This window comes from Diabrotica virgifera, chromosome 9 (genome assembly GCF_917563875.1).
Source record: "Diabrotica virgifera virgifera chromosome 9, PGI_DIABVI_V3a".
NCBI lineage: Eukaryota > Metazoa > Arthropoda > Insecta > Coleoptera > Chrysomelidae > Diabrotica > Diabrotica virgifera.
In genome coordinates this window covers 16606200-17712477 of record NC_065451.1, presented here as the reverse complement: position 1 = coordinate 17712477, position 1106278 = coordinate 16606200, and the positions used below count along the sequence as shown (strand labels likewise).

The 1106278-nt window shown below is 33.2% G+C and overlaps 4 protein-coding genes across 6 annotated transcripts; 2 read left to right on the top strand and 2 right to left on the bottom strand.

Moving 5' to 3' along the window:
- Window positions 1-5704: 5704 nt before the first annotated feature.
- LOC114328502 (23 kDa integral membrane protein) lies at window positions 5705-79476 on the top strand. Of its 2 annotated transcripts, none has more exons than XM_028277370.2 (6): window positions 5705-6016; window positions 50112-50309; window positions 61067-61243; window positions 67391-67564; window positions 72871-72943; window positions 79368-79476. In XM_028277370.2, the coding sequence occupies exons 1-5, from the start codon at window positions 5942-5944 to the stop codon at window positions 72940-72942; spliced, it is 696 nt and encodes a 231-aa protein (XP_028133171.1). In that variant the 5' UTR covers window positions 5705-5941; the 3' UTR covers window position 72943; window positions 79368-79476. The 2 variants fall into 2 exon arrangements, with proteins under 2 accessions (XP_028133171.1, XP_050517698.1); XM_050661741.1 differs by lacking the exon at window positions 5705-6016 and adding an exon at window positions 42436-42588.
- A 58453-nt stretch (window positions 79477-137929) lies between these two features.
- LOC114332818 (CD63 antigen) lies at window positions 137930-308682 on the top strand. 2 transcript variants are annotated; one of them, XM_028282595.2, is made up of 5 exons: window positions 137930-138234; window positions 208646-208834; window positions 270779-270958; window positions 299025-299255; window positions 308420-308682. In XM_028282595.2, exons 1-5 carry the CDS (start codon window positions 138175-138177, stop codon window positions 308492-308494), a joined length of 735 nt encoding a protein of 244 aa, XP_028138396.1. In that variant the 5' UTR covers window positions 137930-138174; the 3' UTR covers window positions 308495-308682. The 2 variants fall into 2 exon arrangements, with proteins under 2 accessions (XP_028138396.1, XP_028138397.1); XM_028282596.2 differs by lacking the exons at window positions 299025-299255; window positions 308420-308682 and adding exons at window positions 283937-284143; window positions 288380-289658.
- A 21606-nt stretch (window positions 308683-330288) lies between these two features.
- Window positions 330289-772669, bottom strand: LOC114332819 (epithelial discoidin domain-containing receptor 1-like). Its single transcript, XM_050662058.1, has 13 exons — window positions 772534-772669; window positions 728937-729042; window positions 583468-583699; window positions 401364-401581; window positions 350944-351178; window positions 349578-349941; window positions 348439-348591; window positions 347360-347617; window positions 345439-345599; window positions 345137-345259; window positions 343668-343777; window positions 342903-343343; window positions 330289-336445 (listed from the first exon to the last, which is right to left on the bottom strand). Exons 1-13 carry the CDS (start codon window positions 772607-772609, stop codon window positions 336157-336159), a joined length of 2766 nt encoding a protein of 921 aa, XP_050518015.1. The 5' UTR covers window positions 772610-772669; the 3' UTR covers window positions 330289-336156.
- A 71436-nt stretch (window positions 772670-844105) lies between these two features.
- LOC114340770 (uncharacterized) lies at window positions 844106-846651 on the bottom strand. Its single transcript, XM_028291540.2, has 5 exons — window positions 846302-846651; window positions 846075-846243; window positions 845956-846018; window positions 845395-845533; window positions 844106-844518 (listed from the first exon to the last, which is right to left on the bottom strand). The coding sequence occupies exons 2-5, from the start codon at window positions 846204-846206 to the stop codon at window positions 844466-844468; spliced, it is 387 nt and encodes a 128-aa protein (XP_028147341.1). The 5' UTR covers window positions 846207-846243; window positions 846302-846651; the 3' UTR covers window positions 844106-844465.
- Between the last annotated feature and the right edge of the window lie 259627 nt (window positions 846652-1106278).

The following is a 1106278-nucleotide window of genomic DNA, read 5'->3' as shown; positions in this document are numbered from 1 at the left end:
ACTACCAACAATGCAATGCCTGGTAATGCATGTACCTATAAACGAGTTTAAACAAGTGAAAATTGTTTACATATTAGGTTTGTTCTAGTATGTAATTTTGTATGGTTTTACACGAGATGCTTTCAGTACATCTCATATTTAAAATCAAACGTAGCGCGACCACGTAGAGAACAAGTCAAGAACTTGCAAAACTACAGGCAGTTTCTAGGTAGCATGCATAGCGGACACGCGTCGAAACGCTGAAACACTATGTGTTTAGAGCTTTGTTTAACAATAAAATAATTTATTTGCAGCAATGAAAATAATCAAAACCGGTGTAATTTAACTTGAACTTTCCAATTCTGCAAGCAGAATTGCTATTTTATTTTTTATTCAAAAGTTATTCGGGTTCAAAAATTCAAAATTTTCGAATTTTGGAAAGTTCAACGGCGTTTATCTCAAAAACTATGCATCCTACGAAAAAACTTGTAAACACATTTTTTGCTTAAAATTACCCAAAAAATACAAAATATTGTTTTGTTTTGGGAAAAATCGCTGTTATTTGATTCCTCAACTTCTTTGTCTATAACAATCTTATCGACATCCGGATCGACTGTTACCCAAAAAATTCGTGTTCTACGGGTCAAAATACATAAAAAAAACTTGGGTAAGTCCATCTGAATTAACGAGGCCGTTGTACCCCCCCTGGCGACAGGACTACTGTGACAAGTTGACAGAGGGTCTCCCTATTTTAATCATCTATTGATTTGAAAAACTTCATTCTATCATTACTTTATTGACTGTATTAGTTAGCGTCATTTTAGCTAATCATATCAGTTCCTCTGGTATTCTAGTGATCTCATTGTTTCGTATAGTCCGTTTCATGAGATAGAGTCGTATGCTTGTTTAAAATCAATAAAGAGTAAAATATGTAAATCTAGATTTGGTATATAACCTGAAACCACCTGGTGTTTTCCTATTATCTCTTGTTTCGTAGGTTTTTATTCTATTCTTTATTATGTTTGTCAATACCTTATATACTACATATGTACTTCTAATAGTATTTTATCTTTACCAGTTTTATCACCTTTCTTGTGAACTAGGCAGATAAATGCTGTGTTCCATTGCTCTGGTATCCAAGTCAATATGGATGGCCCTGTATATTTGAAAATATTTTTTTCTACGAGCGTGCAAAAATGTCTACTTTCGCGCACGCATTTTAGTTTATAAAGTTTCACTTTTCCTCACGCGTGTTACTTTTCCGCACGCGGTTTTTACTTTTCCGCACGCGTGTTAATTTAGATATATTAATATGGCCTTAAAGTAATTATAATACATGCAATCAACTAATATTTAGATATTATTTACTAATTTATTTCAAATATATCTTATTGTGTTCCTGTTTTAATGAAATTAACGCGACAATTCGATGAAATAAAATTATTTTGACATAATATTCGAAAGTCAAATCGGTAGACAATAACAGTCGTTTTGAATCATCGTCATGGAAACCAAGATCGTCGTCATGCTAACTAATTATATTGAAAGTTTGGTTTCAACAACCTTGTCAAAGAATTAATTGGTGTATGTATTTTCATATTAATTAAATTAATTGAGTAAGATTTGGTCATTTTTAAAGACTCGTAGAAAAAATATTGTTCCTAACTCTTGCAGAAAGTCTCTTTTCCGCACTCGACTGCTTGCCGAACTCCCGCTTCGCGTAGTTCGGCAAACTGCAATCGCGTGCGGAAAAGAATGACTTTCTGCACTTGTTACGAAAATAACTATTCTCTTACGATAAATGAGTATAGTAATTTTTAATTCTTGGTTAAAAGGATAATGAGATTATTTTTATTAACGACGGATGAATGGGATTAGGATTACGGTTGCTCAGATAATAATTACTTTAAGGCGTAGGATAGACCTAATAGTTTCCTTCATTATTTTATCGATCTCTACAAATTCCACTCATGATTTCTACCAGAAGTTGTTCTAAACGCACCTATAAAATATGGTATTGTTTTTGATGTGTTCTTTTTTCTAACATAGATACAAATATACTCCAAAAAATCGTGCTACAAAACGTTAACCGATTTTATTGAATATAAGAATAACACAAAGGTTCAGTGTACAGCAACTATCAAATTTGCATTTCTGGTCATATGTTAATTATCCAAGGGTCAAGCAATACTATTAACATGTTAACAAAAATTTAAATAAATGTATAAGTACAATGAGTTATGTACTGAAACACTACAATAAATCCTAACATTAGCGAAATTACACACACTTAACTCTAGGCAGGCCGCACATCAAGGAAACATGAAACGTAAATTACTTTTCATGAAAATAAAACACTGCTAAACAAATATACGTCCGGCCATTTATGAAATTCTCCGAAAATAAAAATGTGTCATGAGCATGAATCACACTCGTTTCATTGGTAGGCGGACTTTGAGATTTGTTTAGAAGTGTTTTATTTTCATGAAACATGTTTCACGTTTCATGTTTTATGTTTTTCGTTTCATGTCTCTTTGGTGTGCGGCTTGCCTAAAAAGGAATATTTTTGGCAGAAATATATAAACCTACTATATGAATCGATCTACAAGGTTCTACGACGTTTTCCAATACCCAGTCATCATTTATCTCTATCTCTCCATGTGTCCTCATCTAAATCTCTAATTTTCCTCTCTACGCATTCCTACAGCTTCTTCTTGGATTTCCACGTTTGCTCTTCTGTTTCTTAATATTTGTACGTTCTTTAGATTTCTACTTGTTATCTCGAAAGCTGTCTCACCAGGGCTTTTACATTCTCTTCTTGCTTCTTGCTAATTTTTGGCATTGGCTAGGTACTGATTTTTGGTATTCACATCTGCTAAATTGTTTGACAACTTTTTCATATTTTAATATTCACGACTTGATTTTTGTGGTTTTCTCTGAAGTTTTGGTTTAGTTTCGCTTTATTGACGATGTCCAGCACAAGTAACTTATGTTGTTGATTTACTGCCTCAGTAACCACTACCTTGCAATCTTTATAGTCACGTCAAGTTTTCCCAAAAACGAAAAAATGTCAGAAAATCTTAGGCCGCTAACGAAAATGTATGTAGCTTGCTGGTAATCTTTTTGGAAAGAACATGTTTTGTCCCATGTATTTATTATGTTTCACTATTTCTTGTGTATTTTGGATGATTAAAAATATTCAATCAAAAATAGTAGGTATATTACCTACCTAAGGTTTTCTTTAAAAATTCTACTTTTTTATCTTTACATATTCAACCTTGAAGGGGTTGTAATTAAATCTGGTGGTTCAGCTCGATGACCGATTCAGTTTCACAAAACATATAGAGAGAGTTGTCAAGACTGAGAGCTGAGGAAAAGACCGTCGTTTTAAAAAAGATAATGCCAAATATAAAGGGGCTAACTAATAGTAATACAGAAGAAACATGTATTTAGAAATAGATACTCTACATGCGGTCTCTACTATACAGGGTGTTTGGTAAAGAATGGGCCATAGCTTAACCTTAGATTACTGAGATTAAAATAGGTCTATTTAAGCCAACTTACCTTAGTACGAAAGTTGATAATAACCGAAATACAGGGTGTCAAAGTTAAACTTTTATTTTATTAATTATTCTTGAATATTTCCTAACAGACATGGTATAGTTACACGAAATTTGGTAAGCAGGTTTTTTTTGAACGCCACATACGCCTTTCAGCGCTCATTTAATAGGTTTAATTTTTTTTATTACCCACTCTACATACTTTTTAAATTAAAACTTTTATTCTTTTAATATTTTTACTTACAAAAGGTATACTACATTCATCTCGCTAAACTCAACCGTTTTCGAGGTAAACGCAGTTTAAAACTGCGAGGCAACATAATTTTTTGCATAATATCATTGTAGTTAAATCCGAAAAATAAATTAAAACCATAAAAATTTACAAAAATGTATCGTAACAAAGAAAGTTTTTTCTAAAAAAAAAGTGTTATTTCAAAGGACAGAGTATGTGTTTTTATTTTGCAATAAACAAATTTATTTATTTATATCGAAATACGCTAAAAATTAAAATTTATCAATAATTATCAAAGGTCATTGGAATGCCCAATCTGAGCAATCTATTCGCTCTCCAGCGCGTAGCACCAAAAATTAATGTTTATTTAAAAAAATTCCTGACGCCGTTGTAGTTAACCGATTTTAATTTTGCAAATTGTAAATGAAAGGTACCGTATTCTTCTATATTTGTAAAAAAAATTAACTTGATATCTGCTTTATCTTCAGTCCTGCAAAATTTTGAAAAAATTAATTTTTTTGCGAAAGTTGGATTTTAAAATTTTTTTTGCAAAATATATTGAAACGATCTTAATGAAATTAACAGTACTCTTTTATTATATCATATTGTTTTTCTGGGTGAAATATGTTTTTGAATACTTGAATTTTGAATTTTTTATCTGAAAATACTGTTTGTTATGATTTTTTCGCAATTATTGCTATTTTGCAACGAGGGTGACAATTTCTAAAATTTTTAACCAATCCCATATTATAAAGTTATAATCAAAAACCGAAGAAAAAAATCGAATTTTTCCTTCATTTTTTGACATTTTGATTATTTAAACAATGTTCCGGACCTTTTTGAGTGAGAGGATAACTCAAATATTATTTTATGAGTTATTATCAAGCAATTTCTGCAAAAAAATATGAGTCACCTCTCAACGTCCAAATGTACTAATATTTTTACAGATGCGCCCTGGTCTATATCTTATTTGTGGTCATTCGGCTTATGTGGTCATTCCATTCTATTCTTCTGTTTCTTACCCGGTTATTAATGTTATACACCTTGCATCTCCGTCGTATATCTGTACTCCTAGCTCTGTTCCATAAAGTCTTACCATCGATTTTTCGAAGGGTTTTCATCTCCGCTGTTTCGAGCAATCTTTTTGTCCTCTCTGCGTCGGGTCGTGTTTCTGCCGCGTATGTCATTATTGGTCTGATGACTGTTTTGTAAATTCTGCCTTTCATTTCTTTTCCGATATTTTTATTTCTCCATATTGTGTCATTCAGGCAACCTGCGGCTCTGTTTGCTCTATTCACTTGATCTTCCGCTTCTGTTTCGAGCCTTCCGTATCTAGATAGTGTGATGCCTAGGTATTTAAACTCCATCACTTACTCTATTATCTGACCTTCTAGCTCCAATTTACACCTTATTGGATCTGCTGTTATAACCATGCATTTTGTCGTTGGTGAGGAAATTAACATATTAAATTTTCTGGCGATTATGTTGAATTGGTGCAGCATACGTTGTAAATCATCTTCACTTTGAGAGATTAGTATTGCATCGTCCGCATAGCAGATTATTTTAAGTTGTTTTTCTTCCATTTGGTACCCTTTTTTAGTTCTTCCTTTTTTTATTATTTCGTACATGATCAGGTTGAACAATAAAGGACTCAAGGAATCCCCCTGTCTTATCCCATTGCCGGCTTCAATTGGGTCAGTTAATTCATCGTCCTCTTTTACTTTTATTGTGTTGTTCTGGTAGATGTTTTCGATCGTTTTCTAGTATTTTATACTTGACTATTTCGAGTATTTTATACTTGACAGTTTTAATTATCGCCTCTCGGCCTATTATAACATAAAAATTTGTTAAGTACATTTAACCTTATTACCTAACTATTTACTTGTTTTAAAGCGATAGTCTCATAAAATAAAGATAAGTAGCTATAAACTATAAAAAACACGAGTATAATAATTTTTAATGACACTGCCACATCCATACCAAATTTCTAGTTAATATTTTAATTCGTTATAACCAAACCCTCTACACTTTATCAAAAAAGGTATTATAGGGTCGTATATAAATATAGGTGTATTCTTATCACTTTATCTGTATTATTGTTGAATCCATCGGTGCTTCGTTTATTCGTTAGACTGTGAAAAAGTAGATAACAGAAACTAGCGACGTCGATATGTGCGGAACAGCGATGGGTTGTGCCGAAGGGATTGTGAAATTGTTTGTGTTTGGGGCGAATATCATTTTTGCTGTAAGTACCACACTTTTTACTACTTTACACACTTTTTGCTATTCTGTACACAGTTGTTAGCTATTATTCTGAACAGTATATTATTACGACAATGGTGTCAAAAATTATAATTTGGTTTCATTAAGTACGTACACAAAGCGTGACGCGGCAATATCCACAAAATCGTCGTGTTCACATTCACGCTTGCTGTGTTGGAGATATTTGTATACTAGACCAGGGAGTATCTGTAAAAATATTAGTACATTTGGACGTTGAGAGGTGACTCAAATTTTTTTGCAGAAATTGCTTGAAAATAACTCATATAATAATATTTGAGTTATCCTCCCTCTCATAAAGGTCCGGAACATTGTTTAAATAATCAAAATGTCAAAAAATGAAGGAAAAATTCGATTTTTTTCTTCGTTTTTTGATTATAACTTTAAAAGTATTCATTTCCGAGAAAAGTTGTACTAACATAAAAGTTGCGTAGTTAAATTTCCTACAATATAGAATTGGTTAAGAATTTTAAAAAATAGTCACCCTTGTTGCAAAATAGCAATAATTGCGAACCATACAAACCATACAAAAACAATTATTCGCATTTTACGTTTTTCAACCATTTATGCTACACTTAGGACCTTCATATAACGCCCAGAAAAACTTTATGATACAGTAAAACAATACTGTAAATTTTATTAAGATTGGTTCAATAGATTTTGCAAAATAAATTTTGCAATCCAGCTTTCGCAAAAATAATGTTACAGGACTGAAAATAAAGCAAATAGCAAGTTGACATTTTTTCCATATAGAAGTGTACTGTAACTTTCATTTGCAATTTGCAAAATTAAAATCAATTAACTACCAGTTTTTTGAAATAAACATTAATTATTGGTGCCACGCGCAGGACAGCGAATAGTTTGCTCTGATTGGGCATTCCAATGACCTTTGATAACGATTGATACATTTTAATTTTTATTACATTTCGATATAAATAAATAAATTTGTTTATTGCAAAATAAAAACACATACTCTATCCTTTGCAATAACACTTTTTTTAGCAAAAACTTTCTTTGTTCATATATTTTAACTTAGAGAATAGAAGGTTATTATTTTTAAACATATGCAATTGTTTAAACAATATTTCACAAACCATAATAAAATTAGTTAGATTTTGTGGAATTAAAATATTAAAATACAACAAAATATAGAGTAAGAAAATAATATATTAGATAAAGATTGGAAGAAATTTTGGTGGAAATCAACTTGTGTGAATCAAACAGCGCTGTCCTGCGCGTAGCACCAAAAATTAATGTTTATTTAAATAATTTCCTGACGCCGTGGTAGTTAATCGATTCAAATTTTGCAAATTGCAAATAAAAGGTACAGTACACTTCTATAAGTAAAAAAAATTCAACTTGCTATCTGCTTTATTTTCGGTCCTGCAACATTTTAAAAAAATTAATTTTTTTTGCGAAAGCTGGATTGCAAAATTTATTTTGCAAAATCTGTTAAACCGATCTTAATGAAATTTACAGTGTTGTTTTACTATATCATATAGTTTTTCTTGGTAAAGCATGAAAATCCTAAGTTTAGCATAAATGGTTGAAAAACGTAAAATGCGAATACTTGTTTTTGTATGGTTTCTTCGCAATTATTGCTATCTTGCAACAAGGGTGACTATTTTTTAAATTGTTAACCAATTCTATATTGTAGTAAATTTAATTACGCAACTTTTATGTCAGTACAACTTTTCTCAGAAATGAACAGTTTTAAAGTTATAATCAAAAAACCAATAAAAAAATCGAATTTATCCTTCATATTTTGACATTTTAATTATTTATATGATCCAGAAAACCTAAAAAAAAATTTGTTCCATGCAAAAAGAATAATTTTAGTAAAAAAACAAAAAACACGTTTAAAAAATTTTTGACCAACTTTTGGTCCTGGCAACATGCAAATTTGTTAAGAGGGGTCGTTTTTGAGTAAGATTGTGCAAAAAATTCGAATTAGAATATTTTTCCTAGCGGATGCGCAGTGGCTTTCTGGACTAAACGCCATTCATATTATATAAACAATTCGAAAAAAATGTTCCTTATAAAAATTACTTATTTTTTTATTGAGGAATCTGAAAAATGAGAGTTTCCATTTAAGATTTCAAACTTGCCCCCTACCCACTCTAGAGGCTATGGCTGGGTGTCGTATTTGATGTCATTCGATAGATTTTTGAAAACTATTGAACATGTGTGTTTCAGTGTTTTGATCCGAAGTTTAATTCGCGAAATATTTGACCGTGCTTCTTCTTTTATCACATCAAGGGCGGATCTAGAGAGGGGGCCACGGCCCCTAGGCCGAGAATTTAAAAAAATTGCTGATTTGTCGTTGCCAGCCAAATAAAAACACTTTAATAACTATAAGTTTTGAATGTCTTTATGGCACTAAAAATTGTGTGAAAAGTGCCTTAAAACTCACCATTTTAAACAAATTTTTTAAAAAATTTGCCAGACTCCCCGATATTCCCCAAAAAATTCATATCCCCCACCGAAAATCGGTCCTGGATCGGCCCTTGTATCACACCCTATAAAATAATGTACATTTAAAAACATTTTTGTCTTATACCTTTGATGTTCTTCTATAATTGTATGTCTTTTATTTTTATCGAAATTTTAATGTTCATTTGAGTTTAAATCACGTTTTAAAATGTAACTCCTGTGATTATTTTTTAATTGTATCTCCGAATGGAGACAAGAATATTTAACAGTATAAAACATCTTAAAAATAAAGCTTAAATTGGTTGATAATAATCAAAAAAATTTAAATCATATTTATCATTGTTAATTAAATTAACAACTGTAAGATAAGAGTACGTAAGTCTCCAAATTATAACGAAACTGTGAAGGACGCTGATTTTTATTGGCATATAAACATGAATAAATAATTTTATATGCATTGCTTTGATTATAGTTTCTGTATGCTTCAACAATAAACACGTTTAACTTATCAATAAGTAAAACAGTTGATAGTGGTGTATATGATATAGATTAATCAAATGATTCAATACGCCACTATTTCAACACGTCATACCAAATTTTGCGGTTCTTTTGAGGAAATAGAGAAATACTTCATTTCTTTGATCTAAACAATTATATATTAATGTTTTCATACTAAAGATCACCTCTCTCTTGTCCAGTCCATTTTTGAAACCAAACTGAGTCTAGCCAATCACCTCATAATGTGGTGCTTCACAACTTTTTTTACACTTTCTTTATTAAATTACTTGTTCGTGATTGTTTGTGCATACATATTATGTCCGTTCGCTAAACTCAGACACAACTGGCTAGTGTTTTTAGTAAGTAATTTATCCAATTTGGTAAAATTGGCAAAAAAATTATTAGTAAATAGTTAATAATTACTAAATAGTTAGTAATTTTGCAAATTTTGGCAAAATTGGCCAAAAACAAAAAAAAATACCCACTAAAATCACTAGCCCGTTGTATCTGAGTTTAGCGAATCGACTATATCTGGTAAATCTTTTGGGAAATGTACCGATAGAAAGGGTTGATAAATACAAATACAGGGTGTTTCATTGGAAAAGTAACATACGTTAACTGTAGAAAGATAACACTTAGGCGATCTCAAAAATACCATACTTAATGGATCTTACTCCATTAATAACAAGGATACTGGGTGTTTTATCTATTTTGCCATTTTCTTTATTGGTCCATAACTTTTTAACCACACTATATATTTATTTTATATTTGGCACGCAAATATCATTTAAGGTGTACAATAAATTAATTTATTTACAATTGTAAAAAATCCAGATCCGGATTAAAAAATATTGGAAAAATATTCCGACCCCAAAACAACACCCTGTACACTAATTTTTTTTTAAATGGATTTTTCAGTTGAAAAGGATGAAAAACTAAATTCAGTGGTATAATTTGAATTTTCGGCAAAATGATTTTTCTGGTGAAATTTTGAATTTGAATTCGGAAATTAAGTGAATTGCGAGAGCTCTAAGTAGAAAAAAATTGAAATACAGCTTACACCTTGTCAACCTCACTGTATATTGATTTTATATTTAACACGCAAATATTCTTTTAGGTGTCCAATAAATTAATTTATTTACAATTATAAAAAAATTCAGGTCCGGTTTCAAAAATATTGTGTAAATATTCAGACCCAAAAAAACGCCTTGTATATTAATTTTCTTTAAAATGGATTTCGCATTTAAAAAGAGGATGAAAATCAAAATTAGTGGTATACTTTGAATTTTCGACAAAATGATTTTTCTGGTAACATTTTTAATTTGAATTCTGAAATTATCTCAATTGCGAGAGCTCTTATAGAAAAAATTAAAATGCGACTTAATTTTAATTAACACCATTATTTAATCTAAATTGGTAAAATGTTAATATTTTAGTGTTTTTTTATTATGTGTGAAAAATAGTTTTTGGCGAATATTCATTTTTAAATAATGAATAAATAATAAAGGGTAAATAAAGAATACATCACTTTAATCAACAAAATAGCTAAAAATTATAACAAAACAGCGAAAATTTGCAGCATAATCACTGTTCAAAACTAAAGTACTTATTCAAAATTACCACCATTAAAAATTATTTTTTTTATACGTAGGTATGGTAAATTTTTGTAGTTAGGTACGTAGCGTCATGTGTACTGTGTATTGTGTGTATTGAGTTAGTGTTTTGTTACATTGCAAAGTCGACGTCATTGTCTTTGCAAAGAGACGCTAATTGTATCCGAACGTCTGCGGTCCCTCCGGTGAGTACCGATCCCACAAGGACAGAAACTATTTTCATTTATTAATTTATAATAAACGAAAAATTTCTGAACCTGGTGAGATTCGAACTCACGACCATTCGGACCTTTCGATCAGTGGTAGGCGCTCTTACCACTGAGCCACAGAGGGAGTCATCAAAAATTATTATTATGTGTGCAAATGTTAATATTTTACCAATTTAGATTAAATAATGGTATTAATTAAAATTAAGTCATATTTTAATTTATTTTACTTTGAGCTTCGCAATTCACATAATTTCAGAATTCAAATTCAAATTTTTACCAGAAAAATCATTTTGCCGAAAATTCAAAGTACCTATACCACTAATTTTATTTTTCATCCTCTTTTCAAATGCAAAATCCATTTTAAAAAAATTTAATATACAAGGTGTTTTTTTGGGTTGGAATATTTATACAATATTTTTAAATCCGGACCTGGATTTCTTATAATTGTAATTAGATTAATTGACTGGACACCTAAAAGAATATTTGCGTGTTAAATATAAAATCAATATACAGTGTGGTTGACAAGTCGTAAGCTGTATTTCAATTGTTTTCTACTTAGAGCTCTCGCAATTCACTTAATTTCAGAATTCAAATTCCAAATTTCACCAGAAAAATCATTTTGCCGAAAATTCAAAGTATACCACTGAATTTAGTTTTTATCCTCTTTTCAATTGAAAAATCTATTTTAAAAAAATTTAATGTACAGGGTGTTTTTTTGGGGTCGGAATATTTTTCCAATATTTTTTAAGCCGGACCTGGATTTTTTACAATTGCAAATAAATTAATTTATTGTGCGCCTTAAATTATATTTGCGTGCCAAATATAAAATAAATATACAGTGTGGTCAAAAAGTTATGAACCAATTAAGAAAATGGCAAAATAGTTAAAACACCCAGTATCTTTGATATTATGGAGTAAGACCCATTAAGTATGGTATTTTTGAGACCGCCTAAGTATCCTCTTTCTACAGTTAACGTATGTTACTTTACCAATGAAACACCCTGTATGTACCTCAAAATCTGGATTTCAGAGAAAAATGATCAAACAACAGAAGTAAGGACCAGGATAGAAATAGCAAGAAATGCGTTTGTAAACCATGCGACCATGCTTTCAGAACTACACACAGAATCTTTTAAAATAGGACTGAAAATGAATTTATCGCCAACCGTCACTAAGCTCATTCAGTAAAGTAACACTTTATTGTACTGAAAGAAGAAGTTTACTTTACCTGCCGCGATTAATCGAGATTGAATGTAAGTGGTCGATGGCAGTAATCGATTATTTATTTGAGTTAACTTACAATTTATATACTTTAACTTACTAAAATATTGTACAAAATTTACGACATTGTTAGTTAAATGTATGTCAAAAAGTGAAATTCCGTAGTATTTTGTAATTATATTCATATATAAAATAAAACAAAATTTTGCCTATTTAGTAATTATTCAATATTGATAATTATCGATTAAAAATCGAAAGCGTCCATCATGCAAAAGCCATCTGTCATTACTGTCATGCAATTTTTATTACGTCTAAAATTTAAAAACGTTCTTAAATTGTAAATTGCAAGTAGGGCTTACAATACCGAGCCAAAATCTCAATACCGGTATTTGGTACTTCAAATTTCAAATACCGGGATTCCGGTATTAAAACCGGTATTATGAATAAAAAATATACACGTTATATTTATATCTACTATCCTCAGTTGTTACATCGACTTGCTATTAAATAATATATTTATGGAACCTATTAAATTTTGTTTTGAAATGAGTAGATGTTGTGTATAACATTACATAGAGAGTAGGAATAGATAGATACAAAAAATGTGCAAAAAGAAAAACTAGATATTTGATTCTAGGATAAATTTTGCATATAATAGGTACTTTTACTTATGAAATTTGCTATTTGTAAATTAATTTAACTTTAAAATATATTAATATAAAGATTAACTTACTGTGACAAATATTTTGTATGGATTACTCTGTATTTAAACCGCTATATATTTTCAATTATTGTTACCACCACTATCACCACAATACACAAAAAAATAAAAAATAGATCTGAAAATGTAAAAACAATTCTGATTAATAAATCTTACGGCTTATTTATAAAATAAAGTAGTCTAATTTTAAATATTTAAGAATTTTTCTGTACTCATTTTATGTACATATTTGTATAGACGAGATTTAATAATTTGGTTGTAGAAGCTGATATAACCCTTCGCCTTAAATTAACGACATTCACTTGTATGTGTATAGTATTTTTACTACAAAAGCGATATTACGTAGGTCAAAATTTTTGACGTAAGAGAACTGTCAAAACATTAGAATGTGACTTTTCATTATTGCCATGTTTATAATAAACAAGGCAATAATGAAAAGTCACATTCTAATGTTTTGACAGTTCTCTTACGTCAAAAATTTTGACCTACGTAATATCGCTTTTGTAGTAAAAATACTATAATAAATGTCTTTAATAAATATTTTTTACAATGATATTGGTTGTTTATCTTCAAAAATAATAATAGCAAAAAATATCTTAGAAGAAAGTTTATTTTGCATCAATTCACTTTTTATAAATTAAGCTAATATCGAAATACCGGTATTTTTATTATAAATACCGGTATCGAATCCCGGATAAAAATCGTCCGGGATCCCGGTATTCGGGATCCCGGAATTCCGGTATTGTAAGCCCTAATTGCAAGTAAGTGTTAAAACCAATATCAAATTGTTAGCGATAAAATTTTGTATGCACCACGTCAGTAAAGACTCTTTATCGAACGAGGCTGATATTATGAGCAGATCGAGCGTCAGCGAGCGAGGCGAATAACAGACGAGTTAGACAAAAAGAAAGTTAGCATGTACAGCATTCGGAAAACTGAACTATATACTCAGAAATCAGCAAATTCAACTAGATCTTAGATCTAAAGTTTTTGATGCATGCATTATTCCGATATTAACATATGGGGCACAAACATGGACAATCACAAAAAAGAATATGAACATACTCAGAGTCACTCAACACGCGATGGAAAGAGCAATGCTTGACATATCACTTAAGGACAGGAAAACAAACACTCACATGGATAAGACAGAAAACCAAAGTCAACGATGTGGTACAAAAATCATTAAAATTGAAATGGGAATACGCTGGACATGTAGCTAGGAGCGATCTAAACAAATGGCACAGAACAATTCTAACCTGGAGACCATACCAACCCAAAGACCCAGAGGCAGACCTCCTATGAGATGGACAGATGATCTGAAACGAACTACCGGGAAAAATTGGCTACAAGTAGCGTACAACAAAAAAACAATGGAAAGGAAGACTTGAAGAGGCTTATGTTCAGATGTGGACGTGAATGGCCAGGCGAAGAAGAAAAAGAAAAAGCGTTTGTAAAAATGAAAACAATTTTCTGCAACAAAGACCTTCGATTAGAACTGAGAGTAAAAGCTTTGAGATGCTACGTGTTCTCGTTACTGCAATATGGACTTTGAGCTGGGCATTGAAGCAAGAACACATAAATAAACTTACAGTCATTTGAAATGTGGTGTTACAGAAGGATGCTTAGAGTAGCATGGACACAGGAAAAAACGAACACGGAAGTATTGCGAGAAATCGACAAAGAATGCGAAATATTAAACACAATAAAAATAAGAAAGTTACAGAATCTGGGACACGTAATGAGGGGACAGTGATACGAAATACTAAGACTGATAATACAGGGAAAGACAAGAGGCGGAAGGAGTATAGGAAGGAGAGTGTCATGGTTGAAGAATTTAAGGGAATGGTTTAGATGCAGTTCTATAGAACTCTTTCGAGCAGCGGTAGGTAGAGTAAAGATAGTGATGATGATATCCCACCTCCGATTAGGAGACGCACTTAAAGAAGAAGAAGGAGCTTTTTTACTTTTAAATAGTTAGGTTGCATGTGTAGCCTACGCTTTCAAAATACTTGTGCCATTCAAATGATTTTGAACGTTTCTTAAGGCTGGTGATGGATCTATGTGGGATACCAAAATAGCAGTATCATCTGCATACCTTGCTACACTAGTTGTTCTTGGTGTTGGAACGTCTGCTGTATACAAGAGATATAGTATTAGTACTGATCCAAGGACTGTACCTTGCAGTACGCCTGATATGGGATATATTTCAGTGTACTTAGTTCCTTGTTTCACTAGGAAGTGTGTGTTTTCCAGTTAGGATTTTAAGAACTGGATATAAGGATATGGTAGAAGCTTCTTTAGCTTCATTTGCAATTCTGTATGCCAAATCTTATCAAATCCCTGAGATATATCAATGAAAGCAGCTGAGCAATATCTTTTGGCGTTTAAATCTTTGTTTGTTTTGTTAACCAGTAGTTGGACTTGTTCACATAGTTCCTTTCGTGCTTGTCACGGAAAACAAATTGATGTTCTGGAATTATTGTATCTTTGCCTGTTATCGTGTGTTTTCAGATAAATCTTCTCAAAGAGTTTGATGAGTAGGTATAAGGACTGAGGACGTATAGGTAAGATCTAAAGTAAGCTTATTATATTAATCATCCGACTATTTTTATTACATCATTCATTTTATTACTGCTTATCAGTTCCCGTGAATATTATCCTATTAATAACCACATTAAGTGTCAAGAAAAACAACAGTGTAATTCCATAGAACACTGAATATCTTGTTATCTATTCCTTATCATTAAGTGGCATGCGTCATCATATTTTTTCGAAAATATTTATAACTGGGCTATACAGTTTTTATATTTTAATTATTATTATGAGATTTAATGCTCTGAATTACGACTAACTTTAGTGACAGGCAAAATAAATATATCTATCGGTAGATACCTACTCGTAATTAATTAAAACCATTGGCGGATCTACGGGGGTGAAATAGGGGAAATTTCCCCCCAACAAGATCCAAAACAGTTCGACAGTTAAAGAAAAAACAGTGCGAAATTTTAGATCCGAAGAACTAATAGACTTCTACTGGAACCAATTTCTGGTTAACAACCTGAATTCTAGTCCAGGGCGCATCTGTTTTGAGATGGACGTTGAGAGGTGACTCAAATTTTTTTGCAGAAATTGCTTGAAAATAAATCAAATAATAATATTTGAGTTATCCTCCCTCTCAAAAAGGTCCGGAACATTGTTTAAATAATCAAAATGTCAAAAATTGAAGCAAAAATTCGATTTTTTTCTTCGTTTTTTGGTTATAACTTTAAAAGTATTCATTTTCGAGAAAAGTTGTACTAACATAAAAGTTGCGTAATTAAATTTTCTACAATATAGAATTGGTTAAAAATTTAAAAAATAGTCACCCTAGTTGCAAAATAGCAATAATTGCGAAAAAACCATACAAAAACAAGTATTCGCATTTTACGTTTTTCAACCATTTTCAACCAGAAAAACTTTACGATACAGTAAAACAATACTGTAAATTTCATTCAGATCGGTTCAATAGATTTTGCAAAATAAATTTTGCAATCCAGCTTTCGCAAAAAAAATTCATTTCTTCAAAATGTTACAGGACTGAAAATAAAGCAGATAGCAAGTTGAAAATTTTTTTGCTTATAGAAGTGTACTGTACCTTTCATTTGCAATTTTCAAAATTAAAATCGATTAATTACCACGGCGTCAGAAAATTTTTGAAATAAACAATAATTTTTGGTGCAACGCGCAGGACAGCGGTGTTCGATTCACACAAGTTGATTTCCACCAAAATGTCTTCCAATCTTTATCTAATATATTATTTTCTTACTCTATGTTTTGTTGTATTTTAATATTTTAATTCCACAAAAATCAAACTAATTTTATTATTGTTTGTGAAGTATTGTTTAAACAATTGCATATGTTTAAAAATAATAAACTTTTATTATTTAAGTTAAAATATATGAACAAAGAAAGTTTTTGCTAATAAAAGTGTTATTTCAAAAGATAGAGTATGTGTTTTTATTTTGCAATAAACAAATTTATTTATTTATATCGAAATGTAATAAAAATTAAAATGTATCAATCATTATCAAAGGTCATTGGAATGCCCAATCAGAGCAAACTATCCTCTGTCCTGCGCGTAGCACCAATAATTAATGTTTATTTAAAAAAATTTCTGACGCCGAGGTGTTAATCGATTTTAATTCTGCAAAATTGCAAATGAAAGGTAAAGTACATTTCTATAAGCAAAAAAATTTTCAACTTGCTATCTGCTTTATTTTCAGTCCTGTAACATTTTGAAAAAATGAATTTTTTTTACGAAAGCTGGATTGCAAAATTTATTTTGCAAAATTTATTGAACCGATCTTAATGAAATCTACAGGGTTGTTTTACTGTATGATAAAGTTTTTCAGGGTGAAATATGAAGGTTCTACGTGTAGCATAAATGGTTGAAAGACGTAAAATGCAAATACTTGTTTTTGTATGTTTTTTTCAAAAATATTGCTATTTTGCAACAAGGGTGACTATCTTTTAAATTTATAACTAATTGTATATTGTAGGAAATTTAATTGCGCAACTTTCATCTCAGTAAAACTTTTCTCGGAAATGAATACTTTTAAAGTTATAATCAAAAAACCAAGAAAAAAATCGAATTTTTCCTTAATTTTTTGACATTTTGATTATTTAAACAATGTTCCGGACTTTTTTGAGAGGGAGGATAATTCAAATATTATTATTTGATTTATTTTCAAGCAATTTCTGCAAAAAAATTTGAGTCACCTCTCAACGTCCAAATGTACTAATATTTTTACAGATGCGCCCTGGTCTATTCGTGCTTTCTAAACTTTCAAAGCAAACGAACGATGAATTAGAAGATGACGAGGGGGAATCTAAAATTGCATTGCATTGCCTGTGTATTTATCTAGGTAAAAATTCCAATGAATCTGGGTAATATCCTGGGTAATATCCAGGGTAATATCCAGGAATATTTGCAACATCCATCTATTTTAATCATAATATATAGTATCATTTAATATCTTGCAACTTTTACAGGGTTTTTACCCATAACTTTTTGGTGCCTCACGCATGCATGCTATTGGCTTAACACTGATGATGGATTACTTGTTAATCCGAAAAGGTTTTGTTTTGTGATGTAACCCTTATTGGGGTCTTTTAAATATACCTTTTACAAAGGATCCTGTATTTTTTGTGATTTATGGTATACAGCCAGCTACAGGAATTTTATTTTCCTCGTGAATTTTTACATTTTATGTAGTTTGGGTTTATATTTTTTATGTCTTTTGGTTGGTGTTTCATTGAAAGTTCCCCCCCCCCCTCCCCAAGGCAATTTCTCCCAAGGATCATGTCTAGATACGCCACTGATTAAAAGAGATGGATGAAATAATAATTAAGTGATGATGATTGTAAAAGTATAAGGATCCCTGTACAGATAACTTTTAATAAGTATGTGTATTAATATGTGTTAAGTAAAAGCTTTGGTTATCGTATTGTTTTTAAGAATATCTTAATAACAATATATTTATGTAATACTTATCTATTCTTTTCAATGTAATTGTGGTATGATTCATTTCATGATTCTACTGAATATTAGTAAAGCAAAGATTGTAATAGTGAGAAATTAAGGTTTGTAAAATAATAACAATGGGATAATAAATCAATAACATGAAATACTAGTAACTTCATAGTTATACGCTCTGAGCTTCGCTGGTGTCGCTCCTAGCGGTTACTAATTCAACTTTTACCGGTAATTTTTAAATTTATTATTTAATTGTTATCGCTTAATATTTACAACGCAAAAAAGTAATTAAATTGTAATCGATTTTTTTAAGATTTTTCTAATCATTTTGACGTTCTATTGATAAAATATCAATTTCTTACTTCGGATACTTTGACAATAATCGTGTAGATGGCGCTAAGATTATAATAGATTATTTATAATTAGATATTACGGAACATTAAAAAAACTTAAATTCAGTATTTAAAACGTAAGTATATTTAAGGTAAAAATATATACCACAGCTTTGACCAACTAATATTGTTTATAATTAATGTTTTTAATTTTAATTTTAAATTAATCACTTTGACATTTATGTCAAATTTCCGGTAAACGTTTACAAACTTGTCACTACTGGCGTTCGCGAATTTGTAAATATCCCCTCTACGTACGAGCTCACAGCGTATAGCTCCTGCACAGAGAAGAGAGTCTCTCAGAGATGATCTGGATGTTCGATAGTTGATGAATAAGGGCTGATGGATAGTTGTATCATTTGTAATTAACTGTACGCAGTATACTCCTTTCCAACCTTAGCAGTGATGGAAATACGGCGCTATTGAGAAAGCATATATGTTTTGCTAGGGTCTCTTCGATGACAATCAGATTTGATGTTCTTCTCGTCTACACTATATTCTTCAATTGGTCTGTCCAATATACGATTTGTCGCAGTACTCAGAAGGGGTATTGTATACTGCTTGATTTTCCAATGCAATTTTTGTTTTTGCGGAAGTAGTATGATAGAATTGATCCAAAAGATGGCATAACCCAGACATCCAAAGTGAAAGTTATCCTCCTACACCAAATTGTTCTATATGGTCCACATAATGTTCAAAAAAAAGTCACACCATTTTGAGCGTCGGGTTTGGGGGGGAGAGGGGGGAGAAATCGGTAAATTCGTAGTTTTTTACGTTTTTCGTCAATATTTCTAAAACTGTGCGGTTTAGCATGAATAACCCTCTATACAAAAATGTTTTACATTAAATTTGAAATAAAAAAGGTCCTACGCATAATCCTTCTAAAATGAACGGTTCCAAAGTTACGGAGGTAGTATATTATAATTGGTCCAAAAAAGGCCTAACTCAGACATCCAAAATAAAAGTTTTCCTCCTACACAAAATTGTTCTATATGGTCCACATATGGTTCAGTAAAAAGTTACACCATTTTGAGCATCCAGTTTGTGGGGGAGATGGGGGAGAAGTCGGTAAATTAGTAGTTTTTTAGTTTTTCGTCAATATTTCTAAAACTATACTTTAGCGTAAACAATGTTCTATACAAAAATGTTCTACATAAAATTTAAAACAACAAAAAGGTCCTGCACATTGTCATAATTGTTATAAAATCAACGTAACGTCCAGTAAACGTTTACAAACTTGTCACTACTGGCGTTCGCGAATTTGTAAATATCCCCTCTACGTACGAGCTCACAGCGTATATCAAACAATATACAGTGATGAGCGCGCTAATAACCGGCAAAATAGCTCAAAAGATGGAAAACACAATACATTGCGAAACAAAAAGAGATGAAACTAGTGGATGTGGAAATTATCGTTATAAACGTATTTAATTAACATTACATTACATAGTTTCCCACCTTTAGACGTTTGTGACAAGAGTATTTTATAAAATTCTATTGTCACAGTGACAGTTGTCATACTCTTCTGATACGTCTAAAGGTGGAAAATTATGTAATGTAATGTTAATTAATACGTTTATAAGGATAATTTCCACCTCCACTAGTTTCATCCCTTTTTGTTTCGCAATGTATTATGTTTTCCATCATTTGAGCTATTTTGCCGGTTATTAGCACGCTCATCACTGTATAACGAGCGATCCACAATTATTTTCATCAAAGCTATCCGAGCAAAAAATTACGTATATTCTTGTTCTCATGATCTTTTTCAGTGCGTCACAGTTTTTCGATTTCTCTCTAATGCATTAAGTTAGATGAGACGGACAAAGCGGTAGCTCCGTGATTAAACACAAAAATAATGCAGCATTACACGTTTGATTCGTTGATATTTAGAACGTAGATCAAATACACGTACATATTACGAACATTTGACGAAAACTTTGTCCATTTTGGCCATTTTTTAGAAGTGTCAAAGAGTCAAGTGACGGTTATTATTCAGGTCAGTATTTTGTGTACCTGTCATTTTGAAATTTCTAATTCGACTTCTCTTGTGTTTCACAACGTTTTTGTGCATTATTTTGTGTTTTGGTTTAGAATTTAGTTCGTTAAAAGTTAGTCATTGGCGTGAAGAGACTAGAGACATTCGAGATGTACCGAAGAGTGCTAAATATCTCATGAGTAGATAGAATAGCCAACGTGGAAGTAATGAGACTTACGCATAAGGAACGAGAAGAACTAACAAATAAGAAGAAAACTGAGATATATGGGACATGTGATGAGAGACGTATATCTAATACTCCATGTCATTATGCAAGAAAAAGATCCATAGTAAGAAGACGTAACTCATGGCTGAAGAACCTTAGGAACTGGTTTGAATGTAATAACAATGAATTATTTAGAGCTGCGGTTTCAGAAATAAAGATCTCTCTGATGATTGCCAACTTTTGAAGCGGAGACAGCACCTAGAGAAGAAAATAAAAACAAAAAAAAAATAAAAAATAAAAAATAAAAAATAAAAAATGAATAACCATTTTCAATTTCGTTGCAAAACGAAAATACAGCTGAACCATATTCCAGTCCAATCAGAGAGTGCTGCAAGCACCTCTACCGGTTTCGAAACTTATTAGTCTCTCATCAGGAGGCACATATGCTGCTCTCCCCGATCCAACCAAAACAAACCCCAGCGTGCAGTCCCGAATTGCAACGAACGAAATGGCATAGATGCCCTAGCGGCAACTGCTAGCAAAAGACTAAGTTTTCACTCTAATGGCATACAGCATATCCCACCAGAATGAAAACAATGAACCAGAGAAGGTTCCCATTGTTTTCATTCTGGTGGGATATGCTGTATGCCATTAGAGTGAAAACTTAGTCTTTTAAAATAAAAACAATTTATGGATAGTTTTGTGTCATTTTTTAATGTTTCCATATTTATAAATTTAATTAACAATATTGTTTATTTTTTAATTTTATTCCCCTTTATAAAAAATACCTACGACACGTTAACATATTGTGTAAAAATCAAATCTACTAAATTACTAATTAGTTTAATTCCACAAGCTTTTTACCTATGGCTAAGTACGATTCTAGCATCTGTCAGATTCGTCAATAATTACATGAAATAAGTCTCGACACGCCCAATACAGTATATGACGCCATAATTAATGACGCACTGAAAAATGATCATGAGAACAAGAATATCTTGTTTTAATCAATCATTGTAACATATAAAATAATCAGCCAAAACCTTTGTCACATAACTTTAATCAAAAATCAAAAAGTTAACAAAATTAAAGTATCAATAATAGATAAAATCAAATGAGATGCTGTGTACGTCCACCACCAGCATCTCTATATAACGTAAGTCTTCCTCTCATTGAGACTATAAAATTGTTTAGGGCCCATGGAGTATTATTTATCTTGACTGAGAGTCAAAATCACTATTGTCGAAAAAGTCCATAAAAAATTTTGTAGATGAAGTTCATTGGCTTCTCCTGTTTGTTGTTTGGTTTGTTTTTGGATAGGATAGATCTGAGTGTGTTGGTTGTTTTAATCTGCCCGTAACATAGGGGGGAGGGAGCAGGCCCGGACTGGCCCGCCGGCCCACCGGCCATCGGGCCGATGCGCCTTTTGCCTTGGTTACTATCTATCCATTAAAAAAATTAAACGCTGAAAAAAATTTTTTTTTGAACTGTTACACAAATATGATGCAGCTACCATTCCCCTAAAAAATGTTTCTACTTGCTTGTGATTTCGCCGTTTGGCACCAGAAACCTACATAATGAAGCCAGTGGGTACAACAAACTACCAGATATCAGATAATCAAATAACGTAGGCTATTCGGGCGCCTTTCGTGGATATCAATATCCGCTCCGAGAACGCGCAGCGCCCTCGAAGACCATTTTTACGATTCGGGCGCCTTTTGTAGGTATTAATGTCCGCTGTTTCTGTTATAATAAATTGCTTAGATGCGACAAACGGCGCCCTCGAAGACCTTTTGTTGGTATCAATATCTGCTCCGAGGACGCGCGCGCCCTCGAAGACAATTTTTACGATTCGGGCGCCTTTCGTAGGTATCAACATCCACTGTTTCTATTATAATAAATTGCTTGTATGCAACGCACGGCGCCCTTGAAGACTATTTCTACGATTTGAGCGCCTTTCGTGGGTATCAATTTCCGCTCTTTCTATTATAATAAAAAGCTTAGATGCAACGCGCGGCGCCCTCGGAGACCTTTTGTTGGTATCAATATCTGCTCCGAGGACGCGCGGCGCCCTCGAAGACCATTTTTAAGATTCGGGCGCCTTTTGTATCCACGGTTTCTGTTATAATAAATAGCTTAGATGAGTCGCGCGGCTATTTTACGATTCAGGAGCCTTTCGTAGGTATCAATGTCATATGTTTATATTATATTACAATAGTGTTACATCCCACAATTGGCCTAATGAGTGCAGTTTTCTGCGCGCCATAACTAAATCATACATACAGGATTTTTGAACCCTAGAATCATACATCATAATGAAGCCAGTGGGTACAACAAAATTCAACTCGTATCAGGTAATCAAAGGCCAACACACATAGCTCGAAAATGGCACCCAGGTTTTCTGACCTCTTTTGGTTCAGTTGTGCGGCGAGCCTTAGCTTCTCCGGTATGATTCCGTCTATGCCAGGTACCTTTCGGATCTTTTTCCATCCAACGGCCTCGCCGAGTTCCAACTCAGTAAAGGGTACCGCCTCTATGAAACAAGTAACACTTAAACGTCTGTTCTCCACTTGAGGAAAGCGCTCCCGTATTAAACAGTCTCTTCTTCTCGGGCAGGGGATAGTGTGTCTTTTTCCCTTCTGTTAGATACACACCATCTTGAAACACTGTCCCCAGATACCTCTTTTGAGATCCTGAAGCAGGTTACTCCACTTTTCTCTCTTCAATCATGTAATCTCATTTTTGTACTGGTTCCGCATTCGCTTTAATTCATTGATTCTCTTTTTCCTGCTTGAAATTTTAATAACCTCTTCCACTCCATTCTTACTCTCATACAATTCGTTCTCTGATATTCAAGCCCCTCATTCTACCAGTACGGTTACCCATTTGACCTAACACAAGCCAACTCCGGTGCCCCACTCAGATCCTCGATCAACTCACTCACATCCTCGCATCTCAGACCAATCAAGCTAAAAGCACCCACAAAGACTTACTTGTTTAAAAATCTCTTTAGATCGATATCTTCATCTTTCCGTTTCTTCCTTTTGCTCGCTAGTTCAAAACTCACATATTTATGTAAGCTGAGTGATTCTTCTTTTAAAACAGTCCAGCTTACGACCCTGTTTAGAAGTAACGTTGAAACCAGCGAGATGTCCGGAAAGTATTTACTATTACCTATGAACGTAGGTGCATGGATCCATTATCATAGGTATTTCCCTCTCCCATCTTGAACTCTTTGGTTCCATGGACGATCGTTCACATTCAGGTTACCGGCGCATCCCCTTGTCCATCCTTTATTTCAAAAGTTCTAGAATTATATTTCTCTATACTTATGCACTCTTTTAAGTCAGACATTGTCATTGTATTTGGTCGGAGTTGGTCATTCTAGTTATTCTAGTGTAACAAACTCATGTATTAATTGGTATAGTACTGTTCTCTTAGCATTGTCGTACGCGGCTTTGAAGTCAACAAATAGACGATGGGTTTTACCATCGGTAACCGGAGACCGGTACACTCTCCGTCCCAGCCTCTTGGATAATCGAGTCAATATACTCTTCATATACTCAAAGCGGGACATTTGGTGAAACATAGCAATTGCACACCATCAGGTATCAAACTTGTACTTCAACATACCGATTCTTAACAAAGTGTCTGGTGATGCCAACTCCTCGGTTCATCACGTATATGGTCACGTTAGATCTCTTATCTTTAATTATTCTTTGTTGAGAGACTAAATGTGATAACATTCCCTTCGTGTGAGTACCTCTGCAACGTCGTGAGCGGCCCTCGCCCTTCCCATATTTATTTAAAGGAACTTCGAATTAGATGGTTCTTATCTCTCTAACATACCTATAGGCTGTCTGAGTTCTGGTCCTAGGTGCTTTCATCCACCCTTTCCTCATCTCTTGTGGCCAGGTGTCTCTTAAGCCCCCGCTTTTCGATGATGAGTTTTTTATACTGCGGGCACTGTAAGCTGTCGGCTCTGTGACCGGATTCTTTACAAGTGAGGCAAAAAGTCGCCTTTCTACTACACTATCGTGCCTGGTGCCCCCTTTGCCACATCTGTAGTAGGAGTCCGTCATGTTTTCTCCCTTGCAGTCGGTTTTACTATGCCCGAACTGCAGGTATCTAAAGCAGCGCTGGGCATGCAGTCTCTCTCGAATCTTGCACGAGTTCCAGTCAATTGGTATATGTTTTCTTTCCAGGGACTTCTTGGCTGTGATGCGTGTCAGTCCGACCATGACGTTTGTGCTCCCTTCTCTATTTTCCCTTCCTCCGTGCGGGCCACGATATTCTTCTTCAGGCGCTTGGCCTGTTCTTTCCCTGCCACTTTGAGGGTGAAGTCCTCGTCCGTAGTATTCTTAGCGCTTGTGATGCTAATCGCCTCCTTCTTTGTGTCTAGGCTACCCTTGATTTGCTTGAGCAACTCGGCATGGGATTTTCTACCTTCCTTCATGATCACCTTCTGCGTCTACATCCTACTTTCCCCGCATTCATACTCCACCTGCGCGAGGTGAAAGTCCATACCCATAATGTAACTTCCAGGAGCTTCCTCAAGTTCCTACCTTTGTAGCCCCCACTACTCTTAGGGACGCCTCTCTGGTCCCCAGTATCTCCATGTCTTTCCTCAATTTAGAAATAATTGCCAGTAGTCTCTTGTCCCCGTCGATTTCCGTCACCCCTTTCTCTACAGGGACCATGAAAATATTCTGACGGTTTTCCCGGTTCTCTTCCTTCTGACCCGTCCTTGTCATCGTGCTCATAGTACTAAGTTGGAAGTACTCCACCTTTCCTGGTCTGTATGTACCTCCTGCACATACTCCCAGTTCCTGTTTTTCCTTGTCAGGTCGTGGAACCTTTCCCCCTCACTGAATCCATGACCACTACTAAGTCGCATGTAGGTTTATCCTATCTTCCCGGTTTGGCGACCCTATAGTGAGCTTCTTCCCATCTTCATGATGTCCTTTATTTTTTAAAGCCTCTTTATCCTGAGTTCAGAACCGTTGCGATCATTTCTATCTGTTCTTCACTAAGTTTTTCGGGAAAAAACTCTTCGAAGCCGACCTGTGTGGACACTCCTGCCGTTTCCTTAGTCGTTCCTTCCTCACCGGTTTGCTCTACTATTCTATTTCGTTTCTCAATGCTGCCGAGGGCGACTTGTCTGAGATTGCTCTGCATGTCTTTGGTGACTATCTTTAAGTTTTTTACCTCATTCTTGATCTCGACCTTCGTGTTTGTATGGTCGGACATTAGTTTCACTAAATTATTTGAAACTCTGGTAAGTTTATCCATTGTTCTTACCATGACTGTTATGTCGGAGCTCTCCTCCTTCTCTCTAGGTCTTTTCTCCCCAAGTGAGGAGCTCCTTTGCAAGGTTGTCTCCCCTGGGAGATCCGTCTTGGTCAGGTCCCTACCACTGACCGGAGATCTTCGAACAGATCCCATTCTTCCGAAGATCATAGTCTCTTTCTTCCTCTTTCCCTCTTCGCTTAGAATTTTTCCTTTGTTCCCTTTACTAGAATGAACACCTTATCATCTCATTCATACCTTGTTAAAGCTGCACCACCACCGGTGACACACTCCATTCTGACTTCGTTTTGTTTTATTTTTTCCTAAGTGATTAAATACTTATCCATATAGTTCCCGCGATTAGGAGGGAATTATACTGTACGGCGAGGCACTGAGCCCTTGCCCACGCTAAGGCTTGAATTACAAAGGACTTTCGCCAGTTCTCCGAGGGCTCCGTTTGCGAGCGACTGACATTAGGCCATTCACTGCTCATTTACGGATCACCTAAAACAGTGTGATTGCGGCTTTTTTATCGAGGTTTACTCTGCTATTTTAGAGCGCTCTAAGAATTCGAAATAATTTTAAAAGTACCTTCTGTTGAACACCAATGATCATGATTGTTGATCAATGTTTTTGAACCAGTAGATTCTTCTGCTTCATAGACATTAAAGTATGAACCAGTCTTCATAGACATTAAATCAAATTATATAACAAATATAAGACATTAGTACATATTGTCATTTGTATTATGTAAAATTGTTATTGTTAAGTTGTACAGCCCTAGGCCTCCAAGGCCTGTAGAGCAGGTTAAATAAATAAATAAATAGATTCTTCTGTAGAAGCAGTTGAAAAATGGTAAATTACTTTATTGTTTTAAATTAATATTAAACTTAAAAAAATTCACAAGTAATATTAATTTACTTTACTTTAATTTAAAAAAAGTTGTATAATAGCAAGCTGAAAATTTGGTAATAAGTTAACAGTGTCTAATCGGACAAACTTTGATGCACTTGTGTTTGGAAACACTGGAACAGGGGAAGTTTTAATTGTAAAACAGGTTAAAAATTTGGAACGTCAGACTACGAAAACGTCCCATGTATTTTGTCGGACAGAACTTCCAATTAATTTGTTTCCCTTTCGTTCAACTCTTATGCAAAAATCAGACTGCTATTTATCACCAACATAATTTCTGTCATTCAACATGTTCTACGTGTCTGACTTATTAAAATGCTCAGTTGGTACCAGTCTGATTTTTCCATGAGAGTTTAATGAGTGAGTAAAAAATAAATTGGAAGTTCTGTCCGACAAAATACATGTGACAGTTTTCGTAGTCTGACGTTTCAAATTTTTAACCTGTTACCACAATTAAAACTTCACATATTCCAGTGTTCCCATACATCCAAGTTTATCCGACAAGACATCGTTAACCTATTAACAAATTTTCAGCTTGCTATTATACAACTTTTTTTGGTACGCGGGATCCAGGCCTAATGCACTAGGATTTCAAAAAAGTTTGATGCAAAAGCTTAGAAGGGGGTCTGGCGCCTTTGTCTAGAGATTGGGTTGGCGCCTTTTTTAGGAGCCAGTCCGGCCCTGGGAGGGAGGGAGTAACAAGGAACCATCGCACCTTCCGCCAAGATTCAGTTTTTCATTGTTCAAGGTCTCAGGTAGAAGAATCCGAACATAGTTGCCGGTCCTCAGGTTTTGCATACTCAAATACTTCCAGGGCCTGCACTATTTACATATCTTGTATTTGTCATCCTTGATCCTTGAGTCCTTTCTTGTGGGTGTTACTAGATTGATTGTGGTGTGTTGTTTTCATTATTCTATCCTTTGGAATTCTTCTTCTTCTTCCTTCTTGTATGTAGGCTTTAAAGCCTGTTTCTTTTTCAATATTATCCTCCTAAATTGTTTAGGTTATCGCACCACCTTTTTCTTGGTCTGCCAATACTTCTTCGTCCATTTGGTGACTTATCTCGTGCTATTCGTACTATCCTATCCTCGGCCATTCTACTAATGTGTTCGTTCCACTCCTGTTTCCGTTTTGTCGCCCATCCATTTATGTCTTCTATATTGCATGATCTTCTTATGTTTTCGCTCCTCTCCCTATCCAACAGACTTTTCCCTGATATTCGTCGGAGTATTTTCATCTCTGTTGTTTCTAGTAGTCGTCTCGTTTTAGATGTGTCAGACCTTGTCTCCTCCGTATATGTTAATATAAGTCTAATTGCTGCTTTATAGATTCTTGCTTTTGTGTCTTGTCATAAGTGTTTGTTCTTCCAGATTGTGTCATTAAGAGATCCCGCCGCTTTACTTGCTTTTAAGCTTTGTTGTCGTACTTCCTCTTCAACATCTCCGTAACTGGTTATATCTATTCCCAGATATCTAAACCTTGCTTCCTGCTTTATTATTTTCCCATCAATTTCGATTTTACATCGTAGTGGGTATTTAGATGTTGTCATACATTTGGTTTTTTCTGCTGATATTATCATATTATATTTCTTGGCTGTTGTTTTAAAGATGTGTGTTAATCTTTGGAGATCGTCTTCTGTCTCGGCGATTAATGCGGCGTCGTCTGCATAACACAATACTTTGATTTCTTTATTCCCCATTCTGTAACCATGACCTTTACGTACTGCTTCTATTATTTCGTCCATTATTATATTAAAGAGCAGTGGGCTTAATGAGTCACCTTGTCTGACTCCACTTTGTACTGGTATAAACTGCGTTAGTTTTCCATTTATCTTTGCCTGTATTCGATTATGAAAGTAGATGTTTTCGATGGTTTGTATAATATTGATTGGTATGTTTCTTCTATACAGTAAATGTAAGACGTCTTCGACTTGGATGCGATCGAAAGCCTTTGTCAGGTCTATAAAACATAGATATGCTAGTTTATTGTACTCAATGGCCTTTTTTGTGACTTATCTTAGTACAAATACGGCGTCTACGCAGGATCTTCCGGATCTGAATCCTTGTTGTTCATCTGATACAGTTGTTAGTTTATTGATTTTGTTGGTTAGGACTTTTGTGGTTAGCTTAAGTGCGGTGTTTAGTAGATTTATACCTCTATAATTGTTGGGGTCTTCTTTGTCTCCTTTTTTGAACATTGGTATCATTATGCTGTTTCTCCATGCGTCTTGTATCTTGTAGTGCAATATTAGTTTTTGTATAAGTTTTGTCATCTCTAGGGTTATACTTTCTCCTCCGTATTTTAGAAGCTCGTTGGTTATTACGTCTGGTCCTGGTGACTTCCTATTTTTGAGTGAATTTATGGCTACCCCTACTTCCTGAAAACTGATTTCAATTTCGTGACTTAATTCAGGTAGGTTATTATTTTGATTATGATTTTCCTTTCCTTTAAACAGTTCCGTCAAGTATCTTTCCCATTCGTTTGCTGGTATGTTATTGTATTCCTTCAATTCTGCCATTTCTTTCCGTTGGTTTCTTATGAATCTCCATATTTGTTTTTGTGTTCCGTAGAAGTCACTTTCCATCCTGTTTGTAAACTGTTCCCAGTGTTCATTTTTTGTTCTTCTTACCAATTGCTTTGTTTCATTTCGTATTCTTCTATAGGTGTTTTTGGATTCTGGAGTGTTTGATGTTTTATACTTCATGTAGGCGTCTCTCTTCTCTTTACATTTCTCTTTTATTTCTTTTCTGAACCATGCTGTATTGTTGTTGTTTCTTTTGTTCAGTATGACTTTGCGTTTTCCTAGAGCTTCTGTTGCTGCCTCTTCAATATTGTTTTTAATTTTCTCCCAGCTCGCGTTTATATCTTCGATGTCGTCTATCTGCTTCAGCTGTATCTTCTGTGCTAGCCTCCTTTGGTACATTTCTTTGGTAGAATCGTTCCACAGTGATTCTAGGTTGAATTTTTCCTCGGTGATTTCCTGTAGAAAATGTTTTGGTGTTAGTTTCATTCTTATTTTTGCTAGGACTAATTTGTGTTCACTCCCTGCGTCTGCCGAGTTTAAAGTTCGAATATCTAGAATCTGCTCTGGGTAGATTTTTCTATTAGTGACTATAAAGTCAATCATAGATTTGTGCCCCCTGGAGTTTTCAAACGTATATTTATACTGAAGCTTATGGTCGAAAAATGTATTATTGATTCGCAGTTCGTTAAAAGCACAGAGATTAGCCCTGAGTTCTCCATTTGAGTTGACATGGTTTTCATTGAATCTTTGTTTTACTCCTGGAACTATTTCATTTCCGATTCGTGCATTAAAATCCCCCATAAGAATTAAGTGTTCTTCATGAGGTATGTCGTCCAGGATGGTTTGCAACTGTTCATAGAATGCCTCCCGTTCCTTCTTAGGTTTGCAGTCCTCGGGGCTATAGGTAGATATAACATTTAATTTGGAATTCCTTGTTTATAAATGACAATGGTTATTTCACGAAGGAAAAACCTGCTAACAAAAGTTTATCAAGAAATGACATATTATTTCTCTTAAATGAATGTTTATTTTTAAAGTACATACATATATAATTTCTTTTCTATTATTATTTCGAATACAGTCATTGGTGGCATGAATCACTTGTACTCTGACTAATATCGCCTAATTATTGAAAATCTAGAAATACCTAAACCTAGCCCAATACGCTATTTTCTCATAGTTTCAAATATTCGCTTCGCAATATTAGGGATAGGTTTTATCTTTGTTTATTTTTGGTTGTCGCATTTACTTATTGATCGTATTAACTGATATGCACGTTGTACTTAGAATGTGTTTGACGTGAGTTTATCGAAGTAATGTTAGTATATGGTTTGTACAGTAGATAAGAGATATCTCGAGATAGATATTACCTGGTATATCTAAAATGATTCAAATTCAAAACATTACGTGAAATTTAGGGATTGCGGTCTGTGGCTTAGATTGAAACTACCAACTACCTACATTTATTTCTATTAGATATTTCGTTGAAAATTTATTTTTTCATCTTCATCAGGAACAAATTACAAAATTAACCAACAATTAGAGACTAACAGAACATTACAATAATATAACTTACGAATTGCCGTATTTTATATGAAAAAATTTTGATTATAAATACACATGTCGGTTTTACAAGCGTCTCAGACGACGACTGGCCTCTGATTCTAATTCAAATTTCGACTCAAAACAGGTCGCAATCAATATGGCGACGTTGAAATGCGACTTTGCGATCCTTGTGGATTTCAGTTGAACTAACTAAAGGACGTCATTAAATTTCGATAGGTCGCAATTAATTTCGACTCCTCAAAAGTAGTTGAAATTATAATTTCGAGTCGAAATTATTGTGACACGGACATGAATGAATGGCCGAAAGCGAGGTTAGGTTTAGTTTAGGAGATGTGTTTTGTTTGTTTCTTGCAAGGAAAACTAAAGCAAAAGGTATTAATATGGCTGGGTTTTATGGAAATTTGCTGGTTTTGGTGGAATTAAAGAGAATAGTATTAAATTAGAAATATAATAATTGAGAATGTCTACAACGTGAATTATAAACTCAATGCTCAATGAAAGATGTAAGGTAATAATCTGGGAAAATTAGTATAAAACAAGGAGAATTATGTACCAGCTATTTTATTGCTGGACATGCTGGAATCAAATCTTAAGATTTCATATATTAGTAATATACATAGCTATGCAAAGTCCGCAAAAACTGTGCTATTTGGTTTATAAATAAATTAGCGCTCCGAAATCTTTTTTTCAATTATTGCTCTGTAACTCAAAAGATTTTAACGTTAAACCAAAAACACTCTCATAAAAATTCACTGTAATTTATTTCTGCATATGGATATTTTTTTCCGATTTCTTTCGGAGGAACTTTTCCTCGGAAAATTCGGGTTTTTCAAACAAAATCTTTAAATTTCAAAATAACTTGGTGACATAAATCTGTTTTGTTATGAGTATCTAGAATATATGAAAATTTCTATGTACAAAGAGGACCGGAATAAAAAAGGTAATGGTTCAAAGATTGACATCCTGTTTAACTCTGTCGCAAGTGCCGGTCAAATTTAACCGGTTATACCTGGAACCACTCCTCGCAATTCAATTTTTTTTCTTCGAAAAGGGCACAGTACCCGTGCCCTTTTCAACAGCATTGGAAATTAATTACTTAATTTAATTGACAGCGACTTAATTTAATTTAATCTAATATTTTCTGAGGGGTTCTATTTGTTTATAAGCCAAAAAATTGTTTCTTTATAACATTCCTGAGACCGCTCAAATAGTCCAATTTCAATTCTGTAAAGTACGTTGAATAGTTATCGTGCTTTTTTATACGAAAATCATAGATATACTGGTGTATCATAATCTTTCTGGTTATTATTGCGACCGAAATTTTTTCATTAACATTTTAATTATTGCTAAACTATTGGTAAGATTGTCGCCAGCCTCCTGATATATAATCTACTATAAAAAATCTTTCATGCCACCAATTTATTTTCAATCAACAATAATTACTTCCCTAAAATTTTAATTGAAAATTGCAAATTTTTTTGGGAAAACTCGGATTTTCCGAGGAAAACTTTTGTTGAAGGGAATCGAAAAAAAAATTACTTTGTGTAGAACTAAACTACGGTGAATTTTTATTTGAGTGTTTTTGGTTTAAAGGAAAAATTTTTACAGAGAGTTACAGAGCACTAATTGAAAAAAAAAAAGAAGATTTAGGAGTGCTAATTTGTTTATAAATAAAATAACACACTTTCTGCGGACTTGTCATACTTCCTATTACTAATGTATGCAACTATCAACAAACGTTGCGGTGGTTGCATAGCCAATAAATCCAATAAACAGGAGGATCAGCCCAAATTCTGAGCAGTGTCAAAATGATAACGTTAATATCCCCAGTTGGATTGTGGAACTAATATCGAAATGAATAAGAATCTCTATTAGACTAAGAGCCGCTATAGGTGAAAATTCTTAATCATTTTAGGCACGACGGGACCCTATAACTTAAATAGTAGAACCTAAAAGAAAACGTTTGAACACTGTGCCGTCACTTTTCAGTGGCACATGCGTCTACAGTGGCGCATCAAACTTTCCACTTATGGACGGGATACATAAATTAAAAAATACCCTCCCTAATTACCAGAATTTAATTTTTTTCGATTTTTTAAGTTTTTTAACCCACCACCCCCTTCTCCCTGTCCCCACCATCAAAAACTTTATTTTTCGATTTTATTTTTTTTTTTTTGGGGATGCAATCAATTTTAAAATTTCAAAAAATGTACACGCATAGTTAAGGGTTTTATAAAACACGTCTATTTTTTATAGATCTGTAGGTTGAGTGTACATAACCTCAAAAAAAATTTTAAATTTTTTTTTTGAAAAAAAGTATATAACTTTTTTTTGGGGATAGCTGCAGATCTAATTTTTTCTTAGTCTTGTGTATTTTATGAAACACTATATTTCTAATTTTTTTCAGATTTTTCTGTAACGTTGGTCACCTTCAAAAATTAAAAAAACTGTTTTTTAAGGGGGTTTTGGGGGGGTTTGAACGTGTTTTTCTGATTTTTAAATATTCTAAAGAACTCAGTTACTTTAAGTTACATATAACCTATAAAAACAAAATTGATTTGATATATTACGAAGTCTATAAAATAGGAAAAATTCCCCAAAACCCCCCAAAAAACAGTTTTTCGGATTTTTAAAGGTGGGGAGAGTTACGGAAAATCTGAAAAAAATTTAAAATATAGTGTTTGATAAAACACACAAGATTAAGACAAAATTAGACCGGCAACTATTCCTAAAAAAAGTTATACGCTTTTTTAAAAAAAATTTCTTTTAATTTTTTGAGGTTATGTACACTCTACCTATGAGTCTATAAAAAATAGGCATGTTTTATAAAAGCCTCAACTATGCGTGTGAATTTTTTGAAATTTTAAAATTGATTGCATCCCACCAAAAATAAATAAAAACGAAAAATGAAGTTTTTGATGGTGGGGGCAGGGGGAAGGGGGGTGGTGGGTTAAAATCACGATGAATCCTATGTGTTAATCACATAGAACTTAAAAAAATAAAAAAAATTAATTCTGTTAGTAAGTTCTGTTAACTTTTAATTTATTTATCCCGTCCATAAGTGGAAAGTTTGATGCGCCATTGTCGACGCATGTGCCACTGAAAAGTGACGGCACAGTGTTCAAACGTTTTCTTTTAGGTTCTACTATTTAAGTTATAGGGTCCCATGGTGCCTAAAATGATTAAGAAATTTCACCTATAGCGGCTTTTAGTCTATATAAATTGCGACTGTCATGGCGGAGTCGAAATATTAAATTGCGACCTCAAATTGAATTAGAATCAGGCCCCTGATTGCGGTATTTTTTTTTCACATGTGTTAAGGGCTAAGAGTTCCGCTATCGAACCAGGTGTTAAATGTTTTGTTTTTTTTTTAGAAATTTCAAATATTTAAATAAATGTAGCTTAACCTGCTAGTGTCTGTTTCATAATTCATTGAATTTTTATTTTTGTTTATGAGGTACATTTCGAGTAATAATTTTTTTTATAATTGTTGTCTGCATCTTAGATCTTGATATCTGATAAATTAAATGTGTGGCCTGCTGGGTCGAAATAGTGTGCTACTGCACAAGAATTTTTTTGTGTTTTGCAATCACTTTTGTGTTGGGTTATTACGTGAGTTCTTTTATTTAGGACAGATGAGTGTTTGAGATATTGGCACTATTTCAAGAAGGGATGTCTTATAATAATTTTGTTGTTTGGATAGTATTTTGACGTTTGTAAAGTCGACTTGTTGTTTGGTTGAGGTAGAGAATTGTGCAAGGGCACAAGAGTGTTTGGAAATCCTAATCTGGCTTTTGTGAGAAGTTTGACGACCTTGAAGAGTGGCTGGTAACAGGTCTGGTCAATGTAGCAGGAGTTGTACTCTTTAGAGAGTATTTATATATCCCAATATCTATTAATAAATATCCTATTTTCCAAAAACCATTAGCATTATATTTCAGAGGCCTTAATGGATGGACGCCTACTTCGCGGTCTACAAGGATGGTTCTCAGTGATTAATGCGTTTAATGCCAAGTTACCATTCCCTTGTCATTTCGTGCACTACGGTACTCGAGTTGCTACCTATAATCTCATTTGCGTATTCAGTTCATTTTTGAATTTCAAGAACTAAATATGAAGGGCGATGAATTAACTGACCCAATTGAAGCCGGCAATGGGATAAGACAGGGGGACTCCTTAGTCCTTTATTGTTCAACCTGATCATGGACGAAATAATAAAAAAGTAAGAACTAAAAAAGGATACCAAATGGGAGAAAAACAACTTAAAATAATCTGCTAGGCGGACGAAGCAATAATAGTCTCTCAAAGTGAAGATGATTTACAACATATGCTGCACCAATTCAACATAATCTCCAGAAAATTTAACATGGTAATTTCCTCACAAAAGACAAAATGCATGGTTATAATAGCAGATCCAATAAGATGTAAATTGGAGCTGGAAGGTCAGATAATAGAACAAGTGATGGAGTTTAAATACCTAGGCATCACACTATCAAGCTACGGAAGGCTCGAAACAGAAGTGGAAGATCAAGTGAATAGAGCAAACAGAGCCGCAGGTTGCCTGAATGACACAACATGGAGAAATAAAAATATCGGAAAAAAAATGAAAGGCAGAATTTACAAAAGAGTCAAGAGTATCTCAAATAAATCATAAAGATTTTCTGGGCTATTAAAACATACCCGCTCCCCTAGTATTATTGTTTGAAGACAAGCCAAACACAAATTTTGTGTAAGCAACTTGCTATTCTTGTGATGTAAATTCGAAGTAAAATATGTAAAATTAGTTAAATAAAAATATATTCCATTCTATACTTCTGGGCTAATATAAAGTGCCTCTGAGAAATAGAAGCAGGTCACATAATCATAAAGATTTTCTGGGCAGCTTAAAAGTACCCTCTGATTTATTGTTATATCCTTAATTATTTAGTCTGTATTACTTTGGACTACCTCAAGGCACCCTTATTGAGACAAACAATATAATTTTTCTTTGCAAAATATGACGTTTTTGCATGTCATTTATGTTAACCCATTTTCTACGAAATAAACATTAATAGGAAAACCAGTGCAGTCCGGCAACATAGTGCCTGTTTTTTATTCAAACAGGAAGATGGAGAAAAAACAGGTACTATGGCAACAAAAAAATATATTGATAACAACAAAATAAAAGTCTCCATGTTTGAAGTTGATTAAAATTGTCACTTTGTAAATAATTAATAAATATAGCTATTTATTCACGCTAAATTTAATTTAACTACCATAAGAAAATCAAAAAAAATATCATATAAATACCTGAGTCCTTTTCATCCATTTTCTCTCCCAACTTTAGCAATTTCTGTTGCAACTCTTCATATTTCCGCCGCTTTCGGGATAAACAATCACTCTTTGATGACCTTTTTTGGCATTTTAAACGCTTTTTAACAATTTTTATAAACTTATTTCGAACACGCGTGTGATCAGCCGCGCACAGAAAAAAACAGTGATGTGCCCACGTCACGTGTCAAGAAGCCTAATATCTTCTTTTTTCTTATTCTTCTTCTTTAAACTGTGATCAGCGGCCAGAAAATGCCACTACAATTAGTACAAATGTTCGAAATGTAATTGAAGGACAACTATGATTTTTTCATAAAAAGACACTATACGAATCTAATGTACTTTACAGAATTGAAATTGGACTATTTAAGCGGCCTCAGGGATATTTTAAAATTATAAACAATTTTTTGGCTTATAAACAAATAGAATATCTCGGGAAATATTAAACTAAATTAAATTGTGAAAATGGTGTTCGAAAAACAGCAGCAGGACGCTTCTTTTAAAAGAAAAACGTTTAATTACGGCGAGTGGTTCCTGAGATACAATCTGTGAAAGTTGACCGGAATTTACGGCAAAGATATAAACAATAGGATCATAATTTTTAAACCATCACCTTTTTATTTTTGTCCTCTTTCTCCACACCAATTTTCATATCTTTAAAATACTCATAACATATATTATTATAATATAAACTATCGATAATACGTGTGAAAATTGCCAAAAATAGCAAAATTCCAATCAAAAATTAGGTTGGACAAAGTGTAACCCTCAAAGTTCAAAATCGGTACACGTTAAAAAAATACATTTTCTTGGCTTCCCATGGAGCAATTTTCTTCATTCTTTTTTTGTTCCCTAATAACTCGAGTAGAGCCATCGAACTAACGCATTATTAAATGCCAAACTTGCTTTTGTTTTGTTATAATAGATTAATTTATTTATAAGAACAGAAAACTACATATTTTTTCCAGTTGTAGGCTTTTTTTTAGATAAACTTACTACCAGTGTACCTTTTAAAGTTAAAAACATAAATATTCTCATTTTAAAGCTGTATAATTATTTAAACAATTTTTATTTAAACAAATTTAAATTTTGTGTTATAATAAATAAATTAATTTATTATAACAAAACAAAAGCAAGTCTGATATTTAATAATGCATTGGTTCGATGGCTCTACTCGAGTTACTTGGAAACAAAAAAAGAATGAAGGAAATTGCTCAATGGGAAGCCGAAAAAATGCATTTTTTTAACGTATACCGATTTTGAACTTTGAGGGTTACATTTTCTCCAACCTAATTTTTGATTGGAATTTTGCTATTTTTGGCAATTTTCACACGTAATATCGATAGTTTTTATTATAATAATATATTTTATGAGTATTTTAATGATATGAAAATTAATGTGGAGAAAGAGGACAAAAACAAAAAGGTGATGGTTTGAAAATTATGATCCTGTTGTTTATATCTTTGCCGTAAATTCCGGTCAACTTTGACCGGTTGTATCTCAGGGACTACTCATCATAATTAAACATTTTTTATTTTAAAAGAAGGATCCTACCGCTGTTTTTCGAATACCGTTTTTTGAATTTAATTTAGTTTAATATTTCCCAAAATATTCTATTTGTTTATAAGCCAAAAAATTCTTTCTGAGTTTAAAATATTCCTGAGGCCACTTAAATAGTCCAATTTCAATTCTGTAAAGTACACTAGATAGGTATAGTGTCTTTTTATGAAAAAATCATAGTTATTCTTATGCATGATAATTATTGTCGTTATTATAGCGACCGTAAATTTTTAATTATCAATTCAACTGTTGCTAAACTCTTTATGTAATTTCTAATCGGCTTCTGGAATTATAATCTATACGAAAAGGGCTTTTACATTACCAAGTTATTTATTTATTGATTAACAATTACTTATCTAAAAGTTTAGTTGAAAATTAAAGATTTTGTAGGAAAAACCCGCTTTTTCCGGGGAAAGTTTTCATCGAAGTAAATCGAAAAAAACACGTCTCTATGCAGAGTTTAATTGTGGTGAATTTTTATTTTAGTGTTTTTGGTGTAAAGTTAAAATCTTTGGAGTTATAGAGCAAAAATTGAAAAAAACACGATTTTCGGGCGCCATTTTGTTTATAAAAAAAGTAGCACACTATCTGCGGACTTTGCATACCTCTATTATTAATATATACAATCATAAGATTCGATTCCAGCAATAAAATTGCTGGTAAATAACTTTTCCCAAAAATGGCCTATTCTCCGATAATCAGCCCAGACTAATATGGATCAGAGGCATGGACGTTAACTAAAACAGATAAATCCGCTCTATAGATTTTTGGAAGAAAGGTGCTACGCAAGATATTCGGAGCGGTCTGTGAGAACAGAATATGGAGGCGTAGATATAACTTTGAACTGCCGAATATCTACCAGCATACGTTTGGTGGAAAAGATATTACCACTATAATTAAGCGAAACCGCCTGCAGTGAGCAGGGCATGTAGCCCGCGTCCCCGAATCGAACATGATAAAAATATTCTAACAGCGCAACCCGTGGGAATGAGAAGACGGGGTAGACCAAAGCTGAGGTGGATGGACGGGGTAACACAAGATGCAAAGAAAATCGGAGTCGGTAACTGGAAAATGCAAGCAAGGGACAGAACAGAATGGCGTAGAAAGCGTGAGAAGGTCTTTAAGAGCTGTAGCACCAAGATGATGATGATGATGATGATGATGACTTCACTTGACCGTGGCAGTCGTTCGAGTAAATAAATTTAAGACGCATAATTGAAACATACCAATGATTAGAAACGAGATCAAAATAGAAATGATCAAAATAGAAAACGAGATATCAAAAGCAATAGAAATACGTAGAGGAGTAAGACAGGGATGCATTTTGTCACCACTGCTATTTAATGTATATAGTGAAAGCATCTGTCAGGAAGCCCTTTTGCAAGCAAATGAAGGAATCGTAATCAATGGAGAGGTTGTAAATAATATTCGATACGCAGACGACACTGTACTAGTTGCAAGAAGAATTACAACGATTACAGTTCACCAAGAATAGCTGAAAGTCTGAAATTCTAACTGCCTGCGCGAACAATGAAGTGAGAACGCACTCGGAAGGAAAAAGATAGCATGTACGCGCGGGTGAACTTTAAAATATAGGTACAATCGGAGACACAAATATAGAAACGTAAAGTTTGAATAGTTTCTAATAGGTCCCGTACACAATTATTATTACTGTCATTACTTTTCTTCAATATATGTAGTATTTTTTTACAAAGTGATATGTAATAAAATAGATCCAACAAAAACCGCTTGTGTTGCTATAAATTATGGCATTATAAACCAAAAATTATATTTTTATATTGACTATTTATACTTTATATTACCATTATTTTGACCAAAAGGTTTCGGAGAAAAAGGGCGTAAGCAGTAGGGTAATAAAGTAGTAATAAAATCGTCTATTGCAATACTAAATAGAAATTAGATGTTCGGTCCCGGTGAAGCATAAATATGGTGTCTTTGTACCAGTACCTTTTGTTAAAAGAGATATTTATAACCTTTCTCGTATCCATTTCCATAGCATTTGTCGTCATCGTTTTATTCAGTCCACACAAACTTTTCACTAATTTAAAATCAAAACTGACATTTTTTTCAGCGACATATTGCTTCATAGAAGCCCATACTAACTCTATAGGATTCAAATCCGGATAATATCTTGGGTAACCGTAAAACTGAATGTCCTTTATCCTCGAGTATTTTGTCAATTTCATAGGCTTTAAACAGAGGTTTGTGTAATTTTATAATGTCGTATAATTAAAATTTCAACATGTCATCTGTAAAGGAAATATTTCGCGTTGTCAGCCACTGCTGCATTTCTGCTTTCCTGGAAGACATAGTTGGACATTTCTCAGTTTGTACGTTGTGATACTTTGCATTATCAATCACTAAAACGCTGTTCGGGGGCAAATTTGGTATCAGTTTTTCCTGAAGCCACTTTTTGTAAATGTCGTAGTTCATTGCATCATGATAATCTCCTGTTTTTATAGTAGGTTTGTAGCGCAGATAAGCGTTTTTAACAAAACCACTTTCACCTCCAGCATGCACTATCATAAGCATCTGTCCTTTAGATACTGGTTTTTGTATGCCCTTGTTTGAACTATCAGACCAGCTCTTTTGGTAGGTATGAGATGAATGGACGTATGTTTCATCCATGTATATAATTGGGCGATTTGCGTTCCTGTAACGTTTCATACTACGTAAGAAATTCAGTCTAAGATGTTGAATACTGGGCTTTTCCATTAATAATTTTCTATTAGTTCTGGTTTTTGGCCAACGAAATCCCATCTTTCTAATTACTGTTCGTAGGCTTTCTATGGAACCTGAGTAGTTGTACTCCTCTGCAAATGTTCTGTGTATGCGTTTCACAGTTGGGACTTGTTTTTGTGTTATACAAAAATCCATTATATAACGTCGAAGACGCCCTATATCAAAATCGTCCAAGCACGTTTTTGAAGCGCTTTTTTTTCTCTTTTTGTTTGGAGTTACAAATGAGGAATATTCGCCATCTTCAATTAATTGCATTTCTCGAGCAATTTTTTGAACGCTGCTTAAACTAACACCTGTTGCCAATACCATACGTTCCTGCACTTTTTTCAAATCTCTACACGGTTCATTGTTTTGCGCTTCATTTATCATAAAATGAATCACGTTTGCTATCACTTCCCGTGTCTGATTATTTAAAACTTTTCCCTTCAGATTCGATTTAAACAAAATTTGCAAATTTTAAATTGATTCTCCTTTGCGGTTCGTACTTACAAAAAATGTTTCGCAGACTGTACCGACTTGTTCACGTTAGATACGTTAGATATTAAAATTCAAATAACGTAATAAAATGAATATTCAAACGTTAGATATTAAGTGAACGCTCAGTGCGAGATCCGTCGGATGACGAATGCGCATCATGGGCGTGGTTATTTTCAGACTTTCAGCTATTCTTGGTGAACTGTACTTACAAACATAAATATTGCTTGCAACAATTATGGCATAAACATTAATATCAAAAAAACCAAGTATATGGTCTTCGGTAAAATCATGACACAACCAGCACATATTAGTATAAACGGCATTCAAATTGAAAAAGTATTAAGTTATAAATACTTGGGAACTTTAATAAACGAAACTGGAGACCAAAACAATGAAATAAAAAGACGTATCGAAATTGCCAGGGCCACCTTCATAAAGATGAGAAAATTCTTCTGCAACAGAGATATAAGCATCCCTCTACGATTAAGAATGCTAAGTGGCTACGTATTTAACACGCTATTATACGGTGTAGAGGCCTGGACTCTCAAACAGAACAACATAAAAAATATTGAAAGTTTCGAGATGTGGTGCTACCGTCGAATGCTGAAGATAAGTTGGGTTGAAAGAATCACAAATCTTGAAGTAATACGAAGGATAGGAAGAGACCCAGAAATTTTATTAACGATAAAACGAAGAAAACTCGAGTATTTGGGTCACCTGATGAGAGGTCATAAATACGCATTACTTCAAAATATAATGCAAGGAAAAATAGAAGGAAAACGGAATCCAGGCCGTAGAAGAATGTCGTGGATGCGGAATTTGAGAGAGTGGTTTGGCTGCACCACTAATGAACTTTTTAGGTCAGCTGTAAACAAAGTCAGGGTAGCCTTGATGATTTCCAATCTCCGATAGGAGTGGCACAAGAAGAAGAAGAATGATTAGAAATATTATACAGGCTCGTACGAAAGTTATTACAAATGAAATTAAAAAAAATTATATTTCTGGATCGTTACAGACTACATGTATCCGCATTTAACTCTGTAATATTCTCCGCTTATAATAATAATACACCTATATTTCAAGAAGGAACATAATATGATTCGATCTCGATAATAATGTTAAGTACTTAATCGAAATTGCATGCTTAATTAGATTCTATGACGGGTTATCTTCTGAGATAAGCTTCAATAAAGATAATTCCCTCTAATAGTAAATAAGTTGTAATACCGTTCAGTGTTCTGTGTCAAATATTTAATTTAAGGTGTCATCATGGCTTTTTCAGAGAGCTGTATTAAGTTTTTTGTATCTGGGGCAAATTTTACCTTTGCAGTGAGTATTAGAGACCACGGTATAATTTTATATTATATTTTTTATGTGGTTATCCAGAGTATCTCTTAATATTTATCGCTTTCCTTGAGAATTTATTTTGTCTAAAAGTCTAAAGTAAATTTGGTTTTCATAATTTGAATTTTTATTATATTTAATTTATTTTACGTCAAAATTATATAACAATATTTAGAACAAAGGTATTTGTGCGCCATCTCGTGACACTTTGATAAAGTTGTTATCAACATTCATAATAACAATATACAGAGTGAGTTTTATGTACAGAATGCCTCAATTATCAGTAATAATTGCACAAGAGCTCTAAAATTATTGAATTTTTCCCGAGTGACACTTTGACAGTTTTAATTTCACGAGCCGAAGGCGAGTGAAATTATGTCAAAGTGTCACGAGGGCAAAAATTCTATATTAATTTTAGAGATCGAGTGCAATTTGTTGCGACTATTTTATGAATAAAACTGTTCAAAACCAAAATTTTATTGTAATTTATTTATGTAAGTACAAATTAGTACAATTAGACAAACAGTTGTTATAAATATTAATTTGACGGTTGAAAGTCATCACTTTTATAATTTTTAAAACATTAATTGTCATTAATGTCACTGAATGTATTTTTTCGTAGCAACGAAGGGCATCTGACGTAATATACTTAACGACGGGAGATTATAAAAAATTATCGATTTAATTCAGATTTCTGTAGCTTTCTATTGGTCAGAATCTCCTATGAATGAAATAATCGAGGAAACGACTTGTACGTTTTCGATAGCTTTTGGTGTTTAATCACAATAGGTAACTTGTGATTTTTTTTATTTTTGTTTCAAGCGCCATCTGTTCATTTCAAACTCTAAATACTAAGCGTTTAGAGAACATTCAGAGTAATCGCTCAGTGGCTACAACGTTATTGCTTTATTGGTCCCCTTGGAAAATCAGAAGTACCGCAAGGTAGCGTGTTAGGACCAATGCTGTACCAGCTTTTTACTGCAGATCTACCAACTTCAAGAACTACAATAACAGCAACCTTCGCAGATGACACTGCAATACTCGCCTCACATCATGATCCAGTAACTGCCTCAAGAAACTTACAAGCCAGCCTTAATAATATCCAAGCATGGTTAAAAAAATGGAAAATTCGAGTTAATGAGACCAAATCAACCCATGTTACCTTTACACTCAGAAGAGGTGTATGTCCAGCAGTGTTATTAAATAATCAAATGATTACTCAGAGAAATGAAGTCAAATATTTAGGTTTACATCTTGACAGAAGATTAACATGGAGAACACATATATTTACACAACGAAAACAATTGGGTCTCAAACTAAGACAACTTTACTGGCTTATTGGCAGAAAATCACAATTAAATCTCACAAATAAGCTCTTAATATATAAAGCCGTACTGAAGCCAATATGGACGTATGGAATTCAATTATGGGGTTCTGCTAGTAATTCAAACCTAGAAATCCTACAAAGATTCCAGAACAAAGTTCTTCGAATTATAGTCAGTGCTCCGTGGTATGTTTCGAACAACATAATAGAAAAAGACCTACAAGTTCAATCCGTAAAAACTGAAGTCACAAAGTACAGTGAAAAATACAAAAACAAAACTAGTGCTCACTCTAATCACTTAGTGCGCGAACTGTTTAATGACAACGATGAAGTGCGTCGACTAAAGCGTTTTAAGCCTACAGACTTATTAAACAGATTTAAATAAAATTAATTAACATTTACCACTACATTATTAACTTTGTTTTTTAATTATATGTTAAAGGAAGCCTCTCACTGGAGAGAATTCCTACATGTCATTTGTTCTTCTGATAATTGTCATAAAATTTACTTATTGTTACGAGTGATAACAGATTGTAAATTAAATGGAGCTTAAAAAAAAAAAATTGGTCCCCTTCAAAACCTAAACACTAAGCATTTAGTGAATATTCAGAGTAATCGCTTAGTGGCTACAACTACATCGCTTGATTGTTTTTCTAATTAGGTATACATTAATACCCATTAGTACAACTTATACATATCTAAACATAGTTTCAAAAGTTGTGCTGCACCAAAAATTATGCTTATTTTCAGAGTTTTTCTTCTTCTTCTTTTTTCTTGTATGTAGGCTTTAAAGCCTGTTTCTTCTTCAATATTAGCCTCCTAATACTTCGTCTGCCAGTACTTCTTCGTCCATTTGGTGACGTATCTCGTGCTATTCGTACTATCCTATCCTCTGCCATTCTACTAATGTGTTCGTTCCACTCCTGTTTCCGTTTTGTCACCCATCCATTTATGTCTGCTACATTGCATGATCTTCTTATGTTTTCGCTTGTCTCCCTATCCAACAGGCTTTTCCCTGATATTCGTCGTAGTATTTTCATCTCTGATGTTTCTAGTAGTCGTCTCGTTTTAGATGTGTCAGGTCTTGTCTCCGCCGTGTATGTCAATATAGATCTAATTGCTGCTTTATAGATTCTTGCTTTTGTATCTTGTCTTAGGTGTTTGTTCTTCCAGATTGTGTCATTAAGAGATCCCGCCGCTTTACTTGCTTTTAAGCTTTGTTGTCGTACTTCCTCTTCAACATCTCCGTTAACTGGTTACATATATTTCCAGATATCTAAACCTTGCTTCCTGCTTTATTATTTTCCCACCAATTTCGATTTTACATCGTAGTGGGTATTTAGATGTCGTAATACATTTGGTTTTTTCTGCTGATAATATCATATTGTATTTCTTGGCTGTTGTATTGAAGATGTGTGTTAATCTTTGGAGATCGTCTTCTGTCTCGGCGACTATTGCGGTGTCGCGCGTCGTCTGCATAACAATATTTGGATTTCTTTATTCCCCATTCTGTAACCATGACCTTTACGTATTGCTTTTATTATTTCGTCCATTATTATATTAAAGAGCAGTGGGCTTAATGAGTCACCTTGTCTGACTCCGCTTTGTACTGGTATAAACTGCGTTAGTTTTCCATTTATCTTTGCCTGTATTCGATTATGAAAATAGATTTTTTCGATGGTTTGTATAATATTGATTGGTATGTTTCTTCTATAGAGTTGATTTTTTCATAAACAGATTAACGTATTCTGCTAATTTTTTTTATTTTGTTAGATTTTTTGTTTGTTATTTACACAATTGAGCAAAGGTTTTCTCAAACTTATTTTTTGTAGATACTTATACCGGGTGGAAGAAAAGAAATGTTTTTCTTATGTTAAGTTTGAGACACCCTGTAAATAAAACAAGGTACAAGTGTGGTTATGCGTCGAAATCGTATTGTAGTCTTATGTTCTGTGAACATTTTGTTTTTTGGATGTCCTTGATATCTTTAGAAACAAAAAAAACAGACACCGACAATTGAAATCAATTATAGATTACGTCATCATGAAGCAGAAATCATCAATTTTAACGAAAGATGTACGAGTCTATAGAGGTGCAAAATGTGGAACTGACCACTTTTTACTCAGAGCAGATTTATACTTTCTATATCTCTTGAAGAACAAAATTGAAGAAACCCAGGAAGAGATTATAGAAGAACACCCGCCTCAGTACAACTACAACATCGACGCACTGAAAGAAAATTCAATCTGCTTTCTTTTTAAATTAAGGCTGAGCCAAAAGATAACCAATACACAGTTTAATAAAAGAACAGCAGATGAAAAATATGATCGGCTAAAAAATTGCTTACATAAAGCTGCATTCGAAGCGTTAGGGGAAAAATCCTCAAATAATACTCATCACCCTTGGTTTACAGATTCTTTAAAAGAAAAGACGAGGGAAAAAAGAAGCATATCAAAAATGGCTCAGTACCAATTGCTCAGAAGACCGAAAAACCTATGCAAGAATAGGAATGGAAACAAAAAAAGAAGTGATTAAAACCAAAGAAAATATGTGGCTGAAGAAATGTGAAGAAATAGACAATCTTATGGGAGGAACAAAAAGCAGAGAAGCTTGGAGAACAATATCAAATCTAGAAACTCACATGGTATTTGTAGACTTAAAAAAAGCATACGATACCGTTCCCAGAGAAAAAATGTTTGAGGTATTACAACAAACCACTTTAAATAGAAAATACATCCAATCAATAAAAGATCTCTATGCTAATGCAACAACAGCAATTAAAATTGGAACGACACTTTCAAATACCTTTGAAACTTCGAAAGACCTTTTGCAGGGATGCTGTCTGTCGCCCACTTTATTTAAAATTTACCTTACACATGTGTTAAAATATTGAACTAGGAAATGCCAAACAATGGGGATACCAGTAGGAGATTCTTATTTGTATACGTTGCTATTTGCTGACGACCAAGTTGTGATTGCTGCTGATAAAGATGACGCCAGTTACATGATTAGAAAATTGAAAGAGGAGTACCGAAAATGGGGTTTGGAAATGAACATGGAGAAAACTGAATACCTTGTAGTCGGAGGTGATACTGAAGACTTAGAATTAGAAGGGGAATACATAAAAGGATGTGATGAATTTAAATATCTAGGTTCTATTTTTGACAAAAACTCCACATGCGATCAAGATATAGAATATCGAATAAGTCAAGAAAGAAAAGCTATAAAACAGCTGAATGGCATTTGATGGAGTACAAGACTGCAAAATCAGGCAAAGAAAAAAATCTACCAAACTATCGTGGAAGGAATTGTCCTGTACAACTCGGAAGTGTGGGAAGTAAAAGACCTACAAAATAAAAGACTTCAAGCTTTAGAAATGGACGCGCTTAGAAGAAGCTGCAGAATATCTAAACTGCAGCATATCCCAAACGAAGAAGTAAAAGAAAGAATGGAAGTAGAAAAGGATATTATAGACAGAATAGAACAAAAAAATTAATATGGTACGGGCATGTCCAGAGAATAAGACCAACAAGATGGCCCAAGAAAATGATCCAGTATGCACCACCCGAGAGAATAAAAAGAGGCAGACCGAAGGAAATATGGATACAAGATGTAGAGAAAGCAATGAACAGTATAGACAACTCAACGAGGAAGATATTCGTGACCGAAAAGCATGGCGAATAGGATGCGGGAAATGGCGGATGCTGTAGAACACCCGATATATACATGTATACCTATATATAGAAAGCAGACAGTTCCATTCTTTAACATGACGTCTTTTAAATGAAGCAAAAGGTATGCTCAGCGCAGTATAAGATGAGATTGTTTAATAGAGGCTCTGTGATGTTTTGAGGTGGAATTTCCTTGTGAGTAAGTACGGATTTGGTGCATGCGTGGAGGCTCATTAAATAGCGAGAGGTACATTGCACATATTTTCTTTCTGTGAACACTTTGTTCCTTTCGCAGTATATATAATAAACCATTTCATTTTAGTGCATGATAAGTAAATTTATGAGTTGATTTAGTTTTTTTAGATAACTCATTTATGAGTTCATTTTTGGCAGCACCTCTTAGTTATGCACTCTTTCACTCCATGTCATCTTGATAATAATTTTGATAATAAGTTTAGCTACAGTTTGATCCTTATGTCATAGGCGTAACCAGGATGATCCTAAGGGGGGGGTTACAATTACCTGAAAGGGGGGGGTTACAACTACTGGAAGGTCTCTGAGGGCTATGGTGTTAAGCGTATAGAGCTCAAAGTACATCCCAATGGGGGGGGGTTACAACCCCCAAAACCCCCCCTGGTTACGCCTATGCCTTATGTCAAACTCTCTCTTTCTCTTCCGCTCTATATTCTTCTTCTTCATGTACCATGTCCTTTCAGAATGTTGGTTACCATCATAGCTATCTTAATTTTATTCACTGCCACCCTAAATAGCATGCTTGTATCAACACCACGGACTGGGACGTTTCGCCGTCGCCGTTTCGCCGTCGCCATTTCGCCGTCGCCGTTTCGCCGTCGAGCCACTTCGCCGTCGGCCGTTTCGCCGTCGAGCCAGTTCGCCGTCGGCAGTTTCGCCGTCGCCATCCCGGCATTGGTTAAGTTTACAAGAACGTGATAACATACTAACTTTTTTATACTAAATGTCGCAAGAACGTGATAACGTACTAACTTTTTTTATACTAAATGTCAGTGTAAATAAAATGCTGATGTTGCTAGTAAAACCAAGTTATATTTTCGTATTCAACTATACATTGTTTTCGTCTGAAAAATAAAATATTTACAGTATTAAAAATATTTAAAAAGATGCATTTCATAATTATGGGCAAGTCCTCTAAGATATTCTAAAATATCTCCATCGGCATTGAAGTTTCGGACTAATCTTAAAATTCGCTCATCCGCGTCCCTATATTTTTTTATTTTTCAACGGTGACAGATTCCCAGCAACGAATTGTTCATAGTGAACATCCCTACCCTTTTGCACATTACGGAGGCTGTCGATAAATTTCCATATTGTAGGGTGGTTGACTCCTAATTATGTTTATTATTTAAATAAGGAAATTAAGGACAATAAATAGTAGTATAATTAAAATACATTATTAAATAGATAAATATGACCATTATCAGATTCCCGGAAATAAATAATATTGAGAAAAGGAATTTCAATTGTTTTTACTGTATCAAAAATAAAAAACTTCATTATGCAAAAGTGATAGTATACAAATAGTGTACAAATAGTGTATAATCGTTCGAAAACCATTCAAAACTTATATACAAGTAATGATCATCCCGAAATTAGAAGTACGAATGCTAACAACGAAATGGCGACGGCGAAACGGCGACGGCGAAATGTCCTAGACCCTCAACACCATACCATCTCGCAAGTTCTTCAACCATGAGGTTCTTCTTCGTCCTGAACTGCGTTTGCCTGCTCTTTTTCCTTGCATGATATTTTGTAGCAACCTATATTTGGGACCTCTCATTACATGTCAGAAATACTCCAGCTTTCTCTGCTTGACGCTTTTTATGATCTCAATAGTCTTCCTGAGACGTTCTAGTATTGTGGAATCTTGAATTTTCTCCACCCAGGAAACTTTTAAAATTCTTCTATAGCACCACATTTCGAAAGCCTCAAGGCGATTTATATCGATTTTATACACAGTCCAGGACTGGACACCGTAAAGTAAGACCGAGAACACCTAGCAGCGAAGTAGGCGGATCCTCAATGCCAATTTTAGGTCTCTGTTACATAACACCTTGGACATTCTTCTAAAAGCGACTCTAGCCTGCTCTATCCTAGATCTAATTTCGCCGTGACTTTCTGCGTTACAGTTTATTGCTGTCCAAGGTAAACGATTTTATCAACTTGCCCAAGTTTGGTATTATTTACATATATAGACGGTTTTATATGCTGTTGTTTACTTATTACGAGTATTTTGTTTTTCCGTATGTTCAGATCCAGACCTGCCTCCCTACAACTCTCAACGACACTATCAAGTAGTGTTTGCAGATCCTCTTGACTAGAAGCTGGGAGTACTGTATCGTCCGCATATCGCAAATTATTGATGACTTCACCGTATACCAAGTATTCCTTCTTTTTTTCAGAATATATGTCTATATGTTTTATATGCTCTATATGTTTTAGTAAATATAACAATAACGAATTACTTTTTGTTTCAGCTCGGTGGTCTTGCTCTAATAGTCGTAGGAGTACTATACAAACTAAACATAAATGATTTTACTGAAGCCATACCAGACGAATACAGCTCAATAGGCGTAGCTCCCATACTGACCATTGTAGTAGGCTCAATAATATTTGTCATCGCATTCTTTGGATGCTGTGGAGCCATCAGAGAAAGCCCATGTTTGCTCACAACGGTAAGTATATTTTAATCGATATAATAAAATATTTTAGTAGGTATCACACATTAAAAATCAAATAAGTATTCTGTGGTAGATTGTATGGTATAGACTTCAAAGAAATCTACACCATACAATCAGGATAGAGATGTATATATAGAGAAATCTGCACCATACAATTTCCCTAGAACATTTGGTTCTAGGGAAATTGTAGATTGTAGGACAGAGAAAGCAAGATCTGCATTTCAAAAAATGGCTAAGCTATTTAAATGTCATAATTTATCAATTCCATAAGAATCTGTTTGTGATAACTACAGAGGCATTACCCTGCTAAACGTAACCTACAAAATATTGGCCTACATTCTGTACGATCGACTGTCGGGATATTGTAAAAACGTAATAGACAAATACCAGTAGTGGCGGCTCGTTAGAGGAGGCAACGGAGGCTTAGCCTCCCCATAATTTTTTACACATTTTATGTCATCTCTGGGACATAATATTTCTATAATTATTGATGAAATGTCACTGTTTTGTTTATTTTGAATCACGAGAAACAACAAGCGCTCGTACTAATACAAAGTGTAAATTATTACACACTTGTAACTAAACGCATCTGGAACGCATCTATACCTATGCCCACACGCTGTGAGCAGCTCCTCATGTCCCTACCAAGGGAGGCAGAAACCAGACTCCACTCCGTTGTGTTATAAGTTACGACAAACGTCTCGAAACCAGCAATATAGTTTCCTATGCGTACAATAATACTCGATAGAGAAACGTAATATTATATCGCTTCACGTCATACTACCCAGAAATATAAGGTAAGGGAGGCTAAACCAGAATTAGGCTCCCTTGTGCTTTTACTTATATTCTATAAGGAAGTTAATAGTCAGGGTGTGACTATTAACTATTTCCTGGTATTAACTATTTCTTGGTGTGATTTTGTCATTTTTTTTAATTCGTGTTTGGTGAATTTTTGTATTTCATATATTTTTATTTGTGTTGTTTTTGGCTTGGTGAGGTTAGTTTTACAATTTATGTTTGTTTATATAAAATGGATACTGGATATATACTGTTTGTTTATATAAAATGGATAAGTTAAACGAAATCAAAATACCTGAAGATATAGTTGACTGGCTGCTCAGGAATAATTTTATTACTTTAATAAAGCTTATATTGTCAAAACCTTAGGAAGACCACAGCCAAATTTAACTATTATTAAATCCTCAGGTAATCGTCAAAATCGTGCATTTAATATTAATTGGTTAGGGACTGGTTAACCGGGTCTATTAAGAGGAAAAGTTTTTTGCTATCCTTGTATCTTATCTTCAACAAAAACCGAACATACAACGTGGTCTAAAATAGGATATTCAGATCTAAAAAATTTACCTCGTTCAACTGAATGACATTCCAAATCTAAAGATCACATATTTTCGTCGTGTAAATTAAAACTTTTTGCTAAACAAAATATAGTAACTACTTTAGATACAGCTCAAAGAGAGGCCATAATTACTTACAATAATCAGGTTTTGGAGAATAGGATGAATTTAAATAGGCTTATCGATATAACAATATATTTGGCTTCACAAGAATTAGCTTTTCGCGGACACGATGAAAGTGATGATTCCATTAATCGCGGCAATTACAAGGAACTTCTATCGTTGTGGGATAAATATGACTCAAAATTCGAAAAATTTCGTTAATTTTAGATTTAATCCTGTTTTTATAAAGTTCTTTTAGTATCAATAATTCTAACAATATTATTATTAATTACAAAAGCTATTCTACATCTCAGTTATCAATGCAAGCATGCGGTAAGAGGGAGGGTCCCCGTAAGGTGAAATGTAAATAAAAAGAATGTGTGTGTACTTTGTACGCACGTAATAAATTATACTTCTATTATATGATTTAAACGAAACTAATATACTTTTTATTTATATTTTGTTTAAATATTAAACTAATTTATACTTACTACTTCTCAAACATTTTTATTAGAACAGTACCAAAAATTAAAATAATAAAAGAATACAAACACATTAAACAAGCCACAAATGATGTCTGAACATTAATTGTCGAAATTTTTTTTAACTAAATACGTATTTTCTGAAAATACAATTATATAATAAATATACTTACAATCATAAAATGTATTAAAAAAAACAAAAAAGAAAGTTTCTATTGGGACTCGAACCAGCGCTGATAAGAGCGGTTGGTATTGGAATTCATTCGCCTTCTCCGCTTAGCCACGGACACTATGTGTCATTATTTACGAAGATCGACTAACTAAACGGATTAAACTTGTGATATTTTGAAAATTGATCAAATTATTTTAATTTTGAATTGAAATGATTTAGAATTGAAAAAATACAACAAAACATAGAGTAAAAAAACAATATATTAGGTGAATATGATAGAAATTTTGATGATAATCAAATTATATAAATAAAAGTATTACATACTATGTATTTTGGCAGATCAAATAGGTAGGTTTATACGCATGATACATTAACAATTATTACGTACCTGTTGCTTTTAAAAACTATTTAAAAGTCACTACAATATTATAAACTTTTTTGTTTCTGTCCTCACAACAATAAAACTAATATATTATACATTTGTTTACCTTTACCTTTACCTCCAAACCACAGCTGCGATATCGGATAATTTTTGACATGTCATTTGAACATTCAATCAGAACAAAGTTATAATGCGCATGCGCCGGGCTGATAGGTTTTAACATATAAAAAAATCACCCTCTATCGCCGGTAAAGAAGTATAACTTCAAAAATGGTCAAAAACAAATAGAGCCTTAAATTACCTTTTTTGGTGCATTTTTTTGCTAGTGCAAATTTGTCTAGATTTTTTATAGTTAGAGCCTCCCCTATTGTAAAACCCACGAGCCGCCACTAAATACCAGTGTGTGTTTCGCAAGGAAGAATCTACTATCCATCAAATATTCCTTCTAAGACAAGCTTTGGAAAAAACATATGAGTATAGAATTGATACTATTTTTTTGTGGATTTTAGCTGTACCTATGACAGTGTATGTAGACAGAAACGCATTATACAAAGCCATGGTAGAATTTAATATCCCAATACACTTAGTGAGTTTGGTGAAAGCAACCCTCTCAACAGTCGAGTGTAGGATTGGAGCAGGGCCGCCGCTAAAGTGTTGGTCGCCCGTGTGCAACTTAATATTTGCCGCCCCCCTTCCAACAGTTTAGTCGTTTCAACATAGGTACTAGTATTTAAAGAAATGTGCAGGACACCGTAACGAGTATATGAATAATAATTGTACTGATCTCGACGTTGCTTTTAGACCTGGATCCAAAAAAAGTTATTATTATGTCAATAATAATATACAGAAATGCAATCTTGCACTAATACCTACATGTGTAAGTTTTGTTTACAAGACTACTTACAACATTCGGCATGCTTAATGGTTTACTAATATATATGTATTTAAATATATAGGCCTGGATCCCGCGTACCAAAAAAAAGTTGATTAATATCAAGCTGAAAATTTGTTAATAGCTTAACGGTGTCTAGTCGGACAAACTCTGATGTATGGGAACACTGGAACAGGGGAAGTTTTAATTGTGGAACAGGTTAAAAATTTGGAACGTCAGACTACGAAAACGTTGCATGTATTTTGTCGGACATAACTTCCAATTGATTTGTTACCATTTCATTAAACTCTCATGCAAAAATCAGACTGGTGTTTATCACCAACTGGGCATTTTAATGAGTGGAACACGACGAACCTGTCAAATGACAGGAATCATGTTGGTTAATAATAGCAGTCTGATTTTTACATGAGAGTTTAATGAAAGGGTAAGAAATCAATTGGATGTTCTGTCCGACAAAATACATGGAACGTTTTCGTAATCTGACGTTCCAAATTTTTAAACTGTTCCACAATTAAAACTTCCCCTGTTCCAGTGTTCCCGTACATCAGAGTCTGCCCGACTAGACACCGTTAAGCTATTAACAAATTTACAGCTTGCTATTAATCAACTTTTTTTGGTACGTGGGATCCAGGCCTATTTGAAATACAGTAGTGTGCAAAAGAAACGGGCACCCTACTATATATTACAAACAAAATCGTTTATCAAAAGCGTGTCTAAAATCATCAAATTCTCAACTTAGACTGAACTATCCGTCTATAACCATACATAAGCATATAGGAACAATATTACGTCAGAGCAACCATCGAGTAATAAAAAAGATTTTTTTAAACCATCGAGTAATAAAATATACTTTTTTATTACTCAATGAGAGCAACTTAACAAGCACTTATCTAAATTCTCGGAAAGTATCCTATTGTCTTATCGTACTCTCTTAACAAATCATAAATGCTCAGAATTTGAAAAAATCGCATATGGACCACGTAGATAAAAATACCTTTTGAGTCCGAAATCCGCCAGCCACTTTGAATTAAAAAGCATTTTTGTTTAGATTATATGGAATATTAGAGTTTATAGAAATATCTGAATCATTAATATTTAATTTTTTGAATTTATTTTCGTTTTAAAAAAAGTGTTATCATCAGTGGCCTGCTTTTGGCCGCCCCTATAATCGGCCGCCCGTGTGGGATGCACACTTTGCACACATGGTAGCGGCGGCCCTGGATTGGAGTACAGACTGGAATATCAATAATATTCCAGACACAAACAGGACTTCGGCAGGGAGATAGGTTAATATGAAGATGACATTGATATCATAGCAAGAAGAAAGGACGACGCACGTGGTTCAATCGTTCACGGCATTGCAAGCAGCAGCAAAAAGACCCGTGTTGAGCTGCCCCCCCCCCCCCCACTTGCAAAAATTAAAAAACAAATAGCCCTGATTTATGAGCTATTTATGAGCTCTCATATTCCGCAAACTAAAAATTTTGAGCTCGTTCCACTGAGCAGGAATTTAATACCCTAGTGGGGGGGGCTGAGTCAGCCCCCCCCCCCCCCACTACTTAAAAATAGGAATATTGAATCGGTTTTTGCGGCAGAATTACGAGCTATTTATGAGCTCTTGAAATTATATAGTTTCGATTTTTGAGCTCATCCCCTTCACCCCCAAACAACCCTTTAATTGATTTAACTTAAGAGAAAGATGCTGAGAAAACTTAAAATATATCGTATTGCGAATATAATTCCTATAGCTTATATACTCTAAGAATAAACTATTAAATCAAGAGCATTTCGATTATTGAGCTACAACCCCTTCGCCAGAAAACCACCCTATCTTCCCGGCTTAAGAGAAAGTTGTATTTAAAATGCGTTAAACTAATTATTTGGCGACTACATATCATTTAATAATCTATAAGCTTCCAAATTACGCGCATTTAGATCAGTAAATTGCAATTTATTTTGTATAGTGCAGTCACTGAAGCTAAAAATCAACGATTACCTTCAATTTCGGTGAACCTTCATCGATTTTCACGAAAATTGGTCAGTGGTTAGAGGATACGTCAAGAAACAAAGGTGACATGGTACCACCTTGCGCCTTTACCCTGAGGGTGGATACCGCCCCTTCTCGGGGGTGAAAATTATTTTATAAAAAATAAATGCACAAATCAATAAAAGAACAAATTAAAAGAAAAATTTATTATATAAAGTTAATAAAATAAGTCAATACTTTTTAAGCTATTAAAGATCAAAGATTTTAATTATTTGTGAAAAAAATGCATGTTTTGAAAAGGTTTTTTGTAAATCACTGAAAAACTTTAAGTTTTTACAAAAAAGTTAATAGTAGTTTAATTCGTATAGCTTATATTCTAAGAATAAACTCTTAAATCACGCGTCTTTCGATTATAGAGCTACAACCCCTTCGCAAGAAAACGACCCCATATTCCCGGCTTAAGAGACAGTTGTTCTTAAAATAATTTAAATTAATTATTTGGCGATTACATATCGTTTAATAATTTATGAGCTTGCAAAATATACGCATCTCAATTATTGAATTGCCATTTTCTTTCTATAGTGCAGTCACTGAAGGTAAAAATCAACTAGTACCTTCGATTTCGGTAAATCTCCATTCATTTTCACGAAAATTGGTGAGCGGATTTTGATACTATCAACTTTTTCTGCATCTTATTTTTCATAGGTATTTCTAAGTACTTTGACAAGTATTTAGTACCTAAGTGTTATAAAATGCATCTCTTTCCCGTTATTTAAGCTTGAACCCTTAGATTTTAAAAATCGCGGAAAAAATATACATTTAATTACCAATAACTTACTTTAAATTAACATTAAAGGGTTTTTCAAGTAAGCAATTTATTATATTTTTTATTAGCTTCAATTTTAGTGATGAAAACGTTTTTGTAAAAACTTACAGTTTTTGAGTCATTTATGAAAAATCGCTCTAATTTGATCTTTAATAACTCAAAAAGTATTGATTTATTTTAATCACATTATATAACAAATTTTGCTTACAATTTGTCCCTCTCTCGATTTGTGGGGTTATTTTTAATAAAGTAATTTTCACTCCCGAGAAGGGGTGACATATACCCTAGGCTAAAACCCCAAGTTGTTATTGTCAATTCGTGAAAATAAATGGAGATTTACCGAAATCGAAGGTATTAGTTGATTTTTACCTTCAGTGACTGCACTATAGAAAGAAAATGGCAATTCAATAATTGAGATGCGTATATTTTGCAAGCTCATAAATTATTAAACGATATGTAGTCGCCAAATAATTAATTTAAATTATTTTAAGAACAACTCTCTCTTAAGCCGGGAATATGGGGTCGTTTTCTTGCGAAGGGGTTGTAGCTCTAATAATCGAAAGACGCGTGATTTAAGAGTTTATTCTTAGAATATAAGCTATACGAATTAAACTACTACTAACTTTTTTGTAAAAACCTAAAGTTTTTCAGTGATTTACAAAAAACCTTTTCAAAACATGCATTTTTTTCACAAATAATTAAAATCTTTGATCTTTAATAACTTAAAAAGTATTGATTTATTTTATTAACTTTATATAATAAATTTTGCTTTTAATTTGTTCTTTTATTGATTTGTGCATTTATTTTTTATAAAATAATTTTCACCCCCGAGAAGGGGCGGTATCCACCCTCAGGGTAAAGGCGCAAGGTGGTACCACGTCACCTTTGTTTCTTGACGTATCCTCTAACTACTGACCAATTTTCGTGAAAATCGATGAAGGTTCACCGAAATTGAAGGTAATCGTTGATTTTTACCTTCAGTGACTGCACTATACAAAATAAATTGCAATCTACTGATCTAAATGCGCGTAATTTGGAAGCTTATAAATTATTAAATGATATGTAGTCGCCAAATAATTAGTTTAATGCATTTTAAGTACAACTTTCTCTTAAGCCGGGAAGATAGGGTGGTTTTCTTGCGAAGGGGTTGTAGCTCAATAATCGAAATGCTCTTGATTTAATAGTTTATTCTTAGAGTATATAAGCTATATGAATTATATCCGCAATACGATATATTTTAAGTTTTCTCAGCATCTTTCTCTTAAGTTAAATCAATTAAAGGGTTGTTTGGGGGTGAAGGGGATGAGCTCAAAAATCGAAACTATATAATTTCAAGAGCTCATAAATAGCTCGTAATTCTGCCGCAAAAACCGATTCAATATTCCTATTTTTAAGTAGTGGGGGGGGGCTGACTCAGCCCCCCCCCCCCACTAGGGTATTAAATTCCTGCTCAGTGGAACGAGCTCAAAATTTTTAGTTTGCGGAATATGAGAGCTCATAAATAGCTCATAAATCAGGGATATTTGTTTTTTAATTTTTGCAAGTGGGGGGGGGCCAGCTCAACACGGGTAGCAAAAAGAATGGGTCTACAGGTTCACACTATAAAACTAAGTAGTCACAAATAATAATAAAGTAGCCAAACCTCAATATGGGTTGGAACATACTTTCGAAGGAGTAAGTGATTTCGTATATCTAGGCTCACAAATCAACCAAAGTAATACAATAACTGCAGAAATTAACAGACGTATATATCTAGCAAATAGTATGGATTAAAGATATTTTAAACATCAAACATAGTAAAAAAAGAACAAATATATTAATATATAGAACTCAAATCAAGCCGGTCCTCACTTACCCGTCAGAAAGGTGGACGATAACAAAAAGTGATGGAGAAGAGTTATCCTAAGGCATATCTATAAAGGCGTACAGGAAAACGAATTATGGAGTAAACGTTATTTTTTTTTGAATGAATTTGATGGCCTTGGCCGAGCCAATTAGCCAGACATTTTGTTGTTTTAAAAACAAACAAATTTGATTTTTCAATCAGAGGAATTTTTTCTGTATTTCTAACTCTAAATACATAACAAACTAACATTATTATTTACAATTATTATCTAAAAAATACTCTGTTTTGGTTGTTCATTTTTTTTTGTAAATTTTTTTTTATTTTTTGTTGTATTTTTTTATATTGTTAATTTGTTTTTTTTATTATTTTTTTTTTGTTATTTTTTATAAATTGTTTTTTTTTACTACGCTAAGACGTAAACCCGATTCAACCTCGCGGAGGTTTACATATTCTTAGTTTTTGAAATGATACTTCTTTAGGCGCGATAGAGAGTGAATTTTTATTATTCTGCGCGCATGCGCACAGAGACAGTATGTCATTCGTTGTTAAATCTTTTAAGTTATGTATGTATGAGTCCAAAAAAGGCGTGGAAAAAGTATATTAGTGTTTTTAGTAAATATATTTATTATAATTTTTGTGTCTTTAGATTTGTCTTCCTTGGGAGTAAGATAATACGTATTATTAAAACATTTTTATATTTAATACTTCACTTCGTATATTTTTTACCATCATTTGTCATAATGTCCGAGAAACCGTAAAAACATTGCCTTCGTAGGCTCATTGGTCCAGCATGCGGACAATTGCTGCTTCTTTAATTTTTGGATTTTTAGAAAGTGTTATTAAAATTAGTTTAATAAAATAAAAATAAACTGTTTTAAAATATTTTATTTCGTTGAAATCATATAGAAGTATAACTTCTTAAGTGCGTACAAAGTACACACATTCTTTTTTTTTCTTTTTTTTTTTGCTTTTTTTATTTTTTTTTTGCTTTTTTTTATTTTTTCTGTTTTTTTTTTCTTTTTTTTTTCTTTTCTTTTTCTCTTTTTTTTGTTATTTTCTTTTTTCAATTATAATATACAATAATTACTTAAATCTACAGGGTTTAAAACAAAATAACAACAAAACAAACATGTTTGTTTTGTTTTAACAAACATGCCTGCTTTGTTTTAACAAAACTTCTTAAATACAGGGTAAATTTTATTGCTACAATCTATATTTACAGTTTTTGATATGTTCGTAAATTGTTTTTAATATATTAATATCTTCAGAAAATATCAAATTGTTCAGGTAGACGGGAAGTGGAATTTTTAACATATTCAGATTATCATAAAATTTGTTTATATTTACTGATTGATGTGAGCGCTATAATTTTGAGCTTTACCTCCTTTATAGTGAGCCTAGTATTGGTAGATCTATCAAAATATACAGGCTGCGGTGGCTAGGCCACTTAGAGAGATTGAATGAGGTGGAGTCCAGATTACCAGATTACGAGTTTATTCTACCTTAAGAGTACGAAATTAGAAAACTAAGGCGAAGGATAGGAAGGAATGGAAGCTGATTCTGTAACAGGCCAAGACCCAGCATAAGTTGTAGAGCCAATGATGATGCTGATGATCAGAGACGTCAGGGACCCCGCAAGTCTGAGCGGCGCCCGCGTGCTGGATATATTTTGGCGCCTTTTAAATCTACCTATATCCAATTATGAAATAAATCTATATTTTTCACTCGCAACAAAACAACAGAAATTGCAAGATCTCAAATTTTATTTTTTTTTTTAACTAATTTATTGATTACCGTTGAAAGTATCGCACGAAACTGTCGTTGACCCGAACGACGCGATAGCGGAGTTCGGGTAAGCGGTCGAGTGCGGGGAAGACACTTTCCGCATGAGTTAGAAACAATATTTTTTCTAGGGCCGTACGTTTGGAAAAAGCCACAAAAAATAGAGTTATATCAATTTTTATTTAGAAGTGAAAATACACAAATTAATTCTTTGACGAGGTTGTCAAAACCAAACTTTCAATATAATGGGTTACCACGACGACTATATTGGTTTCCATGACGACGATTCAAACCATTGTAATTTTCTACTGATCTGACTTTTAAATATTATGTCAAAACAATTTTATTTCATCGAATTATCGCGCTAATTTCATTAAAACATGAACACAATAAGATAAATTTGAAATAAATTAGTAAATAATAACTAAATATTAGTTTATTGCATGTATTATAATATATTATAACGCCATACTACAAGGTATTTTACTTTCCCGCACGCCGTGAAACGAAATGCTTGCGTGAAAGTGGCTCTCTTAGCACGGCCGTAGAAAATAGATATTCCGATATTATATTGTTTTAAAAAAATACTATAATAGTACTAGTAAATTATTAACACCAAAGATAAAATAAATTTTAAATATTTTTTCGCTAATAACACAATATTTTTTTTATTTTTGAAATTTCTCCAGATGTTCGTTAAAAATGTAAAATTAAAATTGTATAAAAAATGAATATCTCATTAAAATAAATCTTTCTTATTTGCCAAACCTTGAGACGTTTTAATAATGTGAATCAGCAATATCCTCCTTTACTGCAGCTTAAAACCAGGAACAATGGCACATTCTTTTAAACGAATTTGGTTCCACTTATATCATTTTAGTAATAAATTTTTTCAATGATATATTAACAAATACCTTCTTTTTAGTACGGTGTAATATTGTTGGTAATATTTTTGCTTCAAATCGCCGTTGGAGTATTTGCTTTTATAGAAATAAAGGATAAAGATAATTTCAAAACCCAAGTGAACAAGCAACTGGATAGATTGTTTAATAGAGCTAAGGACCAGAATAAATACGAATTAACAGATTTAATTCAAAAAGAAGTAAGTAATAATTTTGAATTTTCATATTTGTTTTCTGTCTTCGTCTTTGAATGAATCTGGTTGAACTCTGGTGAGACTCTTTCCGTGGTATCGAGTCCAATGTGACTTGGTACGCTAGACTAGGGGTCACCAATTGCCGGACCGCGGTCCGCATCCGGACCGTAGGCTATTTTTGTGCGGACCACGATTAAATTCAGAATATTGTGTTTTGAAATTTTGAACATTTTGGCCATAAAATTGTGTATATAAACTGCGCGTCATAGAAAACGGGCACCCTAAAAAATGGGTAATTTTTCAGGTCGCGTATCTCCTAAACCTGTTGTCCGATTTAAGTGATTTTTTGAATATTTTATAGCCTTATTCTTTGTCAATATCCCTGTAATAATATTTTTGCTAAACAGGTAAATTTTCATTGTATACCGGGTGTACGAATCAAACTGTGTTTTTTTCTCAAAGTTCGCAACACCCTGTGGAATAACCTAGCATTTATAAAATACTTCAATTAAAACCCAACTATAGCCTCAGGTTTTCTTAACATTTTGTTTTTGATTCATTCGCTTACGTTCGATAATACAAAAGTTAGGTACTTCAACAATTAGCCATGTTCTTTTTCAGTACAGGGTGTTTCTAAACAAGTGCGAGAAACTTTAAGGGTCAGTTCTGCATTAAAAAATAATGACAGTTTGCTTTATAATCGTATGTCCGCAAATGCTTCGTTTCCGAGATACGGGATATTGAACATTTTTTTTTACAAACTGACGATTTACTTTATTGCCCTAAAACCGATTGAGATATGCAAATGAAATTTGTTAGGTTTTAACAGATAGTTATTGCAAATTTTTTGACAAACAATTAAAAATTTTATATTCACCATTGGCGTGCGTACAGATAATATGATCGGTCATATTAACAGTATGCACGTCAATAGTGAATATGAAATTCTTAGTAGCAAGTCAGAAAATTCGCAATAACTATCTTTTAAAACCTACCAAATTTCTTTTGCATATCGCAACCGGTTTTAGGGCAATAAAATAAATCGTCAGTTTGTAAAAAAAATTCAACATCCCGTATCTCATAAAGGAAGCATTTGCGGACATAAATTTATAAAGCAAACGGTCATTATTCTATCATGCAGAATTGGCCCCTTAAAGTTTGTCGCACGTATTTACAAACAACCTATACTGATGAAGAACATGACTAGTTGTTAAAGTACAATACTTTTGTATTATCCAACATAAGCGAATGAATAAAAAAATAGAATGTTAAGAAAACCTGAGGCTATAGTTGGGTTTTAATTTCAGTATTTTATAAATGCTAGGTTATTTCACAGGGTGTTGCGAACTTTGAGAAAAAAACACAGTTTGATTCGTACACCCGGTATACAGTGAAAATTTACCTGTTTAGCAAAAATATTATTAGAGGGATATTGATAAAGAATAAGGCTATAACATATTCAAAAAATCACTTAAATCGGACAATAGGTTTAGGAGATACGCGACCTCAAAAATTACCCATTTTTTAGGGTGCCAGTTTTCTATGACGCGCAGTGTATTATATTTGTCTTAACTTATGTGTGCAAAGCAGATTTTTCAATAATGAACTATATAAAAAATTGGTACACATCTCAGCTAACAGATGAATATCTCAACTCCCTAATGAGTCAGTTGCACTAAACTCCTTCTAAACTTCAGACAAGTTGTACATTTTTTTACACAGGAAACATTTTTTTTAAACAAATTCAAAATTACCTTTTTCTCCAAAAAATGTATTTTTAATTTTTTTTGGTAATTGTAAATTAAAACAGCCTCTTGTTATTTCTCTCAAATATTGATAGTTTTCTAGTTATAAGCAATTTAAAATCTGAAAATGCGAAAATACGCATACGCATTTTCGAGGTTTCAAAATTCATGTGTAAATTACACTGGGGAACAACTTGAAACTTAATTTCTGTTGAGTTAGATTTTTTAGCTGTTTTCTATAGAATTAGGCATGCTGATTTCAAAACAGTTTTTAGTTTCCTTCTATCACGTCACGTTCTTTTTCTATGGGGGTGGGGCGCCTAGTGGTAGTAATGACGCTCTGATAACTGCAATTTGTCTAGACTTGCCTGTTAAATTCAGTTATGTCTGTTATACTGTGGTGAAACGTTGTGTGTCGGTTAGCAATATTTAGTATTTTGTTACTGAAGTGTATAGAACTGCTTAGTGTGTTTGAACTGAAACGTTTCCTCATGGTTACCTCTACTCCTATACGTCGTAAGTGCGAAAACAACCCCGATTCGTTTTGTTATATATGTGGCAGTTTTACCATTCCCAGCCAAAGAACAAACATTAGTACATTTGTCAGACAAGCATATTTTGCCTATTTTAAAGTGAAACTTGGTGATCAAGATAAAGTATGAGCACCTCATAAAGTGCATTTCCGGGTTTACGGATGTGGACCAAGGGAGAACGTGCTAAACTTCTATTTGGTTTAACTATGATTTGGCGTGAGCCCAAAGAACATTCAAGTGATTGTTACTTTTGTATAGTGAAATCAGGATATAACAAGAAAAATAAATGTAAAATAGAGTATCCTAGTTTACTGTCAGCTATACGCCCAGTGCCGTATTCAGCCGAAAACCCAGTTTTCAATGAATTTCCCTCTTTGGAAGAAGAGGAATACGGATATAGTGCAGATGAAAGAGACTTCAACGATGAAGATTTCGAAATTGAAGATGACTCCGTACGTAAGGGATTCGAACAACAAGAGCTAAATTATTTGGTACGAGATTTGGGACTATCCAAAAAAGCTTCAGAGCTCTTAGCATCACGACTCAATGAGAAAAACTTGCCTGAAAAGGGAGCCAAGGTATCCTATTTTCGAACACGAGAAAGGGCGTTTCTGCAATATTTTCAAAGTGAAGGTGGATTTGTGTTTTGCCATAATGTAAGTGGTTTAATGTAAGAATTGGGAATTTCAAACTATAACGCATCTGACTCGAGACTGTTTATAGATAGCTCAAAGCGGAGCTTGAAATGTGATCTCCTCCATAATGCAAATTTATTTGGTTCTGTTGCATCATGGAAGCACGGTACCAAGGTAGATGGGATGTACATATGATGGCTGACTATTTTTGGAGCATCAAGCGCGAATGTACACAAACTGAACACACCAGAAAAAGCCATAAACGCAAATTTTTTTTCTTAATTTATAAGTAATGTTCATTATTAAATAATTTTATTTGTAAGAACTCGATTTAACTTAAATTAAATGATTTGTAAACTGTATTGTAAACTGATTTTTATTTTATGTTGCTTTATATGCATGATTTTTATGATTTTTGAGGATATCCTGTAGTTTAAAAAGTTGACGTGATAGAGAAAATCTGAAGTCATTCTCAGATTCAGACGCCAAAAATAAGTCAAAAACAAGTGTCAGATCTAACTCAACAAAAAATGTGTTCCCCAGTGTTATTAGTGTTCAGGTTGACAAGTGCTTAAATTGAAGTTTATTATGTGTTTATGTGAAGCTTGTTATGTGTGTAAGCACTTTATGTGTATACGTGCGACAAAGACGCACACACATATTATACGTACTTATACGAAAATTTATTAAAATTATATAATATATTATTATGTAACATAGTTTTTTTAGTTTAAAATAATTTATTTATTTATTGAGTTAATTATTGCTAATGTGCTAGTTAAATACGCCAATCATATAGTGCGATACGCACCATATAAGCCGCCGCGGCGGCTTAAGTAACGATCTAAATTGAAATAAGCCAATTACTCATCAGAATCTTGAAATTGAATGCTTTAGCTTCAGTTTAGGTCATTGACGACCTCAAAAATAATAATTTACACACTTTAAGCTTACACAATTTAAGCTTCGAAAATGTTTATTTTTACATTTTTCAGATTTTAAATCGCTTAAAGCTCGAAATCTATCAACTTTTGAAAAAAATTACAAAAGATCTTTGACTCAATAGATGTCACCAAAAATATATTTTAAACAGATTTTCGTGGGCAAAAAAGGTGATGTTTTGAATTTGTTAAAAAAAATGATAAACAATTATTTCTGTCCAAAAAGTTCGCCCGGCATTCTTCTGATTTGTTTAAAGGGGATATTTTTTAACAAGAATCCACAAATATACCGAATCAGAACAACCAGATACAGGTAGCATTCAATCCAGACCCCACAAGTGTCAAAGGTTTGCGAAACGGACCCGCAGGGAACATAATTGGTGACCCCTGCGCTGGACTATCTACCAAAAATTTTCGTACGCATATGGACGTCGAGAGTAGAATAGCTTTCTGCATGGTCGTATAAAGACGTTCACTAAAGCCTCGGTTTCCTCGAAACCGGCACCGACAAACTGCGAGCGTAACACTGCGATGAATGACGTCATAAAAAACTGTACCACGCAAAATAATAGCGGTGGTTTCCAAGGATGCGTTGGAAGCCACCGCTTGCTGAGTTTGCACATTCCATTGCCGCAGTGAAGAACCTTGAATTTTTCACCGTAATCTGACGTAATTTGTCGGTGCCGCTTTCGAGGAAACCCAGGCTTAAGACCCAGCTGTTTTACGTTTTATATGAGGTTCTGCGGAATGACTCCATTAGTAGATAGAATAATAAATATTATCGTCTGGGTACTTTTCATTGTCCATTATCTCCTTATTTAAATCTCAAGATCTCTGTGCTGGGCTACCTTCTGGTTATACTAACCACGCAGGTTATTGTTGTTAGATTCGTCACATCAATCATTATTAGTCTTGTTTGTTTAGTTGTTTTATTAAATAGTATGAGATTTGGTCATTTTGTGTTACTAGTTGGTCTGTAGACCTCCTACACGATGGACAAACGACGTCAAAAGGATTGCTGGGAATTGGTTACAGGAAACCCAAGATCGACAAAACTGGAAGAAATTAGGGAAGGCCTATGTTCAACTTTGGATGCAGAAGGCTGGGTGATGAGTTGGTCTGTGAGCACAGTGCGGTCCCAGTCTAGCTTGTAGTTATCGTTTTCAAGAATGCTGTCAGGGACGTATTGATGATAAGGGAGATGGTTGGTTTGCAGAAGTCCAAGTTTGCTGGTTAGTTCTTGGTGAACGATCATTCCTACTGAGTTATAGCGTTGTTTATAATCAGTTCCGACAAACACCTGGCAGCCCCCGGTAAGATGTTGAATGGTTTCTTGGTCTTGATATCATAGAGGCATTTGTCGTTTTAGACCTGAGGGTGATTTATAATAGAGTTTAGGTAATTTTTGATGGCAAGTAGGAAACCCTTCGTCTCGGGTAACATCTTTCCTGATGTCAACAAATAGTTATATGCTGTGTTATCGACATATTAGTAGCTGATTTCATTTAGATGACGATGACATGCAGAGGTTTACTCTTCCAGATACGCATTTTTCCCTGCTTAGACGTTTTTCCCTAACTCTGACAAAAAGAACAATAAATAAAATAAGAGTTACACAACGCGCTATGGAAAGATCAATGTTAGGTATTACCATCAGAGATAAAGTACCAAACCTAGAAATAAGAAGAAGAACAGGAGTCACGGAGGCAGTTGAAAGAATAGCCATGGCTAAATGGGCTTGGGCAGGACATGTTGCCAGACTGACGGATGACAGATGGACCAAAAAGATTCTGGAATGGCGACCAAGGCAGGAGGCATATCGAAGCAGAGGACGACCACCGACTAGATGGACGGATGATATCAAGCGCATCACCACAAATTGGATGCAAGAAGCTCAAGATAGAAATAGGTGGAAATTTTTACGGGAGGCCTACGTTCAGCAGTGGACAAATATAGGCTAGTTGATGATGATGATGAGACGTGTGATTTATTCGCATTTGCACGGTATACAGCCCAAATTGTGCGATGTAAAGTAGATGTCTCAGCCTGCGTCTGAAAAAAGGTTCTTAATTAGCATTTACATAAGTGCCCTTCCATTTATACTGCGATAATGTTGTTTTTTCTACTGCATTGCGTAGATGATGTTTTTGTGCCTTTGTGACAAGTGTGTTTACTTTCCTCCGAAGACTTTCTAAGTCCCTTTTTGACCATTTTATAATACCAAATGAATTTATTATTATTGTTGATATTATTTTTTCTATTATATTTTTATTTATAAATTTCTTTATTATTCTTTCAGTTTGAATGCTGTGGTCCTGACGGTCCATCATTTTGGGGAGCTAGTATACCAAAATCATGTTTGGATTCAAATAACAAACAATATACGGATGGATGCAAAACAGAGTTTTACGATTTTCTTAATAAAGCCATGAACGTTATTGGAATAACTCTTCTGGCACTGTCAGCCCTCGAGGTAAACTAATTTGTGGTCGCATTATAATGTAATCTATTGTAGATGTTAGATCTCTTGTGAATCAATACCTAGTCTACTTATGTGTGCTAGACCATTTGGACTTTGCTGTTATTTAGGCTGACTCTCGATGTGTCAGTACAATTGAATGGCGCCCAACGTGGGGCCCAATTACTCTGGGCTAATTAGCAAAATACAAGGAAAAGTTATTTACCAGCAATTTTATTGCTGGAAGCAAATCCTATTATTGTATGTATTAATAATATAGATATGCAAAGTCCGCAGATAGTGTGCTACTTTTTTTATAAACAAAATGGCGCCCGAAAGTCGTGTTTTTTTTCAATTTTTGCTCTATAACTCCAAAGATTTTAACTTTAGACCAAGAACACCCAAATAAAAATTTACCGCAATTAAATTCTGCATAGAGATGTGTTTTTTCCGATTTACTTCGACGAAAACTTTCCCCGGAAAAAGCGGGCTTTTCCAACAAAATCTTTAATTTTCAACTAAACTTTTAGATAAGTATTTGTTAATCAATAATTAAATAGCTTGGTAAAGTAAAAGCTCTTTCCGTATATATTATAATTCCAGAAGTTTATGGAAATTGAATAAACAGTTTAGCAACAATTTAAATGTTAATTAAAAATTTACGGTCGCCTTAATTACGACAAAAATTATGATGCATAAGAATAACTATGAGTTTTTCATAAAAATACACTGTACCTATCTAATGTACTTTACAAAATTGAAATTGGACTATTAAAGCGGCCTCAGGAATATTTTAAAGTTATAAACAATTTTTTGGCTTAAAAACAAATAGAATATCTCGGGAAATATTAAACTAAATTAAATTGTGAAAACGTATTCGAAAGACAGCGGCAGGACGCTTCTTTTAAAAGAAAAAACGTTTAATTATGGCGAGTGGTTCCTGAGATACAACCGGTCAAAGTTGACCGAAATTTACGGCAAAGATATAAACAATAGGATCATAATTTTTAAACCATCACCTTTTTGTTTTTGTCCTCTTTCTCCACACCAATTTTCATATCTTTAAAATCCTCATAACATATATTATTATAATAAAGACTCTCGATAATACGTGTGAAAATTGCCAAAAATAGCAAAATTCCAATCAAATATTAGGTTGGAGAAAATGTAACCCTCCAAGTTCAAAATCGGTATACGTTAAAAAAATGCATTTTCTCGGCTTCCCATGGATCAATTTCCTTCATTCTTTTTTTGTTCCCAAGTAACTCGAGTAGAGCTATCGAACTAACGCATTATTAATGGTCAAACTTGCTTTTGTTTTGTTATAATAAATTAATTAATTTATTATAACACAATATTTTAATTTTTTAAATAAAAATTGTTTAAATAATTATACAGCTTTCAAATGAGAATATTTATATTTTTAGCTTTAAAAGGTACACTTGTAGTAAGTTTATCTAAAAAAAAAGCCTATAACTGGAAAAAATATGTAATTTTCTGTTCTTATAAAAAAATTAATCTATTATAACAAAACAAAAGCAAGTTTGACCATTAATAATGCGTTAGTTCGATGGCTCTACTCGAGTTACTTGGAAACAAAAAAAGAATGAAGGAAATTTCTCCATGGGAAGCCGAGAAAATGCATTTTTTTAACGTATACCGATTTTGAACTTTGTGGGTTACATTTTCTCCAACCTAATTTTTGATTGGAATTTTGCTATTTTTGGCAATTTTCACACGTATTATCGATAATTTTTATTATAATAATATATGTTATGAGGATTTTAAAGATATGAAAATTGGTGTGGAGAAAGAAGATAAGAATAAAAAGGTGATGGTTTGAAAATTATTATCTTATTATTTATATCTTTGCCGTAAATTCCGGTCAACTTTGACCAGTTGTATCTCAGGAAACACTCGTCATAATTAAACTGTTTTTCTTTTAAAAGGAGCGTCCTGCCGCTGTCTTTCGAATACCGTTTTCACAATGTAATTTAATTTAATATTTCCCGAGATATTGTATTTGTTTATAAACCAAAAAATTGTTTATAATTTTAAAATATTTCTGAGGCCGTTTAAACAGTCCAATTTCAATTTTGTAAAGTACATTAGATAGGTATAGTATCTTTTTATGAAAAAATCATAGTTATTCTTATGCATCATAATTATTGTCGTTATTATAGCGACCGTAAATTTTTAATTAACATTTTATTTGTTGCTAAACTGTTCATTCAATTTCCATAGACTTCTGGAATTATAATATATACGGAAAGGGCTTTTACGTTACCAAGTTATTTAATTATTTATTAACAACTACTTATCTAAAAGTTTAGTTGAAAATTAAAGATTTTGTTGGAAAAACCCGCTTTTTCCGGGGAAAGTTTTCATCGAAGTAAATAGGAAAAGACACGTCTCTATGCAGAATTTAATTTCGGTGAATTTTTATTTGGGTGTTTTTGGTCTAAAGTTAAAATCTTTGGAGTTATAGAGCAAAAATTGAAAAAACAGGATTTTCGGGCGCCATTTTGTTTATAAAAAAAGTAGCACACTATCTGCGGACTTTGCATATCTATATTATTAATACATACAATAATAAGATTCGATTCCAGCAATAAAATTGCTGGTAAATAACTTTTCCTTGTATTTTGCTAATTAGCCCAGAGTATAAATGGCGGAAAGCCCTAAACGAGAAATATGAAAATGTGGAGATATCAGTTAACTGTGGAAATAAATTGGTTCACTAGGATGAGCCAATTAATAGATGTAAAGTAGATTTTGACGAGTTACTGAAAGGAGGAACCAAGATGATGTATTAGAAGTAATACAAAATTTGAGAAACACTAAAAATCCAGGAGAATTCAAATGACGGCGGAAAACATAAATTGCGAAGGAAATTTGGTGAAAACCAAACTATATGAAATTGTGTACATTTAATATATAGGGTGTCCCAAAAGTAGTGGAACGGTAGAATATTTCGCGAACTAAACATCGGATCGAAAAACTGAAAAATACGTGTTAAATCATTTTCAAAAATCTATCCAATGACACCAAATACCAATCCCCACTACACCCCCTGGAGGTGGGTAAACTTTAAAATTTCAAATGGAAACCCTCAGTTTTTCTTGCAAATTTGGATTCGTTACTTTGTAACGAGACATTTCAACTACATATCCAAGACATTTTTTCGAACTGTGGATAGCTGGCGCTATAATTGGGAAAAACGATTTATCCTGATACCATAGGTAAATTATAGAAAAGGTCTAATATCTCACGAAATACAATTCCAAATGAGAAACCAAAAAACAGATTTTTAATCTTTTTCGAAAACCAATCGAATAACACCAAACATGACCCTTGAGGTGGGGTGGGTGTAACTTTAAAATCTTAAATAGCTGCCTCGCCGGCAGCCTCTACAAACGTTCCGGTATCCTAGCGACAATACGCGTCGCTATGACGACGCGTCGTTGATAGAGATGAGCTCGGTTTTGTAATACGATTCAAGTATAGGATATATTATTGTAAAAACTATATTCATGCTATGTAAGTACAAATTCCAGAAACTAACTTTGATAGTGTCAAATTTTTCCCCTATAAAACGTACAGCTGAAACCTGATTCATAGTCATAGCAACCAATGAATCTGGATACGATGAAGAGTTTCGCAGACGACATTGCAATAGTGACTAGGGGAAAATTTCCCAGAACTGTTACGGATCAGATGCGGTATGTTCCTCATTACATACAGAATCAGTGTCTGAAAGAGAACTCTCTGTGGACCCTCCCAAAACCAAATGTCCCCCACTTTTTATTGCAGATTCAGATTCGTCATAAAAAATTAAGCAACATTTATTCGAAACATTTTTTAAAATTTCTGATAGATGGCGCTAATAATTCGTATTTTTCCAATTAAAGCGCCATCTATTAACAATTCTAAAAATGTTTCGAATAAATGTTGCTTAGTTTTTCATGACGGATCCGAATGTGTAATAAAAAGTGGGGGTTGCTATTCAAGATTTTAAAGTTATCCCCCACCCCACCTCCAGGGGGTGGGTTGGAGGGTCATGTTTGGTGTTATTCGATTGGTTTTCGAAAAAGATTAAAAATCTGTTATTTAGTTTCTCATTTGGAAGTGTATTTCGTGAGATATTAGACCGTTTCTATAATTTACCCATGGTATCAGGATAAATTGTTTTTCCCAATTATAGCGCCATCTATACACAGTTAAAAAAAATGTCTTGAATAAAAGTTGCTTACTTTTACATAGCGAATTAAAATCTGAAAAAAAAACTGGGGGTTTCCATTTGAGATTTTAAAGTTACCCCCTACCCCACTACCAGGGGGTGTAGTGGGGGTTGGTGTTTGGTGTCATTGGATAGATTTTTGAAAATGATTGAACACGTACTTTTCAGTTTTTAGATCCGATGTTTAGTTCGCGAAATATTCGACCGTTCCACTACTTTTGGGACACCTTGTATAAAGGAATTTGGGTAACGAAATAAACAAGAATGGGAAACAGCAATATTACTAGATACCAAATACATAAAAAAGGAGACAAGACCGATTAAAACAACTATAAGGGAATTACCTTATACGATATAGTCTATAAGTATAAAGTGCTGGTTATGTCATTAAAAAAAATTACACATTTTCATTCACACAATTACATCAACCCTCTAGTGGGGGCGGACAAAACCTCCAAAATTTTAATGTTAAGGGAGCTGAGTGATACCTCATTTTAAAGGTCGTTAAACCAACTTTTTAAAAATACCACATACATTATATTTATTTTTAGTACTTTTTAAAAAATCAAGTGAAACCCTGAAGGTATTAAGTATCGAGTTAACAACTCTAAAAAGTTTTTGAAGTATTGAGTACAAGATGTTTCTAAAAGTACTGAAATCAAATATAATGTACGTGATATTTTGAAAAGGTAGTTGAACGACCTTTAAAATGAGGTATTACTCAACCCCCTTTCCATTAAAGATTTTGACGGTTGTGTACGTCCCCTATGGAGAGTTGATATAATTTAGTTGAAAACTGGTCTACAAGATGTCCCCCTCGCAAATAAATTACGTGTTTTTACATGTTTTTAGATTTTTGATAGGGACCCAATTAATGGGGGTGGCATCTTTTCAAATTGACACACTGTGTAGATGAAATATTATTGAGCGTACTGGAAAAGTGCGAAAAATTCATCTAAAGTTTTATATTACTTTTGGCGCTCCTCAAGCTGGAGATGAAAACTATTTTTTTCCAATGATAACAACAGTAGTTTTAATTTTATTGTATGTAATTAAGTGTTCATTCTTGTTAATATTTCAGGTTATTGGTTGTGTATTTTCACTCTGCTTGTCCAGCAGTATAAAGAACAGGGAAAGAAGATTCAGGTACTGAGGTATGTATTTGTTTTATAAAAGAAAACATATCCGAAATAATATTATTGCAAACTGTAATACCTTACTTAAATATCCTATTTAAAACCCGTAAGTCATCGTCCATCTGGTCCTTAAATCGTTTTCTGGGCATAGACATAATAAAAATAGACCAGGTAAGGTACCAGTTTAATACAGAAAAATGATGGATGTTCTAACAAAAGCCCAAATGGATGATAAAGACCGGCGTATAATACAAAATTTATACTGGAACCAATCAGCCACCATAAGAACGAATCTTGGAGGTGAACCAACGGAAGCGATCCAGATTGTACGAGGCGTTAGACAAGGCTGTATACTTTCACCTATATTATTTAACCTGTATTTAGACGAAATACTTAGTGAAGCCTTGAAAAATTGCGAACATGGAATACTTCTAAATGGAGAACACCTAAACAACATCCGCTATGAGGACGACACTGTTACTTTTGCAGACAGTTTAAACAGTTTACAGCAACTAATAAACAAAGTAAATTAAGTAAGTGAAAGATTTGGCTTTAAGTAAATATATCAAAAACTAAATTTATGATCATCGGCAAAAACAAAATTAGAGACGCCCAACTACTTATCAAAAATACACCAGTGGACCGAGTAAAACAGTATAACTATCTTGGAACAATAGTTAACGAACAATGGGATCACTTACAGAAAATTAAATATAGAAAAGAGAAGGCTAGGAGTGCATTCAATAACATGGCCAAACTCTTTAAAAGCCATAACCTTAATCTAGATAAAAATAAGGCTCCTACGATGTTATATCTTCTCAATATTGTATTACGGAGTTGAATCCTGGACACTGACTGAAGCAATGGAGAAAAAACTTGAAGCCTTCGAGATGTAGCTATACAGGCGAATCCTAAGGATATCATGGACGGACAAGATAACCAACAAGACCGTATTACGAAGAGTGGGCAAAGAAAGAGAGGTGATGTATACCATTAAAAGGAGAAAGTTAGAATATCTCGGACACATAATGAGAAACGGCACTAAATACTAAAGGTAATCCTTGAACGTAAAGTATTCGGAAAGCGAGGAATTGGGAGAAGATTGGCTGAATATTATGGTTAAAGAACCTGAGGAAATGGTTCTCCACAACAACAACTAATATATTTAAAGCATCAGTTAATAAAATAATTATAGCCAGAATGATCGCCAATACTCGCAATGAATAGGCACTAAAAGAAGAAGAAGGTAAGGTATGGACCGCTCTCTGCATCGAGGTGTAATGCCAATATCAAGGACATCATTGGTCAGTATTCACTTTAAGTGGTCTAGCAATCCTTGTCTGTCACATGCGCGGGATCGCTTGATAAAAAGAGATAGACCACCGATCGACTGCCCGCGCGTTACGCTATTTTGCTCAGAATGCCTTGTCTATTTTTATTACGTCTATAGTTCTGGGCCTGCTTCTGCTCCTCACTCCAGTCACTCCATCCGGTCTTTGGTTATAAATGGGTTTCGAAGGCTCCATCTCGTTTATTCTCTCTAGCCACCGCAGTAGCCTAGTCACTGCCTAGCTACCGCAGCCTGTTTATTTTGTTGGACCTACTGATACTGGTTTCGGTATACAGGCGGTAAAGCTCAAAATTATAGCGCCTACGCCATAATCCGTTTTCCTACGCGCCTTTATAAGGTCTGAGGAATTTTTGTTCATAACAGCTTAAACTTTAGACTAAGTTTTCAATATAATAGCACACTATGGCGACACGCTTCATTTATTATTATTTTTTAATTGCTAATTTTAAATATTAACTTTCTTTTCTAAACGAAAATAATATGGGTCATTTAAAATTCACAATTCTTTCTATACGATACCAGATGGTAATGGCCTGTTCAGTCTCAGTTTAAAAATTATCCATTAAATAGTTACCTTATCAGACCTTATGTCAATGAATCACTTTTTTGAACGCATTCGAGGACGCTTCTTGACAGAAACATTTTTCAGATAAGTCAGTGATTTTTTTTTCTCCTCGTATAAACATTGTGTTGTTTTTTTTTTCTGTTATTTTCAATTGTCATTATATGTGTTATGGCGACACGCTTCATTTATTATTTTTTTAATTGTTAATTTTAAATATTAACTTTCTTTTCTAAACGAAAATAATATGGGTCATTTAAAATTCACAATTCTTTCTATACGAAAGCAGATGGTAATGGCCTGTTCAGTCTTAGTTTAAAAATTCCCCATTAAATAGTTACCTTATCAGACCTTATGTCAATGAATCACTTTTTTTAATGCATTCGAGGACGCTTCTTGATAGAAATGTTTTCAGCTTTTAAAACATCAGATAAAAGGCCAGCCTCTTTATGTCGATAAATTAGTCTTCAACATAAAACCACAGACATGTGATTTTTCAGTATAGTCACTAAAAAAGGGTGAAAAAGTATTCGTCCAAAGTAAGTCCGGAAATTGATAAACTGACTAATTTTAAGTAACTTTTGTTTTATAGAGTTTTTTCACTAAGTCAATACTTTTCGAGTTATTTGCCAGTGAATATGTTCATTTTTTCAACAAAATAACCACACTTTTAGACGGTTTTTTGCAAATATCTCAAATAGTACGTATTTTGTCGAAAAATCATTCGTAGTAAAAATATAGCCTGTAAAAAATTTAAACAAATGGTGTATATATCACGTTTCTATACCTAGTAGAAGCAGAGTTATTGCAAATGGAATACTTTAACGACGTGAAATAACCAAAAATGAAGCACATTTCGGGGAAAACTCATTACAACTTATTTAATGTGTTTAAAAACAACTTTATTTTTGTTTTATAAAAAAATTTCTAGCATCAACATTAAACAAGTTACGCTCAAAATAAAGTTAGTCCCTTTGTTTTGGTAAAAAAATCGGGAAAATCACCCCCTAATTAGTATCTCAAATGAACTTAATCGTTACGACTTCACAAGTTTCTTGACCCGTGTATGTATTGTTTATACAATCTGTAAGTTTCATCAGTTCAAAGTCCTTATTTTGGAAAGGGCTGTAGTTAAAACGGGTTGAACGAGTCACTCATCACGAATGTATGCAAATTTAGAAACACCAAATCTCAATCAATTTTTGTCTAACAGAAAAACAAAAAAAATACATGATATTCATAAAAGCAATGCCGACTTTTTTTGTTTTTCAAGATTTTTGGTATCTCTAACAATGTTTTAAGTTATTTTGAAAAAAAGCATATTTTTCAAAATTAAAAAGTTTTAAAAATTTTACTTTAAAACCAAATTTTTTCGAAAATAAGCACTTTGAATCAATGAAACTTACAGATCATATAAACACCACATAAGTAAAATAATTTGTGGAGCGGTAACGATTAATTTAATTTAAGTTGCTAATTAGGGGATGGTCTTCCCGATTTTTTTGTCAAAAGAAAAGCGACCAACTTTATTTTGAGCGTAACTTGCTTAAATTTAATGCTAGAAACTTTTTATAAAAACAGAAATACTTTTTTTAAACACTTTAAAAAAGTTATAATGGGTTTTCCCCAAAAGTGCTTAGTGTTTTGGATATTTCACTTCGAAGTATTCTATTTGAAATTTGGTGAATATGAATCTATTTTTCATTGGCTATAACTCTGGTTTTAAGAGGGTCAGAGGCCTAACGCGTAGACCATTTTTTTTACTTTTTTACAGGCTATATTTTTGCTAAGAACATTTTTTTTGCAAAATACTTACTTTTTGAGTTATTAGCCGTCTAGAAAAACCGTCTAAAAATGTAGATATTTTGTTGAAAAATGAACATATTCACTCGCAAATAACTCGAAAAGTGTTGACGTGGCGAAAAAGCTCTATAGAACAAAAGTTACTTAAAATTAGTCAGTTTATCCATTTCCGGACTTATTTTAGACTTATATTTTTTCACCCTCAAGAGGGGATGAAAGTCACCCCCAGGGCAAAAGCACACATCGGCACAATATCACTTTTTTTCTTTGACAGGTAAGCTATGCGTATGCCAAATTTCATGTCAATCCAAGCGGTTCTTTAAAATTTAGAGCAAAAACTGTGAATGTTGTTCTGAAGCTATTTCCTTGTGGCATTTTTATGATTAATTATTTATATGGGAAATAAGCCACAATTAAAATGAAAAAAATAATTTTATTAACGTTTCGACGCCCAAATCGGGTGCCGTTGTCAAAATACAAAATATTACTAAAATAAACTAAAGTGTTGTTGCTAAGCAAAGTCTTCTACTTTAAATTTTAAAGTCTTCTACTTTAAAATGTATAATATATGTCTGAATTGCCAATATAAATGAGTGAGATTAAATAAATTATTAGAAGAATTTTTTTTGCTTAGCAACAACACTTTAGTTTATTTTAGTAATATTTTGTATTTTGACAACGGCACCCGATTTGGGCGTCGAAACGTTAATAAAATTATTTTTTTCATTTTAATTGTGGCTTATTTCCCATATAAATAATTAATCAAAAAAACTGTGAAAGAATGGACTAATAACGGACAAAAAATCAGATCAAATGTAAACAAAATTTGAATGCAAAAAAATATGAAAATCAAATTCTAGAAGGAAAAACAACAAGGACAGGATCTCGGCACTGCTTTGTGCTAACACCGATGGATCGCATGGATTGACTACTATAATTAATTGTTGGTAAATCTCGTAAACCTAGCGTTGTCGAAATATAATCATCAAATGGCATCATCTGCATGTTTCATATAACTGCACGATATTTTCAAAAATTATTTTTTAAAGGATTTGTACCTGCAGTGAGAAAATTTCAAGAAAAGAAACGGGTAATACTGACTAAAGACGTGAAATGTTTATTGATTTTAGACAAAGCTCCTACTAATCCCCCTGAAAGTATTCTAAATTCAGAAGATGGCAACTTTAATTGTATGTTTTGCCAAAAAATACATTGCTTATTCAACCCACGAATCAGTGAAGAATTTTGTCAACCAAATGAGTATATGGCAAAAAGTTTTTAGATGAAGTAGAAAAGTAAAAAGTAGCGAACAAAATTTTATTCTTTTTTTAACTTATAGATTTGTACACTGTATCTAAATACAGTACCTAAGTACATAATTTAAAAAAATTTGATTGATTTTAAACCTATTTTTATACAACGGACTTTCGGCTTTAACGGACATCTGGTCCCCCCAATTAGTCCTTTATATCGAGGTTTTACTGTACTTTTCATTTGGATATTTAATTGAAAAACGTGTTAATTAAGAGATTTTCATTCGTCTTTCTCAAGTGAGTTAGTTTGATGCAATAATTCTTCTTGAAAACTGTTTTGAGGTTATGTTTTAATTTGTTTTGGTATTTATTTTCTGTTAATGAACTAATTATGTGTTATCGAGTTTAATTAAATTAATTTGTTAATAAATTATGACACAGTTAGTTTAGTATATATAAAAAGTGAAAATTCTATATCGGTATGTTGCATTGAGGGTACTGTAATTCTATACATTTTAGAGTCTTCCATTTGGTTTTACTTTTAGCCTATGGGCTAAATTTAAAACGGTTAAATGAAAAATTGCAATACCAACAATGCTCATACGAATATAATTATTGTGTATCTTTAAAACCATAAAATGAAAAATAATCTGAAAAACGACATAAAAACTACGTTTTAGAAATCACGTATTTAAAACGTGATAACAATGACGTCAATTATGGTGGGACAGATTCACGTGACTTTCGACGTCGAAAAAACGTGATAAACTGACTTGGTTTGGTGATAATTATGACGTCTTTTCAACGTTTTGTAAACGGTATTTGGTTGCCTGGGATATGGTTATCTCTGAACAAACTAAATAAACCGCGCCTCCTAGTATCGAATCACGACAAAATAACTCCATATGGATGCCGTAGGGACATCTGCCTAACACAATTCGAAGTTTTATTTCCGGAGAAATAAAACTTTAAGGCTCTGTTTGTTTCAGTTTGTTCAGGGATAACCATATATAGGTACACTCTCTGATTATTTCTAATGAGAATGAAACTAGTAAGGGTGTTCATGGAGCCCTCTTAACAAACTAAAACATACATCTCTTGATGTCGTTTCACGGTGAACTCTTTTGTAAAATACTATACATATAAATATGTAGGATTACAAATTAATGGGTTTAAAATTTGTGATTCAACTCCCAATATCAAATAAAATATACAGTCGGAAAAATGAAAGAATACCCATGAACGAACATATAAAACACGCTGTATTTTCCTGTCACCGTATTACAAAGGAAATTGTCCAGTGCAAGTACATGTAACAATATTATTACATGTACTTTCGCTGGCCAATTTTTTGTGTGACACGGTGACAGGAAAATACAGCGTGTTTTATATGTTCGTTCATGGGTATTCTTTTATTTTTCCGACTGTAGATTCGTGAAAATACCATTTCTAATAAAATTAATTTTTTTGCAGGTTTCTCAAAGAAATATTCAGCCTTAAGGAAAATAAAAGTCTTAATTATTTAAGTGAACTAATTAGTATGTTAACATGTTTCTCTAATAAACATCTTCGTTTTTCTAGACAGCATTGTTTGTTTGACAGAATTATTTATTTTTTTAATCGAAGGGGGAATAAAGTCATGACACCATTATCAATAGCATTTAATATTATAAAAATCTACGAGGAAAATAAATTCCCGTAGCTGGCTGTATACCATGAATCACAAAAAATGGTTAAAGATTGTAAAAGGTATATACATATTACCCCAGGCTGTGGGTGAAAAATAGGTCGATTTCAGGATATAATTCAGGAATTTTTGAAACCTATCAGGTGTTGTAAAGGACGATGCCAGGAATAACTTCTACTAAAATGTAACCAAAAATATTGTGCGCTTTTTTTTAATTGCGATTTTCATTTGTTAAATTTGCAATTTTTATTGATTTTTAATTTTGCAGCTTAGGATATTGATTTTAGAGAAAAACTTTTTAATAGAAAGTTGTAGTAAATTAAAAAACCTACAATTTGAGGTACGATAAGTTTAATTTGGTTAATTGGTTATTGCAAAACAGCCTGCGAAAAGTCCAAAATGACCGTTTTTTACAATTGCATTATTTATTGTACAAATATTTTTTTTTATTTTTTAAAGCTTTAAAATAAAGATCTTTCAATTCCAAACATAAAAAAAATTGTAAAGCCAGATTAACGAATTTGTTGCTTAGATATTATAAATTGTTTATCCCAAGAGGTCAAATGTCGAAGGCTATAACTTTTTGAAAAAAAATCGTAGAGAGTTGGTGAAACATCTAATCTCCTTCTAAAGAGTTATATTTTCATATTCTGATGTAAATAAATGCGTAAAACATTTTTAAACCTATAATTTTTGGGTTTGAAAATAAGGGGGCAAATTTCGTTATAAACATTTAGAGCTGAAGCGGCCCTGTACATCCTATGAGTTTTTAACTTACAGATTATTGTTGCTAAAGATGAAACAAAGATTTATAAAAAAATTAAAAATTTCTACGAGTAACTGAAGCCGAGATAATTTTTGAGTTTGGAAATAAGGGGGCATATTTCGTTATAAACATTTAGAGCTGAAGCGGCCCTGTACATCCTATGAGTTTCTAACTTACAGATTATTGTTGCTGAAGACAAATCGAAGATTTATAAAAAAATAAAAATTTTCTACAACCAACTGAAGCCGAGATAATTGTTTTTTTTTTTCTTAAGTCGTAGTGCCTTTATTTATAACAATTAAGAAATTATTTTACAGTCATTGACTAAAGAAAGACTTATATTATCTTAAAATAAAAATTATTATAAAATATAATTACATTTAATTATTAAAAATTATTTTTAAAATCGGTGCATTTGCGAGCGGCCGAATTTTGCAAATCGCCCGGCTCGCTTCAAATCCGCGCGGCCGGAAAATTTTTACGTAGCTTGTATTAAATTTGGAGAGAAAACAATTTAATAATATTACCATTATAATATACAGTCTATTTACCACTGTATTTGTTTTTATTGATAAATTTTTATATGTGAAATTTCATTTCTGAAGAAATAATATTACAAAAATGATACATATATATGAACTATATATAACTATATTTTAATTTTTTCATTGTTATATAAATATAATAATAATATTGTTACTTCTTACTATAATATACAATATAAAACTTTTTCTTCTTGTAGTGACTATTCTTTTTGGATTTCACATATAAAAGTTTATCAAGAAAAACAAATACAGTGGTAAATAGACTGTATATCATAATGGTAATATTATTAAATTGTTTTCTGTCAAAATTTAATACAAGTTACGTAAAAATTTTCCGAGCGCGCGGATTTGAAGAGAGCCGGGCGATTTGCAAAATTCGGCCGCTTGCAAAAGCACCGATTTAAAAAATAATTTTTAATAATTAAATGTAATTCTATTTTATAATAATTTTTATTTTAAGATAACATAGGTCTTTCTTTAGTCAATGACTGTAAAATAAATTTTTAATTATTATAAATAAAGGCACTATGATTTAAAAAAAAAACAATTATCTCGGCTTCAGTTGGTTGTAGAAAATTTTAATTCTTTTATAAATCTTCGTTTCGTCTTTAGCAACAATAATATGTAAGTTAGAAACTCATAGGATATACAGGGCCGCCTCAGCTCTAAATGTTTATAACGAAATTTGCCCCCTTATTTTCAAACCCAAAAATTATCTCGGCTTCAGTTGGTCGTAGAAATTTTTTATTTTTTTATAAATCTTCGTTTCATCTTCAGCAACAATAATATGTAAGTTAAAAACTCATAGAATGTACAGAGCCGCTTCAGCTCTAAATGTTTATAGCGAAATTTGCCCCCTTATTTTCAAATCCAAAAATTAGAGGTTTACAATTGTTTTACGCATTTATTTACATCAGAATATGAAAATATAACTCTTTCAAAGGAGATTGTATGTTTCACTAACTTTCTACGATTTTTTTTCAAAAAGTTATAGCCTTCGACATTTGACCTCCTGGGATAAACAATTTATAATATCTAAGCAACAAATTCGTTAATCTGGCTTTAAAATTTTTTTTATGTTTGGAATCGAAAGATCTTCATTTAAAGCTTTAAAAAATAAAAAAAAAATATTTGTACAATAAATAATGCAATTGTAAAGAACGGCCGTTTTGGACCTTTCGCAGGCTGTTTTGCAATAACCAATTAACCAAATTAAACTTACCGTACCTCAATTTGTAGGTTTTTAAATTTACTACAACTTTCTATTAAAAAGATTTTCTCTAAAATCAATATCCTAAGCTACAAAATTAAAAATTAATAAAAATTGCAAATTTAACAAATGAAAATCGCAATTAAAAAAAAAGCGCACAATATTTTTGGTTACATTTTAGTAGAAGTTATTCCTGGCATCGTCCTTTACAACACCTGATAGGTTTCAAAATTCCTGAATTATATCACGTTTTTTCACCCACAGCCTGGGGTATATACATATACCTAGGTATTTATAAAATCCCTAAAAATGGCTACATCAAAAGAAAATACGTATAGGGGGGAACTTCTAATAAAACACCAACCAAAATACATAAAAAAGATAAACGCAAACTACATAAAAGACATAAATAATAACTTATATGCATTAAGTTCCCTTAATTTTCAGCGTGTTTGTGTGGAATTTGTCTGTCTCTGGTTTAAGTTCCATGTAAGCTAATACCTATATTTTTATGTTTCAACAAGTTTTTTTAATTTTGGACCTTGTTAGGAGGGAATTTCCCCATTTTTCTCCCTGTAGATCAGCCACTGAGTATAACAAGCTACATCGCATGCCTGAGCCACCGCGATATTAGGGTAAAAACCCTTTAAATGTTAAAAGTTTTTAACAAATGTACAGTATGTTGTTATAGTGATAGGATGTTTAACATTTTCCTGGATTTAGCTTCAGACAACATATAACTTTCGTCATGTGTGTTGCAATGTCCAGAGGCTATCCTAATAAAGCCACAGCCACAATATAACATAAAGCCGGACAAAAACAGAAGAATCCATATGTTGGAAAAGGCTAATCAAATGGGGAAAACATGAAATTAAAATCGAATTCATTACAGGCATTTTTATTATTAGGTAAACAGGGTGTCCCGAAATGATTGGTCATAAATTATACCACAGATTCTGGGGTCAAAAATAGGTTGATTGAACCTCACTTACCTATATACAATAGTGCACACAAAAAAGTTACAGCGCTTTGAAGTTACAAAATGAAAATTCATTCTTTTTCATATGTAGAAGACTCTTATGCCTGGTTGCACCAACAGATCTTAAGCTCCAGCTTAACTAAGCTCTACTTATAGATAGGGCCTCCTTGAGTATCATTTACGTTGCACCATAATTTTAGAATCTTGCCTTATAATTATTATCAATTATATCTATTATTATATCACAGTATTCTTATTGTAATGTATTAAAATTATATTATATTAATTCTTATGATATTCTCGACTTAAGCTTAAGATCTGTTGGTGCAACCGGGCATTAGAGATTTTTCATTGAAAATGGATATGTGGCATTCTTATGGCAGCAGCATCTTAAATAAAAATTAAAGTGAAATCTGTGTACCCTATAAAAATTTTATGAGGGTTTTGTTCCCTTAAACCCCCCCCCCCCCAAACTTTTGTGTACGTTCCAATTTAATTATTAGTGTGGCACCTTAGTTAAACACACTGTTTTTAAAACATTTTTGCTTCTTAGGACTTTTTCGATAAGCCAGTGTTTACGAGATATTTTGAATATTTATCGAATCCACCACATTTGTATATGGTTAAGTACGATTATACAGACCTCTGAAAATGTATTTATAATTTACATTTTTAGGTACCTATACCTATTTTGAAAAAGAAGCCACATCTCGATAAAAGGTGACTTATCAAAAAAAGACTAACAGGCAAGAAAGTTTAAAAAAAACACTGTGTTTAACTAATGGTACCACAATAATTAATAGTTTAATTGGAACTTACATAAACATTCGGGGGGTTTAAAGGAACAAAACTTCCATAAAATTTTTATGTAAATTTATTAAAAAAGAAGCCACTTATCGAAAAAATACTAGGAGGCAAAAAAGTTTTAAAAACGTTGTGTTTAACTAATGGTACCACAATAATGAAATAATTGGAACGTACACAAAAGTTTGGGGAGTTTAAGGGATCAAATCCCCCATAAAATTTTTATGAGGTGGACAAATCTCACTATAATTTTGTTTTAAGATGATCCTGCCATAAGAATGATCCCTACATGTCCATTTTCAATAAAAAATCTTTAATAGTTTTCGATATATTGAAAAAAATCCATTTTCATTTTGTAACTTCAAAGAGCTGTAACTTTTTTTATGAGCACATTTGTACTAAGGTGAGTTAGGTTCAATCGAACTATTTTTGACTCCAAGAATGTGTGGTATAATTTATGACCAATCTTTTCGGGACACCCTGTATATTAGTTTCTAATGCGTACTTCCATGAACACTGGGCAGAAACCATGGCAGAAACAATTAGTATTTTTGTTCAGGAAGTTTTATTTGAGCATTCTATAAATCTTGTAAAAATTAACAATGGAAGATATAGGCACCCTTAACTTTTGTTGTCGCCGTCTAGCAGCGAGTATTCACAGTATTGACGATTACAGATTTCTGTAAAACTGACACCGGTTAAAGTTTCTAAACGTTAGAAGAGTGCAGTAAGTATGAGATTTTTGTTCTTCTTAGAAGGTTTTTATCTTAGAAATAAGGTTTTTATGCTTATACTCTACCAAAATTAATAATTAAATACAAAAAAAATATAAATACAACTATTTTTTGTGGATATTTATTACCATTTTTGTGGGTAATTACTACAATTTATTGGGCTTGTCCCGTGGAAATAAAAAAACAAAAAACAAAACAAAACAATTTGATGAGCATTTAATTATTAAAAAATAATGACAATGTCATCAAACAATATAAAGGGCATTAAGAGGCAACATCAGCCAGTGGCGGCCGGTCAGGGTCGGCAGGGTCGGCAGTGCCGACTCACACATTTATATAGATAGATTTTTTTAATATTTGTATATGTGAAGTAAAAAAAAATCTGTCAGATAATACAGACTAAATTTTATTCATGGTTTTTAAAAGGATTTGATCAATCCGAGCGTTAAGTGATCCCTGCGCATAACAGACTTCTCAAAAAATGAATGATCCGAGCCATTCATCTGACTTTTCGGCTAGCCGTACCCAACGCATTCGTAGCTGACGATTTAAGGCAAGCGTCCACAGACCCGCATCGTACGCATCGGACGCATCGTACGCAACGGATTTTAGTTTGCCTTGTACAGAAACTTATGTAACCGCGTCCACTGATCCGCATCGTACGGATCGCATTATCGATTGTCAAACTAAAATCCGGACTTTAAAAACGGATTTTAGTTTGACAATCGATAATGCGATCCGTACGATGCGGATCAGTGGACGCGGTTATATAAGTTTCTGTACAAGGCAAACTAAAATCCGTTGCGTACGATGCGTCCGATGCGTACGATGCGGGTCTGTGGACGCTTGCCTTAAATCGTCAGCTACGAATGCACGTAAGACTCAACGAAATAACACGTCGATGAGCAAGCGAGCATACATTCTCTCCGTAGGCAGGTACGGCATATTTAAATCTGCCGGTCGGTAGTGCATCGCCAGATCGCATCGGCAGAAATTGTCAAAAATAATCACGCCGTTTTACGTCGTTTAATTGATATCGTATTTTTTTTAAGTTGTCAGGAATTATCATTTAGTGGACATGATGGATCGAAGCATTTGTTAAAAATCAAAGAAATTATAGAGAAAATAATAAAATTGTTTTAGAAATATTTACTTTCTGATTCGAAGTGTATTCGTCGTTATTGAATCTGAGATTTAGAAAACCATTTGCTTTTCGCTGAAAGTACATGAAACTTTTGATTATCATGTCATTCACAATTATCAATTATTGTTGTTCCATACGCGTTACGTCGTTACGTGGTAATATTTATGAGAGGTTTTTAGGTTTTAGAAACGTGAGTAAAAGCAATAAGGCAGAATATATTTTTGATGTTTTAAAGAATTTTTAAAAAATTTTTGATATCAAAAATAAATTTATAGGGCAAACTGGGGCAATCTTATGACGGCGTTGCTGTGATGTGTGGTGAATTGCATGGTCTCATAACTAAAACTAAAACTACATATTGCATCACAAGCTTTATTTACTCACTATTATGCGCATATAATGAATTTAGTTTTGCATGATACGTGTAAAAAAATAAATAATATCGTCTTTTCTTGCCAGTTTAGCTCACCTAAACGGATTACTGCTTTAGAACAAATTTGTTTCGAAAAAAAAAGCGAACAGTTTGTCAGACGCGATGAAATTTTAAATCTCGGTTAGTTTTATCTAAGTAGATTATCTCTGGTAGTTTTAGTATCTGTAGCAGATTTTCGTGAACAGCTTTTGGAAGTTTTTGATTTTATTATCGAAGGCGACGATTTTGAAATTGGCGATACCTCGATCCGTGAAGCAATCTATTTGAGAACTTTCTTTTAAATTTAAATTCTTTTAAATATTTTTAAGACAGAGTTTGCCCAAGATATTCATTATTGTTCAAAATCAGTCAACTGACATTATTTATTCTGAAAATAGAATACGAAAGCTGGTGCAAAATCTCAGAGATTTTCGTAATGATAGTAGTTTCCAATATATACGCAGTGACATTTTGGACTCGCTTGATATTTCCGAACCATTCCAAAAAAGACAACAACGTGATACATATCTCGAAAAACGAATAGGTATATCTTGAAATTTTGGATACCTACTAATATATGCAAATAGATACTCGTTTTTCGAATTTTGAAGATTTGCAAATTTTTGTCCTCTTTAAACCAAATTTAAAAGTTACCTTCGCCAAAGAATTTCCAAGATATTTATTATAACAAGTTAGGTACTTAAAAATTATGCCGATCCAAATATTTTCAGACAGTGGGATAAGTTACAAAATATGTATGTATAATTCTATGTAGTAAGTACTGCAATTCGTTATAACAAACTGTTCATCAATTATCTTATCACCACTACCACCAATTTCTGCCTCAAATAAACGGGATTTATCTTGTCTCAAAAGAATCAACACGTATAGTCGAAACACCATGAAACAAGAGAGAATGTCAAGTACATCAAATAAAAAAAAACAAAAAACAACAAAATCTCCTATGATGATTTAAGCTTTTTAGTTTGATGGTATACCTATATGAGGAGACAAAAAAACCTTGCCGACCCTGTCTCCAAGGCCACGAGCCGCCACTGACATCAGCGCACGGAAAACGCGTTCCAAGATTGCAGCTTTAATTTGGAATATTTTATCGAGAAATTTGGCACACATACTTAATATATAGTAGGTAATAAATAATGGTGGTACAGAGCCCATTTGAGAACTTGTGGAAATGTTAAAATATATTAGTATGATGTCGGTCAGATATATGACTTAGTGGGCTGAGGCGCTCGATCGGCAACTCTAGTGGATTTACGATCGAGATTCGATCCCCAGGACGGACATTGAAAAATAAAAAGGCCACCGTCGTAGTATAAAATTCTATAGGTATAGAATCTACGGCTGGGTTTCGAATAAGCAAGGTGTCTGATATCGGCCTATGGAGGAGCGGTACGGCAAAAGATATGGGCTTGCGGCTTGGCGATACTCTTCCATAGATCCCTACCACAACGTCGTTGACGCCTAATAACGGTGTAAGTATATATGATGTGGAAATTACTCTATACTTAAATAAAATATTACAAAAACGAGCCTGTGCCTGTACCGTCATTAAGAAGAACAAAAAATACGCTTTCTTCAAATAAACTTTTTTATCCCGTGCCTAGATTTTGTGTCACATTGATTATTATCTATAACAAGAAATCAAATTTGACTAACTTGACAACATTTAGCGCCCCTATGAGTACATATAATAATTGAAGATCTAAGTGGAAGAAGGAGGTATGTTACAAAGCCTAGGTACCTTTTGAGATATGGGCAGTTAAAGATTTTGTTCGTCTACTTTTATCAGGAAGATATTGTTTGTGTTATTTGGTTTTATTTATATTGTTATAAGCATTCCTTTACTTATAATGTTGTAATGTACTGCTATGATCTGCTTCTTATTAATTTTATATTAATTATTATTTATTTGATTAATTATTTAATTTTCGCAAATCATACATAAAAAATGAATAAAAAATCTCAGGATGCCTTTTTTATAATATTAAAAAATGTCTAAATTATCTTACGTTATACTTATCTTCTCTCGTGGTTTCAGTATCTCTTAGTTGATCCTAATCGGGATAAAATAGGAAAAAGAAATAAAGCAAAAATATAAAATGAACATACAGAATTGTCTTTTATTTATCAAAATCAATACTCTAAAAATCGATCAAATCTAAAACCTGTGGACACAGATGTCCGAATGAAATTTTTACCACTTAAATTTATTCTAGTTAAAAAAAACAATTTATCGGTTTGTTCCCGATGACTTTGGTAAAACAAACTAAACAAAACAAATTTATGTATTCGCAAGATTAGCTATACTTCCTATTTACTTTTAGAAATATTGGAATTTTAATGTATATGCTTTTTACTCAAAATTTTAGTTTCCGAACATAAAAATATCTTTCACAAAAGTTGACTGACCCTTTGCTTCACTCACTCTGATGTCTTCTCGTGACCCAAAACAGCTCTCCCTCGTTGACTATGTTAAAGGCTACTCATCAAAGCCCTCTCCGTTCTCCAGCTTCAAAACTATCAGCATACCAGCACCAATTCTCCGAGCCAAAGCCTCTTTTGACCAGTACTCGATTCACACAAACTCCAAAAATTCTCTGCTCTCCTTCTCACAATAATACAGAACCAAAGAGGTATTTCGTCTCAATTTGATCTGTCTCTCGTTCCACTTTTCAGCACTATTCTCCACTATCAAACAACCACTGGTACTTGCTAACTACTCAACGATGCCAAAAACATAATGCCTTCTTTTTCAAATTCACTCAACATTCAAACCACTTTTCCCCTTCCAACTTGCCTAGAATCAGAAACATTTCTCTTTTCCATTCGACAAACAAACAGTCATTTTCAAAATTATTCCAACCATCCTAATTACTTTCGGGGAACCCTACAACATTTACTCGGGTTAAAACAAAGATATTAAAATTCCAAACTTTCTTTTAAACCATTTTTCTAGAAAATGATAATTACCTCTATCTGTAGATTCTATAGTTCCCGTAATAAACAATCTTTTAACATTTTAAAACTAAATACATCGTCCTTTTCACTTTAATTATTCACAAAAGTCTTTAATGGTTCATCGGAAAGCTCATTAAAAGAGAAATCTACTTACATCCAAACTAAATTCTAATAAATATTTACAGATCAATATACAAAATTTAATTTAATTTTTATTTTGCCTTTGATTGATAAAATTGAAAACACAATAGTACAGTTTATTTTTATTTGTAGTATTTTTCCTACAAATAAATAAAAACTGTACATGCCGCCTTCTTCCATTAATTTTAATTTGTGTAACTATCCTTTATCTGAATGGATGAAGGGGGTATGTGACATGAAATAATACTCTATAATCAGTTTTAAAGAAATTTATGTAATTGAACACAAAATAATCTTCTTCTTCATGTGCCGTGCTCGATTATTGAGCGTTGGCTATCAAATTGGCTATAGTAATTTTTTTATGGCAGCTCGGTAAAGGGATGCAGAGGATCTGACCATTCTCACAGGTGTCTAACCGTCTCATGACGGTCTTCTTCAACCTGGCCTTTCTTCTTCCGTCTACCTTGCCTTGTATTATTAAATGGAGTATATTATACAGAGTAAGTTTTATGTTTTATGTATGGAAAGCCTCAATTATCTCGGAAACGGCTTGCACGATTTTTTATAGATTTTGATGACAAAGGGCTTTCTAATGCGGCCGATATAATATGGCAATTACATTTTTGTCAAAAATTCCGTTTTTCTGGAAATCTAATGAATTTTCTTATTTCAAATGGAACACCCTCTATATTTTTGCGTTTTAAAGTCCCTATTTTTCGTGTTATATTCCCTATACCTAAATCCCATAATTTCGAAGTTATTTAGCTACATTTATTTAAAAAAAAATTTAAACAAATTTAAAAAATCAATTTTATCAACCCTGTTACATTATTTTAGGTTCTTTTGATCATTGGAAACAAAAAAGGTCTTTTGTAATTTTTCTCCAAAGTTAATAGTTTTCGAGTTATAAACAATTTAAATCTGAAAACGACGAAAAATGTTTCATACCTCCTTTCTTCCAGTCAAGAATCGTAGTTTAAATGTTACCAGGGCCGCGCCGTCCACGTGTGCAATGTGTGCGGCGTACACAGGCGCCAGCAATTAAGGGGCGCCACTAGAGTTGTTACCAAAATTTTACGCAGGTCCGAACAACACTTACTCATTTACGGACGTTGCCACCCTGTATATCTTAACTTCAAAGGTAGTAAGTTTACAAGGTACAAAAAGACCATCTTTTTTTGTTGATAAAATTCAAAGTAAAATTATATGCGTTTTGGCTAAAGAAATACAAAATTCAATTTTGCAGTTTTGCAAGCAGAATAAATCCTTTTCAATCATATTGGATTGCACTCCTGATATTGCACATAATATGTATATGGAACACATAAGAGTATTAATAAGTTTAGATTATTATAACTTTATTTTATTATTATAACTTTAGATTTGTCCACTTTACTGACTGCTCTAAAAAATTAGAAATACGAGGACATGTTTTAGCTTTTTGTCCAATTTTGGATTCAACAGGTTTGGGTTTGGGCTCTTTTATATTAGTTAGAGAAATTAAAAAAATTTTATTTAGACATCAGTAACTTGAGGGGTCAGAGCTATAATAATGACTTTTATGCGTGGCAAAAATAACGATTTTCAAAGTATTATTTTAGACGTGAATACACGAGCTTATGCCATGTGCTACTCACACGTTAAATTTAGTAGTTAATGATGCTGTGAAGATCAATCAAGAAACAATCGGTTTATTTAATTTAATTGAAAAATTATCTAAATTTTTTCAGGTTCTACCAAACGTTGGGATATCTAAAGTAACACTTCGCAGGTCTGACTTTAAGGGAGCTCGCAAACCAAAAGCGATATCCCTACATCGCATAACATACATTGCGGAAAGATACGCACTGAGTGTCACATCTGATGTGACACTCAGTATGTATCTTTCCGCAATGTATGTTATGCGATGTAGGGATATCGCTTTTGGTTTGCGAGCTCGCTAAAGTATTTATCTGATACACGCTGGTCCAGCAGATTTGATGCTTTAAAGCCATTGTATAAAAATTTGCCATTTATGATGCTTTATGTGATATAACACATTCGGATAAATTTGATCTTGATTCAAAATATCAAGCTAGATGTTTAGGAGATAAAATATCAACATCTATGGTAGGGGAGCCCAAGCGGGGATATTTGCAGTTACTCGAACGCCTCAGATTATCACATGAGGCGAAACCTTGTACCCTTGTACCTCTATCATATATTGGCTCTTCTTAATACAGGGGAGTTCGCTAAGGGGGATCGGAAAAAAATCTATCCCTAGAAAAGCTCAAAATCGTCAGATTAAGATAAGGTAAGGGTTAAGTAAAGTTAAGTTACGTTTAAGGAAATGGGCAACTCACAAAATTTCACAAAAAAAGCGAATATTTCGCGAAATGAATATCAGATCGAAAAACTAAAAAATACGTGCTCAATATTTTTCAAAAATCTATTTAATGATACCAAACACGACCCCCCACGGAGAGTAGGGAGTAAATTTAAAATTTTAAATACGAACCCCACGATATTTTGCGAAATGAACATCAGATCGAAAAACTGCAAAATACACGTATTCAATATTTTTGAAAAATCTATCGAATGGTACCAAACACGACTCTGCACGGAGGTGGGGTGGGGGGTTATTTTAAAATCTTATATAGGAAATCCCTTTTTTATTGCAGATATGTATTACTTACGACAAAATAAGTAACTTTTATTCGAGACATTTTTTCGAATTATGGATAGATGGCGCTATAATCGGAAAAAACGATTGTCGGAAATGAAAACTTTATGGGAAACTTAATTTAACTTTTTTTGGTTTTAGGAAATAATCTTCACAATCCAATAGGTCCCCATAACACTCGAGTAACTGCAAATTTAACATAACATTTCCTCCCCTACTATTGCATTCATAATATGCTCAGTCCACATATGGTATGAAATTCTGATGAAAGTTAAAGTTCGTTAGCAAAATTTTATAATCAAAAACAATGAATATGTAGTTGGCCTTAAATGCTTTACAAGTGGTAAAACAATTTTTGCTCGAATTTCGGACAGATAGCAAATTTAATGATGTTCGATTACAAATGAACGTAAAGACGAACCAATTTAGGATCTTAAAATGTTATACAAAGTTAATTTCTTTTATTGTTTTCTCGCCCAATCCATAATTTCAGTATAGATTTTCGATATTGGAAAATTATGTTGATTTTGCTCAAAAAAAATGAGTACGTTTTGAGCGCCATTATGTGATTTGCACACATGCGCTACCATACGCTGGCGCGGCATTGAATGTTACATACCTCCTTCATCCACTAGAATATCTCTTATTAAGCTTTTTAGAGGTACAGTATAAGTGTCATATGATAGTGAAGTTACATACCACCTTCATTCACTAAGAATCTCAAAATTTTAGAAAATGTTACATACCTCCTTCTTCCACTTAGGACTTTAATTATTGTTATCACAATATTGTGCTTCTGTTTTTGGTAGTATAGTATCACTTTCATATTGCTGACGCACAGTTGCCGCACTGTTGAAAGTTAGCAGAACTTTCGAAAAAATATATTGATAACGCGCTGATGTAGCCTCTTAATAAAGTTACAGGACGCTAGACATTGGATTATTATTGATAATCAATGGCAAGCGTGTCCTTGTGTATTAAAAAATGCGTAAAATTCGTTTACAGTAAAATTTTCAGAATATAGGTAGATAGGTAGTCTGGTAGAATAACGCAGGCAGCTTATTTTGCCCTCTCCCATATATTTCGGTCTAAAAGTGTCCACCGAAATACAAAGATGAGAATCTACAAAACTTTAATTCGACCAATAACATGCTATGGCAGTGAAGCCTGGGTCCTGAAAGAAACTTCCAAAAGCAAACTCGACACATTCTAAAGGAAAGCACCTACTGAGGAGAATACTAGGACGCGAGATTTCAGTTTCTCCAGGACTTGTGTTATGGATGAATTTGGACCAATCACGAGTCACAGATTTTCGATTGGACACTTGACAGTTCGATCAACTTTTGAAAATATATCCATTTACCAGTTTACTACCACAATAAAAACAAATTTGTTTTTAATACTGTGTGTTTACCTCTTTCATTCTGTTATTTTTATCCATTTCTATTTTGTTCTGTATATTCTGTCCTTTCATTCATCATTGTAGCCTGTAGGGAATTGGATTTATAGAAGTATAATTGGATTTACATTTATCAAAATGTAGTGAACTGGAAAAATGAATTCAAATTCAGAAGATGTAAGTGTAATGATATTATGTAGATAATTAATGATAATAATTTTAATTCTATGAAAATGTAAAATAAATACACCTTAAATATAAATACAAGTGTTTTAATTTATTACCAAAACAAAGTTTAAATAGTAATAGTAAAAATAAATAGTACACTTTTGTTTGATCCAAACCCCCAAAAATAGACAAGTTACAATCAAAGAAATAAAATGATTGGGATTTTTTAATTTCCTAATATGTAGGTATGTATTTTATCTTTCATTATCAGACTTTTTCTATACTTGGAGTCACACAAAATAATAAGATAAATACTTGTGGATTTTCTATATCTTTTTTTATAGAAAAACAACCAATATCATCTTGTTCTTATGGTATTCCCTACAGTGCATAGTACATCTACTTATACAATACTTTTGCTTCTATGCTTATATAAATAAAACTATAATGTAACCAAAAGTGCGTTTATACTTTTAAATACATACCTATACAATTTTCCTTTAAGTAGGTATATAATCATACAAATTACCCATTAAACTATTAAAATGTGCACACAGTTAAAAAATGGACAGGAAAAAACCTAAAATGAAATAAACACAATATAAGTACCTATCATTCTAAAATTCTTTACCAAAATCCAAATTATTTATTAAGCTGGATTTATAGTTTGACGGACTGTAGACATAGACACTCTGAAAAAAGATCAACATATAAGTTTGTGTACTCTTGTTTATAAAGCTTGCCACGCATGGGGAGCTATACTATAATATATTATATCAAATCGCTCACTATAACGATTCCTAACTAGGAACCTAAAGGTCTAAACTTTTTAAAATCCATTTCTAAAACTTGGTGGGGAGCTGATGTAGAAACAGCTTTACTATTTTACAAATCTTACATCAGATCTATTCTGGACTATGGATGTATACTTTATGGATCAGCAAGTAAACAAATTTTAAATAAAATTGATGTATTTCAACGTACTGTTCTACGTATCTGTATGGGAGCAATGAAGTCTACTCCAATAGCACCATTGCATGTTGAAGCTTTAGAACCTCCCTTGAATTTTAGAAGAGATTATCTGAGTGAAAAATTTGTTGTGAAAATTGCATGTATCAATAATTCATTATATTCTAGCATAAGCTCACTAAACACAGATGATCTAACAAACAGTTACTGGACTCATAAAAATACACCAACCCTGTGTACAGCCTTTAGAACCATGTGCAACAATAAGTATATCAACAATATCAACAACCTTGATACTAACGACTATTTCGCATTTTTTTATGAACCTGATATACGTATACCTACATATTATAATAGTTCATTATTAGATTCATGCATCTTGAATTCCTGTATAGACAAATGGCCCAAAGCAACTGTAATCTATACAGATGCATCCAAAACATCGGAAGGGACCGGATGTGCTTTCTACATTCCATCTAAGTCAACAGAAAAAATGTTTAAATTACCTTCTAATTGCTCAATTTTTAGTGCAGAAGCAATTGCAATTCTTGAATCCTTGATATATTTCGATAGTTTAAACAATAATTCAGTGTTAATAATATCCGATTCATTGTCAGTTTTATTATCTCTCAAAAATTCAAAATTACCCAATTATAATTCTAATCCTTTCATTTACCAAATTAAGAACATGCTTGTCAAGCTTAAAAATAAAAATAAAACTACTAATTTTATTTGGGTAAAAGCTCATGTTGGTATAAAATATAATGAGCATGTTGATTCTTTAGCTAAAGCTGCAATAACCTCTTCAGCTGAAATTGTACCAGAGGAGAGAATTTGTATTCCTGACACTTTTTGTATCTCTAAAAGAAATCAAATAGATCGTTGGAAAACTTATTGGCAAACTTTTTGTAACCACTCAACAACACAATATATTTATATACAACCACAAATTCCAAATTCGAGATGGTTTAAGAAATTTAGTAACATCCGTAAATATATAACAACCTTAATAAGATTGAGATTTGGTCATGCTTGTTATCCTACTCATCTTGCTAAAATCAAAATTTACAATTCAGACTTATGTGAAACATGTCAAGAACAAGGAGATCTTAATCATATCTTTTTTAACTGTTCCAAATATATTCAGCATACAGGAACTCTTTTAAGCAGCTTGCAAACGCTGCAAATATTTCCTCCGTACCAAATAAATAACCTATTGGCTACTAATGACAAAAGAGTATATGATTGTCTAATCAAATTTATACATAGTACAAATGTATGTCTGTAATCAATTTTAGCCAATTTCGTTAACCTTTTTTTTACCCAATTGTTTATTTTCCCTCCTTTTCCCTATTTATAGTAATGTCTTTTAGTAATTTTTAAGAGGTTTTTTTTTCTTTTGACTATTTTGATCTGTTTGCAATAGTAGGTATAGATAGACACTTTTTTATTTAGTATTGTAACGAAAGAAAACTCTTGATCGGCGCCCGTAATAGTAAACAACAAGAGAATGACGTAATCTAATCTTCGCGGCGAGAATCCCGAGAATTCTGGAAGGTAAATCACGTGGGCGTGCTGGCAGACAAACGGATCGACTGGTATAGAGATGGGAGATATCGAGATGGGCGCGGATATTTCTGGAATGTTCCATTATAACTTTATCGCATATATAAATACGGCATATTTGTAAATAGAGTTTAGTCTTAAGCTAAAGTTTGTAAAGTAAACTTGTATAAATAAATAATAAAGTCGTAAATAAATACCCGAACGCTCGTTTTTGTTACAGTTGGTGTCGGTGTTCGGTAAACATATAGTGCGATATAAATAAGTGAATTACAGAGAGACTTTAAAAGACTTTTGAACTTTATTCGTCGGGAATAACCGGAGTGCGTTAATTGTTCGGTATTCGGAAAGACTTTTAAAAGACATTTTGAAAAGTACGTGTGTGCCGACTAAAGATGTTGCTAGAAGAACTTTCGCTAAAACAGCTCCGTGAACAATTAGAAGAGTACGAGCAAGATGCCAGTGGATCCAAGAAAGTCCTGAAAGCACGACTCGAGGAGGTCCTCAAGAAGAATGGAGAGGACCCAAAGACGTTCCACTTCCAGACAGCAGAACAAGCGATCTTATCGAAATTTGAAAGTGTTTCTCAAGTAATTAAAGAAGTTAGTAGACAGAACAACGAGAAACTTGAAGAAGTTAGTAGAAAAAGCGACGAGAAATTCGAAAACGTTGCTAAAAGATTCGACGAGACTTCTCAAAAGATTGATGAAACTTTTAAAGAGGTCTGTAGGCAAAACAACGAAAAACTTGAAGAAGTTTGTAAACAGAACAATGAGAAATTTGAAGAAGTTTCTAGAACATTCGATAAGATACAGAAAAGTGTAGACGACAATAAAGAAATGTTAGAAGAGAAGATCAAACAACTAGAGACTATGGTAACCAATACGAAAGTCCTACCTTCAGTTAATGCAGTAGTTTTGGCCGTAGAAGAGAAGATCAAAGAATTAGAGAGCATGATAACCGATACAAAAGTGCAACCGTCAGTTCATGCAGTAGCTTTAGATCCTGTAGTGAAAGATGAACTACCGAGAGAAGAAATGTCGCATAATATGAGATTCAAATTACCACCATTTGATGGAAAGTCCTCTTGGTCCATATACCTTAAACAATTTGAAGCTATTGCGACCGCCAATCATTGGACCGAACAGGAAAAGGCTGTTTCCTTGACTGCTGCTTTACGAGGTGATGCTGCAGATATATTAAGGTCAATTCCCAAGGGTCAAGAAAATTGTTACCAGACCTTGTTCACTCGTCTAGAAAAACGCTATGGAGATGCCCATCTACAACAAGTATACAAAGCACAACTGCGAAGTAGAAGTCAACGAGCAAGTGAGAATCTGCAAGAATTTGAAGCAGATGTGGCTCGTGTGGTGCGGTTGGCTTATCCAGAGGTGCCAGACAGCGTTTTAGAAGAAATTGCAGTAGATACCTTCGTCAATGGGCTGAAAGATAATGAATTACAGAAAGCTTTACGACTAGCAAGACCGAAAGTTTTAGATGAAGCACTTGCTATTGCATTGGAACACGAAACGGCTAGTCAAACTTCACGAGGCCATAGAGTAAGAACCATTGAAGAAAGTAACGAACACAACGATGAACGTCTGGAGGAAATGATACGGAAAGTATTAAGTAATCAGATGCCAAAGAGACGCGAGCCTAGATGTTGGAATTGTGGAGACGTAGGCGACATTCGTCGTAATTGTAAGAAGATCGTACAGCCGTCGGAAAACTAGAGCGGGTCGACACCAAGGGGCAACTGCCGACCTCGAGAACTAGAGCCCCCATAGTAACTGTCAACCTTACGTCCTCCGGTGGAATCCACAACTTATACATCGAAGGTCGTATCAATAATAGATGTAGATCGTTTTTGGTGGATACAGGTGCAACGAGAACTATCGCACGCCCAGACGTAGTACGAGGCCACCATAAGTTATCACCTGCAACAGTAAAGCTTAGAACAGCGACTGGTGAGCTAATTAACACATATGGCGAGGCTAATATGTCAATATCCATTGGCCAGACCACAGTTGAACATCAAGTATTAATTGCCGAGATCTCCGACGAGTTTATATTGGGGATGGACGTACTAAGAAAAGTGGGGGCAATATTGGATGTTCAAAATGGAGTTCTCAGGATCAATGGTGAAGAGTTGCCCTTTCACGACGACAAAGAAGATGCCATCCGCTTACTAACTACATGTGACGTAACCATACCCGGTAATAGTGAGAAAGTTCTGATGACCATGCTTGATGGACACTGCCGAGAGGGAAGTTTAAGGATGGTCGAAGATGTGGATAATGTCGAGTTCCTAACGGCGAAAACTTTGGTAAAAGTTCGAGATGTCATTCCTGTAAGAGTTATGAATATAAGGGAAACTGCTATTAAGTTAAGTAGAGGAGCTTTGATCGGACAGTGTGTTCCCGTGGCTTCCATTTGCTCTATGAATACCAATGAGAAATCATCAAAGTCAAAGTATCCAAAAGACCTTGTCGAGATAATTATTGAAAGATGCCAAGATCTTGACCATGAACGAACGGAAAAAGTGAGGTCTATGCTGATAGAGTACCAAGATGTTTTTGCTATTGATAAGAAGGATAAGGGCAAAACAAGCATAGTAACGCATAAAATAAATACCGGAGACGCTCAGCCAATCAGACAACGGCCTAGACGGCTTCCATTTGCGAAAAGAGATGAAGCCGAAGAGATTATCAAGGATATGGACAAACAAGGGGTAATTGAACCATCGAACAGTCCATGGACATCACCAGTAGTTCTGGTAAAGAAGAAAGATGGTTCGACGCGTTTTTGTATCGACTACCGCCAGCTCAATGCGGTAACAAAAAAAGATAGTTATCCTTTGCCCCGAATAGACGATACATTGGATACTCTCTCTGGTTCTCGATGGTTTTCCACACTCGATTTAAAAAGTGGATATTGGCAAGTAGACATGGAGCCAGTCGATCGGGAGAAAACCGCATTTTCGATAGGATCAGGGCTTTGGCAGTTTACGGCTATGCCGTTTGGTTTATGTAATGCCCCTGCCACATTTGAAAGATTAATGGAGGCAGTTTTAAGAGGTCTAACATGGAAAACATGCCTGGTTTACTTGGATGATGTAATTGTGGTTGGAAAGTCATTTGATGAACACGCCAAGAATTTAATAGAAGTCTTTCAACGATTGAGGGCAGCGAACTTGAAGTTAAGTCCAAAGAAATGTCACATGTTTCGACGAGAAGTTAAGTACTTGGGACATATTGTATCGAGTAACGGTGTAACAGCTGATCCTGAAAAGATTGAAGCAATTAAAGATTGGCCAGTACCAAAAGATAAACATGAAATTAGAAGTTTCCTTGGCCTATGTACATATTACCGACGATTTGTCAAAGGATTTGCCAATATCTCCAAGCCCCTAACAAAGTTGACGGAGGAGGGCAAAGAATATATATGGAGTGAAGAGTGCCAAAAAGCTTTCGAACAACTACAAATAGCTCTGATCAGTGCACCGATATTAAGCTACCCGGTACAGGCAGGAAAATTTGTTTTGGATACCGATGCTAGCAACAGTGCCATAGGAGCTGTTCTCTCCCAAATCCAGGATGGACAGGAAAAAGTCATCGCTTATTGTAACAAAAACGAGGTTTTGTTGTGGCAGAATAGATATAGCTTTAAAGGATAATTACTTATTTATGGAAGTTTCCTCAAAATAGGCTAGCTGGAAATTGAAGAGACTAAACAGTAGGGCTCAGGGAAGGATCAGGCCGTATTTGCACGCCCTAGTAAGACGGTACCTAATGAAATACTGGAATGATAAAGAAAATAAATGAATATAAGGAGTAATGAAAAGAAAGGGAACTACTGACCAAGAAGATATTCAGAAGTAGTGTTGAGCGCCAGGGAAGAATTTTATAAATTCTTCTCCACGTGACCTATATTGCTGTACCTAACTGATACTATTAAAATGGTACTATTAAAATGGTAGGATAATAAAACATATAAGTATGTACAACCACATTTAATAAAAAAAACCTATATACCCTATATACAATTTTTACACTAGCTAATTATCCGACGTACTAGGCTAGTACACTGCTGTCGATAATGCAGGTTTTACAGTAGAAAAAAAATATGTAATGAATTTAGTATGAATAGGTATTTACCTTAACAACTTATTATTAATGAGGGTTACAATATTGGTTGACAATACCGTATCTAATCGGAGGTGACAACATCCGACAACTGGAATAAATATTATTAAATAGGATATGACCTAGATACTGTGCACATTATCTTACATATGGTTTATAAATCCCAGGCTATTTTAAATAAATTAAATAAGGGTGAAATATAATAAAAATTGTTGAAAAATATTGAATATTATGTTAATTATGGTTAAGAAAAAACAATGAGGGTATATTATTATTAGAGTGATTTGAAAGTTATTGATACGAAGAGAAAAAAAATAGTAAAATTGGAAGTTATTATTAAAACAAATTGACATGCAAATTTAGTTATATAAAAACCTGTCCCTACAAAAAGTAGGCGGATTGCTTCTTCCAACCTTCGGTGAAGATGATGAGGGGAGAGCCAAATAAGGTATCCTCTGGTTCCCAACCCTAGGGAGGTACTCCACACCAACAGGAAGGTACGGCAAGCAGGTAGCTGCCCAGTATCGGAAAACTCAACTTTTATTCCACAAAAACCAAACAAAACATCCACATTCCATCCAAAATATCCCCAAAATGATTATGTATTCCAAAAAAAACAAATTAAAGTATGATTGACTTAATTTTCCATCTTCTTATTTTCTTCCGTGGCTAAAAGCATAAGAATCTCCTATTAGCTGGTGTTCCTTAAGTACACAAAAAACAGGGCATATAAGAAAGGTATAAAAACCTTATAAAAATTTCTAGAAAAAATTACCGAAAAAAGAGGAGCTATTGACATTTATAAGTAAGTGTCATTAACCTTGAACAAAAATGGAAATGTAAAGAAATGGAAGGACATATGAACCAAGAAGATATGTATATATTGCAATAAGGGATTACTTTATAGACGTAGATACTAAAAGGAAATGAAAAGTGTCATTACTTCAGAAACTATTTTGAACTGGAAATTTAATTTGAAAGAATTTTTCTTGTAGAAACATGAATTTGATAGTGAGATTGACTCGTTAAGACCTGATGTTTTATATTCATAGAATAACAATTATAATATTACTATAAGTATTGTATTGAGAATGAGAACCATGTTTTTTTTTTACAAGAATACTTCATAGCCGACTTACCCACTGTTTTCCAAAAGGAAACTTGGAAATAAAACTCTTCCTCTCACCGCACAAATCCCAAAACAAAAAATAGCTCCTTCCAAAATAAACTAATCTTATAATAAATGAATATTTTAACTAAATATTGTATTCTTTAAACAGTGACCACGGAAAAATTTACTTGTTCATCCAACCAGATTGAAAATTGAAGTGACAATCCTCTCCGATGGGCGATATGACATGCCCCTCCGTCGGAAGCCGTACAGCCACAAGCTAAGACCAGAATTCCCCAAGCGTAGTACCAACCTTCTATTATATTTGGTCACAAATCTAGGTAACCCGTTCTAAGCACGAACGCATAACTGGTTGCATACTTATTAGGTGGCTTATAGGAATAAATATAATAATATCGTAACGATGGCACTCATCGTTACATTCCCCCATTACTCGGAAAAAAAAAATTGATCTTAGGAACAATTTTTTTCCATATATACCTATAAATACTCAATACAAGTATTCATAGAGAAAAATCACACGCTGTGGGATCCAACACAGGCGTGAACAAACCAAATAGCAAAAATATAGTGCGAACCTATGATTACTTCACTACTCTAATCTAACCTATCGTAGGACATCGTCCAAACTCGTAGGACCAGTCCTCTGATATATATCCTAAAGACCAAATTGTGTTCCAGTTGATTTAGTAGATTTATATAAAACCCCAAATTATAGTCAACAAGAACACCATAACCACAATATTCGAATACAAAACTTAATATAACCTATACGACGACTAACTTACTCACACTTACAGCTGACTCGATCGATTATACCTAACCGCAAATTATGAGTCATGTAAATGGGGTTGTCTTAATGACCAATATATCACATATGGTACCAACATACCTAGTTAAGGTTTATTATAACCCTTTGCTAAATTTCATAATTCAGATAAATTCTAATCAAAAAAATGTCGAATGGGACGAGTAGTACAAACTGTTCTATCGATGGACAACAGATTTAAATAGAGCATATCCAAAGTGAACAGTCCGTAGAAATCTCGTAGCCAATTCTCAACATGCAAAAAAAAAAATAGACCACAGTATAACCTAACCTAAATATAAGAGTCATTAACAAGAAACGGGAAAATTTTTTTTAGCAAGACTTTTATCCTAAATTGATCCGACAGTGGACAACAGATTTATAGGGAAGCATATCCAAGGTGGAACAATCAGGCAGATTTAATTGAGCAATGCTACACTTAGCGCTAAATGTACTAATGATGATTACATATTTGTTACCATGACCCTAACTCAACTGATCATCAGATTTGTATCAGATTCAATGGGAGATCTATCTAAGGGTAACTAATCGAATAGTTGACCTAACAGAAGTTAGCTTACTCTGGGATTCTCTAACTATAGCTATAGCTACAACAGATTGATAAGAATGGCCAGAAGAACCTAACCAATATTTCGAAGTCATCTCTCATGAAAGAATTCAAGAAGTCACATATTAATAACTCTTATAAATAAATCCAATTATGGAAATACTAGAGAACAGGTAAATCAATTTCTAAAGAAACTGCAGATTAAGAAAATGTTCCCTAGTTACTCACAGAGAACAGGATATTGATCCTGACCCTAAGGTACATATGAACAAAAAAAAATTTAGTTCCTCGGAAAGATGATGCTTGAACAAAATAATCCCTCGGTGAATACAAACGCTACAATATTTCAATATAGTAAAGAAGTTACCATCATTATCAGAATAATAAAATAGTAAAACTTAAGAAGGATAGATAAACATACAAGTTAAGACTAAGTTTCTTCAGAATGAATGTAAACTGAAAATCGAATAAGAATGCCTAGTGCATGATTAAAATGATGATTAAACATTCTATCATATAGATTCAGCATCTGAACTAATTGAGGTATGGCTTGGAACTAGACAACTGTGAGCAATGAAATCTGCTTCCTATCAGGTGCACAGTCGATAAGCAACAAGTCTCGAACCCACGTATTTGCATAGCCAAGCTGGCAAACCACTTTCCTAAGAAATGTTCACTACAATAAATAATGAAATGGTTTCCTAGTCTTTGTCATAAATTTAATCTCAATTAACTTTATCAAAATTTGGACACATGAAGTATGACTTTGGAATCACACTGTATACTAAAATTGCATTTACCCAAACAAATATCACAATGACTTCTTTAGACAAAAATAAGCTAATGTACCAAGGAATCATGCTAAGCACTGTTCCATTAACTTTCCAGTAGAAACTACAAAATCAAACACAAAACTAAACCTATTTGGTAGATACACTAATCTACAAGTGATGACAATATAAGCATAATCACATACAAGGTGTTAACAGTTCCATACCAGTTCAATATTAAGCCCAACTAAGCTAAATCTCAATAATAAACTAATGACATCTCAGATACATAGAATATGGAAATCTAGAAAGACTACTATAATAGATAAAACATAGAGTCCCTATCTGGTGACTAAAATCAAAATCCAATCGTTAACCTATTCATTGAACAATCGAGTATTTCTAAAGTTTAGAAAGAGGAATTAACTTGATCAATATTGTTAAGTTAATCTTCTTCTGATGACGAAGTTTCTAAGTCGTTGACAGTATTATCTGGTAATAAGTCCTTTATATGAAATCGACCAAGTTTCCTGTTGGACGAACTATCTTTTAATTCATATATTAAAGGAGAGATTACTTTACTGACAACACATGGGACATATTTCTGACAGAATTTGGCAGAAATAGCATCACCTTTACTTGACTTAACAAAATTACGTTTTAATACCCGATCACCAACAAAGAATCGCAAATCTCTTTTCCTCAAATTGTATTGACTCTGTGACTTAAGGTAAGAAGATTTTAACTTCTTTCTGATGTCTGCAAATATTGGAGGCAAAGTCTGAATATCATCTAAACGATGAAGCTTCTCAGAGATCTGAGGGAGATTTGTGGAATTGTCCGAAATTAAACCAAAATAATCACCAGACAAAGCAATATTCCTACCAAAATTTAAATAAGCTGGAGAACATTGAGTAACTTCATGGACCGAAGTTCTTATGGCTTGAGCTATCGAGTGAATATACTGGTCCCAAGCTCTGTGATCTGGATATGTGTATGATCTAAGGGCTGTTACAATACTGCGGTTCACTCGCTCACTATGATTAGCTTGCGGATGGTATGCAGCATTATAAAAGATCTTCTGAACTTTGTATTTAGTTAGAAGGTCTTTAAAAGCCTTAGACACAAATTGAGGACCATTGTCACAAGACACAATTTGGGGAACACCAAACAACAAAAAGACTTGTTCCTCCAAATATTTCACAATGGCAGGGACAGTGGCATTCCGAAGAGGAAAAACTAGTGGAAATTTTGTAAAGTAGTCCACAACCACCAAACAATAGGTATAGCCATTGTAGCTACGAGGATATGGTCCAATCAGATCCATGGATATCATCTGCCATGGGAAGTCAATGTTCCTAAAAGTACCCATTAATCCAGCTTGTGGCATAGTACTTGGCTTGCAAGTAGCACAAACTTTGCATCTAGAAATATATTTCTTGATATAGGTGCGCATGCCAGGCCAATAATATAATTCTGCTATCCTACTAAATGTTTTATAAGAACCAAAATGACCAGATGTCACATTATCATGAAATGTACGAAGAATTTCATCCCGGTTTGCTGTTGGGACAACAATCTTCCAATCAGACATATTAGACAAAGCTTCTACTGAACTAACAACATGCTTATAAAGGATATTATTTTCTACTTTAAAGTCAGGATACTGATCAGGTTCTTGGGTAACCTTTTCCAACATTTTCTGATACCATGCATCCGGAACTAAAGTGGATAAGTCAAGAAGATTGACATCAAACGTTCGAGACAAAGCATCAGCTACTACAACACCATTTGCTTTACGATGGACGATATTATAATCAAAGGCTGACAACTTACAAATCCATCGAGACAAACGTTGGGATGGGTTACGCATAGAATGCATCCAGAGTAAAGAACTATGATCAGTAATAAGGGTACACTTACGACCTTCTAAATAGTAGCGGAAAGCCTCCAAGCCATGAATAATAGCAAGGAGTTCACGCTCTGTAGTGGAATAATTTTTCTGAGCCTTATTAAGCTTCTTACTAGTATATGCTATGGGGTGTTCAGAACCATCTTTCATCTGAAAGAGTACGCCACCTGAAGCGGTGTTTGAACAATCCGTCATGAGGTAAAAGTGTTCACTGAAATCAGGTGAAGTCATGACCGGAGCACTGGTAAGAGCTTCCTTAATGCGATGAAAAGCATCATCGGCTTCAGGAGTCCAGGTGATAGTCTGGCCCTTTTTCCTATTCTTAAGGAGGTCAGTAAGGGGTGATAATAAAGTAGAATAAGAAGGCACAAATCGACGATAGTAACCACACATGCCCAAGATCCTACGTAATTGTGTAGTAGTTTTAGGAATGGGGAAGTCCTTAATAGCGGTTACTTTATCAGGGTCTGTTCTCAAACCTTGATGATCAACAACATATCCTAGAAATTTCAAATTAGGACGACAAAAATTACATTTCTCTAAATTAACAGTGAGATTAGCCTCTTTAAGGCGTGAAAATAACTTCTCTAATATCTCAATATGTGAAGAAAAATCAGGAGTAACAACTATAATGTCATCTAAGTAATAAAATACAAATGGTTCAAGTTGTGGACCAATAACCAAGTCCATTAGACGACACATTGTTTGTGGAGCTGAAACTAGACCGAAAGGCATTGTGACAAATTGAAATAACCCTTTACCACTGACAGCGAAAGCAGTATACTTCTTACTCTCTTCGCTTAACGGAATTTGTAAGAAGGCTTTGGATAAATCGATCGAAGAGATATATTTGGCATTCTGAAGTTTGCTAAGAATTATATCTATCCGAGGGATGGGATAAGCATCTCGATTAGTAGTGATACTATTAAGTTTGCGACCATCGAAGCATACTCGGAATGATCCATCCTTCTTCTTCGTCATCCATAACGGCGAACAATACGAAGAATTTGACTGTTCGATAATGTTTAGAGAGAGCATCGAATCAATTTCTTTACCCAAATCTGCTTGCCATGCCTGAGGTATGGGATATTGATATTGTCTAAACGGAGTTGAAGTGTTCACTTCGATAGTATGAGATATTAAATGTGTACGGCCTAATTGGTATTTGGAAGAGATAGAAGAAAATTTAGAGATAATATTCTCTAACTGGTTTTGTTCTAAGCTAGACAAACTAGAGAACTCACGAATGGCACTTACAGTTGCGACATTAAAGAAAGATATAAATAACGAAAAATCTGAACAGTTTAATGTACTATTAAATGCATTTAAGAAATCCATGCCAAGAATTATAGAATTTTTAATTGAAGGGATAACATAAAATGTAATCATTTTCCGAATATTGGCAACTACGATTTCTGTGTCAAATTTACCTGTAATTGACTGGATAGCACCATCTGCAGTAGAGACTTGTAAAGAAGAAATAGGCATAACATTAATATCCGTGTTTTCTAACAATTTCAGCGAATTCGAACCTATTAAAGAAATGTTAGAACCACTATCTAATAGAGCTAAACAAGATTGTCCTAAAATTTCAATTTCAAGATAAGGTCGGTTATCATTATGTTTCCTAACTAATAACGAATTTATATCAAAATCCAAAATATCTGATTTATTTTCAAAATTATCTGGTATTAACATAGACATATTATTATTATTTACAAACGTACAACCAGGTATAGAATTTGGAACTGTTTCCTCGTCTTGATTATGCTTATTACTAAAATTCCAGCTTAATACTGGAGGGGATAATCTACGATCAAGCGAACCGTACGAGTCAACTGAAGTGTTACTAACAATTACTTTTTCCCTGATTTCGGTTGGCGTGCTGGTCTCCGGTTGGAAGTGTTTCTTCCTTCCTGAGAGGGTGTGTTTGAGCTGCTGGCGGGTATTGGACCTGAAGCTTCGTCTACAGCTGCGGTCATATTCCCTGATGGGGTTGCTGTTTGAGGAACGCTCAGGGTACGAGCCTCTGCATGCTCGTTTCCCGAACACTTAAAACAGTTACGTTTAAGCGTATTTTCTCTACCACAACCGTGACAGAAAATCCGTGTTTGGGGTCTGGTACAATCCCGAAATGTGTGACCAACAACCTGACAATTCCAGCAAGACAAAGAATAAGTAGTCACAGACACATTCGGTGTATGGGGTCTAGATTGCCAAGAACGATTTCTTGAGGGTTGAGAATTAAAACCAACAGGACCAGAATTGAATTGCGAAGTGGTAGGGGAATTAAGAGACCAAGATAGAGTTTCCTCTAAGCGTTTACATTTTTCTGTGAGGTCTTCTATAGTGGCTATATCAACCAGTGCCAATTGGGCATGGTAAAAGGGTAACAAACATTTTAAAATTATCTTTATTTTTGCATGATCTGTTAAAGGAGTATCTAAACGACTACACATACCCAACATGGTGTTAATAAACATAGTCACTGATTCTCCCGGTTTCTGCTTGCGGTTCTTGATCTCGTCTAAGAGATCAGTTTGGAAAGAGTACGGCAGAAAGTCAGATTTTAGTTTCTGAGCCAAATCAGTCCAAGTGGTAAAGCTACCACGGTTGTTCATAAACCACGTAAAAGCATGGCCTGTAAATAATTCGGCAGAAGCCGAAAAAAGATCTTCCTCACTCACACCTCTCGAAACACGAAGACATTCTACCCTATCTAAAAATGAAATTACTTGGTCATAATGACCTTCACCAGAAAACGAAACTCCCCACTTATGTACCTGCACAGGCTTGGGATGTAACAAGGAATTAGAGGCTTGAACTGAAGAAACAGGAGTGGACGTGGCTAGAGGATTTACTCGAGAATCGAGTTCACCTTCTAGACTGAGAATCCTAATGGACATAGAGCGTTTGTAAAGTTGTTGCTCCTCATCTGAGCAACATAATAAGTGGACACGACCAGAGATATGAGCAAGACGTGAAATGTATCTAGAATACATGCTATCATGGACAGTCCCTCTAAAATTATTTATCTTTTGCGTAAGATCCTCTAGTGTCTCATTTATTCCTTGTTGTTGTTCCAGGAAAGGAATAGCTGCAGCTGAAATCTGACGGAAACTCCTATTTCCTTGCTCTTGTTTAAGAGCACCACGCAATAGACTGCGTTTTTTATCACATTTAGCGGATTCTTCAACCTCTATTTCTCTTATCCTCAACTCATAATCTACCTCCTTAACTAATAAATGCTCTGGCTGAAAGGTACACATGGTGGTAGGAAAAATTTAGTAACAATAAGCCCAATCCAACAACGACAAACCGAACCCAACCCAATAAACTAACGACCCAATTAACCGACAATCTACTAAACAAGCTGCTCAACTGACGAGCTGCTAAACTAACGACCGAATAAACCGACAAACCAAATATAACCGAGATATATATTTGGGGTAGATATTTAAATAATTTAAGTAACTGTTTAAACGAAAATGTATATAAAAAAAATGAAAACTTTATAAATTATATATAGGTATGGTAAGCAAAAATTTAACTAACTGTAGTATATTGTGGCTGCACCTAAATCAGAAGTAGTAATGTACCTAGATATCAAAAAAAAAATAAATCATTCAAAATTTTTCAAAATAAATATCCAGGTATCACCAAACCGACCAGACCGAAATGTCAACCAATATACCTGTTCAAATATTATCCTACTCACGATTTACAATTATTATTTTAAATAAATTAAAATAGTACCAATACAGCAATACAAGTGCACTAGTGTATTTTCCAAATAACGTACAAAAGGAATCAAAAAAAATATCTCTATATAATTACAAAATATACAACAATGAACCAGAAAGATACTTACTAGAAAAATTTACTATAAGCAACAAAATAAAGAAAGGTACTGTCTTACTGAAAATCGGGCCCCACGTTGGGCGCCAATTGTAACAAAAACGAGGTTTTGTTGTGGCAGAATAGATATAGCTTTAAAGGATAATTACTTATTTATGGAAGTTTCCTCAAAATAGGCTAGCTGGAAATTGAAGAGACTAAACAGTAGGGCTCAGGGAAGGATCAGGCCGTATTTGCACGCCCTAGTAAGACGGTACCTAATGAAATACTGGAATGATAAAGAAAATAAATGAATATAAGGAGTAATGAAAAGAAAGGGAACTACTGACCAAGAAGATATTCAGAAGTAGTGTTGAGCGCCAGGGAAGAATTTTATAAATTCTTCTCCACGTGACCTATATTGCTGTACCTAACTGATACTATTAAAATGGTACTATTAAAATGGTAGGATAATAAAACATATAAGTATGTACAACCACATTTAATAAAAAAAACCTATATACCCTATATACAATTTTTACACTAGCTAATTATCCGACGTACTAGGCTAGTACACTGCTGTCGATAATGCAGGTTTTACAGTAGAAAAAAAATATGTAATGAATTTAGTATGAATAGGTATTTACCTTAACAACTTATTATTAATGAGGGTTACAATATTGGTTGACAATACCGTATCTAATCGAAGGTGACAACATCCGACAACTGGAATAAATATTATTAAATAGGATATGACCTAGATACTGTGCACATTATCTTACATATGGTTTATAAATCCCAGGCTATTTTAAATAAATTAAATAAGGGTGAAATATAATAAAAATTGTTGAAAAATATTGAATATTATGTTAATTATGGTTAAGAAAAAACAATGAGGGTATATTATTATTAGAGTGATTTGAAAGTTATTGATACGAAGAGAAAAAAAATAGTAAAATTGGAAGTTATTATTAAAACAAATTGACATGCAAATTTAGTTATATAAAAACCTGTCCCTACAAAAAGTAGGCGGATTGCTTCTTCCAACCTTCGGTGAAGATGATGAGGGGAGAGCCAAATAAGGTATCCTCTGGTTCCCAACCCTAGGGAGGTACTCCACACCAACAGGAAGGTACGGCAAGCAGGTAGCTGCCCAGTATCGGAAAACTCAACTTTTATTCCACAAAAACCAAACAAAACATCCACATTCCATCCAAAATATCCCCAAAATGATTATGTATTCCAAAAAAAACAAATTAAAGTATGATTGACTTAATTTTCCATCTTCTTATTTTCTTCCGTGGCTAAAAGCATAAGAATCTCCTATTAGCTGGTGTTCCTTAAGTACACAAAAAACAGGGCATATAAGAAAGGTATAAAAACCTTATAAAAATTTCTAGAAAAAATTACCGAAAAAAGAGGAGCTATTGACATTTATAAGTAAGTGTCATTAACCTTGAACAAAAATGGAAATGTAAAGAAATGGAAGGACATATGAACCAAGAAGATATGTATATATTGCAATAAGGGATTACTTTATAGACGTAGATACTAAAAGGAAATGAAAAGTGTCATTACTTCAGAAACTATTTTGAACTGGAAATTTAATTTGAAAGAATTTTTCTTGTAGAAACATGAATTTGATAGTGAGATTGACTCGTTAAGACCTGATGTTTTATATTCATAGAATAACAATTATAATATTACTATAAGTATTGTATTGAGAATGAGAACCATGTTTTTTTTTACAAGAATACTTCATAGCCGACTTACCCACTGTTTTCCAAAAGGAAACTTGGAAATAAAACTCTTCCTCTCACCGCACAAATCCCAAAACAAAAAATAGCTCCTTCCAAAATAAACTAATCTTATAATAAATGAATATTTTAACTAAATATTGTATTCTTTAAACAGTGACCACGGAAAAATTTACTTGTTCATCCAACCAGATTGAAAATTGAAGTGACAATCCTCTCCGATGGGCGATATGACATGCCCCTCCGTCGGAAGCCGTACAGCCACAAGCTAAGACCAGAATTCCCCAAGCGTAGTACCAACCTTCTATTATATTTGGTCACAAATCTAGGTAACCCGTTCTAAGCACGAACGCATAACTGGTTGCATACTTATTAGGTGGCTTATAGGAATAAATATAATAATATCGTAACGATGGCACTCATCGTTACATTATTTCAGCAAAGTCCTGTCGAAACCAGAAAGAAACTATTGCGTTACCAGAAGAGAACTGCTGGGTGTAGTGAAGGCTTGCGAACATTTCCATAAATACTTGTATGGCAGAAAGTTCCTTCTTCGAACAGATCACGCTGCTCTAAAATGGCTCATACAATTCCGTAATCCAGAGGGCCAGATGGCAAGATGGTTAGAACGATTACAAGAATATGACTACGAGATAGAACATAGGGCCGGAAGAGTTCATTCAAATGCTGATGCCCTTTCGAGACGACCATGCAGTGCAAATTGTAATCACTGTGCCAAATTAGAGGAACGATTTTGCCCCGTGAGACGAACCACCGTAGTTAATGAACAATGGCAGCCCCAACAGTTACAACACGCCCAAGAAGATGATCCATGTATAAAAAGAGTATTGGATTGGATGCGTCGAGGTGAGAGACCTAGTTGGCAAAACATTAGTGCATGTAGTCCGGAAGTCAAGGCCTACTGGAGCCAATGGAATTGCCTGATACTAAAAGATGATCTTTTGTACAGAACCTTTGAGAACGATGATGGTACAGAATCTAAGCTTCAGTTGATTGTACCTAAAAGTAAAGTGTCAGAAGTATTGCATCAGTTGCATGACGGTACATCAGGTGGACACTTTGGTATTACGAAGACTCTGCAAAAGGTTCGAGAACGGTTCTATTGGGTGAACTGTAAAGATGATGTAAGAAGATGGTGCCAGAAATGTGAACTGTGTGCATCCGGTAATGGTCCAGTTGGTAAAAAGAGAGCACCCATGAGACAGTATAATGTTGGCAGTCCTATGGAAAGAGTAGCAATCGACATTGCAGGTCCATTTCCAGAAACTGATGCTGGAAATAAATACATCCTGGTAGCCATGGATTATTTTACGAAATGGACCGAGGCCTATGCATTACCAAATCAAGAAGCTGCTACCGTTGCAGAGGTACTTGTTAAAGAATTCTTCAGTCGATTTGGTGTTCCCTTGGAGATCCACTCCGACCAAGGGCGAAACTTTGAGTCGGCTCTTTTCCAAAACGTTTGTAAATTGATTGGTGTCAATAAGACCAGAACAACACCCCTGCATCCTCAATCAGATGGGATGGTCGAGAGGATGAACCGAACGATGGGTAAACACTTGTCCAAAGTTGTATCTGAAAATCAGCGAGATTGGGACCAACACATTCATTTATTCCTGATGGCCTACCGCTCGGCCGTAAATGAAACTACAGGTCAAACACCAACCTGCCTGATGTTGGGTCGTGAAGTTCGTTTGCCCTGCGACCTAGAGTTTGGCTGCAGACCTTCCGAGGAACATGTTGCAGGCGAAGAATACGTCGACCGCCTGAAGTTACGAATGAACAACATTCATGAATTTGCCCGACAACACATCCAGATAGCCAGTGACAGAATGAAAGATCAATATGATTCTCGATGCAAGAATGAAAGCTTCGAAGTAGGTGATCTTGTCTGGCTTTATAATCCACAACGTCGTCGCGGCTTGTGTCCTAAACTGCAAAGACAATGGGAAGGACCGTATGAAGTTAAGAAGAAAATAAATGACGTAATATACAGAATTAAGAAGTTGCCAAACGGTAAACCAAAAGTTATTCACATAAATCGTCTTGCACCATATGCTGGCTCAAATGAAACAGAAGAAGCCCGAGTCCTCCAACAGGAGATGAAAGACGCCGCACAGCCAAGTTTTAATCAATTTATGTCAAATTACGCAGCGAGAAAGAGTGCTAGATTCGGCGTGACCACAGAAGTTCAGCAAGATCTGTTTGGTGTTCCAGAAAACGTCTCTCTAGCCCACTGTGTTGCCCAAGACCTCGAGATGACTAAAGGAATCTCGTCCGTATTCAATAGAAAGTTCGGCCGCTTGGACGAGTTAAGAAATCAACAACCTAAAATTGGAAGAGTACTGCGATTGGAAGATGGTCCTCGATCCTTGCTGTATATGGTGACCAGGAAGTCTTATACGGACACGCCAAGCTACGAGAACATATGGCGTGCTCTAACTAATTTGAAGAAAATCGTGTGTAATTATGACATCAAAGATTTGGCTTTACCAAAAATAGGCCATGCAGTAGAAAATCTGGATTGGAAGATTGTGAGAAGCATGCTTGAAGTGGTCTTCAGAGAAACTGGCGTACAAATCACTGTGTGTTGCATGAACCCGAAGATGTCGTACCCTTCAAAGACAGTAGACTGTTATTTCTTCTTGAAGGGTGTATGCAGAGCTGGAGAGTCGTGTAGATTCCGCCATCCTGGGCCTTCATGTAGAGTTGCTGATCGGGACGCTCAGATCTTAAGAGGGGAGTAGTGTAACGAAAGAAAACTCTTGATCGGCGCCCGTAATAGTAAACAACAAGAGAATGACGTAATCTAATCTTCGCGGCGAGAATCCCGAGAATTCTGGAAGGTAAATCACGTGGGCGTGCTGGCAGACAAACGGATCGACTGGTATAGAGATGGGAGATATCGAGATGGGCGCGGATATTTCTGGAATGTTCCATTATAACTTTATCGCATATATAAATACGGCATATTTGTAAATAGAGTTTAGTCTTAAGCTAAAGTTTGTAAAGTAAACTTGTATAAATAAATAATAAAGTCGTAAATAAATACCCGAACGCTCGTTTTTGTTACAGTATTAAGTAAATTAGAATAATATGTTTTTCTTTTTAATAATTTGTATTAGGTTTAATAGTTTTTTTTGTATTAGTATTAATTATTATCAAGTTGTATCTGGCTAAATAGCTAAGTGCTAAAGTCACAAATAAAAAAAAAAAAAAAAAAAAAAACTAGGAACCTAATTAGTTAGGAAATAATGGTCCCATGCGTGCAGATTCACTCATCATTACTATAGTATCATATCACTCACTACAGCGATTCCTAACTAGGAACGAATGGTTAGTGCTTGCAGGCTCATTCGTTTACTATAGTGAGCGATATGATATATTATAGTATAGCTCCCCGTGCGTGACAAGCTTTATAATCAAGAGTATACAAATTTCTATGTTGATCTTTTTCCAGTGCGTCTTCCTCTACAGTCCGTCAAACTATAAATCCAGCTTAATAATTAATTTGGATTTGGGTAAAGAATTTAGAATGGTACTTATGTGTTTATTTCATTTTAGGCTTTTTCTGGCTATTTTTTAAATGTGTGTACATTTAATGGGTAATGTGTGTGATTATACAGGGTGTAACAAAAATACAGGTCATAAATTTAATCGCGTTTTCTGGGACCAAAAATAGTTCGATTGAACCTAACTTACCTTAGTACAAATGTGCACGGAAAAAAAGTTACAGCCCTTTGAAGTTACAAAATGAAAATCGATTTTTTCCAATATATCGAAATCTATTAGAGATTTTTTATTAAAAATGGACATGTGGTATTGTTATGACAGTATTATTTTAAGAAAAAATTATAATGAAATTTGAACACCCCATAAAAATTTTATGGGGGTTTGTTTCCTTTAAACCCCCCAAACTTTTGTGTACGTTTCAATTTAATTATTTAATTATTATTGTAGCGCCATTAGTTAAACACAAGTTTTTAAAAACTTTTTTGTCTCTTAGTACTTTTTACAGAAGTCAGTTTTTATCGAGATATTTGAATATTTGTCAAATCCACCACATATTTGTATATGGTAAAGTACAACTATGGAGACTTGGTAATAATATGAAAATTTATTTATGATTTACATTTTTAGGTATATTTTGAACCATATTAAAAAAGAAGCCACATCTCGATAAAAGATGCTTTATCAAAAAAATACAAAGAAGCAAAAAAGTTTTAAAAACACTGTGTTTAACTAATTGTACCGCAGTAATAGTTTAATTGGAACGTATACAAACATTTGGGGGGTTTAAAGGAACAAAACCCTCATATATATATAATCATATCCCTTCTACCATACAATGGTGTAGGGTTGCAACATTAATCTACCAAATTAACATATCTAGTTTTACATAGGTACTTACAAATATACAAATTACACTTTTACATCTAATTCTACATTTCTAAAATTAATTTCATTAATTCTATAAAAGTATCAGTTATCTATATACAAATTTTTTCCACTCTTTTCTGTCTTGTGCTATCGCTTTGGCATCTGTCCAGTTTGATCTTTTCTTTTGCAGAATGGCTCCTATTGCTTTATCCCATGTTTGTCTGGGTCTTCCTCTCTTCCTATTTTTTGATATTTTTGCTTCCCATACTCTTCGAACTGGGATAGTTTCTTTCATTCGTTGTAGATGTCCCCACCAACATAATTGTCTTTGCTCTATATACTCCAATGTGGATGGTATTTTTAACTCTCTTCTTATGTCTACATTCCGTAGTCGGTCTAATTTAGTGACGCCTTTTACTCTTCTCAGGAACTTCATTTCCATGGCTTGGATCTTGCTTTTTTGTCGGTTTGTTAAGACCCAAGATTCGCTGCCGAAGGTTAGTACTGGTCTATAGATTGATTTGAACACTTTTATTTTTGTTTCTCTTGAAATTTCTTTTCTACTGATAAATTTTTTATTCATTGTATGGTACAGCTTTATTGTTTTGTCTATTCTATTGTTTACTTCAGCATCTTGAGTGCCTGCCTGGTCAATTATTACACCTAGATAAGAGAAAGTTTTCACTTTTTCAATTTGTGTTCCTTCAATTTCTATTCTTAGCTCCTGTCTCTCTTCACCGATCTGTAGTACTTTGGTCTTGCTTTTGTTTATTACCATTTCATTTTCGATGAATACTCTGTTCCATATTTCAATGTTGTGTTGTAAATCTTTTTCACTTCTTGCAATTAACACCAAGTCGTCTGCAAACACTCCTTCTGATATTTCTACTCTACGAAGATATCTGTGTCCAACATTTAATTTTCTGCTTTCTATTGTGCATCTTTTAATTATTTGGTCCATAAATAATATAAACAGCGTTGGGCTAAGAGCTCCGCCTTGTCTTAGTCCTCCTGTTACTATGAAAGTGTTTGATCTATTGTTGTTACTAATCACCGAGTTCACATTCTGACTATATATTTTCTGGATGATTCGTATCATTTTATGTCCTACACCTTTCTCTCTTAGCACTTTCCACACTCTCTGTCTGGGTACTTTGTCGAAGGCCTTTTCTAGGTCTAAGAAGGCTAAGTATATGTTCTTTTTCTCTTGAAGCGCTTTTTCGCCTATTTGTTTTAGCGTGAATATATGATCTTGTATGCTCCTTCCGCTTCTGAAACCACTTTGTGACTCGTCTAGTGTATCTTCCGCGATTATTCTTATTCGTTTATCTATGATTTTCTCTAATATTTTCATGGATACACATAGCAATGTCAATCCTCTGTAGTTATTACATTCTCTTTTGTCACCTTTCTTATGTATGGGAACTATCAATGCGGTTTTCCAGTCCTCTGGTAATATTTCATCTTTCCATACTTTATTCATTATTTCTAGTAGTATTTCAGTACCTTGTTGTCCCATGTTTCTTATTATTTCCACCGTTACTTTGTCAATTCCCGGAGCTTTTCCATATTTTAGCTGTTTTATGGCTTCTTGTAGTTCTTCTAATGTTATTGGTTCTTCTACATTTTCTTCAGGTGTTTCTTCTGGTTCAGTAATGGTTTCTGTATTGTTGTCATGGTTCAATAGTTCTTCAAAGTATTCTTGCCATCTATTCATTATTTGAGTTGGTTCTGCTAATAAGTTTCCATTTTTACTCTTAATATTGTGTACTTTTTGTTTGTTCTCTGTTCTTAATGTTTTTAGTGTTCTATAGAAGAGCTTTTGATTACTTTTACTGTCTTGTTCCATTTTATCACCAATTTTTGTCCATGTTTCCTTTTTAGCTGCAGTTACTAGTAGCTTTACTTTTTTTCTTTCATTTTTATAAATGTTGTAGTATTCGTTTGTCTTGTTTTGCAGATATTGTTTCCATGCTTTTTTCTTAGCTTTTACTTGTGTTTTTATTTGTTCTGTCCACCAAGCTGTCTGTTTTTTCGTGGGATTTGTTTTACTTATTCCGCATACTTCTGTAGCTGAGTCTAGTAATAGGTGTTTAAACCAATTCCACGCTTGGTTTATATTCTCTTCGTTCGTTTCTATTTTATTATTGAGTTTTTCGTTTACTTTCTTCTCATAGTCTCTTGCTGTTTCTTTATTTCTGAGTTTATAAGTATTAATTGTCTCCACCGTTACCATTGTTTGATTATCTGGTCGATTAACTTTTATGTCTATCGTTTTCTCTCTTATCTTTGCAACAACCATATAGTGATCACTACCTATTTCTGGGCCTCTATGTACTTTAGTATTCATAACTTTTTTTCTGTCGTTGCTTTCAACTAGTACATAGTCAATTATGGATTTTTCGTTACGGCTCTTTACTTCTCTTGTGTACATATGGATATCTTTGTGCTTAAAAAATGTGTTAGTTATAATCAAGTTGTGGATAGTGCAAAATTCAAGCATTCTTCTCCCATTATTATTTCTAGTCTGCTCTCCATACTGTCCTATGCATCTTGTGTATAACTCATCTCTTGTTCCAACTCTACTATTGAAGTCGCCTATTATGTATATCTCTCCTTTAGCGCTTTCTGTTATCAGTGTCAACTCATGCCAAAATTCATCTTTGTTGTATGCTGTGTCGTCTTCGTTTGGGCCATAAACTACTATTACAGTTTTTATGCGATTATTCTCTGTATTATTAATTTCGATACTCAATATTCTTTCGGACCATGCTTTCCAATCACCTATTTGTTTCTCCATACTTTTATGTATTATACATCCTACTCCTGCAGCTGCTCTTTGATCTTCTCGGACTCCACTATATATCATTGTGTGTTCATTCTCTAATTTTATTTCACCTTTACCTTTTTTCTTAGTCTCAGTTATTGCTAGTATGTCTAATTCCGTTGTTTCAAATTCTTCTATTAGTTCTATTTCTTTCCCAGTTATACTTTTAATATTCCATGTTCCAATTTTCCAATATTCACCTTTATTTCTTCTTTGCTTTGATGTTTTGGTTATGTTTGTATTACTGCATGCATTTACCATTTTCTTGTCCTTGTTCATAGCCAGTTCCGTTCCTTTATTTTCGGTCCGGCAGTTAGTTAGTTTTTTGTGGCCTTATTGCTTATTAGATTTTTATTGAGCTCAAGTTTTTCTTGAGATCTATTCCAGGTCCATAGTTCATCATTTATTATGAGTTTATTATATCTAATAATGACTTTATTACCTTTGGCTCGTTCTTCTTTTCTTTTTTCTCTTATATTTTTTTGTATTTTCCTCTCGTTGTAAGTTAAATCATCATCAATGAATATGTTGAGTTCTTTTACTTGCTTATATTTTTTCTTATTTTGCAGTATTTTTATTTTGTCTTCGGTGGTATTCATTTCTACTTTGCAAATGTTATTTGAGAGTTTCGTAACCTTTTTAATTTCTGCCTGAACTCCTAAGTGCGATACTATATTAATGGATATTTGTTCTTTCATCTGGTTATGGTCATCTCCAATTATTTCTAATCCTTTAATAATGATATTGTTTTTTCTTTCTCTTTTTTCTGCAATTTCTATTTTCTCATGTAGTTTCTCTATCTCCTTTTTCATCTCAGCATTTTCAGTTTTAAGATTAATTATTTCTTCTCGATATATTTTCATGTCACACCTCATCTCTTTAAATTCTGATAGCATTTGTTTAAATTCCGATAACATTTCTTTCATCATTTCTTCCATTTTGTTGGACTAATAGTGTTCCGCCACTGTGTAGGTTCGATTGTATCTCTATTGATTATCAATACTGTTTTGTTCTTATCATTGACTTCCCCGCTCCCCGCTTCGCACTGTTCCCTCTGTTCAACACCGCGGAAGGTCACAGCACGAGTTTGTCAATAAAAATAACCTTTAAATAAGAACTTTTACATACCAATTTTTGTCCACAAAATTATGTCTGCTGCTTACTTCCTTCTTAACAATATTCACTTTTGTGTATTTATTATTACTCGATAGGTCTCAGTAGATTTGAGTTTGATATCAGAGCGATAAATACACGTCAACAACGCACCATTAGCGTACCTATTCTACAAAACCCTCATAAAATTTTTATGTAAACATATTAAAAAAGAAGCCGCAACTCGATAAAAACTGCCTTATCGAAAAAATACTAGAAGGCAAAAAAGTTTTAAAAATATTTAGTTTAACTAATGGCACCAGAATAATAATTTATTTGAAACGGACACAAAAGTTTGGGGGGGGGTTTAAGGGAACAAAACCCCCATAAAATTTTTATGGGGTGCACAAATTTCACTATCATTTTTCTTTAAGATGTTCTTGCCATAAGAATGCCACATGTCCATTTTCAACAAAAAATCTTTAATAGTTTTCGACATATTCGAAAAAATCGATTTTCATTTTGTAACTTCAAAGGGCTGTAACTTTTTTTGTGTGCATATTTGTACTAAGGTAAGTTAGGTTCATTCGAACTATTTTTGGTCCCAGAATATGTGGTTTAATTTATGACCTGTATTTTTGTTACACCCTGTATATTTAAAATAAAATTGTATATTATGTATTTAAAAGTATCAAGGCACTTTTGATTACGTTATAGTTTTATATATTTTAATTATATAAGCAAAAGTATTGTATAAGTTATAAGTAGATGTACTATGTACTGTAGTGAATACCATAAGAACAAGAGGACATTGGTTGTTTTTGTATAAAGAAATTATAGAACATTCAGAAGTATTTACCTTATTATTTTGTGTGACTCCAGCATACAAAAAGTCTTATACAGTCGGAAAAATGAAAGAATACCCATGAACGAACATATAAAACACGCTGTATTTTCCTGTCACCGTGTCACACAAAAAAATTGGCCAGTGTAAGTACATGTAATAATTATTGTTACATGTACTTGCACTGGACAATTTTCTTTGTGACACGGTGACAGGAAAATACAGCGTGTTTTATATGTTCGTTCATGGGTATTCTTTCATTTTTCCGACTGTAATGAAAGGTAAAATACATACATACTATTTTTTTTTTATAGAAAATAAAAAAATCCCAATCATTTTATTTCTTTGATTGTAACTTGTATAATTTTTATGTGTTTGGATCTATAATAACCAAAATACCTCATTTACTATTTAAAATTTGTTTTGGTAATAAATTAAAACACTTGTATTTATATTTAAGGTGTATTTTATTTTACATTTTCATAGTATTAAAATTATTATGATTATTTATCTACATATAATTACACTTACATCTTCTGAATTTGAATTCATTTTTAGAGTGCACTTTGATAAATATACAAGTATGTAAATCCAATTATACTTTTATAAATCATCCAATTAACCTACAAAGATCAACAAAAGTACAGAATACTACAGAACAAGATAAAAATAACAAAATGAATGAGGTAAACACACAATCACAATATTAAAAACAAATTTGTTTTTAGTTTTTTTTATTGTGGTAAATGTGATAAATATTGTGATATTGTGATAAATATTGTGGTAAATTTTCTATTTTCATTTTCGAAAGTTGACAACCGAACTGTCAAGTGTCAAAAAATCGAAAATCTGTGACTCGTGATTGGTCCAAATTCTCCCATAACACAAGTCCTGGAGAAACTGAAATCTCGCTACTAGGACCTGTGAGTGAAAACGGAATCTTCAGAAGTCGATACAACAACGAGCTTTATCAACTTTATAATGTTGGGGCCACAGTAACGTCTAATGCCGTTAATTAACGCGTTATTTGACTAACGCGTTAGGTGTAGCCACGACTTAGCGCGCTAACTTTTTAATGCCATTATTAATGCCGTTAAACGTTAGGCGATAGATCGGGTGTCGGTTTCTTTCGACAGTACAAAGGAGTTAGTCCGTTCAGAGTTGCCAGATTGGGGTATTTCTCCCCATTTTTGGGTAATTTGAAAGCGTTTGTGAGAATTTTTATAAGCAGAAATGGTTGGGGGATTTTTTGAGGGAAAAATTATGGAGAATTTTAACGGTCATGGTAAATTAAATTTACGAATATACAGAGAAAGAACTATAATATATTTTAATAATAAAAATGTATACCATTTTTATTCATTTTTATTCAGTTGCAATGCGAAGGCAATACAATCTTATTTTCAATTAGAATACGGAGTGCAGTCCAGTCCCTTGAATCGCGATTTTCGGCTCTTATTGGAGCCTTCATCGGAAAGAACGTAGGCACTGTTCTCCATATTTTAACTGATTCGCATCGAGAGGTTTTCCCACCCATTGCAACTGAAGTGATGATAGTAGGTGGCTAGCGCCATCTGGCATTGAAAGACGAAGTAATTTTCAATCCTAATAGTAAATTATTAATATTGAAGATATTAAAAATATTACTAAAAGATTTTTAAATTGAAAACTTATTGGTACACTTTCCTGGTGACACCTCCAAGACTTCTACAATTTGCAAGTCAAATGGATGCTGCAGTGAAGACGAGAGGGAAGGAATTCTACACTATGCAATTCACATCCCCCGTCTGCAGCTGGTAAAGTTCCAACGGAAAAATGCACCTAGTTACTCTACGGAGTAATACGACTATAAAAATAAAAATGTATACCATTTTTATTCAGTTGCAATGCGAAGGCAAAACAATCTTACTTTTCAATTAGAATACGGAGTGCAGTCCAGTCCCTTGAATCGCGATTTTCAGCTCTTATTGGAGCCTTCATCGGAAAGAACGTAGGCACTGTTCTCCATATTTTAACTGATTCGCATCGAGAGGTTTTCCCACCCATTGCAACTGAAGTGATGATAGTAGGTGGCTAGCGCCATCTGGCATTGAAAGACGAAGTAGTTTTCAATCCTAATAGTAAATTATTAATATTGAAAATATTAAAAATATTACTAAAAGATTTTTAAATTGAAAACTTATTGGTACACTTTCCTGGTGACACCTCCAAGACTTCTACAATTTGCAAGTCAAATGGATGCTGCAGTGAAGACGAGAGGGAAGGAATTCTACACTATGCAATTCACATCCCCCGTCTGCAGCTGGTAAAGTTCCAACGGAAAAAGCACCTAGTTACTCTACGGAGTAATACGACTATAAAAATAAAAATGTATACCATTTTTATTTCGTTGCAATGCGAAGGCAAAACAATCTTACTTTTCAATTAGAATACGGAGTGCAGTCCAGTCCCTTGAATCGCGATTTTCGGCTCTTATTGGAGCCTTCATCGGAAAGAACGTAGGCACTGTTCTCCATATTTTAACTGATTCGCATCGAGAGGTTTTCCCACCCATTGCAACTGAAGTGATGATAGTAGGTGGCTAGCGCCATCTGGCATTGAAGGACGAAGTAGTTTTCAATCCTAATAGTAAATTATTAATATTGAAAATATTAAAAATATTACTAAAATATTTTTAAATTGAAAACTTATTGGTACACTTTCCTGGTGACACCTCCAAGACTTCTACAATTTGCAAGTCAAATGGATGCTGCAGTGAAGACGAGAGGGAAGGAATTCTACACTATGCAATTCACATCCCCCGTCTGCAGCTGGTAAAGTTCCAACGGAAAAATGCACCTAGTTACTCTACGGAGTAATACGACTATAAAAATAAAAATGTATACCATTTTTATTCCGTTGCAATGCGAAGGCAAAACAATCTTACTTTTCAATTAGAATATTACGGAGTGCAGTCCAGTCCCTTGAATCGCGATTTTCGGCTCTTATTGGAGCCTTCATCGGAAAGAACGTAGGCACTGTTCTCCATATTTTAACTGATTCGCATCGAGAGGTTTTCCCACCCATTGCAACTGAAGTGATGATAGTAGGTGGCTAGCGCCATCTGGCATTGAAAGACGAAGTAGTTTTCAATCCTAATAGTAAATTATTAATATTGAAAATATTAAAAATATTACTAAAATATTCAGGCCCGTGCGCAGGGGGGGGTTTGGGGGTTCTAACCCCCCCCCCATCGAGAAATTTTCCACATAATTTTCCACTAGCAATAGTCCTTATTCTACGAAAGTCAAACCGACTTGATAATAAATATTTTTTGCTTGCCTCTTCCCCAACAAAATGAAGAATTTCAATGAAGAATCCTGCGCTCAACTGTTTGAACCATACTCTTCAATTTTGCGGGATGATTCCCGTGACATCTGGGTAGACGAAGTCAAACTTTGGCGTCAACGCATCGCCGGAAAGAACGTTAAAAATTCGCTTGAAGCACTCGATGTGTGCAATGGAGATGCGTTTCCAAATGTACATCAAATGCTTCGCATTTTGGCAGTTCTGCCTGTAACGACAGCAACGAATGAACGCTCCTTTTCAACATTGCGTCGCCTCAAGACTTACCTCAGGTCAACAATGTTTGAAGATCGGCTGAACGGATTAGCTTCGCTCAATATACATCGCGATGTCGAGGTCGATCCGCAAAGAGTTTTGGAGAAGTTTTTTTCTACACCTCGCAGAGTTAATTTATTATATAATAACTGAATATCAAGTCAAGACCAAGACACAATAAAATGTCTTCATTTATAAGAAAAGTTTCTTATTATTTTTTATTAACTTCATAACCTAACATGATACACATATGTCAAAGCCCCCCCCCCCATAAACGAATTCTGCGCACGGGCCTGAAAATATTTTTAAATTGAAAACTTATTGGTACACTTTCCTGGTGATACCTCCAAGACTTCTACAATTTGCAAGTAAAATGGATGCTGCAGTGAAGACGAGAGGGAAGGAATTCTACACTATGCAATTCCAAGTAGTTTTACGCTAATGACGTCGACTTTGCAAAGTAACAAGACACTTACTCAACATACACACTACACATGACACTAATACTCATGTTGTGACTGGCTGAATGACAAAAAGTCCATACCATAAAAAAATAAAAAATAAAAAAAAAACTTCATTTTTTTGTTAATTGTCATTTTTGACATTTTTGACCTGGGTCATTCCCCCCCCCCTTGGTCATCCGTGTAACAAAAAAAGTTTGGTCATCGGAAGGTTAAACTAGAAAAAATTGATTTGATATTTAGTGCGTTGCATTATAACATTTTTTACAAATAATCTCACACACAGAACATTTGGTGTGAAGATGCTCTCACAATTTTTCCCTCAGCATTTGTTACTCCTTTCCTTCCGTATTTCTTGTAACACTCCAAACAACGCCCTCCGATTTTCTTGCCATCTTGGACATTTGTTACTAGATGATGCACTTCTTTTCTATGGTTCCAGATGGCCAGCAATAGTGACGTTTTGTGTAGAACATTTTACAAACATTGAAGTTATAACTTGATCACGAAATTCCGTTATAGTGAGCTTCTTACGGATAGTGTTCTCGTTATACAGGAAATAAGCAGAGACCAAACTCGTCCCCCAAATAATTTCGAACATAAGTTTTCTGTACCATTTCGTGCACCGCCCTAATGAAGAGGAATACGTAGCCATTTGATCACTAATATCAATGGACGACTTACCATTGTTATAGTCAAAAATCCATATTGGTTTCTGAATAGTTCGTCCCGTTCGACGTTCATTAGGGAGCGTTTTCAATGCCGATGACTTTGTTGACAACATTCGAACATCCCTCTTATCACGCCATTTCAAAATAACAATCCCGTCATCTGTTTGGCTGAGAAATCTCCTCGTCTTAGTTTGGCACACATCACGTGTTGTGGCATGTATTTCCTATTTGCTCTAATCGTCGCCATCAAATGAGTGTTGTTCTTCCTCAGTCGATAAGCCAGAGGTATACTGGTATAATAACTGTCAGTACTTATATAATTTTCTACCATCGCCCAAGAGATCTTTGGCTAAAATCATAACTGTATTTTCTGACACTTCTGATTCAGTGTTTTTCGATTTGCCGCAATAAACCAGAAGGTTCCATGTATAACCTTTTTCAGTACAAAGTTTAAATATTTTTATGCCATACTTTGCGGCATTGTTTGGGATATACTGCCGGAACAACAAGTTGTCTTTACAAGCAACTAGAGACTCATCAACACAAATTTTCTTTCCTTACTGAGTTCCATACAAGATGGTGTGTTCCAGTATCTTCGTTATAATGTCAGGAGTCACAAATAATTCAAAGTAATCTATGGGGTCGGCATCTGGTAGAATTCCTGCATAAATTTCTTTCATGTCGGACCACGGTACTGTAACTTCAATAGCCGGAGGATCATCGTGAGTGGGCATATGCCAAGACATATTTTGTATCTTTTGTTTTACCCATTCAGTTTCTGAATATATCTGATTATCTTCACCTTGCTGTCGTTGAGAATTTTGGCCATCCAGATTAGGTTCTAGAGAAGAATGGTGTCGCTTTCTGGAAGTTGACGGCTAATTCCATTGATCACTGTCATCGGTGTTGCTATTGCATTGCTTGAATTTAAACCAGGCGCGGATCCAAGGGGGGGTCAATGGGATCAATTGCCCCCTCCTTGAGACTTCACCTGGTGTCGCCTTTTTTAAGAAAGAGATAATTACGATTGAAAATAAATAGTGAGTTTTGTGTCCTGTTGACCCCCATAAACGAATTCTGCGCACGGGCCTGAAAATATTTTTAAATTGAAAACTTATTGGTACACTTTCCTGGTGATACCTCCAAGACTTCTACAATTTGCAAGTAAAATGGATGCTGCAGTGAAGACGAGAGGGAAGGAATTCTACACTATGCAATTCACATCCCCCGCCTGCAGCTGGTAAAGTTCCAACGGAAAAATGCACCTAGTTACTCTACGGAGTAATACGACTATAAAAATAAAAATGTATACCATTTTTATTTAGTTGCAATGCGAAGGCAAAACAATCTTACTTTTCAATTAGAATACGGAGTGCAGTCCAGTCCCTTGAATCGCGATTTTCAGCTCTTATTGGAGCCTTCATCGGAAAGAACGTAGGCACTGTTCTCCATATTTTAACTGATTCGCATTGAGAAGTTTTTCCACCCATTGCAACTGAAGTGATGATAGTAGGTGGCTAGCGCCATCTGGCATTGAAAGACGAAGTAGTTTTCAATCCTAATAGTAAATTATTAATATTGAAAATATTAAAAATATTACTAAAAGATTTTTAAATTGAAAACTTATTGGTACACTTTCCTGGTGACACCTCCAAGACTTCTACAATTTGCAAGTCAAATGGATGCTGCAGTGAAGACGAGAGGGAAGGAATTCTACACTATGCAATTCACATCCCCCTTCTGCAGCTGGTAAAGTTCCAACGGAAAAATGCACCTAGTTACTCTACGGAGTAATACGACTATAAAAATAAAAATGTATACCATTTTTATTCCGTTGCAATGCGAAGGCAAAACAATCTTACTTTTCAATTAGAATATTACGGAGTGCAGTCCAGTCCCTTGAATCGCGATTTTCGGCTCTTATTGGAGCCTTCATCGGAAAGAACGTAGGCACTGTTCTCCATATTTTAACTGATTCGCATCGAGAGGTTTTCCCACCCATTGCAACTGAAGTGATGATAGTAGGTGGCTAGCGCCATCTGGCGTTGAAAGACGAAGTAGTTTTCAATCCTAATAGTAAATTATTAATATTGAAAATATTAAAAATATTACTAAAAGATTTTTAAATTGAAAACTTATTGGTACACTTTCCTGGTGACACCTCCAAGACTTCTATAATTTGCAAGTCAAATGGATGCTGCAGTGAAGACGAGAGGGAAGGAATTCTACACTATGCAATTCACATCCCCTGTCTGCAGCTGGTAAAGTTCCAACGGAAAAATGCACCTAGTTACTCTACGGAATAATACGACTATAAAAATAAAAATGTATACCATTTTTATTCCGTTGCAATGCGAAGGCAAAACAATCTTACTTTTCAATTAGAATACGGAGTGCAGTCCAGTCCCTTGAATCGCGATTTTCGGCTCTTATTGGAGCCTTCATCGGAAAGAACGTAGGCACTGTTCTCCATATTTTAACTGATTCGCATCGAGAGGTTTTCCCACCCATTGCAACTGAAGTGATGATAGTAGGTGGCTAGCGCCATCTGGCATTGAAAGACGAAGTAGTTTTCAATCCTAATAGTAAATTATTAATATTGAAAATATTAAAAATATTACTAAAATATTTTTAAATTGAAAACTTATTGGTACACTTTCCTGGTGATACCTCCAAGACTTCTACAATTTGCAAGTCAAATGGATGCTGCAGTGAAGACGAGAGGGAAGGAATTCTACACTATGCAATTCACATCCCCCGCCTGCAGCTGGTAAAGTTCCAACGGAAAAATGCACCTAGTTACTCTACGGAGTAATACGACTATAAAAATAAAAATGTATACCATTTTTATTTAGTTGCAATGCGAAGGCAAAACAATCTTACTTTTCAATTAGAATACGGAGTGCAGTCCAGTCCCTTGAATCGCGATTTTCAGCTCTTATTGGAGCCTTCATCGGAAAGAACGTAGGCACTGTTCTCCATATTTTAACTGATTCGCATTGAGAAGTTTTTCCACCCATTGCAACTGAAGTGATGATAGTAGGTGGCTAGCGCCATCTGGCATTGAAAGACGAAGTAGTTTTCAATCCTAATAGTAAATTATTAATATTGAAAATATTAAAAATATTACTAAAAGATTTTTAAATTGAAAACTTATTGGTACACTTTCCTGGTGACACCTCCAAGACTTCTACAATTTGCAAGTCAAATGGATGCTGCAGTGAAGACGAGAGGGAAGGAATTCTACACTATGCAATTCACATCCCCCTTCTGCAGCTGGTAAAGTTCCAACGGAAAAATGCACCTAGTTACTCTACGGAGTAATACGACTATAAAAATAAAAATGTATACCATTTTTATTCCGTTGCAATGCGAAGGCAAAACAATCTTACTTTTCAATTAGAATATTACGGAGTGCAGTCCAGTCCCTTGAATCGCGATTTTCGGCTCTTATTGGAGCCTTCATCGGAAAGAACGTAGGCACTGTTCTCCATATTTTAACTGATTCGCATCGAGAGGTTTTCCCACCCATTGCAACTGAAGTGATGATAGTAGGTGGCTAGCGCCATCTGGCGTTGAAAGACGAAGTAGTTTTCAATCCTAATAGTAAATTATTAATATTGAAAATATTAAAAATATTACTAAAAGATTTTTAAATTGAAAACTTATTGGTACACTTTCCTGGTGACACCTCCAAGACTTCTATAATTTGCAAGTCAAATGGATGCTGCAGTGAAGACGAGAGGGAAGGAATTCTACACTATGCAATTCACATCCCCTGTCTGCAGCTGGTAAAGTTCCAACGGAAAAATGCACCTAGTTACTCTACGGAATAATACGACTATAAAAATAAAAATGTATACCATTTTTATTCCGTTGCAATGCGAAGGCAAAACAATCTTACTTTTCAATTAGAATACGGAGTGCAGTCCAGTCCCTTGAATCGCGATTTTCGGCTCTTATTGGAGCCTTCATCGGAAAGAACGTAGGCACTGTTCTCCATATTTTAACTGATTCGCATCGAGAGGTTTTCCCACCCATTGCAACTGAAGTGATGATAGTAGGTGGCTAGCGCCATCTGGCATTGAAAGACGAAGTAGTTTTCAATCCTAATAGTAAATTATTAATATTGAAAATATTAAAAATATTACTAAAATATTTTTAAATTGAAAACTTATTGGTACACTTTCCTGGTGATACCTCCAAGACTTCTACAATTTGCAAGTCAAATGGATGCTGCAGTGAAGACGAGAGGGAAGGAATTCTACACTATGCAATTCACATCCCCCGCCTGCAGCTGGTAAAGTTCCAACGGAAAAATGCACCTAGTTACTCTACGGAGTAATACGACTATAAAAATAAAAATGTATACCATTTTTATTTAGTTGCAATGCGAAGGCAAAACAATCTTACTTTTCAATTAGAATACGGAGTGCAGTCCAGTCCCTTGAATCGCGATTTTCAGCTCTTATTGGAGCCTTCATCGGAAAGAACGTAGGCACTGTTCTCCATATTTTAACTGATTCGCATTGAGAAGTTTTTCCACCCATTGCAACTGAAGTGATGATAGTAGGTGGCTAGCGCCATCTGGCATTGAAAGACGAAGTAGTTTTCAATCCTAATAGTAAATTATTAATATTGAAAATATTAAAAATATTACTAAAATATTTTTAAATTGAAAACTTATTGGTACACTTTCCTGGTGATACCTCCAAGACTTCTACAATTTGCAAGTCAAATGGATGCTGCAGTGAAGACGAGAGGGAAGGAATTCTACACTATGCAATTCACATCCCCCGCCTGCAGCTGGTAAAGTTCCAACGGAAAAATGTACCTAGTTACTCTACGGAGTAATACGACTATAAAAATAAAAATGTATACCATTTTTATTCAGTTGCAATGCGAAGGCAAAACAATCTTACTTTTCAATTAGAATACGGAGTGCAGTCCAGTCCCTTGAATCGCGATTTTCGGCTCTTATTGGAGCCTTCATCGGAAAGAACTACTTCGTCGTTCGTATAATATATTCTACTCTCATATAATCGAAAACGATAAAACCTATGAATTCTTTCAACGCCGTCTGTTGATAAGTAGTATAACTTTGGTTTACTGTTCTCTACATTTGACTACTACTGCTACTAATTTATTAACTTTGTTCGCGGAAACAGTCCATGACTGATTTCTGTCTGATTCACATGCGCAGTTCCGTTTTTAAACGCTTGAAAACGGAACTGCGCATGCGTATCAGTCAGTAACCAGTTGTGTACATCTCCGCGAACAAAGCTATTAAAATGCGGCAAAAAATTTTAATTTGGGGGATTTGAACTTCAATTTGGGGGAATTTCAGTTTATAAATGGGGGATTTAGAAAATCGCATCTGGCAACTCCGAGTCCGTTACTTATCGCGTTGTTGTGGTTGTGGCTACACTTGCACTGTTCACAGTTCTAGCTTGCAGGGCAGTAGAGTATAATTTGGTTTGTGAAATAGGTTACATAGATACTATTCTACGAAAATGAAGTGGAGTAACGAGAAAATACTTGAATTTTTAACAGTTTTCGAAACAGAAACTCGCTAATGTTATCCCCGCCAAAAAACACATAAAAATCGTGGTGTTCATGGTGACGCTTGGCGTCGAATTGTGCCAACATTATCTTTTCCAGCGACGGTGGAAGATTTATGTTAGTGCAACTTTTCTCGAAATTGAATAATTTTAAAGTTATAATCAAAAAACCAAGAAAAAATCAAATTTTTCCTTCATTTTCTGACATTTTGATTATTTAAGCAATGTTCCGGACTTTTTTGAGTGGGAGGATAACTCAAATATTATTATTTTTAATACATCTGGGAAAATCTCTTACGTCAGACAATTATTATAAGAAACTCTAACATCGCAGTAAAACACTGCTTAGTAGTAGGTATAATTTAATTAAAAATCTTAAAAATCCAAATGGATTACATTATTACATAAATGTTTTCAGAACGAACGTTTTCTGACATATCAGTCCATCATCAGTGAACTCTTGTACTTGCAAAGTAGCCCCAACACAAAACCAAACAGTGGTTATATGTAGAATTCAATTTACATTTTTTATTTGTAAAGGCTCACAGCCGATGTTGGTAAATACCACGTAAATACCTTCCGGGAACATGAAAAAACGTCTGCCAGGATCATCTTGGCAGACGTCAGTTGACCAAGATGATTATTTAAGATTTTGGGTAGTAGGGTTTCTTCATGTTCCCGGAAGGTATTCACTAACATCGGCTAAGCCTTTACAATTTTACAACTTTTCTAAGAATGGAAATTGAATTCTACATATAACCACTGTTTGGTTTTGGGGCTATTTTGCAAGTACAAGAGTTCACTGATGATGGACTGATATGTCAGAAAACGTTCGTTCTGAAAACATTTATGTAATCCATTTGGATTTTTAAGATTTTTAATTAAATTATACCTACTACAAAGGAGTTTTTTATTTCGACGTTAGAGTTTTTTAACTACATACATCGTATACAGCCAAGTCCCGGGAACTTTCCCGTTTTAATTATTATGAGATATAACTAATTTGTCAATAATGACATCGATAGTTGCAACATATCGATATTTTATTGAAGAAATAAAAATCCGTACAGTGTGATTTTTTTAAGCTACGCAAAACATCGGTAGCAGGTGATAAAAATAAAGAGTGGCATGCAGAATGTATAGGTATCTTTCAGAAAATCTATGGCTAGATTTTCCTTTGTGGAACTAAAAGAACTTATAATATGTTTAGCTACTGAAATAAAGTTATTACTGAGATAGTTTGATGTAATCGCGCTTGGAACTACTTTTTCATTTGGAAATTTATTTTTGTGATAATGTATAACTTTCCAACTGCCACGAGATATATTTTCTGAATTGGAAACTAAATGTTCATAAGCTGGTTTTTCTTTAGTGATGTTGTTAATTTGTAGTATTTCTTGAACTTTTATATTCACTATAATGTTTTAGACCAGTCAATCTTAGTCAATATTATTTCAATATTATGTCATACTTTTTCAAGGATCAAGCACTTTTTCTCCATTGGACACACTGGGCACGTGCCCAGTATCTCTTCTGGTTAGGCCACAGCATCTTCTCCAGTATTTCATTTCGGTGACCAGAATGCCTTTTTGTTTTTTTTTGTTTATGATCCAAAATTCTGCGGCATATGTCTTGTACTTCATATCTACTATTGCTTGGTATACCATTTTGTTTTTGTACTTATTTAATGTTTTTAGAGATTGCACTATGAAATTGTGTTATACAAGGTATTGTTTGTCCCAATCAATTTTTTATCTTTTCTTCTGTTGTTGAGTTTGTCGACAATATAAAACTTAATCACTGCGGTGCAAAAAAAACGACCCATTTTTTGGGGTGCCCGTTTTTCTTGCCGGTGAGTGTATATATTTTGCTATAATTTATTCAGAAAAGCTAAAGCAAAACAACATTCTGCTGTTAAATTGTCCTGTTTAGTCCTCACAGCTGATTCCTGAAATAAACACTTCAAAAGACTTTATTTATAAACGGAGATTATTCTTCTTCTTCTACATGTGCCATCTCCTCTAAGAAGGTTGGCAACGAAAGGACACAGAAAAACTTTTTTATATTAGCAAAAACCATGAATTCTAAAAAGTGTTGATTGCTAACGTCGGATAATTCTGATATGACACAAAAAGCAAAAGTGGTCATGTCAACAAGAATCCACAAAAGAAGTTTTTTAGGAGAACATAATTGTCACAATAAATTTTTAATTACGGTCCTGCACGTTTGGTTAGAAAAATCCACCTTCATGAGATCAGATTGCAACACATTATGGAAGCCAGAGAGAGATGGGAACTACAAAACCTGTTTTTCAACCTTCAATTATTAAACCGAACAGCGCTCGAGTCGTTCTTCAGTTCAGTTTTCAGTTACGAGTCTCGCCGAGCAGAACATTTTTATTTGTGTTGTGGCTGATCGCAGTGTGCTGTTCTCACAAAAATAAACATAGTAACCGTATCTACAGGCGTTTCTCTTTGTGTCATATCTTACTAAAAGCAAACCCGAAAATTGAGAATTCCACAGAATATCTTAACCAATCCATACAAGAAGCTGCATGGAAATCAACGATAGTCATGGAAATAAACCGCCCTCCTCATGAAATACCCAATAAAATCAAACAAAAATATTGATAAACGAATATTAAGATGTAGATGGTCAGCAAATGATGGGATAGCCAAAGGCCAAGACCCGCCTGAATAGAGCTGCAGCAAAGTTAAAATCGTTATTCAATAACCATAAACACAATGCCACAATGGTATCCATTCTTATCTCAGACATCTTTCACCTGCAGAAGCTACCGAGTACTCTGAAAATCAACCATAAATAGAACGCTCCAACTCTCCAACACCCTCCAATCCGCACTGAAGATTTGGCACAATGGGCAAAAGCAATAAAGAGAAAGTCAGCGAAAAGAAATTATCGCTGAACATCTTAAAACCATTTCCTGCAGACACTCACGTTATAATAGAAATCCGTCCAACTGAAATCCAAAATCTAGAATCTCACTATTAATTTAAGACTACTAAAAAAATTATAATAAACGAAATCAATAATATGATTCATACTAGAGTAGACCCCAAAAATTCCCCAGGATATAACCTAATTACCGTAAAAATCCTAAGGAATTACCAAGAAAATATAAACCCTAATTTAGCTTATACAACACTATAACGCATGTATTAACACCCTCAGCGCCAGTGTGTATCCTTTTCGATACACACTGTCCTCAACGCTGTGTACCGAAAAAGATACACATGGCTCGTTGTGTTCGATCTGTTGTGTCTCCTAAAAGGACACACGTTCTTAAGTTTTTTTATGTAGAGAATAACGTTATGGCTTGTGCCAATTTCCTGGGATAACTGGGTTTGGCCTTAGACATGAAAAGATAGGTTGTATGTAACTAGAAAGTCATATGAAAAATTTTATTGTAGTACATAACTATTTGAAACCCATTTTCGTAATAATCAGTTAGGAATTAGGTTACCTAATATTTAGATATTATTATTGTTTTTATTTATATACTCGAGTGTGTCATAAAAATTATATTTATTCTGAAAGAAAGAACAAAAATATACGAATTCTTAAAATAAAAATAAAGATATCATGTATTAACCTTCGGATAAAAAGCGGGGGAAATTGTGACACCAGCGTATGTTTTTCTTTAATAAATTTAAAAGTATTTTCAATTTTTAACTCATTATTTTTTTATTTAACTTTAATATCATTCTAGATATCCTCATATTTTGAAATAAAAAAAATTCCCTATTATTTTCGAATAAAAAATATATTCTGAAGTTGATGTTTAGTAAAATACCGTCTATTATGTGTAATTCCAAGTAGTTTTACGCTAATGACGTCGACTTTGCAAAGTAACAAGACACTTACTCAACATACACACTACACATGACACTAATACTCATGTTGTGACTGGCTGAATGACAAAAAGTCCATACCATAAAAAAATAAAAAATAAAAAAAAAACTTCATTTTTTTGTTAATTGTCATTTTTGACATTTTTGACCTGGGTCATTCCCCCCCCCCCCCCTTGGTCATCCGTGTAACAAAAAAAGTTTGGTCATCGGAAGGTTAAACTAGAAAAAATTGATTTGATATTTAGTGCGTTGCATTATAACATTTTTTACAAATAATCTCACACACAGAACATTTGGTGTGAAGATGCTCTCACAATTTTTCCCTCAGCATTTGTTACTCCTTTCCTTCCGTATTTCTTGTAACACTCCAAACAACGCCCTCCGATTTTCTTGCCATCTTGGACATTTGTTACTAGATGATGCACTTCTTTTCTATGGTTCCAGATGGGCCAGCAATAGTGACGTTTTGTGTAGAACATTTTACAAACATTGAAGTTATAACTTGATCACGAAATTCCGTTATAGTGAGCTTCTTACGGATAGTGTTCTCGTTATACAGGAAATAAGCAGAGACCAAACTCGTCCCCCAAATAATTTCGAACATAAGTTTTCTGTACCATTTCGTGCACCGCCCTAATGAAGAGGAATACGTAGCCATTTGATCACTAATATCAATGGACGACTTACCATTGTTATAGTCAAAAATCCATATTGGTTTCTGAATAGTTCGTCCCGTTCGACGTTCATTAGGGAGCGTTTTCAATGCCGATGACTTTGTTGACAACATTCGAACATCCCTCTTATCACGCCATTTCAAAATAACAATCCCGTCATCTGTTTGGCTGAGAAATCTCCTCGTCTTAGTTTGGCACACATCACGTGTTGTGGCATGTATTTCCTATTTGCTCTAATCGTCGCCATCAAATGAGTGTTGTTCTTCCTCAGTCGATAAGCCAGAGGTATACTGGTATAATAACTGTCAGTACTTATATAATTTTCTACCATCGCCCAAGAGATCTTTGGCTAAAATCATAACTGTATTTTCTGACACTTCTGATTCAGTGTTTTTCGATTTGCCGCAATAAACCAGAAGGTTCCATGTATAACCTTTTTCAGTACAAAGTTTAAATATTTTTATGCCATACTTTGCGGCATTGTTTGGGATATACTGCCGGAACAACAAGTTGTCTTTACAAGCAACTAGAGACTCATCAACACAAATTTTCTTTCCTTACTGAGTTCCATACAAGATGGTGTGTTCCAGTATCTTCGTTATAATGTCAGGAGTCACAAATAATTCAAAGTAATCTATGGGGTCGGCATCTGGTAGAATTCCTGCATAAATTTCTTTCATGTCGGACCACGGTACTGTAACTTCAATAGCCGGAGGATCATCGTGAGTGGGCATATGCCAAGACATATTTTGTATCTTTTGTTTTACCCATTCAGTTTCTGAATATATCTGATTATCTTCACCTTGCTGTCGTTGAGAATTTTGGCCATCCAGATTAGGTTCTAGAGAAGAATGGTGTCGCTTTCTGGAAGTTGACGGCTAATTCCATTGATCACTGTCATCGGTGTTGCTATTGCATTGCTTGAATTTAAACCAGGCGCGGATCCAAGGGGGGGTCAATGGGATCAATTGCCCCCTCCTTGAGACTTCACCTGGTGTCGCCTTTTTTAAGAAAGAGATAATTACGATTGAAAATAAATAGTGAGTTTTGTGTCCTGTTGACAACTGAATAACGGAATGAAACATAAAATATAATTCTTTCTCCAAAGTACGTGTCTCGGTCTTACTGTATGGTGTCGAGTCTTGTACTGTGAATAAAATCGATCTACTTACCTAAGTAGAATCGCCTTGAGGCTTTCGAAATGTGGTTGTGGTTCTATAGAAGAATTTTAAAGTATCTTTGGTGAAGAAGATTCGAAACTCCACAATACTAGAACGTCTCAGAAAGACTACCGAGATTATAGCAGGCATCAAGAAGAGAAAAGTGGACTATTTTGGACATGCAATGAGAAGTTTCAAATATAGGTTGCTACAAAATATTATGCAAGTGAAAATAGAAGGCAAATGCAGTCCAGGATGAAAAAGCACTTCGTGGTTGATTTAGAGGGCAGTGAATATAATTAGGATAGCTATGATAGTAACCAACGGTCTGAAAGGACATAGTACATGAAGAAAAATAAAGTAACAGCCCATACCGAAAAAGAATCCTGCGTACGCGAGAGACGAGAAAATTTTTATTTCATTGACCCCTCCTTGCAAGGTTGCTGGATCCGCCGTTGATTTAAACCCGGTTCAAAGTCTGGATCATTGTCAAAGTCGTCACTTGAGAAATACATCTTAATCAAAGTCTACTAAATCAGTAAAGGCATAACTAAAGTACTTTATACGTACACAATAACACTATTTTGTTTTTTACTTTCCAGCACTATTGTTTTTATCGAATTGTTTATCTTTACAGGCGCACACTGGTGTTTGTAGAATGGTTAATTACTAAGAACATATAAATCCTAGATTATCTTATATCACTATAACGCATATATTAAGAATAGTATATTTTCCTCTTGTTTAAAAGTTAGGAAAACCTCCCGAGGAAATAAAGTCCTACATATCTATTAGCAGAGCAGTTACTAGAACATAAATAGCTATGAGGAAAGCCCACCTCTAATTTGAGAAGAAACCAAAAAGAAGTTTTGTACGAAAATAAAGTTTATGAGTCACAACAAATTTTGATTACGGTCCTGTACGTTTGGTTAGAAAAATCCACCTTCATGAGATCAGATTGCAACACATTATGGAAGCCAGAGAGAGACGGGAACTACAAAACCTGTTTTTCAACCTTCAATTGTTTAACCGAACAGCGCTCGAGTCGTTCTTCAGTTCAGTTTTCAGTTACGAGTCTCGCCGAGCAGAACATTTTTATTTGTGTTGTGGATGATCGCAGTGTGCTGTGCTCACAAAGATAAACATAGTAACCGTTTCCACAGGAATTTCTCTTTGTGTCATATCTCACTAAAAACAAACCTGAAAATTGACAATGCCACAGAATATCTTAACCAATCCATACGCGAAGCTGCATGGGAATCAACGATAGTCAAGGAAATAAACCGCCCCCCTCATGAAATACCCAATAAAATCAAACAAAAATATTGATAAACGAATATTAAGATGTAGATGGTCAGCAGATGACGGGATCGCCACAGGCCAAGACCCACCTGAATAGAGCTGCAGCACAGTTAAAAGCGTTATCCAATAACCATGAACACAATGCCACAATGATACACATTCTTATCTCAGACATCTTTCACCTGCAGAAACTACCGAGTATTTACTCTGAAAATCAAGCATAAATAGAAGGTTCCAACTCTACAACACCCTCCAATCCGCACTGAAGATTTGGCATAATTAGCAAAAGCAATAAAGAAAAAGTCAGCAAAAAAAATTATCATTTCCTGTTTGTTTTGTACGAGAATATAATTTATGAGTCACAACAAATTTTGATTACGGTCCTGTACGTTTAGTTAGAAAAATCCACCTTCATGAGATCAGATTGCAACACATTATGGAAGCCAGAGAGAGACGGGAACTACAAAACCTGTTTTTCAACCTTCAATTGTTTAACCGAACAGCGCTCGAGTCGTTCTTCAGTTCAGTTTTCAGTGACGAGTCTCACCGAGCAGAACATTTTTATTTGTGTTGTGGATGATCGCAGTGTGCTGTGCTCACAAAAATAAACATAGTAACCGTATCCACAGGCGTTTCTCTTTGTGTCATTCAGTTCGAGAGAGACAGAGCTATAATTGAGTGTTAAAATTCTTTAGCCGCGAGTTTTTATATTCACGAAAAAATGGGTTGTGCCACTGGGATTGTTAAATATTTGGTGTTTTTGGCCAATCTATTGTTTGCTGTAAGTATTAATGTTATTTTTTATATGATACGTAAATGACACAATTTGTTACAATCATTTCTAAATTTAAGCAACAAGTGTATTGGACATACCTGCATATTATACCTCTCTGTTTTGTTCTATGTCAACTTTTGTAGAAAGTTTTGATGTGGGTGATACTGTAATTCAAATTTGGACTTGGTGCCAAATTCTTAATATATATTTTATTGCTTTAAAACGAGCTCAACATTGTTTTTATATGAAACTAAAGACGTTTAGTAATTCAACTTAAATTTTTTTGCTTCTTATAAAGCAGTAAAAGATCTTTTTGGGCACTAAAATAAAATAATATTGGAAGGTGATATTATGTTTTATGTAATGTTTTGTTATACCTATTTAAATTAGGTCAAAAGGAAATTGTTTGTGTTTAGTGTGTGATATTTCAGTACAAACAAAACAAAAAGTACAAATTGAACATTTCCCTGCTTTAATTGTGATTGTGTACATACATACTGCAAATTTTTATCAACTTTTATGTCACTTTGGTCACATGTAATCAGTCAGAGCAGGACTAAGAAATATCAAATTGTAAAATTAATCTTCCCTGTAGTTTCACGTTAGTGTTTTCTATGCCTTTATTTACTTCTTCATATAATTCTTCCTTATTAAAGTGTAATAGTAAATAACTATTTCGCTTATAAACTGCATTCGATATCATTCCTTGAAGCTTTTTCATGTCTTGTTTTTTTTTCAAAAAAAAAAAAGAAAAATGCGTCACTCTAAAGACAGTATCAGAAACGTAAAGTAAATTTCAAGATTCCATGATACAAAGTAGACTCGCGATTATCCGAGGTAACTGGGACCGTGACTACCTCGGATACGGAAAAACTCGGTTAACACTGAGATTGGTTATATTGATAGAAAAACACGTAAATAATCATAATTGTGGATATTTTAATGACAAAATTAATACAGTACTGTCTATAAAAGATAAAAACATTTACCTTGTCAATATTACTGTTTGAAATAGTCTTTGATTTTGCATAAGCTTTATTCCTCTTTTTGATTTTGAGGCGGTGATGTTGCGCCAAGGTTAAAAATTGTAACTCACCTGTTATGACTTTTGCCTCGGTTAATCGAGGGGCTCGGATGACCGAGGCTCGGATAATCGCGAGTCTACTGTACTTCGCTTAAATCTCTGTCTGAGAGAGCAGGATTAAAAATAAACTTCAAGAAAACTAAACGTATGACAAATCTCGTAATGAGTGGAAACATAACTATTGACAATAATACCATACAACAAAGACTTACAAATATCTGGGACACGGGATCAAAATAAGCATTGATAATAATAATATCGTATGGCATTTTTGCCGGGGAGATCCTTTCGAACAGTTCCGGCGCCATTTACATATTTAACCCTGTTTTAAGTAACTATTAGTGCCGATGTACACTAGCCCAGGGGGACTGATGGCTTAACGTGCTCTCCGAGGCATGGTGAGACGGCTCGTGTCATTATTGGAAATGAAAATGGTTTGTCTTTGGCAGGGCTCGAACCCACGTGTACTGGCGTATAAGGCCAGCGATTATACCGTTGCTCCACGGCCGCTCACCATAAGCATTGATATAAATATATAAAAAATAATTCCATATTGATATGGTACTTATTTCTGTGGTATGATCCTGGCAGTTTATACAAGAGGAGAAGAACTAACTTAAGAAGAATGGCCTTAAACGAATGTATATGCTTTATTTAGAAGGTATTTCTTTGTATGTAGTTGTCGCAAATTCGCGCAAGTCGCGCATAGTTGTTCGATGTTATTTTTTGGGAGGTACCATTATATTCACCTTCCCAGTCCTCTGATAATGGATTGTAGGCACCTGGGTGTGGATATATCTAGCGACAGGCATCTGTGGCAAGAAACAAAACTACAGGCAACGAAAGCAGCGAGAATATCGGGTTTCCTTCTTCTTCTTCTTTAGGTGCTTTGTCTGTATTCAGACGTTGGCCGTCATCATGTTTACAATAACTGAAACCTCTCTATATTCGGCTGCTGCGCGAAATAATTCTTCTACTGTGCAGCCACACCGTTGTCTAATATTACGCAGCCATGAAAGTTTCTTTCGACCAATCCATCTCTTTCCCTCCACTTGTCCTTGTATTATAAGTCGAAGCAGATGGTATTTAGGTCCTCAAATTATATGGCCGACGTATTCTGTTTTTCTCCTCTTTATGATGCTTATGAGCAGACGTTCTGAATTCATCATTTGAAGAACATCTTCATTGGAAGTGTGCGAAACCCACGATATCTTTAGGATTCGTCGATAGCACTGTAAACTAAAAATTAAAAGCAACAATTTATTCGAACAAAGATTTATTTCAGACTACCAAATTATTCATTCTTTATCGAAAACGATAGTTCGTCACCGACAAGAATGATTTCACACATTTTTTTACTTAAACTAAACAAAACCGATAAATCGTCTCGTCCGTCGTGAGTTTTAATCTGTTACAGCACCACAATTCGAATACTCTACAATCTGGTTTCCTGAGGGATATAATCTGGGATGTAAATCCTAAGATCCTTAAGAGGTATCACACTCAGAGATAGGATACGAAACGAAGACGCATCGAGAGAGCTAGGCTTTAAAGACGTAGTTAGATGGACAAGAGACCACGTAGATCGGATGCACCCTGAACGTATCGGAATCGGAAATGAGCGAAGACACAGAAGCCCAACACCAAGCGACCCATAGGAAGACCCAAAAAACGATGGTACGAGAGTTGGAGCTCCGGATCGTAGCAGAGACTGTAACAGGACAAACAGGACATAGTCCTATTAAAAGAAGAAGAAGTCTTCTGATAGTTTAACATACTTCCAGACAGTTCTATTATCATCCTGCAAATGTGCTCCAAATTTCGTGTGTCATATTTTAGAAGATTAAGTATTACTGCGAAGTTTTCAACTTGTTGGAAACTTAGCATTTGATCACCTAACCTCTATTTCTGAACTTTATTTCTCCAAAATACTTCATCTACTTTTTGTCCAAAATTCTCTCTAAATTTGGTTTGCAGGTTCGGGCATTTTGCGCTACCGAATTTGTTTTTTCTTTTAATTCAGATGTTTTCTCTTTCTATTAGATACAGTTTATGCATACGCTATGCAATAGATGTAAACATTAGTTGACAGCGATGTCGTCATCAGCAACATAGATAATATGGCTATTTGGTTCAGTTTTTGAATATTTTTTGATAACAGTTACTTGTATAATCGTATAAATTATTCATTAATTTAATTACCAGGATTATTTTTTCACTATCTATGTATTCAGTGATTACAATAATTTATATACTAGACAATAAAAACTAATAATCGAGAAAAGAGAAAAAGTCAAAGTGATTTTAATAATATACTGTTACTATAGAACGAGTTGATAAATTTTGAACACTTTTAACGCATATCTTATTGAAATTTAGTTTAGGTATTTTTTTTTATTTTACTCTTATAAACTGTCTGTAATGACGTATATCCTTTTTATTTGTCTAGACGGTATAATTCTTTGTTTAAAAATAATATTCTGTCTGATTCAATGTGCATCATTATTGTGGTATTTTTGACAAACCAGTGGGCTAATACTTCCCATATACAGATTAGTATTATTCATTGCTCATGACTGTAGAATTTTCCAAGGGGAATTTCGTACAATAAAGGCTAATTAATATTCATAAATTTTGTACCTATTGACTCATAACCATGATGACTGTTAACGAATTCTGATAAACAACATTTTTAAATGATAATAAACCACAAATTAATGCTATGCTTTATTTATTAACGTCAGTGGGTATTGGAAATATGGGAAAATCAGCAAACAACTTAACTAGTTAACACCAGGGCCGGATTTAAGGGGTGGCAGGCTGGGCAGCTGCCCGGGGCCCACCCCACATTCCTCCAAACGTAAAAAAATCAGCACATTATTCGTATAAAATAATTTTTGTCAATCCATTAACTGTGATATTTCGTTAATAAATTTTGCAATTCAGCTTTAGCAAAAAAAATCATTTTTTCAAAATGTTGCAGGACTGAAAATAAAGCAGATAGCAAGTTGAATTTTTTTACATATAGAAGAATACTGTACCTTTCATTTGCAATTTGCAAAATTAAAATCGGTTAACTACCACGGCGTCAGGAATTAAAAAAAAAAACATTAATTTTTGGTGCCATGCGCAGGACAGCGGATACGTTTGCTCTGATTGGGCATTCCAATAATCTTTGATAATGATTGATAAATTTTAATTTTTAGTACATTTCGAAATAAATAAATAAATTTGTTTATTGCAAAATAAAAACACATACTCTGTGCTTTGAAATAACACTTTTTTTAGCAAAAACTTTCTTTGTTCATATGTTTTAACTTAGAGAATAAAAGTTTATTATTTTTAAACATACGTGCAAATAATAGTCAAATTAGTTTAATTTTTGTGGAATTAAAATATTAAAATACAACAAAATATAGAGTAAGATATATTAGATATATATTAGATAAATAATAATATATATAATAATATATATTAGATAAAGATTGGAAGAAATTTTGGTGGAAATCAACTTGTGTGAATCGAACACCGCTGTCCTGCGCGTAGCACCAAAAATTAATGTTTATTTAAAAAAATTCCTGACGCCGTGTTAGTTAACCGATTTTAATTTTACAAATGGCAAATGAAAGGTAGGTACAGTATGCTTCTATATGTAAAAAAAAATCAACTTGCGATCTGCTTTATTTTCAGTCCTACAACATTTTGAAAAAATGAATTTTTTTTGCTAAAGCTTGATTGCAAAATTTATTTTGCAATATCTATTAAACCGATCTTAATGAAATTTACTGTATTCTTTTACTATATTATATAGTTTTTCTGGGTAAAATATGAAGGTCCCACATGTAGCAGAAATGTTTGAAAAACGTAAAATGCGAATACTTGTTTTTTATGGTTTTTTTCGCAATTATTGCTATTTTGCAACAAGGGTGACAATTTTTAAAGTTTTAGCCAATGCCCAACTTTTATGTCAGTGCAACTTTCCTCGGAAGTGAATACTTTTAAAGTTATAATCAAAAGAAAAAATTCGAATTTTTCCTTCATTTTTTGACATTTTGATTATTTAAACAATGTTCCGGACCTTTTTAAATGGGAGGATAACTCAATTATTATTATGAGTTAATTCCAAGCAATTTCTGCAAAAAAATATGAGTCACCTCTCAACTTCCATCTCAAAACAGATGCGCCATGGACTAAGGACCCTTTACTCACTAAAATTGCACTAAGGTCTATAAAAATCGTGCAAGCCGTTTCCGAGATAATTGAGGCGTTCCATACTTAAAACTCGCACTGTATATAAAATTATGTGTATCTAATCGTACGACGATCATAATTATTGTATGCCGTAGAATTTTCATTAATGACAATGACTAGAAATAAACTAAGCCTATAAAATGTTAAACGTCTTTATTCGAATTCTAGAATCTACTGCTATACAACCTATGGCTTCTTTCATTTATGAATTGTGGCAAATTGCTGTATCGAAAAAACAATTATTCGATTAAATAATTGGTTGAAATATTCTATCCGTTTCATTTTTGTCGGTCCAATCGTTCAGAACGGAAAATTAAAAAACAGCTTCTCTATAAATAGTTCCTAGAAGGTTGTTGGCTCTCGTTGTTTGCCTAACACAATTTTTTCTTTTTTAAACTCGCTAAAATTTTATAGATTGAGCGTGTTTGGGAAGTATGAGATAGTGTTGGATAGTTTTTTCGTAAAAAGATAAATTTTATAGTCTTTTAAATTAAGCCCTTCCAGAATTGACAGGTTGGTTCTATATTTTGTCTAGGTTACGCGTAGAATTCCCTCTTCTGTAGTCCCACATTTTGAAGGCTTAAATTTTACTTCTATCGATTTTTTTGAGCCCAAGTTTCAGCTGCATATAATGGGAAAAATAACGGCATTGACCAATCTGAACTCCTTGTTATTGTTCGATTTTTCCACATTTTAACTAATTTAGCTGTTACGGTTCGAGCCACTGCTAGTCTATGCTTGATTTCTTTGGAGATATCGCTATTTTTGGTTATCAGGGAGCCTAAGTATACAAATCTGTCCATCTATCTATCTATCTATCTATCTATCTATCTATCTATCTATCTATCTATCTATCTATCTATTGTCCTTCATTTGTCCAAAGTAGGCCTCCCCCTTAGTTTTCTACTCTTCTCGGTTCAGTGCTAATCCTGTCCCATCTGGTCCTTGCGTATCTTTTTAGGCCATTCGACCATCTCATCTGTGGTCTACCCTTTTCTCTTTTATGGTCCCAAGGTCTTCAGTGGGTTATCGCTTCATTCCATCTTCCGTCTCTTTGTCTGCTGTTGTGTCCTGCAAATTTCCATTTGAGAGTAGCTGCATGTTTGTTTACGTTTTTCACTTTGGTTTTGTTTCTGATCCATGTATTTTTCTTTTTATCACTTAGCTTGATACCCAGCATCTGCCTTTCCATTTCCTTTTTGAGTCTTGGCCATCTTTTCCATATTTTTATTTGTGAAGGTCCATAGCTGTGCTCTATATGTAAGTACTGGTAGGACATATTGATCATATACTTTTGTGCGGAGGTATTGGGCATATTTCTGGTTTTTCAGGATACAACTCATTTTTCCGAATGTCTGATTGATTTGAACTGTTTGATTTTCGTTACTCAGTTTCATTAATTGCCCTAGGTATGTGTATGTACTCCTTGACTTTCTCTATTGTACTTGTTCCTATTTGCATGGTTTCGTTGTTTTCTTCTACATTTGTCATATATTTAGTTTTTGTGTAGTTCATTTTTAGACCTATATCGTTTGCTTTCTTGTCCAACTGTGTTATCATTTTGTTAAGATCTTTCCTATTGTCTTTATCACCGCTATGTCATCCGCATATCTCAGTTTATTCAGCAGTTGTCCATTGATGTTGATGCCTTTGTTGTTCCATTCAAGTTTTTTTAATAGATCTTCTAGTGCTTATGTAAATAATTTTGGGGATATTCGGTCCTCTTGCTTAGTTCCTCTATTTATTTTTATTGGTTTGGTGTTTTGGTGTAGATGTTTTATTGTGATTCTTGCCTTTTCGTAGATCTTTTTCAACATTTTTGTGTATCGATAGACGATACTTCCATTTATTAACAAGGATTGTATGGCCCAGTGCTCAGTACTGTTAAAGGCCTTTTCAAAATCCACAAAAGCAATATATATATAGCAGTATTCTGTAGTCATTAGCGCGTTCAATGAGTATTTCTATTGTTAGCAAGTGGTCTCTTATGTTGTATCCCTTTCTGAATCCAGCTTGATCTCTACATTGGTATCTGTCTAGCTTTCCTGTTAATCTGTTTGCTACAGTACGTAAATCATTCAGCTGGACATATAGGGAACATACATTGTATATATTTAGATACATAAATACATACATTGTATTATACATATTGAGATAATTGTGGCAACTGAGCTCTCTCGATGACAATAATGTTTGTTAGCATTAAGGGGCATTAACCTCAAAATTGACAACTCATTTCGACTGACACAAATAAACGTCAAAATATGACAATGCAGTAGCTAAATATTTTTGGCCTAACGGGATGGGAAAACTGTTTAGTTTTGAAATTAGTTTTTAAATAAAAATATTTTAAAAATTAAAGTAAAATTATTAACCCATTAATCATAAACTTTGTTTTTGATTTATTTATGGAGAGCCTTGCTTCAAAACTCGAGTCATTCTATTCCTTCTAACAGCTCTATTGTACCAAAAACTCGTACTCGAACAAAAGGTTCAACCACTCAACTAACACAGGTTAGCGCAGTTGCCACAATTCTCTCAAACACATTGTAAATTATATCACTTGAGAAAGGCACTCTGCCGAAACAGCTGTAGTCAGATAGTTGTAAATAATAAATTTTGTGGAAGTATAGAAAACAAAAGTTTTCAGTGTTTTATTGTGAGATAAAATGAACTTCCATCAAGTAACGGTCGAATCCATCAATAATTCTCTCAATGTATATTCCCTATGTCCAGCTGAACAATGTACATACTGTATAATTTTTGTAAGCAGTTTATACATGGTGTTCAGTAGTGTTATTGGTCTATAATAACTGTTCAGATCACAATCTAAACAAATCTATCTACTACTTCGAAATTCGCCACTGATTGGTTTATATTTGCCCTGTCTAGGATCATTGTTTTGGTTCTTCCGATGTTAAGTTTAAGTCCGAGGTCTTTGCTTATCTGGGTTAGTCGTTCGATTATTTCGGGCTTATTTCGACTTCATTCACAGCTAGTATAAGTTGGTTATCTGCGTTAATTATTATAAGTAATAGAGTCAGTAATTGGCAACAGAGAAAGGTGGCAGATAAAGACGTTCCAGAAGTAATCTTACCATAGCAATGAAAAAATTGGTAAATAAATGGACAACTTTGTGGAAGTCTGCGCGGAAATATTGTGATAAGTTGTGTACTTTTCAGATAAATACACTGATAACTCTACTAAAATAAAAAAGTTACATATCAAAAGGATGTGGTTCAGATTTACATGCAAATAAATACAAGGAAACCCAATGTTATTCAAAACGCAAGTTGTTATACATATAAACTTGCACAATATTTTTATTATAAAAACAGTGAGTCAGCTTGTGATTAACTTTTAATCAGAAATAAATTAAATCTTAATTTAGTAATAAAGTCATACCAATTGCAATGGAGCGTGTTTTTGATAAGTTGTATTTAACCTTTTCGAGAAATAATTGGCGATAACCTTTAATGGTTTTTAGTTTAACCTTTCATCATACCTAATTGTTTCTTTAATCGGTGGTGCTTACCAATGTGTAAATTTCTTTAGACGTACTTTCCAATGATTTTTACAGACGATATTGACAAGAGCGTTACTTACATTGAGGGCTTCACACAATATTCCCCGTTGAAGTCATCTTCTGTACGTGCAATCTCCGCGACACGGAGATTGACCCGTGTTGAGCTGCCCCCCCCCCACTTGCAAAAATTAAAAAACAAATATCCCTGATTTATGAGCTATTTATGAGCTTTCATATTCCGCAAACTAAAAATTTTGAGCTCGTTCCACTGAGCAGGAATTTAATACTTTAGTGGGGGGAGCTGAGTCAGCTGAGTCACTACTTAAAAATAGGAATATTGAATCGGTTTTTACGGTAGAATTACAAGCTATTTATGAGCTATTGAAATTATATAGTTTCGATTTTTTAGCTCATCCCCTTCACCCCCAAACAACCCTTTAATTGATTTAACTTAAGAGAAAAATGCTGAGAAAACTTAAAATATATCGTATTGCGGATATAATTCCTATAGCTTATATTAAACTATTAAATTACGTGCATTTCGATTATTGAGCTACAACCCATTCGCAAGAAAACCACCCTATCTTCCCGTCTTAAGAGAAAGTTGTACTTAAAATGCATTAAATTAATTATTTGGCGACTACATATCATTTGATAATTTATAAGCTCCCAAATTACGCGCATTTAGCTCAGTAAATTGCAATTTATTTTGTATAGTGCAGTCACTGAAAGTAAAAATCAACGATTACCTTCAATTTCGGTGAACCTTCATCGATTTTCACGAAAATTGGTCAGTGGTTAGAGGATACCTCAAAAAACAAAGGTGACATGGTACCACCTTCCGCCTTTACCCCGAGGGTGGATACCGCCCCTTCTCGGGGGTGAAAATTATTTTATAAAAAACAACTGCACAAATCTATAAAAGAACAAATTAAAAGCAAAATTTATTATATAAAGTTATTAAAATAAGTCAATACTTTTTAAGATATTAAAGATCAAAGATTTTAATTATTCGTGAAAAAAATGCATGTTTTGAAGCGGTTTTTCGTAAATCACTGAAAAACTGTAAGTTTTTACAAAAAAGTTAATGGTAGTTTAATTCGTATAGCTTATATTCTAAGAATAAACTCGCTACAACCCCTTCGCAAGCAAACCATCCCATATTCCCGGCTTAAGAGAGAGTTGTACTTAAAATAATTTAAATTAATTATTTGGCGATTACATATCGTTTAATAATTTATGAGCCGCAAAATATACGCATGTCAATTACTGAATTGCCATTTTCTTTCTATAGTGCAGTCACTGAAGGTAAAAATCAACTATGACCTTCGATTTCGGTAAATCTCCATTAATTTTCACGAATTGACAATAACAACTTGCGGTTTTAGCCCTTCTCAGGGGTGAAAATTACTTTATTAAAAATAACCCCACAAATCGAGAGAGGGACAAATTCTAAGCAAAATTTGTTATATAATGTTATTAAAATAAATAAATATTTTTGAGTTAATAAAGATCAAATATTTTAATTTTTGTGAAAGAAAATGCATGCTTTAAAGCGATTTTTCATAAATAACTCAAAAACTGTATAAATTTTGATGCTATCAACTTTTTCTGGAGCTCATTTGATAGGTATTTCTAAGTACTTTGACAAGTATTTAGTAAGTGCTATAAAATGCATCTCTTTCCCGTTATTTAAGCTTGAATCCTTAGATTTGAATAGTCGCAGAAAAAACTATACATTTAATTACCTACAACTTACTTTAAATTTACATTAAAGGGTTTTTCAAGTCAGCAATTTATTATATTTTTTATTAGCTTCAATTTTAGTGATGAAAATTTTTTTTTGCAAAAACTTACAGTTATTAAGTTATTTATGAAAAATCGCTTTAAAGCGTGCATTTTCTTTCACAAAAATTAAAATATTTGATCTTTAATAACTCAAAAAGTATTGATTTATTTTAATAACATTATATAAAAAATTTTGCTTAGAATTTGTCCCTCTCTTGATTTGTGGGGTTATTTTTAATAAAGTAATTTTCACCCCCGGGAAGGGGTGACATATACCCCTGGCTAAGTTGTTATTGTTATTTTGTTTCTTGAGGTATCCTCTATCCGCTCACCAATTTTCGTGAAAATGAATGGAGATTTACCGAAATCGAAGGTCATAGTTGATTTTTACCTTCAGTGACTGCACTATAGAAAGAAAATGGCAATTCAATAATTGAGATGCGTATATTTTGCGAGCTCATAAATTATTAAACGATATGTAGTCGCCAAATAATTAATTTAAATTATTTTAAGTACAACTCTCTCTTAAGCCGGGAATATGGGATGGTTTTCTTGCGAAGGGGTTGTAGCTCTATAATCGAAAGGCGCGTGATTTAAGAGTGTATTCTTAGAATATAAGCTATACGAATTAAACTACTATTAACTTTTTTGTAAAAACTTACAGTTTTTCAGTGATTTACGAAAAACCGCTTCAAAACATGCATTTTTTTTTCACGAATAATTAAAATCTTTAATCTATTATAACTTAAAAAGTATTGACTTATTTTAATAACTTTATATAATAAAGTTTGCTTTTAATTTGTTCTTTTATAGATTTGTGCAGTTATTTTTTATAAAATAATTTTCACCCCCGAGAAGGGGCGGTATCCACCCTCAGGGTAAAGGAGCAAGGTGGTACCATGTCACCTTTGTTTCTTGAGGTATCCTCTAACCACTGACCAATTCTCGTGAAAATCGATGAAAGTTCACCGAAATTGAAGGTAATCGTTGGTTTTTACCTTCAGTGACTGCACTATACAAAATAAATTGCAATTTATTGATCTAAATGCGCGTAATTTGGGAGCTTATAAATTATTAAATGATATGTAGTCGCCAAATAATTAATTTAATGCATTTTAAGTACAACTTTCTCTTGAGCCGGGAAGATAGGGTGGTTTTCTTGCGAAGGGGTTGTAGCTCAATAATCGAAATGCACGTGATTTAATAGTTTAATATAAGCTATAGGAATTATATCCTCAATACGATATATTTTAAGTTTCTCAGCATTTTTCTCTTAAGTTAAATCAATTAAAGGGTTGTTTGGGGGTGAAGGGGATAGAGACCGACCGATTAATCGGCTTCGGCCACCTTCGGCCAATATTTAAACCTTCGGCCAAAATTCGGCTTCGGCCAAAACGAAGCCGAAGGTTTTGCCGAAGGTGGAACAATAAAATGCTCCGAGTATACTATACTATATAAATAATCTCTAAACAATATGCTTCGGCGAGCCTTTGATACTTTGAAAAATATTTACACCCTATTTTATACCCTAATAAACCAAAACAAACTTTCAGGTAGTAGGTAGGATATAAATTTTAACAATAGGCCAAGAGGTTTCAAAGATCTTCATTTGAATATTTCTCACGTAGTAAAATTCTGAGAAACTATAATCATTTTATTGTATTTGTTAAAACTCAAGATTACTGGTGTTTTGACTGCAAAACATCGACCATCGACTATCCCTACTATAAATGCAAATATTTAGTCACCTTCGGCTTAGGCTTCGGCTTCGGCTTCGGCCGAAGGTATCCTTCAGGCCGAACTTCGGCATCGGCTTCGGCCAAAAAAGTCACAATCGGTCGGTCTCTAGAAGGGGATGAGCTCAAAAATCGAAACTATATAATTTCAAGAGCTCATAAATAGCTCGTAATTCTGCCGCAAAAACCGATTCAATATTACTATTTTTAAGTAGTGGGGGGGGCTGACTCAGCCCCCCCCACTAAAGTATTAAATTCCTGCTCAGTGGAACGAGCTCAAAATTTTTAGTTTGCGGAATATGAAAGCTCATAAATAGCTCATAAATCAGGGCTATTTGTTTTTTAATTTTTGCAAGTGGGGGGGGGCAGCTCAACACGGGTCGGAGATTGGCAATGATCATGGTTATTCTGATCTTAGATGCTGCTGCTCTGAATAATTCGGTTAATGTGCACCGTACCATTCCCTCAAGTTACGCAACCATGGGATTTTTCTCCTTCCTACACTTCTCTTGTCCTGAATTTCCCCTCGTATAATTAATTGAAGTATGTTGTATCTCTCATTACGCATAACATGCCCCAGATATTGCAGCTTTCGTGTCTTGATGGTTTCCAATATTTCCATTCTTTTGCGGACTCTTCTCATGACTTCGTTGTTTGTTACATGCTCGGTCCATGATATCTTCAGGATTCTTCTATACACCCACAGTTCAAATGCTACCAACTTTTTAGTAGTCGACGCGTTAAGTGTCCATGCTTCTATCGCGTAAAGCAGAGTCGAGAAAATATAACACCTTGTCAGCCTAACTCTCAAGTCTAATTTCAGTTCTCCTGCACAAAGTACTTTTCTCATTTTATTGAAGTTTTTTCTTGCTTTCTCTATTCGAACTTTGATTTCTTTGCAGTAATCGTTTGTGTGATTAACTATTGTGCCAAGATAGTTGCAGTTTTCAACTTGTTCTAAAGTTTTACCTTTAATTGTCAGGCTTTCATCATTATTTTGGGTTTGAGTTTTTGATATTCTCATAAATTTAGTTTTCTTGATGTTTATTGACATATTTATTGATAATCCATATTCTTCTCCATACTCAACTATCTTGATCATTAGGTTTTGGATGTCTTGGAGGTTGTCTGCTATTATGATAGTATCGTCCGCATATCTACATAATGTTAATTGGCGTTCCATTTACCTTTATTTATGTTGTTTTTCCTTCAAGAGCTCTTTTCATAATTTCTTCAGAATATGCATTGAATATTAGTGGTGACAATACATTGAATAGTAGTGGTGACAATACACACCCCTGTCGCACTCCTCTTTTAATTTCGAACTCTTCTGATGTGTGTTCGTTTACTGTTTATAATATAGATTTGCTATAATTCGAAGGTCATTGTATTAATTCTTTTGCTTTGAGGACATCCATTAGCTCTTTGTGGCGGACTTTATCGAAAGCCTTGTTGCAATGTATGAAACAGACGTATACATATCCTGGTTCACATCGAAGCATCTCTGGATTAGTACGTTAAATGCAAAGAGAGCTTTGTTTGTACTCTCCCCACTACTATGCTACATTTATATAGAAAAGATATGTCAGCGTGCACAACAGAAGGAAAAGGGCATAAAAAATATTGGTCTTTCTATTAATTATTTAAGAATAGACTGACGATACGGCTATAATAGAGAACAATATAGAGGAGCTGCAAGGCTTAGTGAATATTGTAGATGGAGTGAGCGTGAGTAACATGGCATCAACATAGCGAAAACCACATAATGTATATTATGGTAATAATCAGATACCCCATATGGAAGCTCAAATAGAATTGTTAGCAAAAACAAATGAACGCATAACGAGTATTAAAATCTGAATTATTACCTTTGTCAAAACAATGGTTGATACGGCTAATTAAATAAAAAACTTCACAACTCATTAGCATATTTTATCCGAATTGTATAATAATAATTAATGATCCTGCTTCATCTCGGATACTTATTATACAGGGTGTTTGGTAAAGAATGTGCCATAGCTTAACCTCAGGTTCCTGAGGTTAAAATAGGCCGATTTAAGCTAACTTACCTTAGTACAAAATTTATAATAACCGAGATACAGGGTGTCAAAGTTAAACTTTTTTTTATTTATTATTGAATATTTCCTGACAGGTATGAGATAACAACATGAAATTTGGTATGTGGGGGTTTTTTGGGTCGAGAAAACTAAATTCCCTACCAAAAATGATGTATTGTCCAGAGGGCGCCACATACGCCTTTCAGCACTCATTTATTACGTTCCATTTTTTTTATCCCTCATTCTGTGTAATTTTGACATTAAAATTTTTATTCTCCTATTAGTTTTACTTAAAAAATATACTTTTTTCATCTCCCTAAACTCAACCGCTTTCGAGATAAACGCATTTTAAATCTACGATACACCATCATTTTTAGCATAATATCATTGTAGTTCCACCCGAAAAATAACTTAAAACCATAATAATTATGCCAGTTCTCAAATTTATGTCATTGCATCGCAAATTCCATTTGAAGAAATTTGCGATACATTTTTGGATAATTTTATGGTTTTAAGTTATTGTTCGGGTGTACAATGATATGCTAAAAATGATGGTGTATCGCAGATTTAAAATGCGTTTGTCTCGAAAACGGTTGAGTTTAGGGAGATGAAAGAAGTATACCTTTTTTAAGTAAAACTAATAGGAGAATAAAAATTTTAATGTCAAAATTATACAGAGTGAGGGATAAAAAAAATTGAACGTAATAAATGAGTGCTGAAAGGCGTATGTGGCGCCCTCTGGGCAATACATAATTTTTGGTAGGGAATTTAGTTTTCTCGACCCAAAAAACCCCCATATACCAAATTTCATGTTGTTAGCTCATACCTGTCAGGAAATATTCAATAATAAATAAAAAAAAAGTTTAACATTTGACACCCTGTATCTCGGTTATTATCAACTTTTGTACTAAGGTAAGTTAGCTTAAATCGGCCTATTTTAACCTCAGGTAACTGAGGTTAAGCTATGGCCCATTCTTTACCAAACACCCTGTATAAAGCAATATTTTCCTCTTTTTGTTTTGCGAGTCGTTTTTGGAACCGATTCGTGCTGAAACTACTGCGTTGTACTGCTTTGGAAGTTAATCAAGCCACTCCTTCGGTACCATATCTGTGTCATCTCTGAACGTGGTATTTGTTTAAATCAGTAGTAAATTTCTATCTAAATAGAATGAACCGCTGGTAATATTCAAAACGTGGTACCACTTTTTTGTAGGTTAAATGAATTTTGTAGAAATCAGACATTTTTTTCCGAAAAAGTAAAAGGAAGAATTTAAATTTGTGCGAGTAAACTACTGAATTGATTTATCTTCTTCTTCGTGTGCCGTGCTCGATTATCGAGCGTTGGCTATCAAATTGGCTTTAGTAACTTTGTTGACGGCAGCACAGAAAAGGAATGAAGAGGATCTGTTAAACCATTCTCTCAGGTTTTTAAGCCATGACGTTTTTCATCGACCTGACCCACTTCTTCCGTCTATCTTGCCGTGTATTACTAAAAGAAGTAAGAAGTACATATATTATATCGTTGATTGAAATATTAATATTTCAATCAACGATTATATCTAAAATACAGTTGAGTCCACGAGTCTTTACCCGTGCGTCATCATTTAAATTAAAGCATACGAAATAAGTCGATGATAAGTCGGAAATTGAAATTTACTAAACGCAACAGCAAGTGACATAAAGCGCTGGTTTCCTCGAAAGCGGTGCCGACAACCTCCGATCGTAACACTGCGATGAATGACATCATAAAAAACTGTAGCATGCAAAATAATAGCGTTGGTTTCCAAGGATGCGTTGGAAGCCACCGCTTGCTGAGCTTGCACATTCCATTGCCCCAGTGAAGAACCTTGAATTTGTCACCGTAAACGGACGTAATTCATCGCAGTGCTACGATCGCTGTTTGTCGGTGCCGCTTTCGAGGAAACCCAGGCTTAGTGGATTACTGTTGCGTTTAGTAAATTTCAATTTCTGACTTATCATCGACTTATTTCTTATGCTTTAAATGATGACGCACGGGTAAAGATTCCCGGACTCAACTGTAAAAATGTATACAATTTTTATTCAGTTGCAATGCGAAGGCAAAACAATCTTATTTTTCACTTAGAATACGGAGCGCAGTCCAGCACTCTGAATCGACGATTTTCGACTCTTATTGGAGTCATCATCGGAGAGGCCTACGCCTCTCCGATGGTATACATTGTATACCAAAATGGTATACAAAAAATGGTATACATTTTTATTTTATATTAGTATTACTCCTATAGAGTAACTAGGTCCATTTTCCGTTGGAACTTTACCAAGCTGCAGACGGGGGTTGAGAATTGCAACTTTTTAGAATTCCCTCTTGTCTTCACTGCAGCATCCATCTGGCTTGCAAATTTTAGAAGCCATGGAGGTGCCACCAGGGAAATGGACCAATAAGTTTTCAATTTAAAAATCTTTTAGTAATATTTTTAATATTTTTCAATATTATTAATGTTGCTATTAGGATTGAAAACTTTACTTTTTATATTATATCTCTCTGAGGTGCCTGAGTGCCAAAATATGCAAGTTTGCGATTTTTAATTGTTCTGATGACTTCCGTAACTTTTCCCATCCGATGCAAAACTGTTACGAATTCTATTCACCCAACTTATTGATAGGATTTTCCGATACACCCAGAGTTCAAGTTTCTTGAGAAATTTTCCGTTAAAGTTCAATTGGCTTGATTGAGAATTGATTTATAAAAATTTGTATAATATGCAGATACTTTATGCAGGCCCGCCGCGAGGGGGTACAGCCGGTACGTTTTACCGGGGCCCGGCGATGTAAGGGGCCCGGCGTCGACCAGACCAAAGACGTAATTTTTATTGTTTTTTTGCTCCTGAAATATTACCCTAAATTTTTTGCTGCATATTACACCATCGGCCAAGAAACGTAGATGCGCCCAATGGCCCAATACTCCACTTGGAGTGATGGTCCAAGAGAGAGATAGAGAGATTGAGCTTTAATATGGTCACAGATTGTATAATAAGCAACTTAACCAGAAGATTTAATGCAGCAATTGAAATTCGCTATTTAACATTTTATGGACATTCTGAGATGAATATACATAACGACAATATAAAAAAAATATATGGCGCAAGTTTTATAAAGAAGAGGATAGAGCGATATACAAGGAGAATATTTGTGAATCTCAACTTTCTCCAATAGATTCACTTAATAAAATTAAACATCCCAAATTGGAGTCATTATTTCCTAACGTCGTTATAGCGTCAAGAATATTTTGCACATTACCGGTGGAAATCGCAAAAAGGGAAAATATTCTTTAGTTTTTTTTCTCGCATAAAAAATGCTATGAGATCTAAAATGAAACAGGATCAGTTAACTGACCTAGCAACTTTGTGCACTGAGAATGATTTGGTAAAATCATGTGATTTTTCGAAAATTATGGACATCTTTGCCAATCAAAAAACTCGAAAAAGCACCGGTATTATAAATCTTTTCACTATTATAAAAATATAATTAAAATTTAATAAAAGTTATATTTGAAATGTTTCTTATTATTTGTTATTGATAATTTTATTTCCATAAAAATTAAACAATTTTTTTCGCTTTTCACTTTTTGCCGTGGGCTCGTTCTTCGCTTCTTACCGGGGCCCGCTCATCCCTCTCGGCGGTCCTGACTTTATGCACATTATTAATAATACAATAATAATAAACAAGGGGAACAAAGAAAAGTTCCACCATAATCGATTTAGAAATACATGTTAACACAGCAAATATTATGTCCATACCTAATGGTCAAATATATGTCCATACCCATACCAAGTTAAATGTTTTTCTTTAATGTAGGTATGTATGTCTTGTTCTATTCTGACCATTCTTCTTTTTATCTTCTCAGTTTATACACCTACAAAAGACCCTCCTAGGCCTAGGTCTTTTTTAGGTGTATTATTCCTCTTTTAGTTTTCGGAGCATATAGAATGGACCTTCTTCATCTTGGGCCGTTACCACTTGGGCATCTGCAAAACTTAATGTGTACAAGAAGTCGTTTCGGATTGGTATTCCTATCCCTCATAGGCGCCCATACCCATGGGCAGGGGGGCCGTTGGCCCCCCTAGCTTTTTGGGTGCTTTAAACTATATACTGTTATCCATAGTGTACAAAATGTAATGTGCAAAATCTTCACGTCTTCCCCCCCCTGAAAATTTTTATATGGGCGCCCATGCTATACCTTCACATGTATTTAAAAGTATTGCTGAGGTAGCCGCTTCAAAGGCGTTGACAATCCACGAAGTCTGGTACAGTGTACAGTTCGTCTACAGTTAGTCGTTTGGGGTTAAAGTTAAACATATGTAGATATATTATACAATACAATTGAATATGGCTCAATAACAAAAACATGCGTATATTATAAACTTATCAATGTTAAGCTTAAACGGTCCTACTTAAGACAAGACTTCGTATTTCTGGTTTTTTATCTCCAAATATATCAGCGTATACTTATCTTTGCTAATCTTTTCCAAAAATAATCATTTTATCATATTGATTGATCGATAGCTGACTTCCTAACCAAAGTTAATTAAGTAACAAACTTTTAAGTCATGTAAAGAAATTCTAGTTCATGTTGTCCTGTAATAGGCTGCAACTTGAACATTTTTTATATTAAATCTGGATTTATGCAAGACAGATCAACAATAGTTGTAATTTTCATTATAAATAAGAACGGTTTTCCCGATGATACATATCGTCGGTCTAATGAGTAAATTGCGTAAGTCACAAATTGAAAATTTTACAGGAGAGACAAAAAACTTTTGAACAAAATTAAAAAAAGAGAAAATTGCCTAACTCCATGCAATACATAATAATTGACCAAAATTAGTTAAACAAAATATTTAAACAAACTTTCTACTTATATACTATATCCATATTAATAATAATAGTCAAAATATATTTATTTACTTACATTTTTTAACGTTTTCAATCAAAACAACTTCAGAAACACTGACATAGGCAATATTCGTCTGAATGAAAAAGAACGTTTGGACTTCAGAAAAATTCGTTTAGCAAAATTGGCGCGAAATAAAAAAATAATGGCGCTTGTGGGAATTGTCAGGCGGTATCTTTTACCGTCTACTACTAGATGACACCAAAAAACAATTTTCGGAAAAAATGGACTTAGGCAATTTGCTCATTAGACCGACGTTATGTGAAAATTGTGAGAGGCATGTACGAAGGAAAGGAAAGGAAATAGTGTTATGGCAGGTATGGGAGAGGCTGATAAGGAGACCCATGAGAAAGTAGGATTGCACCAAGCCTCGGTGCTTAGTCATTATTTAATCCTCGTTTGTGTTGGATGAGATGACAGGGAAACTACCGGGTAACTTTCCCTAGTGGTGGTAAGATAAAAGGAAGACAGAGTGTTAAAGAAGTGTTTTTTGAGAAACCAGACGGTAGATCAGTAGGCCGTCTCAGAAAAAGATGGAAGGATGATATTGAAGCCGATTTATCTAGGATTGGGTTACAACACTGGGAAATTGAAGCGCAAAAGCGTAGAAGATGAAGGGCTATAGAGGGTGAGGCCAAGACTTATCCCAAGTTGTAAATGTTGGAATCTGATATTCAACTATAAATTATTATTTTTGTTGTCGTTGCTTAAATAAATAATACGCAGTCTTCAAGGGCCTGCCGACCCAGAATCATAAAACTTAATTCGATACACAGAACTCTTGCCTAAAAATTGCATAAAAGTGCCAAGTTACATATGAATGTGAGAACAGTGTTAGTTCTGTTTTTGGTATTCAGTCTGTTAGAATATTTTGTAGAGGAAACACATCTCTTAATTTCTTTGTATACAGTGATCAGCGCGCTAATAACCGGCAAAATAACGCAAAAGATGGAAAACATAATATTAAGTTGTGAGATAAAAAGAAATGAAACTAGTGGAGGTGGGAGATTTAGCGATAGAAACTTATAAAATTACATTATACTTCTTGTTTCCCACTTTTAGACGTATCAAAGGAGTATGTCAACTAAAAATGTCACTGCGACAGTGGCAATTGCCAAACTCGTCCGATACGTCTAAAGGTGGGAAACAATAAGTATAATGTAATTTTATAAGTTTCTATCGCTAAATCTCCCATCTCCACTAGTTTCATTTCTTTTTATCTCACAACTTAACGTGTGTTCTATCTTTTGCGTTATTCTGTCGGTTATTAGCGCGCTCATCACTGTATATTATTGTAATAATTCGGTTCGGTTAAAATAAAAATAGTTTTTATCTTTTATTTGTACCTTTTATTATCTTATATTTCTAATAGTAAAGGCAGTCAAGAAGAGGAAGAAGGCATATGGCCTCCGTGTAATAATGGAGTTTCTGTTATGTCTCTTCATGCAGGCACCCAACAAGAATAGTGTACAGTGACATAGATTTTATTTGAAAATATCACAAAATGAAATACTTTAAAGTCTAAAATAATATGTTTCATTTAACTTATCTACATCTACATTTAACATAATACATCCAACCAAGTCGAGATCTGAGATCAGTGCCTTTTAAATATAAATACTCGCTTGAAACAAGTTCTACACATTCATCCATTCAATTCAACGAACCATACCCACTCTGTTTAGCATTTACACATTACGTAACACAGTTAAGTCAAGCAGTCGCCAAAGAGGAACTGTGCCAATGAACTGGCACCACTGTGCAAAACTCGTTCTTAATGGTCTTCCCGAGGTCGCGGCTGTGTTGTCAGATTTCAAAAGTATTTAGATCTTCGATTTATTGTTTAAGAGATTTTTGTTTTATTGCTCATCTTAATGATTGTGAGGTAACAATGCAATTAGCTGCTATTTTCAATCGTTACTCAGGTCATTTTCTATTTCCGACTGTTGTCTTGTTTTTAGATTGTCTCTTCTTCTTCAGATATCCGACGTTGGCGATCCCCATTGCGAAGGCTTCTCAATCATGCAGCATGGAATAATTATTGTCCTGCATTTGATATCTCCATGCGACTATTCACGAACGTTTTTTAACCAAGAACAGAAATTTGTTTTCTTCCTACACTCCTACAGCCCTCTATTTTGCATTTAAGGATCAATTATAGTATTCTATATCGATTTACCTCACTATATGTCCCAGATAAGACATTTTTCGATGGGTAACAGTCTTTAGCAGTTGACCCTCTTTAGTACTTCCTCACTAGTTTTTCTTGCTGTTCAAGGTATCTTCAGCATCCGCCTACGAATCCACATTTCCGCCTACAATTAATGCTTCAATTACGTTCATGCTCGTTACTGTTAGTGTCCACACTGCTGCACTATATAAACCAAACATAGCACTTAACTATTCTTTACCTTAGTTTTAAACTGAAATGATTATTGCAAAGAAACGTCTTCATTTACATAAAACTAGTTTTAGTCATTATGGTCCAGGGTAATAAGGTTTTTCCCATGACACTTCAACAGCCAGGGTACTGAAGCATTTTTTGGACAGGTAATACCTGTAAGAACAAATTTAATTATAACTATTTCCTGCGTAGGATCTGGCGGTCATTTTTATTTATAAACAATTTAGTGTCAAAAAACAGTTTTTTTCCTTTTTTTTTGCAAATTAATGGAAAACAGTAATACATGGTTTTCTTAGTACAAATATCTTCGAGAGAATGGAAAAGGCTTTAAAATGGCGTATGGCAAAGTTTAATACACTCATTTATTGTTAATATAATTGCGAAAAAAGGTTGACATTTCAAAAAAAAATTAATTTCGCAATAACTATTCTAAAAATAAGTATAGGGCTTCGAAATTTTTGTCAAATGAGGGTTCTTTGGTGCTTAATATGTGACAAAAATTTCAAAGCGATTCATTCAATTATTTAAATTTTATTCAAATTGTTTATCCCAGAGAGCTTTTTTTGCAATAACATAAGTCGGAAAAAAATAATGTTAGAACCATTCTATAGGTGTCAAATGGAAGAGCAGGAGCAAAACTTTCACATTGGTTTAAAAAAAGTGAATAAAAAATGTATTTATTAGTAATAAATAATTACGCAAAAGTGTGTTCAGTTTTTCATTATAAACTTTTTATTTTTTATATAATAAATTATATACAGTGCTAGTCAAAAGTCCGTACCCCCCCTCGTATCTTTTGATCGGTTATACCCAGTGCTGTTTTTGTAACAATATAAGGTTCCGGTACGCTTAGGTTCCGGTACGCAATGTTCCTGGGGGTCTGGGGATTGTTCATAAGAGGTGTCCACCCCCGGGAAAACTTGTTAAATTTATCCTCAATAATGGCGTTTTAACGCTATTTGGTAGCAAGGTTTTGGTAGCAAAAGTTCAGAAATTTGTTGATTTTTTTATTTTTTTGTCCCAAGAGGTACCGGTACGGCGTACCGGCGCGTACCGTCAGAAAAACAGCATTGGTTATACCTATAATAGTGAAATTTGGAGGGAGGAAATAAACGGAGGTAAGCTTCTTAACTAGTCATGACAGGTGGCGTAATAGTGACAGATGACGTTACAGAGCCACTGTGACCGATAATTTTAAATGGGACTTTATGGCAAGTGATACCTCATTTGAAAGGTATTCAAAATACCTATTCAGTTATACTAATTTTTTTGGGTTTAAGTTGATTTTGATTTTGGTGAAAAAATTAAATAAATATAATATTGTACTTTCGCATTTAATTAATAAAAATTCAAATGTCCGCCTATGGGTTTTTTTGTCAAAGAGATGACGTTTTTCAATTCTCTAGTAGTTTTTACGTCAACGTCAACCTTTTTGACAAGTAATCATAGGCGGAATTTTGATTTTTTTTTAATTAAATGCGAAACGACAATTTTATATTTATTTCATTTATTCATCAAAATTAGCTTAAACTCAAACAAAATTAGTATGACTGAATAGGTATTTTCAATACCTTTCAAACGAGGTATCACTTGCCATAAGGTCCCATTTAAAATTATCTGTCACAGTGGCGCTGTAAAGTCATCTGTCACTGTTACGTCACCTGTCATGACTAGTTAAGAAGCTTACGTCCGTTTATTTCCTCCCTCCAAATTTCACTATTATAGCTATAACCGTCCAAAAGATACAAGGGGGGGTACGGACTTTTGACTAGCACTGTATATATTTATTAAATTTTTTTTATCAATTATCATATTATAAATAACATTACTTAGTAGTTATGCACCTAAAAAACGGTAAAAATAGATTTTTTTGAAAAAACTTATTCAAAAAGTTTAAAGGATTCAAAAAAAGAAAAATTGAGGATACTTTTGCGTAATATTTATTACTAATAAGTGCATTTTTATTCACTTTTTTTAAACCAATTTGAAAGTTTAGTTTATGCTCTTTCATTTGACATCTGTAGAATGGTTCTAACATAATTTTTTTCTGACTTATGTAATTGCAAAAAACAGCTCTCTGGGATAAACAATTTGAATACAATTTAAACAATTGAATGAATCGCTTTAAAATTTTTGTCACATATTAAGCACCAAAGAACACTCATTTGACAAAAATTTCAAAGCTCTATACTTATTTTTACAACAGTTATTGCAAAATTATTTTTTTTTGAAATTTCGACCTTTTTTCGCAATTATGTTAACAATAAATGAGTGCATTAACTTTGTAATACGCCATTTTAAAGCTTTTTCCATTCTCTCGAAGATGTATGTACTAAGAAAACCATAGTCATACTGTTTTCCATTAATTTGCAAAAAAAGAAAAAATATCGTTTTTAGACACTAAATTGTTTATAAATAAAAATGGCCTCCAGATCCTACGCAGGAAATAGTTACAATTTGTTCTTATAGGTATTACCTGTCGAAAAAACTCATCAGTACCCTGGCTGTTAAAGTGTCACGAACAAGGTATATTTTTGTCTTATTACCCTGGCCTATTACTATTCTACGTTTTATTTTTCTTTTTCTGGATTTAGTTGGTTCGTTATGACAGTTCCCAAATATGTAATTTTGTGAACTTGTTCAACTTGGATTCCATTTAAATGAAGCTCTAGGTCTAGATCTTCTAGAATTTATTGCTCATTGCATGGTATAGGTTCATTGTTTTTGAATTCTATTATTAATTTCTGTTTCCTGTCTTCCTTTGTCTTCTAATTCTACTCCTAAGTATTGGAATGTTCGTGCTTGTTCTATATTTACTTCTTCTATTTTTATGTTTATCTTTTCTTCTTCTTCCTATTCCCTCGTGACCATAACTTTTGTTTTATTTTTATTAATTGTCATTCCATATTTTTTTAGTGTTTCATTACATATTTCTATATTTCTTTGTAGTTGTCTCTCATTTTCGGATAATATGACGACGTCATCGGCGAATGCTCCTTCTGAAATGTCTACTCTTCTTAAATTTCTATAACCCACATGCATTTTTTTTTCACTTTTACTTTACATTCTTTAATTATCTCATCCATGTAAATTATAAACAGTGTTGGACTTAATCCTCCTCCTTGTCTTAGTCCCTCGTTCCTAGTAAATGGTTTTGATGTTCTCGTTTGGCTGATAATATAATTCACATTGTTGTTGTAAATTTCTTAATTACCCTTATCATTTTGTTACTTATACCTCTCTTCTCTAATATTTCCCATAATTTTTGCCTTGGAACCGTGTCAAAAGCCTTTTCAAGATCTATGTAAGCCATATACATTTTTTTCTCCTGTTGCTGATATTTTTCTATTATTTGCTTGATTGTAAATATATGATCCTGGGTGCTTCTGCCTTTTCTGAAACCGCGTTGTGATTCCTTGAGTGTGCTGTCAATTTTTCCGATTATTCTTTTGTTCATTATTTTTTCGTATATTTTTATGGCTGTGCTTAACAGTGTTATTCCTCTGTAATTGTTGCAATCTGTTCTGTCGCTTTTTTTATAAATCGGCACTATCTGTGCCTTCTGCCAGTCCATCGGTATCTGTTCTTCTCTCCAAACTGCATTAAATATTTTTAATAATAGCTCTGTTGCATTTTGCCCCATTTTTTTTATCATTTCACTGGTTATTCTGTCATAGCCTGGTGCTTTTCCGTTTTTCATTTCTGCAATAGCTTCTTGCAGTTCATTGCATTCATTTTATATGCTGTACTTTATCTAGTGTAGTGCCTTTTCGAAGTCCACGGCATTTTTGTAATTTAGGATATTTAGCTCAAAGTACCTCCCTGTTTCCTGTATCATTTCTAAAACCAAATTGGGTATCTTCGAGATCTTCTTCTCATTTGCATCTAACTCTGTTATGAAGTATTACTAGAAACACTGAAGTATTAGTAATGATAGAGAGAGCTTGTAGCTCAATGATGATATTTAAGGGGAAAAATTTTACCTAATACTTCCGCTTCCAAAGTTGCAACTGGAAGAATTGACGCAAAATTACACGAAGAGTTTAAATATCGACTTCCGGGTGAAAACCCAGGTCTTACGAAGTCAAATTTCTTGTTTTCTTATATTTAATGAACCTCTTTTTGTAATTAAATATTCTAACAATACTTAAAATTTATATGTAACAAGGTTTTCTATTAAAAGACAAATAAAAACGTAACCACAGACACAATTGGGTTTTAAGACAATTATAACGTTCATTGAAAATCAATTAATTTTGTGTGGGTAAAGTCAAAGTGAATGGGTAATGAACCTATCCACAAATTTTCGTGAAAGTACCTACACGCAGCTTTCACTTCAAAGGTGAGTAATAGCCATAAGGGTATTAAAAGGTGATCAATCTGAAAACCACGTAGTGCTTTTTTGATTAATATTAATGGTTTCCGATATTATCCTAACGTAGAAAAAATATGAAATTATGAATCGAAATTGGTGAATCTTCTCTGTTAGACCAGGGCATCATTTAGCACAAAAAATACCGGAATAAATCGATATTTATTTTTAAATGCAGCAACTAGAACTGTTTACATTGGACTCAGGATGATGTCAGAAAAAAGTCTATTATAGAACAATGGGACATGCATAATTGCATTAACCCTTGTGTGCACACCCAACTTTACCAACGTTGTTAAATACCCGGGTACCCCGGTGCCCACCTTCCATTTTTTCAAGTTTTTCATTATTTATACAATAGACCTGGGCGCATCTGTAAAAATATTAGTACATTTGGACTTTGAGAGGTGACTAAAACTTTTTTGCAGAAATTGCTTGAAAATAAATCAAATAATAATATTTGAGTTATCCTCCCTCTCAAAAAGGTCCGGAACATTGTTTAAATAATCAAAATGTCAAAAAATGAAGGAAAAATTCGATTTTTTTTCTTCGCTTTTTGATTATAACTTTAAAAGTATTCATTTCCGAGAAAAGTTGTACTGACATAAAAGTTGCGTAATTAAATTTCCTACAATATAGGATTAGTTAAGAATTTTAAAAATTATCACCCTTGTTGCAAAATAGCATAATTGCGAAAAAACCATAGAAAAACAAGTATTCGCATTTTAGGTTTTTCAACCGTTTATGCTACATTTAGGACCTTCATATTTCACCCAGAAAAACTATATGATATAATAAAACAATAGTGTAAATTTCATTACAATCGGTTCAATAGATTTTGCAATCCAGCTTTCGCAAACAAAAATTATTTTTTCAAAATGTTACAGGACTGAAAATAAAGCAGATAGCAAGTTGAATTTTTTTTTTGCCTATAGAAGTTTACTGTGCCTTTCATTTGCAATTTGCAAAATTAAAATCGATTAATAGTCTAAGAGCTAGTGAACCCTCCGACTGACGGTCGTCCTGTAAGGCTAGAAATTTTTCTAGTGATAATTCATAGCACACCAAGGCTAAAAACCATGACCTGGCAGGCATCAGCGGTGCACGTGTATCTACAAAGTGAATCGAAAAGTGCAAATTTAGGGGGTAAAATAAACTTTCTTCTGTAAGGTTTAAATTTAAGTATGTGTTTGAGTAAGTCATTTAGAAGAAATGTGTACAATGACAGGCGATTCTGAAGAGCATAAGACCTTGCCAGGCGAGGAGAAAGATTAGGGGTTTTTCCTAAAATTATTCTTTTTGCATCGAACAATTTTTTTTAGGTTTTTTGAATCATTCCCAACAGAAAACGTCTTTAGTGATGTTTCTCTTAAGTTAATAGTTTTTGTTATATAAGCGATTGAAAATTTTGAAAATTGCGAAATCGGCCATTTTTGACCCTAAATCGGACATTAATCTAAAAATTTCAATATTGCCAAGGTACGTAGATATTCAGTAAACATTGATTGATGAAATCCCGAAGAGTTTTTTGCAATAAAATATCGAAAACCTCTTTGTTTTTTTAATTGTTAATCAAGCGGACGCGACACTAGTATAAAGTGGATAGCGGATAGTTTGCTCTGATTGGGAATTCCAATGACCTTTCATAATGATTGATACATTTTAATTTTTATTACATTTCGATATAAATAAATACATTTGTTTATTGCAAAATAAAAACACATACTCTATCCTTTGAAATAACACTTTTTTTAGCAAAAACTTTCTTTGTTCATATATTTTAACTTAGAGAATAAAAGTTTATTATTTTTAAACATAATATGTTTAAAAATAATAAACTGCAATTGTTTAAACAATATTTCACAAACTTCGTCTTCTTTCTCATAATCCTTAGTGCCCTTCAGGGCGTCGGATAATATTTCACAAACAAAAATAAAATTAGTTTGATTTTTGTGGAATTAAAATATTAAAATACAACAAAATATAGGGTAAGAAAATAATATATTAGATAAAGATTGCAAGATATTTTGGTGGAAATCAACTTGTGTAAATCGAACACCGCTGTCCTGCGCGTAGCACCAATAATTAATGTTTATTTAAAAAAATTCCTGACGCCGTAGTGTAGGAAACAGAGGTTGAACCTTGCAAAATGGACACAAGTCCGGTTTTATTTTTTTGCTGGTAGATCAAGGGGTGCTTATTATAAGACTAACTTTTTCTGAAAAAATTTCGCCCCGGAATCCCCTTTTTCACCCCTTTAAAGGGGGTAATTTGTGGTTTTTGCGGAACGTAGCCCTTCCTGTACCTTTTACAAAAAACATTTTTTACAGAAATATGAAGAGGACTATATTTTCTATGATTTATTTCCAACAGCATATGTCTATCATCCACCGTTTAGTGGGGGTGGCGCCCCAAAGTTGACAAGTTTTTAAAAAAGATGTTTTTAAAAAATATATATTTTTCCCTAACTGTAACGGAAATTAGGAAGAAATCCTGCGACAATTATTCACAAATAAGTGACTGATTTTTTGGTATAGGTTTCACTTAAGGGTAATTGGCCTATTTTTAATTACAGGATGTTACATTTTAAAAAACCCCTTTTTATACCATCTGAACCGTTTATGCTAGAGTAAAAAGACTTTCAGCAATCACCCACGTACTGGTGCTATTTACAAATTGGTATAATTTACCCCCATTTTTTCCTCGGAACCACCCCAAAAAAAAAGAAGAATTAATAAATAAAGTGATTTTCTTGAAATCCTTCACACACAATGCCCTTTATTAATATGCTTCATATATCATTTTGTGCACGTTATTATTACCCATGCATGGACACCAAAAGCAATTTCCTAGTGCAACCCCTGTAGCCAAAAATAAATAAATAAAATGGGGGTTGAAACTTTTTTTTTGTTTTTTGCTTTTTGATCCATACGGGCACATGCTTCATCAATAGTGCTTTTCAAAAATATATATGGTTATTACAACATTCCTGCGGAAACCACCCCTATCCTTGAAAATATACTGCAAAAACTACCCCTATCCCTTGGCGAGCATGTTTTTACGATTTCCTCATTACTTATGCATTCTTTCAAAACAAAACTTATACAAGATTAAAGACCACTATTTACTCTAAAAATTAGGTTCTACTCATTTTTTTCGTATAAGCAACCGTTACGGCACAGTGGCGCCGTAAACTTCGTGATATGCTTTGGCGGGCTCCAGTTCTTGTTTTTTATTTCGTCACTTGTTTGTTTTATTAATAAAGTACTTATGTAAAATAAAACAACACAGTGTAAGCTACAAATTATGATCTATACACATTTTACATTCTTTGCCCCCCAAAGCCACAGTGGTGGCACAAAATCAATTTTTGCATATTTTCGCCACCTACACGCATTTTATTTCATTAATGCTACCTTAATAGCACAATATTCACCCTTAAGTGGTCGCTAAGCAGTGGCGAATCCAGGGAGGGGTGATTGGGGCGATTACCCCCCTCAAACCAAAAGTGATATTATATTTAAAGATTATAAAAATATTCATTTATTTTTATAGAAATACTTATATTATTATTTTTATAATGATGGCGTACTTTTTATGTTTTAGCGACAGTGGCGGATCCAGCATCGTTAAGGGGGGTGCCAATTGGCTAAATTTCTATAAAAATTAATGAATATTTTTATAATCTTTAAATATAATATCACTTTTGGTGTGAGGGGGGGGGTGATCGCCCCCATCACCCCTCCCTGGATCCGCCACTGCTTAGCGACCACTTAAGGGTGAATATTGTGCTATTAAGGCAGCATTAATGAAATAAAATGCGTGTAGGTGGCGAAAATATGCAAAAATTGATTTTGGGCCACCACTGTGGTTTTGGGGGGCAAAGAATGTAAAATGTGTATAGGTCATAATTTGTAGCTTACACTGTGTTGTTTTATTTTACATAAGTACTTTATCAATAAAACAAACAAGTAACGAGATAAAAACCAAAAACTGGAGCCCGCCAAAGCATATCACGAGGTTTACGGCGCCACTGTGCCGTATCGGTTGCTTATACGAAAAAAATGAATAGGACCTAATTTTTAGAGTAAATGGTGGTCTTTAATCTTGTATAAGTTTTGTTTTAAAAGAATGCATAAGTAATGAGGAAATCGTAAAAACATGCTCGCCAAGGGATAGGGGTAGTTTTTGCAGTATATTTTCAAGGATAGGGGTGGTTTCCGCAGGAATGTTGCAATAACCATATATATTTTTGAAAAGCACTATTGATGAAGCATATGCCCGTATGGATCAAAAAGCAAAAAACAAAAAAAAAGTTTCAACCCCCATTTTATTTATTTATTTTTGGCTACAGGGGTTGCACTAGGAAATCACTTTTGGTGTCCATGCATGGGTAATAATAACGTACACACAATGATATATGAAGCATATTAATAAAGGGCATTGTGTGTGAAGAATTCCAAGAGAATCACTTTATTTATTAATTCTTCTTTTTTTTGGGGTGGTTCCGGGGAAAAAATGGGAGTGCATTATATAAATTTGTAAATAGCACCAGTACATGGGTAATCGCTGAAAGTTTTTTTACTCTAGCATAAACGGTTCAGATGGTATAAAAAGGGGTTTTTTAAAATGTAACACCCTGTAATTAAAAATAGGGCAACTACCCTTAAGTAAAACCTATACCAAAAAATCAGTCACTTATTTGTGAAAAATTGTAGCAGGACTTTTTCTTAATTTCCATTACAGTTAGGGAAAAATATATTTTTTTTAAAAACATCTTTTTTAAAAACTTGTCAACTTTGGGGCGCCACCCCGGCTAAACGGTGGATGATAGACATATGCTGTCGGGAAATAAATCATAGACAATATAGTCCTCTTCATATTTCTATAAAAAAAATTTTTTGTAAAAGGTACAGGAAGGGCTACGTTCCGCAAAAACCACAAATTACCCCATTTAAAGGGGTGAAAGAGGGGGTTCCGGGGCGAAATTTTTTCAGAAAAAGTTAGTCTTATAATAAGCACCCCTTGATCTACCAGAAAAAAAATAAAACCGGACTTGTGTCCATTTTGCAAGGTTCAACCTCTGTTTCCTACACTACCGTGTTAGTTAACCGATTTTAATTTTGCAAATTGCAAATGAAAGGTACAGTACACTTCTATAAGCAAAAAAAATCAACTTTCTATCTGCTTTATTTTCAGTCCTGTAAAATTTTGAAAACATGATTTTTTTTGCGAAAGCTGGATTTCAAAATTTATTTTGCAAAATATATTAAACCGATCTTAATAGAATTTACAGTGTTGTTTTACTATATCATAAAGTTTTTCTAAGTAAAATATGAAGGTCCTAAGTGTAGCATAAATGGTTGAAAAACGTAAAATGCGAATACTTGTTTTTATATGGTTTTTTGCGCAATTATTGCTATTTTGCAACAGGGGTGACTATTTTTTAAATTTTTAACCAGTTCTATATTGTAGAAAATTTAATTACGCAACTTTTTTGTCAGTACAACTTTTCTCAGAAATGAATAGTTTTAAAGTTATAATATGACATATTTTGACATTTTGATTATTTAAACAATGCTCCGGACAATTTTGAGTGGGAGGATAACTCAAATATTATTATTTGAGTTATTTTCAAGCAATTTCTGCAAAAGAATTTGAGTCACCTCTCAACGTCCATCTCAAAACAGATGCGCCTGGACTACAATTGAAATGGTTTCGTTTGAAATTGAAAATGCGTATCTCTCGCACGGCATCATTAAGCGTCGTTTAAACACAACGATAAGTCACAGCAACTAGTTGTGATGACAAGTTGAAACGCTGTTTAAGGATCGTTTAAACACAGCGATAAATCAAACAACTTATCAAGGTCAATCGAGTTGTTGCAACTTATCATTGTGTGTAAACGGTGCATCGCACAACTTATCAAAGTTGGAGTTGGGTTGAAGGTGGTATCGCATTGAATCGCAGCGTCTAAACAGCGTTTCAACTTGTCATCACAACTAGTTGCTGTGACTTGTCGTTGTGTTTAAACGACGCTTTAGACGCTGCGATTCAATGCGATACCACCTTCAACCCAACTCCAACTTTGATAAGTTGTGCGATGTACCGTTTACACACAATGATAAGTTGCAACAACTCGATTGACCTTGATAAGTTGTTTGATTTATCGCTGTGTTTAAACGACCCTTTACACAGGCAAAACAAGTAATAGACGGAGAGCTAGAGCCGAAAAATCATCGTCATAAGTAATATGGAGTTTGGCATGTGAAATGTGTTCATTGTACATTTGACTTTCTCAAAAACACATTAAAATTTTTGATTATGGCAGTATTCAAAAACCCACCGTCTTAATTTGAGGTAACTGGCTGCAATCTGCCTGAAAATTTCTGCCAGTTTCCTTTGAATGTGTGCTGCCACGATTAAAAATGTTAATGTGTTTTTGTGAAAGTCCCATGTGCTCTTCGGATATTTTTAACTGTTTTTAACATTTTTATAAGTAAAAAGACTAAGTTTTCACTCTAATGGCATATAAAACAACATAATGCTATTCTACATCCCACCAGAATGAAAACAATGGGAACCTTCTCTGGTTACACCTCCGAGGCTTCTACAATTTGCAAGCCATACGGATGCTGAGACTAAGGAAGATGAGGGAATTCTACAATTTACAATTCACGTCCCATCTGCTCAGCGCGGTAAAGTTCCAACGAGAATGGTTCCCTTCATACTCCACACAGAGTACCTAAATGTAAACAAAAAATGAATAACCATTTTCAATTTCGTTGCAAAACGATAAAACACAGCCGAACCATATTCTAGTCCAATCAGAGAGTGCTGCAAGCACCCCTACCGGTTTCGAAACTTATTAGTCTCTCATCAGGAGGCACATATGCTGCTCTCCCTGATCCAACCAAAACAGACCCCAGCGTGCACTCCCGGATTGCAACGAACGAAATGGCATAGATGCCCTAGCGGCAACTGCTAGCAAAAAGATTAAGTTTTCACTCTAATGGCATATAAAACAACATAATGCTATTCTACATCCCACCAGAATGAAAACAATGGGAACCTTCTCTGGTTACACCTCCGAGGCTTCTACAATTTGCAAGCCATACTGATGCTAAGACTAAGGAAGATGAGGGAATTCTACAATTTACAATTCACGACCCATCTGCTCAGCGAGGTAAAGTTTCAACGATAATTTTTATAAGTTTTTTAAATGTAAAATTCAACCTCCGACCAAGTAGGCAAAAAAGTTTTCAAAATTTTTTTCAACACAAAAAATGCGATCCATCTCTTTATACTGGTACTTAGCCTAAGGCCAGACAGGCGATAATTTACGGCGCCGTAAGAGCAGGAAACCTGACGAGGCATTGGTTGACTAATAGTCTGGGCAGATTATCGGAGAATAGGGGCCATTTTTGGGAAAAGTTATTTACCAGCAATTTTATTGCTGGAATCGAAGCTTATGATTATACATATATATTAAGAATATATGTATGCAAAGTCCGCAGATAGTGTGCTACTTTTTTTATAAACAAAATGGCGCCCGAAAATCGTGTTTTTTTCAATTATTGCTCTATAACTCCGAAGATTTTAACTTTACAACAAAAACACTCAAATAAAAATTCACCGCAATTAAATTCTGCATAGAGATATGTTTTTTCCGATCTGCTCCGACGAAAATGTTCCTCGGAAAATCCGGGTTTTCCCAACAAAATCTTTAATTTTCAAATAAAGTTTTAGATAAGTAATTATCTAGCAATAATTAAATAATTTGGTGACTTAAAAGCCTTCTTGGTTTGGATTATAGTTCCAGAAGTTGGTGAAAATTGAACGAATATTTTAGAAACAATTCAATTGTTATTTAATAATTTACGGTCGCAATAATAACCAAAATAATTATGATACACTGATCAAACTTTGAAATCTTATAAAGATGAGATGCCTATTTAACATTTTGTCGACAAAATATAAATTTGTTATTTTTTTGCATAATCTTTAAATGTTTAAAAAATAGTTTATAAACAAATTAACGTTTATCAGAAAGTTTTTATTATATTCTAATTTTAGAAAATAGTTAAAATGCGTATTTCAAATATCTTGAAAATGAATGTTTTAAAACTTTTTTACAGCCATTTGCAAAAAAGTTATGAAACAGCAAAGTAAACATACGATTACTGCGTTGTTTATATATTTTTTTAATTCTTTCAAAACGTAAAAGTGAGTTTAAAGTACAAGCTAATTACTTACAAAAAATATTGATTATTAGTTTAATGGTTATATTTTAATTAAAGATTATAAATATATTTTTTTTGTAATTTACACGCGCGAAAGTAGACTAATACAGTACCGTAGCTATGTATTATGTATTATACCCGTCCACATACACAACTCGCGCGAGTTTAAAGCGTGTCAGTCGCTTCGAGTGAACATCTCCGGCTCTGTATCAAGCCTACTTTCGCGCTAAAAATTACAAAAAAAAGTATTTTTAATCTTTGATTAAAATAGAACCATTGAACTAATATTTGATATTCTTTGTGAGTAATTAGATTGTACCACAGACTCACTTTTAAGCTTTGAAACAATTAAAACAAATTATAAACAACGGAGCAATCGTATATTTACTTTGCTGTTTCATAACTTTTTTGCAAATGGTTGGAAAATTTTTTTGAAGCATTCATTTTCAAGACCTGTGAAATACGCATTGTAAGTATTTTTTAAAATTAGAATATAATAAACAATTTCTGAGAAATGTTAATTTGTTTATAACTATATTTTTTAAACATTTAAAGATTATGCAAAAAAATAAAAAATGTATATTTTGTCGACAAAATATTAAATAGGCATCACATCTTTATAAACTTTCTAAGTTTGATCAATATCTCATGATTATTTTGGTTTTTATTGCGACTGTAAATTGTTAATTAACAATTGAATTGATGCTAAAATATTCGTTTAATTTTCACCGGCTTCTGCAGTTATAATCTATACCAAGAAAGCTTTTATTTCACCAAGTTATTTAATTATTAATAAATAATTACTTACTTTACTTTACTCCTCTTGATTCCATTTGGAACATAGGGCCTCTACAGTCCCCCTCCATTCATCTCTGTTTCTGGCCAGGGCTTTCACTTCTTTCCATGTTAACCCATTGTCTTCTAGCTCTCTGGTAATATTTCTTTTCCAGGATGTCATTGGTCTGCCTTGTTTTCTTTTTCCAGTTGGTTGGTAATCCAGGGCTTGTTTGGTTATATCATCGTCATTTTTCCTTAATGTGTGTCCAATAAACTTCCATTTGCGTCTGTTTATCGTTTTGGCTATCGGCTCTTGATTAGTTTTTCTCCAAAGTTCCTTGTTACTTATCCGATTTGGCCAATATATTTGCAATATTCGTCTAAGGCATCTATTTACAAATGTTTGAACCTTTTGTATAATCTTTTTCTCTATTTTCCAAGTTTCTGCTGCATATAGCAAAATGCTCTTTACATTTGTATTAAATATCCTGATTTTGGTTTTGGTTGTTAATTTATTGGACTCCCATGTTTTCTTCAGCATATAGAACGCATTTTGGGCTTTAGTTATCCTTCCATTAATTTCCTCTTCTATTCCACCGCTAGCGTCAATTATGCTTCCCAGATAGCAAAACTTCTGTACATTTTCTACTTCTTCTCCTTCAATAAATATACCCATTTCTCTTTCCGTATTTATTTTCATAAGTTTGGTTTTTCTTGTGTTAATCTCTAGTCCTATTTTTCTTGCTTCTTTTGCCACCTTTTCTGTTTTTTTCTGCATATGTTGTCTTTTTTCGGACACCAGACATATATCATCTGCAAAGTCTAGATCTTCAAGCTGACCGAAAGCATTCCATCTAATTCCTGTTTTATTTTTCGTTGCCTTCTTCATGACCCAGTCAATTAAGATCAAAAATATGGTTGGAGATAGAATACACCCCTGTCTGACTCCACTGTCTATGTTGATTGGTTCTGTGAGTTTCCCATTGTGCATGATTTGTGCGGTATAGTTTTCATAGAACATTTTGATAATTCTTATATATTTTAATGGAATTCCATATCTCTTTAGTATTTCCCACATTTTTTCTCTGTTAATCCGGTCAAAGGCTTGTCTAAAGTCAATGAAATTTATATAGATTTTGCTCTGCCATTCTATTGTTTGTTCTACAATGTTTCTTAATGTGTTAATATGATCTGTGCATGCTTTATTACTCCTGAAGCCCGCTTGGTTTGGTCTTAACAACTGGTCTATAGTTTCTTTCATTCTTTCTAGTATCATCCTTGTCATGACTTTACTCACTGTAGAAAGTAGTGTTATTGCTCTCCAATTGTTGCAATTCGTTTGATCTCCCTTTTTGGGTATCTTTACAATTATACCTTTTTTCCAATCATCAGGTATTCTCTCCTCCTGCCATATTCTGTTTATTAGTACATACAGGATTTCTTCCGATGTTTCTCTATCTGCTTTCAGTAGTTCTGTGGTAATGTTATCTATTCCAGCTGCTTTCCCTCTTTTCAGCTGTTGTATTGCTTTACTTACTTCTTTTTTTGTGAATTCCGATTCGGTGCAGCTTAGTTCTTCCTTTATTTCTTCATTTTCCATTTCGTGTTCTATTATTCTGTTGACATATACTTCTCTAAAATGTTCGATCCATCTCTCAACTATTTCCTTTTCATTCTTCAACATTTTCCCGTTCTTGTCTTTTATATGCTCAACATTCATTTTTCCGCGCGAGCTTAGTTTTTTCGTCGTTTTATATAGAGTTCCCATGTCGTTGTTTTTTGCTGCTGTTTCTGCTTCTATTAACAGTTCTTCGTTATATTGTCTTTTGTCGTTTCTCGCACTTTTTTTAACTTCTTTATCTTTCTCTCTATATTCTCTCTTCATTTGTTCCCTATCTCTTAGATCATTTTGTAGCATTTTACATTTAAGTAGTTTCCTTTCGTTTATTTTTTCCCACGTGCTTCTCGATAGCCATGGTTTATTACTTATTTTTTGTATTCCTATCGTTTCTTTTGCTGCTTGTGTATATACATACTTGCATTTATCCCTCAGCTCTTCTATCGTGGCATTTTCTGTGTTGTAAGTTTTATTATATAATTCTCTTAACTTGGTCTTATATTCTTCAGTACTTTCATTTCCGTCTTTGAGCCACTGAACGTTATATCTTTCTCGTGGAACGAGCAACAAGAGGGTAATAGAGATTGATGGCAAGAGATCTCTAAGGGCTTGTTTTACCCCTGTTTTTCTTGGTATTAAGGTGAAACTTCAAAGGCGGCATTAGGGTGAGATCAAGTAAAACAGGTAAACCTCGCAGTCGACGTTGGCAAACCGCCCACATATGGACAAGCCCTAAGTGCTCCTAATTTCGACGTTCGTATTATCCATAAGCAAGGATTGCAAAAAAGACAATTTTTTATTAAAGAAAGAAAAGACTATTTCTAAAAACTATAAAGTTCTTAAAAGTTGTTTTAACAATCCCAACTTGTTTATTTATGAAAAATGGTATACACGAGTTTAAATAGACAGATTAAACATGAAAAGTAGGTTATGCTAATAATAATACAATGCGAGTTCATTTAACGGGTTCTCTGTTAACGCATTTTTTATTTCAGATCATCTCTATTGTTCGTAAATTTTAGGAAAATACTGTTATTTTATACATCTAAGATCCTAAGTATACAGGAGAGATTGACGATTTAATTGCTTAACAAGCTTCTGCTAAAACCCTTACATAGAAAAACTTGTACATACTGAATATCTAAAAATACAGAGCTGAATATCTAAACATCAAAATAAAGTATTTCCAATTCTCAATTTGTAATAACCAAAGTACTAAAAAAACCACAAGTAAATACTTTCAGACCCATATTTTCCACAAGTTGTCTATCAACTAAAAAGATTATCAGTAGTAATTGCACAAGAGCTCTAAAATTATCGAATTTCTCCTGAGTGACACTTTGACAGTTTTAATTTCACGACCCGAAGGGGAGTGAAATTATGTCAAAAGTGTCACGAGGGCAAAAATTCGATAATAATTTTAGAGATCGAGTGCAATTTGTTGCGATTATTTCATGAATAAAACTGTTCAAAACCAAAATTTTATTGTAATTTATTTATGTAAGTACAAATTAGTACAATTAAACACACAGTTGTTGAATATTTTACGGTTGAAAGTCATCACTTTTATAATTTTTAAAACATTAATTGTCATTAATGTCACTGAATGTATTTTTTCGTAGCAACGAAGGGCATCTGACGTAATATACTTGACGACGGGAAATTATCAAAAATTATCGGGTATAATATCACAAGAGAGTGAGAATAAATTGAAATTAATGCGACAGTTTTTCGAAAATTTGTTGTCTGGCAATAGACACGAGAGCCCGCAGAACTCGAGTTGCTATTGCCCAATGACAACAAATTTGAGTAAAAATGAAGCATTATTTTCTTATTTATTCTTACTGTCGTGTGATATTCGTAAGATTATTTTTTAATACGTATATTATGGATATTTTCTTAAATGTGACAGTTGTCAAAACTAGGAAACTGGTTGCCATTAAACAGAAACAGTCTACTAAAAAAAAATTGTATCGGTAATTTTCTACAGTAGATAATTTTCAGTATAATTTTAATCTGATTGGACAGAATTAAACACGTGATCAAATATCTTACTATACGATTGGAAGTTAAAAACATCAAAAAATAATCAGTTTAATTTTTATTTCTGTAGTTTTCTATTGGTCAGAATCTCCTATGAATGAAATAATCAAAGAAATTATTGGTAACCAATCTAAGTCAATAATATAATCCACATCAAAATTAATCCCAAAAAAAGCGGTAATCAGGGGTGACCCATCGGGTAAAGCAAAATGAGAGACACAATCTCAAAGATCCAAAAAGAAAAGCATCCAAGAATGAAAAATGCGATATCAGATAACAAGGACAAAGAATATAAGGAGAGTATAAAAAGAAAACAAGAAAACCGACAAAAGCACGAAGACATATACAAAGAATGGGAAACGCGTAAAACTAGAATACAAAAGGAATCCTGGGTATACAGAAAATGATAAAAAGAGCTGGACACCAAAGGTTTGATGAAGAATGTCAATGCATAACAGAAATACACAATAATACCGACGATTAAAACAACAGAGGACATGACAAGCAGAAGAAGAATATTGGCTATTAAGAAGGGAAGAAAAGCGAATGCATCGAAGGAAGAACATAGAGAATACAGAAAAAGAACTCAGGGAGTTAGAAGAATGTTCTATATGTAAAAAGTTATTGTTCTATATGTAAAAAAAATTCAACTTGCTGACTGTATTTTCAGTCTTGTAAAATTTGGAAAAAAATATTTTTTTTTGCGTAAGCTGGATTGCAAAATTTATTTTGCAAAATCTGTTGACCCGATCTTAATGGAATTCACAGTATTTTTTTATTATATCATAAAGTTTTTCTGGAAAAAATATGAAGGTCCTAAGTGTATCATAAATGGTTGAAAATGTAAAATGCGAATATGTACTTGTTTTTTATGTTTTTTTTTTTCGAAATTATTGCTATTTTGCAACAGGGGTGACAATTTTTAAAAATTTTAACCAATCCTATATTGTAGGAAATTTAATTGCACAACTTTTATGTCGGTAAAACTTTTCTCAGAAATGAATACTTTTAAAGCTATAATCAAAAAATAAAGAAAAAAATAGAATTTTTCCTTCATTTTTTGACATTTTGATTATTTAAACAATGTTCCGGGCCTTTTTGAGGGGGAGGATAACTCAAATATTATTATTTGAGTAATTTTCAAGCAATTTCTGCAAAAAAATTTGAGTCACCTCTCAACGTCCAAATGTACTAATATTTTTACAGATGCGCCCTGGTCTACAATGGATCACATTACATAAAACAGGTAGATCCCTTGTTGATAGAATTTTACTCTAATATGATAGAATTAATAACTGTCTTAGTTTGGTTGCAGAACTTTACTCGATTTATTCACTATCACTATAGCATTATTTTCACACGTCAGGTACGACATGCACAACTATAACATCACGCAATGCAATGATTAAAAGAATGTTTTTCCTTAGTGCTACAATAAAAAAACTGAATTTTCTACACGAGTCTTCAATTGTGAAAGTGTTAAAGTACCAACACTGGCGCTGCTGGGAAATAGATTTGACCTTGTTTCATCTAATGGCGGCAACGAATGCATGATGTCACGTCTAAAAACATTTGCATTCGTCAGTTCACGGACACTTCTCTGTCTGATGCTGGGTTCAATTCAAAAGTACATAATATACCTGGTCACCTGGTTAATCTTATATCTCAATATATTTCCAAGTATCGTTACATTACATAACAATCCTTTTAAGATCCAATCTTCTTTAACTTTTATTTATATTTTAAATTTATTTAAGTATTTTTTATTTATATTTATATTTTAAAAGAAATCCTACAAAACCCTATATTACCTACAAAAGTGGACAAAATCAATCCCAAATAGACTACTTCATGATAAGGAAAGAAGGCATACGTGAATGCAAGGACTGCAAGGTAATAGTTAGTGAGCCAGTAAGCCAACAACATAAGCTGCTTGTTCTGGACATCGAAGTAAAAAGCGAAACTAAACAAAAATATCGGAGAGGACCACAAAAAATCAAAATAATTCACGAAAAGGATGTCAAAAAGAGATGGTGAAAGTATTTTGTTGACAGTTTAGTAAATGAAGAATTTGACAGACAACCTGTGGAGTTAACAGAGACAGTAACAGCAATGGTTACCAGAATAACAAACGAGGAAGTGGCTCAAGCGCTTCAAAAAATAAAGAAAGGGAAAACAGTCGGGCCAGATGACATTCCTGGGGAAGTATGGAGAGCATTGGGAGAGACAGGAATAAGTTGGCTAGCAGGTCTATTTAATAGAATTATGGAAGTTGGACAAATGCCAGACGATGGAGAAGCAATATATTAGTACCTGTCTACAAAAATATATATCAATGTACAAACTACAGGGCTATAAAACTACTTAGCCACACCATGAAAATATGGGAGAGAGTAATTGATAGACTGATTCGTCAAGAAACCGAAATATCCGATAATCAATTTGGCTTTATGCAGGGCAGATCAACAACAGATGCAATTTTCATTGTAAGGCAACTGATGGAAAATTACAGGAATAAAGAGACCAACGCTCATATGGTATTCATTGATCTTGAGAAAGCATATGATAGAGGTGCTCGAGAGATTCTGTGGTGGGCACTCAATAAGAAAGGATTTCCTTGCAAATATGTAAAGATTGTGAGAGATATGTATGAGGGGGTAAGGACTAGTGTTAACTAGTGTTAACTAACGACAGGTGTGGGAGAGACTGATAAATTTCAGGTGAAAGTATCATTGCACCAAGGCTCGGTGCTTAGTCCTTATTTATTCTCATTAGTTTTGGACCAGATAACAGCGAAACTACAGGGTAGCATTCCATGGTGCCTAATGTATGCTGATGATGTAGTGTTAATAGGAAATAGTGAAAGAGACTTAGAACAAAAACTGGAACAGTGGAGACAAGTTCTGGAGGAAAAAGGTTTAAAACTTAGTAGGACAAAAACAGAGTCTTTGGAATGTTCATTTAAAGATGGAGTTACTACAAATAAAATGGTATCTTTGGATGGTGAAATGATTGTGAAAAGCAATAGTTTTACGTACCTAGGATCGGTATTACAGAGCAATGGAGAAATAGATGGAGATGCATGCAGTAGAATTAGGTCTGGATGGATGAAGTGGAAAGAAGCGAGTGGTGTGTTGTGTGACAGAAAAATTCCAATGAAGCTCAAGGGAAAATTCTATAAAACAGCCATAAGACCGGCAATTGAATGTTGGGCAGTGAAAAAGAAACAGGAACAACGAATGCATGTGGCGGAAATGAGAATGCTTAGATGGATGATTGGAGTGACAAAGAAGGATAAAATTAGAAATGAGTATATTAGGGGAAATCTAGTTGTGGCACCAATTGATGCCAAAATGAGAGAGCATAGGTTAAGATGGCTTGGTCATGTTCAACGTCGAGACGTTAATCACCCAATACGCAGAATAGCTGACGTGGACGTGCAGATTCCTGGAAGGAGTAGGAGAGGAAGACCAAAGAAGACCTGGAGGAGGAAGATAGAATTGTGTGGAGAAATGCGATTAGGGAAGCCGACCCCGCATAGGGATAAGGCAAAGAGAATGATGATGATATTACACGTGGAGAGAGATACAACTTGCTTCAATTGATTATGCAGGGAAAGATTCAAGGAAAAAAAAGCATATGGAGACGCAAAATATCGTGGCTGCGTAACCTGGGGGAATGGTACAGATGTATATCAAATTGACTTAATCAGAGCAGTCGTCTGTCGCTGAGATGACACTTAAAGACGAAGATAAGTCTTTCGAATATGTGTGTGCACTATTGTCCATAAAGTTACTATCACGTTAAATCACGTAGATCCTCACTGTAGAGATGTAGTACATTCTTTCACGGTTTTTGCTGAAAATTTTATAGAACCGCTTCGATTGACATGAAATTTGGCATACGCATAGCTAACATGTCAAAGAAAAAAAGTGATATGGTGCCGATGTGTGGATTTGCCCTGGGGGTGACTTTCACCCAATCTCGGGGGGTGAAAAAAATATATGTCCAAGATAAGTCCAGAAATTGATAAACTGACTAATTTTAAGCAACTTTTGTTCCATAGAGTTTTTTCACCAAATCAATACTTTTCGAGTTATTTGCAAGTGAATATGTTCATTTTTCAACAAAATAACCATGTTTTTAGACGGTTTTTCGCAAATAACTTATAAGCATTTTGTCGAAAAAAGTATCCTTAGCAAACCTATAGCCCATAAAAAAGTGAAAAAAACGGTGTATTATTAGGTCTCTAAACCTAGCAAAAACAGAGTTATAGCTAATGAAAAATAGGTTCATATTCGAAAAATTCCAAATAGAATAATTCAATGTGAAATATCCAAATAATGAAGCATTCTTGGGGAAGACACGTTACAACTTTTTTAAAGTGTTTAAAAAAAAGTTTATTTCTGTTTTTATAAAAAAAAAATCTAGCATCAAATGTAAGCAAGTTACGCTCAAAATAAAGTTGGTCCCTTTTGTTTTGGCAAAAAAAAATCAGGAAGATCACCCCCTATTTAGCAACTTACAATCTCCAGGGGTGGAACGCTGCGTGGCCAATAAAGGGGTGGGGGTAGGTGTGAATATTAAAAATATAAGGGGTTTTTTGCGACGTGCTAGATTGAGATAGTGTACCAAAATTTGGGAATAGGCAGACCATGACTTAGCTAAGTAAAATCCCCAGAGCCGGAAACCAGAGTTAGGGGTGAGGGTAGTTTTAAGGGGTCAAAGTCGCAGTGTGTAGTATTTTTTGTGACCCGGCACAACATTTGTCCCCTACCCAGCGTTCCGCCCCTGGAGATTTTACTTAGTAATGTCATGATCTACTTATTCCCAAATTTTGGTGCACTATCTCGATCACGAACGGCAAAAAACCCCATATATTTTTGTACTCACCCCTGCCTACCACCCCTTTGTACCCCAAGCAGCGTTCTGCCCCTGGAGATTTTACTTAGTTACGTCATGACCTACTTACTCCCAAATTTTGGTGCACTATCTCCATCATGAGCGCAACAAAAAAAAAATAAAAACCGCGATTTTTACCAATTATAACTACCCTCGTCCGCCACTCTAGTTTCAGCCTCTGGGGATATTACTTTATGGGGATATGTCATGGTCTACTTATTCCCAAATTTTGGTGCACTATCTCAATCACGAACGTCGCAAAAAACCCCTTACATTTTTTTATATTCACCCACCCCTTTGTCGGCCACGCAGCGTTCCACACCTGGAGGTTTTACTTAGTTACGTCATGACCTACTTATTCCCAAATTTTGGTGCACTATCTCGATCATGAGCGTCACCAAAAAAATTAATAAAAAGGGGACTTTGACCCCCTTCTAACTACCTTCCTCCCCCACTCTGGTTTCCGGTTCTGGAGATTTTACTTATTTATGTCATGGTCTACTTATACCCAAATTTTGGTGCACTATCTCAATCATGAACGTCGCAAAAAACCCTTTATATTTTTTATATTCACCCCTATCCCCACCCCTTTGTCGGCCACGCAGCGTTCCGCCCCTAGAGATTTTACTTAGTTACGTCATGACCTACTTATTCCCAAATTTTGGTGCACTATCTTGATCATGAGCGTCACAAAAAAAAATAATAAAAACCTGACTTTGACCCCTTATAACTACCCTCGGCCCCCACTCTGGTTTCCGGCCGTTGGTGAAAGTCATGTACACAACTAGTTTAACATATCCCCGTATAGTTTTTCCATATTACTTATCACGCACAAAATACGCTCCCAGCTCATAGACTACATATTTTTGATAAAAATTTTCGACAAAATACTTACTTTTTGAGTTATTTGCGAAAAACCGTCTGAATAATTAGTTACAATAAATAGTTAGTAACAATTAATATGTTAATTTTGTAGAAAAATTAACATATTCTCTCGCAAATAACTCGAAAAGTATTAACTTGGTGAAAAAACTTTATAGAACAAAAGTTGCTTAGAATTAGTCATTTTATCCATTTTCGGGCTTATTTCGAACATACAGTTTTCACCCCCAAAAGGGGGTGGCAAAACCACACATCGGCACAATATCACTTTTTTTCTTTGACTTGTTAGCTATGTGTATGCCAAATTTCGTGTCAATCCAAGCGGTTCTTCAAAATTTAAAGGTTTTGCAATATTTTTCCTTTAAAGAACGTACTAATGTGGGGATGTGGCAAACCTGAGATCTAAGGCTACTTATCTAAGTGTTTGCTTTATTTTATACGTATTTATACAGAAAAACCTATTTAGTAATAAAGTATTTTAACTAAATTGATTTTTAATAACGTAATATCCCAAAAACCCAAAAATCCAGTTTGGCAACAATCTTGAACGAAAAATGTTTAGTAAACACTTCATTACAAACACATTAGACATGGAAATAAATAATAAAAAATCAATAACCTAATGTGTACATTCCTCATTACTAATAGGATAAATATTTGTCCCATAAATACCATAACATTAATGGTTATGTCTATAAACACCAAACAAAGTAGGCTAAATGTTATGGAGGTTTTATGTTTAATCTTAATTAGGTACTTGTTATTTTTTATGGGATTCTTATTTTATTTATTTATTTTATTTTTTTTTAACAAAACTCTCCTATTCTAACCACTTATAATATAAAGTGAAGTAGTTAGAATAGTCCAGTTAATACAATATATCTTATTGTATTAACTGGCCTATTCTAACTACTTCACTTTCCAGGTCCAGTGAAATGCCAACCATATTGACTATGAGAAGGCCTTTGATCGAGTACAACATCACAAATTAATTAAAATATTAAAGGATAAAGGAGTTGATAGTACGAATCATAGAAAAATTATGCTGGCGTCAAACATCCACAGCTTGCATAAATGGAAAATCAACAGAAATATGCAAAATACAAAGAGGTGTCAGACAGGGTTATTTACTGTCCCTACTGTTATTCAATTTATATTGAGATATAATATTTAAGGAAGCGCTGCATAATTTGGAATGGGGTGTGTAGGTTAATGTAATTCTGATAAATACAATCAGATATGCAGACGATACAGTTATTTTAAGTGATGATATGAATGGATTACAACACCTTTTAAATGCCATTGACACAGTGGGAAGAGAGTTTGGCCTAAACATAAACTGTTCAAAAACAAAATACATGGTATTTAGCCGTTTGGCCCATCAAGATTCACGGTTATATGTTGATGGTCATTTGATTCAAAGAGTACCCAGTTTTAAATATCTTGGTTGCCATATTACTGAACAACTAGATCCAGATAAAGAGATAAAATGTAGAATCGAGATAGCCCGCACGACATTTTTAAAAATGAGGTCATTCTTCTGTAATGTTAAAATTAAATGTTACATTTGGTCAGTCCCCTTGTATGGTGTCGAAGCATGGACATTAAAAATATCCACCATTCATCGTTTGGAGGTCTTTGAAATGTGGCTGCACAGACGTACACTGAAAATACCATGGACGGCTAAGCTGACAAATGTGGCAGTCCTTAAGAGAGCAAATGCTGCCCGCGAGCTTCTTGATAACATCAAATATAGAAAGATGGCCTATTTTGGACACGTAGTAAGGGGAGACCGGGTATAATATTCCTCAACTGGGGTAAAATCGAAGAACGCAGAGGAATTGGTAGAAAGCAGGCCTCTTGGTTGAAGAATATCCGGGAGTGGACAGGAATAAAGAAAGCAGAACAACTATTTAGAATAGCTTGAGACAGAGACAGTTTCGCCATGTTAATCGCCAACGTCAAGGGGACTTGATAGGGCACGTTAAGAAGAAGAAGAAGAAGAGCCCCTTTTCCTACTATGTGACTATCTTTTCATGTTTCACTATTCGTCATTCGTCAACTGAATGCATGGTATGTACTGCCTTGCTGGTTAGGGGAATGCAAAGAAATCACACGGTGCCAAGTCAGGACTTTATGCACGATAACCCACCAAATCGCAAATATTTTTTATGTAGTGTATACCCAATAGCAAAAAATGTTTTTTGCCCTCACAGACCTCACATACTCGGATGTTATATTATGAGCCGTGTTGGAGTTGGAATTGTCCTAATGCAAGGGGATACGATGATTCCAGTTGTTTTTGCAGGGTTCATCAATAATTTCCGTCGAACATTGCCTTCTTGTTTTCTTCTAAAATAAAAAAAAACTCGAGACTATTTGTTTGTCAACTCTGCGAGTACGGACTACTTTTGTTGGCTGTGGCTTCTCTTGAAACATCCCTATCGTCGATTTGTTTTTCATTTCATATCAGTTATTAAAATCGTAGAAAATCATCGCACAAATTTTCACAGAAAGATTTCCATTTTTAAAACGTTTTTATGTACTTGGCTTGGTCTTTGTAATTATGTCACTATATCCGCAAATTTTGTAATCCATTTTAAAAATAGTTCTACGCTACCTAGGCACCTGAAATTTTCAGAATAGCTCAGATTTAGGTAACAATGCAATATTTAACTGCTATTTTATGGATACATCGATATTTTTAATTTCAAACTATTTTAAAAATTTGACTAACGCAATGACATTTTAAAGTACGTTAATAGATCGATAGGTGGTGGCTCATTGGAAGAGCATTAGACTGCATATCGAGAGGTCCCGAGTTCGAACACAGCTGTACTTTTTTTTAAATTTTTTTTAATAAATAATAAAAGTTAATATTCTAAAAGTTCATATTGTATAAGTTAACAATTATAATATAATAAATATTATATATACCATTTTAAATATTTTATTAGATTTATATGAGTTTATAATTTTATATTGGGTCCTATAAATAATAATGAAAACGTTTTATTATAAAAAGTTCTTTTTTATAAAAGTGTAATTATTTACGATATTAATTGTTTTGAAAATCTGTTGCTGCTAAACCACGCTTTGGATTCTCAATCTGTCAATGTTCTTTAACATAAGAAATGTCAAAATTTACAAAATAAACATTAACGAAGTCGAGCAGCTTCCGTTGGAGGGATCCAAAGCTTTTGTTGTCTCGTATTATCATCATCATCAATCAGCCAATCGCGTCCACTGATGGATATAGGCCTCCTTCAGTTTCTTTCATTGTTTTCTACACTGGACCGCTTATAGCCAGTGTGCCGCTATTCTTTTTACGTCAGCGGTCCATCTAGTCGATGATTGTCGTCAACATCTTTTATAGTTTCTCGTACATACTATACAGGGTGAGGCAGATAACTGGCCTATTAGAAATATCTCGAGAACTAAAGGCAACAGAATCATGAAATTTGGAATGCAGGGGTTTTGAAGGATGATCTATTAAATGAAAATATTTTCATCTCTTTGCAACTTCCGGTTATACCGGAAGTTGCTTATAACTTCGTTTTTTAAATGGGACACCCTGTATATTTTTACATTTTTGGATTCTCTTCGATGTCTTCTTTCTTAAAATATGAGGTTTTGTAATATGAGCAATATTCACACCCTATAGAATTGTAGTAGTTTGGCAACTAAAACTCTACTTACGTTCAAATCATTTTTAATGTAGTCTACTAAGTATTGTTAAGAATCATTAGCATAGCTATATTTTCAATTTTAGTATACAGGGTTGGTCGAAACTCGGAATGAGTATTTTCTGAGTTTTCTTAAATGGAACACCCTGTATTTTAGTATTATAATGAAATGATATTTTATGGTACTTTTTTATTTCTTAAGCATTCCCTATACCTAACTGCTTTAATTTGTGCTTAATTGTTAATCGCACCAACAATCTTAACTACGTAGGTATGTTGATAGCTAAACCATTATTGGTAATTTTAAGAATCAGTCTGGATTAATATGTATTTATTTCTGAAAAATTATTTATAATTTAATATTTTCACGGCCAACCTAATAAAATTTTACGTATTTTTTTTTGAAATTAATGTTTAGCTTGAATCACCAATAACTCACAAATTAAAGCAGTTAGGTATAGGGAATACTTATAAAATAAAAAAGTACTATGAAATATCATTTCATTACAATACTAAAATACAGGGTGTTCTATTTAAGAAAACTCAGAAAATATTCATTCTGAGTTTCGACCAACCCTGTATACTAAAATTTCAAAATTAGCTATACTAATGATTCTTAACAATAATAGACTATATTAAAAATCACTTGAACGTAAGCAGAGTTTTTAGTGTCAAACTATTACAATTCTACAGGGTGTGAATGTTGCTACGAAATTAATAAAAAAACGTAAATATCTTTTAAAATACCCTGTATAATATTAAAAAATCTCATATTTTAAGAAAGAAGATATTGAGGAGAATCCGAAAATGTAAAAATATACAGGGTGTCCTATTAAAAAAAACGAAGTTATAAGCAACTTCCGGTATAACCGGAAGTTGCAAAGAGATGAAAATATTTTCATTTAATAGATCATTCTTCAAAACCTCTTTATTCTGTGGCCTTTAGTTCTCGAGATATTTCTAATAGGCCAGTTATCTGCCTCACCCTATATAGTAAAATATAATTAAATGGAAATAAAACTGGATTACATAAATATACATACAGTCGGAAAAATGAAAGAATACCCATGAACGAACATATAAAACACGCTGTATTTTCCTGTCACCGTGTCACAAAGAAAATTGTCCAGCGCAAGTACATGTAATAATAATTAAATTATTACATGTATGTACTTGCGCTGGCCAATTTTTTGTGTGTCACGGTGACAGAAAAATACAGCGTGTTTTATATGTTCGTTTATGGGTATTCTTTCATTTTTCCTACTGTATATGGCATTACATTGTCATTCAGTTTGGACTTGTTATAGACAAATTTAAAGGAATCTAAAGTAGTGTATATGACCAATCATTCTCTTTCCAATATTGAAGCTTTTAAGTAAATGGTTGATTAGCGGTTTGTCTGTTTAATTAAAGGTCATCATGGTTAGAATTGCCTTTTCTAAGTGTTAATTCGTGAGCTAATTCTGCTACGGCATTTTACATTAATAAAGATGGTGTCATGCTGTTGAAAATACAAACTTTAATTACTAAACAACACAATTTTATCTGCTTCCATATAAAATAATATTTTTGTAACTCAAACAATGTAGTAGCCATTTAGAAACAAGGTAATAATTTTTATTTGTATAGGTATGAGTCAGTAGATTGTAATAGATTTAGTCATTTATTTAAGATTTTTACACATTTTTTACTTATCACGACTTTTAAGTAGTATTAGTCCAGAGTAATAAGGATTTTCTCGGAACACTCAAAGATCCAGGTAACTGACTACTTGTTTAGTTATTGTAGACCTATAGGAAGAAAACCTACCTGTTTCCTGCCTAGAGTTCGCGTCCGTTTTTAATGATTAACAATTTAGTGCGAAAATCGCGATTTTTTCGATTTTTTGCACTCTATCCAAAAGCTAAAGTTGACATAAAATTACTTACAAAATTCAGCTTTTTAGAACATTGAAAAACCTTCAAAATGCCGATTTTTGAAAGTTAAGAAGTTGAATTTGTTGCTACGCAAACTGCAAAATAAGTGAAAATCGTTATTTGTTAATAACTTTTACCAAAACTACCTTAAAACGTTGGTGTTTCACCAAAAGTTGGGTATTGGCGTACTTAACAAACCTTCAAAGTTTGAGACCGATCCATTAATTAGTTTAAGAGTTATACTATTTGTTTATCCCAGAGACCTTTATTTTGCAATAAGATAAGACAGAAAATAATGAAGATAGGGCAATTCTGAGTATGCCAAATGAAAGTAGAAGAGTGATAGTATCAAAATGTATTAAAGAAAGGTAATAAATAATTAATATAGTCAGAAACTTTGTAAAACTGTAAATTTTGTAGTTTATAAACATTTAGAATAACTTTAAAAATGCTGTCCGTAGAAACAATCTTTTTATATTATATTCGAAATGATAGTATTTTAAAACGAATTTTCAAATAAAAAAATTTAGCCTGGTTTCATTTGGGACAAAGTTAGCCATATGTTAGCCAAAGTTAAGAATGGGATCTGTATTGTTTCTTAAAAAATTTGCACAAAGATTGTACCTTCACAGCACCCTCTACGATTTTTCAAAAATGTAGTTCAAACGATTACTAGGGGGAATCTACAAATCCACCGAGTTAAAATACCGAAAAAGCAATTTCAAACGAATATAATTTTCTGTATCTCCGGATCAACTCAATGGATTTTGATCTTTCTTGTTTTAATTTGTATGTCATTTCTACGTACATTACAAATATGCAATTTGTTTATAAATTTATTAATAAATAGTCTAATTTGTTTAAACAATTCTTGAAAAAATATATTTTTTATAAAAATCTATTTTTTAAATCATAGTATCATTAATGATCATAGAAAAAGTTAAACTACACTTTAATAAATAAATGATTTTTATTAGACAATTATTTATTGAAGATAATTTATTTATTAAAGCATACCTTAACTTTTTCTACGATTAATAACGATAGTATGATAAAAATCATGGATTTTTGTCAAAAAAATATTTTTTCAAAAATTGTTTAAACAAATTAGACTGTTTATTAATTAATAAATGTCTAGACAAATTACATAATAATATTTGTAATGTACAGAAAAATTACATAGAAATTAAAAAAAGAACGATCAAAATATATTCAGTAGATCCCGAGAAATAGAAAATGACAGTAGTTTTAAGTTGCCTTTTTTAGTTTTTGAACTCGTGAATTTGTCGGCTCCCAGCTCCCCCTTCAATTATCACGAATAACCACCAATTGAACTACATTTTTAAAAATTCGTTTAAGATACCAGCTTTTCTAACATGTAAAATGATTTTTTCTACGAACAATATTTTTAAAGTTATTCTAAATGTTTATAAACTAGAAAATTTCACAAATTTGGCATTAGGATTTTTGACTAAATTAGATAATTTTTTTATCTGTTTTTAGTACATTTTGATAGCATCAGTTTTCTACTTTCATTTGGTATACGCAGAATTGCCCTATCTTCATTATTTCCTGTCTTATGTTATTGCAAAATAAAGGTCTCTGGGATAAACAATTATAATACCTCTTAAACTAATTAATGGATCTGTCTCAAATTTTGGGTACGCCAGTACCCAACTTTGGGTGAAACACCAAAGTTCTAAGGTAGTTTTAGTGAAAGTTATTAACAAATAAGGATTTTCACTTATTTTGCAGTTTGCGTAGCAACAAATTAACTTTTTAACTTTCAAAAATCGGCGTTTTGAAGGTTTTTCTATGTTCTAAAAAACTGAATTTTGTAATTTTATGTCCACTATTTAGTAGCTTTTGCATGTAGTGCACAAAATCGAAAAAATCGCGATTTTTGCACTAAATTGTTAATAATTAAAAAACGGACGCGAACTCTAGACAGGAAACAGGTAGGTTTTTTTCCTATAGGTCTACAATAACTAAAAAAGTAGTCAGCTACCTGGATCTTTGACTGTCCCGAACGGGTCCCGGTGAATTCGTAACTATTTTAATCCCCCATCCTAATTGCAGGCCAATTGGTAACTCTGGCCCTCAGGTAATTTTTCGGTAACCAATCAACTACCGGTGAATTCGTAACTAAATAAAGGTATAATCTTTTAGACTTGAAATAAACATATGGAAAATCTCTTTGCTTTTAAATTATCAGATGGATTTAAATAATTTATCGTTGCTTAACATCTAAATATTGAATTTACAATTACTTGATAAAAACCAACTACTTGATGGAAATAATATTTATAACACGTGTTAATGAAACACTATAATATTGTTTCAATTATTTTATTAAGATATTTCAACTTTTGCTATTTTTTATAGGTACATATAATACAAATATAATGTTTTTAAGCAAACCAAGAAACAGTCGGTTTAGATTTAAGGTATTAGATTTAATCAATGGTTTCGAATTCACCTGAAGAACGTTTTGAGTTGGCAGGTCAGGTAAAAGAAAAGTTACGAATTGGCCGGTGTATATTTTGATTTGAAAATATTTGTCATTAATCCCGAACATGGTCTATTTCTAGCTTATTACCCTGGAGTATATGAGCATTCATACTTTTTATCCTGAGACCATATGAGTCAAATGATGCCTTTCTGACCCACATAATCTTGCACCTTGCTGTCGTCTACTTGGCCTAAATGCTTTTAATTAACTCTGCATGATAACTTGTAGAATGTGGTACTTATTGTTTCTCATTAATACATGCAATGGGGAAAGCAAGCTAACAATATTTAGAGTGTCACCACGCCCTGAAAAGGGCTCAAAGAATGAAGAGGAGGGCATCAATCAAACTATTCAGAGCAGCTGCATCTAAAGATCAGCGTGATCGGCAGTGAATGGGTTAAGGCATAATGCTCTATAATAGGCCAGGGTAATAAAACAAAAATATACCCTGTTCGTGACACTCCAGCAGCCAGGGTACTGAAGCATTTTTTCGTCAGGGTAATACCTATAGGAACAAATTATAACTATTTCCTGCGTAGGATCTGGCGGCCATTTTTATTTATAAACAATTAACTGTCAAAAAATGGCATTTTCCCCCTTTTTTTTTTCAAATCGACGGAAAACAGTGAAACTTATGATTTTTTTAGTACAAATATCTTCGAGATTATGGAAAAAACTTTAAAATGACGTATTACAAAGTTTGATATACTCATTTATTGTTAATATGATTGCGAAAGAAGGTCGGAATTGCAAAAAAAAAATATTTTCGCAGTAACTGTTGTAAAAATTAGTGCACAGCTTTGAAATTTTTGTCAAATGAGGGTTCTTTGGTGCTTAATATGTGATAAAAATTTCAAAGCGATTCATTCAATTGTTTAAATTTTATTCAAATTATAAAAATAAAAATGTATACCATTTTTATTCATTCAGTTGCGGTGCGAAACCAAAACTGTCTTAATTTTTACTCAGATCAGAGAGTGCAGCCACCACTCTTATCGACGATTTCACCTCTTGTTAGAGGTTCATCAGAGACTGCATAGGCTGCTTTTCTCTGGCCCAGGTAAAAATTTTCGACATATCCATCTCCCACCGCAACTGACGAGATGGTAGTAGGAGCCTAGCGGCATCTGCTAAATAAAAGACTAAGCTTTTCAACCTAATAAAAATATTTGTAAATTAAATATTTTTAAAAGATTTTTAATTGAAAAACTTTATTGGCCCATTTCCTGCCTGCAGGAAATATTATTACATAAATAGTATTACCACGCTGCAGACGGGGGTTGTGAATTGCATAGTGTAGAATTCCTTCCCTTTAGTCTTCACTGCAGCATCCATTTGGCTTGCATATTGTAGAAGCCTTGGAGGTTGTCACCAGGAAATGGGCCAATAAAGTTTTTCAGTTAAAAATCTTTTAAAAATATTTAATTTACAAATATTTTTATTAGGTTGAAAAACTTAGTCTTTTTTTTTTAAACTTAGTCTTTTATTCAAATTGTTTATCCCAGAGAGCATTTTTTTTGCAATAACATAAGTCAGAAAAAAATGACGTTAGAACCATTCTACAGGTGTCACATGAAAGAGCATGAGCTACATTTTTAACATGAATAAAAAATGCATTTATTAGTAATAAATAATTATGCAAAAGTATCGTCAATTTTTCTTTATAAACTTTTTGAATAACTTCCAAAAAAAAAATAACTTTTTTACCCTGTTTTAAGTGTACAACTACCAAGTAATGTTACTTATATCATAATTGATAAAAAATTGTAATAAATATATATAATTTGTTATATAACAAAATAAAAAGTTTATAAGAAAAGATTTACGATACTTTTGCATAATTATTTATTACTAATAAATGCACTTTTTATTCACTTTTTTTAAACCAAGTTGAAAATATAGCTCATGCTCTTTCATTCGTGGAATGGTTCTAACGTCATTTTTTTCCTGAATTATGTTATTGCAAAAAAAATGCTCTCTGGGATAAACAATTTGAATAACATTTAAACAATTTCTGGAATCGCTTTGAAATTTTTACATATTAAACACCAAAGAACCCTTATTTGACAAAAATTTCAAAGCTGTACACTAATTTTTACAACAGTTATTGCGAAAATATTTTTTTCCGCAAATCGCCAGGAAATTTTGACATTCCTGTCAAAATTTCTTGAAGAAAAAGTCAGGACTTCCTTACTGTAAGGAAATGTCATTTCCTTACTGTAAGGAAATGATATTTCCGTACAGTTGTTAGTGTTAAATTTATAAGCGTCAAGTTTGACAATTCAACCTCAATACGTTTCCATAGTAACCCAAGTAATTTTATTAGGAATTTCAAAGCACCATTTATTTGGGAATAAAATTATCGCGTTTTTTTTTTAAATCAATCAATATCTGTCGAATTTTAAACGATTTGCGGAAAAATAGTATGTTTACCTCGTAGGAAAAGCCACATTCCTGGACTCTGTGTTGCTAAGTCTCGGCTTGCGCCTCGACTTAGCAATCTTCACAGTCGTCCAGGAATGTTAAGCTTTTCCTACCCGGTAAACAATGTACTATTTTTGCAATTCCGACCTTTTTTCGCAATTATATTAACAATAAATGAGTAAATGAAACTTTGTAATACGTCATTTTTAAGCTATATCCATTTTAAAGCTCCATAATCTCGAAGATATTTGTACTAAAAAACCATAAGTTTCCCTGTTATCCATTGATTAAAAAAAAAGTGAAAAATGTCATTTTTTGACACTTAATTGTTTATAAATAAAAATGGTCGCCAGATCCTAAGCAGGAAATAGTTACAATTTGCTCTTATAGGTATTACCTGTCGAAAAAACGCTTCAGTACCCTGGCTGTTCAAGTGTCATGGATAAAACCTTTTACCTTGGACTATAATGTTTAAATAAGTGGTTATAGGACTAATGACGATGATATTCTTAAAACTGTGAGTGGCGTGAATTGCTACGGTGCAAAATAGAAAGACGTGGATTCAGAAATGGGCGATAGAACTGGATGAAGAAGAAAATCAACTGCTCAAACAATTCCTTCATACGTTCTCGTAGTACGTTTTAGTACATTTTTATCGCGTACTTGATGAAACGGTTTTCAATATTCATTATGAATAGTTACATCATGGAAATAATATCCTCACATCTAAAATCCCACATATTAATATATAGGGAAAACCCTGCATTGTCACGTCGCCGTATACCTGAATAACTCTATAAAATAAACGTTAAAGTGTTGACACCATAATATCTCTGACTCGCCAGTGCTGCCGCTGAAAAATTTAGGAATGTACTAGAATTCTTCCTAAAATGTACTAGATTGTACTCACTGTCGCCAACAACGAAAAAATGACACTTGACAGCCCAGGAAAGAAAAAAAAATGACAGATAACAACCCAAAAAAGAAGAAATGACAGATGACAGGTTATTTTGTTAGATGTCAAAATAAAAGACAAAGAAAACAACAAAAACTAGTTTTATTTTTTATTTATATAATATACAGTAAAACGTAAAACCTGTCAGTAACGGCCACTAAAAATGAAAGGACTGTTGGCCGGTATTGCCAGTTTTTGTAGTCTACACTACATAATAACTATAATTGGTTTGTGGAATTTTTTAACTGGCCGTTTTAGTACAGGTGGCCGGTTTACACAGGTTTTACTGTAGTTTATATTTACATTAAAACAACATAACTGAAACTTTAAATACTTATTCTCACTCTAAAAATATAGAAAACAAGAAGTGTAAGTTCTAATAAAAAAATATATACATTTTTAGATGAAAGTTAAGAAACAAATACTCTTCAGTCGAGTATTAAATCAAATACTTAAAATATTTTTTGTAGAATATTGACTACTTAACAAGGCTAGACTATTTTTTGTTTATAAACATAAACCACAATAAACATGGAGGAGCCAAGACGCAAACGGCACAACGGCAGGTGTAATAAAGTGTAAAAGCAGCCAGATAACTAAAAAGACAGTTCACACAACCAACATAATAACCAAAAAAGTCACTAGAAAAATCACCAAATACATATCCTTTATTGGTTAGTATCTGTATAAAGTGAAGAAAATAGATTGTGTAATAAATGTACTAGAAATGGGTGGATAATTTACAAAATGTACTTTCGTACTCACTCGCTAAAAATGTACTAGAAATAGTACAATTGTACTAGAACGGCAGCACTGTCAGACTCGCCCGTTCTTAATCACTTGTTACCTGTAAACAAAAAATACTCATTCCAAGTAGGCATTCTGAGAAGGCCAACTCTCTGCACGACTTGTTCATTGCCAGAGCCGGCTTGGCACTTGGCATGTGAAGCAATATACATGACGTGACGTAAGAAAAATGCATTGTTTGGTAGTATTCAAGGTTTTATTTTGTTTATGCATGAAATGCATATAAAGTAGGTATCTACCTTGCACGTTCTTCCGTCATTTTAATTGAGTCATTTCGTCATTTTAATGATTCAATTATTAGCACACAGATAGGTACATACATTCTTAGAAAAAATCAGAAATAAAAATAAAGTCAAAAACAATTTAGGGAACCAAAAATGTGTGTATGTGCGTGAAAATTTGTGAGACTATGAAAATAGTAGCAAAAAAAAAAGAATGTGTGTGTACTTTGTACGTACGTAAGAAGTTATACTTCTATTATATAATTTCAACGAAATAAGTAATATACTTAACAGGTTAGTTGTATTTTATTGAAATATTAAACCAACTTTCTTACCTGCCACTTTCAAAAAATTTTTATTAAAACAACCAAAAATTAAAAGAAAAATGTGAATCATCTGGGATTGGAACCCGGGACCTCTCGATCTCTGGTCCAATGCTCTACTAACCAAGCTATATATAGTATCTCGGATATAATTACACAACACGGTGACAAATTGATCATAATGCGAAGTATAAAAATGTTATACCTAGATATTTTATTATCTTACTACCGAGGAAGACAAATCCAAAGACACAAAAATTATATTAAATAATACATTTACTAAAAACACTAATATATTCTTTTAATGACTTATTTGCGCTGATATATACATACATATCTTGAACGATTAGCAACGAACTACATACTGTCTGTGCGCGCATGCGCCAGGCAATTATAAAATTTCACTCTCGATCATAAAGAAGTATAACTTCAAAAAAGAAAAATAAACATTTACAATACACCTAATTCAAAAGAGTATAGCACTATAATAATGCCGAAAATTGAAGATGGATAGATTATATAAAAAAAAATAATAAAGGGCTACGAAAACGAACACATGCCTCAGATAATGATAATGATAAAAGAAATCACTGATAGCGACAGCAACTCGAAATTAAAAACCCACACAAAAAAGAAAGAAAGGAAAAATGAAAAAGCAGAAAATTAACACAATTATTTTAGGGGTTTTACAGGGAAAAGATGACAAATGTTAAACTAAAACTAAACTAAATAGGTCTGTTTAAACTAGGAATGCCTGTTTAAACTAAAAATTTCTGTTGTATGAAAGTTAATATTCCTACAAGAAAGTTATTAGAACCACCATCTCAATGAGACACACATTCGAAGAAGACATATGGTAGCCACTTACGGGCTGTCATTATTTAAAATATTTTTAATGATATAATGAAATAAATCAGACACATATTTAACAAAGAGACAAAACAGAAAGTTCCTACTAGAAAAGTGTATGTTTCCATTATATTATATATTTCGTATACCTTCCTTAGCTTTTCCCTTTTCTGGGGTTGCTCTACCTTAAACTTCGTTGCTCATTTTTGTCCATCGGATCTTCTTCATTTAAACTTTTCTCTTTCAAAGTCCTGATATCGTCTCTTTGGTTTTCCTCTACCTCTCTCTCCCTCAACTTCTAACAGCTTCATCCTTTGTCTCACATAGTTCTCACGTAACCATTACATATATAGTTTCTATATATCGCTATTAAAATAGAAGTAGTGTAGTCTTATCTTTTTTTAAATCTGCTAGTCTTATATGCTTCTAATTGCACTTTCCTGTATAATTCTGTTTTCGTTTTAGTAATTCAAACTAATATAGATGTAGGAACTGATTATTCCAAAAGTTGGTAATTTATTTTCTAATCTTATTCCGGAGTTGCTTTGCGGTGTTTGATGTAGCTGATACGGCTTCTCTAATTTTATTTTTTTTCCTTCTTGAAGAGAATTTACGTTATTGCACTTTCCTATTCCTGGTTTCTTTCCGCAAATAAAGTTTTGAATCAACTTTTGTAATGTTGTTCTGAAGCTATTTCCTTGTGGCATTTTTGCAGTCAACTATTCTAAATGGGAAATAAGCCACAATTTAACTAAAAAAATGATTTTATTAACGTTTTGACGTTCAAATCGGATGTCGTTGTCAACGTTCAAATCGGATGTCGTTGTCAAAATATATTTTGACAACAACATGCGATTTGGACGTCGAAACGTTAATAAAATCATTTTTTTTTTAGTTAAATTGTGGCTTATTTCCCATTTAGAATAGTTGATAACTTTTGTAATTATTGGTTGATACATAGTCGGGTTTCTTCATATTTTTGAAGTCTATTTGGAAATTATACTTATGAAGCTTTTTCATACCGGCATATTATGTTTCGTGTACCTTAAAAAGGCATATGACAGGGTTAAATTAAAGGACATTATCCTCTTACACACACCCAAACTTACATGGAATCACCTGATATTCATTATTTCCTGTAAATTAAAAAAAAACGAACACACGAAGTCAAACAATGTTTATTTTAAAGCATTTTAATAGTAAATACATAACAATTAAATAAAACAATAAAGTATTTAACAAACAAATTGAAATTAGTTGTTTTAAACTCAATAGCATAAAAAATTTCAATGTAAAACGAATAATGTTTAAATTGTTTTTATTTATTTTTTTGTTTTTTTTTTGTAGTCACTGTTATCACCTCTAGTCATTATGCAAGCTTCAGTTTGCGTGCGCACGCTCCTAATCAAATTATCAACAGTTTGTTGTGGTAGGTTGCTTCATCCTTTAAGAGCAGCTTGTACTAGCCGTGCGGTGTTTTGTGGATTATCTCGGCGAGCTCTAATTTTCTTTTAAGCATATCCTACAAATACTCTATACTCTCTATAGGATTAAGCTCGGGTGAGCAAGCAGGCCACTCCAAACAAGGGATACCTTCTGCTTCAATGATGTCTCTGATCATTCTAATGATATGTGGAGGTCCATTATCATGCAAGATAATTAAATTTTCTCCTGTTGCACCTCTCCAGAGCCTAACTAAATGTTATCAACATACCTGTGAGCAGTTAAAGTTGATTGGATGAAAATTAAAGGAGTTTTCACGGATCACAATTCCTCTACAGAACATTACACTTCCTCTTGTATATTTGTGAACAGATCTGACAGTTTTCGTTCTTGTTTGTCTTCCTCGACTTTTAAGTACACGATTTCGTGGGTCTTTTGATTTTACACAAATCCTGACTTTTTCTGGAAATAGCACATTTTGTCAATTCCCAATGTTCCAGTTTTGGTGGTTCCCAAAAAAATAATAATAATAATATAAAAAAACAAAACAATGAAAAAAAATACATAAATCCTAATAAAACGAAGAGAAATAAAAAAATTAAAAAAAAAACAAAAAAAAAAACAAAAAAAATACATAAAAAAATACATAAAAAAATAATAATAAAAATATGCAAACAAAATCATTAGGCATTTACTAACATACCAATATTGTATTGTATACAAATTATTGTTACTCAATGTACCACGTATATAAATGTAAGTATAAGTAAGCAATGGTTGATAAAACTATACGAAAACATGACTGGCCTTTTGGCTACGCCAGTGCCATTAACTTAGTTAAAAAAAAAAAAGTTTTGGTGGTGAAGACACCAATTTAGGCGATCAATCTTGTGCTGCCTGGATAACTCGGGAACCCATAACTGTCTCCTGCTGTATACTTCTTGGCACAAACTCTTCTTCTTATCGTTTCAACTGAAACAGTTACACCTGTAGCTTCCAAAAGCTGCCTTTGGAGCTGCAGGTGAGAAATGGTTGGGTGTCTTCCAGCTGAATGGACGATTAAACGATCGTGGCGAGCCGATATTACTTTTTGGCGATTTTCCCTTGCTTTATTTTTGAGCTTTCCTAGTCCTGTTACGTTACCATAGGTTTTGAACAGAACGCCCTGTGTTACGCCTAGCTCTACAGCTATGTCCATCTGAGAACATTACTTGCTCCACAACACCAATAATCTTTTCCCGTTGAAAGTTCTATAATCCCATTTGACGCATATTTTCGTTTTTGGACGCAAAAGTTAGTTTATTTATTTTCGTTCAATTTGCAACACAAGCAAATAACCTATACCGTACCGAGCTGTACTATCTGATCGTCTTATCGATTTGTTTATTTTCAATAAAAACCTTCATTCTTTCCAACAATAACAAGTTTTTTTAAAAGAAATAAATATTACTTTGAAATACATGGTGATTCCATATAAGTGTGGGTGTGTGTATTGTACACAAGAGAGATACCTTTAGGAATTATCAATGCGATCGAAAATATCTAATCATAAAATTGTAACACAATAAAAAAGAAATTAGAACAAGAACTAACTGACCCAATTTAAGCTGTCAACGGGATAGAACAGGGGATTCACTGAGCCCTCTATTGTTCAAACTGGTCATGGATGAAATAATAAATAATGAAAATAGTAAGAATGGAAGAAGGATACCAAATGGGAAAAAGACAACTTAAAATAATCCGCAATGCAGACGACGCAATACTAATCTCAAAGTGAAGATGATTTACACGATAGGCTACACCAATTATAACCGGCAGAAAATTTAACATATTAATTTCCCTAAAAACTGCTAAATGAATAAAAAGCTCGAAACAGAGGTGGAAGATCAAGTGAATCAAGAGCAAACAGAGCAGCAGGAGCCCGAATGAGACATTATGGAGAAATAAAAATATCGGGGAAGAAATAAAGGTTTGTAGGGTAAGTTTAGCCACCTATCAAACATAAAAAACTCCTACAGTGAGGAATAGGATATTGTACAACAAGTGAGAAAAAAGACATATTTCTCACGAGCGCAGAAGTTTCTTGCTTTTTCTTGCGAATGCCGCAAATCAAGCGAGGGGGAAATATGTCATTTTCTCATGTGTTGTACACTGTACTTTTTCTATGGATGCGGTTTTGTCAAAAGTTCAGACTTCAAAATTAAATAATTTAAGTGCTTTTAGGTATATTAATATGCATAAATTGGAATAAAGTACATAAACATACATGTAGGTATTTAATATTCTTAAAATTTATATACTTTATTTATTTAAAATTGAGGGGATCAGATGCTAAGGGGTACAAGTGATAAAATGGTTCAATTGAGAAAAACGAAGTCAAAGTTAAATTTACATAGTAAATTCTACAGGAAATTAATCACTTATAAACTTATATTGAATTAATTTTATACCTTTTATTTATCTAATTGTAAAAGCTTTTTTTGTAAAGTTAGTATTTATTTTCATTCAAAATATTTGAAATTTGGAAAAAAAAACGTTCGCACTTGTACTCATCTGCTTCAAATTTTGCATTTGTTTCTCTTTGCCCCTTAAGTACCTTACAAATTTCTTAAATTCTTAAACTAAAATAAAAGAAAAATTACGTAAATATTAAACATTTTTATTTATGAAAACTTACTTGGTACATTTTGTGTTATTATTTCACTTAATTTGAATACTTTTTTAAGGGCTTAATTTGCAAAGATACTAAACAAATCACCAAAAATAATATCCAACACCTTACAGACAAAGGGATACACGTGAAGTTATTACTGTTTGCCGCAAACTGTTTTTAAATATAAGTAGTCAAACTAGAACCTGCGATAGGTCGCCACCAGTAGTTTGATTCACCTGTATCTCTTTCCCACTAAATTTTTAATACTATCTAGTATTATTTTGTGCACTTAACTCAGTTTACAATATTTTGTCACTTGTACCCCTTAGCATCTAATCCCCTCGCCCTCAATTGTAATTAACAGTTATATTTGAATAGTTTTGAAAGGCAATTCCTGGTAAGTTTTGCTGCAACACATTTTGTTTGACAAAAATAATTGTTTTTGTATTGTGCATGTTACCATGGAAACGGCTATCAAAATAAGTATGGAGAACCCGTGAGAAAAAATATTTCTCACTGCAATGGCCGACTTTTCTCACTGCGGGAGAAATTGTTCGTTTTGAATGTATGTAAGTAGGTAGTGAGAGAAGTTGCACATTAAATAGCATCCATAGAAAAACAATATTTTCTGGTTTTACTGGCTGCATATAGAAATATTTTTAGAACTACTCGTATCGAGACTTATTTATAACAAATATCAGCGGTAGAAAAAATGTCTGTTTAGATTAAAGATACGTACCTACCGGAAGCGCCACAATTATCCAATGATTATAATTAAGAACTTTTTTTATCTTGAGTAACATGCATTTTAATTGAGAGGTGTTGTTTAATGAAATTGTTGTTATATAATTTATTTCTATATAAATAATTACATCTCTCTGTATACTTGATTGCAGTAAGTGCTTAATGATAGTGTATTAATAATGAATCGTAACGAAACAAAAACCAATTTTTATAAATAATCCCTACCTATGAATAAAAATATCTTCAATTATTGCGAAATAAAATTATTCCTGCACTTCAACATCTTCAAACTAACTTAAAACTACATTTATTTGGTTTCAACAAGACGGCCGTCATTCACATAATGTACTATTTAGATTAAATTTTCCTGAACTTGTTATTAGTACACAAAGTACAATAAAATGGCCTCCTCGATCACCAGACTTAACTCCTCTAGATTTTTTATTTTTGGAGATGGTAAAGACAATTTATAAAGGCAATTTTAACATGCATATATTCAGGCGAGCCACCAATTTGGAGCAACTAAGACAAAAATTAGTCGAATTTAGCTAGAACATATCGGCAAATAAACTTAACTCCTTAAAAAGGCGTTGTATAATAGATTTGGTTAATGTTTAGCACAAGCTAGTGGTTTGTTTGAACATATAATTCGATAAGAAGCCCAACCCCGAGCTTTTAAATCTCAAAACTACAAATTGGTCAACCTATGGTATTAACGTTAATGGCAACAAATTAAACCAGCTCATATTCGCTGACGACATTATGATTATAGCGAACACATTTGAGGAACTGCAAATTATGATGGACGAACTCACAGACAGCTTCCAATACGCCGGCCTAAAATGAATATTAGAAAAACAAAAATAATAACAAACACAAACGACCCCAGACGTATAGCCATAAATGACAGTGAGATAGAACAAGTTCAGGAATATAATATCTGTTACCGTAAAACCCCGATTTCAGTTAAAACTTGAATTTACTAGGAAAAACTAGTTTTAACTATGGGCTTTAGACAACTCTAGTTTTAACTAGTGCAAACTAGAACTATCAAATATTTTCAGTTAATTCTAGTTGACACTAAACATAATTCAGTCAAAACTAGTTTTTACTAAACTTTCCAGTAATTTCCAGATTTAAATAAAAATCAGTAAATAATTTGCTACCGCGGTTATTTGCAAATAATTGTTCTAAAACGCAAAATACTGGATAAGATCATAAACGTAAAACATGCCAGTCCTTTTGACCACGTTATTGTGCTATTGTCTTGCATCCAGGCTGCTAACATTTTATCGACTTGGTTAGCTCACTCGACTGAACCTTGACTCTTGCTGTACCTTGGTTTTCCATGAACTAATTTTGCCTCAGGCCAGTATAACAATACCTCATTTATAACTGCAGTAACGAACTCACGGCCATTATTGGAATGTAAACTGCATGGTGCGCCAAAGTCAAGAATATGTCCGTTAATTGATAAGCAACTTCTGCCGTCCTCTTACTTTGTAATGGTATCAATAAAACAAATTTTGTTAAATTGTCTTGATACACCATATTAAACTTATAGCCGTGATCCTCTTGTGATTGCAGATCCATCAAATCTACCTAACAGCGACTATTCACGTCTGAATGCAATATAGGTTTCGACACAAGACTTCGCTTTACTCTTCTTCCGTTAGCTGGTTTTATACATAAAATTATTGAACATAATTTTCTGGCGGTTTCAGTCTTCAGTCTATCTCAACCTCCATGCAACCATAGCAACCATACCTCAACCCATAGCAACGTGGGCTGCTTTAATTATGTCAAAAATGTCTTCAGCAGGTACACAATAGGGTTCAGTTCTAGAAGCCTACTTTTTTATTTCGCCAACTTCAACAATTCTAAATCGTTTTGGAGTTTTCTTGGCAGACATTTATTCCGCATCTTGTACTTCGGCCATTAATTTCTTATACATGCTTTTGGTCGCAACATTGTTCCTTCTGTACAATCTTTTCCAAAAAACGTTATTTCACCGTTCTTATATCTCTACTATCAATCTGATCTTCGACATTATCACTGACGGTGAATAATACACAGTAGTGTATATAACCAATAAAAACGATGCGGAAAAATCAACAGTTGCACACACTAGTTTGTTACCAACCAGCGGCATTCGTCACTAACCCTATCCCGAACAAGTCAAATTGTATTATTTGTCTCTTCTCGCAACGATTTTAATTGATATTCTCTAGTAATTCCAGTAAAAACTAATTTGAACTAGTATAAACTATTCTAAATGAAATGTGTTCGGAATTTTTAGTTTTAACTGAATTTAGCAGTGAAGTCTAGTTTTGACTAGTTAAAACTAGTTTTTTCCTAGTAAATTCGGGTTTTAACTGAAATCGGGTTTTAACGGTAACATATCTACCTAGGCCAAATCCTGAAACTTGACAAAGAGAATCAAAGCGCGGAAATTACTAGATGAGCATGGGCAGGATTTGGGCAACTTAGTTGGATACTTAAACACCACTACGGCCAACATACCAACACCAAGAGAAATCAGGCAGGGAGACAGCCTCAGTCCATTTATATTCAATATGCTAATGGATGAGATAATAGAAAATGTGGAATCGCTACAACTAGGATACAGACTCGGCCACAGTATAATCAGTATAGTGTGCTATGAGGATGATGCAGCCCTGATTGCAGAGGACGAGGATGACCTAAAAAGACAACTTTATCGATTCTAAAGCATGTTGACGACTCATCATGAATATATCCACGCAGAAAACACATTACCATTGCGAAAGACCCAATTAGATGCAAGCTAGTGGTAGAGGGGGAAACCCATAGAACAGCTAAACCAGTTCAAATATCTAGGTGTAGCGTTATCAAATTATCATGACCCAGCCAGAGACCTAAGAGGACAAATTAACAAGGCCGCTGTCTTGTCCGGATGTTTGAGAGATGTGGTCTGGAATAACCCATATATGAGAATAAACAGCAAAGTTAGAATTTATAAAACTTGCATCAGACCTGTTATGGCCTATGGCATTGAATCAAGAGAAGACACCAAAAAAACCAAAAGCATGCTACGAACAGCCGAAATGAAGACACTAAGAACAATAGCAGGGAAGACAAGAAGAGATAGAATACGAAACAACATCATCAGGGAACAATGTGGCGTGCAAGATGTAGTCAGATGGGGCAGGCAAAGACGCAGAGAATGGTTCAGTCATGTAAAAAGAATGGAGGAGCACAGACTACCAAGAATTGGTCTAGAAGGAAAACCAGCTGGCAAGCGTCCACCGGGGAGAGCACCAAAAACATGGAGAGATAGCTGGCACTCGACCTCTCAAGAAATACTTCAACGTCAGAATTAACAGATCGACAGATCTACAACAAGTATAAGAAGAGAAGAAGAAGTTGGATACTTGAGAACCGCAAAATACCCCGATACTTGACGAGCAAAGTGTCCAACGAGTGCATCCTTCCTATCATGACATATGGATGTCAAAGCTGAACCCTAAGCAAGGCAAATATAAATAAATTGCCACAACAGAAAGAGCAATGTTAGGTATACGACTGTCAGATGAAAAGAGGAACGACTGGGCAAGGTCAAAAACAAAAGTCGAGGACATAACAACAAAAAGTGCCAAACTTAAATGGAGCTTCGCAAGTCCCACTTGTTGGACAAAAAGACCAATGTTGGAACGCAACAATACAACATTGGAGACCTAATAAAAGTAAACGACCAAGAGGAATTCCACAGATGAGATGGGTTGATGATATTAAAAGAGTAGCCGGAAGAAATTGGAAATATGTTGATCGGTGGTCTTATTTTTGAATTCATTCGAGCATATTTCGCATACGAAATTAGAAGAATTTCGCTTGAAATCCGGTGTCTTGTATTTTCGAATACTTCGTGTACGAATTTTTTCATATACGACGACTCGAATGGGTATTAACCATTCGAATCGAGATGCTCGTATACGAATTATTGTTGTCATTTCAAGGTCATTTCAAGGTCATTTCAGTTGTCATGATAGTTTTAGCCTCTAATAGTGTTGTGTTGTTGTATACAATATTTTTACATTGAAATTTATTTTCAATGGCTGGTTTAAATAATTATTTAATCGAAAGAAAAAACATGTTGTAAAATTATGTCTTGATAATATAACCTAACCTAACTTTATGTATGTATGCATTTTAGCATTGGATCTAAGCTCCAAACTTGGCATATGACACCGTTGCCATATCCTCAATTTTTTCATACTATCACATTACATAAAGGTGTATTTAAAAAATGGCTTTGAAGTAAAGTTTTGAAAAGTAAATAGTAAAATATCAGTGGAAATACTAGATACAAAAACACTTTCTGCGTACTTTGCAAATCGATCTTACTAATATACCTATGCAATCTTAAGATTCGATTACACTTAAAATAACTGCTAAATAACTTTTCCCAAAAATGGCCTTTTTGATAATTTGTTCAGACTATAAGTCGTTATCTTTATATTTTTTATATTAAACGTTTTTAGACAATCTTATTCTTGTACATTATACCCCAGTATATATAACAAATATAACATTATTTGTTTTTAATACTGCGATTATACCATTGATTGAAATTATAAAAGAAATAGACAAAAAAAAGTATGGCAACATTGTGACTCTTCAGATGACAAATAAGTTCAATGTTATTCGAATTTGCAGTGTTTCCGATGCAAATTCTTCTCGTATACGTGTAACATTTCGAAGGACGTTCAAAACTACATATTCACGTTCGTATACGAAATTTTTCATTCGAGTTAACTCGTATGCGAAAATATTCGATTGAATTCGAAAATACGACCCCAGGATAGACACCAATGGAAGGAGTTGGGAAAGGATATCGTCCAAATATGGACGATAGAAGGCTAAGAAGAAGAAGAAAAACGCACCATTTATGATTTGACAAAACGCCTATTATTTATGCAGAATATTTTAAAATCTAAAGCATACTTTAACCACGATTTTTCCTGATGTCTCTATACTCTATAGCAGGGGTGGGCAAACTTTATTTAGTAAGGGCCACAAAATATTCTTGGTCTATTACCGAGTGCCGCAATATTTGTTACCTTAACCATCCTTAACATATTCGAATATTTAACTTTTTACTAATTTTGTTTAATTTTGAAATCAACATTTCAAGCACCTTTTCTTGAATTTTGTTTGAAATTGTGGTAGAATTATTTTATTTTTAAATTAAATAAACATATTCAGTGCAATTCAAAGATTATTCAAAAAAAAATCAAGACCAAATACATACTGAAAAATAAGCTAACGGTGGAAAATTTTTACAGGAAGCTCTAAAAAAATGGATTTTGCAGTAGAACTCGTCAGTGGATCATATGAAACAAAAAATTCAAAAATTTTTTATTAGCTTATAAGTCTCTCGAGGTAACGCTGTTGAGGTTTTTAGTTTTAACGATTATTGAGTTTTGATATCACTCAAAATACAAGTCAAAATAACGAAATTTTTGTAAAATAGGGTGAAACTCAACATATTTATTATTGTTAACCAAAACATATCTCGACAGAGTTACCTCACGAAATGTTTAAAGAAAATCTATGAAAAATTTCAGGTGGATCTGTTAAGTAGGTAGTTTTTGAGTTACAATGTGCACCGCCTGAAAAAAGCAATTTTGAGAAAAAAACGTTTGGTTTGACAACTTTTATTTCAATTTGTTTTTTGTCTGTCAAATCGTAAAGTGATGAACGCCGAAATATGTTTTTGAATCGCAGAGTAATTTATAAAAGAGACGGGAACAGCTGTTAAACGTTTCTCACTACGCTCAAGCTACTTAAGTGTAAATCGAGTCGAAGGTAGGGATATTAAACATGCTTTACTTCCGGTAATTTTACTCCGGTCAAGCTGAAAATTTTAGAGATTATTCTTGAAGTTTATTTATTTATTTATGTACTTTCATTTAAAATAAATATAGTTATGTACAAACCGTACCCCTCCCCCCTAAACAGCATTCGCACTTAATTAAGCTTCGGTATTTCCCTCAAATATAATATATGTGTATCTATATTTCTTTTATCTATTTCTATTTCTATTTCTGTATCTATTTCTTTTTTCCCTAATATTGTTCTGAAACTATTTCCTTGTGACATTTTATGCAATTTACTATTTTATTTGGGAATAAGCCACAATTTAAGTTTGAAATTAAATTTATTTGACGTTTAGATTTCGACTTCGGTAATCCGGTTAATTCATTAATGTTTTGTATTTTGATAACGATTTCCGAAGTGGAAATGGAAACGTTAAATAAATTTAATTTAAAACTTAATTTGTGGTTTTTTCATAAATAAATAGTAAATTCTATTTTCACATTGCTATTGTAGTTACTTAAATATTTTAAGGGAAATTACATGCTTAAATAGATGCAAACACGCTTCATACGTAATATGCAACACGCGTCAGTTAAATCAAAATAAACAAAGTTATAAATTTTGAAAAATCTTAGATTCCCTTCATTGTTTTTGTTTTCTTTGAAAGAATTAAATAATATAAAAATATGCACGATGATTTAATCCTATTGAACGAATAATTAACAATATTAGTTATAATTGAAATGACGTTGCGTTGACTACTTGCAAAACATTTTTGCACAATACCTGCTCATGGATTAAGCAGTGAAAAATAATTACTGATGTTCTGAAAATTGTTCATGGACGTAATCTTTAAGTTTTCTCAAAATTACAATACATATTTGCTCCTCTTAAATATGGTGCTCCGTCAGTTGTTACACTTACTAGGTGGTTACAGCGCTAATTTAAAATTTTCCAAACAGTTCCAGACTACTTCAAACATATCGTTTCCATTTGTTGAAATTTCATGGATTTCATTCAGGCAGCCGACAAAACTCGGTTGTTGATTTGCGGAAAAATCACCCGCTGCGAAAGTGTTAATTATATTAGCTGTGCATTATATAATATATTTATTTATTATTATTAGCAATAATTAAAAAAAAACTTTAAATGAAAATAATTCACTTTTTTTTCGCGGGCCGCAAAAAAATGTATAAAGGGCCGCATGCGGCCCGAGGGCCGCACTTTGCCCACCCCTGCTCTATAGTATGATAAAAACATTATTGTATGTAGTTTGTTATGTCTCTACTACCCTGAGATCCTTTACAATTTTGGTTTAACAACTACTATTCCTTCGATAGTTTTTAATTTTTAACAAACAAAAGTGCAAATAAATATGTGCTCTCTGTTTAATTTTGCTTTCTTTGTTTCAGCTTGCTGGATTAGCTTTAATAATCATAGGAATTTTAATCAAATTGAATGTTAGCGAAGCTACCAACGTTCTACCAAAAGACTTCGGTCTAGCTCCAATCCTCTCGATCATCATCGGTTCCATCGTCTTCATCACAGCGTTTCTCGGATGCTGCGGAGCAGTCAAAGAAAGCACTTGCATGTTGACCACGGTAAGTGAATTTAATATTATATTTCAAGACAGTAAGCCCAGAAACAGACGAGAAATTCTGCAGCGCTACTCTGTGGCGCCACGAAGTGGCTTAAACAGGCGATTTTGTAGCGCCAACGATTTTGTAGTGCACGCCACTAGCAGCGAGGATCGGCTCGTGTGGAATGGCACGTTTAATTTACATAAGAATTTACGGCTAATCATCGGAAGTTACTTTGCTGCGCCACAAAGTAGCGCTGCAGTGTTTCGTCTGTTTCTGTATACAATGTATACCAGATTTTAAAATGCACGATCGCATAGTTTTCACTACAGATTAGATCCAAAAGTAAGTTAATAGACTCAATATCCACTATTTTGAGTAATTCAATGGGAATTCTATCAGGCCTGGGAGATTTTCCACTTTCAGCTTGTTTCAATGCATATTCTATTTCTTTTCTTAGAATGTCAGGCCTAGTATAGTCCAGAGTAATAAGGTTTTTTCCATGACACTTAAACAGCCAGGGTACTGAAGCGTTTTTTCGACAGGTAATACCTATAAGAGCAAATTGTAACTATTTCCTGCGTAGGATCTGGCGGACATTTTTATTTATAAACAATTAAGTGTCAAAAAATGGCATTTTTCACTTTTTTTTCAAATCAATGGAAAACAGGGAAACTTATGGTTTTTTTAGTACAAATATCTTCGACATTATGGAAAAAGCTTTAAAATGGCGTATTACAAAGTTTGATATACTCATTTATTGTTAATATAATTGCGAAAAAAGGTCGGAATTGCAAAAAAAATATTTTCGCAATAACTATTGTAAAAATTGGTGTACAGCTTTAAAATTTTTGTCAAATAAGGGTTCTTTGGTGCTTAATATGTGATAAAAATTCCATAGCGATTCATTCAATTGTTTAAATTTTATTCAAATTGTTTATCCCAGAGAGCATTTTTTTTGCAATAACTTAAGTCAGAAGAAAATGACGTTAGAACCATTCCACAGGTGTCAAATGAAAGAGCATGAGCTATATTTTCAACTTGGTTTAGAAAAGTGAATAAAAAATGCATTTATTAGTAATAAATAATAATGCCAAAGTGTCGTAAATCTTTCCTTATAAACTTTTTATTTTGTTATACAGGGTGTCCAGAAACTCTACCGACAAACGAAGACAGGAGATTCTTCAGATAATTTTAAGATCATTTAACCCAATTCACTTAGTCCGAAAATGCTTCCTAAGGGAGCTAGAGCTCTTTGAAGATGTAATGCTCTTGTAATTAGTTTTTCTTAAATACCTCCAAAACGCTTCTATTTAGAAAAACAAAAATTGGTACGCGTATTTATCTTCAAGATATAAATCTTATCCATCCATTGCAAATTTCTAGTACCGATCATAGGCGTCCGTTTTGGGTAGGCCAACGGTTATTTTATCGCATAACTTTTTTATCTTTAACTTTTATGCATTTCTGACACTGGATTATTAAATTGTGAAGTATCCTAGTACTAAAAGGTACTCCTGTTTTAAAGCGTTAGGACACACCGTTTTCTAGAAAAATGGATTTGAAAATTTTTCGCTTTTTGAATTAAAAAAAAAAATTTCAAAAAAAACTGTTTATAAAGACGAAAACTGGTACATTTATTTATATTCCAGAGGTGAATCGATTTCATTAATTGCGAATTTCTAGTACTGATCATAGGCGTCCGTTTTGGGTAGGTCAACAGTTATTTTATAGCATAACTTTTTGTCTTGAATTTTTGAGCATTTTTGACACTAGATTATTAAATTATGAGTTATTCGAGTACTAAAAGTTACTCTTACTTTATGTTGGTAAAATACTTCGTTTTTTGTTGAAAAGTTCTTTCAATTTTTTTTCAAATTCCAAAAACGAAAAACTTTCAAATCGATTTTTCTAGAAAACGGTGTGTCCTACCGACTTAGAGCAAGAGTACCTTTTAGTACTAGAATACCTCACAATTTAATAATCCGGTGTCAAAAATGCATAAAAGTTAAGGACAAAAAAGTTATGCAATAAAATACCCGTTGCTCTACCCAAAACGGACGCCTATGACCGGTATTAGAAATTTGCAATAGATGGAATCTATTCATCTCTGAAAAGTAAATATGCATACCAATTTTCGTTTTTCTAAATAGAAGCGTTCTGGAGGTATTTAAGAAAAACTAATTTCATGACGCCATCTTCAAAGAGCTTTAGCTCCCTTAAGAAGCATTTTCGGACTAGATAAATTGGGTTAAATTGTCTTAAAATTAGCTGAGGAATCTCCTGTCTTCGTTTGTCGGTAGAGTTTCTGGACACCCTGTATAAGAAATTATACATATTTATTACAATTTTTTATCAATTATGATATAGATAACAGTATTTGGTAGTTGTGCACTTAAAACAGGGTAAAAAAGTTAATTTTTTTGGAAAAAGTTATTCAAAAAGTTTATAAAGAAAAATTGGCGATACTTTTGCATAATTATTTATTACTAATAAATGCATTTTTAATTCACTTTTTTAAACCATGTTGAAAAAGTAGCTCATGCTCTTTCATTTGACACCTGTCGAATGGTTCTCAGGTCATTTACTCTGACTTTGCTATTGCAAAAAAATGCTCTCTGGGATAAACAATTTGAATAAAATTTAAACAATTGAATGAATCGCTTTGAAATTTTTATCACATATTAAGCACGAAAGGGCCCTCATTTCACAAATATTTCAAAGCTGTACACTAATTTTTACAACAGTTATTGAGAAAATATTTTTTTGCAATTCCGACCTTTTTTCGCAATTATATTAACAATAAATGAGAATATCAAACTTTGTAATACGTCATTTTAAAGCTTTTTCCATAATCTCGAAGATATTTGTACTAAAAAAATCATACGTTTCACTGTTTTCCGTTGATTTGAAAAAAAAGTGGAAAATGCCATTTTTTGACAGTTAATTGTTTATAAATAAAAATGGCCGCCAGATCCTACGCAGGAAATAGTTATAATTTAGTTCCTAAAGGTATTACCTGTCGAAAAAACGCTTCAGTACCCTGGCTGCTGAAGTGTCACGAACAGGGTATATTTTTGTCTTATTACCCTGGCCTAGTATTATCTCTAAATTTTTTTGGTGCTTCTGTTCTCTCTTTGTCTACAAAAAGCTGTGCTATATAAATATTCTGTCCATCTTTGAATTGTCTAGTTTAAATCTGTTATAAGTGCACCTCTTTCATCTGTTAATTGCCTAGTTTGAACTGTTTCTCTCATTCCTGATAGTTGCGTAATCCATTAATGCATGTTGAAAAAGTCATATTTGTTCACAAATTCTTCCAGTTCTTAGCCATGCTCACGTAAAAATCTCTCTGTACTTTTTTATTTTCTTCTGTATTAATCTTTTTTGTTTTGAATTATTTTCTTTTATTATCTAGTTCTAGATGATTTTTCATTCGAGCAAGATTTCAACCTTTTTTACACTTTTTAAGCAGAGTTCTTATCATTTGATGAAGTTCTGATAGACTAGTTTTATCAGAGTTCAGTTGGAATATCACCTGTCTATGGACCAAGAGCGCAACGTCGGAAAAAAAATCATTTTAAGACAGCTGATTCTTTCATATATTGTTCCCTATGCTTCCTCGAACACCGTACCAGCCATCTGGCTACTGATACAGGTTGGGTTCATTACTGCGCATCACACTTGTACAGGTAAACATATCGAATTTAAAATTATTGTAAGACTAAAAATTTTTTTGTCATTACTTTTTAAACAATATTGGAAATATGAACTGTAATTACCAGACATTTCTGTGGTTCTAAAAGTAATGACAAAAAAATTTTCGTCCTAAAATAATTTAAATTCAATATACAGGGTGATTGATGAGTGTGGTAAAGCTCAGCAGATCCGCTATAGTAATAGATAGCAATAAAAGTTAATAATAATAATTGTGGCCAACTTTCAGCTTCACATTACGAAATTAGTTAGATTGTTACAGGGTGTTCGATAACATAGTGGCAGACCAAACTTATGTTTTTTTTAATGGAACACAAAATATACAGGTTTGTTATGTTATATAGGGCTTTTACAAAGTTATAACCAATTTTGTATGAAAATTGTAACAAGTTCATCTCCCTGTATAAATAAAAAAAAGCACAACAGCGATGGTTTATTGGTGCCATATTTTTTTGTTGATTGTGAAAATTTTTAAGAATTGTTGATATTGCTAATTTTCCGTATATCGAATACAGGGTGAATCAAAACGCAAGTACATTCTTTTCTCAGAAATTTTAAATGGAACACCCTGTATTTTATATTATTATCGAAAAATATCATAACCGTACTTTAATTTTTGTATAATATTCCCAAATTTGTCAGTTTGAGAGATATTTACATTTTTCAGAGCAAGCTATTAATTAGGGTATTCTATTTAAAATTACTGTGAAAATAATGTACATACTTCCGTTTTGACTCACCCTGTATTCGATATAAAGAAAATTAGCAAAATCAACCATTTTTATAAATTTTAACAATCAACAAAAAAATATGGCACCAATAAACCATTGCTGTTGTGCTTATTTTTATTTATACAGAGTGCTGATCTTATTACGATTTTCATAGAACATTGGTTATAACTTTGTAAATACCCTGTATAACATAACAAACCTTTATATTTTTGTGATGGGGAAGTTAAGAAGATTTCGAATATAAAATAAAATATGGGGTGTTCCATTTAAAGAAAAAAAGTTTGGTCTGCCACTATGTTATCGAACACCCTGTAACATTCTAACTAATTTTGTAATGTGAAGCGCAAAGTTAGCTACAATTTTTGTTATTAACTTTTATTGCTATCTATTACTATAGCGGATCTACTAAGCTTTTTCACACTAATCAATCACCCTGATTTTGTGTTTACCTGTACAGGTGTGCTGCGCAGTACTGAACGCAACCTGTATCAGCAGCCAGATGGCCGGTACGTTGTTTGAGGATGCATAGGGAACAATATAAATATGAGAGAATCAGATGTCTTAAAATGATTTCTCGAAAACGTTGCTAGCTCTTAGACCACTAGCTCTCGTCTATTTTTTAATCCACTAAGAGTCATTTAACACCACCTTGATTATATAGTTGAAACACAGTAAACAATAGAAAAATATAATTTTCCAAGGTATCGTAAAAATACATACATACTGCGAACAGTACGAACGTGTTTTTTCTCTATCATCAACTTATTTTCGATTGAGGCATATACATTTAATAAACTCCTAAAAATAGATTAGCGTTCCACAAAATTGTATCTCGATGTGTTCTAGGTCATCGAAAATAACACTTTTATACCACGGTGTATAGGATTTTAATGAAAAATAGCGTTGCAGTTGGAATATAATGTATAGAGCAGCGGTTCTCAATCTTTTTGAGTCATGTACCACCAAATACTTTTTATTATTTTTGGTACCACCTAACTGAAATACCTATCTAGCTGAATGATCTGATTAACTATAATAGTGGTGCTGATTTTGGCTGTTTTGTGTTTTGTGTACCACCACAAATAATGAAATGTACCACCAGTGGTACATGTACCACAGATTGAGAACCGCTGGTATAGAGAATTGTATTGAATTATAGATTTCTATCTGCTATACAGACCAGTCGTATTACAATTTTAGATTTACAAACTATTACATTTACAAATCTTAAGTTTATACATTCTCCATGCTTGCTTCTCCTACTCTTTTGTTCAAAATTCTAGTTTAGTTCTAGTTTGAGTTTTCTTAATTATTCATTCACACTCTCCATTTATCTTTACTCTTCCTCTGCGTTTTTTAGTAAGTTTATTTATTTAGGACAATATTTGTTATTCTATTGATTTTTATCTTCTCTATATGTACCAATAATTTTATTCCCTATGCCCTGTGATTTTTTATATGTTTCAATTTTAGATTCATTGTAGATTATTTCTATCTCACTATTAGTTCTTCTTCTTCATCCTTCCAACGTATTTACACATTTCTTGTGTTCTTTTAGAGATATGTTGAGTTCACTCATTGTCTGATCATTATATGGTTCCGATTTCCTTTAACAATTGTATCTTTCAAATTCTCGCATTCTTTCAAATATGTACTGAACTGAATACCGACTCAATACTTTGTTTTGGCCACTACACGTGGAATATTACAGTCATCTTCCACTTCCACATCTCGAAATTTTTTGGCGTTCATGTGTGCGAAGAATACAAGTTTCTGCCCCGTATAGAAATACTGACTAAACAAAAGTGCATTTACTAACCTCACCTTGATTCAAACATTTGCTTCGTATTTGCCATCGTTAGTTATACTAGATCCGAGATCTGGTATTCCTGCAAGTGCAACTTTAATGCTTTCCAACTCAACTCTTCGCAGAAGATCTAGCAAATTTTAAACTGGAGATTATTCTACCAGCCACCGTTACTCCACCGATCCATTCTAAAGCCATCCTCATGACATGTTTCTCATACATATTGAATAAGTCAGGTGACGAAACGCATCCTTGTCTAACAGTCTAACCCCTCTCTCTGTATCTCTCTGCTTTGAATTTGTTGAATTGAATTGGCTCGAGAACTTCTTTAGCGCCGCCGGAGTCCACTTGCGATTTGTAGTCGCGCGATTGTTTTGTCGCGAAGATTGAACACATTGTTTCAAATACAAGTCAATCCATTTGCGGCTAAATAATCGTGGATTGACTTGTATTTGAAACAATGTATTCAATCTTCGCGACAAAACAATCGCGCGACTAGAAAATCGCAAGTGGAGTCCGGCGCTTACGAATCTAATTTCTCATAAACAATAATGTAGAAAAAAAAACATTCACTTAACATTCATATTTCAATTAACTAAACAATATAGCCCGGGAGGCCGGGAGGTAGTGTCAAATTTGACCGGAGCATTTTAGCATGGCTGTTTTCTTTTTATTTAGTTAGGTGTTCCAAAGCTTATTAACAAATGATGTGTCAGTTAGCCCAAAACCGAGGATTTTAGGCAAGAAAAGGTAAAATATAAATATATAAAAATTTATGGAAAAACGCTACACTTATTGTCAAATATTAATCTCCGTGGCTTACATCTATTAATGGCCTAGAATACTTGGCTCCTAGCTTTCACCCAGGTGACCCAGGTTCGATTCCTGGCGTTGAATTTTTTGTTTTTAAAATTGACATTTTGATTTGAAAAATAAATATTTTTATAATATATTATATAATATATAATACTAAAAAAGTCTGTATGTCTTTTATAGAATTATAAACTATGCATTTGATTGATTTGATCATATTATGATTGACCTTAATAAGCAAAATTGTTGTACATGTCCACTTTTTTATTCGCGGTGTGCAAGTACTTGGAAGGGAATTGAGAAACGATCGTGCGCGAATAGCGGAGAAATATTGCAACTTTCTTAAATAATTCATATTGTCAATTGAAATTGTCAAATTGACGTACATTTCATATCTACTGTCACTGAAGAAGAATAAGTATATATGGTGCTCCACAATATTGATATGATATGCAATTATTATATAAAGGTAAATTTAATTAATGGTATTTTGCTTGCAGTTCTGCATTTTAATAACTAATTTTATTTACTACATACAATTGTTTACGTTTTAATAACATAACCTGAATCTTATTTTTTCTTCTTATAATTTTTTTGGACTATGGCCTTGACAATTATCCAGTAACCAGGACTAATATAATTGGCCAATATAATTAAAAGTGCGAATAAAGTTGCAGAGCGTAGAAATAGGTGTCGCTTTACCGAACTTGCACGGTCCCAATATTGTGTCGTATTTATAAAAACGTTGTATTATCAAAAAATAATTATTTTTCAAATCAAAATGTCAATTTTAAAAACAAAAAAAAATCTAACGCCAGGAATCGAACCGAAGTCGCCTGGGTGAAAGCCAGTAGCTAGGTATTCTAGGACATTATACACGTAAGTCACGGAAATAAAATTTGACATATAAGTTGTAGCGTTTTTCCATCAAGTTTCATATTTTACCTTTCCTTGCCTAAAATCCCCGGTTTTGGGTCAGCTGACACATCATTTATTAATAAGCTTTGGATAAGAGTTTTTTGCAATAAAATATCGAAAACCCATTTGTTTTTTAATTGCTAATCAAGCGGGCGCGACACAAGTGAGGACGTTTCAGTTTGCATAAATTCATTATCTCGAGAATGGGCAAATTTCAAGAGAAATCCTTAGACAGGTCGATTTTTATTTTTGAATTAGAACTTTTTGGCATATATTTAATACTAGTGGCGTCATCCATCTGGGCGTGATGACGTAATCGATGATTTTTTTAAATAACAGTAGGGGTTGTGTGACAGCTCATTTGAAAGGTTATTTAATTCTCTATTCAGTAATATAAACATTAACATAATTATTTATACAGGGTGTACAAAAAATGTTTCTTCTATGTGTCAAATTTAATCAAGGTTAAATTAATAAAAAAAATTTTTTTGTACACCCTGTATAAATAATTATATTAATCTTTATATTACTGAATAGAGAATTAAATAACCTTTCAAATGAGCTATCACACAACCCCTACTCTCATTTAAAAAATCATCGATTACGTCATCACGGCCAGATGGATGACGTCACTAGTATTATATATATGCCAAAATTTATGCTTAATATATATGCCTAATTTAAAAATAAAAATCGACCTGTCTGAGGATTTCTCTTCAAATTTGTCCATTCTCGAGATAATGAATTTATGCTAACTCAAACGTCCTCACTTATACTACAGTGTCGTGCCCGCTTGATTAGCAATTAAAAAACAAAGGGGTTTCCGATATTGTATTGCAAAAAACTTTTTGGGATTTCATCAATCAATGTTTAAAGAATATCTACCTACCTCGGCAATATTGAAATTTTTAGTTAAATGTCCGATTTAGGGTTAAAAATGGCCGATTTCGCAATTTTCAAAATTTTTAATCGCTTATATAACAAAAACTATTACCCTAAGAGAAAAATCACTAAAGACCTTTTCTGTTTGGAATGATTCAAAAAACCTAAAAAAATTTTGTTCGATGCAAAAAAAATTATTTTAGGAAAAACCCCTAATCTTTCCCCTCGCCTGGCAAGGTCTTATGCTCTTCAGAATCGCCTGTCATTGTACACATTTCTTCTAAATGACTTACTCAAACACATACTTAAATTTAAACTTTACAGGAGAAAGTTTATTTTTCCCCTAAACTAGGCACTTTTCGATTCACCTAGTAGATACACGTGCAGGGCTGATGCCTGCCAGGTCATAGGTTTTAGTCTTGGTGTGCTATGAATTATCACTATACAAATTTCTAGCCTTACAGGAAGACCGTTAGTCGGAGGGTTCACTAGCTCTTAGGCTATAAATAAAAAGAAAACAGTCATGCTAAAATGCTCCGGTCAAATTTGACACTACCTCCCAGGCTAATAGTACCACAAATCCATTAACCCATTAATCGATACATCGTGTTTCATCCAAACGACACACATTTTCTCTTTCAGAGCATCTAATGGCGCACACAATATACCGAGCGATTTACATAATTGTGCGAATGATACGAGATTACTGTAATTGAAAAACCTCCTGGTCTTTGTTAATCCGAAGAAAGTGTTTTTAATTAGCTTCTGCGTTAAATTGACTTCCTTTCCTTTGTTGGAAGATGTGGCTGGGCTGACTCATTTCATTGCGAGGCAAATTTAAACAATCTGTTAAATCCGCAGTGACTAAGGCACAAATGAGTTCTTTAGTTCTAAATTGAATTACCTTTGTGTCTTTATGTTCACCAGCCAGTGAACCTTTGGAGAAACACGAATTAACTTTAATAAATGTCAATTTTAGGTTAATTTCTATTGAAGAGGTTGATAACTTAGTCTTAACGAACTCACGAACCTAGCATATTAATACACTGTTTAAAAAAGAAATTGCCAAAACAATATATATTTATATACGAGGGCCGGTCAATAAATCCGCAACTTTTTGAATTTTCCGCCTTTTCATTGAAATGGCAACTCTCACTTCACTCAGTTGTAAATTTAAAAGATATTACTCAAACTAATGCCAAGCCTGATAAGTATTATGGGAACTGTGCACCATCCATTTCCATGGTAATTCCGCCAACCAAGAAGTGGTTTACTGAATTGCGATGTGACCATACAAAGTCTTCATACAAAGACTCGAGGTCTCTCCATCCGAAACAATTGAAAAAATTCACGATATGGTTTTATGCGATCGGAGAATGAAGGTTAGAGAGATTGTGGAAGGCATAGGCATCTCACATGGCTCAATGGTTTCAATGTTTAATGGTGGGTATGAGAAAGCTTTCTGCAAGATGGCTACTGCGTTTGTAGTACAAACGCAAGCGTGTGACAATTTCGCAGGTATTTTCTGGTCCCATTTTCGCAGGAATTTCGCAATAAACTCGCCTTTTCGTAACCGTGGACTATACGTGGATCCACTACAATCTACAATACACCGGAGACCAAACAGCAGTCAAAACAGTGGGTCTCCAGGTGTGAATCTGCGCCAAAGAAGACTAAAAGTGCGTTTGTCAGCCAATAAAGTCTTGGCAACCCGTTTTTTGGAATGCATGCGATATAATCCACATGAACTACCTTCAAAAGGGGAAAACAGTCAATGGCGAATATTACCCCAACTTATTGGGTCGATTCAATGAGGAATTGAAAACAGAACGACCGCATTTGGCCAATAAAAAAGTTATTTTCCACCAAGACAATGCAAGGGTGCACACATATGCAGTTTCCATGCCAAAAATCTATTAATTAGGCTACAAATTGCTACCTCATCCGTCCTATTCTCCGGATTTAGCCCCGAGGGATTTTTTCGTGTTACCAAATTTGAACAAATGTCTCGGCGTAAAGAGATTTGACTTCAACGAGGAAATCACTACAGAAATCACTATTTTTCTCTAAAAGCAACAAGGCAGTAGGACCTGAATATATGAGCAGAATAATTATTAAAAATGGAATATCCAAAGTGGCATACCCTATTACAGAGTTGCAAGAAACGCAAACGAAGAAAAAGACCCAAAAATGTGAAAAAAAAGCATTAGAAGACCAAAGCTAATTCGCAGATCATTTCTGTCCATATCTACATAATAGACTTTGGATCTCTTCATGTTCAGACTCGTGTAAAAAAGCCTTCGAGTATTTTCGACCCATTTATTTGTACAATTGGTTACATTTCACCCTTTCTACTCATTACGATATCGGTATTTTGACTGTGCTTTTTGCTGTTTTAACAATATTCCAAAGCTCATGTCCAGTTCTGGGCCTGTGAATGTTTCGTTGGTCGTTCCATGGTAGTAGGTCCGCTTTTTCGTTCTCTTCAATATCAGCATGTCCAGGCACTCAGAGTAATCTTTGTTACTTTTCTGATCCGACTCAGATTCCAAAGAGAGTTCCAAACTAAATTGAGAGTCAGTTCGATTCAATTCAAGTGTCTTTACTGCCGCTTAACTATCCGATATATGTATATATTTTTATAGATTTGTTCCTGCATTTCCCCTTTATCAGTTCCTGCAGACACACCTCTGTAGCATAAATTTCTGCTTGGAAGATACTAGAGTAACTACCTAGGTCTTTACTAAGCTTTAGCCTTGGTTTCGCTCTTCCTGGAAAAAGGACGTGAAACGGCTTTTCGAACTTATATTTAGGTTGCATTACATTTGGTACCATTTTGGACTTGATGACTGGATGATTTTTTATTATCTCTGCTTCTCCATTCATAATGGAGGGAGGTCAAGCATGACCTTCATGGGGGCGGTTGAGGTACTCCTGTTATGCTTAAGCATGCTTGCCATTGAAGCGTTGTCACACCTTTTTAAAACACGCTTTCTTTACAATGTTTTAAAATTATTTTCGTAATTGATTCCACTCCTATTAATGTTTCGATCATAGACATCACGTGTGTAGAAAGAAATGTACTTTGTAAGATATCTATTTTTCCAAAAATCCAATTATTTAATCAGCAACTTAACGCTGGTGCTTATATTGGCGAGCATCCTATATACAGAACATGAACGTATTTCTATTAATAGACGGTTTATTTAAATTTTTATGATCACCAATAAAAATAATATGCGAACATATGAGTTTATTCAAATACGAGCTAATTAATGTGTGTCATGTCATGTTAAAATGTCTTTTATTAATATTATTCGCATTTTTTTTGGTGTTTTAAAGGTCATCACTACGCCGATTCTATCTGCAAATTGTAACTGTTAACATAGGCCATGTGGCTTTTATCTGGGAGTATGATCAAAAATCCAAAGTGGCAGTTGAAATTTAGAAAATGTAGTATTAAAAGCGATACAGTGCAAGATAAAAAACTTATGATCATCATTTTTTGTGCATTTTAGGCATGTTTATATTCAATAATAAAAGATTTAAAAAAATTTCATATGGGTCCACTCCAATTGTATCATCAATAAGCCCTGGTTTGTCCATTGTTGGACGTAGGCCTCCTCTAGGTATTTCCATCTATTTCTTCTTTGCGCCTGTTTGGTTGCAATTCTTTTGAGGTCGTCAAAAACCACACTATTCTTGTTCAAAAACCACAAAAAACCCAGAGTATTCTGTTTCCATCAATTTAGTGCCAAAAATCCTCGAAACTCCAGAAGATGACGTGCCTTAGGAGTGACCCTGGGCACCAGGTGCTTCGTGGGCGAGTTCCGATGGCGTATTCGTGTTCAGCGTCGCATCGCCTAAAACTCTACGAGTGATTTCTTTGCATCGATTTTTCACCAGGTGTTCCGGGTGTCGGTTCTTAACACCGCGTTTTATCTTTGTTGCTTTCTGCACAGAGATGGCCTCTAAATACACATTTGAGGCCACCAGAAGGGGGTTATATATGTAAGTTCAGTCTAGAACACGCTGGTTTTTCCCCTTCGAATTAAGTGTATACTAATATGTGTATTACACAAAGCAAGTGGACTGTATTATTGTAATTAAGATCAAGTAAAATGAAACAGAAAATAGCTCAAAGTAGATTTAATGTTGAAACAAAGAATAAATTATAAACTCACACAAATATATTGACAATCACGACAAATAGATACAAATTATGAAAAGCTAAGAAAAACCCTTTGACGAAATTACATAAATATTTCCCTTGACCTAAAACCAAATCAGCTGTTACAAATATCGTAAAGGAAGTACATACAACAATAATTAATAATATTCTAAACAGCTGGCTGAGACTCTCCGAAGCGAATATGATACCTCTAACGGCACATGTTTTTTTTTAAAGGAATAATTGGCCATAAAAATATTAGGGCATCAAGAACGTTAAAAATATATCAAAACAATATTAAACTTCGGTTAGGTCAATGAAACATAGTACAGTATAATGAAAGGAAATTATATTATGAGCGTTTACTACGAGAAAGGCACCCTATTAAAATCAATAAAGTCATAAACTCAATATATGGATATAATATATGTCAATAAAATGTAATGCTAAATAAAACACATGCAACAATTATTATTATAATATGATACAAAACAGAAAAATATAGAGATACGTTTAAAATGAATGTCTATACGATTAAAGACCCAATGTCTTTGCAAATTCGCGCACTTCGCGACGTTAAAAGTTATTTGGAGAAAAAGGGGTATCTGATGATACCGCAGCAACGTAAAATGTACTTTAAAACTTATTTTGGTACCTTAAAAACTCCTCTCAGGGACGTACAATGCAGCAGGATTGCTATAGTGTATAGCACGGACATCACCTCCAGCTCAGGAACGATGATGTCTGGATCCCGTCATGGGACGCAGGGTAGCGCTTGCTACCAAGGGAAGAACACCTTCTTCGCTCAACGAACTGTGCACAAGTGACCATTTTTCCCCACTGACTGGGATTAAACAAACACATTTTTAGGGGGGTCTCTTCTTCGATATTAGATTGGTACACAATTAAAGAAAATTAGTTTTAGGGTTTATTACCAATTTTTCATTATTTTCGTTCCGCGACGTAGTTAACCATAATTAGACCGATGTGATTTCGACACGTTCCCAATAGTAATAAACGGAGTTACATATATAGCATTACGCTATAATTACTATTTCTGCTAATTATATTATCTTATTTCTTTTATTATTTTTTCTCAAAAACCAAATAACGTTAGTCATTCGAAATGCACATTCAAATATAAAACATGGTTTTAACCTGTCACCATCTGTTTTCTCATCCACATAAGGTGTGTCAACAACTCACTATGCATTCGAGTGTTTTTTGTTGTAACTGTGAAAGCATACACCAGACCTAATAAATGATTTATTAGTCAGTCATCTGGTCAAAAGGGAAGAACGATAACAGTAATCGTTGTGGTATTTCTTTTTAGTAACAACTCGACAGGCAGCCGCTTTGGGTCGCACCAAACGCTCTCATTTTTAACAATCGACCTTTCTTCCGAGAGACCTAAACAAAACACATTTTCGTTCCCATAATAAAATTACCGTTTGTTTTATTATATTCATTTTTTAATTAAATTCCGCAACTCACCCATCGGAATATTGGTGACCCTCGCGAGTATTTTAAACCGCCGCGAAAATTTAAAAAAGAGTTAGTGTTAATAATATCACATTTTTGCCGGTTTTTTAAATACAGTGAACATCGAAAATGACGGACGCTAACACCAGTGCCAATACCAGTTCCTCAGTGGATCGGATTTCAGTTAAAATCCCACCTTTCTGGCCCAACGATCCTGAAATATGGTTCCTGCAAGTAGAAAACCAATTTACACTGGCAAATATAACAAGTGACGCAACCAAATTTAACTATATAGTTGCCAATTTAGACACAGCCTACATATTAGAAGTTAGGGACATCATTGTTTCACCACCAGCCACAGAGAGGTATGAAAAATTAAAATCAGAATTAATCAAGAGACTTAGTGCATCACAGCAACAAAAGATTAAAAGACTACTCGAGCATGAAGAACTGGGCGATCGAAGACCTTCGCAGTTCTTACGACATTTACAGTCTTTAGCAGGCACAACGGTACCAGAAAATATTGTAAGGTCTCTGTGGTTAGGTAGACTACCAGCGTCTACACAGGCTATTCTAGCTACTCAAGCTAAAGCTAGTTTGGACGCAGTTGCCGAGCTAGCTGACACAATATCTGAAGCGATAGCTCCTAGGGCCCAAATTTCAGAAGCTTCTAACGCTCTTGAAAGTACCATAGAGAAATTGAAAGCTGGATAGCTGGACATATAATTAAAAGTTCGTATATTTATAGTTCATAACAGTTCATCTATTAGACCCGACCCTTTTTTACGACGTCTAAGAGCAACCAACGTTTTCAAGAAAGTATTTTAACTATACCGGGAGAACCATAAGTTAAAAAGAAAATTGCGGAACTGCAACAATCTTTTTTACCTGATAAACTTTAACGTCGCCTTTCAAGTTACTAAGGAAATCAGGTAAAACGCGGCGTTAAGCGCTAGCATGTGTACGAGCCCTTACGCCTTCATGTGTACAAAGTCTTAGCTCCACTTTATTTTTGTTATTTTGGTTTAAAAACCACGCTCAGAAACGAGGAAAATATAGTTTCTAAACCATCCGTAATACACTCATATCTCTTATCTTTAAAGCTGTTTATATAAATTTTAATGGCTGTCATAAGTAAAAGACAGACAATTTGTTCTTTACTGTATGAATAAAATGTTTCCGGACAGTGCTACGTACTTAAGTACCGAATCGGGAATTTGTACGTACGTTTTATTATTATCAATGAACTCATTTGCATTTTCATATCGCTTTTTGATACGCCGTGTTTTACGTTCAATGCACTATGCTACTAGGTATGTACTTTGCCAGTAGATTAAAACTTTGAATCCAACTTATACAGGTACATACTGTTTTCGTTTTTAAAATGAATGTTTAAAGACACCAAAGAGGACCACTTAAATAAAGAAATAACAACTGTAATATTTTCATCACTAAAAAATATAAGAATGTCAGAAAATTATCAATGCTCACAAAATGAACAACTACTACATATTTATTAGTATTTATATAGTATATTTATTAGTAGGAAGATGCGACAAATAGAAATCGAATAGTGACCACAAGAAGTGCAAGAAGTAATCCATAATGACCAGAGGGTAGATGAAGAAATGCAAGAAGTGTTAAATAACTAGAAGAGGCCACTCTGTATGCAGAGTGCAAAACTAATTGCTTGTTTCTTAATTTCTTTCTCTGCAACACAATAATACAAGGTGTGTCAAATACGCCTCAAATCTTGTATATAGAGGTGTGAAAGAAAATAGTGTATGGAGTAGAAGATATAATTTGAATATAAATTTTTAGTACTACATATTTGGAAGAAACAATCAAATTATCTGTTCTATTAAAAACTAAAAACAAACTTCATGCAGAAACGGTATATTTTGTTACCACCCTAAAGAAATTAGAAGTCTAATGAACAAACTTTTCTTCTAGTCTTATTTTTAAAAACTTATTTTTAATTTCTTCTATAGTAGAGGTTTTCTGTAATCACAGAACAGTGAGATAACGTTATAATAGTTTATGTGTACTCTTTTTAAATGTCAACGATACAGCAACCTCACACCTACGTGTTGAAATCAAGGATTAGTGAAACTGTTCTAGATAAGAACTAGATTATCCTGCGTAATATGTTGGAATAAATATTATTTGCAATGAACCAGTTAAATTACCTTGTTCAGTGTTAAGTAAACTTGTACATGGATTTGATAATAAATTTCGTCTAAAAAATATGCACAACGTGAATAATATCGTATACAATTGGCTTAATATTTTATCTTAGTGAGACTTTAGGGTCTCACTACTTGTTGTACTGAACGTTTAATTTTATCATTAGGTTCTTTTGAATTTCTGAGTCGGAATTATCAAAGTAGGAGTTTCTTTGTCCACCTCCTCCAATGCTTTAGTCAGATTGTTGTTTAATTTTTTTGTTTCTAAATGAATAACCGATGAATTTGTCTTCTCTAAAAAAGCGTTACTAAATTTGCAGTTACTAAAGCGTCATGGGGACATATTGGATTGTGAAAATTAGGTCCTAAAACCAAAAAAAGTTATGTTAACTTTTCTATTTTAGTAGGGATTTTCCACTTTTGAATTAAATTTAATTTTCCATTTTCAAAAATAGTTTTTTCCGATTATAGCGCCATCTATCAATGTCTCGAATAAAAGTGAATTATTTTTACGTAAAGAATCCAAATCTGGAATAAAAAATGGGGGTTCCTATTTAAGATTTTAAAGTAACCCCCCACTCCACTTCCGTATTGTCGTGTTTGGTGTCATTCGATATACTTTTGAAAAATATTGGAACACGTATTTATCCGCTTTTCGATCTGATGTTTATTTCGCGAAGTATTCGCTACATATAAGGATAGCACAGACCCTGTAGACTGTAGACATGCCCATACTTCTTTTTCTGTTTAACATATTCTTAGTCCAAAACGACAAATACCGATGTAGATGTCACGCTGAAGAAACCATATAGACCAGGGCGCATCTGTAAAAATATTAGTACATTTGGACGTTGAGAGGTGACTCAAAATTTTTTTGCAGAAATTGCTTGAAAATAACTCAAATAATAATATTTGAGTTATCCTCCCTCTTAAAAAGGTCCAGAACATTGTTTAAATAATTAAAATGTCAAAAGATGAAGGAAAAATTCGATTTTTTTCTTCGTTTTTTGTTTATAGCTTTAAAAGTTTCATTTCCGAGGAAAGTTGTACTGACATAAAAGTTGTGTAATCAAATTTTCTACAATATAGAATTGGTTAAAAATTTAAAAAATAGTCACCCTTGTTGCAAAATAGCAATATTTGCGAAAAAACCATACAAAAACAAGTATTCGCATTTTACGTTTTTCAACCATTTATGCTACACTTAGGACCTTCATATTTCACCCAGAAAAACTTTATGACACAGTAAAACAATACTGTAAATTTCATTAAGATCGGTTCAATAGATTTTGCAAAATAAATTTTGCAATCCAGCTTTCGCAAAAAAAGTTCATTTTTTCAAAATGTTACAGGACTGAAAATAAAGCAAATAGCAAGTTGAAATTTTTTTTGCGTACAGAAGTGTACTGTCACTTTCATTTGCAATTTGCAAAATTAAAATCGATTAACTACCACGGCGTCAGGAATTTTTTTTAAATAAACATTAATTATTGGTGCTACGCGCACGACAGCGGATAGTTTACTCTGATTGGGCATTCCAATGACCTTTGATAATGATTGATACATTTTAATTTTTATTACATTTCGATATAAATAAATAAATTTGTTTATTGCAATATAAGAACACATACTCTATCTTTTGAAATAACACTTTTTTTAGCAAAAACTTTCTTTGTTCATATATTTTAAAGAGAATAAAAGTTTATTATTTTTAAACATATGCAATTGTTTAAAAGTTTAAACAATATTTCACAAACAATAATAAAATTAGTTTGATTTTTGTGGAATTAAAATATTAAAATACAACAAAATATAGAGTAAGAAAATAATATATTAGATAAAGATTGGAAGAAGTTTTGGTGGAAATCAACTTGTGTGAATCGAACACCGCTGACCTGCGCGTAGCACCAAAAATGAATGTTTATTTAAAAAATTTCCTAAAGCCGCGCGCCGTGGTAATTAATGGATTTTAATTTTGCAAATTGCAAATGAAAGGTACAGTACACTTCTATGAGCAAAAAAAATTCAACTTGCTATCTGCTTTATTTTCAGTCCTGCAACATTAAAAAAAAAATGAAATTTTTTTGCGAAAGCTGGATTGCAAAATTTATTTTGCAAAATCTATTAAACCGATCTTAATGAAATTTACAGTGTTGTTTTACTATATCATAAAGTTTTTCTGTGTAAAATATGAAAGTCCTAAGTGTAGCGTAAAAGGTTGAAAAACGTAAAATGCGAATACTTGTTTTTTTATGTTTTTTATGTTTTTTTTCGCAATTATTGCTATTTTGCAACAAGGGTGACTATTTTTTAAATTTTTAACTAATTCTGTATTGTAGGAAATTTAACTACGCAACTTTTATGTCAATACAACTTTTCTCAGAATTGAATAGTTTTAAAGTTATAATCAAAAAACCACTAAAAAAATCGAATTTTTTCTTCATATTTTGACATTTTGATTATTTAAACAATGTTCCCGATCATTTTGAGTGGTAGGATAACTCAAATATTATTTGAGTTATTTTCAAGCAATTTCTGCAAAAAAGATTGAGTCACCTCTCAACGTCCATCTCAAAACAGATGCGCCCTGGACTAATAAGACACTTGTTGCCTCTGTTTTGCTATTATGTGATAATAATAGGTTAATATGTAATTCAATTCCAATATATTACACAACAGCAAACATCGATTAATCATCGATTTTTCACAAATAAGATTTTACTGTAAATATTTTGCAAAATCCTGGTTAAAACAAAATATAAAATGATAAGGCTGTTTATCATCTGATACAAAATATAAAGATGTCTGGTGAAAAATCCCGATTTATGAACTACATAAATCTTACTATTTAATTATCATCCACAACGTCAACGCTAAAAAATTACTACTGATCTTCGTTGTTGAATTATTGTGTCATTTTATGCAAAATATAAATATTGTGTGAGTCATTACTAGACTTTTATAGACTCTAAAAATAAAAATGGAACCTGTATTGCTTTATAAATGGGAAACTGCAAGGTTTTGTGACGCCATTTAAATATAGCGTCGTAAAAAGCAAATTATATTAGTACATAGAAGGAAGTATTTAGATAGTAAAAATTCGTGCATAAATGAAACAGTTAAAACGTAACATAAATGAAACAGTTAAAACGTAAATAATTATTATAATATTTAGACATTTGAAACAATGTGTTATGTATTACAGAATGTAGTCCCGCATTCATCTATTTGTATGTACCCTCGGAGATCGCTGGGAAAATTTACACTCAAAATAACAAAATTCAGTTTGGCAATACTGTGTGAATGTTGATAGTAACATATCCCTTTTAAGATAAACAGAACTGTAATTTGATCCAGACAAATTAATATATTTTTTTGCCAACAAAAATGAGATTTTTCAACCAAATAATGTTTCAAAAATAATCCAAATTAATGTAATAATAATAAATGTTTCAAAAATAATTAACCAAATAATGTTTCATGTGCAAAATAATTTTTAATTGGGTTCTGTTAATGAGTTTGCTTTTTTTGTCATTAAAGTGGAAACAACTTTAATTTCACTCATTAAATCATTATCGTCCAGTTATCGTCTTAATTATTTTAACTGTACTAATATCCGTCGACTAATTCTGAATGATTAATGAGTTGTTAAAACATTTTATCTGTAGCGGCTTCTGTAATGTCTTAAAAATATCGAATTTCATTGATAAAATGCGCATATCCCACCGATATTCTCTTCGATCATACTTCTTCAAAACACTCATTCCATCTATTTACAATTCTTTCTTCATCTGCTTTTAATTTTTCATTTTTGCTATCTGTAACTTAATATATCCTTCTACATTACTTTTTTAACAGTGTACTTTAACAATCCATATTTTTTTCGCCATCTATTTACTTATTTATTGTTTCGTTGACATTGAACGTTCTGTAACGGGTCGATAAAAAATATAACTCACGCGGAATGCATTCTGATTTTTAATAAGAACATTTGTATTGTGTTACCTCATCGTGAGGTTGAGGTTGTTAAAAAAGTCCAACCATTTCAAGGGCAGGTGTTACAAACAATAAGATCATCAACGGTCGTATTCCGAGCCTTTAAAAACATGTCAAAACGTCGATTCAAGATTGTATCTGTAGTACAATACATAATATTTATGTACATAGACATAGTATACCGTATACCTGATGTTTATTTTTAACATATTACACAGACCATAAGTTGTGGTGTCATGTTTTGGAGTAGAAATTATTCTAAATTAAAATTAGGCATCATCCTGTCTCTTTACGAAAACTTTTTTCTAATTAGTAAATGTTTATCTACAACGTAACAGCGTTTATATTAATTTTGTAAAACAGATCTTGTTTCCTCGAGCAGTGCTCTTATTTTATTATCACTTCCCAGACTAACCTTCTCAATTTTTGCCGTATCTTTGCCACTGGTATTAGTTCAGTTCATGTTCATATTATTAATTATTCGTAATATCTTACTTATATCCTTGCTGATAACCATGGTTTCTGTTTTCTTTATATTTATTAAGTTCGATTTAATTGATGGATTCGACCGTTACTTGATGGAAGTTCATTTTATCTAACAATAAAACACTGAAAACGTTTGTTTTCTATACTTCCACAAAATTTATTACAACTATGTGACTACAGCTGTTTCGGCTGAGTGCCTTTCTCAAGTGATTTAGATTATTATGGGTTTGCCTTTTTAAAGTATTTAACTGAAGAGGTTGAGGAGTGGGGAGCTGTTTGTCTCGAGTTGGTCATTTAGAATTATATCTGTATTTTTCAATTTATTAATTTCCATAGATTCTAATAAAGATAGCTTAAGGCCTTTATTCTGAATATGCAGAATTTGAAACTGTTCGTTAACAGAATGATTATGATCTAGATCTAGAAGGTGAAGTGCGTATGTAGAAGTGTCTGTTTTTCTATTGTTGAAAGCCCTTTTGTGTTCTGCTATCCGTTTGTCAAAGGTTCTGCCAGTTTGACCGATGTAAGTTTTCGGACAGTCACCACAAGTTAGTTTGTAAACACCACTCTGTAGTTGTTTTCTCTTTCGGCTCTTATTGTTCTTAATATATTTGCTTAAGTTGTTGTTAGTTCTGAAAGCTGGTGTTATTCCTTTCTTTTTTATGTATCTGGCTATTTTTGTTGTTATCTTGCCAGTATATGTGATAGAGCAGAAGGTACAGGGTTTTTTCTGTGGTGGTGGATAGACTAATTCTGTGGTGGTGGATAGAGAAAGGCACTCTGCCGAAACAGCTGTAGTCACATAGTTGTAATAAATTTTGTGGAAGTATAGAAAACAAACGTTTTCAGTGTTTTATTGTTAGATAATTTCGATTTTGTTTCTGAAATTCTTATTATCCTGCAATAGTTTTTATTCACTATCTGCCAATATCACTATCTCATCCGCATAGGTATTGTAAATTATAATAATTACTATTTATGTTTATATTATCTGTTAGTTTTCCATGATCTTGTTGAAAATATCTTCAGGGTATATATTGGACAGTAAGGATGGATAGAAAGCAACCTTAGGATAATCCTTGAATTCGTACGCAATAGATAGGAGTTGGAACTATGAACGGGAGGACCACCTGCGAATGGCAGGACAGACAGAATAACCATAATGTCCATTATTTTTCTGACTTATGGTGTTGCAAAAAAAGATCTTCGGAATAAACAATTACAAGAACTTATAACTAACTAATTAGGGGATCGGTGTGACATTTTAGCAGTTCACGTAAATTTCACGTAAATGTGTCTTATGCATTCAATTTTTGGGAATCCTGAGAAAACTAATAAGTAGTTTTGAAAAATTTAAACGCCGAATGAGAGATTACATTGTAACATTTTTTTATATAACAGGATTAAGTAATAATTAATTTACCCGTTGGATTAAATTTAAACCCACTAGTACTCATTACGGGTACGCCTATGGCCGTTTTCGTAAATAACTACCCCTGGCTAATTTTATTACCACAACGGTAGAAACTTAGCGGTACTAGCACATTTCGTTGTCGGTAAGACAAACACAAATAAGTTATAGAAACCCTAATAAACTAGTATTGTTATCTGTTAGTATAAGAGGTTCCGTTAAGAAACCTCTCCAAAGTTTACTACCTACATTCCGTTAGGTATGACATTGTATACAAAGCGGCATAGTATTGCAATGTTTTTATGGTTACTTTCAGTTTTAGTTATATTTCAAAGGAATCAACTTTCCCTTTCGAAAACCCCCTTAGGTTCGTTGCCTTCTCTTGCGGTCTCTTTGAAGCGCGACCTTATTTCAAAGGATCTATTTTTTTTAACACTTTACAACTCAAATACCGTTACGTTCCTTAAAAACGCAAATAGGTCGGTTCCTTTTGAGAAATGCAATTTTTTTGAGTAGGAAGGTTATATCCTCACTTTTTTAGAAGGAAAGCATCGCAAATATTGCGAAGAGAAAAGGGGACTTAGCGGCTGAATGGCAAGAAGTACAGACGTGTGTCTCTAGAGTACCGTATATCTGATCTACCGTATATCTTATCTGAGTGATATTCACTCTATTACCGTATCTGTAATTGGATCTAACATCCGATTAGATTCAATTACCAAATAACTTCAGTGTTTGCTTACTAAGTAAAGTAAATAATATAGAGTCAGTGCAAATTAAGAGGCAGAGTATCTGTAAGTGTCTTAATAATCCTACCTAAAACTATTTCCAAAAATAGAGCAATCTAAGGGCTATCTACCTCAACATATCTTCATCTGTGGTTAAGGCTAACCTCCGATGAATCTCATCAGCGATTTCATCAATACAATTTTTTGTTCATTAATAAAACTTTTCATTATCGAAACCAAGTATTAATACAAACATTTACTACTTCATTAATAGCTGTGCGATTGGCTTTTTGTTTATACAACCAAGTGCGGGGTGGTTTTTGATTTTTGAACAGTAAACGTTTGTTAACTTTGTATGCTTTGCATTCAATTTTATTATATCTTTGTACGTTATATTTTCTATCGATCATTAAGGTTACCATATCCGTTATCTCGAGATAAGCCCTAAACCAGTAAAGAGAGATTTCTCATTATAGATGCTTGATTTGTTTTTTTAATTCATAACCAGGCTCTCTTTACTGTGTTTTTAATTGTGCATGTTTTTGTTATAATATGTTACTTGTATTTATTCCATCATAATTTTTGTTTATTTCTAACTGTACACCACAACACATTAATTGTTGGTGCAGTTTTGATGGGTGTATATACATTGTTTTCTCTTTATTTCTTGTGTTTTTTTGGACTCACCCTTCTGGTGAGCCATTTGTTAATATATTGTTTTTTATTTATTTCACCAGTTTTATTTATCTACTATTAATAAGTTCCCTGATAAAAGAAATTACCGCTAAATATTAACTAATTAACTGTCTATATCTTTTCTTGTATTTGGTCTCAGAACCTCATTATCTTTCCTTACCTACCTGTTTTCGTTTCTAAGGTTTCTTAATTTTCCCCTTTCAACCCCAAAAAGTTAAGTGGCGCCCTGTATCTCTTCTCTTATCTTAGGTAACTTTACCTATCTATCTTTTTATCTGTTTCTCTCTCTTCTCTTATCTACCTTCTCTTGTCTTATCTTTACCTATTTCTTCTATTGACTCCCTTCCACGTTTCAAAAGCTAGTTTCGAACCCACGACTCGCTCTCCGCCTACCATCTGGCTGCCGTCGCAGTGTCTCCATTGGTGACCTTTCTAGCACCATCCACAAAAAAGGTTTCCGAGGTTACAACATTATTAAAGGAGTGCCGAAAGTCCCTTAAATTAACCAAAAAGTTTCTTTTCATTTTCAATGAGATATTTGAAATTAAAATTCATGCAGGATAAAAAAATTTAAAACCTTTACTAATACTTTGCTGGTTCTTTTAATAGAAGAAGCACTGGTTCTAAATGAACACATTGATGAATTCACTATAAATAAACAGGAAAAAAAGAAAACCCTAGTAGGTTTCTCTACAATAAAGGTGTTCTTTAAGTTGACTGGAACGTTACCTGGAGCTTTAACTTTACAAAAGTTAGGAAAAACATTGTTATTTATACATTGAGAGATCAACCATAAATCCAGCTCGAGAGTACATCTTTTAGTGGCTAAACGCATGTATTGGGGAACCAAGTTGTCAATTTACAAAACAATAAATAAGGATTTTTGTGATTAATGGTACACAGCCAACTCGTATAGGAATTCAATTTCCTTGTGGATTTTTTAGATATATAAATAATATGTATGGAAATTGGAACTGATGTAGAATTATGTTAAAACCAATTTGAGTTATATAAATTTATTGCAGAGGCAAAGTTCAACCGCATTTATTTTATAAATTCCAATGACAAAAATCTATTAGCAATAACAACCCATTTTGCATTTAATCCTACGCAAACGTCCTGAACCATTTACTTTGCAATGTGTGGTTTCAGCGGGACGGGACAGCCTCACGTTAAATTGATATTTTTAAATTAAAGGGACCTTGGCCTTGCGTTCAATTCTGCGATATGTAATCGAAGTAATCATCTAACTAGAATTGTTTAATTCGTTACAAAAATGTCAGATATAACCAAGGACGATGTACAATATACTATCGTCTAAAATATTCAAGGACGAAGGAATCATTTAAACGTGACATAATATAATATATTGTGTGGTTATAATATCAAATTACTGGTTGCATTAAAAAAATATGAGAATATAACAAAATTACGTAAAATTTAAAAACAAAAAAATTATTTTGAAAAGTAGTCTTCAATAATAGTATATAACTAGACCCAAACCCAGACATCCAAAGTGAAAGTCATCCTTTAACACCAAATTGTTTTATATGGTCTACATATTGTTTAGTAAAAAGTCACAACATTTTGAGCGTCGTGTTTGGGGGGGGGGGGGAGGTGGGGGAGAAGTCGGCAAATTAGTAGTTTTTTACGTTTTTCGTCAATATTTCTAAACCTAAGTGGTTTAGCGTGAACAATATTCTATACAAAAATGTTCTACATTAAATTTGAAACGAAAATTTTACTATTGGAAAGGTATTCATGCGATGTTGTCGTGCAAATTTGTCGAAATATTGACGAAAATCGTAAAAAACTTCTAATTTACCGACTTCTCCCCCACCTACCCCCCAAACCCGACGCTTAAAATGGTGTGACTTTTTATTGAACAATATGTGGACCATATAGAACAATTTGGTGTTGAAGGATAACTTTCACTTTGGATGTCTGGGTTGTGCCGTTTTTTGGATCAACTGTATCTTACTATAAGAGGTTTAAGTATCAAAAAGCAAAATAATGGGCAAGCGTCCACAGGCCTGCATCGGACGCATCGTACGCAACGGATTTTAGTTTGCCTTGTATAAAAACTTATGTAACTGCGTCTGCGTCCACCGTTCAGTATCGTACGTATCGCATCATCGGCAATGCCGAAGCCCGAAACGATGCCTCCAGTGGCAACTTTTGCGATGCGTGCCGATGAGTCATCCGGAATGCCGATCAGTGGACGCACCCGCGTTTAATATTTTTAATATTACGCACAAAAAGTTATATATCATTTTTAAATAACTTTTTGTACGTAATCAAACAAGTAAACTCAGTTTTAAGTTTTATTTTATATTATATAGGTATATTCAGAAAAAATATCACAGGCCATGATAAGTAGGGCTTACAATACCGAGCCAAAATCTCAATACCGGTATTTGGTATTTAAAATTTCAAATACCGGGATCCCGGTATTAAAACCGGTATTATGAATAAAAAATATACGCGTTATATTTATACTATCCTCAGTTGTTATATATCGACTTTTTATTAAATAATATATGAAACCTATTAAATTTTGTTTTGAAATGAGTAGATGTTGTTTATAACATTCCTAGAGAGTAGGAATAGATAGATACAAGAAATGTGCAAATAGAAAAACTATATATGTATTTGGTTCTAGGATAAATTTTGCATATAATAGGAAAGTACTTTTATTCATGAAATTTGCTATTGTAAATTAATTTAACTTTAAAATATATTAATATAAAGATTAACTTACTGTGACAAATATTTTATATGGATTACTCTGTATTTAGACCGCTATATATTTTCAATTATTATTAATAATTCAGAAAATAAGTGAGCCTATTTTATACACCACAATACACAAAAAAATGAAAAATAGATCTGAACATGTAAAAACAATTCTGATTAATAAATCTTTCGGCTTATTTATAAAATAAAGTAGTCTTTTTTTAATATTTAAAAATTTTTGAACTCAATTTTAAGAACTCATTTTATATATTTGTATATGTTACAGTTCAAGTTGATTCTCAGTTAGAGTTGACTCCAACTAGTTGAAGTCAACTCCAACTGAAACGAGCAGTAAAAGTTGATTTTAAAAATTTAAATCAACTTTTACTAGTTGGAGTTGACTCTTCCTGGATCGATTCAGTAAATGTTGATTATACGAGAATCTCAAGTGCATTTTTGATGAGTGTGCGTTTCTTTGTTTTGACCGTTTCATCTACTTATTAGTATAGGCTATAACGTCGCCCCCGTTAGGTAAATTATTCTGATTCTATTTTTTGCACAAACTTACTCAAAGAACTACATCCGTATAACAATCCTTATAACAAATACACAGGGTGTCACGCGGTACCGCGGTCGAAAAATTGTTTAACCAATTTTTGTTAACCAAATTCACAAAAATAATTTTTATCTACTCTATCTCATATTATGTAAAAATGTAAAGGTTTTATTGTGTGAAAATTGTAAATATAGATAGCAGTACATGAAGAGTTTAAAGTGTGGCTGAAGTAACAATGTATTTTAAATGGGTTTTACTCTTTCGCACTGTTTTTTAGCACACTTTCATATAATTAAACATCCTTAACTTTCGCCTTCGGGAGGAAATCAGACACGCCCTTACAACGGCAACTGAAATGCTCACAAAACAGCGACCACGGAAGCAAAGATGGATGACAGAGGAAATATTGGATTTAATGGATGAAAGAAGAAAATGCAAACAGCACAAAGCAATGTACAAAGCATTAAATAGAACCATTCAACAAAAAATAAAAATTGCAAAAGAAAAATGGATAACAGAACAATGTGAATAAATCGAAAACTTATATAAAAAACATGATGACTTCCATCTGTATAAGAAACTCAAGGAATTCACAGGCACGACATACTCACAAGGGCCAAATAATCTAATCAACGCAGAAGGCAAACTGATTTCAAGCCCCGAAGAACAAATAAACATGTGGGAAAACTATATGAAGGAACCCTTCTATGACATCAGAGAACCTCCTACATTAAATACCGAAAACGACGAAGGTCTTCCAATACTAAAGTCCGAGCTGGAATATGCTCTACGTCAACTAAAAAACAAGGTGTTAGACAGGGTTGTGTGCTATCACCCATACTTTTAACGTCTACTCTGAGGTAATATTTGCGAACTCTTTATCGCACCCTTCAGAAGGAATCAGGATAAACGGTCAGAGAGTAAATAACATCCGCTATGCAGATGACACAGTATTAATGACTGATTCGGACCATAGTCTGCAGATACTGTTGGATAGGGTTACTGAGAGTTGTGAAAAAATGGGGATGAAGATCAATACTGCGAAAACCAAAGTTATAAGAATATCAAGCAACAAAAATTTACCTCTTCCAATAAATATGTGAAACACCAATAGCTTGAATACGTAAGCCAGTACAAATATCTTGGTTGCTGGTTCAACAATCAACTTGATTAAAAACAAGAAGTCAAGAGCGAGAATAGAGGTAGCCCGACAGGGGTTTATCAAAATGAAAAGCTTCTTTTGTAACAGTAGCATTAATATCAGCCTTAGATGTCATTTTCTGCATTGCTATGTGTGGTCAATACTTTTGTATGGAACGGAGGCCTGGACGCAACACAACACTGATGAACAAGTTGGACGCCTTTGAACTCTGGCTTTATAGAAGAGACTTGAAAATACCTTGGACAACCCACACCACCAACGAATATGTTCTGAGGAGAATAGGTACAGATAGGGAACTGCTAAAAATCATTTAAGTCAGAAAAATTAGCTACCTGGGACACATAATGAGAAACGAAAAGTACCGCCTCACGCAACTGATCATCCAGGGTAAGAGTGAAGGAAAACGGGGTCCCGGTAGGCGCCAGATTTCATGGTTTAGAAATATCAGAAACTGGACCGGCCTTGATTCAACATCTTTGTTTAGAGCCGCATTGGACAGAGACAGATTTGCCAGTGTCGTCGCTAACCTCCACTAAAGGAGAAAGCACCACAAGAAGAAGAACTTTCGACTAGTCATGGTGATGACATGTGAGCTATAAATTACAAAAAAAGTTTTGACAGTTTTATGGTTTGACAGAAGTTTGAATTTTTAAATGTCAAAATGGTGCAATGGTGCATCTCACTCGCACTCACATTGATAGCTGCGTCAATACGCTCCTAGCGCTCATTGTTAATAATTAAAAATAACCGCTTAGTAATAAAATAATAACAAAAATTTCTTCAGTATCTTGTAGGGGGGTCGTTAAAATTTTATTTGGTGACTTTCGGACTTTCATAATAATAATTTTTAACTGAGTTATTAAGCCTTGAAAATGGTAATTTTCGTATTTTGCAAATTTTAAATCGCGTATAACTCGAGAACAACAAAATTTTACAGAAAAATCACAAAAGACCTCTTTTGCTCCGAATGACCCAAATGATTAAAGAAAATTGTCCATAATAAATTTTTTTTGTGTTTGTTTAAAAAAATTGTTTAAACAATTTTTCGACCACAGTACCATCTGACACCCTGTGGATTCGTTATTTGGTCGAAGAGGACCTCTTTTTTAGTAAGTTTTTGCAAAAAAAATCGAACTGGAATAATTTACCTAACGGGGGCGACGATACAGCCTAGACTAATTTGAACATATTCAGTAACATTTAATTTCTAGAATCGGCTGTTTGTGTGAATCAGAATCAACTTTTACTAAATGGCATTGGGAAGAGTATACTTTTCCTAGTTGGAGTCTACTTTTACTAGTAAATGTTGAATATAAATCTTCATTTTATATTTATAATCAACTTTTACTGAAACCAGCCGTTAGAGTCGACTCCAACTAGTTGGAGTCAACTCCAACTGGATAATCAACTTGAACTGTAACATATCGATACATTTTTGGCAAAGTAACGTAAGTGACATTTTATGTTTTTCCATTAAACTAAAGCTATTATTGTTTAGAAGGTACTGCCAAAGTGTAATAAGCCTAGAATTAATTCAAACATAATATGTCTAGGCTTACAACACTCCGGCAGTACCTTCTAAACAATAAGAGCGTTTGTTTAATGGAAAAACATGATTCGCCAAAAATGTCACTTACGTTACTTTGCCAAAAATGTATCGATATACATGAGATTTAATAATTTGGTTATAGAAGCTGATATGTATCACCGTCCGCCTTAAATTAACCACATTCACGCTTTTAGAAAGCGATATACTTATACACATTACACATAGACTTGTATGTGTAATGAATGTGTTTAATAAATATTTTTTACAATGATATTTGATATTGGTAGTTTATCTTCAAAAATAATTTCTTGTAATAGCAAAAAATATCTTAGAAGAAAGTTTATTGTGCATCAATTCCATTTTTATAAATTAAGCTAATACCGAAATACCGGTATTTTATTATAAATACCGGTATAGAATACCGGAAAATATCGTCCGGGATCCCGGTATTCGGGATCCCGGAATCCCGGTATTGTAAGCCCTAATGATAAGTTGATTGTGGGGATTAAAATATCATAAATATTACCCATTTTTCATGTTTATTGATCTTTCTCAAGATATCTCGTGTATCTAACTATAAAAATTATTCTCGTTTAAAAAACAACAAATTTTTCTAATTATACATTGGAATATAAAGGAGGACACAAAGCTGTTGTTACACATTTATGTAAATGGAAAATAGTAGGCTGAAAACTTTAGTGCAAACATGTGAGGAGAACGAAGACTATCTTAAAACAATGAACTTTTTAAAAAATATTAGAGTTGTTAATGATGTTACTGAGAGAGGTGTACAATAGAGACCGACCGATTAATCAGCTTTGGCATCGGCTTCGGCCACCTTCGGCCAATATTTAAACCTTCGGCCAAAATTCGGCTTCGGCCAAAACGAAGCCGAAGGTGGAATAATAAAATGCTCCGAGTATACTATACTATAGTAGTGTTCGCGCAGTACAAATCGAGCATACCCAGAGTAAGTTCGGGATTAGTTTCCAATGCGCAGGCGTCAACGTCAACGATTTTTCGCTCCGCGAACAATTTTCGGATTCGCAATGTAATGACGGGTTGCATACATTAAGGTTAGAGAAGGAAGCCTTTTGTTGTCTCTTTCTTATTTCGAAATAAATGTCAAAAAAATGCAAATGCAACAAATTTGTATGTCAACAAAGAGAAAGAGAAAAGAGAATAAAGGCAACAGGCAAAGGATTAACTTTCTATTCAATAATTTAATGCCTTTCTTAGGCCGATGCCACATTATGCGTTTGGACCGGATGCGGTGAAAACGCATCCGTTTCCAACGCAACCGGACCGACCTGTCACATTATGCGTTTAGTCTGGTGCAGTTTGTAAGCGCGTACCGATGACTCAAAACGCATCCGTTTCCAACGCAACCGGACCGATCTGTCACACTATGCGTTTTCAACGGATGCGGCGGAAACGCATCCGGTCAAAACGCATAATCTGACTTCGGCCTTAGAAGGTAGAAAGATTAGAGTCTTTCTTTATTATTTCCACAATATAATGTGGTTATTTCCACTCTGAAATCCAGCTTACATTTTTGTAGAGAGTAAAAGATTGTTGATATTTAGATGTAAAAATTACCTTTAACTTCCTGGGGTTGAACATTATCCGAAGGAAGGAATAATTTAGTAAAACAATCATTTCCAAATTTCCAATTTTGATATCTATGTATTGAATTTAATGGGTTGTGGCATTGTGTTGTGGTTTATTACACCACAGAAATAATGAAATATAACAAGACACAAGAAATAGTTTCAGAATAAGTTTGATGTATTGTTTATGTTTCATTATATTCAATAAGAGACTAATTTAACTCATATTAAACTGAAAAATAAACCACAAGAATATGTAGGTACTTATAAGCTCATTTAGATAGAAGAAATTAAGTAAAAACAGAGTACAATTTATTGTAATACATACTACCGTAATAGATAATTATCGAATATCGAATGAAAATAATACTAGAAAAGGTACCTACTTATTTATAAACATACGAAATGGAAAACATTGACAAAAACAACTAAAAAAGCTTTAATATAAAAAATATTAAAATTTGTTTGAAGAATATTTAAATGATACAACACTTTACATAATTTCAAAACTTTAAAAACCAGAATTTACATCTACAAGCTGTTTAACAAAACAATATTTTAGGTTAAGAATTGGAAGAAGCTTAGACAAGGAAAAAAGAGGGAAGGAGTAAGAACAGAATGTCAAGAAATTCTTCCCAAATATTTTGTGCGCCTGTGCGAACTTAAAATCCGAAACAAAATCCTCGAACGTCGAGAGCGTATCCCGGGCACGTTCAGGATCTTTTTTCTGTACTGCGCGAACACCGAATTAAAAATCCGGAGGGTGTTCAGAGGGAAAGATTTGGACTCCGCGAACGCCCAATTTTGTAATGCGCAGGCGTTCTCCCTCTGGGTATACCCAGGACGTACTGCGCGATCAAAGCTTATATAAATAATCTCTAAACAATATGCTTCGGCGAGCCTTTGATACTTTGAATAATATTTACACCCCATTTTATACCCTAATAAACCAAAACGTTTTACAAACTTTCAGGTAGTAGGTAGGATATAAATTTTAACAATAGGCCAAGATGTCTCAAAGATCTTCATTTGAATATTTCTCACGTAGTAAAATTCTTAGAAACTATAATAATTTTATTCTTCTTCTTCTTCTTCTTTTTGTATAGACATGACTGTCTGTTTTTTCAATGTGCCTCTAGTAAGTTGTCGTTCCATCGTTTTCGTGGTCTTCCCATGTCCATGAACCTAGCAGAGCAAGGTTAGCAGAATGGAATCAGACCAAGTGCATAATTAGGTGCTAATTAGATGCTAATTAAGTACCCCAATCGCGAATTTAGTGCTCCTTTTTTTTTTAAATTATGACGTGTTCTGCCAGGTACATATGAACTCAGCAGAGCACAACCATAAAAAACATCAAATCGAAAAGTGACCAAGCTTATAATTAAGTACTAATTAGGTGCTAATTTAGTACCCCAATCGCGAATTTAGTGCTCCTTTATTTTTTAAGTTATGACATGTTCTGCCAGGTACATATGAAGTCATTAGAGTACTACCTTAAAAAATCAAAAAAATCCAAACATACCTATCTTAAATTTAGGTGCTAATTAGGTGCCCTAATAACGAATTTCATGCTCAGTTTTTTTCCAAATTTTGACGCGTACTGCATTCAAGTTCATGCGAGGTCAGTACAAAGTCAAGCCGTTGAAAACATCATCAATAGAGTTGCTGGCCTATCTCACATTTGAGTGCTAATTAGGTGCTTATGTAGTACCCCAATCGCGAATTTAGTGCTCCTTTATTTTTTAAGTTATGACATGTTCTGCCAGGTACATATGAAGTCATTAGAGTACTACCTTAAAAAATCAAAAAAATCCAAACATACCTATCTTAAATTTAGGTGCTAATTAGGTGCCCTAATAACGAATTTCATGCTCAGTTTTTTTCCAAATTTTGACGCGTACTGCATTCAAGTTCATGCGAGGTCAGTACAAAGTCAAGCCGTTGAAAACATCATCAATAGAGTTGCTGGCCTATCTCACATTTGAGTGCTAATTAGGTGCTTATGTAGTACCCCAATCGCGAATTTAGTGCTCCTTTATTTTTTAAGTTATGACATGTTCTGCCAGGTACATATGAACTCAGCAGAGCACAACCATAAAAAACATCAAATCGAAAAGTGACCAAGCTTATAATTTAGCACTAATTAGGTGCTAATTTAGTACCCCAATCGCGAATTTAGTGCTTCTTTTTTTTTTTAAATTATGACGCGTTCTGCCAGGTACATATGTACTCAGTAGAGTACAACTTTAATAAACGTCAAATCGAAAAATGACCAAGCTTATAATTAAGTACTAATTAGGTGCTAATTTAGTACCCCAATCGCGAATTAAATGCTCCATTTTTTCTTTCCTTTAAGCCATGTTCTGCCGGGTACATATGAAGTCATTAGAGTACTACCTCAAAAAATCAAAAAAGTCCAAACATACCTATCTTAAATTTAGGTGCTAATTTAGGGTACTAAATTAGCACCTAATTAGTACTTAATTATAAGCTTGGTCACTTTTCGATTTGATGTTTTTTATGGTTGTGCTCTGCTGAGTTCATATGTACCTGGCAGAACACGTCATAATTTAAAAAAAAAGGAGCACTAAATTCGCGATTGGGGTACTTAATTAACACCTAATTAGCACCTAATTATGCACTTGGTCTGATTCCATTCTGCTAACCTTGCTCTGCTAGGTTCATGGACATGGTCTTCCCACTGATCGTCTTCCTATTGGGGAGCCGTCTCTCGCTGTCCTCACTACCCTATTTTAGTCAGGACAGTAATAATAATTTTATTGTATTTGTTGAAACTCAAGATTACTGGTGTTTTGACTACCTACCTAAATATTAATGGCAAAACATCGACCATCGACTATCCCTACTATGAATGCAAATATTTAGTCACCTTCAGCTTCAGCTTCGGCCGAAGGTATCCTTCAGGCCGAACTTCGGCATAGGCTTCGGCCAAAAAAATCACATTCGGTCGGTCTCTAGTGTACAATAGATGTCACATTTCATTGTCCCTCTGTCCCTCACAAAAGATGAAAAAGCAATCAAAGTGTGTAAGGCCGATGCCACATTATGCGTTTTGACCGGATACGTTTCCGCTGCATCCGGTGAAAACGCATAGTGTGACAGATCGGTCCGGTTGCGTTGGAAACGGATGCGTTTTGAGTCATCGGTACGCGCTTACAAACTGCACCAGACTAAACGCATAGTGTGACAGGTCGGTCCGGTTGCGTTGGAAACGGATGCGTTTTCACCACATCCGGTCAAAACTCATAATGTGGCATCGGCCTTACAAGTACAGAGTTAAAAACCACAGAAAGTATTTTACCGATTTCAGAAAGGCAACTTTGATTAATCTTTAATCAAACTTTTATTGATGTAGTTACTATTTTCCACTTAAATCAAATTGTAACAGCTTTGTGTATTCCTTTATATTCAAATGTATAATTAGTTAGAAAAATGGGTGCTACTGTGCGGTCTACTGTCGCATTTCTACTATAGCTTACAGTCTACAGAGAGAATCGGTGTATGAGCTGTAACAATGCCGACAAAAAAATTTTTATAAAGTGAGTAAAAGTGTGTGATATTCTCTATGTTCCGATCTCTTCTTGAATATGTTGTGTATCCAAAAATTATGCTTTCTTGTTCTAGATTTTTTTCTTCTTCTTCGTCTTCTGCTAACAAACAAGCAATAATGACTTTTGATCTTCATCGTTTTCCTCCATTCTCACAAAAACTTTCCGGTACCTACGGGCTTGTTTATATGCAGGCGGTTTGCCAACGTCGACTGCGCGGTTTACCTGTTTCAATAGTTTGTTGTATTTTGCATACTTCTTTAGATTCTTTGTTAGTAGTAAGTGGTCGTTAGGTTATAACGCATAGTGCTATATCCCGATCTAACTTCAGATTGTTCTCTAGGCTAATAGAAGTCTTACTTAACCTCCAGTATTTTTGGTAATTTTTGTGAAAAGGTTATATATGTGTGATAGCAAACTGATACGACGGTAGTTTTTTAGATCTGTTTTATTAGATATTAAAATGAATTTCATATTAATTTTCCTATGAATTTTTAATACTACCGGGAAATGCATTTTGTTGTGATTCGTATACCCCAGTTTTACATTTAATCGTCCGGAAATACGCTTTTTATAAGACTGTTTGACCCAGTTATTGACAATTCAGATCAATACTTTAAACTATGTCTGCCAACGCTTTTAGAACAATAATTTATTATTATCTTTCATATGAATTGAATTCCCTTTATTTCATAGTTATTTGTAAACTAGTAGTATCGACTGTTTTATAATTCAAAAAATGAAAAATTTGTACGATCAAAGTCGTTGAAATTATACTAGGACTAGAAAACATGATAAAAATAAAAAACAAATGCATAATCTGTCATATCTTTTCCAACCACCTACTGACACAAAGATTATTTAAGCAGTTATTGAGCAGCATATTTGAGCAACAAGACAAAAAATTTCTATAAAATATCACTCGTTTTCTATGAAATTCTATGACTCTTTTTCTCCGTCTTTTTCCTTTTCACCCAAATTTTCTTGACTCACAGGCAACTACCAACAGGGAAAATATATCCACTTCAAACTTACAGGAATTTCGTTTTTCTTCATTATGTATTTGAAGATTCCAAAAGCTGCCCACGATAAGCAGTTACCTATAGTAATATCCGTATCTTGATTTTCTTTGCCTACTTTTATGATTTGTCCCAAATACACATACCGTCTGACGTTTTCTATAGGTTGACCTTGTCCGGTGGTGCCCAAAATCCCGACAGCCAAAATCCCGACAGCCAAAATCACGACGGCCAAAACACCGACACGCCAGAATCCCGACAGGCCAAAATCCCGACGTGCAACAATCCTGCATAAGTAAAAATTCCGACTACTACATTTTGAATATTTATTGTTTCAGAAGACTAAGTTTTCACTCTAATGGCATATAACATATCCCACCATATTTCGTTTTGCAACGAAATTGAAAATGGTTATTCATTTTTGATTTATTGTTTCCTTTTCAAATCTATCTATCTAATCAGCCCTAAACATCCATCCTTGGATATAGGCCTCCTCTTCCTTCTTCCATGCCTCTCTATCTTGGGCAATTTGCATCCATTTTGACCCAGTGTGCTTCTTCAGGGCATCTGACCATCGCATTTGTGGCCTTCCCCTTTTTCGTTTGTTTCTTCAAATGCAATACCAAAGCTTATTATAGAGGATTGAAATTGAAAAATCATTACATACTTACTAATAAGTACGGGTACTAATTATTATGTATTTTAAAAGAAAAAAATATTTAAACACTTCATTTTATAATATAAAAGCTATACTTACTGAAATGGAAGATTGTAAGTGACATGATAATGTCTATTATATGAAAGTAAACATGATTAATATTATTGGGCTATATTTTGGCAAAAAAATAATTTAATTCATATAACCATGTTAGAAATTTTATTTAGAAAATTAGTTCATGTTCAATGGTAAATACTTTTGTTTAGTAACAATAAATAAAAAAACAGACGGCCATAAACAAAAAACAAGAAATAAATGTAATTATATGTTAAAAAGAAACTTATCAAACCTGTCGGGATTTTGGCCGTCGGGATTGTGGCTATCGGGATTTTGGCTGTCGGGATTTTGGGTAGACCCGACCTTGTCTTTTTCGTCAGATGCAAATCCACTAATTGATGTCAACGATCACATTTTCCATTAACTCTCTGTTTCTTGCAATATGTGTCAGAGATTGTATGGCGTTAATCCCTGTCTCTTGCCTACAATTTTACCCTCGATTATAAATTGAAAGAACTGAGCTCATCAGAATCAAAACCTGCTAAATCCAAAATTTTTCGATTTCCCTGTTTTTACACAATTTCAAAGTTCAATTTTCTATTAATCTACGGGCATAAGGTTTCGGCTCAAAACCTTCTAAACCCTCTTCAAAATACCATGCAAATGTTAACGTAGAATCAAACCCTGCTATGTCCATAGTTTTTCCATGGTTTTATGAACAATAAAATACTTCTTTTTTCTGTAAAGTTTGTATGTTTTCCTATCAAAATGGTTCAATACCTACTTTTAGTGCATTAATTGCGCCTAAGAGCACTTGAAAATGAGCAATATTATGTGGGCTTAGAATCAAAATCTGTTAAATCCAAACTAAAAGTACAAATTTTTAGTGTTTTTTTAGTCTCCTGAAAATTTTCAAAAAATGGATCTAGCAGGTTTTGATTCTATAGGCCTCAACTGGTATTTTTCATTTCGCACGATGTGCCCAGATACAGTCAGATATATGAGTGTGACCCAGATATTAAATTTGCTCACTCTTTCAACGTACTTGGCAGAGGTGTAACCAGGGTGATCCTAAGGGGGGGTTACAACTACTTGATGGTCTCTGTGGGGTATGGAATAGTAATCGTGTTAAGCATATAGAGCTCAAAGTACATACAAATTGGGGGGTTATAAACCCCAAAACCCCCCTGGTTACGCCTATGGTACTTGGTATTCATCTCTAATCCCATTCGCTTACTGTATTCTCCTATTATAGTAACAAGTTCTTGAAGATCCACTATGTTGGCACAAATTAAGACCCCATCATTAGCATATCGTATGCAGGGCCGGCGATAACGGGCCTGCAACGGATGCACTGCAGGTGGGCGCTCCTGTTTGGGGGCGCCAAATTGAGCTTTTTTCTGCTGGTGCGATACAAAATATTAATTTAAAAGAGACTAAAGGGCGCCATGCTAGTTTTGCAGGCGAGCGCCTTATACCCTAGCGCCGGTACTGATCGTATGTTGTTGATTAATACTCCATTCACTTTGATTCCAATCTCTGCATCTTCCAAAGACTCCTTGCAATTCTTATTTCTTCCTTGTGTGTCTCATATGGTCAATGACAAAACAAAATTTGGTTTTTTCTTAAATCTTCGTCCCCGGGCCCTGATTCTAAATCAAATTTCGACACTAAACAAGTCGCTTTCAATATGGCGACGGTTGAAATGCGATTGTGCGAGCCTTGTGGATTTTAGTTGAACTAACGAAGTGACGTCATGAAATAGCGACTATCGAAATTAATAGCGACTTTAAAAAGGGTGTTGATATTATAATTTCGACTGTCGAAATTATTTGACACGGAGATGAATGAATGGCCAAAAGCGAGGTTAGGTTTAGTTTAGATGTGTTTTGTTTATTTCTTGCAAGGAAAACTAAAGCAAAAGGTATTATAATATAGCTGGGTTTAATTGAAATTTGCTTGTTTTGAGGAATTAGATAGAATAGTATTAAATTAGAAATAATAATAATTGAGAATGTCCACAACATGAATCATCAACTCAATGAAAGATGTAAGGTAATAATCTGGGAAAATTAGTAAAAAACAAGAAAAATTAATTACCAGCTATTTTATTGCTGGACATGCTGAAATCAAATCTTAAGATTTCCTATATTAGTAATATAGCTGTGCAAAGTCCACAGAAAGTGTGCTATTTTGTTTATAAACAAATTAGCGCTCCGAAATCTTTTTTTTATTATTGCTCTATAACTCCGAAAATTTTAACTTTAAACCAAAACACTCACATAAAAATTGACAGTAATTTAATTCTGTACATTGATAATTTATTCCAATTTCCTTCGACGGAAATTTTCCTCGGAAAATTCGGGTTTTCCAAACAAAATCTTTAATTTTCAACTAAAATTTGAGGGAAGTAATTATTTATCAATAATTAAATAATTTGGTGACAGTGACATAAATCTTTTTTGTTATAAGTGTCTTGAAGATATATGAAAATTTGTATGTACAAAGAGGACCGGAATTAAAAGGTATCTAAAGGATCGTTTAAACACAGCGATAAATCAAACAACTTATCAAGGTCAATCGAGTTGTTGCAACTTATCATTGTGTGTAAAGGGTCGTTTAAACACAGCGATAAATCAAACAACTTATCAAGGTCAATCGAGTTGTTGCAACTTATCATTGTGTGTAAACGGTGCATCGCACAACTTATCAAAGTTGGAGTTGGGTTGAAGGTGGTATCGCATTGAATCGCAGCGTCTAAACAGCGTTTCAACTTGTCATCACAACTAGTTGCTGTGACTTATCGTTGTGTTTAAACGACGCTTAAACGGTGCATCGCACAACTTATCAAAGTTGGAGTTGGGTTGAAGGTGGTATCGCATTGAATCGCAGCGTCTAAACAGCGTTTCAACTTGTCATCACAACTAGTTGCTGTGACTTATCGTTGTGTTTAAACGACGCTTTATGGTTCAAAGATTAAAATCCTGTTGTTTATAACTCTGTCGCAAATGCCGGTCAAATTTGACCATTTATACCTGGAATCACTCCTCGCAATTCAATTTGTTTTTCTTCGAAAAGGACACAGAAGCCGTACCCTTTTCAACAGCGTTAACTTAATTTAATTAAATCTAATATTTTCTGAGGGGTTCTATTTGTTTATAAGCCAAAAAATTGTTTCTTTATAACATTCCTGAGACCGCTCAAATGGTCCAATTTCAATCCTGTAAGGTACGTTGAATAGGTATAGTGCTTTTTTATACGAAAATCATAGTTATTCTGGTGTATCATAATCTTTCTGGTTATTATTTCGACCGAAATTTTTTAATTAACATTTTAATTATTGCTAAACTATTGGTTAGATTGTCGCCGGTCTCCTGGTATACAGAGAGGGGCTAAATTATGGAATAAATTCATTTTCTCTAAAATGGACGATTTTAGAGAAAAATCCCGAAACAGGTCGATTTTTATTTTTAAATTAAATTTCTTGGCATATATTTCAAACCAGTGACGTCATCCATCCGAGCGTGATGACGTAATCGATTATTTTTTTAAATAGGAATAGGGGTTCGCGTTGTAGCTCATTTACAAAGGCGTTCAATTCTCTATTCAGTATTATAAACATTAATATCATTATTTATACAGGGAGGCCAAAAAAATTTTTGAATTAAATTAATTGACGCATAGAAGAATGCATGCAGAAAATAGAAAAAAATGTTTATTTTGCAAATAAACATTGCTTTTAGCTTAAATTAAATGTTCAAACTGCCAATAGGTAGGAGGGAGGCTGTTTGTGATTAAATTTAAGCGAAAAGAAATGCTTATTTGTGAAATAAACCTTTTCTTCTATTTTCTGACAGCAGTACAATGTATTTTGAGTTAAATAAATTACATACATTCTTCTTTTTGCGCCAATTAATTTAATTCAAAAATTTTTTTTTGCCAACCCTGTATAAATACCTAATGATAATAATGTTTATATTACTGAATAGAGAATTGAACGCCCTTTCAAATGACCTACCACACGACCCCTATTCCCATTAACAAAATTATCGAATACGTCATCACGCTCAGATGGATGACGTCACTAGTAAGAAATATATGCCAAAAAATTCTAATTTAAAAATAAAAATCGACCTCTTTCGGGATTTTGCTCCAAAATCGTCCGTTTTAAAGAAATGAATTTATTCCATAATTTAGCCCCTCTGTATAATCTACTATAATAAATCTTTCATGTCATCAATTATTTAATTATTGATAAATAATTAGGTACTTCCCTAAAATTTTAATTGAAAATTGCAGATTTTTTGGGAAAACTCGGATTTTCTGAGTAAAATTTTTGTTGAAGGAAATCGGAAAAAAAAATTACTTTGTGCAGAACTAAATTACGGTGAATTTTTATTTGAGTGTTTTTGGCTCAAAGGAAAAATTTAAGGAGTTACAGACCACTAATTTTAAAATAAAGAAGATTTAGAAGTGCTAATTTGTTTATAAATAAAATAACACACTTTCTGCGGACTTGTCATACCCCATATTACTAATAAAGTAACGCATAAATTCGTTATTTCGTAAACTGGTTACTTTAAGGAAAATTCCCGAAACACATCGATTTTTATTTTTAAATTACGGTTTTTTGGCATATATATCATACTAGTGAAGTCATCCATCTGGGTGTGATGACGTAATCGATGATTTTTTTAAATGAGAATAGGGGTCATATGATAGCTCATTTAAAAGGGTATTCAATTCTCTATCCAAGAATATAAACATTAACATAATTATTTATACAGTGTGTTCAAAAAACATTTTTTAATTAAAATAAGTGAGACAAAAAGAAGAATATAATGTAATTATTTCATTCAAAATACATTTTACTACTGTCAGTAAACAGAAAAAATTTTTATTTCACAAATAAACATTGATTTTCGCTTAAACGAAATGTTCAAACTGCCAAGCGACAGGTGGGTGGCAGCTTTAACATTGAATTTAAGCAAAAAACAATATTTATTTCTCAAATAAACATTTTTTTCCTGTTTTCTGACAACAGTACAACGTATTTTGAATTAAATAAATTACGTACATTCTTCTTTTTGTTTCAATTATTTTAATTAAAAAAATGTTTTTTGAACACCTTGTATAAATAATTAGGTAAATGTTTATATTAGTGAATAGAGAATTGAATACCCTTTCAAATGAGCTATCACATGACCATTCTCATTTAAAAAAATCATCGATTACGTCATCGCGCCCAGATGGATGACGTCACTAGTATGATATATATGCCAAAAAATCTGAATCTAAAAATAAAAATCGACCCGTTTCAGGATTTTTCATTAATGTCGCTGGTTTACGAAATAATGAATTTATGCGTTACTTTATGGACGCACTGTATATGCAATCTTAAGATTCGATTTTAGCAATAAAATAACTGGTAAATAATTTTTCCCAAAAATGGCATTTTTTCGATAATTTTACCAGACTATCAACAAGTTCCAATAAACGGGAGCGCCAACCCAAATTCTGAGCAGTCTCAACATGGTAAGGTTAATATCCCCAGTTGTAACTAATATCGAAATGAATAAGAATCGCTATATTCTGCGGCTGTCATGGCGGTGTCGAAATGAAATTGCGACTGTCGAAATGAATTAGAATCAGGGCACAATCTATATATTGCTGGAACCAAAGAATACTCCATCCGACGGTTGGATGAAGTATTCTTTGCTGGAACGGTTATCCAAATATCTTATTTAGCACGGATAAAAAAAAGATCTGCAAGAATTTTTTTAAGAAATTAGCTTTTTGTTTTAAATCTACAACTAATTTGTTTATCAGATTCAAGGGTACGTTACGAAGATTATACCGGGTGGTGAATCGTAAAACGGGCCATAGGAAACTCAATGTAAAATTCTAAACTGTTGAATTCCTGCTTCCCTAATTATTTTACATCAAAAGTCATGAGAAAATATTTGTAGAACATTAAAAGCTGTATTTAAAACATACGTTAAAATTGTTCTACTATTTAAACGAATTCCAAAATTTTGAAAAATATAATACATTTGCCACAGTAGGTATGTATGTGTGTAAAAGTTAGGCGACACGTTACTATTTAACTGACTATGACTGACTCAGCACAGTGTTGACTGAATGAAACATCTTTATTATTAATACTTTCTCCTCAACTGAGGGTATCTTATCAACTTTATTGTTTTTTAAACAAAAAATGATAAAATAAAAATATTGACAATCCAAATATGGTTAATATAAAACTTCATTGTGACACATTATTGCACTGTGTGGCCTAATTTTGACGTAATAATCTGAAATTGTACTACATTTTTTCAAAATTTTGGAATATGTTTAATTCGTAGAACAATAGTTTCTCATGTCTTTTGATGTAAAATAATTAGGGACGCAGGAATTCAACAGTTTAGAATTTTACATTGAGTTTCCTATGGCCCATTTTCCAATTCACCACCCGGTATAGACCATCCATTTTATTTATTTTCTTTTTGCTTCTTGTTCTTATAAATTACAAATTGTTAATACCGAATGCATATTTGAGGGAACTTTGGTCTTTGATTTTCGATTTTTCAAGAGACTTAAACAAATTATTTACACTGTTCAATCGTTTATCAAATCAATGTTTACAATTTCAATTGAATAATCTCCTTAGTTTGCATTGATTTTTATGGGAAACTAATTAATCAGTCGAGTGAGTTCTGTGTTACTGTGTGTCACGTGTCACTCCACCATGTGGAGTGGCAATAATGATGAGTGACAGGGGATATCGCAAAACAATTTTTTTGCTAGTGTGTTTCAAGGTTCATGTAGTAAGTACATTTTTAAGAATTAGGTGACTGATGTTGCCAATAGATGGCCTACACTGACTCGCAAAAGTAACACTTTTAGTTTTGTTAAATTGTCCTATGTAATAATTAAATAATTTATCAAAATATAAGTTGCTTTTATCCATTCGTTTGCTATTGTAAACAGTTCAAAAGTTTGTTATTGTTTGTGGCCTAATCCTGGATCCCGCGTTCTAAAAAAGTTGATTAATAGCAAGCTGAAAATTTGTTAATAGCTTAACGGGGTCTAGTCGGATAGACTTTGATGTATGGGAACACTGGAACAGGGGAAGTTTTAATTGTGGAACAGGTTAAAAATTTGGAACTTCATACCTACTACGAAAACGTCCCATGTATTTTGTCGGACAGAACTTCCAATTGATTTGTTACCCTTTCATTAAACTCGTGTAAAAATCAGACAGGTATTGATCACCAACTGTGCAATTTAATAAGTCCGATACGTAGAACATGTCAAATGACAGGAATTATAACAGGTGATAAATAGCAGTCTGATTTTTGCATGAGAGTTTAGTGAAAGGGTAACAAATCAATTGGAAGTTTTGTCCGACAAAATACATGGGACGTTTTCGTAGTTTGACGTTCCAAATTTTTAGCCTGTTCCACAATTAAAACTTTTCCTGTTCCAGCGTTCCCATACATCAAAGTTTGTCCTACTAGACACCGTTAAGCTATTAACAAATTTTCAGCTTGCTAATAATCAACTTTTTTGGTACTCGGGATCCAAGCCTAAAATTAGCTGGTTAAATTGATTTTATTCCTTTTTGGTGCATGTTGGCTGCTTTTTTGGGAAAGAATACTGTTTTTATAACTACAAGGAATAATTTGTAATTAGACCAGATCAAGCAGCACAACCTGAGACTCTTCATAATGATGGGCATTCCGTTCGATATATTGAAGACATGCTTGGCATTCCGCGAAGGAAAATATCCGATGCTTTACAATGATTTCGAGAGACTGGTTCTTACTCAAAAAGACCTGCACAGGGAAGTTCAAGGTCTACAAACGCGGTGAAAGATCGGTTTCTTAAGACTTACAAGTGCTTCTAGAGCCAACAGTTACTGCCACAGCTTTGACTAGTAGACTGGTAGATGTTCATGGTACCATAGTTTCAAATGACACCATACGTTGAAGATTAAGTGAACAAATTTTATGAACTTTACCTGATCCAGGGCCGAAGACAACACTAGGAATTCTGTCGTGGTCATGTAGATTGGGATATGAAAGATTAGAGAAACATTATGTTTTCAGACGAATCTCGTTTTACGATACATTTACGTGACAGACACCAAATATTGTGGAGAAGGCTTGGAGAACAACACTATGTCCAATGCTGTTTCACTCCTATACGAGTAGTACAGGTTGGTGAAGAAATATAAGGGTAGGGGCGGCAGTTCTTTTGAGGCACATACAGATCTTGTTATGTAATGCAGGTGACCTTAATGCTGATAGGTACATTAGGGAATGTCTGGAAGAACATGTGATACCTTATATGCATTTTGTAGGTAAAATTTTTCTCCTAATACGGGATAATGCTCTGCCGCCCATAGCTAAGATAACAATGCAATACTTTACAGATGTTGGTATTCAGTTACTAGCCTAGCCTCCTAGAAGTCCAGACCTTAGTCCGGTAGAGCATTTGTGGGACAGCTTGGAAAGAGTAGTTGGAAGAGCCAAAATTATGGAGAATTTTAAACTGTGGTAGCGTTAGTAGAAGAGGCGCTAATAAACGAGTGGTACCAAATATGTACCGCAAAACGAGATTGCTGCTTAGATTCATTTAAATTCGTAGGTGAAAATAACTTATTTAGGTGATTATTTTTAATTGTTCAATCACCATCTAAATGTAAATTCATATTATTATATGAATACTTGTTTTCTACACTCTCATAGTTCTATTTAAAACATGGGAAATACCAATAATTGCTACCCAGATAATTACGTACATACATATTTAGATAAATTCTACCTAGAAATTATAAAAAATCAAAACTACGCAATAAATTAGCTTATTTCTACAATTGTATATCTGCAAAAAATATGTGTGAGTGTGATAAATTAACAACTGAAACATAGCTGATTATATTTTTACTTTGTTTATAGCTGAAAACAAACCCAAAAATAGAACCACCTACCACTCATTTTCCTGTTATCGTCGTCTATTTATCAAAAGTGGTTTTGGGTAACGTTTTTTGCAATAATCACTAACGTAGAAATATACTATTATACGAGGGCCATTCGTAAAGTAAGATTCCCTTGAATTTTAAAAATAGATAGCTTTATTTTTGTTCTTATAGTGGTGTACAGCAACACCCATTAATCTGCAACCGCTAAGGGCAAGAACGGAACAAGTTGGTCGAGGTGGAGGTGTAGGTCGCGGTGGATGCTACTAGTTAAGTCGCGGTCGATATATATAGCACATAGCAAGGAGGTCACTTGCGCTGTCAGTCGAGCTAGAACCACTATCAAGTGAACTAATTTAATGAAATTTGAATGACAAAAAGACTGTGCTTTTGCGATGTTGTGTCAGTCAAGTGATGATAGTGATGAAATGTCAGCTGTAGATAATCAGATCCTCCTTCATATTTCAAAAATTTACTGAATTTAATTACTAGAAATTCAAAAATAAACTGAATACAAAAAAGGGATTATACAGGGTGTCCAGAAACTCTACCGACAAACGAAGACAGGAGATTCCTCAGGTAAATTTAAGATAATTTAACCCAATTCACTTAGTCCGAAAATGCTTCTTAAGGGAGCTAGAGCTCTTTGAAGATGGCGTCTTGTAATTAGTTTTTCTTAAATACCTCCAGAACGCTTCTATTTAAAAAAAAAAAACAAAAATTGGTATGCGTATTTATCTTCAAGATATAAATCTAATCCATACGTTGCAAATTTCTAGTACCGATCATAGGCGTCCGTTTTGGGTAGGGCAACGGTTATTTTATCGCATAACTTTTTTATCTTTAACTTTTATGCATTTCTGACACTGGATTATTAAATTGTGAAGTATTCTAGTACTAAAAGGTACTCTTGTTTTAAATCGGTAGGACACACCGTTTTCTAGAAAAATCGATTTGAAAATTTTTCACTTTCTGAATTACAAAAAAAAAATTCAAAAAAAAACTGTTTAGAAAGACGAAAACTGGTACATTTATTTATATTCCAGAGATAAATCGATTTCATTAATTGCGAATTTCTAGTACTGATCATAGGCGTCCGTTTTGGGTAGGTCAACAGTTATTTTATAGCATAATGTTTTTGTCTTGAATTTTCGAGCATTTTTGACACTAGATTATTAAATTATGAGGTATTCGAGTACTAAAAGTTACTCTTACTTTATGTTGGTAAAATACTTCGTTTTTTGTTGAAAAGTTATTTCAATTTTTTTTCAAATTCCAAAAACGAAAAACTTTCAAATCGATTTTTCTAGAAAATGGTGAATCCTACCGACTTAAAGCAAGAGTACCTTTTAGTACTAGAATACCTCACAATTTAATAATCCGGTGTCAAAAATGCATAAAAGTTAAGGACAAAAAAGTTATAAGATAAAATACCCGTTGCTCTACCCAAAACGGACGCCTATGACCGGTACTAGAAATTTGCAATCGATGGAATCGATTCATCTCTGAAAAGTAAATATGCATACCAATTTTCGTTTTTCTAAATAGAAGCCTTCTGGAGGTATTTAAGAAAAACTAATTTCATGACGCCATCTTCAAAGAGCTCTAGCTCCCTTCAGAAGCATTTTCGAACTAGGTGAATTGGGTTAAATTGTCTTAAAATTATCTGAGGGATCTCCTGTCTTCGTTTGTCGGTAGAGTTTCTGGACACCCTGTATAAAAAGTATCAACTCAGATAACGCAGGTAATGGCAACTTGGCTTCGAACGGATCCTTCACAGGGGAGCATCCTTGTAGGCCGCGCAGTAGACATCCATGTAAAACAAACTCATTTTATTTTTAAAAGCATCGATGTAAACCTCCTGGATGGCATCGCGCTAAACCTCCACCGCGACTTATCTGCTCTGTTCTCTTCCATTCACTACAATGTTTGTTTTACATGGATATCGACTGCGACCTCCACCTCCACCGCGATCCACTTGCTCTGTTCTTACCCTTAGAGAAGACACGACAGACGTTCGTTGTTGCGGAGCAAGTGACCTTGAGGGTTTCAGTTAAATCTGTTCAGTTACACATTCCTACAGACCCTGAAGAGGACCGCAATTCTAAACAGGGACACTCAATGTATAAATCCTTTTGAAATAAAGCATCCTTACCCTATCCAAAATATACATTTGATTGGCAAAAGACCACTCGGACGTCCCAGAATGCGATGGAAAGATAACATCCAAGCAGATCACCGAAAAATGAACATTCCATTGAAGGAATTCCATAGGTTGATGGAAGACCTAACAAATTGGAAGAAAGTTGTACAGTCAGCCACGACCCACCCAGGGTTGTAGCGCTACGTTATGATGAGTTATACATAATTTTCAAAACTTTAATACTTTACGTTATTTTTCTACAAAGCAGCAGTTTCTGTCCAAACACTTTTGCAGAGGAGGCTCCAACTTTTCTGTCCCATTGTTATAGAATTCAACTGCCAATCCCTTGCGGAATTGAGTAACCTCTTGACTTCATCGTCGGTACTGAAGCATAAGCCACCTAAGCGTTTCCTTAGTTTTGGGAATAAGTTATAATCAGTTGATGCTAGGTCCGGACTGTAGAGGTGTATCCAGACAGTCATGAGACATGAGGTCGAGCGTTGTCATGGAGAAGCCTCACAATGCTGGACAATGGTCCTCGCCGGCGGTTCTGGATTGCACGTTTCTGTCTTCGTCTGTTTCGTCTTTTTACTGCCTTGCAATATCTCTCGGTGTTTACTGTTCCTCCATGAGGCAAAAAGTGGATTTAACAATAGGCCCTTCCTATCTCAAAAGACATTGCCTTGACTTTCTAAACAGATTGAGTTTGTTTACACTTCGACTTCGGCGAAATTGAGTTACGCCATTCACGTGATTGCTACTTGATTTCTTCCTTGTTGTCTTCACATTCTTGCAAAGACTGCTAGGCACAGTCGACACGTCACTGTTTGTGATTTCCTCCAAGCAGTCGTGGTACCCACTGCTCACACCTTCATCATCATTCTCTTTGCCTTATCCCTATGCGGGGTCGGCTTCCCTTATTGTATTTCTCCACACAATTCTATCTTGGGTCATATCAATGTTAATTCCCTTTAGCAACATGTCCTTCCTGCCTTATCGTCTCCCCCCAGGTCTTCTTTGGTCTTCCTCTCCTACTCCTTCCAGGAATCTGCACTTCAGCTATTCTTCGTATTGGGTGATTAACGTCTCGACGTTGAACATGACCAAACCATCTTAACCTATGCTCTCTCATTTTGGAATCAATTGGTGCCACACCTAGACTTCCCCTAATATACTCATTTCTAATTTTATCCTTCTTTGTCACTCCACTCATCCATCTAAGCATTCTCATTTCCGCCACATGCATTCGTTGTTCCTCTTTCTTTTTCACTGCCCAACATTCAGTTCCGTACATCATAGCCGGTCTTATGGCTGTTTTATAGAATTTTCCCTTCAGCTTCATTGGAATTTTTCTGTCACACAACACACCACTCGCTTCTTTCCACTTCATCCATCCAGCCCTAATTCTACTGAATGCATCTCCATCTATTTCTCCATTACTCTGTAATACCGATCCTAGGTACTTAAAAATTGCTTTTCACAATCATTTCACCATCCAAAGATACCATTTTATTTGTAGTAACTCCATCTTTAAATGAACATTACAAATACTCTGTTTTTGTCCTACTAAGTTTTAAACCTTTTTCCTCCAGAGCTTGTCTCCACTGTTCCAGTTTTTGTTCTAAGTCTCTTTCACTATTTCCTACTAACACTACATCATCAGCATCATGGAATGCTACCCTGTAGTTTCGCTGTTACTGGTCCAGAACTAATGAGAATAAATAAGGACTAAGCACCGAGCCTTGGTGTAATGATACTTTCGTCTGAAATTTATCAGTCTCTCCCACACCTGTCCTAACACTAGTCGTTACTCCCTCATACATATCTCTCACAATCTTTATATCTTCGCCAGGAACTCCTTTCTTATTGAGTGTCCACCACAGAATCTCTCGAGGAACTCTATCATATGCTTTCTCAAATCAGTGAATACCATATGAGCGTTGGTATCTTTATTCCTGTATTTTTCCATCAGTTGCCTTACAATGAAAATTGCATCTGTTGTTGATCTGCCCTGCATAAAGCCAAATTGATTATCGGATATTTCGGTTTCTTCACGTATCCGTCTATCAATTACTCTCTCCCATATTTTCTTGGTGTGGCTAAGTAGTTTTATAGCTCTATAGTTTGTACATTGTTGTATACCCTTGTTTTTGTAGACAGGTACTAATATACAGCTTCTCCATTCGTCTGGCATTTGTCAAATTTCCATAATTCTATTAAATAGACCCGCTAGCCAACTTATTCCTGTCTCTCCCAATGCTCTCCATACTTCCTCAGGAGAATCATCTGGTCCGACTGCTTTTCCTTTCTTTATATTTTGAAGCGCTTGAGCCACTTCCTCGTTTGTTATTCTGGTAACCATTGCTGTGACTGTCTCCGTTAACTCCACAGGCTGTCTGTCAAATTCTTCATTTAATAAACTGTTAAAATACTTTCTCCATCTCTTTTTGACATCCTTTTCGTGAATTAGTATTTTGTTATTTTCATCTGATTAAGATCTCTTGCTTTCTTTGCTCTCTGTTTGGCTATTTTATATATCTTTGCCTCGCTTTCCGATCCCTGGTATCAAGTTGATCGTATAGGTTTGAATACGCTTCTGCTTTAGATTTTGCTACTGCTACTTTCGCTTCCTTTTTGGCGACCATATAGTTTTGAAGATCTATGTCCGATCTGGTTTCTTGCCACTTTTTATATAATTTTCCCTTCTCTTTTATTTTTCCTTGTACTTCACTTGACCACCACCAAGTCTCCTTATCCTTATACTTCTTTCTTGATGTTTTCCCAAGTATTTCAATAGCCGTCTCTCTAATAATATTGGCCATTTTCCTCCAAATTGTGTTCCTTCCTTTCATGTTCCAACATATTTTTTCTACTATTCTTTCCCTGCTCACACCGCTCACACCTTTTTTCAGAAGCAGGCTCGCAGCTTCTTCTTCCACCGCTCACACCTTGTGATAGCGTAATTTTTCTATCAATATATTATGCATTGTGGTGTGGAAAGTCTCAGGAATACGCAAAGCAAGGTCGTTCAGGGTGAACCTCCAGTCTTCAAGCAATATTCTTTCAACTTTTTTTTTACACATTCGTTTAACTGACGATGAATATCTATAGAAGTTTTGCATTTACAAAACATATCACAGCACAGATAACAGAGATTGGGGGCTCTATCTTCGAATGCTGCTAGACCGGCACTGAGCAACTGAGCAATGCAGCGAGGAGAGACTCGTGGGGTGAGAGCCGTGAGAGGGAGAGTCGATGCGTAAGGCAGTGTGTTCAGATTTCTCCCAGCACGTCGCATCCTTTCTCAGCAACATATGAAGCCTTTTTTTACGAAGGATTAATTCGGATAGGCGTCATCCATGACAAAATTATTTCGTTGACATAGATAGAGTATCCTAGAAAAGTGGTGACGTTATGCTCTTCGGTTTCTTATCGAATCCTTTTTGTATATCAAATTACACTTTTTGTCATATTTCCGCCAAATGATTCACTATAATACCACTAAACCTCATATCAGCAATTTTTGATAACTGTTTGACACCTGTAAAAATGATTAACCCATTAACCGCCAAGCACAGAAATACTGCAATAATATGTAATATATTTAATTAACTACAGTAAAATAAATTTAAACAATCGTAAAAAAATTGTTTTACACTTTGATAATGGCAGGTGTCACAACAACAAAATGGTTCGTTTTCGAACCTTTGGCGGAATTGAGCTATAAAAATTGAAATACACAATTTTATTTTTTGTGAAAAGTCTCAAAACATTTAGAGTGTAAATGGGCCTGGACTACCAAAGCGGAGCGCGCATTGTTGCACGATCCGGGAGCGCCACATTTTCACAAAAACCTTGCGCTCCGCGCTCCCTGCAGCTGCTCCAATCGATACGGTATGCGCTCCTCTACATATAAACCAACACCAATTGGAACGCCGAGGCAGAGCGCGCACTGTTGCACGGTCCAGGAGCGCCAACCATTCACTATGTTTACAAACATAGTGAAAGGTTGCGCTCCGCGCTCCCTGCAACTGGTCCCATGGATACGGCATGCGATCCTCTACATATAAACCGCCACCTATTGGACCGCCGGGGCGGAGCGGGCACTGTTGTACGGTCCGGGATCGCCAACCATCCACTATGTTCACAAACCTCTTGCGTTCCGCGCTCCCTACAACTGCTCCCATCGAGACGGCATCCGCTCCTCTACATATAAACAACCACCTATTGGACCGTTGAGGCGGAGCGCACACTGTTGCACGGTCCGGGAGCGCCAACCATCGACTATTTTTACGAACCTCTTGCGCTCCGCGCTCCCTGCAACTGCTCCAATCGATAGGGTATGCACCCCCTTACATATAAACCGCCACAGATTGGAACGCCGAGGCAGAGTGCGCACAATTGCACAGTCCGGGAGCGGCAAACGTATCCACTATGTGGAGCAGTTGCAGGAGCTCAAAGCGCAAACATACACATTTTTTATACACACAATTTTACACATTTTACACATAAAAATATCCCAACAAATTACTGCCTGTACGTCACCTTAAAATTCCTGATCAGACAGGATTATAAGTCGACTTCCGCCAACGGTTCGTTATCGAACCATTATTTTCAAACGCGAGATTTGATGACTCAGAGAATTTTTTTTTATTATTTTTATAACAATTGATGTACAAACAGGTTAAAAAAATAATGTTTTAATTTATTTGACCACAAAAGTATCATACCAATAAAATTACTACGGAAAAAATAAAGTTGTGTCGAAGGATTGAAAATGTCCGACATTTAGAAAATATTTTTGTGATGAAAACATGAGTTTGGAAATTAAACAAAATTAAATTTAGTTACACTTATATCTTCTGGTTGCTTAAAAAATACAAAGATTTAAAAAAAATTAACGAATTGTCAAAAAAAAATTCTACAAAAAAAATGGTGCGTTTTCGAACCGTTGGCGCTAAATGGGTTAAAGTAAATATATATTTAGTACAACAGCCAAAACCGCATATTTTGATACTCTTATCCAAACTTTGTGGGCAAAGCTTATTGGCTTATCGCTCAGAGCCGTGCGGTACATCTTTTCAATATGATGCAAGTCTTCGAAATACCGCCCCTTAAATAATATTGAAACTTTACTTTTATTTTTATTAAGGGGGTAGACGCAAAATCTTTTTGGCGCCTAAGGGGGTCTAAGGGAATCCAATGCTATTTAAATGCATTCATTTTTTTCAAATCCTGAGAAAACTAATTAATATTTTTGAAAAATTTAAATGCAGAATGAAAGATTACATTATTACCGAGGGCTTAGTAGAAAATCCCTTAAAAAAACAAAAAGTTTTTTTAATGAAATATTTGAAACTAAAATCCACACTAAATTTTCTCTTTTTTGTAACTCTGTAACTTTCGGCCCTCGGTACTAATGTAATTTTTTATTCTGCGTTTAAATTTTTCAAAAATATTAATTAGTTAGTCAAAATACATGCAAATAGCATTAGACCAAGATTTTGCGCCTACCCACTTAAATGAAACTATACAAAATGAACGAAAACTTTTATTTTAAATACAAAAAGTACTTTAAGTTGAATAAAGTATGTATGTACCGTTCTGATTTTAATTTTGACAAACTCGTCAATAAGATTTGTAATTGGTGTAGTCGAGTGAGGATAGATAGGTGTAGCAGCTAGTGAGAACTCTATTGAAATAAGTGCTAAATTTTTTAGTATTGTTTGTCTTATGGAGCTTCGTAAATAGTTATTAATAATTTTTAATTTTGAAAAACTTCTTTCTTCACTAACTACCGAGACAGGGAGTGTTAATAAAATTCTTAGTGATACAAATGCATTCGGGTATAAAGAAATTAGATCATTTTAGCAGATTTAGTTCAAAACCTCTAAAGGTATCATTTGTGATATATCACGCGATTCTTCTAGATTCTAGAAGATTGTTTGTCTCTATATCAGATTCCTTTTCTTTTTCTATTGAAAGTATTGAATGAAGATTCATACAATATGTTTCCAGTGTTTTATCATCCATATCCCTAAATTTGAAAATATCATATAAAAATTTAAAATCTTTATTATGAGTTTCTAGAAGCGAAAATCGATTAATCAAAGAATTAACGGCAATGTCTAAAATGTACATAGATAAACAAAAGAGCTCGTGCACAGATTTTTCGTAATCAAATAAACGATTTTTTCTCTTGGCTCGAATTTCATTTTCACCTGGAAATTCGGAACTTATAGATATTAAGATTTTCTCCAATTTCATTAAAATTTTATTTAATTTGGTCATTAGCCATATTGTCTGTAACGTTTCATTTTTTCTATAGTTTCTGACAACATTTTTACACAATCTGACATTTTTTTTATTTTACTGATTATGCCGCCCCCCTTGTGATGCCGCCTGATGCGACTGCCTCGCCGCATCATAGCACGACACGGCCCTATTATCGCTAATAAATTACATAGTCTTTAAGGGGATGGGTACGTATTTTCGGCTGCAATGCTATTCAAATGGGCTTCATTTTTTTCGAATCCTGAGAAAACTAATAAGTATTTTTGAAAAATTTAAACGCAGAATGAAAGATTACGTTATTGCCGAGGGCCAAAAGTCCCTGAAAACTTCTATAATGTTTATTTTATTAAGTTACAGGAGTGAAAAACTAAGAGAAAATGTAGTGTGATTTTTAATTTTAAATATCTCATTCAAAAGAAACTTTTTATTTATTCTAAGGGACTTTCGGCCCTCGATAATAATTTAGTCTTTCATTCTGCTTTTAAATTTTTTAAAAACATTTATTAGTTTCTTCAGGATTCGAAAAAAATGTACACCATGTCCGTGGTGATATTTTCCAAATCGAACATTCGCTATCTTTGTCATACAACATACTGAGTCAAATAGAATATGATCACAAGACAGTGACAGTTTTAAATATTTTAAATATTTGACATGGCACCGCGAATATTTTGAGTTGTTGGTTAAATAATATTGATAATGTATTTGATAAATAATTGATTTAAGACGTGAACTTAATAAAAAGTTGTTTATTGTTTGTTATTTATGGAAGATCCAAGCAGAGGATACATCAGGATTGATTATATTCTGTGATCCAAGTATTTTGTTGTTAAAGATGTTCAAAATAATTGTAAGCGTTCCTTAGTAACAATATATTATTAAAAAATTACTTTTAACACTTTTCCTCTTTTCTCGATTGAGTATTAGTTTTTGTTGTAAATATTTAAATTATTACAATCATTGGATACATAGTTAGTAAAAAAATTATCACATTTATTAACTGAATTAATAATTTGCAATTATACAAATAACAGTTATCCAAGAACATTCAAAAGCCATCTCTTTAAAGTTAATGATGACATTGTCAAGTAGAATGACATTCTAGTAATGTTTACATATCCATACCAGTGTGAATTTTACTACACATAATTTGCCGTGTAATGACAGAAAAAGTAGGGATAGCCGTAAAATATTTGCGAATTATGTACCCATGACCTTAAATACGATAAATAAGTTAAAAATTTTGAATTAAAGAAATTTTCGTGCCTGCATTATAATAGTGTTATGTTTACTTTGTTTATTTATTAACTTTATTAGACTTGAACCACTTAATTTATTAGACTTTATTTTTTACTTATTTACACACATTTACACTATAATTTATAACATAATAGATAATGCACACAAAGTCAAATATCACAGAGTCCGTTTCTACACAATTTGTCTATTTATACTAGTACGCCTCTGTTCTAGTTAGACAGGGATGGATTATGTCTCCATTACTCTTTAGTGCATATAGTGAAGCCATTTTTGAAGAAGCATTACTATCTCAAAGTGAAGCAATAATAATTGACGGAAGATCTATTAACAACATAAGATATGCAGATGACACCGTGATTATGACAAGCTCTGCTGAACAACTCCAATTACTACTAAACAAAACAAACAGTTTCTGTGAAGAATCATCTTCTTCACGTGCCATCTCAGCGACGGAGGTTGGCAATCATCATGGCTATTCTAATCTTAGATGCTGCTGCTCTGAATAGTTCGGTTGATGTGCATCCGTACCATTCCCTCAAGTTACGCAACCACGAGATTCGTCTCCTTCCTACACTTCTTTTCCTGTATCTCTCATTACGCATAACATGCCCCAGGTACTGCAGCTTTCGTGTCTTGATGGTTTCCAATATTTCCAGTCTTTTGTTGACTCTTCTCATGAGTTCGTTGTTATATGCTCGGTCCATGATATCTTCAGGATTCTTCTATACACCCACAGTTCAAATGCTTCCAGCTTTTTAGTAGTCGACGTGTTAAGTGTCCATGCTTGTATCCCGTAAAGCAGGGTCGAGAAAATATAACACCTTGCCATGTGTGAAGAATATGGACTAAAAATGAATATAAAAAAGACCAAATACATGATAATAACTAAGAAAACAAACATACAAACAAGCATACATTTGGGAAATGTACCGATAGAAAGGGTTGATAAATACAAATATCTAGGAACCTGGATTTCAGAGAAAAACGATCAAACAACAGAAATAAGGACCAGGATAGAAATAGCAAGAAATTCGTTTGTAAAAATGAAAACAATTCTCTGCTCAACTGTTCAAACTGTCTGTAAAAATAACGGTGTTATCGGGATAGCGGATATTGTTTAGGCGTTCTCCATTTAGAAGTATTTCATGTTCGCAATTTTCCAAGGCTTCACTAAATATTTCCTCTGAATATAGATTAAATATTGTAGGTGAAAGTATACAACCTTGTCTAACGCCTCATAGAATCTGGATCGCTTCCGATGATTCACCTCCACGATGTCATAAAATGATCAAAATATTAATAAACATTATTTATTTTCCACCAATTCTCAACAGAATCCACCAATTTAATAAATTAAAATGGTAGATAGTATTTTAAAACTGAGATTTTTGGTGTTTGAAAGTTCTTACTGGTACATCTGCGACTTTTTCAATTAATAAGACAGCAGACGACGAATATAGAAAACGAAAGGGAAACGATCACATTTCGCTTTCATTCGTCTAGGAAAAACTGACAGCAGAGGAAAACTCAGTACTCAAATCCGAGTAAAGGAAATAAAAATAATAAGTGATGGTTTTGCTTGTTTTCGATTCAGAGGGTTGCACACCAGCTAAACAGGCACTGTTTCTACCCTTTCAGGCGTCATCAGTAGCTCTCGATAGTGTGCCCACCTCTGAACCGAAAAACAGCTCCACCATCATTTTAAAGGGAATCTGAAAAATAATTCAAATTTCCCATCAGACGCGATACAGCGACATCTACTAACAAATTGAAGAATCTCAGATGCAGAATCCACCAATTTAATAAATTAAAATGGTAGATAGTATTTTAAAACTGAGATTTTTCGTGTTTGAAAGTTCTTACTGGTACATCCTTAATCTGCGACTTTTTCAATTAATAAGACAGATTAAATAAGATTTATTATTATCCAGATTTAGCCATACGGCTCACACTCCCTCTAAGGGGAAAATTGACTCATCCCAGATACCTACGGTATCAAAAGGATTGAGCTCTGGTGGGACTCTTTCCGTGTTATCGAGCCCTAGGTGACTTGGTATGCAGGTGTATCTCCCAAAAATTTCCGTACACATCTGGCTGTTGCGAGTAGTACTGCTTTCTGCATGGTCTTATAAAGATGTTCATTCAGACCCAGATTTTTTATGCTTTCGAGGAGGGTCTTCGGAATGACTCCAGTAGTAGACATGATAATCGGTATCGTCTGGGTACTTTGCATTTTCCATTGCCTTCGTATTTGAATTTCTAGATCTCTGTACTTGGCGATCTTTTCAGTGAATTTACTACGTAGATTATTGTTGTTAGGTATCGCCACATCAATTAGTGTTGTTTGTCTTGTTAATATTATTATTATCCTATATTTAGCCATACGGCTCACACTCCCTCTAAGGGGAAAATTGACTCATCCCAGATACCTACGGTATCAAAAGGATTGAGCTCTGGTGGGACTCTTTCCGTGTTATCGAGCCATAGGTGACTTGGAATGCAGGTGTATCTCCCAGAAATTTTCGTACGCATCTGGCCGTCGCGAGTAGTACAGCTTTCTGCATGGTCTTATAAAGATGTTCATTCAGACCCAGCTTTTTTATGCTTTCGAGGAGGGTCTTCGGAATGACTCCAGTAGTAGACATAATAATCGGTACCGTCTGGGTACTTTCCATTCTCCATTGCCTTCGTATTTGAATTTCTAGATCTCTGTACTTGGCGATCTTTTCAGTAAATTTACTACGTAGATTATTGTTGTTAGGTATCGCCACATCAATTAGTGTTGTTTGCCTTGTTAATTTATTAACTAGTACGAGATCTGGTCTATTATGTGCCACTGTTTGGTCTGTGAGCACAGTGCGGTCCCAGTATAGCTTGTAGTTGCCATCCTCAAGCATACTCTCAGGGACGTATTGATAATACGGGAGATGGTCTGTTTGGAGAAGTCCCAGCTTGATAGCTATCTCTTGATGAAGGATTTTTCCCACTGCATCATGCCGTTCCTTGTATTCAGTTGCAGCAAATGCCTGGCAGCCCCCTGTAAGATGTTGGATGGTTTCTTGGGCTTGACATCCATATCGGCATCTGTCGTTTTGAACCTGAGGGTCTTTGATGATATATTTCAGGTAATTTCTTGTTGGTATAACCTGATCCTGAATGGCCAGTAATGAACCCTCCGTCTCAGAGAACATATTTCCTGATGTCAACCAGTAGTTCGACGCTATATTGTCGACATAATCTTGGCTGACCTCATTGGGATGTCGCCCGTGCAGAGGTTTACCCATCCAGGCGCGCACTTTTTCGTCCTTAGTAAGGTGGTTTATGCGTATTTCTGGTTCCCTCAGTTTGATCGGTGTTGTGTCATCTACTGCGCAGATAGCGCGATGTAGAGTAGATGTCTCAGCCTGCATCTGAAAATAAGTTCTTAAATTAGCAATTTGTTTATCTAATTGCTCACCTATATCCATAAGTCCTCTTCCTCCTAGATTCCGTGGTAATGTTGTTCTTTCTACTGCACTTTTCGGATGGTGTTTTTGTGCCTTTGTGAGGTGTGTTCGTACTTTTCGCTGAAGAGCTTCTATATCTGTTTTTGTCCACTTAACAATACCAAATGAGTAGCTAAGTGCGGAACATGCGTAGGTGTTTAGTGCCTTAAACAAATTTCTACTGTTAAGGTGTGAGCGAAGCAGCTGTTTTACCCTTCGTATAAACTCAGTAGTTATCTCTGTTTTCATTTGTTTATGGTCAATTTTCCTCGCTTGCTTTACTCCAAGATATTTATACATATCGTTTTCACCCATGGCCTCGATGTTCTGGCCATTTTGCATATCGAATCCTCCGGGCTGTACTTTTCCTCTGACTATATTTAAAATACGGCACTTATCTAGTCCGAAGTGCATACTAATATCATTAGAAAAAGTTTCTACAGTTTTTAGCATCTCGTCGAGTTGGTTTCGAGTGGAAGCCATTAATTTCAAATCATCCATGTACAATAAATGATTAAGCTTCGCCACCACAATGTTGTTATTTTTGATGCTAAAACCTGCATCTGTGGAGTTCAATAGCTGAGATAGTGGGTTCATAGCTAGACAGAACCACAGAGGACTCAACGAATCTCCTTGAAACAGGCCCCGGCTGATTACGATATTTTCAGTTTCGATGTTACTTTCACCAGGTATTTGAAGATGAATTCTAGTTTTCCACTCTGTCATTATATGTTGTAAAAAGGTCACTATATTATCATCGACTTTATATATTCTCAGTATATCTATAAGCCATTCATGCGGGACTGAATCAAAGGCCTTCTTGTAATCAATAAAAGCAGTAAATAGATTCCTCTTTTTGGAATATGCTTGATTAGAAATGACTGAGTCGATGATAAGTTGTTCTTTGCAACCCATGGAACCCTTAGCGCATCCTTTCTGTTGAGGCTCTATGATATTGTTCAGAGCACAGTGTTGGTAGATACGCCGGGCTACACAGGATGTGACCAATTTATACAAAGTTGGAAGACAAGTAATTGGGCGGTATTTTCCTGGATCTTGGGTGTTATTTTGATCCTTCGGTATTAAATAAGTGGTTCCCTGAGTTAGGAATGATGGTATATACTGCGGATTAGAAATAACATGATTAATTAGTATTGATAAGCATTCATGAGCACTCCAAAACTTCTTGAGCCAAAAGTTTTGAACTCCGTCTGGTCCAGGAGATTTCCAGTTATGAAGCTCTTTGATGATAGTTGAGACTTCTTCAGTGGTGAAGGGTTCGTAGAGAGTAGTAGTGTAGTGTTGGCAGTTCTGTGCCGTATCTTCTATCCATCCAGCATTGTTGTTAAGAGCAGCTGGTGTGGAAAGTTGATTTCCCCAAAACTCATGAATTTCTTCTTGGCTTGGGTAAGACTTATCGAGATTTTCTACGGTGGAATTGAGTTTTCGATAGAACGCCTTCTCAGCAGTCTCAAAAAGGGCATTGTCGGATTTTCGGTTGTTACTCACTTTGTACCTTCTTAGTCGTCCTGAATAAACTGAGAGTCTTTGTTTTAATGTATCCAGGCACTGTTGGGCTGTGTTGTTTTCTGGATCGTATCTTGAGTGTCTTGCAGTATTCCGTATTATTTCTTCAGCTCTCCTGATGACTCTTGTACTTCTTACACCTCGTATATATTCTGTGATTTGACCAATATCCCTACGCAGCAATTCAATCTTTCCGAGCAGTCTTTTTTCCCAGGGTGCAGTTCTGCTACCAGTCCTTCCATTATTAGTACCCCGTCGTGTTCTGATCTTAATGCCCATTACATTAGCAATTGCTGTTGCTGCACAGTAGATTAGCATGTGCAGATACTCTAATGTGTGGGCTTCTACGACATAATTGGGTAGGACTTCAGTGTTCACAATTTGTAACAGCACACCTAGTCTCTTACAAGAGTTTATTCGTGGTAGCGGTGGTCTGCTAAGTGGGTTTGTTCCATTAAACTCTTGTACAGCACGTGCCATTTCGCTTACTAGGTTATCATGTAGCTCGTTGTTTTCCTGCTCTGTATTGCCAGGTTGAGTTTCTTGTATGGCAAGCTCAGGAATCTGCTCATGAAATTCATTGGGGACTTGATCTTCAATTACAATATCGTTATGAATCTCCCGTTCGACTTCGCTTCTGATGATATTGCGTCTAGTCTCTGGGATAAGGTTGTTTCTTATAATTACCCGGTATTGGTCTGATACTCGTTGCTCCGATACTTGAATATCTGGGTACGTCCTGCAAAATTCGGCATACAGCTGTTGTCGGTAGCCGATTGTTTCTTGACCGAGGTTTGTCACCTTGTAGTAGAAGCGCAAAATGTTTTCATTAATGGACACAGTCCATTTCATGCGCTGCCTCGGTCGTCCCGCTTGAGTGAGCGCCGGCTGATGATCCAGCGCAGCACCTTCGGCGGGTGGAGCTCTTGTTGTTGTTTGGCTCGCTTGTGGTTGTGGTTGTGGTTTTGGTTGGGCTGTAGCTGATTGTATGACAGGGGCCCGCCTCCTCAACACCCTGCCACCGACGTCCCGCATGCTGTCACGTCCAGCGCCGGCTCCAGACGTGCCCTGGCGATCCCCAGGCAGCGATCCTAAACACAAATTATTATTCTCCATTCTCATGGGTGTGCATTTTATACCTACTGCCAGGTGTCAGTTTTTGTTCCACGGCAAGTATTCCTGCTACTCTCTGGGTATTGGCGCTACGAATACCCAGAAAGCATCCCCCATTCGCAGGGGGCCGCGCCTGATAGAAGAACTGACAAAAAACTCCCACAGGATTACTCCCACATTATTATTATTATTATTATTATTATTATTTATTTTGTTTCAGTATGCAATTATCCTGCTGACGATATTCATCCTGCAAGTTGCCATCGGAGTTTACGCTTTCTTACAAATCAAAGACAAGAACTCGTTTAACTCCGTCCTTACTAAGAGCATGCAAGACACATTCGACAAAATATATGTAAGCCAGGAAGCCAACGAGACTATGATGGTCACACAGAGATTCGTAAGTATTTAATCACTACATTTTCTGTCATGTTAAAAACGGAACGTTTTGGCATATATATGCAGATCAGTGTTGCCAAAACTCTCAGATACCTACGTCTTTTTTTAACATTTTTTTTTATTAAATTTCATACATAGACAAATATTTCTAGCATGGGTTGCCTATCAACGTCGTGTCATAGCTATCCTTAAGGTGCGGTCGAAGGGGTTGAAATCAATATTCCAAACACATTTTTTTTTAAAGTATGGTAGAATTATTTTTTTTTTAATTAAATAGGCATATTCAGTACAATTCATAGATTACTCAAGAAAAAATTCAAGGATAAATATTGAAAAATATGAGCCAACATTGGCAAATTTTTAAAAGACACCTCAAAATATAATGAATTTTGCGGTGGACATCAGAACTCATCATTGAATCATGGTAAACAAAAAATTCAAAAAGATTTTATTATTCTTTTTCTCATGATCATCTTTCAGTGCGTCACAGTTTTTCGATTTCTCTCTAACGCATTAAATTGTATGTGACAGAAAAAAAGGCACGTCTGTGAATACTTTGGTAATTATTCTAGTTTGGTGATTATTCTAGTTATCGATAGATGGTGCCATAATCAAAAAATAATTATTTATTAAATAAAATAATACTATTATCAATATAATCTATACAATTTATAAGACTATACAAATGAAAGAAAATACCATTTTATAAATGCAATAGACACAATTGATTTGGTTTTATTCCAAATTGAAAATAAAATTTGACAACTGTCAGATTTAACTAAAATGTCACGTTAGAATACATGTCATAAATGTGTATTATCACGGACTTACCTTTTTTTCTATAATTTGTGACGCACTGAAAAATGTTCATGAAAAGGAGAATAGCTTATAAGTTTCTCGAGGTAACGCTGTTTTTTTTAGTTTTATCTAATTTTAAATTTTTGATATCACTCAGAAATCTAAACAAGAATGTTTTTTGCAAAAAAGGGTGAAAATCAACATAGTATTTATTATTGTTAAACAAAAAATAAGCATAAAACAAAAATATCTTGACAGCGTTACCTCAAGGAATGTCTAAAGAAAATATATACAAAATTCCAGGTGAGTTGGTCAAGTAGTTTTTGAGTTACAATGTCTACAGTCTGAAAAAGCAGTTTTGAGAAAAACGCTGTTAAAGTATTGTGGAATTTTATTTTCAATTTTATTTTTGTCTGTCAAATTGTAAAGTGATGCACACCGAAATATCTTTTTAAATCGCGGAGTAATTTACAAAAGAAAATAAGAACAGCTGTTGACCGTTTCTCACTACGCTCAAGCGCGTTGGCACGAACTTGGCTGCAAAGCGAGTCGAAGGTAGGGAGGTAGTGTTAAATAGCCCTAGCTTCGATTCGATTTACAGCAGGTTCGCGCCAGCACGCTTGAACGTAGTGAACAACGGTCAACAGCTGTTTTTATTTTCTTTCGTAAATTACTCCGCGATTCAAAAACATATTACGGTGTGCATCATTTTACGATTTGAAAGACAAAAAAGAAATTGAAAATAAAAGTTGACACAACTTTAAACTCGTTTTCCTCAAAACTCCTTTTTTCAAAGGCCGTATAGTCCAGTCGGGTTAGCCGAATAACAGGCCTAACCTTGCATTAGGAGCTGCCCCAAATTTTATATTTCTAATCTTTAGGGAGGGTCAATATTAGTATAAATTTAAAATCTCGACTGAATTCCACCGTTACGTTAGCCGCCATCTTGATTTTAAACGAGAACCGTTTTTGCTCAATATCTCCGCCATTTTCAATTTTTTGACAAAAAGTGTAGCAACTGAAATTGTTGAAAATGCGGTTTTCTATAATTTCATTAATTATAATTTTTTTCGCGCGGTCGATATTTTCCGAGTTATGAGGGGAAAATAGTGAGAGTTGGAGCATAATTATTGACTTATTGAATTATCTCGTTTATTATTAGTTTTACAACAAATATGTACCTATACAAAAATGAAGAGAATTAAATTCTACACAATTTTGATCTGTTTCATTTTTTTGCTAAAATTAATATTTAAGGTAGTACGTATGCGGTAATGACGCGAGCGTAAGACCGGATTGATTTTATAGCAATTGTTTTTGTTCAATATTCCAATACGCAATATGCCATTTTCAACTAAAATTGTTCAAAATAAAATTTCCTACAATTTCTTTTTAACAATTTTTTTCATGCGGTTGATATTTGCCGAGTTACATGGGAAAATAGTAAAAAGTGGTGGGGGAAGCATAATTATTGAATTGAATTTTGTTTCCGAGCTGCCCCAAATTTTATAATTCTATCCTTTAGCAGAGATCAATAGTAGTGTAAATTTAACATCTCGACTGAATTCCGCGGTTGCGTTAGCCGCCATATTGATTTAAAATGAGAACTGTTGTTGCTTAATATCTCCGCCATTTTCAACTTTTCAACCTAAATGGTGGGAAAGAAAATTGTTGGAAATGCAATTTCCTACAATTTCTTTGGCACAATTTTTTTATACGATCAATATTCTCCGAGTTAAGGGGGAAAATAATGGAAGCGGAGGGGAAGCATAATTATTGAATTGTCTCATTTATTATTAACTTTACGACATAATTGTACATAAACAAAAATAAAGAGAATTATATTTTATACAATTTTTGAAACTTCCAATGAAACATCAACCAAACTAAGTATATAAAAGACATAAAAAGACATTATATGCATTAAGTTCACTTAATTTTATTAACTAGCGGGTTTGATTGGTTGAACTTGTCTGTCGATATTTTAAGTTTTATGTCAGCTAATATATCGTGATGTTTTAACAATTTTTTTTAAGCCACTGGTTCTCTTGAAAAATTGTAGTAAATCGTAATTGCAACCATTTCAGTTCTTACACTTTTTGTCGAAAAGTTGAAAATGGCGGAGATATTGAACAAAAACAATTGCTACAAAATCAATCAGGTCTTACGCTCGCACCTTTACCACATACGTACTACCTTAGATATTGATTTTATCAAAAAAATGTACGGCATCAAAATTGTACAAAATTTAATTCTCTTCCTTTTTGTATAGGTATATATTTGTTGCAAAACTAATAATAAACGAGATAATTCAATAATTTTTAATAATTATGCTACAACTGTCACTATTTTCCCCTCATAACTCGGAAAATATCGACCGCACGAAAAAAAATCATAATAAATGAAACTATAGAAAATCGCATTTTCAACAATTTCAGTTTCTACACTTTTTGTCAAAAAATTGAAAATGGCGGAGATATTGAGCAAAAACGGTTCTCGTTTAAAATCAAGATGGCGGCTAACGCAACGGCGGAATTCAGTCGAGATTTTAAATTTATACTAATATTGACCCTCCCTAAAGATTAGAAAAATAAAATTTAGGGCAGCTCCTAATGCAAGGTCAAATGCTATCCCGACTGGGCTATTAAATTTCATACATAGACAAATATTTCTAGCATGGATTGCCTATCAACATCGTGTCATAGCTATCCTTAAGGGGCGGTCGAAGGGGTTGAAATCAAAATTCCAAACACATTTTTTTTAAAGTATGGTAGAATTATTTTCTTTTTAAATTAAATAGGCATATTCAGTACAATTCATAGATTACTCAAGAAAAAATTCAAGGATAAATATTAAAAAATAAGCCAACGGTGGCAAATTTTTAAAAGACACCTCAAAATATAATGAATTTTGCGGTGGACATCAGAAATTATCATTGACTCATGGTAAACAAAAAATTCAAAAAGATTTTATTAGCTTATGAGTTTCTCGAGGTAACGCTGTTAAGCGTTATAAAATTCTTAATTTATGTCAAAAAATCCACAATAACTATCTCTTAAAATCTACCAAATTTCATTTGCATATCTCAACTGGTTTTAAAACAATAAATAAATCGTCAGTTGGTAAGAAAAAATTCAACATCCCGTATCTCAGAAACAAAACATTTGCGGACATACGTTTATAAAGCCAACTGTCATTATTTTTTCAAGCAGAATTACCCCTTAAACTTTGTCGTAATTATCTAGAAACACCCTGTATTGATGAAGAACATGTCTAGTTGTTAAAGTACCTAACTTTTTTATGATCCAACATAAACGAATGAATCAAAAAACAGAATGTTAAGAAAACCTGAGGCTATAGTTGGGTTTTAATTTCAGTATTTTATAAATGCTAGAATATTCCACAGGGTGATGCGAACTTTGAGAAAAAACACAGTTTGATTGGTACACCCGGTATACAATATAAATTTACCTGTTTAGCAACAATATTATTACAGTGGTATGGTTAAGGAATCAGGCTATAACATGTTCAAAAAATCACTTAAATCGGCTAACAAGTTTAGGAAATATGATACATCAAAAATGACCAAATTTTTAAGGGGGCCGATTTCTATGCACGTAAGTTTATAATAAACCTTATGTTGTTTTCACCCATTTAAAAAAACGTTGAATTGTCTGTCTTTAAACACAACTCCTTCGTCATTGGTCCAGGTCGAATGACAACTGAGGTGTCGAATGAAAGCCTGTAACCCAAGGATAGTATTAAAGTCGTTTAAAGTTGTCGAAATAGTACAAGCGTTATATTATTCGACGCTTATTTCAACAAAGAATATTTAAAAAAAAAGGGTGAAAATCAACATAGTATTTATTATTGTTAAACAAAAAATAAGCATAAAACAAAAATATCTTGACAGCGTTACGTCAAGGAATGTCCAAAGAAAATATATACAAAATTCCAGGTGAGTTGGTCAAGTAGTTTTTTAGTTACAATGTCTACAGCCTGAAAAAGCAGTTTTGAGAAAAACGCGTTTAAAGTATTGTCAAATTTTATTTTCAATTTCATTTTTGTCTGTCAAATGGTAAAGTGATGCACACCGAAATATGTTTTTAAATCGCGGAGTAATTTACAAAAGAAAATAAGAACAGCTGTTGACCGTTTCTCACTACGCTCAAGCGCGTTGGCACGAACTTGCTATAAAACGAGTCAAAGGTAGGGAGATAGTGTTAAATAGCCCTAGCTTCGATTCGATTTACAACAGGTTCGCGCCAGCACGCTTGAACGTAGTGAACAACGGTCAACAGCTGTTTTTATTTTCTTTCGTAAATTACTACGCGATTCAAAAAGCTATTACGCTGTGCATCATTTTACGATTTGAAAGACAAAAAAGAAATTGAAAATAAAAGTTGACAATACTTTAAACTCGTTTTCCTCAAAACTCCTTTTTTCAAAGGCCGTAGACATTGTAGCTCAAAAGACTTTCTTTAGACATTCCTTGAGGTAAGGCTGTCGAGATATTTGTTGTTGTATCCTTATTTTTTGTTTAACAATAATAAATATGTTAATTTTCACCCTTTTTGCAAAAAAAATGCGTTGTTTTGACTTCTGAGTGGTATCAAAAAGTCAAAATTAGATAAAACTAAAAAACTTGACAGCATTACCTCGAGAACCTCATAAGCTAATAAAATCTTTTTGAACTTTTTGTTTTCCGTGATTCAATGATGAGTTCTGATGTCCACCGCAAAATTCATTATATTTTGAGGTGTCTTTTAAAAATTTGCCACCGTTGGCTTATTTTTCAGTATTTTTCGTTGAATTTTTTCTTGAGTAATCTATGAGTTGTACTGAATATGCCTATTTAATTTAACAATAAAATAATTCTACCATACTTTAAAAAAAATGTGTTTGGAATATTGATTTCAACCCCTTCGCCCCTCCCTTAAGGATAGCTATGACACGATTTTGATGGGCAACCCCATGCTAGAAATATTTGTCTATGTATGAAATTTAATAAAAAAAATGGGTACATTTTGACCTCCTATTCGGATCTTAGACTACTATTAGACTGCCAATATTCAATTCATTCTCTATACGTCGTCCATAAGAAATACGTAGCCCTATCTGCGCAACGTTTCGTTTTTAACGTGAAACGGTCTATACATGTTTTACTTCTGACCTTTAAACTTTTTTGCTATTGTTCGATTGAACAGTTGTGTAGTTAACCTTAGTTACATGATGTTGCCTTTAGGTAACATATGACCAAGAGCTAGCAACGTCGGAAAAAAAATATTTTAAGACAACTGGTTCTTTAATATATTATTCCCTATGCTTCCTCGAACACCGTACCGGCCATCTGGCTGCTGATACAGGTTGCGTTCATTACTGCGCAGCACATTTGTACAGGTAAACATATCAAATTTAAAATTATTGTAAGACGAGAAATTATTTTGTCATTACTTTTTAAACATTATTAGAAATATGAACTATAATTGCCAGACATTTTTGTGGTTTAAAAAGTAATGACAAAAAAATGTTTCGTCCTAAAATAATTTAAATTCAACAGGATGATTGATGAGTGTGATAAAGCTCAGTAGATCCGCTATAGTAATAGATAGCAATAAAAGTTGGTAACAAAAATTGTAGCCAACGTTCAGCTTTACATTACGAAATTAGTTAGAATGTTACAGGGTGTTCGATAACATAGTGGCAAACCAAACTTATGTTTTTTTAAATGGAACACCCTATATTTTATTTTATATTCGAAATTCTCTTAACTTTCCCATCACAAAAATATAAAGATTTGTTATGTTATATAGGGCTTTTACAAAATTATAACCAATTTTTGATGAAAAACGTAACCAATTCAGCTCCCTGTATAAATAAAAATAAGCACAACAGCAACGGTTTATTAGTGCTACATTTTTTTGTTGATTGTCAAAATTTATAAAAATGGTTGATATTGCTAATTTTCCATATATCGAATACAGGGTGAGTCAAAACGCAAGTACATTCTTTTCTCAGAAATTTTAAATGGAACACCCTGTATTTTATATCACCACGGAGAAGTATCATTACCGTACTTTAATTTTTGTATAATATTCCCTATGCCTAAATTTGTTAGTTTTCGAGATATTTTCATTTTTCAGAGCAAGTTAAGGTGTTCTATTTAAAATTACTGAGAAAATATTGTACTTGCGTTTTGTCTCATCCTGTATTCGATTTAAAGAAAATTAGCAATATCAACCATTTTTATAAATTTTGACAATCAACAAAAAAATATGGCACCAATAATCCATTGCTGTTGTGCTTATTTTTATTTATACAGGGAGCTGAACTTATTACGATTTTCGTAGAACATTGGTTATAACTTTGTAAATAGCCTGTATAACATAACAAACCTTTATATTTTTGTGATGGAGATGTTAACAGGATTTCGAATATAAAATAAAATGTAGGGTGTTCCATAAAAAAAAAAAAAAAGAATGTGTGTGTACTTTGTACGCACGTAAGAAGTTATACTTCTACTACATATTATGTGATTTTTAAGACAATACCAAAAATTTAAAAAAATAAAAGAATAAAACGCACACAAACACATTGAAAAATTCCACAAAGAAAAAATTATTTCTGAACGATATTAATTGTTGGCAAAAATTTTAAATACGCATTTTCTGAAAAAAAAAATTATATAACAAATATACTTACAATCATAAAATGCATAAAAAAAAATAAAAAATAAAAACTTGCATCGGGAATCGAACCCGTGAACTTCGCGGCGCTTTGATTCGTAATCGAAGCCTAGACTCACTCGTCCAATTCTACATTATTTGTCATGTGGAAAAATAGGGTAACTGAACGTTTTACTGTTTGTTAAATTATGTAGTTTAAATTTTGTGGAAGAAAATATTAAAATATAACAAAACAGTAAGAAAACAATATATTAGATGAAGATTGGTAGAACTTTTGTTGGTAATCAAATTAAGTATGTAAATCAAAGCATTACATACCTACTAGATAAATAAATCTACGCCAAAAAATCATAATTTAAAAATAAAAATCGGACCTAATTTGGGATTTCTCTCTAAAATCCCCATTCTTGAGAAAATAAATGTATGTATTCCAACCTAATCCAAATGTATAATTACAATATGATTATAATAAAAACTACTTACCAAATTAGAATGAGTTTTCCTTGTCCAAAATAGTCCAAAAGTCCAAAAATATAGGTATATGAAAACTATTTAAAAAGGCAGTATAACTATTAACTAACTTTGTTTCTTTTCCCACAAATTTCAAAACGCAACAACCATAAATAATCAAACTACGTACAGCTGTGCCACAGCCGCCATATTGAATAATTTTTGACATGTCATTTGAACATCCAATCAGAACAAAGTTATAATGCGCATGCGCCGGGATCATAGATTTTAACATATAAAAATTCACCCTCATATCGCCGGTAAAGAAGTATAACTTCAAAAACATAAGTTTGGTCTTCCATTATCATATCGAACACCCTGTAACATTCTAACTAATTTTTTAATGTGAAGCTCAAAGTTGGCTACAAGTTTTGTTATTAACTTTTATTGCTCTCTATTACTATAGCGGATCTACTAAGCTTTATCACACTAATCAGTCACCCTGATTTTGTATTTACCTGTACAGGTGTGTTGCGCATTACTGAACGCAACCTGTATCAGGTATCAGTAACCAGATGGCCGGTACGGTGTTCGAGGAAGCATAGGGAACAATATATGAAAGAATCAGCTGTCTTAAAATAGTTTCTCGATAGACCTCATTTGAAATCGATAAAACACGTCCCAACGCAAATTTGATACTCAATCAACTCTTCCCAACTCTCTATACTCTTTACACTAAAATAATACTAATATACTAAAATAAAAATAAAAAATAAATTTTGTTTTATTTAAGTTGATATTGACGAATAAATTAAATAAATACTAGAATTATTGTAATTTCGCATTTAATTAATAAAGATTCAACGTCCGCCTATGGTTAATTGTCAAATAAGTTGACGTTGACTATGACGTAAAAACAACTAGAAAATTGAAAAACGTCAATTTTTTTGATAAGTAACCGGACGTTTAGGCGGACGTTTGAATCTTTATTAATTCAATGCGAAACTACAATAATTCTAGTATTTATTTAATTTATTCATCAAAATAAGCTTGGACTCAAATAAAATTAGTACGATTGAAAAGGTATTTTCAATACCTTTCAAACAACTTCATATCACTTGCCATAAATTTAAAATAATCGCTCAAAGTAGCCCTGTAACGTCATCTGTCACTATTACCTCACTTGGTATGACTATTTGAGCCAAGCTAGGACAAATAATCCCCGGACAAATAATCCCAGACAAAAATCCTCACAAATTATCCCTGGACAAAAAATCCCCAGACAAATAATCCCCGGACAAAAAATCCCCGGACAAATAATCCCCGGACAAAAAATCCCCACAAAAAATTCCCGACAAAAAATCCCCAAGAAATTTGAGCTGCCGAATAGTTCTCAAAGTTTTCCCGTGAATGCAATCGACTAAAAATGTTTTTCAGCCTCAGTGAATGAGAGTTATAGCAATCGCCATAAAACCGCACGAAAATAATGATTAGCAGTGAATATTAACATGAATTGTAATTTCGATTATCAAATTTTGAATTCCAATTCCATGTCGAAAACTTCAAATTTTACATGACAAAAGAGTGCGAGTTTTTTTTTTCAGAAATCGTGGAAGATATGCGGAATGAGCTAAAGCTGTGGGAATCATGTTGTAATATTCTTCGCTTAAATCTTTGGCTCACTCTCGTTTTGAATAACTGTGTTCAAAACATTGCCTCTTCGTGATGCTAACTGCTGGTCTTGAAAACGATAATCTTATTGAAATGCAAAAAACCTGTTCCTTTTTGTAAAGGACACCGCACACATGCTTGGAAAATATAATGTCACTCAAATACAATACAATTTACATGAATAGATTCCTCTCTATATTACGATCATTTCATATCTTTGAGCCAAGTCTGAATTTTTTATAATAACGGAGTAAATTGATTCTCATTAGTTTTGGACCGGATAACAGCGAAACTACAGGGTAACATTCCATGGTGCTTAATGTATGCTGATGATGTCGTGTTAGTAGGAAATAGTGAAAGATACTTAGAACAAAAACTGGAACACTGGAGACAAATTCTGGAGGAAAAAGGTTTAAAACTTAGTAGGACAAATACAGAGTATTTGCAATGTTCATTTAAAGATGGAATTACTACAAATAAAATGGTATCTTTGGATGGTGAACTGATTGTAAAAAGCAATCGTTTTAAGTACCTGGGATCGGTATTACAGAGTAATGGAAAAATAGATGAAGATGCATGCAGTAGAATTAGGGCTGGGTGGATGAAGTGGAAGGAAGCGAGTGGTGTGCTGTGTGACAGGAAAATTCCAATGAAGTTGAAGGGAAAATTCTATAAAACAGCCATAAGACCGGCTATGATGTACGGAGCTGAATGTTGTGTAGTGAAAAAGAAAGAGGAACAACGAATGCATGTGACGGAAATGAGAATGCTTAGATGGATGAGTGGAGTGACAAAAAAGGATAAAATTAAAAATGAGTATATTAGGAGACGTCTAGGTGTGGCACCAATTGATGCCAAAATGAGAGAGCATAGGTTAAGATGGTTTGGTCACGTTCAACGTCGAGACGTTAATCACCCAATACGAAGAATTGCTGAAGTGCAGATTCCTGGAAGGAGTAGGAGAGGAAGACCAAAGAAGACGTGGTGGGAGACGATTAGGCAGGACGTGTTGGTAAAGGGGATTAATATTGATATGGCCCAAGATAGAATTGTATGGAGAAATGCAATTAGGGAAGCCGACCCCGCATAGGGATAAAGCAAAGATAATGATGATGAGGAGTAAATTGGTATTAATAAAACTAGAATTAAATGGTATAATAGTGTAGGGAGTTAGAGACAGACATACCTACGTAAGTTACATAAGTTAAGACCTACATAAGTTAGAGAGAGAAAAGAAATTTTGTGAATAAGTCTTTTGTGAATGAGTTCATAAATCTAACTAAGTCTAATCTTATTTTTTTGTGAGGATATTTTGTCCAAAAAAAGAATATGTTTATAATTCTATTATATGATTTCAACGAAATAAATATACTTTCAACAGGTTATTTGTATTTTTTATTTAAAGATTAAACTAATTTGTACTTACTACTTTCCAAAAATTTTTATTAATACAATAAGAAAATAAAAAAAATTAGAAAAACACACTGGAATTCGAACCGGTGACCTCTCGATCTCCGGTCAAGCGCTCTACCACTGCGCTATACTCCCTTTGCTTTGACAGGTTACAAGATTTCTCATACATACTGACAAATTTAATAGATCAAGCAGTGGCGCACCCAGAATTTTCCTCTAGGGGGGGTTGGCTTGGGTTAAATAAATAATCCCTGACAAAAAATCCCCACGAATTATGGCTGGACAAATAATCCCGGGGCAAAAAATCCCCACAAAAAATCCCCGGACAAATAATCCCCGGACAAAAAATCCCCACAAAAAATTCCCGACAAAAAATCCCCAAGAAATTTGAGCTGCCGAATAGTTCTCAAAGTTTTCCCGTGAATGCAATCGACTAAAAATGTTTTTCAGCCTCAGTGAATGAGAGTTATAGCAATCGCCATAAAACCGCACGAAAATAATGATTAGCAGTGAATATTAAGCATGAATTGTAATTTCGATTATCAAATTTTGAATTCCAATTCCGTGTCGAAAACTTCAAATTTTACATGACAAAGGAGTGTGAGATTTTTTCAAAAATCGTGGAAGATATGCGGAATGAGCAAAAGCTGTGGGAATCATGTTGTAATATTCTTCGCTTAAATTTTTTGCTCACTCTGCTTTGAATAACTATGTTCAAAACATTGCCTCTTCGTGATGCTAACTGCTGGTCCTGAAAACGATAATCTTGATTGTAATGCAAAAAACCTGTTCCTTTTTGTAAAGGACACCGCACACATGCTTCGAAAATATGATGTCACTCAAATGCAATACAGTTTACAATAGTTTACATGAATAGATTATTCTCTATATTACGATCATTTTATATCCTTGAGCCAAGTTTGAATTTTTTATAATAACGGAGTAAATTGATATAAATAAAACTAGAATTAAATGATAGTGTAGGGAGTTAGAGACAGACATACCTACATAAGTTACATAAGTTAAGACCTACATAAGTTAGAGACAGAAAATAAAATTTTGTGAATAAGTCTTTTGTGAATGAGTTCATAAATCTTAAAGTCTTATCTTATTTTTTGTGGATTTTGAGGATATTTTGTCCAAAAAAATTTGTGTGGATTATTTGTCCGGGGATTATTTGTCTGAACCCCATTTGAGCAGCCTACGTCCGTTTATTTCTTCCCTCCAAATTTCACTATTATAGCTATAACCGTTCAGAAGATACGGTGGGGGGGGGGTAGGATATTTTTCACAATGTATACTTTTTTACGTAAATTTTAAAAGACTTTAAATTTATAAAATATATGATGATTGGTATGTTTCCGCATTACTACTAAATTATATTTAATATGATTATTATTACATTTATTGCATGCGATTTTAAAATTCGTATCATTAAGCAGTTATACATCAAATAAATTGGCAATAATCATTATGTTTCATGCTGTCATTGTTAATCGACAAATAACTCAAACTATTTTATATAATTTCATCCGGTAATCCTTCTACCGCACATAATTGACCGGGCCGTATTAAAGATCTGTCTTTCATTTCTTTTTCGACATTTTTATTTCTCCATATTGCTAGATTCACTTGATCTTTCACTTCTGTTTCGAGCTTTCAGAGCTTTTGTTGGAGTGGATCTCCACAAAGCACATAGAAACGTATTTCCTCTTGTCTCTTACACTGTAACAGAACATTCATAGGAAGTAGTGCTTCTCTGGTCCCAAGTGAAAAACCAAACTGCTTTGAAGTTTTATTTCAAGATTTTCTCCTCATTTGTATCTGATTCTGCTGAATCTTGAGGAAGTGAATGGATGATTAAGAGAGTGGATCATTAGGCTAATTAATCGATATTGTTGAACTGATGAACTAACATTAACTAACTGGTGACTCCCTACAAAACTATTTAAATTTTGTAGTTAAAATGTTGTGGTGTTCGTGGACCTGAAGACTATGACATTGCTGGAAGAAAACCACCTACCAGTTGTTGCCGCAACATAAATGTTCAGTGTCCAAGTCCCAACAACGAAGTCAACTCTGAGGGATGTGTGGCAAAACTACAAACGGAATTGGAGAAGGATTCGAAGATTATTGGTGGAGTAGCTATTGGTATCGCTGTTGTAGAGGTAAGTAGCTTTTTTATGATATGATAGCTTCTTGGTACTATAGGCTGTTGTAGGTACTGTAAGTTTTCAGAAATGCAGGTGATGTTTCCGTGTTGATTCTGATAGACTACTTCAGATCTGTCAAGAATAAAACATGATTGTGATGATTACATGGTTCAAATATAAACAGCATTATGCAATTATTTCGCTACAAGAAAACATATGACGAGTTCAGAAGACTTTTTGAAAGTTTGTTGATCAAGTACGCATTTACTCTACAATTTGACTAAATATCGACAGACATTGTTTAAAGAATCCTTAAAGAATTTTAAGAAATGTAGACAATTTGGATACTGTATCTTTTGCAAACATTTATAACTATGAAAGGAGTAGTCATATAGGTAATATACTTTAAATATGACTCCAAAAATTCCACTTTTGGAAATTTGGAAAGAAATTCGAACTTTAAATGTCGTTGAGGAAGTCTTTTTGTTTCAAAAAATATTTTATAGTTCTATACTTTATTCTAACTCGGAAACTGTGTATAATCAATTATAGACTGAATATTCAATTACTGTGCATATTATACAGAAAGAATATTTTATTAGATATACGAAGAAAATACGTTCGTTATTATTATTACTATGACTATTTTACTGTATACGAATTATTAAAATATAAGATGATACACTATCTACAATAACAACCTGGCATAATGTCTTCGTTATGTCATATTCACATTTCTGAGAACTGAGTGCCTATAATTTTGAAACTATATTATAAAAGAAAACTTACTATATTACTTATTATCACTTTCTTAAAATCAATACGACTGCACAGTAAAATATATAATCTAATGCAATTTAATCTACATACATTCAAAAGTTTTGCATCACGCAGTTTCTTGCATAAAAGGTTGGTGTATGTCAATTATATTATATCTAATTTCAGCCAAATACGAAACTTGCCCCTGAAAATATTAACAAAATCGATTACAAAACAGCTAAAAACTGTTTTTTTTTGTTTAAAATTTTTAGAGGTAATTGAGGGCTTTAGAAACTCAAGGGGTACAAGTGATAAAATGATTTAGTTGAAAAACGAAGTGAAAGATACTGTTAGATAGTAAATTATACATCAAATGAATCACTTGTTAACTTATTTTGGATTAATTTTATACATTTTAGATCTATTGTGAAAGCTATTTTAAAGTTGATATGTATTTTCATCAAAAATATCTGAAAATTTTGAAAAAAATGTTTGCACTTGTACCCTCTGCCTTAAACTTACTTTGAGAATTTCTTAAATTAAAAGAAACATTGTGTCAAACTTTTATTCTTAAAAAATACATATACAGTGTGTCGCGTTTAAGATGAAGACACCCCTATATTTCGACTACCAAAATAAATACAGATTTGGAATTTTGCACAGTCATACAGGTTGATGGTTCACATTTTTTAAGATAGTCAGCTGAAATTTGAATTTTAAACGCGGCCTACTGCGAATCCACAAACAGGGTGAATTTTCGATATTTTGCTTCGCGTTAGAGATTTCGGAAAAAATTAGTTGGAAAAGTTGTTCCAAATATTATTATAACCCCGCATACCAAATTTCATGACAAAATTAGCACTTTTAGTTTTTTCAGTATTTGTAGTCAGGATGTGTCTGATACAGAAAGATGAAGATATATTGAGGATCCTAGAGAAAAAAATAATTCGGAGGATTGCAGATAGCAGGCCCATTAAACTTAGGTAATAATAGGTAATAAGTAATATGTAATTAATTCAGGAAACTGATGAAGCACAAAGTAAGAGAACTTTTGAAAGGAGAAGACATCGTCAGATTTATCAATGCACAGATACTCGGATGGATGGGACATATAGAAAGACGAAATCCAGAAGCCGTTATCAAGAAAATTACCAAATGGAGACCTGTATCAGACAGACCACGAGGAAGACCCAAATGAGATGAGAATCACACAACCAATTGTAAAACCAAAATGTTAATGCGGATTGGTTCACCGCGACAAATGAATCGGAAGAGCCCAAAGAGGGCGGCAATGTGTAGATGTCATGATAAATTCACATTACAAACAATATCAACTCCCTCCTATTATAAAAACTAGAAATGTTAACTGCAAAAATCTTGACCCAAGTTTTTTATTTTACCTAAAATCACAGTTTTCTAAAGCAGTTTAAAAATAAGGTGCATTAAAATATAAGTAAAAATGTTGTTACTTACTTGGTACATTATTGGTATTATTTCACTCATTTTGAATATTTTTAATAACAACACCTTAAAGACAAAGGGATACAAGTGGACATATATCTGTTTGTCGCAAACTCTTTTTAAATATTGCGATATGTCGCTATATATTGCGATATGGTTGGTCTAATTCTACCTAAGAAGACAACAGCAAAAACCTGTGCTGATTATAGAACCATCAGTTTGTTAAACCACTTATTGAAAATTTTTCTGAAGGTAATACATGGTCGTATCTACAATAAATGCGAGGAATACCTGGATGACACACAGTTTGGTTTCCGTAACGGGTTTGGAACGAGAGAGGCACTGTTTGGAACGAACGTACTTGCTCAAAGATGTCGAGATATATCTGTAGACATATACTGTTGTTTTATTGACTTCCAAAAGGCATTTGATCGTGTTAAGCACTCTATATTGATCGAAGCTCTTAAACACATTGGCTTGGACGGCAGAGATGTTCGAATAATTGCAAATTTATATTGGAATCAAACAACATCAGTTTTAGTAGATGGTGTGAAATCACAGGCTCTTAATATTAAAAGAGGAGTACGGCAGGGATGCCTCTTGTCACCCCTGCTTTTCAACGTTTACTCCGAAAGAATTTTCAGAAAAGCACTTTCTGAAAAACAAGAAGGAATACTTGTGAACGGTGAAGTCATCAATAATTTGCGATATGCGGACGATACAGTACTCCTAGCTTCTAGCTAAGAAGATCTGCAAACACTACTTGATAGTGTCGTTGAGAGTTGTAGGGAGACAGGTCTGCATCTGAACATACGGAAAACCAAAATACTCGTAATAAGTAAACAACAGCATATAAAACCGTCTATATATGTAAATAGTACCAAACTTGAGCAAGTTGATAAAATCGTTTACCTTGGACAGCAATTAAATTGTAACGCAGAAAGTCACGGCGAAATTAGATCTAGGATAGAGCAGGCTAGAGCGGCTTTTAGAAGGATATCCAAGGTGTTATGTAACAGAGACATAAAATTGGCATTGAGGATCTGCCTACTTCGCTGCTACGTGTTCTCGGTTTCACTTTATGGTGTCGAGTCCTGGACTGTGAATAAAATCGATCTAAATCGCCTTCAGGCTTTCGAAATGTGGTGCTATAGAAGAATTTTAAAAGTTTCCTGGGTGGAGAAGATTCGAAACTCCACAATACTTACTAGAACGTCTCAGCAAGACTACTGAGATCATAAAAAGCATCACGCAGAGAAAGCTGGAGTATTTCGGACATGTAATGAGAGGTCCCAAATATAGGTTGCTACAAAATATCATGCAAGGCAAAAAAGCAGGCAAACGCAGTCCAGGACGAAGAAGAACCTCATGGTTGAAGAACTTGCGAGATTGGTATGGTGTTGATACAAGCATGCTATTTAGGGTGGCAGTGAATAAAATTAAGATAGCTATGATGTTAACCAACGTTCTGAAAGGACATGGTACATGAAGAAGAGAAGAAGATATGTGGCTATCAATAGAAGTAATTTACCTGTATCTCTTTGCCTCTAACTTTTTAGTAATATCTAGTATTACCTATATTGTGCACATAACTCATTTTATTATTATTTTGTCACTTGTACCCTTTAGCTTCTAATCCCCTCAGCCTCAATTATGTTTTAAGGATATAACTGTAAAATACTTATAATAGGTTATGCAAAACTTTTGAATCTGCGTATTTTGGTAATAACAAGTGGCGCCAATGAATTGATCTAGTGCGATTTTTTTTATTAAAATAATAATAGGTTTGTTCGTACAACGATCAGCAACTGCTGCCAACCATCAGACGCATGCGCGTTCGTAGTTTACGAACGCTAACTGTTAACTGCGCATCGCTAACTGTTAACTGCGCATCGCTAACTGTTAACTGCGCATGCGTCTGATCGTTGGCCACGGTTGCTGATGGTTGCACGAACACACACTAACAAAATAGTAATATGTACTATTTACTGTATTTCACTGGAACTTTGTTAATTTTGATTTTCTTTTTAGATTGTTGGTGCTATCTTCGCCTTGTGTCTAGCCAGTTCAATCAGGAACAGTTACAGAAGACACATATACGCCTAAAACGAAACAAAATCTTTATTTATTTGTTATAGTTTTCTCTCACTTTAAAAATTTTACTGTTGATTTAAAATTTTTACTCTTTTTGTACCTTAATAATAAGTTTATTATAAATGTTGTAAGTTTTCATGGACGGTATTTGACACAGAACAATGAATTAACGACTAACGACAAAAAAAGTGCTTTTATTTTTTTACGGACTGTAAATATGTTGTTTTGAGGGCAAATATCGGCTGTGAAGACTATACTCAGGAACTTTGGGGGCACCAGTAAACTGTTGAATGTATATTTATAGGTTAAGAAAAGACGTTGTTAGCATATCTAGCCAAAGATATACAAACACTCGAATAGTTTTCGTTAAAAAGAACAAAAAAAAAAATCATTTATGAATATTAATTATATGTGTTACGATACGATGGATGATTAAGAAGTGCCAGGAATGAGGCTCAGAGACTCAAAGATCTATTTAGTTTGATAAGCAAAAAAGTCAACAGGGGTCAAGTCTGGTGACCAAGGAGACCAAATTGACGTTTATGCAAAAATGATAAAGGAGCATGGCAAAATGAACTGATGCCATTGTACATCTTCCCTTTTTCGAAAAATCCAATATTTTCCTTCTTGGAACCTCACTAAGTGTGTTGGTAACGAAAATCTCGTGTCAAGTCGTGGAATTTGTCCTATAAGATAATTTAACGTTCAAGATAGGTTTTTCACTACCATTGAGACACTTGGAATTTTGTTTCCACTTGTCAGAAGAAAACAGTCGTAAAAACGAATGCAGTCAAGCACAGCTTTGATTGAGTGACACTATATATAATGCTGCCAACTGTTGCGACGTTGTCATGCATTGCAAAAAGTCCTGGAGCTTTCACAAACCTTTAATATTAGAAATTAGAAAATATTTTCTACTATTGAATTGGTTAATTATTGTCCAGTTAATTGACACATTTGATATCTTTTTCGCTTGTAGACCTTCTGTTGTTGAGAACTTCAGATTACCGACACGATTTCTGAAGTTTCAACATCTCGAATACCTCATGACAATTATTCTTTAGTTAATCTTTGTTTTTATTATATTGTATAAGTGCTCTCAGGTTCCGAGCTATAAATAATAAATATAGTTTGTTAAATGTGAAATGTTTATCCGCGTATTTTGTATATTTAACATTTGATAAATTGGATAAATAAAGTAAAGCTACCGATACTACTAATTTGTTAACTACTACTTCCACTACTCTTTCCATTTGGTGTGTATTCTAGGGCTTGCCTCGCTATTATGGTGGTACTCCACCCTCAGGAACGTCCCATGTTAGTTGGGGTAGTTACCCCCTATGATAGGGGTTGATGAAGTAGAGACTATTTGCTGAATACTTATTTATTTACCAACTTCAAATACCACAGTAACTAGTTGGTGCGTTTGAGGTCTAACTGTCTAATAATGTATCTGAATCACGAATGATAATTGATAAAAGAATGATCCGCGATGCTTTTCTGTATCTATAAATAAACTAGAAAAGTTCGGAAACAATTAGCGTCTCTTTGCAAAGACAATGACGTCGACTTTGCAAAGTAACAAGACACTTACTCAACACACACACTACACATTACTCCCCTGACTTAGTGATAAGTTATACAATTACGTGGCTAAAGGTTCTAGTTCTAAACCAAAGCCAGAATCAGAGAAAAAAAAACTAGAAAAGTGTTGATGTTTTTAATGCTGACACGGTCTGGCCGTGAATTATGAATAATATTGAATAGCTGACAAAGCGTTATTGAAAACTAGTGCACTTGTGTTGAGTAATCGGTGTTACCTAATTATTTAACAACAAACGTGATGCTTGTTTTGTAAGACATTTAAAAATTAAATGAATATGTCTTACTCTTATTTTGGATGCTGATAATCCTGTACACTATGTCTGTGTCAGGTCTGCTTAGTGTGTGCCCCATCCAACTCCATTTCCTTTTGCACATTGTCTTAGATATAGATTCCTGATTAGTTCTTGTCCATAACTCTTGGTTTGATTTGCGATTTGGCCAGTAAATGTTAAGAATCTTCCTTAGGCATTTATTTATGAACACCTGCATCTGTCCAATACATTTTCTTGACACTTTCCACGATAGTAGCACAGTCCTCACGTTGCTGTTGAATAATCTTATCTTGGTTTTGTCATCTGACATGAAGACCACATTTTACTTAGCATATTGAATGCGTTTTGAGCTATTCCGATTCTCCGTTTTACGTCCCCCCTGTCCCTCTTTTGTTGTTCAAAATACTGCCCAAGTAGTTAAATTTCTCTACCGTTTCTAATTCAGTGCCTCCCAGTGATATTCCCATTTCTCTTAATGTATTTATTTTCATAATCTTAGTTTAAAAGTAGGTATAGGTCTTATAAAATTTCATAAACCTGACTCACTCACTTGGTGATACAGTCGAACCCGTTTATTAGAATAGCCTTCGTGCCAAGCAAAAATATTCTTATAACCGGAATATTCTAATAACCGATCATTGGTGGCTAGCCGTAAGAAGTGTACCGAATATACGTAATAATAGTACATACTATGTTAATATGTATGTATATGTACACAATGTACAGTCCGTCTAATTTACTTACCGTTGCACGTCATTATTTACGTTAGAGATCTAAGTTGACATTGTTGCCCAATTACAAAAAATTCTTGAATTCATCTTAAATCAAATACATCACACAATTTTTGCGGAAGTGGATTATACAGCAAAACAAATTAATATTCAATATAAATAAATAAAAACTTTAGAAATTAAAACTAGAAATAATAGAAGAAAATTAGAAATAAAAACTTTAGAAACAAAACAAGAATTAAGTTATAATCTTACGTTAAAGTACATAATAAAAACAGTAAATATAATGAAACAAGTACTTATAGTAAAGAATATAAACAAATATGAAGTGTCATCACCGCAACTGTCAAATAAATGTTACCGATTTATACCAAAAGATCACCTTCGTTCGATTATAGTTACAGTGTATTCCGAACAAATGTGCTTCATAAAAACGCTTTATAATCCATTTATACAAATTAAATGAAACAAATGATTGTGTATTTCTTTAAGTTAACAATAATAGCAATCTTTAAATATTATTTCTACGCGTATATAGCATAGTGGTGTAACGCCAGTGTACTCGGCAAAGTGATTCTAAAAAAGAACACACCTACCGCCAAAATATTTCGTGTTGGTATCATGTGACGTCTCGGGCTATGACGCAGATGACGTGCAACGGTAAGTAAATTAGATGGAGTATATATGGTTTTAGGTCTTTGATGTCAATAATACAATAGCGCAACGTATTTATTTAAAAATCAAATTACATTATATTATGTGGATGCATACAGTAATTAATATGAAATGTATGCAATATTTATGTAAATATTTTCGCATTAAAATACATAATATACTTAATAAGAAAATTATTTATTTAGTCTCGAAAAATAATCGGTAATTTGTAGCTTGGTTTTTTGTTACATAAAATACTAGTCACTTTTGTTGATCTGAATAAATTATAAAAATTAGAAAAATTTACAATGATTTGGCCATCCCGAAAACGTTTTATAACTTTACAAGCGATTAGGATGGGCGAACTGTTTCTTAAAAACTTTATAACAGGCAACTGGGTGGCAATATGTATAAATTATTTTACGACTGAATTTGTCGGTAAACGACTGAATTGGTACTCATAACAACGCAATAAAATATTTGTTACCTATCTGACAAACCCAAATAATATAAATAAAACAGCACTACCTACAGGCCTTCGAAGCCCTTGACGAGAAACCATAATACAAGACATAATTTAAATAAGCGGTCTTGTTTTATTAATACGTATTCCAATAAACGGATAAATTTATTAAGGAGTAAATGGAAACGTTTCGGGACCTCGAATTTATATTCCATAAACCGGGATATTCCTATAACCGGTACTCTAATAAGCGGGTTCGACTGTATCAATCTACGTACAAAACAATAAAATCCGACATTACTGAAAACTTTTTATTGTCCACAATGCGCTCTCATAGCAAAACATGAGTCAAACTAGTTTTGCATTAGTAAAATAGTTGCAGTATTTATTGTTTTTCTGCTAACAGTTGTTTTTAATACTATTAGAAGTTTCATGAAGTTTTCAAACATTCCTACGAAGCTCTTTCAAATCTGTATTCAAAGAGCTTTGGAGGTATGGAGAAAGAAATGTTTGATAACAGGAATTGAAATCCAAGACTGTTTGTGGATGACCAGGTAAGTAGTAATGGCCAATGATGAAAAAGACTCATGACCAGGAAGCTAATCAAAGAGTAGGTATACCACATGGGAGATTGGTGGAGAGACGTTATAGTCCAGCATAATAAGATTTTTCTCGTGACACTGTTCCCTCCAGGCAAACAACAGTTGTTTTGAGTAATACGGACCTCTATAATAGGAATCTACAGGGTGATTGATTAGTAGAATAAAGCTCAATAGCTCCGCTATAGTAATAGATAGCAATAAAAGTTAAAAACAAACATTTTAGCCACCTTTGAGCTTCACATTACAAAATTAGTTAAAATGTTACAGAGTGTTCGATAACACAGTGGCAGACCTAACTTATGTTTTCTTAAATGGGACACCCTATATTTTATTTTATATTCGAAATCCTGTTAACTTCTCCATCACAAAAATATAAAGGTTTGTAATGTTATACAGGGTATTTACAAAGTTATAACCAATTTTGTATGAAAATCGTAACAAGTTCAACTCCCTGTATAAATAAAAATAAGCACAACAGCAATGGTTTATTAATCCCATATTTTTTATTTATTGTCAAAATTTTTAAAAATTATTGATATTGCTAATTTAATATCAAATACAGGGTGAGCCAAAACGCAAGTACATTATTTTCTCAGTAATGTTAAGTGGAACACCCTGTATTTTATATCATTATTGAAAAGTAACATTAACGTACTTTAATTTTTATATAACATTCCCTATGCCCAAATTTATTAGTTTTCTAGATATTTTCATTTTTTAGAGCAAATTATTTTAGGTGTTTACATTTATCTAAATTTTAAGTAAGCCATGACTGAATTGACAATTGAATATTACCGATTATCAATCCGGTAATCAATGTAACACTGTAGCAAATAAAGAAATAAAAATAATTTATTAGTAATACATTTTACAAACAAAAACACAACCACTACATGCAGCATTTTTGAAACAATTAAAAACTATTTTTTTATGTAAATGCAACAAATAAACAAAGACAATTAGTAATAAATTTTACAAAAAAACACACAAACACAAAATACAATATTTTGTGAAGACAATTAAACACTACTTTTGTATGTAAATGTAACAATATAACAAATAAAGAACGAAACATAATTTATCAGTAATACATTTTGCAAAAAAACATGTTTGAAAAAATTAGAAGCTACTTTTAATAAAATATTTTTAATATTTAATTACATAAGGTGTTCAAAATTATCTCCCAACACATTATGTACGCCTAAAAACGATCATTGAATGAGCTACTTACTCAGGGACGCGCCAAGTAACTTCGGCGCCGTCGTGCAAAATATTGATAAGCGCCTTTATCAAAATTACTAGGGTAGAAATATAATCAATCACTCCTTCATATTTCAACGTGGAAAACTGAAATTTTTTCTACATCTACCTCCATTTTTTTAAAAGGAAACAATAAGTACACAGTACACTTAAAAAAATAATATATTCTTCCTTTATGTATGTAGGCTTTAAAGCCTGTTTTTTCATCAATATTAGCCTATTCAATTTTTTTTAGATTATCGCACCATTTTTTCTTCGTCTGCCAATACTTCTTCGCCCATTTGGCGACTTATCTAGTGGTATTCGTACTATCCTATCCTCTGCCATTCTACTAATGTGTTCGTTCCACTCCTGTTTCCGTTTTGTCACCCATCCATTTATATCTTTTACATTGCATGCTCTTCATTAGTTTTGGCTTCTCTCCTATCCAACAGACTTTTCCCCTGATATTCGTTGATCTATTTTCATCTCTGTTGTTCCTGGTAGTCTATAGTAGTTATTAAAAATAAAATATAAAACACTATATTGCACAAAAAAACAGAACAGAATAAAAAGTATGTTAACCCTCTAGTGCCCGAATTTTTTTGGTACCACTACCAAATTTCACTCTAAACTGAAAGCTACAGCGTAAAAATTTGTCTGATCGCTCAAATTTTTAAAAGCTGCTATGGGTGCTTATCCGTTCTAGTCCAGAGGGTGGTTTGGGTATTGCAGCTATAAAATACTTAAATAGTAAGTCTGGAAACATTTATTACGGTCCGCCTTGAGGCGGACTGGGGCACTAGAGGGTTAAAGGCATACCTTACTTAAAATTATTAAAAAATTGAAGATAAAAAAATAAAACATATTTAGATTGCAATTTTTCTTTTAAAAAATACACTTATGACGAAAACCACCGGATATTTCTTATAAAAATTGAACTTTTCTTGCTTTACCTTTGACAAATTCATTAATCAGATTTTCAATATTCAGTCCTTTAAAAACTAAGTTTCTGTAGAAATAATAGCAAGATTTTCTAGCCGCTCCTGACCCATTCTAGATCTTAAGTAATTCTTAATTAGAGTTAGTTTAGAAAATGATCTCTCGGCTGAAGCTACAGAAATCAGTATAGTTAATAATATACATAACGCAAAAAAAGTTATTTTTTGCAATGTTTTTTTTTTCTTTAAAAAATATTAAGTTTTACATTGGATATTTATTTAACTTTGCGCCTTCAACGCGTTGGCGCCGTCGTGCGCCGCACGACATTGCCCATATGAACGGCGCGTCCCTGTACTTACTCTACGGAGCATTTGTAAATTAACACATCGAAATACACTTTGTATTTTATTTTTCATCTCATCTCTTGTTGTTGGAGGTATTTTATAAACTTCATTATTAACGTAACCCCAAAAAAATCAGTCCAGTTTATTAAATTCTGGTGATTTGGGTGGCCACGCTACTGGTCCATTGAAAAATGAAAATATCTCGAAAAATAATAAATTTAGACATAGGGAATGTTATCTAAATACGGTAACGGTACTTTTCAATAGTGATATAAAATACAGGGTGTTCCATTTAAAATTATTGAGAAAATAATGTACTTGCGTTTTGACTCACCCTGTATTTGAGATAAAGAAAATTAACAATATCGACAATTCTTGAAAATTTTGACAATACGTTAAAAAATATGGCATTAATAAACCATTGTTGTTTGGCTTATTTTTATTTATACAGGGAGTTGAACTTGTTACGATTTTCATATAAAATTGGTTATAACTTTGTAAATACCCTGTATAACGAAGCAAACCATTATATTTTTGTGATGGAGAAGTTAACAGGATTTCGAATTTAAAATAAAATATAGGGTGTTCCATTAAAAAAACATGTTTGGTCTGCCACTGTGTTATCGAACAACCTATAACATTCTAACTAATTTTGTAATGTGAAGCTCAAAGGGGGCTAAAATTTTTGTTATTAACTTTTATTGCTATCTATTACTATAGCGGAGCTATTGAGCTTTACCCTACTAATCAATCACCCTGTATATAAAATAAAATAAAAATGTATACTATTTTTATATTTTAAGTGAAAGATAAGACAGTTTTGCCTTCGCATTGCAACTGAATAAAAATGTGCGCTCAGTATACATTTTTATTTTATATTAGTTTTACTCCTTTGAGTAACATACGTCCATTTTCCGTTGGAATTTACCAGCTGAACAGACGGGGTCGTGAATTGCAAGTTTTAGAATTCCCTCTTGTCTTCTTCGCTTCAGCATCCATCTGGCATGCAATTTTTAGAAGCCATGGAGGTGTTACCAGTAAAATGGTCCAATAAATTTTCAATTAAATATCTTTTGAGAATATTTTTAATATTTTTCAATATTTTTAATATTTCTGTTAGGTTGAAAACTTTGACTTTCAGGAATCTATATGTTTCATGTAAAGAGAGATCCATTTTCCCGGGAATCGAAAGTTAGTAATTTGGATTTCCCGGGAATTCCCGGGAAAAAAACTATGTTTAAATATACAATTACATCATTCTAATCGAAAAAATTTTTTCAATTTTTTCTCAAATTTCGGATACTCATCATCATTTTATTACAATTATGATAACTATTTTATTATCACTTTTACGAAAAAAAGTTATTCTTCATAAAATGCTCTCCCTGGTTTAAAATCTAAGATACAACCATCAGATATCAAACTTTTTTAATTTTATACGAGGTATGTAAAAAACATGTATTTCTCTTAAGAGTTAAGTGCCTTTATTATTCACAATATTTTAATTAGAAGGATGTAATTGAACACTAAAACAAATTTTTTTAATTCTAAACAACTTTTCTTAATAACAATTTTCGATATTGTGAAATATAACGGTACTTTACTCTTGAGTGAAATTCATATTTTTGATATACCTCGTATAAATTTAATCAAATTTGATATTTGATGATTGCATCTTAGGGCCGGTTGTTCGAACGCTAATCAAAAATGATCATTATCAAATATTTAATTACTGTCACAACTGTCAATGTCAACGTTGATTGAGTTGTTGAAAACATAATTATTGATTACAATCTTGAAATTAGTTAATCAATTGTGTTAATAATTGTTATGTTAATTGATTAATTAATCTCATAATTATAATCAATTATCTCACAATAAAACACTGAAAAACGTTTGTTTTTCTATACTTCCACAAAATTTATTACAACTATGTTATTACTACAGCTGTTTCGGCTGTTTTCGGCTTCAAGTGTACTTGAGAAAGGCACTTTGCCGAAACAGCTGTAGTAATAACATAGTTGTAATAAATTTTGTGGAAGTATAGAAAAACAAACTGTAAACTGTAAAACATTACACTTTGCCGAAACAGCTGTAGTAATAACATAGTTGTAATAAATTTTGTGGAAGTATAGAAAAACAAACGTTTTTCAGTGTTTTATTGTGAGATAAAACGGTCGAATCCATCAATTATAATCAATTATGTTTTTAGCAACCCAACCAAAGTTGACATTGACAGTTGTCACAGTAATTAAATATTTGATAGTGATTATTGTTGATTAGCGTTCCAACAACCGGCCCTAAGATTATAATATAATACTGTATAATAGTGTATTATACGATGCAGAGTATTTTATAAAGAATAACTTTTTTTCGAAAAACTAATAATAAAAAAGTTATCAATAAGTTACAAGTTACGCAGACATACTGTATGAGCTAAAAAAAAACTTTTTTTTGCTGAACATTTATTATTGTTAAAGCTTTTTATTAAATGTATTTTAGGTAAGTTTTACAGAAAAAAGTTTTGGTCACTTTGTATAAACATTTTTATAGCTGATCATTTTCGGTTTTTGTATTACATTTTTGTTATCTTTCTTAATTTTCTCAAAAAGAAATAGTCTATTTAATTTCTAAAGTAAAATAATTTAGTGCGTTTTAAAGATTACGTCCTAAGCTTTAAAAAAGTACTTACAACACTGTAATAGATCAAAAATTTCAAAGATTTCAAAAATTGCATTTTTTGAGACGTCATATCATTTGAATTAAATTAAGATTTTTTTGGATGAAACATCATTTAGTAAGATCCTTGAAAGGTAAGTTGTGCAAAATTGAGGGTTTTATAAGAAAAATTGTATTAGTTACACATTTTTAAATCATTTTTGAACAAAATTCATGTAAGGCTCACTTTCCGCCCCCACCGTACTTATGCCCATACATTTTATTTCTTTTTATTATAACCATAAGATAGCTTAATTATTCTTCTTTTATGTTCAATTAGTAAAATTTCATTTGATCCATTAGTTAAAGAATTACATTAAAATAACTCAACCGTGCACTTCGCAGTACCATAGTTTACAGTGCGCCAATGTTTGTGAGAAGGGTGACTTTAGCGTTATAAATAAAAAATTATAGAAGATACAGATTTAATTTTAGAAAATTCTTTATATAAGTTTTTTTTGTAAAATTTTCTGAATTTTTCAATGGCGAAGTCACTTTTTTTCTAAAATTTATATTTTTGGAGTTATTTAAAAAAACATCTGATTTCGTAGTTCATTTGTTTAATAAAAAATGAAGCACCCACTTCTCGAGTAGAACTTTTTGATATGTTGTTTATTAAACATTTCTTAATGAATTTACAAAAAGTTCTATCTTGTTTGATTTTTTCCGAAGTGAAAATCTATATGCACTCCCCTAATATGGATAATCTGAGATGCATTGTTGGGATATTTTCCTGGCGTCGCCCGTTGGCACTTTAGTACCTGGGTTAACAGTTTACTTGATTCGTTGTCGACATTCATTTCACTCACTTCATCGTTCCCTGTTAGAGGTCAGTCTGACCATACTCCAGTGTAAATATTTAAATATTTACACCATCTTCTCGGTGAGTTTTGATTCAGATCAGTCTTATAGCGAAGCCTCTTTGGTAAGGGCGAAACACGGTGTCAGAGGATGGCAAGAGACTCGATTTGAATCAAGACGAAACCGATTATTTTCATTTTTTTTTTTCTAGTTCAAATGCTGTGGTGTTCGTGGAGCAGAAGACTACGGAGACACACCAGTTCCTCCAAGTTGTTGTAATGATATAAACTATCCATGCCCTGTAACCAACCTGCAGATAGGTGACCACTCGTACCTTTATAACAGCATTAATGATAGAGGGTGCGTCGAAGCTCTGAAAATACAGTGGGACATAATTGCGAGGATTCTCTTACTATCACTTGGTTGTGTCGCCATAGTAGAGGTAAATAACGTATAATAATGTACAGGGTGTCCAGAAACTCTACAGACAAACGAAGACAGGAGACTCTTCAGATAATTTTAAGATAATTTAACCCAATTCACTTAGTCCGAAAATGCTTCCTAAGAGAGCCAGAGCTTTTTGAATATGGCGTCTTGTAATTAGTTTTTCTTAAATACCGCCAGAACGCTTCTATTTAGAAAAACAAAAATTGGTACGTGTATTTATCTTCATGATATAAATCTAATCCACCCATTGCAAATTTCTAGTACCGATCATAGGCATCCGTTTTGGGTAGGGCAACGGTTATTTTATCGCATAACTTTTTTATCTTTAACTTTTATGCATTTCTGACACTGGATTATTAAATTGTGAAGTATTCTAGTACTAAAAGGTACTCTTGTTTTAAATCGGTAGGATACACCGTTTTCTAAAAAAATCGATTTGAAAATTTTTCGCTTTTTAAATAAAAAAAAAAATCAAAAAGAACTGTTTAGAAAGACGAAAACTGGTACATTTATTTATATTCCAGAGATAAATCGATTTCATTAATTGCGAATTTCTAGTACTGGTCATAGGCGACCCTTTTGGGTAGGTCAACAGTTATTTTATAGCATAACTTTTTTGTCTTGAATTTTTGAGCATTTTTGACACTAGATTATTAAATTATGAGGTATTCGAGTACTAAAAGTTAGTCTTACTTTATGTTGGTAAAATGCTTCGTTTTTTGTTGAAAAGTTCTTTCAATTTTTTTTCAAATTCCAAAAACCAAAAACTTTCAAATCGATTTTTCTAGAAAACGGTGTGTCCTACCGACCTAAAGCAAGAGTACCTTTTAGTACTAGAATACCTCACAATTTAATAATCCAGTGTCAAAAATGTACGAAAGTTAGGGACAACCCAAAACGGACGCCTATGACCGGTACTAGAAATTTACAATGGATGGAATCGATTCATATCTGAAAAGTAAATATGCATACCAATTTTCGTTTTTCTAAATAGAAGCGTTCTGGAGGTATTTAAGAAAAACTAATTTCATGGCGCCATCTTCAAAGAGCTCTAGCTCCCTTAGGAAGCATTTTCGGACTAGGTGAATTGGGTTAAATTGTCTTAAAATTATCTTAGGAATCTCCTGTCTTCGTTTGTCGGTAGAGTTTCTGGACACCCTGTATACATACAACCAAACTTATATGGAATCACCATGTATTTCAAAGTAATATTTACAAAGGTATATCTTTTGGAAAAACTTGTTATTGTTGCGAAGAATAAAGATTTTTATCTATATAAATAAAAATGAATGTTTGTATGTATGTATGTATGTATGTATGTATGTATGTACGTACCTTATAGACTCGCAAACTATGCATTTCGTCATATGATGACCTATGACCTTAATCAAAGTTGTACATGAACCCGGGATGGTTTCTGAGTTGGTACCATCAACCTAAGTAAAAAGGGGCTTGCCCCCCATAATTATTTTTTATTTTTTTGTTATTGCAAACTGTTTTATTACAAACTGTTCTTTTTTAATTTTATATGATGTAAAACCAAAAGATACATACAATCCTAAATTTTCACTTTTCTATCACCAACCGTTATTTTTTAATAGCCATCTAAATATTACCTCTTCTATATAAATAAAAATGAATGTTTGTATGTATGTATGTACTTTATAGACTCGCAAACTATGCATTTCATCATATGATGTCCTTAGCAAATTTGTCGTTATCGCGGGACGGGAGTCGGGATCGGGAAGAAATTAAATTAAAATTACGAATTAAAATTAAATAAAGTGTACGATATTGTAAGATTTGTGAAAAGTCAAAGACTGCCATAGCTGTGGTATGTCTAGAGACAAGAAGATATAAAAACACTAACGGAAATGTTACAATAGAAGCTGACACAGTGACAAAAAAAGGAAGGTCGTCCAGAACGAGAGGTTTGTTTGACTTGGAAGACGACCTGAAAACTATCAATGTAAGACAATGGAGCAGAAGGACATAAAGGAGGTCTAAATGGAAGGACATAGTCAGACAGGCAAAGTTTATTCATGGTTATGATGTCAAAGGAAGAAGAACCGCGTTCGCTAACTGACCAATTATTACTAGACCAGTTATCCCCGCAAGGCGTCTACCGGTGTCACTTCTTACTCAGTAAACAGCAATATATTTGTTGATGTATGTATCAAGCGTAGCAGTAACGTTTATAATCGCACGTTTTTTGGGAGTTTGCGGAAAACTTGCAATGTCCATGTTTCTGGCAAGGAAAATTAATCGTGCCTTGAAAAACCGCCATCGCTTAATATTTACACACCGCAAAAAATATTACTTATCAGAATGAATTAAATAGATTATTTCATTCATAGGAGATTCTGACCAATAGAAAGCTACAAAAAATGCAAATTAAGGTGATAATTTTTGATACTATCCCGTCGTCAAGTATATTACGTCAGATGCCCTTCGTTGCTACGAAAAAATACATTCAGTGACATTAATGACAATTAATGTTTTAAAAGTTATAAAAGTGATGACTTTCAACCGTAAAATATTTTATATCAACTGTGTGTTTAACAGTACTAACTTGTACTTACATAAATAATTTACAATAAAATTTTGGTTTTTAACAGTTTTATTCATGAGATAATCGCAGCAAATTGCACTCGATCTCTAAAATTAATATAGAATTTTTGCCCTCGTGACACTTTGACATAATTTCACTCGCCTTCGACTCGTGAAATTAAAACTGTCAAAGTGTCACTCGGAAAAAATTCAATAATTTTAGAGCTCTTGTGCAATTACTACTGATACTTTTATATTAGGTAATACATACATATATTTTTTAAGTATTTTTTGATTTTCTGTTAATTTTTATTTATTGAACTTTGACACATTATTGATTTATTTCTAAGGCGGTACGAAGTTCGCCGGGTCAGCTAGTTCAAAATAAACAAATCATACAACATACATACAGCTCAGTACGGTATATTAGGTTATTTTCTTGAGTTGCAAATTGAACGAAAATAAATAAACTAACTTGTGCGTACAAAAACAAAAATACGCCTCATGTGGGGTTATAAAACTTACAACGGGGAAAGATTATTGGTCTTGTGGAGCAAGTAATGTTCTCAGAGGGACATACCTGTAGAGCTAGGCGTAACACAGGCCGTTCTGTCCAAAAACCTATGCTAGGTAACAGGGACTAGGAAAGCTCAAAAATAAAACAAGGGAAAGTCGCCAAAAAGTAATACCGGCTCGCCACGATCCTTTAATTGTCCAATCAGCTGGAAGACACCCAACCATTTCTCACCTGCAGCTCCAAAGGCAGGTTTCGGAAGCTACAGATGTAACTGTTTTAGTTGAAACGTTAAGAAGAAGAGTTCGTACCAAGAAGTATACACCAGGAGACAGTTATGAGTTCCCGAGTTACCCAGACAGCACAATATTGATCGCCTAAATTGGTGTCTTCACCACCAAAACTGGAACATTGGGAATTGTTTGTTGAGAACATTCAGCAATGTTTCTGCTCCATACGTTAGAACTAGGAGTACACATTGATCAAAGACCTTCCTTCCTTCAAGAACATGTAAATATCTCATCTAAAGACTTCTCTCAATTTTCCCTAAGCCGCCCATGCTAGTCCCATTCTCCTGTTTAGCTCTGTTGTTTGATTATCGTTTCCTAGGTATACGTTTCAAATGTATTCAAACAGCTCTACTGGGACGAAAAAGGTCTAAACATTGATGGTGTACGTTTGAGTCATTTGAGGTTTGCGGACGGCATAGTATTATTCAGTACATATATCAAGGAACTGGAGCAAATGATGAAGGAATTAAACCAGCAGTCAAATAAAATAGGTCTCAAAATGAATCTTCAGAAAACAAAAATAATGAGTAATGTACAAGCTAATCTTGTTATTGACAACGTCAGTCTTGGAAATGTAGACCACTATTGGACATACCATTAAAATCGGCAAAGAAAACCAAATAGTCGAAATAAAAGACGCATACAATTGTCTTGGGTAGCATTCGGCAATTCCTTATAGTTAAGCTTTATCTTGAAGAATAAAGATATGCCAATGTGTCTAAAACGTAGAGTTTATGACAAATGTATCTTGCCTGTAACTACATATGGACTGGAGGTCATGGCCTTTACAAAGAAAACCTTAGAGCAGCTCAGTACAACCCAAAGAGCGATGGAGAGGGCCATGCTAGGGATTATTAGTTTGAGAGACAGAATTCGAAATATCGATATTCGTGAAAGAATAAAGATTACTGATGTTGCAGAACGTATAGCAAGTCTCAAGTGGCAATGGGTCGGACATGTTGCCCGAGATAACCCCGAAAAATGGACACAGAGACTAACAAACTGGAGACCAAAGAGAACAGGCGAGGAGTAGGCAGACCGCAGAAGAGGTGGGCAGATGATATCAAACAAGTCGCGGGCAAGCAGTGGATGAGAATTGCCAAGAGTAGAAATCGATGGAAGCAAATGGAAGAGGCCTATATCCAGCAGTGGACGAACACAGGCTAAAGAAGAAGAAGAAGGTATACGTTTCTTCTCTAGGTATACATAATGCTGCCTTCCTTCATTGTAAAGTTCTCTTATATAGGTCCCTACTTTGCATCTTTTGTTTAATATTATATTTATATCGGATTAGCCATAGTTGTTTGTAATGACAATTACACTTTCACCTAAAACTATTTGACGTTTCGATTTCCACTCCCGAAATCGTTTTCAAAAAAGGTTATTAAATAATTATGTGGAAAGAGAACCGCCAAGGTATTGAGGAGGTTGACAAGCTTGGCCATGGCATTGTAGGCAACAGCCATGCTTTGGCTAAAAAGATCTTAGAGTGAGGATGGATGTTTTATGTACTATGGTACATCAAATTCTGATTACTCTGTGCTTCTGCATTATTTCTATGTGATTTGAGCGGTTCTGTGTAAGGAATGTTAGGTTAGTTTTGCGTTGCACATGTATTGTGTGATGCATATCGTCTATGTCTTTCTAATACCTCGTAACTCCAAATCACGATTGTTCAGAAGACAAGAAAAATTATTGTTATTCATACTCTCAGCAATGGGAATACGAGCTATTAGAACCCCATTTAATAATATTAGTAAGGAAGTACAGCTTACAAGGTTTTTGAATATGCGAGTTTAGTTTAATTTATACAAATCTGCAAAAAGCCCATTTTTCAAGTTTTGTGGGTTACGACGTATTAGAACGACACAGACGATATGTATTGTTTGTTCATATAAGCATTTGTTCCAACTCGATACAAAACCGTTCTTGAATCGTTACGCGCATGCGCAATAACGAAAATTTATGCGCAGTAACACATATTTCGTTACTGCGCATACTCGTAACCGTTCAAGAACGGTTTTGTATCGAGTTGGAACAAACCTATAAACAAGGCAAAAACGGCGGGTTCGTTAGAAAAAATACTCCCATGAGATTTTTTTTGCATAATCACATTCATGAGACATTCTAGAATAAGGTTCAAGAAGTCGCCCACGTGAAAAGTGGTTCAAATTTTTTTAACAATTTTTTTTTAATCAAATTGCAAAAATCAATATTTTTGGTCCGTACAAATTTTTGTTAGGTTTTTTGGACCATTCTGGACAAAAAAAGTCTCTTGTAATTTTTCTCTAAAGTTGATCATTTTCGAGTTATAAACAATTTAAAATTAAAAAAAAAAAACGAAAAAGGCGATTTTCAAGGCTTAATAAATTGGTTAAAAGTTATTATTACGAAAGTCAGAAAGTGACTAAATCAAAGTTTAAAGCCCCCTACAAGATCCTGAAGAAATTTTTGTCATTATTTTATTACTAAGCTGTTATTTTTAAGTAATAATAATGAGCGTCTGCAAGTATTAGGTGGCCGTCTATGGTGAGATGCCATTCGGGCAGTCCAATGGGGCATCTTACTGGCACTCACATTTACAGCCGGGTCAATACGATCTTACGGCTTATTGTTAATAATTAAAAATAACAGCTTAGTAATAAATTAATGACACAAATTTCTTCAGGATCATGTGGGGGGGGGGGGGGCTTTTGATTTAGTCACTTTCTGACTTTCATAATAATAATTTTAAACGAATTATCAAGTCTTAAAAATAGCCATTTTCGCGTTTTTCAAATTTTAAATTGCTTATAACTCGAAAACCATCAACTCTAGAGAAAAATTACAAGAGACCTTTTTTGTCCAGAATGGTCTAAAAAACCTAAAAAAAAATTTGTCCAAAAAAATAATAACTTTTGAAATTTGAAAAAAAATTTGGGCCACTTTTCGCGTGGGCGACTTCTTGAACCTTATTCTGGGGTGTATTACAAATGTGATTATGCAAAAAAATCTCATGGGAATATTTTTTCCAACGAACCCGCCGTTTTCGTCTTGTCTATATGTATTGTGTATGAAAGATGACGTGCGTTTCACATTTTCTCATCGACTTTAACATTGATTATGCTGCTGCTAGTGCTACACAAATATCCTTGGTCAACATATTTGAATCGTATGGTCTAACAATGCACGTTGATTCTCCTACAAGGATTACAAAAACTTCATCCACCATAATTGATTATACTGTCTCAGATTTTTCACCCCTTGATGTCAACTCTACAATTATTAATGCTGGACTATCTGATCATGAAGCAGTTTATACGAAGTTTAATATCTTGAGCAAACCCTCCTCGAAAACCCGACGTTTAGGCAGGATTTTTTCCACCCGGAACTTTCGTAATTTCCAAAATTTATGCTTAACCTCTGAGTGGCGCTTTCCTGCTATGGACGTGGATAATAATTTCAGTACTTTTTTGGATAAGCTTGTCCGTATCTTCAATAAAGCATTTCCTTTAATTGCAATTAAGCCAAAACATCGCAAACCCTGGACTACTAAAGGTATCCGAATATCTTCCAAGAATATGCGTTCTCTTCTCTATATCAGGAAATTTACTACCAACGTTTCTATCACTGAATATATCACCAAGTACAGGGCAACCTATCTTAAACTTATAAAATCAGCTAAAAAAGACTACTACCATAACCGTTTGGGAAGCTCAAAAAGTGTTGCAAAAGAAACTTGGTCCATAATAAACGATCTTCGAAATAAAACCCACACTGCTAAAACAATTTCCCTTCCAGACCCTGAAAATCTAAATGAATACTTTGTTAATGTGAGTAAAAATATTACATCAACTATTTTGCCACAACAAGATCCCATTGCTTATCTCCCTAATTCAAGAAAGGTCTCGAATTCATTCTTTATAAAACCAGTCGATAAATCTGAACTGATCCAAACAATCAATAGTATCAAAAGCAAATCCTCCTGTAGTACTGATGGTCTATCGATAAAAATTTTTTCTAATCTCCCAGAAAATGTGTTAGAAGTCCTCATCTCACTAATTAATGATTCCTTTGAGAAAGGTAAATTTCCAGAGTGCCTGAAGACAGCCATCATTATTCCTCTTCATAAGGGTGGTGAAATATCTAATACCTGCAATTATAGACCTATTGCACTACTACCGGTACTCTCCAAAATTATTGAGAGACTCATAAAAGCCCGACTTATGTCCTTTCTAGTTGAAAACAACATTTTATCACAAAATCAGTTCGGCTTTTTAAATAATAAATGCACCACTGATGCCATCTTTTCTGTACTACATGAGGTTTATCAAGCACTGAACAATAATCTTCACACTGCCACCGTTTTTTGTGACTACGCCAAAGCTTTTGATTGTGTAAATCATAACATTTTGATAAGAAAACTAAATTTCTACGGAATTCGAGGTATTTCTTTAGATTGGTTCCAATCTTACTTGGATGATAGGAAACAACTGGTTAGAGCAAATGATACAGACTCTAGTCTCAAAAACATTGTATGTGGGGTACCTCAAGGTTCAGTATTGGGTCCTCTACTTTTCCTTATCTTTATTAATGACATCACTAGTTTAAAAATCGATGGAAAAATCTTTCTTTTTGCTGATGATACCAGTATCACTTGGAGCAACTCAAATATTGCAACTCTTCATGCTACTATAACTTCTGATCTACTTACAATAAAAACCTGGTCTGACTCTAATTTACTCTCGTTTAACGTAGATAAAACAGTAGCATTGTCTTATAAAGGAGTCCTTCAACCCTTACCTCTTAATAACAGCCAGATCAGTACCGTTGATTCTGTGAAATTTCTTGGTATTTTTTTAGACAGCAACCTTAAATGGTCTCACCATATCGATTTGTTAAGGAAGAAACTATCCTCAGCTTGCTATGCTATAAGATTTGTTTCGAATGAACTCAATTTAGCATCTTCCAAAATAACATATTTTTCTTTATTCGAATCACATCTTCGTTATGGTCTTCCTTTTTGGGGTTCTGGTACAGCTGCCCAATTCGATGTTATTTTCAAATTACAAAAAAGAGCAATTAGATATCTGTTTGGCCTCAGAAGAACAACACATTGCAGAAGTTACTTCAAAGATCACAGAATTTTAACCCTTCCATCTTTGTATATTTTAGAAACTGTTTGCTTAATTCGTAAACATCTACATGTCTTTCCACCAAGACCTAATCATGACTACTTCACGAGAAATTCTACGTTTGACGTCTATATGCCGACCCCGTCCTCTGAGTTAGTAAAGAAATCTATATTATATTCCGCAAAAAAACTTTACAATCATCTCCCTCTACAACTTAAATCTGCAGCATCTTTCCCCAAATTCCGTAAACTGACAAAAGCCTACCTATCTGAAAGACCATATTATTCAGTAGAAGATTTTCTTAATCAATAACTAAGAAATTACAGTACCCTTTGCACAAGTAGTATTTTTGTTATCATTTTTTTTTTGTCTATATTTGGGTGTCATATGCAGCAGCTTAACTTTTAAACTTATTAATTACTAGGTAGACTATGCATTTGCAATTTACTTAAATTTTGCAATTGACTACTTCTGTTTAACTTCATTATTATTGTTATTATTGTAAATATATTGACGATTTATGTAATTTTAGTAAATTGGATTGTTATTGTTTTGTTGTCTTGACTTTTTATAAGCTTTGTCGATAAAATTGTACAATTTTTCATGACAATAAAGCATATTTCTATTCTATTCTATTTTCTTCCCACCTCTACTTTTGTGTATTTAATTTTTTTAAATTTTTTGTTTTTAGATTGTTGGTGTCATCTGCTCCTTCATACTAGCACGTTCGGCCAAGAATGGTTACAGAAGACACATGTACGCCTAATGCGACACACAATATTCATGTATGTTATAGTTTCCTCTCACTTCAATTGTTAGCTGATTTTAAATTTTTACTTTTCTGTACTATTGTAGTAAGTTTATTGAAAGTGTTGCAAATGTTCATATATAAAATACTTTGTACTTAAGGTTTGATACATTAAATAAATAAAAGTGTTTCAATCACAAATTAAACCTCTTAATTTGTAATGCCGCATTAATCTAAACTTCCTAATTTTACTTATACATTTAGTAATAGATATTTTAAATCATTTGCGAATATTAGGAAATTTTTTGATCCTGCTATCACGTTTCTCTGGTGATCAACTGGATGAAAGACTTGTGTAATGCTCCTAAGTGTTTAATTTCAGTGCTTTCTGGCCTTCTTTGTTAATTTTATTTCTTTCATGGGCTATATATAGCCTTTGATGTTCTGCTGCATTTCCGAAATCGAGAACCTCATCACTGAGGCGATCACGCACGCAATTCCACTCAAACAAATAACCTATACATCACCGGCACTTCCACAATACATAATTGCCAAAATTCAACAAAAACGACGTCTTCTACGTCAATACAAGGCCAACAGAAACCCACTAATCAAAACAGAGTACAACCGGATCTGTGCCAGGATAAAGAGGGAGATATCTGTCCTAACGGCTCGCCGGTGGGAAGATGCTACCTCAAAACTGGACTACAGAGACGGAGGTAAATTCTGGCAAAAATTCAAAGTCCTAACAAAACAAAAACTATCTCAACCATCCCATCTGTTGGTCAACAATCACATAGTCAATTCCCCAGAAGGGAAAGCCGAAGCATTCAGAAATTCGCTTCAAAACAATTTTCAAACTCCAGATAACCCGAACTTTGATCGCATATTTAAATTCAACACAGAATACATTGTAAATGTTACTCTCAACCACTACATTCCAGTCTATGATCCTATCATGGACCCCCTCACAGACAGGGAAACGGAGAGCTTTTGCCAAATCGGCAAAAACAGCGCTCCCGGACCTGATGGCATCAACCGAAGGTGCCTCAAAAAACTTCCAGAGAGTATCATTCCTCTTCTAACTAAAATATTTAATGCATGTCTCAAAAACAGCCACTTTCCTACTCCTTGGAAGGTGGCCAACACCATCATGCTTTTGAAAAAAGGCAAACCCCCAACCGACGTGGAATCCTATAGACCAATTTCATTAATCAATACTCTGGGTAAAGTTCTTGAGCTAATCCTAAAAGAGAGGCTCAATGACTTTCTCGAAAACCACAATATCATACCAAAATTCCAATACGGATTCCAGTCAGGTAAATCTACTAAACATGCATTAATAGATTTCACTACCAAAGTCACTCAAACCATCAACGATGGTTCATTCGCCATAGCCACATTTCTGGATGTGCAGAAGGCTTTCGACCAGGTCTGGCACGACGGGCTTGTTCGGAAACTTCTGGACATCGGGCTACCATTGCAATTTACCAAAATTGTACATTCCTACCTCCACAACCGTACTGTCAGAGTTAAAATAGGCGATCAAAGGTCCACCCCCTTCACTCCACAAGCTGGAGTTCCCCAGGGTTTAGTCCTAGCACCGCTGTTGTACATCATCTACAACAGCGACATCACTAACCAAAATATCCCAGGCACTCGGCTGTTTCTCTATGCAGACGACACGACTCTGCTCTCAACAACCTCTCGATACAACCCAAGACTCCTCTTCAGAAGAGCCCAGGCTCTGTTGGACGGCGTCGGCGAATGGTGTTGTAAGTGGAGAGTCACGCTGAACGCGAACAAAACAACAACAATTGTGTTTCGCGCCCCTTCTGTGTCAAATAGAATCATACGCAATGAAGACGACCAATATCCACTGAGACTGTTGGGAGAAAGGCTTGTTGTTAGCCCGACTGCGAACTATTTGGGAGTACTGTTTACCAGGACTCTCAACTGGGACGCAGATCTAAAGGCAACTTTAGATAGGGTAAGGAACAGGGCCAGACTTCTCAACGCTCTCTCGGGAAAAATTGGCAAGACACACAAGAAGACTCTCATCCACACTTACAAGACCTTTATTCGACCCGTCATGGAGTACAAATCATGTATCTACTCTCTTTGCTCAAGACAAAAACAAGAGAGGTTGTTGAGAACAGAACGTAGAATCTTGCGTAGATGCAACTATGAGCACTGGCGATATCCCTCAAATGAAATCCATAACATCTCGAACACCCCCAAAATCACCGAGAGAATAAACTCTCTGAACAGGAACTTCACAATCAAAGTAATCAACGGCCCCCCTTCCGACACACAAGAATCTCTCAAATGTTCCTGTTCATCTTCCGGCCACGTACTCCACCGAAAGCCCAAACGCAAAAAGATTCATGTACCGTCCGCTCTAATGCAAACATGCATTGACGAACTCCCGGTGGAGTACGAAAATATCCTCGAGGCTACCCCGTTAGCCTACCGTACCCACCTCTAACATTTCCTCTTCCCTACCCCGAACAGGGAGAAGTTGGTTTTTTGCGGTTTCCCAACTTCATTGCACAATTATACCTGTTCGTCCCAAGAAAATAGCCGCAACTATTTTCTCCACTCGAACGCACACTGTCCACGCTGCACTCAAAGCCACCTCCTGACCGCCGACGAGGGACGCAGGTTCGCCTGTCGTTGTACAATGGTTTCTAGGGAGATTGGTCGAGAGCAAAGCACGGACAGTACACGTAAATGTCTATGGAACCAACAACAATCCATCAAACTTTCTTCTCTGTTGACTTCTTAGCCTTCTGGACACCACCGTCCGGCATAACCCAGGATCCAAGAACACCAGGACACGGCGCTCACCCCAGTGTGTTTTTCGGACTGTTTGCTTTTACTGCCAACACAATACATCCACCTCAAACCCTGAAGAGGACAAAATCCTAAACGGGGAAGCACATTGAACGCATTTCTTCTTAACATTATCTAGACAAGCAAATCAAACAATGTAGTAGTAGTGGCTGCTGCATTTTTTAAAACATTAAAAATGGTAAATTCTCTATAAATAATGTTAGTACCCCATTTTTTATGAACTGACGTCTCCCCGAAATTACTTTTCCCTTGATGAATCGTATAAACCCTAAAAAACGTAGAATTTCCACACAAAGTTTTAGACGAAAATTTTTTCATGGGTATTCTGCTGCATTTGATATTCTGCTGCATTTTTCAAAACATAAAAAATGGTAAATTCTCTATAAATAATGTTAGTGCCCCATTTTGTATGAACTGAGGTCTCCCCGAAATTGCTTTTCCCTTGATGAATCGTATAAACCCTAAAAAACGTAGAATTTCCACAAAAAGTTTTAGACGAAAATTTTTTCATGGGCTATTATAGCCTTTGATATTCTGCTGCATTTTTCAAAACATTAAAAATGGTAAATTCTCTATAAATAATGTTAGTACACCATTTTTATGAACTGACGTTTCCCCGAAATTGCTTTTCCCTTGAATCGTATAAACCCTAAAAACGTAGATTTTCCACAAAAAGTTTTAGACGAAAATTTTTTCATGGGCTTATAGCCTTTGATATTCTGCTGCATTTTTCAAAACATTAAAAATGGTAAATTCTCTATAAATAATGTTAGTACCCCATTTTTTATGAACTGACGTCTCCCAGAAATTGCTTTTCCCTTGATGAATCGTATAAACCCTAAAAAACGTAGAATTTTCACAAAAAGTTTTAGACGAAAATTTTTTCATGGGCTATAAAAAAACGTAGAATTTCCACAAACAGTTTTAGACGAAAATTTTTTCATGGGCTATAAAAAAACGTAGAATTTCCACAAAAAGTTTTAGACGAAATTTTTTTCATGGGCTGCCTTTGATATTCTGCTGTATTTTTCAAAAAATTTCAAAACATTAAAAATGGTAGATTCTCTATAAATAATGTTAGTACCCCATTTTTTATGAGCTGACGTCTCCCCGAAATTGCTTTTCCCTTGATGAATCGTATAAGCCCTAAGAAACGTAGAATTTCCACAAAAAGTTTTGGACGATAATTTTTTCATGGCCTATGGCCTGCTATAGCCTTTGATTTTCTGTCCTATTTTTGGCATATCTTAAAATCATTGAAAATTGTAAATTCTCGATAAATAAGGTCAGTCCGACATTGTTTGATAAACTGTAGCCTCCCCGTAATTGATTTTTCTTTGATGAATCGTATAACCTCTAAAAAACGTAGAAGCGTCGGCGCCCTCTAGTGGTTCTCTGAATAATGTATATGGATATGGAAGCTTTTAGTCGTATGACTATATTGCTATTGTTGTTGCTATTGTTATATTGCTTCTTGATTTCATTAAATGTTTTGAATTATGTGACGTCTTCTTAAGATACCTAATGTAATTCATCTTTAGGTCTACGTGTTTGAAGAAATAGATAAAGGGAAATAAGGTATTGGGAGATGAAGAAAAAAACATGTAAAAATGAATATGCTCATTATTTAGTGCAAAAAAGACATAACAAGTAGTCAATACTTTTGGTTATTAAAAAGGACTGATTGTTCAAGCTATTTTTCCAATTAGGTACATTTACTTAAAGCTACTAACCACTTAGTTTATTTACAAAAAATTATTGCGGTCTACCAAGAAACAATAGGTCCTGCATTAGAATTTGATCACTTGAAACATCATTGAGAAAAAATTGCTCAACTCTTGTATTTTTACTATTTTAAATACTTTATTTGGCTGATTGTACCAACAGATCTTAAACTTCAGACATGCCTTAAGCTCAGCTTACGAAACATATGCGTTACACCATTGAGTCTTGAGATCAATTTTCAGCTTGCCACAATGGATTGCTACGTGGATTGCATCTTAAGCTTCGTCTCAGTTAGGACGTGCTTAAAGAATTGAAAATTATGGTGCAACGTTAAGTGAGACTTAAAGCGGCCCTATCTATAAGCTAAGCTGGGCTAAGCTTGAGCTTAAGATTTGTTGGTGCAATCAGACATTAGACTCAAATGATGAAGATGGGAAGGACTGCGAAGTCATAAAAACCATACAAACGAGAAAACTGGAATATCTAGGCCACATAATGAGAGGGGAAAAGTACCTACTTCCTGCTAAGGCTGATAATCAGTGGCGTAACAAACACCGTCGGGCCCCCCCGCAAAATTGGAAATGGGGCCCCTTTAAAAAATTACTAAATACGACATGTGTAACAAATACCTATATGTGTTACAGCCCAGTAAATAAACGTAAAATATGGCGATACCGTGTAATTTTCAGTGTCCCCACCGAAGCGGTCAACTCGAGACTTTTCGAGTTATTTATGAGTAAAAATGTTTATTGTTGAACAAAAAAAACACGTTTTTAGTCGATTTTTCGCAAATAGCTCAGTATTTGATCGAAAAGAATATTGTTAGCAAAAATGTAGCTTATAAAAAAATGAAACAAAAATGAAGTCTATCGACCCAGTAAAAGAAAAGTTGTAGCTCATAAAAGGTTTTTCTTTTCGTCAAATTCCAGATCGAATATTTCAACGCGAAATAACCAAAAAATGAGATACTTTTCGGGGAAAACTCATTAGAACTTTTTTAAAGTGTTTAAAAAAGCTTTATTTTTATTTTTTACAAAAGTTTCTAGCAACAAAACTAAGCCAGTTACGCTCAAAAGACAGATAATCCCATTTTTTTATAAAAAAAAATATGAAAATCTCCTCTTATTTAGCACCCTAAATGAAACTAATCATTATCGCTTTACAAAATACTTATCTTTTTTATATGACCTGTGAGTTTCACCGGTTCAAAGTGCTTTTTTTTAGAAAGGGTTCTAGTTGAAAGGGCTTGAACGAGTCACTAATCACGAGTATATGCAAATTTTAAACAGCCATATCTTAACCAATTTTTGTCTTACAGAAAAACAAAATCAAGCCAAAATATTTATAAAAGCAAAACCTACATTTGTTTACTCTTTGAGATTTTTCGTAATTCGTAAAGTTTTGGTGCTTAAAACTTTTATAAAAAATAAAAAAAGTTTTTTTTGAAACATTTAAAAAAGTTTTAATGAGTTTTCCCGAAAAGTGCTTCATTTTTTGGTTATTTCAGGTTGAAAGATTCGATTTGGAATTGGACGAATAAGAATAATTTTTCATGAGCTTCAACTGTGCTTTTACAGTGTCAATGGACTTCATGAATAAGTACATCATTTTTTTGTATCTTATAAGCTACATTTTTGCTACAAATGTTTTTTCGATATCTAATATTTAATTCGAGTAAATACTTATTTTTGAGTTTTTTTTAATGAAAAATAAACATTTTCACTCGCAAATGCCTTGAAAAGTATTAACAGAGATAAAGAATCTCTATAGAACAAAAGTTGCTTATAATTAGTCAATTTATACATTTCCGGACTTATTTTAAACGTATGTTTTTCACGCCAAGAAGGGGTGTCACCCTCCGAAATAAAAGCAACCAACGGCATACGTCCAACTTTGAAGTGGAGTGTAACTAGATCCTAAATCCAAATTGTCAAGCAAATACGTCCGTCGTGACGCTAATAATTTCACTCCAAAACTGTCATTTACTGAGCTATTGGTGTATTCATGCATTACTTATGACGACTTACATTTTTCATCTTTATTGGTATAGATAGAATAAAATAGAAAAATTACTAAATGATTACATTAGCACATAGTATTATTCTGTGAGATGAACAACTTTCTTCGTGCACTACAATCAGCGAATATTCTACAATTTTATTAATTCGGATGGGCAACTTCATTTTCAATACTGCACTGCTTAAAAAACGTATGTATGCGAATAATATGACAACACATTTTTACATATTAGACGACAAGATGGGGCCCATGACATATTGGGGCCCCGCCGTGAGCTTCATGCTGCGGCGGGGCCCCAACATGCAGAACTCTGGAGTTCCAGTTGTCACCTAAATTCTGCCATGTAAGGTTCTACCTACAATTTCCCTACCAATATGGTTGATGTCATGTGATGCCAGGGGTTAATCTGGAAATATTTTTAACATCCTTTAAGATCAGAAAATATAATGTAACCCCAACTGTTTAATATTAATTTAAGGGTTTTTACCCGTCCATTTTGGTGGCTTAAAGCATGTAAACCTGTGAAAACACTGATGATGGAATATTGATTCCGAAAACGTTTTGTTGTGATACAGCCCTTTTTAGGGATTTTAAATATACCTTTTACAAGATAAGGTTACAATTATCAGCTTGCCACAATGGATTGCCACGTAGATTGCATCTTAAACTTCATCTCTGTTAAGACGTTCTTTATTTAAAATCGAAAATTATGGATATATAGGCTGAGCTTAAGATTTTTTGGTGCAACGTATAAGTGACGTTTTTTTGCAGTTTTAATGACTAGATAGTGGTTTAAATAACATTCGGATTGTGGTTGCTTCAGAAATAAAGATTACCATATAGTATTGGGCAACAATACTGGGAAGGAAGAGATACAAGAAGAAAATGGTAAATAATGGAACAGAATTAGATGTAATACAAGAAACAATACAACGACAGAGACAGTTTCGCCATGCTCTAGGATTAAGAGTTCAACTTTTGGAGGTGTTACGTGTTCTCTCTGCTGCTGTATGAAGTGGATGTATGGACGCTAAAGAAACAAATCGCCGATAGATTGGAGGCTTCCGTAATTTGGGTGTAAAGTTAGTATTGGAAAGAGTAAGAAAATAAACGAAAAGTCCCAAACACAATAAAAATTAGAAGCTTGTAAGATTTGGGCCATGTAATGAGAGGTCAGCTCTACAAACTACTCCAGATGATCATCATAATCTAGCCGTTATCGTCCACTCCTGAACATAGGCCTCCTCTAAGTTTATCCATGACTTGAGCTACCATCATCCAGTTGAACTGGATCTGGAATTGTATAAGCCGAATGGAGAAGCCGAGATAGCAAAAAGAGATAGAACAAAAGTTGTCATCGTCAATGGAAATTAAATCACAAAATATCTAGACATTGCAAAATAGACCTGAACATTAGAAAAATAAAGGCGACAACATTTCTAAAGAACAATTTGTATACCAAAAAACACAAGAAGAAGACTCGGTATCATAATCGACGCAATAGGTACCTGCATTTCATTTTACAATAATAAAAATAAAACAGTTTTGATTTCCCAATGATCATTTCAAATTTCATAATTCTAACATGTAAATATACTCTTTTTTTCAAATGTCTGATTCGTTGTTAACCTACAACTACAATAATCGTTGAAGTGTCTAATATAGCGCATCAGCTCGACATAAAAGAATATGTCATTTTTACACAGAGGGAGAGGTGTGTCAGAACAATGTTGTTTGAGAATCAACAGAAATATATTGTTTATTTATACGTATGAAAACTAAATTCAATTCTTAAAGTAAACGGTAGAAAAGAATGATCAACTAAAACTAAAATTGTAATACGATTTATATAGAGTGTAGTACTATTAGAGATATACATCTTAAAATTTCTTGAATTAGTTTTGTATTTGTGCAAACTTTAAAATATATCTTCCAATTATTACCAATTATCACATATACATGAACTATACGAACACACTACTAGATCAGATAAAGTACTTGACACACTTCCAAACAAATGTCATCCAGAACGGGGTGTCAGACAAGGATGTATACTATCTCCACAATAATTATTCAATATATATGGGGAACATATTATGAGAAGAGCACTTGAAGGATGGGAAAAGGGCATCTCAATAAATGATTATAAAATAAACAACCTACCTTTAGAAGATGACACAGCCCTCTTGAAAATAGTCAAGCAGAGCTGTTTGATCTTATACGATTGATCGAAAACGAAAGTCGAATATTTGCGTGACCAGACACCTCGTAACGCGACAGTTCGTAACCGGACAGTTGGTAACGGACAATTCGTAACAGCGACAGTTCGTAACAGCGACAGTTCGTAACGGCGACAGTTCGTAACTATACAAATTCGTAACGGACAATTCGTAACGTCCAAATTGAATTATGTTTATTTTTGTTAACGTGGAAACTAGCTCTTATTACAGTTATAATTGAAATTATGTTTATCAATTTAACGAATCAGTACGGATAAACATGTTTAACACATTTTATATTTCGTGTTTCACGTTTTCACACATTTTACTTTACATTATTTTTAAAATTTTATCACTCTTACTGTTCCTTAAATTTGCATATACCTAGACAGAGGAACAATGAAGTACTTAATTCCTGAAATCTTTAATCTGACAACCGTCTTTAGACATTCCAAACTTTTTAAATAAACATTTTGTAAAGGAAAGATTATAATTACCTGTTATTATAATAAACCTTGTGATTGGTAATAGCTTTGGGGCATTCAATCAACGGTTATAGTTGATAAGAGGGATGGCTTGTAATACTTTAAATACTTGGTTTAACTACTTTTATTATATTCTGAAACACGAAATATGAAATGCCTTAAAAATGTTTATCCTGATACTGATTCGTTAAATTGATAAACATAATTTCATTTATAACTGTAATAACAGTTAGTTTCCACGTTAACAACAATAAATAGAATAATTCAATTTGGAGGTTACGAATTGTCCGTTACGAATTTGTATAGTTACGAACTGTCGCCGTTACGAACTGTCGCTGTTACGAATTGTCCGTTACCAACTGTCCGGTTACGAACTGTCGCGTTACGAGATGTCATGGAACCAATGGTCTGCAATTAAACATATCAAATACAAAGATCATGATAGTTGATAGACTACAAAAGAATTAGCAATCATCCATATATAACCACAATTGATTGGTTTGAGGTTGCGAGCTCAAATTTGATCCGGGATCATATTTGAGCTTTGAGTTTGTGATCATTGATCACAAACACAGGGTCATTACAGAGGACTGTCAAATTTCTAGAGCTTCAACTGTTTAATATTCTGTCGGACAATCACGACATGAAAGAAAGAGATATAACAAAACGACTCTGTTAAAGACAGATGGACAAAATCGACTTTACCCAGCAACAAGGCATTTACGCATCTCATATAGGGATTATCTCGCTAATAATCTATCATCATGATATGGATGACTAAAAAGATTCACTAATGATCCTCATCCTTGGAATGAGGCTAGGATTGATAGATAAAAATGAGCAATGTTTGGAAGTTTGTGCTACAAAAGTACAGGGAATAAATCTGATACTTCTCAGTGTAAGAACAGAACAAGTGAGTCGCGGTGGAGGTGAAGGTCGCGGTGAAGGTGGAGGTCGATGTCGATATGTAAAACAAACACATTGTAGTGAATGGAAGAGAACAGAGCAGGTAAGTCGCGGTGGAGGTTTAGCGCAATGAGTTTGTTTTACATGGATGTCTACTGCGCGGCCTACAAGGATGCTTCCCTGTGATTGGTCCGTTCGAAGCCCTGCGCTATCTGAGTTGATACTTTTTATATAATCCCTTTTTTGTATTCAGTTTATTTTTGAATTTCTAAAGTAATTAAATTCAGTAAATTTTTGAAATACGAAGGAGGATCTGATTATTTACAGCTGACATTTCATCACTATCATCACTTGACTGACACAACATCGCAAAGTACAGTCTTTTTGTCATCAAATTTCATTAAACTACTTCACTTGATAGTGGTTCTAGCTCGACTGACAGCGCAGGTGACCTTGCTATGTGCTGTCGACATCGACCGCGACTTAACTAGTAGCAGCCACCGCGACCTAACTAGTAGCATTCACCGCGACCTACACCTCCACCTAGACTTACTTGTTCTGTTCTTACCCTCACTTGGCAGAACATGAATTAAAGAACATAGAGTAAATAATTTGTATTCTAATTCTACATCTTCTTTGTCAATTATAAAGGTTACCCATTCATTATAAAGTTGTGTAGTCCCATGTGGGCGGAATTCCAGAGAATTTTAGAAGACTAGAGACCCCGAAGACTATTCTGGAAGTGAGGTGCCAAAGTGATTATTCATTATTTAAAAGCAATAATCTATTTATACAAAATTTGATTGTTGTCCTATTCTATGGATGTTAATACTTTTCTCTTTTTAGCTAATATCCATATTGGCCGATGCGAGTTTGTAAATAAAAAAAATATTCAAATAACAAAATGTACTTCACTGTTATTAGTGGTACACTATCACAATCTATAACTTCCTGCAGTGAAATTATTACAATAATAACTAAATAACACCTAATAATATAGTTAACACAACATATTTAACTTAGGCTTAGCAAAAAGTTGATATCATAGAAAAAAATTTTGATCCATACTGATACTTTCATCACTATAAAAAACTTTGTGGAAAATATCTCTTACCTATAACAATGTTCTGACACATGCCTCTCTCTGGATCAATTATCTACAGATATAATCAAGCTTTTACTCATTTAATATCTAATATATAATACAGGGGTAAAAGATAATATCGTTGCTTAAAAAATACATAGATTTAATATTGTACAATAGTCGAGCAAGAGCATATCTCTGAATTTCAGTCAAGGCGTAAAGTATTGTGATGATCTAGGTACATTGGGCAGCTAGAAAATATAGAATTTGAAGGAAATCGATTGTAGAAAAGTTTTCTGATCTTCCAACTTCTAGAAAAAAAAAACTTTGATTGTAAGGACCTGTAATAATTCTGTCAGAACCTGTGGTTCAATAAGTGAATTAACAATTCATGATACCAAACGTTCTTTTTTAACTATGGCATCGTCATGGTTAAAAACGGTAAAATTGCTGTTTCCTCAAATTTCATGGACACTTAATTCTTTAAAATATCTGTAAAATGATCTGTTTATTAGTATATTATTAGTATATTTGTTGACTACGAAAAAGCTTTTGACACCATAAGTCATCAAAAAATGTTAAAAGCCTTAACAGAGTGCCGCATAGATCATCGCTATATTTACATGATCAAATACATCTATCAAAATGGAACAGCAAGCGTGAAACTGACAGATAAAAAGACCAACACATTTAAAATAAAACGCGGAGTGTGACAGGGAGATAAAATTTCGCAAACATTGTTTACAACATTATTAGAACACATGCTTAAGAACGCAAGTCTGAGTGAAAACGGAATTAATGTCGACGTAGAAATATTTAGTTATTTGAGGTTAGCTGACGATATTGTTCTTTTTGCTGACAGACTAAAAAGGTTTAAAACAATTTTAAGAGTCGGTACAAAACCCTAACAAAATAAGTTTAAAATATCTATTTACACTTTTATCCGGTTTTGTTTCTAGTTCAAAAATTAGCTGCTTCTCTAACTAGATCTAGAAATATCTAACAGTGGTCTTTCCTTCTATTTTTTATCTATACATCTGGTTCTTTGAGTATGCATTGAACTTAACTGATCATATAAAAATATTGTATATGTATATAAGCTGTACACTCCCGTGGAAGTTATAGCTGTTTTTCACTTTGATGATCCGTTAAGACATGGGGGATCAGTCCACTTTTCTTCTAATCTGTCTCCTCAAGGCTTCTGGTGTGTCTTCGTTTCCGTCACTATTTTTCTTCACTCATTTCTCAGGGGGTATCCAGTTGGTAATAACTTTAATGGGATCATCTTCACTTTTTCTACTTATATGACCATACCACCTTATTCTTCGTGCTTTTGCTTCTTTCACTATGTTTTCTCCTTCCATCCATTGTTCTATTTCGTGGTTCATCCAGGGTCTTCTTTCGTTTTCATTTATGACTTTTGGTCCCAGAATGTTGCGCATTATTTTTCTTTCAAATACTTTCAGCTGTTCTTCTTCTTTTAACGTTAGGGTGTTGGTTTCTATGGCATACATTACCACTGGCCTTACGTTAGTCTTATATATTTGCATCTTTGTATTTCTACTTAATTTTTATCTTTTATTATTTTTTTAATTTTGTAGTAAGCTCTATTTCCTGCTTGTAGTTTCTGTTTCAGGTTTATTCTTTCATTATCTCTACTAATCATCATTCCCAAGTATTTGAATGTATCTACTTCCTCAAATCTGTAATTATCTATTATCATTTGTGTTAGTCTTGTTTTCTTGAATCTGCTTGCGCTCATGTACTTTGTTTTTTCCATATTTATGTCTAGTCCTCTTCTTTTTGCCCTTTTTTTTTATTTCAGAGAATGCCTTAATGAGTGATCTTTTGTCCCGGGCTATTTTAACGATATCATCTGCATAACCTACTATTTGTACTGCATTTTTATTAATTATTCCGCTATTTGTTGCTTCTTTTATTGCACAATCTAGAGCTGTAATGAATAACTCAGTTGACAGGGCATCCCCTTGTCTGACTCCGTTTTGGACCCTAATCTTCTCTGTTGTCTTTTGACCTAAATCTATAACTGCTTGTGCCTCTTTCATTTTCATTTTTATTAACTGTATTAATTTGCCTGGTATTTTTATGTGTGTTAGATCTTCTGTTAGTTCTCCTCTTTTTAGTTTATCGAAGGCCTGTTTAAAATCCACAAAAAGCATATGCAGTTGCATGTTGTGTTCATATGCTTTTTTCGTGATTTGTCTTATTATGTGAATAGCCGATTTTTCTTTTCTGAATCCATATTGGTAATTTCCTATGATTTTTCGGTATGCTCTGCTTTCTTACATATTTTGTGGTCTCCATTTTTGGGTATCGTTATAACTATTCCCGTTTTCCAGTCTTCTGGCATTCCTTCCTCTTTCCAAATCGTTACAATTAATTCATGTATTTTTCTAGTTAGAGCTTCTCCACCATATTTGATGAGTTCTCCGTTTATGTTGTCATAACCCGCTGCTTTTCTGTTCTTGATCTTGATACTTTCTGCTACTTCTTCGTATGTAAGTTCCTTGTATTCCTCCGCGTCCTGTCTTATCCTTATTATGTCCCCTTCCTGTGTTATCTCACCTGTTGCTTTATATAATTCCTCGAAATGTCTTATCCAAATGTTTTCTTCTATGGCTACCATCGGTTTTGGTTTTTTCCTAATTTTAAGTAATTATATAGTGGTTTAGAATTATTTCTCATGTTTTCTCTTTCGATGTCCATCATTATTTCTTCTAATTTTCTTTTCTTTTTCATTTTACATGTTTGCTTTGCTATTGTCCTTGCTCTCCTATATGTTTTCATATCTTCTGCTGTTCCTGAGTTTATCCATTTCAATCTGGCTTTATTCTTTCTTTCTATTTGTTCTCTACATTCCTGGTCAAACCATTCATTTCTTCTGATGTTTCTTATTGTGCCAATTTCTGTATCCGCTGCCTTTTCTATGGCTTGTTTAATTCGTTTCCATTGTTCTTCTATTTCTTGTTCTTCGTATTGTATTCCTCTTTTAAGTTCTTCTTTGTATCTATCTTTTATTTCATCCTCCTCCAGTTTTTGTATATTCCATTTCTTTTTCGCTACTCTTGTTTCTTTTGGTTTTGCCTTAATTTTGCATTTTGCAATCACCAGGAAGTGGTCGGAGTCTATGTTCGCTCCTCTATATGATCGTACATCATTTATTGACTTCGCTTGTTTTTTCTTGATCAGAATGTGATCGATTTGGTTTCCGGTATTAGTTCCAGATCATATAAAAATATTATCAAATCCTAAATCAAGTATGTTGTTTGTACCTATACATTCTACTTATTACTACATTGTACCTATACCATTGAAGAAATCTGAAAGTTAATTTATGATATGCCTTTTTAATTGAGATAAAATTGATTATTTCATTCATAGGCGATTCTGACCAATAGAAAGCTACAGAAATAAAAATTAAAGTGATAATTTTTGATAATATCCCGTCGTCAAGCATTACGTCAGATGCCCTTTGTTACTACGCAAAAATGAACATTCAGTGACATTAATGACAATTAATGTTTTACAACTTGTCACAGAGAACACCAAGAAACACGTTTAGCAAATATTCAGGTGAAAATATGAACAAAATATTAGTTAAAATGATTTAAAAAGACAGTTTTATTCATGAAATAATCGCAGCGAATTACACTCGATCTCTAAAATTATTATCGACTTGTTCCCTTGTGCCACTTTGACATAATTTCACTCCCCTTCGGGTCGTGAAATTAAAACTGTCAAAGTGTCACTCGGGATACAATTCGATAATTTTAGAGCTCTCGTGCAATTTTACTACTGATAATTTTCACTTGTCAGTTAGACCAGGGCGCATCTGTCAAAATATTAGTACATTTGGACGTTGAGAGGTGACTCAAATTTTTTTGCAGAAATTGCTTGAAAATAAATCAAATAATAATATTTGAGTTATCCTCCCTCTCAAAAAGGTCCGGAACATTGTTTAAATAATCAAAATGTCAAAAAATTAAGGAAAAATTCGATGTTTTTCTTGGTTTTTTGATTATAACTTTAAAAGTATTCATTTTCGAGAAAAGTTGTACTGACATAAAAGTTGCGTAATTAAATTTCCTACAACATAGAATTGGTTAAAAATTTAAGAAATAGTCACCCTTGTTGCAAAATAGCAATAATTGTGAAAAAAACATACAAAAACAAGTATTCGCATTTTACGGTTTTCAACCATTTATACCACACTTAGGACCTTCATATTTCACCCTGAAAAATTTTATGATACAGTAAAACAATACTGTAAATTTCATTAAGATCGGTTCAATAGAGTTTGCAAAATAAATTTTGCAATCCAGCTTTCGTAGAAAAAATTCATTTTTTCAAAATGTTACAGGACTGAAGATAAAGCAGATAGCACGTTGAAAATTTTTTTGCATATAGAAGTGTACTGTTCCTTTCATTTGCAATTTTGAAAAATTAAAATCGCTTAACACCACGGCGTCAGGATTTTTTTTAAATAAACATTAATTATTGGTGCTACGCGCAGGACAGCGGATAGGTTGCTCTGATTGGGCATTCCAATGACCTTTGATAATGATTGATACATTTTAATTTTTATGACATTTCGATATAAATAAATAAATTTGTTTATTGCAAAATAAAAACACTTAATCTGTCCTTTGAAATAACACTTTTATTAGCAAAAACTTTCTTTGTTCATATATTTTAACTTAAATAATAAAAGTTTATTATTTTTAAACATATGCAATTGTTTAAACAATATTTCACAAACAATAATAAAATTAGTTTGATTTTTGTGGAATTAAAAAATTAAAATACAACAAAATAAAAAGTAAGAGAATAATATATTAGATAAAGATTGGAAGAAATTTTGGTGGAAATCAACCTGTGTGAATCGAACACCGCTGTCCTGCGTGTAGCACCAAAAATTATTGTTTATTTCAAAAATTTTCTGACGCCGTGGTAATTAATCGATTTTAATTTTGAAAATTGCAAATGAAAGGTACAGTACACTTCTATAAGCAAAAAAAATCAACTTGCTATCTGCTTTATTTTCAGTCCTGCAACATTTTAAAAAAATGATTTTTTTTTGCGAACGCTGTATTGCAAAATTTATTTTACAAAATCTATTAAACCGATCTTAATGAAATTTATAGTATTGTTTTATTGTATCATAAAGTTTTTCTGGGTGAAATATGAAGGTCCTAAGTTTAGCATAAATGGTTGAAAAACGTAAAATACGAATACTTGTTTTTGTATGTTTTTTTCACAATTATTGCTATTTTGCAACAAGGGTGACTATTTCTTAAATTTTTAACCAATTCTATATTGTAGGAAATTTAATTACGCAACTTTTATGTCAGTACAACTTTTCTCGAAAATGAATACTTTTAAAGTTATAATCAAAAAACCAAGAAAAAAATCGAATTTTTCCTTAATTTTTTGACATTTTGATTATTTAAACAATGTTCCGGACCTTTTTGAGAAGGAGGATAACTCAAATATTATTATTTGATTTATTTCAAGCAATTTCTGCAAAAACATTTAAGTCACCTCTCAACGTCCATCTCAAAACAGATCCGCCCTGGACTAAGTAATCAACAACTATTCGGAAGTCAATTCTGACCGCTATCGCATCTACTTTGATAATGTATACCACAGACGAAACGTATGGAAGAAGTAATTCTGGTCTGCATGCTCCGAAAACAAAGTATCATTGCAATTTTGAGTTAGTTTCTACTTTTATATGAACTATGTAGATGTCATTTGTAAATTGTACGATATTGTAGTTTAACTCTCATTCTTCTGTAAGATCAAAAAGCTTTTCTATTATCGATATTGTTTAAAACCAAACCTCAGTCTACGTTCGTCATAAATACTTAATATCTAAGCTCAGGAATTTATCATTATCGTTCTTGAAAATATATTACAATTGTCTCAATTGACTAGTATATATAGCAAATATTACAACATTTATATTCTTATCTTACGTTAGAATCTAGACATTGTCTTGAATTATTGTGCCATGTGAAGAAATTTAAAAATAAAATGAGGGACCAAGATAGTTTTTGACAAGTTCTTTTATTATTTTTATCCGCATATTGATAATCGAAAATATAGATGAGCATTTGAATATATAAATGTATTAAAAAATATTGAACACTAAACACTAGAGATGATGTTATTTTTACAAAGAATTCATTAAATTTGATATAGATTTTCTTATTCCTTTGTCGTGTTTCGAAATCTGTGTGCATTTGTCAATTCTATTATCACCTGTTAACTGTCGGCTGCTACCCATTAGTGTCAACTGTCAAAAGTCAACATTGATATTTTTTTTATTTATTACAGCTAATTTACAATCTACTCAGTAGTACACTGTACACGAGTATAGGGCTTTTCATCGATTGTCATTTGTTTCGAGCTTCTGTCATGTGTCACATAATATTAATATATCTACGTCATACGTCTTTGGTTTGTATCATTGTAAAATACCAATAACGTATGACGTAGATATATTAATATTATGTGACACATGACAGAAGCTCGAAACAAATGACTGTGAATGAAAAGTCCTATTTAGTAAATATGATGAGTGATATGTGGCTTGTTGTGGGTATCGTCCATTAACGGTTCTCCAAGTCTTCACTTAATCCCCAAGGTCTTCAAGCCAGGTTCCGTTTAGACGTCTTGTATATAGTGGTGGTTGGTATCATTCTCTTATGATTGACAATATTATTTTGTGGAATTTCTTTCTTTGGCCCTGTTTGCCTGAAGGTCAATAACTTCTATGAATGGACTACCAAGATCGTTGTGTATTGTATGGATAGAAACTTGCCATGGAGTATTGGCCATTGTTAGAAGGGTTTCCGACTAAAAGTTTACATAATCTTGGTGTAAGAAAGTTTACTGCAACCCAAGAGTTCAATTCCGTAAGACCAAATAGGTTTGAGGATGATCTTGTAAATCAGTATTTTATTCTCGAACGAGAGTTGCGACTTATTTTCAACTAGCCAGTACGTTTGTCTAACTTTTACGTTTAGTTATGTCTGTTTGGCTTTAATATATGGGTTTTCCAAGAAAGTTTGTGATCTCGATGCAGCCCTAATATTTCACTTCAGATTTTTGCGGAATTGGAATATTATTGATGTGTACTTGGGGGCATGTTTATCTGAAAGTAACTGCTGTCGATTTTTCAGCGTTAACTTTAATTTTCCATAGTTCAAGCCAGGTTTGTAGCACTTGTAGGTAATCTTATAGTTTGTTGGTAGCACTCTCAGGATCTGTGTCTGAAGTTAGTATTGTGGTATTGCTGTGTCATCAGCAAAAGTAGCCATTATTTTATCATTATTGTTAGGTATGTCTGATGTATAGAGGAGGTATAGCAATGGGCCAAGTGCACTATCTAGGGAGACTCCAGAATGAATAGAATGGAAGTTTTATGTTGAGGTGTTAACTTTGACTTAAAAATATCGTTCGTATAGGTATAGGTTAATAACGAAATCGTAGCATTGAGTTATAATTTATTGTTAGTAGGACAACAGCCTTTCTAAGCAAGTGTTTTAGAAGTTCTCCTACTATAAGATTGTAACTTGGAGCTTTGAAGGGTTTCATATTTTTAATTTCTTTGCGAATTTCTATAGGTGAGAATGTTTTGACAGGAGGCGATAGTTGACAGGGAGCGCTTAGAAAGTTTTTGATCGCTTCGTTATTTGCATTGTCGAAGAGGTCAGGTGTACAAACATTTGCAAGGTGTTTTGCAAACTCATTTGCTTTTTCGTTATGAGATTGGGCCCGATTTCCGTCGAATTTTCTAATGTCATTTAATTTTTTCTTGGTGTCTTATATAGTTGTATGTATTCTAGTTTTCTGGATAAATAATATTCAACATCTGAACAACCCTTCACTCCGTGTGAGGACTTCCTCAAGCTGGAGCCCCCAATGTCGCCGGCGATGCAGCGATAGCAACTAGACACCTGGCAACCGACCAACATCTTTAGACCTGGTGGCCAGAACATCCACGTCGTCAGAGCCAGTGTAGAAACAACAGCAAGACACCAAGAAACCGCAGACAGATACCAAGTGCCATCGAATAAGTATAATCTCTATCTGTTAAGCATCGGCAAGGTCTTGTATATTATCTTTTAATACATTAATTTTGTCTTTTATGAAAAATAAACATGATTAGTTAAATTATTGTTTTATTTGCTCCATTCTGAATTTTCAATGTTCATATTTTTGATTAAGACAAGGTGGACTCAACTTGGGAGATTGAGCTAGTCTACGGTAGACGATAGCTATCAGAGTTGATTGAAATATTATTCTTCAATATTATTTCAATTAGCTGGGGAAGTTTATCGTATCATAAGAATTAAAATGTATAAAGCATAAAATAACTTAATGTATAGTCGACTACTTGAAAAGTATAGAACTTTCATCAAAAACTATTTTAGTCCCTTTTAGGCCTTAAACTTAACAATAAAAAGCAGATGATTAACTTGCAACTTTATCAGAAGATAACCTTCGAAGAGAAACATCTACGCGAAAAGGTTCATTATCAATCTTCTGATAAGCGAGATCTATATAAGCATCTAGAAGGCCCGATTTTTAAAAAATGTACAACGTGAAGAAATTTAGGAACAGGGGAATGTAGCGAAACAGAGTACTTGTATAGTAGTACCATATATCTAAGAGACTCATTAATATCCAGTTCAGCGAGGTGCTATGGTTCGAGGTGTGAAATTACATAAACAAGGGATCATTTTATCCCTTGTTTATAGAATTCCACACCTCGAACAAGAGCAGCCCGCTGTTGAATATTAATGAGTCTTTTAGATAGCTGGTAGTACTATATGCATGGAGGTAGTAATATCTACTGTGAGAGGATTTGATTCGTTAGGTCGTATCGGTGTTGTCTAAATTATGTGCTTTTATCAAAATGTTATCCTTAGTTTATCCTACAGTAAAAGTTTAAAATAAGTATGTGATTTGTGATGATGTTTTGCAAAGAGATTTGAAAATATGCTAAAGGAATGGTCGATCAGCTGTGTTTGTCCATTTTTGAGAGTCAGCACTGGACATTCTTATTATGTAAACACAAATATAAATAAAATCCTTAATAATAATTGTAAATTTGTAAATTTGTCTTCTTGCACAGCCTCCTTGACAACAGGTAGACCTAGAAATAGCGCCATCGGGGGATGGCAGGAGACAGATCTTCAATCAAAACGAAACGGTTTATTTTCTATTTTTACTAATGCCTTACTCTGTATTAGAGTACAAAGACTCGTTTCATATAGGTTCTCTGAATCGCATGTTGGCATATTTTCCTAGCGGTGCTTATTGATATTTTCATATCTGGGTTACAGAGAACTTGAATCAAGTCGACATTAATTTCAATTATTCCCCGTTAGAGGGCGTTCTAACCTTACTCCGGTATAAATAGTTTTATTTGGTAACGAGAAATACGGTAGTTTTGATGTAAATTTGTCTTCTTGCATAGCCTTCTTGACAACAGGTAGACCTAGAACTATCGCCATCAGGGGATGACAGGAGACAGATTTAAATCAAAACGAAGCCGTCTTTCTATTTTTACTTAACAATAATGTTGGGTTTTTATGTAAGCAATTATGTGAGTTAAGGAATAATATATTTATAACAGATCTTAACGCTAAGGAAGGAAAACCAAACGGCAGAAATAAAAAGGCTAATCAGACGTGCATTCGGTAAACTAAGCTACATTTTGAAAAACAAAAAATACCCGCAATATCTTACAACGCGAATTTTTATCCAGTGTCTATTTCCTGTTTTCACATATGGTTCCCAAGTTTGAACACTTACAAAGAAGAATATCGATAAAGTGGCCAAAGCGCAAAGATCGATGGAAAGACAGATGCTGCATATAAAATTTAAAGATCGCAAAAGAAACCTTTGGGTCAGAGGAGTAACCAAAAAGAAAGACGTTAAGGAACAGAAACTCAAATGGACATTTGAAGGTCACACCATCCAACAAGCAGATGAAAGATGGAACAAGCAGATAATCTACTGACGACCATGAGAACACAAGAGAGGAAGAGGAAGGCCTCAGATGAGATGGAGTGACGACCTCAAAAAGCATGCCGGATCACCTACAGTTAATACACGGTGTTTCTAAATAAGTGCGACAAACTTTAAGGGGTAATTCTGCATAAAAAATAATGACAATTTGTTTTATAAACGTATGTTTGCTAATTTTTTCATTTCCGAGATACGGGAGGTTGAATTTTTTCTTAAAAACTGACGATTTATTTATTGCTCTAAAACCAGTTGAGATAGGCAAATGAAATTTGGTAGAATTTAAGAGATAGTTATTGCGGGTTTTTTGACAAAAAACTAAGAATTTTATATTCACAATTGGCGTGCATACGGATATAAACATTTTAGATACAGATATCCCGTATGCACGCCAATGGTGAATATAAAATTCTTAATTTTATGTCAAAAAATCCGCAATAACTATCTCTTAAAACCTACCAAATTCCATTTGCCTATCTTAACTGGTTTTAGAGCAATAAATAAATCGTCAGTTTGTAAGAAAAAATTTAACATCCCGTATCTCAGAAACGAAACATTTGAAAACATACGTTTATAAAGCAAACTGTCATCATTTTTTCATGCAGAATTACCCCTTAAAGTTTGTCGCACTTATTTAGAAACACCGTGTATTGATGAAGAACATGTCTAGTTGTTAAAGTACCTAACTTTTTTACTATCCAACATAAACGAATGAATAAAAAAACAGAATGTTAAGAAAACCTGAGGCTATAGTTGGGTTTTAATTTCAGTATTTTATAAATGCTAGAATATTCCACAGGGTGATGCGAACTTTGAGAAAAAAACACAGTTTCATTCGTACACCCGACATACAATGAAAATTTACCTGTTTAGCAACAATATTATTACATCGGTATTCTTCAAGAATCAGGCTATAACATATTAAAAAAATCACTTAAATCGGCCATCAGGTTTAGGAATTACTAGACATTAAAAATGACCAAACTTTTAAGTGGGCCGATTTCTATGCACGTAAGTTTATAACATTAAACAGAAAATCCTTTACTGCTAGGATTTTTTTCATTTTTACGAACAATTTTGTTTATGAAATTTACGGAAATAAAAGGCAGATATCGAGCACTGAGTTTATTTAATCTTGCCCATTTAATCTTGTCTCATAGTTGGGCAACATTAAATAAACTCAGTGCTCGATATCTGCCTTTTATTTCCGTAAATTTCATATATTCGAGCATTCATCCATTTCCAATTTTGTTTATGTCCAGTATCTGATTCTCAAAAATAAAACGTCTAAGTTATCTTTTTAAACAGCTGTACAAATTTCCAAACAAAAACAAATCAAACAGTCTTTGGCTTTTATATAAATATGTTAATTACTCTTACTTATCTAAATGATCTTACTTCTGAGACTTGTTAGAGTTTGCTATCTCCTTCTAAATGTAGAAGAAAACGGATTCACAAACGGTAACTCTACCATTCGTTAATTGCTACAGTGGTATAAAATTTTGAGATATGAAATGTCAAAGTTCGATTCAAAACGGGGTTCATAGTATCGAAATAACTAATAGAGTAAAATCTATGTCATAGTTGCCAATAAATTATTGCAAAATCCCGTATCTTAATCGTATTAAAAATTTATTTGTATTTGAGTGATGTCATTAAGTTTCGAGAGATAAACATACTGAATAGCAGATATAATAATTAAACGTACCACAGATTAACATATATTACTTTCTACCTGGGCAGGAAACTTAACCACACCACTTACATACAAATGACTTTGTAATAAGCTTAAGAGTAGGTTTTACTGCAATAATTAGATGGCAACTATACCTCACTTGTTACTAATATTAATGGTTGAAAAAGTCTGGTGGTGTGTATTGCCGTTTGTTTATGTCATCATTCTCACCACGTAACAGCTATAGATATCTAAGTATATTGCACGTATAAATACATTCTCATGTAACGGGAAGTGTTCCAAAATTTCTACAAGGTAACAAAAGATTGTGTTCATTGGAAATTTTTGCTTTTTCAGATCTAATATTTAGATTTAATGAAGCAAAGCTTTTATATCGGCGTTGTATTAATTTTTCTCTATAGTAAAACGCCTAGAAAATCGTCACGACATAAGTTGGAAGAGTCAATTTACGCGACAAAGGGAGTCTGTTAAATCATGTAAACATTTCATTTAATTAAGGACACGTAGTAGTCGGAGAAGTATATTTATTTGACCAGGTGATTTCATTATGCGACATTTCATTTTGTAAATAACATATATTTATACATATAGTATTATTTCTTTGTGATATTGAAATTGTCCAATGAACAATAGTTATCACTTAAGAAAAATCAATTCCATAGTGATGATCGTGCTAAAAACACGTTGTAGGTATGATTAAAATAAACAGAAGTCTAAAATGTAAGTATCTTTGAATATTTTCAGTAATTTTAATGAAAAAATTATCAAAACTGGTCATAATGTTATTTTGGGTTATATTTTAGGTATTAATATAAAAAATACAGAAAACATACTTTGGAGAATAGATCTCCAAATCTTAATAAAAAAGCACAGGAGATAGATAAACGAAATTGTTTGCGGACAAACACATTATACAGAGTTGGGATAAAGTATGGAACCAAGCAAATATCTTTGAAACGAAAAGAACAATATTTATGAAACTTTGCATGCACGTACAGTGATGCAAAAGGAATCTGATGACATATTTTTTGTTACTACTCCACTTCCGGTTTCACCGGAAATACCCTTAAATTATTTACTTTAAAGGGGACACCCTGTATATTTTTGCAGATTTTAAAAGAACTATTTATTTTTAATTCATAAATAGGTACCAAGTTTGGAAGAAAAACTATTAAAACAAGAAATAAATCTATTTACAGTTAAAAAATAGGTTGATTTATTTACGTTAGACCAATGATATTAAAAATAAAAAAAAATAATTTTAAATGTTGAAAATGTTTGCTGTTCACCTCCTGACAACGTGCAAGCCTATAAATAAATTCGTGAGTCACTTTTTTCAAGATTTCTCCACGTATTAGTTCACATTCATCAATGTCTAAAATCCTGCAAGCATGTTGGTCGCCTAACATAAACACGTGATAACCCCAAAGAAAAAAATCTAACGGGTTGAGGTCCGGAGAACGAACGGGCCACTGTATGAATCCTCTACGTCCAATCCATCGATTTGGAAAATTCACTTCCAAAAAATGAAAATTCACCATAACCGATTATCATTAATATTTCAATACGATGTTTTTCACGTAAGAGGATCGGAACGTATTTCCGGCTGCAATGCTATTCAAGTGGGGATTCATTTTTTTCAAATCCTGAGAAAACTAATAAATATTTTTGAAAAATTTAAACGCAGAATAAAAGATTACGTTATTAGCGAGGGCCGAAAGTCCCTGAGAACTTCTATAATGTTTATTTTAATAAGTTACAGGGATGAAAAACTAAGAGAAAAGTTAGTGTGATTTTTAATTTCAAATATCTCATTCAAAATAAACTTTTTATTTATTCTAAGGGACTTTCGGCCCTCGGTAATAATTTAGTCTTTCATTCTGCGTTTAAATTTTTCAAAAATATTTATTGGTTTTTTCAGGATTTGAAAAAAATAAACATAATGCCGTGGTAATATTTTCCAAATCTATCTTTGTCTTACAACGCACTCAGCCGAATATAATATTGTCAGCATATATTGTCAGTCAGACACTGACAATCAGTGACAATTCTAAATATTTGACATTGCATCGGGAATATGTTGAGTTATTGATTAAATATTATTGATAAATAATTTATTTAAGACGTGAACTTAATAAAAAGTTATTTATTGTGTATTATTTGTGGAAGATCCAAGCAGAGAATACATCAGGATAATATATATTCTGTGATCCAAGTATTTTGTTGTTAAAGATGTTCAAAATTGTAAGCGTTCCATTTCAATATATTATTAAAAAATCACTTTAACACTTTTCCTCTTTTCTCGATTGAGTATTAGTTTTTGTTGTACAAATAAATTATTACAATCACTGAATACATAGTTAGTGAAAAAATTATCACATTTATTAACTGAATTAATAATTTGCAATTATAAAAATAACAGTTATCCAAGAACATTCAAAAGCCATCTCTTTAAATTAATGATGACATTTTCAAGTAGAATGACATTCTAGTAATGTTTACATATCCATACCAATGTGAATTTTACTACACGTCATTTGCCGTGTAAAGACAGAAAAAGTAGGGATTCACGTAAAATATTTGCGAATTATGTACCCATAGCCTTAAATGAACCATTTTTAGCACAATTTATTTCTGTCAATTGGTTCAGTAACAGTTTTACCTACTATACTAAATTCAAATAAGTCATGCAGTGCACGTAAACAACAATTTTAGTCTACAGTATAGCTGGTACTCGTTTATTTCCTATTACGTTTTATTAATACAAAAAATTATCTACAGACACTTTTTACCAAATTTTTTCTACCAAATTTAGTTTAGTATGTATGAATTAAAAAACAAGTTCTTTTAAAATCCGCAAAATATACAGGGTGTCCCATTTAAATTAAATAAGTTAAGGGCATTTCCGGTGAAACCGGAAGTGGAGTAGTAATAAAAAATATGGCAACAGGTGCCTTTTGCGTCACAGTACTTGCATGCCAAAGTTTCATAAATATTGTTCTTTTAGTTTCAAAGATATTTGCTTGGTTCCATATTTTATCCCAACCCAGTATAGGTAACCGTAAAGTGGCAATAATTCAAACCACCAATCATGAGATGATTTACTTCAGTCAGTGGCTACTGTAGTAACCACCTGGCAAAAAATATATTTTATTTATGCCTGAATCAAGGAGATAATGTTGAATTTATAAAAGGTAACTTTATAAACGACAAAAATTCAAAAAATATATCACACATGAACCAATTTTTCCTGCATTAACCTCGAACAGTCTTTATTGCATTAAAAATGTCCACACCAGCAATTATTGTCGTAACAATAACCATTTTTATATTAGAGTCTTTGAAAATGTGAATATTTTCAATGAACACAATTGTTTGTAAATATCTAATATAAGTCAGACCAAACTTGCTCAAGAAACATACTAATTTAAATCAAATAAACCTCATTATTTTCAAATTACTTTCCTTTTTTACCTATTGAATTAAAAAAAAATAGATTTTTGTTTTTTTACTAATTCTCCTTGGTACCATACAAATAATGTCCTAGAATGTCATTAAGAAATTCGAAATAGAACCGAAGGTACGGCTGTATTTATAACGGCACCTACCTGAGCTAAATAAAATTCGTTTGTATACGACAACGCGTGCGATGCCTGACCTGTGCAGCTGCAACTCGACAGTTGGTTTCTAAAACTTTTAAAGTAATTATATTACTGAAATTTATTGAAAATTATTGTTTTAAAATTTGGAAAAAATGCCTGGATCAGGAGGTCGCCTAAAAGACATTCGAAGTAAGGTGACGTGTGACGTTAAAATATAATATTAAAAGAAAAGACAATTTAAAAGAAAAATGAGGAAATTTTTTGAGGAAATTTATTAGGTATACTTTTTTAAGCTTGGGTTACAATAATATGGACTTTCAAGAAGTTCCGGGAATATTTTAATGATAATAACTAAACGATATTGAAAAAAGTAGAAAAAAACGTAAAACGTCTTAAAATATCCTCTGAAATGTGCGATGTTGAATTACGTTTGACAGTTTCTCACAATTCAATCTAAATGAATAAATTTTAGATTATTAAAAATTAACTTTAAGTTAAGTTAAAAATTTAAATTAATATGATTAAATCTAAGTTCATTTGTGTTATTGCAAAACAATTTTTTTGTAAACGTCCAAATAAACTTAATACAATTCCATTTGCTTGTTTTTTTATACTATGAACAGATCCACAAGTGGCAATCATCCAAACCACCAAACACTATTTTACTTATCAGAAGAGCTAGTGGTTACTATGGTAGCCACGTCACAAAAATATTTGGGGAGAATTTCATAAAACATATTTTATCTATGTGCTAATGGAACAATTCGACAAAACTCTAGACTGAAGTTGGCTTTGTTTTGGATACTTCTTGAGTTTCTTGGGTTCTAATGGTACGTATATTTCTTAAAGCAAGTTCCGGACTGACTTAATCGTAGGTAAATATCTCTACATCATATATCTATATGATCTTTCATCTAAAATAAACATTAGACGTATCTATAAATAATAAAGTACAGTATAGTTTATCACCCTGTGTTCTATTTACAACATTGTTCCCTTTTATCGTCTAACCAGTCTTTCTAAGTACTATGTAGGAGCGTATCCTAAATTTTTTCTTTGCAAGAATAAGTGTATCTCTCTAAACGTAGGCCTATCCGTGTCTTTCCTCCTCCAACACTCCAACATTAGGTCGTAGATGTCCTTATGGGTGGTAGGACGAGGTAGGTATTTGAATTGGCCATCATCACAGTGTAAGCGTGCCAGGTTTTCCATCACCTCGGGGTCGGTGAGGAACTCGTACGGTTGGCGGCGGCAGAGCGTCAGGATTTCCCAGAGCGTCACGGCGAATGCCCAAACGTCACTTTTCGTTGTGTACCTACAACAGGATAATCAACATTAATATTACACATACAACAATAATCATAATAAATTAATTGTATTTTGAAATAAATAAATAAACTTACTCACAACCACTATTAGTTACCCCAGACGACCTGTTTCGCTTTCTATAATAATACCATAGGCGTAACCAGGGGGGTGTTTTGGGGGTTGTAACCCCCCCCCCCCATTGGGATGTACTTTGAGCTCCATACGCTTAACACCATAGCCCTCAGAGACCTTCCAGTAGTTGTAACCCCCCCCCCCTTTCAGGTAGTTGTAACCCCCCCCTTAGGATCATCCTGGTTACGCCTATGATAATACACAAAGCATCATCAGGTCTCGGTACAGTAAATTACCGTACCGAGAGCTGATGATGCTTTGCATATAATTTGCATATACTTTGTAAATAAAAGTAATTGTGAGCAAGTCTTATTTGCTTATTTAATTTGCTATGGACTCACATAAACAACCTATCAACATTTGAATTGTATTTTATTACATTCAGATAAATGCGATTATTTGGTCAGTCAGCTATCTCAAATTATTGGATAGAAATCAGGAAGCTCTTTCTTTCCAGAAAGGAAATACTTTGTAAGGAGTGATGGTATCAGACAGGCCGACAAAGAGAGAGAGAGAGAGAGAGAGAGAGAGAGAGAGAGAGAGAGAGAGAGAGAGAGAGAGAGAGAGAGGATGATTTAAATAAAAATTTAAGAAAACATATGCCTAAATTTGCAATATTAAATTACAGAAAAATCTTGACAATTTCATCTTGAATATGTAAATAAAGTGAAATTCTTAGCAAACATTGATATAAAACTAAAAATAATGAAACCAATAAAAGATAAAAAACTGAAATACATACAAAGGTCATACAAAAATCAAAATTATTAATATTCTATTACAATTTATTGGACAAAGAAAAATCTTTTTATTGGACAAAGAAAAAACACATTATTGCTGGAAGGCATTAAGATCTTGCACCAGCATTTAGATTTTAATACTTCCAATATATTTACTGCTACACACTGTATTATAATTGATTTTTTTTTTTCGAAAAGAGCGTACAACTTTTTTTGGAGATGGCTGCAAGTCCAATTTCTTTATGTATTTTATCAAAAACTATAGGTTTATAGACTTAAAATGAAACAAAGCAAGGTTTATAAATAATGTGAGTAACTGAGTTCATTCAAAAATGGGAGAAACATATTCAGACCCCCAAAAACGTATGAGTTTCTGGGGATGTCATAAATTCACTCTCAAGACTCTAGGGCAAATTAATAAAAATTAAAATTGAAAAAGAGATGACAGATGTAGAAAAAAAAATGGCTTTTTTATAGGCAGATCCTGTATGGACAGCATATTTTATCTAACGCAGATAATTTAGAAAAGATTGGACCTTAACCTTTCAACTGACAAATGGGTCTATTGAATAAAAAGAAGTATTTGCTTTTACTTACAAGTATTTAAGTATTTACTTAATATTAATTGAATAGAGTCATTTTTTTAATGCTTTATTCAATTAATATTAAGTAATTACTTAAATACGAGGAAATAAAAGCAAATACTTCTTTTTATTCAATACACCCAGTATCTAATCTGACAGATCATACATATCTGACAAAGGCGTACGATAGTGTACCACTATCTATGTACCAGTATCTATGGAAACACAAAAATATATAAACGCAGTACAACAGATTTACAAAAATATGAAGGTACACATTAAAACTTGAATCAAAGTAGGTAACTAGAGAAATTCCTATTAAGGGTCTAAAGCAAGACTGCTGCATGGCACCTTCACTCTTCAAAATATGTCCATATGAGGTGCTCTCAGTGTGGGGAAGAAAGTTCTGTAATATGCGCATCACATTCGAAAACTAGAGATTGAACACGATACACTTCGCTGACGACCAAACCATTCCAGTTGAAGACAAGTGATGTAGACTATATGCTTAGAAAACTCGTAATATTCGTTCTATAAGAAATAAAACTGACGAATTATTTTTGTTTCTAGGGGAATTAGGATTTCCCCAGATAGTTGCTGTGTTACAGAACACTGGCTTGAAGTCAACGAGCCTTTTTTTGTAGAGAAATATACCACAATTGCTAGGTATGATCGTCCAAACTCAGCTCATGGAGGCACCCTAATTCTTTCTGCAAACAATGATTTTTCTCTGATAACAAAATATGACTTTTTGTTGAATAAAGCCTTCTTTGAATTTTCCTTAGTTTTTAATAAAAATCTTAATCTTTACATTAGTTGCATCTATAGATCACCTGACTCTTCCGTGGAACTATTTTTTCAGAACCTGCTAAATTTGTTAGATGACTTGCCTCACAAAAGCAGAAAAATTCTATGCGGAGACTTCAAAATAAATTATGCTGCTGCTTGTGCTACCCAAATGTTCTTGGTCAACATGTTTGAATCATATGGTCTCTCAATACACGTTAATTCTCCTACAAGGATTACAAAAACTACATCTACCATAATTGATTATATTGTCTCCGATTTCTCACCCCTTGATGTCTGCTCTACAGTTATTAATGCGGAACTATTGGATCATGAAGCAGTATATACGAAATTTAACATCTTCAGCAAACCCTCCTCGAAAACCCGACGTTTATGTAGGATTTTTTCCGCTCGGAATTTTCATAAATTCCAAAATTTATGTTTAACTTCTGACTGGCATTTTCCTTCTACGGACGTGGACTATAATTTCAGTGATTTTTTGGAGAAGCTTGTCTGTATCTTCAATAAGGCATTTCCTTTAATTACGATTAAGCCAAAACGTCGCAAACCCTGGACTACCAAAGGTATCCGCATATCAGCAAAAAATATGCGTTCACTACTTTATATCAAGAAATTTACTACCAACGTCTCTGTCACTCAATATTTCACCAATTACAGAGTCACATACCTAAAACTCATCAAATCAGCTAAAAAGCCTCATATCAAAATCGTCTGGGAAGCTCCAAAAGTGTTGCAAAAGAAACTTGGTCCATAATAAACGATCTTCGAAATATACCCACGCAGCTCAAACATTTGCCCTTCCAAACCCTGAAAATCTAAACGAATACTTCATTAACGTGAGTAAAAATATAACATCAACTATTCAGTCTCAACAAGATCCCATTTCCTATCTCCCTAATTCAGAAATTGTCTCGAATTCATTCTTTATAAGACCAATCTATAAATCTGAATTGATCCAAACGATCAATAGTATCAAAAGCAAATCATCTTGTAGTACTGATGGACTATCCATAAAAATCTTCTCAAATCTCACAGATAATGTGTTAGAACTCCTCGTGTCACTAATTAATGATTCCTTTGAAAACGGTAAATTTCCAGAGTGCCTAAAGACAGCCATTATTATTCCTCTTCATAAAGGTGGCGAAAAATCTAATGCCTGCAACTATAGACCTATTGCCCTACTACCGGTACTCTCCAAAATTAATGAGAGGCTCATAAAAATCCGACTTATGTCCTTTCTCTTTGATAACAATATTTTATCACAAAATCAGTTCGGCTTTTTAACTAATAAATGTACAACTGATGCCATGTTTTCTGTACTTCACGAGGTTTACCAAGCACTAAACAATAATCTTTATACTGCCACTGTTTTCTGTGACTATTCCAAAGCTTTTGATTGTGTAAATCACAATATTTTAATTAAAAAACTTAATTTCTATGGAATTCGAGGTATTTCTTTGCATTGGTTTAAATCTTACTTAGATAATAGGAAACAACTGGTTAGAGCAAATGATACTGACTCTAGTCTCAAAAAAATTGTATGTGGAGTACCACAAGGTTCAGTATTGGGTCCTCTACTTTTCCTTATCTTTATAAATGACATCACTAATTTAAAAATCGATGAAAAAATTTTTCTTTTTGCTGATGATACCAGTATCACTTGGAGCAACTTAACTATTGCAACTCTTCATGCAACTATAACTTCTGATCTTCTTACGATAAAAACCTGGTCTGACTCTAATTTACTCTCCTTTAACGTGGATAAAACGGTAGCATTATCATATAAAGGTGCCCTTCAACTCCTGCTTGTGAATAGCAGCCAGATCTCTACCGTTGATTCTGTAAAATTTCTTGGTATTCTTTTAGACAGCAACCTCAAATGGTCCGTTCATATCGATTTGTTAAGTAAGAAACTCACCTCAGCCTGCTATGCCATAAGGTCTGTTTCGAAGGAACTCAATTTAGCATCTTCTAAAATAACATATTTTTCTTTATTCGAGTCTCATCTTCGATAAGGTCTTCCTTTTTGGGGGTCTAGTACAGCTGCCCAATTTGATGTTATTTTCAAATTACAAAAAAGAGCAATAAGATATCTGTTTGGCCTCAGAAGAACAACCCATTGCAGAAGTTACTTTAAAGCTCACGAAATTTTAACCCTTCCATCTTTATATATTTTAGAAACTGTTTGTTTAATTCGTAAACACATGCATGTCTTTCCAGCAAGGCCTCATCATGACTACTCCACCAGAAATTCAACTTTTGATGTCTATTTACCGATCCCGTCTTCTGAGTTAGTAAAGAAATCTATACTATATTCCGCAAAAAAACTATACAACCATATCCCTTTACAACTCAAATCTGCAACATCCTTTCTCAAGTTCCGTAAAATGACAAAAGCTCATTTATCTAAAATACCATATTATTCAGTGGAAGAGTTTCTTAACGACTAAGAAATCACAGTAATGTACAAGTAACTAAAGTGTATTTATCTATATTTGGGTGTCACATACAGCAGCTTAAACTTATTAGTTCCTTTGTTTGTGTTTTATTATATTATGTTGTATGTTCAATTTTGCAATTTATAGTAATTTTGCAATATATTGGTTTTTGTTTTTTTTACTTCCACTTTTTTAACTTGTTTATATTTTTTTTATTGACGATTTATCTAATTTTATAAAATTGTATTTGTTATTGTTATGTATATCTTTTTCGTGACTCTATGTTAAGCTTTGTCCATAAAATTGTATAATTTTCAGTGACAATAAAGCATATTTCTATTCTATTCTATTATAACTGGAAGATGAGTACACCTAGTGGGGCCTCACAAGTAATATACAAGAAATCAAGTACTTAGTTGCAGGAGAAAAACCAGAAAACCTACAAATTGAAATGGGAACTATAAAATCAAACCAAACCTTCAAATACTTGGGAGTACAAATAACATCAAACGCAGGCAGTAACCAAGGAATATATTCCTGGATTGGCCAAGCAAGATCAGACACTAGACAGTTACACGGACTATTGGGGAATAATAAAATAACAAAAGACAATAAAAGAAGAAATTATAAACATTAATATAAAGTATTCTGTTGTACTGCGCCGAACTCGGGGAAATAAATCAAAGAAACAAATAAAAAATTAGAGCCGTGGAAATGAGCTATCGGAGATGATGTTTCCGACTCATTAGACGTTAGACAGAATACTAAACTGGTATTAACACTTGAAAAGAATACCTGAAAATAGATAGCCAAAAATAACAGAAAAATAGACTCCGCCCACTAAAAGAAAACAGGTAGACCAAGACGGTCTTGGAGAGAAGATGTTGACGATGCAGTAATCGCCAGAGATTTAAAAACTGAATAATGCTTCAACAGAAAAGGATGGAAATTAGTATGCGAGAAATGGTACCAGCTGTAAAGGACTCGCCTATTATAATAAGAAGTTTAATAAAATATGATGTGTTTACGATTATTCAGTTAAGACTTAATTTACCACACAACGACATTTTTTCAAGCAGTTGCAAGAAAAAGCCATATAATAAATATGTCCTGTACCTGTCTGTGGGTATATTTAATTTTGTTTTACCAATATATCTGTGGCGACACGCTTCAATTACTATTTTGCTAATTTTAATTTTTAATAACTTTTTCAAAATGAAATAATACGTCCCATTTTAAAATTCACAAACCATATGCATAAAGGGTCTGTTAAATTTTAAGAAACGAAATATATCAGTATTCAGATAAAATGTCTTCTCAGCTTTTAAAACACGAGATGTTGATGGCCTGTTCAGTTTATGTATGGGAAACGCAAATTCCATAATAGATTACGCGACGGTAAAGGGCCAGCCTCCTTATGCCCATAAATCAGTCTTCAACTTCTTTAAAAACCAAAAAAATGTAAAACTAATGTTTTTAGTTCATCCACAGGCAGTCTGACACAAACCCTCGCCCCGCAAAGAATAACAAACCCTCTTACGAGATATAAGCACGCCTTTTTAACCAAAAATAAATATATATATATATATATATATATATATATATATATATATATATATATATATATATATATATATATATATATATTATTGTTCGTTGTCTTACACTTATTATAATTTCATTTAATTGTTTCCGTAAACCACCAACGGAACATATCGGTAAACTCTGCATACGTTTTTGTTAAGTTTTATAGTAGTACTTACCTAGTCTGATAAACACTTTCCCAAGCCATCCATCTAATCGGCAACGGCGTATTGCCGTCAACCTTATAATAATCACTAATATAGAGTTCGTTGTATGTACCGAAGTCACAAATTTTAATCTGGTAACCCTTTCCTATCAAACAATTCCTCGTCGCCAGGTCTCTGTGGACGAAATTTAAAGTTTCTAAATAGTGCATCCCGGAGGCGACTTGCACTCCCATGTAGAGAAGGCAGTCGAATGACAGCGACTTAAGTCCGTACGGTAAGGTGGACGTGTTGGAGGCTGCTACGTGCGTCCTTAAGAACTGGCAGAGGTCTCCGTGGTCGAGGTACTCCATTATCACGCACAGTGGTTCGTCTTGGCTGCAGACGCCGAGAACTCTAGCTATGTTCGGGTCTTCTAAGGCTGCTAGTATTCGGACATCACGGTAGAAGTCTTTCCTGCAAAATAATTAATCAAAACGTTGAAACTACTAATACATCTACAGAATATTTTTTACTGTTTGATAATTTTGAAAAAATTCGGTCAAAATGTATAACCCTGTTCTTATTAGGTTATGATTCCCATTTAGATTTAGGTTTTTTAGGATATAAAGATAAGGTTTATTAGCAGTCAAAGCTGCAAAATAGCAAAAATTAAAATTCAAAATAAGTTTTTTTTTCATCAAATATACTTTGAAATATTATTCCTCTTTCGTTCGTATCAGCTTTGAGAGTTAAATAAAACTATACTCTAATATTTAACAACAAATAAAATAATCTCACCTTTCCTTATCCGTAGCTGTTTCTCCTAAAAACTTGATAGCTACTAATCTGGTTTCAGTAGACATGTTTGAAGAGAATTCGTTTATTCCGTCTGCTTCAGCGATATAAACCTAAAGAAATCACACGATTAAACATGACCAGATTAAACAAAAAAAACTTATATGCCAAAGACTGTATTTTGACAACAATATAGAGGCAAAAATTTTCTTCACTATTCATCTTTTTATTACTCGTAGTTGTATGTATCCCATATATGTCCCATGTTATTTGTTTCTTCTTTAGTAACTGATTGGCAGTATGTAGTGACCATAGTATAGTATTGACGTGATTTACCAACTTTGGTGGTAGAGACACCGGACTAGGTTCTGATGAAGACTCCAGACAGGAAGTCGAAAGCTCCACAAAGAATTGCTAATGAACTTTTAAAATGCGGTGGAGATAGACTTCACAAAGAACTGAATATCCTTATAAGTGAAATAATAAATACAGGAAGAATTCCAGAAGAATGGAGAACCACTCAAATGATAGCGTTATTTAAGAAAGGTGATAGGTCAAACCCCAGTAACTATAGAGGGATTAATTTACTGAGCACTATACTGAAACTCACAACAAAAATACTTATGGAGAAAATAATGACGTGCATAAATATATTGGATGAACAACATGGATTTTGAAGTGGAAGATCATGTAACGATGCAGTTTTTGTGATAAGGCAAATAGCGGAGAAATCGTTAGAATATATCATACCAGCCTTTTTCTGTTTCATAGACCTAGAGAAAGCGTTTGAGAGAATCCAATTAAAAGATGTAATACACCTACTATATGACAAAAAATTACCACTGGATATCATAAAACTGATATAAAACATATATGTAAGAAATAAAACAGAAATGAGAGTCAATGGAATAATAACAGAACCCATAGAAACAAACACAGGAATCAGGCAAGGAGATTCACTAAGCCCTCTACTGTTTAAAATAATGTTGGATGCAATAATAAAACAAGTAAAGAAAAAGAGGATACAAAATGGGCAATAGAGAGATAAAAATACTCTGTTACGCTGATGACACCGTGTTAGTAGCAGAGTGCGAAGACGACCTACAAATATTATTGCACGTGTTCAACATTAACGCAAAAGAAATTAATAAGAAAATATCAGTCCAAAAAACAAAAAGGTTAGTAATTGCCAAAGAACCAATAAGATGCAAATTGAAGTTAGACAATCAAATTATACAACAAGTAATGACTTTCAAATATCTGGGAATTAATCTATTAGTCGACAACAATATCGAAGAAGAGGTAAAAGACCAAATAATTAAAGGCCAAATAATTAAACTCATTTTTTATTTGTAAAATTAAAATCTTGCGGGGCTCTAAACGTATTTACATGCAATAGTCTCACACCCTAATCATTTTTAGTGTTGATTTCAATTTTATTTTTAATAATTTAGAAGAAGAAAAGTATTTACCGTTCCAAAAGCCCCTTCAGACAATTTGGACAACATTCTAAGTCGATGCCTAGGGAATTCCATAATTGTAGTACCATCCAATCTTTTTCTTAATGCTGTAATAGCTTCTTGTTGGGTTGGAGACTACAAGCGACCATATTATTAATAAAATATAACGAAAAAACAACCAAAACATAAAAACCAAGAAGAAAAAATGGTTTATAATATGAAAAGTAAGTGTATAGAGTTGTGTTGTTGCTAAAAACTACACTGAACAATATAAATCAACCAAAAAAATTTTAAAAATATAAAACAAAACGTACCTGTCTTCCTCTATCATCATTATGGGTACTTTTTATGGACATTCGTGGCCCCTTCGATGTTACACTGTTGAGCCTGCTTCTTGAAACAGGTAAAGTGTTCTGCTCGGACTCTGAGAGCAACGGTAAATTGCTTCCTTCTGGGATGACATAGTCATAGTTATCTAAAAAATAAGAACAAAATTTAGAATAACAATAAAGTACTCCGCACAAACCTTATGGAAATTAGGTCCCAGTGGATTTCGTTCATACTTTGGGAAAATACTCTTTGAAGCATCCTGATAAAAAGTTCTCATGGGCACAACTCAATCGTATGAAGTATTTTCAAGATATAGAGGCACAAACTCGGAAAATTATAAAATTTACTGGGTATTCCAATTCCCTGAGTTACTGGTTATCTGGCAACATGTAGAAGTTTGGATCAAGGAAAAGTACTAGTAGTCTAGGATTTTTCCCTGGCTTATCCAATGGCGACCTTTACTTTGACCTTGACCTTCAACGGACGTCATCTTCTAGAGTTTCGAGGGTTTTCGGCATTAAATTGATATAATTAGATCACTCATGGGTTTTTGGGATCGCTAAACACGAATATGCCATCAGAATTGACCTCCGGAGGACTTGGTGGCCAGGGCCACTGCAAGCGACGTCATCTTTTAGAGTTTCGATGGTTTTCGGCATTTAATTGATGCAAATGAATTACTGGAGGGTTTTTTGAGGTCGCTAAACACGAATATGCCACCAGAACCGACTCCCGGAGCACCTGGTTTCCAACATCAATGAAAGGGGCTCCTAGAGTTTCGAGGGTCTTTGATAATACATTAATTCAAACGGATTAGTTATAGGTTTTTGGGGTTGCTGAACACGAATACAGACACAGGAGCATATAATAGTGAATAATTTATTAGTTTATATCAATATGCAATCCTTTTTGGATTTTGCTAGAAAGGTCACCTATGGATATACTGCGAACGGCAGCTAGATGGTTGGTGGAGAGCGAGTCATGGGTTCGAAACTAGCTTTTCATAGATCAAGATCAAATTTTTTAAGGTAAAATGAATAACACTGCTTGAAAACTCACTGATTCTAACTGATGAAAATGAGCTATTACTAAGAATAAATAGGTATTTATCTTAGAGATTGATATAGAATTCGTATCACTATTATTTATCTCTAAGTAGAAAAACTATACCTACTATAGTGCGATTACTGTACTTAACAAAATCGAATAGACTCGCTAGAGTGAAGTAGGTCTGACCCTGAAGAGAATCATACCAAAAGTATCTGTATTACATTCAGGAAATTTACAGCCATCCTAAGAAAGTAATAGTGACATATGGCCCCTTTCTCTCTAATTCCGAAAATTACCAGCTAGCGAATATGCCAACTTTCTAACCTTTTGAAATCTATTAATTTAGAAAGACATTTCATCAAGCCCAGAACAGACAGACATTTGTCATATTGATCGCCAACTTCAATCGAGAAGGCACTTAGGAGGAGGAGGAGGAGGAGGAGGAGAAAGAGGTTCGACGAAGAAAGTATAAAGTGTCTAATTCGGAGGCTTTGGTATCTAAATACCCGCGGAGCGAGAGGGTTGAAATCTTTTTACAATTAGATTTCTTAAGTTGCGACAAAAATCGCGTTACGCCTTCGCGAATTCACGAAAGCAAAAAAGGCAAAAAAAAAAGATATCAGAGCGCATAGATACATTAGCGTATCGGTGGTGTGTTGAAAGAAATTAAAAATTAAAAATTAAAAATTAAAAATTAAAAATTAAAAATTAAAAATTAAAAATTAAAAATTAAAAATTTCGAAATTAAAAATTAAAATATTAAAAAAAATGTTGCAGAAATGATTAGTGGTTTGAGCTACAAGTTATATAGAAGAATATTCATGTGTGTATCATGCCATCATTATTTTTTCTTACCTGCTGCAATAGGGTACTTCTTCATCGTACCCTGGATGGTATTCTGCATTTCCATGACTACAGGACTATAGCTGTAGTAAGGAGCAAATTTCATCGCTTGATATGGTTCTTGATATTCGTTGCTTTCGGATATATTGCCAGGGTGAGGTAATGGAAGGGTTGATCTAAGACTAGACTTCATTGTTCCGTGACTCATTCGATAGTCGTCGATTTCTGTTACTCCGTAAGCTTCGATGGAGCTACCTTTTTCACTCAGACCTACGCAATTAAAAAGAAGAGTTACAATTTTGAAATCGATCTTAAGAAGTATCAGTAATATATAATCCAGAAATAAAGTCCTTGACATTTTATATTTTAGTGCTATGATCCATTATTTTTTTCTTCTCTTGCGTTCCTTATGTATATTATCGTCATTATCCTGATCATTCTCTATTCTACCAACAATTATGGTGCAGGTGCAGGCTCCCTTACATAGTTGTTTTTCATCTCTGCCACGATTGTCTGGTATTCGCTTCTCTGTGCCAGTTGTACCTCATTATTTCTTTATGTCACAGTCCCATGTTTGGACGTCGTTTTGGTCTCTGGATGTCTCTTGGATATCGCAGTACAATTCTACTTGACCATCTATGGTCAGTTCTTCGCGCTAAATGCCCCGCTCACTGCTGTTATAAAGATTTGATTCTGTGGATTACATTTTGTGGACAGCAAGCTTTGGACACAGGGCTTTCCAGGCCGTTATCCAGCGAACTCTAGTTATCAAGCATTAGAATATGAGAAGTCTCTACGAGCCCGGTAAGATACAAAACACAATACGTGAGACGATAAAGATTAATGTACCAGTTGGTCATGAATGCATAAGAGTTTAGTTTTATTTTCTCTATTGGTTACTCCACTTGTTTTAACTCCTTTCTGATACTTTCGTTATTTTTTCCAATCCAGCTTCGTCTTCCCAGATTATTTACTTTGTTATTTCATACTGTTGAAGATCCGTTATTGTGATGCTAATTACTATATTTAATACATACATACAGAGATATTAATGGTAAAAGCAGTATATAATAAAATATTGGTATACTTACACTTACCATACACTGATTCTGGCTGAAGGTGAGGTATCGTATTGTTGGGAAAGCCGATGTTAGACGAATTAGGACTTCGAAAGAATTTCCTGTTTCTAAATCTATATATGAGCAACACGAAAGCTCCGATAATGAGTATTGCCAGGATTAGGCCTACAACATAAAATTAAAAATATTACTGTTGTGTTTAAATCTTATTCATCTTCAAAAACTATTAAACAATACTAATAAAATGAGTAGTTTTGTACATGTGAGGCACTTTTTGGTTTAAACGTACTTATCTAAAAATGCTACGACCAACAAGATAGTTATGTGCCTATCATCGAGTACAAAAAGGCTTTCGATAAGGTACAACATGGAACATTAAAAATCAAAAACATTGATGGTACAGAGCTAGGTATCATAGAAAACTTGTATTGGAAACAGAAAGCTAAAGTCGATTTTGACATATGTAAGAATTTTTTTATTTTCCATTTACTAAGGACATTTCTGTAAGCATTTCTTTGACTTTAGTAGCTAGTTTCTTATCTGCCTAAAAGAATCCGATTCCACGACCTTGCTATCCAGCCAAAACAAGAGTAGCCGTCCGCAAACGAACAGGTTATTGCTTACTCCTTTTAAATCTCCATTGTCATTCAGTCTTACTGGTCAAAGTTTAGTTGCTTCGTAGACTAATCGATTCCTATTGTTTCAACTGGCCACAAGTTTTAAAAATCCGTATATTTCCCTTTCACCCAAAAGTCATTATCCGCTGAGTAAGTAATTATTGTTTCAAATTTGCTACAAATAATGTTCAATAGAATTTTATGTACAATTGTAGACTTGCTAGTTTACGAGATACACCGCGAAAACCCTTCTAAAAACTAATATCCAGAAGACATTAGTTTTACTGTATTGTGTATAATAATTGCAGAAATACTAGTGTCTGTGTGTGTTACAAGTGAATATTTTAGTCTGTTGACTTTTAAAAATATTCCTTAATTAATTTAGCAGTGTATCAACATAAACTACCGCCAGAAAAATTCGTATTCGATATTAAACAGTGAGTCTTTTGATATTTCCATAAATCTACCATTCCCATTAGGTATTCAAAAGCCTCTTTATGGATTACACTATTACCTTGCAACCATAATACGCACCTATCAGTATAATAGCTATTATCGTCGGTTCATTGATTTCATTGGGGACCGGAATTTCAATTTTGTGATCGTGTTTGTCGTCATCAGGCAGATCCACTTCCGGTTTTGCTGTGCTGGGCTCAGGCTCGACGCTGTAGTTTCCGTGGGCGACAACAGAATCAAAAGAAATCTCACTAATTAAAATCCATTTTGATGCGAAATATAGGCGCAGTTTGACGAATCTGCCGACTCGATGGTGCAGTTTTATGGATACGTTTCTGGAGTTTTCGAATATTCGGTCTTCGATGTATTCGTACGTGATGGGCTCACCTCTGCCGAAGTGTTTGCCTCCTATGCTAAAAACAACTTTGGCCATAGAAAATACCTAAAAAAAAAACAAAAACAATAGTTAGACGATCTATAAAAAGATTCCTAAAATATTTAACATTTATAATACTACGAGGTATTAGACAAGGTGATACTATTTCACCAAAGTATGTGAAAATGTATTCAAACAGCTTGACTGGGAGGAAGATAGTCTAAACATTGATGGTGTACGTTTGAGTCATTTGAGGTTTGCGGATGACATAGGATTATTTAGTACATATATCAAGGAACTGTAGCAAATGTTGAAGGAATTAAACCAGCACTGAAATAAAATACGTCTCAAAATGAACCTTCAGAAAACAAAAATAATGAGCAATTTACAAATTAATCTTGTTATTGACAACGTCAATCTTGAAAATGTAGACCACTACATATATTTTGGACATACCATTAAAATGGGCAAAGAAAACCAAATAGTTGAAATAAAAAGACGCATACAATTATTGTCTTGGGTAGCTTTTGTCTTAAAGTTAAGCTTTATTTTGAAGAATAGAGATATACTAACATCTCTAAAACGTATAGTTTACGACAAATGTATCTCACCTGTAACTACATATGAACTGGAGACCATGGGCTTTACAAAGAAACCCTTAGAACAGCCCAGTACAACCAAAAAAGCGATGAAGAGAGACATGCTAGGGATTAGTTTGAGAGACAGGATTCGAAGTGTGGACATTTGTGAAAGAACAAAGATTACTGATGTCGCAGAACGTATAGCAAGGCTCAAGTGGCAATGGGTCGGGCATGTTGCCCGAGATAATCCCAAAAAATGGACACAGAGATTAACAAACTGCAGACCAAGAGAGAACAGGCGAGGAGTACGCAGACCGCAGAAGAGGTAGACAGATGATATCAAGCAAGTCGTGGACAAGCAATGGATAAGAATTCCGAAGAGTAGAAATTTGAAACAGAGAAGAATACTACGAGGAGAATTATTTATATTTCGCACCTACTAATAAAAATATTATCTGATAAAAAGTTATAGAATAATTTTGCTTACCTGAACTTCTTTGGTAAACTGGTTATTGCAATAAATATGTACAGCGGAAAATTCCCTAACTCTATCAAATTCAGCTACTATTTCGACGGGCTTGTTGTGTCTGGTTTCGTTCTTCCACCCGACCCACGTCTGCCCGTCGTAGAAGTCGGTTTTGAAGTCATCGTGGCCAAACTTGCCATCGGTAAGCTGACCAAGACCTTCTCTTAGATTGTTGCCATCCCATTCGCCATCATATCTGAAAATAGAATAATTATAAATAAATAGTGATAATAGTGATAAATAATTATAAATAAAAAGTGAGACAAACGACATGACAGAAAAAAAATGAATCCTTGGATCAAAACTGTCAAAAAATAAATACGTACATAAGAAGAACCAGAAGTACAGAAAGTTGGAAACTTATTAAATCTCTTAGGACCAACGACAAGAAAAAATATTTAATCTTACCAATTTCGTTAGAAACATGGGACATATACTTCAGTAAACTGTTACAAGAAGATCGAGTGGAATTCAAAATAAAAGAAAATAACCAAAACATACGCGTTGAAGCATCTCCTATAAGAATCACGAAAAAGGAAGTAAAGGATATCTGTACTTTATTCAAAAACAAAAAAGCACCCGGACCTGGCAATTACCCTTAGAACTAAAAAAATATGGAACTGAAAAACTATATGAGCACCTGACAATACTCTTTCAAAACTGCATAAACAAAGTAGAGGTTCCAGCCGAATTTAAAACCTCTACCATTTCAACTTTACATAAAAAGGAAACAAACAATATTTCGACAATTATAATAGCAGTTACTAGTACCATTAGTAAAATCTATGGGAAAATGGTCAAAAATAGAATAGAAAGAGAATACACTGATATGGAGGCAGAAGAACAGGCGGGTTTTAGAGCTGGTAGATCGACCATAGACCACCTTTTTTGTATCACTCAACTTATAGAAAAAAGGTTGCTGTAGATCAAGAAGCCCACTTTTTGTTTGTTGATCTTAAAAAGGCCTACGATAGCATCCCCACAATAAGTTATGGAACACTCTAAGACAAACGAACATCAACTCAAATCTCATAACAGCAGTGGAAAAACTATATGATAACGCCAACGCCAAAGTTAAAATAGGAACGAATGTTTCCAAAGGTTTTGTAGTAGACAAAGGACTGAAGCAGGGATGCTGCCTAGCGCCGACACTTTTTAAAATAGGTATATCTGGAACAAGCATTAAAACTTTGGAAGGGGAAGTGCAGCGGCATGGGTATAAAATTAAATAATAACAACCTGTACTGTACACTCTATGTTTTGCTGATGATCAAATTGTGATTGCTAACGAATATGACGATCTGGAATAAATGACTCGAAAATTAATCAAAGAATACACAAAATGGGGATTAGAAGTTAACATAGATAAAACAATGTACATGAACATCGGTGGCAACGAACAGAATCTAGTTTTAAACGACGGACAACACATTAAGTACAACAATAAATATTCTTATTTGGGAGTAGAAATCACGGACGACGGCAACTCAGATCAGGCTATAAAAAAAATTTTAAGGCACTCGTGGGAGTGCCGACAGAAGTGAAAACTTCTTATAGTACCTATATAAATTACGAGCTCAATGCTTTTACCCCATCCTAAAAGAAGTGCTATACCTATATCATATACGATATACGCGATGCGTATACCCTATGCTATTTTTGTATACATACACATAATTTATATAAATATGTACAAAATTTATTTCAGCGAAGTGATGACGGTCGCAAATTCAATACTTTTTCCCCATCCAAGAAGTGCACAACGTCGCTAAAGAAATTTTCAATTCAAAAATTTATTTCATCGAAGCGATGATTGTCGCTAATTTAATACTTTTTTACATCGAAAAAGTGCACAACGTCCCTAAATAAGTTTCACTTCAAATATTTATTTCGTCGAAGCGATTACGGTCCTTAATACTTTTCCCCCATCCAAAAAGTGCACAACGTCCCTAAAAAAGTTTTCACTTCAAAAATTTATTTCGTCGAAGCGATGATGGTCGCTAATTTAATAATGTTCCCCATCCAAAAAGTGCACAACGTCCCTAAAGAAGTTTTCACTTCAAAAATTGATTTCGTCGAAGCGATGAAGGTCGCTAATTTAATAATTTTCCACATGCAAAAAGTGCACAACGTCCCTCAAGAAGTTTTAACTTCAAAAATTTATTTCATCGAAGCGATGACGGTCGCGATGACATCGATAATTTAATACTTCTTCCCCATCTAAAAAGTGCACAACGTCCCCAAAAGAAGTTTTCACTTTAAAAATTTATTTTGCCGAAGCGATGACGGTCGCGATGACGTTCACTAATTCAATATTTTTCCCTATCTAAAAAGTGCACAAGGTCCCTAAAGAACTTTTCACTTTAAAAATTTATTTCGTAGAACCGATGACGGTCGCTAATATGATACTTTTTCCCCATCCAAAAAGTGCACAACGACGCTCAAGAAGTTTTCACTACAAAAATTTATTTCTTCGAAGCGATGACGGTCGCAATGACGGTCGCCAATTACTTTTTCCCATCTAAAAAGTGCACAACGTCCCTAAAGAAGTTTTCACTTCAATGCATATACGCACAAAATTAATTTCGCCGAAGAGATGACGGTCGCGATGACGGTCGTGAAATAAATCCTTTTTCCCTATCCAAAAATAGGTTTTACATTTATTTTAAATTTAAATAATTCTATACAATTTATGTATAGATACACATAATATAGATACGTACAAAATTTATTTCGTCGAAGAGATGACGGTCGCTATGACGGTCGCGAAATAAATCTTTTTTCTCCATCCTAAAATAGTTTTACATTTATTTTAAATTTAAATACTTCTATACATGTTATATATTATACATACAAATAATATCTAGCATAAGCGATGACGGTCGCAATGACGGTCGCGATGACGGTCGCGAATTCGATGCTTTTTCCCCTATCCAAAAATCGCACAACGTCCCTAAAGAAGTTTTCACTTCAAAAACCGAAACATTCAAGGTAGATTCAAATGGGAAATAAGCCACAATTTTACCTAAAAATGATTTTATTAACGTTTCGACGCCCAAGTCGGGTGTCGTTGTCAAAATACAAAATAATATTAAATAAACAAAAATGTTGTTGCTTAGTAAAAAATTCTTCTAATAATTTATTTAATCTGACTCATTTATATCGGCAATTCAGACACGTATTATACATTTTAAAAAATTATTTATTTATATATTTCTATAATAATATTTCCTAAAAGAAGCAGATAGTAAAAAGAGAAAAATCAAAGAAGCGGCTCTAATTATGCTAAATGAAACCAATTGTGTCGCAAATTCCTCGGTAGAATGCAGTAGGATGTGGTTACCCATACTAAAGGAGGAAGTCAATAGAAAGAAAATACCACAATTAGTAAATCAGTAACATATCGAGTTAGTACATATTTAGTATTTTAGTATTATTTAAAATTTAAAATATCAAGTCAGAATTTGGTATTAGTTTTGAGAGTAAACTAAATGTAAACCCAAATACTTGCGATGTCGGGATAGTATCACGAGATTTTTCCTGGTTTTCCCTCGTGATTTACTATGGAATCTCTAACGCGAGAATTTCAGTACCACCGTTGCATTTGGTTGTCTTTTTAAAGACAGATCACATGCTATGATTTTTTGTGGCGGCTATTCTTGAGTTGGGATTGATTTCATGTAATCGAATGAACTATCTTTTAGTAAAGTCGTCCCAGGAACGCAACTCATCAATATTGGCAATATCATTTTTAAAGTCGTCTACTTTAAAATGTATAATACGTGTCTGAATTGCCGATATAAATGAGTCAGATTAAATAAATTATTAGAAGAATTTTTTACTAAGCAACAACATTTTTGTTTATTTAATATTATTTTATATTTTGACAACGACACCCGACTTGGGCGTCGAAACGTTAATAAAATCATTTTTAGGTAAAATTGTGGCTTATTTCCCATTTGAATATACTTGATTATAAAAATGCCACAAGAAAATAGCTTCAGAACAACATTCAAGGTAGAAGGGCCATATCTCAACTAAATAGTATTATTTGGGATCAACATATATCAAAAAAAAAAAAATAAACACCGAATATACAAAACTATTATAAAGAGCATACAGTCGGAGAAATGAAAGAATACCCATGAACGAACATATAAAACACGCTGTATTTTCCTGTCACCATGTCACAAAGAAAATTGCCCAGCGCAAGTACATGTAATAATAATTATTACATGTACTTGCGCTGGCCAATTTTTTGTATGGCACGGTGACAGGAAAATACAGCGTGTTTTATATGTTCGTTCATGGGTATTCTTTCATTTTTCCTACTGTAGTAAGGTATGGAAGTGACGTGTGGCAGTTAAAGACAACTACTAAAAGAACACTACAAGCCACGGAGATGGACTACTAGAGACGTGCCGCAGAAAAATCATAACTCGAAAGAATTAATAACGAACGTATACGAGAGATTATGGAAGTCACACATACGTTGTCGAAGAGTACAACAACTAAAGTGGTATGGACATGTGGAGAGAATGCCAAAACACCGTCTGCCCAAACAGATTCTAGATTGGTCACCACATGGAAAGAGGAAAAGAGGCCGACCCAGAAAGAGCTGGGGAGAAGGAATAGACAGAGAGATCCGAGAGAGAGGTTTAGACGAAGACCTTTGGGAAGATAGAGATGCATGGAGATTGGGCATCGGAAGACGTCGGAGGACGTTTTAAACCGATTGTGTATATATAAATAAATAATCTTTTTAATGAAAGACTTAAATATTTCATTCTGTTTCAGAGACAACCACCATCCGTTTACGTACGTTTCACCCTCTTGGGGATCTTCAGAACGGCCTGTGGTCTGCTCTGAATCAAAACGAAAACCAACTGTCTAGTAAGCAAAATTACACGAAATAATTTGCTAGTGGACGCAGTAGCGACATCTATTTAAAACAACGAGAAGTCTAAAAAAATTGATCTGTTCATTTGTCGTGTGTTTGTCTCGTAAATTTTAGAAAGCACGGATTTAAAGCGGGTTGACACGATCCAAGTTGCATCCAAGTGTACTTGGTCCAAGTCAACTTGGACCAACTACCGAATAATTTGAACCACTATTGCAAATGGTCAATCCAAAAATTTAAAGTTGATACAAATATGAGAGAAAAAAATTGTATGAACATGTGCATAAATCATTCAATTATCATGTAGTGTAATTCATGTAATGTAACGTCAAGTAACGGATATTTGTACATACATAACAATACCCAAAGTATAAATAGACCAGGCCATTTAGCAATAAAAATATCCGAATAAATAGATTTTTAAATACAGCACCTAGAGACTTGCAGTTTTTTGCATTATGTTCAGGATGACGTCAGTAAAAAAGTCTACTATTCAAAAATGGGTGGAAATGCATAATTGCCATGTAAAGTGCATAAAATGCATCCAAAATTGCATAAATATAAAAATAAAGTCAAAATCAGTATACTAAGGAACACAATTTATTATTTGGGGGTTTTTGGGGTCATTGAATACGATTACGTCATCAAAATTGACCACCGGAGTACCTGATGCCCAGGGTCGCGACAAAGGCACGTCATCGTCTGGAGTTTCGATTGATTTCGGCAATAAATTGATGTAACTGGACTATTCGGGGTTTTTGACGTGGTTAAACACGAATATGCCATCAGATTACACATCTGGATCACCTGGTGCTCAAGGTTACTGCAAGGGACGTCATCTTCTGGAGTTTCGAAGGCTTTCGATATCAAATTGATGCAAACGGATTACTTACGGATTTTTGAGGTTGCTAAACACGAATATGCCATCAGAATTGGCCTCAGGGTACCTGGTGCTCAGGGTCGCTACAAAGACACGTCATCGTCTAGAGTTTTGATGGATTTCGGCCCTAAATTGATATAACTGGATATGATCCTAGGCACTAGGTGCTCTGGAGTTCGATTCTGATTGCGTATTCAGGTTTAGCGACTTCAAACCCCTTGAGTAATCCATTTGCATCAATTAATGCCGAAGACACTGAAAATACCAGAGGATGACGTGCCTTAGTAGCGATCCTAGACACCAGGTACCCCGGAATTCAATTATGATGGCATATTTGTGTTTAGCGACCCTTAAAACCCGTAAGCAATCCGTTTGTATCAATTTATCGAATGCCCTAGAAGCTCCAAAAGATGATGTCCCTTGCAGTGACCTTGGGCACCAGGTGATCTGGTGGTCTGTTCTGATGGCATATTCGTGTTTATCGACCTCAAAAACCAACGAGTAATTCATTTTTATCAATTTAATGCCGAAATTCCTCAAAACTCCAGAATAGGACGTCTCTTGCAGTGACCTTGGGCTCCAGGTGCAGAGGGGGTCGGGTCTAGCGACCTCAAAAACCCATAAGTAATCAGTTCACATCAATTTAGTGCCAAAAATCTTCGAAATTTCAGAAGACGACGCCCTTGCAGTGATCTTGAGCACCAGATGATCCGTGGGTCGGTTTTGAGGCGTACCCGTGTTCAGTGGCCCAAAAAAAACCCCGAATAACAAAATTTGGTCCTTAGTATACTAATTTTGACATATTGATGCACTTTTTGGATGCATTTTATGCACTTTAAAGTGCAATTATGCATTTTCATCCATTTTTAATTAGTAGACTTCTTTTCTGACGTCATCCTGAACATAAAGCAAACAACTGCAAGTCTCTAGGTGCTGTATTTAAAAATTTATTTATTTTGTGCTAAATGCCCTCGTCTATTATGTATATATCAAATATATATAAACTTTATTTATATCTGACAATGTTTTTAGCGACCCCTAAAACCCGTTAGTAATCCGTTTGCATCGATTTAATACCGAAAACCATCGAAACTCCAGAAGATGACGTCTCTTGCCGTGACCTTGGACACCAGGTTTTCCGGGGTTCAGTTCTGATGGCATAATCGTATTCAGTGACCCCAAAAACCCCCCAAATAATAAATTTTGTTCCTTAGTATACTGATTTTGACTTTATTTTTATATTTATGCAAGTTTGGATGCATTTTATGCACTTTACAGTGCAATTATGCATTTCCATTTATTTTTGAATAGTAGACTTTTTTCTTGACGTCATCCTGAACATAATACAAAAAACTGCAAGTCTCTAGGTGCTGTATTTAACTATATATATTCTTCTATTTGTACTTATATCTATTATATATATTTCTATATGTATACTATTATTTATATTTTCCGATGCCACGCCATTGTAACTGTACTTTGATGCTACTTGGAAGAAAGTTGGCCACCGTCCTACTAGGCTTGGGTGCGACTTGGATAGAACTAGTAGACTAGGAGGGTGGACTTGGATGAAGATGAAACACACTTGGAACGTGTCAACCCGCTCATACGATCAAAGTAGCATCCAAGTATTGCGCGCGCTGCATCCAAGTGGACTTGGACTAAGTACACTTAGATGCAACTTGGATCGTGTCAACCCGCCTTTAGGTTATCACCAGAATTTTGGTTGCAACGTTAGAAATTTTAGATCTTCGGTTCTATAGATTTCTCGTTGTTTAAATAGTTTTTTTTTTATCTTTTCAAAGATGTTTGATAAGAGATATAGATAATTAAGTATAGTAAGGATATGTTTGTAGCCATTTTTTAATATGTGTAATACTTGATCTTATTCTTCTTCTCACACGGGTTTGGAATATGTTGCCTCTTATCACATAAAAATTAGCTCCACCTCTTCACGTGGCGTTCCACATTTATTTTTCTTTCCGCTTCCTAATTAATACCCGATTTAGAAATGCATGATAGTTTTATAACAGAAGATTACAAAATATATCAATACTCTTCTAGATAGATAACTACTTAATGTTCTATAGGGGTGTTGCGAAAGAAACCAGAGCTAAAGAAAAGTCGCACTATTAGTACACCAAAAACTTGCATACCAAGTAGAAGATTATGCTTCAGAAAGAATAGTTTGCATGAAGATTAAACTAGATGTCAAGGCGTTAAATGTAATAGCAATTTATGCACCTGAGAACAACAGAGATGTAAACACAAGAGAACTTCTATGAACAGATTCAGAGCACTTACATATAGGTGTTCGAATTGACTTTGGAATCCAGAGTTATCCCTAGATACTTGACCTAATTGGTTCTTTCCAGTACCGTTTCAAATAATTTCAGTCTACTCAGTCCAGTAAGCTTCCTCTTATTTGTAAAAGTTACCAATTTAGCTGCTTGTCGTTGAGAATCAGTGTTTCTTATATATACAGTTTACAGTAGAAGCAAGTATTGTGAAACAAAAAACAAATTCACCAGTTTTTTAACTTTTATACTTCTGCTAAAGGACATTACAAAAAAAATGTAGAAGCTGCATGCCGTGTAGTAATATTAGAATACTCTGTATAAAATATGTTTAAACCTCACTCAAAGTCAATAATCGAGGAATTATAAATTCTTGGATTCAGTAACCCCGAGTAACATGGAAATGTCTAAAATATTTGTTATTATTTAAAGGTGTAGATAAATGATAATCCTGGTCATATAGATTATTGTAGTAAGTATTTATTCATTTAAAGACGATTGCGATATGCCTTGGGCTAGGTCGTTACTAATTATTGTTGATGTTTATACTCGTAGATTGATACCAGTAAATACCGTATATTGTAGTCAGATTGGAGAGGTTTTATTAAACGTATTTAAGGACTAAAGGCACCATATTATTATCCCAACAACCAATCATATGTTATTAAGCTGTTTTCTTTTTTTAACAGCACAACTGTCAGTGTTTAACCAGTTTGTGTAGTGTTGTGGTTTAAGGGGTACACCACGTAATTTTTTACATACACTGCGTATTTTTTTGTGCGTGTTTTATCCCCATTGTTTTCTGTGAACAACATTAAAAGTATTAATGCGATATAGAATAGAAATATGCTTTATTGTCATGAAAACTTGTACAATTTTATCGACAAAGCTTATAAAAAGTCAAGAAAACAAAACAATAACAATTCAATTTACTAAAATTACATAAATCGTCAATATATTTACAATAATAACAATAATAATGAAGGTAAACAGAAGTAATCAATTGCAAAATTTAAGTAAATTGCAAATGCATAGTCTACCTAGTAATTAATAAGTTTAAAAGTTAAGCTGCTGCATATGACACCCAAATATAGACAAAAAAATGATAATAAAAATACTACTTGTGCAAAGGGTACTGTAATTTCTTAGTTATTGATTAAGAAAATCTTCTACTGAATAATATGGTCTTTCATATAGGTAGGCTTTTGTCAGTTTATGGAATTTGGGGAAAGATGCTGCAGATTTAAGTTGTAGAGGGAGATGATTGTAAAGTTTTTTTGCGGAATATAATATAGATTTCTTTACTAACTCACAGGACGGGGTCAGCATATAGACGTCAAACGTAGAATTTCTCGTGAAGTAGTCATGATTAGGTCTTGGTGGAAAGACATGTAGATGTTTACGAATTAAGCAAACAGTTTCTAAAATATACAAAGATGGAAGGGTTAAAATTCTGTGATCTTTGAAGTAACTTCTGCAATGTGTTGTTCTTCTGAGGCCAAACAGATATCTAATTGCTCTTTTTTGTAATTTGAAAATAACATCGAATTGGGCAGCTGTACCAGAACCCCACAAAGGAAGACCATAACGAAGATGTGATTCGAACAAAGAAAAATATGTTATTTTGGAAGATGCTAAATTGAGTTCATTCGAAACAGATCTTATAGCATAGCAAGCTGAGGATAGTTTCTTTCTTAACAAATCGATATGGTGGGACCATTTAAGGTTGCTGTCTAAAAAAATACCAAGAAATTTTACAGAATCAACGGTACTGATCTGGCTGTTATTAAGAGGTAAGGGTTGAAGGACTCCTTTATAAGACAATGCTACTGTTTAATATACGTTAAACGAGAGTAAATTAGAGTCAGACCAGGTTTTTATTGTAAGTAGATCAGAAGTTATAGTAGCATGAAGAGTTGCAATATTTGAGTTGCTCCAAGTGATACTGGTATCATCAGCAAAAAGAAAGACTTTTCCATCGATTTTTAAACTAGTAATGTCATTAATAAAGATAAGGAAAAGTAGAGGACCCAATACTGAACCTTGAGGTACCCCACATACAATGTTTTTGAGACTAGAGTCTGTATCATTTGCTCTAACCAGTTGTTTCCTATCATCCAAGTAAGATTGGAACCAATCTAAAGAAATACCTCGAATTCCGTAGAAATTTAGTTTTCTTATCAAAATGTTATGATTTACACAATCAAATGCTTTGGCGTAGTCACAAAAAACGGTGGCAGTGTGAAGATTATTGTTCAGTGCTTGATAAACCTCATGTAGTACAGAAAAGATGGCATCAGTGGTGCATTTATTATTTAAAAAGCAGAACTGATTTTGTGATAAAATGTTGTTTTCAACTAGAAAGGACATAAGTCGGGCTTTTATGAGTCTCTCAATAATTTTGGAGAGTACCGGTAGTAGTGCAATAGGTCTATAATTGCAGGTATTAGATATTTCACCACCCTTATGAAGAGGAATAATGATGGCTGTCTTCAGGCACTCTGGAAATTTACCTTTCTCAAAGGAATCATTAATTAATGAGATGAGGACTTCTAACACATTTTCTGGGAGATTAGAAAAAATTTTTATCGATAGACCATCAGTACTACAGGAGGATTTGCTTTTGATACTATTGATTGTTTGGATCAGTTCAGATTTATCGACTGGTTTTATAAAGAATGAATTCGAGACCTTTCTTGAATTAGGGAGATAAGCAATGGGATCTTGTTGTGGCAAAATAGTTGATGTAATATTTTTACTCACATTAACAAAGTATTCATTTAGATTTTCAGGGTCTGGAAGGGAAATTGTTTTAGCAGTGTGGGTTTTATTTCGAAGATCGTTTATTATGGACCAAGTTTCTTTTGCAACACTTTTTGAGCTTCCCAAACGGTTATGGTAGTAGTCTTTTTTAGCTGATTTTATAAGTTTAAGATAGGTTGTCCTGTACTTGGTGATATATTCAGTGATAGAGACGTTGGTAGTAAATTTCCTGATATAGAGAAGAGTACGCATATTCTTGGAAGATATTCGGATACCTTTAGTAGTCCAGGGTTTGCGATGTTTTGGCTTAATTGCAATTAAAGGAAAAGCTTTATTGAAGATACAGACAAGCTTATCCAAAAAAGCACTGAAATTATTATCCACGTCCATAGCAGGAAAGCGCCACTCAGAGGTTAAGCATAAATATTGGATATTACGAAAGTTCCGGTTGGAAAAAATCCTGCCTAAACGTCGGGTTTTCGAGGAGGGTTTGCTCAAGATATTAAACTTCGTATAAACTGCTTCATGATCAGATAGTCCAGCATTAATAATTGTAGAGTGGACATCAAGGGGTGAAAAATCTGAGACAGTATAATCAATTATGGTAGATGAAGTTTTTGTAATCCTTGTAGGAGAATCAACGTGCATTGTTAGACCATACGATTCAAATATGTTGACCAAGGATATTTGTGTAGCACTAGCAGCAGCATAATCAATGTTAAAGTCCCCGCATAAAATCGATACTATCTACCACTGGTTAAAATTGTTACAACTTGCTTCTTTGTTCGTCGAAATTGAAAACAAAGCCATCTAATTTTACCTGGTTAATACGACAGCAAGATCCGAAATAGCTACTAAATAGATTACACAATAACGACGAAGTACGAAAGAGTAATAAATATTCATACGTCTTAAATTTGAATTTCACTTATACTTAGCTAGTGATGTGAGTTGTAAAATTACATAACTTACGTTACATAAATTACACGTAACTTACGGTAATATTACATGATACCCGTAACTTAATGTAATTTATGTAATTTTTGGAATTTACGTAATTTATGAAATTTAACGTAACTTATGATAAATTTACATAAATTACCGTAATTTATGTAATTACTGGTAAAATTACATATATTATGGCAACTTATGCGCGCGCAATTGTCGTAAGTGCGGTGCGCCGGTGCCGGCGCGCGCGAACCAGTGGGTGCTATTACGCTCGTCGCTCGTTAGTCGTTCCTTAGTCTGAGTCAGGCAGGTTATGTTTACATTTCTGTTATTGTATGTGTAATGTGTATGTATAAGTTAGTTTTCGACTGTTCTTTCTCTATTCATTCACGCAGCGTTGGTTACTTTACATTTATTTATAAGGAAGCACAGAAACTATAAGGTAAGAAATATATTATTTCTACAAACAGCAAAACACGTGCCGGTGATGTCCATAGCAACCTTAGATTGGGAAACACAGGGGCGGGCCTATCGCATATCGACTGTACGTTAAATCTAACGCGCGTCATTTTATATGTGGCTACAGTACTTAATTCTGAATTCGGTTTACCAAGTTTTATTCGATTTTTTAGATTAGTTTACTGTACAATAACTATAAGAATGATAGGAGCAACGGGGGTACTTGTGCATGTAGCATGTGTAATTGAATTACACTGACATAACTTACTAAATAAAAAATTTTGATAACGTTGAGGGCAAAATAATGTAGTTGTCCGATCCAGTATTCTGCTTATTCGAATTTCATTAAATTGTTACACAGATTCAATTTTAATCTTTCTTCTATTTAAGGATGCCTAACAATTTTTTATGCCCTCGTGCCCATCAAATACTTTGAAAAATAATGTTTTTTCCCTTCTTAATGTTTAAGTCTACCTGAATATTTTTTTTAGGTCATAAAACATGGTGAAACGTAAGACAGATATCTGGCTTTATTTTGAAGTGTTACCTGCGGGTTCTTCTAATCAAAAGACCATAAATGTGAGGTGTAAATTTTGCAAGAGTGTACATGCAAAAAATGCTACAAGAATGAAATCTCATCTTCAACAATGCACTTATGTGCCGCATATGATAAAACTTAAATTCAATATTTTAACTCCAAAGTCAAAGGGGAATCACTCTAAATTTCCATTTGAAACATCCATGAAAAAGATCACATCGGCAAAATTGGATAACGATAACACTGATGCTGCTTGTACATCATCAACGGTTTCCACAGCATCAACATCTGCTTCTGATAACATTCATGTGGAAACACCTGTTTGCACAAAAATCAACAGAATACAATCATTTTGTGATCGAATGACACACGAACAAAATAACGAATTGAATATTTTGCTTGCTAGAGCTATTTACACCAGTTCAGCACCACATTCAATTACCGAGAATGAAGATTGGAAATTGTTTTTTAAAAAAATTAGACCTTCATACACCTTACCATCGAGATATATGTTATCAAATCGTCTCCTGACCGAAGAGTACGAGCGAGTTGAAGTTCAAGTTAATGATAAAATTAAGCAAGCTGACAATTTATCATTGCAATGCGATGGTTGGTCCAACTTGCGAAATGAAAGTGTAATTAATTTCATTGTTACAACACCCGAACCGTTATTTGTCAAATCAGTACTAACAAAAGCAGAGAAGCATACCGCAGAATATATAACAAAATTAATGGTTGAAGTTCTGGAGGAGTATGGACCTAAAAAATTTTTCGCTATTGTGACTGATAACGCAAAGAATATGAGGAAGGCTGTGAGACAATGTGAAGAGATGTATCCCCATCTTGTATCATACGGCTGTTTAGCGCACACATTACATTTATTGTGCAGCGATATTTTGAAATTATCTTCAATAGAGACACATTTGTCACATATTATACATATCGTTAAAACTATTAACCAGTGTCAAGTACTGAGAGCTCAATTCACAGAAATAAGAAATGAGATGAAGTGTGGAGTGTCTCTTAGCCTACCTGTAAAAACAAGATGGGGTTCACATGTAAAATGTCTTCAAGATCTGACTAAATGCAAGTCCGTCCTACAACGTCTAGCAATATCTCCAGATAAAACAATTCAAGATAGAATACGCAGCGCAAAAGCAAATTTACTTGATGAAGGATTCTGGATAAATTCTAGCGCTCTTGTTGAATTGCTTAAGCCAATTACTGAAGCAATAACACGTCTTGAAGGAGATTCTTCGTCAATTCATTTGGTTTGTGAAACTTTCGCGAAAATCGGTAGTAACATATCTACTCATTTAGAATGCGTGAAACTAACGGATTGCGAAAAAACAGAAGCGATGGATAAATTTATATCAAGGAAGGAATACGCCCTTCAACCGATCCATTTTGCCGCAGACTTACTAAACCCTCGGTCTGTTGGTGCAAATTTATCATCAGCCGAAAGGATTGAAGCGATGAAATACATTACTACTATGTCAACCACGACCACGATAGAGATTGGTGATGAAGGAGTGTCAAAGATTACTGAGGATTTAGGAAACTATTTAGCTAAAACAGACTTTTTTGGCGAAACATTTTTATGGAACATACTCGATAATGTCTCTTTGGTTACATGGTGGAAAGGATTTTGTGGACATTCATGCCTCTCCAAAGTTGCAGTCAGGATATTGACAATGCCGTGCACTTCTGCGGCAACAGAGAGAAGCTTTAGCTCCCAGAGCAGCATTCATACGAAGAGAAGAAATCGCCTAACAACTCAAAGGGCAGCAAATTTAAATTATATACAATATAATTCAAAATTGCTGAAACGTTCACGACAACATCACATACAAAGTCAATATCCTATAGAAGAGACTGTACAGAACAACGTTTCGATAGAAGGTAGAAACTTACAGAAGGAGATAGAAGTAATTGAAAACCATATTTCCGAAGAGGAAGAATTAGACGAGGTAATTTTAAATTTAGGCATTTTTTAGATATGTGATATGTGCATGTGATATATGCAGTTTGCTTCTTTTCCGATTTTCCAATGCATTCCACCGTTTTCGAATAAAAAATTATAAATCTTATGTTTTCAGACAATATCATCATGGCATTCAAATACAACAGGAAATGGAAATTCCGACGATGATTTTAATTTTGCTGACTTTGCAATGACCGATGATGAAATTGATCAAAGAATGGAAACTAGGGAACAGAGACCAGCACGCATTTTGAGACAAAGCAAAGTGAACATTTTAGAAAACGTCTTAATGAAATCGGTAAATTAGTGTAAACACATACATATTTATTGTTTATATTCCAAAATTATCAATTTCAGGGTAAAGGCACAGAACAACCCCAAAAAAAAAACGGAAGTCGAGAAGGATACTTCAGATGCCGAAAACAAGGTAGTTAGATCTGTATATATTATATTATAAACCCATTATTTTTACTCTCTATGTTTACACTTTCCTATTTAATTTCAGGATGCAGTTCTGGATTTGCCGGAGATAAAAAAAATTACACAAGGCTCATTGGAAGAGCAAACAATTGAAACTTCGACGTTTTATAACAAGAAGGTCTCCAGTTGTCTGCGAAAAAGGAAGTTGTGATTTATAAAAGCCGCTTAAAACAAAACTAAAGAACCTATGTTTTCATTTCTTTATTATTTGTATGTATTTCTTATCCACTTTTCTTTATTTCATAAGTATGTAGTTACTTTGTGTTTATTATATTCAATATGAATGCAAACAATTGATTTTTTAATACAATGAACATAAATTACATAAGTTACATAAATTACATCTGGTTTGTAATTTTTGGGTAATTTTACACGTGTAACTTACAATTTCTGAAATTACACGTAATTTCACATCGCTATACTTAGCGGAAACATTGCTACTTCTATACCTGCAAAACTGTATCCGTGTCAGAATCCGTGAGGGTAGCAATATGAGGGAACAATAAATTGTGGCAAAGTCGCGAGTATAGGGTTATAACAAATATAGGTGGCGGTTTTGGAGGATTATTGGAGATTATGTAGGAAACTTTCGATCAATACGCCTGGTACGTTCCCGTTTTATTCTTTATAGGTACATTAAGCCAGGTTTTGTTCGGAAATTTATCACCAATTACTTTATAAATATAGGCAGATGCGTATAGGCAGCCAGCGATACACCTGAAAAATAATCAGTTTGGAAGTAATTAATAGTCAAAGGGTTTAAGGGTCGACAGGGGTATAATTAGAAAGGACAAAAGATACGGAGAACAATAAGAATAGTTAAACCGAGGCTTAATAGATTTTATATATTAAGTAACGGTATTAAAAGTTTTCGGTAGTTATATAAATGGTATAAGAAAATATTTAGTATTTTAAGTAAATTCAAGACAGTTTTACAGTTGTAGTAAGTTGTATAGAGTTTTCCATACATATACTGTTATATTCCTATTTGACATAAGAAATAAAAGTCTATAGTTATATTTAAAATTCAAATAAAAATAAAGGTTTTCGTTTTTCTCGACCGCGGGCATGTAAATTTGGAACACCGTGTATAAAACAAATTATGTATAGGTAGTTTTTAAGAAAGTGTTTCGGAGAAGTGTGTACGAACCCTAGGAACAATACGACTCAAGTAAACAATTAGAGTGATGTTTAAAAAGAAACTGTTCGTGGAAAGGTGTGAATAACCACCGATAATTCATATTCTAGCAAATAAGATAATAGGTTATTAAATTTGTAAAGAGGGTTAATGTGGAAAGTAAAATTGAAATGGGGAATATTATTTTTTCTTGAAATCCATTAAGATATTTAGAAAAAGGAAAGTTTGTGTTGGTAAATACGGATAATTGAAAGTTGCTTTGGATTGGTTGATTTTTGAATGCTGGAAGTGGTATTTGGAAGGAGGAGAATGAATGAGCAATGGGGGAGTGTGTTCTGAGCGATGGAGAGGCGAAGTCCAGTTTTCGAGAAGGGTGTACAAAAAAAGTGAAACGCCGGGTTGGTTAGTTTTGTCTTTAAAAAATAAAAAGTAAGATATCGTGGAACGAGTGATAGACCGAGTCGAGATAGTATATAACTCCTTGAGTCTAGAGTATCCCGGTTTTTGTTGAAGTGTTTGAAAAAGGTAGAACACGGCATCAGGAGAAGGCAGGAACGAGTGCTGTACGAGGCGTAGTTTTCAAAGGAGCAGAGGCATTACTGGAAGACTGGGACGAGTCGTTGGATCGCAACCCAAGCCAATAGGAAACGTGTTTTGTGTGAAGACATTGTCAAATCATCAGTAAAGGTCAGTCTATTTTGTTGTGACATGAATGTATGGTTTGTGTATTAAATAACACATTGAAAATTGAGCTACACAATCACTATTAAAAAAATTTCATCAAACCCTAAATCAATTTGTTACTGATAAATCATAATAGTTCATTATAAATAAAATAAATTTGGAGACAAAAAGAAATAAGATTCCCATTTTTGTAACTGTTGTATTAAATAAAGATAGAAAGATAAGATATAAGAAATATTAAGCAGTTATTGCCATTTAGATAAAATAAACGATTTTTATAATTTCTAATTGAAATCCGTATATGTGTATTATTTTACTCTCTTTTATCTATCCCGATAAGGAATCCACTGAGAAATACTTTGAAGCCACGAAAGTAAGTAATTGAATTATAATTTAGCCCTGAGATTGACACTATATTGGTATTTGATCTGTTTGATTAATGAGATTATTGATTAATTAATTAAGATAAATTACATCTGAGAACATCATTAGATTTCAAAAGTAAGATCACAACAAATTAGGGCATTCCATCTAGTTTAACCAATCATTGCGTAATTCAATGCAGTGTCTAATAAAACGTGAGTTAACAGTCGAAAAACCTCTTGCGCGACTCTGTGGAGTCGGCAGATATTATGTATCACAGAATTGGTATTTGAAAGCAACTTTGGCATCATGATATACAAAGTTATACAAAATATCATGATATCAGATTTAGACATACGGCTCATACTCTCTCAAGGCAGGCCGCACATCAAAGAAACATGAAACGTAAAACATGAAACATAAAACGTGAAACACGTTTCATGAAAATAAAACAATGCTAAACAAATAGAAGTCCGCACACCAATGAAACGAGTGTGATTCATGCGTGTGAAACATTTTTATCTTCCGAAGGCGCACAACAAAGAAATATGAAACGTGAAACACGTTTTATGGAAATAAAACACTGCTTAACAAATAAACGTCCGCATATCTATGAAACGAGTGTGATTCATGCCCATGAAACATTTTTATCTTCTTGAAACGTGTTTCATGAAATAGGACGTGTTCTATTTTTCGATATCAGTTTCATTGTTTTAACTAATTAATTACATGCTTAAAATGAATGCGACCAAGCATTTAATATTGTATTGGATTCTGTGGTGGAGCAGAACGAAGAGTTGTACAATAATTATAACCTGAAGTGGTACTCGAATAGACAATAACAAGAAAATATCGTTTTTTAAACCAGGACCCACAATAAAACAATATAAATGTTTGAATACTCATTCTATAAAATGATTGAAATTTAGCAAGCTGATTATTTAATTCGTTTGCAACCAAATATTATGTACTATGGTTATGATTTTTGGACAGTAATAAAAGAGTTGCCACAACAGCAACGGCCTCGTCATCATCACTTTCCATTATTTATTATACAAATTTTATTTTTGTTTCTTTGATTAGTATATTAGTGTAGGAAACAGAGATTAAACTTCGCAAACTCGACACAAGTGCGGTATTATTTTTTTTTCTGGTATATCAAGGGGTGCTTATTATGAGACTATTAAATATTTGTCCTGGAACACATATTTTCATTCCTTTAAAGGGGGTAGGGAAAATCCTACTCCATTAGTAGGGTTTTTTATAAATATATTTATATATACATTTATATATTATGGTTATTGCAAAATCCCTGCGGAAACTACCCCTATCCCTGAAAATAAGTTTGGCGAGCATGTTTACGATTTTCTCATTGCCTATATATTTTTTCGAAACAACCCTTATACAAAATGAAATAAGTTCCTATGCATTTTTTTCGTATAAGCAACAGTTACGGTACAGTGGCGCCGCAAACCTCAGAAATGCTTTGGCGGGCTCCAGTTTTTGTTTTTTTTTTCGTCACCTATTCATTTTATTAATAATATACTTATGACAAATAAAAGAACACACTGTCTGCTACATATTATGACCTATATATATTTAACTTTCTTTGTGCCTTAAAGCCACAGTGGTGGCCCAGAGTCATTTCTTGCATATTTTCTTTATTCATTTTTCTTTTTTTTTTGGGGTGGTTTCGGGGAAAATATGGGGGTGAATTATACAAATTTGTAAATAATACTTGTACATGGGTAATCGCTGAAAGTTTTTTTACGCTAGCAAAAGCGGTTTAGATGGTATATATAAAAAGGGGCTTTTTAAAATGTAACACCCTGTAATTAAAAAATGGACAATTGCCCTTAAATGAAACCTATACCAAAAAATCAGACATTTATTTGTGATTAATTGCCGCTGGGTTGCTTCTTGATTCCCATTACGGGTAGGGAAAAATAATTTATTTTTAAAAACATGTTTTTTAAAAACTTGCCAACTTTGGGGAGCCACCTCCGCTAAACGGTGTATGACAGATATATGCTGTCGCGGAATAAATTGTAGGAAATATAGTCCTCTTCATATTTATATTAATTTTTTGCACTGACGTACAGGAAGGGCTACGTTTCGCAAAAACGACAAACTACCCCCTTTAAAGGGATGAAAATGGATGTTCCGGGGCGAAATCTTTTAAGAAAAAGTTAGTCTCATTAAAAGCACCTCGTGATATATGTACTGAAAAAATATATAACCGGACTTATTTGCTAAGTTCAACCTTTGTTTCCTACACTATATAACATGAAACGGTTTCGTTCTTCACAATTTATTTTTGTTTCATGTTTCACGTTTCTTTGATATTAAAAAGCAATTAGGCAGGCCAGGTCGCACATCAAAGAAACATGAAGCGTAAATCACGTTTCATGGAAATAAAACACTGCTAAACAAATAGACGTCCGGCCATTTATGAAACTCTCTGAAAATAAAAGTGTTTTATGAGCATGAATCACACTCGTTTCATTGGTAGGTGGACTTCAAGATTTGCTTACCTGTATTTTATTTTCATAAAACGTGTTTTACGTTTCATGTTTTTCGTTTCATGTTTCTTTGGTGTGCGGCTTGCCTATTAAAGAGCGGAGCTGACAGCAACGACCGCGTCACTATCCATTACCGACTATACAAATTTTATTTTTATTTTATCGATTAGCTTATCACATAAAACGGTTACTTTTTTCACAATATATTTGTTTAATGTTTCACGTTTAATGTTTCACGTTTCATGTTTCTTTGATGTGCGGCCTGCCTAAGGGGAAAATTGTCCAAATCATGTTGGAGTTGTAACTAATGAAAATTTTCGTACAGCTCTGGACGTCGAAAGTAGCATAGCTTTCTGCATGCTCTCATAGAGATGTTCATTCAGACCCAGCTGTTTTATGTTCTCTAGGAGGTTGTTCAGAAGTAGTAGAGAGAATAATAGGTATCGTCTGGGTGTTTTCCATTCTCCATTGTCTCCTTATTTGTATTTCGGGACCTCTATACTTGGCGAACTTTTCGTTGAATTTTAACACGTAGATTATTGTTGTTATGTATGTTTGTTGTTGGCCACTGTTTGTTCTGTGAGCACAGTGCTGTCCCAGTATAGCTTGATGTTGGCATTTCCAAGGATTCTTTTAAGGATGAATTGATAATAAGGGAGGTAATCAGTTTGTAGTACTCCCAATTTGATGGCCAATTCCTGGGGATTACTTTTCCTACTGAGTCATGGCGTTCTTTGTAATCAGTACAGACAAACGCGTGGTAAGATGTTGGATGGATTCTTGACCTTGACATCCATATCGCCATTTGACATTTTGGACTTGAGGGTGTTTGAGTTCTAGTTTGACTAACCTGATCCTGAATGGCAAGTAGGAAACTCTCTGTTTCGGAAAATATCTTTTCTGACGTCAGCTAATAGTTCGATCCTGTATTGTCGACATATTATTGGCTGATTTCATTGAGATGTCGCCCATGCAGAGGTTACTTATTCAGGTGCACATTTTTTCTGCTCAGCTCTAAGGGGCGGTTTTGATGACGTATTTGTGCTCAAGAAGAAAAGGTAATGGAATAGCGACTCCAAAAAACTAACACAGTCACACGAAAGAAACGACGTAGGGATCATGCGAGGAACAGGGAGAGAAGATATTGCAAGTGAACAGGACACTAACAAAAAATGTATAGATTTAAGTAGTGATAAGTTTAGAAATAGGAAAATAAATATTAATTATTATAATAGTAATATGATTGGCGGTGGGAATAATAATGTTAGGAATAGTATTAAAAATCAAAACAAAAAGAAACAAAAAAGAAAACAGAAAATAATGAAAATATGCACCTGGAATATAAGAACAATGTTAACTGCAGGAAAAATGGAAGAGATAGCAGGAGAACTGAAAAGATACGGTATAAACGTAGCTGGCTTACAAGAGACCAGATGGAAAGGAAGCGGCGAATTAGAAAACAAAAACCTCAGCCTCAAATATTCAGGGAGCGAAAGACAAGGGCAATACGGAGTAGCATTTATGATACTCGGAGATGTAATAAAAAAAATATTACAGTTTAGACCGATAAGTAACAGACTTGTATACTTGCGCATAGAAGCAAAGCTAAGCAATTTGTTACTACTAAACGTATATGCGCCTACAGAAAATGCGAACAGAGAAGAAAAAGAAAAATGGTACGATGATATAGAGGAAGAACAATACACAGAAATTGTAGCAGGAAGATACACAATACATGAAAGGACAAATGACAATGGACAACGATTATGCAAGCTAGCAACAAGAACAGACATGGCAATAAGCAGTACAAAGTTCCCGCATCCTGACAAACACAAAATAACATGGATATCACCAAATCAGCAAACTAAATCTCAGATAGACCATATTTTGATAAACAGGCGGAGACAATCTTCAATTAAGGACGTAAGATCCTACAGAGGAGCCTGTGCTGACTCAGATCATTTCACGGTAACAGCAAAAATAAAACAAAAAACACGCAGGAGTAAAAATAAAAGCAAACAAACGAAATGGGACACTGAAGAACTAAAAGAAGAGCAAGTAAGAAGGAGATATCAGGAAGAACTGGAAAAATATCTAATAATGGATGATAATCAAGAATGTGTTGATGTGAAACGGGAGTGGAGCTGCATAAAAGAGGCCATACAGGAAGCAGCAGAAAAAATAATTGGCAAAAAGAAGAAGGAGAAGAAAAAAAGAATGTGTGTGTACTTTGTACGCACGTAAGAAGTTATACTTCTATTATATGATTTAAACGAAATTAATATACTTTTTATTCATATTTTGTTTAAATATTAAACTAATTTATACTTACTACTTCTCAAACATTTTTATTAGAACAGTGCCAAAAATTAAAATAATAAAAGAATAAAACACACACAAACACATTAAACAAGCCACAAATGATGTCTGAACATTAATTGTCGAAAATTTTTTTAACTAAATACGTATTTTCTGAAAATACAATTATATAATAAATATACTTACAATCATAAAATGTATTAAAAAAAACAAAAAAGAAAGTTTCTATTGGGACTCGAACCAGCGCTGATAAGAGCGGTTGGTATTGGAATTCATTCGCCTTCTCCGCTTAGCCACGGACACTATGTGTCATTATTTACGAAGATCGACTAACTAAACGGATTAAACTTGTGATATTTTGATATTTTGAAAATTGATCAAATTATTTTAATTTTGAATTGAAATGATTTAGAATTGAAAAAATACAACAAAACATAGAGTAAAAAAACAATATATTAGGTGAATATTGATAGAAATTTTGATGGTAATCAAATTATAGAAATAAAAGTATTACATACTATGTATTTTGGCAGATCAAATAGGTAGGTTTATACCCATGATACATTAACAATTATTACGTACCTGTTGCTTTTAAAAACTATTTAAAAGTCACTACAATATTATAAACTTTTTTGTTTCTGTCCTCACAACAATAAAACTAATTAATATATTATACATTTCTTTACCTTTACCTTTACCTCCAAACCACAGCTGACATATCGGATAATTTTTGACATGTCATTTGAACATCCAATCAGAACAAAGTTATAATGCGCATGCGCCGGGCTGATAGGTTTTAACATATAAAAAAATCACCCTCTATCGCCGGTAAAGAAGTATAACTAAAGCAAAGTGGAAGCGAGATTAAAATGGATAAGAACGAACACGGCAGAAGACAGAGAAAACTACGAATTACCGAGAAATTAGGGCAAAACAATTAACAGAAAACAAAAACGACAATGGATAGATTTAAAAATTCAGGAAATAGAGAACGAAAAATATAACAGAAATTCAAAAAAATTCTATAATAAAATAAAAGAAAACAATAGAACATTCAAAGGTAAATTAAAAGGAATAAAAAACAAACAAGGTAAAATTGTAGAGAAAGAGAAAGAGTATAAAGAAATATGGACAAGTCACTTTAAATAATTACTAATTGAACCAGTTATAAATGCTGAAATAGAAGACGAGAACGAAGAAGAAACGAACACACAGGAACCAACATTAGAAGAAGTAAAAAACATTATAATGAAAGCGAATAATGGAAAGGCACCTGGGAAGGACGGAATAAATCTAGAACTAATAAAATACGGAGGGGACATATTGCATGAAAAAATACATGAATTGATTAAAAAAATATGGAAAGAGGAGACAATGCCGAACGAGTGGGAAATTGGACAGATTATAACGATCCATAAAAAAGGCAACCGGCATGAGTGTAAGAACTACAGAGGTATTACACTATTAAACGTTGCCTATAAAATATTATCGTCAATAATACAAAAAAGGTTAACAGATAAAACAAAAAATATCATAGGACAATACCAATGCGGTTTCGTAAAAGGCAGATCAACAACAGATGCAATACATACCATTAAAAAAATCATGGAAAAAGCACACGAACATCAACATGAAATAGAAATATTATTTATAGACTTTGAACAAGCCTTTGACTCAATAAAGAGAAAGGAAATAATGAAAGCCCTAAAATATCAAGGAGTAAGTAAAAAACTAAGAAACCTATTAAAAATGTCTATGAATAAATCAAAAATAAGTATTCGTAAAGTAAAATTCGAAATAAATAAAAAAGTGAGACAAGGTGACTCACTGTCAGCAACACTATTTAACCTGACAGTAGATTTTGTGTTAAGAAAGATCCACAAGGGAAACCTAAGAGCATCAGGTTACCACCTAATCGCATATGCAGATGATATAGCGATAGTAACAAAACCACGAAAAATCATGAAAAAATTATTAATGGAGATAGAAGAAGAGGGAAAGAAGATGGGACTAAGAATTAATGAAAAGAAAACAAAATTAATGAGACTCGGAAAAGCAGAACAAAACAGAAAGATAAGGATAGGAAATAAAAAATTCGAGGAAGTACAGAAATTTAAATACCTGGGCGTTATGATAAATAACAAAGGGGAAAGAAAAACGGAGATCGAAGAAAGAATAACTGCGACAAACCGGGTATACCAAGCAAATTGAAAACTACTAAAGAGTAAAATATTGACCAAACAAACAAAAATGAATATATATAAAACAATAATAAGACCAATAACGATATATGCAGCAGAAAGCATGACTATGAGAAAAAAAAGAAGAAGAGAAATTAAGGATAAATGAACGAAATATAATAAGGACAATACTGGGTTCAGTGAGAATCGAAGAACAAGACTATAGAAGGAGAACGAATAAAGAAATTTTAGAAGAATTAAATGGTGAAAATATAGTAAAGAAAATAAAAGTACAAAGAACCAAATGGCTAGGTCACATATCGAGACAAGGACCAGAATCAGTATCAAAAGCTATGATATTGTGGCAACTAGGAGGAAAAAGGAGACGTGGTCGACCCAGATCGAAATGGTTAACTGAAGTAGAAGAGGACCTAAGAGGAGCAGGAATTACAAAATGGAAAGAGAGGGCAATAGACCGGAAGAAATGGAGACATATTAGTGAACAAATACAATGATCATGGGGACTGATCCACCCCTTAAAATGGATCTAGAAAGCGAAAGCGGCGAAACCCCACATGGGGTGTTAAGCCATAAGAGGAAAACTGACAGAGCGTGTTGCGACATTATGAGTGAAATAAAAAAATGTAACAGAAAAAGATAAAAACTGAAGACGGAATTCAACCCAACGTGAAAAAGATTAAACGTAAGAAGAGATAGAGAAATTTCTGTCAAAATTTGGTATTTATGACCCTTAAAATAACACCAAATGCTAAAATTTATTAGCCTGTAGATAGTGTGGATGTCTCGTCAGCCGAGGGTATGATCAGTGGCGTGGTAATTTTATGGTCAAACTACGTTTTGTTCTAATTTTTATCATTGTGAGAATTAAAAAAACCAACTAATATTTTTATCTCCACCACTGAGAGCGGTCAACTTTTTGGTTGCCTGTATTCTTCGGGACATATTCGGGACATTTTATCACAAAGTGTAAATATTACTAATTTTACCGTCTTGTAGGGTATCTGCGTTCTCTTTCTTTTCCACTATTATATATATTATATCTCTCTTTGCCGACGTTTAAATTAGGACCCACTTGAATCTCGCTTCAACACGCGCCTCGACCTCGTCGTGAGAATTCTCCAATATACTATTTGTGCTCAAGAGTAATCTGTTTGCATTCATTTAGTGCCGAGAACACTGGGCACCAGGTGCTTCGGGTGGTCGGTTCTGATGGTGTGTACATGTTCAGCGGCTCCAAAAACCTCCGAGTAACAAAACATAGCTCTTCATATACTGATTTTGACATGTTTATGCACTTTTGAATGTCTTTTATGCAATGTAAATACAATTATTATGTATTTCCACCGATTTTTCGAAGTCTATTGTAGTGTTTCATCCCAAACACAATGCAAAAAGTTGCAAGTCGATAGGTGCTCTACTTCAAAATCGATTTATTCCGTTTTTTTTTGTTCTAAATGTCCTAATCTAATAAGTCTAATATAAAATATGCCACCATAATGATGGTATCGTTATTTTTTCCATTTATAGTTATAATCAAACTATTTATTGGAAGTCATATTAATAATAACTACTCGTAATAATAGTATATTATATTGATTGATATAGAGATCAACTATAAGATATCCCCGAATGTATTACATTATAACCTACATAAACGTATAAAATTTGCTGATGTGAAAGGGCACATAATATACATTTTATAAGGTTAATAAAATTTTTATTTGAAGCATTAAATTCGTGTTAGGGTTTACTTTCAAGGAATAAAAGTAGCTTTTGTAGAAAAAGTCGTTTATCTCTTTGACAAACAATTTTAATATAGTTAATTACATCTTCGCATGACTCAGAAGGGTATAGTTATTGTCTTGTAGTTAATTATTAATCTTTTTAAATGTATAGGTTATTTTTGATACTAAGTTATTAATAAAAGTTTTTTATTAATCAAGGAAGGGGGAAAATAATTAAAGCCTTTGGAGGTCGTTCACTCTGAACAGTTGTTATATAAACTAGTTTTTGTTTGGAAAAAAATCAATATTTGGGTAATAATATACATTGCGCGTCAAAGAAAACAGGTTATCCATAAAATTTAAAAAATGCTTTTAATTCAGTTAAATTGTGTTTTTGACCAGGAAAGTTTTGGGGTAGTTCTGATTTCTTTCATTCTACATTCTATATGTATTTTGGGGTGCTGAATCCGAATATAAGGCCCAAACCAGACGGGCCACTCTGCAGCGCTACTCTGTGGATCCACAAAGCAACTTCCGATGATTTACCGGGGATTCTTATGTAGAGTGGCCGTCGCACCCCAGTGTAGCCGGCCACAGGCGCCGAGCGTCACTGCTATGGGCGTCCACTAGTGGCAAACCCAATTCAGACGGACCACTTTTGTAGCTGCCGCAGATGTTTACGAGAGGTTATAGGGTGAGCACCTAAAATGAATTTCGATTCGGAACGGTTTTTGATTGAAGTGCAAAACAGACCGGATATAATATGTGATACAAGAACCCGAGGGCATATTTATAGGACATTAAAAGGAAAACCGTGGGACGTCATCTTTGAATTATTTGTTTCTGATTTTAAAGAAGATAGCCCTATCTAAAAGAATAAATCCCATAAGCAATGTTTTCTCTATATATATATTGTTGTAGAATTGTTTTTTTAAGTCAAAAAAATTATAGTTTCATCATTTAAAAAGAAAATTAAAATTATATCAAAGACCATTAGATCATAGATTCTCATCCCAATCTAATTTAGTTATTAGACAGTGTTTCGGGAAAGTTGAAAACGATAGTGATAATGATTCGATGAAGTGAATCATTGACACTAACAAACAATTCGGGATTAGAAAGTGGACATATCGTTTGGCGAGAACAATAATGTTTTTAAAATGTTTCCGGGAAGGTTAATGATGGTGAACACTTTGTTTTAGTTTTTAGAAGTAAAACTAGTATGTAGGAAAGAACTAAGTATGATATTTCTTAAAATTTGACAAATTGGAAAGGTATATAGAAAAATATTTGGTTCTAGAGAAATGGGTATGAAAGGTGAGAGAGGCTTGTTTTTGATTGGGTGGAAAAGATTGGTAGAAGGGATAAGAAAGTTGGAGTCTGGATTTGCGGGAGAAGAGAGGGTCACTGTATAATGGTTATCTGATGAGATCAGTCCAATTTTCAAAAGTGAGAAATCAGTGTATAGTGTTGTGATCAAGTTGAAACCAAATCGTCGACCGGTTGAAAAGTTAATATTCCTGGTCCGAGGGAGATTCCTTTGTTTTGTGTAGAACGAGTAGCTGATTGATATCTATTTGCACAAGATATCGAGCAAGGAGAAAATTGAGTAAGAGAATTCGAGCAAGTCCTGTGTGTTGTTGTGGAAGCAGTTTGGACAAGAGGGACCTTTTCGCAACATCCAGAGAGTACGTTGGGAGCATCGAGGACCATCCAGAGAGTACGTTGGGAGCATCGAGGACCATCGTTGGCAATCCGGAAAAAGGAGGAAGTGAAGAAACAAAAAGGTTAGTCAAATCATTTGTCGGAAGGGACATAATGTGTTTATATCAGAACCATATTTGCTTTTTTGTTTATTGAACATTACTATAACGCAGTTAGCCATTTCAAATTTAACAATGCAATTCAAATGAATAAAAGTAAAATTTATTAAATTTAGTATGAGAAAATAATAATTTATTTAAATAATTTTTTTTTGTTAAAACAAAGAGATAACAGAATTAAAGTTTGATTTATTAAGTAAGAAATTGTTGCAACAAAGGTAAATTTAGTATTTTTAAATCATATGTACACGGATTATTTGGTAAATAAATAATATATTACATTTATATGATACTGAATGTTTTTTAATTTCCCTGTTCCATCCTGGAAGAAGTAAGCAACTAGAAATACTAGAAGCCACAGATCATAGGTATTGTATCAAATACAAAATTGGCCCTGAGAATAAAATGTATTGAAGTATTTAATTTGAATTTAGTTTTGTTTTGCATAGGCAGTGATTAAAGTAATTGAATAATTAATTAAACTAAAAAATTTGCTAATCAATCTAAATAAAGAGATAAAGTAGAGCATAACAATATTTACATTTTATTATATATTTTTTTAAACATCCTTTATTTATTGCAATCTGTTTCTACAATTAAAAAACAATAATTAATAGGTTTATCACATTAACATAGTGAAAATCCATCCAGTGGAAATCCATGCAAAATATCTGAGATATAAATAACAATTTACAAAGACATATTTTACGAACATATAAAAAAAACATCAATAGTTAAAATACACACACATTAAATTATATAGTCTACGTTTCAGTAATTACAGGTACAGAAAGGTCTAATGGGTCACGGCGTTTTAGTCTTCCTCTCCTCGGTCGATTAAGTAGGTCTTGCGCAAGCATATTTGGATGCTTCAGTAGTATATTTTTGTAGGTTCCACTGAGTGATACAACGGTGTCTTTAATGTTTTGGATCTGGAGGTCTCGCTGTATAACATAATTAGGCACATACCACGGTGCATTGGTAATATGTCTCAAGATTTTTGATTGGAAACGCTATAGTTTCAGTAAATGGGAATTATATGCTGTACCCCATATCTGAATACCGTAAGTCCAAACTGGCTTTAGAAAAGATTTATACAATAATAACTTATTGTATAGATTTAATTTGGATTTTTTGTTCATGAACCAATACATTTTCCTGTATATTAATCCGAGTTGTAGTCGTTTTTTCCAGATGTGCTTTCCCCAATTTAATCGGCTGTCAAAATGTATTCCTAAGTATTTAACATCATTTCTTGTGGGTATGATGGTATTGTTTATATGCACAGATGGTACACTTTTCCTGCATAAAGTGAATGTTATATGTGCAGATTTGCTGCCATTTACTTTAACTCGCCACAGTTTTAACCATTTCTCTAAACCATTTAAATGCTGTTGTAAATTTTGGCACGCTGTAACTGGAACCGAGCTAGACGCCATTATAACAGTATCATCTGCGTAGGTAGCAATTGTGCTGTTTGCTGTTGTGGGAATATCTGCTGTGTAGAGTAAGTATACAGTTGGTCCCAATATACTGCCCTGGGGTACTCCTGATAGAATTGGAGTTATGCTTGATACTGCTTCATTATGTCTAACCTGGAAGTATCGATTGGTAAAATAGGATCTTAGAAGTGTATAGAGAGGATGGAGAAAATGAGTTTTTATTTTAGATAGCAGCCCATCATGCCATACCTTATCAAATGCTTGTGACACATCCAAAAAGGCTGCAGTGCAGTATTCTTTCTTTTCGATTGCATCTCTTGCTACTTTGGCAACCCTATGTACCCTATGTATTGCCATTTAAAAATCCTTACTACTTTCAAACCACAAAACTGTCAAAAATTTTGTTGTAAGTCAGTGCTCATATTGTCATTACCATGACAACGCGAAAGTTAAGAATATTTGATTACATGAAAGTGTGTCAAAAAACCCATTGAAAGTGTGCGAAAAAGTAAATCCCATTTAAAATACATTGTTACTTCACGCACACTTTAAACTCTTCACGCACTGCTATCTATAATAGTCTAAGAGCTAGTGAACCCTCCGACTAACGGTCGTCCTGTAAGGCTAGAAATTTGTCTAGTGATAATTCATAGCACACCAAGGCTAAAAACCATGACCTGGCAGGCATCAGCGGTGCACGTGTATCAACCAGGTGAATCGAAAAGTGCAAATTTAGGGGGTAAAATAAACTTTCTCCTGTAAGGTTTAAATTTAAGTATGTGTTTGAGTAAATAATTTAGAAGAAATGTGTACAATGACAGGCGATTATGAAGAACATAAGACCTTGCCAGGCGAGGGGAAAAATTAGGGGGTTTTTCCTAAAATTATTTTTTTTGCATCGAACAAATTTTTTTTAGGTTTTCTAAATCATTCCAAACAGAAAAGGTCTTTAGTGATTTTTCTCTTAAGTTAATAGTTTTTGTTATATAAGCGATTGAAAATTTTGAAAATTGCGAAATTGGCCATTTTTAACCTTAAATCGGACATTTATCTAAAAATTTCGATGTTGCCAAGGTACGTAGATATTCTTTAAACATTAATTGATGAAATCCCGAAGAGTTTTTAGCGAAAACTTTTTTTGTCCATGGTTTTGTCTTACTATCCCTTTTTTTGTTTCTGGATTTGCCAAATCAACAATCTACGAAGATCTTAAAACACCACAAAAAATACCCATATACTAACTTTTGATAAATTAATTATTATTATCAATTTAACTGTTTAAATTAATTATTAACCCGAAAATCGTGAATAAACAATGCAACATTGTCAGAAGATCATTTATAAATTATATCCAACCAGTATTACTTCCCCTATCGTTACAAATATCATGTTATTCTAATAATGACTTAATTGAGCCACAATTTATGCATTAAAAATTCATTTGACTGTTCCTATAAATGACAGTTAATAACTAGTTGTCTTTCTCAATGCAGTGTATTTAAGACAAAGCCAGTGGCGTAGTTTGTACAGCATTTTCCTTATTAAAAATCTAGTATTTTTGTTGCAACCACATAAGAAACTAGTAGATTATAATAATATACTACAAAAGTAAAGATCAAGCAGTTTAATAACCCTCTTTAAAAGGTGAGAAAACAAATTAACCCGGGATGGTTTCTGAGTTGGTACCACCAACCTAAGTAAAAAGGGGGCTTGCCCCCCAATAATTATTTTTTATTTTTTTGGACAAATTGCTCTTTTTTAATTTTATATGATGTAGAACCAAAATATACATTCAACCCTAAATTTTCACTTTTCTATCCCCAACCGTTATTTGTTAATAGCCATCATATAAATATTAACTCTTCTATATAAATAAAAATGAAAATGTTTGTATGTATTTATGTATGTCTGTACCTTATAGACTCGCAAACTATGCATTTCATCATATGATGACCTTAATCAAAGTTGTTGTACATGAACCCGGGATGGTTTCTGAGTTGGTACCACCAACCTAAGTAAAAGGGGGGCTTCTCCCCCAATAATTACTTTTATTTTTTTGGACAAACTGATATTTTTTAGATCAAACTGTTCCCTCTTGTCTTCACTGCAGCATCCATCTGGCTTGCAATTTTTAGAAGCCATGGAGGTTGTCACCAGGAAAATGGTCCAATAAGATTTTCAATTAAAAATCTTTTAAAAGTATTTTATTTTACAAATATTTTTATTAGGTTGAAAAACTTAGACTTTCATTTAGCAGATGCCGCTACGCACCTACTACCTTCACGTCAGTTGCAATGGGGGACTAATAAGTGTCGAAAATTTTTACCTGAAGTAGAGATAGCAGCCTATGCATTCTCTGAAGAGCTTCCAACAAGAGGTGAAATCGTCGATAAGAGTGCTGGTTGCGCTCTCTAACCTAAGTAAAAATTAAGACAGCTTTGGCTTAGCATTGCAACTGAATAAAAATGGTATACATTTTTATTTTATGTTCTTTTTTAATTTTATATGATGTAGAACCAAAATATACAAATATACATTCAACAATAAATTTTCACTTTTCTATCACCGACCGTTATTTTTGAATAGCCATCTAAATATTACCTCTTCTATATAAATAAAAATGAATGTTTGTATGTATGTATGTATTGTTGTATAATTGTTTTTTTAAATTAAAAAAAATCTAATTATGATATTTCTTAAAATTTGACAAATTGGAAAGTTATATAGAAAAATATTTGGTTCTTCAGAAATGTGGTATGGAAGGTTTTGAGAGAGGCTTGTTTTTGATTGGGTGGAAAAGATCGGTAGAATGGATAAGAAAGTTGGAGTCTGAATTTGCGAGAGAAGAGAGGGTCAGTGTATAATGGATATCTGAGGAGAGCAGTCGAGTTTCCAAAAGTGAGAGATCAGTGGATAGTGTTGTGATCGGCTTTTGCGAGCAGAATCAAGTTGAAACCGAATTGTCGACCGGTTGAAAAGTTAGTTTTCCTGGTCCGAGGGAGATTCCTTTGTTTTGTCTAGAACGAGTAGCTGATTGATATCTATTTGCACAAGATATCGAGCAAGGAGAAAATTGAGTAAGAGAATTCGATCAAGTTCCTGTGTGTTGTTTTGGAAGCAGTTTGGACGAGAGGGACCTTTTCGCAACATCCAGAGAGTACGTTGGGAGAATCGAGGACCACGCAATCCGGAAAAAGAGGAAGTGAATAAACAAAAAGGTTAGTAAAATCATTTGTCGGAAGGGAGAGAATTTATTTATATCAGAACCATATTTGCTTATTTGTTTATTGAACATTACTATAACGCAGTTAGTCATTTCAGTCTATAACTCAGTTTTAGTATGAGAAAATAATAATTTATTTAAATAATTTTTATTTGTTAAAACAAAGAGATATCAGAATTAAAGTTTGATTTATTAAGTAAGAAATTGTTGCAACAAAGGTAAATTTAGTATTTTTAAATCATATGTACACGTATTATTTGGTAAATAAATAATATATTACATTTAGATGATATTGAATGTTTTTTAATTTCCCTGTTCCATCCTGGAAGAAGTAAGCAACTAGAAATACTAGAAGCCACAGATCATAGGTATTGTATCAAATACAAAATTGGCCCTGAGAATAAAATGTATTGAAGTATTTAATTTGAATTTAGTTTTGTTTTGCATAGGCAGTGATTAAAGTAATTGAATAATTAATTAAACTAAAAAATTTGCTAATCAATCAAAATTGGCCCTGAGATCAAAATTCATTGGAATAGTTAATTTAAATTTAGTTAAAGTTATATAATTGTTATATGTTTTCGTTATTTAATTATGTATTTAATGTTAGTGTTCTTGTACCAATGGCCATAGTTGTCGAGGTACTTTATGTAAATAAATAAAAATAAAATTTAGTTGTGTTTTCAAAAGATGGCATAACCCAGACATCCAAAGTGAAAGTTATCCTCCAACACCAAATTGTTCTATATGGTCCACATAATGTTCAGAAAAAAGGCACACCATTTTGAGCCTCGGGTTTGGGGGGGAGGGGGGAGAAATCGTTAAATTCGTAGTTTTTTAGGTTTTTCGTCAATATTTCTAAAACTGTGCGGTTTAGCATGAACAACCTTCTATACAAAAATGTTCTACATTAAATGTGAAATAAAAAAGGTAAAATGCATAATCCTTCTAAAATGAACGGTTCCAAAGTTACAGAGGTAGTATTGTATAATTGGTCCAAAAGAAGGCCTAACCCAGATATCAAAAATAAAAGTTCTCCTCCAACACCAAATTGTTCTATATGGTCCACATATGGTTCAGTAAAAAGTTACACCATTTTGAGCGTCCGGTTTGGGGGGGAGATGGGGGAGACGTCGGTAAGTTAGTAGTTTTTTTAAGTTTTTCGTCAATATTTCTAAAACCATGCTTTATATAATATTCTAATACAAAAATGTTCTACATAAAATTTAAAACAAAAAACGTCCTATACATAATTGTTATAAAATCAACGGTTCCAGAGTTACGGAGGGTGAAAAGTGGAGGTTTTCGATACTTTTTATATTTTTTGGGCAATTGATGATGATTTTGGGTGGTGAGGTTGACGTTTCTTTAAAGGTTTATCACTAACATACCATCGGCCACTGAAATAGCAAATTTGATTTATAAAACCCAATCCTGTTAAAGAAAATTAGAAGGAAATTGCCCAAAAAATATAAAAAGTATCGAAAACCTCCAATTTTCACCCTCCGTAACTCTGGAACTGTTGATTTTATAACAATTATTTATCAAACCTTTTTTGTTTTAAATTTTATGGAGAACATTTTTGTATAGAAAATTGTTTACGCTAAAGCATAGTTTTAGAAATATTGACGAAAAACATAAAAAAACTACTAATTTACCGACTTCTCCCCCATCTCCCCCCCAAACTGGACGCTCAAAATGGTGTAACTTTTTACTGAACAATATGTGGACCAAATAGAACAATTGGTGTTGGAGGAAAACTTTTACTTTGGATGTTTAGGTTAGGCCTTTTTTTGGACCAATTATACTATACTACCTCCGTAACTTTGAAACCGTTCATTTTAAAAGGATTATGCATAGGACCTTTTTTATTTAAAATTTAATGTAGAACATTCTTGTATAGAGAGTTGTTTATGCTAAATCGTATAGTTTTAGAAATATTTACGAAAAACGTAAAAAACTACGAATTTACCGATTTCTCCCCCCTCTCCTCCCCAAACCCGACGCTCAAAATGGTGTGACTTTTTTCTGAACATTATGTGGACCATATAGAACCCACAAACCATACATACTCATAGACGTTTCACGTAAATTGTCAAGGTCAAGACAGCAAATTAGTTACCATTCCAATCGAGAGATGTCGCTGGCAGTCAATTCTCTTGTCATATTTAACAACTGACAGTTGACAATTAAATTAATTTGTTATTTACTTTTTATTTTACAGTTTGTGGCTTAATTATTTTATTATAGTGGTGTTACGTTTTTAATTAGATTTAATCACAATTTTAATCAATTGTATTAACCTCCTCTCCGTTTTTATGAGTAGAATTTTTAGTTTACATTGATCATCCCGTTGATCCCAGGTTGTGTTTCTCCACATTTAAAAAAATAATATAATAGATCCTGAAACAGTTTATTCCAATAGACAAGTGTGTCATCAACATTTCGGGCCTATATATATTTTTGAAAGTTTGTAAAAGATTATCAGGTAATATTTATCTAAACAATTATCCTACAAGATTCTTTCAAAAATTTTCATTCAACTCAATATTACACATCAGTGCTTTCACGTGACACATGGCAGTAGTGTTTAGCATTTTGAAAATAAATTGGAATATTTGAAGTTTTCAGTAAAATATTGAATAAAACATTGAATTGTCTTTATGTTGTTTTAATTTCCTGCGAAATTTCATCCAAAATCCCGCAAAATTTATAATTTGAAATTCCCAGGTAACCAAAATTTAATTTGTTAATTTAGTTCCCATTCCAATCAAGAGATGGCGTTAATTCGATCCGAAAGATTAACATGGTCGTGAAACGTCTATGAGTATGTATGGTTTGTGATAGAACCATTTGGTGTTGGAGGATAACTTTCACTTTGGATGTCTGGGTTTGGGTCTAGTTATACCATACTATTGATTAATTCATTGAATAAAAAATTGGCCAATCAATCTAAATAAATAGTTAAAGTAGAGCATAACAGTATGTATTTATGTATGTACCTTATAGACTCGCAAACTATACATTTCACCATATGATGACCTAAGCTAATTTGTCGTTGTCGCGGCGGAAGGCGGCGGCGTGCGGCTGCGCGAAACTGGAGATTTGTTGAGGTTCGACGAAATTAACGAATTAAAATTAAGTAGATTGTGAGATATTAGACGATTTTAGACCCTCTACTTTTTGACGTACGTTAAACGTAAAACGTTATACTTGCCATGCGCACTGAGTGATAAATAAGGGATAACGTGTTTGCTTAAAATAGTTTTTGAAACCCTTCAGAAAATACGCAACGCACACAGGTTAATGTTAATTGACATTTGGCAAACGTAACCTACAAAACGGCAGTTGTGTGCTATAACTTATTTTATTGAATTATTTGCCATAATGTATTAAGACGTTCACCAAAGACAATTTACTACTTTAGGAACACAAAACATCCATCCTAAATTTAACAAGACAATTCAATCAAGTGTCAGATTTCTCAAGAAATTGTGTAATTTAGAATTATTCTACCAGGGTTGCCAAGCAGATTATATTCAATTATATAATATGTTTATTACCTGATAGTTTTTAAGAAAAACAAATTTTGATCACAATTTTATACATCGTTACTATATTTTTTATTCTAGTTGTCTTTGGTTCAGCTCATATGACCTATTTTTTCGTTTTTTATGATTTAGACATTTAGCAATCTCACAAATACGTAATCCCTTAATAACGTGAACCTTATTTCTACCTAAATAAGGGGATACCTTATCCGCTAATAAAGTAATACGTTATTTTTCAGTTAATGCGCATGAGCAGAATAGCGTATAACGTTTAACGTTGCTGAAATAAGGGGCTTAAAAACTCTCTATTGTAAGATTTGTGAAAAGTTGAAAGTGGCTATAGCTGGGATATACCTAGAGGCAAGAAGATACAAAGACAAAAACGAAAATATTACAATAGATGCTGACAGGCAGACGAAAAAAAAAAGATGGTTGTTTGACGTAGAAGACGACTTGAAAACTATGAATGTAAGACGATGGATAAGATGGATATAAGGAAGGTCTAAATGGAAGGGCACAGAACGACAGACAAATAACTATCAAAGGTTATGATGTAAAAAGAAGAAGAATTATTAAAAATACATACAATACTTAATTTTCTCCCTTTTATCACCTATCTCTATTTCATAATATCCATATTAGTAATTTAATAATTTTTAACCGTGTTCGATAATTGACTAATTATGACTATTAGACCATTTATCCCCACCAGGCGTCTACCGGTCTCATTTCTTACTCAGTAAACAGGAATTTTTTGTGTATGTATGTATCTAGCGTAGTAGTGACGTTTCTAATTAAAGTTTTTTGGGAGTTTGCTGAATAAACTTTGAGTGTCCATGTTTCGGGCAAGAAAAATTAATCGTGCATTGAAAAACCGCCAGCGTTTTATATTTACGCACGGCAAAAATATTGCTTATCAGAATGAATTAAATTGGTACTTTTATATTGGGTAATATGTAATACTTTTTAAGTATTTTTTAATGTTCTATTAAATTTTTATTTATTGAACTTTGACACATTATTGATTTATTTCTAAGGCAGTACGAAGTTCGCCGGGTCAGCTAGTAATACATAAATAAAGAAGACCAAATAAGTCAATGAATAATTTTAACTAGGGTGGTGATTAGGTGGTTGCTTTCGATCACTTTTTCGCTGAAAAAAAAATAGGAACTGACATTCTTTTCATAAATTTTTTCATAAATAAACAGTCACTTAATTATTGAGCTAGGGACTTTTTTATTTCTGGACATAGATATTTTAAAATAGTTTAAATTAGTTTGAAAATTTATCCTTGAAAAATGCATAGTTTTCCCGTCTTTTGACTTTGAAACCACAATATTTAGCATTTGACAAAGAAGAGCTAACATATAATAAAGTATAGCTCGATTACTATTGGTCCTAAAGAAAACTAAACAAACGGTTTTGTTTATTCTTTCAAAAGGTACATTTTTGTTAAGTAAAGTTGTTTTAATAAAACGAAAACTTTTGGAGATTTTACCAGAAAACTTATGGAGTTTTTCGATATAAAATTCGCTATAAAATTCGATATAAATTTCGATTCACTTTCGAAAGCGAATAAATCCAAAACTATTAATTTTATCAAAAAAATGTATAGAACGTTTTTGGCTTAGAATGAATGTTTTTACCAACTTTTGCAGTCAAAACATAATAAAAAATTTCCACCCCCCAAGATGGGGCGGCAACCACCCCATGGTAAAAGCGCCTTTCGGCATCATATAGATTTTGATCCTTGGACTATCCACTATTTATTCTCAAATTTTCAAGCAAATCGATCCATTCTGTAAAAATTGCGAGGTTTTGTCCTATTTTAAGCTTCATTACTTGGACTATACTAAAAAATTCCCCAAATAATATTGCTTATATGCTTTGCAGAACAGATAGCTTTGTATCTATTTAAGAAAAACGAAAGAAGTTATTTAAATAAGTAATATTTACATTATTAAATATGTATTATGTATATAGATTAAGGTTTTTTCATAATTAAAAAGTCGACAAAATATTTGCAAATTCTCAAAAAAAAATTGGAAAAAGATATTTTGTACGAAATTATTGATCTGTTTGGTTAAAATATTTACACAAATCAAATCCTTGTTTGTTTTGCGTTATTTAATTTGCTTTTTAAATTAACTATGATTTCGGAGTGGTAAAGTGTATGTAGTATGTATATGTATATTTATCTTTTCATCTATTTGTTTTATAATTTAAACATGTGAATGATTTCACACCGAAATAAACAACCCAGTGGCTTACTGACTATACCACAGGTCACTAAGTATTGTTTATATTTATAATAATGCAAAAACCATATCAAACGTCGTTGTTATGTCTCCTCAAACCTCCCATTGTTATGTCTCCTTTCATTTCAATATATTGCGTTTTTGTCTGATTTATTTTTAATCCGTATCTTTTCACTTCTTTAAATCCCCTTCTTTTAAACCTCTGTTCACTATAAACTGCCTTGAAAAGCTTTCTTCCATTGTTACTCTGTTTCCCATTTTATGGACTGCTTCTAATAGTGCTATATACACAAGGCGAAAACGGCCGGTTCGTTTTTAAAAAAATATTTCCATAAGATTTTTTTGCATAATCACATTCGTGAGACACCCCAGAATAAGGTTCAAGAAGTCGCCCACGCGAAAAGTGGTCCAAATTTTGTTAAACAATTTTATTTTAAACAAATTGCAAAAATCAATATTTTCGGTCCGGACAAATTTTTTATAAGTTTTCTGAGGTCTCTTGTAATTTTTCTCTAAACTTGACCGTTTTCGAGTTATAAGCAATTTAAAATTTGAAAAACGCGAAAATGGCCATTTTTAAGATTTAATAACTCGGTTAAAAACTATTATTATAAAGTCAGAAAGTGACTAAATCAAAGTTTAGCGCCCCCCCCTAAAAGCTGTTATTATTAATTATTAACAATGAGCGGTAAGAGTGTATTGACGCGGCTGTAAATGTGAGTGCGAGTAAGATGCAGCATTGGACTGCCGGAATGGTATCTCTGTCGCACTCACCATTGACGGCAGCCTAATACGTGCATGGCGCTCATTATTATTACTTAAAAATAACAGCTTAGTAATCAAAGAATGACAAAAATTTCTTCAGGATCTTGTAGGGGGGCTTTAAACTTTGATTTAGTCACTTTCTGACTTAATAATAATTTCTTTTAACCGAGTTATTAAGCCTTGAAAATCACCATTTTTCGTTTTTTTTTTTCAATTTTAAATTGCTTATAACTCGAAAACTATCAACTTCAGAGAAAAATTATAAGAGAACTTTTTTGTCCTGAATGGTCCAAAAAATCTAAAAAAAAAATTGTCCGGGTCGAAAATATTGACTTTTGTAATTTGATTAAAAAAATTGTTTAAAAAAATTTAGACCACTTTTCGAGTGGGCGACTTCTTGAACCTGATTCTGGGGTGTCTCACGAATGTGATTATGCAAAAAACCCTTGAAGTTTTCGCCTTGTCTAATAGTTCCTCCTTCTACCAAATTTTTAATGTTAAGCGGAAGATTCTTTCTTGCAGTATTTCGCCACCTTCCTTAAACATCTCAGCTCTCTTGTTATTTTACGGCTCTTATTATTTCTTTAACTTTACTCAGAGTTGGTTCCTTGTACGGCCATTCATCATTTTCTTGTCAATTCTCATTTTCCGCTAGTTCCTCTTGGTCTCTATTTAACATATCTTAACATATCTATTAAGTATTCCGCCAATCTGCTTAATTTTTCTGTAATTTCTTCTACAAGTAATTCGTCTTTGATTCTGCAATACATTGTATTATGGTTTTTAGTTTCTCTGGACTTCTTAACTTCCTGGTAGACATTTTTACCTCTTTTTTATGTAGGATTCTTCTACGTTTTTCAATTGATTTTCTAGCTATTTCTTCTTTAGCTCTTTTTTTACAAATTTTTTTTAATTTCTTCTAGCCACATATTATTCGATCGCATTTTGGGTATTTCCTCCGTTCCTTTGTACTTTAGATTTTACTTAAGATCACGTCGAATATTGGACCCTTTTGTCAGGGGGCCTTGACGACACAAGTCAAACTTTCTCTACACATTGTTTGCAGGGCGCGTTTAGGTCAATTGACGCCCTAGGCAATTCTCTAGTAGCCGCCCTTTAAACATGTACCATTTTTGCAAAAACAAATTGCAGACATTTTTATTTAAATAAGAATACACTAAAAATGGATTTAAACTACGATGTTTATATACCTATAATAGAAAAAATTGTTATTCTTCATTGAAAAACTTCTTTTCAAAAAAAGACTTTTCAAAAAAAAAATTTGTTCTTGACAAAATCGACAAATTGTTAACACGTTGTTGCGTCATACTTAATGGGAAAATATTTTTAATTCTTGACATTTTTAAAAATGAGCTTTCAGCGGACACGTTATTGGCACAAATAAATGTGCAAAGTAATATCAAAATTAGGGAAAATATCTTTCAATCCACTTAGTGCAGTCACTGAAGGTTTTCACCTCCGATTTCGTTGAACCTCCATCGATTTTCATGAAAATTGCTGAGTAGTAAGAGGATACCTCAAGGAACAAAGGTGACATGATGCCAACTTGCGCTTTTACCGTGGTGGTGAAAACTACCACTTTAAGTGGGGGTGAAAAAAATAATACCATAAATCGATAGAGAGACAAATTGTAAGCCAAATTTGTTATATAAAGTTATTAATATAAATCAATACTTTTGAGTTATTAAAGATCAAAGATTTTATTTTTTCGTAAAAAATGCATGTTTTAAAGCTGTTTTTCGCGTATAACTCGAAAACTGTAAGCTTTTACAAAAAAGTTATTACCAAAATTGAAGATAATAAAAAGCATAATACACTCCTCACTTAAAGAACTAAACTAATGTTAATTCAAAGTGAGTTATGGGTAATTGAATGTATATTTTTTTCGACGAGTACTCAAATCTAAGTAGTCAAGCTTAAATAACGGGAAAACGATGCATTTTATAAAATATACCTGCTAAGAACTTGTCAAAGTACTTCGGAGTACCTATCAAATGAGCTCCAGTAGAAGTTAATAGCATCACAATTAAGCAAGTTATGATGAAAATAAGAGAACCCTTGAGAACTTTTTATGAAAAAGTGAAAAATAAAACATACGCCATTTCCACAAAAATCAAAATTTATAGTAATCCTTAGAAGAATTTCTTTATATTAGCATAAGTAATGACTTCAACAATTTTAACCGGTTTAGAATGCATATTTTTAAAAAAAGATGTAATTTAAAAAAATTAGAATTTTTAAAATTATCGTAATTCTCATTTTCTTTTTATAATACTTAACTCCAAAAATACTCAATATACCTAAAAGTGATATATGTATAACCAAATTTTAGTTTTGGGTAACCAAAATATTTTACCTTTTTACTATTTCTGTAGGGTAAAAAATAACCGAGATAGAAACGTTTAAAGCTGAAATTTTGCTGCGAGAACCATGTAACCGGGGCCATTTAACCTTTTATTTTTAAAAAAGTAAGGTGTTTAAAAGATTAAATTCAACGTGGTTTAATAGCTATTAAAATTAGCTTTCAAATGGTTTTTAGTCAAACCTGATATCGTAAAAATTAACGGAGTTATTAAAAAAAAAACAATAACTTTTTTGGAAAAAATTTTAAAAGATAAATTTTGAAAAATATTTGGTGCATAAATTTTAATGCTATCAACTTGTTCGGGGGCTCATTTGGTAGTAGTCTAAGAGCTGGGAGCGGATTTTGTGCGTGATAAGTAATATGGAAAAACTATACGGGGATATGTTGAATTAGTTGTGTACATGACTTTCACCAACGGCCGGAAACCAGAGTTGGGGCCGAGGGTAGTTATAAGGGGTCAAAGTCGCGGAATTTATTATTTTTTTTATGACGCTCATGATCGAGATAGTGCACCAAAATTTGGGAATAAGTAGGTCATGACGTACCTAAGTAAAATATCTAGGGGCTCAACGCTGCGTGGCCGACCAAGGGGTGGGGGTAGGGGTGAATATAAAAAATATAAGGAGTTTTTTTCGACGTTCGTGATTGAGATAGTGCACCAAAATTTGGGTATAAGTAGACCATGACATAAGTAATTAAAATCCCCAGAGCCGGAAACCAGAGTGGGGAAGGAAGGTAGTTATAAGGGGTCAAATTTCCGTTTTTTATTATTTTTTTTTTGTGACGCTCATGATCGAGATAGCGCGCCAAAATTTGGGAATAAGTAGGTCATGACGTAGCTAAGTAAAATCTCCAGGAGCGGAACGCTGCGTGGTCGACAAAGGGGTGGGGCAGGGGTGAATATAAAAAAATGTAAGGGGTTTTTTGCGACGTTCGTGATTGAGATAGTGCTCCAAAATTTGCGAATAAGTAGACCATGACATAACTAAGTTATATCCCCAGAGGCGGAAACCAGAGTGGTGGACGAAGGTAGTTATAAGGGGTAAAATTCGCGGTTTTTTTTATTTTTTTTTTGTGGCGCTCATGATGGAGATAGTGCACCAAAATTTGGGACTAAGTAGGTTATGACGTAAATAAGTAAAATCTTCAAGGGCGGAACGCTGCTTGGGGTACAAAGGGGTGGTAGGCAGGGGTGAGTATAAAAATATATGGGGTTTTTTTGACGTCCTTGATCGAGATAGTGCACCAAAATTTGGGAATAAGTAGATCATGACATTACTAAGTAAAATCTCCAGGGGGGGAACGCTGCGTGGGGGACAAATGTTGTGCCGGGTCACAAAAGAAATAATACACACTGCGAATTTGACCCCTTAAAACTACCCTCATCCCTAACTCTGGTTTCCGGCTCTGGGGATTTTACTTAGCTAAAAGTCATGGTCTACTTATTCCCAAATTTTGGTGCACTATCTCAATCTAGCACGTCGCAGAAAACCCCTTATATTTTTTATATTCACACCTACCCCCAACCCTTTATCGGGCACGCAGCGTTCCACCCCTGGAGATTGTACTTAGTTACCTCATGACCTACTTATTCCCAAATTTTGGTGCACTATCTCGATCATGAGCGTCACAAAAAAAATAATAAAAACGGCGATTTTGACCCCTTATAACTACCCTCATGCCCAACTCTGGTTTCCGGCTCTGAGGATTTTACTTAGTTATGTCATTCTACTTATTCCCAAATTTTGGTGCACTTTCTCATTCACGAACGTCGCAAAAAAACCCCTTATATTTTTTGTATTCACCTCTGTCCCCCCCCTTTGTCGGCCACGCAGCGTGCCCCCCCTGGAGATTTTACTTAGTTACGTCATGACTTACTTATTCCCAAATTTTGGTGCACTGTCTCGATCATGAGCGTCACAAAAAAAAAATAATAAAAACGTCGAATTTGACCCCTTATAACTACCCTCATCCCCAACTTTGGTTTCCTGCTCTGGGGATTTTACTTAGTAATGTCATGATCTACTTATTCCCAAATTTTGGTCCACTATCTCAAACACGAACGTCGCAAAAAACCCTTTATATTTTTTATATTCACCCCTACCCCCACCCCTTTTTCGGCCACGCAGCGTTCCGCCCCTAGAGATTTTACTTAGTTACGTCATGACCTACTTATTCCCAAATTTTGGTGCACTATCTCGATCATGAGCGTCATAAGAAAAATAATAAAATCCGCGACTTTGACCCCTTATAACTACCCTCGGCCCCAACTCTGGTTTCCGGTCGTTGGTGAAAGTCATGTACACAACTAATTCAACATATCCCCGTATAGTTTTTCCATATTACTTATCACGCACAAAATCCGCTTCTATCTCTCCGACTACATTCAGTTACCTATAACACACTTGTAGTTAACATTAAAACGTTTTTCCAGTACGGAGTTTATTTCGTTTTCTATTAGCTATAATTTTGTTAATAATAACTTTTTTGTAAAATCTCAATAGTTTTTGAGTTATTTATGAAAAATCGGTAAAAAACATGCATTTTTCTCACGAAAAATTAAAATCTTTGGTATTTAATAACTCAAAAAGTATTGATTTCTTTTAATAACTTTATGTAACACATTTTGCTTAGAATTTGTCCCTCTATCGAATTTCTAATAAAATTTCTAATTTTCAGGGGATATTTCTAATAAAATAGTTTTCAGTCCCGAGAAGGGGTGGCATCCACCCCCAGGGTAAAAGCGCAAGTTGACACCATGTCACCTTTGTTCCTTGAGATATCCTCTAACCACTCAACAATTTTCATGCAAATCAATGGAGGTTCAACGAAATCGGAGGTAATAGCTCTTATCCACCTTCAGTGACTGCATTAACTCTTCTTTAAATATTAAGATACGTTAATTGGTGATTTTATTGTGGTATCCAAATGACCCTTTAAGTGAATGTATTCATGTATGAATTTTGTACCTTGGTCATCTTTATTTTGTATCAGATCATCAGCTTCTGTAATAATTTCTTCATTGCTTAATTTTGGCAAATCTGTTAATAACACGAAAACGTTGGAAACGTTCAAATAAGTCGATTCCAGACGTCTATTTAGGTCTCTTATCAGAGTGTGTAATAGTAATAGTGTGTATAGTAATGTTGCTTTAACAACAAATACGGATGATATTGAAAGAGACTGGATCAACTTAAGGGACGCTATATGCAACGGTGCGAAAGAAGTAATTGGTGACTACGAGCGGAAGAAGAAGAACGAATGGATGACAGATGAAATATTACACCTCATGGACAGAAGGAGGGAAAATAAGAATAATCCCGAACAATATAAAGAACTGGATAGAACTGTCAGCAGAAAGATAAAAGAATCCAAAGAGAAATGGTTACAAGAAAAATGTCAAGAGATAGAAGAGCTAGAACGAAGACACGATAGTTTTAACATGCATAAAAAAATTAAGGAGTTTTCTTATACTTACAAGAAAAAACAGTTTGGTAAGTTAATAGACGAGAACAACAAACTTATTGTAGATAAAGAAGAACAGTTACAGACTTGGGCAATTTACATAAAAGATTTGTTTACGGATTATCGTCATATTTCTACGAACTCTCTTGATCTGAATGGACCAAAAATATTGAAAAGTGAGGTGATAAAAGCTATAGAACAAACGAAAGATGGGAAAGCAACAGGATGCGATGAAATACCAGTCGAATTTTTAAAAGTTTTTAACTAGAACAACATGAATGTAGTATTGAAACTGTTCAATAAGATATACGATACTGGTCAAATTCCATCGGACTTCCCAAGAAATCCAATTCTAAGACGTGTAGCGAATATCGCCTTATAAGTTTAATGAGTCATACCCTTAAAGTATTCTTGCGTATTATCCATTCCAGAATACGAGCAAAATTAGAACACAGCATAAGTAAAACACAGTTCGGTTTTAGATGCGGTTTTGGAACTCGAGAGCCCCTATTTGCAATACAAGTCTTGATTCAAAAATGCCTGGATCAACAGAAAGATGTTTACGCCTGTTTTATCGACTATGAGAAAGCATTTGATACTATCAAACATGACAAACTCATAGAACTATTACATCTTTCAGGACTTGACACTAAGGACATCCAGATTATAAAAAATCTATATTGGAATCAAACAGCCCACATAAAGAATGGACATATGGTGAGTGAAAACATAACCATTTCTAGAGGGGTTAGACAGGGCTGTATTCTTTCGCCACTGCTTTTCAACGTGTACTCGGAACAAATATTTCTAGAGGCACTAGAAGAGTACAATGAGGGCATCAAGATTAATGGCGTACCAATAAGTAATTTTCGATATGCAGATGATACTGTTATACTAGCCGATAACATCGAAGATTTACAGATGATGCTAAATAGAGTAAATACAACTGGCAACCAATTTGGACTGAAGATCAATAGAAAGAAAACTAAATTTATGGTGATCAGTAAAAAGAACATTCAACATATCGACCTGAATATTGAAGCCGAACGTATTGAAAGAGTACACCGATTTAAATATCTGGGATATATAGTAAATGATAAGTGGGACCCAGACGTAGAGATTAGGATCCGAATTGAAATAGCAAGATCCAAATTCATAAAAATGAGAAAGCTCTTAAGCAACCGCAACCTAAGCGTTAACCTCCGATGGCGCGCCACAAAATGCTATGTACTCTCTACGCTACTTTACGGAGTAGAAGGGTGGACGTTAACAGCAGCAACTATAAAGAAGTTAGCGGCTCTAGAAATGTGGCTGTATCGACGCATACTGAGAATTCCTTGGACAGACAGAGTGACCAACACAGAGGTATTGAGACGAATGGGTAAAGAGTTGGAATTGTTAACAACTGTTAAAAGGAGGAAAGCGTCATACCTGGGCCATGTGTTCCGTAATGATAAGTACAGTCTGCTACAGCTTATCGTCGAAGGCAAGATTGAAGGTAGAAGAGGTTTGGGCAGGAAGAAGAAATCCTGGCTGAGAAACTTGAGAGAATGGTTTCAAATACCAGAAGCTGCGAACATAATACATGCGGCACAAAACAGAGAAACCTATCGTTTGATGGTCGCCAACCTTCGGTAGAAGACGGCACATAAAGAAGAAGATCAGAGTGTCGATTATAACATAGAATGTGTGGATTTTCATCTCATCACTAGCTGAAAAGTTTAGTTCATCATCGGCCCCCTCGTCAAATTAAATTTCTCTTTCTTATTTCTTTATATGTTTTATTTGGGCACAATTTTTTGACTTCTTTGCGGTAAAGTAATTTGAAAGAGATACTCTTTAATGACAGGAACCTAGATTCATAATTTTTATATACAAATATTTCTTGTATAGTATTTTTGCCGCCCTCTCATAATGTGTCGCCCTAGGCAACTACCTATATTGCCTACTGGATAAAGCAGCCCTGATTTTTGGCGAAAAATGAATTTAGATCGTGAAGATATTCCTTTATACATACAAAAAAAATTATTTGTAGAGCGGAATAGTATTATTTTGTCTCTATATGGTCAAAATTAGGCAGAAATATTAGGGTACAACGGGATATTTTCGGTACTACTTCTGAGAGATTATCTTCTATATTTGCAAGCAAAAAGCCACCGAAAACTTAAGTTAAGACAACGGTTTTACCTAACTAATATTTGTTTCGAACAGAAGATTCCAAATACAATCATAAACTGAATGTTTTAGGTAATAGACCTGGATCCCGCGTACCAAAAAAAAGTTGATTAATAGCAAGCTGAAAATTTGTTAATAGATTAACGGTGCCTAGTTGAACAAACTTTGATGTATGGGTATACTGGAACAGGGGAAGTTTTAATTGTGGAACAGGTTAAAAATTTGGAACGCCAGACTACGAAAACGTTCCATGTATTTTGTCTAGTGATGAGCAAAACAAGAACAAGACCAAGACCAGGCTAGTCTTGGTCTTGGTCTTGTTCTTGCAAGCTTGGTCTTGGTCTTGGTCTTGCAGCTAAAAGGCAGTCTTGGTCTTGGTCTTGGTCTTGCACTAGCCGGTCTTGTTCTTGGTCTTGGTCTTGCTGCAAGAGTCTTGCTGGTCTTGCTTTTTTGGTAGTATGTAATAATTTGAACCAAACAATTTCGAATAAAATGTACATTGAAATAAATAAAGATGTGAAGAATGAAACTATATTTTTTGCTTTAAAATTTTAACGGAATGTAGATAGTTTCAAACGGATACCAAATTTAACATTATACATTCACCTAATGACCTAATTATTTCTCTCTATATAAAGAGATTAGAGTATATTTTTATAATGGTAATGTTTATCAGTAGGAAAAACCTGCATTTACAACCCTTGTTGCAATTGCCGGCCTTCGGTTATGTCACGTTGTGTTTTGCATGTTGTCGATACCTGCCGCCTGCCTTCAGACCACGTCTTGAGTCTGGATTATTGTTTATTGCCCCTGTATTTTAATAAAATGTTAAAGATAAAGAGCTTCTTAAAGGTGCCACAAATGGTCGGGGACCTTCAATTCACGGATTTTACGAAAAGGGATAAACGGTTTATAGTTGTTAGCAGATAATGATCTGCTCCTTTCACTCGAACACTGTAGTATTTATCCTACTAGGGTCAAATTTAAGAACATAAATTAAATTTTTTTAAGAGAACACAAAAATCAAATATTTTTTACTCTATTTAATCATTATTTAATATAATTAACTTTTTTTATAAAATAACTAAAACATACTTTTTAGTAAATACGTACATATTTGCCATACCTATTTATAGACCTAATACTATAACATAATAACTAAACCTAATGGGGAGTTATAAACGCCTAATTCTGTAATTTGTTATCTTGCAGTTCTTTAATTTTATTTAAACTACATTGCTCTCGTAAAACACGACTTATTTGCACTTTTTATTTTCACATATTTTTGGATTGAATACCCATTATGACATTTAAAAAGTTGAAAATATTCGGATGTGGGTAGTAAAAACTAGAATTTAAAACACACTGAAATGATGCGCATGCATTTCAAGTGCGGCACATACTATTTGTACTACTGGCCCTTTCTGGGGAAAACCTAGATTCTTCCAAATAGTTTTCAACTAGGAAATCAGTAAAATTCTTTACACGTTTGTCATCCGGGATTTTCACAAATAATTCAACTTTCAACTTTCCTTGATTGTAAAAAATTAACCCAAAAAATAATTTTAAATTTTCCCAGTATCGGAATTTTTGTCATTATATTCAGAAACTGAACCTAAGCTTTGGATTTTGCGATACCAAGCTTGACACATTACAATCGACAACCAATTATTTTTTATTCAGGCCACAATGTTTTCACAGAATTGTGAATCCCTTTTCAAAATCTATTATGATATTTTTTGTATTCATTTTAAATTTAACGACCTACATTTTTCCTCGATTATGCGAAAAGAATTAAAATAAGTGTCAGTATTTTTATTAGACAAAAAAGGCGAAAACTACTGGTACATAAAAACCGTTTTTAATTGCATTTTTTTTTAAATGGATTACCCTATCTATAATTACATTTTTTTGTCTTATAAGTAATTTCAATTGTACTTGAACTGTCGCCGTTTGAAAACTTGCCTTCTGGACACTTTGAAGGTTGAGAAAATGCAAACCATTTGACTTAATCAAAACGACTTAAAAATATAACCAAAATATTATGTATTTTAAAAATTCGATATTGTTTAAGGTTTCTTACAATGTCAGTATATATATTATTGAACTAAAAAAATAAAGTTAAATAATAAAAACCAATTTTTCTCAAAAAAGTGCAAGAGTCTTGCAGGTTGGTCTTGGTCTTGCGTGGTCTTGCAAGGTTCGGTCTTGGTCTTGGTCTTGTTCTTGCAAGCTTGGTCTTGGTCTTGGTCTTGCAACCAAAAGGCGGTCTTGGTCTTGGTCTTGCTGCAAGACCAAGACCAAGACCGCAAGACCAAGACCAGTCTCGCTCATCACTAATTTTGTCGGACAGAACTTCCAATTGATTTGTTACCCTTTCATTAAACTCGCATGGAAAAATCAGACTGCTATTACTAACCAACATGATTTCTGTCATTTGACATGTTCTTCGTGTTCCACTCATTAAAATGACCAGTTGATGATAAACACCAGTCTGATTTTTTGCATGACAGTTTAATGAAATGGTAACAAATCAATTGGAAGTTCTGTCTGACAAAATACATGGAACATCTTCGTAGTCTGACGTTCCAAATTTTTAACCTGTTCCACAATTAAAACTTTCCCTGTTCCAGTGTTCCCATATATTAAAGTTTATCCTACTAGACACCCTTAAGCTATTAACAAATTTTCAGCTTGCTATTAAACAACTCTTTTTCGGTACGCGGGATCCAGGCCTATAAGGATTACTCTGGGAAGTAACCTATATAATAACGAGAATTTTGATAATATCTACATTTAGACAAGATATAACGTAACGAAATTTTGACACTTTACAAATTTTACGATATACGACAAATGCAACTAGAAGGTAGCTACTTTAATTTTCGTTTAATCTATAGAATATCTCTTAAATTTCCTTCCTGGCAAGATTAATGTACGCGTAAATAAGCTATGTTGGCACGTTTTTTATTCTGTCCCGATTCGAGTACAATTATTATCCAATGTCCAACGTGTTCGTAGTAATTTAAAAACAACGGAAGCGCAAACGTGACATAAATTCAAAAATCCCTGTTTAAGGATATAATTTCTCACCTGAAATCGTAAAATTCCCAATTATTCCCTCTTTTATCCCCTTGCGGCATTGAGTAACTAATGATGCCGTCGGTCCATTGGCAGCCGTAGAGCTCCACTCGCATACACACGGTCCTTTTATGATAGCTGTAGGGGTAGAACCTGATTTTACTGGCCCATATTGGTGGATCTAATTCACGTTTCGCCTCCAGATAAGGATTAACGTTTCCGGGGATGACCTGGAACAAAATAAAATGTATTTTATAAGGCGATTTTGCGGGAGCGCGAAGTGCAACTTGCGGGTTTCGGGTATTCGGGTGCGAGAAAGGGTTGAATGGAAATTCCTCAAAGATAATTTTAAATTTCGAACTTAGCCTAATATTTATCATTGTAACGTTATAAATGTCACATCTTTGCTATTGAATTTTTAAATAATTATTTTATTTTATTTTCTTTAATTCCTTAATAATAATCTTCTTGTTATTGTTTTAACTTGTTTTTCCGTTAAAAACTCGTTTGGACCCATCTATTTCCTATCTCTCTTTTCATCTAACATCTAAGTCATACGGAACATACTTCATGTTCTTGCTCTCTTTACGTCTAAATCATAATACGGAACATGTTTGTTCCATCTTTCTATACTTTAGACATTGACAGTGACAGTGACAGCCTTAATATTTCTCACAATGGAGGTGATAAAATTAATTTATTTAAAGAGATTAGCCGAAAGTACCTTCATTTACCCCCTCTGTGGCTCAGTGGTAAGAGCGCCTACCTTTGGATCGAAAGGTCCGAATGGTCGTGAGTTCGAATCTCACCAGGGTCAGGAGTTTTTCGTTTATTATAAATTAATAAATGAAAATAGTTTCTGTCCTTGTGAGATCGGTACGCACCGGAGGGACCGCAGACGTTCGGATACAATTAGCGTCTCTTTGCAAAGACAATGACGTCGACTTTGCAAAGTAACAAGAAACTTACTCAACACACACACTACACATGACACTAGGTACCTAACTGCAAAAATTCACCGTACCTACCATGCCAATGACCATTAGTTGTCGAGGCATTAGCTAAATAAAAAAATACCTTCATTTATTTCAACAGAATCATCTCTTGGGGTAAAAAATGTTTTATATTTGATTTTATTCATTATATTCCTACGATTACAGTTTTTTTATAACCATTTTACCTATATGTATAACCTACAACTCAAAAAGCACATGTTGTGTTATTTTAAATTTACAATATCCTCTTTACTTACATACAGCCGAACCCGCTTATTGGAATAGCCTTCGTGTCAAGCAAAAGTATTCCTATAACCATAATCTAATAACTGATCATTTGTGGCGAGTACAAAAATTTGGGGACCTCAAATTCCTATTCCTTAAACCGGGACATTCCTATAACCCGTATTCTAATAAGCGCGTTCAACTGTATATGCAAGTAGAAATCATAAATAATTTAACTAGTAATGATTATTATTATTTTTATTTTATTCCTTTGTCATTTGCTACTTTATACTATTATTTGGCAAGGAAGGGTTTCAATACTCCTTGATGTCACTAATATATGGCTTGTCTTCTAGTTTTTGGGATATAAATCAATGAACCTTTTCCCTTCGGGAACCTAAGCCCCCATCACCGGTGACGCCACTACAAGACTAACAAGAACATGATGCATCTCACCTAGACTGCAACGACCAACATCCATATGCCTGGGGGAATACAACATCTAGGACCCCAGAGCCAGTCGCAGAAACAACAGTGACAACCAGTGACAAGAGAAAAACAGTGTTGATCAATGGTGTATAGGTTAAAAAGTATAGGTGCTACTACGTTACCGCGAAATAAATGTATAAGGAAGGAGGTATCCTGCTTAATACGCCAGATGGCAAAATTAAGATGACTAAAAAACGCACATAGCCATTGGATAGGATGGGGATTCGTCGATTTCGTGCAACTGGCCAAACCGACCGGGTTTGGAAGGTTTTGGAATACGTTCAGAGCACCTATCCCGATCGTGAGTTATTCTACGTTCAACACAGGCAGAATCAAATAATAGATTTCTGTTCGGTCTTTTATCTGTCAGAAATGATATAAGAACATGTTTTGTTGAACACATTGGTGTACTCTAGACTCTAGACGATAAGAGTATATTTTCGTCACAGGTCGACGAGAGCTAAGGCTGTTATATTTGTTTCTTCAAATTGTATTCGGTTCATTCTTACAATTCTTCTTATCAAAATTTATTCTAGTGTAGCTGTAGTGATGTTGATTATAGTTACTTTCGAGTATTCGTTACAAATCGTTACTTTTGTATAAAGTAATCATTTACAGTATTCGTTACTTTGATTACTATGATTACTTTTGTTACTTTTGTATTTGAGTACCGGTAATCATATCGAGCATCGTATTTCTCATTAGGTACGTATTTTGTACAGGTATTTCGATGTAACAACGACCTTCACAGATCTAGATAAAAATATAGAGTTCTCGCATTCGATCTTTGTTAATGACATACATTACATGTTTTACGTATACCATTATACCTCCCTCTGTTTCATCTACTATCTTCTCCTCACCCTCACACCTTTAAAACGCTTCATACCGATAACGATATTCGATAACACTCGTAAAATACCGGTCCCGTCCGTTACTCGCTGGGATACGATTTATTAGAAAGTAATCAAGTGTACTGGTTGTAGATACAATAGGGCTTTTCATTCACAGTCATTTGTTTCGAGCTTCTGTCATGTGCCACATAATATTAATATATCTACGTCATACGTAATTGGTATATACCACTGATACAAACTAAATACGTATTTTTTTGTGTAATTATGTTTATTTACAATCTACATCATTAAAAGAGTATTAAGTTTTGTTCCATGTTTTTGGGCATGAAGAAGAGACTTCCAATGATGTCTCATCTTATTCTATTTATGTTAAAGTTTTAAAATTGGTCCTGAGGCCAGGTTCTATCTAGTCTCCTTGTGACAGGGCCATTATGGAATAATTCCCTTACTAACTCATTGTCATGGTGAATGGTACGCTCGTTTTGTGATTCCGAGGCTCGATGGATTTCTTCTCTGATGAAAGGTATATTTAAGTCTTCGTGAAGTGTTTGATTAGTTACATACCATGGTGCATCCACTATTGATCTTAGAACTTTAGACTGAAATCTTTGGATGATATTCAGTGATGTTGACTTTGCACAGCCCCAGAGCTGTAGTCCGTAGTACCAAATAGGTTTAAGTATTGCTTTGTACGGAAGAATTTTGTTTTGTATGTTGAGTTTTGATCTGCGTCCAAGGAGCCAATACATTTGCCGAAATAGTTGTCTTCTTTTAGTCTGTATATGTTTTTTCCAAGTAAGACGTTGATCAAGATGGAGGCCAAGGTATTTAGCGTCTGTTACTGTTGGTATTCGTACATTTTCCATTCTTACAGGTGGGCATGTGTTGTGGCGGTTTGTAAACGTTATTTGAGATGATTTTGTTTTATTTACTTTTGTTCGCCATTTTGTGTACCATTCACTGAGTATGTCCAGATGGTGTTGCAGGTCTTGTGAGGCTTGTATGTGATCTTCATTTACCGCTAGTATTGCTACGTCATCAGCAAAGGAAGCGATCTTAGTATTATGAGACTCTGGTATATCGGCTGTGTAGAGTGAAAAAAGCAGTGGCCCGAGAACACTACCTTGCGGAACTCCGGAGTTAATAGGACAGAGGCTGGATTGTTGGTCTTTGAATTTTACTGAGAAATATCTATTTGATAAGTAGGATTTGATTAGGAGGAAATAGTTACTAGATAGTGCTAATTTTACTTTGTAAAGCAGACCTCTGTGCCACACTTTGTCAAACGCTTGTGAGATATCTAGGAATACAGCGTTGCAGTATTTCTTTTCTTCGAGAGTTTTTGATATTTCATTTACTAATCGATGGACTTGTTGTGTAGTAGAGTGATTTTCCCGAAAACCAAACTGATGTTCTGGTAGTAATGTTAGGAATTCATGATCTGCGTATATTCTTTGTAGCAGCAATCTTTCAAAAACTTTGCTAACGATTGGGAGTAGGCTGAAGGATCATTATGATTTCTGCAAATTTCCATATTTTTGGAACGTATGATAAACTTAGCATGCGATTAAATATTACTGTTAGCATAATAATGGCTTTACGAGGAAGTTGTTTTAGTACTTGTGCCGAGATTAAGTTATAACCTGGAGCTTTTCGTGAGTTGAGTTTGGTTATTTCTTTCTTGACTTCTATAGGAGTAAAACTTTTGATTGGAAGGGACATTTGACATGCTGCTCTAATTAGATCTTCCACTTCTTCATCAGGGTCTGATGGCTCGATTTGAAATACACTCGTAAGATGTTCAGCAAAGACGTCCGCTTTTTCTTTGTTGGAACGAGCCCATTCACCATTTGGTTTATGGAGGGGAGGAATAGTTTTGTATGGTTTTTTGAGTTTCTTAGTCGCCTTCCATAACGTCTGATCATTTGCTGTAAGGTTTGTAATGTAATGTTCGAAGGTTTCGTTGTTTGCAGCTTTGATGGCTACTCCAAGTTGTCTACGTAGTCTATTGTACAGTGCGGTGGAATAAGTGTTGCCCCCCCCCTGTTAACTTGTTTATTTTAAGAATATAAGCAAAACGCTCGGAGAGGTCGATTTTTAAACTAACCATAGTATATTATAGCATCAACGTTTCGAACTTTACGCGATCCCTCTTCAGGTGACAGGCATAACTTTGATTTTTTTTAATGGTAAAGTGCAGCATGTGACACCTCATTTAAAAGCTCTTAAAATACTGATTTCAAAAATGTATAACACTTTAATACTTTTTGAGATCGTAGGCGCAAAATATCGGTCGAACTCTTTTTAAACGCAATAATTTTTTTCGAATTCTGAGAAAACTAATAAGTATTTTTGAAAAATTTAAACGCAGAATGAAAGATTAGATTATTACCGATGGCTGACAGTCCCTTAGAATAAACAAAAAGTTTCTTTTGAATGATATATTTGAAATTAAAAATCACACTAAATTTTCTCTTTTTTCATCACTGTGACTTATTAAAATAAACATTATAGGAGTTCTCAGGGATTTTGGACCATCGAGAATACTGTAATATTTCATTCTGCGTTTAAATTTTTTAAAAATATTTATTAGTTTTTTCAGGATTCGAGAAAAATGATTGCATTTAGAAAGAATTCGACCAAAATTTTGCGCCTACGCTCTCAAACAGGATTAAAGTATTATACATTTTTGAAATCAGTATTTTAAGAGCTTTTAAATGAGGTGTCACATGATGTACTTTCCCATTTAAAAAAATCAAACTTATGGCTGTCACCTGAAGAGGGATCGCGTAAAGTTCGAAACGTTGATACTATAATATACTATGGTTAGTTTAAAAATCGACCTGTCCGAGCGTTTTGCTTATATTCTTTAAATAAACAAGTTAACAGGGGAGGGGCAACACTTATTCCACCGCACTGTATATATTATGTTGATTTATGTTGTTTCTAGATCTTCGCCAGTTTCTTCTCTCACGACGTTTTTCAGCAATGAGTTGCCGAATGTGTAGGGGAACATTTGTTGTATGTGTCGGTCTGCGTTCAGTTGACGGAGATATATTAATATTATGTGACACATGAAAGAAGCTCGAAACAAATGACAATCGATGAAAAGCCCTAAAGTCGTTACTCGCTCTGATACGATTGGTACGAAGTAACGAAGTAATCGGAGTAATCAAAGTAACGATTTGACTCTCTGTATAGTAATCGTTACTTTCGGTATTCGTAAGTAACGAGTACTTTGTAACGAAAAGATACTTTTTCAACATCACTTACTAGTAAGCTGGTATTTTCTACTTTATTATAACAGTAAGGAATTCTGTAGTGGCACAAGTTTATAACATTGTTTCAACTTAAATCCATTCCTAATTTACACATATTCCACATCGCGAACAAAACAATTGTTTGCTCAGGGTACACGGTGAGATTTATTTCTCTCTGGTAGAAGTTCCAAAACGGGATTCGCCTATTGCCGCAGTTTATCTTCAATTGTCTACTTCCTGTGAGGCGCCTTGTCTGATTAACTATACTAAATATGCAGAACGTATTATAAAGTTTGATGGCGAACTATAAATTAATGTTTATTACCGGGTAATTGATATAAATGACGACGCAGAATCAGATTATGGAACAATAAGGTCTTTGTGCTACTTGTTAACTTTTAACACCTGTTGTATTTTGCTTAGTAAATTTGATACATATTTTTGTGATTAAATTTACGTATACGAGGACGGTTCTATAAGTACTATTAATAAAAAGGAAAAACCGTTGTTTTTAATAGAACTTGATTACCTATTATTGGATAGACATCGATACTATACAGAGATATTCAAAATTATGGTAATATAATTTTTTCGAGAATAGGCCACTTTGGAGAAAAATCCCGAGAAACGTAAATTTTTTTTAATTACGATTTTTTTGCATATAAAGGATGTCCCAGACTAATTTATCCAGGCTATATCTCTTAAACGAATAGAGATTTTCGAACAGGACAAAAACTGGTCTATTTAATTTGTAATACACTTTAATATTGCGTAGAAAAAAATTTCCCCTAAATATTCATCCCTTAGTTACATCCCCTAACTTTAATTTTGTTTAATAGCACCCTGTATATTTTTTATAGTTTTGGATGTGGTCTTCTATGGTTTATTTAACAGATTTTTTAAAAATAAAATGGGTTTGTAAATAATCAAGAAAATATCAGTTTATTTTTTATTTTTGTTATGTGTTCCGGACTAATTTTTCCAGGTTATATCTCTTAAACGAATAGAGATTTTCAAATGGGACAAAAACAGGTCTATTCCTTTTGTACACTTTAATATGGCGTAGAAAAAATCATCCACTAAATATTCATCCCTTAGTTACAACCCATAACGTTAATTTTTATTAACTGTACCATAATTAACAAAAATAAAAAATAAACTGTTATTTTGTTGATTATTTACAAACCGATTTTATTTTTAAAAAATCTGTTGTTTAGACAGATAGAAAAGCCATCTCTTTAAATTAATGATGACATTTTCAAGTAGAATGACATTCTAGTAATGTTTACATATCCATACCAGTGTGAATTTTACTACACGTAATTTGCCGTGTAAAGACAGAAAAAGTAGGGATACCAGTAAAATATTTGCGAATTATGTACCGATGGCCTTAAAGTAAAAAGTTCTATTCGCAGATTTGGCGGCTAATTGTTTATTAATTGTTTAAACAATAACAATTATTTTGTAAAAATAATTTTAAAAATATCGTTGAATTCATCATTTTACTTTGATCAAATATGTTTCTATTTTGTTTTTGGTTATGCTGAATCCGAATATGGCATTACAATTTGAAAATTCTTATACAGAAGCTCTTATACAGTATGTTTACGTAGCTAGGTACCACATGGAAAACTTTTTTATTATCAATTTTACGAAAAAAGTTATTCTTCATAAAATGCTCTACCTGGTCTAGAATCTAAGATACAACCATCAGATATCAAACCTTTTTAGTTTTATACAATGTATGTAAATAATATGAATTTTTCTTAAGAGTTAAGTGCCTTTATTATTCACAATATTTTAATTAGAAGAGTGTAATTGAACACTGAAACATATGTTTTAATTCCAAACAACTTTTCTTAATAACAATTTTCGATATTGTGAATTATAAAGGTACTTTACTCTTGAGTGAAATTCATATTTTTTGACATAACTCGTATAAAATTAATAAAATTTTATATTTGATGGTTGCATCTTAGATTATATACGATGCAGAGTATTTTATAAAGAATAACTTTTTTTCGTAAGACTGATAATAAAAAGGTTATCAATAGGTTGCAAGTTACGCAGACATGATTAACTATTTATATTGGAAATAAGTCACAATTAAATTGAAGAAATAATTTTATTAACGTTTCGACGCCCAAATCGGGTGCCGTTGTCAAAATACAAAATACACGACACCAGATTTGGGCGTCGAAACGTTAATAAAATTATTTTTTCAATTTAATTGTGGCTTATTTCCCATATAAATAGTTAATCATAAAAATGCCACAAGGCTTCAGAACAACATTACGCAGACATACTGTATAAGAACTAAAAAAAATTTTTGTTGAACATTTATTATTGTTGAAACTTATTATTAAATGTATTTTAGGTAAGTTTTGCTGAAAAAAGTTTTGATCACTTTGTATAAACATTTTTTTAGCTGGTAATTTTCGGTTTTTGTATTACATTTTTGTTATCCTTCTTAATTTTCTTAAAAAGAAATAGTTTATTTCATTTCTAAAGTAAAATAATTTAGTGCATTTTAAAGGCTACATCCTAATCTTAGAAAAACACATACAAAACTGAACAGATCTGTTCAAACTTGAGCAATACTGTCTTAAAAGGGTGCTAATTCTGTAAAACTATGAAATTTTCAAAAACTACATTTTTTGAGAAGTCGTATCATTTGAATTAAATTTTTGAGATTTTCTTTTAAATACAACGTCGTTTAGTAAGATGTTTGAAAGGTAAGTTGTGCAAAATTTAGAGTTTTATAAGAAAAATTGTATTAGTTACACATTTTTAAATCATTTTTAAACAATATTCATGTAAGTCTCATTTTCAGCCCACACCGTACTTATGCCCATACATTTTATTTCTTTTTATTATAACCAAACGATAGTTTAAGTATTCTTCTTTCATGTCCAATATGTAAAATTTAATTTGATCGATTAGTTAAAGAATTACATTAAAATAACTCAACCGTGCACTTCGCCGTACGCTAGTTTACAGTGCGCCAATGTTTGTGAGAAGGGTGACTTTACCGTTAAAAATAAAAAATTCTTGAAGCTACAGATTAAATTTTAGAAAAATCTTTATATAAGGTTTTTTTTTGTAAAATTTTCTGAATTTTGCAATCTAAAATTTATACTTTCGGAGTTATTTAAAAAAAATCTAATTTCGCAGTTCATTTGTTTAATAAAAAATAAAGCACCCACTTCTCGAGTAGAACTTTTTGATATGTTGTTTATTAAACATTTTTTAATGAAATTACAAAAAGTTCGATCTTGTTTGATTTTTTCCGAAGTGAAAATCTATATGCACTCCCCTAACACTTTGGAAATTTTTAAGAAAGTGGTAGATTCGCTCAAACGAAGCAATTAAAACCACTTTTAAGACTTTTGTAATCATTTTTGAGAAAAAACGAAATACTGTGGACTATAATGAAAATGTAAATTTTCATTTAACACGATTAAAATCAAAAATTTGGAAAGCAACTTGTTACTGTATCGAGGCATTATTTATGAACGCGAGTTATTTGATGTTAGTTCTGTACCAAATTAACCAAATTAATAATTAACAATATACCTAATTTTTATGCATATATAATCTAAATGGATAACTGAATAAATTATAATTATGAGTGGATTTCCAGGTCAGAGTTAATGTTGATAACAATTACTATGCAAATATTTCAAGCGTTCCCATTCGCCAAAATGAAATTTGCAGATAAATTATTGTATTTTGTTTGAATATCATTTATAATACACAAGAGGTCGATTATGATAAATTTGATTAAATTGTGACGGAAATACAACAACTGCAGATCTGCCGGTTCCTAGATTACTGGTTGCTAGCTATAAATCGTTGTGAAAATTAAATATGTCTTTATGTTATTGTTTTTAATCATTATATATATCGACAATGTAGTAAAACATATACAGAGAGAGTCTGTAAAGTGGAATAAATTCAATATCTCAAATACTAATTGTTTTTTTGGAAAATGCTCAGACCCGTCGATTAGTATTTCAAATTGTCCTTTTTGACATTCAATAATAATGTATACAGGGTGTCCCAATTTAGAGATATGACGTCATCGTCGATTTTCTTAAATGGCAACACTGTCATTTTGATAGCTAATTTGATAGGGTTTATAAAGTTATACATAACTGCAAAATATCAAATTTTTATTCTCTACCATTTACAAGATAATAGAAAATAACAAAGTTATATCTGTAATTTGGAATATATTCAATAATTAAAATACTAACTGTTTTTTTGAAAAATTCTCAGACCCGTCGATTAGTATATCAAATTGTCCTTTTTGACATATAATAATAATGTATACAGGGTGTCCCAATTTAGAGATATGACGTCATCGTTGATTTTCTTAAATGGCAACACTGTCATTTTGATAGCTATTTTGATAGGGTGTGTAAAGTTATACACAACTGCAAAATTTCAAATTTGTATTCTCTACCATTTAGATGATAATAAAAAATAACAAAGTTATGAAAAAGAAGTAATCAACTAATAATTGAATTTAATTATTTCAATAAATTAAGCAAAAACTCATAATGTTGCCCTCAATTATTGTCAAATTGTCAATGGGCAACGTTATGAGCATTTTCTTAATTGAAATAAATAAATTCAATTATTATTTGATTACTTTTTGTTCTTCATAACTTTGTTATTTTTTATTATCTTGTAAATGGTAGGGAATAAAAATTTGAAATTTTTCAGATGTGTATAACTTTACACACGCTATCAAAATAGCTATCAAAATGATAGTGTTGCCATTTAAGAAAATCAACGATGACGTCATATCTCTAAATTGGGACACCCTGTATACATTATTATTATATGTCAAAAATGACAATTTGATATACTAATCGACGGGTCTGAGCATTTTTCAAAAAAACAGTTAGTATTTTAATTATTGAATATATTCCAAATTACAGATATAACTTTGTTATTTTCTCTTATCTTGTAAATGGTAGAGAATAAAAATTTGATATTTTGCAGTTATGTATAACTTTACAAACCCTATCAAATTAGCTATCAAAATGACAGTGTTGCCATTTAAGAAAATCGACGATGACGTCATATCTCTAAATTGGGACACCCTGTATACATTTTTATTGAATGTCAAAAAGGATAATTTGAAATACTAATCGACGGGTCTGACCATTTCCAAAAAAAAACAATTAGTATTTGAGATATTGAATTTATTCCACTTTACAGACTCTCTCTGTATAACAGAAGGTATTTGTCCCTATTTTCCTATGCACTGTTTTGCCTAACATCTAGTAGTAGACAATACGAAAACGGCGGGTTCGTTGGAAAATATATTCCCATGAGATTTTTTTACATAATCACATTCATGAGACACCCCAGAATAAGGTTCAAGAAGTCGCCCACGCGAAAAGTGGTCCAAATTTTTTTCAACAATTTTTTTTAACCAAATTGCAAAAATGAATTCTTTCGGTCCGGATTGTTTTTTTAGGTTTTTTCGACCATTCTGAACAAAAAAGGTCTCTTGTAATTTTTCTCTAAAGTTGGTAGTTTTCGAGTTATAAGCAATTGTAAAATTGAAAAACGCGAATCTGGATATTTTTAAGACTTGCACTCGGTTAAAATTTATTATTTATGGAAAATGGCTCTCTGTTAAATGCTCTGAAACTTTGGGTTTTGGTAGTCCTTGATGTGTAGAACAAAAGACTCAATGGGCGCGTAGCTCTAAAAAAATCATGGTTTTAAGACATAGGCCTCTGAAATTATAGGTACAGTGAGGACGTTTGAGTTGGAATAAATTCATTTTCTCGAGAATGTACGACTCTGAAGATAAATTACGAATCAGGTCGATTTTAATTTTTAAATTATAATTTTTTGACATATATATCATACTAGTGACGCCTTCTGTCTGGACGTGATGACGCAATCGATGATTTTTTTAAATAAGAATATTAGTAGTGTGATAGCTCATTTGAAAGGTTATTCAATTATCTATTCACTAATATAAACATTAACATAATTATTTATACAGGGTGCCCAAACATTTTTTTAAATTAAATTAATCGAGACAGAAAAAAAGAATGTATATAATTTATTTAATTAGAAATACATTTTTAGGTATGTCAAAAAAGATAAATTTAGATCAAAAGTAAAGTACCTTTATAGTTCAGAATATTTCAATTAGAAGGATGTAATTACATACTGAAAATTACTTTTTAATTCTAAATAACTTTTCATAATAACAATTTTCGATATTGTGAAAAATAAACGTATTTTACTCTTGAGCTAAATTCATATTTTTTGACATACCTTGTATAAAATTGATAAAGTTTGATATAAGATGGTGATATTTTAGGTTTTAGACCATGCAGAACTTTTGATTAAGAATCACTTCTTTTCGTAAAATTAATAATAAAAGAGTTATCTGAATTGAAATAACTGAAAATAATGTTATTAATTATTTTTCAAATTTTTTTTTTCAATTATAAGGATGTAATTGCATACTAGAATATAGTTTTTAATTCCAAACAACTTTTCATAATAGCAATTTTCAATATTGTGAAAAATAAAGCTACTTTACTCTTGAGTGAAATTCAAATTTTTGACATACCTCGTATAATATTAAAAAATTTGATATTTGATGGTTAAATCTTAGGTTTTGGACCATGCAGAGCTTTTTATGAAGTATAACTTTTTCTCGTAAAATTAATAATAAAAAAGTTTTCCATATGGATAAAACTTACAGGGACATACTGTATATTTATGTTATACATAAGTATACATACGTTTTCCTACGCCTTTTGATACTCAGTCGCCACTCCTCTTATTTCGTCCATAAGTCTTCTTGTTTATTACCTCCAAAAATCCATTACACAAATTTGTTACTGTATTTATCACACGTACACAGTCACATAGACACTAATGTCTTGTCAATCTCACAAGAAAGTCACTATCACGAAGATCCTGAATGTAGAGATATGGGGATGTGGCAACTCTGAGATATAAGGCTACCATGAGAACTATGAGAAAACTTCTACACAAAGAGGGCACAAAACTTATAAAATTAACTGCTCTTGTATGCACAAAGCTAGACAATCTAGAAAGATTGGGATTGGAGAGCACTAAATCCTTGACGGATTTTAAAGATCCGAACAGAGATATTGTTTCGACAACGTCTTAATTTGCTCTGATCTATAGGCGATTGCTTCATGTTAGGGAAGTCTTTTTTGAAAACCACAATGTGTCTTTTATGCAAACGAAACACTACGATATTTTCATTTACGGGTATACCCCAAAATCCCGACAGCCAAAATTCCAACAGCCAAAATCCCGACGGCCAAAATACCGACAGGCCAGAATCCCGACAGGTTTGATAAGTTCCTTTTTAACATACAATTACATTTATTTCTGGTTTTTGGTTTATGGCCATTTGTTTTTTTTATTTTTTGTTACTAAACAAAAGTATTTACCATTTAATATAAACTAATTTTCTAAATAAAATTTTTAACATGAGCATATGAATTAAATTATTTTGTTTTGACAATATATAGTCCAATAATATATGTATAAACAAATCCTGAATTCAAGTTTACTTTCATATAATAGATATTATCATGTCATTATTACAACCTTCCATTTCAGTAACTACAGCTTTTATATTATAAAATGAAGTGTTTAATGATTTTTTTTCTTTAAAAATACATAATCATTAGTACCCGTACTTATTAGTACCTAAGTAATTAATTTTTCAATTTCAATACTCTATAATATGATTTCGTATTGCATTTGAAAAGGAAACGATAAATATTCAAAATGTAGTGGTCGGGATTTTTGCTTATGCAAGAATTATTGGGCGCCACCGGTCATTTACATATCTATGTGTATTATGACGTTAGCAATTTTTGTCAGAAGTGGAGTTACATATTATTACTAAATTAAAAAATATTTTTATATAGTTTTAAATGTTCGACTGCATTTATTCGAACAATATTGCGCACCTTTAATAAAAAAGCGAAATAACTCAAAATTCATGGTTTTCGAGATTTAATCATAAAGTGAAATAACTAGAAATAACGCCTTTGCACAAACCGGTACTCGTAAAGTGGTGGAATTCAGTTATACTCCGGCTGTGTTTGGAGGTAAGATATCCGGTATTTTCAAAGAAAGTGATACAATACGAAACAATTCTGTGTTTTACTAACGAGTAAGTATATTATTTGCTATCGCTTTTTAGAAAAGTGTATTCTTTCAGATTTATTTCACTTTATTAGGAAACTAGTTGAAGACTTGTTAGTTCATTTATGAGTTAGTTCATTTTAGTAGAAATTATTTCTTATTATGTGCCGTATTATTTCAACTTTATGCAGTTTCTAATTAAAAATTTAAAAAATTACTAAATTACAATAAGTATTACTTCAATATTCTACTATTATTTTATTAGATAGGTAGTTTTAGATAGTCACGTTTTTGACTTGTTTCAGTTTATTATAAAATCTACAATAATTATTGTAGTAGTAATACTTTTAATATGCAATGGTTTAATGCTTGGATTGATACTTATGTACTTATTTTTTGATAATCCAATTTAATTAGATTCTTTCAATATTCTACTATTATTTTATTAGATAGGTAGTTTTAGATAGTCACGTTTTTGACTTGTTTCAGTTTATTATAAAATCTACAATAATTATTGTAGTAGTAATACTTTTAATATGCAATGGTTTAATGCTTGGATTGATACTTATGTACTTATTTTTTGATAATCCAATTTAATTAGATTCTTGTTGACTATCAGCTTCTTGTCTAACTAACTGGTATAATATTTATACTCTTTTTTTAGAGTGGCGTCTTCTAGTCTAGAGCACAAAAATACTTGGATTAGTAGCGAAAAATTCCTCATTGGATAATAATTCCATCAATGAAAAACCCGTTAATAATAAATGTGAAACTACGAAAGAAGTAAGTTTCAATTTGTATTACTTTAATATATGTATAAATACACATTTTTTATTATAAACTAAGGCTTTTACTTGTTTCTATCAAACAGTAATAGTATCTCACGTAATAATAGTAAACTTACGTATCTATGTCAAAAAATACAAAAAAACTATCCCCGCTCGTTACCTGAAAGAGCCATGTACCGAAAAGTGCAGACTTAAGTGCTCCGATATCAACACAGCAAACAGATATGGTATTTTTTGCAAGTTCTGGGAATTGGGCAGTTTGCTAAAGCAAAGAGCATACATAAATTCTTGTATGGATGATATTCAACCTAAGTGCAGGTACACAAACGCTGAGAATCCTAGGCGCTGCAACCAGGCTTTCCATTTTGTTATAAATGATGTCAAAATTAGAGTGTGCAAAACATTTTTTAAATCAACTTAAGATATTTCTGACCGCATGATTTTTACACAACCTTATTCATACACAAACCTTAGACCAAAGCGGTCGCATTTCGTCCAGCAAATTTTAAAATATTTTATACTGTAACCGTTAATGTGATTTTAATTATTTTAATGTGTTTTTAATATCATATATTCGAATGACCCGGTACTTGTTTTAAAAATAATAAACTCAGTTTTTATTATTGATAAATTGAAAGTGATTCCAATGACAAAACGGAAAAAACTCTCAGCGAAATGGATTACAATATTACTTCGCCGTTTCAACCGATGCAGCCACAGCCACAGCAGAATTTATACGGAGTTCCAACACCAGCGATGATTCAGCCAGGCCAATTTACAACTCAGCCAGTGGCGTACGCTCCGCAAGTTCAGATCAACAACGACCAACTAGTACAAGGTAACGTTTCATTTCCTCAGGTTTTACCCACACCATATTACCAAACAACACAACAACCCCTATACTTTAGCAATATCCCAGCCTTGCCAAACAAAAATAGCCAAGAAATTAGCCAAGACGAAGAATGGAAAACTGTAGAAAACACTAGGAAAAGAGTCAGACTTAGCCCTGAACACAGAGTAACTAAACAGACCAAAATTAATGACTACTGGCTAAATTCACCTGTTCATACATCAAATCGATTTGAGGAGTTGTCTAACGACGCAGATAACGAAGCAAAAAATGAAGAAGTTCAAACTGAAAGAACTGAGATTCAAACTGAAAAAACCTCAAAACCACCTCCCATATTTGTAAATGGAGTGAAAAATGTGACCCCACTCACCACACTATTAAATAATATAGCCAAAAATGGATACGAAATCAAAGTTTTAAATCACGATCAAGTTAAAATACAACCTAAAGAAAAAGAAAATTATAGTACAATAACTAAAGCTTTAACTGAGAAAAAAACAGAATTCCATACATTTAGGCCTCGTGACGAACGCAGCTTCAGAGTAGTATTAAAAAACATGCATTACTCAGCCAATCTGACAGAATTAAAAGAAGAAATCGAAAAGCTGGGGCACTCGGTAGTAAATATGTGGAACATTAAAAATTACAAAACTAAGCAACCTTTATCAATGTTCTTCATTGACTTAAAATCAGCAGAAAATAATAAAACAATTTACGACGTTGAACACTTGCTAAACTACAAAATTAAATTTGAACCACCATACACAAGGAGGGAAATTCCACAGTGCAGTAGATGTCAAAGATATGCGCATACAAAAAAATACTGTCAACATAGGCCCAGATGTGTAAAATGCACCGGAGATCATGCTACTGAACACTGTACAAGAAAAGAAAGATCTGACGATGTTCAGTGCATTCTTTGCGAAGGAAACCACCCGGCAAACTATAAAGGATGTACTATATATAAGGAACTGCAGAAAAAAACATATCCAACCCTACGGCAAAAACAACCTACAACCCCACTAACGAGTAATATTGGAAGAACCATCAATCCAGGCATTAGCTACTCACAAGCAGTAACAAACCAACTACCTCAAGCAAGCACATCTCAGAATACTTTGCAAGCACCAAATTTAACGCATCCTACTCCTGCTAACGACCTGTCTGAACTAAAATCGATGTTTAAAGGATTTGCGGAACAACTGTCCACACTGCTAAACCTCCTAACGATAGTCGTCAATAATTTAACAAAATGAATAAGTTACTAAAAATTGCACTTTGGAACGCCAACGGGCTTGCCAAACATTGTCTTGAGGTAAAAACTTTCATCATTAGTCACGAAATTGATATAATGTTAATATCAGAAACTCACTTCACAAGTAGAAGCTACTTTAAAATACCTAACTACACAACTTACAATACTAGACACCCAGATGGTACAGCCCATGGTGGAACTGCTATTATAATCAAAAACAATATCAAACACTATGAGACTAATGACTTTAAAAAAGACTACTTGCAGGCTACTAACATAGTTATTGAAGATTGGCATGGCTCACTAACAATCTCTGCAGTCTATTGCCCACCAATACACAAGATAAAAAAAGAACAATTTGAAGAATTTTTTAAAACATTGGGTAACAGATTCCTGGCTGGAGGAGATTACAACTCTAAACATACACATTGGGGATCAAGATTAATCACCCCAAAAGGACGACAGCTTCTAGCGGCTATGAATAGAAACAACTACTCGTATATTTCCAGTGGTGAACCTACTTATTGGCCAACCGACGTGAACAAAATACCCGATCTACTTGACTTCTGCATAACAAAGGGAATTCCAAAAAGATCGCAAAGAATTGAATCTTGCTTTGACCTTTCCTCGGATCACTCGCCTGTATTAATCACGATAAGTACTGAACTTGTTGAGGTACAGCTACCACCGAAACTGGACAACAAATATACGGATTGGGAAAGGTTTCGGCGGGTGATTGAGGACAACCTAAACCTAAACATACCTTTAAAAACAAACTATGAAATAGATGAAGCCATACAAAATTTTAACGTAATTATACAGGAAGCAATCTGGCAAACAACACCCCTAAAAAACACGACGCTCATGAAACAAGAGCTACCAAACATAATCAGACAAAAAATCAAAGAAAAACGATATTTAAGAAAAACATGGCAAAGAACGCACGCGCCTCAGGACAAAACCAGACTCAACCAGGCTACACTTCAACTTAAAACTCTCCTAAATAACTACAAAAACGATGGGATTAAAGAATATCTTAGCAACCTATCAGCAACAGAAATTACAGACTATTCTCTATGGAAGGCTACGAAAAAATTTAAACGACCTCAATCAAGCAACCCTCCTATTCGCGCAGAAAACGGCGAATGGGCCAAAAGCAATAAAGAAAAATCAGAAGTGTTTGCAAAATATCTCACAGACGTCTTTCAACCTTTCCCTGCTGAGAATAATCAAAACTTTGAAGCATCCATCCAACAATTTTTAGAATTTCCATACCAGTTAGAACTTCCACCGGAAAAGTTTAAGGTATATGAAGTGATCAAAATAATACAAAATATTAAATCGAAAAAGTCCCCAGGCTTCGATCTTATATCCAGTAAAATTATTAAACAACTACCCAGGAAAGGAATTGTGTACCTCACTCAATTATTCAATGCAGTATTAAGAACCGCATATTTCCCTCTCCTCTGGAAAGTCGCAAAAATTATACTAATTCCCAAACCAGGAAAGCCGCTGGAAAATGTCAAATCATATCGACCCATAAGCTTACTGCCGATAGTGTCAAAGATCCTAGAAAAACTGATACTCTCAAGAATTCAACCACTCCTATCAGATCGAGAACTAATCCCTGCACACCAGTTTGGATTCAGATCCCAACACGCAACCATAGAACAGGTTCATCGGATATGCAGAACTGTTAATCAAGCATTGGAAGACAAAATGTACTGCACTGCCGCTTTTCTAGACATCTCGCAAGCATTCGATAAAGTCTGGCACACAGGCCTTCTATACAAATTAAAAAATATGCTTCCTCTCACTCACTTCCTAATTTTAAAATCCTACCTCCATAACCGTTACTTTTTTGTACAACATAGAGATGAGTGCACGTCTCTATTTCCAGTTGGATCTGGAGTTCCACAGGGCAGTGTTCTGGGGCCAGTGTTATACCTATTGTACACAGCAGACTTACCAACAAACTTTCAAACCACTACAGCTACATATGCAGACGACACAGCAGTGATGTCAGTACATCAGGACCCACGGATAGCTTCTCAACTTCTGCAAACCAGCCTCAACAAAATGCAAACTTGGTTAAAACGGTGGCGTTTTCAAACAAATGAAACAAAGTCGGTTCATATTACCTTCACAAACCGTAAAGGTCACTGCCCGCCTGTATATATCAACAACCACCAACTAAAACAGCAAGCAACAGTCAAATACCTTGGAATGCATCTAGACCAAAGATTAAACTGGAGAACACACATTTTTATGAAGCGTAAACAACTTGGTCTCAAATTACACAATCTTTACTGGCTGATTGGTCACAAATCATCACTTTCGATGAAAAATAAAGTACTTGTCTACAAAGCAATTTTGAAGCCAATATGGACTTACGGGATCCAACTTTGGGGTACTGCATCAAACTCCAATATCGAAATCTTGGAGAGGTTCCAGTCGAAGGTTCTTCGAATAATCACAAATGCCCCATGGTATGTTGCAAATATTATTATTAGACGCGATCTAGAAATTTCAACAGTAAAAGAAGAAATTACCAACTTTGCACAGAAATACGAAGACAGACTGGCACAACATCCAAATGTACTAGCCAGAAACCTGATGAGCCAACCAGTCAGACGGAGACTTAGACGAAATACACCTAGTGATTTACCATCGCGATTTTAGTTATATGTGCCGTAATTCCCAGAGACAAACAATTTTATATCTATGTAAAATATTTGTAAAGAAAATGATTATTGAATCATTTTCTCCAAGTCACCTACACTAGTGGTCACAACATTTACTTATTGTAACTTGTTTTACAGATTGTAAATAAATTAGGACGTTAAATAAAAAAAAAAAAAAAAAAAAAATGATTTTTACAATACAGACTAAGATTGATGCAAATGGTTTTGCACTGGATGATTTAAGAGGAAAACATGGTAAGCACAGAAAAATGATCCCGGACTGATAACCGACATCAAGGGGCATATTAATTCTATACCAAGAGTTGAATCTCACTGCCTACGCGTTTCTACTTCAAGAGAATACATAGAAGTCAGCAAAACCATTAAAGATTTATACAATGATTTTAAATTACATATATTACCTATTATAAAATATTTACTACTGAATTTAATATCGGTTTCTTCCAACCAAAAAAAAGATCAATGCGATCTGTGTAATACAGTCAAACCCGCTTATTGGAATAGCCTTTTTACCAAGTAAAAGCATTCATATAACCGGGATATTCTAATAACCGATCATTGGTTGCTACTATAAATGTTTCGGTACCTCAAATTTCTATTCCTTAAACCGGGATATTCCTTTAAGAGGTATTCTAATAAGCGGGTTCGACTGTACCTACAACAATTCCAATGTTAATGAAAATAAATACCTGGAGCAAAAATATAAATCAAATTTAGAAGAAAAAAGAAACTGGAGTAGGGCTGAGAAATTAAATGACCGAAACAAAGTCAGCCAAAATGTAAGAGTAGCTAGCTGTGCTGCAATGTCATACAGGTCAGTCTTCTTCATTTTATTATAAATCAAAACTGAACTGTTACAATTTAACGATGTCGGAACTGACAGAAAGAATCTAAGCAGGCATATAAAAATGTACACTGTTATTTTTGGTCTAAATGTGATGCAAAACGAGGCTCCATAGAAATCGGTTCTTGCATATGGGCCTATTTAAAAAATATAAGTGAAGAGGGCGATGCTGAAAAAGAAGTCATATTCTATTCAGACAATTGCTGTGGACCAAAACAAGAATAAGTATATAACGTCGCTGTATTTATTCGCTGTGCACACGTTAAAAATTAAGAGAATTACACATAGATTTTTAATAAGGGGCCACAGTCAGAACGAAGCCGATAGTGTGCACAGTCTTATTGAGAAAGAAGTTAAAAAGGGCTTGAAATCTGGATCTATTTACACTCCAGACCAATATGTAACTTTAACAAGGAATGCTAGAAAATCGAACCCACCTTTAATTGTGCACGACGTGAATTACCAATCATTTTATGATTTAAAAGGTTTGCAAGAAGAATTGGGGTATAACTTTACGATTAATACTGAGGGAGAAAATGTTAACTGAAACGAAATCAAAGCAATACAAGTGAACAAAGATAATCCTACATATTTTTTTATAAGACATCATAGGATGAGACCTATAAGTCTCATCCTCAAGGATGAGACTTATAAACAGGTAGATGTAAGAAACAAACAAAAAAAAAATAGGATCAATAACGTAAATAGCACTCAAACCCGCCTATACAGAAAAACAAAAATTGAGTACAAACAAACGGAAAGATTTGCAAGCATTGCTATCTAAAGGATTGATTCCTTCTTTATACTTCCAATTTTATAATTCAATAATTTAATCGTTTTTTTTTTAATTCAGACAAACGTTGTGCCATATTTGAGAGTAGCCACACAAGTTTCTTGAAACAATCTATTTTATATTTTCGGTTTATTTTTAAAATGTATTAACATCTTTTCATTGTATTATTATAGTGTTACTTATGTTTTAGTTTGATTTTGTAATCAGGCAATTTTGTTAATAAAGATAAATAAACGAATAATCAGTATTTCATTATAAAGAAAACGAAAATTCATTTTGTGTTTAAGAAAATATAGAAACAACTAGGATTAATTCAGTGTCAACTCAAAGTTTTTACATCAAAACTGCAACAAACCTAATTGTTTATTTTACATGACAGTTCATTTAGCAATAAAAAAGCATCATGTAGAATTATTTCATCGGCGCAGAATATATGTTTAATCATAAAGTGAAATAACTATAAACTATCAAAAGAACAACACATTTGCACCCTTAACAATAGACGAGAGGATTAGCATTTACTAAAATCTAAGAGCTTACTAATTAAACTCTCCACACCAACCTTTAGAATTGCTCTAACCCGTACGATTTTTGTGAAATTAATTTTTAACCTGTACTATGCAAAACTTAAAAACTTTGACTGCAAATTCCCACAAACTGTGTTTTTTGAGTTATTTCTTTTTTTTATTAAAGGTGCGATTGCATTTAACTGTAGAAAGTGTAAGTTATTTTCACACAGAATAATAATATACGAGTCTGTTTACTTCATCTAGTGAACTACAAATGCAAATTTCGTGCAAAATATAGAAGTATTTTCTTTCGGTTAGAATCTGTGTAAATTTCTTTAGAGTTTATTCAGTATGTAAATCAGAGCCTCTAAATTTATTACTGTATTCATTACACGTACACAGTCGGGCTCTGTGTAGTGTTATGTGTATTTGAGTTCCAGCTTCTTTCATGTGTAGATAATGTCGAACGTGTACTGTGATCTCAACGTAACGTAAGGGAAGTATAAAGTTATATATTACATTTTGTGAGTTTCTAAACCATGTTTCCGAGCGACAAACTTCGCTTCTGAAGAGGAACTTGGGATAAAAATATTAAGGTGAATACACTCAGAAAATTGTTATCTTTTAGGTAAATAGAATAACCGGAAAAATATGAAAAGGTGTGGCAAGTATTTATTAGAGAATCTGCAATAGAAATTTATGTAACAACCTCATGAAAAGAACGTGAGAATTACGAAACCTAGTGGTGCTGAAAGTGAGTTCAAGTAGAAATAAAAGTAAAGAGTAAATCCTATAAAGTTTGTTAGAGTGGAATCAAAATTAGCTATAACAAAATCTAATGTGTTAACTTCCAATACTTCCATAACTTCGGACTCCGTATCTGTTTGGGAGCTATGAAATCAACTCCAAATAAAGCTTTACATGTAGAAGCTTTAGAAATTCCACTCTATTATAGAAGTAAATATTTCAGCCAGAAATTTTTAATAAAAATTCGTTACCTAAATATCGGTCTTTACCAAAATATTAACAAGCTGAATGTAGCGGATTTAACTAATAAATACTGGAAGCTAAAGAATTCGCCTCCACTTTGCGAGGCTTTTCGAGATCTGTCAAATTTTGACTGTGATTATAACGTGATTGATAGCATTGGACTTAAAGATTTTCATTCTTTTTACATACAGTTAAATTAGAAAAACCAAGTTACCATGAAAACAGTGATATTAGCTCTAACATCTTAAGAACATTCTTAGAGAATTGGCCAGACTCTGTCAATATATATACAGATGCATCTAAGACGTTAGTTGGCACTGGATGTGCCTTTTACATACCTGCTATTAAAACAGGAAAAATGTTTAAGTTAGGCTATAATTTTTCTATCTTCAATGCTGAAGCCATAGCAATTTATGAGGCCCTACAATATTTTAAAGAATCAGAAGATATATCTGCAACAATTATTTCCGATTCACTCTCTGTTCTTCTTGCTATTCAAACTATAGATTTTCCCAATAACAATTCAAATATTTATATCATACTAATTAAGAAAATCCTTTTTGAAATTCATAAAAATAAAAGAAGAGTAACCTTTTTATGGGTTAAGGCTCATATAGGACTAACGCATAATGAATATGTTGATAGTTTGGTTAAAAAAGCTATTGAGTATGGTACTTCAAATAATCGTAAGTTTTGCATATCTGATTTAGTTAACACTATTAAGCATCGAGTTAAAAATCAGTGAAGTCAATCATGGCGAGATCTTTGTAAACAATTCAAATCTCAGTATTCACTAATTCAACCTTCTCTTCCAAATATATATTGGTTTAAAAATTATGTAGTACCTCGAAGATATATAACAACATTAATCAGAATGAAGTTTGAACATGCATGTTTCCCTCTACATCTAGCAAGAATTAAAGTTTTTGATTCAAATCTTTGTACTGAATGTCAGAAAGTGGGTGATTTGAATCACACTTTCTTTGAGTGCACAAAATACATTCCACACAGCTATAATTTAATCGAAGATTTAATAAAATGTAATGTTTTTCTACCTTTCAATATATCCTATCTATTGTTAGTGTAGGAAACAGAGGTTGAACCTTGCAAAATGGACACAAGTCCGGTTTAATTTTTTTTCTTGTAGATCAAGGGGTGCTTATTATAAAACTAACTTTTTCTGAAAAAATTTCGCCCCGGAACCTCCTTTTTCACCCCTTTAAATGGGGTAATTTGTGGTTTTTGCGGAACGTAGCCCTTCCTGTACCTTTTACAAAAAAAATTTTTTATAGAAATATGAAGAGGACTATATTTTCTATGATTTATTTCCCGACAGCATATGTCTATCATCCACCGTTTAGCGGGGGTGGCGCCCCAAAGTTGACAAGTTTTTAAAAAAGATGTTTTTAAAAATATATATTTTTCCCTAACTGTAACGGAAATTAGGAAGAAATCCTGCGACAAGTATTCACAAATAAGTGACTGATTTTTTGGTATAGGTTTCACTTAAGGGTAATTAGCCTATTTTTAATTACAGGGTGTTACATTTTAAAAAACTCCTTTTTATACCATCTGAACCGTTTATGCTAGAGTAAAAAGACTTTCAGCGATTACCCACGTACTGGTACTATTTACAAATTTGTATAATTTACCCCCATTTTTTCCTCGGAACTACCCCAAAAAAAGAAGAATTAATAAATAAAGTGATTTTCTTGAAATCCTTCACACACAATGCCCTTTATTAATATGCTTCATATATCATTTTGTGCACGTTATTAATATTCATGCATGGACACCAAAAGCGATTTCCTAGTGCAACCCCTGTAGCCAAAAATAAATAAATAAAATGGGGGTTGAAACTTTTTTTTTTGTTTTTTGCTTTTTGATCCATACGGGCATATGCTTCATCAATAGTGCTTTTTAAAAATATATATGGTTATTGCAACATTCCTGCGGAAACCACCCCTATCCTTGAAAATATACTGCAGAAACTACCACTATCCCTTGGCAAGCATATTTTTACGATTTCCTCATTACTTATGCATTCTTTTTAAACAGAACTTATACAAGGTTAAAGACCACTATTTACTCTAAAAATTAGGTTCTATTCATTTTTTTTCGTATAAGCAACCGTTACGGCACAGTGGCGCCGTAAACTTCGTGATATGCTTTGGCGGGCTCCAGTTTTTGTTTTTTATTTCGTCACTTGTTTGTTTTATTGATAAAGTACTTATGTAAAATAAAACAACACAGTGTAAGCTACAAATTATGACCTATACACATTTTACATTATTTGCCCCCCAAAGCCGCAGTGGTGGCCCAAAATCAATTTTTGCATATTTTCGCCACCTACACGCATTTTATTTCATTAATGCTACCTTAATAGCACAATATTTACCCTTAAGTGGTCGCTAAGCAGTGGCGTATCCAGGGAGGGGTGATGGGGGCGATCACCCCCCCCCTCAATCCAAAAGTGATATTATATTTAAAGATTATAAAAATATTCATTTATTTTTATAGAAATACTTATATTATTATTTTTATAATGATGGCGTACTTTTTATGTTTTAGCGACAGTGGCGGATCCAGCATCGTTAAGGGGGGTGCCAATTGGCTAAATTTCTATAAAAATAAATTAATATTTTTATAATCTGTAAATATAATATCACTTTGGGTGTGAGAGGGGGGGGTGATCGCCCCCATCACCCCTCCCTGGATCTGACACTGCTTAGCGACCACTAAAGGGTGAATATTGTGCTATTAAGGTAGCATTAATGAAATAAAATGCGTGTAGGTGGCGAAAATATGCAAAAATTGATTTTGGGCCACCACTGTGGCTTTGGGGGGCAAAGAATGTAAAATGTGTATAGGTCATACTTTGTAGCTTACACTGTGTTGTTTTATTTTACATAAGTACTTTATCAATAAAACAAACAAGTGACGAAATAAAAAACAAAAACTGGAGCCCGCCAAAGCATATCACGAAGTTTACGGCGCCACTGTGCCGTAACGGTTGCTTATACGAAAAAAATGAATAGGGCCTAATTTTTAGAGTTAATAGTGGTCTTTAACCTTGTATAAGTTTTGTTTAAAAATAATGCATAGGTAATGAGAATATCGTAAAAACATGCTCGCCAAGGGATAGGGGTAGTTTCTGCAGTATATTTTCAAGGATAGGGGTGGTTTCCGCAGGAATGTTGCAATAACCATATATATTTTTGAAAAGCAGAATTGATGAAGCATATGCTCATATGGATCAAAAAGCAAAAAACAAAAAAAAAATTCAACCCCCATTTTATTTATTTTTTTTTGGCTACAGGGGCTGCACTAGGAAATCGATTTAGGTGTCCATGCATGGGTAATAATAACGTGCACAAAATGATATACGAAGCATATTAATAAAGGGCATTGTGTGTGAAGGATTTCAAGAAAATCACTTTATTTATTAATTATTCTTTTTTTTTGGGGTGGTTCCGAGGAAAAAATGGGGGTAAATTATACAAATTTGTAAATAGCACCAGTACGTGGGTAATCTCTGAAAGTCTTTTTACTCTAGAATAAACGGTTCAGATGGTATAAAAAGGGGTTTTTTAAAATGTAACACCCTGTAATTAAAAATAGGGCAATTACCCTTAAGTGAAACCTATACCAAAAAATCAGTCACTTATTTGTGAAAAATTGTCGCAGGACTTTTTTTTAATTTCCGTTACAGTTAGGGAAAAATATATATTTTTTAAAAACATCTTTTTTAAAAACTTGTCAACTTTGGGGCCCCACCCCCGCTAAACGGTGGATGATAGACATATGCTGTCGGGTAATAAATCATAGAAAATATAGTCATCTTCATATTTCTATAAAAAAAATTTTTTGTAAAAGGTACAGGAATGGCTACGTTCCGCAAAAACCACAAATTACCCCCTTTAAAGGGGTGAAAAAGGGGGTCCCGGGGCGAAATTTTTTCAGAAAAAGTTAGTCTTATAATAAGCACCCCTTGATCTACCAGAAAAAAAATAAAACCGGACTTGTGTCCATTTTGCAAGGTTCAACCTCTGCTTCCTACACTATGTCTCTGAACAGCAAAAATATATATGATTGTTTAATGAAATTTATCTGTGAAACTAAAATTAACCTCTAAATTTATTAATTCTGATAATTTGATATATTATGTACCTATGGAAAAAGAAGAAGAAGAAGAAGAAGATGTATAACGGAAAAATGTGGTGAGCAACTTGGATAGTCCATAGCGGCCAGCTGCAGCTTTTGAACTGAGTAGAGAGCTGTGGAAGAGTTTGCTATGGAACTCTAAGGACCTCATTGCCTTCTTTATGTATGAATAGAAAACAAAAAAGTTGTGACTGGCTAATTGACACCCAAGTCTATGCCATTAAACAAAAAAAATCTTCCAATACAGACTTCCGAAATTGGAAAAAGAGCTATATGACAGAAGATAAATGGAGCTTACTTTTGCCGAGAGATGATAGGAAAGGAAAGGTCAATTGAAAGATGGCAAGAAGAATGGAACAACGCGGAGGATGTGGCACAACAGTGGCCAAAGACGCTGGTCCCGAACTTAAGCGATTGGGTGGACTTTGGTCACATGCGACTGGATTATTTCCTAACGCAGGTGCTCCCAGGACTTGGATGTTTAAGACGTACCTCTCTAGGTTCGGAAATGCTGACACGGACATGTATGACACGAATGCCTATACCGCGGATACCCGGACACTGTGACACATAGGTGGTTCGAGTGCAACAGAGGGATAGTGGAAAGGATCAGAATGTGGAAAGAGAGACAGGTGTGAATTTTGTGACAGCGAGAGAAATGACTGAGAGAATAATTGAAAATAAAGCAGGTTAGACTAGTATTCGTTGGTCGGTAGGACAACTATATCCGCTCAGTAATCAAGAAGACAGAAGACATATGTACCAACGACAAAGGTATCTTGGTACTGGGGGTTGTTACCCCCGATGATGGGGTTGATTAAGTTGAAAACACTATTTACCAGACATATATTTATTTGGAACACTAAATACGCCAGTAACTTTTTACGACCAGTCGATAATTCTGAACTTATCCAAACAATCAATTGTATCAAAAGCAAATCATCCTGTAGTACTGATGGACTATCTAGAAAAATTTTCTCTAATCTCACAGAAAATGTGTTGGAAATCCTCCTCTCACTAATTAATGATTCCTTCGAAAAAGGTAAATTTCCAGAGTGCCTAAAGACAGCCATTATTATTCCTCTTCATAAGGGTGGCGAAAAATCTGATGCCTGCAACTACAGACCTATTGCCTTACTACCGGTACTCTCCAAAATTATTGAAAGACTCATTAAAACTCGACTTATGTCCTTTATCGTTGATAACAACATTTTATCATAAAATCAGTTCGGCTTTTTAACAAATAAAAATGTACCACTGATGCCATGTTTTCTGTACTACATGAGGTTTACCAAGCATTAAACAATAATCTTTATACTGCCACTGTTTTCTGCGACTATGCCAAAGCTTTTGATTGTGTAAATCACGACATCTTGATTACAAAACTAAATTTCTATGGAATTCGAGGTATTTCTTTGAATTGGTTCCAATCCTACTTGAATAATCGGAAACAACTAGTTAGAGCAAATGATACTGACTCTAGTCTCAAAAACATCGTCTGTGGAGTACCACAAGGTTCAGTATTGGGTCCTATACTGTTCCTTATCTTTATAAATGACATTACTAATTTAAAAATCAATGGGAAAATTTTTCTTTTTGCTGATGATACCAGTATCACTTGGAGCAACTCAACTATTGCATCTCTTCATGAAACTATAACTTCGGATCTACTGACGATAAAGACCTGGTCTGACTCTAATTTACTCTCTTTTGACGTAGATAAAACAGTAGGATTATCCTTTAAAGGAGCTCTTCAACCTTTGCCTCTTAATAACAGCCTGATCAGTACTGTTGATTCTGTAAAATTTCTTGGTATTTTTTTAGACAGCAACCTCAAATGGTCCCTTCATATCGATTCTTTAAGTAAGAAACACGCCTCAGCTTGCTATGCAATAAGATCTGCTTCAAGGGAACTCAATTTAGCATCTTCTAAAATAACATATTTTTCGTTGTTCGAGTCTCATCTTCGATATGGTCTTCCTTTTTGGGGTTCCAGTACAGCTGCTCAATTTGATGTCATTTTTAGATTGCAAAAAAGAGCAATAAGATATTTGTTTGGCCTCAGAAGATCTACACATTGCAGAAGTTACTTCAGAGATCACGAAATTTTAACACTTCCATCTTTATATATTCTAGAAACGGTTTGTTTAATTCGTAAACACCTTCATGTCTTTCCATCAAGGCCCAATCATCTTTACTCCACCAGAAATTCAATCTTTGATATTTATTTACCGATTCCATCCACTGAGTTAGTAAAGAAATCTATATTACATTCCGCAAAGAAACTGTAAAATCATCTTCCGTTACAACTTAAATCTGCAGCATCTTTCCCTAAGTTCCGAAAAATGACAAAAGCCTATCTATCCAAAAGACCATATTATTCAATAGAAGAATTTCTTAATGAATAACTAAGAAAATTGGGTTCCATGCGCAGTAGCATAAACTTGTCAGTTCCTTATGTTGTACCTATTTTATTTTATTTGTTGTATGTTCAATTTGCAATTTATATATGTTTTGCAATAAATTGTTTTTGTCTTGGCTTTTATATACTGTACATTGTTGACGATTTATCTAATTTTAGTAAATTGTAGTTGTTATTTGTTATTTATATTATGTTTTTCTTTTGACTGTATGTAAGCTTTGTCCATAAAATTGTAAAAATTTTCAGTGGCAATAAAGCATATTTCTATTCTATTCTAACTAGTTTGTGGACAAAGTCTATGATCTAACCCCGTCGATGTTTGAATGATGAATCAATCCCTTCTTTACTTTCTCCGTATCTATAAATAAATCGTAATTGTTTTGTTATGATTGACGACACCCGAATGTGACCGTGAATTACTAATAATATTAGAATCGCTGACTTTGGAGTTTTGAAAACGAGTGGCCTACATTGCAACATCAACATCACCTATTTATGTAATGTAAACAATGCATGTATAAAATCTTTGTTTAAGACTTTTAAAAATGAAATCGATATGGATTACTCTTATTTTTTGATGCTAATATAAATCCTGTACAAAGGTTAAAGGTAAAGATATTGCACGTTCAAGGTAGAGGGAATATGTTTTGATAAGAGGCGAATTATTAGTGAGTCAGGTTGTGTGAGCCAGACTGTGGGGAAGGAGGAAATATCTGGCCGGGAGTGATGCCGTTCTGGGAGCAATGAGTGCCTTCCGCGCGCTCTATGGAACAAACTTCGTCAAAGAAATCGTAGTTCTGGGACTAACAAATGGAGAAATAGGGAAAAGGAAGTGGCCTCCTTATTGACAGTCTGTGGTTAAATGAAGGTAGTACTTCGAAACTGATGTCGGCATTTCATAGTCTAGGCGCCAAATAGAGGTCACCGTGTCATTTTCAATTCTGATGGACAAACTCAACGGTTTCTTATGGATTTTGGGCTGCTGATTACGAATTTAGAGGGGGGATTTCGATCCGAGTGGTCAAAAAATTGTTATAAACAATTTAATTGTTTATAAATTGTTTATAAGGCTCTGGCTCATAAACTAAAAGAAATAAAAAAAATGTTTCAAATAAAATTTGTCCCCTAATAAAAAACGAGGAAACAACCGTTTACTAAACTTAAATCCGACAATTAGAACTCAAGATATTGTAAAATTAGTGCACAATGCAAATTGCAAAATAAGTATTTTTCGAAGCTTTACCGATCGTAACTCGGCTTCTGCGCACGCAAATGAGCCTTATAAGGTGTCCTTTTAAAGCTTAATTAAAAGGCTTCCAAACAAAGTTTGTTAAATTATTTGATCTTCATTTGTTTTAAAGTTATACCCGTTTGAAATTATAATTTTCTTAAAAAAATTGTACATTAATTTGTTTATAAAGGTTTCAAGCAAACTTGAGCTATAAACATTTATACTTTAATTAACAATAATGATAAAACAACTCAAAAGGAACAATTTGAGCTTACGAAAATGTTAGTAAGTTTATTTTTGGCTAAGATGTCGATATTTTAATGGCGCGCTATGAGGCGCAAGATTGGCTCACAGTCAAGTAAGTATGTATTCTTCGACGCTTTATCGATCGTAACTCGGCTTCTACGCATGAAAATGAGCCAATATGTAATATCCATATAAAAATGGATCGAGTTATTTTGCAGCATCATCATTGCATATAAAACGAGCATTTATGATGTGGCGGCATACACACAATTGACGGGCCTTGATGATGCTGCAAAAGAACTAGATCCACTTTATATGGATATCATATAGATAATTAGACTCTGAAGCCACAAAAAGTTTTAGTTTTACTGCCTACAAGAACAGACTTGTACCACCATGTAACTGTTAAAATTTCGCTAAGAACCTATGCAGATGTAAAAAAGCTGGTATTCCCTGTATATCTCTATGCAGATTTGCAGATGCATGAAAAAGATGTTTGTAAAAATAGTATTAATAAATAATATCAACTTACTTTTTAGATATACTTCTGAAATATTAGTTTTTAATGTTTTTTTCTCATTTAGTGCAAAAAATAGAAGACAATGTAAATAGAATGAAAGGTGATACGAGGTACAGTATGATGATTTAATTATAAGAATTAAATGATAAAATTTTATTAGGATCTTCAAAAATGAAAAATGAAGATAACGTATGTATACATAGAATATATAATTTGCATCGAGAAGTTAGCGCGTGAACCTTTACGCGGTGAGCCGATCTTGCGCCTCATAGCGCGCACCATTAAAATATCGACATCTTGGCCAAAAATAAACTTATGAATATTTTCATAACCTTAAATTGTTCCTTTTGAGTTTTTCTATCATTATCGTTCATTAAAGTATAAATGTTTATAGCTCAAATTGGCTTGAAACCCTTATAAACAAATGAATGTACAATATTTTTAAGAAAATTGTAAATTCAAACGGGTATAACCCCGGATTTTAATTTTAACCCCGGATATAATTTTTTGACCACTCGGATCGAAATCCCCCCTCGAAATTCGTAATCAGCAGGCAAAAATCCATAAGAAACCGTTGAGTTTGTCCATCAGAATTGAATATGACACGGTGACCCCTCTGGCGCCTAGACTATTCAGCGACTATTACGATTTCAGAGCACTGGATGATAGAGGAAAGTCTGGTTAGCAGGTTCGGCGTAGCCTCGGTGACGAGAGGGCATTTTAAAGTACTTCAAGAACTATCGCCAGGACTGCGAAGAATGAATCCTGCACTGAGATCAGTAAGGCGGCGTCCTGGACTAAGATGTCTTTTGAAGATTCCAGATGTTCCTTTATAAAGATGAAAAAAAAAGCTTCTTTCATTTGTAGATAACGTCGAAGGTGTACTGTGATCTTAACGTAAGGGAAGTATAAAGTTGCATACTACATTTTGTGAGTTTCTAAACCATGTTTCCGAGCGACAAACTTCGCTTCTAAAGAGGAACTTGGGATAAAATTATTAAGGTGAATACACTCAGAAAATTGTTATCTTTTAGGTAAATAGAATAATCGGGAAAATATGAAAAGGTGTAGCAAGTAATTATTAGAGAATCTGCAATAGAAATTTATGTAACAATCTCATGAAAAGAACGAGAGAATTACGAAACCGAGTGGTGGTGAAAAGGAGTTCAAGTAGGAATAAAAGTGGGAAGAGAATAGACCTGAAAGCAATCTTAAAAATTACAAAGTTGTCAAATCGGAATCTAAATTAGCTGTATAAAATCTAATGTGAGAACTCGAAGAGAGACTTTCTAACTTAGACATTTGGTGGCTGCATCATGGTATTGTTGAAGCTACATCCGTCAAGTTAGCTGTCATTTATTCAGTTTATTTTACCAAATTACCATGAATAAATATAGCATATATATAATATATATAATGTTCTTGAACTCCTAAGTGGAGCATAGAGCTTCAGTGAAAACGCGCCATCGGGTTCTATTTTGCGCTAGGGCCTTCACCTCATTCCAAGACTTTCCTTGACTTCTTATCTCGTCCATGATGGATCTTCTCCAAGTTTGTGCTGGGCGACCTCTTTTTCTCTTTCCTTGGGGATTCCACTCTAGGGCATTTTTTGCAATACTGGAACTATCTTTTCGGAGTGTGTGACCTATCCACCCCCACTTTCTGTATTAGATTTCATTTTCTACCCTCTTTTGTTGGGTCAGGTGTAGCAGATCTTCGTTTCTGATGGTGTTTGGCCAGAAAATACGAACAATTCTTCGTAGACATTTGTTAACAAAGACCTGCAATTTGTCTGTAAGGTATTTTGTCACTTTCCAGGTTTCACATCCATAGAGTAGAACAGACATAACATTTGACTGGAATATTCGGATCTTTGTCCTTGTAGTATATTCTCCAGACCTCCAAACAGGGTTAAGCATGCTGAAAGCTTGTTGAGCTTTTCGTATCCTCATACGAATATCGTCTTCTGTACCTCCGCTTTCTGTTATGACACTTCCAAGGTACGTGAAGTTCTCCACATTTTCAATCTGCTTGTTGTCGATATTAAATAGCGTGTTGTTCCTTGCATTTATTCTCATCGACTTGGTTTTACCAATATTGATTTTTAAACCTATTTTATTGGCCTCAGTGGATAGTGTTTCCAATTGGTCGGCCACATCCTGGAACCTTTATCCTAACAGGCAGATATCGTCGGCGTATTCCAGATCACCTAGGCGTGTGGTTAACGTCCATTGTATCCCTTTTGTGTCGAAGTCTAGTTTGGAGAGAACATAGTCCAGAGCTATGTTAAACAGAAACGGAGAAAGCACACATCCCTGTCTGACTCCAGTAAGTACGTCAAATTCGTCACTGTTGACCCCATTGTGTGTCACGCTGCACGTCGCCTCAGTGTACAGTGACTTTATAATGGAAATTATTTTATGAGGAATGTTTCTTAGCTCTAAAATTTTCCATAGAGCAGCATGAGACAGGCTGTCAAAGGCACGTTCGAAATCGACAAAGACCATGTATAGAGGTGTGTTCCATTCAACCGATTGTTCCATTATTACCCTCACTGTATTAATGTGATCTATGCAGGAAGATTCTGGTCTAAAACCTGCTTGATTCGCTCGAAATTCAACTTTGTTTGTTAATCTTTTATGTATGATGATCGTAAAATTTTTATTTATGACGGTAAGCAAGGTTATTCCTCTCCAATTTTTGCACAGTGTGAGGTTGCCCTTTTTTGGAAGCTTAATAATATTATCTTTTTTCCAGCCCGCTGGAATGCGGTTTATTTCCCACACCTCTCGGATTATGGGGAGCAAAATTTCAGCGGTTAGATGCGGGTCAGTTTTAAGCAGTTCGGCAGCAATGTTATCGATTCCCGGGGACCTGTTATTTCTCAGAGATTTGATAGCTGTTATTATCTCCATTTTGGAAGGGGACTCGCAAGATATATGCAAGTCTACATTCTGCGGGTTTTCGACAATTTCATCCGCGTTATCCCTGGGCGTGCCTAGCATCTCCTGAAAGTGCTCTTTCCATCTCTCTACTTGATCATCCGTTGTAGTAAGTAATTCACCTGTCTTGGATCTTACAATGTTCGAACAGTTGGGCCCATTTTTTGTTAATCGTCTGGTAATTTGGTACAGCTCTCTAGTCCTGTTGTGTTGTGCAGCTGTTTCTGCTTGTTTTGCCAGTTCTTCAGCCCACCTTCTTTTGTCTCTTCTTGCATTCCTTTTAACTGCTTTATTTAGTGTTTCATATTCTTGTTGTCGGTTCGTTCTTCCTTCTACAGTTCTTGCTTGCAAGATATAAACTTAGACAGATATAAACTTTCTAACTTAGACATTTGGTGGCTGCATCATGGTATTGTTGAAGCTACATCCGTCAAGTTAGCTGTCATTTATTCAGTTTATTTTACCAAATTACCATGAATAAATATAGCATACAGACGGTCCAATTATGTTACTTTACCCATCGTCATCATCACGTGGCGCTACAACTCTGGGTGGGCCTTGGTTGACTGTACAACTTTTTTTCCAATTTGTTCGGTTTTCCATTAACCTAGGATCAAATGGAATGTTCATTTTCCGGAGATCTGATTGGATGTCATCTCTTCATGGCATTCTGGGACGTCCGAGTGGTCTTTTGCCTGTAGGAATCTCCTACCATACCAGTCTTACAAGTCTCTCGTTATGAAGTCTGTGCACGTGGCCTGCTCATCTTAGTCGCTGTGATTTAATTTCTTGGACAATATTGGTGTCATTGTAGAGTGCGTTTGTGGTGATGTCGTGGTGAGGTCCGAAAATATTTCTAAGTATTTTTCGTTCAAAACATCTGATCCTTTCTTCGTTTGCTTTGCTCATGGTTCACGTTTCGCATCCATATGTTAGTACATGTTTAACGATAGTTTATAGATTTTTGACCTTTGCACTTATAGGATTTTTTGATAATATAAGCTTATCAAGTGCGAATAGACAACGACTTGCCGATTGGATTAAGGGCTTACAATACCGGAATTCCGGGATCCCGAATACCGGGATTCCGGACGATTTTTGTCCGGTATTCGATACCGGTGTTTATAATAAAAATACCGGTATTTTGGTATAAGCTTAATTTATAAAAATTATAAGCCATTTATAAAAAGTGAATTGATGCAAAATAAACTTTCTTCTAAGATATTTTTTGCCATTACAAGAAATTATTTTTGAAGATAAACAACCAATATCATTGTAAAAAAAAATTATTAAACACGTTTATTATACATACAAGTCAAGTATAGCGCTTTCTAAAAGCGTGAATGTCGTTAATTTAAGGCGAAGGGCTATATCAGCTTATATATCAACCAAATTATTAAATCTCGTCTATACAAATACATAAAATAAGATTTAACTAATGCCTCGACAACTAATGGCCATTGGCATGATAGGTACAGTGAATTTTTGCAGTCAGATACCTAGTGTCATGTGTAGTGTGTGTGTTGAGTAAGTGTCTTGTTACTTTGCAAAGTCGACGTCATTGTCTTTGCAAAGGGACGCTAATTGTATCCGAACGTCTGCAGTCCTTCCGGTGAGTACCGATCCCACAAGGACAGAAACTAATTTCATTTATTAATTTATATTTATAATAAACAAAAAATTTCTGACCCTGGTGAGATTCGAACTCACGACCATTCGGACCTTTCGATCTAAAGGTAGGCGCTCTTACCACTGAGCCACAGAGGGGATAACTTAATCAAAATTTTTTTTTTATTTTCAGATCTATTTTTCATTTTTTTTGTGTACTGTGGTGTATAAATTAGGCACATTTATTTTCTGAATTATTAATAATTGAAAATATATAGCGGTCTAAATACAGAGTAATCCATATAAAATATTTGTCACAGTGAGTTAATGTTTGTATTAATATATTTTAAAGCTCAATTAATTTACAAATAGCAAATTTCATAAGTAAAAGTACTATCCTATTATATGCAAAATTTATCCTATGAATCAAAAATATAGTTTTTCTATTTGCACATTTTTTGTATCTATTTCTACTCTCTATGTAATGTTATAAACAACATCTACTCATTTCAAAACAAAATTTAATAGACTAAAAAGGGGTAGTTCCCTGGATTGGCTGTATACCTTATAGTTAAACAAACTGGAACATGAAGTAAAACCCACTTCTATGTAAAAGGTATATTTACTAAAAATTTTTTTTAGAATCCCAATGGATTCAATAAAATGAGTTCATCAGAACGTTTTCAAACCTATCGGTCCATCATCAGTGAATCTAAAATCAAATAAGTAATCCCACTATTAAAATTGAAAAGATGGTTGAAATTGTGAAAGTTAAAAAATGTGGTTATGATTACTTACTTGAATACTTGCAAAATAGCCCCAGAACCAAACAATGGTTGTGATTATAAATAAATCTACATTATGTTGAAATAAATTTAAAATGGCTAAACGCCGATGTTCAGGGATTAAACCTCTGGGAACATGGTGAAACTCTACCCGAGGACCCAATCAACCATCTTCGGTCAACGATGACTACTAAGTGTCAAAGCTATGTAAGGAAATGCTTGATGTGACATTGACAGTTGTCTAGTTGCCTACATCCAAACAATAATTTCCCTTCTACCTATACAACCATCAATACACATACTGTGGACATATAAATTTCTTGATATAATAATATCCCTTTTCAAAATTTAAAACTTCGTCTATAACACCACTTATTTAATTTTATTTCTGTCATTACTACTAATCAGCTCACTTTATCATATTGTAATTTTTGATCAGGTTAATTTTATTTGATACAGTCAATTTGTAGTTACAGTAGGAAAAATGAAAGAATACCCATGAACGAACATATAAAATACGCTGTATTTTCCTGTCACCGTGTCACACAAAAAATTGGCCAGCGCAAGTACATGTAATAATTATTGTTACATGTACTTGCACTGGACAATTTTCTTTGTGACACGGTGACAGGGAAATACAGCGTGTTTTATATGTTCGTTCATGGGTATTCTTCCATTTTTCCGACTGTACCTACAGTTAAAATAAATTTTATTTTGTAAAACACATTATCTTTTAATTTTAAAAAACAATAGATTTAATTAACAGACAATTTCAGATATTAAAAGCTTTACCATATCTTCGTCTTGGATCATGACTTTGTTTTTAAATTTCCTAGAAAATCGACTACCTTCTTCCTCAACTGTCAATGTCACATCAAGCATTTCCTTACATAGCTTTGACACTTAGTAGTCATCGTTGACCGAAGATGGTTGATTGGGTCCTCGGGTAGAGTTTCACCATGTTCCCAGAGGTTTAATCCCTGAACATCGGCGTTTAGCCATTTTAAATTTATTTCAACATAATGTAGATTTATTTATAATCACAACCATTGTTTGGTTCTGGGGCTATTTTGCAAGTATTCAAGTAAGTAATCATAACCACATTTTTTAACTTTCACAATTTCAACCATCTTTTCAATTTTAGTAGTGGGATTACTTATTTGATTTTAGATTCACTGATGATGGACCGATAGGTTTGAAAACGTTCTGATGAACTCATTTTATTGAATCCATTGGGATTCTAAAAAAAATAAAAAAAATTTTTAGTAAATATACCTTTTACATAGAAGTGGGTTTTACTTCATGTTCCAAAATTTAATAGGTTTCATAATATATATTATTTAATAACAAGTCGATATAACAACTGAGGATAGTATAAATATAACGTGTATATTTTTTATTCATAATACCGGTTTTAATACCGGGATCCCGGTATTTGAAATTTTAAATACCAAATACCGGTTTTGAGATTTTGGCTCGGTATTGTAAGCCCTAATTGGATTCTGTCTTTTATTTCTTCAGTAACATCGTTGTCAGCTGTGATTACGGCCCCAGACACTTAAAACGTTATACTCTTTCGAAATTGAAGGTGTTGACCGTCACATTTTGTCGTACATTGTCTCTTCGTGTCGTTCAATTTATATATTTCGTCTTCTCTTCATTAATATTTAGCCCTATTTCACTTGTTGCTCCTTCCACCTTGTTGAAAATGTCTTTTGTGGGTAGGATGGAGTATCTAATGAGATCAGTGTCATCTGCATATGCTAGTAGTAGCTTGGGACCTTGAACCGCTAGCAATTCTGTTTTTATTTCGGCCGACCTTATAGATTTCTGTAATACAAGATTAAAAAGTAATGGAGATAACACATCACCATGTTTGAGTCCACTGTTGAGTCAAAGCTACCAGACACTTTATTATTTGCACGTATTTTAGATATTCCACCCTCCATACATACTTTGGTCATCCACATGATTTTCTTCGGTATTGAGAACTCCGCCATGGCATTCCATACTTGGCTTCTTTCTACGCCATCATATGCCTGTCGAAAGCCTATGAAGAGATAGTGTATGGGTCTGTTATACTCTTGTCCCTTTTCTAGAAGCTGCCTCAGCGTAAATAGTTGATCTATTGTTGATCTGTTTGCCCTAAAACCTGCTTGATATTCGGCTAGAATATTTTCAGTATAATGGGTTAGTCTACTAAAAGTGATGTTTGAGAGGATTTTATATGCGGTTGTTTAGAAGTGAAATTCCTCTATAATTCGCGAATTTTTTTGTCACCTTTTTTTTGGATGGACACTGTGATATTTTTCTTCCATATTGCTGGTATCCTTTCTTCTAACCATACATGCGTTATTAACTGGTGGATTTGGCAATATAGTGCGTCTTCCCCATATTTCAGAAATTCTGCTGGTATTTCGTCCGTACCCGGCGATTTGTGATTTTTCAGCTTATTTAAGGAAGGGGTATGGTTTGAAATCAACATATCAAGCACATTTTTGTGAATTTTTTCGAAGCTATGGTAGAATTATTTTATTTTTAAATTAAATAAGCAGATTAAGTACAATTCAAAGAATATGTTAGAAAAAAATTCAATCCAAAATATTGAAAAATAATCCATTGGTGACAAATTTTGACAGGCAGCTCACAAAAAAATGGATTTTGCGGTGGACATCAGAACTCGACACTCGGTCATACGAAACAAAAAATTCAAAAAGATTTTATTAGCTTATGAGTTTCACGAGGTCACAACGTCGAGTTTTTTTTTTATTTTTAATGATTTTTGAATTTTTTTTATCACTAAGAAATCAAAAAAATTAAATTTTTGGTAAAAATTTTGTGAAAATCAACAGATTTATTATTGTTAAACAAAAAATAAGCAAAAAAAGAAAAATATCTCGACGTTGTTACCTCATGAAATGTCTAAAGAAAATCTGTGCAAAATATCAGGTAGATCGGCCTAGTAGTTTTTCAGTTACAATGTCCACCGCATTTGAAAAAGCAGTTTTGAGAAAAATGGTTTTAAAGTTTTGACAACTGCATCTTCATCTTCTTATTTGTCTGCCGAATCGTAAAGTGATGCACATTGGAATATGTTTTTTGAATCGAGGAATAATCTACAAAAGAGAAGGCGAACAGTTGTTTAACGTTTCTCACTACGCTCAAGCGTGCTGGCGCGAAGTCGCGGCAAAGCGAGTCGAAGGTAGGGATATTCAACACCCTGTATCTCTGGTAATTTTACTCCGATTATTTTGAAATTTTCAGAGTGTATTCTTGAAAGTATGCACTTTTATTTGAAATAATAAAAAAAATTAAATATTTCAAACCATACCCCCCCCCCCCTTAAGGACTTTTGGGTTTCTTCAAAAGAGGGATTTTTGACGGGCATGTCCGCTGTGATATAGATCTCTTCTTTGTGCTGTTCTTCCTGTATGATATTTAGAAGGTCCCTGAAATACCATTTCCATTGTTCAGTGAGTTCTTTACCGTCGATTATCAGTAGATGAATAAGGCCGAAACGGGACCACCGTGGGAAAATCTGAGAAGCCGATTCCCGCTCACGATGTGAATGACGTGTCATTTACGTGACGTGAATGGCGTGACGTGAATAACGTGACGCCATTTACGTCACGTTATTCACGTCACGTTATTCACGTCACGTTATTCACGTCACGTTATTCACGTCACGCCATTCACGTCACGTAAATGACACGTCATTCACATCGTGAGCGGGAATCGGCTTCTCAAATTTTCCCACGGTGGTCCCGTTTCGGCCTTATTTATCTACTATTATCTTATGGCCTTGATTGTCTCTCAGTGTAGGGACAGAATTGATCTATATCCTCTTTTCTCAGAGGAAATTGCTTTATAGAATTATCTGGAGCCTGGTTTGGGTCCGTCTGCCTCCATAGCTTCATATTTTTGTTGTTCACGGTTTCTTTTCTTTGTGCGTAATACACGCAAATAAAGAAGGGAAAGCATGACAACAAACACCGGAAATATTGTCTCCATGGTTGACATTCCAGGATTCTGGAACCCTATATCAGGTTATACAAATAATGCAAGAGGATGGGTACCGTACTAAACTTAGATTTAACTATGTTAAAATTTTCTTTCTCACAAACTAAATGTATATTAATTTAGTTACCTTATAGTTGATACAGTTAATCGTATATTAGAATGAATAAGGGTTACATACGGATTTTACCCCCACTATAACTTATCAACTGTCAGATTTTTTTTCAATTTAATAGAAACAGAGAATATTGGAAAAGAACCAAACAACAGGCAGAAATTTTCCATTTATAATTGTTTTTGTTTCAGCAGAAACATCAGTTTTATTATTTCGAAAGAAAGCAATGTTATTTTAGTGTAATTATTTCACTCGAGTGAAAATTGTTTTTAAATTTAATAAGTCTTCAAACCGTGATATTTTCTTTCGGGCGAAGTCCTTGAAAAAGCGCAAAATTGAATTTTTACAGCGTTTTCGAATTAAAATTCCCACAGATTCCAGTAATTAAAGCTTTCTGGAAGAGAGACAATTCGGGTAACCGACTCCGAAGCATGTTTAAATGCAATTAGACCAGGGAATGAACGGCAAATACGGCGATACCGTGTAATTTTCCGTATCACCACCGAATTGCGTGAAAATTTGAGTTGAGATTCTTCTTACTCTTGTAACGTTTGAAAAAACTCTAACCATTAATTTTATATTCTGTCCTAAATATTTTAAAGCCCACCCTATTAACAGTATTACAACGAATAATTTTAAAATAGTTGCATTGTATTTCGTTAACCATATTTCGTTAACCCATTCTGTAGAGTAAACATGAAATTGGTGACCTTCGGAAGTGCTTTGCAGGTGTCGAACCATGCGACGCAGATCTTTTTCGTCGAGTAAACGCCTTTAGAGATCAAAATCGCACGGTATTGCGCGATTTTTCTTAATCTGTGGCTTCACCCGATTCCGGGGAGTGAAAGTGAAAGTTAATTCCACATCAACATCTGAGCTGGTAATATGTCAACCAGTGGTGGAACTTACAGAAGCCACCATTTTGCCGGCATAATTTGGGTATTATAGTTATGTGAAGTCAAATAGATAGTTCGCCATTTGTTCTGTTACTATTGAAGAATACCTGTGAAGTTTCACTCCATAATGTTGGATTTGTAAGGTGAAAATCAGCAGATACGCAGTACAAATTGTGTGACGCAGTTGTGAGCCGGTTTGGTGTGGAAGTTTCTGTTTTTCTTTTTGAAGCCCATTATATTCAAATATGGTCCAATGTTTGAAGTCCTCTATTGAAGTTCTCTATTTAAAGTTCCCGTTTTTGTCCTGTCCCATTGTCTTAGGAGTCTGTTTTCGTCATAGGGAGCCTCGCTACCCCCGTGTTGAATGGAAAGTTCTGGTTTAGTGTGATGTTACCAGTGTGACAACGAAAAGTTAAAAAAATGAGGTATTGTAAATTTTGTTCATAATATAAAAACGATATTAAAATTTGCAGTTGGTTAAATTTTTTAAGTATTTTAATAGAGATTGCTTTCACAATGGTAGTTTTTTGTAAATTAAATATTAAAATGGCAGTGACATTTGACAGCCCATAATTTTTAAATATATAGGTCAAATCTTAATCCCCTCTGTGGCGCAGTGGTAAGAGCGCCTACCTTTGAAACGAAAGGTCGGGAGTTCGAATCCTACCAGGGGCAGAAATTTTTCATTTATTATAAATTAATAAATGAAAAATTGTTTCTGTCCTTGTGGGATCGGTACTCACCGGAGGGACCGCAGACGTTCGGAAACAATTAGCGTCTCTTTGCAAAGACAATGACGTCGACTTTGCAAAGTAACAAGACACTTACTCAACACACACACTACACATTACTCCCCTGACTTAGTGATAAGTTATACAATTACGTGGCTAAAGGTTCTAGTTCTAAACCAAAGCCAGAATCAGAAAAAAAAAAGGTCAAATCTTGTTTTGGAATACACTGCCCGATAAAGTTTAAAGTTTTGTACATTGATAGAAGTCATAAAAGGTTGTAAAAATTTTTTTATTGTCATTCCTATGGTAAAGTCGTTCATTTCCTGTTTGAGAATATGTTTTCTCAAAATAATAAAAATAAAAACTGAGGTTTTAATAAACATTTTAGAAATGTATTTATTTTTATTTCTGTAACCCTTTTGGAAAATTATTAACCAGATTATTAATAAAATTGAAATTGAGTTTCAGTATAAAAGAAGAAAGAAAATGGCATAGAAGCCAAGAATGATGTTAAAGGTTGCCCAGTTTGACCTAAAAGAGGAATCTCACATGAATATCACCCCAATTGGTACCCGTAAGTAAAAATATGTGTCCAGTAAGTAACCAATAGTGAATCTGAGGATTTATTCCAAACGGCGTCATATTTTATATAGTAGGAAGGTTCTCCAGTTTGTGTAAATATACTTTGCTTATTTGATAATGGTAGTTAGTCTTCTTAAAACTGTCTCATCTCCCTAACGATTCCATGACCCAGGTCACCGAACAACCAACTGATGCGCCGCTCGCAAACGAAGGTTTGAGTGTCTGCTTCGTCTACTTTAGCCCCATTTCGACCCCCAGTATCTATGTAGTTAGTTTTATCCCTGACTCCATCTGAGCAGATATTTAAAACGCTTCACTCTTCATTTCGCTTTTGGATTTGTGTCGTTGGTTGCTTTTACTAGAGGGAAGAAACCACACCTTCTCGAAGGCGAGAAAACATACGTTCAAATAAGTCACGCATATGAATAAACTTACTAATTATTAACCTATACAGAAGTAAAAACTTCAAATTGTATTTTGGTATAAAATCGTTTATTTTAAAACTATCTAAAAGTCATCCACATGGATTTCAAAACGTTTTCGTTCTGAACAGAACATCTTCAGTGCCTGGAATGAAGTATTTCCACGTTAGATTAAGGCAAAAAGGTTAAAATTGTGACTGTTAATGAGAAAATTATGTGGAGAATACTTACATTCCGCAAAGTACTTGTAACTAGCACACCAATGAAGGTGGTAACTTCAAAATATATGGCTTACATTATACCTTATGATAAAATATTATGACTACAAGTCGATGTTACTAGATTAAAATATATATGTGCCTAAAGAGCAACATGCTTCCCTGCTCGAAAAAACTAGGTACTTGCCATTTGAATTAGCACAGACCAACTGATGTAAAATGAAAAGGAATGACAAAGAGTGACATGACAAGACAAGGTAAAGTCAATTTTTTTGGTTACGAACTTCAAAAAGTGTAGTTTTAATTTTTTGGATTTTAATTAAAATGTAAAGGAAGGTAATAGCTGATTGAAAATATAATTAAAAATGTTTAAAAAAATAAGTTGAGAATCTATTGTAAAGTCTAAATAGCAACTCTCTAACCCAGAAAAAACTTTAGGTTTGTTGGAAATAAGATCGGTATAAGTCATGGTTAGAAGCTTGACGTCATCGATTGTTAAATTTAAAGGTGAAAGTTTAATTTGGTGTAATAGAATGAGATTTATACTATATGTAAACAATAAATGACCTGAAGTGTAGAGATTGGATGGTAAATAAAGCGGATTTTAATGTAAATGTTATAGATATATGTAATGTTGGTTGCCTAACATGGTGAGGAATGTTTAAATTTGGCTATATACTGTTGTAATGATGATTCTGTCTGTTAAAATTGTAAAGGAAATTATGGAAAAAATTAAAGTTAGAATAAATAAAAGAATACAGATCAAGAGTAGATTACAATATTAAAGAAATAATTGTAAACAATGGAATTAATAAAATAATAATGGATTAGTAACGAAAAGGAAAATAAAATATGTGACAGCAAAATCTAATTACACTTTATGTTGTTTAGGATGGAATAAAATCGTTCAAGAAGAAATACCATGAAGGCTTCCAGCAGCATTGGTTAAAGTGAGGGTGAATAATGTAAAGATATCTAATAATATAGGATAATTATGTGTTAGTGTCAATATGTAATGGAGAATCTAAAAATGCTGAGTATCTGAGATAGCGAACTATGAGTTTGATGTGGTATATGGTAGGGGAGTGAACAAACTGAACCAAGTTTGATGTAATCTTAGTGCAAGAATGTAATCTTGTTCACTCCCCTACCATATACCACATCAAACTCATAGTTCGCTATCTCAGATACTCAGCATTCTAGATTCTCCATTACATATTGACACTAACACATAATTATCCTATATTATTAGATATCTTTACATTATTCACCCACACTTTAACCAATGCTGCTGGAAGCCTTCATGGTATTTCTTCTTGAACGATTTTATTCCATCCTAAACAACATAAAGTGTAATTAGATTTTGCTGTCACATATTTTATTTTCCTTTTCGTTACTAATCCATTATTATTTTATTAATTCCATTGTTTACAATTATTTCTTTAATATTGTAATCTACTCTTGATCTGTATTCTTTTAGTTATTTTAACTTTAATTTTTTCCATAATTTCCTTTACAATTTTAACAGACAGAATCATCATTACAACAGTATACAGCCAAATTTAAACATTCCTCACCATGTTAGGCAACCAACATTACATATATCTATAACATTTACATTAAAATCCGCTTTATTTACCATCCAATCTCTCTACTTCAGGTCATTTATTGTTTACATATAGTATAAATCTCATTCTATTACACCAAATTAAACTTTCACCTTTAAATTTAACAATCGATGACGTCAAGCTTCTAACCATGACTTATACCGATCTTATTTCCAACAAACCTAAAGTTTTTTCTGGATTAGAGAGTTGCTATTTAGACTTTACAATAGATTCTCAACTTATTTTTTAAACATTTTTAATTATATTTTCAATCAGCTATTACCTACCTTTACATTTTAATTAAAATCTAAAAAATTAAAACTACACTTTTTGAAGTTCGTAACCAAAAAATTGACTTTACCTTGTCTTTTCATGTCACTCTTTGTCATTCCTTTTCATTTTACATCAGTTGGTCTGTGCTAATTCAAATGGCAAGTACCTAGTTTTTTCGAGCAGGGAAGCATGTTGCTCTTTAGGCACATACATATTTTAATCTAGTAACATCGACTTGCAGTCATAATATTTTATCATAAGGTATAATGTAAGCCATATATTTTGAAGTTACCACCTTCATTGGTGTGCTAGTTACAACTACTTTGCGGAATGTAAGTATTCTCCACATAATTTTCTCATTAACAGTCACAATTTTAACCTTTTTGCCTTAATCTAACGTGGAAATACTTCATTTCAGGCACTGAAGATGTTCTGTTCAGAACGAAAACGTTTTGCAATCCATGTGGATGACTTTTAGAAGTTTTAAATAAACTATTTTATACCAATATACAATTTGAAGTTTTTACTTCTGTATAGGTTTTTAAACTATGGTATACAGCCAACTATTGGGATTTTTCCATTGATTTTACTAATTATTACCCTTAATCACTGACATGCGGTCATAGTACACCATCTGTGTACCTTTAAGTGATGTGTACCTGCTTCCAAATGCTGCAGTTTTAGTATGGTTTAGTCTTTGAGCTACGTTGACGTAAAGTTTTCTTGCGGTATCACGTACCGCATGTAAATGTTTACGTTTCTATAATTAAAAGCAGTCCAGTATATTCTTTCGTTTAAATTATAGGATGGCAGCAAGTTTAATCAGTTGTTCTAGTTTCAAGTGCTTTCAACATCATTTTACCATTTTTTTACCACTATGCATATTTTTAACATTATGCATGCGTTCATAAGTTCCTTGAAAAAATAAAATTTATTTTATTTGGAGCAGTATTTTATTCTACAGCAGTTGGAAGAATCATTCCGTACTGGATGTAAAAAACAAATACAGTGATATATGACAAATTCATATTGAAAACAAAGGAGAATAGAACTCTTCTATTAGGTCTACAGACTTTACACATACGTACATCATTTTGCTTCGATTTTTATAGGCTACATTTTTGTTTAATAATATTTTTTTTAATAAAAGACTTTTGAGTTATTTCCGAAAAACCGTCAAAAAACGTGGTTTTTTGGCGAAATATTTTCATTCCTAGATAACTCAAAAAGTATTGATTTAGTGAAAAAATACAGAACGAAACAAAAAAAAAAGAGAACAAAGGTTGTTTAGAATTAGTCAGTTTATCTATTTGCAGACTCATGTTTTTTTATACTGGGTCCCCTACTTTATATACTGTACAGATCAGATTTATCAACTTTTCCACACACCACCGTGGGAACTTTCCCTGATGACAGAAGAGGATCCAACAGCTGCAGTATTAAAACTTCAAGAACACCTAGAACAATGATAGTGGTCATAGAAAATGAAAGGTAAAAGCTAATAAAATTATGTCAACACATACAAGTTTCACACTGAGGAAAGACCAATGCCCAAATATTAACCACGTACCCCAAAAGAATATCGTCAAATACCTGAGACTTTATCTTGATTCTAAATTAAACTGGAAATAACACATTTTAAAGAAAAAGAAACAAATTGAGTGGAAAGTGAAAGAAATTATTTGGTTTATGGGTCGAAAATTTCGACTACCAATTAAGAACAAATTGCTCATTTATAAGGCAGTCATCAGACATATTTGGACGTATGGAATCGAACTATGGAGTTGGGCCAGAATATAAAATACAAAAATAATCCAAAGAACCTAATCAAAAATTCTACGCACTATCGCAAATGCCCGGTGGTATATTTCTAATCAAACTCTTCATAAACGCACAGTTATTTAAGAAAGAATCAACAGACACCATGAAAAATTGAAAGGCCACCCTAACCAGTTAATATTAACACTACTACAGCCACTAACAGTCCACAGTATGTCTGCAACGACTTCTGCAATTCTTTGGTCACGTGGTTCGCAGAGGTGACGACAGTTTGGAGAGATTAATTGTTTCTGGAAACGTTCCGGGGAGAACATCAAGAGGACGATCACCAACTAGATGGTCTGACCAATTAAAGCATTCAGCTGGAAACTCATTCTGCGAAGCTCTTAGAGCAGCTGAAGATATAGACCAATGGAGAAACATTGTTAGGAATATTGGAAGAAATCACGATCCTCAGTAATGAGGAAACGACAAGAGAGAGAGAGAGAGAGAGAGAGAGAGAGAGAGAGAGAGAGAGAGAGAGAGAGACAGCCACTAAACACCAGAAGATTGCAAATATGATGGCCCATGGATCTTCTCTGAAATACGGTGAAACCGCTGGGTGATATACGTCATAACGTCATGTTAGTGTACAATATAGAAAAAAATGTTGTCTTACACTCCAAATGGGTCATTGACTGGCCTATTCTGGAAGAGAGACAATAATTCGGGTAACCGAGTCCGAAGCCTGTTTAAAGCCAAATATTTCATTTATTGCTCATTAGTGAAGTTACGCAGGAAACATTCATATTTTATTTTGAAACGGAGAAATGAGAAAGTTAGGAAGAAGCCAAAACAGGAAACGAAGAGGCAATTCTAATTAAAGTTGGTACTGGAAATAAAAGTTAAGCAGAAACTTCTAAATCCAATAGAAAATATTAGAATTCTAATTGTACTGGGAAACTTGGGAAATGGCTAAGACTAATATTGGAATTCTGTTATTTCTCAAGATAACGTCTTTGGTGGTGGCTTGGTGATTAAAATACTTAGTCTTTGATTACAAAACTTAAACAGTAGAAACGAAAATATAAATAACTAATTACTAATTTGTATTTTTAGAGGAAATAATAAAATGGCACTAAGATACGAACGTGTCTGACAGCAATTACGTCAAAAATATAAATAAAAAGAATGTGTGTGTACTTGGTAGGCACGTAAGAAGTTATAATTCTATTATATAATTTCAACGAAACTAATATACTTTAAACAGTTTATTTATATTTTATTTAAATATTAAACTAATTTTTGACATAAACATCCGACAATGGACAGGGATAAACTTTAAAGAGCTAAGAAGGATAGCTGAATAAAAAAAGAGTACAATTGTACTAGCCAACCTCCATTGATGACTTGAGGAGAGAGCACTTCAAGAAGAAGAAGAAAATATTTTCGCTCTGCACATTGGCATTGTAGGAAATCAGATGGTAAAGCCAGGTAGAAATTCGTAAAAATAAGAAAACGTATATTATAAAATACAAAGACATGAGGCTGTTTAACATTACGCGATTTTAATTATAGGCTGGGAAAAGAAGAAACTTTCTTAAATATATTTGAAAAACATAGTTTTCATACTGAAATCAGTCAAAATAGACTTGTGGTTTCACATATAGCAGCAGCAAATAATTATGTTTTTCAGTACTAACTTTCAGAGAAAAGACATACAGTCCATAAAAAAACGTTGAAGATACCAGGAACCAAGACAGACACAACTAATGTTAAAACGTATCGCGGAGCCAACTATGACTCACATAACTATCTTGTGAAGGCAAAATTGTGACAGAAAATGCCGACAGTGGCAAAAGGGGCAAATAATCGAACTGAATCCACATGCAGCACTATTAATAGCAGAGGCAAACTTATTAGAACCAGGAAAAAGAAGGAAACTATTAACCATACGGTTCTTGAAGAAAATTATATGTATTAGAAACCACCCTCTAACTGAATTACCTTCAAGTACCAGAAGTATATTAATAAATAGACCAGCCTTTTGGAGAGATGACAACACACTCTATTTGACAGCTAGTTTAGCTGAATTCATGCCATATCTCAAGGACATTTATAAGTCAAACAACTTCCCATGGTATGAAGTCCCTAATAATATACTGTGTAGTATAGTGAAGATAGTCCCATTGAATCTAAAAAAATGATTCCACGATCAAAGAAAAATTTTTTATAAACAGAGAAAAATATAAAGAAACCCATATTATATTCACTTATGCATCGAAGAAAGATCTTACAACAGGGTTTGGAATCAGTATACCAGATATCAACATCAAATACTGCTCAAAGTTACCAAATCAACTCTCCCTATGTACGGCGGAGGTCATAGGAACCTATGAGGCAATTAAATTAGCACTTAGGAAAAACTTATTCAGAATAATGATTTTTTCTGATACAAGCACTTCAATTGAAAAAATCAGCAGTTGTGCAGTCAAAAATGTATCAGAGTTTTGGCCTATTGAAACAAAAATACTTATAGTTCATGCAACTGAAAATGGCTTTGACGTCAGATTAGCATGGATACCAGGACATTCAAATCTCCCTGGTAACGAAGAAGCTGACACCCTAGCTAATATAGGAAAACATTTGAACATACCAATGGCCATGCCCCTCGATTTCCAAGACATATATACTGACATTAAGTCATAAAGTGTATGATGAATTCAGAAATAAATGGAACAACCTAACCAGACTCAAAGACTATCAATACCGAAAAGTACAACCTACCTTTCCTAAAAATAAATGGTTTGCCATTCTCACATTCATAGATCGAAGACACATCACTACAATTATTAGGTTACGTACAGGGCACTGTCTAACAAAAGAAAACTTGGATAGGATGAACCTCACAGACAATCCCTATTGCGGATGTGGGTCCATAGAAAATCTTAATCACATATTTTTTGAATGCCCCATTAACTCCATTCCAAACTGGGATATATATTTTTTCGCCAATAAAGGACTTCCAACCCCGATAACAATATATTCAATTTTACATAACCTAGATGAAGAATCAAAGCAATTATGAAGTTTCTTAGCATAAACAGAATAAAACTAGAATGTTCAACTAGCTACACCTTATTTCTAATTCATGCTTATTACCAATAGGTTGTGTTTGTTATTGCATAACACCCATATTATGTTCGCTTACTAACCTTGTACAAAAAGTTATTATTTACATATTCAAAGTTATTGCCATAACCAATTTATAGGGGAGTGCAATTAGAACGAAAAGATACAATGTTTCGGAAAAAATCAAACGTTATATTTTTCTAAAACTTTTTTTGTTAGTTTATAAATATGTTAAAGTAAAAAGTTCTACTCACAAATTTCGCCGCTAATTGTTTATTAATTGTTTAAACAATAACAATTATTTTGTATAAATAATGTTAAGAATATGGGTGAATTCAACATTTTATTTTGATAAAAAATGTTTTTATTTTAGTTTTGATTATGCTGAACCCGAATCTGATATTACAATTTGCAAATTCAAAATGGCGGATTCAAAAAGGCGGATTTTTTCCTAAAAATCCTTAAAAAGTAGTTGTAAAATCCGAATTTTTTTATAATACGTGTTTGTTTGCGTATATGTATATATTTTTGAGAGGATGCTGAACCTGAATCAAATTTTGATAATTTAAATTATAAAATGGCAGATCCAAAATGGCGGATAACTTAAAAAATAGTTGTAAAATCATAATTTCTTTATAAAATGTATTTATTTCTACATATATTTATTTTTGAGTGCTTTGATAAATCTAACTTAAATGTTAACATTATAAACTATAAAATGGCGGATCCAAAATGCGGATTTTCTAAAAAGAACATTTTTCTAAAACATTTATTGTCTTTATTTTTAACAGGTTATTGAATCTGAATTAAAGATTAAAAATTTAAATTTCAAAATGGCGGATCCAAAATGGCGGATATTTAAATGAAAAACAAGTAGAATCCAATCAAACAAATATGGAATTTCATTCTTAAAAAAAGATAAACAAATAATTTTCAAAATAATATTAAAAATTAAAATGTATTAGAAAGAATATTAAAAAAAACAAATTTTTGATTAGAAACTTTTCTTTATAAAAATTTTCGATATTTTAAAATATAAAGGTACTTTACTCTTGAGTGAAATTCATATTTTTTGACATAACTCGTACAACATTAATAAAATTTGATATTTGATGGTTGCACCTTATGTTATATATGATGCAGAGTATTTTATAAAGAGTAACTTTTTTTCGTAAAACTGATATTAAAAAAGTTATCAATAGGTTCCAAGTTACGCAGACATACCTACTGTATAAGAGCTAAAAAAATTTTTTTGTTGAACATTTATTATTGTTGAAGCTTATTATTAAATGTATTTTAGGTAAGTTTTACAGAAAAAAGTTTTGATCATTCTGTATATACATTTTTTCAGCTGGTAATTTTCGGTTTTTGTATTACATTTTTGTTATCTTTCTTAGTTTTCTCAAAAATAAATTGTTTATTTCATTTTTAAACTAAAATAATTCAGTGTTTTTAAAGATTACATCCCAAGCTTTAAAAAAATAGCAAAAAAATTGTATTAGATTTATTCAAACTTGAGTAATACCGTCTTAAATTGGCGGGAATTCTGTAAAACTATGAAGTTTTAAAAAATTACATTTTTTGAGACATCGTATTATTTGAATTAAATTTTTGAGACTTTTTTTGAATAAAACATTGTTTAGTAAGATGATTGAGAGTTAAGTTGTGCAAATTTGAGAGTTTTATAAGTAAAATTGTATTAGTTACACATTTTTAAATAATTTTTAAACAAAATTCATGCAAGGCTCACTTTCCGCCCACACCGTACTTATGTCCATACATTTTATTCCTTTTTATTACAACCATAAGATAGCTTATTTCATCTTCTTTTATGTTCAATTTGTAAAATTTCTTTTGATGCATTATTTAAAGAATTACATTAAAAAAACTCAACCATGCACTTTTTCCAACGCTAGTTTACAGTGCACCAATGTGTGTGAGACGGGTGACTTTAGCGTTATAAATAAAAAATTATAGAAGCTAGAGATTTAATTTTAGAAAAATCTTTATACAAGGTTTTTTTTGTAAAATTTTCTGAATTTTTCAATGGTTAATCAAGTCAGTTTTTTTCTAAAAATTATATTTTCGGAGATATTTAAAAAAACATCTAACTTCGCTGTTCATTTGTTTAATAAAAAATGAAGCACCCACTTCTCGAGTAGAACTTTTTGATATGTTGTTTATTAAACGTTTCTTAATGAAATTACAAAAAGTTTTATGTTGTTTGATTTTTTCCGAAGTGAAAATCTAAATGCACTCCCCTATTACTTACGTCGTGACCGCCAACCTGATCGAGCTGGCCAAATTGCATTAAGCAAGGCCAATAACCAAGCAAGAAAGCAAGCAAATGGAATATTCAAGCATTCAAAAGCCCAACAAAGGAACAAAAATAAAATGTTCTCCAAATAAAACTTAACGGACCCAGAGGGAAAGATACTACAGAGGATGAATAAAGAAAATTAAAAACAATAATAACAGTATGTGCAGACGAAACTACCGAAAAAGTCAGGAGGCACAGAAATACGGAATAGTACAATAAATAATGAATGCAGAACTGCAGTAGAGGAAAAAAGTCAAGACGTAATCAACTGCCAAGAAATAGTAGGAAAATTTATAACGAGAAGAGAACATAAGAACAGATACTAAAGCAGAAAGCACACAGTCATTTAGACCAAAATTGACGATATGCAGTGACAAGGATGGAGAACTACCAACAGAGAAGCAAAAAATCCTAAAAAGATGGAAAGGATCCTTCAAGAAAACCTAAACGCAGACAATGAAAATGAACAAAGTAAGGTAACAAAATAATAATCTTGGTTTATAAAACCAAGTTTATAAAAAATAATGATTTAAAATTACGTGTTAGTTTTCAATAAATGGCGAGTTTTAATTTTAAGTTCCTCCACCATAAATTAGAAACTCTACAACATCATGGTGAAAAAAAACTCTATATTAATAATACAAAAATAGTATATGTACATACTACTGTTACTACCGATAAGAATTTAAGGAATATATTTTTTATAATCTATTTAAAAACTCTTCAGGTACTTTTAAAGTTTGGGAACTATTCCTGTCACTGTTGATTTTACGTGAAATGATAAATGACATATTCGCTTATCTTATTCTTGCATAACAGGCAATAAGCCTAAACAAACATCTTATGTTTGGAGGGTTCAAATTTCCCAATTACATCTGTTTATTAATAAACAGTCGCGGTCAAGTATACAGAGTTTACCTAAGGTCAAATCCCTGCTTATATGCGCAGGTACGTATGTTATATTGTATATTATATCGTGTCATATTGTATATTATTTATGTTATATTGTAGGTATATTGTACCTATATTATATCAATGTGTTAACAAGAGCAGTTGCTATAAAAGAATTTTCGATTTTACTGCAAAATTTTGGATTAGGATTTTACTTTAAAAGCTTTGCAAACTTTTTTTATTAAAAATGTCTTTCACCATAATAAAGAAATTACAATTTTGAAGAAATATGAACAAACAGTAGCGATCAACAGCTAACAACAAACGCGTTCCAAGATTGCGGCTCTAATTTTGAACATTTTGTCGAGATATTTGGCACACATATTCGTAATATAATAAAGAATGGCGGTACAGAGCCCAATTTTAGAAATATGTTAGTATGTTGAAATTACTCTACAACTAAATAAAATATTGAAAAAAGGAGTCTGTACCGCCATTAAGAAAGACAAAAAAAAGCACTTTCTTCAAATAAACTTTTTTATCCCGTGCCTAGATTTTGTGTCACATTGAAACTACTAAAAATCGATTTTTTTATAACAAGAAATCGAACGTCACTGACTTGGCAACATTTCGCGCCTATGTGTATAGAAATTATTGTTTTTGATATTATAAACGTCACTGTCAGTGTCGAATTACCGACGCACTGTTGCCTCACTTTTGAAAGTTCGCAGAACTTTCGCAATCTTGGACCGCGTTTGTTGCTACCTGTTGATCGGTACTGTGTGCTCTTAAGTATTCGATTTATTCAAGATTATAATCTTTTTATTTTTGAAAAAAATGTGTTCAGCAACTTAAAATTTACCCAATTGAAGCTACCAGTGGGATAAGACAAGGGGATTTTCTGAGTCTACTTTGTTCAACCTGATCATGGATGAAATAACGAAAAAAGAAAAAAGTAAGAATGAAAAGAGGATACTAAATGTGAGAAAAACAACTTAAAATAATAAAGTGAAGATGATTTACAACGTATGCTGTACCAACTTAATATAACTGCCAGAAAATTAAACAGGGTATGAACGATCAAAGCCGAATGACAACAAATAGAATAGTAAAGGCGGAGAGAGACGATTCCCCAATAGGAAGACAATCAGTGGGAAGACCATGAAAACGATGGAATGGCCATGCACCCACTGAAGGCCCATTGAAAAAGAGACAGGGTCATGTTTACACAAAAATAGAACAACAAGAACAAAAAGAACCTGTATTATAATCCATACCCTAGATATTATTTCTGTGAACCGTTTTTTGTTCGACATGTGAAGAGGTCTATCCTATTATTCAGAAACCTCTAAAAATCCTTTATTTAAAAAATAAATTAAAAAAGATTAATAGTTTTTGATTACATATTAATTACACTCAAGGTAAGGATATCTGGGTCACGCATTTCAAGTCACACAGTCAGCATAAAGCATATTTAAATATGGTATTTACAAACTATGACGTTGATAATGAAATAGTATATTACTCAACGAGCATGTAATGATGAAGTAAGCATGTAACGAGCATGTAACTCTGATGAATTACGACACTCGCCTACGGCTCGTGTCGCAAACTTCATCATCGTGAGTAATAGCCATTAGATGCAAGTAGAATACTATACTTTTTCTACGACCTTTTTTTATTTTAATTAGTAAAAAATATAATTATCAACTATTCAAGATTTAAATTATAATAATTTACAAAAATACCTAAATGCTCTGTACCCCTAGGCTGAATAATTTGTTGCCTGCTATTACTAGATTCTTATTTATTGTAAAAATACAACAAAAAACAGTAAATCCAAGTTCTGTTCGTTTCTGAAAAATTATAAGCATAAATTTGTACTTACTGTCAGTGAATTTAATAAATAGGAAATGGCTATTGTCGGTGGACATATTTTATATTAGTCGGAGAGATAGAAGCGGATTTTGTGCGTGATAAGTAATATGGAAAAACTATACGGGAATATGTTGAACTAGTTGTGTACATGACTTTCACCAACGGCCGGAAACCAGAGTTGGGGCCGAGGGTAGTTATAAGGGGTCAAAGTCGCGGATTTTATTATTTTTTTTATGACGCTCATGATCGAAATAGTGCACCAAAATTTGGGAATAAGTAGGTCATGACGTAACTAAGTAAAATCTCTAGGGGCGTAACGCTGCGTGGCCGACAAAGAGGTGGGGGTAGGGGTGAATATAAAAATTATAAAGGGTTTTTTGCGACGTTCGTGATTGAGATAGTGGACCAAAATTTGGGAATAAGTAGATCATGACATTACTAAGTAAAATCCTCAGAGCCGGAAACCAGAGTTGGGGATGAGGGTAGTTATAAGGCGTCAAATTCGCCGTTTTTATTATTTTTTTTGTGACGCTTATGATCGAGAGAGTGCACCAAAATTTGGGAATAAATAGGTCATGACGTAGCTAAGTAAAATCTCCAGGGGTAACACGCTGCGTGGCTGACAAAGGGGTGGGGCAGGGGTGAATACAAAAAATATTAGTGTTTTTTTTGCGACGTTCGTGATTGAGAGAGTACACCAAAATTTGGGAATAAGTAGACCATGACATAACTAAGTAAAATCCTCAGAGCCGGAAACCAGAGTTGGGCATGACGGTAGTTATAAGGGGTCAAAATCGCCGTTTTTATTATTTTTTTTACGCTCATTATCGAGACAGTGCACCAAAATTTGGGAATAAGTAGGTCATAAGGTAACTAAGTACAATCTCCAAGGGTGGAACGCTGCGTGGCCGGCAAAGGAGTGGGGGTAGGTGTTAATATAAAAAATATAATGGGTTTTTTGCGACGTGCTAGATTGAGATAGTGCACCAAAATTTGGGAATAAGTAGACCATGACTTAGCTAAGTAAAATCCCCAGAGCCGGAAACCAGAGTTGGGGATCAGGGTAGTTTTAAGGGGCCAAAGTCGCAGTGTGTATTATTATTTTTGGGACTCGGCACAACATTTGTCCCCCACGCAGCGTTCCGCCCCTGGAGATTTTACTTAGTAATGTCATGATCTATTTATTCCCAAATTTTAGTGCACTATCTCGATCACGAACGGCAAAAAACCCCCATATATTTTTATACTCACCCCTGCCTTCCACCCCTTTGTACCCCAAGCAGCGTTCCGCCCCTGAAGATTTTACTTAGTTACGTCATAACCTACTTACTCCCAAATTTTGGTGCATTATCTCCATCATGAGCGCCACAAAAAAAAATAATAAAAACCGCGATCTTACCCCTTATAACTACCCTCGTCCGCCACTCTGGTTTCCGCCTCTGGGGATATTACTTAGTTATGTGATGGTCTACTTATTCCCAAATTTTGGTGCACTATCTCAATCACGAACGTCGCAAAAAACCCCTTACATTTTTTTATATTCACCCCTGCCCCACCCCTTTGTCGGCCACGCAGCGTTCCACTCCTGGAGATTTTACTTAGTTACGTCATGACCTACTTATTCCCAAATTTTGGCGCGCTATCTCGATCATAAGCGTCACAAAAAAAATAATAAAAAACGGAATTTTGACCCCTTATAACTACCTTCCTTCCCCATTCTGGTTTCCGGCTCTGGGGATTTTAATTATTTATGTCATGGTCTACTTATACCCAAATTTTGGTGCACCATCTCAATCACGAACGTCGCAAAAAACCTCTTATATTTTTTATATTCACCCCTACCCCCACCCCTTTGTCGACCACGCAGCGTTGAGCCACTAGAGATTTTACTTAGGTACGTCATGACCTACTTATTCCCAAATTTTGGTGCACTATCTCGATCATGAGCGTCATAAAAAAAATAATAAATTCCGCGACTTTGACCCCTTATAACTACCCTCGGCCCCAACTCTGGTTTCCGGCCGTTGGTGAAAGTCATGTACACAACTAATTCAACATATCCCCGTATAGTTTTTCCATATTACTTATCACGCACAAAATCCGCTCCCAGCTCTTAGACTATATAGTTATAATGTGTATTTACATTTAACTATATTTAATATAATAATATAACTATAATATGTTATAACATATTTAACTCAATATAACTTCAAAAGTAAACACAATATTAGTTATAAATTCCAATTACCACAAACAAAATGCGCTAATGTCACTGTCACTAAAATAAATGATAAACGTCAAAATTTTTAGTAAACAAGCTATAAACGTAAAAAATATACCTACTGACATTGTTACAGTTAAAATTCATTTAAAAATATTTAGAAGTTAACTATTGATATAAATTACAATAATTGTTGAATTAAATAAACAAGTTTTAAGTAACTTTCTTTGAAGTTTATATACGATTAATATTAAAAGTGGCATGCGCCAATTGAATCTAACTTCAGCCCGTGAGTACTGACTCGTGAGTAACTTTAGCCCGTCAGTAATGAACTATTACTCACGGGTAAAGTAATGAGTGCTATTATATATGAAAAAATAGCGAATAATGAGCATATTATTAAACGGTCGTAGAAAAATATTATAAATAAACATAAACTCGAATTACAATATACAGAAATAACACGAGATGATTAATTCATAATTAGTAAGTCTAATTGAGTTAACGAGTCAACATCATTATCAGCTGAGTACACTTTTTATTGTGTTAAGTAAATGAATAAACGAGATACATATGGGAATTTAAGTGTATTCCTGCTATCCAACCCCATACCAAGGGTAATCCACCATTATTTACCAGAGCCACCCGGTACATTAATAATGTTTGAATTACAACCAGAAAACGATTTAATATCAAACTTTTCCAGCTCTTTATTAGCAACATTAATCCAAAAACTTTTGTAATCAATATTAAAATTCCAAAAAAAAACATGTAAAATTGGATCTCGTTTATAAAACATAAAGCTCGTTTTTTTCCTTTTCAATGGTTTTACTGTAAGTCTTTTAAATTACAAAAAAGTTTCGGCATTTGCGATCCGATATCCGTTTTCTGTTTTTTATTTTATCTTCCATTCAAAAAACTTTAAACAATGCGAACATCAGCCGACCCATTAACACCATCTTATCAGCGCCATCTACATATAAAAATTGCGAATTTTACAGACTTTTAATTGCTTGCGCGAAGTTTTTCAATATCCATATCTAGATCGAGACTTGAGCGAAATCTAAACTTTTTTAATAAGCCATACTCTTCCATCTCCGCCCACATCTGATACTGTTAAAAGGAGCTTATTGGTGTAGATAGGGTACAACCAGATACTTACTGTATCTGTACAGTCTAATCAAAAAATTACAATACATGTAAATCAAAATATAATTCCGTACAAGTTGGAACAAATTTTATATCAAAGTTTAGGTGAAAATAAAAGATATGTTAAAGAAAGTATATATTATGATTTATATAAGAGGATCATTGGTTAAATAAATAACAATTCGTAATTTTTCACAAAATTTACGTTTTTAACTACTGCAGTAATTCATGTTTCTATGAAGATTTTTACGATTTTTTCTGCAAAGCTGAAGGAAAAATCTTTCATTTAAGACTTACTATAGTCGGTTCGCTAAACTCAGACACAACTGGCTAATGATTTTAGTAGGTAATTTTTTTGTTTTTGGCCAATTTTGCCAAAATAGACAAAATTACTAACTACTTAGTAATTATTAACTATTTAGTAATTGTTTTGCCAATTTTACCAAATTGGCAAAATTTCTTACCAACATCACTAGCTAGTTGTTTCTGAGTTTAGCGAACCGACTATAAATTAAATTTGAACCATTACTTATTAGTACATTATTTCACGGTTTTTACTGTAAATTTTAAAGAACCGCTTGGATTGACATGAAATTTGGCATAGGCATGCTAACATGTCAAAGAAAAAAGTGATATGGTGCCGATGTGTGCTTTTGACATTGGGGTGAGTTTCACCCCATCTCAGGGGTGAAAAAAGTCCCGAAATGGATAACCTGACTAATTTTAAGCAACTTTTGTTCTATAGAGTTTTTTCACCAAATTAATACTTTTCGAATTATTTGCAAGTGAATATGTTCATTTTTCAACAAAATAACCACGTTTTTAGACGGTTTTTCGCAAATAACTCAAAACGTATGCATTTTGTCGAAAAAAATATTCTTACCAAAACTATAGCTTATGAAAAAGTGAAAAAACGGTGTATATATTAGGTCTCTATACCTAGCAAAATCAGAGTTGTAGCTAATGAAAAATAGGTTCATATTCGAAAAATTCCAAATAGAAGAATTCAATGTGAAATATCCAAATAATGAAGCATTCTTGGGGAAAACGCATTACAACTTTTTTAAAGTGTTTAAAAAAAGCTTTATTTCTGTTTTTATTAAAAATTTTTCTAGCATCATATGTAAGCAAGTTACGCTCAAAATAAAGTTGATCCCTTTTGTTTTGGCAAAAAAAAATCGGGAAGATCCCCCCCCCCCATTTACAAATTAAATAAATGAAATTAATCGTAATCGTTTCAGAAGTTACTTTACTTATGTTGTTTTTATATGATCTGTAAGTTTCATCGATTCAAAGTGCTTATTTTAAAAAAAAATTGGGTTTAAAGTAAAATTATTAAAAATTGGGCTTTTTTCAAAATAACTTAAAAATTATTAGAGATACCAAAAATCTTAAACAATAAGAAAGTCGGCTTTACTTTTCTCAATATTTTGTATTTTTTTGTTTTTCTGTAAGATAAAAGTTGGTTAAGATTCTAAGATTCGGTGTTTCTAAATTTGCATACACTCGTGATAAGTGACTTGTTCAAACCCTCTTTTTTTTTTTTTGGCTTGGACTATGGTCATTCAGCCAGTCTCAATCAAAAGTAAATGTATTAAAGATATTGCCAATTAGTGAAACTTGGTTATTATAATATTATTACAATTTTTTACTTCTTATTTACCTACTAATTACAGCTAATGTACATACTATGTTAAAAAATATAAATATATTATACTACTTAATGTTTATCAAGAACACATAGTGTATACATTTTACAAATAAAAATATGAATATTAATATTAAAATAAATTCATTCTTTTTCGTATTTTATTTTAGTTTTTTTTTGTTTTGTTTTTTTTTTCACTACCCGCGGAGGTTTAAATCCTCTTAGTGATTTTTTCTTGAATTTTTTTTTATTTATTTTTTTTTATTATTATTTTTTTTATTAAATTTTTTTTATTTATTTTTTGTTTCATGTTTATTATTTTTTTTTATTTTTTTAATATTTTTTTATTTTTTCAAACATATTTTACAAATACCTATAATTAATTACAATAATATTTTACTATCCGACAAGAAAGATACCAAACAGTCAAAATTTTTCTTTTTATTCAGTGAAAGAATAAAGAGAATATTTACAGGGAGTGGGATGTTCCGGTCTATAATTCTTTTAATTAGGTGATTGGTTAGGTGTTTATGCTTTTTGCATTCAAAAAATATGTGGTTCAAGTCACTTTTAACCTCACATTCTTGACAAATATTCGAATCTAATATGTTTATTTTAAATAAATGTGCAGGATAACATGCATGTCCAAATCTAATTCTACTGATGGTGGATATGTATTTGCGAGGGAGGGTGAAATTCTTATACGGAATAATCGGTTGTATCAAACTGTATTGTGTTGTTGATATGTTACAGTACCTTTCCCAGTGTGTTTTCCAGCTCTTCATCTGTTCAGTTCTTAAACAAGCAAAAGCATCTAGAATGCAGGGCTGATATTTAGTTACTGTTCCATGTATGAGGGAATTTTTAGCTAATTGGTCTACATGCTCATTATGTGTAAGTCCTGAATGTGCTTGATCCACATAAGTTTTATTTTTGGGGTGTGTTTATTAATTTCAGATAAGATTTTTTTTATTAAAAAAATGTATGGATTAGAAGTACTGCAAGGTAGTTGAGGTGTTTGAATAGCAGTAAGTACAGATAATGAATCAGATAAAATTACTGCGGAATTATAGGATGCCAACTTGAAATAAATTAAAGCCTCATATACCGCCGCAGCCTCGGCAGTAAAAATGGAGAAATTTGAGGGCAGTTTAAACATTTTTTCTATAAATTTATCTGGAATATAAGAGGCACAACCAGTACCATTTGAACTTTTGGATGCATCTGTATAAATACAAACAGATCTTGACCAATTTGTAAGGTAGTTGTTTAAAACAATACTGTTTAATAAAGAGTGCTCATGATAACTGGGTTGTATTATATCTACTTGATTTAGTAACTCAAAGAAATCTTCTAAATGAAAGTATTGGGTTGTACGGCGCTGAACTCTGGGAAATCAACCAAAGAAACAAGTCAAAAATCAAGGCGATGGAAATGAACTATTGGAGACGATGTTGCCGACTCACTAGACTTGATAGGGTGAGAAACGAAGATATTAGGAGACAAATGGAAATCGATCTAGATATAATAGATATAAGCCAAAAGACTTAACTGGTATGGACACCTTCAGAGAATGCCTGAAAATAGATGGCCGAAAAAAATAGAAAAATGGACTCCACCCACAAGAAGAAAACGAGGTAGACCAAGACGATCCTGGAGAGAAGATGTCGAAGATGCAATGACCGCCAGAGACTTAAAAACTGAAGATTGCTTCGACAGAAATCGCTGGAGATTAGGATGCGAGAAGCGGCGACAGCTGTAGAAGACTCGCTTATTATATATTATATATAAGAAATCTTCGAAATCTATCACTTTATTTGCAACTGCATGTTCAGTATTATTATTCGCAGTGTTTCGAAATGCGTCACATAACGGTGGCGAGTTTTTGTGAGCCCAATATTTATTTGTTAAATCAAAATAATTTAAAGTACTAATTTCTTTATATAAACAAGTGTTGTAATATCGGATCTTAAGAAGAAATTTTTGACTGAGATATTTCCTTCTGAATTTAGTCGGCGGTTCCATTGTTTCAACATAGATTGGTTCAATAGGGGTAGATCTCATAGCACCTATGCAACAACGCAATACTGTGTTTAGAAAAACATCTATGCGACCTAAAATATTGTTACTAGCCGATCCATACCGTCTGAAAATGTGGTTATTTTGTAAAAAAAATTAACATATTCACTCGCAAATAACCCGAAAAGTATTAATTTGGTAAAAAAACTTTTTAGAACAAAAGTTGCTTATAATTAGTCATTTTATCCATTCTTGGACTTATTTCGAACATATATTTTTCACTCCCAAAAGGGGGTGAAACTCACCCCTAGGGCACAAGCACACATCGGCACAATATCACTTTTTTTTCGTTGACTTGTTAGCTATGTGTATGCCAAATTTAATGTCAATCAAAGCGGTTCTTTGAAATTTAAAGGTTTTGAAATATGTTACCTTTAAAGAACGTTCACTTCGCGTCAAGAAAAAACTGGTACAAGTCTTATAACCGAAAATCGTGTTTTTCTAGTTGTGTAAATTGGTCTTGTCACATATGTCATTCTTATTTCTAGGCAACGTTGCCAGTTCAACTAAAATATTATATCAAACCAGGTAAAAGCAGGGCTGTGCGGCAGACCGCAAGTTTTTAGTAGGTTTACTAAAAATTAAAACAACATAGAGCATTCTCGATTAGTCAGTCACATTTATTTAAACATGCATCCTAAAAAATTCTCTTATTAATTTTGTAATGTTCCATAATCTCAATAGGGCTTTTCATTCACAGTCATTTGTTTCGAGCTTCTGTCATGTGTCACATAATATTAATATATCTACGTCATACGTTATTGACATATACCAATGATACAAACCAAAGACGTATGCCGTAGATATATTAATATTATGTGACACATGACAGAAGCTCGAAACAAATGACAATCGATGAAAAGCCCTATTAAGTACCCATAAATTAATTCGTGTTCTATTATAATTTATGACAGATATGACATGAATGACAGATAATAACTTTAGATAGGACATTAAATTATTATGTTTAATTTAAAATCGAGAAATGGGTTTCTCGTAAAGTTGTGGGATACTAATAAATAAAACACACTGGAAAAATTAAAATTTGAAATTAATACAAAATGAATAACTTCTACAGTGAACAATTGAGAAACTTAAATATTATGTATACGTTCTGAGCTTCGCTGGTGGCGCACCTAGCGGATTACTGGAATTATCTTTCACCGGTAATTTTTAAATTTATTATTTAATTGTTATCGCTTAACATTTACAACGCAAAAAATTAATTAAATTGTAATCGATTTTTTTAAGATTTTGCTAATCATTTTGACGTTCTATTGATAAAATATGAATTTCTTACTTCGGATACTTTCACAATTATCGTGTAGATCAGCGGTTCCCAACCTTTTTTCACTGCCGTACCCCTTGAGATAAATTTATTTCAAATTGTACCCCCAAGAAAAAAAAGTTGCAAGAACATTAATCATGGAAAGTAAATATTTACGCAAGAGTTTTTTTTTTATCTTTTATTTGACAATAAAGTTATTGTTCCAAAATTAGGCCTGCCTATATATGTTTCTAGTAAACTTAGTAAATTCTAAATACCAACTGTAAAAAATAATAACAAAGTAAATACAATATTTCTTATCACAAAAATATACTAGAATTAGCAAATAAGTTTATTGAAAAAAAAAAAAGAAATCAAAATTATTCTTAAAACAAGCCAAAACTGTTTTAGTGTGACCCTTGGGCTTGTTTTGTTGCACATAATATTTTGAAATCAATATCAAAGTTTGATAAATACACTCTTAAGTCAGGACTTGCATTTAGCTTATTCCTATACTAATTCTTAATGAAATCATAGGAAGAGAACGATCTCTCAACTAGTTCTGTGTTTGTAAAAGGAAGTAAAACCAGAGGGGATTTTGTGGCTAAGGGTCCATATTCATCCCTAATGCTCACCCAAAATTGTCCAAGGGGTTTCTTCTTGAACTCGGATTTCAAGGAGGAGTCACTTAAAAGTTCTAGGAGCTTTTCCATCTCATGAACGGTCAATGTAGCAGTCTTGACGTTTTCTTCATTGAAAGGATCTGCAATCCAGTTCTCTCCGTCACCTCGTTTAGGAAAATACTTTCTAAAAGAGTCCTTTAGGTTTGTCAAATGTTTGATGTTTCACTTTGTCAGATATGGGCAGATTATTGTCACTCAAGAAATCATGAGGCGTGCCAAAAACTTCAGCTTGATTGTTTTGAATACAGGTTTTCCAAAAATCAATTTTCTTCAGCATGGATTCAATTTTGTCAGCAACTTTGAATACTGTAATTGAGTTGTTCTGTAACTCTAAGTTGAGTTTATTGATCTGAGAAAAAATGTCAGCTAAATAAGCAAGCTTTTGAAGCCAGTCACTATCATGAAACTTGGAGGCTAAATAAAAAGGATGCTCTTCAAAAAATACTTGCAGTTCATGTCTGAGCTCAAAAAGTCTTGTAAGAACTTTCCCGCGAGATAGCCACCTTACTTCCTTGTGCAAAAGCAACGTGGAGTGAATGCCACCCATACTTTCACAAAGCACTTTGAACAGTCTGGAGTTTGTTGCATTGGCTTTAACAAAGTTGACTACTTTAACTGCTTCATTGAGAACATCATTCAAAGAAGACGGCAACTTTTTGGCTGCAAGACTCTGTCTGTGGATGCAACAATGGCTCCATGCTACGTGGGGGACCACTTCTTTTACGCGCCCTTGAAGACCGATATATATGCCAGACATTGATTTTCCTCCGTCAGTGCATATACCACACAATTTACCCCAGTCTATTTCTTTTTCACAGAAGTAGCTATAAATCACATTGAACACATCTTCCCCTGTAGTACGCTCAGTTAATGCATGGCACAGCAACAGATTTTCTTCAAACTCCTTGTTGGGATTTACATACCTTGCATTAACAAGTAAGATTGTTAGGGCAGCAATGTCCGTACTTTCATCAACTTGGATGGAAAAAAAATCACTGTCTTTTAATTGCTGAACCACTTTTTGTTCAATGTACTTAGAAATGTCTTGAATTCGCCGTGAAACTGTGTTGTTTGACAGCGGGATGGAGTTCACCTTACGAACAAAGTCCTGACCAAACATACACTGAACAGCATCTTTTATACAAGGGGCTATCAAATCCTCACCTATTGTGTGGTTTTTACCACTTTTTGCAATATGGTAGCTAATTTTGAAAGAGGTTTCCACAGCATTTTCATTATCTCTGTTAACTGATGCGAAATAAGAAGAAACCACGCCATCTTTCCCATAATTTTTTGAAAGTCGTTCAAAATAGGTAATTTCTTTATTTTTGTGCTGGGCGTGTTTGGATTCAAGGTGGCGCAAAAGTAAGGAAGGTTTCATGCTACCATTACCTAAAACTTCTCCACAAACAACACATAGTGGGTTTTTACTTTCCTCCTCTCCAGTAAACGAAAAGCCATATTTCAAGTACTCATTTGAATATTTTCGTTTCTTTGAGGAAGTTCCAGTACTAGTACTAGATTTCTGAGGTTTACTATCACTGGTACTCACACAAGAAGAATGTTCTGCTGCTGAGTCCCGGGACGTACTAAGCTTGCTAAGCACCTGACTTGCCGTATCAGTCTGATTGGTTTTAAACGATCCAGTTTTTAACCACTTTTCCATCTTCTTGATTACAATTAAATCGTTTACAAATCAGTCAAAAACTAACACGCACAATAAGCAAGTAAAAAGTAAACTGAACATAAAATCACGTAATGATTTATCACGTAACGTACGACAAACACATAAAGTCCGCCATTACCAAATATTTTCGGCGTACCCCCAACCAGGTCGTTGCGTACCCCAAGGGGTACGCGTACCCCAGGTTGGGAACCGCTGGTGTAGATGGCGCTAAGATTTTTAGATTAAATTATAATTACATATTACGGAATATTAAAAAAAACTTAAATTCAGTATTTAAAACGTAAGTATATTTAAGGTAAAAATATATACCACAGCTTTGACCAACTAATATTTTTTATAATTAATGTTTTTAATTTTAATTTTACATTAATCACTTTGACATTTATGTCAAATTTCCGGTAAACATTTACAGACTTGCCACTACTGGCGCTCGAGAATTTGTAAATATCCCTCCATAGAAAAAAGTGTTGTGTGATTTGGTAGAATGCGATCTTACCCTTCAAAAAATATGTCACGTATTTCAGCACCTGGAAAATTGGAAGGATACTACAAATCTGGCCTCCACATAAGTGGTCTGTAGCTTCGACATGATAGGTGTGAAATTTTAAACGTTCTTTGGATAGGAAGGGTAGCGTTATCTAGCCTCCACGCTAGGTACACCATAGCCTCCTTACGGTACTTCCAATATTTAATATTATTTTATTAAAGTGGCCAATAAAGGTAAAACACAAACAACTTTTGTTTCTTAATTATTTATTTATACAATAATGTGACATTTTACATAGAAATATGAATATTTAATTTCGATTAAATATATGTTTACTTGTTGAATTTATCGGCTGCACACAACAGCTGATCGGCCATTAGACCCAACAACAAAACGCGAAATAAAATGTGTATTTTAAAACTGTTGGATAAACAGTACCTACAATCAGAAAAACTTACCTTTAAAAAGGTACTCGATTATGAAATAACAAAAATATCAAAAAACACGACTGAATATCAGCTTTTTATGGTGACACAAACTAAACACAAACACCAAACAAATCACATAACCGACCATAGGGCTTTTCATTCACAGTCATTTGTTTCGAGCTTCTGTCATGTGTCACATAACATTAATATATCTACGTCATACGTCTTTGGTTTCTATCATTGGTATGTACCAAAGACGTATGACGTAGATATATTAATATTATGTGACACATGACAGAAGTTTGAAACAAATGACAGTCGATGAAAAGCCCTATATAAAATAAGTGAACGACAACGAACGAACGAACACGAACACAGATTACAGATTCACAGATAGCGCAGGATTTGTCAAAAGTTCCACCAATCACAATGCCGACATCAGCGCCTCTGACTAAACGGAAGGAAAATAAATACGATTACATGTTTTTTATTAGAGTTAGCGGGGCATGATCCCCTCTACGTACGAGCTCACAGCGGATTACAATAAAATTCGAAACTGCTGAAATATTAAGTACATAGGTGGAAAATGTCGCCTGTCAAAATGTTCAATGTGTTTTATTAAATGTATTCATTTTTTTTCGAATCATGAGAAATATAATAAGAATTCTTCACAGAAATACGCCAAAGTTAGGCCACACACATTACCATAATGTGTATCGGTTGCGTTCCGTCACAGTGAAGTTATTATAAATATTGACAATTTGAACTGTCAAAACTTTTATTTTATCATTTCTTGTTTAAAAAAATAATAAAATTGATAAGATAGCCTCAGTTGAGGAGAAAGTAATAATAATAAAGATATTTTATTCAGTCAATAGTGTGCGAACAATAAGGTAAATAATTACGTGGGCCTAACTTTTACACACATGCCTACTGTGGCAAATGTAGGTATTTTTCAAAATGTTGGAATGTGTTTAAATCCTAGAACAATTTTAGCTTTTGTTTTTAATACAGATTTTAATCCCATACAAATAGCTTCTCACAATTTTTGTTATAAAATGATTAGGGAAGCAGGAATTTAACAGTTTAGAATTTTACATTGAGTTACCTATGGCCCGTTTTACGATTCACCACCATGATTTTTTAAAGTTATTTTTTGTATTTAGATTTAGTGCAATTCCATTATCTGTGCTGGCAACAAAGCCGTGATTGACGAGCCATTGTGTCCAGTCTGAACACAGGTTTACATTGGGAAAAAAAAGTGTACCAGTTTTTTTTGACGCGAAGTGTACTATATAATGTAAATAATTAAAAATAAAAGCTTGAAAAACAAATTTGCAAGAAATTATTATTTGCATTATAAATAAGCACTATATATTTTATTAAAAATGAAAAACCATTTTTCAACCATTTTTTATATATTTTATTTTGTAAGAAAATTTGGGATACGTTACTAGTGTAAAGCAAATAAAAATAAAATTAAATGTTACTGTTTTTTCAATTGCAAAAATTCGGTTGTTGCCGACAGATTATACACTTTTATAAGGTCTCATTTTTTTGTCTTTATGTATATTTTCGATAAATGCAATGAGAATTTAACATTTTTTAAACTCCCCTCCGAAATGGCCTTTGAAAATTGTTGTAATTTGTTTATAACTTGTTTTGTTAATAACGTCTCGGGGATTAAAAATGTTGAAATGCTGTTTGGATATTCGTGTTTCTGTTTTTCTAGGACCATTTTTTGTCGAGATAGATTTTCCAACTGCTATTTATTCATTTGGTAAAAATTGTGTATAATTTTTTGAAAAATAAGAATTTTCGTAGCGACCATAAATGAAACTTATTTGCTTTTTAAAAGTTTTGTAGCTTTATACAAATTTATAAAGACACAGGCCGATCAATAGATATATCTATAAAGGACCAGGCAACACTCCTTATGAAAAAGTGGTCCCGGTCAAATTTGATGAAAGTTTGGTCAATGATACTTCTTGATGTGTAGATTAAAAAAGTCCATGGCACCTGGGTCTGAATAACTACTATTCTCGAGTTACATCCTTGTGAAGTTGTTGGATTCAGGTGCTCGGTTTACGTTAAGTGCACTAATTTACGGTCAAGTGAACGAAAATATTTATTATTAGAAGAAGAGAAACTCATGTTTTTCATACATAGTTGCGTGTTTTATATGAATTTGTGGTCAAAAATAGTTGGATCGTATTTTAGTCTTCAGAAAACCTCCGAAAAGTCTTCAGAAAACTAAAGAAGTGCGGTATAAAATGTGCTGCTAGATCGATATAAGCATTATCATGTTTTCATGAATGCTTCTCAGTTATGCAATACCAGCAAAACTGCAGTTCGGCTTTATCTTTAGAAAACTACTGAACAGTGGCAGATCTAGGGGGCATAGGGGTAATTCCACCGGTAATAAATGTTCCAGAATTAATAAAATAACTTTATTTAACGAAAATGAACGAGATGGAGCCATCAAAACACATTTATAACCAAAGAGCGGATAGTGTGACGAAAAGACGTAAGCCCAGAGCACGGGCGCCCATATAAAAATTTTTAGGGGGGTGGCAATCGTGAAGATGTTGCACATTATATTTTGTATACTTTGAATAACCATATATAATTCAAAGCACCCGAAAAGCCAGGGGGCCAGGGGAAGATGAGTTACGGGTGTTAAGAGTACGAAATTGGAAAACCAAGGCGGAGGATAGAATTGAATGGAAGCTGATTCTCGAACAGACCGAGGTCCACCAGGGGTTCTACAGCCAATGATGATGAGCTTTTTAATACAAAATATTATGGAGAATAATTTTGTAGGGTTATTTTTATAACAACTATAATATTCATACTTAGGTATAATCATATAGCAGAAATGGTCAATGGAGAAGGCTTCATAATCATGATTTTGCTAACTTTCCTGTTTTCGACTTAGACCACCTAAAAGACCTTAAGATTGGGACATATCAAATTAAACTGGCACCATCTTACATAAAAGATAAAATAATAAGAGAAAATGACGAAGAGTTTCAAATTGATGAGAATATGGATGAACCGGGATTCATATAAGAGTTCGAATATTTTCTAGGTTTAGGCAAGCTACAAAACACCAAGTACTCATTTCCTATACGGTTGATGAAGATAATGATGAAGATGAGCCTGTAGAAGAACCGATTAACGGGTACTACTGTACCTGTCAATCTGGTGCGAGAACTGTAGGTACTTGTGCTCATATCACCAGTGTGTTATGGTTTTTAGGCTTTGCAAGACATCAACCCAATGTTAAGTATCCTGATAGGTCGTTAGTTAACACGACATATGATGCATCTAACCGAAATCAGCAAAATGTTAACATACGAATAGTCGAAGATGATTTAAACCCGATTTTTCCATAGACAATTGTAGTTAATATTTAGCATTTACAAACTACCATTTACTTTGTTTTTTTTGTATTGAAATCAAGTCCATGTTCTCTACCTGTCTTATATCTGATATGCGGCACAAGTTTCATGTCAACTAATGTATTTTTTTATGTTTCAACAATTTTTTTCTTTAATTATTCTAGAACATGTTACGAGTGGAATTACCCTATCCCCCCTAGATCCGCCACTGTTCAGTAGTTTTCTAAAGATAAGGCGGAACTGTAGTTTTGCTGGTATTCCATAACTGAAAAGCATTCATGAAAACATGATAATGCTTATATCGATCTAGCAGCACCTTTTATACCGCACTTATTTATTTTTCTGAAGAATTTTCGGAGGTTTTCTGAAGACTAAAATACTATCCAACTATTTTTGACCACCAATTTATATACAACACGCAAGTATGTATGAAGAACATGAGTTTCTTTTCTTCTAATTATAAATATTTTCGTTCACTTGAACGTAAATTAGTGCACTTAACGTAAACCGAGCACTCGAATCCAATAACTTCAGAAGGCTGTAACTCGAGAATAGTAGTTATTCAGACCCAGGTGCCATGGACTTTTTTAATCTACACATCAAGAAGTATCATTGACCAAACTTTCATCAAATTTGACCGGGACCACTTTTCCATAAGGAGTGTTGCCTGGTCCTTTGTAAAAAGCTCAGGCAGCAGATAGTTACCAAGGATTCTGCACTCTGATTTATAGAGAATTTTCTCTTTGACTAGATAGATATAGTTAATGCGTCCGTACGCATTTAATATTTTATTTGTATGCACAATTCGACAGCTTGAATTTAGTTCGCATCGGAATACACCACAGGCGGCTCTGAAGACGCTGAAAAGCAGAAACCATGGTCAGCCGATGGTGGTGGCCCCGAATAGAATTTAATTTAAAGCTGTCTTTCCTTATGTCACATTTATTTTTATTTTTAGAAGCAACATATGACTTTAGAAAAAATTTTTTTAAGAAAGTTATATTTTAAATGGTGCAGTCTACCCATACCTTTAAGGAACGCACTATGTTTCGGAACTCCCTGTATATATCTAGATCGAGATCGAGACCTAAGCAAAATCTAAACTTTTTTAATAAGCTATACTCTTCCATCTCCATATACATCTAATACTATTAAAAGCAGCTTATTGGTGTAGATAGGGTACAACCAGATACTTACTGTAGTTGACTTATAGATGTGATGAAATATTCAGTCGGAAATAGGGTCCGCAGCTTTGTAGCTTCTAGCAGTTGGAAACTTTCAGTTAATTTTCGTCAATTATTAGGCGCTTTATTAGTTGTACTTCGCCAAATATTGACTTACATGAGTTTGTCTTGCAGTTTAAAGGTATTATATATGACTTAGCTACTAATTGTTCCACTATCTCATGAAACTCATGAAATTGTAACCTATTTAAGAAATATGAGCAGGGATTTTATTAATGGTCCAGACGGGAAATATTTCAGGCACAATAACATCTAGATACATCTCCTAAATATTTGATACTAAATACGTAAAACATCGAAGTGTAGAAATTCCTTGATGGGAATAAAAACACATAATATTTGTTAATACGATAAATGTCCAAGGAACCATGTCACGACCCATAAAATTCCCATCTACACCTTCTTTCAGCCCCCGTTCTAGCCAACAAGAATATGATGGAGAACATCGGGTGCAAAAAATTCGTAAGTTATGTAAGGTGAATACTATAGTGCTAAAAACTGAATGGTTGTACGTCACGCGATCTCTAAAGATTCTATTGGGACAGTGGGCGAAATCTCATTGAGTATCAGCGTTGTTCTTGAACGCGGGGCTCTACAAGATCGATCAACGGTCCGCAGCTACTCGTGGGAATAAATATGAATACTCACCAACATGCAAGTCAAGCATGGTGTTTAAATGCCAAGAACATGGCCACTATAAACCAACCCTACTGAAAGTACGCCAAAAAGAAACCTTAACATCGCCACATATGATCTTGAGTCCCTTTCTCCCTAGGAGAGCAATTTAATGGCTACCTGAGCCATTAATTTAGAGAATTACAGACCGATTATCCTCCTCAGCCTTAAGTTGTTTAGGTAAATGTTAGTTAAAAGAATTAAAAGACAATTAGAGACATTTGACCAAGAGAACAAGCAGAATTCCGAAAAAGTTACGGAACAAATGATCATCTACTAAGCATAAAAACCCTAACAGAGATAATAGTGGAATACAATAAACGTCTAGTGCTAATAATTACCGATTTTCATAAAGCCTTTGGAACAGTTGAGTTAACCTAAGTAAAATACTACGGGCGCTTAAAAAGTGCAGGCTAGATTATAGGTATACAAAATTATTATACACTATACACATACTGGCAACAACCACCGTCAAATTACATACTAATAGTAATTACATAAAAAACAGTGCGGAGGGTTAGACAAGAAGATCCCATGTCACTTAAACTGTTTAATACGATATAGGAACATGCCTTTAAGAATTTGGATTAGCTCAGAGGGTATAAAAATACAAGAAGAATATCTAAACAACTTACGTTTAAAAAACAAAATACAAAATATTCGTTTCGTTTTGATTCAATTCGAGTCTCTTGTCATCCCCGGACACCTGGTGTTTCGGAATCTATCCCTTGTCAAAGAGGCTTTACAAGCTGAATTGCACCATAACGAAACGAAAAATAACTGCAGATATTAAAATATTTGCAGCGGAGTGTGGTTAGACTGTCCTCTAACGGGGAATGACGAAATGAGTGAAAATAATTTCGACCACGAGTCAGTAATCTGTTAACCAAGATACAGTAGTACCAAGCGGCGTCGCTAGGAGAACACTCCAATAATGCGTCTTACGTAATACTTACGTTTAGCCGATGACATAATCATAATAGCTGATGATCTATTAATGCCAAGAGAGGTGGTACAGGAACTCGTGTAACGTTACAAGCGTCACATTTATTTTTAAATAATTATTTTACTTTATTTTCTTTAATATTTCATTAGTAATAATTTTCTTCTATTTGTTTTACCTGTTTTCTTCGTTAAAAACTCGTTGGCGCCATCTTTTATTATCCTCTTTTATTACCCAATTTTATTATCTTCTATTTAATATATCTCTTTTCATCTAAAATCTAAATCATCATACTGAACGTACCCCGTATATTCTTACTCTGTGAGTATATGTTTTAATATGGAACATGCCTAACTTCCTACAGTTCACGCTGTCATTTCAATTCTCAAAATAGAGGCGGTAATGTCATAAAAGGCAAAGAAGCTTTAAAATTAAAACATTTTATTTCTAGACGACCTTTCTCTTGGGGTAAGAATACTAAGAATTCTAATTATTACAATCATTATATTCCTCATTATATTCTATGCATACCTAGTTTCTTATAACAATCTTTCTTAATATTTTTTATACCTAACCTTCAAATGTTCAACCATGTGTTTGGTTTCTGTATTTCATTTTATCTATTGATATGCTTCTAGTAATCAAATTTTAACTAGTAATATTCAATCTTAATTCCATTTAATTCATTCTTGTCATCTGCTACTCTTTTTGATTATTTCTTAAAAGAATGGCAGACGTGACAAATTTTGGTTTTTCTTCTTGATGATTGATATGTGTCTTTATCTTATAGTTTTTGGGAATAAAACCACTTTTCTCTCTCCGGGAGCTTCAAGCATCCTCAAATTGCCGGCGATACAACAACGAGGACCAAGTCATCAGAACTGCAACCACATCACCAAGACTGCAACGACCAACATCCGTAGGCCTGGTGGAATACAGCATTTAGAACCACAGCGCCAGTTGCAGAAACAGCAGTACCATTCGACATCAAGAAGTTACCATCGAACCAACACCACAAGCCATGTATAAGTATAATCCAGAATTGTTAGTGTTTGGCAAGAATTTGAATATATTAGTTAATGCAATTAATAAGTCACATTTTTATTATATCTTATTTAAACAATAAACATGATTAGTTAAAAATACTGTTTTGTTTGCTTCCATTCCAAATTTTCATACTTCATTTCTAACATTAGGACAAGACGAACACACACCTTGAGAGACTGAGCTAAGAGAGACTGAGGGTGTAGCGATGGGTATCTTGGATGATTGAGGTAATATTTTCGAATATTATTTCAATTAGCTGGGGTAGTCCATCGTCTTTTTCGTTTCAGTGTCTACAGAATATGTACCGGCCACGTCATTTAGTGTCGTTATTAAACTACCAAAAATCCGTGTAAGTAATTTCAAGGCTCAATTTCTCAAATTTCGATTTTTTTATGGCTCTATAATATGATTAAAAAACTTCAGGTATAGAAAAAGCGATGGAAACGATGATGAATTTCCTTTCCTGTATTGCAAACCGTGAAGCAATCATACTGTATATAAATAATATACATAAATTGCGTTCCTCCAGAAATCTCTACCTCCATGAAAATTTAACGTATCAGCCGCTAGTTATGTGTGCTTCAAAGTTTGGAGCAATGTCGGGAATCTCCTCAGTTATTCATCTTATACAAGCTTGTGAATAACTTAATAGGTTACCTCTCTTGAAAGACATGCTGGAGCTCGCAGAATTCTTAGCTATTTCTTTTTATTAAAAGATTGCTTTTCCTGCAAAATGGCAACCGTACATTTTTAATGGAATAGCGTATTTTATTTTTGGAAAATAGTTTATTGAGTAATGACGAAAAATGGGTTATATTTTCTGAGAAAATGGAGTAACGTTCGACAAAAAAAAGCAAAAGCAAAAGAAAGAATAACCAATGAAACAAATGGAATCAGTGATATAATAGTAAGTGAGCAATAGAGGCATGTACAATATGTACATATTGTACCGGGTGACCCAATAAGAATGGCTCTCGGCCATATCTCAGGAACCGTTTATAGTACAGCTTTGGGAAAAAAAATTATAACAAAAGTTTCCTCGAGAAAAGCCTGGAAATTATTTCCATATTTGTAAGTCCACCGCTAGAGGGCGTAATTGTATGTCAAAAATTTAAAAATCAAAATTTTACAAAATTTACATAATGAAAGGGCACTGAAAATCCAATCATCGTATTCTTCGCAAAATTATGCGAATATTTGATTTCACAAGTGTAACTCTACCTTTGCAAATAAGAGGTGGGGGTGAGTGGGAACCTTGTTATGAAAAATGGCTGTAAGTCCGGTTCTGCTTAACCGATTTTTGCAAACTTGGTCTCGTTGAAAACAGATCTTTTTCGTTAATGTAAGAGTAATAATTACGAAACAGCCTAATAAGTGATATGCCAGCTAGGGGGCGCTATTTTATGTTTTTCAGAAATCTAGTTTTCTTTGGAAGATATTAAATACAAGTATGCACTTTTAACCCTGTATTACAAAATTAGACCAAATTATCAACAGAATATCGAAAACCACATGTCGATACCTTTTTTCTATCTCGAGATATCTTAAGAAACGTGTTAATTTTTAAACATAACTGATGATGTCTCCTGTAAACGAAGTTACGGAAATCAAAGTGGAAACAAGTAGTGTGCTGTGGAAAAAAATTAAAGCGTGACACTTGCGGAATGCCGACAGAAGTGAATACTTATTATAGATTCGATTATACAGTACAGCCCGAAATAAACAGTACTGAAACTGAAACATAGGTTTCTCTTTCTGCACGCTGTCATACCCAAATTATCTTGTATAGACCTGCCAAGTAATTCTTAACAATTATTAATTATTAATATTAATATTATTATATAATATTACAGCAGCGTGCTAATTCTTATTGGACAGCGTGCAGAAAGAGAAACCTATGTTTCAGTTTCAGTACTGTTTATTTCGGGCTATATTGTATTCGTTTGATTCAATTAGATTCCATTCGATTAGATTTAATTTTATTTAATATATATTATATCTATAATTTAATATAAATATATAATATATACCTAATTTAATACATAATATTATATACTAGTGATTTTACCCGTTAAAATTAGGATTAATAAGATATAAAGATACATAAAGCTTTAAATTATTATTTTTCTTAATAATGTAACCGATATTCTTTAATTTAAAAATTTAATTACTGATGAAATATAGTAAATACTTCGTGTAAATTTTAATCGTAAATAATGCATGGAAGAGTTCATTTATTTTTAGATACTCTCATTAAAGGGGAGGCCATTAAAAGTGACTTTTTTTAAATTTGTTGATTACATTATTCCTTTCAACCTACTTATCCTCAAATTGTATTTTTAAACATCCTATTCATTTTATATAATAATAATTAAATTCACTATCAAATTTGAAGTAAAACTTCTTTTGAAAGTTTGTTAATTCTAAAATTAATGGGTAAAATCACTAGTACAGTTTGTCAAACATAGCAAAAAGTTTAAAAATTTCGGCGATTGTAAGATTTTCAAACTCTTTCCTACGTTTGACAAACCATATATATTATGTATTAAATTGGGTATATTTTAAATATATTAAATTATAAGCATAATTATAATAAATAAAATTAAATCCAATTAAATGGAATCGAATTAAATCGAACCGAATATAATTGAATCTATGAGAAATATTCGCTTCTGACGGCACTCCATAGCACACTGTTGTTTCCATAGCACACTACCTGTTTTCACTTTGATTTCCTTAACTTCGTTTACCGGTGACATTATTAGTTTGTTTACAATTTATACGTTTCTTAATATATCTCGAGATAGAAAAAAGGTATCGACATGCGGTCTTCGATATTCTGTTGATAATTTGGTCTAATTTTGTAATACAGGGTTAAAAGTGCATACTTGTATTTAATATTTTCCAAAGAAAACTAGATTTCTGAAAAACATAAAATAGCGCCCCCTAGCTGGCATATTACTTACTAGGCTGTTTCGTAATTATAACTCTTATATTAACGAAAAAGATCTGTTTTCAACGAGACCAAGTTTGCAAAAATCGATTAAGCAGAACCGGACTTACAGCCATTTTTCATAACAAGGTTCCCACTCACCCCCACCTCGTATTTGCAAAGGTAGAGTTACACTTGTGAAATCAAATATTCGCAGAATTTTGCGAAGAATATGATGATCGGATTTTCAGTGCAATTTCATTATGTAAATTTTGTAAAATTTTGATTTTTAAATTTTTGACATTCAATTACGCCCTCTAGCGGTGGACTTACAAATATGAAAATAATTTCCAGGCTTTTCTCGAGGCAACTTTTGTTATAAATTTTTTTTCCCAAAGCTGTACTATAAACGGTTCCTGAGATATGGCCGAGAGCCATTCTTATTGGGACACCCGGTACATACCTAATATATGAAATTATAAACTCACGGGCAAACATATTGCATATGCATGTGGAATGAAATTTTTTGTGATGTTATCCTTAGCCCCGCTGTATAGGGCTTTTCATTCACAGTCATTTGCTTCGAGCTTCTGTCATGTGTCACATAATATTAATATATCTACATCATACGTTATTGGTATAACCAATGATACAAACCAAAGACGTATGACGTAGATGTATTAATATTATGTGACACATGACAGAAGCTCGAAACAAATGACAATCGATGAAAAGCCCTATCAGAGGAATATGATTTTTCCGAATGCGATGTTTTAAAGTATCATATAAATGCTATAATGGGATTTAAATCTGATTTGGCTTTACGCTAACCTGTATAATTTTTAAAGTGAATCTCATCAAGGTAAGTATTCACTAAGCTAACGGCATAAAGACGTGCATTAACACCAATATGTCATACCCAATATGGCTTTCAAATGGCAAAACATGATCTTAAATGTTTTCAATGTAGGTGAGCAATATTTTTACTTTTTCTAAAATTTTGGGGGGAGGTCTACCGATTTTCCCCAAATTTTAGAATGTTATTGAACTACAAACAAAAAGACATTCTAAATTTTTTCAGGTTTTTCTAAGCCTAGGCGGCCATTTTGTGAGCCTTAAAAGGTCAAGATATAGCGCTTTTTAGTGCTTTTTTGAAAAAAAATTTTCTCGGCTCCCTCTTCACAGGAAATAATTTTGAGGACGTCATATTTTAGCTATTGATGTCTAGTTTTAAAGTGATTTTTTAAACTTTTGGCAAATATCAATACGCCTTTTTGACAAAAATCAAACTCAAAAATCAAAGTCCACTTTTTACCAAAAATGACCATATTCAAACAGCAATAAAATAACTTCTAAGTACTGCACCCAGATTTAGCAAGTAACAAGTTAAAATATCTCTAAAAGATCTACAATTTGACATGTGAAGTTTTTTTTAGACTTCACAACTTTTTGAGCTATGGACGTTTGAAAATTGTCCTTTTTACAAAAAACGCGTTTTTTCGCATTTTCGAAGAGGTGGAACTTTTTTCTGCCAACTTTGAATTGCACAAAATTTTTTTTGAAGGTAGTTCTTAACATATTTTATAAGCTCTTGTACATTTTATAAGGAATTTCTTTGGCTATTTGCTTTTAAATCCTTCATCTGAACCTCTTAAAATCGATTTAATTCTGAAAAATGCAAAAATTCGCATTTTTGAGGCTTGAAAACTTAATGTTAGTTATCATTTTTGAGATTGACAAGTACCTAAATTGAAGACTACATATTCAGTTTTAAGATTCTGGTGAAAAATGGGGGCTTATTTTAATACAGAGCGTTGTTTTTTATTTGCTAATTATGCTCGTCTGCTCGCCTATTAAACCGCCGCGTCGACTCTCATAATAATAAATAATTTAAAAACAACGGTCTATATTGAAATAAGGCCAGATTTCTCACCAGAATCTTAAAACTGAATATTTAAACTTTTATTTCGGCACTTAGTTACCTCAATAATTGTAATTTACGTTATGAATTTTAAGCCTAGAAAATGCGTATTTTCGCATTTTTCAGTTTTACACCACTTATAACTCGAAAACTATCAACTTTAGAGAAAAATGAGAAGAGACCTTTTTGTTTACAATGATCCAAAAAAACCTAAAAAATATCTCCCAGAGGCAAAAATGTGATTAATTTTTTCATACACGAGCGGCCTCACACATGGACTATACAATTAAACTTGAAAATTGTCATAACTTGGGTTTCGTAAACGCTAGGGCCTTTTTTAGAGCTTAAATTAAAGGTCTTTTTTCTACTTTCACAATTTATGATGTATAAAAAGGGCTACATAGCCCCTGATTTAGCGAGGAAGGTCAATAGGGCAAGGTATATTAGCTCACGAAAGAATCAAAATTCTCGATTTTTGGGGGTTCAGATAAGAGGTTTAAAGGCAAATAGCCAAACAAAATCCTTTGGGAACCTGTAGTATACATAAAAAGCTACATCCAAAACATTTTTTTTGCCATTCAAAGTTGGCAGAAAAATGTTGGCAGAAAAAAGTGGACCCATTTTAATGTTTTCTAAAAAAGCGCATTGATATTTGCCAAAAGTTTAAAAAATTCAGGTTAAAAGGAGACATCAATAGCTAAAATATGACGTTCTTAAAATTATTTCCTGTGAAGAGGGAGCCGAGAAAAAAATTTTCAAAAAAGCGTTAAGAAGGGCTATGTCTTGACCTTTTAAGGCTCACAAAATGGCCGCATGGGCTTAGAAAAATCTGAAAAAATTCAGAATGTCTTTTTGTTTGTAGTAAAATAACATACTAAAATTTGGGGAGATTCGGTAGACCTTCCCCCAAAATATTAGAAAAAGTAAAAATATTGCTCAGGTACATATCAGTTGGCTTTCGCCTAATCACCTCCAAGTGTTCGGTATGTCCTTTCAAAGCAATACCGCTCCGTGGCACTATGCCACCATTACCAAAACTAACACTCTATATGAAGTTACAACTGACATAGGTACCGTTTGCCAACTTTTCTGCAGACGAAGTTTCGTAAATCTTGCATCCACATTATGATAAACGCTATGCCAGATTTAACCTCATACAAAGTGTTAATTTTGGTGGTGGTGGCATAGTGCTATGGAGTGGTAATTCTTGGAAAGGAGATACCGAATTTGTGGAGGTGATTGGGTGAATGACAGCTGATATGTATTGCCAGCCATATTGGATAACAAATTCATGTTAATGCACCATGACGCAGGTCTTCATCTTGACAGAATAGTGAATACTTACCTTGATGAGATTCAATATAAAAATTATATTGGCCACCATATAGCCCATATTAAATTTAAATCCGATTATACCATTCAGAGACAAATAAGAACTGAAATAAGAAAGGCCAAAGAAAATTGGTTAAAATCACAGTGTGAAGAGATAGAGTCGTTAGAGAAAAAACATGATACATTTAACATGCATAAAAAGGTAAAACAAGCAGCTGGTCTTCAGAAATCCAACACAGCTAGCAAATTGCGAGACCAACAGGGGAATATCATTACAGACAGAAATCAAGAAATCTGCATATGGACAAAATACATACAGGAACTCTTTGATGATATTAGATCCGAACAACCTCCATCCTACATATGTGATGACCACTTACCAATCACATCAGATGAAGTGGAAAGAGCAATATCACAACTAAAAGATGGCAAAGCTCCTGGACCTGACAATGCATATGCTGAACTCATAAAATTATTTAACACCGACGATACTCAACGCCTAACCAAAATATTTAACGACATATATTTAAGCGGAGTAATACCAAGTCGACGTTTGTTGCTTTACCAAAGAAAACAAAGTCCGTATCCTGTAGTGATTTCCGAACCATCAGCTTAATGAGCCACATTTTAAAACTATTTCTAAAAATTATACATCAAAGGATATATAGACTGTGCGAAGAAAAAATCAGCCGAACACAGTTTGGTTTTCGAAATGCAGTGGGTAGGTACAAGAGAGGCTCTATTTAGTATACAAGTGCTATTTCAACGATGTAGAGACGTAAATTGCGATATTTATTCATGTTTCATTGCTTACCATAAAGCGTTCGATACAGTAAAGCACGACAAGCTGATGGAGATATTAACCAATATTGGAGTTAACACCTGTGATTTAAGGATTATCAGCAATCTGTACTGGAATCAAACATCCTCTATCCGGACAGAGGCAGGAGAATCCGACGATATCAAAATCAAACGTGGGGTCCGTCAGGGATGTATACTATTCCCACTGCTGTTTAACATATACTCTGAGGAAATGTTTCAAGAAGTAGTGGATGATGTTGAGGCCGGAATTCGAATTACCGGAGAATGTATCAATAACATAAGATACGCAGACGACACTGTGGTATTCGCTGATAGTTCTGAAGCGCTGCAGGAGTTAATGAACAGAATCGCGGAAGTCAGTCAGAGATACGGACTTTCACTAAACACTAAGAAAACAAAGTGTATGATTATCTCTAAGAACAAACAGCAATTTGGACGAATCAGAGTGAATGGTCAACAAATAGAAAGAGTAAAAACATATACCTACCTTGGTACGAACGTCAATGAAAATTGGGACCATTCTATAGAAATCAAATGTAGGATAGAGAAAGCAAGATCTGCATTTCAAAAAATGTCAAAGTTGTTCAAATGTCATGATTTGTCGATACCCATAAAAGTTAGTTTATTACGATGTTATATCTTTCCTATACTGTTGTACGGAGTTGAGTCGTGAACTCTCACAAACGCCACCTGCAAGAAAATTGAGGCTTTTGAGATGTGGCTTTATCGTCGAATCCTGAAGATATCTTATACCGACCACATTACTAATGAGGGTGTTTTGCTGAGAATGCAAAAAGAAAAAGAGCTGTTAATCAAAATAAAAATAGCCAAAATCGAATACCTCGGCCACATCATGAGGAACAGTGAAAGATATGGACTGCTGCAACTGGTCTTACAGGGAAAAGTAGAGGGAAAGCGAGGACCAGGAAGGCGAAGGATTTCGTGGCTGAAAAATCTACGTACGTGGTTCAACACAACCACTACCAATATTTTCGGAGCAGCAGTGTGCAAAGTACAGATTGCCATGATGGTCGCCAACATCCGAAACGGATAGGCACTACAAGAAGAAGAATACCATCTATATGAATGATACTTCAAAACATCACATTTGGAAAAGAAATCCTACTCCTGTGACACTGGGGGCAGCATAAAAAAATTTATTTCACACGTTAATTTTAAAATATGTAATATTTTTGTCCGTGAGTGTATAATTTCAGTCGTGTTGACTGTGTGTTTTTAGGTTCCTGTTTCAAGTGGAATTTAGAGAATGATTATGACAATACAGACAATATTACAAGTTTATAAAAATCTAACCCAAGTCACTGTTTCGCCATTCGCGATTCTATCACAACACATGTACCGGTTTCACACGCACTTGCTTCTCGTACGAGTGTTAATTGTTTTTAGCGCATTAACGGTTTGTTTATATCGGATTATCGTTCACTATTGCAGAGAGAGGAAAAGCGTTTGCTCAGAGAAAGGCGCGTTAATAGTTGAACCCAGAACAAGGTACGAGTACTTGGAGAGATGTGTTGCCAACGAAAGCTAACACAAGAAAACATATTTATCTACTCTATCTCATATTATGCATAAGTTTTTAGTTTGTGAAAACTGTCATTATAGATAGCAGTGCGTGAAGGATTTAAAGTGTGCGTGAAGTAACAATGTATTTTAAATGGGATTTACTTTTTCGCACTGTTTTTTGGCACACTTTCATAACGAGCGATACACAATTATTGGGATCAAAGCTAGCCGTGCAAAAAATTACGTATGTCTTGTTTTAATCTGAATTTATATCATTGGTTTATCAATTAATTTTGATTAACATTATAAAACATAAAAAATCAGTCAAAACCTTTAACACAGAACTTTAATCAAAAATAAAAAGAATTAACAAAATTATAAGTAACAATAGTAAATGAAATCAAACAATATGCTGTATTTATATGTCCACCACCAACATCTCTACATAACCTAACTTTTCTTGTTAAGTTGACGTACACTGCAAAGGTGAGGTAAACTGGAAAGTATATCTGAATTAAGAATAGACATGCACTGTATAGCTATCTCTGTTGTTGTAATCAAATATCCTTAACTCGCGTTGTCATGGTGATGATATTTGAGCAATAAATCACAACAAAACTTTTGACAGTTTTGTGGTTTGAAAGAAGTTAGAATTTTCAAATGTTAAAGTTCTAAAAATTGTATAATAGAAATGAATTCCAGTGACGAAGAGTTACAGTTTTTTTTATTTGTTTATCGTAGATAAAATATTGCATGAAACTGTGCGTGAAGTAGTTTTGCGAACTTACGCGATATATAGCACTCGCTCCGCTGTCGCTCGTGCTCTAAATATCGCGTGCGTTCGCAAAAAGCATACTTCACGAACTGTTTCATAAATAACTATTACACTTCTGTTGCCTTTGCTGGTCAACATTGGAGCGTATGAACCAAGAGAAAGGTTTGCGATAAGAGTACTTTTGATTTCAAGCGGAGGAAGCAGTGAAGCGAACTGTCCCCAGTGGCAGATGATAATCAATAGACGACGAGATAGATTGGCGCGTTGCAATGTAGTTATGTAGGGAACAGGAAGCATAAAATCTGTAGTTTTGTAGGGAGTGGGTTGGAGTCAATAGTAAGATATTAATAAAGGTTGGATGAAGGAAAATTTTAAAATTGAGGATGAAAATTATTGAAATCATATAGTGAAAAATATAAGATTATTTTTGCATGTGAAAAATTGAATAGTACTCTGGGCTAATTAGCAAAATACAAGGAAAAGTTATTTACCAGCAATTTTATTGCTGGAATCGAATCTTATTATTGTATGTATTAATAATATAGATATGCAAAGTCCGCAGATAGTGTGCTACTTTTTTTATAAACAAAATGGCGCCCGAAAATCGTGTTTTTTTCAATTTTTGCTCTATAACTCCAAAGATTTTAACTTTAGACCAAAAACACCCAAATAAAAATTCACCGCAATTAAATTCTACATAGAGACATGTTTTTTCCGATTTACTTCGACGAAAACTTTCCCCGGAAAAAGCGGGTTTTTCCAACAAAATCTTTAATTTTCAACTAAACTTTTAGATAAGTAGTTGTTAATCAATAATTAAATAACTTGGTAACGTAAAAGCCCTTTTCGTATGTATTATAATTCCAGAAGTCTATGGAAATTTAATGAACAGTTTAGCAACAATTAAAATGTTAATTAAAAATTTACGGTCACTATAATAACGACAATAATTATGATGCATAAGAATAACCATGATTTTTTCATAAAAAGATACTATATCTATCTAATGTACTTTACAGAATTGAAATTGAACTATCTAAGCGGCCTCAGGAATATTTTAAAATTATTAACAATTTTTTAGTTTATAAACAAATAGAATATCTCGGGAAATATTAAACTAAATTAAATTGTGAAAACGGTATTCAAAAGACAGGGACAGGACGCTTCTTTTAAAAGAAAAGACGTTTAATTATGAAGAGTGGTTCCCGAGATACAACCGGTCAAAGTTGACCGGAATTTACGGGAAAGATATAAACAATAGGATCATAATTTTCAAAACATCATTTTTTTATTTTTGTCCTCTTTCTCCACAACAAATTTCATATCTTTAAAATCCTCATAACATATATTATTATGATAAAAACTATCGATAATACGTGTGAAAATTGCCAAAAATAGCAAAATTCCAATCAAAAATTAGGTTGAAGCCTCAAAGTTCAAAATCGGTATACGTTAACAAAATGCATTTTCTCGGCTTCCCATGGAGCAATTTCCTTCATTCTTTTTTTGTTCCCTAAGAACTAGAGTAGAGCCATCGAACTAACGCATTATTAAATGTCATACTTGCTTTTGTTTTGTTATAATAGATTAATTTATTTATAAGAACAGAAAATTACATATTTTTCCCAGTTGTAGGCTTTTTTTTAGATAAACTTACTACAAGTGTACCTTTTAAAGTTAAAAACATAAATATTCTCATTTGAAAGCTGTATAATTATTTAAACAATTTTTATTTAAACAAATTAAAATATTGTGTTATAATAAATAAATGAATTTATTATAACAAAAGAAAAGCAAGTTTGACCTTTAATAATGCATTAGTTCGATGGGTCTACTCGAGTTACTTGGGAACAAAAAAAGAATGAAGGAAATTGCTCCATGGGAAGCCGAGAAAATGCATTTTTTTAACATAGACCGATTTTGAACTTTGAGGGTTACATTTTCTCCAACCTAATTTTTGATTGGAATTTTGCTATTTTTGTCAATTTTCACACGTATTATCGATAGTTTTTATTATAATAATATATGTTGTGAGGATTTTAAAGATATGAAAATTGGTGAGGAGAAAGAGAACAAAAATAAAAAGGTGATGATTTGAAAATTATGATCCTATTGTTTATATCGTTGCCGTAAATTTCGGTCAACTTTGACCGGTTTTATCTCAGAAACTACTCGTCATAATTAAACGTTATTTCTTTTAAAAGAAGCGTCCTGCCGCTGTCTTTCGAATACCGTTTTCACGATTTAATTTAGTTTAATATTTCCTGAGATATTTTATTTGTTTATAAGCCAAAAAATTGTTTATAATTTTAAAATATTCCCGAGGCCGCTTAAATAGTCCAATTTCAATTCTGTAAAGTACATTAGATAGACATAGTGTCTTTTTATGAAAAAATCATAGTTATTCTTATGCATAATAATTATTGTCGTTATTATAGCGAGGGTAAATTTTTAATTAACATTTCAATTGTTGCTAAACAGTTCATTCAATTTCCATCGACTTCTGGAATTATAATATATACGGAAAGAGCTTTGATGTTACCAAGTTATTTAATTATTGATTAACAACTACTTATCTAAAAGTTTAGTTGAAAATTAAAGATTTTGTTGGAAAAACCCGCTTTTTCCGGGGAAAGTTTTCGTCGAAGTAAACCGGAAAAAACACGTCTCTATGAAGAATTTAATTGCGGTGAATTTTTATTTGGGTGTTTTTGGTCTAAAGTTAAAATCTTTGGAGTTATAGAGCAAAAATTGAAAAAAAAAACACGATTTTCAGGCGCCATTTTGTTTATAAAAAAAGTAGCACACTATCTGCGGACTTTGCATATCTATATTATTAATATATACAATCATAAGATTCGATTCCAGCAATAAAATTGCTGGTAAATAACTTTTCCCAAAGATGGCCTATTCTCCGATAATCAGCCCAGACTATAGTAAGAACAATGTATTATCGTTTTAGATTTCGTTGTCTATTCTTAAAACTGTCAATCCACGGAAGATTAGATTTTTTATCATCCTGATGTCGATCTTCAGAGTACTAGTAATTAGACTGTATCGAGAGCTGTAATGATCATTTATATTTGTATTGTAAGTCAATGTTTAAGTCACTGGTACATTCTTTGTGTTCTCTTCAATCGTAGATTTCAAATTATCAACACCACCTTATCATTATTTATCGCTGAATCAAAGAGCTTTTTTGTAGTGAAAACAAACCATTCTCCCAAACTTTGTATCCTTAAGAGGAAACAGTAGCGATCAACAGGTAGCTAAAACGCGTTCCAAGATTGCGGCTGTAATTTTGAATATTTTTTCGAGATATTTGGCACACGTATTCATAATATAATAAAGAATGGCGGTACAGAGCCCAAGTTGAAAAATATATTAATATGTGGAAATTGCTCTGTAATTAAATACAATATTAAAAAAAACGAGCCTGTACCGCCATTAAGAAGAACAAAATAATATACTTTCTTCAAATAAACTTTTTTATCCGATGCCTAGATTTTGTGTCATTTTGGAACTACAAAATTTTTTTATTTCATTAGTAGTTCCAAAATGACACAAAATCTAAGCATCGGATAAAAAAGTTTATTTGAAGAAAGTGTATTTTTTTCTTCTTCTTAATGGCGGTACAGGCTCGTTTTTTTAATATTGTATTTAATTACAGAGTAATTTCCACATATTAATATATTTTTCAAATTGGGCTCTGTACCGCCATTTTTTATTACATTACGAATACGTGTGCCAAATATCTCGAAAAAATATTTAAAATTACAGCCGCAATCTTGGAACGCTTTTTGGCTACCTGTTGATCGCTACTGTATCACCTTAACGTTCTTCATTGCAATTTTAAAGTAAAACAACTAACTTCTGACTAAGAAAATAATAACGATTAACAGAATACCAGACGATTGGTACGAATAATATTATATGTATATTCAGTAGGTCTGAAAATCGGTCGTAATCTATTTTTCATACCTTTCGATGACCAATCTCTATTTTCTAATAGTCATATTTGTAATGGCTAACGAATAATTTCATTGAGGCAACGGTCATCAAGGAAAAATACAAAGGAGGGGATGTATTGATGCCGCATATACCGATGATTCCAACGAACTTACCATTTGGTTTAAAACATCTACAATTTCTTGTGCTATTGGCTTTTGCAATGACGATAAAGAAATCGCAACGCCAACCGTTGGAAGTTAGTAGAATTAGCTTCACTTGTAGCATTGTGTGAACATATGCTACAACAAAACTTCTTTAACGTTTTAGTTCCTCTTAGCGCTCTTTTTTGGACATAATCAATAGCTAATAAATGTTGTACCGTTTATATAGAATTCGTATATTTTAAAGCACCGAATCATTTATTGCGAGTCTGGAGGAATACATACATCAAAGATTTATAAGTTTAAAAATAAAGTCACAATAAAATAAATTTGGGCCAACTGTCAGAATAAAGGTACATAATTTAATATATATCATGGAAAAATACGCCAGCTAAGGAAATCATCCCTTATTATTTGAATTTTGTCTTACAAAAAATTCGGAGCGGCTTGACAACGATCTGACATTTAAATTTTCTACATTGCTTGGTATTATTATTTAATGTCAAGGTTTATTCGGGAAATTCATTGCTAAATCTTATATTAGAATGTTACGGAGTTATAAAATGGGAATTATATTTGTATTTTAGATTATTCACGCCCTACTTTAGGTGTACAGGTCTGATAATTACGAGAAAAGCTGGCAAAAGTTCAAAGATAACAATCAACGCTGCAACAGAATCACTTGGAGACAGGAAAGTAACGAATACTAATATATTAAAAAGAAAACCCCGTGGTTCGGAGAGGAAGTGAAGATAAAATGCGAAGAAAAGAAGAAAGCCTTTTTACAATACAGAACAAAACAAACACAACATGCATACAACTACTATAAACGAATCAAAAGTGAAAATACTTTAGTCAGACAAATAAAAAGGGAACACTGACACAGCTTTTCAAAACAGAGGGAACACGACTTTTACGGAACACAAAAGAAGTATGGAGAATGATCAGAGGAAAAAGAAAGGAGATGAACGAATTAATAAAAACGAAACACATTTAAAAGGAAACATGGACAGACTACTTCCGACCTCTATTTGCTAAAGCCGACGAAAATGAACCACCAACACCTGAAGTTACAACAAACGAAGAAATAAACATCTAAGAAGGAGAGGTAAAGGAATCATTAAGAAAATTAAAAAATAGAAAATCTCCAGGAGAGGACAGAATATCGAACTAACTGCTAAAGTACGGAGAATAAGATCTGGCTAAACAACTATTAAAACGTATACAAAAAATAATAGAACAAAACAGAATACCACAAGAATGGAGATCAAACATCCTAATACCTCTCTTCAAAAAAGGAGACAAATCGGACTAGGAGAATTACAGAGGAATTAACTTATTAAACACAACATTAGAATTAACAACCAAAGTGATAACAAACAAACTGAACGAAATTATTACATTAGCAGAAGAACAACAAGGTTTTAGGTCGGGAAGATCATGCACTGACGCTATACATATATACAGGGTGTCCCGAAAAGATTGGTAATAAATTATACCACAGATTCTGGGGTCAAAAGTAGGTTGATTGAACCTCACTTACCTATATACAATAGTGCACACAAAACAAGTTACAGCCCTTTGAAGTTACAAAATGAAAATCGATTTTTTTCAATATATCGAAAGTTATTAGAGATATTTTATTGAAAATGGACATGTGGCATTCTTATGGCAGTAACATCTTAAAAAAAAATTAAAGTGAAATTTCTTCACCCCATAAAAATTTTATGGGGGTTTTGTTCCTTTAAACCCCCCAAACTTTTGTGTACGTTCCAATTAAATTATTATTGTTGCACCATTAGTTAAACACACTGTTTTTAAAACTTTTTTGCCTCTTAGTACTTTTTAGATAAGCCAGTGTTTATCGACATATTTTAAATATTTGTCGAATCCACCACATATTTGTATATGGTTAATAGTCCTGTCGCCAGGGGGGGTACAACGGCCTCGTTAATTCAGATGGACTTACTCAAGTTTTTTTTATGTATTTTGACCCGTAGAACACGAATTTTTTGGGTAACAGTTGATCCGGATGTCGATAAGATTGTTATAGACCAAGAACTTGAGGAATCAAATAACAGCGATTTTTGGCAAAACAAAACAATATTTTGTATTTTTTGGGCCATTTTAAGTAAAAAATATTTCTACAAGTTTTTTCGTAGGATGCACAGTTTTCGAGATAAACGCGGTTGAACTTTAAAAAAATCGAAAAATTGCAATTTTTGAACCCGAATAACTTTTGATTAAAAAATAAAATAGCAAGTCTGCTTACCGCATTTGAAAGTTTAAGTCAAATTATATCGGTTTTGATTATTTGCATTGGTAAAAATTTATTTTTTTATTGTTTAACAAAGCTATAAACACGTAGGGTTTCCCGTGCTTTTACATGCGTTTTAACGCATGTAACGTAGAAATAGTCTTGATTGCACTAGTACCTATTCTACCTACTCGTTCGATTTTAAATGAGAAATCATAGAAACATCATTCACGCACTAGTTGTTTGTAGCTTTGTTTAACAGTAACACAATAAATTTTTAGCAATGCAAATAATCAAAACCGACATAATTTGACTTGAACTTTCAAAGGCGCTAAGCAGAATTGCTGTTTTACTTTTTAATCAAAAGTTATTCGGGTTTAAAAATTGCAGTTTTTCGATTTTTTGAAAGTTCAACCGCGTTTATCTCGAAAACTGTGCATCCTACTAAAAAACTTGTAGAAATATTTTTTGCTTAAAATGACCCAAAAAATACAAGATATTGTTTTGTTTTGCCAAAAATCGCTGTTATTTGATTCCTCAAGTTCTTGGTCTATAACAATCTTATCGACATCCGGATCAACTGTTACCCAAAAAATTCGTGTTCTACGGGTCAAAATACATAAAAAAAACTTGGGTAAGTCCATCTGAATTAACGAGGCCGTTGTACCCCCCCTGGCGACAGGACTATAAGTACGATTATAGAGACCTGTTATAATCTGAAAATTTATTTATAATGTACATTTTTAGGTATATTTTGAAAAAGAAGCCACATTTAGATAAAAGGTGACTTGTCAAAAAAAGACAAAGAGGCAAAAAAGTTTTAAAAACACTGTGTTTAACTAATGGTACCACAATAATAGTTTAATTGGAACGTACACAAACATTTGGGGGGTTTAAAGGAACAAAACCCTCATACAATTTTTATGTAAATATATTAAAAAAGAAGCCGCATCTCGATAAAAACTGGCTTATCGAAAAAATAATAAGAGGCAAAAAGTTTTAAAATCGTTCTGTTTTACTAATGGTACCACAATAATGAATTAATTGCAACGTACAAAAAAGTTGGGGGGGGGGGGGTTAAGGAAACAAAACCCCTAAAATTTTTATGGGGTAGACAAACTTCACTATAATTTTGTTTTAAGATGTTCCTGCCATAAGAATGATACATGTTCATTTTCAATAAAATCTCTAAATAGTTTTCGATATATTGAAAAAAATCGATTTTCATTTTGTAACTTTTTTTAACTTTAGGGCTGTAACCTTTTTTATGAGCACATTTGTACTAAGGTAAGTTAAGTTCAATCGAACTAATTTTGACCCCAGAATGTGTGGTATAATTTATGACCAATATTTTCGGGACACCCTGTATAATGAGGCAAGTTCAAGAGAAATCGTTAGAATATAACAGACGGGCATATTTATGTTTCGTGGACCTTAAGAAAGCATTAGACAGCGTCCAATTAAAGGACTTTATCCATTTGTTATACTCAAGAGAGGTACCTCTAGGAATAATTAAAACGATCGAAAACATCTACCAGAACAACACAATAAAAGTAAAAGTAGAAGATGAACTAGCTGACCCAATTGAAGCCGGCAATGGGATAGGACAGGGGGATTCTTTGAGTCCTTTATCGTTCAACCTGATCATGGATGAAATAATAAAGAAAGTAAGAACTAAAAAAGGATACCAAATGGGAGAAAAACAACTTAAAATAATACGATATGCAGATGATGCAACACTAACCTCTCAAAGTGAAGATGATTTATAATGTATGCTGCACCAATTTAACATAGCCCCTACAAAATTTAACATGTTAATTTCCCCAAAAAAGACAAAATGCATGGTTATAACAGCAAATCCAATAAGATGTAAATTGGAGATGGAGGGTCAGATAATAGAACAAGTGATGGAGTTTAAATATCTAGGCATCACACTATTTAGCCTTTAGCAGGGTTCACACATCAGGCATCACATCAAGCATCACACCTTTAGCAGGGTTCAGTCCTAGCACCACTGCTGTACATTATCTACAACAGTGACATCACAAACCAAAATATCCCAGGCACTCGGCTGTTTCTCTATGCAGACGACACGGCTCTACTCACGACAACTTCTCGATACAACCCATTACTCATCCACAGAAGAGCCCAGGCTCTGTTGGACGCGGTCGGGGATTGGTGTTGTAAGTGGAGAGTCACGCTGAACGCGAACAAAACAACAACAATTGTGTTTCGCGCCCCTTCTGTGTCAGCTAAAATCATTAGAAATGAAGACGACCAATACCCACTGAGATTGATGGGAGAGAGGCTTGTTCTCAGCCCGACTGCGACCTACTTGGGAATACTGTTTACCAGGACTCTTAACTGGGACGCAGACCTAAAAGCAACTTTAGATAGGGTAAGGAACAGAGCCAGACTTCTCAACCCTCTCTCAGGACGTATTGGCAAGACACACAAGAAGACTCTCTTACACACTTACAAGACCTATATTCGACCCGTCATTGAGTACAAATCATGCCTCTACTCTCTATGCGCTAGAGCACAGAAAGAGAGGTTGTTGCGAGTGGAACGGAGAATCTTGCGTAGATGCAACTACGAGCACTGGAGATATCCCTCAAACGAAATCCATAACCTCTCAAACATACCCACAATTATCGAGAGAATAAACTCTCTGAACAGGAACTTCACAACCAAAATAATCAACGATCCCCCCTCCGACACACAAGAATATCTCAAATGATCCTGTTCATCTTCTGGCCACGTATTCTAGCACGCAAAGCCCAAGCGAAAAAAGATTCACCCACCGTCTGCTCTAATGCAAACATGCATTGACGAACTCCCAGTAGAATACGAAAACATCCTCGAGGCTACCCCGTTAGCCTACCGCACCCACCTATAACATATCCTCTTCCCTACCCCGAACAGGGAGAAGTTGGTTTTTTGCGGTTTCCCAACTTCATTGCACAATTATACCTGTTCGTCCCAAGAAAATAGCCGCAACTATTTTCATCACTCGAACGCACACTGTCCACGCTGCGCTCAAAAGCCACCTCCTGACCGCCGACGAGGGACGCAGGCCAACCTGTCGTTGTACAATGGTTTCTAGGGAGAATGGTCGAGAGCAAAGCACGGACAGTACACGTAAATGTCTATGGAACCAACAACAACTCCATCAAACTTTCTTCTCTGTTGTCTTGTAGCCTTCTGGACACCACCGTCCGGCATAACCCAGGAACACCAGGAACACCACACTTGCCCCAGTGCGTTTTTTCGGACTGTTTGCTTTTACGATCCAACACAATACATTCACCACAAACCCTGAAGAGGACAAAATCCTAAACGGGGACACTCATTGAAAGCATTTCCACAAAGCATTTAATCTTTACACGCAAATCAAACAATGAGATGATGATGAACTATTTAGCTATGGAAGGCTCGAAACAGCAGTGGAAGATTAAGTGAATAGAGCAAACAGAGCCGCAGGTTGCCTGAATGACACAATTCGGAGAAATAAAAATATCAGAAAAGAAATGAAAGGCAGAATTTACAAAACAGTCATCAGACCAATAATGACATACGCTACAGAAACACGACACGACACAGAGAGGACAAAAAGATTGCTCGAAACAGCGGAGATGAAAACCCTCCGAAAAATCGATGGTAAGACTCTATGGGACAGAGCTAGAAGTACATACGACGGAGATGCAAGGTGGACAACATTAATAACAGAGTAAGAAACAGAAGAATAGAATGGAATGACCACATAAGCCGAATGACAACAAATAGGGTAGTCAAGACAGCGAGAGACGGTTCCCCAATAGGAAGACGATCAGTGGGAAGACCACGAAAACGATGGAACGACAACTTACTAGAAGCACATTGAAGGAACAGACAGAGTCATGTCTATACAAAAGAAGAAGAAGAAGGTCTGATAAATAAAACTAGATTCAAACCTAACAACACATAAGAGAGATCAAAGAACTAACAATTTTTATGTGGGAGGAACCGTAGGACCAATAAGTGTCAGAAAAAATGAGCATAAAACATACATCAAAACAGAAACTTCGATATATCATAGATATATAGATAGAGAATTAAAATTTCCGGAAAAATTGGGTACAGGAAAAACACTTTTTTTTCCGGAAAAAAAAACAGGAAAAATACGGAAAAATTGAAATTTGTTACAATATACTAAACAAATTATACATCCCGTATTAAAATCGATAAATTTGTAAAATTGGATAGATATATATGATCAGAAGTGCCTTTTGTCTTTAATTATAAAAGACACAATATTAAATATTCTCCAACAAGTTGACCGGACTAGTTCGCTTATCGAAAGCTTGCTAAAATATGTTGAAGAACGCTACGAATTTTGTTCTAAGTAGATTCACTTTGCAGCCAATCTTCTTGGTGCTCACTTTAAAGGAGAACAATTGAGTGAAGACCAACTAATGGAAGCTATAGAGTAGACTTACATTTCTGAAATGGCTCATTTACTAAATGTAGATGTAGCGAAGCTGGTGGCAAATCTGGCCCAATTTAGACCAAAAGCTGGATTCTTTTGGTCTAAATTCTTTATGGGATAGTGCGAATAATACTCATCCCGTTATATGGTGGCAAGGTTTGTGTACATCGCAGCCACTTATGCCAATTGCCTTCCGAATTTTAAATGGATCTCCATCTTCCACCTCTTCAGAAAGAAACTGGACTTTACACAGCCTCATACATACAAACAAACGAAATATATTATCACAGGATAAAATTCAGAAGTTGTTGCTATTAATTTAAATTTGGTTATAAACGAAAAACAGATATTCATTTACGATGCTAGACCAGATCCACTTTTAGAAGAAACTGACAAAAATCATGTTGTTTTATCCGTCCAGGATGATGAGGCAGGGTTCGAGTTTGAATCAGATGCTTGGTCTGAAGATTCAGACTCAGATTAAAATATGCGCTTTGGTTAAATAATGTACTTTTTACGTTTAAAGTTTCGGTTTTAATACTTTGAATTATTAGATAATAATTATAATTTTTGACCGTAGATATGTCATGTTTGTATTTATATCTTAGATATTATTTTTATTATTTTTTAAAAGGGTTTAAAATTGGTATTTTTTTCACGTTTCAAGTCTCAAGTGGTTTGGAAAAAAACGGAAAAAACCTATTTTTTCCCAATTTTCCCATTTTTTTTTTCAGATATGTTAAATCTCTAGATATAGATATGCAAATATCACTGGGATAATGAACGTAGAGTACAATGGAAATATGCACTAATAATCATGAAAGAAACAGAATATAGAAAAGAAAAATCAAAGGAGTATCTTTCAATTCCACTTATTCACAAACACCTTTTTTTTTTAAATAATAGATATTTTTTGAAAGCGGATTCAAGAATGGAAATCGAAATATGAAACAACAATAATTATTACAAAACGTAGTTTTTATTGCAATTTGCAATCAACTGTGGCTTAATCCCACGGGAACATAATATTATAGGCCAGGAACCGAAGCTTTTCACCTCGCAATTTTTACAGAATGGATCTATTTGCTTGAAAATTTGAGAATAAGTAGTGGCGAGTCCAAGGATCAAAATCTATACGATTCTGAAAGGAGCTTTTACCATGGGGGTGGTTTACACCCCATCTCCGGGGTGGAAATTTTTTATTATATTTTAACCGCACAAGTTTATAAAATTCATTGTAAGCAAAAAATGTTCTATCCATTTTTTGATAAAATTAATAGTTTTCGATTTATTCGCTATCGAAAGTGTTAGTTTTGTATAGAAAAAAATCAATGTTTTTCTATATACTCATTTACGATGCACTCAATTTTTGCCGTAGAAAAAATTTTTTCAAACCAAGTTCTTGGGAATTAGATAACCTACAATTTTGTATTCCAACATTTTTTTAGTATCTCTGGTGCTAATCTTTCTATTGAAAATGGTATTTTTTACCAAACTACAAAAATTCGTTATTCGCTTTTAACTCCAGTTTTTTTAAAACTAATCATTCTAAGCCAGTCAAACTTCTACAATCTATTAATAATACATAAATAAATAAGAATAAATAAGGCCAATGACTAAAAAAACACCCCTAACTTACATTATTATGCTTCCAATTGGATTTCTTCTTTTTTTTTTTCAAAAAATTATATCGATTTTTTATCCGTTAATTTTTTTATTTTGTATTCTAGGAAGTTCGGTAAAAAATTATTTTGTAGGTTTTTACAAGATCTATTAGTCTATTAATATTAAATCTTTTTAAAATGCTCAGTCGCAAAAAGAGGTGACTTTGAAAGGGTTGTTAAGGTGGTTTTTACATGTTATTACAAGTTTTAATTGTCAATAGCTCACTCAATTTTTGCCGTAGAAAACATTTTTGCAAACCATGTTCTTGGGAATTAAATAAGCTACAATTTCATAGTTAAAAATATTTTCGTATCTCTGATGCTAATCTTGCTATTCTGAAGAAAAGGCCATTTTTTCCAAACTACAAAAATTTGTTATTCGCTTTTAACTCATTTTTTTTAAAAACTAATCATTCTAAGCCGGCCAAACTTCTAAAACCTACTAAAAATACATAAATAAAAAAGACCAAATAAGGTTAATGACTAATTTTAATTAGGGTGATGATTAGGGGGTTGCTTGTGATCACTTTTTCGCTGAAAAAAATAGGGACTGATATTCTTTTCATTATTAGTCACTTAATTTTTGACCTAAGACTTTGTTTTTATTTTTGGAGATAGATATTTTTAAGTACTTTAAATTAGTTTAAATAAGTTGTCTTTGAAAAATGCATAGTTTTCCCGTCATTTGACTTTGAAACTACAATATTTAGCATTTGACGAAGAAGAGCCAACATTTAATAAACTATAGCTCGATTAGTATTGGTCACAACAAACAATTTAAAAAAACAGTTTTGTTTATTTTTTCAAAAGGTACATTTTTGTTAAGTAAAGTTGTTTTGATAAAACGAAAACTTTTGGAGTTATTAGCAGAAAACTTATTAAAAACATTGATTTTTTCGATACAAAACTTTCGATAGCGAATAAATCGAAAACTATCAATTTTATCAAAAAAATATGTAGAAAGTTTTTGAAGATATTCTTCTTTAGCGGCGAATCGATTGAGGGTAAAATTTGATTGTTCCCCGCGCATGCGCACACCGACAGTATGGTATTAGTGGTTATACGGGCTCTGATTGGGTGTTGAAATTTTGAAATGATCTGTCAATAATTGTTCAATATGGAGGTTATCGGTAAACAAAAATATTGTATAATACTAGTTTTTATTGATGTGTGGACAGAAATAAAATCAAATTTATAATTATAGTGACTTTTTAAATAGTTTTGAAAAGCCGCAGGTACGTAAGTCTAAATATTTCAGTTGGAAATACCTAATAGTTTTAATACCTATCTAGTTGGAAAATGAAAAGAAAATAATGTAGTTACCTATTACTAGGCAATGCTTTAATTTACATAATCTGATTACGAACAAACTTTCTACAAATCTTCATCTCATATATCGTTTTCTTACTCTATATTTTGTTGTATTTTATTTAGACAAAAATCAAACTAATAATTTTATTAAATTCATATAAATTTATGGTGTAAACGTTTAGTTTGTGTATATTCCCACATGACGTACACGCGAATGTGGTGCAGTTTGAAATGCCGTCAACTTTCGTACGGCGCAGTAGACGTGAAGTGGGTTCGAGCCCCAAGCAAGTTATTATTTTTTTAATTTTTTTTATACATTTAATGATTGTAAGTATATTATTATATAATTTTTGAAGATATTCTTCTTTTTTGAAAGTGGTAGATAAGAAAGTTAGTTTGATTTTTTAATAAAATAAGTACAAATAACCTTTTAAGTATATTTACTGCGTTTAAATTACCTATATATAATAGAAGAATACCTTCTTACGTGCGTACAAAGTACACACACATTCTTTTTGCTTAGAATGAACGTTTTTACCAACTTTTGTGATTAAAATAGAATAAAAAATGTCCATCCCCGAGATAAGGTGGCAACCACCCCCGAGATAAGGTGGCAACCACCCCCATGGTAAAAGCGCCTTTCGGCATGATATAGATTTTGATCCTTAGATTATCCACTACTTATTATCAAATTTTCAAGGAAATTGATCCATTCTGTAAAAATTGCGAGGTTTTGTCCTACTTTAAGCTTAATTACTTGGACTATTAAAGTTATCATTAATTTTAAATTAACTGCCACTTGGTACATCCTATGTTGCAATAAATTCATTACTGCGTCTGAAAAGTTTTGAATATATAATACCCATAATGCTAAACTAGTAAAGTTATAAATTAAATTTTGTATCTAGTCTAATTAACTAATTAATTAACAGAGAAAACAACTTTTTAGCCAAAATTCATTATAAACAACAACCAGGTTCTTTCCCCGAGCAAACATTTATTCAACGTTGGAATTGTATTTATGTTGGTGTTATTTCCAGTGAAAGCGTATATTATTATTCTCTTCTGCACTATTATGAGTTTACTAACAAATGTGTCGTTCTCATGCTATTCCCATGCGATATAGTCCGGCCTACGTTGTGAATGCGATTCCCTTAGAAGCGAAGGGAACGCTTAATGTACATCTACGGTATTAAACTTGACTTGTGACCAAGCAAACAGAGACTTTATATTGAAAACAATTTTCTGTCTCGACTTTTTATGCAAATCCAGAAACTAAAACTAAAATAATCGAATTCAAAATCCGACAGTCGAGTGAATTGTTAAATATTTAGAGGATATTCTAATTTCCAATAGGCACATTGGACGTACGAAGTCTTTATGATCCTGAAAAACCACACAATGCCACAAGAGAGATGAAATGTCTGTAACGTGTCAAAAATCCGATGTCACATGTTGTCCAATATTTAATATTTATGTTTATTTTATTAAATTTTATAAAAAAACAGTGTATAAGTTTATTTTGGTAAAGAGATCTCAAGAAATTATTTTTGGATAAAGGAAGTGAATAAGTTTTGGCTTTACTAATAAAATCCCGTTAAGGTACGATTCCGACAACGACTGCAGATGGCAGACGGCAACTGCAGACGGCAGTTACAATTGTCACCATGACAGACGTCATTACTTTGCACTATTAATTTGTATAATTATTAGCAACTGACGTTCTGCCGGACAGCAGTTACAGTCAGATCTCGGAATCAGTCTCATACAAATTAATAGTGCAAAGTAGTGACGTCCGTCACGGCGACAACTGCAACTGACGTCTGCCGTCTGTAGTCGTTGTCGGAATCGTACCTTTATACTACCGATCTATCTGTTTTGATTAACTTGGTCGTTATATCTTTTGCTTGCAAATATTTAGCAGTAATTACTAGAGAGCTCTAAAATTATCGATTTGTATCCCGAGTTACGTTTTGACAGTTTTAATTTCACGACCCGAAGGTAATGTGAAAGGGTTGGGCTATTGCCAATGACAACAAAATTGAGAAAAATTGGAGCATTATTTTCTTATTTATTCTTACTCTCATGTGATATCCGTAAGGTTATTTTTTAATACTTAAAAATAAAATTCAAGTCTTTGTATAAAAATATTCAGTGACATTGATCCCAATTAATGTGACACACATTTTTCAATTTGTCAAAGTGAACAGTACAGTTTAGCAAATATTTAGACGAAGATAATAATAAAATATTAGTTAAAATTGATAAAAGAACGGATATTAAACAACTAACAGAGATCTATTCATTCCTTCTTGAAACTGACAAAAACTTTTATCAACAATGATTTTAGTTTAGATACTAGCTCACAATAATCTCATAATAGCTCATAATAATAGTTGTAAATCTAAGTTAAAATAATTATTATGTACGATAAAAAGAGTCGTCTCTCGACATATTTATGATTGCCCCTAATGGAAGTTTTCCATTTTTCCATTTTCATACTTCTGTTTTTAAAAAGTAAATTTACACGAGTTCCGCCGATACAGCAACTTTGTCTTCTCTAATAGTATCGAACCATTTATCATTAGACGATCAACTCGAAACTGGAGGCAATATCAATCACGGGTACGGCAGGCCAACTTATGAAATAAGTCAACTTCAGACGTGTATAAAAATTACGGACTTGAAGGGTTTTCTTGAACGAGAGTTATTAATGAGAGCTGGCAGGACGGAGACATTAGTATTGGTGATAGATGTAAGCTGAAAGATTTTTTATGTCGGACGTGTTCAGCTTTTCCGTCATTGTCATTAAATATGTTATTTTTAATGTCTTTCAACTAAAGTTGTAAACAATTTATACAGATCGTATTGAAAAACTACGAAGTAGTTTATGTCATAAACTGCTTTGTTGACTAGAATGAAAAACAGTGAGGAATATTTACAATTATAGTCCTGTCGCCAGGGGGGTACAGCTGCCTCCTTAATTCAGATGGACTTACCCAAGTTTTTTTATGTATATTGACCCGTAGAACACGAGTTTTTTGGGTAACAGTCGATCCGGATGTCGATAAGATTGTTATAAACAAAGAACTTGAGGAATCACATAACAGCGATTTTTTGCAAAACAAAACATTTTTCTATATTTTTTGGGTGATTCTCAGCAAAAAATGGTCTTACAAGTTTTTTCGTAGGATGCATAGTTTTCGACAAAAACGCGATTCAACTTTCAAAAAATCGAAAAATTGCAATTTTTGAATCCAAATAACTTTTGACTGAAAAATAAAATAGCAATTCTGCTTACTGAGTTTGAAAGTTCAAGTCAAATTCTATCGGTTTTGATTTTTTGCATTGCTAAAAATTAAGTTTTTATTTGTTAAACAAAGCCATAAACACACAGTGTTTCCCGTGCCCAATGCATGCGTTTTAATGTAAGTAATCTACGTAGAAATTGTCTGTATGCGCGCCTACTCGTTCGATTTCAAATAGAAATGCTCATTGAAAACATCATTCAATCACTATGTGTTTATAGCTTTGTCTAACAATAAAAAAATTAATTTTTAGCAATGGAAGTAATCAAGACCGATAGAATTTGACTTGAACTTTCAAATTCGGTAAGCATAATTGCCATTTTATTTTTCAATCAAAAGATATTCGGATTCAAAAATTGCAATTTTTCGATTCTTTTAAAGTTCAACCGCGTTTATTTCGAAAATTATGCATCCTACGAAAAAACTTATAAAAACATTTTTTGCTTAGAATGACCCAAAAAAATACAAAAAAATGTTTTGTTTTGCAAAAAATCGCTGTTATGTGATTCCTCAAGCTCTTTGTTTATAACAATCTTATCGACATCCGGATCGACTGTTACCCAAAAAATTCATGTTCTACGGGTCAAAATACATAAAAAAAACTTGGGTAAGTCCATCTGAATTAAGGAGGCCGTTGTACCCCCACTGGCAACAGGACTATTAGGGATTCATGTACGTATGCGAAATTACTAAAATAATTACAGAGTTGTTAGGGCTGTATCAATAGATGTGGTTCACAATAATTAAGAGAGGTAATTATACAAACCGTATAATTGAATTGAGTTTTTAAACGCTCACCAATATTATTGTTGTATAATATACTCGCAGTATAAGGACGGTTCTCACACGAGGGGTTGTCTCAGCGAAAAAGAGTGTCTATCCTCTGCAGGGGTGGCCAAGCTCCTTGATAGGCCGAGCCATTTTTCAAAATTTAAAATTTTTCGCGAGCCGAGATTAAACAATTATATAAAAAGTGTAAACATTGTATTTTTCCTCAGTGAGAAAATTTTTTTCTCGGTGTTTGGATTTCACGAATTTTAAAGTGAAATAAAATGTTGAATGGGTTGCATATGTGAGTCCATATTAATGACGTAAAGAAACACAGACTTACTCACAATCATTTAATAATACAATGTATCACAGTATTATAAAATGATTGTGAGTCAGTCTGCGTTTCTTTACTTCATGAAATAAAATGGTTTACATGTTTCAAATATGCAAATATTTCTATAAGAAGCCTTTACTATTTCTGGATACCTCGATTCGTCATTATCTTTCCATTTTTGTCTGGGACGCCCTACTGATCTTCTGGTCTATCAAAAAACATTGTTTTTAACACTCTCCTCTGCCTTTACCACATGACCTGCCCACCTTATCCGGTTAGCTTTTATATGTCTGACGATGTTTTCAGTACCACACAGTCACCAATTCAGTTGTGCGGCACCTTCTCCACTCTTCTGTCAATTCATCACTTTGAGGGCCAAATATCATTTTGAGACCTTTACTTTCAAAAACCAGCATCATATTTATTTCCTGCTGATGTAGAATCCATGTTTCACTTCCAAATTGGGCGAATAACTGGCATGCACAATCTTAATTTAGATTGTCTTTTTGGCAGCTTGGATCTTAATAATGATGATAAGTAGTATATTGCTCTATTTCACCTTGTTAAGACCTCTTTTTATATGTGGCTGTCATCTGTGATTACCGCCCCTAGATATTTAAACTCTTTTACTACTTCGAAGTTGTGGTCATTAATAGTTCTGCCCAACTCTTGGTCTTGGATTTTCTAGTATGTATTTCATCTTCTCTTTAATTATTCGAAGGCCCAGACTACCTGCTTCTTCCTTGAGTTGTAAAAATTCTCTCTCACGTCTCTTGTAGAATAAGCAGCAGCTCTAAATCATCAGCAAAGGCAACAATAGTTTTGATCCTCGATTCGAAAATCCTCCTGTCAGCTCAGATGATACTTTACTATTACATATTCTAAGGCCAAATTGAATAGCAACGGTGATACGGGGTCTCCTTGTCAAAGTCCTAATGTTACACCTAGTCTTTAACATTTTTTGTCAATAATTTAAAACATTTACCACAAAAATTAAAACTAATTCAGCTACATTTATTGAGAGCCACAAATACTCCTTCAAAGAGCCATATGTGGCTCGCGAGCCAGAGTTTGGCCACCCCTGCTCTATAGAAATCAAATTAGGAGCGAGATTTTGTTCTGCATTGTCCAAAAATGTCTGTATTTCTAAAGAGGTCTTATATATATATGCCTTTTTTACTAAATATCAAATGGATTTCACAAATGTCAAAATACTGGCCAAAAAAGAAAATTATCATAATAGATCTCTTCTTGAAATGTGATACATTCCCAAACATCCATATGCCCTAAACAAAAGAACTGACATTGATAATTTGACCCAGATTTTCACTCCCTCATTATACAGGATAACTAAGAATCACACCATATCCCGAGTTAAACAAACTTTATACTAGTAGTCAGTCATACAAGACCTACCACTGTCACCTACAAATTACTCCACTAGCCCTGTAAAAGTTAACAAACCCTTTCTATAATCTCATACTTGAATAATGGCCATCTACTTAGGATAGAAGATAAACACATAGTGCGTAAGTTTTGTGTTACGATAACCAAATGAAGAAACAGGTGAAATTTAAATCACCACACAATCAAATCAACGAACAATAATGCTCAGTGCTAGTTCTTTTTTTATAAAGGTAAAGATATTTGCTCTAAATTTTGTGTAACCTTACAGTTTTTAGAAAATCCAAAAAGTACAAATTGTTTTGTAAGTTTATATCACACCATTGTAGACGTTTACTTGTAAACTTGATCTCCATCTCTTGTTCCCTTGCATAATACGCCTTTTTTACTAAACATCAAATCGACTTAACAAATATCAAAATACTGGCCAAAAAACAAAATTATCGTAAGGGATCTCTTCTTGAAATGTGCCACATTCTTAAACATCCATATCCCCTAAACATAAGAACTGACATTGATAATTTGACAGAGATTTTCATTCAGTGCTAGTTTTTTTATAAAGATAAAGATATTTGCTCTTAATGTTGAGTAACTTTACAGTTTTTAGAACCTCCAAAAAACTAAAAATTGTTTTGTTAGTTTATATCACACCATTGTAGATGTTTACTTGTAAACTTGATCGTTTATTTGTAATGAACTGATGAAGCTTGCAATTTAAAAAACGAAACGTATTTATTAAATAATGATGTAGATGACATCGCTTTTTTTTGCCAACTAACCACTGCATCAATTCGATTAATATTTCATATCGGGGCATATGATATATGTTTTGTAAAACTACTTAAAGCATTTTAGGAGAAATAAATTGAAAAAGTATAAAAATCCCCAAGAACTCGTTTAATAAACTTGGTCTAACCATCAAACACAAACATCGCAATAATCCTAAAATAACATAACCGGCGAATGTCAAAATACACACAACTCCGGTCTGGAGCGGAAAAGGAACTTTTCAGGGAAAGGGAAGGTACAACTTTTAGTTATTGCGTTTCCAAAATAATACAGAATCAAATTATTCCTGCACTTCAACACTTTAACGAAATTTGGTCTCAACAAGAAACTTTAGACTACAAGTCTTTCAAATACTGCACAGGCCCTCAGAGACTATTTAGATTTAATTTTTGATGAGCGTGTGATTAGTACACAAGGTAAAATAAAATAGCGACCTTGGTCACCAGACTTAATTCCCCTTGATTTTTTTGGGGATGCTAAACACCAATTTGTACTGGCATGAGCGAACCACCAACTTGAAGAAACATGAGATAGTCGAACTTAGCCAAAACATATCTAGGTGTGTTTTACGGATTTCAAATTAAGAGAGAGATTTTGGTTTTCATTGCCCAAAAATGCTTGTAGTTCTAAAGGGATAGGGATTCAATTTTGGACGTGAAAAATTGAACAATAGATTTTGAAAAAAAAACAACTACCCTTGTTATAAACTGCAGACCACACAAGAAATATTTCATGATGATCATTTTAAACGTATGTAATTCTGTCAAATTATGATGAAGAGATCCAATGAAAACGATATATTTTTCAAGAATATTTTGTTTTCAGAGTCCTCCTTTGACAATTCATATGAAATATAATCCATCCGTTGTATGTTATTGGTCTCAGGAATTAACCATTTAAGTGTGTCTGTGTGTGAGCAGTATCCACAAAAGTTAAATGTTTGGATTGGAATTTTGGGAGACCATATTATTGGTTCTTCTTTCATCTTGGTCACTGCTCTTCAAGGTCGTCAGCTTCTCACAAAAGCGACATTTGCATAATACGCCTTTTTTACTAAACATCAAATCGACTTAACAAATATCAAAATACTGGTCAAAAAACAAAATTATCGTAAGGGATCCCTTCTTGAAATGTGCCACATTCTTAAACATCCATATGCCCTAAACAAAAGAACTGCAATTGATAATTTTTCCCAGATTTTCACTCAGTGCTAGTTTTTTATTAAAGATAAAAATATTTGTTCTAAATGTTGTGTAACTTCAGTTTTTAGAACCTCCAAAAAATTAAAAATTGTTTTGTAAGTTTATATCACACCATTGTAGACGTTGACTTGTAAACTTGATTGTTTATTTGTAATGAACTGATGAAGCTTGCAATTAAAAAAAACGAAACGTATTTATTAAATAATGAAGTAGCTGACATCGATTTTTTTGCCAACTAACCTCTGCATCAATTCGATTAATATTTCATATCGGGGCATATGATATATGTTTTGTAAAACTACTTAAAGCATTTTAGGAGAAATAAATTGAAAAAGTATAAAAATCCCCAAGAACTCGTTTAACAAACTTGGTCTAGTTAATGGAAAACATCAAAACTTAGTAGTAAGTTAGAGCAAGCAGATATTTTCCTACGTATGATAACCATCAAACACAAACATCGCAATAATCCTAAAACAACACATCCGCCGAATTTCAAAATACACACAACTCCGGTCTGGAGCGGAAAAGGAACTCTTCAGGGAAAGGGAAGGTACAACTTTTAGTTATTGTGTTTCCAAAATAATACAGAATCAAATTATTCCTGCACTTCAACACTTTAACGAAATTTGGTCTCAACAAGAAACTTTAGACTACAAGTCTTTCAAATACTGCACAGGCCCTCAGAGACTATTTAGATTTAATTTTTGATGAACGTGTGATTAGTACACAAGGTAAAATAAAATAGCGACCTTGGTCACCAGACTTAATTCCCCTTGATTTTTTTGGGGATGCTAAACACCAATTTGTACTGGCATGAGCGAACCACCAACTTGAAGAAACATGAGATAGTCGAACTTAGCCAAAACATATCTAGGTGTGTTTTACGGATTTCAAATTAAGAGAGAGATTTTGGTTTTCATTGCCCAAAAATGCTTGTAGTTCTAAAGGGATAGGGATTCAATTTTGGACGTGAAAAATTGAACAATAGATTTTGAAAAAAAAAACAACTACCCTTGTTATAAACTGCAGACCACACAAGAAATATTTCATGATGATCATTTTAAACGTATGTAATTCTGTCAAATTATGATGAAGAGATCCAATGAAAACGATATATTTTTCAAGAATATTTTGTTTTCAGAGTCCTCCTTTGACAATTCATATGAAATATAATCCATCCGTTGTATGTTATTGGTCTCAGGAATTAACCATTTAAGTGTGTCTGTGTGTGAGCAGTATCCACAAAAGTTAAATGTTTGGATTGGAATTTTGGGAGACCATATTATTGGTTCTTCTTTCATCTTGGTCACTGCTCTTCAAGGTCGTCAGCTTCTCACAAAAGCGACATTTGCATAATACGCCTTTTTTACTAAACATCAAATCGACTTAACAAATATCAAAATACTGGTCAAAAAACAAAATTATCGTAAGGGACCCCTTCTTGAAATGTGCCACATTCTCAAACATCCATATGCCCTAAACAAAAGAAATGCAATTTGATAATTTGACCCAGATTTTCACTCAGTGCTAGTTTTTTTTATAAAGATAAAAATATTTTTGTAAAAGTGTTTTGTGAAAGTGTACCAATAAATTTTCAATTTAAAAATCTTTTAGTAATATTTTTAATATTTTCAATATTATCAATTTTACTATTAGGATTGAAAACAAACTTCATCTTTCAACTGCCAGATGACGCTAGTCACCTAGTACCTTCACTTCAGTTGCAATGGGTGGGAAAAGCTCTCGGTGCTGGTCAATTGGGGTATGGAGAACAGTGCCTACGTTCTCTCCAATGAGGCTCCAATAAGAGCCGAAAATCGCGATTCAGGAGACTGGACTGCGCTCCGTATTCTAATTGAAAGGTAAGATTGTTTTGCCTTCGCATTGCAACTGAATAAAAATGGTATACATTTTTATTTTATAAAAATATTTGTTCTAAATGTTGTGTAACTTCACAGTTTTTAGAATCTCCAAAAAACTAAAAATTGTTTTGTAAGTTTGTATCACACCATTGTAGACGTTGACTTGTAAACTTGATTGTTTATTTGTAATGAACTGATGAAGCTTGCAATTAAAAAAAAACGAAACGTATTTATTAAATAATGAAGTAGCTGACATCGATTTTTTTGCCAACTAACCTCTGCATCAATTCGATTAATATTTCATATCGGGGCATATGATATATGTTTTGTAAAACTACTTAAAGCAATTTAGGAGAAATAAATTGAAAAAGTATAAAAATTCCAAGAACTCGTTTAACAAACTTGGTCTAGTTAATGGAAAACATCAAAACTTAGTAGTAAGTTAGAGCAGGCAGATATCTTCCTACGTATGATAACCATCAAACACAAACATCGCAATAATCCTAAAACAACACGTCCGCCGAATTTCAAAATACACACAACTCCGGTCTGGAGCGGAAAAGGAACTCTTCAGGGAAAGGGAAGGTACAACTTTTAGTTATTGTGTTTCCAAAATAATACAGAATCAAATTATTCCTGCACTTCAACACTTTAACGAAATTTGGTCTCAACAAGAAACTTTAAACTACAAGTCTTTCAAATACTGCACAGGCCCTCAGAGACTATTTAGATTTAATTTTTAATGAACGTGTGATTAGTACACAAGGTAAAATAAAATAGCGACTTTGGTCACCAGACTTAATTCCCCTTGATTTTTTTGGGGATGCTAAACACCAATTTGTACTGGCATGAGCGAACCACCAACTTGAAGAAACATGAGATAGTCGAACTTAGCCAAAACATATCTAGGTGTGTTTTACGTATTTCAAATTAAGAAAGAGATTTTGGTTTTCATTGCCCAAAAATGCTTGTAGTTCTAAAGGGATAGGAATTCAATTTTGGACGTGAAAAATTGAACAATAGATTTTGAAAAAAAAAACAACTACCCTTGTTATAAAATGCAGACCACACAAGAAATATTTCATGATGATCATTTTAAACGTATGTAATTATGATGAAGAGATCCAATGAAAATGATATATTTTTCAAGAATATTTTGTTTTCAGAGTCCTCCTTTGACAATTCATATGAAATATAATCCATCCGTTGTATGTTATTGGTCTCAGGAATTAACCATTTAAGTGTGTCTGTGTGTGAGCAGTATCCACAAAAGTTAAATGTTTGGATTGGAATTTTGGGAGACCATATTATTTGTCCTTCTTTCATCTTGATCACTGCTCTTCAAGGTCGTCAGCTTCTCACAAAAGCGACATTTGCATAATACGCCTTTTTTACTAAACATCAAATCGACTTAAATATCAAAATACTGGTCAAAGAACAAAATTATCGTAAGGGATCCCTTCTTGAAATGTGCCACATTCTCAAACATCCATATGCCCTAAACAAAAGAACTGCAATTGATAATTTTTCCCAGATTTTCACTCAGTGCTAGTTTTTTATTAAAGATAAAAATATTTGTTCTAAATGTTGTGTAACTTCAGTTTTTAGAACCTCCAAAAAATTAAAAATTGTTTTGTAAGTTTATATCACACCATTGTAGACGTTGACTTGTAAACTTGATTGTTTATTTGTAATGAACTGATGAAGCTTGCAATTAAAAAAAAAACGAAACGTATTTATTAAATAATGAAGTAGCTGACATCGATTTTTTTGCCAACTAACCTCTGCATCAATTCGATTAATATTTCATATCGGGGCATATGATATATGTTTTGTAAAACTACTTAAAGCATTTTAGGAGAAATAAATTGAAAAAGTATAAAAATCCCCAAGAACTCGTTTAACAAACTTGGTCTAGTTAATGGAAAACATCAAAACTTAGTAGTAAGTTAGAGCAAGCAGATATTTTCCTACGTATGATAACCATCAAACACAAACATCGCAATAATCCTAAAACAACACAACCGGCGAATGTCAAAATACACACAGCTCCGGTCTGGAGCGGAAAAGGAACTTTTCAGGGAAAGGGAAGGTACAACTTTTAGTTATTGTGTTTTCGAAATATAATCAAAGTTTTAAACATACACAGGAAACGAATAAACAGTGACGCAAGTACACTGGGGTTATGCTACATTCGATAGAAAGCAGATTAACCCGAACCGGCTTTGAGGATGACAATTTAAATGCCTCATTGTTGTAACATTTCTAGAGGGTAAATGTTGTAGGGATTGTTTGATTCAAATTCAGATTGGTCAACTTTAAAATAATGCTAATTGTTAAGTTTCCAACGATTTATGTGACATTTATTGTCTGACATTGATAATGTAAATTTTGATTAGGCCTATTTTAACAAATATGTTTAGGAATATTGTATAAAAATCGTATTCAATCCAGGAATTATTAACAAATATTAATTATATCATCATCATCATCAAGGCTTTTCATTCAGAAAATACGGAAAGACTCATTATACAAGGAAAGAACATGAAAAGAACATGATTTGAAAAAAAAAATTAGGCAAAATTTGAGTCAGCTATTGACAATTAAAACTTATAATAACATGCAAAAATCGCCTTTACCAACCCTTTCAAAGTCACTTATTTTTGCGACTGAGGATTTTAAAAGGATTTAATATTAATAGCCTTATAGATCTTGTAAAAACATACAAAATTCTTTTTTACCAAACTTTTTAGTATGAAAGATGAAAAGTTACGGTTAAAAATCAATATTTTTTTTGAAAAAAAAAACAGAAGAAATCCAATTGGAAGCATAATAATGTAAGCTAGCGGTGTTTTTATTCATTGGCCTTATTTATTCTTCTTTATTTATGTATTATTAATAGATTCCAGTTTGACTGGCTTAGAATGATTAGTTTTAAAAAAACTGGAGTTAAAAACGAATAACGAATTTTTGTAGTTTGGTAAAAAATGCCATTTTCTTCAGAATAGAAAGATTCGCATCAGAGATACGAAAAAATGTTTAAATATGAAATTGTAGGTTATTTAACTCTCAAGAACTTGGTTTAAAAATTTTTTCTACGGTAAAAATTGAGTGAATCGTAAATGAGTATAATATCGAAAAACATTGATTTTTTCAATATAAAACTAATACTTTCGATAGCGAATAAATCGAAAACTATTAATTTTATCAAAAAAATGTATAGAACATTTTTTGCTTAAAATTAATGTTTTTATCAACTTTTGCGGTCAAAATAAAATAAAAAATTTCCACCCCCGAGATGGGGTGGTAACCACCCCCATGGTAAAAACGCCTTTCGGCATCATATAGATTTTGATCCTTGGACTATCCATTACTTATTCTCCAATTTACAAGCAAATTGATCCATTCTGTAAAAATTGCGGGGTGAAAAGCTTCGGTTCCTGGACTACTCCGGGGGGTCAGGATTAAAGAGAGAGATTTCGATATGTGCATAGTTCCCTATAGTTTCTAACTGTCAGAATTTTGATATCTCCCATGACCTGGTCCTCCCATCTCTCTCTAGGTCTTTCATTTTAGTCTTTCAGTTTCTGGTTTCCATCTGGTGATCTTCTTAATCAGTAGGTCGTTTTTCCTTCTCTTCCAGCCATCTCAGTCTCTGTGCTTTAATTAATCTAACTATATCTTCTCCCTTCATTATGTCTCTTAGTTCAAGTTCATTCTTCTTCTCATTTCTCCGTTGTTCATTCTTATAGGGCCCATATTCCGTCTGAGGATTTTCCTTTCGAATATTTTTAATTTTTCTTTATCTTTTTCTGTGAAGCACATTGTCTCAGCTGTGTATTAATTCTATATAGATGTAAAACAATCAGCTAGGCGCAAAACCAGTGTCAGTTGCAAAATACAATTATTAATTTCATAATTATTATGGAACGATAAAAAAAGTGTTAACAACAGACAATGAGAGAAACGATTGAATAGCTTTGGAGTTTTTATAAAAAATACAACAAGAGTTATGGGAGCCTTTAATGCTAAAGTTGGATATAAGATAATGCAAAAACATGATAAGAAACTTTCGCATGGGAAAGAGAAATCAGAGAGGTGAGCGTCTAATAGAATTCTGTCAAGAAAATGACTTCGTAACTACAAATACCTGGTTTCAATTTTCAGAAAGGCGTTATCGGCTCAAGTTAGAGTACTTTGATATCACACTTTGATATAAATATCACAACATCAAATATCACATTTTGATACCCTTCTTCTTCTTTTTGTGTAGACATGACTCTTCCTGTTTTTCAATGTGCCTCCAGTAAGTTTGTCATTCCATCGTTTTCGTGGTCTTCCCACTGATCGTCTTCCTATTGGGGAACCGTATCTCGCTGTCCATACTACTTACTCTGTTATCATTCGGCTTATGTGGTCATTCCATTCTACTCTTCTGTTTCTTAGTCAGTTAATTCAGTTATTAATGTTGTCCACCTTGCATCTCCGTCGTATATCTGCACTTCTAGCGTTATCCCATAGTGTCTTACCATTTATTTTTTGAAAGGTTCTTTCTGTATCAGGTCTGTTTCTAATAGCTTTAATACCCCAACGCTGATATAAACTTAAATAATAATTTACTCTGCTCCAAAATACAAACTAAATTAAATAAAGAAAATATTCTTTTTGAAAAATGTAAGAAATGTTGTATACTTCAGATTACTAATAGATTTAATTAAGTAGGCAACTACTGTACACCATTTGAGAAGAAGTGTTTTGACATTTTAGATAACCTACATATGTCTATACTGTCAATATTCCCTCTCAATAACAGAAAAACCATACTTTAATTAAAAAATTAAAATTAGTTATTTACTGAATTAGGGGAAATGTAGTGCTACCTCCCTTCAAAAATTTTTACCAATCACTGTTATGTCTGTGTGTTTTTAAAATCCTATGTGTTATGTGTTAATTTATTTATTTATTTTTAAAAACTATTCTCAAGTAAGTGCCTACACCCTACCATTAACTTTCTCTCTGAACATATTCCATCATACAATAACTCAAACAAAATAACCTTGCCTCTTTATGATCTTTTTACAACTTTTATTTTTTACAGTTTTTAACCGCTCTCTTTTTACAATTTTTTTACCATTTTTCATCTAATTAGCCTTCTTATAATTCTATACATTTCATAGATTTCAGGGTGTTTGGCACCTACAATTTTTACTAAATTTGTGACATCCCTTAGTCCTTTGACCGGGAACAAGACATTTTAATTTAATTTAATTAAATTCTTTCCTATTTGTCATTTCCCATACTTTGACCTCTGCCCATATCGCAAAACATCGGCGAGCAAAGACCATCACATTAGGTCAAGAGTCTACAATAAAGTGATTTCAAACTTAGCTACATTTAAAACACATCCACTCGAGCATTGTCTTTCTCCTGTCTCACACAACATCCTTTGTTTCACAGCACGCATCTACCTTCAGGATCCATTTAAATTTCAAAATTTACTGTGTTTTGACCTACGTAACATGTCTGTTTGCCCTATACCTCTCCCAGCTAATCTATTAGCATAAGTTGGACGTATTAACATGTTAACAACTAAGTGGCAACGCATACCTTGTAACGGCATGTAAGTAGATCAGAGCAATATTACGATCTATTATTATTATTTTTGAATTTTGGAAGCATATCTAATTTTGATTAATATTTTCATTAGTTTTAATTTAAAAATTTTTTTCAACAAATATTCATAAACTGCAAGCATCTATTTGCTTATGCATGCTTATGAGTATCTGTTATTCATAAGTGTGCATTTGTATGTATCGAATTTCTGAAATGTCAACAGTTGCAAACCTTTATTTCAAAAAATGTATTCGGGTTTAGCTTTCTATTAACATTTGTGCAACCAGACAATGTTCTAACTCTGGTTTTCTTTAATTATAGCATTTAACTACTTGTAACGCCGACCTGAAGATGATCTGAATAATGTAGAGATCGAAACCGGTCGTCAAAGTATAATTAAATGATTGTGAGTAAGTCTTTGTTTCATTACTACATTTAAATTAAATAAATTAACAGTACCAACTAAGCCTAGTAGGATATATAATCTCGACCACTTACAAATCCTCAAACACGTGAACACATATCACAGCAGATAAATAGAAAAATACACACAATAACGGATATATCAAACGAAAACAGAACCATTAAAAAATGTTAGTGCGACATACAAAACTCGATTTCAGAAGAAATATGAGAATCTGAAAACACCTACAATATTGGCAAAAATTGAGTGAATGACAGAATAAATACTATTGATGATGTGAAGATTATTAGACAAAAGAACCAAAATAACTATCTACGGAACATTAATTTCAGACCAGACAAGAGAAATCAAGAGGCGAATAAAGATAGCGAGAAAATCGTTGGTCAAAATTTTTTTTTTTTTTTTTTTTGTAAGCATTTATTAGCAATCAGAATTACATATTCTATAAGCTAATTTGATAACAAGTACAATAACATATATCAATGTATTATTGTACACTAAAATGGCGTTATGAGGTACATCACCCAGCGGTTTCACCTTAGTTTCAGCGAAGATCTATGGGCCATAATCTTCGCAATCTTCTGTTGTTTAGTGGCTGCAGTAATGGTAATATTAATCGGTTAGGGTGGTCTTCCAATTTCTCGTGATGTCTGTTGGCTCTTTCTTGAATTAATGTGCTGACTAACGGGATGTTTAGGTCTGTATGAAGGGTTTGGTTGGAAATGTACCACGGGGCATTTGCGATGGTGCGTAGAATTTTTGATTGAGTTCTTTGGATAATTTTTGTGTTTGATTTGCTGGCACAACTCCATAGTTCTATACCGTACGTCCATATAGGTTTGATGACTGTTTTATAAATCAGCAGTTTGTTCTCAATTGAGAGTCGAGATTTTCTACCTATAAGCCAATTTATTTCTTTCACTCTCAACTCAATTTGTTTCTTCTTCTTTAAAATGTGTTGTTTCCAGTTTAATTTAGAATCAAGATGAAGCCCCAGGTATTTGACGATGTTCTGTTGTGGTATGTTGACTTGATTAAGGCTAATATTTGGGCATTGGTCTTTCCTTAGTGTGAAAGTTATATGTGTTGACTTAGTTTCGTTAGCTTTTATCTTCCATTTCTTTAACCACTGTCCAATTTGGTCTAGGTGTTCTTGAAGTTTTAATACTGCAGCTCTTGGATCCTCTTCAGTTGCAAATATTGCTGTGTCATCAGCGAAAGTTCCAATGGTGGTTTGTGGAGAGGTTGGTAAATCGGATGTGTACAGTACATAAAGAAGTGGACCCAATATACTACCTTGTGGGACTCCTGATTGAATTTTGTTACGGTTTGATAGTTCATCCTCCACTTTAGTTTCAAATTCTCTGTGATTTAGATATGATTTTAATAAGTCAAAGTATTTGTTGGGTAGGGATTTTTTGATTTTATAAAGTAATCCTGGGTGCCATACCTTATCAAATGCTTGGCTAATGTCCAGAAAGGCTGCTGTGCAATACTGTTTATTGTCCAAAGCTCTATTAATTACATTTGATATGCGATGGCATTGTTGCACTGTAAAATGACCTTGCCGGAATCCAAATTGGTGTTCTGGGATCCAGTTTTGGAATTCTAGGTCGCTCATAATTCTTTAAGTAACAGCTTTTCAAGAAGTTTTGACATTATTGGCAGTAGACTTATTGGGCGGTATGATGAAACATCCGTTAAAGCTTTACCAGGTTTCGGTATCATAATTACTTGGGCAATTTTTAGTGATATAGGCCAATAATTAAGTCTTAAGATTGCATTTAATATGTACAATAACTTCATTATACCTTTTTTAGGAAGTTGTTTTAGCATTGTTGCTGTTATGAGATCAGTGCCTGGTGCCTTCTTTTCATTCAAATGATTAATTTCATCTTTGATCTCCTTCGGTGTAATTAAAGTTAGTCGCTCTCGTTGATTAATTGGTAAGGCTAGTTCCTGCTCTACTTCTTGTACTTGGTCATTGTCGTGTGGCTTGAAGACTTCAGTTAGATGTTCAGCAAATAAATCAGCTTTTTCTTTGTTTCTTTTTGCCCATGGTCCTGGTGGTAATGAGTTTTTCCGAATTGGAGGTGAAGTATTTATTGGTTTATTTTTGTTTTTGATTGGTTTCCAGATAGAGTTATCTTGACGCGAAAGGTTTGATACATAGTTTTCAAATGAGTTGTTTCTCATCTGTTCTAGAGCTGTTTTTAAGTTTCTTGTTTTGTTATTATAAACTGTCCTGTCGTCTGGTCTGTGAGTTCTTTGCCAAATTGATCTGGCTTTTCGTTTTTCTGCTACTAGTCTTTTTATTTCAAGAGGAATGTTGGTTGAAAATTTTTTTTGTCCAGGTTGAGGGGTAGACTGTTTGGCAGCATTTTGAAGTAAGTTGATTAGATTATTAGTTTCTGTTTCTATTTGTTCGGGAGTTTGCAATCTCACTAGTAGATTTACTTCCTGTTCTATGATTAGCCGGTATGTGTCCCAGTTTGTTTTGAAGTTATGCAGTCGAGGTTTTGGTTTTTTGATTATCACCGTTGTGCTAATTGTGGCAATTATGGGACTATGATCTGATGATAAATCAAAACTTGGTACTACATCTGTATATGATTGAGATATTCCGTTTGTAATAAAGAAATCCAATAGGTCTGGTGTTTTATTTGGATCGGTTGGCCAATATGTCGGTGATCCCGTCGATAGGAATGAGTAGCTTTTATCCTGGATAACTTTTGCTAGCTCTCTGCCTTTGGTGGTTGTTAGGCGTGAACCCCATAGCGTATGTTTACAGTTGTAATCTCCACCTGCTATAAATTTTGGCCCTAGAGTTTCGAAAAAGGGTAGAAGATCTTCTTTTGTAAGTCTATGCCTGGGCGGACAATAAATTGCTGTGACAGTTATATCATATGGAAGAGTTTGTATTTTTATCGATGTTGCTTGAATGTGATTTGTTTCGTATTTTAGCATTTCATAATGTTTTATAGTTTCTCTTATCAATATGGCTGAACCTCCGTGGGCTGTACCATCTGGGTGATTTGTGTAATATAATTTATACTTAGGTATCTTGAAGTAGGTTCTGTCTGTAAAATGGGTTTCACTTACTAGTAGTATGTCAATGAAATTTTGTTCCAGAAATAGTTTTATATCTTCTTTATGATTAGGAAGACCATTGGCATTCCATTGGGCAATTCTTATGAACTTTGACATTGTTAGTTTACTTTATTTACTAGCATGGAAATCATGTTGAGCACCATACTGTTTTGTTGCATTAGCTGGTTAAATAAATTTTTAAACTCTTCTAGAAATTTGGTAAGTATACTCGCTGTATCTTCGTTATTGTTCTGATTATTTGCTGCAGCTTGAGCGTAACTTTCATACTGATTCTGAATCCTGGGTTGTGTATATATTCTGCGTTGTGTATGTATTTGATTTATTGCTGGATTTAATACGTTTCCTCTGTTATGATACCTGTTATTAATATTATAAATTTTTTGGTAATGTTCACATCCTTTATAATTTGCGGGGTGATCCCCACCACATAATGCACATTTTGCTGGAGTTTCTCTAGTCTTCTTACAAGTTGTGGTATTGTGGGCTCCTCCGCATTTGACGCATACAAATGGTTTATTGCAATATGACTTGGAGTGACCGTACGATTGGCATCTCATGCATTGTATTATGCGATTTTTGGTTGTTCGGGGAGGTTCAATTTCAATAACTCTATTTTGTAGCCCCCTTAAGTTATAAATATCTTTGTTATTTGCTGCCGGTTCGAGATCCACGAAGAACAAATTAAGTGGCTCTTTAGTAATTCTGTGTTGTGCATTTATTATATTTCGAACTTTATGACCCAGTTTTAGGAGTTCGTTTTTTATATCCTCGGTGTTAGTAGAGTGGTGAAGGTATTTTATTACAACTCTATAGGCTCGATCCTGTTTTAACTGATATGTATGGTGATAAATGTTATGTTCATTAAAATATCTAACCATTTTTCTATATGTATCTGGCGTGCCACAACTTAATTTTACGACATTGTTAGTTAAACTTTTTGTATGATATTCTTCCCTTTCTGCTACATCCTTAATTTTTTGTACCATTTTTTGATAGTCTTGTACACCGTGTATGAAAATTGGTGGAGGGTTTGCTGTGTTGTTCTCCTTGGGAGGGATTACTTCATTTTCTAGCGCTTCAAATCTATTTTCTGTTACAATAATATTTGTACTGTTTGCATTGTCTGTTGTTTTTCTGATTTTTCTTCTTTTTGAGCTTCTAATTTCTTGCCAATCGTTGCTGCTAGCTGGTTCGTTGTTTTCTTCCTCTTCTTCACTGGTGGATGGCAATCGTTGTAATTGATAATTTGAAGCACAACTGTGATATGTGATCGGCACTAATGGAATTTGTGTCTGTGGTAGTGGAGGGTACAAGTTAGGTGGCATTGATTTAGTTGGTGCTGGTTGCGACATCGATATTAGATATGGCGTGGTTTGTACATTCATGGCTAGTTGCCCTTGTGTGTTGACTTGATACATTTGTGGGTTGGTTATTGAATTATTACTAAACTCTGTATTTATCCCGGATGGAAACATATTTTGAAAAATATATTTATCATCATTTGCGTACCTGTGTATTAGTTTTCCTGGACTGGGCTTGTCACAGTCCCGAACAGGGTGTTTTTTTGGTGTACTAAATTACTTCGATATGTCGATACAAGAATGGACTGAACAAATTTTATCTACGTTAAATAATCTGTGGTTAAATCACAAAATTCGAAGAGAAACTTTGAATTATGTATTTAAACTTTGACAGTTATTTTGACACTTGTTGGTCAAAATGAAAAAAGTTCCTATGCAGCCGGGACATAAATATAAACTTAAGAACAAGAATGTTAAGGTGCTACGTTTTCTCCGTTCTGCTGTACGACATGGAAGCTTGGACACTGAAAAAGATAAACATCAAAAACATTGAGGCATTCGAGATGCGGCGTTACAGGAAAATGTGGAAAATACCATGAACAGAAAGAGTAACAAATCAAGATGTTTTGCTGAAGATGGGGAAGGAATGCGAAGTCATAAAAACCATACAAACGAAAAAACTGGAATATCTAAGCCACATAATGAGAGGAGAAAAGTACTCTCTGCTAAGACTCATAATCCAAGGAAAAATCTCGGGAAAGATAAATGTGGGACGTAGGAGGATTTCCTGGTTGCGAAATTTATGGGAGTGGTATGGGTGCAGTTCAATACAGTTGTTCAGAGCTGCAGCCAACAAAGTTAAGATTGCTGTGATGGTAGCCAACCTCCGATAGGAGACGGTATTGCAAGAAGAAGAAGGAACATTAATTAGACCCTTAGTAACTTATGGTTGTTGGACCTGGGTAATAGCAAAAAATATGTAATAGGCTCAACCGTGATATATTGTGAATTATTGATATTTAATCAACCAGAAGCAAATAAACTAGAAATATGCGAGAAGAAAATTTTTATGGTAATTTAGGAGGAATTCAAGTACATAGATTGAATTGGTAGAAGGCGGACACATAAAGAAATTAAAGATGTAAGGCATACTCAAATAAATAATTATAAGGCACACACAATAAGGAATCAAAGAATTACATGCTTTGGGCATAAAATACGAATGCCTAAGGGAGAATTCCAAAAAAACTAAAGACAGAAGAATAAAACAGCCTGTAGTTCAGTTTTATTCTTCTTAACAAAACTACAGGCTGTTTTATTCTTCTGTCTAGTATAATAAATTCAACAAAAATGAAGTTTCTAATATGTTCTGTCCAAGTGTGACGAAATTATGAATATTTAAATCAGGTACATAAATTGTTTAAGTAATAACTAGGATAGTTATACTGTGGTGTTATTTGTAAATTGCATTATTTGATATTGTTTCCTAAAAAATTACATATAAAAAAGAGGGAAAAACTTGAATTATTTCAACTGTACTAGTTCGTGTCTCAAATTGAGATATCCAGAAAGTATGATATTACTTTCAAGATTGGCATTCGTATGAATAAATACCGCAACCGTACATAAACACAGCCAGCCAATAGATTTATATTTTTATTTTATTTCGAGGGATCCAATTCGAAATAGATCTATCCATCATACTACCCTCAGACTAAAGCAGCCTTACACTTTTCTACGTCATTATTAGGTTTGTCACGCAAACGACTTGTCTATCGATTTTTATTCCATTAAAAGGGCCGAAACACACCACACCTTCACGCTACCGTACGCTTTTACTAGAATACGGCCGATGAGACGAGACAGGTACCAGAGGCACATTCCGCCGAAAAATAAAGTTCGATTTGCATCCCTTTTATTTCATAAAAATACTATTTGATCGATTTGTGCGATATCTAGGCACATATTTATATCAAACACCGGTTTCACCGAAATTTCCAATTATGATTTATATTTATTATTGTTCCCCTTCTATACAGGGTTACACGCAGGCGAACCAATAAGAATATTGAATTTCTCGAACTGTTTGGAGAAGCATTTAGTGTTTATTTAAATATTTATATATTGTCGTAAATATATAAAGGTAGAGAGGAAAAAGAAGAAAATCTAATTATCCAATTGTATAATAATTTGTATGCATACATTTTGTCAATTTGTATTACGTTAAAATAGTTCGTTTTTAAAATATTAAATTTTTTTTGTTTTCAACATGTAAAATAGATACCGATTGAAATTACCCAGTAATTTATTAAGTTTCTCTTTTAACAATGGTAAAATAATTCTTTCTATGAATTTTGGACAAATGTTTATAATCTTACAAGTGCGGTTAAATTTAATAGAAAGTGCTTCTAAGAACAATTCGCGGGTGAATGAGAGTATACAAAAGACGTTGTTGTTATCGGAGTTACCAGAACTATTTGGAAAAAGTTGGGATTTTCGATTTCCTAGAAAATATTAAAAGTAATGACGATTGGAAATTTCGAGACGGGAAAATATGAAGAAGAGGGATATTTGTTTTGACCAATAGAACTGAAGGGATGTTATTGATGGAAGGGGAAGTTGAGTCAAGACAGTTTTGACAAAGAGAGAAAAGGGTAGTGTATTCCCGATAGCTGAAAGGAGCAGTTTGTGTTGTTAAAAAAAATTAAAAGTGTCGGTCTTCGTTAATGAAAGCCTTATAGGCCCCGTAAACAAAAAGTACTAAGTAAATGTTTTTTTAAAGTTAAAATTAAATTCAGTGATAAATGGTAGCAGTTGTACCCAGGTGGTAAGATCTATATTTTTCTCTATCAATATTCTCCGTTGCGAGGATTTCGGGTTTCTTTGGTTCATCGACGTCTACATAAAGACTCAGTGTAATTTGACACAAACTTTTACATAAACAATTTCGTAATTTTTTTAAATTAATTTTTGTTTACCAACTATAATTCATTATTGTACTTATACTGAGTAATTTTCCATTTAGATTAATTGGCGGTATCTTTCATATTCTTTTACAATTATTTACATAATCGTTTAAGATTGTTTGTTTTACAATTTATTCTATTATTGAGAATTTGTGTTTAATTCTTTGGTAGAAGCAATTTATTTTAATATACGGTTATATTTTACTTTTGACTTTTATTTTTCCATGAGTTTCTTCTGAGTATTGGTTTGCATTTCTGTGATTGGATGACCTAAAACCCTAAGATAATTTATTAATTTGAGCTAGCCCAATAAAAGTTTTGTTACATTAATAATTGAAAATAAATATAAGTATAATTTTTAAATATTACATAAAGAAAATAAGTAGAATCAAAACAATATATACTTACTTTTGTTGTTTTTAATATTTTCAACATAATATGTAATATGACCAAAAGCTAACTATCTTATTTAGTTATCACACGTGTTAGCGCAAATCATTTTTGCCGCTAAATATTTAAATTTAAACTTCAAAAACACACAGCTGAAATTTCTACGCAAGGTACAGAAGAACCGTTATTGCGCATAAGCGAAAGAGTACTAGTCGAAAAATGGCGAAGAACATACATCGTACCGTCCGCGAATAGCAAAAATTTTAAAGAAATCAATAATCGTGATAAAAAGAATTGTTAAAGTTGCTGATTTGGTGCATGGAAGAGTGCAGAGGTGATTGGGGCCACAGATTCGAAGACGATAACAAAAAACAGTGAGTAACATATTTTTCATTAGTTGTGTGTTTATTCATCATCATTATATTCTTATCAATTTGTATGTTAGTCCACCAAATTTAAAATTAGCAGACCTATAAAACTAGAAGAAGGAGAATGTTCTTTATCTTTCGCAAAGAATCATATTTCACTCGAGAATGTGTCCTGCTTTCAAGATAGTTACAAACGAATGAATTTTACATTTATTTCTGACCACTCTGAATTCGTCGACTTTCTATTTTCTCTCGGTAACAAGGCAACCACCCATCGAAGAGGCAGATCACCACTAGTGTTGCCAGGTCCGATTTGTTTTTAATCGGTACATAAGCAAAAACAAATCGGGATTTAGGGTTGTAGATCGGGACAAATAAACAACAATAGCCCAATAAATTACACTTTTGGAGTGTACTTTTCAGAGTCAACTCCGAATTGCATGAAAATCTGGTTTTAGGTTCTGCTTACTGTCTACTTCAAAGTTGAACTTTGGTTGCTTTTACCGTTGGTTGCTGTTACTTGGGGGGTGACAGTTACAGTTAACCCTTCTCGGGGGTAAAAAACGCGCGGTTAAAGTAAGTTTCAAAATGTATCAACTGACTAACTCTAAAAAACTTTTGTTCTATATAATTTTTAAACTAATTCAATACTTTTCGAGTAATTTTATCGAAAAAAATATTCTTAGCAAAAATGTAGCTGTTAAAAAAGCAAAAAAAAATTGCATGTTCAGAAAGTCTATAAAACCAGTAAAAGCAAAGTTGTACCTCATCAAAAATACGTTCTTATTCGTCAAATTCCAAATCGAATTTTTCAACTTAAAATAACCAAAAAATTAAGCAATTTTCGGGCAAAACCCAATAAATTTTTTTAAAGTGTTTCAAAAAATCTTTAATTCTGTCTCTAACAAAAGTCTCTAACATTAAAACTAAGCGAGTTACGCTCAAAATAAAGTTGGCTCCTTTTTTTGGTAAAAAAAATCGTGAAAATCTCCCCCTATTTAGCACCGTAAATAAAACTAATCGTTCCCGCTTTACCATTTACTTTATATGTGTGTTGTTTATGCGATCTGTAAGATTTACCGGTTGGGAGTGCTTAGTAGTGAAAAAAATTGGTTTTATATTAAAAAAAAATTTCCTAAAATATTGGAAAATGCCCTTTTTTCAAAATGACTTAAAAGTATTAGAGATACTAAAAATCTCAAGAAGTAAAAAGTGGGTCTTTTATAAATATGATAGATGCATTTTGTTTTTCTGTAAGACAAAAATTGGTTAAAATATGGCTGTTCATATTTTGCATACACTCGTGATTAGTGACTCGTTCAGGCCCTTTAAATAATGTAAAAACTTATGTAAAAAAATTTCATTTTTTCACCAAAAAAAAAGGAGTCAACTTGATTTTGAGCATAGCTCGCTTAGTTTTGATGCTAGAAACTATTTTAAAACAAAAAACAAAGCTTTATTAAAAAAGTTTTAATTTGTTTTTCCCGACAAGTGCTTCATTTCTTGGTTATTTCACGTTGAAATATTTGGTTTGGAATTTGAAGAATAAGAACGTATTTTTCATGAGCTACAACTTTGTTTTTGCCGGGTCTATAGACATTACGAGTTCACATTTTTTCATTTTTTTTATTGTGCTATATTTTTGATAAGAATATTTTTTTCGATAAAAATACTTTTTGAGTTATTTGTAAAAATCGACTGAAAACGTGATTTTTTTGTCGAAAAATAAACATTTTCATTCGTAAATAACTCGAAAAGTATTACCTAAGTTAAAACTCTATAGAACTAAAATTGTTTAGAATTATTAGTCAATTTATCCATCTCCGGACTTATTTTAAACGCGCGGTTTTTCACCCTCAACTAGGGGTGACTGTCACCCCTCGAGTAAAAGCAACCAACGGCACAAGCCGTCCAAATTTTCATGCCATTCGGAGTTGATCCGGAAAATTACACGGTATCGCCGTATTTCTTGTTCATTTACTGGACTACATGGTGTTTCTATAATCTGTATTTAATCCTACATAATAATAATAATCAGACGAAATTACAAAAAAAAATCGTCGATGAAGTAAACTATTCTTTTTTTTTGAATAAAGGCTTTGGCAGAACCAATTAGCCAGACTTGTTTGTGATTGATTGTAGATTCATAGTCATAAATTTCTTATTTCATAACATAAGTACATACTACAATATTATTTTTAGATACATAATTATTCATTTTTTATTAAAATTATATTTTTCATTCCATTTTGCCGCTTTTAGGAGTGCCTTGTTTTTATAACATAGGTATAAAATTCACTGCAAGTATTCCTGAAATTGGTTTTCATGGGTAAAAATCGGGACATTTAGTGTCCCGATCAGGTACAAATCGCTATGCGTCCCCAGACCCCTAAAAATCGGGACGTCCCTCATAAATTGGGACACCTGGTAACGCTAATCACCATCGACGCGACGCACGGCTCAACAAGACGTCTTGCTTCTGCTGCTCAGTTAAAAGAAAAACCGTTTGTTTTTAAGAGCTATTCAAATGGTATAGTTCTACCCCATCTCTCACTTAGGTTCTCTTATCCACAAAAAAAATTAACAACACCCTTCTCTTCGCTAGTAACTGTTGCATTGTGGTACTGACGGCATTGTACGCGTTTTTGTCTGAGGACAAAATTATTTACTTTACTTTATGCTATTATTATATTTAAATTATTAACATTTATAATTGTAGTTGTTCTTAAAATCATTCGTTTTTAGAGGGGGAGAATGTTTGAAAAAGTATTTAAATCTTCACGCTATCGTACGCTTTTACTAAAATACGGCCGATGAGACGAGATAGGTACCAGAGGCACATTCCTCAGAAAAATTCGTTCGATTTGCATCGTTTTATTTCATAAAAATATTATGTGATCTATTTGTGCGATATCTAGGCACATCTTTATTTATTGTCCCGCATATTTGATGAATATCGTGTCGGACTATCTGTTCGAAAGGAAAATTATGGTAGAGAGAGGCGTACTTGTAGACGTTACGGCTGGGGGTCCCAGGGGTCCGTCCTTGGCCCGTTGCTGTGGAACTTGGCATACGACGGTGTCATGCACTGCGAATTCGGAGAGGGGGTAACCCCCTTCGCGTTCGCGGATGATCTCGCGGTGCTGATAGCAGCTCGGGATAGGGAGGAACTCCTGTTCCGGGTATGGCATGCAAGTGTGCTGATTCACCACTGGATGAATGACCATGGTTTGAGTCTCGCGGCGGAGAAGACGGAGGCGGTAATCCTTAAAGGTCCGAGAAAGAGAGATGAATGGTGTTTGATTGTGCGGGCGTGCGGATCACTCCTAAGAAGTACGTCAAGTACTTGGGAGTGGTCTTACATACGAATGGTAGTTGGGGAGAGCACGTCCGGGAGGTGACCCGTAAGATAGCGGAAAGAGCGGCTGCGCTGGGGAGGAAGGTTCTACATGGTGTTGTTCAATCTGTCATCCTCTCCGCGGCACCAGTCTGGAGTGCAGATCTTTATCTTTCACTTTTACTTTTAATGTTTTCCATATATCAAACGTTTTGTTTGAATCATATTTAAAACTCCTTTAGGTGTATGTAGCATAGATGTGTCTTTTTCTATATTTATTATCTTCGCACACGTTGGTCTTATCGTGAATATAAGGTATTGCGTGCTTCTGTTCTTTCTGATTCCACATTACGTGTCTTCCAGTGTTGGATTTATTTTAGCCATTATTATTTTTTACCATTCTTTCAAATACTTTTTCTGAAATACCTTATATGATTATGCCTTGATAGTTGGTACCGTTTCTCTTGTTTCCCTTCTCATTTATTTGTCGTATTTGCCCCGTGCTATATTTCTTTGCTCATTACGTCGTTCATTTATCTCTGTAGACAATATGTGTCTTCTCTTTCTATGTATATTATAATTTCTGGGGTGATGTTATTCTTGCCCGCTGCTTTACCTAGTGTAACCATCTCTATTGCATTCTATAATTATTCTCTTTTTATGGGTTCTACCTCTTGCATGATATTCCTGGGGAAGTATGAAGAGCATTGGAAGAGACAGGAACAAGGCGGCTAGCAAGCCTATTAATAGAATTATGGAAGTTGGACAAATGCCAGACCAATGAAGAAGCAGTATACTGGTACATGTTTACAAAAACAAGGGAGATATGCAACAATGTACAAAGTACAGGGCTATAAAACTGCTTAACCACACCATGAAAATATGGGAAAGAGTAATTGATAGACGGATACGTGAAGAGACCGAAATATCCGAGAATCAATTTGGCTTTATGCAGGGCAGATCAACAACAGATGCAATTTTCATTATAAGGCAGTTGATGGAAAAATACAGGAGTAAAGAAACAAATGCTCATATGGTATTCATTGATCATGAGAAAGCATATGATAGAGTTCCTCGAGAGATTATTTGGGGGGCACTCAATAAGAAAGGAGTCCCTGGTGAATATGTAAAGATTGTGAGGGATATGAATGAGGGAGTAACGAATAGTGTTAGGACAGGTGTGGGAGAGACTGATAAATTTCATATGAAAGTAGGATTGCACCAAGGCTCTGTGCTTAGTCCGTATTTATTCTCATTAATTTTGGACCAGATAACAGCGAAACTACAGGGTAACATTCCATGGTGCTTAATGTATGCTGATGATGTCGTGTTAGTAGAAAATAGTGAAAGAGACTCAGAACAAAAACTGGAACAGTTTTTGTGTCGGAGGCAAGCTCTAGAGGAAAAAGGTTTAAAACTTAGTAGGACAAAAACAGAGTACTTGGAATGTTCATTTAAAGATGGAGTTACTACAAATAAAATGGTATCTTTGGATGGTGAACTGATTGTTACAGAGTAATGGAGAAATAGATGGAGATGGATGCAGTAGAATTAGGGTTGGATGGATGAAGTGGAAAGAAGCGAGTGGTGTGTTGTGTGACAGAAAAATTCCAATGAAGCTGAAGGGAAAATTCTATAAAAGAACCATAAGACCGGCTATGATGTACGGAACTGAATGTTGGCCAGTGAAAAAGAAAGAGGAACAACGAATGCATGTGGCTGAAATGAGAATGCTTAGATGGATGAGTGGAGTGACAAAGAAGGATAAAATTAGAAATGAGTATATTAGGGGAAGTCTAGGTGTGGCACCAATTGATGCCAAAATGAGAGAGCATAGGTTAAGATGATTTGGTCATGTTCAACGTCGAGACGTTAATAACCCAATACGAAGAATAGCTGAAGTGCAGATTTCTGGAAGGAGTAGGAGAGGAAGGCCAAAGAAGACCTGGGGGGAGACGATAAGGCAGGATATGTTGGTAAAGGGGATTAACATTGATATGATTCAAGATAGAATTGTGTGGAGAAATGCAATTAGGGAAGCCGACCCCGCATAGGGATAAGGTAAAGAGAATGATGATGATGATCTCTTGCTCTTCGTTTATTTCTTTTTATTCATCTAGGTTTACCTTATCTCTATACGCCAGATCTTTAAATTTTTTGCCATCCTTCTATTAGTTTCTCTTCTTCTGTTATTGTATTTGTGTCTTTATCTTTTACATTCGTCATTCTGTGTACCTTTCTATTGTCTTAGTTGTTTTAGAGAGGACCATAGAACAGTTTTCGACTTTCGTGTTTCTTTGTAAGTTTCATAATACTCGAGTCTTTTGTGATTAAGTATCTCTTCCACTTTTCTTTCTATTTATTTTTGCTCGTATCTCCTTTGTCGATCTTTCAGTTTTTCATTTACATTTGGTGTTTTTGCCTTGCAGCATGTTTCTTATGCTGCTATTATGTATTTTTTTTTTCAGATTTTCTCCGTCTTTTCTCTATCTTTTAACATGTTATCTAATTTTTTCTCGTAAAGTTTTTATGGATCGTTGTAACGAATTAGGTGTTAATTATAACAAATCTGTAGGTGATGTGGAAGAATAGATATAAGCTTTGAAGGAGTAGCTTAATTGCTTGTTAAGTGTTATTGAGCTGGCTAGCTGGATATGTAAGAGACCTGTTGTGTGACTCAGGAGAGGATCAGGCCGAATTTGCACACCCGAAATAAGACGATAACTAATAAAGTACTGAAGTGTTCAAGTAAATAAATTAAAAATAAAAAGGAATGGAAAGAAGAGAAATATTGACCAAGAAGATATTTAGAAGTACGGAAGAGGGCGCCTGGTGAATTTTACTTCACCGAGTGACTTATACTGCTGCTTGCATCTACTTATTACTGTTATAGTACTATTACTTTGATCTAGATCTGCGAATTTATAGGAAATAAAACATATATTTAGGTACAACTAACAAATTTAATGAAACAAACCTATAACCCCTATATACAATTTTTATACACTAGCTAAACCGGACATACTAAGCTATGACACTCCTGTTGATAACACAGGTTTTTACAATATGTGAAAAATATGTAATGAATGGTTTATATATGAAAGGTAATTAATGTAAAAATGTATGTACAAATTTGTTGTTAATGAAGAAGCCAATATTGGCTGACAATATCGTATCTGTTCGGAGGTGATAAACGTAAGTATAATACCTGACAATGAAATAAAAGTTTCGATAAGGATTCAAACTGAGATAATGTGCACACTATCTTTACAGATAGTTTATAATCCCCCCTACTATTTTAAAATAAATGAGCTAACCTTGAAATATAAAATTTTTGAAAAATTATTGTATAGTTTAATTATGTTTAAGAAAATGAAGGTATACTATTATTAGGATTATTAAGTTATTGATACAAAAAAAAAGGTAAAAGTGCAAATATTATTAAAACAAATTACAATCAAATTGACTTATAAAAACCTGTCCGGTCTACCAAGCGACCATGGGTTCTCCAACTCTTTCCAGGGAATGATCAGAGGCCCAAGGAAGGTAGCTTGCGGTGTTCCTCAACCTAGGAGGGAGGTGTATCCTTGTTACCAACTGGAGATACCTCTCAGTACCGGCGAATTCCAAAAATAACTTCCATAAAAACCAAGATTCCAATAAAATCAAAACTTCCAAATATGTCCCAAAATTTCCCACTCTTTCCCAAAAATTATTCTTATTTCTGTTTGACTAAATCTTCTATTCTCCAGCGACTAAAAGAAAACAAAAATCTTTCAGTCATATTACTTCTTTTGAGTAACATGAAACACGGTATGTAGGAAGGTATTTATAAAAAGTTTGTAGAAAAACTTGAAACAAAAAGTTGAATCACTGATGTGTGTAATTGAAGTATGATTGACCTTGATTCTTTTTCCATGTGAAGACATTTGAAAAACTAAACTATGGTTAAGGATTACTTGTTGCGAAATATGATTGTAAAATTGGATGTTACAAGAAGGATTTCTTTACAGACGTAAAACTAAAAGTAAAGGAAAATGTCATTAAGTCAGAAATTACTTTGAACTGGAAATATAATTTTAAAGAATTTTTCTCCGTAGAGGACATAAATTTGGTAGTTATAGGGACTATTTAAGACCTGATGGTTACAGAATAACAATTTTCCTAAAGTATGGTATTGAAAATGAGAAAATGGTCATTTTTTCCCTTGGCAAGAACAAAAAAAAATGGCGGCTTACCCAATGTCCAGAATCCTCCGATATTGGAACTAAAACAGCACTCTCACCATAATTTATACCATAAAATAAACTTCTTTCCAACTTAAATGCATTCCTTTTCAACTAAATAATTATTTTCTAAATAAAATAAAATGGCTAGACACCGGTCGCTGGAAAATCACATCATTTGCAGACGGCTACCGAAGATCAAGTAACCATCCTCTTTCACCTTCTTCCCGTCCTGTCAAACAGGCGGAAATTGTCATTGACACATGAGCCAACGAATAAATGTTAAATTCACTAACCATACTACCAACCAAAATAATTATAATGGGCTCAAGTTTAGATTACACTCTATGCGAGTGAACGTATACCTGGTTGCATACTTAATAGTTACAGAAATGAATCTTATAGTAACGATCGGGATACTGATCGTTACATTCTCCCATTACTTGAAAAAAAAAATTGATCTTATGAGCAATTTTTTTTCCATATACACCTATAAATACCCAATACAAGTATCCATAGAGAAAATCACACGCTGTGGGATCCAACACGGCGTGAATAAACCGAATGACTAAAATAACCTAAGAATACTACACTACTCTAAACTAACCTATCGTTGGACACCGTCCAAAACTCTTAGGACCAGTCCTCTGTGACCTATGTCCTAAAGTCCAAATTGTGTTCGAGTTGATTCAGTAGATTTAAAATAAACCCCAAATTATGGTCAACAAGAACACCATAACAATATTCATGAAGGCAAACCTATATATAACCTATACAACGACTAACTCAAACACACTTACATCTGACTCGATCGATTATACCTAACCGCAAATTATGAGTCCTGTAAATGGGATTATCTTAATACTCAATATATCACATATAGTACCAACATACATACTTAAGGTTTCTTATAACCCTTTGCTAAATTACATAATTCAGATAACTCCTAATCTCAAAAAAATGTTGAATGGGACGAGTACTACACAATCGTTCTAGCGATGGACAACAGATTTACATAGAGCATATCCAAAGTGAACAATCAGTAGATCTCGTGGCCAATTCTTGATAAGCCAAACATAGGTCATATTATATATCAAAATAAATATAAGAGTTATTGACAAGAAAAGACATTATTGTAGCAAGCCTTTTATCCTAAATTGATCCGACAGTGGACAACAGATTTATATTGAAGCATATCCAAGGTGGAACAACCAGGCAAATTTAAGTGAGCAACGCTACAACCTAGCACTAAATGTGCTAATAGTGATTACATATTGGGTACCATGAACCTAATTCAACTGATCATCCGAATTGTATCAGATGCAATGGAAGATCTTCCTATAGGTACCTAATCGAATAGTTGACATAACAGAAGTTAGCTCATTCTGGGATCCTCTAACTATAGCTATAGCTACAACAGATTGATAAGAATGGCCAGAAGAAGCCAACCAATATTTCGAAGTCATCACACATGAAATAACTCAAGAAGTCACATATTGATAACTCTTATAAATAAATCCAATTAAGGAAATACTAGAGAACAAGTAAATCAATTTCTAAAGAAACTGCAGATTAAGAAAATGTTCCCTAGTTACTCACAGAGAACAGGATATTGATCCTGACTCAAAGGTACATATGAACCAAAAAAAAAATTAGTTCCTCGGAAAGATGATGCTTGAACAAAATAATCCCTTGGTGAATACAAAAGCTACAATATTTCAATATATCAAAGAAGTTACCATCATTATCAGAATAATAAAATAGTAACACTTAAGAAGGATAGATAAACATACAAGTTAAGACTAAGTCTCTTCAGAATGAATGTAAACTGAAAATCGAATAAGAATGTCTAGTGCATGATTAAAATGATGATTAAACATTCTATCATAAAGATTCAGCATCTGAACTAATTGAGGTATGGCTTGGAACTAGGCAACTGTGAGCAATGAAATCTGCTTCCTATCAGGTGCACAATCGATAAGCAACAAGTCTAGAACCCACGTATTTGCATAGCCAAGCTAGGCAAACCACTTTCCTAAGAAATGTTCATTACAATAAATAATGAAATGGTTTCATAGTCTTAATCATAAATTTGCTCTCAATTAACTTTATCAAAATTTGGACACATGAGGTATAACTTTGGAATCACACTGTATACTAAAATTGCCTTTACCCAAACAAATATCACGATGACTTCTTTAGACAAAAATAAGCTAATGTACCAAGGAATCATGCTAAGCATTGAAATAACTTTCCAGTAGAAACTACAAATTCAAATACAAAACGAGATAATCCTAATCTAAACCTATTATGTAGATACACTAATCTACAAGTGATGACATATATAAGCATAATCACATACAAGGTGTTAACAGTTCCATACCAGTTCAATAATAAACCAAATTAAGCTAAATCTCAATAATAAACTAATGGCATCTAACATACATAGAATATGGAAAGCTAGAAAGATTACTATAATAGATAAAACATAGAGTCCCTATCCGGTGACTAAAATCAAAATCCAATCGTTAACCTATTCATTGCACAATCGAGTATTTCTGAAATTTAGAAAGAGGAATTAACTTGATCAATATTGTTAAGTTAATCTTCTTCTTCTGACGACGAAGATGCTAAGTCGTTGACAGTATTATCTGGTAATAAGTCCTTTATATGAAATCGACCAAGCTTTCGGTTGGACGAACTATCTTTTAATTCATATATTAAAGGAGAGATTACTTTACTGACAACACATGGGACATATTTCTGACAAAATTTGGCAGAAATAGCATCACCTTTACTAGACTTAACGAAATTCCGTTTCAATACCCGATCACCCACAAAGAATCGCAAATCTCTTTTCCTCAAATTAAAGTAAGAAGATTTTAACTTCTTTCTGATGTCTGCAAATATTGGGGGTAAAGTCTGAAGATCATCTAAACGATGGAGTTTCTCAGAGATCTGAGGGAGATTTGTGGAATTGTCCGAAATTAAACCAAAATAATCACCAGACAAAGCAATATTTCTACCAAAATTCAAATAAGCTGGAGAACATTGAGTAACTTCATGGACCGAAGTTCTTATGGCTTGAGCTATTGAGTGAATATACTGGTCCCAAGCTCTGTGATCTGGATAAGTGTATGATCTAAGGGCTGTTACAATACTGCGGTTCACTCGCTCACTATGATTAGCTTGCGGATGGTAGGCAGCATTATAAAAGATCTTCTGAACTTTGTATTTAGTTAGAAGGTCTTTAAAAGCCTTAGACACAAATTGAGGACCATTGTCACAAGACACAATTTGGGGAACACCAAACAACAAAAAGACTCGTTCTTCCAAATATTTCACAATGGCAGGGACAGTGGCATTCCGAAGAGGAAAAACTAGTGGAAATTTTGTAAAGTAGTCCACAACCACCAAACAATAGGTATAGGCATTGTAACTACGAGGATATGGTCCAATCAGATCCATGGATATCATCTGCCATGGGAAGTCAATGTTCCTAAAAGTACCCATTAATCCAGCTTGTGGCATAGTACTTGGCTTGTAAGTAGCACAAACTCTACATCTAGAAATATATTTCTTGATATAGTTGCGCATGCCAGGCCAATAATATAATTCTGCTATCCTACTAAATATTTTATAAGAACCAAAATGACCAGATGTCACATTATCATGAAATGTACGAAGAATTTCATCCCGGTTTGCTGTTGGGACAACAATCTTCCAATCAGACATATTAGACAAAGTTTCCACTGAACTAACGACATGCTTATAAAGGATATTATTTTCTACTTTAAAATCAGGATACTGATCAGGTTCTTGGGTAACCTTTTCCACCATTTTCTGATACCATGTATCCGGAACTAAAGTGGATAAGTCAAGAAGATTGACATCAAATGTTCGAGACAAAGCATCAGCTACTACAACACCATTTGCCTTACGATGGACGATATTATAATCAAATGCTGACAACTTACAAATCCATCGAGACAAACGTTGGGATGGGTTACGCATAGAATGCATCCAGAGTAACGAGCTATGATCAGTAATAAGGGTACACTTACGACCTTCTAAATAGTACCGAAAAGCCTCCAAGCCATGAATAATAGCAAGGAGTTCACGCTCTGTAGTAGAATAATTTTTCTGAGCTTTAGTGAGCTTCTTACTAGTATATGCTATGGGGTGTTCAGAACCATCTTTCATCTGAAAGAGTACACCACCTGAGGCGGTATTTGAACAGTCAGTCATGAGGTAGAAATGTTCACTGAAATCAGGTGAAGTCATGACCGGAGCACTAGTAAGAGCTTCTTTAATACGATGAAAAGCATCGTCGGCTTCAGGAGTCCAGGTGATAGTCTGGCCCTTTTTCCTATTTTTAAGGAGGTCAGTAAGCGGTGATAATAAAGTAGAATAAGAAGGCACAAATCGACGATAGTACCCACACATGCCCAAGATCCTACGTAATTGTGTAGTAGTTTTAGGAATGGGGAAGTCCTTAATAGCGGTTACTTTATCAGGGTCTGTTCTCAAACCTTGATGATCAACAACATATCCTAGAAATTTCAAATTAGGACGACAAAAATTACATTTCTCTAAATTAACCGTGAGATTAGCCTCTTTAAGGCGTGAAAATAATTTCTCCAATATATCAATATGTGAGGAAAAATCAGGAGTAACAACTATAATGTCATCTAGATAATAAAATACAAATGGTTCAAGTTGTGGACCAATAACCAAGTCCATTAAACGACACATTGTTTGCGGAGCTGAAACTAGACCGAAAGGCATTGTGACAAATTGAAATAACCCTTTACCACTGACAGCGAAAGCAGTATACTTCTTACTCTCTTCGCTTAACGGAATCTGTAAGAAGGCTTTGGATAAATCGATCGAAGAGATATATTTGGCATTCTGAAGTTTGCTCAGAATTATATCTATCCGAGGGATGGGATAAGCATCTCGATTAGTAGTGATACTATTAAGTTTGCGACCATCGAAGCATACTCTGAATGATCCATCCTTCTTCTTTGTCATCCATAAGGGACTACAAAATGACGACGTCGACTTTTCGATAATGTTTAAAGAGAGCATCGAATCAATTTCTTTACTTAAATCTGCTTGCCATGCCTGAGGTATGGGATATTGATATTGTCTGAAAGGAGTTGTAGTGTTCACTTCGATAGTATGAGATATTAAATGTGTACGACCTAATTTATCCTTGGAAGAGATAGATGAAAATTTAGAGATAATATTCTCTAACTGTTTTTGCTCTAAGCTAGACAAACTAGAGAACTCACGAATGGCACTTAAAGTTGCAACATTAAAGGAAGATATAAACAATGAGAAATCTGAGCAATTTAGTGTACTATTAAATGCATTCAAGAAATCCATGCCAAGAATTATAGAATTTTTAACTGAAGGTATAACATAAAATGTAATCAGTTTCCGAATATTGGCAACTACGATTTCTGTGTCAAATTTACCTGTAATTGACTGTATAGCACCATCTGCAGTAGAGACTTGTAAAGAAGAAATAGGCATAACATTAATATCCGTATTTTCTAATAATTTCAATGAATACGAACCTATTAAAGAAATGTTCGAGCCACTATCTAATAGAGCTAAACACGATTGTCCTAATATTTCAATTTCAAGATAAGGTCTATTATCGTTATGTTTCCTAACTAATAAAGAATTTAGATCAAAATCCAAAATATCTGATTTATTTTCAAAATTATCTGGTACTAACATAGACATATTATTATTATTTACTAACTTACAACCTGGTATAGAATTTGGAACTGTTTCCTCGTCTTGATTATGCTTATTACTAAAATTCCAGCTTAAGACTGGGGGGAATAATCTACGATCAAGCGAACCGTACGAGTCAACTAAAGTGTTGCTACCAACTACTTTTTCCCTGACTTCGGTTTGCGTGCTGGTCTCCGGTTGGAAGTGTTTCTTCCTTCCTGAGAGGTGTTCGAACTGCTGGCGGGTATTGGACCTGAAGCTTCGTCTACAGCTGCGGTCATATTCCCTGATGGGGCTGCTGTTTGAGGAACGCTCAGGGTACGAGCCTCTGCATGCTCGTTTCCCGAACACTTAAAACAATTTCGTTTCAGTGTGTTATCTTTACCACAACCGTGGCAGAAAATCCGGGTTTGGGGTCTGGAACAATCCCGAAATGCGTGATTAGCTTCCCGACAATTCCAGCAAGAAAAAGAAGAAGTAGTCACAGACACATTCGGTGTATGGGGTCTAGATTGCCAAGAACGATTTCTCGAGGAGTGAGAATTAAAACCAGGACCAGAATTAAATCGCGAGGTTGTAGGAGAATTAAGAGACCAAGATAGAGTTTCCTCTAATCGTTTACATTTTTCTGTGAGTTCTTCTATACTGGCTATATCCACCAGTGCTAATTGGGCATGGTAAAAAGGTAGTAAACATTTTAAAATTATTTTTATTTTCGAACTATCCGTTAAAGGAGTGTCTAGTCGACTACACATGCCTAACATAGTGTTGATAAACATGGTCACTGATTCTCCAGGTTTCTGCTTGTGGTTCTTGATCTCGTCTAAGAGATCAGTTTGGAAAGAATAAGGCAGAAAATCGGATTTTAGTTTCTGAGCCAAACCAGTCCAAGTGGTAAAGCTACCACGGTTGTTCATAAACCACGTAAAAGCATGGCCTGTAAATAGTTCGGCAGAAGCCGAAAAAAGATCTTCCTCACTCACACCTCTCGAAACACGAAGACATTCTACCCTATCTAAAAATGAAATTACTTGGTCATAATGACCTTCACCAGAAAACGAAACTCCCCACTTATGTACCTGCACAGGCTTGGGATGTAACAAGGAATTAGAGGCTTGAACCGAAGAAACAGGAGTGGACGTGGCTAGAGGATTTACTCGAGAATCGAGTTCACCTTCTAGACTGAGAATCCTAATGGACATAGAGCGTTTGTAAAGTTGTTGCTCCTCATCTGAGCAACATAATAAGTGGACACGACCAGAGATATGAGCAAGACGTGAAATGTACCTAGAATACATGCTATCATGGACAGTCCCTCTAAAATTATTTATCTTCTGCGTAAGATCCTCTAGTGTCTCATTTATTCCCTGTTGTTGTTCCAGGAAAGGAATAGCTGCAGCTGAAATTTGTCGGAAACTCCTATTTCCTTGCTCTTGTTTAAGGGCACCACGCAATAGACTGCGTTTTCTATCACATTTAGCGGCTTCTTCAACCTCTATTTCCCTTATCCTCAGCTCATAATCCAATTCCTTCACCAACAAATGTTCTGGCTGAAAGGTACACATGGTGGTAGGGTAAATTTAGTACCGATAAACTCAACCCAACAACGACAAACCGAACCCAACCCAACAACTAACGACCAATTAACCGACAATCTATTAACCGAGCTGCTAAACCGATGAACGAATAAACCGACAAACCAAATATAACCGATATTTATATATTTGGGGTAGATATTTAAAATAATTCAAGCAAATATTTAGTGTAAATGTATATAAAAAAATCTTTGTAAATTATATATAGGTACAGAATGCAACAACTTAGCAAAACTATAGTATATTGCAGCTGCACCTAGATCAAAATCAGTAATGTACCTAGATATCAAAAAAAATAAATCATTCAAAATTTTCCAAACTAAATCAGGTATCACCAAACCGATCAGACCGAAATGTCAACCAATATACCTGTTCAACTATTATCCTACTCAAGATTTACGATTATTATTTTAAATAAATTAAAATAGTACCAATACAGCAATATAAGTGCACTAGTTTATTACTTTTTTCCAAGTAACGTACAAAAGAACAAACATATATCTCTATATAACTCTAAATTATACAACAATGAACCAGATAGATACTTACTAGAAAAGTTTTCAACAAAAGCAACCAAAATAAAAGAAGATAATATATTATACTGTCTTATTGAGAAGTCGGGTACCACGTTGGCAAGCGTCAATTGTAACGAATCCGGTGTTAATTATAACAAATCTGTAGGTGATGTGGAAGAATAGATATAAGCTTTGAAGGAGTAGCTTAATTGCTTGTTAAGTGTTATTGAGCTGGCTAGCTGGATATGTAAGAGACCTGTTGTGTGACTCAGGAGAGGATCAGGCCGAATTTGCACACCCGAAATAAGACGATAACTAATAAAGTACTGAAGTGTTCAAGTAAATAAATTAAAAATAAAAAGGAATGGAAAGAAGAGAAATATTGACCAAGAAGATATTTAGAAGTACGGAAGAGGGCGCCTGGTGAATTTTACTTCACCGAGTGACTTATACTGCTGCTTGCATCTACTTATTACTGTTATAGTACTATTACTTTGATCTAGATCTGCGAATTTATAGGAAATAAAACATATATTTAGGTACAACTAACAAATTTAATGAAACAAACCTATAACCCCTATATACAATTTTTATACACTAGCTAAACCGGACATACTAAGCTATGACACTCCTGTTGATAACACAGGTTTTTACAATATGTGAAAAATATGTAATGAATGGTTTATATATGAAAGGTAATTAATGTAAAAATGTATGTACAAATTTGTTGTTAATGAAGAAGCCAATATTGGCTGACAATATCGTATCTGTTCGGAGGTGATAAACGTAAGTATAATACCTGACAATGAAATAAAAGTTTCGATAAGGATTCAAACTGAGATAATGTGCACACTATCTTTACAGATAGTTTATAATCCCCCCTACTATTTTAAAATAAATGAGCTAACCTTGAAATATAAAATTTTTGAAAAATTATTGTATAGTTTAATTATGTTTAAGAAAATGAAGGTATACTATTATTAGGATTATTAAGTTATTGATACAAAAAAAAAGGTAAAAGTGCAAATATTATTAAAACAAATTACAATCAAATTGACTTATAAAAACCTGTCCGGTCTACCAAGCGACCATGGGTTCTCCAACTCTTTCCAGGGAATGATCAGAGGCCCAAGGAAGGTAGCTTGCGGTGTTCCTCAACCTAGGAGGGAGGTGTATCCTTGTTACCAACTGGAGATACCTCTCAGTACCGGCGAATTCCAAAAATAACTTCCATAAAAACCAAGATTCCAATAAAATCAAAACTTCCAAATATGTCCCAAAATTTCCCACTCTTTCCCAAAAATTATTCTTATTTCTGTTTGACTAAATCTTCTATTCTCCAGCGACTAAAAGAAAACAAAAATCTTTCAGTCATATTACTTCTTTTGAGTAACATGAAACACGGTATGTAGGAAGGTATTTATAAAAAGTTTGTAGAAAAACTTGAAACAAAAAGTTGAATCACTGATGTGTGTAATTGAAGTATGATTGACCTTGATTCTTTTTCCATGTGAAGACATTTGAAAAACTAAACTATGGTTAAGGATTACTTGTTGCGAAATATGATTGTAAAATTGGATGTTACAAGAAGGATTTCTTTACAGACGTAAAACTAAAAGTAAAGGAAAATGTCATTAAGTCAGAAATTACTTTGAACTGGAAATATAATTTTAAAGAATTTTTCTCCGTAGAGGACATAAATTTGGTAGTTATAGGGACTATTTAAGACCTGATGGTTACAGAATAACAATTTTCCTAAAGTATGGTATTGAAAATGAGAAAATGGTCATTTTTTCCCTTGGCAAGAACAAAAAAAAATGGCGGCTTACCCAATGTCCAGAATCCTCCGATATTGGAACTAAAACAGCACTCTCACCATAATTTATACCATAAAATAAACTTCTTTCCAACTTAAATGCATTCCTTTTCAACTAAATAATTATTTTCTAAATAAAATAAAATGGCTAGACACCGGTCGCTGGAAAATCACATCATTTGCAGACGGCTACCGAAGATCAAGTAACCATCCTCTTTCACCTTCTTCCCGTCCTGTCAAACAGGCGGAAATTGTCATTGACACATGAGCCAACGAATAAATGTTAAATTCACTAACCATACTACCAACCAAAATAATTATAATGGGCTCAAGTTTAGATTACACTCTATGCGAGTGAACGTATACCTGGTTGCATACTTAATAGTTACAGAAATGAATCTTATAGTAACGATCGGGATACTGATCGTTACATCGTTTCACTTTTAATTTACAGTTTGTTAATTTTTTATTTGCCTTTCTTCTTCTTTCTTTTTTTCTTAAAAGCATCTACTTTTAAAAAAATAGCCTGACAGGGTTAATAATTTTCGTTCATTGCTCCCAGGGGATTATCTACCAGAAAGTCGTAAGATATAAGACCGCAACTCACGCATATTTTCCATAAAAATCATTGTGATGTAAAATCCTCACGGGACTATATTTCATAACCTTTGGTAGATAATGGATTTGGAAAACAATAGTCTTCATTGTTTTATTAAGAAACATAATTGTCAGGTGTTATAGCTCGTGCTAGGTAAAATCATCAATCTTTATATTTAATAACGTCTCAGCAGCATATAATTTGAAATTCATTTTCTGAGACGTTGTGTTTCTGAGTAATTTCTTATTCCGTGCTTGTAGTGTGTTGCTGTGGCTAGTCGACAGTAGAGATTTTATTACACTCTAACATCCTTACAACCTTAGAACAGAAAAATTCCCATGGGAATTTCACCGCTCCGGTCAATTTTTCTATAGCAAGGGGGATGATAATAAATCAAAAGTGGGGATTTCGGCGAAAGCCGTTTTCGGTATAAATCTGCGCCTTACAAATCGATCGAATTGTATAATAACATATTTTTATAAGGGAACAAACAGCATACGAAATTGATATTGAAATTGATTTAACACTGAAACTCTACAGTGTAAAAAATTTAATACCCATCCACTTTTAAAACAAAGAAGGAATATGAAAAAAAGCATACCTTTATGTATCTAATTTATACACTGCTAGTCAAAAGTCCCCTCCCCCTTGTATCTTTTGAACGGTTATATTTTTGGAGGGAAAAATAAACGGACGTAGTCTTCCCAAATAGTAATGGTAGGGGAGCAAAAGTATGCTAAATGTGCAGTCACTCGAGCGTTATGGGGACCTATTGGGTTGTGAAGAGTAGGTCCTAAAACCAAAAAAAGTTAAGTAGAGTTTTCCATTTTAGTGGGGACTTTCTCCATTTTTAATTTCATTTTCCATTTCCAACAATCGTTTTTTTAGATTATAGCGCCATCTATTCATAATTCGAAAAAATGTCTCGAATAAAAGTTACTTATTTTTACGTAAGGAATCCAAATCTGCAATAAAAAATGGGGGCTCCCATTTAAGATTTTAAAGTAACCCCCCCACCACACCTTCGTGGAGGATCGTGTTTGGTGCCATTCGATAGATTTTTCAAAAATATTGAAGAAGTGTATTTTTCAGTTTTTCGATCTGATGTTCATTTCGCGTAATATCGCGGGATTCGTATTTAAAATTTTAAATTTAACCACCACCCCTCTTCGGGGGAAGTCGTGTTTGGTATCATTCGATAGATTTTCGAAAAATATTAAGCACGTGTTTTTTAGTTTTTCGATTTGTCATTCATTTCGCAAAATATTCGCTTTTTTCTTGTGAAACTTTGTGACTCACCCATTTTCTTACGCCCTGCTCAAATCGTCAGATTTTTGAAATATACAGTGTTTTGCATGTACTTAACTTACCTTATCTTAATCTGGCGATTTCGAGTTTTTCTAAGGATAGATTTTTTCTCGAGACGCGCTTGAGTAACTGCAAAAATACCCGCTTGACCTCCCCTACCATAATAATAGTTAGTAATAGTAGTTATAATGGCAGATGACGTTACAGAGTCACTTTGGTAGATACTTTTAATTGGGACCTTATGGAAAGTGATATCTCGTTTGAAAGGTATTGAAAATACCTATTTAATTACACTAATTTTGTTTGGGTTTTATGTTGATTTTGATGAATAAGTTAAATAAATATAAAATTGTAGTTTTGCATTTATTTAATAAAGATTCCAACGTCCGCTTATGGTTATTTGTTAAAAAAGTTGACGTTGACACAGAAACAACTACAGAGTTGAAAAACGTCAACTTTTTTGACAAATAACCATAGGCGGACGTTGGAATCTTTATTAATTAAATGCAAAACTATAATTTTATATTTATTTAACTTACTTATCAAAATCAACATAAAACTCAAACCAAATTAGTGTAATTAAATAGGAATTTTTAATACCTTTTAAATGAGATATCCCTTGACATAAGGTCCTAATTTCTACCTAATTTTCAAAGTATTTGGAAAATAAAATCTTTCTTCATGTTTTTATATTTATATGTGACGTCAGCATTTATTGAAGTTACATATCCAGTTCTGCGCTGCTAATCAATTATTATTAACAAAATCTGTCATTAGCAAAATCTCTCGCAATATGTGTATGTGCCACTAATTTTCATGCATCTCTAACAATTCATTATTCACTTAGCAGACCAGAATTTTTTTCCAGCGATTGTGAAAACAAATATAAATTATGTAGTGTATCAACATATTTGTATTACGACAAAACCAAGTGTACTTGTTACCTGTTACTTATAAGTAGTACTTAGAGAAATGAAAGTTTATTAAGTGTTACTCGTATTCTTTACGTTCTTCATAGAAACTCCAACCATACAGTCCACAACAAACCCAGAGAATACAGGCGGGATAAATCTTTGGAAGACTAACAAGCAAGTGGAATCAGAATTAATCTCAACCGCCTGCATTTTCTCAAAGCACTATTTATTTTGCCACATACCGTACAATTGACATTGGGGTTTATAGAACAGAGGGACAGCTGGTGGAGAGACACAGAGTTGGTAGGGTCATTTACACCGGATGAAAGATACCATACCGGTGAGAAGAGTGCGGGAAGCTAAAATATTGAAAAAACTGTACTTGTGAACTGCAAGTCCGAAATGCAGGGAACCGCCGTCTTGTTGAAAATAGCGAATACCTGCAGACTATGGGATATTTTTAAACGCTTTTATTTAGTTCAATAGATTGCGTCAAATCTTTGGATGCTAATTTGACTACCTTTTCTTCCATGCAAATGAATGAAAATTTGCAGACATATGCATTCGCGGGGACAATACACGAATAGACAACAAAAAATTTTTGTTTATGTTTATTAATTGTTTAAATAAAAAAAAACAATTTTAATGGAAAAAGGCTTAAATTCTCTTGTTTTTACAATGTAGAAACTTGAAACTTTTACGGATTGTAGGTAATGATATAACCTATACATAATTTCACTTTTTACGTTAATTGTTTACGTTATGCGTCATAAATAAACAATAAAGTTTTAAATTTTGAACACTCATATATTTGTTTATACAGTACGATGAAAATGAAAAGAATAAATTCGTTATTTCGTAATAAGGAAAAATCCGGAAAGAGGTCGATTTTTATTTTTAAATTACGATATTTTGGCATATATGTCATACTAGTGACGTCATCCATCTGGGCGCGATGACGTAATGGATGATTTTTTTAAATGAGGATAGGGGACATGCGATAGCTCATTTGCAAGGTCATTCAATTCTTTATTCAGTAATATAAAAATTTATATAATTATTTGTACAGGTGTCCAAAAATAATTTTTTAATTAAATTATTTGACAAAAAAGAAGAATGTATGTAATTTATTTAACCCAGAATACATTTTACAGTTGCCCGTAAACAGAAAAAAATGTGTATTTCAGAAAGAAACATTGCTTTTCGATTAAATTAAATATTCAAGCCAGCTCCCGCCAGCCACCTGCCTCTTGGAAGTTTTAACATTCAATTTAAGCGAAAAGCAATGATTATTTGTGATATAAACATTTTTGTCTGGTTTCTGACAGCAGTAAAATGTATTTTAATTTAAATTTAATAAGTTACACACATTCTTCTTTTTTTTAAACGCTTTTCTTTAGTTCAATAGTTTGCGTCAAATCTTTAGACGTTAATTTGACTGCCTTTTCTTCAATACAAATGAATGAAAATTTGCAGACATATGCATTCGTGGAAACAATACACGAATAGTCAATAAAAATTATTTTTTTATGTTTATTAATTGTTTAAATAAAAATAAACGATTTTAATGGAAAATGCTTAAATTCTCTTGTTTTTTACAATGTAGAAACTTAAAACTTTTACGGATTGTAGCTAATGATATGAACTATACATAATTTCACTTTTTACGTTTATTTTTTACGTTGTGCTTCATAAATAAACAATAAAGTTTCAAATTTTGAACGCTTATAACGAAATATTGAACGAAAATATATTTGTTTATATAAAAATCGGCACTTATTCGTGTCAAATTTCAATATAATACGAAACAGAACCTCGCCCAAAACTCGAATTCAAAAAATTCGTGTTTTTATCGTAGTCATAGAAAAACCACCGGTAAAGACGTTTTGTGCTACAATTAACATTAGAATTAGTTTTGGCGTATTAATTAAACGCTTTTCTTTAGTTCAATCGTTTGGGTCAAATCTTTGGACGTTAATTTTACTGCCTTTTCTTCAATGCAAATGACTAAAAATTTGCTGACATATGCATTCGCGGGAACAATATACGAATAGTCAATAATTTTTTATGTTTGTTAATTGTTTAAATATAAAAACTATTTTACCAGAAAATGCTTAAATTCTCTTGTTTTTTACAATGAAGAAACTTGAAACTTTTGCAGATTGTAGCTAATTATATGAACTATACATAATTTCACTTTTTACGTTAATTGTTTACGTTATGTTTCATAAATAAACAATACAGATTGTAGCTAATTTTATGAACTATACATAATTTCACTTTTTACTTTAATTGTTTACGTTATGTTTCATAAATAAACAATACAGATTGTAGCTAATTTTATGAACTATACATAATTTCACTTTTTACGTTAATTGTTTACGTTATGTTTCATAAATAAACAATACAGATTGTAGCTAATTATATGAACTATACATAATTTCACTTTTTACGTTAATTGTTTACGTTATGTTTCATAAATAAACAATACAGATTGTAGCTAATTTTATGAACTATACATAATTTCACTTTTTACTTTAATTGTTTACGTTATGTTTCATAAATAAACAATACAGATTGTAGCTAATTTTATGAACTATACATAATTTCACTTTTTACGTTAATTGTTTACGTTATGTTTCATAAATAAACAATACAGATTGTAGCTAATTATATGAACTATACATAATTTCACTTTTTACGTTAATTGTTTACGTTATGTTTCATAAACAAACAATACAGATTGTAGCTAATTTTATGAACTATACATAATTTCACTTTTTACTTTAATTGTTTACGTTATGTTTCATAAATAAACAATAGAGTTTCAAATTTTTTGCCGATTCCGACTACTTTTCATGTTTGTTCATCATATGTTTTATACGTATTTTAATAAACATGACGATATATTTTAATGTTTGAAAAGTGTAAGACTAAAAAGTAAAAAATAAAAAAATATGAAAAAAAAATTTTTAGGAAACGCTTTTTTTTAGTTCCGAGTGACTAAATTTAAAAATATTAAAAAATCAACTAAAAAGCAAAAGATAAAAAAAAATTGAAAAAATCCAACACATTCGTCAAAGAAAAGCGTGGGGCGAAAACCGTTTATTCGATGAAGACGCGCCACGCTTTTCTTTGACGAATGTGTTGGATTTTTTCAATTTTTTTTTTATTTTTATTACTGGCATGAATCCCAGCCCACTGTTACTCCAGGAAGCGTCCAGGTGCGTCGTCTTCTGCACAAGCAGTATACCACTCGCAAAATTCCTGTCTAGTGGAATTTTATTTAGCGTATGGCACCTGACACATTTACATTTACATATATTTTGTATAAGACAATACATAGGTTCACAAACGTACATCTAACTTATTTACATAGTCTATCGACTCTGGAGTCGCCATCAGGAAATCCTCTGACCTGCCATGATATGATCTTGTGGGACACTGTTCTGTGATGTGATAGATGGTTTGTGGTTGTCCACAGTCACAGAGTGGGGATGGTCGTTTACCCCATTTGTGCATCATGTAACCACATCTGCCGTGTTGAGTTCTGATTCGGTTCAGCATAGACCATGTGTTGTGTGGTAAGTCAAAGCCTGGTAGTTTTTGTGTGATGCAGGGTAAGTTGCTATTTTGTTGTTCCATCCATTCTCGAGTCCATGTTATCGTTAAATTGAACTCATTTTCCACAGCAACCTTTGCTGTTTTTATTAGTGGTCGTCTAGAGCGTACACGGTTACCGTTGGCGGCATCTATATCTTGATGGATTGGCAGGTTCTCGTTATCTACTATCTTTCTGTACTCACTAGCGAGTGAGTGTATGCGTCGTAGTTTGGATGGTGGAATATGGCTCAGTACTGGGATCCATTGCGTAGGGGTGGATTTGATAACTCCAGCAATCATTCTCATTGTATTATTCAATTGGGCATCTACTTTGTGTATATGTGGGCTGTTAAGCCATGCTGAAGAGCAGTATTCCGCAGTTGAGAAGACTAGACCCAGGGCAGATGATCGCAAGGTGGAAGCCGATGCTCCCCATGTTGTGCCGCACAGCTTCTGGATGATGTTGTTTCTGGATTTAAGTTTTTCCGCTGCTTTTATCAGATGTTCCTTGAATGATAGGGTTCTGTCAAGAGTCACCCCAAGGTACTTTGGTGTTTTATTGTAGGCGAGTGTGGTGTTTTCGAACTGAATATTGAGTATTCTTCCTGCAAGCTTGCTATTTAGGTGGAAACTGGAAACCTCTGTTTTCGTAGCGTTTGGTTGGAGCCTCCATTTACGGAAATATTTTCCCACTATGTGCAAGTCCGCCGTGAGGATTTCTCCTGTTTCTTCAAATGACTTACACCTTGTTGCAAGGACGCAGTCATCGGCGTAACCAAACTTCCTTGATTTGGTTTTTGGTATATCAGAGATGTATAGGCTAAAGAGAAGAGGAGCCAGGACAGATCCCCGAGGCAGTCCATTCTTCAGTTTCCTTGGGGTGCTGATGTCAGATCCCATGACCACTTGAATCGTTAGGTCGGCTAGCATGCTGTTGATTATTCGAGCGGTGGATTTACAGGGGATTGTACGGAGGAGCTTGTATATCATGCCTTCTCTCCAGACTGTATCGTAGGCAGCTGTTAGGTCTATGAATGCAGCTGCAGTTTTAAGTTTTCGTTGGAACGCTGCCTCAATAAATGTGGTAAGTGAAAGAACCTGATCTGCGCAGCTTCTTTTGGGTCGGAAACCTGTCTGACAAACAGTCTACTGGAATATCGTCTGGTAATCTGCATGATCACTCAGGTACGAAGTCAACAGACATATTCTATTTTCTGTGTAGTGTACTTTACACTGTCTTGGACTGCCGTGGTTACGTTTTACCATCGTAAACTAACATGAGCAACACTCCCCATCTCTCATCGTGCCAAATTAGTAAGGCATATACCGTTGTTGTGTCGCCACTATTTCTAAACCGCGTCAGACAACGTTAACTGACTTGTATATCCCTGTATATATAATACTTCGCCCTCTTTTTTTGTAGGATAACCTAATGTCAACCAAATCGGCCAAAAATTTATTCATTATAGTATTTAATCGTTCGTTGTCGTATACCTGAAGAATATAAATCTCCATTTCGTTTCGTATCCGGGTTTTTCAGCGGGATAATCCAGGCGCCAAATGGACTCCCACCGTTGCGTGACTTCAGAAAATTAGAATGCTCTCGCATGAGTTAGTACTTGTAACGAGCGCGTGGAGTGCAGAAAGTAACAATGAAACGGTCATTTTTGTGTACATGTAGACATATACCTTTCACAAACGACGACATTCTGACTACATTGCTGGAATTCACGGTTAACTAAATTTATTTCCATTGTTATTTAACGTTACGTTACTTTTTATTTGAATTTAATTGTATCGTGTATCTTTCTATTCATTTTTCGACCGTTTTGACATTTACATTATACACTGCTTCAAAAAATATACTGTATAACGCACCACTTTAAAACTTACCATATAACATGAAAATATTAACTGAAATGAAACGCAGATTTGGTGATACAGTCGCTAACCATCTTTAATATTCATAAACTTAACACAATCTTAGAACAATGAACAACCAAAATCGCTCATTCAAAAATTGAAACGGTTCAAATTTTTGAAGTTATACTTCTTTAGGCGAGATTGGGAGTGAATTTTTATGATTCTGCGCGCATGCGCACAGACAGTGTGGAATTCGTTGCTAAATTATTTAAGTTATGTACATATCTATCAGTCCAAAAAAATGTGTGTAAAAAATATATTAGTGTTTTTAGTAAATATATTTATTATAATTTTTGTGTTTTTGGATTTGACTTCCTCTGGGGTAAGATAATACGTATTATTAAAAAATTATTTTCATAATGTATACTATTTCACTTTATCTATTTGTTACCGTGATTTGTCATAATGTCCGAGAAACCGTCAAAACAATGTCTTCGTGGGTCATTGGTAGAGCGTTCGACTGGAGATCGAGAGGTCCCTGGTCCAAATGCGGACAATTGCTGTCTTTTTTATTTTTTTTTTAATTTTTAGATTTTTGAAAAGTATTAAAATTATTTTAATATTAATTTAAATAAAATAAAAATAAACTGTTTAAAGTATTTTATTTCGTTGAAATCATATAATAGAAGTATAACTTATTACGTGCGTACAAAGTACACACACATTTTTTTTTGTTTAAGAAGACGTATTTCCACCTTTGCTACGAATGCCAGCTTAGCATCGACGATTCATACTCGAAAGAAACGGTCTTAAAATATTCTCATCCAGTTGATTCCGAACTTAGACAAGACGTTGTTCCAGAACCTGCAGAGTGTTAGATTGGTTAGAAATATTCCACAGGTGTCTACCAAGCAAGTCCCAAACATTCTCTATAGGATTAAGATCGGTACCATTCGCTGGCCATTTCATACCGTCGATTTCAACTTCCTCTAGATAATTTTGCACCATATTTGCAATGTGCCTTATCGTTCATTAGAACAAAACTTTCGCCAATATAAGGGGCAAATGGCACAACATGGTTTTCAAAAACGTCAACGATATACTAGGTTGTTCAATAAGTTTTGCGGTTCGATAAGGGCGAGCTTTGCTACCAGCATAAATTTTTTAGGTTATGTTGGTAGACTCTTCATATGAACGCGTGTGAAGTTGCATGCCAATCTATTAATTAGTTATTTGTTTAAAAGCCATTTATTATTGACGTGTCACACTATTTATCAAAATGGAAACAATTAAGTATCGTGTAGTGATTGAATTTTTATTTTTGGAAGGTTTAAAAGCAAAGGAAAATTATGAACGAATGTTGAAAGTGTATAAGGACTCTTCCCCTTCAATTAGTACAGTACAAAGATGGGTTGCTGAATTTCAACGTGGTCGTACAAGCCTAGCAGACGATCCACGTCAAGGACGTCCAAAAACAGTAACAACCCCAGAAATCGTGGAAAAAATAGAGGATATAGTATTGGAAAATCGTCGAGTGACTGAAAGAGATTTAGTAGAAGCCCTAAGGATCTCATTGGGCAGTATAGGCAATATCTTGACTGAAGTAATGGGTTTCAGAAAACTGTGTTCACAATGGGTGCCGCATTCTCTAACAACGGAACAAAAACACATTCGAATGCGACTTTCTCAGCAGCATTTAGAGCGTTTTCGAAAGGATAAAGTAGATTTTGTGCATCGATTCATCACTATGTATGAGACTTGGGTCTATCACCATAATCCTGAATCAAAATAAGAGGCTAAAGAGTGGTGTGAACCTGGTTCTTCAAAAAAGAGCATCAAAATTCTAAGGGGAAAATGGCAATTTCGGCAAAACGGAAATAAAGAAACTAGAGGACAAAGATGAAAATATCATCACGAATAAAAATGAATGACTAATGCCTGGTTGCACCAACAGATCTTAAGCTCCAGGATAGCTAAGCTCTACTTATAGATAGTGCCTCCTTGAGTATAACTTACGTTGCACCATAATTTTCGATTCTTACCTTATAATCAATCATATCTATTACTACATTACGATAGTTTTATTATAATACATTATAATTATATCATATTAATTCTTATGTTATTCTCGTCTTAAGCTTAAAATCTGTTGGTGCAACCGGGCATAAGGACAGTAGACTACAATTAGTTTCAATACAAAAAGCAACAAATTATGATGAGCAACGAACAGAAAAGATAGAAACTTTAGGAAAAGAATAAATGAGGAATGCACTGAATAAAATGAAATGAATAAAGCTCTGGGAAAATATAGGGAAAAACGGTTATAGAAGCCGCAAAGATTGGATGAGACTTTTTGAGTAAATAATAAGAACATGTTTCAACAATTGTTTTTCTGCTATTCTTGCTCCGAATATTCTTGCCCTTTGCCCTCCGGTAACACCTACCATTTGATTTTTTCTGGGCCTCTCCGATATTTTCCAGCATAAGCAAAATATTGTTATTGGTTTACTGTCTTACTAACTATTACCTTACCTTTGCTATATGTATACTATGGCTAATTTACGCATAATATGATCCCATCTCCAGCTTCATTTCTGGTTTCAAAGCCTAGTCCTCTTCATATACTACGTTACAACCGAGCAATACAAATAAGTTATTTCAAGGCCTTTAAAATTACCATTTTTTCCGATCGCGTGATATAAATAAAGTCACTAAATAAAGTAAAAATCCAAATTTATCACATATTTTCGAACAGAAAAGTATTATTTTTGTCGATCAATCCTAATAACCTTAAAGAAAAAGTACGTATTCAACAGATGTGATTCAAAAACATATTTTTTCATATAAATCCACCGTTCCCGTACACTGCGAGTAAGTTATAAAGCTCGATTCTAAGTTCAGGAAGCATTAAGCCAGAAAGATTACGCAGGCGAATGTCAGAAAAAGCAAATTAAACAATTCCATCTGAATCCGAAGCGTATTTCAAACCGAAGTAATTACAACCACGAACATCTTGAATCGATAAATCTGCTGGGCAAAAAACTTGGCGGGAACTAAATGAAACGTCTATTTAGCTAATAGCAAACTGTGACTTTTACGACGAACACTTACGACGAACTTTATTCATTTGTAAATTAAATTAGTTGTACAACTTAATGGCTTTAGCTCGGTGTTTATGTAAAATAACCGAATTAAATACCACAACATTGAAACTATAAATTGTCAACATCGTCAAGGGTTTCCTCTGAAATCTAAGCTTTAATGTGGTATGTTTTCTGTTGTTTCTATGTCACTGTTATGTTTTAAACTGTACTTTTCTAAAACAATTATAAAAATACATGCGTCTACACGCTAAATTCAAAAATGTACATTAATTTGTTTTCTAAATATCTGTTCTTTTCGAAACTTATAGTTAAGTAATTCACTGAACTTGATATCGACAGGAAAATCGCAAACATATGGCGAGAATTGCCTTTAAGGACACACGATAAAAACAGTTTAATACCTGATATTAACAGCGATAAAAACAGTTAGCTCTTGGTTAGTTGACAGTATGAAGTATGAGATGAATGAGATTCCATCTCAAAATAGCAGATGACAAGGAAGGTACTTATTGGTACTATAACTATATAATACAGTTAGGCCATAGAGAAACGCAGACAGTGGCTAGACCAATAAAATACAATACTTGATGATTTCTACATAACTTTACTGCAAGACCTTACAACAAAATAACTGAAATTCTGGATGTTCGTCAATTTATAGACTCATGCCTATATGGAGACAAGGAGAATATTTATTTAGGAAGCGTACGAAAGAGTTCTTCGAAGTGTTTATTTGGTTAGGGATAATTGCTATCAAGAGCGCTAATACAGACGTCTCGATAGTGAGGATGAGATTACTTATCGGAGAAAGGGCTGTAATTATTATCCCTAGCCCAAAGTGTCCAAAGTCCTGGTGTTAACTTTAAAATAGAATTGAATAAGATTGCCGAGGAAAAGAAAACGCTACACAGCCCTCCACATGATGGAACACCAGTGTTTATAATCGAAGTATGCTGTAGACATCATAACCAAAATACTGACCATCAAGCAGTAACATAGCACAGTTGATATGCGTCTGAATTCACTGTAAATGATTTGGTTCTTAAAACATTTGGACACCAGTGGCAAAGTAGAAAAAACAGAAAACAACAAAAACGCCAAAGAAAAAAAAGGTTGTTTCTAAGATAGTCTAAATGCAAATGGCGAATCCGAAGCGTATTTTAAACTGAAGTAATTACAAGAGTTACTTAAAGAGTTTTTTTGAAGAGATATTTATTTTAGGTCCTAGATATTTCAATTTATTAATTCAAATTGTTTGATTTCTATGATGGTTAATTGGGTCTTGTTTTGTTCGGTAATGATTTTAAGATATTGCGGTATGCATATACATAGAGCCCCTACGTTTAATGTTTTTCTTTTTCCTCATCGTTTATCTTTTCAGGGGTAGATGTTTATTACTTTTTATCGCAGCAGATTTCTGTACTTCTTGTCTTCATCGCCTAAACCTATCTCTCCCAAGTCGTTAGACGCACAGTCTCTCAATCTTCTCCTCGGTTTCTTCTACCCTTCATCGACCGATCTGGAATCAGTATGTCTGGGTAATTTCTGGATGTAGCGTTCTATTTTCCGTTATGTAAGAGCCAATGTATTTAAATAAATTCTGATACTCGTTCTAGTTTTTCTCCTAGCACTTCTATGTTCCATGTGAACCACATATACTCCGTCTTCGATCTACTGACTTTAAGTCTCTCTCGTCAATAGCCCTTCTCCAACTCTCCAACATCCCCTCCAAATTTTATTTGCTCTATTCTATTAACACCGAAGAGAATTGACCAAGGAACCCTCTATCTTCAGTAAATTCATAACCAGATTAAACGGGTATGGACTCAGTGAAGAGCCTTGATGCAAACCAACCATCACTGGAAAACTCTACCTATGATTTATATTCCTATTTTTATTTTTCTTATCTCATGTATGATTATACGTAACCCGTTCCTATTATTCGTCTGCGAAAGGAAAGAATGAGAAAAGAAAAGTATTTTAAAAGTGTGTAAAATATTTAATTTCTAGCTGAGAGCTTTCGGATTACAAAGCCTCTTAAGAGCTATGGTCAAAATTTAAAAGAAGTACCACTGCGAAGAATGGATTCCATTGGTGAAAACATACTGTTAAAGTTTCCATATTTTTCAAAAATAAAATAGAAAATATTAAGACAGAAATCAAATCACCGACCAACAGAAATCGCAACACTATGTATATTATACTACTTAAGCATTAGACTTACGAAGTGTTTTTCGGGAATTAGTGAATCGTATTCGGTTTAAAGACATTCCCCGAAGAGAATGAAACAATATAGTGGTTTTTCTACCGTTTAGTTAGATAAGACATCTGTAAACATTTGACGTTGAACTTTCTATTGTACGGCATACCACGAAACAATGAAAAGATTATACAAAGGAATTGTTTCAGTAAATAGCCGAGGAGAATAGGTAATTATCCTTTTTTCCGTAGAAATTGAAAATGTTAATTTGTCTTTATTGAGAATTGCTTACGAATTATTTGATGGTAGAAAGTTGGGTTTTTTTGAGAGGACAGTAAAAGTGGTGTGGATAGAGATATCTGCTGATTGGGTGAGAGAAAGAACGAAGTGGGAGATTTGAGGTTGATAGAGTTTTGCCATGAGAAAAAAAGATCATTGTGAATTGAATACCGAAAGAGTACACTACAGGGTCTGCGGAGACGACGGTGCTAACTTGCCAAGTTTTGAAAAAAGTATATGTTTGTGAAAAGCTGTATTTGTGTGTGGTGAGAGGAGTTCCAGCTATGGTAGCAGATAGAAGAAATAACGGACATGCTGTAAGTAGTAAACAGATGTATCGTTTTATACTGGGCCAAGCCGATTAGTTGAAATATCTTTGTGTCTGGAGAGAAAGGGGTTTATTCATGTAGTCAGGATTTGGAGCAGAGGAATTGGCAGGAGTATTCGGAGAAACTGAAAAGTACGAGCAAGGTGGACAGGACACAATCAAAGGAGAGCGAGAGGAAGTCATTAGTTTTGGAGACAAAGGTTAGTTTCGTCATTTTAGCAATCAGAGACTATCAATCACGACCACCTATTTAGATTAAATTATTCATTAGTTATTCATTTTGTTGGTTTTTATTGAGAACTAAAATAAATGATAATTTATTGTGAAGCACTAAAATTAAGATATCGTTAATTTGGCTATAAGTTTAATTAATTTGAATTGCTCATTTTTGGATGTATGATTTGATGGATGTTTGAAATTTTATTATGCTAATCTTTTTTTATGGTAAGTACATGTTTATCCAAAAATTTTACTTTTAATATATGATTGATTTTAAAATATAACTTTTGCTTTATAATTTCATAAATTTGTTGTAAATTTATTTTCCTATTGTTTTTCCCTTTTCCTCAAAGGCAACTAGCAAAAAACACTTTGAAGCCACGTTTGTTTTTGATTAGTAAAAACGTCCTGAGATATCATATTAATTTCTTTAGTTTGATTTTAATTTTATTTAATTTCTTACATTTACGAAGTTAAAAAACTTCGAAAGTTATCGAAAAACATATAGCACATTACAAAACTCCACAAAAAAATATTAAAATATTTTGATCATGGTCCAACTATGTGGATGGATTTGAGGTGACAGCCAGAAGTTAGCATCAGTTTTGTGGATAGCAACTAGTAACGGAAATTTTCCTTTCGGATGTTTGACATATAAGTATATTGGATCTAGATACTCGATCTGAACTCGGAATTGGAGTCGGTCTCCACATTTCCTAAAATCAATTCTTTCTTTAGCGATTTGCGTGCGGACTCCGCTAACGTTGGGTGTAAAGGGTATAAGTCGTATTTTTTTGGGATTTTAAGCATGCCTTTTGAGGACATGTGCATCTCATGCTGTTACAAGAGCAATGTCGCCTGCGTAATGAGCATCCAACGCATGAGCGCTCTTTCACTTGAAAAAAGATACATTCCGTTGCTATTACAAACATTTGCGAGCTGGCAAAAGATCATAACACAAACTAGCCTTAAATTAGCTTGCCAAATGGTAATTTTAGTAAACCAGCAAAAATTCTAAAGCCAAATTTTTAATTTTTTGAACGACTTATAGTTAAATATGTGAGGTTTTTACTATTGTACAATTCTTTTAGCTTCGAATAATATTTCATAAGTTGACTAAAATTTCCGCATACAATAATAATATCTCCTGGAAGCAGTAAACCATTTACTTGCCTACATTGAAAATGTGCTCCGTGGTATTTCTGTCCTCTCGCACCCTTTTCTGTTATACTTTACTTACATTTAATGTGACTGGAAACCGGAACATCGATCGGTAATGTAAGGGCTCAGTACGTGACTCGAAAGCCGATGTGGACAACACAATTTCAAGAAAACTAAATTTATTTTATTGACTGATACGTCGAGAGACGCTTCAAATGGTAAAGTGGTTTAAGAAGACCGAGGACGCCCATATCGGAATATAAACTACTATTTTTATAAGTACTAGTGCTTAACTTAGGAATCGTCGAGATAAAAAAGAGAACAACCATTACGGAACATACATAAAAATGCAGTTAAAAATGAGAAATATATATACTGGTAATAATTCCACATACGTATCCGAAAGGTTCATGTATAGAAAAACCAAAGTTTTCATGTACAGAGAAACAAAAGTTCAAAAATGAATAACCATTTCAAATTTCGTGGCAAAACGAAAATACAGCCGCATCATATTCTAGTTCAATCAGAGAGTGCAGCAAGCACCTCTACCGGTTTCGAAACTTATTAGTCTCTCATCAGGAGGCACATATGCTGCTCTCTCATCAGGAGGCACATATGCTGCTCTCTCTGATCCAACGAGGCTTCTAAAATTTGGAGGTGTAACCAGAGAAGGTTCCCATTGTTTTCAGTCTGGTGGGATGTAGGGTAACATTATGTTGTTTTGTATGTCATTAGATTGAAAACTTAGTCTTTTGCTAGCAGTTGCCGCTAGGGCATCTATGCCATTTCGTTCGTTGCAGTGCGTGACTGCACGCCGGGGTTTGTTTTGGTTGGATCACAGAGAGCAGCATATGTGCCTCCTGATGAGAGACTGATAAGTTTCGAAACCGGTAGAGGTGCTTGCTGCACTCTCTGATTGGACTTGAATATGATGCGGCTGTATTTTCGTTTTGCAACGAAATTGGAAATGGTTATTCATTTTTGATTTACATGTTTACTCTGATTGGAGTACGAAGGGAACCATTCTCGTTGGAACTTTACCGCGCTAAGCAGATGGGACGTGAATTATAAATTGTAAAATTCCCTCATCTTCCTTAGTCTCAGCATCCGTTATGGCTTGCAAATTGTAGAAGCCTCGGAGGTGTAACCAGAGAAGGTTCCCATTGTTTTCAGTCTGGTGGGATGTAGAGTAACATTATGTTGTTTTATATGCCATTAGATTGAAAACTTAGTCTTCTTCTTTTTTATAGAAACAAAAGAGTTCGTTTACAGAGAATCTTCAAGGAACTAAAAAATCATCTGAATGAAAGTAACTTACCGAACTAAAATAAAAGGGACAGAGGACCCAGACAAAAATTAGTAGGGTATCAACCAGGAGAGTGATGAGAGAGAATATAAAAAAAGTACTGACATTTTAGGAAACGGGATTCAACGGGTCGACATAGTACTGAACTTAACAAGTAAAGTAGTTAGAATATGTTAGTTAATAAAAGCGAAAAGTGAAGAAGTTTGAGAAAAACAAGGTAGGTTTAGGGAAAAACAGAAAATTCAAAAACACATACACGAGACATGTGAGGGTATTATATACAGTTGAGTACGCGAGTCTTTACCCGTGCGTCATCATTTAAAGCATACGAAATAAGTCGGAAATCTATTTCACGCAACAACAACTGACAGAAAGTGGCTACTGTTCCGATTACGGGTTCTATTATAAAATTTGACGTTATTAAATAATATATAGAATGTCAAATGTAAGTTTTGCTTCAAAATTTTTGTGCAGAATTACAGCTACATTTGAAGTAGCTTAATAAATTCTTATATTATTATTGATTTATAAATAAATAAACAATTTATAAAAAAATTCAGTAACATATTTTATTTTTGTTATTTTATTCACTTTGAGGGAAATCTAAACACAATCATTTCTTTACTGTGTGAATGACGTTAGCTTTGTGTGTTTTAAATATTAATTGGCAAAATATAATTATTTACCTTAAAATTTCAAAGCCCAATATAAAATTAGTTGTGAAAACAACTGTTTGTGTAATATAAAGAAACTTCAAAACGCAAAAATTCGACAAAAACCGCAAAAAATTCAACTGATTGACAGCCACAAAAGTAAACAAAGCAGAAACGTCAAACAAATTGTGCTTAAAATATGAAAACATACCGAATCGTCTTTTTGTGTACCTATCTCTTTTCAATGCACTGAGTCTAGATGGTTCATAAAAATAACATGTGTTGTTACTTAATAACAAACGGCAGCTGGTTTGTCATGAGTTTAATGCGTGGAAGAGAATGATGCCAGATAAAAAGTATGTGTTTTATCTCGCCAGGTATTAATGACGCACGGGTAAAGACTCGCGGACTCAACTGTATATATGGAAATGCATGTCTCACCTCTTAGATTAGGTACTACTAATTTACATCATTGAATAAAGTTTTTTTGAGTTTTAGGTTATCCAAAAGAGGATAGCAATTTTTTTACACGTACCCAGATGGAACAACCGCGATATCTGAGCATTGAGATCATAAGTGACCAAGGCTATGATTGGGAAGTGGTACCATCTCCACGAGGCGTTGAATAGTTTGTTCGAAAAACTATTGTTTTGACGTTTCAATAAGGTCACACTTGCCTTGTCAAATCAGATTAGTTCTGCTCCTTTCCGATGTTCGAGGAGAACTGTTCTCCTCTTTCAGCACTTTAAGCTTGGAAAAATTGGATGCTATAAGCTGTGAGCTCGTAGGTAGAGGGAATATTTAAAATTTCGCGAGCGCCAGTAGTGACAAGTCTGTAAGCTTTTACTGGAAATTTGACATAAATGTCAAAGTGATTAATTTAAAACATTGAAATTAAAAACATTAATAGGAAAAAATATTAGTTGGTCAAAGCTGTGGTGTATATTTTTACTTTAAATATATAGTCGAAGAAATGAAGCATTTTGGCTCGCAATTATTTCGTCCAGCATGGATTTACTTAAAATTTTCACAGAAGGTAGGGAATAGTCCAAGGATCATTTTCTATATCATGCCGCTGTACGCTAAAACCTTGGGGGTGGTTGCCACCCCATCTCGGGGATGGGAATTTTTTATTACATTTTAACCATAAAAATCCATGTAAAAGGTAATTCTAAGAAAAAAGTGTTTTTTACACTTTCTTCGTAAAACTAATATTTTTTTTTAATTTAGCTAATGCCTCGACAACGAATGGCCATTGGCATGGTAGGTACGGTAATTTTGAACAGTTAGGTACCTAGTGTCATGTGTAGCGTGTGTGTTGAGTAAGTGTCTTGTTACTTTGCAAAGTCGACGTCATTGTCTTTGCAAAGAGACGCTAATTGTATCCGAACGTCTGCGGTCCCTCCGGTGAGTACCGATCCCACAAGGACAGAAACTATATTCATTTATTAATTTATAATAAATGAAAAATTTCTGACCCTGGTGAGATTCGAACCCACAACCTTTCGGATTTTTTCGATCCAAAGGCAGGCGCTCTTACCACTGAGCCACGGCGGGGGTAAATATTTTTCGAGTTATTCGTGGTTGAAAGTAACAGTTTTTCGACGGAAAAATCGACTCTTTTAGAGGGATTTTTGAGAATAACTCGAAAAACATGCATTTAATCAAAAAAACTGTGGATATCAAAATTGTATATTTTAGTAACATAAACCAAACTGTTTTTCTGTAATATTTATACGACCAATCCAAACCGAGATACGGCATGTTAAAAGTAAGCTTTTTTCGTCAAATGCATAATTTGAAATAATCAAAGCCAAATAACGAGAAAACTTTGTATTATTCCAGGAAACCTTATAGGATGTTTTTTCAAGCATATAATAAGGCCTTTCAAAAAAAAAATAATAAAAAGTTTCAAGCATAGAAATTGAGCAACTTATGATCAAAAAAAAAGTCGGTATCTGTTTTTCTCTACGAAAAAACAGTGAAAACAACCCCCTAACTACCCTCGTAATTAAAAATTTGTTTTAGAATTTCTGTAATTTCTTTTATATTTATTTTATTAATACTCCCAAGAAGTTTGACCTAGTTAAAAGGCCTAATTTTAGAAAAATTTGAGTTTAAAAAAAAATTGATTTTTTTCAATTTCGCATTTGTTATCATTTTCTTCAAAATATTTCCGAAAATACTGGAGATACAAAAAAACTTATAGATTACTAAATTGTAGCTTTATTAATAACTAAATTTTTCTTATGCATAGATTTTCATTACAGTGAACAGTTAGCGAGATATAGCTGTTTAAAACATCAATTACCAAGTAAATACCCCCTTATTCGAGCCCTTTAAACCCACCTCAATTAAAAATTAAGGGATATTACGAAATTTAATTTACACAGTCTTATAGCTCTTCAAAAATCCTACAAAACAGTTATTGAAAAAACTTTTTATCGCCAAAAATGAAGGAGGTATGTCTATAAAACTTAATTTTTTTTCGAAAAATTCGAATAGTCCCCTTATAGAGCATTTTCCCTTATAGGCCATATTAGGGCATGATGACTAAAAAACTATTTGTATGTGTATTTTTACATATTTGTAAATTGGTATTTTTGTGTAAATAAATGTTTTTGTATTTCTTTAATTCTACTTTTTTTCTGTATAGATTTATTAAATTATCTATTTATAAAAATTGCAATGTTGATAAGGGTGGTTTTTAAGGGTTGAAATATTATGATATTATATCCTAAAGCATAAAACAATCATTATTTAAGCAGACAAAACCAAATTTTACCCATATTAAAGTTTACAATGCTTTTATATAATGTTTGACAATAAGGGGTAGTACACCCCTAAAAATAATCAACGTCCTTGAGCATGATATAGAATATGAAATACAGAGTTAGATGATCCTAACCCCAAATTTTTATGTAAACTGATGCAAGCCAAAATTATTCTTTTAGGATAAGTAAACTTTTTATATATAGCTCCGACAAGGATGGTTTTAAGGGTTGAAATATTATGATATTATATCTTAAAGCATAAAACAATCATTATGTAACTAATAAGAAACAAATGTTGACAATACTATCTATAGTTTAAAATGTTATTTTATAAATTTTTAAAATTAGGGGTGGTTTTCACTCTTAAAAGACCAAAAGCGTACAACGGCTCAATATAGAAAATGAACTAGAGGGTGAAATGAGCCTAATCCCAAATTTTTGTACAAATCGATGCTGGACGAAAAAAGTGCGAGGTTTTGCCATTTTTCCAGCTTCATTTCCTCGAGTAATATTTACGTTTTAAATACTGAATTTAAGTTTTTTTAATATAACGAGCGATCCACAATTATTGGGATCAAAGCTATCTGTGCAAAAAATTACGTATGTCTTGTTTTTAATCTGAAAGACCGCTGGAGTGTGACGTCACGGCCAACTGCGGCTATCTTCATTGTTATGATCACTTTTCCAAACAAAGAATAGGTACAGATTGAAAACACGTTGAAAAGTTACCCAATCTCAAGACCTTTTATTTCGTATAAAGTTACAATTTTGGTTCTTCTGCTACTTTTTATGTTCAATTATAGTGTTTTTTAAGTTGACGTACGTACACTGACAAGTATCTGTCAAAGTTGACGTAAACTGGAAAGTATATCTGAATTAATAATAGACATGCACTGTATAGCTATCTCTGTCGTTCAGAGCCACCTATGGTGACAATAATTTTGGATCACACGTTATCTTAATATGTAATTATAAATTAATCTAAGCGCCATCTACACGATAATTGTGAAAGTATCCGAAGTAAGAAATTAATATTTCAATAATAGAACGTTTAAATGATTAGCAAAATCTTTAAAAAATCAATTACAATTTAATTACATTTTTGAGTTGTAAATATTAAGCGATAACAATTAAATAATAAATTTAAAAATTACCGGCGAAAGTTGCATTAGTAATCCGCTAGTAGCGACACCAGCGAAGCTCAGAGCGTACATATAGTAACACATTTATTATCATTCCATGATACATAAAGTATTTCTTCATTTACATGAAATCGAAAATCATTTACATCAAATATGTAGTAAATAGTAAATGATGTTTATATTTTTTTTATTGAATATACAATACAAAAAAATATAAATTTCAGTTTACTACAGCATACAATATCAATAGGAATTTTTTCTTTAAATTTAAACAAGTTTTGAGGATTGAAAAAAAAATAAAATTTTCAATAACCTATAAATAGGACGCTGGTCTATAATGGGTGAAGTTCAAACCATAACCAATTTAATAACACTCTATGGTAAATTTTAACTGGTAATACTTTTTCTTCGCGTCAAGTAAATATTTAAGCCGTTAAAAGCTTTTAAAATGTAACGTTTCAGTCTATTTAGTAAATTGACATTAGGTGTTAAATATTTACTTCATTTCCTCTAACCCATTTAAAAATTTATCTTCTCTCATTTCGTGTTAACGTTCCCATAAAAAAATTTAATAGCCCAAGTAACCATTCTACAAATATTTATGCGAACTAAAGAGTAGTGGTAGTTATAATATAACCGTTAAAAAAGTTGAATCAAATTTTATAACCAATGAAAAACTTTTGTCACAGGTTCGTGTTTTAATGATTTTAAACAGCATACTCACTGTATTTGGCTTCATAGTCTAAGAGCTAGTGAACCCTCCAACTAACGGTCGTCCTGTAAGGCTAAAAATTTTTCTAGTGATAATTCATAGCACACCAAGGCTAAAAACCATGACCTGGCAGGCCTCAGCGGTGCACGTGTATCTACCAGGTGAATCGAAAAGTTCAAATTTAGGGGGTAAAATAAACTTTCTCCTGTAAGGTTTAAATTTAAGTATGTGTTTGAGTAAGTCATTTAGAAGAAATGTGTACAATGACAGGCGATTCTGAAGAGCATAAGACCTTGCCAGGCGAGGGGAAAGATTATGGGTTTTTCCTAAAATTATTCTTTTTGAATCGAACAAATTTTTTTTTAGGTTTTTTGAATCATTTCAAACAGAAAACGTCTTTTATAATTTTTCTCTTAAGTTAATAGTTTTTGTTATATGAGCGATTGAAAATTTTGAAAATTGAGAAATCGGCCATTTTTAACCCTAAATCGGACATTTATCTAAAAATTTCAATGTTGCCAAGGTACGTAGATATTCTTTAAACATTGATTGATGAAATCCCGAAGAGTTTTTTGCAATAAAATATTAAAAACCCCTTTGTTTTTTTAATTGCTAATCAAGCATGTGCGACACTGTAGTATAAGTGAGGACGTTTGAGTTTGCATAAATTCATTATCTCGAGAATGGGCAAATTTCAAGAGAAATCCTCAGATAGGTTGATTTTTATTTTTGAATTAGGACTTTTTGGCATATATATAATACTAGTGACGTCATCCATCTGGGCGTGATGACGTAATCGATGATTTTTTTTAAATAAGAGTAGGGGTTGTGTGATAGCTCATTTGAAAGGTTATTTAATTCTCTATTCATTAATATAAACATTAACATAATTATTTGTACAGGGTGTACAAAAAAAATTTTTCTTCTATTTGTCAAATTTAATCAAAGTTAATTTAATAAAAAAAATTTTTTTGTACACCCCTGTCTAAATAATTATGTTAATGTTTATATTAGTGAATATAAAATTTAATAACCTTTCAAATGAGCTATCACACAACCCCTACTCTCATTTAAAAAAATCATCGATTACGTCATCAAGCTCAGATGGATGACATCACTAGTATTATATATATGCCAAAAAGTCCTAATTTAAAAATAAAAATCGACCTGTCTAAGGATTTCTCTTGAAATTTGCCTATTCTCGAGATAATGAATTTATGGAAACTCAAACGTCCTCACTTATACTACAGTGTCGTACCTGCTTGATTAGCAATTAAAAAAACAAAGTGGTTTTCGATATTTTATTGCAAAAAAACTCTTCGGGATTTCATCAAACAATGTCTAAAGAATATCTTGGCAGCATTGAAATTTTTAGATAAATGTCCGATTTAGGGTTAAAAATGGCCGATTTCGCTATTTTCAAAATTTTCAATCGCTTATATAACAAAAACTATTAACTTAAAAATCACTAAAGACGTTTTCTGTTTGGAATGATTCAACCTAAAAAAAATTTGTTCGATGCAAAAAGAATAATTTTAGGAAAAACCCCTAATCTTTCCCCTCGCCTGGCAAGGTCTTATGCTCTTCAGAATCGCCTGTCATTGTACACATTTCTTCTGAATGACTGACTAAAACACATACTTAAATTTAAACCTTACAGGAGAAAGTTTATTTTACCCCCTAAATTTGCACTTTTCGATTCACCTGGTAGATACACGTGCACCACTGATGCCTGCCAGGTCATGGTTTTTAGCCTTGGTTTGCTATGAATTATCACTAGAAAAATTTCTAGCCTTACAGGACGACCGTTAGTCGGAGGGTCCACTAGCTCTTAGACTATCAGTTTAAATGAAAAAGAATATTTATGCTTTGGAGATGTTATATAGCGTGATTTATAATTTAACAAAAACGATTTCTTCATAGCAAAATGGACACAACAATTAGCGCTGTTTCACATTATAAGAATTTAAACGTGCGAGTGTTAGAACGCACGACGACATTCCAATGGTGGCTCATGTAATCAAATGGAGTATTTTTTACTAGACGGTGGTTGGAACGTTCTGTGAAGTCACCGTGTTGATGTCGTCCCTTGCTACAACAACAGACAGCAGCCGTGCTGTCTTTACGCACCAAGTAATATAGGAGACTTAATGCATCCTTTCATATGATACTGTCGTTCAGTCGCACGAAGGTAGTTTCCTTGGTTATTTGGTACATTATTTTCATTTACACTTTGTGGCTGCTAGGAATAGGTGCATATACAGTGATGAGAGCACTAATAACCGACAAAATAGCGCAAAAGATGGAAAACATAATACATTGCGAAACAAAAAGAGATGAAGCTAGTGGAGGTGGAAATGATCGTTAAATGTATAAACTAACATTACATTACATACTTTCCCACCTTTAGACGTCTGTGACAGGAGTATTTTATAAAATTCTACTGTCACAGTGACAGTTGTCATACTCCTCTGATACGTCTAAAGGTGGGAAACTATGTAATGTAATTCCACTAGTTTCATCTCTTTTTGTTTTGCAATGTATTATGTTTTCCATCTTTTGCGCTATCCTGCCGGTTATTAGCACGCTCATCACTGTATTTTATATTATGATGTCTCAGATTGATATTGAAATATTAATTCGTAATGTAGAGTGTACAGATAGCGAATGATCGATAACGAAGCGAAGGATCAAAAATCGGGGTCCAGGCAATAATTCTACCCCTGTCAAAATCGCTAAAATGGTGGTAATTTTGGTGTCTTCGAACTCGAGGCATATTCTTGCACTTAGTACATTTAGACTGAGGAATAATAACTAAAAATTTCTGTAACAACCGGTCTTCATAAATTGGTCTTTTCACAAAAAAATTTAAAGATAAAACTTTATTTTTACAAAAACTATAAAAGATAAAACATTGATGTTGTTATCATAGCATGCTTTAAAATTGTACTGACAAAAAATTAAGTTCAAGAAATGATTGCTTCTGGGTGTAACACTTCTAATTTCACTGAATATATTTAGAAAGTTCCAAATTTATTTATTCCCCTCAATCTTGCATTTACTTGATTAAGCTTATTACATTCTTCCTCCAAACTGTTCCCTCATAAGTTACTATTAAAAAGTCCACCAAGACGGTAATTGCTTCGAGACAATATTAAATATGTCGGACCTTCAACTCCATGTCGGCGCACATCTTTAGCGACTTTAAAAAAATGATAAATAGTTATTCATGATTATCATACTGCAAAAATGGTCTTTTAAGTGTGGCGTTCATGCTGATTAATGATGCGACAGTTATTATTAATTTACAGAACCCACCAACATTATACAAGAACTGTTTGTTCTCTTCTAAGCGCATTTAATTAGAGAGTGAGAGCCGAGTACAAGTGAAATGTAGAGATGGGCGATTCGGTGACTATTAAATCACTCGTATTCGTTCCTGTAAGTTCTTCGTGTTTAAAAAGGTTTATAATTTTAAAAACGTTGTTTTAAAATTTTCATAAATAACACTAAATCTGAGGAAATACAAGAAAATCTAGAAATAGCATATGAAATTAAAACAATCAGCATAACACTGTTAATGTTATTGTTACATTATAAAAAGATGTGTAAAAGGTTAAGAAGATAACAAACCCCATGACTTCATGTAAATGAATATCCAAAGAAAAGAATAAAGGAAACGCAATAACCCTACCTAATGATTAAAAAATGTTCTTTCAGGGAATGTCATTTTCAGAAAGTGGTAAGAGGAGAAAGATCTTGGATGCTTAAACTGTTCTTTTCAGAAATTTTTTGATAGTAAAATGAATGATTGTCCAAGGATCATTTTTTCACCCCATCTCGGGGTTGGGAATTTTTTATTAAATTTTAACCATGTACATCGATGTAAAACGTAATTCTCAGAAAAAAATGTTTGTTTTTTACATTTTTTTCGTAAAACTAATATTTTTCGAGTTATTCGCGGTTGGAACTAACAGTTTTTCGACGAAAAAATCCAATTTTTTAGAGAGTTTTTTGAGAATAACTCCAAAAATATGCATTTACTAAAAAAAATTGTAGCTATCTAAATTGTGTCTTTTAGTAACACAAACCAAATTCTGTTTCTATTTTATTTTTACGACTAATACAAACCGAGATACGGCATGTGGTTAGCTTTTTTCGTCAAATGTATAATTTGAAATATTCAAAGCCAAATAACGGGAAAACTTTGCATTTTTCGAGGAAAACTTAAATAACCTTTTTTCAAGGATACAATTAGACCAAAGTTCAAAATAAAAAACAAAAAGTTTCTAGCATAAAAATTGAGTGACTTATGATCAAAAAAGGTCGGTACCTGCTTTTCTTTATGAAAAAATCAGTGAAAACAACCCCCTAACTACTCTCCTAATTAAAAGTTGTTCTTTACCTTTCTGTAATTCCTTTTATATTTTTATTATTAATACACCCAAGAAGCTTGACCTATTTAAAAGGCCTAATTTTAGAAAAATTGGAGTTTAAAGAAAAATTGATTTTTTGCAATTTCGTATTTTTCACCATTTTCTTTAAAATATCTCCGAAAATACTAGAGATACGAAAAAAATGATAGACTACTAAATTGTAGCATTTTTTATAGCTAAAATTTCCTTGGGCATAGATTTTCATTACAGTGAGTAGTTAGCGAGATATAGCTATTTAAAACCTCTATTTACGAGCAAACAACCCCCTTATCGAGCCCTTTAAACCCACCCCAATGCTGTTATTGAAACTAACACCTCTAGGTCTTCGTTTAATTTTTTGAATTGTTCACTTACCAATTGTACCTCTAAATAAATAATTTTATTTAAACATTGATAAATCCTCAAAAATGTAATAACAATTTTCTCAAGCTTGTTCTTCCTCCGACCTCCGCCAAGACCTGCGCCTACGGCGTCGGTCTGTTTCCAAGCAACAAGCTTTTGAAATCATCTGTTATTAAACTTTTTCGCACAATTATCAATGTCGTCGGGTCCAAAGGAAACGCAATAACCCTACCTGGGTTACCATGATTCAAATGTTCTCTCAGGGGATGTCATCTTCAGAGGGTGGTAAGAGGAGAAAGGTCTTGGATGCTAAAACGATTCTTTTCAGAAATTGTTTGCTGGTAAAATGGATAAGTGACCGAATGGAAATATGTATTTGAAGCTCGAAGTGAGCATTTATCAAATCTAATGGTATGGTAATAAAGTGGAGTTACCTCCAGGATGTCAATGTCATCAAGGAGTTCGCTGTCAATTGGTTTTTCTTCTTCTGCCGTATCTCCATTTATTCACATTTTGCTCGTCTAAAACATCGTTTAAACATTTAATCTTATGATTTTTTGACAAAGTAACTTGGCCAGAAATTATTTTCTTTTGCTATGTAACTTTATACTTATAATTTTTTCAATTATCCCCTCATTGTATACTAGAAAATATTCGCCTCCCTTTAACGTTGTTTTTATTGCTTCTAAACTGTAAGATCTGCTGATTTGTAGAGCCAAATTACTAGTACGACTATGACCAATCATCTCTCAATACTACATGGTAAATAAATCACAGCCCGCGAAACATATTTCTCACCTCTAGGACGATAGATTATTATCAACTATAGTCATCTCCCTTTCCTTTTTGCTCACAATCCTGGTCAACAAAACTACGAACGAACTTTGCGTCTGGTAAAGGGAGCTGCCGAACCACATAAACATTTATCTGTTGTAAACTCGGAGGTCTTATTCTTAAGTTAAGTACGCTAGTCATAAAATTAACACTAAAGGAAATGTTTTATGTATTTAGGAAATTTTTTAAAGACAGGACGTGGAAATGTAGTCGTAAAGTAATTAAGAAGTGAGAACAATGGAGAACAGCTTAAATAGTTATTTACAGTATAGCAAAGGAATAAAGGAAAACTAAAAAAGTTTAAATCTAACCAGTAAAGAACAATAATAATAGTCAGCAGCAATGATTGCCGATGTTTGTTGGTCGCTAGGGAACTTGCACTAAAAAATTTTTTTGCATAAAATTGTTAATTTGTGTTTTAAAATGTTATTTAATATGTTAAAATGTTAATATAAAATTTCCGTTTCAAACAACTTCAAAAGCGAGAGCTGGGGTCTGACGTCATAGGCCACTCGTAACTTTTGCCCGTTCGGTGGGCTATGGCATTTAATGCAGTTTGCCCATAGATAAATAATATAGTTGAAATATCTTGTTTTACTCTGTGGCAAAAATGATTTTTTCTGTGACAGGCAAAATATTAACATTTTATCTCTGTTGACATGTATCAAAAAGTTCTTTTTTATGAAATTACTTTTGTCGTTTTTTATGTTGAAGAACAAAGAAGAAACAAGTAACTCAAAAATAAACAAAACTTTTAGTAATAAAAGTAAGAGTATCTAAAAAGTATTGGTGCTACTATAGTATGCGATCTACAGTCGGGTTTCTACTATAGCTTGCGGTCTACCGAGGGATGCGGTGTAAGTATAAGCTGAGATGATAAAGATATTAACTTGTAAAATTACAATAATGATTCTTCTTATTTATGCGTATTGTTAACTTTGTAAAGAAGGATTTTGTTGGCTATGTACACGTTCTATCGGTACGTCTTCTAATCACCATAATCTTTTCTCAGAAGGCTTTGAACACAATAATGAAAGGCTCCAGAAGGTACTAATAAACATTACAATAAAATATAATCTTTATTATAATGCAAATTACACCATAATCTTTTCCAGGATATACGAAATCCTTCGATTAGAGGTAGGTAGATCAAACCCACGGGGTAAACCGTATTCTATAATATAATGGTACCAAACTATTGTTATAAACGGTTTAAACATGCTTATTAATAACTCTTACTTATTTGCCTTGATATCTCGCATTTCTCCAATAGAATAGCTTTCACTACTTTTTATAAAAGTTGCCACCATGAAGACATCAACGGTAGGTAAGTTGTCAGACTTACCCTCGTCCGTCATATTATGCTTTTTAAACTCTTTACAAAGTAGCACTCAACTTTATCAATTTCAGTTTAAAACTAAGCTGATTGGGGAACTACTTATTACAATATATAAGATGAACATAAATAATACCTAGGAATTTTCCATTAAAGACGATTAAAATGTAATATACCCGTGATACCTACCCTAATCGCGTTGTTTCCGACTGCTAGCCCGGTTGACCGTGGCCCGTGACGTCGGACCAATAGAAGGACGTTCAAGAGCCTCCTAAGATATTTGAATTTTATAGCATTTTCAAAGCGTCGTAATTAGCGTACGGGTTAAAAATATTTGTTTTTTTCGCATGCAAGCGTTTTAAGATCATGTTACCTTATGCTTTTTAATATCATTTTAATATTGAAAAATTTATGCAAGTTCCCTATTGAAGCAATAAAAAGGAAAAAACTACAAAATAACTTGGATTTTGTCATCACAATCAGGTAGAAAAGATAAGGTAGAAGAAATACTTAACACTATGAACGAAAGAAAAATGAACTACTCATTTCGGTATACTGTGACATGAAAATGAAAAATATGAGTTGATGTGATTGGTTCTACAAGGGCAAGTGGAAGCAAAAAGAGGACCGAGAAGACTACGCAGATCCTGGTAGAAAAATTTTAAGCAGTGGAGTGGAAAAACAATAACAAAACTCTTCAGAACCGACGAAGTCTGAGTAAAATGGGCCGCGATGTTCACCAATTATTCTAAGCGCCAGAGGGGTCACCGTGTCCTTTTCAATTCTGATGGACAAATTCAACGGTTTCTTATGGATTTTTGGCTGCTGATTACGAATTTCGAGGGCGAATTTCGATCCGAGTGGTCAAAAAATTGTTATAAACAATTTAATTGTTTATAAATTGTTAATAAGGCTCTGGCTCATAAACTAAAAGAGATAAAAAATATTTCAAATAAAATTTGTTCCCTAATCAAAAACGAAGAAAAAAACGTTCACTAAACTTAAATCCAACAATTAGAACTGAAGATATTGCACAATTAGTGCACAATGCAAATTGCAAATTGCAAAATAAGTATTTTTTTGAAGCTTTATCGATCATAACTCTGCTTCTACACATGCAAATGAGCCATAGGAGGTCTCATTTGAAAGCTTAATTAATAGGTTCCAAACAAAGTTTGTTAAATTACTTAAACTTCATTTGTTTTAAAATTATACCCGTTTGAAGTTATAATTTTCTTGCAAAAAATGTATATTAATTTGTTTATAAGGGTCTCAAGCAAATATGAACTATTAACATTTAAACTTTAATTAACAATAATGATAGAAAAACTCAAAAGGAACAATTTGAGCTTATGAAAATGTTCCTAAGTTAATTTTTGAGTAAGATATCGATATTTTAATGGCGCGCTATGAGGCGCAAGATCGGCTCATAGTCAAGTAAGTATTTTTCGACGTTTTATCGATCGTAGCTCGGCTTCTACGCATGCAAATGAGCCAATATATTATATCCATATAGAAATGGATTAAGTTCTTTTGCAGCATTATCATTGCATATAAAACGAGCATTTGACTCACAATGTGATGTGGCGGCATACACACAATTGACGTGCCTTGATGATGCTGTAAAAGAATTAGATCCACTTTATATGGATATCATATAGATAATTAGACTCTGAAGCCCCAAAAAGTTTTAGTTTTACTGCCTACAAGAACATAGTTAGTACCACCATGTGTTCGGACTTTTAACTTTGATTTAAAATGGCAACAGTGGCAGCACCGCGCGTGTCTCAAAGGCAAACTCGGAATTCAGAATTCGTGAACTAGTAATATACAAGTAGTCAAGTAAGAAGTAACATGTACGCGAATCTAGAAGTGTATTTGTAACTATTTCATTCAATATAAGTAATTAATACAGTCCACAGTGTCTATTTCAATATTTCCATTGTACCAACGACGGGAAGCCAGTAGATTCCAAACACATAACAATGGAACTGTAAAAATTACTCCAATGTGCAGTAAGCATAAAAACTGCTATGCAGATGTAAGAAAGCTGAGATTCCCTGCATATCTCGATGCAAGTGCATGAAAGAAAATGTTTGTAGAAATAGTATTAATAAATAATTTCAACTTACTTTGTAGTTATATTTCTGAAATATTGGTTTTTAATGTTTTTTTTTCTCATTTAGTACAAAAAAATAGAACAGAAAGTATGTAAATAGAATGAAAGGTGATACGAGGTACAATATCATGATTTAATTATAAGAATTATATGATAAGATTTTATTAGAATCTTCAAAAATGAAAAATGAAAATATCGTATATATACGTAGAAATTATAATTTGCATCGAGAAGTTAGTGCCTGAACCTTTACGCGGTGAGCTGATCTTGCGCCTCATAGCGCGCCATTAAAATATCGATATCTTAGTCAAAAATAAACTTACGAATATTTTCATAAGCTCAAATTGTTCCTTTTGAGTTTTTCTATCATTATTGTTAATTAAAGTATAAATGTTTATAGCTCATATTTGCTTGAAACCCTTATACACAAATTAATGTACATTTTTTAAGAAAATTATAATTTCAATCGAGTATAACTTTAAAACAAATGAAAATAAAGTAATTTAACAAACTTTGCTTGGAAGCCTATTAATTAAGCTTGAAAATGATACCTTCTGAGGCTCATTTGCATGCGTAAAAGCCTAGTTACGATCGATAAAGCTTCGAAAAATACTTATTTTGCAATTTGCATTGTGCACTAATTTTACAATATCTTGAGTTCTGATTGTTGGATTGTTTAGTAAACGCTTTTTTCTTCGTTTTTTATTAAGAAACAAATTTTATTTAAAATATTTTTTTTATCTATTTTAGTTTGAGCCAGAGACTTATAAATAATTAAATTGTTTATAACAATTTTTTGACCACTCGGACCGAAATCCACCCTCGAACTTCGTAATCAGCAGCCAAAAATCCATTGAGTTTGTCCATCAGAATTGAAAAGGACACGGTGACCTCTATTTGGCGCCTAGACTAAATGTCCTTAAAGAGTGAAACAGAAGAAGAAGAAGAAATGACATAGATTGAGTGAAACTAATGACCTGTGCCTGAAAAAATAGTACTAAAAATAAAAATAATGGTATCATTCATGAAAATAATAAAGAGAAAAAACATTTTTTTCAGATCTTCTCTTCTTCTTCTTTAGGTGCCGTGTCTGTATTCAGACGTTGGCCGTCATCATGTTTACAATTTCCTGAAACCTCTGTCTATTGGCTGCTGCGCGAAATAATTTTTCTACTGTGGAGCCACACCAGTGTCTAATATTACGCAGCCATGAAAGTTTCTTTCGACCAATCCATCTCTTTCTCTCATCCTACTCCCTTGCAGATCAGTGTTATTTAATTGACCAACATATTTATAGTGCACCACCCTGGGTTTATTTATACGTAACTGTACTCTAGTTTCTACATGGAAATCTTTTATTTCTAAAAACGTAATAAACTCAGATTTGAAATTGTTGCTTGGAGAATTGGATATTAAATTGAGAGAAAATAAGATTCGTTTCTGTTTCTGTACGCAAATAGACGTGGATCTAAAAGATGAAAAATGTCATTTTCTATCATTCGCTGCCTTTAATTAAACCCCCATGGAAGAGACGTACAACCGCCCAGTGTTGCCAAGCAGAGGAAAATTTCCCTTTTTGCGAGATATTTTAACATAAAAGATATAAAGGAAAAAGGCAACTAAAAAGGGAATTTTTACTTCAGTTAAGATTGAAAAACATTTTTTAAAAAAGTTAAAAGCAATATTTGAAAATAATTAACATATCTTATCTCTCTCTAGTAGCAATTGAAATTTTCAAATTCATCAAAGTTGAAGTCATATCTTTCTCTTTCTGCTCGAGTTTGATGAGAGGAATCAAATGTCATGTAGTTCGATCAGTGAATTTAATAATGACGCACTTCGGGCAATCCCTAATCCCTTTTTGGTTTGCTTATGAGTGAATCACAGTATTACAGGATTACAGTCGAAATGATTGTCTTAAAGTTTATTTACTAATTCTTAAAAAATATGATTTAATCAAAACTTTTTGATTCTTCAGAAATAGTATATTATACAACAAGTGAGAAAAAGGACATATTTCTCACGAGCGCAGAAGTTGGCTCACACGAGCCGAGGCACGAGGCGAGGGCCGCAAATCAAGCGAGGGAGAAATATGTCATTTTCTCATGTGTTGTACACTGTACTTTTTCTATGGATGATGTTTTGTCAAGAGTTCAAACTTCAAAATTAAATAATTTAGGTGCTTTTAGGTATATTATATGCATAAATTGAAATAAAATACATAATATACATGTAGGTATTTAATATTCCTAAAATTTATATACCTTATTTTTTTAAATTCTAATTAATAGATATTTTTGAACAGTTTTGAAAGGTTATTCCTGGTAGGTTTTGCTTAAACACATTTATTTAACAACATTAATTGTGTTTGTATTGTGCATGTTACCATGGAAACGGCGATCATAGTATGGAAGACCGTAGGAGAACCGGCGAGAAAAAATATTTCTCACTGCAATGGCCCACTTTTCTCAGTGCATGAGAAATTGCTCGTTTTGAATGTATGTAAGTAGTGAGGAAAGTTGCATATTGTATAGCATCCATAGAAAAAATTACTTCAACAAATTTATAGTAAAACCAGAAGTTTATGCTGCTAATTATTGTAATCTTAGTTAAATTGATGTAAAGCGTGTTAATAAATTTCAACAGGTGGAAAATATAATTTTGGGTACTGAATGCCAAGAATTCATTGTCAAACTTCAAATTGAAAAAAAAAAAAGATTTTAAAAAATGTGTTTTACAAATGTACAATTTTATGGTATTGTTGCAACCGATGTACAATCAAGATTACCAAGCACTCAATAATATTTTTTTAATCTACAATTTTTAGATCCTTAAGTTGCATCTAATTGTAATAACAGCAGAAAATGAAATCAGCATAAGTCCGTTAAATTTGACAACCATATGAAAGCTTCACAATCCCCACAAGTCCGGTCCTGTTAGTGGCCAAACCATTCAGTATTGGCGCTTTTCTGATGTTTATTCAATAAAAAGTATTTTCATTGTAAACGGATGAGTACCTACAAGGTACATGTTAAAATAACACAATATTTTGTTTGATAATTACAAATTTATTATTAAACACATGATTTATTTAAAATGTGTAAGGAGTTGTGCGATTTTCAAATTATATTTAATGTATACAAGTGGAGTTACGCAAAGTTAGATTTTTGTCTCTTCTGTAAAATCAGTTATTTTGAACTTATACATTTTTCACATTAAGCTGACGATAGGTGATGACAATTAAAACTAAGCCAAGTATGCCGTTCATGATAGAACTTTTAAGCGCAAAATCTTGGTCCAATGCTATTTAAACGCATTAATTTTTTCCAAATCCTGAGAAAACTAATAAATATTTTTGAAAAATTTAAACGTAGAATGAAAGACTACATTTATTACCGAGGACAGAAAGTCCCTTAGAATAAAAAAAGTTTCTTTTGAATAAAATACATATTTGAAATTAAAAACCCCACTCAATTTTCCCTATTTTTTTCACCTCTGTAACTTATTAAAATAAACATAGAAACTTTCAGGGACTTTCGGCCCTCGGTAGTGATGTAACCTTTCATTCTGCGTTTAAATTTTTCAAAAATACTTATTAGTTTTCTCAGGATTCGAAAAAAATAAGTGCATTTAAAAAGAATTGTACCAAGATTTTGCGCCTACCCCCTTAAAATTGCGTAATAAAAAATGTATGATTTTAAAAATAAATATAAATAAAATTGTTGAGGTGTTAAAGTTTTGTTAAAAATTTTTTTTTTCAGGTTATACTCTATATAGGGTGAGGCAAATAAAGAGCCTATTAGAAATATCTCGAGAACTAAAGGCAACAGAATCATGAAAATTGGAATGAAGGGGTTTTGAAGAGTGATCTATTTAATGAAAATATTTTCATCTATTTTCTACTTCCGGTTATACCGGAAGTTGCTCATAACTTAATTTTTTTAAATGGGACGCCCTGTATATTTTTACATTTTTGGATTTTCCTCGATGTCTCCTTTCTTAATATATAAGGTTTTATATTATTATATAGGGTAGTTTAAAAGATAATTACGTGTTTTGATTAATTTCGTAGCAGATTTCACACCCTGTAGCAATTATAGTACTATGACATCAAAAACTCTATTTACGTTCATATGATTTTTAATATAGTCTACTATTGTTAAACAATATTAGTATAGCTATATATTGAATTTTAGTATACAGGGTTGGTCAAAACACGGAATGAATATTTTCTGAGTTTTTTTAAATGGAACATCCTGTATTTTAGTATTGTAATGAAATGATATTTTATGGTACTTTTTCATTTTATAAGCATTCCCTATACCTAACTGCTTTAATTTTTGAGTTATTGGTGATTCAAGCCAAACATTAATTGCAACAAAAAATACGTGAAATTTTATTAGGCTGGCCTTGAAAATATTCAATCACAAATAATTTTTCGGAAATAAATACATATTTATCTAGACTGATCGTTAAAATTCCCAATAATGGTTGAGCTATCAAAATACTTACGTAGTTAAGATTCTTGGTGCGATTAACAATTAAGCACAAATTAAAGCAGTTAGGTATAGGGAATGCTTAAGAAATAAAAAAGAACCATAAAATATAATTTCAATACAATACTAAAATACAGGGTGTTCCATTTAAGAAAACTCAGAAAATACTCATTCCGAGTTTCGATTAACCCTGTATACTAAAATTCAACAATTAGCTATACTAATAATTTCTGACAATAGTAGACTATATTAAAAATCATTTGAACATAAATAAAGTTTTTGATGTCAAACTACTTTAATTCTACAGGGTGTGAAAGTTGCTACGAAATTAATAAAAGAACGTAATTATCTTTTAAACTACCCTGTATAACAATACAAAACCTTATATTTTAAGAAATAAGACTTCGAGTAGAATCCAAAAATGTAAGAATATATAGGGTGTCCCATTTAAAAAACGAAGTTATAGGTAACTTCCGGTATAACCGGAAGTAGCAAATGGATCAAAATATTTTCAAATATTGAATGGGTTGCATGTGTGAGTCCATATTAAATGTAGTAATGAAACACAGACTTACTCACAATCATTTAATTATACTTTGACGACCGGTTTCGATCTCTACATTATACAGATCATCTTCAGGTCGGCGTTACAAGTAGTTAAATGCTACAGTAAAGAAAACCAGAGTTAGAACATTATCTGGTTGCACAAGTGTTAACAGAAAGCCAAATTCGAAAAAAATTTTGCAATAAAGGTTTTCAACTGTTGACATTTCAGAATATTGATACCTACAAATGCACACCTATGAGTTAAAATGCTCATAAGCATATATGAGCAAATGGGTGCATGTAGTTTGTGAGTATGTGTTGAAATTTAAATTATTAACAATTAAAAACAAATTAAACCATTAAGCAAACTTAAATATGCATCCAAACTCAAAATAGCAATAACAAATAGATAGTAATATTGTTCAAACCTACTTACATGCCGTTACAAGGGATGCGTTGCCACTTAGTTGTTATCATATTAATTCGTCCAACTTATGCTGATTGGTTTGCTGGTAGGGTTATACGGCAAACAGACATGTTACGCAGGTCAAAACAAAGTAAATTTTTTTTTGACCTGCGTAACATGTCTGTTTGCCGTATAACCCTACCAGCAAACCAATCAGCATAAGTTGGACGAATTAATATGATAACAACTAAGTGGCAACGCATCCCTTGTAACGGCATGTAAGTAGGTTTGAACAATATTACTATCTATTTGTTATTGCTATTTTGAGTTTGGATGCATATTTAAGTTTGCTTAATGGTTTAATTTGTTTTTAATTGTTAATAATTTAAATTTCAACACATACTCACAAACTACATGCACCCATTTGCTCATATATGCTTATGAGCATTTTAACTCATAGGTGTGCATTTGTAGGTATCAATATTCTGAAATGTCAACAGTTGAAAACCTTTATTGCAAAATTTTTTTCGAATTTGGCTTTCTGTTAACACTTGTGCAACCAGAAAATGTTCTAACTCTGGTTTTCTTTATTGTAGCATTTAACTACTTGTAACGCCGACCTGAAGATGATCTGTATAATGTAGAGATCGAAACCGGTCGTCAAAGTATAATTAAATGATTGTGAGTAAGTCTGTGTTTCATTACTACATTTAAAAATATTTTCATTAAATAGATCACTCTTCAAAACCCCTTCGTGCCAATTTTCATGAGTCTGTTACCTTTAGTTCTCGAGGTATTTCTAATAGGCCCTTTATCTGCCTCACCCTGTATATTTTGTTATATTATGGTCATTTTTTAAATATTTTTTTTATAAAAATGGGAATTTTTAAGCTGTTGAGCGAAAAAGATTGCTTGAAGGTTGGCAACACTGTAAAACCGCGGACAGCGTGGAGTTACTAGCTAAAGAGGAACAATGTAAATAACTAACAGACGAATGTGAAAAGATTTGAAAATTTGTCGGGATTACTATAAATACGATGCCATAGAAATCTAATTGGGCTCTTCGTTGCGAAGAATTCTTAATATACTCCAATTTATTAAAGTTACGTCTTGTTTAACAAGATTTTTGATTAGAATAAAAAAGTAGACGAACAATGCATGCAGCTTGACTGTCGTGGAGAGTGTTTTTGTTTTGTACTCATAATTCAGGTCTTAAGAATTTATTTAGTTTTAACAGACAGCGGTATGAGATTTAAAAATTCGTTTTGTCCATCTTCTCATTCACTCTTATCTCGTACTCGTCTTATCAGTAGGTTCAAATCGTTACTCTTTTTGCATAATGTACCTGTCTAGATTCAAATAAATATCAATTGTACTCATGTACAGGAGACTGTGTAAGAGACATAGGAGACCTAATACATGCTGCAAGGGATAGAGAAAAATGGTCAAACGTGATCGCGAACATCCATTAGTGGATTGCATTAGTGGATTTTCTAACTAAATTCTTCTTCTTGCAGTACCGTCTCCTATCGGAGGTTGCCTACCATCACAGCAATCTTAACTTTGTTGGCTGCAGCTCTGAACAAAAGTATTGAACTGCACTCATACCACTCTCTTAAATTTCGCAACCAGGAAATCCTCCTACGTCCCACATTTCTCTTTCCCGAGATTTTTCCTTGGATTATGAGTCTTAACAGAGAGTACTTTTCTCCTCTCATTATGTGGCCTAGATACTCCAGTTTTTTCGTTTGTATGGTTTTCATGACTTAGCATTCCTTCCCCATCTTCAGCAAAACATCTTGATTTGTTACTCTTTATGTCCATGGTATTTTCCACATTCTCCTGTAACACCACATCTCGAATGCCTCAATGTTTTTGATGTTTATCTTTTTCAGTGTCCAAGCTTCCATGCCGTACAGCAGAACGGAGAAAACATAGCATCTTAACATTCTCCTTCTTAAGTTTATATTTATTTCCCCGCCTGCATAGGAACTTTTTCATTTTGACAAACGATTGTCTCACTATCTCAATTCGCCTCTTGATTTCTCTTGTCTGGTCATTAGTATCAGTGAAGCAAACCCCTAAATATTTGTAGGACGTAACTCTTTCAACTGGTTGATTATTTATGGTTAAATTCACATTGGTGTACTTATAGCTTCTTTGTTACAATCATGAATTTAGTCTTTTTGATGTTCAGTTTTAGACCATACTTATTGGTATGAGTGTTTATGTTTTCCATCAAATACTGTAAATTTGCTAGGTTATCTGTTACTATTAGCGTGTCATCAGCGTATCGTATATTGTTAATTAACTCTCCGTTAATATTAATACCAATGTTTTGCTCTAGGAGCGCTTCCTGACATATTGTTTCGCTATATACAGAGTGTCCCAAAAGTAGTGGTACGATCGAATATTTCGCGAATTAAACATCAGAGCGAAAAACTGATAAATACGTGTTCAATCATTTTCAAAAATCTATCCAATGACATTAAACACCAACCCCCACTACACCCCCTGGAGGTGGGGTGGGGGGTAACTTTAAAATCTTAAATGGAAACCCCTAGTTTTTCTTGCAGATTGGGATTCGTTACGTAAATGTAAGCAACTTTTATTCAAGACATTTTTTCAAACTGTGGATAGATGGCGCTATAATTGGGAAAAACGGTTTATCCTGATACCATAGGTAAATTATAGAAACGGTCTAATATCTCGAGAAATACACTTCCAAATGAGAAACCAAAAAAGAGGTTTTTAATATTTTTTCAAAACTTATCGATAAACACCAAACATGACCCTCCAACCCACCCCCTGTAGGTGGGGTGGGGGGTAACTATAAAATCTTAAATAGCAACCCCCAATTTTTATTACAGATTCGGATTTGTCATGAAAACTTAAGCAACATTTATTCGAAACATTTTTTAGATTTGTTGATAGATGGCACTTTAATTGGAAAAATACGATTTATTAGCGCCATCTATCAGCAATTTTAAAAAATGTTTCGAATAAATGTTGCTTAATTTTTCATGACGAAATCGAATCTGCAATAAAAAGTAGGGGTTGCTATTTAAGATTTTAAATTTACCACCACCCCACCTCCAGGGGGTGGGTTGGAGGGTCATGTTGGCGTTTATCGATAGGTTTTCGAAAAATATTAAAAACCTCTTTTTTAGTTTCTCGTTTGGAAGTGTATTTCTCGAGATATTGGACAGTTTCTATAATTTACCTATGGTATCAGGATAAATCGTTTTTTCCAATTATAGCGCCATCTATCCACAGTTCGAAAAAATGTCTTGAATAAAAGTTGCTTACTTTTACGTAAAGAATCCAAATCTGCAAGAAAAACTAGGGGTTTCCATTTGAGATTTTAAAGTTACCCCCTACCCCACCTCCAGGGGGTGTAGTGGGGGTTGGTGTTTGGTGTCATTGGATAGATTTTTGAAAATGATTGAACACGTATTTTTCAGTTTTTCGATCCGATGTTTAGTTCGCGAAATATTCGACCGTTCCACTACTTTTGGGACACCCTATATATTGTTATGATCTGCTTTCTATTACTTTTATTTTAATTGAGTATTTATTTAATTAATTATTGAATTGACGCAAATCATACGTAAACAATTAATAAAAAAATCTCAGGGTGTCTTTTTGTCATAAAAATTAACTAAAATTATCTTATGTTATACTTATCCTTTCTCGTGGCTTCAGTATCTCTTAGTTGATCCTTATCGGGATAAAATAGGACAAGGAAATACAAAGAAAAATCATAAATAAGCACATACAAATACCTTTATTATCAAAAGCAATGCTCTGAAAATCTATCAATTAAATTCTGTGTTGTCCAAATGAAACTTTTACCATATAATTATTCTAATTTAAACAAATATTTATCGCTTTGTTCCTGATACCATTTATAAAATAAGCTAACCAAACAAATTTAGGTATTTGCAAAACTACTTATACTTCCTATTAAATTATTGAAATGTTGGAACATTAATTCATATGCTTTTACGCAAATATTTTAACTTCTGATTATAAAGAACATCTATCACATAAGTTCTTGACTGACCTTTTTGATTCACACACAATGATGTCTCCTCTTGACCCAAACAGCTCTTCCTTGTTGATTATGTTAGGCTACCAATCAAAGCCCTCTCCGTTCTCAGCATCAATCCAGCAGCATACCAGCAACTATTTCTCCAAAACACAAGCCAGGCCGCTTTTGACCAGTACTAGTTCAATAAACTCCAAAACTCTCTCCTCTCTTTCTCTCAATAATAATCTCCTGAGACCAAGTATCTTTTTTACTTGGTGTCACAAATAATTTTAATAACGATAAATCTTGTAACTTACTCTCTTGGACTTTACAGAATCAAAGAGGTATTTCTTCTCGATTTGATTTGTGTCTCGTTCCACTTTTCAGCTACTCTCCACTAACAAACAAAACCACTAGTACTTGCTTCTGAACTTTACGCGAAAACTTTCGACTGCCCCTCTCGGATGCCCGCAACACAATGATCTTTCTTTTCCAAACTGTCTCAACATTCAAAGTTCCCTATCCCCATTCTAAATTGCCAAGCCAATCAGAAACATTTCTCTTTCCACATTCCTATTTTTCCTTCGAAAAAACCCAGACATCCTTTCAAACAATACTTCTACTCATCCTAATCACTTTCCGGAAATTATACAAATATTCTGGTGCTTAAACAAAACAGTCTTAAAATTCCAAATCTCTCTACCTTTATTTTCCTAAAAACTAATAATTACAGCTACCTGTGGATCTTACCTTTCCCGTAACAAACAATCTTTTTAAATTATAATCCGAAATAAATTGTCATTTCACTTCACTGTATTTACAAATATCTTTAAGTTTTCAGGGAAAAACTCATTAAGGAAAAACCCACTGCGTAAAAGCTACCTTCTACTAAATAGTTACAAATCAATATACAGGTTGTATCAAATTTATGTGCCCGCGTTATAATAAAAAAATTAAAATTTTTACTCTTATCTTTGATTGATAAAGTGATACATAATAATATATTGAATAGTAGTGGAGAAAGCACACAACCCTGACGCACACCTCGACGAATCTCAATTTATTCGGTTAACTCATTATCAAACTTGATTTTTGCTGTTTGTCCCCAGTACAACCTGGATATGATGTTAATGTCGCCACTGTCAATGTTTTTGCTTCTTAGGATTTCATACAGCTTTTGGTGTCTGACTTTATCGAAGGCCTTCTCAAAATCTATAAAACCTACGTAGAGGTCTTGGTTTACATCCAAACATCTTTGCATTAACACACTCAGACCAAACAAAGCTTCCCGTACTCAAAATACCAACCATACAGCAGTAATCTAGCAAAATTTATACACATTTGGGCTCACATAATTTGGTTATCAAAATATTTTAACATGAGTAACAAAGTCTTTAAAAAACAAAAAGGGAAGTACTTTAGCATGAGTAACACCAAAACAAAAGCTTACCTCGAAGACGATCTTAATGCAGATCAAACGAAACAGATGGAAAACTGTAGGTATATGTAAGAACTACTCCAGTTCCTAACAATTATAAGAACAAACACCTAATGGGGCGTCCGCATTGGTACATTTGCGAATTGAACTAATGGTTCGTCGCAAGAATTTGCGTCGCCAATTTTTACCTGTGAGGACGCAGTGCTCAAATCATTCGATCTTCGCTCGAAAACGGACAACCGATGGAGCATGTGCGCTGTGTGCGTCGAAAATTCTTGCGTCCGATTTATGCGACGAACACGTCCACACTAGGACAATTAACTTCGAGCAAGCAAATATTTGCGACGAACAGCTTAATCGTAACACAAAGCTTAACTGGGTATTTGACTTAAAAAGTTGACGGTAGATTTGGCAGATTTCTATAAACATGGCTTTCATCATCATCATTGGCTCGACAGCCCTTTCTGGGTCTTGGCCTGTTCCAGGATTCTTCTCCACTCTGATCTGTTTCGTGCTTTTTTTCTCCAGTTTTTTATTTTTAAGGTTTTTATATCATTTTCTATTTGTTCTAAATATCTCAGCTTCGGTCTTCCTCTTGTTCTTTTTCCTACTGGCATCTGTTTGAATATTTTGTTTGGTATTTCGCCTTCTTCCATTCTTTCTACATGTCCCATCCAACGCAGCCGTCCTATTTTAAAGAATGTTATGATATCCGGATTCTTCGCTAAATTCCAATTTCTTTTGTACCCTTATATATGTGTGGCAAGATTTTTCTTTCAAAGGTGGCTAGAAATGTTTCCTCTCTTTTAGTGAGTGTCCAGGTTTCTGAGCCGTATGTGAGTACCGGTCTTATTAAGGTTTTGTATATTTGGCATTTTGTTTTCCTTGCGACGTTGTCTGATCTTAGTTGCCGAATTAAGCCATGGTAACTTTTATTGGCAATAAATATTCGCCTCTTCACTTCCTCTGCTACGTTATTATCAGAAGAAACATGGCTTTAGCCAAACTAAAAATGTGGAACAGGCCGGTGATAAAGTTAATTCCCGAGAACGGGAATAGAAAACAATGTCAATCCCTTAAAGTTGCCAACTAAATAGGTTTTATGGTTTTTGTAAACCTCAATATGTCATATGAATATCGGACAGTTGTAAAGAAAATATTTTATACAATCACTTAATAACATAGAAATATGGTAATATCACTGACTTATTTATTATTTTCGTCTGAAGTAGCCTACAGTAGATTAATTTTTTCCGAATCTTAAAATGTCTCAAATTTTTTAAGCCCTAAAAAATTTGTAAACTCACCTCTTCGCCTTTGCTGTTGTGGTAGCGAATCCACTTCTGCAGCCTCGGCCTCCAGTACTCTAGCATGTAGGCCTCTGCGTACTCAATCCCTTGGCCGTTTCCGAAGCGGCCTTGCGTTTCCGTCGCTGTGATCATGCGCACGGTGCGCAGGTCGAGCTGGATCCATTCCTCCGGCTCTGTCGTTGCTTGCTTCAGGGGACACCAAGCTCCACCATTTTTATCAGTCCGGATCCTGGAAATAAAGACGTCTGTGAGCTTTTAACTGACTAAAAAATATTGATCAATAGTAATCAAATTATTCTATTGCATCTAACAATAAATGAACTAGCCCAGGTAGGATCTATGGAAAAGCAGACTATTGACATTTTCCACAGTCTATTTTTTGCTGGAATATCTTTTGCGATATGCACCAGTCGCAAACCTTATAGTTTTCAAGAGACTCTCCATACTTACCATGAGATGGAAAACGTACATACGATATGCTATGATAGATAGAGACCAGAGGTGTAACCAGTATGATCCTAATGGGGGGTTACAGCTAATTGATGGTCTCTGGGGGGTATGTAATAGTAATGGTGTTAAGCGTATATATAGAGATTATACATCCAAATGGGGGGTTATAACCCCCAAACCCCCCTTCGCCTGGTTACGCCTATGATATAAACCTCGTAGAAGGTGAATAGGAGAATATAGTGCTCTGATAGACGAAAACGGCGAAGTTATAATGGAAAAAAACCAAAAAAGAAGAAGAATACTATTTTTTAACAAAGAAAGATTTAAGCTTTCAATCGCACTTTAAAAAACTGAAATTGGTCAACTAGGAGAGCCTAGGAAATTTTTTAAATTTATAAACAATTTTATGGCTCATAAATAACTAAATAACTTCGGGAGTCTTACACATGTCAATTTCAAGATTTTTGAAACAGATTAAACTTGATACAATCTGTGTACAAAAATAAAAGCGTACTAATTACTGTCCTTTTTTTTGGGAGGTGAGAATCTTCAAAAGACCGTCTGGGAAGGTGTCCCAGGTGTGTCGGATTCACGCTTCACCGTGCCGAACCGCCTACCGACTAAACTCACCTCCTCTTCCTCCAGCCGATAGGTCTGGAACCGCTCTTGACGAGCATGTCTGACCCATCGACCTTACTCATAACTCCCCCCAGGCACCCTCTGCGTGCACTCCGTAGATTAAGCGGCCACCCAGCCGCCCCGTCCCGCACACACCCCGCACAAAGACCGGTCGGTGAAAACGACCGTCCCGTGCAGCCCATGTGCGGGTGGGGCGACTGGGGTGCCCTCAATCCAACATGAACTAGCAAAAGGATACCAGTCGACAATTATACCATACCATTATACCAGGATACCAGTCGTTACTGGCCTGGCCACAATTAAAACTTCCGCTGTTCCAGTGTTCCCGTACATCAATGTTTGTCTGACTAGATACCGTTAAGCTATTAACAAATTTTCAGCTTGTTATTAATAAACTTTTTTGGTACTCGGGATCCAGACCTATCACTAAAAATGTGGTATTACCATTTCTACCTATACTCCATGGTAATAAGCTGGAAATAGACCATGTTCAGGAGGACACTCAAAGATCCAGGTAGCTGACTACTTTTTTAGTTATTGTAGACCTATAGAAAGAAAACCTACCTGTTTCCTGCCTAAAGTTCGCGTCCGTTTTTTAATTAATAACAATTTAGTGCAAAAATCGCGATTTTTTAAAGTTAAAAAGTTAATTTGTTGCTACGCAAATTGCAAAATAAGTGAAAATCGTTATTTGTTAATAACTTTTACTAAAACTAATTTAGAACTTTAGTGTTTCACCCAAAGTTGTGTATTGGTGTACTTAACAAACTCTCAAAATCTGAGAACGATCCATTAATTAGTTTAAAAGTTATTATATTTGTTTATCCCAGAGACCTTTATTTTGCAATAACATAAGACAGAAAATAATGAAGATAAGGCAATTATGTGTATGTCAAATGAAAGTAGAAAAGTGATGCTATCAAAATGTACTAAAAAAAGATAAAAAATTATCTAATATAGTCAAAAATACTAATGCCAAATTTTTGAAATTTTGTAGTTTATAAACATTTAGAACAACTTTAAAAATATTGTCCGTAGAAAAAATCATTTTACATATTCGAAAAGTTGGTATTTTACACGAATTTTTAAAAATGTTGTTCAGTTATTGACTAGTCGTGGTAAGTGAAGGGGGAGCTGGGAGCCGACAAATGCACGAGTTCTAAAACTAAAAAAGGCAACTTAAAACTATTATCATTTTCTATATCTCGGGATCTACTGAATATATTTTGATCTTTCTTTTTTTAATTTGTATGTAATTTTTCTGCAAAATACAAATATGTAATTTGTCTATTTGCAATTTGACATTTATTAATTAATAAACAATCTGGTTTGTTTAAACAATTTTTGAAAAAATAATTTTTTCCCAAAAATCCATGTTTTTAATCATACTATCATTATTAATCATAGAAAAAGTTAAGGTATACTTTAATAAATAAATTATTTTCAATAAATAATTATCTAATAAACATTATTTATTTATTCAAGTTAACTTTAACTTTTTGTATGATCATTAATGATACTATGATTAAAAAAATAGATTTTTATAAAAAAAAAATTTTCAAGAAGTGTTTAAACAAATTAATAAATTTATAAACATATTGCATATTTCGAATGTACGTAGAAATTACATACGAATTAAAAAAGAAAGATGAAAATCCATTGAGTTGATCCGGAGATACAGAAAATTGTATTAGTTTGAAATTGTTTTTTCGGTATTTTAACTCGGTGGATTCGTAGTTCCCCTAGTAACCGTTTGAACTACAATTTTGAAAAATCGTAGAGGGTGCTGTGAAGATACAATGTTTATGCAATTTTTTTAACAAAAAACAACAATCCCGTTATTTAAAATGGCATCAATGAAATTCCTTAATTACTATAAACAAATTAGCTGTGAATTAAAAAAACAAATGGCTAACTTTATCCCTAATGAACCCAGGCTAAATTTTTTTATTTAAAAATTCGTGTTAAAATACTAGCTTTCCGAATATATAAAAGATTGTTCCTACCGACAATATTTGTCAAGTTATTCTAAATGTTTGTAAACTACAAAATTTCAAAAATTTGGCTTTAGGATTTTTGATTATATTGATTATTTTTTATCCTTTTTTAATACATTTTGATACTATCAGTCTTCTACTTTCGTTTGGCATACTCAGAAATGCCCAATGTTCATCATTTTCTGTCTTATGTTATTGCAAAATAAATGTCTCTGGGATAAACAAATAGAATAACTTTTAAACTAATTAATGTTTAATTTAATTTTAATTAATTAAATTTATTAAGTTAGTAGGATAAAATTATTATATTCTCTATTAAAATATTTAATTATATATAATTCTATTATTAACAATAAAATATATAATTAAAATTAAAAACAAATATAAATAAATAAATAATAATAAATAAATAATTTAAATTTATTTATTATTAATAAAATTAATTTTTATATAATATAGTCTCAAATTTTGAGGGTTTATTACGGACCAAAATACCCAACTTTGGGTAACACCATAAAATTCTAAGTTAAATTTAGTAAAAGTTATTAACAAATATCGATTTTCATTTATTTTGCAATTTGCGAAGCAACAAATTAACTTTTTAAATTTCAAAAATCGGTATTTTGAACGTTTTTCAATGTTCTAAAACATTTAATTTTGTAATTTTATGTCAATTGTTTAGCTTTTAAATAGGGTGCAAAATATTGAAAAAATCGCTATTTTTGCAATAAACAGGTAGGTTTTCTTCCTATAGGTCTACAATAACTAAAAAAGTAGTCAGCTATCTGGATTTGTGAGTGCCCTGAGAAAATCCATATTACCCAGGACTACTAATACAACGATATGTACCTTTAGTAATAAACACATGAACTAACAAAAATGCTAAATTTATGCACAAATATGCTTTTAAATCATAGTTAGATTTATTTTAAAGTACATTGACACAAGTGTCCTTTTCCTTTATTTCAGCAACAAAAAACTGTTGATCATGTGATCGCTTACTTGAGAGTTCGTCGGAAAACTTTTTCACTACTTTTATTCTTGCCCTGAGGATGTTCTTGTGTAAATGCTGTAATGCGTTTTTTACAAGTTTGCCATTTTCTATTTCTTTCGTTCTACGATTTCAAAAAATTCAAAGTTTTAAATAGATGAAAACGTTGCCAGATGGCAATATCGAGATATTTAAAAGTTTTTGTTTTTCTTTTTTTATGTCGGTAAATTTTACACTTTATAGTCATTTTTTCTGTTTCTTAATAAGAAACTTTCGTTTTAATTGTAACTTGTGATAAGAGCGTCTGAACAATTGAGTACCCAAGTTTGTGTATTTACATGTAAACTTTTTTATTAATATCATTCAACATACAGAAAATGATGGAAACTATCCATTCAGCAATGTGTATACATGGCCTGTTAAATCTCTTTCATTTTTTGGCTAAGCGACTAAGTATAATTATTGAATTATCTTATTATTAACTTTACGACATAATTGTATAAATATACATAAATAAAAATATACAGAAATAAATTTTACACAATTTTGTTTTCTGTTTTTTTACTTTATCGTACTACATACGTAGTATGAGTATAATAGATAAAGTTATAGGATCGTGCAAAAAATTTTTTTTCAGATTTCACTTTTTTTCGACGTTTTGAGTCCCCCTGAGTCTAAAAAGCAAATAAAAAAAACATGTCGGAAGTATGTACGTACGTATGTACGTACGTACATACGTATGTCGCCACCGCCCAGCAAAAACTACAGGACTGATTTCGATGAAATTCGGTATGAGTAAGTTTAAGAGAATTTTGTCGAGAAACTAAGCTTTTGAAAAAAACCTCTCAAAGGGGGGCCGAAATAGGGGGGTTATTTGGGGACCATTTTTGCAAATTTTGACCGAAATGAATGAAATTTAACTTAAAGTTAGCTTATCGATAGTGAATAGAAATACGGAATTTGACGACGGGGGAAGATGGGGCTATAACAAGAATATTATCGTTTTTCAGAAAAAGTTATGGGTTGCCTATATTTAAGGGGTCAAAATTTGACATAACATTGAACTAGATTTTCTCAAAAATGGCTCCAAGGAATTTGTTTATTTTTTGATATATTTTTGATATCCTATCGGTAAATTGAATAACATTAGTCAGATTTCTTAACTCCTCATAGGAGGGGAGTTATGAATTTTTATAAAAAAATATTCGAGTGCCCGTAACTTCCTCTGTAATAGAAACTAAAATTTGAAATTTGGCAGACATATAGAGTGCTTTATTATCTATTAGCTCAATAAATTTTACCCACAATATGGCTTCTGGTTGAACCGGAAATGAAAAAAATCTTAATTTTTCAGATACGCCCTGTATATTTTTACATATTTTGAAATAATGTAAAATTACCTTTCCAATGACATAAAACTCGTTGCTGTAACTCAAAAACTCGAAAAGTTACAGAAAATAGAAATTTTGCTAGAATCTTGTGTGTGTCCCCTCTCACGCGAACATAGCAGCAGAGCATTATTATAGGGCAGTCAGTCAATGAGGGTATTTGGCTCCGAATTCCATCCTACTACATCGATGTACTTGATATTTTCACAGTAAGTAGGGAATAGCTCAAGAAACAAAATCTACCCTATATAATATGGCGCTTTTATATTGGGGCAATTCCCACCCCTTCAAGGGGGTGGAAAATTTGTTGGTCAAAATAAGCCTGGAAGTGGCTAGAGAATCTATTTTTAAGCAAAAAATGATCTATACTTTTTTTGAGGACTCAATACTTTTTGAGTTATGCGTAGTTGAAAATTGGCCATTTGCATTTAAAAATGACACGTTTTCGGACGGTTTTTTGTGAATACCTTAAAAACTATGCATCAAACTAGGGCTTCCAATCTCGCAATACCGAGATCTCGGTATTGCGGGATCCCGCTTCATTTTCCAATCCCGCGCGATGCGGGATTACAGGTGCGGGATCCGCGGGATTTGCGGGACTGAAAAAATAGTACATTACTGCTGTAGCTACGCTCAAAATTATCAAAAAACTGTCTTTGCGCCGTATTTTACAACGACGTAGAAATGTGACTGAACTACTGATTTATCTTCAAAAGCCTCGTAGTTACCAAGCGTCGTGTGACGATGAAACTGTTCATCTCCCACCGAAAAGTTTACTTCGAAAAGAAATTAATGATTTTGTAACGGGAATGAACTTCAGCCCTTTACATTCATCTGAGAGCAATGATGACGAAGAGGCTGATTAAGTAAGAAATACGTGAGAAATAATGTAGAGGTTTCATCATCCGGTTCCGATCTTGATCTTACATTGCAACAGGAGTTAGAGTTAACTATATCGTCAGCATGTAATGTATTTACTTTGCACGTCGCCATCTCGAGCTAATACACTTGAGTCCATTATTAAAATAGAAATGACTCTATGAATCTGGGGAGTCAATGGGAAAATATCTTACATTTACATATAAAGCCTAAAAAGGAATACCGTCGACGTATGGAAGCCGAAAGGGCATTTTCTGCTGCTGGCTATATTGTGTCTAAAATACACAGGAGATTGGCAGATGACAGTTTAGATTTAGATATTGGCTCTTATGAATAAAAATAAAAATGTAGTTTATACTCCAAATTTTGGAGTACATACTCCACGCGGTAGTATCTACTCTTATGTGCGGTGAGTAGAAACTTATCACATCAACATATTTTTATTCATATGAAATGTAGTATAAACTTATATACTTTATGCTCATACTCATGAGAATGCAGTTGGAGTTTATACTCCGTTTTTATTCATACCATCCAATATGTTGTGTTTCCTTTGCAAGCATTTTCAATTGAAAGCTTTAACTAAAAAATAGTAACTTATAGCTAAGTAATATAGCAAGTAAATTAGTAAACTATATTAATTTTCAGTTGAAAATGTTTTTTTTTGTTGATTTTTAAAATTTTGTTGGTGTATTTTTTGAAGATAGATTTTTGTTTTTTAAGTATTTGTTACTGTTTTTTGTTAAGAAAAAACAGTTTTCATCTCATACTAATAGTAATAAAAATAAATGTGGAGTTAGTTGATTAATTTATTGTTTTATTTGTTTTATATAAATATGACTATTTTCAATATGCGGGATCCCGCAAATACCGAGATCCCGCGGGATTGAAAATTCGTAGTCCCGCAAATACCGAGATTGAACTCAGGCTGCGGGATTGGAAGCCCTACATCAAACTAAAAACACTATATAAAATTTTTTTAGATTATAAATAGCAAAGAGATTCGTTCCTTCGTAAATTTTCTATTTATAATACAAAAAGAGATATGGTAGGTAAAAAGAGTTTGTTTTTTGGTGCCTGCTCAAAGTACTCATGCTTTTGTAGTGTTTGAAAAGGCATTTAAAACGAGCACCGTTAAAATGCCGGTTACATTCACACTAAGCGAGATATGGTGCAAAAGAATATATGACTAATGTACTTTAAGGAAAAATGAGAAGTACATACATTTAACCCATCATCCACCAGAATTTAAATGCATTGTTTTTCTTTTGCAATACCTCTTAATATAGTGTTATTTCTACTTTCAAAAAGTTGGACGGGTGAAAAAAAATAAGATCAAATTATAGAGAGCATTTTTAAATTTTCTTAAAATTCTTCCTTTTGCTCCATGCAGTTCGAAAATAAAAATGTTCTATCCCCGAGAAGTGGTGGGAACCGTCCCATTGATAAAAGCGCCATAGTATATAGTATATAGGATAGACTTTGAATTAGGAGATTGGGCTTTGGGCTACTCCCAAAATTTCATTAAAATCCATGCAGTAAAATGCAAATAATGTAAACTATTAATTTCTCAGAAAAATGGACTAATTTGAAATGAAAGTATGACTAATATTCTATTGATTTATGCAATAATCTATAGTGTGCCCCCGAACATTTTCTCAAATGCAAGAATTAATGATGCGTAGAACCATAAAATATTTTCAAGTATACAAGGTGTTTCTAAAATATCAAAATAACGAGTAACTTTGTTATTTGTATAGAATGCCAGTATCTAGCACGATAACGATAATAGATCGGTACGATAAAGTTTTCGGGCGGCCCTTCCGTCCAGCGTTTTTTATGCTACAATCAATATTTAAGGACCTACGTTTATGACAAGCCTAACGAGATACAAGCGATTAACGAACCCTAGATGCTGAAGTCATCAGCAGCAAGCCATAAACAATAACGAACCTAAGACTTTAAATATTGATTTTGACAAGAAATATGAAAGACATCAAAATTGTATAAAATATAATTCTCTCCATTTTTTTTTTGTGTGCAACTATGCTGTAAATTTGTAAAATAATAATCGATATTCAATTCAATAAATATAATTTCTCCCTTTTACTATTTTCCCTGTTAACGCAGTGACCAATGTGAAGGCCAGTGACCATTTATATCTTTTTTACTTATTTAGAGAAGGCGTTTGGTTGTAGTAGCTGACACTTTTATCAGTCTTTTTTGCTTGCATTTGACCTGGTGTGTTAGACCAATATTGTTATAGTTGATTGAGTTCCCAGTTCCCATTTGGTCAGATCAATTTTTATCCTAAAGAAAACGTTGTTTTACCAGTCTAAGCCGCCACCACCACATACAGAAACAGTAGTTAGATAACTTATTTTTCTTTTGGTTCTTGTAAATAGTAACATATTACATAGTTTTAATATTGGAGTATAGAGCAGGAAGGATCTGTTTTTAGGTGGATGTGAGAGGTGGCAATCGGATTTTTGCGGATAAAGTTAGGTGATAAATTCGTTAATAATAACTGACTTATGCGCCTTCTCAAATATGCCTGGAACATTAATAAAAAAAATAAAATATTTAATAATTTCAAAAAATTTCGTTTTTTTTCTACTTTTTTTGATTATTACTTTAAAACGATTTATTTTGGAACAAAGTCGTATAGGAATAAAATAAAGATAATTAAATTTTCTATCAGATGCGATTGGTTAAAAACGTCTTAATTTAACACTCTTGCTGCAAAATAGCAATAAATATAAAATAAGGGGGCAAAACAAGCCTGTCTTTATTCAATGTTTTTCCATCACGTAGGTTACACTTGGAACCTTCCTAATTCGCTAAGAAAAGTTTTGTAATGTGCTAAAACCGTCCACCAAATTTCATTAAAATTGACTTACTAGATTTTGCATAGCAATTTTGCAATCTAACCTTTTTTTTTTTTTAATTTAAATTTTTTAAAATATTGTACAACAAAAACTAAAACATACAAAGATTTGTCAATTTTTTTAAATATAAAGAAGCACTCCACCTATATAATGCACTTTACAGAATTGAAATCGGATTATTTAAGCAGCCTCAGCAATGTTTTAAAGTTATAAACAATTTTTTGGCTTATAAACAAATTAGTGATGTGTCCAGGAGGTGGTGCTACGGGCTCCTTTATTTAGATGGACTTAACCAAGTTTTTTTATGTATTTTGACCCGTAGAATACGAATTTTTTGGGTAACAGTTGATCCGGATGTCGATAAGATTGTTATAAACAAGGAACTTGAGGAATTACATAACATCGAGTTTTCGCAAAATAAAACATTTTTTTTGTATTTCTTGGGTTATTCTAAGCAAAAAATGTTCTTACAAGTTTTTTCGTAGGATGCATAGTTTTCGAGATAAACGGGGTGAAACATTCAAAAAATCGAAAAATTGCAATTTTTGAACGAGAATAACTTTTGATTAAAAAATAAAATAGCAATTCTGCTGACAGCATTTGAAAGTTTAAGTCAAATTATACCTGTTTTAATTTTTTGCATTGCTAAAAATTAATTTTTTTATTATTAAACAAAGCTATTTGTTTATAAGCCAAAAAATTGTTTATAATTTTAAAACATTGCCGAGGCCCCTTAAATAATCCGATTTTAATTCTGTAAAGTGTATTAGATAGGTAGAGCACCTCTTTATATGTAAAAAAATTAGCCAACTTCTAAATGGTCCATTTTTTGTTCAGAAAGATTTTAAAAAATTTGAACTTATTTAAAAACATTCATATTGCAAATTTATTATGCAAAATCTATTAGGTCGATTTTAATGAAATTTAGTAGACCATTTAAGTAAGTTATAAGAATTTTCTAAGCGAATTACTAAGGTTCTAAGTGCCACCAAAGTGGTTAAGAAACATTGAATAACGACAGGCGTATTTTGCCCCCTTATTTTGTATTTATTGCTATATTGCAGAAAAGGTAATACCTTAAGACATTTTTCACCAGTCGTATATTATACAAAATTCAATTATCTTTATTTTATCTCTCTACGACTTTGTTCCAAAACGAACCGTTTTAAAGTTATAAGCAAAGAAAGCAGAAAAAAATCGATGCTTTTCGAAATTTTTAAATATTTTCATTTTTTTATTAATGTTCCGGGCATATTTGAGAAGGAGCATAAGTCAATTATTATTACTGAAGGTGACACCTAACTTTATCTGCAAAAATCAGAATGCCACCTCTCACATCCAAAAATACATGTTTTTTTTTACAGATTATTGCTGGTCTAGTACGCTAAAAAGAATATCCTTCGAGGCATTTTTATCTCTTTCTTTTGTTTTTTTTTATATTTTTAATTAAGATTAAATAATTACAGATATATATTGATTTTATAGTTTTGTAAATAAGAATAAATATTTTGCTTTCTTATTATATCTTATTCTTTAAGTTAGGAAATTATTTACTTTCGCAAAAAATAATATAGAGTATAAAAACTGGTAACATCGGCGAAGAGTAACAGATCATTACCAAGTTAAATACGAAGATGACTCTATGATGTTTTTAATTTAAATTCGACGTAAAATAATTCCGTGAATATTTCATTACCTCTGATTAGTTCTGTAGCGACAAGCTCGGAACCTGAATCATTAAGGACTGCAGCATAGACATTATAAGCATTATAAGCATAGCTGTAGCTGCATCTAACCCTCAAAATATAATTAAGCTTCCTGCTAATTGAAGTTTCCAACTCCTCGTGAAAAGATTTGTTATAAACGGCCCTTGAGTTGGTTATTGTTAACAAGTTGAGGGTTCTAACTAGATGTATATTGATAGTTTCAACAATATTTTAACTAAAATTTGCTGTTTTAGGGTAAAGGTTGGCCGTGGATTTTAGTTGAATGCATAATTTTTTGTTTTTTCTTATTTGTAAACGTTATTTATTTATTTATTTAGCGTATGGACTTTCACAGTACGATAAATACACAAATATAATATTCAAACACTAAAATATAATGAATAAATCTAAATATTATAGTCCAATTTACATAGCCATTCAATTGCTTCTGGGAAGCATTCCACAAAGGCCTGGAGGTTTCCACGGTAGGCACGACTTAGGCAATCTGAAACACAATGACTTATGGTGTGTCTAGTTGATCCACAATCGCACTGTGGACTTTCCACACCACCCCATATGAACAGAGAATCAGCACATTTACCATGTCCGGTACGTATGCGATTAAGCCTCGCCCAGGTGAACCGGGGTAGACCCGATCCGATGAAACCCTGGGTTGGGGTGGATATCTGAATATAGTCTGCTGCTATTTCATACTAATTCTTTGTATATCATAGGAATCACCAATTGTTCGGGCAGATCTGATTGGAGGATTTCTAGACCTCAGTCGCTGGTGCTCTTTTGAGATGTCTGGTATGTCTTGATGGATTGGTAATTGTATGTTGGCTATAATTTTCAGGTACTCTCTCACTAATGCTGCTGTACGGCGTAGATCTGGTGGAGCAATATTGCTGAAAGTAGGCAGCCATCTCACTGGGGTTGATTTTATTGTTCCAGTGATTATTCTCATGGTTTGATTAAGTTGGATATCGATTTTGTTTGTATGTGCACTATTTAACGATACTGGTGCACAATATTCTGCCACTGAAAAAACCAAAGCTAGAGCAGAGGTCCAAAGAGTATCTGCAGAAGCATCCCAAGTTGTTCCAGCAAGTTTTGTTATTATATTGTTTCCTGTTCTCAGTTAACCGGCTGCGTTTGTAAAATGGCTTTTGAAGGTAAGTGTTCTATCAAGTGTGACGCCTAGATATTTGGGGTTGTTGTTATGCTTGATAGCTGCATCATTTAGAGTTACATTGAGAGTATCGCCCCGCAAGTTGATTCGACAGGTGACAGAGACAGGTTTAAGTTTTGCTTGTGTTGGGACGTAAGCGCCAGTTCTTAAAGTAGTTACTTACTGTAGTTAGGTCCTCGTTTAGAGCTCGTTCGCCAGCTTCCTTACTATTATCTTGGAAGGCAATGACCAGGTCGTCTGCATAAGCGAATTTTCTCGATTTTGTTTCAGGTATACCTGCCGTATAAAAATAAATAATAAGGAAGCTAGCACTGAGACTTGAGGTAAGTCGTTGTTAAGATTTCTAACGTTACTTCGTGCATCATTTAATATATACCTGAAACAGTCTATTAGTTAGTAGATAGTTTATCAGCTGACAAGTTTTGAGAGACAGGGTTTTTGTTTGTAAACTTGTCTCCTTTGTAGGTGTATACAGAGTTGCGAAAAAGTGTACCAATAAGCCAATCTTATTAATACTACAGTTTCTTTACACTTTATTGTCTTCTTCTGCTTTTACTTTTATGTAGTCAAAAAATGGTCTGTTTTTTTTTCGACGTCACCTTTCACTCTACTGGAATATTAACAGTCCATTCAACAGGCTTTAAAGGCCTATGGCTTGAAATTTCTCCACTTTCGTCCTCCAGGAAAATTCGCTTTTCAATGTCATGGCTTTCTTCCGCTTTACTTCTCAGAGTTACTCTGAGATACTCAAACTTCGTCACCTTTTTGAAGTAAGACTCTTTACTCTGGTTGTTTGTGGTAGTCTTAAGTTGTGTCTTCATACGTGGTCTGCTTTATTTCTATATACTTTATTTTTTCCTCATGAATACTTAGTTATTATCGTAATTGGCGCAGTCATAGTAGGATTTTCCGAAATCATAGTGTTCGTGTAAACCTTGACAATAACAGCAAAATTCATTGCTTACAGAGCATAAAAGAAAATTTCCCCTGTTCTTTTTATCTCCACGCCCCCCATTCTTCCACTAATTTCCTAATTGTACACTCTACCTGCACCACTCAAAGTTTATTAAGAATAAATGTTTATTGGCCGCACAGAAGAACTAAAAGCCGGCATTTCTTCCCGATTGTGAGAACTCTGAAAATCGCTGCTTATTTAAAGAGATCTAAAGAGTACTGTAGTTACTGTATTTTAGAAGTGTGTATTCTCAATAAATACATTTTTTACGATTTTTTAAAACCCGTTTTCGGCGCTTATTATCGTAATTGGCGCAGTCATAGTAAGATTTTCCGAAATCGTAGGGTTCGTGTAAACCTTGACAATAACAGCAAAATTCATTGCTTACACAGCATAAAAGAAAATTTCCCCTGTTCTTTTTATCTCCACGCCCCACATTCTCCCACTAATTTCCTAATTGTACACTCTAACTGCCCCACTCAAAGTTTATTAAGAATAAATGTTTATTGACCGCACAGAAGACGAATTAAAGCTGGCATTTGTTCCAGATTGTGAGTTTCAAAGTTATTCGCAGACGATACTTCGCATATAAATAAAGAGGATTGACTGTAGTTACTGTATTTTAGAAATTGTATATTCTCAATAAATAAATTTATTACGATTTTTTAAAAACCCGTTTTCGGCGCTTATTATCGTAATTGGCACAGTCATAGTAGGATTTTCCTAAATCCTAGTGTTCGTGTAAACCTTGAAAATAACAGCAAAATTCATTGCTTACAGAGCATAAAAGAAAACTTCCCCTGTTCTTTTTATCTTCACGCCACCCATTCTTCAACTAATTTCCTAATTGTGCACTCTACCTGCCCCACTCAAAGTTTATTAAGAATAAATGTTTATTGGCCGCACAGAAGAAGAATTAAAGCCGGCATTTGTTCTAGGTTGTGAGTTTCGAAGTTATTCGCAGACTATATTTCGCATATAACTAAAGAGAAATTACTGTAGTTACTGTTATTTAAGAAATTGTTCATTTTTATTAAATAAAACTACGATTTTTTAAAAACCCGTTTTCGGCTCTTATTATCGTAATTGGCGCAGTCAGTAGGATTTTCCGAAATTGCAGTATTCGTGTTAAGTTTGCCAATAACAGCAAAATTCATTGCTTGCAGAGCATAAAAGAAAATTTCCCCTGTTCTTTTTATCTCCACGCCCCCCATTCTCTCACTAATTTCCTAATTGTACACTCTACCTGCCCTTCTCAAAGTTTATTAAGAATAAATGTTTATTGGCCGCACAGAAGAAGAATTAAAGCCGGCATTTGTTCTCGATTGTGAGTTTCGAAGTTATTCGCAGACGGTCTACTCCCGCATGCTGCTTTCTACAACTCTAATAATCGCCACTTAACTAAAGAGAATTTTCCGGACGATTATTCCACTAGAATGGGAAAACGTAGAACACCCAATTGATCACTTAATACTTATTCCAGCATTTCTGTGCCTTCCCAAACAAAAAGTCCGTGGAAGCGCCAAAGTTTTTTGTCTGTGCCTGACTTTGGAATGTTTTCCATACATTATTGAGCTTTCTATTCTTTGAATGCATCTCTTCAATCCAACACTGGGGACTGACAACAGAGAGGGATTTTCCAGATTACTTTTCAAAAGTTTTAAGCTGTAATCCTTAGGCTAGACAAATGTTTTGGACAAAATTTAAAATGTGTGTTACTGCATGTAAGTACTAATAATGGATTAAAAATGTATTTGGTAAATAAGACCACACGATTAATAAAAATTGAGAAGAAATAATGAGGATGATTTTTATATCTTCAAATTCTTTTTGAAAATACAGTTTCTCTAAAAAAGTAACTTCAACTAAAAAAAAAAAAAAAAAATATCAGATAAAACTTGAATCTTATCGAGGAAAAAATACTGCAAAAAAACGGTATTGTTCGAATAATTATTCGAACATGTAAAATATTTTAAAATATTTTTAATTCTTAAGTCCATCTTTGACATGCAACAGTGCCAACGCTGTAAATATGTATAAACGACAAATTAATTTTAATGTGATGTGTCTAAAAGAAATGTGTTTTCTGAAATGACTTTGTATCCCGGTACCACCCGCTTTACCCTCCAAGGTAGACTCCCCCTTTTATTAAGACTTACCCTTTTAGATCGAATAGAGAACGAATTCCTTTACGAAGATCGAATAGAGTACAACAGAATAAAGCGAGCAGTACGAAACACTGTTATAAAGGAGAAAAACGATTTATGGGATCGCAAATGTATGGAGATAAACACATATATAGGTGGCAGGAAAACCACAGAAGCTTGGAGATTTATAAATTCCGTAAAAAAGAATGATAAAGAAAAAGTACCCATACACTGTATACAGTCACAAAAATGGATGGACCACTATAAAAAATTGTTAACAGAAGAACGAGGCGAATATCTAGAAAATATAGCTACACCAGGTATAGAAATAGAAGGAGAACATATAAATATCGACGTAGAAAGTCTGATAAAAGCGGTGAGAAGTTTAAAGAATGGTAAAGCTTGCGGTCCAGAAGGTATTCCAGCAGAACTGATTAAAAATGGAACAGCTAAGCTATTTCGAATGCTAACAAAAGTCTTCGTCGAATTCTTAAATGGACATCCAGTGCCTCATGAATGGAAAATGGCTTATATCTCATCCATCCATAAGAAAGGAGATAAGCGAAATTGCGAAAACTACAGGGGAATTTCGGTGACCAGCACACTCAGTAGACTGTATGGTAGAATACTGAGAGACCTCATAGAGTCCGAATATAGCCAATATGAAGAAGAAGAACAAGGGGGCTTTAGAGCTGGCCGCTCCTGTACAGACAACGTATTTAGTTTAAAACAAATTATAGAGAAAAAAACAGCCAGAAACAGAGAAGTGCACCTGACATTCGTTGACTTACAAAAAGCTTATGATAACATACCCTTAAATAAGATGTGGGAAGTTCTACATGCTTCACCAGTAAGCTACACTCTCACCAATGCATTAAAAAATATGCAGGATCACGTCCACGAGTAAAGATAGGAAACTCACTTACTAACAGCTTTCCAGTAACTAAGGGGCTTAGACAAGGATGTTGCATATCTCCGACCCTGTTTAAAATCTACGTTGCAGCAGCACTTAAAGGTTGGAAGAGGAAAGTAAATGGAATGGGCATCGAGCTAAACAATACATGCCTCTACACGCTCCAGTTCGCGGACGACCAGGTCGTAATAGCAAACGACAGGGAAGACATAGAATACATGATGCGTAAGTTGGTCGAGGAATATTCAAGATGGGGATTGGACGTCAATATAGATAAAACAAAGTACTTATGTGTTGGTTCAGAAGAGAACGATGTTCATCTTACTATGGAAAATAATCAAAAAATTAAAGCCTGCCAAGATTATAAATATCTAGGAGTAACATTTGATAAAACTGGAACTGATGACAAAGAAATTACTTCCAGAATTATACAAGCAAAAAGAGCAATCCGATGTCTCAATAATATTCTTTGGAGTACTCAAATATCGAATAAGATAAAATTTAATATCTACGAAACTATGATTAAGAGTAGTTTATTATATGATGCTGAAACTTGGAGGCTTACAGAAAAAAACAAAAACAAAATTGAAGTAGTGTAAATGGATGCAATCAGAAGGTCATTACGTATATCCAGAAGAGAACATATCAGAAATGAAGATATTAAAAATCGAATGGGAATAGAAGGAACAATAATGAAAGATATAGAGAGAAGACAACTGATCTGGTATGGACACGTAAACAGAATGAATGACGAGAGACTTCCAAAACAATGTCTGGAATGGCAACCTCCTGAACATCGGAAGCGAGGGAGACCGAAAGTTAATTGGACCACCGGCATCCGGAAAGCGATGAGCGCGCGAGACCTCAGGGATGACCTGTGGCAAAATAGGAAGGAATGGAATTTGGGAATCGGACAACGCCGCAAGACGTTCTAAACCGATCATATATATACCCTTTTAAGTTCAGTATCGAGTGTGTTTCAGTACGAGATCGATGCAACACGCTGTTGCTCCCTCAACGCCACTCAAAAGTGTCAAGTGTGCTTCAGTAAATGCAACATTGTTGCTCCCTTAGAAGTTCCGCCAAGGAATTCTACGCCACTCAAAAGTGTAAAATAAGGACGGTCAACCTCCCTGTTGCGTCCTCGCTATTTGCCGGTCTCAACTCTAAAAGGTTAAGGAAAAGAAGACCCACCGTTCCATGGTTCTTCAATAAAGTCCAGAAGAGCAATCAATCACAAGTATAGTGCCCATTTGTGTACCAAAGTGTTAGAAGCTCGCTTCGTTTTGCTAGTACAACCTGTTTATTTGCAGAAGCCACCACCCAGACTGAGATTTCTCCTAGCGTTGTTGTCAGAACTAGTTTCTCCCTTTCAAAGAGCCTGCAGGCAAAGATGCAGTGTTATGCATCGTCTTCGATGTTGCCCTCTTAACATTGGTCGTCTACGGTCTTCTTGATGACATACGTATACAACCTAAAGGAACCATGGTCGGTGAGGAATTGCGTAAAATGGTAATTTAACCTTCTTAACCTACAAGAAGCGGATTAGGTCACCACATTTGGGATGAGCCGTTTGGTCCATTGAGCCTTTTCGATTTGTGCCTTCCATTCATTTTGCCATTGATACATCTGTCTTCTTACCTCAAATTTTGCCTGGACAAATGGCCGTGATCATTTGCATATAATGACATAGGAGAGGAATGGGGAGCGTACTCAATATGACTTGAAGGACGGGTTTTTGGTATCACTCAGAAAGTCGAAAAAATAATGTAGATAAAGGCATTTTATATTTAATTTCGATTCAGAGATCATTACCACCTCTCTATGGACCATTTCGAACTTTTGTTCTCCTCAGGAGAGTTTGTACTAATGATGCTCTGAATTGAAATTAGACATATTTGCCAAGTGTGCCAATTACAAAGAAATAGTCAACATTTAGACGCACTCGCGACCTCTATTAAAGAAACGACGACACCCAAAAGACTCTATTTTCAAACAAATAAATATTTAAAAATAAAATCTTTGGATTTCTTAATTCGGAAACAGATTCTCTCTTATACCTATTACCCATCCTTATAAAATTTGCAAGGAATAAAGGGTGATGAATGCAGAGACATGGGGAGTATATATAGTTGCACTCCACAACACATCAATTCAACGAGGCAAAGATCAACAAATCTCACAATAAAACACTGAAAAACGTTTGTTTTTCTATACTTCCACAAAATTTATTACAACTATGTTATTACTACAGCTGTTTCGGCAAAATGCCTTTCTCAAGTGATATATTTTACAATGTGTTTGCCTTTTTAAGTCTTTAACTGAAGAGGTTGAGGAGTGGGGAGCTGTTTGTCTCGAGTTGGTCATTCAGAATTATATCTGTATTTTTCAATTTATTAATTTCCATTGATTCTAAAAGTGATAGCTTAAGGCCTTTATTTTGAATATGTAGAATTTGAAACTCTTCATTGAAAGAATGATTATGATCTAGAAGGTGAAGTGCGTATGTAGAAGTGTCTGTTTTTCTATTGTTGAAAGCCCTTTTGTGTTCTGCTATCCGTTTGTCAAAAGTTCTGCCAGTTTGACCGATGTAAGTTTTCGGACAGTCACCACAAGTTAGTTTGTACACACCACTCTGTAGTTGCTTTCTCTTTCGGCTTTTTTGAAAACAGTAGTCTCTGTAGTTGCTTTCACTGAAAAACAAACGTTTTTCAGTGTTTTATTGTGAGATAAAATGAACTTCCATCAAGTAACGGTCGAATCCATCAATTATCAACAAATCTGTTGCCTAGTACTCAATACGTGAGTAAAAACGCAGGTAGATAAAGGCAGATTTGTTGATCTTTGCCTCGTTGAATTGATGTGTTGTGGAGTGCAACTATATAGACTCCCCATGTCTCTGCATTCATCACCCTTTATTCCTTGCAAATTTTATAAGGATGGGTAATAGGTATAAGAGAGAATCTGTTTCCGAATTAAGAAATCCAAAGATTTTATTTTTAAATATTTATTTGTTTGAAAATGGAGTCTTTTGGGTTTCGTCGTTTCTTTTTTTAAAAAAAGAACTTTTTTGTAAAAAAGGGTGAAAATCAACATATCTATTATTATCTCCTCAACAAAAAATAAGCATAAATAAACAACATTTCGACAGCGTTACCTAATGAAATGTCTAAAGTGCAAAACTTTAGGTGAATCGGTAAAGCAGTTTTTAAGTTACAACGTCTACCGCCTTTTAAAAGAGCAGTTTGAGAAAAACGCGTTTAAAGTTTTTCCTTCTGTCAGTTCGCCTTCTTTTTTGTCTCTCAAATGGTAAAGTTATGCACACCTGAATATGTTTTTGAATCGCGGAGTAATCTACAAACAAGAAGGGGAACAGCTGTTGAACGTTTCTCACGCTCAAACGCGTTGGCGCGAAGCTGCAAGGCCAGCGAATGTAGGAATATTCAACATGCTGTATCTTCGGTAATTTTACTCTGAACAATTTGAAATTTTCAGAGAGTATTCCTAAAGAACGAAAATTTCAAAATTTCAATCCATGCTCTTAATACGTCGCGTCTATCGAAGTGGCATTTTTCTAGAAAACACGGTCCCTGTATGTTTCTAATTGAAAAATCTCTTATAATATTGTCAAGTAGATTGTGGCGTACAGAACCGAATCTATATAAAAAAAGTTACAAAATGTACCACATATAAATCAGACGTACACCCCGAGAGAAAATTACTATACGGTGACAGTCTGGGAATGGCTCGCGGCTAGACAAAACAGTGGAGATGGTCGTGCGGTCCACAAAACAAAAATAATCTGAAGTTATACAGGGTGTCCAGAAACTCTACCGACAAATGAAGACGGGATATTCCTCAGATAATTTTAAGACAATTTAACCCAATTCACCTAGTCCGAAAACGCTTCTTAAGGGAGCTAGAGCTCTTTGAAGATGGCGTCATGAAATTAGTTTTTCTTAAATACCTCCAGAACGCTTCCATTTAGAAAAACGAAAATTGGTATGCATATTTACTTTTCAGAGATGAATCGATTCCATCTATTTCAAATTTCTAGTATCGGTCATAGGCGTCCGTTTTGGGTAGAGCAACGGGTATTTTATCACATAACTTTTTTGTCCTTAACTTTTATGCATTTTTGACACCGGACTATTAAATTGTGAGGTATTCTAGTACAAAAAGGTACTCTTGCTTTAAGTCCACCGGACACACCGTTTTCTAGAAAAATCGATTTGAAAGTTTTTCGTTTTTGAAATTTGAAAAAAACTGAAAGAACTTTTCAACAAAAAACGAAGTATTTTACCAACATAAAGTAAGAGTAACTTTTAGTACTCGAATACCTCTTAATTTAATAATCTAGTGTCAAAAATTCTCAAAAATTCAAGACAAAAAAGTTATGCTATAAAATAACTGTTGACCTACCAAAAACGGACGCCCATGACCAGTACTAGAAATTCGCAATTAATGAAATCGATTTGTCTCAGGAATTTTAAATAAATGTACCAGTTTTCGTCTTTCTAAACAGTTTTTTTTTTAATTTTTTTAAATTTAAAAAGCGAAAAATTTTCAAATCGATTTTTCTAGAAAACGGTGTGTCCTATCCATTTAAAACAAGAGTACCTTTTAGTACTAGAATACTTCAAAATTTAATAATCCAGTGTCAGAAATGCATAAAAGTTAACGATAAAAAGTTATGCAATAAAATAACCGTTGCCCTACCCAAAACGGACGCCTATGATCGGTACTAGAAATTTGCAATGGATGGATTAGATTTATGTCTTGAAGGTAAATACGCGTACCAATTTTTGTTTTTCTAAATAGACGCGTTCTGGAGGTATTTAAGAAAAACTAATTACAAGACGCCATCTTCAAAAAGCTCTAGCTCCCTTAAGAAGCATTTTCGGACTAAGTGAATTGGGTAAAATTATCTTAAAATTATCTGAAGAATCTCCTGTCTTCGTTTGTCGGTAGTTTCTGGACACCCTGTATAAGGGGCGCCAGGTAAATTGGCCCACAGCCTTCCCTACGTTACTATTTAATAAACCACCAACTTACCAATAGGTTTACTACCAAAATACTAAGTATAGTATATAACCTGAATAAATAAAAAAAAATAAATGAAATTGTCTGAGATTAGCAATTATTCAATTTTAATAAATATATTCCCAAGATATTTGAAAACAATTACATATTACAATTATTTTATTTAACTTTACGATAGGTTTAATAAAAAAAGAATATAAAAATGCGGCTTCTACTTGCCTAACAAAAATGCATATGTTATTTCTATTTAATTGCACGGTAAAAGGTAAGACGTATCAAAAGTACCGGACGCTAAGGGGTGTGTGGTTCAATACCAACAAAAAAAAATTAACCCAAATAGGACACCACGAGAGCTCAAGTGCGTGCGCAGACAATAATATAAAAAAATAAATCTATTTCAAATATTTAATCCCCCCTTAGACGCAGTTTACAAAATTATACTAGGTATGTGTAAATATTAAACGAATAAACTAAACCGCAAATAATCTTTAAAAACTGTGTATAGTATTTGTAAATATTAAAATAAAAACAAACCGCAAATAATCTTTAAAAAACTATTGTATCCCATAAACAAATCAGACGGCGCGGCGCGGCGCTTAAATTTTCCGTCGAAAATTATAAACTTGTATGACAATGTTGGACAAGTTGAAAATTACAGCCAGACAGAAACAAGAAGAAGAACCCTGAAGAAAGAAAACACTAATTACCATACGTGTTTAAAATAATTACTTGGAAATAAAGATATAGATTTTAACAGACTGTTTATCTGCCTTTTGACGATAATTAAGATAAAAACTTGTAAAAGTAAAAACAACTTTGCAACAACTTTGAATGTATGGCAACTTATGAAAATATGAATAGCTTTCTTCTAGAGATGGGATAAAAAATAACTACAACTTTTTCATTAATTAAAAAAAAACGAAATGTTCTAACACTCACCCTTTTTAGCCAGGTTAGGAGTTTAAAATATTACAAATTGGACTCCTGATTAAACGCTAATTTCTTGATTTAAATGCGACTTTGGGATATGCACGTGCACGCTAAATCCGCTTTTAACGAAGTTGTGGATATTTACAAAAATCCTTCCATGAAGGCGGCAAATCCCCCTTGAACATCCACACAGTTTGTACTAGACCAGATCCCACATGGAACAGCAGCAAAAAAAAACAGAATGCCGTTTTTAAACTAGCACGAACTTTCAGGTGCAACCGTCAAACCCAAAATCACGTTCTTCTCCTTTGTGTTCCCGAACGTCTGACAAACTGGACACACGGAGGTCACCGAATAATACCGAAACTCAAACAGTTAAATTTTGTGATCCTAAATATTCCACGATATCTCTAGGAAGAACGATCTAAATTAGTTTCTTCACAAAAGTGGACATTTTCCCTTAATTTCAGAAAAATTTGATAGGCATTACCCCTATTTAAAAACTACTAATGTTTCATTTTTCGCCACCTTGATTATAATGTCAATTATAATTAAAATAGGCAACCGATTTAACATGTCAAGAATTGTTCAAATTATTGAAAATAGAGGTGGGACTTCCTACTTCAAATTTGGAACGTAACAAGATGAAATATTAACTTCTGCTCTGTTACATCTCCGTAATATTGTACAGCTCAAAGAATCTGGCATCGATTCGTGTTTACCTTATTCATGTCTCACGTAAACTCCCCCTAGTACGTGTCTGTTCCAATCTTTTCTTGGATGAAATATTCATTCCTTAATTTCACAGATAAAACAGGTAGCCGGAGCGAATTAGTTCTTGGTGTTTGGGCGACTTCAAAAGGTGCAAGAACGGGAAAGAAAACTCATTGACTAACGTAACGCCAACAGTAATTATTTGCTAAGTTAAGGATTATCAAAGATTCATACCGAAGATAAATTTTCATCAATCAAAACTTATTTTTGATCCTTATTTAGATGTTAAAAATGATTTAAAATTGATGGAAAGTGTTTTAGAATCAATTTAGACACAAGTATTATTTATGGAATAATAATAGTTATTTATGAAACAGTTCGTGAAGTATGGTTGTTGCGCACGCACGAGATGTTTAGAGCACGAGCGGGGCGAGTCCTATATAGTGTTGGAAAATTCTCGAGAATGAAAAATCGGAGAATATTCTCGAGAAAATTCTCGAGAATATTCTCGATATGGAAAATTATTTGAGAATGAAACTTATACCCTATAAACCGCGTAGGGATATTGTTAAAGATGAAATAGGGTATTAAAAATCATGAAATTATATATACAAAACTATGAGACGAAGCAACAGTGTTCTTTATAATATATAAAGAAATACAAAAGCCATAGAAAACACAAAATTTCTTTGATAAAAAAATGAAATTTTCTTAACAGCAAATAATGGATCTGAAAAAGAGGAGGCTTCAGATTCAGAATCTATTTCTATCATTAGCTCATCGTGGTCATCTCCATTCTGCATTTCAATGTATTTTTACATTGTGAGCATTTTTTACAATGTAACAATTTTAAATTGTGAGCAATAAAAGTTACCTTACCAGCATAAGTTCAGCAGTAAGCCGGTTTCTTTTAGAGGAGTGGATGAAACCATAAGTACTGAAATTTCTTTCAGTCGCTGCACGGGATTAAGGCATGATTAATAATATTATATCAACTGCTATTTTAGTTAATTTTGTTTCGAAACATGCACCTTTCCACCATATTATTGGGTCTAGCTTTTCAATCGATTTTACAACGTATGGTTTTCAAAAAAATCCCTCCTTAGACCGATCAAGTGCCAAATCTGCCAATTTTTCAGCCGAGTCATCACCATGTTTTAAAGTTGCTAAATTATCACTATAAACTCGGTTCCCTCAACTTGCTCTTCTCTGCTTAGGTAAATGAACACCATTAAACTTAGAATCCAATATATTCGCTGCCAAATGAATTGAACGTATTGCCATTTGTTTCCTTTTAGAGACTAACATTTTTATTGCTTTTTCTTCTTGTTTTAATAACGGACTTGAAGATAGTTCTTTGTTAATATGATTTTCTAAGATAAAAACATTCAGTTACCTGACTTAGTCGAGGCTTATCTGACTCAAATTTAGAAATATAGTCAACAATAGCATTTATCAGATCATACAAGGTAAAACAATGTACATATTTTTTAATTATAATAGTATGACCCATATCTAGTTTATATTTTTATTTCGGTTTTTCTAAATATAGAAAATTCTCGCCGAGAATTTTCTGGCTGAGAATATTCTCGGGAATATTCTCGTTCTCAAGAATATTCCCTCGAGAATATTCTCTTCTTACATCACAAGTCCTATACATCACGTAAGTGCGCAAAAGGTACTCCACGTACATTTTCATATTTCATCTACGATAAACAAATAAAAAAACTGCAACTCTTCGTCACTGGAATACATTTTTATTCTACAATTCTTCGAACTTTGACATTTAAAAATTCAAACTTCTTTCAAACCACAAAACTGTCAACTTTTGTTGTAATTTATTGCTCACATGTCATCACCATGACAACGCGAAAGTTAAGGATATTTGATTATATGAAAAGTGTGCCAAAAAACAGTGCGAAAAAGTAAATCCTACGTAAAATACATTGTTACTTCACGCACACTTTAAACCCTTCACGCACTGCTATCTATAATTACAGTTTTCACAAACTAAAAACCTATACATAATATGAGATAGAGTAGATAAAGATTATTTTTAAGTCAAAGAGACTTCATTATACAGGGTGTCCCGAAAAGATTGGTCATAAATTATACCACACATTCTGGGGTCAAAAATAGTTCGATTGAACCTAACTTACCTTAGTCCAAATGTGCTCATAAAAAAAGTTACAGCCCTTTGAAGTTACAAAATGAAAATCGATTTTTTTCAATATATCGAAAACTATTAGAGACTTTTTATTGAAAATGGACATGTGGCATTGTTATGTCAGGAACATCTTAAAACAAAATTGTAGTGAAATTTATGGGGGTTTTCTTCCCTTAAACCCCCCTAAATTTTTGTGTACGTTCCAATTAATTCATTATTGTGGTACCATTAGTTAAACACAACGTTTCTAAAACTTTTTGCCTCTTGGCATTTTTTAGATAAGCCAGTTTTTATCCGGATGCGGCTTATTTTTTAATACACATACAATTTTTATGGGGGTTTTGTTCCTTTAAACCCCCCAAATGTTTGTGTACGTTCCAATTAAACTATCATTGTGGTACCATTAGGCAAACACAGTGTTTTGAAACTTTTTGCCTCTTAGTCTTTTTTTTTGATAAGTCACCTTTTATCGAGATGTGACTTCTTTTTCAAAATACATATACCTAATAATGTAAATTATAAAAATACATTTTCAGATTATTAACAGCTCTCTATAAGCGTACTTAACCATATACAAATATGTGGTGGATTCGACAAATATTCAAAATATCTCGATAAACACTGGCTTATCGAAAAAGTACTAGGAGGCAAAAAAAGTTTTCAAAATATTGTGTTAACCTAATATTGCAACAATAATAATTTAATTGGAACGTACACAAAAGTTGGGGGGGTTTAAGGGAACAAAACCCCCATAAAATTTGTATGGGGTGCACAAATTTCACTTTAATTTTTTTAAGATGTTGCTACTATAAGAATGCCACATGTCCATTTTCAATAAAAAATCTCTAAGAGTTTTCGATATATGAAAAAAAAATCGATTTTCAGTTTGTAACTTCAAAGGGCTGTAACTTTTTTTGTGTGCACTATTGTGTATAGGTAAGTGCGGTTCAATCAACCTATTTTTGACCCCAGAATCTGTGGTATAATTTATGACCAATCTTTTCGTGAAACCCTGTATGATTTTATATTAACAACTGTAAAGAACTGCAAAAACCTGCACTCTTTAATATGGGTGCTGGCTCATGAAAGGGTGCATGGTAATGAACGGATAGAGTTTTTGGCAAAGCAGGACTCCAGAGAAAACTTTATAGGCCCAAAACCATCATGTGGCATCACCGCATGGTGAACAAATTGACCAATAGGTATATAAAAAAGTCAACTTTTTCATAAAAAAATTCTTGTCAATTATACTTTGATTTGAAAAAGGTCTCAATTTGATGCTTCCCGTGTATTGAAAGTTTATTTGATCGAGCTAATAAACTTTTCTCATAACGCTAGTCTTAAAATACTTTTTCCCCGTATATTTCTATGTTTTCTTCTATCTTATTTATTATGTTCGTTCATTATGAAGTACATTTCAGTCGTTAATTTTATTGGCATTTGTTCATTTGCATAAAAACATAGAAACACGCTAGAAACTTCAGAATTGTCTAAACCAACTCGCTTTAACGTTCTTTTTTTCGCAACTGCCCATCAACCCTTCTAATTTGTTTGAACAGCAAAATTGTTTGAAATTGAGAGAGGGTAAAATATTGGCAAAACATTCTTTGCCTTTCGTCTGCCGCTTAATGACAGCAACTTTAATATATTACGACGAATCCTCATGCTTTGGGGTATAAATGAGCAAAGCTCGAAAGCACAAGGTACAAATTATTCACTCATTTGTTGGACACGACTTATTGCTCAAATTTACAACTGTTTAACAGCGCATAATCCTCATTCAGAGGCTCCTCCATTTGTTTTGCGTACGTGCCTTCGGGCTATAATGATATTAGAAGACCTTTCTGGTCGGGGCCGGTAAAAATCAATTTGGAATTTCATTAAATAAAGATCATCTACTTTTTGAAATTACCTAATTAGTTATTTACCAACGAAATAAATGTTATTTCTATCGTTTTAAACATTAATGTAATATCTATTTTTAATGGAAATAAACCACAATTTTACTAAAAAAATTATTTTATTAACGTTTCGACGTCCAAATCGTTTTTATAAAAAATGATTAAATAAATGTTGTTTTATTAAAAAATGATTACCTTTTATCGTTTATAAATAAGAAATCGTCAAGATTGGATCGAATGGAACAGAACAACTTATAACGGGATCCTACAACATTCACAAGAAATAATACGAGGAAAATAACAATACCATATATAAAAGGACTATCCGAGAAACTCAAAATAATAGAAAATAAATTCAACATTTCAACAACATTCAAAACAACAAACACATTGAGATCTATTCTATCTAAAACTAAACCTAACAATTAACAAGAAGGAACAAAAAATTGTATTTATAAAATACGTTGTGAATGCGAACAATTTTATTTAGGTGAAATATCAAGACCATTAAACGTTAGAATATGTGAAAATCAGTCTTATATTAAAAATAGAGAATTTGATAGATCTCAAATATGTCAACACGCATGGGATAATTAACATAGAGTTCAGTGGAGGGATCAAGTATAGTCCTGAAAGAAGCAGATAGTAAAAAGAGAAACATCAAAGAAGCGGCTGTAATTATGCTAAATGAAACCAATTATGTCGCAAATTCCTCGGTAGAATGAAGTAGGATGTGGTTACACTTACTAAAAGAGGAAGTCAATAGAAAGAAAATACCACGATTAGTAAGTCAATACCATAGCGAGTTAGTACATATTTTATATTTTAGTATTATTTATATATCTCTGTATTATTATTAATATTATTTATGATTTAAAATAACATATGTACATATTAAGGTCAGAATTTGGTATTAGTTTTGAGAGTAAACTGAAGTAAGACCTAATACTTACGATATCGGGATAGTATCACGAGGTTTTTTCCTGGTTTTCCCTCATGATTTGCTATGGAATCTCTAACGCGAGAATTTTACTGTCACTGTTGCATGTGGTTGTCTTTTTAAAGACAGATCACATGCAATGATTTTTTTTGTGACAGATAATTTTGAGTTGGGGTTGATTTCATGTAATCGAATGCACTATCTTTCGATAAAGTCGTCCCAGGAACGCAACTCGTACATGATGGCAATATCATTTTAAAGTCTTCTACTTTAATGTATAATATATGTCTGGATTGCCAATATAAATGAGTCACATTAAATAAATTATTACAAGAATTTTTTACCAAGCAACATTTTTGTTTAATTCATTAATATGTTTTGTATTTTGACAACGGCATCCGATTTGGCCGTCGAAACGTTAATAAAATCATTTTTTAGTAATATTGTGGCTTATTTCCCATTAAAAATAGTTAGGTATTTACAAAAATGCCACAAGAAAATAGCTTCAGAACAACATTAATATATACAGGCTGTAACAAAAATACAGGTCATAAATTAAATCACATATTCTGGGACCAAAAATAGTTCGAATGAACCTAACTTACCTTAGTACAAATATGCACATAAAAAAGTTATAGCCCTTTGAAGTTACAAAATGAAAATCGATTTTTTCGAATATATCGAAAATATTGGAGATTTTTTATTGAAAATGGATATGTGGCATTCTTATGGCAGGAGCATCTTAAAGAAAAATTATACTGAAATTTGTGCACCCCATAAAAATTTTATGGGGGTTTTGTTCCCTTAAACCCCCCAAACTTTTGTGTACGTCTCAATTAAATTATTATTGTGGTACCATTAGTTAAATTTAATATTCTTAAAACTTGTTTGCCTCTTAGTATTTTTTCGATAAGGCAGTTTTTATCGAGTTGAGGCTTATTTTTTAATATGTTTACATACAAAATTTATGGGGGTTTTGTTCTTTTAAACCCCCCAAATGTTTGTGTACGTTCCAATTAAAATATTGAAGCGGTACCATTAGTTAAACACAGTGTTTTTAAAACTTTTTTGCCTCTTTGTATTTTTTCGAGAAGGCACCTTTTATCGAGATATGGCTTCTTTTTTAATACGGTTCAAAATATACCTAAAAATGTAAATCATACATAAATTTTCATATTATTACCAAGTCTCTATTATAATCGTACTTAACCATATACAAATATGTGGTGGATTTGACAATTATTCAAAATATCTCGATAAAAACTGACTTTTCGAAAAAGTACTAAGAGCCAAAAAAGTTTTAAAAACATTGTTTTTAAGTAATGGTACAACAATAATAATTTAATTGGAACGTACACAAAAGTTTGGGGGGGTTTAAAAGAACTAAACCCCCAGAAAATTTTTATAGGGTGTCCAAATTTCACTATAAGTTTTTCTTAAGATGCTACTGTCATAAGCATGCCATATGTCCATTTTCAATAAAAAATCTTTAATAGTTGTCGATATATTGGAAAAAATCGATTTTCATTTTGTAACTTCAAAAGGTTGTAACTTTTTTTATATGCACATTTGTACTAAGGTAAGTTAGGTCCAATCAAACTATTTTTGGTCCCAGAATATGTGATTAAATTTATGACCTGTATTTTCGTTACACCCTGTGTAATATATATATCTAGCACGATTATAGGAAAATCAGTTTAGGAAAAAAAATATAATAATTTTTTAAAATAAATATTACGAAAGAGCTGAAAAAAAACTTAGAACTTAACAGTAATGATAACCAAAAAAATCCAAATCATCGAACTGTCAGAAAACTATCAAACAGACAAGTAAAAAATCTAGGTATACCTTGGACAGCAAGAAAAAGTAATAAGAAAGTAATAAGGAGGGTCAACAAAGATAAAGAACTGCTAAATACTGTTGAACACGGAAAATCTCTTTTCTGGGACATCGATAAAGAATACTACAATTATTGATCTTTAGATGCAAAATAGAAGTTTCTTGGTTAAAAACATTGGTAAATGGACTCAGATATCAAATGCAAGACAATTATTCCTTATTGCAGAAGATCGAGAAGCCTTCCCAATGGTGACACCAACGTTGGATAATTCTGATGTGGTACGTGAAGAAGAATCTACATTCATACTAAATGGTCATGGAAAATTTCGTCAAGAGAGTGCCTATAGTTAGCAAATCCTGGAAATCATTTTTCTGATGTTTTATTCCAAATACAACCTAACCTACAGTCGGAAAAATGAAAGAATACACATGAACGATCACATCAATCACATATTTTGTATTTGCTGTTTTTTTTTCATAAATAACAAACGAGAGAGATAGATTATTAATAATATGAATAATACACTCACCGGCACAAAATTCCGCCACCCAAAATTTTTGATTAAGTTTGACAATCTATAACTTTATTATTTGTACTTAGATTTTAAAGATTCTTACACGAGTTTGTAGGTACATGTATTGATGTCAATTGCTATTATTCTGGTAACAAAAATTTTTTGCTTAGATGGCATTATACGGGGGTGAATGTAAGCGTTGTTTTTTCTCCTAACTTTAAAAAATTCTGTGGAAAAATTGGAGGGATGATTTTGTTTCATACTCCTTTTGTATTATCCTGGAGGTATCACTAAGGTCTTGTTTTTTGAATTATCTGAATATCTCTTTTCTTGTAAGAGCTGTAATTAAAAACACTGCTTTGAAGGTTTATTTAATTAAAAATATCAAACGCACTAAAATTAACAAAACAAAACAAATTTAACAACAAAACAAAACAATTCAATAGCGGTTATGTCCACCTCTTGCAGCAACGCCTGCTCGCAATCTGTTTAGCATTTAATAAAGATTTGTTTTCCTTGCCTGGGGAATAGCCAGATATTCCTCTACCAGGGCCATAACTGTACCAAATTTTCTGGAGGCCTAGGATGACGGCAAATAGCTTTTTTATTCATCCCATAAATGCTCAATATGATTGAGATCTGGGTTGCATGCGGGCAATTCTAATCTTATCAATCCAACCTCAATTGTATGAGTCAATCAGTGTTTTTATTTACACAAAATGGTACAGCTCTTACAAGAAAAAAGATATTCGGATAATTCATTCAATAAAAAACAAAATGTTGGTGATGCCTCCGGGAAAATATAACAGGACTATGAAACAAAATCAGCTATTCCATTTTTCCACAGAATTTTTTAAAATTAGGAGAAAATACAATGCTTCCTTTCACCCCTGTACAATGACATTCAAGCAAAATTTTTTATTACCGGAATAACACCAAATAATATGAATACATGTACCTACAAACTGGTGTAAGAATCTTGAAAATCGGAGCACAAATAATAAAGTTATAAATTGTCAGACTTAATCAAAAATTTTGGGTGGCGGAATTTTGTGCCGGTGAGTGTATGTGATTGACGTGATCGTTCATGGGTATTCTTTCATTTTTCCGACTGTATGTACATACTTTATGATTAAAAAAGGTACAATCTAAAGAAAAAAAAAAACAGAGTTTTCTATCTAATGCAAATCTTATGTAAATTTTAGGACAGCCTTTATAAATAAAAATGGACAATATTTTTAGAAGTCACAAATACACACCAACAAAACCGTTATTTTTCGTCACACTTATACAAACTGACTATTAATTGCCTTTTCCAGAGGGTACACCCTGATGAGATCCAATATATCTTGCTAATTACCATTCGTCTGCTTGCCTCATGAATTTGATCGGTTTTCATTAAAAAGCCCGGAATTCCTAAATGGCTAAACAAAAAAATCTCCGTGAACATTAGAAACGTCGAAATTTCTGATTTTGAAAAATGAATCCTTTTAAGTTATGATGCGAATTAAATTCTTAAGAAATATCAGAAACAATTTATTACATCTTTCATGAATATTTAAAACCGGAGGGTTGAGGGCCGTGTTCAAAGGGAATCATTCAGCAAACCGTTTACAATAAGGGTTTGATTGATGGTCACCATTACATTTCCATTTTTAAAAAGTTATGGAACGGTTTTTTGTTCGAATTTTGACATTAATGCACCGCTTGGATGGTAATAGGAATTAAGGGCGTCGAATTTTCCTTGTTTCTACAATCCAGAATGCTATTTATGATAAAAATTTTTAGAATGTTGATGATTCATAAGTCGGGCTTCGTCTTTTTGTATAAATGACTTTTCTGTCTGATACAGTTATTGGCTATTTCGAATGTACGGTTGACAAGGTATGAAAAATAGACCATTATAAGAATATTTTCCAATTTCTTTATATTTATCATCGGAATACTTCTTCTTCTTGTGGTGCTTTCTCCTTTAGTGGAGGTTAGCGACTACACTGGCAAATCTGTCTCTGTCCAATGCGGCTCTAAATAAAGATGTTGAATCAAAGCCGGTCCAGTCTCTGATATTTCTAAGCCATGAAATCTGGCGCCTACCGGGACCCCGTTTCCCTTCAATCTTACCCTGGATGAGCAGTTGCGCGAGGCGGTACTTTTCGTTTCTCATTATGTGTTCCAGGTAGCTAACTTTTCTGACTTTAATGATTTTCAGCAGTTTCCTGCCTGTACCTATTCTCCTCAGAACATCTTCGTTGGTGGTGTAGGTTGTCCAAGGTATTTTCAAGATTCTTCTATAAAGCCAGAGTTCAAAGGCTTCTTACTTGTTTATCAGTGTTGTGTTGAGTGTCCAGGCCTCCGTTCTATACAAAAGTATTGACCACACATATAGCAATGGAGAAAACGACATCTAAGGCTGATAATAATGCTACTGATACAAAATAAGCTTTTCATTTTGATAAACCCCTGTCGGGCTATCTCTATTCTCGCCCTTACTTCTTGTTTATAATCAAGTTGATTGTTGAACCAGCAAACACGATATTTGTATTGGCTTACGTATTCAAGCTGTTGGTGTTTCACATATATATTGGAAGAGGTAAATTTTTGTTCCTTGATATTTTTATAACTTTGGTTTTCGCAGTATTGATCTTCATCCCCATTTTTTCACAACTCTCAGAAACCCTATCCAACAGTATCTGCAGACTATGTTCCGAATCAGTCATTAATAAAGTGTCATCTGCATAGCGGATGTTATTTACTCTTTGACCGTTTATCCTGATTCCTTCTAAAGAGTGCGATAAAGCGTTCGCAAATATTACCTCAGAGTAGATGTTAAACAGTATGGGTGATAACACACAACCCTGTCTAACACCTCGTTGTATTTCAATTGGCCTCGACGTGTTACCATTGGTCTTTATGATTGCTGTCTGATTCCAATAAATAGCCTCTATAACTTTAGAGTCTCTTTTATTGACTCCGATGTCGTTCAATATTTATTTTAAGGTCTTGTGCTTAACCGTATCGAACGCTTTCTCAAAATCTATAAAACAGACAAAAAGGTCTGCTTGCTGATCTCTGCATCTTTGTGCCAGAGTTTGAAGACAGAATATTGCTATGTTTTCGTTCTAATTGCACTCCCCTATAAAGGGATATTGACAAAGAATAAGGCTATTACATGTTCAAAAAATTACTTAAATCGGACAACAGGTTTAGGAGATACGCGACATTAAAAATGACCCATTTTTTAGGGTACCCGTTTCCTATGACGCGCAGTATATTTATAAATTCTATTTAAATATAAACAATTATTTTAATTTTTAGTGCAAAAGTGCAGTTAAATCACAGTAAAAAATGATATTTTCGTCTGTGATATTGTAAAATACACCCATACCGAAAGGGCTAATATTTCGTGTTTTAAATATGGATATATATACAGGAATAAAATTTGAGTTTTTTATCGCAATATTTAGCTATATATGAGCAAAAATTTATAACGAAAATATAATATATATATTTTGAAATCAAGAACTCTATTAGCTTTGGTGATGATTAATATTTATTCAGTGTAAACCTAAATTCATTAATTATTTTAGTCCAATGGAATATTTTAGTAGAAAACGTTAGTAATATTTCCCTTTTTGAAAACAAAACACCTGATCATTTATTAACGAATGGAGAGGATGTGGGTAGCTAATATACATTTAAATTATCTACATTGTGCTCATCTGTAAGCCGCATCCACTTAATAAATATTAATCATAATGCTGGCCGGAACACTCTTACTTCATATATACGTTTACCTATTCCATAAATCTCTGTACTTGCTATTTTAGTCCAGGGAAGTAAGATTTTTCTCAGGACTTCCATTAATCCAAGTACCTGGCAACTTTTTTAGTTATTGTAGACCTATTAGAAGAAACCCTACCTGTTTCCTGCCAAGAGATCGCAGCCGTGTGTTTTAATTTTCTCGATTTTTGCTTAATCATAATTTAAATAAATCAATATAAAATTTTTTTTAAGAAACGCTTTTATTTAGTTATGAGTGACTAAAAGTTAATGTTGTTCTGAAGCTATTTCCTTGTGGCATTTTTATAATTACGTATTTTTTATGGGAAATAAGCCACAATTTTACTAAAAAATGAATTTATTAACGTTTCGAAGCCCAAATCGGGTTTCGTTGTCAAAATACAAAATACTATTAAAATAAAACAAACATGTTGTTGCTAAGTAAAAAAATTCTTCTAATAATTTATTTAATCTGACTCATTTATATTGGCAATTCAGACGTATATTATACATTTTAAAGTAGAAGACTTTAAAATGATATCGCCAATATTTATGAGTTGCGTTCCTGGGACGATTTATTATTATTCCTGATTTACTATGGAATCTCTAACGCGAGAATTTTACTGTCATCGTTGCATTTGGTTGTCTTTTTAAAGACAGATCACATGCTATGATTTTTTGCGACGGATATTCTTGAGTTGGAATTGATTTCATGTAATCGAATTAACTATCTTTCAGTAAAGTCGTTCCAGGAACGCAACTCATAAATATTGGCGATATCATTTTAAAGTCTTCTACTTTAAAATGTATAATATACGTCTGAATTGCCAATATAAATGCGTCAGATTAAATAAATTATTAGAAGAATTTTTTTACTTAGCAACAACATGTTTGTTTTATTTTAATAGTATTTTGTATTTTGACAACGAAACCCGATTTGGGCTTCGAAACGTTAATAAATTCATTTTTTAGTAAAATTGTGGCTTATTTCCCATAAAAAATACGTAACTAAAAGTTAATATATAAAAAAATCAACTAAAAAGCAAAAAAATAATGTGTGTGTACTTTGTACGCACGTAAGAAGTTATACTTTTATTATATGATTATATAATTATAAACGAAATTAATATACTTTTTATTTATATTTTATTTAAATATAAAACTAATTTATACTTACTGCTTCTCAAACATTTTTATTAAAACAGTGCCAAAAATTAAAATAATAAAAGAATAAAACACACACAAACACATTAAAAATGCCACAAATGATTTCTGAACATTAATTGTCGGAAATTTTTTTAACTAAATACGTATTTTCTGAAAATAAAATTATATAATAAATATACTTACAATCATAAAATGTATAAAAAAAATAAAAAAATAAAAGTTTCTATTGGGATTTGAACCAACTTACCAGCGCGGCTGGTATTGGCGTTGTATTGGAGTTCACTCGCATTTTACGCTTCGCCACGGAGGCAGTGTGTCATTATGTGCGAAGATCGACTAACTAAACGGATTAAACTTTTGACATTTTTGCATTATGTAAATCAAAAATATTTTGATATTGAATTGAAATGATTTAGAATTGAAAAAATACAACAAAACATAGAGTAAGAAAACAATATATTAGGTGAATATTGATAGAAATTTTGACGGTAAACAAATTATGTAAATAAAAGTATTACATACTATGTATTTTGGTAGGTTCAAATGATAGTTCAAATGATATTACGTACTATGTATTTTGGTAGGTACCTATGATACATTTACAATTATTACGTACCTGTTGCTTTAAAAACTATTTAAAAATCACTACAATTATAAACTTTTTTGTTTTGCCATATTGGATAATTTTTGTCATGTCATTTGAAAATCCAATCAGAACAAAGTTGTAATGCGACTGCGCCGGGATCAAAGGTTTTAATCCTATTAAAATTCACCCTCTATCGCGCGTAAAGAAGTATAACTTCAAAAATAAAAAAAATCAAACTCGACGGATTATCCGAAAAAAACGTTCGTTAAAAAAATGAAAAAATCTAACACATTCGTTAAAGAAAAGCGTGGGGCGAAAACCGTTTATTCGATGAAGACGCGCCACGCTTTTCTTTGATGAATGTGTTAGATTTTTTCAATTTTTTAACAAACGTTTTTTTCGAATAATCCGTCGAGTTTGATTTTTTTTATTTTTTGATTTTTAGTTGATTTTTTTATATTTTAACTTTTAGGGCCGGTTGTTCGAACGCTAATCAAGAAGTTGATTATAATCAATCATTTATTGTAATCAATTTTCTTGATGGGAATCAAATCGCGACATGAAAAATACATGTATAACACTAATCAGTTATTGATTGTAGGTAAAACAGTAATTAAAATATAGCCGCAGCTCTTAAATTCTTAAAAATTGCTTATTATTATTATTGATTTGTAAGTAAAAACAAGAAATTAACATCAGAAAGAGTTTAATTATGTTTTATTTTAAATTAAAACCAAAATAATAAAATAAATCAGTCAACATAACCTCAAAATGCGACTTCTGTCAGAAGTACGCTTAATCAAATATAATTGTAATTAAATATTTGATAATGATCAGCTTTGATTAGCGTTCGAACAACCGGCCCTTAGTCACACATAACTAAATAAAAGCGTTTTAAAAAAAATTTTTTCATATTGTTTTATTTTTTACTTTTCAGTCTTACACTTTTCAAACATTAAAATATATCGTCAGATTTTGAAAAAGGATGTAGGTATATGATAGATACCATTTTCGCATTTATTTTAACTTTTGATACATACATTGTACATTTTCTGTAATTTCTTCATACATTTCTTGAATCAAAATCATTATTTACGACTATTACAGTTTTCGCAGTATTTCCATCTCTTGTAATACTTTACTATTGCACGGTGTAGACTTGTAGACGCTGTTAATTTCTCGCAATGCGGTTCTTCGATGCGCAAGCCGTCTAAAGGTACATATCCATACAAGGGTAAACTTCGCTCAATGTAGTAGCTTCACTTAGTGGATACGTCGGTGATCGCCGCTTGGCGCGTACACTCTTCGTTTCAACCGGTTTGCGGTTTATATGTAAGGGAGCGCATGCTGTATCCATTTGAGCAGCTACACCGAGCGGGGTTCACCCTTGTATGGATATGTACCTTAATGATCGCACTCGGCTCAATCAATCGTAAACTTTGCAGGCTCAATGCACGCTTTTAATCCTGTCCTTACGCAAACAATTTCTGGACAAATTTGAAACTTTATTGTTCATATATGAAGCATAACCTAAACAAATAATGTAAAAAGTGAAATTATGTATAGTTCATATAATTAGCTACAATCTGTAAAAGTTTCAAGTTTCTACATTGTATAAAACAAGAGAATTTAAGAATTTTCCATTAAAATCGTTTTTTTTACTTAAACAATTCATAAAAATAAAAAAAATTTTGATTGACTATTCGTGTATTGTTCCCACGAATCCATATGTCTGCAAAATTTTATTCATTTTCATTGAAGAAAAGGTAGTCAAATTAACGTCTAAAGATTTGACGCAAACGATTGAACTAAATAAAAGCGTTTAAAAAAGAACGATATTACATACCGTTGATGTAAAATATCACGATATTATATAGAAATTCTGCATTATGAAGACTGTCAATGCAAGCTATACTAGAAACTGACAATCTGATGAAGAATGGTCAATGAAGAAGGCTTCATAATCATGATTTTGCCAACTTTATTGTTTTTGACTTAGAATACCTAAAAGACCTTACGATTGGGATATATCACATTAAACTGGCACCGTCTTACATACAAGATAATTAATTAGAGACAATGACGAAGAGTTTGAATTGAATATGGATAAACAGGGATTCATAAGAGTTCTAATATTTTCTAGGTTTCGGCAAGCTACAACACACCAAATATTCATTTCCTACACGGTTGATAAAAAAATGATGAAGATGAGCTTACAGAAGACACGATTAGCGAGTACTACTGTACCTGTCAGTCTGATGCGAGAACTGTGGGTACTTGTGCTCATATAACCAGTTCTTATGTCTTATGGTTTTATTAACCAGCTGTCTAATGGTTTTTAGGCTTTCCAAGACATCAACCAAATGTTAAGTATCCCGATAGGTCGTTAGTTAACACGACATATGATGCATCTAACCGAAATCAGTAAAATCTTAACATACATATAGATATGATTTAATCCATTAATCCCGATGTTTCCATAAACGATTGTAATTAATATTTCGCGTTTACTGACTACTATATTCTTTGATTTTTTCGTATTAAGATCAAGTCCATGTTCTCTACTTACATATGATATTCGGGACATTCTTCTTTGCAAAGCATCTGTGTACAGTGTAATTCAGACATGAGCTTCAGTGTACGAAGGATACCCCCAATACAAACTAAATGAGAATCTGCTTGACAACGTTGCAGTTCTTCACGGCATCGGTCGTGAAATAGACCGATACTTGTAGAGTGTAGAGGATTATCGCTGTTAACTGCTATGCAATACTGAAGGAGAATTTATTTATGATAATTCACAGAATGGCAAACCCGCTTGCAATATATGTGCAACCGTACTGATGCTAACGTTTGAAATAGACTGTAAGCTATTTGTCAAAACTACGGCTTCGTCGGCATATGTAATGTTTTTTTAGAGACGCATGTGAAATTCTGCATGCGTGAAAACGTGAGATGTTTTGTGCTGCTCTAACAGCACTTGATGTGGTTGTTCCTCAGTTTTGTAAATGAGCTTTGGTAGCAGTGGTGGGACATTTGTCTTGGGGGGACTGCCAATAAGACACCAACCAAAAGATATAATTATAAAATAGATAAAAAATAATAAGTTCTCTTAATTTTCCTAACTATCGAATTTATTGGGTTAAATCTGTCTGTCTACAGTCTAATAGTCCAGTAAATGAACGGGAAATTCGGTGATACCGTGTAATTTTCAGGAGCAACTCCGAATTGCATGAAAATTTGGATTTAGGTTCTACTTACCCTCCACTTCAAAGTTGAATTTGTGCCGTTGGTTGATTTTACTTGGGGGGTGACAGTCACCCCTTCTCGGGGGGTGAAAAAACATACGTTCAAGATAAGACCGGAAATGGATAAATTGACTGCTTTTAAGCAACTTTTGTTCTATAGAGTTTTTTACTTAAGTCAATACTTTTCGAGTTATTTGCCATTGAAAATGTTGATTTTTCGACAAAAAAACTAGGTTTTCAGACGGTTTTTCGCAAATAACTCAAAAAGTAAATATTTTATCGAAAAAAATATCCTTAGCAAAAGTGTAGCTTCTAAAAAACCCAAAAAAATGGTTTATCAGTGAAGTCTATCAACTAAATAAAAACAAAGTTGTAGCTCATGAAAAATACGTTCTTATTCGTCTAATTCCAAATCGAATATTTCAAGGTGAAATCACCGAAAAATTAAGCACTCTTCGGGAAAAACCCATTTGAACTTTTTTAAAGTTTTTATAAAAAGCTTTGTTTTAATTGTTAACAAAAGTTTTAGCATTAAAAATAAGCGAGTTACGCTCAAAATAAAGTTGGCGGTTTTTTTTTGCAAAAAATCATGAAAATCTCGCCGTGTTTAGCTCCCCAAATGAAATTAATCGCTACCGCTTTACAAACAATTTACTTACCTATCTATTTTTTATATAATCTGTCAGTCTCACCGGTTTAAAGTGTTTATTTTTGAAAGGGTTATAATTGAGAAAGCTTGAATGGGTCACTAATCACGAGTGTATGCAAATTTTGAACAGCCATATCTTAACCAATTTTTGTCTTACGCAGAAACAAAATGAAACTAGCATATTTATAATAGCAAAACCTACATTTTTTTACTCTTTAAGATTTTTCTTATCACTAATGCATTGTAAGCTATTTTGAAAAAATGAAATTTTTCAAAAATTTTTAGAAATTTTTTTTTACTATAAAACCAAATGTTTTCAAAAATATACAAACTTACAGGTCATATAAACAATACACATACAGTGAAAATAGATGGTAAAGCCAAACGATTAATTTTTTTTTAGGGTGCTAAATAGAGTGAGGTTTTCACGATTCTTTTTACCAAAAAAAGGGGCCAACATTTTTTTCAGTGTAACTCATTTATTTTTGATGCTGTAAACTTTTGTAAAAAAAGCTTCTTTCTTCGGTGATTTCGCGTTGAATTATTCGATTTGGAATTGGACGAAAAAGAACGTATTTTTCATGAGCTACAACTTTGCTTCTACTCAATTTGTAGACTTTACTAGTACACCATTTTTTTCGTTTTTTTATAGGCTACACTTTTGCTGCAAATACTTTTTGATAAAATATTTACTTTTTGAGTTATTTGGGAAAAACGGTCTGAAAACGTAGTTTTTTTGTCGAAAAATCAACATTTTAAATCGCGAATAACTCGAAAAGTATTGACTTACGTAAAAAACTTTATGGAACAAAAGGTGCTTAAAATAAGTCAATTTATCCATTTCCGGTCTTATTTTAAACACGCGTTTTTCACCCCCCGAGAAGGGGTAAATGTCACTCCACAAGTAAAAGCAACCAACTGCAACGGCACAAATTCAACTTTGAAGTGGAGGGTAAGTAGAACGTAAATCCAAATTTTCATGCAATTCGGAGTTGCCCCTGGAAATTACACTCCAAAACGGTAATTTATTGGGCTATAATAGTCCATTAAAATGTTATATTTTTTAGGCCGTACCTTGCATTTCTTAGAGGAGTCAATTTTATTTCTTTATTGTGTAGGGGGGGATCAGTAGAAGCTTAAGTTCAAGTTTTTGGGATCGCCATCCTTGTCCCCCGGTCGCCATCTTGGAAATGGAGTACAAAGGGGTTTCGCGCTATATCTCGTAAACTACCAACCCTACGGAAAATCTAATTAAACATAAAATGTAGCAAATTAAATTTTCCACAATTTTGTTTCTATTACTTTTTATCGTCAACTGACCAACAAAAAAGATATAACCAAAAATATGTAAATTCTTTTTAACAAGTTTCCTTTTGGATGTTATAACTTTTTTTCAGTTTATTTTAAAATAAAATAACATTTTAGCAATTTTGTAGAGGGGTTTTCAACGAACAATTTCCACTATAAAGTTGTTTAATTCTATTTATTTATATAGGTTTTACAGCGCTCCAAACTTGACCAGATTCTCGAATGCTCATAGGGATACAATAAAAACAAAAGTTAGGCTAACTTTTCTATATATATATATATATATATATATTGTTGTGATCTTGATTATTGATATGAGATAATATTCTTATATGTCATTTAATTTAATTAATGCATTAATAATAATTTAATTAATTAACCAGATCACATATCAATATGTTTTCAATCTCAGGGCGAATTATAAAATTAATTACTTACTCTCGTGGCTTCTAAGTATTTCTCAATGGTTCCTAATCGGGATAGGAAAGAAAAGAGTAAAATAATACACACATATGGGTTACAATTATAATCAAAATATTGTTTATTTTATTTAACTGGCAATCACTGCTTAATATTTGCTAGATCTTACTATTCTTAAACATAACATTTACAAATGGGAATCTTATTTCCTTTTGGTTTCCAATTGAAAGTTTTTATTAACATTTAACTATTAGGATTTATTAGCAACAATTCTATTTAAGTTTGATGAAGCTTTTGTGATATTATTTATTATGTTCTTCAATTTATAATGTGGTATTTAATACGAAAGACCCATACATTCATGTCCAAACAAATGAGACTGACCTTTTTCTGGTGAACTGAGAATGTCTTCACACAAGACCCGTTTCCTGCTATCCTTGGCTGCGATCAAAACCTCGTCCTGGCTTTCAGTAATGTTCTCCTTTGAAAACTAGCTCGTATAGCTCTTGTTCATGCTTCTGTCGTGATGCTGTATTCTACCTTTTTCGAAACTGCAATCAGCTACCGGGAACTCTTGGCTCAAGGAGGTTCTTTTACTCTCAACCTGGCCTACCTCTCGTTCCACGATAGATACTCCACACTCACGGAACTACACCGGCTTTCTCACTCTCCGTACACTACCGTCTACTACTGCACTTCACTTCTCGACAGCTCAAAACATTCTGATCTCCCTTTTCATTCATTCCCCTACTTTCTAAATATCCCTTCCAGATTCACAAATCAACCTTCCACCACCAACTCTCATTCGCAGTATTCCTCAAAACCCATTTTTAATCTTTCTAAATATGCTTAATGGATTTCCAAAAAAAATAGTTAATTCCCATTCTATAATTACTTTCTACTATTTACAAAATTTAATGACCTATTCTCTATTTCAACTGAGTCTTATTTAGCATCCGGCTAATGATCGAACCTTCCGCGAACAACGATAATGACCTATTATCGATTCCAACTAAGTCTTATTTAGCATAGGCTAATGATCGAACCTTCCGCGAACAACGATAATGGGACGCGCCATTCACTTTGTTTATTCTAAGCGCATTTTCCCGAGTTTCGTTTAATCACTTCTTAAAATTAAATATAACAATTTGTTGTATACAGGTTGTTCTAAATTTATATGCCCGTGGTTGAGAAAATTGAAAATATTTTATATTAAATTGAATTTTGTCTATAATTATCAAAATTTAATTTTCATATCAAATAGAAATATAACAAATCCCCGCCTTGTATTCGATAAAATTTATCTGCATTTTTAAATAAATTTTCTCGAGGCAAAACCAACTCCCTGTATATTTCCTTACTTTAATCTACGTCTTATACCCCTTCTTCTTGTATTACTCTAATTAGTCCCACCTGTAGAGTAATTGTTTCCTTATTTTCAGTGTCCTCATCCTGTGTTAGAGTGTCGGCTATTATGTTGTCTTTCCCTTTTTCCCATATCAATCTTCTGTCTTTTTCCTCAGATTTTTCACATACTTTTACCGTGTATTCTGCATCCTCGTTTTCATATGCCTCCTCTTCAAATGCCACTGTTTCGATCATATCTTTTTCGCTTTCATTTGTTAGCTTTATTTCTTCTTCTCCTGAGCTCATCTCTTCTTTTGAGGAAACCCAGTTTTCTTTTGCTTTTGATACTCTCAATTTTTCTTCTTCTGGGCTCAACTCTTCTTTTGAGGAGCCACAGGTTTCATTTTCTTTTGTCTTTTTCTGACTTTTTCTCCCTTTTCTTCTTTGTCCTTGCTTCGTTGCCAAATTCATTTCCACTGTTTGTTCTTTACCTGATTCGTCCCTATTTTGTTTCTCCTGTTCCTTGTCCTGTTCTTCTTCTTTTTCTTCTGTTAGATTCATCGTATTATTTTTAAAATCTATCACTACATGTTTTTCTGCCAATTCGTCAACTCCTACTATCATGTCATGTGACATGTTTGGCATTATTACACATTGTAGTGCATACATCTTCTTACCCAGTCGTACCATTACTCGTATGCCTTCATTTATAGTTGCCAATGTCCGTTTGTTTGCGCCCACTAAATTTACCCTAGGTATTTTGTAAATTAAATTTGTTAAGTTAACTTCTTCTATTAGTTTTCTGTTGACCAATGTTATTTCAGATCCAGTGTCTATCATAATTTTAATTGGTTTCTCGTTGATAAATCCATCCACAAATTTTAAATTAACTCCATTTTTCTTTTCGTTGTTTCTTGCCAATTTAATAAACTCCTTGGGGTTACAAAAGATTCCTGTTTGATTTTTGGTTTTTAGTGAGCGCCGTCGTGAAAAGACGCCGGTTGCTCATCGTTGTTTATATTTTCGTCATAATGTCTCTCTCCGTCATATTCATCTGTCTGGGTATTATTTACTTCTCTTCTATTTTCTCTTGGTCTGTCGGATCTGTTTCGGTTTTCTCGATATCCCTGTTCATTTTGTCTATCATTATTTCTGTTTTCTTGATTTGCGAGTGTGGTGTTTCTATTCTGGTATTCTCGATTTCTGTCCTCATTCCATTGCCTATTTCTTTGTTCATAATTTCCTCTTCCGTTGTCTCTATTTTCGTTTTCCCTTCTGGGATTAAAATCTCGTCTTGTATAGTCCCTCCTATTTTGATTTCTATCTCTGTAATCCTGTGTTTCTCGGGGCCTGTAATCTTCTCGCGACCTTCTTGATTTTCTTTCTCTTAAACGTGATTCTCTTATTTGTAGGAATTGGCATAAACTATCTATGTCTTTGTAGTTTTGCAATGTGATATGGTCTTCCAGCGTTTCTTCGAAATGTCTTGCAATCAGTTCGACTAATTGTTCCGATGAGTAATTATATTGTAAATGTTTTGCGTTATAGTAAATTTGTAATGCATATGTCCTTTCTGATATACCCATCCTATCATTGTATTTCCCATTTTGCAATTCCTTGTTAATTTCCAATTGTTGGACTTTTCCCCAGAAATAATTCAAAAATTTTTGTTCAAATTGTTGCCAACTGTCAAATTCTTCTTCTTTGCAATCGAACCATAGGCTTGCTTCATATTTGAGATGGTTTCTGATAGTTTCTTTTGCTGTTTCGAAATTTCCGATGTGCTGTATTTTCTTTTTCAGGCTATTTATGAACGGCACTGGGTGTAATCTTCTTACATCCCCGCCAAACCTTATCTTCACGTCATCTGTGCTATGTATAGCCATTTCTCTTCTTTCTCCGACATTCTGTTGCGTCCTGTTTTCGGTGACTTGTTTTTCTATTTCTGTGATTCTTTTTTCCACTTCTTCTCTGTCTACTTGAATAGCATTTTCCAACTTATTTTCCAAATTTTCTAGTTCCTTTTTCTGGCCATTCGTTAACTCCTCTATTTTGTTTTGAATTTTCTTTTCTTGTTCTTTCATGTGATCTTTAATTTTCATTTCTTGCTGTTCTATCTCGTTTTTCATTGTTGTCAAACATCCTTTTATTTCCTTTTCATACTTTTCTATGCGTTCCTCTATTTTCTTATTGTTCTCTTCTATTGCTTGTTTTGTTTCCTGTTGATTGTCATCCATTTTTTGCTGTGTTTCATCCATTTTTTGATCCACTCTATCCATTTTCTTTGATGTTTCTTCCATGGCTTGTTTCGTTTCACGTTGATTTTCATCCATTTTTTGTTGTGTTTCTCTTTGATTGTCATCCAGTTTTTGTGACTGGAGTTGCATCAGTTGTAATAGTTTATCTATTCCTGATAATTCCTGATTTTCTGATGCCATGATTGTCGTGTCTAAAATATCTTCTTGGTCTGAATGTTCTTTTTGTTTTTTGTTGTCTTTGCTTTGGCTTCTTGTCACAGACATTTGTTTTCAAGAAGTACTGTCCCCGCCAAATATGAAATTTGACTAGTATGTTACCAAGACGACTTTTTCTCACCCAAATATTTTAAATTGTCAATAAATATATCAAATGTAAATATCGTAAAAATAAAATATTAAATCAGTTATGTAAATTTGTACCTAAAGAGATCTAAAATTTTATGTTATCAAATGTAAGTATCTCACTTTTTACCACAGGCATATAAATTTTCAAATACCGGCTTTACTCTTTCTATCCTTCAAATTTGCCACTAGAAATACTTTACAATGCCCCACGTTGGGCGCCAGTTGTTGTGATCTTGATTATTGATATGAGATAATATTCTTATATGTCATATCTTGATTATTGATATGAGATAATATTCTTATATGTCATTTAATTTAATTAATGCATTAATAATAATTTAATTAATTAACCAGATCACATATCAATATGTTTTCAATCTCAGGGCGAATTATAAAATTAATTACTTACTCTCGTGGCTTCTAAGTATTTCTCAATGGTTCCTAATCGGGATAGGAAAGAAAAGAGTAAAATAATACACACATATGGGTTACAATTATAATCAAAATATTGTTTATTTTATTTAACTGGCAATCACTGCTTAATATTTGCTAGATCTTACTATTCTTAAACATAACATTTACAAATGGGAATCTTATTTCCTTTTGGTTTCCAATTGAAAGTTTTTATTAACATTTAACTATTAGGATTTATTAGCAACAATTCTATTTAAGTTTGATGAAGCTTTTCTGATATTATTTATTATGTTCTTCAATTTATAATGTGGTATTTAATACGAAAGACCCATACATTCATGTCCAAACAAATGAGACTGACCTTTTTCTGGTGAACTGAGAATGTCTTCACACAAGACCCGTTTCCTGCTATCCTTGGCTGCGATCAAAACCTCGTCCTGGCTTTCAGTAATATTCTCCTTTGAAAACTAGCTCGTATAGCTCTCGTTCATGCTTCTGTCGTGATGCTGTATTCTACCTTTTTCGAAACTGCAATCAGCTACCGGGAACTCTTGGCTCAAGGAGGTTCTTTTACTCTCAACCTGGCCTACCTCTCGTTCCACGATAGATACTCCACACTCACGGAACTACACCGGCTTTCTCACTCTCCGTACACTACCGTCTACTACTGCACTTCACTTCTCGACAGCTCAAAACATTCTGATCTCCCTTTTCATTCATTCCCCTACTTTCTAAATATCCCTTCCATATTCACAAATCAACCTTCCACCACCAACTCTCATTCGCAGTATTCCTCAAAACCCATTTTTAATCTTTCTAAATATGCTTAATGGATTTCCAAAAAAAATAGTTAATTCCCATTCTATAATTACTTTCTACTATTTACAAAATTTAATGACCTATTCTCTATTTCAACTGAGTCTTATTTAGCATCCGGCTAATGATCGAACCTTCCGCGAACAACGATAATGACCTATTATCGATTCCAACTAAGTCTTATTTAGCATAGGCTAATGATCGAACCTTCCGCGAACAACGATAATGGGACGCGCCATTCACTTTGTTTATTCTAAGCGCATTTTCCCGAGTTTCGTTTAATCACTTCTTAAAATTAAATATAACAATTTGTTGTATACAGGTTGTTCTAAATTTATATGCCCGTGGTTGAGAAAATTGAAAATATTTTATATTAAATTGAATTTTGTCTATAATTATCAAAATTTAATTTTCATATCAAATAGAAATATAACAAAATATATATATATATATATATATATTTTATTCATACAATTTACTATGATTTTAAAATTCCTATGCTATTATTAATCTGTTTTTGACCTTTCTTCCCACTATAGAACTTATAACTCTAAGCATATATAGAAAAGGCCCAAGAAGTTGTTTGAGGACAAATTCGCCGCTTCAGAAGAAGAATGACGCAACCACAAAATACAAAATTCTTAAGCAGAGCAAAAAAAAGATTTTTGATATCAAAATCATAAAGTATGATGAAAATTAGCCATTCACCACACCGTGGTCATGATCTCGAGATATAAGCGTTTTATGGGGTGTGCCGCTTGTATATGAAGTAACATAACTTTTTTCCTATTATATATTTTGAGTTAAAATTTTCCAAGAAACTTCTTCATGAACTATATTTGATTGTTGTGTTGGTTAAAATTATAAACTAAAAAGTTTGTCACTCAACTTTTTTAAGTAAACATGAAACTAACGAAATATGATGACAAAATGTTAATAAATTAACAACTCCTTTTTTAATGTGTTTAAACATTTTGGACAAATTTCATTGCTATCTACGTACTTCAAAGATGACACAGTAAAATTTTTAAAAGGAAATATTTACAATGACCAAAGATACAGCGAGGTAAATTTGAAAAATCATCAAAATTGATTTTTGGCATTTTTGTATAAAATTTATTTTTTTAACATGTTCCACCAACTCTAGATAAAAATAAACTTCATATTTGGATTCAGCGACATCTAAAACATAAAAATAGACCAACATTGATCATTCACCTTACATTTGATTTTCGTGGTTGGCATAACGGTTAATGCCGCTCATCTAATATATAGATAGAAAAGCATTATTTTCTACGAGAATTCGAGAATCTGGTCAAGTTTGGAGCGCTGTAAAACCTAGCTAATAAATAAAATTAAACAACTTTTAGTGAAAATTGTTTACTGAAAAATCCTCTACAAAATCGCTATGATGTTATTTTATTGTGAAATGAACGTAAAAAAAGTTATAACTTCCAAAAGGAAATTTCTTACAAAATTTTCTCTTATTTTTATTTATAACTTTTTTGTTGGTCACTTTACGATAAAAAGTAATAGATATAAAATTGTAGAAAATTTAATTTGCTTCATTTTATGTGAAATTAGATTTTCTGTAGGGTAGCTAGTTTACGAGATACAGCGCGAAAGCCCTTTGCACCCCTTTTTCCAAGATGGCGGCCGGGGGACAAGGGCTTCAACCCCAAAAACTTAAACTTAAGCTTTTACTGAACCCCCTACATATTAAAAAAATAAAACTGACTCCTCTAAGAAATGCACACTAAATGTAACATTTCAATGGACTATAAGTTTCATGTCAGCTAATAATTTTTCCTTTAATTCTGGATACGCCATTGTTCAGTAGCTTTCAACAGATAAGGTAGAACTGCAGCTATGCTGGTATTGAATAAGTGTATTCACATGAATGCATGCAATCATGATAATTCAGCACGATTTCTATATCACTTCTTCAGTTTTCTGAGAACTTTTCGGAGATTTTTTGAAGACTAAAATACGATGCATCTATTTTTGACCACGAATTCATACGCAACAAGTAAATATGCATGAAGATAATGAATCCCCGTTCTTTCAATAATAAATATTTTCGTTCACTTGACAGTGAATTAGTGCACTTAACGTAAACCGAGCACCTGAGTCTGAACTTCAGAACACTATAGCTTCATAATAATAGTTTTTCAGACCTAGGTCCCATTAGACCAGGAAGGATCTGTTTTAGGTGGATGTGAGAGGTGGCATTCAGATTTTTGCGGATAAAGTTAGGTGATAACTTCGTTAATAATAATTGACTTATGCTCCTTCTCAAATATGCCCGGAATATTAATAAAAAAAAATAAAATATTTAAAAATTTCAAAAAATTTCGTTTTTTTTCTAATTTTTTTGCTTATAACTTAAAACCTATTCATTTTAGAACAAAGTCCTATAGGAATAAAACAAAGATAATTAAATTTTCTATCAGACGAAATTGGTTAAAAATGTCTTAATTTATCACCCTTGCTTCAAAATAGCAATAAATATAAAATAAGGAGGCAAAAGAAGCCTGTCTTTATTCAATGATTTTCCATCACTTAGGTTACACTTGGAACCTTCCTAATTCGCTTAGAAAATTTTTGTAATGTGCTAAAACCGTACACCAAATTTCTTTAAAATTGACTTACTAGATTTTGCATAATAATTTTGCAATCTAAACTTTTTTTAAAAAATTAAAATTTTTTAAAATCTTGCACAAAAAAAACTAGAACATACAAAGATTTATTAATTTTTTTACATATAAAGAAGTACTTTACCTATCTAATGCACTTTACAGAATTTAAATCGAATTATTTAAGCAGCCTCAGCAATGTTTTAAAGTTATAAACAATTTTTTGGCTTATAAACAAATTATTGCTGTGGCTAGGAGGGGGTGCTACGGGCTCCTTTATTTAAATGGACTTACCCAAGTTTTTTATGTATTTTGACCCATAGAACACGAATTTTTTGGGTATCAGTTGGTCCGGATGTCGATAAGATTGTTATAAACGAAGAATTTATGGAATTACATAAAATCGATTTTCGCAAAATAAAACATTTTTTTTGTATTTCTTGGATAATTCTAAACAAAAAATGTTCTTACAAGTTTTTTCGTAGGATGTATAGTTTTCGAGATAAACGCGGTGGAACTTTCATAAAATCGAGAAATTGCAATTTTTGAACGCGAATAAAGTTTGATTAAAAAATAAAATAGCAATTAGGGATTCCAATGAACTGTCAGTGGTGGCCGGTGGATGGCTAAACTGACATGGCCATAGACATAGTTAAGGGGGGTGGTCATGGCGTATCTAATGTTTACCTTGAATATTGACAAATTTGTAAAGAATATCCTGTTTGGTTTTGTTTTTTTGTTAATTGTGTAGCGAAATTTGTGAAATTGTGATAGCAAATTAAATATGAAGTGGTTTAAACATTGGATACGCCTATGGATGACAGTTTCGCCATCCAGCAGCCATATTATATCACGTGATTTGGAATGCCTAATTCTGCTGACAGCATTTGAAAGTTTAAGTCAAATTATACCGGCTTTAATTATTTGCATTGCTAAAAATTGCATTGCCTGAATTCATGCAACCAGTTATACTCTTAACTCTACGCTGTGATTATTAACTTAAATTGCATTTCATAACAGTCAAACTCCAGATTTATTCACTAATTATTTTACCTTTTATTTATCATCTAATAAATGTTCTTTTTATTTTTCTTCACTTTGTTTTTCTTTATTCTGTCCTTCTTTTCTAACAAGTGACGTCATTACCTTGTTGGCAAAATTTTCGCTTTCAATCGTCATAATATTATCATAAATAATTTTATGTTACTATTGATTCAAATTGTTTATTCTTACTCATTTATTTAATAGCTAATTAAATTCATTGATTTAAATTAAAAAATATTTTTCCTGCATTTCTAAAATACAAAATAACTGCATACACATAAAATTCCCTACCTAGAAGGTCTTGTCAATATTTGGTCAATGTCATATTTCAGTCTGTCAGTTTGAAGCCAAGATGAAGACCACATTATAGTTCCACTACATTTATAATTTCTTCAAACATCGACTTATTGTCGACATTGTTGTAGCCGAAATGGCCTGATTATTGTAATCTTAAGGTCATTTGACCTAAATATGTAGCTAGTTCCAACTACTTTGGATCTAAAGTAAATAACCACATGTTTTAATTTTCCTAACTTTCAAACAGTCAAAAATTTTCATCTTGGCCTCTTTTAATACAGTGGTTTGCTTATTTTAGGTTTTTTACCTGATGATGGACTGATTGGTCCGAAAACATTTGTGTGATTTTTGTACCATATATGTACCCACTTCAATCCAATTTGGATCATTTTAGATAAAAATTTTAATAAATATATATACCATTTACCTACAAGTGAGGTTTTACTTCCTTAGTAAGTTTTTTATTATGGTATACAGCCAATGAGAGGAATCTTTTCCTTTATATTTTTTTATTAATGTTACACACATAAAGACACATAAGGAGTGTTGCGTACCCCAATACCCAACTTTGACAATTGACAAAAAGTCAACAAATTGACTTGTTAATTTTTAAAAATCGTAATTTCTTAGCGTTTTCAATGTTCTAAAAAATTAAATTTTGTTATTTTACGTCAACTATTTAGCTTTTTAATGTAGTGCAAAAAATTAGAAAAGCGCCTTTTTGGCACCAAATGGTTAATAACTAAAAGAAGGCTCCGAATTATTTGCAGGAAACAGTTAGGTTTTTTCCCTATATGTCTACTATAACTCTAACTAAAACAGTTGCCAGATAACTGGATTATTTCAAGTCCCGAATGGGGTCTTTTTTGCTCGCTTCCCTGGAGTATATATAATACGTTCACCTATTCCATAAATCTCAGTACTTGCTATTTTACGAGCATAAACATGGACTATAAATACATGAGCCATCGCGGTACAACATATGTTAATAGAATAACTCAACCGACGAACGAAAGCCCGGCAATCCGTCATGTTTCTAAGTTGAATGGTATTTTCTACTAAGATATTCATGGAATTGGCCAACCGATCCGAAGTGCAAGCTCTCGTTTTTGACTTTGACAGATAGCGGAAAGCGCTTCTCATCTCCCTCTCGAAATGAGGTCATTCCATTGAATGAATCGAAAGTATGAATGTTATGTAAAGTCCGACTGCCTGCTATCTTTTCCGCTACGGTAGACGCATTTGGGCTCGTTCCTTACTATAAGACAATAAATTTTATCTCAAAGCGAAAATCTTACCATTTTTCGACAATTCGTCCTCGGTTTTCAGATAATCAAATTATTAAAATTAGATGTGGTCGGATGATAAGCTTAAATACATATATTATGAATCTTACTAAAAATAAAAGGCAGATATCGGGAGAAGAGTTTGAACCTTCGTACCGTTAACATCGTATTGAAGACGAGCTAGGTAGTTATCAAAAAGCAATTAACAGAAAATTTATCGTTTCAACAAGTAAATATAAATAAAAGTTTATTTATATATCTACAAGTTAAGTTTTTGTGAAAGTGGTACATAACAAAAAAACAGTAAGTGATATATGGCATATTATCGACTTTTCACGTAAATTTTGAAATAATAAATATTTCATTGTATTATAATATACAATAATTGTATATACCAGTAACATTTTAAACACATTCTCAATTTTATTGCGATTTATACTGACAAAACTGGAGTCGGTTTTCCCAATAGGGGGACAGGGCCGCACTCACTCTTGCGGGTGATACCTGTTCTTCTAAAACGATATCCACCGAAGCAAGCATGGATCAACAATCTCAACAAAACCAAATTTCACCGAAAAGCTACTCAGCAGTGACAAATCAATTTAAATTTCCGTCTAGACAGCTAGCACTAGTCTTTAGTTCAATCGAAAATACTCCACTTCATGACTACCTAATCCCTCTTGGTAACATTATTCAACTTAAAAATATCATTTTCGCCTCCCGCCTTTCCAACAACCGAGTTTGCATTTATCTTGCGAACAAAAATATCCTAGATGAGTTTTTAGATAACCATGGCCAAATCACTATCCGAGGTGAACTTTTAAAGGCTAGACGACTTATAACACCTGCCGAAAGAATTGTTATGTCACAAGTATGCCCGTCCATTCCACACTATGTCCTTGAAAAAGAACTGCAAAAAATCGGTCTACATCTTGTATCTCCCATAACATTTCTAAAAATCGGTGCAAATCTTCCCGAGTATAGCCATATCCTAAGCTTTCGACGGCAAGTATATGTTAACCCTCACAATTTAACCATCCCAAGCGCCGTAACAATAGCATTCGAAAACACAAACTACACAATATTCATTTCTCAAGATGGAAACGTCTGCTTCAAATGCAAAAAACCAGGACACGTGGCAGCAGCCTGCACCGAACCTAAAAAATATATCTGCGACACAACAAACTCCACAAAGTTCTATAACTTCAAAGACTACAACTGTAGCCGATTCGGCTGCAGAAACAGTAACAGCATCAATTCCTACGCAAACCCTTACCAGTACGAATAAGCAACCTGAAACGTCTGAATCTAATCAAGCTCCAACCACATCATCACACCAAAGTACCTTTTCACAACATACTGAGTCAAAATTTCCAAATGTAAATGCAGAAGTGACCAAAAACAAAGAAACTCATTTAAAACGCTCTATAAGTGAAGTCGCCTCTCCAGAAACCGATATTGCACTTCAAAAAAACCCATTTGTAGTACCAAAACCTACAGCAACTCGAAAGAAACCAAAGACATCTAAACTTGAAGAAACAACGCATTCGAATGTATCCATTTTTAGCATGTTACATCCAGCCAAAACCTTTATCAATAATCACGAACCACCATTTCCGCTGAACTGTGATCAATTATTCATCCTCCTAGAGAGCATAGCTGGCTTATCGAACCCCATAATCAAAATCAATGACTTCACTTCTGATTTGAGAGGTCTCAGTGACATGTTAAAGAAAATCCGTCCCTACTTAAAAGAAAGATCAATAAAAACAAGGCTGACCAACTTGAATAAAAAAATACTTGCTCATCTTGGAGAGGTGAGCTCCGGATTAGAAAGTGATGCATCACAGTCATCATAGATTAGCAGCTGGTTTCTATCTACTGTTATATTCTCCTTTTACTTTCAACGAACTATTTGCTCTGTATCGTGCCCTAAAACATGCAAACCTCTTAAATATTTCTGTTTCTCACCGACTCACCCAACTCTCTCCTTGCAATACAGCATCTGTATCCTAAAAGTCCTTTAGAGAAACTAATAAAAACTGGACTACAAATTGTACAAGAAACCAACACGACTCCGAAATTTATATGGATCCCATCACATATAGGAATTATCGGCAATGAAGAGGCAGACAGAAATACTCGTAAAGCAGCAATCAAGTGCGGAATCTGAATTAGTGCGCAAGTGTGTATGTAATGATCTCAAAACGTTTTTTTTTACAAAAAGTGATTGGTCATTTGAGGGTCCAAAATATCAAAGTGAACATTCAATAAACAATCTACCAAACACCCTACCAGCTTTATCAGGAGAAAACTGTCCAGTGAAAGACTTACTATCTAATCTAAATCAATATTTTTGTACCAAATCTAGCTATTTGTTATTTGTTGAAAATCATTGTTAACCTTTGTTTATCTAGTAATGCCGCTAATAACCTGTTGGTGGATGCGGTAACTTTTCTTTAATAAAAAAAAAGGCAGATATCGAGAACAATTCTTTATTAGATCTTGCCCAAGTACTTTGGCTCTAAGAGCATCATCAGGGTCACCTGAAATAAGCCAAAAAACGCTATTGTAATTGTAGAAAAAATGAAATAACTTTACAAGAACTCGGAGCTGATGTTTAATAAAAAATTATAAGGTTTATGAGGATAATATACTTTTATCGTCTAGATCTAAACTACGCCGATGTATTAAACAAAACGTGTTCTTATGATGTCTCTGACAGTATAAAATACTGAACAGAAATCCATAAAGGCATATTCTCTGTGTGTTGAACGGAGAATAACTAACCAGGGATTGGTGCGATGAACGTATCCCGGAACCTACGTCGATTTGGCGAGCTGGGCTAAGTCGACGAATCCCGATCCCATCCAACGGTTATGCCCGTTGAGCATAGCCGTCATTACATATTTTCCCATCTGGCGTGCTGAGCCAGATACCTCCTTTCTTTATACATTTATTTCGCGTTGAGATTCGCGTTGAGAAATAAATGTGACTCCTAATTAATTCACTCGATTGTCGGTGAAAAAGGATTAATAAGTTGTTCTGAAGCTATTTCCTTGTGGCATTTTTATGATTAATTATTTATATGGGAAATAAGCCACAATTAAAATGAAAAAAATAATTTTATTATTAACGTTTCGACGCCCAAATCGGGTGCCGTTGTCAAAACACAAAATATTACTAAAATAAACTAAAGTGTTGTTGCTAAGCAAAAAAATTCTTCTAATAATTTATTTAATCTCACTCATTTATATTGGCAATTCAGACATATATTATACATTTTAAAGTAGAAGACTTTAAAATGATATTGCCAATATTTATGAGTTGCGTTCCTGGGACGACTTACTGAAAGATAGTTCATTCGATTACATGAAATTAACCCCAACTCAAGAATATCCGTCATAAAAAATTATAGCATGTGATATGTCTTTAAAAAGACAACCAAATGCAACGACAGTAAAATTCTCGCGTTATAGACTTCATAGTAAATCACAAGGGAAAACCAGGAAAAAACCCTGTGATACTATCCCGACATCGTAAGTATTTGGTCTTACATTAATTTACTCTCAAAAAATAATACCAAATTCTGACTTGTAACATGTTTAAATTATAAATAATATTAATAATACTAGATATATAAGTAATACTAAAATATAAAATATGTACTAGCTCGATATTATTGACTTACTAATCTTGGTATTTTCTTTCTATTGACTTCCTCTTTCAGTATGGGTAACCACATCCTACTGCATTCTACCGAGGAATTTGCGACACAATTGGTTTCATTTAGCATAATTAGAGCCGCTTCTTTGATTTTTCTCTTTTTACTATCTGATTCTTTCAGGACTATACTTGAATCTCTCCACTGAACTCTATGTTCATTATCCCATGCGTGTTGACATATTTGAGATCTCTCAAATTCTCTATTTTTAATATAAGATTGATGTTCACTTATTCTAACGTCTAATGGTCTTGATGTCTCACCTAAATAAAATTGTTCGCATTCACAAGGTATTTTATAAATGCAATTTTTTGTTCTTTCTTGATCATTGTTAGGTTTAGTTTTAGATAGAATAGATCTCAATGTGTTTGTTGTTTTGAATGTTGTTGAAATGTTGAATTTATTTATTAGTAAGTCAATAATATCGAGCTAGTACATATTTTATATTTTAGTATTACTTATATATCTAGTATTATTAATATTATTTATAATTTAAACATGTTACAAGTCAGAATTTGGTATTATTTTTTGAGAGTAAATTAATGTAAGACCAAATACTTACGATGTCGGGATAGTATCACAGGGTTTTTTCCTGGTTTTCCCTTGTGATTTACTATGAAGTCTCTAACGCGAGAATTTTACTGTCGTTGCATTTGGTTGTCTTTTTAAAGACATATCACATGCTATAATTTTTTATGACGGATATTCTTGAGTTGGGGTTAATTTCATGTAATCGAATGAACTATCTTTCAGTAAGTCGTCCCAGGAACGCAACTCATAAATATTGGCAATATCATTTTAAAGTCTTCTACTTTAAAATGTATAATATATGTCTGAATTGCCAATATAAATGAGTGAGATTAAATAAATTATTAGAAGAATTTTTTTGCTTAGCAACAACACTTTAGTTTATTTTAGTAATATTTTGTATTTTGACAACGGCACCCGATTTGGGCGTCGAAACGTTAATAATAAAATTATTTTTTTCATTTTAATTGTGGCTTATTTCCCATATAAATAATTAATCAGGATTAATAAGTGTTGTTCTGAAGCTATTTTCTTGTGGCATTTTTGCGATTAACTAGTTTTGATGGGAAATAAGCCACAACTTTACTAAAAAAATTATTTTATTAACGTTTCAAATCGGATGTCATTGTCAAAATACAAAATATTACTAAATTAAAAAAAAATGTTGTTGCTTAGTAAAAAATTCTTCTAATAATTTATTTAATCTGACTCATTTATATCGGCAATTCAGACATCTATTATACATTTTAAAGTAGAAGACTTGTTGATGATATTGATAATGATATTGCCAATATTTATGAGTTGCGTTCCTGGGACGACTTTATTGAAAGATAGTTCATTCGATTACATGAAATCAACCCCAACTCAAGAATATCCGTCACAAAAATTGATAACATGTGATCTGTCTTTAAAAAGACAACCACATGCAATGGTGACAGTAAAATTCTCGCGCTAGAGATTCCATAGTAAATATTCTACATATTGACATTATGTACTAATAATACCTATTTTTAACTAAATAATGAATTCTATAAACAAACTTTTGGTCTAGCAATGGGCTCTTCTTTATCTCCATTATTGGCTAATATATTTATGGAGCATTTCGAAACTAATATAATTTCTAAACAAAATTAAAAACCCACAGTATGGTGGAGATATGTAGATGATGTGCTTTAATAAATACAATAAACACGCTGAGATCTATTCTATCTAAAACTAAACCTAACAGTGAACAAGAAAGAACAAAGAAATGTATTTATAAAATACCTTGTAAATGCGAACAATTTTATTTAGGTGAAACATCAAGACCATTAAACGTTAGAATAAGTGAACATCAGTCTTATATTAAAAATAGAGAATTTGATAGATCTCAAATATGTCAACACGCATGGGATACTGAACGTAGAGTTCAGTGGAGAGATTCAAGTATAATCCTGAAAGAAACAGGTAGTAAAAAGAGAAAAATCAAAGAAGCGGCTTTAATTATGCTAAATGAAACCAATTGTATAGCAAATTCCTCGGTAGAATGCAGTAGGATGTGTTTACCCATAATAAAAGAGAAAGTCAATAGAAAGAAAATACCAGGATTAATAAGTCAATAACATATCGAGTTAGTACATATTTTATATTTTAGTATTGTTTATATATCTATGTATTATTAATATAATGTATAATTTAAAATAACATATGTACATATTAATGTCAGAATTTGGTATTAGTTTTGAGAGTAAACTAAAGTAAGACCTAATACTTACGATGTCGGGATAGTATCACGAGGTTTTTTCCTGGTTTTCCCTCTTGATTTACTATGGAATCTCTAGCGCGAGAATTTTACTGTCACCATTGCATATGGTTGTCTTTTTAAGGACAGATCTCATGTTATGATTTTTTTGTGAAGGATATTCTTGAGTTGGGCTTGATTTCATGTAATCGAATGAACTATCTTTCAATAAAGTCGTCCCAGAAACGCAACTCATAAATATTGGCAATATCATTTTAAATAATTCTTAAAAAATTACTTTTTTACTCAGCAACAACATTTTTGTTTAATTCATTAATATTTTTTTGTATTTTGACAACGACACTCGATTTGGGCGTCGAAACGTTAATAAAATAATTTTTTTAGTAAAATTGTTGCTTATTTCCCATCAAAACTAGTTAATTCATTAATTAGTATTTACTAAGTAACGGCTATGTCGAAATATTGTTAGATAGGTAAGTGATATTATTGTTTATAGTTATGGTTCGTCACGGTGTATATTTATATAATATAATGAATTTCAATTACATATACAGTTTTATTAAAAATTCATTAAATATGGGCCAAAAGGCAGATTGAGTACCAACTTACTGATTTTATCAGCACAGAGCCTATGCAGCACATCCAGGAATGTAAACATTCACATACAATTATACATACAAATAACAGACATCAGACAGAAGGACAAACAGACCAGCAGTATAAGAGAAGCCAGGGGATGAAATGAGGCACTAAGAGCAACAGTGGCCTGACCCACAACACACAATTTTACCAAAATGTTTTTATTACATTAAAATTATTACTCATTTTAAGACTCACTCATCAGAGTGGCTCAAGAAACTATTGATTGGCCCACTCTGCATTTGAAAATAGCCGATTGAAGCCGAATGGTTTCTCCTTGTCTATGAAACTTATGTATAAATCTCTATTTTTTGTTAAAGGCTTTCTCAATATATGAACTTGTATGTTATGTTTCTGTTTCTGAATCCGCTTTGTACGTTCTCTAGGTTATTTTCTATTTATATTCTGATTTTTCTTTCCATTATTATTTCAAATAGGTTTGTTGCTACGCATAATTTGGATATGCCTCTTTAGTTCTGACAGTCTCTTGTATTTCCCACTATGGGTCTAACGATTTAAAGGGTTATCACATCACCCATATATTTTAGTGGCTCAATCATGTTAAAAATCTGTAAGTATAAACAACTAAACACACAGTATGTTAAAAACCTGTAAGTATAAACATCAATTCAAAAGCCACAACATATCCCTACATACAAAAATGAGACATGTGAGATATTGTTTTCTCTGTGTTATTGTACGAAGCATGGACACTTACCTCCTCCTCTATCTGTTCTCCTTCGTAAGGATGTAGTGGCGTCATGTAAGTCATTTGACTATTTCTATCCAATCCTCTCTCTCCTGTGCGTGTTGTTTTGCTTCGGAGAACGAGTAACCAGTCATGTCCCTTATTTGGTCCGACCACTTACAGACACCACTATTAAAAAACTTAAAGCATTTTAGATGTGGCTTTATAGAAGAATGCTGAGAATATAATGGACAGCAAGGATCACGAACAAAGAAGTTCCACGAAGAATGAAGAAGAATCCGGAGATTGTGTTTACCATCAAACGAATAAAATTGCAGTATCTGGGACACGTTATGAGAAATCAGCACCGCTATTCCTTACTGCAATCCATATTGCAAGGTAAAGTCAAAGGTAAGCGAGGACCCGGTAGAAGGAGAATATCATGGCTGCGGAATTTGGGAACATGGTTTAAGAAAACCTCAACGGAACTGTTTCAAGCCGCAGCGAACAAGGTTATGATTGCCAGTATGATTTTCAACATCCGAAACGGATAGGAACCAAAAGAAGAAGTATAAACAGCTTGTATTTTTTCACCCTTCATCATGGCATCTCATCTACACTCCTAGTGGAGTGATTGCCGTCCTCTTTGGGCTCTTCCGATCCGTTTGTCGCGGTGAATCAATCCTCATTAACATTTTGGTTTTACAATTGGTTGCGTGACTTGGCACCTTCTACAATTTTCCTACAATCGTTCCTGTTTTTGCATCTGGTTACCCATTCTCTGACTCCCATCTTCTTAAGGTCCTCTACTATCTGGTTCTCCCATCTAGTTTTGGGTCTTCCTCGTGATCTGTCTGATACAGGTCTCCATTTGGAAATTTTCTTGATAACGGCTTCTGGATCCCTCCTTTCTGTATGTCCCATCCATCTGAGTCTCTGTGCCTTGATAAATCTGACGATGTCTTCTCCTTTCAGCAGTTCTCTTAGTTCATGAGTTTTCTAAATTCATTATTACCTAAGTTTAGTGGTCCTGTTATCCTCCGAATTATTTTCCTTTCTAGGATCCTCAATCTTTCTTCCTCTTTCTGTGTCAAACACATTACTTCAGCACCATATGTGATTACTGGTCTAATTGCTGCTTTGTAAATTTTCAGTTTTGTATTCTGAGCAAGCTTCTTATCTTTGAGGAAGTTACTGTATTTCCAGTAGGTTTTGTTTCCTGCCTGGATTCTTTCATTAATTTCGATACTTCTATAATTAGTTCCATTAACTGAGACTCCAAGATATTTAAAATGTTCTACCTGTTCAAATTCATATTCAACAATATTTAAGCTTATCACATTAACTGGGTTTTTCTTGAGCATGTTATAGACGGAGAGGCAGCGTTGAAAAATCTCTTTGAACTTACTAAAGCTAGATTTTTCACAGTTGATTACTGTGAGTGTGTAGAGAAACATACTGCGGTCGGTCAAGCGAAACGTAGAACGGGGGTTACTGAGAGGGTATCAAAGTTGCTTTCCTACGAAGGTAATTAAATCCATTTACTAAGGCTGAAAATCAGTACACACATTCTAAATTAAATATAAATAAAGGTTATTATAGTCGGTCAGCTGTATGACGGGACAAAGTCGGCCGGTCGGCCCCAATAGTCGATTGAGGAAATAAAGCATTTTGGCTCGCAATTTTTTCATCCAGCATGGATTAACTTGAAATTGTCTCAGAAGGTATCATTTTCTATATCATGCCGCTATCATACGCTAAAACCTTGGGGGTAGTTGCCACCTCATCTCGGGGGTGGGAATTTTTTTGTTACATTTTAACCATGTAATTCGATGGAAAAATTAGTTCTAAGAAAAAAAATGTTTTTACATTTTCTTCGTAAAACTAATATTTTTCGAGTTATTCGCGCTTGAAAATAACAGTTTTTCGACGAAAAAATCGACTTTTTAGAGGGCTTTTTGAGAATACCTCGAAAAATACGGATTTAATAAAAAAACTGTAGATATCAAAATTGTATCTTTTAGAAACACAAACCAAATTCTTTTCCAATAATATCGTTAAGACCAATACAAACCAATATATGGCATGTTAAAAGTTAGCTTTTTTCGTCAAATGCATAATTTGAAATATTCAAAGTTGAATTCAATGAAGTTCAATTGTTGAAAACAACCCCCTAACTACCGTCCTAATTCAAAATTGGTCTTCACCTTTTTGTAGTTCCTTTTAAATTTATATTATCAATACACTCAGAAGTTTGACCTATTTAAAATGCCTAATTTTGGAAAAATTGGAGTTTAAAGAAAAACTGATTTTTTGAAATTTGTTATTTTTCACCTTTTACTTCAAAATATCTCCGAAAATACTGAAGATAAGAAAAAAATTATAAACTACTAAATTGTAGGTTTTTAATGACTAAAATTATCCTGTACATAGATTTTCATTACAGTGAATAGTTAGCCCGATATAGCTGTTTAAAACCTCTATTTACCAGCAAACACCCCCTTATTGGAGCCCTTTAAACCCGCCCCAATTAAAAACTAAGGGATTTTACGAAATTGAATTTACACAGTCTTATAGCTCTTTAAAAATCCTACAAAATCATTTTTGAAGAAACTTTTTATCGGCAAAAATATATAGAATATTTTTCGAGGTGTCCTCAAAAGACCCTTTAAAAAAGTCGATTATTTCGTCGAAAAACTGTTATTTTCAAGCGCGAATAACTCGAAATATATTAGTTTTACGAAGAAAATGTAAAAAGCAGTTTTTTCTTAAAATCACGTTTTCCATCGAATTACATGGTTAAAATGTAATAAAAGATTCCCACCCCCGAGATGGGGTGGCAACCACCCCCAAAGTTTTAGCGTATGATAGCGACATAATATGGAAAATGATCCTTGGACTATTACCTACCTTCTGTGACAATTTCAAGTAAATCCATGCTGGACAAAAAAATTGCTAGCCAAAATACTTCATTTCCTCAATCGACAATTGGGGCCGACCGACCGGCTTTGTCCCGTTATACAGCTGACCGACTATAATAACTTTTATTTATATTTAATTTAGAATGTGTGTACGGATTTTCAGCCTTAGTAAATAGATCTAATTACCTTCGTAGGAAAGCAACTTTGATACCCTCTCAGTAACCCCTGTTCTCCGTTTTGCTTGACCGACCGCAGTATGTTTCTCTACACACTCACAGTAATCAACTGTGAAAAATCTAGCTTTAGTAAATTCAAAGAGATTTTTCAGCGCTGCCTCTTGGTCTATTAGGTATTTTGTTTTGTTCTGATTTATTTCTAAACCCCTTTTGGATGCTTCTTTGCATAAATTCGTAAATTCTTCCTTTAAACTGTTTAGGTTTCTGCTAATTAATGCTATGTCGTCAGCATTCACCCTTAGTCAAAATTTTAATTTAACGTTTGTTTTCATTAAAATTGTTATACTCATTTCAGATTGATAGCACTGATGATGAACTTTTTATTCAAAAACGTTCTGTGATGTAGCCCTTTAAGGACTTTTTAAATAAAATATATGTTCCGTGCGTGTTCGGGAACGATTAAATTAAATTAAAATAAGTGTAAAAACAACAATTTGTCAATAATATATTTATTTGTGTCGGTAAAATAGCGTGAATATTGCTCGAAAGAGGGTTTTTTATTCTTTGCGAGTGTGGTGGTGTGTCCGCGCAGGGTGGTTGCTGTGACTATACTAAAAAAAACGCATGTCTGTGGTTTTACGTTGAAGACTAATTTATTGACATAAATAGGCTGGTCCTTTATCTAATGTTTTAAAAGCTGAAAACATTTCTGCCAAGAAGCGTCCTCGAATGCATTTAAAAAGTGATTCATTGACATAAGGTCTGATAAGGTTTACTATGTAATAGGGAATTTTTAAACTGAGACTGAACAGGTCATTACCATCTGGTTTCGTATAGAAAGAATTGTGAATTTTAAATGATCCATAATATTTTCGTTTAGAAAAGAAAGTTAATATTTAAAATTAGCAATTAAAAAAATAATAAATGAAGCGTGTCGCTATATATACCTTTTATAAAGCATTTTACCAATGTTTTGCTTAAAATTGTATTAAAAATTTTGATCACAAGTTATTTTACATGCTTTACAAAAACTGTTTTATTTTGTAAAGCTTCGGTCCTTCATGCAGCTAGAATACACAGAGCTTTGTGTATATTGTTTGTTTTCTATTAAGTTTATTACCTAGTCTTACGAAAATACATAATACACAGCACAGCCAATAGATCAACAACAGGCTACGAGATTAATAAACGAAGAAATCTCAACAAAGGACACTCTAAAATATGTAGTTACCTCGTATATATAAAGGTAAATATTTGGGTAGTTGGGTCGATACTCCAACTAATCTAAAAATAGGGACACAAGAGCCAAAGTTCATGTAAGTATGCATAGTTTTGGCAGAAACTAAGAGCTCCAGGTGAATATCGACCGATGCCGAATTCCAGCCGCCAGTTTTACTTTGGGGTGAAATCAGCGGCGGGGTTAGGCATTTTTCTTCCACTTTTCTTTGCTGCATTTATATATTTTCTCGAAAAAAAATCTATATTGTCTTTAGGTAATTCTGCATTGACACTACATGAAACCATAAATACACTGATTTGGACGTACGAAATACAAAGGTGAGACAAATCACATTCTCCCCAGTTTTTAATTTGGATTCAGAGCTGAACATTCCACACGCAACGCATTGATTGAAGCGGCCACTTACATCTCCCAAACCATAAATGATCATCGAAAATATGCTGTAGGCATCTTACTAGACTTTCAAAAGGCTTTTGATCAGGTCTGGCACTCAGGTCTGATCGAAAAACTCCGCCGATTTGGGCTGCCCATACCTTTCTTCAAACTCATCAATTCCTATCTCTCAGATCGAACAATTCGCGTCAAAGTCGCCAACCAATTCTCCACCCCATTTACTCCACAAGCAGGAGTACCACAAGGGTCAATATTAGCTCCTATACTATACACAGCATACAACAGTGACATCCCCCATCCCATTAATCGAACTGAGTCAATCCTAATTTACGCCGACGATACTACTTTGCTCTTGAATTTTGTCCGTCGGTGGTCTACTTGGGGTTCCATTTTAGCAGGAAACTCAACTGGAACACTGACATCCAACACACCTTAAACAGGGTAAGAAATAGAGCTAAACCCCTTGGAGCGCTATCTGGAACGTTTGGAGGCACACAAGACTCTCCTACACACCTACAAAACGTACATAAGGCCCATTATCGACTATAGACTGGTTCTCTATGCCTCACTAAACCTACAATACACCAACAGCATCCTCAGTTGCGAACGCAGAATACTCAGAAAATGCCTCAGGAAGCACTGGAGACATCCGTCGGTATTGGTACACCCACTCGCAAAACTGCCCCCCATCAACGAGAGAATATGTTCTCTCAGCAGCAAATACGTTTTGCGTACGATTGATGGAAATAACCACAGAGCAAAATATGTTCTAACCACCCCTTGCAATCGGCAAGGTCACATACTCACCAGGATCCCCACAGACAAAGTTCCATTCTCTCCGGCCAATCTTCTACAACTGGCCAGAAACGAACTACCTGATGAGTACTACGGAATTTTAGAACAAACTCCCCTAATGTATCGCAGATAACCAAGCTGCATCCCCACACGCTGATCCAAGAGCCGTTCCTCTATGGTGACAGATTTGGACCCTCCTTGGCTGACTGGACGCTTTACTGGGCTAAGGCAACTTCTCTCCTTCATCTCTATAGCTTCTGTGCTAAAACCACCTTCTGAACCCCTGATCCACTGGCAGTTTTGCTCCTTCACTCATCACCTAACATTCACAACAAGCTCACTCTTATCGTCCCTATACTCCTGAAAAGGAAGTTCCTTCACCTTGAAGAGGCATAACGGTAGTGGTATAACGGTCACATTCTTCTTCTTTTTGGTGCTTTGTTTCGAATATTGGCGATCATTCTGGCTATAACTATTTTATTAACTAATGCTTTAAATAGATTAGTTGTTGTTGTGGAGAACCATTTCCTCAGGTTTTTTAAACATGATATTCTTCTTCTCCCAATTCCTCGCTTTCCGAATACTTTGCCTATAAGATACTTTTAATCATAACGTAACATACGTAACAAAATGTACAAATATAAGAAAAAGCTACGAAGTCCTACGATCAATACCGACTAACCAGCGACGTTCACATGTTGAGGTCTACGGGAAAACAAGTAGATGTCATGTACTCGCCAGTACTCTTCAACATATTCACTAATGAGCAATCGATCAATCATGGGCGTACCAACCTGCCATATTACAGATTATGGCACTAGAAGATTTACTCAAGTAATTTTTCTTGGCTAACAAATCCATTATCTTCTTCTTAGGGTGCCTGTCCGTTCCGAACGTTGCCTATCATTCTGGCTATTATGACTTTGTTGGTTGCTATACGGAATAGTTGTGTTGAGGTTTTTCTATACCATGCTCTCAGGTTAGCAAGCCAGGATATTCTTCTTCGTCCTGGGGCCCTTCTTCCTTAAATTTTACCTTGTAGCTAGTATCTGCCTTGATTTCTCACTATATGTTCCAAGTACTATAGCTTACGGCCCTTCACGATGTTGATTGAATCTGCGGATGTGTTCATCCTCCGTAGGACTTCTTAATTGGTGACTTTGTCCATGGTATCTTCAGGATCCTTCTGTACAACCATAGCTCAAAAGCCTGAATTCTCGATAGAGTTTCTGTCTTCAATGTCCACGTTTCTACTCCGTATAGAAGCACTGAGTACAAGTAATATTTGAGGAGCCTTATTTTTGTTTTTAGAGTGAGGTCATGGCTCTTGAACACAGAGCTCATAGTCAAGAATGCACTTTTTGCCTTTCCGATGTGACATTTAATCTCTTGAGTATTGTCCCACGACTCATTGATTATAGTTCCCAAATAGTTGTATTGTGAGACACGTTCAATTCTCATTTGGTTTACATACAGATTTGCTCCAGTTATGTCTTGATTGCTGATGATCATTAATTTGGTTCTGCTGGTAATTATATCTAGTCCATATGTCTTACTTCTTTCCGTTATTTTATTCATTAAGTTTTGCAGCCCTTCTATGGTATTGGAAAACACTATTGTTTCATCTGCATATCGCAGGTTACTGAGCTTGACTCCATTTATTGAGATGCCTTCATCAATATCTTTTAGAGCCTCTTCAAAAATGTGCTCTGATTACCGATTGAATATCAGCGCTGAAATTATACATCCCTGTCTCATTTCCCTTAATATTTTGACCTCATCTGTATATTCTCCATCTATTTATAGCACTGTTGATTGATTCCAATACAGGTTAGCTATTATTTTCAGGTCTATTTCGTCAATCCCTGTCCTCTTCAGCACCTTCATCATTTGTTCATGGCGGACTCTATCGAAAGCAGCCTTCTTGTAGTCAATCAGGGATGCAAAAACATCACAGCTGATATCTGAAAACAACGCCCGCACGCTAAATAAAGCCTCCCTCGTACCAACGGCGTTCACAAATCCAAACTGATTGGGTGCAATTTGTTCTTCGCATGTTCAGTAAATTCTATTGTGAATGACTTTTAAAAACAGCTTGAGGAGATGGCTCATTAGGCTTATGGTCCTATAGGCTTCACAAACTTTTGCTCCTGGTTTTATAGGCAACGGTACGAACTCAAATTTGAGCCACTCTGCTGGTATTTTTCCTGCCTTGTATACGTCATTAAATATTTCAGCTATTATTTTTATTTGTTCTGCATCTAATAGGTTCAGCAGTTCTAACCTATTATCACATAATATATTAGAGCATTGTTTTAAATGAACGGTATTTATTACACATCCACTCTCGATTACTGCTTTGCACTCTTACTAATGCTGACAGAGCCAAAACCGGAAATGGTAATAATGACATAGATTCTAAGAGACATACGCAGATTCTAAGATAACTAAATCATATGAGATTATTCCACAATGAAGGCAACGCCTTGACAACGAAACGTATTGGGACAAAAAACAGATTTCCGATTTTTCTAGAGTTAAAGCAATATTGAAGTCGAGATGCGATATGTAAAGAATTATTCTCAATGTTACCCACTGTAAATGTTTTATGTCGTAGAGAACAAGTCTAGACTCAACTTTTATGGTTTTATTTAATGTGTGTCTTTCTTTTTATCTACAATCCTCCCGCGTGATTCCTGCTCCCCCGCTCACGCGTCACTGGTCCCAACGAAGGGGTAAAACTCGTAAAGTTGCCAGAAAGCATCGCGGTGGCCAAGATTGAGTGGCAGAAGACGTCGGCTGACATGGTCTTGGGGGCGCTTTAGAATTTTCATATTCCTTTGAGTAGTCACTCAACTAAATAGGAAAAATTCTCCTCTTCTCCTCGAACGGGTGGCTCTAATCGTGACGTGAATGGAAGAATAAGGGTAATTTAATTTGTTCATTTCCTGTTTACGTTAAAGTGGGTGCATTTTTAATAACTTCTCATTAAAATTACAAACACACTTACAACGAAGTTGGCTAATTAGAATTACCAAATTATTACAGGATGATCTAAAGAAGAGAAGATTTAGTGAGTACTTATTTTGATGTATTATTGTTAATGTTGTTTTTTTATTTATTTATTTATTACAGCAAATTTACAATCCATTCAGTATTACAGGAGTATTTAGCAAATATTATGTTGACTGGTGTGTGGCTTGTAGCGGGTACCGTCCATTAACGGTTCTCCAAGTCTTCACCTAATCCCCAAGGTATTCGAGCCAGGTTCTATTTAGACGTCTAGTAGGTAGTCGTGGTTGGTATAGTTCTCTGATAATTTGGCAATTGTTTGTGGAATTTCTTTTTTGGCTCTGTTTGACTGAAGGTCAATGACTTCTTTTATAAATGGAACACCAAGATCATTGTGTATGCTATGGTTGGAAACGTACCATAAAGCATTGGCTATTGTTCGTAGGGTTTTCGACTGGAAAGTTTGTAGGATCTTGGCATTGAAAGGTTTACTGCAATCCCAGAGTTCAATTCCGTAAGACCAAATGGGTTTGAGAGTGATCATTTAGATCAGTATTTTATTCTCGAGTGATAGTTTCGACTTATTTCCAAGTAGCCAGTACATTTGTCTAACTTTTATATTTAGCTGTGCCCGTTTGGCTTTGATATGGGTTTTCCAAGTAAGCTTCTGATCTAGATGCAGCCCTAAATATTTCACTTCAGATTTTTGTGGAATTGGTATATGACTGATGTGTACTTGGGGACATGTGTTTGTCTTCTTGTTGTGAAAGTAACTGCTGTCGATTTTTGGGCGTTAACTTTAATCTTTCATTGTTCAAGCCAGGTTTGTAGCACTTGTAGGTAATCCTGAAGTATGTTCATTTTCAGGATCTGTGTCTGAAGTTAGAATTGCTGTATCATCAGCAAAAGTAGCCATTAGGATATCATTATTGGTAGGTATGTCTGCTGTATAGAGCAAGTATAGGAATGGGCCAAGGACAGTACCTAGGGGGACTCCAGAATGGATAGGATGAAAGTTTGATGTTGAAGCATTAACTTCGACTTGAAAATATCGTTCATTGATGTAGGATTTGAGAATGAGATATATTTGGTAAGGCATGTTATTGTTAATGTTGAATGAAATTAAGTCACCATAAAGAAGGACGTTAAGGTGCTGCCATACTCATTAGAAATGTATTTTCTCTATTATATCGATCTTATTGATCACGACATTTGACACCAAACGTCAAATCTATTTTGAATTTGGTCGGAACATCTTGTTGGTGACTGTCCTCGTGATCTTCTCTCCGGTTGCCCAAATGCAAGACCAAGACGAGACTTAGACAGTCTTGGTCTTGGTCTTGCGCCAGTACACCTGGTCTTGGTCTTGGTATTGCGCTCCTGGTCTTGGTCTTGCAGCAAGAGTCTTGCAAGTCTCGCAGTTGCTTATCAGCCTATTGCATATCTTAGAACAACGTAACAGAGAGGTACATTTTAAGCTTGAATATCACAGCCATAGTAAATACTAGCCAAATTAATAAATATCTAAACAACTGACACCGGGTGGGGTTTGAACCCACGATCTAAATCAGCGGTTTCCAACCCTTTTAGATTAAGGCACACTAACTTAAAAAATGGTTCAGCCACGGCACACTTGGGTAAATAATCTCTATAATGATAGTAAATATAATCAAATTTCGCGGCACACCTACAGAGACTTCAAGCATACCAGTGTGCCGGGGCACACTGGTTGGGAACCTCTGATCTAAATGATACCTGCGTATGTTCTAATTAAAGTTAAAACTACCTCTTAAAATCCACAAAATTTCATTTGCATATCTCAACCGGTTTTAGAGCAATAAATAATTCGTCAGTTTGTAAGAAAAATTTCAAAACCCATATTTGGGAAACGAAGCATTTATAAAGTCAACGTTTATGAAGCAAACTGTGATTACTTTTTTGTTCACAATTAGGTACCCATTAAAGTCTGCCATACTTATTTAAAACCATCCTGTATTGATGAAAAACATGGCTAGTTAAAAAAGTATCTAACTTTTTTATTATCTAATACAAGTGAATGAATAAAAAAACAGAATGCTAAAAAATATGAGGTTATAGCTGGGTTTTAATTTCAGTATGCTATTGGATGCTTGAATAATAAGTTAGAATAATGCTAGAATATTCCACAGAGTGAGAAAAACCACAGTTTGATTGGTACACCCGGTATAAAATGACAATAATTGACCTGTCTAGCAACAATATTATTACAGCAATACATATTTATAAAGAATAAGACAACATATTAAAAAAATAATTTAAATCGGACAACAGGTTTAGGAAATTTGAGACATTAAAAAAGACCCGTTTTTAAGGTGGTGCGTTAAGTTCTTGAAGAAGTGTATAAAGTAACATTTCGGTATTTTATTTACACAATATCCGGCATTATCTGTAGTTTTGTCGCTTATCATTATCTTATGATACTTTTAAATAATAGCCGCGCTGTTTCGGCAAATTTTGTTTAGCCGTGTGACCTCATAGCATAGTCAGCATAAACAATACATAATAGTCTTACTATAATGTGTATACCGATAAGATTTTTGGTGTTTGGTTTCCTATAAAACTAATAATGACAAAAATTAATTCCTTATATACTTATTAAGTATATGTCTTTTCTTTTAGCTAAGGTGACACATTTTTAAAAAGTTTGTATACGATATTCGATATTACTGTATTTGAAACAGGAATGTTATGTTATGATTAGAAGACGACTATTCTCAAAACCTGGACAATTAATTTCAGAGCGAAGAAGTCGGCTGCTGGGAAAGAATGTACAAAATATTTTATTTTTACATTATAATAATGACCTCTGAGTACATGTCAAATGTGTCAAGTGTTTTTTTAATGGATATTTTGATTCGTTATGTATGCTTATGGTATTGTTCATAATGCGCATAAATCCAATAATCAATTTTTTTTTACAATTTTTTTTGTTTCTCATAGAGTATCTAAGAATATAGCCGAACTTATATACTTCCTAAAACGACCCTCAGTTCTAACTGCAAGATGCAAGAGTCTCGAAGGCTTAGTCTTGTTCTTGCTTAAGTCGTGCACAGTAAGTCTTAGTCTTGGTCTTGCTAAAATTAGGCGGTCTTGGTCTTGGTCTTGCGAAAACGCAAGAACAAGACCAAGACTGCAAGACCAAGACCGATTTTAGGCAACTCTAGTCCTAGGTATGCGCAGCATTCTTCTCCAACACCACATCCGAAAGGATTCTCTCGTATGTGGTGTTAGAGAAGAATGCTGCTTCTCTGTTTTTGCTGACTTTTTTGGCGTTTTAGCGCTAAGAGTCCGTTTTCGCCACATGTAGAAATATGATTTTTTTTGAGATGGATCTGTCGTTCCAAACTTTAGTTAGGCGACTCATTGACATTTGTTGCAAAATAAATCCGTCGCTGAACGTCTGCTTCGCCGTTGCCATCGATAGTTGTACTTGTTCCGATGTAATTGAGGGTCTGTACTATCTGGTATTCTTGCAAGGGGTTACTAAGCTGAATAGGAAAAATTCTCCTCTTCTCCTCGAACGGGTGGCTCTAATCGTAACGTGAATGGAAGAATAAGGTTAATTTAATTTGTTCATTTCCTGTTTACGTTAAAGTGGGTGCATTTTTAATAACTTCTCATTAAAATTACAAACACACTTACAACCAAGTTGGCTAATTAGAATTACCAAATTATTACAAGATGATCTAAAGAAGGGGATTTAGTGAGTACTTATTTTGATGTATTATTGTTAATGTTAAATGAAAGTTAGTCACCGTAAAGAAGGACGTTAAGGTGCTGCCATACTCAATAAAAATGTATTTTCTCTATTATATCGATCTTATGACTATCCCAGAGAATCTATTGTCTTACTCGCTGAAGTCAAAGATGCAATTAAATCACTAAAGAGAAATAAATCCCCAGGAATTGATTCAATACCATGTGAAATACTACAGTTACTAGGTGACAAAGGATTACATATCATCCATTCTGTGTCGCTGTTTGGAATTCAGGAAAATGGCCATCTGATTGGTGTACCTCAATTTATATCCCACTACACAAAAAAGGAACTACTACCAGATGTGAAAACTACCGCAAACTGTCACTAATAACACATGCTAGTAAAATCTTGTTGCATATCATCAAAAACAGATTAAAAACCTATCTACATTACCAAATACCTCAGGAACAAGCGGGGTTTGCAAAGGGTAAAGATACAAGGGAACAAATCCTGAAACTGAGACAACTTATTGAAAAGTCTAGAGAATTTCAAGTACCTATAATTATATGCTTCGTTGACTACCAAAAGGCATTTGATTGTGTAAGCTGGATAAATCTTTGGTCAATTTTAACAGAAATGGGCGCACCAATGCACCTGGTGACACTTATTAAAAATCTGTACCAGTCTAATATAGCGACAGTACGACTATATCAGAAGTTCTCAAACCAATTTAAGACCGAGAGAGGTGTTAGACAAGGATGCGTGTTGTCACCTGACTTATTTAACATTTGTGGTGAACATGTCATGAGGATGGTTTTAGAAGGATGGGCCGGTGGAGTAACAGTAGCTGATAAAAAAATCTCCAAATTTAAGATTTGCTGATGACGCTACACTTATAGAAGCAAATGAACAAGAAATGTTTGATCTTCTGCGAAGAGTTGAGTACGAAAGCAATAGAGTTGGTGTAAATCAATAAAGCTAAGACAAAAATAATGGTGGTCGACAGATTCGACATTATTCAACTGACTAACATGTTACAGGAATACCAGATAGTAAATACATTTATCTATCTCGGGTCTAGTATAACTAATGATGGTAACTGTGAAGCAGAAGTTCGGAGACGTATTGGTATGGCAAAAAATGCGATGAGTCGCCTAACTAAAGTTTGGAAAGACCGATTTATCTCTCAAAATATCAAGATGAGACTGGTAAATGCCCTTGTATTCTCAATATTTCTATACGGAGCAGACACTTGGACTCTTCGCACATGCGAGCGCCAAAAAATTTATGTCTTTGACATGTGGTGCTGGAGAAGAATGCTGCGCATACTTTGGACAGCTCATAGGGCAAACGTTTATTCTAAACCAACTCGATATAAAAAAAAGGCTGTCCACAATATGTCTGCAATGAATTCTGCAATTCTTTGGTCACGTGGTTCGCAGAGGTGACGACAGTTTGGTGAGATTAATTGTTTTTGGAAACGTTCCGGGGAGAAGATCAAGAGGACGATCACCAACTAGATGGTCGTAGCAAATAAAGCATTCAGCTGGAAACTCATTCTGCGAAACTCTAGAGCAGCTGAATATAGAGACCAATGGAGAAACATTGTTAGGAATATTGGAAGAAATCACGATCCTCAGTAATGGGGAAACGACAAGAGAGAGATCGATCTTATTGATTACATTTGATACCAAACGTCAGAGCTATTTTGAATGTGGTCGGAACATCTTGTTGGTGACCGTCTTCGTGGTCTTCTCTCCGGTACTTTTTTGAGCTGAGTTGTCCTAGGTATGCGCAGCATATTATAGCTTTCAGGCAGAAATACACGCTATAGACATTAGTGCCCAAGAATGTCTCAATCGAGACACTCGTAGGGCAAAAATTTTTAATTCATCAGATAGCCAAGTCGCCTTAAAGGCTCCAAAGTCGTTTACTTGCGAATCTAATTTGGTTTGTGACTGTAAACAACCCCTCAAGAACCTGGTGAAAGTTAACAAACTTTGATGTGGGTGACCTGGCCACAAGAGAATTGTAGGAAATGAAGCAGCTGTCAGTCTCGCAAAAGAATTCCATTCCAGGGTCCAGAAACCTTGTGTGGACTATCGAAAAGCAACATCAGAGAAGAACTCTGGTCCTGGGAACCCAATCACCTACGATTACATTGGTCTAACTCATAAAAGTGTCGACTTCTGCAACAAATCGCCTTCTCAAAATGGCTAAGAAATACATATATCAAAAGCGTTACTGGTCTTCTCACTGGTGACTGCCCTCGTATATAAAACATTTTGATAAAAAAACTAGATTTCTAAGAATTCGAGGTATGTCTTTGAACTAGTTTTATTCTTACTTGGATAATATAGGAAACAACTGGTTAGATCAAATGCCACAGACTCTAGTCTTAAAAATGTTGTATGTGGGGTACCACAAGGTTCAGTATTGGGTCCTCTACTTTTCCTTATCTTTGGAAACGAATTTGGAAATCGATGGAAACGTTTTTCTTTTTGCTGACGATACCAGTATCACTTGGAGCAACTGAAGTATCGCAACTCTTCATGCTACTATAACTACTACTGATCTACTCACAATAAAATCCTGGTCCGATTCTAATTTACTCTCTTTTAACGTAGATAAAACAGTAGCATTATCCTATAAAGGAGCTCTTCAAAACTACTTCTTCATAACAGCCAGATCAGTATCGTTGAATCTGTAAAGTTTCTTGGTATTATTTTAGATTGCAACCTTAAATGGTCCCTACATATCGATGTGTCAAGCATTACACTATCATCAGCTTGCCTTGCAATAAGATCTGTTTCGAAGGAATGAATTTAGCCTCTTCCAAAATAACATATTTTTCTTTGTTCGAGTCCCTTCTTCGATGTGGTCTCCCTTTTTGGGGTTCTGGTACGGCTGCCCAATCCGATGTTATTTTTAAATTACAAAAAAGAGCAGTAAGATATCTGTTTGGCCTCAGAAGAACAACACATTGCAGAAGCTGCTTCAAAGATCATAGGATTCTAACACTACCTTCCTTATACATTTTAGAAACTGTTTGCTTAATTCGTAAACATCTAAATGTCTTTCCAGCAAGACCAAGACATGACTATTCCACCAGAAATTCTACCTTTGACATCTATTTACCGATCCCGTCCAGTGAGTTAGTAAAAAATCTATATTATATTCTGCAAAAAAACTATACAACCATCTTCCTCTACAACTTAAATTATCAACATCTTTCCTAAGTTCATTAAAATGAGAAAAGCCTATTTATCTGAAAGACCATATCATTCAATAGCAGAGTTTCTTAACCAATAACTAAGAAAGTACAGTATTCTTATTTATAAGTAGAATCTTAATCTCTATTTGAGTGTCATATGCAGCGGCTTAACTTAACTTATTAAATTTCTTAAGGTAGATTATGCAATTTGCAATTTTTTTAAATTTTGCAATACTTACTTTTGTTTGTTACTCTTTTTTGTTTCACTTCATTATATTTTATTTATAGTGACGATTTATATAATTTTAGTAAATTGTATTTGTTATTGTTTTTATTTATGATTCTTGTAAGCTTTGTCTATAAAATTGTTAAATTTTTCATGACAATAAAGCATATTTCTATTCTATTCTCTACCACCTCAAAAATCAGATATTAAGAACTGTCGTTTCTGTGACAACGAAAAAGAAACGGCAGAACATATACAACATGCTTGTTAGTTTTAACATCACCAGTCTTTTTACTAATGCCTTTGGAAGAAAACTTAAATATAATAAAAACCAAATTCGCGAGAGACGATACATTGATAATTATGAAGTTTGTCTCATACAAAATAAGAGAAGAATTTGAGAAAGCTGTTAAAATTAAAATTAAAGAAATTGCAGGAATAAGAAACAAGGAAACTAACAATATACCAATAAGTGACAATAGCAAATCGTTAAGAAAAGTAGCAGAGATCAACAGAAAATACAATAGTTTTTACACGCACACGCTTAATTCCTTTAGCCGCGTTTAATTGATTTTCAACTCAAATTGCAGCTATTTCAAAAACATAAGGAACACCATTTCTCCTAACATAAAATACTGACTTTGCTTCATTAACGCCTCCTATAAAAGAACTATTTGGAGGTAAAATCTAATTTTTTATTTTTAGATTTCTTTAAAAGTATAGCAAGATCCAAAAATTTACTGAGTACATTAATATTGTACAGAAAAAGGTTAAAACGTACCCCTTTGTGAACTCTGACCGGGTTATCTTTTTTATGTAAGTTTTTTGTATTCCATGGACCGCAATCTCTAAAACCCTCTATGTTTCCCGCAATGAGCTTGGACGATCTTTAAATTATTGACAATTTGAGACAAAAAATGCACCCTTTTAACTACATTCGTCTACCAGTAAAATTTAAAGCATTTCAAATGAAATTTCAGGTAACTTTCTGACGAATCACGTTTAAAGCTTGGAAATTGCAGTGTACAAACATTGATTTACTAATCTGTTGCATAGATTCTGTAAAAAACGTAATAGTACTAGTAGTCCAGGAACCGAAGCTTTTTACCTCGCAATTTTTACAGAAGGGATCGATTTGCTTGAAAATTTGAGAATGAGCAGTGGATAGTCCAAGGATCAAAATCTATATTATGCCGAAAGGCGCTTTTACCCTGGGGGTGGTTGCCACCCCATCTCGGGGGTGGACATTTTTTATTATATTTTGACTGCAAAAGTTGGTAAAAACTTTTATTCCAAATAAAAAACGTTCTATACATTTTTGTGATAAAATTAATAGTTTTAGTAAAATTTAGATTGCAGAATTATTCTGCAAAATCTATCAGGTCGATTTTAATTAAATTTGGTGAACGATTTAAGTATGTTGTAAGAATTTTCTAAGCGAATTACGAAGGTTCTAAGTGCAACCAAAGTGGTTGAAAAACATTGAATAAAAACAGGCTTATTTTGGCCCCTTATTTTGTATGTATTGCTATTTTGCAGAAAGGTTAATAATTTAAGACATGTCTAACCAGATGTATATGATACAAAATTCAGTTGTCTTTATTTTATTTCCCCACGACTTTTTTCCAAAATGAATCGTTTTAAACTTATAAGGAAAGAAATTAGAAAAAAATCGATGTTTTTCGAAATTTCAACATATTTTAATTTTTTTATTAATATTCCGGGCATATTTGAGAAAGAACATAAGTCAATTATTATTATTGAAGCTGTCACCTAACTTTATCTGCAAAAATCAGAATGGCACGTCTCACATCCAAAAATAGACGTTTTTTAACAGATCCGCCCTGGTCTATATGGGGTTCAGTTGAAGTGCTCAAATGACGTGATAATGTTTTAAAAATATCATAGATTTTTGGAATAAAGGTTAAATTGAAAATGGTTATTCATTTTTAAAGGTTATTTACTTTATATTTACCTACATATACCTTACATATTCTAAGAGACACCCCTGCATCTTATTTCCCTTTCAACAAATTAACCTAGCTTCTTATGAGCTTTACAGTGTCGCTGTTGCTAGATTATAATCTTTTCTCACGCTTTTTTACTTTCATTTTAATATTCCGTAACATTTCAAGAGTGGAGCGGCGTAAACTCCAGGACGTGTAACTTTATGAGAAAATTACTAGCAATAAAAAATATAAGGGCTGCTCCGTCGACTACCCTTTTTTTAGAACAGTGTTCTTGAAAAAATAAACCTCGGTTCGGCAATAAACATCAAATGGGAGTATAAAAAGACGACAACGTAAGGTACAAGAATATTAGAGGAAAATTGAACTATGGAGTTGGAGTAGCATCGCGGGGTGGATTTTACCTTTTTTTAATTATGGAGAGAGCCTGAGCGGACCAGAGACTAAAAAATTAATAAACGAGACAAAGTTAAACACGTAACAAACAAATGATTTCGATTAAAATTTTTTAAATTACTATTTTTAAGTGGCAGAATCTTTTGGTACTTACACAAGTATACAATAACAAGCCACTTTTATTAATAGTTCTTCTTCTTCAGCCTGAATCCACTGAATCCTGAATATTGTATCCTGAATATTGTAACTTTACAAACGTCACATCTTTGCTATTTTATTTTTAAATAATTATTTTACTTTATTTTCTTTAATATTTCATTAGTAATTATTTTCTTCTATTTGTTTTACCAATTTTCTTCGTTAAAAATTCGTTGGCGTCCTCTTTTATTATCTTGTATTTACTATATCTCTTTTCATTTAAATCCTCAACTGAACATACTGAACGTACCCTGTATATCCTTACTCTGTAGATATCTGTCTTTTAATACGGAACATGCCTGCCGCTTCCTACGTCCCACTGTCATGGCAGTGATACTTCGTCTCTCAATTACTCAATTCTCAATATGGTGGTGGAAAATGAATTTCGGTATAAAAGCCAAAGAAGCTTCAAAATTAAAACATTTATATTTAAACAATCATCTCTCTTGGGGTAAGAATATTAACAGCTTTTTATAATCATTTTTACGTATCTAACCTAACTCCAATGTCAAAGCATGTGTTCTGATATTTTAGTTTTAAATATATCTTTTTAACTTACATATACGCATGTGAGTAATCAAATTATTTAACTATTCCGTCAGTATTAATTTTATTTTATTCCTTAGCCAATTACTACTTTTTACGATTATTTGGCAAAGGCTCGTTTTGGTTTTTCTTCTTGATGTTTGACTTATACACGTTTTATCTTATAGTTTTTGGGATAAAGATCACAGTCCTCACTCTGGGAGCTTCAAGAATCCTCAATTGCCGGCGATACAACAATGAGGACAAAATCATCTAGACTGCAACAACCTACACCTGTAGTCCTGGTGGCCCTGAACACCTACAACCAGGGCTGCTTTATCCATTAGGCAATATAGGCAGTTGCCTAGGGCGGAAAATTATGAGAGGGCGGCAAAAATACTGTACAAAAAATATTTGTATATAAAAATTAATATCGAATAATACTTAAGTACATCGTACATCCATCAATGGAATATAAGTGGGCATTCATTTCTAGAAAACAAATTGCATTTTCTTAGCACTATTCATTCAAAAAGGACAGGAGTCGTAAATTTAGGGATTATTGGGCAGTTGGCAACACCGCAAATGCGGCGGGCGCACTGTTCTATAATTTTCTTTAAACTGAATCCTTTCGGGTTATTCGTGGTTAAAAATTTTCCATTTTCATTGAAAAATGTCGCCTTTTCGGACGGTTTTTTGCGAATACCTTCAAAATTATGCATCTAACGAAAAAAACTACATATATAAAACATTTCTGTAGCTTATGAAAAATCAAAGAGATTCGTTCCTTCACAAGTCTTCTAGTGATAACATAGAAAGAGATATGGTAGCTGAAAAGAAATTTTTTTGTGCATGCTCAAATGGGTATGTTCAACTTAATAACAGAGAAATGGTCGATTTTAAGGGTATAATGCTATCAATTTCTTTTGTAAGTACTTCCTGAAAAGACCTTTAAAACGACCGCACTGTTAAATTTCGAATACATTCAAACTAAGCGAGATATGGTGCAACAAAAAAGTATGACTAATTTATTTTAAGATAAAATGCGAAGTATGTATATTTTAACCCCTCATTCAATACCTTTTACTATAGTGTTATTTCTATGTTCAACAAGTTGGACTGGTTTAAAATGTATGATTTTTGAAAAAAATAAGTTCAAATTATAGAGAGCATTTTTAATTTTTTTTAAATCTTTCTTTTTCTCCATGTTACTCGAAAATTATAATAAAATACAGTCGTGAAAGAAAAATAAAATTGTTATCTAAAAGAAAACCTACATTTTTGTAAGGTATTTTTTTTTTCGTATCTCTTATCACTTTCGAATTACATGGAGTAAAAAAAAGATTTTTAAGAAAATTTAAAAATGCGCTCTATAATTTGATCTTATTCTTTTCAAAAACCATTCATTTTAAACCCGTCCAACTTTTTCAATATAGAAATAACATTGTAGTAGAAGGTAGTCTAGAAGAAAAACGATGCATTTAAATTCTGGTGGATGAGGGGTTAAATATACTTCTCATTTTTTCTTAAAATACATTAGTCATAAGTTTTTTTTGCACCATATCTCGCTTAGTTTGGATGTAACCTACATTTAACAGTTCTCGTTTTAAAGGTCTTCTCAAGCACTACAAAAGGTATTCGTAGCATTATACCCCTAAAATTGACAATTTCTCTGATATTTTAAGTTGAATACACCGATTTGAACATGCACCAAAAAAAATCTTTTTTCGCCTACCATCTCTCCTTTTATTAAAACTAGAAGATTTATGAAAAAATTAATCTCTGTGATTTTTCATAAACTACAAAAATGTTTTATATAGTTTTTTTCGTTAAATGTACAATTTTTATGGTATTATAATAAACAGTAATAAACAATATATGGTATTATAACAAATATAAAAAAACAGTCTCCGAAAAGTGTAATTTTTCAATGAAAATGGCAAATTTTTTACCACTAATAACTCAAAAAGTATTGAGTTTTCAAAAAAATTTATAAAACAGTTATTGCTTAGAATTAGGTTATCTAGCCACTTCCAGTGTTAGTTCGATAAAAAAAATTCCACCCACGAGAACGGGTGGGAACCACCCCTAAGTTTAAAGCGTCATAGGATATAGCGTAGACTTTATTTCTTGAGCTATTCCCTACTTACAGTGAAAATATCAAGTAAATTGATGCAGTAGGATGGAGTTCGGAGCCAAATACCCTCACTGACTGCACTAATAGATACCTACATCATTCATACATGAATGCATTCACTTAAAGGTTCATTTGGATACCACAATAAAATCATTAATCACCAATAATTGACATATCTAAATATTTAAAGAAAAGTGGATTGAAAGATATTTTTCCTAATTTTGATATTGCTTTGCGCATTTATTTGTGCCTCCCAGTTGCCAAACAACGTGTCCGCTGAAAGGTTATTTTCGAAAATGTCAAGAATTGAAAATAGTCATGAAAATAATTTCCGATGAAGTATGACGCAAGAACGTCTTAACAATTTATCGATTTTGTCCATAGAAAGTGACGTAACAAAGGCGATAAATTATGACGACATTATAGATGATTTTTCCGAAGAAAAATCAAGAAAGAAATCTGATGTGATCGAACTGGAATGACAATTCTTATGTATTCTTATTTAAATAAAAAAAATCTGCTTGCATTTTTTGATTGAATCTGCTTGAAGGGCGGCTATTCGAGAATTGCCTAGGGCGTCAATTGACCTAAACGCGGCCCTGTCTACAACCCCAGAGCCCGTTGCAGAACTAACAGCAGTACCAGTCGACATCAAGACAGAAGTTAACATCGAACCAGTACCACAAGCCATACATAAATATAATCCAGAATTATTAGGTCTTGGCAAGAATTTGAATATATTTGTTAATGCATTTAATAGGTCATATTTTTATTATATCTTTATTGAACAATAAATATGATTTAGTTAAAAATACTGTTTTGTTTGCTTCCGTTCTAAATTTTCAGAGTTCATAATATCTAAAATATAATTGATATTATCAGTATAATTGATTATCTTTTGATAAAACAACGGAGTCGAATGAAAATTAACGATGTAAGGGTTTATAGAGGAGCAACATGCGGAAGTAACCATCATCTTCTAAAAGCGGAAGTACTGTTCCCCGGAATGAAATCTCAAAAAAATCTAAATCCACGAGAACAAGGAGGAAACAAATTGGAACCAAAAAAGAAATACAACCTAGAAAGCTTACAACAAACAAGCATAAGAACGTTATACGAAAAGCGACTGGACGAGAAACTGAAAGGACAATATACATTTATAAATAAGGAACATCTTCATACACATATAACACAATATATACACGAAGCTGCATATGAGGCATTGGGGGAGTACAGAGACAACATAAGAAATAAACCATACTGGTGGGACTTAGAAATAGCCACCGAAATAGACGATAAGAGAGAAAAGTACCGGAAATATATGAGTACACAGAAAGATTCCGATAAGGTTTTATACAAAGAAGCACAAGCAAGAGTGCGGGAAAAATCACACAGAAGAAAAACGAAACGTGGACAAACAAATGCAATCAACTTAACGCCTATATAGGGGGGACAAGAAACACAGAGAGCTGGAAATTCCTTAAAACGTTGAGAACAGATACCAAAAGGGATATAATAACACCGATTACTCTGGAAAAGTGGGATGGCTATTTCAAGCAGTTACTAGTAGAAAATAGAGAAGATTTTATTAAAAACGAAGATCACGAAAGTTTCAATGTAATTGTCAGTGGCTCACCGATTCGGTTAAGACTGGAAGAAGTACGAAATGCATGCAAATCCCTAAAAAATAGAAAAGCGTCAGGGCCTGGCGACATAGCACCACAACTGCTCAAATACGGTAGCAACACCCTATATGAATACCTAAGAGATCTATTTAATAGATGTATGAATGGCGAAGTCATACCAAAAGAATGGCAATTGTCTGTAATTTCTACAATACACAAGAAAGGCAGTAAAAATATATGCGATAATTACCGGGGAATATCTGTCACAAGCACCATCAGCAGAGTTTACGGAAAAATTATCAAAAATAAAATAGAAGAAGAATACAAGGACTTAGAGGCCGAAGAGCAAGCCGGTTTCCGCGCTGGCAGATCCACCACTGACCACCTATATTGTGTAACACAGTTATTAGACAAACAAATAGCCTACAATCAAGAACTGCATTTAGTGTACATAGACTTAAAAAAAGCATACGATACTGTACCACAAAGTAAACTTTGGGAAGCCCTCGAAAAAACTAACATCAGTCTGAACCTCATTAAAGCTGTAAAAAATCTATACCAACATAATGTAGCAAAAGTTAAGCTAGGCAAGGAAATCTCGTCAGGATTTGAAGTGAATAAGGGTCTTAAACAGGGCTGCTGTCTATCGCCGACACTATTTAAAATATATTTAGAGCAAGTTTTGAAATGCTGGAAAAGGAAATGTAAGAATATGGGTATACCGCTAAATGATGATAACATGCTATACACTCTATGTTTTGCGGATGATCAGATTCTTATGGCCCAGGATTATCACGATATTGAATATATGACCCGAAAAATCATAGAAGAGTACCGGAACTGGGATTTAGAAGTGAATACCAAGAAAACGGAATATATGTGCGTTGGAGGTATACAGCAGGATCTAGCGTTGGAAAATGAAATAACTATTAATCACTGTCAGGAATATAAATATTTGGGTCTTACAATTACACAAGATGGAATGTTGGACAAGAATATCCAAGAAAGGTGCACACAAGGACGGAAAGCTATTATCGCATTATTGAACAAAATCCTATGGGACCAAATTATCTCCAAAGAAAATAAACGTAACATCTATAACAGCATTGTTAAGAGCATTATAACATACAGCAGCGAAGTTTGGCCACTTAAAGAAAAATCCGAAAATATGCTCAAAACAACTGAAATGGACTTCTGGAGAAGATCTGCTGGTATATCAAGAATACAAAAAATCAGAAATACAAGAATATTGGAGATAATGGATGTAAAGCATACAATAATGGACGATATAAAAACAAAGCAACTAAGATGGTTTGGCCACGTACAACGTATGGAAGAAGACAGATTACCCAAGCAAGTGCTACGATGGGCACCAAAAGGACGGCGGAAGAGAATAAGACCTAGGAAAAGCTGGATAGAAGGAATCCATAGGGAAATCGGAGAAAGAGGCTTGAACGAAGACATGTGCTACGATCGAGAGCAATGGCGATTGGGAATCGGAAGACGTCGTAGAACGTTATGAACCGATTATATATAATATAATATCTAAAATTAGGACAAAACGAAACACACCTTGAGAGACTGAGCTAGGCTGGGGTGAACGATAACTATCTTGGATGATTGGAGTAATATTTTCCAATATTATTTCAATTAGCTGGTTCATTAGTCTATTGTCGAATTTGTTTCAATACATTTCACCCCATGTTTTCTCCACTTTTCTCTGTTTTGTGTTATTTGCTGCCAGTTTCTTCATCCTTTTGCTTTGATGTCGTCTAGTCATCGTTTTTGTAGTCTTCCTTTACTACGACTGTTTTCGAGTTGTCTCCAATATACAATGTTTCTCGTCCTCTGTGATGTTCTTAATCTCTGTCAATGACCCTCTGTGTTGTTCGTAATCTCTTGGCTGATAACTGGGTAAGTGTCATGGTCTCCATTCCATAGGTCATAACTGGTAGAATACAACTGTCGAATACCCTTTTCTTTAAATTAATTGGCATTTTTTTGTTTTTTAACACAACACTGAGTCTTCCTACTTCTTATTCAAGTCATTCGGATTCCTCTAGTTATCTCTGCCGACTGATTCTGCTTTCCAAACCGATTTTCGCAGATTATTGCTTAAGCTCATTTAGCATGTGGATTAGTTTTGTATTGTTGCTTATGAGTACTATATAATCGGCAAATCTTAGATGACTTAAGGCCATCGGTACATAATTCGCAAATATTTTACGGCTATCCCTACTTTTTGTGTCTTTACACGGAAAATTACGTGTAGTAAAATTCACACTGGTATGGATATGTAAACATTACTAGAATGTCACTCTACTTGACAATATCATCATTAACTTAAAGAGATGGCTTTTGAATGTTCTTGGATAACTGTTATTTGTATAATTGCAAATTATTAATTCACTAAATAAATGTGATAATTTTTTCACTAACTATGTATTCAGTGATTGTAATAATTTATATGTACAACAAAAACTAATACTCAATCGAGAAAAGTCGAAAAGTGTTAAAGTGATTTTTTAATAATATCTTGTTACTATGGAACGCTTACAATTTTGAACATCTTTAACAACAAAATACTTGGATCACAGAATATATTAACCTGATGTATTCTCTGCTTGCATCTTCCACAAATAATACACAATACATAACTTTTTATTAAGTTCACGTCCTTAATCAATTATTTATCAAATACACTATATATCAATATTATTTAATCAACAACTCAAAATATTCTCGATGCCATGTCAAATATTTAAAATTGTCACTGATTGTCACTGTGTAACTGACAATATGCTGACAATATTCTATTCGACTGAGTGCGTTGTAAGACAAAGATAGATTTGGAAAATATTACCACGGACATTGTGTTCATTTTTTTCGAATTCTGAAAAAACCAATAAATATTTTTGAAAAATTTAAACTCAAAATGAAAGACTAAATTATTACCGAGGGCCGAAAGTCCCTTAGAATAAATAAAAAGTTTATTTTGAATGAGATATTTGAAATTAAAAATCACACTAAATTTTCTCTTAGTTTTTCACCCCTGTAACTTATTAAAATAAACATTATAGAAGTTTTCAAGGACTTTCAGCCCTCGGTAAGAACGTAATCTTTCATTCTACGTTTAAATTTTTCAAAAATACTTATTAGTTTTCTCAGGATTCGAAAAAAATGAATCCCCATTTAAATAGCATTGGAGCCGAAAATACGTACCCATCCCCTTAAAAATTTTCCACACATTTTAATTCCGTGTTGTTCCCAATTTAACTTCTTGAACACATCTTCTAATGCAAGAGTAAATAATTTTGGAAATATAGTGTCTCTCTGTCTAACTCCTCTCTCAGTTCTTATTTTGTTGGTTGTTAGACCTTCTTCTTCTTCTTATTCAGGTGCCATCTCCGCTACGGAGGTTGGCAATCATCATAGCTATTTTAATTTTTGAGGCAGTAGCTATAAATATCTGTTTTGAGCTGCATCTAAACCATTCTCTCAGGTTCTTCAGCCATGAAATTCGTCTTCTTCCGATGCTTCTTCTGCCATCTATCTTTCCTTGCGTTATGAGTCGCAGGATGCCATACTTTTCGCCCCGCATCATATGTCTACTGTATAGCTTATGTAGCTTTGTATACAAAGCTTTGTCAGATACTGTAGCTTTCTTTCTTTAATTGTAAGTTCAACTTCCTTCTCTTTACCGATTCTTCTCAGTACTTCATTGTTTGTAACTCTATCTACCCAGGAAACCCTCATAATTCTTCTATAGGTCCACATTTCAAAGGCTTAAGTCGTCTCATTGTCTCTACATTTAACGTTCATGATTCCAGTCCATAGTATAGTACACTGTATACGTAACATTTTGTTAGGCGTACTTTAAGAGCTAATGTTAAATCTTTGCTACTTAGGACCTTTTTCATTTTCATAAAATTGGAACGCGCTTTTTCGATTCTGACTTTGATTGCTGCAGTGTAATCATTCTTTTCTGTTATACTTAAGTGTTCCTAAGTAAGTGTACTTTTTTACTCTTTCGATCTGCTGGCCCTCTACCATCAAGATTTCGTTATGGTAGGGGAACCCAAGCGGGGATTTTTGCAGTTACTCGAGCGCGTCAGATTATGACATGGGGAGAAACCTTGTACCCTGTTAATGTATCCCTATCATATATTGAATCTTAATACAGGGAAGCTCGTTAAGGGGGGTCCGAAAAATATCTATCCTTAGAAAAACTCGAAATCGTCAGATTAAGATAAGGTAAGCTAAGTACACGCAGAACAGTTTATATTTCAAAAATCTGACCGTTTGAGCGGGTAAGGAAATGGGCGAGTCACAAAGTTTCACAAGAAAATTATTTCGAATATTTCGAGAAATAAACGTTAGATCGAAAAACTAAAAAATAAATGTTCAATATTTTTTTTTAAAACCTTCGAACGATACCAAACACGACCCCCCACGGAGAGAGGTGAGGGGTAAATTTAAAATTTTAAATAGGAACCCGCCGATATTTCGCGAAATAAACATCAGATCGAAAAACTGCAAAATACACGTATTCTGAATCTCTTTCAGTCACTCGACGAGTTTTCAATGCGATATCCTGTATTCTTTCTACGATTTCTGGCATTGTTGCTGTTTTTGAACGTCCTTGACTAACCTTAGTCCAAGACAAAGAGTCCTTATGAACTTTTAACATTCGTTCATAAATTTTCATTGCTGTTAAAAATCTTCCAAAAATAAAAATCAATCACTGCACTAAATAACTATAAACAAAGAAGGAATTCACAGATTTAAATGAAACTTCGGAGAGCCAGTTCAGACTTCGGAGTCAAGATAAAAAATTAGGCTAGTAGCACCGCCCTCTTTATAGAACCGCGAAACTTATTGAACAGCTTATAAGAGCTTGTTACAGCAACAACTTATTTTAATATTTTAATTAGGTAACTCTGATAATTAGTGGATTCATTTTTGAGTTCTTTACTTCTCTCCATAGTTATAAAATCTTCTTAAAACAAAGTTATTTCAAAATTTAATACAGAATTCAAAGAAAGATATTTATTTAAAATAATATAAATATTTATTCCATTCAATAATTGATTTTCTTCAAGTAACAGCGTTTTTAGTTCTGTAAGTTTGAAATTTTGAGTCCTACTTGATCTAATCTGTTGCTTACCGTGGGAATATGACAATAAATATCCTCAAACTTCGGCTATGACGGCTAAATTATTCAGATAGCCAATAGGTTTCAATTTAGTGTCTGCGCCCGCCCCTTGTTTTAGTTTAGCAGGATTTTTCTAAAAGATCCCCGTGCCAGAAGCGACCAAAGGCTTTGAATAAATCCCATAGGATAGGGGTGGAAAATTTGCCGTATCACCTTAATACCCTTTGACATAATTGTGGCATAATTTGAGTTGACGTTTATAGCTTAAGAGATGTTTTATGCTCTTTTTTTCGTAGACAGATTGATGGTAAAAGCGAAATATGTATCCAGAAACGTTTATTTTTTGCATGAGATAGCTAATAATTCCTTGCAATTATACATGAATAATTAATAGCCTGCATGAAAGAGGATGACATAAAAATTTTTAAACTAACAAATGTTAAAATTATATATGGTCCACATTATACCCCATCAGACATTAATAATTGATTTTCAACAAAGAGTGCATAGAAAAGTAATACGAGAAATTAGAATTTCGGAAAATTAAAGATCAACGTCGATTGCAGACGATTCCAGACCATTTAGAATAAAATCTTGTGTAAAACTGTATTGTATCAAGCGTCACGTCACAATGACGATACACGATCACAATAACTTGAATTTATTAAACACCTGAATCTTTTCTATTATCACATATGAATCTGAGACATTGTACCATATAATAATTACTAAGAAGTAAACTTAAAACACTGATACACTATATTGTCGAAGGCATCATTGCTACATAAGTCCTGGGTAGATTCCTAAACTCCTCAGTAGATTATGGGTGAGGTCATTCATGGAGGTGAGAAACACAAGAAATATTGACACAAAACATAAAAAAAGAACAGGGAAGAGAAAAACTCTACAAAAAAGAGCTATAATTTTTAAATAATTGATGGATTCGACCGTTACTTGATGGAAGTTCATTTTATCCAACAATAAAACACTGAAAACGTTTGTTTTCTATACTTCCACAAAATATATTATAACTATGTGACTACAGCTGTTTCGGCAGAGTGCCTTTCTCAAGTGATTTAGTTTACTATGGGTTTGTCTTTTTAAAGTCTATAAATGAAGAGGTTGAGGAGTGGGGAGCTGTTTGTCTCGAGTTGGTCATTCAGAATTATATCTGTATTTCCATAGATTCTAATAAAGATAGCTTAAGGCCTTTATTTTGAATATACAGAATTTGAAACTCTTCATTAAAAGAATGATTATGATCTAGAAGCTGAAGTGCGTATGTAGAAGTGTCTGTTTTTCTATTGTTGAAAGCCCTTTTGTGTTCTGCTATCCGTTTGTCAAAGGTTCTGCCTGTTTGACCGATGTAAGTTTTTGGACAGTCCCCACAAGTTAGTTTGTAGACACCACTCTGTAGTTGTTTTCTCCTTCGGCTCTTATTGTTCTTAATATATTTGCTTAAGTTGTTGTTAGTTTTGAAAGCTGGTGTTATTCCTTTCTTTTTTATGTATCTGGCTATTTTTGTTGTTATCTTGCCAGTATATGTGATAGAGCAGAAGGTACTGGGTTCTTTCTCTGGTGGTGGATAGACTAATTTCAGGGCTTTCTTATGGAGTTTTTGGTTTAAAATTTTATTAATTGTTTGTTCGTTATAGCCATTGTTTACTGCTATTTGTTTAATGATGTACAGTTCTATTTCAATGTCAAAAAATAACTTCGAAATAGAACTGAACATCATTAAACAAATAGCAGTAAACAATGGCTATAACGAACAAACAATTAATAAAATTTTAATACAAAAACTCCATAAGAAAGCCCTGAAATTAGTCTATCCACCACCATAGAAAGAACCCAGTACCTTCTGCTCTATCACACATACTGGCAAGATAACAACAAAAATAGCCAGATACATAAAAAAGAAAGGAATAACACCAGCCTTCAAAACTAACAACAACTTAAGCAAATATATTAAGACCAATAAGAGCCGAAAGAGAAAACAACTATAGAGTGGTGTCTACAAACTAACTTGTGGTGACTGTCCGAAAACTTACATCGGTCAAACAGGCAGAACCTTTGACAAACGGATAGCAGAACACAAAAGGGCTTTCAACAATAGAAAAACAGACACTTTTACATACGCACTTCAGCTTCTAGATCATAATCATTCTTTTAATGAAGAGTTTAAAATTCTGTATATTCAAAATAAAGGCCTTAAGCTATCTTTATTAGAATCTATGGAAATTAATAAATTAAAAATACAGATATAATTCTGAATGACCAACTCGAGACAAACAGCTCCCCACTCCTCAACCTCTTCAGTTAAAGACTTAAAAAGGCAAACCCATCCCATAGTAAACTAAATCACTTCATTCTGACGAAACAGCTGTAGTCACATAGTTATAATAAATTTTGTGGAAGTATAGAAAACAAACGTTTTCAGTGTTTTATTGTTAGACTATAATTTTTAGTTAAGCACGCAAAAAGAATAAAAAATTATTGTTTTGTTTTGGTTTAAACATGTTTAAAATAGGGACTGGGCAAAAAATATTTACTAACATTAAATAATACGAATAGTGTAGATTGCATGAATCTTTGCGAAAAGGCATGAGGAATGTCGGGTTTCGTTGTAGAAAAACAAAAAATAATACATAAATTTGAATGGAAAAACCGGAAATCCAACAATTGAGAACAAACTTTATTCGAGATATTAAAAAATATAGAGAAAAGAACCGACCTATCATATATATGGACGAAACTTATATTCATTTTTTCCATACTGACTTGGAAAGTTGGGGCGACAACTCCAATGAGGTATTACGTGCCCCGATTTCAAAGGTCAGAGACTGATAATAGTGAATGCGGGTGGAGAAAACGGTTTTGTAAAGAATGCTTGTGTGAAATTCAGGTCCAACACAAAATCAGGGGATTATCACAGTAAAATAAATAATGAAAATTATAAACAATCGCTTCAGGAAATTCTTACTCCCAATTTTCGTCTACATAGTGTACTAATTGTTGGCAACGCTTCTTATCATAACTCTTAAGTTTAAAAATGCTCTAATATGAATTTAACAAAAAATTTAATGAAAGACTGGCTGAGACAACGCAATCTGCTTTTTTAAGAAGATATGTTAAAGGTCGATCTTTACAGCATTGTACAAGGTCATAAATCCAGCTTTAAGTTATATGAAGTTGACAGAATACTGGGTAATAGTGGTCATTCCGTGTCAAGGCTGCCTCCTTATCATCCAGATCTCAATCCTATAGAATTAGTGTGAACATTTCTTAAGAAATTCGTGTCTGAGAAAAACGTTGAAAAGTTTAGTTCTGAGAAAAACGTTGAAAAAACGATGTGAACACGCTAAACGTTCCGTTTTTTATCGAAAAGGAACCTATTTTAGATTTAGTTTTTGGTGTAATTGAGTTTGCTGTAGGCTCAGGAGACTAAGACCTGCTGATGAAGACTCCAGAGTGTGAGTCGAACGTAGGGCGAAATGAAATTCGACACCTACACCCGGAAACGTGTACGTATATATTAATTTTTATATAGAAACTTTTTAACTCCTGGGTTTTCGGTCTGATAAAAATAAAACACTTACATGGCTTAAACGTTTCGGCTAATTGCCATTTTCAATAAGCACTTTAATGAATAATTATAAACATTACATAAAACAAAACAAAAGACTAAAATTTACATTGCACTTGTTGGCTTGGCGTTTTGTTGTGGAATGCGAGCTTGACTCTTGAAATCATATGGCAGAATTCAAAATTGACGTCCGTTGAGGACCGTATTTAAAATATTTGCCAAATTGTACATTTATAAAAATTAAATCAATTTATTAAATTATGATATACATTGGAGAGATCCTTGATGTCAGTTTTATTATTTATGCAATTTTGGTCTTTCTTTAGATGAATCATCTCCAATATACATCTTTTGTTGTAGTTTTGTTCTTTTTCTAAATTTTTATATGAGTATGTCATATATATTATATATTCAACAGTTTTGGCAACTTTTAAATAACTTAAACAGAGATGTTTATATGTAAACCAGGACATCTATGTCTGCTTCCTAGATTATAACAAGGCATTCGATAGGGTGAAACATAATCCGTTTATAAAACTACTGAGAAAAAAGAACATCGACACACGGGATATAAGAATAATAAATAATCTATATTATGAACAAGAATCTGTCATAAGAATAAATAATTTAAACACCAATAAAATAAAAATTAAAAGAGGCGTTAGACAGGGCTGTGTCTTGTCGCCATCACTGTTTAATGCTTACTCAGAAGAAATATTCAAAAAAGCATTAGAAGATGAAGTAGCAGGCATAAAAATAAATAAATAGCAGAAACTATTACAGATCTACAAAGAATTTTAGATAAGGTTGTTGCAACGAGTGAAGAATTTGGTCTGGCACTTAACATAAAGAAGACGAAATTCATGGTTATATCAAAGAAAAATATTAGAAACATCAATCTAGACGTAAATAATAAGACGATAGAAAGAGTTCAGAGTTATAACTATTTAGGGACAAACATTAGTGAAACAAACGATTATACCAAAGAAATCCGAATTAGAATAGAAAAGACTAGAAGTGCATTCACTAATATGAAACAAATATTATGTAGTAGAGACCTCAGCGTAAATCTTAGAAAGCGAGTACTAAAATGTTATTTATTTTCTGTTCTTTTGTATGGTGTAGAGACATGGACTCTCAATAAACAATGCCTCAATAGATTGGAAGCATTTGAGATGTGGACGTATCGAAGATTGCTGAGAATCTTCTGGACAGACAGAATAACCAATGAGGAATTACTAAGGAGAATACAAAACAGCAGGGAGATACTGGATTCCATCAAAATAAGAATAGTTCAATACTTGAGTCATATAACACGTGGTAACAGATATGAACTCCTAAAATTAATTATGCAGGAAAAGATTCAAGGAAGGCGCAGCATAGGTATGAGAAAAATGTCCTCGCTGAGAAATCTCAGAGAATGGTTTGGATGCAGCTCAACTGAAATCTTTCGGACTGTAGTGTCAAAAGTGAGAATAGCAATGATGATTGCCAACCCTCGTCGCGGAGATGGCACGTAAAGAAGAAGAAATAACTTAACCACTTAAAAATACTCAAGATAAATGAAGAATGATAAATAAATCTTATTCTTTAATTGCCTCATCTCAATCGGAGGATTTATAGCATTGTCACTATCTTGACTCTGTCCACCACTGCTCTGAAGAGTTCTACAGAACTGCATTTAAACCAGTCTATTAAATTCTACAACCATGACACTGTCCTTCTTCCTATACTCCTTCCGCCTCTCATCTTTCCCTCTATTATCAGTCTTAGAATTTCATATCGCTATCCCCTCATTACGTGTCCCAGACATTGTATGTTTCTAATTTTTATTGTGTTTATTATTTCATATTCTTTGCCCATTTCTCGAAATGCTTTAGTGTTCGTTTTCTTCTGTGTCCATGCTATTCTAAGCATCCTTCTGTAACACCACATTTCAAATGACTGTAGCTTTTTATGTGTCCTTGCTTCAATGTCCAACTTTCAAGTCAATATTGCAGCATAGAGAACACGTAGCATCTCAAAGCTCTTACTTTTAGTTCTAATCTTAGGTCTTTGTTACAGAGAATTGTTTTCATTTTTACACACGCATTATTGTCTGAAATCCAGGTTCCTAGGTATTTGTATATATCAAACCTTTCTATCTCCCAAATGTACGTTTGTTTGTATGTTAGTCTTCTTTGTTATAATCACGTATTTGGTCTTTTTTATATTCATTTTCAGTCCACATTCCTCACAGAAACTGTTTGTATTGTTTAGTAGTATGTAATAGGAGTTGTTCAGCAGATCTTGCCATAATCATGGTGTCATCTGCATGTCTTATGTTGTTGCAATAGATCTTCCATTAATTATTATTTCTTCACTTTGGGTTAGTAATGCTTCTTCAAAAATGGCTTAACTGTACATTACAACTGTAAATGTACATTAAATAGTAATGGAGACATAATACATCCCTGCCTAACACCCCTCCTGATTTCAATTTCTGGACTGGGTTCACTATCTATTACAATTTGAGCTATTTGATTCCAGTAATGGTTTGTTATTATTCGTAAGTTTGTCTATGTTTTTTGTCTTTAGAATATGGACTAATTTTTCATGTCTAACTTTGTCAAATGCTTTTTCAAAATAAACTTAACAATCATGCACATCCACATTTATATCCATGCATATTTGAGCTATCACAATAAAAGCAAATAACGCCTCTCTGGTTCCTAGTCCGTTTCTAAACCCAAACTGGCTATCATCTATTCCTTCTTCCAGATTTTTATTTATATGACCATGTATTACTTTCAACAATAGTTTCTTTACGTTTGTTAAAAGCGTTTCAACGTTTTTCAACGTTTTTCAAGAATAGTTTCTTAAAAGCGTTTGTTTTTTTACTCACGTATTTTTCCATAAGGCAGTTGATGAAAAAATACAGGAGTAAACAAACAAAACGCTCATATGGTATTTATTGATTTTGAGAAAGCATACGATAGAGTTCCTCGAAAGATTCTGTGGTGGGCACTCAATAAGAAAGGAGTCCCTGATGAACATGTAAAGATTGTGAGGGATATGTATAAAGGAGTAACTACTAGTGTTAGGACAGGTGTGGGAGAGACTGATGAATTTCATGTGAAAGTAGGACTGCACCAAGGCTCGGTGCTTAGCCCGTATTTATTCTCATTAGTTTTTGACCAGATAACAGCAAAACTACAGGATAACATTCCATGGTGCTTAATGTATGCTGATGATGTCGTGTTAGTAGGAAATAGTGAAAGAGACTTAGAACAAAAACTGGAACAGTAGAGACAAGCTCTGAAGGAAAAAGGTTTAAAACTTAGTAGGACAAAGACAGAGTATTTGCAATATTCATTTGAAGATGGAGTTACTACAAATAAAATGGTATCTTTTGATGGTGAACTGATTGTAAAAAGCAATAGTTTTAAGTATCTGGGATCGGTATTACAGAGTAATGGAGAAATAGATGGAGATGCATGCAGTAGAATTAGGGCTGGATGGATGAAGTGGAAGGAAGCGAGTGGTGTGCTGTGTGACAGGAAAATTGCAATGAAGTTGAAAGGAAAATTCTATAAAACATCCATAAGACCGGCTATGATCTACGAAAGTGAATGTTGGGCAGTGAAAAAGAAAGAGGAAGAACGAATGCATGTGACAGAAATAAGAATGCTTAGATGGATGAGTGTGGAGTGACAAAAAAGGATAAAATTAAAATGAGTATATTAGGGGAAGTCTAGGTGTGGCAGCAATTGATGAGAAAATGAGAGAGCATAGGTTGAGATGGTTTGGTAATGTTCAACGTCGAGACGCTAATCACCAAATACAAAGAATTGCTGAAGTGCAGATACCTAGAAGGAGTAGGAGAGGAAGACCAAAGAAGACGTGGGGGGAGACGATTAGGCAGGACATGTTGGTAACGGGCATTAATATTGATATGACCCAAGAAATAATTGTATGGAGAAAGGCAATTAGGGAAGCCGACCCCGCATAGGGGTAAGGCAAAGAGAATGATGATGATGTATTATTTTCAAGAATAATTTAAGAACATGACTTATTAGTGATATTGTTCTGTATTCACTGCAATATTTAGCGTTTTATTTTTAGGGATATAACAAAAGGTGGAGAGTAACCATTGTTTTGGTATGTTTCCTGTTTTGTACACTGTGTTAAACAAGTCTACTATAATGTCTAAGGTTTCATCATTTTAAGCTTTTTTCTTTCTGTTTTCTACCATAAATTCATAAAAATATATAAAGAAACACTTAACAGAAGAACTTTAACCACTGTAGCAGTTAAAGAGACCCCCGTATATGAAAATGTCATTATTTCACATGTCGCGGCTCCTGTATTTTGAGCCCAATATTGAATATTTTAACTTTTTCGTTCATACAGAGCAAACAGCCCGAAAGTTTTGAGTAGTCTTTATTCGATAAGTGAAAAAGTTTTCCGGAGTGTCTCACTAGACTTTTCTTCCTCTTCTTTCCACACCCTCGAAAACAAAATTAAAACTCCTCTAACTTAATCAATAACTTAAAATATAGTTGTGATGTTAAACAAACAAACTTAGAATCCAAGTCAAATAAATTTAAAGATGGGCGAGAATTTTTTCAGGCCCGCAAAAGTTTTACAATTTTCAACGACGTTAATGAAGAAAAACAGCTATGTACCGGAATAAATTGTTATTCGTGTGTACTTTGTGTAATTTGGGAGAAAAGTGCCGTTATATTCAGGTTAAGAAACGCCGGGAAAATTGGTTCATATCTGGGAATCTATGTGGCACTTAACGATATTCTGAACACCCTTTCTAACATTAAAACTGAAAAATTGTTTAGTTCAGCAAATACGAAGTTAATTCGTTATTTTTATATATAGCCTAATAAAATAAAAAAAGTCAAAATGTAAATTCGTACAGGTTAAAACAAATTTTATATCAAAGTTTAGGTGGGTACAAAAGATATTTTCAAGAAACTATCCAAATCATACAAGGGGATCATTGTTTAAATAATTAAAAAGGGGTCATTTTTGCAAAAAAATACTTTTTTAACTGCTGAGGTAATTCACTTAATTAATGAAGGGCTTTGGGATTTTTTCTGCAAAGTTGAAGGGTAAATATTTCACATGAGACTTACTGAATTAAATTTGACCCCCTATTTATTTAAATAATTGTATATAAATCTTTAAAAACAAATTTGTAAAAAATTATTTTTAGCCTTTTAAATAAGCACTATAAAATATCTTATTTTAGAGATTGAGTTGCGCTATGCTACCAGTATTAAGTGAAAAAAAAAATGGTTGAAAAATATTTAATATTTTCTGAGATATTTAATTTGTTTATTAAATGTTACTATATTTTCAATTGCAAGAACGCGGTTGTTGCCAAAGAAATATTCACCTGCTTAAAATCTCATTATTTTTATTTTTATGTATATTTTCGAAAAATGTATTGATAAATTCAAATTTCAAATAAACTCCCCCCTAAAATGGCATTTGAAAATTATTCAAATTTGTTTATAATTTGTTTTTTTAATAACGTCGCAAGGGTTAAGTATTTTGAAACGCCGTTTCGATAATTGGGTTCCTGGGAATTTTTTACTAATTAACAAAATTTTTTGTCGTTTTTTCTTCTTCTTTTTTTTTCTTGGAGTTATATTACTACGGGCCCTTTTAGAGTTAAATTTTATTAAGAATGTTGAATCTCTGAGTTGTAGATTCTAGACCTAAAAATATTAAGATTTAACTAAAATCTCTTAAATAAAATGTGGCTACTTACTGAGTTACAGGGTGTTTTATTTAAAAATTTAAAAATTATTGTTATCAAGTACTTTAAAACTATTTGACGTATCGTTATCATACTTGGCAGAAAGTGTGGCTATTATACACCCTACTAAATTGTGATTAATAAACGTTTCTAGCTAGTGCCAGAGGCGTACGACAGGGGATAGTGAATGATTGCCCCTTCCCAAATTATACGCCACTGAGTGAATTACTATTTTAGCGAAATTTTTCGATTCTACAATACTTTATATGTAAATAACTTTATTGGTATCGATAAAGTCATCAGTTTGAGAGATATTGGAAGTTTAATATGAATGAATGAATGAATCAAAATAACTATGCCGTTCCATTTTTAACGTCCAATTTCTCGAAAACTCGAAAATTTCGCTAAAATAGTAATTCCCTCAGTGGCGTAGAATGGGAAGGGTCAACCATTAACTATCCCCTGTCGTACGCCTCTGGTAGTAGCTAGAAACTTTTGTGTATCACAATTTAGTAGACTGTATAGTACCCACACTTTCTGCCAAGTATGATAAGGATACGTCAAATAGTTTGAAAGTACTTGGTGAAAATAATTTTTAAATTTTTAATTAAAACACCCTGTAACTCAGTAAGTAGCCACATTTAATTTAAGTGGTTTTAGACCAATATTTTTAGGTCTAGAATCTACAGCTTAGAGATTCGACATTCTTAATGAAACTTAACCCTAAAAGGGCCCGTAGTAATATAACTCCAAGAAAAAAAAAAAAAAAAAAAAGAAGAAGAGGAAAAAAAGACAAAAAAATTTGTTAATTAGTGAAAAATTCCCAGGAATCCAATTATCGAAACGGCATTTCAAAATATTTAATCCCCGCGACGTTATTAAAAAAACAAATTATAAACAAATTTGAATAATTTTCAAATGCCATTTTAGGGGGAAGTTTAATTGAAATTTTAATTTATCAATACATTTATCGAAAACGCACATAAAAATTAAAATAATAAGATTTAACACAGGTGAATATTTCTTTGGCAACAATCGCGTTTTTGCAATTGAAAATAGAGTAACATTTAATAAACAAATTCAATATCTCAAAAAATATTAAATATTTTTGGACCAAGTTTTTTTTTATTAATACTGATAACATAGCGCAACTTCTTCTGTAAAATAAGATATTTTATAGTGCTTATTTAAAACGCTAAAAATAATTTTTTGCAAATTTGTTTTTAAAGGTTTATGTATAATTAGTTAAATAAATAGGGGGTAAAATTTAATTTAGTAAATCTTATGTGAAAGATTTACCCTTCAACTTTGCAGAAAATAATCCTATAGACCTTCATTAGTAATTGAATGACCTCAGCAGTTAAAAAAGGATTTTTTTTACAAAAATGACCCCTTTTTAATTATTTAAACAATGGTCCCCTTGTATGATTTGGATACTTTCTTCAAAATATCTTTTGTACCCACCTAAACTTTGATATAAAATTTGTTTCAACCTGTACGAATTTACATTTTGATTTACATGTAGTGTAATTTTATTTTACTAGACTAATAATGGTCTGTAAAATACTAAGAAACAATATAGTATGTATAAGCCATACACAAGATTTTGGACAGTCAAGAAAACAAACGTTAAAGAGTAAAATCATCATCATTCTCTTTGCATTTATTTCTATGTAGTGGTATTTACTAGAGATTATATTCAAAGAATCAAAGAACCTCCAGTATCTTAGTTGCTGGATAACAAACGATCTAGACCACTAGGTGGAAATACGTGCTCGTATAGTGTTGGAATTTCCATAAATTGGTTTGGTTGTGTAAAATTTCCACAAAAAAGTAGCAAAGCTTAAATGGAAGTTCGCCGGACACACCCTACGGCAGAAGGATGAAAGATGGACTAAGATGGTAATACATTGGAGACCGTGGAACCACAAACGAAAAAGGGGAAGGCCACAAATGCGATGGTCAGATGACCTGAAGAAGCACACTGGGTCAAAATGGATGCAATTTGCCCAAGATAGAGAGGCATGGAAGAAGGAAGAGGAGGCCTATATCCAAGGGTGGATGTTTAGGGCTGATTAGATAGATAGAACCGGTTTTAGAGCAATAAATAAATCGTCAGTTTGTAAGAAAGAAATCGGCATCCCTTATCTCGGAAACAAAGCATTTGCGGACATATGTTTATAAAGCATTGAGCAAAGAATTGAGCGTGTTAGAAAATATAATTACCTGGGAACTGTGATTAATGAAAACAACGACAACTCTGAAGAAATCAAGATCAGAATAGAAAAAGCTAGAGCTACTTTTACCAAAATGAAAACAGTTTTATGCGGAAGAGAGCTAAGTTTAAATCTTAAAATTCGCCTGATGAGATGTTACGTGCTGTCAGTTCTTTTCTATGGAATGGAAGCTTGGACACTGAAAAAGATCGATACAAGGAAAATAGAAGCATTCGAGATGTGGATGTACCGCAAGATACTGAGAATATCGTGGACAGAGAGAGTGACAAACATGGAAGTGTTGCGAAGGATGCAGAAAGAAAAAGAACTTGCGCTTACTATTAAAAAGCGCAAACTGCAATACTTGGGACATATAATGAGGGGACAAAAGCACCAGCTACTACAATTAATTATTCAGGGAAAAATAATAGGTAAAAGATCCATTGGCAGAAGAAAACATTCATGGTTGAAGAATTTAAGAGATTGGTACAAGTGCAGCAGCTGCCAATTATTTAGATCTACGGTATCAAAAATACGCATAGCCTTGATGATAGCCAAACTTCGGAACGAGGACGGCACCTGAAGAAGAAGAAGTTTATAAAGCAAACGGTTATTATTTTTTCATGCAGAATTACCCCTTAAAGTTTGTCGCACTTGTTTAGAAACACCCTGTATTGATAAATGACATTACTAGTTGTTAAAGAAGGTACCTAACTTTTTTATTATCCAACGTAAGCGAATGAATCAAAAAGCAAAATGTTAAGAAAGCCAAAGGCTGCAGATGAGTTTTAATTTCAATATTTTATATACGCCAGAATATTCCACAGGGTGTTAGAAACTTTGAGGAAAAAACACTATCATTGTTACACCCGGTATACAATGACACTTATTGTTTGGCAACAATTTTATTACATATAATCCATTCTTTCACGGTTTTTGCTGTAAATTTTAAAGAACCGCTTGGATTGACATGAAATTTGGCATAAGCATAGATAACATGTCATAGAAAAAAAACTGATATGGTGCCGATGTGTGCTTTTGCCCTGGGGGTGAGTTTCACCCCATCTCGGAGGTGAAAAAATATATGTTCAAGATAAATTCCGAAATGGATAAACTGATTAATTTTAAGCAACTTTTGTTCTATACAGTTTTTTCACCAATTCAATACTTTTCGAGTTATTTGCAAGTGATTATGTTCATTTTTCAACAAAATAACTATGTTTTTAGACGGTTTTTCGCAAATAACTCAAAACGTAAGCATTTTGTCGAAAAAAAATATTATTAGCAAAACTATAGCCTATAAAAAAGTGAAAAAAATGGTGTATATATTAGGTCCCTGTACCTAGCAAAACCAGAGTTATAGCTAATGAAAAATAGGTTCATATTCGAAAAATTCCAAATAGAATAATTCAATGTGAAATATCCAAATAATAAAGCATTCTTGGGGAAAACACATTTCAACTTTTTAAAGTGTTTAAAAAAATATTTATTTCTGTTTTTATAAAAAAAATTTCTAGCATCAAGTAAGCAAGTTACGTTCAAAATAAAGTTGGTCCCTTTTGTTTTGACAAAAAAAATCAGGAATATCACCCCCCAATTAGCAACTTAAATGAAATTAATCGTTACCGCTTCACAAGTTACTTTAGTTATGTTGTGTTTATATGATCTGTAAGTTTCATCGATTCAAAGTGCTTAGTTTTGAAAAAAATTTGGTTTTAAAATAAAATATTAAAAATTTTAATTTTGAAAAAAATGCTTTTTTTTAAAATAACTTAAAAACTGTTAGAGATACCAAAAGTCTTAAACAATAAAAAAGGTCGGCTTTACTTTTCTAAATATTTTGTATTTTTTTGTTTTCTCTAGGACAAAAATTGGTCAAGATTCGGTGTTTCTAAATTTGCATACACTCGTGATAAGTGACTCGTTCAAGCCCTTTTAACTACAGTTTTTTCAAAAATAAGGACTTTGAACCGATGAAACTTACAGATCGTATGATCAATACATACGCGAGTAAAAAACTTGTGAAGATAACAATTAAGTTCATTTGAAATGCTAATTAGGGGGTGATTTTCCCGATTTCTTACCAAAAAAAGGGACCAACTTTATTTTGAGCGTAACTTGTTTACTTTTGGTGCTAAACATTTTCTTAAAAAAAAAAATAAGCATTTTATTAAACACTTTAAAAAAGTTAAAATGAGTTTTCCCCAAAAAAGTGCTTCGTTTTTTGGTTATGGCACGTTAAAATATACGATTTGGAATTTGCCGAATATGAACTTATTTTTCATTAGCTATAACTCTGCTTCTGCTAGATACAGTGACCTAAGATATACACCAAGTTTTTCACTTTTTTACATGCTATATTTTTGATAAGAATTTTTTTTCCACCAAATACTTACTTTTTGAGTTATTTGCGAAAAACCGTTTGGAAACGTAGTTATTTTGTAGAAAAATTAACATATTCACTCGCAAATAACTCGAAAAGTATTAACTTGGTGAAAAAACTTTATAGAACAAAAGTTGCTTAGAATCAGGCATTTTATCCATTTTCTGGCTTATTTCGAACACATATTTTTCACCCCCAAAAGTGGGTGAAACTCACCCCTAGGGCAAAAGCACACATCGGCACAATATCACTTTTTTTGTTTGACTTGTTAGCTATGTGTATGCCAAATTTCATGTTAATCCAAGCGGTTCTTTAAAATTTAGAGGTTTTGCAATATTTTACCGCCAAAGAATGTACTAATAGATATTCTTGACGAATAAAGCTATACTTACCATATTAAAAAAATCACTAAAATCGGACAACAGGTTTAGGAAATAAAAGACATAAAAAATGTTCCATTTTTAAGGTGGTACGTTAATTTTTATGCTTATTATATTATTTAACATAGTTTATGAAATATAGATACATAAGATCATAGCTTAGAATGGTGAATTTTTCTTGAACAGGCCAATATCCAAAAGGGTTGTCGAGCCAATTTTGATGATTATTTCATTCATAGGAGATTCTGACCAATAGAAAGCTACAGAAATGCAAATTAAGGTGATAATTTTTGATAATCTCCCGTCGTTAAGCATATTACGTCAGATGCCCTTCGTTGCTACGAAAAAATACATTCAGTGACATTAATGATAATTAATGTTTTAAAAATTATAAAAGTGATGACTTTCAATCGTCATATTATATTTATAAAAACTGTGTGTTTAATGGTACTTTGTACTTACATAAATAAATTACAATTAAATTTTGGTTTTGAACAGTTTTATTCATGAAATAATCGCAACAAATTGCACACGATCTCTGAAATTAATATAGAATTTTTGCTCTCGTGACACTTTGACATAATTTCAAAGTGTCACTCGGGAAAAATTCAATAATTTCAGAGCTCTTGTGCAATTACTACTGAATATTTTACAACAAACTTAGTAGTCTTGACTCATTTCGTAAAATCATTAGAAAACCTGGTATTATCGGAAAAGTTTTTTTATTTGTTGTTGACCTCTAAATATTATTATTAGTAATATAACTTTCGTTCGTAATTTATTAGTGTAATTTATCCTTGTTTTATTTATTTTTAATCATAACTTCAGAGTCGTAAACAGCGAAACTTTGGACTGTTTTCTTGTTAACGTACATATCTATATAATTAGTTGCGAAGAAACTTTTTTGGGTAGGACGGAAAAACAAATAAAACTCGGATTCTTTTACAACGGGATATTGATTCTTTTGAGAAAGTTTTCTCATTTAAATAGTATCTGAAAATTTCATTTTCTTTCGATATCCTATTCAGGTCTCCTGCACTTTAATTTAGTCCTGGCGGGTCAATATTATTAATAATAAAATACAAGAAGATGGGGTTTCTTTGAGATGGGGAATATTGCAATCGCGCAAGCAGTTTTTATGTGAATATGAGTCAGTTAATTTTGTTGTCTTGTTTAATATATAAATTCTCAATTTATGCTGTGTTGAATTGTGGTGGTAATTTCTTCAAAAAATTTGTTATGTGATATCTTATCTGTTAACACTTTATGCAAAGAGGTGATACATGTGAATATTTATTCCAAACACATGTTCTAAAAGTTTGGTTTTCTTGAACTGAAAAAATTACAGACTTTCGAATAGTTCTTTTTGATTCCATGTCAGGAATTTAGTAAAACGTTGTAAAACATTGGAATGAAATTTAACTGGTAATTAATTTTGTATTTATATTCGTGTCGTACACCTTCTAGTGATCTATAAATACCAAGTGTATCTCCGTGTTTTTCTCACCGTCTTTCTCTATTAACTATCTCAAAGCAAACATTGTTTGTTCTATCTCATATTTTCATTGTGTTCCACATTACCTGTATCCCTCTAGAGTTGTTACAGTCGTGAATGTTTACTTTATCTTTATACAAAGATACCATCACGCTTCTCCTCCATTCATTCCGTTCTTCTTCATATAGTCTGCTCATCACTTGCACAATTCGTGAACCCCTGCCACTCCTAGAGCCAGCACAGGTATTCCACCAGGCCCTAATTCCTTACTATTCTTATCTGGTGTTTTTCATTTATTCACTTCCCAAAGTACTCATCAATATTTCAATATCATTGAAATGTTACATTTAGTGTGCATTTTTATTTTTATTTTAAAGTCAATTTTATTTTTTTAATGTGTAAAGGGGTTCAGTAGAAGCTTAAGTTCAAGTTTTTGGGGTTGAGGCCCTTGTCCCCCGGCCGCCATCTTGGAAAAAGTGGTGCAAAGGGCTTTCGCGATGTATCTCGTAAACTAGCTACCCTACAGAAAATTTAATTTCACATAAAATGAAGCAAATTAAATTTTCTACAATTTTATATCTATTACTTTTTATCGTAAAGTGACCAACAAAAAAGTTATAAACAAAAATAAGAGAAAATTTTGTAAGAAATTTCCTTTTGGAAGTTATAACTTTTTTACGTTCATTTCACAATAAAATAACATCATAGCTATTTTGTAGAGGACTTTTCAATAAACAATTTTCACTATAAAGTTGTTTAAGTTTATTTATTATCTAGGTTTTACAGCGCTCCAAACTTGACCAGATTCTCGAATTCTCGTAGAAAAATAATGCTTTTATATCTACGAGCGGCATTCCGTTATGCCAGCCACGAAAATCAAATTTAAGGTGAATGATCAATTTTGGTCTATTTTTATGTTTTAGAGGTCGCTGAATCCGAATATGAAGTTTATTTTTATCTAGAGTTGGTGGAACATGTTAAAAAAATAAATTTTATACAAAAATGCCAAAAATCAATTTTGATGATTTTTCAAATCTACCTCACTGTATCTTTGGTCGCTGTAAATATTTCCTTTTAAAAATTTTACTGTGTCATCTTTGAAGTAGGTAGATAACAATGAAATTTGTCCAAAATGTTTAAAAAGATTAAAAAAGGAGTTGTTAATTTATTAACATTTTGTCATCATATTTCGTTAGTTTCATGTTTAATTAAAAAAGTTGAGTGACAAACTTTTAGTTTATAATTTTGACCAACACCACAATAAAATATAGTTCATGAAGAAGTTTTCTGGAAAATTTTAAGTCAAAATATGTAATAGCAAAAAAGTTATGTTACTTCATATACAAGCGGCACACCCCAAAAAACGCTTATATTTCGAGATCCTTACCACGGTGTGGTGAATGGCTAATTTTTATCATACTTTATGATTTTGATATCAAAAATCGTTTTTTTGCTCTGCTTAAGAATTTTGCATTTTGCGGTTGCGTCATTCTTCTTCTGAAGCGGCGAATTTGTCCTCAAACAACTTCTTGGGCCTTTTCTATATATGCTTAGAGTTATAAGTTTTATAGTGGGAAGAAAGGTCAAGAACAGATTAATAATAGCATAGGAATGTTAAAATCATAATAAATTGTATGAATAAAAAATATATATAGATAGAAAAGTAAGCCTAACTTTTGTTTTTATTGTATCCCTATTAGCAGTCGAGAATCTGGTCAAGTTTGGAGCGCTGTAAAACCTATATAAATAAATATAATTAAATAACTTTATAGTGGAAATTGTTCGCTGAAAAACCCTATACAAAATTGCTAAAATGTTATTTTATTTTAAAATGAACTGAAAAAAAGTTATAAGATCCAAAAGGAAACTTGTTAAAAAAAATTTACATATTTTTGGTTATATCTTTTTTGTTGGTCACTTGACGATAAAAGTAATAGAAACAAAATTGTGTAAAATGTAATTTTCTACATTTTATGTTTAATTAGATTTTCCGTAGGTTTGGTAGTTTACGAGATATAGCGCGAAACCCCTTTGCACTCCATTTCCAAGATGGGGACCGGGGGACAAGAATGGCGACCCCAAAAACTTGAACTTAACTGCTTCTACTGATCCCCCCTACACATTAAAGAAATAAAATTGACTCCTCTAAGAAATGCAAGGTACGGCCTAAAAAATGTAACATTTTAATGTACTAACAATATTTGCTTTATTTCCAGATCGCATCTTCCATCCACACTCTTAATCTGACGCACGTAAGTCAAGTCCTTTATCGACTCCTCCTTTGCTTTAGCATTGTATAACTTTATCATACCAGCTCTTTACACAACTTTGCAGACAATATTTCCTTAGCAGTAGCTACAGAGGCTTTCGTATCTGCTGTCTTGTATGCAAATTCTTCTATTTTAAACCTTCCCTACCTCTTTCTAGCCTATTTCTTCTTCTTAACCTCTGTTGCACTTCTAAGTTCCACCACTAACTCTTTTCATCCCTAGGAGGTCCTTTACCAGATGCTTTTCCTAGTACTTTCTCTCTACTATTAGGGCTTGTCCATATGTGGGCGGTTTGCCAACGTCGACTGCGCGGTTTACCTGTTTTACTTGATTTCACCCTAATGCCGCGTTTGAAGTTTCACCCTAATACCAAGGCAAACAGGTAAACCGCGCAGTCGACGTTGGCAAACCGCCCGCACATGGACAATGGACAAGCCGTTTTAGGGGAGGAATGAGACCGCCAGCCAACCGCTCTAGAATAGAATAGAATAGAAATATGCTTTATTGTCACTGAAAATTATACAATTTTATGGACAAAGCTTAACATAGATTCATGAAAAAGATATACATAACAATAACAAATACAATTTTATAAAATTAGATAAATCGTCAATAAAAAAATATAAACAAGTTACAAAAGTGAAGTAAAAAAAAACAAAAACCAATATATTGCAAAATTACTATAAATTGCAAAATTGAACATACAACATAATATAATAAAACACAAACAAAGGAACTAATAAGTTTAAGCTGCTGTATGTGACACCCAAATATAGATAAATACACTTTAGTTACTTGTACATTACTGTGATTTCTTAGTTAGTCATTAAGAAACTCTTCTACTGAATAATATGGTCTTTTAGATAAATGAGCTTTTGTCATTTTACGGAACTTGAGAAAGGATGTTGCAGATTTGAGTTGTAAAGGGAGATGGTTGTATAGTTTTTTTGCGGAATATAGCATACATTTCTTTACTAACTCAGAAGACGGGATCGGTAAATAGACATCAAAAGTTGAATTTCTGGTGGAGTAGTCGTGATGAGGCCTTGCTGGAAAGACATGCATGTGTTTACGAATTAAGCAAACAGTTTCTAAAATATACAAAGATGGAAGAGTTAAAATTTCGTGATCTTTAAAGTAACTTCTGCAATGGGTTGGTCTTCTGAGGCCAAACAGATATCTTATTGCTCTTTTTTGTAATTTGAAAATAACATCAAATTGGGCAGCTGTACTAGACCCCCAAAAAGGAAGACCATATCGAAGATGAGACTCGAATAAAGAGAAATATGTTATTTTAGAAGATGCTAAATTGAGTTCCTTCGAAACAGATCTTATGGCATAGCAGGCCGAGGCGAGTTTCTTACTTAACAAATCGATATGAAGGGACCATTTGAGGTTGCTGTCTAAAAGAATACCAAGAAATTTTACAGAATCAACGGTAGAGATCTGGCTGCTATTCACAAGCAGGGGTTGAAGAGCACCTTTATATGATAATGCTACCGTTTTATCCACGTTAAAGGAGAGTAAATTAGAGTCAGACCAGGTTTTTATCGTAAGAAGATCAGAAGTTATAGTTGCATGAAGAGTTGCAATAGTTTAGTTGCTCCAAGTGATACTGGTATCATCAGCAAAAAGAAAAATTTTTCCATCGATTTTTAAATTAGTGATGTCATTTATAAAGATTAGGAAAAGTAGAGGACCCAATACTGAACCTTGTGGTACTCCACATATAATGTTTTTGAGACTAGAGTCAGTATCATTTGCTCTAACCAATTGTTTCCTATTATCTAAGTAAGATTTGAACCAATTCAAAGAAATACCTCGAATTACATAGTAATTAAGCTTTTTAATCAAAATGTTGTGATTTACACAATCAAAAGCTTTGGAATAGTCACAGAAAACAGTGGCAGTATAAAGATTATTGTTTAGTGCTTGGTAAACCTCGTGAAGTACAGAAAACATGGCATCAGTTGTACATTTATTAGTTAAGAAGCCGTACTGATTTTGTGACAAAATATTGTTATCAAAGAGAAAGGACATAAGTCGGGTTTTTATGAGCCTCTCAATAATTTTGGAGAGTACCGGTAGTAGGGCAATAGGTCTATAGTTGCAGGCATTAGATTTTTCGCCACCTTTATGAAGAGGAATAATAATGGCTGTCTTTAGGCACTCTGGAAATTTACCGTTTTCAAAGGAATCATTAATTAGTGAGAGGAGGATTTCCAACACATTTTCTGTGAGATTTGAGAAGATTTTTATGGATAGTCCATCAGTACTACAAGATGATTTGCTTTTGATACTATTGATCGTTTGGATCAATTCAGATTTATAGATTGGTCTTATAAAGAATGAATTCGAGACAATTTCTGAATTAGGGAGATAGGAAATGGGATCTTGTTGAGACTGAATGTTGATGTTATATTTTTACTCACGTTAATGAAGTATTCGTTTAGATTTTCAGGGTTTGGAAGGGCAAATGTTTGAGCTGCGTGGGTTTTATTTCGAAGATTGTTTATTATGGACCAAGTTTCTTTTGCAAAACTTTTGGAGCTTCCCAGACGATTTTGATAGTAGGCTATTTTAGCTGATTTGATGAGTTTTAGGTATGTGACTCTGTAATTGGTGATATATTGAGTGACAGAGACGTTGGTAGTAAATTTCATGATATAAAGTAGTGAACGCATATTTTTTGCTGATATGCGGATACCTTTGGTAGTCCAGGGTTTGCGACGTTTTGGCTTAATCGTAATTAAAGGAAATGCCTTATTGAAGATACAGACAAGCTTCTCCAAAAAATCACTGAAATTATAGTCCACGTCCGTAGAAGGAAAATGCCAGTCAGAAGTTAAACATAAATTTTGAAATTTATGAAAATTCCGAGCGGAAAAAATCCTACCTAAACGTCGGGTTTTCGAGGAGGGTTTGTTGAAGATGTTAAATTTCGTATATACTGCTTCATGATCCGATAGTTCCGCATTAATAACTGTAGAGCAAACATCAAGGGGTGAGACATCGGAGACAATATAATCAATTATGGTAGATGTAGTTTTTGTAATCCTTGTAGGAGAATTAAAGTGCATTGAGAGACCATATGATTCAAATATGTTGACCAAGAACATTTGGGTAGCACAAGCAGCAGCATAATTTATGTTGAAGTCTCCGCATAGAATTTTTCTGCTTTTGTGGGGCAAGTCATCTAACAAATTTAGCAGGTTCTGAAAAAATAGTTCCACGGAAGAGTCAGGTGATTTATAGATGCAAATAATGTAAAGATTAAGATTTTTATTAAAAACTAAGGAAAATTCAAAGAAGGCTTCATTCAACAAAAAGTCATATTTTGTTATCAGAGAAAAATCATTGTTTGCAGAAAGAATTAGGGTGCCTCCATGAGCTGAGTTTGGACGATCATACCTAGCAATTGTGGTATATTTCTCTACAAAAAAAGGCTCGTTGACTGCAAGCCCGTGTTCTGTAACAGCAACTATCTGGGGAAATCCTAATTCCTCTAGAAACAAAAACAATTCGTCAGTTTTATTTCTTATAGAACGAATATTAATCAGAACCATACTAAAGTTGTCATCACTAAAATTATTCGAGGTTTCTAGTTCCTCAGAACACGTCGTATTATTTAAAAATTTCGTCTTGGAGAGCTAGTGGAATAATAATTTCGGTGACATTCCCTTGATTTTTGCAGGTGAATAATTCTTTCCGAAGTGAGAAAAGACCTAAGAGCAGCAAGATCAGCGTCTACTTCATCTGCACCGATTCCATAAGCATCGTTGAATTCTAGAAGAATTTTTCTTAGATCTTCACTCTTAGTCGGAAGTCCTTCGGAAGCCAGAAACAGTTTAACACTTGTGTTGGTATACCCATCATAAAATACTGATGCAGGTTGGTCGTGTAGAAAAGCAAGATGAATTTTAATGGCCTTCAAGATATCCGTTCCCTTAATCTGGCTAAAAGATATCGACTATTCGAGTTATTGGTCATTCTAACTCTTGGTGGGGTCAAAGGATCCAGATTTATCGATGGTTCTAAAGTATCCTTCTTAATGAAATTAATATGAGAACGGAAAGGATTTTTAGATTTGCACATTGCAATGACCTGCTTGTCTGTCAGTATATTTGTGGTATCAACTTCATTCCTGTTGTTACTTGGAATGGTAATTGGATTTTCCAAGTTAACCGTGCTTCTGATGTTCTTCCGATTTATATCTGTCTCAGATGAAGTCGTTGGTTCGGAGTATAAGGATTCTGTAGACCACTTAACGTTTACACCCGGTGGCCAAATTTCTTTATTAAATAATAAGTCAATAGATGTTTTAGACTTAATACCTATTTTGAATGAGGAGCCAGTATCTGAGTTGGCATCTTTAAGGAGGGCGTAACATCTTATAAATTCCTTGATACCTAGCTTCTCTTTAATGTAATGAACTACTTGTATAGGTGTGTATATTGGGGCTAAGTTACTAATGACGACAAAGTGACATTTATCTTCTGAAATTTTTGTTTTTTTGACTGTACTGGTTTCGAAATGCTGGGTGTCTTCAGTTTGGGTACTTGAAGTGGCATATACTATGTTTTTCTTCGATACCTCTTTCTTCGTTGGGATAGTAGGTAGTTTGTTGGAAAGATTACACATTTGATTAGATATTTCACTGATATGTGAAGAGAGCCTCTCTAATCCCAACTTTATCTCAGATAAATTTGTATCTTGGACTTGTATTTTAATCGTGTCATTTAAACAGCCGAAAAAAACTGACGATATATTGAAAATATCTTGTTCCATCTGCCTTATGGATTTTAAAAGATACTCAGGATATAACAAGTTATTTAATTTATGAATCTCGTCAATTTTTTTTGTAAGATAGTCTAATTTGTCGTCATTTTCTGCCAATAAATCATATGTCTCTATAAATATGTACAGGCAAATTATCTGTGAGTTTTTTAGTAACTTGAAGTAAGGCGTCAAAGTTCTCTTGTGGTATTTGATTTTTTGTTAAATTTGTTACTTTTTCATTTAAACATCTGAGGCTAGGTGAATCACAGAAATATTTTAAATGGGCATTTTTTGGATCTAGTAGAGTTTTTGAGGTGGTTTTATTGAGACCAGAACACTTGAGACAAAAATATCGTCTACAGTCCCCATGACAACGTATCTTGTATTTGTCGTTTTCAGAAAATTCAATCAAGCAAATATCACAATTTTAGATCATGGTGGTCAAGGTTAAGCAATATTTAATTAGGTCGTTGAATGTAAAAAAAGTAAACAAAATGTAGAATAGTCAAACAAATCTGGTAACACTTACAACGAGTTTAGTTCCACAACACTCCAAAACAATAACAAAAACACTTAAACAAATTTGAGTAAGTCGGTCGTGATGACAACCAAAACAAAACACAACTGGTCACATCGACGACTGAAAACGAACTCTCATGTGTAAGATACAAACGTCGGCTAACCGCTGCGTCAACCGCTGGTCAACCGCCTGTATATGTACGATATACAGGCGGTATACAAGGACAGTAACTTGCTGACAAGTTACGGCCGTCCACATTTTTTTGATAACTCCTAATTAAAAATAATTATTTTGGAATATTATATATTATTTTTTAAACCCACTTTTCATACATAAATATCCGTTGTTAACTACAAACGACCCTTGTCTTTGTATAATTTCAATTCTCCAACGAAACAACACAGTATTAGTGGTAACATCATAACTAACCACGTATTTCACACAAGGCACATTAATATGTATACCTGTTTTCTTTGTTAGATGCAAACGCTTTTGTTCTACACTTCATGAATATTTTAGGGAGTATGTGTGTTCTCCCCGAACTACGAGGGCAAAAAACGGTAATTTACAACATAAAGAAATATCACTGCAATCAATGAAATGTCAGAAGTTGGCAAAAAACAACTTCATCAAAGCACGTCATTTGGGATCACGGCAGTTAGTCCAGGAGTCCAGGAAAATAATATTTTTCACGAGACACTGGCCCAGTCAGGCAAACGAAAGCTGTTTTGGGTAGTGTGGGCCTCTATAACATGGAGTTAAAGGTTTACTGCAGTCGATTTTTTTGGACTTAATTAGTTATTGACAAAATAAAGTCAGAAACGGTCAATTTTAGCTTTTTTCGTCTATCAGCAAAAAGTGAAGCACATGAAACAAATTTGAGAGTAAAAACTTTTATGAAAAACTCGCATAAAAAACCTTTAAAATAGCGTTTTCTAAATGTTTTATCCTAATTTGCTGCTTAGAAAATTGCAGAATATGGCAGAAATTTTGGTTTTTTATAAAATGTTAATACCTTTTTTTCAACTAAACATAGCACCTTCATATTACATAGAATGTTGGGTCTTCTGATGTTTCAAATATGCTCAAAATATCAAAGCGATCGGTCAAATAGTTTAAAACTTATTTTATTTAAAAATGAATAACCATTTTCAATCAGAGAAAGTTTTCTATTGTTTTCATTCTGGTGGGATGTAGAATAGCATTATGTTGTTTTATATGCCATTAGAGTGAAAACTTAGTCTTCTTATTTTATTTGTTAATTCCAAATTATTTTTTTTGCAAAATACAGGGTGTCTTATTGGGAAACGGAAATACCTTAATGGTGAATAGGTCACTGAGGCGATTCTAGCTATACTACATTTATGGGCCCACCGATTTTTATAACAGGGTTACAGGGTGTTTTATCGATTTTGCCCATTTCCTTCTGAATCCATAACCTTAGAACCACTTTGTAAATTTTTCGGCCCTCACAATCGACGGCTGGTGTACCATCTCCTTTGAACTGATTCCATTGTGGAACCCTGATTCTTCATGTCTTGGTCGTCTTCACATCTTTTTCTGTAAATACTTCTTGTGGCATCGTACCTACTTTCTTTACCGGTTTTGCAACCACCTGGCGATTATCTTAACAGATGGTTGATCAGTCTTTTTCTCTGTACATCTTCTGTATACAATTTCGGGCGAGGATGTCTCTTGTTTTTAGGAATCTTCTTGTGGCCTGGTGGAAGAAGTAGACTGTCCTATGCACGGCCACCTCCCTCACTGGTGATACTCGATCTTGCCATGTCTTGACTCATCTATTAACAGGTAACATGCCGTCTCTGTGATCTCCAATCTTCTCCGGTTTCTGTCGTGGAACTCCATACTGGAACTGCATATAACATTACAGCCCTAATGTAAGCTTGGTTCTTCAACCAACTAAAACTAGATCTTCTTGGCCTTCGTCAGGGGAGAGGTCCTAAGAATATAAGGTTGTATTAATTTTTTATACTAACGTAGATTTTACTTTGCTTTGCTTTTTATGCAGCGTGAAGTTCAGCTTTCTATTGAGATGGACTCATAAGTATTTGACGGATGTCTCTAGTTGGATTACGTTTCCTTTCATCGAAGTTTTAGAACTGGTGAATTACGTTTCTGCGTAAAGATGATAAACTGCGTCTTCTTTACGTTGATCTTGTTTTTCCATGTGTCCGTGAATTCTAAAATGTTCTCTGAGGTGTCTTCTAGTGTACGGACAATTATTCTGATGTCATTTCCTGCTATGTAGATAGCTGTATTGTCTGCATGCAAAGCTGTACTTGATCTTGCAGCTGTTGGTAAATCTGAAACAAAAATGTTATACAAAATGCAAGATAAAATACTGCCCAGATGCATCTCTTCTTGGACTTCTTGTATCTTGGACAGCATTCGGTCAGCTGAAACTTAAAAAGTTCTATTAGTTAAATGTCTATCACAAATATTAACCAAATAATGAGGTATCCTAGATTTTTCCATTTTAAAGATAAGGGTTTTCTTCTAGACCGTGTCGTAGACATTTTCTATGTCCAGGAAGGCAATTTCTGTATTCTAATTCCTGTTGAACTGTTGCCTGAATCAAAATTGGTCCCCCTGTATGTTTCTTCTTCTTTCTGTGTTGTTTCATCAACCTCTTTTAGATGATCTTCTCAAGTGGAAAATGATGGCTATTGAGCAAAAACAGTTTTTCTTTAAAATCAAGATGCATCTAACGCAACGGCGGAATTCAGTCGCGATTTTAAATGTACCTACACTACTATTGACCCCCTCTAAGAGAAGCCGCACACCAAAGAAACATTAAATGTACAACATGAAACATTAAACGTGAAAAATGTTTCATGAAAATAAAACACTGCTAAACAAATAAAAGTCCGCCCACCAATGAAACGAGTGTGGTTCATGTTCGTGAAACATTTTTATCTTCGTGAGGCCACACACTAAAGAAACATGAAATGTGAAATATGAAACGTGAAACTTGAAACACGTTTCATGGAAATAAAACACTGCTACACAAATAGACGTCCGCCCATCTATGAAACGAGTGTAACATTTTTATCTTCTTGAAACGTATTTCATGAAATAGGTCGTGTTCTATTTTTTGGTTTTAGTTTTATTGTTTTGGACATTCTGTGGTGAAGCAGAACGAAGAGTTGTACAATTATAATCTGGAGAGGTACTCGAATAGACAATAACAAGAAAATATCGTTTTTTTTTAAACCAGGACCCACAGTAAAACAATGCAAATGTTTGTATACTCATTCTATTAAATGATTGAACTTTGGCAAGGAGATTATTTAATTCGTTTGTAACCAAATATGTACTGTGGTTATGATTTTTAGACAGTAATAAAAGAGTTGCCACAACAGCAACGACCTCGTCATCATCACTTTCCATTGTTGACAATACAAATTTTATTTGTTTTCTCTTTGATTAGTATATAACATGAAACGGTTCAGTTCTTTACAATGTATTTGTTTCATGTTTCACGTTTTATGTTTTATGCTTCCCGTTTCTTTGATGTGCGGCCTCCCTTAGACAGTAACAAGAGTTACCACGACAGCAAAGATCTCGTCATCACTTTCCATTGTCGACTATACAAATTTTATTTTTGTTTCTTCGATTAGCATATCATCTGAAACGGTTACTTTTTCACAATTTATTTGTTTCATGTTTCATGTTTTACGCTTTATATTTCACGTTTCATGTTTCACGTTTCAGGTTTCAGGTTTCATGTTTCACGTTTCATGTTTCACGTTTCATGTTTCTTTGATCTGCGGCCTGCCTAAAGATTAGAATAATAAAATTTTGGGCAGCTCGTCATGCAGCTAGACCTTTTTTTAGTCTAACCCGACTGGACTATGAACTAATTTTGGCAACTCCATGCCAGATATAATCGCGCATTCTCCATGTTTATTATAAAAGTAAATGACCCCGAGGAAAAGAAAATCAATCTAACCGGTCTGGTAATCTATATTTAATGATTATTAATGTCCATGTGCAATGAATGAAATAGATTAACTTAAACTATTGAGAAAATTCCGGTCGTATTGAACGATTGCTCAAAATTGCTGTCATGAAATATTCAACTTAATTATTACTTCCTCCGATTATATCATGTCATTTTCAGCTTCAAACTTTACGTTTTGTTCGGAATTTTAAATGGCTTTTCAATTTTTATCGGGAATGTAAACTTTATTTTGAAGTACATGCATTTGAAAAAGACAAAGGATAATGGCTCGAAAAGTAAGAAACAACCATTAGATATGATTTCGTCTTCGAGCGTTCAACGAAGCAACACCTAATTAGTTTAATCACAACTAGTTTTTGCGGTTTGTTTATAAACGTTGAGTACTAAAAGTGAAAAGTGTAAATTATCGACAAAAATTACCGATACTTGGACATTTACTGTAAGTTATTTAATTTATTTAATTAAATCGACTTATTACCAATGATTGCGTGTTGGTGTAAGGACCGTACTCAGGTTCCGTAGATCAATATGAACGAAGCTTCATCATCAAATGTTTTTCCTCAACAAGAAATTCCCAAAAATGATACTACTTCACCAAAGTTATATTCAACAGTTTTAAATGAACCTACCAGTATATTATTCCCTTCCAAAAAACAAGCGGTTGTCTTAAATTCAGTTCCAAATTCAAAAATCGAGGATTACCTGAATGCTGTAGCCAACTCAGTTGACCCCAAAAATATACTTGCAATATCCCGAATTGTTAATGATCGTATATGCATCTACTTCACTTCAGAAAATATTGTTGAAACATTTTTGAAAACAGACAATGGGATAATAATAGTAAATCAACATCGCATTCAAGCTAGAAAGCTAATTACTCCAAATGAAAAACTAATAATTTCTAATGTACCTCCTTCCATACCACATAACGTCATAGAAAATGAACTCAAGAAGATAGGAATCTATCAAATAACACCAGTAGATTTTCTACGGATCGGAACATCAAATCCTAGTTTTAGGCATATCATTAGTTTTCGACGTTTTACTTATATAGCCCCTAAAAATCTTGAAAATCTTCCCGATTCAATATTAATTAACCACGATCAATCGAACCACCGAATATATTTCTCACTAGAAAAACAAACGTGCTTTATTTGTAAACAAACTAATCATTTAGCATCTCGATGCCCAAATTCTAATAATCAATCCACCGATGACAATACAACAAACATTTCCCAATCACAATGTGATCAATCTATTAGTTCACAACAAAATAAAACTCAACCAACAGCAAATTCTCCCGTACTTACTAAACATATCAGTAATTCACAACCTACTGAAACAACCACTTCAACCGCACAACAAAACTCTACTGAAACAATCACTTCACCCGCACCACAAAACTCTACTGAAACACTCACTGCACTCTCACCACAAACCTCCACTGCAACAATCACTTCACCCGCACCAACAAACTCTACATCTTTCGATAACTCCCAAACAATGGTGACGGAACCGGTTAAAACAAATGAAACTATAACAGCAACTCAAACAGAAGGGCAAACACCTAAAAGAAATGCTTCTGATCTAACTTCTCCTGAAACAGAGGGTGGAAGTCCTTTTAAAGAACCCATTACAAAACACAAAAGAACAAAAACAGATCTCCAAACCCATCATAACGTAGCTGAAGATCTTACGACCTGTACAGTGAATTTTTTCCAAGATAAGTCGAACAGTAGCTGTTTAAGTCAAGAAGAGCTAATAGATTTATTTGAAAACGCTCACGGATCTCCAGATCCACTTAGTATTGCTAAAATATACACGGAAGATATCGAAGGGTTAATAGATCTCTTAAAAAAGCTTTATCCAGTGCTATCACATAGATACTTGAAATCTCGATGTACAAGACTGAGGAATAAGCTTAGCAAACTACAGGATGACTATTCTTCTACAGATTTTAGCGACACACCCACTAATTAAAAACATTCAGCTCCATAATTCAATGGAATCTGAACGGGTTTTACACCCGTCTAGAAGAATTCAAATTACTAATGTCAAAATTCACACCGTCCATCATTTGTCTACAAGAAACACACTTTAAACAGCAGAAATTTTATAAACTAAAAAACTATACACCATATATTAAAAATAGACTTAATGCAAACCAGGCTAGTGGAGGGACAGCTATTTATGTACATAACCAATATAATACTGAAATAATAGATTTAAATACACAATTAGAGGCTATAGCAATATCTCTGAAAGGACCTCAAAAAATAAACATCTGCAATATATACATTCCTCCCGGTACTGATCCTTCAGCTCGCGAATTATCAGACCTTTTTAATCAAATTCCTCAACCACGAATTATTTTAGGCGACTTCAATGCACATCATGTCCTGTGGGGCTCAAGTAAATCAGATAGTCTAGGGCGTAAAATTGAACAAATTATAACTAACCTTAATGTCAACTTACTTAATGACGGTAGTATTACAAGATTTAATGTCTCTACAGGTGGCGGTTCAGCGATTGATTTAACTCTTTGTGACCCTGTTTTACAACCAGGACTGTCTTGGCAAGTAACACCTTATCTACATGGAAGCGATCACTTCCCAATATTAATAACAAATAATAATGTAACTCCCTCTTCTATCCCGTCTAATAAATGGAATCTAAAGCATGCCGACTGGTCTTTATATTCTTCTTTAATATCTCGATCCGTATCTGAGCTAACTCCTCCCAGCGATGACCATGCAAATATTAATCATATAGTTACCAGTTTTATTCAGCTTATAACAACAGCTGCAGAATTATCCGTAGGTTTTATAAAATTTCCAAAAAAACACCCTCCAGTCCCTTGGTGGAATCAAGAATGTAAAGTAGCAATCAGAGAGTCAAAAAGTTCTTTTTACAAATTTAAAAAATTTCCTACACTTCAAAACCAACTCGAATATAAGCAAAAGAGAGCCTACTGTAGATATATATTGAAGAAAAGTAGGCGAGAAGCGTGGAAAACATATGTCTCGTCCTTAAATTCATCTACTCCTATTTCCGAAGTTTGGAAAATGATTAATAAAATGAATGGTAAAAAATCCTTCAATACAATCCATTATTTAGAATATAACAATCTTACTTGCTCGACGAAAGAACAAATAACCGCTCTACTAGCTGATACATATCTAAGACACTCCAGTAATGACAGTATCTCTACTAAGTCCATAATACACAAACAAAATTTAGAGAACACTTACATAGATTTAGAGGATCATACAGATTCTCCTCTTAATGCCATACTCTCAATGGATGAGTTACTATATTCATTAAACTGTACAAAAGATACCAGTCCTGGACCTGATAACATTCCAGTTACATTTTTAAAATCATTACCAGAAGAAGGTAAACAATACTTACTAAAAATTTACAATTTTATCTGGACAAAAAATGTATTTCCAGATAGTTGGTACCAGTCAATTATTATTCCAGTCATTAAGCATGGGAAAAGTAAATCAGACCCTGAGTCCTATCGACCGATCTCGCTGACATGTTCTATATGTAAAATTCTGGAGAAAATGGTAAGCAACAGACTACTGTGGTATCTAGAAGATAAACAACTTCTTACCCCTATTCAAAGTGGTTTTAGGAAATCAAGGTCTACTTTAGATAATCTAGTTGATATAGAATCCGAGATTCATGAAGCATTTGGATGCAATCAAGAGTGTTTAGCAGTTTTCTTTGACATAACTCATGCGTATGATACAATTTGGAGATCTGACATATTAAAAAACTTATCCAGATGGTCAATCAAAGGTAACATCCTCAAATTTATAAAAAATTTTCTAAAATTTCGTCAGTTTAGAGTTCGTGTAGATAATGTTTTTTCAGAGCCAACAACGCAAACTAACGGTATCCCACAAGGTTCTACACTAAGCGTAATACTGTTCCTTATTGCGATTAATGATATCTCTAAATCCTTTAGTTCATTAGTAAAAGCACGCTTATATGCTGATGATCTTGTCATATTTTCTAGAGGGAAAAATGTTTTAACACTTACCAGATATATACAAGCCTCTATTAATCAACTAGAAAATTGGTCAGAGAGTTGTGGTCTACAGTTTTGTCCAAACAAAACAAAAGCAATTTTCTTTAGCAAGAACCCAAAAAACATCATATTACCACCTAAGCTCACCTTAAACTCGTTACCTATTGCTTATGTTGAATCAACTACCTTTTTAGGAATGAAATTAGATCATAGGTTAACCTGGAAAGATCATATCTTTCATCTTCGACAAACAACTCAAAATGGCCTTAGTTTATTAAAAAGCATATCTCACAAACATTGGGGAGCCGATTTCCAAACACTCATAACTGTCTACAGAACGCTTATTCGTTCTAAACTAGATTATGGCGCAGTTGCTTACAATTCAGCCAAAGCACCAATACTTAAATTACTAGATCCTGTACATAATACAGCGATAAGAATAGCGCTGGGAGCTCATCATACTAGCCCGACTGAAAGTTTATACTGTGAATCAGGTGAACCTTCCCTCCAACTAAGAAGAAACTTCCTCAGCCTTGTATATGCAGCTAAATTGTCGGCTAATCCACATATACCGACATTTAAAAACACGTTTGCCGACAGATTCACATCGACATTTAACACCTCACAAAGATTAAGTCCGCCGTTTTATATCCGGATACAGAGATTACAAAATAGCTTAAACATACATTTTCCTGAGACATACAATGTAACTAACCTTAAACATCAACCTCCTTGGAGAATACAGCTACCTATTTGTGATACAAGTCTTACTATCCACGACAAATATGACACACCACATAGTATAATTAAAAAGAAAGCAGCAGAGAAATTAAACTCTGCTAAGTACTTCCACATTTTTACAGATGCGTCTAAATCTGACAATGGGGTAGGGGCTTCTTTTACAACTTTACACCAAGACTTCTCCTTCTCACTGTCCCTTAGATCAACCGTATTTTCAGCAGAACTTCTTGCTATTTTGCAAGCAATAACATTTGTAAACAATAAAAACATAAAAAATTCTTTGATAATAACCGACTCTTTAAGTGCCCTCAGCTCTATGAAACAGTTATACGCAAAACATCCCATCTTATTGCTTATAAAGTCAGAACTAATGAGGTGTCAAGAAAACGATCGATTTGTTAAATTTCTTTGGGTTCCGTCACACTGTGGTATAACTGGAAATGAAAAAGCTGATCAGTTAGCAAGGGAGGCAACAGAAAATCCACAATCAACATTAGTCACTAAATGCGTTCATAGCGACCTGAAGCAACATTTTAAAAACAAAATAAGTGAGAATTGGCAACTTCACTGGAGCAATTCAGAGACATCTATGAAGAACATTAAAGAAGAGGTAGCTGTATACAATCTCCCACAAAAGCGACGAGACCAAGTATGCATCTCTAGGTTGCGTATAGGCCACACGAAGTTAACACACGACTACCTTTTAAGTGGCGAACAAGTTCCCATTTGCTACAGTTGTGATAGTGTAACTACAGTGAACCATGTGCTAGTGGACTGCCCTTTATACACCCTAGAGCGACATCAAGTTGGATTACCGACTACATCCAAAGAGTGCCTAAACGGGTCAAATAACGACAGAACTATAAACTTTTTAAGAAATGCAAGACTCGTTCACAAAATTTAATGTAACATTTTAGCCATTTATGTAATTATTGTACCATGCTAATGACCCTTAGTGGTTGATGCAATTTTGTAAATAAAAAAAAAAAAAAAAAAAAAACCATTAGATATTTTTATGGTAACTTTATAATCACTGTATTTTATACTAGAATGCTTCCTTTTGAAAAGTTTTTAAATAGTTGACAAAGTTGACTTATACTTACAATGTGTTTTATATTAATGATAAAACACGAACAGTTGTTGACTTTGAGCCTTTAATAGATGTTCTTTATGTTGATTATATTTAATCTTCTATTATAATGATAATAATATATTCAGAGATAATATAGAATGAAAGTACCCAGACAGTACTTATTATTCTATCTTCTACCTACGAAAATGTTTGGAAAATACTCAGACGTATCAAATTACCTATGGCTCGATAACAGGGAATAAGTCCCACCAGAGCTCAATCCTTTTGATATCGTAGGTATTTGAGATGAGCGAACTTTCTCCTTAGAGGGAGTATGTATGTGACTAAATCTGGATAATAACCTGTGAGACTTTTTGGGGCGTTCTTAGCACCGATACCCAGAAGATAGCAGAGATACCTATCATGGAACAAAAATTGACACCTGGCAGTAGTTATAAAATACACACCCATGAAAATGGTGATAACTAACTTATGTTTAGGGTTGCTGATTTTTTGTTTATACTCATCTTTTGCTTTCTTAAGTTTTCCCATATCTAGTTTAGATCTATTTTCCAATTTCTAAAAAAAAACGCGGCCTACTTCGAATCCAAAAACACGATAAATTACCGATATTTTACATTGCGTTACAGATATCGGAAAAAGTTATTTGAACAAGTTATTCCAACTATTATTCTAACCCCACATACCAAATTTCATAACAAAATTCGCACTTTTAGTTTTTTCATTATTTTTAGTCAGGACACTAAAATTCGTTGTCCCGAGATGCACGCAACGGAGCCGAAAAGCTAGTTAGCCTCCGTTGGTAAATCTCCGGGCAGCGTGTGATGACACCGTAGATGCCACTCTTAGGAGACCGGGTCTCCTTAAACGCCTGCTGCGCTGTGCGGAGCATTAGCAACGGAGGCTGGCCGACTTCTCGGATCCGTTCATGCATCTCGGGATAACCCAGGGCCCTGCCTACAATAATAATAAACCGCTGGACTGAAGGGCCGCCCGAGAACTTTATCGTACCGATCTATTATCGTTATCGTACTAGATACTGGCATTCTATAAAAATAAAAAGTTACTCGTTATTTTGATATTTTAGAAACACCTTGTATAAAATATTTTAAGTTTCTACGCATCATTAATTCCCGCATTTGAGAAAATGTTCGGGAACACACATAGATTATTGCATAAATCAATAGAATATTAGTCATAATTTCATTTCAAATTAGTCCATTTTTCTGAGAAATTAATAGTTTACAATATTTGCATTTTACTACATGGATTGTAATGAAATTTTGGGAGTAGCCCAAAGCCCAATCTCCTTATTCAAAGTCTATCCTATATACTATGGCGCTTTTATCATGGGGGCGTCGCACCACTTCTCGGGGATAGAACATTTTTATTTTCGAATTGCATGGAGCAAAAGGAAGAATTTTAAGAAAATTTAAAAATGCGCTCTATAATTTGATCTTATTTTTTTCACCCGTCCAACTTTTTGAAAGTAGAAATAACACTATATTAAGAGGTATTGCAAAAGAAAAACAATGCATTTAAATTCTGGTGAATGAGGGGTTAAATGTATGTACTTCTCATTTTTCCTTAAAGTACATTAGTCATACATTTTTTTGCACCATATCTCGCTTAGTTTGAATGTAACCGACATTTAACGGTGCTCGTTTTAAAGGCCTTTTCAAACACTACAAAAGCATGAGCACTTTGAGCATGCACCAAAAAACAAACTCTTTTTACCTACCATATCTCTTTTTTTATTATAAATAGAAAATTTACGAAGGAACGAATCTCTTTGTTATTTATAATTAAAAAAAATTTTATATACTGTTTTTAGTTTGATGCATAGTTTTTAAGGTATTCACAAAAAACCGTCCGAAAACGTGTCATTTTTAAATGAAAATGGCCAATTTTCAACTACGCATAACTCAAAAAGTATTGAGTTCTCAAAAAAAAGTATAGATCAGTTTCTGCTTAAAAATAGGTTCTCTAGCCACTTCCATGCTTATTTTGACCAATAAATTTTCCACCCCCTTGAAGGGGTGGGAATTGCCCCAAGATAAAAGCGCCATAGTATATAGGGTAGATTTTGTTTCTTGAGCTATTCCCTACTTACTGTGAAAATATCAAGTACATCGATGTAGTAGGATGGAATTCGGAGCCAAATACCCTCATTGACTGCCCTATAATAATGCTCTGCTATGATCGCGTGAGAGGGGACACACACAAGATTCTAGCAAAATTTCAATTTTCTGTAACTTTTCGAGTTTTTGAGTTATAGCAACGAGTTTTATGTCATTGGAAAAATAATTTTACATTATTTCAAAATATGTAAAAATATACAGGGCGTATGTAAAAAATTAAGATTTTTTTTTCATTTCCGGTTAAACCGGAAGCCATATTGTGGGTAAAATTGATTGTGCTAATAGATAACAAAGTACTATATACGTCTGCCAAATTTCAAATTTTAGTTTCTATTACAGAGGTAGTTACGGGCACTCTAATATTTTTTTATAAAAAATTCATAACTCCCCTCCTATGAGGAGTTAAGAAATCTGACCAATGTTATTCAATTTACTGATAGGATATCAAAAATATATCAAAAAATAAACAAATTCCTTTTATCAAAAAATAAACAAAGTCATTTTTGAGAAAATTTAGTTCAAATTTATGTCAAATTTTGACCCCTTAAATATAGGCAACCCATAACTTTTTCTGAAAAATGATAATATTCTTTTTATAGCCCCATCTTTAGGCTATATAAATGTTTTTTCAAATTAAATTTATCTTAAACAAGTTTTTAGATTGGTAGGGAAATGTATCGGGTGGGCGGTCGGCCATGCTGGCCGCCATTTTGGATTTGGAAATGTCAAATTCCGTATTTCTATTTACCTATCGATGAGCTAACTTTAAGTTAAATTTCATTCGTTTCGGTCAAAATTTGCAAACATGGACCCCAAATAACCCCCCTATTTCGGCCCCCCTTTGAGAGGTTTTTTTCAAAAGCTTAGTTTCTCGACAAAATTCTCTTGAACTTACTCATATCGAATTTCATCGAAATCGGTCCAGTAGTTTTTGCTGGGCGGTGGCGACATATGTACGTACATACGTACGTACGTACATACTTCCGACATGTTTTTTGTATTTGCTTTTTAGACTCAGGGGACTCAAAACGCCGAAAAAAAGTGAAATCTGAAAAAATTTTTTTTGCACGATCCTATAACTTTATCTATTATACTCATACTGCGTATGTAGTACGATAAAGTAAAAAACTGAGACGCAATCATGCGTTCTAATGCTAATGCTCCGTGCGTATGGATATTTAGTGATAATATGGAATTTACACGTTGTATAATAGTGAGAGTGCTTGTTTTTTTTCGTGATTCAAGATAAACAAAACAGTGCAGTGTGTGTAAAAAATTTATGGGGAGGCTATGCCTCCTCTGACGAGCCGCCACTGCTAACCATTGTGTATCACTGACGCCCATGACGTGTTTTATTAATCCCTTCATTTCTTATTTAAAACCATGTAGTTTTCCTAACTGTTTCAGGTTTTGTTGATGTCAGAAACTGTCAAAATTTATTCTGTAGTCCTCGTACATGTTTGAAAAAGCTTCAGTTTCTTTCCAGATAACTTATAGTCCAGGGCGCATCTGTTTTGAGATGGACGTTGAGAGGTGACTCAAATTTTTTTGCAGAAATTGCTTGAAAATAAATCAAATAATAATATTTGAGTTATCCTCCCTCTCAAAAAGGCCCGGAACATTGTTTAAATAATCAAAATGTCAAAAATTTAAGGAAAAATTCGATTTTTTTCTTGGTTTTTTGATTATAACTTTAAAAGTATTCATTTCCAAGAAAAGTTGTACTGACATAAAAGTTGTGTAATTAAATTTTCTATAATATAGAATTGGTTAAAGATTTAAAAAATAGTCACCCTAGTTGCAAAATAGCAATAATTGCGAGAAAACCATACAAAAACAAGTATTTGCATTTTACGTTTTTTAACCATTTATGCTACACCTAGGACCTTCATATTTCACCCACAAAAAACTTTATGATACAGGAAAACCATACTGTAAATTTCATTAAGATCAGTTCAACAGATTTTGCAAAATAAATTTTGCAATCCAGCTTTCGCAAAAAAAAATTCATTTTTTCAAAATGTTACAGGACTGAAAATAAAGCAGAGAGCAAGTTGAAATTTTTTTGCTTATAGAAGTGTACTGTACCTTTCATTTGCAATTTTCAAAATTAAAATCGATTAGTTACCACGGCGTCAGGAATTTTTTGAAATAAACAATAATTTTTGGTGCTACGCGCAGGACAGCGGTGTTCGATTCACACAAGTTGATTTCCACCAAAATTTCTTCCAATCTTTATCTAACATATTATTTTTTTACTCTATATTTTGTTGTATTTTAATATTTTAATTCCACAAAAATCAAACTAATTTTATTATTGTTTGTGAAATATTGTTTAAACAATTGCATATGTTTAAAAATAATAAACTTTTATTATTTAAGTTAAAATATATGAACAAAGAAAGTTTTTGCTAATAAAAGTGTTATTTCAAAGGATAGAGCATGTGTTTTTATTTTGCAATAAACAAATTTATTTATTTATATCGAAATATAATGAAAATTAAAATGTATCAATCATTATCAAAGGTCATTGGAATGCCCAATCAGAGCAAAGTATCCGCTGTCCTGCGCGTAGCACCAATAATTAATGTTTATTTTAAAAAAATTCCTGACGCCGTGGTGTTAATCGATTTTAAATTTCCAATATTCAAATGAAAGGTACAGTACACTTCTATAAGCAAAAAAATTTTCATCTTGCTATCTGCTTTATTTTCAGTCCTGTAACATTTTAAAAAATGATTTTTTTTACGAAAGCTGGATTGCAAAATTTATTTTGCAAAATCTGTTGCATTGATCTTAATGAAATTTACAGTATTGTTTTACTGTATCATAAAGTTTTTCAGGGTGAAATATGAAGGTCCTAAGTGTAGCATAAATGGCTGAAAAACGTAAAATGCGAATACTTGTTTTTGTATATTTTTTTCACAATTATTGCTATTTTGCATCAAGGGTGACTATTTTTTAAATTTTTAACCAATTTTATATTGTAGTAAATTTAATTACGCAACTTTTATGCCAGTACAACTTTTCGCGGAAATGAATACTTATAAAGTTATAATCAAAAAACCAAGAAAAATATCGAATTTTTCCTTAATTTTTTGACATTTTGATTATTTAAACAATGTTCCGGACCTTTTTGAGAGGGAGGATAACTCAAATATTATTATTTGATTTATTTTCAAGCAATTTCTGCAAAACAATTTGAGTCACCTCTCAACGTCCAAATGTATATTTGGTCTATTACATATTATAACGAATTAATCTATCGACTGTATATTAGTCTGTATATAGTCTGTATATATCAGTCTGTATATTATATTTTTTGTGCTTTTTTCAAAAAAAGATTCATTCTCGTATCGTGGCACGAGTTGTTTTAAATTTATCTACATCTGAGCAAAAGAGATCCTCGGCCTCGGCTGCAAATGGCGGCGTAAAGTAGCGTAATTACAAGGAGCAATTTTGCCTGAAACGGAGTCTAGTAATCGTTTCGCAGTCGCCTTTGTGAACCGGTTCAGGTGTGGAGGAGTGTCTTCATATTTTAGTTGTCAAGTTCCAGAAGTGAAGTTTGTAACTGTGCACAGGGCAAGGGATAAATTAGATGGTATAACGGCCAACTTTAATATTGCATTAATTGTTACTTCCATTGTGCGGTCCTTTCCGTTGGAATGTGCCAAGAATTTCAATATGCATTAATGTCGAAATCTGTCTATACACCCTTTATAGGAAACACAATAGTGCCGTAGACTGTTCAATGGATTTACGATTGTACAATGGATCCGAATTCTCAATAAATATTCTTCGCCACTAAAGTATACTAACTTGTTACTTTATTTGAGTTTAACAGTCCAGGAGGATGTTTATATAGGAAATTCATATACAGGGATGATAGTAAAGGTTTAAACAATTGAATAATATATATTGTAGCTTGCTTACGGTTAAAATAATACTGGCGGTTCGTTTATACGAATTTATTTATACAAGTTACAGAAAAATTTATTTTACAGACTAACCACTCCTAAAAATTCCATCCTTATTCGTGAGACACCCCAGAATAAGGTTTCAAGAAGTCGCCCACGCGAAAAAAGGTCCAAATTTTTTTTAACAATTTTTTTAATCAAATTGCAAAAATCATTATTTGCGGCCTGGACAAATTTTTTTTAGGTTTTTTGGACCATTTTGGATAAAAAAGTTTTCTTGTAATTTTTCTCTGAAGTTGATCGTGTTCGAGTTATAAGCGATTTAAAATTTGAAAAACCCGAAAATGGCCATTTTTAATACCTAATAACTCGGTTAAAAATTATTATTATGAAAGTCAGAAAGTGACTAAATCAAATATAAAGTCCCCCTACAAGATCCTGAAGAAATTTGTGTCATTCATTTATTCCTAAGCTGTTATTTTTAATTATTAATAATGAGCGGTAAGATCGTATTGACACGGCTGTAAATGTGAGTGCGAGAGAGATGCGCAATTGGACTGCCTGAATGGCATCTCTTTCGCACTCATCATGGACGGCCGCCTAATACGTGCATGGGGCTCATTATTATTATTATTTAAAAATAACAGCTTAGTAATCGAATAATGACAAAAATTTTTTCAGGATCTTGTAGGGGTGGCTTTAAACTTTGATTTGGTCACTTTCTGACTTTATTTATGATTATTTTTTAACACTTACATATAAAATTCAAATCTCTATTTAAAAAGAGCAAACAAAAGCACAGTTTAGCAAATATTCAGATGAAGATATTAATAAAATATTAGTTAATTTATTTATAAATACAGTTTCATTCATGAAATAATCTTATCGAAGTAAATCGAGCGCTTAAACTTGCCTATTTGTATTCTCCTCGTGACAATTTGACATTAGATACATAACTAAAAGTATATTATGGATATTTGCTTAAATGTGATAGTTGTCAAAACTAGGAAACTGGTTGCAATTAAACAGAAACAATCTACTTAAAAAAACTCTCAGTAGTAATTGCACGAGAGCTCTAAAATTATTGAATTTTTCCCGAGTGACACTTTGACAGTTTTATTTTAAATTATCTAAAAGTGTCACGAGGGCAAAAATTCTATATTAATTTTAGAGATCGAGTGCAATTTGTTGCGATTATTTCATGAATAAAACTGTTCAAAACCAAAATTTTGTTGTAATTTATTTATGTAAGTACAAATTAGTACAATTAAACACACAGTTGTTATAAATATTTGACGGTTGAGAGTCATCACTTTTATAATTTTTAAAACATTAATTGTCATTATTGTCACTGAATATATTTTTTCGTAGCAACGAAGGGCATCTGACGTAATATACTTGACGACTGGAAATTATCAAAAATTATCAGTTTAATTTAGATTTCTGTATCTTTCTATTGGTCAGAATCTCCTATGAATGAAATAATCAGTAGTAATTGCACAAGAGATCTAAAATTATCGAATTAAATTCGATAATAAATTCAATAAAATTAAAATTTGATAATAGTTTTAGAGATCGAGTGCAATTTGTTGCGATTATTTCATGAATAAAACTGTTCGAAACCAAAATTTTGTTGTAATTTATTTATGTAAGTACAAATTAGTACAATTAAACACACAGTTGTTATAAATATTTGACGTTGAGAGTCATCACTTTTATAAATTTAAAACATTAATTGTCATTAATGTTACTGAATGTATTTTTTCGTAGCAACGAAGTGTATCTGACGTAATATACTTGACTACGGGAAATTATCAAAAATTATCAGTTTAATTTAGATTTCTGTAGCTTTCTATTGGTCGGAATCTCCTATGAATGAAATAATCAGTAGTAATTTCACAAGAGCTCTAAAATTATCGAATTAAATTCGATAAAATTAAAATTTGAAAATAATTTTAGAGATCGAGTGCAATTTGCTGCGATTGTTTCATGAATAAAACTGTTCAAAACCAAAATTTTATTGTAATTTATTTATGTAAGTACAAATTAGTACACTTAAACACACAGTTGTTATAAATTTAACGTTTGAAAGTCATCACTTTTATAATTTTTAAAACATTAATTGTCATTAATGTCACTAAATGTATTTTTTCGTAGCAACGAAGGGCATCTGACATAATACATTTGACGACGGGATATTATCAAATATTATCACTTTCATTTTTATTTCTGTAGCTTTCTATTGGTCAGAACCTCCTATGAATGAAATAATCACTAATTTTCTACAGTAGAAAATTACCGATTAAATAATAATCTGATTGGACAGAATTAAACACGTGATCAAAAATCTTACTATACGATTGGAAGTTAAAATCATTAAAAAGTAATCACTTTAATTTTTATTTCTGTAGGTCAGATTGGTCAGAATCTCCTATGAATGAGATAATCACTATAACAGTAGTAAAAAATGATTTCATTATAATTTTCTCCCTTTTTATTTCGCCCCCCCTCTCCTTTAAAAGTTTAATAATCCAAACGCTTTCGGCAGACATCACACTATCATTTCCGAACGATTACCTTTGAAAACTAAATAAGTAACTCAGCAATTAATGTCGACGCAGAGAGAACCTAATTGATTGATTGCATGGATAGACGGATGTTTGAATATATAATAAGCCGACTGACAAAGTGAGCTCACAGCGGAATAATACATCGGAATGAATAAACCACATACATATATCCATAGACGGCATAAAAACGATACAAAAGCATTACGAGCGGTTGATCTTGATTTTAGAAAATGATATGTCAGAAATTGTAGGTTTACCCTTTAACTCGCGTTTATTTTATTTGTTTTGAGTTCGATCCGTGTATTTGCTGTTGGAATCAGGTTAACAGAACAGTGTATTTAAAAAAATATTAAACACTGGGAATACCTATGTTCTTAAATTTCAAAAAATCTACAAAAACTAGAAAAGTTTTAAATAAACTTACCTGCATAGAAATTGGCCCACTTAAAAATTTGGTAATTTTTGATGTCTCATATTTCCTAAACGTGTTGGCCGATTTAAGTGATTTTTTTATATGTTATAGCCTGATTATTTAGAAATACCATTGTAGTAATATTGTTGCTAAACAGGTACATTTTGATTGTATACCGGGTATACCAATCAAAGTGTGTTTTTTTCTCAAAGTTCGTATCACCCTGTGGAATATTCTAACATTTACAAAATACTGAAATTAAAACCCAACTATAGCCTCAGGTTTTCTTAACATTCTGTTTTTTATTCATTCATTTATGTTGGATAATAAAAAAGTAAGGTACTTTAACAACTAAACATGTTCTTTATTAATACACGGTGTTTTTAAATAAGTGCGACAAACTTTAAGGGGTAATTCTGCATGAAAAATAATGACAGTTGGCTTTATAAACGTATGTCCGCAAATGTTTCGTTTCCGAGATTCGGGATGTTGAATTTTTTCTTACAAACTGAGGATTTATTTATTGCTTTAAAACCAGTTGAGATATGCAAATGAAATTTGATAGGTTTTAAGAGATAGTTATTGCGAATTTTTTGACATAAAACTAAGAATTTTATATTCACCATTAGCGTGCATACGGGTAATATGATCGGTCATATTAGACGTATGCGCGCTAATAGCGAATATTAAATTATTAATTTATGTCAAAAAATGTGCAATAACTACGTCTTAAAACCCACCAAATTTCATTGCCATATCTCAACCGGTTTTAAAGCAATAAAATAAATCGACAAATTGTAAGAAAAAATTCAAAATCCCGTATCTCGAAAACGAAACATTTGCGGACATACGTTTACAAAGACAACTGTCATTATTTTTTATACAGAATTACCCCTTAAAGTTTGTCGCACTTATTTAAAAACACCGTGTGTTGATAAAGAACATATCTAGTTATTAAAGTTCCTAACTTTTTTATTATCTAACATAAACGAATGAATCAAAAAACAGAATGTTAAGAAAACCTGAGGCTACAGTTGGGTTTTAATTTCAGTATTTTATAAATGCTAGAATATTTCACAGGGTGATGCGAACTTTGAGAAAAAACACAGTTTGATTGGTACACCCGGCATACAATGAAAATTTACCTGTTCAGCAACAATATTATTACAGTGGTATTGTTAAAGAATAACACTGTTACTAATAAAACACTCATATTCTAAGGTTATTCCGTATTTATATCTAGAATAGTTATCCTAAGTATAAGGTAGGTATAGAACGAAAATAATTTGTTACTAATAAATTCGGTATAAGTTAGATATAAGTATTCCTACTTTATTCCGAAATAATAGTTTGGCAACGTCGCAATCTTCTGCACAAATACATAGAACAACGATAATATTGTGTCAAATATGTCAATTTTGATTTTTCTCTGTAACTGACACACCAAATTAACCTAGGCGAATTTTTTTTTAATTCGTTTATATAAAAATACCAATTTTTCAAATCCCAAAGTAGATTTAAGCCTACAGTCAATATTAACAGAGTTATTCAAATTGTTTATAAGCCAAAATTGACTCTACTTTTGTAAAATGTTTTCGGAGTGATAAAAATGACTTTTCATTGCAGTATTATTTTTTCATATGGTTTCCACAGAATTTCTGTAATATTTTCTGAACTCTTGGGATAAACAAATTGAATAAAATTTTAATTGACGAATCATCAAATTCTTAAATTAATATTTGCAAAAGTTACAGCAAATTTTTAATTTTCGAAATTTTAGTCTTACTTTGCAATTTTCGAAGCAACAAATAATCGGACAAACATTAAAAAAACTGCCATTTTAAAACTTTGTTCATCTGCTAAAAGACGAATACCCTAAATAAGATATTTAATTATCCAATTTTTGCCTGTAGCGATTTAAACGAAAAACTGACACTTTTGACCCTTATTTGTTAATAACTGCAGTTCTCGTCCCAATTGTGACTTGCATTTTTGTATTTATATTGTATTAGGTATATAGTACCCAAAAACTCATCTGCAACCTGGCTGCTCAAGTTTTCCGATAAAAACCTCTTTTCTTAAAAACCTTAGTTTAATCATCTTCAGAGAAACGATATTTAATTCTGAATCCTTATCGGTGTATTGTGAAAAGTGATTTATTCTATCTTTGAAAAGTTTCCTTTTTCGTGTAATTTCTATCATGTTAATTAAATTATCAACTTCTTCAACAGCCGCAATACCTTTTAACACATTTTTTTATATATAATTACTCACAAAACAAATCAAAAGATAATATATTTTTGCCTTTGATGACATTAACAGTCATAAAATAGGTTATAACAGACTTAAACAAGGGTGTGGGTCGGTATAAATTTGGACTAAATTCTTATACCAAGTATAACCTATATCTAAGTTATTACATGTTTATTGGTACTGATTTTGCCTATACCTGATTTATTCTCAGTATAACTTTTATACTTGGTTTATTAGTAAGAGTGTTAGGCTATAACATGTTCAAAAATCTCTTAAATCGGCCAACAAGTTTTGGAAATATGACACATCAAAAATGACCAAATTTTGAAGTGGGCCGATTTCTATGCACGTAAGTTTGTATCTTCTTCATATGCCGTGCTCCATTATCGTGCGTTGGCTATCAAATTGGCTATAATAATTTTGTTGATGGCAGCTCAGAAAAGGGATGCAGAGGATCTCAGCTTTCTAAGCCAACGACGTTCTTCTTCGACCTGGCCCTCTTTTTCAGTCTACCTTGCCTTGTATTATTAAATGGAGTATATTGGAGTAATATGGCCAAAATATTTAAGTTTGCGATTTTTAACTGTTCTCCGATATATCCAGATTTCAAAGACTTCCAGTTTCTTGAGAAGTGCATCCGTTAAAGTCCAACGTTAGACACTATACAAAAGAGTAGAGAACACATAACATTCAAATCTATATCAACGAAACTAAAAACAGAATTAACGAGGATTTAATAACTAATGAAGAGTGAAAGACGTAAAAGAATAATATTAAATAAGCACCACATATTTATATAATATACAGTATGCAGTAGAAATAAACAAAGACACGTTAAATGCTACTAGGAGCACTCCTGACTCATAATTTACAATGTATAAACTTTGAAAATCATGATTTCGGATTTACAATGTATGTACATTGTAAATTATGATTTGGGAGTGCTCCTAGTAGCATTTAACGTGTCTTGGTTTGTTTGTTTATTTCTACTGCATCTTGATTATAAATTTAGTATAGGACCAGAAAGGCCACCACCACGCAACTACTGGTTCGATGCTGAGTGTGAGAAGATTACCCTAAGAATAAATGATGCATAAATCGGGGAAATCTAAATCTAAATGTTTGATGTATACACACAGAAAATATTTACTAAAAATAACAGACACAGAAAAAAATTTTTTGTTGACCTGTGTTATATATTAATTTTTTTGTAAAGTGATTTGATTGCAATTATTATGTAGGTATTATCTACTTTGTGATTTTCCATTGTTTTTCACAGATTTTTACAGTCACTTTTTTTTGCTTGGACTATAGTCATTCAGCCTGTCTCAATCAAAAGTAAATGTATTAAAGATATTGCCAATTAGTGAAACATGGTTATTATAATAATATTACAAAATTTTACTTCTTATTTTACCAACTCATTACAGCTAATGTACATACTATGTTAATAAATATTATAAATATATTACACTTAATGTTTACCAAGAACACATAGTGTATACATTTTACAAATAAAAATATTAATGTTAATTATTTAAAATAAATGCATTCTTTTTTGTATTTTTTTTGTTTTTTTTTGTCACTACGATAAGATGTCAACCCGGTTCAACCCCTCGGAGGTTTAAATCCTCTTAGTGATTTTTTTTCTTTAATTTTTTTTTATTTTTTTTATATTTTTTTTGTATTTTTTTAAATTATTAGATTATTTTAGATAGTAGATTTTTTAATTTAATCATTAATTTTTTTAAATTTATTTTTGTGTCATTTCTTTATTTTTTTTTTAATATTTTTTTTACATATTTTACAAATACCTATAACTAATTACAATAATATTTTACTATCCGACAAGAAAAATACCAAACAGTCAAAAATTTTCTTTTTATTCAGTTACAGAATAAAGAGAATATTTATAGGGAGTGGGATGTTCTGGTCCATAATTCTTTTAATTAGGTGACTGGATAGATGTTTATGCTTCTTGCATTCAAAAAATATGTGGTTCAAGTCACTTTTAACCTCACATTCTTGACAACTATTCGAATCTAATATGTTTATTTTAAATAAATGTGCAGGATAACATGCATGTCCAAATCTAATTCTACTGATGGTGGATATATATTTGCGAAGGAGGGTGAAATTATTATACCAGGGTTTTTCCGGAATAATCGGTCGTATCAAACTGTATTGTATTGTTGATATACTACAGGACCTTTCCCAATGTGTTTTCCAGTTCTTCATCTGTTCAGTTCTTAAACAAGCAAAAACATCTAAAATGCAGGGCTGATATTTGGTTACTGTTCCATGGATGAGGGAATTTTTAGCTAATTGGTTTACATGTTCATTATGTGTAAGTCCTGAATGTGCTTTGATCCACATAAGTTGTATTTTTTGGGTAGTGATTTTTGTAGTTACATTCACTTTACCAACGGAAATATTCATAGGTGAAAACTAAACTCTCACTAAAGTCTTGTCACTCAAGGCTTTTCCGTACATTAGATAATAATATATACATATTTCGAAGTTTTGCTAATAAATTATTAGATAAACGATGACACTTATCTTTATTCACGCGCTAAATATAGCTCTTTAACTGAAGCTGAAGCCCATCGTACTAAACATAGTTTTTCAATTTCGATTCCGCTATGGAACTAATGTGTATCTTTTGGCAAAATGCATACGAAATTTCAACCGGTGAAATGAAAAAGAAACAGAGGCAGACATAATACGGTATCATGAATAAATCAGATGGAAAGACTACATAAAAACATTGAATATTCATTGGAAAAGCTTGATCCCCGGTGAGAATTGGACAGGCATGAAAATTACAGCTTCAGCTATTGGATTTTAGACGAAAAGTTTTTCATCGCATACGTCTAGCTACTCGAAGCTCTCGAGTATCGAATGTACGAGGTGTATTAGAATTCGTATAGAAGATATCGAAAAGATTAAAAATATGGCAGACGTGTTTCCAGAACTTTTGGATATTACTGAGCTCAAAATAAAACAAAAAAATAAAAAAGAACGGCGCCATTTGTGTTGTAGAGGCAAAGGCAGAAAATCAAGTAAAATATGCGTAAAATGTAATAATTTTGTACAGTTTGTGTACATTGTACCGGGTGTCCCAATAAGAATGGCTCTCGGCCATATCTCCGAAATCGTTAATAGTACATCTTTGAAAAAAAAATATTTATAACAAAAGTTGCCTTGGGAAAAGCCTGGAGGCTGTAGATTGTAGATCCACCGCTAGAGGGCGTAATTGAATATCAAAAATTAAAAAATCAAAATTTTACAAAATATACCTACTGAAAGGACACTGGAAATTCAATCATCGTATTTTTCATAAAATTCTACGCATATTTGATTTCGCACGTTTAAGTCTACCTTGACAAATAAGAGGTGGGGGTGAGTGGGAAACTTCTTATGAAAAAATGGCTGTAGGTCCGGTTCTGCTAAATCAAATTGTGCATACTTGCTCTTGTTGAAAACAGCTCTTTTTCGTCAATGTAAGCGTCTTATTTTCGAAATAGCCTAATAAGTATTATGCCAGCAAGGAGGCGTTATTTAATTATTTTCAGAAATCTAGTTTTCTTTGGAAAATTTTAAATACAAGCATGCATTTTTAATCTCGTATTACAAAATCAGACCAAATTAGCAACATAATACCGAAAACTGCATGTTGATACCTTTTTTCTATCTCGATATATCTTAAGAAATGTGTAAATTTTAAACATAAACCGTTACTGTCACAGGTAAACGAGGTTAAGGAAAAGTAGTGTGCTATTGAAAAAACAAATAAACATTTTCCAGATGTAAACGTTTATAATTAATTAGAACAACAATAAGAAAACAACACTATAAAATATAACAAAGAAATAAAAGCAACTACTTACTTAGTCTTAGTGACTGCCTAAATGTTCAAATTATTACCCATCATTTTCGATGCAAGCATTTACTCTTTCAAGAGTAGATTGAACAGCAGTCTCAATTTCTGCTTTCGCAATTCTTTGAATGGTGTTTCGTATTCTCTAGATTCTAGATAATGTTTTCTCGAGTAGTGGGCCTAGCGGCAAAAACAAGGTCTTTAATCCGTCCCCATAAATAAAAGTCTAAAACAGTTAAATATGTTGCTATTAAATCTGCTCCTGAAAGAGTAAATGCTTGCATCAAAAATGATGGGCAACAATTTGAACATTTAGGCAGTCACTAAGACTAAGTAAGTAGTTGCTTTTATTTCTTAGTTATATTTTATAGTGTTGTTTGTCTTATTGTTGTTCTAATTAATTATATACGTTTACATCTGGAAAATATTTATTTGTTTTTTCCATAGCACACTACTTTTCCTTAACCTCGTTTACCTGTGACAGTAACAGTTAGGTTTAAAATTTACACATTTCTTAAGATATCTCGAGATAGACAAAAGGTATCGACATGCAGTTTTCGGTATTACGTTGCTAATTTGGTCTAATTTTGTAATACGAGATTAAAAATGCATACTTCTATTTAATATTTTCCAAAGAAAAATAGATTTCTGTTAATAATTAAAGAACGCCTCCTTGCTTGCATAATACTTACTAGACTATTTCGAAAATAAGACGCTTACATTACCAAAAAAGATCTGTTTTCAACAAGACCAAGTTTGAAAAATTCGATTTAGTAGAACCGGACTTACAGCCATTTTTTCATAAGAAGGTTCCCACTCACCCCCACCTCTTATTTGCAAAGGTAGACTTAAACTTGTGAAATCAAATATGCGCAGAATTTTATGAAGAATACGATGATTGGATTTTCAGTACCCTTTCATTAGTCAAATTTTGTAAAATTTTGATATTTTAATTTTTGATATTCAATTACGCCCTCTAGCGGTGGACCTACAAGCATGAAAATAATTTCCAGGCTTTTCCCGAGGCAACTTTTGTCATAAATATTTTTTCTCTAAGCTGTACTATAAACGGTTGCTGAGATATGACCGAGAGCCATTTTTATTGGGACCCCCGGTACAAATAGGATGTAGTTGTTATTTACTCTGTTAGTATCAATCAGTAGAATGTATTTCGTAGTAATGTGGATGATTTAGTCTAATAAATGTTCAATACTATAAAAATAATGTGTTATTGTTACAATTTTTGTTCGTACAGGCACCGTTCACGCATTATAAGAATGGGGTCTGTTCAGACCCGGCCCCTATTTTCTGTAATATTTTAAGGCCCGTCCGATGAAGGTTAAAGGATGAGACACGTGAAGAAAAAGAAAGAAAAATTATGATAGCACAGCAACTATTAAAAAATCGAGATACTCACAAAACCGAATAATTAATTCGCGCAATTAATTAATATAAAATCATACGTTAGGACATTAAGATAAAAATTTTACAAACAAGGTTTTTGTGGTTAGTTCAGATGTACAAATTATTTGTAAATAGTTGTATAAAAAGCAGAATAAAATAAAAACAACACCTAATACACTACACTAATAACACCACTATGGGCTTTATATTTTAAAACATTTTTATATAATTAATTATTTTTAACATTGCTTATTTAGGTTTATTATTTACTTTCACTTTTGAGGATCCAATCAGAAGTTGATAATTTTAATCTACAATGAAACAAACTGAAAGAAAACTGTTGTTTCGAAGTGCATAATGCAGAATTTAAATGGAGTTTCTTAAAGTTTCTTTCGCCATTATTTCCTCCAAGAAACTTGACTCCACCGTAACCCAAGCCGGGTATTTCTTAAACAGTTAAAAAGCTCTTAAAACCTTTTTTTTTAAGAAGAAACAAACAGAGAATAGAATCCAATAGAATATTACGTTTTATTGAAAGTGTTTCGAGAGATACTCTTTCAAAACCGATGAACGTACTGAATTTATAGTGTTATCTGTATTCTCCAAAATATTCAGAAATGCAAAGCCTATATTTTTACTCTTAGAGGTTTTTCATCTCAGTAATACTTTTTTAAGTTATTTTGATACAAATCATTTTTTTCAAAATAAAAAAAAAAGAATATGTGTGTACTTTGTACGCACGTAAGAAGTTATACTTCTATTATAATATGATTTCAACGAAATAAATATACTTTCAACAGGTTATTTGTATTTTATTTAATGATTAAACTAATTTTTACTTACTACTTTCCAAAAATTTTATTAAAACAATATCTACCAAAAATAAAAAAAAAAGTTAGATAACACACGGATTTCTCACGGAACACACGGTTACAAGATTTCTCATTCATACTGACAAATTTAATAGACCCAGTGAAGTATAAAAATACTTTAAAATTTAAAGTAAATATACTTACTATTATTATAAAATATTTTATTCCCGAGGAAGACAAATCCAAAGACACAAAAATTATAATAAATAATACATTTACTAAAAACACTAATATATTATTTTAATGACTTATTTGCGCTGATACATACATAATTTGAAAGATTAGCACCGAACTACATACTGTCTGTCTGCGCATGCACCAGGGAATTATAAAATTTCACTCTCGATCGTAAAGAAGTATAATTTTTTCAAAAATTTATTTCAAACCATTTTTTTTTCAAAAATAAGCACTTTGAACCGATGAAACTTACAGATCATATAAGCAATATATAAGTAAGTCAATTTTAAAGCGGTAACGATTAATTTCATTTGGGATGATAATTAAGGGGTGATTCTCACGATTTGTTTTACCAAAAAAGGGACTATTTTTATTTTGAGCGTAACTTGTTTAGTTTTGATACTAGATAGACCGGACAGTATTGTCGCCCCCGCTAGCGAAATTATTCCGATTCGATTTTTTTGCACAAACTTACTCAAAAAGAGGTCTTTATAACATATCCACAGGGTGCCGGGAGGTGCCGTGGTCGAAAAATTGTTTAAACAATTTCTTTTAAACAAATTCAGAAAAATATTTTTTTTTACTTCGAACAATTTTTTTTAGATAATTTGGGACATTCTGAGCAAAAAAGGTCTCTTGTCATTTTTTTCTTAAATTGATTATTGTCGAGTTATATGCGATTAAAAATTTGAAAAATGCGAAAATAGCCATTTTCAAGGCTTAATAACTCGATTAAAAATTATTATTATAAAATTCAAAAAGTGACCAAATCAAATTTCAAACCCCTTATTCAAAGTCCTATAGAGATTTTTGTAATTATTTTATTAAAAAGCTGTTATTTTTAATTATTAACAATTAGCGCTATAGTCCAGGAGGTATCGTCACCCCGTTAGTGAAATTATTCCGATTAGATTTTTTTGCACAAACTTACTCAAAAAGAGGTTCTTATAACATATCCACAGGGTGCCGTTCGGTGCCGTGGTCAAAAAATTGCTTAAACAATTTTTTTAAAAAATTCACAAAAATAATTTTTTCACTTCTAACATTTTTTTTTTTTAGATAATTTGGGACATCCTGAGCAAAAAAGGTCTCTTGTGATTTTTTTCTAAAATTGATTGTTGTCGAGTTATACGCGATTTAAAATTTGAAAAATGCGAAAATGGCCATATAACTCGACAACAATCAATTTTAGAGAAAAGTCGCAAGAGACCTTTTTTGCTCAGAATAACCCAAATTATTTAAAAAAAAATCGTTCGCAATGAAAAAATTATTTTTGTGAATTTTTTTAAAGAAAATTGTTTAAACAATTTTTCGATCACGGCACCGCCCGGCACCCTGTGGATGTGTTATAAGGACCTCTTTTTGAGTAAGTTTGTGCAATAAAATCGAATCGAAATAGTTTCGCAAACGGGGCGGGGGCGACGATACAGTTGAACTATAGCGCTAATTGTTAATAATTAAAAATGGCAGCTTTGTAATAAAATAATGACAAAAATCTCTTCAGGACCTTGAAGAAGGGGTTTTAAACTTGATTTACCCACTTTTTTAATTTCATAATGATAATAGTTAATCGAGTTATTAGTCCTTGATAAGGGCCATTTTTGCATTTTTCAAATGTTTAATCGCATATAACTCGACAACAATCAATTTAAGAGAAAAATGACAAGAGATCTTTTTTGCTGATAGACCGAAATTATCTAAAAAAATATTGTCCGAAATGAAAAAATTATTTTTGTGAATTTGTTTAAGAAAATTTGTTTAAACAATTTTTCGACCACGGCACCGGCCGGCACCCTGTGGATATGTTATAAGGACCTCTTTTTGAGTAAGTTTGTGCAAAAAAATCGAATCGGAATAATTTCGCTAGCGGGGGCGACGATACTGCCCGATATAAGAAACTTTCATAGCAAATAAAACCGAAACTTTAAAAAAGTTTTGATGAGTTTTCCATGAAATGTGCCTCATTTTTTGGTTATTTCACATTAAGTATTCGATTTGGAATTTGACGTATAAGAACCTACTTTTCATGAGCTACAACTCTGGTTCTACTGGATCTACAGACTTCATGCATAGACCATTTTTTTTATAAGCTACATTTTCGATAACAATATTTTTTGATAGGAATTTTTTTCGATAAAATACTTACGTTTTTAGTTATTTGCGAAAAACTGTATAAAAAGTGTTTATTTTTCTTGAAAGATAAACATTTTCACTCGCAAATAACTCGAAAAGTATTGACTTTTAATCAGAATACTCATATGTAACTTAAATCACTGGTATACGCTCCGAGCTTCGCTGGTATCGCCACCTACCTACAGGATTACTAGTATAACTTTTACCGGAAATTTTCTGGACAGAAAAAAGTGTTGCCTATACTCTGTGAGTTTCGCTGGTATGGCTGCTATCGCCATCTAACGGTTGAATAGTGTTCCTATTTCGGCCGGAATTTTAAAGAGAAAAGCAAGTAATAGTTGTTTCAAACTTATTATTTAATTCTTATCGTGTAATATTTACAACGTAAAGAAGTAATTGGATTGTAATCGATAATTAATAGCAGTAAGTACAAAATTTATTATTCATTGTGATTATTTTTCAGATTTTGATTATCGTTTTGACGTTTATGTTGACAAATAATATTAGACAAAATTTATTCTTCAAAAAAGTATAATAATTTAACATAATTATATAATATACTTCTTAAATATTAACTTATGAATGACAGTGAACGGCATCCTATATTTGCTGTGATTGGTCGTTATCTTCACGAATTCAAATTTAGTTTCAGGATTGGATTGTAAAATTTCGAGAGTGTGCTAACTGATCCTTTAGCTCAAATTTTTCTACCGTTTTAAAATTAAAATTGTATTTACTTACTTTTTTCTAATTGCATCAATCCATTATTGTCGTTGAATCACCTTATGCTTAGCGACAGGAAAGTTGTAGAATACACAGTTACTATTGTAACCAGTATTTCGACACTCTTTAATACAACAACTTTCGTGAGACATTGAAAAGCTATAATATGCAACACTTAATGCAGAACGTCAAAAAGCAAATTTCCAGTAAAGGTTTACAAACTTGTCACTACTGGCGCTCGCGAATTTTTGATTATCCCCTCTACATACGAGCTCACAGCGTATACTGAATTCGCTCTATCGAGATTCGCTTTGACACTGACGTTAGTAATTTCTTTTTTGGAAAGTTCACTTTTCAGAAGTGACTGGAAATTACTGCACAACCAACGCACCTGCTCATAGCCAATACTATTAATAATAAACAGACATAAAAATAACGTAAACCTTACGCCAATCAATAATTATTTATTTACTTTACACCATTATAATGTATTCATAACAAATGAGAAAATTATTTATTGGACAAAATAAAAATATTTTGTAGAAATAAACTCCACAAAATTTTATGAGATTAGTAGACACTCCCACTATTTCTAATAATTCTTCTTTTTTTAATGAAAGATTAAGTTGATTTTAGCAGTTAGTAGTGTGAGGTAGGAATTTTTGTGTTGTATGTTTCCTATTCCGAATTTGTCAAAGTGAATCTCGGTAGAGCGAATTCAGTATATCAAGTGAATTATTAAGTGTGTCAGATTTTTTTGGCTAGGACTATTATAGTCATTCAGCCAGTCTCAATCAAAAGTAAATATATTAAAGATATTGCCAATTAGTGAAACATGGTTATTATAATAATATTACAATATTTTACTTCTTATTTTACCTACTCATTACAGCTAATGTACATACTATGTTAATAAATATTATAAATATATTATACTTTATGTTTATCAAGAACACATAGTGTATATATTTTACAAATAAAAATATTAATGTTAATTATTTAAAATAAATGCATTCTTTTTTTTTCGTTTTTTTTGTTTTTTTTTGTTTTTTTTTTATTTGTTTTTTTTTACTACGATAAGATGTCAACCCGGTTCAACCTCTCGGAGGTTTAAATCCTCTTAGATCACATGTGTCAGATCTCACATATCCTTCTTTTATACCAAAAAATGCTCTGCTTTCTATAATTAAATATAGTGCTTTCCTAATATTTTAGGATTTTAAGTATTTGTAAGACATTAATCTTACCACAATAACGTATTAACTTTACAGCAAAGTGCAAACATCTCTTTCTCTTTTGTGTTAGCTTTCGTGGCAACACATCGATATCAGTCGTACCTTTTTTTGGGTGCAACTATTACCTCTAACCTTTCTTTGGGTTCCATTACCGCTGAACAAACACTTTTTCTCTGTGCAAATAATATACGACTCTAACGTGACGTGACAAATTGCGAATCCGTTAAAACAGTTAATTCGCGTGTGAAACGGCATATGTGTTCGCGAGACGCAATTAAAAGTAGTGACAAAACAGGACTTTGGCAAGACTATGAATTTATAATATTGTCTGCATTATCATGATCCCTCTATAAATTTTCACTTGAATCATCAACCTAAAAAACATACAGTCCACTAAACTGAAAGTATATTAATAATTTCATATTTATGTACATGCCTCTATTCTACACTGGCCTAACCCTATCCGGGTATTTCTTAACCAGTTAAAAAGCTCTTAAACCCTTTTTTCAAAGAAGAAACAAACAGAGAATAGAATCCAATAGAATATTATGTTTTATTGAAAGTGTTTCGAGAGATACTCTTTCAAAACCGATGAATTTATATTGTTATCTGTATTCTCCGTGGAGCTGTATATTACAGAACACAATGTATTGATTATTCCTTGCATTCTCGCCGGATTCTAAATCCAACTTATTCATACTGATTCGAGGCCTTTTGTCAGACGCTGACTTATTATGATGGATTTGCTTCCCGAATATTTACTCCTAAATATCAAAACTTGCTCGGATTTTTTTTTCGAAGGGTTTTTGGGAAAGGGAAATGGATTTTCTTTGTAGTGAGTGGATTTAAGTACTTGTTTTTTGTTTTTTGTTATACAGAGAAAGGTAATAATGTTTGGCCTTTTTGGTCTTTAATCATGTATCTCATCTGAATAGTATACAGAGTACAATATTTATTTACTATATAGATAAGCCTGCATAAAGCGAAATTGAATGGTCGTGAATACATTTTCTGTCATAAAAAGGATTTAGAGTCTAGAGAGGGAAGGGGAGTATTTTTTGGATTTATTAATCCAACAAAATGGATATTGCGCTGATACCTCGCAAAATGTCTAAGGAAAATCTATGTAACATTTCAGGTGGATTTTGACCGCCTTTGAAAAGAGCTGTTTTGAGAAAAACGCGTTTGACAATTTTTATTTTCAATTTTTATTGTCTGTCAAATCGTAAAGTGATGCACACTGAAATGTGTTTTTGAATCGCGGAGTAATTTACAAAAGTGAAGGGAAACAGCTGTTAGACATTTCCCACTATGCTGAAGTGCCAGGAGTGAAGCTACTGCAAAGCTGTCGGAGCTAGGGATATGCAACATAAATGTTTAATGTTTAGGCGATAAAAGAAGAATTTTGTAGATTTTAAACGACAGCGAAAACTGTTCTAGGTGTAAAACTAGAAAGAATAAAATTAATCATAAAATCAATAGTAACCGGTATAAATAAGAAAGATCTAAAAGTAAACTCAGATCAGTACCAAAAGATAATAGATGAAAGATGACCAAATCGATAGCTCTAAAGTAATAGAAATCATCCTTGATAGTGCTAAAAAATCTTGACAACAATCTTGAACAACAACAAAAATGAATATAGGAAACTGTCTGATAAAACTAGAATAATACTAAAACAACGGAGTGAAAGGAAAGTAAGAAACAATATACAGAGAATACAATACACTGAACTTTGTAAGACAATAAGGAAAATATTTACTATGAAACAATTGAAGAAGCCACCAGTAACCAAGAAGATATACCAGCAGTCTTTTCGGAAGAAGTAGTATGTACAGTCATAAAAATGAAGAGCAGTAAGTAGCTGGAATAGATGGCATAACAGTGGAACTGCGTATGCGATAGAAAAAATTTGAAAAATCTTAGTAGGTAAGTTTACAAACTGCCAAGATCAAGAGATGCATACCACACTACTGGAATACAGCAAATGCAGTTCTCGTTCATGAGAAAGGTATCAAAGAGGACAACCAAAACTACAGACCTAAAAGTCTACTGCCACTCATGTAAAAGATACTCCCAAAGATCATCAACAACAGATTAAAATATGTATTAAATCCTGCACAACCAAGAAAGCAAGTAGGCTTCGATTTGGTAGTGAAGATGGATCTCAGATCCATCCTCACCACAGGCTAGAGCTCCACGGAATTTCATAATATCTTTAAGCCAGCAGTTTGATTCAATTTCGCTCCCTGCGAGTATTAAACAAACACTTTAATTTTGTTAGCGAGATCTCCGATTACAAATAAATGATTGAATTTTTGTTTATTCATCTCGAAGAGACACTAAATGTATTGCACCGAAGTTTTTACGATGTTTATAAAAAAACTCTCATGTAAATTTCTAAAAAGCAAAATGTATAATAGTTATAGACTCTATATACATAGATCATTTTGATATACGGGTCGCATAAAAGTTATTCCGTTCTTTGGACCGTTACAGTGTTTGCCTTTTGCTTGTCGTTTTGAAATCAATAAAGTAGTATATTTCACATCAACTGTTGATAAAATATGAAGTTCATTCGGTTATTTAAACCAGGTAATAATTCAAGATGTTTTATCTGCGGAAGTTACTTTCGTTACCACATACCACACTACATTGTCACAGAACAAACAAACCCATTCCACAAATTACTAGTTTATGAATACGGGACACTTTCCGATTCCGGTATATATGGCAATGCCTTATTACAATAATACTGGTGAACGTATATATAAAAATTTATGTAGCGTGAATGTGTTATGATGAGCAAAAGGGGAAAAGTCTCGTCTGAACGCTTTTTCCTTATAAAACAACACGTAAATATCACTCATTTGACACTAGTGAGAAAATAGTCGAAACTTTTATACCCACAGACTAGCTTAAATTCAAATATATCTCTGAATATGTTAGGTTACGGTAGTTCTTTCTTTAAGATGGAGAATGTGTTGTGGAAAAATTGTGAATTTTATCACATACCAGAGAATTTATCAAGAGAAGCCACTTTAACTGCTATCTAACAATTGTTTTAGGTTGTATATATGTAGATACAATAACACAGTTATACAAATTCATGCCCGTTTTTTGTATATTTTTATTTATTAATAATTTAAGCCGAATTCATAAAAGATAGATCGACTATAGAGGAGATGGCAGCTGAATGAAAAAGGATAGGAATTCAATATAACTATCCATAACCTCTTCATAGATTTTCGACAAGCGTACGAGAGAATTAAAAGGGATCAGATGTGGAATCCAATGGCAGAACTTTCAGTTCCAAAAAAACTTATCCAGCTTGTTATGGTAGGGGAGCTCAAGCGGGGATTTTTGTAGTTTCTCGAGCGCGTCAGATTATCATATGGCGAGAAACCTGGTACCCTGCAGATGTATTGGCTCTACCATATATTGGCTCTTAACACAGGGAAGTTTGTTAAGGGGGAACCGAAAAAAAAATACTCGAAATTGACAGATTAAGATAAGCTAAGTTAATTACATGCAAAAATGTGTATATTTCAAAAATCTGACCATTTGAGAGGGGCGTAAGGAAATGGGTGAGTCAAAAAGTTTCACAAAAAAAGCGAATATTTCGCGAAATCTATTTCTCAAAGATTACTGACTGAAAAATAACACTAACCTGCCATTCTGGGGTCCAACGTTGCCGCTGTCAAAGGAAGAACTGGCTGTTATGTCGGAGTCTTTAATAACACCATTTTCCATCCCCAAAGGAGCAATACATTGTGCTGAAACAAAAAATATGATTGAGAGCATTTAACATGATACAGTAATAATTGTTGATGTGAATAAAATACAAAATTGATTAGTAATTAGTAATTTTTACAAAATTCATTCAATAAACCAACTTTTCATTGAGGAAGGTTTAGCCACTCAAAAAAGTCTACTCTGATATTTCGTGATATCCATTGCATTTTCAGAAAATGCTGGAACAGGTCAATTTTTATACTAAAGGAGCCATATTTCAACGAAATAGACATTAGTTTGACTCGATGTGGGTCGTTGGTTAATTTGCTGTGTTGTAGGACTTCTGGTTTTGGTTTGTCAAAATGAATGTTTTGTACGTATGGTTAATGTGTCGAAGGACTACATACGGAATCCACGGAATACTTATACAGGAAAAGAATATCAGAGAAGGTTGCTGAGAATGGAATATGAGAAAACGATAACATCGATGAATGGTGGCAAAAACTCAAAGATAACATAATCGACGCTGCAACAGAATCACTTGGAGAGAACAGTAACGAATACTCACATATTAAAGAAGAAAACCCGTGCTTTAGAGAGGAAGTTAAGATAAAATGCGAAGAAAAGAAGAAAGCCTTTTTACAATACAGAACAAAACAAACACAACAGGCATACAACCACTACAAACGAATTAGAAACGAAGCGAATACTTTAGTGAGGCAAATAAAAAGGGAGCACTGGCAGAGTTTCTCAAAACAGATGGAACACGACTTCTACGGAACACAAAAAGAAGTATGGAGAATGATCAGAGGGCAAAGAAAGGAGATGAACGAATTAATAAAAGCGAAACACATTCAGAAGGAAACATGGGCAGACTACTTCCGATCTCTATTTGTTAAAGGCGACGATAATGAACCACCAACACTTGAAGTTACGACAAACGAAGAAATAAACATCGAGGAGGGCGAGGAAAAGGAAGCATTAAGAAAATTAAAAAATAGAAAATCTCCAAGAGAGGACAGAATATCGATCGAACTCCTAAAGTACGGAGGACACGATCTAACTTAACAACTATTAAAACTAATACAAAAAATAATAGAACAAAACAGAATACCACAAGAATGGAGATCAAGCATCCTAATACCTCTCTTCAAAAAAGGAGACAAATCAGACCCGGAGAATTACAGAGGGATTAGCTTATTAAACACAACATTAAAATTAACAACAAAAGTGATAACAAACAAATTGAATGAAATTATAACAATTACAGAAGAACAACAAAGTTTTAGGTCGGGAAGGTCATGCACTGACGCTATATTTATAATGAGGCAAGTTCAAGGGAAATCGTTGGGATACAACAAACCGGCATATTTATGTTTCGTGGACCTTAAGAAAGCATTTGACAGGGTCACATTAAAGGACGTTTTCCACTTGTTATACTCGAGAGAGGTACCTCTGGGAATAATTAAAACGATAGAAAACATCTACCAGAACAATACAATAAAAGTAAAAGTTTAAGATGAACTAACTTACTCAATTGAAGCCGGCAATGGGATAAGACAGAGGGATTCCTTGAGTCCCTTATTGTTCAACCTGAACATGGACGAAATAATAAAAACAATAAGAACTAAAAAAGGATACCAAATGGGAGAAAAACAACTTAAAATAATCTTCTAGGCGGACGATGCAATATACTAATCTCTCAAAGTGAAGATGATTTACAACGTATGCTGCACCAATTCAACATAATCGCCAGAAAATTTAACATGTTAATTTCCTCAAAAAAGACAAAATGCATGGTTATAACAGCAGATCCAATAAGATGTAAATTGGAGCTGAAAGGTCAGATAATAGAACAAGTGATGGAGTTTAAATACCTAGGCATCACACTATCTAGCTACGGAAGGCTCGAAACAGAAGCGGAAGATAAAGTGAATAGAGCAAACAGAGCCGCAGGTTGCCTGATAGACACAATATGGAGAAATAAAAATATCGGAAAAGAAATGAAAGGCAGAATTTACAAAACAGTCATCAGACCAATAATGACATACGCGGCAGAAACACGACCCGACACAGAGAGGACAAAAAGATTGCTCGAAACAGCGGAGATGAAAACTCGTCGAAAAATCGAGGGTAAGACTCTATGGGACAGAGCTAGAAGTACACATGTACGACGGAGATGCAAGGTGGATAGTGATGAGCAAAACAAGAACAAGACCAAGACCAGGCTAGTCTTGGTCTTGGTCTTGTTCTTGCAAGCTTGGTCTTGGTCTTGGTCTTGCAGCTAAAAGTCAGTCTTGGTCTTGGTCTTGGTCTTGCACTAGCCGGTCTTGTTCTTGGTCTTGGTCTTGCTGCAAGAGTCTTGCTGGTCTTGCTTTTTTGGTAGTAATAATTTGAACCAAACAATTTCGAATAAAATGTACATTGAAATAAATAAAGATGTGAAGAATGAAACTATATTTTTTAACGGATACCAATTTTAACATTAAACATTCACCTAATGACCAAATTATTTCTCTCTATATAAAGAGATTAGAGTATATTTTTATAATGGTAATGTTTATCAGTAGTAAAAACCTGCATTTACAACCCTTGTTACAATTGCCGGTCTTCGGTTGTGTCACGTTGTGTTTTGCATGCTGTCGATACCTGCCGCCTACCTTCAGACCACGTCTTGAGTCTGGATTATTGTTTATTGCCCCTGTATTTTAATAAAATGTTAAAGAAAAAGAGCTTCTTAAAGGTGCCACAAATGATCGGGGACCTTCAATTCACGGATTTTACGAAAAGGGATAAACGGTTTATAGTTGTTAACAGATAATGATCTGCTCCTTTCACTCGAACACTGTAGTATTTATCCTACGAGGGTCAAATTTAAGAACATAAATTAAATTTTTTTAAGAGAACACAAAAATCAAATATTATTTACTCTATTTAATCATTATTTAATATAATTAACTTTTTTTATAAACTAACTAAAACATACTTTTTAGTAAATACGTACATATTTACCATGCCTATTTATAGACCTAATAATATAACATAATAACTAAACCTAATGGGGAGTTATAAACGCTTAATTCTGTAATTTGTTATCTTGCAGTTCTTTAACATTGCTCTCGTAACACGAGTTATTCTCACTTTTTATTTTCACACATTTTTGGATTGAATACCCATTATTTAAAAACTTGAAAATATTAGGATGTGGGTAGTAAAAACTAGAATTTAAAACACACTGAAATGATGCGCATGCATTTCAAGTGCGGCACATACTATTTGTACTACTGGCCCTTTCTGGGGAAAACCTAGTTTCTTCCAAATAGTTTTCAACTATGAAATCAGTAAAATTCTTTACACGTTTGTCATCCGGGATTTTCACAAATAATTCAACTTCCAACTTTCGTTGATTGCAAAAAATTAATCCAAAAAATAATTTTTAAAATTTCCCAGTATCGGAATTTTTGTCATTATATTCAGAAACTGAACCTAAGCTTTGGATTTTGCGATACCAAGCTTGACACATTACAATCGACAACCAGTTATTTTTTATTCAGGCCACAATGCTTTCACAGCATTGTGAATCCCTTTTCAAAATCTATTATGATATTTTTTGTATTCATTTTAAATTTAACGACCTACATTTTTCCTCGATTATGCGAAAAGAATTGAAATAAGTGTCAGTATTTTTATTAGACAAAAAAGCGAAAACTACTGGTACATAAAAACCGTTTTTAATTGTTTTTTTTTTAAATGGATTACCATATCTATAATTACATTTTTTTGTCTTACAAGTAATTTTCAATTGTCCTGGAACTGTCGCTGTTTGAAAACTTGCCTTCTGGACACTTTGAAGGTTGAGAAAATGCAAACCGTTTGACTTAATCAAAACGACTTAAAAATATAACCAAAATATTATGTATTTTAAAAATTCGATATTGTTTAATGTTTCTTACAATGTCAGTATATATTATTGAACTAAAAAAATAAAGTAAAATAATAAAAACCAATTTTTCTCAAAAAAGTGCAAGAGTCTTGCAGGTTGGTCTTGGTCTTGCGTGGTCTTGCAAGGTTCGGTCTTGGTCTTGGTCTTGTTCTTGCAAGCCTGGTCTTGGTCTTGGTCTTGCAACCAAAAGGCGGTCTTGGTCTTGGTCTTGCTGCAAGACCAAGACCAAGACCGCAAGACCAAGACCAGTCTCGCTCATCACTAAAGGTGGATAACATTAATAACTGGGTAAGAAATAGAAGAATAGACTGGAATGACCACATAAGCCGAATGTCAACAAATAGGGTAGTCAGGACAGCGAGAGCTGGTTCCCCAATAGGAAGACGATCAGTGGGAAGACCACTAAAACGATGGAACGACAACTTACTAGAGGCACATTGAAAAAACAGACAGTCATGTCTATACAAAAAGAAGAAGAAGAAGAAGAAGAAGAAGAAGAAGAAGGTTATAGTGTGCTTATGCATCCGACCGAACTGTCCACAGAGACTGCTAAGCAGACTAACCCTCCAATTCCCTATTCCGAATCCCCGCCGTAATCTGAAGATCAGTTGGGTAGAAAGAGTCACAAACAAAAGGAATTTGTAACGTTTGAATAAAAGTTATGGAGTAGTGAACACGGTTAGAAGGCATAAATTAGAATACTTTGGTCACCCAGAAAAATATGACATACTTCAACTTGTCATGCAAGGTAAAATAATGGAGAAAAGAAGTGTGGGTCGCCGTACAACTTCTTGGCTTAAAAACCCACGCCAATGGTTTGGGAAAACTAGCACTGAACTATTTCGTGCGGCTGTAAATAAGACAATGCTTGTTAACATGCTGGGCAACACGAGAGCCAACGATCTCAATATCGACGATATCAACGATATCTCCCTCAATTAAAGATATAATTGCCCTCAAAAGACAATTACGGAAACAATGGCAACAGGCAAGGACTGGGGAAAACAAGAACAAAATAAAGTAACCAAAGAAATGAAAGAACTAATTCAAGAAGAGCTAAATCAAGGCACTCAAAAGAGTATTTAGAAAGTCTTACACCTACAGAAGTCATGGAGTACTCATGATGAAAAACAACAAGAAAGCTCAAGACGCAACAACTACCAAAACCATCTATTAAAAATTTCAAGAAGTATGGCCAGAAGTAATAAAAAAGCAGATGTTTTCGTGGACATCTAAAAATGTATTTAAACCATTTCCTTCTAAGATATCCACTGCAGAAGAAAAAGTGATAACGGATTATCTAGTCTTAAAAGAGTTACCTGAAAAATATTACAACCTCATAATCTTCATATTCAACGCAATACTATGGAAGACTTACCTCCCCTGCATCTGGAAGGTTGCACATATCATCATGATCCCCAAGCTCGGAAAAACCGGAGGTCGTCTCCTCATAAAGACCAATAATCCTGCTTCCAATGTTATCTAAAGTTCGAAAAGCTCTACGTCAAGAGACTCGAAATAATAATAAAGGAAAAAAACTTATTTCAGATCACCAATTTGGATTTCGAACAAAACTGGCAAGTTTTAGATTTTTATTTGTATTATTTCCTGATTAAAACGGTTAATGACCTCTTTTGTTATATTAGTACATTCGTTCATCATTTGTTTATTTCGGTAAACAAAAGAAATGAATTTATGTAGTGAACAACTGTTGTATCCACTGTCAAGTATATTAAACTCTCCAGCCAGGTGCTGCTGAAGAGTACGAAATTTCCGAAGGCAGGAAATCGCAACTTGTAAACATATTTTAGTGTCTACCGTTGAGTGGTAATAAGTTCCTTATATTCTAAATTTATCCCGTCGGCTTCATTGCTGGATAAAGTATTTCATTAATTATTTCCCCCTAATCTTAATATTAATTACGGCCCGGATCCCTATTTGTCTCTCTTCATATTTAGCAGAGTTCATATTAGTTATGACGTTGTGACTCATAAATTAACTCCACATCACTCTCTAATTACAATTTGTTTTTTGATTAGTTTTGGTGGTTAAGAAGAGCCTCCTTTAGATGATGACGGTGTTTTAATATAGCTAGAGAAATTATAACATTCTAAAGATCCAGTATCTTCCCCTACTATATTCTTCCATAAGATTTTATCTTACCTTTGTCACCAGGTCTCTATAAACATTTAATTAAGAGTATTTGGGTCGTTCCCTATGGCGTTTTCAACTTAGCCACTTTCCCCACTTTTATTTAAATTAGACTCCTTGTATCTGCTCCTAATTTTAGACCAAGAGGCAGCGCTGAAAAATCTATTTGAATTTACTAAAGCTAGATTTTTCACAGTTGATTACTGTGAGTGTGTAGAGAAACATACTGCGGTCGGTCAAGCGAAACGTAGAACAGGGGTTACTGAGAGGGTATCAAAGTTGCTTTCCTATGAAGGTAATTATTTTCATTTACTAAGGCTGAAGATCAGTACTTCTCTTCTTAACGTGCCCTATCAAGTCCCCTTGACGTTGGCGACTAACATGGCGAAACTGTCTCTGTCTCGAGCTATTCTAAATAGGTGTTCTGCTTTCTTTATTCCTGTCCACTCCCGGATATTCTTCAACCAAGAGGCCTGCTTTCTACCAATTCCCCTGCGTCCTTCGATTTTACCCATCATAATAAGTTGAAGAATATTATACCGGTCTCCCCTTACTACGTGTCCAAAATAGGCCATCTTTCTATATTTGATGTTATCAAGCAGCTCGCGGGTAGCATTTGCTCTCTTAAGGACTGCCACATTTGTCAGCATAGCCGTCCATGGTATTTTCAGAATACGTCTGTGCAGCCATATTTCAAAGGCCTCCAAACTGTTAATGGTGGATATTTTTAATGGCCATGCTTCGACACCATACAAGAGGACTGACCAAATGTAGCATTTAATCATGCGCTTTCGAAGTTGAAGTTGCAAGGTATCATTACAGAAGAATGAACTCATTTTTAAAAATGTCGTGCGGGCTATCTCGATTCTACATTTTATCTCTTTATCTGGATCTAGTTGTTCAGTAATATGGCAACCAAGATATTTAAAACTGGGTACTCTTTGAATTATATGACCATCAACATATAAACGTGAATCTTGATGGGCCAAACGGCTAAATACCATGTATTTTGTTTTTGAACAGTTTATATTTAGGCCAAACTCTCTTCCCACTGTGTCAATGGCATTTAAAAGGTGTTGTAATCCATTCATATCATCACTTAAAATAACTGTATCGTCTGCATATCTGATTGTATTTATCAGAATTCCATTAACCTTCACACCCCATTCCAAATTATGCAGCGCTTCCTTAAATATTCTATCTGAATACAAATTGAACAACAGTGGAGACAGTATACAACCCTGTCTGACACCTCTTTGTATTTTGCATATTTCTGTTGATTTTCCATTTATGCAAGCTGTCTCTGTTTGACGCCAGTATAATTTTTCTATGATTCGCACATCTTGACTATCAACTCCTTTATCCTTTAATATTTTAATTAATTTGTGATGTTGTACTCGATCAAAGGCCTTCTCATAGTCAATAAATACAGCAAAGACGTCTTTCCTTTGATCTCGGCATTTCTGCAATAACACATTTAGTGCAAAAAGTGCGTCCCGGGTTCCCAGTCCATTTCTGAAGCCAAATTGTGTTTCATCCTGGTCTTCTTCACATTTATATCTGATTCTACTGTGGATGATACGTAGAACGATTTTCAAGGTGTGGCTCATAAGGCTTATCATTCTATAGTCGCTACAGTTTTTCGGACGTTGTTTTTTTGGTAGGGTTATGAATTCGGACTTTAACCAATCTTCAGGGATATCACCAGTCGAATAAACATCATTGAAAAGTTTGACTAGTATTCCAATGTTTTCCTCATTTATGAGCTTTAACATTTCTGTAGGTATGTTGTCGGGACCAACGGCTTTCTTGTTTTTTGCCAATTTTATAGCATGTTGTATTTCTGATTTTAGTATTTCTGGTCCTTCAGATCAGTACACACATTCTAAATTAAATATAAATAAAAGTTATTACAGTCGGTCAGCTGTATGACGGGACAGAGCCGGTCGGTCGGCCTCAATAGTCGATTGAGGAAATGAAGCATTTTGGCTCGCCATTTTTTCGTCCAGCATGAATTTACTTGAAATTTTCACAGAAGGTACGGAATAGTCCAAGGATCATTTTCTATATCATGCCGCTATCATACGCTAAAACCTTGGGGGTGGTTGTCACCCCATCTCGGGGGTGGGAATTTTTTATTAAATTTGAAGCAAGTAATTCGATGTAAGAGGTGATTCTGAGAAAAAATGTTTTTTACATTTTCTTCGAAAAACTAATATTCTTCGAGTTATTCGCGCTTGAAAATAACAGTTTTTCGACGAAAAATCGACTATTTTAGGGGGTTTCTTGAGAATACCTCGAAAAATATGCATTTAATAAAAAAAAAACTGTAGATATCGAAATTGTATCTTTTAGGAACATAAACCAAATTCTTTTCCAATAATATATTTAAGACCAATACAAACCGAGATACGGCATGTTAAAGGTTAGCTTTTTTGTCAATTGCACAATTTGAAATATTCAAAGCCAAATAATGGGAAAAATTTGCATTTTTCGAGGAAAACTTACATAATCTTTTTTCAAGTATAAAATTATACCTTTCAAAAAAAAATAATAAAAAGTTTCTAGCATGAAAATTAAGCGACTTACAAAGAAATGTCGGCACCTGCTTTTCTCTACGAAAAAATCAGTGAAAACAACCCCCTAACTACCTTCCTAATTCAAAATTGGTCTTTACCTTTCTGTAGTTCTTTTTATATTTATATTATCAATACACTCAAGGAGTTTGACCTATTTAAAATGCCTAATTTTGGAAAAATTGGAGTTTAAAGAAAAAATGGATTTTTGAAATTTTGTATTTTTCACCTTTTACTTCAAAATATCTCCGAAAATACTGAAGATATAAAAAAATTATAAACTACTAAATTGTAGATTTTTTATTGATTAAAATTAACCTGTGCATAGATTTTCACTACAGTGAATAGTTAGCCAGATATACCTGTTTAAAACCTCTATTTACCAGCAAACACCCCCTTATTCGAGCCCTTTAAACTAGCCCCAATTAAAAACTAAGGCATCTTACGAAATTTAATTTACACAGTCTTATAGTTCTTTAAAAATCCTACAAAATCATTTTTGAGGGGCTCATTACTGAGAGGGTATCAAAGTTGCTTTTCTACGAAGGTAATTAAATCCATTTACTAGGGCTGAAAATCAGTACACAGTGAGATATCATATTTTTTCAAAATTAGGCATTTTAAATAGGTCAAACCCCTTGAGTGTATTGATAATATAAATATAAAAGAAACTACAGAAAGGTGACGACCAATTTTGAATTAGGAAGATAGTTAGGGGTTGTTTTCACTGATTTTTTCGTAGAGAAAAGCAGGTGCCGACATTTTTTTATTATAAGTCGCTTAATTTTCATGCTAGAAACTTTTTATTATTTTTTTTGAAAGGTCTCATTGTACACTTGAAAAAAGATTATTTAAGTTTTCCTCGAAAAATGCAAATTTTTCCCATTATTTGTCTTTGAATATGTTCAAATTATGCATTTGACGAAAAAATATAACCTTTAACATGCCGTATCTCGGTTTGTATTGGTCTTAAAGATATTATTGGAAAAGAATTTGGTTTGTGTTACTAATGCCCGGTTGCACCAACAGATCTTAGGCTTAAGTAGAGAATATCATAAGAATTAATATAACATAATTATAATATATTACAATAAGAATACCATAATATAATAATATATATAATTGATAATAAGGTAAGAATCTAAAATTATGGTGCAACGTAAGTGATACTCAATGAGGCCCTATCTATAAGTAGAGCTTAGCTAAACTGGAGCTTAAGATCTGTTGGTGCAACCAGGCATTAAAGCTACAATTTTGATATCTACAGTTTTTTTGATTAAATGCATATTTTTCGAGATATTCTCAAAAAACCCTCTAAAAAAGTCGATTTTTTCGTCGAAAAACTGTTATTTTCAAGCGCTAATAACTCGAAAAATATTAGTTTTACGAAGAAAATGTAAAAATATTTTTTCTTGGAATCAATTTTTACATCGAATTACATGGTTAAAATGTAATAAAAAATTCCCACCCCCGAGATGGGGTGGCAACCACCCCCAAGGTTTTAGCGTATGATAGCGGCATGATATAGAAAATGATTCTTGGACTACTTCCTACCTTCTGTGAAAATTTCAAGTAAATCCATGCTGGAGGAAAAAATTGCGAGCCAAAATACTTCATTTCCTCAATCGACTATTGGGGCCGACCGACCGGCTCTGTCCCATCATACAGCTGACCGACTATAATAACTTTTATTTATATTTAATTTAGAATGCGTGTACTGATTTTCAGCCTTCGTAAATGGAAATAATTACCTTTGTAGGAAAGCAACTTTGATACCCTCTCAGTAACCCCTGTTCTACGTTTCGCTTGACCGACCGCAGTATGTTTCTCTACACACTCACAGTAATCAACTGTGAAAAATCTAGCTTTAGTAAATTCAAATAAATTTTTCAGCGCTGCCTCTCCGTCTATTTTTGAAGGTGATGATGACAATGATGTGAAAACGCGTCCTGAACTTTTTTAAATAAACATTTATTTTACAATTTGTGGTTTCACTTAGAGATTAACAATCATTATTATCTAATTAAGACCCTTATCTCGCTCAAGGCGTAGTTAACTTCAAATTTAGCAAATATTATGGAAAAAATGTTTCAAAATAAAACTAGAATTATATTTTTCATCAAAATGAAAATACATTTTCACTCCAAGTAATGTTCATATCAGCTCTTTCGTAGCTGGAATATTGTATGCGCAACTTATTTTTACGGCGTTTAGCGGTTTTTTATTCTTGTATCAGAAGTTTTTTCAAAGTTTTTTTATAAATTAAATGTATGACGTTGAATGTAATGTTTCTCGATTACACGCTAAGCGTTATAAATGGTCGCCTTTGTCGCATTATCTTCTAAATGATCTAGTAGCTACGACACCAGACTTGTGATAAGTCAATCCTAGTTCATACCCCAGCCATCATAATAATTAGGGGCGGCAAATGAACTCGAATTGCCCGATTAAACTACATAAACCATTTCGGCGATAATGGTTAAATCGATTATACTTTTGGAGCTCGATAACTTCTGAACGGCTTAACCGATTTTGATCATTAAACATGAGTTTGTAACGTATTGACAAGTAGAGACAAGTAGTATCTGATGCATCCAAGGTCAAGTATGATAACTGAAGGTATTACAGGAATTATTGAGCTTGAACCACCATTTTTCCTATAAGAAATAGATTTGATCATATTTATGAAGCCTATAACTTACAAATTCGAATTTTTCCAGATTTCAGATATACACCGTGAGACGCGTCTAGAGTCCTCCTACAAACGCTCAGATATTGGCGCAATTCGTAGGTTGAAATTTTGAGTAATTGTCGAAAAACCAAAATTTTCAAAGTTTAATTTTTCAGTTTTTCGGCTATACTGAGCCATATGTAGGTATGATCTTGACCGCTTAGGCCTCATTTGAAAGCTTAACTCAACGCTATTAATTTGGTGTATTTGCGGTTTTCCTGTCTCTCCTTGAATCTAAGATATATACGCCCAAAAAACATGCCACTTTGTATCTACCTAGCCCTATAGTTGGCTTATGGGTGGCCAAAAGTCACAAACTACACCGGTTCTGAATCGGCCCTGACCCCCTTTTGAAACAGAAAAAAAATTCAGATCGGTGGAACTTTTTCACACACATACTCGTACATAAAGTTGAGTCCGCGAGTCTTTACCCGTGCGTCATCATTTAAAGCATACGAAATAAGTCGGAAATCTATTTCACGCAACAACAACTGACAGAAAGTAGCTACTGTTCCGATTACGGGTTTTATTATAAAATTTGACGTTATCAAATATATAGAATGTCAAATGTAAGTTTTGCTTCTAAATTTTTGTGCAGAACTACAGCTACATTTGAAGTAGCTTAATAAATTATTTGATTATTATTGATTAATAAATAAATAAACAATTTATAAAAAAAATTCAATAACATATTTTATTTTTGTTATTTTATTCACTTTGACGGAAATCTAAACACAGTCATTTCTTTACCGTGTGAATGACGTTAGCTTTGTATGTTTTAAATATTAATTGCCAAAATATAATTATTTACCTTAAAATTTCAAAGCCCAATATAAAATTAGTTGTGAAAACAACTGTTTGTGTAATATAAAGAAACTTCAAAACGCAAAAATTCGACAAAAACCGCAAAAAATTCAACTGACTGACAGCCACAAAATTAAACAAAGCAGAACCGTCAAACAAATTGTGCTTAAAATATGAAAACATACCGAATCGTCTTTTTTTGTACCTATCTCTTTTCAATGCACTGACTCTAGATGGTTCATAAAAATAACATGTGTTTTTACTTAATATCAAACGTCAGCACGTCATAATATCATGAGTTTCATGCGTGGAAGAGAATGATGCTAGATAAAAAGTATGTGTTTTATCTCGCCAGGTATTAATGCCGCACGGGTAAAGACTCGCGGACTCAACTGTACATACAGTCGGAAAAATGAAAGAATACCCATGAACAATCACATGAATCACTTATTTTGTATTTGCTGTCTTTTTTTTCTATAAATAACAAACGTTTGTTATAGAAAAAGAATGTTATAGAATACATATCCACATAAATTTTCGTGTAACCGATTTTAAAAATTAGACATGCGTTGGAAAGGTAATCATCAATACTATCAGAAGCCGCAAAGGTCGGACTTGAATTTTTTGGGAGTTGTGTGGTGACGAGAACAAAAATCAGACCCTAAATGGGAAGGGCCGTAAAATCCAAACCCTTGGACCAAAATGGAGAGTTGACATAAAATATGGATGGGCGAGTCTTTTCCTAATCTTTAAGATGGGATTTGGCCCAATTTTCAATTCAGTTAAATTTAGAAAATCGATAATTTCGTGTACATTATATAGTGTGGCAAGTAGGGGTATTGTGCGCCAGTGACGAGAACTTCCGTTCTCTGATAATTTCAAAATACTATATCTAATGTTTTGCAAATATTGTAAACAAGCGTTGCATGGTAACACAGTAACTTGGCTGATTCTGCAATATACTCACAGTGGTCACGAACGTGACATTGAACTAATCTAGTCGGAGAAAAAAATAATTATTATTCTCGTAATTATTGCCATAATTGTTGCCGTAGATATACCATATACCAATCTAAGAACTGATGTATGCTCGTTTGAGTGTTCTTGATACAGGGTGAGTCATGACGAACTGTACATACTTCTACCTCGTATGGAGGCCTCTATGGGGAATAACAAATGACGATTAAAAAGTGTCTGCTCCCATTGTTTAATAATATACAGGGCGAGTTGTTAATTTTTACAGAAATTTTTATTCGTCATAATTCTTGAACGGTAAGACCGATGTGTCTCTTATTTTGGTCAATCGTTACACTATTACCACCCAATCAACTGATTAATTCAAACAAGAAGAAAATCAGGTCCGGCTTTAAAAAATTAGTTCGTTTTGGTCTTGAAAAAATTCCACCCTGTATACCTACGATTTTTGACAACTCTAATAAGAATTTTAAAAATTAGACAAATAGGCAATTAAAGCGGCATATTTATTTTTTTGCTCACACGATTACTTAATTTTTTATAAAAAAATCAAATTTGACTATGAATTAAAAGTTTGGTGAAGTGAACCATAGATTTAAAAAGATTAACTTTTATTACAAAAATTAATTTTTTTTAACAAATATTCAATTTATAAGTTACCACCCAATCAACTGATTTATTAAAACTAGAAAAACATCAGGTCCGGGTTTAAAAAATTAGTTCGTTTTGGTCTTAGAACAAATTTCACCCTGTATACGGTTTTTGAAAACTCTAATAAGAATTTTACAAATTAGACAAATATGCAATTAAAATGGCATATTTATTTTTTCCGCACACAATTATATACTTATTTTTTTATAAAAGAAATTAAATTTGACTATGAATTAAAAGTTTGGTAAAGTGAACCATAGATTTAAAAAAATTAAGTTTTATTACAAAAATTAATTTTTTTGAACAAATATTTAATATATAAGTAATAATACTACCACTGCTCGTGCTATACGCTTTAAATGACACAACCTTTTTAGCCAATTTCCAGAATTTCAAAAGGAACAGGTTGTTTTGGATAATACTAAAATATCATCCTGTATAATATTTGTTTGTCAAAAAGGAGATAAACAAATAAACCTAAATTAAACAAAAACAAAAAGAAATTTTCCCTTCGTTTTCTGCATCACTACCTTCTCATCATGTATTAATATACAGTGTGTCAATTTAAAAAGTTGCCACCCCGTATAATTTGGTCCCTATAGAAAATCTAAAAATATGCAAAAACACGGCAAATTTATTTGTGAGGGGGACATTCTGTAGACCAGCTTTCAACTAAATTACATCAACCCTATAGCGGGGGCGGACACAACCCCCAAAATCTTTAATAGAAAGGGGGGTTGAGTGATACCTCATTTTGAATGTCATTAAATTACCTTTTCAAAAATACCACATACCTTATATTTCTTTTCAGTACTTTTGGAAAAATCTTGGACTCAATACTCTAAAAAATTTTGGAGTTCTGAACTCTATACTTAATATCTTTACAGTTTTACTTGATTTTTCCAAAAATACTTCAAAAAAATACTCTAAATACTTTAACACCCCAAAAAAATTCAATTTGGAGTTCAATACCCCAAAAAAGAATTTTGGAGTTGTGAACTCGATATTTAATTATTAAAATTAATTATAAAAAATTAAAATTACTGAAAAGAAATATAATGTATGTGGTATTTTTGAAAAGGTAATCGAAGGACCTTTAAAATGAGGTATCACTCAATCCCCCTTTCCATTAAAGATTTTGAGGGTTCTGTCCGCCACCGCTAGAGGGTTAGTGTAATTTAGTTGAAAACTGGTCTATAAAATGTCCCCCCCATAAATAAATTTGATGTGTTTTTGTATATTTTTAGATTTTCTATAGGGACCAAATTATAGGGGCGGCAACTTTTTAAATTGGCACCCTATATACTTACTATGTATGTGTATAAAAATGATAATTTCACATTTTCGTTGTTTGAGTACATAATTTGACTTTTCGTTCGCCATTGTTATTATTTATTTGTGTTTCTACACTATTTGTACTTTTTTGCATTATCATATCTTACAAAATATTTCGCCGAATCTACTTGCCAATGTAGACGCCCGAGGTATGTACTTTAAGCACGATGCTCAGTTGCTGTTTGTCAACATCTTCATGTGACTTATGGAAATAGGTGGATAGGGCGCGTGGATAGGCCTCATGCATGCCCACCTAGATCACCTGATTTTACCCCTAAAAGGGTTTAATTATTTACAACGTATAGCACAAGCTGTGGAAGTATTAATACGTATATATATAAATTAAATATATGTTCAAAAAAAAAAGAGATTTTGCAAGAAAAGCTATTTTTTTAATTTATGGTTCACTTCACCAAACTTTTAATTCATAGTCAAATTTGATTTTTTTTATAAAAAATTAAGTAATCGTGTGGGGGAAAATAAATATGCCATTTTAATTGCCTATTTGTCTAATTTGTAAAATTCTTATTAGAGATTTCAATAATCGGATACAGGGTGAAATTTTTTCTAAGACCACAACGAACTAATTTATTAAAGCCGGACCTGACATTTTTCTAGATTGAATAAATCAGTTGATTGGGTGGTAATAGTGTAACGATTGACCAAAATAAGAGACACATCGATCTTACCGTTCAAAAATTATGACGAATAAAATTTTTTGTAAAAATTAACAACAACAACCCGCCCTGTATATTATTAAAAAATGGGAGGAGACACTTTTTAATGGTGATTTGTTATTCCACATAGGGGCCTCCATACGAGACAGGAGCATATACAGTTCCTCATGACTCACCCTGTATATACATTATCTCCTGTATAGTGTAACTTATAGTGATGTAGTGATTGAATAAACAAGTAAGTCAATAGAAAAAATAATTATTGCAAAAATAAGACGACAACCAAAAAAAGAGCATATAGTTAGAAAGAAGAAATATTAGCAAAACTAGATTCTTTTAATTATACTTCTAAACGTCTCTATAATCGTCTTAACATAATTTAATAATGACTTTTTCACTCGGCTGAATAAAATCGATTCTGAAAGAAAGATTTTTCTCAAGTTTCACTCTGTATCAAATTCTAATTACGGCAGATATCGAGGATAGTTCATCACTCGTCTCTCCATTGTTGGGAATTAATGAAACTGTCCAACAGACAACACCTGATCGATTTTTCACCTCGGTTTAACTTGATTTCCAATAATTATAGGATTCAGAAGGATGATGGATGGATAGAGTTTCAGACTCGAACGAGAGTAATCCACTGTGATTACTGCTGATTCTAATCAAAGAGGATTATAACGTTATTCATAAACCAAATATCTAATTATGCACTACCATATTTGACGGATTAATACTGGGGGTGTTTAATATTTTTCAATTGAGTAATACGAACTGGACATCAATACAATCGCGTACAACAAAGGACAACGTCCGATGATATCAAATTCGTTTTTGCTGAATTAGGCCAGTTACTGTGGCATTTTTCCCTTATTTTTTATAACTGCACTTATTTTTCCAAAATTTTTACAGTTGGTAGGAAATTACTCAAAAAGATAAGTTATATGTAGAGAGCGGAATATATGCAAACTGCATATAGATGCATATGTTGCATATTTTCAGACAACAAACACAACATTGCATATTTAAGCTAAACACGAATTATTTTGCATATTTTAAAAATAAATTATATAAAAGTTTAAAATGTTCCTCTCTTAGTTGGAAATTTATAATTTCGATATGAACGAGCTGGTTATTTATCTATCGATCGCTCATTATTATCTATCTGGACTTTCCCATTACTACCTGAATTTAACAATTATGGGTGTTACCAGAAAAATATTATTTTATTAGCGTAGCAAGTCGTAGGTATCTACCTGCTTTTAAGGGTCTAATATTTATTTTGTCAGTTTCCGGCCAATATTTGTTTAAAGTAAACGTTGTATCGTATTTAGTGTTTTTGAAGTGCTTGGTATATAGTCTGGGCTGATTATCGGAGAATAGGCCATTTTTGCAGCAATTTTATTGCTGGAATCGAATCTTATGATTGTATATATTAATAATATAGGTATGCAAAGTCCGCAGATAGTGTGCTTCTTTTTTTATAAACAAAATGGCGCCCGAAAATCGTGTTTTTTTCAATTTTTGCTCTAGAACTCCAAAGATTTTAACTTTACACCAAAAACACTCACATAAAAATTCACCGCAATTAAATTCTGCATAGAGACGTGTTTTTTCCGATTTACTTCGATGAAAACCTTCCCCGGAAAAAGCGAGTTTTCCAACAAAATCTTTAATTTTCAACTAAACTTTTAGATAAGTAATTGTTAATCAATAATTAAATAACTTAGTAATGTAAAAGCGCTTTTCGTATAGATTATAGTTCCAGAAGCCGATGGAAACTGAACGAACAGTTTAGCAACAATTGAATTGTTAATTAAAAATTTACGGTCGCTATAATAACGACAATAATTATGATGCATAATAATAACTATGATTTTTTCATAAAAAAATACTATACCTATCTAATGTACTTTACAGAATTGAAATTGGACTATTTAAGCGACCTCAGGAATATTTTAAAAATATAAAGAATTTTTTGGCTTATAAACAAATAGAATATCTCGGGAAATATTAAACTAAATGAAATTATAAAATCGGTATTCGAAGAACAGTGGCAGAACGCTTCTTCTAAAAGAAAAAACGTTTAATTATGATGAGTAGTTCCTGAGATACAACCGGTCAAAGTTGACCGGAATTTACGGCAAAGATGTAAACAATAGGATCATAATTTTCAAACCATCACCTTTTTATTTTTGTCCTCTTTCTTCACACCAATTTTCATATCCTTAAAATACTCATAACATATATTATTATAATAAAAACTATCGATAATACGTGTGAAAATTACCAAAAATAGCAAAATTCCAATCAAAAATTAGGTTGGAAAAAATGTAACCCTCAAAGTTCAAAATGGGTATACGTTAAAAAAATGCATTTTCTCGGCTTCTCATGGAGCAATTTCCTTCATTCTTTTTTTGTTCCCAAGTAATTCGAGTAGAGCCATCGAGCTAACGCATTATTAAATGTCAAACTTGCTTTTGTTTTGTTATAATAGATTAATTTATTTATAACATCGAACTAACGCAATATTAAATGTCAAACTTGCTTTTTTTGTTATAATAAATTAATTTATTTATTATAACACAAAATTTTAATTTGTTTAAATAAAAATTGTTTAAATAATTATACAGCTTTCAAATGAGAATATTTATGTTTTTAACTTTAAAAGGTACACTTGTAGTAAGTTTATCTAAAAAAAAAAGCCTACAACTGGAAAAAATATGTAGTTTTCTGTTCTTATAAATAAATTAATCTATTATAACAAAACAAAAGCAAGTTTGACATTTAATAATGCGTTAGCTCGATGGCTCTACTCGAGTTATTAGGGAACAAAAAAAGAATGAAGGAAATTGCTCCATGGGAAGCCGAGAAAATGCATTTTTTAACGTATACCGATTTTGAACTTTGAGGGTTACATTTGCTTCAACCTAATTTTTGATTGGAATTTTGCTATTTTTGGCAATTTTCACACGTATTATCGATAGTTTTTATTATAACAATATATGTTATGAGTATTTTAAAGATATGAAAATTGGTGTGGAGAAAGAGAGCAAAAATAAAAAGGTGATGGTTTGAAAATTATGATCCTATTGTTTATATCTTTGCCGTAAATTCCGGTCAACTTTGACTGGTTGTATCTCAGGAACTACTCGTCATAATTAAACGTTTTTCCTTTTATAAGAAGCGTCCTGCTGCTTTCTTTCGAATATAGTTTTCACAATTTAATTTAGTTTAATATTTCCCGAGATATTCTATTTGTTTATAAGCCAAAATATTGTTTATAATTTTAAAATATTCCTGAGGCCGCTTAAATAGTCCAATTTAAATTCTGTAAAGTACGTTAGATAGGTATAGTGTCTTTTATGAAAAAATCATAGCTATTCTTATGCATCATAATTATTGTCGTTATTATAGCGACCGTAAATTTTTAATTAACAATTCAATTGTTGATAAACTGTTTGATTTAATTTCCATGGGCTTCTGGAATTATAATCTATACGAAAAAGGCTTTTACAGTACCAAGTTATTTAAATATTGATTAACAATTACTTATCTAAAATTTTAGTTGAACATTAAAGAATTTGTTGGAAAAACCCGCTTTTTCCGGGGAAAGTTTTCGTCGAACTGAATCGGGAAAGACACGTCTCTGTGCAGAATTTAATTGCGGTCAATTTTTATTTGAGTGTTTTTGGTCTAAAGTTAAAATCTTTGGAGTTATAGAGCAAAAAATTGAAAAAACACGATTTTCGGGCGCCATTTTGTTTATAAAAAAAGTAGCACACTATCTGCGGACTTTGCATACCTATATTATTAATACATACAATAATAAAATTCGATTCCAGCAATAAAATTGCTGGTAAATAACTGTTCCTTGTATTTTGCTAATTAGCCCAGAGTAATATATTAAATTTAAATATGTCTACCATTCAAAAAAGTGCTTGGATAAAGTGTTTTCCCGAGTTAAAGCTAAGTGGAGACAAAGTATTTTGCAAGGCTTGTTCCAAAATCGTAAGTTACATTCATTTTCACATTTCATTTTTTAAATGAGGAACTGACAAACAAAAGCATCATGTCAGGTTAATCTTGTTAACACTTTTTCTGCTCATTGTCAAAAAATTCCCGGAAATACAGGGATTACAATTAGAAATAAATTAAAAAATGTTTTAGAAAAAATGAGGGCTTCGATTGTTTGAGGAAAGTTGTACGTATTTTTGAAGGCAACTTTTCGGAAGATCTTACGACTTCGCAAATTAGTTTACTGTTTAAATTAAAATATTGTCCTATAACATCGTAGATGTAGAACGAACTTTTTCTGTGTCCAAACACGTTTTTAGTGATAGAAGGCAAAAGTTGCTAGTTGAAAATTTTGAAAAGTATTTGAATATAAATTCATACTATAATTTAGATTCTTAATTTAATTATAATATCAGTTTTTGTGTGTCATTTCATTTGTTTTTATGTGAAAAATAAATATGTATTAAACATAAATGTAGGTTAAATTTTTTAAACATAAATGTTTATATTTAATATATTGTTTTATTTTTGAGTATTTTTAATATGCATTTGCATATTTAGACAAATTTAGAAAAAATACCTGCATATTTGTAGTAAAAGTAATGCATATATATGCGCATATTTGGTAATGTTGTGTTGCATATATTCCGGTCTCTAGTTATATGGTATTGATAAGTACTTCTATCCCTGGGGAGGTTGGCCCTCCATCTAGGCCAGGAACCGAAGCTTTTCAACTCGCAATTTTTACAAAAAATTTGGGGTGTTTGCCACCCCAACTCGGGGCTGGAAACTTTTTATTACATTTTGACAGCAAAAGTTGGTAAAAACATTCATTCTAAGCAAAAAACGTTCTATACATTTTTTTGATAAAATTAATAGTTTTCTATTTATTTGCCATCGAAAGTGCTAGTTTTATATCAAAAGAATCAATGTTTTTAATCAGTTTTCTGCTAATAACTCAAAAAGTTTTCGTTTTATCAAAATAACTTTGCTTAACAAAAATGTACCTTTAAAAAATAAACAAAACCGTCTTTTTAAATATTCTTTAAGACCAATAGTAATCGAGCTATATTTTATTATATGTTAGCTCGTCTTCGTCAAATGCTAAATATTGTAGTTTTAAAGTCAAACGAAGGGAAAACTATGCATTTTTCGAGGATAACTTGTTCAAACTAATTTAAAGTATTTAAAAATATCTATCTCCGAGAATAAAAAAGTCTCTAGCTCAAAAATTAAGTGACTTATAATAAAAAGAATGTCAGTCCCTATTTTTTTCAGCGAAAAAGTGATCGGAAGCAACCTCCTAATCACCACCCTATTTAAAATTAGTCTAGGACCTTATTTGGTCTTCTTTATCTATGTATTATTAACAGGTTCTAGAAGTTTGACCGACTTAGAATGATCAGTTTTGAAAAAAATGGAGTTAAAAGCGAATAACGGATTTTTGTAGTTTGGAAAAAACTGGCCTTTTCTTGACAATGACAACTGAGCTATTGACAATTAAAACTTGTGATAACATGCAAAAACCACCTTTACCAACCCTTTCAAAGTCACCTCTTTTTGCGACTGAGGACTTTAAAAAGATTTCATAGATGGCTATATATTTCATTTAGGCTTATAGATCTTGTAAAAACCTACAAAATTATTTTTTACCAAACTTTCTAAGATAAAAAATAAAAAAGTTACGGTTAAAAAATCAATATATTTTTTTGAAAAAAAAAAGGAGAGATCTAATTGGAAGCATAATAATGTAAGTTAGCGGTGTTTCTAGTCATTGGACTTATTCATTCTTCTTTTTTTTATGCATTAATAAGAGATTCTAGAAATTTGAATGGCTTAGAATGATTAGTTTTCGAAAAACTGGAGTTAAAAGCAAATAACGAATTTTTGTAGTTTGGTAAAAAATGCCATTTTCTTCAGAATAGAAAGATTAGCATCAGAGATACGAAAACATGTTTCAATATGAAATTGTAGGATATTTAATACCCAAGAAGATGGTTTGAAAAAAAATTTTCTACGGCAAAAATTGAGTGAATTGTAAATGAGTATTATCGAAAAACATTGATTTTTTCGATATAAAACTAACACTTTCGATAGCGAATAAATCGAAAACTATTAATTTTATCAAAAAAATGTATAGAACATTTTTAGCTTAGACTGAAGTTTGTTGTTTTTATCAACTTTTGCGGTCAAAATATAATAAAAAGTTTCCACCCCCGAGATGGGGTGACAACCATCCCCATGGTAAAAGCGCCTTTCGGCATCATACAGATTTTGATCCTTTGACTATACACCACCCATTCTCAAATTTTCAAGCAAATCGATCCATTCTGTAAAAATTGTGAGGTGAAAAGCTTCAGTTCCTGGACTAAATTGAAAATGTATAAATTGCACAATTTAACATGATTTAAATCCAAAAAATGCTTTCATATTAATTTTTCCTTCTGTTTTCAATAAGGAATAGTTTTCATCCCTTAAGTATAAAATGCTCATCTAGCGCATATATTATTACTTTTGAATAGGGGGCTAAGATAAACCTCCAAAAATTCCAAATTTTTGGCAAAATCGATTCAGTTACAAAAAATTTAGAGGTATTGACCTGTTTTTCTTCATACTGACTGGCCTAAACTATGTCATTTATATACTCACCGACTAAATTGGCTTTAATCTTTATGAATGTATTTTTTCAAAATAAAAACAATGCATAGAGTGTACTTGCAGAGAGATGCCTTTTGTTCAACGTCCAACGATTTAATTTACTGTGCTGTTTGGTACAGAATGACAGCTTGTTGTTTCATTCGTTTCAATATAAAATGTTTAAAAATTTTTTATGATTTATTCTTTTATGCCTTTGACCTACTTTACCAACACATATAAATGGGAGCGTTTCACGTAAATATTCGTAGATAACTATGATAAAAAGATTTAAGGTTAGCCAATTACCTTTTTATTTGGTTTACATACCTCATCTCTATGTTGCTGGCTTTCACAGTTTGACCTGGTTTGACTAACTATTATCTTGCAGTTTTTACATTTACCTATATATTTATCTTCTAGATATTGTCTATATTTGTCGACTTTTATTTGTTTGAATAAGGGACCCCGCAGAAACCTTATGGGAAATGACTCTCTGTCAAAAATGCTCTGAAACTTTGGATTCTGGTAGTCCTTGATGTGTAGAACAAAAGACTCAAGGGGGGCGTTGCTCCAAAAATCATGGTTTTAAGATATAAGCCTCTGAAGATATAGGTACAGTGAGGACGTTTGAGTTGGAAAAAATTCATTTTCTCGAGAACGGGCTACTCTTGAGATAAATTACGAGTCAGGTCAATTCTTATTTTAAAATTATAATTTTTTGGCATATTTATCATACTAGTGACGTCATCCATCTGGGAGTGATGACGCAATCGATGATTTTTTTAAATAAGAATAGGGGTTGTGTGATAGCTCATTTGAAAGGTTATTCAATTCTCTGTTTTCTAATATAAACATTAACATAATTATTTATACAGGGAGCCCAATTTTTTTTAATTAAATTAATTGGGACCAAACGAAGAATGTATATAATTTATTTAATTCGAAATACATTTTACTGTTTTCCGAAAACAGGAAAAAATGTATATTTGACAAATAAATATTGTTTTTCGCTTAAATTCAATATTAAAGCTGCCACCTACCTGTCTCTTAGCAGTTTAAACATTTAATTTAAGCTAAAAGCAATGTTTATTTTTCAAATTAACATTACATTTTTTCTGTTTTCTGACAGCAGTAAAATGTATTTCGAATTAAATAAATTATATACATTCTTCTTTTTGTCTCAATTAATTTAATTCAAAAATTTTTTGGGCACCCTGTATAAATAATTATGGTAATGTTTATATTAGTGAATAGAGAATTGAAAACCTTTTCAAATGAGCTATCACACGACCCCTATTCTCATTTAAAAAACCATCGATTGCGTCATCACGCCCAGATGGATGACGTCACTAGTATGATATGCCAACAAATTATAATTTAAAAATAACAAGCTGAAAATGCGAGCATTACCATAACGAAAACTTTGTATATTTACGTGTTTTAATTCATAATATGGAAAATTGCTATTATGAAAAGTTGTTTAGAAAATAATAATTATGTTTTAATGTGCAATTATATCATTCTAATTTAAATGTTATGAATTATAAAGGTACTTTACTCTTGATCGAAATTCATATTTTTTGACATACCTCGTATAAAATTATTAAAATTTTATATATGATGGTTGCATCATAAATCTTAGAACATGAAGAGCTTTTTATGAAGAATAACTTTTCTTCGTCAAATTAAATATAAAAGAGTTATAAATGAAAATGTTGTTGGTATCCATAATTTGAGAAAAATCTTCAAATATTTTTTTCCAATAGAAGCATGTAATTGCACATCAGACCATAATTTTTTATTCCAAATATTATTTCATATAGTCGGTTCGCTAAACTACAACTGGCTAGTGATTTTAGTCAATAATTTTGCCAATTTGGCAAAAAAAATAATTACTAAATAATTAGTAATTTTGCCAATTTTGGCAAAATTCGAAAAAAACAAAAAAATTACCTACTAGAATCACTAGCCAGTTGTGTCGGGTTTAGCGAACCGACTATAATAACAATATTTTCATTTCATAACAAATGGAACAGTCCATTTATCATTAAAGGGAAGGCCGTATACTCGTATAAACCTTTTTAAAGCTGTTAATAAAAATAAATTATTGCTTTTAAAATATACTCAAATTGTATTTTTGAACATCTTATTTATTTTATATAATAATTAAATTCACTATCAAATGTCATTGATATTTTATTAATACTTAATTTAAAATTGAGTTTGACATTCACGAAGTGTCAAACTCAAATGTAAGTAATATATGCTTTGCTTAACAAATCGAGATTAAAAAACTAGCCTACTTACATATTATTAGCAACGATTTCAGCTGACGTTTAGTGTGTCGGCAGAAAATAAATGAATTGCGACGTCATATTTTAGCATTTGAGGTCAATTATCTCGAAGACGGTTAGAGATATCGAAATGCCGTTTTCAGATTTGGATTCAGAAGAAAAAATTACATAGGAATCCATCGATAAATCTGATCTGAGTATTGCAGAAGCGGCAACGCAATAACACACAGACTTTGCGAATTTATAAACGAAAAGTTTTCGTTGAAAATCGACCTGATTCGTAATTTATCTCCCGAGTTGCCCATTCCCGAGAAAATGAATTTATTCCAACTCAAACGTCCTCACTGTACCTATAACTTCAGAGACTTATATCTTAAAACCATGATTTTTTGGAGCTACGCGCCCATTGCGTCTTTTGTTCTACACATCAAGGACTACCAGAATCCAAAGTTTCAGACCATTTGACAGAGAGCCATTTCACATAAGGTTTCTGCGGGGTCATTTGTACATGTATATTTTTTAGTAACTTCTTGCATCATTATTCAGTTTTTTGAGCTTATTTGAACTAATTCTCAGCGATTCTTTTCAGCGTCGTCTGTCCATCGTGTAGGTCAGGGGTTCCCAAACTTTTTTGTACCACGCCCCCTTTTGTTGAAATGAAAGCTTCTCGCGCCTCCCCTTTACAATAAATTGTATGCGCCTAAATAGGAACAAAATCAAAACAAATAAGTATTAGCTTGAAAACAAAACATTTATTTATTCTGTCATAAGATACTATAATATCAATTTCCATAAAATACAAAAATTATTAATACAAGAAAAATATATTAGGTTGGTTAGTGAGATGGATGTGCTTTCATTTTATTTACTAGTATGCCTATTCGTGGCTGAGTTTTAGTAAGCTCACAGCACAAGTCACTAGCAACATCAAGTTTATACCGATACTTTGTTTTAATTACCACAAGTGTTGAAAATCGCACAAATAGTTACTTGAAAAAGGCAAATATAAATGAAGAGCTTCCCGTGATACAGTAAGATACACTTTGAAATATTTTAACCAAAATGAAGGTTTGTCCATTATAACAAAGTATTTGACAGAGGAATCATTCAAAAAATCATTTGGATTTATTTGCAAAGCATCTTCTTGAAGTGATTCAGGCAGGGAGTCTATGTTGACATGGATTGGATCAGTTGACATGGAATGGATTCTGTAAATAAAATTGTCACAAGTGTTTGGGAAGTATTTCGGAACTCTTCAATTAGGCTCTCCAAATGGTTTGATATTTGGATTTTTAAACTTGGTCCTTCATAAATGTCCTTGAAGCGTGTTTCTTCTGAGATTGGCTCTACTTTAGAGAAATTTGAATAATTTCAGGGGTTTGCTGATATTTTACGCCTCCAAAGTTGAGTAATTAAGCCTCCATCACAATGAGTAACTACTATATTTGAGTTTCCACCCTGCAGTTTTAGGTGAAGGCTGTTCAACGAGTCAAAGATGTCTGACAAATAGGCCAATATTACTTGGGTACAATGTTTTTTGAAGGCCATGTTTAGCTCATTTTGCTTTTGATGTTCCAAGGTGATTACTTCATCTTAAAGGTCAAATAATCTTGCCAACATGTTTCCTTTTAATAGCCATCGTACTTCTGTATGAAGTAGCAGTGTTTTGTGATCACTTTCTAAATTTTCAGGACCAATAAATCCTTATGCAGTATACTGCAGTGTGAACAATCGGGGACTCAGGAAGGTCGATGACACCAGAGTTTTAAACAGTCGAGTATTCAACACACTGTTTTTTATGTACTTCACTACTTTAATACACAACTTTAAGACATCCCTAAGTTCATTTGGAAGGGTTTTTGCTGACAAGGCTTGTCGATGTATAAAACAATGTATCCCAATCACATCAGCATTTTTTTCTATTACTAATTACAAATAGCCTGAACGAAAACGAAGCATTGAAGTTGCGCCATCTGTACATAAACTGATCAGTTTTTGCCAAGATAGTTCATGTTTGTCAAAAAACTCTCACACTGCTTTCATAACATTAACAGCTTTTGTCGTGGTCTCCAGTCTCCAACTCTGTAGAAAAGAGTAGCTCGTCCTTCATTCTTTCGTTTTGAATATACCGAACATAAACAATTAACTGATAACATTGTGTTATGAATATGATAATATGATAATTATATATTAGTACTCTCGTCTAGCTGAATAGCAAAAAATGGCGATAATTTTACTGCATCAACTACCTGGTTTTGTATGTCTTAGGTCATCATATATCATCAATGCGGCGTTTCACAGTATTGTCAAAAAGAGGTATTTGAGATAACTTTTGCTTACTCTGCGTTACCAGATACAGTTTAACAAGCGGTTAATTTTGAATTTTAGAAAAATAACTAAATTTAATTTAATGTTCAACTTGTCTCGCGCCCCCCCTGATAAGTCCTCACGCCCCCCAGGGGGGGCGCGCCCCCCAGTTTGGGAACCCCTGGTGTAGGTGGTCTAACTCTGCTTCTTCTATATGCTCGTGGTCTCCACACTGCTTGGGTCTACCGCCCATCATTCATTCTGGCCAAATATCACGCCCTATATGATATATGTGACGCCTGTTCTTCTTATTTTCTCGTTAACCCTATCTCTGAGAGTCTGTCCAAGTAACGACCTACTCTTTGGGCCACTCTGAATTTGGTTGCTGGTGTTTGGGTTAAGAAAAGTGTTTCGGCGCCGTAAGAAATAATTTGGCATATGGCTTATGAAGATACAAGACCATTTGGCTGAAATAATGGATAACAAATAAAGAGCCAAGAGTGATGATCTAAAATGTTGCCAAAAAATTGGATGAGAGAAACACAGAAACGACAGAAATGGAAAATTATTAGGAAAATCTATGTCCAGCATTGGACAACAACAATGGGAGCCCATGCAGTCACGCTCACACTTCATCGCTCACGTTCCTTCTGGGCAAATTCACGCCCAAGAAGCTTATTATCTTACATCAAGATACGATCTGAATAGGATTTTTACATATAACCATCTGAAAGATGCAGTGGCGGATCTAGGCATTTGTCTTGGGGGGGGGGACTTCCCTTGGGGGATTTGCCTTGGGGCGACAAAGAAACACCAACCAGACATAAAAAAGATAAACTTCATAAAATACATAAATAATAACATACCTATGCATTAAGTTTCCTTTTCTCAACTCTTTGTTTCGCAGACGACCAAATACTAATAGCACAAGACTACGATGATATATGTTACACGACAAGAAAGGTAATAGAGGAATACAGGAAATGGGGACTAGAGATCAGCATAGAAAAAACCTAATATATAGAGTGTCCCAAAAGTAGGGTAACGGTCGAATATTTCGCGAACTAAACATCGGATCGAAAAACTGAAAAATAGTGTTCAATCATTTTCAAAAATCTATCCAATGACACCAAACACCAATCCCCACTACACCCCCTGGAGGTGGGGTGGGGGGTAACTTTAAAATATTAAATGGAAACCCCCAGTTTTTCTTGCAAATTTGGATTCGTTACGTAAAAGTAGGCAACTTTTATTCAAGACGTTTGTTCGAACTGTGGATAGATGGCGCTATAATTGGGAAAAACGATTTATCCTGATACCATAGGTAAATTATAGAAACGGTCTAATATCTCACGAAATACACTTCCAAATGAGAAATCAAAAAACAGATTTTTAATCTTTTTTGAAAACCTATCGAATAACACCAAACATGACCCTCCAACCCACCCCCTGGATGTGGGGTGGGGGTAACTTTAAAATCTTAAATAGCAGCCCCCACTTTTTATTGCAGATTCGGATTCGTCATAAAAAATTAAGCAACATTTATTCGAAATATTTTTTAAAATTTCTGATAGATGGCGCTAATAAATCGAATTTTTCCAATTAAGGCGCCATCTATTAACAATCCTAAAAAATTAATTATTTATATGGGAAATAAGCCACAATTAAAATGAAAAAAATAATTTTATTAACGTTTCGACGCCCAAATCGGGTGCCGTTGTCAAAATACAAAATATTACTAAAATAAATTAAAGTGTTGTTGCTAAGCAAAAAAAAATTCTTCTAATAATTTATTTAATCTCACTCATTTATATTGGCAATTCAGACATATATTATACATTTTAAAGTAGAAGACTTTAAAATGATATTGCCAATATTTATGAGTTGCGTTCCTGGGACGACTTACTGAAAGATAGTTCATTCGATTACATGAAATTAACCCCAACTCAAGAATATCCGTCATAAAAAATTATAGCATGTGATATGTCTTTAAAAAGACAACCAAATGCAACGACAGTAAAATTCTCGCGTTAGAGACTTCATAGTAAATCACAAGGGAAAACCAGGAAAAACCCTGTGATACTATCCCGACATCGTAAGTATTTGGTCTTACATTAATTTACTCTCAAAAAATAATACCAAATTCTGACTTGTAACATGTTTAAATTATAAATAATATTAATAATACTAGATATATAAGTAATACTAAAATATAAAATATGTACTAGCTCGATATTATTGACTTACTAATCTTGGTATTTTCTTTCTATTGACTTCCTCTTTCAGTATGGGTAACCACATCCTACTGCATTCTACCGAGGAATTTGCGACACAATTGGTTTCATTTAGCATAATTAGAGCCGCTTCTTTGATTTTTCTCTTTTTACTATCTGATTCTTTCAGGACTATACTTGAATCTCTCCACTGAACTCTATGTTCATTATCCCATGCGTGTTGACATATTTGAGATCTCTCAAATTCTCTATTTTTAATATAAGATTGACGTTCACTTATTCTAACGTCTAATGGTCTTGATGTCTCAACTAAATAAAATTGTTCGCATTCACAAGGTATTTTATAAATGCAATTTTTTGTTCTTTCTTGATCATTGTTAGGTTTAGTTTTAGATAGAATAGATCTCAATGTGTTTGTTGTTTTGAATGTTGTTGAAATGTTGAATTTATTTCCTATTGTTTTAAGTTTCTCGGATAGTCCTTTTATATATGGTATTGATATTTTCCTCGTATTATTTCTGGTGAATGTTGTAGGATCCCGTTCTAAGTTGTTCTGTTCCATTCGATCCAATCTTGACAATTCCTTATTTATAAACGATAAAGGATAATCATTTTTTAATAAAACAGATGTTAACAATTGTTTTTCTGCTAAAAAGGAATTTTCGTTAGAACAAGTAATTTTGGCTCTATCATATAAGGATTTAATGATTCCCTTTTTAACGTTGATGTTGTGATTTGACTTGTAATTGAGATATCTGTTGGTGTGTGTTGGTTTTCTATACACTTGAGTCTCATATCCAATATCCTTCTTTGAGATCAAAACATCGAGGAAAGGTAGGCTGTTATTGTATTCCTTTTCCATTGTAAATTTTATTGTCTCTTCTTGATCGTTTATAATATTTAGGAATGTATCCAACAATTCTGATCCATGAGGCCATATTGAAAACACATCATCTACATATCTCCACCATACTGTGGGTTTTAAATTTTGTTTAGAAATAATATTAGTTTCGAAATCCTCCATAAATATATTAGCCAATAATGGAGATAAAGAAGAGCCCATTGCTAGACCAAAATTTTGTTTATAGAATTCATTGTTTAGTTGAAAATAGGTATTATGGGTACATAATGTAAATAACTCCATTATAGCTGATACATTTAGTCTTGTCCTAGTTGCCAATGTATTATCATTCTCTAATTTCGTTTTGATTATGTTTAAAGTTTTATCTAATGGTACATTTGTAAATAAACTGTTTATGTCAAAACTTATTAAAATATTATTTGGATTAAATTCAATAGTTGATAATTTGTTTAAAAAATGTTTTGTATTTTTTATAAAAGTGTCATCATTATTAGCAAATGGTTTTAGAATGTTTAATAAGAATTTTGATAGTTCACTACAAGGAGAATTGATGGTACTACAAATGGGTCTAAGTGGTATGTTCGCTTTATGAATTTTCGGCACTCCATAAAAATGTGGTGTCTTACTGTAGTGAGGTGTCATTAATTTTCTTTGATAGTATGTTAGATCATTTTTAAATTTGAATAAAGCTCTATATATTTTGTTTTCCAGTGTCTTCGTTGGATCCTTCGTTAATTTGCTATAAGGTCCATTTGTAATTAGATCTGTAATTTTGTCCTCATATTGTATTTTATTCATTATTACAGTTGCATTGCCTTTATCCGCTGGTAGGATTGTTATGGAGTCATCATTTCTTAAAGTTTTTAAAGCTTTCATTTCCTCTTTGCTGATGTTTTGTTCAATTTGATTAGACTTTTCCAATTCAAGTTTACATAGTACCCTATATTGTTCTTTTTCATGAATATTATAAACGATCAAGAAGAGACAAAATTTACAATGGAAAAGGAATACAATAACAGCCTACCTTTCCTCGATGTTTTGATCTCAAAGAAGGATATTGGATATGAGACTCAAGTGTATAGAAAACCAACACACACCAACAGATATCTCAATTACAAGTCAAATCACAACATCAACGTTAAAAAGGGAATCATTAAATCCTTATATGATAGAGCCAAAATTACTTGTTCTAACGAAAATTCCTTTTTAGCAGAAAAACAATTGTTAACATCTGTTTTATTAAAAAATGATTATCCTTTATCGTTTATAAATAAGGAATTGTCAAGATTGGATCGAATGGAACAGAACAACTTAGAACGGGATCCTACAACATTCACCAGAAATAATACGAGGAAAATATCAATACCATATATAAAAGGACTATCCGAGAAACTTAAAACAATAGGAAATAAATTCAACATTTCAACAACATTCAAAACAACAAACACATTGAGATCTATTCTATCTAAAACTAAACCTAACAATGATCAAGAAAGAACAAAAAATTGCATTTATAAAATACCTTGTGAATGCGAACAATTTTATTTAGGTGAGACATCAAGACCATTAGACGTTAGAATAAGTGAACATCAATCTTATATTAAAAATAGAGAATTTGAGAGATCTCAAATATGTCAACACGCATGGGATAATGAACATAGAGTTCAGTGGAGAGATTCAAGTATAGTCCTGAAAGAATCAGATAGTAAAAAGAGAAAAATCAAAGAAGCGGCTCTAATTATGCTAAATGAAACCAATTGTGTCGCAAATTCCTCGGTAGAATGCAGTAGGATGTGGTTACCCATACTGAAAGAGGAAGTCAATAGAAAGAAAATACCAAGATTAGTAAGTCAATAATATCGAGCTAGTACATATTTTATATTTTAGTATTACTTATATATCTAGTATTATTAATATTATTTATAATTTAAACATGTTACAAGTCAGAATTTGGTATTATTTTTTTAGAGTAAATTAATGTAAGACCAAATACTTACGATGTCGGGATAGTATCACAGGGTTTTTCCTGGTTTTCCCTTGTGATTTACTATGAAGTCTCTAACGCGAGAATTTTACTGTCGTTGCATTTGGTTGTCTTTTTAAAGACATATCACATGCTATAATTTTTTATGACGGATATTCTTGAGTTGGGGTTAATTTCATGTAATCGAATGAACTATCTTTCAGTAAGTCGTCCCAGGAACGCAACTCATAAATATTGGCAATATCATTTTAAAGTCTTCTACTTTAAAATGTATAATATATGTCTGAATTGCCAATATAAATGAGTGAGATTAAATAAATTATTAGAAGAATTTTTTTTTGCTTAGCAACAACACTTTAATTTATTTTAGTAATATTTTGTATTTTGACAACGGCACCCGATTTGGGCGTCGAAACGTTAATAAAATTATTTTTTTCATTTTAATTGTGGCTTATTTCCCATATAAATAATTAATCATAAAAATGCCACAAGGAAATAGCTTCAGAACAACATCCTAAAAAATGTTTCGAATAAATGTGACCTAATTTTTCACGACGGATCCGAATCTGTAATCAAAAGTGGAGGTTGCTATTTAAGATTTTAAAGTTACCCCCACCCCACATTCAGGGGGTGGGTTGGAGGGTCATGTTTGGTGTTATTCGATAGATTTTCGAAAAAGATTAAAAATCTGTTTTTTAGTTTCTCATTTGGAAGTGGATTTCGTGAGATATTAGACCGTTTCTATAATTTACCTATGGTATCAGGATAAATCGTTTTTCCCAATTATAGCGCCATCTATCCACAGTTCGAAAAAATGTCTTGAATAAAAGTTGCTTACTTTTATGTAACAAATTAAAATCTGCAAGAAAAACTGGGGGTTTCCATTTGAGATTTTAAAGTTACCCTCCACCCCACCTCCAGGGGGTGTAGTGGGGGTTGGTGTTTGGTGTCATTGGATAGATTTTTGAAAACGATTGAAAACGTATTTTTCAGTTTTTCGATCCGATGTTTAGTTCGCGAAATATTCGACCGTTCCACTACTTTTGGGACACCCTGTATGAATATCGGTTTGGAAGCAGCAGGACGTGATACTAGACGGTGGAGAAATAATCAGCAAATATAATGAATATAAATTCCTGAATATGAAAATCACGGATGACGGGACACTGAACGGAGCCATTAAAGAACGAAATATTCAGGACAGGAAAGCAATTACGCTTCTAAACTCAGTACTCTGGGACAAGCAGAAAAACAATCAAAACAAAAAAAAAGATCTATAACGCCGTAGTGAAAAGCATTATAACATACAGCTGCAAAGTATGGCCTATGAAGGAAAAATCAAAACAAATGTTAGTTAGAGGTCTCCGAAACGGATTTCTGGAGAAAAACTGCAGGAAGATCAGATCAAAAAGAGAACATGTCACCATTGAACGAATACAACAAATAATGAAGATCACACTTACAATAAATGACGAAATCAACAAAATACAACTAAGATGGTTTGGTCACGTACAAAGAATGTATGAGGACAAAATCCCAGAACAAGTACAAAACTAGAAACCACAAGGTAGCAGAAGAAGACTTAGACCGAGGAAAAGTTAGCAGGCAGGAATAACCAAAGCCATAGATGAAAGAGGTCTGCAAGTAGATCAATGTACGGACAGAGAGCAATGGCGAACGGGTATCGGAAGACGGAGATCGTTGTAAACCGATAGTACCTATATATAGTTTTCTCAACTAGCGGGTATTGGGTGGAATTTGTCCTATGATTTAAGTTTCATGTCAGCTAATATATTTTTATGTTTCGACAATTTTGGTATTTGTTGCGAGAGAGAAATCCCCCCCCCCCCCTCCTAGATAGATGCGCCACTGAAAAGAAGGCTTATCCAAGGCCAGCTGTAATTTCTTATTTAATTGAGTTCAGAACTATATTGTCTCAATTATTATAAAATTATTTTTCTACAACCGTGTTAAAAATGCCATTTTTAGCACTCCATAGAAGCGTTAAAAATGCTACTTTAAAGCACTAGTGCTTTAAAAATTTTAATGCACTTCAGTTAAAAGTGAATTGTCAAATTGTGAAACGTCAAAATATTTATATTTCATTTATTAACATTAATATTAATAGTACAACTTGCGCAATTTAAAAAAGGTGGTTTAAAAGGTTTTTTAAAATTTAATTTAAACTGTATTATTGCATTTTTAACACGTTTGTAGAAAAAAACTATTAAAATTTGTTAGAATATACAACAATAAAAGTAAGATGTTATTCTATAGTTGCTATTATTTACGTATTGACAGTATAGGCAGTTTTGAATGTTAAGAAAAATATAAAAATGGAATGTCAGTCAAGTTCAAGTAAAAGTTTTTGTAGATATTGTCCTGTAATTGAGAATGAATAAATTATAATTGTTGACATATAAGACATTTGTAGAAAAAATATTGTATGATATACGTGTTAAAAAGTACAATTTTAAGGCACTCATGTGAATTGCAGAATTCGCTTCGCTCATTCTGCAAACTTTCACATGCGTGCCTTAAAATTGTACTTTTAACACTTACATCATAAATAACTATTATTTTATTTTTATTATAAGAATTCTCTTCTTCTTCTTTACGTGCCATCTCCGCGACGAAGGTTGGCAATCATCATTGCCATTCTCACTTTTGACACTACAGTCCGAAAGAGTTCAGCTGAGCTGCATCCAAACCATTTTCTGAGATTTCTCAGCCAGGACATTTTTCTCCTACCTATGCTGCGCCTTCCTTGAATCTTTCCCTGCACAATCAATTTTAGGATTTCATATCTGTCACCACGTGCTATATGACCCAAGTATTGAAGTTTTCTTATTTTGATGTGAGTCCAGTAAATATCTCCCTGCTGTTCTGTATTCTCCTTAGTACTTCCTCATTGGTTATTCTGTCTGTCCAGGAGATTCTCAGCATTCTTCGATACGTCCACATCTCAAAGGCTTCCAATCTATTGAGGCATTGTTTATTGAGAGTCCATGTCTCCACACCATACAAAAGAACAGAAAATACATAACATTTTAGTACTCGCTTTCTGAGATTTAGGCTGAGGTCTCTACTACATAATATTTGTTTCATATTAGTGAATGCACTCTAGCCTTGTCTATTCTAATTCGGATTTCTTTGGTATAATCGTTTGTTTCACTAACTTTTGTCCCTAAATAGTTATAATTCTGAACTTATTCTATCGTCTTATTATTTACGTGTAGATTGAGATTTCTAATATTTTTCTTTGATATAACCATGAATTTCGTTTTCTTTATGTTTAGTGACAGACCAAATTCTTCACTCGTTTCAACAACTTAATCTAAAATTCTTTGTAGATCTGTAATAGTTTCTGCTGTTAGTATTGTGTCACCGGCGTATCTAATTTCACATATGGGTAGGCCATTTTTATTGTGCCTGTTATTTCATCTTCTAATGCTTTTTTGAATATTTCTTCTGAGTATGCATTAAACAGTGATGGCGACAAGACACAGCCCTGTCTAACGCCTCTTTTAATTTTTATTTTATTGGTGTTTAAATTATTTATTCTTATGACAGCTTCTTGTTCATAATACAGATTATTTATTATTCTTATATCCCGTGTATCGATGTTCTTTGTTCTCAGTAGTTTTATTAACGGATTATGTTTCGCCGTATCGAATGCCTTGTTATAATCTAGGAACAATTCTCAAATTGAGATTAATTCATTTTTCCTTACGTCTCATCGCTTTACTTTATTGATTGTCTCATTGTATAAATTGCACGGTGAAACATAAATCTCCTCAACCGTTAATTTGACAGATGTCAAATATCAATGAGTTCTCCAAGAATACAGCAGCAATAATAATAACAGCCCTTTCCGCTTTCAGGCTCTATTGAAGAGATTTTGGGGTTCAATCCTTCAACTCGGAGAATATTAATAATATGCCACAGCTGCTATTTATTGTCAGTATTATATTAAGCCCGGAATAATGGCAAGTCGACAAAACTTAAGATTAATTAAAAGGACCCACAAAGAAAAACTTTCCGAAGCATTAGGCCCTCTTAAATTTTTACGCGAACAAAAATTCCCTTAGTAATATTAATTAAAAACACTTTTGTCAACATATAAGTGCGTCGTTTCCTTTGACAAAAGCCCTTTACTTCTCAAAGCAAGTGCCATTTATTATTGTGGCCTGAGGAAACTGACCTCAAGAGTCGAATTAAAATACAAACCATACTATACAAAGAATATTACCATTTTTTAAATATTTCTGACAATGCTTGGTTGATTTAGATAACAAAAGAAATATTAAAACATACAAAAATGTCGACTGTATAACTGTATAACTGTATAACTGTTACGAGTACGCTTAGCAGATTATATGGAAGAATTATAAAAGAACGCATATGCGAAGAATACCGCCCTTTTGAGTCAGAAGAACAAAACGGATTAGCAGGACGATCCACAATAGATAGTATTTTCTACTTATCCCAAATACTTGACAAAAGAACACTGAGATCTCGAGAAGTGCATTTACTCTTAGTCGATTTAACAAAAGCATATGACACCGTGCCTGTTGCGAAGTTGTGGAAAGTATTGGAGAAAACCAGTATCAGCGTTACACTAATCGATGCTATTAAAGAGCTTTATAAGAACACAATAGCAAAAGTTAAAATAGGAAAAGAGGTGTCTAATGGTTTTCAGGTAACAAAAGGACTGAAGCAAGGTTGTTGTTTATCTCCCATACTGTTTAACATATATATCGATGAAGCACTAAGGCACTGGAAGAAGAAGTGTAAAGGGATGGGGCTATCTATTGGGGATGAAACGTTATATACGTTGCACTATGCAGATGACCAGGTAGTTATTGCCCAAGACAAAGAATACCTGGAGTATATGGCTAGAAAACTAATGGAAGAGTACAAAAAATTGGGCCTCGAAGTAAATGTCCAAAAAACACAATATCTTTGCGTAGGAGGAGAAAATACTCCAGATGACCTCGACTTAGAAGATGAAACTATTAAGAAATCTGACCAATGTACATATTTGGGGGTAAAACTGACAAAGACAGGAAGAAGTGATGAAGCCATAAAAGACAGAATAACCAAAGGAAAACAAGTTATAGGTGCGTTGAATTCAGTATTATGGCAAAAAAATATAAGACCGGAAACGAAAAAGCGAATATATAATACCATATTAAAACCAGTAATCGTCTATGGCTCAGAAGTGTGGCAGTTATCACAAAAACTTAAAGGTAACCTATTGGCAGTTGAAATGGATTTTTGGAGGAGAGCAGCGGGAAAGTCCAGATTAGAACATGTGAAAAATGAGGACATCAGGAGACAAATGAAAGTACAAAGATCAATTATAGAAGACATCGAAAAACAACAACTAATATGGTACGGACATGTTAGACGTATGGGGGAAGAAAGACTACCCAAAAAGATATTAGAATGGGTACCACCAGAGAAAAGAAAACGAGGACGACCACCAACAACATGGATCCAAGGAATCTCAAAAGCAATATCAGCAAGAAATCTATCTGAAGAAGACTGGCAGAATAGACAGGCTTGGCGAACGGAAACCCAAAGGCGTATTACGCTGTGAACGGGATATATATACAAAAATGTCGAGAAAACTAAATTAGAAAGGTATAAAACAGATCGTATCAATTCAGAAACAACCAGAACTCGTATTTTTTTTATTTCTTAAAAATTTTTGTGATTTAAATTAAGTAAATTAAATTGTTTTTATTAAGTAAGTGCACCCATTCGTGTGTCGTTAAGTGTCATGGACACAATTTGTATTCAGTGATGCTTTGTAGCAATTAAATGACAGAAGAAGATACATATGACAACACATGTGAGATTAACAAAGGTCCGTTGCTCAGAATCGGAAGAGATGTGGGGGATGGCTATTTATATCCTCGTATTAGCTAAGAAATAGAGTTTAGATAATGGAAAAAACAAAAAAAGGGGGGGAATAGCTACTAGAGCTAAACTAGGACGTAATGATGATGGTGATGATGAGGTATAAGCATTAAACCCGGAATAATGGCAAGTCGACAAAACTTAAGATTAATTAAAAGGACCCACAAAGAAAAACTTTCCGAAGCATTAGGCCCTCTTAAATTTTTACGCGAACAAAAATTCCTTTAGTAATAATTATTCAAAACACTTTTGTCAACATATAAGTGCGTCGTTTCCTTAGACAAAGGGCCTTCAATTTTCAAAGCAAGTGCCATTTATTATTGTGGTTTTCAGGAAACTTACCTTAAGAGTCTAATTGAAATTCAAAACATAGTGTACAGAGAATTTTACCTTTTTTTAACATTTCTGTAAACAAAAGAAATGAAAAAAATACAAAAAATGTTGAGAAAGATAAATTCGAAAGGTATGCAATAATACAATACCCCCTATCAATTTAAAAACAACACAGGCTTAATATTTTATTTACCAGCAATTTTATTGCTGGAATCGAATCCTATGATTGTATATATTAATAATATAGGTATGCAAAGTCCGCAGATAGTGTGCTAATTTTTTTATAAACAAAATGGCGCCCGGTAATCGTGTTTTTTTCAATTTTTGCTCTATAACTCTATAATAAATTAATTTATTATAACAAAACAAAAGCAACTTTGACATTTAATAATGCGTTAGATGGCTGTACTCGAGTGACTTGGGAACAAAAAAAAATGAAGAAAATTGCTCAATGGGAAGCAGAGAAAATGCATTTTTTTAACGTATTCCGATTTTAACTTGGAGATTACATTTTCTCCAACCTAATTTTTGATTGGAATTTTGCTATTTTACGCAAGTTTCACTCGCTATATCGATAGTTTTTATTATAATAACATATGTTATGAGTATTTTAAAGATATGAAAATTGGTGTGGAGAAAGAGGACCGAAATAAAAAAGAGATCGTTTGAAAATTATGATCCTATTGTTTATATCTTTGCCGTAAATGCCGGTCAACTTTGACCGTTTGTATCTCAGGAACCACTCATCACAATTAAACGTTTTTTTTGTTTTAAAAGAAGCGTTCTGTCGCTTTTTTTCCAATACCGTTTTCATGATTTAATTTAATTTAATATTTAGTGAGATATTCTATTTGTTTATTGGCCAAAAAATTGTTTATAATTTTAAAATATTCCTGAGGCCGCCTAAATAGTAAAATTTCAATTCTTTAAAGTACATTAGATAGGTACAGTGTCTTTTCATAAAAAAAACCATAGTTATTCTTATGTATCATAATTATTGTGGTTATTATAGAGACCGAAAATTTTTAATTAACAATTCAATTGTTGCTAAACTGTTCATTCAATTTCCATGGGCTTCTGGAATTATAATCTATACGCAAAGAGCTTTCATATTACAAAGCTATCTAATTACATACTGATATACAACTACTTATCTAAAATTTTAGTTGAAAATTAAAGATTTTGTTGGAAAAACCCGCATTTTCCGGGGAAAATTTTCGTTGAAGTAAATCGGGAAACACACGTCTTTATGCAGAATTTAATTACGGTGAAGTTTTATATGGGTGTTTTTGGTGTAAAGTTAAAATATTGGGAGTTATAGAGCAAAAATTGAAAAAAAACACGATTTTCGGGCGCCATTTTGTTTATAAAAAAATAGCACACTACCTGCGGACTTTGCATACCTATATTAGTAATATATAGGATCATAAGGTTCGATTCCAGCAATAAAATTGCTGGTAAATAACTTTTCCCAAAAATGGCCTATTCTCCGATTTATTTTTTATTTATCGTATGGCATAGATATAACAAGAACACATAATTTAAAAAAAGTATATAAAACATTACATGAAGTATCACAAACGAACATCTAATGTATTAATATACTGTAAAACATTTTCGGTCGCATTCAGGAACTCGTCGAAAACTCCAGGGTACCGCCTTCGGGGGCATTCCTCAATAATGTGGCGGACGGTCTGCCGTTGCGCACCACAGTCACACTCAGGAGTAAGGGCCTTTCCCCATCTATGCAAGCTGTCAGCACATCTACCGGTACCTGTTCTTATTCTATTCAGCGCCGTCCATGTATTGCAGGGCAGTTCAAAGCCTGGCGGTTTCTGATCGATACAGGCCATTTGGTGTGATTCCTGTGGTGAGTCGCTCTCCCATTGTCTTCTCCAAGCGTTGGTGAGGTCGAAATGTTCCTGATGTAGGGAGGTGGCCCTTAACAATGGGGGATATCTGGAGCGCAGTCTGTTCGTTTCGATATCAAGCTTATCATGGTGGATGGGTAGTTGATGGTTACCCTCTATTTTTCGATATTGTCTGAGAAGAGAATGACTTCTTCATGGTTTAGGCGGTGGAATGTGACTCAGAATGGGAAGCCAATAGTTCGGTGTTGGTCGAATTGTACCTGAGATCATTCGCATTGTCTGGTTTAATTGGGTGTCAATGATCTTCGTGTGTTTGCTATTGAGCCATACCGGCGAAGCATATTCAGCCGCCGAGTATACGAGTCCGAGAGCGGATGATCTGAGTACGGAGGCTGAGGACCCCCATGTGGTGCCACACAGCTTTTGGATTATATTATTTCGCGTCTTCAGTTTTTCTGCCGTTCTTTGTAGGTGTTCCTTAAAACTTAAGGTTCTGTCAAAAGTCACTCCAAGATATTTTGGTGTTGAGTTATGAGTGAGTAGTCTGTTTTCAAAGTGAACGGAGAGTTTTTTGTTGGCTTGGGCATTATTCAGATGGAAACAGCACACTTCAGTTTTCGTTGCATTGGGCCGTAGCCTCCATTTGCGAAAATATTCACCCATAACAGCAAGGTCATCCGTCAGTATTGTTTCTGTAACATTCATGTTATTATGTCTTGCTGCAATGGCCCAATCGTCAGCGTACCCAAATTTCTGCGAAGTTGTCCTAGGTAGGTCCGCGATGTATAAATTAAAGAGTAACGGTGCCAAAACAGATCCCTGTGGCAATCCATTGCTGAGCTTCATTTGGACACTTCTTAAGTTGCCCATTGTGACGTGAAAAGGTCTGTCGGTGAGCATGCTATCAATGAGTTTGGTTACCTTTTGGCACGGGATGGCACGGATCAGTTTGCAGATTAGTCCTTGTCTCCAGACGGTGTCGTATGCAGCTGATAAGTCAATGAAAGCAACGGATGTTTTTTGCTTTCTTTGAAAACCTGCTTCGATGTGTGTTGTTAGGGATAGGATCTGATCTGTGCAGCTGCGGTTAGGTCTGAACCCTGCTTGCTCAATAGGTATCACCCCCAATATGGTGTTACTAATTCTGTTGTGGATTAAGCGTTCCAACAGTTTATAGACACAGCTCAGCAGTGCAATCGGTCGGTAGTTTTGGGGTTGATCATTTGCTTTTCCTGGTTTCAATATGGCTATAATGGAGGCCTTTTTTAAGGAAATGGGGGATTTCTCCTGATTTTAATACATCTGTGTAGAAATCAGCCAGCCATTTCCTAGCATATTTGCCACAATGGAGTAAAAATTCTGGATGTATTTTATCGGAGCCGGGTGCCTTTCCAGATTTAATTTCTGATATTGCTGAGGTAATTTCTTCTTGAGTAAACTCGTCGGAGTATTCAGATGTAGGCGGGCATGCAGACTTTAGTATTTTTAGGTCTTGTTTTACTTTGGTGGTGTGGTCACGATCTCTAGGTGCCCTATTCTCCGATAATCTGCCCAGACTATTTCTGGGAGAAGAACAAACACCTAAAGACCAAAAAATTAAAAAATATAAAACGTGAAAAGAACAAAACATTTCAAAAACAAAGAAGAAGATAGACAATATATGCAGAAGAAAGAAGAGGGGATAGGAAAACGACCGAATACTAAAAATGGAGGAAATTTCTGAAACAACTTAGAGGGGGATATAAACCACGCACTGGTCTGTTACAACCAACAAAGTCATCATAGCCCGAATGATCGCCAACGTTCGGAACGGAAAGGCACCCTAAGAAGAACAATCTGTTCAGAAATAGTGAAGGAAAAAATTAACAGCGATGCTCCAGTAATAAAAGTAGGTTAGAAGAACTATTCGGACCACTCACTAGAGATAAGAACACGTTTGGAAATGGCACGTACAGTGTTTTACAAAATGCAAAAAGTTCTATGCAACCGCCAGCTGGGTATCTCATTGAGAGCTAGAATACTTCAGTGCTTTGTTTTCTCCACTTTTCTCAATGGTGTTGAAGCCTGGACAATGAGAGGAGCAACACAAAAAAGAATCCAAGCATTCGAACTCTGGTGTTACCGTAAATAGCTCAGAATATCCTACATCAGCCATACGACAAATGCGGAAGTCTTGCAGAGCATGAATAAGGAAAGAGAGCTTATGCTTATAATAAAAGAATGGGAAACACAATATTTTGGTCACATCTTAAGAAATAAAAAGTGTAAACTCTTCCAAAGGCAAAATTAATAGCAAAAGGGGACCAGGAAGAAGACGCAACTCTTGGCTTAAAAACCTACGACAATGTACGAATATGACCTCCATAGAATCTCCATAGAAGGATGTAGGTTTATTTTTACAATACTAGTTATTAACATTTCTTGAAGATTAATACTTTTTAGATATTTTACAGTATTCTGTGCAACAAATTAGTAAATCAGTATTTATAAATCGTCATTTCACAGTTTGAAACGTGTTTTATCTGATAGTTACCTGAAATTAACTGAAAATAACTTTCTCCTCAAATTGTTAATAATTTAAAAAATCCATATAGCGCTCTTCTGAAAATATAGAGGCCCATAGAAAAAAAAATCGACAGGGTACAGGGTATCTAGTACAGCATAGCTGATGCGACTTACTGAGGCAAACCTAACGCAACCTTATTTTTATGCCGGTACTATTTTCTTCATAGCCAAGAAGGTTGCCTGACTATTGGGTCTATTGAATAAAAAGAAGTCTTTGCTTTTATTTCCTCGTATTTAAGTATGTACTTAATAGTAATTGAAGAAAGCATTAAAGAAATTACTTTATTTAATTAGTATTAAGTAAATACTTAAATACTTGTAAGTAAAAGCAAATACTTATTTTTATTCAATAGACACATTGTAACGAAACTTATTCTAAACAAAACAGAGCTGACTCGTCTTTACGTGGTAAAGACGAGTCAGAGTGGTTTCTCGTATTGTGTTTTCACCTCAAAAACGCCTCGTTTTAAGCAATTTTAATTTAAACATGAAAAAGATCCTAAAATCTAATCCTAAAGCAAAAACTATCTTTTTATTCGAATTCCGAAAACAATGTTTCCTATCTCAACAATTTGACTAACAGACGTATAAGTTAAACACGGAGAGAACATTGTATATATGTGTTAAATGAAATGTGAACATGCAAATAGAACTTACAGGGATCGACAGCGTACGACGTTTCCAAATAAATTAACAGAAGTCTCACTAAAACGCCGCTGTTAAGCATCTGCATACTCAATCGCTCAATGAGGAATTATCCTCATAAGAGAAATCCTGAGGAGCATCCGTTTCCTGTAACAAAATTAAACACATGAGATAAAGGAATTTTTGTTGTCATAGAGAAAATGGTACAAATATATGTAATGTAATAGAAAAAATTTAAAAAAATCAAATGCATGTGCTTATAGTTTTTCTTAAATAATGAAAAATAGTACGTTATTTTACCCAAATGAAGGAGAGTAAATATAACACTCTAATTCCTTCTTTAATGTACTCTAATTTTTACACGATTTAGTAGTTATTTATGTAGAAAGGGCATTAAACAGATAAGTGCATTAAATATCAGTCTTTCAACGATCATTAAATAGATACTTATGCCTTAAAGCGACTATCTTACAAACACGAGGGCCTCTGACCCAAGGGCGGCCCGTCGGGGTAGGCAAGGTAGGCGCCGCCTACCCTCTTCAAATGTAGTACAATAATATAAATTATTAATATAAATTACTTATTTCAAAATTGTAATTTACAAATTTTGACACAATACCTACAATAAAATAGCAAAAATTATCCAAATTATTTTTAAAAATATTCAAAAAATTTTCTCCGTAGTTATAATTATTGTACGCTCCTTGTAGTACTGTATAAGATTCTATATTCTTCCTTGGTCAGGCACTTGAAAACGTAGCCTGAAATAGAACGACGCCAACACTGAATTGACGTGCGCTCTCTCTGTTTACGCGAACTAAAGGCCTGCTGTAGGTCTGCTGGCCACGATTTTGAAAGGGCGGATAGGCACAGAGTCTTATAGCCGGACCTACAAAATTTTACCAGTTGCTTCTCTTGTGTCTTGTGAAACTGTTTTAAATAATTGTTTTTTTATTTTGGCTGTTATTAGTAGGTTAAGTATTTAATAAAACTAGGTAGGACAATTTAAATTTGTTTATGAAAACTGAATAATAAACAGGTAAATTTGAGATCGGTCTATTGAAGGGCATTTTAATTTTATATTAATTTAGTAATAATTCACTAACGACAAATAAATCTGTGAATAGTTATTTGTCAGTCGTCCATTATATTTTTATTGTGTTTCAATACAATTTGGATAAATTAAAGTTAAACTGACGAATTGTGTTATTAAATTATATAGATAGTTAAAAATTTAAAGCGAGGTTAATTGTTAACTTATGAATTTATTCGAAGAGTAAATTATTATTTGATACATAAATAAAATAAGTAATATTTGACGTTGTTGAAACGTAGGTGTGTTAGTTTTATTGGTGGAAAAACTTGAGTCATCCAATATGAATATTTTAAACGATGTAATATGCAGTTTGATCGAGACGCCTTTTTCAAGGCGCCAAAATCAAGACAGATCAGAAATTATTTCAATGGGCCGGCCTTTACCAAATTTAATAATTTTATCCACAGATAAGACAAAAGACAATCGACCATTTTTGAGATCATTTAAAACAATATGGTATGAAAATCATAAATGGCTAAGCGGAAGTTACTTTAAAAATTCACTTTTCTGTTGGCCTTGTCTGTTGCTCTCAAATTTGAAGCAAAATGTTTGGGTGAGTCAGGGATATTCAGATTTGAAAAATTTATTAGCTAGTGTACAAAAACATGAATCTTCGAAAGAACATTTAAACAATTGCTTAGGTTTAAAACGGTTAGAAAAAAATAAACAAACTATTGACAGTGCTTTAGCTGGACATACTTCTCTATCTAATAAGATATATAATGAAGAAGTTGAAAAAGATTGAAGAAGTTGAAGAAATTGATGTTACAATTCTGTTAGCAAAACAAGAACTTGCATTTCGCGGTGGTGGTGAGAGCCATAATTCTTCAAACATGGGTAATTTTAGAGAAATTTTTAATTTAGTAGTTAAACGCGAGCAGGAAATCCAGGATCATGTTAAAAAATAGAAGGGGTGTTCACGGGTTTGTCAAAAACAATACAAAATGATTTAATAGATTGTCTTGCCGATTACGTAAAAAATGAAATTTCAACAGAAATAAATGAAAGTCAATTTTTTTTTATACTAGCGGACGATACTGCTGATATAACCGAAAAATCACAGTGTACTTTAACAATCCGTTTTGTTGGACAATTAGTCAAAATTAAAGTTGGTCAGGTAACAGAAAGATTTTTAGGGTTTTTTGATGTTAGCGAGAATAGATCTGCAGACGCTCTATATAGTTTAATTTCAAACGTGCTTGAGCCATATGATTACAAAAATAAATTAATTGCTCAATTTTACGATGGTGCAAGTGTAATGGCTGGCTCTTTAAACGGAGTACAATCAAAAATTAAAGTAGATGCTCCAAAAGCAATTTTTACACATCGTTGCGCTAATACATTTAGTATTGCAAGACGGCTCAAAAGTTATTACAAATTGTAGGATATTTTTTGTCGCCTACCCGAAGTATATGTGTAGCCTACCCGCTAACTGAGGTCACGAGCAGCCACTGCTCTGACCAGGGTGTCTATAAGTCGCCCGAGGGTAGAATATTTATGAATGCCCACGGTTTTTTATATCTAAACTATACTATAATATTTTGGTATCGTATTCACAATCTTAAAATTTTTAAAAATTCTGAAAAACGTATCACAATAGAGTAGGCAATATCGTTGTTAGGGTAATGATAAATCAACATCTGCTGCTGTCAAACCTAAAAAAAGTCAAAAAGCAAGAAAGTTTTGACATCCCCACAAAAATGCAAAGAAAACGGGAAAAGCAATACAAAACTTGCTACCGAAGAAATTGAGTGACCCATACTATAAATACTAGTTCAAATTACTAAACTGGAGTATTTAAACATCAACCGTAAATAAATTGGAGGCCTTTGAAATTGCTGCATAGAATAGGCAAGGAAAGACAACTTTTCAACACAGTGAAAGTTAGAAAAACATCATACATAGGTCACATACTGAAAAAAAAAATAAGTACCAATACCAATATGTTCAACTTATAGTGAAAGGAAAGATTGAGGGATAGAAAGTACTAGGAAGGAAAAGACTATCGTGGCTCAGAAACATCCAATAATGGACATGGCTAAATTTTGAATAGCTAATAAAAACAGCTGAAGACAGAGAAAAGTTTGCAATTGTAGTAGCCAACCTCCATTTAGGAGGGATCGGGCACTTTAAGAAAAAGCATGATGACAAAAAACTGTATAGAACATATTAATGAGACTGTGCTGCTTGGATACATCGGCGATCTCACTGAAACCTTTTCTCAGAGTTCCTTATGACTTTAATGGTAAATATCGCTACATCGCTAATTACCGTAAGCGAATATTGGGATACCAGCTAAAAAGTTTTAAGTTGTGTCTAGAGAAGAAGTTTTACATAAGATTCATCCATGGAGCACCGCATGATACGTTTTTAATGAACAAAGTTGCATTAATATTTGGTGAATTTGGTGAATATCAACGGCAATAACTGGAGAATATGCTAATTACTCACGTAGAAGATAGAAAATCAGTGTCTGTGGTACGTCCAACAAGTTAGCAGAACAAAGTCAGCAGAACACAGTTATTCTTATACCATAATTAAGTGTAAATTAAATGCTAATTTAATGTTCCAAGAAAAAATTTATTGCTCTTCTTCTTTTAAAGTTATCGGACGTTCTGCTAACTTGATAATCATATCAAGTTAGCAGAACAGTAGTACAAAAATTTGATAATCATTTATAATTGAATGCCAAAGTACTCTCTGAATTAAATGCTAATTTAATGTTTCAAGGAAAAATGTATTGCTTTTATTCTTTCAAAGTTATCGCATGTTCTGCTAAGGTGATAATCAAGCTAGCAGAAGAGTAGTTCAAAAGTTGATAAATAATTGATATAAATGATTTATAAAAATTTTGAACTACTGTTCTGCTAGCTGGATTATCAAGTTAGCAGAACATGCGATAACTTTGAAAGAAGAAGAGCAATAAAATTTTTTCTTGGAACATTAAATTAGCATTTAATTCAGATAATATTTTGGCATTCAATTATAAATGATTTATCAAATTTTTGACCTAGTGTTCTGCTAGCTTGAGTCTCAAGTTAGCAGAACATGCGATAACTTTGAAAGAAGAAGAGCAATAGATTTTTTCTTGGAACATTAAATTAGCATTTAATTCAGAGAATACTTTGGCATTCAATTATAAATGATTTATCAAATTTTTGAACCACTGTTCTGCTGGTTTGATTATCAAGTTAGCAGAACATGCGATAACTTTGAAAGAAGAAGAGCAATAAATTTTTTCTTGGAACACTAAATTAGCATTTAATTCATATAATACTTTGGCATTGAATTATAAATGATTTATGAAATTTTTGACCTAGTGTTCTGCTAGCTTGAGTCTCAAGTTAGCAGAACATGCGATAACTTTTAAAGAAGAAGAGCAATAAATTTTTTCTTGGAACATTAAATTAGCTTTTAATTCAGAGAATACTTTGGCATTCAATTATAAATGATTTATCAAATTTTTGAACCACTGTTCTGCTAGCTTGATTATCAAGTTAGCAGAACATGCGATAACTTTTAAAGAAGAAGAGCAATAATTTTTTTTTTTTGGAACATTAAATTAGCATTTAATTTACACTTAATTATGGTATGAGAATAACTGTGTTCTGCTGACTGTGTTCTGCTGACTTTGTTCTGCTAACTTGATGGGCGTGTTTGTGGTAAAGGTACTAGAGAAAAAACCGGCAAAATGCGCGTTTTTACCATTATTGACGAAGACAAAATAAATAGTTTGAAGTTAAAAAGAGATTACATATATTTAGGCCACGTGGTTATTTAGAAAAAAATTTATGACCTATAAACAAGTCAAAGTACTCTACAACCAATTGGAAAAAATACATTTTTAAAAACAACCTTCATAACAATAAGGTTTATAAATAACAAACGAGGTTTCGGGGATGCTGGCAGGCATCGGCGTAACCAGGATGGCCCTAAGGGGGGTTACAAGGCCCTAAGGGGGGATTAAAACTACTGGAAGGTCTCTAGCTGGTATGGTGTTACGCGTATAGAGCTCAAAGTACATCCCAATGGGGGGGGCTTATAACCCCCCAAACGCCCACCCCTGATTATGCCTATGCTGGCAGGCATACCTTCTGGATCTGGCTCTTCCTTACATAAACTCGATAAGGACACAATGACCCACGAGTAAAGAGTTGCTGCTGGAAATCTATTTATCACCTAATCTTTTCAGAAGAGTACTAAGAGAGAAAGCGAGAGAGAGAGAGAGAGAGAGAGAGAGAAAGTAGGCAGAGAGAGACGACACAGTATCAATAGGATAAATATGAAAGCATCAAGGAAAAAGTAGCAGTGGAAGACCCCGAAAAAGTTGAGTGCATGTTGTTGAGGAGGACCTCAAAACTACGAAAATCATACAATGAAAAAAGTAAGCATCATATAGAAAAAACGAGAGAACACTGTCAAAGGTGGTTGTGGCGTAAAAAGGGTGGTAGTGTTAAAAGCGCTAAGAGTAGAAGAAGAAGTAAAATATAAAACTCTCCCAGAAAAATAAGGAAAATTAAACGAATTCCAAATTAGTCTAGTAAAATAAAATTACACTACATGTAAATCAAAATGTAAATTCGTACAGGTTGAAACAAATTGTATATCAAAGTTTAGGTGGGTACAAAAGATATTTTCAAAAAAGTATCCAAATCATACAAGGGGATCATTGTTTAAATAATTAAAAAGTGGTCATTTTTGCAAAAAAATACTTTTTTAACTACTGAGGTCATTCAATTACTAATGAAGGTCAATAGGAATATTTTCTGCAAAGTTGAAGGGTAAATGTTTCACACAATACTTACTAAATTAAATTTGACCCCCTATTTATTTAAATAATTATACATAAAACTTTAAAAACTCATTTGCAAAAAATTATTTTTAGCGTTTCAAATAAGCACTATAAAATATCTTATTTTACAAGAGAAGTTGCGCTATGTTATCAGTATTAATAAAAAAAATTGGTCCAAAAATATTTAATATTTTTTGAGATATTGAATTTGTTTTTTAAATGTTACTCTATTTTCAATTGCAAAAACGCGGTTGTTTCCAAAGAAATATTCACCTGTATTAAGTCTTATTATTTTTATTTTTATGTATGTTTTTGATAAATGTAATGATAAATTCAAATTTCAATTAAACTTCCCCCTAAAATGGCATTTGAAAATTATTCCAATTTGTTTATAATTTATTTTTTTAATAACGTCGCGGGGATTAAATATTTTGAAATGCCGTTTCGATAATTGAGTTTCTGGGAATTTTTCACTAATTAACAAATTTTTTGTTTTTTTTTCCTCTTCTTTTTTTTTTTCTTGGAGTTATATTACTACGGGCACTTTTAGGGTTAAGTTTCATTAATAATGTCGAATCTCTAAGCTGTAGATTCTAGACCTAAACATATTAAGATTGGTCTAAAATCACTTAAATAAAAGGTGGCTACTTACTGAGTTACAGCGTGTTTTATTTAAAAAATTTTAAATTATTTTTACCAAGTACTCTCAATCTATTTGACGTATCGTTATCATACTTGGCAGAAAGTGTGGGTACTATACAGTCTACTAAAATGTGATAAATAAAAGTTTCTAGTTACTACCAGAGGCGTACGACAGGGGATAGTTAATGGTTGACCCTTCCCAAATTATACGCCATTAAGGGAATTACTATTTTAGCGAAATTTTTCGAATCTCCAATACTTTTTATGTAAATAATATGTTCCTTACTGCTAACGATTAAGTCATTAGTTTTCGAGATATTAGACGTTAAATGAAACGACATAGTTATTTTGATTCATTTATTCATTTTAAACTTCCAATATCTCGCAAACTGATGGCTTTATCGATACCAATAAAGTTATTTACATACAAAGTATTGGAGAATCGAAAAATTTCGCTAAAATAGTAGAATTCACTATTCTACTATTTATTCACTATATATTTCAATATAGTATAAATTCACTCAGTGGCGTAGAATTTGGGAAGGGTCAATTATTCACTATCCCCTGTCGTACGCCTCTGGCACTAGCTAGAAACGTTTATTAATCACAATTTAGTAGGGCGTATAATAGCCACACTTTCTGCCAAGTATGATAAGGATACGTCAAATAGTTTTAAAGTACTTGGTAACAATACTTTTTAAATTTTTAAATAAAGCACCCTGTAACTCAGTAAGTAGCCACATTTTATTTAAGAGATTTTAGTTAAATCTTAATATTTTTAGGTCTAGAATCTACAACTCAGAGATTAGATATTCTTAATGAAATTTAACCCTAAAAGGGCCCGTAGTATTATAACTCCAAGAAAAAAAAAAGAAGAAAAAACGACAAAAAAATTTTGTTAATTAGTAAAAAATTCCCAGGAACACAATTATCGAAACGGCATTTCAAAATACTTAATCGCCGCGACGTTATTAAAAAAACAAATTATAAACAAATTTGAATAATTTTCAAATGCGATTTTAGGGAGGAGTTTAACTGAAATTTGAATTTATCAATATATTTATCGAAAATATACATGAAAATAAAAATGATGAGATCTTATTCAGGTGAATATTTCTTTGGTAACAACCGCGTTTTTGCAATTGAAAATATAGTAACATTTAATAAACAAATTCAATATCTCAAAAAATATTAAATATTTTTTAACCAATTTTTTTGCTTAATACTGATAACATAGCGCAACTTTGTCTGTAAAATAAGACACTTTATAGTGCTTACCTATTCAAAACGCTAAAAATAATTTTTTGAAAATTTGTTTTTAAAGTTTTATATACAATTATTTAAATAAATAGGCGGTCAAATTTAATTTAGTAAGTCTTATGTGAAAAATTTACCCTTAAACTTTGCAGAAAAAAATCCCGTAGACCTTCATTAATAAGTAAATTACCTCAGCAGTTAATAAAGTATTTTTTTTGCAAAAATAGGCCCTTTTTAATTATTCAAACAATGATCCCCTTGTATGATTTGGATACTTTCTCGAAAATATCTTTGGTACCCACCTAAACTTTGATATAAAATTTGTTTCAACCTGTACGAATTTACATTTTGACTTTTTTTATTTTATTAGGCTAAATATGTTTATTAGTTAGAGATATAAAATTATTTTGTGATTTGTTGTGTATATTAAAAAGCAGGAAATTATATTTGATACAATATGAACAGAAAATCATATCCTGAACCTACTCTGTTCCCCTAAGATATTTACGTAATCGACTTATAGGTAATCCCATTTTAAAGGCAGGAACGATTCCGTAGGATAGGAAGTTTAATATTTCGGGCCACATATGCGGTTTCGGTAACATTCTAGGTGTAACGTTCCCATTTGCAGCGGTGTTCGAGATGATTGAAAATCGAAAGTATTCCCATCGAGCATCGATTCGCCTTCTTCCAATCCAAGTATCTATGATGTTGTCTTTAATATACTCAATGTGTTTCCCCTACACCCCAAAAATCGTAAACCGTTAAAGAAAACAAAGATGTACGAGAAAGCTTGGCAAAAATTTTGTCAATAAATTTTATACATATGTACTAGCAAAGATAATCAGGAAAAAATTGGAAAGTTGCATTGATGAGTACCTTTTTCATTCCAGGGTTTAGTTCACTTCCTCCACAATTCCAATCCATTTTTTCTTTTAAGTTTGTAGTTTACTATTTGGTTTGTAAATACATCTTCTTCCATTTTATTTATGTTGTTTTGATTTTGCTGTATTATTAGAAAAATTGGAGCGATACCAATTAAAAAAAAAGGAATTTACGAAAATTATATACAGGGTGTTTGCTAAAGAATGGGTCATAGCTTAACCTAAGATTTCTGAGGTTAAAATAGGTCAATTTAAGCTAACTTACCTTAGTAGGAAAGTTGATAATAACCGAAATACAGGGTGTCAAAATTAAACTTTTATTTTATGTATTCTTGAATATTTCCTAACAGACATGGGATAATAACACGAAATTTGGTAAACGGAGGTTTTTTGTGACGAGAAATCTAAATTCGCCACCAAAAATGATGTATTACCCAAAAGGCGCCACATACACCTTCAGCGCTTATTTAATAGGTTTAATTTTTGAAGTCATACTTCTTTACGGGCGTAATGACGGTGAAATTTTATATGGGAAAACCTAGCGACCGGGCGCATGCGCATTATAACTTTGTTCTGATTAGATGTTCAAATGACATGACAAAAATTATCCAATATGGCAGCTGTGGCACAGCTGTGGGACTGTGTTTGGTTATAATGTATGCTTGTTGCGTTTTAAAATTTGTAGGAAGAGAAACAACAAACAAAAAGTTAGTTAATGGTTATACTGCCTTTTTAAATAGTTTGCATATTATATTTTTGGACTTATTTACATAGAAGAGATGATTGTTGCATGCCAATGTGAAAGCTCATCAAACTGTGCCTAGTATGAGTGCCGCAGACCTCGCTTATTCAAAGCTAAAGAATCTTTCACTGGTAAGTGTTTTATAAATAGTTGATCAAATTTTGTTATGATATTTGAACATAGCCACTTTGCACGACGCAAGTGATTGCGAAATTTATTAGTCGTTATACGGGCTCCGATACCTACCTTGAACCTACCAAAATACATAAGTAGTATGTAATACTTTTTTTTACATAATTTGATTACCATCAAAATTTCTATCAATATTCACGTAATATATTGTCTTCTTACCCTATGTTTTGTTGTATTTTTTCAATTCTAAATCATTTCAATTCAAAATCAAAATAATTTGATTTACATAAGTTAAAAATGTCAAAAGGTTAATCTGTTTAGTTAGACGATCTTCGCACACAATGACAAGCTGCCTCTGTGGTGCAGTTTTAATGCGGGTGAATCCCAATACAACGCAAATACCAGCCGCGTGGTAAGTTGGTTCGAATCCCAATAGAAACTTTTATTTTTTTATTTTTTTTTTATACATTTTATGATTGTAAGTATATTTATTATATAATTTTATTTTCAGAAAATACGTATTTAGTTAAAAAATTTTCCAACAATTAATGTTCAGAAATCATTTGTGGCATTTTTAATGTGTTTGTGTGTGTTTTATTTTTTTATTATTTTAATTTTTGGCACTGTTTTAATAAAAATGTTTGAGAAGTATTAAGTATAAATTAATTTAATATTTAAATAAAATATAAATAAAAAGTATATTAATTTCGTTTATAATCATATAATCATATAATCATATAATAGAAGTATAACTTCTTACGTGCGTACAAAGTACACACACATTCTTTTTTTATTACCCACTCTACATGTTTTTTGAATCAAAACTTTTATTTTCTTAATATTTCTACTTAAAAAAGATATACTACATTCATTTCGCTAAACTCAACTATTTTCGGGAGAAACGCATTTTAAATCTGCGAGGCAACATAATTTTTGCTGAATTACTTCAGCATTGTGCCATTTGTCGGGTATATTACCATCCAAACGGCACATATTAAAAAGGTTTTTTTATTTTCTTAAGAAGACAAGTGCCTCCGATTTTGACTGCATCAGTAACTACACAATCTACGCCTGGAGATTTGTTATGCTTAGCTTTTCTTAGGGCTAGTTTTATTTCGTCTATTGTGATTTCCGGTAATAGATCTGATCCTTGGTTGACAATGCCCTTTTTCCTAGTTAATAAATCTGGTACTTGATCTTCTTTGCTATTTACTTTGTGTTGGCTTGTGTACAGCAATTTGTAGAAGTCTTCAACTATTTTAAGGGTTTCCTCTGTGTTGGTTGTTAGATCACTGGGTACTGATAATTTATGAGTGCAAGACTCTGGAAATAATTTCCCGCTTGCCTGGGGTATTTGCTTCTTTTCAACTGACATTTTCATGAGGGGTATTTAGCCTTTAAGTACCACGCTGGCTAGACGTGTTGGTGAGTTTTGGTTTCAGCCGCCCATTCTGGGTCCGACGCGGTTTGCGGCAGCCCACTCTGGATCAGACGCCGCGGTTGTTATCTTATACTATCCCTAAAATCAAGGGTTGCCAGCTCTGCCATCTTTGACGTACCGAAACAATTCTTCGTCGACTTGGATGCCGTTCTGGACTTCATCTGTGACCCTGGACAAGGGACCCTTAGCAGGTGCTAGCTTCTCAGGTCAAGAAGTTCCTGGAATCTGCGGAGGGCAGGGATTGATTCATTTTCCCTGATAGGACTATCCAATAGAATCCAAAAGACTCCAGAGGAGTTCCTACCCGCTACCCATACGAAAAATACGGCGAGAAAAAGTAGAGCTACATTCGGTATTTATAGATCTTGAGAAGGCGTACAACAGAGTTCCTATACAATACAAGAGCTATGGAAGATTATGAAAAAATGTACGAAGTAGCGAACACCAAAGTAAGCAACACCAAACACTTTTGTCTAATTGACCGATGGTTTTCCAGTAATGGTTGGTCTGCATCAAGGCTCTCCACTGAGTCTCTACCTGCCTAATACTGTCATGGGTGTACTGATAGAGAAGGTAAAGGAGAGGCTCCTTGGTCAATGCTCTTTGCTGATGATATTGAGTTACTAGAGGAGAGCAAAGAAATGTTGGCAGGAAGTTTGAAGGATTGGAGAAGATCTATTGAGAAGGAAGTACTCACCAGGTTGAAAACGGAGTATACATGGGTGGAAGGAACAGAAATGCGCCAAAATACCGCAAACTTTCTTTGGGTATAACTATCGCTGAATAAACGCTTCTTCTCTCTGAAACCGGCATAGGTGACGTTGACCGATACACGAGTGAAACAGTGACTTAGGTAAGATCTTTTAAAAATTTATTTAGATATTGTCTGTATATCATAATCCCTCTCTACACCTAATACAGTCCACATAACTCTGAAATTATATTAATAACTTCACATATGTACATGCCTTATTTGTACAAATAGTTTTGTATATTTCAATGCGATTTTTTTTTAAATTTCGGCGTTACGATAATAAAAATCCCTCTAGTCCTTTCCAAAAAGTACTGTTTAACTAGAAGTCAAGTTTTCAAAAGTATTTTCCAGTCGCTGTAACTGGCCCTCATAAATACTAATATAAAAGTTCTCATTCAGTATGTTTGTTATCTCTTGAACAAGAATAGGCCCTTTACGCGCCCTATTAAGCCAACAGAACCGTTTTTAGATCTTTTGTGGGGTTGTTAGTGATAATGATGTTTTTATCGTGGAGCTACGTGCCTCAAAATAATACAGGGAGATCTCGAAGGGATACGTTTTCCTTGAATATAGGGAAAATTTCAATCTGTGCGTGGAAGATTAAAAAAGGGATAGGGGTAAACAAGACCTTGCGTCTTCTGTAATTGCAAATGAGTTTTGTCAGCCACGGTCTAAGTCTCTAACTAAATAGGTTGAGGAGTGAAATTTTATTTTATTAATTTTCATGGATTCTAATAAAGATTGCTTAAGCCCTTGATTTTGAATATGAAGAGTTTGATACTGTTCATTAAAAGAATGTTTGTGATCTAGAAGGTAAATTGCTTATTTAGAATATGTTTGTTCCGTTGGTGTTTCGTTCCAACGAACAATAATATATTTATTTACTTTTGGTTAAAAAGGCGTGCTTATATCTAGTTAGAGGGTTTGTTGTTCTTTGCGAGACGAGGGTTTGTGTCAGACTGCCTATGGATGAACTAAAAACATTAGTTTTACATTTCTGTGGTTTTTAAAGAAGTTGAAGACTGATATATTGACATAAGGAGTCTGGCCCTTTATCGTCCCGTAATCTATTATGGAATTTGCGTTTCCCATAATATATAAACTAAACAGGCCATCAACATCTGGTGTTTTAAAAGCTGAGAAGGCGTTTTATCTGAATACTGATATATTTCGTTTCTTAAAATTTAACAGGCCCTTTATGCATATGGTTTGTGAATTTTAAAATGGGACGTATTATTTCATTTTGAAAAAGTTATTAAAAATTAAAATTAGCAAAATAGTAATTGAAGCGTGTCGCCACATGTTTTTCTATTATTCAAAGCCCTTTTGCTTTATGCTATGCGTTTATCAAAGGTTCTGCTAGTTTGACAGATGTAATTTTCTGAATAGTCACTACATGTCACTTTGTATACACTACTCTGTACTTTATTTTTCTTTTGGCTCTTATTGTTCGTAATGTATTTACTAAGGTTTTTGGTGGTTTTGAAAGCTGGTGTTATTCCTGTCTTTTTTATGTGTTTGGCAATCTTTGTTGCTATTTTGCCTGCATATGTGATAGAAATGTGGCTGTAATAAAATGTGGCTGTATCGACGCATACTGAGAATACCTTGGACAGACAGAGTGACCAACACAGAGGTATTGAGACGAATGGGTAAAGAGGTGGAATTGTTAACAACTGTTAAAAGGAGGAAAGCGTCATACCTGGGCCATATGTTCCTTAATGATAAGTACAGTCTGCTACAGCTTATCGTGGAAGGCAAGATTGAAGGTAGAAGAGGTTTGGGCAGAAAGAAGAAATTCTGGCTAAGAAACTTGAGAGAATGGTTTCAAATACCAGAGGCTGCGAACATAATACATGCGGCACAAAACAGAGAAACCTATCGTTTGATGGTCGCCAACCTTCGGTAGAAGACGGCACATAAAGAAGAAAATATGTGATAGAGGAGAAGGTAGTAGGTTTTTCCTGTGGTAGTAAGAAGACTAATTTCAGGGCTATTTATGCAGTTTTTGGATTAAAATTTTGTAAATTGTTGGTTCGTTGTACCCATTGTTTAGTGCTATTTTTTTAATGATGTTCAGTTCTATCTTGAAGTTAGATAGTCTCAATTTTTTTGACATGGGAATTTCTGTCAATCTATGTAACATGCTATGATAGGTTACTAATTTATGTTGTGTAGGATGGGATGATACATTGTGTATGGTTGTGTCAGTATGGGTAGGTGTATAAAATATACTCATGTTTGTTTTGCAGTCTGGTAATTTTTAAATCTAGAAAATTTATGCATGATTCGGTTCTGCTTGTATTGTAAATTCAATATTATCATGGATTGAGTTAATATACGATAAAAATTGGTCAAATTGCCTTTTAGTGCCTGTAAATCAAACTAGAATATCGTCTACGTATCTCCATCAATACAATATACAGTGATGAGCGCACTAATAACCTGCAAAATAACGCAAAAGATAGAAAACATAGTACATTGTGAAATATAGAGAGATGAAACTAGTAGAGGTGGAAATTATCGATATAAACGTATAAATTAACATTACATTACATAGTTTCCCACCTTAAAAATTATGTGATAGGAATATTTTATTAAATTCTCCTGTTACAGTGACAGTTGTCATACTCCTCCGATACGTCTAAAGGGGTAAATGTATGGAATGTAATGTTAATTTATACGTTTATATCGATATTTTCCACCTCTACTAATTTTATCTCTTTTTACATTATAATTTACGATGTTTTCCATCTTTTGCGTTATTTTGCTGGTTATTAGCGTGCTCATCACTGTAAAAACTGTTTGAATAAGGGATGTTTTGAGATCGTTGTTACAAGATGGTCCATAAAAAATCTTGCAGTACTGGGCTTAGAGCATTGTCCATGATAAGTTCTACACTGTTGTTTGTGTATGATTAATAAATTCAAAGTAGTTTTGGCTTATGCAAATTTTAACAGTATAGGTCTTACTGGGTGATCAACAGAATAGGAATACCTTAATAGTGTGTACCCACAACCTACTAAATTATACTCCTTTATTAAACTACACAAACCTGATCTTTGTAGATCAAATTGCATCTTTGGCAGTAGTATTATTTGGTGATAGTATTTAGTCAGTGAAATAGTACGAGGTAAGCGGAATATGTAGTGACTCAACAAGTAAACGTAACGAGAAGAAATATAGAATGAGCTATATACAGTCGCAATGGATATAGCTTCGCAAGCTCACAGGTCACTGTAAGTTTTTGCATTTTCTTCTGTATTCTGTAAGAGCAAATTAAATTACAATGCGGAATATTTCAGTGATAGTGATATATGCAGGGAGAGAAACACTGTTATTTATATTACTCTACTACATTTCTTAGTCTCAGTCAGTACTACAGTGTTTGTGAATGGGGATATCACCTTGATTTTTAATCCTCCTTTTTTTGTATCAAACAATGTGATAGATACTTTTTTTAACACGATAGAAAAATACATACTTAAATTTATTCATTGTTTCTTGTTATTTTGCTATATATCTAGGTATTTTGATGTTAAGAGTTTTTCTTGTGCCTCACAGGAAAGACAAGTTGACGCCTTTCTTGGCAAATTGTTTATAACTTGTTTTCTTCGTTTTATTTATTTTTTTGGTTTAGCTCTAATAGCTATCATCTCCTCATTTTCCTCCCCTTCAAATTTTTTATGCTCTAGCAACAATGACAATTTCCTTGTCTAGGTATCTATAAATGCTTGGTTTCTTCTATACATACTTCATATTTCGTTTGTAATACTAATAATTTTTTAATGAATTCTATTAGCAAGGTCTCTATTACGTACAAATGCTATATTATGTGGTACACCCTTCTAATATTGCTACTGTTGAAAAAGGAGAAATCCTTATAATTTATTTTATGCAAAACCGGCAAGGTTGATCCAATTTGTTGGCAATAGAACTCATTACAATTGACCTACCCCCGCCGTTCCCCGTGTACACTAACAACTCCAACAACTCCAACCCCGTCTACGGTACATTGTACCACCATGCAAATTAATTTTTTACGACTCTTTAGAAACCAAAAATTACTGGAACACAAAGGCCTCGAAGGAAAGAAGTCCTTGAACCTCGAATCGATATCGTAGTGTGCAAGAATGTAAACTATTCATTAGATTGATTTAAAACTTAATATTTATTAAAAATTAATCTGGATGTAAGGGAGTAATAGCACTTAAACATAGTATTTTCTTGCTACGGGGGTATAAGGCAGTATAATGGAATCACATGTAAGGGAAATGAGAAAAAGCACATATGCCAATGAATAATTATTAAACGAAAGTGAACAACATTGATTTATTAGAATAATTAGTGAGACAGGGTGCCGCTACTTATTAAGGTCTCCTCCAGTGTTGCCAATCGCATTTCTCTAGATCTAGATTATCCGATTATCGCTCGAAAAATATCCGATTTGTCACGAAAAGGTACGCTAGGTCAAAAATTATTCTGTTATTAAAATCAATTTTGCCAATGTTATTCTTTTAGTCCCCTTAACAACCATCAAATAACAAAATCCGTGGTGCGTACGCCAATCAGTTGATTGTAATCAATTATCATTATGATAATTAACATAATTGATTGATTAATTAATTATTAATTATCAATTAACGTAACAATTATTAACATAATTGATTAATTAATCAATTAATCTCATAATTGTAATCAATTATCTTTCCAGCAACTCAATCAAAGTTGACATTGACAGTAATTAAATATTTGATAGTGATCAGTTGATTCCATTTCTGATTAGTGTTCGAACAACCGGCCCTTTAATCTACTTGATTCTCTATTTCACGGTTTAAAAATTTTCGTTTATAGATGAAAATCTCGTATCCTAGCTGATTATTACCTAATTCATGTACGTAAATACTATTTACTTACTATTATTATATTATTCGTATTTTGTATTATCGTAAGTGTTAAACTCTAAATAAATAAATAAATCTAAATATTTCGTTATTTGAATCGTTATATTAATTTATTATAATTATTGAAGTAAAAAAAATCACTTTTAAATATTATTTTATTAAAACGTAATAACTACCTAAAACTAGGTACTGGAAAAAAAAATAATAAATAAATCAATACAAAATAAACTACAGCTACATTAATACCATAGGCGCAAAATTTCTGGTCAATGCTTTTAAAATGCATTATTTTTTTCGAGTCCTGAGAAAGCTAATAAGTATTATTTAAAAATTTAAACGCAGAATGAAAGATTACATTATTACCGAGGGCCGAAAGTCCCTGAAGACTTCTATAATTTTTATTCTAATATGTTACAGGGGTAAAAGGAAAAGAGAATATTAAGTGTGATTTTTAATTTCAAATATCTCATTCAAAAGAAACATTTTGTTTATTCTAAGGGTCTTTCAGTCCTCAGTAATAATGTAATCTTTCATTCGGCGTTCAAATTTTTCAAAAATATTTATTAGTTTTCTCAGGATTCGAAAAACTGAATACGTTTAAAGATTATTGGTCCGAAATTTTGCGCCTACGCTCTTTTAACAACTAAAGATTTTATATATCTAAAACAATAGAAATGTATTTGACAGTCTTGTAGTTATTAAGGTATCAAAGCTATTACCCATAATACCCGTGGTGCTTTCAACGTTAATGCCCGACTAAATAATTTTTATAGGCAAAAAATTTAAAGGATTTTTGAGTTAATTAGTAGATATCTAGATAATACTAGTTTCAAATAAGTAGATTTTTCTACAACCAATATTCGAAATGCATTTTTCTGAACAATTTTATGTTAACAAACTTAATATTTTCTCACCTGACAGTAGTGTGCAGAAAAGTGAAGTTTCTGTGCCGGAAAGTTCTTTTCTGCATAGTACCATTACATTCCTCAAATAAATCATAAATATAATTAGGTAAGTATAACATGTTTTGATGAAATGGTTTTGGTTAAGAAAATAGATTTGATAGAACTTTACAAAAAAGAACTAGATTTAACTACATCTCATGTCCGAGAAATTTGGAAACGTTTACTTAAGCACTGCACTACATAAAATAAAAATAAAACTAAATCGTGCGTGAATTAGCTTTCATAAGTTTAAAGACTAAAAACTAAAAACTCATAAATAACATCGGACGGCATAGCAGACGGTTTTTGAAATTTGAATTGGATTAGTATGCCTAAAAGTGGATGCACTTGTGCATTTAAATTCTAAACAAAAGAATCGGCACATGTCCCTTTTGTCAAAAGATGAAAAGTATCGGATGTCACTAACATTCATCCAGTATAGGCTATTTATAAAAATTTGGGTGGAACCAAACAAAATTAATGTGTTGTTGGTGTTGGGAATATATGGATGAGAAAGTTTTAGTCGATGGTAGATACACTGAAAAATATCCGCAAATATCCGATTTATTTAAAGATACGAAGAAGATACGACAACTCTCAAAAAGGTACGCAAATCGGATAATTATCCGCCGATTGGCAACACTGGTCTCCTCTAAAGTAATCTTTAGAAAAAAAGTATTGCAAGCAAGCAATCTAGATTTCTAAATGAACCCTAATTGAAATGATGAGATTTGCACACTCCTAAAATGACATTCAGGTATAAAATTCATTGAGGTGAGCGAAATTGATCCGTGTAATTCAGGAACCACTCCACCTCGCCCTGATGCTCCAGACCATCCTCCACAACCCCCCTCCCACAGGCAGATGATAGCTAATTTCTACTCCACATTCCATTCTTTTATTGTAACCGTTGACGGTTGTAGATTTCTTATAGCTATATCCAGGTTCATATCTTTTGCCACTATTACAGTGTCGTTTTCGTAAAGGCTGAGTGGTATTCCGGGTGTCGTTGAAACGTCTGCTGTATGTTATGCTATACAAAAGGAATGATAAGACAGCCCTCTGTAGTACTATATCTTCTGAGGACGGAATTTGGCCTATCTGGGTCCTGGACCTCCAGTCACTTTAGTACGAGGTTATGAATCTCATCATGGTCCCGCTGTAAATATATTCTATCATTTTAATGGTTAGTCCCTTATGCTACACTCTGTCGAAGGCTTTTGTTACATCCATGACGGCGGCTCCTGTGTATTGATTGTCGTTGATTTCATCCGTTATGTACTCTGTTAGCCTAAGTACTTGTAGTTCGCTGAAATGTTGAGTTCTGAAGCTGCATTATGCTCCAGGGATTATTCATAGCCTATTTGTATCTGTTTGGAGTCTGGTTTCAATTACTCTCTCTGTTATATTGATGACTACCGAAAGTAATCCAATAAGTCCGTGTAGTAGTAAAAATAAGTAATTTTGCGAAGTATGTTATTTTTTCCACGTTTCGGTATCATATTTACGTGGGCTTATTAGATACCCAGTCTTACGTAGGTATCTTAATATGGCATTTGATATATTCGTTAAATATACAACTGCTTTCGTTGAAAGACACTTCAGAGCTCTGTTTGTTATTTCATCTAGATGAGGTTCTTTTCTTGGTGAGTTTTTCCTGGTCAGCTCACCTATTTCTCTAGGTCAGGGGTTCCCAAACTTTTTTGTACCACGCCCCCTTTTGTTGAACCGAAACCTTCTCGCGCCCCCCCTTACAATAAATTGTATGCGCCTAAATAGGAACAAAACAAAAAAAAATAAGTATTAGCTTGAAAACAAAACATTTATTTATTCTGCCGTAGGATACAACAATATCAGTTTCCATAAAATACAAAAATTATTAATAAAAGAAAAATAGATTAGGTTGGTTAGTGAGATGGATGTGCCTGCATTTTATTTACTAGTATGCCTATAGCCTATTCGTGGCTGAGTTTTAGTAAGTGCACAGCACAAGTCACTAGCAACATCATGTTTATTCCAATACTTTGTTTTAATTGCCACAAGTATTGAAAATCGCACAAATAGTTACTTGAAAAAGGCAAATATAAATGAAGACCTTCCCGTGATACACTAAGATACACTTTGAAATATTTTAACCAAAATGAAGGTTTGTCCATTATAACAAAGTATTTGGCAGAGAAATCATGAAAAAAATCATTTGGATTTATTTGCAAAGCATCTTCTTGAAGTGATTCATGCAGGGAGTCTATGTTGACATGGAATGGATCAGTTGACATTCTGTAAATAAAATTGTCACAAGTGTTTGGGAAGTATTTCTGGAACTCTTCAATTAGGCTCTCCAAATGGTTTGATATTTGGATTTTCAAACTTGATCCTTTCAAACTTGATAAATATCATTGAAGCGTGTTTCTTCTGAGATTGGCTCTACTTTAGAGAATTTTGAATAATTTCAGGGGTTTGTTGATATTTTACGCCTCCAAAGTTGAGTAACTAAGCCTCCATTACAATGAGTAACTACTATATTTGAGTCTCCACCCTGCAGTTTTAGGTTAAGGCTGTTCAACGAGTCAAAGATGTTTGACAAATAAGTCAATATTAATTGATGGATTCGACCGTTACTTGATGGAAGTTCATTTTATCTCACAATAAAACACTGAAAAACGTTTGTTTTCTATACTTCCACAAAATTTATTACAACTATGTTATTACTACAGCTGTTTCGGCAAAGTGCCTTTCTCAAGTGATGGGCCATGTTTAGCTCATTTTGCTTTTGATGTTCCCAGGTGATTACTTCATCTCAAAGGTCAAATAATCTTGTCAAAATGTTTCCTTTTGAGAGCCATCGTACTTCTGTATGAAGTAGCAGTGTTTTGTGATCACTTTCTAAATATTCACAAAGAGTTTTAAACAGTCGAGTATTCAACGCACTGTTTTTTTTTATGTACTTCACTACTTTAATACACAACTTTAAGACAGCCATAAGTTCATTTGGAAGGGTTTTTGCTGCCAAGGTTTGTCGATGTATAAAACAATGTATCCCAATCACATCAGCATTTTTCTCTATTACTAATTGCAAATAGCCTGAGCGAAAACCAAGCATTGAAGGTGCGCCATTTGTACATAAACTGATTAATTTTTGCCAAGAGAGTTCATGTTTGTCAAAAACCTCTCACATTGCTTTCATAACGTTAATAGCTTTTGTCGTAGTCTTCAGTCTCCAACTCTGTAGAAAAAAATAGGTCGTCTTTCATTTTTTCGTCTTGAATATACCGAACATAAACAATTAACTGATAACATTGTGCTATGTCAGTACTCTCGTCTAGCTGAATATCAAAAAATGGCGATTATTTTACTGCATCAACTACCTGGTTTTGTATGCTTTCGGTCCTATCATCAATGCGCCGTTTCACAGTGTTGTCAAAAAGAGGTATTTGAGATAACTTTTGCTTACTCTGCGTTACCAAAAACAGTTTAACAAGAGGTTACTTTTGAATTTTAGAAAAATAACTAAATTTAATTTAATGATCAACTTGTCTCGCGCCCCCCCTGATATGACCTCACGCCCCCCAAGGGGGGCGCGCCCCCCCAGTTTGGGAACCCCTGCTCTAGGTGATATGGGAGTGATTTTCATCTTGATCTTCCGACGTTTCTGGTGTTTTTATAACTTCTTCGATAGAGTCTATCGAAGTTATGTTCGAACTAGTTCTGTAGAATATCTTCTGGATGATAATTCAGTGTACACTCCCTCTCGAGAGTCATCCTCTCACCTCAGCTTTTCTTCTACGGAGTAAACAATTCCGTTTTCTCCGTGTGGTAGTGTGAATGGATTTCCTGTCCTTTCTTATTATTCTTTGGAGCTTACATATTTCTTGCATATTTTGGCTCGTGTTTCTTTGTAGATGCTAATACCATCTCTAAACCATGATAGAATTTTTGAATGTATTCTTCTTTATAGTCTTGTTTTTGTGCATAAACTTTTACTACATTCACATTTATTGTCGCTATTTGTATTATCATTTTTGGTCATTCGTATCCCGTCTGAGAATAGGATGACGTTTTTTACAGCTTTATCTGTTTCCTTCGTCACAATTGTTGCTACGCCATTTTTGTGTTTTGAACTGTCTTTTCTTGAATATTGTACAATGTGATCATCTATAATTACTTTACCAAACACTGGCTATATAATTTCACTTATTTCAAGAATAGTTATATTCAGCCTTTCATCTCTTTCATGACGTTGTGTATGTGCAGCTTATATTCCATATTCCGTGTATCTTTAGTTATCCTTTCTATCTTTAGAAAATTTCTTTCTTTAGAAAATGTATTCATTCTTTTAGCTGATCCGAAGATTCTTAGCACCTTTGCTCCATTTAAGGACCGCTCGTATTTTGAGCCGTTGTATTTATCCGCCATTTTCATTATTGCTTCTTGGTAAAGTTAGATTTTAGATGGTTTCCCGTTGCTTTCCTAGAGTGTCTAGTAGAAGTAAAATAGTGACCTGTCTGCACTCGTAAACCTAATAGCCATCCTGTGTCGTAAGAAACAAGGGTTAGCCAGGAAAGTCTGATAGGAAAGATTAAGGACATTTCACTTAGAGTAAAATCTGAAGGTTCTTAGGATCAGCAGGTGCGTTTCATAAGAGTATAATATTGATACACTTTGTGTTTTCGCTCATTGTTACAGACAGTATGGCTCGTACAGCATAATGAAATTTTTTACAATGTTGCCATAGTACGGACATTTTTCGAAGTAGATACTCCAATTGTAGATACTCAATATCAAACTTGAGAAAGTTGATCAAATTGTTTAACTTGGATATCAATTATACTGTAAAGCAGAGACTCACGGCTAAATTAAATGTAGGATAGAGCAGGCCAGAGCCGTTTTTACAAGGATGTCCAAGGTATTATGTAACAGAGACCTAAAATTGGCATTGAGGATCCACCTACTTCGCTGCTACGTGTTATCGATCTTACTTTATGGCGTCGAGTCATAGACTGTAAATAAAATCGATCTAAATAGCCGTGAGGCTTTCGAAATGTGGTGCTATAGAAGTATTTTAAAAGTTTCTTAGGTGGAGAAAATTCGAAACTCCAGAATGCTAGACCGTCTCAGAAAAACTACTGAGATTACAAAAAGCATCAAGAAGAGAACGCTGGAGTATTTCGGACATGTAAGGAGAGGTTCCAAATATAGGTTGCTACAAAATTTTAGGCAAGGTAAAATAGCAGGCAAATACAGTCCAGGACGAAGAAGAACCTCATGGTTAAAGAACTTGCGAGATTGGTATGGGGTTGATACAGGCATGCTATTTAAGTTGGCAGTGAATAAAATTAAGATAGAAATGATGGTAACCAACGTTGTGAAAGGAGGCCTGAGCTTCGAGGTAGATAATTAGAAATGAAAAAAGAAGAAGCCATCCTACTACAATACAAGATAAACAATAAATCACAGAATTATTGTTCATTACAGACGATACTACAAATATGTACAGAGAAATAGCTGACAACAATGATAACTTTTATTGCAGCTCCCTCGCAACTTTCTTATCTGTATATAGGGTGAGGCAGATAAAGGGCCTATTAGAAATATCTCGAGAACTAAAGACAATTAAATTATGAAAATTGGAATATGGGGGTTTTGAAGACTGATCTATTTAATGAAAATATTTTGATCTATTTGGTACTTCCAGTTATACCGGAAGTTGCTTATAACTTCGTTTTTTTAGATAGGACACCCTGTATATTTTTACATTTTTGGATTCTCCTCGATTTCTTCTTCCTTAAAATATAAGGTTTTGTAATAATATATAGGGTAGGTTAAAAGATAATTACGTTTTCTTATTAATTTCGTAGCAATATTCCCACCCTGTAGGATTGTAGTAGTTAAACATAATAAACTCTATTTATGTTCAAATGATTTTTAATATATTCTACTATTGTTAACAATTATTAGTGTAGCTAAATTTTTAATTTTAGTATACAGGGTGGGTCGAAACTCGGAATGAGTATTTTCTGAGTTTTCTTAAATGGAACACCCTATATTTTAGTATTGTAGTGAAATGATATTTCATGGTACTTCTTACTTCTTAAGCATTCCCTATACCTAACTGCTTTAGTTTGTGCTTAATTGTTAATCGCACCAACAATCTTAACTTCGATGGTATTTTGATACCTCAACCACTATTGGCAATTTTAAATATCAGTATAGATTAATAAGTATTTATTTCCAAAAAATTATTTGTGACTGAATATTTTCACGGCCAACCTAATACAATTTCACCTATTTTGTGTTGCAATTAATGTTTGGCTTTAATCACCAATAACTCACAAATTAAAGAAGTTAGGTATAGGGAATGCTTAAGAAATTAAAAAGTACCATAAAATAACATTTCATTACAATACTAAAATACAGGGTGTTCCATTTAAGAAAACTCAGAAAATACTCATTCCGAGTTTCGACTAACCCTGTATACTAAAATAAAAAGTTTAACTATACCAGTAACTCTTAACAATAGTAGATTATACTAAAAATCATTTGAACATTAATAGAGTTTATTATACCAATCTACTACAATCCTACAGGGTGTTAATTTTGCTACGAAATTAATAAGAAAACGTAATTATCTTTTAACCTACCCTGTATCACAAAACCTTATATTTTAAGAAAGAAGAAATCGAGCAGAATCAAAAAATGTAAACATATACAGGGTGTCCCATTTAAAAAACGAAGTTACAATCAACTTCCGGTATAACCGGAAGTAGCAAAGAGAAGAAAATATTTTCATTAAATAGTTCATACCTCAAAACCCCTGTATTCCAATTTTCAAGATTCTCTTAGCTTTAGTTCTCGAGATATTTCTAATAGGCCCTTTATCTGCCTCACCCTGTATATCTTCACGCGACGTTACGTTATTATTTTTTTATGTCACTGCTTCAGGTCTATGAATGATAATACTACTTTTTCCCGCATGTCCATGCTTCTTTCCATTAGGTTCCTAATGACATATATGTTGTCATTTGTCTGTCTTGGTTGGTCTAATTGCCGCTTGTTCTTTTCCCAATTCCATTCCCACTTTTTGTGTTACTCTCTTCTATATTATTTTAGGGTATATTTTAAAGCATACCGATGACAGGCATACCTATTGCCCTATAGTTATCCCAGTTTACATGTTCTTCTTTATTGTATATTGGCACGATGTTGTTGTGCTAGTCTTTAAGGATTGTTTGTTTTTCCCACACCCCTTTATTTATTTTCCATAGCCAGTTTATTCTTTCTTCTCCCATGTACTCTACCATTTTCGGTTCAATTTCATCATCTCCACTTGCCTTGCCTATTTATATGTTTGACAATCATTCTATTATGTCTTCCCATACCCTAGCTATTTGTTCTGGGTTTATTTAGGTTTGCTTTTTTGAACCTCTTACCGCGTGTATTTCCTTTCGCTTTCCTCCATTCATGTGACATATCGTTGCCCAATAGTTTCTATTATTCGTTATAAATCCTTCTTGTAGTTTTTATCCAAATTCTTTCCATGATTTTACTTTTGCTTGTGTAACTGTCTTTTTTACCGATCGTCTTTGTTCAATTTTTCACATGCAAAAATACTCTTATATTTTTTTCTGTATGAGTTCAATAATTTTCCATTCTGAATTTTAACCTTCCATCCTTTCATCCTTAATCCAACCCTTCTAAATAACTTACTACTGAGTTTACCCCACTTGCTACATAACTACATACATTATAATCAGAGATAGCAGCGCGCGATTCTCTCTATTCTACTGCTGTCTCGTAAACGGAAAGGAAACGGAACTGCGTATAGACTCTATTGACCAGCACCCGTCTAAGGGTAAGCACAGAACAAGTAAGTCGCGGTGGAGGTGAAGGTCGCGGTAGATGCTACTAGTTAAGTCGCGGTCGCTGTCGACAGCACATAGCAAAGAGGTCACCTGCGCTGTCAGTCGAGCTAGAATCACTATCAATTGGCTGTAAATAATAAGATCCTCCTTCATGTTTCAAAAATTTACTGAATTTAATTACTTTAGAAATTCAAAAATAAACTGAATACAAAAAAGGGATTATATAAAAAGTATCATCTCAGATCATCCTTGTAGGCCGCACAGTAGACATCCATGTAAAACAAACTCGTTTTATTTACAAAAGCATCGATGTAAACCTCCTGAATGGCATCGCGCTAAACCTCGACCGCGACTTACCTGCTCTGTTCGCTTACGTTCATTACAATGTGTTTGTTTTACATGGATGTCGACATCGACCGCGACCTGCACCTCCACATCCACCTCGACTTACTTGTTCTGTGCTTACCCTTAGGGTAAGAACATAACAAGTAAGTCGAGGTGGATGTGTAGGTCGCGGTAGATGCCACTAGTTAGGTAGCGGTCGATGTCGAGCTGTCAGTCGAGCTAGAACCACTATCAAAAGTGAAGTAGTTTAAGTTTGAATGACAAAAAGACTGTGCTTTTACGATGTTGTGTCAGTCAAGTGATGATAGTGATGAAATGTCAGCTGTAAATAATCAGATCCTCCTTCATATTTCAAAAATTTACTGAATTTAATTAATTTAGAAATTCAAAAATAAACTGAATACAAAAAAGGGATTTTATTATAAAAAGTATCAACTCAGATAGCGCAGTTAATGAAAACTTGGCTTCGAACGGACCAATCACAGAAAAACATCCTGGTACACAGAAAAACATCCTTGTAGGCCGCGCAGTAGACATCCATGTAAAACAAACTCATTTTATTTTCAAAAGCATCGATGTAAACCTCCTAGATGGCATCGCGCTAAACCTCCACCGCGACTTACCTGCTCTGTTTTCTTCCACTCAGTACAATCTGTTTGTTTTATATGGATGTCGACATCGACCGCGACCTCCACATCCACCTTCACCTCGACTTACTTGTTATGTTCTTACCCAGTATGGACTCATCTCTCTTGTGTCGATTGCGGACGCTGGCGCCAGTTTTTTAATCACTGCCTTCTTCGCTTGAAGGCAAAAATATGTGAGCCTTACTTTCGGGCTCTAAAACGAAGATTGTGACCAGTACTATTTCTCTGACTTAAAACCGCAGACGGAAAAATTTGTGATCACCAACAACAGTGCAAAGAATGGGAGAGACACATCAGTGACCTTTTTGACGATGCTTCTCGAGAAAATGCTCCAAATACTACCTGTGACAACCAATTAGACAGAGGTCCCAGTATACTGAAGTCAGAAGTCATAAAAGCAATACAACAAGCCAAAAACAATAAAACACCTGGAGCAGATCAAATCCCTGTTGAGCTACTTAAACTTTTAGATGAGGAAAACATTACCTACTTGACTACTTGCTTTAACAAAATTTACAACGAAGGAGAAATGCCAGATGATTGGTTGGAGTCACTGTTTATAACATTACCAAAGAAAAGCAGGCCCACCAAATGCAGCGATTTTAGACTAACCAGTTTGATGGGTCACACACTTGATACTTGGTCAGATACTTTTACGTATTATACAAAGCCGAGTATTCCTTCTGTGCGAAACTAGAATGGGTAATAAGCAATTTAGATTTAGAAATGGTCTAGGAACTAGAGAAGCACTATTTTGTATGCGCGTTCTATTACAAAAAAGTTGTGAATTCCGGAAGAACGTTTATGTTTGTTTCATCGACTTCGAGAAGGCATTCGACCGAGTACAACATGATACACTTTTCGATTGCCTGCAGGTAGCAGGACTTGACCACCACGATATAAGACTGCTGAAATACTTATATTACAATCAAGTAGCCTCTATCAAAATTGGAGACAGTCGTACTGAAAAACTGCTGATAAAACGTGGAGTACGACAACGTTGTGTTTTATCACCCACCCTTTTTAATCTGTACTCTGAAGAAATCTTTAGGGAGGCTTTGGATGACAGACAAGAGGGAGTAAGGCTAGGCGGAGAAGTAATCAACAATATTAGATACGCTGACGATACAGCCATTCTTGCTGAAAATTTACAAGATCTCCAGACACTACTAAATCTAGTCAGTGATGCAAGTTATCGGAGAGGCCTTAAAATCAACATTTCAAAAACAAAGTGGATGGCAGTTGGAAAGATTAATATATATCGAGGTCAGCTTTCTCTTGATGGAGAGGAGTTAGAACGGGTAAATCATTTCAAGTACCTTGGCAGCTGGTTAAATGTAAATTGTGACTCTAATGAAGAGATAATAACTAGAATCGAAATATCACGGAAGGCTTTTATGACCTGAAAACCAGTTTTATGTAACAGAAACCTGTCGATGAGTATTCGAAAGAAGGTGCTGAAATGTTGTGTGTGGTCTATCCTATTGTATGGTTGTGAGACATGGACGTTAAAAACCACAATGCTAAACAAAATAGAAGCATTCGAATTGTGGTGCTATCGACGAATCCTAAAGATATCGTGGGTTTCGCACACTTCCAATGAAGATGTTCTTCAAATGCTGAATTCAGAACGTCTGCTCATAAGCATCATAAAGAGGAGAAAAACAGAATACTTCGGCCACATAATTAGAGGACCTAAATACCATCTGCTTCGCCTTATAATACAAGGAAAAGTGGAGGGAAAGAGATGGATTGGTCGAAAGAAACTTTCATGGCTACGTAATATTAGACAATGGTGTGGCTGCACAGTAGAAGAATTATTTCGCGCAGCAGCCGATAGAGAGAGATTTCAGGAAATTGTAAACATGATGACGGCCAAAGTCTGAATACAGACACGGCGCCTAAAGAAGAAGAAGAATCTTTCTCTCGTGTGTTAGCTTTCGCTTGGCAACACATCTCTGCAAAATTAGATGATAATCCAGTTTAATCCGCGTGTGAAACGGCATATGAGTTCGCAAGGAAAAAACCGCGATCAGTGACTAAACAGGACTTAAAAGATTTTTATAAACTTATAATATCGTCTGTTTATCGCAACCCGATCTTAATTCCACTGAACCAGAAACCTCATACAGTCCACAAAAACTAAATTTCGTGTATGGACAAGCTTTTATTGTACTTCTACTGTACAAGCCTTTATTGTACAGTCTCTGCCTAAATCGTCTGCCTTTACCAATCGTAACGAAAGATTATATTGCAGCTCCCTCGTAACTGTACATTGTAGTTGTGTTTTTTGATAACCGTTTTTGAGAAACATGCTGCAAGTGTAATATAAATTTATTAATAAACCGTGTTTTCTTATCTCTATTTAAGAAATGCTGATTTTAGATGGACAAATCACGCTAAGAAATATAATTTTTCCTTTCCCAATCGTTCACATCTTCACGCGACGTTATTAATTATATGTTATTCGGTATATTATTCAGAATAATAAATTATTTCAGATTCAGTCGATAAAGTTACCTCAACCACGCACTTTTTAAGTCATGCATAGAAAGGCACACCCCCACCAGCTAACAATACGCCGTTATTACAATGCTGCACAGTACATTGTGAACATGAGTCTTTAATTTTCAATAAAAGTCCTAGTCCGGGGAAATAAGGTTTTTCTCAGGGCACTGAATAATCCAGGTATGTGACAATTTTTTCAGTTATTATAAACCTATAGGAAGAAAACCTACTGGTTTCCTGCGAAGAGTTGGGAGCCGTTTGTAATTATTAACTTACTGCGAAAAAAACGGGATTTTTTCGATTTTTGCTCCCCCTTAAAAAGATAAAATATAAATTTTATTTTTTTATAACATTGAAGAAGCTTCAAATTGGTGATTTTTGGCAGTTAAAAAGTAAATTTGTTACTTAGCAAACTGCAAAATAAAGCAAAATCGGTGTCTGTTAATAACAATTATTAAAATTAACCTATAACTTTGATATTTCACAAAAAATATTTACATTAATGGCATGTACCGGGTGTCCCAATAAGAATGGCCCTCGGTCATATCTCAGGAACCGTTTATAGTACAGTTTTGAGAAAAAATATTTATAATAAAAGTTGCCTTGGGAAAACCCTGGAAATTATTTTCATAATTGTAGGTCCACCGCTAGAGGGTGTAATTGAATATCAAAAATTAAAAAATCAAAATTTCACAAAATTTTCCTAATGAAAGGGCACTGGAAATCCCATCATCATATTCTTCATAAAATTCTGCGCATAATTAATTTCACAAGTTTAAGTCTACCTTTGTAAATAAGAGGTGGGGGTGAGTGGGAACCTTCTTACGAAAAAATGGCTGTAAGTCCGGTTCTGCCAAATAGAATTTTGCATACTTTGTCTTGTTGGAAGCAGCTTTTTTTCGTCATTGTAAGTGGCTTATTTTCGAAATAGTTTTTCGAAATAATTTCAGAAATCTAGTTTTCTTTGGAGAATATTAAATACGAGTTTGCATTTTTAATCCTGTATTACAAAATTAGACCAAATTAGCAAGAGAATACCGAAAACCCGATGTCGATACCTTTTTTCTATCTCGAGATATCTTAAGAAATGTGTTAATTCTAAACATAACTGTTGTTACTGTCACCGGTAAACGAAGTTACGGAAAACTAGTGTGCTATGGAAAAAACAAATAAACATTTTCCAGATGTAAACGTATATAATTAATTAAAACAACAATAAGATAAACAACACTATAAAAATAAAGGAATAAAAGCAACTACTTACTTAGTGACGGCCTAAATGTTCAAATTGTTGCCCATCATTTTCGATGCAAGTATTTACTCTTTCAAGAGTATATGGAACAGCAACAGATTTAACTGTTTTAGACTTTTATTTACGAGGTCGGATTAGAGACCTTGTTTTTGCCGCTAGGCCCGCTGCTCGAGAAAACATGATCTAGAATCTAGAGAATACGAAACGCCATTCAAAGCATTGCGAGTGCAGAAATTAAGGCTGCTGTTTAAGTGTTCAATCTACTCTTGAAAGAATAAATGCTTGCATCGAAAATGATGGGCAACAATTTGAACATTTAGGTCGTCACTAAGTAAGTAGTTGCTTTTATTTCCTTGTCATATTTTATAGTGTTGTTTGTCTTATTGTTGTTATAATTAATTATACACGTTTACATCTAGCAAATGTTTCTTTGTTTTTTCCATATTTTTGTTTTTTCACTACTTTTTCTTAACTTCGTTTAACGGTGACATTAACAGTTGTTTAAAATTTACACGTTTCTTAGATATCTCGAGATAGAAAAAAGGTATCGACATGCGGTTTTCGGTATTCTGTTGCTAATTTAATCAAATTTTGTAATACAGGATTAAAAATGCATACTTGTATTTAATATTCTCCAAAGAAAACTAATTTCCGAAAATAATTAAATAACGACTAGTAGCTGGCATATTACTTATTAGGCTATTTCGAAAATAAGACTCTTACACTGACGCAAAAGAGCTGTTTTCAACAAGACCAAGTACGCAAAAATCGATTTAGCAGAACCGGACTTACAGCCATTTTCTCATAAGAAGGTTCCCACTCACCCCCACCGCTTATTTGACTTAAAGTAGACTTAAACTTGTGAAATCAAATATGCGCAGAATTTTATGAAGAATACGATGATCGGATTTCCAGTGCCCTTTCATCTTGTAAAATTTTGTAAAATTTAGATTTTTTAATTTTTGATATTCAATTACGCCCTCTATCGGTGGACCTACAATTATGAAAATAATTTCCAGGGTTTTCCCGAGGTAACTTTTGTTATAAATATTTTTTTCTCAAAGCTGTACTATAAACGGTTCCTGAGAAATGGCCGAGAGCCATTCTTATTGGGACACCCGGTACATTTAATATAACTTCAGAGTTTGTGGACTGTACAAGGTTACTGTTTCAAGTGGAATAAGGAAAGGGTTATGATAAACAGAAAATATGTCTTTCCAGCAAGACCGAATCATGACTATTCCACGAGAAATTCTTCCTTTGACGTCTATTTACGGTCCCCGACCTCTGAGTTAGTGAAGAAATCTATATTATATTCCGCCAAAAAACTGTACAACCATCCTTCTCTACGGGGTCCGGGCAAATAATCCCCAGACAAATAATCCCGAACAAAAAATCCCCACAAATTATACCTGGACAAAAAATCCCCGGACAAAAAATCCCCGGACAAAAAATCCCCGGACAAATAATCCCCGGACAAATAATCCCCGGACAAAAAATCCCCACAAAAAATCCCGGGCAAATAATCCTCACAAATTTTTTTGGACAAAATATCCCCACAAAAAATCCCGGACAAAAAATCCCCAAGAAATATTTGCTGCCGAGTAGTTCTCTAAAAATTTTCCCGAAATTTTAACAAATTTCGAATTCCAATTCCAATCTGAAAACTTCAAATTTTACATGACAAAAGAGTGTGAGTTTTTTAAAAAATCGTGGTAGATATGGGGAGTGAGCTAAGGCCCCGTTTTTTTACAGAAAAAACTCACATTTTTTTGTCATGTATAATTTAAAGTTTTCAGCATGGAATTGGAATTCGAAATTTGTTAAAATTTCAGGAAAACGTTTAGAGAACTATTCGACAGCAAATATTTCTGGGGATTTTTTGTCCGGGATTTTTCGTGGGGATATTTTGTCCAAGAAATTTGTGGGGATTATTTGTCCGGGATTTTTTGTGGGGATTTTTTGTCCGTGAATTATTTGTCCATGGATTTTTTGTCCATGGAATTTTTGTCAAGGGATTTTTTGTCCAGGGATAATTTGTGGGGATTTTTTGTCCGGGACTATTTGTCCGGGGATTATTTGTCCTAGCTTCATTATTCAGTAGAAGAATTTCTTAATCAATAACTAAGAAATTAGAGTACCCTTTGTACAAGTAGTTTTTTTTTATCTATATTTGGGTGTCATATGCAGCAGTCTAACTATTAAGGTAGACTAGGCAATTTGCAATTTATTTAAATTTTTTAATTTTGCAATTGATTGTTTCTGTCTGCTTCATTATTATTATATATTTTTTATTTAATTGACGATTTATGTAATTTTAGTAAATAATTGTATTGTTAGACAACTAAAGGAGATGAGAGAAGAGTATTATAACATTCTGCTAAAAATTAAAAATTATTTTAAACTTTTTTTCTGTTTCAAAAATTATGCGATAGCTTTTGTGATTAGTGTATATTGATAGTATAAGTCTTCTAGTTTCATTTGGCTCTCGCAGAATTGCCCTATCTTTATTATATTCTGTCTTATGTTAATGCAAAAAAAGTCTTTGTGATAAACAAATAGGATAAGTTTTAAATTAATTAATGGATCAGTCTTAAATTTAGAAGGTTTGGTTAGAATTAGAATTAGAAATATGCTTTATTGTCATAAAAAATTGTACAATTTTATTGACTAAGATTATGAAAAGTCACGAAAACAAAACAATAACAATACAATTGTTTACTAAAATTACATAAATCGTCAATTAAATAAAAAAATATATAATAATAATGAAGTAAACAGAAACAATCATGAATTTAAAAATTTAGATGAATTGCAAATTATATAGTCTACCTTAGTAACTAATAAGTTTAAAAGTTAGGCTGCTGCATATGACACCCAAATATAGATAAAAAACTACATACTTGTACAGAAGGTACTGTTATTTCTTAGTTATTGATTAAGAAATTCTTCTACTGAATAATTTGGTCTTTCAGATAGGTAGGCTTTTGTCATTTTACGGAATTTAGAGAAATATGTTGCAGATTTAAATTGTAGAGGGAGATGTTTGTACGGTTTTTTTGCGGAATATAATATAGATTTCTTTACTAACTCAAAGGACGGGGTCGGTAAATAGACGTCAAAGGTAGAATTTCTCGTGAAATAGTCATGATTCGGTCTTGCTGGAAAGACATGTAGATGTTTACGAATTAAGCAAACATTTTCTAAAATATATAAAGAAGGAAGAGTTAAAATCCTGTGATCTTTAAAGAAGCTTCTGCAATGTGTTATTCTTCTGAGGCCAAACAGATATCGTATTACTCTTTTTTGTAATTTAAAAATAACATCGGATTGAGCAGCTGTACCAGAACCCCAAAAAGGAAAACCATATCGAAGATACGACTCGAAAAAAGAAAAATATGTTATTTTGGAAGATGCTAAATTGAGTTCCTTCGAAACAGATCTTATAGCATAGCAACCAGAAGATAATTTCTTCCTTAACAAATCGATATGAAGGGATCATTTAAGGTTGCTGTCTAAAAAACATACCAAGAAATTTTACAGAATCAACGGGACTGATCTGGCTGTTTACTTTTATTGTAAGTAAATCAGAAGTTATAGTAGCATGAAGAGTTGCAATATTTGAGTTGCTCCAAGTGATCCTGGTATCATCAGCAAAAAGAAAGATTTTTCCATCGATTTTTAGTACCCCAATATCCAACTTTGGGTTAAACACCATAGTACTACGTTAATCCTAATCATAGTTATTAACAAATAACGATTTTGCGCTATTTTGCAGTTTGCGAAGGAACAAATTGACTTTTTAACTTTTAAAATCACAATTTTGGAGCTATTTGAATGTTGAAAGCGAAAAAATCCGGTTTTTTTACTAAATTGTTAATAATTAAAAAACGGCCCCGAATTGTTCGCAGAAAACAGGTAGGTTTTATTTCTATAGGTCGACAATACCTAAAAAAGTTGTAAGATTATTATGTATGTCAGATATGTCCTGGATTATTCAAAGTCTTGAGAAAACTTATACTTCCCCGGACTATTATTACAATGCTGCATATCGGTAGAGTACATTGTGAACATGGGTCTTTAATTTTCAATAAAAGTCCGGTCGTAGTCATAAATCGCCCATTCGTAATCATACAGCCAACATAGATGACAGCTTATATCGATCTGTAAAAGGTCTGTTGGTCTTTGAGCTTTCGCCACTATTATTAACCTAGTTATGCAGCTACCTTGAGGGCTTCAAAGCCTTATATCCTTATTATTAATTCGATGCAGAACAGTGGTGCCGTGTTTTATTTTTGCATACTTACCGCATGAATCATCTACGGTATGAAACTTTAGACCTTTGTATACAGTGAGGGGCAAAGTTGTGGAATAAATTAATTTTTCGAGAATTGGCGATTTTGGAGACAAATCCCGAAAGAACTCGATTGTTACCTAGGAAAAATGATTTTTGGGCATACATACACCACACTAGTGACGTTATCTATCTGAACATGATGACGTAATAGATGATGTTGTTCTGAAGCTATTTCCTTGTGGCATTTTTATAATTAACTACTTAGATGGGAAATAGGCCAAAATTAAATTGAAAAAATAATTTTATTAACGTTTCGACGCCCAAATCGGGTGTCGTTGCCAAAATACAAAATACTACTAAATTAAACAAAAATGTTGTTGCAAAGTAAAAAAATTCTTCTAATAATTTATTTAATCTGACCCATTTATATTCAGACGGCAATTCAGACGTATATTATACATTTTAAAGTTGAAGACTTTAAAATGATATTTATTCCAATATTTATGAGTTACGTTCCTGGGACGACTTACTAAAAGATAGTTCATTCGATTACACGAAACCAATCCCAACTCAAGAATTTTTTGTGACGGATATTCTTGAGTTGGAATTGATTTCATGTAATCGAATAAACTATCTTTTAGTAAAGTCGTCCCAGGAACGCAACTCATAAATATTGGCGATATCATTTTAAAATCTTCAACTTTAAAATGTATAATATACGTCTGAGTTGCCAATATAAATGAGTCAGATTAAATAAATTATTAAAATATTTTTTTTTACTTAGCAACAACATTTTTAGAAGATTTTTTTACTTAGCAACAACATTCTTGTTTAATTTAGTAGTATTTTGTATTTTGACAACGACACCCGATTTGGGCGTCGAAACGTTAATAAAATTATATTTTCAATATAATTGTGGCTTATTTCCCATCTAAATAGTTAACCGTAATAGATGATTTTTGAAAATGAGAATATGGGTCGTGATCTAACTCATATGAAAGGTAATAAAAAACATTAACATAATTGTTGATTCAGGGTGTCAAAAAATATTTTTAACCAAATTAATTGACACATGAATAGGGGTGGGGAAACCCTACCAGTTATATCCTAAAACCGGTTTTGTACTCCGCAATAATCAGTTTCCCGGTCATTTTTTTGTCACGGTTTTAACCGTTGTTTTTTCTCTTTAAAGTAATAATTGGCGAACTTTTAAGCTGACCCAAAGTAAAACCAATTTGACAACACTAATATACTTTTTATTTCTGTAGCTATTAGTGTTCCTTCAATAGAGACATTAAAAATAGTGACGTTGATAGAGATCGCCCTGTCGTACTCCAGCTTAGCGATGGGGAAAAACCTACCGGTTTTAACCGAAAACCGGTTTTTTTACTCTACAATAATCGGTTTTTCCGGTTGTTTTTTTTGTCCCGGTTATAACCGGTTGTTTCATTTTATAGTAATAACCGGTGAAAAACCGGATAAGTTACTACCGCTGGAAAAAATAATGAGTTAAGAGAAACAATGGGGAAATTTTTCGCCCCGAGCACTCGATGAAGAAATAAATTTTAAGCTGACCGAAACCGAAACCGATTTGACAACACTGATGACTGATTTCTATTTTCGATCCCAATTGGGTACGATCCCAACACCGTTTGTTTATATATCGATTGAGTATCTTGGTATCGATATATTTTTTCGATAGTATCTATATGTTTAATATTTATATCGATTTGAATGGAGTATCGCAAACTAAAGTGCAATGTAAATGGTACATCGTAACCTAATGTGTATTTTTGATTGATTAAAAAACCGAAAACCGGTTTTTGGAATAACCGGTTTTTGACCAGTTATAACGGCCAGGTTAAACCGTAATTAACAAAAAACCCGTACAGCCGAAAACCGGTGTTTTGTCAAAAACCGCCATCCCTACTCCAGCTGTTATTTCTTTATTTTTGATGATGCCGGCATCGGTTATTATTGCTGCCGTCGATCCTCGATCCTACAATTATTGTATAACATCGACGTCGCAGCTTGTGACGTATGCTGACAAGTTAGCATATATTAGCAGAAACCTAAACAGATTAAAATAAAATTTGCGAAGTTCTGCAAGAAAACATCTAAAAGGGCTGGCAATAAATCAAAACAAGGCAAAATACCTAATATGCTTGAGAAAAATACAGTTTTTTAATAGGCCAATATGATTTCGAAAAGGTAGAACACTTTAAATATCTTAGGGGTCTTGGTTAACAACTCGGTTGTTAACCTCTCACCTGATCACAACAACCTTGTGCAAATTCCGAGCAAGGATCACATACATCCACATGTGATATATTTTTAATCTTAAAACATCGACTTATTGTCGATTACTATAGAGCTCATAATGTAGCAATAATGTTATTTTGAGGTTTTACACCTATTCAAGTGGCTAGTTTCAATTACTTGTACACTGGACGTTTACACTGAGGATGGTCAGTTTGACCGAAAACGTTTTGTTGTACTTCCACTCCCTTGTGGATAAATTTTAAGAATTTTTTTAATAAATTTATATACCTACATACAACAGAAGTGTTTACTTCATTCTACGTTGACTTTCAAAATGTTTTTGAAAAATCTATCAAATGATACCAAACACGACCCCCCACTGAGGTGGGGTGGGGGTTACTTTAAAATCTTAAATGGGACCCCCAATTTTTTATTGCAGATTTGGATTCTTTACATAAAAAAAATAGCACCTTTTATTTGAGACATTTTTTCGAATTATGGATAGATGGCGGTATAATCGGAAAAAAGATTGTTGGAATTAAATTTAAAGCTGGAAAGTCCCCACTAAAATGGAAAATTTCACTTAATTTTTTTTTAGTTTTAGGACCTAATAATCACAACCCAATAGGTCCCCATAAAGCTCGAGTGACTGCAAATTTAACATACTTTGCTCCCCTCTCATTGTGTTTTTGAGCCTTGAAAATTGTCATTTTTCGTTCTTTTTTCAGTTTTAAATTGTTTATAACTCGAAAACGATCAACTTTAGAGAAAATTACAAAACACCTTTGTTTAGAATGATCCAAACAATCTGAAATAATATCTAGCCGAGTCGAATTTTTTTTTAATTCATAAAAAATGTCATTTTTTAATTATTATATAATTAATTATAGTTAGAACAGGATTAGATCGGGCAACCCTTGTTTGTTGTAATTGTTATTTATCCATTAATTTTTATCCATTAAACAGATCGTTGCAAATCGACCTTAAATCGGATTCTCTACTACTAAGCGTCTTAAAGTTTTTTGTCTTTTTCATTATCATCATCATTCTCTTTGCCTTATCCCTATGCGGGGTCGGCTTCCCTAATTGCATTTCTCCACACAATTCTATCTTGGGTCATATCAATGTTAATCCCCTTTACCAACATGTCCTGCCTTATCGTCTCCCCCCAGGTCTTCTTTGGTTTTCCTCTCTTACTCCTTTCAGGAATCTGCATTTCAGCTATTTTTCGTATTGGGTGATTAACGTCTCGACGTTGAACATGACCGAACCATCTTAACCTATGCTCTCTCATTTTGGCATCAATTGGCACCACACCTAGACTTCCCCTAATATACTCATTTTTAATTTTATCCTCCTTTGTCACTCCACTCATCCATCTAAGCGTTCTCATTTCCGCCACATGCATTCGTTGTTCCTCTCTCTTTTTTACTGCCTAATATTCAGTTCCGTACATCATAGCCCGTCTTATGGCTGTTTTATAGAATTTTCCCTTCAGCTTCATTGGAATTTTTCTGTCACACAACACACCACTCGCTTCTTTCCCCTTCATCGCTCCAGCCCTAATTCTACTGCATGCATCTCCATCTATTTCTCCATTACTCTGTAATATCGATCCCAGGTACTTAAAACTATTGCTTTTTACAATCAGTTCACCATCCAAAGATACCATTTTATTTGTAGTAACTCCATATTTAAATGAACATTCCAAATTCCAGTTTTTTGTCTTCTTCCTCAACAGGTAATTTAATTTATATTATCGTTCATTTGTAAACAGAGTTTTTTTATAGTAGTTTTATAGTAAATTTTCATAAATGACATCAGCATCAAACTGTTAACATATCATGTAACGAACTTTCTGCATAGTTGAACACCTCGAAGCCACCAATTACCTACTTAAAGACGTGCTATTGGCAACTGGGTCACAGGTTAGCCAGAGTAAGAGTATTACGGGTCATAACATATTTCATAGTTCGTATCTTGCACACCAGAAGATATTACGGAACTTTTAGCGTGCCACCATCTAATTAAAAAGGTCGATAATATGTGGAAATCGAAATCGTGCATTCGATAGAAAAATCTCGGCACGCACGTATAGACCTTTTGCATTTCTAAATTAAATTGATATTTGAATATATGTAAAGTAAGTTGAATTGAGTTTTATGGATATTTTACATGATTGCCCTAGATTGCCCTAGATTTACGCAATACAATGAGTAGAAAAACCTTAAAACTATACAGTAGTTGATTAACAAAAGATAAATGATTGATGGATTCGACCGTTACTTGATGGAAGTTCATTTTATCTCACAATAAAACACTGAAAAACGTTTGTTTTCTATACTTCCACAAAATTTATTACAACTATGTTATTACTACAGCTGTTTCGGCAAAGTGCCTTTCTCAAGTGATATATTTTACAATGTGTTTGCCTTTTTAAGTCTTTAACTGAAGAGGTTGAGGAGTGGGGAGCTGTTTGTCTCGAGTTGGTCATTCAGAATTATATCTGTATTTTTCAATTTATTAATTTCCATTGATTCTAAAAGTGATAGCTTAAGGCCTTTATTTTGAATATGTAGAATTTCAAACTCTTCATTGAAAGAATGATTATGATCTAGAAGGTGAAGTGCGTATGTAGAAGTGTCTGTTTTTCTATTGTTGAAAGCCCTTTTGTGTTCTGCTATCCGTTTGTCAAAAGTTCTGCCAGTTTGACCGATGTAAGTTTTCGGACAGTCACCACAAGTTAGTTTGTACACACCACTCTGTAGTTGCTTTCTCTTTCGGCTTTTATTGTTTTTAATATGTTTGCTTAAGTTGTTGTTAGTTCTGAAAGTTGGTGTTACAGAACTAAATATCATTAGACAAATAGCAGTAAACAATGGCTATAACGAACAAACAGTTAACAACATTTTAAACCAAAAACTCCATAAGAAAGCCTTGAAATTAGTGTATCCACCACCACAGAAAGAACCCAGTACCTTCTGCTCTCTCACATATACTGGCAAAATAACAACAAAAATAGCCAGATACATAAAAAAGAAAGGAATAACACCAGCTTTCAGAACTAACAACAACTTAAGCAAACATATTAAAAACAATAAAAGCCGAAAGAGAAAGCAACTACAGAGTGGTGTGTACAAACTAACTTGTGGTGACTGTCCGAAAACTTACATCGGTCAAACTGGCAGAACTTTTGACAAACGGATAGCAGAACACAAAAGGGCTTTCAACAATAGAAAAACACACACTTCTACATACGCACTTCACCTTCTAGATCATAATCATTCTTTCAATGAAGAGTTTCAAATTCTACATATTCAAAATAAAGGCCTTAAGCTATCACTTTTAGAATCAATGGAAATTAATAAATTGAAAAATACAGATATAATTCTGAATTACCAACTCGAGACAAACAGCTCCCCACTCCTCAACCTCTTCAGTTAAAGACTTAAAAAGCAAACACATTGTAAAATATATCACTTGAGAAAGGCACTTTGCCGAAACAGCTGTAGTAATAACATAGTTGTAATAAATTTTGTGGAAGTATAGAAAACAAACGTTTTTCAGTGTTTTACTGTGAGAAAAGATAAATGGATTACTTATGGCAATATCGTGTTTCATGGAAAATGCAACGCACAGTAAAACACAACGACTCTACTAAGTTTTTATTTACGTAAAGTAAATACTGGTTGTTGAAATATCACTATTTTTGTTTACCGTAGTATACTTGTCAAAATTTCGCTGATCTAAAACTAACTATCGAACAATAGACTGTTGTTTGATATAACATATAACATTGATAACAATGAACAATAAGTGCCGTTTCTTTGAAAATGCAATTGATTGTGCAGTTATACAGCCACATATTGCGTAATAGTCGAAAAATACATAGATTATTTTATCCCTTTTTGTAAATCTACATGTTATAAAGAAATATAAATTCATTATTTAACCAACCACCACCGTTTAGTTAGACAATCCACAAAATCTATTTTCGTGTATTTTTACTTAAGTACATAAGTTGTAATAATAATATAATAGTGAGTGTTAATTATTTAGTTATTTCTGTTAAAGATTTGTTCTGTAACGTTACAAACGTCAGATCTTTGATATTTTATTTTTAAATAAATATTTTACTTTATTTTCTTTAATAATTATCTTCTATTCTTTTTAACTTGCTTTTTCGTTAAAAACTTGTTTGGTGCCCTCTTTTATTATTCTCTTTTATTATCCTCTTTTATTATCTTCTATTTAATATATCTCTTTTCATCTAACATCTACGTCATCATACTGAACCTACCCCGTATATTCTTACTCTGTAAGTAACTGTCTTTCAATACGGAACATGCCTGCTACTTCATACGTACTTGGTCGTCATTTCAAATGTCGTTTTCAATGACAGTGTCACGTCATCCCTACCCGAAGACACAAAATGGAAGGGAAGAATTATTGCTTAATTAAAAAGGCATGTAATTTGAAAATTGGGATTTATTTTCCATCAGACCATATTCTCTTGGGGTGAGTTCTTATTCTTGTCATATTAATTACAATCATATCATTTTTACGTATCAAACCTAACCTTACATGTCTGCGAGCACATGGTCAGTTTTAAATACCAATTTCTTTCTAATTTTCATATATGCACGTTTAGTAATCAAATTTTAACTAGTAGTATCAATCTTAATTCCATTTAATTATTCCTTTGCCAATAACTACTTTTTACGATTGTTTGGCAAAGGCTCGTTTTTGGTTATTAGTTTCTTGATTGTCATTTATACGCATTATTCTTCTAGTTTTTTTGGAATAAAACCACCGTCCTCCCTCTGGGAGCTTCAAAAAAGCCTATCGCCGGCGATGACACTAAGGCAGACAGCAATGGGACTACAGCACCCACATCTTCAGCTGCAGGGATCTGAGGCCGAACATCTGCCCAGGTCTATAAGAAGTCTACAGCAGTACCATTCAACATCAAGAAGTTACCATCAGATACCAAAAGCCATAAGTATAATCCAGAATTGTTAGTTTTTGGCAAGAATTTGAATATATTTGTTAATGCATTTAATAAGTCATATTTTTATTATATCTTTATGAACAATAAACATAATTAGTTAAAACTATTGTTTTGTTTGCTTCCATTCCAATTTTCATAGTTCATATCTAAGATTAGGAGAAGACGAACACACACCTGAGTGACTGAGCTAAGCTAAGGGTGTAGCGATGGCTATCTTGGATGATTGAGGTAATATTTTCGAATATTATTTCAATTAGCTGGGGTAGTCCATCGCCTACTCGTTTCAGTTCGATTATTATTTTGCATCTGGTGCTTTAATTTGGTAGCAGTTCCCAATCGAAAAAAAAGTACAGTCGAACCCGCTTATTAGAGTACCGGTTATAGGAATATCCCGGTTTATGTAATATAAATCCGAGGTCCCGAAACGTTTCCATTTGCCCTTTAATAAATTTATCCGTTTATTGTAATATGGTTTAGTAGCCTAATACCACTTTTTAGAATAAATTTTTCAAGTCAACAAATAACTTTTTCTATGGATGCTATACAATGTGCAACTTCTCTCACTACTTACATACATTCAAAATGAACAATTTCTCAGGCAGTGAGAAAAGTCGGCAATTGCAGTGAAAAATATTTTTTCTCACGGGTTCACCGCCGGTTTACATACATATGATCGCCATTTCCATGGTAACATGCACAATACAAACACAATTATTTTTGTCAAACAAAATGTGTTCAAACTTGTCCAAACTTATCAAAAATTACCATTTAAGACACTTCAACTGTGAATTATAATTTTAAATAAATATAGTATATAAATATTAAGAATATTAAATACCTATGTGTATATATGTATTTTATTTCAATTTAGGCATATAATATACCTAAAAGCACCTAAATTATTTAATTTTGAGGTTTGAACTCTTGACAAAAACGCATCCATAGAAAAAGTACAGTGTACAACACGAGAGAAAATTACATATTTCTCTCTCGCTTGATTTGCCAACAAACTTCTGCGCTCGTGAGAAATATGTCTTTTTTCTCTCTTGTACAATATACTATTTACGTACAATTTCCTAGAAATTTTAAATTTGCCTGATCTAATGGTTTGTCGTTTTGTATATTATTACGGTTTCTCAGGTATGGTATGTTAAACACTAAATGGTTAAGTTCAATTAGTTACCACTATAAACAGCCGGATTAACCGATAATCGTATAAAAGGCCCGGTTTCAGGTAAAATTTATTTTAGGCTTTATTATGGGAGTACCGTCTAGTCAGTGTTAATTGCAAAAGACCAACTCTGTCTACCTCGGTGGCTTATCGCTCCGGGTGGGTCTTAACAATGGGCCAGGTCAGATAAATTTAATAATATTTACGACCGCACTAATTGAACTCAAACCATTTACTGTTGAACAAACCATATCTACCTAATAAACACTTTATTACTGTGTTATGATGAGTAAACGCTTCTCTCCCACAGAAAATTCAATCGTTGTATGCCGACAAGGTCATAAAATAATTTCATTTGTCTACAAATTTCTATAGGTACACTTGAATGTTTTTAAAAACAGCATTTTTCTATAAGATTATTTATTACCAATATTTGATTGTTTGTTTGGAGGTCTTTTCTAAAACCCAATTCCAATTTATTAGGTCTGGATCCCGCGTATGAAAAAAAAGTTGATTAATAGCAAGCTGAAAATTTGTTAATAGCTTAAGGGTGTCTAGTCGGATAAACTTTGTTATATGGGAACACTGGAACAGGGGCAGTTTTGATTGTGGAACAGGTTAAAAATTTGAAACGGTCAGACCACGAAAACGGCACATTTATTTTGTCCGACAGAACAGACTTAAACTCTCCGAACAGAGATTAAACTCTCATGCAAAACTCAGACTGCTATTTATCACCTGTCATAATTCCTGTCATTTGACATGTTCTACATGTTCCACTCATTAAAACGCCCATTTGGTGATAAATAGCAGTCTGATTTTTGCACTCTGTTCGGAGAGTTTAAGTCTGTTCTGTCGAAAAAATACATGTGCCGTTTTCGTGGTCTGACCGTTCCAAATTTTTAACCTGTTCCACAATTAAAACTTCCCCTGTTCCAGTGTTCCCATATATCAAAGTTTGTCCGACTAGACACTCTTAAGCTATTAACAAATTTTCAGCTTGGTATTAATAAACTTTTTTCATACGCGGGATCCTTATATATTGTCTAATCGTTTCGTAATGATTTTTGTAAATACACTTCCGATCATAAAAAGCGGGTCACTCAATGAATTATTCAAGTTAGATGTCTCGAATTTTCTAAACCTGTTGTCTGATTTGAGTGATTTTCTTAGTATGTTATAGCCTTATTCTTTAACAATATCGCTATAATAATATTGTAGCTAGACAGGTCAATTGTCATTGTATACCGAGTGTAACAATCATACTGTGTTTATTCCTCAAAGTTCGGAACACCCCGTGGAATGTTTTAGCATAGATAAAATATTGAAATTAAAACTCTATTGTAGCCTTAGGCTTTCGTAACATTTTCTTTTTTGATTTATTCGTTTGTGTTGGGTAATAAAAAAGTTAGGCACGTTAACAACTATCCATGTTCTTCATCAATACAGGGTGTTTCTAAATAAGTGCGACAAACTTTAAGGGGTAATTCTGCATGAAAGAATAATGACCGTTTGCTTTATAAACGTATGGCCGCAAATTCTTCGGTTTCGAGATACGGGATATTAATTTTTTCTTACAAATTGACGATTTATTTATTGCTCTAAAACTGGTTGAGATATGCAAATGAAATTTGGTATTTTAAGAATTTTATATTCACCATTGACGTGCATACTGGATGTACCTAAAATGTTTATACCCGTATGCACGCCAATGGTGAATATATAATTATTAGTTGTATCTCCAAAAATGCACAATAACTGCCTCTTAAAATCTACCAAATTTCATTTGCATATCTCTACGGGTTTTAGAGCAATAAATAAATCGTCAGTTTGTAAGAAAAACTTCAACATCCCGTATCTCGGAAAACGAAGAATTTGCGAACATATGTTTATAAAGCAAACTGTCATTATTTGTTCATGCAGAATTACACCTTAAAGTTTGTCGCACTTATTTAGAAACACCCTGTATTGATAAAAAACGTTGCTAGTTGTTAAAGTACTTAACTTTTTTATTATTCAACATAAACAAATAAATCCAAAAAAGAAAATGTTAAGAAAGCCTAAGGCTACAATTGAGTTTTAATTTCAATATTTTATCTGTTGTAAAACATTTCACAGGGTGTTCCGAACTTTGAGGAATAAACAAAGTATGAATTTTACACCCGGTATACAATGACAATTTACCTGTCTAGCAACAATATTAGTATAGCGATATTGCTAGAGAATAAGGCTATAACATACTAAATAAAATCACTCAAATTGGACAACAGGTCTAGAAAATTCGAGACATCTAACTTAAATAACTCTATCATCGAGTGACCCGCTTTTTATGATCGCAAGTGTAGTTTATAAATTTTTATTGATATAAATAGACCTAAAACCACATGCATATACATATTGACATAGTATGTACTATTATAACGTATAGGGTAACGGGTACAGTTGTTGGCCGGTCACTAGTGATTGGCCACTTTCACAAAAATCCGAAATATTAAGATTTTTAGAAAGTATATAGAAATAAATGTATTTGCATTGCAATTCGGCAACATTGCTATATATTTGGTCTAGCCATTATCTCTCTCAGTTAATATTGTCTAGTTGTGACAGCGTGTGTTGTTCGAAGCTTAACAGGTGCACCCAGTTTTAAGAGTTTTTTAAAGAATTTGTTAAGGAAGGCCATTCATGAGGTGAGTTATCTTGGCTAATAATATTGTGTATCTGCTTATATTAATGTTTTGTGATGATTTAGTGGGGTAAATCTTACGTTATCGGTGGTTTTAATAGTAAGGTTATATTTTTTTTGCGGTAAATTTTAGTGGCCAAGCACCGTATCTTAAATATGTCCGCATTATAATGATTGGCCTACCGGCCAATTACTGTACCTACTTTAAATTAAAATATTTATTATAATTTAGGCTCTTTTAGCTTAGTTTGGCCCAACACAACATATTTCAAGCATTTTTTCTTATTTTTTATGGCAATAACTAGTGGTTGGCCGACTGCCAATCACTAAACCACAGGGTGGCCAATAACTGTAATGTGTAATAAGAATATCTTTTTTGTCCTGATTCGTTTTTATGAAATAACAATTATTTTAGTTGTTATAAAATTAATGCCAATGCGGGCAATCTGAATCAAATTTGAAACGTCCGTATTGTAGATAACATTATTAGATACTATTAAATGATTTTTATTTTTAGAATAAAAAATGCCAAATATCCGGAAAGATAAAACGTCTCACAAAAAATATAGAGAACAAGACCTTCAGTCTGCTTTTCAGGCCATAGAAAATGGCATGAGCCAACGGAAAGCCGCTGAACAATTTAATGTGCGAAGAGCAACACTGCAGTTTAGAGCAAGCGAAAAATTTAATGAAAAAACTAACCTTGGTCCCAAGAGAATCGTTTAAAGAATTGGATCGTAACATGCCAAGACAAAGGTTCTCCAGTAGAGTGGAAAATATACAAGACTCGGTTAAAGGTTTTCTTAATGCAAATCCACGTGCTAATCCTTTTACTGACAATCGGCCCGGAAGAGGTTGGTATAGATCCTTTTTAAAGAGACATCCAGATTTAAGCGAGCGAACTCCAGAAGCGGTAACAGCAGCAAGTTCAGTTGTGTCTGAAAAAGATATAAGAAAATGGTTCACCGGTGTTCAAGAATATTAACACCGTAAACGTTACATTGATATTCTTCAAGACCCTTCATGTGTTTTTAATGGGGATGAAACCTGCTTCCTCTTGTGTCACAAAAATAAGCGAGTGTTGGATGTAAAGGGAAGCAAAAATGTATATCAAATAGAACATCACTCCAAAGTTAATTTGGCGGTTATGTTTAGGTTTGCAGCATCTGAAGAAATAACAGCACCGATGATTATTTCCCCATACAAACGACTTCCTAGCAATGTTATAAATTCAGTTCTTCGAGAATGGGGCATAGGCTGTAACGATACGGGATGGATGAAGAATGAAAACTTCTATGAATACATAGGAAACGTCTTATATAAGTACCTAGTTGCAAAAAACACTAAATTTCCAGTCATTTTGTTCGTTGATGGACATAAAACTCACTTAACCATTCAAACCAGTGAATTATGCTCAAAGTTATACAGCCTGCAGATGTTGCTGCATTAAAACCATTAAAGGCAAATTGGAACCGGGCAGTATTAAAGTTTAGACGAGAAAACCCAAACAAAAAGATACTATTGTCACAGAAGATACAATGACTTTAGATATTCAATCGACATCCGATAATCTGCCTTTAGTAAATCAAGACAACTCATTATATAAAGAAATTGACACCTCAATTGACACTCTTTTTTGGCCAAAAACCCCAGAAAGAAAGGGTAAAAAGCAAACAGAACAGTTGCCTTTCGTGCTCACTTCTTCAGATCTTCAAAATGCAGAGAGGCGTAAAATTGAAGAGAAACACGAACAAGAAAAAATAAAATTAGAACGAAAACAAAAGCGAATTGACGCAAAAGCAAACAATAAAGGTAAACAAAACAAAGAAACCAAGACGAAGGCAATAAAAAAAATTTCCACAAGAGCCAATTCCGAGAGCAAAAAATGTCAAAATGTTGTGAAGAATAAAGAAAATGTTACACTAAATACAGGTGATATTGTAGATACAAACACTTTTAAATCAGACACACTTCTTGATCATACAATTAAAAGCACTACTTTGAGAAGTGGAGTTAGAGTACATATACCAGAAGTGATTAACGCCAAAGAAAACCACGAACTGCCACGGAACCAATTTCCTGATTCTGTAGAGGAAAACGCTATTCTGCCCTCAATTGATAACGTATATTTTGATGTCTCCAACAATAAGAATTCATCAAATTTGAGGACTACTTCCCAAAGCAAATGTACAAATTTGGAAACCAGCAAAGAAAAACGTGCTGGTGAGTCGGCTAAAAGAAAGTTGTTTTTCGAAACAGAGGGATATCCAGAACATGAAAAAATACAAATTCTCTAAGATTTTGTTCTGAAGCTATTTCCTTGTGGCATTTTTATGATTAATTATTTATATGGGAAATAAGCCACAATTAAAATGAAAAAATAATTTTATTAACGTTTCGACGCCCAAATCGGGTGCCGTTGTCAAAATACAAAATATTACAGCAATATTTTGTATTTTGACAACGGCACCCGATTTGGGCGTCGAAACGTTAATAAAATTATTTTTTCATTTTAATTGTGGCTTATTTCCCATATAAATAATTAATTCTCTAAGATATATTGGTGAAACAATCAGACAACACCAACATGTCTGTAAATAATAATCTTTTGTATACAGGATTGTGCTATTCTTGTTCCTAAAATATTACTAAATCAAAAGTTGGAATAAAATGTTTATTTTGTGTCAGAGGCTCCCATATTGGTAGTTGTGTTAAAAAACAACAAGAAATTGAATATCTAAATAGTTTTGTGTGCCCTAACTGCACAAATAAAAAAAGAAAATTAGGAATTTTATGAGTGGCCAATAACTGTAATTCTATATGCCAATAACTATGTTTGCATGGCCAATAACTGTGTAATTTTGTATGTTTTTAAATTTGTGTTAATTTTTTATGTACATTATTCTTTTTACTAAAATACAATGAGTTTTTATAAAATTTGATGTTTCATTGTTATTAAAAAACCCTTACAAAATATTTCACATTAAAATATACCAATTTACAATTTTAATTCAATTGGAAATCCCTTAAGTGGCCAATCACTGTACCCGTTACCCTATTTGGTAGGTACATTTATTTCACCTAGCCACCAATGATCGGTTATTAGAATCCCGCTTATAAGAATATTTTTGCTTGGCTCGAAGGCTATTCTAATAACCGGGTTCGACTGTACTTCAAATCATCTTATGTTTGTGAGATAAGAATAATATATAAGATCCGCACACTGGTAACAAATTAATTACAGTAACCACTCGGGTTATTAGCGGTAGATCACCAAGTTTAATTTGTTTTAGTTACTAATACTACTATTATTGTCATGAAGATTGAAATGAACTGACTTGAAAAGTTACTTAAGTATCATTCTGTGTTTTCGTTGGTTATGATAGAAGAAATATTTCAATGAGTTGTAAAAAGAAACCGATGCAGAGTAGCGATGATATAGATAGATAAAGGCAGGCTGAAGAGGAGGACCTATAAGTGTATCCGGTATATAGAAAAATGTAAGCAAACATACAAAACATAAATACAGAAAACTAGAATACGTGGTAAACTCTTAAATATAAAATTAACCACCCAACAATACAAAAGTATTATAAAAGAAAGACTTACATTTTGTACAAACAAAATAAATGTATAAATAAGTATTACCTCAAAAGAGAAAGATTTACAACAAATATAATATGGATGATCACATATCAGCTGTCAGTGTCAGACTTTTCTGAAACTCTCACGTCGAAGGTCTTCCTTGGTCACTTAATTTTCCTAATTGGTCACTCATTGAATATGTATAAGACACGATAGGTAAGAGAATCTGTCAATATACTGGTTTAATATTGGATTAGCATCGCACTTAGCTGTATGACACATTCCCAAGAAAACGTCCATCACCCTATTCACAGTATTCCTCATAGAGTATTAACGAAAGATAATTCCCCTTTCATTGTTATTCAGAAAAATTCTAAGGCTATTAGCCACATTACTGTAATTTAAATACTAAATTATGTGTAGCATATTAATACATTTAAAAAAACCAATTTAGTTTTCTTCTTGTTCTTCTAGTGGACAATAAAATGCCAAAAAGCTTTTCATAAACTCAAGGAATTGTTACCAAACTTTTCAGTAATGGAATCTACAGATTTGCCAACGAAACACAAGTTTATTTTAAGAACTGATGTATCAAACATTGCACTAGAAGCAACTTTGTCGAACGTAATAACAGGGTATGCCAGTAGAACACTCCACAAAGCAGAAATCAATTATCCTACGATATAAAGGAACTTTTAAAAATAGAATAGAGTATTTCCAAATGGAGACATTATCTCCTGCAAAAGGAATTTGTTATTCCGACGAAGCACCGTTCGTCAGACACTTCAAGCAGATTAACTAAATTCAGATTGAAGTTAGAGCAATATAAGTTTACAATTAGATAAGTAGTTGAAAGCAGCTGAAAACCTTACAATAGATGCCCTATCATGAATAGAAGTGACATCAGAAGATTCCAGGTGAGAATTCAGTTTGTTGACGTCATACTGTTTTAATATCCAGGTCTCACATCCTTATAGTAATATAGAGACCACACATAACACTTTAGTGTTATCAATTTGATTGTGACTGATAGCTTGGGTTACAGAGCATTTTACGCATGTTCATGAAACCAGACCTTGCTATTTCAATGCGTCTTCAATTTCTTTTGAGTGGTCTAGCTGACTATTTAGCTCTTTGCCCAGGCATATGAAGCTTTGGGAACTCTGAACTTTATTTGTATGTTGGGTACAATTTGTTCCTGGGGGTTCTTGTGGAATACTATGATTTTGGTTTTGGAAAAGTGAAGGTCCAAGTCCAGCCTGTGAATTTCTTCCGATAGCTTATGAATATTTTTAGTTGGTCTTCTGTTTCCGCTAATACTACAGTGCCATCAGCATATCCTACATTGGTAATGATAATTCCATTGCCTCCGGCACCTTCAGGGCGATACTCATGAGAAGCTCTGATGATGAAGCTCTTACAAGCTTTTAGAAGAAGGACCGTATTAGTAGCGTATAAAAGACAGACACTCACGTTTATTAAGCTAAATTATAAAGGTGAATAACATTAAAATACTTAAAAAGAAGTAATCAGAAAAATGTGCGGGTAGGGACGGAATATTTTCAATTATTTGTTAAATTGCGGTCGTTACTGCGGTAGTCAGCCTAATGTTGTTTTGTTGTTTAACGTACCTCGAAAAATGAAAACAAGTTGCCGCTTTCCCCTGGAAACCCCGCTTTACTCCGAACAGTCGTTCATGAATCCTCTTTTTTCCTTCCAGTCAATTTATTTCACACAGACGACTTACAAACAAAATTTCAATTTCGGCAGCCATAGTTCAGGAAGATATTGAAGGTATGATATATAAAAAAAAACCTATGTTGTTTCCTATACACTATTACGCGACTTTATATGCCACTCAGACTTGCGAAGAACGTGACCTAAGGGATCAACATTGTGACTCTATTTCGACGTTCCAGTCTCAGCATTCGAACTCTGGTGTTACCGTAAAATGCTCAGAATATCCGCCATGAGCCATACGACAAATGCGGAAGTCTTTGTGAAGTCTCATCAGATGGTGGGCTCAATGCAAAATAAAAGACGAAAGACCAAAAAATTTCTTCTGAATATTTTCTCCCAAGTGGTAAGCCTACAAAGGTATCATCTACTCTAATGGCGATAAACGAAAACAGTTTATTAATATTATTTTCTGTTCTTTGCGCTAAAAATCAGATAACAATAGTTTGCTATTGCTTTTTCGTATATTCTTCTTCTTAATGTGCCCGTCCGTTCCGAACGTTGGCGATCATTCTGGCTATGATGACTTTGTTGGTTGCTATACAAAATAGTTGTATTAAGGTCTTTCTATACCATGCTGTCAGGTTAGCAAACCAGGATATTCTTCTTCGTCCTGGTGCCCTTTTTCCTTCAATTTTACCTTGTAAAGTGCATTGTAGTAGCTCGTATAGTAGCTTGTTTTATGCATATAAGACAGTATATCTCTCTTTTTCATCCCCCAGATAAGAGACTGAGAGGTTGAAATAGTGTCATAATGCGGTATTGTAGTGCCAATTTAATCACAGAGACTGACAAGCTCCTGCAGTTTCTGCAAGGTTTTCGGGCTCAATGAGCTTCATCACTGGAAGGCTTTGTTGATGTGTAGTTTAGCTTGTTTTAATTGATATCCAATTTCTCTTTCATAATTTTTGTCTAATATTGGTTTTGAGAGGCTGACTATGCGTGTGGCTACGTCTTCCGGTTTCTGTAGAGTTTGCTGTCGGTTTGTTTGGGCCAGGACCGTTTCGTAGTTTAACACTGATCAAGTAGTTCTTTACATTCGTCATGATAGCAGGGAATATAGGATTTGGAATACCTCGTAGTACGTGGCATATTATGTTCTATTTGCTAATGACTCTCAGTAGTTGATGCGAGGTTACTTTTGTCCGATAGATTTACTTTTACTTATTCTTCGGTCACCTATATTGATCACTGCATAACAGAACTCACCAGCGGAAATGCAAAACACAAATAATGACTGTGTAAACAGTTCTTAGAAGGTGTCGAATTATACAATCAGCCAGTGCCTGCATTATTAATATTATAATATTATTTAATCCTTAATATTTTGATATCAAAAGCAAAACCATAATAAACAAACCAGTGTTGCCATAGAATTTCAATTATTTAGTAAATTGCGGTCGTTACTGCGAGAGTCAGCCTAATGTTGTTTAACGTACCTCGAAAAATGAAAACAAGTTGCCGCTTTCCCTGGAAGGGAACAAATAACCCCGCTTTACTCAAAACAGTCGTTCGTGAATCCTATTTTTTCCTTCCAGTCAATTTATTTCACACAGACGACTTACAAACAAAATTTCAATTTCGGCAGCCATAGTTCAGGAAGATGTCACGCGCCATACCTGCTAGCTATATGATATATAAAAGAAAAACCTATGCGGTTTCCTATACACTATTACGCGGCTTTATATGCCACTCAGACTTGCGAAGAACGTGACCTAAGGGATCAACAAATGTGTGTCAAATTCCCCAATAGTGAATGAAGACAAACAATTTATTGCTAGGGGGGTGACAACAGAAATTGCATACTTTATTATACAGAACACGTAGTGGAAGGTATAGAAAAGGTCCGTCTCAGTATTTATGAATGTGAAAATAAAGTTTGGCTCCCTAGGCCAGTATCTGTCGGGACTCCGAAACCATTATCGAAGGAATTCGTTTCAGTTTCGGTTTTCCTATTCCAGTCTGCTTTCAGAGACGTTTTTTAATAACTTTTTCAAACTCTGTAAAACCATTATGAGTGTCTATATTAAGTTCTTTTTCTTTTTGGATACATTTTTTGCAATGAAAATGTTGTTGTTAGTGAACTTGCCGGAAAAGCGACACCTGGTTTCATAGCTCGGCAACTTTTTTCGCACTTTTAATTATATTGGCCAATCATATTGGTCCTGGTTGCTGGATAATTGTCAAGGCCGTAACCCAAAAAAAAATTATAAGAAGAAATAGTAAGATTTAGGTTATGTTATTAAAAGGTAAACAATTGTATGTAGTAAATAAAATTAATTATTAAAATGCAGTACTCCAAGCAAAATACAATTAATTAAATATACTTTTATTATAATAATTGCATATCATACCAATATTGTGAGTAACATACAATTTTTCTTCTTCGATGACAGTAGGTATGAAATATACGTCAATTTGACAATTTCAATTGACAATACGAATTATTTAAGACAGTTGCAAGATTTCTCCGCTATTCGCGCACGATCGTTTCTCGTATCCCCTCCAAGTACTTGCACACCGCGAATAGTGGCTTCTGTAGCATATTTTAATATATTATTATTAATTTTGAAGTATATTTTATAAACTGCTCTCTACACTCTACAGGGTGTCCAGAAACTCTACCGACAAACGAAGATAGGAGATTCCTCATGTAATTTTAAGTAATTTTAACCCAATTCATCTAGTCCGAAAATGCTTCCTAAGGGAGCTAGAGCTCTTTGAAGATGGCGTCTTGTAATTAGGTTTTCTTAAATAACTCCAGCACGCTTCTATTAAGACAAATGAAAATTGGTAAGCATATTTATCTTCCAGAGATAAATCGATTAAATTTATTGTGAACTTCTAGCACCGGTCATAGGCGTCCGTTTTGGGTAGGGCAACGGTTATTTTATCGCATAACTTTTTTGTCTTTATCTTTTAAGCATTTTTGATACTGGATTATTATATTGTGAGATATTTTAGTACTAAACGGTACTCTTCATTTAAGTCGGTAGGACACACCGTTTTCTAGAAAAATCGATTTGAAAATTTTTCGTTTTTTTTAATTTGAAAAAAAATTAAAAAAAATTTAAAAAAAACGGTGCATTTTACCAATTTATATCAAGAGTAACCTTTAGTACTAGAATACCTCATAATTTAATAATCTGAAGTCAAAAATTCTTAAAAATTAAAGACAACAAAGTTATACGACAAAATAACCCTTAACCTATCCAAAACGGAGGCCTATAGCCGGTACTAGAAGTTCGCAATTAATGAAATCGATTTATCTCTGGAATATAAATAAACGTAAGAGTTTTCACTTTTCTAATTGGTTTTTTTTGAAATTTTTTTTTGGAAATTCAATAACAAAAAATTTTCAAATCGATTTTTCTAGAAAACGGTGTGTTTCACCGACTTAAAGCAAGAGTATCTTTTAGTACTTTTATACTTCATAATTTAATAATCCAGTGTCAAAAATGCTTAAAAGTTAGGGACATAAAAGTTATGCGATAAAATAACAGTTGCCCTACCCAAATAATATACTACCCAAATAATAAATACGCGTACCAATTTTCATTTTTCTAAATAAACGCGTTCTGGAGTTATTTAAGAAAAACTAATTACAATACGCCATTTTCAAAGAGCTCTAGCTCCCTTATTAAGCATTTTCGGACTAAAAGAATTGGGTTAAAATGTCTTAAATTTATCTGAGGAATCTCCTGTCTTCGTTTGTCGGTAGAGTTTCTGGACACCCTGTATAGTTTTGGAAATTGAGGAATTTGGTCCATAAACTAATTAAGTCATCTGATACAAAATGTTCGAGAGATATAAAAACTATTTTTTCCGCAATCTTTTAGATGGTAATGAATTTTCTGTGTTTTTCCAAATGCTTTTTACATTATTTATAGAAAATTTTAAAAGGCAGTACAGAAAATTATGGAGATATAGATAAATATTAAATGGACTTGGCTGGTTTATGTAAAATTTCTCTATTTTTAAAGTGAAAATACAAACAAATAGAAACTATTGGAAAATTATAATTTATATCAATCAACCAAATGAAATAAATAAATAAATACATGTTTTATAGAAGTTTTATTTTTTTTAGATAAAAAAGTGATCAATGGAGAAGTCCCGTCATTTGGGAAGGCACTAATTTGCACTACTTGTATAGAAGTCAAAATTTGAAGTTTCTTCCTAATCCACGCCTTAGCATTAAATAATTTCAGCACTCAGTAACAAAATTTCAATGTCAGTAATCAATCACCAACTTTAAAGACGGTTTTGCCTCGCAATCCTACTTGGATAACAGGAAACAACTCCTTAGAGCAGTGGTTCTCAACCTTTTATGTCTGGCGACCCACCTTCTGATGTTTTTTTTTATATCCGCGACCTATCCCTCATCCATGATGATAGAAAAAAATAAGGAACGCGGTCACTGTACGCTACACAGCTGCTGTAAAAGCGACGCCGCGACCCACCTGAAATCCGCCCGCGACCCACTAGTGGGTCGCGACTCAACGGTTGGGAAACGCTGCCTTAGAGCAAATGATGCTCACTCTGTTCTCAAAAACATTGGTACACCACAAGGTTCAGTATTGGATCATCTACTTTTCCTTATCTTTATAAATGACATCACTAATTTAAATATCCATGGAAAAATTTTGCTTTTTGCAAATGATACCAGTATCACTTGGAGCAACGATAAAAACCTGGTCTGACTCTAATTTACTCTCTTTTAACGTGGATAAGACAGTAGCATTATACTATGAAGTAGCGCTTCAACCCTTGCTTCTAAATAACAGCCAGATCAGTTCCGTTGATTCTGTAAAATTTCTTGGTATTTTTTTAGACAGCAACTTCAAATGGTCCCTTCATGTCGATTCGTTAAGTAAGAAACTCGCCTCAGCTTGCTATGCAATAAGTACTATGAAGGGAAATCAATTTAGCATCTTCTAAAATAACATATTTTTCGTTGTTCGAGTCTCACCTTCGATATAGTTTACCTTTTTGGGGTTCTAGCACAGCTGCTCAAATTGATGTTATTTTTAAATTGCAAAAAGGGCAATAAGATATCTGTTTGGCCTCAGGAGATCACGGAATTTTAACACTTCCATCTTTATATATTTTACTTAACTTAATTCGTAAACACCTTTCCAGCAGGTCTTTCCAGCAAGGTCTAATCATCTCTACTCTACCAGAAATTCAATCTTTGATATTTATTTACCGATCCCGTCCACTGAGTTAGTAAAGAAATCTATATTATATTCCACAAAAAAAACTATACAACCATCTCCCTCTGCAACTTAAATCTGAAACATCTTTCCCAAAGTTTTGCAAAATGACAAAAGCCTATCTATCTAAAAGACCATATTATTCAATAAAAGAATTTCTTAATGAATAACTAAGAAAATTTGGTTTCATATGCAGCAGCTTAAACTTATTACTTCTTAATGTTGTATTTTATTTTTTGTACATATGTTCAATTTGCAATTTGCAATTTATATAAATTTTGTAATACATTGTTTTTGTCTTGGATTTTATATCTTGTATACTGTATACTTTTATATACTGTATATTGACGATTTATTTAATTTTAGTAAATTTTATTTGTTATTTGTTATTGATATTATTATTTTTTGACTGTATGTAAGCTTTGTCCATAAAATTGTAATAATGTTCAGTGATATTAAAGCATATTTCTATTTTATTCTATTAAGTAAATACTACTTTTCCAAATACTACTGAACTGTCAATAATTTTCAAACAGTATAAAAAACCAAAGCTTTTAACAACGCTTCCCAATGTCTTCGAAACAGTCCTCCACGCAATTCCACGTAATCTCTGGCCTAACTTAAAAGAAGTTGAAAACCCTCTCTCCAATATTTATGAATGCGAAAATAAACTTTTCCCTTGGGACTTTATAAGATCACATAACATAATAACGTAGTCTGACAGTCGAGCGCCTCAGCAAACTATTACTACTCAGCAGGTGGCATGTAGATGGAGGAACATTTATTTTATCTGCTGTTGGAACAATATTTTTAAAGTTGGTAGTTCTGTTTGGGAAGTTGGGCCATCACCGGAGTGTGAACTTTGCTGTTAAACATCGCTGTAGTATTTTATCCGGATTGAGTAAATATGACAATGATTTTGGAGGAAAAGTTACGAATTTTAGATAAATTTTCTTAATTAATTCAACATTATTAAGGCACGAGGTTGTTTTGACCTATTTTGAAGTATAAAAAACAATGAACAGTCAAATAAAATAAATGTTTATTTCCAAAATTTAATCGTGTAACTTGTCTTCTTCTTTTTTGTGGGTTTTTTTCCTATAACGAGTTCTCCGTTTTCGTCCTTCATAGCACTCTATTTTCCCAGTCACCTTTTCTCTGAGATCTCTATCCATCATAGCATCTTATACAGGGTTGCGAAGAAGTCTGGCAACACGGTAATTTCTCGGAAACCGCTAAAACGATTTTTATGGATTTTGGTAGGTGAGTGGTCTTTTAATGCGGCCAATATTATAGTGGTAATAATTACATTGTTGTCAAATCTTCGGTTTTTCTGGAAATCTAATATACTTTCTTATTTCAAATGGAACACCCTGTATATTTTTTGCGTTTTGGAATTCTTAAGAGATACTGATTATTTTTCCTATAATATTCCCTATACCTAAATGCCATATTTTCTATTGAGTTATTGCTAAATTTATTAAAAAAAATTTAAACAATTTATAAAAATAATTTTTTTGGCCAGGGTAGACATTATTTTAGGTTCCTTGGATCATTGTGAATAAAAAAGTTTTTTTGCAATTTTCCTCTAAAGTTAAGTGTTTCCGAGTTATAAACAATTTAAAATTGAAAAAATCGAAAAATGGCGATTTTCTAGGTTCAAAAACACAAGTAGAAAACATTATTTTTAAAACTACAAAGTGCCTAAATTCAAGTTCAGGCCTTATTTTATCAGTTACCGATAAGGAATTTGGTCTTTTTTCATTTCAAAAATATTATATTTTTTAGTTGTTAATGCAGCCCGATTGCCCGTTCTCTCATATGCGCTTCATTAATAATTAAAAAACAATATTTTAGAATAAAACGTGCCAAAAATTCTTACAAGTAACTGATAGAAGAAGGTTTGTTCTTGAATTTATATACTTTTAATTTAAAAAATTATTATTTTTTAGTTGTGTTTTTGAACCTTGAAAATCGTCATTTTTCGTTTTTTTCAATTTTAAATTGTTTATAGGTAATTGGAAAAAGATTAACTTTAGAGAAAAATTACAAAAGACCTGTTTTATTCCCAATGATCCAAAGAACCTAAAAGAATGTCTACTCGGGCCGAAAAAATTGATTTATTTAAATTATTTAAAATTTTTTTTTAATAAATGTAGCAATAACTCCGAAATTATGACATTTAGGTATAAAAATCATATGAAAAATAATCAGTATCCCTTTTAGGGCCGGTTTTCTCCAACGACAAATAGTAGTTTATTCTATTATTTTATTAGTTTATTTTACTCCATCTTACATGCATAGAATCGGCTTGGCAGATACTCCCAATTGTACTTGTGGCAAAATCGGAGATCTAACACATGTCATATTAGAACGTCATTTACAGATAAATAACATAAACGACCTTTATAAGGAATTAAAAAATTTAAAATTTTGTTTCCCAATAAACCTTAATACTTTAAAATTTACAAATGATATGGAAATTCTTCATCTCATTTATAAACATGTTCATTATGTAAATACAAGTTGTTAACTAGGAATAATTTGTTAATTTATCAATTAAATCCTGTGGGCATAACTGTCCAAAAGAAACTTTTACCATATAAATTAATCTAATTCAAACAAATATTTATCTCTTTGTTCTTGATACCATTAATAAACCCAGCTAAACAAACAAATTTGGTATTCGCAAAATTACTTATACTTCCTATTAAATTTTTGAAATGTTGGAATCTTAAATTCATATGCTTTTACGTAAAAAAATTAACTTCTGATTAGAAAAAAAATCTATCACATAGGTTATTGACTGACCTTTTTGATTCACACACAATGATGTCTCCTCTTGACCCAAACAGCTCCTCCTTGTTGATTATGTTAGGCTACCAATCAAAGCCCTCTCCGTTCTCAGCAAACAATCCAGCAGGATACCAGCAACTATTTCTCCAAAACACAAGCCAGGCTTCCTTTCACCAGGACTCGTTCAATAAACTCCAAATCTCTCTCCTCTCTTTCTCTCAACAATAATCTCCTGAGACCCAAGTATCTTTTTTACTTGGTGTCACAAATAATTTTAATAACGATAATTCTTGTAACTTACTCTCTTGGACTTTACAGAATCAAAGAGGTATTTCTTCTCGATTTGATTTGTCTCCCGTTCCACTTTTCAGCTACTCTCACTTATCAAACACAACCACTAGTACTTGCTTCTGAACTACTCACGAAAACTTTTGACTGCTCCTCTCGGCTGCCGGTCTACAATAATCCCTCTTTCCAAAACTATCTGAAAATTTAAACTTCTCTCCTTCCCATTCCAAATTGCCTAAACCAATCAGAGACATTTCTTCTTCCCCATTCTTTTTTTCATTCGAAACACCCACTCATACTTTCAAAAATATTTCTACCATCATACTAATTACTTTCGGGAAATTCTACAAAATTTAGTCAGGGTTAAACAAAAAGATTAAAAATTCCAAACTTTCTTTACCTTAATTTTCTAAGAACTAATTACCTATGGCCTCTACATTTCCCGTAATAAACAATCGGTTTAAAATACTAATCCTAAATAACTTTCACTTCACTTTTATTTACAAAAATGTTTTTAATATTCTTCATGGAAAAATTCATTAAGAAAAAACCACTTTGCGTTGAAAGCTAACTTCTAATAAATATTTACAAATCAATATACAGGGTGTATCAAATTTATGTGCCCGCGTTATATTAAAAAAAAGTAAATTTTTTATTCTATCTTTGATTGATAAATTGAAACACAATAATATCTAGTGATGAGCGAGATTGGTCTTGGTCTTGCAGCAAGACCAAGATCACCTTTTGGTTTGCAAGACCAAGACCAAGACCAGGTATTCAACACCAAGACCGAACCTTGTAAGACCAAGACCAACCTGCAAGACTCTTGCACTTTTTTGTGAAATTGGTTTTTTATTATTTAACTTTATTTTTTCAGTTCAATAATATATACTGACATTGTAACAGACCTTAAACAATATCGAATTTTTAAAATACATAATATTTTGGTTATATTTTAAAGTCGTTTTGATTAAGTCAAACCGTTTGCATTTTCTCAATCTTCAAAGTGTCCAGAAGGCAAGTTTTCAAACGGCGACAGTTCAAGGACAATTGAAATTACTTGTAAGACAAAAAAATGTAATTATATATAGGGTAATCCATTTAAAAAAAAATGCCATTAAAACGGTTTTTATGTACCAGTAGTTTTCGCTTTTTTGTCTAATAAAAATACTGACATTTCAATTCTTTTCGCATAATCGAGGAAAAATGTAGGTCGTTAAATTTAAAATTAATACCAAAAAATATCATAATAGATTTTGAAAAGGGATTCACAATGCTGTGAAAGCATTGTGGCCTGACTAAAAAAAATAACTGGTTGTCGATTGTAATGGTATCAAGCTTGGTATCGCAAAATCCAAAACTTAGGTTCAGTTTCTGAATATAATGACAAAAATTCCGAACTGGGAAATTTTTAAAATTATTTTTTGGATTAATTTTTTACAATCAACGAAAGTTGGAAGTTGAATTATTTGTGAAAACCCCGGATGACAAACGCGTAAAGAATGTTATTGATTTCGTAGTTGAAAACTATTTGGAAGAATCTAGGTTTTCCCCAGAAAGGGCCAGTACTACAAATGGTATGTGCCGCACTTGAAATGCATGCGAATCATTTCAGTGTGTTTTAAATTCTAGTTTTTACTACCCACATCCGAATATTTTCAACTTTTTAAATGTCATAATGGGTATTCAATCCAAAAATATGTGAAAATAAAAAGTGCGAATAACTCGTGCTACGAGAGTAATGTAGTTTAAATAAAATTAAAGAACTGCAAATAACAAATTACAGAATTAAGCGTTTATAACTCCCCATTAGGTTTAGTTATTATGTATAGGGCCTATAGTATTAGGTCTATAAATAGGTATGATAAATATGTATGTATTTACTAAAAAGTATGTTTTAGTTAGTTTATAAAAAAACTTAATTATATTAAATAAAGTACAAAAATATTTGATTTTTGTGTATTTTATTCGAAATTGTTTGGTTCAAATTATTACTATCAAAAAAGTAAGACCAGCAAGACTCTTGCAGCAAGACCAAGACCAAGAACAAGACCGGCTAGTGCAAGACCAAGACCAAGACTGCCTTTTAGCTGCAAGACCAAGACCAAGCTTGCAAGAACAAGACCAAGACCAAGACAAGCCTGGTCTTGGTCTTGTTCTTGTTTTGCTCATCACTAAATATATCGCGAAATTTATGCTGTTTAGGGAAACAATGTGATCACTGACGGTGAAGTGCGTCAATGGTGCCAAGAATTGTGACTTGTCTCTTCAATTCAAGTGGGAGGTGTTTCCTCATCCGCCTATAGTCCGGATCTTGCACCTAGCGACTCCCACCTGTTTCAAGCAATGAAGATCTGCCTTGCAACGCAGCGCTTTGATGACGATGCGAAGCTACGAGACAGCATTGAACACCTGGTTTTGAAGTCTCAGGCGGCAGAATTTTATGACAATGGTATTTCAAAGCTAGTTTATTGCTATGGTAGGTGTCGAAATTTTTTGGCAGACTATGTAGGAAAATAGTATTTGACCGTCTCTTTCAAATGTATATAAAAAAGAATGTGTGTGTACTTTGTACGCACGTAAGAAGTTATACTTCTACTACATATTATGTGATTTTTAAGACAATACCAAAAATTTAAAAAAATAAAAGAATAAAACGCACACAAACACATTGAAAAATGCCACAAAGAAAAAATGATTTCTGAACGATAATAATTGTTGGCAAAAATTTTAAATACGCATTTTCTGAAAAAAAAAAATTATATAACAAATAATATACTTACAATCATGAAATGCATAAAAAAATAAAAAAATAAAAACTTATAAAAAAATAAAAAAATAAAAACTTGCACCGGGAATCGAACCCGAGAATTTCGTGGCGCTTTGATTCGTAATCGAAGCCTAGACTCACTCGTCCAATTCCACATTATTTGTCATGTGGAAAAATAGGGTAACTGAACGTTTTACTGTTTGACAGTTGTTTTGAATATAATTAAATTATGTAGTTTAAATTTTGTGGAAGAAAATATTAAAATATAACAAAACAGTAAAAAAACAATATATTAGATGAAGATTGGTACCACCAAGTGGATTTGTTGGTAATCAAATTAAGTATATAAATCAAAGCATTACATACCCACTAAATAAATAAATCTACGCCAAAAAATCATAATTTAAAAATAAAAATCGGACCTAATTTGGGATTTCTCTCTAAAATCCCCATTCTTGAGAAAATAAATGTACAGTAGAGCGTCGATTATCCGAACGTCGATCAACCGAACGACCGCTTATTCGAACTATGGACTCCCGCGTCCCGGACTCGAATACCGAGCAAGCGTTAGTAATTGACGCTTAAAATATCTTCAATTTTCTTCAATATTGTATCCAAAAATAATTATGTTGTTGCAAAGACTGCACTTTTTTGTTTAGTTGCTAGTTGTCATTATCAAGATATAAATAAATATGTAGGTATATAAATATGGCTTTTATTCACTTGTGGATAAATATGTATGACTATAAATATGTATCAATATATTGTAGTTCGATTATCCGAACAAATCGGTTTTCCGAACACCTATGTCCCCCAATTAGTTCGGATAATCGACGCTCTACTGTATTTCAACCTAATCCAAATGTATAATTACAATATGAATATAATAAAAACTAGTTACCAAATTAGAATAAGTTTTCCTTGTCCAAAATAGTCCAAAAGTCCAAAAATATAGGTATATGAAAACTATTTAAAAAGGCAGTATAACTATTAACTAACTTTTGTTTGTTGTTTCTTTTCACACAAATTTTAAAACGCAACAACCATTAATAATCTAACTACAGCTGTGCCACAGCCGCCATATTGAATAATTTTTGATATGTCATTTGAACATCCAATCAGAACAAAATTATAATGCGCATGCGCCGGGATCATAGGTTTTTAACATATAAAAATTCACCCTCATATCGCCGGTAAAGAAGTATACCTTCAAAAACTTTTTCTTGTACTTCTGTTTTTTTTCTATTCCAAAATGTTACGTGCTTTCTGCTTAGCCTGATATGTTGGGTCTCGGTGATTAGTTTTACCTATATCTTATTTTTCAAATACACTTTATTAGTTTATTGGTTTATGTAGAAATTGTTATGAAATTATTAAACAAAATATTTACTGCCCCATTTTTTATAAAATATTTCGTTAGAAGTATTCCACAATTATATGAATTAATAACTAAGTTTTGTAAAAATTTACAAAACAATATTTTGATGATTTATTTAACAAAATAATATCATTAATTTCCTGGCTTCAATATTTGAAAAAAAAAATATTGTACCTACCTATGCATGTCATAAATTATTAACATTTACCGATGCATAACAAACAATATGTAATTTTTAGTACATCCGTAACAAAGTGTTTATTAGTTTAACACTAATTCCACTACAAAAAACAGCGTTACAGCGTAAAGGAATTATAAATACGTCTGAACAAATGGAAACAAATAACTGCCATGTCGAATATGGATAAAAATTTAAAGCAAAAGGTTACATAAAAAATTGATTACATTCATTGTTTCACTATATTTAGTCCATTCACTCACGGTAAAATATTGCAAAACCTCCGAATTTTAAAGAACCGCTTAAATTGACATGAAATTTGGAACACACATAGCTGATATGTCAAAGAAAAAAGTGATAGTGTGCCGATGAGTAGGTACCACTCCTTCTCGGGAGTGAAAAAACATATATTAAAAATAAGTCCGGAAGTGGATAAACTGACTAATTCTACGCAACTTTTGTTCTATAGATTTTTTCGAGTTTCTATAGATTCGAAAAGTCGATACTTTTCAAATTATTTGCGAGCGAATTTGTTCATTTTATAACAAAAAACCTCGTTTTTTTTTCAATTAGCTGGGTAGTCTATCGCATTTTTCGTTTCACTGGCGTCCAACGTTTCTCATGTGCGCTTACTCGTTACACTGGCAATATTTACTTTATTATGAGTATTTATTTTTTATTCGTTCTGAACGATTACTACTGCATATATTTATGTCTGGTTAGAACTTTGTCTTCTTGTTTTCCTTGAGAAAAATTTCTCACCTGTGTTCGAAATTTTTCTGATGGGTGGAGGGAGTGTGTAACATTCTTGTTTTCTTTGAGAAAAATTTCTCACTTGTGTTCAAAATTTTTCTGATGGGTGAGAGGAGTGTGTAACGTTACAAACGTCACATCTTTGATATTTTATTTTTAAATAATTATTTTACCTTATTTCCTTTAATATTTCATTAATAATTATCTTCTTCTATTTGGTTTACCCATTTCCCCTTTAAAAATTGGTTGGCGTCCGTTCTATAATAGGCAACCCTATTTACATTGTATCATCTCTTGTGTTCCATGTTCGTTATTTCAAATTTCGGTCCAAGGTTCGTTGTCATGTCATTTTAATGACAGTGACAACCCCCATATCTCATTCTCAAAATGGAGGGGTAATGTTTTAAAAGGCAGATCAGCTTCAAAAATAAATCATTTCTATTTCAACAAATCTTCCTCTTGGGGTGAGTTACATATAGTTTTTTTTGATAATTTCTTACAGTAATTATATTTCTCCATCTAATAGTTTTTATATTGTCTTTTTATCTAACCTAACTTCCAATGTCAGACCATGTGTTCTGATATTTTAGTTTCAAATATAATTATCTTTTAATTTACATGTATGCACGTTTAGTAATCAGAATTTTAACTATTCTCGTCTAAATTTCATTTGATTTATTCTTGTCATCTGCTACTCTTTCTGACGATTAGAACGGCAGATGGCACACGTTGGTTTTTCTTCTTGATGATTGATATGTGTCTTTATCTTATAGTTTTTGGGAATAGAATAAACCTTTCTCCCTCCGGGAGCCTCCAAGCCGTCAACATCACCGGTGATGCACACTTAAAGGCAAAGACAAGATGACATCCAGACTGCAACACCTAACATCTCCAACTGCAGAGGCCTAGGGACGAAGATCCGCCCAGGCCTACAAGAAGTCTACAGCAGCACCATACGACATCAAGAAGATACCATCAGCTACCAAAAGCCATAAGTGTAATCCAGAATTGTTAGTTTTTGGCAAGCATTTGAATACATTTGTTAATGCAATTTACTAAGTCATTTTATTTATTATATCTTTATGAACAATAAACATGATTGGTTAAAATATATTGTTTTGTTTGCTGCCATTCTAAATTTTCGAGTTCATATCTAAGGTTAGGACAAGACGAACACACACCTGAGTGACTGAGCTAAGCTAAGGGTGTAACGATGGCTATCTTAGTTGATTGGGGTAATATTTTCGAATGTTATTTCAATTAGCTGGGTAGTCTATCGCATTTTTCGTTTCAAGGCGGTTTTTCGAAAATAAGTATTTTATCGAAAAAATGTTCTTAGCTAAAATAAACCTAGCTTATAAAAAAGTGGAAAAATGGTTTATGTATATGTATGTTCATGTTCATAAGTTACTTTACGTATGGATTGTTTATATGATCTGTAAATTTCACCAGTTCAAAGTACTTATTTTTGAAAGGGCTGCACTTGAAAGGGCTTGAACGAGTCTCTTCTCACGAGTGTATGCAAATTTAAAAAAAGCATTTTTTTCAAAATAAAAAAAATTCTATATATCTAATTTTTCAAAACTTTGAACCGATTAAACTTACAGATAATATTATAAACAATACATAAATACAGTAACTTGTGAAGCAGTAACGATTAATTTATTTTGGGATGCTAATTAGGGGGTCATTTTTACGATTTTTTTTACCAAAAAAAAAACGGGACGATCTTTATTTTGAGCGTAACTTGCTTACTTTTGATGCTATAAACTTTTTTAAAAACAAAAAAAGCTTTTTTAACAATTTAAAAAAGTTTTGATGAGTTTTTCCCGAAAAGTGCTTTATTTTTGGTTATTTCACGTCGAAATATTCGATTTGGAATTTGACGAATATTAACTTACTTTTATTAGTTGCAACTCTGCTTCTGTTGGGTTTACGGACTTCATATACACACCATTTTTTCAATTTTTTATAAGCTATATTTTTGCTAAGAATAATGTGGTTTCTATTGAAAAATGAACATATTCACTCGCAAATAATTCGAAAAGTATTGACTTAATTGAGTTATAGTAAAAAAACTCTGTAGAACAGAAGTTACTTAGAATTAATCAGCTTATTCATTTCCGGACTTATTTTGAACGTATATTTTTCATCTCCGAGAAGAGGTGACTCTTACTCCCCCAAAGTAAAAGCAACCAATGGCACAAGTGCAAAAGGAAAGTGGAGGGTAAGAGGAACCTAAAGACAAATGCTCATTCAATTCGGTGGTGTTCCGGAAAATTACGCGGTATCGCCGTATTTCACATTCATCTACTGACCTATAATTCAGTACAAAAAAAAACGACACAAAGGAATTATACAGGGTGGTTCATCTTATTCGCCTCGGTCTCTGTACAGAAAACCACTTGATATTTTAAAAAAATTTCTTCACAGAAATATACAGGGCCTTTAATACTACAACCTAAAAATAATGTGAATTATACAGGGTGTTCCAAAAAAGAGTGGTATATCAAAGTTATATTTTTTCTTATGGAATGCCCTATATCTGATGACATTATTGAATTGACCTTAAAAAATAAGCTATACTTTCATAAGGGTTCCCTATACCTAAACACGGGGTGTTTTGATTTATTTCGATTTTTACAAAAATGTAAGGTTTTAGAAAAAAATAAATATCTACGAATCTAAGAAGCAGTAACAAATTCTTTCTTGGATCTTAATAATAGACTATTTAGCATACTTAAACAGATGCTTATTGCAACAAAATTTCTTACAGGGTGGTCAAAATATGAGATTGTTCTATTAACAAATTCAAGCTGTAATAACTTACTTATTTTAAACGGAACACCCTGTATCTTACTAGTCTATCGCGTAGAAAATTCACTTAGCTTTCAATTTGTACTAGAGTTTTCTATACCTATCTTTTTACAGGGTGGTCAAAATATTAGATTGTTCTATTAACAAATTCAAGCTGTAATAACTTACTTATTTTAAATGGAACACCCTGTATCTTACTTGTCTAGCGAGTAGAAAATTTACTTAGCTTTCAATTCTTATTAGGGTTTCCTATACCTATCTCCCTTCATTTTTTAAATATTTAAAGATTTCCTAATTTGTAAGCTTTAAAAATTAGAATTAAGTACCTATGTCGTGGTTATGTACAACACATCACCAACACCGGCAATATACTTAAATATCTTAGTCAAGATAGTTTCATTAATAAAATTCACATTTTTATCATTTAATCACACAGAGTGTTCTTATTTTAAATGACATACTCGATATTCTATTCTTTATAATGGAAGATATTTAAAATCTCTTCAATTCCATGTTAACATTCTCAATACACATGTTATTCTGTAGATATAAATTCCCATGTTATTCTGTAAATACCCATTTTTACATATTTTTGTACAATAGGCTCGTTTTCGTAAAAGTAGCCATTGCATTTAATTGTTTGTAATTGCGATTTAAAGATTCAAACAAAAAGTGGCGTTCTTAAATTTACTTAATAACCGTTGGGTTAAGATATGGAAAATACTTATACGGAATGAAATATAATTTAAATATCTTCCAGAATACGGCATCTAATATAGGGTATGCAGTTTAAAATAAACGTATTATTCAATTTCACATGCAGGCCAAAATCAACTAAAATAATACAACACTCTGTGTGACTACATGATAACACTGAAAATTTCATTAATGACAGTATCTTGTCTAAGTATATTGCCGGTGTTGGTGATGTGTTGTACATAAACACGACATAGATACTTATGTAATTCTAATTTTTAAAGCTTACAAATTAGGAAATCTTTAAATATTTAAAAAATGAAGGGAGATAGGTATAAAAAACCATAATAAGAATTGAAAGCTAAGTAAATTTTCTACTCGACAGACTAGTAAGATACAGGGTGTTTCATTTAAAATAAGTAAGTTTTGTTAATAGAACACTTTGAATTTGTTAATAGAACAATCTAATATTTTGACCGCCCTGTAAAAAGATAGGTATAGGAAACCCTAGTACAAATTGAAAGCTAAGTAAATTTTCTACGCAATAGACTAGTAAGATACAGGGTGTTCCATTTAAAATAAGTAAGTTATTACAGCTTGAATTTGTTAATAGAACAATCTCATATTTTGAACACCCTGTAAGAAATTTTGTTGCAATAAGCATCTGTTTAAGTATGCTAAATGGTTTTTACTAAGATCCAAGAAAGAATTTGTTACTGCTTCTTAGATTGGTAGATATTTATTTTTTTCTAAAACCTTACATGTTTATAAAAATCGAAATAAATCAAAACACCCTGTATTTAGGTATAGGGAACCCTTATGAAAGTATAGCTTATTTTTAAGGTCAATTCAATAATGTCATCAGATATAGGGCATTCCATAAGAAAAAATATAACTTTGATATACCACTCTTGTTTGGAACACCCTGTATAATTCACATTATTTTTAGGTTGTAGTATTAAAGGCCCTGTATATTTCTGTGAAGAAATTTTTTTAAAATATCAAGTGGTTTTCCGTACAGAGACCGAGGCGAATAAGATGAACCACCCTGTATATACGTCAGACCAAATAGAAACAAACAACTGCCATGTCGAATATGGATAAAAATTTAAAACAAAAGGTTACATAAAAAATTTAATACAATCATTGTTTTACTACATTTTCATTTGTTATATTTTCTGGTGTAGACTAACAGCCGGTTTCCGAAAGGACGATCATCTCAAAAATTATGTAATCGATGGTTAATCGTTGATCAAATGCATTTTGAGTTTCAATAACACCAGTTAAACGGGAGTTCAATAACAGTCGATCATATGATTTAACAAACGATTAATCGTTAGTTAACAGCCGATCATAAGTGTTTTGAGTTTCCGAAACGCTGATTAACCAATTTCGCATGTCACACGGCGACCAAAAGGAACTGTCACCTAATTTGAGGTTATTGGTTGATTAAAGGGCTGTTAATGTTTATAAATAGTTGTTTAGAGTTATTAAATAGAGTTTTTTAGTTATTATATAGGTTAAATAGTTATTAAATAGAGGGTATTTTAGTGTTTACTTAAAATTATTAGTGAGAAGAACCAATAAAGAATTGGAAGAACTATATCAAGAGCCAACGATTACGACGACGATCAAAGCACAGAGAATACGATACTTGGGGCACATAGAGAGAATGGGAAGTAAACGAATGCCAAAAATGGTACTTTCACGAAGACCAATACAAAAGAGGAGGAAAGGCAGGCCAAGGAAAAGATGGAAGGACAGTGTATATGAAGACTTGAAGAAAAGTAACATTGAGAGATGGAAAGAACTAGCATTGGACAGAAGGAGATGGAGAGAGGTGGTGAAGGAGTGTGTAAAAAGACTGAAGTGTATTTAAATAAAATTTATAAGTTATATTAAGTTATTTACTATATTATTTATGTAATCAGAAATGTAAACATTTTAGCCCTAGGCCTACAAGGCCTGTTGCGCTTAATAAATAAATAAATAAATCAAATTATTAGTTATTTAATTATAATTTAATTTTTAAAATTAAATATATAGTGTAATTATACAGTGAGCACGTAAAGGTTGGAATAAATTCATTTTTTCATGAATGGGCAATTTTGGAAATAAATCCCGAAACAGGTCAATTTTTATTTTTAAGTTACGACTTTTTGGCCTATATGTCATACTAGTGACGTCACCCATCTGGGCGTCATGACGTTATCCATGACTTTTTTAAACGAGAATAGGGGCCTTGTGATAGCTCATCTGAAAGGTAAGTTAATTCTCTATTCAGTAATATAAACAATAACATAATTATTTATAGAGGCTGTCCAAAAAAAATTTTAATTAAATTTATTAACATAAAAAGAAGAATGTCTGTAATTTATTTAATTCAAAATACATTTTACTGCTATCAGAATACAGGAAAAAAATGTTTATTTGACAAATAAATATTGTTTTTTGCTTAAATTCAATATTAAAGCAGCCACCCACCTGCCTCTTGACACTTTGAACATTTAATTTAAGCGAAAAGCAAAGAATATTTTTCAAATAAACATTTCTTTCTGTTTTCTAAGAGCAGTAAAATGTATTTTGAATTAAATAAATGACATATTATATTCTTCTTTTTATGTCAATAAATTTAATCAAAAAAATTTTTTTTGGGCAGCCTGTATAAGTAATTATGTTAATGTTTATATTACTGATTAGAAAATTCAATTACCTTTCAAATGAGCCACCACACGACCAATATTCTAATTTAAAAAAATCATTGATGACGTAATCATGCCCAGATGGGTGACGTCACTAGTATGATAATAATGCCAAAAAGTCGTAATTTAAAAATAAAAATTAACCTTTCTGGATTTTTTTCCAAAATCGTCCATTCTCGAGAAAATTAATTTATTCCAACCTTTACATGCTCACTGTATGTTGGGCCACACATGTAGATGGTGCTACAGAGGAGCATTAGTTCAGCTCTATTTCAACATATTGTGTTAGTGTGAAAATAAAAAAATAATGTTTAATTTTAAATATTTAATTTAGAATTACTACTTACCTTTTGTTAAATAATTAAATAAAATAAGGACTCACTACATGGCAAGTAAGCAGATGCACCATCTGCAACTGTTGTATAAAGATTAGATTTGGTTGCCAACTAAATCCAACATTGGGATATGCAATATGATATCTGCTTGATATCACATACAATAGATGACATGAAGAACGTGATAAGGAAGCTGGAGGGAAAGGCAGATGAGGTTGGTCTTAAAATCATCACTAATAAGATAGTAGAGATGAGAATAGGAATAAGTGAGCATGGTAAACTATACATCAATCAAGAAGAAATAAAACAGGTTAAAGAATTCTGCTATCTTGATAGTATAATAGTGCAAAAGTTGGAGTTCAGGCAAACATTAAACATAGAATAGGAAAAAGAACAACAGACAACAGGCCTTTGAAATCCTCTCATATCATATCTCAACATAAATTAGCCAAAACACATTTAATAGTATCATCAAATCAATACTACTATATGTGAGGGATACTACGATATGGGAGTGAGACATGAACAATATCAGAAGGAAATGCAAGGAAGAGTTTTTGTAAATAGATTCCCACAAAATATTCTGAAGATGTATTGGCCCAACACCATAACAAATGAAGAATTGTGGAATGCATTAAGACAAAGAAGCAGAGGATGAAGCTAGTAGGTAATAACTCATTCTAACAGGTGGGTAAATAAACTTTGAAAAACACATTTTGATTAATTTTATTATTTAAAGAAATTACAATTTTTATTTAAAATTACTTTATTAGGTACATACCTAACCACTATTACCGAATAATTTATTGACATCGAATTTTTTTATTTGAAGCTCTACTTCTAAAATTTCTTTTTTTCTTGTTGAAAAATACTATCTTACTTCTTTTTTCTAGTCTTGCTGTTTCAATTTTTTTTGTAAAAGATACATTAAGGGTTTCGCTCCCTACATCTTTTACTTTTTTATTTTTTGAACGAGCCTGAGACATCTTGGCTGTCTTCTTGGGCAGGACAGCAGTTGTCGTGGGTGTACTGAGCAGCACAGTGGAAGTAGAGGGTACATTGGATGTCTGCTATGTGTCTTCCAATTGTAGGTAATCTACTTCCACTTGACTGTCTTGTGCAACTATAAAAATAAAAAAAAATTCAATTGTTTTAGATGTACCAGATAGTTTTTTCTTTATAAAAAAAATCTTTCTCGAATTAAGTAGGTAGTTACTTTTATTTATATACTTTAGCTATCTTAATAGCTAAGTGAATAATCTACCTTAATTTAGAATTGGAATAAATAATTATAATAATTAATTCATATTAATAATATTTATTGATATTAATTCTCATATTTTGAGTTTGCTTAAATTTGGTTTACAAAAGATCTTTTTTTTGTTTAATGATGTCTATAGATAGGCACAAGGTCTGGCTATGGGGAACCGCTTATCACCCTTGTTCTCAGATTTATTATTGATCAACATAGAAATAATATCTTTAACAATCAAACTTTAAACAATAATACCTTTCAAAAAATCTTAAATTGACTTAGAACTGTAGGATACAATATCCAATTTAGATGGAAATCTTTCAGATGCCAAAAACATTCTAGATTCACTCAAAAACTTACATCCGGATGTACATACTTACGGAAACAATGGATAAACTTAAGTTAATCTTTAGAAAACCGACTAGACCGACTATACCATACCTCCCTCTTCTAATCATCCTTTTTAACAGAAGGTGGCTTCTTTCTATTGCTACATCCATAGAATACATAAACCTAGCATTATCAGATAATAGTTTTAAATAGTTAAACTAATGGTCACTCTACTACATTTGTGGATAACGTGCTGAACAAAAAAATGTTCTAATTCAGAAGTTTTGTCCAGATCAAGACCATATACAGGTTATTGTTCAGATAATATTGGAAATATTGATCAAGCTTTATATATATAAATAAATTTAAAATTAGTTACCTTTATTTAAATAAATTAATAAAATAAGGACTCACCAGATGTGAAGAAACCAGATGCACTGTCACAACTGTTGGGTAAAGGTTGGATTTGATTGCCAATCAAACTCAACATTTGTGCTCCTACATCTGTGAGACGAGGCCTAAATGTGCCACCACCTGTTGCAAGTATGTCTTTCTGAAAACAATTCATTAGTTCATTACTGATTAAGAAATGAAAGGGTTAAAATCAAAGTGGTGTAAGTCATATTCTTGAAATGATGTAAGCCCTATTTTATAATCTTGATATTATATAGACAGACCTCTTCAGAGAAAAAGTGGTGTGTAAGTTTTTACTGTAAATACTTACACCACTTTTCCTGATGAAAAAATGTCTATTTATCAAAGTTATAAAGCAAGACTTCCATCATTTCACAAATATGACTTACACCTCTTTGGCGTTAACACCCTCAAATACTAAACTTCTATTGTCTCAACACTAGGTTAGTTCCCATCATAAAATTAGTTTCATTGGATTATATTTTTATAAAAATATTTCACTCAGAAATAGTGTAATTCGACTGACCTGGTGTTAAGAGCTTTAAATTTAAGTATACCTACTTTGTCCGCAGTTTGGTCTCTCTTCAACTGGTCCAAAACCTTCTGCTCATTATATTTTTGAATCTGCAATGTAATTAATCCATATAGCTCTAAATCAACCGAAAGTTTTATACACTTACATTTTCCTCTGCTACTTTTTGGCTAGTGACCCTTTTTAAGTTTATATATGCAGTGTTCAGCTGCTTGGGAGTTCTGGGAAATTCAGCGCTATTTTTCCCAGGTTTCATTGTTTTGGTTGGTGGACATAGCATTGGTACATTATTTGTTTTCAATTTAATATGCTTGTATCTGAAAACAAAAATACAATTAGAAATTTGTTCTGTAAGTTAGAAAATTTCGTACTTACTTTCCAATTATTTCCAACAGCAAACATTTCTCTCTCTCTCTCAGTATAATTTTTGCGTGGAGGATTTCCGTTTGTATTGCTCATTTTTAATATATTTTTTAATTATATAAATTATGTAGTTATTTACTATGGATTGAAATTTTTTGGTTATAAAATGAAATTTTGAAGGATGACAGCCGATTGTGACAGTATCGATACCAAATCGTATGTCAGATAATCGATTTTCTACGATCATATAATTTTAAGATGATCGACGTTTGAGAAACTCGTCACTGGTTAACAGTTGATCAAATCTAACAGCTCGATTAGATGATCGAAGATTTGAATAACGTTTCGGAAACCGGCTGTAAGAGCCGCTATAGGTGAAATTTCTTAATCATTTTAGGCACGATGGGACCCTATAACTTAAATAGTAGAACCTAAAAGAAAACGTTTGAACACTGTGCCGTCACTTTTCAGCGGCACATGCGTCGACAGTGACGCATCAAACTTTCCACTTATGGACGGGATAAATAAATCAAAAGTTAAGAGAACTTACTAACAGAATTAATTTTTTTTTATTTTTTTAAGTTCTATGTGATTAACACATAGGATTCATTGTGATTTTAACCCACCACCCCCTTCCCCCTGCCCCCCATCAAAAACTTCATTTTTCGTTTTTATTTTTTTTGGTGGGATGCAATCAATTTTAAAATTTCAAAAAATTCACACGCATAGTTGAGGCTTTTATAAAACATGCCTATTTTTTATAGACCCATAGGTAGAGTGTGCATAACCTCAAAAAATTAAAAGAAATTTTTTTTTTTTCAAAAAAGCGTATAACTTTTTTTGAGGAATAGCTGCAGGTCTAATTTTTGAAGTTATACTTCTTTACCGACGATAGAGGGTGATTTTTTTATATGTTAAAACCTATCAGCCCGGCGCATGCGCACTATAACTTTGTTCTGATTGGATGTTCAAATGGCATGTCAAAAATTATCCGATATGGCAGCTGTGGTTTGGAGGTAAAGGTAAAGGTAAACAAATGTATAATATATTAGTTTTATTGTTGTGAGGACAGAAAGAAAAAAGTTTATAATATTGTAGTGACTTTTAAATAGTTTTTAAAAGCAACAGGTACGTAATAATTGTTAATGTATCATGGGTATAAACCTACCTATTTGATCTGCCAAAATACATAGTATACTACATTCGCTCTCGCGAGATTTTTTTTGAGACATTCGGAATAGGAATCGTACAACACAAAAATTCCTACCTCACACTATTAACTGCTAAAATCAACTCAAATCAACTTAATCTTTCATTAAAAAAAGAAGAATTATTAGAAATAGTGGGAGTGTCTACTAATCTCATAAAATTTTGTGAAGTTTATTTCTACAAAATATTTTTATTTTGTACAATAAATAATTTTCTCATTTGCTATCAATACATTATAATGGTTTAAATAAATAAATATTGATTGGCGTAAGGTTTATGTTATTTTTATGTCTGTTTACTATTAATAATATTGGATATGAGTAGGTGCGTTGGTTTTGTAGTAATTTCCAGTCACTTCTGACAACTGAATTTTTCAAAAAAGAAATTACTAACGTCAGTGTCAAAAAAAATCTCGCGAGAGCGAATGTAGTATATGTAATACTTTTATTTATATAATTTGATTACCATCAAAATTTCTATCCATATTCACCTAATATATTGTTTTTTTACTCTATGTTTTGTTGTATTTTTTCAATTCTAAATCATTTCAATTCAAAATTAAAATAATTTGATCAATTTTCAAAATATCAAAATATCACAAGTTTAATCCGTTTAGTTAGTCGATCTTCGTAAATAATGACACATAGTGTCCGTGGCTAAGCGGAGAAGGCAAATGAATTCCAGTACCAACCGCTCTTATCAGCGCTGGTTCGAGTCCCAATAGAAACTTTCTTTTTTGTTTTTTTTTAATACATTTTATGATTGTAAGTATATTTATTATATAATTGTATTTTCAGAAAATACGTATTTAGTTAAAAAAATTGTCGACAATTAATGTTCAGACATCATTGTGGCTTGTTTAATGTGTTTGTGTGTGTTTTATTCTTTTATTATTTTAATTTTTGGCACTGTTCTAATAAAAATGTTTGAGAAGTAGTAAATATAAATTAGTTTAATATTTAAACAAAATATAAATAAAAAGTATATTAATTTCGTTTAAATCATATAATAGAAGTATAACTTCTTACGTGCGTACAAAGTACACACACATTCTTTTTTTCTTAATCTTGTGTGTTTTATGAAACACTATATTTTTAATTTTTTTCAGATTTTTCCTTAAGTCTCCCCGCCTTCAAAAATCCGAAAAACTGTTTTTTGGGGGGTTTTGGGGGATTTTCCCTATTTTATAGACTTCATAATATATCAAATCAATTTTGTTTTTATAGGTTATATGTAACTTGAAGTAACTGAGTTCTTTAGAATATTTAAAAATCAGAAAAACACGTTCAAACCCCCCAAAACCCCCTTAAAAAACAGTTTTTTGGATTTTTCAAGGTGACTAACGTTACAGAAAAATCTGAAAAAAATTAGGAATATAGTGTTTGATAAAATACACAAGCCTAAGAAAAAATTAGATCTGCAGCTATCCCCAAAAAAAAGTTATATACTTTTCAAAAAAATTTTTTTTTAATTTTTTTGAGGTTATGTACACTCAACCTACATGTCTATAAAAAATAGACCTGTTTTATAAAAGCCTTAACTATGCGTGTAAATTTTTTGAAATTTTAAAATTTATTGCATCCCACCAAAAAAAAAATAAAATCGAAAAATAAAGTTTTTGATGGTGGGGGCAGGGAGAAGGGGGTGGTGGGTTAAAATTACGATGAATGTTATGTCTTAATCACATAAAACTTAAAAAAATGAAAAAAATTAAATTCTGGTAATTAGGGAGGGTATTTTTTAATTTATGTATCCCGTCCATAAGTGGAAAGTTTGATGCGCCACTGTAGACGCATGTGCCACTGAAAAGTGACGGCACAGTGCTCAAACGTTTCCTTTTAGATTCTACTATTTAAGTTATAGGGTCCCGTCGTGCCTAAAATGATTAAGAATTTTCACCTATAGCGGCTCTTAGTCTAGTGTAGTTGGGCGGTAGACCTATTTGAAGGGTTTATGCTACGGAATTATAATTCTTCAAATTTTGAAGCGGGTTTAATCTTTTGAAACATTGACGTTGAGTTGGGACGCGCAAAAGCTTAAATTTGATGTGATTCAAATAATAAATCCTCAGCTGGCGTGATTTTTAATTTGTATAATTTAGTTACCGTCCTTATGTAATCCATAGAGTTAATATCATTATTATACTTAAATAAGTGGCCATTTTTAACTCATATTTACATAAATGTGCGTAGAACAGAGAATGAATACCTACCCATCTGAACAGATGAGCTGAACATGTTCTGAAGTTTAGCACGTTGAACGAAATCGATAAATTCCTATCCTACCCAACGACTACGTTTGCTGAACGATATCGTTATCCTACCATCTGACGCGCTGAGTTAGATACCTTCTTCCTTATGCATTTATTTCGCGTTAAGAAATAACTGTGACCCCTATATCACTACTATCACTTTGTCTCCGACTGTAAATTACTACCAGGGCTTATCACAAACGTAATATTGAACTTTGTAAAATCATTTTTGCTTTCATTGCTAACACTTTATTCGGTAAACCATAAAATTCCAGAATTTTATCATAAAGAGACAGATGAATTGGATTTTAAATAGTATTTTGAATTATTTTATTTGGCTGACGTACTTGGCTATGGTGTTGTAGGCAACAGCCATGCTTTGGCTGAAATGATTTGAGGGTGTATGTTTTATGCCCTATGGTTCATACAATTCTGATTATTCTGTGTGTTTATAAATTATTTCTATGTATTTTCTCTGTATGAAAATGTTCATGTTGTGTTGTGTGTTGTGTGTTGCATATGTATTGTGTATGATTGAAGATGTGCGTTTAACATTTTCTCATCCGCTATTGTTGTTATATTCTTGTCGTTAACTTCTTCTTTAAGTATTGGCTACCAAAACCTCCTGCATTCTGCTGATTGGTTTGTTACACGTTTTTTTTTTTTCATTTAGGAGGATGACTGCTTCTTTGGTTTTTTCTTTTTTGTGTCTATTTCTTGTACTATGTACAATGAAAACATGCATTAATAATCATGACAACATGTAATCATACAACATTAATAACTGCATCCGAAGAAGAAATGTCCAGCCTGCTGCAGCTAGTGGAAGCCGAAATCAATAGATGTGGTCTCAAGATCAATAAACAAAAAACAAAAATTATGATAGTAGATTATTCAAATTCACTTCAGACAACAGGAGCCTTAGACTAGTTTGAAGTGGTTAACGAGTTCAATTATCTAGGATCCTACAACAGTAATACAGGATCTTGTGAAACAGAAATACGTAGGAGAATAGGCATGTCCAAAAACGCTGTGAGTCGATTATCGAAAATCTGGAAAGATCGCTCATTGTCGAAGAACACCAAAATAAGATTAGTACGTGCCTTAATTTTTCCCATATTTAATTACGAATCCGAAACATGGACAATGAAATCGGACGACAGAAAAAGGATTGACGCCCTTGAAATATGGTGCTGGAGAAGAATGCTTCGGATCTCATGGACGGAACACAGAACAAATCACTCAATCCTCCAAGAGCTTAATATTCAGACTCGACTTTCCTCTATTTGCTTCTCCACCATCTTAAAATTTTTGTCCTAAACCTAATGGACTTTACACTGTGTGATTTCTCATATGATTTCACTTATACAGTGCGCTGGAAAAAGTATTGTCCCCTTATTAACTTATTTATTTTAGCACATAAGCAAAACGCTCAGACAGATCGATTTTTAAAATAATCAAAGTATATTATAACATCAATGTTTCGAACTTCACGCGATCCCTATTCAGGTGACAGCCACAACTTTGTTTTTTTTTAATGGGAAAGTACATCATATGACAGCTCATTTAAAAGCGTTTGAAATAGTGATTCCAAAAATATATAACGCTTTAATCCTTTTGGAGAGCGCAGGTACAAAATTTCGATCGAATTCTTTTTAAACGCATTCATTTTTTTTTGGAATCCTGAGAAAACTAATGAGTATTTTTGAAAAATTTAAACGCAGAAAATAAAAGATTACATTATTGCCGAGGGCTGAAAGTCCCTTAGAATAAACAAAAAGTTTCTTTTGAATGGTATATTAAAAATTAAAAATCATACTAAATATTCTCTTTTTCACCCCTGTGACTTATTAAAATAATCATTATAGAAGTTCCCAGAGACTTCAGACCCTCGATAATACTGTAATATTATATTCTGCGTTTAAATTTTTCAAAAATACTAATTAGTTTTCTCAGGATTCGAAAAAATGAATACGATAATAGACACACGAAAACTTCCTTCCAGTACGGACTACAATTGGAAATGAAATGAAATTATTCGGCACTCCGGCAGAGGTAACAGCATTGTTTAACAAAGAACGATAAGGAAAAGCCGTTACATTTCAAATGGTCAAGCAAAACATTTATTGTCTCAACAACTTCGTTTATTGTTACCATGAACGCATTGATTGTGGTTATTAAACGCAGTAGTAGATTGATTAATGCATTCGTTGACACAAAAATCAGTTTACATCTATGGAATAATTAAATATTACTCTATATTAACAACATTTGTACATTGTTTTAATGAAATCTGTAAGTTGTCACGATAAACCAAGGTAATTACTTATTATCTACGAAATCAAGAAAGTGCTTTGCTGCCAGAATTACCATTATTTATTAAATATACGAAACTAACTTATTGTCTGAATAAATTGAGTGTTATCGATTAATGTACTCTAGTTATTTTCACAAGTATTGTTCAATCATTGTGATAATAACCAAATATATTGATCAATGTCTAAAAGTTCGTTGAAACAAAAAATTAAATTGTTGTTACAACGAAATACTATTCAATAAACACTGTTAATCAATATTACGAACTAAATTTTTTTGAGTGTTTCACATTCCTGGTCTATAGCACCATAAAATTTTGAGAATTGTAAAAAGAGAGACAGATGAAAATTGATTTCAAGTTAAGAATGAGATAAATAGATACATCTAAGATTCTACAATTAGCAAATCCCTTCTCTGGATTTAAAATGATTAAGGGTACAAACCACCCTCACAGTTGAAACGTGATTTCTCACAGGCGAATCAATAAAAGTGATAAATAATGGATGTATAGGTGCATCTCTAGAGTCTCTACGTTGTTAAACGAGGCGACTACGTGAAACAATTGCCTTAACCACCAAAAGCTATTTCGAATTTGACTAATCCTATTAGGAGTTGTATCTTTCTCCGCAACCCGGACTGGTTAATATTAATGCACAAGAGGGATGTCGATGTCGATGCCGGGTCTCGGGCAGCGAAGAGAAGCAAAGAATAAGAAAGCCGGGGGATTATTGATGATTAGTGGCAGACATCAGAACACCAAGGCGTAACGTTATCTCTTAAGACAGAAGAGTATTGGATGTCTATTCAAATGTAATGGGAATATTCAATGAACTTTTTGTTTCTAACAGATACGAGGTGATACTCGGAAGACATTTATAAACATGAGGACGCTCGTAAGAGACAAACTTTTATCGATATTTGCTAATAATAAAATATTAAGACCTGTAATTAATTACACGGCAGGCAAAAATGTGTTTTTTGTTGGTGCTGTTGGAAATTTTATGTTTTTGATTTATTACTATGCAAGAAACTGTTCAATATAGCTCTAAAATTATTTTCTTGCATGTTTTTCACTAAATATCATTATTGATTTTTTATTTATTTATTTATTTATTTATAGTACTATACAAATGACCTGGCCTCTTGTGACTAATCCAGGTCGTTTCCTGATGGGACTACAGTAGTTTATCTTTACATTATTATTATTTTAAGAATTTTTTATATTTGACTAATTAACAATAGCCCTAATCTACTACTAATTATGAAAACTACAAATTGTAAACAATTCTAATAAACAATTCTAATGAACAAATAATAACAAATAAACAGAAACTAATAAACAAAAGATCAATTATTAATTTTTTTTTGAACATATAATCTTTATAAAAGTGCTCCCATTTCTCATTCTCAGATGAAAAATGCCAGCACTCCTCATCTAAAAATAGTCACGAATAATTGAATCGTTTATTTCAGAAAGGGGTCAAGTGACTAATTTTGACAAAATGAGTTTTTGGTGAAATTTTTTGATTTAAACGTAAATACAGCTTTTGTTGCAGAAAGGAATCAATTGCTGCCATAGTGTTGCTTTGGCAGCGCAAAGAGATTAGCGTTTAGTGCAGAAAGGGGCCATGCAACGCATGACTCCTTGCTTAAAAATTGTGTAACCACCAACTTTATTTCAGAAAGGGGCCAAGTGCAAAAAATTATTTATTTTTTTCTTAAACAAATTAACAAGATAAATTTTTGAAAAATACAATACTTTTTGACAAACACTACAGGTTATTAGTGAGAATTTTTATTTTATATAAATAAAATTTTTGTTGAATGTAAACACGTTTTTTTTGTTTTTCTCAAAAGCAGGTTTTTGTGACTTGACCCCTTTCTGAAATAAACGATTCAATTTTAAGTGCAGGTCTAATCGACTTTATGATATTCTTAAGGCTATGGATACATAATTCGCAAATATTTTACGTTTATCCCTACTTTTTCTGTCTTTACACGGCAAATTACATGTAGAATTCACACTGGTATGGATATATAAACATTACTAGAATGTCATTCTACTTGAAAATGTCATCATTAATTTAAAGAGATCGCTTTTGAATGTTCTTGGATAACTGTTATTTTTATAATTGGAAATTATTAATTCAGTTAATAAATGTGATAATTTTTTCACTAACCATGTATTCAGTGATTGTAATAATTTATTTGTACAACAAAGACTAATACTCAATCGAGAAAAGAGGAAAAGTGTTAAAGTGATTTTTTAATAATATATTGTTTTGGAACGCTTACAATTTTGAACATCTTTAACAACAAAATACTTGGATCACAGAATATATTATCCTGATGTATTCTTTGCTTGGATCTTCCACAAATAATACACAATAATTAACTTTTTATTAAGTTCACGTCTTAAATCAATTATTTATCAAATACACAATATTTCAATAATATTTAATCAATAACTCAACATATTCCCGATCCAATGTCAAATATTTAAAATTGTCACTGATTGTCAGTGTCTGACTGAAAATATATGCTGACAATATTATATTCGGCTGAGTGCGTTGTAAGACAAAGATAGATTTGGAAAATATTACCACGGCATTGTGTTTACTTTTTTCGAATCCTGAAAAAACCAATAAATATTTTTGAAAAATTTAAACGCAGAATGAAAGACTAAATTATTACCGAGGGCCGAAAGTCCCTTAGAATAAATAAAAAGTTTATTTTGAATGATATATTTGAAATTAAAAATCACACTAAATTTTCTCTTACATTTTCACCCCTGTAACTTATTAAAATAAACATTATAGAAGTTCTCAGGGACTTTCGGCCCTCGCTAATAACGTGATCTTCCATTCTGCGTTTAAATTTTTCAAAAATATTTATTAGTTTTCTCAGGATTCGAAAAAAATGAATTCCCATTTGAATAGCATTGCAGCCGAAAATACGTACCGATCCTCTTAATGGTATTTCGGTGAGCCTCAGACCATTGAGTTTTAAAATTTCAGGTTTTTAGTTTAATTTTTTTTTGTTTGATTAATATATTTTTTTTATTTTTGATTTATTTTATTTTATATTTGATATTAATTTTTAATTTTTTATTATATAAATATTTATTTAATTATTCCAATATTTTATTTTATATTTTTACAGGTAATTTTAATTTTTTTTTGTATAATTTCTTATTCAAATTCATAGAGGTTGAATATTATTTACTTGATTTCTTCTTCGTCTAATATTATATAATTCTAATTGTTTCTTTGATATTATGATTTCTTTCAAGTCTTCCTTTTATAAGGCTATATGTTGTTTTTGTTTCTGATATAGTTAGTTTAACTTTTTTCATCCATTCATTTATGTTTACAAGTACTCCATTTGATTTTATTTCTAGTTCTCTTCTTGAATTAGCATCTATGATAAGCAGCAAATCATCCGCATACGCTATGCTCCCTAGAACTTCTGGATCCACACCTAACCGTTCCAGCAGTTTTTCTAACATTATGTCCCAAAAAATAGGTCCACACACTGAACCTTGTGGACAACCTTTAGTTATATGTCTCATCTTTTTATCCATTGGACAACTTTAGCTGGCATATCGGTCTTGACAATAGTTTCTGAAACTCCCGTACAAGTTTCTGGGGCAATGCATCTGTCGAAGTCTTTCGAATAATGCCGGCCACCATAAATTGTCAGAAGCTCCAGAAACATCTATAAAGAACACCAAAACATACTTCTTTGTGCTCCCCCCAATTATATTAAAAACTTTATTAAGAGCATCTTCTGTTGATTTTCCTTCCCTAAAGCCATATTGATTTGGATGAAGTCCAGTTTCGTGTCTTATTTGATTTAGTCTTTTACAAAGTAATTTTTCATGTAATTTCCCCATTGTGTTTAGTAAGCATATTGGTCTATAATATTTAGGTAAAGTTGGATCTTTATCTTCTCCTTTACTTATAATTATAACTTCAGCTTGTTTAAAGTTGTTGGGAAACTTTTGTTGTCTTAGGTCTTAGACATTCATTATATAAAGAAGTGAGTATTGGTATTAAATACTCTGAAAGTGCCTGAAGAATTTCTACATGAATGTTATCTGGCCCAGGAGCCTTTTTTCTTTTCATGTTTTTCATACATTCATATATTTCTTCTTCAGCAAATTCTTCTAACTGTCTTTCTTCTGGTATCTCATACTCTTGTATCATCAGTGTTCTAATATTTTTTTTCTATTGTTTCATTTTCTAAGTCGTCAGGAGGTAGTAATACATCTAGTAGTGTATCAGCTGAATCCTCCCAACTTTTTGTATATGAACCATCTGCTTTTTGTAAAGTAGAAAGCATTGTTGGACATTTAAGTTTTTTAGATACAATTTTGTATGGGACACCCCACATATCTAATTCTAAATGTCTAGGAACAAAAGCTTCCCACCTTTTCGCTTTAGTTATATTTATTTCTTCTTTATATTCGTTTTTTAATCTTCTATACTCTCCTAGAAGTATTTGCCTCTCGAGAAAGATACTACATCGTTGATATCGCTTTCGCGCATATCTTACTCTGCTTCTCATTCTCGTGAGGTTTTCCTTCCAGGCAAAGTCTTTTACTTTTTTATTATTGGATATTTTTGGAATTGCTGTAATTCTTTTGTAGCAGTATTTATATTATCCCCTCTTTGTGTCATATGTGGTGCACGGAATTCAGACCTAAGTAGTTCAAAATTCGCTTTTCTTATATTGTACCTCAACGAAGACATTTCCGTATTACGTGGCTGTAGGTTACTCAAATTGAACGTTATGAGATTGTGATCACTTGTTGTTGCATGTTCAACTACTTTCCAGTCTAGAACTAGGTTTGCTGCTGTAACCTTCGATAGAGTTATATTTATGTTATATCATTATTCATTATAAACTACTCATAGATACCTCACTCTAAGGTAAAAACGAATTCAGTGTTAAACTCCGCCCGCTTACACCTCTTTGTCCCTCAAGCCTAAGTACTATCTGACGGTATGATGGCGACATAAATTGAAATCTTTGCCAAGATTGAAAAATAAATTTGAGTTGCCTGCTCCGGCCATTGTCTAGTGAGTGCAATAAGACGACAATATAAGGGTGACATTCGGCATTTTCACAAATAATTTTAACGTGTTTGTAATCTCTATTATGGAATTCCGATTTTACTTCAGAAAAAACGCTAAAAATTGATTAATGAAAACAGTAGAAGTTTTCTAAAAATTATTTATTTTTCAATACACTACAAAAGAATAACAAACTATAAAATACATAATTAAATTAGCAGTGATAAATTACATGTCATGTAAATTACTTTTTTGTAACTTTTCAAACAAATTAATTTCCAGAATTGATGCAAACTAAAATATTTCAAGCTAATATACAGAATTTATTTCCAGATTTAGTCCATTCACTTACGGTAAAATATTGCAAAATCTCCTAATTTTAAAGAATCGCTTGGATTGACATGAAATTTGACTTTCGCCTAGCTAAGATGTCAAAGAAAAAAAATGATGTACCGATGTGTGCTTTTGCCCTATGCTTTAGTATTACTCCTTCTCGAAAGTGAAAAAATATATGTTCAAGATAAGTTCAGAAGTGCCTAACATTACTAATTCTAAGCAACTTTTATTCTATTGAGTTTTTTCACTAAGTCAATACTTTTCCAGTTATTGAAAAATAGGTTCGTTCTTTTTCGTCAAATTCCATGTTGAATATTTCAATGTGAGATAATAAAAAAAATGAAGCACTTTTCGGGGAAAACTCATTACAACTTTTTTTAAAGTGTTACTTTACTATTTTTGTTGAGTTTCTAGCACCAAAAGTAAGCAAGTTTATGAAAATTAGTAAAAACAACCATAATAAAAACGAAATCTTGATAGTAGAGGGCCAGCAGATCGAAAGAGTAAAAAAGTACACTTACCTAGGAACACTTATAACAGAAAATAATGACTACACTGCAAAAATTAAAGTCAGAATCGAAAAAGCACGTTCTAATTTTAGGAAAATGAAAAAGGTCTTATGTAGCAAAGATTTAACATTAGCTCTTAAAGTACGCCTAATAAAATGCTATGTATACAGTGTACTATACAATGGAGTGGGATCATGGACGTTAAATGTAGAGACAATGAGACGACTTAACGCCTTGAAATGTGGACCTATAGAAGAATTATTAGGGTTTCCCGGGTAGATAGAGTTACGAACAACGAAGTACTGAGAAGAATAGGTAAAGAAAAGGAAGTTGCACTTAAAATTAAAGAAAGAAAACTACAGTATCTCGGACATGTGATGCGGGGCGAGAAGTATGGCATCCTGCGACTCATAATGCAAGGAAAGATAGATGGCAGAAGAAGCATCGGAAGAAGACGAATTTCATGGCTGAAGAACCTGAGAGAATGGTTTGGATGCAGCTCAAAACAACTATTTAGAGCTACTGCCTCAAAAACTAAAATAGCTATCATGATTGCCAACTTCCGTAGCGGAGATGGCACCTGACGAAGAAGATTAGATATTTTTTATTTCTCTTGGCATGCAACTTCATTGTCCGTTGGATCCCAGCTTTAGCCAATACTCAATTTCAACAATTTATTGTATTTTATTGAAATTGTTCAGTTGGCACCCTTAAAGCAAACGTCACATTTCTCCGTATCATTAGTCAGGATTATACCATAAAAGATTTATAAACTGCGAGAATCATTAATCTGTTCGTTATCGCCTTACTCGAATCTTTTCATTCTTTCGTGCCTTCCCTGATTAAATTTCATGGGATATTTTACATATAGCTCACAACTGAAACCTCACAAATTTCATTCGTGAGTGAACTCGACGACTCTCGTCAAGAAAACAAGGACTAAACCAGCAAATATCATTAGCCACTTTGGCTTCATTTCACTTTTTCTTTCATGTATTATGGTAATAGTCGATTATATAAGGAGATAGCAGATATACTAGATTTTTTATAAGAACAGTGAAAGTGTTTTTGTGTTACACGTTCGTATTTTGACAAGCATCCATTTTTACACCGCGAAAATGGATCGGGTGCTATGGTTATAGAAGAAATGTGTGCTAACAACAAATATAAGGTATAAAATTTGTTCCGAAACTGCTTGCCTATGGCGTGTTTCAGTTAAATAATATTTTATATGGAATTAAACCATAATGGATTGTAAAGAATTACATTTACAATTTGTTTTGACGTTTCTAACCGGAAATCGTTTTCAAGAAATTATAAAATAAAAATTATTAATAATCTTAACATGATAATATTTATAAGTTGGCACCGGGTGGTAATATCAATTTGACAACTGACATATATATGCCCCGATCTTTAGGGCGTTCGGCATGTTTTAAGTGTAATTCTATCACGTCACGGAGAAAAGAAAAAAGTTACAGCGACTGTCTTGATAACTCCCCGGTTAATGATACATCACAAATTACAAGTTCTCTGACAAATCATAATTTTTTGTCCAATTGTCCAGTGATTAAAGATCTTGATTAATAGTATTACTAACACTTATATTGTTAGCTGTACTAAATTTACAATCAAGATGGAGTTGAAATAAATAAACCAAGACACGTTAAATGCCACTAGAAGCACTCCCGAATCATAATTTACTATGTATACACTTTGGAAATCATGATTTTGGATTAACAATGTAATGAGCAATGGCAGAACAATTAACAACATTAATTAACAAAATCATAAAACACAATAAAATACCGTAAGAATGGAGAACAAGCGAACTAATTCTACTATTCAAAAAAGAAGATAAAAAGCAGCCAGAAAACTACAGAGGTATCAACTTATTAAATACTACCCTAAAACTTACAACTAAAATCTTACAATACGTAATGAATCAGAGGATAAGTTTAGCAGAGGAACAACAGGGTTTTCGTACTGGAAGATCGTGTACAGATGCAATATTCGTCATAAAGCAAATTACTGAGAAATCACTAGCACTAGAGTATAATAGACCAGCATTTCTATGTCTGATTGACTTAAAGAAATCATTTGACAGAGTAAGACTCAAATATGTAATCCATCTTCAAGAGAAGTCCCTCTAGATATCATAAAAACTATTAAGAACGTCTACCAAAACAACAAAATGGAAGTCAGAATAGATGGACAACTTACAGAACCTATAGATATAGGCAGCGGAATAAGACAGGGAGACTCATTGAGTCCTATGTCAACAGAGGAAAAGGATATAGAATGGGAAACAAAGAAGTAAAAATACTCTGCTACGCAGACGACGCAATATTGATAGTCCAAGATGAAGATAGTCTGCAAAGATCAGTCCACAGATTTAACATAAGAGCAAAAGAATTCAATATGACAATTTCATCTCAAAACACTAAAACTTTAGTAATCAGTAAAGAACCAATCAGATGCAAAATAGAAATTGATGGTATCAGTATTGAACACATAATGGAAGTAAAATACCTTGGAATTACATTGTCAAGTTACGTACGGAGACCTAGAAAAGGAAGTGAGAAATCAAGTACAAAAAGCAAATAGATTGGCAGGATGCCTTAATAACACTATATGGCAAAACCGACATATTAACACTGAGATGAAGTCAAGAATTTATAAAGCCTACTGGAAACGGCAGAGATGAGAGTACTGAGAAGAATTATAGGAAATACACTGAGAGATCGAAAGAGGAGCGAAGATAGTAGAAGACAATGTAACGTACAGTGTATAAACGAATGGACACTAAATAAAAAAAAAGAATGGAACAACCACATAACCAGAATGGGGAGACACGTGTGGTCAAAATAGCAAGAGATAAATCACCAATCGGTAGAAGAAGTATCGGCCGACCGCGCAAAAGATGGAGTGACAACCTTCCATAGAGGTATCAATCCGCCAATGAACAAGCAGAATTGCTTATAAAGAGGAAGAAGAAGAAGAAGGATTTACAATATATATGGTACATTCCATGTCAAATCACTCAGGCAAAAAATTTTGGATCCCCGATTTGTCTGAAAATTGGTATATAGCTTCTGCGGGACGTAAAAATAAGATATTTAAGGTCAAAAAAATCTTGTTCTTCTTTTTTTCTCAAAATGTTATTTTATGCGATTTTATAGCGATTTGGTGTTTATTTAGACAAATTTGCATTTTCGGTCGTAAAGTATCAATGAAAAACATAATATTTTAATAGAAAGGACTCAAAAATGTCATTATATGGCATTATAACATGGTTCGTCCACATAAGTAGGAATAACAATTTTTAATTTTCTTGTTTTTGTAAAGAATATTTTAATTCATTTTCTTTTCAATATTATGGGACACCCCGTATATACGAGTAGGCCAATACCTAATTCAGTGAGTATGTATTAATTTTTATCATTATTTTCAAGTAAAAACCTTAAAGTTTTTTGTATGTAATTACCTGTCTACTCGCCTCATTTTAAAAAGACAATTCGCCAACCAACTCTCTTGGTTAACAGTAACTTACAATTATTCCGAAAAGTGTATAGAAACTCAATATAGTCATCGCGAGTGATTTATACTACTCAGCAATAGCAGTACGAAAAATAGCAGGCCTGCTCCAGCTTGTGCAACAAGAAATGACAAGGTAGGAAATATTTTTATTACAATTTACTTTAAGGTCTGGTTTTTTTACTGTTATTTTTTTTATTCTATTTTAAATTCACCCTATGCTAAACAGTCCACTAATAAAGCTCTCACTGAGTTAGTAGTCTCCTCCAAGATGATTTATTGATCCGTTACGAGCCTGATAGATCCATTTTCTATATTTTTTTCTTGCATTTTTCATTTTTCTAAGAGGGTAATATAGTCGGGGAAAGTTTCTTTTAAACCTGAATTGTTTGATTTTATTGTCATACTTTGCTAATTTACAAAGATCAGAATCAAATTCAGGTTATTTAACCGCATTTCCTTTGACTTTATTTTTTGTTATTCTTTAACATAAGGCGATAAAATATTCTTTACAAAATTAAAATCACGTATCAATTAGTACATTGGTTTTTTGTTTGTGCCGATCGTTAGTGGTACCTATACCTCAGTTAATGTTGTTTTTTAAGTAAAAAAGGAACACATTAATGTAAAAGTAATTATTATTAAATTGTCAACGTCGGCCAATAGACAAATTTTGTTATAATAATTATTATACAGGTTGACTCTATTATAGATGAAACTGTGTGTTTATTTTACACAGTAATTTTTATTTAAAGGGTTTATGTTTTATAATTATTTTTTGTCTATAAATATTCAAATAGCAGAGGACATAGTTTTCTATTTTATTAGCACAAAGTTCGGTTGTATTTTATTAATTTTCGTGTGGTGAACCTATTTTATTTCCTAACGCTAATTTCATATTTTTCTAAATTTATTAATTCTACATTTAAATTTACAAAATGGCAGATAAAATTAAAAAATATCAATCTTTAAGACAAGTTGAAGTGCAACAAATGACTGAAATTCATGCTGTTGCTTTAAAGGTAGCTGCTGACGATAAGAATTTTTACCCGGTTTTGGAAGTTATGTATGAAGGATTGGAAAAAATTCGTGACAATTTTTATGATCTTCATAATAAAATAATTATGTTAGTTTCTGAGCAAGATAATGAGGACGCGCTATTTAAAGTCGAAGATGATTGCCGTAGTAATTTTGACAAATTATATTATAAAATTAAATTAACATACGTGCAAGCCTTTAGAAAATCTTCAACATCAAGTCAGCAAACTACATCAACTTCACAGTCTCAAAATCCTTTACCTATAAATTATTTTAATTTACCGAAACCGGAATTGCCATCTTTCAGTGGAAAAATAACTGAATTTAGAAGTTTTATAGATCAGTTTGATGCTCGCGTTCATACTCTTACTTACTTACAACCAATTGACAAATTTAATTTGTTACTATCGTGTTTAAAGGGTGCAGCGCGCGATGCTGTGGATCATATTGACATCACAGCAAACAATTATCCAATTGCCTATGATCTGCTTTGTGAAAGGTTTAATAATGTTAGGGTAATCGCTGCCAATTTATGGAATAACCTTGAAAGTTCACCACAACTGACTTCAGAAGATCCAAAAGAACTACGCAAGTTGTTAGATACATTTTCGAAAAATGTGGCATCTCTAAATAAGCTAGGACTACCCACAGTACATTGGGATTTTATACTTGTTCAAATGATTTTAAAACGATTAACTGTTTCTTTAGTAACACGTTTTGAGCTTTTTCATAATAATTCAACCATCCCAAGCTATAAAAAACTGATTGATTTTTTAAATCAAAGTTGTCTCGCTTTAGATAATATTGATTTTCACACTAAACCAAAATCTAACTTTTCTAAAAAACCTAATTCTTCCAAATCTACATCATTGCTTGCTCAAACAGAACCTGAACCAAAATGTTCTATCTGTAAAACTAATGATACCCATGCCATTTATAAATGCTCCGTTTTTTTGGCAAAATCTCCTGTAGATCGATTTCAATTAATAAAAAAGAACAAGATGTGTATTAACTGTCTTGGATCACATCGTTCTAGCCTATGCAAATCTACATGGACTTGTCACTCGTGCCATAAAAAACATCATACACTCCTTTGCTTCTCCTCTTCTAAGAAAGAAGAGAATGTTCAAGATTCGGCGGCATCCACTTTAAATTCAACGACTGGATCATCCGTTTCTGTGTGTTTTTCTTCCGCTGATAAAAGTACTTTGCTTTCCACTGCATGTATTGAGGTGCTTGATTGTCACGGTAACTACCAACCTGTTAGGTGTCTGTTAGATTCGGGAAGCATGACGTCCTTCATCTGTCAAAAGACCCTTAGGCGTTTAGGTTTACGTCCCATGAAAACTTCAGCTAACATCCAAGGATTAGGTTCTATGCAGTCGACCACTAATTTAGGTGGGGTTACCATTTCTTTTAAACCAGTACGTAAATCTTCTCCTATTTTGACAACCGATGCGTTAGTCTTGACAAAAATATGTGAGGATCAGCCTTTATGTAATTTAGAAGTTAATACTTGGCCCCATATTGCTAATTTAAAGTTAGCAGATGATAACTTCTTTCGTAGAGGATCCATCGACATTCTTTTAGGAGCTGATGTATTCTCTACAATTCTTTTGGATGGACGTATTTACGGCAATCAAGATCAACCTGATGCAATTAATACTATATTTGGCTATGTGCTTATGGGAAAAGTAAATATTTCAAAGGCACCTACTCTTACTTCTTTATTTTGCCAAGTTGAAGATACGGTTTCTTTGGATCAGCAAATAAAGAAATTCTGGGAATTAGAAGCAGTCCCTGAAGTTTTTTGCTTAGCTCCTGATGACGCTAAAGTGGAAAATATGTTTATGAATACTTATAAGCGTGAACAATCAGGACGCTTTGTAGTAGATCTACCTTTTAAGGAAGAAAATCCTGTCTTTCCTAATATTAGATCACTTGCTCTTAGTAGGTTTTATTCATTAGAAAGAAGGCTTCAAAAATCTCCTGAACTTTATGACCAATACCGCACCTTTATGAAGGAATTTGTTGAGCTCGGTCACATGGAACCTGTCCCATTGAATAACTTCGATTCACCTTATGTTTACTATTTATCGCATCATTGTGTTTTAAGACCTGAAAGTCTAACAAGTAAATTAAGGGTCGTTTTTAATGGTTCCGGGCATCTTCCAAATCAACCCTCACTCAATGACAAATTATTCACTGGTCCTAAGCTTCAGACTGACATCTGTACAATTTTGATTAATTTTCGATTGCATGGTTATGTAATTACGGCCGATATTTCTAAAATGTATAGGCAAATTTTAATTAATCCTACTCAAACAGATTATCAAAGAGTACTTTGGCGTTCTAATAATTCTGAACCTGTTCGAGATCTTCGTATCAACAGAGTTGTTTATGGTCTCTCTTGTTCTCCTTATCTTGCTATTAGATGTCTACATCAGTTGGCTAATGATGACGGGGATTCGTTTCCTCTAGCAGCCGAGGCACTTAAAACTGGAACCTACGTTGATGATATCGTTTCTTCCTGTCCTAGTTTCGAAAATGCCTTAGCACTAAGAGACGAACTTATTGCCTTACTTGCCAAAGGAGGTTTTGAGTTGAAAAAATGGTCCAGTAATGTACCCGATTTATTGAAAGGATTAGCTGTATCAGATTTAGCAATAAAACCTCTTACATTTAATGATGATATTTCGTCCACAACACTTAAAGTATTAGGGTTGGAATGGGACGCTTCTTCGGATACATTTGCTTTTAAAGTTCAAGTTTTAGACTCTTCTTGTACAAAACGTCATCTTTTGTCCAATTTAGCAAAAATATTTGATCCTCTTGGATTTTTATCTCCAATAACATTTCTAATTAAACACCTTATTCAAAGAACATGGACTCAAAAGATTGGTTGGGATGATGCTCCATCAAAAGAAATTATCTGTTTGTGGAAAAAATACATTGATGATGTAGCATATTTGAGTAAATTAAATTTACCTCGTCGTTTATTAATTGACGATATTTTACGCTTAGAAGTTCACTGTTTTGGTGACGCTAGCGAGAAAGGTTACTGCGCTGTCTTGTACTTTCGATGCTTATCACCTTCAGGCCAACCTTTTGTTTCTTTTGTTATAGCTAAATCTAAGGTCGCACCCATTAATAAGGGACTTACTATTCCAAGATTAGAATTGTCTGCTGCGGTTTTAGTGGCTCGACTAGTCTCCTTTGTTTCTTCTGTTATTAAAGATAAAGTAGAAATCAAGGAAATATACTGTTATTCTGATTCTGCTGTTACATTACGTTGGTTACAATCTTCCCCTCATCAGTGGAAAACTTTTGTGAGCAATAGAGTAGCTTATGTGCAGGAACGAGTAACTTCTTCATGTTGGCACTATGTTCCTTCTGAAGAAAATCCTGCTGACATTGGTTCAAGGGGTTGCTTACCCTCTGAGTTAATTAACTGTTCCAAATGGTGGGCGGGGCCAACCTTCTTACAATCTGATCCGCTAACGTTCTTTGAACTTAATTCAAAGGAGTCTACTAATGTAAATTTGGAAGTGCGGACTGTCGCATTGATTGCTGAAATTCCCAATAATTTTTTAGATATTTTATTGGATCGTCATTCGTCTTTAAATAGGTGTGTTCGATGTGTGTGTTACATTATTCGTTTTTTCCATTATGTAACCAAAAACCGATATGGTAATCTGGAAATAGGTTGTTTAAGTTTATTGGAGCAACATAACTCCTTACTGGTTTTTGTTAAACGAACACAGCAGATCTTTTTTAATACTTTAATAAATTTTATCCAAGATAAACAGCTGCTTCCAAAAAAATTTAAGAAAGCTTTCACCTTTTATCGATGCAAAGGGAATTCTACGTGTAGGTAGTCGCCTAGCTAATGCGCCCATTTCGTATGATCGCAAATTTCCGGCATTACTTCCTAACAGTTGTAAATTAACTGATATGATTATTGAATCTACTCATCTGCAATATCTACACGCCGGGCTTCAAACTGTTCAATACCTAATTTCTCAGCGTTTTTGGATTATATCTTCCAAACGTGCCATTCGTAGAGTACTGTCTAAATGTGTTAAATGTTTTAAGGTGAATCCTTTGTCCCCAGTTCCGTTAATGGGAAATCTACCGCTAGCTCGAATATCTCAACTAAAACCTTTCAGTAATGTTGGAGTTGATTTTGCGGGCCCTTTTCCTATAAGAGCTTCCAAACTTCGAAAGTCTCAAACTCTTAAAGCGTATTTGTCGCTTTTTATTTGTTTCTCAACAAAAGCTCTTCATTTAGAGCTCGTATCTGATTTATCCACTGACGCGTTTTTAGCTGCGTTTAAGCGATTTGTCAGTCGTAGAGGCCGATGTCAACATGTTTATAGTGACAATGGCACTAACTTTGTTGGAGCCAGAGCAGAACTTAACAGATTGGCATCACAAGCTGCTTCTCATGAATCTATTCAATGGCATCTCATTCCCCCTTCTTCTCCACACTTTGGAGGTTTATGGGAATCTAATATTAAGACGGTAAAGGGTCATTTAATTCGCACAATTGGAGAACAAGTACTAACTTTTGAAGAGTTATATACTATTTTTTCTCAAATTGAGGCCATCATGAATTCGAGGCCAATATGCCCGTTAAGTTCAGACCCAAACGATCTTAGTGCGTTAACTCCAGGACATTTTTTGACCATGGAGCCTTTGAGTGCTCCGCCCGAAGAAACGTTGCTCGATGTTCCGCACAATCGGTTGAATCGTTGGCAATTATTAAATAAGTTGCACCAACAGATTTGGGAACGGTGGTCTAAGGAGTACCTCCAAACTCTTCATCAAAGGGCTAAATGGAATTCTCCGTCTCCAAACGTCCAACTAGGTACCTTAGTGGTAATCCGCCAAAATAATATTCCCCCGCTACAATGGCCTTTGGGCCGTATAATTGAGGTTCATCCTGGATCTGATGGTATAGTTAGAGTGGCCACAGTGAAAACTAATAGTGGTATATATAAACGCTCTATAGTAAAATTATGTCCTTTGCCTTTTGAGCCGTAACAATACTGCGTATTGTGGTGGGCGGTTGTGGTTCGTCCACATAAGTAGGAATAACAATTTTTAATTTTCTTGTTTTTGTAAAGAATATTTTAATTCATTTTCTTTTCAATATTATGGGACACCCCGTATATACGAGTAGGCCAATACCTAATTCAGTGAGTATGTATTAATTTTTATCATTATTTTCAAGTAAAAACCTTAAAGTTTTTTGTATGTAATTACCTGTCTACTCGCCTCATTTTAAAAAGACAATTCGCCAACCAACTCTCTTGGTTAACAGTAACTTACAATTATTCCGAAAAGTGTATAGAAACTCAATATAGTCATCGCGAGTGATTTATACTACTCAGCAATAGCAGTACGAAAAATAGCAGGCCTGCTCCAGCTTGTGCAACAAGAAATGACAAGGTAGGAAATATTTTTATTACAATTTACTTTAAGGTCTGGTTTTTTTACTGTTATTTTTTTTATTCTATTTTAAATTCACCCTATGCTAAACAGTCCACTAATAAAGCTCTCACTGAGTTAGTAGTCTCCTCCAAGATGATTTATAACAAGTTATTTTGAATCAAAACAAGTTTTTGATCAAATTTTATAGTGTAAAAAACGTTAAAATACCGTTTTTTACACTTTCCTCCATTTCCAAAATACATCATCATCGATTTGGCTGAAAATTTGCCCACAGATAGCCAAAAGATAGGACTTTAAGTGGTTAGAAGGATTTGAATTATATTACAATACCAAAAAAGTTACATGCAGTAATATCAGACTCAAAAGTATATATTAGTCCAGTCGGGATAGCATTTGACCTTGAATGCCGAGCTGCCCAAAATTTTATTTTTCTGATCTTTAGGGGAGTCAATAGTAGCCTAAATTTAAAATCACGAATGAATTCCTACGTTACGTTAGCCGCCATCTTGATTTTAAAGAAGAACCTGTTTTGCTCAATATCTCCGCCATTTTTAACTTTTCGACAAAAATGGTAGGAACTGAAATTGTTCCAAATAAATCGTATTTACAATTATTACAATTTCTTTTTAAAATTTTTTGTCGTGAGGTCGATATTTTAGAGTTAATTGTACTTACAGTAGACGCCTATATTTTTGAATATAATATTGCATGTAACTTTTTTGGTATTGTAATATAATTCAAATCCTTCTCATCACTTAAAAGTCCTATGTTTTGTCTATCTGTGGGCAAATTTTCAGCCAAATCGATTATGATGTATTTTGGGAGTGGAGAAAAATGTAAAAAACGGTATTTTAACGTTTTCTACACTATAAAATTTGATCAAAAGCTTGTTTTGAATCAAAGTAACTTGTTATAATGCCATAAAATGACATTTTTGAGTCCCATCTATTAAAATATTATGTTTTCCATTGATACTTTACGATAGAAAATGCAAATTTGTATAAATAAACACCAAATCACTGTAAAATCGCATAAAATAACATTTTGAGAAAAAAAGAAGAAGATTTTTTGACCTTAAATATCTTATTTTTACGTCCCGCAGAAGCTATATACCAATTTTCAGACAAATCGGAGGTCCAAAATTTTTTTTGCTCCAAAATTGAGTGATTTGAAATGGAATGACCCATATACATTGTAAATTATGATTTGGGAGTGCTCCTAGTAGCATCTAAGGTGTTATGGCTTGTTTATTTCTACTGCATATTGATTGTAAATTTAGTATAAGTAGAACGTGTGTTAAATTTATGTATTGTCAACATACAGACAAATGTTACGGGTATTCAAGGCAGTGTCAATATTGGCAGTGTAGAAATTGAACAAAATTGTAGCTGAGATAGTCTTAAACAGCTCCTGACCAAATACTTAGAAAGTTAGAGCTAATTCCGTCTACAGAACAGCATAGTAAGATCAAAATTGACCAGAGTTGAGAATGATTATATGTCTTTCTCTCAGGTAAATATAGTCACTGTGCGGATCTTGGTGATCTAATCTCACAAACATAAGTTGGGTTGAAGTATTTTCTTTCGTTGGGAAACAAATAGCAAATTTAATCATTAGATGCAAAATAATAATCGAACAAGTCTTTGTTGTTACTAATTAACAGACGAGAGATATTTACTGTTACACTAGTATCACAATTGATGTAAGTAAAAAATGCACGCAAATAGAGACGAATTTATTTATTTTTAATTTTAAACTGCCATATAGCCCAATCAAAGAACAATCTGACCCCAAAAAAAATAAAGGAAGGATGAAAATTTGGGAATAGGTAGTTGAAATTGTCTATTATTATATAAGAAAAAGTTTACAATTCTACATCCCCTCCATTTAAAAAAAATGGAGGGGAATACCCCCCTATCGAAGATGAAAAAATACATTCAAAATAAGACCGGAATTGGATAAAATGACTAATTCTAAACAACTTTTCTTCTGTCGGTTCGCTAAACTCAGACACAACTGCCTAGTGATTTTAGTAAATAATTTTTTTGTTTTTGGCCAATTTTACCAAAATTTGCAAAATTACTAACTATTTAGTAATTATTAACTATTTAGTAATTTTTTTTTCCAATTTTACCAAATTAGCAAAATTACTTACTAAAATCACTAGCCAGTTGTGTCTGAGTTTAGCGAACCGACTATATAGAGTTTTTTCAATAAGTCAATAGTTTTCGAGTTATTTGCGAGTGAATATGTTCATGAGTAACAAAATAAAACATGTTTTTGGACAGTTTTTCGCAGATAACTCAAAAAGTAAGTATTTTAGCGAAAAAAATATTCTTAGCAAAAATATAGCCCATAAAAAATTGAAAAAAATGGTGTACACATGAGGTCTGTTGACCCAGTAGAAGCAGAGTTGCAGCTAATGAAAAGTAGGTTCTTTTTCGTCAAATTCCAAATCGAATATTTCAATGTAAAATAACCCAAAAACGGAGCACTTTTAGGGGAAAATTCATTTTAACTTTTTTAAAGTGTTTAAAAAAAGGTTTACTATTGTTTTTTAAAAACACCTGTAATATTAAAAGTAAGTGAATTACGCTCAAAATATTGTTGGTCCCTTTTATTTTTTGGTAAAAAAATCGCGAAAATCACCCCCTAATTAGCATCACATATAAATTTTAACATGACCACTTCACAAGTTATTTTGTCTATGTATTATTTATACGATTTGTAAGTTTCATCGGTTCAAAGTACTTCGTTTTAAAAAAGCTGTAGTTAAAATGGCTTGAACGAGTAACTAATCACGAGTTTAGGCAAATTTTGAACAGCCATAGCATAACGAATTTTTGTCTAACAAGAAAACAAAAAATCAATAACATTCAGAAAAGCAAAACGTACATTTTATTACTTTTTGAGATTTTTGGTATTCCTGATTGTTTTTAAGTTAATTCCATAAATAATTACGATTTTCTTTAAAATAAAAAAAAAAGTTTTATTTTAAACCCAATTTTTTTCAAAACTGAGCACTTTGAACCAATGAAACTTATAGATAATATAAACAATACATAAGTAAAGTAATTTGTAAAGCGGTAACGTTTAATTTTATGTGAGAAGCTAATTAAGGGGTGATTTTCGCCATTTTTTTACCAAAAAATAAAAGGGACCAACAATATTTTGAGCGTAACTCACTTACTTTTAATGTTAGAAGTTTTTTTAACAAACAAAAATAAACCTTTTTTTAAACACGTTAAAACAGTTGTAATTAATTTTCCCCGAAAAGTGCTCCGTTTTTTGGTTATTTCACATTGAAATATTCGATTTTGAATTTGACGAAGAAGAACCTACATTTCATTAGTTGCAACTCTGCTTCTAACGGGTCTGCAGACGTCACACATACACCATTTTTTTCAATTTTTTATAAGCTATATTTTTACTAAGAATATTTTTTTCGCTAAAATACTTACTTTTTAAGTTATCTCCGAAAAACCGTCCAAAAGCATTTTTTTTTTTTGGTTAAAAATGAACACATTCACTCGCAAATAACTCGAAAAGTATTGACTTAGTAAAAAAACTATATAGAACAAAAGTTACTTAGAATTAGTCATTTTATCCAATTCCGGACTTATTTTGAACGTATATTTTTTCACCCCGAGAAAAAAATTTCACCCCGTATTTTCCAATTTTTGTAAAATGAAGGGGATGTAGAACTTTTTCTTATATAATAATAGACAATTTCAACTACCTATTCCCAAATTTTCATCTTTCCTTTATTTTTTTGGATGTTTTCGTAAAATTTTGCGTTCCCTGATCGGGCTAATAGGGTATTATTTAAATGTGATTTTGTGTATTGTTTGAACGGTGGTTGATTAAAGAATGAGTTTATATTTGTTTATATCACGTAGACTTGCAAAAAGGGGTGAAATAATATGTCTTGTAACTATGGCGCGATGTGTAGGTGTATAATTGCCTAAGCAACTGCATTTTTAAAGAAACGACACTTATTGTTCATTGTTAACAATATTGTATCAAACAACAGTCTATTGTTCGATAGTTAGTTAGTTTTATAGTTCAAAAATAGCAAAAAAGTATGATGTTTAAGCAGTCATGAAGCTGCATTTTCGTAATATCATAACAGTCTTAAGTGAAGAAAAATCAGATTATTACGTTTCATTAACTGATGAATATATTACAACTCCCCTTTTTGGTACATTTTAGAGAGTATTAAATCTTGCTTACTTGCTTTGATAAAGAAAATAATGGTCTCCGCCTTGCATATTTCCACCCCTAGGGATTAGTTTTTACAGCCAAAATATAGATACTTAATATAAATCAAAGAGAGGCGTTGTTTGCGTAGCTCTTATCGTAATGAATATAATATTAGTATTAATTGAGCATTTCATTCAGGGCCAAATTTAATTAACGCAGTAGAACCAATTAAACAGCTGACACAAACAAAAGTAGTTTGAACAGTCTGTCTTGAAAAGCTTACTACTTGGGAATTGTTTGTGCGCCAATCAGGAACGTACTTCTAAGAGCAGAGGTTATGAATCTTTCATAATTTGCTCACTGGCCTCGCCCACAGGGAAAATTTCTACTCGAAATCAATGAGAGGAGACTGCATTGTTCACCGAAAATGAACCGTTAAGTAAACTGGTATGAAAATATTATTTGGACGAGACAAAAATTCTGCTCTTGTTTTTATTTTTGTGTAGGTTGTAAAGTAAATTCCTTCGAAATAAGATCGAAGATTGTTTATGGATTATAATTTTGAGTTCGAATTGCCCTGTTCGAATAATTATTAGAACTTAAAAACATTTAAAAAATACTTTTAATTTACCAGTATACAGGGTGTTTCATTAATAATTGTCCATATAGTAACTGGAGAAAGCTTAGCACAAAATACGAGGATTTAACCTAAAACGCTTAAATAAAATGTGGTTCCTTACTGAGTTACAGGGTGTTTTATCTAAAAATTTAAAAACTATTTTTGCTCAGCATTTTTAAACTATTCGACGTATCCTTTTCATACTTGGCAGAAAGTGCGACTACTATAAACCCTACTAAATTATGATAAACAAACGTTTATAGCTACTACCAGAGGCGTACGGCAGGGGATAGTGAATGGTTGACTCTTCTCAAATTCTACGCCACTGGAGGAATTACTATTTTATTGCCATTTTTAGATTCTCCAATACTTTCAACGTACATAATGTACTCTTCATTCGTAACGATCAAGTCATTACTTTTCGAGATATTTGAAGTTAAATATGAAACGGCCCAGTTATTTTGATTAATTTACGATATCATTCGTATGATTAAAATTTAAAAATTGTTTGTACCCAGTACTTTAAAACCATTTGGCGTATCCTTATCATCCTTGGCAGAAAGTGTAGGTACTGTACACCCTACTAAATTAAGATAAACAAACGTTTCTAGCTACTTCCAGAGGCGTACGACAGGGGATAGTGGCTGGTTGACCCTTCCCAAATTCTACGCCACTGACGAAATTGCTATTTTAGTGTAATTTTTTGATTTTCCAATACTTTTTATATAAATAATATACTCTTCATTCGTAACGATAAAATGATTAGTTTTCCAGATATTTGAAATTAAAAATGAAGCGACACAATACATTAATCAAAATAACCGTGTCGTTTCATTTTTAACTTCAAATATCTCGAAAATTAATGACTTTATCGTTACGAATAAAGGGTATAATATTTTCATAGAAAGTATTGAAGAATCCAAAAATTGAACTAAAATAGCAATTCCGCCAGTGGCGTAGAATTTGGAAAGGGTCAACCATTCACTTTCCCCCGTCGTACGCCTCTGGTAATAGCCAGAAACGTTTGTTTAACATAATTTAGTAGTTTGTACAATACCTATACTTCCTGCCAAGTATGAAAAGGATACGTCGAATAGTTTTAAAATTCTGAGCAAAAATAATTTTTAAATTTTTAGATAAAACACCCTGTAACTCAGTAAGGAACCACATTTTATTTAAGTGTTTTAGGTTAAATCTTCGTATTTTGTGCTAAGGTTTCTCCAGTTATTATATGGAGAATTATTAATGAAACACCCTGTATACAACTCCAGCTTTCACAACACGGTCAACATTGCAAATATAAAAGACTGATTAAGAGTGTTTGTTTAGCGTTATGTGTATCTAAAAAGGCTATATGTTTTCAAAAAGACTCCCCGATAATTCAGGCATTTACTACCCTCATAGTCGACGAAATGAAACTGAAAAAATGGCAAAACCTCGCAATTTTTTCGTCCAGCATCGATTTATACAAAAATTTGGGATTAGGCTCATTACACCCTCTAGTTCATTTTCTATATTGAGCCGTTGTACGCTTTTGGTTTTTTTAGGGGTGAAAACTACCCCTAATTGTAAAAAATTATAAAACTTACTATATTTCAAACTTTAATATTGTCAACATTTGGTTCTTAGTTACATAATGATTGGTTTATGCTTTAAGATATACTATAATAATATTTCAACCCTTAAAACCACCCTTGTTGGAGCTATATATAAAAAATTTACTTATCCTAAAAGAATAATTTCAGCTTGCATTGATTTACATAAAAATTTGGGATTAGGATCATCTCACCCTGTACTTCACATTCTATATTATGCTTAAGGGGGTTGATTATTTTTAGGGGTGTAAACTACCCCTTATTGTCAAAAATTATATAAAAACATTGTAAACTTTAATATCAGTAAAATTTGGTTTTTATTAGTTAAATAATGATTGTTTTATGATTTAGGATATAACATCATAATATTTCAACCCTTAAAAACCACCCTAAATAACATTACAAATTTATAAGTAGATAATTTAATAGATCTATACAGAAAAAAAAAGTAGAATTAAAGAATTACAAAAACATTTATTAAAATTAAAATTTACAAATATGTGCAAATACACATACAAATTGTTTTGTAGTCATCTTCCAGTATACGAACCAGTTCTGTGGTATTATACATACATTGAAAATGATCCATAGGCGGACTATTCGAATTTTTCGAAAAAAAATTCGTTTTATTAACATCCTTATTAAGCTCCTTCATTTTTGGCGTTAAAAAGTTTTTTCAAAAATGATTTTGTAGGATTTCTTAAGATCTATAAGGCTATGTAAACCAAATTTCGTATGATCATTTAGTTTTTAATTGGGGTGGGTTTAAAAAACTCGAGTAAGGGGGTGTTTGCTCGTAAATAGAGGTTTTAAACAGCTATATCTCGCTAATTGTTCACCGTAATGAAAATCTATGCACACGAAAATTTTAGCTCTGAAAAAAGCTACAATTTAGTAGTCCATCATTTTTTTTGTATCTCCAGTGTTTTCGGAGATATTTTGAAGTAAATGGTGAAAAATATAAAATTGCAAAATATCAATTTTTTCTTTAAACTCCAATTTTTCTAAAATTAGGCCTTTTAAATAGGTCAATGTTCTTGGATGTATTGATAATACAAATATAAAAGGAATTACGGAAAGGTGAAGACCAATTTTTAATTAGGAGGGCAGTTAGGGGGTTGTTTTCACTAATTTTTTCATAGAGAAAAGTAGGTACCGACCTTTTTTTTTATCACAAGTCGCTGAAGTTTCATGCTACAAACTTTTTATTATTATTTTTTGAAAGGCCTAACTGCATACTTGAAAAAATATTAGTTATGTTTGCCTCGAAAAATGCAAAGTTTTTCCGTTATTTGGCTTTTAATATTTCAAATTATGCATTTGATGAAAAAAGCTTTGAAAAACTTTTAACATGCCGTATCTCGGTTTGTATTGGTCTTAAAGATATTACAGAAAACGAATTTGGTTTGTGTTACTAAAACATACAATTTTTATATCTACAGTTTTTTTGATTAAATGTAAAAAAGTCGATTTTTTCGTCAAAAAACTGTTACTTTCAAGCGCGAATAACTCGAAAAATAATAGTTTTACGAAGAAAATGTAAAAACATTTTTTTCTTAGAATCAAACTTTACATCGATTTACATGGTTAAAATGTAATAAAAAATGCCCACCCCTGTGATGGGGTGGCAACCACCCCCAAGGTTTTAGCGTACAGCGGCATGATATAGAAATTGATCCTTGGACTATTCCCTACCTTATGTGAAAATTTCAAGTAAATCCATGCTAGACGAAAAAATTACGAGCCAAAATGCTTCATTTCCTCGACTATCAGAGCGAATCGAAAAGTAATCGACGCAACATCTCTTCTGCAACTCAACAAATGCTTCAAACGATTTTACACCACTTAAAAAATCAAACGGTTGTTTTCCATTCTTCCTAGATGGAAGAAAACTGTTGGGCGAAGCGAATTCTCAAATGGCGACCAATGGCAAGCACAAGAAGTAGAGGCAAACCTCAAAAAAGATGGACTGATGACATCAACGACGATGGATGCAATAGCTGTTGATGATGGATAAAAAGAGCAAATTAAGACGTTGAACAGTCAATATCTCTTCCTCAAAAAATCCATCAAAGATTCCACATACCTAGTCAACAATCTGTCAAAGATTATAACCTTTTGTATAAAATCAATCAATACAAAGTTGTTAGTAGTGCCCTTTGTGTAAACAAGTGTTTAGAAGTTCCTATTGTTTTGATGGTAGCTTAAATCCAAGTTTGCCACGTTCTCCCACTACTACAGCCAGAATCTGCGTGCCAGTGAGATTTGATAGACAAATAGTGCACATAGACTTTTCGAAAAGTCATTACACTAGTAAGTAAAGTTGTTATAGTATTTTGTTTTCTCTTTTATGATCTAGTGTTGGGTATATTTGTTTATGTGATTGTTTTGTTTTCCTCTATAATAAATTCTTACTATCTTTGAAAAAGCTTTTCGAACCGGTAGTTTTTAAGACATCCCTACATTAAAGGTAAGACCTATTATTGTTGTAGACATTAAATTTTGTGTGAATGCCTTATAAAATTAAAGCGGTTTTTTTGTTCCGTTCGGTATAAAGCAGTATTTCGGTACATTCCATGTCAAATCACTCAGGCAAAAAATTTTGGAGAAAATTGGTACTATATAGCTTCTGCGAGACGTAAAAATAAGATATTTAAGGTCAAAAAATCTTCTTCTTCTTTCTTTCTCAAAATGTTATTTTATGCGATTTTGCAGTGATTTGGTGTTTATTTAAACAAATTTGCATTTTCTGTCGTAAAGTGTCGATGAAAAACATAATATTTTAAAAGAAAGGACTCAAAAATGTCATTATATGGCATTATAACAAGTTATTTTGAATCAAAACAAGTTTTTCATCAAATTTTATAGTGTAAAAAACGTTAAAATACCATTTTTTGCATTTTCCTCCATTCCCAAAATACATTATCATCGATTTGGCTGAAAATTTGCCCACAGATAGCCAAAAGATAGGACATTAAGTGGTTAGAAGGATTTGAATCAGACTCAAAAGTATATATTAGTCCAGTCGGAATAGCATTTGACCTTGAATGCCGAGCTGCCCAAAATTTTATTTTTCTGATCTTTAGGGGAGTCAATAGTAGCCTAAATTTAAAATCACGAATCAATTCCTCCGTTACGTTAGCAGCCATCTTGATTTTAAAGGAGAACCTATTTTGCTCAATATCTTCGCCATTTTTAACTTTTCGACAAAAATGGTAGGAACTGAAATTGTTCCAAATAAATCGTATTTACAACTATTACAATTTATTTTTAACAATTTTTGTCGTGAGGTCGATATTTTCGAGTTAATTGTACTTACAGTAGACGCCGATATTTTTGACTATCATATTGCATGTAACTTTTTTGGTATTGCAATATAATTCAAATCCTTCTCACCACTTAAAGTCCTATGTTTTGTCTATCTGTGGGCAAATTTTCAGCCAAATCGATTATGATGTATTTTGGGAATGGAGAAAAATGTAAAAAACGGTATTTTAACGTTTTATACACTATAAAATTTGATCAAAAGCTTGTTTTGAATCAAAGTAACTTGTTATAATGCCATATAATGACATTTATGCGTCCCTTCTATTAAAATATTATGTTTTCCATTGATACTTTACGATAGAAAATGCAAATTTGTATAAATAAACACCAAATCACTGTAAAATCGCATAAAATAACATTTTGAGAAAAAAAGAAGAAGAAAATTTTTTGACCTTAAATATCTTATTTTTACGTCCCGTAGAAGCTATATACCAATTTTCAGACAAATCGGAGGTCCAAAATTTTTTTTGCTCCAAAATTGAGTGATTTGAAATGGAATGGCCCTTTCCAATATATCTAAATTTGAGGGGGCCTAGGCTTCTAAACGAGGTTGAAATGACTTGACCTGATCTCTGATTTCAAATTTCATCATGTGAAAGGTTTTAATATACGTCTTTTGAGAATATCCAAAAGAGAGTTCATATTCGAATTGTATCTAAGAATCTTCAAATAAGAATAAACAAAATTTAAATTTTTATTTCAAATTTCCTTTGCTAAATGGCTTTTAGAAACTTGTTTCAGAAATAAGGATAAAAAGTGTCTACATTTGTGTTTCCATTTTTGGCAAAAATCACTTGAACAATGGTGTATATGTTACCGGCCAAACCCGATTTCAGGACAAACTAGTTTGATCTAGGCCAAACTAGTTTGTCCTAAGCGCGTTAGGATAAACTAGTATGGCCTAGGCCAAACTAGTTGATTCGATCTCGCGTAGGCAAAACTAGTTTGTCCTAGGCCAAACTAGTTTATCCTGATATAAATACACACACTTCAGGCCAAACTAGTTTGGCCTAGGCCAAACTAGTTTATCCTGAAGTGTATGTTTTTATATCAGGATAAACTAGTTTAGCCCAGTCTAAATAAGTTTAATCTGGTCGAAAGTAATTGATTACATATTTGTTGCTGATTTAAACGTCAGTTTGGAAGACACTATTAAGAGTTGTAAGATTTTTAAGTATTTAAGGTAAATGATAAACCGAGATGGTACTTGTATGAAAGATATAGAAATGAAAATAGTACGGGGAAAACAAGCAACGTAACACTCTAACTAAAGAAAAATAGAATGTGTGTGTACTTTGTACGCACGTAAGAAGTTATACTTTTATTATAATATAATCTAACTTCATATTATGATTTCAACGAAATAAATATACCTATCTACTTTAAACAGTTTTTTGTATTGAATTTAAATAGTAAACTAATTTTAGAAGAATATAGAAAGTGGGGACTAGAAATTAATACAGAAAAAACAAAATACCTGCCAATAGGTACCGAACTATCGAACATCACATTAGAAAATAATGAAATCATCATGCCCTGCGACCATTACACATATCTAGGAATCGTTTTTGACACAACGGGGAAAGATGATGAAGAAATAAAGAGAAGAATAACACAATCCAGAAAAACAATAGGTTGTTTAAACAGCCTACTGTGGAATCATGAAATAGGAAAAAGAAGAAAACACAATATCTACGAATCTCTTATTAAAAGCAGTCTATTGTACGGAGCAGAAACTTGGCGGATAACCGAAAACAACAGAAGAAAACTGGAGGCAGTAGAAATGGACGCTTTTAGAAGATCAGTAGGAGTGTCACGCAGAGAGAGAATACGTAATGATGAGATAAGACAGCGAATGGGGGTTGACGGCTCTCTAACAACAGACATAGAAAGAAAACAGCTGATATGGTACGGACACGTCCACAGGATGGATAACTCAAGACTCCCTAAAATAATTATGCAATGGGTACCACCAAACCGCAGCAAGAGAGGAAGACCCAAGAAATCTTGGAGAGAGGGAGTAACGAAGGCGATGAGCGCAAGAGATCTTAGAGAGGGCCAATGGGATGATAGAGTGTCATGGAAATTAGGCATCGGACAACGTCGCAAGACGTTTTAAAACCGATTTATATATTGTTATATTTCTATTTGATATGAAAATTAAATTTTGATAATTATAAACAAAATTCAATTCAATATAAAATATTTTCAATTTTCTCAACCACGGGCATATAAATTTAAAACAACCTGTATACAACAAATTGTTATATGTAATTTTAAGAAGTGATTAGAATAAGCGTACGAAACTCGGAACAATGTGCTTAGAATAAACAAAGTGAATGACGCGTACCATTATCGTTTCTTCGCGGAAGGTCGATCATTAGCCTATGCTAAATAAAACTCAGTGAAATAGATGATAGTTCATTATCGTTTTTCGCGGAAGGTTTCGATCATTAGCCTATGCTAAATAAGACTCATTTGAAAGAGAGAATAGGTCATTAAAATTTGTAAATAGTTAGAAAGTATTTTAGAATGGGAATTAAATATTTTCTTTTGAAATCCATTAAGCATATTTAGAAAGATTAAAAATTGGTTTTGAGGAATATTACGAATGAGAGTTGGTGGTGGAAGATTGATTTGTGAATTTGGAAGGGATATTTAGAAAGTAGGGGAATGAATGACAAAGTGAGAGCAGAATGTTTTGAGCTGTCGAGAAGTGAAGTCGAGTAGTAGACGGTAGTGTACGGAGAGTGAGAAAGCCGGTGTAGTTCCGTGAGTGTGGAGTATCTATCGTGGAACGAGAAGTAGGCCAGGTCGAGAGTAAAAGAACCTCCTTGAGCCAAGAGTGTCCCGGTAGCTGATAGCAGTTTCGAGAAAGGTAGAACACAGCATCACGACAGACGCAGGAACGAGAGCTATTCGAGCTAGTTTTTCAAAGGAGAACATTACTGGAAGCCAGGACGAGGTTTGATCGCAGCCAACGATAGCAGGAAACGGGTCTTGTGTGAGGACATTTTCAGTTCACCAGGAAAAGGTCAGTCTCATTTGTTTGGACATGAATGTATGGGTTTTTCGTATTAAATTCCACATAAAAAATTGAATAACATAATCAATAATATCAGAAAAGCTTCATCAAACTTAAATAGAGTTGTTCCTAATAACTCCTAATAGTTAAATGTTAATAAAAACTTTCAATTGAAAACCAAAAGGAAATAAGATTCCCATTTGTAAATGTTATTTTTAAGAATAATAAGAAATAGCAAATATTAAGCATTGATTGCCTTTTAAATAAAATAAAAAATATTTTGATTATAATTGTAACCCATATGTGTATTTTTTTTACTCTTTTCTTTTCTATCCCGATTAGGAACCATTAAGAAATATTTGAAGCCACGAAAGTAAGTAATTAATTTATAATTCGCCCTGAGATTGAAAACATATTGATATGTGATCTGGTTAATTAATTAGATTAGTATTAATACATTGATTAAATTAAGTGACATATAAGAATATTATCTCATATCAATAATCAAGATCACATCAACTGTCGTCCAACGTGGAAAGCATTGTAAAGTATTTCTAGTGGCAAATTTGAAGGATAGAAAGAGTAAAGCCGGTATTTGAAAATTTATATGCCTGTGGTAAAAAGTGAGATACTTACATTTGATAACATAAAATTTTAGATCTCTTTAGGTACAAATTTTACATAACTGATTTAATATTTTATTTTTACGATATTTACATTTGATATATTTATTGACAATTTATAATATTTGGGTAAAAAAAAAAGTCGTATTGGTAACATACTAGTAAAATTTCATATTTGGCGGGGACAGTACTTCTTGAAAACAAATGTCTGTGACAAGAAGCCAAAGCAAGGACAACAAAAAACAAAAAGAACATTCAGACCAAGAAGATATTTTAGACAAGACAATCATGGCATCAGAACAGCAAGAATTATCAGGAATAGATAAACTATTACAACTGATGCAACTCCAGTCAAAAAAAATGGATGAAGCAAAAAGGACAATGGATAAAAATCAGGAGGAAACAAAACTAGCAATGGATGAAGCAAAAAGGACAATGGATAAAAATCAGGAAGAAACATCAAAGAAAATGGATAAAGTGGATCAAAAAATGGAGGAAACACAACAAAAAATGGAACAGAAAATGGATAAAGTGGAGAAAAAAATGGATGAAAATCAACAGGAAACAAAACAAGCGATAGAAGAGAACAATAAGAAAATAGAGGAACGCATAGAAAAGTATGAAATGAAAATTAAAGATCACATGCAAAAACAAGAAATGAGAATGAAGGACCACATGAAAGAACAAGAAATGAAAATTCAAAATAAAATGAAGGAGTTAACGAATTGCCAGAAAAAAGAAATGGAAAGTTTGGAAAACAAGTTGCAAAACGCTATTCAAGCAGACATAGAAGAAGTGGAAAGAAAGATTGCGGAAATCAATACGCAACAAAATGTCGGAGAAAGAAGAGAAATGGTTATACATAGCACAGATGACGTGAAGATAAGGTTTGGCGGGGATGTAAGAAGATTACACCCAGTGCCGTTCATAAATAGCCTGAAAAAGAAAATACAGCACATCGGAAATTTCGAAACAGCAAAAGAAACTATCAGAAACCATCTCAAATATGAAGCAAGCCTATGGTTCGATTGCAAAGAAGAAGAATTTGACAGTTGGCAAGAATTTGAACAAAAATTTTTGAATTATTTCTGGGGAAAAGTCCAACAATTGGAAATTAACAAGGAATTGCAAAATGGGAAATACAATGATAGGATGGGTATATCAGAAAGGACATATGCATTACAAATTTACTATAACGCAAAACATTTACAATATAATTACTCATCGGAACAATTAGTCGAACTGATTGCAAGACATTTCGAAGAAACGCTGGAAGACCATATCACATTGCAAAACTACAAAGACATAGATAGTTTATGCCAATTCCTACAAATAAGAGAATTGCGTTTAAGAGAAAGAAAATCAAGAAGGTCGCGAGAAGATTACAGGCCCCGAGAAACACAAGATTACCGAGATAGAAATCAAAATAGGAGGGACTATACAAGACGAGATTTTAATCCCAGAAGGGAAAACGAAAATAGAGACAACGGAAGAGGAAATTATGAACAAAGAAATAGGCAATGGAATGAGGACAGAAATCGAGAATACCAGAATAGAAACACCACACGCTCAAATCAAGAAAACAGAAATAATGGTAGACAAAATGAACAGGGATATCGAGAAAACCGAAACAGATCCGACAGACCAAGAGAAAATAGAAGAGAAGTAAATAATACCCATACAGATGGATATGACGGAGAGAGACATTATGACGAAAATATAAACAACGATGAGCAACCGGCGTTTTTTCACGACGGCGCTCACTAAAAACCAAAAATCAAACAGGAATCTTTTGTAACCCCAAGGAGTTTATTAAATTGGCAGGAAACAACGAAAAGAAAAATGGAGTTAATTTAAAATTTGTGGATGGATTTATCAACGAGAAACCAATTAAAATTATGATAGACACTGGATCTGAAATAACATTGGTCAACAGAAAACTAATAGAAGAAGTTAACTTAACAAATTTAATTTATAAAATACCTAGGGTAAATTTAGTGGGCGCAAACAAACGGACATTGGCAACTATAAATGAAGGCATACGAGTAATGGTACGACTGGGTAAGAAGATGTATGCACTACAATGTGTAATAATGCCAAACATGTCACATGACATGATAGTAGGAGTTGACGAATTGGCAGAAAAACATGTAGTGATAAATTTTAAAAATAATACGATGAATCTAACAGAAGAAAAAGAAGAAGAACAGGACAAGGAACAGGAGAAACAAAATACGGACGAATCAGGTAAAGAACAAACAGTGGAAATGAATTTGGCAACGAAGCAAGGACAAAGAAGAAAAGGGAGAAAAAGTCAGAAAAAGACAAAAGAAAATGAAACCTGTGGCTCCTCAAAAGAAGAGTTGAGCCCAGAAGAAGAAAATTTGAGAGTATCAGAAACAAAGGAAACCTGGGATTCCTCAAAAGAAGAGACGAGCTCAGGAGAAGAAGAAATAAAGCAAAAAAATGAAAGCGAAAAAGATATGATCGAAACAGTGGCATTTGAAGAGGAGGCATATGAAAACGAGGATGCAGAATACACGATAAAAGTATGTGAAAAATCTGAGGAAAAAGACAGAAGATTAATATGGGAAAAAGGGAAAGACAACATAATAGCCGACACTCTAACACAGGATGAGGACACTGAAAATAAGGAAACAATTACTCTACAGGTGGGACTAATTAGAGTAATACAAGAAGAAGGGATATAAGACGTAGATTAAAGTAAGGAAATATACAGGGAGTTGGTTTTGCCTCGAGAAAATTTATTTAAAAATGCAGATAAATTTTATCGAATACAAGGCGGGGATTTGTTATATTTCTATTTGATATGAAAATTAAATTTTGATAATTATAAACAAAATTCAATTCAATATAAAATATTTTCAATTTTCTCAACCACGGGCATATAAATTTAAAACAACCTGTATACAACAAATTGTTATATGTAATTTTAAGAAGTGATTAGAATAAGCGTACGAAACTCGGAACAATGTGCTTAGAATAAACAAAGTGAATGACGCGTACCATTATCGTTTCTTCGCGGAAGGTCGATCATTAGCCTATGCTAAATAAAACTCAGTGAAATAGATGATAGTTCATTATCGTTTTTCGCGGAAGGTTTCGATCATTAGCCTATGCTAAATAAGACTCATTTGAAAGAGAGAATAGGTCATTAAAATTTGTAAATAGTTAGAAAGTATTTTAGAATGGGAATTAAATATTTTCTTTTGAAATCCATTAAGCATATTTAGAAAGATTAAAAATTGGTTTTGAGGAATATTACGAATGAGAGTTGGTGGTGGAAGATTGATTTGTGAATTTGGAAGGGATATTTAGAAAGTAGGGGAATTAATGACAAAGTGAGAGCAGAATGTTTTGAGCTGTCGAGAAGTGAAGTCGAGTAGTAGACGGTAGTGTACGGAGAGTGAGAAAGCCGGTGTAGTTCCGTGAGTGTGGAGTATCTATCGTGGAACGAGAAGTAGGCCAGGTCGAGAGTAAAAGAACCTCCTTGAGCCAAGAGTGTCCCGGTAGCTGATAGCAGTTTCGAGAAAGGTAGAACACAGCATCACGACAGACGCAGGAACGAGAGCTATTCGAGCTAGTTTTTCAAAGGAGAACATTACTGGAAGCCAGGACGAGGTTTGATCGCAGCCAAGGATAGCAGGAAACGGGTCTTGTGTGAGGACATTTTCAGTTCACCAGGAAAAGGTCAGTCTCATTTGTTTGGACATGAATGTATGGGTTTTTCGTATTAAATTCCACATAAAAAATTGAATAACATAATCAATAATATCAGAAAAGCTTCATCAAACTTAAATAGAGTTGTTCCTAATAACTCCTAATAGTTAAATGTTAATAAAAACTTTCAATTGAAAACCAAAAGGAAATAAGATTCCCATTTGTAAATGTTATTTTTAAGAATAATAAGAAATAGCAAATATTAAGCATTGATTGCCTTTTAAATAAAATAAAAAATATTTTGATTATAATTGTAACCCATATGTGTATTTTTTTTTACTCTTTTCTTTTCTATCCCGATTAGGAACCATTAAGAAATATTTGAAGCCACGAAAGTAAGTAATTAATTTATAATTCGCCCTGAGATTGAAAACATATTGATATGTGATCTGGTTAATTAATTAGATTAGTATTAATACATTGATTAAATTAAGTGACATATAAGAATATTATCTCATATCAATAATCAAGATCACATCAATATATATATTGTTATATTTCTATTTGATATGAAAATTAAATTTTGATAATTATAAACAAAATTCAATTTAATATAAAATAATTTCAATTTTCTCAACCACGGGCATATAAATTTAAAACAACCTGTATACAACAAATTGTTATATGTAATTTTAAGAAGTGATTAGAATAAGCGTACGAAACTCGGAACAATGTGCTTAGATAAACAAAGTGAATGACGCGTACCATTATCGTTCTTCTCGGAAGGTCGATCATTAGCCTATGCTAAATAAAACTCAGTGAAATAGATGATAGTTCATTATCGTTTTTCGCGGAAGGTTTCGATCATTAGCCTATGCTAAATAAGACTCATTTGAAAGAGAGAATAGGTCATTAAAATTTGTAAATAGTTAGAAAGTATTTTAGAATGGGAATTAAATATTTTCTTTTGAAATCCATTAAGCATATTTAGAAAGATTAAAAATTGGTTTTGAGGAATATTACGAATGAGAGTTGGTGGTGGAAAATTGATTTGTGAATCTGGAAGGGATATTTAGAAAGTAGGGGAATGGATGACAAAGTGAGAGCAGAATGTTTTGAGCTGTCGAGAAGTGAAGTCGAGTAGTAGACGGTAGTGTTCGAGGAGTGAGAAAGCCGGTGTAGTTCCGTGAGTGTGGAGTATCTATCGTGGAACGAGAAGTAGGCCAGGTCGAGAGTAAAAGAACCTCCTTGAGCCCAGAGTGTCCCGGTAGCTGATAGCAGTTTCGAAAAAGGTAGAACACAGCATCACGACAAAAGCAGGAACGAGAGCTATTCGAGCTAATTTTTTCAAAGGAGAACATCACTGGAAGCCAGGACGAGGTTTGATCGCAGCCAAGGATAGCAGGAAAGGGTTTTGTGTGAGGACATTTTCAGTTCACCAGGAAAAGGTCAGTCTCATTTGTTTGGACATGAATGTATGGGTTTTTCGTATTAAATTCCACATAAAAAATTGAATAACATAATCAATAATATCAGAAAAGCTTCATCAAACTTAAATAGAGTTGTTCCTAATAACTCCTAATAGTTAAATGTTAATAAAAACTTTCAATTGAAAACCAAAAGGAAATAAGATTCCCATTTGTAAATGTTATGTTTAAGAATAATAAGAAATAGCAAATATTAAGCATTGGTTGCCTTTTAAATAAAATAAAAAATATTTTGATTATAATTGTAACCCATATGTGTATTTTTTTTACTCTTTTCTTTTCTATCCCGATTAGGAACCATTAAGAAATATTTAGAAGCCACGGAAGTAAGTAATTAATTTATAATTCGCCCTGAGATTGAAAACATATTGATATGTGATCTGGTTAATTAATTGGATTAGTATTAATACATTGATTAAATTAAGTAACATATAAGAATATTATCTCATATCAATAATCAAGATCACATCAACTGTCGTCCAACGTGGAAAGCATTGTAAAGTATTTCTAGTGGCAAATTTGAAGGATAGAAAGAGTAAAGCCGGTATTTGAAAATTTATATGCCTGTGGTAAAAAGTGAGATATTTACATTTGATAACATAAAATTTTAGATCTCTTTAGGTACAAATTTTACATAACTGATTTAATATTTTATTTTTACGATATTTACATTTGATATATTTATTGACAATTTATAATATTTGGGTGAGAAAAAGTCGTCTTGGTAACATACTAGTAAAATTTCATATTTGGCGGGGATAATACTTCTTGAAAACAAATGTCTGTGACAAGAAGCCAAAGCAAGGACAACAAAAAACAAAAAGAACATTCAGACCAAGAAGATATTTTAGACACGACAATCATGGCATCAGAACAGCAAGAATTATGAGGAATAGATAAACTATTACAACTGATGCAACTCCAGTCACAAAAACTGGATGACAATCAACGAAAAGTGGATCGAGAAATGGATGAAACACAACAAAAATTGGATCAGAAAATGGATAAAGTGGAGAAAAAAATGGATGACAATCAACAGGAAACAAAACAAGCGATAGAAGAGAACAATAAGAAAATAGAGGAACGCATAGAAAAGTATGAAATGAAAATTAAAGATCACATGCAAAAACAAGAAATGAGAATGAAGGACCACATGAAAGAACAAGAAATGAAAATTCAAAATAAAATGAAGGAGTTAACGAATTGCCAGAAAAAAGAAATGGAAAGTTTGGAAAACAAGTTGCAAAACGCTATTCAAGCAGACATAGAAGAAGTGGAAAGAAAGATTGCGGAAATCAATACGCAACAAAATGTCGGAGAAAGAAGAGAAATGGTTATACATAGCACAGATGACGTGAAGATAAGGTTTGGCGGGGATGTAAGAAGATTACACCCAGTGCCGTTCATTAATAGCCTGAAAAAGAAAATACAACACATCGGAAATTTCGATACAGCAAAAGAAACTATCAGAAACCATCTCAAATATGAAGCAAGCCTATGGTTCGATAGTAAAGAAGAAGAATTCGGCAATTGGCAACAATTTGAACAAAAATTTTTGAATTATTTCTGGGGAAAGGTCCAACAATTGGAAATTAACAAGGAATTGCAAAATGGGAAATACAATGATAGGATGGGTGTATCAGAAAGGACATATGCTTTGCAAATTTACAATAATGCAAAACATTTACAATATAATTACTCATCGGAACAATTAGTCGAACTGATTGCAAGACATTTCGAGGAAACGCTGGAAGACCATATCACATTGCAAAATTACAAAGACATAGATAGTTTATGCCAATTCCTACAAATAAGAGAATCACGTCTAAGAGAAAGAAAATCAAGAAGGTCGCGAGAAGATTACAGGCCCCGAGAAACACAAGATTACAGAGATAGAAATCAAAATAGGAGGGACTATACAAGACGAGATTTTAATCCCAGAAGGGAAAACGAAAATAGAGACAACGGAAGAGGAAATTATGAACAAAGAAATAGGCAATGGAATGAGGACAGAAATCGAGAATACCAGAATAGAAACACCACACGCTCAAATCAAGAAAACAGAAATAATGGTAGACAAAATGAACAGGGATATCGAGAAAACCGAAACAGATCCGACAGACCAAGAGAAAATAGAAGAGAAGTAAATAATACCCAGACAGATGAATATGACGGAGAGCGACATTATGACGAAAATATAAACAACGATGAGCAACCGGCGTCTTTTCACGACGGCGCTCACTAAAAACCAAAAATCAAACAGGAATCTTTTGTCACCCCAAGGAGTTTATTAAATTGGCAGGAAACAACGAAAAGAAAAATGGAATTAATTTAAAATTTGTGGATGGATTTATCAACGAGAAACCAATTAAAATTATGATAGACACTGGATCTGAAATAACATTGGTCAACAGAAAACTAATAGAAGAAGTTAACTTAACAAATTTAATTTATAAAATACCTAGGGTAAGTTTAGTGGGCGCAAACAAACGGACATTGGCAACTATAAATGAAGGCATACGAGTAATGGTACGACTGGGCAAGAATATGTATGCACTACAATGTGTAATAATGCCAAACATGTCACATGACATGATAGTAGGAGTGGACGAATTGGCAGAAAAACATGTAGTGATAGATTTTAAAAATAATAGGATGAAACTAACAGAAGAAAAAGAAAAAGAACAGGACAAGGAACATGAGAGACAAAATACGGACGAATCAGGTAAAGAACAAACAGTGGAAATGAATTTGGCAGCGAAGCAAGGACAAAGAAGAAAAAGGAGAAAAGGTCAGAAAAAGATAAAAGAAAATGAAACCTGTGGCTCCTCAAAAGAAGAGTTGAGCCCAGAAGAAGAAAATTTGAGAGTATCAGAAACAAAGGAAACCTCGGATTCCTCAAAAGAAGAGACGGGCTCAGGAGAAGAAGAAATAAAGCTAAAAAATGAAAGTGAAAAGAATATGATTGAAACAGTGGTATTTGAAGAGGAGGTATATACAAACGAGGATGCAGAATGCACGGTAAACATGTGTGAAGAATCTGAGAAAAAAGACAGAAAATTGATATGTGGAGAAGGGAAAGAAAAAGAATTGCGGTTGATGTTAAGAAACTACGAAAATTTGATCAATGAGGAAAACAGAGTGGCTAAAAAATACGAACATTCATTTGAGGTGAAAAACTTGGGAAATTTTCGATCAAAGACTTACCCGATTCCATACAAGTATCGACAAGAGGTGAAAGAAGAAATAAATAAAATGTTGGAAGATCAAATCATCGAAAGATGTGATTCACCGTATGTTAACCCGATTGTGATAGTAAAGAAAAGCAGTGGAGAATTGAGATTATGTTTAGATGCCAGGAATATCAACCAGCACACTGTATCACAATATGAATCACCTATAAACATCGAGGCCATTTTTGGAAGAATCACCGGGTCACACATATTTTCGAAAATTGACTTAAAACACAGTTTTTGGTTGATACCGTTAGCTGAAAAGTGTAGAAACTACACCGCTTTTTCTATTGATGGTATTGTCTACCGGTTTAAGGTAGTGCCGTTTGGATTGCAGAGTGCTTGTGCTGCACTCGTCCGTGCTCTACATACCATTTTGAATCGCCACGAAGATTTCATAGTTCATTATATCGATGATTTATTAATTTTTTCACAAGATACTCAGAGTCATCTGAAACACATAGAAATAATTCTGGAAGAATTGGACACAGCGGGATTGAAATTAAACATTGAAAAATGTCAATTTTTTCAAAAAGAAGTCATTTATTTGGGTTTTCAATTGGACACCAAAACAGTAAGATTATCCGAAGACAGAGTCAAGCTCATAGATGAATACCCAAGACCAACGAATTTGAAAACATTGAGAGGTTTTCTTGGCACGATTAATTATTTTAAAAAACTGATTCCCGATTTGAGCCAAAAGGAAATCCCTCTGATAAAGTTGCTTAAAAAAGGAATAAAATGGAATTGGAAAGAAGAACAGGAGGAAGCTTTCGAAACATTAAAACGAGAATTCGCAAAAGGAACGAAAATATACCACCCCATTTACAATTTACCTTTTATACTCCGAACTGATGCGTCCATACAAAAATTTGCAGGAGTTCTGTCTCAAATACAAAACGACCAAGAAGTGCCGATATGTTTTATATCGCGAGTGACTAAAACACATGAGAGAAAATATAGTGTTACAGAATTGGAGTTTGCCAGTGTACTATATTGCGTAAACAAATTGAGGTTTTACTTATTGGGAGCAAAATTCACAATCGAAACAGACCATGCAGCTTTAGTACATATCATGAAGAATAGATTAGTAAATAATAGAATACATAGAGGTATTCTATTATTACAGGAGTATGATTTTGAGTTCCGATATATAAAAGGAAAAGACAACATAACAGCCGACGCTCTAACACGGGATGAGGACACGGGAAAAAAGGAAACAATTACTCTACAGGTGGGACTAAATAGATTAATACAAGAAGAAGGGATATATTCGTTAAATGAGATAAGGACAAACCAAGAAGACCTAGAGGAAAGAGAGAAAAGAAGAGCGGAAGTAGAAAATGACATATATTTTAAGAGAATAGACGGAAAGGAACTATATTTAGTGACACAGACATTGGCCGAAAAGATAATAAAGAAATTACATGAGGACAATGGGCATATCGGTAGCAGAAAAGTTTGGCTCGTTTTTAGGGAAAATTACATCAGCCGACAGGATTACCGCATTGCAAAGGAAATTACCCAGAAGTGCGATGTATGTCAAAAATATAAGAGTCGGAATTTCAAAAACGAAAATGTTGCCAAAAATATTGAAGCCCGAAACAAACTAGACATTGTAGCAATAGATATGTTAAGCGATCTAATTATGACCACTAAAAGGAACAAACATATTCTGGTAATGGTGGATGTGTTTTCAAAATACGTAAAATTATATAGTTGCCGCACCACAAAGGGGGAGGAAATATTAAGAAAAATCGACAATTTTATAGCCATAGTAGGAACACCAAAAAAGATCCTACTGGACAATGCAACGTATTTCCGAAATGATCGTTTCAAGGGACAACTTCGAGAACGAGGAATAGAGACAAATTTTGTCAGCATCAGGCATCCACAGAGTAATCCTTCGGAACGATTCATACAGGAAGTGACGAAATTTCTTCGCATTGCAACAGATGGTCAACATCGCCACTGGGACAGGAAAATGGCGGAAATAGAAAGGTATCTAAATACAATTCCGAGCACAGTAACAAAAGAGACCCCAGAATACATCATGAAGGGTGTATTGCCGATAAGGCCATGGGAAGACCAAGAGCCAAAAGAATATCAACAGGTGATTGAAACCGTACAGAGAAGATTACGGCGAAGCAACGAAAAATATATCCAAAGACAGGAACAAAATAGAAAAAGAAGACCAGTGACTTTCCAAAAGGGTGAAAAGGTACTCGTGAGGGCATTACGAGTATCAAATCTTCCTGGGGGCATTTGCGCAAAGTTGATGCCTGTTTTCGAAGGCCCGTACATCGTGAATAATGAAAATGGGATAAATAGTTATGAGTTGAGGCACAGGAACTCGGAAAAGATCCGAGGAATTTATAATATTCACGATGTATACAAATATCACGAATAAAAGACAGAATTACATGAAGTAGATAGTAAGTTAGGATATAAGAAGTAGATTAAAGTAAGGAAATATACAGGGAGTTGGTTTTGCCTCGAGAAAATTTATTTAAAAATGCAGATAAATTTTATCGAATACAAGGCGGGGATTTGTTATATTTCTATTTGATATGAAAATTAAATTTTGATAATTATAAACAAAATTCAATTTAATATAAAATAATTTCAATTTTCTCAACCACGGGCATATAAATTTAAAACAACCTGTATACAACAAATTGTTATATGTAATTTTAAGCAGTGATTAGAATAAGCGTACGAAACTCGGAACAATGTGCTTAGATAAACAAAGTGAATGACGCGTACCATTATCGTTCTTCTCGGAAGGTCGATCATTAGCCTATGCTAAATAAAACTCAGTGAAATAGATGATAGTTCATTATCGTTTTTCGCGGAAGGTTTCGATCATTAGCCTATGCTAAATAAGACTCATTTGAAAGAGAGAATAGGTCATTAAAATTTGTAAATAGTTAGAAAGTATTTTAGAATGGGAATTAAATATTTTCTTTTGAAATCCATTAAGCATATTTAGAAAGATTAAAAATTGGTTTTGAGGAATATTACGAATGAGAGTTGGTGGTGGAAAATTGATTTGTGAATCTGGAAGGGATATTTAGAAAGTAGGGGAATGGATGACAAAGTGAGAGCAGAATGTTTTGAGCTGTCGAGAAGTGAAGTCGAGTAGTAGACGGTAGTGTTCGAGGAGTGAGAAAGCCGGTGTAGTTCCGTGAGTGTGGAGTATCTATCGTGGAACGAGAAGTAGGCCAGGTCGAGAGTAAAAGAACCTCCTTGAGCCCAGAGTGTCCCGGTAGCTGATAGCAGTTTCGAAAAAGGTAGAACACAGCATCACGACAAAAGCAGGAACGAGAGCTATTCGAGCTAATTTTTTCAAAGGAGAACATCACTGGAAGCCAGGACGAGGTTTGATCGCAGCCAAGGATAGCAGGAAAGGGTTTTGTGTGAGGACATTTTCAGTTCACCAGGAAAAGGTCAGTCTCATTTGTTTGGACATGAATGTATGGGTTTTTCGTATTAAATTCCACATAAAAAATTGAATAACATAATCAATAATATCAGAAAAGCTTCATCAAACTTAAATAGAGTTGTTCCTAATAAATCCTAATAGTTAAATGTTAATAAAAACTTTCAATTGAAAACCAAAAGGAAATAAGATTCCCATTTGTAAATGTTATGTTTAAGAATAATAAGAAATAGCAAATATTAAGCATTGGTTGCCTTTTAAATAAAATAAAAAATATTTTGATTATAATTGTAACCCATATGTGTATTTTTTTTACTCTTTTCTTTTCTATCCCGATTAGGAACCATTAAGAAATATTTAGAAGCCACGGAAGTAAGTAATTAATTTATAATTCGCCCTGAGATTGAAAACATATTGATATGTGATCTGGTTAATTAATTGGATTAGTATTAATACATTGATTAAATTAAGTAACATATAAGAATATTATCTCATATCAATAATCAAGATCACATCAGTATATATATGATTAAATTAAGTAACATATAAGAATATTATCTCATATCAATAATCAAGATCACATCAGTATATATATATATATATATATATATTTATATAAAAACATGAGATGTAGATCCTTGAAACACACTCAGTGATCAATATTAAATATTAAAATATTAAATATTAAAATATATCAATCTGTTTGATATATTTATATATATATATATTTATATATATATATATATATATATATATATATATATATATATATATATATATATATATTGTTATATTTCTATTTGATATAAAAAATTTGATAATTATAAAAAAAATTCACTTTAATATAAAATATTTTTAATTTTCTCAACCTCGGGCATATAAATTTAGAACAACCTGTATACAACAAATTGTTATATTTAATTTTAAGAAGTGATTAGAATAAGCGTACGAAACTCGGAACAATGTGCTTAGATAAACAAAGTGAATGACGCGTACCATTATCGTTCTTCTCGGAAGGTCGATCATTAGCCTATGCTAAATAAAACTCAGTGAAATAGATGATAGTTCATTATCGTTTTTCGCGGAAGGTTTCGATCATTAGCCTATGCTAAATAAGACTCATTTGAAAGAGAGAATAGGTCATTAAAATTTGTAAATAGTTAGAAAGTATTTTAGAATGGGAATTAAATATTTTCTTTTGAAATCCATTAAGCATATTTAGAAAGATTAAAAATTGGTTTTGAGGAATATTACGAATGAGAGTTGGTGGTGGAAGATTGATTTGTGAATCTGGAAGGGATATTTAGAAAGTAGGGGAATGGATGAGAAAGTGAGATCAGAATGTTTTGAGCTGTCGAGAAGTGAAGTCGAGTAGTAGACGGTAGTGTACGGAGAGTGAGAAAGCCGATGTAGTTCCGTGAGTGTGGAGTATCTATCGTGGAACGAGAAGTAGGCCAGGTCGAGAGTAAAAGAACCTCCTTGAGCAAAGAGTGTCCCGGTAGCTGATAGCAGTTTCGAGAAAGGTAGAACACAGCATCACGACAGACGCAGGAACGAGAGCTATACGAGCTAGTTTTTCAAAGGAGAACATTACTGGAAGCCAGGACGAGGTTTGATCGCAGCCAAGGATAGCAGGAAACGGGTCTTGTGTGAGGACATTTTCAGTTCACCAGGAAAAGGTCAGTCTCATTTGTTTGGACATGAATGTATGGGTTTTTCGTATTAAATTCCACATAAAAAATTGAATAACATAATCAATAATATCAGAAAAGCTTCATCAAACTTAAATAGAGTTGTTCCTAATAACTCCTAATAGTTAAATGTTAATAAAAACTTTCAATTGAAAACCAAAAGGAAATAAGATTCCCATTTGTAAATGTTATGTTTAAGAATAATAAGAAATAGCAAATATTAAGCATTGATTGCCTTTTAAATAAAATAAAAAATATTTTGATTATAATTGTAACCCATATGTGTATTTTTTTTACTCTTTTCTTTTCTATCCCGATTAGGAACCATTAAGAAATATTTAGAAGCCACGAAAGTAAGTAATTAATTTATAATTCGCCCTGAGATTGAAAACATATTGATATGTGATCTGGTTAATTAATTAGATTAGTATTAATACATTGATTAAATTAAGTGACATATAAGAATATTATCTCATATCAATAATCAAGATCACATCAATATATATATATATATATATATATATATATATATATATATATATATATATATATATAACTAATTTTAGAACCACAACACAAAACGGCTTTCGATAATAGAAAAACAGATTATGTGTACTCCAGATCATACTCATTCTTTTTGGGACCAATTTAAAATTCTCCATATTCAAAATAAAGGTTATAAATGTTAATAAAGAGGAAATTAATAAATTAAGATAATTCTGAATGATCAATTAAATTATTGTGAATGATAAATTTGAGAGAAACAGTTCTCCCCTCCTCAACTTTTCAATTAAAAACTATGAATTCTATAGTATGTTCCAACTTGACTTTACAGTATAGGGAACATATGCAATGCAGTTATTATGAGAGTATTTAGTGCGGTTTTATCAAAAAGAATTTGTAATCGAACATTAGAGAGAGATTAAATTAAAACTGTTTTAGAAATGCAATCTACAATTTTAGGATTCATATGCGTAATAACTATAGTATATCAAATAAACTTAAACACATACGAATCGTAAAATTGCAGATTGCCTTTCTAAAACAGTTTTAATTGAATATCTCTAATGTTCGATTACAAATTCTTTTTGATAAAATCTGCATCACAGCGCCAAAAACTTTCATAAACTGCATTGCCTATGTTCCCTATACTGTAAAGTCGTGGGACGGATAGAATCATAGTAAAAATAAAAAAAATCAGGTTTTATCCTTAGATGAAACAAAATGTTAGTCATGATGGTGTTCGCCCAAAGTAATAATGATTGAATTTACCTTGTACGTACAGGTTTACATTGAAAGTGGCTTGTATAGCCAATTTTTTTGTATTGTATTGGAAATATGTAGAATTCATACTACTAGATATACTCTCTATTAAAAGTTGAAGCTCTTGCGATATTATTGCTAACAGCACAGTATCGTCTGCATATTTAACGTTATTTTTCATTTTCCCATTGACGATAAATGTATTGCATTATGTTAAAAACAACATTTTTCTTAAATCGTAAAATTAAATGCAATTTGTTATACAATAAAAAATGTTTACAATCACAGATTACGTTGTAGTAGTAAGGAACTTTGTAGTGTTTGTAGCAATAAGAAAAAATGCAAACAGCCTCACTTAGTTATACTTTGTCTTTCGCCGGCGCCATATTTCATCAAAGTAAAGGAAAACCCGTTATTAAAAAAAATGCATTACCGCCAAATGAAGCTCTCGAGACCAGTAACTTTTATTTAATAACCCAACTTTGACAGCTATTCGTTTTAAGCCGTTTTGCTCAGAAACTTTTACATTACACAGTACGTGGCGTGTTTGTATAAAACGTAAAATTTGGCACCATTTAACTTTGCTTTCGTCTGACCCATTATCCCAACTATTTTGAAAAGTTGGGCGAGGGCTAATGTTACATTTTGTATGTACAGGATAGATTTTCTCGCCCAAGCGACAAGCTTCCATTAGCCTTTTATGTAGTAGAGCAAATTCGCAAAAAGGCCGAGCTTTTATATCAACCCCGGTCTGGTCTGTTTGAAAAGATTAGCGGAATGTTATGTCTTTTATCATATTTTCCGACGGTCAGGATATCCCTGTTGCTCAAACGGTTCGTATTTAAGCAACTTGGGCAAAAAATGTTGCAGGATCAACAAAAAACAACGAGCAAAGTGTGAAACTTTTAAATTAGCATAAAATCATCATGACCATTTACATCTGGGGACTCTGGGTACAAAAATATGCTTCTATTCAAGTAAATAAACTGATTTTGAAAGTTAAATAATACTATTGTTCAGAAATTTTTTTTATTATTTTGGACTAACATCATGACTAACATTTTGTTTAATTTAAGAATAAAACCTGTTTTTTTTTATTTTTACTATGATTCTGTCCGTCCCACATTGACTTTACAGTATAGGGAACATAGGCAATGCAGTCCTTATGAGAGTTTTTAGCGCGGTGATGCCGATTTTACCAAAAATAATTTGTTAACGAGCATTAGAGAGATTAAGTTAAAACTGTTTTAGAAAGGTAATCTACAATTTTATGATTCGTATGCGTTTAAGTTTATTTGATATACTATAATACTTACGCATATGAATCCGATAATTGTAGATTGCGTTTCTAAAACAAATTTAATTTATTCTGTCTAATGTTCGATTACAAATTCTTTTTGATAAAATCGGCATCACCGCGCTAAAAACTCTCATAAGGACTGCATTGCATATATGTTCCCTATACTGTAAAGTCAAGGTGGGACGGACTATAGTAGCTTTATCAGTAAGTAGAATATTTTTTTGAGGATATTGCTGAAACATTCGCTGAAGAAGTTGAAGGCATAGAATGAAAATAAGTAATCAGCGATGGTCACTGAAAGAAAACAACACATTCTAGTGAAACAACTATGGTCGGTCCCACCTTGTCTTTACAGTATACGGAACATATATGCAATGCAGTCCTTATGAGAGTTTTTAGCGCAGTGATGCCGATTTTATCAAAAATAATTTGTAATTGAACATTAGAGACATTAAATTAAAACTGATTTAGAAAGACAATTAGTCCTGTCGCCAGTGGGGGTACAACGGCCTCCTTAATTCAGATGGACTTACCCACGTTTTTTTTTTATGTATTTTGACCCGTAGAACACGAATTTTTTGGTTAGCAGTCGATCCAGATGTCGATAAGATTGTTATAAACAAAGAACTTGAGGAATCGCATAACAGCGATTTTTCGTAAAACTAAACATTGTTTTGTACTTTTTGGGTCATTCTAAGAAAAAAATTTTTTTACAAGTTTTTTCGTAGGATGCATATTTTTCAACATAAACGCGGTTGAACTTTAAAAAAATCGAAAAATTGCAATTTTTGAACCCCGATACCTTTTGATTGAAAAATAAAATAGCAATTCTGCTTACCGCATTTGAAAGTTCAAGTCAAATTCTATTGGTTTTGATTACTTTCATTGCTAAAAATTAATTTTTTTATTGTTAAACAAAGCTATAAACACATAGTGATTAAATGATATTTTCAATGCATTTCCCATTTGAAATCGAACGAGTAGGCGCATACAGACAATTTCTACGTAGACCAGGGCGCATCTGTAAAAATATTAGTACATTTGGACGTTGACAGGTGACTCAATTTTTTTGCAGAAATTGCTTGAAATAACTCAAATAATAATATTTAAGTTATCCTTCCTCTCAAAAAGTTCCGGAACATTGTTTAAATAATCAAAATGTCAAAAAATGAAGGAAAAATTCGATTTTTTTCTTGGTTTTTTGATTATAACTTTAAAAGTATTCATTTCCGAGAAAAATTGTACTGACATAAAAGTTGCGCAATTAAATTTCCTACAATAAATATAGAATTAGTTATAAATTAGAAAATAATCACCCTTGTTGCAAAATAGCAATAACTGCGAAAAATCCATGCAAAAACAATTATTCTAATTTTACGTTTCTCAACCATTTATGCTACACTTAGGACCTTCATATTTCATCCAGAAAAACTTTATGATACAGTAAAATAATACTGTAAATTTTATTAAGATCGGTTTAACAGATTTTGCAAAATAAATTTTGCAATCCAGCTTTCGCAAAAAAAATCATTTTTTCAAAATGTTACAGGACTGAAAATAAAGCAGATAGCAAGTTGAATTTTTTTGCTTCTAGAAGTGTACTGTATCTTTCATTTGCAATTTGCAAAACTAAAATCGATTAACTACCACAGCGTCAGGAATTTTTTAAATAAACATTAATTATTAGTGCTACGCGCAGGACAGCGGATAGATTGCTCTGATTGGGCATTCCAATGACCCTTGATAATGATTGATACATTTTAATTTTTATTACATTTCGATATAAATAAATAAATTTGTTTATTTAAAAATAAAAATACATACTCTATCCTTTGAAATAACACTTTTTTTGGCAAACAATTTCGTTGTTGATATATTTTAACTTAGAGAATAAAAGTTTATTCTTTTTAAACATATGCAATTGTTTAAACAATATTTTAAAAACAATAATAAAATTAATTTGATTTTTGTGGAATTAAAATATTAAAATACAACAATATATAGAGTACGAAAATAATATATTAGATAAAGATTGGAAGAAATGGTGGAAATCAACTTGTGTGAATCGAACACCGCTGTCCTGCGCGTAGCACCAAAAATTAATGTTTATTTAAAAAAATTTCTGGCGCCGTGGTAATTAATCGATTTTAGTTTTGCAAATTGCAAATGAAAGGTACAGTACACTTCAATAAGCAAACAAAAATTCAACTTGCTATCTGCTTTATTTTCAGTCCTGCAACATTAAAAAAAATGAATTTATTTGCGAAACCTGGATTACAAAATGTATTTTGCAAAATCTATTAAACCGATCTTAATGAAATTTACAGTGTTATTTTACTATGTCACAGAGTTTTTTTGGGTAAAATATGAAGGTCCTAAGTTTAGCATAAATAGTTGAAAAACGTTAAAGGCAAATACTTGTTTTTGTATGGTTTTTTCGCAAATATTGCTATTTTGCAACAAGGGTGATTATTTTTTAAATTTTTAACCCACTCTATATTATAGGAAATTTAGTTACGCAACTTTTATGTCAGTACAACTTCCCTCAGGAAATGAATAGTTTTAAAGTTATAATCAAAAAACCAATAAAAAAATCGAATTTTTCCTTCATATTTTGACATTTTGATTATTTAAACAATGTTCCGGACCATTTTTAGCGGGATGATAACTCAAATATTATTATTTGAGTTATTTTCAAGCAATTTCTGCAAAAAAATTTGAGTCACCTCTCAACGTCCATCTCAAAACAGATGCGCCCTGGACTAACGTAGATTACGTACATTAAAACGCATGCATTGGCAAGGGAAACACTATGTGTTTATGGCTTTGTTTAACAAATAAAAACTTAATTTTTATCAATGCAAATAACCAAAAACGATAGAATTTGACTTGAACTTTCAAATGCAGTAAGCAGAATTGCTATTTTATTTTTTAATCAAAAGTTATTCGGGTTCAAAAATTGCACTTTTCCGATTTTTTGAAAGTTCAACCGCGTTTATCTCTAAAACTATGCATCCTACGAAAAAACGTGTAAAATCATTTTTTGCTGAAAATCATCCAAAAAATATAAAAAAATTGTTTTGTTTTGCGAAAAATCGCTGTTAATGTAATTCCTCAAGTTCTTTGTTTATAACAAACTTATCGACATCCGGATCAACTGTTACCCAAAAAATTCGTGTTCTACGGGTCAAAACACATAAACAAAACTTGGGTAAGTCCATCTGAATTAAGGAGGCCGTTGTACTTCCCCTGGCGACAGGACTAAATCTACAATTTTAGGATTCGTATGCGTTTAAGTTTATTTATAGTTATTACGCATATGAATTCAAAAATTGTAGATTGCCTTTTTAAAATAGTTTTAATTTAATCTCTCTAATGTTCGATTACAAATTCTTTGTGATAAAATCGGCATCACCGCGCTAAAAACTCTCATAAGGACTGTATTGCCTATGTTCCTTATACTGTAAAGTCAAGGTGAGACGGACTATAGAAGCTTTTTCTATAAATCATACTAACAGTTGTAGTCTTCAAGGTATATTTTTCTCTTTTTATTTCTTGTACTTTTCGGTTTACATTAACTCCTTCAACATTTTTTTTTGTCTGGTTCCTATGTATTTTCTTATTGAGTAATTATTTCTGGAATACTTTCCACTCTTTTTTCAGTTTGAATTTCTTTATTTTCAATAAGTCTAATTTTATATTTTTTAATTGACTTTTTATCAAAAATTGTATTCCGTGCATGGTTAGTTTTTTTCTCTCTTGATTTCATGGATGTAACCATTATTTGAATAACCCAGGATAATTAGCTTTTCACTACGAGGATCAAGCAGATAATTTTATATTTTCCATATTTGGCTTTTCAGCATACCAAATTTCAGCACGTGTTAGTCATCAGATAAAATTCGAGTTTCCTGCTGTATTAATTAAGTATGCTGCTACTCTCACAGCTTCACCCCACATACTTTTATCTAAATTTGAATCAAAAATTAAACATCTTGCCTTTTCATAATGGTTTTGTTAAAACGTTTATAAACACCATTTTGTTCTGGATTCCTAGGTAGTGTATACAGACTTTTGATTCAATTATTTTGAACATAATCTTTTAAAAGCTTTTAAGGAGTATTCTGATATATCTGAAAATATCTACGGTTAAGTGGTCCATCTAATCTAGTAGTATGAATTCTACATATTTCATATACAATACAAAAAAGTTGTTTATATAAGCCACCTTCAATCTAAATATGTATTACAAGGTAAATTCAATCATAACGACTTTAATCTGGACAAGCAATCAATCGTATTGCATCTAACAATAAAACACAAAAAATTTTGTTTACAGTATTTCCACAAAATTTATTATAAATTAATGACACTAAACCTTTTTCGGCAAAATGCCATTCTCAATAATGTCTTTTTTCTATGTGTCTACGGTATCAAATCCATGTCAAATCACTCAGGCAAAAAATTTTGGATCTCCGATTTGTCTGAAAATTGGTATATAGCTTCTGCGGGATGTAAAAATAAGATATTTAAGGTCAAAAAATCTTCTTCTTCTTTTTTTCTCAAAATGTTATTTTATGCGATTTTACAGTGATTTGGTGTTTATTTAAACAAATTTGCATTTTCTGTCGCAAAGTATCAATGAAAAACATAATATTTTAATAGAAAGGACTCAAAAATGTCATTATATAGCATCATAACAAGTTATTTTGATTCAAAACAAGGTTTTGATCAAATTTTATAGTGTAGAAAACGTTAAAATAGCGTTTTTTACATTTTTCTCTATTTCCAAAATACATCATCATCGATTTGGCTGAAAATTTGCCAACAGATAGCCAAAACATAGGACTTTAGTGGTTAGAAGGATTTGAATTATATTACAATACCAAAAAAGTTACATGCAATAATGTCAGACTCAAAAGTATATTAGTCCAGTCGGAATAGCATTTAACCTTGCATGCCGAGCTGCCCAAAATTTTATTTTTCTAATCTTTAGGAGAGTGAATAGTAGCCTAAATTTAAAATCACGAATGAATTCCTCAGTTACGTTAGCCACCATCTTGATTTTAAAGGAGAACCTGTTTTGCTCAATATCTCCGTCATTTTTAACTTTTCGACAAAAATGGTAGGAACTGAAATTGTTCCAAATAAATCGTATTTACAATAATTATTACAATTTCTTTTTAACAATTTTTGTCGTGAGGTCGATATCTTCGTGTTAATTTTACTTACAGCAGAGGCCTATATTTCTGACTATGATATTGCATGTAACTTTTTTGGTATTGTAATATAATTCAAATCCTTCTCACCACTTAAAAGTCCTATGTTTTGGCTATCTGTGGGCAAATTTTTAGCCAAATCGATTATGATGTATTTTGGGAATGGAGAAAAATGTAAAAAACGGTATTTTAACGTTTTTTACACTATAAAATTTGGTCAAAAATTTTACTAAAAGGGTCAAATTTGGTCAAATGCTAAAATATAAAATATGTACTAACTCGATATGTTATATCGAGAATGATAATTACTTATTGTGTATCTATGTATTATTAATATTATTTATAATTTAAACTTATTAAAGTCAGAATTTGGTATTAGTTTCTTGAGAATAAATTAAATGTAAGACATACTTACGGTGACGGGATAGTATCACGAGGTTTTTTCCTGGTTTTCCCTCGCGATTTACTATGGAATCTCTAACGCGAGAATTGTACTGTAATCGTTGCATTTGGTTGTCTTTTTAAAGACAGATCACATGCTATGATTTTTTGTGACGAATATTCTTGAGTTGGGGTTGATTTCATGTAATTTTGCAACTTTTGTCTTTCAGTAAAGTCGTCCCACGAACGCAACTCATAAATATTGGCGTATTTTGTATTTTGACAACGACACCCGATTGGGGCGTCGAAACGTTAATAAAATTATTTTTTTCAATTTAATTGTGGCTTATTTCTCACAAAATTAGTTAATCATAAAAATTCCACAAGGAAATATCTTCAGAACAACATATCAACTCTTGTATTGGTATAAAATAAGCGAAACTTACATATTATCCTTCAGAGTATCGTCAATTTAAGTTTTACTCTTTTTGGTACCACTGATATCTTTTTTTTAACTTACCTGTAAAGAAAAAAAAATACGAATTAGTAAATAGAAGTAAAAATGAAAGAAGTATAAATAGAAACAAAAATCATTATTTTTTTATTTAGATATACTGTTGCAAAAATTTTTATTTGGATACAATCATGAAATCCTTTATAAGAGGTATATTTGTTTAATACAAATATACCTTTTATAAAAGGATTTCATGGTTTTTTGTAATAAATGGTATACACCCAACTACAGAAAATTTTTTCCCCGTGAGAATTTTTTTATTTGGGATAAAAAATAAATAAAATAACTTTTAAGCTATTTTACCGATCGTTTTTGAAATTTTGAGTATATTGCACTACAATATCCAACATTCCGTGTTCGTTTTTAAAAAGTAGTTAATATTTATAAAAAATTAAATTTCTGACTTATTTTAAAATTTTCTAAGAAGTAAATTATGATAGAAACAATGAAAAAAAAACGTCATTTTGGAGGGTTTTAAGGTTTCTACTGCTTATAGTTTCTTGTGGACTGACCGGGTTAAATATGAGGAGACGCATTTAAATCAAAGCGAACACGACCGAACGAACGAATTCGTTCGTTAACTTTATTGTATTTGTACAGCGAATCGCGCACGACCGAACAAATTCGTTCGCATTCGCACATGTTCCAACCGATGCGCGATGTCGGAAAGTAAGCGAATCATCAAAGGAAATCGTTGTTCAATGTGGACAGTGGATAGACGGTAACGAACGAATTCGTTTAGAAGTACTGATTTAATTTATTTACAAACATTAGTTGGAGACGATTGTTTATTGTGTAGTCGTGAAAACATAATTTTGCAATATGAAATGGACCAATGAAAAGATACTTCAATTAATTGAGTTATACAGAAATGAAGAATGTCTATGAAACCCGAAATCGAAGCTATATAAAATAATAAACAGAAAAACTGATGCTTGATTTAACATTTCTATAGGAATGGGTTGTGATGTCTCTGAACTAAAAAAATGAATTAGCTTCTGGCATCATTTAGACAAGAAAGACAAAAAGTGGGTTCGAAGTAGTTTGCTTTTAAAAGTCTAATGTTTTTATTGGATAAATTACAACCCAGAAAGACTAGCTAATCAAATTAATTAAAAGCAAATTTATTTTGATACACCAATTTTACAATTTATTATTTGAACATAATATAGTCATAATACCAAGAGCAAGCAACTTTCTCGAGGACGAATTTTAGGAAAGCTGGTTCTTTAATATATGTATTATTCTCTATGCTCCCTCAAACTACTCAAACAGCCTATAATACCTGTTACCTGGCTGCTGATACAGATTGCGTTCATTAGTTCGAAGCACATTACAGGTGAATACCTACCTAAATAATATATTAAATTCAAAATGATTTTAAGAAGATAATTTTTTTGTCTTTACTTTTGTCATTATTAGAAATATGAATACACATATTTTGTCAGTAATTTATATGCTAAAAAGTGTTATGAATGCGAACGTTCGCTTCAATGTAAATGGTCCTACTTTGTAGCGAACGAATGACCAAGCGAACACCTACGAATTCGTTCCTTCGTTCGTTCGTTCGTGTTCGCTTTGATTTAAATGCGCCTTAAAGGCGAATGGGGAAGAACAGAGAGGTACAAGGGGAAATCAAATCTCGAAAGTTGGAACACTTTGGACACATTATGCAAATTTAATCCAGATATGCCCTCCTACAAGCCATCCTGCAAGGAAAAATATTTGGAAAGCGAGGTCCAGAAAGAAGAAGAAGATCTTGGTTAAAGAACCTCAGAACCTGGTTTAACACAACATGTGTGCAGCTTTTCCGCGTTGCTGCAGATAAAATAAAGATTGCCATGATGATTGCCAACATCTGTCACGGATAGGCACATCAGTAAGGAAAGAGTTTCTTACTATCTTTCTTTGATTCAAATGTTTCACTTCACCTTTTGCCGATAGACGAAAAAGCTAGTTTTTTTTACTTTAATTTGTTAATAACTAATTATGTACAAAAAAATCGATTGTAGGAAACATGTACTTAGGTTCTTGTTATAGAGGTACACAACAGGGTAATTTTTTTGGTGATTTCCTGAACTATAAGTAAATAAATTGATTTTGAAAATTCAAAAAATTACTATTATCCTGAAATTTTTCGCTGATAAATTTAACTGCGTGGAAAGTGGACCCATAATAAGAACAGATAACGTCCTTTTGTTTAGTTACCTAGTTATATCATAGCAAATATAAAAAGTAAACCAATCTAATCCTTCCACACAAACTGTTACAAATTGAATTGTAGATATTTCAAGTTAGTCTTAGCATTAACATTTTTGTTCTTATCTAGATAATTAATGGTCCCAGCATTTCCTTCCGCGGAAAGATCACCACTTAAACGCTTGGAAAATTACCTAAGCGATTCCATTCCCAACTTGAGCTTATCTTAACTCTTAAGGAGGTCAAATGATTAGTGTATCGGATAATGGTATACAAGAATGGTCCAAGAACTGCAATTCCCAGCAAATAGCAGCGGATGGATATTTTTCTCGTACAAAAATAAAATATCTCGATACATATTTTGTGAAAATTTAAAAGAGCAGTTTTTTGTTTAGTAATATTTTTTTATCTTGTACAGACAGCCCAGTCGGGATAGCATTTGACCTTGCATTAGGAGCTGCCCCAAATTTTATTTTTCTAATCTTTAGGGAGGGTCAATATTAGTATAAATTTAAAATCTCGACTGAATTCCACCGTTGCGTTAGCCGCCATCTTGATTTTAAACGAGAACCGTTTATGCTCAATATTTCCGCCATTTTCAAGTTTTTGACAAAAAGTGTAGAAACTGAAATTGTTGAAAATGCGATTTTATATAATTTCATTTATTATAATTGTTTTCGTGCGGTCGATATTTTCCGAGTTATGAGGGGAAAATAGTGACAGTTGTAGCATTTTTATTGAATTATTGAATTATCTCGTTTATTATTAGTTTTACAACAAATGTTTACCTATATAAAAATGAAGAAAATTAAATTTTGTACAATTTTGATGCCGTTCATTTTTTTGATAAAATCAATATTTAAGGTAGTACGTATGTGGTAAAGGTGCGAGCGTAAGACCTGATTGATTTTGTAGCAATTGTTTTTGTTCAATATCTCCGCCATTTTTAACTTTTCGACAAAAAGTGTAAGAACTGAAATTGTTGCAATCACGATTTACTACAATTTTTCGAGAGAACCAGTGGCGGGTCTACAGGGGGGGAATATGAAAACTCCCCCAACAGGGTCCAAAATTAAAAAAAAAATTGTTGGAACATCACGATATATTAGCTGACATAAAACTTAAAATATCGACAGACAAATTCAACCAATAAAACCCGCTAGTTAATAAAATTAAGTGAACTTAATGTATATAATGTCTTTTTATGTCTTTTATATACTTAGTTTGGTTGATGTTTCATTGGAAGTTTCAAAAATTGTATAAAATATAATTCTCTTTATTTTTGTTTATGTACATTTATGTCGTAAAGTTAATAATAAATGAGACAATTCAATAATTATGCTTCCCCTCCGCTTCCATTATTTTCCCCCTTAACTCGGAGAATATTGATCGTATAAAAAAATTGTGCCAAAGAAATTGTAGGAAATTGCATTTCCAACAATTTTCTTTCCCACCATTTATGTCGAAAAGTTGAAAATGGCGGAGATATTAAGCAACAACAGTTCTCATTTAAAATCAATATGGCGGCTAATGCAACCGCGGAATTCAGTCGAGATTTTAAATTTACACTACCATTGATCTCTCCTAATGGATTATAAAATTTGGGGCAGCTCGGATACAAAATTCAATTCAATAATTATGCTCCCCCCACCACTTTTTACTATTTTCCCATGTAACTCGGAAAATATCAACCGCATGAAAAAAATTGTTAAAGAGAAATTGTAGAAAATTATATTTTGAACAATTTTAGTTGAAAATGGCGTAGATATTGAACAAAAACCATTGCTATAAAATCAATCCGGTCTTACGCTCGCGCCATTATCGCATACGTACTACCTTAAATATTAATTTTAGCAAAAAAATGAAAGAGATCAAAATTGTGTAGAATATAATTCTCTTCATTTTTGTACAGGCACATATTTGTTGTAAAACTAATAGTAAACGAGATAATTCAATAATTCAATAATTATGCTCCAACTGTCACTATTTTCCCCTCATAACTCGGAAAATATCGACCGCGCGAAAAAAATTATAATAAATGAAATTATAGAAAATCGTGTTTTCAACAATTTCAGCTTCAACACTTTTTGTCAAAAAATTGAAAATGGCGGAGATATTGAGCAAAAACGGTTCTCGTTTAAAATCAAGATGGCGGCTAACGCAACGGTGGAATTCAGTCTAGATTTTAAATTTATACTAATATTGACCCTCCCTTAAGATTAGAAAAATAAAATTTGGGGCAGCTCCTAATGTAAGGTTAGGCCTGTTATTCGTCTAACCCGACTGGACTAGTTTTTAATAGTTTGTTATTGTATTACATGAAAAATTAATTGAAAATTTAAAGATTGAAAGTCCTGTATTGTTTCAAATTCCAGCTCGGAAACTGTCAATTTCAAAATATAAGTAACTAAGAAGTTGAACAGCTATAGGGGAGTGCATATAGATTTTCACTTCGGAAAAAATCAAACAAGATAGAACTTTTTGTAATTCCAATAAAAAATATTTAATAAACAACATATCAAAAAGTTCTACTCGAGAAGTGGGTGCTTTATTTTTTATCAAACAAATGAACTACGAAATTAGATGTTTTTTTAAATAACCCCGAAAATATAAACTTTAGAAAAAAACTGACTAAACCATTGAAAAATTCAGAAAATTTTACAAAAAAAACCTTATATAAAGAATTTTCTAAAATTAAATCTGTATCTTCTATAATTTTTTATTTATAACGCTAAAGTCACCCTTCTCACAAACATTGGCGCACTGTAAACTAACGTACGGCGAAGTGCACGGTTGAGTTATTTTAATGTAATTCTTTAACTAATGGATCAAATGAAATTTTACAAATTGAAAATGAAAGAAGAATAATTAAGCTATCTTATGGTTATAATAGAAAGAAATATAATGTATAGGCATAAGCACGGTGCTGGCGAAAAATGAGTCTTACATGAATTTTGTTTAAAAATGATTTAAAAATGTGTAACTAATACAATTTTTCTTATAAAACTCTCAATTTTGCAGAACATACCTTTCAAACATCTTACTAAATGATGTTTTATTCAAAAAAAATTTAATTCAAATGATATGACGTCTCAAAAATGTAATTTTTGAAATCTTCGTAGTTTTATAGAATTACCACAACTTTAAGACGGTATTACTCAAGTTCGAACAGATATATTACAGTTTTATAGTGCTTTTTTAAAGCTTAGGATGTAGTCTTTAAAATGCACTGAATTATTTTACTTTAGAAATGAAATAAACTGTTTCTTTTTAAGAAAATTAAGAAAGATAACAAAAATGTAATACAAAAACCGAAATTTACCAGCTAAAAAAATGTTTATACAAAGTGATCAAAACTTTTTTCTGTAAAGCTTACCTAAAATACATTTAATAATAAGCTTCAACAATAATAAATGTTCAGCAAAAAAATTTTTGTTTAGCTCTTATACAGTATGTCTGCGTAACTTGGAACTTATTGATAACTTTTTTATTATCAGTTTTACGAAAAGAAGTTATTCTTTATAAAATACTCTGCATCGTATATAATCTAAGATGCAATCATCAAATATCAAATTTAATTAATGTTATACGAGGTATGTCAAAAAATATGAATTTCACTCAAGAGTAAAGTACCTTTACATTTTACAATATCGAAAATTGTTATTAAGAAAAGTTGTTTGGAATTAAAAAATTTGTTTTAGTGTTCAATTACATCCTTCTAATTAAAATATTGGGAATAATAAAGGCACTTAACTCTTAAGAAAAATTCATATTTTTTACATATGTCGTATAAAATTAAAAAAGTTTGATATCTGATGGCTGTATCTTAGATTTTAGCCAGGGAGAGCATTTTATGAAGAATAACTTTTTTTCGTAAAAGTGATAATAAAATAGTTATCATAATTGTAATAAAATGATGATGAGTATCAGTAATTTGAGAAAAAATTCGATATTTTTTTTCGATTAGAATGATGTAATTGTATATTTTGACATAGTTTCTAATTTCAAACAACTTTTCATAATAGCATTTTTTGATATTCTGGAATATAAAGTAATTTACTCTTTAACGAAATTTATATTTTTGACATAACTCGTATAAAATTGATAAACTTTGATATCTGATGGTTGAGTTTTAGATTTTTGAGTATCCAGAGCATTTTATTAAGAATAACTTTTTTTCGTAAAATTGATAATAAAAAAGTTTTCATGTGGTTCCTAGCTACGCAAACACACTGTATAAGAGCTTCTGTATAAGAATTTTCAAATCGCAGTGCCATATTCGGATTCAGCATAATCAAAAACAAAATAGAAACATATTTGCTCAAAGTAAAATGATGAATTTAACGACATTTTTAAAATTATTTAAACAAAACAATTGTTATTGTTTAAACAATTAATAAACAATTAGCGGCCAAATCTGCGAGTAGAACTTTTTACTTTAACAACATAATAAGGTTTATAAATTAACAAAATAAGTTTTAGAGAAATATAAGCTTGTTTGTTTTTCCAAAACAATGCATATTTTCGTTCTAATTGCACTCCCCTAAAGTTGTCTGGAAGGCTCTACTTGACGGAATAGGTTCCTATCAAGTTTTCGAAGCAGTATTATATCTGAGTAATTCATGTAAGCAGGAATAACTCATGGAGGAATGAAATTAACTCAGATTATCCACTCCCTCCCCCTAGCACTCTGATGCGCTATAGGGGCTCTGTATTATTAGCAAAGTGCTTATCAGATAGGAGTCCTGGGTTCAAAGACTCTCACCCCGATCAATGCAGGCCAGCGTGATGCGCTCTATTCCCGCTATCTCCAGTGACTTATCATCGATCAGTATCTATTGCTTTCTCGGCCCTTGAGTCACCGCTCCGGCTACGTCCAGTTCGGTGACTCTGCCTTCGAGGATGTGGGCTCCTGTTGCTCATTTTATGAAGGCAACAGAGAACAAGAAAACAAAAAAAAACGGAGTGGTCCTACACGAACAACGGATCAGAAAGAGGCGAATTGTTATTGGGCGTCATGAAGAAGTTCTCCCATGAGGAAATCGACACACTAAATCCACATTTTTTGAAGTGTAAAAGGATTTAAGAGAAAATAGGTCTGAATCCCGCGTATGAAAAAAAGTTGATTAATAGCAAGTTGAAAATTTGTTAATAGCTTAAGGGTGTCTAGTCGGACAAACTTTGATATATGGGAACACTGGAACAGGGGAAGTTTTAATTGTGGAACAGGTTAAAGATTTGGAACGGTCAGACCACGAAAACGTCACATGTATTTTGTCCGACAGAATTTCCAATTGATTTGTTACCCTTTCATTAAACTCTCTTGCAAAAATCAGACTGCTATTTATCACCTGTCATAATTCCTGTCATTTGACATATTCTACGTGTTCCACTTATTATAATTCCCATTTGGTGATAAATAACAGCCTGATTTTTACATGAAAGTTTATAGGCCTTGGGCCCGCATATACAATTATTATTTATGACCACACCGTTGAAACTTTTTGTACTTGTTATTTGGGTGGAGTCGGACAAATTTTGAGCTTGGCGCATTATGGTAGTGGGGCGTTTGTCTGTCAAGCGGTGACGAAGTTGTCAATTTTATGCAAGAAAAAAATTTATTACCACATTGGTCATTCTATTTTAATCAATGGATTTTATCATATAAACAACGAAAACAATTTTGTCGGACAAAAATATTGGGGCATATGACGCGTCGGACACGCTAAATATGTCAAATTTATGAAAATAATAAATTTATTACCACATCGGTACTTTTAACGGTATCTATCATAAAACCTTTTTACAATAATGTGGTAACCTTGTCGGACAATTTTCACGGGGCATATGCGCAGTCGGACGCACCGAAGATGTCAATTTCCTGAAAATTTTTTATTTATTACCACAGATGTCATTTTTATTTTGTACTGTTCTTTTACATGTGTAATGCATATTGGATCACTTGTCGGACAAAAATAATGGGGCGTTTTGGTACAATTAAAAGAAGAAGTAATTTTTATGCATACAGGGTGTTTGGTAAAGAATGGGCCATAGCTTAACCTCAGGTTCCTGAGGTTAAAATAGGCCGATTTAAGCTAACTTACCTTAGTACAAAGTTTATAATAGCCGAGATACAGGGTGTCAAAGTTAAACTTTTTTTTTATTTATTATTTAATATTTCCTGATAGGTATGAGATAACAACATGAAATTTTATATTTGGAGGTTTCTTGGGTCGAGAAATCTAAATTCCTTACCAAAAATTATGCATTACCCAGAGGGCGCCACATATGCCTTTCAGCACTCATTTATTACGTTCAATTTTTTTTATCCCTCACTCTGTATAATTTTGACATTAAAATTTTTATTTTCCTATTAGTTTTACTTAATAAAGGTATACTTCTTTCATCTTCCTAAACTCAACCGTTTTCGAGATAAACGCATTTTAAATATGCGATACACCATCATTTTTAGCATAATATCATTGAAGTTACACCCGAAAAATAACTTAAAATTTATGAAAATAATAAATTTATTACCACATGGATAATTTTAACGGTATCTACCATAAAACCTTTTTACAATAATGTGGTAACCTTGTCGGACAATTTTCACGGGGCATATGCGCAGTCGGACCCGCCGAAAATGTCAATCTCCTGAAATTTTTTTATTTATTACCACAGATGTTATTTTTATTTTGTACTGTTTTGTTACATGTGTAATGCATATTGGATCACTTGTCGGACAAAAATAATGGGGCGTTTTGGTACAAATTAAAAAAAATTAATTTTTATACATTTTTGACTTCATATTAAATTACGTATTTTTCGGCTCATATTACCCGTATGCGCGCCAATGGTGAATATTAAATTCTTAACTGTAGTTAAAAATGTGCAATAACTACCTCTTAAAACCCACCAAATTTCATTTGCATATCTCAACTGGTTTTAAAGCAATAAATAAATCGTCAGTTTGTCAGAAAAACTTCAACACCCCCTATCTCGGAAACGATGCATTTGTGGACATACGTTTTTCTCGTAAAGCAAACTGACTTTATTTTGTCATGCACAATTACTCCTTAAAGTTTGCCATTTAAAAACACACTTTGTCTATGAAAAACATGGCTAGTTATTAAAGTCCTTAACTTTTTTATTATCCAACATAAACGAATGAATGAAAAAACTGAATGTTGAGAAGGAATGAGGCTATAGTTAGGTATTAATTTTAGTATTTTATAGATGCTAGAATATTCCACGGGGTGATGCGAACTTTGAGAAAAAACATTTTTCCCTTTTTAAATAGAAATTGAATAAAATTTCTGAGATCGGTAACTTTTGAATGGTATATACAATTTTCAAAATTACAATGGGATAAGACAGGGAGATTCCCTGAGTCCTCTGTTGTTCAACCTGATCATGGACGAAATAATAAAAAAAGTAAGAACAAAAAAAGAATACCAAATGGGAGAAAAACCACTTAAAATAATCAGCTATGCAGACGACGCAATACTAATCTCTCAAAGTGAAGATGATTTACAACGTATGCTGCACGAATTTAATATAACCGCTAGAAAATTTAACATGTAAATTTCCCTAAAAAAGACTAAATGCATGGTTATAACAGCAGATCTAATAAGGTGTAAATTAGAGCTGGAGGGTCAAATAATAGAACAAGTCATGGATTTTAAATATCTAGGCATCACACTATGCAGCTACGGAAAGCTCGAAACAAAAGTGGAAGATCAGGTGAATAAAGCAAACAGAGCCGCAGGTTGCCTGAATGAAACAATATAGAGAAATGAAAACATCAGAAAAGAAGTGAAAGGCAGAATTTACAAAAGAGTCATCAGACCAATAATGACATACGCGGCAGAAACACAACCTGATACAGAAAGGACAAAAAGAATGCTATAGAAACAGCAGAGATGAAAACATTGCGAAAAATCGATGGTAAGACGCTGTGGGATAGAGCTAGAAGTGCAGATATATGAAGGAGATGCAAGGTGGACAACATTAATAACTGGGTGAAACAGAGGTGTAACCAGGATGATCCTTAGGGGGAGTTACGTCTACTTGAAGGTCTCTGGGGGTATGGAATAATAATTGTGTTAAGCGTATAGAGCTCAAAGTACATCCAAAAGGGGGGTTATAACCCCCAAAACCACCCCCTGGTTACGCCTATGGGGTGAAAAGCAGAAGAGTAGAATGGAACGACCACATAAGCCGAATGACAACAAATAGAGTAGTAAGGACGGTCAGAGAAGGTTCCCCAATAGGAAGACGATCAGTGGGAAGACCACGAAAAAGGTGGAATGACAACTTACTGGAGGCACATTGAAAAACAGACAGAGTAATGTCTATATAAAAGGAAGAAGAAGAAGAAGAAGAAGAAGAGAAGAATTTTCAAAATTAAACATGCTTTGGAAAGGTATTGTTCAGTACTAAAGGAAGCTGTAAAGTCGGACTTAAATTTTCTAAATTTTTGGGAGTTTTGGGGACGAGAACGAAAAACAGACTGTAAATGGGACGTAAAATCCACACCCTTGGACCAAAATGGATGGTGGACATATATCTCTTTTCCTATATTTTAAGATTGGATTTGGCCCAATTTTTTCAATTCAGTCACATTTAGAAAATCGAAAATTTCTTGTATAATATAGTGTCGCATGTACGGGAACAGCCGTTCTCTGGGATATAAAAAAATAATAAGCATCAAGGAGACTAAAGCGAACTATAAACAATTTTTCTCGGTTAGATCTACATAGATCAAACTGAAAATTTGTAGAAATACACCTTATAATATTTATAAGGACGTAACGTAGAGAACATTCCTTCTTCTTCTTCTTTCTCATAATCCTTAGTGCCCTTCAGGGCGTCGGATGTCGGGTTCCGCCTTGTAGAGAACATTCTAAAATTTTAAAAAAAATTTCCGAAATTTTCCCTCTTGTCGGAAAATCTTTTTGGAAAATTTTGTGTACAATTCTTTGTCATGCCCTTTTAAGTGTAGTACTTAGCGTGTGTACCAATTTTTAGCTAAATCGATTCAAAAGTAACCGAGAAACACTGTTTTAAATTTTTTTTTGATAATACCTCTTCGTCGATAGCCTAAAAGAATTAAGATTTCTGTTAGTTTGCCCCAACATTTTTGTCAGACAATTATATTTTTTGTTTAAGAATAACTTGTAACCTACTACTTTTGTCGGAAAAATGGTTGTAAAGATAAGGGATGCACGAACCCAGCATAATTTGAAAGTATACTTTACTAATAAAAATAAATTTTTTGTCCGACTGTCGAGTTGCCCCAATATTTTTGTCCGACACTTCGATTTTTTGATTAAGAATATAATTACTTATAACCTACTAATGTTGTCGGAAAAATGGTTTTAAAGGTAAGGGTTGCACGAACCCAGTAAGGTTCAAAAGAGAGTTTATTAATAAAAATTAAATTTTTTGTCCTACTTTGGATTTGACCCAATATTTTTGTCGGACACTTAGATTTTTTGATATGGAATATAACTACTTATAACCTGATACTTGTGTCGGAAATTCTTTTTTATTTCGAGAAAAAAAACTACAGAACGGTGTTTGTCGTTGTTCAAGGAGTATGTACACAAATTATCAGATCACAATTTTTCTAAAAATTTTCCCTCTTGTCGGAAAATTTTTTAAGAAAATTTTGGGTTCCGATCTACGTCATACCCTTTTAAATGCTTTACTAAGTGTGTGTACCAATTTTCAGCTAAATCGATTCAAAAGTAACCGAGAAACACTGTTTTAAAATTTTTTTTTTGATAATACCTCCTCGTCGATAGCCTAAAAGAATTAAGTTTTCTGTTCGTTTGCCCCAACATTTTTGTCAGACAATTATATTTTTTGTTTAAGAATATAATTACTTGTAACCTACTACTTTTGTCGGAAAAATGGTTGTAAAGATAAGGGATGCACGAACCCAGCATAATTTGAAAGTATACTTTACTAATAAAAATAAATTTTTTGTCCGGCTGTCGAATTGCCCCAATATTTTTGTCCGACACTTTGATTTTTTGATTAAGAATATAATTACTTATAACCTACTAATGTTGTCGGAAAAATGGTTTTAAAGGTAAGGGTTGCACGAACCGAGAAAGGTTTAAAAGACAGTTTATTAATAAAAATTAAATTTTTTGTCCGACTTTGGATTTGACCCAATATTTTTGTCGGACACTTAGATTTTTTGATTTGGAATATAACTACTTATAACCTGATACTTGTGTCGGAATTTTTTTTTTTATTTCGAGAAAAAAAACTACAGAACGATGTTTGTCGTTGTTCAAGGAGTATGTACGCAAATATCAGATCACAATTTTTCTAAAATTTTCCCTCTTGTCCGAAATTTTTTTGGGAAAATTTTGGGTACAGCTCTACGTCATACCCTTTTAAATGTTTTACTTAGTGTGTGTACCAATTTTCAGCTAAATCGATTCAAAAATATCCGAAAAAATCTGTGTTAAAATATTTTTGGATAATACCTCCTCGTCCATAGCCTAAAAGAATTAAGTTTCCTGTTCGTTTGTCCCAACATTTTTGTCAGAAAATTACATTTTTTGTTAAAGAGTATAATTACTTTTATCCTACTGCTCTTGTCGGAAAAATGGTTGTAAAGATAAGGGATGCACGAACCCAGAATAGTTTAAAAGTATAGTTTATTAATAAAAATTAAATTTTTTGTCCGACTTTGGATGTGCCCCACTATTTATGTCGGGCACTTAGATTTTTTGATTTGAAATATAACTACTTATAACCTGATACATGTGCTGAAAATTTTTTTTTAATTCGAGAAAAAAAATACAGAACGATGTTTGTCGTTGTTCAAGGAGTATGTACACAAATTATCAGATCACAATTTTTCTAAAATTTTCCCTCTTGTCGGAAAATTTTTTAAGACAATTTTGGGTTCCGATCTGCGTCATACCCTTTTAAATGCTTTACTTAGTGTGTGTACCAATTTTCAGCTAAATCGATTCAAAAGTAACCGAGAAACACTGTTTTAAATTTTTTTTTGATAATACCTCCTCGTCGATAGCCTAAAAGAATTAAGTTTTCTGTTCGTTTGCCCCAACATTTTTGTCAGACAATTATATTTTTTGTTTAAGAATATAATTACTTGTAACCTACTACTTTTGTCGGAAAAATTGTTGTAAAGATAAGGGATGCACGAAGCCAGCATAATTTGAAAGTATGCTTTATTAATAAAAATAAATTTTTTGTCCGACTGTCGAGTTGCCCCAATATTTTTGTCCGACACTTTGATTTTTTGATTAAGAATATAATTACTTATGATCTACTAATGTTGTCGGAAAAATGGTTTTAAAGGTAAGGGTTGCACGAACCGAGTAAGGTTTAAAAGACAGTTTATTAATAAAAATTAAATTTTTTGTCCGACTTTGGATTTGACCCAATATTTCTGTCGGACACTTAGATTTTTTGATATAGAATATAACTACTTATAACCTGATACTTGTGTCAGAAATTTTTTTTAATTGGAAAAAAAAACTACAGAACGATGTTTGTCGTTGTTCAAGGAGTATGTAAGCAAATATCAGATCACAATTTTTCAAAAATTTTCCCTCTTGTCCGAAATTTTTTTGGGAAAATTTTGGGTACAGCGCTACGTCATACCCTTTTAAATGTTTTACTTAGTGTGTGTACCAATTTTCAGCTAAATCGATTCAAAAATAACCGAAAAAATCTATTTTAAAATATTTTTGGATAATACCTCCTCGTCCCTAGCCTAAAAGAATTAAGTTTCCTGTTCGTTTGCCCCAACATTTTTGTCAGACAATTACATTTTTTGTTTAAGAGTATAATTACTTGTATCCTACTACTTTTGTCGGAAAAATGGTTGTAAAGATAAGGGATGCACGAACCCAGAATAGTTTAAAAGTATAGTTTATTAATAAAAATTAAATTTTTTGTCCGACTTTGGATGTGCCCCACTATTTATGTCGGGCACTTAGATTTTTTGATTTGAAATATAACTACTTATAACCTGATACATGTGCTGAAAATTTTTTTTTAATTGGAGAAAAAAAATACAGAACGATGTTTGTCGTTGTTCAAGGAGTATGTACACAAATTATCAGATCACAATTTTTCTAAAATTTTCCCTCTTGTCGGAAAATTTTTTAAGAAAATTTTGGGTTCCGATCTGCGTCATACCCTTTTAAATGCTTTACTTAGTGTGTGTACCAATTTTCAGCTAAATCGATTCAAAAGTAACCGAGAAACACTGTTTTAAATTTTTTTTTTGATAATACCTCCTCGTCGATAGCCTAAAAGAATTAAGTTTTCTGTTCGTTTGCCCCAACATTTTTGTCAGACAATTATATTTTTTGTTTAAGAATATAATTACTTGTAACCTACTACTTTTGTCGGAAAAATGGTTGTAAAGATAAGGGATGCACGAACCCAGCATAATTTGAAAGTATACTTTACTAATAAAAATAAATTTTTTGTCCGACTGTCGAGTTGCCCCAATATTTTTGTCCGACACTTTGATTTTTTGATTAAGAATATAATTACTTATAACCTACTAATGTTGTCGGAAAAATGGTTTTAAAGGTAAGGGTTGCACGAACCCAGTAAAATTCAAAAGACAGTTTATTAATAAAAATTAAATTTTTTGTCCTACTTTGGATTTGACCCAATATTTTTGTCGGACACTTAGATTTTTTGATTTGGAATATAACTACTTATAACCTGATACTTGTATCGGAAATTTTTTTTTATTTTGAGAAAAAAAACTACAGAACAATGTTTGTCGTTGTTCAAGGAGTATGTACACAAATTATCAGATCACAATTTTTCTAAAATTTTCCGTCTTGTAGGAAAATTTTTTAAGAAAATTTTGGGTTCCGATCTACGTCATACCCTTTTAAATGCTTTACTTGGTGTGTGTACCAATTTTCAGCTAAATCGATTCAAAAGTAACCGAGAAACACTGTTTTAAAATTTTTTTTTGATAATACCTCCTCGTCGATAGCCTAAAAGAATTAAGTTTTCTGTTCGTTTGCCCCAACATTTTTGTCAGACAATTATATTTTTTGTTTAAGAATATAATTACTTGTAACCTACTACTTTTGTCGGAAAAATGGTTGTAAAGATAAGGGATGCACGAACCCAGCATAATTTGAAAGTATACTTTACTAATAAAAATAAATTTTTTGTCCGGCTGTCGAATTGCCCCAATATTTTTGTCCGACACTTTGATTTTTTGATTAAGAATATAATTACTTATAACCTACTAATGTTGTCGGAAAAATGGTTTTAAAGGTAAGGGTTGCACGAACCGAGAAAGGTTTAAAAGACAGTTTATTAATAAAAATTAAATTTTTTGTCCGACTTTGGATTTGACCCAATATTTTTGTCGGACACTTAGATTTTTTGATTTGGAATATAACTACTTATAACCTGATACTTGTGTCGGAAATTTTTTTTTATTTCGAGAAAAAAAACTACAGAACGATGTTTGTCGTTGTTCAAGGAGTATGTACGCAAATATCAGATCACAATTTTTCTAAAATTTTCCCTCTTGTCCGAAATTTTTTTGGGAAAATTTTGGGTTCCGATCTACGTCATACCCTTTTAAATGCTTTACTAAGTGTGTGTACCAATTTTCAGCTAAATCGATTCAAAAGTAACCGAGAAACACAGTTTTAAAATTTTTTTTTGATAATACCTCCTCGTCGATAGCCTAAAAGAATTAAGTTTTCTGTTCGTTTGCCCCAACATTTTTGTCAGACAATTACATTTTTTGTTTAAGAATATAATTACTTGTAACCTACTACTTTTGTCGGAAAAATGGTTGTAAAGATAAGGGATGCACGAACCCAGCATAATTTGAAAGTATACTTTACTAATAAAAATTAAATTTTTTGTCCGACTGTCGAGTTGCCCCAATATTTTTGTCCGACGCTTTGTTTTTTTGATTAAGAATATAATTACTTATAACCTACTAATGCTGTCGGAAAAATGGTTGTAAATAAAAAAAATTCAGGAAATTGACATCTTCGGCGCGTCCGACTGCGCATATGCCCCGTGAAAATTGTCCGACAAGGTTACCACATTATTGTAAAAAGGTTTTATGATAGATACCGTTAAAATTATCGATGTGGTAATAAATTTATTATTTTCATAAATTTGACATATTTAGCGTGTCCGACGCGTCATATGCCCCAATATTTTTGTCCGACAAAATTGTTTTCGTTGTTTATATGATAAAATCCATTGATTAAAATAGAATGACCAATGTGGTAATAAATTTTTTTCTTGCATAAAATTGACAACTTCGTCACCACTTGACAGACAAACGCCCCACTACCATAATGCGCCAAGCTCAAAATTTGTCCGACTCCATCCAAATAACAAGTACAAAAAGTTTCAACGGTGTGGTCATAAATAATATTTGTATATGCGGGCCCAAGGCCTATTAATGAAAGGGTAACAAATAAATTTGAAGTTTTGTCGGACAAAATACATGTGACGTTTTCGTGGTCTGACCGTTCCAAATTTTTAACCTGTTCCACAATTAAAACTTCCCCTATTTCAGTGTTCCTATATATCAAAGTTTGTCTGACTAGACACCCTTAAGCTACTAACAAATTTTCAGCTTGCTATTAATCAACTTTTTTTCATACGCGGGATCCAGACCTAAAAACATTGATCAACATAAAAGAGATCATATAGAACCTATTTCTAACTTGTCTAACACTCCTCGTATAACTTTTAAACCATCATTTCAAAGTAGAAAATACGAGAAACGAGCTTTTTTGTAAAGAACACCCACTTTAAACGAAAAAAAAAAGAAAAAAAGTTGTTCGAAGACCAAAGCGTAGAGTAACAATGGGTTTCAGTCTCAACAACTGTCACCGAGGTACCTTTTAGTGGATATTGTGTAGCAGACGTCCATTTTCAGTGGTTTCAGACAGTGGTTAAATTGAAATGTAAACGGCCGAACCTTGTACCTTACTTGGTGATCTAGAATCTAGATTGTGAAAAATTAGTCTTAGAACATTGGTACACAATAGGCTTGAAGGCTCCGTTGCACAGTCTGGGTGGACTATGAACGGGGTCGTTCTTAGAGGTGAAAAGCGTAAGGCAAAAAAGATACTAAACAACAAAGAAAGGAAATTAAGGAAGAAAACAAACAACTTTTCAAAAGGAGAAGGCGCCACAAAAGAAAGAAATTCCTATTAAGTTTAAAACATGCTAAAAGAAATATTACTTTGTAGTTAATCCACCTTATGTGAAACATTTAAGCTAGAGACTGAGAGAAATTAAAAATTCAAATAACCGAAATCTAAAATGAAGTATATTAAAACCTCTTTAGCTCCAGTCGTGCTCCCTTTACAGAATTAGTAACCACAAAGGATGTAAGGATGAAAAATATTGATCAACGTAAAAGAGGAAACTATATCTAACTTGTCTAACACTCCTCGTATAACTTTTAAAGCATCATTTCAAAATAGAAAATACGAGAAACGAGCTTTTTTGTAAAGAACACCCACTTTAAGCGAAAAAAAAAAGAAAAAGTTGTTCGAAGACCAAAGCGTAGAGTAACAATGGGTTTCAGTCTGAACAACTGTCACCGAGGTAGCTTTTAGTGGATATTGTGTAGCAGACGTCCATTTTCAGACAGTAGTCAAGTTGAATGTATACGGCCAAACAGTCCGGATTCAATAAATTTATATTCCCCATAGTTTAACTGAAAGATAAAGCAAACGTGCATACAAGGTCGTTTGTGTATGCATTTATTCAAAACGGTGAGCCACACGCAGCCAATTTTGTTACTATAAGCTTGAGAGGGATGTAACAGATTGAGGAGGATATAGTTCCTATAAATTCTGACATATGGAAAGCTGCGCTGACACGCAAATAAATATTTTAAGATTATTATTGACGGAAAACGAGGGAGACGTGAAGGTGAAACAGGTTGCGGTAGATAATAAAAATTTAAATTCTTTAGCATTGTTCGACAAAATCGTTAAATATTTAAGATTACTTTTATTATGTCGAAGAAAAGCAGTATTTCTATTGTTTTGAAATAGCAACAAAAACATATTCAGGGTGATCATTCTGGTTAAAATGTTTGTCGCTTTTACCTAGATCTCTCCGATTCGGCGAATTACTCCGCACTCTTCTTGTGTATTTTCAAAGTTTGTTGTAGGACAAAAATGAGTATCCATTTTCAATTCCGTTGCAACACGAAACTACAGCCGCATCATTATTCCAGTTAATGGAATATGAAACATAATTATGTGCCTCCTGATGAGAGACTAATAAGTTTCGAAACCGGTAGAGGTACTTGCTGTACTCTCTGATTTGACTAGAATATGATGCGGCTGTATTTTCGGTTTGCAACGAAATTGAAAATGGTTATTCATTTTTGATTTACATTTACTCTGTGTGGAGTATGAAGGGAACCATTCTCGTTGGAACTTTACCGCTCTGAGCAGATGGGACGTGAATTATAAATTGTAAAGTTCCCTATCTTCCTTAGTCTCAGCATCCGTTATGGCTTGCAAATTGTAGAATAGGGTGGTGCGAAAAAAGTCAAGTTGATAATCCAGTATCGCTATAGTGCGGAAAAGTTGCGATTGGTAATTACAAGAAAAACAAAACAAAAATTATTCAAATCGGACTTTATCTTCCGATCCCGCAACGGGCCTAAAGATTATGAACAAATGAAATTTTACGTTTTTTTCGGAAATTTTTATTTATTCTTCATGTACATTTTATTTATCGCTATAGTAAAATTTACTTACAGTTTGCATGGTTGAGTAATAAAAACAACAGTTTTACGCATCTAAAGAATATCTTCCGATCTCGCAAGGTCAATCAAAATCTATAAAATTTTGAAATTGTTGATGGTTTTGATATATTAAAAAACATTTAGTTATCTCATTTTTCTGTTACATTGTAAAGCTCTTCGCTTGTCTAGATATTGTATAATAATATTTAAACGACCCAGAACTCACAACAAGAAGGTGGTTGCACTTTTTACTCCACCCACACCCTTCTCTCCATACAACCAATGAGTGTGTGTTGTTTACATTATTTACATAGTACATTTCTTTTTCTTTTGTTTGTGTCCACCTTTTAAACGTCAACTTTGAATTTTGATTTGGTGGTAAAATCTGGCAGCATGGACCTTGATTTAAGTGTTGCCTTGATAAATCCATCTCTTGATTGGGTCCTACATACATTAGACGATACTTCCGTGACCAACTCTACGTACCGCTAGACAGCTTGCGTATGGCTGGGATGGTTTTGTACATTCCAGTCTGGCGTGTTGCCTGATATAATGTAGGAACTTATATCTTCATTTGAAACTCTGTGAAGAACTGGTGGAGAAGATAGTTTTGCAACATTCCAATCTAATATTTCAGTGTAGTCCTGTGCTTCAAAATTTAAAGTAGGAGGGATGAAATTTCTAATAAGTTTGCCCTTGGCTTTAGTCTATCCGGCTTTTAACACTCTCCTTCGCTCTCTAATGTGTTTCCTTTCTCCCTACTACTTGAAATTTTGAAGCACGGGACTAAACTGAAATTATACACTGGAATATAATGTTGCAAAACTATTGCAGACTGTTGCAAAACTATCTTCTCCACCACTTTTTCGAAGTGTCAAATGGAGATATAACTTCTTGCATTACATCGGGCGACATACCAGACTGGAATGAACAAAACTATCCCTGACACACGCAAGCTGATGAGAGGTGCCTAAAGTTGGTCACGGAAGCATTGTCTAATACAGGGGACGCCAACCCATCGATCGCGACCCCTAGGTCAGTCGATCAATGGCAAAAAAAAATTATCTACCTACCTACCTATTCCTATCCTAACTATTACGAAAATTCCTAGTCGGTAGATCGCAGAGAATTAGAAAGGCAGACAGTAGACCTCGAGTCTGATTAAGTTAGTCACCCCTGGTCTAATGTATGTGGGCCCCAATCAAGAGATGGATTCATAAGGACAACACTTAAACCAATAAGGTCCATGCTGCCAGATTCTACCACCAAATCACAATACAAAGTTGACGTTTAAAAGCTGGATACAAGCATGAAAAAGAAATTTACTATGTAAATAATGTAAAAATCACACTCATTGGTTGGTTGGAGAGAAGGGTCTGTGTGGAGCTAGAAGTGCAACCACCTCCGCGTTGTGAGTTCTGGGTTGCTAAGTATTGTCATACAATATATAAACAAGCGAAAAACTTCACAATGTAGGAGAAAATGAGATAACTAAATGTTTTTTAATTCATCAAAATCATCGAAAATTTCAAATTTTTATAGATTTTGATTGACCTTGCGGGATCGGAAGATATTCGTTAGATGCGTAAAACTCTTTTTTTATTACTCAACAATGCAAACTGTAAATAAATTTTACTATAGCGATAAATAAAAAGTACATGGAGGATAAATAAAAATTTCCGAAAAAAGGTAAAATTTCATGTTTTTCATAATCTTTAGGCCCGTTGCGGGATCGGAAGATAAAGTCCGATTTTAATAATTTTTGTTTTGTTTTTCTTGTAATTACCAATCGCAAATTTTCCGCACTATAGCGACACGGGATTATCAACTTGACTTTTTTCGCACCACCCTATTGTAGAAGCCTCGGAGGTGTTGCCAGAGAAGATTCCCATTGTTTTCAGTCTGGTAGGATATAAAATAACATTTTTGGATATTGTTTTATGTGCTATTAGATTGAAAACTAAGTTTTTTGATAGCAGTTGCCGCTAGGGCATCCCTGCCATTTCGTTCGTTGCAATCCGTGACTGCACGCCGGGGTTTGTTTTGGTTGGATCAGAGAGAGCAGCATATGTCCCTCCTGATGAGAGACTAATAAGTTTCGAAACCGGTAGAGGTGCTTGCTGCACTCTCTGATTCAGGGGCGTAACAGAGGTCCCCGCAGCATGAAGCTTGCGGTGGGGCCCAATCGATCAGAGGCCCCATCTTGTCTAATATTATGTAAAAATCTGTTTTATATATTATTTTACCTGTGTATATATCCTTTCCGGTCTCTCGGAACTTTTATGGTGACGACAATAAACTATAATGCTTTGTACGTGACTATTAGAACAATATTTAAATAGAATTTTAGAACAATATTTCTAAATCTAGAAATGGGTTTCCTCTTTAATATCTACCTACGTTTAGTATTTCGATACATACAATTATTCAGAGGCGTAACAGAGGCTCCCGCGGCATGAAACTTACGGAGGGCCCCAATATGTCAGGGGCCCATCTTTCTTCCAATACACTTATGTAAAAATGTGTTGTTATATTATTCGCATACATACGTTTTTTAAACAGTGCAGTATTGAAAATGGAGTTGCCCATCCGGATTAATAAAATTGTAGATATATTCGCTGATAGTAGTGCACGAAGAAAGTTGTTCTTCTCATAGCATAGAATAATACTATGTACTAATATAATCATTTAGTAATGTTTGTTCTATTTTATTCTATACCAATAAAGATGAAAAATGTAAGTCGTCATAAACAATGCATGAATACACCAATAGTTCAGTAAATCGCAGTTTTGGAGTGAAATTATCAGAGTCACGACGGACGTATTTGCTTGACAATTTGGATTTAGGTTCTAGTTACACTCCACTTCAAAGTTGGTCTTATGCCGTTGGTTGCTTTAACTTCGGGGGGTGACAGCACTTCTTGGGGTCAAAAGCATACGTTTAAAATAAGTCCGGAAGTGTATAAATTGACTAATTATAAGCAACTTTTGTTCTATGGAGTTTCTTTATCTATGTTAATACTTTTCAAGTCATTTACGGGGTGAAAACGTTTATTTTTCAACAAAAAAAATCACGTTTTCAGACGGTTTTTTCGCAAATAACTCAAAAATAAGTATTTTATCGAATTAAATATTAGATATCGAAAAATATTTGTAGCAAATTGTAGCATATTTAAGATACAAAAAAAGGTGTGCTTATTTATGAAGTCTATCGACACAGTAAAAGCACAGTTGAAGCTCATGAAAAATGGTTCTTATTCGTCCAATTCCAAATCGAATATTTTAACCTGAAATAACCAAAACATGAAGCACTTTTCGGGAAAAACTCATTAAATTTTTTTTAAATGTTACAAAAAAAGCTTTATTATTATTTTTTATAAAAGTTTCTAGCACTAAAACTATACGAGTTACGCTCAAAATAAAGTTGGTCCCTTTTTTGGTAAAAAAAATCGTGAAAATCTCCCCCTATTTGGCACCCCAAATAAAAGTTATCGTTAGCGCTTTACCATTTATTTTAAATATTTATTGTTTAATATTATCTGTAAGTTTGACAGTTTCAAAGTTCTTATTTTTGAAAAAATTTGATTTTATAGTAAAAAAAAGTTTTTTTATTTTGGAAAAATGCCTTTTTTTAAAATGACTTAAAAAGTATTAGTGATACGAAAAATCTCAAAGAGTAAAGAAATGTAGATTTTGCTTTTATAAATATGTTGGCTTTATTCTTTAAGACAAAAATTGGTTAAGATATGGCTGTTTAAAATTTGCATATACTCGTGATTAGTGACTCGTTCAAGCCCTTTAAACTAGAATCCTTCCAAAAATAAGCACTTTAAACCTGTGAAACTTGCAGGTCACATAAAAAAGTTAAGTAATTTATAAAGCGATAATGATCAATTTCATTTGGGGTGCTAAATAGGGGGAGATTTTCACAATTCTTTTACCAAAAAATCGGCTTTCGGCCCTCGGTAAGAACGTAATCTTTCATTCTGCGTGTAAATTTTTCAAAAATACTTATTAGTTTTCTCAGAATTCGGGAAAAAAATGAATCCCATTTAAATAGCATTGGAGCCGAAACTATGTACCGATCCCCTTAATGGATAAGGACTGCAATCTGTAAAACCAAAAAAGCTTCTTAGGTTTAACATAATATTCTAAAAACGTACCTTTTCAATAATTAGAATAAGTATTAATTCAATAATAAAATCAGTTATACAAAAAATGTGTCCCTAATTGACCCTAAAAAACAAAAATAGCGGTCTATATAAAATATTTACACGCAATTAAAAATCATCGACCCTTGGAGACCATATATTATGAAAAGCAGGCATAAAAACCCTAAAAGGTCGAAGCCCATTCTTCTCTAATCGGCAGAAAAACACTAATGCAGATTTTGATGAGGTAAATTAATAATTAGCAATTAGCCGTATATTGAAAAAAACTCTACGAAAAAATAAAAATTCGTTATTTGAACTTGTGGTGATATTACATTGTTCCATTTTCCTAAAACACAAGTTTTGAGAAAATGGAATGTTACAATGTTTGAATATCTGGAATCTGTCGAATCTGTCTGAAGTCTCGTTTTTTATGTATAAGTTATGCTCACTTAACCTAAGGATCCTAGTTTTGGGGTCTCTCCCCCATAAAGGTTGTTGCATTCACAAAGTATTTTACAAATGCAGGTCTTTGATCTCTCCTGTTTGTTTTTTGGTCTGGTGTTGGACAATGAAAAATGTAAAAAATAAGTAACTGCGCGATATTTAAATTTACCGCTTACAGCAGAGAATACTCTCTCTCTCTCCCTCTTATGGCGTTACAGCCCTCATCATCTCCCAGCATCCAACATCCCTTTTTGAAGTTATACTTCTTTAGGCACGATTGGGAGTGAATTTTTATTATTTTGCGCGCATGTGCACACAGAAAGTATGGCGTTAGTTGCTAAATCTTTCAAGTTATGTATATATCAGTGCAAAAAAAGGGGTGAAAAGAATATATTAGTGTATTTAGTAAATATATTTATAATGATTTTTGTGTTTTTGGATTTGTCTTCATTGGGAGTAAGATAAGTATTATTAACCCTTAAGCTCCTAGCGTTACATATGTGTAACGCAGAAACCGCTAAAATCTTAAGCCCTAAATTCGGGAAGTGATTATAATTTTTCCACCTACCTCTACCGAAAGTATACTTTTCCGGACCTGTTTGTAGGGAGCAAAGTTGTACTTTTCCTCCCTAGGGAGGAAAATATTTTTCCTCCCTAGGGAGGAAAAGTAAAAGTGACGTCATGGTATTTCATTCATGAAATGTAACTTATTGACGCCCTGTACAATATCTATTTTTTATTACGTAAGTTTCTATACATTTTAACGTTTATTTATAAAACACTCTGTATTTTGCATAATGGTAAAAAACAGTAAATTGTTATTTTGATTTAACAATGTTTACATTATTTATTTGACTTATATTTGACAGTTGACAGTTATATTGTACGTACTTGTTAGTTTTAGTTCTAATAAATTTTGTTGGTTAGTTACATAAATAAACTAAGTAAAAATGAAAAAATGACTTGTTATTTGAGGAAGGTGGAAAAACCATATGTATAACATGGGAGTAAAGTGCCTTTTCCTCCCTTGAATGATTACTGCCCTCCGCTACGCGTCGGGCAGTAAACTTCATTCTCGGGAGGAAAAGTAGCACTTTCCTCCCTTGTTATACAAATAGCTATTAACTAGATGATGATTCAAGACTTTCAAGGGACACTTGTTTCCTAGTTTTTAGCAGTTGATTCGAGCATTTGATCTAACCTGTTTATTTAGTTGACTGTTTTATTTGACGGTGTTTATTATTTATGGTAAAAATGGATCTAAAGTTTGATTAAGTATATTTTTACTATCCTTTTGTTATTGTATTTTGTTTAAAGAGTTTTCGATTGAGAATAAAATAATGTCATTTCTTATTGATAATATGTATAAATTTTTAGAAATTTTATCTAGGTTTTGTAAAAAATGCCTTTAATTTTTGGTGTTACATATATTATGTAACGCTAGGAACATATGGGAACAAAAATCGAAACTTCTGGAATTGTAACGTATTGTTTGTTCTAGAAGAGGGTTTTCTCTTCAAGAAGCGCTGGAGATGATTGAGCAGTTGAAATTTTAGACGTTGATGCTATATATATAGGTACTGAAACCCCAGAATTGAATGTGCTTACAGAAGAGGAGTTTGGTGATGAGGAATATAATGATTTTAACAGGCTGTCCGAGAGAATTCTAAGAACACCTGTTGAACTTGTTTTACGAAATAGTGAAAGAGATTTCGAAATATATGATGATATTGATGAGAGTCAGCCTTCCAGATCATCAGCAAAAGCAAAAAAACTAGTGAAAGAAAAGTTGAAGTTGATCTTATGGACCAGAATGTAGCTAGATACCAAGTAGGTATTTGCTCTAAAAAATGATGGTGGTGTCTATTTACATTGATGCTGAACATAACTATGGACATAATGGTCTATTTACATTGATGCTGGACATAAGTGGACATAATAGATCCTATGATCCTATGCCACAACTAGAATTTCGAAGGTATCTAGTAACATCGTATCTTACGAAATATGGTACCAAACCAAAAGATGCACGCAGGCCATCTTCGTCCAAAGTAGTCATAGATATAAGATATGATAAGATTGATCATTTCCTGACCTATATTCCTGATAAGAAAAGGAAACGTTTTGCAGATAAATGCTGTAGTTCATATGTGCGTACCATGGGTTGCAAGTGCAATGAGGGAGTGTGCATCAAGTGCAACATAGATTTTCATCTACAATAACTTGATCATGATTTTTCCTTTATCTAGCTTTGTATTTGTTTGATATTTTGAAATTTATAATCAGAAATATTTTAAATATGTTTGCTCCTATATCTTCCTAGCGTTACATATATGTAACGATAATTTTCTAAAAAATCAAAAATAATTATGAAAAAAAATGTATGTATTTTGTTTTAAAACCTTCTCCTGAATACATCAAAATCAAAAAAAATTCCAAACAAATTAATTCATGATCTTAGGGTTAAAACATTTTTATATTTATTATACTTCACTTCGTCTGTTTGTTACCGTGAATTGTCATTATGTCCGAGACACTATATAAACAGAGAGGTCGTGGCGTTATTGGTATAGCATTCGGCTACAGATCGAGAGGTCTTGGGTTCAAATCCGGACCATTCCTATTCTTTTTTTTTATTTTTGGAAAGTGGTAAGCATTAAAATTAGTTTAATATTTAAATAAAATAAAAATAAACTGTTTAAATCATGTTGTTGAAATCATATAATAGAAGCATAATTTATAACGCGCGTACAACGTACACACACACATTCCTTTTGTTGTTTTCTCCAGTTATTAACCCTCAATATATCTTTAGCATTGGTTCTGACTTTTTCTAACCACGTTTTCCTTGGACCTCCTTGGAAGAGAATACATAGGTCAGACATTTCGACGTACTTTGGCTTCGCTTCTAGTTGATTCGGATGGAGATATTCTTCAGTTAAATACGCAAACATGAATTGCGCTTCTAGAATTTGACAAGGACCTTATCAGCGATAATTTTAAAGAACCAAAATTTAAATGAAGTTTTATCCATAAATCAAAATAAATCAAATCGAAACAAATGAGGCTGGATTCAAAATTATTCATATTAGTCCACCAAACAATAAATGTTCTATTAATCCAGAAATCTAAATTTATAATATTTGTACGATAAACGTTTTTTCCGTAATAAACAAAATTCGCCAAAATTATCTACGTCCGTTATTGAACTTACCTTGTCTGTACGTATGTCCAGTTAGTTTCTTTAGCACCCAAGAATATTTTATAAGAAACTTTTTTTGTGTGAATTTGATGGCCTTGGCCGAGCCAATTAGCCAGACATTTTGTTATTTTAAAAACAAACAATTTTTTTTCAATCAGAGTAATTTTTTCTGTATTTCTAACTCTAAATACATAACAAACTAACATAGTACACTGATTATCTAAATACTACACTGTTCTGATTGTAAATTTTTTTTTGTAAATATTTATTTTTTTGTATTTTTTTATTAGATATATTTTTAATTTGTTTTTTTTTTATTATTATTTTTTATTAATTGTTTTTTTTTACTACGCTAAGACATAAACCCGATTCAACATTTCAGAGGTTTACATCTTCTTAGTTTTTTTCTCTTTTTTTTTTGCTTTTTTTTCCTTTTTTTCTCTTTTTTACTTTTATTTTGCTTGATACTGAAAAATTTAATTAATGGACTTGTGTCTTTTTAGAAATGACGGATTTAATTGCGTTTTTAATTAAAGGCAATTTTGGCAATACAATTCCTATTCATAATTTAGGTCTGGATTGTTTTTTGTATATTATTATCTGAAAATTCCAATTTTATGTATTCGTACTGGATTTAATTTATTACAAATGTTTAATTAAAAATTTCAAATATCGATTTTGATTTTATTTTTTGTATAGGGATGTAGAAAAAAATAGTGTACGCAACACATGTATAAAGTGTCTTTTTTCACTTATGGAATTGTGACACTCGCCTGCATTCGTAAAAAAATACCACTTAAAGCAATTGAATAAAAATGATGATTAATTACTTGATCCACAACTAAAAATTTGGTTTTTGTTATCAAAATGACAAAAAATGTTTATTTTTACCTTTTTGACACGCATAATTATATGAACATACATTAAATTTAAAATAAATTACTGAATATAGCATTTCGTTATTAAAGATAATAGTTTGCGCTAATTATTAGTGATGTACAAAGCTTATAATTCATAAATAATTCATATTGATATTAATTTAGTCGAAACATTAAACGCATATTAAACGCAAAATATTTCTATTAGATCTAAACGAAACAGAAAACTTATTTTGTATTAATATTATATTACTGTCAATTATTAACACATATTCGCAAATATTGTACTTTGCTATGTTGTAATAATTTTCAACATGACTGGGCATAGCTGGCTGCAACTGTTATAGAAAATCCGTCAGAAAATTTAAACCGAATATAACAAAATTCAGTTTGGCAAAATTGTGAGTTCCAAGTTCAATAGAACCGTAATTTTGTATAGACGAATTAATATATATTTTTTTACCAACAAAAATGAGACATTTTAAACAAATAGCGTTTTAAAATGTTGTGCAGACTAATTTTGAATTCGGTTTTGTTAATGAAATTGCTGGAATTATCCTTAAATGTAAAAAAAGTCTAATTATTCTTGCTTAATATTTTATTCTCTAATAATTTTAACTGTACTAATATGGCAAGTTGACTAGTAATGACTAATTTTTATGATTAATGGGATGTTAAAATATCGACAAGCTGTTATCTTCAAAGCGGCCGTATCGAATTTATTAAACATTTATACCGAACATTGATAGGGCCAGGTTTGCGCATCCTGACAAAGTTCCGTTTCTACTATACATCGTTTGTTTTTTCATCAATTTGAGGATATGGTAAGCAACATCTATTACATCTATTTTTAGTCCGTGAAGTAGTCTCCAAAACCTTGGCAACCGGGTGTCGTCATCTCTTTTATTGAGACAGTGTGGCCGTGTTTGGATCTCTATAGCTTCTCGGATAATTATGGGTTTATAGAAGCAGATAGAAGCTGTGGTTTTGGAACGTTCAAAGTCAATTTTGTGAAATATATGATGCTGGTGTTGGTCTAGAGCTGAAATTGAGTCGAAATTGCGAACAGATGCGAAATGTTCATAAATCCTATTTTTGATTCTACGATTGGTTTGGCCTATGTAAGATCGGCGGCAATCTGCACAAGAAATTTCATAAACTCCGTGTTGTTCTTTTGGGAGTCAGTTTTTGACTGATCGGACAAGAGATGAAAGTTTTGTTGTGGGTAAATATTATTTTTATTCCTCGTGATTTAAAACCCGCGAGTAGTCGCGCGGTGAGATAGAATCTCAATTTTTATCCTTTTTCGCGATAACTTGATGAAAAATTTTGTAATTTTGAAAAAAATTCGTAAGTGCCATGAGGAAGGGTGTAGTAATGTGTAGGGATTTTTTTCTTCTTCTTCTTTTTGTGGAATTTATCGCTTTGGGAGAGCCAATTAGCTTTAACCCGCGAGTAGTCGCGCCGTTAGATAGAATCTCACAATTTACTTTTCGTAATATGTACAGTAAAATTTGTCAGTAACGGCCACTAAAAATGAAAGAACTACTGGCCGATATAGAAAGGTGGACGGTATTGCCAGTTTTTGTAGTCTACATAATATAGTTGGTTTGGGAAATTTTTAAACTGGCCGTTAGGACAGGTGGCCGATGTTGGCAGGTGGCCGTTAACACAGGTTTCTTTTTTAATATTTTTAGAAATATATATTTTCAATATAAAAAGTAGATAAAAATAGTACAAAATATAAATTTGTTTTAAATTAGTATTTTGAGATAGAATCTCACACGCGACTATCGACGTTACAGAAGTGAGCGCGACTACTCCCGGGTTAAGGATTTTGACGATTTTGTCAAAATGCAAGGAAGGAAAGCTTGAAAATATTAACAGCTAAGACCAAATCCCTGATAGTGTCAAGAGAACTCATAAGATGCAAAATAGTAATTAACAACGAACTAATTGAACAAGTCTCGAGATTCAAATATCTGGGAGTCGAAATATGCAGACCAAATCCCCGGTAGTGTCAAGGGAACCCATAAAATGCAAAATAGTAATTAACAACGAATTAATTGAACAAGTCTCGAGATTCAAATATCTGGGGGTCGAAATATGTAGTTATGGAGATCTTAAATACAGCGTCCGAAAGCAAGAAAATAAAGCCATTTACGTGTCAGGATGAAGAAGAAGAAGAAAAGCTTTCGTATGATCAGAATCTGAGGCTTTGGATTAACCCATTAGCGCCCACGGATACCTTATGGTATCAAAATTCGTCTCAATATTATTGAGGCTTCACTGGAATTGTTTTAGTGGGAATTCGAATATTTTCACTTTCAAAGTTAGCAGACATGACAGACTTTCATTCTATCTCATTTGTAAGCCGATTTCTGTATGTTTTATTGGTGTGAAATTTTTTCCCTGAACAGTTTTTATTTTCAGTCGAAATTATGGATGTTCGACGGGCGCAAGTATATTTTCGCAATAGTATTGCATATTTTAGTAAAAGTTTGATACAAACACTAATGTAAATAGATCAAATATTTGTTTTGAGCATAAATATTTTGAATAAATTTTAATTTGCTTTTGATATGAAGCCCTAAATTAGCGTGATACCATATGGCATCCGTGGGCGTTTAGGAAAAATTGTTTGCCAAAGCGTCAACACCATTGATTCTTATGTTACAAGAACTAGAAGAACCGAATTTGCCATTTTTTACATACAAATAACTTGTTTACCGGCCTAAACTTGTTTTCCTTCCTTCGTAATCTAGGATATGGAGAGGTAGGCAGGATACGAGAAAATCGTATATCCCGATCATGTACTTTGACTAGCAAAAATTAGTTTAAAAAAAAAGCATCGAGGAAAGTATAAACAAGTGATTGAAAAAAATAATAGTATTCTACAAGTTCGTTGGATGGCCAACTCAGTAGTGACAATGTGTTCTACAAATGCTGGTGTCGAACCATTACGACATGTTCGGAGATATTTTTAGAAAAAAAAAAGAAACATATTGCTGCCTCGTCCTCGATGAATTTTTTTTTTTTTATTAACATCCAAGTTTTTTTACAATCTGTTTTACAATAATTAAAACAATAAGTAAAATTGTTTGTCTTTACAATGGCAGAGAGATGTAAGGTCCAGTGACCAAAGCATCACGACACACACACATTACCTTGTTTACCGGTGAGATGCGCACATACACTGTTACGCGAGCACGAAAACTAAAACTAAAACTGGCACAGAACACAATGGCTGGACGCTGTTGAAGGCGTAGCTTCCTCTGCTGTAGGCTCTGTCAGGATCGGTTAGGTAGGTCCAAGGGATCATATCGCTTCAATCTCTTCGCTTGTTGCTTGTTGAGAAGATTGTGTGCCAGGGTGTTTGGATGTACCCGCAACCTATTTTGATATTGTTCAGAAGATTTTTTGCACTCTTCGGAGACTGATAGTACCTGAAGATCTCTATGTATTGCGTCATTATGGATGTACCAAGGGGCATTAGCGATTGTTCTTAGAGTTTTGGATTGAAATCTTTGTATTTTCATAATATTAGATTTGCTAGCTGATCCCCAGAGCTGCGAACCATATGTCCAAATGGGTTTTATTATTGTTTTGTATATAAGCAGCTTGTTATCGATCGATAGGTGAGAGTTTTTTCCCAACATCCAGTAATAGTATAAGAGCTGTGAGACATTTTTGAGTAGGTATTTTAGGCAACCTGAAAATTTTTCAGGTGACTCTTCTATGATAGCCTAATATAAAAATGCCGGTCTGGCTAGAGGGTAGCGGTTATTTTCCCCAAAAATCCCCCCCAAAATTAAAAAAAGATAAAAATTGTTATTACAAAAAATATCATTGATATGACTTGAAAGTAAATTTAAATATTCAAATATAAAGAAAATAAACAGACCAGGTGATCTGAGGGCGATTATAACTCTGCAAGATACTTTCATGGGCGCCCCAGGATTATTTTCAGGGGGTGCATCTGAACTTCAGAAGATTTCATCTGAATCTGTACATACTATTAACGAGTATAAAATATACAACTATACATGCATCGCTATGTACATTCCTTCCGGACAGGGAGGTGCAATTGATATTTTGACAGGGTATTTTTTAATTTTAAAAATAAATATTCTAAAAAAGACATGGTGGTGAAATTATCCAATTGCCATGTGATCAAATAAATTACGCGTGCATATAAATAAAACCGCTATAGGTAAGCAGTAGTGTGAGAAAGAGCGTATACCGATAGCTGTTTGCGTCCTCTGTTGTAGCTAAGCGAGTCCGTTCGCTCGAGAAAATCACGTGACCTGGCGATATCCATGTTGTTGTGCCTCGAAACGTTAGAGTAATTATTATATATATTATAGTTTTTTAAGTAATTTTTTTTTAATTAAAGGAAAATAATACGTACTATACAATAGATTTTGCAAATATGATAGAAAAAGACAAATTTATTATTATAAATATATAGGTAGGAAAGTATAAAACTATAAACTAAATTAATTCTGTATCCGAATCTTGTACTTCTTCTTCAAACTCCTTATCTGAGCTTAAATGTTCATTCTCTTCTTCTTCGTCAAACTCCCCTCGAGACTCAGATTCCTCTTCTACATGATCTGTAAATAGTTGTAATATGTAATTAGAATTAATTAAAAATTAATCAGTGATTAGTTAATTGAGTTGCTACGTATTCTCTGTTCTTTTATACGGAGTCGAAGCCTGGCCAATCACGGGCGCATCTGAAGAAAGACTTGCCATTGTTGAGATGTGGTGTTATAGAAAAATGTAAAAAATATCATGGGCACAACACTTAACAAACAGGGAAACATTAAGAAAGATGAAAAAGGCAAAAGAAATACTCAACACTATGAAGGAAAGAAAAATGAGCTAAAGTAAATATACATTCTCTTCTTCTTCGTCAGACTCCCCTCGAGACTCAGATTATTTTACCTTATCTGTAAATAGTTGTAATATGTATTTAGAATTAATGAAAAATTAATTAGTGATTAATTGAGTTGCTACGTATTCTTACTTATATAACCAATGCTTAATACTTTTCCTTATATAACCAATCATATCGCGTTTTTTATTTCTTAGTATATGACCAAAGTAGCTCATGTTTCTTTACTTCATAGTGTTGAGTACATACTATTAACCCCTTCCGCTCCAGGCCACTTTTTGAGATAGGGAGCTGTATACCAGCAAAAGTTTTTTAATGAAAATACATTTTACGATAGTTATGATGTATAATAGAAGATATATTCACCTATGGGGCCAAAAAAATGTTTGAAGCAATTTGAATTTATACGACAATTTATAGTGTTTACCAGAATATCCACATAAGGATATTTGGGTGTAATAGTATATCCACCCTTGGATATCGATTGTACTACCAAAATATCCACATCTGGATACCATTAAAATGTACCTATCTATGTCTATTATTTAATTTATAAAGTCACGCTAAATAAAAATAAAACATATATAAAAAGACAGTGAACAATGAACAAACGTCGACCTTGAGCTGTTTACATTATTCTGGGAATTGTGTAAAAAAATGGCTAACCATGATATCGCCGTATGGATATCCATGTCCTACCGTGATCCAAATTAATCTACAGAGCACTACACCACTTTTACAGAGTGCAGTAATATCTCTATATGAATATCCGTATGTGGATATTGTGGTAAAGTTCGCCATACCTAAAAATATCCATACGTGGATACGATGGAGCGGAACAGGTTAACAGTTAAGTATTTCTTTTGCCTTTTTCATCTTTCTTAATGTTCCGTGTTTGTTACGTGTGTCCATAATATATTTAACATTATTCGATAACTCCACATCTCAACAACGGCAAGTCTTTCTTCAGATGCGCCCGTGATTGTCCAGGCTTCGACTCCGTATAAAAGGACGGAGAATACGTAGCAACTCAACTAATTAATTACTAATTAATTTTTAATTAATTCTAAATACATATTACAACTATTTACAGATCATGTAGAAGAGGAATCTGAGTCTCGAGGGGAGTCTGACGAAGAAGAAGAGAATGAATATTTAAGCTCAGATGGGGAGTTTGTAGAAGAAGTACAAGATTCGGAAACAGAATTAATTTAGTTTATAGTTTTATACTTTTCTACATATATATTTATAATAATAAATTTGTCTTTTTCTATCATATTTGCGAAATCTATTGTATGCACGTATTATTTTTCTTTAATTAAGAAAAAGTTACTTAAAAAACTATAATATATAATAATTACTCTAACGTTTTGAGAAACAACAACATGGATATCGCCAGGTCACGTGATTTTTCTCTAGCGAACGGACTCGCTCAGCTACAACAGAGGACGCGAACAGCTATCGGTATACGATCTTTCTCACACTGCTGCTTACCTATAGTGCTTTTTTAGAATATTTATTTTTAATATTAAAAAATACCCTGTCAAAATAACAATTGCACCTCCATGTCCGGAAGGAATGTACATAGCTATGCATGTATAGTTGTATATTTTATACTCCTTAATAGTATGTACAGATTCAGATGAAATCTTCTGAATTCAGATGCATCCCCTGAAAATAATCCTGGGGCGCCCATGCAAGTATCTTGCAGAGTTAAATTCGCCCTCAAATCGCATGGCCTGTTTATTTTCTTTATATTTGAATATTTAAATTTTCTTTAAAATCACGTCAATGATATTTTTTGTAATAACAATTTTTACCCTTTTGTTTAAATTTGGGGGGGATTTTTGGGGAAAATAACCGCTACCCTCCAGCCAGACCGGCATTTTTATATTAGGCTATCATGAAAGAGTAACCTGAAAAATTTTCAGGTTGCCTAAAATACCTACTCAAAAATGTCTCACAGCTCTTGGACCATAAAGTTTTCTGTATACAATTCCCAGTTGAAGTCTTTTCGTCCATATATGTTTGGTCCAAGTTAGTCGTTTGTCAAGGTGAATACCTAGATATTTTACGTCATCCTTTTGAGGTAAAGGATGTCCATCGAGATTAAGTTCTGGACATGTACCTCTTCTTAGAGTGAATGTAATGTGTGTGGATTTTGAGGGGTTTACTCTAATTCTCCAGAGTTTAAGCCATTCATTTGTTTTGTTCAGATGTAGTTGCAGTCTCTCTGATGCTATTATTGGATTACCATGAGAGGCCAGGAAAGCAGTATCATCTGCGAATGTTGCAAGTGTTAGGTCGTTGCTTGTTGGCAAGTCAGCCGTATAAATTAGGTATAGGATCGGTCCGAGCACACTACCCTGAGGTACACCAGATAGGATGGGGTAGAGTTTTGTATAGGCTTCACTATATTTTACCAGATATCTCCTTTCTGTAAGGTATGATTGAAGCAGTTTGAAGTAAGTGTAAGGTAGGTTTTTCTTTAATTTGTACAGAAGTCCTGTGTGCCACACCTTGTCAAAAGCTTGAGAGGCGTCTAAAAAGGCTGCAGTGCAGTATTGCTTGTTTTCGAGTCTAGTTCTTATTGTTGTGTACAGTCTGTGAACTTGTTCTATTGTACTATGTTGATTACGAAATCCGAATTGATGGTCAGGTATGAGACTCTTCTCTTCTAATATTGGTTTTATTTTTCTTAACAGAAGTTTTTCAAACACCTTAGAGATGACTGGGAGCAGACTTATCGGTCGGTATGAGTTGACATCTTTTGGATCTTTTCCAGGTTTTTGAATTAGTATAATCTGTGCCACTTTCCATTGCAACGGGAAGTAGTGCAGACTTAACATAGCATTAAAGATCATAGTGACTATTCTGTAACAATCATCGGTTAGTTCCTGAAGGACCTTACCCGTTATGAGGTCGAATCCTGGTGCCTTATTAGGTTGTATCTCATTATTTATTATCTGTTTTACTTCTTTAATATTAAACTTGGAGATTGCCGGTTCCATTTGATATGGAGCCTCAAGAAAAGAATGAAATGGTTCTTCTTGTTCTAATGGTACTACTCTAGTAAAGGGACTAAATACTGTCGAAAGATGTTCTGCGAATGTCTCGGATTTCTCTGTGTCTGTTCTTGCCCATTTACCTTTGGCATTTTTTAAAGGAGGTATGGCGTCTTTTGGTCCTTTTACTTTTCTCGTAGCCTTCCATAGCGAATAGTTAGTGTCTTTGAATGGAGTCAGATTTTCTAAGTAAGTTTGAATCCCCCTGTTTTTTTCTTCTTTTAATAGATTTTTAAGTCTTCTGGTAATTCTGTTTAGATTTTCTTTGTCAATAGGTGCATGTGTGTTTTGCCATTTTCTCCTAAGTTTTCTTTTTTCTTCAATCATGTTCTTTGCACTCAGAGAACAATTTATGGTTTCCTTCCATAATGTTTGTTCAGGTGTAGCACTCCATCCCGCCTTTTGTATGGAGGTAGTAAGTTGTTGTACTGCATTTTCAATTTGTATTTCTGTTTTAAGTGGCAAATTCGTTGATATTTGTTCTGTTAATGCACTTCGGAATATGTTCCAATTTGTTTGGTTATTGGTTAGGACTGGAGGCTTATTTCTGAGTATGACTTTGGAGTCTAGGTCAATTAGAATGGGAGAATGATCTGACGAGAGGTCCCAGCATGATTGTATTGCTAAGTAGTTAAGAGAGATACCTTTAATCACACAGAAGTCTAAGAGATCTGGTGTTTTATTTGGATCTGTAGGCCAATAAGTTGGTTCTCCTGTAGATATGTGTTGTAGATTGTTTCCTATTATCGACTTCAGCAGTTGTCTACCCCTTGTTGTGATTATTCTAGAGCCCCAGTGATGATGTTTACAGTTAAAGTCTCCTCCTGCTATGAATTTGTGTCCAAGTGAACTAAAATAGGTATTAAAGTTATTTTCGTTGATGGATTGGCCAGGAGGACAGTAGACAGCAGATAAGGTAAGGTTGCCTAACCAGTCATCAATGACAATGCTAGTTGACTGCAGGTACTTTTCACTGAACTTATTTAACTCATGGTGTTTTATATTAGATTTGATAATGAGAGCTGTGCCACCGTGTGTCCTCGATGAATTGAAGCCTATAATAATAAGATGAGGGAACTGATCTTATGGACCAAGGAGTAGCTTCTTACCGAATTATAGATGGCTTATAGACGTAGCTATACAGAACGCATGGTATTTATACAAAAAAAAATCGTAATGCATCAAATCTAGATTTTAGACGGGAAATCGTACAAGTTTATTTGAGCAAGTATGGTACCGCTCCAAAAAGAGCTGGAAGAACTGTTCTTAACAAGAATATTTTTCCACATGTACGGTTTGATGCTATAGACCATTTTTTCATATAAGAGTTTCTTGCCGAAGATGACGATGTGCAGTTACATATTGTAAATCTTTTGGCCGGATAATGTGCCAAAAATGTAACGTGGGATTATGTTTAATTGTTTTGCAGCATTTCATATAAAATGAATAATAGAACATGTTGCAATTTTTATTTACCAACACGTAATTTTAGATTTAATTTTTGCAATAAAATGAACCTAAACGCCCACTGATACCATATGGTATCAGCATTTTTTTAACCCCTGTACATAAATTTTACAAAAAGAAATTATTTTTAGTCAGTTTTAACCAACATCTTTAAGATATTATAAGAATTGCCCAAAAATTCAAAAAAAAATTAAATTGGGCGTTAATGGGTTAAGATCGAGTGAGAGATTGAAACTGAGACGAGAGCTCAGTAGATCTACCTGCATCATCGCAAAGACGTATTGATCTGGAGACAAGGGTATTAATAACTGAATCAATTTGTGAAGGTGGGTGATGAGAGTTAGAATGCAAGTAGCGGTTGGTATGGGTGGGCTTTCGGTAAACAGAGCGATGAAAACCTTAAGACTGGTTTTTCTTTACGAGAACGCCGAGAAAATTTAGGATTAAATCAGCTTCCATCGTGAACTGGATACTCAGATATATAATATTCAGATGGGTTTAAAAAGACACCAGAGCATTCCAGTCGTGAAGCCAAATGTTGAATGTATCCTCAACATATCCTAGCTATTGGCAATTTATTATATGTACCGGATGTCCCAATAAGAATGGCTCTCGACCATATCTCAGGAACCATTTATAGTACAGCATTAAGAAAAAAATATTTATAACAAAAGTTATCGGGGGAAAAGCCTGGAAATTATTTTCATAATTGGGGTCTACCGGTACAGGGCGTAATTGAATATCAAAAATTAAAAAATCAAAATTTTACAAAATTTACCTAATGAAAGGGCACTGGAAATCTAATCATCGTATTCTTCATAAAATTCTGCGCATATTTGATTTCACAAGTTTAAGTCCACCTTTGCAAATAAGAGGGTGAGCGGGAACCTTCTTATGAAAAAAATGGCTGTAAGTCCGGTTCTGCTAAATCTAATTTTGCATACTTGGTCTTGTTGAAAACAGCTCTTTTTCGTCAATGTAAGTGTCTTATTTTCGAAATACCCTAATAAGTAATATGCAAGCTAGGAGGCGTTATTTAATTATTTTCGGAAATCCAGTTTTCTTTGGAGAATATTAAATACAAGTATACATTTTTAATCGTGTATTACAAAATTAGACCAAATTAGCAATATAATACCGAAAACCGCATTTCGATACCTTTTTTCTAAGTCGAGATATCTTAAGAAACGTGTAAATCTTACACAATTGTTAATGTCACCGGTAAACCAGGATAAGGAAAAGTAGTGTGCTATGGAAAAAACAAAGAAACATTTTCCAGATGTAAACGTATATTATAATTAATTAAAACAACAATAAGACAAACAACACTATAAAATATAACAAAGAAATAAAAGCAACTACTTAGTTAATGACGACCTAAATGTTCAAATTGTTGCCCATCATTTTCGATGGAAGCATTTACTGTTTCAAGAGTAGATTAAACAGCAGTCTCAATTTCTGCTTTCGCAATGCTTTGAATGGCGTTTCGTATTCTCTAGATTCTAGATGTTTTCTCGAGTAGTGGGCCTAGCGGCAAAAACAAGGATTTTAATCCGTCCCCATAAATAAAAGTCTAAGACAGTTAAATCTGTTGCTATTCAATCTACTCTTAAAAGAGTAAATGGTTGCATCGGAAATGATGGGCAACAATAGGGAACTTGCACATTTTTTTCTTATTAGATAATAATGTTCAGTTTTGTTTAAAAATGAGATTTCCAAAATTTCACGCTTCAAAAACTCGTAATAACTTAGAAATACATATTTAAAGTCTTCTGCGGTATAAAATAGTTCAAACGGCACGTGACGTCACATAGTTTTGCATTCGTTTTTATTATGGTTATATTTCGCTGTGTCTAGGTACACGCTAACGTGTACGCAAATAAAACAGTTAGGTAGACGCGAATTAAACTTCATCAAGCCAGTGACGTCATTATTTAGCTTGCGCAGTGACTATATATTTTGGTACATGCTATTTTGATATGTTTAGTGTTTGTTTGATGGAAACATTTGTTAAGGGAAGGGAAGCAGAACTATTCAGATGTTTCAAACTTAATTATAATAAATCAATGTGTATATATAGAAGTATATATTTAAGTTAGCAAAATAATTATATGTATTTAGTTGACATGACATGTAGGTACAAAATATTGTTAAAAAAAAGAATGTGTGTGTACTTTGTACGCACGTAAGAAGTTATACTTCTATTATATGATTATATGATTATAAACGAAATTAATATACTTTTTATTTATATTTTATTTAAATATTAAATTAATTTATACTTACTACTTCTCAAACATTTTTATTAAAACAGTGCCAAAAAACACATTAAAAATGCCACAAATGATTTCTGAACATTAATTGTCGGAAAAATTTTTAACTAAATACGTATTTTCTGAAAATAAAATTATATAATAAATATACTTACAATCATAAAATGTATAAAAAAAAATAAAAAAATAAAATTTCTATAAATAATTGATGGATTCGACCGTTACTTGATGGAAGTTCATTTTATCTAACAATAAAAAACTGAAAACGTTTGTTTTCTATACTTCCACAAAATTTATTATATCTAAGTGACTACAGCTGTTTCGGCGGAGTGCCTTTCTCAAGTAATATAGTTTACAATGTGTTTGCCTTTTTAATCTTCAACTGAAGAGGTTGAGGAATGGGGAGCTGTTTGTCTCGAGTTGGTCATTCAGAATTATATCTGTATTTTTCAGTTTATTAATTTCCATAGATTCTAAAAAAGATAGCTTAAGGCCTTTATTTTGAATATGTAGAATTTTAAACTCTTCATTGAAAGAATGATTATGATCTAGAAGGTGAAGTGCGTATGTAGAAGTGTCTGTTTTTCTATTGTTGAATGCCCTTTTGTGTTCTGCTATCCGTTTGTCAAAAGTTCTGCCAGTTTGACCGATGTACGTTTTCGGACAGTCACCACAAGTTAGTTTGTACACACCACTCTGTAGTTGCTTTCTAATATTAAGAACAATAAAAGCCGAAAGAGAAAGCAACTACAGAGTGGTGTGTACAAACTAACTTGTGGTGACTGTCCGAAAACGTACATCGGTCAAACTGGCAGAACTTTTGACAAACGGATAGCAGAACACAAAAGGGCATTCAACAATAGAAAAACAGACACTTCTACATACGCACTTCACCTTCTAGATCATAATCATTCTTTCAATGAAGAGTTTAAAATTCTACATATTCAAAATAAAGGCCTTAAGCTATCTTTTTTAGAATCTATGGAAATTAATAAACTGAAAAATACAGATATAATTCTGAATGACCAACTCGAGACAAACAGCTCCCCACTCCTCAACCTCTTCAGTTGAAGATTAAAAAGGCAAACACATTGTAAACTATATTACTTGAGAAAGGCACTCCGCCGAAACAGCTGTAGTCACTTAGATATAATAAATTTTGTGGAAGTATAGAAAACAAACGTTTTCAGTTTTTTATTGTTAAATAAAATTTCTATTGGGATTCGAACCAACTTACCACGCGGCTGGTATTTGCGTTGTATTGGGATTCACCCGCATTAAAACTTCGCCACAGAGACAGCTTGTCATTATGTGCGAAGATCGTCTAACTAAACAGATTAACCTTTTGACATTTTTAACTTATGTAAATCAAATTATTTTGATTTTGAATTGAAATGATTTAGAATTGAAAAAATACAACAAAACATAGAGTAAGAAGACAATATATTAAGTGAATATTGATAGAAATTTTGATGGTAATCAAATTATGTAAATAAAAGTATTACATACCTACTACTTATGTATTTTGGTAGGTTCAAGGTAGGTATCGGAGCCCGTATAACGACTAATAAATTTCGCAATCACTTGCGTCGTGCAAAGTGGCTATGTTCAAATATCATAACAAAATTTGATCAACTATTTATAAAACACTTACCAGTGAAAGATTCTTTAGCTTTGAATAAGCGAGATCTGCGGCACTCATACTAGGCACAGTTTGATGAGCTTTCACATTGGCATGCAACAATCATCTCTTCTATGTAAATAAGTCCAAAAATATAATATGAAAACTATTTAAAAAGGCAGTATAACCATTAACTAACTTTTTGTTTGTTGTTTCTCTTCCTACAAATTTTAAAACGCCACAAGCCATGCACAGTCCCGCAGCTGTGCCACAGCTGCCATATTGGATAATTTTTGTCATGTCATTTGAACATCCAATCAGAACAAAGTTATAATGCGCATGCGCCCGGTCGCTAGGTTTTCCCATATAAAATTTCACCGTCATTACGCCCGTAAAGAAGTATAACTTCAATAATTTTTATACGTAAGTGAATTATTATAATCAACTATTCTAAATGCAAAATAAGCCACAATTTAACTAAAAAAATTATTTTATTAACGTTTAGACTTCCAAATCGGATGTCATTATCAAAATACAAAAATTAGTCAGATTAAATAAATTATTAGAAACAATTTTTTACTAAGCAACAACATTTTTGTTTAATTTAATAATATTTTGTATTTTGACAACGACATCCGGTTTAGAAGTCGAAACGTTAATAAAATCAATTTTTTAGGTAAATTGTGGCTTAGTTCCCATTTAGAATAGTTGATTACAAAAATGCCACAAGGATAATAGCTTCAAAACAAGTTAATTATTATTGTGAAAGCTTTAGGTCTTCCTTTTATTTTAATCTTTTAAGGTAATACTATTTCATTTATAACTAAAAAATATATATATTAATTTATAGTCTCTTATCTTTTGCGTACTGTTTTAAAATGTTCTTAAACTCATTAAAAGAACTAAATAATTGTCCGCACTCCGTAGTTAATTTAAAAACAAACACTAAACAAATAAAAAATAAGACATCACTGACACTCTAACTTTTTTATTTGCGTACACGTTAGCGTATACCTATACACAACCTTATATTTAGGTATATTCTTCTTCTCATTCTTTAGTTTATTGGCCTCCACCTACTTGGGTATTTTTCAAGCTCATCGTCGTGGAATAAGTCAAAAATATTTATATTCTAATGACATTTATCGTATGTCATTGTAATAATATATACCAGTTTGTTAAAATTGTAGTTTTATACTGTTTTTGAAGGAAAGGAACGAAGGTTTACTATTGAAAATAAAACCATTTTGTAAAAGTACAAATTTTCTATGAATAGGTCAAATGATCAAAAACACTTGTAACGTCACATAAATGTATTTTCTACTGACGTTTATAACGTCTAATTTAAAATTCTGTTTACTTTATTGGAAAAATGTAAATGTAAAACCAAGTGACGTCACGATGCGTTTTGGACCACCTGTTTTAATTTGAATTTTTAGTCGTCTTTAGGGGCCAAACGAAAGACAAACAAAACTTTTTTATCTTTGATACATGTTTTAAATTATGTTCTGTTGTGATTTATAACATTTTATCCGAATTTAAAAATTTATGCAAGTTCCCTATTTGAACATTTAGGCAGTCACTAAGACTAAGTAAGTATTTGCTTTTATTTCTATGTTATATTTTATATGTTGTTTGTCTTATTATTGTTATAATTAATTATATACGTTTATATCTGGAAAATGTTTATTTGTTTTTTTCGTAGCACACTACTTTTCCCTAACCTCGTTTACCGGTGACAGTAACAGTTATGTTTAAAATTTACAAATTTCTTAAGATATCTCGAGATAGACAAAAAGTATAGACATGCGGTTTTCGGTATTATATTGCTAATTTGGTCTAATTTTGTAATACATGATTAAAAATGTATATGTACTTGTATTTAATATTTTTCAAAGAAAACTCGATATCTGAAAATAATAAAATAACGCCTCCTAGCTTGCATATTACTTATTAGGCTATTTCGAAAATAAGACACTTACATTGACGAAAAAGAGCTGTTTTCAACAAGACCAAGTATGCAAAATTCGATTTAGGAGAACCGGACTTTCATTAGGTAAATTTTGTAAAATTTTGATTTTTTTAATTTTTGATATTCAATTACGCCCTCTAGCGGTGGACCCACAATTATGAAAATAATTTCCAGGCTTTTCCCGAGGCAACTTTTGTTATAAATATTTTTTTCTCAAAGCTGTACTATAAACGGTTCCTGAGATATGGCCGAGAGCCATTCTTATTGGGACACCCGGTACATATAATCACTATTTGATTATAATGTGATTCTAACAAAAATTATGAAATATTCTGAACTCATGTGGTACAAATAAAAGGTTAGTACTAGAAGAGACATACAGTTTTGTTTTATCACTAAATGAATAGTTTAAATGTTGTATAACGGACTGCCCTTGTTGACTAAATTAATTCTTCCATCTATTTCCTGTCGTGACGATTTGATTTTTTATTTTACTATAGAGAAAAATTAATACCCAGCCAGAACAAAAGCTATGCTTCAAAAAGTGCAACTTTATGTATTTTTTAACCAAATTATTCTTTATTAACATTTACCCCTTTTTCGATCTAGACCTATTCGTTCTGTAAATTAATATTTATTATTATCACATCTATATTTTTTGTATGATTGACATCTATGCCAAACTATTATTTTAACATTTTCGGATATAAATATGTCCATCAATTAAACAGAAATTAAATTTGCATCATTTCTGATGCGAGTTTTATATGAATGCTCGGTTTATATGAGGGAAATATTTCAAATTAATAGCTAAATAATCATATACGGAGTTTCAAAAGTTATGCATCACCAAAAGTTTTCGCTATTATTATAGTTGACTCAGTGGTGTTTTTACTTACAGAAAAAATTAAAGAAGATAGAACTTTTTATAATTTCATATAATAAACAACATCTGAAAAGTTCTATTCCAAAAGTGAGTTCTAAATTTTTTTTATTAAGTAAATGAACTGCAAAATTAGTTGTTCTTTAAAATACCTACGCGTATATAAATTTTAGAAAAAAATGACCTGACCATTGAAAAATTCGGAAAATTTTCCCCAGAAAAAAACGCATATACAGATTTTTCTATAATTAAATTTACAGCTTCTATAATTATTTATTTATAACGCGCGAGTCACCCCTCTCACAGGCGTTGGCGCACCGTATGGCATCGTTCGGCCCAGCTCGCTTGACTAACTTTAACATAACTTTTTAATGAATAATTGATCAAATTACATTTTACAAGTTTGAAATGAAAGAAGAACATTAAAGATTTTTTACAACTATAGTACAAAGAAAAAACAGGTGCATAGGTTTTACAGTGTGGAGAGAAAGTGGGATTTATATGAATTTTGTTTAAAAATTATTTAAAAATGTGTTACTAATACAATTTTACCTATTATAAAGTCTAATTAGTCTAAAAGTCGTAATCTTACACAAATTGCTTTTCAAGTATCGTACTAAATGATGTTTCAGTCAAAGAAAAACTCAATTTTTTTATTTAAATGATACCTACGACGACGTCTCAAAAATTGTAATATCTGAAAACTTCGGAGTTTTACATTATTACTAACGCATTTAAGAGGATATTACTCAAATTGAACGGACTAAATTACAATTTTTTAAAGCTTAACATGTAATATTTAAAATGCACTTAATTTAGTTTACTCTGAAAATGAAATAGACAACTTCTTTAATAAAATAAATGTAATGCGAAAACCGAAAAAAAAATCAATTAAGAAAATGTCTATACAAAGTCATAAAATATTTTTTTCTGTACAACTTAGCTAAAATACATTTAATAAACAAACGTTAAAAACGAAAAATAATAAATGTTAAAAAAAAAGTTTTCTGAGCTCTTAAACATTATGTCTGCGTAACTTGGACCCATATGGGAAACTGTTTTATTATCAATTTTACGAAAAAACGTCATTCTTCACAAAATGCTCTGTATGGTCTAAAATCAATGATACCACCATCAGATAACAAATTCTATCAATTTTGTACGAGATATGTCAAAAATATGATCTTCGCTTAAGAGTAAAATACCTTTGTATTTCACGATATCGAAAATGTGTATTATGAAAAGTTGTTTAGAATTAAAAACTATGTTTAAGTTTTCAAATTTTAATGTCAGATTCGGATTTAGCATTTTCAAAAACAAAATAAAAAGGTTTTTGATCAAAGTAAAATGATTAATTCAATGATATTTTTAAAATTATTTATACAGCTCATATACAGGGTGTTTCAATTGTCCATATCGCAACTAGAGAAACCTTAGCACAAAATACGAAGATTTAACCCAAAATACAAGCACCTTTTAATATTTTTTGTTCAAAATTGACACACAGTTTACACATGCTAGGGTACTTTAACTAGTCTTAAAAGATAGTTTTTCGCTGTTACCAGAGGCGTGTTGTAGGGATATATACTTCCTGTTAGCCCCTTTTCCCCCCTAACAATTTACACCACTGTCGTAATAATCATTTCAGCATGTTTTTTGATTTTTCGTTATTTTTTAAGTAAATATCATCCTTTGTCTCAATGCGATAGAGTAAGTAGTTTTCAAGTTATTTGCGTTTTAATGTAATGGATTCAATATAATATTCATATAATAATATAAAAATATAAGACATCCTTTTTAGATTTCATGTGAAAGTACTAAAAGGATTTTTAGAGATTCATATGAATCCTGTTTTGTGTATTACAATGTGTAAACACTATTACTTAATAAGAAAAACAAAATATGTATTCTGTTTTCTGCAGGAACCTAAAAAAAAATTATTAATTTACTTACTGGAGTCATCTAATAATTTCAATAATTTCTTTAGTTTTCTCTTTTTTGAAATTTTTTTCATTTTCACAATAAACACTGTCGAATATCACCACACATAAAAATACGTCTAACACGAGCGCACTAAAAAATTGTAGTAATGAGAAGTTGATATCGTATTCTGGAGCACGATGGACAGCGCTGGAGGAACAAGTAGGAGCCGTACTCAGGGAATTTGCTTTAAAATAGTGATAACCGAGCTTATAAAAAATTGTGACTACAAGTAATTATTGTAATTCGAGAACGGCAATACGAGATATAATATAATCTTATTGAATGTAGTTAAAGTACATATAGTCCATTAAAATGTTACATTTAGGTTGCATTTCTTAGAGGAGTCAATTTTATTTTTTTAATGTGTAAGGGGGTTCATTAGAAGCTTAAGTTCAAGTTTTTGGGGTCGCCACCCTTGTCCCCCGGCCGCCATATTGGAAAAAGTGGTGCAAAGGGCTTTTGCGCTGTATCTTCTAAACTAGAAATCCTACAGAAAATTTAATTTCACATAAAATGTAGCAAATTAAGTTTTCTACAAATTTATGTCTATTACTTTTTATCGTCAAGTGACCAACAAAAAAGTTATAAATAAAAATATGATAAAATTTTTGTAAGAAGTTTCTTTTTGGAGGTTATAACTTTTTTTCCGTTCATTTCACAATAAAATAACATCATAGCCATTTTGTAGAGGATTTTTCAATGAACAATTTTCGCTATAAAGTTGTTTAATTTTATTTATTATCTAGGTTTTACAGCGCTCCAATCTTGACCAGATTCTCGAATTCTCATAGGAATAAAATAAAAAAAAAATACTTTTCTATCTATATATTAGTCGAGCGGCAGCAATCTTTATGCCGACCACGAAAATCAAATTTAAGGTGAATGACCAATTTTGGTCTTTTTTTATGTTTTCGAGGTCGCTGAATCCGAATATGAAGTTTATTTTTATCTAGATTTGGTGGAACATGTTAAAAAATCAAATTTTATACAAAAATGCCGAAAATCAATTTTGATGATTTTTCAAATTTACCTCGTTATATCTTTGGTCACTGTAAATATTTCCTTTTGAAAATTTTTTTGTTTAATCACTGAAGTATGTAGATAACAATGGGATTTGTAATAAATATTTAAACACATTAAAAAAGTTGTTAGTTTTTAAACATTTTGTCATCATATTTCGTTAGTTTCATGTTTACTTAAAAAAGTTGAGTGACAAACTTTTTAGTTTATAATTTTAACCAACACAACAATAAAATATAATTCATGAAGAAGTTTTTTGTAAAATTTTAAGTCAAAATATACAATAGGAAAAAAGTTATGTTACTTTATAAACAAGCGGCACACCCCAAAAAATGGGGTGAATGGCTAATTTTTATCATACTTTATGATTTTGATAACAAAAATTCGTTTTTTGCTCTTCTTAAGAATTTTGCAATATGCGGTTGCGTCATTCTTCTTCTGAACCGGCGAATTTGTCCTCAAACAACTTCTTGGGCCGTTTCTATATATGCTTCGGGTTATAAGTTTTATAGTGGGGAGAAAGATCAAAAACAGATTAATAATAGCATAGGAATGTTAAAATCATAATAAATTGTATGAATAAAAAATATATATAGATAGTAAAGTAAGCCTAACTTTTGTTTTTATTATATCCCTATGAGCATTCGGGAATCTGGTCAAGTTTGGAGCGCTGTAACACCTATATAAATAAATAGAATTAAACAAATTTATAGTGGAAATTGTTCGCTGAAAAACCCTCTACAAAATTGCTATAATGTTATTTTATTTTAAAATGAACTGAAAAAAAGTTATAACCTCCAAAAGGAATCTTGTTAAAAAAATTTTACATATTTTTGTTTATATCTTTTTTGTTGGTCACTTGACGATAAAAATTAATAGAAATAAAATTGTAGAACATTTAATTTGCTACATTTTATGTTTAATTAGATTTTCCGTAGGGTTGGTAGTTTACGAGATATAGCGCGAAACCCCTTTGCACACCATTTCCAAGATGGCGGCCGAGGGACAAGGGTGGCGACCCCAAAAACTTAAACTTAAGCTTCTACTGACCCCCTCTACACATTAAAGAAATAAAATTGACTCCTTTAACAAATGCAAGGTACCGGCTTAAAAAATGTAATATTTTAATGGAGTAATAGTTTTATTGCTGTTCTGAAGCTATTTCCTTGTGGCATTCTTATAATTATGTATTTTTTATGGGAAATAAGCCACAGTTTTACTAAAAAATGAATTTATTAACGTTTCGAAGCCCAAATCGGGTTTCGTTGTCAAAATACAAAATACTATTAAAATAAAACAAACATGTTGTTGCTAAGTAAAAAAATTTTCCTAATAATTTATTTAATCTGACTCATTTATATTGGCAATTCAGACGTATATTATACATTTTAAAGTAGAAGACTTTAAAATGATATCGCCAATATTTATGAGTTGCGTGCCTGGGACGACTTTACTAAAAGATAGTTCATTCGATTACATGAAATCAATCCCAACTCAAGAATATCCGTCGCAAAAAAATCATAGCATGTGATCTGTCTTTAAAAAGATAACCAAATGCAACGATGACAGTAAAATTCTCGCGTTAGAGATTCCATAGTAAATCACGAGGGAAAACCAGGAAAAAACCTCGTGATACTATCCCGACATCGTAAGTATTTGGTCTTACATTTAATCTACCTTCAAAAAACTAATACCAAATTCTGACTTTAATATGTTTCAATTATAAATAATATTAATATTACATAGATATACAATAAGTAATACAGTGGAACCTCGATAACTCGGATTAATCGGGACCACGACCGATCCGGGTTATCGAAAATCCGAGATAGCCGGAGAATATGGTAAAAATTAATAAAATACGGTATACTTACAGATAAACTCCGTTAGAATTGAAATAACATGAAATATTTTTATAAATATGCACAGTACATATTACCTACTCATTACAATTCTAAAAAAAACACCAAACCCAAACAATACAAGACACACAATACTAAAGACCATTGTTTATAAAAGAATTTTTTAAATAGTCTTTCCTAAACAATGCTGACAGTTTGAAATAAAAAGGAATAGATACTACAGACAGCTGGCTGTTGTTTCTGCGGCGTGTACTATGAGTAATTTTTAATCTCGTGTTCAAATTACACACATAAGTACACGACACAGAGAGTCTAGACACATTATCTCTCAAATATTATATTACATACACTTTTGTTGTTGAAAGGATTGTCTGATAATTAACTATTTTGATTGGAAATAAGCCACAATTAAATTGAAAAATACAAAATATTGAAAATCAAAATGTTTATCTGATGAAAATCGGTCCGGGTTAGCCGGACTTCCGGGTTATCGGGGGCCGACTTATCGGGGTTCCACTGTACTAAAATATAAAATTTGTACTAACTCGATATGTTATTTACTTACTAATCGTGGTATTTTCTTTCTATTGACTTCCTCTTTCAGTATGGATAAATATATTTAAAAAAAATTAATTTTTTAATTAATTTTTTAAAACGTTAATAAATTCATTTTTTAGTAAAATTGTGGCTTATTTCCCATAAAAAATACATAATAATAGTTTTATGGAATCCATTATTTTTAAACGCAAATAACTTGAAAACTACCTACTTTATCGCAATGAGACAAACGAATGATATTTATGTAACAAGTAACAAGGAATCAAAAAACATGCTGAAATGATTATTACGACAGTAGGGTAGATTGTGAGGGGGAAAAGGGGCGAAAATGAAGTATATATCTCTACAGCACGCCTCTGGTAACAGCGGAAAACTATCTTTTAACACTAGTTAAAGTACCCTAGCATGTGTAAACTGTGTGTCAAGTTTGAACAAAAAATATTAAAAGGTGCTTTAACAATGTGCTAAAATCATTTTAGAATATTTGTAATAAAACACTCTGTATCTCGGTAAGGAGGAATATTTTATTCTAAGGTTTCTTAGGTTTATTCTTCTTTTATCAAAGGTTTTTTAAGTTACGATATGGACAATTGTTAATGAAACACCCTGTATATGAAAGAGCTTTAATGTTTTAACAATTAATAAATATTTTAGCTGCTAAATCTGTGAGTAGAACTTTTTACTTTAACATATACATATATGTACTAATTATGTACTAAAAAAGAATGTGTGTGTGTACTTTGTACGCACGTAAGAAGTTATACTTCTATTATAATATAATCTAACTTCATATTATGATTTCAACGAAATCAAGATACCTATCTACTTTAAACAGTTTTTTGTATTGTATTTAAACATTAAACTAACGTTAGAAAGAAAAAAAGGATACCAAAAATAAAAAAAAAAGGAAAAAAGGATATGACTTTGTCAGGATTCGAACAGGGGACCTCTCGATCCCTAGGCGAATGCTCTACCGATCAGCTACCACCGCTTTTGTATTTAGTCGATCATTTCTCGAGTATAATTACAATCACGGTGTCAGATACATTAATTATTGAAAATAAACATTTTCAATAATACTTATAAGAAGGAAGACACATCCACCGACATAAAAATTATATTAAATATATTTACTAAAAACACTAATACTATATTGTTTTCACGCACACCTTATTTGCGCTACATAACTTAAAAGATGTAGCGACTAGTATCATACTGTCGGTGTGCGCATGCGCCAGGGAATGTACAAATTCACCCTCGTGCCTAAAGAAGTATAACTTCAAAAAAAGGTTTTAGCTTGTTTGATTTTTTCCGAAACAGTACATATTTTCGATTTACATTTACTTCCCTAAGTGTAAAAAACGTGAATACGAGGGTTGTTGCACAACTTTTGAAACTATGCGTATATGGGAAATATTTCAAATTAGTAACTAAATACACATTTATTTTATCATATTTGCGTGGACGGGAGTGGAGGAAGGTATGTAATTTAAAATTAGTAAAACATTCAGTTCAGAGTTAACAAAACCGCGAGAATCGATTATCAACGTTTTTATAGAGATCAGCAAAATTACCAAAGCCTAAAACAACGTAGTGCGTGCTAGTGGATGTTACATATTAAAATTTCAGTTAGGCACATGATAGTACGGGTGAGCAAGTATCTGAACAAAAGGTATTTTGACAATCTAAATCAATATCATTGGTTCAAGTCTGTTTGTCGTTAAAGTATTGAGGCAATCGAGCACAATAAACCAGCATATATTTGTTTTATAGACCTGACAAAGGCTTTCGATCGCATCCAAGTCGAAGACGTCTCACACTTTCTCTATAGAAGAAACATACCAATCAATATTATACAAATCATCGAAAACAACTACTTCCATAATCGAATACAGGCAGAGATAAATGGAAAACTCTAACACAGTTTATACCAGTACAAAGCAGAGTTAGACAAGGTGACTCGTTAAGCCCACTTGCCTTTAATATAATAATGGACGAAAAAATAGAAGCAGTACTTAAAGATCATGGTTACAGAATGGGGAACAAAGAAATCCAAATATTATGTTATGCAGACAACGCCGCATTAATCGCCGAGACAGAAGACCATCTCCCAAAGATTAACACAAATATTCAATACAACAGCTAAGAAATACAATATGATAATATCAGCAGAAACAACCAAATGTATGACAACATCTAAATACCCACTTCGATGTAAAATCGAAATTGATGGGAAAATAATAAAGCAGGAAGCAAGGTTTAGACATCTGGGAATAGATATATAACCAGTTAAGGAGATGTTGAAGAGGAAGTACCACAACAAAGCTTAAAAGCAAGTAAAGCGGCGGGATCTCTTAATGACACAATCTGGAAGAACAAACACCTAACACAAGACACAAAAGCAAGAATCTATAAAGCTGCAATTAGACCTATCCCAGAATAATTTATCCAGGCTATATCTCTTAAACGAATAGAGATTTTCGAATTAGACAAAAACAAATATATTCCATTTGGAATACACTTTAATATGGCGTAGAAAAAATCATCTCCTAAATATTCATCCCTTAGTTACAACCCCTAACTTTAATTTTGTTAATAGCACCCTGTACATTTTTTTATAGTTTTGGATGTGGTCTTCTATCGTCTATTCCACAGATGTTTTAAAAATAAAATTGGTTTGTAAATAATCAAGAAAATATCAGTTTACTTTTTATTTTTGTTATGTGTACCAGACTAATTTATCCAGGCCATATCTCGTAAACGAATAGAAACTTTCGAATGGGACAAAAACTGATCTATTCCATTTTTGTAATACACTTTAAAATGGTGTAGAAAAAATCCTTCCTAAATATTCATAACTTAGTTACAACCCCTAAATTTAATCTTTTTAATAGCACCCTGTATATTTTTTTATAGTTTTGGATGCGGTCTTCTATCGTCTTTTCAACAGTTTTTTTTTTAAATAAAATGGGTTCGTAAGTAATCAAGAAAATATCAGTTTATTTTTTATTTTTGTTAAATTAATCAAGATAGCCTTAAAAAATAGACAAGGAAAAAATAAGCTTTATTGTCAATGAAAATTTTACAATCTTATGGACAATGAATACATGTAGAGTCAGAAAACAACAACTTTCTTGAATAATTTAACAAAAATAAAAAATAAACTTATATTTTCTCGATTACTTGCGATTACGACCCCATTTTATTTAAAAAATCTTTTGAATAGACAATAGAAGATCACAGCCAAAACTATAAACAAATGTACAGGATGCTATTTAAAAAATTAAAGTTATGGGTTGTAACTAAGGGATGAATATTTAGCGGATGAATTTTTCTTCGCCATATTAAAGTGTATTACAATAAATGGAATAGATCAGTTTTTGTCCCATTCAAAAATCTCTATTCTGTTAAGAAATATAGTCTAGATAAATTAGTCTGGGACACATAATTACCAAAAAAAAATAAACTGACATTTTCTTGATGATTTACAAACCGATTTTATTTTTAAAAATCTGTTAGACGATAGAAGACGACAGAATAGACGATAGAAGACTACATCCAAAACTATAAAAAAATATACAGGGTGCTATTAAAAAAATTAAAGTTAGGGGTTGTAACTAAGGGATGAATATTTAGGGGATGATTTTTGTTACGCAATATTAAAGTATATTACAAATGTAATAGACCAGTTTTTGTCTGATTCAAAAATCTCTATTCGTTAAGAGATATAGCCTGGATAAATTAGTTGGGACACCCTGTATTGACATACACGGAGGAAACAAGACCTGACACATCTAAAACAAGACGACTACTAGAAACAACAGAGATGAAAATACTTCGACGAATATCAGGGAAAATTCTGTTGGTTGGGGAGAGCAGCGAAAACAGAAGAAGATCATGCGATGTAGAATACATAAATGAATGGGTGACAAAACGGAAACAGGAGTGGAACGAACACATTAGTAGAATGGCAGAGGATAGGATAGTACGAATAGCACAAGATAAGTCACAAAATTGACGAAGAAGTATTGGCAGACCAAAAAAAATGTGGTGCGATAACTTAAACAATTTAGGAGGCTAATATTGAAGAAGAAACAGGATTTAAAGCCTACATACAAGAAGGAAGAAGAATAAGTTAAAGTATTGGATAATTCGATGTAATATAAGGTTCGAATTGTTTCTAATGCCCTGTGTCCGTTTCTTTTCGATCGACGATGATAAATAAATGTTTAAACTCGTGGAGTAAAAAATTGGTTTTATTGACAGCTAGTTAGTTATTACACTACAGTTGTTGGTTAGGTAAAATTTTATAATAGACTGCACTCAAAAGAGCTCAAATCCCCTAATTTATAAGTTCATCAATAATGTACACCTCAGCATAGAGGTTAATGCATCTATCATAGTAACAGAACTTTGAACTTTGAAAGCTTACGATACAATTTAATCGAGGAAGCGATTGCAATACTAGAAAGTACAATGAAAAATAATACTAATTGTGAATTTATTCAGTTTGCAGGAAGTTAAATGGATTCTAATTAAGCTATTAATTGATATGTTTCACAATTATACAGGGTGAAACTATAAAAATTTAGGAAGTTAAGATTATTGTGAGATTACAAATTAAGGGATTAGTTTGTGATTGAACAGTATATTTCACGAACTTGTGACTATCTTGGATTATCGCTAATAATCACTCAATAGCCAAAGGTCCACTCTACTGTAAAGTATAAGAAGTACGAAAGTAAATTGCTCTAGTAATAAAAATATGAAACATGTAATTCCGTTAAACCAATAATATTACTCTAACCTGATCATAATATATAATGAATCAATCCATGTCATGTGTCAATCAACAGCTAACCAAAGTGCCTGTGACTAATATGCCGAAACTATCAAGGCCTTAAGATTGGTGTTACAATTTAAAATTCGACTACACCTAATAAGTTTGTCATATTAGTACTTGTTATTGGAAATAATTCGATTGAGTATTGACAGCGAAAATAGCGAGACGTATTTTATATTATAAAATAAATCATCTAATATTAAATTTGCACTCTTATATTATTGTTGAAGAAAAAGCCAATGGAGGCCCTTTGAAACCAGTTAAATCCGTAGATAAACGTGTGTATTGTGTATTAGTGAGACAAAAGACTAGTCAGTTTTAAAAAATAAAAAAATGTAAATAGTGAAGTAGAAGTGAAGTCGTACAATATAAACCTAGACTACACCTTAAGGCTAAAGATCTTCCTGAGCGTTGTAAGTTTGAAATTCAAGACATTTTACCTATATAAAAAAATGCGTGAAAAAAGAATATGTTTCTGTTCTTCTTCTTCTTCTTGTGCCACTCCTATCGGAGACTGGAAATCATCAAGGCTATCCTGACCTTGTTTACAGCCGACCTAAAAAGTTCATTAGTGGTACGGCCAAACCACTCTCTCATATTCCGCAACCATGACATTCTTCTACAGCTTGGATTCCGTTTTTGTTCCATTATTCCTTGCATTATATTTTGAAGTAATGCGTATTTATGTCCTCTCATCAGGTGACCCAGATATTCGAGTTTTCTTCGTTTTATCTTTAACAAAATTTCTGGGTCTTTTTCTATTCTTCGTAATACTTCAAGGTTTGTGACTCTTTCAACCCAACTTATCTTCAGCATTCGACGGTAACACCACATCTCGAAACTTTCAATATTTTTTATGTTGTTCTGTTTGACAGTCCAGCCCTATACACCGTTTAATAGCGTGTTAAATACGTAGCCTCTTAACATTCTTAATCGTAGAGGGATGCTTATATCCCTGTTGCAGAAGAATTTTCTTATCTTTATGAAGGTGGCCTTGGCAATTTCGATACGTCTTTGTATTTCATTGTTTTGGTCTCCAGTTTCGTTTATTTCGTTTATTAAGGTTCCCAAGTATTTGAAACTTGACACTTTTTCTGTTAAACGGTGTTAAAAAAGTTAAAAGACAAATACGTAAGACGATGTTTGCAGTTCGTACAATAGTTGAAGGAAAAACTGCTTCAAAATATACATGAACCAACCATCTGTCATAGTTTCGGATAATGCCCCGTACCATTTGGAAATGTTAAATAAGTAGCCAACAAATTCCTGGACAGCATATAAAATAACCATATATACGAGACTGGAATGATGCCACAGATATGGTTAGAGTCTACATTTATTTCACTCCCAAAAAAACCTAATACATCATCATGTAAAGACTTTAGACTAATTATTAGTCTCATGAGCCACTCCCTCAAGCTACTTCTTAAGATAATTCTTAATAGAATCAAGCAGAAATGTGAAGAGACAATGGGAAACAAACAATTCGGTTTCAGAGAAGGATTGGGAACAAGGGAAGCTTTGTTCTCAATGTTAACATTACTTCAACGATCATGGGAAGTACAGAAACCAATTTACGTCTGCTTTATAGATTTTGAGAAAGCGTTTGATAGAGTTCAACATGATAGGTTGTTTCAATATCTAGAAATGATTGGAATATATGATAAAGATCTGAGACTTTTACAACATCTATATTGGAATCAAGAAGCTTCTATTCTGGTAGACGGCAAAGAAACAGACAAAATTTGCATTCAAAGAGGTGTCAGACAGGGTTGTGTGTTATCCCCAACTTTGTTTAACGTATACTCAGAAATAATTTTTAATGAAGCCTTGGAAGGACAATGTGGAGTTCGAATCGGGGGTGAAACTATTAACAACATCAGATATACAGACGACACCGCGATCATGGCTGAAAACATCGAAGATCTTCAATTCCTTATAGATCTAGTCACTAGAGAATGCTCCAATAACGGACTTAACATAAATGCAACAAATACAAAGTTACTTGTGGTTAGTAAACAAGACGTCGGCCCTATGCAACTAATTGTCAGTGATGAATCAATAACAAAAGTTAACCATTTTAAATATCTAGGATGTTGGATAAACGAGACACTAAATCCGGATGAAGAAATTAAAACTCGTATAGAAATTGCAAGAGGAGCATTTATGAAACTTAGATCTATTCTGAGCAACTCTCAGCTGAACTTACAACTAAGAATCAAGTTCCTAAAATGTTATGTGTATCCTGTATTACTATATGGATGTGAAACCTGGATCATGAAGGTTAACATGATGAACAAATTAGAAGCCTTTGAGATGTGGTCATATCGTAGAATGCTCAGAATATCTTGGGTTCAACGCATTTCTAACAGAGAAGTCTTAAACAGAGTAGGTCAAGGCGAAGGTGACTTAATGAAGATGATAAAAAAGAGAAAACTTGAATATCTGGGGCATATAATGAGAGGTAGCAGATACAGGATGCTGCAGTTAATACTCAATGGAAAGATCGACGGAAAAAGAGGAATTGGTCGAAAGAAATATTCATGGCTCCGAAACCTTCGTCAATGGACTGGCTTATCAGCAGATCAATTGTTACATGCCGCACAAGATCGAGAACGATATCGGCAAATTGTTATGGAAGCTACCCACGCCTAAAAATTTGGGCACGGTACTTAAAGAAGAAGAAGATATGAAATAAAAGAGTGAATAATAAAAACATTCTGAATTTCTGAATTCTGTTTTGTTTTCAGTCATTTGAGTTATTGAAAGTTGTGTTTTCCTTATCTACATGACACACATCTTTCATACACCTTTTTCAAAAATCTTTTATATATTACGGTATATATTTCATGTTCTCCAAAATACCCCATAGATAAAATACCTAACCTAATAAACAACCATAACGATAGGCATTACGCCAAGAAAAATGGTTCATATTTTATTTCGTTTTTTAAAAAATCGATACATTGATGGTCCCTGTTCGTTCCTGAGGCAATTCGTTTCCATTTAGGGCTCTTAGAAACGTTCCATATATCAATCGTGCAGGTTTTCCCTTCGACATTTATGTCTATGGCCATTTTTCCTGGCCTTGAACTTCTTTATTTTTTAATAAGATAAAAACTTTCCTTTTCCGTCGGCCCTTCGGCGTGAACTGTTAATCCTATACAAAGGTTGTTTTATCAGCTCAGGAAAAATTTCACCAATATGTTATTTTATTTATGAGAGCGGAATATATGTATAGCATATCACAGATAGCGCCCTTATGGATTCATTTTTCTGAGAGCCAAATTCTGTGGAAATCTAGATAACACTTTTTGAGGATTTTATTTTTATATATAACATTTGCGGATTTCATCAATTTTATTTTCTTATTTTTGTGTGTTCAGTTCTGTGATATCTTAGAAAACACTTTTTGGGTATTTTGGTTATATACCATTTGCGAATTTCATCAATTCTATTTCCATTCTACTTGGCACTGCTTCTTTTTCATGGAAAAGTTCATTAGATAAATTAAAAACGAGCAACATACAACACAAACTTCTTCTTCTTCTTCTTTTTCTATAGGCATGACTGTATCTGTTTTTTAATGTGCCTATAGTATTGTCGTTCCATCGTTTTCGTGGTCGTCTTCCTATTGGGGAACCGTCTCTCGCTGTTTTTATTACTCTATTTGTTGTCATTTGGCTTATGTGGTCATTCCATTCTATTCTTCTCTTTCTTACCCAGTTATTAATGTTATCCACCTTGCATAGTGTCTTACCATCGATGTTTCGAAGGGTTTTCATCTCTGCTGTTTCGAACAATCTTCTAATACCGTCGCTCTTCTTTCAATCTCTCAGTGTATTTCCTGTAATTCTTCTCAGTACTCTCATCTCTGCCGTTTCCAGTAGTCTATGTGTTGTGGCTGTATCGGGTCTTGTTTCTGATGCATATGTCATTATTGGTCTTACACTGGTTTTATAAATTCTTGACTTCATCTCAGTGTTTATCTGTCGGTTTCGCCATATAGTGTTATTAAGGCATCCTGCCAATCTATTTGCTTTTTGTACTTGATTTCTCACTTCTTTGTCTAGGTCTCCGTAACTTGACAATGTAATTCCAAGGTATTTTACTTCCATTACTTGTTCAATACTGATACCATCAATTTCTATTTTGCCTCTGATTGGTTCTTTACTGATTACTATTATTGTTTTGGTTTACTGAGATAAAAAAATTGTCATATTGAATTCTTTTGCTTTTATGTTAAATCTGTGGACTAATCTTTGCAGACTATCTTCATCTTGGACTATCAAAATTGCGTCGTCTGCGTAGCAGAGTATTTTTACTTCTTTGTTTCCCATTCTATATCCTCTTCTTTGGTGGCGTTTTTGATGATTTCATCCATGATAAAATTAAAAAGCATAGGACTCAATGAGTCTCCCTGTCTTATTCCGCTGCCTATATCTATAGGTTCTGTAAGTTGTCCATTTATTCTGACTTCCATTTTGTTGTTTTGGTAGATATTCTCAATAGTTTTTATGATATCTAGAGGGACTTCTCTATTATACAGAAGATGGATTTCATCTTTGAGTCTTACTCTGTCAAATGCTTTCTTTACGTCAATCAGACATAGAAATGCTGGTCTATTATACTCTAGTGATTTCTCAGTAATTTGGTTTCTGTTTTTCTTCTGCTAAACTTATCCTCTGTTTCATTACGTCTTGTAAGATTTTAGTTGTAAGTTTTCTTCTTCTTTAAGTTTAAGTCATCATGGCAATGCGGACCCTCTTGACTGCCGCTCTAAATAGCTCTGCACTACTGCATTCGAACCATTCCCGTAAGTTCTTAAGCCAGGATGTTCTTCGTCTTCCCACATTTCGCTTTCCTAGGATTTTGCCTTGCATAATAAGTTGTAATAATGAGTATTTTTGCCCTCTCATCACATGTCCCAAGTACTCAAGTTTTCGTCTTTTGATAGTTAGTATTATTTCCGGTTGATTTCCTATCCTTCTAGTTACTTCCACGTTCCACATTCTTTGAATCCATGATATTCGTTGGATTCTTCTGTAACACCAAAATTCAAAGGCGGTCAACTTATTCAAATGAACTTGTTTCAACGTCCACGCTTCCAAGCCATAAAGAAGAGTAGAGAACACGTAACATCGAAGCATCCTTGTAAGTTTTAGGGTAGTATTTAACAAGTTGAGGAAAAACTTGATTAGGGAAACTGGAATGAATATAGTCTCAAAAAAGATTCAAGAACAAAGACTGCAATGGTTTGGTCCCGTTAGACGTAGAAATGAAAATATGGTAAAAAGGATAGAGCTGTTATAAGTTAAGGAAAAGAAACATAGAGAAAAACCAAAGAGAAAATTGAAGGAATCTGTAGCAGAGGACTTGAAAGAGAAAGATTTAGAGGAAGAAGACACTATGAGCAGAAATGAGAGGCCAACAATAGTAAAGAACCTCTGAAAAAAAAAAGCTGAGGAAAAAGATACATCCATTGTGTTTTAGTGTTACAAGGAACAAAGTAGTGACACATATTTAACTAATAGAACTTTTCATGTTACAGCTGACAAAAAGATGTCCAGGATACAACAAATTCAAGAAGGGATGCCACAAGGCAGTATTTTATCTCCTATTTTATATAACATTTTTGTTTCAGACTTACCAACAGATGCAAGAACCAGTACAGCTTTGTATGCAGATGACACAGCAATCTACACTTCAGGCAAACAGGACAGAAGAATCATCCAAACATTAGAAGGCCACCTAGAGAGGATTGCAGAATTCACGGATAAATGGAAAATCAAGATAAACGCGGAGAAGACACAGTTTACCATCTTTACGCAGCAACCCAACCCACCAGCGGCAGAACTAACGATGAGAGGAAACGTTATACCAGCCACACCATCAGTGAAGTACCTAGGAGTCCACCTAGACAGAAAAATGAACTTCCATCTGCATACAAAGCAAATTAAGAAGAGAGCCACAGTCAGTAAAAAACTAATTCTGCCTTACATTTTCAGGTCATCACCACTATCGAAGAAGAAGAAGATCCAGCTCTACCAAGCATATGTCAGGTAGACTATGCTTTATGCAGTCCCAATATGGAGTTCAACCGCCAACAGCAACTGGAAGAAACTAGAAGCAACAGAAACGTCATGCTACAGGATAATCGACGGTACAGCATGGCAGGACCGGGTGACGAATGCAACCATCCAAGAAAGGCTCCAGTATACACCACTGAGGGAGGTGGCCGAGAAAAGAACCCAGTACTTCTTCCACCAGGCCACAAGAAGACTCCTAAAGACCAGGAACATCCTCGAGAATAACAGGGCCCAGAGGATGTTTCGAGAAACACATCGTCTGATCGACCATATGATCAGACGATAGCCAGGTGGTTGCAAACCGGTCAGGAAAGTAGGTACGGAGCCAGATAAAGTACCTACAGAAGAAGACGTCCAGGACACAACAAGAGAAGAACCAACACCGAGAGGATGAAGACCAAAGGAGATGGTGCAACTGCGGAACATCTAGAAGAAATGAAATATCTTAAGATTGTGACATGTACATTTTATTAGGGCAATAAACGTTTTTATTTTTATTTTTATTTTATTTTTATTTTTATTTTATATGAGAAAATCAGTCGTCAATCGTGGCTAGCGTATTGAACTAACCATTGGCTTAACAGCTGCTGCTAGCGTTTTGAACTAGCATTAGCTGGCTTGGCAAAAGATGCACCGTTTGTGAGGTGGGACTATGCCTAGGCGGACGCCGCAGTAGTGACGTGGGTCTTGCCATGATCGTTATCGCAGTACGCGGTAGTAGCGAGGAATGATCTCCGGATCGGAATATAGGGCTATGTTGATTTAACGTAGCGAGATTGTTATTGTATATAAATATATAGTCGAGGAAATAAAGCATTTTGGCTCGCAATTTTTTCGTCCAGTATGGATTTACTTCAAATTTTCACAGAAGGTAGGGAATAGTCCAGGGATCATTTTCTATATCATACTGCTGTACGCTAAAACCTTGGGGGTGGTTGCCACCCCATCTCGGGGGTGGGAATTTTTTATTAAATTTTAACCATGTAAATAGATGTAAAATGTTATTCTAAGAAAAAAATATTTTTTACGTTTTCTTCATTAAACCGAGTTATTCGCGCTCGAAACAACAGTTTTTCCGACGAAAAAATCGACTCCTTTAGAGGGTTTTCTAAGAATATCTCGAAAAATATACATTTAATCAAAAAAACTGTAGATATCAAAATTGTACCTTTTAGTAACACAAATCAAATTCTTTTTCTATAATATCTTTAAGACTAATACAAACCGAGATACGGTACGTTAAAGGTAAGCTTTTTTCGACAAATGTATAATTTGAAATATTCAAAGCCAAATATCGGGAAAACTTTGCATTTTTTGAGGAAAATTTAAATTATCTTTTTTTAAGTATATAATTAGATCTTTCAAAAATAATAATAAAAAGTTTCTAACATGAAAATTTAGCGACTTATGATCAAAAAAGGTCGGTACCTGCTTTTCTCTACGAAAAAATCAGTGAAAACAACCCTCTAACTACCCTCCTAATTAAAAATTAATCTTAACCTTTCTGTAATTCCTTGTATATTTGTATTACCAATACATCCAAGAAGTTTGACCTATTTAAAAGACCTAATTTTAGAAGAATTGGAGTTTAAAGAAAAATTGATTTTTTGCAATTTCGTATTTTTCACCATTTACTTCAAAATATCTCCGAAAATACTGAAGTTACGAAAAAAATGATAGACCACTAATTTGTAGCTTTTTTAATAAATAAAATTCACTTGTTAATAGATTTTCATGACAGTGAATAGTTGGCGAGATATAGCTGTTTAAAACTTCTATTTACGAGCAAACACCCCCTTATTCGAGCCCTTTAAACCCACCCCAATTAAAAACTAAGGGATCTTACGGAATTTATTTTACAGTCTTATAGCTCTTCAAAAATGCTACAAAATCATTTTTGAAAAACTTTTTATCGCCAAAAATGAAGGAGCTATGTTTATAAAACGATTTTTTTTTTCGAAAAATTCGAATAGTCCGCTTATGGAGCATTTTCAATGTATGTATAATACCACAGAACCGGTTCGTATACTGCAAGATGACTAAAAAACTATTTGTATTTGTATTTGTGCACATTTGTAAATTCGTATTTTTCTGTAAATAAATGTTTTTGTAATTCTTTAATTCTACTTTTTTTCTACATAGATCAATTAAATTATCTACTTATAAACATTGTAATGTTATTAAGGGTGGTTTTTAAGGGTTTAAATATAATGATATTATATCCTAAAGCATAAAACAATCATTAATTAACCAATCAACACCAAATTTTACCCATATTAAAGTTTACAATGTTTTTATATAATTTTTGAAAATAAGGGGTAGTTTACACCCCTATAAAAATAATCAAAGCCCTTGAGCATGATACAGAATATAAAATACAGGGTGAGATAATCCTAATCCTAAATTTTTATGTAAATCGTACAAGCCGAAATTATTCTTATAAGATAAGTAAATTTTTTATATATAGCTTCAACAAGGGTGGTTGTAAGGGTTGAAATATTATGGTAGTATATCTTAAAGCATAAAACAATTATTATGTAACTAATAAGAACCAAATGTTGACAATATTAAAGTTTAAAACGTTATTTTATAATTTTTTACACTTAGGGGTAGTTTTCACCCTTAAAAAATCAAAAGCGTACAACGGCTCAATATAGAAAATGAACTAGAGGGTGAAATGAGCCTAATCCCAAATTTTTGTACAAATCGATGCTGGACGAAAAAATTGCGAGGTTTTGCCATTTTTTCAGCTTCATTTCCTCGACTAATACTGTTTATCGTATTATTTTAATGTTGCTATTATGATCGGATAACTGTAATAAAGTTTAATAATAGGTTTGTCCTAGCATCAGTTTCAAACGGTTTGAAACCATCAGCGAATAGTAGACCAGCGCGCGTAGAAGGGATAGCACTGTTGACTGTATTATGTTCTCTCACTGACAAACTATTTACTGACGGTTTCTGACTAGTTTGACTGTTTGCTAGAACAAAATTATTGTTTTTCCTTTGCAGAAGACGGAATTATATTTTATTTTATTTGTTTTAAACTGTATATAATTATCTTTAATATATTTACTTTATTATTAACTTGTGTTTTACTGAGTTTGTCGTCTTGAAAGGACTACCCGTTACATTGGCATTTGAGACGGTTTATATTGGAGGCACTTCGTACAGGTTCTAACGTAGTCTGCAATTTATTTGAACATCTTAGGCCAATAGTATTTCTGCGCTATCCGGCACATTGTTTTTGCAATTTCTAAATGGTCTGCTGTGGTTGAGTCGTGATTTTCTTTCAAAATCTGTTTCCTTTTATAACTTGGTACGCATACTTTCCATGGGTTGTTAAATTCTGGGTCGGCTAAATTGCGGCTGCTCCAGATGTGTTTATATAGTTTCTCATTTGATATCTGTAAATCCGGGAAATTGTCTGGGTTTTGGAGTTCATTCCTATGCAAATTATCGTACTAATCGCATAATTCTAGTTCCGATGCTAACAACTCCAGCTCTGGTTCTTCGTTAAGGGTTTCTTGTGATTGCCGTGATAAAACGTCTGCTACCTTGTTTAGAACTCCTTTCTACATATGACTTCGAAATCGTACTGTTGCAGTTCTAAACTCCATCTGGCTAATCGACCTGACGGGTTTTTGAGATTCTTCAGCCATTTGAGGGATTGGAACGAAGGAACCGAAAATGAACGAAACCGAGAATGATCCGAAAATAAACGTCGCCGATGCATCGAGCAGGAAGGATGCGACCATCTGCTGTAGAAAAGCCTTGGCACACTATCCCAATGAAGTTGAGGGGTTCACGCCCAAGATCTACAGAAGGAAGCACCTTCTAGCCAGTCATCCGGAACCAATTTACGAATCACCGAAAAAGACGACATTGTTGATGGAACCGTCAAAGATGAAACCAGCAAGAAAAATGTGACCATCTGCTGTAGAAAAACCTTGGTAAACTGTCCCAATGGATTTGAGGGGACCACGAACAAGATCTTCAGAAGGAAACATCTTCTTGTCAATCATCCCAGACCAGTTTGCGAAAAGAAAACCGACAGAAAGTACATGCCTTAAGAGTAAACCGTCGCAGATGCAGCCAGTAGGAAGAATGTGACCATTTGCTGTAGAAAAGCCTTGGCACACTGACCCAATGGATATGAGGGGACCACGCCCAAGATCTACACAGGGAAGCATCTTCTTGACAGCCATCCAGGACCAGTTTACGAAGTAAGGAAGAACCAACCAAGACCACACCTTTGATGAGCCAAGCCGTGTTCCACACACGGCACAAAAAAATGTATGCTACATTTTTTTTGTTTTCCAAAGAGAAGGGGGTGTAACGATGCGATGTCACGACAAGCGATGAGATGTTCTAACGGAGACGACCGGAGGAGTGTCAGCGTTGGCGCATAGCACCGCTGGGGGAAACCGAAGGAGAGGGCATCGAGAGCATATTTACGGCGAGCTAGGAGAATGAGAAAATCAGTCGTGGCTAGCGTATTGAACTAACTATTGGATCAACAGCTGCTGCTAGCGTGTTGAACTAGCATTAGCTGGCTTGGCAAAAGATGCACCGTATGTGAGGTGGGACTATGCCTAGGCGGACGCCACAGTTGTGACGTGGGTCTTGCCATGATCGTTATCGCAGAAGGCGGTAGCAGCGAGGAATAATCTCCGGATCAAAATATAGGGCTATGTTGATTTAACGTAGCGAGATTGTTATTGTATATAAATATACTGTTTATCGTATTATTTTAATGTTGCTATTATGATCGGATAACTTCAATATAGTTTAATATTGTTTTTCCTTTGCAGAAGACGGAATTATATTTTATTTTATTTTTTTAAACTGTATATAATTATCTTTAATATATTTTAGTCCTGTCGCCAGGGGGGGTACAACGGCCTCGTTAATTCAGATGGACTTACTCAAGTTTTTTTTATGTATTTTGACCCGTAGAACACGAATTTTTTGGGTAACAGTTGATCCGAATGTCGATAAGATTGTTATAGACCAAGAACTTGAGGAATCAAATAACAGCGATTTTTGGCAAAACAAAACAATATTTTGTATTTTTTGGGCCATTTTAAGTAAAAAATATTTCTACAAGTTTTTTCGTAGGATGCACAGTTTTCGAGATAAACGCGGTTGAACTTTAAAAAAATCGAAAAATTGCAATTTTTGAACCCGAATAACTTTTGATTAAAAAATAAAATAGCAAGTCTGCTTACCGCATTTGAAAGTTTAAGTCAAATTATATCGGTTTTGATTATTTGCATTGGTAAAAATTTATTTTTTTATTGTTTAACAAAGCTATAAACACGTAGGGTTTCCCGTGCTTTTACATGCGTTTTAACGCATGTAACGTAGAAATAGTCTTGATTGCACTAGTACCTATTCTACCTACTCGTTCGATTTTAAATGAGAAATCATAGAAACATCACTCACGCACTAGTTGTTTGTAGCTTTGTTTAACAATAACACAATAAATTTTTAGCAATGCAAATAATCAAAACCGACATAATTTGACTTGAACTTTCAAAGGCGCTAAGCAGAATTGCTATTTTATTTTTTAATCAAAAGTTATTCGGGTTTAAAAATTGCAGTTTTTCGATTTTTTCAAAGTTCAACCGCGTTTATCTCGAAAACTGTGCATCCTACTAAAAAACTTGTAGAAATATTTTTTGCTTAAAATGACCCAAAAAATACAAAATATTGTTTTGTTTTGCCAAAAATCGCTGTTATTTGATTCCTCAAGTTCTTGGTCTATAACAATCTTATCGACATCCGGATCAACTGTTACCCAAAAAATTCGTGTTCTACGGGTCAAAATACATAAAAAAAACTTGGGTAAGTCCATCTGAATTAACGAGGCCGTTGTACCCCCACTGGCGACAGGACTATTTACTTTATTTTTAACTTGTGTTTTACTGAGTCTGTCGTCTTGAAAGGACTACCCGTTACACATTACAGTAGTATCGATCCGTACAATATGTAGATTATGATACATTCTGTAGATAGATACGAACTGTAGCGGGATTTGTATAAAGGAGTTTCAACGAATATTAATCTAAATATCAGGAATATCATAATCCATTATTCTATTCAATGGAGTAATCCCGGAATATTCAATATTCCAAATACTTAAATCTAACCTTCGGAACACCAATTTCCCAACTTATCATTGTCTGCCGAACCCCTTTGGGGTATATTTGAAAAATTAGCCTTTCCGCATAACAAATAAGTGCTGAACCAAGACGAAAAGTGATTAAATAAACCAGTGAACGGTATTTTCTCTTTCGGTTCGCCTTAAAATTCATATCAAAGGGGAACGTAAATCCTATTTGCGATTGCGCAATTTTTAAAATGTAAATAACTCAGTGATTTATTTTCTATTTTTCTTTGCTCGGTTTGATGTAATCGCCAAGAAAAGACTGTAATCAAAGAACGTGTGTATAATTTTTGGAGTTATACTGCAGGATTTGTAGAATATCTAAAATGAGTGGTATAAAATTAGTATTGACGTTTGTGAAACTAAAGTGTGCTATATTTATTGTTAGTGTTCACGAGAGATTAGTGACATTCAGATTGTTTTACCAACGTATTTTTTATTTTTTATTGTGAATAATTTTGGATTAGAACATGAAAGCTGGGAGAAAAAAAGAATGTGTGTGTACTTTGTACGCACGTAAGAAGTTATACTTCTACTACATATTATGTGATTTTTAAGACAATACTATAAATCTAAAAAAATAAAAGAATAAAACGCACACAAACACATTGAAAAATGCCACAAAGAAAAAATTATTTCTGAACGATAATAATTGTTGGCAAAAATTTTAAATACGCATTTTCTGAAAAAAAAATTATATAACAAATATACTTACAATCATAAAATGCATAAAAAAATAAAAACTTGCATCGGGAATCGAACCCGTGAATTTCATGGCGCTTTGATTCGTAATCGAAGCCTAGACTCACTCGTCCAATTCCACATTATTTGTCATGTGGAAAAATAGGGTAACTGAACGTTTTACTGTTTGACAGTTGTTTTGAATATAATTAAATTATGTAGTTTAAATTTTGTGGAAGAAAATATTAAAATATAACAAAACAGTAAGAAAACAATATATTAGATGAATATTGGTAGAACTTTTGTTGGTAATCAAATTAAGTATGTAAATCAAAGCATTACATACCTACTAGATAAATAAATCTACGCCAAAAAATCATAATTTAAAAACAAAAATCGGACTTAATTTGGGATTTCTCTCTAAAATCCCCATTCTTGAGAAAATAAATGTACAGTAGAGCGTCGATTATCCGAACGTCGATCAACCGAACGACCGCTTATTTGAACTATCGACTCCCGCATCCCGCACTCGAATACCGAGCAAGCGTTAGTAATTGACGCTTAAAATATCTTCAATTTTCTTCAATATTGTATCCAAAAATAATTATGTTGTTGCAAAGACTGCACTTTTTTGTTTAGTTGCTAGTTGTCATTATCAAGATATAAATAAATATGTAGGTATATAAATATGGCTTTTATTCACTTGTGGATAAATATGTATGACTATAAATATGTATCAATATATTGTAGTTCGATTATCCGAACAAATCGGTTTTCCGAACACCTATGTCCCCCAATTAGTTCGGATAATCGACGCTCTACTGTATTTCAACCTAATCCAAATGTATAATTACAATATGATTATAATAAAAACCACTTACCAAATTAGAATGAGTTTTCCTTGTCCAAAATAGTCCAAAAGTCCAAAAATATATATATGAAAACTATTTAAAAAGGCAGTATAACTATTAACTAACTTTTGTTTGTTGTTTCTTTTCACACAAATTTTAACATGCAACAACCATAAATAATCCAACTACAGCTGTGCCACAGCCGCCATATTGAATAATTTTTGACATGTCATTTGAACATCCAATCAGAACAAAGTTATAATGCGCATGCGCCGGGATCATAGGTTTTAACATATAAAGTTCACCCTCATATCGCCGGTAAAGAAGTATAACTTCAAAAATTTATCAATGAAAAATTAACACTACCCGTAGAATCTAGGTACGTCATCAGCATTTTTTCTTTAAATTCGCATTAATCTTAATAATATTTTTCAACACTTATACATTTTCACTTTAATCATAAATATGTGTGCTTGGATTTGTGATGTCGTGAATGATCGTTCCAAAATTGGGAAGAAGAGAAAAATATTTTGAAGTGGGAAGTCTTTATTTATTTTAAAAATTAATACGGACACGTAATACCCAACGGAGAGGGGAAAGAATACTGTATAATCCTCTTCCACACATGGTAGCCCCTATGATGGCCCGTATGCAAGAGGACACCTTCAGGCAGATATGCAATATTGAAAAAACACATCTCCTGCCCCAAAAGATGCCTCAAAAAACTTCCAGCTAGTATTATCGCGCTGCTTACCAAAACAATCAATGCTTGCCTTATGTTGAACTATTTTCCTCCAGCTTAGAAGGTAGTCAACACAGTCATGATTCCCAAACTAGGGAAACCCATAATCGGCATAGAATCCTATAGAGACCAATATCTCTACTAAATAAGCTAGGTAAAATCTACAAGAGGGTCCTCAAGGAGATACTCGTTGAATTTCTAGAAAGCAAAATTATATTCTCCGAAAATTCAAGTATAGATTCTACTTCATACATAATGGGACGTGAATTACAAATTGTAAAATTCCCTAATCTTATTTAGTCTCAGCATCCGTTATGGCTTGCAAATTATAGAAGCCTCGGAGGTGTAACCAGAGAAGGTTTTCATTGTTTTCGGGCTGGTGTGATGTAGAGTAATATTTTTAATACTATTTTATGTGCTATTTGATTGAAAACTTAGTCTCATACATAATGGATTGACTGAAGCAGCCACCTTTATATCTCAATCCATTAACGAATTTTTCTAGATGTTGAGAAGGCCTTTGATTAGGTCTGCCGCTCAGGTCTGACAGAAAAACTTAGTCTTGCTGGACTACCAACCACTTTCATTAAAAATATACACTACTATCTCTCTGATCGGACAGTGCAAGCTGGAGTGGCCCATCGCTCAATTTTAGCTCTAATTCTCACTCCCACTCCATAAGCAAGTCTGAGTCTATCCTGCTATATGCTGACAATACTGAACTCCTCTCCGCAGGTACCGCTTATAGGACACTGAGACACCTATCTGTATTCATAGAGCTCAAAACTAACTTAACAAAATCGTGACGTGGTGCAATAGATGGAGAGTAACTCACAACCTTACCAAAATTCAATTCATCTTATTCAGACATTCTAACAGCAGCTGAGACGACAATGGAAGGAACCAGATAGCACTCTTTGGATAAAGGCTCGAATTCAGTGCTCGGTACACTATTTGGGAGTTCACTTTAGTAGAACTCTCAACTTGTACATCCACATCAAAAATATTCTAGACAAGGTAAGAAAAACAGCGAATCTCCTGGGCATATTATCTGAAAACTTTGGAAATTCTTCTACCAATACTCTCCTGCACACCTACCAAACATTTATTAGACATCTAACAATAAAACACTGAAAACTTTTGTGTTCTATACTTCCACAAAATTTATTAAAACTATGTGACTACAGCTGTTTCGGCAGAGTGCCTTTCTCAAATGATTTAGTTTACAATGGTTTGCCTATTTAAAGTCTTTAACTGTAGAGGTTGAGGAGTGGGGAGCTGTTTGTCTCGAGTTGGTCATTCAGAAGTATATCTGTATTTTTTCAATTTATTAATTTCCATAGATTCTAATAAAGATAGCTTAAGGCCTTTATTTTGAATATGCAGAATTTGAAACTTTACGCTTTTTTGGTGAGTATGCCGAGTCTAGGCATGTTCATTAAAATAATGATTATGATCTAGAAGGTGAAGTGCGTATGTAGAAGTGTCTGTTTTTCTATTGTTGAAAGCTCTTTTGTGTTCTGCTATCCGTTTGTCAAAAGTTCTGCCAGTTTGACCGATGTAAGTTTTCGGACAGTCACCACAAGTTAGTTTGTAAACACCACTCTGTAGTTGTTTTCTCTTTCGGCTCTTATTGTTCTTAATATATTTGCTTAAGTTGTTGTTATTACTGAAAGCTGGTGTTATTCCGCTCTTTTTTATATATTTGGCTATTTTTGTTGTTATCTTGCCGGTATATGTGATAGAGCAGAAGGTACTGGGTTCTTTCTGTGGTGGAGGATAGACTAATTTCAAGGCTTTCTTATGGAGTTTTTGGTTTAAAATTTTGTTAATTGTTTGTTCGTTATAGCCATTGTTTACTGTTATTTGTTTAATGATGTTCAGTTCTATCTCGAAGTTATTTTTGACATGGGAATTTCTGTCAGTCTATGTATCATGCTATGGTAGGCTGCTAGTTTGTGTTGTGTAGGATGGGGTGATGAATTGTGTATAGTTGTGTCAGTATGGGTAGGTTTATGATATACGGAGAACTCATGTTTGTTGTGTAGTCTGGTAATTGTTACGTCTAGAAAGTTTATGGACTTATTCTGTTCTGTTTCTATTGTGAACTCAATGTTACTATAAGGTGAATTAATGTATGATAGAAATTGGTCAAGTTGCCTGTTAGTTCCTGTAAAGCATACTAGTATATCATCCACGTATCTCCACAAATATAAGAACTGTTTAAATACGGGATGTTTAGTGTTGTTTTAAGCTGGTTCATAAATATCTGATAGCAAATGGGCTTAGAGGATTACCCATAATAAGTCCTGTACTGTTGTTTGTGTATATTTGATTATTGAATTCAAAATAGTCTTGATTTATGCAAATTTCAAGTAGGTGTAAAATTTCAGATGCAATGATCGGATTTGTACTATTATGGTCTTAAAGTTTTTTAACTAAAACAAAACTTTCTGTAGGAGGAACACTAGGAAAAAGATTTTTTACGTCAAATGAAATTAGTCTGGAGTTGTTGGACAATTAAAAATGTTGTATTTTATTAACTAGTTCTAGTGTATTTTTTACGGTGAATTTAGGTGAAAATTTAGTGTATTCTGTAATAATATCTGACAGTTTAATTCTCTAAGCCCATTGCTATCGGATATATTTATGAACCAGCTTGAAACAACAATTGCTAAACATCCCGTATTTAAACAGTTCTTATATTGGTGGAGATACGTGGATGATATACTAGTATGCTTTATAGAAACTAACAGGCAACTTGACCAATTTCTATCATACATTAATTCACTTCATAGTAACATTGAGTTCACAATAGTAACAGAACAGAATAAGTCCATAAACTTTCTAGACGTAACAATTACCAGACTACACAACAAATATGAGTTCTCCGTATATCACAAACCTACCCATACTATCCTGTCTTCGTTTGTCGGTAGAGTTTCTGGACACCCTGTATATTTAAGATATTTATATACAGTTCAAAATAAATAAAATAAAATATAATTAAAAAAAATTGAATTGAAAATGGTAATTCATTTTTAAAATATAATTCTATATATCAGATGTCTGCAAAAGAAAAATAAAATTAATAACAAAATAAAATATCCTTACACCTCACTCCAGTGTAAGGTACAAAGAGTCACGTAATAAAAATATCGCACCCTCAGTGCAAGACTGCAGTAAGTCAAAATAAGAAGTTTCGAGATAAAGACGATTTTGTTTATTTTCGTGTTAATATGGGTGAAATAAGACACAAGTTTTAAGAAAAATTAACATTTAATTATGATTTTGTATGCTTTTTAGCCTATATTACATTAACCAAAAATACAAATTTTAAATAAAATAATATTAATGCTAAAAAATTAGGAATTTCAAAGTTACAACACTTTTGTACGGAAAAAATTGTTAATCACTACACATTTAGTATTAGAATTTCAAAGTTACAACGGTTTTGCACGGAGAAAATTGTAAAAAGTGTAGAAACATATACTATTAGTTGTTGTCCTCTTCTCGTACCGTACATCATCTTGTGCCAAAATATTTTTATTAACACTATTGTGGGCTTCTGGTATCATACCCGAATGGCATAAGTATACCAAATCTTTCTTTTTGGCCATTTGAATTTTTGGCTGTTCTTTGTAGGTCTGGATCCCGCGTATGAAAAAAAAGTTGAATAATAGCAAGCTGAAAATTTGTTAATAGCTTAAGGGTGTCTAGTCGGATAAACTTTCATATATGGAAACACTGGAACAGGGGCAGTTTTAATTGTGGAACAGGTTAAAAATTTGAAACGGTCACACCACGAAAACGGCACATTTATTTTGTCCGACAGAACAGACTTAAACTCTCCGAACAGAGATTAAACTCTCATGCAAAAATCAGACTGCTATTTATCACCAAATGTGCGTTTTAATGAGCGGAACATGTAGAATATGTCAAATGACAGGAATTGTGATAGGTGATAAATAGCAGTCTGATTTTTGCATGAGAGTTTAATCTCTGTTCGGAGAGTTTAAGTGGACAAAATAAATGTGGCGTTCTCGTGGTGTGACCGTTCCAAATTTTTAACCTGTTCCACAATTAAAACTGCCCCTGTTCCAGTGTTCCCATATATCAAAGTTTATCAGACTAGACACCCTTAAGCTATTAACAAATTTTCAGGTTGCTATTAATCAACTTTTTTTTCATACGCGGGATCCAGATCTATTGTAGGCAGGTTTAAGTAGCAAATTATTTGTAAAATTTTCAATATTTTTATATAAATTCAAAACAAATGGACTATAATAAAATTATGCAAATTAGGCTACCTTGAGTACCGTGATTCACAAAAGGATTGGAATTCACTACCTTAGTAAAAGTTGGGAATTACGGGGGGACAATATGATAAGACAATCGCCCCGGGAGGTTACATGAAGATTTCATACAATTTGGGATTTAGTTTTTATAGAACAAGTTTTCTGTGAATAGATATTTTTGACGTGTCAGTATTGTTAATACACAAGTTTTCAGATAACTGTTTTTCCTTTCATGAGAAAAAATACTTTTTACTCGGCCGTTAATGGATTACGTAGACACGCTGTATATTACAATTAAACACAACAGATATAGACATCAAATATGTATCTTACTTTTTTCGTGCATTTCATTGCTTGTTATCGAAGCCATTGCAATGTTCCGTGCAAAAACACAAAATAGTTAAACTGTTGTTGTTGTAATATTGAGCTGGTTAAGCATTTAAAAGTTACTAAAGTTTTACAGGGGATAGATATGCATGTTTACAATCGAATTCCATGATTACTTCATTTTCATAAAATTTTTGAGTTACTGCAGTCTTGCACTGAGGGTGCGATATTAATAATCATACTTCAGCCGGTCACTCCACGGCTACCGTTTAATTACGAGTATGCGAATCACTTCAATACGGTGCACCTCGCTACTCCGGTCAGCCTGCCTGCTCCCTTCGCTTGGCTGGCCTTGGAGTCCAGAGCTGCCGCTACAAGACTAAAGAATCTCCGCTCGGTGGCCTCCTTAAATATGCTCTCTGCCTGGGCTGTTTTGGAGAAGTGGAAATGAGTGGGGTTCATGTTGCGCGAACGGCGAAACTCCCACGGTTTGATCTGTCGACGTGCTGCTCGCGGTGTATCATTACTAGACTTAGGCAAATATGCAAATTGCATATTTTGCATATTAGGCATAAAATATGCAAAAATGTCAAATTTTGCATATTTCTATAAAAGTGTGCATAAAGTGCATATAACTTGAAATTTTAGGTGTATAGTAAATCAAGAGCTTGGAAATCCGAATATTTAATTTTGTTTCAATATCTCTAGATATTTATTGTAGTTTTGTCCTTGAATAAAGTTTCGAAAATCTGTTAGTTTATACCTCTAGGTAAAAACTTTTATTGGGATGGTCAGTTTTAGAAATCAATTATGTTGTAAAATTGGAACCTCCAACACCTGTTTTTGTAATAATATTGTGAATTGCAATTTGAAACTACCGAAAATAAACACTGCTTCAAACTTGGATAAAACCTACATCTACGGATAAGGATAAAGTTTACTGCTCAATTTGTGGCAAAACTGGAAGTACTACATAATTGTGTGTTATATTATTTTATACGAGAATATTTTCTAATATGTGCTGACACAAGACAAGTTCGCAATAAATCGATATAATTCTTATTTTCTCAGGCATTTTTTTAATTTCTTGTGATGAAAAAATAGTATCTAAAAAATTCAAATCATTCAATAATGTACTGAAAAGTCGCTTAACATTGTTTTCTCGTACAATAACCTTTAGTTGTGTGCTTAGATTTAGGCTCGTAGTATTTTTTCTTAGATAAACAAACAAAAACCAAGAATCTCCTGTATATATTTGGGGGACCTTCCTGCTTTCACAGTCATATTATCTTGATATTTTCAATATTCCTGATTTTAATTGTTATGAAAATAGTTACCAGTTCCTTTCTGAAGTACTTAGTTCAAGTAGGTACTAGGTGGGACACTCTTAGTTAGGACACTCTTAATGTGAAAGCAAAGATTACCGTAAATTTGAAAAACGCCCCAGTAACATCGGTTGGTGTAGAAAGAAGTTTTTTCATTTAAAAAATATATTGTAACAAATATGTACCTACTCAGAAGCCATAAGTTTTTGTTAAAAAAAATTTAAACAGCGTTTAATCATTTAGTGTTAGCACAATTCGAAGTAATATCATTTATTTGTTAAAATACTTAAATAGTTAAATACCTAAGCTTAGTTTGCAAAATAAATAAAAAATATTAATTACTGTAAATTATGAAGATATTTTAAATATGTTTGTAAAGAAAACGGATAATACTTTCTGAGTTGTTTAAATATACATACTTATAATATATTTTTTTTATTTTTATATACATATTTTCCAGATACACATGCATATTTTTGTATAAAATACTGCATATTTATGCGCATATTTCATATGTTTTTATTTGCATATTTGCCTAAGTCTAATCATTACACACGTCTTAGAAGAAATTTCTCTAATATATCGCAGATAACCTAAGCTGCAAGCCAAAATACCGATTAGGAGCCGTTCCAATGTATGGCTGGTAACAGCTGGGACGCTTTCTTTTTACGTTTTGGTTTACGTCTCCTACTTCCATAAAAACACTTCATTCATAGCTTCTTAGGCTACGGCTCCACGGGCGAAAAATTGACGCTAGCAGTAGCAGTAAAATGAACTTAAGGTTCCGCGGAACGGAATGGCAATAGCCGAACTGTACCGACTACAGGACTTGTGCGTAGTCGGTTCAGTTCGGCTACTCCCATTCCGTTCCGCGGAACCTTAAGTTCATTTTACTGCTACTGCTAGCGTCAATTTCTCGCCCGTGGAGCCGTAGCCTTAGATATTACATTCCGCCTTCAACGTCCCCGCTCCACTAGCAGTTCTGCCACTCCACCACTAGGAAATAACGTTGCTCACCCCCATTCTAGGCTCCCGTAGCAAAAAAAAGGAGCACACCTACCTTGAAGAGGGTAAAACCGAAACAACGTTTCATAACGTTCTGGATTTGACCGCTTGACGACACGAATTTTTGACTGGCTATCGAGTAAATAAGAGAAGTGGAGGCATGTAACTAAACACATTTAACCGAAACCCTCAAGGTCACTTGCACCCCATCAACGAACGTCTGTCGTGTCTTCTCTTCGCAATTGCAGATAACTTTCGCGGTTTTACTGTATATACTTAAAATCAGATGGAACGTTCACATCAAGCAAATGGCTGGTCACAAAAATATGCAAAAAACAACAAACAGAAAAGAATAGAGACATCTAAGGGTGGCTTACATCCGACGATGGATCAAATAGCTGGTGATGATGGATTTACTCAAAATTTCGTCTTTTTGCCGATATCTTCATAAGTATTGTAGTAAAATGATGAATCACCGGCCGCAAGTAGCAGCTCCAAACGGTTCCATCTCCAGAATATTCTGGCGGAAGCGCGATATACGTGGAATCGGTGGAGAAAGACGTGCGGTATGTGGAAGGTCACACAATAGCTAGAGGTGGCGAAGTCTGGAATGATCGAGAATAACGTTATTTGCTATTTAAGCGGAGCGCGCTTTTATTTGAGTTAGTCTAAGCTAGAGATTTAAATTTAGTTATTGAGTTAGTCTAAGCTCCTAATCGGTATTTACATTAAACCTCAGAAAAACTAAATGGATGGTAATAACAAAAGATCCACACGCCAGGAATGATTTGGTTGTCAATAACACCGTTATAGAAAGAGTATCCTCCTACAAATACCTTAGAGCTTGCCTGGATCATACAGGCGATCAAACAAAAGAAATAAGAGCAATAATAGAAATAGCTAGATCAGCATTTAACAAGATGTAAATAGTTCTCTGTAGTCCTGACATAAATCTTGATCTGAGAGTGCGTATGCTGCGGTGTTATATCTTCTCCACTTTATTATATGGAGTTGAGTCATGGACCATGAAGATGGGCAGCATTAAAAACATTAAAGCTTTTGAGATGTGGTGTTACCGTAGAATGCTACGTGTATCTTGGGTGGACCACGTGACGAATGCCAAAATTTTACGTCGGATCGGAAAATGATGTGAAGTTTTACTTACTGTTAAAAGAAGAAAGCTTGAATACTCTGGCAATGTTATGAGAGGTGACAAATACTCGCTACTGAGACTGATCATCCAGGGTAAAATCAGGGGTAAGAGAAGTATCGGTAGGCGCAGAATATCTTGGTTAAGAAATCTGAGGGAATGGTTCGCCTGCAGTTCCATCGACCTATTTAGGGTGGCCGCCAGTAAAATAAAAATAGCTGTGATGATTTCCAACCTCCGATAGGAGACGGACTTTAAGAAGAAGAAGAAGAAGCTAGAGATTTGTGAATAAAACTTGTATAAATAAATTAATAATGTCGTATATAAATACGAACCCTCGTTTGAATATTACAGTATTGAAATTCTTTGTCGTACATCCAGTTAAATTTATTGTGATTAGTTTTATTATATCAAAATATCTCAAGACTTTTCCAACGTGAGTCTATCTGAATGCAAATAAGAAGAATAAATTAAGCACAAAAAACAACACTTGAAACAGTAAAACTAACTGGCACATCATAACTGAAACAACACAAATAACCTGATGCAACTTTATAACATTTTCTACTTGAAGAGAGCTGCATTTTTCGTTCGCACTTTTCATAAACTTCATACATAATGAGACGACGTTGCTGGAGATATCTGAAGCGAAAATTCGACGATTTCGTATTCAAAAATGATTCTTCAAATAAAATATATTGCACATTGATGGGGACGTAGACACTTCACATCATTCTTTGTCGCGAGAGATGAGAATTTAAAACAGATTCTCGATATCAGAATTGTCACTACAGTATTATCGGAGTAGTGATTTATTCCTGAGTATCTCTAATAGTTTTTGTCGAGTATCTGCTCATAAATCGCGTCTTGTGGAAATATGGAAAATTTGCTGGATAAAAAAATGGCAAAAATGAGCTTGTGTAAAAATCGTGTCAAGAGAATATTAATAATCAATATTTAGTTCTTGCTGTCTTTTCAATGTTTCATTTTTTATAAGGATGTCAGAACACAACGTATAATAAATGATTATTGGCCTTTTGACTGTTTTGAAGTACAATCCAAAATTGGAATATAAATGTACTAAAAAAGAAAATAATTAAGGTGATACGGTAGCGATCAACAGGTAGCCAAAACTCGTTCCAAGATTGCGGCTGTAATTTTGAATATTTTTTCGAGATATTTGGCACACTTATTCGTAATATAATAAAGAATGGCGGTGCAGAGCCCAATTTAAAAAATATATTAATATTAATAAACTACTAATTAAATAAAAAATTTTAGTAGCTCCAAAATGACACAAAATCTAGGCATCGGATAAAAAAGTTTATTTGAAGAAAGTGTATTTTTTTGTTCTTCTTAATGGTGGTACAGGCTCATTTTTTTAATATTGTATTTAATTACAGAGTAATTTCCACATATTAATATATTTTTCAAATTGGGCTCTGTACCGCCATTCTTTATTATATTACGAATACGTGTGCCAAATATCTCGAAAAATATTCAAAATTACAGCCGCAATCTTGGAACGCGTTTTCGCTACCTGTTGATCGCTACTGTTTCCTCTTAAGGGCAGATTCCGAAGGTATTAAAAGTTAATTCTGGATTGTAACGTTTCAAACGTCACATCGTTGTTTTTATATACTTTTAAACACTTTCAGTTATTTTCGGCCCATGGTATTTAATTTTCGTTTGCAATAATTTCCTTTCTTAATTTTCACTTTTTCCTCCGTTTCTATATTTTCCTATTTCTATCTCCTATAAATGCTCTGACTACTTTCTAAAGTCCCCTCGTATTCTACTCAGCGACTATAAATCTGCTTCGGCGCTGTCACATGGCGTTGAAAACCCCACCAAAAGAGAGGCTTCTTATAGCATGAGTACTCGATACAAATCCTTGTCAAATTCTTTCTCCATAGAGAAAATACATAATAATATACTAAGTTAGAATTATTTCGTGGCCAGGTGCTCTTGCCAACCTGGGTAAGTGATAGAGAATATTTCTACATTTTCTTTATACCAATAATCGTTAACATGAGCACCGTGACAATATTATTTGTTTAATAAATTTTATTTCAGTTAGTTGGTAAAAACCACATTGAGTGTTTTGTTAACTCTTTCTTCTTTAATAATTTTATAATAATGCTTGCTGTAATAATTTTTAACGAATTTTGTTAACATGTATCGTTCAGATGTAGATTAATTTTGTAAATATATTTTCACCTATCAAATATTGAACGATTCCAGTCTTAAAGTAAAATTATTATTTTTTACGAACTGATAACACCGGAGGTTATTGTCGGTTCGTTTTTGGTTACATTTTGTGCTTTATTTATTAGTTGCAAAGGCAACTTTTTAAGTTTTGACATCAGAGGATTTTGGGTCGGTGTGCAAGTCCTTGGGGAAAAAGGGACTTTCCACTTGCCGGGATTCTTCTGTTATCGGACAAAACGTGTACCATATAAAGTCTACAGTGGCCTTTTTTGTTCTAGCCATTTGGAACCACTTGGAACCATTTCAAACCAACTTCATGGCAACCTTCGAAGATAAGGCTTAACACCAGCCGAAGACCACCCTAGGGTGCTGCAGTAATCAAATCAGCAAAGGAAAAGCCGGCCGAACATCAAGAACATCACGTGGGAAATCTTAGCTGACTGTCACCAAAGAAGCAGGAGAAGTCGGCCGAACATCCGTCGACTAGGAGTCCACAACAACGGGAACTCCTGGGAAAGTTCAGTTAAGTCCATAGTTTTTTTCCTTGGCTTGAGCATCGATTCCTGATTTGCTGATTTAAATTTTCAAGTTGTCAATTATTAATTTGGTTGCATAGTAAGATATAAGCAATAAAGTGTAATTAAGTATCTACTAGTTGAATAAAGAATATGTGTTGAAAACTTTTTGTTCCGTCAATAATTCCTAATTTCTTCATATTAATTAGTTTATGCCGAACAACACCCCTGGGGGGTTTTAACTTGGAGAAAGGTTAGCTAACCGCTTCAGAATAATGAAGTATGTACACGGAATAGTGAAAAAGAAAAGCTGGATAAACTAAAGATACAGTGAAAAAGGATACAAAAGGAAAGAGACGAAACAAAAAAGAAAGATCAAATTAAGTAGGTAATACAAATGGCAACATATTATATAAGAGAGCTACACAGAAGCTCCAAATTGAAACAAATGGTACTTGAACTAAGAAAATAAAACTTTCAGATGGTAGCATTACAAGAAACGAAGCAATTAGGGCAATTGGGCAAAGTATTAGTACAAAGATCAAGAAGGAAAATGATATTTGATGACCTAGAAATATTAAGACGATGGAAATAACATTCTGAAAAATTGTTAAACGCGGAGTACACAAATAATGAAAACAAAGAAGACATAGGCCACGATAATAAAGGATACACATGCTTTTGGAAGAATTATATAAGCAGCCTCATATAATTGCAGTAGGAAGAGCACAATGGTTTAGATGGTTAGGACATGCCCAAAGAATGACTTAAGTTAGAATGGCAAAAATCTTGTTAGACACTGCAATAGGTGTTAAAAAGATTAAAGGAAGGCCTAGGATCAGATGGAATAATAAAGTTAATGAAAACCTGATGTATTTGAATGTCAGAAATTGAAAAAAAGCGTAGAACAAACAGGAATGGAGGAATATTGTAAACTAAATCATGAGTCTGCTTGGCTCAAAGTGCTATTATATCATTATATTATTACATAGATTTTTAATGGTCCAAACTGTTTGTTTTTATCCTATAATACTACACTTTGAAGACAAGTCTATTTGTTTGAAAAAAGAAAAAGTTTTATTTGTCTTGATTATCTTAAACAAGCGCAAATGACTTTCCCCACTAGAAACCAAAGGAAGCTTTTGTCCATCAGATTTTTTAATATTCCGTATTTGCATCAACTTCATCTCACTACCTACCTACCCATAAAGACAATGCTGAGACATCGCCACGCACGAAACTATCTCAGTCTCTATTGATCCGCTAAAGGGTGAACTCTTGTATTGATTGTCGATAGCGACAGTTTTTTTAATCACTGCCTTCTTTGCCGAAGGCAAAATACGCAAACCTTTCTTTTAGGCTAAATCTCAGTACGAAAACGAACATTGTGACCAGTAATCTCTCTCTCTCGTTTGTAACACGATATATTTATTTTGCCAAATAACACGATAATCTGTTAGCCAGTAAAATCGCCTGCGAAAATGACATAATATCGCACCTTCAGTAATATAAGGGCTCAACTCAAAATTTGTGATAACTGTGATTTTGAATGATATGGGCACAAAATGAAATTCTCTACCGGTTAGCGTTGACAGAGGGAGAAAAAGAACATTAAATGGTTTGGTAAATATATTTATGCCTCTTTTTCACTCTCCCCGGCCACCTCTGGTTTTTACTGCTACAAGGGAGCAATCAGTAACATGTCTTTCTATGACGAAAATCCTGGTTATTTTAAGTTTTAACATTTTGTATTATATAGAATAGTTTTTAGTTGAGCCGTTATGTTATGCAAAATATAATAAACAAATGGGTCTAATTCATAACAGATCGTTATTTTGCATAAGCAGTGAAAGGGCATTAATGATATAAGGGATGAAACTTAAACAGTTCCTTATTTCTGTTATGTTTTTTGTACTATATGGGACTAACTTTGAAAAATACGACTTGCTGAGAATTATTACGCAAGGAAGGATCCAAGGAAGAAGAAGCATAGGAAGAAGACGTACCTTCTGGCTGAGGAACCTTAAAGAATGGTTTAACTGTAGTTCATTACAACTGTTCAGAGCAGCAGCCAACAAAGTGACCATAGTTATTATGATATCCAACCTCCAATAGGAGAGGGAACTTTAAGAAGAAGAAGGGACTAACTGGAAAGTATTTATTTCAACTACATGTAATTAATGTAATTTATTTATATTAATTTTTTTCTCATCGCTATTTATAGTGCAATTATCAAATAACAAATCTGCCAAATTTTACATTTATAACTTAAATAATAAGCATGTTATTTGAAAAAATAGCTGTAATTTTGGAAATCAGAATCTTTAAACGCGATTTTCCAAAAATCTAATTTTTTGAATTGTGCCTCTATATTACTGAGGGTGCGATATGTGACACAGGATCTTGGGTAACATCTTTTATGAAATTATAATATTGCCTGTATTACGATAATAATTCTAAAATTCCACTTGAACCAGCACCGTAAACATACAGTCCACACCCCTTGTAGCAGTTAGTACTGAACTAAGTAAAGTGAATGTTAAATAAATTGAAGATAAGTTAAAATATATATAAACAACTCAAATTGACCGAACAAATGAAAAAGCGAATTAAGAATAAAATACATAGGTACATAAATACAAATTTGAAGTTAGATATATGACTGGGAAGTTACATATAAAATTGGGACAAGACGAACACACACCTTGGGAGACAGCTAAGCCAGACTGAACGATAGCTATCGTGGATGATTGAAGTATTATTATTCAATATTATTTCGCTTATCTGGGGTAGTTTATCATTATCGTTTCACCGGGGGATAGTAACATAGCAAAATTAATTTATTTAAAGAGATAAGCCCATGACACCTTCATTTATTTCCAGACTTTCACATCCCTTGTGGTAAGAAATTAAATATTGTATTTTTTGGTATTGATTATTGTCCGTTACATTCATAGTTTTTATAGTATATTTTTATCTAACCTCCCATCTTCTAAAAGCATGTGTTCTGACATTTCAGCTTTAGATATTTCTTTTAATTTACATATATGCACGTGGTTAATCAGATAATTTTAACTAGTAATTATCAATCTTAATTCTATTTAATTTACCTCTTGCCATATGCTAGTTTTTGAATACTTTTTGGCAAGGTACTTTTTCTTCTTGATGTCAAACTGATACACGTTTTGTATTCTAGATTTGGATAGAAAATCATTCTTTCTCCCTTCGGGAGCCCCCAGCCTCATACATCACCGGTGTTGCCACTTAAAGGCCAAGAATAGCAACAGGATGCAACTAGACTACAACAACAGCAACCCACCATCAACTAGAGCAGCAGTTACCTAGGGCTTACCATCTAGCCCAGGTTAAAAGGAACCAGCTGTACCATCTGACATCAAGAAGATCTACCATCAAATACCAAAAGCCATAAGTTTAATCCAAGAATAATTGTTAGTTTTTGGCAAGAATTTGAATATATTAATGTTAATGCATTTAATTAATAAGTCATATTAATTATATCTTTATTGAACAATAAACATGATTAGTTAAAATATTGTTTTGTTTGCTTCCAATCCAGACCTTCATAGCTCATATTTTTGATTAGGATAAGACGAACAGACACCTTGGGGGACTGAGCTAGGTCAGGGTGAACGAAAGCTATCTTGGAAGATTGAAGTATTATTATTAAATATTATTTCGATTGCCTGGGGTAGTTTATTAGTCTAAGAGCTAGTGAACCCTCCGACTAACGGTCGTCCTGTAAGGCTAGAAATTTGTCTAGTGATAATTCATAGCACACCAAGGCTAAAAACCATGATCTGGCAGGCATCAGCTGTGCACGTGTATCTACCAGGTGAATCGAAAAGTGCATAGTTTAGGGGTAAAATAAATTTTCTCCTGTAAGGTTTAAATTTAAGTATGTGTTTGAGTAAGTCATTTAGAAGAAATGTGTACAATGACAGGCGATTCTGAAAAGCAGAAGACCTTGCCAGGCGAAGGGAAAGATAAGGGGTTCTTCCTAAAATTATTATTTTTGCATCGAATATTTTTTTAGGTTTTTTTGGATCATTCCAAACAGAAAAGGTCTTTAGTGATTTTTCTCTTAAGTTAATAGTTTTTGTTATATAAGCGATTGAAAATTTTGAAAATGCGAAATCGACCATTTTTAACCCTAAATCGGACATTTATCTAAAAGTTTTAAAGTTGCCAAGGTAGGTAGATATTCTTTAAACATTGATTGATGAAATCCCAAAGTGTTTTTTGCAATACAATATCTTCTTCTTCTTCAAATGCAAATCCACTAATGGATGTTGGCGATCACATTTTCCATTAACTCTCTGTTTCTTGCAATGTGTATCAGTGATTGTATGTCGGTAATCCCTGTCCATTGCCTTATGTTTCGGAGCCAGGACATTTTCTTGCGTCCTATTCCTCTCTTGCCTTCAATTTTACCCTGGATTATAAGTTGAAGGAACTGGTATTTTTCGTTTCGCATGATGTGACCCAAATACGCCGTTTTTCTTTTCTTGATGTTTTCGAAAAGCTGACGTTCTTGGTTGATTCTTTTAAGGACATCCACATTTGTTACTTTCGCCGTCCATGGTATCTTTAGGATACGGCGATAAAGCCACATTTCGAAGGCTTCTAATCTGTTTATATCCCTCGTTTTGAGTGTCCAGCCCTCTATGCCATATAGCAGCACCGACCACACGTAGCATTTAGTAAACTTTAGTCTCAGTGTAAGGTCGAACTCTGAGCAGCTCAGTACCTTCCTGAATTTTACGAAAGCTTGTCGAGCTTGCTCAATGCGACATTTTACTTCCCTGTCCGATGCCCAGTCTTCAAAAAGCCACGTTCCTAGGTATTTGAATTTGCTCACTCTCTCAATGGACTTAGTATTCAGTGTTATCGTGGAGTTTTCAAATGCATCCAAGTTTCTGGAGATGATCATGAATTTGGTCTTTTTGGTGTTAATCTCTAATCCCATTCGCTTACTTTATTCTCCGATTATAGTGACAAGTTGTTGAAGATCTGCTATGTTGTCGCAAATTAAGACAGCATCATCAGCATATCGTATGTTGTTGATTAATACTCCATTCACTTTGATTCCCATCTCTGCATCTTCCAAAGACTCTTGAAATATGGCAAATTCCGAATAAATGTTAAATAAAAGAGGGGAAAGCACACATCCCTGCCGAACACCCCTTCTTATATGTATGGATTTGGATATAGAATTGTCTATTTTTAATTGTGCTGCCTGATACCAGTACAAGTTTTCAATGCATCTTATGTCTTTTTGGTCTATATCAAGCTTCTTGAGGATCTGCATTAACTTGTGATGTTGGACACGATCAAACGCTTTCTCGTAGTCTAGAAAGCACAGGAATACGTGCTTCCTCTGATCGTAACAATTTTGGACCAACACCTGTGTTGCTACTATTGCTTCTCTTGTTCCGAAACCTTGCCTAAACCCAAACTGAGAATCACTGATATCCCATTCACATTTTTTGTATAATCTTTGATGTAGTATTTTTAAGAATATTTTTAAAGTGTGACTCATCAGGCTAATGAGTCTGTGATCCTCACATCTTTTTGCATTGGCTTTTTTGGGTAGGGGAATAAATGTAGAGAGCAACCACTGCTGAGGATAGCAACCAGTTTCATAAATAAAATTAAATATTTTATGTAGTGCTGAAATTCCCCTTTCATCTAGTAGTTTGAGTATTTCTGAAGGGATTTCATCAGGTCCAGGTGCCTTATTGTTTTTTGAATATAATATTGCCTTTTCTATTTCCTCTTTAGTAATTGAAGGGCCAGTCAGCTGGTCGTCTGTATAAACTTCACTCATGGGTCTTTCGTCATGAAAGAGCTCCTGAATATAGTTTTCCCATATATGAATTTTCTCTTTTTCACCTAGCACTACCTGGTTATCCTGATTAACTATAATAGTTGGTCTTCGTTTTATGTATATTCCAGCAGTCTCCTTAAGCTTTTTATGTAAATTCCGATCGTCGTGCTGTCGTTGTAAATGTTCTAGATCGATACATTGTTGCTTAAGCCATTCATTTTTTGCTATTCTTATCTTTGCTTTTATTTGCCTGTTAATGTTTTTATACATATTGCTGCCATCTGGGTCATTCTTGTGTCGTCGTCGTTCATCCATTAGTAATAGTATTTCTTCTGTCATCCATTTTTGCTTCTTGTTCTTTGGTTTGTACCCCAAGTTGCTTTTCATGATGTGTGTTACAGCACTTGTAATCGTATTCCATGTTGGTGTTAGATCTTCGGTAATGTTTGTCGTCAATATTTGAATTTGTGTGTTTATTTCATTACTTATTTCTGCTTGTATCATTGGATCTTTCAATATACAATATCGGAAACCCCTTTGTTTTTAATTGCTAATCAAGCGGGCGCGACACTGTAGTCTAAGTGAGGACGTTTGAGTTGGCATAAATTCATTATCTCGAGAATGGACAAATTTCAAGAGAAATCCTCAGACAGGTCAATTTATTTTTAAATTAGGACTTTTTGGCATATATATATATAATACTAGTGACGTCATCCATCTGAGCGTGATGACGTAATCGATGAATTTTTAAATGAGAGTAGGGGTTGAGTGATAGCTCATTTGAAAGGTTATTTAATTCTCTATTCAGTGATATAAACATTAACATAATTATTTATACAGGGTGTACAAAAAAATTTTCTTCTGGTTGTCAAACCCTGTATAAATAATTATGTTAATGTTTATATTAGTGAATAAAGAATTAAACAACCTTTCAAATGAGCTATCACACAATCCCTGCTCTCATTTAAAAAAATCATCGATTACGTCATCACGCTCAGATGGATGACGGCACTAGTATTATTGTATATATGCCAAAGAGTCCTAATTTAAAAATAAAAATCGACCTGTCTGTGGATTTCTCTTGAAATTTGCCCATTCTCGAGATAATGAATTTATGCCACCTCAATCGTCCTCACTTATACTACAGTGTCGCTCCCGCTTGATTAGCAATTAAAAAACAAAGGGGTTTCCGATACTGTATTGCAAAAAACTCTTTCGGATTTCATCAAACAATGTTTAAAGAATATCTACCTACCTTGGCAACTTTGAAATTTTTAGATATATGTCCGATTTAGGGTTAAAAATGGCCGATTTCGCAATTTTCAAAATTTTCAATCGCTTATACAGGGTGTCCCGAAAAGAATGGTCATAAATTATACCACACATTCTGGGGTCAAAAATAGTTCGGTTGAACCTAACTTACCTTAGTACAAATGTGCTCATAAAAAAGTTACAGCTCTTTGAAGTTACAAAATGAAAATCGATTTTTTTCAATATATCGAAAACTCTCAGAGATTTTTTATTGAAAACGGACATGTATCATTCTTATGGCAGGACCACCTTAAAACAAAATTATAGTGAAATTTGTCCACCCCATAAAAAATTTATGGGGATTTTGTTCCCTTAAACCCCCCCAAACTTTTGTGTACGTTCCAATTAATTAATTATTGTGGTACCATTAGTTGAATACAACGTTTTTAAAACTTTTTTGCCTCTCTAGTATTTTTTCGATAAGCCAGTTTTTATCGAGATGCGGCTTCTTTTTTACTATATTTACATAAAAAATTTATGGGGGTTTTGTTCCTTTAAACCCCCCAAATGTTTGTGTACGTTCCAATGAAACTATTATTGTGGTACCATTACCACACAGTGTTTTTAAAACTTTTTTGCCTCTTAATATTTTTTTGATCAAGTCAACTTTTATCGAGATGTGGCTTCTTTTTCAAAATATACCAAAAAATTTAAGTTATAAATAAATTTTCAGATTATTAACAGGTGTCTATAATCATACTTAACCATATACAAATATGTGGTGGATTCGACAAATATTCAAAATATCTCTATAAACACTGGCTTATCAAAAAAGTACTAAGAGGCAAAAAAGTTTTAAAAGTTTAACTAATGGTGCTACAATAATAATTTAGTTGGAACGTACATAAAAGTTTGGGGGGTTTAAGGGAACAAAACCCCCATAAAATTTTTATGGGGTGCACAAATTTCACTATAATTTTTTTTAAGATGTTGCTGCGATAAAAATTCCTCATGTCCATTATCAATAAAAAACCTCTAGGAGTTTTCGATATATGAAAAAAAATCGATTTTCATTTTGTAACTTCAAAGGGCTGTAACTCTTTTTGTGTGCACTATTGTGTATAGGTAAGTGAGGTTCAATCAACCTATTTTTGACCCCAGCATCTGTGGTATAATTTATGACCAATCTTTTCGGGACACCCTGTATAACAAAAACTATTAACTTAAGGAAAAAATCACTAAAGACCTTTTCTGTTTGGAATGATCCAAAAAACGTAAAAAAATTGTTCGATGCAAAAAAAAATTATTTTCGGAAAAACCTCTAGTCTTTCCCCTCGCCTGGAAAGGTCTTATGCTCTTCAGAATCGCCTGTCATTGTACACATTTCTTCTAAATGACTTACTCAAACACATACTTAAATTTAAACCTTACAGGAGAAAGTTTATTTTACCCCTAAACTATGCACTTTTCGATTCACCTGGTAGATACACGTGCACGGCTGATACCTGCCAGGTCATGGTTTTTAGCCTTGGTGTGCTATGAATTATCACTAGACAAATTTCTAGCCTTACAGGACGACCGTTAGTCGGAGGGTTCACTAGCTCTTAGACTATATCGTCTTCGCTTCACTGGCACCCACCGTGCTGTTATCGTTTCACTACAAGACGATAAACTACCCCAGACAATCGAAATAATATTAATAATTACACATGTTCATACCTTTATTGGACATATCTAACACAAAGAATACAAAAAGACAATTAAAAGATATAAACAACCACAATTAGATCATTGTTAGAAAAAGTTTTATTTGTCTCAATTAGCAACCGGAAATGAATTTTCCCGCTAGAAATCAAAGGAAGCGGCTTTTATTAATCTTCCGTACTTGCATCAACTTCAAATTGAAACGTGCCGTAAAAGATACAATAAAATTATGTTTATTCACGTTAGAGAGCCAAAGTTTAATCCCTGACATGACCTTTATACGTAAGGGTCAACTCGACATGTAAGTGGAAAATATTGTTAGGCTGATTTCGCTTTACCCTTGTCCTTTGTATCATTGTTGTGTGAGAGTAACCCACATGTCCGGTTTTGTTCACAGATACCACCGAGAGAGGGCCCTTTGATCTTTTGTGGCTCGGCATATTACGGTAATTTGTAACATGGCTGCAATTTTCAACCCGTTTCATTTTTTTGTCGGTACGTACTGTGTAACTTCAAAAACATGTTGAATGTCCACAAAGGATCTGTTGCAGCCTGATCAATTATTTAACTCATTTTTAACTATTTAAATAAGTGCAGATTCCTTTATAGTTTGTGACACGTTTGAGTTTCTGTAAAACGTTTTAGAGTTTACAATCCATGCAGGTTTTGTTGTTGTTTTGAAGTTTGATATTATACCCAATTATGTAAGTTCATACTTTAATGTATACAAGAGGAAACAAATGTATCATAGAAGTTTTTTTTTAATATTTCTTTTAATAATTGTACTTATTTTTTTTCTAAACGTCTCTTATACTTAACGTCTTTAATTCTTCTTAAAAACTCCATTTTTGTATTCCGTTGAAGCATTTCTTCAATCTGTGATATAGACCTCTTTAAATGCAGTATAAAATATATTAAAAGATGTTATGAATAGATAAGTAATAGGCTCAATTTTAAAATTTTATTAACTTTTGTCTTTTTTTAATGTGTTTACTTTCTGTGTTTTTATTTTGTACTTGTGTGTATATTGTATTTTTTGTATTTTTTGTGTGTATATTGTTATACCAAGTAATGAGCACTCTTACATGTAATTACTACCTAGGTGGTGTTTGTAAGTTTTAATAAATAAAATAAAATAAAAAAAATATAACCCATCTGCGATTGGCAAACTGCTACCAAATTAAAGCACTAGCTGCAAAATATTAATCGGAGACCGGCCCTGGCAAGGTATGGTTAAGTTGTACTGATATTGTACTCCTAGTTTTTACTAAAAATAAGTGGTAATATTAAATAGTTTTTAAAATTAAAGTGTTTATCTACTAGATACTACTACGTAAGTCATCTATGCGTAATTATTACTTTATTATTGTGAAAAGAAAACGTTAAATAATAAATATACACCACCGTACAATCATTTTGTGAGGTTAGCTAGCAAGCGGTTGGTTTGTCACTTACCAGAGTCGGACTGAAGCTTTCGTCACCGCAGCTTAAGATGACTTCACATAATGTAAACACACCTTCCGATCTAACCAGTCCAGTAAATCAACGTTCGAATATCACAAACAGTTATGCATCAGCCGTTTCACATTCTTTTCCGAGTAAGACCCAAGCAATTGTATTTAGTTGTATCGATAATGCTAAACTGCAGGATTATTTAATTCCGTTGGGCACAATAATCAACCCAAAAAATATAATTTTTTCATCTAGATTATCTCATAATAGAATCTGCATGTATTTGGCAAACAAAACCGTAGTAGATAATTTCATGACACAACATGGCTCTATAGAAGTACTCGGCGAAGTTGTAACAGCATGGAGACTTGTCTCTCCAGCAGAAAGACTAGTCTTGTCTGGTGTCTGCCCGTCAATTCCTCATCAAGTATTAGTTGAAGAATTACAGAATATCGGTTTAAAGCTTATTTCCCCAATAACATTTCTGAAAATTAGCTCGAATCTTCCGGAATATAGTCACATATTGAGCTTTCGGAGGCAAGTCTATGTAAGCCCTATAACATCATCAATTCCAGATTCTATTCTAATAAATTTCGACCAAACACCTTACCGCATATTTTTGTCACAAGGTACAGTCACCTGCTTTATTTGCAAAAATACAGGACACATATCATCCCAATGCAATAACAGTTCAGTAACGGAATCAACTCTTATTGATTCAAACAATGAAGTACCAAATCAAACAGCTCCAACAAGTATATTACACAAGATACCAAACACTCAGCAGTCATCAAGTGATGCATTATCAAATCCGAGCATATCACCTACACCTACAAATCTCCATGACCAAGAAATTACTAATACTCCTACTCATAGCAACACTTTCAATCAACCACATTCAGCGGCAATACCGTTTCCACAAACTTCGGAAGCAATATGCTCCAATCTATCAGCACCTCTTCGATTAGATATAACTGCAGAAAACTCTAATAAAACTGATACATCACCACAATTTTCTGAAACAACCATTTCAACCAATCTTACAAACAAAACTTCAAGCTCGACTTCTGTCACTACCAATGAGTCTGCTCCAGTACTTCCAAATGTAATAAAGCCACAACATCTAAGTGAAAACTCTAATAGCACTTGCGAAAACGCAAGTTCTTCCATGAAACGCAGTATTGGTGAGGTTGATACGCCTCCTTCAGACTCAGCAATTTCATCACAAAATCTGTTTGCAAAACCCAAATCCTCTAAACCAAAAAAACCGCGCTCATCTAAAGTCCCATCTACACGGGAAACTCTTGAAAATTTTATTGATAATCATACCCCACCATTCGTTTTAAATTACCACCAATTGTCCTTACTGATTGATAATGTCCAAGGCCCCCCGACACTATTAGCGTCGTTAAAGAATTTACAACTGATATGGCTGGTTTACTCCGTCTTTTACAAAGCAGCTATCAATATGCAAATGATAGATCTACAAAAACCAAGTTTACAAAGCTTCAAAAGAAACTAATCAACCATTTAGGGAAAGAGATTTCTGACTTAGACAGTGACTCTTCTGTAGACAATTGTTCAGTATCATCTAACTCCGAATCTGTTAACAATATTCAACTCGATACCTCAATGGAACATCGATGAATTTTTCCATCGTCTCCCTATGCTACAGCTTCTTTTATCTGAATATCCTCCAGATATTATTTGTCTACAGGAGACAAACTCAAAGGCCAATCAGTTGTACAATTCAAAATATTTCACTTGCTTCCGCAAAGACCGTACAGATGCAAGGCGTGCAAGCGGTGGTGTAGCAATAGCAATCGTTTCTTCAGAAAACAATCTTCTTCTCCGTTTAACCCCAGAATGTAGCACATATTCATCTGAACTCTACGCCATATACCGTGCTATGAAACTTCTTAACGAGGTTACACTCACAAAAGCCCTGATCATAACAGATTCTCTTAGCTCTCTAAACATATTAAAACACATTTTTCCGAAACATCCTTTTGAAAGTTGCTAAAATACCAGCTGTCCCAAGCTCATGAACATGGAAGAAGCGTTCAATTTTTATGGGTTCCCTCACACGTCGGATTAACAGGAAATAAAGAAGCTGACAGGACTGCACGAGAGGCAATTTTAAGTGATTTTTCGGAACCGATGAGCAAGTGTGTTTCCAGTGACTTAAAAGCCTTATTTTAAAAATAAAGTGTTGTGTTTGTGGCGAAATGAGTGGTCTCAAAATAATTCTAAGCTGAATAAAATCAAAAATAATGTGTCTCAGTGGATTCCACCCTCGCGGAATAGACGAGAACAAATTTCCTTTCAACAAAGAAAAATCTACCTATATGTGATCAGTGTAACGTTCGATTAACAGTCGAACACTTTTTAACAAGTTGTAGTAAATATGACCAAGAAAGACAGCGCAACAATATTCCAAACGCTCTACCAGAAGCTCTAGTTCAAAACTGTTCCTATGACAATATAGTTAATTATCTAAGATCCATAAACATTTTGTACAATCTGTAGTTGTTACTTTTGTTATTTATATTTTGTTCCGTCGTCGCTAATAACCTTTTGGTGGATGCGACTTCTTTTTCTAATAAAAAAAAATATTAATCGAACAAATCTTCATTTTTACTAATTAACAGACGGGTTACAGACTGTTACATTAATATTAAGTGCATTAATAAGTGCAAAATTCGAAATTTTATTATTTAAACTTTTTGTGTGTGTTGTCCTCTCGGTGATTGATTAAAGAAATGAATTCATATTTCTTTATATCAGGTGGCTTCACAGAATGAGTAAAGTAATCTGTTTACGATAATGATACGTGTGAGGGTGATGTAATATCATAAATACCGACAAAAATTGCATTTTCAAAGAACGAAACTTATTGTTCATTGTATTGGTAGGGGAGCAAATTATGCTAAATGTGCAGTCACTCGAGCGTTATGGGGACCTATTGGGTTGTGAAGAGTAGGCCCTAAAACCAAAAAAAGTTAAGTTTTCCATTTTAGTGGGGACTTTCCATTTTTAATTTAATTTTCCATTTGCAACAATCGTTTTTAAGATTATAGCGCCATCTATATATAATTTTAAAAAATGTCTCGAATAAAAGTTACTTATTTTTAGGTAAGGAATCCAAATCTGCAATAAAAAATGGGGGCTCCCATTTAAGACATTTAAGATTTTAAAGTAACCCACCGCCCCACCTTTGTGGGGGGTCGTATTTGATGCCATTCCATAGATTTTTCAAAAATATTGAATACATACGTGTATTTTTCAGATTTTCGATCTGATTTTCATTTCGCGAAATATCGGGGGATTCGTATTTAAAATTTTAAATTTACCTCCCACCCCTCTCCACGGGAAGTCGTGTTTGGTATCATTCGATAGATTTTTGAAAAATATTTAGCATGTATTTTATCTGCCATTCATTTCGCGAAATATTCGCTTTTTTCTTGTGAAACTTTGTGACTCACCCATTTCCTTACGCCCCGCTCAAATCGTCAAATTTTTAAAATATACACTGTTTTGCATGTACTTAATTTAACTTATCTTAATCTGACGATTTCGAGTTTTTCTAAGGATAGATTTTTTTGCCCCATCACATGCCCCATACACATAACATTTTAGGAACTTGGTTCTTGGTTGTAAGTTCAGCTGAGAGTTGCTCAGAATAGATCTAAGTTTCATAAATGCTCCTCTTGCAATTTCTATACGAGTTTTAATTTCTTAATCAGGATTTAGTGTCTTATTTATTGGAGTTTAACCATAGACACATATAAATGTTTTATGAACTTAACTAGTGACACAATTTTTGTCAGATGGCAACTGTTGACTTCCATCTTTCAATGTTACTTCAAAATAATAGAAACAGAATTTGTTTTTAAAATCTTCTTGGAGTGTGTACAAATTTTATTTTATATTAGTTGATAATTTTTAATGTATAATACATATCTTTTTTGATAGTATTTTCTTGCTATATACCTATCTTAATACATATATTCTTTTTGACTGTTTTTATACATAACTTAATCAAATTCAGGTTTCATTTCCAACTTATAATTCCAACTCATGTAAAATCTTTTATTAATTTCAATAATTTATTTTAATAATAATTATATTCTTTCCAATTGATCCTTGTCAATTCGCTGTTTTTATTTAATATTTTCTTTTATTTTCAAACTTCTAATCTTAGAAAATATGGCAAGGAAGTCTTGAAAATATATGCAGACTCTAACACAAAGTTTTTTCGTTTTAGTTTTTTGGCATAAATATAATTTTTCATAGGTATCATCAGAACAATTACAGTGTTAATGTACATACACTGTGTCCGTAAAGTATGGAACAAATTCTTTTTTAGCTAAACATAGCATTTTAAGAAATAATCCTGAAACACGTCGATTTTTGATTTTAATTTACCGTATTTTAAAATAATATTCTAATATACAGGGTGAATTACTTTCGGGTAATGACGTCACCGTCATTTTTTTTTAATGAACACCCCCATTTTGTCTCAATTTTCGGATTACTCTAGCCGAGCTGATTCCAAAAATGTATCACATGTTGATTCAAATTGGTACAGGGTGGACAAAAATACAATAGTTTTGTGTGTGCTCATAAAATAACGCGTTAGTTAAATTAACAATATCAAAAATACTTATTGTCTAGCGGACAAAATATGAAAGAAATTATTTTTTATCAATTTAAAAGAAACATAGTAGGCTATGTTTTTGTTAAATGTCATTATTTGTTTAGTAATTTATTGATGTTCAGTGACAGTTTAGTACTACAATATTTTTGGTATTTGTGAATGTTTTAATTATTGCTTAGATTTAATTTGAAGTAGAGTGTAACGCAAATAATTGAAATACTTATGATGATTGGGTATGGAAACAGATCGCGAACTCAGATGGAAGTGTGCAATTTGTTTAATGATAAATATCCAGAAAGACCTATAACGCGTTCAACAGTCAGTAAGATTGAAAAGAAATTTCGAGAAGCTGGTACGGTTGAAAATGCACGGAAATCAAGACGTACCTCTGCAAATTCTGATACAGCATTAGATGTTTTACTTAGTTTTGAAGAAGATGCACACACTTCTGTGCGTAAAGTTAGTCGCGATATCGGTGTTAGCAAAACAACGGTACAGAAACTATTAAAGCTTGAAAAATGGCATCCTTATAAAATAAAACTTGTGCAGGAATTAAACGAAGATGATTCCGATAGAAGAATTCAATTTTGCGAAGTAATGATGGATAACTGCCAACGAGACCCTCTCTTGGTACAAAACATTTTTTCTGATGAGGCCACTTTCACGTTAAATGGCGAGGTTAACCGTCAGAATTGTAGATACTAGGCAAAAGAAAACCCGTACTGGATGCGTGAGCATCATACACAATACTCGAAAAAGGTAAATGTATGGGCTGGAATTGTAAGAAGTCGAATCATCGGACCCTACTTTATCGAAGGTAATTTAAACGGGGCAACGTACCTTGAGTTTTTAAGGGGGTATCTCGTACCTACTTTACGTAATTTGTTTCCCAGCAGACGTAATCCTGGAGGTTTTGATAAAATTTTATGGTTTCAACAGGATGGTGCACCTCCACATTATGCTGCAGATGTTAGAAGGTACCTAGATGAAATTTTTTCTAACAGGTGGATTGGTAGACGTGGACCTATTGAATGGCTAGCGAGGTCACCAGATTTCAATCCTTTGGATTATTTTATGTGGGACCATCTGAAGAATGTTGTGTATCAAACGAAACCAGCAAATATTCAAGAATTAAAACAGAGAATTCGGACAGCAATAAACAATATTTCTCAAGACACAATAAACAAGGTTCAACAAGAATTTGTACAACGTTTGGGTTACTGTCAAATACAGCAAGGACTGCAGTTCGAACATTTATAAAGTCATGTATTTCATCATATTCTGTCCGCTATACAATAAGTATTTTTGATAATATTGTTAATTTAACTAACGCGTTACTTTATGAACACACACAAAACTATTGTATTTTTGTCCACCCTGTACCAATTTGAATCAACATGTGATACATTTTTGGAATCAGCTCAGCTAGAGTAATCCGAAAATTTAGACAAAATGGGGGTGTTCCATTTAAAAAAAATGACGGTGACGTCATTACTCGAAAGTAATTCACCCTGTATATTAGAATATTATTTTAGAATACGGTAAATTAAAATCAAAAATCGACGTGTTTCAGGATTATTTCTTAAAATGCTCTATTTAGCTAAAAAAGAATTTGTTCCATACTTCACGGACACAGTGTATGATCAAAAGTTAGTAAACTTCTGAAAACTTCTCTATTCTTCTTGTAAAAGTATTCTATTACGTGCATCCAACTGTGGGCAATCGTCTCATCTTTCCCGTCTACTTCACCCCGTGAATTCATAAAAGGCCAACGAAGAGAAGATTTTTATCCGGAGGTATTAGGCAATTTTCGAAATGTAAATAAATCTCTGCTTCATCTTTTTAAATGTCTGTAAACGCGTTCTTAATGTGGATTTTCGTTAAAAGAAATTGCGACTTTGGTAAATAGCTCACACAAGGAGTTTACAAAATCCCCATTGAATATTCACCGACACGTACCTTCTCATGTCGCGACATTTTAATTCAAATAAACATGACGGAGACCAGACCCGCCGCCGGGGGGGCGGCAAGGGGGTGGCAAGGGGTGGCGGCATCCTATTAATGGAATTCAATGGAATTCGTGTTGCGATAACCGAAAATAATGAAACGGAGCGTACATACGAAATTTACTGAATGTTTTCACGACTGATTTGCTTACAACATTTGTGTAGACAACATTGTTAAAAAAAGATGATAAAATTTTCTATTAACATTATAATTATAGGATTTTAAATTTGTCTCTCATTATCATGTTTACCGATTGTCTTTTCTTCTTCTTCTTCCTCGGCTTTTCCTCATTATGATATGAGTTTGCCGTTTTCGTCCTCCATATCATTCTATTCTCCCAGTTACCTTTTCTGAGATATGTATCCAGGTATCCATCATAGCATTTCCTATTTATGTAAGTTTTCCATCTTATTGTCTTTTCTATAAATATTTTACAGTTTCCTGTCATCGCTCCAATATAGTTCTGGTCTCTTGACTTTTAACAGCATAATATGGTCTCCAAAGTCCAACCTTTTTACTTTATTGAAGACTTTTTTTACAAGACGTTATCACCAAACTTAGTCAAAGAGGCATAGCGCATATTGTACATATTTTCTGCGCCTAGTAAACTTTTTGCACATTTTTATATAAATAGAAGTAAAGTGCATCAAAACGCTTGAGTAATGTCCAAGTTTGGATAAAATATATTTTAATTATCTTGGTATTTTACTATAAATAACAATTCCTACAAATCTTCTTGGTATTTTACACTATAACACAAACGATATAGTCCGTTTAATAACTTTATGAGATGGCGAAATACAAATCTATACTACACACAACGCAAAAATCTAAGGATATTTTAATAATTTGACAATACCAATGACAGAAATTTCATGACCATATAAATTTGCTTGTACTATAATTGTTGATACAGACACTCATTTCTTATCAAAAAAAAATTGTAAAACTGATAGCTTTACGTGTTTTAGAATGTTTTTTATAAGGGACAAAAAAATCGACATTTATATGTTTTGTTTATTTTTAATTTTAGTCACTTTATACCATTCTTGCTTAATAGGTGAGTTAAAGATATTGTCTTTTTACCATGCAACGACAACATTTAACGTTGGACGAGATGAATAGAGCCACGGGCCTCCTTCAAACTGGTATGCGACAAACTCAAGTTGCTGACCAGCTGGGTGTCTCCCAAAACGTCGTAAGTCGTTTGTGGCGTCGGACTAGAGACACTGGGAGTCCAGCCGAGCAACATCCAGGACGTGGTCGCTCTACAACCGTCGCGTCGGTCAGGACCGATTTTTAATTTTAAATGCCAGAAGGCAGCCAACAATCACAGCACCCGAGCTGGTTAATGAATTACAACTTGCACATAATGTAACAATTAGCCGCAGTACTGTGCGGAATCGTCTCCATGAAGCCAATCTTCGTGGTCGGCGACCACTGAGATGTCCACCTCTATCTAGAGGCAATCGCGCTGCAAGATTAACCTGCAGTCAAGAGTTTCAGAATTGGACTGACAATGACTGGGTCACAGTTTTGTTTAGTGACGAGTCTAGATATGGATTTCATCCAGATTCTCGTCTGTCAAGAGTTTGGAGACGACCCGGAAATGGAGAACGATTACGACATCTTCAAAAAGTGTATGCATACAGAGGTGGTACATTAATGGTATGGAGCAAAATCATGATTGACGGAAGAACTGACCTCATTTTCCCACGTGGCTTTCTCAGAAATCAGCAATATTTGGACACTATTCTTGAACCTGTTGTGTGCCCGTTTTCTGCTGCTATTGGAGAAAATTTTTACTTTATGCATGATAACGCTCGACCACATGTTGCGCATATTGTAACAAACTGGTTGGATAACGAGCGTATTGATGTATTGCCGTGGCCAGCACAATCACCGGACTTGAATCCCATTGAGCATGTATGGGACATGCTCCAATAGAGAATTACTTCACATATGGGCAATATCTACAATGAGTTTCAATTAAAAGAGCTTCTGAGAGAACAATGGACACAACTACCTCAAGCAGACATTAACAATGTAATTCAGAGCATGAACAGTAGATGAAGAGCTGTGATAAACCAACGTGGTGGCCATACTTTATTTTAAGTTTATATTTCTTATTTTTGACATTTTATGGTGGTATGTGAAACATGGGTGATTTGCAATATATTTTTTTTTCTCCAATTTTCTGTTTTTTTTTACAATTTATTGTTTTTTGCATATTAAACAACAATTTAAACTACAAATTTTGTATTATTTTTTTTAAGTTGATTACAGATAAACAAACTATGTCTATTTATAAAAATATCCCTAGACTTTTGCGTTGTGTGTATTTTAATATAATAGTCGATATTTAAGAAACATTACACTGTTGGAAATTTTGGAAGGTATAGATAATATTCGGCATTTTAGAAACATTAAAAAATAGACAGGCGACGACTAATTGTGTTCGCAATTCTGGCTTGGTTCAGAAAAATAAAAAAATATCCTGTTGGTGACACAACCCCCTCCAGGCCGAAACCAAATTTTTTGAGTAGTATGGACATCTATTATAATAACCTATATGTTTCCTGCAGCCTATTTTGATGATATAATAGTTATAAACAAATGAAGATCAAAAAACGGTAAATTTTCGCATTTTTCGACTATTACCAAAAAGTTAAGCAATTTAAACAAATCTGAGAGTAAGAAACTCATAAATCGTATAAACAACTTCAATATGGCGTTCACTGAATATGTCTATCCTTATTGGTTGCTTAGAAAATTGCAAAACTAATCATAAATTTTGAGTTTTTATAAATATTCATAGCTTAGGTAAAAATTAACCTAGAACCTTCTTATTACACGAAATTCTGAGACTTCTGGTGATTAAATCATACCCTAAATTTCAAAGCAATTGGTCAAATAGTTTAAAAGTTATTTAATTTGTTTATCCCAAATTAATTTTTTTGCAACACTGTAAGTCAGAAAATGATGAAGTTACAGTAATACTTTGGATAGTTTATAAAAGAAGAAGTGTGTGTGTGTCCTTGGTTTTCTTGACTGTGGACTTAATCCATTAGCCAAACTTATTTTGCTCTAGAGACATATGTTTACAAATATTGACTATGTTTTATATCATACTATCTACCGTGATAACAATGATTTACACTTCAATATTTATTTACATTTTTAGGTATTTTTAATTACTATGTGCTATATAATCCATGTATATAATTATTATTTTTTGTTGTTTATTTATTTATTTTTTTTTATTTTTTTTATATTTTTTTTATTATTTTATTTTATTATAATTTTTTTGAAGTTATACTTCTTTAGACGCGATTGAGAGTAAAATTTCATAATACTGCGCGCATGCGCACACAGAGAGTATGGCGTTTAGTTGCTAAATCTTTCAAGTTATGTATACATATATCAGTGCAAGAAGAGGCGTAAAAACAATATATTAGTGTTTTTAGTAAATATATTTATTATAATTTTTGTCTCTTTGGATTTGTCTTCCTCAGGAGTAAGATGAGTATTATTAAAACATTTTATTGTATAAATATTTATTATACTTCACCTTGTCTGTTTGTTACCGTGAATTGTCATTATACCCTGGGCTAATTAGCAAAATACAAGGAAAAGTTATTTACCAGCAATTTTAATGCTGGAATCGAATCTTATTATTGTATGTATTAATAATATAGATATGCAAAGTCCGCAGATAGTGTGCTACTTTTTTTATAAACAAAATGGCGCCCGAAAATCGTGTTTTTTTCAAATTTTGCTCTATAACTCCAAATATTTTAACTTTAGACCAAAAACACCCAAATAAAAATTAAATTCTGCATAGAGATGTGTTTTTTCCGATTTACTTCGACGAAAACTTTCCCCGGAAAAAGCGGATTTTTCCAACAAAATCTTTAATTTTCAACTAAACTTTTAGATAAGTAGTAGTTGTTAATCAATAATTAAATAACTTGGTAACGTAAAAGCCCTTTCCGTATGTATTATAAATCCAGAAGTCTATGAAAATTGAATGAACAGTTTAGGAACAATTAAAATGTTGATTAAAAACTTACGGTCGCTATAATAACGACAATAATTATGATGCACAAGAATGGCTAAAATTTTTTCATAAAAAGATACTATACCTATCTAATGTACTTTACAGAATTGAAATTGGACTATTTAAGCGGCCTCAGGAATATTTTAAAATTATAAACAATTTTTTGGTTTATAAACAAATAGAATATATCGGTAAATAATAAACTAAATTAAATTATGAAAACGGTATCCGAAAGACAACGGCAGAAAGCTTTAAAAGAAAAAACGTTTAATTATGATAAGTGATTCCTGAGATACAACCAGTCAAAATTGACCGGAATTTACGGCAAAGATAAAAACAATACGATCATAATTTTTAAACCATCGCCTTTTTATTTTTGTCCTCTTTCTCCACACCAATTTTCATATCTTTAAAATCCTCATAACATATATTATTATAATAAAAACTATCGATAATACGTGTGAAAATTGCCAAAAATAGCAAAATTCCAATCAAAAATTAGGTTGGAGAAAATGTAACCCTCAAAGTTCAAAATCGGTATACGTTAACAAAATCCATTTTCTCGGCTTCCCATGGAGAAATTTCCTTCATTCTTTTTTGTTCCCTAATAACTCGAGTAGAGCCATCGAACTAACGCATTATTAAATGTCAAACTTGCTCTTGTTTTGTTATAATAAATTAATTTATTTATTATAACACAATATTTTATTTGTTTAAATAAAAATTGTTTAAATAATTATACAGCTTTCAAATGAGAATATTTATGTTTTTAACTTTAAAAGGTACACTTGTAGTAAGTTTATCTAAAAAAAAGCCTACAACTGGAAAAATATGTAATTTTCTGTTCTTATAAATAAATTAGTCTATTATAACAAAACAAAAGCAAGTTTGACATTTAATAATGCATTAGTTCGATGGCTCTATTCGGAGTTATTAGGGAACAAAAAAAGAATGAAGAAAATTGCTCCATGGGAAGCCGAGAAAATGCATTTTGTTAACGTATACCGATTTTGAACTTTGAGGGTTACATTTTCTCTGGTAGGGGAGCCCAAGCGGGGATTTTTGCAGTTACTCGAGCGCGTCAGATTAGCATATGGGAGAAACCTGATACCCTGCAGATGTACCTCTACCATATATTGTCTCTTAACACAGGGGAGTTCGTTAAGGGGGGCCCGAAAAAAAAAATCTATCCTTAAAAAACCTCGAAATTGTCAGATTAAGATAAGGTAAGTTAAGTACATGCAAAAGAGTGTATATTTCAAAAATCTGACGATTTGAGCCAGGCGTAAGGAAATGGGTGAGTACCAAAATTTCACAAGAAAAAAGCGAATATTTCACGAAATGAATGACAGATCGAAAAACTAAAAAATATGTGCCCAATATTTTTTAAAAATCTATCGAATGATACCAAACACGACTTCCGACGGAGAGGGGTGGGGGGTAAATTTGATATTTTAAATACGAATCCCGCGATATTTCGCGAAATGAACATCAGATCGAAAAACTGTAAAATACACTTATTCAATATTTTTGAAAAATCTATCGAATGGTACTAAACACGACCCCCCATGGATGTGGGGCGGGGGGTTACTTTAAAATCTTAAATAGGAGCCCTCATTTTTTATTGCAGATTTGGATTCCTTACGTAAAAATAAGTAATTTTTATTCGAAACATTTTTTCGAATTATGGATAGATGGCGTTATAATCGGAAAAAACGATTGTTGGAAATGGAAAATTAAATTAAAAAATGGCAAGCGCCCACTAAAATGGAAAAGTTTACTTAACTTTTTTTGGTTTTAGGACCTACTCTTCACAACCCAATAGGTCCCCAAAGCGCTCGAGTGACTGCACATTTAGCATACTTTGCTCCCCTACCATAATTTTTGATTGTAATTTTGCTATTTTTGGCAATTTTCACACGTATTATCGATAGTTTTTATTATAATAATATATGTTATGAGGATTTTAAAGATATGAAAATTGGTGTGGAGAAAGAGGACAAAAATAAAAAGGTGATGGTTTGAAAATTATAATCCTATTGTTTATATCTTTGCCGTAAATTTCGGTCAACTTTGACCGGTTGTATCTCAGGAACCACTCTTCATAATTAAACGTTTTTTCTTTTAAAAGAAGCGTCCTACCGCTGCCTTTCGAATACCGTTTTCACAATTTAATTTAGTTTAATATTTCTCGAGATATTATATTTGATTATAAGCCAAAAAATTGTTTATAATTTTAAAATATGCCTGAGGCCGCTTAAATAGTCCAATTTCAATTCTGTAAAGTACATTAGATAGGTATAGTGTCTTTTTATGAAAAAATCATAGTTATTCTTATACATCATAATTATTGTCGTTATTATAGCGACCGTAAATTTTTAATTAACATTTCAATTGTTGCTAAACTGTTTATTCAATTTCCATCGGCTTCTGGAATTATAATATATACGGAAAGGGCTTTTAAGTTACCAAGTTATTTAATTATTGATTAATAACTACTTATCTAAACGTTTAGTTGAAAATTAAAGATTTTGTTGGAAAAAACCCGCTTTTCCGGGGAAAGTTTTCGTCGAAGTAAATCGGAAAAAACCCGTCTCTATGCAGAATTTAATTGGGGTGAATTTTTATTTGGGTGTTTTTGGTCTAAAGTTAAAATCGTTGTAGTTATAGAGCAAAAATTGAAAAAAACACGATTTTCGGGCGCCATTTTGTTTATAAAAAAAGTAGCACACTATCTGCGGACTTTGCATATCTATATTATTAATACATACAATCATAAGATTCGATTCCAGCAATAAAATTGCTGGTAAATAACTTTTCCCAAAAATAGCCTATTCTCCGATAATCAGCCCAGACTATTAGGTACGTCCAAACCGATACAGACACAGTCCTCGTAGCGTATTTGGTATAGCATTCGGCCAGAGATCGAGAGGTCTTGAGTTCGAATCCGGAGCAATCCTATACCTTTTTTTTACTTTTTTGAAAGCGGTAAGCACAAAATTAGTTTGGCTTTTAAAAAAAATTAAAACAAACTGTTTAAAGTATATTAATTTTTAAGAAATCATATAATAGAAGTATAACTTCTTACGTGCGTACAAAGTACACACACATTCTTTTTTTTATTTATTTATTTCTTTATTTTTTTGTATTCTCTTTTTTATTTTTTATTTATTTATTTATTTATTATTATATTATTTTTTAACGATTAAAGGAATTAACGAGGAACACAGCTGCTCAGGGGTCTTTCAGAGCAAAAGACACAAACATGACCAGACCACGGAAAATAGGTACACAATTGGGTTAAACAAAGGAATCTGAAATATAGGTTTTCACAATTTTAGTTTAATATTAAGAATGTGTTTAATTAGGATCTCATATGATAAAAGAAGAAGATTCACACTATTAATTTAATTAAAAAAAAATGACAAAAAATAATTCTAAATATTTCTACTGGGTCGTAACCCAGTTGCCACCAACCATTAAACATGTGAACAACTCAATTTGGGGGTCAAGTGGTACCCTGGTCATAATACATGTGATATTTTGTGCATCCATGTGTAATTTCGTAATTACTTATTGTCTATGTTTCCATGACTGACAAAGTTTAAGGGTTTTTACCTTAATATTTTTGTATTTTGCTGGTTAGCATGTTAGCATCTTTTGTTAGCACTGATGATGATCTGTTATCAGATTGAAAACTAGTTATGCTTATGATGTAGCCCATTTTAGGGAATTTTAATAAATATACCATATATAAAGGATTTTACTTGTTTTTTGTAATATATATGGTATACAGCCAACTACAGGAAAACTTTTTTCCTCATGGCTTTTAAAATCACATTTTTAAAATATATTATAACATCTGTTCAAAGGCAAAAACGCTTTTTCAATACTATATATTTGCCTACATTTGCTATATGAAAACTTTAGTGGTAGTATTTAGTCATAATATAGAAATTGGTAAAGTTGATTTCGTTTCGTTTCCCAGAAATCGGCGTTCCATCGACGTCCCTGTCACTGACAACGTCGAGTCGGCGATGACTACAAGATGAGTTGAAAATTAGCAAAACAAAAAAGGCGAAACACGGTGGCGCGGTTCCTTTGTCTCGTGCGCGACATCGCAAGCAACATCAGCCACGTGACCGGAACATTGACGAATATCTAACGAACAACAAAATACCAGCCAGATTGACAATGCATACACAGTGTAAACATGCTTATATCGATATCACATACACAGTGCATCACGTAAAATCACGAATTCGTCAATATCAAATTGAAATTTGCCTTCCCAAAATATAGAATACTGAAATAACGTAACATAAAAAAGAATGTGTGTGTACTTTGTACGCACGTAAGAAGTTATACTTCTATTATATGATTTAAACGAAATTAATATACTTTTTATTTATATTTTGTTTAAATATTAAACTAATTTATACTTACTACTTCTCAAACATTTTTATTAGAACAGTGCCAAAAATTAAAATAATAAAAGAATAAAACACTCACAAACACATTAAACAAGCCACAAATGATGTCTGAACATTAATTGTCGAAATTTTTTTTAACTAAATACGTATTTTCTGAAAATACAATTATACAATAAATATACTTACAATCATAAAATGTATTAAAAAAAAAACAAAAAAGAAAGTTTCTATTGGGACTCGAACCAACGCTGATAAGAGCGGTTGGTATTGGAATTCATTCGCCTTCTCCGCTTAGCCACGGTCACTATGTGTCATTATTTACGAAGATCGACTAACTAAACGGATTAAACTTGTGATATTTTGAAAATTGATCAAATTATTTTAATTTTGAATTGAAATGATTTAGAATTGAAAAAATACAACAAAACATAGAGTAAAAAAACAATATATTAGGTGAATATTGAAGAAATTTTGATGGTAATCAAATTATATAAATAAAAGTATTACATACTATGTATTTTGGCAGATCAAATAGGTAGGTTTATACTCATGATACATTAACAATTATTACGTACCTGTTGCTTTTAAAAACTATTTAAAAGTCACTACAATATTATAAACTTTTTTGTTTCTGTCCTCACAACAATAAAACTAATATATTATACATTTGTTTACCTTTACCTCCAAACCACAGCTGCCATATCGGATAATTTTTGACATGTCATTTGAACATCCAATCAGAACAAAGTTATAATGCGCCTGCGCCGGGCTGATAGGTTTTAACATATAAAAAAATCACCCTCTATCGCCGGTAAAGAAGTATAACTTCAAAAAGGATTTATTTAATTTTATATTTTAGTTCAGTCGTTTGTCAGAAGTGGTGAAACTTGCAGAAATTTGACAATTTTTAAGGTTTTCGTTCCATTATATGAATTGTCATTCAAGAGTCTCTTATCCCGAGCCACAATTCAAAATATTTTGTCCATATATATCTTAATATTGCTATTCATTCTACTAATATCATGTTTCTTCTTATCGTTGGATCCGATTTCTTCTTGTCTAGCTAAAGATGCGGTTTCCTAGTAGACTCCGTCAGCGGAAAACGAATGGAGTCGACTTAGGTTAAGATAGAAAAGAAGACGATTTGACAGACGAAACGACAGATGAAAAGAAAAAACGATTTTACTGAAAGAAGAAGAATTTACAGACAAAACGAAGAAGACGACCTGCTTACCTGTCTACCTGTCACAACCGTCCAACTGGCACACCTGTCTACAAGGCGGCACATCAAAGAATTCGCACGACCTTCAAAATTTTCCCACGTCCAAGAGCTCCATTCCATACTATATTCTACACTACAGTCGCTATTTTCCTTTATTGTATTTATTCTCCTTTTGTTTAATTTCGATATCCAAGTTCTCAACGGTATTCTTGTCTCATCCATCCGTCGCATATATCCACATATCATATCACAGTAATTTTTATTTTTCTATTTCGTCCTTTAGTATCTCCTTCATTAGTGTTAATCTGCAGCTTCTTCTCCAAAACATTATTTCCATTGTATTTATTCTGTTCTCCATTTTAGGTCTGGATCCCACGTATGAAAAAAAAGTTGATTAATAGCAAGCTGAAAATTTGTTAATAGCTTAAGGGTGTCTAGTCGAATAAACTTTGATATGTGTGAACACTGGAACAGGGGTAGTTTTAATTGTGGAACAGGTTAAAAATTTGGAACGGTCACAGCACGAAAACGGCACATTTATTTTGTCCGACAGAACAGACTTAAACTCTTCGAACAGAGATTAAACTCTCATGCAAAAATCAGACTGCTATTTATCACCAAATGGGCGTTTTAATGAGTGGAACATGTAGAATATGTCAAATGACAGGAATTATGACAGGTAATAAATAGCAGTCTGATTTTTTCATGAGAGTTTAATCTCTGTTCGGAGAGTTTAAGTCTGTTCTGTCGGACAAAATAAAGGTGCCGTTTTCGTGCTGTGACCGTTCCAAATTTTTAACCTGTTCCACAATTAAAACTACCCCTGTTTCAGTGTTCCCATTTATCAAAGTTTATTCGACTAGACACCCTTAAGCTATTAACAAATTTTCAGCTTGCTATTAATCAACTTTTTTTTCATACGCCGGATCCAGACCTATTTTTTTATCTGACACCCAGGTCTCAGAGCCATATGCTCACTGTATAACATCGGATGAAGGCTAAGAAGAAGAAGAAGAGGAATATGCATTTCTCAAGAATTAATTTTCTTAGTATGGGATACGTGCGAGCTATCGAAACTATCTCTAAGAATGCGAGAAATTGCGTCAAACAAAGAAGGACTTTATATCGACCCCTGCATTGAATAACGTTGTAACTAACATTTTGGGCGATTTTGAGTTACAGTGATCTTCTTGTACAACTTGTTATGCTCTATCTGCCAATATGATCGGTATGGCTGTAACTGCATTTGTAAGAAAAATTCCGAATGGAATAATACCGTAAATGTAAAAAATATTTCAATTATTTGTAGAATAACACATCAACTACAGTTGTTACAATTTTATTCGCCGCATAACTGTTGTTACAATTTTATTCGTTGCTAAGTTCCGATAATTTTGTGCAGATAGATACTACACGTGTCTCAGATAAGATCATCATAATTGCCGTTACAAGCTTATTCGATGAACTTTATATTTATATCAAAAGCTGTAACTGCTATAGTTCAAAAACCTATCCTCCAATCAAAACTAGTAGACCATATTCTGAAAGAGGAGTTCAACATTTATATAGTACTTCTTGCACTGAAAAAAATGTCACATGCATATAAAAAAAGAAATCAAAGAACTTTGTTTTTCGCTGACGATCAAGTAGGTAGTCGTAGCGAATGATAATGAGGACATGCACTACACGTTCAAAAAATTCAGTGCAGAATACGAAAAGTGGAGCCTTAAAATGAATATGTCAAAAACAGAATATGTATCTAAAAATAGGGAATAATGTTCAGAGTTAGAAGTTCAGTGTTCAGAGTTGATGTTAGAAGGATACAAAAAGAACTGAAGTATGTACTTGAAATTCGGTACCTATACAGGGTGTCCAGAAACTCTACCGACAAACGAAGACAGAAGATTCTTCAAATAATTCTAAGACAATTTAACCCTATTCACTTAGTCCGAAAATGCTTCCTAAGGGAGCTAGAGCTCTTTGAAGATGGCGTCTTGTAATGAGTTTTTCTTAAATACCTCCAGAACGCTTCTATTTAGAAAAACAAAAATTGGTACGCGTATTTATCTTCCAGAGATAAATCTATTTCATCCTTTGCGAATTTTTAGTACCGATCATTGGCGTCCGTTTTGGGCAGGGCAACGGTTATTTTATCGCATAACTTTTTTGTCTTTAATTTTTAAGCATTTTTGACACTGCATTATTAAATTGTGAGGTATTCTAGTGCTAAAAGTACTCTTCTTTTAAGCCGGTAGGACACACCGTTTTCTAGAAAAATCGATTTGAAAATTTTTCGTTCTTTAAATTTCAAAAAAAAAAAATTCCAAAAAAACCTCCTTAGAAAGACGAAAACCGGTACATTTATTTATATTCCAGAGATAAATCGATTTCATTAATTGCTAATTTCTAGTACCGGTCATAGGCGTCCGTTTTGGGTAGGTCAACAGTTATATTATAGCGTAACTTTTTTGTCCTTAATTTTTAAGCATTTTTGACACTAGATTATTAAATTATGAGGTATTCGAGTACTAAAAGTTACTCTTGCTTTAAGTTAGTAAAATACATCGTTTTTTTTTGAAAATTTTTTCCATTTTTTTCAAATTCCCAAAACGAAAAACTTTCAAATCCATTTTTCTAGAAAACGGTGTGTCCTACCGACTTAAAGCAAGAGTACCTTTTAGTACTAGAATACCTCACAATTTAATATTCCAGTGACAAAAATGCTTAAAAGTTAAAGACAAAAAAGTTATGCGATAAAATAACCGTTGCCTACCCAAAACGGACGCCTATGACCGGTACTAGAAATTCACAATAGATGGAATAGATTCAGTTCTGGAAAGTAAATATGCATACCAATTTTCGTTTTTCTAAATAGAAGCGTTCTGGAGTTATTTAAGAAAAACTAATTACATGACGCCATCTTCAAAGAGCTCTAGCTCCCTTAGGAAGCATTTTCGGACTAGGTGAATTGGGTTAAATTATCTTAAAATTATCTAAAAAATCTCCTGTCTTCGTTTGTCGGTAGAGTTTCTGGACACCCTGTATAAGGAGCACATGTGGTATATTCAAAAATATCATAATATAAGAAATGAAGATATTTAAAGGACTGTATGTACATACATACTGAACTTTAAAATTATTGGGAAATATGGCATATTCCATAGCATTGTAGAGAGGGTTGCAACTAGACAACTAGTGCGTGGAAGGGCAACAAAGTAAGCAATAGTTTGCACACTATATTAAAGAAGACGAAGAGGAAGGCCGTAAATTATCTAACAAGAGAATATAAGGCAGATAAAGAAAGATATAGCCATAGATGAAAACGAATGGTGGGACACTAGTGCAGTATACAGTAGTGCATTGAATGGTGAAGAATGTAGTGTTTGTGGACTCGGAAGACTGAGACTCTAAGACCCTGGAAGCCCTGAGGAAGACATCAAAGATGATGTCGATAACTCGGCACAGTAATAATCGTCGTGGTTCAACCCGGAAGCCTGGTGAATTTAATATTCATCATTTACAAAAAAAATGCCACGAAAGAGTAACTGCAAAACAATGTTAATTTTATTATTATCCCGGGTATTTATAGCGTTTTTTGCCTCCCGGTTCCCAGTTTCCAGCTTCGTTGGTCGTTCCATTCGCCAGGGTGAAGTTTTCTTTCCGACATTGCCTTCTGAATGCCGCCTAACCAGAATTGTTTCGGCCTTCCTCTCTTCCTTCTTTCCCTTATCGTCCATTTTAGAATTTGTTTTGGCAGTCTGTCGTCGTCCATTCTTTCTACATGACCATACCAGACCAGTTGTCTCCTTTGAATTTCGTTTATGATGGTTGACTTGACTCCCATTATATTTCTGATTTGGTCATTTTATATTCTTTCAAGCCTTAATTTTCTAGCCGATCTTCTCCAGAAGTCCATTTCCAATGCAAGTAGGCGTCGTTCCAGAGATTTAGTAATTTGCCATGTTTCGCATCCATAGGGCACTATACTTTTAAAGATGGAGTTAAAGATGAGATGTTTTCTTTGATTAGATAGTTCTTTTGACCATAGCATCGGGTTTAGGCATCCAATCACCCTTTTTCCTTTCACGATCCTTTGCTCTATCTCTTTTTCGGTGCGGCCACTCTTGTTGATTGTTGTTCCCAAATATACATATTCCTCACAGTCCTTGATTGTTTCGTGTTCTTTAATTATTAGATCTTCTACTTCAGTTCCCATGCATAAGTATTGCTTTTTGTTTCTATTTACAGAAAGGCCCCACTCTTCATATGTTTGAAATAACCGTCTCGTCACGAATAATTCTAATTTTAATACTGTATTAATTACAATTTAGTAGTTTTAAATGATTAAAAAAATGTAATCTCATTGTGTGTGCGTGTGTGTGTTCACAAAGAGGGGATGGATAAACATTAGATAAACTTTTTGCCACAGATATTTGAAAGTTGAAGATGTCATATTAAATTTTTATTTTAAAATCTTTAAGAAATTGTATGATAATATCATTAATAGTTTTGGTGTTGAAGCTTAGTAGGTGTGAAGTTCACAATTAAAGATTATATGATTTAAATCTGCAGTAGAGTAATTATCACATGAACAGAGAGAGTTGATACGCATTCCTATTTTATCTAAATGTGCAGGAAAATTGCCATGGTTTAATCTTAAGCGACTTAGGGATGTGGAATAAAATCGAGTAACGTGATAATCAAATATATGTGGGATATTTTGCGGAAGTTGTGGGTATATGTAAGTGTATGGATTCCTCGAAGTCTGTACAAACTTGAGCCAAATAGTTCCCATTTTTTTCTTAATTTTTTATGCAATTCTGGAATGTAATCGCTGGAGATTGTTAAATCTACTATTTCATTTAAATTGAAACGGTTTAAAAAATAAGTTATTAAATCAATTTACATGAGCCACGGGGTAGTTTAGATAAAAAGATGAGTCGATAAATATAGGAGTTGCACACAAATTTAGTTTTATTTTCGCGGATTCTGTAAGTGAATGTCAATTTATGGTGTTTATGCCCAAGGATAATCGTGGCTCCACTGACAAACAAACGCAAACCTCGCTTCTATTAATAGATCAGTCGACTTTACTGTCTTTATGGTATTAACTTGACTTACGGGCCGGGTTGCAAGGAATTCGAAGAGATTACACCAGGATAAAAGCAAAGTATGGCGAAGACATATTTATGGCCAAATAAGACGGTTAAGTTACAAACAATTAAGAAGTTTATGGACGTTTAGAAGTACGCGCGAGTGACATTATGTTAACTATATGCAAAAAACTGGTTGGTACAAGAGGCAGAAATGCAAAATAGACAAACTCTGTTAAAAATCAGTTGAAAATATATACAGGGTGAGTTTCTTCAAACATTTGGTCTTACTCTGCCAGGAAAGTTATTATTTAGATGATTATGAATAAGAAGCGTGATGAATTGGAGCACAGTCGAGTAAAAACCAAATTCTATGTCAAATATTAAGTGGAACATTTCGTAGTAGTAACAGCAAATTATGATTAAAAAAATACAGATAAAGATACAGATTACATATCATTCTGCAAATAAAAACATATTATTATATTATATTATTCTGTTATATTATTATTATTATTATTATTATTATTACATATAGCACCATTCACACGGCCATAAAAAAATAAGCGCCAATCACATAGTTCTCAACAATACCACCCCAATTATTTATAGGCCACCTAGTTTGACTATTACTGTTAACAAATTAAGGACTGCTTGATTTTGACTGACTGTTTCAATTTTGTGAAATGTAGCCTCATCTTCAAAAAGTTCATAATAATCGAATAGAAAATCGATTGAGAGTATTGACAAAAGCTGATCTGCGATGATAATCATCGATTCCCTATTAGAACAAAAATTGTCTGGAAGTAAAAATCTATGGAAAAATAAATCAAAAATGCAAGACAATAGAAGAATAAATTCTATATAGTACAACAGTACTGTAAGACAAAAGAAAAAAAAATATATTAATATTTTCTTAGTATTTTTGGTTTTATGACTACTATACGTGTATTTATTTTCGTTGACGTTGTTTTAAATTATGAGTTAGGGTTAAGCCATCTAATTAATTTAAACACCTTAAAGTAATAATTAAAAGTGTCAAAATCCATTTGGCGAACACGTTTAAGATTTCTAAAAGAGGAGCATCGACTACTAATAAGCTTCCATCAACGTGTACAATATGATGATTTATTGTACTTGCTGGATTTTAGATAGTCGTCTGTCCAAGAACCGCTAAAATAATTAATGATATTTCTGTTTCAATCTCGTTCTAAGCTTAGAAACATTAATAACAAGGGTTATTAAAATAACTCAAAAATCGCAGCGATTTTCAACTCGCTGCGACAAATGTTACTGACGATTTTTCTTAATATATCTCCTTGTCGAATTTTGCGAACGGATCTGTTGAATCGACAATTTATCGTTTGTAATAGATTATTGCAAAGAAGAGGCAATTTGTAATCGATTGTCTTACACCAACTAAAATACGAGTTGGGTCGTGGGAGGGAGCCAATCCATTATAGACCAGCGTCCTATTTGTAGATCACTGAAAGTCTTGTTTCTTTTTAAGCCATTGAAATTTGTTTAAATTTAAATAAAAATTTTCAATACGTTAGGCTGTAGTAAACTGAATAAGGGGTCATATACGTTTCTCGAGCTTAAAAAGTAGTCTAAATGTAATGATAAATTGTACGAAAACTATTGGGCTAATTGATTTCATTTTTTTTTTAATTTTAAAGGTGGACTCTTAAGAAACATAAAACATATGTTAAAAGTTAAAAATAATTAAAAACATGGCGGCTGCGTCCAGTGGCGTAGAACGTTTTTTTTTTCAGGTCAAACGGCGGGCATGATTCAGCTCGTAATATTTATCTGAAACAGAAATTGTTTATTTGTTATCATTTTTTAGAGTCATCGTTCTCGTGTGACGAGAGGAATTAAAAAAAATTACGGAAATGGTCGAAATTAAAAAAAAAGTCGTAATTTTCACCAAAAAAATTGTCTATTTTTTTATAGCTATTCGAAAATGGTTAAATTTAATTAAAAAAGCTCTCGTCACACGATAGTGAATCTAATTTAGAATATGTATGCCAAAAATGAAGTTAATCGGACGAACGTTTAAGCAGTTATCATGTTCACCGTTATGAAAAATGCTATTTCGAGAAAAACGCGTTTTAAGTTTTGCAAGAGTTTTTTTTTTAACTTCGTCATTAATTCGAATATCGAACTCTTTCTGCTCTTAAAATGTTTCTAAGAGATGTACCTTTTAAAATAAGAAAATCGATTTTTTGAAGCCGAGAAACGTATATATACTGAAATATAACAATAGATTGGATAAAAAAAATTTACAAACAATTTGGCCAAAAAGGGCGCAAAAACTTTGTCTTTTCTTTGAAAAACAAAGAGAACCCTTCAAAATAAAAATATAAGCAAAGAAGCAATAACAGGTAGCAATCATGCATACTTTATTTAGTCCTAATCAAATTTTAATTGTCCAAAAGAAAGGAAGATAAACAAGAAAGGAAAAAACAATAAACAGTACAAAATTGTAACTTCATCACCATCATAAATGGTGTTACAACTCTTCGTAAGTTTTTGCCGCGTTTACTATTGCCTTCCATGTTTGTCGGTCCTGTGCAACTACATTTATCCCATTGTCTCACTCTTATTTTCTCCGTATTCTCACTTTTTTCTAGGCCATCCTACAGACGTTCTCCGATCTGGTATTTCCCAAAACCCATTGTTTATAATTGTTACTCAGAAACCATATTTATCATTAATCAAAACATATTTTTAGATGGACATCTTCCAGATTTTGGTACTAATCTTTCCAAAGATTATAAACAAAGAAAACATTATAATTTGATAGCTTTAGTGTTGAACAAAAAGGAAAACAACAGTGATACTTACATAAAAAAATTACTGGGATATACCCAAAAAAATATGGCACTGCACTGCCTAGCATTTACAAACGGTTAAACACTGAACGTTGTACAGTTAAAAAAGGGATTTTTGTTGTAGGTTTCATAATAAAAAAAAAATAAAAGGCTTACAAGTGTTTTGTTCTTACCAAAACTCCATAAATTATAAAATTACTATTTAATCGGCATACTAGAACTGTATCTCGAAGAACAACTTGTCACTCGACTGCTTTACTATCCAAACCATTACTACTGCCAAAGAAACCTGTATTGGCAAAGCTGAACTCGAAACGATCAAACTTTATTTGTGCCAACATGGCTCATCCGGCTCCGCCAAACTAGCAGCGGATCCATAATCGGAATTCGACTTCATTCCACTAGATGGAAAACTGGTATGAAACCATATGGCATCCAAACATAACTCCTTAACTCAAAACTAAACACTTCATATATTTTACTATACGATTGCATTCAGCCAATAGAAGAAAAAGTATAAGACGCATTTCTCTTCACAGCAATATTTAAATAAACAAATTTCTTAATTCCATTACAAACGAATGAACAAAAGATTGGTCTTTGCTGATACTTACCGAAGTAAGTGTTTGCAAGTGTTTTTCGTTCGAAGTCTTCTAAGATGTTGATAAAACAAATCTAGCTAGGAGCTGGAATAAATAAATCTAAGAGGCTAATCCAAACAACTTTTCTTCGAATATTTCAATATGCAATTATTTTATGGTTACAAGAAACTAAGTTATTTTTATGATATACTGGGTCGTACAAAAGTTGTTGGTTTCTGAATTAGATGGAATAAAAAAAATAAAGTTGTTTTTTGGATCATTACATGATACAAGATACAAAAACTCTTGGTAAAGAATCCATAGCCTGCATTCCTTAACGTTCCGTGACTAACATTGGGTCTGTGAGACCACCAGTTAGAGTTTTTACGATTATATCCAAATCGTTCGTTATGAATCTTCGCCGCCATCAGTAGCTGTCTGATTTAGATGCCTATTTTTAGTGTTGAAGTTTGAGTCTTCAGTGTCAACTAATTATGCAATTATCGGCAAATCTTGTCTCAGAGACCCATGTTGGACCTATGATCTACTCGATGAAAAAATATTTAGATTAACGAAAGACCGTGCAAACAAGTGCTGATAATTTAGTAACCCAATTGCCAGGAGTAAAAAGTGAACCTAGGTACAAGAAAACAGCAATGGGAATATTGAGGTTGTTTTTGACAAATCAGATGTTATGTGCTTGTTTTATTTTCTTTGTACTTTGCTATTGTTAAAGAGGTTTAATAATTACGAAATTATTATACTTAACAGGTTATTTGTATTTTATTTAAATATTAAACTAACTTTTGCGCTAAGCATGGTCACACGCTCTACCACTGAGCTATATCCCCTTTGCTTTGACAGGTTACAAGATTTATCATACATACTGACAAATTTAATAAACCAAGTGGTATACAAAAATACTTTAAATATACTTACTATTATTATAAAATATCTTATTCCCGAGGAAGACAAATAAATAACACATTTACTAAGAACACTAATGTATCCTTTTATATGATATAATATGACTTATTTGTGCTGACAGCGCTGATATATACATATCTTGAAAGATTAGCAACGAAATACATACTGTCTGTGTGCGCATGCGCCCGGCATTATAAAATTTCACTCTCGATCATAAAGAAGTATAACTTCAAAAATAGGTATCATTTATGTTTAATTTTACGCCTTCAGGGAGTAAACAAAATCCTAAGCTTGAAAGTATGTCAATGGAAACATTTTTTATGTCGGTCTCTGAGACCCAATGTTACCTTTAATGTTCAGAAAACCTATGTTAGTTGCGGAAGGTTAAGTGCCTGTTGTAAATTGCTTAGGTTAACTATGTCAAATGCTTTGTGAAAATCGATAAATATTAGCAACAGGGGTTTATTCTATTTCACTACCTTCTCCATTTCACTAAAAACTGCGAGGATATAAAACAAACAAATATTTTCATACTGTATGAGTAAAATTTTGAAATTTGAAGAAAAATTGGGGGTTAATGGGATATCTCCCTGTCGAGTATTGCGAATGAATATATTAAATCGACAATTTATCGTTCGTAATAGATTATTGCAAAGAAGGGGCAATTTGCAATCAATTGTTTTACACCATCTAAAATACGTGTCGGGTCGTGAGAGGGAGTCATCCCGACAATTGAGAAATATACAGGCGCTGAGCTGATATCTGAACTATTGAAAAGGGATATGGTTTGTGCATAGAATTAAATTATTATAAAGTGTCACGGTTAGCGACTCAGAGATCGCATTAAGCAAGTAAGGGAGTTCCTAACTTCTAACAAAGTTAACAGATTTTGCTTTACTGATTTCCTTTGAGAATCGCGCTGTGGTGTGTGTCAAAATGTGGTAAGATTATGCTTATTATATACGTTATTAGGGAAATTTAAGGGTTATCGGTGCTTTCAACATGGGCGCTTTTGATATATACTGATGGTAAAAAAATGCAATACTTTGTATTCGGTAATTTATATTTGAATCTAAAGTATTTGTTTGCAAGTCTTATATAAAAATATATATCTTGTTCCGTTGTATAGGCTGATAATGTTTTTTTTTATATTTCAACAGAAGATATTCTCTTTCGGATTTTTTGAAACAAATAACTAAGTAACCCTTCTTCTTTCGGGAGGAATCCTGAGCCAATCGTCGACGATGACTTCAAGAATAATCTAAACAACCACCAACTGTAGCTGCACCCGTAGACCTGGTGGCCAATAACATCTAGGGCCCAAGCCAGTTGCACAACCAGCAGGCAAGACACCAAGAAGATACAAAATGCCATAAGGATAATCTTTAACTGTTAGCTTTCAACAAGACTGCATTGGATTTAATAAATCATATTTTGTTACGTTTTTAATGAAAAATAAACATGATTAGTTAACTTATTATTTTATTTGCTTCCAATCTAAATCTTCATCGTACATATTTTTTATTAGCATAAGACGTACTAATGACTGACTAATTTATTTTAAGAAGAAATGAGAAGTATATTTAACCCCTCATCCATCAGAATTTAAATACATCGTTTTCCTTCTACAATACTTTTTATTATAGTGTTACTTATAATAATATTCAAAAAGTTGTACTGGTTTAGAATGAATGCTTTCTGAAAAAAAAATAGGATCAAATTATAGAGCGCATTTTTAAATTTTCTTAAAAATCTTACTTTTCTCCATGTAACTCGAAAATGATAAGAGATACGAAAAAAGATACCACACAAAAATGTAGGGTTTTTTCAGATAAAAACTACCTTTTTATTTTTCATTACTGTATCTCTTATCATTTTCAAGTTACATGGAGAAAACGGAAGATTTTAAGAAAATTTAAAAACTGCTCTCTATAATTTGATCTTTTTTTTTCAAAAACCGTTCATTTTAAACCCGTCTAACTTTCTGAACCTAGAAAGAACACTATAGTAAAAGGTATTGTAGAAAGAAAACGATGCATTTACATTTTGGTGGATGGGGGTTAAAATTACTTCTCATTTTTTTATTAAAACACATTAGTAATCAATTTTGTTTGCAGCATATCTTGTTTAGTTTTAACGTAATGGACCATTAATCATTTTAAAGGTCTTTTCAAACACTACAAAAGGTATTGGTAGCATTATACACCTAAAATCGACCGTTTCTCTGTTATTTCAAGTTGAATAGACCAATTTGAGAATGTTCCAAAAAACAAACTATTTTCACCTACCATATCTCCTTTTGTATTACAACTAGAAGAGTTATGGAGGCAAGTGTCTCTTTGTTTTTTTTATAACTTACAAAAATATTGAATATAGTTTTTTTTTAGATAGGTGCATAGTTTTTAAGATATTAGCAAAAAACCGTTCGAAAAGGTATTATGTTTCAATGAAAACCCAAGTAGCACAATAAAAACATTTTAGTTTTATTTAAGGTTTATAAAAGTTTCATTGTGATAAATAAGAAGATAATGGTTTTAAAGTTACCTTGTAGATATACTGCCAGAAATTTAAAACTGTTAAGCATTTGTCACTAGTTTTAAAGTATCTAATAAGAGTATCAAATAAGACTAATTAATCTTAATAGATAATTTGTGTTATTGTAGTTTTAAAATGGTTTATTCTTAGTTCACTTTAAAACCAATCAGTTTAATGAAGAACTTCCGGTTTATTTGGTTTTATTAGATTCTAGTTTGTGATCTTTTAGTTTTATTGCAGTTCTGTAGATTCTCCTAATATGACTAATAAAACCTATTATTAAAACTACTTGATCTCAAGACTATTAGGTCAGTAAATTATAATATGCCTTAAAACTATTTTTTTGGTTTTCTTTAAAGTTGCTTTCTTAAAAGCAATTATTAGGCTATATTAAAACCAAACGCTCTTAACTGAATCAATTTGATTATCGTAAAGACTAAACTATGCTTCTTTTTAGAAACAATAAAACCAAACTCGTCCCCTCTTTTTTCATGTCCAAAATGGTCGACCATTTGTTTTAGAGCGAAACAGTGGTGTAGTGTGTTGTAAAAAGTGGAAGTACAGTTAGTATGGAAGAAATAAGTCGCAAGTATTTAAAATATAAAAGAACTGGTCATTACGGCTTATTTTTCAAAAAATACAACACACACAACACTGCAACGCCTTGATTTTAATTTTAAATTCACATTAAAACCCAGTGGCATTATTTACAGCAACATTAAAACTAAACGGTTTTAATTCCAAGGCAAGCTTGCTTTTATGTAGAATATATGCTCTTGGAAAGTTATAAAATAAAACCATTTGATCTTAACAATTCTCTGTCGATAGATTAAATAGCTTTATTTGGTTTTCGGCCATACTGCTTTCTGGAGATGCTGAAAGCCATGATAGATTACAATATAAGGCTTACATAAAAATTATAAATAAGCGACTTAAAGACATAAATTAGATTTATTTTAACATTAAAACATTAAAATTGTAGATAAAATTATTTTTCTTTCAAATTAATGTTTTTTGGATTTAAATTGCTTTATTATTATTATTTTTTAATCGCCAAAAGTTAGCAATTTTAGGGCGCGTGAGTTATTTAGACCTATTTTTATTAACCTTATCAATAAAGTTGGGTGCGAAAGTGTTTTTCTACCTTGACAGTCCGACAAAGTCAAGTACTTTTTATTATTTTATGGTTACAAATATGTATCTACCTATCATAACACATGTAAAAATTTGTTGGCCTATATGGAGTATATGGGTTTAGAGAATCATTTAATATGGTAAATTGTCTTTAAAAGTCTCCATTTAAGAAACCTTTTTAAGTTCACTATAAAACTGCACCTTCACAGCAGCTTTAAAACCAATTGCTTAAGAAAAAAGTATGAAGAAGGTTTTTATTTTGGTTTTATTGACCTCTTTCAGTGTGGGCCCTTTTATGCTGAAAGCGGTTTTATTGAAACCTTAAGGTTTACTTAAAAACCAATTGGTTTTAATTTTAGTTTTATTCTACAGTTTTAAAGCATTCTTAAAAGACTTAATAAACCCGTTCGGTGCTACTTGGGAATGGCCAATTTTCAACCACGAATAACTCAAAAATTATTGAGTTTTCAAAAAAAAATTATAGAACAGTTTTTGCTTAGAATTAGGATCTCTAGCGAATTCCGTAATAATTTTAACCAAAAAATTTTCCACCCCTGAGAAGGGGTGAGAACCACCCCCAAGATAAAAGCACACATCGGCATAGGGTAGACTTTGAATTAGGAGATAATTAGAGGCTAGGCCCAAAATTTCATTAAAATCCATGTAGGATAGAATTCGGAAATAATATCCTATTCTAGCTCCCATTGACTGGCGTATTACAATATTTCTCATGATCATCTTTCAGTGCGTCACAGTTTTTCGATTTCTTTCTAACGCATTAAATTGTATGTGGCAGAAAAAAGGCACGTCGGTGATTGTGATTACATTTCGTCGGTGACATTTTTATAACATTTCTTCTAGTTATTCTAGTTGTCGATAGATGGCGCCATAATAAAAAAATAATTTTTTTTTAATTAGATCATAATATTACAAATATAATCTGTATAATTTATAAGGCTATACAAATCAAAGAAAATACCATTTTATAAATGCAAGAAACACATTTGATTTGTTTTTATTCCAAATTGAAAATAAAATGTGGCAACTGTCAGATTTAACTAAAATGTCATGTTAGAATAAATGTCATAAATGTGTATTATCACGGACTTACCCTTTTTCCTATCATTTGTTACGCACTGAAAAATGATCATGAAAAGGACAATATCTGTTCTATTTATCTAGAATAAACACGGAACCGAATATAGTCCATTCTTTCACGGTTTTTGCTCTAAATTTTAAAGAACCGCTTGGATTGACATGAAATTTGGCATATGCATAGCTTACATGTCAAAGAAAAAAAGTGATATTGTGCCGATATGTGCTTTCGCCCTGGGGGTGACTTTCACCCCCTCTTGACGGTGAAAAAATATATGTCCAAAATAAGTCCGGAAATGGGTAAACTGACTAATTTTAAGTAACTTTTGTTCTATAGAGCTTTTTCGCCAAGTCAACACTTTTCGAATTATTTGCGAGTGATTATGTTCATTTTTCAACAAAATAACCATATTTTTAGACGGTTTTTCGCAAATAACTCAAAAAGCAAGTAATTTGTCGAAAAAAACGTTCTTAATAAAAATATAGCATATAAAAAAGTAAAAAAATGATATACGCGTTAGGTCTCTGGATCTCGTAGAACCAGAGTTATAGCCAATGAAAAATAGATTCATATTCACCAAATTTCAAATAGAATATTTCGACGTGAAATATCCAAAAAATTAAGCACTTTTTGGGGAAAACCCATTACAAATTTTTTAAAGTGTTTAAAAAAGCTTTATTTATGTTTTTACAAAAAGTTAAATTAAATTTAAGCAAGTTACGCTCAAAATAAAGTTGGTCCCTTTTGTCTTTGCAAAAAAAATCGGGAAGACCACCCCCTAATTAGCAACTTAAATGAAATTAATCGTTACCGCTCCACAAATTATTTTACTTATGAGAAAAAGACTAAGTTTTCACTATAATGGCATATAACATATCCCACCAGAATGAAAACAATGGGAACCTTCTCTGGTTACACCTCCGAGGCTTCTACAATTTGCAAGCCATACGGATGCTGAGACTAAGGAAGATGAGGGAATTCTACAATTTACAATTCACGTCACATCTGCTCAGCGCGGTAAAGTTCCAACGAGACTGGTTCCCTTCATACTCCACACAGAGTAAATGTAAATCAAAAATTAATAACCATTTTCAATTTCGTTGCAAAACGAAAATACAGCCGAACCATATTCCAGTCCAATCAGAGAGTGCTGCAAGCACCTCTACCGGTTTCGAAACTTATTAGTCTCTCATCAGGAGGCACATATGCTGCTCTCCCTGATCCAACCAAAACAAACCCCAGCGTGCAGTCCCGAATTGCAACGAACGAAATGGCATAGATGCCCTAGCGGCAACTGCTAGCAAAAGACTAAGTTTTCACTCTAATGGCATATAACATATCCCACCAGAAAATGGTTATTCATTTTTTTTTTATTTTACTTATGTTGTGTTTATATGATCTGTAAGTTTCATCGATTTAAAGTGCTTATTTTTGAAAAAATTTGGTTTCAAAATAAAATTTTTAAAAATATAAATTTTGAAAAATATGCTTTTTTCAAACTAACTTAAAAATTGTTAGAGATACCAAAAATCTCGAAAAACAAAAAAAGTCAGATTTGCTTTTCTAAATATCATGTATTTTTTTGTTTTTCTGTTAGACAAAAATTGATTAAAATTTGGTGTTTCTAAATTTGCATACATTCGTGATAAGTGACTCGTTCAACCACTTTTAACTACAGCCCTTTCAATAATAAAGACTTTGAACCGATCAAACTTACAGATCATAAGTATAAACAATATATACACAAGTCAAGAAACTTGAGAAGTCGTAACGATTAAGTTCATTTAAGATACTAATTAGGGGGTGATTTTCTCGATTTTTTTACCATAACCAAAAGGGACTAACTTTATTTTGAGCGTAACTTGTTTAATTTTGATGCTAGAATTTTTTTTATAAAACAAAAATGAAGCTTTTTTAAACACTTTAAATAAGTTGTAATTAGTTTTCCCCGAAATGTGCTTAATTTTTGGTTATTTCATGTTAAAAAATTCCATTTGGAATTTGACGAATATGAACCTATTTTTCATTAGCTATAACTCTGCTTCTACTAGGTGTAGAGACGTGATATATACACCATTTTTTAAAATTTTTTACAGGTTATATTTTTACTCTGAATGTTTTTTCGACAAATTACTTACAATTTGAGTTATTTGCGAAAAACCGTCTAAAAATGTGGTTATTTTGCTGAAAAAATGAACATATTCACTGCTAAATAACTCGAAAAGTATTGACTTCTAAAACTCTATAGAACAAAAGTTACTTAAAATTAGCCAGTTTATCCATTTCCTGACTTTCTTTGGACGAATATTTTTTCACCCCCAAGAGGGGGTGAAAACCACCCTCAGGGTAAAAGCACATATCGGCACAATATCACTTTTTTTCTTTGACTTGATAGCTATGTGTATGCCAAATTTCATGTCAATCCAAGCGGTTCTTTAAAATTTACAGGTTTTGCAATATTTTAGAACGGACTAATAGATATTTTATAAAAAATGTCACGTAACTAGGTTTTGTACAATTTTTATTAGTACTTTCTTTTTACTATACCTTTTTGCTCTCTTAAGATTCAATAGTATATTGATTTTGAACTATCGGTGGAAATAAATCTGAGTGGTAAATCACAGGAGAGAATAAGACACATCTGCAACTTACGACAGAAACGCAAACGTCGACGTCACGGTACAATTCCTGATTCAGTCATTGAAAAGCTTCCACATTTTTATTTCAGGCATCCGAGAAGTAATATATTCCAGCCCGAGGCGATCGGGGCACAAACAAAAATCCCATCTATTAGTATTTTATGTGGGTTGCACTGAATGGAATCGTCTTTTTTGGGCACATTGACCATAAGAATAAATTGTGGAAATCGAAAATATACTCGCCGTTCCCCAGTCAAGAGTCAATAAAGGTCAGTTTACACGTCTCAATATAAGGACCCACTAGAGTCCGAAGGAGTAATGAATAGTATCGACCCGGGTGTGCGAGGTTTTAGTGTGTGCAACAGACCGTTTGCGAATCCTTCAATAATAGGCCAGTTAATGAACGTGGAATATGGCGATAACGTGTAATTTTCAGGGTCACCACCGAATTGCATGAATATTTTTATTTATAGTTGAGTCCTCGAGTCTTTAACCGTGCGTCATTATTTCATAATCATCATTATCTAGCCCTTTGCGTCCACTGCTGGATATAGGCCTCCCTCATTTTTGTCCATTGTGCTCTATTTTAAGCACTTTGCATCCAATTTCTAGACATTTTCTTGAGATCGTCAGTCCAACGAGTAGGTGGTCTTCCTCTACTTCTTTTGTCAAATCTCGGTCTCCACTCAAGTAATCTCTTCGTCCATCTCCCATCACTGATTCAGGCGACGTGTCGGGCCCAGTTCCATTTCAGGGTGGCAATTCGGGAAATTACATCGGTAACTCCTGTTCTACGTCTTAAGTCTTCATTTCTAACTCGGTCACGAAGCGATATACTCAGAATTGACCTTTGCATTTTCCGCTGGGCTATCTGCAGCATTTTAGGAGTTGTAGCTGTCAATGTCAAAGTTTCGGCACCATAAGTCATCACAGGCAACACACATTGGTCAAATGTTTCACGTTTTAAAGAAATTGGTATATCGCTTTTAAAGATGTCTTTGAGTTTTCCATAGGCTGCCCATGCTAGGTTTATTCTTCTTAGTAGTTCGCATGTTTAGTTGACTCTTGTAATCTCTATTTCGTGTCCAAGGTAAATGTATTTTTCCACTAGCTGTACTTCGTTGTATTCAATATTGATATTTCCGCTAGGTACTAGGTTTCTCATGAATTTCGTTTTGGAGATGTTTATTTTAAGACCTACACTGGCACTCACTAACTGAAGTTTATGTAGCATTGTACATATCTCCTTAAGGTTGTCAGAGAATAAAACTATGTCGTGTGCGAATTTCAAATTTGTTATTCTTCTATCGTCAACATTCAGGGCTCGCTCTTCCCAGTTAAGTTTTTTACAAGCATATTCTAGTACAGCGGTAAACAGTTTAGGCGATAAGGTATCGCCCTGTCGGACTCCTCTGCCGATTGGGATATGGTCCGTGTTTTATGTAGTTTCACCGACATAGTTGGGTTCTTGTATGTATTGTAAATTAACCTTGTGTGTCGGTAGTCATCATTTAAAGCATACGAAATAAGTCGGAAATTTACTAAACGCAACAGCAAGTGACAGAAAGAGAGTATTACTCCGATCACGGTTTATAGTATAAAATTTGACGTTATCAAATAAATAGAATGTCAAATTTAAGTTTTGCTTTAAAATTTTGGTGTATAGTTACAGCTACATTTGAAGTAGCTTAATAAATTCTTTTATTATCGTTGATTAATAAATAAATAAACAAGTTATAAAAAAATTCAATAACATATTTTCTTTTTGTTATTTTATTCACTTTGGCGGAACATTAAACACAAGCATTCCTTAACTGTGTCAATGAGGTTAGCTTTGTACGTTGTCAAAATTAATCGTAAAATAACATAAACTTACCATAAAATTTCAACTTCCAATATAAAATTAGTTGTGAAAACAACTGTTTGTATACTATACGTGTTTTTTTCGTTCAACAATGGAAATTTTCACTCGCAAACAATCGAAAAGTAGTGAAAAAATTCTATAGAAAAATGTTACTTAGAATTATGTATTAGTAAATTTATGCATTTACGGACTTACCTCGAAAGTATGTTTTTGACCCCCGATGACAAAAATAATAACAACTAAAAACAACAATCTATATTGAAATAAGTCCCGATTACTCTTCATAATCTTAAAACTAAATGTTTAAACTTCAGTTTAAACACAGGTTGAACCTCGCAAAATGGACACAAGTCGGGTTTTATTTTTTTTTCTGGTATATCAAGGGGTGCTTATTATGAGACTAACTTTTTCTTAAAAAATTTTGCCCCGCAACCCCCCTTTTCATCCTTTTAAAGGGGGTAATTTGTGGTTTTTGCGAAGTACCTTTTTGAAAAAAAATTGTTTAATGGTAAAATGAAGAGAACTATATTTCCTATTTATTTCCCGACAGCATATGTATATCACCCACCGTTTAGCGGGGGTGGCGCCCCAAAGTTGACAAATTAAAAAAAATGTTTTAAAAAAAATTATTTTTCCTTAACTGTAATGAAAATTAGGAAGAAGTCCTGCGGAACTTAATCATAAATAAGTGGCTGATTTCTTGGTATAGATTTCATTTAAGGACAATTGCAAATTTTTTAATTACAGAGTGTTACATTTTAAAAAACCCCTTTTTATACCATCTGAACCGCCTATGCTAGAGTAAAAAAACTTTCAGCGATTATCCACGTACTGGTGTCATTTACAAATTTCTCCCCATTTTTTTCCGTAACCACCCAAAAAAAGGGAGACTTAATAAAGAAAGTGATTTTCTTGGGATCCTTCACACACCATGCAATTTATTAAAATGCTTCATATATCATTTTGTGCACGTTTTTATTACCCATGCATGGACACCAAAAACGATTTCTTGGTACAATCACTGTAGCCAAAAAAAAAATAAATAAGGGGGGGAGGGGGTTGAAAATTTTTTTTTTGCTTTTTGACCCATATGGACATATGCTCCATCAATTGGGTTTTTCATAAATATATACGATTAATGCAACATCCCCGCGGAAACTACCCCTATCCTTGAAAATATACTACAAAAACTACCCCTATCCCTTGGAGAGCATGTTTTTAGGATTTTCTGATTACATATGCATTTTTTTAAAACAAAGCTTGTACAGAATTAAAGACCACCATTTTCTCTACAAATAAGGTCCTATTATATGCATTTTTTTCGTATAAGCAACCATTACGGCACAGTGGCGGCGTAAACCTCAGAAATGCCTTGGCGGGCTCCAGTTTTTATTTTTTTTTCGTCACCTATTCATTTTATTAATAACGTACTTATGGAAAATAAAAGAACATACTGTCTGCTACACGTTATGACCCATGCATATTTTATTTTCTTTGCACCCTAAAGTCACAGTGGTGGCCCAAAATCAACTTTTGATTATTTTCTTTATTATTTCTCCTCTTTTTTGGGGTAGTTCCAAGGAAAATATGGGGGTGCATTATACAAATTTGTAAATAACACGAGTAGGTACATGGATAATCGCTGCAAGTTTTTTTACTCTAGCATAGGTTCAAATAGTATAAAAAGGTTTTTTTTAATGTAACACCCTGTAATTAAAAAATTTGCAATTGCCCTTAAATGCAACCTATTCCAAAAAATCAGCCACTTATTTGTGATTAATTGCCGCAGGACAATTTCTTCTTAATTTTCATTACAGTTAGAAAAAAATAGATTTTTTTTAAAACATCTTTTTTAAAAATTTGTCAACTTTGGATGGACACCTCCGCTAAACTGTGGGTGACAGACATATGCTGTCGAGAAATAAATAGTAGGAAATACAGTTCTCTTCATTTTACTATAAAATAAATTTTTTGCAAAACGTACAGGAAAGGCTACGTTTCGCAAAAACCACAAATTACCCCCTTTTAAGTTAGTCTTATAATAAGCACCCCTTGATAAACCAGAAAAAAAAATAAAACCGGACTTGTGTCCATTTTGCGAGGTTCAACCTTTGTTTCCAACACTACATTGCTTATTTTAAATCCTATCAATTTTTGGGAAAATTACAAGATGCCGTTGTTATTTAGAACGACGCATTTGTTAATTTAGAATGAATAAGAATTCTAAAACAATTAAAATATACGGTTGCGTTTTGATTCAATTCGAGTCTCATCGCCTGACACGTGTTTCTAGGTTTACCCGTTATCAAAGAGGCTTTGCAAGAAGACTGAACTAAAACAAAACGCACCGACTTGTTGGTAAATATATTTAAACATTCTACCAACGTATGTCTCTCCACTAACGAGGAAATACCTCTATTTAAAAAAATAAATGCGGAGGAAAAAAAGGTGATCTTTTAATTTGGTTAAAAAAGTGTTTAAACAATATATGCCCAAAAATGTCGCCTAGTACCCTTCAGATTTGTTTAGTCTTGACATTATTTGCACAGAAATCCGCAAAGAAACTAAATCAAAATTTTTTGGGGGCGGCCGGCCTCACAACACGGACTAGTGTGCAACAGACCGTTCTGGAGTCCTCGATAATGCTTTGAAGTCGGCGTAATGGGAAAACAATAACGGAGTATTTATGTCATTTTTATGGGTTTCTGTTAAGAACATGGCGAAATAATAGGCACAAGAATTTCCAGAGAAATAATTGAGCAGATGAGTGCGAGGGGTATTGAGACAAAGAACGAAACTTTTGCTTTTGGCGGATACGGTTTTAGCCGACGTTGAATTTATGATTTTAAGGGAGACTAATTTACTTGCTTTTAGAGAAAAGAGCTTGCTCAAATACGGGGCGATTACAGTTTTCTTAGGTCTAATTTTCCAGAAAAAAATAAAATCAAATGCATTTCTATTTAATTTGTAAACGAAGAAGGAGAATTGTGTACAGCCGTCAATAAAAAATTTTTTTAGGTCTATGTTTTTAACAAATATTTTTCGGAAAAATCAATAAAAATCTAATTCAGCACAGCAGTTATTAACAAAAATATTACAACAAACATATAACCATCCAAATCTGCGAAGAAACTAAGATTCTACATAAGTACGACAGTCGCAATGTATAAATTTATGAGTTAAAGAACTCACAGTTGGACTAAGAAGAATATCTAAAGGAAGTCTAACTGATTCCGACAGAAACACGATCTTGGACGTACACTGTCAAATAAGAACGTAGAAGGAACACCTAGAGAAACTGTTTGAAGACCAAAGAAATAACACCTTTGAGTGTTAGGTAGAAGGGCGGCCGGGCGGCCAACTAACGGGCGGCCAACTAATCCGTGAAATACACGCTGGGAGTGCCGGAGGGGAGCTATGAGTAAGATCGACGTGTCAGATATGCTAGCTAAGAGCGCTTCCAGACCCGTCGCCTGGAAAAAGAGGGGGTGGGTTTAGTCGGTAGGCAGCCCGTCAAGATACAGATAGGACGGACTGAATCCGACACACCTGGGTACCTTCCCAGATGGTTTTAAGAAGATTACCACCTCCCAAAAAAAGTTAGAAGGGAGGAGGTAAATGATGGACTAATAATATTTCAGCAGGAAGTCTATTTTGCAATAACACAGCTAAAGGATGGTAAAGCAGCAGGCCCCGATAATATACAAGTATCTACGTACTTAGAACTACGTAAACTACACAAAAAGATACTCATATACAACTCTGAAGAAATACCAACAGACTGGCTGAAGTCTGAGTTTATTGCACTTCCAAAAAAAACAAGAGTTAAAAAATGCGAATAATGTCGTACGATAAGCCTCATGAGTTATCCTTTAAAATTGTTTTTAAAGATAATCCATAGGAGAGACCTTGACTTCAATACAATTTTTATTCCAGAGATGCAGAGACGTCAATTACGAAGCATCCTCACGTCTAGTTAAATACCAAGAAGATTTTGATGGAGTACAGCACGCCAAGATGATGCAAGTACTAAAAGAAGCAGTAATTAACAGCCAAGATTTAAAAATTTAGAAAACTTTACTGGAATCTGACTGTATATTTCAAAAGTGAAGGTCAACACACCTAATAAGTGAAAATTATGCCTGGAGTGAGGCAAGGATGTGTTTTGTCTACTCTAATCTTTAATCTCTAGACAATCCTACAAGGAAACATGGAAAGGAGATCCAGGAAGAAAAAGAACATCCAGGTTCAATAACCTCAGAACCTGGTTCAAGACAACATATGTGCAGCTATTTGTCGCTGCTGCAGACAAGTTAGATTGCCATGATGATCGCCAACATTCCTCACGGATAGGCACACCAAGAAAAAATTTAAATAAACCACCTAAAAAGAATTGAGAACGCTAAAAATAATCTAATTAAAAAAAATAGAACGGAGATAAAATAGATAACATATTCGTATTTCCGGTTAAGGGTTAATTTTCAAACAAAATAAATATAAAAGGTCATAGACCAGAAATGATGTTTTTAGGTGGATGTGAGAGGTGGCATTCGGATTTTTACGGATAAAGTTAGGTGATAACTTCATTAATAATAATTGACTTATGCTGCTTCTCAAATATGCCCGGAACATTAATAAAAAAAAATAAAATATTTAAAAATTTCAAAAAATTTCGTTTTTTTTTTCTAATTTCTTTGCTTATAACTTTAAAACGATTCATTTTGGAACAAAGTCGTATAGGAATAAAACAAAGATAATTAAATTTTCTATCAGATACACTTGGTTAAAAATGTCTTAATTTAACACCCTTGCTGCAAAATAGCAATAAATATAAAATCAGGGGGCAAAACAAGCCTGTCCTTTTTCAATGTTTTTCCATCACTTAGGTTACACTTGGAACCTTCCTAATTCGCTTAAAAAATTTTTTGTAAAAATGTGCTAAAACCGTCTACCAAATTTCATTAAAATTGACTTACTAGATTTTGCATAATAATTTTGCAATCTAAACTTTTTTTAAAAAATTAAAATTTTTTAAAATCTTTCACAACAAAAACTAGGACATACAAAAATTTGTCAATTTTTTTACAATAAAGAAGCACTCCATCTATCTAATGCACTTTACATAATTGAAATCGGATTATTTAAGCAGCCTCAGCAATGTTTTAAATTTATAAACAATTTTGTGGCTTATCAACAAATTAGTGCTGTGTCCAGGAGGGGGTGTTACCAGCTCCTTTATTTAGATGGACTTACCCAAGTTTTTTATGTATTTTGACCAATAGAACACATTTCTTGGGTAATTCTAAGCAAAAAATGTTCTTACAAAAGTTTTTTCATAGGATGCATAGTTTTCGAGATAAACGCGGTGGAACATTCAAAAAATCGCAAAATTGCAATTTTTGAACGAGAATAACTTTTGATTAAAAAATAAAATAGCAATTCTGCTGACAGCATTTGAAAGTTTAAGTCAAATTATACCGGTTTTAATTATTTGCATTGCTAAAAATGAATTTTTTTATTATTAAACAAAGCTATTTGTTTATAAGCCAAAAAATTGTTTATAATTTTAAAACATTGCTGAGGCCCCTTAAATAATCCGATCTTAATTCTTTTTATTTTTATTTAGCGTATGGACTTTCTCAGTACGATAAATACACAAATATAATATATATACATATATACATATATACACACATATATACACATATACACATATATTATTCAAACACCAAAACATAATGAATGAATCTAAATATTAATGTCCAATTTACATAGCCATTCAATTGCATCTGGGGAGCATTCCACAAAGTCCTGGAGGTTTCCACGGTAGGCCCGATTTAGGCAATCTGAAACACAATGACTTATGGTCTGTCTAAGCGATCCACAATCACACTGTGGACTTTCTGCACGACCCCATTTGAACAGAGAATCAGCACATTTACCATGTCCGGTACGTATGCGATTAAGCCTCGTCCAGGTGGGCCGGGGCAGACCCGATCCGATGAAACCCTGGGTTGGGGTGGATATCTGAATATAGTCTGCTGCTATTGTTGGCATCCATCTTGTGGACCATTGCCTTTGTATATCATAGGAATCACCAATTGTTCGGGCAGTTCTGATTGGAGGATTTCTAGACCTCAGTCGCTGGTGCTCTTTTGAGATGTCTGGTATGTCTTGATGGATTGGTAATTGTATGTTGGCTACAATTTTCTGATACTCTCTCACTAATGCTGCTGTACGGCGTAGATCTGGTGGGGCAATATTGCTCAAAGTAGGCAGCCATCTCACTGGGGTTGATTTTATTGTTCCAGTGATTAATCTCATGGTTTGATTAAGTTGGACATCGATTTTGTTTGTATGTGCACTATTTAACCATACTGGTGCACAATATTCTGCCACTGAAAAAACCAAAGCTAGAGCAGAGGTCCGAAGAGTATCTGCAGAAGCACCCCAAGTTGTTCCAGCAAGTTTTGTTATTATATTATTTCTTGTTCTCAGTTTACCGGCTGCGTTTGTAAGATGGCTTTTGAAGGTGAGTGTTCTATCAAGTGTGATGCCTAGATATTTGGGGTTGTTGTTATGTTTGATAGCTGTATCATTTAGAGTTACATTGAGGGTATCGCCCGCAAGTTGGTTCGACAGGTGAAAGAGACAGGTTTCAGTTTTGCTTGTGTTAGGACGTAAGCGCCAGTTCTTAAAGTAGTTACTAAGTGTAGTTAGGTCCTCGTTTAGAGCTCGTTCTCCAGCTTCCTTACTATTATCTTGGAAGCCAATGGCCAGGTCGTCTGCATAAGCGAATTTTCTCGATTTTGTGTCAGGTATATCCGCCGTATAAAGGTTAAATAATAAAGGAGCTAGCACTGAGCCTTGAGGTAAGCCGTTGTTAAGTTTTCTAACGCTACTTCGTGCATCATTTATATATACCTGAAACAGTCTGTTAGTTAGTAGATTGTTTATCAGCTGACAAGTTTTGAGACAGGGTATGATTTTCATCAACTTATAAATAAGGCCCTCTCTCCACACAGTGTCATAGGCAGCCGTAAGGTCTATAAATGTTATGGCAGATTTTTCACGTCTTTCAAAGCCAGCTTCGATGAATGTAGTTAAGGACCTTAATTAAGGATCTTAATTCTGTAAAGTGTATTAGATAGGTAGAGCACCTCTTTATATGTAAAAAAATTAGCCAACTTCTAAATGGTCTACTTTTTGTTCAGAAAGAATTTTAAAAACTTTGAACTTTTTTAAAAATAATTTATATTGCAAATTTATTATGCAAAATCTATTAAGTCGATTTTAATGAAATTTGGTAGACCATTTAAGTAAGTTATAAGAATTTTCTAAGCGAATTACTAAGGTTCTAAGTGCCACCAAAGTGGTTAAGAAACATTGAATAACAACAGGCGTATTTTGCCCCCTTATTTTGTATTTATTGCTATATTAAAGAAAGGGTAATACCTTAAGACTTTTTTGACCAGTCATATATCATACAAAATTCAATTATCTTTATTTTATTTCTCTACGACTTTGTTCCAAAACGAACCGTTTTAAAGATATAAGCAAAGAAACAGAAAAAAATCGATGTTTTTTTAAATTTTTAAATATTTTAATTTTTTTATTAATGTTCCGGGCATATTTGAGAAGGAGCAATTATTAAGGAGAAGTCAATTATTATTACTGAAGGTGTCACCTAACTTTATCTGCAAAAATCCGAATGCCACCTCTCACATCCAAAAATACACGTTTTTTTTACAGATTAGTCCTGGCCTATCAGTATTATTGTAAGGAACTACTTATCTACAATAATATAAATGTATGTAACATTTTGGATATTTATTTTAATGGAAAACTTATATTTCTTTATTTGGACAATAATCATTATACCATTTACCTAACGATAATTCCATAATTTAAAAAAAGTTAGCTTAGCGTATTTATTCATTATTATGATCGAACCCTAATCTCCTGCATGTTTTTCCAATCTAATGTATATACTGTAATGTGAAAGGGTAATAACCCGTTTGTATTGAATTGATACTAATCAGAACAAAATGTTTAAGTGAATCATTTAGGATACATTACTAATATTGCAATAAGACCATTATGGGTAGAATTAGTAGAGATGTCCTTATTGGTGGTTCAGTTATTATGTCAATAGTATAACGTTTTATATTCTTCTGTTACCTTTAGCTCATTAATAGCTTAATCGCAAGATATTAAAAAATTGCGGGATTCAAATCAATATACAATTTTATTTGATCTGATTCCTTTATATTGTTCCTATATTTTTGCCTTTTCAATATTGTGATTTAAAACATGAGCATGAGAGAACAATAATGTACCATGTTGCTTGATGTTAGCACTTCTCTTGGCAGCTATTAATACTTCTTCTTTATATTTAGATTGGTTTGGTTAGAATATACAATATTGGAAAACTTTTTTCAGAATATAGGAACTTTCAATAAAATATATGAACAAATATCAAAGATAATAAAGATACAGCAAGAGATGCTACATTAGAAATTCTTGGAAAACCAAGTCAATAAAAAGGAAAAAGGATGGCCAATGATATCCTAAAGCTGATGGAAGAGAGAAGACTATGAAAAGATAATAAAGATGAATATGGTAATCGAATTGCCAAATCATTAAGACAAATTAAAGAAGCCAAAGACAAATGGGTAAATGAATAGTGCAAAGATATGGAAACGCTTTAAAGAAAACACTATAATTTTAGTCTACAAAAGAAAATCAAAGATCAGAAGTGGCTCATGTCGTAGAGAGAATAGCAACACTTAAGTGGACAGGTCACGTGGCTTGAATGAGAGATAAGAGATTAGGTCTGCCGACGAAAAGATCATCAACCAACACGAAAAATTATGAGAGAGATCCATGTCGAGCTGTGGACATGCGAATATTGAATAATGATTCAGATACAAGGAGAAAAACTAATCAAAAAACTCTTAAAATTTACTAATCCAATTAAAGTTTTAATTTTGAACGATTTAGAATATGTATATAATCGTGCACAATATAACTTGCCCATCTTTCATTCACACCTACACCTACATACATACATAAATAAAAATGAACAAAGAAACAACATGTTCAGTTAAGTTTTTGTGGAATATAGTCACTATAACGTATTGATTAGAATAAACATCGATTACTGTGTTACTACTAAACTGTTCGTATTGTCAATTTCCTGATTTTTTTGGTGGCGGTAATGGGTTTCTTTTAACTCGTTTTTTTTTATGTTTCTAAATTGTTTGCATTCACATATTTTTCTTTCTGTATAGCGTTTATTATTGTATTTTACTAAATGGAATTAAATAGTAAATAGGTTGTACAAATAAATTAAACTGAAAGTAAATGGGCCCCAAATTTATGTGGTACTAAGGCAAAACGTAATATGTCAAAAATTATCGATTTTTCGTTTTTAATGCCAATATGTACATTGAGCGAAGTACGTGATGTTCTAGGTACCTCTTTTTATCTAGAGGAGACAAAAAATGGAGACACCAAATGAAAGATAATAAAGCGGCTGGCCTGGACGACATACGAACAGAACTAATAAAGAACTTTGGACTAAAAACCGTAGAGTGGCTCGTAAAAATGATGAATTGCTGCATCCGTACATTACAAATCCCCAAAATCTGGAGGAAAGCTAGAGTGGTAGCCCTCTTAAAACCAGGGAAGGATCCGGCGGATACAAAGAGTTTTAGACCTGTCTCTCTTTTGTGCCACCTTTTCAAGGAATTTAAAAGAATGATACTGAACCGGATCGATGAATATGTGGAGACTAAAATTATTCCAGAACAAGCAGGATTCAGACCCGGAAAGTGCTGCTGCAGTCAAATTCTTAATCTCACCAACATATTGAAGATGGTTTTGAACGGAAAGAGATAACAGAAGTAGCGTTCATAGACTTAACTGCCGCCTATGACACAGTTAACCATCAACGGCTACTCGCAAAACTCTACGAAACTACAAAAGATTTCTGACTAACAAGTTTAGTGAAATATCTTCTCCAGAATAGACGCTTCTACGTAACGCTCCAGTCCAATAACAGTCGGTGGAGGGACCAAAAAAATGGGCTACCACAGGAAAGGGTCCTCGCGCCGATTCTATACAACATATACACCAATGACCAACCCATACACCAACAAACAAGGCAATTTATTTATGCTGATGATACAGCTGTGGCAGCTCAGGGAAGAACTTTTAATGAAGTCGAAGTGAAACTGACAGATGCCCTGGGAGACTTAGCTCTATACTACGATAAAAACTATCTGAAACCCAATCCCACAAAAACCCAGGTATGTGCTTTCCACCTTAGAAACAAGCATGCCCGAAGGCCGCTGGAGGTAGAATGGCGTGGTCAGATGCTGGACACAACGAGACGCCAAAATACTTTGGCGTCCGTCTGGATAGAACTCTGTCTTACCGATACCACTGTCAAGATGTCAAGAAGAAAGTAAGTGCCAGAAATAATATCATCCGCAAGCTAACTAATACAAAATGGGGAGCACAACCACACACTCTCCGCACTTCTGCCTTAGCATTATGTTTTTCGGCCGCAGAGTTTGAAGCACCAGTATGGGCAAACTCTGCTCACGCAAAGAACTTCGACGTGGCTCTAAATGAAACGGTTCGTATAATATCGGGTTGTCTGAAACCGACACCTATCGAAGAGGTATACCCCATAGCTGGGATTGCTCCACCACTTATCAGGAGGAAGGTCACGTCAGAGGTAGAACGAAAAAAGCAGGAGACGGACCGAAGACACCCCTTATATGACTACCAAACTCAGCCAAGCATACTAAGATCTCGGACAAGCTTCCTGAAAACATCAAGATCCATCCCCGAAGCGCTAGAGATGCGCCGAATACACCTATGGCAAGCGTCAGCTACCGCGAAACATTTTTCTCCCTAAGAGGAAATGGCTGCTGGACAAAATTTACCGTATCCGACTTGGAAAGCGCCAAACAGACTAAGAACCGTTGTTTCACGTAAGCTAGTAACCTGAAAAAATGGGGATACCAGGAGGACGATACCTGCGACTGTGGCGCGGTTCAGACCAACCGGCATCTACTATCATGCACAGAGATGAGAGACCTGCACAGAACAAGACTTAATTATAGCAAATGACAGGGCCATCTATGTGGCCAAATATTGGAAATACAGAATTTAAAGTTGTTGGTGTTCCGTACACGGAAAGTAAGTTAGTAGCGATGAAGAATATGATGACAAAACCCTATATGGCTAAAAGCATCCATGTACTAACCATTAGATGATAAAATTAGTTTCCGATATGTCCACTATTACAACAGCACCGCGAACTTTTAATCTCATCTTCTGCAAAATCACGTTTTTTGACATATCGGGTTTTGCCTTAGCACCACAGAATTTAGTCTTTAACGTTATAATACGAGTAGATTCCCAAAAGATAGCAAGAAAAGTCCAAAATACCGAAAAATTTACAGAAGCATTTACAGAATTTTTTGAGGAGAGAGCATGCAATGAATAAAATAGTGTCTACAAGGTTAGCATAATATACTAGTTTTTGGTTGTTCCTATTACAAATCGTCTCATCCTGTTTAATGATAATAGTCCTATTTTCTTTCTTTCTATCTTTTCATCTTGGCTGTACAACTCTAAGTCTTGGCTGAGTTTACTATTTTCCTCCACTCTTACGTAGATCACTCATTATTGCTTCCTTTTATCTTTTTCTTCGTAAGGTTGGATTTAGTAGTCTTTCATTTGCTCTTAATACATGTCCTGCTCATCTTATACGATTTGCCTTAAAGTATCGTATCATTTCATGTAATGCAAAGCTGATTGTTAAAACAATGTATGATTTGCAAGCTCAAAAATCAAGAATGCTGCTTTAATATTACCAAACGGTTTAACAACGGTCTTGAAAGAGACTTGTTGATTGGTTGATTATTGGTCGTATTATATCATCAATCAAATTAAGGATACCGTATGGATGACAACTTCTGGCAAACGGTTTTTAAATATAGGCACCTAAGTACCTTTCCAACTGCAGATCCTGTGGCAACAAACCTGAAACAATCAAACGTATTTTGCATGACGTCGAGACCTTACGTTTGAGGCCTTACAAAGCTTGACTACAGCTAGCTCTGTGCCCTTTCTCCCACCAACAACCGACCATTACTACCGATGCGAGCTGGAATTGAAACATCGATCTTGGACGTACACTGTAAAATACAAACGTAACAGGAATACCTAGAGAAACTGTTTGAAGACCAAAGAAATAAAACCTTTGAGTGTTAGGTAGAAGGGTGGCCGGACGGCCAATTAATCTGTGGAATACACGCTGGGAGTGCCGGAGGGGAGCTGTGAGTAAGGTCGACGGGTCAGATATGCTCGCTAAGAGCGGTTCCAGACATGTCGGCTGGAGAAAGAGGGGGTGGGTTTAGTCGGTAGGCAGCCCGTCAAGATGCAGATAGGACGAACTGAATCCGACACACCTGGGACACCTTCCAGACGGTCTTATAAAAAGAAAGGAGGAGGTAAATAATGGACCAATAATATTGCCGCAGGAAGTTTATTCTGAAATATAACAGCTAAAGGATATCCTCAATCAAATTAAGGATACCATATGAATGACAACTTCTGGCAAACGGTATTTAAATATAGGCACCTAAGTACCTTTCCAATTGCAGATTCTGTGGTAACAAACCTGAAGCAGTCAAACGCATTTTGCATGACTTCGAGACCTTACATCCGAGATCTTACAAATCTTGACTACAGCTAGCTCTGTGCCCTCTCTCCCACCAACAACCGACCATTACTACCGATGCGAGCTGGAATTAAAACATCGGCTGAGAATATAAAATGCCATGAAGAACGATGATAACTAAGTCCGGTATTGACAGATCAATACCGTATTGATCTGGTAAGAACTTCTAACCGGTTACAGACTAGAGCCCACCGTTCTTTCCCGTCCTGCGATCTAATATTAATCGATAACTTCCATACCATACCTCACCTTGGCAGAGTATTGATCAGCCGGTCCCCGGTTTTTGGGTATTCACTAAAGATCTTCCTTCGTCCTACATATCCGAACGCCGCTAACATTTATTTCCGTTCACCCCCATCAACGTCGAGGAACGCAGTGAGTTTGTTTTACAGATGATTTGTCTTTTCATTTTACGTATTGTACAGAAGTAAATTTTATTTTATTTTTTATTGTTTCGAAGATATTTTTATTTAAATTAAGCTTACGTTTTAGTAAGTCGAATAGAGCTTGAGTTTGAAATAGAATTTTGTAATATTTATAGTTTTCACTCACCATTCAGCAACATCGGGGTAATTTCATTCGTGGAATGGACCCTGGAAATAAAATTTAAATATCAAATTTAGTTCTGATAACATATAAATAGAATTTACATATTGCAATGTCCGTATTTTTAAGCTGAAAATGGATGGAATAAAATATTAATTACGAATCAGTATAAATATATTTAAAAAAATATACTACTAAATTAATATAATGAAGATTGCATAAAATATTTTACAACTAATATTCTGATTATTTCATTCATAGGAGATTCTGACCAATAAAAAGTTACAGAAATCTGAATTAAATCGATAATTTTTGATAATCTCCCGTCGTTAAGTACATTACGTCAGATGCCCTTCGTTGCTACGCAAAAATACATTCAGTGACATTAATGACAATTAATGTTTTAAAAATTATAAAAGTGATGAGTTTCAATCGTCAAATATTTATAAAAACTGTGTGTTTATTAAAATTTTGGTTTTGAACAGTTTTATTCATGAAATAATCGCAACAAATTGCACTCGACCTCTGAAATTAATATAGAATTTTTGCTCTCGTGACACTTTGACATAATTTCACTCGCCTTCGGCTCGTGAAATTAAAACTGTCAAAGTGTCACTCGGGAAAAATTCAATAATTTCAGAGCTCTTGTGCAATTACTACTGATTATTACAAATATTTATAAAAACTGTGTGTTTAATGGTACTTACATAAATAAATTACAATAAAATTTTGGTTTTGAACAGTTTTATTCATGAAATAATCGCAACAAATTGCACTCGACCTCTGAAATTAATATAGAATTTTTGCTCTCGTGACACTTTGACATAATTTCACTCGCCTTCGGCTCGTGAAATTAAAACTGTCAAAGTGTCACTCGGGAAAAATTTAATAATTTCAGAGCTCTTGTGCAATTACTACTGATTATTTCATTCATAGGAGATTCTGACCAATAGAAAGCTACAGAAATGCAAATTAAGGTGATAACTTTTGATAATATCCCGTCGTTAAGTATATTACGTCAGATGCCCTTCGTTGCTACGAAAAAATACATTCAGTGACATTACAATTAATGTTTTAAAAATTATAAAAGTGATGACTTTCAATCGTCAAATATTTATAAAAACTGTGTGTTTAATGGTACTAATTTGTACTTACATAAATAATTTACAATAAAATTTTGGTTTTGAACAGTTTTATTCATGAAATAATCGCAACAAATTGCACTCTAGCTCTAAAATTAATATAGAATTTTTGCTCTCGTGACACTTTGAAAACTGTCAAAGTGTCACTCGGGAAAAATTCAATAATTTCAGAGCTCTTGTGCAATTACTACTGATAATTACTTTTTCGATGGTTATCTTAAAAGAGTCTCTTATGCATCAATAATTATAACTGGCTAATAAACTTTGTATGTTGGACAGGGGTTTTTCATTTCAGATTAGTTTTTATAGTAACGGAATGTGAAGGAATCAGAAAATAGTCAACGGCATAAAGATGTAGAAGGAAAGAGGGAACCATTAAACTAAAGACACCTAGCAAACCAAAAAGACACCTAGTCATATAAACGTGGCAGGAATAACAAGGGGGACACGAAAGGAGGCTCCACATAGACTGTTTTTTTTTACACTCAAGGCAATCGAACGTTTCCTAATGAACTCTGCAGGAGATTGATTTCATAAAGGAAACAACGCACCAATGAACAAACAAAATTTCTTACATAAGGAAGAAGAAGAAAAAGTATAGCAAGGAGACTAATTTTCAAATGTGGTATCTTGTATCAAAGAACGTCAACTTTGGCTTTGTGTTTTTCCGCAGCAGAATATTCAGATCTGCTTTGGATCCGCACCGCAATCCTCACATTCACATGCAGGTCATGCTATAAATGAGACTGCTCAAGTACTAACCGGGCGTAAAACCTACTACAGTGTACAGGAAATGCTATAATAGGAATTGATTACATGACATAAGGTAATGGCCAATGTCATCCTATAGGAACCACTGCCAGCAAAGGCATTCATGAAGATTAAAAAAAAACGAAGCAGTGTACAGCTTTGGAGGAAAGGTTTGGTTGCTGATGCCGTAGATCCAAAGGAACAGAACGCTGCAGACTGTCGTCACTTACCATACATTACATAGTGGTTACTTTAAAGACTTGAGTAGTTATTATTACTAGCAACTACGTAGCACATACTACTATAGCGAAGACGAAGACATAGGGAAGACGAAGATGACACTTATAAAAGCAGTTGAAAAATTGATAAGGAAGCGAAGAGAATAGGGCTACAGATAAACCAGCACAAAACAAAATACATGACGATAGGGAAGGATGACATAACAAATCAGAAATATCTAATAACACAGGTTCATAAATTTGAAACTGTATCCACATTTAGCTGTTTGGGAGCAACAATAGGGAAACCGGAAAAGAGAGAACGGAGGAAAGAATTCTAAAAGACAAAAAAAATATACGGAATGCATAGTATAGTATGGAATATAATAAAAACATATATGAATAGTATAGTTACGGTGACCATATCTTTTGAAAGAAAAAAAAGTACAAAAAACAAAAATGTATTAAAAACGCAAAATGTATCTTGTTATTGGAAAAAATATAACTTTTTTGCATTAAAAATAAATAAACTATGTAGCTAAACATAAAAAATTATATCAATTAAACTAAACATAACACATTACTTTAACTCTGAAAAAGTTAGAAGCCTGTAATTAAGAGTTTTTAGATGAGGGACCTGGAATAGCCTCAACTTCTTCCGGTTTTTTTGCATCATTCATATTTTCTAAATTTACAATTAATTTAAGAAGGTGCTTCGACTGAAATAAATGAAACATTTCATACAAGTCTCATCAGAACTTGCGTACACCAGAATCGCTGCTTTGAGAGTGGATATGGACATTTGTGACTTTTCCGACGTCCAATAATAATTATTTATTACAGAAAATAAACGCTCGATAGCCGCACTAGTACCAGGAAGACAAAAAATAAATTCGCATATTTGTTTTTCAGTTCATTCACAAAGTTTTTCAGTTTGAATTGATCTACACACTTAAAAACTTTAAGCCATCGATCCTGACTATTGTTTCTTCTCTGTTCCACTCAGCAATTTTTTCACTTGTAGCCACGTCTTTCAAAATTCCCAGTTCGTCAAAGAGTTGATCTTCGTTTCACATGGTTGCCTTGGTATACAATTTAAAAGCTTCGAGAGAATAACAAACATCGTTCCATGTTATTTCACTTCTTATGCGAGCTCCACACTCTCGCCGAAGTCGATCAAGGTTCAAAAAGTACGAGCGTGTAGACGGCCACCTGGTGTAACTTTGCCTCACTTTGTTCTACTTCCATTCTCTGTCGGTCTGGTCAAAGGGATCTTTGTTGGTATCGCACCGCTCTTTGTCGGTATCACACTTCCTCGCGAAGTAGAACGAGTGTGTAGAGAGGGTACTTCGGACTTCGGTCAACTTTGGAGAAATAACTTCGCCGAGAGTGTGGAGCCCGCTTTAGATCTATGCTTTTGAATAGTTTAAATTCATGAAAATTTGAACTCCAGTTTTCTAGGTAGGTTACACATTTTGTGTAAAAATGTTTCACTTGTGCGGTTTTGTGTACCACCACCGCACCATAAGCCTAATGTCTCACACACTTAAAATGTTTTTAAAGATCATTCATAAACGCATTTACCAAACACTTGAATATTGAAGAAACTATGGATATTGAAGAAACCCACTTTGGATTTACACTACTAATCCAGAGATGCTTGGATGTGAACCAGGATATGTACGTCTGTTTCATAGATTACAACAAAGCTTTCGATAAAGTCCGCCACAAAGAGCTAATGGACGTCCTCAAAAGCAAAACAGTTACAATACAATGACCTTTGAATTATAACAAATCTATATTATAAACAGCAGACACACATACGCATTAACGAACACACATCAGAAGAGTTCGAAATTAAAAGAGGAGTGCGACAGGGGTGTGTATTGTCACTACTACTATTAAATGCATACTCTGAAGAAATTATGAAAAAAGTTCATGAGGGAGAAACAGCAGGAATAAAGGTACCTAAATGGAACGCCAATTATTAACAACATTAGATATGCGGACGACACTATCATAATAGCGGACACCCTCCAAGACCTCCAAAAGCTAATGAACAAGATAGTTGAGTATGGAGAACAATATGGATTATCAATAAACATCAAGAAAACTAAATTTATGAAGCTATCAAAAACCCAAAATAATGATAAAAGCCTGACAATTAAAGGTAAAACTTTAGAACAAGTTGAAAACTACAACTATCTTGGCACAATAATTAATCACACAAACGATTACTCCAAAGAAATCAAAGTTCGAATAGAGAAGGCAAGAACCAACTTCAATAAAATGAGAAAGGTAGTTTGTGCAAGAGAACTGAAATAATTAAGACTTGAGAGTTAGGCTGGCAAGGTGTTATATTTCTCGACTCTGCTTTAACGGGATAGAAGCATGGTCAATTAACGCGTCGACTACTAAAAAGTTGGAAGCATTTGAATTGTGGGTAAAGGTACCTGAAGATAGCATGGACCGAGCCTGTAACAAACAACGAAGTCATGAGAAGAGTCAACAAAAGAATGGAAATATTGGAAACCATCAAAACAAAAGCTGCAATACCTGGAACAGTATACAAAGACATTTGTTTAAAAGTAGTAAAAGATAAAAATATTCATTTTTTAGAAAAAATAAGTACATTCGCGTGTCCTTAGAAAGGTTTTAAAGTACATAAGGACAATATTTAAAAATAAGTACTGTCCTACTTAAATAAGTACATATGGTCACCGTAAGTATAGTATAATATGGAATAAGTAAAGAATAAGAAAACATATTGCTTCACATTGTGAAAACCAGATATCAAGATTTGGCAGAGGGAGAATATCACAAAGCTTGCGAGGCTGCCTTGGTCACAACTCAGAATCACATGAGGATTATTAATCAAATAACTCAACAGAAAAGATGGTTTTCGATTTTTCATCTTTTTCTTCTTCTCCATTCCATGATTTAGACATTTAGATAAAAAATCGATTCAGCACTATAGTAAAAGTGCGTCATTTTATTTCGACTCCCTATTCAAAATTACTCCAAGTGCACATTCAAACTTTTGCAACATATTTGACCATTCCCTTTAATACCTACCTCCTCCATTCTGCACTGCCTTTGGGAATTTCCAAACAACGTTCGAGAAAGAAATAAATAAAATAACCAAATGCTCCTTCTAGCGTACATTTCTCTGTAAGTTAAGGTAGCGATTTTGAATGTAAACTTCATCAACGCCGTCATTTTGTTGTCAAACATCGTTTGGCCACCCTAATTTCCACTTTCCTTTTGTTTCTTCGACGTCGAACTTTCCGAAAGATTTGTTTAACATATTTTTAAAGTCGTAACGACATTCACCCCAGAAGAAATTCCTTAGGTATTTCCACCACTTCTACATTCAAAAGAATGAAAATTTCCCCAGACATTCAACCTCTTATGTTTACTCGCCGTACGATTTACATAAATATTTAAATTCATAATTATTTCCCTCAAAGAAGGTAGGAATATGAATGTGCTAGAACTGAAATTTGAGTTTTTCTGAAAACATCTCGGTCGTAATCCCAACTGAACATCCACATTCATTTCTCAGTCCTTTTCATGCATTAATTTCGTGTAGTGAGCAATCTCCAGTCCGGAATTTCAAGTATTTCCACTGTAATTACAAGAATAGAGGTATTCTGAATATTTTCAAATAGTCCATGTTGTGAAGCCGCTCCCGTTTGAAAAAAATTCTGATTCGGTTTTTTGAAGTTACACTTCTTTTCACGCGATTGGGAAAAATGTTGAGAGTGAATAATTAGTCGTCTGCAAATATGTCGTCTGTATGAGGTTTATGAATATTTGTTAAAATGTGATCTACTTACATGCTGTTGCAAGGGATGATTTGTAAGATCATCAGTAACATGATTTCAAGTCCAGATCATGCTAGCAGGATAACTAGGTAAAGGACTGGATATGCGGACATACTTCGTAGGTTAACACACAGTGTATCGGGATAGTTCTTGAAGGTAGAAGGAAAAGAAAGACGGAAGAGAAAAGAAAGAAAACCAAAGTTCTCTGTAGGGTATTTTGTTTGTGATTTGTAATTAGAGAAATAGTGTAACGAAATTATACTCCATTAAAATGTTACATTTTTTAAGCCGTACCTTGCATTTCTTAGAGGAGTCAATTTTATTTTTTAATCTGTAGGGGGGTTCAGTAAAAGCTTAAGTTCAAGTTTTTGGGGTCGCCACCCTTGTCCCCCGGCCGCCATCTTGGAAATGGGGTGCAAAGGAGTTTCGCGCTATATCTCTAAACTACCAACCCTGCGGAAAATCTAATTAAACATAGAAAGTAGCAAATTAAATTTTTTACAATTTTGTTTCTATTACTTTTTATCGTCAAGTGACCAACAAAAAAGATATAAACAAAAATATGTAAAAAATTTTTAACAAGATTCTTTTGGAGGTTATAACTTTTTTTCAGTTCATTTTAAAATAAAATAACATTTTAGCAATTTTGTAGAGGGTTTTTCAGCGAACAATTTCCACTATAAAGTTGTTTAATTCTATTTATTTATATAGGTTTTACAGCGCTCCAAACTTGACCAGATTCTCGAATGCTCATAGGGATAAAATAAAAACAAAAGTTAGGCTTATTTTCTATCTATATATATATATATATATATATATATTCAAAGTGATTATTTCGACCAAAAACAATAAATAAATCTGTAGGAAATATCAGGTATGTGGTCTATAATAAAAAATCTTTATTTTTTCTAAAAACTCAATATTTCGCACATTTTTTTGATGGCTTCTTCAGGAGTATACTGTAACAACAATTTTAACAACTTACAAAGACGTACAAACTAGATTTTAAAATACTTACAGAAAGTTAAAAGATTTCACAAATAAATAACATTGACATTAAAATAAAAATTGTTACTGTCATATATTAAAATGCATCTTAAAATTAATATAAGGAAAGGTCTGAAGCACGTTCGTTACAGTAATAAGACAAAACACATAAAATGACTCAAACGCAAAAAATAACAACAAACGAACAATTAGAGGAATACTATTACTTTAATTATTAAGGTTAGTTGTTTATTAAGGCGAGTGTTAACTTAATGATTACTGTAAATTTTATTCAATATATTACAATATATGTTACTTAACTGTCCAGTGTCTGTTTTGTAATTTAAAGTTTTTTTATTTTTGTTAATGTGATACATCTCCAGAAATAATCTACTTTTATAGTTATCAGACTGTGCCAAAATACGAGTATTATTATAGTCCAGCATATGACCGGTGTTTTCATAATGCTCAACTACTGCACACGTATTTTTTCTTAAGCGGCAATCACTTTTATGTTGTGTGATTCTTTGCTTTAACCATTGTGATGTCTGGCCAATGTAACTATTCTGACATCCTAGACATGGTATTTCATAAACAACATTACTTCTATACAAGGTTGGTACTGGGTCTTTAATTTTTGAGAATAATTGTTTGCTGTTCATAGTATTGTATTTGGCTATATTGATATTGGGAACATCTTTAAATATGGATATGACTGAATGTGTTAGACCATTAATAAAGGGGAGTTTTTTATATATAATTGACTTATTGTTGGAATCATGGACGGGACCATCGTAGAAATTACTGCTGTAAATAAGTTTTTTTAAAATATGTTTAGGATATCCATTGTTGCGAAAGATTTTGTATAATATGTCTAGATTTTTTTGTAAAAAAGTGTCATCAACAATGGACGTTATTCTGTTTTTCATGCCTAATACGGTATTGTATTTTTGGCGAGTGGTATGATTTGAAAAATAATTAATATACCTGCCTGATGCTGTCGGCTTTTGGTACCAATCCAATATTAATTATTTTTCAAATCATACCACTCGCCAAAAATACAATACCGTATTAGGCATGAAAAACAGAATAACGTCCATTGTTGATGACACTTTTTTACAAAAAAATCTAGACATATTATACAAAATCTTTCGCAACAATGGATATCCTAAACATATTTTAAAAAAACTTATTTACAGCAGTAATTTCTACGATGGTCCCGTCCATGATTCCAACAATAAGTCAATTATATATAAAAAACTCCCCTTTATTAATGGTCTAACACATTCAGTCATATCCATATTTAAAGATGTTCCCAATATCAATATAGCCAAATACAATACTATGAACAGCAAACAATTATTCTCAAAAATTAAAGACCCAGTACCAACCTTGTATAGAAGTAATGTTGTTTATGAAATACCATGTCTAGGATGTCAGAATAGTTACATTGGCCAGACATCACAATGGTTAAAGCAAAGAATCACACAACATAAAAGTGATTGCCGCTTAAGAAAAAATACGTGTGCAGTAGTTGAGCATTATGAAAACACCGGTCATATGCTGGACTATAATAATACTCGTATTTTGGCACAGTCTGATAACTATAAAAGTAGATTATTTCTGGAGATGTATCACATTAACAAAAATAAAAAAACTTTAAATTACAAAACAGACACTGGACAGTTAAGTAACATATATTGTAATATATTGAATAAAATTTACAGTAATCATTAAGTTAACACTCGCCTTAATAAACAACTAACCTTAATAATTAAAGTAATAGTATTCCTCTAATTGTTCGTTTGTTGTTATTTTTTGCGTTTGAGTCATTTTATGTGTTTTGTCTTATTACTGTAACGAACGTGCTTCAGACCTTTCCTTATATTAATTTTAAGATGCATTTTAATATATGACAGTAACAATTTTTATTTTAATGTCAATGTTATTTATTTGTGAAATCTTTTAACTTTCTGTAAGTATTTTAAAATCTAGTTTGTACGTCTTTGTAAGTTGTTAAAATTGTTGTTACAGTATACTCCTGAAGAAGCCATCAAAAAAATGTGCGAAATATTGAGTTTTTAGAAAAAATAAAGATTTTTTATTATAGACCACATACCTGATATTTCCTACAGATTTATTTATTGTTTTTGGTCGAAATAATCACTTTGAATATTTAATGATGGGTTTTTATCAAGATATCAGCCGAATATATGGAACAAACACTACAATTTTAATGAAACAATGGGCGAAGTTAAACATAAAGATAGCAAGATTGAACAACAGAAAAATATTTTTATTGCGGTGTAGAACATCTAATGTTTTGCCTGAGCACGTTCGAAACAGTCTTTTTAATCTACGCAGTTTATTAGACACAGGTAATGACAATGTTTTAAATATTAAAGTAGATAAATTCATTAATGAGATCCATAAAAAAACATTGAATTTAGAAATAAAAATAACTTGTGTGAATGTTTCAAATGCGAATAATAATATTAATAAAATTAAGTGTGAGTTGCAACATATTGTTCCTACTAACATATTAATTGAATATGAACTAAGGTTAAAAAATAGTTTTTCAAATGTTTTCAATAGAGTGAAACTTACTAACATAAATAAATTTGAACAGCTAACTAATAATTTATTTTCCAACCACTTATTTTTAAACAATGACAAATGGTTCAAAAACTTGTCTAACGTTGACTTTCCAAAAGAAGTGTCTGATTTTCTCTCTCTTGGTCCAAAATTCAGTGTTGAGTGTACACCTCCAGATTTTAAGTTAGATATGTTTTTAGCAGATGTAGAGAATATCATCGATGAAGTGACAGTTGAATCTAAAGATCTAGTTAGGGCACAAGTAACAAATGTAGTAACTAATTACCTGCATAATTCAACCTCTAAACACCCCACAACAATAAACAAAATGTTCAAAGATGCAAAAAAATATTTGAAGTTACATTCCGACGTATATATTTTACAATCTGACAAAGGTGGATGTACGGTAGCTATGAATAAACAGGATTATATCGAAAAAACATTAACGTTGTTAAACGACAAATCTACATATATTAGTTTAGACAAAGATCCTACTACAGTAATACAGAAGAACTATAATGACCTAATAAAAACCTTAAAAAACCAACATCAACTTACTGAACAGGTTGCAAAAAAACTGTCAATTTATGATTCATATTCTCCTAAACTTTATTGTCTGCCTAAAATCCATAAATTGGATGTTCCTCTAAGGCCTATTGTAAGTTCTTTAAAGTCCACTACCTACAACATTTCAAAATTGCTTGCTGATACATTAAATGATGCCTTTGAATATCACAATAATTATAATTCTAAAGACACATTTACTTTTGTCAATGCTGTTAGGGGAATGCAGTTACCAAAGGATTATGTGTTGATTTCTTTGGATGTGGTGTCATTATTTACAAACATTCCACTAAATATGGTCACGGACATCATAGAATCAAATTGGAACCTTATAAAAGACCACACGACATTATCGAAAGATAATTTTTTAAAAATTCTTAGATTTATTTTTAATAACACTTACTTCAGTTTTAATGGAAAATTTTACTCCCAAATTTTTGGAACACCGATGGGTTCCCCCATTAGTCCAATCCTTGCGACTATTGTAACTGATCATCTCTTAGACAATGTGATTACACAGTTACCGTTTGAGTTACCGTTTTTATATAAATATGTCGATGACATCATATGTGCAGTTCCATCGTATCACATCAACACTACATTAAATATTTTTAATTCATTTAATAAACATCTTCAGTTTACAATAGAAACTGAGACAGATCTTGGTGTACCATTTTTAGATACAAGGGTAATAAGAACTGAGAATAATATTTTAATATTGGATTGGTACCAAAAGCCGACAGCATCAGGCAGGTATATTAATTATTTTTCAAATCATACCACTCGCCAAAAATACAATACCGTATTAGGCATGAAAAACAGAATAACGTCCATTGTTGATGACACTTTTTTACAAAAAAATCTAGACATATTATACAAAATCTTTCGCAACAATGGATATCCTAAACATATTTTAAAAAAACTTATTTACAGCAGTAATTTCTACGATGGTCCCGTCCATGATTCCAACAATAAGTCAATTATATATAAAAAACTCCCCTTTATTAATGGTCTAACACATTCAGTCATATCCATATTTAAAGATGTTCCCAATATCAATATAGCCAAATACAATACTATGAACAGCAAACAATTATTCTCAAAAATTAAAGACCCAGTACCAACCTTGTATAGAAGTAATGTTGTTTATGAAATACCATGTCTAGGATGTCAGAATAGTTACATTGGCCAGACATCACAATGGTTAAAGCAAAGAATCACACAACATAAAAGTGATTGCCGCTTAAGAAAAAATACGTGTGCAGTAGTTGAGCATTATGAAAACACCGGTCATATGCTGGACTATAATAATACTCGTATTTTGGCACAGTCTGATAACTATAAAAGTAGATTATTTCTGGAGATGTATCACATTAACAAAAATAAAAAAACTTTAAATTACAAAACAGACACTGGACAGTTAAGTAACATATATTGTAATATATTGAATAAAATTTACAGTAATCATTAAGTTAACACTCGCCTTAATAAACAACTAACCTTAATAATTAAAGTAATAGTATTCCTCTAATTGTTCGTTTGTTGTTATTTTTTGCGTTTGAGTCATTTTATGTGTTTTGTCTTATTACTGTAACGAACGTGCTTCAGACCTTTCCTTATATTAATTTTAAGATGCATTTTAATATATGACAGTAACAATTTTTATTTTAATGTCAATGTTATTTATTTGTGAAATCTTTTAACTTTCTGTAAGTATTTTAAAATCTAGTTTGTACGTCTTTGTAAGTTGTTAAAATTGTTGTTACAGTATACTCCTGAAGAAGCCATCAAAAAAATGTGCGAAATATTGAGTTTTTAGAAAAAATAAAGATTTTTTATTATAGACCACATACCTGATATTTCCTACAGATTTATTTATTGTTTTTGGTCGAAATAATCACTTTGAATATTTAATGATGGGTTTTTATCAAGATATCAGCCGAATATATGGAACAAACACTACAATTTTAATGAAACAATGGGCGAAGTTAAACATAAAGATAGCAAGATTGAACAACAGAAAAATATTTTTATTGCGGTGTAGAACATCTAATGTTTTGCCTGAGCACGTTCGAAACAGTCTTTTTAATCTACGCAGTTTATTAGACACAGGTAATGACAATGTTTTAAATATTAAAGTAGATAAATTCATTAATGAGATCCATAAAAAAACATTGAATTTAGAAATAAAAATAACTTGTGTGAATGTTTCAAATGCGAATAATAATATTAATAAAATTAAGTGTGAGTTGCAACATATTGTTCCTACTAACATATTAATTGAATATGAACTAAGGTTAAAAAATAGTTTTTCAAATGTTTTCAATAGAGTGAAACTTACTAACATAAATAAATTTGAACAGCTAACTAATAATTTATTTTCCAACCACTTATTTTTAAACAATGACAAATGGTTCAAAAACTTGTCTAACGTTGACTTTCCAAAAGAAGTGTCTGATTTTCTCTCTCTTGGTCCAAAATTCAGTGTTGAGTGTACACCTCCAGATTTTAAGTTAGATATGTTTTTAGCAGATGTAGAGAATATCATCGATGAAGTGACAGTTGAATCTAAAGATCTAGTTAGGGCACAAGTAACAAATGTAGTAACTAATTACCTGCATAATTCAACCTCTAAACACCCCACAACAATAAACAAAATGTTCAAAGATGCAAAAAAATATTTGAAGTTACATTCCGACGTATATATTTTACAATCTGACAAAGGTGGATGTACGGTAGCTATGAATAAACAGGATTATATCGAAAAAACATTAACGTTGTTAAACGACAAATCTACATATATTAGTTTAGACAAAGATCCTACTACAGTAATACAGAAGAACTATAATGACCTAATAAAAACCTTAAAAAACCAACATCAACTTACTGAACAGGTTGCAAAAAAACTGTCAATTTATGATTCATATTCTCCTAAACTTTATTGTCTGCCTAAAATCCATAAATTGGATGTTCCTCTAAGGCCTATTGTAAGTTCTTTAAAGTCCACTACCTACAACATTTCAAAATTGCTTGCTGATACATTAAATGATGCCTTTGAATATCACAATAATTATAATTCTAAAGACACATTTACTTTTGTCAATGCTGTTAGGGGAATGCAGTTACCAAAGGATTATGTGTTGATTTCTTTGGATGTGGTGTCATTATTTACAAACATTCCACTAAATATGGTCACGGACATCATAGAATCAAATTGGAACCTTATAAAAGACCACACGACATTATCGAAAGATAATTTTTTAAAAATTCTTAGATTTATTTTTAATAACACTTACTTCAGTTTTAATGGAAAATTTTACTCCCAAATTTTTGGAACACCGATGGGTTCCCCCATTAGTCCAATCCTTGCGACTATTGTAACTGATCATCTCTTAGACAATGTGATTACACAGTTACCGTTTGAGTTACCGTTTTTATATAAATATGTCGATGACATCATATGTGCAGTTCCATCGTATCACATCAACACTACATTAAATATTTTTAATTCATTTAATAAACATCTTCAGTTTACAATAGAAACTGAGACAGATCTTGGTGTACCATTTTTAGATACAAGGGTAATAAGAACTGAGAATAATATTTTAATATTGGATTGGTACCAAAAGCCGACAGCATCAGGCAGGTATATTAATTATTTTTCAAATCATACCACTCGCCAAAAATACAATACCGTATTAGGCATGAAAAACAGAATAACGTCCATTGTTGATGACACTTTTTTACAAAAAAATCTAGACATATTATACAAAATCTTTCGCAACAATGGATATCCTAAACATATTTTAAAAAAACTTATTTACAGCAGTAATTTCTACGATGGTCCCGTCCATGATTCCAACAATAAGTCAATTATATATAAAAAACTCCCCTTTATTAATGGTCTAACACATTCAGTCATATCCATATTTAAAGATGTTCCCAATATCAATATAGCCAAATACAATACTATGAACAGCAAACAATTATTCTCAAAAATTAAAGACCCAGTACCAACCTTGTATAGAAGTAATGTTGTTTATGAAATACCATGTCTAGGATGTCAGAATAGTTACATTGGCCAGACATCACAATGGTTAAAGCAAAGAATCACACAACATAAAAGTGATTGCCGCTTAAGAAAAAATACGTGTGCAGTAGTTGAGCATTATGAAAACACCGGTCATATGCTGGACTATAATAATACTCGTATTTTGGCACAGTCTGATAACTATAAAAGTAGATTATTTCTGGAGATGTATCACATTAACAAAAATAAAAAAACTTTAAATTACAAAACAGACACTGGACAGTTAAGTAACATATATTGTAATATATTGAATAAAATTTACAGTAATCATTAAGTTAACACTCGCCTTAATAAACAACTAACCTTAATAATTAAAGTAATAGTATTCCTCTAATTGTTCGTTTGTTGTTATTTTTTGCGTTTGAGTCATTTTATGTGTTTTGTCTTATTACTGTAACGAACGTGCTTCAGACCTTTCCTTATATTAATTTTAAGATGCATTTTAATATATGACAGTAACAATTTTTATTTTAATGTCAATGTTATTTATTTGTGAAATCTTTTAACTTTCTGTAAGTATTTTAAAATCTAGTTTGTACGTCTTTGTAAGTTGTTAAACTTGTTGTTACAGTATACTCCTGAAGAAGCCATCAAAAAAATGTGCGAAATATTGAGTTTTTAGAAAAAATAAAGATTTTTTATTATAGACCACATACCTGATATTTCCTACAGATTTATATATATATATATATATATATATATATATATATATATATATATATATATATATATATATATATATATTTTATTCATACAATTTATTATGATTTTAACATTCCTATGCTATAATTAACCTGTTTTTGACCTTTCTTCCCATTATAAAACTTATAACCCTAAGCATATATAGAAACGGCCCAAGAAGTTGTTTGAGGACAAATTCGCCGGTTCAGAAGAAGAATGACGAAACCGCTAAATACAAAATTCTTAAGAAGAGCAAAAAAACGATTTTTGATATCAAAATCATAAAGTATGATCAAAATTAGCCATTCATACACCGTGGTCAGGATCTCGAGGTATAAGCGTTTTTTGGGGTGTGCAGCTTGTCTATGAAGTAGCATAACTTTTTTCCTATTATATATTTTGACTTACAACTTTTTCAAAGAACTTCTTCATGAATTATATTTTATTGTTATGTTGGTTAAAATTACAAACTAAAAAGTTTGTCCCTCAACTTTTTTAAGTAACTAACGAAATATGATGACAAAATGTTTAAAAATTAACAACCCCTTTTTAATGTGTTTAAACATTTCGGACAAATTTCGTTGCTATCAAAATACTTTAAAGATGACACAGTAAAATTTTCAAAAGGAAATATTTACAGCGACAAAAGATACAGCGAGGTAAATTTGAAAAATCATCAAAATTTATTTTTGGCATTTTTGTATTAAATTTGATTTTTGAACAGGTTCCACCAACTCTAGATAAAAATAAACTTCATATTCGGATTCAGCGACCTCAAAAACATAAAAATAGACTAAAAATGGTCATTCACCTTAAATTTGATTTTCGTGGTCGGCATGCCGCGCCGCTCGCCTAATATACAGGGTGTTTCATTAATAATTGTCCATATAGTAACTGGAGAAACCTTAGCACAAAATACGAAGATTTAACTTAAAACACTTAAATAAAATGTGGTTCCTTACTGAGTTACAGGGTGTTTTATCTAAAAATTTAAAAACTATTTTTGCTTAGCACTTTCAAACTATTTAATGTATCCTTTTCATACTTAGAAGGAAGTATAGGTACTGCAGAAGGTACTAAATTATGTTAAACAAACGTTTATGGCTATTACCAGAGGCGTACGACGGGGGAAAGTGAATGGTTGACCCTTTCCATATTCTACGCCACTGGCGAAATTGCTATTTTAGTTCAATTTTTGGATTCTCCAATACTTTCCATGAAAATAATATACTCTTCATTCGTAACGATAAAGTCATTAGTTTTCGAGATATTTGAAGTTAAAAATGAAACCACACGGTTATTTTGATCAGTGTATTGTGTCGCTTCATTTTTAATTTCAAATATCTCGAAAACTAATCATTTTACCGCTAAGAATGAAAAGTATATTATTTACATAAAAACTATTGCAAAATCAAAAAATTACACTAAAATAACAATTTCGTCAGTGGCGTAGAATTTGGGAAGGGTCAACCAGCCACTATCCCCTGTCGTACGCCTCTGGTAGTAGCTAGAAACGTTTATTTATCTTAATTTAGTAGGGTGTACAGTACATGCACTTTCTGCCAAGTATGATAAGGATACGCCAAATAGTTTTAAAGTACTGGGTACAAATAATTTTTAAATTTTAATCAAGTGCATCATATCATAAATTAATCAAAATAACTGTACCGTTTCATATTTAACTTCAAATATCTCGAAAACTAATGACTTTATCGTTACCAATGAAGAGTATATTATTTACGTAGAAAGTATTGTAGAATCTAAAAATGGCACCAAAATAGTAATTCCTCCAGTGACGTAGAATTTGAAAAGGGTCAACCATTCACCATCCCCTGTCGTACGCCTCTGGTAGTAGCTAGAAACGTTTGTTTATCATAATTTAGTAGAGTGTCTAGTAGTCGCACTTTCTGCCAAGTATGAAAAGCATACGTCGAATAGTTTTAAAATGCTGAGCAAAATTAATTTTTAAATTTTTAGATAAAACACCCTGTAACTCAGTAAGGAACCACATTTTATTTAAGTGTTTTAGGTTAAATCTTCGTATTTTGTAATAAGCTTTCTCCAGTTACCATATGGACAATTATAAATGAAATACCCTGTATAGATAGAAAAGTATTATATACCTATGAGAATTCAAGAATCTGGTCAAGTTTGGAGCGCTGTAAAACCTAGATAATAAATAAAATTAAACAACTTTATAGTGAAAATTGTTCATTGAAAAATCCTCTACAAAATCGCTATGATGTTATTTTATTCTGAAATGAACGGAAAAAAAGTTATAACCTCCAAAAGGAAACTTCTTACAAAATTTTCTCTTATTTTTGTTAATAACTTTTTTGTTGGTCACTTGATGATAAAAAGTAATAAATTTAAAATTATAGGAAATTTAATTTGCTACATTTCATGTGTAATTAACTTTCCTGTAGGATTGCTAGTTTGGGAGATACAGCGCGAAAGTCCTTTGCACCTCTTTTTCCAAGATGGCGGCCGGGGGACAAGAGTCTTAACCCCAAAAACTTGAACTTAAGCTTCTACTGAACCCGCCTACACATTAAAAAAATAAAATTGACTCCTCTAAGAAATGCACACTAAATGTAACATTTCAATGGACTATTAAGTTTTAATTTATTTTAATTTTAACGAAAAGACTATTAATTTAATTTTAATGTTATGTATATTAGTTATGAGAAAGACAACGTTCGGATGGAACTGTTCGTAAATGCAGCTAAAGTGTTAATTAACTCTGTATATGCACTTGTAAAATTGTAAAGGTCGTTGCTTTTAGATGTTTTGAGTTGTTTTGATTTGAGGGCAAAGGTCGAAGTAAGGAAAAGACAAATAGAAACCAAGTGATTGGTAGTACAGTGGAACCTCGATAACTCGGATTAATCGGGACTGCGGCCGATCCGGGTTATCGAAAATCCGGGTTAGTCGGAGAATATGGTAAAAATTAATAAAATACGGTATACTTACAGATCTAACTAACAAAGTCATCATAGCCAGAATAATCGCCAACGTTCGGAACAAACAGGCACCCTAAGAAGAATACTTACAGATAAACTCCGTTATAATTGAAATAACATGAAAATGCACAGTACCTACATGGTAGGTACACAGTACCTACCTATATATGCACAGTACATTAGAGAGACGGCTATTGAAATACTTGGGAAAACGTCAGGAAATAAGTTTGAGGATAAAGAGACTTGGTGGTGGTCAAATGAAGTACAAGGAAAAATAAAAGAGAAGAGAAAATTATATAAAAAGTGGCAAGAAACCAGATCGGATATAGATCTTCAAAACTATATGGTCGCCAAAAAGGAAGCGAAAGTAGCAGTAGCAAAAGCTAAAGCAGAAGCGTATTCAAACCTATACGATCAACTTGATACCAGGGAAGGCGAAACGAAGATATATAAAATAGCCAAACAGAGAGCAAAGAAAGCAAAAGATTTTAATCAGATTAGATGTATCCGAGATGAAAATAATAAAATACTAGTTCACGAAAGGGATGTCAAAAAGAGATGGAGAAAGTACTTTGACAGCTTATTAAATGAAGAATTTGACAGACAGCCTGTAGAGTCAACGGAGACAGTAGCAGCAATGGTCAGCAAAATAACCAACGAGGAAGTGGCTCAAGCGCTTCAAAAAATAAAGAAAGGAAAGGTAGGACCAGATGATATTCCTGGGGAAGTATGGAGAGCATTGGGAGAGACAGGAACAAGGTGGCTAGCAGGTCTATTTAATAGAATTATGGAAGTTGAACAAATGCCAGACGAATGGAGAAGCAGTATACTGGTACCTGTTTACAAAAACAAGGGAGATATACAACAATGTACAAACTACAGGGCTATAAAACTGCTTAGCCACACCATGAAAATATGGGAAAGAGTAATTGATAGACGGATACGTGAAGAGACCGAAATATCCGAGAATCAATTTGGCTTTATGCAGGGTAGATCAACAACAGATGCAATTTTCATTATAAGGCAGTTGATGGAAAAATACAGGAGTAAAGAAACAAACGCTCATATGGTATTTATTGATCTTGAGAAAGCATATGATAGAGTTTCTCGAGAGATTCTGTGGTGGGCACTCAATAAGAAAGGAGTCCCTGGTTAATATGTAAAGATTGTGAGGGATATGTATGAGGGAGTAACGACTAGTGTTAGGACAGGTGTGGGAGAGACTGATAAATTTCATGTGAAAGTAGGATTGCATCAAGGTTCTGTGCTTAGTCCGTATTTATTCTCATTAGTTTTGGACCAGATAACAGCGAAAATACAGGGTAACATTCCGTGGTGCTTAATGTATGCTGATGATGTCGTGTTAGTAGGAAATAGTGAAAGAGACTTAGAACAAAAACTGGAACAGTGGAGACAAGCTCTGGAGGAAAAAGGTTTAAAACTTAGTAGGACACAAACAGAGTATTTGGAATGTTCATTTAAAGATGGAGCTACTACAAATACAATGGTATCTTTGGATGGTGAAATGATTGTAAAAAGCAATAGTTTTAAGTACCTAGGATCGGTATTACAGAGTAATGGAGATATAGATGGAGATGCATGCAGTAGAATTAGGGCTAGATGGATGAAGTGGAAAGAAGCGAGTGGTGTGTTGTGTGACAGAAAAATTCCAATGAAGCTGAAGGGAAAATTCTATAAAACAGCCATAAGACCAGCTATGATGTACGGAACTGAATGTTGGGCAGCGAAAAAGAAAGAGGAACATCGAATGCATGTGGCGGAAATGAGAATGCTTAGATGGATGAGTGGAGTGACAAAGAAGGATAAAATTAGAAATGAGTATATTAGGGGAAGTCTAGGTGTGGCACCAATTGATGCCAAAATGAGAGAGCATAGGTTAAGATGGTTTGGTCATGTTCAACGTCGAGACGTTAACCACCCAATACGAAGAATAGCTGAAGTGCAGATTCCTGGAAGGAGTAGGAGAGGAAGACGAAAGAAGACCTGGGGGGAGACGATAAGGCAGGACATGTTGGTAAGGGGGATTAACATTGATATGGCCCAAGATAGAATTGTGTGGAGAAATGCAATTAGGGAAGCCGACCCCGCATAGGGATAAGGCAAAGAGAATGATGAATATATGCACAGTACCTACACATCTAATTTACTAAAAACACGCAAACACGCTAAACAAACGGAAGTGAACAATACAAGACTGTACTACACACAATACAGTCACAATCGGAACGATGTTATGTAATTTAAGAACAGTGAAAACTAAGACCATTGTTTAAAAAAGAATTTTTTAAATAGTCTTTTAGTCTTTTTTAAACAATGCTAAGACAGTTTGAAATAAATAAAGAAAATAATACAGGTGCCTGTTGTTTCCGATAATCCGGGACAATGGACGTCGCTCTGCCGCCGGTGCCGTGAGCCATGAGTCATTTTTACTATCGTATAGTTCAAATTACATAAATACATATTTTCTCTCAAATATTATATTACATACATTTTTATTGTTGAAATGTTTGTCTGATGAAAATCGGTCCGGGTTAGCCGGACTTCCGTGTTATCGGGGGCCGACTTATCAGGGTTCCACTGTATTGTTCCCAGTCAAAGGATTAAGGAATGTCAGTAAGTATACCTCACTGTAGGTGCCTGATACTAGAAACTTTTAAGTGTAGAGAAGTACAGGGAAAAAAAATTATTTTCTTAGAGAACCTAGCTTTTCCGCCTTGCTTCAGATAAAGTGAAGATTGCCATGATGATCACCAACATTCGTCACGGATAGACACATTAAGAAGAAGAAGATGCATCACTTCTTCGTTTGAGGCATGCGATGTCCATGAATTTGTGAGGATTCTCCCGTAGATCCACATTTCAAAGGCCTCCAATTTATTTAAGGTTGATGTTTTAAGAATGAACGTTTCAACTGCAAAGAGAAGAATTGACCAGACATAATATTTTGATAAACGTAGTAGAATTTCGAGTTTTATTCGAGAATCATATTAGCAGTCTTTTGAGATTTTTTCGAAAAATTTTCTGGCCTGTTCTATTGATCTTGACCTTATTTCTAAATCAGGATTTAAGCTGCTATCAATCCAGTACCCCAGATGATAAGATTTATTGACTTGTTCTAAATTTCTGGGCAGAAATTGTTTAAACAATTTTTTTAAACAAATTCAAAAGATCGCTTCTTTTGCTCCGGAAAATATTATTTTTCTACGGCCGTGCTTAAACCGCCACTTTCTAGCACGCATTTCGTTTCCGAAAGTTTCACTTTCCAGCACGGCGTGCGTGAAAGTAAATTTTCCCGCACGGCGTGCGGAAAAGTAGAATACCTTCTAATATGGCATTATAATATATTATAATACTTGCAATAAACTAATATTTAGAAATTATTTACTTATTTATTTCAAATGTATCTTATTGTGTTCATGTTTTAATGAAATTAACGCAATAATTCGATGAAATAAAAATAAAATTATTTTGACATAATATTTAAAAGTCAAATCAGTAGACAATTACAATGGTTTTAAATCGTCGTCATGGAAACCAATATCGTCGTCGTGGTAACCCATTATATTGAAATTTTGTTTTTGACAACCTTGTCAAAGAATAAATTTGTGTATTTTCGCTCGTAAATAAAAATTGATATGACTCTATTTTTTGTGGCTTTTTTTCCAAACGTATGGACCTAGAAAAAATATTGTGCCTAACTCATGCGGAAAGTGTCTTCCCCGCACTCGACTGCTTGCCCGAACTCCTCTATCGCGTCGTTCGGGTCAACGGCAGTCTCGTGCGTGAAAGTATCACTTTCCGCACTAGTTAGGAAAATAACTATTTAGGTTTTTTGTGTCATTCTCACTAACAAACTGAATGTTTAAACTTCAATTTAGTCACCTGAGAACCTCAAAGTTCAACCCTTGAAAGCATTTTTCAGATTTTAAATCGCTATAACTCGAGAACTATCAATTTTTGAGAAAAATGACAAAAGACCTTTTTTACCCAAAAACAAAAATATTTTCCGGAGCAAAAACGGTGATTTTTTGAATTAAAAAAAAATTGTTTAAACAATTTCTAGCCAAAAATTTCGCCCGACATCCTTCAGATTTGTTTAAAGGGGACATTTTTGAACATGAATTCCGCAAAGGAACTGAATCAGAAAATTTTTCATACGTTAACAGTCTCACGACATTAACTAAAAGGACAGTGCACGCATTAAGCGAGAGTTTTACCCTTCCCCTTCACAGATTTTGGGCTGTTAAAAAACAAGTTAAAATTATGATTAGAAGTAAAACACACTGACGCACCTGCCAAAAAATAAACGAGAAATTAAGGAATGCCTTTAATTCATTTAATAAAGCAGAGAATTAAAAAGCTCAGCTACGATGAACAAAAGAAAAAGTTAGGTTAAGAATTTAAATATGAAAACCGGATAAACACAAAGGAATGCTTTCAGTCATTCAAAGTATGTTTAATACCAGGAAAAATTAAATATAAATGTTAAATGCGACTTTGAGCGATATTTCGCATTCTTCTTAAAATTAATAAGTACATTATTTCTAGGAAACATATTTTTATTTACGAGTTAAAATTTCACGTGCTTTGTCTACATAATTAAATATACTTAATACTTTGTCAGTTTTTTACTTAGTATATCTCTCTTACACTTTGCACTCTGCATTGTCAAGTTTTCAAAAAAGGGCAACGTCACACTGTACAAAAATTGAAGAGGAATAACCTTGATTATCGCCATAAATAAAAATTTTACGACCATCATATTGAAAACATTAACAAACAAAAGTTGAACTTTGAGCTAATCAAGCAGGCTTTAGAACAAAATCCTCCTGCATAGACCATATTAATACTATGAGGGTAATAATGGAACAATCGGTTGAATGGAACACATCCATATATGAAGAGTACAGGGGAAAAACAAGGAATGTAACTTTCTCATGAATTTTGGCTTTTCTCGCCATGTGGTAGCAAAAACTGAGTACAATCGACTAGACTATCGATTCAGAACAATAACCAGAAAGATTTTTTAAAAATTTATATCCAGGCGAAGGACCAGTATTCTCCGCACGCCACTGGACAAAAATAAGGAATGTTAGTAGTGTTTTGGTGTATTATTCAGTTAATAACTTAATATAGATTAATATTATATTAAGATTATAGACCAATAATTACTAGAATTAGTCTAGGCGCCAAATAGAGGTCACCGTGTCATTTTCAATTCTGATGGACAAACTCAACGGTTTCTTATGGATTTTGGGCTGCTGATTACGAATTTCGAGGGGGATTTCGATCCGAGTGGTAAAAAAATTGTTATAAACAATTTAATTGTTTATAAATTGTTTATAAGGCTTTGGCTCATAAACTAAAAGAGATAAAAAATTTTTTCAAATAAAATTTGTTCCCTGATAAAAAACGAGGAAATAACCGTTTACTAAACTTAAATCCGACAATTAGAACTCAAGATATTGTAAAATTAGTGCACAATGCAAATTTCAAATTGCAAAATAAGTATTTTCGAAGCTTTACCGATCGTAACTCGGCTTCTACGCATGCAAATGAGCCTTATAAGGTGTCCTTTTAAAGCTTAATTAAGAGGCTTCCAAACAAAGTTTGTTAAATTATTTGATCTTCATTTGTTTTAAAGTTATACCCGTTTGAAATTATAATTTTCTTAAAAAAATTGTACATTAATTTGTTTATAAAGGTTTCAAGCAAACTTGAGCTATAAACATTTATACTTTAATTAACAATAATGATAAAAGAACTCAAAAGGAACAATTTGAGCTTACGAAAATGTTCGTAAGTTTATTTTTGGCTAAGATGTCGATATTTTAATGGCGCGCTATGAGGCGCAAGATTGGCTCACAATCTTGTAAGTATGTATTCTTCGACGCTTTATCGATCGTAACTCGGCTTCTACGCATGGAAATGAGCCAATATGTGATATTCATATAAAAATGGATCGAGTTCTTTTGCAGCATCATCATTGCATATAAAACGAGCATTTATGATGTGGCGGCATACACACAATTGACGGGCCTTGATGATGCTGCAAAAGAACTAGATCCACTTTATATGGATATCTTCTTCTTCTTCTTCTTCTTTTTTTTATATAGACATTACTCTGTCTGTTTTTCAATGTGCCTCCAATAAGTTGTCATTCCATGTTTTCGTGGTCTTCCCACTGATCGTCTTAATATTGGGGAACCGTCTCTCGCCGTCCTTACCACTCTATTTGTTGTCATTCGGCTTATGTGGTCGTTCCATTCTACTCTTCTGCTTTTCACCCAGTTATTAATGTTGTCCACCTTGCATCTCCTTCGTATATCTACACTTCTAGCTCTATCCCACATCGTCTTACCATCGATTTTTCGCAATGTTTTCATCTCTGCTGTTTCTAGCATTCTTTTTGTCCTTTCTGTGTCAGGTCGTGTTTCTGCCGCGTATATCATTATTGGTCTGATGACTGTTTTGTAAATTCTGCCTTTCACTTCTTTTCCAATGTTTTTATTTCTCCATATTGTTTCATTCAGGCAACCTGCGGCTCTGTTTGCTTTATTCACCTGATCTTCCACTTCTGTTTCGAGCTTTCGGTAGCTGCATAGTGTGATGCCTAGATATTTAAACTCCATGACTTGTTCTATTATTTGACCCTCCAGCTCTAATTTACACCTTATTAGATTTGCTGTTATAACCATGCATTTAGTCTTTTTTGGGGAAATTAACCTGTCAATTAATTTTCAGACATCATTTGTGGCTTGTTTAATGTGTTTGTGTGTGTTTTATTCTTTTATTATTTTAATTTTTGGCACTGTTCTAATAAAAATGTTTGAGAAGTAGTAAGTATAAATTAGTTTAATATTTAAACAAAATATAAATAAAAAGTATATTAATTTCGTTTAAATCATATAATAGAAGTATAACTTCTTACGTGCGTACAAAGTACACACACATTCTTTTTTTATTATTTCGTCCATGATCAGGTTGAACAACAGAGGACTCAGGGAATCTCCCTGTCTTATCCCATTGCCAGCTTCAATTGGCTCAGTTAGTTCATCATCTACTTTTACTTTTATTGTGTTGTTCTAGTGTAGATATTTTCGATCGTTTTAATTAATCCTAGAGATTAATTAACCCTAATTAATCCTATATGGATATCATATAGATAATTAGACTCTGAAGCCTCAAAAAGTTTTAGTTTTTCTGCCTACAAGAACAGACTTGTACCACCATGTAACTGTGAAAATTTCGCTAAGAACTTATGCAGATGTAAAAAAGCTGATATTCCCTGTATATCTCTATGCAGATTTGCAGATGTGTGAAAAAAAAATGTTTGTAAAAATAGTATTAATAAATAATATCAACTTACTTTTTAGTTATACTTCTGAAATATTAGTTTTTAATGTTTTTTCTCATTTAGTGCAAAAAATAGAAGACAATGGAAATAGAATGAAAGGTGATACGAGGTACAGTATGATGATTTAATTATAAGAATTATATGATAAAATTTTATTAGGATCTTCAAAAATGAAAAATGAAGATAACGTATGTATACATAGAAATTATAATTTGCATCGAGAAGTTAGCGCGTGAACCTTTACGCGGTGAGCCGATCTTGCGCCTCATAGCGCGCGCCATTAAAATATCGACATCTTGGCCAAAAATAAACTTATGAACATTTTCATAACCTCAAATTGTTCCTTTTGAGTTTTTCTATCATTATTGTTCATTAAAGTATAAATGTTTATAGCTCAAATTTGCTTGAAACCCTTATAAACAAATTAATGAACAATATTTTTAAGGAAATTGTAATTTCAAACGGGTATAACTTTAAAACAAATGAAGATCAAGTAACTTAACAAACTTTGTTTGAAAGCCTGTTAATTAAGCTTTAAAACGACACCTTCTAAGACTTATTTGCATGCATAGAAGCCGAGTTATGATCGAAAAAGCTTCGAAAAATACTTATTTTGCAATTTGCAATTTGCATTGTACACTAATTTTACAATATCTTGAGTTTTAATTGTTAGATGTAAGTTTAGTAAACGGTTTTTTCTTCGTTTTTTATTAAGGAACACATTTTATTTGAAATATTTTTTTATCTCTTTTAGTTTATGAGCCAGAGCCTTATAAACAATTTATAAACAATTAAATTGTTTATAACAATTTTTTGACCACTCGGATCGAAATCCCCCCTCGAAATTCGTAATCAGCAGCCCAAAATCCATAAGAAACCGTTGAGTTTGTCCATCAGAATTGAATATGACACGGTGACCCCTCTGGCGCCTAGACTAAATTCTGCTAAGAATCTCCTAAGTAGTTTTTAGATAATATAAGAATTAAACCTTTATTGGTGTTTATCTCAATATGTCTGTATAAACTGTGACATTCCTTGTTTTCCCCTGTACTCTTCAATATGGTTTTTGTATATGTCGAGTGTGCCTTTGACAGCTTATCTCATGAAAAGTTGGAATGGAATTGGGCAGAAAATATGAAAAAAGAGAAGTAAAAACAGTCTGGAAAACCTATTTTTAAAATAGGTATGTCGTTTATATCAGATTTATAAAGTAAGGTTTTTATAATGGGGTTGAAGATCCAGATCAAGTGGACGAATATGATAAAGTACATTAAAAAAGGAATTTTGATTTATTCTGTAGACCAGAAATATGTTTCTAAATCATCTTCTATGTATATATTTTGAAAACAATTTCCAATTTGAAAATCAAAATGTCACAATAAATGTAATTCTCATTAAGGCTATGGGTACAAAATTCGCAAATATTTTACGTGACTCCCTACTTTTTCTGTCTTTACATGGCAAATTACGTGTAGTAAAATTCACACTGGTATGGATATGTAAACATTACTAGAATGTCATTCTACTTGAAAATGTCATCATTAATTTAAAGAGATGGCTTTTGAATGTTCTTGGATAACTGTTATTTTTATAATTGCAAATTATTAATTCACTTAATAAATGTGATAATTTTTTCACTAACTATGTATTCAGTGATTGTAATAATTTATTTGTACAACAAAAACTAATACTCAATCGAGAAAAGAGGAAAAGTGTTAAAGTGATTTTTTAATAATATATTGTTATGGAACGCTTACAATTTTGAACATCTTTAACAACAAAATACTTGGAGCACAGAATATATTATTCTGATGTATTCTCTGCTTGGATCTTCCACAAATAATACACAATAAATAACTTTTTATTAAGTTCACGTCTTAAATCGATTATTTATCAAATACACTATATATAACTAATATTTCATCAATAACTCAAAATATTCCCGATGCAATGTCAAATATTTAAAATTGTCACTGATTGTCAGTGGCTGACTGACAATATATGCTGACATTATTATATTCGGCTGAGTGCGTTGTAAGACAAAGATAGATTTGGAAAATATTACCACGGCATTATGTTAATTTGTTTCGAATCCTGAAAACACCAATAAATATTTTTGAAAAATTTAAACGCAGAATGAAAGACTAAATTATTACCGAGGGCCGAAAGTCCCTTAGAATAAATAAAAAGTTTATTTTGAATGAGATATTTGAAATTAAAAATCACACTAAATTTTCTCTTAGTTTTTCACCCCTGTAACTTATTAAAATAAACATTATAGAAGTTCTCAGGGACTTTCGGCCCTCGCTAATAACGTAATCTTTCATTCTGCGTTTAAATTTTTCAAAAATACTTATTAGTTTTCTCAGGATTCGAAAAAAATGAATCCCCATTTGAATAGCATTGCAGCCGAAAATACGTACCGATCCTCTTAAGATATAACAGCATCCAACATAATATTATGTCACATTACGATCGCCCATGCGTTGATATTTAACAAACTATGTACACCTGCAATTTATCAGAACAAAATTGAATTAATTAAAAAGTGTAATGTTTAAAATCGATTAATTTTTTGAGTCTGGTTTTTTGTTAACAAAAATGTCAAACTTAGATTAATTTGACTGGCCTACTTTACCAAGACCAATAAAAATTTTAATAAAGAATTTGCTGGTGTTGTTTAATTTAGGAAAGTCTGGAAGAGTTTTTATTAAATTTTCGAAAAAAGTTTTCAATCTGTTACGTCTTGCTTTCTTTTTAACGGTATGTCAACAAGAATTTTAGAACTCCTCGCTTAAATTTTTCGCATGTTTTTGAAAAAATTATGAGTTATAAGGTAAGCATTATTAATTATATGTTCATTCCAAAAGTTCACAAAAGATTGCCCTTTATATTTTTTATTAATAACGAAGAAATAATTACACTTTTATAAAAAATAATTTTTTTATAATAAAAAGTTTTTATTATTTGTAGGACAGAATAAAAAATAATTTGACGATATAAAATGCTTAAAATTCCAAAAATTACACTAAGTATAATAAAAAAGTACTTTTTATAATAACACGGTTTTGTTATATATAGGACACAACATGTTTCGAAAGAATAAAATATGAATTTTTAGTAGGTGTATTAACTGTTAATGTATATATAAATACTAGTGTAATTATAATTCCAAAAATTACACTAGTATAAAAAAGTACTTTTTATAATACCACGGTTGTTTTAAATGGTATATATAATATTTATATATAATAATAAACTTATAAAATACGAATTTTAAATATATCAACTTTAAATTATGTATTAAAAAAATTAAAGAAAGATACGCAACAGCCGTGTTCGAACTAGGGAACTCTCAGTTTGCAGTCTAATGCCACTGACCCACCATCAATTTGTAGATATCGATTTATTAACGTACTTTAAAATATCATTGCATTAGCCACATTTTTAAAATAGTTTAAAATAAACAAAAATCGATTTATCCATTCAGGTTAATTGATTAGTGGGGAAAAGCTCCGTAGATCCGTTATAGTAATAGATAGCAATAAAAGTTAATAACAAAGATTGTAGCCAATTTTGATTACAGATTGATAATCAGTAATCGTAAATTGTCAGTTTTAGTCAATTCAGTCATGGTTTACCTAAAATTTGGGAAGATTAAGACCCGTAATTAATAATTTTGCTCTGAAAAATGAAAATATCTCAAAAACTAATAAATTTAGACATAGGGAGTGTTATACATAAATTAAATTACGGTAATAGTACTTTTCGAGAGTGATATAAAATACAGGGTGTTTCATTTAAAATTTCTGAGAAAATAATGTACTTGCATTTTGACTCATCCTGTATTCAATATAAAGAAAATCAGGAATATCAATCATTTATGAAAATTTTGACAATAAGTAAAAAATATGGCATCAATAAAACCATTGCCGTTGTGCTTATTTTTTTTTATACAGGGAGTTGAACTGGTTACGATTTTCATATAAAATTTGTTATAACTTTGTAAATACCCTGTATAACATAAAAAACCTTAAAATTTTTTAATGAAGAACTTAAAAAGATTTCGAATATTAGATAAAATATATGGTGTTCCATTTAAAAAAAACATAAGTTTGGTCTGCCACTATGTTATCGAACACCCTGTAACATTCTAACTAATTTTGTAATGTGAAGCTGAAAGTTGGCTACAATTTTTTTATTAAAATTTATCGCTATCCATTACTATAACGGATCTACGGAGCTTTACCCTACTCATCAAGCACCCTGTATAATAGCAGTTAAATATTGCATTGTTAGCTAGTTCAAAGCTATTTTGAAAATGGCAGGTACCTACGTAGCCTAGAACTATTTTTAAAATGGATTACAAAATTTGCGGAGTCCGTGACACCGACCAAGCCAAGTATATAAAAACATTTTAAAAAATAAAGAAAAAAGAAAACCTTTTTACAAAAGTGGAAAGAAAGGCTGGACATAGATGTCCAAAATTGTAAGTTGGTCGGAAGTGAACGAAAAGTAGCAATAGCTAAATCTAAAGCAGATCTATCTAAAGTTTAAATAGCTATACTTAGCAGTAGAGAGCTTCGACACAAAGCAGTAGAGAGTCGCGGTAATTTCATGAGTTAAGTAGTAGTTGTTACTGAGAGATTAGAAAGCAACACGTGAATTCTCTTTGAAAATCAAAATCAGAGTGAGTTATCTTTGCAGTTCTATTGCCGATGGCGGTCAACAAAGAAAAGAGAAATTCGCGGTACTTTTCGCGACGCTTGAACTATGATTATCACTGAGAGAGGTCTGTCACCTTCGGCGGCCAACAATACAGAGAGCAATTCTTCCGATTTTATTTCACAAATGTCTGGTCTTTGGGTAGGGATAAAAATAGCTAAGGATAAAGCTAGGTCATAGGAACTATTATTCAGGATTGGCTTAAATAATAATTTAAAATTGGGGGAGAAAATTGTGGAGTGAGACAGCAAAAAAATCCTTTTTTTATATGAAAAATTAAACAATGTAATAAGTAAAAAATATAAGATTTACTAAATTAAATTCAGGCTCTTAAAATCCTGACTCCTCTAAATAATTTCGCTTCAGTTCGACCGAAACTTAACTCTCTCATACTTAACTCCTACAAACTTCGAAACAAGTCAATATTTACCCCGGGATTTACATAAAAAAAATACTCCATCGGGGCTATTAAAACGTCACATATGCAGGTTATGACCAATCAGTCTGTTAAACCATATTTATAAACTTTTCACGAGAGTAATCACCACAAGGTTAGACAAGAAATTAGACCTGTATCAAAGTAGAGAACAAGCTGGATTCAGAGCAAACTTTGGAACCAACGATCACCTCCAAACAATAAAACAACTCATCGAAAAATCCATAGAATATAACAAGCCCTTAGTTTTAGCATTCGTAGATTTCCACAAAGCATTCGACTGAGTAGAACTCGACAGTGTTATAGAAGCACTAAACGAGAGCCGCATTGATAGCCGATATTCGAGGCTAATATGTAATATATATAAAAATGCGACAAGCTCGATACAGCTACACGCTAACAGCAAACAAATAAAAATCCAAAGAGGTATCCGTCAAAGGGATACGTTGTCACCTAAACTTTTCATATCGGCTCTAGAAAAAGCGATCAAAACCCTCGAATGGGGTGATAAAGGAATAAATGTGGACGGAGAGATGCTACACCACCTAAGCTACGTAGACGATATAGTCCTGATTGCAGACGATTTGGGACAAATAAAGAAAATGTTGGAAGAACTTGGTACGGCATGTCATAAAATAGGCTTAAGAATGAATATAACAAAAACAAAATATATGACGAACTTAGTACCAAGTAAACACCTTGAAATACAAAATGAACAAATAGAACTGGTAGACACATATATATATATATATATATATATATATATATATATATATATATATATATCTGAGTCACGAAATTAAGATAGGTAAGGACAATCAAACAACAGAAGTACCCAGAAGAATAATACAAGGATGGGAAGCATACGGAGCTCTTAGGGACATTTTTAAGAGTGACATTCCAACTAACATGAAGAAAAAAGTTTTCGACCAATGCGTGCTACCGGTGATGACCTATGGTGCAGAAATCTTATCGCTCACAAAGAAAAACGCACAAAAATGGATTAGAAGTTGTATTGAAACAGTATGAAACTGATGCCGTACATAATGAAATGACAAAATTTACCCTCGAAATTTTCAGAAAATCAAAAAAATTTACCAACTTTGTGGCTCACCATTTTTGTACGGCATGCGGCACTGGGCGCTTTGTTATTATTTTTCAGCGCAGAGAAGAATGGAGCGATCAATGATAGGGGCCACTCTGCGAGACAGTATTAGAAACGAAGATCTACGAGCTAAGACCAAAGTCATAGACGTCATTGAAAGAAGCTGTAACTTAAAATGGAAATGGGCTGGGACACGTTGCCAGAATGAAGGACGGAAGATGGACTCGCAAACTAGTTAAATGGAGACCAAGAGCCGATAAACGTAGCAGAGGAAGACTACCAATACGATGGCAAGACGACTTACGAAAGACAACAAAAAACTGGATACAAAAAGCACAAGATAGAACACTTTGGAGACAAACAGGGAAGCCTATGTCCAGCAGTGGATTGAGAGAGGCTGATGATGATGATGATATGCAGGTTTTACACGCGGATGTTATAGCAGTTGGATTTCCCGCTATAATGTTTTGTTAATAGCATTCATTAATTTTACATCCTAATTCCCAAAAAGAATGTCTATTTTCCAATTTATTTTGTGAGTTGTATATCATATAAATATTTTAAAGCCGTCCCTGTTTAGAGTGTTACAAAATATTGCATAACATTGGATAAGTACCCCTACTTTCCTTGAAAAATGGTTTAGCCCATCTGAAAGTACGGTAATCCCCTTGAAAAAATGGTTTAGTCCATCTGAAAAGTACCCTAACTCCCCTTTGAACAGCCTAATGGTTTCGTCCAGAGCTTGTCGACGTTGCAGCATTAAGGGCGAAAATCGCTTTTTTAAATGCGCGGTACTTTTCTCGATCTGTGTCTTCAGAGCGAAGCGCAGTTAGTTCTACACGAATCTTTGCTGGTGTCACATCGACCAGCTTGTTGAACTCCAGAAACCACCATGCCGGCATAATTTGGGTATTATAGTTATGCAAAATCAAATAGAATGGTTTATTCTTGTTCTATAATCATTAGAGAACACCCGTAAAAAGTTTCACTTCATAGTCTTGGATTTGAAAGGTGAAAAATGCAAGTGCAAATATTGGTGACGCAGTTAGCCGGTATTTTAGTGGTTTGGTTTCTGTATCCTTGTTGGAGCCCCGATGGTTAATTATGATCCTGTGCCCTGTGTGGACCAATATAGTCCTCTAGTTTGAAGTCCTCTATTTTCCGAAGAGATGATTTGGCCCCAATGGGCCCATGTTCTCCGTTCCATTTCCATTGAAGATAAAAGTCCTGCGCCCCACCCACAAGCGTGATGACAGGATGTTTGTGTTTGGAAGAGTGATTTAAAAAGGTATGAGACGTTTTTTAATTTTGTTAGGATTCCAAAGGGATATAAAGTTTGCTGGTAAAGAGTTTAAAAATAATAATAATTTGCTTTTGCTTTCATAATGGTAAATGACAGTGACTTTGACATTTGACAGCTACGTCAAATCTTATGTTGACATACACTGTCCAACAAGTTCTTTTGTAATGTAAAATCATGTGAAATAATAATTCATATTTGAGAGTATTGTTAAGTCTAAACCAGGTTAAAACCTTTGTAATATCAAAGTCAAAGATTTGTAAATTAGTAGTTGTAATAACTTCATATTGAAGAAAGTATTTTTTTATAGTAAAAACAAAGTTTGAAGTTTTAAATAAACGTTTTTGAAAATGTACCTTTTCTTTCTGTAACCTTTGGAAAATTATTAACCAGATGTCTAATGCAACTGTGTAAGTTTTAGAGTAGAAGAAAAGAAATATGGCATAGAAGCCATAGAACCATAGAATAAAGAAAATGATTGCCCAGTTTAACCACAAAGAGTAATCGAAGATGAATGTCCCCCATTTGGTACCCGTAAGTACGGAATATATCCAGTAAGTACCCATATGTGAACCAGAGGATGTATTTCGAACGGCGTCCTTTTTTTTAAATAGGAGAAAGATCCTCTAGTCTGAGTAAGTATCCTTTTGTATTTGATTATGGCAGTTTAGTCTTCTTAACACCCCCTTACCCTCCCTAACGAATCTGCGACCTAGCCACCGCACAACCATTGAGCTGCCGTCTTGCAACGAGGCTTTATGTGTCTGTTCCATCTACTAGCCCCATTTCGACCCCCCCAGTATCTATGTAGTTAGTTCTTTCGCTGTCCCCATATGAGCAGACATGTAAAACGCATCAATGTTTTTCGAGAGAGGTCCGTTACCTTCGGCGACCACAATAAAGACAGTAATTCTTCTGTTTTTATGTCAAAAATGTCTGTCTTTGGGTAGGGATAAAACAAGACAAGAATAAAACTAGGTCCTAAGAACTATTATTCAGAATTGGTTTAAATATTAATTTAAAATGTAGGGTGAAAATTATCGAATGAGTATCTTTTTTTTATGTGAAAAATGGAACAATGTAATAAGTAGAAAAATATAAGATTTACTAAATTAAAATCAGGCTCAAGTTCCTGAGTCTCTAAACCAATTTTTCTTCAGTTCGACCGATTTAACCGTGTATCTTGAAAAGGATCAACACTTCCTCCTGGCCCGTGATTTCCATGAAAAATAGCTACTCTATCGACACCTAGCCGCTGGCATAATTAGACCGCGTGATTTTTTTGATGTCAGCACCACTCTTTCTACTTAACCCCGACAAACTTCGAAAGAAGTCAGTATTTCCACCTGGATTTACATGCAAAAATACTCCATCCGAATGATGGCACTAAAAATAGACATTCTGTATTAAATTATTATTTACCTTTGATTAACCTCATACTACTTTATTTAATGACTGCTTACATCAGCACTACTGCCAAAGGAACATCACTACCACATTAACTACTGCCAAAGGAACGTGAAAAAAATATTAAACATGAAAAGATTGCCCTATTGCCTGAAAAAATCTGGTATAGTTTGTCTCGACTTAGACTGAATTCCCGACCCAAGATGTAAATGGGAAGTGACAACAATTCACGCGAGATGAGACAAAATTTCCCCACTGGCTAAAATGCTTAACGGCGATCGAAAGATTTAGTTCAGCCAATAGTAGGACAATTATGAGACGCAATATAATTTAATTTCGACAATTTTCAGAAGTAATATGGGCTATGATAAATACTCTCATTGTAGCAGGTTCCACGTTGGGCACCATTTATGTAACATACTATACGTTGGGAGCCGTTTATATAACAGACTACACGTTGGGGCCGTTTATATAACGATAGGTTGGGCGATCTTTTATAATGAAATAACGCCGGTTAAACGACTTATGTAGTCGATATAATGTTAACATTTTGAAAGCGAAAATAATATTATGCAATATTTTCTTTTCTATCTGTAATTCTAAAACATGAAATACATAAAAACAAGAGATCAAGGCGTCTCCCTAATTTCGATCAACTTAATATTAGGTGTGTTTGAAGGGTTTGACGATGGGGTCTGCATAAGCGTAAAGTGCTGGCTTTTATTTTTTACATCATAAATTTGTTGTAAACCAATACTTTAATTTCACTTACAACGCCAAATGTTTTCCGACGAATTGTAAGACGTTTATAAGAAAATTTGTTGGAATAAATAAATCTTCTTCTTCTTCTTCTTCTTCTTCTTCTTCTTGTATAGACATGACTCTGTATGTTTCTTCAATGTGCCTCTAGTAAGTTGTCGTTCCATCGTTTTCGTGGTCTTCCCACTGATCGTCTTCCTATTGGGGAACCGTCTCTCGCTGTCTTGACTACCCTATTTGTTGTCATTCGGCTTATGCGGTCATTCCATTCTATTTTTCTGTTTCTTACTCAGTTATTAATGTTATGAATAAATAAATCGACGACGCAAATTATAATGGTACAGATTGGGCATTAAAATGTGTGAATTAAAACTTAAAAGGGTTTTTGAACCGTTACAGTTCCTTACTTTTCAAACCAATTTTGCTTCAGTTCGACCGGTTTAACCGTGTCTTCTGAAAAGCATCAACACTTCCTCCTGGTCCGTGATTTCCATAAAAAATAGCTACTCTATCGACGCGTCGAGCCGCTGGCATAATTAGACCGCGGATTTTTTTGATGTCAGCAGCACTCTTTCTACTTAACTCCTACAAACTTCGAAAGAAGTCAATATTTCCCCCGGGATTTACATGAAAAAATACTCCATCGGGGTGATTAAAATGCACCGCGCTTGATTTACATAAAATTACACGACCGCCAGGAAAATACCAGGTAGTTACACTGGGAAGTGTTGATGCTTTATGGCGGCAAAACAATTTTGCATTATTTATGTTTTGCGGTGTTCGTTCGATACACTGTTAATACATATATGTACATTTTTTTATATTTTCCGTATTTTCTTATTCATATTTTGCCGTTTTAGTTCGATATACACTGTAAATACACTAAGCATCAAAATTAACGCACCACCTTAAAAATGGGACATTTTTGATGTCTCGTATTTCCTAAACCTGATGTCCGATTTCAGTGATTTTTTTAGTCTATTATAGCTTTATTCTTCAAGAATATCAGTGTAATAATATTCTTGCTAAACAGATAGTTGTCGTTGTATACCGGGTGTAAAAATGATAGTGTGTTTTTTCCTCAAAGTATGGAACACCCTGTGGAATATTCTAGCTTATATAAAATATTGAAATTAAAACTAAACTGGAGCCTTAGGCTTTCTTAACACTTTACTTTTTTATTCATTCGCTTATGTGGGATAATAAAAAAGTTAGGTACTTTAATAACTAGTCATGCTGTTCATCAATACAGGGTGTTTCTAGATAAGTGCGACAAACTTTTAATTCTGCATGCAAAAATGATGACTGTTTGCTTTATAAACATATGTCCACAAATGCTTCGTTTCCAAGATACGGGATGTTGATTTTTTTCTTACAAACTGACGATTTATTTATTGCTCTAAAACTGGTTGAGATATTCAAATGAAATTTGGTAGGTTTTAAGAGGTTTTGCGCATTTTTCACATACAATTAAGAATTTTATATTCACCATTGGCGTGCATACGGGATGTATCTAAAATATTTATACCCGTTTTCACGCCAATGGTGAATATAAAATTCTTAAATGTATGTTAAAAAATGCGCAATAACTACTTCTTAAAACTACCAAATTTTATTAAACACCTACCAAATTAAAAGAGGTCTTTATAACAAATCCACAGGGTGCCAGGCGGTGCCGTGGTCGAAAAATTATTTAAACAACTTTTTTAAACATATTCACAAAAATAATTTTTTTACTTCGAATAATTTTGTTTAGATAATTAATAATTTGCTCATTCTGAGCAAAAAGGCCCCTTGTAATTTTTCTCTAAAATTGATTGTCGTCGAGTTATATGCGATACACTTAGTTATTCAGCTTTGAAAATGGCTATTTTCGCCTTTTTCAATCGGGTATAACTCGAACCACAATCGATTTTAGAGCAAAGTAACAAGAGACCCTTTTTTCTCAGAATGACCAAAATTATCTGAAAAAATTTGTTCGAAGTGAAAACATTATTTATGTGAATTTGTTAAAAAAAAACTGTTTAAACAATTTTTTCTACAACCGTGTTAAAAATGCAATATTTAGCACTCCATACGAGCGTTAAAAATGCTACTTTAAGGCACTAGTGCTTTAAACATTTTTTAAGGCACTGCAGTTCGTATTGAAAGTATAGGCAATTTTGATGTAATGTCAAAAAAATATAGAAATGGAATGTCAGTCAAGTTCAAGTAAAAGTTTTTGTAGATATTGTCTTGTAATTACGTTTGTAGAAAAAATATTGTATGATATGCGTGTTAAAAAGTACATTTTTAAGGCACTAATGTGAATTGCAGAACTCGCTATCGCTCATTCTGCAAACTTTCACATGCGTGCCTTAAACGTGTACTTTTAACACTTATATCATAAATAACTATTTCGACCAAGGTACCGCCTGGCACACTATGCATTTGTTATAAGGTCCTATTTTTGAGTAAATTTGTGCAAAAAAATCTAATCTAATACAGCTGGTATATATCGCTAATTGTTAATAATTAAAAATAACAGCTTTGTAATAAAATAATGACAAAAGTTTCTTCAAGACCTTGCAGTAGGGATTTTAAACTTTGATTTGTTCACTTTTTGACTTTCATAATAATAATTTTTAATCGAGTTATTAAGCCTTGAAAATGGCCATTTTCGCACTTTTCAAATTTTAAATCGCGCATAACTCGACAACAATCAATTCTAGAGAAAAATGAAAAGATACCTTTTTTGTTCAGAATGACCCAGATTATCTAAAAAAATGTTGTTCGAAATAAAAAAATATTTTTGTGAATATGTTAAAAAATAGTTATTTATGAAACACTTCGTGAAGTATGCTTTTTGCGAACGCACGCGATGTTTAGAGCAGGAACGACAGCGCTATAAGGTACTATACATGCTATACATCGCGTAAGTTCGCAAAAAGTACTTCACGCACAGTTTCATACAATATTTTATCTACGATAAACAAATAAAAAAACTGTAACACTTCGTCACTGGAATTCAATTCGATTCTACAATTTTTAGAACTTTGACATTTAAAATTTTTAACTTCTTTCAAACCACAAAACTTTCCAAACTTTTTTTGTAATTTATTGCTCACCATGTCATCACCATGACAACGCGAAAGTTAAGGACATTTGATTATATGAAAGTGTGTCAAAAACAGTGCGAAAAAGTAAATCCCATTTAAAATACTGCTATCTATAATGACAGTTTTCACACACTAAAAATTTATACATAATATGAGATAGAGTAGATAAGATTGTTTAAACAATTTTTGACCACGGCCCTGCCTGGCACCCTGTGGATTTGTTATAAGGGCCTCTTTTTGGGTAAGTTTGTGCAAAAAAATCGAATCGGAATAATTTCGCTCAGGGGGGTGACGATACAGCCCCCTCTAATAGTTTTTTAAAACTGCTTTTGGTAACTCATGTGTTTTTATATAGGTAATCATATAACATTTTTAAAATCAATACTTCTGTGCTTCTCATGTATAACTTTTCTCTAAATTGGCTCAAGATGTCAATGAACCAGGAAAACAAAAACGCGCCTATGGATTTTTGTTGGGGTTGTTATTTAAGGGACAGTCACGATGTTGCTAATTAATTTACTTGCTGCTGGTGGTATTCTAATGCCGGGAGAAAATTGCTTTGAAATTTGTTATTACTAAAAATTGTGTGCTCTGCTCGAGTCTCCTCTCTAAGAACTTGGTAAAATATTGTTTTAGCCTTATTAACGACCCAGAAACGGCACGCAACAAAAAATGATGCTGGTTATATTCTTGCTCGTCGCATATTTTTCAAACTAATAAAAAGGGAGTTTGTGATTGTAATGAAAATATGTATTTTTAATTAATACACAAAAAAAGACTGGAATGTGAAACAGTTCAAGTTTATTCGTTCAAGAAATATTAAATACTTGTAAGAGCCAAAAATTGGTTGACAAATAAGGTAAAGAAGCAATGAAAAATATTTTTTCTACGAGCGTGCAAAAAAGTCTACTTTTCCGCACGCGTTTTAGTTTGGAAAGTTTTACTTTTCCGCATTACTTTTCGGCACTGAATTTAGATATTTTAATATGGCCTTAAAATAATTATAATACATGCAATAAACTAATCTTTAGATATTATTTACTAATTTATTTCAAATGTATCTTATAGTGTTCATGTTTTAAGAGCACACAGTAGCGATCAACAGGTAGCAACAAACGCGGTCCAAGATTGCGAAAGTTCTGCGAACTTTCAAAAGTGAGGCAACAGTGCGTCGGTAATTCGACACTGATAGTGACGTTTATACTACAAAAACTAGTTATTTATGAAACAGTTCGTGAAGTATGATTTTTGCGAACGCACGCGATTTTTAGAGCACGAGCGACAACGGAGCGAGTGCTATACATCGCGTAAGTTCGCATAAAGTACTTCACGCACAGTTTCATACAATACTTTATCTACGATAAACAAATAAATAAAGTTTAACCCTTCGTCACTGGAATTCATTTCTATTCTACAATTTTTAGAACTTTGACATTTAAAAATCCTAACTACTTTCAAACCACAAAACTGTCAAAAATTTTATTGTAACTCATTGCTCATATTGTCATCACTATGACAACGCGAACGTTAAGGATATTTGATTATATGAAAGTGTGCCAAAAAACCTATTGAAAGTGTGCGAAAAAGTAAATCCCATTTAAAATACATTGTTACTTCACGCACACTTTAAACCCTTTACGCACTGCTATCTATAATGACAGTTTTCACAAACTAAAAAGTCAATGACGTTCGATTTCTTGTTATAAAAAAATCGATTTTTAGTAGTTCCAATGTGACACAAAATCTAGGAACGGGATAAAAAAGTTTATTTGAAGAAAGGGTATTTTTTTGTCTTTCTTAACGGCGGTACAGGCTCCTTTTTTCAATATTTTATTTAGTTATAGAATAATTTCCATATACTAACATATTTCTGAAATTGGGCTCTGTACCGCCATTCTTTATTATATTACGAATATGTGTGCCAAATATCTCGAAAAAATATTCAAAATTAGAGCCGCAATCTTGGACCACGTTTGTTGCTACCTGTTGATCGCAACGGTTTGCTCTTAATAAAATTAACGTGACAATTCGATGAAAAAAAATTATTATTGTGACATAATATTCGAAAGTCAAATCAGTAGACAATAACATTGGTATTGAATCGTTGTCATGGAAACCAAGATTGTCGTCATGCTAACCAATTATATTGAAAGTTTGGTTTTGACAACCTTGTCAAAGAATTAATTTGTGTATTTTTCCTAACTTTTTAGGGTAACTTAAAAATAGGGTAACTGAACGTTTTACTGTTTGACAGTTGTTTTGAATATAATTAAATTATGTAGTTTAAATTTTGTGGAAGAAAATATTAAAATATAACAAAACAGTAAGAAAACAATATATTAGATGAAGATTGGTAGAACTTTTGTTGGTAATCAAATTAAGTATGTAAATCAAAGCATAATTTGTGATTTCTCTCTAAAATCCCCATTCTTGAGAAAATAAATGTACAGTAGAGCGTCGATTATCCGAACGTCGATCAACCGAACGACCGCTTATTCGAACTATCGACTCCCGCGTCCCGTACTCGAATACCGAGCAAGCGTTAGTAATTGACGCTTAAAATATCTTCAATTTTCTTCAATATTGTATCCAAAAATAATTATGTTTTTGCAAAAACTGCACTTTTTTGTTTAGTTGCTAGTTGTCATTATCAAGATATAAATAAATATGTAGGTATATAAATATGGCCTTTATTCACTTGTGGATAAATATGTATGACTATAAATATGTATCAATATATTGTAGTTCGATTATCCGAACAAATCGGTTTTCCGAACACATATGTACCCCAATTAGTTCGGATAATCGACGCTCTACTGTATTTCAACCTAATCCAAATGTATAATTACAATATGATTATAATAAAAACTACTTCCCAAATTAGAATGAGTTTTCCTTGTCCAAAATAGTCCAAAAGTCCAAAAATATAGGTATATGAAAACTATTTAAAAAGGCAGTACAACTATTAACTAACTTTTGTTTGTTGTTTCTTTTCACACAAATTTTAAAACGCAACAACCATAAATAATCTAACTACAGCTGTGCCACAGCCGCCATATTGAATAATTTTTTACATGTCATTTGAACATCCAATCAGAACAAAGTTATAATGCGCATGCGCCGGGATCATAGGTTTTAACATATAAAAATTCACCCTCCTATCGCCGGTAAAGAAGTATAACTTCAAAAAGTTTACACGTTGGTAACATATAATAAAATTTTATTTTTTTTCTATTTTGAATCAGTGTATAAAAACGATGTCTGTTATTTTCCTTTATAAAATACGACAAATGTCGTGTAACGCTCTTTTTTTTATAAAATATTACATGAGACTATCCGACCGCATCTATAAATATGACTTGTAATCCATCTTGAACTCAATCACACTCGAAATAGCACGAGAAAAAACTGATCGTTAGAAGCCTCATTATGTACAATGGCAAAAAGATATTTATGAGATATTAAGTACATACGAACAGCAACGTATATAAAATATCGCTGTCGTTTATTACAACAAGGACGTATATACACATACAAGAAGCCTTGCGTGACTATCTTCGATGAAGCTCCATCATTGACTGGACAAAGTATTTATTGGGATACTACGTTACAAATAGGACGGCAAAAAGTGTGGGGATAAAAATCAGGATTGATTTATTTTAGATTAACGCAAGAGGGTCTACGAATGTAACGGCAAAAAAGTGTTGGGATATAAGGGAAGAACATTAAATGTAATTCAGGAAAGTTTGTCGTAAAAGTGTCTGGATTATTTATTAAACCAAGACGGTTTTCAATTTTGATTTGAGAAATTACCTGTTGTATTAGTATTTTGCCTGAATAAATAATAACAATTGTTAAATTTTTGACATTTTTTTTCCATAATCATTACTACGATGATGATTATTATAATTACAATCTGGTCATAATTGACCAATGAGTAATTTTAATTTAACCTAAATTACTACTGTTCCTTAAAATTAAGAGCTTACCCCATAGCGTCTCTTATCTAATCCTACAAGATAATTCTAGCATACACACTAACGCGCACAAGCACTATGCTCTGCTTTTCACTATCGCCTATCACTTAAACTAGTTTAAAAGGCTTTGTCCTCTTCAGTCTTCTAATTTGCCCAGTGGTATCGAGGAGCTGGATTGCCTCAATATTCTCGTGCATATGAAGTCGTTGCTCGTGACTTCCTGCCATCTTCTTGATGATGATATCCACAGTTTCCATTCCTAGGTCCTTATGGAGATCACTGTTTGTCACATACCAAGGAGCATCTACAATATTTCTTAGTATTTTGTTCTGGAATCTTTGTATTACTGTTATATTACTTGGTCTATTAGTACACCCCATAGTGGGCATCCATAAGTCCATACAGGTCTCAATATTTGTTTGTAAACTAGTAACTTATTATGCATCGACAATGTGGTGTTTCTTCCAATTAGCCAATGCATTTTTTTATATCTTATATTTAGTTCTTCCTTTTTTTTCTTAACGTGCACCTTCCAGTAGTTTTGCATCTAATGTTATACGCAAATACTTAGCAGTATCTGCATATGGTACTTGGATATTGTTGATTATAACTGGTATATATTGTATTTTTTTGCTGGTGAAATTAACGTGGACAGATTTAGCTTCATTCAGTCTGATTCTCCATTTTTGTGTCCATTTATGGATTTGGTTAACTGCTTTTGGACCTTGTTGGTCGCCTCTTCACTTGTCGTCCCTACTGCTTAAATAGCTGTATCATCAGCAAAGGTGGCAACTGTGTTGTCTTCCAGTACAGGTATATCACACGTGTATACTAGGTATAGGACCGTACCCAACACACTGCCTTGTGGAACACGTGCTCTAATTTCTATTAAGTCTGAAAAACAGTCTTCTTGTGTATTTCTAAAATGTCGATCTTTTATGTACGATTGTAAAAGTTTTGAGTACTGTATAGGTAAAAAACATTTTAGTTTGTATGTTAAACCTTCATGCCAGACTTTATCAAAAGCCTGTGCAGCATCAAGGAATACAGTTGAAATTGAACAGACTTTCTTTTCTCCTAGGGATATTTCGATAGTATTTGTGATTCTGTGCATCTGGTCAATTGTTGAATGCTTATTTCTAAATCTGAATTGAATTTTTGACATTTGAAAATATAAAAAACATTATCACAAATATTATAAGCGTGTTCTGCAGCAGACACCATGCTTTCGATTTTTCTTGTTTTCTTGAGGTTCTATTATTTGTTCTGTGGTTTATATGGTGCTGTTTTTTTATGTTGTTCCATTCCTTTTCTATATCCTCATTATTCTATCTTCTTAGTGTCTGTCCTAATTCTTCAGTATACTGTTGTTTTGTTTCTTGTGTTTTCAACTTATTTATGTTCCATTTTTTATCTTTTTCTTTCCTTGTTAATATTTATTTTCATATTTAATTTTGCTGTTAACAGTAGGTGATCATCGTTCTCATTTGCTCCTCTATAAGATCTCGCATCTTGTATTTGCTGTACATCCATGTTATATTGTATTCTCTTTTGTGTTTAAGTGTTTATATATGTGTTTGTTTTAGATGAGAGGTTTCACATTTTTCCTCCATTATCGTTTGTGACTTCATGTATGGTTTCTTTGCTCGTTATATTTCGGTTATACTCTACCATGGACGTCGAGAATAGCACAGCTTTCTGCATAGATTTGTAAAGATGTTCATTTAGACCCAGCTTTTTGATGTTTTCTATGAGGTTCTTCGGAATGACTCCAGTAGCAGAAAAAACAATAGGTACTTTCTATTCTCCATTATTATATCCCTTTATTTGAATTTCTAGATCTCTATACTTGGCGATCTTTGCGTTGTTATTTATTAAGATTCATTCATATTTATTCAGATTTTTCATTCCTGGGTATATTTTTACAGGTTTCTTCTAGAAAATCATGAACTGCTATTTAATCTTCTTGGGTTGGCTTCTTCTATAGGGGCGTAGCAGTTGAGTACCGATTTTTTTGCTTGTTTATTCTCAATTCTGATATAGGATATCCTTCCAGTAACTATATTCTTCTGTCATCCTTCTATTCATCATAAAGACTGTCCCTTTTTCCTTTTTGTTTTCCCCAAAATAGTACATAGTGAAGTTTTTTCCTTAAATTTTCCTTAAATTTTCCTTGATTCGTTCATCGTATTTCCTGCAAAGCTAAAATTTCTAGTTCATATTTTTTCATTTCTAGGGTAATTCCTTGTATCTTTGGTTTTGATATTCCTAGACCCGCTTATAATGGACATTATTCTTTTCCTCATATTACAAAAAGATAGTCTGTCAACGGCGCTACTTAATAGCATACTAGAGGTAGCAATCAGACACATAGAGCTAAAAAAGTCAGTTGTTCAAAGTTCAACACAAATCATAGGATACGTGGACGATATAAAATTGCTAGTGCGTGACAAACAAAAGATAAAAGAAACACTTCTAACGTTATTAACGTACCGTTGAACGTTATTGAAGCAAATAACTGCGGACGAATAATAAATCAATATAAAACAAAATACTTAATAAGTACAAGAGGCGACGTAAACAGAATAAGGGAAATAAAAATCAGTGAAAATAAATTCTAAGTGGTCGATTATGTACTTCAAGTACATATTTGGAGATGTTATTGGATGGCATAAATGGAAAAAAAGCAGAATTAAGCGAAAGAATTAAAGAGGGGAACGGGGTGTACTGGAAATATTACGGAAAGACAAAAACCTGAGTAAAAAAGACAAAAATATACAACGCAACAATTAGACCGGAATAGTATATGGAGCGGAAGTAATGCCTTTTACGAAAAAATATGAAAAAAACTAAGAATAATTGAAAGAAAAATTACGGGAAGAATACACGGCCCAATAAAGACAAAACAAGGAAAATATATAGAAGCCTGACGAACCATTAAATAATAAATATAACTGACGGGGAAGACAGGTACAAAAAAGAGAAGAAGACGCACTAATTAGGAGGATAAAAAACTGTAAACCAGTAATAAACAGACCAAGAAGAAGACCATAAATAAGATGAAAAGACCAACTACTAGAGGATACATCAAAGATGGAAAATACAAACTGGAGAAAAAAGATTCAGGACTGGAGGGAGTGGAAAAAGATAGTAGAGAACGCAAAAAACATAATAATAATTGTCGAGTTTTGTCGAAATACGAAATAAATATTATTACTCCATCCACTCCAATAACTCCATAAATATTATTACTCCAAAGAGATATTACTCCAGGAACCGATGCTTTTCACCTCGCAATTTTTACAGGATGGATCGATTTGCTTGAAAATTTGAGAATAAGTAGTGGATAGTCCAAGGATCAAAATCTATATGATGCTGAAAGGCGCTTTTACCATGGGGGTGGTTGCCACCCCTTCTCGGGGGTGGAAATTTTTTATTCTATTTTGACCGCAAAAGTTGATAAAAACATTCATTTTAAGCAAAAAATGATCCATAGATTTTTTTGATAAAATTAATAGTTTTCGATTTATTAGCTATCGAAAGTGTTAGTTTTATATCGAAAAAATCAATGTTTTTTGACATTATACTCATTTACGATTCACCCAATTTCCTACAATTAAATTAAATAACCTACAATTTCATATTTAAACACTTTTTCGTATATCTGATGCTAATCTTTCTATTATGAAGAAAATGGCATTTTTTGCCAAACTACAAAAATTCGTTATAACGTCAGTTTTTTAAAAACTAATCATTCTAAGCCAGTCAAACTTCTGGAATCTATTAATTATGCATAAATAAAGAAGAATAGATAAGGTCAATGACTAGAAACACCGCTAACTTACATTATTATGCTTCAAATTGGATTTCTACTTTTTTTTTCAAAAAAATATATTAATTTTTTAACCGTAACTTTTTTATTTTTTATCCTAGACAGTTTGTTAAAGAAGAATTTTGTAAGTTTTTATAAGATCTATAAGGTTATTAATATTAAATCTGTTTATAATCCTCAGTCGCAAAAAGAGCTGACTTTGAAAGGGTTGGTAAAGGTGGTTTTTGCATGTTATTACAAGTTTTAATTGTCAATAGCTCACTCAATTTTTGCCGTAAAAAAATTTCTTTCAAACCATGTTCTTGAGAAGTAAATAACCTACAATTTTATATTTAAATATTTTTTCGTATCTCCGAAGCTAATCTTTCTATTATGAAGAAAAAGGTATTTTTTACCAAACTAGAAAAATTCGTTATTTGCTTTTAACTCCATCTTTTTTAAACTAATCATTATAAGCCGGTCAAACCTCTAGAACATATTAATAATACATAAATAAAGAAGGCCAAATAAGGTCAATGACTAATTTTAATTAGGGTGGTGAGAAGGGGGAAGTTTCCGATCACTTTTTCGCTGAAAAAAAATAAGGAACTGACATTCTTTTTATTATAAGTCACTTAATTTTTGAGCTAGAAACTACTTTTTCATTTCAGGAGATAGATATTTTATAAATACTTTAAATTGGTTCGAACAAATTATCCTCGAAAAATGCATAGGTTTCCTGTCTTTTGACTTTGAAACTACAATATTTAGCATTTGACGAAGAAGAGCTAACATATAATAAAGTATAGCTCGATTACTATTAGTCAAAGAAAATAAAAAAAACGGTTTTGTTTATTTTTTTAAAAGGTACATTTTTGTTAGGTAAAGTTGTTTTGATAAAACAAAAACTTTTTGAGTTATTAGCAGGAAACTGATTAAAGACATTGATTTTTTCGATATAAAACTAAGACTTTCGATAGCGAATAAATCGAAAACTATTAATTTTATCAAAAAAATGTATAGAACGTTTTTTGCTTAGAATGAATGTTTTTACCAACTTTTGCGGTCAAAATAAAATAAAAAATTCCACCCCCGACCAGGGGTGGCAACCACCCCCATGGTAAAAGCGCCTTTCGGCCTCATATAGATTTTGATCCTTGGATTATCTACTACTTATCCTCAAATTTTCAAGCAAATCGATCAATTCTGTAAAAATTGCGAGGTTTTGTCCTATTTTAAGCTTCATTACTTGGACTACCTATATTTATTTTCATTTTGTACAATATTTATTTGAGAATTGTACAATACAAACGTGTGAGAATCTCGTTTTCTGTTTTAATATTTCCATAAAAATGATTTAGCTTATCTCGTTGAACATCGAGCATCGAACACATCGAGCATAGGTATTTTTGAAAATGTGTGTAACTGAACCGGCATGAGCGAGCATGTAGCGCCGGCCGGCGAAATTATTTGTAAACCAGAGAACAACCGAGCCATCGCAATCATGTGATCAAAAAGCGTTTTGAATGCAGCCGACAGCAGTGAGATTTCGGTTCACTGGTTACAGGTTAAAATACCTTTCGTATTGCATCAAAACAGGGCACAAACACCTCCGATATTGATCGCTAAGCCAATTATAAATCCAAAGGAGCGTGATGAACAAAACGTTTTCGATGTACTTGATAATACTCGTAATACTCGTTGGAAAAAATAGCGGAAAATGACGAATGGTAATCGACGCATTTTCAAATGAACAATCTCTTTAAATAAATGTGAAAATTCTCTAGAGATATCGTTTTATCACGTACAACCGCGAAAATTTATTCAACAGATGTTGAGTCAACAGATTGAGAATAATTGCAAACAGGAATTATAAAATAACTTGTTTTTCAAATACTAGACTGTTCAGGAAAAACACAATGTTATTAGACGCACTATAAGATTTTATATAAAATAGTAATTATGAGGTGATACTAAATAGGTTTTTTGTATGTACCAGACACAATGTATATTGTTTGGTTGTCCATTTAATTGTCTATATTTGATCACAAATAAAACAACATTATTATTGAACAAATCTGTATTTTTTGACTCTTGAGCCGCCTTTAGCCACTATTAGAGCTTTAATTCTACAGGTATCGTAGTACAGGTTTGCAGTGATAGTATGCCGCGCATAATTAAAGCTCTAATAGTGGCTAAAGGTGGCTCAACAAAATATTTAACATTTAATTGTTGTTATTTTTGTTTTTCTCAAGAGTCAATAAATACGTATTTGTTAATTAATAATGATTAGTTTGTGATAAAAACTAGACAATTAAATGGACAACAAAATAATAGATATACATTGTGTCTGGTACATACAAAAAACCTATTTAGTATCACCTCATAATTACTTTTTTATATAAAATCTTATAGTGCGTCTAATAATATGGCCAGGAACTGTAGTCTCCCTAAATATCATCACAAGTGAGAATCAGGAAGGGCTGGAAAATACGCTTCCACGGCTGTTATGACCACATCATTTGATGAAAAACTCTTTCCAAACATGAATTTTGTTAGGTATTGAAACATACGGAAGTCTTTTTCTTCTTGCAGTACCGTCTTGTATCGGACGGAGGTTGGCTACCATCACAGTAATCTTAACTTTGTTGGCTGCAGCTCTGAACAGATGCATTGAACTGCACCCGTACACTCCCTTAAATTTCGCAACCAGGAAATCGTCCTACGTCCCACATTTCTTTTTCCCGAGATTTTTCCTTGGACCGTGAGCCTTAGCAGGGAGTACTTTTCCTCTCTCACTATGTGGCCTAGATATTCCAGTTTTCTCGTTTGTATGGTTTTTATGACTTCGCATTCATTCCCCATCTTCAGCAAGACGGAAGTCGCTGGGGACCAAATCTGGTGAATAAGATGAATGCTTCAACAATTCAAACTTTAATTAATAGATTTTAACCATTGTTAAAATGCTCATATGACACGATGCACTATCCAGATGAAAAAGAAATTTTTTTTTCTGCTTTCTACTTTTAACGATATTTGCTAACTTCTACGGCTATTTTTTAAATTTCTCGTTTTAACTTTGTTCCTTTTTAGGTATATATTATGTTACAGTTAAGTTGATTATCCCGTTGGAGTTGACTATTCCTAGTTTGAGTCAACTCAAACGGCTGGTTTTAGTAAAAGTTGATTATACATATAGAATGAAGATTTTTATTCAACATTTACTAGCAAAAGTAGACTCCAACTAGAAAAAGTCCAATGCCATTTAGTAAGAGTTGATTCACACAAACAACCGATTCTAGAAATTAAGTGTTACTGGGTGTGTTCAAATCATGATAAGTAGTTGAAACTGTCAAAACAAAGAGTCGCACACATCAAAAAGCATGCGAGATTATACTCGTATAATCTACATTTACTGAATCGATCCAGGAATGGTCAACTCAAACTAGTAAAAGTTGATTCTATTTTTCCCGCGATCTACTTTTACTAACAAGGGTTAGGAAGACTCTACTTCAACTAGTAAAAGTTGAATTAAATTTTTCAAATCAACTGTTACTGCTCGTTTTAGTTGGAGTTGACTCGAACTAGGTATAGTCAACTCTAACTGAGAATCAACTTGAACTGTAACATATACAGTGCTTAATAAAAAAGAAAGCTTATTTTCTGTACTTATTACTTATGGTAATTATTTCAAAAATCATTTGAATATTTTTCATTTTATATAAATTGGAAAAACGCCCCTGCAGTGTCTATAGCACTTCTCATGAGAAATCTACTGGATGCTGCACCTATTATCCCCAATATTAACGCTCCCCTTCCTCTAAAATTGCTTTAGATATATATAGTCGGATTCCTTTCCAATTTTCAATTTCGATAAAACTGAACTCCAGTTAACGAATTCTAAATTTCCCCTTATATATCCTTGTGTTGTTAGGACAGGTAGTGGTTTGAACTCCCTTTGGTACATAGTGAAATAAACATAGTAATTTATAACCGTCCGCAATCGGAGAGGGAATTGATATACAGCCAGCTTTATGTTACCCCACGGAGTTAAACTCCTCTCTCCATTCCTTCGTTCCTCACTGACCCTACTCCGCAGAAACGAGTATAAATGAATATACGCCGCCTGTCTTCATTCCGACAACAAGGGAAACTATTTTCGTCATTACTGCTCAATATGTTTCAGGTAAAATGCAGTGGAGGAGTATTAGAGCTATCGAGAAAGTTGAACCAGTCCAGTAGCGCACCTTAAAGAATCTTAATGCATTCGATTCGTAAGAATTCACTTAATGTCATCTTTAATATTGTTCATTTTACTTCATTCCAGGGTTAAGGAGTTAAGGCATTTGCTCTTCGTTCCGGTATCACGACGATATCGTAATAGTGATTAGGAGAAAATTTCGCAGAGCTCTTGCGGATCAGATGCGATATACCCTTCATTACACAGAGAACTGGTAGGTGTTAGAAAAAGAACCTCACCATGAACCCTCCAAAAACTAAATTGGTAACTGTATTTATTTTACTTTATATTTTGCTGTTACTTGAAATCTACTACACCGAACACCTGTTGATGCATAACTGAACTCACTGAACTGTATAGATATTGTCGTATATCAGCTTGTCTTTGTCTGTTTTCGAATTTTTAAAAAATCTTAAGATTACAATTGACCAACTATAACATACCATTACATGGTACTTAGTCAACATTTAATCATCTGTTAAATCATTATTCAATTTTGTATAGTTTGTTTGTTATAGTAGAATTGATGTATATTACTATTTAGTTGTAATTATTACATTATATTCATTACCCAAGTAGGTGGAGGCCAATAAACTGAAGAAGAAGAAGAAGAAGAAGAAGAAGAAGAATACATTATATTCAAATACATATATAAATCGACAATAATAACGTGGCTGTGTAATGTATCACTTTATGAAAATCAAATATTCACAACAGAATGTAGGCAAACCTTGATACATTGTGGAGAAGAAGAGTTAGACAACTAACCTAGTTTGTTCTGACACTTCTAAGTACCCACAAAACTTTTACAAAAAATTCAAACTAAAAAATGATTCTTGTACTACAAACCAAGACAGTTAAATTAAATGCAGTGCTCCTGACCCGTCTTAAATTTCCCACAATATTTGTTGTTTCGTCTTGTGTCCTGTGTGTTTGTTTTAATTTAATGTGATGTGAATTCACTCATTTATTTATTGACGAATTTTTAAAATACAATGTAGGTATACCCACAAAATATAATTTATTACTATTTCTTTTATCGAATTCAATAGTTTATTAATATTTCTTCACTGCTTATATCATTAAAACATAGTCTCAATTTACAATCAATTATTAATAACTGAATTTTTACTTCCTATCTTTCTTTCTATTCTTTTATTTTCTACTCTATTTCTCCACCCTTTAACTTATATCTCAGTTCCAGGTACCTACATTGTTGTCTATTAATTCACATTTATTACTGTTTTATTATATGACTGCTAATTTAATATTTTAGCTACAACTTTTTAAGTTTTTTAAGCTTTCTGATTGGTCTTCCCTTACACGACCACTACTCCTTTCATTAAAACTTCAAGTAGTACTGGCCTCAACAGTTTAGGTTACAGCTGCACATCCACATCTAACATACATAATACACATTCTACCCGTCTTGACCCAAACGTTGTCAATCTTGCACTAACACATACATTAATAAATAGAAGTCTGTTAAAAAATATAAATAAAAATAATAAATAAAATTAACATGAAGTAAAACTTCCAAGTGTAGTTGGTATATTTAATAAAAATTCTAAAAAAATTTTAAAAATCCAAACGGATTACGTTCAAAACGTTTTCGGACTTATCAGTCCATCATCAGTGAACCTAAAAGTAAGTAATCTCACTTAGTAAAATTGAAAAAGAGTGAAATTTTGAATGTTAAAAATTGAAAAGTGTGGTTACGATTACTTACTCTCTGTCCTTGTTAAATAGCCACAATGCCAAACACTGGTCAAGATGTATGTTCTAACTACATGGTGAAATATGTTAAACAATTTGGCTTACATTGGATGCCAACGGATTAGTACTAGGTACATGATGCTCTACTCCATTAATTAAGAGATTTTTTATTATGAATAGGTCTACATTGAACTACGTTTAGTCTGTCAATGATTTAGAAGGAAGTTGAAATACTTCAAATGTCAGTAACATTGACATCCAGGAAAGGGAATTTTTAAGGTATTAACCAAGGTCAAGATCCAATGTTGTTACGGAAATTTAAGTTTAAGACTGTGTTGGAATTTTAATTTTTAATATTAGAATTTAAATTTACTATTTTTTTATAAAAATATTACAACCATTACTATAAACTTGACTATAAAATTAAATTTGATCGAAATTATTGTCATAATATGGTAATGAAAACAAAATGTAAGATAGAATTATTGGTTAATGAAAGTTAATAATTTTTGGGCCTAAAATAGCCTTGGGGGTGAAAGTTAAAACGTTAAAGTGATACAAAAGTTGTTTAGTGTGTATAGAAATATAAATTTGTTAACTGTAATGTTGGTTGTATAAGTCTAGTATGATATTGATTCTGTATGAAATTAACTATTTAAAAAATTGGTGAGAATTGAGGTAACTGATATAAGATTGTTAGGTGAGAAATATAAATAATTGACGGAATGTGAAAATGTGTTATAGTCAAAAATATAGGAAATATTATAACATTATGCATAGAAAAGAAAATGGAATTATTTGATTGTTAAATTAAAACGAAGTTGATAAAATGTGTAAATGAACAAAAGATTCAAAAGAAGTGCGTCAGCCGGATGCACAAGACACAAACTGTATTTGGAAAATAATTAAAAGTTAAAAATAGTAAAATAAGAATAAAGTTGTAAAGTTAGAGATTAGAGTGGCTAGAAAGTTAAATGCAACATATTAAAATTTTGAATTTTTAAGAAAAAATTAAAATGAAAAATAAATAAAAAGAAAAAGAAAAATAAAAATAAAAAGGAAAGAGGACCTGTATGAAAAAGAAGAATTAAATGAATAGCGAAGTAAAACATTTTGGAAAAGACCAACGAACGAAGTAAAGACCCAAGCGGCGAATAGACAAATAGATAAGGTCAATGATTTATGAAGGGAAAAAGTAGGGTGAGAAAATGGCAAAGGGTGAATTAGTTGTGTTGGTGTTGTAGAGTAAATGATTAGTATGAAAGGAGATTTTGGAAATAGAAGGAAGTGAAGTATGAAAAAAGAATGAAAAAGAAGGTTAAGTTAAAGGTTTTATGGGTGAGGTCAGGAAAGTTGCTAAGTGTGAAGGATAAATTGAAAAAACAAGGAATTTAGGAAAAAAGTTGACGGTGAATGGGAGTAAAATTGCGATTAAGGGAGGTTTGTCTATTCACACAATTGGGACTGGACCTCAAGTCTCGGATAATCTCCAAATCCTCATACAAGTCCAATCGGAGTGTGTTTTTCTGCTGTATATTGTGCACCAACTGGACACCCTCAGGAATCTTAAGTTCATGTCTATTGACTTTAAGGTGATGTGAGAAAGAGGAAGTAGTATCTCTCTTACTATGTTCTAGGGATCTGGTGGCAAGAGATCTACAAGTTCTACCGATGTAGGTAGCATCACAATCTGAGCAAGAGAGTTTATATACACCACTACGGTTAATGTAGTTGATTGGATCCTTAGTATTGGTCAAACTCTTGTTAAGGGTGTTATTAACTTTAAAAGAAATTTTTATATTATCACAGGAGTTGGTAATAATGTATTTAACTCTTTCAGATAGATTAGGGTTATGGAAAGGCAATGAAGCATAAATCGGAGTTGTTGTAGATGAAGTAGAAGAAAAAGCTGACTGTTGAAGTAATCTGAGCTCTCTTTTATGTTGGAGTTTATTGATGATATCAGGGTCATAACCATTGTTTATAGCAATCTGTTTAATGATGTTTAATTCTTTGTTAAATTCTATAGATGAAAGAGGAATAGAATTTAATCTGTGGATAAAACTACGGAATGAAGAAAGTTTGTGGGAAAGAGGATGATTAGATGATGAATGAATTACCTGATCTGTTTGAGTGGGTTTACGGTAGATCCCAAAGTTGAAATGGTCATCTAGTCTGGTCATAGAAAGGTCTAAGAAATTAATGGAGTTAGAAGTTTCTAGTTCCATAGTGAAAGTGATTTTTGGATGAATTTGATTTATTTTATGAAGTAAATTCTGTGCTGAGTTGGAATCGCCTGAGATAAGAAGTAAATAATCGTCTACATAACGGAACCAGTGTAAAATCTCAGTATTTTTTATGATATAGTTGGATTCTAAATGATCCATAAAAACATCAGCTAGGAACGGGGATAAGCAACTACCCATTGCTAGACCATCAGGTTGTTGGTAAAAGTTGTTATTGAAAACAAAGTAATCTTGAGATAGACAAATTTTGAGAATGTTTATGATAGACGAAGTGGTATTAGGGGTGATAGAGTTATTTAAAAGAAGTGAGTTAACCAGACTAATAGATTCATGTTTGGGTACTGAGGTAAATAAATTGCTAACATCAAAGGAAAGCATAGTAATAAACATAATAAAAACAAATTCTTTAATAAGTAGAAATAAAAATCTTTAAAACCAATAAAACCATCAAAAAATTTTTTATAAAATTTTTTCTGAAAATTGTAAAAATTTTAAAAAAATTGTATATATGACATTCACTGTTTTACTTCACAAACACAATAATAGACACAGATTTGTTGGTTGTCTCTCAACAACTATCTCTTCACCCTCAAGAATTCCCAAATCCCATAAACTTGTTTACCTTTGTAACATTCTCCCTCTATTCCACCATATCCCGTTAGCATAACTTAAGCAAAAACATCATGTTAAGGATTACTGAGGTTGTAGCTCCTTGTATCCGAATGTAAGTACGACACGTTGTAATTCGACACGTTATAATTGCATGATTATAGACGGTATACATCTGCATTTGTTTGTAAGTTTGGGGACGTTTGTTGGGGACGGGGATGTATTGGTCTGCTATTTTCACTATTTTTATGTATGTTGTTCAACATTGGCTTGATCTTATGGATCTTTAGCATCTTTTATAACCAGACATTTTTCTAACTCTGGTTTTTTATTTGTAGCATTTAGTGACTTGTAACCGTTGACCTGATGATGCTCTGCAATCTATAGAGAGCGAAACCGGTCGTCGGAAGTACACAATTAAATCATTGAGAGTACGCCTGTCTTTTACTTAATTTAAAATGAACTCTCACATGCAACCCATTCAACATTTAAATTGGTAACCTTTACAAATAAGAGGAAGCTTACAGGACAGCTGAAATTAATTGGAGAGGTATGGAAAGAACCAATGAGATCAAGTATCTTGGGGTAACCCTGGATTCAAAACTCAATTGGAATACTCATATTAACAATATAACCAATATTGCGAATCGACTATTCTGACACTGTAGACGAGTTGAAGAAAGATAAAACTTGGGGATCGAAACCAAAGGTAATCTGTTGATTATACACCTCAGTGATATAACCGACAGTTACGGTTCAGTACTTTCGTGGAAAAAGACAGTTTTGTACTCATGTGTGACCTCTCTTACCACTTTATAAAGATAAGCGCTTCTAAATATAAGAGGAGCTTTGAATAGTACGAGAACGGCTTCATTAGAAGCTATCACAGGTCTCTCTCCACTGAAATGATATATTTTGGAGGTTTATGACCATCCTGAGACTCAAAGCGAACAATACTTGGAGGCCGAATTATGTATTAACTAGCCACCGAAATACCAATGAGATTGTACATCTTTACGGTGAACTAAGATATGATGATACCAGAACTAACCTTCACTGAGAAGATTAATACAATTACACCATCTAAACTCTAGAGAACAAAAAGTCCGAAATGTTCTTCTTCTTATGGTGCCTATCTGTTCCGGATGTTGGACACTAACATGGCTATTCTGACTTTGTCGACTGCTGCCCTGAAAAGTCCGGCAGTGATTAAGTTAAACCATTTTCGCAGGTTATGCAGCCAGGATATTCTTCTTCGTCCTGGACCTCTTTTCCCATGCACTTTACCTTGAAGTATGGTCCGAAGTAGGTCATATCGTTGATCATTGCCCATTATATTTCCCAGGTATTCCAGTTTGCGACGTTTTATGGTTACGAAAGAATCAATGGGATCAAGTATCTAGGGGTAACCCTGGATTCCAAACTCAATTGGAACACTCATAATACATATTGTCAATGATACGAGCGATAGTTACTTATGGTTCAGCGCTTTGGTGAAGAAAGATGGCTTTGCAATTTTATGTTACCACTTTTGTCACCATACAAAGAAAACTGCTTCTAAATATAACAGGAGCCTTGCATAGTACAGGAAAGGCTTCATTAGGAGCTATCAGAGATACCACTCTTCTGGAATAATATATTTCGGCGCTAGCCTTTATGGCCATCCTGAGACTCACAGCAAACAATACTTGAAGGCTAAATTATGCATGGAATGGCCACACATATACTACTGAAACTTACTTGAGGAATCCATCTTTACGATTAACTTAGATATGATGACACCAGAACTTATTTTCGCTGAGAAGATTAACACAATTACACCATCTAGAGAACAAAAAGTCACAAATATTACTGGGGACATACGGTTCACTGATGGACCTAAAACTACCCATGGTACTGGATCATGAGAGGAAAATTTGCAATTGCATTGGGAAAGCATGTAACTACAATAATCAATCTTACAGATTAAGTCAATATACAATTTTGTTCCAAGCAGAAGTTTTCGCTTTGGTCGCCTGCGTTGATAAAATCATAGATGGAGATCCTAAAGCTAAGATGATCAACATTTACATATTTATAGAGTTCAACAACCATTAGTATTAAGAGTGTTTAGAAATAATTCGCTCGTTAGTTTAATTTTTGTGACTAGCTGTAAATATCCAAAGCACTGCTGAGCTGATTTATACAAAAACTCCCTGATCAATTTCTCAGTGTATTTTCTGTAATTCTTCTCAGTAGGTACTTTCATTTTCTACTCTCCAGTGGAGAGTACCCAAATTCCATGGATAACTCATACGACAAACGGAGAAATCAGAGCAAAATTAAAAATTACAGAAACTTATGTAAACAATTAAAATAATTTATACAGTCCCATGAAAACTTTTAAGAAATGAAAGATATAAACTCATCTAGTTGATTTGAAGAGCAAAATTCACGGCAATGGGAAATGGACAAGTACAAAGTGTTCTCACTTCTAAACATTAGAGAACACAAAGGATTAGAATAAAATGAACTCTTAGAAATCACAAATCATAGGTAGAGATTTGCCTTGGTGATCCTTAGACAGCCGTGTGAAGTTGGCACCTCTAAATACGATTTTTTCAAAAAAAAATTTTTAATTGTCCATCAAATGTCCACTCTTTTCCAGCAATAATTTTTTTTGTCCACCTTTTGTTTACGGATACTAAAAAAACGTAAAATAAGGCCCAACACCCCGAAGTCAAAAAAACGTCGTAAAAACTGATACGTTTGATTGTCCAACTGTTGTCCACACTTGTCCAGGATTTTTTTTAATTTTCCACCTTTTATTTATTTAAATTACCAATAATTATCGTTTGTTAGTAAAAATGCCAAAAAAATGAGAATTTTGGGAATTTTTTTTTCACGTTTGACTGTCCGTCGAATGTCCACCCTTGTCCAGCAAAAAATTTTTTTTGTCCACCTTTTGTTTACGAGATACTAAAAAAACATGAAAAAAGGCCCAACACCCCGAAGTCAAAAAAAGGTCGTAAAAACTGATACGTTTGATTGTCCAACCGTTGTTCACACTTGTCCAAGCATTTTTTTTTAATTGTCCACCTTTTGTTTATTTAAATTAGCAATAATTATTGTTTGTTAGTAAAAATGCCAAAAAATGAGAATTTTTGGAAACTTTTTTCACGTTTGATTGTCCGTTGAATGTCCACCCTTGTCCAGCAAAAAGTTTTTTTGTCCAATTTTTTTGAAAAATATAGTTTAAAATAATTTTTCGGACCGGGAAGAAGTACAGTTTTCCGAATTCGAGATAAAGTCGTCAAAACTGACAGGTTTCGATTGTCCATTAGTTGTCCACGCGTGTTCAGGCATTTTTTTACTTTTCCACTTTTTTCTTCATTATAGGAATAGTTGTAGTTTTTTAATAAAAATGTCAAGAAAAAAAAACAAATCTAATATTTACTCGTATGAATGTAAATCTCGGCTTCGCCTCTGTGTACAAATGTGCAACCTGGAATAACATACGCACAAGCAACGCAAGCAGTTAACCAGCAAGCCTCCAACCAAACTACTACACAACATATACCAAATCAAACTAATAACCACACAGACATATCAGAACTGAAAGACATGTTAAAAAACCTGACGGAACAAATGAGCACTATGCTCAACCTCCTGACCATGATTCTCAACCAGAAATGACTCAGTTACTAAAGCTAGTATTATGGAACGCCAATGGCTTAAGTCAACATGTAGAAGAATTAAAACTATTTATTAACACACAAAAAATTGACATAATGCTGATTACAGAAACTCATTTTACATCCAAAAACCACATCAATATTCCACGATTTACAACTTATCATACGCAACATCCCAACGAAAAAGCACATGGAGGCACTGCAATAATAGTTAGTAATAAACTAAAGCACTACGAAATACAAAAACATGAATGCGACTATCTACAGGCCACCAGCATTGTTGTGGAAGATCAACTAGGCCCACTAACAGTATCAGCTATATACTGTCCGCCAAAGCACAATAACAAAACGGAACAGTTTGAAAATTTCTTTAAAACATTAGGAAATAGATTTATAGCAGGAGGAGATTTTAATTCTAAGCATACTACCTGGGGATCCAGAATTATTACCACAAAAGGCAGAGAACTTCTTAAAGCTATAAATGCGACCAATGCAAATTACCTCACCACAAGGGAACCAACTTACTGGCCTACCGACAATGCAAAAATATCTGATCTACTCGACTTTTATATTGTTAAAGGAATTAATGTTAAATTGGCAAAAGTAGAATCTTGTTACGATATACCCTCTGACCACTCTAGCGTAATCGCGACATGGTATGCACAAATAACAAACAGTACTAAACAACCATCACTATACAGTAACAAAACAGACTGGAGCATTTTCAAGACTAAACTAGATGAACTAATTGACATAAACATCCCATTGAAAACAGAAAGTGACATCTACGCAGCAGTAGAAAATCTTCAGAAATCTATACAAGAAGCTGCTTGGTATGCTACCCCTGACTGCTACCAAACAGAATTGAAAGAGAATTGCCCAACTGTAATAAAGGAAATGATTGCTAGAAAGAGAAAAATAAAGGAAGAGTGGCGAAGAAAAAGAACACATGAGAACAAGGCGAAATTAAATAAAATCACCAAGGAAATTAAACTACAATTGCATAATATCAAAAATAACAAAATACAAGAATATCTTACAGGTTTATCAGCAAACGCAGATAGTGAATATACCCTTTGGAAGGCCACGAGAAAAATCAAACACCCGAAACAACAAATACCACCAATACGAAACCAAGAGGGAAACTGGTGTAGAAATAATAAGGAAAAAGCCGAAGCATTTGCAAATCACCTCACTAATGTATTCCAGCCACATCCCATGGAAGATGGTGACACAGAGGAAGCAATAAATGACTTCCTGGAATCGCCCTACCAGATGGATTTACCTATACAAAAAATCACCACTAAAGAAGTTAGAAATATGATCCAGCATGAAATCAGTCCAAAAAAAGCTCCAGGGTATGACCTGATCAACGGGAAAGTACTGCAGCAATTGACATGCAAAGGTCTGAAAATGATAACGCAAGTATTTGATGCAATATTTAGGCTAGGTTACTACCCAGAACAATGGAAAGTTGCTCAAATTATTCTCATACCTAAGCCAGGGAAAAATAAAACTCAGGTGACTTCATACAGACCAATAAGCCTGCTACCTGTTCTATCAAAAATTTTGGAAAAACTTCTCCTTAAACAATTATCCCCAGTTATAGAAGAAAGGAAACTAATTCCCCAACACCAATTTGGGTTCAGAACACAACACGGAACGATAGAACAGGTACATAGACTGGTAAAACACATCAGAAGTGATCTAGAAAATAAAAGGTATTGTTCTGCTGCATTCCTGGACATTGGTCAGGCCTTCGACAAGGTATGGCATGCTGGTATGCTCTTTAAACTAAAGAAAAACCTTCCTCATTCTTTTTATCAAATCCTAAAAAGCTATATTTCAAACCGACATTTCCTAGTCAAGCAGGATAATGAATACACAAGCCTAAGACCAATAAAAGCCGGAGTACCACAAGGAAGTGTCTTGGGACCGATATTGTACTTGCTCTACACTGCTGACCTACCCACAAGTAACAAAACAACGTGTGCAACTTTTGCTGATGACACTGCTGTACTAGCCTCTCACCATGATCCAAATACAGCATCCAGAACCCTTCAGAAAGACCTTAATAATATACAAATATGGCTTAAAAAATGGAAGATAAAGGCGAATGAGAGTAAATCCATCCATGTAACCTTCACCATGAGAAGACAAACATGTCCATCTGTAACACTAAATGAAACTCAACTCCCACAAACCGATACTGTCAAGTACCTAGGAATCCATCTTGATAGGAGATTAACTTGGCAAAAACACATTTTTACAAAAAGAAAACAACTAGGAATAAAATTTCGAGAAATTTACTGGATCATCGGTCGTAAATCTCAACTATCACTTGAAAACAAACTGCTGATATATAAAACTATATTAAAACCAGTGTGGACCTATGGTATCCAACTTTGGGGGACAGCCAGTCAAACTAACCTAGAAATATTGCAGAGATTCCAGAACAAAGTCCTTAGAACAATGCTGAATGCCCCTTGGTACGTGCCAAACTATGTGATAGAGCAAGACCTCAATGTGCCATCCATAAAAACAGTAATAACGGAATATTACAAAAAATATTCCAAGAGACTAGAATCTCATCCAAATGAGTTAGCCAGCAACCTTACTGATGACCACAATGATGTACGACGCCTGAAGAGATTCAAAGTAGTGGATCTAGCAAGAAGATTCGAATAATCTGTGATAACTAAACTTATTTTAATTTGTTTTAATTTAATTTATGTAAAGAGGGTGATCACTGGATCTCCCTCTACAGGTCAAAATTTTCAATTTTTGTCAAATAATTTACCTATTGTTCTCAGTTGAGGACAGATTATAAATATTACAACATTAAATAAAAAAAAAAAAAAAAAATAATCGCTGACGACATCAAAGACGCAAACGAAATGCTCATAGAGCTTGCGAAAGTAGATAAAGAGGTTGGTTTGTAAATAAATAAAGACAAAACCTAAATGATGACTAACTTGGTGTTAGGAGGATCAATTACACTCGAAGACAATATCATAGAAGAGATGAGTCAATATCGATATCTTGCATACATCAAAATTTCTAGAGACAATCAGACCCAAGAGATAGATAGAAGGAAGACATTAACCAAAGCAAGAGTGTCAAAGCTTAGAATAGCACAGCGGAAAATGGAAAATGGAAAGATCCATTCTAGGAATGAGACTTGCGGATCGAGTGAGAAATTTAAAAATAAGGCAAAGAACGGGTTTGCCAGGTATCATAGAAATAATTACCAGGAAAATAATTATTTAAACAAGTAATTGGACTCCGTAAGTCCTAGGTTTTCACCCAAAGTAATCGAAAGTAGAACTGGAAGTCGATATTCGAACGCTTCGTGTAACCTTGCGCCGATTGATAAACGATTTTAATAATTCTGAGTCATTTTGACTAAACTTTGGATCATCATTGTTTAAACAGAAATGACTTCAAAACCGAAACTACAGATGCAAACTCAACTTTTCAATACGCTTCGATTGATGTGTTATATGTAATATTTCTGCGACTATAACGGCCCTTCTGGTTAGAACTTTTTAACCGGAAATGATATAAAAACCAAAATTTTACATTTGTTCTCATCTTGCTAAGGCACGTCGAATGATATATCGCTTACACTATTTCGGTGACTTTAAAACAGTACTTACGGTTGCAATTTTAAAACCGGAAGTCCGATGTGAAATTTCTCATCTTTAATACCATCCTTGGGTTATAAGTTTTCATTCGACACCTCATTTGTCATTCTATCTGTATTAATAACGGAGGAGAAAGACAGACGGGCAGACAGTCATGAAACCGGAAGTATATATTTGTTCTCTTCTTCCGAAGTCGCGTCCAATAATATATCACTTGTACTATTCCGGTGACTTTAAAACTAGGTCAAGTTTCTCAACTTTCTTGTCATTTTGCCTGTTATGGTGGAGGACTTATATTCTCAGTCGGACGGACACACGGACAGACAGCCTAGGTCAAATTTCTCACCTTTATTTCCATCCTTGGATTATAAGCTTTCATTTGACACCTCATTTGTCATTCTACCTGATACAATGACGTAGGAGTTATATTCGCAGTGGGACAGACAGACGGACAGATAGCCTAGATCAAATTACTCATCTTTAGTAGCAACCTTGGATTATAAGCTTTCATTTGACACTTAATTTGTCATTTTACCTAGTATAAGGACGGAGGAGTTATATTCGCGGTCAGACAGACCGACGGACAGACAGCCTAGGTAAAATTTCTTACCTTTAGTACCATCCTTGGATTATAAGCTTTCATTTTACACCACATTTGTCATTCTACCTGGTCAAGTGACGGAGGAGTTATATTCTCGGTCGGACGGACAGACCGACAGACATCCTAGGTCAAATTTCTCACCTTTATTACCATTGTTTGATTATAATCTTTCATTTGACACCTCATTTGTCATTCTACCTGGTACAATTGCGTAGGAGTTATATTCGCGGTCGGATAGACAGACGGACAGACATCCAAGATCAAATTTCTTACCTTTAGTACCATCCTTAGATTATAAGCTTTCATTTGACACTTAATTTGTCATTCTAACTGATACAATGACGAAGGAGTTATATTCGCTGTCGGACAGACCGATGGTCAGACAGTCTAGGTAAAATTTCTCACCTTTAGTACGATCTTTGGATTATAAGCTTTTATTTGACAATTCATTTGTCATTCTACCTGGTATAAAATCGGAAGAGTTATATTCGCGGTCGGAGAGACCTACGGACACACAGCTTTGGTCAAATTTCTCACCTTTATTACCATCCTTGGAATATAAGCTTTCATTTCACACCTCATTTGCCATTCTAGCTGGTATAAGGACGGAGGAGTTATATTCGCGGTTGGAGAGACCGACGGTCAGACAGCCTAGGTAAAATTTCTTACATTTAGTATTATCCTTGGATTATAAGCTTTCATTTGACACCTCATTTGTCATTCTACCTGGTATAAGGTCGGAGGAGTTATATTCGCGGAGGGAGGGACCGATGATCAGACAGTCTAGGTAAAATTTCTCACCTTTAGTACCATCCTTGGATTATAAGATTTCATTTGACACCTCATTTGTCATTCTACCTGGTATAAAGTCGGAGGTGTTATATTCATTTGCCATTCTAGCTGGTATAAGGTCGGAGGAGTTATATTAGCGGTCGAAGAGACCGACGGATACAGCCTATGTAAAATTTCTTACCTTCAGTACCATCCTAGGGTTATAAGCTTTCATTTGACACCTCATTTGTCATTCTACCTGGTATAAGGTCGGAGGCGTTATATTTGCGGTCGGAGTGACCGACGGACACAGCCTAGGTAAAATTTCTCACCTTTAGTACCATCCTTGGATTATAAGCTTTCATTTGACACCTCATTTGTCATTCTACCTGGTATAAAGTCGGAGGAGTTATATTCGCGGTCGGAGAGACCGACGCACACACAGCTTTGGTAAAATTTCTCACCTTTATTACCATCCTTGGAATATAAGCTTTCATTTGACACCTCATTTGTCATTCTAGCTGGTATAAGGACGGAGGAGTTATATTCGCTGTCGTACAGACCGACGATCAGACAGCCTAGGTAAAATTTCTTACCTTTAGTACCATCTTTGGATTATAAGCTTTCATTTGACACCTCATTTGTCATTCTAGCTGGTATAAGGACGGAGGAGTTATATTCGCTGTCGTACAGACCGACGATCAGACAGCCTAGGTAAAATTTCTTACCTTTAGTACCATCTTTGGATTATAAGCTTTCATTTGACACCTCATTTGTCATTCTACCTGGTATAAGGTCGGAGGAGTTATATTCGTGGTCGGAGAGACCGACGGATACAGCCTATGTAAAATTTCTCATCTTTAGTACCATCCTTGGATTATAAACTTTCATTTGACACCTCATTTGTCATTCTAGCTGGTATATTGACGGAGGAGTTGTGATCACAGACAGACGGACAGACGGACGTGGATAATTCAAAGTTTTCACATTTTTTCAAAATTGGGTGAAAACAATATAAATCAACAAATATGTTACGTTTATAACGTTACAAAAACTTACTAACGTTGACCACGTTAAAAAAACATCACCCTGTGACTACATACTTTCCAATTTCTTATTAAAGATGACCGCTAACCCCTCGCCCCGACTTTCCTGCCCATTTAGAAATCTCATTCCTCTGGACGGATGTTTTTGTAACAACTGCTCGTCG

Bases quoted from the DNA above. Each gene is read 5' to 3' on its own strand.
- LOC114332819 (XM_050662058.1), bottom strand. From the start codon at position 772,609: ATGCAGATGCTTAACAGCGGCGTTTTAGTGAGACTTCTGTTAATTTAT. The intron at 343,344-343,667 runs GTGAGATTATTT...ATTATTTTGCAG, and splicing joins ACAGCTACGGATAAGGAAAG to GAAAGACTTCTACCGTGATG. The intron at 336,446-342,902 runs GTAAGTACTACT...ATCCTGTTGTAG, and splicing joins GAAAGTGTTTATCAGACTAG to GTACACAACGAAAAGTGACG.
- LOC114328502 (XM_028277370.2), top strand. From the start codon at position 5,942: ATGTGCGGAACAGCGATGGGTTGTGCCGAAGGGATTGTGAAATTGTTT. The intron at 61,244-67,390 runs GTAAGTAATAAT...TTATTCTTTCAG, and splicing joins CAGATTTAATTCAAAAAGAA to TTTGAATGCTGTGGTCCTGA. The intron at 67,565-72,870 runs GTAAACTAATTT...TTAATATTTCAG, and splicing joins TGGCACTGTCAGCCCTCGAG to GTTATTGGTTGTGTATTTTC.
- LOC114340770 (XM_028291540.2), bottom strand. From the start codon at position 846,206: ATGCTATGTCCACCAACCAAAACAATGAAACCTGGGAAAAATAGCGCT. The intron at 846,019-846,074 runs GTAAGTGTATAA...ATTACATTGCAG, and splicing joins AAAAAGTAGCAGAGGAAAAT to ATTCAAAAATATAATGAGCA. The intron at 845,534-845,955 runs GTAGGTATACTT...AATTGTTTTCAG, and splicing joins GAGACCAAACTGCGGACAAA to AAAGACATACTTGCAACAGG.
- LOC114332818 (XM_028282595.2), top strand. From the start codon at position 138,175: ATGGGTTGTGCCACTGGGATTGTTAAATATTTGGTGTTTTTGGCCAAT. The intron at 208,835-270,778 runs GTAAGTGAATTT...ATTTTGTTTCAG, and splicing joins GCACTTGCATGTTGACCACG to TATGCAATTATCCTGCTGAC. The intron at 299,256-308,419 runs GTAAATAACGTA...TTTTGTTTTTAG, and splicing joins GTTGTGTCGCCATAGTAGAG to ATTGTTGGTGTCATCTGCTC.